Source organism: Euwallacea fornicatus, chromosome 17 (genome assembly GCF_040115645.1).
Source record: "Euwallacea fornicatus isolate EFF26 chromosome 17, ASM4011564v1, whole genome shotgun sequence".
NCBI lineage: Eukaryota > Metazoa > Arthropoda > Insecta > Coleoptera > Curculionidae > Euwallacea > Euwallacea fornicatus.
The window spans coordinates 503240-1423502 of record NC_089557.1 but is presented as its reverse complement, the minus strand read 5'-3'; the positions used below and the strand labels follow the sequence as shown (position 1 = coordinate 1423502).

General features: G+C 42.4%; 133 protein-coding genes, 7 long non-coding RNA genes, 8 other non-coding genes and 1 pseudogene across 307 annotated transcripts; 67 read left to right on the top strand and 82 right to left on the bottom strand.

The window, feature by feature from the left end:
- The first annotated feature begins 18981 nt into the window (after nt 1-18981).
- Nucleotides 18982-20250, top strand: LOC136344621 (GEL complex subunit OPTI). Its single transcript, XM_066292261.1, has 4 exons — nt 18982-19211; nt 19335-19438; nt 19492-19621; nt 19711-20250. Exons 1-4 carry the CDS (start codon nt 19107-19109, stop codon nt 19765-19767), a joined length of 396 nt encoding a protein of 131 aa, XP_066148358.1. The 5' UTR covers nt 18982-19106; the 3' UTR covers nt 19768-20250.
- On the bottom strand, nt 19710-30541 carry LRR (Leucine-rich repeat). Of its 2 annotated transcripts, XM_066292248.1 has the most exons (24): nt 30366-30541; nt 29454-29551; nt 27600-27650; nt 27260-27469; nt 26977-27206; nt 26664-26923; nt 26427-26614; nt 26289-26366; nt 26056-26237; nt 25846-25997; nt 25555-25794; nt 25354-25504; nt 25106-25300; nt 24828-25056; nt 24603-24778; nt 22946-23171; nt 22850-22870; nt 22552-22765; nt 22422-22504; nt 22073-22361; nt 21904-22020; nt 21607-21855; nt 21305-21363; nt 19710-21068 (listed from the first exon to the last, which is right to left on the bottom strand). In XM_066292248.1, the coding sequence occupies exons 1-24, from the start codon at nt 30400-30402 to the stop codon at nt 20961-20963; spliced, it is 3843 nt and encodes a 1280-aa protein (XP_066148345.1). In that variant the 5' UTR covers nt 30403-30541; the 3' UTR covers nt 19710-20960. The 2 variants fall into 2 exon arrangements, with proteins under 2 accessions (XP_066148345.1, XP_066148346.1); XM_066292249.1 differs by lacking the exon at nt 22850-22870 and having other exon boundaries at nt 30366-30538.
- On the top strand, nt 23717-24589 carry Ak6 (adenylate kinase isoenzyme 6). Its single transcript, XM_066292260.1, has 4 exons — nt 23717-24030; nt 24082-24190; nt 24243-24364; nt 24418-24589. Exons 1-4 carry the CDS (start codon nt 23830-23832, stop codon nt 24556-24558), a joined length of 573 nt encoding a protein of 190 aa, XP_066148357.1. The 5' UTR covers nt 23717-23829; the 3' UTR covers nt 24559-24589.
- kin17 (kin17 DNA and RNA binding protein) lies at nt 27739-29170 on the bottom strand. Its single transcript, XM_066292259.1, has one exon. The coding sequence runs from the start codon at nt 28974-28976 to the stop codon at nt 27798-27800; it is 1179 nt and encodes a 392-aa protein (XP_066148356.1). The 5' UTR covers nt 28977-29170; the 3' UTR covers nt 27739-27797.
- Nucleotides 30542-30698: 157 nt separating the features above from the next.
- LOC136344617 (USP6 N-terminal-like protein) lies at nt 30699-36471 on the top strand. 2 transcript variants are annotated; one of them, XM_066292253.1, is made up of 11 exons: nt 30699-30809; nt 31886-32035; nt 32092-32202; nt 32256-32388; nt 32447-32634; nt 32686-32906; nt 32987-33282; nt 33340-33549; nt 33603-33699; nt 35285-35506; nt 35558-36471. In XM_066292253.1, the coding sequence occupies exons 2-11, from the start codon at nt 32010-32012 to the stop codon at nt 35839-35841; spliced, it is 1788 nt and encodes a 595-aa protein (XP_066148350.1). In that variant the 5' UTR covers nt 30699-30809; nt 31886-32009; the 3' UTR covers nt 35842-36471. The 2 variants fall into 2 exon arrangements, with proteins under 2 accessions (XP_066148350.1, XP_066148351.1); XM_066292254.1 differs by lacking the exon at nt 30699-30809 and adding an exon at nt 30872-31323.
- A 106-nt stretch (nt 36472-36577) lies between these two features.
- Nucleotides 36578-43587, top strand: LOC136344616 (L-sorbose 1-dehydrogenase-like). 3 transcript variants are annotated; one of them, XM_066292251.1, is made up of 9 exons: nt 36578-37357; nt 37575-37787; nt 38431-38693; nt 38745-39181; nt 39236-39427; nt 39482-39773; nt 39845-40583; nt 40643-41121; nt 43577-43587. In XM_066292251.1, the coding sequence occupies exons 1-7, from the start codon at nt 37168-37170 to the stop codon at nt 40046-40048; spliced, it is 1791 nt and encodes a 596-aa protein (XP_066148348.1). In that variant the 5' UTR covers nt 36578-37167; the 3' UTR covers nt 40049-40583; nt 40643-41121; nt 43577-43587. The 3 variants fall into 3 exon arrangements, with proteins under 3 accessions (XP_066148348.1, XP_066148349.1, XP_066148347.1); XM_066292252.1 differs by having other exon boundaries at nt 39845-40859; nt 40913-41121; XM_066292250.1 differs by having other exon boundaries at nt 39845-41121.
- On the top strand, nt 40399-41362 carry LOC136344528 (glucose dehydrogenase [FAD, quinone]-like). Its single transcript, XM_066292070.1, has 5 exons — nt 40399-40415; nt 40474-40583; nt 40686-40859; nt 40907-41181; nt 41234-41362. Exons 1-5 carry the CDS (start codon nt 40399-40401, stop codon nt 41360-41362), a joined length of 705 nt encoding a protein of 234 aa, XP_066148167.1.
- On the bottom strand, nt 42559-46773 carry LOC136344618 (zinc finger protein on ecdysone puffs-like). 2 transcript variants are annotated; one of them, XM_066292255.1, is made up of 7 exons: nt 46498-46773; nt 46016-46339; nt 44991-45092; nt 44681-44789; nt 43721-44626; nt 43294-43460; nt 42559-43169 (listed from the first exon to the last, which is right to left on the bottom strand). In XM_066292255.1, the coding sequence occupies exons 2-7, from the start codon at nt 46328-46330 to the stop codon at nt 43089-43091; spliced, it is 1680 nt and encodes a 559-aa protein (XP_066148352.1). In that variant the 5' UTR covers nt 46331-46339; nt 46498-46773; the 3' UTR covers nt 42559-43088. The 2 variants fall into 2 exon arrangements, with proteins under 2 accessions (XP_066148352.1, XP_066148355.1); XM_066292258.1 differs by having other exon boundaries at nt 43294-43457; nt 46498-46770.
- Nucleotides 46774-47533: 760 nt separating this feature from the next.
- LOC136344422 (N-acetylneuraminate 9-O-acetyltransferase) lies at nt 47534-52557 on the bottom strand. 3 transcript variants are annotated; one of them, XM_066291876.1, is made up of 10 exons: nt 52131-52557; nt 51899-51995; nt 51594-51839; nt 51277-51544; nt 50993-51228; nt 48583-50941; nt 48390-48527; nt 48201-48336; nt 47819-48145; nt 47534-47699 (listed from the first exon to the last, which is right to left on the bottom strand). In XM_066291876.1, the coding sequence occupies exons 1-6, from the start codon at nt 52267-52269 to the stop codon at nt 49525-49527; spliced, it is 2403 nt and encodes an 800-aa protein (XP_066147973.1). In that variant the 5' UTR covers nt 52270-52557; the 3' UTR covers nt 47534-47699; nt 47819-48145; nt 48201-48336; nt 48390-48527; nt 48583-49524. The 3 variants fall into 3 exon arrangements, with proteins under 3 accessions (XP_066147973.1, XP_066147974.1, XP_066147972.1); XM_066291877.1 differs by having other exon boundaries at nt 48587-50941; XM_066291875.1 differs by having other exon boundaries at nt 48390-50941.
- LOC136344527 (endoglucanase-like) lies at nt 47905-48625 on the bottom strand. Its single transcript, XM_066292068.1, has 4 exons — nt 48587-48625; nt 48449-48527; nt 48201-48336; nt 47905-48145 (listed from the first exon to the last, which is right to left on the bottom strand). Exons 1-4 carry the CDS (start codon nt 48623-48625, stop codon nt 47905-47907), a joined length of 495 nt encoding a protein of 164 aa, XP_066148165.1.
- A 207-nt stretch (nt 52558-52764) lies between the features above and the next one.
- LOC136344309 (ankyrin repeat domain-containing protein 11) lies at nt 52765-59263 on the bottom strand. Of its 4 annotated transcripts, none has more exons than XM_066291614.1 (12): nt 59021-59262; nt 58675-58958; nt 58476-58565; nt 58244-58423; nt 55419-55582; nt 55124-55343; nt 54927-55078; nt 54765-54879; nt 54285-54712; nt 54025-54228; nt 53776-53971; nt 52765-53650 (listed from the first exon to the last, which is right to left on the bottom strand). In XM_066291614.1, exons 2-12 carry the CDS (start codon nt 58949-58951, stop codon nt 53415-53417), a joined length of 2262 nt encoding a protein of 753 aa, XP_066147711.1. In that variant the 5' UTR covers nt 58952-58958; nt 59021-59262; the 3' UTR covers nt 52765-53414. The 4 variants fall into 4 exon arrangements, with proteins under 4 accessions (XP_066147711.1, XP_066147712.1, XP_066147710.1 ...); XM_066291615.1 differs by having other exon boundaries at nt 58774-58958; XM_066291613.1 differs by having other exon boundaries at nt 54927-55343; nt 59021-59263.
- A 289-nt stretch (nt 59264-59552) lies between these two features.
- Nucleotides 59553-62201, top strand: deltaCOP (coatomer subunit delta). Its single transcript, XM_066291611.1, has 9 exons — nt 59553-59689; nt 59773-59812; nt 60238-60461; nt 60516-60695; nt 60749-61116; nt 61168-61378; nt 61430-61644; nt 61700-61904; nt 61965-62201. Exons 1-9 carry the CDS (start codon nt 59687-59689, stop codon nt 62052-62054), a joined length of 1536 nt encoding a protein of 511 aa, XP_066147708.1. The 5' UTR covers nt 59553-59686; the 3' UTR covers nt 62055-62201.
- LOC136344308 (nurim homolog) lies at nt 62090-63698 on the bottom strand. Its single transcript, XM_066291612.1, has 5 exons — nt 63462-63698; nt 63221-63393; nt 63007-63171; nt 62823-62956; nt 62090-62763 (listed from the first exon to the last, which is right to left on the bottom strand). The coding sequence occupies exons 1-5, from the start codon at nt 63589-63591 to the stop codon at nt 62625-62627; spliced, it is 741 nt and encodes a 246-aa protein (XP_066147709.1). The 5' UTR covers nt 63592-63698; the 3' UTR covers nt 62090-62624.
- A 243-nt stretch (nt 63699-63941) lies between these two features.
- LOC136344361 (uncharacterized) lies at nt 63942-93117 on the top strand. Its single transcript, XR_010732949.1, has 3 exons — nt 63942-64090; nt 66559-66625; nt 93021-93117. It is a non-coding gene; the product is annotated as an uncharacterized lncRNA (long non-coding RNA).
- On the bottom strand, nt 64084-69163 carry LOC136344356 (uncharacterized). 2 transcript variants are annotated; one of them, XM_066291725.1, is made up of 5 exons: nt 69018-69163; nt 65901-65986; nt 65670-65848; nt 65487-65605; nt 64084-65456 (listed from the first exon to the last, which is right to left on the bottom strand). In XM_066291725.1, exons 1-5 carry the CDS (start codon nt 69039-69041, stop codon nt 64389-64391), a joined length of 1476 nt encoding a protein of 491 aa, XP_066147822.1. In that variant the 5' UTR covers nt 69042-69163; the 3' UTR covers nt 64084-64388. The 2 variants fall into 2 exon arrangements, with proteins under 2 accessions (XP_066147822.1, XP_066147821.1); XM_066291724.1 differs by having other exon boundaries at nt 64084-65605.
- LOC136344359 (uncharacterized) lies at nt 74054-76558 on the bottom strand. The gene is made up of 2 exons (XM_066291737.1): nt 76422-76558; nt 74054-75184 (listed from the first exon to the last, which is right to left on the bottom strand). The coding sequence occupies exons 1-2, from the start codon at nt 76440-76442 to the stop codon at nt 74093-74095; spliced, it is 1113 nt and encodes a 370-aa protein (XP_066147834.1). The 5' UTR covers nt 76443-76558; the 3' UTR covers nt 74054-74092.
- On the bottom strand, nt 87265-89093 carry LOC136344360 (uncharacterized). The gene is made up of 3 exons (XM_066291738.1): nt 88786-89093; nt 88635-88699; nt 87265-87762 (listed from the first exon to the last, which is right to left on the bottom strand). The coding sequence occupies exons 1-3, from the start codon at nt 88798-88800 to the stop codon at nt 87456-87458; spliced, it is 387 nt and encodes a 128-aa protein (XP_066147835.1). The 5' UTR covers nt 88801-89093; the 3' UTR covers nt 87265-87455.
- On the bottom strand, nt 90267-94561 carry LOC136344357 (uncharacterized). Of its 10 annotated transcripts, none has more exons than XM_066291732.1 (15): nt 94185-94559; nt 93851-93909; nt 93166-93269; nt 93045-93113; nt 92900-92989; nt 92681-92851; nt 92509-92619; nt 92368-92427; nt 92162-92305; nt 92039-92092; nt 91907-91984; nt 91767-91853; nt 91611-91670; nt 91479-91556; nt 90267-91423 (listed from the first exon to the last, which is right to left on the bottom strand). In XM_066291732.1, the coding sequence occupies exons 1-15, from the start codon at nt 94200-94202 to the stop codon at nt 91260-91262; spliced, it is 1347 nt and encodes a 448-aa protein (XP_066147829.1). In that variant the 5' UTR covers nt 94203-94559; the 3' UTR covers nt 90267-91259. The 10 variants fall into 10 exon arrangements, with proteins under 10 accessions (XP_066147829.1, XP_066147823.1, XP_066147828.1 ...); XM_066291731.1 differs by having other exon boundaries at nt 90268-91423; nt 92368-92460; nt 92542-92619; nt 94185-94558; XM_066291733.1 differs by having other exon boundaries at nt 90269-91423; nt 92368-92460; nt 92542-92559; nt 92687-92851; nt 94185-94554.
- A 4851-nt stretch (nt 94562-99412) lies between these two features.
- Nucleotides 99413-103031, bottom strand: LOC136344450 (uncharacterized). 4 transcript variants are annotated; one of them, XM_066291927.1, is made up of 6 exons: nt 102750-103031; nt 102126-102701; nt 101661-101713; nt 101335-101409; nt 100881-101073; nt 99413-99722 (listed from the first exon to the last, which is right to left on the bottom strand). In XM_066291927.1, the coding sequence occupies exons 2-6, from the start codon at nt 102228-102230 to the stop codon at nt 99573-99575; spliced, it is 576 nt and encodes a 191-aa protein (XP_066148024.1). In that variant the 5' UTR covers nt 102231-102701; nt 102750-103031; the 3' UTR covers nt 99413-99572. The 4 variants fall into 4 exon arrangements, with proteins under 4 accessions (XP_066148024.1, XP_066148025.1, XP_066148023.1 ...); XM_066291926.1 differs by having other exon boundaries at nt 99414-99722; nt 101251-101409; nt 102126-102293; nt 102750-103025; XM_066291928.1 differs by lacking the exon at nt 101335-101409.
- Nucleotides 103032-104878: 1847 nt separating this feature from the next.
- Nucleotides 104879-108066, top strand: LOC136344455 (uncharacterized). Its single transcript, XM_066291933.1, has 4 exons — nt 104879-105028; nt 105084-105148; nt 106480-106709; nt 107594-108066. The coding sequence occupies exons 1-4, from the start codon at nt 105011-105013 to the stop codon at nt 107881-107883; spliced, it is 603 nt and encodes a 200-aa protein (XP_066148030.1). The 5' UTR covers nt 104879-105010; the 3' UTR covers nt 107884-108066.
- A 1661-nt stretch (nt 108067-109727) lies between these two features.
- On the bottom strand, nt 109728-112693 carry LOC136344762 (uncharacterized). Its single transcript, XM_066292497.1, has 5 exons — nt 111988-112693; nt 111731-111933; nt 110510-111670; nt 110266-110330; nt 109728-109794 (listed from the first exon to the last, which is right to left on the bottom strand). The coding sequence occupies exons 1-3, from the start codon at nt 112065-112067 to the stop codon at nt 111114-111116; spliced, it is 840 nt and encodes a 279-aa protein (XP_066148594.1). The 5' UTR covers nt 112068-112693; the 3' UTR covers nt 109728-109794; nt 110266-110330; nt 110510-111113.
- A 528-nt stretch (nt 112694-113221) lies between these two features.
- On the bottom strand, nt 113222-113782 carry LOC136344765 (uncharacterized). Its single transcript, XM_066292502.1, has 3 exons — nt 113582-113782; nt 113465-113529; nt 113222-113414 (listed from the first exon to the last, which is right to left on the bottom strand). Exons 1-3 carry the CDS (start codon nt 113597-113599, stop codon nt 113258-113260), a joined length of 240 nt encoding a protein of 79 aa, XP_066148599.1. The 5' UTR covers nt 113600-113782; the 3' UTR covers nt 113222-113257.
- Nucleotides 113783-114384: 602 nt separating this feature from the next.
- On the top strand, nt 114385-119950 carry LOC136344764 (uncharacterized). Of its 2 annotated transcripts, XM_066292501.1 has the most exons (3): nt 114385-114786; nt 118936-119577; nt 119722-119950. In XM_066292501.1, exons 2-3 carry the CDS (start codon nt 119457-119459, stop codon nt 119886-119888), a joined length of 288 nt encoding a protein of 95 aa, XP_066148598.1. In that variant the 5' UTR covers nt 114385-114786; nt 118936-119456; the 3' UTR covers nt 119889-119950. The 2 variants fall into 2 exon arrangements, with proteins under 2 accessions (XP_066148598.1, XP_066148597.1); XM_066292500.1 differs by lacking the exon at nt 114385-114786 and having other exon boundaries at nt 117951-119577.
- Nucleotides 114644-117189, bottom strand: LOC136344763 (uncharacterized). 2 transcript variants are annotated; one of them, XM_066292498.1, is made up of 3 exons: nt 116978-117189; nt 115415-115494; nt 114644-114878 (listed from the first exon to the last, which is right to left on the bottom strand). In XM_066292498.1, exons 1-3 carry the CDS (start codon nt 117002-117004, stop codon nt 114644-114646), a joined length of 342 nt encoding a protein of 113 aa, XP_066148595.1. In that variant the 5' UTR covers nt 117005-117189. The 2 variants fall into 2 exon arrangements, with proteins under 2 accessions (XP_066148595.1, XP_066148596.1); XM_066292499.1 differs by lacking the exon at nt 116978-117189 and adding an exon at nt 115554-115669.
- A 23-nt stretch (nt 119951-119973) lies between the features above and the next one.
- LOC136344761 (small subunit processome component 20 homolog) lies at nt 119974-129573 on the bottom strand. The gene is made up of 13 exons (XM_066292496.1): nt 129368-129573; nt 128595-129215; nt 127281-128444; nt 126624-127219; nt 126388-126573; nt 123804-126330; nt 123556-123746; nt 122918-123173; nt 122214-122813; nt 121988-122158; nt 121543-121935; nt 121224-121406; nt 119974-121170 (listed from the first exon to the last, which is right to left on the bottom strand). The coding sequence occupies exons 1-13, from the start codon at nt 129410-129412 to the stop codon at nt 120076-120078; spliced, it is 8028 nt and encodes a 2675-aa protein (XP_066148593.1). The 5' UTR covers nt 129413-129573; the 3' UTR covers nt 119974-120075.
- Nucleotides 123402-123473, top strand: TRNAC-GCA (transfer RNA cysteine (anticodon GCA)). The gene has a single exon. It is a non-coding gene; the product is annotated as a tRNA-Cys (tRNA).
- Nucleotides 129574-131059: 1486 nt separating the features above from the next.
- On the bottom strand, nt 131060-133446 carry LOC136344718 (protein FAM98B). The gene is made up of 8 exons (XM_066292430.1): nt 133248-133446; nt 132931-133136; nt 132712-132866; nt 132358-132648; nt 132104-132304; nt 131839-132019; nt 131447-131781; nt 131060-131394 (listed from the first exon to the last, which is right to left on the bottom strand). Exons 1-8 carry the CDS (start codon nt 133292-133294, stop codon nt 131263-131265), a joined length of 1548 nt encoding a protein of 515 aa, XP_066148527.1. The 5' UTR covers nt 133295-133446; the 3' UTR covers nt 131060-131262.
- Nucleotides 133447-134054: 608 nt separating this feature from the next.
- Nucleotides 134055-136023, top strand: LOC136344719 (alanine--glyoxylate aminotransferase 2, mitochondrial). The gene is made up of 7 exons (XM_066292432.1): nt 134055-134316; nt 134366-134550; nt 134600-134723; nt 134773-134961; nt 135018-135530; nt 135580-135828; nt 135881-136023. The coding sequence occupies exons 1-7, from the start codon at nt 134236-134238 to the stop codon at nt 135971-135973; spliced, it is 1434 nt and encodes a 477-aa protein (XP_066148529.1). The 5' UTR covers nt 134055-134235; the 3' UTR covers nt 135974-136023.
- Taf1 (TATA-box binding protein associated factor 1) lies at nt 136008-144037 on the bottom strand. Its single transcript, XM_066292429.1, has 22 exons — nt 143699-144037; nt 143407-143554; nt 143139-143358; nt 142821-143036; nt 142554-142763; nt 142310-142498; nt 142053-142175; nt 141833-141996; nt 141592-141777; nt 141339-141539; nt 141078-141291; nt 140802-140963; nt 140548-140749; nt 139809-140492; nt 139003-139759; nt 138524-138771; nt 137995-138207; nt 137705-137939; nt 137148-137658; nt 136973-137098; nt 136548-136920; nt 136008-136327 (listed from the first exon to the last, which is right to left on the bottom strand). The coding sequence occupies exons 2-22, from the start codon at nt 143550-143552 to the stop codon at nt 136110-136112; spliced, it is 5598 nt and encodes a 1865-aa protein (XP_066148526.1). The 5' UTR covers nt 143553-143554; nt 143699-144037; the 3' UTR covers nt 136008-136109.
- A 265-nt stretch (nt 144038-144302) lies between these two features.
- On the top strand, nt 144303-145627 carry Syx8 (syntaxin 8). The gene is made up of 5 exons (XM_066292435.1): nt 144303-144567; nt 144621-144815; nt 144866-145083; nt 145138-145230; nt 145293-145627. The coding sequence occupies exons 1-5, from the start codon at nt 144536-144538 to the stop codon at nt 145451-145453; spliced, it is 699 nt and encodes a 232-aa protein (XP_066148532.1). The 5' UTR covers nt 144303-144535; the 3' UTR covers nt 145454-145627.
- Nucleotides 145628-145658: 31 nt separating this feature from the next.
- Nucleotides 145659-147506, bottom strand: UQCR-C2 (Ubiquinol-cytochrome c reductase core protein 2). Its single transcript, XM_066292433.1, has 7 exons — nt 147351-147506; nt 147138-147274; nt 146779-147085; nt 146349-146729; nt 146081-146297; nt 145863-146020; nt 145659-145807 (listed from the first exon to the last, which is right to left on the bottom strand). Exons 1-7 carry the CDS (start codon nt 147393-147395, stop codon nt 145724-145726), a joined length of 1329 nt encoding a protein of 442 aa, XP_066148530.1. The 5' UTR covers nt 147396-147506; the 3' UTR covers nt 145659-145723.
- Nucleotides 147507-147549: 43 nt separating this feature from the next.
- Nucleotides 147550-148220, top strand: Pa1 (PTIP associated 1). Its single transcript, XM_066292436.1, has 3 exons — nt 147550-147641; nt 147688-147922; nt 147982-148220. Exons 1-3 carry the CDS (start codon nt 147569-147571, stop codon nt 148151-148153), a joined length of 480 nt encoding a protein of 159 aa, XP_066148533.1. The 5' UTR covers nt 147550-147568; the 3' UTR covers nt 148154-148220.
- CycC (cyclin C) lies at nt 148206-149730 on the bottom strand. Its single transcript, XM_066292434.1, has 5 exons — nt 149542-149730; nt 149227-149333; nt 148944-149150; nt 148628-148879; nt 148206-148575 (listed from the first exon to the last, which is right to left on the bottom strand). Exons 1-5 carry the CDS (start codon nt 149571-149573, stop codon nt 148373-148375), a joined length of 801 nt encoding a protein of 266 aa, XP_066148531.1. The 5' UTR covers nt 149574-149730; the 3' UTR covers nt 148206-148372.
- Nucleotides 149731-149876: 146 nt separating this feature from the next.
- alpha-Cat (catenin alpha) lies at nt 149877-154535 on the top strand. The gene is made up of 11 exons (XM_066292272.1): nt 149877-150010; nt 150185-150547; nt 150657-151096; nt 151162-151308; nt 151363-151530; nt 151589-151704; nt 151759-152062; nt 152168-152666; nt 152729-153171; nt 153227-153391; nt 153449-154535. The coding sequence occupies exons 2-11, from the start codon at nt 150250-150252 to the stop codon at nt 153611-153613; spliced, it is 2745 nt and encodes a 914-aa protein (XP_066148369.1). The 5' UTR covers nt 149877-150010; nt 150185-150249; the 3' UTR covers nt 153614-154535.
- A 740-nt stretch (nt 154536-155275) lies between these two features.
- On the bottom strand, nt 155276-160587 carry Helz (Helicase with zinc finger). The gene is made up of 9 exons (XM_066292271.1): nt 160298-160587; nt 159898-160103; nt 159732-159844; nt 159274-159683; nt 158872-159137; nt 158480-158815; nt 158136-158428; nt 157725-157951; nt 155276-157665 (listed from the first exon to the last, which is right to left on the bottom strand). The coding sequence occupies exons 2-9, from the start codon at nt 160101-160103 to the stop codon at nt 155689-155691; spliced, it is 3828 nt and encodes a 1275-aa protein (XP_066148368.1). The 5' UTR covers nt 160298-160587; the 3' UTR covers nt 155276-155688.
- Nucleotides 160588-160711: 124 nt separating this feature from the next.
- MED27 (mediator complex subunit 27) lies at nt 160712-161979 on the top strand. Its single transcript, XM_066292281.1, has 2 exons — nt 160712-161411; nt 161519-161979. Exons 1-2 carry the CDS (start codon nt 160820-160822, stop codon nt 161812-161814), a joined length of 888 nt encoding a protein of 295 aa, XP_066148378.1. The 5' UTR covers nt 160712-160819; the 3' UTR covers nt 161815-161979.
- LOC136344631 (ubiquinone biosynthesis protein COQ9, mitochondrial-like) lies at nt 161471-165166 on the bottom strand. Of its 5 annotated transcripts, none has more exons than XM_066292275.1 (7): nt 165031-165166; nt 164826-164948; nt 162645-162922; nt 162382-162594; nt 162092-162301; nt 161991-162029; nt 161471-161729 (listed from the first exon to the last, which is right to left on the bottom strand). In XM_066292275.1, exons 2-6 carry the CDS (start codon nt 164875-164877, stop codon nt 161994-161996), a joined length of 789 nt encoding a protein of 262 aa, XP_066148372.1. In that variant the 5' UTR covers nt 164878-164948; nt 165031-165166; the 3' UTR covers nt 161471-161729; nt 161991-161993. The 5 variants fall into 5 exon arrangements, with proteins under 5 accessions (XP_066148372.1, XP_066148373.1, XP_066148371.1 ...); XM_066292276.1 differs by having other exon boundaries at nt 164826-164912; nt 165031-165136; XM_066292274.1 differs by lacking the exon at nt 165031-165166 and having other exon boundaries at nt 164826-165024.
- LOC136344632 (E3 ubiquitin-protein ligase arih1-like) lies at nt 165167-167386 on the top strand. The gene is made up of 4 exons (XM_066292279.1): nt 165167-165534; nt 165583-166295; nt 166347-166645; nt 166762-167386. The coding sequence occupies exons 2-4, from the start codon at nt 165606-165608 to the stop codon at nt 167273-167275; spliced, it is 1503 nt and encodes a 500-aa protein (XP_066148376.1). The 5' UTR covers nt 165167-165534; nt 165583-165605; the 3' UTR covers nt 167276-167386.
- Rpt4 (Regulatory particle triple-A ATPase 4) lies at nt 167377-169345 on the bottom strand. The gene is made up of 7 exons (XM_066292280.1): nt 168999-169345; nt 168822-168941; nt 168401-168700; nt 168136-168345; nt 167952-168052; nt 167683-167897; nt 167377-167629 (listed from the first exon to the last, which is right to left on the bottom strand). The coding sequence occupies exons 1-7, from the start codon at nt 169090-169092 to the stop codon at nt 167491-167493; spliced, it is 1179 nt and encodes a 392-aa protein (XP_066148377.1). The 5' UTR covers nt 169093-169345; the 3' UTR covers nt 167377-167490.
- Nucleotides 169346-169506: 161 nt separating this feature from the next.
- On the top strand, nt 169507-171403 carry Larp7 (La related protein 7). Its single transcript, XM_066291955.1, has 4 exons — nt 169507-169855; nt 169915-170647; nt 170704-170980; nt 171033-171403. Exons 1-4 carry the CDS (start codon nt 169684-169686, stop codon nt 171333-171335), a joined length of 1485 nt encoding a protein of 494 aa, XP_066148052.1. The 5' UTR covers nt 169507-169683; the 3' UTR covers nt 171336-171403.
- A 137-nt stretch (nt 171404-171540) lies between these two features.
- On the top strand, nt 171541-173120 carry LOC136344469 (GPN-loop GTPase 2). Its single transcript, XM_066291958.1, has 2 exons — nt 171541-172831; nt 172883-173120. Exons 1-2 carry the CDS (start codon nt 172043-172045, stop codon nt 172991-172993), a joined length of 900 nt encoding a protein of 299 aa, XP_066148055.1. The 5' UTR covers nt 171541-172042; the 3' UTR covers nt 172994-173120.
- An 826-nt stretch (nt 173121-173946) lies between these two features.
- On the top strand, nt 173947-179150 carry LOC136344463 (uncharacterized). Of its 2 annotated transcripts, XM_066291947.1 has the most exons (11): nt 173952-174176; nt 174550-174719; nt 174891-175187; nt 175265-175482; nt 175554-175981; nt 176034-176272; nt 177763-177941; nt 177996-178134; nt 178195-178438; nt 178491-178606; nt 178820-179150. In XM_066291947.1, coding segments are annotated over exons 1-11 (2040 nt in total). In that variant the 5' UTR covers nt 173952-174174; the 3' UTR covers nt 178828-179150. The 2 variants fall into 2 exon arrangements, 1 of the variants encoding a protein (XP_066148044.1); XR_010732964.1 differs by lacking the exons at nt 177996-178134; nt 178195-178438; nt 178491-178606; nt 178820-179150 and adding an exon at nt 176961-177512 and having other exon boundaries at nt 173947-174176; nt 177763-177902.
- A 187-nt stretch (nt 179151-179337) lies between these two features.
- On the bottom strand, nt 179338-184639 carry Rm62 (ATP-dependent RNA helicase Rm62). 3 transcript variants are annotated; one of them, XM_066291954.1, is made up of 8 exons: nt 184517-184639; nt 184266-184355; nt 182841-183346; nt 182099-182654; nt 181672-181910; nt 180112-180290; nt 179689-179866; nt 179338-179634 (listed from the first exon to the last, which is right to left on the bottom strand). In XM_066291954.1, coding segments are annotated over exons 2-8 (1668 nt in total). In that variant the 5' UTR covers nt 184268-184355; nt 184517-184639; the 3' UTR covers nt 179338-179626. The 3 variants fall into 3 exon arrangements, 2 of the variants coding, with proteins under 2 accessions (XP_066148051.1, XP_066148050.1); XM_066291953.1 differs by lacking the exon at nt 184517-184639 and having other exon boundaries at nt 184266-184508; XR_010732966.1 differs by lacking the exons at nt 179338-179634; nt 179689-179866; nt 184517-184639 and adding an exon at nt 180508-180930 and having other exon boundaries at nt 180150-180290; nt 184266-184508.
- Nucleotides 184640-185053: 414 nt separating this feature from the next.
- On the top strand, nt 185054-192529 carry LOC136344462 (uncharacterized). 3 transcript variants are annotated; one of them, XM_066291945.1, is made up of 11 exons: nt 185054-185126; nt 185288-185396; nt 186228-186456; nt 186558-186810; nt 186875-186998; nt 187173-187539; nt 187593-187788; nt 188038-188232; nt 188289-188518; nt 188695-188989; nt 189479-192529. In XM_066291945.1, exons 2-11 carry the CDS (start codon nt 185362-185364, stop codon nt 189793-189795), a joined length of 2241 nt encoding a protein of 746 aa, XP_066148042.1. In that variant the 5' UTR covers nt 185054-185126; nt 185288-185361; the 3' UTR covers nt 189796-192529. The 3 variants fall into 3 exon arrangements, with proteins under 3 accessions (XP_066148042.1, XP_066148043.1, XP_066148040.1); XM_066291946.1 differs by having other exon boundaries at nt 186222-186456; nt 188289-188479; XM_066291943.1 differs by having other exon boundaries at nt 186222-186456.
- Nucleotides 192530-192822: 293 nt separating this feature from the next.
- barc (RRM1_TatSF1_like and RRM2_TatSF1_like domain-containing protein barc) lies at nt 192823-194775 on the bottom strand. The gene has a single exon (XM_066291957.1). The coding sequence runs from the start codon at nt 194540-194542 to the stop codon at nt 193256-193258; it is 1287 nt and encodes a 428-aa protein (XP_066148054.1). The 5' UTR covers nt 194543-194775; the 3' UTR covers nt 192823-193255.
- Nucleotides 194776-195321: 546 nt separating this feature from the next.
- Nucleotides 195322-196414, top strand: LOC136344470 (uncharacterized protein C3orf38 homolog). 2 transcript variants are annotated; one of them, XM_066291959.1, is made up of 3 exons: nt 195322-195457; nt 195514-195858; nt 195915-196414. In XM_066291959.1, exons 1-3 carry the CDS (start codon nt 195343-195345, stop codon nt 196304-196306), a joined length of 852 nt encoding a protein of 283 aa, XP_066148056.1. In that variant the 5' UTR covers nt 195322-195342; the 3' UTR covers nt 196307-196414. The 2 variants fall into 2 exon arrangements, with proteins under 2 accessions (XP_066148056.1, XP_066148057.1); XM_066291960.1 differs by having other exon boundaries at nt 195334-195457; nt 195517-195858.
- A 44-nt stretch (nt 196415-196458) lies between these two features.
- On the bottom strand, nt 196459-196589 carry LOC136344785 (U4 spliceosomal RNA). The gene has a single exon (XR_010733027.1). It is a non-coding gene; the product is annotated as a U4 spliceosomal RNA (small nuclear RNA).
- Nucleotides 196548-200649, top strand: LOC136344464 (transcription termination factor 1-like). 6 transcript variants are annotated; one of them, XR_010732965.1, is made up of 13 exons: nt 196548-197320; nt 197438-197491; nt 197547-197657; nt 197707-197829; nt 197889-197984; nt 198143-198378; nt 198516-198589; nt 198643-198834; nt 198888-199060; nt 199112-199516; nt 199650-199801; nt 199881-200332; nt 200390-200649. XR_010732965.1 is itself a non-coding variant. In XM_066291948.1 (13 exons), exons 2-13 carry the CDS (start codon nt 197214-197216, stop codon nt 200045-200047), a joined length of 1890 nt encoding a protein of 629 aa, XP_066148045.1. In that variant the 5' UTR covers nt 196548-196798; nt 197021-197213; the 3' UTR covers nt 200048-200649. The 6 variants fall into 6 exon arrangements, 5 of the variants coding, with proteins under 5 accessions (XP_066148045.1, XP_066148049.1, XP_066148048.1 ...); XM_066291948.1 differs by having other exon boundaries at nt 196548-196798; nt 197021-197320; nt 199881-200649; XM_066291952.1 differs by having other exon boundaries at nt 196548-197140; nt 197233-197320; nt 199881-200649.
- A 362-nt stretch (nt 200650-201011) lies between these two features.
- Nucleotides 201012-216395, bottom strand: Abl (tyrosine-protein kinase Abl). Its single transcript, XM_066291942.1, has 22 exons — nt 215989-216395; nt 211847-212125; nt 210872-211145; nt 209514-209777; nt 208388-208560; nt 208100-208330; nt 207881-208051; nt 207676-207825; nt 207484-207618; nt 207306-207432; nt 206915-207030; nt 206036-206268; nt 205779-205972; nt 205501-205644; nt 205104-205442; nt 204757-204992; nt 204271-204501; nt 203949-204206; nt 203607-203897; nt 203220-203556; nt 203029-203166; nt 201012-202967 (listed from the first exon to the last, which is right to left on the bottom strand). Exons 1-22 carry the CDS (start codon nt 216116-216118, stop codon nt 202847-202849), a joined length of 4572 nt encoding a protein of 1523 aa, XP_066148039.1. The 5' UTR covers nt 216119-216395; the 3' UTR covers nt 201012-202846.
- LOC136344386 (uncharacterized) lies at nt 210030-210862 on the top strand (annotated as a pseudogene).
- Nucleotides 216396-216693: 298 nt separating the features above from the next.
- Eip78C (Ecdysone-induced protein 78C) lies at nt 216694-233354 on the bottom strand. Of its 5 annotated transcripts, none has more exons than XM_066291708.1 (11): nt 228327-228467; nt 226849-226996; nt 226127-226316; nt 219894-220021; nt 219700-219841; nt 219395-219639; nt 219179-219345; nt 218891-219128; nt 218643-218822; nt 218126-218355; nt 216694-218061 (listed from the first exon to the last, which is right to left on the bottom strand). In XM_066291708.1, the coding sequence occupies exons 2-10, from the start codon at nt 226993-226995 to the stop codon at nt 218164-218166; spliced, it is 1629 nt and encodes a 542-aa protein (XP_066147805.1). In that variant the 5' UTR covers nt 226996; nt 228327-228467; the 3' UTR covers nt 216694-218061; nt 218126-218163. The 5 variants fall into 5 exon arrangements, with proteins under 5 accessions (XP_066147805.1, XP_066147806.1, XP_066147807.1 ...); XM_066291709.1 differs by having other exon boundaries at nt 219395-219624; nt 228327-228466; XM_066291710.1 differs by lacking the exons at nt 226127-226316; nt 226849-226996; nt 228327-228467 and adding exons at nt 232462-232529; nt 233127-233354.
- A 442-nt stretch (nt 233355-233796) lies between these two features.
- Nucleotides 233797-236925, bottom strand: Ilk (integrin linked kinase). Its single transcript, XM_066291713.1, has 6 exons — nt 236561-236925; nt 235940-236105; nt 235622-235877; nt 235047-235349; nt 234613-234895; nt 233797-234560 (listed from the first exon to the last, which is right to left on the bottom strand). The coding sequence occupies exons 1-6, from the start codon at nt 236647-236649 to the stop codon at nt 234308-234310; spliced, it is 1350 nt and encodes a 449-aa protein (XP_066147810.1). The 5' UTR covers nt 236650-236925; the 3' UTR covers nt 233797-234307.
- A 561-nt stretch (nt 236926-237486) lies between these two features.
- On the top strand, nt 237487-239786 carry LOC136344383 (putative inositol monophosphatase 3). The gene is made up of 6 exons (XM_066291801.1): nt 237487-238124; nt 238178-238320; nt 238373-238490; nt 238551-239330; nt 239392-239620; nt 239683-239786. The coding sequence occupies exons 1-4, from the start codon at nt 237650-237652 to the stop codon at nt 238778-238780; spliced, it is 966 nt and encodes a 321-aa protein (XP_066147898.1). The 5' UTR covers nt 237487-237649; the 3' UTR covers nt 238781-239330; nt 239392-239620; nt 239683-239786.
- Nucleotides 239608-240596, bottom strand: LOC136344384 (mpv17-like protein 2). The gene has a single exon (XM_066291802.1). The coding sequence runs from the start codon at nt 240457-240459 to the stop codon at nt 239887-239889; it is 573 nt and encodes a 190-aa protein (XP_066147899.1). The 5' UTR covers nt 240460-240596; the 3' UTR covers nt 239608-239886.
- Nucleotides 240597-240931: 335 nt separating this feature from the next.
- On the top strand, nt 240932-244201 carry Gmd (GDP-mannose 4,6 dehydratase). The gene is made up of 7 exons (XM_066291800.1): nt 240932-241145; nt 241562-241688; nt 241752-241931; nt 242174-242302; nt 242573-242805; nt 243668-243883; nt 243953-244201. The coding sequence occupies exons 1-7, from the start codon at nt 241092-241094 to the stop codon at nt 244082-244084; spliced, it is 1071 nt and encodes a 356-aa protein (XP_066147897.1). The 5' UTR covers nt 240932-241091; the 3' UTR covers nt 244085-244201.
- An 880-nt stretch (nt 244202-245081) lies between these two features.
- LOC136344460 (forkhead box protein C1-like) lies at nt 245082-271844 on the bottom strand. Of its 2 annotated transcripts, none has more exons than XM_066291941.1 (4): nt 271632-271844; nt 246690-246963; nt 246261-246516; nt 245082-245836 (listed from the first exon to the last, which is right to left on the bottom strand). In XM_066291941.1, the coding sequence occupies exons 2-4, from the start codon at nt 246953-246955 to the stop codon at nt 245657-245659; spliced, it is 702 nt and encodes a 233-aa protein (XP_066148038.1). In that variant the 5' UTR covers nt 246956-246963; nt 271632-271844; the 3' UTR covers nt 245082-245656. The 2 variants fall into 2 exon arrangements, with proteins under 2 accessions (XP_066148038.1, XP_066148037.1); XM_066291940.1 differs by lacking the exon at nt 271632-271844 and adding an exon at nt 247330-247462.
- A 254-nt stretch (nt 271845-272098) lies between these two features.
- Nucleotides 272099-334962, top strand: LOC136344778 (uncharacterized). 4 transcript variants are annotated; one of them, XM_066292560.1, is made up of 9 exons: nt 272099-272260; nt 272323-272394; nt 325559-325721; nt 330027-330241; nt 330305-330586; nt 330726-331136; nt 331858-332000; nt 332063-332284; nt 332682-334962. In XM_066292560.1, exons 3-9 carry the CDS (start codon nt 325577-325579, stop codon nt 332920-332922), a joined length of 1659 nt encoding a protein of 552 aa, XP_066148657.1. In that variant the 5' UTR covers nt 272099-272260; nt 272323-272394; nt 325559-325576; the 3' UTR covers nt 332923-334962. The 4 variants fall into 4 exon arrangements, with proteins under 4 accessions (XP_066148657.1, XP_066148659.1, XP_066148658.1 ...); XM_066292561.1 differs by having other exon boundaries at nt 272104-272144; nt 272214-272394; XM_066292559.1 differs by lacking the exons at nt 272099-272260; nt 272323-272394 and adding exons at nt 315472-315503; nt 324144-324645.
- TRNAP-AGG (transfer RNA proline (anticodon AGG)) lies at nt 301107-301178 on the top strand. The gene has a single exon. It is a non-coding gene; the product is annotated as a tRNA-Pro (tRNA).
- On the top strand, nt 302053-302961 carry LOC136344780 (uncharacterized). Its single transcript, XM_066292564.1, has 3 exons — nt 302053-302161; nt 302416-302690; nt 302741-302961. Exons 1-3 carry the CDS (start codon nt 302063-302065, stop codon nt 302856-302858), a joined length of 492 nt encoding a protein of 163 aa, XP_066148661.1. The 5' UTR covers nt 302053-302062; the 3' UTR covers nt 302859-302961.
- Nucleotides 304306-304377, top strand: TRNAP-AGG (transfer RNA proline (anticodon AGG)). The gene has a single exon. It is a non-coding gene; the product is annotated as a tRNA-Pro (tRNA).
- TRNAP-UGG (transfer RNA proline (anticodon UGG)) lies at nt 304677-304748 on the top strand. The gene has a single exon. It is a non-coding gene; the product is annotated as a tRNA-Pro (tRNA).
- scrt (scratch) lies at nt 305206-314323 on the bottom strand. Its single transcript, XM_066292563.1, has 3 exons — nt 313913-314323; nt 310270-311176; nt 305206-309956 (listed from the first exon to the last, which is right to left on the bottom strand). The coding sequence occupies exons 1-3, from the start codon at nt 314121-314123 to the stop codon at nt 309722-309724; spliced, it is 1353 nt and encodes a 450-aa protein (XP_066148660.1). The 5' UTR covers nt 314124-314323; the 3' UTR covers nt 305206-309721.
- Nucleotides 334963-338827: 3865 nt separating the features above from the next.
- On the top strand, nt 338828-342840 carry Afg3l2 (AFG3 like matrix AAA peptidase subunit 2). 2 transcript variants are annotated; one of them, XM_066291879.1, is made up of 13 exons: nt 338828-339009; nt 339593-339725; nt 339777-339897; nt 339953-340096; nt 340150-340246; nt 340304-340608; nt 340667-340967; nt 341024-341336; nt 341392-341627; nt 341866-342066; nt 342126-342245; nt 342296-342518; nt 342571-342840. In XM_066291879.1, exons 1-13 carry the CDS (start codon nt 338923-338925, stop codon nt 342633-342635), a joined length of 2346 nt encoding a protein of 781 aa, XP_066147976.1. In that variant the 5' UTR covers nt 338828-338922; the 3' UTR covers nt 342636-342840. The 2 variants fall into 2 exon arrangements, with proteins under 2 accessions (XP_066147976.1, XP_066147975.1); XM_066291878.1 differs by having other exon boundaries at nt 339593-339734.
- Nucleotides 342841-344061: 1221 nt separating this feature from the next.
- Nucleotides 344062-372649, bottom strand: LOC136344570 (uncharacterized). The gene is made up of 6 exons (XR_010732981.1): nt 372511-372649; nt 372377-372445; nt 346667-346831; nt 346004-346609; nt 344494-344644; nt 344062-344442 (listed from the first exon to the last, which is right to left on the bottom strand). It is a non-coding gene; the product is annotated as an uncharacterized lncRNA (long non-coding RNA).
- LOC136344565 (LIM homeobox transcription factor 1-alpha) lies at nt 344636-350335 on the top strand. Of its 2 annotated transcripts, none has more exons than XM_066292138.1 (7): nt 344636-344754; nt 346702-346879; nt 349077-349294; nt 349344-349543; nt 349590-349707; nt 349763-349924; nt 349978-350335. In XM_066292138.1, exons 1-7 carry the CDS (start codon nt 344748-344750, stop codon nt 350175-350177), a joined length of 1083 nt encoding a protein of 360 aa, XP_066148235.1. In that variant the 5' UTR covers nt 344636-344747; the 3' UTR covers nt 350178-350335. The 2 variants fall into 2 exon arrangements, with proteins under 2 accessions (XP_066148235.1, XP_066148236.1); XM_066292139.1 differs by having other exon boundaries at nt 344640-344754; nt 349347-349543; nt 349978-350332.
- Nucleotides 350111-353390, bottom strand: LOC136344571 (uncharacterized). Its single transcript, XR_010732982.1, has 3 exons — nt 351912-353390; nt 350300-350766; nt 350111-350240 (listed from the first exon to the last, which is right to left on the bottom strand). It is a non-coding gene; the product is annotated as an uncharacterized lncRNA (long non-coding RNA).
- Nucleotides 363228-368276, top strand: Lmx1a (LIM homeobox transcription factor 1 alpha). Its single transcript, XM_066292137.1, has 5 exons — nt 363228-363426; nt 366477-366687; nt 367082-367415; nt 367471-367759; nt 367815-368276. The coding sequence occupies exons 1-5, from the start codon at nt 363330-363332 to the stop codon at nt 368045-368047; spliced, it is 1164 nt and encodes a 387-aa protein (XP_066148234.1). The 5' UTR covers nt 363228-363329; the 3' UTR covers nt 368048-368276.
- Nucleotides 368307-370938, bottom strand: LOC136344569 (U6 snRNA-associated Sm-like protein LSm2). The gene is made up of 4 exons (XM_066292144.1): nt 369335-370938; nt 369204-369271; nt 369046-369136; nt 368307-368559 (listed from the first exon to the last, which is right to left on the bottom strand). Exons 1-4 carry the CDS (start codon nt 369335-369337, stop codon nt 368434-368436), a joined length of 288 nt encoding a protein of 95 aa, XP_066148241.1. The 5' UTR covers nt 369338-370938; the 3' UTR covers nt 368307-368433.
- On the top strand, nt 371785-377746 carry cu (curled). Of its 6 annotated transcripts, XM_066292132.1 has the most exons (7): nt 374771-375080; nt 375627-375701; nt 375778-376079; nt 376139-376260; nt 376312-376518; nt 376599-376882; nt 376937-377746. In XM_066292132.1, the coding sequence occupies exons 1-7, from the start codon at nt 375010-375012 to the stop codon at nt 377178-377180; spliced, it is 1305 nt and encodes a 434-aa protein (XP_066148229.1). In that variant the 5' UTR covers nt 374771-375009; the 3' UTR covers nt 377181-377746. The 6 variants fall into 6 exon arrangements, with proteins under 6 accessions (XP_066148227.1, XP_066148232.1, XP_066148233.1 ...); XM_066292130.1 differs by lacking the exons at nt 374771-375080; nt 375627-375701 and adding an exon at nt 371785-372286; XM_066292135.1 differs by lacking the exons at nt 374771-375080; nt 375627-375701 and adding an exon at nt 372678-372819.
- Nucleotides 377561-383080, bottom strand: ClC-c (chloride channel protein 3). 2 transcript variants are annotated; one of them, XM_066292123.1, is made up of 14 exons: nt 382891-383080; nt 381824-381909; nt 381394-381520; nt 381215-381335; nt 380747-381155; nt 380187-380474; nt 379956-380138; nt 379688-379902; nt 379498-379639; nt 379035-379186; nt 378717-378983; nt 378499-378662; nt 378234-378447; nt 377561-378178 (listed from the first exon to the last, which is right to left on the bottom strand). In XM_066292123.1, exons 2-14 carry the CDS (start codon nt 381893-381895, stop codon nt 378088-378090), a joined length of 2445 nt encoding a protein of 814 aa, XP_066148220.1. In that variant the 5' UTR covers nt 381896-381909; nt 382891-383080; the 3' UTR covers nt 377561-378087. The 2 variants fall into 2 exon arrangements, with proteins under 2 accessions (XP_066148220.1, XP_066148222.1); XM_066292125.1 differs by lacking the exon at nt 381824-381909.
- Nucleotides 383081-383415: 335 nt separating this feature from the next.
- On the top strand, nt 383416-389728 carry fmt (phosphatase 6 regulatory subunit 1-like protein fmt). 4 transcript variants are annotated; one of them, XM_066292129.1, is made up of 17 exons: nt 383416-383715; nt 383942-384012; nt 384064-384143; nt 384196-384357; nt 384414-384525; nt 385198-385335; nt 385389-385567; nt 385618-385731; nt 385777-385954; nt 386006-386302; nt 386420-386484; nt 386537-386711; nt 386762-386848; nt 386906-387009; nt 387059-387303; nt 387461-387794; nt 387895-389728. In XM_066292129.1, exons 2-17 carry the CDS (start codon nt 383953-383955, stop codon nt 387965-387967), a joined length of 2403 nt encoding a protein of 800 aa, XP_066148226.1. In that variant the 5' UTR covers nt 383416-383715; nt 383942-383952; the 3' UTR covers nt 387968-389728. The 4 variants fall into 4 exon arrangements, with proteins under 4 accessions (XP_066148226.1, XP_066148225.1, XP_066148223.1 ...); XM_066292128.1 differs by having other exon boundaries at nt 385165-385335; nt 386924-387009; XM_066292126.1 differs by having other exon boundaries at nt 385165-385335.
- LOC136344567 (uncharacterized protein CG1161) lies at nt 389727-390676 on the bottom strand. Its single transcript, XM_066292141.1, has 4 exons — nt 390469-390676; nt 390291-390412; nt 389995-390238; nt 389727-389946 (listed from the first exon to the last, which is right to left on the bottom strand). The coding sequence occupies exons 1-4, from the start codon at nt 390523-390525 to the stop codon at nt 389800-389802; spliced, it is 570 nt and encodes a 189-aa protein (XP_066148238.1). The 5' UTR covers nt 390526-390676; the 3' UTR covers nt 389727-389799.
- A 645-nt stretch (nt 390677-391321) lies between these two features.
- Nucleotides 391322-392085, top strand: LOC136344568 (histone H2A-like). Its single transcript, XM_066292143.1, has 3 exons — nt 391322-391561; nt 391628-391760; nt 391813-392085. Exons 1-3 carry the CDS (start codon nt 391453-391455, stop codon nt 391976-391978), a joined length of 408 nt encoding a protein of 135 aa, XP_066148240.1. The 5' UTR covers nt 391322-391452; the 3' UTR covers nt 391979-392085.
- Nucleotide 392086: 1 nt separating this feature from the next.
- Nucleotides 392087-393616, bottom strand: LOC136344566 (glyoxal reductase-like). The gene is made up of 5 exons (XM_066292140.1): nt 393382-393616; nt 393048-393128; nt 392889-392996; nt 392688-392826; nt 392087-392631 (listed from the first exon to the last, which is right to left on the bottom strand). The coding sequence occupies exons 1-5, from the start codon at nt 393509-393511 to the stop codon at nt 392148-392150; spliced, it is 942 nt and encodes a 313-aa protein (XP_066148237.1). The 5' UTR covers nt 393512-393616; the 3' UTR covers nt 392087-392147.
- A 627-nt stretch (nt 393617-394243) lies between these two features.
- Sirt1 (Sirtuin 1) lies at nt 394244-400619 on the bottom strand. The gene is made up of 4 exons (XM_066292357.1): nt 400335-400619; nt 397756-398055; nt 396773-397691; nt 394244-396719 (listed from the first exon to the last, which is right to left on the bottom strand). Exons 1-4 carry the CDS (start codon nt 400483-400485, stop codon nt 396047-396049), a joined length of 2043 nt encoding a protein of 680 aa, XP_066148454.1. The 5' UTR covers nt 400486-400619; the 3' UTR covers nt 394244-396046.
- A 378-nt stretch (nt 400620-400997) lies between these two features.
- eIF1A (eukaryotic translation initiation factor 1A) lies at nt 400998-402674 on the top strand. Its single transcript, XM_066292359.1, has 3 exons — nt 400998-401152; nt 401482-401669; nt 401947-402674. Exons 1-3 carry the CDS (start codon nt 401137-401139, stop codon nt 402187-402189), a joined length of 447 nt encoding a protein of 148 aa, XP_066148456.1. The 5' UTR covers nt 400998-401136; the 3' UTR covers nt 402190-402674.
- Nucleotides 402429-404353, bottom strand: Adat1 (Adenosine deaminase, tRNA-specific 1). The gene is made up of 2 exons (XM_066292358.1): nt 403319-404353; nt 402429-403264 (listed from the first exon to the last, which is right to left on the bottom strand). The coding sequence occupies exons 1-2, from the start codon at nt 403884-403886 to the stop codon at nt 402663-402665; spliced, it is 1170 nt and encodes a 389-aa protein (XP_066148455.1). The 5' UTR covers nt 403887-404353; the 3' UTR covers nt 402429-402662.
- A 108-nt stretch (nt 404354-404461) lies between these two features.
- Nucleotides 404462-412781, bottom strand: LOC136344680 (glutamine--fructose-6-phosphate aminotransferase [isomerizing] 2-like). Of its 5 annotated transcripts, XM_066292351.1 has the most exons (14): nt 412485-412781; nt 410425-410532; nt 410182-410271; nt 409532-409640; nt 409270-409474; nt 409073-409214; nt 407444-407467; nt 407027-407044; nt 406330-406481; nt 406061-406279; nt 405781-406003; nt 405481-405725; nt 405274-405429; nt 404462-405221 (listed from the first exon to the last, which is right to left on the bottom strand). In XM_066292351.1, the coding sequence occupies exons 1-14, from the start codon at nt 412489-412491 to the stop codon at nt 404847-404849; spliced, it is 2073 nt and encodes a 690-aa protein (XP_066148448.1). In that variant the 5' UTR covers nt 412492-412781; the 3' UTR covers nt 404462-404846. The 5 variants fall into 5 exon arrangements, with proteins under 5 accessions (XP_066148448.1, XP_066148450.1, XP_066148451.1 ...); XM_066292353.1 differs by lacking the exon at nt 407027-407044; XM_066292354.1 differs by lacking the exon at nt 407444-407467 and having other exon boundaries at nt 412485-412780.
- Nucleotides 412782-415227: 2446 nt separating this feature from the next.
- On the top strand, nt 415228-455698 carry CaMKII (Calcium/calmodulin-dependent protein kinase II). 20 transcript variants are annotated; one of them, XM_066291857.1, is made up of 19 exons: nt 415232-415621; nt 424332-424426; nt 433159-433218; nt 439537-439591; nt 440774-440912; nt 440966-441247; nt 441315-441437; nt 441603-441686; nt 441748-441790; nt 443289-443378; nt 444253-444309; nt 449568-449696; nt 450582-450662; nt 450868-450912; nt 451379-451441; nt 451863-451938; nt 452332-452426; nt 452490-452604; nt 452663-455698. In XM_066291857.1, exons 1-19 carry the CDS (start codon nt 415557-415559, stop codon nt 452796-452798), a joined length of 1833 nt encoding a protein of 610 aa, XP_066147954.1. In that variant the 5' UTR covers nt 415232-415556; the 3' UTR covers nt 452799-455698. The 20 variants fall into 20 exon arrangements, 18 of the variants coding, with proteins under 18 accessions (XP_066147935.1, XP_066147954.1, XP_066147937.1 ...); XM_066291838.1 differs by lacking the exons at nt 450582-450662; nt 450868-450912; nt 451379-451441 and adding exons at nt 433437-433466; nt 449894-449947 and having other exon boundaries at nt 415231-415621; nt 441748-441796; XM_066291840.1 differs by lacking the exons at nt 450582-450662; nt 450868-450912; nt 451379-451441 and adding exons at nt 433437-433466; nt 449894-449947.
- LOC136344415 (uncharacterized) lies at nt 433499-457208 on the bottom strand. Of its 2 annotated transcripts, XR_010732958.1 has the most exons (3): nt 457075-457208; nt 456299-456451; nt 433499-433824 (listed from the first exon to the last, which is right to left on the bottom strand). It is a non-coding gene; the product is annotated as an uncharacterized lncRNA (long non-coding RNA). The 2 variants fall into 2 exon arrangements; XR_010732957.1 differs by lacking the exon at nt 433499-433824 and having other exon boundaries at nt 456153-456451.
- LOC136344408 (glycerol kinase 3-like) lies at nt 456146-459680 on the top strand. 2 transcript variants are annotated; one of them, XM_066291858.1, is made up of 12 exons: nt 456146-456277; nt 456343-456601; nt 456657-456871; nt 456936-457151; nt 457202-457312; nt 457364-457463; nt 457611-457767; nt 458705-458910; nt 458961-459098; nt 459147-459239; nt 459296-459334; nt 459554-459680. In XM_066291858.1, the coding sequence occupies exons 1-12, from the start codon at nt 456200-456202 to the stop codon at nt 459655-459657; spliced, it is 1716 nt and encodes a 571-aa protein (XP_066147955.1). In that variant the 5' UTR covers nt 456146-456199; the 3' UTR covers nt 459658-459680. The 2 variants fall into 2 exon arrangements, with proteins under 2 accessions (XP_066147955.1, XP_066147956.1); XM_066291859.1 differs by lacking the exon at nt 459296-459334.
- Nucleotides 459681-459968: 288 nt separating this feature from the next.
- Nucleotides 459969-465387, top strand: LOC136344406 (protein SCAI). Of its 2 annotated transcripts, none has more exons than XM_066291836.1 (9): nt 459969-460478; nt 460668-460850; nt 460902-461000; nt 461042-461305; nt 461359-461592; nt 462073-462260; nt 463765-463995; nt 464053-464473; nt 464527-465387. In XM_066291836.1, exons 1-8 carry the CDS (start codon nt 460123-460125, stop codon nt 464466-464468), a joined length of 1971 nt encoding a protein of 656 aa, XP_066147933.1. In that variant the 5' UTR covers nt 459969-460122; the 3' UTR covers nt 464469-464473; nt 464527-465387. The 2 variants fall into 2 exon arrangements, with proteins under 2 accessions (XP_066147933.1, XP_066147934.1); XM_066291837.1 differs by having other exon boundaries at nt 459977-460478; nt 461051-461305.
- Nucleotides 460776-491443, bottom strand: LOC136344416 (uncharacterized). Its single transcript, XR_010732959.1, has 3 exons — nt 491318-491443; nt 481250-481389; nt 460776-460866 (listed from the first exon to the last, which is right to left on the bottom strand). It is a non-coding gene; the product is annotated as an uncharacterized lncRNA (long non-coding RNA).
- Nucleotides 469361-499049, top strand: Ets65A (DNA-binding protein D-ETS-3). Of its 2 annotated transcripts, none has more exons than XM_066291861.1 (10): nt 469361-469826; nt 471016-471229; nt 471282-471423; nt 478437-478526; nt 484797-484847; nt 488989-489060; nt 493215-493262; nt 495410-495599; nt 496577-496788; nt 497801-499049. In XM_066291861.1, exons 2-10 carry the CDS (start codon nt 471041-471043, stop codon nt 497947-497949), a joined length of 1143 nt encoding a protein of 380 aa, XP_066147958.1. In that variant the 5' UTR covers nt 469361-469826; nt 471016-471040; the 3' UTR covers nt 497950-499049. The 2 variants fall into 2 exon arrangements, with proteins under 2 accessions (XP_066147958.1, XP_066147957.1); XM_066291860.1 differs by lacking the exon at nt 469361-469826 and adding an exon at nt 470004-470218.
- LOC136344411 (carbonic anhydrase 7-like) lies at nt 472587-473658 on the top strand. The gene has a single exon (XM_066291862.1). The coding sequence runs from the start codon at nt 472647-472649 to the stop codon at nt 473580-473582; it is 936 nt and encodes a 311-aa protein (XP_066147959.1). The 5' UTR covers nt 472587-472646; the 3' UTR covers nt 473583-473658.
- Nucleotides 485116-485187, bottom strand: TRNAP-AGG (transfer RNA proline (anticodon AGG)). Its single transcript has one exon. It is a non-coding gene; the product is annotated as a tRNA-Pro (tRNA).
- Nucleotides 499050-500187: 1138 nt separating the features above from the next.
- Nucleotides 500188-500260, bottom strand: TRNAR-ACG (transfer RNA arginine (anticodon ACG)). Its single transcript has one exon. It is a non-coding gene; the product is annotated as a tRNA-Arg (tRNA).
- A 225-nt stretch (nt 500261-500485) lies between these two features.
- On the top strand, nt 500486-503288 carry LOC136344354 (pyrimidodiazepine synthase-like). Its single transcript, XM_066291722.1, has 6 exons — nt 500486-500622; nt 500679-500761; nt 501936-502044; nt 502272-502494; nt 502551-502793; nt 502845-503288. Exons 2-6 carry the CDS (start codon nt 500737-500739, stop codon nt 502980-502982), a joined length of 738 nt encoding a protein of 245 aa, XP_066147819.1. The 5' UTR covers nt 500486-500622; nt 500679-500736; the 3' UTR covers nt 502983-503288.
- On the top strand, nt 502143-502215 carry TRNAF-GAA (transfer RNA phenylalanine (anticodon GAA)). The gene has a single exon. It is a non-coding gene; the product is annotated as a tRNA-Phe (tRNA).
- A 151-nt stretch (nt 503289-503439) lies between the features above and the next one.
- Nucleotides 503440-504150, top strand: Pfdn1 (prefoldin 1). The gene is made up of 3 exons (XM_066291723.1): nt 503440-503578; nt 503631-503743; nt 503842-504150. Exons 1-3 carry the CDS (start codon nt 503549-503551, stop codon nt 504062-504064), a joined length of 366 nt encoding a protein of 121 aa, XP_066147820.1. The 5' UTR covers nt 503440-503548; the 3' UTR covers nt 504065-504150.
- Nucleotides 504151-504208: 58 nt separating this feature from the next.
- Nucleotides 504209-509861, bottom strand: Polr3A (RNA polymerase III subunit A). The gene is made up of 21 exons (XM_066291721.1): nt 509658-509861; nt 509430-509565; nt 508797-509371; nt 508651-508740; nt 508416-508593; nt 508000-508335; nt 507706-507942; nt 507447-507644; nt 507112-507391; nt 506946-507054; nt 506693-506892; nt 506527-506640; nt 506145-506411; nt 505918-506086; nt 505589-505864; nt 505407-505536; nt 505232-505350; nt 505023-505179; nt 504787-504971; nt 504529-504697; nt 504209-504412 (listed from the first exon to the last, which is right to left on the bottom strand). The coding sequence occupies exons 1-21, from the start codon at nt 509699-509701 to the stop codon at nt 504215-504217; spliced, it is 4167 nt and encodes a 1388-aa protein (XP_066147818.1). The 5' UTR covers nt 509702-509861; the 3' UTR covers nt 504209-504214.
- A 198-nt stretch (nt 509862-510059) lies between these two features.
- On the bottom strand, nt 510060-512093 carry LOC136344456 (caspase-1-like). 2 transcript variants are annotated; one of them, XM_066291934.1, is made up of 5 exons: nt 511811-512093; nt 511346-511647; nt 511132-511290; nt 510780-510941; nt 510060-510725 (listed from the first exon to the last, which is right to left on the bottom strand). In XM_066291934.1, the coding sequence occupies exons 1-5, from the start codon at nt 511900-511902 to the stop codon at nt 510484-510486; spliced, it is 957 nt and encodes a 318-aa protein (XP_066148031.1). In that variant the 5' UTR covers nt 511903-512093; the 3' UTR covers nt 510060-510483. The 2 variants fall into 2 exon arrangements, with proteins under 2 accessions (XP_066148031.1, XP_066148032.1); XM_066291935.1 differs by having other exon boundaries at nt 510780-510914.
- Nucleotides 512094-512360: 267 nt separating this feature from the next.
- RpS24 (ribosomal protein S24) lies at nt 512361-513992 on the top strand. 3 transcript variants are annotated; one of them, XM_066291866.1, is made up of 5 exons: nt 512361-512462; nt 512786-512932; nt 512984-513229; nt 513314-513336; nt 513794-513992. In XM_066291866.1, exons 1-4 carry the CDS (start codon nt 512460-512462, stop codon nt 513323-513325), a joined length of 408 nt encoding a protein of 135 aa, XP_066147963.1. In that variant the 5' UTR covers nt 512361-512459; the 3' UTR covers nt 513326-513336; nt 513794-513992. The 3 variants fall into 3 exon arrangements, with proteins under 3 accessions (XP_066147963.1, XP_066147965.1, XP_066147964.1); XM_066291867.1 differs by having other exon boundaries at nt 512396-512532; XM_066291868.1 differs by lacking the exon at nt 513314-513336.
- A 46-nt stretch (nt 513993-514038) lies between these two features.
- Nucleotides 514039-515097, bottom strand: LOC136344412 (uncharacterized). 2 transcript variants are annotated; one of them, XM_066291865.1, is made up of 7 exons: nt 514901-515097; nt 514681-514851; nt 514590-514628; nt 514411-514540; nt 514314-514358; nt 514192-514262; nt 514039-514138 (listed from the first exon to the last, which is right to left on the bottom strand). In XM_066291865.1, exons 1-7 carry the CDS (start codon nt 514955-514957, stop codon nt 514115-514117), a joined length of 537 nt encoding a protein of 178 aa, XP_066147962.1. In that variant the 5' UTR covers nt 514958-515097; the 3' UTR covers nt 514039-514114. The 2 variants fall into 2 exon arrangements, with proteins under 2 accessions (XP_066147962.1, XP_066147961.1); XM_066291864.1 differs by having other exon boundaries at nt 514039-514262.
- Nucleotides 515098-515224: 127 nt separating this feature from the next.
- Nucleotides 515225-515869, bottom strand: LOC136344414 (uncharacterized). Its single transcript, XM_066291869.1, has 3 exons — nt 515731-515869; nt 515566-515665; nt 515225-515515 (listed from the first exon to the last, which is right to left on the bottom strand). The coding sequence occupies exons 1-3, from the start codon at nt 515800-515802 to the stop codon at nt 515349-515351; spliced, it is 339 nt and encodes a 112-aa protein (XP_066147966.1). The 5' UTR covers nt 515803-515869; the 3' UTR covers nt 515225-515348.
- Nucleotides 515870-517940: 2071 nt separating this feature from the next.
- LOC136344401 (ankyrin-3-like) lies at nt 517941-541701 on the top strand. Of its 13 annotated transcripts, none has more exons than XR_010732950.1 (34): nt 524655-524779; nt 525356-525463; nt 525808-525940; nt 526156-526319; nt 526576-526833; nt 526888-527112; nt 527207-527483; nt 527538-527698; nt 527755-527958; nt 528051-528195; nt 528259-528404; nt 528460-528615; nt 528675-528824; nt 528873-529019; nt 529101-529284; nt 530322-530414; nt 531083-531217; nt 531269-531374; nt 532326-532424; nt 533588-533812; nt 533861-534021; nt 534074-534285; nt 534335-534542; nt 534927-535252; nt 535301-535438; nt 535684-535873; nt 535929-536264; nt 536546-536665; nt 536723-537007; nt 537380-538183; nt 538504-539133; nt 539408-539556; nt 540425-540477; nt 540827-540899. XR_010732950.1 is itself a non-coding variant. In XM_066291825.1 (33 exons), the coding sequence occupies exons 1-33, from the start codon at nt 518118-518120 to the stop codon at nt 541119-541121; spliced, it is 6825 nt and encodes a 2274-aa protein (XP_066147922.1). In that variant the 5' UTR covers nt 517941-518117; the 3' UTR covers nt 541122-541701. The 13 variants fall into 13 exon arrangements, 9 of the variants coding, with proteins under 9 accessions (XP_066147922.1, XP_066147929.1, XP_066147923.1 ...); XR_010732951.1 differs by having other exon boundaries at nt 540425-540557; XM_066291825.1 differs by lacking the exons at nt 524655-524779; nt 539408-539556; nt 540425-540477 and adding exons at nt 517941-518219; nt 540998-541701.
- Nucleotides 541702-542038: 337 nt separating this feature from the next.
- On the bottom strand, nt 542039-544137 carry LOC136344405 (CDK5 regulatory subunit-associated protein 3). Its single transcript, XM_066291835.1, has 2 exons — nt 543659-544137; nt 542039-543602 (listed from the first exon to the last, which is right to left on the bottom strand). The coding sequence occupies exons 1-2, from the start codon at nt 543992-543994 to the stop codon at nt 542415-542417; spliced, it is 1524 nt and encodes a 507-aa protein (XP_066147932.1). The 5' UTR covers nt 543995-544137; the 3' UTR covers nt 542039-542414.
- Nucleotides 544138-544265: 128 nt separating this feature from the next.
- Nucleotides 544266-556812, top strand: LOC136344400 (protein dopey-1 homolog). 2 transcript variants are annotated; one of them, XM_066291823.1, is made up of 20 exons: nt 544266-544920; nt 544974-545160; nt 546678-546843; nt 547106-547295; nt 547345-547520; nt 547744-548715; nt 548942-549973; nt 550025-550302; nt 550358-550747; nt 551063-552438; nt 552498-552861; nt 552911-553074; nt 553125-553303; nt 553355-553547; nt 553968-554141; nt 554199-554532; nt 554586-554738; nt 554789-554978; nt 555636-555803; nt 555863-556812. In XM_066291823.1, exons 1-20 carry the CDS (start codon nt 544774-544776, stop codon nt 556233-556235), a joined length of 7206 nt encoding a protein of 2401 aa, XP_066147920.1. In that variant the 5' UTR covers nt 544266-544773; the 3' UTR covers nt 556236-556812. The 2 variants fall into 2 exon arrangements, with proteins under 2 accessions (XP_066147920.1, XP_066147919.1); XM_066291822.1 differs by having other exon boundaries at nt 548933-549973.
- Nucleotides 556813-557301: 489 nt separating this feature from the next.
- Srp54k (signal recognition particle 54k) lies at nt 557302-559483 on the bottom strand. Its single transcript, XM_066291833.1, has 9 exons — nt 559296-559483; nt 559035-559211; nt 558751-558980; nt 558544-558694; nt 558340-558488; nt 558019-558280; nt 557905-557969; nt 557724-557851; nt 557302-557665 (listed from the first exon to the last, which is right to left on the bottom strand). The coding sequence occupies exons 1-9, from the start codon at nt 559371-559373 to the stop codon at nt 557382-557384; spliced, it is 1524 nt and encodes a 507-aa protein (XP_066147930.1). The 5' UTR covers nt 559374-559483; the 3' UTR covers nt 557302-557381.
- Nucleotides 559484-559847: 364 nt separating this feature from the next.
- LOC136344642 (transmembrane channel-like protein 7) lies at nt 559848-563375 on the top strand. The gene is made up of 3 exons (XM_066292296.1): nt 559848-560319; nt 560379-560635; nt 560947-563375. Exons 1-3 carry the CDS (start codon nt 560154-560156, stop codon nt 562840-562842), a joined length of 2319 nt encoding a protein of 772 aa, XP_066148393.1. The 5' UTR covers nt 559848-560153; the 3' UTR covers nt 562843-563375.
- Nucleotides 563270-564405, bottom strand: LOC136344648 (ribonuclease H2 subunit C). Its single transcript, XM_066292303.1, has 4 exons — nt 564294-564405; nt 563863-564081; nt 563525-563757; nt 563270-563471 (listed from the first exon to the last, which is right to left on the bottom strand). Exons 1-4 carry the CDS (start codon nt 564388-564390, stop codon nt 563445-563447), a joined length of 576 nt encoding a protein of 191 aa, XP_066148400.1. The 5' UTR covers nt 564391-564405; the 3' UTR covers nt 563270-563444.
- Nucleotides 564406-564655: 250 nt separating this feature from the next.
- Rcd5 (microspherule protein Rcd5) lies at nt 564656-566556 on the top strand. The gene is made up of 7 exons (XM_066292297.1): nt 564656-564868; nt 564934-565018; nt 565067-565307; nt 565355-565584; nt 565635-565888; nt 565938-566204; nt 566262-566556. Exons 1-7 carry the CDS (start codon nt 564768-564770, stop codon nt 566467-566469), a joined length of 1386 nt encoding a protein of 461 aa, XP_066148394.1. The 5' UTR covers nt 564656-564767; the 3' UTR covers nt 566470-566556.
- Nucleotides 566554-567413, bottom strand: LOC136344647 (UPF0488 protein CG14286). Its single transcript, XM_066292302.1, has 3 exons — nt 567014-567413; nt 566835-566966; nt 566554-566783 (listed from the first exon to the last, which is right to left on the bottom strand). Exons 1-3 carry the CDS (start codon nt 567252-567254, stop codon nt 566554-566556), a joined length of 603 nt encoding a protein of 200 aa, XP_066148399.1. The 5' UTR covers nt 567255-567413.
- A 91-nt stretch (nt 567414-567504) lies between these two features.
- On the bottom strand, nt 567505-573108 carry LOC136344641 (serologically defined colon cancer antigen 8 homolog). 2 transcript variants are annotated; one of them, XM_066292293.1, is made up of 14 exons: nt 572883-573108; nt 572668-572822; nt 572003-572128; nt 571733-571948; nt 571558-571678; nt 571349-571507; nt 571071-571300; nt 570502-570718; nt 570225-570441; nt 569925-570163; nt 569710-569860; nt 569404-569521; nt 568548-568633; nt 567505-568403 (listed from the first exon to the last, which is right to left on the bottom strand). In XM_066292293.1, the coding sequence occupies exons 1-14, from the start codon at nt 572913-572915 to the stop codon at nt 567856-567858; spliced, it is 2616 nt and encodes an 871-aa protein (XP_066148390.1). In that variant the 5' UTR covers nt 572916-573108; the 3' UTR covers nt 567505-567855. The 2 variants fall into 2 exon arrangements, with proteins under 2 accessions (XP_066148390.1, XP_066148391.1); XM_066292294.1 differs by lacking the exons at nt 572668-572822; nt 572883-573108 and adding an exon at nt 572290-572418 and having other exon boundaries at nt 571558-571687.
- RecQ4 (RecQ4 helicase) lies at nt 570438-578563 on the top strand. Its single transcript, XM_066292292.1, has 11 exons — nt 570438-570452; nt 573322-573565; nt 573692-576209; nt 576329-576556; nt 576607-576827; nt 576879-577005; nt 577210-577349; nt 577402-577630; nt 577681-577905; nt 577960-578262; nt 578318-578563. Exons 2-11 carry the CDS (start codon nt 573455-573457, stop codon nt 578557-578559), a joined length of 4344 nt encoding a protein of 1447 aa, XP_066148389.1. The 5' UTR covers nt 570438-570452; nt 573322-573454; the 3' UTR covers nt 578560-578563.
- Nucleotides 578564-578687: 124 nt separating this feature from the next.
- On the bottom strand, nt 578688-580088 carry LOC136344649 (uncharacterized). Its single transcript, XM_066292305.1, has 3 exons — nt 579833-580088; nt 579319-579502; nt 578688-579141 (listed from the first exon to the last, which is right to left on the bottom strand). Exons 2-3 carry the CDS (start codon nt 579492-579494, stop codon nt 578784-578786), a joined length of 534 nt encoding a protein of 177 aa, XP_066148402.1. The 5' UTR covers nt 579495-579502; nt 579833-580088; the 3' UTR covers nt 578688-578783.
- Nucleotides 580089-580280: 192 nt separating this feature from the next.
- On the bottom strand, nt 580281-581952 carry mRpL38 (mitochondrial ribosomal protein L38). Its single transcript, XM_066292298.1, has 5 exons — nt 581688-581952; nt 581422-581574; nt 581042-581366; nt 580694-580989; nt 580281-580639 (listed from the first exon to the last, which is right to left on the bottom strand). The coding sequence occupies exons 1-5, from the start codon at nt 581827-581829 to the stop codon at nt 580341-580343; spliced, it is 1215 nt and encodes a 404-aa protein (XP_066148395.1). The 5' UTR covers nt 581830-581952; the 3' UTR covers nt 580281-580340.
- Nucleotides 581953-582071: 119 nt separating this feature from the next.
- eIF3i (eukaryotic translation initiation factor 3 subunit i) lies at nt 582072-583462 on the top strand. Its single transcript, XM_066292301.1, has 4 exons — nt 582072-582226; nt 582288-582821; nt 582874-583084; nt 583138-583462. The coding sequence occupies exons 1-4, from the start codon at nt 582224-582226 to the stop codon at nt 583374-583376; spliced, it is 987 nt and encodes a 328-aa protein (XP_066148398.1). The 5' UTR covers nt 582072-582223; the 3' UTR covers nt 583377-583462.
- On the bottom strand, nt 583352-584704 carry Cdk7 (Cyclin-dependent kinase 7). The gene has a single exon (XM_066292300.1). It carries the CDS (start codon nt 584466-584468, stop codon nt 583449-583451), a length of 1020 nt encoding a protein of 339 aa, XP_066148397.1. The 5' UTR covers nt 584469-584704; the 3' UTR covers nt 583352-583448.
- Nucleotides 584705-585254: 550 nt separating this feature from the next.
- Nucleotides 585255-590108, top strand: LOC136344676 (F-box/LRR-repeat protein 16). Its single transcript, XM_066292347.1, has 6 exons — nt 585255-585695; nt 585795-587138; nt 587901-588192; nt 588254-588449; nt 588500-588648; nt 589446-590108. The coding sequence occupies exons 2-6, from the start codon at nt 586482-586484 to the stop codon at nt 589592-589594; spliced, it is 1443 nt and encodes a 480-aa protein (XP_066148444.1). The 5' UTR covers nt 585255-585695; nt 585795-586481; the 3' UTR covers nt 589595-590108.
- A 318-nt stretch (nt 590109-590426) lies between these two features.
- On the top strand, nt 590427-595214 carry SMC2 (structural maintenance of chromosomes 2). Its single transcript, XM_066292346.1, has 18 exons — nt 590427-590795; nt 590847-591158; nt 591211-591321; nt 591443-591721; nt 591772-591963; nt 592027-592196; nt 592251-592404; nt 592458-592715; nt 592789-592935; nt 592996-593185; nt 593241-593314; nt 593367-593568; nt 593625-593962; nt 594014-594208; nt 594259-594441; nt 594493-594708; nt 594763-594972; nt 595026-595214. Exons 1-18 carry the CDS (start codon nt 590628-590630, stop codon nt 595146-595148), a joined length of 3522 nt encoding a protein of 1173 aa, XP_066148443.1. The 5' UTR covers nt 590427-590627; the 3' UTR covers nt 595149-595214.
- A 390-nt stretch (nt 595215-595604) lies between these two features.
- On the bottom strand, nt 595605-596992 carry LOC136344677 (uncharacterized). Its single transcript, XM_066292348.1, has 4 exons — nt 596720-596992; nt 596239-596652; nt 596006-596190; nt 595605-595947 (listed from the first exon to the last, which is right to left on the bottom strand). Exons 1-4 carry the CDS (start codon nt 596975-596977, stop codon nt 595632-595634), a joined length of 1173 nt encoding a protein of 390 aa, XP_066148445.1. The 5' UTR covers nt 596978-596992; the 3' UTR covers nt 595605-595631.
- A 301-nt stretch (nt 596993-597293) lies between these two features.
- Nucleotides 597294-610794, bottom strand: Alk (Anaplastic lymphoma kinase). Its single transcript, XM_066292345.1, has 22 exons — nt 610349-610794; nt 608137-608426; nt 607646-607784; nt 606972-607179; nt 603951-604182; nt 603630-603892; nt 603284-603579; nt 603060-603229; nt 602807-603000; nt 602446-602753; nt 602257-602388; nt 602047-602195; nt 601818-601993; nt 601501-601761; nt 601322-601426; nt 601044-601248; nt 600706-600991; nt 600461-600651; nt 600179-600408; nt 599800-600005; nt 598936-599139; nt 597294-598876 (listed from the first exon to the last, which is right to left on the bottom strand). The coding sequence occupies exons 2-22, from the start codon at nt 608316-608318 to the stop codon at nt 598676-598678; spliced, it is 4338 nt and encodes a 1445-aa protein (XP_066148442.1). The 5' UTR covers nt 608319-608426; nt 610349-610794; the 3' UTR covers nt 597294-598675.
- On the top strand, nt 604770-606569 carry shu (shutdown). The gene is made up of 4 exons (XM_066292349.1): nt 604770-604992; nt 605266-605663; nt 605712-605957; nt 606020-606569. Exons 1-4 carry the CDS (start codon nt 604967-604969, stop codon nt 606457-606459), a joined length of 1110 nt encoding a protein of 369 aa, XP_066148446.1. The 5' UTR covers nt 604770-604966; the 3' UTR covers nt 606460-606569.
- Nucleotides 610795-611656: 862 nt separating the features above from the next.
- On the bottom strand, nt 611657-613227 carry Fib (rRNA 2'-O-methyltransferase fibrillarin). Its single transcript, XM_066292350.1, has 4 exons — nt 613098-613227; nt 612680-612933; nt 612501-612623; nt 611657-612446 (listed from the first exon to the last, which is right to left on the bottom strand). Exons 1-4 carry the CDS (start codon nt 613108-613110, stop codon nt 611853-611855), a joined length of 984 nt encoding a protein of 327 aa, XP_066148447.1. The 5' UTR covers nt 613111-613227; the 3' UTR covers nt 611657-611852.
- Nucleotides 613228-614471: 1244 nt separating this feature from the next.
- On the bottom strand, nt 614472-659237 carry LOC136344709 (serine/threonine-protein phosphatase 4 regulatory subunit 1-like). 9 transcript variants are annotated; one of them, XM_066292408.1, is made up of 15 exons: nt 659018-659236; nt 658907-658954; nt 656981-657162; nt 652775-652883; nt 625087-625190; nt 620396-620694; nt 619263-619433; nt 618481-618764; nt 618154-618424; nt 617934-618059; nt 616722-616917; nt 615994-616367; nt 615676-615939; nt 615064-615334; nt 614472-615002 (listed from the first exon to the last, which is right to left on the bottom strand). In XM_066292408.1, the coding sequence occupies exons 3-15, from the start codon at nt 657024-657026 to the stop codon at nt 614887-614889; spliced, it is 2631 nt and encodes an 876-aa protein (XP_066148505.1). In that variant the 5' UTR covers nt 657027-657162; nt 658907-658954; nt 659018-659236; the 3' UTR covers nt 614472-614886. The 9 variants fall into 9 exon arrangements, with proteins under 9 accessions (XP_066148505.1, XP_066148504.1, XP_066148508.1 ...); XM_066292407.1 differs by lacking the exon at nt 656981-657162; XM_066292411.1 differs by lacking the exon at nt 656981-657162 and having other exon boundaries at nt 616794-616917; nt 659018-659234.
- A 299-nt stretch (nt 659238-659536) lies between these two features.
- Nucleotides 659537-662891, bottom strand: LOC136344440 (RING finger and SPRY domain-containing protein 1-like). Its single transcript, XM_066291914.1, has 8 exons — nt 662368-662891; nt 662012-662192; nt 661736-661906; nt 661416-661623; nt 661104-661363; nt 660835-661049; nt 660522-660779; nt 659537-660184 (listed from the first exon to the last, which is right to left on the bottom strand). The coding sequence occupies exons 1-8, from the start codon at nt 662598-662600 to the stop codon at nt 660076-660078; spliced, it is 1635 nt and encodes a 544-aa protein (XP_066148011.1). The 5' UTR covers nt 662601-662891; the 3' UTR covers nt 659537-660075.
- Nucleotides 662892-663232: 341 nt separating this feature from the next.
- Srp9 (signal recognition particle 9) lies at nt 663233-664081 on the top strand. The gene is made up of 2 exons (XM_066291621.1): nt 663233-663659; nt 663854-664081. Exons 1-2 carry the CDS (start codon nt 663519-663521, stop codon nt 663947-663949), a joined length of 237 nt encoding a protein of 78 aa, XP_066147718.1. The 5' UTR covers nt 663233-663518; the 3' UTR covers nt 663950-664081.
- A 29-nt stretch (nt 664082-664110) lies between these two features.
- syd (JNK-interacting protein syd) lies at nt 664111-672853 on the bottom strand. Of its 3 annotated transcripts, XM_066291619.1 has the most exons (21): nt 672602-672852; nt 671978-672494; nt 671686-671916; nt 671427-671640; nt 671330-671366; nt 671233-671268; nt 670813-670830; nt 670145-670202; nt 669976-670092; nt 669763-669922; nt 669467-669710; nt 667345-667400; nt 666892-667293; nt 666427-666840; nt 666242-666372; nt 665940-666192; nt 665750-665885; nt 665523-665690; nt 665287-665409; nt 665090-665221; nt 664111-664651 (listed from the first exon to the last, which is right to left on the bottom strand). In XM_066291619.1, exons 2-21 carry the CDS (start codon nt 672490-672492, stop codon nt 664545-664547), a joined length of 3552 nt encoding a protein of 1183 aa, XP_066147716.1. In that variant the 5' UTR covers nt 672493-672494; nt 672602-672852; the 3' UTR covers nt 664111-664544. The 3 variants fall into 3 exon arrangements, with proteins under 3 accessions (XP_066147716.1, XP_066147714.1, XP_066147717.1); XM_066291617.1 differs by having other exon boundaries at nt 666242-666840; nt 672602-672853; XM_066291620.1 differs by lacking the exon at nt 670813-670830.
- A 677-nt stretch (nt 672854-673530) lies between these two features.
- PDZ-GEF (PDZ domain-containing guanine nucleotide exchange factor) lies at nt 673531-701719 on the bottom strand. 11 transcript variants are annotated; one of them, XM_066292549.1, is made up of 20 exons: nt 701628-701698; nt 701491-701565; nt 695874-696231; nt 695735-695818; nt 685969-686044; nt 682068-682166; nt 681510-681725; nt 681243-681456; nt 680218-681183; nt 679750-679954; nt 678997-679691; nt 678027-678238; nt 677725-677971; nt 677382-677675; nt 677051-677188; nt 676796-676972; nt 676243-676371; nt 675909-675995; nt 675068-675202; nt 674847-674999 (listed from the first exon to the last, which is right to left on the bottom strand). In XM_066292549.1, the coding sequence occupies exons 3-20, from the start codon at nt 696065-696067 to the stop codon at nt 674941-674943; spliced, it is 4227 nt and encodes a 1408-aa protein (XP_066148646.1). In that variant the 5' UTR covers nt 696068-696231; nt 701491-701565; nt 701628-701698; the 3' UTR covers nt 674847-674940. The 11 variants fall into 11 exon arrangements, with proteins under 11 accessions (XP_066148647.1, XP_066148649.1, XP_066148655.1 ...); XM_066292550.1 differs by lacking the exon at nt 674847-674999 and adding an exon at nt 673531-674835 and having other exon boundaries at nt 701491-701718; XM_066292548.1 differs by having other exon boundaries at nt 701491-701719.
- Nucleotides 701720-703486: 1767 nt separating this feature from the next.
- Six4 lies at nt 703487-706462 on the bottom strand. 2 transcript variants are annotated; one of them, XM_066291989.1, is made up of 5 exons: nt 705708-706459; nt 704275-704545; nt 703999-704128; nt 703825-703941; nt 703487-703714 (listed from the first exon to the last, which is right to left on the bottom strand). In XM_066291989.1, the coding sequence occupies exons 1-5, from the start codon at nt 706137-706139 to the stop codon at nt 703570-703572; spliced, it is 1095 nt and encodes a 364-aa protein (XP_066148086.1). In that variant the 5' UTR covers nt 706140-706459; the 3' UTR covers nt 703487-703569. The 2 variants fall into 2 exon arrangements, with proteins under 2 accessions (XP_066148086.1, XP_066148087.1); XM_066291990.1 differs by having other exon boundaries at nt 703690-703769; nt 705708-706462.
- Nucleotides 706463-711052: 4590 nt separating this feature from the next.
- On the bottom strand, nt 711053-714413 carry LOC136344438 (uncharacterized). The gene is made up of 5 exons (XM_066291911.1): nt 714291-714413; nt 713576-713832; nt 713370-713516; nt 712995-713311; nt 711053-712931 (listed from the first exon to the last, which is right to left on the bottom strand). Exons 1-5 carry the CDS (start codon nt 714331-714333, stop codon nt 712808-712810), a joined length of 888 nt encoding a protein of 295 aa, XP_066148008.1. The 5' UTR covers nt 714334-714413; the 3' UTR covers nt 711053-712807.
- A 1763-nt stretch (nt 714414-716176) lies between these two features.
- On the top strand, nt 716177-745077 carry LOC136344572 (serine/threonine-protein kinase MARK2-like). 18 transcript variants are annotated; one of them, XM_066292160.1, is made up of 21 exons: nt 716199-716436; nt 719277-719392; nt 719981-720112; nt 724744-724926; nt 725944-726180; nt 731928-732167; nt 733164-733384; nt 733860-734004; nt 734617-734879; nt 735730-735910; nt 736107-736275; nt 736571-736612; nt 737034-737045; nt 737306-737476; nt 737842-737989; nt 738302-738472; nt 739183-739368; nt 741944-742000; nt 742191-742311; nt 743033-743192; nt 743247-745077. In XM_066292160.1, exons 4-21 carry the CDS (start codon nt 724828-724830, stop codon nt 743303-743305), a joined length of 2682 nt encoding a protein of 893 aa, XP_066148257.1. In that variant the 5' UTR covers nt 716199-716436; nt 719277-719392; nt 719981-720112; nt 724744-724827; the 3' UTR covers nt 743306-745077. The 18 variants fall into 18 exon arrangements, with proteins under 18 accessions (XP_066148255.1, XP_066148249.1, XP_066148256.1 ...); XM_066292153.1 differs by lacking the exons at nt 724744-724926; nt 725944-726180 and adding an exon at nt 729334-730362 and having other exon boundaries at nt 716184-716436; nt 737902-737989; XM_066292145.1 differs by lacking the exons at nt 724744-724926; nt 725944-726180 and adding an exon at nt 729334-730362 and having other exon boundaries at nt 716185-716436.
- A 184-nt stretch (nt 745078-745261) lies between these two features.
- GlnRS (Glutaminyl-tRNA synthetase) lies at nt 745262-748849 on the bottom strand. Its single transcript, XM_066292165.1, has 12 exons — nt 748567-748849; nt 748154-748511; nt 747924-748094; nt 747542-747693; nt 747297-747483; nt 746828-747239; nt 746636-746775; nt 746412-746583; nt 745941-746103; nt 745660-745883; nt 745420-745609; nt 745262-745367 (listed from the first exon to the last, which is right to left on the bottom strand). The coding sequence occupies exons 1-12, from the start codon at nt 748684-748686 to the stop codon at nt 745320-745322; spliced, it is 2337 nt and encodes a 778-aa protein (XP_066148262.1). The 5' UTR covers nt 748687-748849; the 3' UTR covers nt 745262-745319.
- Nucleotides 748850-749144: 295 nt separating this feature from the next.
- Nucleotides 749145-750266, top strand: eIF6 (eukaryotic translation initiation factor 6). The gene is made up of 4 exons (XM_066292167.1): nt 749145-749353; nt 749411-749849; nt 749909-750090; nt 750143-750266. Exons 1-4 carry the CDS (start codon nt 749247-749249, stop codon nt 750150-750152), a joined length of 738 nt encoding a protein of 245 aa, XP_066148264.1. The 5' UTR covers nt 749145-749246; the 3' UTR covers nt 750153-750266.
- A 138-nt stretch (nt 750267-750404) lies between these two features.
- Nucleotides 750405-754289, bottom strand: LOC136344576 (UPAR/Ly6 domain-containing protein crok-like). The gene is made up of 3 exons (XM_066292168.1): nt 754097-754289; nt 753656-753895; nt 750405-753608 (listed from the first exon to the last, which is right to left on the bottom strand). The coding sequence occupies exons 1-3, from the start codon at nt 754161-754163 to the stop codon at nt 753379-753381; spliced, it is 537 nt and encodes a 178-aa protein (XP_066148265.1). The 5' UTR covers nt 754164-754289; the 3' UTR covers nt 750405-753378.
- A 361-nt stretch (nt 754290-754650) lies between these two features.
- Nucleotides 754651-755971, bottom strand: Prosalpha6 (Proteasome alpha6 subunit). Its single transcript, XM_066292166.1, has 3 exons — nt 755491-755971; nt 754999-755422; nt 754651-754940 (listed from the first exon to the last, which is right to left on the bottom strand). Exons 1-3 carry the CDS (start codon nt 755825-755827, stop codon nt 754859-754861), a joined length of 843 nt encoding a protein of 280 aa, XP_066148263.1. The 5' UTR covers nt 755828-755971; the 3' UTR covers nt 754651-754858.
- Nucleotides 755972-756157: 186 nt separating this feature from the next.
- Nucleotides 756158-757336, bottom strand: mRRF1 (mitochondrial ribosome recycling factor 1). Its single transcript, XM_066292108.1, has 4 exons — nt 757000-757336; nt 756775-756912; nt 756514-756724; nt 756158-756462 (listed from the first exon to the last, which is right to left on the bottom strand). Exons 1-4 carry the CDS (start codon nt 757208-757210, stop codon nt 756222-756224), a joined length of 801 nt encoding a protein of 266 aa, XP_066148205.1. The 5' UTR covers nt 757211-757336; the 3' UTR covers nt 756158-756221.
- Nucleotides 757337-757450: 114 nt separating this feature from the next.
- LOC136344542 (uncharacterized) lies at nt 757451-759260 on the top strand. The gene is made up of 2 exons (XM_066292093.1): nt 757451-757746; nt 757818-759260. The coding sequence occupies exons 1-2, from the start codon at nt 757601-757603 to the stop codon at nt 759133-759135; spliced, it is 1464 nt and encodes a 487-aa protein (XP_066148190.1). The 5' UTR covers nt 757451-757600; the 3' UTR covers nt 759136-759260.
- Nucleotides 759261-759355: 95 nt separating this feature from the next.
- LOC136344543 (uncharacterized) lies at nt 759356-761308 on the top strand. Of its 3 annotated transcripts, XM_066292094.1 has the most exons (8): nt 759358-759567; nt 759624-759735; nt 759792-760034; nt 760097-760233; nt 760285-760546; nt 760605-760936; nt 760998-761115; nt 761168-761308. In XM_066292094.1, the coding sequence occupies exons 1-8, from the start codon at nt 759508-759510 to the stop codon at nt 761179-761181; spliced, it is 1278 nt and encodes a 425-aa protein (XP_066148191.1). In that variant the 5' UTR covers nt 759358-759507; the 3' UTR covers nt 761182-761308. The 3 variants fall into 3 exon arrangements, with proteins under 3 accessions (XP_066148192.1, XP_066148191.1, XP_066148193.1); XM_066292095.1 differs by lacking the exon at nt 759624-759735 and having other exon boundaries at nt 759356-759567; XM_066292096.1 differs by lacking the exon at nt 759358-759567 and having other exon boundaries at nt 759797-760034.
- LOC136344548 (uncharacterized) lies at nt 761244-763762 on the bottom strand. Its single transcript, XM_066292100.1, has 3 exons — nt 763117-763762; nt 762927-763065; nt 761244-762159 (listed from the first exon to the last, which is right to left on the bottom strand). The coding sequence occupies exons 1-3, from the start codon at nt 763260-763262 to the stop codon at nt 761515-761517; spliced, it is 930 nt and encodes a 309-aa protein (XP_066148197.1). The 5' UTR covers nt 763263-763762; the 3' UTR covers nt 761244-761514.
- Nucleotides 763763-764386: 624 nt separating this feature from the next.
- LOC136344551 (caspase-like) lies at nt 764387-765619 on the bottom strand. The gene is made up of 5 exons (XM_066292107.1): nt 765445-765619; nt 765137-765393; nt 764906-765084; nt 764730-764850; nt 764387-764679 (listed from the first exon to the last, which is right to left on the bottom strand). Exons 1-5 carry the CDS (start codon nt 765483-765485, stop codon nt 764453-764455), a joined length of 825 nt encoding a protein of 274 aa, XP_066148204.1. The 5' UTR covers nt 765486-765619; the 3' UTR covers nt 764387-764452.
- A 126-nt stretch (nt 765620-765745) lies between these two features.
- LOC136344547 (uncharacterized) lies at nt 765746-767172 on the bottom strand. Its single transcript, XM_066292099.1, has 5 exons — nt 766959-767172; nt 766746-766899; nt 766569-766685; nt 766147-766501; nt 765746-766094 (listed from the first exon to the last, which is right to left on the bottom strand). The coding sequence occupies exons 1-5, from the start codon at nt 767025-767027 to the stop codon at nt 765842-765844; spliced, it is 948 nt and encodes a 315-aa protein (XP_066148196.1). The 5' UTR covers nt 767028-767172; the 3' UTR covers nt 765746-765841.
- A 155-nt stretch (nt 767173-767327) lies between these two features.
- On the bottom strand, nt 767328-769509 carry LOC136344545 (uncharacterized). Its single transcript, XM_066292098.1, has 5 exons — nt 769056-769509; nt 768567-768711; nt 768389-768511; nt 767879-768326; nt 767328-767807 (listed from the first exon to the last, which is right to left on the bottom strand). The coding sequence occupies exons 1-5, from the start codon at nt 769110-769112 to the stop codon at nt 767624-767626; spliced, it is 957 nt and encodes a 318-aa protein (XP_066148195.1). The 5' UTR covers nt 769113-769509; the 3' UTR covers nt 767328-767623.
- Nucleotides 769510-769979: 470 nt separating this feature from the next.
- Nucleotides 769980-771470, top strand: LOC136344549 (mitochondrial carrier homolog 2-like). Its single transcript, XM_066292101.1, has 6 exons — nt 769980-770221; nt 770275-770359; nt 770451-770616; nt 770673-770804; nt 770856-771042; nt 771098-771470. The coding sequence occupies exons 1-6, from the start codon at nt 770105-770107 to the stop codon at nt 771329-771331; spliced, it is 921 nt and encodes a 306-aa protein (XP_066148198.1). The 5' UTR covers nt 769980-770104; the 3' UTR covers nt 771332-771470.
- Nucleotides 771471-771733: 263 nt separating this feature from the next.
- On the bottom strand, nt 771734-772970 carry veli (L27 and PDZ_signaling domain-containing protein veli). The gene is made up of 4 exons (XM_066292109.1): nt 772811-772970; nt 772573-772744; nt 772288-772516; nt 771734-772232 (listed from the first exon to the last, which is right to left on the bottom strand). The coding sequence occupies exons 1-4, from the start codon at nt 772845-772847 to the stop codon at nt 772077-772079; spliced, it is 594 nt and encodes a 197-aa protein (XP_066148206.1). The 5' UTR covers nt 772848-772970; the 3' UTR covers nt 771734-772076.
- A 120-nt stretch (nt 772971-773090) lies between these two features.
- LOC136344544 (probable ribosome production factor 1) lies at nt 773091-774331 on the top strand. Its single transcript, XM_066292097.1, has 4 exons — nt 773091-773317; nt 773370-773594; nt 773645-774063; nt 774116-774331. Exons 1-4 carry the CDS (start codon nt 773147-773149, stop codon nt 774291-774293), a joined length of 993 nt encoding a protein of 330 aa, XP_066148194.1. The 5' UTR covers nt 773091-773146; the 3' UTR covers nt 774294-774331.
- A 157-nt stretch (nt 774332-774488) lies between these two features.
- LOC136344550 (protein spitz-like) lies at nt 774489-808322 on the top strand. 4 transcript variants are annotated; one of them, XM_066292105.1, is made up of 8 exons: nt 774489-774739; nt 776728-776779; nt 791595-791708; nt 796863-796964; nt 805139-805310; nt 805376-805437; nt 806103-806300; nt 806356-808322. In XM_066292105.1, exons 3-8 carry the CDS (start codon nt 791606-791608, stop codon nt 806577-806579), a joined length of 861 nt encoding a protein of 286 aa, XP_066148202.1. In that variant the 5' UTR covers nt 774489-774739; nt 776728-776779; nt 791595-791605; the 3' UTR covers nt 806580-808322. The 4 variants fall into 4 exon arrangements, with proteins under 4 accessions (XP_066148202.1, XP_066148201.1, XP_066148200.1 ...); XM_066292104.1 differs by having other exon boundaries at nt 776728-776783; XM_066292103.1 differs by lacking the exons at nt 774489-774739; nt 776728-776779 and adding an exon at nt 787743-788100.
- A 578-nt stretch (nt 808323-808900) lies between these two features.
- LOC136344541 (uncharacterized) lies at nt 808901-850335 on the bottom strand. 4 transcript variants are annotated; one of them, XM_066292089.1, is made up of 12 exons: nt 850103-850335; nt 821363-821668; nt 820948-821300; nt 819327-819522; nt 818019-818140; nt 812776-812873; nt 812319-812586; nt 811822-811947; nt 811347-811761; nt 810603-811033; nt 810275-810468; nt 808901-810142 (listed from the first exon to the last, which is right to left on the bottom strand). In XM_066292089.1, the coding sequence occupies exons 1-12, from the start codon at nt 850155-850157 to the stop codon at nt 809434-809436; spliced, it is 3273 nt and encodes a 1090-aa protein (XP_066148186.1). In that variant the 5' UTR covers nt 850158-850335; the 3' UTR covers nt 808901-809433. The 4 variants fall into 4 exon arrangements, with proteins under 4 accessions (XP_066148186.1, XP_066148189.1, XP_066148185.1 ...); XM_066292092.1 differs by lacking the exon at nt 850103-850335 and adding an exon at nt 827501-827636; XM_066292088.1 differs by lacking the exon at nt 850103-850335 and adding an exon at nt 826184-826428.
- Nucleotides 850336-852337: 2002 nt separating this feature from the next.
- Nucleotides 852338-856236, bottom strand: LOC136344535 (uncharacterized). Its single transcript, XM_066292084.1, has 9 exons — nt 855923-856236; nt 855479-855690; nt 855217-855391; nt 855077-855160; nt 854779-855019; nt 854269-854725; nt 854074-854212; nt 853044-853166; nt 852338-852991 (listed from the first exon to the last, which is right to left on the bottom strand). Exons 1-9 carry the CDS (start codon nt 855938-855940, stop codon nt 852716-852718), a joined length of 1725 nt encoding a protein of 574 aa, XP_066148181.1. The 5' UTR covers nt 855941-856236; the 3' UTR covers nt 852338-852715.
- A 100-nt stretch (nt 856237-856336) lies between these two features.
- On the top strand, nt 856337-857205 carry LOC136344539 (ribosome biogenesis protein SLX9 homolog). The gene is made up of 2 exons (XM_066292087.1): nt 856337-856872; nt 856925-857205. The coding sequence occupies exons 1-2, from the start codon at nt 856530-856532 to the stop codon at nt 857158-857160; spliced, it is 579 nt and encodes a 192-aa protein (XP_066148184.1). The 5' UTR covers nt 856337-856529; the 3' UTR covers nt 857161-857205.
- On the bottom strand, nt 857201-887786 carry Obsc (Obscurin). Of its 9 annotated transcripts, XM_066292075.1 has the most exons (55): nt 887650-887723; nt 886927-886971; nt 886747-886864; nt 885804-885925; nt 885190-885339; nt 884681-884806; nt 884448-884618; nt 884232-884397; nt 881376-881468; nt 879843-880142; nt 879441-879735; nt 879022-879381; nt 878637-878885; nt 876985-878211; nt 876478-876614; nt 876003-876141; nt 875532-875783; nt 874676-874817; nt 874443-874627; nt 874109-874382; nt 873442-873597; nt 873248-873381; nt 870967-871354; nt 870636-870917; nt 870405-870580; nt 870062-870349; nt 869367-869543; nt 868618-869262; nt 867838-867956; nt 867618-867786; nt 867189-867309; nt 867012-867136; nt 866797-866960; nt 866540-866744; nt 866465-866482; nt 865977-866206; nt 865572-865926; nt 865139-865377; nt 864854-865085; nt 864487-864800; nt 864272-864430; nt 863493-863737; nt 862451-863437; nt 861853-862373; nt 861464-861762; nt 860353-861047; nt 860156-860300; nt 859792-860096; nt 859455-859736; nt 859039-859403; nt 858609-858892; nt 858247-858427; nt 857975-858200; nt 857817-857922; nt 857201-857624 (listed from the first exon to the last, which is right to left on the bottom strand). In XM_066292075.1, exons 3-55 carry the CDS (start codon nt 886768-886770, stop codon nt 857502-857504), a joined length of 13872 nt encoding a protein of 4623 aa, XP_066148172.1. In that variant the 5' UTR covers nt 886771-886864; nt 886927-886971; nt 887650-887723; the 3' UTR covers nt 857201-857501. The 9 variants fall into 9 exon arrangements, with proteins under 9 accessions (XP_066148172.1, XP_066148171.1, XP_066148170.1 ...); XM_066292074.1 differs by lacking the exon at nt 886747-886864 and having other exon boundaries at nt 887650-887786; XM_066292073.1 differs by lacking the exons at nt 886747-886864; nt 887650-887723 and having other exon boundaries at nt 886927-887184.
- Nucleotides 887787-888637: 851 nt separating this feature from the next.
- LOC136344537 (uncharacterized) lies at nt 888638-890204 on the bottom strand. Its single transcript, XM_066292086.1, has 4 exons — nt 889808-890204; nt 889402-889697; nt 889114-889350; nt 888638-889066 (listed from the first exon to the last, which is right to left on the bottom strand). Exons 1-4 carry the CDS (start codon nt 890155-890157, stop codon nt 888870-888872), a joined length of 1080 nt encoding a protein of 359 aa, XP_066148183.1. The 5' UTR covers nt 890158-890204; the 3' UTR covers nt 888638-888869.
- On the bottom strand, nt 890188-893444 carry LOC136344534 (obscurin-like). Its single transcript, XM_066292083.1, has 7 exons — nt 892801-893444; nt 892593-892750; nt 892399-892535; nt 892132-892347; nt 890986-891636; nt 890639-890932; nt 890188-890555 (listed from the first exon to the last, which is right to left on the bottom strand). Exons 1-7 carry the CDS (start codon nt 893062-893064, stop codon nt 890236-890238), a joined length of 2040 nt encoding a protein of 679 aa, XP_066148180.1. The 5' UTR covers nt 893065-893444; the 3' UTR covers nt 890188-890235.
- Nucleotides 893445-893526: 82 nt separating this feature from the next.
- RagC-D (Ras-related GTP binding C/D) lies at nt 893527-895311 on the bottom strand. Its single transcript, XM_066292085.1, has 7 exons — nt 895150-895311; nt 894934-895082; nt 894478-894884; nt 894283-894422; nt 894091-894233; nt 893895-894043; nt 893527-893846 (listed from the first exon to the last, which is right to left on the bottom strand). Exons 1-7 carry the CDS (start codon nt 895150-895152, stop codon nt 893668-893670), a joined length of 1170 nt encoding a protein of 389 aa, XP_066148182.1. The 5' UTR covers nt 895153-895311; the 3' UTR covers nt 893527-893667.
- A 48-nt stretch (nt 895312-895359) lies between these two features.
- Nucleotides 895360-896157, top strand: LOC136344540 (uncharacterized). Its single transcript, XR_010732979.1, has 2 exons — nt 895360-895742; nt 895803-896157. It is a non-coding gene; the product is annotated as an uncharacterized lncRNA (long non-coding RNA).
- A 675-nt stretch (nt 896158-896832) lies between these two features.
- Nucleotides 896833-899485, bottom strand: LOC136344559 (uncharacterized). Its single transcript, XR_010732980.1, has 2 exons — nt 897306-899485; nt 896833-897108 (listed from the first exon to the last, which is right to left on the bottom strand). It is a non-coding gene; the product is annotated as an uncharacterized lncRNA (long non-coding RNA).
- Nucleotides 899486-899992: 507 nt separating this feature from the next.
- LOC136344556 (exoglucanase B-like) lies at nt 899993-902467 on the top strand. The gene is made up of 4 exons (XM_066292112.1): nt 899993-900346; nt 900401-900835; nt 901077-901522; nt 901579-902467. Exons 1-4 carry the CDS (start codon nt 900141-900143, stop codon nt 902406-902408), a joined length of 1917 nt encoding a protein of 638 aa, XP_066148209.1. The 5' UTR covers nt 899993-900140; the 3' UTR covers nt 902409-902467.
- Nucleotides 902468-903481: 1014 nt separating this feature from the next.
- Nucleotides 903482-919889, top strand: LOC136344554 (uncharacterized). 2 transcript variants are annotated; one of them, XM_066292110.1, is made up of 17 exons: nt 903482-903708; nt 909406-909466; nt 909693-909875; nt 910772-911031; nt 911336-911460; nt 911697-911826; nt 912392-912840; nt 912900-913031; nt 913104-913261; nt 913316-913435; nt 913497-914124; nt 914176-914328; nt 915264-915500; nt 915558-915614; nt 915872-916006; nt 916062-916121; nt 916174-919889. In XM_066292110.1, exons 1-17 carry the CDS (start codon nt 903700-903702, stop codon nt 919565-919567), a joined length of 6291 nt encoding a protein of 2096 aa, XP_066148207.1. In that variant the 5' UTR covers nt 903482-903699; the 3' UTR covers nt 919568-919889. The 2 variants fall into 2 exon arrangements, with proteins under 2 accessions (XP_066148207.1, XP_066148208.1); XM_066292111.1 differs by lacking the exon at nt 903482-903708 and adding an exon at nt 906351-906413.
- The last annotated feature ends 374 nt before the right edge of the window (nt 919890-920263 follow it).

Here is a 920263-nt window from a genome sequence, read left to right as displayed (position 1 = left end):
AGTTTGTTCATTTTCTTTAAAACTTTTTCTTGTTACAACGGAAGGAAAATCCCCACGATTCGTTTCATCTGGCCCCACACGCGGTAATTTTCCCTTAGATCCTGCGCAACGATAAAGATTCATTTTATGACATTAATTACGAAACAAGGAAAAATAAGGTACGGCACGCGATATGGGAATATTTTTATAGCTGCATGCATACCGAATCCCGTTCCTGCGGACTATGTATGGCGCCCTAATTCGAAGTAGCAGGAAGGAAATTATGGCGGATTTATTTTATTTGGACGCAGCAGTTAATGATCGTGAATAGTAAATTGCCGTTATTAGTTTTAGTACCCCCTGGATAATAAAAAAGGCAACTCACGTAAGGGTTCATGGGGATTAAACAAAGGTGCTTTGTTCCTTGAAGTATGACCGTATAAAGGATTTTACGAGCCTCGAAGCTTAGATGCCCGCACCCACACATACCATATAATAAACATTAGGTAAACTTCCTAAAATGTTAAATTGAAGAACTTTCGATTCTAGTCCAGCGTGTCTGAATTTCACAGAAACTTTCAACTTTGAATTTTCCAAATATGTGTACCTCGCATTCGGGGAAAACACAGTCGACGGTTCATCTATATCATCATTAGCTGATAAAAAAAAAAAAAAACAGATTAAAATGCCGTTTGAAAACAATGTCCGCATTTTAATCGGTGTAATGCTCATTTGCATGTACTTTGCTTCAATATACAGAGTGGAATTAGATCAACTGAATTATTTAAATTTCTCATCATTATGCACGACGGAGAGAGATCCATTTATACTTAACCGTATAAAAGTGGTATTTTCCTTTTATGCGGGCCTAGTGATGCAGTTAAGTTCGAATGTTTTATTCAAGAAAGCCTTTTATAAGCATGTCCCTAATCAATACCACATATTTCCAGGCCCTTACACTTTTCAAATTAATTGGCCTTGACCATGCCATCGCCATGGCAACAGCGACACCTCCGTATGAGGCGCGTTAAGTCAAGGCGAAAAAAAATGCAGGCTTCCTCCCGCTTGCCCCCTTCAGTTGTGGAACTTCGATCAAAATGCAAAACACCTTGTTGTACTGAGTGAAGCGAGTCCTCACAGGGATTGTTGATGAAATGGGGTGCTTTCCCGGATCATCCTGTATATGGCGTGCAAAAGTCCGAACATTACGTCACGATAGGCCGAGTTGAGGTGTAAAGATAGCATCTAAAAGTTTCGTGTATATACGGGGAAATTACACTCTAGAATGGCCGAGGTTGGAGCTGGGTTATTTGTAGCACGAATGGAGGAAATTAGATTTGCAGTTTGGAATTTAATTTGTGGATTAACATGGTAAATTTCTAAAAACAGTTTGTCATCAAGAGTCCTTATCGCAGATGCAGTGAAGTAGAATCGGGATTGAGGATACAACAAGAGTTTCTCTGCAATTAACTTAAAATGCAAATTCCTATTGCATTACTTTTTTATTGCCTGATTTTTTACGCATAACAAATAAACATATTATGCAGAACTATAAATCATTTTGGATGTTCCTGACGTGTGCTGGTCTAAAAATCGCCGTTCATTTCCATTGCCACACGGCACTGTTGGATTGAAATCGAAATAATCCATTTTAAAGTTTCGGTAACGCTCGTGAATTGAGGGAAACTTAGAAAAATATTAAAAACAAAATTTAGAATTTAGATAGATCCATTTGGGTAGATGTAGATAGATTAACGATCAATGCATAGAAAACAATGAAAATATTTTTATTCCAGAAGTAAATTTTTCCGTATTGACGAGAATGAAAGTAATGAAAATCACTCAAATTTTAATTGTATTTCGTGCAGATTGACAGCAATGCGATAATCAAGAAATTTTTATTATGTGTGCGGATACTTTAATTTTTAATGTAAACGAACTCGCAATAAAGAGTGATCATTAAAAATAACTCAAGTGGGCGTCGAAATATCAAAGGCATGTCTTGGATAAATTCATCTGTTATCAGTTTGTCAGTCATATGTTTGATGGTAAATATCACATGACTTATCAACGCCCTACGTTTACCTTTCGCCGCCTACGGCGAGGTGTTTTTTGAATGAATAGTCATTATTATGACGGACTGATTCGTAGTTGCGAAGGCAACCAGCAATACACATTCTACAAGTTTCCATTAAATAAGCGCTGCCTAACCGAAGGTTTTTCTTTAACAATTTTGATTAAAGATTACATGGTGCATTTTGATTCACTTGAACATCAGGTTAAATATGAAACTTTTTGTCTTTCCTGCTAAAAACAAAGAGATTGTCGAGTTTTCAGTGTTAGATTCGATATATTTTTAGATATTACCTGATTAGACGTTTCCTTGATTCTTTCACAAACTTTTCATTGCTTAACGGGCATTTGTTGCTGTCGATAAAGGAAGGGTCTTTAAAAGTTGCCTTTTTTTACAGATATTTCGCATGTCGGATAATAAATTAATTTTTTCGTCATAATATCTCATACACTTTTTCATTTTCATATTCTCATAGATGAAAATGGGTGAAATTTCCTCGCGATTGAAAGCATTCAAACCCGAATAGGAAATACCTACATATAAATCAACTCAAAGGCGATTTCGAGACCTCATACATGCTCCCATTTGCGCTACAATTGTAACACAACTGGGCTGGCACGAAATCGTTTAATTACCTACACCCCGCAGAAGATTGACGGACATTGTATAGCCCACCTTTCATTCATACACGCTGATGGAACTAGGGCTTGTTTAACTTTTTGCTTAAATAGATAAAGAGAGACCCCCTATAGTTACCTATCTATATGGAAAAAGATGATTGGATGCAGTGGCGTAAGCCAAAGGTGCCATAAAGGAATATTAAATGTGCTAAAATCTGTGGTTAGACGCAAAGAAGTGCTCTTGATTAGATGGCATGAGGGATTTGTTTAAGAAAAAAAATTCTGGTAAAACAATGGCCTCCCTTTCGCAAAATGAGGTGCCCGCCTCTGCTGGAAAACTATCATCGATCGATTTCCCGGGGTTCAAGCCGTAGCTCTATCGATTATTTCCGGCCCCAACCAGTTTTCCACGAAATCAATGCGTTGTTTGTATTAAGGCTTTTTTCGGTTGCCCGGTTACGGCAGTGTTAACACGGAAATGAAATATGTCTGCATAACAATTTCCACTTTCCGTATATGCTACAAACCTCCAATTGCACGCCGAAAAGGTCTCTGGACCGGTCCTTATTGCGCAGCTTGACCTCGTCCTCAGGCATTCTCACGTCCTCCACATGATTGGGCGCCACGTTCTCAATCGGGCTCATCTGCAAATAGAGGAAAAGGTTAATCTCTATGCAGGATGCTGGTTCGCGAATTTGTTCAAAGAATATTAGACAGGAAATTGGGTGCGTGAGCACGTGGTCTGATAGAAGAGTAAAAAGTAATTATTGCAGATTTATTTGTAAGATTGCTTTACGGCCGATGATTAATATTTCACGGAGGTAGACGAACTTCCTGTGTATAGATCTTGGTCTTTGTTTGCTTCTTTTTGCCTTCAGAAATAATGAGCCGAATGAATGGTAGTTTTCATCTCTAAACTATTTAGGAGCCGGAGCAGCATGAGCTCGAAAAGTGTTAATATCTGGAAGAGGAGATTATAAAATATCTTTGTAAAATGTGTATCTCTGTAAAAATACACCTTACGACATTACAAAATGTCCCCCAGTGAATGACATATGGAAACAACGATCGCATTTGACAGTTCAGCCGGCGCCATTTGCAGCCGTGTCAATTTTAAAACAAAGAAAGTGCGCCGTATTGCCACTCTTCCAGTTGTCAGTTTGGACCATTGAAATGTAAAAGCATCAAGACCACGTGAGGTGACGACGCTTTATTTAAAACAAACAAATTAAGCTCTGTTGCCATTTCTTTCACTGAGCTTGAAATTTTTAAAATAATAGAGATATTCTGTGCCTTACAGTGCTGAGCAAGACCACGGAGAAACAAATGTAATATGTTTGTAACAATTTCAGAGAAATTTTAATTGAAAGATTATATAACTATTTTGCATAAAGTGGCTTGAACAAGCTAACAACCGGTATTGTTTAAACTTAGAACAATATTTTATTCGTAATATTATGTTTGAAAAACTGTGTTAATTATTCCGCTAACAAGGCTTGTACACTAATTAACAACTAGAGCAACGAATAACAAATTATATACTTGCTTGCAGATATTTTATTTCTTGAATGTTATGTATGTATTAACTACATGATTTTCCTGATGTGTTTTAACAATATCGGCAACGTCGCAGTATCAATCAAACAATTGGGCCCAACATTGCCACATTTCAATAGTTTTTTTCCTCTAAAAAAAAGTCAATGGAAAGAAACAAGCATTATGTGTGCGCGTGTGTGGTACGACCCTGAGACAAGGCCGATTGACCTTCTGCCGGTATATACTCAGTCGCTCGTTTTCCTGTATGATGTACGTTCAAGGAATGAGTTTTTATACCAAATCAATATCACAATACTTATTGATGAGATTACTCTTAAGGTAAAAAATGAAATAAACTGAAAGGTACACTTTCACCGACTCAAACTTCGATACTTTCAGTTTCGATTGGCTTGATTATTGGTGCCTGACACGTGTAATGGCGGTACCGGATTAATTTACTGTTGGGTAATTATGGGTACTTACCAAAAGTGGGTTCTGTTTCGTTTTTTTTTTATAGTTAATGGTTTAATAGGGTGTGGACCAAAACTTACCATAAGAAATGGTTATTTTTCAGAGAGGATTAACTCCATATGGTTACGTTCATTAAGAGAACCTCCATGGGTCTGTGGAAAATTAACATAATCAAATGTAACCGTATAAGGCACAATTTTATAAGTCAAACTTTCCAAAGCCCTAACCAAAAGTTATTCTTAATCCCCACCCCAAATGGATAATTCCTCAGATTAACCATTATTTTGACATTAACTGAAACTATGAAATTAAGCTTTAATAGTATATACAGTTGTAAATTGCAAAATATCAGCGCTGAGTTTTGATCTGTCGATCGAAATTTTTAGGTCAACTGAACATTCTATGACAAATATTTATATACCCAATGGTTGTGGTCCAGATATGTGGTTGCCATCCACATGTTTAAGAGCGTTTTTTTGTCGTGTGATTTTGATTTCGACTGACAGTTAGCTAATTCGGATATTGCAACCCGTGCAGTAATATGCCCGAAAGAAACATTAAAGGTGCTTCCTAGGCGCCCGTATTGTCTACCCGCATGCAAAGATCCATTGATCCGACTATAGAACATACACCCCCGAACATGTGCGATGGTATCTCCATTACTGAGTAGAGTGACAGCGTATTCGCAAGGTGTTTAGCAATTACTAGTATATACGTATCCGTAGAAACAAAACCTTTATTTGATATTTTTTCGAAATCTCAAAAATAAGCGGAATACGCGCGACGAATATTTTAATAAATAACAAAAGCTTTAATTATTGTTTCCTTAGGGATTGGCTCGAAAAGGTGTTAGAAATTATTGCCATTGATTTTATTTAAACAAATTGTCGCTTGCTTTATCTACGACTCTGTACATGGTGTAACAAGAGGTCTTTTTCATCGAATTATTTTTGTAGCGTTTTCTATACGTTCGCGCAACTCTGCCATGGCGTTAATTTCAGTTACAAACAGCAAACTTTTCATATAACCCCATGTGCAAGAATCAGAAGAGCTTAGGTCTGATGATCTCGCAGGCCATCTTATTGATTCATTGCGACCTATCCACCTGTTAGAAAATTGATCATTAAAAAAGTTCCGTACTGTTTTTTATTCCCGTATACTTCGGCTACTTTTGCAACTTCGAAACTATGTTTCATAAGATTTTGTTTCATTTTTGCGCTCTCTGTCGTGTTAAAAGGAAAACTACTACTTAAGGTTCACTCTGTATAATGTCTTGTTTCATTTAGGCTTTTAAGGTTGTGCAGAGACACTCCCCAGTTCCAGCACCCGCCCATGTAGAACTTAAAGTTAAGTCAAATAGCTGAAAAAGTGAGTCAATAGGCGCTCAGTTCCTATAATATGAATTGCATCAGAAAAAAATCGTATGCTGTACGCATTTTTGAAAGTTTTTGAATTCTGATCTGGAACTTCATAGATTTTTGTCGCCAACTTCGGAACCTCGACTTTCTGAAAACAATTTTTTTTTTATTGGCGCAGCATTGCCAGCTTCACTTGAAATCAGTAACATGACAGAGCTTTTGAAAGGCGGGGAATTGAGGGAATTTTAGGATGCATACTCGATTCTTTGTTGTGTGAGTTAAAGTTAGTTTCTTTATTATGAAGAATAAACGAACGCTCGAGTTATCCCTTTTTCATCCTTTCGTTTATGTTTACCTACGTACGAAATTAGACGAGAAGTACATTATCATTACTAAACAAACTTTTTCCAACTTTCCCAACTCTTCGAACTTTGGTTCAGATTTAATTGGGAACAATACAGGAAATTCCGATACAAACAACCAATGTAATTGTATAAAATCGATATATTTACGGTACACAAATCTACATTTAATATAATATCTCACAAACCAGTTATCCGTTACAAATACTTAACATAAAACAGAATATAATATGATTGTCGACGTAACATTGATACATTATAATACAGATTTAATTCCCAGACACAATGAACAGCAACATAACCCTGAAATTTTTTCTCACGCCGGCATTCACAAGAGCCTTTTCCCATATTTTATGGATTAGATTTAATTATTTCCTTCGCACATATACAGTTTTAATAAACCGTCTTGAAATAGGAAATTAAAGGTTTTTGTCGGTAATGCAGCATCCCGGAAAAATACATATTTGCTTAAGAAAGAAACTCAAACAGCACCTTTTAACAGTCTCATTATCTGCCTACATCAATACGTAACGATGTTTTAATGAGTGATCTATTACAATATCCGATTTGAGCTCAATAGAACGTGACGTTACCACATGTAGAAGAAGAAAGTTCCCACAGAATATGGCATTAAAAGAACCACGATTCGAGAACAATCTGTGAATTCTTCCAGTGCCAAGTCCTGTAGGAACGCCTGATTTGGTTCCACCTGAGAGAGGGAACGAATTAAGTTTTTTAAATTTTAGGTGCAGAAATGTGGCAATGTTGCAGTGGTATCAAAACAAAAGCAAGTGCGTTATGTTACCGACCAAACTAAAACCCCTCGAAATACTAATTTTCGAACTATTAAAGTGCAAAAAAAATGAGTGTACTCATGTCTGGGAATATTTAGGTGCGTTGCAGTGGTACCAAAATAAAAATAAAGCGTCATGTTGCCAGTCAAACTGAAACCCGTGAAATGTGCCTTTTTTCGAACTTTCCAAATGTCAAAAAAAAACAAACAAAAAAAACGAGTGCATGTTTGGGAAAATGTGACAGCGAGGCAGTGGTGTCAGAACAAAAGCAATTCGCTACGTCGCCAGTCAGAGCTAGAGCTGCACAAATACTATTTTGCAAACTTTCCCATTACAAAAAAAATGAGTGTGTGTCTAGGGGAACGTGGCAGCGTTGCATCGATGTCAAAATATAAGCAAGTCGCAATGTTGCCGATTAAACTATCATCTTCGCAATTGAGCATTACCTTTGGTTTTCGTGGAAATTTTCCAAAATTGTTTTGGCTTTAGTCCAACAATTGGGCAACATTAAAGACCTCATCGCGTGACGTCTTTCGGGCCCCGATTACATCACGAACATTTAAATTAAGACACCCACCCCCGATGAAAATCTATGCCTCAGAAAGTGACTTCAGCAGCTGTTTATAAACCTCATACATTGATTTTTCCCCTATAGAATAATGTGGCTGCCAGTCGCTGAACTTTTAATACACATAATGGGGGCTATTACCACTGTCTATAGTTGGCCAGCCTATTATCCCCTTATCGACTATATATGATGGCTAATCTATCTCCTGCATTGAGGCGGTTTCCACGTTTTGGATTTTGGTTCCTGGTTGTTGGTTGTTTAATCGATGACGAGGAAAATTGATGTATTTCTTTGGAAAAGAGAACTGGCAACATGTAAAAAATTTCAAGTTAACCGATTAGGGAGTCCTGTCAAAAAGAAGAGCGACGTGGTCAAACTGAAAATCTCCAGTTTCTTGTATTATAAATTCGTTACTTTATAGCGAGCTTTAATTAACGCTCAATTGGACAACATCGCCTGCCTTTCTGACATTTGCCCTATATTCAGTCAAATTTAAAATTCTCTAACGTTGCCTTGATAAAACACATGTCACATTTCCTATTCAAATAGTACAGGGCACCTCAACAATTATTCAAATATTTTATTCAATAATCTAAGCCGAGCTTTAGACGTGATTCTCAAGGTTCTCTTGAGATAATAGAAAATGCAATTCTTATGGCAAAAATGCAATGAATCCGGACACATTATGCAGCCCATTTGAACATCCTTCTTCATTATTATAGGAGTTAATAATCCAATTTTCTTTGACCTTTCTGCGAATCCAAGTCGTGAAAGGTAGCCGGAAAGATGCTGCAAAGAGCTGTGGGCAGAGTGTGCAATTTTCAAAATAATTACAGTACATTAAACCTGACTTTTATTCTAGTTTTCGACAAGTTCTTCTAACCAAGAAAAAGCGTGGAAGACACGTTAAACAACTCAATTTCCCGAAGAAGCCATTAAAATTGCGTAACAAACAAAATTGAGATTGCCTGAGATAAACGCCATCATCAGGCTAGGAATGCGTCTGAAAATGAAGAGAGTCCTGAGGCTGATGGGCAATTTAGATTGTCGATTATATCTTGAAGAAGATCGTGTAAGTGGAATTCTGTTTGCTTTTCAATTGCGACAATTGGGAACGGTGCTACTACCTATGGTTTTTGACGTGTTGACTGTCAAACCGCCTTACAACGTTGCCACGCGTATTTTTCCTCGTAAGTGTTCATGCTTACTAAATAGTGTATAATAATTTACGGGGTATTATAATAGTGAGAACATACAGGAAACTGTGCGTGATCAGCGGAGCGTCCTACTGTGAAACCAGCCTTACTTGACTCCAAGCACAACACACACCATAACAAATTATGCAAATTAAAACGAAAAAAAAAAAAAAAAGAAAGAAAAAGAAACACCGATGCGCATTTTTGAGGATTTTTACCACTGCACTACAATAATTATACCTAAATCACACTTGCATGCAACGTTAATCTCTATTCAACATGCACCCCCCCCAAAAAAAATTGCACAAACCCCACAGAACCATGGTGGAAAACGCACAGCCGACCATGACGGTATAATATGGCTTTTCCACTGAAACAGTCGAATATCGGCGGAAAACTGTGGCGGGCGGCGCGTCTGACGTCGTTATTCAAATGTTTCGGGTGGCGTAGCGTGGCAACGGGGTGCGCGCGCCGCCGGCCGGAAACGGCCGTCACGCAAGGGCGGTCCCGCGATATAGGCGATTGTTTTACCGGGTGTGCAAATGCGTGGTCAAAGGTGACGTGATGGTCAGCCGTTGAATTTTGACTTAAAATATTAGATTAGGGTCAAATTGAGTGGTTTTCGATGGAGAATTCCTTTATTCTTAGTATTCTTTCCAAGTACATTAATATAAATAGATAAATAAAGACCAACTTTTTGTTTGTTTAGGCGGGGATCGCAGGATAGTAGCCCCACGTAAACTCCATAATAATCGTCGTTTACCTTGAAATATATCAGTGTATTAAACCGCCATTGAATGCAAAAAAAATGGGTCTGCTTTTTTAGGCGATGGTACCGCGTAAACACGGAGCGAAAGCTTGCAAATAAACTGCATACAGAGTGGCAGGTTAGTGCGGCAATTCAGCGCCACCCTGTACATAAGCATAGGTGTGAAATTGAGAAATGATTTGTCAGTAATAATTTTAAAACTTAACAGAACAAGGATAGTGCCACTATAAGACATCTCGTAATAATATTTTGCAATGAAAAACTTTGGTACCTATTATCACGACCTTGAGGGATGTCAGAGAGAGATCTTTAAATAGTAATGTTTGCTTAAAATATGACAACGTTGCAACTCGTTATTGTTTAAATAGAAACAATCTTTCAGTTAAAGTAACCAGTGCATTGATTTAATTGCTCTTAGTGGTGAGTTTTCCCAAAATCGTACATTATCCAAAAATGGCTCAGTCTTGCTTTGCATATGCTGGATTGGTTGCGGCACCTATGAGCTTTTATGATGCTTTATGAAGGTTTGGGGCAAAACCTGAAGGAAGTGAAGAAGGAGCTTTTTCATTGTCTGTGGGTTACCGAGAAAATCGTAAATTTTATTATAAAAAAATGACATTGAGGAATTGTATAATCCTGCATAAATTGGATTATTCTTCTTGTTTCCAAGGTACGGTGTCGTTTTGATCGCTATATTCACGATTTTAAATGTGCCCCTAAATGAAGGTGCTCGCTCAAAATTGTGTTTCCACGATTCCTGCATTTTAGTAATTTGGACTCAATTTAGTACGATCTTGAACCAGTGGATATACAGCGTGGTCCAAACTGAGCGTACTTACCAAGTTGAAGAACTCTTAATGAGCAGTTTAACGCCATTTTGAAAATCAATTTGTTTTTTTCAAAAACAGGTTTTATTTTTTGAAGATAATTAAAAAACGAAAAAACTTTAAAAAGCTTTAGAAACGGCATCAATCCGGCCTTTCAATTTTCCCCATCTAACCATTTTTCTAGTTCTTATGGTTTTGAAGGCAACCATACATGTAGGTTCAATTTGGGCCACACTGTCTCTATGTTTCCGACATGTAATGAAAAGATCTCTTATCATCAGCAAAATCGGCACGTATTTCTACAAGTAAACTTCCTGCTATGGTCACTACTGTTAAGTCCACTCTTGCACATACTACGTATGTGTAAAACATTTGCTACAACTAACCCAGATTACATGGTCTGCGTTTTGAATCCCAAATGCTAGGTATTTTTAGCAGGAAATCGACTTTACAATCTCGAATTTTAACTCTAATCTATTACAGCTTTCTAATGGGTTATTTCGCCATGCACAAAGATGCCACTCCAAAATTTCGTTTTTTTTGTAATAACGCATGCGCTAGACATACCCCCCCAATAAGGGGCACTTTCCCTTTTTCACTCTTATAAGTAATATACCTCTAGAGAGCACTTTCCCGATCTGTGTCAAAATGCACTTCATACATATCACTTTCTGTTGGTTTTGTTCGGAAACGATTTACACGTGTGGACATGCGTCTGTTGTATAGATAGATTTCTATTTTGCAATAATTAGTATGGTATTTAACGTAGGTAAAGGTCGTTGCACATCTCAGGCGTTTTTCGTTACAAACGCAAATAAAGGTTGTGATGGCGCTTGTCATGGTCAGCAATAAATATAAATAATGGACTTTCACTTGTTTGTACGATGTAAGAATGATCCTTTTTTTCCAGTGTGACACCTGATAAGTAATCGATGATAATTTACCGATCTTAGAAAGCGGTCTTTCTCTTGCAATGTTATAGCTATCGGATGTCGGTAATTAATATTATATTCTTGTTGATTTATTATCTTAAAATTGCGAATACAACGGAGAGATACTTAGCTAAATATCCTGCAACTGAAAACAAACTAGCGGATAGGTCACAAAAACCCATACTTATTTAATAATGGACAGACATTTTCAGGTCTCAGCTCGTTATGGTTTAATGGATTTTTTAATTATCCTATTCTGCGACCAAGTTGCGGTTTGTCTTGTATAACTTTGGTCGTGTGCACTTCCTCAAGAGCGCGATTTACGCAATTACGGTTCGTTTCTTTGCCGACTCTGTAATAACACAATAAGTTTGTTCTTTATTGCTGCATTTTTTGTTCCAACTGGCACTTCCTCAGCCACAGTATTCTGCATTGTAAATTTGAAAAAACTTAACGTTCATTATTTCTTTTTTAAGTTTTTGAGACTGGGAGTACTAGACAATTCCACGGCAACAACGATCCGTATTGGTGTGTGAAGTGTTATTCTCGTATGAGAATGAAATGAAGAACCAAAAATTGGTGTTTGGTACTGCGCCACCCAGGGAAAACATCTGCCGCCGACTTTTGCCGCGGTGTAACAGAAACTTTTTCTTAAATTCAAGTTGAGCTCCATGTAGGTTAGCTGCGCGGCGATCGTGCGTCTCCGGAGACCCGACAGCGAACGACACGATAATCCCGGTATCGTCAAACCGAATCAAATTTTAAAATTGTGATTTTTACCTCTCTCTTTAGCGGGGCACAATCCCGTATGAACACTCGTTATATTTCTGTGACATTAACCTTGAGCTCCGTACAAACTTTTCCACATTTTGTCCACATTTTCACTCGAAATTTGATATTTTTCGCGAGAGGCACGGGAGGGGACTCGAAAACGTTACTAATTCTTATAGCCGAAGCGTTACTGTTTTATTTCTAAAGACCTTTTAACAAAAAAACATCGCTTTCATGTGACGAATTGTCGCAAAACCACGAGTCGATTTGTAAAATTCACATGAACTTCAAAGGAATATGTATGTATATGATTCATCATGACAATCGTGCGTGGCCTAAAAATTCCGTTTTTTCCCCAACAATGCACTAACTGTCACATAAGAAAAAATTGTTTTATTCTATAACTAGTGCAGCAAACTGCAAATTTAGTTCGATAACACAAGTAAAACCAAATTGTATTTTCTTCTGATGGCAAAGTTGGAGAGAAAAACATGATGGGAACTATTCAGTTAACAACAATAAAATAATAAAATTCTTGCACGAGCAGGTAATTGCACAGCCTCCGCACCAAACGGTACCAATCGAAAATCTATCTAACTGTTGTTTCTACGAAGTGGTACCGAGTCGGTTGTACTTTACCTTCAAGAGAAGTGCCGGTACTCGAGATTCTTTAGGAGAAATAGATCACTTTGTAGTTTATTCGTCGAAACACACACGTTGTTCAAATATTCAATTCAAAGAATGAGTCCTATGCAGGTGAGGTGTTTCATGCTGAATGATTATGATCTCTTTAGAATGTGGCCATACCATGTTATTCAAAACTGAAGACCCAGCTCAATATCGCGAAAATTATCATATATACATATGTATGTACATACACATATGTATGTGTATCACATGCGATAGGAGACAAAAAAGTTAATTATAGACTTTCTTCGAGTACGTCAAAAAACTTCATAAAGAATCATAAACTCCAATATTTATAAAAACCGTCTAGCCACTGCAATGAACTATATAATTTAGGGAAAATCCATTAGCATTGAGGATATTAACAGACTCGCCGATAAAAGGACGAAGGACCAAGACGTACCATGATACTCATAAAAAAAATTGAAGAACACTCTACGATCAATCGGACAGTGTTGCCACTCGCCTCAATAACATTCGTGACGTTACCGTGGCAACGATTGCTATTATCGAACAATCGAACGTCTGACGATATGGGCGTCATACATCGGAATGACGTTTTAATGGAGAAATAGTCCAGGCGCAAAAGTATGATATGAAAAACATGTAATAATGGCAAATGGTAAACTTAATCTTCGAGGTGTCTAGCGATTGATCAAGGTCCACCATTGACCTACATGTGAAGCCGAGCCAATGTTTAACTATTACAGAGATTTGTGTGCACTTCGCCTGTCTTGGTAATTGACTATGTAATTAACCGGGACGCTTTTATGGCAAAATTCACGTAATCTGTTAACTAGTCGAATACAAAATGTGAAAATAATGATCTCTCGACATGATATAACTACAATTGACTTTTTATTGATAATTTCCCAGTTAAAGGGCAGGCCAAATATTACATGGGAGTTTCACCAATTATGGTGAGGTTTTGAGAGATTTACGACTTTCGCCAAAATGAAACATAATGACTGCACCAGAGAAAGGACGGAAAAGATTTCTGAGTACCTGCTAGAAGGTACGTATTTCCACAGGTTTTATGATGCGGAAACATAGAAACTCGTTTTTGTTTAGAGATAACACAGTTGAACAGGTATCAAATAGACGAACTTACAAAAGAGTGTGCCAAACAATCTACAAGAAGTGAATGGAGCATTGTTTTTTTACAGTTTTGACCGTCCGTTTTGGCAAATTAGGCACTCGTGCAATAAAATTGGCGGAACTGACGTCACAATAACATCTTACTATGCGCCAACTGCATCGGCGCATGACGCACCTCTGACGACAAAATGGCGTCATATAGATTCTAATACGTCAATTCAAAAAAATTATAATTATAACAGAAAGACCTTTAGACAGATAACGGCAACTGCTTGGTATATCCAGTCCTCCTAGACAGCTACCTCTTTTCTTAATAGGAACTGTTGTAGGCCCATTGGCCATATTTGGAACTAACTTAATTCAACTTGATTGATCATAATCATTCATCTAGGCGATACAACAAGAATAATTATTGCTCGCTGATTTTGTGATTTATAGGAAAAAGACACACCGATTGATAACATCTAACCATATCTATGTGCTATTACGTACTTTCAAGACCAGCTCTTCTGGTATCCCAAATATAGCAAATAGGTAGTGCTTCTACAGCTAATGGTACTGTGGGAGTTGACTAATGGAGTTATGGTGCGTTACATAACACAATGGGCTTAAGCGGGGCTTAATGGTATCTCAAAGAAGTATCGTGCCCGTAGCAAATTAAAACTTAGTTTCATGGTGCTATAAGGCATTGAAATATGCGATTAATTCACCTCTTTGAAACGGTGCCTGTAACCTCGAATTGCCGTGAAATCGTGTATTTGCATCCAAACAACCTGTCAAATGTTATTAGAAGCGCCATTTCACAAGTGAGTACCTCTTAACTAATAAGAAGCGATTCACTCGCCTCGGAACCGCCCGAAAAAAGCTAAAGGAGCTGCCCAATTTGGATCGGACGTATTAAAGATAACCACACAGTTTCACAATCGACGGTTGCTATTTTGAACCCTTAAGTACACGACGACAGTGGTGGATACGCCACTGATTTTGTTTGCTTTGAAAATAAGTGCGAATGCACGGGAATTATCTACGCTAGATAAATTCCGACGATTGGTTATCGGTACTCATTAGAGAACGTTTCCCGCGGGTATTTATGTGCCCTGGGAACAAATTTATTGAGAAACTTATGAGTCACAAGTGCAGACAGTCTTCTCAATGTTTCTAAAGTTCTCGGTGCAAATAATTGTGAAACGGCATCGTCGCAACTGTCTTTTGTTTACATAGACTCACATCACAGCAAAGTGATCACACTATCAAAATTATACAAACAAAATTGCCATAAAAATGAGAAAATCGCACGTTACTTCATTTTAGTTGTTTGGGAAAATTAGTGTATTCCTGGTTGCATATCTCTGCAAGGAAATGGACGAAGATCAGATCAGATCAGGCAAAATGTTATGTTGTTAGTATCAGAACATCGACTACCACTCTTATGTTAAATTTCCTTGACCTTTCTAACCATTTTAATGATTTTTGACTGTATATTTATTAGTACATCATGTTCATCATTAACTCAAGGATCACGCGAAAAGGTTCAAAGAACCAGCGATTTGGTGAAAGTCTCATCGTCCTGCTATCAACGCAGCACGTAAACACCTTTTGCTTTCAAATGCGGAATCGCCCGGACGGGCACGGACACCATTTCCAACAACCTCAAGCAATTCATATGAATAGGTTTTCTCATGCCGCCACTCATCAAGAACCTCATAAAAATGAGGCAACTTTTCTACCATTTTTAGCATGATTACTTCATGTAAATACGTGCGCCGTTTAACATGCAAATCGCTTTTTAACAATGACTAATGAACGGTCAAGTTTGACCGATTACCTTTTTCTTTGTCGCGTGGATCATTACATTTTGGACTCCTGTACGTTTTGTATCGAATTTTGGACACGAATATCGTTTCTAGTTCTATACGCAGCTCGCACGTTTCGCTTTCAAATTCGTTATGTAATTTTAATGATTATTGTGGTAGAACAAAACAAAAGGTGATATTGGTAAAGGCCCTACATGGAAAATCTTTGCGATGATCGATGGCGAGTTATGCGGAGATTGCACACGTGTGCCGTAAAATCTCATCGATTCACATTCCGAGCTAAGTGGCTTTATCTGAGGAAACGATAACTTTGTGTGCAAAGGCGAAGAATTAAACGAGCTCTGAAGAATAGAGAAATGTTTCCACATCGGAAAAACAACTAGAGGATACCAGGTCAAAACCAAAGTACAATAAGCTTCCAAATCAGCACACCTTTTATCGGTGTAACACTGATTTGCCTCACTGGCAATCTTAAGTAAAGTACGCTCTGGATGTAGTTGCACCTACGACACATTTTCCAACTTTATTTGACGGTGTGCAGTAGAAAAAGATGGTTATATGTTTCGCAATAGTTTTGGTCGACACGCATGGTGGTAGCAAATCAGAATTAACGCGGACAAAATTCGGAGTTTTTTTATTTTAAAGTTTGATATCAAGTGATTTCGTTGATAAGTTTTGCCCTTTCCAGAGTATGGAAGTGAAATAAGTAATGACCCCAATCGCTAACATACAATCAGTGGAAAGTCTCGAAGTACATATTTTAAAATCTTTATGTGATATTGAATGGTCTTCGTTTACCTACAGTGACCACAACAATGAGGTAATTACAAGAAATTGGCTTAATGGCCGCCGCAGCAGCGGTTAAGCTCTCTTTTACGAAACCCTATATAATTAAGCCGCACGATATTCGTAGCGATTGATTTCAAAAAAATTACAGATATTAACCATTACATGACTGAATTAGAGCAGTTTTTTGTGAAAGGCACGTTGCGGTTTTCGTCAGATTACAAAATCGCATAGGGCACTTTGTCCTGTGAAAGCTAAAGCCGGCAGTATGTGTTATGTCAGAGCAGGAAACATGAATATTCATTGGTACCTGGGTTGATTCATTCATGAGGGATAATCCGTTGTGTTGTTTACGACTTTAGTAACCAAAATATCAATGAAGTCAACAACTTGCGATATTGCACCTTTTCACCGAGTTACAAATAATTAAAACATAATTATTATGCCTATAATCAATATGTCGCGCTAATCAAGTTTATCTAATCTCTTATTGCCATTGCAGATATTTCCCATCGTGCTTCACTGATGCATGACATCCATCTCTCTCTTCAGCACACACAAAGACACATGCACAAAACATGATTTTTACATAACAAATTTTAATAGTACTACTTAGACATTGATAAATGTGTAACAATCTCAGCCAAATTGCTGCCAATCCTTGTAGGGAAGTTATGGACCGTTTTGGTAGAGTGTGTAGGCCTATTGCTCGGCCATTTTGGAAGAACCAGTAGTCGCCTATTGCGTAAGACCTTGTTTAATCGTTTGATGCATAAAAATGAAGAGGTGAAAATAAGGGATGGGCGTTGCACCTGGTCAATGGGGGTTGGAAAAATAATTGCTTCAAAGCAGCTGTCTGACTTTTCGACTCATCATCGGGTAACACAGAGAAATGATCATTTTTTAGAAATTTAGGCTAGTAACGTCACTTCCGAAAAACGAACGCTTTCCTCGAACTTGGTCGTGGTTCACACGGTTGCAGCCAAATTGAACTACCAGACTGTGACGGGGACAAAAGACGGTTAGCTGTCACCGAGACCCACCGTTTCGAGGGGTAATTACGCTTAGGCGGTCGCATAGGGGGTAGCGAAAGATACCTTATTACACCACCTAAAAGTCCCTCATAAAATCATCCCCCACTGTTTATCTGCGAACCTTGTTGCACAGACAATTATTCTATTAACATTTTTAATTGAATTTAAGCAAAAACCAACATACCTTTCTAAACCGCGAATAATCCTTCATAGGGCATAATACACCCTTTCCTCAAAACAGTCACTGGTCAATAAGATCTATGTTTCACTCACAAAAGTTGTTGATTTTCACTTTTTTAAACATAAACAAAACTCCACGAGGAGTTGAAAATTATGTGGCGGCAGACCAATTCGTAAAGTGGTGCCAACCGACGTCAGGTGGTACTACAGCGTGCGCGTGTTTAGCAACAACTGACAATCACCTGTTCTAAGGTACCTGAGACGGTAGGTGGTACCCCTCCTGTTTGATCTTTCGAATGATGAATAATGCGGCTATCAGCGTTTGGTTTTCTGATAATATGTTATTGTGTGATATGTTATTGCAGCATTTTACTATGATTGCATATGTCATAATTTTGGTTCTTGGAAGGGAATCTAGATTTGATTTGAAGGAAGTTTATGTCTACTTTGAAATTGTTGTTACTACACTTTTGCTAATTTAATAATAATAATAAACTTTAATGTGATACTTTGGAGGTGTTTCAGTACTATCACGCAACTTAAAATTGTATTGCGATTTCCAGATAGCTTGAAAATTATTAGGACTTACTTGTAAAGGATACAGAATTAAGTTTTTAACGCCAAAACTGATACATAATATATTTTGTGGTGTGCAGATTGCATATAGGCATTATTATGGATAATATTGTAAATGCCACGTGCGCTGGTTAAATCTTTAGCTATATAAATATTAGAAATAAATTTTGAAAAATCTTACAAGAGCACTATGAATAAAAGCAAACTTAACTTCGGGTCAAGCAATGCCCTTTGCAAATCAAACAAAAATCAAGATAATTATTAAAACAAGGCGATTTTCACACAACTTGCGGCGATGCAAAATTTCCAGTCTTCTTATGTCGAAAAGATAGAAGATTAAACGTGCTTTAAAATTCAAACTCATCGGATGTTATCCAAAAATAAACGAATATAGATTAACTTAAGAACTTCAATCCCCAAGTATTAAATTTCTCTTAAAATTTATCGAAAATAATCCGGAAAATTGCAAGCAAATGCACTACTCGCAGTGTTGCCACCTCGTTGAACGCTCTGTCTATTTAAATATATCGTAAACATTTGACAATTCGTTTATATACGAATAAAGTCTTGTGCTGCTGACTCAACTAATATTTGTAACTTATTTATTAAATATTATGAAAGAATGTTACTAATAATTTAATATTTTATCATCTGTAGTCTTATTTTAAGCTATAATGAATTCAAAAAACAAATCCATAGAAAGAAATGGTATCGTCAAAGGTGGAGAATTATCACTGTGGACTAGAGCAATAACGCCTAACTCAGAATGGCCCGATAAAGTGAGTTTTTTTTAGGTTAGGTAACCAATTTTTTAAATACATTTTTTAGTAGTAGGATTTCCATGAATTTTTAAAACAATTCGCATTCTTCATACTAATCTTTTCGTTTTAACTCAATAACAGGAAGAATTTCTTGATGTGATATACTGGTCTCGGCAAGCACTTGGAGTTATACTAGGCATAGTATGGGGTATTTTACCTTTGAAAGGTTTCCTCGGTCTGGCCCTGTAAGTCCATAAACACTCGATTTTTCAAACCCGCAAACAAAGCTTCATTTCAGTTTTGTGATGATCAATGCAGGAGTACTCTACTTTTACTTCAGTAATTTTCAAAGTGTTGACGAAGAGGAGTTTGGGGGTCCATGGGAGTTGACTAAGGAGGGGTTTATAACGTCATTTGCGGGGTTTTTGGTATGTCCCTGTAAACAAGCCATGTATTAACATTTGATTTTTTATGAAAGTCTCATTGTTCAATGACTAATTTTGAATTCCTTTTCCAGGTTACATGGATTATTATTTATACAGGATTATACTATGAAGTGGAGGAACAATTATGATATTGAATTATTGGGAAGTTAAATGAATTGTCTGCCCTTCTCTGTGGTACTTTGTTATTATTTATGTATTATTATAGATAAGGAATGCAAGATCATTTGTTGCTGGGTAATTTTTCAAGCAGCAACTTTACATTTTATTCCTACTCACCGTTGTTTATAGTATACAGTACTATAAGAGTTATAGTGTTTTCTAAACATATGGCGTAAATTGGAGACAGCTTTCTTCTAACCTGAGTTCTGGTATATCTAAAAAATGCCATATTGTTGTTAAATGGTGAAAGGTTTTAATTAAATTAACCTAAGCATATTTTAAAAATAGTAGAAAACCAATTCAATTAAACTTTTCCTAATTTTGACCTAAAATGGATCTTCAAAATTTGCGCTATATGTTTAGCAAACCTTCTGTATATTATTTTCCTCTGCCTTATACAAATATTTAAGTTATTTCATGTTTTAGGTTAATAAACATTTTTCAGTAAGGAATAGTTTATTAATTTGTCTTATAAAGGAATATAGTTTTGAATCAAACTAACTAGAGTAAATGGAAGCATATGTTTTAAGGTTAAAAAAATATGGAAGGATCATCAGTAACATAAAAAAATATATAAGAATAATACATTATAAAAATCACATAAATACTGGACTAACATTATTTTTCCAAAACAGAAAAGAATGTTAACAATTGCAATGAATCTATTTAAACAGATGTCTTACGGGTAAAAAAAATATTATATACATAGAGATGTACCAATATGCAACTAGCAAAATAGATCCCTATTCTCAAAATAATTAATGAATTGAGGGAAGGAAAGACTTGAACTTGGAGAGAGAGAAGTACACAATATTTACTTGAGGTGCATTTGAGCAGGTATTCTTCAGATGAATGAATTCGTTCTTTTACTTATTTCCATTTTTTTTTAACGCTCTTTTACTGGCCTTTGCATCACAAATTACCCGATTAACTTAGAACGTTATTAATTAAAGTCCGGCATAGGACGCATTCAACAGATAATGAATCTTCTTGAAAGATGTTTTCGCGGAAACGTATATTGCACCGAAAATATTTCTGAAACCTGCAACACAGTGGCAGTCGCTGAAGTAAAGTTTGGCTTCAAGTTGATCTAAACCTACCAAAATTTGACCCTTAGTAGCCGAATAAATACTACATTAGATACAACTCGAAAATATAATCTCTACCTAACAACATGTGCATCTTCGGCTGACCTACAATTAAAATTGCTGTCCCTCGGATCGTGACCTGCGTTGGACGGTCCGTCCGACGGTTTATTGTTGACCATCGCCTGAGAAAACACACTTTAATAGCCCCAAGGACTGATAAAACGTTTTAGTTGTATCGCTATAAAACCTACACCCTATTTACACAGCTGAGTTAATTATTTTAGACAATAATGTTTCTTTCTATCTTTTTGGAAGCACTTTGGAAATGTTATTACTATCACGTGCTTTATACATACAATTCTACATCAGCATCAGTAAGTCATGCAAAGCAAACAAATCTCTAATGAAAAGAAATTACCTTGTAACGCGAGAGAAACTTGAACTCGCCACGATCAGGAAAATAACTGTGCAAAATACCTTAATAACGAAAAAAAAACAAAAAAGTTAAACTGAAAGACACAAAAATAGCATATTGTTTCAAAGCAGATATGCAAAAAGACTGATGCATGAAAAATTTGATTGATTTCCATTCATAAAATAAACTTATCACTTAGCACAGAGTGTTGAAAATTTAGTTGACCATCAAAAAGGCAAAATAAAGAACCTCAAAGGAAAAAGTTCCTTTGAGGAGACACGTTAAATTAATGACCTAAAACTCACCGGACGCCCTTTTTAATTTAATATCCTTGGACAACCGCCGATCTATCGAACTCGATTCTGAACTATCCAACGCTTCTGCCGAATCTGGGGTATTCCCGGTGGAATTATTCGGAGACGAGCCATCACTCAGCAGACTCAGATCTGTGCTTTTGGAGTCGGTATTGGTAACCATTGACCAAGGACGTTGCTTCTGTGATATCGCCGGCGAAGGCTTCAACTTCAGCTGTCTAAGCCCCTCCACTGAGTCTTCTGTGGAATCACATTAAACACTAACAATGTCAATTAAGAGTTTCTCACCTTTAAAACCTTCAATAGGGGACACAGTTTTCGATAAAGTACTTCCCGGGGAGTGATCGAAAGCTGATTCAGTCGCCAAACTACCGTCGCTGCTTTGCTGACTTGCCAAGCTGTCTCCTGAAAAACATGACGTATTAATTTGATAAAAAAAAACATCAAAAATTTTTACCGGTCAATCTCCGGCTTAAAGGTGAATCTCCTCCTCCAGCAATTTTCCTCATTGAAGTGGGCGAACCCTTTTCCAGATTGTCGCTGGAACGTGAACGAGGCGTGGGAGTCATCAGTCCTCTTAAAAGCGGCGAATTACGGCTCAATTTTGGAGTTTTACGATCGTCGCTCAGCACCGGAGACGCGAAGTCGTGATTCGGACTCCCGTCCAGCTGAAAGGAGTGACAGTCATCTGAAGTGGGAGTCGCTGAACCTGGACGGAAGAACGTGTCAAGGCCTTCGACTAAATCCTGTAAAAAAAACTGTGGGACTAAATATGGGAGACTCATATATCAGAATTATTTGAAAACCTGCGAAATTGAGTCTGAATGAGAGTCAGGGGGCTTTACTACTGATCTGGTGGGGGCTCTAGTCTTAGCTCTTCGAGGCCTCCCTAAAATGTAACATGTAAAATGTATTTAAAACATTTTTAGATTAAACCTTTATTTAGGAAAATTCCCTTTACAAGGTGCTGCAAATGATGACTAGTATTAGGCAACTCTGTCACGGAATCTTCTTCTTCGCCATTCCTAACCGAAGGTAACAGACTGGGAATATCATCGGCTGATAGACCTTCAACACTGTCCACAACCGACTTAGGTCGCAGTTTCCTGTTATGGACGCTTCTACGTTTTATTGACAGATGAGGAGTCGCCTAACACAGACCAAAATTACCTCACAAATTGCGTCTTAAATGTCAAATAACCAGGAAATCAAAATACTACTTGTCGTTACTTACAAGATTTAAATACTCCAGCATCTGCATGAAATGTATAATTGAATATTACTACTTATTTCAATGACAATTACTGAGGCAAATTCAGTTGGGACTTACCATTGGGGAATGATCACTAATATGACTAGTACTATCTGTAATCGATATATCACTGGCCCCATGTCTAGAGCTGTCGGTGCTACTCAGTCTCGATCGTCTCGGGGGCGAGTCTATCCTTATGGCACTCTCATCTCCCACCAAGATCTTGTAGCTTTGCATCAGCGTCTCGTACACTTCGTCCGTCACCTGTTCGCTTAGCTGTGATGCCATCATCAAGTTTACCTCTCTGTAAATCATAGCAAAATGAAACTTGAAAAATAGTTTGTCAGCAAATTTAACTGAAATACTGGATGTTATCGTAATCACTTCAACGTTCGCATGAAAAGACACATTTCTGGTGGTAATGGCTCCTGTCAGAAACAAATTTCTCGATTCAAAATTAATTTTTTAAGGTTGAACCCTGTTTACTTAAAGACACATTAGCACCTTTTGATCCTGTTAAAAAACAACTTGTTGACCGCATCTCGTAAATACAAAATTAAACTACCATTATTGTTGAGCACACTTCGGATTTCATCAGCCACTGAGGTGCCACCTTAGTAAATGGAGCAAAGATGAAAAGGAATAAATGATAATTTAATTTTAAAAAATAAAATAAACAATTTTTGATAATAACTTTTTTATTTGCCTCATTAAGTCCTGTAAATTCCTGACGATGAACAACTTTCAAAACTGGAATAAACCACCAATTTAAATGTTGTGGACGAAACATAGATGGAGCTATCTCAAACTACAGATTTCTACGACTTAAACGTCAGGTTCCAACCCAAAATCCAACATGGCGAAATAGCGATCAAAACACACAGTAATTGTGAGGTTACGTTTCAGCAAAACATTTAATTTCAACTTAAAGCTCTAAAAAGGAAGTCCTGTACTTCAAAACTATGGAAAACACAAACAGTGACATGGATTGCACCCCCATAACGCCGAATATCAAACGGAACTCTCCAAATATCCTCGTAACAGGCACTCCTGGCGTAGGTAAGTCCACATTGTGCAAAAAGTTAGCTGAAACTACCGGAATGCAGTGGCTGGAAATCTCGAAAATCGCTAAAGACAATAATTGTCTGGAGGAGTTCGATGAGGTGGATAATAGTCATTTCTAAAACCTCTTCTTAATTTATTTAAATTTTAAGGTATACAAATGTCCAGTGTTAGATGAAGACAAACTGCTAGATGGGCTTGAGGAGGTTATGTGTCAAGGGGGCAATATAGTGGACTATCACAGCTGCGAGTTTTTTCCAGGTAATGTCCCTATTATCATTTTATCCTTGTTCAGCCAAAGTTTAAATTATAGAAAGATGGTTTGATGCGGTTTTTGTGATAAAAGCTGATAACACTACATTATATGATAGACTAAAAGCCAGGGGATATGAGGGCAAGAAACTTGAAGACAATATTGACTGTGAAATATTTCAAGTAAATACCAATCAACTTTAGCATCTATATGTTTCATAACTTTTTGTTTTTAGGTAATATTGGAAGAAGCAAACAACTCATATAAAAAACACATAGTACATGAGCTTTTAAGCATTACTGAGTCACAATTGCAAGACAACATTAACAGAATATGTTTATGGTTGCAGAACTGGTTTCAAAATAATAATACCTAAATTAGTATTATTAAAGTTATATCCATTTTTATTTTTGAGCTTACCTTAACCTATTCATCACATCCATCCCTGCTTGATGTTTTACACAGCTTGTTACAAAGTCCATGGGAATTTGCTTGTTTTTCTTACACTCCTTCTTAATTTCCTGCACAGTATGTTCATCCCTCAATACATATGGACACTGTTCTTTGCAAGTCTTCAACATTTTTTCTACCATTACCTAAAAGTCATGTAAGTATTTCCTCTGTAGGAGTTTAAAAAATATTTACCTGTATACTATCACAAACGCAGTTAAAAATATCACCAGAGACTTGCTGCAGCTTTTCTTCTACTGGATGTTTGTCATTCCGGTGCTGAGCCACTTCTTGTAGACGCACAAGTAGCTGTTTGCAATTTTCCGCGTCTCGAATAACGTCATTGGCGTGGTTTATATCATTATGCGGAGCAATGGAATCGGTGCCCAGGGACTTTATTGCTTCCTCAGTTTGAGTAACAAGTCTGCAGTAGAAATGTGGGCAATATTGGTAAAAAAAATTATTGCTCTTACCTTTCGAGAGCTTGCTGCTTGGATGTCAACAAAAAACCAGGTTGCAAAGACACGATTTTGGTGCTGTGCTGCTTGGAAGACACATTCCTATTGAGCAAGTCCTGGATTTTTCTCATTAACATATCAGTCCGTTCTGCTGAGGCCTTCATACAAGGAGTCACGTCGAATATAGGAAATGGAATGTACTGCAACGTTCTAAAAGTGGTTATGTTAGGCTTTTGTAACTATCCAGATACAGATATATTTACTGGTTACTCTCCAAAGCATAGGCCAAATCATTATAACCTTGTAGAGTTATATTATTTCTATCCAAAATAATAGTCTTGAGTTTGCCATTGATTTGCAGCGCTTTCGCCAGTAGTCTAGCACCAGAATCCCCAATGAGGTTTCCACTTATATCTGCAAATACCTGATTAAACTAGCTTTTGCATAACGCAAACTAACAAAACCTAATAATTCCAAGGACTTATTATCCCCTAATGCATTCAAAAGATTAAATAAATCTCCCCTGAGCCTACAATCTGGAATGATGAGGCTCTGCAATATACACTCGTCATCTTGTATGACTTGTACAACCGAGTCCATAATAAGGGACATATGCTTTTTCATGCTACGCCCCATATTTAGGTGTTTCAAAGATTTGTTTTTGCTTATAGCTAAAACTACGTTACACAAATCGGAATCCATATCTACAAATAAAAACATAAAGTATCAAGACTCATACAAATTTTTTGACCTACTGTTATCAGAAATATCAAGACTAGAAATGCACCTAACACCGTGCACGCAGGATTCTAACACATGAGCACCATGACTACCCAGTCCATTATTACTTATATCCAAACTCATTTCTTTGGTAAATTCGTTGCAAGCGAGGCCCAACAGTAAGTTCCTAAATAAGGCACAGATCTAATGAGAATTCAAATTTAAAATAACGGCGAAGGCCTTACTTGAGCGCCTCCTGAGGCAGCTTGCAATGAGAAATATTCAAATACTTAAGGTTAAGAGTACTGCTAAAAAACTGCTTGAAGGAAATTGGAGCCTCTTTGCTTTTCTTGCTACTAAAAGGGTTCCTAGACACGTTTAGATGCACCAGATTTGTGGTACAACCTTTCACTAACGCACTAAAAAGCTGCAAAAAGAATCTTAATATTTTAACATCGCATATTATGCTGTAACTTACATTTTCTAAAATAACATCAGTTGAGGAAATATCAATATGTTGAAGAGCATTCGACTGAGAAAAACAGCTTTGTAAATGCTAAAAAACGAGAACATTTCGAGGATTTTTCAGTAAGAATTTGGATTAATTTGGACATACATTAATATCATCCTTAAGACTATTACCACTCAGATTGAGGTAGGTCAATGTGTTAAAGTTCGTTGTGTTGGCACAAAGAGCGCTTGCTATGTGGTTTATACCCTTCGAACTCAAACTGCAATGGGACACGTTTATGTGCACTAATCCCTTGTTTAGTTTACTTATGCATTGACTTAAATAGGATGCACCTAAAATTTTATTTTAGAACTTAATTTTAACACCAAAGTTAAAACCTACCTTTATCTTCTATAGGATTGAAGCTCAAATCTATGGTATGTAAAGCTGAAACTGTATTGACCTTAAGGGCGCTCAGCAATTTATTAACAAAATCAGCCTTAAGACCCAAATTATCAAGGTAAAGCTCCTCCAAATTGAGAGACTTTCGTAACACATGAAGGATTTTATCAAAGTTATCATGGGATAATTTCACTTGGTTAGCGCGCAGCTTGGTGAACCAAGTGTTATACCTCATAGCGTTGATTATAGGAATCAAATCCCTGCAAATTCATAAAAATTTCTAAACAATTTTTATTTGTTAAGCGAAACTTACTTCTGATCCAAATACTCAAAATCCTTTAGATTTAACTCTCGGGTATTTAAGGAAAAATAAATATTATCTATGTCCCATGCCACTTCCTCCCTATAGGTCATACCGTGGTAATCGCAATAGCAAGCGTACTGAGTCGAAAACCCTCCACAAGGGCCGACCTCTCTTTGGCTACTCGCGATCGCTTCCAAATCCCGCAATTGCTGCAGTCTTGTACTGGGTATCACTTCAATCTTATGAAACAATTTTGCAATATCTTTTAAAATTAAAAAAATCCCTAATCTACCTTCTTAATAATGTGCTGCAATGGCACAGTAGGAAAAATGTTTCTAATAGCATTGTTAAGGGCGGCTATCATGTTATCCACCTCTGTACTGCATGAAGAATCCTCTCCGGTTAGGAAAGAATAAACCTTGTCATTTATCGTCAAACTTAGGTGGTTGCCCCTTTTGCTCTCCAACGCTTGTATTTCCAGATAATGGAAATGACAATCAATCTGTAGAAAAACAAGGAAAAGATATTATAGAGATTAGTTTAATATTTCTGTAGTATCTTTAGTTTGTCTTTGTTTTTGCCCGTAATATCTTTACTTGAAGATTTAAAAGAAAAAAATGTTTTCAAAATACCTTTGTTGGCACTTTGGCTGTGAGCAATAATATTCTGCATGGTGAGAAAACCTAGAATTAAAATCTCTGGTTACCAAAACAAACAATTTTAAGGATAAGGTAGTGAGTTAAGAGGGGGCAAATGCATTAATATAACAAAAATAGTTTATAAATTTATTTACAAAACTTAAGCTAACACTATTCCAAGTTATAAAGATTCTATGCCTCATACAATTTGCAAATATCTTCATACTGCACTTTGTCCACTTTTCGTCCCATTAACACACCCTTGGCAATTTCTACATTAACACAAAAGTTCCTTTCATCCAAACTGAGCAATTTGGCAACCTCCCCACAATAAGCTCCATTCACTATTTTCACACATTTTCCAATAGCTGGAATGACTGTTTCTAGGTGCTTTTGGTCAAGCTTCAATTTCTTCCCAGTTTCTAATAATTTCACAACAGCCCCATAATTGTCAATCACCTCCCTAACAATGCCTTTCTGTTTGTAGAACTCGTCCCCTAGTGATTTTGTGACTACTTTAACTACAATACCCTCAGTCAGCCAATAGTCTTTGCGATTCTTGACCTCCTTTTTGATTTCTTCTTCAGCCATGATTTCATCCAAAGCAGTCTTTCTCTGATTTTCAGTTTTAACCTCAATTTTAATTTTCTTGGACTCCTTAGTGGTAGTGTCAATTGGATTTGCAGGCCTTTTAAATACTTTGTCTAAACTTACAGGGGTGACAAGTTTCTTATCAAGCTTTATATTGAGATCTAGTTTAACAATTTCATCCTCATGCTCCCGGACAAATTCAGTATAGACAGGTTCAGGAATAGGACCTGCTGTTTCAATACCATGTTTAATTTGTCTTTCTACAAATTCCATGATACGCTCCTCATCATTTTTGTCCATCTTTTCCTTTTTTTTCTTTCTCTGCTCTCTTTGCACAGTTTCAGGACTTCTGTCAATGTAAGTTATGTACCAGCCTTTTTCAGTCTCATCCACTACAGCTTGTCCTGTTGCCCCTAACCATCGAACAAATCCAGTCAGTGTAACCCAGCGTGTACCATTCATATGCACATGATCTCTATCAGCAATATACTCTTGATAAACTCTATTTGCATTCACTCGTTTACTGCAAAACTGCCTCCTGAGAATCCCAACAAAACCCTTGGCAAAATCAAAAGAGAAGTCATCAATATATTTCTTGGGGCTATCCGCAAATAGGAGCAGCTGCCTTTGATGGGATTCACTCATGGTATGGCATTTGAAGCCATTTTCATCCCTGCACTGTTTCTGGCACATTTGGCAGTACCACCTCAACTTTTGTAAGCCTTTTGCCTTCATTTTGTTGGCAAGGTACTTGGGTGTACCTACTTCAGCCCTAGGCATTTTGATTCGATTTTTGTGGTCACCTAACTTCTTGAAAAATACACTATTACGCAACACGAATTCTTTATTTACGTACTTGGAATATACAAGAAATAATGAGAATTATAGTAATCGTACTTGTTAGCAAAACTAGAAAAGAAATGAAAATATAAAAAATGGAGAATATAGTAATTGACATTGACAAATGTCAGTGTAGTATAATGAAGTTTCACGAACACAATGAATATTCACGTGACCAGAAAACACATTTAGAACTAGACGGTCACGTGCTGCTTTCCTGTGCCTTTAGTATTATGAATTTAGCGATAGCGTTGTAAACATACCGTAAATGAAACGTTCGGCAGAGGGCGCAGCACAGTTGGCGGAAAATTTAAAACGGGAACCGATATTGATTTTTATCGAAAAGGTGAACAATAAACAGGAAATGGAAGCGTCTACATAAACAAAACACAGGAAAAAAGGCCTGTAAACACTCACCAACACCCTATTCTCGGTTTTATCCCCTTTAGTTTCCAAACGAACCACATTTTTGAAGAGGATTTTCACCTTGTTGCCCACAGAGGATTTAATGCTCTCTAAAATAATAAAGTCAACTTAAAAATGACGTCAATAGTAATTATTGCACAAAACTTTATACATTTTATGCAATAATTAGTATTCACTACGACAACCTTGAAACAGTTTTTTTGCCTAGGAAAACAGCAGTAAAATAAAAAAAATTAATTGGAAAATGCACTTTTGCAAGGACAACACATAATGTATATAGAATTCAGTAAAAATAAGACTTTACTAATTGTTCATGATGGTGCACTGGCACTGAAATGTAGCAGTCCATTTGTATTCAAGACAAATTCAATTTAAAACAATAATTTAAATTCAAGCCAGTGTCACTGGGTCAGCTTTAATGGTTGAAAACGCAGCTCTCTGAAATTGGTGATTAAAAAAGAAGGAGGCACCCAAGAAGTGATTCAGAGATTTAATTTGATATTGTGTGTGATGAGTAATCGAAATAAGGGCAATTTGTATCATACTTTAGGTTTATATTGGCACTATTGTAATGTAGTTTCAGTAAATAACATTATTCATAAAGTATTACAATGCTATGATTTAATTGTTTTCTATCTGGAAAAGTAGGATAGTAGGTTTGCAAAAAGGGGTTAATTTTTGACAGGTCACTAGGGGATATTATATGGGTTTTTTGGGGCTCCTTTGAGCTTATTATCATTAGCTCAGTTCCTTATGTATTTGATAACAACCGATAGAGCAGAAAGTATATATTTTAACTAAAAATCTCTAAAAAGTCCCAGACACTCCCCTCTCAAATGTACGTCACAAACCATGTAAACAGTGGTTTCTTAAGCCCAATTTTAAATGAAAACTCACACTTACCGTTTAGGTCCTTGGTGAGTTGGGATCGTGTAGACATATTTTACAAAATAACCACACAATTACAACCTAAAACTTTTTAAAACTGTACATATTTCGGTTTTCTGTGTAGCTCTTCAATTGAAAAACTATTCCAGTTTTCTGGACAAATGTCAAAACAAAACGTCAATTTTCGAATGAAAATGGTTGAAAAAGCAGAGCGGGCCATGTTTGCTATGTTGCCAAGTCAGAAATCCATTTGTTGAGCACTTAACAATAGTGATATCCTTTTTTTGGTGTATGGGAAAAAAGAGAAAAGACTAGACACCTAAGAAACCTAATGAGACATTTGGCATGTTGTTTTTTTTTGTGTCAGATTGACAGTTATGGAGGTGGTTAGTTGTTGATGTATATGTAAATTGGCAGAGAAAAAAGTTTTTAGCTCAAAAAAAATTGTAAGCAAATAAAGTAAGTAAATGAGTTCTTGTTTATTTTAATAATTCCATAATTCTCTATCTAAGAATCATATACAGAAATATGTTTTTTCTAACCCTAGAAGTAAATTAAACAACTGGAAGTGGTTTTGGTTGAGGGGTGATATCTTTTTTGTGTGGGTTCAACAGAAATTCCTTTGAAATTTATTCTTATGTCTTCGTTGCATTACTATGAAATATCTGAACGTTTAAGGAAACACCTAAAATGCTGACTACATCTCTTTTATTTAGAGCATATTGCCTGCAAAATGATGTGTAACAACTGTTGTCCTACTAGTTTGGCCTACATTGTTATAGTGGTTAATAATCTTTTCTATTCTTTCACTTACTAATCCATTAAGCAAGCAGATTATGCATTATCATTATTATTAAATCAGGGTTTTGGCAGGAAGTAAAAAAACATTATTAAAAGTTCAAGTACAAATTTCTTAGTATGTACATTTATCCTGTTTGTGTTTACTTTTGGTTCATATCCAATGACAAAACAGGTGAGCAAACAAAATTGGTAATGATCCTTGGAAAGGGATTTGGTCTTTCAAATATAGAGATAAGTACCTTTTTAAATAAGGAACAAAGGAACACATTTGAAAACAAATTTATAATTTTAAATTTGTGAGGGCCACATATAAGGCTGATCACTAAGAAAATTACTAAAAGGCAGTTATTTCTGGAATCAGAAGACTGATAAATAAAAATTAAATCAAAGGTTGGCACTAACAAATGTATAAATTCCAATCACACCTTTGATATTTCAACATTTACTTGATGTTTTTTTTTAATCAGTACCCTTTATTTCATTAACAAGGTTTTAACATTTTATATGGATTACCAGATATCTAGTAAAAATAAAACAATAGTTGTTAATGGTAATTTTTTTCTATCTCAAATACTATTTGTATACTTCCATGATTAACAGTTTCAAGAACTTTTAACATTACTTCAAAAACATGTTTTTATTTACCTGCTTAAAGCAATAAGGACAGATAGTAGGAACAAAATATTATCTAATGTTTCTCAAGCTTTAACCATTTCTTCTTATCTCAATTTCAGATGTTGCACTATTCCTCATTGAATAATTGATGTTATGCCAAAACCTAAGAATTCAACTAACTTATTATTATTACGGCATGTCCCTGAGAAGTTTTCCTAACCAGTCACTTAATTATTCAATGGGATGAATAAGGAGGATCTTTTAAAAAGGTAAAATCCCTCAACTGAGGAACTAATAATAGTCCATAAGTTTTATTTCACATCAGATCTGCTGAAGAGCGAGAGAAGATATTCAGACGTTATGAACAGGGACGAGAATGTGCTGAAATTGACCCTTGGGAGGATCCTGGTTTTGAAGTTTATCATGCCACTGATAGGTACAGATACAAATATTTCCCCCAATTTTCTACCCTCACATTTTGTGGCTTAGATATGGATTCATTCATGACAAGCGTTTACCATCCAAAGTGGATCCGCAAGAGGCCAAAAAGCTGCAGATTGAGGTAGAACGGCAGAAAAAATGGCTGAAAATGTTAAGAAATTGGGAATCTCCACAGTCTAAAGTAAAGTTTTTTTAATAATATTAAACCATAATCATTAATAGAAAAAATATTTCTAAAGGAAAAACTTCACTCTCGTGTATATAAAGGCATTCCAAATTCGTTGCGCAGCGAAGCATGGTGTAAACTGCTGCAGGTGGAAAGGGTGAAGAATGCTAATAAGGGCAAATACCAAGAAATGATGAGATTGGCGCGGAAATATTCCACTGATGCTCGGCAAATAGATTCTGATGTTAATAGACAATTTAGGTACCCCAATTTCTACTTTTTGAAAGCACCTCTAACTCTAAAACCCATCAGGGAACATTTGCACTATAGAGAACGGTACAGCATTAAACAGCAGATGCTATTCAATGTTTTAACGGCCTACGCCATGTATAATTCTGAAGTAGGGTACTGTCAAGGTATGTCTGGATTGGCAGGAGTGCTGTTAATGTACATGGATGAGGAGGACGCGTTTTGGGCTGTACATATTCTGCTTACTGACCCTAAATATGCCATGCATGGTTTGTATAAGGAGGGTAAGTGAGGATTGTTCATTGACAAGGATTATATAGTAATTAATACAACTTTTGTATTCATTTTGAATGACTTCCTTTAGGTTTCCCTAAATTAACCAGATTTCTCGCCCACCACGACAGAATATTAACGAAACTCTTGCCGAAAGTGAAAAAACACTTTGATAAACATGGCCTGGATACCATCTTGTACTCGGTCAAGTGGTTTTTCGTGTGTTTCATCGAGCGGGTTCCCTTCAGCCTCTGCCTGAGGATTTGGGACATATACCTTTTTGAAGGGGAACGAGTAGTCACAGCAATGGCCTACACAATACTCAAAATGCATAAGCGTAGTCTGTTAAAATTCGGCGATATGGATTCGATTGTGCATTTCATTCAGGTTGGTTCAGGAAGAGAAAAATCGATGATAAAACATAGAATTTCTTTGGGAATTTAGGTGCGTCTGTATAAAGATTTCCTCTACGATGATGATACAGTTATCCGAGAGTTGGAGCATTCACTGGAGACGTTACGAAAACATAGACTGGATCATCCAGGTCCTCCGACTAATGACGAGATTGCCCAGAGGCCTTTTGGCGAGTTTCTGGAGCCCTGTTTCGAGGAAATTGTGGGGATTCGCAAAGAGATGTTTAGTGATAATGAAAAGGTAAGAATGTGAAGAATTTTTTGAGACGCTGGATGGTTTTTTTGAACTTTAAGCGGACTCAAGAGATAGTGACGTTGGCGAGCGACATGGCGCGAGAGTCTGCCGAAAAGGATAGCCACCTGTCCGTTGGGGATTCGGTCGGTTACACAGGTACGGATCCGGATAATAGTTCGACAATCGGCAGTAGAACCACTTTAGCCAGTAAGAGTAGTTTTGCCGCCGATAGTGTCGCTAGTAGCGTCGAAATTGAGTGCACTAGGCTATGAGTTTTTGTCAAAAAACTCAAACTACATAGAACAATTAACTTGAACAAATGTCGATTTTTTTTAGTCCTGTTTATCGATAATGGCTGTAGTTGTACATAGCAATCGTAGGGAGAGTTTAGCTGTAGTCCATAATAGTAAAAGTTATGTTCCAGGGGAGGCACCCAGGGAGAGTTAAATCTACAGTTAAACTGTCCGACAACTTTTAGAAGATAAAAAGACATGTAGTCGCAAAGAAAAGTCAATAGTTTAGGTATAGCAGCTTGTTAAATGTTTGGAGTTCCTAATAGACGGGGTGTCCCAAATGGCATTCACTAGCTACGACTATTTATTGCGAAACGCTAAGAATTACAAATTGTAAAAACTTTGTAATTCTTATCGTTTCGAAGCTAGCAACAGTGCCACATGGCATTGGAACACCCAGTGTAATTTTGTTTTTAGCAACAGCTCAAAGACTGAGTGTTGCGTTTAAGATGCGTTTTAGGTAGGCGTTTTGGCAATTGCATCATATCCTAGTAGCATTTCTTGCCCATGCAACTCGCTTGTTTTAATGCATTTATTTGTGCGTTCCCCTTTCGTTTCAAAAAGACTATTATATGTGGAAATATTTAGTTAGGTAAAGCCTTCCTTCGTGAGATGATTTGAAAACATTGCTGTAAATTATCTTAATGGTTTTGTATATAACAAGTTTTCTTATTATTACTAGGCTTAAACTACTCACAGTAATAATGTAAAAATATTTTTTTTTTTACTTTTTCTTATAATGTATTTTTGCAATATATTTTTTTATAAACTCTACTACATTTATCGTGTGGTTTTGGTCATTTTAACCGTCACTAACAAAGCTCTTAACCATCCTCATTCCAAAGAAACCTAGTGTGTTTCACTCACAAACGATCCGGTGTTGGCCAAAGGGCGTTTAAATACTTATTTACATGATTAGCACCTTCACAAATCTCACAGCACTTACGTATATCCTTGCGAACATAACTAGGAATGCATTATTATTTTTGGAAAAATTGCAGTCTTGCCCGAAGTAAGCGTTTGAAGAGTGTCCCTAGGTAGGTCCTACGCATGTTTAGATTAGCAGGTCACTGGGCTAAGATACACTTAAGTGCTGAAATTGTACTAAGGCCGGGTTTTCATCCTTCAGTTATCTTAACCTAAGTGGGTGTTTGTGTACCTCAGTGTGCTATCGCTAAAATAACCGGTAAGAGGCTTGTTATTTTATTTATTTACTTTTCCCTTGGTTACTTACTTTTTATTGTTTTATTATTACTGCAAGAAGAGAATTACCAGGAATTATCAGAAACGGTCTTCTGGAATTCTCTGCAAGATTGCAGAATTCTGTGTCCACCTGCAGAGAGTGAGTTTGGTAGGTCTTGGCACAACAGCTATGTAGCATGCTCACGCAGCGTTTATGATTGTTAGCAGTAAAAGTCTTAGTGCAGAATTTGCAACTGTTCTTGTAGGATCCAAGTTCTCCTTCGACCCTTCAATGGACGACGCCAGTTCGCTTCTAGACTGCGAGCACAATGGTTCAAGACGCTCATTAGCGGACACTAGTGTGACGTCCACAGCAGATTTGTCAGTTTTTTCGACGATAACGCGGTCTCAAGCCCATGAAAATTCGTTGGACACCCATAGTAATATGAGCGATAACTCAGTGGGAGGAGCTAGCTCCATCGGATCAGGTAAAACGGTCCACGTCGTTTGTGCAATTTAAAAGTTGCGTTTCTTCCAAGGTATGCCCAAACAATGCTTCACCAGCGCGCAGTCCACCCCAAGGGCGACACCCCACAACCCCAGCCCAGACGTGCTACGCATCTACGTACCTTACTCCCCTCTGGACACCCCCATAGCCAGTCCCCATAACGGAGACGTTCAGAAAATGCATCCCTGCTCCTTTCCTGAAATGAACAAGATCCGAATTAGGATCGACAATGACGAATTGCCTACGCCTTTAGTGGAGCATGGCCATATCAAGCATTTCCGGTTAGAGAGCCCCGAAACGGTCGACTTGAAGTAGATCATCGGCTCAAAGATATCATTCCAAATAATAAATTTTGTGATGTGTGTGTCGTAGCTTATGCCTACTTTTTTAAGTGCATATTTGTAAAAATCCTGTCAATATTGGTCTTCTTTCTATAATACTCTTCAGTTCGTCTATGATTCCTTGAAAGTGTTCTTAAAGAACGATTTCAATGGTGCATTTCTTTGGTAGCCAGTCAAGTCTCGAGAGTGCCTTTATAACGCGGATGGCAGTTTTAGATTGCAACTTATTGGCTACTTTTGTGTAGAAAATGATAGTCCCTTTATGTCTTGTGGTAGTGTGCCATACCTTTCCCCTATCTACGATTATTTATTGATATTTATCACTCACCATTTTTTATTTTTTTTTACATAGTTTGGCCTCAATTGCAGCCTTAAGATTAATTATCCGTGTTTATTTCCACGCTTTTATCCGTCGTTTTCTTTCCGTTTCCTTTGCGATAATAAAGGTTTTTCCATATGTATAGTGTGATATCTGCAATAATAAATGTCTTGTAATTTATTGAAATTTGCTCTTGGATATGTTCACAGTGGTGAATTGAATTGTTATATCGTTTCATTCCTAGAATGATGTCTAAATTTTGTAATAAAAGTTAATTTATAGAAATACGCATATTTTTAACATTATTCTATTCTTATTAGGTTAATGCGGTTATGTTCCTAGCCATTCTATAAGTCGGACACTATTCTGCACACAGACCAAAGCAAGTTCAAGGTTTGCACACCATTGGTACTACCCAAACGAAGCGCAGCTCTGGCGAATCTAGACTTGGAAGTTCTTGAAATCAATGGTCTTCTAGTCTCAGTAATAAATTTTGGGGCTGGACGAAGGGAACGACTGCTATTCCCATTCAAAAACATGTTTACTTGGGCTCATCCATGCCTTGAGAACTAGGTTTTGAGGTCATTTACGATCCGTAACGTGCTGACACAAGCAGTACCTCAATAGTTATGTTGCATTTATTGCAGCACCACCGTAATCTAAACAATTAATCGTTATACAGGGTATTTTCTAACATTTACTTACCAAATTTGATGAATACCCGAGTGGTACCCAACCTGAAGCGTTTCTTCGAGAAATTCTAGGATATTAAATTGAAATGTATTGGTATGATTGTACGCCTTACGTATTATCTCAAGCCCGAATCAGTCAAATTGGTGCATTTCAAATTAAATCACCCTATATACTCGCCATAAGGAATATTTATGATTTGGATAAACACCTTGTTATAGGCGGTGAAGTATCACTTAAAATTGCAATGTCTTAGTTTTCTTTAGCATTTTTTCCCTCTATTCTAATACAATGATGTTGTCGTGCCCCAGAGTCTATTTTCATCTTTTCGCATTGTTCATCCCCGCATGTTATGCCAATCTCTGGGACGTGACCAAACTAATTCAAGAAGCTAAAGCTGTGTCAAGCCAATATGTCTCTTACGTACTTCCAGCGAATAATGAAGCATATTTTACCAATTTTACCGCAAGTGCTCCTGTAGGTATGTATTGAAAGTAGACTTAACGTGTTAATATATTGATTGCAACGTTTAGAAATTAATAAAAAATACGAGTTAAGCTCTAACTAAGCAAACTCTCTAAGGGTCAAATAAAGATTAGGTTGCTTAGAAACTTGGTTTCCATGGAAACTAAGTTGCTGTCAGAATTAACAGCACATTAATAATTTGGCCCCAACCCGAATATGTTGTTTATTTTAAGATTTTGGGACTTTCGACTTTATAATTGCCGGAGGAGGAACAGCAGCGGGAGTGTTGGCTTACAGATTAATTCAAGCAGGATTTAGCGTTCTGGTAGTGGAGGCTGGGGGCGAAGCCTCAGATACGTCTGTTATATTAGGCTTCTCTTCCTATTTGGAAGGTAGCGACGCAAACTGGGGGTTTTATACCACACCACAAGTGAATGGTTGTTTAAGTAAGCACGAGTCAAATTGAATACTGCTCTTAGAGCATTTCAAAAAAATGGTCCCTGCATTTCACATAAGTAAACCGGATTTTGAAATTGCTTCAAGTATAAATTTTTTAACAAAATTGGGAAGACCGTCAACGATGTAAACTTAGTCAATGTTGTGTTAAATGACGATCGAGTGTAAGCGGTTCGCCACACAAATTTATCAAAGGCGTGGCGCTCTTCCATATTGACCAGGTTTATTTCGGAGGTTTTGTAGATTCTGAAGGCGAATCGAATCGATCCAAATGCGCAGTTGCATAATTTGTGGTACAAAGAGCAATGGAAAATTCGAATTCACCATAAAGTCGACATTACATTTAAAGTTTTTCCCATCAAATTGTCAAGATTAATTTTGGTTTAATGGTTCAATTTATTAAACAAGTGCAATTTCTTATTATTTGTTATGCAGATTTACTTTAGAGTATAGAACTAACCCTATAGCTCGAGCAGAATAAAACAACGTAAACCTTTGCCGAACGCCTGCGCAGGTACCTAAAAATTATCATCTTGCTCTAGCCCGAAACCGAGAATCCAAGATACTCCAAGTGTTCCCATTTTATGTAGTCGTAAAGATAACAAGGATATCCGCTTAATTACTGATTCTTAGCCTCCGCTAATCGCCAGTGCTCCTACCCAAGCGGAAAAGCTCTCGGCGGGACCACTGGCATCAGTGATGGGGTGTACGCAAGGGGAAGCCCACAGGATTACGATAACTGGGCAGCCATGGGCAACACTGGCTGGGCATACAAAGACGTATTGCCTTATTTCAAAAAGTCAGAAAACGCGGACTTTATCCTCAACAAAGACGCAGATTGTCATGGCCGGAATGGCCCCCAAGGCATCAGCTTTGGACCAGACACTCCAGGCCTGGTACTGCTTACTAATTTAAGCATAATATAGTACCATCAGAAAATTTTTTAGACCACGCAGCTGTTAGAGGGTTTCAAAGAAATTGGACTTAGAGAGGTGGATTATAACGGTGAAAGTCAACTTGGCTGTAGCAGAATTCAATTATATTTGTCAAATAACATCCGTTCGGGTTCAAATTACTGCTTCTTCAGACCGATTAGAGACTCCCCAAACTTGAATATATCTCTCAATTCTCTGGTCACCAAAGTGGTTATGGAGAATAAAAGGGCTGTAGGGATAGAATTTGTCAAGGACGGACAGTATTATACGGCCAACGCCTCAAATGAGGTCATCCTATCAGCGGGAGCCATCGGCTCTCCTCAAATCTTAATGCTTTCGGGCATAGGACCTGCAGCTCAACTAAAGAAATTCGGAATTGAAGTAATCGCAGATCTTCCAGTGGGGCAACATTTCAGGGACCACGCTTATCTAGTCGGGGTTTCATTTCCGTACGTGTGAGCAAGTGGAAAATGATCCGTTATTAACCGACTCGTCTCTCCCAGGACTAAAGAAACGTACTACAACGTCAGTTTAGATCAGGCAGTGGACTTGTGGATGCACGGTCAAGGGCCGTTGATTCGGGACCTGGAAGGCGTTATTTCTTTCCACGATTTGGATAACGACGCGCAGCCCGATATCGACATTGTCAGCTACATCGTGGCTTCAAGGGACCCTTCAGGAAATTTCTTCATTAAGTACTCTGATAATTTGCCATAGCGTCGACGAATTTCTACCATCAAATTCTGCAGCGCTGTGGAAGTACTCATCCAAATCCTGCAGCCTCACTTTGAAGGAGAAGTAACTCTGGCCTCCGGAGACCCGCGAGATTACCCCCTGATCAACCCCAATCTCCTTGCTAATGATGTCGACGTCGAACTCATATACCAAGGGCTCCAGATCATACTGGCGCTGAACGACACGGAGGCCTATCGGAACATCAGCAGCGGGTTCATGGTGGCGGCACATGCGGCTTGCGATGAGACGAGCGAGAGGATGACCAAGGATTGGTGGTTCTGCGTGATACGAGCTTTCACGGGCCCAGTAAGTCCAATTAAGACGACAATTCCCCCCCACGATAGTGACGAGAAGGCGAACTAATACGGTGATTTCAGTGTTGGCATTCTACCGGCACAACGAGAATGGGGACGTGCACCAATGACTCGGTGGTAGATCCCGATTTGAAAGTTCACGGAATCGATCGTCTTCGAGTGGTGGACGCGGGGGTGATGCCCACCCTCAATTCTGGACACACCAATGCACCTGTGGTGATGATCGCAGAAAAAATTTCTGACGTCATCATTAGAGATTATTCCTAATTGCATGGTGTAGTGAACGTAGTGCACTTTTGTTTTTTTCTTTGGCTCAGGTTTTTCTACTCCACAGAGGTGACTTAGTTCGTTGCTTAAGCGAACTGCCGAAACAGTGCGTTGTCTTTGTATGATTGGCCTTAATGAGCCTTTCCTAACTGTTTATCACTAAATATATATTTCGCTTGAAAGCCGAATAGGTGTCCTTTGTTGGCATTCCTAACTACTATATCTATTAGTACTTGGAAATAACACGGTTTATCAGCTAAAGGTGCAAAATTAGGAGAATATTTGCGTGCTTATTGTCGATGGCAGCTTATTAGCTTAAGCGAACTTAGAAGCTCGTTAACCAAACTGCAATGACCTTGAAAATATTGTAGTTTTTCCTGTTCAATTTTCCTTTTTCTTCATATCATCAAGGCGGATCTTTACAGTTTAGCCGAGTTGACTCAGCAAGTACAGGATGTCATACAGAGCAGCGCAAGCCTCCGATTCCCCGAAAACATCGATGAGCATTTCGCCAATTTGGACCCAGAAATACAAGGTAAATGCTGCATGCCTGAGCACTCACATAAGAATATTTCGAGCGGCCGAGATTACCAGATTATGGAACTTTCACCTTTATAACCGTGGGGGGGGGCTACAGGAGGTGGCGTCCTGGCAAACCACTTGACCGAGCGCGAGTCCTTACACGTGATAGTCCTCGAAGTCGGTCCCGCAGATCCGGACACTGCTGCGATCTTAGGCATTTACGACCACCTGATAAACAACAGTAGGAACTGGAGGTTTAACACCATGTCCCAAAACAACTCCTGCCCGAGTAAGCACTAAAGCGTAACGTCAAGGGGACACTGCTCAAATACCCAGCTTTAGTTTTAAATAAAATCTGCCGGTTCTCAAGGGGAAAGGCCTTGAGGGACAGGAGCGAACTAAATGCCGCCATATACGTAAAGGGAAACCGCAGGGAGTATGACCGATGGACTCTGATGGTGGGGAGCAAAAGCTGGTCCTACGATGCACTCTTGCCGTACTTCCCAAAGTTCGAAAACTCCTGCGCTTTACATCCCAAAAGGAGGAAAGAAGTAGTACCAGGGATTAATGGGCCGCAACGCGTCAACCCGGCCCCACCGGTGCCTGGATTGGTAAAATTGCAATTCTGCCATTGCCGGAAGTCTCACTCTAACAGTACTCCAGATCAATGATGTAATCGAGGGTTTCGAAAATCTGAGTTACAAAGTAGTGGACTATAACGGAAGGAGCCACAAGGGCTGCGGAATGGTGCAATCCTACTCAAACTACAATACTCGAGCGGGTTCAAACTAGTCGTTCTTCAGACCGGCCCTAAAACGGCCCAATTTGTCTTTAAGTTTGAAATCGTTCGTCACGAAGGTAATCTTGAAAGGTAAAACTGCAGTCGGTGTAGAATTCGTCGAAGAAAAAAGAAAAAACGTTCTTTGCTAAGGCCTCGAGAGAAGTGATTATGTCTGCATGGTCTGTGAGCTCGCCTTAGTTGCTCATCTTCTCGGAAATTGGGTCTGCCGATGAACTAAAGAAGCCAGGAATAGAGGTGGTAGCAGATCTCCCAGTTGGGAAGCATTTAAGTGAGCACATAATTCTTACTAGCGTAATGACCCTCATACGTATTTCTTGTTGATCTAGAAGGAATTTCTCCAGCAAAATTTTTGACTTCTTAAACCACCATTGCGTTCTACAATGTGACTCTGGACTCAGCCACGGACTTATGGTCAAAGAGATAAGGCCAATATGGGACGCGTTATCGTTTTCAAGGACTTCAACAGAGATAAGCTCGCGGACTTATTCTTCGATTTCCCATTGAACTTCAATCCATCTAGCAAGTTCATCGTCAAGTAAGACAACTGCAATCGTCGATCATTGCGCATTATAAATTGCTAATTGTTTCAACCTCTATTGCGCCCTATATTCGAGTGATGCAGCCCCATTCCGAAGAAGATAAGACTGAAATCGAGCGACCCCAGAAACTTTCCTTTGATAAACCTCAACTTGTTGGCAGATGAAAGAGATTTCAAACAAATGTGTGAGGCACTGAAGGTCTTTTTGAGTCTGAGCGGCACTTCGTCAATAAAACGCATTAGTTCTAATCGCGGATTTATCATTGTTGAGTTTCCCAAGTCGCACTAGTGCAGCTTCTGTTGCCACAAATTTTCCAAGTAATGGTGATTCTGCCTTTTTAGATATTATCCAAAGTGTGTAAGTATATGCCGGCATACAAGAACTATATGGAACTTGAACTTAACCTTTTGGTTCTGATTCAAGGGTTCCATCCAGTTGGAACTACATGAATGGGGAAAATAGGAGATTCTATGAATACTGATTTGAAGGTCCAGGGACTTAAGAGCATCTCCGAAGTCAACAAAAACACCTGCTAATGATGATATAAGGTAGTTTTGATTAGTATAGTCAATGTGTTCACTTCGCTAAATGACGATGCTCTTTTCAATTTGGGGATAATTTTAGAGTTTTCTCAAGAACTAAACTGGTCCTGTACTTATAGATTTTATTACTATTGCATACATCTTTACTTATTCTTTAAGAGAGAACAGCAATGCCAAAACAGTACTATTATCCACGAACATGCAGCCATAAACTAACCTTCGACTTACAACGACTTAATTTGTCATTACATATATATTAATTTGACATGAACTAACTTAAAGATCCTCATAAATTTGCAAACTTACGTCACTAATGGCCAAATCGTAATAATGAACTTTCGACTGTAAGACCAAGATGGTTCCAATACGAACCAAGATTCTGGCACATATTAAGGCCCTCTCTTTCAACGATTCTGCGAAAAGTAGTCTGCACTTAAAGCTGACAGCATACTAATAGTTTGGCCATAACTGTTGCATGCTGGGTGACCGTCAAAACACAGGTCAATGTCGATAAAATGTGGAATGAATTGGGCGCAACCAGCCGGCAACGCAAAGCACGAAAACCGTAATTAAATCTAAGACAAAAACCTTGCAGACACTTAAAAACTCCCGATACATCAGATAATATAAATTAACTATTTTCTTCCGCGCCTGCCCTTCGGGCCTGTAACTTTTCTAGGAGATTGCTTCGGCGTTGGTTCAGGCTCCTTCACCACCTTAATAATTACAATTTGTCATATAAGTTTGGAATTTTCAGCGTTTTACGCAGACGCAGGTCAAAACCGAATCTAATTCATTGCTTAATTTCTTCAATTATTTGCGTTATTTCGTGACTATTACCTCCTGCTCCGTCTCTTCTTCCTCTTCGTCAATAGTCGTTTCAATTTCAACGTCTGCATTTGCGGGCTCCTTTTCTGGATCGTCGGCGAGAAGAGTGTCTTCATCCTCACCCGCCTCATTGGGGTCATACATTTCTTGATCTACTTCCCCTTCGGTAGCTTCTTCTACTAATGCAAAAAAATAAATGGAATAAAATCTCGGAAACGTTTACTTTTTAATCGATGAAATGTTCGGAACTTTCTATAGCGATTATAAAACGAAATTTCGAAATCGCCTCAAACAGCACGAATTAATTTCGCAAGGTTCAGGAAGGTCTATGGATTAAGCACTCTAAAGACCTGCTGTTACTTGCAATAAAACAAATAATAATTAAATCAAATCCAAAATCAAACGAAAAAATTACTGTCCAAATTCAATAATAACTAACCTGTAACCCCATTTTCCTCTGTTGTTTCCTTCGTAGCAGGGTCCTCGTTCTTCTTTTTCTCGGCCGCTTCCTTCTCCGCCTTTTTGCGCTTCTCCTCCCGATCAAAGCGCTCTTTAATGTGTTCGATAAAGCGATAGTAATGCTTCTTGGTCATCAAATGCGCATCTGCATCCTCCTTTTCCGGGAAACTCCTATGGCACAAGCTACACCTCCACCCAGCAAACTGTTCCAAAGCAGATGGGGCGATTGCTCTTTTAGCCTTATAAGCGGGCAGCCGGTCTACCATGTTGAGCAGACTGCCCTCCAAGTCCAAGATGGGGTCTTCACCCTCCATGTGCAGACTCTCCTCCAAGGCTTCATCCATGTCTACATCGTCAACGCTTTCCACGATTTCATCCCCGTGTTTGCCGTCTTCTCTTTTTTCTGTGCTCTCGCTGCTACGCCTTAAATGTTCTGGAGTCAAACAGTGTTCGACCCATTCGATTCTCGAAGGATACTCCTTATCACAAATCCTGCAATTGGGATGTAGGTAGCGCTTCAAACGCTGATGTCCCTCAGTACGCCGATGACTGATGATCTTGCCCATGAATTTCAAGTCACACATGGCGCAGTGACTTAGCTGGGGATCACGCCTCTGTCCGAACTTTCTTAGCCGATTTTGACGATTAAACTCGATCAACTTGCGCTCTTCTTGCAATCGTAAGTTTTCCCGTAGAATGTTTACGCAAATATGAATGCTTTCTTCCAAAGCCTTGAGCATTTCACGATGGGCGCGTCCCCGCACGTGCTTACTCATCGATTCTCCGTCCCACATTTGTTTGGTGCAAACGAAACAGTGGAGATACTTGCGAGGAACTCCACCAAATTTCCCATCCTTATTGGCACCTTCTTTCTTGCCCTCACCACCTAATTAGTGTAAATTTTAATTATGAGTCATTTCAATTGGCATTGAAAACAGACCTTCTGCCTCATCTCCGCTCTCTTTGCCTTCGACCTGATTTTTCTCATCTTTCCAGTCCCTTTTGGTCTCCTTCTTTTCATCATCACCAGCTTCGTCAGTAGCTTCAATCTAATTATATATAAGGGATAATCAAAATCTAATGCATTTTCACTAGATACGTTTCAAATTGAAATTTAATTATACAGTTAGCAATGACCTAAAACAATTTTCTGCACAGAGAATTTACGATGCTTTTCTTATATTCTCAGAAATTTTCTCTCTTTAGATACTCTTTTTAAATATCAAATAATCTTATGCAAACCCTCTTACCTTTACTTTCTTCTCATCCTTCTTCTTGAGGTCCGGTTTCTTGGTATCTCTCTTGGGAGATTTCCTGCTTCTAAAGTTGTTGCCACCAAAGTTTGAACGGTTCTGTTTATAAGACTCATGTAGAAACTTTGACCAAAGAGCATGTTAAACAAGATATTGGTATCAGCAATGCATAGAAAAATCTTCAAAAGCAAGTCCGGATAGGAATAAGCTTTAAATACATATTTAAGGTAAAATTCTTTAGGCTCTGAGAACTAGACTTAATTGTTTTGCAATGAAATTTGAATGCTGAAATTTCCTTTATTTCGGCCCCATAAAGGAATGATTGTAATTAGTGAAGATTGTCATAATGTGCGGAAAAATACTAAATAAAGATGCAGGCGGCAGTGTAACCAAATTCCTTCTCAGAGTTGAAAAAATGCACATTTTTGGAAACCTGATGAAAAAGTTTTATAATTGTTTATTGTGATCCTAAACATGTCTTGAATTGTACAGATGCCAGAAATAGAAAAGGAACATTCAAGTTTGTAAACTGACCCAAAAAAATGTCCATTTAAGGCACAAGAGAGGGGATTATCAAGCCCAAAATTATTATGAAGAATGATGGTTTAATAGCATGGGGACAATGTTTAAAGTTATAAAAAATATATATTTAACACATTGGGCCAAGTTTAACCCAATGACCACGAGTTTTGCAGTCCTTTGTAGCTCAATTGACAGAGTGATAGCCTAGAAAGCTAGTAGTCACTGGTTTAAATTCAGTTAAATGTAGTTCAATAATTTTAAACATTGTCAGCTCTGCCATTAATCCATTCCCAGATCATATGATAATTCCTACATTAAAATAATTCTTTGGAATTATCATGAATGTCGCCTTTGGTAAAAATAATTTATTGTTATATAGCGAGGTAAAAGGTGCCCCTTCCAGAACCACAGTTCACTGGATAAATGGTACCAAGAAGAAAAACTACTAAAAGGTTGTACTCAATGGAAATTGGGTAGAATATGAGAATAAAATACCATACCTTGTTGTAGGGCTCATGACGGCGAAAGGCACGGCCTCGATTGGCGCCGCCAGAGTTAAAATGACCGTAATCACGGTTGCCTGAAAAGGCCGGAGAAGTGTTTAAGGACAACAGAGAAGGCGGCTGCTGTTGCTGAGGTTGGAGCAAACTAGATAGGGCCAGAGCTAGTTGCGGATTTGACGTTAATTGAGAAAGAATTCCCGCTTGATTGGTATTGGAGGCGCCCTGCCACGGGTTAAGGCTTCCGCCGCCGCTTTGGAACGGCTGTTGCGAAAAAGATGGGAGGCCGCGATTGCCTTGAAGTCTTCGATTCATTATCGGACGCTAAATTCGGGAAGAAAAAATTATCCATTACGGGGGTCGATGGCATGAGGGCGTCATGGCCGCCGAATGGACGCCACCAGCGCGGAGCGGAAGCGGACATATTTCACATCGGAATATTGCTCTTTGGAGTTGAGATCATTGTTAAGTTTTGTACTTACCGAGGACGGATGTTAATATCGAAGAAAAACTATTATAAAAGGACACAAATTCGTTTGGTATTAACAAGTATTTCTTTATAAGTTTCAACAGTAGTAACTAGACCAAGTTCAACCACCGGCAACGACACGAAACAAACGGGAAATGGACGACTTGACGTATACGTGTCAAGAGCATCCAACATGCGCAGAGAGCAGAGGTTTGACAAATATTAACAGCATCACTAGACTGTTTATTCAATATAAAAATCACATCTCAAGTCCTAAAACTCCCATTTACATTACAGCAATTGCTTTTAAACCTAGGGAAGTGTTAAAATGAGCTATATTTAATAAATTAGGTTTTGTAGTCGTTAATAAATAAAGATCGCAATCTGCATCTAGCACTCTAAAGCACACCTCTTGTCATTTATTAATTGAAATACGTGACAAAACTAAAAAAAAAACTTTAAAATCTGGCAACGCTGTAGCCGTCCCTTTTGTCAATATTTAATGTCAAAAGGAAACAGATATGAATGAAAAATTGCGAATGTGAATTGTAACTTTGAATAATTATTATTTTAAGTTATTAATACATTCTTAAGTAATAAAAAACTGCCCTATTTGGACATATTTTGAGCAAAACAAACATTTTTCTCTTCCACTACCTTTTCATCAGTAATAACGACCGTTCGGGAAAATAAAATCTTGGAGGGCTTAAAGCACATTGGATAAACAGTTTTAGGCCTCTTATTTTTACGTTTATTTGAGGCCTTTTCAGCCTTAAATAGACTGTCTCGTTCAATTGATCATGTTTTTTCATCCTAACAAGGAAATATCGTTATCAAAGCAATTTTCTGGACAATTGGTGTATGGAAACCACTGGCGATTTTCACATTCTTCTAAAACGTTTTTCTTGTAAATGTCGAGGAGCGCCCCGCCGCATGAAAATTTATTAAGTGTTATTGTTTTAACATCTCCAATGGAATTTTAGTAATTTTGGGTCCACTATTGCTGAATGTTAATTGACCAAATTTGATATAAACAGAACGTACAAAGCTTGTCAAAATAAAAGAACTTTATTAACGAGAAATAGCAAAGTTTTTACAACTTTTAGTGGTGAAATCTAGCCCATCTTGCATCCGGAAATGTTGACGATCTCTTGGGGACATACGATCTGCTTGAAAGAAGCAGGGGGGTTGGAGCGGCCATTCAAAAATTCCCACCTATATAAAAAAAAAACATGTCTCCGAATCCAGCTGAATCAAGCATGTCGCTATTCTGACCGTAGGAATGACTTCATATCTGTAATTTTCATCCAAAGTTCAGTCTTAATTCATTTTACCTAAATTTGCATCCACGTTTGAAAACTTCAGGCAATTGATTGCACTCATCCTCAGTACCAACTCCACCATATTGGTCATCCCAACCTTAGTCAGGCGCGTTCCACTGCTTCTTGCATCCCAGAGTGTAGTAGCCGACACCACCGCCAAGAATGTTGAATTCGATGTTGTTTTCAGTACTATTCGTGATACTGGAGCCTCCGGTATTGGTGATTTGCACGATTATTTGTTTGCCAGAGCAGTCGTCCCATTCACCCAATTTAAAAGTAACCAGGAAGCATGTGCAGCACATGTTTTCGGGAGGATTGATGAAGGCAGCAGCGGCGAATCTATATTCAGAAAGGGTTTGTTTTTAATCTGATTGAAGATGGTGAAGATGCCTACCCATAGGCCAATGAGTAATTGATTATATAGCTTTGTTGGTTGTTACAAATGTATGAGGTACCATCGGCTTTACATCCGGATTGGACGTTTCCGTAGCTGACGATTTCACCGTCGACATCGCACGCTTTTACTGGACCTAAGAATTCAAAAATTTCAGTAAAAAACTATTTGAGATTTCATGGTATTTACCAAAGTCAGTGTCAATATTTTCGGCCCAGGCACAGGTGAGTTTGCAACAATCCCAGTACCGGGAGGTTGTGCTTTCCGCTTCGAATCAATTTTCCACGAACTGGATCTTGGGTTGGCGCTCAATAAAGGCAGCAACGCCTAATAAAGTGTTTTGTTTTTTATTTAACATTTCTTTTTATTTTCTTCTCTTTACTCACAAAAGCTGACAGCAACAAAAGAGCTACACAAAGCTTCATGGTCAACACGCCATAAACATACTCAAAGCAGTATTTTTCGACCCCTTATATAATTCGATTCTCAAGAGGGCACTCGAATGAGTTATTTATCGGGTACTTGAGCAGCTCAAAGTAATCTACTCCTTATGAAAGTTAGAGAAGAAGTTGAGTGATTAATTTGATCATATTCCCATTGCGTTCTGTATAGTGTAGACTCGTAGCGGGCGTATTTAAAGACTGTAAAGTCGCTGATAAGTGAACATTATTTCAATTCTTTTTAAAACCAATAATGGAAAAAAGTTATTTTACGGAACTCCTTTGGATTAATTACCATGTGCTTGTTCAACGCACATTCACGTATTTGGGGTAACGGCTGTGAAGCAATCGAAATTTGTTGTAAACACTCAAAATCTAGTGGTTTATTTTTGTTCTCGAGTGAGTCATGCCATCGAAAATCTCAATATATATTATTAGCAGTTCCAAAACAACTTATGAACCGTAAACTGCAGTGTTTTTGTGCTTAAATAATAGTTTACTACACAAAAAAGAGGCGCACGAGCCTTGCGAAACTGCGTTAAAAACCACTTGATGATACACATTCATCCTGCAAACGAGGCTATCCACACTTTTTGTGTTATTTATTCACAGTTAGCGCCATTAAAGAAGCAGATTCTTTTCTACTGAAAAATATTTATTGTACGTGTTAATGTACAAAAGGCGGCACGTTTTTAAGGAAATGGTGGAGGCGCACTGGGATCCCAAAATTTCTGCAATATTGTCCTCAACGAATAGGACGTCAACAGAGTACTAACAATATGTGCTTTATTATACATTAAAGCAGCAACCCGTGTTTTGTTAATAAAACAATTAAAAATTTAATATCACAGCACTTTCTTAGATACAATATATAAATACACCACCTAAAACATTCCATCATTAATGCCGATGGGCACTAAAACAGCCAAAAATAAAATGAAATTCCTCAGGACATGCTTCCAATCTTCGGGCACGGCATATGGCAAGAGCACTTTAGTCACCTGGTGTATCTCGTGGGAAGCGCACACGAAAATATACGTTGTGAGAATCAAATTTAGTACCGGGAACCCCGGAAGTAATACCAAAACCCCGTGGGTGTCCGCTGCCAACCAAATGTGATACTGACTCAGGAATAGTTCCAAATGAATCTCCCCGAACCAGGCGAAAAATGTGGAATAACGAGTGCGGAGCATCCCTGAAACGTTCCTCAAGAATGTGTAACTTACTATAGGGATAAAAACTACGTAGGAGTGAATTTCACTGCATTCCGGCTCATTTCTACAAATGAATGTTATAGTGGTATATGTGCCAAGACCTACAAAAGCCGCTAAAGTAGCACTTAGCGCAATCCTCCTAGAAAACAGATTGGAGTGATTATTGTCGTCATAAATATTATACTTTTGCCCTGCAATTAACAAAACTGAAAAGCACATGCCATAGATAATAGAATATCTATCCAACTTCCAGCGGTACCACCATTCATGAATGTCATCGTCAGTGGTTACAAAAAGCGCTTTCCAGGGCCGCGTAACGAAAATTTTCTCGAAGAAAACCTCGGAGAGGAACAAGATTGTGATAATGCTAAATAAGCCAATGAACTTGATGAGTAGATAGAAGAACTGCATCACGTTGTTCTCCGAGTTTTGGGCAGTTATGTGAGGTGGGAAAGTCAAGAAGCAATAGATCATCATGTACCAGAAAGAGAGCAGGGGACCGAAATAATAAAATTGATAAGGCCGATTCATGCAGAGGCACAGAGTGACGGTCATGAAATTTAGCTTAAATAAATTGCGGAAGAAATTCACGATTCCCATGTCGCCGCGGTGCCAAACGTACGAGAATTGTTCATAACCCAGTAGAAATAAATACGCGGAAATCAGCACTTTAACGTGCATTTTTATCACCAAAATCCGACTAGCACCAGTCACATGGTATACCAAAATAACCAGCTGCATCCATCCTTTGCACTCGTTTAGTTGGTCTCTATGCAAGATCTTCGTCAGCTTGCTGTCTTCAGTGAAAAACAGCCCCAAAACCATCACATATCCAATGGGCAACCAAAAGCTAAACTCCGAATAGTACTTGTTTTCCTTCATAAAAAAATTAGTGCGATCGCACACGAAGAAATACGACATGATGATAAACATTTTAGTCAGCGATTTGAAGAGAAGAAAGTAGTTCTTGTTATTTGGATGCACTGTTTCAGTATCTCCGTCTGGAAGACATTGATAGTCGTGCAGGGGACGCCCTCTAAGCTTTTTTATGAAGCGATACATGCTCATAAAAGTCGCTATTAACACGCTAAAATATCAAATATCAATTCGGGCTTCGTCTAAAAATCACTTAACGTACCACCCCGCCAAAATCACGAAAGTGACAATCTGCAGCGTTGTATAGGCCTCCATAGAACTGCAACAAGTTCCATCATTGAAATTCATATCCTCATTGCAAAACATGTTTAGCAATATCTGAGTGCAATGCTGTAAAGGTCTATCAGCCAAATGTATCCCATCGGGACTTTCTAAGATCATGCTTTGGCCAATAAGGCGAAAACTCCACCACAAATTTGCTTTTGAGTGCGATAATATCTAAAAATGGGTGTTTACAATGTGCATTGCAAGCTTACTTATTAATACCTCTATGGCTGCATTATTGTATAAATCAATTAAATTATTATCCAAAGGGGATGGATCTTTGAGGAGCTTGTCTTCATTAACTGGGGCTTGAATAGTCCACAAAGTTTTGCATTTTTTCCCATACAAATTGTCTATTGGGACCACTAAATTGGTGATATTCATTTTGTATTGATCTACTAAAGATTTTGAACCATTTGAACTTATTATTGATTGCAACACAGAACCTGTGACTATCATTGAAGGAGAATCTTCTGACGACTCCCAATTCCTATGAATAATAATTGTGGGACACCATTAATGTGAATATTAGTCCTTACCTAAAGTACTCAATCATTTCTTTGGAGATAAAGGGCATCCACACAAATTCAACTTTAATGTTCAAGTTATGGTCAAAATAAGACAAATTCATGCTTGGGTTGTTGAGTTCAGTAACCATGCCTTCATTTTGAGTAATATGATTAACAAAGCTGTAATACAATTGTCGGATTCTAGAATCACCAATAAATGTAAAATATGTTTTAGAGCCATAATAAGCTTTATATCTAAGACATCTCTTTGTGTCGCTGAAATTAGATAAAATACATCTGTTTTATGAGTTAATCACACAGTAAAATGTATTTACATTTTGGTATAAGGGTGCAACATACATCCATAAGGTTGCCACTGTTGGTCTCCTTTGTATCGCCCATCTGAGAGAAGCCAGCGACATGAGTTTGTACCTAAAATAGATTGGTAGATTAGCATGAATGTATTGATGAGGATTGTTACTCAGTTTGTATTATTACATACCAGGAATGCCCAACCTTTTTCTCAGCTTATATTTACAAAGTAATGAGATAGGAGAAGCTACTTACCATACTTCACATCGTATTTAACGTGCAGCAAGGCGTGGTAACAGGCAAAACACAATATCATAAACAGAGCCAGTTTCTTGGCATTTTTGGCATTAATTTCCTCAATGACCTTCTCGATCCTAGAATTCTCGCTCGTCATACTCTTCCAATTGCTAATAAATTAATTACTAGTTCATTAATGCCCAGAATTAAACATTTTCAATTATTTAAAAGAGATTACTTTATGTTATTGGCAATCTTTTAAAACTTAAAAAGGCAAATTTCCCATTTACTCATTAAAAAAAAAAAACTTGAAGTAAACTGTACTAAAACGCGCTATAGACCATACGAGGACGTCGTTGATTATGTGAATTTCAACAGTTTTTTTGACAAAAATTATTCGGAACAATTACCAATTTTGCAAGAAAAATGTAAACAAAAAAAGTGTGGTTAGGATGGAGATTGCTACAATTATTGATGTGACATTTGGCAGATGACGGGAACAAAGGACCTTTTGTCTTGAATGTCTAAAAAGTAGTAAATAGAGTTGTGCGAATCAATAACTAAAAGGTTACGAACTTGAAGTTAAGGAAAAAGTGAATGCGCAAGAATTTGAACTAGGATTTTGGACGTATAATAGGAACGAAAAAAAAAACACGTTTTTTTAAGTTTTATTTTAAACATGTTAAAAAGACATCTTAAAAATGATAAGTGTTATCAACATAAAAAGCGGTGGCACGGTTATACGTTAATCGCTTCGCATGTCCCTAATACTGAGCAATATACATTTATTAGTATACAAATGAAAAAATAAATTTAATAAATACATAGCTGTCAACGTAAGGACCTCTATCGAGAATTTCTGGCAACATGTAGAAATTCAATGGGACATCCCTCGAATCAGGTCATTGGAATATAGAGTCCGACAGCTCGTCATCGGTTTATAGGAAATTTATGCTGAAGAAGTTCTTCTGTTCAAAATATTGCGGGAACAACTCACAAAGAGCTGTACTACAAGTATTACGTCTACGGACGGACATATAAATATATAATTAGCTTTAATGCTTCGTATGAAGGCGATCATTAAAAAACTTTCAAGTGCTGAAACATTAGAAGCGTATTTTGGATAAGTTCATCGGTTTTCAGTAGCAAATCAAATATTAATATGATAGCGACTGAGTTAACTAACGCCTTATGGTTACGATGCATTGTTCCCCTGTAAGTTTTTTTAACGATCAGCTGTCAGGTAAAATGCAAAAGATCGCATTCGCTTGCTAAAGGCTAAAGACGATCGACGTCCAGTTTCTATGTAGGCAACAAATCGAAATCGTCACTGACTTGTACTAACGGCACGTGTAAATCGTCGATTTTCGGCGTGCACTTTTTGTCGCACATATTCAGCTCCTTCAGCTTCCACTCCCAATTCATTTTCTGTACCGAGTGAAGGGAATCGGCTTCCTGGTGCTGGCGCAGTAGCATGTGTTCTTTGATTTTCTCCCACTTGTCGTCCACGTCTTGCAGCCAACTGAGAAACAATCGCCCTAAAAATGCCATTTTCTCTTTAACGTAAGGTAAAAAATAAAAGTATAAAAAGAGGCACAGATAGATATTATACATCGGACGACGAAAATAACATTTTCTGTAAATGAGAACAAGGTAATTTTACCATTGTATCTAGATCTAGCGTTCCTGTCCTTTTCTTCCTGCTCGGGCGTAATTAAATTATAAACTTCTTCATCTCGAAGGATTGTACATACAGAAAAAGGTAGAGATTGATTGGCCAATGCTCTGGCAGCCCGCCCATGCACTCTCAATATTTCCTGCTCCACTGACAACACCAGTTTCTCTTTTTCTATAACGTGCTGAAAAAAGACACCTTTGAAAATTGCCAAAATTCTTCTACGTCTCTTCATACCTGCATTCTTAACTTATATCGCTCCTTCTCTTGCTCCGCAAACAAATCTTTTAGTTGGGAGGGTAAAGTGGGTGGATAATTAATGGTAGGCGTGGTAGGAGTGGTATTTGCCAACATGTAGGTGCATCTGCTCATCAAATAGTCCTTAAAACCCTGTGGTGGTTTGGGTTGCACTAGGAAGAATCCCTTGCGCCGCTTTTCAATCTGAAAAACACGCACGACTAAAAAAACTTTATCGCGTAATAAATTAGATGGTTCACTTGTTGTCTGATGTTCATAAACAGTTTGTAGCAATTGGTAATAGGTTGATCATGGGGATGTACTTCCCCTCGTGCTTCCGTCGAAGATTCCCCATTATCAGCAGCCTGCTGCTGAACTTGTGCTTGCTCCCTCTGCTTCATTTTTCTTTTGCGTGGATGCAGTTCCACTGGTGCCGGAGCAGGAGGAGGAGGAACTGGAGTGGCGCTTGTACTCATTGAAGCATTGGGATCTGGCTCCTGCTTCTGTTCACTAACCTGCTCGTCATTTTGTGCACTTTGCGGCTCCTTTTTCTCGCTATCTTTCGACCCGCTCAAAGCTTCAGGGCTACTGCTACCAGCGGGTGTTTCTTTGTCTGTCGAATCATTGCTATTCGAACTAGCAACAACGTAGGGCAGCGCCTGGTGAGATCTCTGAGAGCTATTTTTACCTGTCAAAACTCAACATTAAACTAAGAAGTAAGAAATACATTTCAGACGGACCATTTCTACTAGTACCAGTCTCCTGTTCGTTCGACGCACTTTGCGGTATTACAATTTTTAGAGGGGGCACTTTCAGGTCTGTTTTGCCGTCTCCAGAGTTTGAGGAACCCTCCGCCTGCGTCAAAGGTTTCGACTTGGAAAATTATACAGATAGATACTCACTTCAGCATCACTGGAGCTGTTGTTCGATATGGGTTTAGGGCTGTCCTCCGGGCTCTTTTTATCCGTCGCAACAACGGAACTCGCCTTCGCAGATCCAGATTTCCCAGAACTGACCACTGATTGCTTGCCACTGCTCTGCCCCTTGTTTTGCCCTATGCAAGAGTTATAACTACTAAAAACCACATAAACTTTTTTACCTCGTTGAGTAGTCTTTCCTCCCTCCTTCGAACCGTCTTCCTTACGCTTTTTCTTCTTATTCTCCTCATCCTTTTCGCTGTCTTCGTTCCCCTCAAACTCAGAGTGGCTTCGCTTATTCGATTCGTCGTTGGCGGTGGACGTGGGCACAGACAGTGGATCTGTAACGTCCATTTCAGAATCCACACCTTCAGTATTTTTCTCCGAAGACGAATCGGTGTCCTAAAGAAAGTAAAAGCCGCCGAGTTACAACTTTTTATCTTTGTATCCTGCTGCCACCACCAGCCCTTTGCGTACCTTCACGGACTTGAACTCGTATACATCTTCGGTGCTGGAGGCGTTTTTTGTCTCCATAGTGTCGCTAGAAGATGCACTTTTTTGCTTGTCCGTAACGACCGAAGAGACTTTTTTATCATCCCTTGAACGCAGTGGGGTTCGGTTCGTCGAGGAACTACTAGTTTCTGAAAAAAAATACGTACTTTTCAAGAAACAACAAAACTGGTGTATTTGATCACTCATATTTGAATAACGGCGACATTAGGCAAGCTCTTTAACCTGAATTAACTACCGCTGTAGATTTTCCTAGAACACGCCAACTTTAGCAATGGGATCATTATTCGCCTTATCAATCGTGTTTTGCGGTCAATTTTGATACCTTGGCGAAGGGAACTGCGTGCTTAGTTTTATTATGTCCATGATAAATCTTAAGGAATTTTAAAATTTATCTAAAGCCATAAAAACCCATTTAAGTGATCTTCGGAGCGATCGAGAGATACAGGGCGATTCCGAATTTGGGAAAATCGTTTTTCTAGCAAATAAGGTAATTTTTATTTAACGAAGATGGAGGCGAACGATAATCGAAACAGCTTAAGGGCTCAAGGATGTTTCGAAAAAGTCAAATACTGTTTCGGACACATTACGTGTAGGCAGTATCGGCCTTAGGAGAGGGACGAGTTGCTCAACAGCCCAGAAAAATGCTTTCTTGACAAAATGATGTATGAAGATATTTGGACATAAAGAATGATGCATTACATTGGGCCCAATCTGAAACCTACTTTCCTAGTAGGCGGCAATTAGGAATTCCACTTAGGAGCTAGGACTTGCTAAGGCCGGCCCTGTGTGCGGAGATATTTCTCATTTCGACTCTGTATAATAAACGCTTTCATTGCCATTATATTTAAAATTTCCCCCACTGGTTACCTACAAATAATTCACACTCCCAACCATTTAGACAATACATGCAGGACCGGTTTATTTTTATTGGAACAACGACAATTAACAATTCCACAATTAGCCATTCCGCTCTCGTCTATTATATTTCCGTCGATCAAAACAATGACAATTTATCAACAATTTTCGATATACATCTATTTACACAGGTTTAAGGTGAGCATTCGATAGACGGTCGCGTAAACACAAAATTGGGTTATCCGGGCTGAAAAACGCCTTGGAAATTGTCCATATTTAGCAACACATACTAGAGTTAAATCAATAATAGCCTTTACTTGATATGTTCGCTTCGGTATATTTTCGTTATAGAAGGTCAATGCATAAACAACTCGCACTTTGAAAATATTATGCAGGAGCAAGGAAAGCGGTTTCATTAAGTCACAGTCGTTTTTTCCATCTAGAGGTTAACGAGAGGAGAAAGAGTGCGATTCAATAATAATTGTATTAAGGTGCACTGTTAACGAAACCAACGAATCGTCTGAAAAGAGGCCTAATCCACCCCTGTTCAAAAACAATCGACAACAGCAATTGATTACCTAAACATCAGCAGCAGGGGCAAAAAGCCGCCTCTTTCAGTCTCAATTAGTCAGTCCACTTCACTGGATTTTCACACTTACTCGTCACACGGCTCTTCACAATGACGCTTTCTTTAAGGACATTGAACCAATATAAATCAGTCTCCCCTGCCGGTCGCTCTAAGCCGATAGCTCCTACTGTTATTTCCGCCTTTAGAGCAATACCACAGTCTCATTTTTAATTGTCACAAACCACTGTGTTACAATGGACTTTTCGCAGGTGTGCGACAATCCAATCGGGGCAGCAGCGAAGCTGAGTGAGAACTACTCAACAGGCGCTAACCTCGCGACTGCGAAACGCAACTTGGACACGTCCATATTGATTGAAAGACAACGAAAAACGTGAAACAAAGGGCATTCATGCTCGGATTACCTTTGTGAAACGACTGGGCGGCTCGCCGCATCGTCCGGCACTTACTGCTGCCGTTTTTGCAGCAGGAAATCTGTATTTCTCGGCGAAGAAAATGGTCGTCTCCGACCCGGTGCGATAGCAGGAAGTTTTATCCTGACGCAAATAGTGTTGTACTATTCAGGCGGCTATTGTACTAAATTACAAATATTCCTTGGGCAAATGCCTGAAAGCGCACGTCGGTTAAGCAGATAAGTTCATCATTTATTTCTTTCCAAGAAATTCGCAAATTACCGTCCAGTGAAGGGGCACCATTTCCTTTTGAGTTCAAGTGATTTGCGGGATCGATGTCGGGCCATTCAATAACAATTTCATCGATATTTACATTCTGGACATTGATCAGTTGGACACTGAATTTTTGACTCGAGATTTTTACAGACATAAAGTGTAGAACTTAAGTGGTTCAATTTTCCATTTCCTTCCTCTGAATCCTTATATATCAACTTTATGTGGTGCTACAGTACATTTTATAAGCATATGTATTGTACAAAATGTAGTACAATATTTCTAATGGAAGCAACCTTTATCAACACAAGCCTGAACGCAAGGTTACATGGCACGTCGCAGAATGCAAGCCGGCCATTTATTGCTTCTCTGCGTCGTTGCGTGCGACAGAGATGAGACGATCAGCTGGCACGATAAAACTGCCCCTACTGCCTCGTATCGATTCACAAATAAGTAACGAGGGGCTATTTACTTTATTGTTGTCCATTTTTCTTCTCCCACCTGTAGAATCTGTTTATTGCTTGTGTGATGAACGTATTTCAATATTCGATCTGAACAGGAAGCTCCACATAAACTCTTTAAATGGTTATCAAAGGGATAACCCACAAGAGTTAATAGCCAAAAGTCGCGAATTAGTTAATCTAGGGGTTCATTGCCTTTCACACAGTGCGTTAAATACTCACCTGGTAAAGGCAAATTGGTATTGAGCAAATAAGGTTGCACACTGGCTGACGCCAGCTCCAACGGGGTCTTCCCTTTAGCATTTTTCACATGAATATCAGCCCCTTTCTCAACCAGCAATTTAACCAACTTCAAATGCCCATTGGACACTGCATCATGCAGAGGCGTATCATTGTCCAGTCCTAACAAACGAGAACATGAATTTTGCCCAACATTTACACCAAAATCGCGGACCTTTTGCATTGATATTCGCCCCCGATTGAATCAGCCTTAAGGCCACTTCATACCACCCATGATTGCAGGCTTCATGCAATGGGGTCCAGCCTGAAATTGTTATTAATAGTCTATTGTAAAACACCCGAATGGAATTCAATTTTCAGAAGAGTATTATTTCGGACTTCAAGGCTGGGGCCATAGGAACAAATTGAATTACCGGCAAAGTCGGCTACGTTAGGATCGGCGCGGTGCGCTAACAATCTACAGACTTGCTCTACATCGCCCTTAATAGCTGCTAAATGCAAGGGGGTTTCACCTCTTTCGTTGCGGTCGCGGGTTTTTGAGCTCGAGCTGCTGGGGCTTCGCGAATCGGACTCTGTCCCTGAAGACGTCATCTGCATTAGCAGTGCCAACTGCTGACGCTCGGACATTGGGGTCACTAGCGGATTCCTCGTGTTGGGACCTGAGCCTTTGGGTCGCACATTGGCAGGCATTTTCGGTCTGATGCATATCAGTTTGTTAGATTGGACGATTTGCTTCAGGTTCAGGGTGCAGTTGCTTACCTTCCACTTTTAGTTGAAACTGGAGGCAAATAAATTGGTTGCTTTGATGTTTACAATTGCAGTTTTACTCATGAGAGGAAGCTCCACTATTTTTCTAAACACACAGCTTAAAAGGAACTGCGTTAAAGTATAAACACAAAAGAGACGCTAACTGAGGACTATCATTTGAATGAAGACAGAAGGGAAAATACGAAACCACCAAAATATGACGCCAAAACGTTTAGCTTGGCCCTAAAAACTAAAAAAGCTCTGGCTATGGCTACTACTTATTCGTGCAAATACAAAGATCGATGATTTAAGTGCGGCAATATCGCTAGTAGTGCCATTTTAACATACAATTCTCTTGTATGTTTTTAAATAATTATTTGTGCTAAATAAATTGAAAATGTATGGGGTATTTAATTAACACCAATTCGTTGTATAATTAGATTTACCTTATAATAAACACTTAATAACACAAAGCAAAAACTTACTAGGCAATTTCACTGCAAGTTCTGACAACGGTGGAAGAATATTACAAATGTCAGAAATTTGTCAAAGTCATACACCTGAACTCGCTGGAAACCTCGTCTGGAAACAGTCAACGTCACCCGATTTTCCGTGTTAGTTTAGATGTAATGTTTTCCATAAAATATTTTAAATAATTTCAGTCCAGAAGCGTGAAAAATGGTATGTTTGGAGCTCAATCCAATATCTTTAGACGGCACCTAATACGGTGCTTACTAAATCTTCTTTTTATTGTTAATTTCTAGGTTCTTATAGCTGCAGCAGTTTGCACCAGAGCGGGCAAAAGTGAGTACACCTTGTAAAGTTCTTGATGTGTATTTTGCCTTTGTAACAATTATATTACGTGTTAATTTGCTGATGCGGAGTGTAATGTATTCCGTATTTGTACCAAGTTTGATTTATGGGTAAAATCTCAGATACAGTGGATATTTACTTACTTGTACATGCCTATGTAGCGTATAAGTCATATGTAATCCACACAATGGCAACTTAATGTTTTTTTAACAAATTTAGTAAATAGGCAAAAATTTTCTGAAAGCTTTATTGAACATATATACATATCTTAAATATGACTATGTATTGACAAAAAGGAATTACTTAAGTGAAAATTTCATGTTTCCAAACATTTTTTACCCCCTGTATGAATTGCCATCATTGTGGCAACCTTTGATTCTTAGTTTAAATTTAATTTTCTGTTTGTCCTTTCTCAGCAATTGTCTCTCGACAATTCGTTGAAATGACAAAGGCCCGCATAGAAGGCTTATTAGCAGCCTTCCCCAAATTGGTCCCCACAGGCACCCAGCACACATTTGTTGAAACTGACTCTGTTCGTTACGTCTATCAGCCATTGGAACGCCTTTATATGCTCCTTGTCACTACCAGGGCCAGTAACATCTTAGAGGATCTAGAAACTCTTCGTTTATTCGCAAGAGTTGTAAGTTTAAATAGAAGTCACCAGTGGCATACATTTTAATACCAAATTTAATAGATTCCAGAATACTGTAGGTCTTTGGAAGAAAGCGAAATAGTGGACAATGCGTTTAATTTAATTTTCGCATTTGACGAAATCGTAGCTTTAGGTTATAGGGAGAGCGTAAATTTGTCGCAAATTCGCACATTCGTGGAGATGGACTCGCACGAAGAGAAGGTTTATCAGGCGGTTAGACAGGTTCGTTTCGTTTAAAACACCTGTTGCGCGATTTTAATTTAATTTGAATTTAGTCGCAAGAGCGTGAAGCTAAGTTGAAAATGCGCGAAAAGGCAAAGGAGCTGCAGCGGCAAAAGTTGGAGCAAATGAAAAAAGGCATTAAAGCTAATTTCGGGAGCTCTAGCGGCTTCGGTCCGGGTTCCAACAGCACTTACACTCCTTCCACCACAGTGGATGTCGTCAGTACCGTGCAAAACGACGTTAAGCCGCCGTCGCATTCGTTCACGCAGCAAAAGCGGGGCATGAAGCTGGGCAACAAGGGCAAAGATGTGGATTCCTTTGTAGACCAACTTAAATCAGAGGGTGAAAAAATCATCACAACACCTTCGAATAACATTCATTCGGACACCAAGACGCCTACCATTAAAACTGATATCGACGAGTAAGTTTTTGCTCTGAGGAAGGTTTTGGTAGTACTAAGTAATTCTTGCAGTGTCCACTTACGATTGGAAGAAAAGCTGATAGTTCGTTTAGGCAGGGATGGCGGTGTACAACAATTTGAAGTATTAGGTCTTGTAACGCTTCACATTGGCAATGAAAAATGGGGAAGAATAAGAGTGCAGTTGGAGAACAAAGATACCAGAGGAGTGCAGCTGCAAACACACCCGCAAGTGGACAAGGAGCTGTTCAAATTACGATCACAAGTTGGTTGTCCTTATTCTTTCTTTCTAGATCATATATTTTTTTGTAATTAGATCGGTCTTAAACAAGCGGCCAAGCCTTTCCCGTTGCATTGTGACGTCGGAGTGCTCAAGTGGCGCCTCCAAAGTACCGAAGAATCATTCGTGCCTTTGCTCATCAACTGTTGGCCTTCCGAAGCTGGTGACGGCAGTTGTGATGTGAACATCGAATACGAGTTGGCTCATACGAATCTAGAACTAGCAGACGTGAACATCATTATTCCCTTGCCGTAAGGGATTTTTTTTCTTTCAATCTATGAAATTTTTATTATTTTTCTGTTGCAGCATCGGATGCACACCTACAGTGGGCGAATGCGATGGTACTTACAATCACGAATCGAGGAAAAATCAGCTGGTTTGGAGCCTGCCTTTCATCGATACGAGCAACAAAACTGGCTCCTTGGAATTCAATGCGCCAAAAGCCATCCCTGGAGATTTTTTCCCGTTGCACGTCACTTTCACGTCGAAATCATCTTATGCCAATATTAAGGTTTCTTGTTCGCTCTTGAAGAGGGACTTTTTGAGTCATGTTTATTCTTTTCTTTTGCAGATTTTAGACGTTTTGCTGGTGGATGACGATTCTCCGGTGAAACACTCCGCCGAGTCCGTGCTACATCCCGACAAATATGAAATAGTCTAAGAAACTTCTGAGTTTAAACTAATTATAATTCAATGTTTACTAAACAAAATCCGTTATATTATTATATGTATATTATTTGAAATGTTACTTTTGAATACAAAAACAAGTATCTTTGATTTTATTTCTCCTATTAAAGTATTAAGAGGCTTTTGTTTTTTGATGTTTTTCTGTAAAAAGAAACCCTACACCTTAAATTTTGAGCCTAGCTATCACCTTATTTTATTGAGTTTTAAACATGATACATAGCAAATTTGGAATTCCTAATTTGTTATAAATAGTCTTGTACCAACAAGGTAAAAGGCTACTTTCAAATCTCTAGAAACAAACAAAAATGTGTGTAAGGAACCAGATTACCTTGCTGTTGAAACAGATCTATATATATATATCTCATGGAAACAAACTGTCCAGGATTGAAAACAATTTCAATGTTCAGTATTAAACATGACAAAAATGTTATTTAAGCAAACTATAAATAATTATTCTCTAATTTTCTGCTCTTAAACGCGCTTAAATTCAAAAGCTTGTCATCTTAAGATTTGTACTCATAAATCCCTCCTTAACCCACTCACTCTATTGTGCATTCAACCTCTCTAGCTCATGATGTTTTCTTTGAAACATATACTTTTGATAGTTGTAATCTTCCCCGTCAGTATTCCAGGCTATATACATATACCCAGTTAGAATTACAGCCAAAAGAAGCCTGTCCAAACTATAAGAATAATTTTTAATTTAGACCTATAGATACTTTATGAAATTATTTAAACATACCTCATTACTGGGACGAACCAAAAGACTAATAAAAAACCCAAAAAACTTGGGTGTCTCATGTGAGCATTCAGCTTCTGCAGCCGCAAAGATTTACGAAAATTTGGGTTTGGTAGATTCATTACACTGTAATAAACCTGCAATTTCTTAAATAAAATAGTCACCTAAACCAACTGCAGCATTATACTTGTTTTAACCCTAAAAGCTCAGTTACGTCAGTGCAAACATTCGCCACATAAATGACAGTCCAGGCAGTACTGTGAAAACCAATGTACAAATACAAAATTGGTTTATAACTTAAGTTGATGTTCCATAAAACATATGGGGCAAATGTCCAGTATTTAATGGCAACCTGCAAGTTACAGTATAAAATTGATTTTACATTTTTGGGCAAATCAAACCAATAGAACAGCCGCTGTGGCTGTAATGTAAATGCTCCTTGAAATATCTGATAGTCTTAAGTTATATAGTAAGGATTTACAGCTTTCTGAGGCCATCGCTGAGTGCTGGAGCACAAACAATGAGAGCAGCACCATATCAGTTAAGAGTGCTCTGGATAAGGTCAGCCATAAATCTTAATAAAGGTAAATCAAGAGCTAAGGTTGTTCATTTTGTATTAAAGAATGTGACAAAGTACTTTACCCTCCTTTGCCTGCAGTATTGGTTTTGGAAAAGATAGGAAATAGGTCAATTCCAATATAACGTAAAAGACACAAATGAAACTGGACAGAGCGAATAAAAGCTTAATCAGTTTTAATACTTTGTTAATCATTTTTGCGGTTAAAAAGGGAAAAAAAGCTTTTATAAATCAGATTTTGATGGAGAATAAAAATAAAAATGACGCATTTATTAACCTAAAACGGAAAAAAGTAAACAAAAAAAAGGGGGGGGAGATCGTTAGGTAATGAGTCACTTTAGCTATTGGGTTTAATTTTGTTGTGCTTAAATAATGGAAGTTTAACGATTCTGGGTAGGTACAGATAGTGCTGTCGTTCTCTCGCTTATATACCCATAGGGAGACATATATATCCTTCATTCGTCGAATCTGGGTGTATAAAAACGATTACCTTGTGACGTCAATTGTCAAGTGAAAATTCATTGTTATTTTGTTGTTGATTGTGGTTAAGTTCTTCTAAGGAAAAGAAAAGCGTTCGTTGATTGTTTTTGATTGTTTAAGCAGGCCGTGTTTGTAAATGTTGTTTTGGTGCCGGGGGTGTGTTTAGTTTCGTTTAGTAATGATAGATAGATAATTTTATCAGAAGAGTCATCAAGTATGGAAAATAATTTATTTACAATTACACAACAACAACAATAACAAAATTACATCGTAATATTATAATAAAGCTTATTCCTTATAATTTAATAAGGACTAGTTTATACACATTCTGTCGTTAATAAGTTCCGCCATCTTGGCATGATGATTATCGTCACAATCAAACATTCATTGTACTGATACTACCTCTCAGTCTACTTCTACCTATATTATTACTTACAAATTACTATTTACACACAAAGGTCCTTCATCTGTTGTTAAACACGACTTCTGACGATCTGTTTCAACCCTCAATGTTAGCTGTGCTTATCCTCATCTTTTTTCCCCATTTCTATCTGTCTTTTTTGAATGCTATTTGTCGTTGCCGAGGTGACATACTCACCTTCCTGTGTTTTATCTGCCCTATCCCAACTGTGGTGCTCGCTATGGTGATGGTCGTGGTGATCTGGACTAGGAAACCATTCCTGAATGATCACAGGCTTCCATATCTCTTTCCAGGCGGGCAACCAGATTTGCTTATAATCGGGCACCCATATTTGTTTCCATGCAGCTTTCCATTCCAACTTCTTATCTGGAATCCAAATTTGCTTTTTTTCAGTTCTCCATATTTGCTTCCATGCTTCCTTCCATGCAAGCTTTTTGTCTGACACCCAGATTTGCTTCTTTTCAGTACGCCAAATTTGTTTCCAGGCCTCTTTCCACACAAGTTTCTTGTCAGAGACCCAAATTTGCTTTTTCTCAGTCTTCCAGATTTGCTTCCATGCTTCTTTCCACTCAAGTTTTTTGTCTTTGACCCATATTTGCTTTTTTGCTGGTTTCCAGTACTTTTTCCAGGCAGCCTTCCACACCATCTTCTTTTTCCATATATCGTGAGCGGTGTATTCGTTGCCCTCGTGATCTTTACCTAGGAAATGGTCCCCGTGGACTCCTTCTTTGACCCATACTGGGTACCAATACTTTTTCCAGGCTGGTACTTCAATGTCTTTCCAAGCCGGAACTGAAATTTCCTTCCATACAGGCTTCCAAATTTTCTTCCAATCCGGTACTTGAATTTCCTTCCATGCAGGGACTTGGATAGGCTTCCACACTGGCTTCCATATTTTTTTCCAGTCAGGGACTTGGATTTCCTTCCAGGCAGGCACTTTAATTTCTTTCCAGACAGGCTTCCAAATCTTCTTCCAATCAGGCACTTGAATCTCCTTCCAGCCAGGTTTTTGTGTAGGAACCCATATGGGTTTCCAATACTTTTTCCACTGAGGTTTCCAAATCTTCTTTTGGCCAGGTTTCCAGATCTTTTTCCAGCCTTTCTTCCATGTCACCTTCTTCTTCCAATAACCGGGATCGTGATGATGGTCATGGTGATGATCGTCAACGTGATGGTCCTCAATGTGATGGTCCTCAATGTGATGATGATCCTCATGGTGATCGACAATGACATGATGGTTGTCGATATTAGTGACATGTTGGAAATCGACTCCTCCATGGAGGCCTGCGTCGAAGCCTCCTTCGAGCCCTGTTCCCCCACGCGCATTAATGTAGTGTTTTTAATGGTGAGTAAGAAGGGAGTGATGACTCACCTCGAACTCCTTCATTAACCTGGTGGACATCAACTTGCTGCACATCCACATTTCCAGTATCGAAAGAGACTTGCGCAGAGGCACTTCCTCCATAAGCCGCAGCCCCTGGAGCTGAAACTCCTGTTCCACTCAAACCTGCACTTGAGGGCGCGTAGTCGTCATATCTTTTTTGGGCTGTCCTGAATATTTTATTAATACAAAAAGTAATTTTTGATGTTAATGTAAACTCACGGTGTCTTTACATCTTGTAAGGGGGCGTTGGCTACCACAGCTTTGCCTTCCGTCCACGTAGCATGGAGCGTTGCCAAGATGGCAACCTAAACGAAGGAGACAATTAGTAGCCATAACAATGAAACTATTTCATAAAACATTTTCCCTGACACAACATATATGGTGCGATACGGGGCTTTCTTCCGCCTTCGACATCGGCTTAACACGATTTTGCCATGTTATCTCTCAGTATAAATAGAAAAGTGAAAGTATTTCAGGTGCACTTGTCAATGAACCCGAACCCCCGGGTATCTCCGAATACCTTTTTTTGATGCCCATGTGATAAGATATCGCACATTTTCGAAAAGAGATCTTCGCAGGCGTTACGCAATGAACAAAAACAAGTTGACCGGTCTATTTACGTGTACTTTCCACCCATAAACTACACCCTGTATTATGGCATGTAGACTTAAAAGAAAGCGAAATTAAACGTTTTCCTTATTAGGGTCAGTAAAGTGATTTGTCACGGTAGGTGACTATTAAATTTAAGGCAGAAGTCTTGTTTTGGTGTGTGTCTTGGTCAATGTGATGTGTAATGGCTCGTTAATGCGTTTAATCGCTGTTCCTAGTTATAATCGGAGGAATAATTAATAATAATAACAACATAAATTTTTTTTAGAAGCGACGGGTCTCAATGGGGTGTTGTTGAATCGAGGGCGTCTTTACCATTGATGGTCTTATGCACTGTAAGCAATTAAATTGATTTTTTTCATTTTTTCGCTTAATTATATGGGATATTTTTAAAAGGTCCGTACAAAATTCTTCCGCAGATTTCTGAGGAGAAAACATGATGATCTAACACAATTTGCCTTAGTCCAAAAGTAGAGTGTTTTAAAAATACAGGATGACGAAGTGGAAATTAAAAAAATATATAATGACGCATCCGGTATAAAATTTATTTTTGACTAAATTTGTGTGTTTACGGACATATTTTACTAAAAACAACTATCTTAGTACAAGTCCCTAGGGGCGTTTCGTCTTTAGATATTCGAAGGGGAAACTTCGCTGCATGTCATGCAAAAAACCTTCAAAGTACACTCGTACAGCACAGCAAAATAAATAATAAAAAATTGGTATAGTCAAATAAAAACATGAATATTAAAATTTAAAAAAAATAGTAAAAATGGAAAACTGATTGAATATTATAATTTTTTTCGTTTTAACTGCAGGAGGAACTATGCACTTTAAAGTTATTTTTCAAGACATGCAGCGAACTTTACACTTCAAACATCTCAAAAAGGAATACTCATAGGGATTTGTATCAAGATATATTTTTTTCATAGAACATGTTGTAAAACACAGATTTAGGTATAAATAAATTTTATCCGGATATTAAAAAAGTTATGTCCCTTTAAACAGGGTTCAGGGAGCGCCGATGACGTTCTTTAAAATTTGCACCGAAAATGTTAATGGATTCTAATTTCTCGCCCCTAAGAACCCCTCAATGCGACAGTTTGTTTAGATAGTACCATTACAAACGAAAAAAAAAAGACTTTTTCTCCGTTTTTAATTGTCATTCTGTCATCGTATATTATTAAACCCCTTCTGTTTTAAACTACGGTAAATTGGGTTAAATCGTCATGTTTTCACCTCAGAAATCTACGGTAAACTTTTGTACCGCGCTTTTAGAGGGACTCTGTATATTTGATAATAATCAATATCCGTTTGTACCGTCTTTTTAAATTTACCGAAGTGCTCATTATGCATAATGATACGTGATATTTGGGTGAAAGTAGCGTTATTAGCATCATCTTCACCGTGGTCAACATTGTTTGGCCAAAAGTTAGTGCACTACTACCACTAATATCAATGTCAAACAACTCATTATAAACACAAACCGAAAAGAAATAGAAATTGCCAGGAACAATATTTTCTGTTTGATTATTTACGTTTTCAATCTACTCGCTAGCAGAAACAAAGCGTGACTTCTGACTGTCTGTTCTGTAGGTACTGAAAATACACGAAGGCCAAAGGGAGTCCTTATTGAATATTATGAACTTTTAAAATGGTAAAACTCCTGTCCCACATGTATAGACAACCCTGTGCATTGTTCGATTACTTTAATTTCTCTACGCCAAACTCAGTTGCAAACATTTTCTAATGATTTATATTCTTGATTGAGATAATCACGGGGCACCCTGTATGCTGTGGAGAATCTAACAATATATATTTTTTTAATCCCTGCACGTATCTATCGGTTTTCGAGTAATTTGAACTGTCATAAGGTCATATTTTCACAATTTTACAGGACCATTTTAAGTCCGGTTCACACGCTAAAGCTCTACTTTTTCATATACAAGACCCTGTATTTTATGCATTTTTGAAAAATCTGCTATAAACTGTTATTTATCCAGATAAATCCCTATATCTATTTCTCTTAATTTTTAAGTGACGTATGAACGAGTACCATCGCGCTTTCGATGCCCATTAGAGGGTGTTTTCTACATGATTCTCTTTAAACTCTGGAAGTTCGATTTTCTCCCCATAACACGCCGAATGTATTATACGGTATTATGAATCTACCAATCAGAAGGGGTAATTCCTTAATACATTTTCCTATCGCTATCCTTACCATTTTTCGAGAAATTTTAGTTTAAATCGGGATATATTCTCAAACCATTGAAAATCTATTTTCACGAACTTTGGAAAAACGAAATTTCACTTTTTCACATAGAACATCTTGTGTACATGTAATACGGGTTGTCCGTTATGTCTAATTTACCATCAGAATTTTCCCTACCCATTTCTCCTCGCTTTCGTGTTAACAGGAATTGGTTTGACTGATTTTTAAAATTGGCCGCCACTTTGGGACTCATCCCAGAGCCATCTATCGCCTTTTATATAACCAATTCAACCCAACTCGAATTCGGGAAAATCATCTAAAGCTAACGTTAGCAACGACTCCCGATAAAACGCATATACCGGGTGTCTCAAGACGAGCGCACTCTAAATCCTCTATAAAATTGCCAAGACACTTTCTTTGCACAGCTCCATGATGGCACCATCTTGAGACACCCAGTAGCACCACTCAACCACTTTACACACTGACAAAAATGTGGAAATAGTGAACACACTGACCACTAGGTACCGGCGGACCCTCATGGTCTGGGAACCACAGACACCAGTTCGTCGGGGTTCTTCTGGCTAGAAAAACTAATCACTGATGACCGTCGGGGCGCTGGACGCTTGTTTTATAGGTTCGGAGTGCACCCGCAGGCGCGTGGGGTGTTTCACTTTCGCCGATGCGACGCCGACGGCGGCGTCCGCGCGTCGAACAAGTGAAGAAACGAAGCAAGGCCAAGTCGCAAGGCTGCCGGAAGAAAGTCGCGCACCTGGACTTGCTTACGCGGCCGCGTAGAACCGGGGCCTTTTGTTCGTTTTTCCAGAAATTTTACGAACCAACGGTCAGTAATGTTGATGAACTGGACACGTGGAAATTATGCGCATCTGCAGATCTCATTTTTGCTGCGTCGCGGCTGATGCGCTGATACCGGATTTTGCGATTCGTCCGGGTGCTGCGACAGTCAACATGTGAGACCAGGAAATGCGACAATTTGCGGAAAATATCTAATAAATAATGAGAAACTTGTGTCGTTAATGCATGCGAACGATGTTCGTACGTAATTTAGAATTCTCCACTACTCTCCTAATTGCAAACACATGGTACTAATAAGTAGCAAGAATTCGTCTAATTTCCATCAATTACTTGTTCCCCATTCAGTCCTTTCGATTTCTCATAAAGTAATGTATATTCCCTAATTCATAAAGAAAGCACTACACTGTGACGATATCGAGCGTCCAAGCGACGAAGTCTGTCACGTAGGAGATTGATATTCACAATAAAATTAGTAATAAATTTTATGTAACAATTCTTAGTACTAAATTATTAAATTAGCACGTCGAAAAGGCAATGCTAATACGTTTTGTTTACACTTGAACGTTAAGCTTGCGGCGACGATTCCGTTTTCACTCCCTTGCATTGTTTCTATTACACTCATACATGAAGTAATGCGATTTTTGGAGTGACATAACATTTATATATGTATGCATTGGCAAAAACGTGCCTTTAATACTGACCACAGTGGATGGAAAAATATTATTGCTCCAAAAGTGGCAGAAAATGCATGGCTACATTGAGGTTCAAATTGGCGGAAAACAGGAGGAGGCACAGGAAAGCCCATTAAGGAAATATTCTTTGTGACGGGTGGAATCATAAGGTTCAATACCATTCCGGGTGCTTAGGGGAAGAAAATTCACTTTTAACAGATATACACGGTGTGGAATGTGAAAAAGTGGAGTGTTCGCGCGCCAAAGTGAGTGAAAATAATTTTTTTTGTATTCGGAACTTTGCCTCACTTGAAGCCGAAAAGCTCACGCGACAGGACCGTTGATCGAGGATTTGTTGCTCGTTTCTGGTATGTTTGTATAGTAGCAATATTCAATTCAAACCCAGTCGCAAGGACTTAAGCCAAATCATACCGGAAATTCCCATTACAGATGTAGGAATTTCCATAGGTCAATTGTTGCGCAGTGTGCAGGGAAAAGAGTGGAGTTTTAGCCTCCCAGACGCATCGAAAATATCTAATCCTCCTCCTCCTCCTCCTCCTAACCATTTTCGCCTCTTTCCCATCCCACAAATCGCTGTCTTTTGTTACAAAAATCGTGAAAGCGGCTTTTTATAACGCGATTCGTCATCATTGATAATTAGCGCAATCTCAACTGAAATCTTTCGAAAAGTTCGACTTGGTGAAACACCCACAAGTGGGCATTATACATTCGGCAATCGTCCATTGGCGTTTTTAAAATTTTATTGGCAAATTGCATGCAAATGGAATGTTTAAACGATCGCGAGGGAGTACTATGTGACCGAAACAGTTGCGCCATCGCTAGAAGAAAGTGTACTTCCACGTGACGTTATTGTGATATTTCACTAAGATTTTTTTTTTTTAATCGACTTGTCCAATTAATTAAATTAAGAAAGAAAAAAGAGTTGGAAAGTGCTCTCGAATTTGTGGGACTGACGTATGTACTACCAAGCAGTGACACGCCCTTGCGTTACGCAAGCCACATTATTCGGTACCTAAACGATTGCTAATAGTTCATAACCCATCCTAGGTCACACTGTACCTACCTACCTTTCCTGCACATCATTAATTTATTCGTGAAACAGAACTTTTACTTTTTGGTATTCAATCATCACGGTCTCGTTTGGTTTGGCGAAGCATTTGACACCATGCTCTCAATTACTCTTACGCATTTGGCGTCGGTAGTTTCCCTGTATAGGGGGATTAAATAATGCGGGTATTGACCCGCGAATTACGTACAAATTTCCACACAAGGGACTGCAAAGGCAAGGCCAAGAAACAAGGCTGGAAAGAAAGTTTTTTTACCGCGGGCGTTAGCGGTGGCTGCCATGGCCGTTTCTCCTCGTTGCATAACCGTTACATATTTTGCCAATAAGACTATGAGTGGGTAAGCGGTCAATAAAGCCGAAATGCGCTTTTTGACCGAAACACTTTCACGCTTTTGCCTTCAGGAATTCAGGTTTCAAAGATGTTCTTCCTCACGAGTTTCACGGTTTTCTGTTCGGTCATTGTTTCAATTACCGTTCTTTACGCTCTTTAAACCGCGACATTTTGTTGCGTTTCTTCTCTTGTATCGAACTGCGTTCGTTCCTCAACGACATTTAAGCTGTCGAGGCCCATTTCACCGGTAAAAGTGCCCGGATTGCTTATTTTGCACCATTGCACGTCTCGTTTATGCGGTCGCCATAAAAATAAACACCTTTTACGTATGTATGTACACACAAATTCTGCTTCAATTAACTTCGACGAAGCCATATATCTTAGATAACGGCCGTGAATTTCCCGGTTTCACTTTTGCTGTTATGGTAAAGTTGGCGAAATAACATTCCAAGCAGTGCCCAGTTGCGATAACTTAAGAAGTAAACAAACTTTGATTAAACGGAACATGGAATATCGATTTTTATTAGTTTAAGATGTTGGATGAAAAAAATTTCAAGTTATCGAGCAAATCACCACATGTGGTGAAAAATTTGAGCAGAGTGTAGACACCCGCAGTTTCTTTATCGTTTCGTCCCAGTGGATCATTGTTGTCCCGTGCGAAAAAAAATTATTCAACAAATTGTTGTCAAATTCACGTATTTTCACAAAATATCAAAACTTCGTTATTTGTGGAGAATTCCATGTTTGCTATGCAGAATGTTTCAATATTTTCTAGTGAAAGAGTTTTTAACAAAAACCTTGTGAAATTCTTGACAATATGGCGAACATGAATTCTCGCAAATAATTAACTAGATTATGAACCCGCGGGTAGGCAACCAGAAATACAATCTTACTATTTTACTGGGTGGTTTCCTAAAGGGCACCCTTTAAGATGCGTCAAAGAAAGCTTACCATACTAATGCTTCCGTTCACTGTTCTACTTTTTGCAGGATTAGTTTAGGCTTGTGCAGATCTCTACATATATGTACATAAAAAAATGCGTCTTTTTTGTTTTTCAAAACGTGAATCGAAATAGTCGGTAGCTGCTATCGTTCTTGAAATATTGCGGTCTTAGCTAGGGATCCGAAGAAAGCATTTAGCATTTACATTCTCAATTTAGGGAAATGTGAGGTACGCAAACACCTAGAATCCCTTCTTGCTGGAACGGAAAAGCGAAGCTGGCTTTTGTGGATTTCCAGAAGAGTTAGATAAGCTGCGAAAGATTTATGTTTCATCTTGGGGTGGCAGCATCAAAGATACAAATTTCAGCTAGGTGTCATGCGGAAGTTCAATTCCTGCCCTTTAAATTGTTTTACCTGCACGTAGTAAATGAGTCGCTAAAACGAGTTATAAGCGTGTATTGAATTTTTTTTTTGAATGCGAATACTGTGAACGTTCATATGAATAACTGAAAGTCATTTTTGAAGTAATTGAAACGTTACCACAACGTCTACTTCGATTATTTGCAATTTGCCGGATTCTTGATAATATGGTGCATACGTTATTTCCTTCTGCCTGTATTCAATTTATTTTTTTGAATCAACGAGGAACTAAGGTGAATTTGATAGCAAAATGTGCAGAAAAATGCAAGCTGTGAGCCTCTTGATTCTTGGACAGAATAACTGTTTAAGTTTCTTTTAAAATTGGGTAAAAAAAATAGCTTCAGACAGGTCCCATGAGAAATTCCTGAAAAGAAATGAGTAATTTCTCTTCAGTTTGCGCTACATTAATTCATTTCGTAACTGATCTCAATGCTTCATATTAAAAAAAGCAGATTTTTGAAATGTTTTAACAATATACGCATGTGAACTATTAGTGTATGTCTAGATGCATGGATGGGCAAATAAAAATGAACGCTCAGGTGTTTTACCATCAGATCTTTACATAGAACACCCTCTAAGAAGTGCCAAATGATGCCCACCACGTATTTCGTTTAGTTATAAAGTGTTGTATCATTTGTGAAAAAATCAGTTTTTTTATGCGTATTTTTTGCGATTTTGTATTTTTAAACTACAATTAACGCCATAAAAGGAGTCACAGTGCAAGAATCCATTAAGAAACCTACGGTATATATCCTGCAATTACGCAAGGCGTGCCAGAATCTCTTAAAAATGAGGATCATCTTCACTTTCTCAAATTACGTAATGAAATGCCGATTTCCGACATAATATACCTTGATGAACAATACCTGTAAAAGCACTTACCGGTAGTATTCAGGTGGTTAATACATAAATTTCTTAGTCTCAGCGCGACCTTCGTTGTATCGTGAAAGTTTTATTTAAGAGCGAGAAGGAAAAGGTCAAAACTTTTGACCCAGAGGTTGGCATTTGTAGATTTCATTTTGATACCTTCCTGAGGGAAAACGCTTGTGATTTTTTACAACAAAAGCAATTCGATAAGTCAATAATTTTTATTGTTAATTAGAAAAAAAATGTGACATTATCGCATACTTGTACTTTAAATTGTTATAGAAATACGAAAAAAACTCTTATAATTTAGGTAATTTATTTTTCAGCAACTCCCATAATACTTCAATTAACAGGTATATACAGCGTAACTTAAAACTAGGAAAGGGAGATAGAAAAGGAGTCTTTATATACAGAAACGAAGCAGCAACAATAACAAGCAACAACTTAGGTTTTAAACTGGTTAGTCCCAACCGTGGTGTTTGTGTACTTTAACCCACACTTTTTCCCACACTGGAATCGACACTTTCTTCCAGGCGGGCACTTGGATGGACTTCCATACCGGCACCCATTTCTTCTTCCATTGATCGACCCAAATTTGCTTCTTCTCCGACACCCATTTCTGCACCTTCTCCGTCCGCCAGATCTGCACTTTCTCCTGTTTCCAAACTAACTGTTTTTGGGGTACCCAGATTTGTTTCTTTTGGGTGCGCCATATTTGCACTTTCTTCGAAACCCAGATTTGCTTCTTTTCAGTTCTCCAAATTTGCTTCTTCTCTGTTCTCCATATCTGTTTCTTTTCAGTTCTCCAAATTTGCTTTTTCTCCGTTTTCCAGATTTTTACCCACTCGGCCTTCCATTCCATTTTCTTCTGGGAAACCCAGACTTGTTTCTTCTCAGTTTTCCATACTTTCTTCCAGACGGGTTTCCAAATCAGCTTTTTTCTCCATAAATCGTGGGCAGTGTACTCGTTACCATGTTCGTCCTTGCCCAAATAGTGTTCTCCATGAATCCCTTCCTTCACCCACTCGGGCACAAATTCCTTCTTCCATTCCGGTACTTGGACCTCCTTCCAGGCGGGCACTTGATGATCCACCCAGACGGGCTTCCAGATTTTTTTCCAGGCTGGAACTTGCACTTCTTTCCAATCGGGCACTTGGATTTCCTTCCAGTCGGGAACTTGAATTTCTTTCCAATCGGGCACTTGAATCTCCTTCCATGCGGGCACTTGCTTCTCCACCCAATCTGGTACTTGAATCTCTTTCCAGGCAGGAACTTGCTTCTCTACCCATAAAGGTTTTGTAATAGTTTTCCAATCAGGAACCTGAATCTCTTTCCATATCGGCACTTGTATCTCCTTCCAAGCTGGCACTTGAATCTTCACCCATTCAGGTTTCCATTCGAGCTTCTTGTCGGTTTTCCAAACCTTAACCCATTCAGTTTTCCAGATGAGGCGTTTACTCCAGTACCCTTCGGGTTCGTGATGGGATCGTTTCGTGCGCGAGAGACTAACAGGACTCGAACGAGTTGGGATGGCTAAGAAGCATCCGATCACCTGAAAATGAAATTAATATATCATACATCGTATGGTAAATTTGAAGGAAAACCTCGAATTCGAAACTGCTAAATGGCAATGCTGCGGCCGGTTTTTGTTTTTTTTTTTTAATGCAAAGGCTTACTAGGCGCCTTTTAACAATTGGAACTGAGCCATTGTTGCCCGATTTTGCGATTTTTCTTAGGCTACCCAGTAATTTTGGTGCATGAGACACAACAGTACTTCTCTAAGGCAGATAAAATTCCTATCGAAGGACAATGCAACAAAGTCATAATAATTACTTTATTATGTCTTTCATACATAATAACAATAATTCAAATTAGAAATTATTGTTTGCCATAGGTGTCGTAATAATTAATAACGACGAGGTCGTCAACAATAAACACTGTTCGTTTGTAGGGAAAGCTGCTTTACTTATTGCAGAAATTAAGACGAAAATTTCCTGAAATTCTGTTGAATTTTTGCAGGAATTAATGCAGCAATTTCGCTGATTTCTCTATACATATATATCAATATTAATTTCTTTATGTTACATACTGCGCACTTTAAATTGGATATTGGGCGAAAGTCGTTCTTGGACACGAGTTGCAGTGGTGAGATAAAAATCAGTCTGAAAGCTGTGAAATGACGTATCAAATAATAGTACTTTTATTAATGGATAATTACGAATTTATAGGTTGATTAATAGCTTATTTAATATGGGAAGATATCTGGAAGTTCGGCGTTACTTGGGTATTGGGCAGATGGAATTTGGCACTAAACGGTAACATAATCGGAAAAATTAAGCTTAAGGAGTTGCTTCGCGTGGCCAGAAGACCTTAATCTTTACAAAGTGGTCAATGAAACAAACGACTTTTTAGGGTAAAAAAAAATCATAACAAAAAATCCCTTTAGAAAGAATTTTTGGGGTGCTCTTATCACGCGTTACTTTAGTTGAAATCTCTGCAGAGATTGGTGCAGGAATTTGCACAGACAAATCAGCCTCGATGGGCGGCAAATTAAAAAAATGGCACGTACAGGGTGTTCTACATGAAAACAAAAGTTTTTTCGCGTCCTAAAATAAGCGAAAATAATCGCCCAATAAAGCCAACTTTCAAGCTCCTCCCGTTCCGAAGCACCCGTTATGCACCCCCCAAACAACCGCCACTAGAATAATCCATGTCAAACGTCACCGCCAAATCACCACAACAGCATGCACAAACGAAACCGTCTATATAAGCAAAAAAAATACACTGACCAGTAGTGATAGCCACTGCATAATGATTGCCACCCCTGTTCGTAAGGGTTGGTGGTGGACGTAAACGCTGTCGATTTACTGAGCGGTCAGGAACCCAACTTGGTACCTTTATACCTAGTTGATAATGTGCTTTTTGCACTACGGTCCCCTCTTATGGCAGTCTAATGTGCCGAAAGGAGAACACACAATGATGGCGCACTTTCTTCTAACTCTTCGTCGGCGATGTTTGGGGGGTCACCTCCGAATAAAGGCTCATTCGAAGAGCATGTGATTTAACGCGTTATTTAATCGGTGATGATGGAACTGGTTCCTGGTTCATACAAAAGGATGGAATTGAGTTTTTGTACCATTGAAAAGAACAAATTTGATTTTGCTTCACAACAAACGCAGATTTGTATCGCCCATGAGAATATTTTTGTGGTTTTTAGTTGCCATTGTGCCTTTTGTGTAGTACTCCGTGTAGGTTTTTCAGTATGATCATGGTGAATGGAACAATAACCTCTTCATTTTATATAACCACCTGAAAATCCTTCAGTTGAGCAAGAGATTATTAGATTTCAGTCATGAATCAGGAGTTTCTTTTATTAATATCCTTGAGTTTCGACCTCTACAAAAATTTGGGTGCGTCCGGGCATCAGACTGTTGTGCAACTGCGAGTTGATGGTAATTAAAAGAAAATTTTTCGTGCTTTTACCATATATATGTATATAAAAAAAAAATTATTCCCATGAGCACTTGCAATACGAATATTTACAGAAACTTGTTTAAGATATTTATTTACGTCACAATATAATGTATGCGGAGATTCCGAAAGCCCTCAACCTTCTTCGAAATTTTCAGTTTGTCATCATTACATAAATCACCGCATTTTACTTTTAAAGGTAAAATTTATTAAATCTTGAAGGCAAAAACCCTCGAACTTCGCATTCCTTCCAAGGTGAAGATCAAATTCCGGGCTCCCATCTGAGCTGCCTTAATTTATTTGCATTATTAAGCGAAACAGACTGATTTCGTATACGATGAATCGATGATAATGAACCGGAAATTGCGATTTTCACTATGCATGTTCGAGATCGTCGATGTTTACGTATCGATCGGAATTATGAATGGACTTTTATGATGAAATTCAGTGTCACTCAAATTAATCGAAAACCGATTTAAACGGGAGCGCGTATCGAGAAATTTTCTTCACTAATCTACAAGATGTCCAAGAGGTGGGACGGGGGGAGGTGGCGCACTCGATGGAAATAAATCAGTATAAAAAAAAAATGAGGCCGTTTCAACAAATGCAAAGCGCAGGGTTGCCAGTTTTACCAAAATCTGTTTTAAGTGGTTAAAAAATAAATATTTTAAACGTGCGTCGTTTTTCTGGCAAATTGCCCAACAGAGACAGATGCTGTCGAGGACTAACGAATCGTTTTTTTGGCGCTTAGACCTTCGAATGCCACGCAATTGCCAATATTTTTCCCTGTCAATGCTGAATTACAACGGCACTTTGCAACAAAACTGCAAATCTATGCCGAATTTCGCCACATCTGTCCTATTAGAATGCCCGAGGTGGGCCGTTCCAATGAGACTAGTAAACAAATGACCAATTAGAAAAGGAACCGCACAACATTAAATTGTCATTCACGTGCCATACAATTTATTAGCAACATAATCACCTGTTTGCGCGTCTTTTTATTCTGAAATAGTTATTTGTTTGTTAGTTATTGGCTTCGCGTTATATAACGACAAATTTACGTGGAATTATTCAAGTCGAATTTGGGTCAACGGCTGAAGACGTCGCTTATACCGCTCATCTTTGGCAGGTCTACAAAGCGCAAACAACAATTGTCCCTCTTCACACGTCCCAGCGAACTGTTAGATCACATTTCATAACTACTTAAGTGGGTAATCGAATTTTGCGGTAGTCATCATCAGCAGTTGCGACACTAGAGAATGATTTACGATGGATAACAACGCTTCGCGCAATTACCTTCGAGACGACCTACCACAAACGGCTCTGCAGTAGAAAATATAAAATTTGTCGGCCTTTATTTGTTGAATTCTTATTTTTAGTATGTGCACATATTGCTTCCGATTTTGTCCATTGACATTGGCAATGGGTCCCGCTGTGCGAAATGCAACTGCCGAATTAGTTTGTTTTCGACGCGCCATTGTTCTGGATCGTATCGCTATCCTTTATTGCTTCGTGCGCTCGTTGGAATAGAGCGACCCAGGCGTAATTAGCTGCAGATGTGCATTGAGTGGTTGAAAATGATGATTTTTAATTGACCAAACCCACTTTGCACCAAGAGAATTCTTCGTGTTCCTCCCATAGTTCCTGGTATTCATTTTAAATATTCGTCAAATCAACCAAATGGTTTTCATGTGATTTTTTTTCAACCTCGTGATTGCTTTCACTGATGAATCGTACGTTCCGTAACTTCAGTTTCTACACAACGTTAAACCCAATTTGATTTGAATATGAATGTCATACACAAATTAAGATTTTACCTGGTCTGTCGTATTTAAGTATCATAAAAATTGCAAATCGCATAATTCTATTGCGTGGATTTCATTTAAGACACGAGGAATTTTGATGACAAGTGGGATATTGGATTGAAAGACGAAATTCAAGTAAAATAGTGGATTTAATAAATCGCTACGGTTATCTTTCTTCTACACTTGCAAGTATTGCGCTTGGAACAACATCTATATAATGGATTTTTAAGATCTCTTCCCACTAAATTGAAGCAACCAATATGGGTTTTTACGCAACCTCACAACTTGATGGAGTTACGCATAAACAACTGCTAATTAGCCTTTTCGCTTGTTGTGATGAGAAACCGGAAAGAATTCTGTACATCACGAAGAAAAAGATTTCATTTTCCCTTGATTGCCGCTTTCTTTGAGGCGCAACGGTTTGATGATTGTGTGAAAAAGTTCCCATAATCCATTAATCAAATCATAAATAAATTGAATAAAAACGGCTCCGAGCGATTCATTGTTGTTATGTTTACTGGGATGCAGGCATCGAGTAAATTGAGCCACATTTTTGCCGCTGCAATAGTGACTGTAATACGTGTATAATCTAGGCATTTAATGCCACACACGTAAAATGGTATTGCTGAGGATTGTGATTTTTGCTCAATTAAATTCCTTGAAATTGTCGTAAGACGCGAGCTTTATCTTTTGCAATGTTGACATTTTTCCTTTAAATTATTTAACAAAACGACCTTCAAAGCACAATATTCAAATTTGGCCAGTATGTATGTGGCCCCATCAAAAACACGAATATTTTTTATTGGGATGTTGTAGAAACATCGAGCAACGACTCTGAATTACCTCATTAGCGTACACTCTGCTGCACCGAGTGTCTCAGATTTTATGCGACAGCAACTATCTCAAACTAGTAATATGTTGCTAAGGCTGCATCCAGACTAGTCGCCTCATCGACAGTTTCTCTGTTGGTCTGGACCGTCCTACTGCGACCATCGAAGCGTATTGAAATTTAAGATTAGAAACCATTAAAGGTAAGAGCGAATATGATCTAATCGCTCTTAATTTAAAAACCGGAAATACGCGCACATACATAACCCAACTACCTGCTAAATATAATTGACTTTACAGCCAGGTACCTCATATGGCACTGTTTGAATCCTTTCACTGACTAATCTGCATAATGGGGTCGCGAGCCATACCATCGGAAAAGTATTATTGCGAAAAGTATCATCCTGCAATTTCTCCAAATACTACACAGACGTCGTTATAGTACCTTAATAATCTGGTATTTTAGTCGCATGATATTTGCTATGAGCAGGTACATTTCCTACAAAATAACGTAACGAATTTTTAATGTCACAAAAGCGGTGTTATGCACCAATCTCGGAAAGTAGAAGTGGGCGAGTGCCATATAACATCTTTGGTCACTCCCTGAAATTTCTCTCTTAAAGTAGATCCCTGTCGATAAATTATATTTACATCAAATCTGTCTCATTATTAATTAGTCGATGATGCAATGATTGGAATGTTGTCGGATTAATGGAAACAATAATGATATAATGGCTACATACGTAGAATTAAGTGCGAGGGAGAAAATCACACCCTTCCTTGGCGTCCAAGTGAAAATGTCGAAAAATACGGGCAATAATATTCAAAATCACTTTCTTCCGCAAGATGTAGGTTGCTCCTTACATGAATTCATTTGGTAACCCATGTAGGTCGACTTTTGGTGTCTATAGATGACTTGCGCTTTCTTCAAGAGAGTGCGTTATGTTGTTCAATGACGCAACATGGAAGGTTGATGGGTAGATGCGCGTTTAACATTATCAAACGTTTCACAAAAAAAATCGTACGTAAGTTTTATTATCCAATGAGCGAGACTAGAGGTTGTGTAAGAGAACGCAGTACTGGGATTTTTCTTCTATTCCAGGGGATAACTTGTTTTGTCCATAAAAAATTTCTCACTTACTACCGTAGTGCAGTTGCACATGTCCAGGCGAAAAGGTGAAGTGGCCCCGGCACCTCTAATGCTAAGTGAAGTACGCAAATTGTTGATTTAAAGCTCTGTTCAAACGCGACAGTTCGCACCAAACTGAGAATGTCCAAAGTCAATATTTGAAAATCCTTTTGAAAAAATCCATAACAGTTGTTCGCTGACGTTTTTTCGACTTTTCACACTCATATCGACCCTCTAAATTTCGATGGAAAACAATGCCAAAAGACAACAAAAATGCGGCACGCATTTATCGCTTTCATTGCCATTAATTAACAACAACGCCGGAACTTCTCTCATTTATGGGAGGATTTTTGTTTTCTTATTGAATCAAAGATATTGCCAATGATGTCATGCCACTGAGTGGCGCTAAGCATTAACATAAAAGAACAGTCTAAACGGCGCCTTCGCAATCCGCTGTTAATATTATCTAATAGATTGTTAAATTAGGCTCGCAATAGCTACGTATTATTTCAAGCTGTAATCGGAACGTGCTTCAGTCTCTAATCGTAAATTTTATTAACGAGTATTTTGATTAGATTTTAATGCGTTGCCCTTCTTTTGAATTCGTTATATAAAGAATTATTTTTCGATTTGAAACGATGAGATCGCTTTTTGTAACTTATAAAAAAATGTTTTTGTCTGTTGAATTTGGGATTTGCCACCACTGTAGCATATCAGCTGACGAGCATGTCAAAGCGAATGTCAGTACCTTTGGAGCGATCCCCGTTTGATGGAAGTGACATTTGCCGAGCCCTCCCTAAGGGTAATAAAATGGCCGACCAGTGAAACCTGTGTTATTCAAGTGTGACGTTTCACGATGTGTGAGAGAGAAATAAATATTTTTTAACTGTCATTTCGAAGTGTTGATTTGATATTTAAAAAAAAATTTCTCCAAAGCACCAAACGTACTCGATTTTGCAACAAAAAATCCATATTTGTCCGACATCATTAAGTGGGTGCAAGCAAGGCCATAAGCATCAACCACTTTCACCCGGCTAATTTCGGTTTAATAATGTGATTTGGATGGTACTTTGGTACTCACGAAAGATGCCCCGAAAGGTCAAACAGCGACGAGCAATTTGAAAGAGAAAGGATGCAACGTCTTATCCTTTGTTTTATACGAGATTATTTTATTTTGCTTACATTTTTTACACAATAAATGAGTTGTGGAACTAAAATAAACAAATATAATGCGTTTCTCAATATCACTTGAGGCCAAAAACATAAAGCAAAAAGTCCTACACAACGCGCAGATGTTGAACAATGGCCGATATCTCGAAAACGGATTTCCGCAAACCACCGGTTTCTTTATCCCAAAGGAAAGTGAAATTTATAGTGGGATGATGGTATGGCTATACATTGACTCGTTACAAGAAGCCAATCTCGTGTATTTTCAGTCAATTCATTGCGTAATTCTGATAATGGGTGTGCAAATCGAATTTCAGATTACCCAATTTGTACGTCTGGTGCGTTTATAGGATCGATGGATTGAAAGTGTAATGAGAAATGAGATGGCCGATAATGTTCAATACATCCATCTGAAAGAGTCAGTCCAAACAGTTCAATCATCCTAAAGTAGAAAGCACTGAAGCTTCTAACTACTTCCATGCAATTCGAAGACGTCCCTTCAGGGCGTATACATTCAATAATTTTATAAAAATACCCGATTATCGATTCCCCGATGACAATTAGAGGCAAATGAATAGCAATCCGGAAGGAATAACGCAATGTGACAAAAAGAGAATAACCCGACTGTGAATGAATAATGATAATCCTAATTATCAGAGTGTAAAACAGTCGCAATCGTCTCGCACGCACAATAACTTTGAAATGCAATGTTCAAATTCTTCAGTTCCGTTTGGCGAAAAATTATGACTTTTTACTCAACTTTCGCAAGCGAAATTGAAATATTTCGCACCCAAATTGCCGCAATTGTCGTCTTCCGATTATGACTCAGGGCTCTCGGGGATTACATATCTTTTTTTGGCGCTTGATCTAAGGAATACTATTTTTTTAGCATTTCTTGTGCAATTAGACAAAATCAAAATGAAGGTTTTACGCAGTTTTGTTTCTAGAATAATTGGACCAAGCTTAATCTTATACTTAAAACTGATTTTTTTAGCTAGAATTGTTAATTTTTATCATTTTCATATTCTTGACAATTTGGTGAATAATATTTCTACTGCACAGCACCGTTGTTGTTATAAGTCTACTAAGGAATGGTGAAGGTGGAAATATTTCATGTCCAAATTGCCTTAATTGTTTTCTAATTACGACGTAAGGATTTCCCAAGAAAATATCTTACTATCAATAACGTAATGAGCGAGTAAATATATCATTTTCGTGGATGATCCAAAGAGGACTAAATTTTTAGCTTATCTTGTTGCACAAGTAGATAAAACCAAAATAGTAATTTTATGTGTTTTTGTGTCTTAAATTAGCACAGCTAAACTCGATGTTATGTTTAAAACTGATTTCTTGTCTAAACTTGTTAATAAAAAAGATTATTAAAATCTTGATAATTTGGCGAATGGAGAGTTCTGCTCGGTACTCAACAGATTTAAGTACTTTTCTATGACATTTAAAGGGAATAAAGTTACGTGCTACTCGTGTATCTTTAAAGAGATCTGACTCACTTATGTCGTTAGAGACAAATGCTGGAAATAATGTGGATACCAAAGTCATATTCAAAAACCATAACTTTCTGCATAAACGTATTTTTAAAATATATTATGTACAAATAACAACAATGATAACTACTTAAAAGCATATTAAAATAACGCAAGTGGAACTACAGAGACTTAGCAGCTGGGCGTCGAACCAGAGACATCTTGCACTTTCCATTGGTCATTGTGTCACGTGTGTTTCCCGACGATTTACTTAAAAAAAAAAATCCTTATGTTGCTAAGAATTCAAGAATACTTAGTTTAGTCCTATTATACCTGTCTATTTTTACACTAGTCGTAGGAGGAAAAATGTTCTTAATGGTCGGATTACCACCAGCCTCCCTGCCAGGCGTCGTGATGCCCGTGATGCTCAATAATAGGCTCGTGATGGGTCTCAATTGGGATAAACACCTTCTTCACCACTGGCACTGGTACGTGCACTGGGACATGTATCTTTTCGACGTGGTGATGGTGCACGTGCTCCGTGTGGTAATGAGAAGGCACAATGATCTTTACATGCTTACTAAGTTCACAATTAGAGCAGTTATCGTAAATGAAAGCATTTTGACTTACTGTGAAGATCCCCAGCCTGGAGCAGCACAGGCGAAACCCAAGATGACACTAAGCATCACGACCTAAAATGTATCTGCATTGTTTACGTTGTACACATGTAAATGTAAATATAATATATATTTTACGCGGGATTTCAAAGAATTGTTAATATATAAGGATATGGGACAGTTTACATTTCCATAGTAACGTCGCTTTCACATTTCAAATGCCGTAAGGGCCTTTATATCACATTATATATATATAATATTATTATGTCATTTACCATATAAAGATGGTAATAACCGAATCGGCACACAAGAAGTTTTCATTTACATAACATCGATGTAGTCCAGTGTGTCGCTAATTAATTTTACAAATCAATAATTAGTTCTAACGAATGTAGGGAAACTTATATATCTACGGGTGTCTCAATTAAGAATTTTTAGGGTTTCAGTTGTGCGTTGATAATTTTTTTCATGTCAATTTTGTCATGAAGGGCTCCAAGGAGAGACGGTTGGAATCGTTAAGGTTTTCACGGTTTAATGCAAATTTGAACAAAGAAGAGATCTAGTTTTGAAATGTCCGTCAAAATCGATATATGAAAAACATGGGTAAAAAACTTGTCCATCTGTTGCTGTGAAATCCTCTTCTGCAGGTGCGTAATTGCGTCTAATTCTTCAGTGTCTTATCTCTGATTAAACTTGATTCGAAAAATAAAATAAATCTAATTTAGCTGGAGAAAGGGCACTGACTATGCAGACGCAATTATCCATCTATATAAAATGATTTGACTGTCTGTCCAAGAATAAAGCAGCTTCTTATTCATCTATCCCATATATAGATTTTGACTGACATCTTTGCTTGCTGCAATTTCATCAATTATCTACATACTACTTAGCTAAAGTTTAAGTTTGTCTTAAGTCAGGCCGAGGAACCTTAATGCAAGTCATTGAGAAACGTTGAAGGTTAAAGAGGAGAACAAAAGATCGATCAAAACATACAAATGGCACAAGAAACATTAGGCCCATGTAAAAAACTTTAATTGAACACTGCGAAGACTCAAAAAGAGTTCAGAGATTAGTAGTGTTACGATTGATTGTCACATAGTCCTAAAAACTGGGAGCGGGTGTCCAAAAAACTCTGAGCAGCAATATCTGCTTTAGGAGTCCTAAATAAGATACTTAGCCTGAACCTAAAATTAAAGTCAATACTTACGACAGCTCTAAGGGAGATCATTTCGATGATAATCCTACAAAGCAGGTCACTAAAACACCGAAAACAAAGTAATACTGCACCATATCAAAATTACTTATTTTATACCTGAACGACACAAGTGGTTCAGAGCCCCCTCTACGCACCGGTCAAGGAGTCCGCTCGGGTTCCACCAAGGCGTTACGTAAAAACGAAAATTCCTTTTGAAACCTCCCCCATCAAAAAATTGTTTTTCGACCGAAGGAAGGTTCGGTTGACAGTCCAATCACGGAACCACCACTCTTGTGGCCTAATTGGCGCTCATTAAGCCGGTTGGTCGTGCATTTTGATTAAGCGTTGTGTAGCGGTTTTTGGGGTCAGTTCTAGGTGATGACACCTTATTCGTGCATAATACTTGAAATTCATTTTTCAGGCACAAATAGTTTTCATTTATCGAGTTTATTCCAGTTCCGATCCAGAGTCAGGGATGCCTCAAAGACCATTTTTATCGGCGACCTTAAATGATTTACTTCAGTCTCAATGTCTCTGCCGGAAGGCAAATAAGAGAAATGCACACTTAACGGCAGCAAACTTGAAACGAAATCTTGAACCAGTTTCTGCTCGTGGTCGATTACGTGCGTCTGACCAAATCGGGTATAATAAAAAATTACGTGCTTTATGTAACATTTGTGCACCAGTTTTTGTTACATATCGTAAAATGCACTTTCTTCACGCGTGGGTAAAGGTCCGCGGGCTTTTCCTCATGTGTGACGCAACTGCATGTGATCCAGAATATACAGGAAAAATCACAAAGTAATGTAATTTAATCTAATCTGAAGTACGCAGAAATCGTTGCGCACCTTCTACTCGTGACTCGTTGTGCAACGAAGACGAGTTGCAGATCGGCACGATTCCTCTATATTGTGGGCGCGTAAACACCTTGAAAATGATTGTATAACAAGATTTATGCCTATTAGAGGAAATTGTAAACAATTTCTTTATGTCCATCGATATTGTAAATTAAATGTTTACTGTGAAGAGTTTATGCTGTTCAACTGCTGCGGGCGCATGTTATGCGCGTTCATATACAATTTAATTAAGTATAAATATCTAATTTTATTGATAGAAAGCGTATATATACATATAATCACTGAAAGTGAGAGCGAAATTATTGGTGGTAACGGTCCCAAAAGTCCTTCCATTGGTCCAGTAGTGCAAACGTCAAAAATTAAAGCAATCCCAATGTGAATTAAGCGACGATGATCTCGTGTCGACAGACATTTCAGTGGGTATTACAGAAAGGGAAATCCCAAATTTGGCTTTAAAAAAACACGTGGGAATGTGGCTGCACGTTTCGACAGCGGACAGAATACCATTTCTGGATCTCAACCATCGGTAATCGTAAATGATCCGAGATCGACCAAATTAAAGCGAAGTTGCGCAAATTCAGGAACTTGTTTTAAAATTTGGAAAATGTCTTCGACTTTCGCGGGTCTTCGAAAAAACTAGAATTTTCGAAAAAGTCTTTATTTTTTCCTCAGGTCATTTGACGAGATAATTCAAAACGATCGACACTACATTGGGGTAGCTTTGCCTCTCCTACACCTTGCAGATATCAAATGAGATTCGACGTTTCGATTTTCGGTAACTATCGTCAACCTTATTTGTTCACACGTGGACCATCTGGGGTTCCGTAACTAGAAGTCAGGGCAGTTTTGCGCAAGACGCAACGTGCATCACTAACCGTTGTTCGACGACAAGTGAATCGGCCGTTGAATGATGCGTGATTGACCAAAGTCAAAAACGCTACGGTAGTCTAGGAGGGGCATGGACCAGAGTGGTGGCGCCACCTAGCGGAACGCGCTTACTACTAACACCTCCTCAGGTTGTTTTTGATTCTTGTAAAGCGGCTTTTGGTTCGGGGTGGTGGTCGTAATAAATCAATTCATTCAGTACCAGATTGATGAGAAATGCGTCATATTTCGTTTGACATCTACCTTATACATTCAATCTAAAGTGAGAGGCCCTTGCTTAGCGGACAACATTTAGCTACTTGTCACGCTTGTTTTCATACAGTATATTGCATCCTCCTTACATTCACTTTAACTTGATAAATTAAAACAAAACACGTAATAAACAATCCTAGTGCTTGTGGTACTCGTAGCTGCGGTGCGGCAGCACTCTCCTCTTCTTCACTTTGCTCTTGTGCTCGTGCAAAGGCGCGTTCCTCTTCCTCTTGTAGAAGTCCGAACTCCCGAACTCCGACAAATCGTCGTGATGATGCAGCTTCTCCTTGATTATAATGGGATGATGCTCAATCTTCGGCGGCTCTTTCTCGATAATGATCTTCTCTTTCTCGTGGAAGTGATGGTGGTGTTCAGGCACTTTGATGATCTTCGTGTGGTAGATCGTTTTGATTTTTTGGGGCACGTGGATGCGGTGATGGACACTGTGAAAGCGGCCGTTAATAATTAATGTGAGTGTTGATACGAGGAAATGCGTATAAACTGGATTTTTGCGCCGCGTGCAAGCACGTCTGCAGCCAGTCGCAATACTCATTAATCACGGAGAGAGTTTAATTTGTGATGTAATGAAGTGTTACCCGAAGACATAAAACTTAAACAATGCTTATTACAGCCAATTTGCGTATTAATAAAATTCTCTATGAATTATTATATGGATTATTTCAAAAATTCAAGTACATTCCGGAAGCCATTAGCATTTTTACGCTTGTACTTAAACTTGATCAAGAACTTTCTTTAGGGGAAAGTTCTGACATATTACACAATGTTCACGAAACCCTTGTGGTTAAATTAACAGCGAACTTTTAAACAGAAGAGATTCACGCCATCTGGCAAGCGCCGATGATGGCTTTTCGCTGATTTAAATACTGCTTAACTCTAAGTGATCGATTAGCTGCATGGTAGTAATTGGCTCTCTAGTCTGGTGAATGGCATTGGAATTAGTTAATTTTAAGCATTGAAATCGCAATAAAGAACGTAAAGTCTGCTTCTCCAGAAACTGATACTTTGAAAGTTACATGGACACTCAGTAGGTACTGCAGGTAGGTACCTACAAAAAATTTAAATTACACAAAAATTTTGAGATCCGCTGATTAAAAACTGAGTCGGACCGAGGGAGAATAAAAATGGCGCGGTGACGCTCTATGTCAATATGACAGATCGAAATGTCAACATGGCAGATTCGAATGTTAATATGGCGATATTTCAGAGGTTGCAATATATTGATCCTCAATTTGTTGTGAACGAATTAAATTGATTAAATTTATGGATCGATTAGAATTGTTATGTGCGTACTTACTGATGGTATGAACCTCCTGGAAGCGATTGGGCAAATGCGAATAGAACAGTAGCCAAAATCAAGTCCTAAAAGAGAAAAAATTAGTAAAACTTTTTGCGTAATGCAAGTGACCCGTAACAGATGTTCGACGAGAAGAATGGTGAATACGTACTCTGATAAGCGTCATCACGATGGATGACTACAATGAGATCCTTGAAAAGGCACAAGTTCAGGAAACCGTCACCGACGATTTCTCTCAATATTCTCGAGACCCGTTTCTTGCAACACTTTCCTATATACATGCGAATTCGGAACTAAACTCTATAGTGGGGCTGACTATAATAATTCGACGAGAACAAATAACAAGCCTCCCGTTTCCGGTATACAGTATCAATTGCCGCACTATTATTTCACTAGTATGTAAAAATTTTACTTTTCGTAACGCCCTGATTGTGTCGGAATAATGGGACGAAGACACGCATTTTTTCGCCGTTTCGCAATTTGGATGTCAAGAGCGCGTTAATCTTGGAATTTAAATATCACATGTGAGTGTGTATTCTGAAAGCGTTTAAACCCCCCCATTTTGCACTCCAATTGTGTGACGGTTTAAGACTTTCTTCTATACATATTTAATGTAATAAGACAGAAATTGTTTAACAACTTGGTACATATATTCAGTTAATTTATGCACAATTAAAGCAAAATTGTCATGCCAGCTGAAGTCACGTAAACGGCAACATGGCATCTAGTATTTGCTTTTTGGGGTATTCGAAGGGCGTAGGACGGTGGGTCGAACGGTATCTAGCTCGAGAAGGCGGTGTTGCCGAACGCAGCAAAACCTCTAAGAGTTTATTGTGGCTTTAAAGATTTGTGACTCACTCAAGCGACGATTATTTGAATTTGGATAATACAATAATCGCTCCTTTCAGTATCCATAAATTCGATAATTCAATATGCATTGTTTCTCTAATATTTTGATAAATAGGATCGTTTATTTCAAGTGAGTTTCTAATAAATTTGACTGAACTCGAGAATGTATTGTAAAAGGATTGCTAGTCGAAAGCGAAAACCACAAGAATGTGATGGTTTCCTCAAATAGGAAATGTCCGGTAATTTTACGTAATGTGAAAATTTCCCAGAAGGCTTCTCTTGTAATGAGCTTTGCGTTATGTGAGGGTATGAGGAAATTTGGTATGGATTCTGAGATATTTACTTGCGGCAGTTTGGTTATAGTAGGTTGGTTAAGCGCATTGTCGGTAATAGAAATTGAAGCATTAGCACAATTTTATTCCAAAAAAAAAAATCAAATACAGAAGAAATGGAAGGATTCTACCCATAAAAAAAAAACACAAAAACAGTTATGAATAAGCGGGGAATGATTGATAATAAATTAAATTCTTTAAAAATTTCTCGACTCAGTAGTGAGTTTTAAATTTTACGTAGTAATAGCAGAGACATGAACAAGGCCGGTGACGCCATCTACCGGAGCGCGTTCGTTGCCCATTTTTCTGAGGTTTTGATCATTTTAAAGCGATATTTTAATCATTTAAACTCTACCACAACTTGTATCTGAAGTCGTATTCCAAAACATATTGCTGCACAGCAATGTGATCCCACATTTGTTTTATAACATTATCATAAGACTTAATTGGATAACTGCGCCACTGACTAGGGTTCGTGCCACTGCATATATTTAATTGTTTCGAACACGCACGACTTATTTCACGCCGCGTATGCGTTTCAAAGCCACCAGAAATGCGGTGATTGATGATCGTGGCGTATTATTTATTTATTAAGTTGTCTTTTAAAGAATCTTTTCAGTAAAAAGATAGGGATTAGTTTTTAGTTTTTCAAACAATAATTTGTAATTTTAATATCAGAATCTGTGTTTTCAATCAGTTGCCGTAGGTTACTAATGGTTAGTTAAAAAAATAATGAAGTCATAGTTCTTGATACGATGGTGAATAATAGTTTTGCAGTTGAGCTCTGCTTACGAATGGTTCCACCTCAATTTGAATCTGTTACTGAACGTAGAATTGAAAATGTTTTCTCTAGTAAAAGGGCCCCATCATTCACTGCATATCACTGCCTATAATATACCTCAACCTTTATTGCTTAACGTCTAATCTAGAACCAAACTGTATACTGCGACTTGAAGGTGGCTTCGAATGTATCTAGGAATGTTACGTTCATGCAAAAAATGTTGTTAAACCAAATAAAAACATCAAAACATTACATGCATAAGTTTTTTGTTCAACTGTTTAATATAGTAAACTTAAAAGTAACCTAAAAACAATATATTTACAATTAACAATAATAAACGTTAACAACACGGTATTTACAGCACCTTCACTTGAAGATGAGGCATGCAATAACATGTTCTAGAATTTTGAATATTTTGTCTGTTGACAGACTGATGAGAATATCAAATGCATGCCTCACACAACACATCACAAATGAGCAAAGAGAAGAAACATTACTTCTATTCATACAGTAATATAAATCAATTTAAAACGTGAATCGAAAGATTATGCAATAGAACAATTTTGGAAGTTTGTGGCTAAAACATGAAGTTAAAAGAAGAGAAAGGTCATGTAATTTAATCCTGGTTTGAAGTAGAATTGGTTTCGGAATTCGAGAATCGTCTTATTTCTTATCCCATCCTCCTCCATGACCACTGCCGCCTCCTCCTCCATGTCCGCCTCCACCTCCTCCGTATCCACCACCTCCTCCATATCCGCCTCCTCCTCCGTATCCCCCTCCTCCTCCTCCTCCATGATGATCATCGTGACCGCCTCCGAATCCTCCACCTAAGTATGTGCTGATTTACAAAAACCTGTTTTTATTAATTATTAATTAATTTACTACCGCCAAATCCACCGCCTCCGCCGTAGCCTCCTCCACCGCCGTGGTGATCATCGTGGCCGCCTCCGAATCCTCCACCTTCAATTATGCTTTTCTTGAAATTTCTATTAGTAATTGAAAATACACACTTACCGCCTCCAAAACCTCCACCACCACCTCCTCCACCGTGATCATCGTGGCCACCTCCAAATCCTCCGCCTAGAATTATTTGTACATTTAAAGACAACCTTTGGAATAACAGAACGGAAATATTACCTCCGCCATAACCACCACCGCCTCCGTAGCCACCACCTCCATAGCCTCCTCCTCCACCTCCTCCGTATCCGCCTCCTCCACCGCCATGGTGGTCATCGTGGCCTCCTCCAAATCCTCCACCTACAAATATTGAGAAAGTAAAGGCGAATAAAAATTATATTGCGATAATTTACCTCCTCCAAATCCACCGCCGCCTCCGTAACCTCCTCCTCCACCACCAAGGTGGTCATCATGTCCTCCAAATCCTCCCCCTTAAATCGTATTTTTTTGTAAGTGATTTTTAAATAAAGAATAGAAGAACTTACCACCGCCGCCGCCTCCATGATCGTCATGGCCACCGCCGCCTCCAAATCCTCCACCTGCGATTAAAAAGTTGTCATTTTTTTTAAATAAAACTACAAATTACGTTGCTTTTCAAAATTTATTACCTCCTCCAAACCCTCCACCGCCGCCATAGCCTCCTCCTCCACCATGATGGTCATCGTAGCCACCACCTCCAAATCCTCCTCCTCCTCCTCCTCCTCCTCCCCCTCCTCCGTGGTGATCATCAAAACTACCTCCGAATCCACTGCCTAAAAACAAATTACACGTGGAGTTTAGGATTTTCCGAATGAAAATTTTGCTTTCTCCATACCTCCTCCGAAACCACCGCCTCCTCCATATCCACCTCCGCCACCACCGTGATCATCATGACCTCCTCCGAAACCACCGCCTCCTCCATATCCACCTCCGCCTCCTCCATATCCACCTCCGCCACCACCGTGATCATCATGACCTCCTCCGAAACCACCGCCTCCTCCGAAACCACCGCCTCCTCCATATCCACCTCCGCCACCACCGTGATCATCATGACCTCCTCCGATGCCGCCTCCGTAACCTCCGCCTCCTGAAAAACCATATTTTGCTCGCCCGATTTCTTATATCACGAAAAACTAAAATGTTTTTACCTCCACTTGGCAAAGGGTCTCCACCATGTAAGTGAATTATTTTAACGGCATCATGGCCGCCACCACCGCCATGACCGCCTCCTCCTCCGTAACCTCCGCCTCCTCCAAATCCTCCTCCATGTCCACCTCCATATCCTCCTCCATGACCACCTCCTCCTCCTCCATAATCACCTCCTCCTCCTCCATGACCACCACCTCCTCCTCCTCCATATCCGCCACCGCCTCCATGATGTTCTTTTATCGCGATCATATATGAAGCGGAGCCACCTCCATGGCCACCGCCGCCTCCATGACCGCCCCCAAATCCACCTGCAAACGTTTTTTTGTTGTATCTTTTTAGAGAATTGTTGGAGAGATTTAATACCTCCTCCGCCATAGCCACCACCACCTCCGCCGCCTCCATGGTGATCACCAAAGCCGCCTCCGAAACCACCTTAAAAAGAATAAACTGATTATTTTTTTATATTGGTGCGATGAAAATTTACCTCCAAATCCGCCGCCTCCATGATCGTCATGTCCACCTCCTCCACCGTAACCGCCCCCTCCGTGCTGGTGTTCAGGTTCGGGCACATGAATTTTTATGTGAACACTGCAGGGAAAACAAGATTTCCGTAACCTCTAGTTGTTGGTATCGATAAGAACTTATTAAATGATCCAGATAGAGTTAGCTCGAGATCAGTTAATGCAGCTTGAAATATGCGTGGTGTTTTATAGTGATTTTGGGTGGAGAATTTATTTAGCTTTAGGCCAAATGTTAAGTGTTGCCGGGTTAATATTGAGAGAGTTTCGACCTCGTCACACCCATCTTCAAGGGCAATGTGCTTACTTGTGATTGACTTAAGAGAAACTTGCTTAATATCTCTGTTTAATTATCGCTGCATTTATGGTCGTGCTTCGAGTAAATATACAGGAAACAGATCCAAAGCGTGAGAAATGCTCAGGGACTGAAAACTACTTGACAAGACAGATCTAATGGAAACTTTCTTTTTAATTACCTTGACAGGTATTAAGATATATGTAGAGAGATGTAACAAATTGCAGACAAGTGATTTTGTCCAATAATAATTGGTGATTTCGCTGACATTTTTCGCTTACTGAAATTTATTAGAAATTCAATATTTGCACGTATGTAACAATATTGAATATACACCTGATGGCTTGAATACTTACTGTTCCTTTTGAAATGTCGCCTCACTGTATGCCAACAAAACTACAACCAGCAGCGCGCCCTATAAAGAAAAAAAAATAACAATTAATATACAGCGTGAATCAGAAATGTTGATAAAAAGAAAAACATTATTCTCATTTGTAACTATGCCACAATACTTTTTAATTACTTATTGGTCCAACGTTTATCCGACGTCCCTTTGAAGGGCTCAATAATCCCTAAAATATTAGCTCAATTTAACGTAAAACTAACAAATCGCTCCACCTCCACACAAATACAAGCATTAATTAAATATATTTTTTAAATTTTATATTTAAATGTTTTTTTTTTACTTACAAGAAACTTTGATGTCATAATGCGTATATGACTCTGGCGCACGCCACGTTTTTGCTAAATCGTGAATGCGCCGTCCGAACAAACGCACCTCAGATTTATACAGGTGTCCAAACTTACGGGAACACTGCGTATAACTCGTCATAGACTTGGGGAATGGGGGGATGCAGATGTGCCCGCCAAAAGCGCGCTTTCTTGCCTTAGCACAGGTGTTGCCAAATCTCCAGTCTAGAGTGGACATAGTCGCGTCGTATTTGAAAAACGATAGTTAAAGCGATGTGCTAAAAAATCCTATTGAAATGTGTACAATGCTCGTTGTACACATTTATCTTGAGTTCAAGTGCGATCTTAAGTTAGCACTCGTATCTACTTTACATGTTTTTCAGAGATTCTGTAGGCATTGATCTTAGCAACCCCACGATTCATAATTTCTCTTTAATCTCTGGTGATTTCAAAGTATTTTCCCTAGTACCCTGAAAATAAACAGGAACAATGCGGCAACAGCGCTAGTGACACTGACCCAGAGCCTTATGCTGAGATTATGTTAGAGAGTGAAAGGATGATAGAAAACTCCATAATTTACTTTAGTGCAGAAACAGTAAAGGCAACATTGGCTTTGGCGTGTCCTGCGAAGCAGGAAATAATGCTTTCTTCCAAGGTTAACATGCACGTGATTAACACAAACAATCGCCGATACTTTACCCAAAAATCAGTTTTAATTATTGAGGGGTGATGGCAACGGTGTGGATCTCAGTTGTTTTTATTAATTGTCAAGTTGACAGTCATGCTGACAAACTTCCTGTGCCTCGAAGTAATCTGACTGCCTGTCAGTTTCCTGATGAGGTACCGTACATTAAACGCCTTTTGCTCGTTTACTCTCCAGAAGAGCTTATTATTGTGAACCACGATTCAACGGCGCAAGAACTTCAATTAATTAAAGGACGAAAATGCGCAACTTATCATTTGCGCCCTTATATCCTTGTATCGATACATGTATATTATACATGTGAGTTAAAGGTGATGAATGGGGCTGTAATTCGGTGGTCGGCGGACATTTGTGCTTAGTTGATGGCGGCCTAATTTAGGATATAATTTTCGTAAAAATGTTGAATTTTTTTTTAATTCAAAATGTCTGCCTCTAGTGACGCTACTCCGAAAAATTTTCTGCAAAATGACAGTTGTGACTTGTCAGATGTGGGCCGCATTCAGTAGCTTGCCACTTTCACAGCCCTTATCTGAACCATAATCCATCGCATGTCGTTTTTCACAAATTGTTAAATTCAGCGTAATTGAGTGTGTTTTTTTTGTATTCAATCAATTACACACGTATCGCGTTTTCTGCGTTTTCTCTCCTCAAATTTACTTTCTTCACATCTTCAATAAACTCACCATACACTATTCATTAGCATTCATATCCCATTACGTATTATTTACCACCCACTGTGCCGGTTGCATCGAAATGTATAACCACAAATCTTCCTAGGAAAGTCCGGCCAAATTGACATTTCTTCAATGGCCCAAACTTTATGGAGAAATGGTTTTATCAATTGCACGTCTTCAGGCAGTGCAAGTCATTAGGAAGTATGGTAGTTGGGATTTGTTTTGACCATCCTGCCGTTGTGGAAGAAAGTGTTAATTCAGGGAACAGCTTTGATGGCCTAATAACGCATAATTTCGGTTTACATTCCGCCTCTTGCCATGCGTAAATATTCGCTTAAAGGTGATAATTAGCAATGATTTAAATTCGGTCGCAGTGTGTCAATAAGCCACGGAAGAGAAGCTTAACGGCACACTGTGTGCGAAGAGGAAAAGTAAAAGTAAGCCGTAAAAGGCTTTTTCGTAAATGTAATAACCGTTATTGCATAGTCTTGTTTGAATGCATTAGCGCTTCTCTTTAATGCAATGGGAAGAAGCACTTGCTGGTAAACAATGATGGGACTACACACAGGAAGTCTCACGTATTCGATTATAGAGAGAAAGAAATTTGTTTCGTGAAATTTGAATTTAGTCACAAAATGAGGATTCGCACTGCTGCTTTTTCAACTTCTTAAATGTTAAAAACCCTCCTTTGACCGAAAAATGTTTTCCTGTTAATTTGGCGACGCTAAAACTCCACTTTTCCATTTAGAGCCCCGCACATATTTGGTTTTTCGAGGTCTCATCCATCAGAGTAATTCTTCCTATCGAAATATTTATTCGCATCTGGGAGAGTTTCCGGGTAACATAGAAGAATTTAAGATCACGTTTTCAATCAAAGCTTTTTAAAGAGAGTTTTTGACATGATTCCCTTTAAGCTCAGGCGGCTCGATTTTAATCCACAGTGCACCCTGGATGTTAGTGAATAGCCTGAACCCGACCTTCACACAGAACAATTACCAATATTCACAATATCAAAAAATTTTTGGAGGTCTATAGGAATTCCCGCTGTTTGATTCCTTTAAGAACGAAGCCCCAAGCTATAGGAAACTTCAATTATATCTGGTACATATGACTAAGCACATATTGTGAACAAGACATACGACGATACACCAAATCATAGTGGGTAATTAAAACTCAACACTACAATCTTCAAAATAGTGAAAGTGCGCGAATCCCCATAGTCACGAAGACAGGGATATTGCTCCCTGAAGAGCGGCTCTTTCACGTATTCCGTAACCATAATACCACCATTTAGTTGCATCATGAAGATCAAATATGGGGTCATTCACTTGAAGATAATATTGAACAAAAAATTATTGATCAATGCTAAAATTGACCGTAAATGATGCCAAATGTTAATGGTGTTCTCACGGCATCCGGAAGAGATACTACATCAAGACTACCATCACAAAAAGCCCATTGCATCACCAATATAATACACCATCATCAAGTATAGCGGTCGTGACATATTCCCGAGTGAAGAGGAAAGTACATTTCGTTCCTTTCACTATCACTTGAAATGGTGGAGCCAATAAATCTCGTACTTTAGCAGCATCTAAGCGATAAATTATTAATTTTTTTTGTAATGGGGGAAGCAAAATGATGGAAAAATGTCAAAGTTCACGAGATGTACATAGTTTCCTGCTTAATTTGCATTTTCTTGTTGCTCGTGAAGCGAGGAACCCTCCTTTCTCCTTTTTGTTATGCGCTCTATGGTCAGACTTTAATCGTAAGGAGTAAAGTTAAAAAGGCGGCATTAGTTTCTCTTTCTTGCAATAATAATACGTTAACAAAAGCCCGATAGCTACAACGTTGTGTACCTAGGTAAACTACACTAAGAGAATATTAAGAGTGGCAACCTAAAATGAATGAAAGTGATTGCGTGAGTCGATGGCCTCTCATTTGTTTAAGGTTTTGCTATTGAATTCCTACTCTTAAGTGCCTTACGGCATCTCACGAAGACGAGTTTGTTACCACTACACCAAAGGCAAACTAGTTCGAGCAATCGAACACGTGAATTAAGTGTAATAGTTAAAAACTAAAAAGTATATGGCACATCACAAATTGAATTAAGTTAAATCGACGAATAACCATCGATAACATCAAAAAAGAGGAAACACGAAATATAAAAAAATTAAAGACATAAGGAAAAGGGAGGGAAAAAAGGAATGGAGGGAATATATAAGGAAAAGGAACAAACAAGTGGAGGGTCCTGTAAGATTGAATCCCTTCAAAAGAGAATTGCAACGAACAACTTCAAAAGAATGAGGCTTCAAATTCCATTTTGATTATATTCGTTAATCCCTGCAGCCTACATAGCAACTTTAATAAAGAAGTTTGACAAACAAGTTATCATTGAATTACAGTAACTCATTTTTAAAATTATGAACTTGCCTTGCGTCCAGAGACTCCCATCGTAGAATAATTTGTGTGCTGCCATCTTTTGGTGTTGCGATGCACGCCGCGTCCTGCTTTAACCACTACAGAAGCAGACAGCACACAGTAGGTACGTGTGTTGCGCTTTTTCGAGCCAATAAAAGAGGGCGCTATGGTCTTTATATGCGAATTTTGAAAACGGATCTTCAAAAAATTAAATGTGTATCATTTACAGAATGTATTTGATGCTTAGCATGTATTACAAGCAATAAGGATCAAATTCTAATAAAGAGTGGGGATCGAATAGGTCGATGTCCTGTTCAATTCAAATTATTGCAAGAAGGTTGGTTTAAATCCGATGATAATGCCCTAAAGTGCAAACAATTTCCTCTTATTATATATGTCCGTATACACGTCCAGAGAAGAGAAACCACCGTTAAAACTCACTTACGGCACTATAAATTGATTCAAAACCGTAATGCGGAACATTCGTCGGACTCTCAACAAACCTGATCGAACCAAACTGTACTTTTCGGTATAACTTCTGTTCCGATCAAAAACGAGAAATTTGAAATTTAAATTTCATTATTGCCCACTAATTTTCCTCCTATTTCATTAAAATTTAAGATTATTCGTATTAATGTGTGGGCTTGGCTCGGCGGACAGGAAAAAATCAGTTTCCTCATGTTTCAGTAAGAACGACTCTAACAGATTCAATTATAGGTTCCTTGGTACTCACGAAAAAAATTATCAGTACGAGATATAATGTGAACTCGTTTTGTTGGTATGTTTGTTTGCAGTTGTTATAAGTAACTGTTATTGAATATTTCTAACTATATTTTGTTGCAAGATTCTCCATTAACATTTGAGCAATTGGTTGACAAACCTTCAGGAAGTCGTGATTTCGAAATTTAAAATTTACAAATTTTTCGTGACCCAAAAACTTTACTCTTTCATATAGAACACCCTGTGAATTATTTGACCATCACGTATCTCTTAAGATAACTAAAGTCCCAGTGGTTGAGCCCGCAAAAATTTTTTTTCGAGTTTGCTGCTAGCAGCAAACTGAGATTCGAAAGAGCTGCTTAAGAAGTCACCATGGAGGTGCCTAAAATGGAAGCACTTAACTTATAATAACTGTTATCCGTATTAGTGTTATTAGTTCTGATGACAACAAGCACTATGCAAACCAGGAATTTGCATTGCTTTCTATTACTTTCGCCGTTATGTAGTACTTTTACTCCGCCAAGCAATAAATCAATTGTTATTAACAGGATTTCAAATTACATAGTAGAATACATCGAAATGGTTGCTGTTGATACAGAGTGCTCAATCGGATAATCATACGGTGTTGCACATACGGAAAACGCATTTATTCAGCACATAATTTTACACCCTGTATCACAGTTAGCGTTGGATGGAGATGAGAACATGAGTAGGTAGAGTTATTTCGAATTAATTTATTAGCAATATCTCTAATTAGACAATATTCAGTGCATTACCCTGTAAGTTGTAAACTCTAATCTTCAGCTAACTTTGGACCTTAAGTTTTGCCTGTGAAGCAACGAAAATTGCCCGTTAACTTAGCGTGGCAAATCATCTGAATGAGTGAACTTTGGTCCTGAAATCGTACTTCAAATCATCCGGATGTTCTTCTTTGACGGGCTTCACCATATTATCAACTACTACGGCTTGAAACCATGGGTTGGCCACCACTCTGGCCTGATTTAGTAACAGAGATTTCTCCTAAAAATTCGATAATCTTAGAACATAAAAGAAAGTGACTATATAAGAAACAGGAAAAGCAGTTATGCATTTGAGAATAATCGATGTGGCTTAGAAATGGAGATCTCCAATACCAATATATAATAAAGTCGTAGAACCGGACGACATTCACATGCGGTTATATTTATAACCATCATTTATTCATGATTGGGTAATTGTCAAACTAGCATACTGTGTATTAATACGCCCTTTATCAACTCAGCTATTATTCCATATTAATTATTCTACGGAGCCAATGACCTTTTTGATTTTGAAGATGAAGATGAGATGAGAGGGACGTGTGGGCTGTGCCGTGGGAATTGTTAAGCCCCTTACTAACTAGATACGATCTTGATTTAAAGATAACATAATTTCCGGATTTCCAAATTGAATGTTGGATTTGAATAAATTTTAATGATGGACCCTTTAGTGCACATGTTGATCCAATATTGCCTAACATCTGGTTCCATTAGTAACAGTTTTGATCTATAAATTGTTGATAGGAACGTATAAAAGGTACCGCCTCAGTTCGATCGCCCACATACTTACGAACGTCCTGCTGTTCCGGGTTAAGATATATGATCGTGGTTTCTTTAATTCAAATTTTATTCATTTTATTGCCTGTTTGTTGTTATAACTTCCCATCGACTACATTTCGGGAAGCACCATTGATGGAGCGGATTCGACATGAGAGAATTCCTATACATGGGAAAATGGCTTCATTTAAGATGGGTTCCTGGTCAGCGAAGCGGCCTCGGAGAGAAAGATACTTAATTTGGCTTCTTCATTAACGATTTAAATAATCTCCTTTCGTTTTTGAAGTTAAAATTAGAATGTTTGAGTCATCTGGTGTAAGAAATGCCAGAAATTCTATCTGTTCTTGATAAAATGTAGCGGACAATTAACTTGCTTTAATAATGTTATTTAACCTACAGCTTTAAGATCAGAAAACCACGTTCCTAACGAGAAAAATTTCCGACTCGGCCGAGTATTTCATCAGTTTAATAATTTTCCCATTATTTTAGCCTTGATCGAGCTATGATATGAATTTTCTTTTTAAACGCAATATTTGCAACGCTAAATTCCACTTTATCATAACGAACGTCTTGTGAATTACGCGATTTTGACCAGTAGACGTACCTGCGGCTGGAGGAAGACACGACTGCCACCCAAAGACCTACCATACGATGGGGCATACCCACTCAGGTAGCTCCCGAAATAAGGGCCAATAGGATGCGATCTTAGCCTTAAATCGTCCGCGTTTGCGAGCCCCTTTCCAACACTGGATCTACCGTGCTCGAACACAGGACTGTAGAACTGATCTTGAAGACCCCTTAAAATATCGAAATCAGTTTTAAAATCCTTAAAAGAAGGCTGCCAAATTGTCCCTTTACCTCTCACTAAATAATAACATGTTTTGGATGACTAAAAATGAAGAAGATGATCATGAAACTAGATAAGAAGATGGAGAAGACAAAAACAAGAAATTTGCGAGACAAGTTCCACTTACTTCGAAATATACTTGGGGCGTTTATTTGGAGTCTTTTCAGAGAAAAATTCATCCTCATCATCAGAGATTACAGAATCAACAAACCTGACTTGGGATTGTTTAGGCGTTATCAACGCTTCCCCATCATCCAAATAGAAACGGACCGTTTTAGGCGCTTTCCTGCAAGTAGTTAATCACAAACAAATGACACTTTAATTGCCAATTGATAGTTTGTTTCACTGATGAGATAATGAGATTTTAAAGACGTGCAAGGCAGCAATGTCAAGACACTCTATTGAGTCATTTAAGTGTCGTTTTCTGGTTATTGCACCATCATTTTCTTTGGTGAAATGGCCTGTACGATGGAACAATAACGCTCTTCATATGTACATGTCCTCGTTACCAAACCTGCGGTTTTATGAGATACTTACGCAAATCCATATGAAGCACTGGTTATTCGGTATTGGAGGACCAGAACTGCGACCTAGAATAATGCAAAAAAATAGAGGTTTATATTCGGCAGTTTGCCTATAATTCGCTTTGATTGCTCATTTGCAGTTTGGCAATCTTGCTCTTTGCAGTTTGAGGGCTCCCAATCGTGCCGTCCTTGTCGCACGCGCATGAATTCTCCATAGGGCAACCGTAATGATTTGACAAAAGACTAACGCGACGTTGCAAGTTTTTGGTGTCAACGAGGAGTTTACGGGGTATTGATGTGATTTTTAAGTAGTCAGTAAGAAGTCGTGCGTCGTTATAGGGTTCGTAACTGTTGTGAAATGTCAGAAGTTTATTAGGGGGATTTATTGAAACCTTAAATATGATTACGCAACTAGTGAGTAAAGGAAACCAAAGCAAATCCAATTAGAACCATAACAATAAGAGAAGCACTTACGCACCTGTAAAACAATAGCAGCGGTCTTCATATTGTTAGAATCGGCACTGGCCCCCTGGCGACAGACGCGCGTTCTTTTATCGCACTGCACTAACGAAGAAAGCTCCATTTATAACCTTTTTCACTCCCAGCTGAAAAGTCTGCATTTTTCTTCAGACACAGCTTAACATCACTGCAAATATCATTGTTATTGCTTCGACCTTAATCCTTGAAATTCACGTTGAAAGTGCAGGTGAGCATTCAAATTTGCACTTTTTATGGAATATTAAAGGAATAATTGTCGCAGTTCGATTACGCCTTAGGCGTCCAGGGAACACATGCGCATCACCGGCGCTGCTACTTTTAAGCGACAGGTGCGAAACGCTTAAGATGTGACGCATTTTCCTTCTTCTTCATGCTTCCGATCACATGGGTAGTTGCGTAACCGCTAATGCGTAACGCAAATCGGCGCAATGAGGAATTAAGCGATAAATGTCGGACGGAAGAACCGGCTGACGAGCGTTAAACCGCGAAGACTACTGGTTGGGAGAGGGGCCATATATCAAAATTGAGTTATGTAATCTATGGCCGTTTCCATGCGCTTGAAACCAAACACCAACACTTGCTTACTTCAATATCCGAAACTTACCGATATAGGAACCAGCGGAGGTCACTGAAAAGTATCACCACTACCGTAAACTACTGGCCAAATTTAACAATTTTGCAAAACCCATGCCTTATAGTCATAATTATGGATGTGTTGCATAGCTATTAGCCGAAGTAGCACTAAATCGGCTTGTTCCACCTATACTTCGCAATCTCGTCCCTTTTTCCGTGGCCACATTTACTTTCGAAGAAAGTGTTTGTTATGGTCCGGTTCGAATTAAAGAAATCTCAGTGATAGTGCGCACCATTAACGTGATGATGAAGGTGAAGGTACAGTGCGAGCTATTAAACCATCGACTCAATCGAATCTTTAGAAAGGATGCTGATTTGGTCAAGACTCCGGTCTTGGAAGATTGATGGAAAACTCTAACTCCGATCTCCCCTTTAGCGATGATTATTCAAAAAGTTGCATGTGTGGCACACTTATTAGCATTATTCGCAGAAACATATTCATTGAAAAAAAAATGGTACTTTACGAGCGCACCTCGACAAGTTTTCGAATGAATCAATGCCTGAACCTATTAAATTTCACCTGGAAATGGAAGGCGAACTGCGTTGGGGTTTTCAATGAAAAAACGTTAAATTTGCGGGTATAATGAGAAGTGAAGAAACCGAGGAAACAATTACAATGCAATATCTTCGAGGACCGTCATATCCTCGTTTGCCCATGCAGAACTACATAACTTTCCCGCGAAAAAAGTGTTTTTTCGGTATTGAAAAAATCGGTCAAACAAGCCTAAAAAGTGTCTTGAGACAAGATAGACACAAGGGAAATTGCCACCATAGGAAATGCGAAGTAAACAACCTTCTTAATGCTCGTTAACTCGGGTTGAACCATTCACCTAACCGCAAAGAAAGCGAAATTAAATGCTTCGATAAGTAATTGTAATAAATAAATAAAATACTTGCGGAATGTCTTTGTTTCAAGCATTTACTTTCTCCGTCTGCCCTTAGGTATATCAAAGAACTGTTCCTAGTGGTGGGTGTAGGTACGCAGAACACCCCATGGAATGGAAAAAAAAACAGTTTTCATCAAGAGTTGGACCTCAAAACCTCCATTAAAAAAAACGTGAAAAATTGGGTCTTATTATTATAATGTATGCGTAACAAGTTCGAAAAAGCCAAGAATATACAGGGTGTCCGTTTCCGGAGCTTCAGCATGACGATCTCCTTGCAACCGTGAAAGGTACGGGGTCGGTTAAGTTTGAGCGAGGTTGCTCTGCCGTTTTAAAATTCGAAAGGTGACTTTCGGAGGTATGTAAAAAAACTGAAATTTTCGAAAAACATCTGAAATCTTTCCTCAGCTTACGTGGCGAGATAATTCAAAATTATTTTACGCTTCATCGTTGCAACATGTTCAATGTTGCAACGCGGCGTTGTCATATCTGAAATGCGACGTTTCGGTCTTCAGCGTATCATCATCGACATCGCTTTTTGCTTCTGCGCGCCATCTTGGATGTTGCCATTTTCTATTCAGCTTTTTTCTGATTGCCATGATTATACGTTGGCGTTCGCTCTGGTCCAGTTGAACGCCGGATGAACTCCAGGTACGGGCACTCGTATGGGATAAAAGTAGAATTTCAATGCAGCGAATCTAGTTTTTGGGTAGTTCCAAGGCTAAAATTCCTCGATAATGAGGAGAGATATGAACGAATGTACGACGGAATCGGTACTTGTGTTCTATGGATAAATTTGACTTTCCAGGATTCGAATAGTATCGTGCCATTAAACAAGCGTTGTAACCGGACTCTTATTGATCACGCGGAGAGATAACTATAGGATTTCCATGGCTAAGCGCATCTTAAAGTAAGACAATTTCGCCAAATTACGTAATATGCAGGGTATTCAGTATCAGGATCTCAGCTAATGGAAAGTAATTTCTCCGCTCGATTTGAATATTGGAACCTCCCTAATCGGATTTGGTCACCTAAAGATTGATTGCTCGGTGATACGAGGCACACCTTGTCCTTGATTAGTACCATTAGCATTGTATTACACGGAGAACACCAAGGTGGCGCCAGATCAGTTCATTGACAAGTTGAACGCTCCGCTAAATCTTTCTTCTGCTTTCATGCCGCCGCCTCCTCGGTTTGTATCACGAACGTCCTTTCATTTCACTCTTCTGATATGATACCGAAATGCAGCATATAAATAGAGAGGCCGACACTTACGTTACCGCATTCATCCCGATTTAGTGCAGTGTGATTTCTATACGTTAGCTCGTCGTAGCGGATATTACGCGTAATGGCTTCCGGATACATGGTAAACGTACCCTAAAATTTCATTCCGATGCCTTAAATTCAAAGAAAATTTTCAGATTGCTTCCATTTTGTTCCTAGCCCTGTTTGAGTATTGCAGTGCTGGTGGAGGACATGGAGGAGGGTAAGCATTGGTTCTATAATTCTTTCGTTGCCTCCTGGGACTTTCCGAGGGGAGAAATTGTGTATTATATCCGTGCTCAAGACGTAGGAAGAAGTTCTGCACGCTCGGAACCCTTTAGCTTTAACAAAGAACTGAAAAACGTTCAATTTTGTTTAGCGGAACTTCTCCAAGTTCACTGTCGTGGCGCTAAGGTTGCACGGAAAGATCCGATTATTGCCTTTTTACCACCGCAGTTATTGTCCCAGGACTGTCTTAACACGCACGCGAACCGTCAAGGAGCCCCTCTGATCCCAAAAACACCCCCATTCGTCAAAATTATTTTTCCGGTTGCGGCTTCGCGAGCTGCGGCTTCCGCTCACGAAAGGGGGCTCCGGTGTATGACAAAGCAAGGTAATATCGGATCCTGTCCCAAGATGAGACGTGGAAAATCGAAATTGCACTTATCTTTTTAAATTTTTTTTTAATGTTTTTATTTATTTATTTATTTATTTATTTATTTATTGAAATCCTGCCAAGAAAAAGTGAGTAAAATCGACAAATGAAAGATAAATTACGAAAATCGACCAAAACTCTTTAACGTTTTGGGTGAAAATATAAATTAGACCAGATTGTGGGCGCTCGAAAACTCTCCTTAAGGTCGTTTTTGTTTTTTGACGTTGTCACCAACGAATTTCCAGTGGATCAAAAAGTGAGGTTTTACCGGCCCAAATATAGAAGTTTCCGAATTTTTTGAAAAGTTCGTTGCGGGGCTCATCTGTGCCGGTCTTAAGGAAGATGCGTGTATTATGCCTCTTTGGTCTGGGCTTTAATTATTTCTAGCAACTTTTAAAGCCCGATTGTAAACATACGGTTAATACTTTTAGATTGGAGTTAATGCTTGTGAGCATTACAACACGTGGACAAAAGGCAAATACAACAATGTTATTTCGACTGTTTACGCATTGCGAAATTCTCCGTCTCAATTTGAAAAATTTATTTAACATTAACATTGAATCAACCCCGCACATTTGCCCATGAACTGTTTTCAACAGGAAGTACCCATGGGTGTAACTCGAGGAATTTAACGTTCCCCTCGACGGAGCGTAAAGAGCTAAAACACAATCGAGAAATGCTTTCACCCATCTTGATTTCGTAAATCATCTGATTTCTCTTCCTAACGAGATGCTTTACATGGTTCCGGATTACTGGTCAATAATAAGTATGATAAAGCACAATATGCGCCAATTAGCAGTCAAATTCGAGAAGTGAACGCGCAACTCATTAAAAATTTATCTGTTGTACGAGCTTTCTTTAATTAAAAAATAATAATAATAAAAATTCCTTGTCTTCAGACACAAAAAAGTAATAATCCACGTGCCGTACAAAGTCAAGACCATCCATCACACCCACACGGTCTACAAGCACGTAGGAGGAGGTGGTGGCGACGAAGGTGGTTACAAGGTTATTGGCTATTCCGGAGATGGTGACGTCAGCTTGGGTCACGGACACGAAGTACACGCAGACGCAGGTGAACATGCCGGAGGATTCTCTGTGGGGGGTGACCATGGATACTGGCACTCAGGTAGTTAGATCGAGACGGACGCTGCCTTTAACTTTCTTCCTCGTTTTCATTATTTCTTCGAATAACCACGACTTCATCCTAACTCATAAAATCTAACCTAACTTTATTAACAATTCCGCTGAGAGGATGGTAGCGAAGAGTTGTGGTCTGTGGCGCAGAAGTACCTTCTAAGCATGCTCCCCTTCACGTGGTCCGACCATTTACCATCCCATATTTAAGGTAATTATTGAACCACTGCACCTAAGTATGTTAAACTTGCTGGTCACATCCCTCTTTTCACATACAAGATTACACCGATACTCCAACGACATCGTAGTTGTTTGACATAATTCTCGAAACGCCATGTATATTTATTCATGAGGCATGCCATATATCGTATTTGACTTTTGTATAGCTTTTCCTGCAGTTTGAGCCTTTATGAGTCCGTTATTCTAAAATTTTTAAGATTCACTCTGAACAGAATGCTAAAACTCCACTTTCCCATATTCAACGCCACATGCATTATGTGAATTTTGGAATTTGTTGCTCATTAAGGTCACTTTATTTGCAATATTTCTTACTCCCATATCTCTTAGTTGTCAAGATGTACTAGAATTAATAAGAGGGCCCTTACGACGTTTTTAATGCAAGTTTTTGGAGATGATTCTATTTAGTCGACTTTTCCCTTTGAGCTATGTTACTGATTATTATGAATTTACCAATCAGAAAGACCAACTTCCTAATACACTTTCCTACAGCTACCTATATCGGTTTCGAGCAGTCGGAGTGGCAATTTTCTCTTAATACGTTAAGCGAAAACTCCACTTCTCTCTGAGTGTCCTTTAAAACTTGCTTAGTATACGCCGTTCGTTCCGGCACTTTTTCTGAGCCTTAATCTTCGGCAGGCGGATCAGATGGAGGTCACTCTGAGGGCATCAGCCTCGGAGGGTCCGGAGGTCACGACTGGAGTGGAAGTTCCGGAGTAGGTGGCGGCGACCTCGGTCTTGGAGCCTACAGCGGTCACGATCTTGGAGGTGCCGATTTGGGCGGCGGATACGACCTCAGTGGTGGAGACGGAGGCTACGGAGGCGGTAATTCCATCGGTAGCGAAGGCGGTCACGACTTGGGCGGCAGTGTGGGCAGTTACGGAGGTTTCGGAGGAGGCGACGACGGAGGCCACAAAGGCTACGACTAGATTCTTTTTGTTGATTCTTGTTGATGAAAAGACTTATTTATTCTGAATTCGTTACCTGCATTAGTTCTCACACTCACTAGTCTGTTGAATAGTTGTATAGTTAGTTTTAAGTTTAGTTTTATCGTTGATCATTGTTAAGTTGTTGTCGAGATTTTTTAAATAAAACTGTAAAGTTTTGGTCAGTTCGTACATACTTAATCGCGACTATTAAAGTAACCCCGAATCTTAGAAACTCAAAAGTTTAATAGGGAGTGATTGGCGCAGGCGCATGAAGTTCATTGAATTTGAGCTGTTTTTAAGCACCAGTTGCTACATTATTTTACGAGATATTGATGTCCAAAATTGCAAATACACTTGTCCTTTCGAAGTTCTCCGAAATAATCGAGTTTTTTGGAGTGGCTAAAATTGACCGATATGCCAGGTGGTCCTGCAAAGCGGGTTTTCCCAATTTTTTCTAAATTTTTATAATGAGGATTTTAAATGAATTAAATAAAGAATACGCCATTTTGATATAAAAAAAAGCGTCTTCAACTGCCTTTCTGAATCCAAATATCAGCGGTATACTGAAACCTTATATTTACAACAGTTCAGTTGAGATCATTTCCGGGTGAACCAGAACATGCACATAACTGTCTCATGCGTAAGAAAGTGGCAACGTATGAACTTATGTGCTGAAAAATTTTAATGTCTATTTTAAAAATTGCGCGAAATATAGGAAGGAAATTGCTTTGCCAGAAATACTCGGTAGATTCCATATTGAGCTTGAATTCCTCAATTAAAGTTTTGGAACTGTGGAAATTTTGAGCATTTTTACTTTAAGACATTTTCAAAATCGCAAAATAATAATATTGAAGTGCAAGAATGTTTAATCTCAGCAACAACAAGAGATCCTACAACGCCGTTCGCGCATGCTCAACGCTAATGCAGATCATGATTTTAGCTGTTTTGCAGGCAATTGCTCCGCTGCGTTTCCGAGGGGTCTCCGTTTTTGGAAATTTTTATGGCCATTTGGAGAATTTTACAGATCGATTTTCCACCCAACTCGACTGATTCGGGTCCTATATTGACCCACGAGTTTTTCTTCGAAAGCCCAAAACCATAATTATGAACATTATCATCCAACCCTTCACATGTAGAATAACGTGGCAGCCACGATGTTTTAACAAAAGAATGACGCTGCGTTGTCATTTAATTGGAAAGTAGTAAAATTAAAGTTTTAAGGTATAAAGTGGTAAGGACAAAGAAGAACATTGTGTAAAACAACTGATATAATTTCAACTAGTTATACATAAAAAAGGTACAAAGTTGAATAGCCATTATTTACAAAAATTATTCCAGATACAGTAATTCGAGACATAAAGGGTTCCAAAAGAAACCTCCAAAATTTCCCACATTCTCCATTATCTCAGACGAAAGAAAAACGTATTCCATTTACATTCGCACTGGCCACTTTCTCATCGTCGCTGCAGCTACTGTGTTTACTACCCTGAAGACTAAAGTGGACCGTGCCGAAGTGTAGCAAATCTGAACTCGTTCCTTCTCTCTGGTCATAACAAAACACATTTGGGCACCAGTAACAAAAATTACAATAACAGACAAACCAAGAGCAATAAATAACGCTGAAATTTTTTCTAGGGAACTAGAAACTTTCCTATTTACAAGGATGAAGGATAGAAACCTTTGGCTGCCTACTAGTGCCAACCGTGGTGGGATATTCCATGGGAATAAGAGGGTTCTCCTATGTGAATGCTGCCAGAGACATGTCCAGAGCTGAAGGCGTCTCCTCCCTCACCCCCATGACTGACCACCTCTCCGTCGTCAGTCCCGACGATTTTTATGTGTTTGGTGATGATCTTCTTGGTGTGGACGTTGGTGTGCTTGATGGGGACATGGATTATAACATGTTTGTGTCTAGAAGAGGTACGAAATTATTAAAATTAGTTAACAAAACATTTTATTTTCAGTAGTAAAAACGCAACCATTCTTGTTTGAAATTTTTGTGCATAAATATTGAAAGATCTTGAGTTTTGCCGTTAGGAATCGAATATTTTACATTGTGTAACACTAAAATGAGATCGATATTTTTTTTATCATTATTCAGATCGCTAGTTAACAAGGAAATTCGGGCAAACTTTCATCTACGCGGAGTATTAACGGCGAGCGAATGTGAACGACCCACAATTAATCAAATAGACAAAACTTACGTAATTCAGGATATTAATTACTTTTAAAATCAGCGAGCTTTATCATATTAACATCAGGATAATGTCAGTTATTAGATAAAGTTTGACAACGTGACGTGCGCATAGTGACGAAGAAGTAACGTTGGATTTCCATTTCGCGAAAGTGCAGGGGTGAAGTTTTTAAATGAAGTGATCTTACCCTCCTCCTCCATGGCCTCCACATTCGCTTAGTGCCACGAGAGCTAGGACCAACGCACATGCAATCTGAATTTAAAAAAGCAAAGTTAAAATATTTTACATCGAAACCACTGACATTTTTGACAGCTTTGGCAAGTGTCAATTTATTATGGAACATTTTGAAAACGAAAGTCAGTGGGTAGCTCTGACGTTTATGATGACCGTTGCGTAGATTTCTAGATTTTTGAGCAAAAAAATGGTCTTACCAAAATTTTGGAGGCCATTTTGAATATATGCGATCGAATCGAATGGAAGTGCACCGCACCAAATGTGATTAAGATATGGATTCGTAGACATGCGGACACTTTCCCTTTATATGCCATAATTTAATGAACGAAAGGAAAGGAAGTGATACGATTCGAGATCCGCGCCGATTGGCCGATAATTTAGAGGAGAACTACCGAAGCGTTCACCTTGATTCTGACGTAGCATCAGGAAGTAAAGTAGCCAAAACCATCCCGTAATCAACGCGCTTGAAGAGAGAAGGAGAGAAATTGAGAGAATTGTGGCGTTCTGTTAGGTAACAATTACCCGAGCTAATTGCTATTAATTCAGGTGGCGTAGAAGATAAATTTCCTGCAAAATTGCGAGAACAAAATGTGGCGCTAAAACTTTTTGCATTTAGGGGATTTTGAAGATGGTTCGGCAACCTGGCGAAGCTCATTTGACAGCGATCTCCTTGCCTATGACGCACCCCGCTTTGACAAATGAACACCGTTGCGTTGCCATTTTCTGTATTTAAATAAGACACCCAACAATTAAAAAAATATTATATTTACATTTAAAATTCGATTATTCGTGCAACAGACACTACGCCTTCTTATAGAAAAATTGCTTCAAGGGCTCAAATTCGTAATTCCCTGCAGGATCAATACTCTTCTTCTCTTGGGCACCATAATCGAAATTTTCATAGTCTTTGCTCCACTCGTCATTCAGCCCTCCCTCCTCCTCAAAATTACTCTCCGACGCATCTCCTCCATAACTAGTTTGTTGTAAGTGAATGTTGGCCAAAGGAGCTTGGAACAATTTCTGCTCCTTCGAAGTGGACACTACCCCATCAGGGCTGCTCTGCTGCACCCTGTAACTACCAGTGACCACGTGCTGCCTCACGGGGTCGACTTCACCCGAATTTTTAGCCTCGTGTAATTGGAACTTCTCCACTTTCACGGACTTCTGGGAATTGACATAATCGCCTCCATTACTTTCAGGACTCGAGTCAATATCATTAAACGGGTAAGGGTCAACTTCAGGAGGGGCACTGAGGCCCTGGTCTGGGTTTAAGGCCGACTCCACATAGTTGCTCCAGTCATGGTTTTTTTTGTGGTCGTATTCATCCTGGATGTCCCAGTCCTCATGTTCGTGACCATCTGAAAAGTAAATATGTAAATAAACGTTGAAAAAACGTGCTTCCATGCTGCCAAACTCACCTAAATCTTTGTGGTGATGTCCATGTTGATACTCGTGTCCGACCTTGTGTTTGTGGTCGTGTCCATGTTGCTTGTGCCCGTGATGATGGTGATGTTGATGGATGATTATGTTGGGTGGAGGAGGCGGCGGTACGTGCTTATAAACTGTATGCACGTGCCGATGATTGTGTTTGTAGATTGGCAGTAAAACTTTAATATGGACACTGTAATATTTTGTTTAGATTTGTTTGAATGTGAAGTAATCATCATGAACTTACTATTTTCCTTGATGGCCTTCTGAACAGCATAAAGTGAGGTAACACCCAATGAAAACTAAGATAGTTGAAGGCCCGTTCATCGTTAATTAGTAGTTTGAGCTCTGTAGTTGTAAATTTGAGCAAACCGCACAAAAGAAATTATTTTATATTAACTTCCAAATTTCCCCCCAAACAGATCTCATTATTGTTTGTGGGTTCTGGTTAATCCTACAGTTTTTGCCCAATTAACAGTAATTTATTAAGCGGTAATAAATAGCCTTTTCACTTAAAGTAACTTAAAGAAAAATCGATTTTTGCATGAACTGTACCAATGATGGTGATTAAGTTTGGCATAACATACCCTGGGAGCAAATTATTATTATGCAACAAAATCATTTATGCGGAATGAACAAAATTTAGAGATTAAAATGAATGTTGTGCAGTCAAGGGAAAATTTGTGCGAACGTTTAAGTTATCGCGGGAAAATTTGAATAAGCCATCAACGGCAGAATCGGGAAGTGTCTATCCATGTGACCAATGGCGAAAGGGTTTTCGGCAGCCATAATGTTTTTACATTCATTTGTTGACTGGTTGCTTTTAATGGCGGTTTTTTGACAGGACGCAGAGTTCAGAGAGAGTTGTGATTTTAAGAGGTTTTTGCTTGGAAATGCACCAAAAACTTTAGAAAATATAAGTCTTAGTTATCCGTTATAGTTATTTGATGCCAAAACACAGAGTGTCAAATTTATGGAGTGTTTTCATGCCTCACGACTTATTTGAAATATATATGAAGTAATTTCTCTTTATCTTTGTAAACGCTCAAACATCCCGGACAAATTCAACGTTTGGTGTTCAATAGTGAGCCGATTTTTGACGGTTATAATGAATATTTGCTAATTTGTTTAAGTTATGTTTTATAATGACGGCTCCGACGCAGTAAACGTTGACCAATCTGGTTGCGCCTAAGTCTATGTTTTGGGTAATTTTTGAAGTTGAAAATGCCTAATTTTTAGGGAAGTTCTGCGTCTCGGAATCCTGCCAAGATTTTCTTAGGTTCACGGGTAAACTGGAATGACAAACTGCCTCAAACCAAATTTCTAAAATTCAATTTGCACGGCTAGTATTTACTTTAATTAAAAGTCTGTAGAGCTGCTCTACCATCAGAGATAGGAACAAAAAGCCAACTTTAATTAACAATCAGTTTAATTTTATAATTAAATGTACAACCCTATTTAATACTCAAAAACCACATGTACTGTTGCGCCTAAAATCGCAAATTAACAGCTTAACACTACCATCCTCCATGTCCTCCAAAGCTGAAGGGCTTTCCTCCATGACTATGACCGCCACCGCCACCACCTCCGTGGTGGACGGTTTTGTAAACTGTTTCGTGATGGTGGTGAGTATGATGAATTTCCGGCACTATGATCTTCACATGCTCATGTTCACTGAAATTTTTCGTCAAGTCGTTGAGGTTAGATGCATTAGAGCTACTTACTCTTTTCCTCCTCCTCCCGCATTGACTAGTGCGCAGTAAACTAGGGACATCGCCCAGTAAAACAGCTAAAAACAAACAAATTAAACCAATCTCTTATGTCTCAAAACTACTCCTCACCCATGAAAAAAAATTCATTTTCACCGTGTCCAAAGACTAATAAATCGCAAATATCTCCGGTACATTACCGTCTGCCGTTTTTATATAAGGTGTACCCAAAAACTTTTTGGTTCTTGTAAGCGTTGGTGGTGGTGCCGAAAAGAGGCCAGCCGCACTCGGTCCATTCACGAATAGAGATGCAGCGCAATCTATGTTTGCAATAAGGACAGAATGTGGTCTAGATATGACATAAGTCGCTTTCGTTGGTTCGATAACTAGTGCCGGGTTTAATGCATTTTTGGTGTGAGAAATTCCCCGAGAAAAGCCATTCCAAACCAACTTATCAATGATAAATTTATCAGAGAATGCCTCGTATATATGTAACGTGGTTAAGCCACAAAAGCGATCTGTGCTAGATAATAGCTAATATTATATAACTCTTAATTAGGGAATCATTAGCAATTTTACCCGATTGTGCTTTATTTCCGGGGGGTGATCTAATCATCCTCATTCGCAATAGGGGAATCCATCAAGAGGCACTCTAACGATTAACCTAAATATGTCCAGAATAAACCCGCGAGCAGTATTCTTATAATACCACAATAGTGATGTAACTTCGATCTCTATGCATTGCTTCAGTAGATGATGAATGAGACCAAGAATAATCGAAACCGAGGCACTAGGTAAATGGTTCTTTGGTTGGACCGTTCTAGGTAAGTACTAATTAATATCAATTAAAGTTTAGTATTTTACCGTAGCAGTAGGTTTGGGTGTTGCAATAAGTGTGAAATCAACTAATAGTCAAGTAACAGTCTTTATTTTTAAATAAATACATATATAGTAAAATTATTGCGTTTTCAAATTAATTAGTCTAATAAAGTTACTTAAATGGGCAGAACTTAAATCTATTGTTTAGTTGTATTTGAACACCTAAGGTAAAAAGGTCAGGTACCTGGTCCTCATTGAGGAAATGTATTAATATTATACCCGTAAATTGTTTATGCTCGAGATGAGCTCCATAGAATTGACGAATTTTTGTTTTTGAACCAGTTAAGATACATTAAATTAAACTAAACATGTCGTTTACTTTCTTCTTTGCTGATGAGCAACTGGTTGCATCTTCCTGGCGTAATCTGGCGAATTTTCATATGAATACTCTTGACTCACTGGGCATAAGCAGGGCACCAGCTGGACGTTCTGGACAGCACTGGGAGCGAGTTGGGCGGGTAAGGGTACTTGAAGAGGTATGCTGTAGGGTGGCGGAGGGGGTACGTATTGCCTGTAGTAGTCCGTTGGAGAATACAGAACTCTAGGGCTCCTGAAAGTGATTTGAGAAAATTTCATATATTTTGGCAAAATAATGGATGGACGGAATTTTGACTATTCAAAGTTGATTGAAACTGCTTTGCTTGACCATCCTTCACTTAGATTTCCTATCTGTCCGTTATCGACCACGTATGTGGTCAAGTGATTTTCAAAATTAATTACTAAGAAGCGCATCAGATATTGCAACATCATGCCGCGGCTTCTGAAGCAGAACGGGGTTTATTTAGGCCCGACAGTGGGCCCATCGTAGGCACTACTAAAAGTCATTCCAGGTTTTTAATGATCGAGCAAAAACCAAGTGTTTGGTTTACTAATTGTTTTTGTCCGTGTATTTACGTAAGCATGATCGGTAAGCACAACATTACAGAACAGTGGTGGAATGCGAAAGATAGAATAAGGCTTACAACATTAGAAGCCGAAAAGCAATAAGAGGATGTGTTCATTGATTTTGTGTCGTTGATTTGGATTACTGTTTTGATTAGCACTTGATTACTGCTTATTTTATGTGATATCGAGTGTTTAACTTACGTGGGTTTTGGTTCTTCGGCGGTGCTGAACCAGAAGGCTGAAGACTGAGATAGGACGGCCAAAAGACTTGCCATGAACATCTATGAAAAAAAAGGGGAATCTTGAAATACAGACATTTTAAAGCAATATTCTGTTTCACTTTGTCATTTTAATAGAACAATCAAAGGAACAGGTATGCATGAAAAGCCAGTTTTTTATTCTTCTTAATATTTTCCTTCAAATTATCCTTTGACCTGCGACGATACACTACATACGAACATATACCACTAACTACATATAACAATATTGTATTCTTGGTTGCCTAATTCGAGGTAAATACATCTTCGTGAGAAACTCAAGAGAAACAAAGATGGCCATGGAAAACTGCCAGTATCAGTCGTCATGGATACCGTGCAGATTGACATTAACAAGACAAAGTAGCGTCGACAAGTGTTTGTTACTCGTGGAAAGATTTGTGTTTGTGGAAAATTCAATAGAAAATTGGCAGCAAAGGGGTCAAGGTTTGGATTAGTTCAGGTCAAATTTACCATAGTTTCCATGGAACTAATCGAGGGGTAAGCTTTACGATTTACGTACCTACGTATTTCTTAAAATATTTTTATGGCGAGAGGCAACAGAGTAGGATTAGATATGTGGTAAAGCAGAGCCGGAACCAAAATTTTTTAAAAGCACCCAATTTATAATTGTAAAATTAGTGCAAGTTATGAGCATTTCATTGTCTTTCTAAGTCATACATACAGGTGCATACAAGTATTCATTTTGATGAAGAATATTCGCAAAATGCGAATTTCTTCAGTAAAAAGAGAAAGCTACACCGGCAGAGTTTAAATTGATATCAATAAATAAATGTCGTTGAACGAATTATCAGAGATGAAATCAAATACTTCCTTGTCCACCGATGAGATAAAAAATTAAAATAATTAAATATCCGGTCAACACTTGTAGCAACTGTTTTATATAGTAGTGGAATGCGACCGGTTAAACTTTAAGAAAAATCACCGCACCACTGAGAAAATGAAACTAATAAAATATTCAGAATTTGTGTTTCCAGTTATAAAGGTATAATGCGATGTCGGTGTAACATATACTACATGTCAGAAATGTTCATTCGAGCACAATTTACTGACTAAGCAAGCAACGAAAACATTTGTAGGTCAAGAAAATACCATATTGTCATCCTCATAACTGAGATCCAAGAAACTTAGCCAAAAACTGACAAAATTGAAGACAAAAGCGAGTAAATTAATGACGGTTCGATAAAGAAATTTACGAGCTTGTCAGTCAATTAATACATATTTACACTGGCACGACGATTAATAAGCCGAGAAGACAACATAATGAGTACCACTTTTCAACGATTCATACGATACGGGAACAATAGTCGATAGTCAGGTTTAACATCCCCCTCTTCGCACTATGTCAGGCAATTAGTAATCAGAAGTCGTGAAGAGCTCTTGAAGAGACTTATTGCTGCTGTCAGATTTTCGAGATTAAAATGGTCTGTTAAGCGACAATGATTGACAGCTCATCATTATTGAGTTTTAAAAAATCCCGAGTACTTACCAATACGTGGGTACCGCTAACCGTCATGGTGCACAAACAAGCGAGCAAGAAAAATCGATAATTTGGGGAACTGAAGAGCACCTGTAACACGATTCTATCGGAGATGAGCAGAAGAATGTGGCCGAATGGCGCCCGCCTTGATTATATAAACTTATATGGGGCCTAAACCCTTCCTTCCATGCATGAGGCCGCCTTCATGGCAGTAGTATCGCAGGCCCTTGATCACATACGCGCTTCTGATAGGTCGGCCAGTACCTTAAGATCGGTCATATATTGTTTCAGGAGCTGAACAAGTTATTGAGGAATTATTAGCAAAATTTTCTAGGAATAGAGTAACTTGATATAGGGTCCTATTAGGGGCTGCGAGCCTTGAGTGTGATGGAAAGTAAAACACTTCTCGTCAGTGACGTCGAAAATGGAATAGCTGTCGCAGAAGTGGCGTGTTACGAAATGAGTTAGATTTTTGAGGGTTTTTTTAGTATGACTCTTGGCAGGTCTTTCGAGGAATTTGTTTTTGCCCGGAACCAGACTCTAAAATCTGGGAAGTAAACCTCTGTAGTGAAATGATATCAACATGCCGTACGTACCCCCGCGATTCTGTAAAGGCCAAAGTCTCTAGAGACTATTGATTGATATTTTAAATGTTCCTATACCTCTTTTTAGTTGTCATTTAAGTTTCCCGATTGCTGTGAACCATTAGCGGGTTCATCACGATTTCGAACCCGGAATACTTGCTCATCCAGTATCTCATTTAATTTATCAAAACCAGGCTCGTAGTGGAGTGCTTAATTGGCCCCCGGTAAATTCTGACGAACTCCTAAATTATTTTAACGCGTTTGCCTCTCTTCGGCCCTCCTCCCCCTCCTCGCGCTCTTTCTTCTTCATCTGATGATGTACGATCCGAAAAAATTTACATATTATGTATGTGTGTGCCGGTCGTGGGCAGGCGGCACATTGTCCATGACGAATAAATTTGGGCCGCTTACAAGATCTACAAGTCATAATGTCAGGTTTTTCGGAAAATATCGTTGTGTTTAAGAAGCAACGTTTAGGTGCAACGGCTCCCGTAATGTGTTTTTATCGGCATCGTATATCTAGAAATTTTTTAAAATACCGTTTCGAGCTTTTACGACGTTCCCTAGTATTTTCCGGCAGATTATGCCAGTTGTACTGCTAGCCGGACAAATAAATTGTAAAACTTTATTTGTCCCATGATGAATTAGGAGCCGGCATGGTTTTATTGGTTGTAAACCAAGTCGTCGATCAGAGACGGACTTTGCTTTAGTTTTGCCTCTTCCCTACTCAACGGTAATTTGACACCTGACACTCCGGGCGTCAAGAGAGCTAATGTCATGGTTAGAAAACTTAATTTTCGGAAAAGATTGATGGATCCCGGCTCCTCTGACTGAACCCTACCGCCCTTTCCGTTTATTAAATTGTTAGAAGTTTTTTCCTGTGGTCCGCAACTCACATCTTCATTATTTCGTAATTTAATGACTCTTTTATGCTAATTTGTTAATGAAATAAAAATAATGCCGTTGCTCTTAACGGGGTGCTCCTATCGGCAATTAAAAATGAGGCACAGGAGCGGCCTAGCTCCGCAGAACGCGACCTACGAAATATCTGGACGGAAAAGTTGAGAAAAGATTAAAGTACGCTTCTGTTCAAATGTCTGTGTTAATCGTAGTTGAGTTCTCTTCGACCCGTCTCCGATTCCCCAATCTTATCTCTAACGTTAACACTTACCGCGTTTAGTAAAACAAAGGGCTCTGTTGTGATTCCTGCATAGAAAATGCAGTCAGATAAAATTGAAATATAATTTACTTTTAACAAGGCACAAAAAGCAATTAGTCGAAACAACTGGTTTTGGCTTATTACGTGCCCGGCTAAGTGCTTTAAGACTTTTATGGTGGTGGAGGAAGTGCGCTTCACAGCCAAACGCGATTGTTTATTTCAAGAAAAAATTCAACGGATTCCAAAACTAAAGAAAAATCACGAATCTTGGCAACGTGGATGCCGCTTTGACAACTTCGTGATTCGATCCAGAGCCGTGACAGTTTTAAAACAAGAGAACGGGGCGTTGTTGCTATTTCTTCGGAAGGGACAAATTTTAAAGGATTTTTATTACTTTAACGTATCATCCGTTCCAATTTAAAAAATTCTCCAAGAAAGGCACGCTATGCTGCCTGCTTCTGCAGCCATGACGATTTGGAGACGGGTGCAGGGCGCATTGTTGCAATTTTTCGTTTAGGCCAGCAATTTTTTTTTTAATTTCAATTGCTGTTTCTCTTTTTATTCCATTGCAGTTTTCATGAAAACGCAACGCAAAAACTCCGCAAGTCATCGTGTTTCTCAAGACAATAACAAAAGAGAAAGTACCTCCCAATGAACATTCGAAGTAAAATTACGCTTGTGCAAACATATTTTTCTCGGTCGCTAATTAACCGCAAATCCATTTAACACGGTCACGTGAGCTGAAATGGCCGTTTCGACGCTACTAATAACGCTATTGATGACGCTTGTCATCACGTGCTGTATATGGGTGACCGCCGGGTACGACCCGAGTGATCCCGAAATTAAAACGGTGATTCCTGAAAAAGGTAAGAGAAAATGCAACTATGGGAAAACGTTCGAAATTTCAATCATTGGAGTATTTGGGAAACTGACCTCTGAGGTTGAGAGGGGGAGGGGGGAGGGTTATGTTAAAGGGGCGTTTTGGGAAACACAACTGTTACAAATTTTAGGTCATTTTGAGGCTTTTTATCCCAGAGGGGAAGTTCTCGGTTCGGCGAGGGCTGCGCACTCCCATGGAAGCTTCTACAAACACCGTAACCCAGCGTTGGTCGACGCGAGGAATGCGGCTGCTTACGGGTTCAGATTCGACGGAAAAAGGAGATTTAACTACGATTAAATACGCATTTGCTTGTAATCTATGCTTATGCTGACGATAATTAAAGCTTCTATTGAATGGTTTATGTTAAATCTTTATAAGGAAAATGAAACAAATTTTCTTTATTGATAATTAAAAAACATTTATTAACAAAAAAACCAAAAACATAAATTATCACATTGGTTTAAGTTTAGTTGCTCAACAACAATCACATAACCTCAGAATTGTCCTCTAAATCTACCACTTTCCTCCTTTTAAATATCTTCTTTCCCCTTAGCTCCTCCACTTTTCGCTTTTTAGCCACCTTCTTCTTCTGGTGAATTTTAATCTTCTTCTTAGCGTAAACCTCCGGGTCGGTGACGGCCAATTGCGTTCGCTCCCTCTTCCGATCCGCTCGCTTCACCGTCAAGTTCTGCTGCAGTCTCTGTAACGTTTTCGTGTACTCCTCCATGCCGATCTTCCTCTTCACGTGATGAGAGACCTCTTTCGCCAGTTGCCGCAAGGGCGCGTTCTTCTCCTCGGTAGTGATCATTTCTCGCACTAGAGGCGCTAATAAATGATGCAACACCGCTTTGCATACTTCCAAATCTAAGGCGGTGACCACACCAGCGATCCATTTGAAGACTTCCGTGCGCAGCACTGGACTCGAGCTGTTCTCGATCACTTCTGAATTGACGACTTTGCGCATTCGCTTGCAAAGCCACAACAAATTGATCTTCTTGCTCTCGCAGTTGGGTATTTTACTTAAAACGCGTGCTATGAAAACTAAGTTTTTGATCACTTGCTCGGCTAAATCGCTTTTCACTCCCGGCTGTAATTGATCGCACAAGTCTAGTGTGAGACTTTTGATGCAACTTTCAGGATCTAGTTTCAAGTAACCCGGCTCTGATTGGTCTTCTGCGAGCAGCGTTGCAAGTTTGTTTGCGTCCATAGAGGAGAGCACGAAACCTAGAAAGTGGGTTGCAGAAAGTCGCACCCAGTCATGGGGATGCGCAAGCAAAGTCTGACAATGATAGGCCAAGTTTTCGATTGCATCGTTCTTTTTCAGGAATGCCGGACAGTTCGAGCAGATTTTCAGGATGAGCTGCAAAACTTGGAAGTGGTGATGGTCTTTGAGACGTTGCAGCTCCTCAGTGGTATTATCGTTTTTGTTGATTTTTACGAATTTGCCGGCGATTTCGCTCGTGAGTCCGAACTGTTTGAGTATTATAGGAACGATTGTGTTTAAGCGACTGTCAAATTCTTCCTTTTCTACGATGACGAGGAGGCCGCACAACTGAGCTCCTAGACGACGGTGACTTAACTGAAATCGAAATTTCTTTTAGTGAAAATTATTTTGTTTGTACCGCTATTTACTTCTTTGTCCTTGAGCCACAACGTGATAATTTCAAACAGAGGATCTCGGTCAGGTTTGGAGAGACGTAAAAGCATCGAAGAAATGCATTCGGCTATCATTTTCCTTAATTCGGGGACATCGTCGTTAATCAATCGAGCTCCCAGGGTAACAAGCAGGGTGGAGCTATTTTTCTTCAAAACCGGCTAAAACAAACATAAGACACCTTTGAATATCATCCACCAATTTCACTTAAAAGAGATTTCAACAAGGTTTGTAGTTGCAGGGTGCATCCACCATTTAGTCAAGAAGAAACAAAAACTTCGATATAAAATACTTTACCACAGGAAACGAATTAACCAACGAATGTAACGTTTCCACAGCCGACTCTCGCCCATACTGCATCTCATAGCTCATCTGAGAAATAAAGAAGCTCAAATGTTTCTCCAATGTGTTTCCCAGCGGATATTCCATCGCGAATTGATAAAAGACCGATCTAGCCTGAGCTCTGACGTGACTCAACTCTGAAACGACGCTCAATTCCGCAACTTTGCTAATCACATCGTGAATCTCCGGGACGATGAGTTTGCGAGTGATGATCGCTTTCAGGAGACTGAAAGCTGTTGCTTGTCGATCGTAATCGTGCATGTCTTGCTCCACGTACAGCAGCAGTACTTTTAGTTGATTTGTATCCACTGTGTAGTATTGGACATCCCTTACTAAAATTGCCATACTCTGCAACAGACAACTGTTGTATTTTTAAGAGATTTCCACGTTGGAATGTTACCTTAAAAGCGGCAACAACCAAATCGAAATTATCTCCTTTGCTTAACCCCGCAGCGGCATATTTGTGAAGTATCGAAAACATTTCTTTGGTGATACCTTTTATGTTTTGTTGCATCGCAGGAATATCATATTTCATCACCCATTGAAGGCACTGCAAAGTCAGCGAACATAGCTGAAAACAACCACGTATAGTAAATAGCTAAATTGCCTGTGCACCAAGGTCAAACCTTCACATGCTTAGATTTCAAACACTTTTTAAAGACCGCCACAAAGGGGTCAATAAACGACCGGCACTCCTCATCTTTGATTTTCTCCCTTTTCAACATAAGGAAGCACAAGCGAAGTCCAAATTCGACGATAACGTGCGCGTTTGTGTTTGAAGAAATTTTAACGTTCAATTCTCTATAGGCAGTTCTGTTTCCAGGCACTTTGGGAATGATAAAGCAGTCTTCTTTGATCGGATTTTGCTGCTGCTGAGTCTTTTGCTCCTTCTTTTTTGCCGGCAAAAGCTCGGAAACTTTTTGGGAAGCAGTGCCATAGGCAAATTTCAATAGAGATTGCGCCGAAATGAAAGTGTTGTCCACGAGGCCTAAAGCGATGTGTTTCAAAGCGTCCTGAGACCTCTGCACGGTCTTAAAGGAGTGACTGGTTTCCAGGATCTTTTTAATAGGGAGAATGATGTCCATCAGACATTTTTCCGTTATGTGCTGAGCAAGAATTTGAAGCGTGCTGTAGCTTTTGGTGGACCGGGCTTCGGAGGTTTTGACGGTGATTTTTACTACTTCCTTTTCCTCGGAGAGGATGCCAAATAAATCGGCGGTACAGAGCTGGAAAAAAATGGATTTAATTATATTTTTGGACAATTCTTTACTGATATCGATCAAATCAAGCCCGACGAACTATAAGAAAATGCAGCATCAAATTTACTTACATTAAGAACAGTCAGCAAAACATTGTCGACGTCCTTAGGTTCATACGCCCCTTTCAGCGAGCTGAGCACTCCATGGACGGTGAACACGAGCACGTGCACTTGGAAACCTCTACTCATCAACGGAGAAATTTCTCCCAATAACATGCCCAAGTACTTAGGACCTAAGGTTTGCATGATTTTCTGAAGAGTTTCCCGGGCGACTCTTCGCACGGATTCCAGGTGAGATTTCAGGAAAGTACACAACTTCAGGAAAACTCTAGAAAAGGAGAGATGTCGTTAGAAAACGGGAATTTCCTCGTTTTCGCTGCTTATCTTTCATTGAATTGTAAAATAAATACACAAATGCAACGTTGTAATCTCTCTTAATAATATAAAGCGAAGCATTGACCTGCGATATTTGTATTGTCTAAGTGGTGGGCGATTCAGTTTGTTTAATTGTAGTGTAGGTACATTGTCAACGGTGAGGATCGTTTAAAAAATATGTGGGGGTATAGCTCAGTGGTAGAGCATTCGACTGCAGATCGAGAGGTCCCCGGTTCAAACCCGGGTGCCCCCTCGCTATTTTTTTGCTGTCACAGCATTAAAACCTCTGCCGTCAGTTCTTACCTCTCCGTACGGCTGATGTTAAGCGAACTTACTTAGGTAAATTGAAGTCCAGTACAGCTTTAGGCAACCTCTGCAACAGCTTGACCACAGCCAAAGAAATGGGCACTCGCAATAAATCCTCCTCTTCGCGTTCGTATCCCGTGTTTTTTCTGTTCAACTTGTGCGAGGAATCGTAACTGGTGAACTGGGCTAAGGACCTGTGTAATTGCGGTAACAAAACGCCCTGAATAACGGAGGTAAATAGCTATTTTTAAGAGCGGACCATGACGCAAAAACTCACTTGAATCGTGTTTATAACCCGGGTAGCAGTGGATTTACATAGCACCGAAACTTTGTCCACTATCTTCACTGTCTCACATTCGACATCGTCTTCAGGTTCCTCATCTAACTCCTGATTGATTAAGTCGTCGATATGGGGTTCTTCTTCCATTTCCTCCGTGTTTTCTTCAACTGCATCTGGAACTTCCTCAACAGTTCCTTTTCGTAAATCGAAATGAAATCCGTCCAATACCACTACGACCAATCGCACCAGCTGCTTTTGAAACTCGGTCTTGTAACGCAGCTTTGACAGGGTATACTTCAACACCCCCTCGTACTGGTGCCACGGCACTATCTTACAAATCACTCCCACCATATCGATAGCCCCGTCTACCACTGCATTCTTGCCACTGAACTTTTCTGTACATAAATAGTAGGTGGCCAAAGGCAACAAGAACTGCGTCACTGTTTTCGGGTTCAGCCCTTGAGTCTCCTCACTCATGACCTGGCCAAACTTGTTCATTGCCCTGGCGTGTCTATGCATCTGCAGATGGGTCAAATTTTCAAAGAAATCCACCTCTAAGTCGGCTTTATTCGTCAGTTTGTTGAGATCTCTGAGGGCGAAGTGCGCCCCGGGACACTCCCTGGCCAAATGGCCCAGCAGGGAAATACATTCGTTGCGGAACTCCTGGTTGTTATGGGTTTTCAGGCCGGTTTTGATCAAGGAGAAAATGCAGTTGTTCAGCAAGTAATCCAGATCTTTTGAAGTTGTGGTCAATAAAAGTGAGGTACATACTGAGCGTAATGCGTGAGAGGAGTTGTCTCTTAAAGCCAGGTCCTTCTCGGTTTTCATTGCGTAAAACAAATTAAAAACGAGCAGAGCTCCGCAGGAGACATCCAACTGAGTTAAATTCTGGATGTTCTTAAAGGCCTGATGGCGTCTCTCGAAGTCGGGCTTGTCCAGCCACTTGGTATCAAAAGCGTTCAATTCTCCAATCACTTCTGACACGTGCAAAAGCTCCTTTGACTTGCTCTTTTCGGCAATGTAACTCAGAATGTTCAACAGGATTTTTCTGCATGAGGCATGAGCTACATCTCCAAACAGAGGAGTCAAGCTTCTCAAGTGCGCAGAGGGGTTTTCGACGTTTTGCAGTAAATTGTACACGGTGGCCAGTAATTGCTTGACCACCTCTTCATCTGCAGTGCTTCGCTTCAACACCACGGGGACCAAGAGACTGAGAACGCAATCGCTAATCGAGGCCTCCCATACCAACTCTGATATCCGGCATAAAATAAACAGCTCCGTTTTATTCAAGCTTTTGCTTCTGCCCTCGAGCTTCTGTTTGATTTTCTCCAGAACTTTTGGAACGTGAGGCAGCAAAATGCAGCTTCCGTAATTTAACCTTTCGTTAATTTTGCACCTCGCCAGCAAATTCTCGGTTAATTCCAGCACATTGTTGACTTTAATTTCTAATTTAAGCTCCTCTTCCGAGGCCTCGTACTTCAGCAAACACTCGACCATCTCGTAGATAACATTCACGACCGAAATGTGGCTCTTGGAGTTTGTGAGCAGTTCAAAAATTTGGGGCAATATGTAGTGCTCTTTATTATCTTTTTGATACTTGACCAGCAATTTGAAGAAGCGGGGGTTTGAGCTCCACTGCCTAAAGAGCCGCAGAAGAGCGGTTGGACTGTGGATACCTTCTATGGTAAGTTTGCCCAAATAGGGCCAGATGAAAGTGTCGAAAATTGCGTCAATTTGAGTTCCACTCCAGGGGTATTGGTCAAACTGCTGGAAAAACCTTTCAAGGGTTTTGATAGAGGCGGTTCGGACGATGCGGAGGATGGATAAATAGCCTGAGTGAATTTTGGATAGTTGGTTCATAATGCCGCTCACTAGAGCTCCCACTATCAAAAGGATTTTCAGCAAATAGGTCAGCAGTTGGTCTCCCATGAGACCCCCAAATTGATCTAAGATAACGTTGAGCAAGTTTACAGTACTAAGCAGCTTTTTCGGAGCTAAACACTTCTCCAAATCAACACTCCCAGCTACGTTTGTGACTAAATCCCACTCATTATCTTGCAGATATCTTGAGTAAATTGAGAAGCTCTTCTGCACGAACGTCAGCATTTCTGGCTCGTCACACCCGGCCAAAAACCGCAAAACCAAATTGCGTCTGTTCTGACCCGAGGCCTTGCCCCCGGTCCTCAAACCCGTTTTACTGCTCATCTTGCTGAACACTATTTGCAAAATAACAGGAATTAAACTCTCCCTGTGATCAACCTGAACTTGTGTAGTCTCCTTGTCTATGCGGAAGTTGCTGATGACGTGCTTAAAGTTCTTGTCGTTTACCAAGTCGTACAAATGGCCTTTATAGGGCAGGAGGTATGCAAATTTGTAGGTCATCAAGCAGTCCAAGGCTGATTTTTGTATCTCGGCATTTTTGTGTTTTAATAGGTCGAAGTAGAGACGGCAAAGTTCCGGTTCACGGTACATGGATTTTGGGCTTTTGAATTGAGAGAAGACCGCCAGCTTGTTGAGGAAAGTCCTGGAAATTGTATAAAAGAGTAAGATTATTACTAAGAAACCAGCTTAAAAAACTTACTTGATCATCGCTTTTCTACCAATCTTCCCCACTTTAACATCTTCGATTGCATCCCCATCTGCCTGTTCCTCAATATCTTCCTCTGGGCTTTCAGGAACTTTCTGGATAGTTGCTTCCCCACCATTTTCAAACACTTTAATGTTACATATTGTAGCCATCTCAGCATTCGTATTGGTATATTCCTCCCTATAAAAAAATCTCCTGTATATCATATTAGAGCTGAAAAACTCACTCACTCAACAAAGCTTAAAAACAGCTGGGATATGTCCCTAGTCTTAGCCTCGGCCACATCGGCAAACATCCCTAAAGCCTTCCAGAGTAGTTGCCTATAGTTGATAAAATCCGGCTTGTCTTTCATCTTCTGGGATTGCTCAAAAGCATCATTTAGAACCTCAAAACCACTTTCAATTGCATGGATCGTAACATCAGGAGTGTCTTTAATTCTATGCACCACATGCTTTAGTTGTTCTCCAAAAATACTCCAGAAAACATTGACCTCCATCCCATGAGCGTGGGTTTCAATAATTTTACACACGGGTTCCCATAACAGCTTGAAATTCATATAGAGAACTCCACACAAATAGCGCAAAGGAATTAGCTTGAAGACCGTCTGGTAGCACATGATCATTTGGGGCTTGTCAAAGCTAAGCTTTTCCAAACGTTGGAGTTGGTCTCTATAGGTGTGCACTAATGGTTCAATGGTCTCAACTTGGTGGATGAGGGAGAAGACTTTGAAGGGTTGGGTGGGCACTTCAGGGTTGCTGGAGTGTTTTAATTCGAAGTCAGGTAATTGTTCAAATTGAGAGTATATGTAGGAGGTCTCGAGACGCATCTGAAATGCAAGAATAGAAACGAAACAGTCACTAACGAAATTAGGTGTAATTTAAACTTACCTGATGGTATGGACTGCTGAAATTTCTCTCGCACGCGCTATTAAAGCTCGTCAATATGTCTATCTTTGTCACAGCTTGACTCAAGCATCCAAACATTAAACTTAGAGATTTAAGCGCACACAAATGCTCGACATTAGAAGCATATTTTAGAAGCGTCTCGAAGATTTCAGGAAACAGCTCCTCTAAAGTTGTTCTTCCCTCCAGGTGAATTAAACTTTCAATCACCTTATTGACCCAAAACAGTCGCCTTTTAATCAGGAAATCATCCTCTGAGTTCCGTAAAGTTTCCAACAGCGAAATTAGGGTTTTGCGCTGCTTTTGCACGAATGTATCCTTTTGAATTGCTATTAGCTCTACATGAGGAGAAATTATCAATGCGCAGAAATATAAATCACTGTTAGAATCTTTTGAATCTTCAAGGAATTCAGACAATTTGTCAAATATCTCTTGGCGGTAGTCTTTGAAATCAATTGGGTATTTATTCCACTGAGGTAAATTGATCCCAGAGGTGCACAGAGGTCTTTTTGCAAGAAGTAACTTTGTGAGAGTGTAAATGCAGTCCTTATCCAAGCCATAAGTGACGCATTTTCTGAGAAAGGAGGGTAAAATTAAAGTCTCAAACAAGGAGCATTGGTGAATATGGTCAACAAAGTATAGAATATGTTTCTTATCATTCAAAGACATAATTTTACGTATTAACTGAGAGGCTTGTTCTTGTGGCAACCTAATTGTTTTTGACAGCAATACTGACACTCCAATTTGAATCAAAATTATCACAACACTTTCAGGTAAAATCTCGACTGACAGTAACTTCACAACTTGCTGAACCAAAGGCATGGAGTCCTGCACCAGTTTTCCATGCTTGTATTCCACCATCTGACCCATTAGCTTCAAAGTGAGCTCCAAATTGATGGCTTCATCAGTGGGCAAGTTGTTTAAGTTGTGTATTAAAATATTCCAAAAGGGCTGAACCTTTTTCGGATGAATGTGAGCGACGATGTTGGCAATAATGTGCTCAAAAATTTCGAAAAATGTGCATTGAAAATGTGGGTTTTTATAAAGGAATTCAAAGTAAAATGGCAGGAATTGTTCAGAGCAGTTGTGGAACTGACCATCAACCCCATTTATTACTTGAAATAGTAATGTACCACAGCCAGATTTTCCCTAAAATATATAAATAAATTTAGAAGATAAGTAAGAAAAATTTTTCTTAGTTTTGTGAACTGAAGTACCCCAAAATTGAAAATGACAATTTAATATTTTTCTGCAATTTTGAGACACTCAGTTGAAAAACTCACACCACACTCTACTCACATCTTCATTTTTATGTACAGCTTTAAGCAGAAGGCTCAAAAAGGCACCTTTATCTTTAACTTTCCTGGCAACGAATGCAAAGCTCTCAGCAGCAAAAGCTCTTATATACTCAGGCCTTGAATCTGACAACAATGGCAGTAAGGATGTGAACACTTCATTTATGTCTTTGATCATAGGCCTCCATAGGATTTTAAATAAATGTGCCAAACTGGCAAAAGCCCATTCAAGCTGATCAGTGTCTTTTGTGTTCAGAAGGTCTATGATTACTTTAAGAAATTGCTGGTAGTGGGGATAAAACTGTTTTTGCAAATCCTGGGCTACAGCTATGACAATATCTAGTATTGGCTGCAAATACAAAGGATTCTTCTCTTTCAAATAATTTAGCAGCACTTCAACAATTCGGTCCTTCTCTAATAAAACTTGAGGTAGAGTGATGAGGCTCTGTGCCTTAATTTCTCGTTTAAAACGGCCATATCCCTCCGTCAGATTAAGGATATTCCATTTTTGAATGGACTGATAAAAATAGCTTTCACCTTCCTCAGCTTGATCTTCATATTCATGTCTGACTTTGTGGAAAATGTCTATATCAATGTTGGATATTCTGTCAGCGAATGGAATGAACTAGAAAATTGTATTTAGTATTAGATTTATGAATGGACGTGGAGAATTTGTATTGTATTTGTAGTGAAATTGAAATATAGATCCTCGAATCGCAAAAATTAATGATTTTTGATGCGTTATGCGGTATTTACATGACTTAAAAGTAAGCTTACCTTGAATGTGTTGGCATCTTTATGCTTTGAAGATTTATTCTTCATGATGACAATTATAATGTGACTCTATTTAATTAATGTCGGGTTTAACTTAAAGTTTAAATCAACAATTTTCACATTCTTCTTTGCGAAAAATACAAAAGTTTTCGGTTATTCTCGAAACAACATAACTCTATCATTTAGCACGTGCTATTGACATTCGTGAACGTTATCTGTCACTGTCAGTTTCCGGATAAATAAAGCTCGACTATATCTCTGTCTCAGCTATAAGGTAGGAAAAAGCTAGAAGCTTGTCATAGCTCCCTCTAATTTTATTACTTTGTTATGACGTCAGAAAGAGTCTTCAACTTTTTACTCAATCAAGAAAACTCACGACGAAATTCTTTGTAATTCTTTTTTAATATAAATAAATAAATAAATAAATATAATAATTATAATTACAATATCGAAGTACAATAATACCTCATTTCACGCGGCGACTTAAGGTTCCTTCCTGCTGCTGCTATTGAGCAGCTTTAAAATGTTATATAGGGTCCAATTATACATAGTGATGCTTCCTAAAATTGGCTCTATTGGCGTAGGGCGTTGGGAAATGGCACCCACTCTTTGATTTCCACGGGAGTCCATACCTTTTTCCATACAGGTATGGAAACCTATATTTATCGAATGAAGCAATTTCGCTATAAATGACGTCATCTAATACCTTTTTTTCGTGCCATTGTTTCAACCATTGGAATTTCCATTGTGTTTTGATTTTCCACACCCCTTCAAGATTATGCAGAGTATCCGAACGTGCCACCACTGGATAGTTCTTAACTGAAATGTATCCGCTAATTTCTGTTAATAACGCCAGGAATACAAGTACCTGAAATCAACTTTTTTAATTTTTATTATATTTTTAGAACCACTGAATACCATACATAAATTTTCATTATCTATTGTAACTAATACTAGCAACTCTGAAACCCCATTGGAGGTTCATACATGTGAAACCGTGAATTTATACTTACTAGAAACGTGGGTAATTTGCATCCAAGACATTGACACTGAAAGTGTTCTAGTTTTGAGCAGTTCAGCAGACCAAAATCTCATCGAAATTCAAAACCAGGAGGCTTCAAATTTTAACTTTTATTTGCTTACTTATATAGAATTTTAAATAGCTACAAGTTAAAAAATACGTTCGTTTTTAATCTTATTTCTGAAGAAATAGAGAATGCCACAAAGTTGGTTATTATGCACCATATTACCAAAGAATGTCATGGTATTTTGAACCAAAAAATTGAAGTTATTCGATTCAAGTTTTGACCGCGGCATATCAAAGCCATATCATACGCTTACTGCGGAACCCAATCTCACTGAAATCGGAACTTGATTTTCACTTAATTTTTTTAGTGCTAAATTGTCATGGACGCCACTGGTTTTTCGAAGACCCGTTTCAGACATTTTACTAAAAATTTAACATCTCGTATCAGGAAAGCAGAAGTGCGAAAAGGTATATTTAGCTTTTGATAATCTGATATTATTTTTCGTTAGGATTAAATTGGCATGTAGACCTCGCACTTCTGCATCCTTGATACAAGATGTTAAATTTGTAGGAAAATTCTACTGTATGTATACACGATATTGGTTTGTTAAAAGCCGGCTCAGGAAGGAAGGAACAACCATAGAAAAAAAAATTAATAAAACACTGAATTGGAAACGTTTATAACGATTTTCGAATTTATTCCAACTTACTTGGCTTGACAATACAGAATGTAACGATATAGACAAATAACTTAGAAAATTATCTATAATCTAATAATAAATAAGCAAATTCTTTCATATGGCCTAAAAGCCAGTATAGAGGAGTTCATTTACAGCCATAGGAAATTGTATATCTCCGTTAAAATTGGTTCTTATCTATAGCGACTCCCTCCTCTGTTATAATTGGACCTTCCTCTGTGATAAAACCCACGCCCTCCTCTTTGATATTGCTGGTTGTGTTGACTCTCTTGCACGTACTGATCAGCGTACGTACTTTTACTGGCCTGAATACACGAAAAAAACTTAATTTTTGAGGGTTTAAAGTGTAAAAATTACCTGAAAGTTGTCGTAAGTTTTAGGACGTTTGTTTTGCTGGTAGTGAGAAGGGCCGCTGTAACCACCGCTGTCGCGTCGATTGTAGCTATAGGTCCGATTCTCGTAAGAACTGTTACCACCGTCGTAAGAACTGGTGCCAACATCATAAGAACTGGTACCGCCGCGATTGTCGTAGTAACTGTTACTGTAACGGCTATCGTACGAACCGCGACTATCATACTGACTACTTCCAGAATAACGTTTTTGGCCGTAGTCTTCTCTACCTTGACCCGAGTAACTGCGACTACTTTCGGACTCCTGATAGTTGCCAGAATTCCTCCCTTGGTAATTGCCACCTAAACCATTGGAGCTTGAAATCTGAAGAGGGAAATAAAATGAAAAAAAAAACATACTCTCATTGCGAGTGCGATCATTGCCTCGCCCTCCGCGTCCTCCAAAACCACCACGATTGCTAAAATCTCCGCGACCCCTCTGAGTACCAGTAGTAGGTCCCCCAGCCCGATTCTGCTGCCAGGAAGGCATTTCTGGTGGTGGAGGTGCCTGTTCCCAACTGCGACCTCCTCGGTCTGGGACCTAACAAGGAAACTTATTTTTTATCTCACTTGATAACCCAGTAAATAAACATGAATTTTGAGACTGAAGAGAGTAATAACCTACCTGCCCAATAATGACTTTATTAATAGGAGTCTTGGTATTTTTCCTCACTGCAGCATTGCTAGTTTTTTCAATAATTGCCAACTCCGTACGAGCAGCAATCAAATCAGACATGTCCACATCTGGATCTGCATGCAACAATTTCCTCTTCTCAGAATAAATCTTCTCAAATAGATGCTCCTTGCCTTTGGTTTTATCTGACCACTAAAGCTCCACATTACTACACAAGAGAATACATAAGAACAAGTTAAACATACCTGGAAAGACTGAATAGTGACATCAAGCCTAGTGAGTATCATCTCCCTTCTAATCTTATATTCATTATCCAAGTCATTTTGCACCCCTTTCAATGTTTCACATTGCTTAACTGACAAAACCTCATTAAAAATTCCCTCTCCCACTAAATCAGTTCCAGTTTTCTTTAAAACCAAGGACAATGTAGTATCTATTTTGTCAAAAAGTTGCTTTATGGTTATGTTGGCTGGAGGTTTGGGGAAACGTAATGTTTGAAGGATTTGACGCATATCAGCCCCCTCAGGACTCTCTCGCTGTGGAATGGACAAAAAAGGTAAATTTTTTGTAATTCTTCAAGTGGTACTTTAAACACTCACCAGCTTAAGTTCAATTTTCTTCTCTGGCTTTTTATCATGCAAAATCCGAGCTACAATCAGCTCAGTAATTAAATAATCTAATAATAAAAGACGCTCAGAATACTTCTGAAGCCTTTCTGATACTAATCCTTGAGTTAAAGCTTTATATGGACAACCTGTAAAAGAAGTTTAGTGTTCAAACAAATACCTACTACTAGTATGTTTAACAAAAATTCGTACTTAATTCCTTTAAAAATGATGTAATCTCCATAACAAATGCCACTGCATCTCCAGGAGATGTCACGACATTTACTTGCTCATCTAGATTAAGTAAAGTCCTAAGTTCTTTGGTTAAAAATTGAACCAGTTCTGTGAAATCTTTTCCTTTTTGTCCAATTTCCGTGGCAGATTGAAGTTCAGACAATTTAAGCAAATGTCCATTGTAGCTGTAATTTGTGAAAGTTATACTGGTAGATCATATCTTAAGTTGTACTAGAGTAAAACTATTCAGATTTCAATGGAAATTGCATGAAAAGATCTAAAAAAAAACTGTTTACCCAATGTCCTTTAACCCTCTTAAAATTTTATCTTCCAGAGAAGCCATTTTTACTGGCGAAGATGTCGTAAAAAGGGAAACGGTTGAAGCTCCTATAAATGGATCCAAATAATGTAAATTTTTATTATTTAAGAACTTATTAACAAATTAAATCGACAAATATAAGTATTGAAAGCTTCAATTTACGTTTATCATTTTTTTTGACAAATGGTTACTTGACAGAAGGAGAAGGGATCAATACAGCATAGCCATGTTTTCAATGACTGTGTTCCTGTTATGACGTCACAAAGAACCAGAGAATCAAATTAAACAGTTCAATAAAAAAACCTTAAATTTTTGTACATCATTCATAAATAATAGCTGAAAAATTGATAGTAGCTTCTGATATTTTGGACAATTTTTGTTATCAAAATTCCACAACATTTATCATTCAATACCACAAACCATCAAGAAAAATGTAGTAAAAAATTCGAATCTTGGTTAATCGTCAAAATTGGATAATTAATACAAACTATTAGAAAAACAATAACATGCAAATAATCAGTATAAAAGCTCTCGTTCAACTTTGATCAAGAAATTTTAAATGTCTCTGGTGGCGCCAGTGATATGTCATATAATGCATATAAGATTATAGATTTCTGTATGAGATGAGGATAACTTGACTATACGATATATAGATGGCGTCACGTTATATCTTTCTTGACAAATCGGCGAATGAAAATCCCCCCGTAATTTTATTCGCCATGACTGTAACGTCAGTGGCCTGCGAATTAATTTTTTTGTTCGAAAGCTTTTCAGTAATACATAGTAATCTAGTCTGGATTAATAAACTCGTTTGTGTTTATCTTCATGATATATATGTTATAATCAGATCCAGAGGTCACAAATGTGACATGAACCTTATTATATGTAAATGCACTGACTCCAAACAAAGCTAAAGTTATGTGTTGCGACAAAAAAATTATAGTCTGAACACAGCCTTAAGTAATATGGGTACAAGAACATTTACTACCATTCGAAACAATTTGATCAAACCAGCAAAATGCGATTTTATCCCCAAGAAATACCAAGTAAGTACGTTTAAATCTTTGAAACAACGCGTCAAGGGAAATGTTATAGGGTCCAGTTTTGTCGGAGCTGGAGCAAATGAGGAAATCGTATCTAAGCCCTGCTTTAACCACCTACTACAGCAAACCTCTAGCTATTCACCAGGGCTTTAAGCAGTGGCTCTTTGATCTCCAGGGCAATCGTTATTTAGATATGTTTGGGGGGATTTGCACGATTTCTGTGGGGCATTGCCATCCGTAAGTTATTTGAGGAAAATTGTCAATTATCTGAGAAATCAATTTTTAGAAGAATTACTGAAGCAGTAAAGGAGCAAATGGGAACGTTGGGACATTGCTCTAACGTGTATGTCCATGCGAAAATTCATGAATATGCTGAGAAACTGGCCGGCACGTTGCCACATGAACTGAAAGTGAGAAGAATTTACGGTTCACCCGTAACAACCTAACGTGGTATTGCAGGTAATATACCTGGTGAATAGCGGTTCCGAGGCGAATGATTTGGCAATACTGTTGGCTCGATGCCACACAGGAAACCACGAGATTATATCTCTAAAAAACTGTTACCATGGAATGACCTATCAAACGATGGCTGTAACGTGCAATAGCCACTACAAATATCCAGTATTGCCGAACCCCGGATTTTCCAAAGTATGCTGAAATTTCCCTAAAACATTTTATTACTTCAATGTAACGTTATTTATTAGACAATGAACCCAGATGTGTATCGGGGAATTTGGGGTGGAAATAAATGCAGAGACAGCCCAGTTCAAACTGAACGAAGCTGCAGCTGCAGCTTTGGAGACTGCCAAGCCGGAAATCAGTACATTGACCAATTCAACGAAGACTTAAAATTTGAATTTTCCAAGAGTGGCATAGCGGCATTTTTTGCCGAAAGTATCCAAGGAGTCGGGGGAGCAGTGCAGTTTCCCAAAAATTACCTCAAAGGCGTTTACAATTTGGTAAAATTAGCTGGTGGAGTATTCGTATCTGATGAGGTGCAGACTGGTTTTGGAAGGACCGGCGAGCATTTCTGGGGCTTTGAGTCTCATGATATACAGCCGGATATTGTCACAATGGCTAAAGGCATTGGCAATGGTTTTCCCTTGGCTGCAGTGGCAACTACCAAGGAAATTGCCGAAAGCTTAACACGGGCTGGGCATTTCAATACTTTCGGGGGCAACCCTGTATCTTCGACAGTCGGGATAACTGTTCTCGAGGTAATGTGGCTTCACGTTTCGGACCACTTAACTTTTCTGTGTGATCCAGATAATTGAGGAAGAAAAGCTGCAACAAAACGCCAAGGAAGTGGGAACCCACTTGTTGCTGGGGCTGGAAAAACTGAGGAATGAAAATGCTTTTGTTGGGGATGTTCGCGGAAAAGGGTTGATGATTGGAGTTGAACTGGTGGAGGACAAATGTTCGAAACAACCTTTGAAAGCTCAAAAGTTTATGCAAGTTTGGGAGAGTTGTTTGAGACAGGCTTTGATCATGGGAAAAGGCGGGCTATATGGAAATGTGCGGGTTCTGGTATATTTTTTAGTCATCGACTAAAATTCTGATGTTTTAGGTCCTGCGAATCAAGCCACCGATGTGCATCACTAAGGAAGACGCCGATTTTACTGTGGATGTTTTAGGTGAAGCCTTGAAAACTATTTCATGAATCTTAATTATTAAATATTTATTAAATAAAATGATTTCTCAAAAACAGTACCGCTGGCGTACCGTATTTATTTTAGCATAGGTACTAATCTATGAATATAAACAACATTAGTTAAAACTCATATAAACGAGCGCGCTTAAAACCAAACATCATCGTCGTCTTCGGGAATCCCCTCAGGTTCCGGCTGAACTTGAGGCCGATGGCCGTCCTCTTCCTCGCTTTCACTCACCGCCAAATCATCGTGAATTTTAATGTCTTGGCCTTGAATAGGGTCCTCTACTTTGCGCACCGAGGCCAGACCAGACATTAGGAAGTCGGAGGGATCGTAGTTGGGGTCGACATCCATACTGTCCTCTGTGGAAACCACGCAATATGAAAATAGATTGAATTATTACTGTAATAGTAACGTAATAAAATACGCGTCTAACTATTATGAAGCACAAATCTGCCTGAATTTCTTCAAATCCTTGTCAAGAATAAGAAAAAAATATAGCCGAGTAAACATCAACGCTTTTTTTATATTTCCTATACTTCTTCCGCTTGAAGACAATGAATCGTTAGTACATTCAATTACCTTTGAACATAAGGGGTTCGGCCTCGGTCATTTCCCCTTGCTGATAGAAGCCCATGGATCCCAACTGCACCATCGCTTCGGCGGCCTGTTGACTGTCATCATCGGGCGGCAGCTCCGCAGAGATCAAGATCCCTTTCTGGTCGTTTTGGTCAGCCTCGAATTCCGTTAGCGGCACTTCGTCCAGTTCGTCTTCACTGGAAAACTGGAGGTCTTGTTCCAGCGTCGCTTGTTCGGTCTTGACACGTTTCTTCGATTGTTTTGGGATGAGCAGTGTTTCGTCTAATTGAACGTCGCCCTCAACATCCACGAAATCATAGTCCTCCTCATGGGTTTTCGAGGGGGACATGCTGTGATCCGGAGAACTTAGTTGACTCTGTTTTTGGTTAGTTTATTTATCAGGTTGTTTAATTTCCGACCTCACTTACAGCTCTATCATGCTCGCTGACTGAATAGCCCTCTTCCTCTGCCACCATCCAGGACTCGTCGTCTTGGGCCGCCTTTTCCTGCTCCAACGCCAGTTTGTTCTCCATAGCGCTCAAATGCTCGTCAAACTGTGCCATTTTAAACCACATTCCCTCATTGACAAACACACGCACTTACCTCGTCTAAAGCAGCTTTACATGTTTGCACCAGCATCTCCGCCTTTTCGGTAAAAGGCGAATCCTTTCCATTATACAAAATGCAATTCTGTAAGATCTGTTCCACATCCACCAAAAAATCGTGTCTATTATGGTATCGATGTGACAATATCCTCTTGGAAATCGTCTCCAAATCCATGGGTCTCTTGACGATCATATAATAATCTTTCACGTTCTTTTTGTTCACAGGCTTATGGAAAGGCCAAGATTCAGACATGGATTTCAGCTTTGTATTCATGATGTTCTCGAGCAAATACGTAAAAGCCACTTGATCGTTGTCCAGCAGAGGATTTATTGCCTTTTCCAAGCGCATTAGCCTATCCTCCTTCTCTCTTAATCGTTCCACGCACTTGTTTAACATACGAGTGGCCGCAATGGTCAAGCTGCTCTTCGGACCGTTGTAGAGAGTAGAGTTCTCCACGATCTGGTTCACGTCGGCTAAGAATTCTTCCCTGCTTTGGTACTTCTTTTGCCTGGAAACTACTATAAAAAAAATGCTTCGTTCTACCGTATAAGTACCTTAAATTCTCTCGAATGGTCTGTAAATCCATAGGTCTCTGTACGATTTTATAGTAGTCGCTGACTAATTTCTGGTTAACAGGGAAAATAAACGGTTGCACGTCTGGCATATCGCGCATTTCGTTTAAAATTGCTTCGAGGATGCTGGACAAAACCACCACGGGGTCAGTTCTACGTCTGTTCGCAGATTTATTAGGTCTCTTGAGGTAATCGCAATGAATATCCGCTAGCGCGGCTACAAAAATGCCAGTTTCATACACTGGAATAACGTAATTATTAAGATTTTCAACCTCGTCGCCGTTTCTTCCCTAAAGCGTCTTTGGGAACTTTCAGCAACAGGCTTCTTCGCTTCATTTCCTCTGCGTGTTTTATAAGCCTCGAAGAAAGTTTGACTTTGGTCCCGTCCACATTGACTAAATCTTCGTCGTCTGTGTTTAGTTGCTTTTCAATTTCCTCCTCTTGTTCCTCACTCAGAGCCACAGCCATGGGAGTTCCAGTTCCACCTGTAAAATCAGGCGACTTTTGATTCTACTTTAGATATTTCATAATTTGGTTTGCTTAGTGGCAAAACTTGCAAGACATGGAAAAAAACGAAAGAGAAAATGGCATCCAGCTTGAGAAATCTAGACGTTGCCATATTTTCTCGATAAGGCGAATATACACAGCCGTTTTAAGTGAAAAAGCTGAAAGTGCAAATGCGGCAACACTGTGACTATTGCAAAAGTAGCAACTTTTTGTTGCATATTTCCTCAATCGTGTCAAAGGAGACGGAGCATTAGCAAATCAAATGGATCGTAGTTGGGATAGTTTTAAACTTACCGGAACCTTGGTAGAGCGGACATGCTTTATTGGTCCTCATATGCCCTACCTGCCCACAAGCTCCGCATTTTAACTTTAAATCAGGTTTGAGCTTCGTTTTCCTGCGTGATTTCGACGGGCTCTGAGTGGTAGTTTTGGTCGGTGTCGACGGAGAAATTGTAGTTGGCGAATCGTTCGGATTCGGCAATTTTTCAGACGACACATTTGGGGTCATAATCGCGCTCGGATTGTGATGTGCCAAGCTCATGCTGAAATAAGGAAAACAACTTGAAACTTGTAAGTTACGGTTGAAATATTTGCTGAATTTCTTGATTTACAACTTGATGACGATACCAAAATTTAAATGGCGGCAACTATATAACTTTATATTTCGTAAGTTAGATTCATACTTCAACGCAATCGACTGCCATTTTCTCACGATTTCGAAGCACTTTCTATGCCTATTGGAGAAAATGACAAACAGAACAACTCGCACTTACCGCTCTTTCTCTTGATTCCTCTTGATCCGACGCAATTGCTCCTGAATGCGCCGTTTTTCTCGCTTCATTTCTTCTTTCTGCGCCTCGTCTAACGTAGCAAATTGTCGTATAAAACTTTCGTCTTTAGTTGTTCTAATTTTGACGTATGCATCTATAACTGCAGGCTTACGCACGTACTCGACACGCGTGAACTCCTTCCCTTCCGGGTTCTTGAACGTCCTGATGATTTTCAGCACACGCCCCTGCGGATATCCCCCCTGGTCCTGACTCTCATCTTCCTCCTTTTTCTTCTCCTTGTTACGTTCCCGGTCGCCCTCCATAATCATCTTGCGCAGTTCCTGCCTCTCCTGCTCTTCTCGCTCCAAAGATAACTGTGTGCTAGTTTTTTTGTTCGAGAGCATATTTTCAATGTTCTTGCCCATCTCTTCGATGTCTTCGTCGCTTTCGTCCTCAGAGCTTTCACCCTCATCGGTACTGAGCACTTCCGAGCTTGCCAGGACTCTGTTTTGTAAGTCGAAAATCCTTTGGCATTCCTCTTTGTAGCGCTCCTGGTGCTCAGCAATAGAAAACCTGTTTCCTCGGGAGAATTTGTCCATGCCCTCTTCTCCAGCTTTAGCCTTCTCTGTAGAAAGGGTGCGTACCACGTCAATGACTTCCCAGCGAGACAGCTTTTTAATTTCCTCTTCAGGGACTCCAAATTTGCGCAATAGCGCTTTGGCATTGTTTAGAGAGAGACGTCTCAAGTCGGCGTCCGTGCCTAGAAAGAAAAACAATTTAATGCTTCAACGCAGTATTAGTTAACTTACCAGTAACAGTTCTCTTCGGTTGCGATTCCTGTTCTTCCTTGCTCTGAGTGGGCTTGTTCGGCACCCGCACATAGCTGAAACCCTCCCCACACCCAGTCGGATCTGCAGGTCCGGTCAATTGCAGCAGGCACTTGCCTTTCATCGCCTGAATGTAAGCCCTGGTTGTGTTCCAAGGAGCTACTTTTACTTCGTCGTCCATCTTCAATTGCATCTCTTCATCGTCGTCTTCTGCCGGAGTCAAAATAAATTTCTCGCCATAACCTGCATCTTTTAGACGCTGCTCCGCGGCTACCATACTGAAGTAGGCGCAGCACTGTTCCGGCGACACCATGGCCCGTATTTCCTCTTCTGTAGGCAGACGAAATTCCGGCTTTATCACCCACCAATTGGAATCCATGCCGGTTCTTTTAAAGTCGGCACACAGCTTCAGTCTCTTCCTAATGCTGCTCTCGGAGTGCGATGGAAAGGCCCGCTTAATATCATCCATTTTGATGCGACGTGGATTGTCACGGCTCTTCCAAAACAGGCGGTAGATGAACACTTGTAGAAAATCTCGGACAAAGTTGTTGGCTCTCTTGGAATTCGGACCGGGTACCTCATATAAGGGACACAATTGCCCCGCCACAAAGAGGGCATCTATTTCACGGATGTAATACTGCTGCCGTGTACGTATTATCAAGAAGTCTATACAAAGTTATTGAAGATATAAATTGAAGTTGGGAGGAGAAGGGAGAATTACCAGTTACAGGAATTTGATGATTGTAAATCGGAGCTCTATACATGTTGTTTTCCACTGCCTGAATGGACTGGCCAGGGTGGAGGATCCCCAGAAACGGAGAAGTGTGCGCATAGGCGGTCTCCCCGTATCGGTAGCTGGGTGGGCCGTTATCTTTGGCCGCCTTTCTTTTGTAATAGTTTTTGATTTTCGAGCACATGCCCACCTAAATATCCCCAATTAACCTTTCGCGTATATGAGAGATTATTCGTACTTGCCTGGTTCATTAATGGTGGGTGTTCCTCGCAAAATTCCACAAATACGAGATCGCCATCGCGGCCTGTTAAATCGTCTGGGGTGCGCATGAAGAACACGTCTCCCCCTCCTGAGGCCATTCGCTCCTGTTCGCGCAGTTTCGCCTTCTTCTTTATGTGTTTTACCTGCAATTATTAAAGTAGCTGTAGAACTGAAGACAAAAATCTGGAAATGACGTGACTTGGTTTTTTCTCACATATTTAAAACTGCAAGGTGTACTCAACATAGTGCTTACTTACCAAAGGTAGGGCAGAATGGGGTCCCGGTTGAGATAAAGGCCCGTGTGAAAATCGTTTCATGGGTGGTCTGTGGAAATTCCTCAGTCTCATGGGACCCATATGAGTCTGAATGAACGGCACGCGCAATTCCACCACTGGGGTTGAATGCTGGATCAAGTTTGCGCCGCCTACCTTTAGACGCATCGTCGATTCGGTCGTTCGCGGTTGATAAAAGCTGAAAAGGCGGATTTACAACTACCCTGAAACTGATGTAAAACTTACATGTCATTCGATATATTAAATGGATCCCGGTCAGGAGATTTCGGAGGCGGTGGCGGAGTGTCTTCTTGCAAGACGTTAATAACGCCCGCTTTCCCTAGCAAAATTTTCGATTTTTTCACGTGGGGATGCGGAATTTTCACCTTCACTGGAGTAGGTTGCCCAGCAACTTGTTTCGACGGATCTATGTCATCGGGGATACCTGTAAGGAGAAAAAAAATCAAGTTTGCACAATGACATTGAATTCTACTTTCCTAAAATGATGTTTTCGTCATTGGGATCCAAAGTGAGAATAGAAGGTTTAGGTATATAATTCATATTGTCGCTGTCCCAAATTACATCGTCTTCCCATCGGCCATACACCAAATCCTCATTTTCCACAGGAAATATTGAATACCAAGTATCATCTTGTTCTTGATCAACTCTTTGTTTCGTCGGTATTCTAAAGAACAATCCTGCTTTTAAATCGTATGATTAGAATCGCTTAAAAAGCTCACATTGCACTTTTCTGCTTAAAGCTGCTTAAAACAGGGCTCGCGGCAGGTGGAATTCGAATATTAGTTCCCATTTTGCCTGGTTGACTAAATGCCTGCGCTGTCCTGTTTCCGCTGCTTGGAACCCATCCGGCGGCGTTGATCTTGCTGTTCAATTTTTGCAACACCTAATTTATTGAATTTAGTAGATTTAAGTTTATTAAGCAGCTTAAAATCCTTCTACCTTGTGTTTAATATCGTTGCCGTCCCACACTACATCGTCCTCCCAATGTAGTTGAGTGACCATGAGGAAAGCATCGTCTGGGTATGTTTCGCAATCCAAAGGTTCTTCTAATTTCGGAGACAACTTAAAAATACACATTTCGTTAGGGATATAGGTAAACTTATAAAACAAAACTTTACATAAGTCAGTAGGAAATTGCAGGTGTTCTAATGTGACAACATTAAAGCTAAGACAATGCTTTAAGGGTTTTTACTTACTTCCTTCTCATCTTTTAGTTTAAATCCATAGTTAAATCCATCTCCACCTTCTGGAACTTCCAGCATGTCATACCAAATTTGAGCTGGCCCAAACCTCCAATCAGCTGCTTTAGGCCCAGTTTCATCTCTCTTCTCCATATCTTCCTTATTGGCCTCATTGTGCAGTTCTGCTGGTTTTAGAAACTTTTCCTGCAAAAGCAAAATTTTGTAAAATCTTTTCACAACTTTGTTCCAGTTATTCTACCTCATCATCACTCATTACAGATTCTGGAGGAACATTGGTTGCATAATCGAAAAACCACCCTCTGTTCTTGGGCTTTTCCTCATCAGAAGAATCAGAATCATGTTGATTATCCTTCTGTTTCCTTTTTCTACGCTTTTTCCTCACACTTTTCCAAATATTGGGCAAGCTGCTTGGCTTCCCAGGCCCAAATAGCCTTGAAAACCTCAAGACCTTTGGTTGTTAAAACATTGGTTATTTGTTATCTCACCTCTAAAATGTCAAACTCACCTTCCCATGTCTGAAATCAGGAAACAATTCAGTAACATCTACATCAGCATACTTTGAAGGTAACATAGCAGCCAAAGGAGTGTCCAGTTTCTTCTTTTCTGCCCCTTCATGACCAGCCTCTAATGCCTGGCTACTTAAAGAGCTGCCAGGCACTGGTGGAGGTGGCATAAGGGCCTTATCTTTTGGGATTATATCATCTGCACTATAACTTAGTTCCTGAATAAGAAATTAATAGTTAAAAATTCCTGTCAAAGAATCAGAGGTAAACCAGGCATATTACTATAATGTTTTTATTTATTTTCCTATCAGTATATTTACCTCATCCTCAGCAACTTCATTTATATCAAAAAAATCCTCTGCATTAGGAGATTTCTGTTCATCCATATAAAACACCTCTGAATCTGATTCATCCTTATTAATACCCTGCAGAAACTGTTCTTGAGAATGGTTGTCTGATGTTTCATAATCACTTCCAGAATCATCTATAATTATTCTTTCTTCTCCCATTACATCTTTCAGTATAGAGCCAAATGCAAGCCTACAAAATTTAAGTAATTTCCTATTTAATTACAGTTTCAGTGCTTACCTGCCCACAGAAGATAATTGCTTTTGAGTCTCAGAATCAAACACATCGCTTTCCAAATTACCTGACTCATCAATATTACCAAAAAGAAAGCTAGTAAGATTAAGGCTGTTGGATTCACTGAATCCTTCCTCGTCACTATCAGTCATAACTAAAAAACCTAACTATTAGTAGCTACAATTTAATGTTTTAGTAAAAGGAATATTGGTCAAATGACTTGAAAAAGTTGAACCAGAGATGATTGGAACCTGGTACCTAGCGAAAACAGCTCTATTTGATAAAATGTTTTACTTACCTGTGCTATTAATTATCTGAGATTGGCTATGAAAACTAACACTTAAACACTGTTAAAGCCCTTAAACCATGGCTTCTTTATACAAAGCCCTATTTACCATTGAACTGAATTGTGTTGTGCTTTTATTTTTAAGTTCAATTCACATGTTTTCTATTAAATGATAAAGAAATAATCAGGAGACTTAAAAGCGCTCCTCTCTTTTGGATAGCGAAGCCCTCGCGTCGCAGAATATGTAATCATAACCTATGAAATAAACAAAACACTAATAAAAAACTAAAACAAGTGATGAGAGACGATTGACATTTGCGTCAACATACGTTTCTTTTTTGTTTTTCTGGTTCACAACAATACGTACACAAATGGACATTGTTGGAATAGTAGAATGGGAATTATTTCCAGTAAAAAGTAATTGAGAATAATCATTCTTTGCTGAGGGCTCGAAAAAATAAAATAATAATTTTTCCTAATTCAGAATTACCCTAAACCGTAATAATATTTAAAGACTGTTTTAATTTTAAGAATATGGTTCAATTGTGTTCTGGATCTGCACGAGTCTCCAATTTTTCCCTCTCTCTTTCGCCCCTTCTGGAAGTCGTTCTGTTCTTTATCATTCGAAAATACCTATTTTTCATTGTTTTTGTTTTTAATTCGTTTTTATTAAACTATTAAATTTTGTAAAATCCTTTAACAATAAATTCTTATGAAAGGTTTATATGTGTCAATATGTATTAAAAGCATAGGAACTTTTGCATATTGGAATTTTACTATCTTCCTCTTAAAACCATCTTAGAATATCTCTTGTGTTTACCAGCCTCTCTTTGAAGTTGAAGTAGTACCATGGCCCTTTTGTACCTAGAAGAAGATCCTTGGTAACTACACCGCGTTCTCGTAGAAAAACACTTATCAATGTCTGCAAAATTAGGATCATTGAACATGAATCTTGTGAGAAGCTCCAGCGAGAGGTAATGGGCCAGTTAGCTGAAAGGGAAAATTTCCCCAGAACCAGCACCAAATACGCGCAAATATCAGCCGACATAAGACTAAGACTTAAGCAGTTCAACAATGAAGTTATGCAGTTAAAACAAAAATTGGATGCAATATCAGGAACAAGTTCAATGTGAGAGTTCCAGGTTTCTTTCTATGTATAGTAAAATATATCCCATACAGAACTTTAGCGGAATCAGAGAGAAGGGCCAGGCAGATTGAGGTACTGATGACTAAAGCCACTCAGATGCAAAAATTGTTTGATGACCAGTTGTCAAAGAAAAGAATGGCTGAGAGATCCGATTTAATAGGGGGAGTCAGTGGAGCCGATTGGGATACAATTGAGACTTCAGAAATGACTGTTGATGAGATTCAATCCAGGCAAAGACAAATGTTGGGAGGCAAGTGTCTTTAAGCTGTGAGCCTTGATTTCTCCACTCATTTAATCATTTTAGACCAAGAACAAGGCCTAGAAAACCTAGCAAAAATAATTTCCCGACAGAAAGACATTGCTAACACCATTTCTAACGAAATGGATTACCATAATGGTTAGTAGTAATATTATGATTTGTATCTGAAGGTTCTTCTATAATTTATTGTTTATGTACAGAAATATTGAATGATATTGGCACTCAAATTGACCAAACTGATCAACGCGTTCGAACAGAAACGGGCCGGGTGAGCACTGTAAGCCAAAAGGACAGCACATGCGGATATTGGATTGTTATTATTATTTTATTTATTAGTATTATTATAGTCGCCGCCATTTAAAATTAGTTACCGAAAATTCAAGGGGTGCAAACATAGAATTGTTATAAAATGGCGAAGGAGCAGATGTGTTCTCCACTATTTTAACATAATTCCAAATATTCTTTTTACCTATAGACTTGCAATTTTATTAAAGAAAACATTATCACGTGTTATAAGCAACAATAATCTTAAAAAGGGTTTTACTTGACCTCAAAAAGGTCAAATATATATGTAATAATTTATTATTAAGAATGATAATTACACAGAATAAAATACTTATTAACAAAGTGCTCACTTCAAGTCGTCGGCGTAAGGTACATTCGCCAAATTACCCACTGAGGCGATGGTCAATTTCTTGCCCACTTTCTGGAAAATCTAAAAATGAAATTACATTAGCAACCTGCCTCATAAACTTAATATTAACACATACATTGCGCACGTCACTTGTAGTTACAGAATCAACAGCAGCCGAGAGATCGCTAGGCGACAACCCGCTTCCAGTTAGCACTGCTTGGGTTCCCAGAAACTTTGCCATCTTGGAACCACTTTCCAGTTCAAACAAAAGGGATGACTTCAATTGGTTTTTGCCTAAAAACACAGAAAAACATAATTCAAATTTGCTAGGAGAAATGAGAATCTGGATTGTACCGCGGGTTACATCGGCATCTGACACATTGCCACTTCGCAGCACCTTGACAGCACTTTCCACTAATTTGCCGGCGGATTGGGCAGGAACCGCCAGCAAAACTCCCACCAAGCCAGTGTCAGAATAATTGGCATTAATGGCTGAAGAAGCAAACGGTTCACTTGAAGTCCCAATAATGGCTTTGCTGAGGATACCATTATCATTACTGCTCCATTTTACCTTAAAAAAAAAAACTTGAATATTTCCAACATTATTTTAATTTTTACTCACCTGAGGTCCTACTCCCAGAGCTTTTTGTAAGACTGCAGCTGCCAAAGCTTCTTTTGAATTCTTAATTGAGGCACCTTCCCCAGCAATGGCAACAAAGGCAAAATCTCCCCCTTTGTCAGACCTGATTTCCCCTCCTTTGTAAGGACTAGCTACAGTCCTCCCATCACTATCATCCAAATTTAATGACTGCGCAAATGCAGCGACTTTATTAGGCTCAACACCCACACCCACTACAGCAGCCCTTCCTGTAGAAAAGTTACTAGCAACATAATGCTGCAAAGTCTCGGAAGATATTTTTCCAATTTGGAATTTCGGGATAAACAAGGAGTTTCCCAAACCAGTGCGGAATGCGGCTTTATGCAGCAAATCTATAGCACGCAACTAAAAAAAAAAAAACTTGATTAAAGGCCTTTTTTTTTCAATACCATACTTGTAATGGCCTGACAGCCAGTTCCAGCTTTAACTGATCAGCCAATTCAGCTACTTCCCAAGGTCTAAAGATCTGCTGAGTAGCTACTTCACTGAGGAATGGCAAAGCCTTCTCCACTGCCTCTCTAGTGCCTTCCAATGTGTAGGAAATTGTCTCACGGTCTGAAGTGGCAGTCAAACTGGCTCCAAGTTGCTGAATATTACGGGTGATGGCAAACTGCGACTGGTTTTTAGTGGTCAGTCCCGCAGCCACTCTTAAAACGTGACTAACACCCAAATTTTCTGCTGTCTCGTTTCTGGCTCCAGCTCTGGGTTAGATAATGTTGCAGAATTGCGATTGTAACTTATATGCAACTTTACCTAAATACTATGGAAATTCTGGAGATGGGTGATTCGTTTTCGGCAGCGACAACGACGAGTTTATTGGGGAGAGTGTCGATTTTGAGATCATAGTTAGCAGTGCGGCTTACAGGGGATAGTTGAGCGTAACCTTTAACCTGGAAATTGTGTTTATGTAACACTGGTAAGACTCAAACCATATGATCTTAGGAAATACATAGGGACCAGACTTACCCCAATCGTCCGCAATAAGGTCCTTTTTGCAAAGGTCGAAGCCATAATTTCTATATTGAGTTTGTTATGTAATTAATAAGAATCTTTAAGGTTCCTCAACAAATTTTTGTTTCTACTCTGACAACTGTCAAATCAGATGGTATCCATCAAATATTACGCTACAAAAGACGACCATTGAAAGGGTTCTGTCTTTATTTAATCACATTTATAAAATAAAGATGAAAACTAGCAAGCATTGGGATAATGAAAAACAAAAGTTTAATATGGCTGTTGAGCTACACAATAGTAGATGTAAGTAGGGCAAAGTTAGACAGACATTTTATTAAATTTAAATTAGGTCGTGAAAATATGGCTGGAATTGGTACAGACGATTCATTCTGTATAGAATGCTCAGATGATGAATTAAAAGACAGTGGGGATCCGTGGGAACCCGACCTTGAAGAAATTTATCGTATTTACAGTCTTCTCAGTAAGGGCGACATTCCAGAATTGAAATGGAGCTGCCCAGGATACAGAACCCCTTCCCCAGAACCCAGTGAAGAACTCAAGGAGGAGAATACGGAAATGAATACGTGAGTACCTATTAAAGTCATTATCTGTAGTTGACACTCTTTGCACAATACATTTTTAGGGACGAACAAGATGATTTTGATTTTATGGACGAAACTTCGTCACCAAGACTGAAAATAAGGCACAACAAAACCGGTGATACACTTAAAGGAAGCGCCAAGAAAAAAACGACATCCTTAGATGGGGTAATAAATAATATGAGGAGACACCACTTATTACCATCAGCAAAGTGACATAATCCTCAATACTTGTATTTATTAATTATAAGGACATGAATAAAAGCTATTTTAGTTTCTAAAATGATTTAATTATTAATTATTATTAAGCGTATTTAGCGGTCTTTTTGTAATTTTCTTAATACAGAGGGGAAAGTACCAGTTCAGGACAGTCTTTTGACCAGTAAGTAACTAGCAGGAATCCAATAAATATAACTAATTACAAAGAAAAAACTACTATCTTTGAGGGGCGGGTTTCGGTTTGGGCATTTTAGCCAAAAACCCCTGAATTTCCTTTTTCTCATCATATGTTTTCCACAGCTCAAACAAATTCATAATATACCTAGCAATTTCCTGTATTTTTTCCAAATCCACATTTAACTCGGCAAACCACTGCTTCTGGTCCTTTTGCAAAATTACACAGGCAATTCCTAAGCATCCTACAAAACAATCCAATTATGATTACTCTACCTGTATCCCAACAAAACAAACCTATGGCAATTTGATAAGGTGGAAAAAGGAGACAAACATCAGTCCTCAGGGAATCATTCACAATTCGCCAGGCTAACGTGAGCAGCTGTTCCTCATGACCAATGTCCTGCACTAATTGGAGTAGTGGCCGATATGGCTGATAGACTATTAAGCAGCAGTCGAGATTTTCCAACAAATAAAACTCACATTCCAAGATGTGATTGGTTCTATAGGGAAATTCTTGACTGTAAGCATAGGCAAATTTGTTCTTTACTTCAAATGAAAAAACAAAGAAATTAGTAATATTCCCATGATATTTGCAGATTTTTTCACATACTAACTGTTTGGCAGGTGGATATCAGTCTAGTGTTTGAAATCACCCCAAATTCTTCAACCTTTGAAGCCAAGAATATGCAGGTGGGTGCTAGAAGCAAAGGATCTATGCACTTTAAAGAGTTTCGTGCATAAAACCTTTTAAAATATACTGTTGCTGTGGCAATAACTTGCTGTCTCAGCTTCAGCTGTTCTCCTAACGTCTGGATTACTGCAGAAAGGAAAGTTTTTACATATTTATCCTTTAAGAAATGTGACATTACATCATCAAGTAATGTTATTCTTACCACTAGCAAAGAAAATGAAAATTTTCTGATATTCTTCCTCTGTTAATATAGCTAAATCGTGTTGTCTTTCTCTGGTCAAATCCTGTTTGTCTAGAATCCACTGTTGGCTGAAAGTTTTTGATAATTATAAGAGGCAAAGCTGGAAAATTGAGGAAGTTATTAGAGAAAAAACTTGGGCGTATCCCTTGGAAGTTTCAAAGACCTTTGAAATGGATAGCGGCAATTGTATATTGTTTTAGTAAATTTTAGAGTTGTAATTAAATGGCAGAAGTGGAAGTAAAGGAGGCTATTGTAGATCAAAAAATGGGTACTTACTGATGAGAGCTTTGCCAAAAATTCCCTGCCATTTTTTTGAATTAACCCCAATTGTACTAGAACCGTATATAAATATATAATTTGGATTTTTACGCCTTAGTGACCAGTTTTTTTAATATTTCCTCATAATCTTTCAATTTGTTTTGATATTTGAAAATTGTTGATTAAAATACTTTTTGAGGTTAACTATTGACCTTGACTTGAGAGTTTTGTAACCTACATTGACAAATAATTTCATATCTCTATCTTTGTTGCATATTCGTCGCTTTACCTACGAGATTATATTTTCCTCTCACTCTTACACAATTTCGTTTCTTATAATACAGTGACAGTAGCGACAGGGACAGTGACAACACCCGAAAACATTTCCTCGCCTGTGATTGTGCATATTCTGATTTGTGATGTGTTTACATTGTTTATAAATTTTTGCGATTAATATTAATTACTTCGTATTTCACATAAATTACAGGTCAGTAAAGAAATCGATTCATCTATTTCTAACAAATCAACACTCCACAGTCCGTTCCACAGCGTCCGTGATGATCTCATTCCTTATCTGTGGCTACTTATTCATCCACAACTTCCCCATCCGTCCTCCTATGATTCATTTCAAGATTACTAAACAACGATTCCTTATTTCTAGGCGTGAACATATTGAACTATTTTTTTCGGCGTGCTGCCTGTTATCAGAAGAAAAACTAAACCACCATGGGTACAGTGACTGTAGGGGATCACTTTGGGCTCAAGTGGGATCCTAAGAATCTGGAAATACGGACAATGTCTGTGGAGAAAACGCTGGAGCCGTTAGTGTTGCAAGTAACTACTTTGGTTAACACTAATGGTCCTTCCAAGAAGAAGAAGGGCAAGTCAAAAAGGGCCACTGCCCTGGTACAAACTGTAGAGAAGGCCACTCAGAATTTCATTGAGAAAGGAGAACAAATTGCCTATGAGAACCCAGACATCACTGAAGAAATGTTAGCTGCAGTGGATGAAGTCAGGAAAACAGGTAAGAAGCCTTGTAATATCATGAGGCAGGTTTTACTTAAAAACCAGTTGTCACTGATTCATATCATTGTGAACTTTTTCTGTGCATATATTATTATTCCTCTCCTCAGGAACTCAAATGAGTAAAGACGCCCGAGATTTTGCGGAAGACCCCTGTTCTTCATTGAAACGCAGCAACATGGTGAGAGCAGCCAGAAATCTTCTATCAGCAGTTACTCGTTTGCTGATATTAGCAGATATGGTAGATGTGCATTTGCTCCTCAAGTCTTTGCATGTTGTGGAAGGAGATTTGGAAAAGCTAAAAATGGCATCCAGTAATGATGAACTTTTGAATAACATTGAAACATTCAAACGTAATGCCCATGAACTGATGAATCAGGCAGCTAAGAGACAGCTGGAGCTGAAGGATCCTCAACTGAGGGATGATTTGGCAGCTGCAAGAGCAGTATTAAAAAAACATTCCACTATGTTGCTTACAGCTTCAAAAGTATATGTAAGGCATCCTGAATTGGCTGCAGCCAAAGCCAACAGAGACTATGTTTTAAAGCAGGTTTGTTGTGATGCATGAATTAAAACTTCTAAAGTATTAATTTCTTTCTTTACTGATACACCTAGGTTTGTGAAGCTGTAAATACAATTAATGATGTGGCCCAAGGTAGAGCCCCACAGGGCATTGGCCCATATGATGGACCTGGAGAATTGGCTGCTGCTTTGGACGATTTTGATGATCATGTTGTCATGGAGCCACTGGCTTATAATGAGGTTTTTACTTGTCAGTCGTCCATTTTGGTGAATTGTAATTTTTGGGTGTTTTAGGTTCACACAAGACCATCTCTAGAGGAGCGTCTGGAGAGCATTATAAGTGGAGCTGCCTTAATGGCGGATTCGAGTTGCACCAGGGATGACAGGCGTGAACGAATTGTGGCTGAGTGCAATGCTGTCAGGCAAGCATTACAGGATTTATTGTCGGAATACATGTCAAATGTATGCATGATTAGCATTGGTATTATATCAAAATATCCAAGTGGCTTTTCTTCTTTAGATGGGAGCTAAAGAGAAAACTGAAAGTTTAGGCAAAGCCATTGACACGATGAAAGGAAAAACCAAGGATTTGAGGCGCCAACTCCGAAAAGCTGTTGTAGACCACATTTCTGACAGGTAAACATATAAAAGAGTTTATTGAAAACCTGTTTTCCTATTGCGGTTTTATAGTTTTATGGAAACAAGTACTCCACTGCTGATTTTGATAAAGGCAGCTCAAAATGGGGAAGAGAAGCTGGTGGAGGAATATGCTGGAATATTCACTGATCATTCGAATAAGCTAGTTGAGGTTGCTAATCTAGTGTGTAGCATGTCCAACCATGAGGATGGAGTGAAGATGGTGCGCTATGCTGCTGCGCAGATCGATGCGTTATGTCCTGAGGTGATCAACGCTGCCAGGATATTGGCGGCGAGGCCTAAAAGTAAAGTGGCCCTAGAAAATATGGATGCTTTTAGGCATAATTGGGAGAGTCAGGTAAATGTTATTATCTTGTACTATTGCTTGTTCAAAAAAATCCTCGCGGTGAATTGAAAGAATTATGTATTTACGGATGATTTACAATTTTTTTGCATCTTCTAGGTACGCATTTTAACCGATGCTATCGACGACATAACTACAGTCGATGACTTTTTGGCTGTCTCGGAGAATCACATCTTAGAGGACGTAAATAAATGCGTTCTAGCTTTACAAGAGAATGAAGCTGACATGTTAGAGAGAACAGCGGCAGCCATTAGAGGCCGCACTGAACGAATTGGGGTGGTTGTAGCTGCCGAAATGGACAATTACGAGCCGTGCATATACACCAAAAGAGTGCTGGAAGCGGTCAAGGTATTGAACGACCAAGTGATGCCCAAGTTCACTCAGAGGGTTCAAGTGGCAGTACAGGCCATCGTGAATAGCCAAGGAGGTGTTCCGCCTAAGGAATTGGACGAGAATGAATTCATTGATGCTTCGCGGTTGGTGTATGATGGGGTGCGCGAAATTCGACGTGCAGTGCTTATGAACCGAGCGGATGAGGATTTGGATCCTGAGGATGTGGAACTAGATGAGAACTACACTTTGGAAACCAAGAGCAAATGTATGATATTTCGTCTATTTTTTTTTACATATTATTAAATGAGTTATTATAATATGCTCCAGCGAGTGCTCATACTGGTGAACATGGAGTGGACGAGTATCCAGAGATCAGCGGTATTACTACTGCCCGGGAAGCCATGGGTAAAATGCCCGAGGAGGACCGCAAGAAGATTCTGCAGCAGGTGGAATACTTCAGGAGTGAAAAACTGAAGTTCGATCGTGAAGTGGCCAAATGGGATGACACAGGCAACGATATAATCGTGTTGGCCAAACATATGTGCGTCATCATGATGGAGATGACTGATTTTACACGAGGCAGGGGTCCATTGAAGACCACCATGGACGTCATTAATGCAGCCAAGAAGATTTCAGAGGCGGGCACTAAGCTGGACAAGCTGACCAGGCAGATCGCCGATCAATGCCCGGAGAGTTCCACCAAGAAGGATTTACTCGCCTATTTGCAGAGAATTGCCCTGTATTGTCATCAAATGAATATTACGTCAAAGGTGGTGGCGGCTATATTAAGCGAGACAGTGATTACAATAGGGTTTTATGTTACAGGTTAAAGCTGACGTACAAAACATCAGCGGGGAGTTGATTGTATCTGGATTGGATAGTGCCACTTCCCTCATTCAAGCTGCAAAGAACCTGATGAACGCCGTAGTGCTGACGGTGAAAGCATCATATGTAGCTTCGACCAAATATCCGAGACAAGGAACTGTAGCCGTAAGTAAATAGTCTGGATGTCAATCATTGGTGAATTACATTTATCCCTGTTTTTAGTCTCCGATTGTTGTATGGAAGATGAAAGCACCGGAAAAGAAGCCCTTGGTGAGGCCTGAGAAGCCAGAAGAGGTGCGTGCCAAGGTCAGAAAAGCCTCACAGAAAAAACTTGAGAACCCTATTCGCGCCCTTTCTGAATTCCAAAGCCCCACCGAATCAGTCTAAATCGCCAACGAACGGACATTCCTTTCGTGATAGAGAATTTGCATTTATTTATTTAACTGGACGTATGCGTTTTATTCATAGTGGACTACGAATATCTCGGCAATCAATCAGTTACTAGGATTTTACCTACTTTATCGTATTTATATATATTATATGAGTTGGTTGGCCTAAAACGACCCGCAATATCTTATTATTTATTTTAATAAAGACATATTTGGATCAACCATTTGAAGGCAGCTTTATAAACTTTACAGTCTGCATTCTATCGCAAAAACTTTCTCAGTGTGACAAAAAAATGGCCTATGTAAACTGACTTTACTTTGTGATCAAAACTACGAAGTAGGGTGGTCTCAACCGTGTCAAAATGGAATAGTACTTGCCAACAAATGGCCTCTACTGTTAGTCTTTATATATTGTATCAACATCTTCACTTTCATTCGGTTTTTGGTTCATTTAAGCTATTAAGATATACAGTGTATCAATTACATAACGTGTTTCGCCAAACGAAAAAAAACGACCTAAATTTTCGGATTTAAAGTAAATATTTATAGTTGCAGACAATAAGGAAAATGACACTTTAAATGGGTCTGCTGAAGCTTACTTAAACGAAATATGAATTAGAGCATAAGGTTCACAAACGACCTCTTAGACCGTGGTTGTTTTAGATAAAATCGTTGTGTTGGGCCCTTAAAATTGCTGTGAACTCGGGAGGGAGAAGCTAGTAAGTTTCGCTACAGTTAAAACTTTTGACCCTGTATTTTCCTTAAATGTTTTGGTGCAAACCTTTATAGTATTAGGTATATTGTAATAATATACTCTAGCCTAAGATAGAAGTAACGCGTTTTCGTACACCTATTTCAAAGAATTATTTTATACCCTGGTCAACTAGCTGTACTTCTAATAGAATTATACCTATTTGTAAGTGTTTTTTTAGTATTCCTAACAGAGCCGCGTACTACGTTGATCTGCCGATATCCGTCCGACCACCGTAGTAGGGCGGAGTTGGTCGTAGTAGCAAATAGATGGTTGATGGCAAATGACTACCTAGTGTGTCACCCCCACAAAAAAAACGGCCCTTGGGCAAAAAACACGTCAAACTCCTATAAAAGGTTAAGGCGAAATAGCAGTATGATATATATCCCACAGTAACAATTTCTGGGTCGGAGGGTTCTTTTCAATTTTCGAGGTTTTTAGTGAGTCTCGACGAATCTCATACTATCCCTGCCGACAGAACGTCAGGACGGGGGGTGTTTTTCGAAGATTTTTATCGTGATATAAAAAAATCTCGGAGAAGCTCCGTAAAGTGTCCTATTTCCGAGGAGTTTTTGAATGGCGTACGCCTTTAAATGGATGAAGAGTACGCAGTAGCGACCCACAGCCCAACCCAAACTGCTAACAATTTGATGAACTCTCTCTTATGGCATGTATAAGCTTACAAATACGTACCTTAACATATTATATCCAGATGGTTGGATTGTGCTCCCATGCCAAATTAGGCTTAAAACGTTTAATTTAATAGCAGAGTTGACCTCGTTCCTGTTTCCTTTAGGCAACTTAAATAAGTGATTGGAAATTGCTAATTATTGTTAACGGTTTTCGAAGACATTCCAGTTGCTTACATAAGATTTACTAATAAACACCAAAAATTCTGCATTGAACAGATACCAAGAACTCCTCTTTATTTATTAGGAAGTTAATTTAAACATGTAGATAATGTAAAAATCGCAAATTAAGGCATAATAATACTTGATATAATAGGAATTGGTAAAATTTGTAATACACGTTTATGAAACATATTTCTACATATGTACACGTTTCTATACACCTACCAAATACACCTTAAAGGACAATAATACTGGATAACAAATTACATACTTTTTAACTTCAATTCATGGGAATGCCTCCATTCTAGTTCAATTTAAAGATTTTCCCTCGACGTAGAAGCTCCTTTCCATTGTAATGGACATACAACAGTTCTAACACATATAATATCTCACATTTAGCTATACAGAAACTCATACTAACTCTAAAACACTTATTCTTGCATGACAAGTTGAAAATACGAAAAAGCTTCTTTAGTTTCCGTGGAAATATTTATGGAACTTAGGACCATCAACCGTCACCGGCTGGTTACCATTGAACTGATCTGCAACGAAAGTTTTACCCTCATCATTGCAATTAACGCTCAAATTGGCAATTTCTTCTTTCAACCGCTTCTGCAGCCCATCATCATCTAGCTCCAGCACCGAATTAACTATGCTATCATCGTCTTCAACTTTGCGCGTCGCAGCCTTCTGCATGTTGTGATCATTCCCAATGGAATGATCATTCTGTATGTACACGGATTTATTCAAGTTGAGTTGATTATTCGGGCTGTCGAACCAGTGAAATGTAGGAGAATCGCATGATTGCGGAGTAAGGCATTCAAAAACAGTTTTGTCTGCCACTTTCGAGCCTTTTTGGTTCGTGGTTTTAAGGAGGTATCTGAATTTCTCCGCTGCCTCTAGCCCGTTGCTTTCTTTGAGGTAGTTGTACCATCGCTCTTGCATCGACTGCGGTTGCAGAAGCATTTCCGCCAAAGATGTGTTGTGAGGAAGCAAGTTTATACAATCACTAAAAGATGTAACTTCGGGGAAATGGACATTATTCATGAATTGTATGAGGTTGTTCCCTGTATTAACAGTCGAAGGTTTCCGCAAATGTGTCGCACTACTTTGCTCCAAAACGGGATTCATTGCTGGGTGTTGCACGGTAGTGAACTTTTGTGTGTTGGAAACGGAATTTTGGACCGCAGCTAAAGGATGCGTAACAACTGCAGAAGACCTCAAAAGCAACGGGGAAGTGTGGCGTTGATACACTAAAGGAGCATAGGATGGTCGATATTGAAGGATTACAGGCGACATCGGAAGATAGGGTTGGTGTACTGCTGGTAATCTCTGTGGGGAATGTAGATTGGGGACGCACTGTTGTGGCTGTACGTAATTTCTCGGGTAAAATTCCGGAGCTAATGGATTTAGTGTGTAAATCTTCTTAAGCTCAATCGAATCGAGTTGGAATCTCAGTTGAGTCCAAGTCATACCAAAGAAACTTTTATTCTCGTTGCAAAGTTCAATGTATCGCTCCCAAACTTTGCTACAAAGTCCCACAGAGCACAGAGCGACTGGGTCTCCTACTACCGCCACTAGACTTTGAGATCTCGTTATTGCAGTGTTCAAAAGTTTAGCGTTAGATAAAAACCCATAGTCTGCGTCGTTAGTTTGCCCGCTTATGCAGGTTTTCCTGGTACGCACGGTAGACAACACAATCACTCTAAATTGTTTGCCTTGAACGTTCAAAACTCTTTCAACGCACACGTTATCGATTCTTTTTTTTCTCAACTCAGACCTGATCCTGAACACTTGGTCCGCATAGGGGGTGACCACCCCAATAGACTGATCCGTAAACTTTCCCCATTCCTCCGGCCATGTTAGCTTTAAGTTAGATATACACTCAACCACTTCATACACCTCAGAATTATTGTAAAATGCAGTGGAGTTTTTGTCCTGAATATCCTCCCCTCGGGTGGTTAAAAAAGTTAAGGGGTAAAAATCAGGGTGTCTTGGTTGTTTACTGCTGGATAGCAACTTTTGGTCATAGAAAGATTCGGAGGCGAACTGAATAATGCTCTCGTGGGACCGATAATTTTCACACAACAATATTTTGCAAGAAAACTGTTTGTGGTAATGGTCGTACAAACGTTCTAATAAAGATATGTGCAAGTTCCTCTCTTTCGCGAAGGGGGAGAACACATCAGGGCCTATTTGTATGTGATCTCCTGCTAAAACTATCCGCGTTTGAGAATTTGCCAACGCTAGAGGGATTATGGTCTCGCACTCTAAAGCCTGCGCGGCCTCGTCGAGGAGAATGTGAGTAAAGAAACTTTGGGGCAGCCCGATTGATGATAGATAGACGGATGTTGAAAATGTGACGACTATAATACGATGTTTCACTAAATCGTCCAGAGAGGGATAACGGAAGGAACGTTTTCCTGCCGTTTCTTCTATTAAACAATACTGAAATAAAAAAAATACTAATAACAATATCTGTGACAATATACCTAAATTATTTCTACCTTCTGCACTATCGGGTTAACAGTGGTCACCCATCGCTTTTCGTAGTAAATTCTCAATGGCCGCGCATTTTTTTCTCCATCTTCATACCAAGTATTGAAATATTCTCTGATGTACAAGTCAGCGGCGCTGTTTGAATGCGTACAAAGGAGAATACGATTTGGTGGGTCTTTAATCAATATTCCAATTGCCTGGGCAAGGGTAAACGTTTTCCCAGTGCCAAACGGACCTACAATGATTTGAAAAGAAGGGTTGAAAAACTTGGCGAAATACATCGAAAAACATGCACCACGGGACAGGCTACGCTACAATCAAATGAATCCCTGGATGCCAAAGACTTGGGGTCCATGAGTCTTGAAAAACAGCTTTGGAGCTCCACAACATGCACACACGATAAATTTACTGATGCTTACCAATCACTAAAATTGGCGGCAGCGCTACTTCCAGAGGCGTTGTAATGGCTATCACAGCTTCTCTCTGTTTAACATTGAGCCGAGAATCTAAATTCCTTGACCACTGCCTCGAGGGCGACCACGGAATCGTCGGCTCAATATACGTATCTGGAAACAGTATCTTAAAATTACCTATTTGGTCCAAAATATAATGCAGCTCGCAATAAGGCAAGCGATTCAAGTGGAATTGAATTTTCACTTCAATTTCAAAATCAGGTTTCAGTGCGAGTTCCTTTACGGTAATACTCGACAACCTACGAGTTAAAACAGGTGCTGTACCTATTCCAACCGTAAATAAAAATCACCTCAAATATATTGTATGTTTGCCTTTATCTTCGATTTGAGCCTCATAAACTTTGCAGTTTGAACCAGGACTATCCATATGGGACGGTTTTAAAAATACATAGTTGCAGTGCATCAAAATCAGTCGCCCTTCTGACGTATCCTCAGAAAGGTCTCTTCCAAGCTCTATTCGCGCGAACAACTCTTCATCAATGGAATATTTGGCAGTGCTAGCAGCAATGCCATTGGGAGATAAGATATAACTTCGTGTAATCTTCATTTTTGTTGAAAAGTTGTAGCGGGACACTAAACCGTAACGCGCCATTTCCTCTACAAAAAGCAATTGATGCATGCGATCTCTAAAACAACAAAAGGACTTCAAATTAATAAGTACAAAAGGTGGCATGTATAATACCTATAATTATGCCTAGTGAACTTCTTCTCTGCAATTATGGAATGCGACAAATTAAACGTTCCTGCCTGCGGACAGGGATATATTGATTTCAACATGTTTTCAAATTCAAGACTTTTACTTGGCTTAAGGGACTCTGAACGAAAATGCTCAATAGTGCAATTATCCGGCGTCCATCTTTCAGCTATGGACAGAGTAATTCCCTTACGGATTTCATTAATTCCTTCCACCTCACAATCCGGAATTAAATCCACACAAAGATGTTTTACCTACAAAGTTTCCATATATTTCACACAGCACAGAAGCATAGGAGAATCTCAAGTTGTGACAGTTTTCTATGCAAGAACTATCTTGAGTTTAAACAAAAACTGAATTTTCACTATATCAGGAGTAAAGGAAACTTACCAAAACAGGCTCCATGCTAAAATCAAAGACAATGCTTTGATGAAAAGTCCCAAAAACATTTGCTTTAAATGTCACTATTACTGAGTATTCGAATAATCTTGTCATATCTCTAAGGGATAAAGGGGAAATCCACTCTTGGTTGTTGACCAGTTGGACTTTTGTGTCATTTACCATAATACAGGAAATATGAAAGTAGATTCTAAAGGAGTCTTGCAAGAGGGCAACTGCCTTAAGGGGTTTGCAAGTTTTTATTTTAAATTTCCAATTATGGAAATTGTTTTTTGAGGACACTGTTGCAGAGAGAGGGCAAGTGCTCTCAACAATCACTTCGCTGATATGATCTTGCATTATGCTTTTAGGATTAGGGGACTGAACCAATTTTTCTAGTAATTCGTCAATATATGAAGCTCCTTAAATTGACAAATCAGCCAGGATACATGACAAATCAATTCACAAACCCAGAAGCTCCTTCTCTCTTGCCCTCTGGAATTTCATCTCTCTATAGCGAAATCTCTCATTCCACTCATCAAGCTCTTCCTGGCCATGAGCTTGAACACACTGAATCCCAAACCTAAACACTTATTTCTGCATAGTAACTAATTAGAGAACAAAATGAGGTACTACCTGCAATGTCCCAGATCCTCCCAGTTTTGACACAAAACATATGTATTACACTTAAGACCACGCGGAGGGGGTCTCCACTTCCAATCATGCCCTTCATCACTCATGACCACTGACTCGTGTGACTCAGTTTGGCAATGGGCTCTAAGCTGGTTTTTATCTTTAAAGTGTAAATTACAGTAAATGCAAAAATGCATGGTTTCAGCCATCTGTAAAAAAAAATACATTGCTTGTTTTGTCAAGAGAATTGGCGTGAGTCATAATATTTGGCTTTAAATATGAAACTTTTTAATATTGTAATTTGAGCTGTACTGGAACCAATGTTATCATGAAATGATAATAATTTAGATGGTCCCTCAATATTATGTATCTAATTATGGTTTGGGAATTTGGTGTAATTCACCTTGTTTCAAGTTCCTTGGAGATAATTCTGGGCGAATTAACGCACAAACTGAAGTGCAGGGATTTCTGGCGAATTCTTGAAAAAGACCTCTAAGCCTGAAATACAGCAAAAAACGTTGATTTTTTAGCTACAAATAAGGTACTTCCAGTAGAGCCAATATGTGCGAAATAAAAACCAAACCCCGGCACCTATCAAATCATAACTAATACAAATACAAATTTAATAATAATAATAATGAAAAAAATTTAACAAAAACAAAATTCAACATAACCTAACCTCAAACGACAAGATGACTGACACTATTGAGAAAATACGTCAGAATTATCTAAAATCGTAAGTAGAGCAATCAGAATCAATTCCGATCTCACCCGAAACCTCCCGGTGATCTCTTATTCCTACATAGTGATCGTCACTTGATCAATCGACTGTCACTTTGTATTTGACTTTTTTAAAATTTGTTTATTTTGTTGTTGTCTCTCCTGTTTGTCCACATTTTAGCTAAGTTTGAGTACAAAATTAACAATGGAAAGAGATTTGGAGGGCCTCCATTTAGCTCTAAATTCCCTTAAAATTCTCAGATCAAACGTACGCCGCGTCTTCGAATCTGTAAGTAATGGTTTACGAGCGGATCATGGAGAAGAAGGAAAGGAAAATAAATACATCCTAGAGCTCCAAGAACTGTTAACTACCGTAAATAACAATTTACGAGATGTCGAAAATCATGTCGCCAGTCTTACGCCCCCTCCAGGAGCCTTTAACTTGGGCAACACCACTTATTTAAGTCAGGAAACTACGCAGGAGAAACAGCAGATATATGGGCAGTTGGTGAACAGTTATAAATGGACTGACAAAATCCGAGAGTACAGTGCTCTTGCTGGGAATATATTGGCGTCAAACTCGTTTAATAAAACCTATAAAACTTTGAGCACCACAAAGCGCAGAAAGACACAAACAAGTAATCATAATGTTGCCCCTGAAGTAATTGAAAACCTTATTACTACAGTGGACAGGCTATTTAATGATGTTACTATTACCGCAAATCGGCCGTTTGTGCCTAATCCTGTTATACAAGTCACTCTGGGTAGAGTGTTGAAGGCCACTATTGCATTTAAAGGTAAATATTCCAGAATGGAAATTGGCGGGCTTTTTTAATGTGTTAAAGGAAAATCAAGATTTTAAAAAGACCTTTATAACCCTTAATTTGACATTCTTTATTTCCAGGTCTAATGATTGAATATGTAGTAGTTAAAAACTTCTCAGAAAATAATGATTTATGGACTGAGTCTAGATACAAAGTGTTCCGAAAGGTCACTGAGAATTGTCATGCTGCAATGTGCCATTTCCATTCCCCTATGATGCCTGAACTTGCGGTGAGATCGTTCATGCACTGGTTCCATAGCTATATCACCTTATTCAGTGCTCCCTGCAAACGCTGCTCAAAACATTTAAATTACAATCTGCCCCCTACTTGGAGGGATTTAAGGTCTTTGGAACCCTTTCATGAAGAGTGCAAATAGTGACTTTTAAGGCATAGAAAGACAATTTTGAAAATTCAAATGTAAATATATTTGTAAGGCTGAATGCAGATGTGTGGCATGTTCAAGATGTCTATAATATTAACTAATAACTAGGAAAATAAAAGAAGGTAATAATGGGAAAAATATATTATAATTTCAAACTTTGCAATACGTACCTGCTACTTGTTCCAGCTCATTCCTAACATATTTCTTGCCTGGAAAAGGCAACAATTTCAAACTTTGTACTCCTAGAAAATAATCCACTACAAGAACTTACAGTTACAAATGTGGACTTAGCAAGGTCCTTTACGCCTTGGCCAGCAATATCTGATTTACTTATGATCCCATGCAACTGAACTGCTTCCTCCATTCTCCTCCTCAAGAAATTCCAAGTTTGCTGATTTCCTTCAGACTTATCTTGTATTAGATATAACTCTGTTGCTTTGTACACTCCAGCTACCCCCAATCGTCGCATATACCAATTAAACTAAAATACCCCATATTGATGATCACAGATCAACATTATCAGTTTATAATCATAGGTAGTATTTTCAATCACATACTTACGTCTACTGACCTGTCACCCGCATAATAACAAATATCGTCAATCATCGTCAACAACGCCGCCAGGGCATATGGCATGTTTGGGGGCAAAGACATTATAGCAATGGCTTGAGGCCATTTGTGGATATAGGGAATCAACAACTTTAATCGTTCCTGAATGGCTAACTCTACAAACTTTCCAGGCGCAACTGGTTTCTGGGAAAATTCATTTTGTAGCTGAAATTTACCTTCTTTAGTTAGTTTTCTGCAAAGTTAAAACGTCATACTTGTTGTAGAATTTCTTTTAATCTCGAGTTTGAAGTGGTATTAAAGTAATGTACGAGGTCGCCTGCTCCATGAGCAAATAACCCATGGGCGACGCCAGGATAGCCCACCTTTTCGGCACCTTTCACGAGGCAATCCTTAGACCAGCCCAACTCTAGAACGTAAGGAAGGGAGGCGGCCAGAATTTTGTTCTTAATATCCTCCTCATATTCCGTATTATTCTGTTTTGAAGGGGTACTTGAAAAGTACTGCGCTTGTGTAACCCCTATGCAATACGTACCTGAAACACAAAATGTTGACAAATGCACTTTGTTCCTTACAGAGACACTATGAGGGAGAACTACAAAAACTCTTTCTTGACAAAATGGTTTATTGTGTTCAATTTTCAATAACTTCAGTAACTCTAACTAATAAACTGCTAATCACGTCTAAGACAGTTCGGGACATTTTAAGAAAATTCAATCGCTCCAGCTTATTCATCTTGGGAAACTCTGCTCCGTAAGCGTTGGCCAAGGCTTTTTCATTGCCGGGTTCTTCGTTATTTATATTATGTATCTCTAAATCATAGTGGGCCTTCGACAATTCCAAGCCTTTCCTCAATGGATCTAAAAATATCTCCTCCAAAACTGGCACAAAATCTTTTAGCTGAGTGATGTTGTTCTTATCCTTGAGGATTATATATCTGATCAAGTTAAGGGCCGATATTATCTGATCAGAATTATCCATAAAATTGGTATTCTCCATTTCTTCAAGGTGGCAAAATTTCCGTAGCAATCTAAACATTTTAGGGCCCCGATAGAACGGCAGCAAATCTTCACTTTTCTCACTAAAGTGTTTGTCCAACGAATCTTTGTAGATGGTGATTAAAAATCCCTTCATACCACTATGATTGATAATTGTGACTAAGTTATAAAGTATCGTATAAAGGGCCTTTGGCTCGAAACGCAATAAATACTGAATAAACATTTGCAACGCTGCTTTTCGAAGTTTCTCAGAGTAATTGTAGATTATAATATTTGTCACTACTGTACAGAACTGGGGGTGATGTTCACAAGCTAAGAGATAATATGGGAGCTCCCCAGTTGCGATAGGTCTGAGGAAACGTAGGGTCAGCTTTATGCTATTTTCAATTTCGACCATGTTGCCTGATTCTAACATACTAGTTGCAAGGTGTAAGGAAGATATGAGCACAAATTGAGGTGTATACACTTTTGGTACAGACATATAATGTATACCTTCTGAATAAATTAAAAACATATAATTTGCAAGACTGTAAATGTCTGCCCTAGTGAAATCATTAGGATCCCTATCATACCACAATTCAGCCAGAGCAATGGGGTCTACCACACTCAGACTTTGAAAAATTCTCTCAATTATCTGCTCACTTAACATTTTTCCTTCTCTCATGGTGAGTCCCCATCTTTCCGCATTCATATGAGAAAAAACATTTCCTAAAAGCTGCATCAAAAATTTTCTTATTACATTCCGAAGAGTTTGATCTTCTGACTCCACAAAGGTCTGACATTTATTATAAAAAACTATAACTCTTTCATAAAGGTGAGCAATATTATTAACACAATGCTGTCCATCAACTACAAATCTCTCAGTTCCCTTAGTGTTTCTGAAGTCAGGCAACATGCTGTTACATAAAAATGTCTGAATGGCATTAAAACACCAGCAAAATGAAGTATATTTCTTAGGTGAAGTTCTGAGAAGAACCGCATATAGTGGTTCAAGCAAAGCTGCAAACTTGGAGGTGTCTTTAGATTCTTCAATTTCAGTTACCAACTGTAACAACACATCTTCCGTGTTTGAGCTGACACCTATAGTATTAATAAGCTTAAGACAACAGTCAAACACTTCAGGGTTGGTCCTTTGATTTGCAAAAGTAAGATGACAACAGATTGCATGAATAACGTCTGAGGAATTGTTTTTAATTTCATCCTGGTGTTCGCTATCATTGAACAATTGCATGACATAATCAGTGTTCCCATCTTGCAGGGCGGCATGCAAGGCTTTAGCAAGTCCCTTGAGGGAGTCTGACATTTTTTCGGATTAAAGGGGCTGAGCCTCTGCAAAGAAATGTTTGTGTTGACCCCAAATGCTGAGTGGTTGGGAAGTGTTGGTGAATACCGAGGGGCAAAAGGTTATTACTAGTATGGAAAGATGTGGAAGCTACTTACGTCTGGACGCAATTCTCAATGCTGGTAAATGGAGAGTGGAAAAGAAAGACATGCTTCTGCAATCTCGGAAATCTCTCGATCTTAGACCTATTCAAGAATAGGCATTTTTCTATTGAGTAAATTCTACGAAAATAGGTTAAAAATGATTTGATGAATGGAGAATTGAAATAGGGCTAAAACGGGAAGCAAAAGAGTGATTTATTACCGTTTAATTCGGAATCAACATATAACCTCCTTTACCTTATCACTGAAAAAGAAAAAACTTCTTTGACTATCAGCTGTTTAATATCGAAATTGACCAATCACAATCCAGAAAAGAAACGTCATGTGGTAAAATTCAAAATGGCCTATGGGGGCCAAGGACAACATGCGAAATTAATAATTGTTTAAAAATGTTTAAGGGGTGTTTTATTCTAAAAGAAACTCGAGGCGTCAAAGAGTTGATAAAAACCTTCGTTTAAATGACAAACAAATTCAAGTGAACCCCAATTTCCGATGTTTCTCTAATTTGCTTCGCGGTGGCCATATTGACATTCAATATTCACGCAACTGCATCATCAAAACTCCTCATATAATCATGAAATTCATAATTATTCAGGCACAAAACTATCTAAGAATGTGACTGAAACAAATCGGTCTTTCCTCGATGTTTTTGTTTTTCTCGCACCCAGTGACACGTTTTGAGATGTCCAAATCACTCAGTTTTGAAGTAAATGTTCAATAGTTATGCAAAAATCATCCTAAAATATTTTTGTAGCTCAATGACGATACTCTTAAACCATGAATGACGAAGATGAAGTAATGTATGAAGATTCCGGAAACGAGACCAGCGGAGATGATGTTGATTTTGCCATAGAAATGGACAATAATTTGAGCAAGGCCTTTCCCAGTAGCGAAGAGGAGTATCAGTATGAGGTACTCTCCACTGAAGAAATTGTTAAACACATGGTTGACTGCATTAAAGAGGTGAACGTAGTGGTACAAATACCCTCTACAACCACGCGGATCCTCTTGAATTATTTCAATTGGGACAAGGAGAAACTCATGGAGAAATTTTTTGATGGCAATCAGGAAGAGTTATTTAAGGAAGCAAGGGTGGTGAATCCTTTCAAGAAAGTAAATGCAGCCAAGCCCAAAGTGACCAACAAGGCTTTGGGTACTGAAGAATGTGATATTTGTTTTATGGTTTACCTACCCACTCAAATGACAGGGTTGCAATGTGGGCACCGATTCTGCCTGCAGTGCTGGAATGAGTATTTAAGCACGAAAATAATGGAAGAGGGGGTGGGACAAACTATTGCTTGCCCTGCTCACACCTGCCTTATATTGGTTGATGATGAAACTGCAATGGGCCTCTTGAAAGATTCAAGGGTTAAATTGAAGTTTCAGCATCTGATCACAAATAGCTTTGTGAAATGCAATAGGTTGTTAAGATGGTGTCCCAGTCCTGACTGCAGTTATGCACTGAAAGTAAGTTGTGCATTATTAAAGAATTAGTGTAATTTCATTACACTTTTACAGGTTACATATGTAGATACAAAAGCTGTAACATGTTACTGTGGACACAAGTTTTGCTTCAACTGTGGAGAAAATTGGCATGATCCAGTTAAATGTGCCTTGCTCAAGAAGTGGCAAAAGAAGTGTGATGATGATTCAGAGACATCCAACTGGATTGCTGCCAACACCAAAGAGTGTCCCAAATGTAATGCTACAATTGAGAAAGATGGTGGGTGCAATCATATGGTTTGCAAGAACCAGAACTGTAAGGCTGATTTTTGTTGGGTGTGTTTGGGTCCATGGGAACCGCATGGCAGCTCCTGGTAAGTCAAAACTAGATTAATTAGCTAAAAACCCCAAAAAGGTGCCTGGCTGTTGGTGTGATATCTATTATTTTAATGAGGGTTTCATTAAATATCTTCACACTATTTAATTTCAGGTACAACTGTAATCGATATGATGAAGATGAAGCAAAAGCTGCTAGAGACGCTCAAGAACAATCCCGGGCGGCGCTTCAGCGTTATTTATTTTACTGCAATCGTTATATGAACCATATGCAGTCGCTCAAATTCGAGCATAAACTTTACGCGGCGGTGAAAGACAAAATGGAGGAAATGCAGCAGCACAACATGAGTTGGATCGAGGTGCAATTCCTGAGGAACGCGGTGGATATTTTGTGTCAGTGTCGTCAAACTTTGATGTATACGTATGTGTTCGCGTATTACCTTAAAAAAACCAACCAGTCTGTGATATTTGAGGAAAACCAAAAAGATTTAGAGCGAGCTACAGAGTTACTGAGCGAGTATTTGGAGAGGGACATTACCCAGGAGAATTTGGTGGACGTTAAACAAAAGGTGCAAGATAAGAACAGGTATTGTGATGGGAGGCAGATGGCCCTGTTGAGACATGTCCATGAGGGCTACGAAAAGGATTGGTGGGTCTATAGCGAGTAGCTATAGAGGACTCATGTGTAATAAACATTGGGAGAGGAGATTCGAAATTACGGTGTAACAGCTAATTTAATACCTTAACTCTTTCTTTCAATAAATATATCTCTATTAAAATTGGATTTTATTGGAGTGAAAGCGCAAATGTTTAAAGAGATATACACGCTACATTCCGCGAAATACCGAAAATATAAGCAACATAAAAGCAACAAACGGTCATTCTACACAGGTTTATAATCTAACTTGCTCTCCAGCTTTTTGTTATCTGCAACTTTTCTTACGGCTTTCATGAAGTCCTCTTGAATGACGTATTCTCTCTCAGATCTGATAGCGAACAATCCCGCTTCCGTACACACATTCCTGACGAGATAACGCTAAATACCTTAACACTTCAAAGTTATAACGAAAAATACCTTAAATCAGCTCCATTAAAGTTGTCTGACAGTTTGACGATCGCCTCATAATCGATCTCCCCGTGCTTCGCTATAGGCCCGGCGTGAATCTTCAAAATTTCAAGTCTAGCCTGTTCGTTGGGCAGGGGAATTTCGATTTTCCTGTCCAGGCGTCCGGGCCGCAGCAAGGCGGGATCAAGGGTGTCTGGGCGATTAGTTGCCATTATCATTTTAACCTTGGAAATAATTTTTTTGCTAGTAAGTGGTAAAGAATAGTTGACTAAACTCACTTGACCCAGCGAATCAAAACCGTCCATTTGATTCAGCAGCTCCATTAAAGTTCGCTGAATTTCTCGGTCAGCAGATGTGCCTTCAGAAAACCTACGTCCACCTAAAAACACCCAGAATGATTCCTTTATTACAAAAAAAAAACATGGGAAAAGAGGAGGAAATATCCCTTTCATCCTTACTCACCTATAGCATCAATTTCGTCCATAAAAATTATGCAAGGCTGATGGTCTTTAGCATAATTGAACATTTCCCTGATCAGTCTCGCAGATTCGCCAATGTATTTGTCCACAATGGCACTGGACACCACCTTCAGAAAGTTGGCATCTAATTGAGAAGCTACAGCTCGGGCCAAAAGTGTTTTACCAGTTCCAGGGGGACCATAAAGTAAACATCCTAAAGTATAATTTTTCTCAATAAGTTTAACTTTGTCTTCAATTAAACCTCATACCTTTGGGAGGTGTAATACCAACCCTCATAAACAACTCAGGATTAAGTAGTGGCAGCTCAATAACCTCTCTAAGCTCTCGGATTTGTTCAGACAATCCTCCAATAGCAGAGTAAGTTACATCTCCTGGATCTTCATGACTCATATTATACACCAATGGATCTACTTCTCTAGGTAAATATCTCATAATAGTTAGAGTAGTCATATCCAAAGCAACTCGGGTTCCTGCCTTGAGTTTCAATTTGTCAAGTTGCCTTCGGCACCCAACCACATAGCGAGGGCCATTGGTAGCTTTGACAATGACTAAAAAGAAAATCCGTGTTCATCAATTTTAAATCGTCAGATATATGGATGCACCCCATTTCAATTAAACTATTGCGCAATAAAAAGTCACAGGTTTGTGAGAATTCTTAGAAAAACTTACATTTCTCTTCAGTAAGTTGCTTCAGAACTTCCCCAACTATCTGTCCCATGCTCTGTAGTGCCTTAAGGTCGTTTTCTGATTTATCATACTGTTTTGTGAGGTCTTTTAACTGCTCCCTCACTGCAATATAGTTGGAATCAGTGTGTATTTAATAAAATAAATCACATTACTGCTTACTTTCTTTTAATCGGGATTCGACTTCTTTATGTTCCATCAACTTCTTTCTGTAGTCCTGAAGGACCTTTTCGCGGTCCACCTCCACAGAGCTCATTTTGATGGCTTTTTGTCAGAGGGGCTGCAGTGTTTTTGTATGAAGGCGAACCCAAATTGGTCTGAACCGATAAAGGGAGGTATCGCGTATTTTGTGTACTGGAGGATTTCAAATATCGCTGATTGTCTACTTGGATAAATATAAGTTAAAGGATTTCAAGGGATAATACAATAGAACGAAATGATAAATCAAAAATTTACGTTTTTTTTAGGCTAGGAAGATATCAATAGATGACGAGCAAAACTCAACAAAGTATATGACAGATTAACAAGAAGAAGATTGAAAATGACATTTGTGAGAGGGAGAGGGGCAAAATATCAAATATGTAAAACCTATTGGTGCAAGAGAGATAAAGATAATAAGGGTAGCTGAGAAATATTTTTTTCTTTCCTTGTTCTTTTTAGTCCAATACTCCCTCTCAATCTTTGCAATACGTTTTTATCTTTCGTTTTCACGGTCCTCATTTCTGACAACTCTTTTGTGGACTCAAATTCGTATTTTTGTTTTTTCTGCTTATAATCATAATAATTTTACATTAAATTAAAATAACCCAGTAAACCTTTTAATTCAATATATACCCTATTAATTGCAATGGGAGAAGGGGAGTTTGAAGCCCCTCCAGAGGACCGGCCTAAAAAATCTCGCCACCGGAAAAAGCATCTTTACAGCAAGATCTTACAGCAAATGGAATTTTATTTCAGCGACGCCAACCTATCTAAAGACCGTTACCTATCGCAGCAACTTTCTTGTGGAGGTGATGATGGTAAATATATCCCCAAAAACCTCATGATTTCAACTTGCATTACCCCATAAATTTTGTAGGTGTTGACACAAATATTTTCTTGAAATTCAATAAGATCAAAAAGTTAAATTGTACAGCTGAGGACATTCAGAAAGCCCTCAGAAAGTCGGACCTTATTGGTGTGAATAAAGAAGAGGCAAAAATATTCCGTAAGGTTCCATTCAAAGGTGAAATGGATTTGGATGTTGAGCGTCGTACGGTATATGTGGAAAATATAAAGGCTGATGCTACACACGAAAGTCTTTCTCAGTTATTCTCAGATTTTGGCAAAGTCATCTATGTCTCTATACCAAAATATAAGCACAATAGAGCAAATAAAGGCTTTGCATTTATAGAATATGAGACGCGTTTGGAGGCACAAACTGCTATTTCCTTTTTTGAAAATATTGGGTGTAAAATTCCCTTCCCCAATACTGATCCCGAAGTATTAATGAGTATTGCCACATTTGAAGGAAATGGTGAACAAGAACAGGGTACAGAATGTACAGATAATGAGATTGAATCTAGTGAACAAAATGGAAAAAAAAGAAAGGCAGAATCCGATCAGCCTTTAAACTCTAAAAAGCAGAAAACAGCTGAAACATGTAATGAAACCGTTCCAACAGAAGCTCAAAAAGAACCACCAGCCATTTCAGTTCCTGAAGAAGAGGTGACAAAGCAGGAAGAAACTGAAGAAATAAAAAAGAGGAAGAAGAGCAAAAAGGATAAAAGAAAGAACTTTATTAAAGATTTAGGAATGCAAGTGCTTCCAAAGTATTTAAAGTGGTGTTATTGGTTTGGCTGAAAATTTATTTATTTAAGTTTTTTAGGGAGGAATGGAAAAAGCTTCGAAATTACTATTTGAATTTGCAAAGAAAAAAAATGAAGGAATTCAAGCAGTATTTAAAAAAACAGAAACATTCTAAAAACCCTGAAAAGGATACTTTGGATAAAGATAGAGTATATCAATATACAGGAGAGCCTTACCATATTGACACCAACAAAGATGAGCAAATTGAGGAAAAGATCCCAAAGCTTGATTTCACTCCAGGAGTGATTGTAAAACTCAAATTATCTGAGCCATGTGTAGATGTCAAGAAACTAAAGGTAGCAGAGCAACTCTATTTTATAACTACAAACTAACAATAATCATTTCTAGAATGAACTGAAAGCCATATCTTCAGAAGTGAAATATGTAGACATTCCATTACCATCTGGAAGTGAGGAGGTATATGTTCGTTTCGGTACAAGCGAGGCTGCTAATGACTTCTGCAAACACGATTTTGAGGGGGAGAAAACGTTATTAAGTGGTGAAGACGAGAAGAAATATTGGGAGAAAATTGAGGCTGATAGAGAAGTGAAATTCGAAAAAAGCCGGAAGAAAGTTCGGGGCCGCTATAAGCTGTTGAAGAGAGCTGAGAAGGAGCTGAATAAACACATAAGATTCGATGAAAATGATTGATTAGATTAGTGAGTTTATGTTTAAGTTAGTTGATTATTGTATTACTTAAATATAATAGTTTAAAAGTTGTTCTATTCCTGTAAAATTGCATCTAGAAGTTCCAATAGAGAAAATATATACATGCAGCACAATTTGCACATTAATATTGTGGGTTGCATACCTGATTGAGAGCCAAAATTTGATGCTGAGGAACTTATTTCCTTTAAATTTATGGTTAAGGTTTATTGTTTCTATTCACATATTTAGTTTTATGTTAAAAATACATTAAAATCCACCTTCTCCAGCCTATATTCTCCATTCAAAACCGCGAAAATAGATGGATTTAGCAGACACCCTCAACATCATCGATCTCAACAGAGAATCTTTGCTGTCGACTAAAACATTTGCAGCTGTAATCGACACTCATCACACGGAATTTATCATCACTGTGTTCAGCAACAAAGTTGTTCTCCTCATAACACAATTTGAGAAAATCGGTAACTTATACTCTATTGAAACTGAACAAATTGAGAATGAAATATTGAGCAATGAACCAGTCTACAATTTGCGGCCTGTTCTTGGTGCTGGGAGTATAGAGGTTGAAGTAGGGATTAGATTCCTTGCTGAACAACTGGCGTTTAACAAACCTTTGATAATCAGTCTTACGCTAAAAAACTACACATCTGGACATTTGAAAAAAATTGTTAGTTTTATTAAAAGTTATAATAATGGCTCTGCTGAAGAAAACTAAATTGACTGAAAACTACTTTGGGCAGGTGGTCATAGGGCCTCCAGGCAGTGGCAAAACCACCTACTGTGGCAAGGTATTTGACTTTTACAAGATCAAGTTAAACAGGCAAGTGGAAGTCATTAATCTGGATCCTGCTAATGACAACATGGGCTACTCTTCTAAAATTGATATAATGCAGCTAATTACTCTCGAGGATGTTATGAAAAACTATCAGTTGGGCCCTAATGGAGCATTGATGTATTGTATGGAGTATCTAGAAGCTAACTTTGATTGGCTCCTGAACCAACTAGTTCAAATTAAAGACTGCTACTTAATATTTGATATGCCTGGCCAAGTGGAATTGTACACTCATCATGACTCAATTAAAAACATATTTTCCAAGCTTGAAAAGCTCAGTTACCATTTATGTGCAGTTCACTTAGTGGATTCCCACTACTGCTCTGATGCAACCAAATTCATCTCCACTTTACTCTTGTCCTTATCCACAATGATGCAAGTTGGGCTGCCACATGTGAATGTGCTTAGCAAGGCTGATTTATTTGAAAAAAATTTGTCAAAATTAGATTTTGGTGTGAATTTTTACACTGATGTACTGGATTTGCAGTATTTGCTGGAGCAATTAGATGAAGGGGCCTTTACTAAGAAATACAAAAAGCTTAATAAGGCAATTGTGGGTCTCATAGAAGATTACAGTTTAGTGTCCTTCATCCTCTTGGATGTGAAATCTGATAGAAGTCTATTGGAGCTGAAAGGGGCTATAGATAAGGTTAGTATGGGATTTGTTTGATGAGACAGTTGATGCAAATGCTATTTTCAGGCAAATGGGTATATTTATGGAAGTGGTGAAGAGAGAAGTATTCAGGCTCTTTTGTCATGTGCAGTGGGTGCCAGGACTGATTCAGAAAGATTTGACACTGACTACATTTGATTTTTGCTGTTACTAAATTTAAAAAATCAATTATCATTGTACTCATTGGAGGATTTTTATTAATAAAAAAAATTGTAATTAAGAAATCTCTTAATGCTAATTACACATCAAGCGGATGCTCCTTTTACTTTGCTGGCGGTTTGGCTTTCTGTTTTTCAAGTTGTGCCCTTTGGAAAAGATGAGCTAGAATTAATAAACAATGATTTGAATAAAAATCTTACCTCAGTTGCTTATTGAAGTCATCCTCAATATTGTCATCTTCCCAGTTGTCTTCCCACACGCTGATATCTTGATCATCTTTCTCTTTACCCGTCCAATCTAGATCATCACAAAATCAGGAGTAAAAAATGCTCAACTTCCCTATTGCCTTGTTGTTGGTTATCATTAAAAAATTATGATAGATGTACCTTCTACAGGGAATTCTTCGAATTCGTCATCTTCCTCCAGTACACCTAGGTCAAGTTTAGGCTTCTCGGACATCGTGTTTAGGTTCAAAATTACACTTTAAATATAATTAAAAAAATTCCCTGTAATTGGAAAAATGCAAGTAATTAAATTAGAAAACCAGATTTGAGGTTGGGAGGGGATAAGGGTGTATTTTAGTCGTAAAGTTAGCATTGGCAACATGGGATTCGGTCTATTTTTATCCAGCTCAACGTAAAATAAATAAGGGAAACTCATTAAAAAGCAGTAATGTTACTAAAATTTTGTAAATTTCGATATGGATTTTACAAAACTTTAATCAAAGAATAAATTATTATTCATTAACTATGGTCAATTTTCAAAGAAGAGTATGAATAAATGGCGCTCGCCGCCGGCCATGTCGCCACATTTCCGTTATTATTAGAAATATTAAACGTTTTAGAGACCTCAATCTATATTAAGTGCTCGAACAAAGATGTGATAGTAATAGTCAATGGTGAATGTGATGCACGGTGTCACTGTCACTGTCACTATGTGAGTTGTCATATTAAAATCTAGAATGAAATCTTTTAGGTTTGATAGAATCTAAATCTAAACTGAAGAATTAAACAGTGTCGAGTGTAGTACTTTTTGCTTCAATAGACGTCCTTGAATTCGTAAAAATTCTTTTAGTTTATAATTTTTCATACACCATTTTGCCATCGAAAACCGGCAATTTACCAAGGTTGATCTCAAGGCTTTGTAGCTAGTGGTTTAAAATGTAAGTATATAAAGGGCCTTCCTTCATTATTAGAATAGCTGCAGACCCTTTTAACTCAGTTTTAAGATAAAAATTCATTATGCTAGTATTTGCTCTCGAGGCAGAATCTTAGTCTTATTCTACAGCAGATACCCAGAAAATATTTAGAAGTTTATCCTCTGAATGCATTGTAAGTGAAGAATTTGAATTTTCCTTCGTCAATCTCAATTTCAGTTTTTGCCCTTTGCGAGACGCATTTCCGAGACTTGTTCCCCTATTTTTTTTTTTTTAATAAACATACCATATGCCTTTAAAGCCCTGAAAAGCTGCAAAATTATCCCAATTTTGGTTTTAAGAAGGAATAAGCATAAGATTCACAAGTTTGTTTGATTAGGTCCTTCAATCATGGTAGTAGTGGAGGATTTCGAGGACGAGATGGCGGAGGCGGAGGCAGCAGATTCGGTGGTCGTGGCGGCGACGGTGGTGGCTTCAGGAGCGGTGGAGGAGGCGGCGGCGGCTTTCGTAGTGGTGGTGGTGGAGGTGGCGGATTTAGAAGCAATGGTGGTAAGTTGCTCCCAACTTTATTTCTCTCCAAATTATGAAAAGGCAAGGAATAAAGTATATGTGCGATTTAGGGCAGTTTTTACGTTCCACCTACTAACCCGGCGGTAATTTTGCATCTTATTATCATGACGGTAGAATTTTTAAGCGATCTTGTTTTTTGATGTTCTCCAGGTGGCCGAGGTGGCGACCGTTTTGGCGGAGGCGGCGGACGATTCGGAGGTCGCGGAGGCGGAAACGGCGGCCCGGGAAGGGGCTTAAGAAAGCCCCATTGGGACATGCAGCAATTACGTCCTTTCAAAAAGGACTTTTATGTGCCGCATCCCGCTGTTGCGAGTAGATCACAGTTTGAGGTGGATGCGTTCCGCCAAGCCAAAGAAATTACTGCGGATGTGGACGCTCCTAATCCTATACAGAATTTCGACGAGGCTGGTTTTCCTGAATATGTTTTGGAGGAAATTCGAAATCAAGGTAAGGATCTTTATTGTTTTTTTTTGTTTTTTAAGAAAACCAATTGTGAAATTTCTGGTTTTGGGCAAATTTTCTAGGCTACGATGTTCCTACTCCAATCCAAGCTCAAGGTTGGCCAATTGCTTTGAGTGGTCGTGACATGGTGGGAATCGCTCAAACTGGTTCTGGAAAAACTCTGGCTTATATTTTACCAGCCATAGTCCATATAAATAATCAACAACGGCTTAGCGCCGGTGAAGGGCCTATAGTGCTGGTGTTGGCCCCTACTAGGGAACTCGCGCAGCAAATCCAGCAGGTCAGCCAAAAATCTCACTTTCCATTAAGTTCTTTTCTGACTCAAGAGGTGGTACATTATTTCTATATCAGGTAGCTGCCGATTTCGGAAGATCCTCATACATCCGCAACACCTGTGTATTTGGCGGAGCACCGAAAGGGCCTCAGGCAAGAGATTTGGAAAGAGGAGTGGAAATTTGCATTGCAACTCCTGGCCGATTAATTGATTTTCTGGAAAAAGGATCTACTAATTTAGCCCGTTGTACTTACCTGGTTTTGGATGAAGCTGACAGAATGCTGGACATGGGTTTTGAGCCTCAAATTCGTAAGATCATAGAACAAATCAGGCCCGACCGACAGACTCTCATGTGGTCCGCCACATGGCCCAAAGAAGTCATGAAACTGGCTTCGGATTTCATGCAAGATTACACCACAATAAACATCGGTTCTCTACAGTTGTCTGCAAATCACAATATTCTTCAGATCGTGGATGTTTGCCAAGAGCATGAGAAGGAATATAAGTAAGGCGTCGTTCCGTGTCCGCGGATGGTTTTTAATGTTCGGTGGGTTTAGGTTGAACCAACTTCTACAGGAAATCTCGAATAGTGCTGATCCAGGGGCGAAAATCATAATTTTCGTCGAGACCAAGAAAAAAGTGGAACAAATCACCAGGAATATTAAGCGTTTCGGCTGGCCCGCTCTGTGTATGCACGGCGACAAAAGCCAGCAGGAACGCGACTATGTTTTAAGGGATTTCAGAACTGGGAAGTCCACCATACTCGTCGCCACTGATGTGGCGGCGAGAGGCTTAGGTGAGCAGGCCTTCCTAGCCGATAATCTATTGTTCTTGATCATATTTTTTCGCCCATTTTGTTCAGTTTTGACTCTGAAATCTTCAATTAATTTTAAAAAAGACAAGGAAAATATTTCCAAATCAGCTTTATCTATAGTAGCAATGGGGATTTGCCAGACTGGTTTTTAATGACGTAAGTAATATGGCCGCCTCAGTAAGAAAGAATGTCTGACAGTGCGAAAGCCACTCCCAGCGGCCATATTGAACCGAATTTCCGCCCGGTGTTACATACAGCGGAGAAGCACTATAGGTCCAAAACGAGAGTCTGAATTATAGAGGTTGTCTCAAATTCGAGACAAGAGAATTTAATACGATCTGCTAATTATTCATACCAGTGGCAAACTGATAGGTGCTAGTTTCTTTTGACGATTCTTTAAGTAAATTTGCACGCAAATCTGCGAAGACTCTAACAACGTTCCACCACAACGAACTGCGTGTAGAGGACGGTGGACTGGGGACTCCCTCAGCGATTGTGAGAAAACCGTAAATAATAACTGGATACATGACCTGAAGTGCCGTCTCTCCTGCTTAAGATTTCCATTGCATCACTCGATTTTAAATAACTTTACATAGGATATACATTTAACACTTAACATTTATTTTAATCATTGAATTAATCAGTCTGGGCATCCTTTTTTCTGTTTCAGAGGCACAAGCAGACTCCGGCGTATTCGGCATAATAAAACTCTTAACCTCAGCAATGCCCAGAATACGCCACGCGGTTGTGTTCTAGTAAACAAATAGGATACAATTCAGCGTCTTGCGGGTGTCTCTGGCTGGCTACCCACCCTTTCTGAGGAACGGGTAGAAGACCGATGGGCGAGTTTGATGTTGGCCGCATCAAATCGTTGGCATATCAATGGATTCATTTACCCTCCCACTATCTTTTCTCAAATTATGTCTGCCTCCCAACCATCGTTTTCCCCCATCGAACAATCCCAGCTCGGCGGTCGAGAGAAGATGCCGAGCTGTCTTTAAATTCAACCAGAAGTATGTCAACCTGTCGGTCCTGCAGTGGGAGTGTGTTGCAACTGAATCTCATTCCCGACACGAGGTCTCGCTTATTGTATCATACGGCGAGACACCACTGCAGCAGCAATGAAATATACATATAATACGCTACTATAGAGAACTTTACGTTATCGCTCCTGGCCAGAGCTCTTTCGTCGCGCGGAAATTGCAGTACCGAGTTTTGAACGGTTAGTACCACTGTGTTTTCTTTCACTTTAGTTTTTAGTGTTAATTTAATCGTGAGATTCGCATTTAAATGCTTTAGAAGTTCCTAAACTGTTCAAAGAATTGAATTCTGAAAGAAATTATCACATCTAGTAGATATTCACAGGTACTTAAGACCTAACTCCCAATGGTTGCAACATAGCTTTCAAAGCGCGCACACATTGCGACAACTCAGCGTCATGTGTCTTTAACGCTATCGCACTATTGATTTAGATGTCGACGGGATTAAATACGTCATAAATTACGACTACCCGAACTCCTCAGAAGATTATATTCATAGAATCGGAAGGACTGCTCGCTCAGATTCAACGGGGACTTCATACGCCTTTTTCACACCTGGCAACTCTAGACAGGCCAAAGACTTGATCTCTGTGCTCAAAGAAGCCAACCAGGCAAGAAACGTTCTCAACGGATTTACAATATATTTACTTCCTCAATTTTCATAGGTAGTGAATCCCAAGTTAGCTGAAATGATGGGTCGCGGGGGCGGAGGTTATGGAGGCAAGAGTGGGAGTCGTTGGGGAAGCTCTGGTGGTGGGGGAAGCCGCAGCGGATTTTCTCGAGGCAGCCGAAGCGGTCCTCCCGGTAATTGAACTTCTCAAAAACAAACTAGTTCATTATTGCACTTTCTTTTTATTCATTCAGGCGGAGGTAGTATGGGCAGTCGTTCAGGCCCCAGCAGTAGAGGTGGCTCAATGGGTGAAGGAAGTTCTGGCGGCCGTGGAGGATTCGGAGGTCGCAGCGGAGGAGGAGGCTTTCGTGGGGGTGACAGTAACAGTTTTGGTAACTCCAGGAGTATGGGAGGGAGAGGCGGCGGCAGTCGCTTTGGGGGAGATCGCAACTCATCCGGAGGCGGTGGATTAGGAAGCGGAGGGCCTGGAGGATTTAGGTGAGAATTTTCGAGTACAAAGGAATGTTTTTGCTATTGTTTCATACACTAGTCGAGGCGGCGGTATGTCCAGGGGAAGCAGTGGGGGATCTCGTGGTGGGCCAGGATCAGGTCGCGGTGGTTTCCGAAGTGGCGGCCCGTCCCGGTTTAGTGGAGGACAGGGAAGTTGTAAGTAGGCCTGTTTAACCGAGTTTTTATCAGCGAGTTTCGTTCGAAAGAACTGACTACGCATTGTCACCGCAGTTGATCTTGTGAAATAAAAGCTTCTGGTACACCATCACTCGAGCTGCGTGACAAAATGCTCAGAGATTTAGCTTTCACGTTGAAAATCTCGCACGATTGTTTGATTTTTATGCGTTGTTTAAAGCAATTTTTTTTCAGTCAATTAATTGTCTCGCTGCAAGCTCCCAGAATGTACGGATTTATTGAATCATCGTATACTAATAAATTCACTCTACAGGGCAGTCTTCGATTGCTCCGTTTTTCCTAGGTATAAGTAAATATCTATCTTGTTAATAATTTAGGTTTGAGAATCTTGCATGTACGATTCTGTAGGTCGCTATAAATGCCATTACTGTATTAATTCGAATGGATGTTATCATTGTTTCTAAGGCATTTATAATTGTAGGATAAAAGTGAAGTATTTTCGCCTCCAAGATGCATACTTTTTTATAATTTAATTCTAATTTCAATAAATAAATCTTTCGTTCGACACGGTGTTTGATTCGGAGTAACACTGCGAAGGGAAAATTTTAAATATCAGAAAAATCGAACGGATGTGGCCCGTAAATCTGAAACTTGAATGTCCTGTATATTGTCACATGCGATGGACGTTACACAACCACTTCCTTTGCGTCTGAAGCGTTGCAAATGAAATATTTGTCAAAAAAAAAAAAAGATATAGCAAAAACATTTAATTCTCATCAGAATCATTAAATGAACATTCTCTCTTATAAAACTTAAACTAAAGAAAAGTAAACTACTTCTATCACAGTCATAATAAATACATTACAATCATGACAGAATCAGATTAGAATGTTTCAAATTTCTTCGGATGCACGTTACGTGTCTTAGATGAACTATGAAATAAGAGAGGAATACTTGTTACAGGTGCTATGCAATAAATAATGGAACTAAGCTAACACTGTGGAATTCACGGATTGAAGAATGTTACAGATCGGAATTTCCTTAATAACCTGAAAAAATACCTCGTTAAAGCTAGTCGGAACAAAAATCTATCGATTTCTAACTTTTGCCATATCCGTTGCTTTTGAATCCACCGGAATTGAACTTAAAGTGTTGCCTTTGGACACCGTTGTTCTCTCTACCTTTGAAGCCGCCCCCTCCGTAACTGCCCCATCTACCCTTGCTTGCTCCGCCATAGTTGCCACTTCGATTGGCAATTTCTTGTAATTTCGGGTTGACCACCTGAACGGAAATATTTTTTGATCGGGGGAAAAATAAACAACGATAATGATTTCTACGGGGCATAAATGTTGGGAAACTTGAGGATGGGATTCAGACTTTAAAGTGTGTGAACACCGAAGGCATATTTCCCCATCGATTTACCTTCCACAAGCATTCATGCTTTGCCGATGTGTCAAGGCAAAGGCATGCCAATTAGGAAGGATTCAAACAAGTAATAAATGAATAAGCAAGTAAACACCACTTACCTGATTGGCTTCTTTTAAGACGGAAACTAAATCTTTGGCCTGTTTAAAGTTGGACGGAGTAAAGAACGCATATGAGGTTCCAGTACTCTCAGACCGTCCAGTTCTACCAATTCGGTGAATATAGTCTTCAGACGAGTTAGGGTAGTCATAATTGACTACATACTTGATACCGTCTACGTCTATATTCAGAGAAAAAAGGATCATTTTCGATGTTTGTTCATTATTTTACTAAGCTAACTGATTAATTTTTACGTCCGTCTTAATTTCAATGATCTCCACAACAGCGTGATAAGAAAAGCTTTAAAAAAAAACTACAACAATGCGTTCTAGTACAAAATTGTGTCGCACGGTTGTAGATCACATGGCATAACAAAAACAAAGTAAACTGATACTAACCGTGATCGGGTGTCTTAACGAAAATCCATGAAGTTGTGAACCCTGGCTAGATTCAATACAGAAGAGTAACATTGCAAAAATTAGTAGCATAACTATCTGCCTTATTTGCTTCAGTGGACCCCGTCCGAATGCGGACTTACGGTCTACTCAAACACTCCAGCAGATCGACCATAGGAAGACGGATTTTACTTATTTACTTTTCCTCCCAATTATCACCTCCCAAGCGATCAATCAGTGATATTTTTGGGGGGGAAATGTGCTACTCCCGGTGGGTAACACAGCTTCAATGTCAAAAATCTTCCGCTGGTCTTATAGAGGCACCCGCAAGACAATATTGCATCCTTTTTGTTTATTTTTTTAGAACACAACTGCCATATTTTAGCTCAAACTCTGGCTAAATTTATAGCTATCCTGCTTGTGCCTCTGAAACAAAACAGGATAATACCCAGACTGATTAATAGAGTGAGGAATTGAATGTGGACTGAGTGATATTAAACTCTCTTGGACAGGGTTTAAGACCGAACCTTCATGGTTTTAATGAATGATTTAATATCACACACCACAAGAGGATTAAACTAAAAAATAATGTAATATTAACAATTGATAACTTATAATTACTCAGTTTTCGCGCATGGATATTTGACGTCCCGAGGTATCGATTGAATTTCAAAAATGAAAGGCAAAATTTGATTCGCGAAGCTAAACCCATATTGGTATAAAGTTTTCCACCATACGTACTATAATTGCAAAACTACCATATTGCTCAATGTTCATACCAGGGTTTTAGCACAACAGAGAACCTTCATACGATCGAACCGAACAATGCAGGAAAAAACCGTAACATTCCTTCAACATTGGCAAGAAAAAAAAATAAAAACACACGTCGAATCAATAAAATTTCGTTCAAACATCTGCAAACATTCAAAGCTTGACCAGTCTGGAAAATCCCAATAAATGCTACTAAAACTCATTAGGTCTGGTTTTTCAATTTAAGCGGAAAATGAACCGTAAGCATAACACGCAACTCCTGCTCGTTTCTCATTGCTGTTAACTGATAAACCGGCCCCTTTATACGCAAGCTACTCATTGAATCTCAAAATTCACAATTTACCATTTAGGATCTCGAAGTTTCCGATCAACTATACAGAGACAGGATTAACTCACCTAATCCTCGGGCAGCAACGTCGGTGGCTACCAATACGGTGGCTTTGCCGTTTCTGAATTCTTTAAGTACATAGTCACGTTCTTGTTGGCTTTTGTCACCGTGCATGGCGACGGCCGGCCAACCGAACCGTCTAATAACGCGGGTAATATTGTCTACTTTCTTCTTGGTTTCAACGAAAATTATTATTTTCGAATTCGGTTCCCCATTGTTGCCGATTTCTTGCAAAAGACCATTCAATCTGAAACGAATAATTGGCGATTATTTACGCAGTAAAAGAAGTCAATGAAACATGAGATAGTCGTGCAAATTTAGTCAGATCTTCTTAGAGGATTAAAAGGTGTGTAATGATATAATCACAGTACTCATAGTTACTTCTCATCATGTTCAATTTAGCAAAATTTTGTAGAAATATGCGCAAACACTTACTTATTTTCCTTCTCATGTTCCTGGCAAACATCTACGATTTGCAAAATGTTGTGATTGGCGGAAAGTTCCAAGGATCCAACATTCAATTGAATGTACTCCTTCATGAAATCTTCAGCCAACTTCTTGACCTCTTTGGGCCACGTGGCCGACCACATCAAGGTCTGTCTGTCGGGCCTAATTTGGCTAATAATTTTCCTAATTTGCGGCTCGAAACCCATATCTAACATTCTGTCAGCTTCGTCCAGCACCAAGTAGGTGCACCTCTCCAAGTTGGTGGCGCCCTTCTCCAAGAAATCTATCAAGCGTCCGGGGGTGGCGATGCAAATTTCCACACCGCGCTCTAAGTCTCTGCCCTGGGGCCCTTTGGGGGCGCCACCGAAGATACAAGAATTGCGGATGTGTGATGATTTGCCAAAATCATTGGCAACTTGCTGAATTTGCTGGGCTAATTCTCTAGTAGGAGCTAGAACCAGAACGATCGGCCCGTCACCTCGGCGAACTTCTGGCTGATGGTTAATGTGAACTATCGCCGGTAAAATATAGGCCAACGTTTTTCCTGCAAATGAAGCACTTTCGTAAAAACAATATGCTTTCAATGGAAATTTATTTGTGATAATTTTCACAAATCAGGTCTTCTTAGAGGTAAAGGGTGTATGATAATCATAGCTTTTCATGGAACTGTTTCATCACGGCAACAATACGTTTTTTTTTTAATTATAGAAATTCTTTTTCCAAGCTTTACCTGAGCCAGTGTGTGCAACTCCCACCATGTCGTGCCCGCTCATCGCAATGGGCCAACCTTGAGCTTGAATTGAGGTGGGACTCTCATATCCCTGAGCCACAATTGCATCCATCACATAATCAGGAAAGTTCGCTTCGTGGAAGCTTTGAATTGGCTTAGGACAATTGTCACTCTCTATGGTTATTTCTTTGGCGGCACGGAATTGATTGACTTCGAAGTCGGACCTTGCTTGAATGGTTTTATGTTCCTGGTAGAAGTCTTTCTTGAAGGGTTGCAATTGCTTGTTTCCCCATTCCACTGGACGCATACGCTGACCGGCTCCTAACGATTTTCCGCCATATCCCTGATTAGACCAGCCGGAATCGCGCTGGCTGTAACCACCGTTTCTTTGGAAGCCGCCATTGCGCGACCCGTAACTGTCTCTGCTTCCGCCATTTTGGAAACCGTTTTGACGCCCGCCGCCGTAGCCTCCACTGCTACCGTTCTGGTATTTACCGCCATAAGACCTGCGAAAGAAAGAATAATGACATTCAAAAATTATGACTTAATTTAGATTTATAAGCTGTTGCTGCTCCGGTGTTACTTTCTTGATGAAAGCTTCAAACTCAAGCAATGTATAACTCTGGTTATAGTCACAGCCCCATTCTGATTGATTGTTGAGCACATACAGAATCATGTCTTGGAATTAACATATTACTAACAGGCACTTTCCCTTTTATGGACTTCAACTCAAGCAGGCTCCAGTGCCTTACAGAAGCATTAGGAATATGGCAACTTGTTATAATTTCAATGCTCCATGAAGTTTTGGTAATTGTAAAAAACAACTTAATAAAAGAAGAATTTGCAATTCAAGGTTTGCTATATGTTAAGTGTGTTAAGCACACATGACAGTCACGGACCTACCTATGCAAGTCTAGATACTTTGGCATTTTCGCAAAAAATTAGAGGAAATCCAGGAAATACAATAAGAATGGCATGGAAAATTGCTGAAGTCGAAGAAATAGAAAATAAATGTGAAACGTGCAATACCGTTTTATTACCGTTGAGCAAACAATTAGGTCACATGGCGCTGCAAGCTTAATGGAAAACGTGCAGATTTCACGCTTATTTTTGTTCAGAATCTAGCATGAGTGCCAAAATGCGATAAACTCAATAAAAATCTAAATTCCAGAAATTTCCGTAACCTTTGGCCTCACGTGCAATTTCGTGAAAACCCCACTTCCGGATTCGCAACAAATTGCATTCATATTTCTTCCGCAAATTACGTCAGCAAAAGGCAAAAAAACTCCGCCATTACACGTCTGAACCTAAGACTTTTACCAGAACAAAATGGTGGCCAAACAAAGAGAATTAAATAAAAATACAATAATTACATAATGATCGTCGTCTCGGTTTAATAATATATACTCAGAAATGAATACTTACATATTAAAGCTTTGTTGGTGTTGGAACGTTTTCAGATATACGTTTGGTTTGAGTATGTCGTGGCCGGTACGGAGCTGAAGAGTCTTCAATCTGAAAATGAGGCGAAACATTATGAACAAATTAGGCGATTATAAAAACATTTGAGTTGAATTATCTAAGCCTACGATGTAGTTACGACCACGTGTAACTGAAAAAACCACGCTATAGAAAACGTCTGGAACATGAAGCGAACAATACGGAACCCAACTCACCTCTTCGGAAGGCAGACGAACAGAGAGAGAGATGAATGTTTGAAAGATCCATGACGTTGGTCTGGGCCGGAAGAACGATTTTAGAGTTTGGATTCTCCGATAGATGGCTGAATTTCCTGTTGTGGCGCGGATTTATCAGGGTAGGGAAAAAGCGGTGTAAAACTACTGGAAGTTTATTATATTAAAAACTTAATGTTTCTAGCTCCGGTACCGCTAGATTCAATGCTCTAGCATAAAAAATTATGAGAGACATGCAATAAATATAAATAGCAGGAAAGGAGAGGGTTAGTTAATCTAATCACCTCGAGGCACTGTTTCCTAAACCCAGTAAATCTTATTCCCTGAATCCGTATTCGACCAAATCTCGTTCTGTCTACACTTTCGTCTGCGGTTCACAATTTCAATTTCAATATCTCTTTTTAATTATAGATATTATTGTTCGTGCAAATCTCGAATTATGCTATATTAAGCACTGATCGGTTCTAGGGACAAATTGGTCCTACCAGACTTGACAACAATGGCACCATTGCATCATTCCCTAAGTATCTGGCGAGTAGATTCGGAAATGCCCGGCAAAATTCGGTTCGCGGTTTCTGGTTGAGGCAGGAAGGTGAGCACATTTTTTTAAACGATTATTAATCGAATTTTGATATTGAAAAACTGATTTATTGGTTGTAATTTTGCACTTAAAGCATTGTTTGAGACATGCAGATTTTATCGCATGCATTATTTACAACTTTACCCGTCTTAAACATCTTTTTTTCCGTGTAGTTGCTGGTGCTGCAGATTGATATTTGGCCGCCATTTGAGAAAAATCTGGTGACATACTTCATAGCCACGGCAGAATGCAGTACAACAACGTTTTCCATAATTCACAAATGTAAGTGAATCAGATCTAAATATCGCGTAAAGTAAAACATCTGTAATTTATTGATAATTTAGACTGAGAACTGAGGCTATTTGTATAGGCCGTTGTGCCCCCCTTTCTAGTCCGCGTATGTCTTTGGTTTCGCTGAATTCAACTGTCTACGGTGTGCTCGTGATGTATTAACAATTCGTTATCAATCAAAATACACAAGTGCCGAAAAAACATGCTTCTCTCATAACGACCACCAAATTTCCCCGCACTAGTGTGGGAGCTGTTACCTTTCCCATTACAAGCGTAATATAAAGTAGTTTTACCGCCCGTATTTCCCAATTGAACCATGGCTTTACCACAAAATGTGTGTTAAAGAATTTTTCCGCTATGAAAATGGTAATGGGATGTATCTTAACAATTTTTTTTTGTGGTTAGTTGACATCGAAAAGTGTACTGTAAAACTTCTCTATATGTGCCAGGCGCTAAAGTGCGTTTACCGTACTCGATTGCTTACCGAAACAGTTTCGCTTCATAATTGTTCCGCACGCTTTAGATAAATAACTGGTATGCATGTACAGGGCGTCCAAAATTAATTTAACACTAAAAAGGTATTAAACACAGACTTGAATGAGTCGCATAATAAAATGCCTTATGAAACTGAAACGTGTATTTTTTTTTCTCCGCCTTCCACTTTTCCATTATGGCGAGTTAACTCATTAACTCTGCTAATTTTCAAATGCATTATATTTGTGTTATTTCCGATCCGATTGATATTTTTTTCTTTTTCAATTATATAAATATTTCATTTTACTCTAGGAAGTAAAAAAGATTTATTAACGACTTTAGGTATAGGTCACGACCCGACCGTAACGAACAACAATATGGAAAACCATCAAACTATTGGAATGGACCACACAATATTGCGGCAGTTCAAGATTTCGGGGGTCCCAATATGCGGCATTTCAACAGCAGAAGATTTACCCCAAGGAACTTCAACAATTACCAACAGAACCAGTTAGATCAAGATGACAAGAGCGACACGGAAAGACAAGGAACCCCCAATTGGGAATCTACTGAACTGGTAAGTGTTGCTGTTGCTTTTTATTTTCGTTTATAAAGTTTCCGTTGTCGATGCTCCGCATCTTTTCCAATTTCTTCTAAACAGAAAGTCCTCAATTTCAGGTCCCATTCAAGAAGGATTTCTATGTTCCGCATGCGAACACCAAAAATAGGACCCCAGAAGAGATTGAGAAGTACAGGGAGTCCAAAGACATCATTGTCCGTGGTAAAGATGTACCTCAACCCAACTTTAACTTTGAAGAAAGTAGTTTTCCCGATTATATAATGAACGTTCTTATGGGTCAAGGATTCGATGATCCTACCGCGATTCAGGCTCAGGGCTGGCCTGTTGTCTTAAGCGGACGCGATTTAGTAGGTAAGCGATAAATCCCGAAAAATACAATTCGATAATTTTTTTTTATGTACATCAATTTATTCAGGGATTGCACAAACTGGATCTGGAAAGACTTTGGCTTACATGCTACCTGCCACAGTTCACATTAACAGCCAGCAGAGACCTCAGAGAGGAGAGGGACCAATAGCTTTGATTCTTGCTCCAACTAGGTACAAAATAACTTGAGTTTCATCCCTTTTGCGATTTTAGTGATTTTGCGGTATTAAGCACAATTCTATTATATAAATAAAACTTTTATTACGATCTTGGAAATGGATCAAGTTTCATCAATCATCGTTTTTCTTATAATCGCACCAGAAACTAAAAACTGAAACTTGTTTCAGAGAGCTGGCGCAACAAATTCAAAAGGTCGCCCATGAATTTGGTTCAAACACCATGATCCGAAACACATGTATCTTTGGAGGGTCACCCAAAGGCCCTCAAGCTAGAGACCTGGAACGAGGAGTGGAAATCGTGATTGCTACTCCTGGAAGATTAATTGACTTCCTTGAAAAGGGCACCACTAATTTGGCCAGATGCACTTACTTAGTGTTGGATGAAGCTGATAGAATGCTAGACATGGGCTTTGAACCTCAAATAAGGAAAATTATCAAACAAATAAGACCAGATAGGCAGGTACTTATGTGGTCCGCCACGTGGCCGAAGCAAGTGCAAGCTTTAGCTGAAGAATTCCTAGAAAACTACATTCAGGTATGTTATTCTATTGATTGGAATGTTTGGAGATTTTTAAGATTTAACTGTAGGTTAATATTGGAAGTCTTTCTTTGTCGGCCAATCACAATATCAAACAAGTAGTGGATGTTTGCGAGGAGCCTGCTAAAGAGGAGAAATTGAACAGCCTACTCAAGCAGATTGCCTCAGATCGCAACAACAAAATCATCGTATTTGTTGAGACCAAGAAGAAAGTGGACGATATTACGAAAGTTGTTAAGTCTGTGGGTAAGTCTTTGTGGTTTTGTAACTTCCATTTTTGGATTTGTTATTCCCCACATGTTAGAGCCCACTTGGAAGCAATAATTATCTTCTGATTGGGTGTCGGAATTGTGGGAGATTAAACTTCAAATGTGCCCTATTATATGTGTACTTTTTGTTTGGAAGTATCCGAGTGTATTTGGACATAAAAAAAACTTATTTGAATCAGAACGAGTACTGTCTGGAATTATTAAAAATTGATTTTTCGTCATGTAGGTTTTTCTGCAATTTGCATCCACGGTGATAAGTCTCAACCAGAGCGGGATTACGTCTTAAACGAATTTAGAACTGGCAAATTTTCGATCTTGGTCGCCACCGATGTGGCTGCTCGTGGACTTGACGTTGAAGATGTAAAATACGTAATTAACTATGACTACCCAAATTCAAGTGAAGACTACGTCCATCGCATTGGTAGGGTCATGGGTTTTTTTTGGTAATATCTGTTACGTTAAATTGTCGAATTTCAGGACGAACTGGTCGATGTCAACAAATCGGCACTGCGTATACGTTCTTTACTCCTAACAATCAACGACAAGCCAAAGATCTGATTTCGGTTCTTGAAGAGGCCGGACAAGCCGTCAATCCCCAACTACTAGAATTAGCTCAAAGTTCAAAGCACATGCAAACCGGTCGCAACCGTTGGAACCAAAGAAAAAAGGTTAATAGTTCAGATTTTAGAGAAAATTCTTACGTATATGTGAGTAGGTTTTTTAACTTTTAACTGATTCGCAAAACACTTTATTTGAAATTTAAGTTTTTAAACCCACTCGATTTAACACGAATATTAACTCTTCAATTATTATCTAGTATTGCTTAATTTACAAATCTCTTAAATTGTTTTTTTGTACTGACAATATCTTAATTTTCTTCTAGGATAATTCGTCGCCGAATTCGAATAATTCCGGTAATCGTGCTTGGCAAAAGAAGCCCCAAGGCAACTATATGGGGGGCATGGAATTCTACGGAAATCAGCAGCAGAATGTTCTCGGTGGAATGAAAAACATGCAGAGCAGGGAGGGGGCCTACCAGCACAAGCCGAGATATAATAACAGCGGTTTTAATCAGTATCAAAATTCGCAGTACCAGGGCTCTCAAGTTTACCAGCAGAACTATAGTCCGCCCCTGTATGGTCAGGGACAGATGAACAATCAAGGGAGAAACAATTATGGTAAGTAAAGAAATTGAGTTGATGGTTCAGGCAAGAAATATACATTTGTTTTATTAAAAATTTTAATTTGAAAATGGTCCGTGTGGGCCTTCGATATTTTGTCAACTGAGTATAACAAAATAAACATTTTTGGGTATATTTTCTGCGATTGTGACATCTAATGTACCGGTTTTCGCGTCGCAAACGGTTTAAAACTTTAAGCTGACAAATTTTCAATGTTCGTGAGTCTTAAATTAAAAATATAACGAGTTTGTGAATCACACATTAGAGCCCAATCAGTGTTTGCATTATCTAATTGGGTGTCGGACGTGTGAAACATAATTTGGGATAATTTGTTTATTTGATTTTTGGTGACTTAAGACTGAGAATCAAAACAGTATAGTTCCGACATACGAATATTCGTATCGGGATTATTGCACATTAAAGTGTTTTTTTCTTCCTAATATAGGGAGAATAGACATTCTAAAGACCTGAAATTTTTTGTTCCAGGCCAAGGCAACCAAAGAAACTTCAACCGTTTCAACCAGCGCCAACAATACCAGAACCCCATGCAGTCGGCCTCTTACATGCCAACGGGAAACAGCTCGTACATGGTGCAAGGCCCTGCCAACTCCGGAGTACCCGATAGCATCCAAAATCTTATCAGCCACAAATTTTTCCAGAGCCGCGGGCTCACGGGGGCCGCAAATCCTTGCGCATATCAAAACCAAGGCGGCCCTTACGGGCAGTATGCTGCTGCCCCTGTGGGATATACTGCATATCCTGCGCAGTACGCTGCGCCACCTACCGCAACCGTGCAGCAGTAGATCCGTTTAAACAGGGTTGTCGCGTATGAATCAGTTTAGTAAGTGCTGATTTTTTTTTTGCCAGAAAATCCTATTTGTTTCCGTAGCTTTATCCACCCGAAGGTTAAATTTGATGTGCGACAACCACCGCTTTTATTCGCATACGCGGTACTCGCATAATATTTATCTTGCATGTATTAGCGTCTATAGAAATAATCACATTATAGTTTTGCTTTCTCTCTCTTTCTCTCTCTCTTTCTCTCTCTCTCTAACTCTCTCTTGCAGTGTATCACTTGCTTCTGTTCAAGATCTTAATGTTAACTGTCGATTCGCGATCTTCGCACTCTTCAACCGATGTAACTTTGTATTAGGTGGAGAGAGGAGTTGTTTCGAATCGGGTCATTCCATCTCTGGTTTTACGTAGAGTCGAATTTAAGCTGCAGCGGATGCTCAGTGCCAGCTCCCCGCTCTAGCAAACTATTACTTCAGCAGAAGTTCAAAAAAACCTTTAACGTTTTTCGCCTAGTGTAGAGAAAAACTTCCGTTCGTTGCTATTTGAGAGTCGAAAAAGTACTTTGTTGGAAATTAGCAGTAACCGTGCGTTTCCTTTTGTTTTTCTAAACTATTAAATTTTTTAATACAGTCATAAGGCCACGAGGCGGGCAATGTTGCCAAATGAATTTGGCATTTGAGGAGACATCTGTTTGAAAAATATGCCTATTAATTCGCTTTAACTTTGTTTCCGTTCAATTCCATGGACTGCGATGTGCAAACGAACTATGGCTATGGCAACGTTGCCATTTTTTCTAGAGCTGATGGTTTGACGGTGGAAAGAGCCATTTTTAGACAGCGTTGTCGCATCTAAAAACTGCTGTATATATAGGGAAGCCTTGCTGATGTTCTTCAGAAGCGTAGCAACGGACTGAAGTTTGATTTATATGTGAAGTAGTTAGATGTAGTTAAGGTTATCCTGTATGCCATTGAAATGCACGAAACATATAGAAGGGGAGTTTCGGCTACTTTATAAGTATTTACAAATGATACATAATATTATATTGATACTATGCGGTGCTAATATCGTACCAGGATCCCATTTTTATATATATATATGACTTGCATAGTAGATCAAAAATGCAGTATTTTCTTTCGTAATTATTTCTACTTATCTACTGTAGGTTTTTAGGTTAGTTAGATGCCAAAATCTTATTTTTTTCTTCTTAAACGCAGTTCATTTTTTAAGGGAAAAAAGGCGGCATATTTTTAAATTTTAGTACTATACGAGACTGTAGGCGGTCGTCGGTTTACATACGTAGATCATATTTAGCTTCCAAAGGGTCGTAAGGGAACCAGGAACTCTGCAAAATCAATGAAATAGCATAGTTTACGTAGAAATAACTCTAAATATAAAAAATGTTGAATCTTCAAACGGGCTGTGCTTAAGGGAAGTGTTTCGGGAGATTTGGATGCCCCCTGCGTCGAAATTAGCCAAAGAGTGTGAGTCATATTATTATTATTATTTCGTTCCGAATAAGGTTTTAGATTGAAATGCAAGCGATTTATATTTGCATCAATTCGACCCTTATGCGTCATAACGAACATTTAACCTGCAAACAGCTGTGTAATTATAGACAATAAATTATTGCAGTGAAACCAAAATTTGTCTGGAAAAACTTAGATTAGACATTCACCGTTCGTTTCCTTGAATAAGGCTGTTGATTTTTCCAAGTCTCGAATGTTTGAGGTTAAATTGTGATATTGCGTGTTGGGGCATTAAAAGTGGATCTTAAGGACTGCTAGTGTCGTGTAAATATAATATGTAGTATTAAGTAAACTCTCGTTTATCGTTTGTAAGCGTGGTGCTAAATACGCTCGATATCGGATAAATTCAGGATGTGTTTTTTGGGACGTGGACCGAATGAAATTCGCCAGCAAACTCTCCGTACCAATTAAGCGTCTTGAGTGTTGTTATTAGCAATTAGCTCACGGTGTCATCTGTGATATTCTCTAGGAAATAAAAAGATAGCAAAGAATAATACATTAACTGCTCCGAGTAAAAGAGGCGCGTTACGTTTTTTACGATTATGATGTGATATTTATTCCTGTTCAAAGACTGACTGAAATAACGCATTAGTACTATACTTTATTTTAAATCGAGTAATGATTATTACTTTCCCCAATCAATTGCTATCGTTAATCTAAGTTAACCAGGGCAGTCCAAAAATACCACATTCTAAACGTACCTCGTATTCGGACTTGCGTGCATTAAATACTAAATTGGCATGCACAAAGTGAAGTTATTTCATTATTCTGTGATAAGCGCCATTGCATCGTAACGATTGACGACTTCCCCTATTTATGATTCGCAAAAAGAAATTATAAAAAAAAAACGGGCAAGTGTCGTTTGAAGTATGAAGTACCCACGCGAAATAAATGCTTTATACCGAGCCATCTTGTACCAAAGCGGTATGTCATGTCGCATTCCAACATTCTGGTATACATAATTTAATCACATTACCCCCCCTACCCCCTACCCCTCCTACCCCATAACGTGATAAAAGATTTTTCAATTATACTCTTCTGTAAGTTTCAAGAGAAGTGCATTTCTTGTATGTAATACAGTATTATATATTAATCTAGAATGTAACTTGGATTTTGTTTTCTTTCACTTTGTTAAACCGTTTAAAATTTGATGTAGAATGGGTATAGTGTGTGTATCTAATGCCATTCGCCGAATACATTTATAATTTAAAGATAAGCTGTTTCACTGATCCCATGTAGGAAACGTTTGGCATTTTTGCCCCATCTTCCCCTAGTTTTCGGCCTATCCTTTCTCGCCTTTTACGAAGCACGAAAACAATGCCACTTCTCTTTTGACAGCGATCTAGAGCGTGACACGAGTACACGTCAAAGAAGATAAAGTGACAACGCAGGTTTCGGTTCCTGTCGTTGGCGGCCATTTTCAGCCTTTTTCGCTATAAGTAATAGCACTCCTCCCCTTTAGTTTTTCTATGCAAACGCATTCATTTATGGGCTGTTATATATATTACACAGGATTTAATAATCTATTATAAAATAATTATGCATCAACAACAATAAATTAACGTGATGCGAATGGTTTTTCACAAATTCTATGCAGCACTAAAGTCCCGTTAATTCTTACAAAGTTTTATGGTGCAAGTGTCCTACACGAATTTTACCAAATGATCGTTTCATAGGTATTTCAAACAGTGCAACCAACGGACTTGGAACACAAGGAACAAACTGTCCTTTCACTTTTCGACATTATTCTTAACAACCTGGAAGGAGGTAGAACTGGTAGGCGGTGAAGGGAAAGTTCATTAAAAAAAGTTTAATGTCTTGTTATTATATGTGATTCCAAATTGCGGTTAATGCCCTTTTCTCAATTAAATCGCTCCTGTTTCTCGTATCGTCCTTTATGGGAATATTAGCTGGCTGCTGCCTGCGATGAAGTATTTCTCTCTCACTTCCCCTCACGATCCTCGTCCTCTAAAAACTTATCCCAGCCCTCTAATCTTTGATTGATCTGAGAATCTGTTTCGGATATTTTATACTTCGTTTTGCCGTCGTAAATTTCTGCACTAAGCTGCCGCTTCATGAACCACCTGCCGTTCAACATCTTGACCACTTGGGAAGCCTCTTCTGAATTACCCATTGTGATCTGGGCAACGCCCTCTGGGTGCCGGTCAAAAAGAGTTACTTTCCGGACTTCTCCAATTTTCCCTGCCTCCTCTCGCAAATCCTCTTGGAATTCCAAAATTAAGCTGACATCCTTGTCGAAAATGTCTGGGTCAAATAAGTTCTTAATTATGACTATTCTTTCATGTTTGGATTTCTCTCCCTCCTTTTTCTCAGGTCTCCAGTCAAACAGCTTGTCTTGTTGTTTCTTAAGCTTCATCTTCTCTTTTCTTTTCTTCATTTTTGGTTTCAATTTTGGATTAAACTCCCCTTTTAACTCGAACTTTGCCCTTTCTACCTTGATTTTTTGTCCTCTTAAATTACACCCATCCAACAGGTTCAAAGCCAGCTCCACGGATTCAATTCTAATATATGTACATAAGGCATCTCCTTTCAGATAATTAGTCCCTGGATCTTTGTACAGTTTCACTTTAAAATTCCCACTTACTGGGTCCCTCATCACTAAACCACATTTTTGCATAAACTCCACAAACTCTTCTTCCTCAATATCTAAAGGCAAATTTGAAACATAAACGTTAGTATTTTGATCTTCATTAACATGGAACCATGTGGGTTCTGAAGCTTTCCGTTTTTCTCCTTTTGATGGTTTAGGTTCACCTTTTGGAACCTCTTTGGCTGGTACTTTCTCAGATTCTTCATTATTATGCTCATTAAAACCATAAGACATTTGATAACGTGCCATAAAGTCATCATCAACTTTTGGAAACCAAGCTTTTTTCTCTTTGTCCCAAAACAACTTTGTGCCATCAGGTTCTGTGTACACATGAGTGTCATCTTCAAATTCGTAAGTAAGCTTTTGTCTTGATATCCACTCTTGTTTGTTATTATCCCATTCGTATTGATAGCCTGTATCTTGATCTGTGTAAATTGCTATGCTCCCCTCATAATGTACATTTTTGGAGTCATATTGTGTACTTATCTCAATTCCTGTCATTTGATTTTCCCCACTTTGTAAATTGAGATTGTGTTGGCTGATTACAGATTTTTGCTCTGTTGAGGGTGCGATATTTTCTGGGGTTTGAGGGACGTTGTCTGTGCTGTTTGAATCCATATTACGTTTCTTTTTTGATTAGCAAGTGAGTTTCTTACTTTATCAGCCTCAATTTGTAACCGAACCTGGATATTTTGACTTTGCCTGGTTCGACTGTATTTTTATAGATTTTTTGTTTTTTTTTGTGAAGGTTATTCAATATGAAATGGTAAAAAAGCACAAAATATAATATAATATAAAATTATGGCTTCCACTTAACCTATTGTTAACTAATCTGTCAAATATCAAATATTTATTTATAACCTCAATAAATAAAGGACTTTCATGATACTACGTAGAGCAAAGATGTCAATAGATTGTGTCTTTCTTTCCATTGTCGACATTTACTTCATATTATACACAGAAAACGTTCGTCTTTACTTATATTATCGTATTTGAGGTTATGTTTCATATATTATGGTATATTATAGATTTTTTTTTCAAAATTTCTGGTAAATAAAGCCTCAAATTAAATTCCTTTCATCCCTAAGAAGGTGTTTGATTACGAGATATCGATTTGCGAAATAAAGAAGATTCAACGATTTTTCCATTACACATATATATATTTTTTGGCAGTGGTAGTGCATTCAAGACCTAAATTCAAGTTATTACACATTGAAGAATGGGTAGCTATCCCATTATTAAATCATCTTTAGCCACTATTATTGCCTAGTCAGCTCCATAATTAGGTTTATGTACACCTTAAATAGAAATGTGAATATAATAATGAAATGATAATCCAGGATTTGATTAATTGATTACAATAATAACAAGAAATAATTATTCAATTTTAAGTAAACCATGTAGGTTGCTGCTTTGGAATGGAGAGTACCAAACAGGGCCTAGTAGACGTGCTGTCATATTTAGACATAGACTCTTTAATATCCTTAGCTCGTAATGTTACTCAAGGGCTGAAAAAGAGTGGAAATTCTAAAGGTTGGGTTTTGGTTTTTCAGGACAAATACAAATTTCTGTGTGAATATATTTTTTAGAAGCCATTGAAAACATAATCAAGTATTCTCCAGACGAATTAAGCATTCTAAGGAGGAAAGCTGTAACCAGGGATATTCTTTTCAATTATTTGGAAGGAAATAATATCAAAGTTCGCCTGCCAATAACAAAAAATGAGCTAATTGACACTGTAGCAGATTTCTGGAATTTACCACGTATAGGTGGTGGTCAAAATAATGGAACTGCTGAATCGAGTTCCAGTAGAGTTTCTGTTGAAAGTAACCAACAAGAAGGCAATACCATAAACCTTATGGCAATTAAATTCACTCATTGGTTCTATTCAATGTTAAATGATAATGAATGTGGTGCTGAACATTTTTTCTCAGGTATAGGTGAAAACTGAGCAAAAAGTCACCCAAATTTACTTAACACACCCTTCCAGATGCCAAGCTTAGACTCAACATGTTTGCCAATAACTCTTGTGACACCACTGAAGTGGACAACAATCCCAAAGAGTTGATGGGAGCTTTACTTAAGACAAAACTTCAGTACAATCTGCAGTTCAACCCCAACGACAGCAGCGACGGAATCCAGGGCAGAATTGACCCTCATGGATTGGTGATGGTGTTAGCATGTGGGACTTTACATGTGGGGGACACTTGCGCGGGAGTGTTTGAACAGGTATTTGCCCTAGCCAGAGATCCCTTCAGTGAGAACAATTGGAAGATTAAAAACACAGAATTAAATCTGAGAGCAAAAAACAATGTTTTAGAATCTCCGAAGTTGTGTGATAATGAATTAACTCAGAGTTTGTTGATGTTGCCTTCAGAATAATTATTTTTGTTTCAATTTTTAAGAACATACTTGCTGTGCTGTAGGGGTGAGAGATGGGCAATAGTTACTGTTACCATTAGGTTGTAATAAAGATAAGAGTGTTAGAAATATTACTGTGTTAACTAAATTTAGATTTTTTTCCTTTTAAAGGGCCTCAAGAAGGCATGCAAAAATTGCCTAGTCCACGATCATTCACGTATACGCGGCGGGGTATCGGTTAAACTAGCAATAATCGCGCTTCGAACGGACCTCATCGGTTACGATAATGCCACTGCGCAAAGCTGATAAAATTTTCTGGAATGTGTTTATTTAAATCGCTTTATTTTGTGTTATCAGTAAGGAAGAACGCGTGGAGCGCTCTATAAACGAATTATTATAAATATACCACAGTAACGTCAACAATGCATTTCTTAGAATGTCGTTTTTGCTTTAACGTATAGTTGATTGAAGAAGTAGTAAAAAATATACTGTCTGTATCAGATATGGAATTCAGTAAGCTTTTTTTATCCAGTGTTTACTATGTGGTAGAAGCTCATTTTAGCATTATACAACTTTGCACAGGCTTATCGAGGAGCAAACGCAAAAAAACTTAGAACTTATTAGAAATACTAAAGAAAATAACGATCGCAACGTTGCCATTATTTCTCTTATTCGCCTTATAAAAAAAATTAAAATCCTTTCCCAAGTCAAAGTGTTTTTAACCTCAAATTCTAGAATATACAAAAGCGGTTGGAAGTAACTCGTGTTGCTGCGTGTTCACACTCTTGGGGCCCCCAACAAGCCGCCACTTCAATGCACTGGATATTTGCCTCTAATTTTATCTAAAAATATAATGTCTAATACGTTGGGATATTGGTATTTATAGCTAGAAAACCAGTTTTTTTGCTCTTTTATACTGAGGTTTAAGATGAAGCCTTTCAGTGAAGATACCTCTGTCTCTACAAATGGAGGAAACATTGAGAAGTTTGACATGCAAGCTCAAGACCTGGATTATTCTAGATCACCTTCAATGCAGTAAGTTTATAACATATTAACTTTTTTAAAGAACCCATTACTGTTGAGAACAGATAGGATCAAGCACATTAAGTTTCTAGTCGTGCCCTTACATTCAGATGTATTTACTTCTTTTAGTTCTAAGAAGAAAAAGCAAAGCATAAAGACTATAACTATTAAAGATGAGGACAGGTAAGATAACGTAAATTAATTAAACAAAGGTTCAGACATATATCTTCGTTTTTAGTGAAAGTTACTGTCTTTTTACAAGACCTAAAAAACACGGCTTGGATATTAAGAAGGAAATAAGTTTCAACAATTCAATAAGTACAGATAATTCTTTAGTGATAGATGAAAGGTGAGGATTATTTGTATTATAACAACATTAAATACTCTTTAATGTTTAGCTTTTTGGGGGGAAACAGTGTCCCTAAACTTAAAAGAAAGAAGGTGAAAAAATCTTCCTCTGAAAGGAACATTGATTCCAGTAGAAGTTTGCAGGATCTAACTGACTCTCAGTCTTCAGTAAGGTAATTAATTTGATGTGACCACTCTGTATGGAACTAAAGAATACATTGTTTGGTTCCAGAAGGCTTTCACAATTAAGCCAAGAATTAAATCTACAAAGTGAGTCCATGTTAAATACAAATGATGAGAGTTCTTTAATGTTAAATGGATGGGAAAGGTAAGCATGAGGGATAAAATGGCAATAAGCCTAGTCTTAGTTAATTTAAAAAAATGCTCTATAGCATAGTTAGCTGGTTCTGTGGAAGAATGTTTTACTGAACACGCCTCTTTGATCTACTTATGTGGTAAATGTTTTTATTCACGGTGTCTTTACAGATCATTCAAAATGACAAAGAGAAAATCAGCTTGTTGTGAAAACGGCGCTAGTGAAAAAAAATCGAAACTAAAAGAGGATGAAGCCATTTCTGAGACCAGTTTTGATTCCTCTGAGATTGCATTCATTGCCTCAACACCGCATAAAAGTAGGAAGAAAACTAAAAGTGATCATGCTGATTCTGACTCCAGTATACCCTGTGCACAAGTGGACCACCAAAGATACATAAAATTCGAAGGTAAGTTTCCTGAGTAATTCTGAATTAGTATTAATTTGATGACTTCTTAACCAGCAAATTCTATTTAATTACATCCAACACTTGGACGGTGTTGGTCAACTTATTGTTATAACAAGTTAAGACTGCTATTGTTTTAGAATCTCTAAAAGAGGACGAGGATAGTAATTCTTCAAATCAAGAAAGTGCTTGCGAAAAAGAGGACGACATCAAGGTTTTTTCTTGCATGCCATAACAATTTCAATTCTAATATTTTTTCCTTTTCAGCTGATATTTAAGAGAAAATTTTCAGAGGTGAATTTTGAGATCCCGGAGCTTCACAGCATTCTGGATCGCGCCTCCAAACCCACGCCCGAACAGCGTAAGCGTATACAGACCGATGGCATTAAAGTGAAATATGGCCGATTTGATAGGCAAGAGGACAGGCAAATCAGGGACAATTGGATGTATTTCGTAGAGGTTTGTGTGGGGTTTAAAGGAGACCTAGAGATGTTTATTATCTATGGTTTCAGTTGAATGAGTTGAACGTGGAACCGGAAGCATTCTTTACCCTGAGTAAGAATCGCATTAGTCTGGCACAAAAGAAGATCTTTTTGCATTATTTGGCCCGAGGCATGCCGGAAAGGACGCCATACAACGTTTATAAACGATTCAAAATCCTAATGCAGACTGCTAAAGTTGGAAGGTAAGTTGGTGTGTTAATTTAGATATATATTACTGAATGTTTTTCCCATAGATTTACAATAGAGGAAGATGCCTGCATAAAGAATTCGCTGATGTCAAATAAGGAAGAACCAGTATCCATTACGAAGTTAGCCAAGAAGCTTCAAAGACTACCTCGTTCTGTAGAAAAGAAAGTGAAAGCTTTAAAGATGAATCAGAGAAACATTAAATGGCACGGAAGAAATATCTGCGTTTTCATAAAATACATACTAAAAGTAACTAAAACCCCAGAAGATCGAATACACGAGTTAAAAACACGGGACGTCACTATGAAAGAGTGGAAGACTCTCTCGATGAAGTTAGACAGCGTTCCAGTGCGGATTCTGCAACGAGTTTGGTACCAATCGCTGTACCCAGCTCTCTTTATTCCTCATGCAGTATGCGATTTAAAGGAAATTAAGCTGCAGCTCATTAAAATGTGAGTACTGTGTAAAATGTCAACACCGCACCGTTCTTTTATATTATATTAATCATTTGCGTCATTACCTCTCCAAGGGGTGGTCGTTGTGACCGCGTTGCTAGATTTGTCTTGAGGCTCTCGGAATTTACAGGTTGCACGAAAATAATGAAACCGAGTGGTGCAAAGTTGACTGGAAACAATATGCGACACATTTTGAAGGAATGACCGCTTCAAAAGTCTACACGTTGTTCAGGATGCTGGTTACGATCTTCGTGCCAAAAGACAAGAGGACCAATCTTAAGAGTAAGTCTCCTTAGCAGCGTATAGCTTCTATTTCAGAATTTATGGTGCCTGTAATCAAGTTAAAATACACTTTTTGCAGAATGCCTTAAGCTACTGAAGAAAGTAGAAGAGGCAAGGATCCGTTCTCATCTACTGCACAAAATTATCTACGACAAAGGCGAAATAAAGTATGAAAATCCAGATGTCATTGCAATTTACGATGTTGATTCTGATGAAAATTTCGAAGGAGTGAATTCGTTTGGTTGAAAAGCATGTTATACATCAAAGTGGTAAAGCATATTATTATGTAAGTTTAAAACCCGAAGCGCGCAACGCTGAAGGGTCTGAGATGAGAATAATAAATATTTTGCAACCGCAGTGTACGTTAAATTTTTTCCACTTTAGATTTAACTAGTTTTAATCACATTACAATAAGCTTACTTAAATTAAGCAAATGAAAACATCAAACATCAACCATGACTTTACATTTTCATGGCAACCATAATACAACTACTAGGATGCTGAAAAGATCGTTGCCGATTAGGTCCCTAGGTAAATAATGAGCCATGTAAATGTAATTGTAAATTACCCATTATTGAACTGTTTTAGGAAGTTTACGTCAGTTATTCAACATGTCCTTTCATGGTTCTCCTTAAAATTACTGGCGAAAATATTTTTATTGGGAAGTGAAGTGCCCTTATTCACTTTTCGGCATTGTAATTGTGTAGTTTTGTTTGTGCTTATCCATCCACTGCACCAAAGGAAATTATTTAGTATAGATTTTATATCGTCTTTAGAGGGCAAGTTTTCATTTTACAACTTGAGGTTTACCACAATTGTTACTTTACAATAGATTTAAGTAATATTGAGGTGTTTTATTGATTTTATTATTCCCTACCTCGAGTACATTCATGCCAAATGCATACACGCATAGAAAAATATCCTGTTTAAAATCAGGTGAAAATCAAATTTTACCTCGCATATTGTCCATTGATGACTTCACTTCAGAAATTGGCTTCGTCTTAAGCTTACAATAACTCGATTTGGTTACTTTCTTAGGGCGTCCACTTTCATAATTTACCTAACTTTAATACCATAAAAACGAAAGCAGTTTTGATGTAAAACCTGAAAAATATTTAATTAGTCGGACTTTTGCCATTCACTATCGAACATTTTGTCTTGTGTAACAAGACAAAATGCTTTATTTTGGGGCAAAATTGAATAAATTCAATACTGAAAGACCGTTTATTGAAAAGGTAATAATTAACGCGAGCCACATAATCAATTAACAGTAACATTTTCTATTTTTGATGCACCTTCCAAGTGAAAAAAATGCCCATTAATTTCTCCAAAACTTACTTTTTTTCTTGACGATCTGCGGGGTTCACCTTCAACTATTCGATTTAATAGGTTACCTTTTCAAAAAAAAGGTAAAAAACACATATTCACGTTAAATAGGTATAAAATATCATGAGCATACAATCATTTGCTGTTAATACAAATATCTTATGCACTTAAATGCTACGTCTAAAAATATCGCTAAAAATAAATAAACAAAAACCTAATGTACACCGTCATAACAAAGGTAAAATATTTACAAAAGGCTATGTAGTAAGATAAATTAATTTAAACAAAAAGGACATTCCTAATGACTAATTTAGTTACTATTAATCTTTGGATTGTACAAAAATCTTAAGAGTAGGAATAGTAATTCTACCTATGATATTTAGGAATACACACATTCACGCCGAACCGAGAACAACGGACTTTGATAGCACTTTTTGAGGTCGCGAGAGTCTCAGCACAGAAGTTTGTATGAGGTTAAAATTGAGTGGCAGAGTCTCTCGGGCCTCACAGGACCACAAGCAGAAGGTTCTTGGGCACACTGGTAATGCCGTGAAATCAATTTTTAAGACTAGTAAGTAAAAGTAAGGGATATTTAACGCCTTGGTCCAGGGTTTGCTATTATTCTGATCTAGACAAAGTTTTAAGCGAGTCTTTGGATGGAAAGATATCGGTTACTATTGCACTAAAAACATATTATAATGGGACCTGATACCATTTTTATTTTAAACCGATCAGCATTTTTAAAAGCATTTTATGTCTATTTTTGCATTGAACGTTCTCAGTGGTAGCCCTTCGAAGCGCAAGTTAGAGCAAATATCAGTTTTCGTCGTTAACTTTAAATTTTAACGCGAATGAAGAGAGAGAGAGAGAGAGAGAGATTATCTATTTAGAAAGTCATGGTAGAGTCGATGCAGGAAGGTTACAGGTACAGGTCCCATTATTTGCCAAACGCTGCTAAAAATCTACGGGGTTTCAATCAAAACCTGTCTTTTATGGTACAGTCTAACAGGCCCACCGGAGGGGAAATAAGATCTGTCCTATAGTTTCGCCAGAGTGACCGTTTACAAATTAAAAGTATTCGTCCACTGGAACTTATAAATGCGAATTAGCGTTAGGCCCTTGAAATTAGCTTAAATCACTTCTTCAATTAACGTAATTAACAAAATAGTCATGGACCTTGAAAGGAAAATTATGTGAGTATTAAAAATGAGACTTAACGTTGCAATGAATCGGGCTTCGTTTCCAAATTTTTTGGAGAGGCCACGTAATACTCATATCCTAACTAAACGTTACGAAATAATATTGAGCATACACTAAAATTATTACCTAGTAAAGGTCGGTATCACAGTTGATTCAAAAAATATAGGACAGGATGCGCGGGCTACGACATACCGACTTATTATGAATAATTAGGGTATGCGCGGACAATTGCCAAGATAACTAAAAAATCGGTATTCGCACGTTAAATTTATACAACTTTTACCGGCAATCTAAACAAATCACATACTCACACAAATTGCCCCCTATGGAGTACCTCGCAAGCGCAAAATGTTTAAATGGTCCTTACCTTCGTATATTGTTTGAGTAAGATTCTATATAATAATACGAATAATTAATTACTACTTATCAGTTCAGCCCAGATCTTTTCCTAATCTCGGATCATATTTCGCACAAAAAAGGGCTCAGACTGAACTTATAATCACCTAAATTCCATCCATTCTATCGAAACACAACATTCACCACATCTTTAATAGTATTATTCACCTCATTGATACATCTAGTGTTCTCAGTTTGATTTCTTGCGCTCGCAGATCGCATTTGTCTACCTTGATGCTCCAACCTTATTAAAAAAAGCAATGGTTTTTCCACGCGATTTAGTCAAATTTAGAATATGTGCAAACCTGGTTAACAGCTCTCTGAAATGGAATTTTGTGTGTGCTGGTACCACGTTGTCCGCGTAGTCCATGCACGAGCCATGCAGAAGTCCTATTTTATCGGAAAGTTGCAACCATGTGGCGGTTGACACAGCCGGAGTGCTTCTGCGAACAAATTACAATTATTACAAATGCGTAGAGAAGATAAACGAATATACCTTATCGTGTTTAATGTACTCTCGAGGGCCTGAGAAATCTCGAGAATACTTTCTTTTCCAGTCTTATCAACAGAAGCAGGGGATGCCCCCAATTTTTGGCTTTCCTCTTCAGGAGTTTTATTGTTTGCGTTAATACTATTAGTACTACAATCAGTGCTGACGGGTTTGACTGATATTGGAGGTTTTGGAGCGATGGGAGTCGCGTAAATGGCAGGCCCGGCTGACCGGTTCACTATAGGTTTGACCGCTTTCACGGGAGGCTTAATCGGTATCACTGGCTTCTCCTCGCTACCGCAAGGGGGCCAAGATTTTTTCTCTGATTTTGTGGAGGATTTTTCTAAGAAAAATACTAAAGTAATTTATTAAATGCTTCACACTGACACTCACCAGAACTGACACTTCGGTCCATTTTTGAGGAATCGTCCGAATTATCGATGGGTGAATGTTCAAGAATCTCCTCACTTTTCGTACTCTTGATCGACAATTTTGGACTCAATTGCACGGTCCCGTAATCCGAGTCTTTGGCCTCCCACAATTTCTTCAAACTACTAATGCTGCCCGTGCTCTTCCGCTTATCGTCTGCTTCTTCAATCTTCAAATTTGCGCTCTCGTTGCTGGCCGTACTCTCTCGTTTGCCGGTCAATTCCGAAATTGTCTCGTTGTCTTCTAATTTATCACCTAAAAATCGCAGATTAAAATGCTGTTTTGGTGACACAATGTAAGACTAGCCTTCTTTTTTCGTATTTTTCTCGTCTACTTTCCTAAGTCTAGATTTGAAGTCGATTATTAACGAGGAATCCCCCAAGTCACTTTTTTCTTTGGTTAAAACTTTCTTAGCTTGATCGGTCTTTTTTAGTTGCGAAACAAAAGTCACACCGTTCGTTTCTTTCTCGCAACTTTCCTGGGACCTTTTCAAATTCGTTGCTCCTAGGGAGTTCTTGCGAAAAGTTTCTTTTTCTATATTTAGCGACTGGGATAATTCAGTTACTAAAAAACATAAAGGATCATTAGTAACCTAAAAAAATAAATAAAATAAGGAAGAGTTTCCTACCTAATTGAGACACAGGGTCGTGGCTAATGCCACTCACAGCCAAAATTGGGTCGATCGGAGATTCTTTCAAGTTTCTGCCCTGCTTTTGATCCGCCCTTTCCTTTATCTCTGCGACTAGTTTCAGCTCCATTTCCTTCATTACTAATCTATTTTTAAACACTTTAGATGCCGTTTTATTGTCATCGCTCGCTGCGGCATCATCAAGCAGGCACGTTTCCAATGATTCTTCATCTAAAAAAAAATTAACAATTTCGAGCGAAAAAATATCTATTTGTCAGAATGTCGATGGAAGTTTTTGTCGAATTGGTAAATTTTGCGCTCTATAGTTTAGAACGTCGATGGTGGGTTTTATCGTAAAACAGAATTGTCAGATGTGGTGCTTTTGTTGACGAAATGGTGAAAGAAAGTTTAGGAATGGATACAACTAACACGAGACATAATCTAGTCGTAGCTGCCTAAGTTGGTTTATCAAATTACTAAATTTACCAGCTTCGGGGAAAACTGGTGGAGGGGGCAAAGGCTCCAGAGGAGAACCCACGGCAGGAACATCGGAATCAACGCTCATAGGGCTCTTGCCGTCATGACTAGGACTGGTAAGACTCAAACTTGTTCGTTGCGGACTTTTCTCTTCTTTCGATTTATTTTCTTCCTTGTTTACGACCTCTTTTACACTACTACAACTATCCGAAGAGAGTTCGCGTCGTTTCAAACTAACACCGAATCTAAAGCAGAAAACCCTCAGCATTAATCGACACCTATACTTACCACTTAGCAATTAATGGATACCATTATCCTTAGAAACGCATCACTTAATTTTTGTTACGAAATCTTACCGCGAACTAGCTTCTTCTACTGACGGTTGCAATGTACTGATATCCCCCCCGCCGCCCTCCAAACTTTCCAAGACGCTCTTTTTGCTCGGCAACATCGGAGACATGGGAACTATTTTCTTTTTCAACTCGGTGGACGACGTCATTAATGATGCCGTACAGTCCACTGTGTCGATGCTGTCAAACTCTTCGGGGGGCGGTGGTAAGTCGGTGGGCGGCGGGGGAAATTCCAGATCGGCCAAAGTTGGAGGGGGGAGGGAACGGGACGGACTACCCCCGCGAAAGGAACTTTGCGGGGCTTTGAAAGTTCGAAGACTGGATCTGAGGCTGTCCGTATTATTCCTGAAAATAAGTACAGATGAACAGCTGTTCCTTAAAGTAATTTCATTCTCCTGTATACCTGGTTAAGTTCCTATTTCTAGATAATTTCGAAGAGGTGGGCGAGCTTGGCGGATGGGTCGCGTGAAATGCCGTAACACCACTTGATGAGTTGCTGCGTATCATTTGAGGCTGCGCCCTGATGTTCGTTCTCGGGGATAATGACCTGGAACAATCAGTGACAAATTTAAAAATTATATCTCTGTTGGAAGTGAGGTATGCCATTGATGGTTTACAGTTTGTAAAACCCTAAAAATTCGACTTTAACAAATTTGCAAAGCTTCTGCACAAATATCTTACCTTGGAGTAGACTCAGACTCGCCTTGGACTACAATACCAGCCACAGCCTGACTAGTCAATGACTCATCATTTGCAGAAATTCCGCTTTGTCGAAGAGATTCCAAATATGCCCCAATCCGCGCCCCCTTCGGCAATGTACCATACCTACTAATAGCTTTTCGCACATTTTGTACTTCCAATGCAGCCACCTGTACCTAACACAAACATATCGATTCAGAAACTTTCTCCAATAATCTAACATTTGTGTCTCAACTTACTGCAGGTGAATCTTTGGTTTTAGTCTTCTTCCCCCTTTGTTCTAACCCGCGGTTACCCATTATAGGGACTCTTTTAAAGGAACCGAGGCCACTGCCCCCTAAACTGCCCACAGCTGATATTTCAGGATAAGAATGCGCCCCCGAATCGTCAGTGTCCGGAGTTTGGTCTTGGAAATCACTCTCGCTATCGCCGCGTGTGCTGGCAGTTAAATTTTGCATTTCCCTTGTCAACCCTATATGCGCAAGGACGGTAATAAAAAGGAAATGGAAATGGGCGGGTGGAAGAGCTCGTTAGTCGAAGTTAGTTATAGTACACAAATTGTAAAAAAAAAATGGAGAGGAAATGGTGGTTAATTCATTAGATTGAGACATTGAGTATTACAACGCACAAGCTTAACAAAAAAAAAAGACGCGAGCAAGGACTGGTGAACCACAGGGAAAATTCGGAGCTGTGAAAAAAAGTCATTATAATTTATTAAGCAGAAACACGAAAAACTCCAGTTTTTATTAATTTTATTCTCTGTAAGTTCACAAATCGACATAACTCTTAAGCGTGGCTTAAATTAACCATTTTGCGTGCAAAAGGTAAATTAAATCACGTTTAAACTTGAGCTTGGCCTACGGGGAATACAGAGGTTGCCTCACCCAATATAACGGCCAAGTAAACGTGAACATTATTCGCACCCTACACGACTAACTTTAAATCTTTTTCAATTCACGTGAAAGTGGCGATCGGGAACACTGCCACTCAACCTATTTTTAATCAGTTAAAAGCTTCAGAAATGATGTTAGTATGCATAAGAGAAATCACCCTTTGTCAACGTCAAGCAAAACCCAAAAAGACTCGAGCTCAAACCACGTAAAACGTGAACAAAATACCTTTGAATCGCTTTTTTAATATACCATTTAGCTCGGATCCGTCCTCGTTGACGTGTTCCCCCTGGCCTTGGTCGTCGAACGTGCTGTCACGGAATGAACTGCAAGAAGACAGGAGGCTGGAAAGATAATTCGGTGATGTGTTATAGCACACGTGGAGGGTTAATTTGGGTTAATCGGGAAGAAACCATGCTTTATGATAATTTCAACTGAAAAAAAACTTTTTTAAACTGTATTGAAACATAAAAATTTGGGTAATAAAACAGATTAATGGAAATTTAGTACAAGAGTGCATATTAACCTCAACTGAAACCGAACCAATGATCATGCATATGAGGATATGGGAACAGGAATTTTTATGTAAAATATGGAGACAAATTGTGATTGATATTACCTAGTTCGTTTGGGGGGCGCTGGGGCGGTTTTGCCTTTTTTATTGGTGGTTCTCCTCATTTGCACCAAACTACTTTTTGAGCCCCCCGTAAATGTGGTCAATTTCGTGGAAATACTATTCAAGTTGTCTAAAAAAATCATGACTTTATCACAGTGAAAAAATCAACCAGAACAATTACCTGTAATATTCTGATCTGCTAAACCGACTAACCCGTGCAAATTACCTGTACTTCCTGAATGTGACTTTTTGTAAGACATGTGCGGCGTCCCCATCGGCACGGGAAAATCGTTACCCTGTAATTGTTTTTCTACCTCTGAAAAAACCAAAGAAAAATAACTACTCGAATTGTCCTGGGAGGTTCCAAACGTACCTTCCGTAATACTCGACTCTTGAAACATATTTTCAAGGGCGTGATGGATCTCTTTAAATGTCGGTCTATCATTGGCATGCCACTGCCAACATTGCCGCATCAACTCATAGATTTTCGGAGGGCAACCCGGCGGAATCTCCATCCTATAGCCTATAAATCAAAAAGCGAAATCCTACAATTCTAAAATAAAAACAACAAACTTTACCCTTCTCTAGCATGTGATAGACGTCAGTCAAATCTACCCCTGGATAAGGAGACATACCGTACGTGGCAATTTCCCACAGCAAAATGCCGAAGGCCCAAACATCGGACTTAGTGGAGAATTTGTTGTAAGCCAGTCCTTCTGGCGCGGTCCATTTAATCGGAAATTTTGCTCCTAAATGAGTGTTATTAAACTGAAGATATTTGAGATGCAATAAATCACCTGCATGGGCAGTGTATGTGTCGTCCCTCATCAGTCTTGCTAGGCCGAAATCGGCCACTTTAACCAGATGATTCTCTCCCACCAAACAGTTCCTTGCGGCCAAGTCGCGGTGAATAAAACTGCGGCTTTCCAAGTAGCTCATTCCGCTCGCGATTTGCGTTGCTATGTACATTAGTACTACCGCGTCGATTTGTTCTTTGCTACCGTTCCTTAGGTAATCGAGCAAATTACCTAGATAGAGATTACGATGAGCATAAGAAATTTCATCGGGCTAAACTACATGCACACCTTTGCTCATAAACTCTGTAATGATGTAAAACGGCGGCTCTCGGGTGCAAACGCCCATCAGTTGCACTAAATTCGGATGTTTCATCTCTTTCATTATGGCCGCTTCTTCCAGGAAATCTTTCAGTGCCATGGTATCTTCTTTCAGCGTTTTTACGGCCACCGTCATATTGTATCTGAAGAAATCATGCGATAGAGGTTATTTAATAGTGGATGGCACCTTAGACGTTTGCGGAACATTGGACATAGATGAACAAATTCTGAGAAGTTATTTGGATGTTTAATGAAGACGATATGATACGGCATTATAAGGTTCTTCTCGCCTAATCTTTGATCTCTCAGTACTAAACATAAAAACTAAGACATGTTGATATACGGAAGTTTTTTTAAATAATATTGGGTGGAGCCAAATATGAACAAAAAATGGCAACGCTGTACCGAAATATCAAGGCAATAATGTCGACCGACTCTAATATATCTCGATATGCCGTCACATAATCCTTAAACTTAACACCAGGGAGGCCTAAAAATCGTCCCTTTACTTGAATAGTAACGGAATTTCGAAGAGAAGTATGAATTGTAGCGGAATAACGAAAAACACTGACTTACTTATCCTGGCTGTCAGTCTGCCAGCCTGTCAGCATTGCGGCAACATTAATCTTTACCATCAGTGAGTTTCACCAACATCCGGTCTGAATGGATCTAATATTAAGGGCCCGTTTCCAGTAATGATGTCTGTTTACGAATAAAACACGTATTGATCGAATTTAAAAATTAATCGATATGGCGTAATAACTTTTTGATGCGGGCACGATTGAAAAACAAAAAATTTTCGGGCTATTTCCCACAACCACCGCAATGACATTGCTGACGTCATACACAGCCAACTTTATGATGAGGGAATGGAATTTCGGGTTAATCGTTCTGAAGACGCGTTGCTGGTTGCATAAAAATCGGTGAAGCAACCTCAGTGGTCGACATGAATCAGACGACTTTATTTATCCGCCATTCCATACAATCCTGATAGAGATGCATGGGAAATGAATTATTGCTTTCATTATGGTTCTACCTCCTTCGGTGTACACACGACACTTAGTTTAATTCCTTTAGAAATGAAATACATTCTCACCTTTTCCATATGGCCTCGTATACGTCTCCGTATTGTCCGCCGCCTAATTTATGTTTCATCACGATATCAGTCCGGTTGATCTCCCATTCGTCCGGCTCGGGACTCAACGGGAACACCGTGGGTTTGTTGTGTTTCGGAGCGGGATAGAGCAATTGAGTTATTAGTCCGTCCGAAAGCATCGAGTGGTGGTGAACAAGCTCGGCCAAAGTGTTGAATTTGCTTTCGGCAGTGACGTAGACTTTACCCTCGGGGTCTTCGTTTATTCTAAATGGAAAGAAAAATAGATTTTCTCTCGACGGCAGTTCGACTGAATCGGATAAGACTGGACGAGGAAACTGGCAATAAAATATAAAAATATCTTCCGTTAGCATCAAAAATAACTCATTCGCTTAATTATCGAGGCGAAAAACAAAAATTGGTATCATTATTTTCATCTGAGCACATAGAAACTGCTGCACAATATCGAATTTCTTGTGTAATTTATATACTACACGGATAACTATAATCTTAATAAAAATGATGCTGGTGATCCAAGCGAAAAACCTGCCACATAGTTGACATTGATCTTCAGAACAAGTCGGATTGGCAAAAGACATTAAAAAAAGAAAAAAAGTTAACTTCGCTTTAATTTCAATCTCATCACACACAGAACTCTAAAATCAAGATTGGATTGTTATATTTCAAATGCCCCTCGTATAAAACATGCATTGTAATAAGCAACCAGGTATACACGTGCATGCCCGCCTGGTTTCCTATTGACGGCGCACATATAAATAGGGAACCAATATAGTTGCACCGAATGTATTTTGCGTGGACATTGCCGATTACCTAGGCAAGAAATATCCGAAAAATTCGGTATATCCTGCAAATCCTGCGGCGAAGAAAAAGATTAAGAGGTCATTCGAACCATATTAAGTCAAGCCATAGCTCCTTCGGGGTAAGTTCAATATAGCACCGAATCTTACACCGTGGAGTCAGCTCTGAAAATTCTACTGCCGGGAGTCCAGCTTTTAGAGGACGAACTGGAGAGGAGAGTTAGCTCTTTCTTTGAGGGAGAAAAACCTGGAATGGCCGGTATACAATATTTAATGGTAATCGCCTTTTAAAAATTATATTTCAGATTCTCTACGTGTTGTGGCCGTGAGCGGAATGCTAGTGGGGGTGGCAAAGCTCCCTTTGAGAGACGATCAAATTACGAAATTGAAAAAATGCGTAAGAGCCATGATCGTAATATCAGTTATCAAAGAACCTCTCCGGACATCCTGATTGAGGCCTCAATGGCTAGGACGAATAATACTTTGAATTGTGGCACTCCGTTTAATGAATAAAGCTATTAATTTTTCCTTTAATTCACTTACCTGTAATGGTATACTCTCCCTTCGTACCTCAGCGAAATGCTTCGCTGTCCAGGGCTGCTCTCCGACTCCCTGACAAGGAAACTGCCATTAATCCCGGAACTGAGGAGATATTCTGCCGCATTCCGCGATATAGGTCCGTGGTACCACGAGTGCTTTTCCAGGGAATTCACAGGGGTTACGTAGTTGGAGGGCACCCAGCCGACCAGGTTGGAGGAGGAATGAGCTTCGCACCATTCGCCGCTTTTGTTGTAGCTCAATATTCGGACGTGTTCACCTAAAAATTCTCATTATGCAAATATTTGCAAAGATCAGTGTATCGGCCTCCGTGTTCGGCGCATGTCCTCACTAACGCGTCCGTTAACTAATGACGGGCCTTCATTGTTGGACGGTTGCTAAATATTCAGGCCTGGATTTTTAAATGCGTTCAAAAAGTTAAGTCAATAAAAATGATCGAACTTATTCAAATTCAAAATTATTAAGATCATCTCGAGGGATTTCGAAGCGGCCCCGTATTCGTTTTCATTACCTACGCAAAAAGGAGGAATACACATACTTGATGGCTCTCCAAGAGACGCTTAAAAATAGTCACGATCGTGCCCTCTTCTCCGGTTATTTTAAGATGAAACGGGTAATAATAGAATATTCACGCAATTAACCTATAAAAGCAGTTTTTGAGTGATTCAGAAACGAAATGAGCGGGCGAAAAATAACCACACTAAGGCACAAATACTACCGTATAAAATCAATCGAAAGAGCAATTTTCGGCTTTTTAAATTTCTGATATTTCTTTGCTACTGTTAGACAACTTTAGAGGTGGCCCCCCCAAGAATCCGCAGCAGGGCCCCCCATCTCGTAACAGTTTATATACCCAAAACCAGTCAGCAGGGTGTTTTAATCACACGAGGACATAATCCGCCTTGAAACGCCTTTATTGCCGACAAGGGATTTTTCTGGCTCATAAAAAAACCGTCTCACCTTTCTTCAAGCTGAGTTGATTCTCTCCCCCGGCTTGAAAATCATAGAGGGCCACAAACAACTGTGGATCGTCCTCCTCCTGCGCCAGCAGGTTCTCTTTAGATGTCCATCGGTTTGCTGTCTCCAAGGAAAGTGGTGTAGAAGGTCCGGCCGCCGCTCCTCCGTTGGTACCACCTGACTGGGCACCTCCTCCGGAGGTGCCTCCCGACCCGCTCGAAGGAGGGTCCGACTCTGGAAGACTGGGAATATGCGGTAGAGGTCTGCTTTGTAGGAGGGCTTCTGTAAGAGATGCAGAAAATGTGGGTAATTTTTTAAATTGTTATTGAATGGTGAAGAGTCATGGGTGACATAAAGGAGTATGCAAATGAAAGTGTGTGTAGGTAATATAGATAAATTGGCTTTAATATTAAGATTGGCGTGATAAGTGAATTTAAACTGTGTATGAATAAGAGTGACTTCAGACACGCTTTAACCTCGTCAAGGGCTCTAAATTACCGATTGCGCGGCCGTGAATTAATTGTACACTGCATACCCCAAAAGCTGGTCATAGGAAACATACTGCGCTAAAATTTAACTAGTAGATGCGCAGTGACCCTACAATAACTATTTCTTCATCTAATATGAGCCTTTCTTTCCTGCGACTACAGAGAACAAGCGACCATTAAATCAAATATCGGCTTCGTCTACTTTCAATAATTTGTTTGAATTTGCTTTGAGACTATCTAGAGCGGAAGCGACGCCCAATACAAATGCCCTCCAATTGACCAGATAAAACAAGTAAAAGAAGGTACAACATCAACATAGACTTTGGTACATTATAAGGGGATACACAACATAAGGTTTGTTGTTTAATGAGGCACAGTGAGCTCTCTTATCGCCAATCAATTTGTTACTGACTGCGGGACAATTAACGAGACTGCCTATACGTGTTGCGTAGGCAGATATTTCGAAGTGAATGCATTAATTTTAAATGCAGTAGATTTTTGTATATTTTCAGTGTGAATTCGGTCCACCTTTAAATTCGTAATGACACTAAATTACGGCGAGTACTTGGGTAACCTAATACGTTAAGTGGCCCAAGTAGCTTTCTAATCAAAGATTACTTCGCCATTTTGTCAAGAAACACATTTCCAATTACCGAGCCCTTTGTGACATCAAGTTCTCTCTTAAAGAGCTCGAATACTTTAAAAATAATAACTGGTTTAATGGGATGAGATGAGCATGGTGATTTATCTGGATACTTTGAAGGCATTTTTGATGCGGAACTAGGTATCACAAAAAAAATTAAATAGCTGTTAATAACAAGTGCATTGTTCAGAATGAGGTTCGACCAGAAGTCTGGCGAAAACAAAGAGTGAAGGCGTTTGTTATTAGTAAAGAAACCAAAGCAAAACACAAATACACACAGATCTTTCAAAATACTCACCATTTTTAATAAGAAGTTTTTTCACTAGACCTACTGGATCTACAAAAGACAAAAATAAAGCAAATTAAAACATAAACTGGCGATTCTCCTCAATGCACGCTGAATCAGTTTGATTTGTAATTAACCTTTAAATTTGAAATTAATCAAATTTAACTTAAAATCGACAATTAAGGAAAATAATTCCAGTTTTTGAACTGTGCCAGAAAGTCTACCGAGCGAGGGCGCTGATGCAAGTCACAGCCATGACCACTTGAAGTAGGCAGAACTGGAAATACGACAACGTTGCGAGCCGAAAATTATTTCCTGAACGTGTCAAGAACTAAACTTCAGTTTCCAATACTCCAAACACATTTTAATAATACCAAAGAATTATTCAGACACGCCAAATACATGGTGAATTAATTAGCGATCAACAAACCTCGAGTTAATGAAGGTCTCGTGTTATCTAAACCGCGATTTCCCATCGAAGACAATGGATTCGGAATACATTGCGCAATAAAGGAGCTCTTCTCCGCTTCAATTAACCCAGAAATAAGCCCATGGACATCGTTTGGGGATGGAAACAAAGATACTAATTACCGAATCTGGTACCTACGACTTTAATTTACTTAACCCAGAGTGCCGAATGTTAAAAATAGACTGAACCCAACCCTTGTTGCTTTCACATTTGCCCCCACGTGAGGGATGATATTAGCTAATTGAGGATGATGAAACGTACAGTAAGCAGGTCTCTCTGTTTAGACAGTATGTCTACAGAGCGTTTACTTGCAAGTATTTTGATTTTATACTTTTCGGTATATTTCTCACTGCGTATCGACTGATCGTGAGTTTAAATCCGGTTCAAAATTGATGTAATAGATATGACACGCATATGGTCAAACAGCCCAGGAATTTCCGCCTCGGGTTCTGGCTATTTTAATTATTATACCTACTCTTCACAGCAAAAATGCGGCTCTCCGTTGAATATGAAAATAGCCAGAGATCTGACCTGTGTTATGTATTCCCATGGCATTTTTTCCCGTTTGCTGGAGCATTATTTGGAGTATCATTAAATCTCTCTTTGAGATAAGTGAATTTAAGTTTTATCGACATCAGGACTGAATTTTCTGACCGGATGAATTATACAGTTCATACGGAAAACTTCATTCATACTTATCATTATAGCTATAACTGAATTTCAATGTTTACCTCATGCCAGGCCAACACGAGCCACAGTGATATCTTATCATGTCTCTGGACCTATCCTGTTGAGCGCTCTCGATGCATCAATGTTTACACGTGAAATTAACCCAATTACTCCACTCTAAAAACAGATATTCGCGCCCAGATTGTGCTTACACCCGGTAAATAAAAACAAACTGAACATGCCGCTTAAAATCAGTTCAATGGGCCCGTTAGAATCTATGATTAACGGCGATTGAAACAGCCATTGTTTCATCTGGTTCCATCAATAAGATTTAGTCACTGGGGCTCTTGCTGCATAGGTGGCATAATGTTTGCTTTATGCATGGATAGTCGCCGCATTAAAACATGATACGTCGTTGCAGATCAACTAATTTGTTTGCCATGTTAAAACGAATAATCAGACACTTGCAAATCACGGCATCAAATTATGTACGCAAGCTAGTATTTTCTATACAGGGTGTAACATGTCATCGTAGAGATATTTCAGGGGACGTTTTTGACCATAGGTCTACTAGAATGTTTTCTTTGCTTTGCAGAATATTATCGCTCTCTAAAATATCTTCGATTATGATATGCTACACCCTGTATAGTCATTAAAGATATCAGAACCTGAAGTGTCCCGAATCAATCGATAGGCACGTAAAGTGAGTATGACTAGTCACCCCCTTAAAAGCAGCAGACGCAGTCTGTTGACCTTCTGCTCGGAAATCCGTCGTCGGCCTCAATGCCCCTCGTTTTTCCAAGAAAACACTCTCTCATATGCTCGAATTTATCCACGTTTCTGCCCCTATTTGATTCACGAGGCTCGCTAATATGTTTACTGACGTGCGATATTGAAGTTCACGAACAGAAGCCCACAATGAACAGCAATGGTTTCTTTAGACCAATAAATCTTATGGGTCTTATGGTAAATTTAAAATAGCTTGTGAGGCCTCTCTAAGGCTCATTTTTTTCTATCTCAAGCCTCAATGCTCACTTATTCAAAACTGTCATGGTATACATTCAATGCACCAAAGCTTGCTGAAGAGCAATTGAGAGAGTTCTTAAAGAATAACTTTAGGGATAGTGGCAAAGAAATGGATATGGAAAGCATTGAAGATTTCCTGTAGTATCGAACAATGACATGTTACTTTATCCTCTGCCTGTGACATTGCTCTCAGCAATCATTTCGAATAAGTATAGTGACACCATTTTGGAACACCCTAGGCAAAGGAAACCATTTTTGAGTAAAAGTATTGCCTAAAGTTCCTTTAAACTCTCAGTAGATGAGTAAAGCAGAGGGGTTAAATATCTGCTCCTGTACTCCAATCAACTTGACACGATGAATTATGGCAAAATCCGGACAACATAAACAATTATTCTTGTCAAGAACTCAGAAACCACAACAAAGCTGAAGCCTTAAGGTACAATAAATATGGAACAATTCTATGGTTGGATATGCCGTAATTGCAGCTAGAAACGTTGGGAAATTGTAGCATTTCCCGCAGGCTGCAGGACTAAGTGCTGAATTTCGAGAAACCTAAGTACTTACCGCTATGTTCTGTAAAAATATTGGCGACAGTTTGCCGTCCATCTTTCACTGTTCTTGGTCTATTTCTCGCCGTTCTAGTCGAATGGATTCCCGCAGGTAATGTCCTTTCTTTGGTATTCTGCGCTCCCATGATTTGCACACATACCCTTCTCGCTGGCTAGCCCAGATTCCGAATTGTCACCACTTTAATTTTTACAAAATTCTCTGTAGGCACACGAAACGTCCGATTTTAGCCGCGGTTTGAGGAAAGAGCCACAGTTCTTTGCAGAAGAAATCGCATCTCGAACGTGCGAAGGAGAGGACTTAATTTAGTGCACTCGTTTAAACAACAAATAAATGCAAAATCAAATGTATTTTTGTTAAACACAGACCCCACTGACAAATCTATCTCGTCGCCATCTTTAATGTCGTCGTCTGTCTTTGTTCAACAAATCGAATGGCTTTATTAGCTTTCTCTTTCTGTTGTATGCAAGTTTCTAATGCACTTCGATTTTTGGGTTCCGCATTCTTCTGCTAGGTAGCAGCAGGAGAGGAGAAATCCATTGTCAAAGTCCTATTGAACAGAGAGAGATAGTTACATTAGAACAGATTACTGCAACGCTAATGTAACGAGGTTTGCAGATGGCGCCATAGATGTGTGTATTGAACGTGGGTAATGTATTAAATGAAATACTTGATAATTTGGTGGATGCAAGGAAACATCTGTTTTAAACAAAGTACATATATTATGTTGAAACTTTTTATAGCAAATAGTAAATAATTAATATGTATAAATAGTGATTTGCTATTAATTTACATTAAATTTAAACTTAAAACACGTCGTTATTAAGTAAAAAAGTCATAGCCTCAGGATAAAAGTGTATCATCAATGCGGCGCAGAGAACGTAATAATTTGTACAATATATAAAAATAATACTTTTTTAGCAGTAAGCACTAATAAAATCTTAATTCTATAATGCAAGTCTATAACGAATTTTACACGCCTAATGACATACATAACTAAAAGATGTTCCATTTAATAAAATAGAAAATCAGTAAGTTTAAGGGAAAAAATGACAAATAAAATTCCCAGTGTGACATATTACAGGATATTGGGTATTTACACACCCTATGTAATGCCATCCTTACGCATAAGAGTAGGTATTTTTCGCCGTTTATCCATGTACACATCCAATTTCATTCTGCAGGCACAAACTGCCTGTCTAGCAATTTTTTCAAAGATTGATATGATTGCAATGATTGTAACAACTGATTTCTGCCCTTATCAAAGTCTTCAGAAGGCTATAAATTATGATTACACTTTGAGAAGAAAGTTGTTTTCAGGGAAATACTGTATGGTGAAATTAACATTTTTCTCGGCGTGGCAACTACCTTAAAATCGATATTACTTGTTGCTAGTAACACATTTAGTAGTAATTATTTATTGTTAGTAGGAAATTGTTTAATAACATTTATATTTGCTACTAGTGATATAGTAGGTAAATCGTATGTAGGAATGTAGGTACAATTGTAGATTCTCTACTTAATAATATCAGTACTTAGATTACAAGTTAAACTACTTCATATATAGGGTACTGTTCTATAATTTGCACAATTTCAAAAACTTGCCGCATACAAACATCTATAACAAATTATCCTCAAATTGAGCATCCGTCGAAAGTTTAAATACTGAACTCCTAAAACAGAGTTAAGAGATGAACCTTTCAGATCCATCGAAGGATTTAATTAAAAATCAGCAACGCGACATTACATATTTAAATTCAAATGAGTACCTATGTACTGAAAATCACCGTTTTGAGCACTGGCGATTATTAGTTGGCCTATAAGCGGTCTTAAGTAGACAATGATATGTTTTTAATCGTATCAAGCTAAAACACTAACGTCCAGTAACAAAACTAAATAATCTCAGGACCCTGTCATTCATAAAGCATTCTCTAGAGAAAGATGTATACTTAACTACCATAGTATGTTCACTCACATCAGGTTACGTAGTAATTTCGTATTGGAGTTCGATTAGTTCACAAAATGCAGATTTTCACCATCTGAATATTTGTTATTGTGTACTTTGAACACCTAAAATGCAGCTCTGCATGAATCCCTGAGACATACAGGGCGTATTTGTTGGAAAATTACATACCTTAAGATTTGTCGACGCTATTTTTTACATTCTTGTCATCACTGTAAGTCGTCTTCAGACTTGGGAACATCAAATATTTCGGCAAACAATGGAGGTAATACCAATTTTTGCCAGTTCTCCCGAAACCAGTCCAAGTGATTGTTGTGCTTTAAACCTAAATTCCTTAGTTCGGGCAACTTAATTAGGAGGTTATTGAAAACTTGAAGTTCGTTAGTGTGATTTCGATTGATCTGAAAACAACCAAATCTTGAATATCCACGTACGTTGTAGTTAATAAGAATAAACATTTGGCACGTGCCGGAATTGGAGCACGCCCATAACTCACTTCTAACGCAAGAAGCAAGGGCTCAGGCGCCCTGTCGTAAATTACAATTTTATGCACTCCTTCAGTTCAATTTCTAACTGAATATTTCACAGAAAGTTTACCAAATCATTCTTTTGCAAATTCAAGGATTTGTCAATTTTAAGGTTACTCAAATCTCCGCAAATCATATTTAGGAACATCACATTGCGTTACCTGCACTTTAAGTGCCTCTATCAGTTTGTCCTTATGGTGCTCTATGGATTTAATATCGGTTACTCCAGGTCTATCAGCAGTTAGAAGAACTATTGCCGAGAATAATCCCACCTCAGTATCGTTTAAAGCTAATGCGTTGAATGTGTTGGCAAAATGAACAAGGGATGACACGAATTCGGCCTGAAATCAGAAAGTTTTATAGCAGAAACCGAATAATCTGCTAGAGAATTGCAGGTGCTCAAGCTTACATCATACATTGTTTCCAGTTGTTGCCTGGTGACCGTGGTGCCGTCATCGAATATCATACTTTGAGCATTTGTAAACCTAGCGATATGTGTTAGCCACACTTCGAAAAAGCCTAATTTAATGAGTATTAATTGGTCATCCTGCCCTAAACTACTGAAACCGGGTATTCGTTTGGCGAACTCCACTACTCGTTGAACACTGGGCGTCATACAAGCCGCAAACTGTTGCCACAACCAGCCTCTAAACAATAAAATACTTGGAGAAGTTATTATGTTTTAAAGTGTACGCACCTATCATTCTCTAAAGACTCAGCAGTGGATGAGGCCACTGCATCGTCATCTCCATCATCCGTCTCATCCTCCTCGTCTTCGAGCTTATAATTGTGCAGTGGCACCAAGGGTCTCCTCTGAAGATTCTTCATCCTCTCTTCAATATAATTACAATTCGCCAAATGTGCCTAAAATGTTTCTGCATTTTTTTACCTTCTGATTAGATCTGAAATTTACCTGAGATACGCCCAAGATGATGTAATCGTACACTCCTAGTTGCTTATTATCGTTATCCACGATGACGCTCGTTGTATTGGTCACTGCTGAGGTCGGTGACATAGCTTCAGTGGTGTTGGGACAGGGGCTGACTACAGAAATAACGTCCGGAGCAGTCGTAGACACCCTGGAAGGATTGTCCTCGACGCTACGCTCTCTGGAGCGTTTCGGTACGCGACCGTATCTCACAGCTGGAAACGCACAAACTTTAATGTATTAATTATTGCAAATAAGTGGTATTTGGCGAGTCTACTTTTTTTACTTACAATCTCTAGACATGCCAACGGCTAAACATTTTTTGAATCTGCAATACTGACATCGGTTCCGGTTCAGTCTTATAACCAGGCATTTGCCGTCTCTTAGGCACCTGTATTCTATTTGCTTTTGGATACTTCTTCTAAAAAAACCCTGAAGAACGTCTGTCAAAATCTAACATGCAACGAGATCGCGCGCCACTCACCTTACAGCCTTCACAAGAGGTTACGCCATAGTGATACCCTGATGCTTTATCACCGCAAACTTTACAGGGCACAAACGTTTTCGTGGTCGTTGAGCTGTTTGAGTCGGCAGCTACGTAGTTGCTCTGTTCTGAAACAAATTAGGATATTTTTTTGTGAAACTCCACCCCTTCATCGGTGTGATTAATGAAACCTCAAATTTAATAGAATTCGAAACAATGCACTTGTCACACGAAATCATATCGATTTTGCCGAAGATTGTCCCAATGTTATCGATGTTTTACACATCGAAGGGAGCTTATCGTTATTCTCTTAATGCGTTCTTTAGTAATATTTGATTAACCTAGTTCGCCTCCCTTCGTGACACGCTCAGGCTGGAATGTATGTGTCGGAATCCACCTTTATTATAATTCTTGATTAAAGGAAAGATTACTTTTATCCTTGTATGTAGGCGCAGCATAATGGGTAATCATTTATTTTAGTTTTTAGAGAAAGGAAGCTTTTAGCTGGCGTCCCAATTTCACCCAAAAAGCTCGTTGTTCTCAGGTGAAATGAGACACGCAGCTATAAACAAATTGCGGTAGACACTGTAAAATTATAACTCTGCATTAATTTCCATCGAAGGATCAATAGAGCTGTGCTGGAAGTTGGAGCGATTCAAGTCCAAGGCCGATAAAGCGTGAAACAACGTTAGTAACAACGGACTAATAATGCACTGCAGGCCGCCGGCGAGAATTAAAAATTGCCTCAGGCTTCCAGGAAAATGGTAATAAATGTATGTAATAGGGCTCCGAATATGTGTTATTGCTGCTGAGGGATAGTTCAATAAATATCGCACAAACAATGTTGCTGCAGTGCTTTTTCTCCGTGTAGAACAGTTATCTGCCTCCTCATTCGTAAAAACAGGCTTGTCCTCTCGGTATAGAATTGACACTCCAATTGACCAATCATAGATTAGGAGTATCCAAACCGACCAATCACGGCCTGTTTTTTTATCACGGCGGCCATTTCGAACCGCGTGTTGAAATACGTCACGTAGTATTTTAGCCGTTCACTCGTAGTTATTACTTTTGAACAATAACAGAAACAAACAATTCTAAGAGTGATTCAATTAATCGATCACAGGTATTCAGCAATAACGATAAATTGTGCATTAATTAGTCATCGTTCCCGGTAGATCCCCAGTAGATGGAACCATTTTTAATTATTTTGCCGCTTTTTTACATAATTTTTATGTGTTTCATCGATTAAATCGTCTTTAATTTGACATCGCGTTCATTCAATGATCAGCAAGTTGAATTCCATGATTTTAAAACCTGCTTCCGGCGAAGAGAGTTTCCGAGGGATTTAAGGTCAAGTTCAGTAGCGTTATTAAATTTATCCATGAAATGTACTGAATGAATAAATTACGATGCTGAACTGGTTTAAAAGTTGAAAGGATAATGACCAGTGTGTCTTAAATAATAGCATAATAGAGAAACTCAAAAATCGATACCATACCGGAGATAATGCGTGCACCCTTCGGGCTGGCTGCCTTTAAATAGCTAGACTGAGTGTTTTAAATGCATGTCCTTGACCTTTGAACAAGTTCCCCTTCAATTCAGCCACCCTATATACTATAACATTCTATAAGTTTTTAGTATTACAGAGTTAGACTTAATAAGTAGATAACAACAAGTCAATAGACAGCCATGGCGGGATGAAGCGCCGTAGAACGAGGTTACTGCTACCGCCGCTATCAAATGGTCAAGTGTCGGGGACTCCCCCTTTTGGACGCGAGCGTTTCCCCCGAATTGAAAAGGAAGACAAGAGGAACGAATGGCCATTCCAGATATATAATGCGCTTTTTTTGGTGTGCCTGTCATCTCCGAAACGGTTACAGCTTCGGTTAAATTAGGCCAAAGTGGGCCCTTGTGGATCTGATTAGGGGAACCGCTGCAGAGTTGCCACATTGTCGGCGGTTTCCTATATATTTGGAAAAATATGAAAATGGCCCCAAACTGTAATCCCTCGTATTTCGTAAACTGTTTGTGGTAGAAAAGAATGTTAAATTAGAGAGTTTCACAACTTTTTACTCCCTACAAAACGACATGTCGAACGTCATCGCACAGTTTTTAGCAACCAAGTAATCGTTGTTAACGATTATTTTAAATACGGACCTGGAACTTTTACTTCGTATTTCGAAAGCTCTTTTCATTCCTGCTGGATACGTATAAAATTTGTTGACATTTATTAACGTTTCAACTTGAATAATTCATCAGACTATTTTTTATTTACTTTTTAAGCTACACTAGATACTCTACTTTCTTATTAACCTATAATTATCCTAAACATTCAAAGCGTCTCCCATTCTCCCTTAGACATAACCGTACATTATTTATAAGTTTTGCTGGATACTTTTAAGTGTTTTTTTCTAATCCATTTATTCGTCGTTACTGAACAGTATCGTTGAAACACGTCGTTTTTTTTATGGATTCAGCTCGAAAATAAATTACAATAGACGAAAAGAAGTCTAAAAACGACTTTATTTGCCAAATAAATTTCAAAACTTGTCAGAAAATCGTTTCCACAATGACCTAGTATGTAGTGTAATTTGAAAAGGTAAATAAAAACTAGCCTGATGATGAATTATTCTGATTGAAACGTTAACGAATGTAAACGAATTATACACGGGCCTCTCAGGAATCAAAAGCGCTCTCGAAATCTGAAATAATAATTCCAGGTCCGTATTTAAAATAATGAAGTTGACACCGGTTGGTTGGTTATTAATAGCTGTGCAGCGACGTTCGATATTTCATTTTATCATAGAGGGTGAAAAGTTGTGAAACTTCGCAATTTAAACTTCTTTTCTGTCATAAAGAGTTTACGAAATACGAGGCACTGAAGTTTCGGGCCATTTTCGTATTTTTCCAAATATCTGGGAAACTACTGAAAATGTGCCAAACGTGCAGCGGCTTCCTTAATCAGCTCCACACGGGGCCACTTTTGTTTCATTCACCTCTCACCGTTTCGGAGACAGGCACACCAAAGGAACATCCTGTAGAAAGGCCGAGGTACGGTCGAGTAGTAGTAAATTCGTCAGTTTGTCTTTCAATAATTAATTAATTAATTGATTAATCCACTTATTTGCTATGGAGAACGTTCGCAATGTTATTCCGACATACACCTATTTAAAAAAATGACCGCTTTGCACCGGCTTAAAGTTTTCATCGAACACACAATTTATTATCCCGCATATAATTGACCTTAAACTTGAAACAGTTTCCTTCAAATCGGCCGCATACGTGGCTTATTATAGATAAACACCAATGCTACGTGAAACGTTTCATCAGCTGCACATACGTCCCCCCATCAGAGGGGAATTTCGAAATCGGGGATGCAACGATATGCACACAAGTGTTTCCATAATTGCACTTGTGATATGAGTGCAGGAATTTCAATAATTAATTACCCGTAAAACAATAATTAGCATTATTACAAGGTGTAAATGACCTACCACAATATTGTGCCTGTAACAGAAGTAACTGCGTGTCGTTGATTGCGATGCGAACAATGCCGAACCGTTATGGTTGCGCAAGCCGCGGCAGGTAAATCGGGCAGATTATTAAGTATCGAATACTACTGTTCCTGATAAAAAAAAAAATAATAATAATTTCAATTATATGAACCTAATTTACCAGAAATTGCTTCAATCGCGCTAGCGAAACTTTCTCATTTCTCTGCAAAATCAACAAAGAAACATGGTGTTACGTAATGAGTTGAAAGCCACCGAATTTGGATAGATACTATCTGCGAGTGTTAGGCAATGGCTGTAAATTCAAGACAAATATGTAGATCGATTTGGTTGTAAGGAGCAATTGTATGTAACTTTCGATTCTGTTTCCCATGCGTTTAATGCAATTAACCTAGTGACAGAGCGCTTGAATTTGCTTGACCTATGTAAAAGCTTTCTAATAGGATGGCCATTTGGTACCATTAAAGGTACTAAGAAGTGCCTTTTCTCAGTGTGCACTGTTTGTTTGCCAACTGCGAAAGTGGGTGGTTTGTCTCTGTCAGCGAAGAATTACAACTTTTTATTCGGGTCGATCCACGAGAGACAATTAGCCCTTTGCCATATTGATCGAAATGCCAGGATATTTCGCACAATAACTGAGCGAAAAAATATGTCTCAATTTCAACGGATTGAATTATTTTAAATTTACGAGGGTAACATCGATTCATCTTTGACAGAACACTTGAGGCTTTATCATTGGGTCAGGACATCTGAACTTTGATTCCAAACGATAAGGTCACCGATTCAAATCTCAATTCGTCAGAGTTCTCAAAAGTTTCTTTAATGACTCGTACCGTACCTTCGTGTTTATCGATTTTCTGTTGACAACTTGGAAAATTTTAGAATTTTTCATTTCTAACGTAGTTCATTCAACTTCGTTTCCACGCGGTTCTCTGAGCACTTTGCACCTCGACTGCTGCTACTCTTAAAATGAAAAATTCTAAACCAACTTTTTTTCAGTTACCTTTCGTTGCCCTTGTGGAAAATATTTTCAATACGTCCCCAAAATCTGCCAGAATTGCACAGCTCATCCTTCATCAAATTTCTCGAAATTGGCACTGTATGACCCCCCCTCCTCCCCAGCACGTTTTACAAGTTTAACTAAAATTTAAGTGCCATTCTGCGTAAAGCTTCACTATTCCTCAGATTTGTTTCCACAGAACCGATAAAACGGTCGTTAACAGAGCAACTTTCCCACAAAGCCGCAAGTCCGTTATGTACGTATAAAGACACGCTTGAACTATACTGCATAATATCAATATTTCGATGCAATATATTTATTACTCTTCGGTATTAACTGAGGAAAGGATAATTTGGCTTTCGCTGTAGTACACCTACGGGGTATGGCTATTGTTCTATTAGGAAGTTATACAACGTTCAATCTTGTTTAATGTTGAGTAGCGTAAAAAGTAACAGCTGAAAGGAACATATTTTCCATTAGGAATGTTGTTTCAATTACCTCGAGAAGTACCAACCATCACGGTGCGTTAGTGTCTTGTTTAGGTTATTCGATTACGATAATTGGCGTAACGAATTTACTAACGAGATCATTAAATTATTAAAGAATTAGCCATTGCGTTTTAAATACGGTACACTTTGTACGTATAGAAAAATTATTCCTAAATGTGTGCTTTTTCTCACTAAACATCAATTAATTGTCGCGAAAATGGATGAGTTATCAGCGTACACACTCGAGTGCTGCTTAATTCAAATCCACCAATCACGTTTCGAGGACGTTAAAATGGACCAATAACAGGCACTTACCTTTCCACAAGTCGCCATTTTGATTTAATTGTCAAAATGTTACCGGCAATAGTTATGAGAATAAATGCGTAGGGGTTGTTTAATGCATCTGGAGATGAATAAAAATTAATCATTTTAGCAATAATAATTCAATAAATTTATTTTAGTGATTGATTATTTATACCACGTTTTTAACACATTTTTCGGCATAACGGTAGTTATTGTTCTTTAGCAAGAGAGCTGGTAAGTCATTCGTGGAGTATTGATTACGTTTTTTAACCCCAATAGCAAGGACCAGAGTTCCAAACTCGATTCTCCCAAAAGTTCTTTTTTATTTTTTTTTACCTTCATAACGATCTTTTAACCAAATTTAAGCGTTTTTAATGGTTTCACCGACAGACTATCGAGGAACGGTGCAATTTTCAAAGTCGATCATTCTATCCTCCAAGGGCCAATGTGATATACAATTCCATTATATACACGTACATACGTAGATACACAACCATAAAATTTTATTCTACCATTCCGTACATACACCGTAGGTCCCATGAGTCTCTTTTTGAATAATAGGCGGTTCATCGACCGTGTCGGAATCAAAAAGAAATGATCAAAACCAGTTTCTTTTTTGAAGTTGTTTTAAGTTCTTATGTAAGTGGCGTGGTTTATAATACATGCATGAATCGATAATTGTGAATAACTTGAATCTTTTTATATGGGTTCCGGCGAGAAAGATAATCAACTCAACAACTCTTGGAAGTCTTTAACGGTAAGTTCCGGCGATAGGGGCAGTGTTCAGTGCTAATGATCCCTAATGCAAACACAATTAAAGAAATAATGATACTCATCCTCGGTTAGGAAAAAGTTTTATTCACGTTTGGATAATGTTCATATGTAAATCCACCACCAATTATTGCCATCACCATCCCTCCAAGGGCTCACCTTGTTTCACGTTTATGCTGCTCGAATTGCTCCCTTGCGGGGACAAAAGTAAGGTGCCGACGTCTGCAAGATCAGAGGTACTGGACTGCAAAGGTTGTATGTGCAAAGGGGTGAGTTGTAACTGCGGGGGAGGGGGTGAAGAATCGCCCGTTGAAGGCGATTCCACTGATCCTGGGTCACTAAATCCGCCCTATGGTGAATTTAGTTAAAAAATATAATCGCAAAAAATCCAAAGGTCAAATTTAAATAAATATACCAGAAACGTTTGGCAACAATGAGGAACTTGTCATGTCATCGCTGGTGATCTTTTCTGATATGACGTGACAGAAGTGGGCTTGGGCAACGTTGCCGATTCGCACGTCATCTAATAAGAGTAATTGTTAGAATTTGAAAGAATAACTGTTTTGCGCTGTACGATATCTAAAATATTATATTATGCCCGATCCTATGCTAATTACATATTTACGTGCTGGTTAGCGTATTCTGTACCTATATTTTAATGTTGCCGTCTGGTTAAAATGTTAAAAATCTAACAATAGTAATTGCAAATTCGTAAGGTCAATACTTTGAAAATTCACCGTCTAGCCGTTTACCGTCTGGATATTACAATTTTTTAGGATTACTCAGTAGAGGTGGAAATTCGCTCTTTGACCTTTGGTGCTCTAATTTCCTCATTTTTTTTCCACTCGACGAATTTCCCCACTTATTATCTGGTTACGTACCTGTGTATTATTATCCTCGTTTGTGTCAAAAAACTGCAACTTAAAATCCGAACCAGCTTCGAAAATCACTTCCGGGGTAATCTTGTCGGGAGTGGGGGCTCCGCCTAGCGATCCGCTCAGCGATTGGTCGATTTGAAAAATGTCCATGCTGAAGAGACCGTTAAGAAAGCGCTGTTATGATGGGCGCATTGGAAACTGTCACTCATACCAACTTTGTGAGAATTGAAAATTCGCGAAGTTTGTTTACCCACAATACACATTTTTACAACGTTCATGAGTTTTACCTTCTCCCTGCCGTTATAAATTGTACAGAATTGGAGGAAATATAAAAAAAACTCCATCGCAGTCGTAAATAATTTTTCGTTACAAATGTGGGGTATTTCAGTTATTAATAATAACTGAAAATTAATAAGTGTTGAGTCATACAGGGTTGCCGGTTGTATCTCGGAAACTTTGAATGTCAGAAATTCTAAATAAAAGTCTTATTAAGAAAACCTCTCTAACAATAATTTCCCTGGACTGACCACGAAAAACACTTCAAAAATGTTTCCGTCTTTACAATGTTACCAGTTCTACCGTAAACTATTGACATCATAGGATTTTTAAGTGGCAACCTTTGAACAGAAAACCATTTTCGATCAGCAATATTTCTTATGTGAAGTTTTTAAAAAGTGAATACTTGGCGTTTTACAGCTTTCTAATACGTGAAAACGTAAATTTTTCATTTACCTGAAAGGGACTAATCTTAGAGGTGAATTTAACATGACTCAACTTCCTCGGGAAAAAGATTGTAACCAAAAAATGCCTCAGGTACTGGGCCTGTCCTTCAAAAATCCTATGATGTCACTGCTTTTGTATAGAAGTGGCAACGCTGCAATCACGGCAATATTTTTAAAGTGTGTTCCATGACTGCATTTGTAAATAAAATTTCTGTCTCGAACTTCCCCCATTTACAGTTTTCGAGACACAGCTAAACTGTTTTACACCCTAAGTGAGGTACATAAGGTTTGTACAAGCAGCATGGACCTCCTTCAGCAGAGTCAACAGCTGCGCAACTGGTGGGACTTCAAATCAACGACATTTTTCGGTCCAAACTTCAATCAATTGTGCAACAGTTCCGTGTGCTGAATGTGGCCACTGTGCTCGATTTTCGTCGAACGAAAATTGACAGTGGCGGAAAACCCGTTGTCACCTTCGTTATGCATTATTCGTAAATACGGGGTGTTTTTGGTTTTTGGAAAATCTGCATTTTCGACTTTGAGACACCTGTACTTATTCAATAAGCCTGTAGGGTTCAATGGCGTAGTATATTTTCATCTGCAACATATGGTGTGACCGCACGCAGCGTGGCACTGACCAGACTTCTATTTGTCGCTGCTGCTGATGTCAATCATAATGACAAATTTATGTCGATTTAAGTAAAAAAGTGCATTGGGACAAACTGAATGAAAGGGGAGCGAAAGGGGAATGGAAGATACCTTAACTCCGTAAACCCTTCTTTCTCAGTCTATCCGCAGGGCACCGCATCCCCATGCCGCCGAATTCGAAACCAATCGAAACGCGCTCCTCCTCGAACCACCCACACCACCTACACCCCCACGTACCCTAGCGCGGCGCGTTTCTTCTTTCTCTTGTCGACGACACGACGCATGACGTCGTCAATCAAGGTCGGAGGCGTCGGTGCGTACCACGACGTTGTCCAAGAACTACGCTCGGCCACATGGCTGTACCCGCATGATGCTGTTGACTCTACGGCGACGACGTCGTTGTGTAATATCCCGGACTACTGCCGGACGGTGTCGATTCTCTCAGGTGTGCCGAAGAGAGGGAGAGGAGAGGAAGACGGTTCAAAGACCTCAATGGTGGAGTTGTATTCAAGTCGGAAGATAACGCAAGAAATGATGACTTGAAGATGAACGCCGGAGATGGTCTTCGAGTATAAACTGATGATGTCGTAACGCTGTAGGAAACGGAGTGTCTGTTTTGATTTAGAAGGGTCACGACACCGAAGTTCCCTCATAAATAATATACCATGGAGGATTGTAATAAAATAAATCTCGAGGAAAGTTCCGACTGCGCAAAACTGCTTTATTCTCGCCTCGCTATTAGGCATATTGATTTATGATACAAAGTTTAACTTTATTAATAATGAATGTGCAGGGGCGGACCCAATTGTACCCGCAAATGTACCTTTGAGGACTCAGTGAGGTGTGCATAGTAGGTCAAAATTAAGTATGTTTATGCGTTGATGTATAGGAAAATTGATTTTCTCACAGGTCGACATCTGATAGGGCCTAAAAGCCTCGAGGGCATTATAAAGAGAGACCCGCAGGGATATGCGAGGAGTCCCACCTTCGCTTCCGCAAACAGATGTCACCCCTTCGAGAGCTAGATATAGTAGGCCTCCATTATGTTGTTAATGTGTACGAAAAATCACTGAAGTTCGGAAACACGTGGCAGACTTTAGCTCCGCCCCCAACCAGCGCAACTCTCCTAAAGAAGTTGTCCAAGTACGTCACTTTTGAGCAAAATTGGATCCCTTCACTGATTGATTGATTCAGATTGGGGATCGGTGTCTCAAGGCTCTGCCATGAAGGATGTAATTGGCCTTCATGACAAAAACGGGATTTTGGGACTTAAAGGAAGCGTGCAAAAACTCTCTGTGAGCGTCATTGAAAGGGTGCTCCTGTTAATTCCCATATTACGCGAAAAGCAAAAGAGATTGGTATAAAAGTTTCCGTGCACAAATTGAGCCTAATAAATAGATAATTCAATAAATCGCATAATATACAGCGCGTTCTACACGAAAAGGTAGAGTTTTAGCGTCCCGTGCATGCGGAAAACAGTTTTCCGAAATGTTGAGCAACCACTACCTGGAAATTCAAACTATCAAAAAACCGATAAAGACAGCTGTGGCAATGCTGTGCTGAGTCTACGTTGAATTCCATGGTTCAAGTTCAATTCCAGATGAAGCACTCTAATGTGAACGAACCTTTAGTAGTTTCAATATAGAGGATCAGGAAAACCGGTTATATACCTTTATACATAATATAAAAGCTGGACCACGCATAATATCCTACACACGGTGGCACGTGCAAAAAGTCGCAGCAGAGAATGGAAGGTATCCCGTTCCTATATTGTTGAGAATAAAAGCCCCTTTCTTGCACGAATCTATCAGTGTATTGAGGAAGCAACCCGAATTCCTTTTGAAACGAAGAATGAGAGAATGGTGCGTTAATAATATATGAAACCTTATATGCGGAATATTTCAGGAGCTTTTCTCAGAAACTAACTCGAGTAAAGACAATAGTGCTTGAATACTAATGGAACTCTTCCTCATCATTATTCGACATTACTGTGTCTTAAACATCACTACTGTATATTAATCTTTATTTGAATGTTGTCATCCCGAACTGCCTTCACAAGAAACAACGCACGTTTTTTTTATTTTAAACATTTTAATTGTGCAGAAGTGGAGAAAGACGTGGCAGTATATCAACTGATTACACGAAAATTGGTTGTACGCTTTATGGCCTTCAATAAAGGTTGGCGCTTCCTAGTGATGCGACTTGCTGATACCACTTCTTGTAGCAGCGCCGATCTCCATCGGGAGGTGAACGCCCGTTGCGGTTATTCCTCTCTTCTTGTCAAAGAACGCCCGGGGCTAAATAGCTCTGGGGAACGGCTAGTTGGCCAAGATAGATCACCATGTCCGATGGGGTTTTGCCCAAATCGAAGCCACGTCCAACATCCACTAAGAATGAATCAAAACGGACCTGTCCAATGCGTCGATGACAATTCGATCGAACAACCACCGCCCTATGTATATGGAGCAATAATTTTGATACGCCAAGACACTCTAAATCGAATACCTATACCAGCATCATCATCAGTAAAAGATGGATTAAAAGGCCAATGGCACCTCACTCATGATGTAATTATTTTTTTGCCGGGAACGGGCTCTTATAAGGAGAAGGAGTGGTTCTCAGATGGTATCGAGAAAACGACGGACCACAGGCGTAACAAACGGCAAATATTCACGTGATCACTCATAATTAAACCTAATAATTGATGGGTTCTTGATGTGGTTAATATGTACGGGAAGTGGAATGTACGTTCATCCTAGGCTCACCTAGGCGCGTATAGAGTCACAATAAAGTGTCGAGCAGATGGCTCATTTGGTTTCGAGATAATCGAGATTTAGCTTGATTTAAGATCACCTTGGGACCTACCTATTATTGCGGTTTTGAAAGTGCCTCCCAATAAAGGCACCTGAAAACGCATTTTCACGGTTCCCAGGCTGTAAATTGAGGTTAATGAAAGTTCCAAAAAAGGCCCGAAAATGGCACCTCAGAAATTTCAAACATTTCGCTAAGGTTCGAGCGTTTGGCTCTCGGAAGTAAAACGCTTAATCCAATGATGGGAATCTAATAATGGTCGCATCTTTAAAACTAACCGAATCGCTTATCTTCAGCTAAAACCCAAGCGACAATGTATGCGTAATGCACTGACAATGACGAGAACAGTTACGGTCAGCTATTCTGTAAACTTTTTTCCAATGTTTTGAATTTTAAACGTTTAAAAATCAACTTCATCTTGATCCGAAATTTGATAATGTACAAGCGCCAAATTTTCGGCCGATTTGAGTTTAGAACGCTGCGTAGAAGTCGATAGTGACTCAAAACTCCCCATTTAAAATATCAAACAAATTATGATTTTTTGCAATGAATTATCCCAACTAATTTCCTAAGCTACTTACTGCTTTCAGTGTCATTTGGTTCTGCTCCCACGATGGAAAAACGTCTCAGTCTACCGAGAAATCCATTGAGGCCTCAGAACACACTTGACTGCACCACTTACACGCACTTTTTCGGAGAATTTGTTTGAAAATTCATGCAATTTTTCCGAAAAACTTTACTCAAAAACTACAAACTAATTTCGAGTGATAGTGACCGCATTTCAAAATTTGACATCGGGACTCAACTTGATCGTGAGGAAAACTGATGATAACCCAACGACTTTGAATACTCTAAACATGTGAAAATATCGAAAAACGCGGTGAGGTGTAAAAACGCAATTTGTTCCATTAATTTCACACATTTCTTAGTCGTTTCCCGCAATTTTCAGCGAAAAAAAATCTAATTCTAAACTCCGCGCGACGACTACATCACTCTAATTCAATATGGCGACTAAAACTTGTGATTTTTCCACATCAGCCAATCAGAAGCTTCCGTATTGACGTCGCTGGCAACTTGGTGAAAAACCGATATAAGTATTTTTCAAAAACTTTTCTTTTATGTGACCTGGGAAAATTCATAAAATCGGTGAATTAAAGCGAAAAAGAGCGCTTCAAAAATCGAAATCTGCCATAGATCTCTATTTTTCTCCTATTTGAAACCTTTAATGCAGAACATCTCAGGAACAAATGGAGCAATTTTGTTACAAGATAGCTCGAACTAATCATCTCCACGAAGTCTGTTGTAAGCCTGCGCAAAAGTGATTGTTGTAGCTCTTATTTTAATTCCTGCGATACAGAGTCATGAAAACTGATTTTTGCAAAAAGTGCATTTAATAGCATTGGCTTATGTATGTTAATGCTTTCTGTATTCTTACCTCTTATTGCTATAGGACTTGTAGCCTCCAACGGACTTTCCGGATTGGAACCAGGTTCCTGTTTGAGGCTGAAATCAATAGAGTTTTTTGTAATAAAATGCATTGCAAGAGAGCTCACTGAAAAACCATTAACAGTTAGTTTGAACCCAGACGAAAGTGTGCTTTTAAAACCCTTCGACGTGGAGCAACGTTCATCTCATCGAAAGTGCTTTAATATTTCAGACAATCGCTGAATACATAATCAGAAATCTATTTATGTCACCCCCAAAAGCCCTGAGCCCTCAATCTGTCAGCACAGTTTTCGCATTTGGAAGGCAGCCAAATGGAAATGGGCAGAATAGAAGTTTAAATTGTTATGCTTCTAGCGAGCATCAGTGTGTTGAACTGCATCTGCCATAGGAGATTTCGAAACATTGCCTCCTAATTTATTTAAATTATTTTCCTGTCGAAACCAACCAAAAAAATCCATTAAACATTTATATGGAGACAAAGTCTAATGCACCCCTTATTGCACTCGATAAAGGCCTGGACAAGAAGGTTACATTGTTGCCACGCAAACCATGTTACAATTCCCAAAACAATGGCGCAGAGCGCTTTTCCGGTAAACTGTAAACCTCCCCTAGCAACATTTCCACTAATCCGGCAACTCCGCACCGGGAACTTACCTGGCGAAGGTCGAATCTGCATTTCCCTTCGGCCGGGTTTCGGCCTTCGGAGACGGTGTGGCTTCCGTGTGATCTCCTGGAGTTGTCGAGCTGGCTACTGCCTCCATAACGACGGAGCGCGGCCTCCAGGGGGGCCATAGTGCCCCCTACCTACAACGCGAAGTACGGGACAGCGACGGCATTGTTTGGATCACCAACCGGACGACAAGCAGAACGATAGGGTCGCGGACAAACTGGGAAACGAGGTGTCTGTGTCCCGGCTGGAAACGAACGAATTGGGGGGTGCGCAGGTCTCCGGAATTCAGAACGGGGTTTGTGGGGAATGAGGATGCGAGTTTGTTGTATTTTATGGGTATGGATTTGATTAGCGCGATGGGGATATATTACTCGTGGTCAGTTATGTTTTATTGGGTTGTTTAATGTGGTTTTTGCGTTTGCGTCGACTTGTTTTGCTAAAATATTGACTACAGTTGTCGATAATGGCTGATTGAATCGAATGAAATACGGCAAAGCGGTTTTATTACACAAATTAAAGTAATGTTTTCAGTTATTAACACAAACCAGCACAAAATGGCCGCCAGTTTAACGCTGGACTGTCGACATGGGCAACGAAAACAAAAGAATCCAGGAAACAAGGCAACGCGATTTAGGGAAACAATCAAAAATGGAATTTTGTTAATAATTTTACTAAAAATTATACAATTAATCTACAAAAATAACATTTTCAACAATTATTATTACGTTAAGAGTAAGGAAATATAAATAAAGTGACATTTTAATATATTACAATAGAAACGTAATTTCTAGGCATTACTTAAGGCATGTTACTTAAGGCACTTGTTCAGTTCAAGTACGTTAATTTACAGAAAACATCGGGAAATGGGAGTTATTTAAAGATAACACGAATTATTCCTAAGCTAGTACATAAATAATAATACATTAACAAACACGTTAGAGAAGGTCATAACCTCCGTGCTCTACATCAGTAGCTTCTTGTCAATTCATTAGTTATTTCCAGACCGGAAGAGCAGAGTTAATTTACAAAATGAACACAAAAAATAAAAATAAAAATTGCCCAGAGAGGGGCAAAAACTCGCCGTGTTCAGAGAGATTCGGTTCAAACTCAAAATTATGCCCAAATTATTTGTTCAGTGGCACTGGCCTACATCTTTCCCACAATATTAGCGAGTCATTTTTTCAAGAATGGGAAGTACCATGTCAAACTTGGGTCTTTTGCCCGGATCCTCGTTCATACAGATCCGGATCAATTTGGACAAATGCGGAGATATACCCGGTTTAAGAGTGATCCTCAGGCCTTCCAGAGCAATGCGCATTCCCACTTCCATGGGACTCTGATCCGGGAAGGGAACCTCACGCGTTGCTAGCTCCCATAGGAGGATTGCAAAGCTCCACATATCTGAAGCTTCCCAATTTCTGAAAAACAATAGGATGGGAAAAAGCCCAAAGAGACCCCAAGACCCCTTACCTATCGCTTATTTTCTTTTGCAAAGCCTCGGGGGACATCCAGGCTGGATAGTAAATTCGCCCTTTCTCCTGGAATGAAAACTTGGCATCTCCCATATTTATGCGCGCAGTCAGGTCATCTTCGATAATGACATGTCGGCTATTCAGAAAATATTCAGGGATTGTGCGCTCTAAACTGTGCAAAAAGGCCATCCCTTTGGCAATGTCTATGGCGAATTTTAGTGCTTGGGCGGTGTCCACGACAATTCCTCCTCTTCCTTCGTGCAGGACATTATAGAGAGACCCTACAAGCTCATGTTTATTACATATAGTTGCTACTATAACTTCCATAATCAACTGAGAGAATTTTCGAAGAAGCTACCTATAGAAAAGACTTCAATTGCATTACGAAAATGATCATCTCTTTTCTCCATGAGACGAAATCCAAGTACTCACCCAATGGCATGAATTGGCTAATAACAATCAAATTTTGTGGATCATTGCAGCAGCCGATAACAGGCAAAATATTCGGATGAGAGAATATCCGCAATTTTGGGAATTCCTCATTGAAATCTCTGGATATTCTCGCCGTTATTTCACGAACATTCAGTACCTTCGCTACAATATCGTTATTCTGCCAGCGGCCACGATAAGTAGTTCCGCTATGGCTTTCTGCGATTTTATGTTTTAAATCCAATTCTTTGAAGTTTATACCCTTGTGTCGCGACAAAGTCGCATCCCGCGAACGTGTCTTCATTCCTAAAATCATATTTGTCGAATGTATAATATATTCCAAGCTACAAAAAAATGGCGAAGGCGCAAGAACCCTAGCCTGACTGAGGAATATTATAGTGACTTTCTTGACAGTTTTGCCATTCTAATAAATCATCACAATAGGTCACGATTACACACAATTATCATCTAAATCAGTTAAAGTTTTAGTTGTCATGACGTTGTATCGTCCTGGATAGGTTTTTTTTTAATGAATACTCAATTCATATTTTAAGACATACTTCTTCATTGAGACTTACCCAACCAACTCTGATCTTTAAATTTGATTTTCTTTAAATCTTGTCCATTTTCCACTGCAATATCATGCAAAGTTTTGGCTAAGCTGCCCCTTGCTTTATCAAGGGGGATATCTCCATATTTATTAGCAATGGAGACCTTGGCTCCGTGATGTACTAAATCTTCAGCCACTGTCTCATAGCTCCAAAAACATGCATAATGTAGTGGAGAATTACCATGTTCATTTGTGAAATTTACATCAGCCTTTTGGCGAAGTAGCTGAAATAAAGTAGCGATGAATTAGCATTTAATTTGTAGAACAAAAAATTATTAAAACATACCATCCCCAAAATTTCTCTATGTCCATGAGCAGCTGCTAAATGTAAAGGTGTATCATCACCCCTATTTGTGGCATTCACTCGAGCACCTCTAAGCAGGAGCATCTCTACAATTTTGTTGTGACCCTTCATGGTTGCCCAATGTAAGGGACTGAAGCCATGGTCATCTCTGAAATTGGTGTTCCAGTAATGATCAACTTATTTTTTTCGACTTTAACTTTGTGTCCTCATTTTTCTTATGAAATTTAGCAATATGTCACAAAAAAAATAGAGTTTCATGGGGCCATTTTTTTCTTCTATCTTTAAAGCAGTTTTTAAGAAAAAAAAACATTACTAAAGCATGCTTGATGAGTTAGGGAATATTAAATAAGGAACTTTAACTTCATAAATAAGATTAGAATTTGATGAAGTCCTTCAGGCAATTGGCAAATGTAAAGATTATGTAATAAATTAAATTATTAAGACAGGCAATTTGGTGACAAGTCCCTTTGGTATTAATATCACAAATTTCAATATCCCAATGTCAAACTCTTATGTTTTTATGCATATTAGATTATTGCCAGTAACCATATAAGGAGACATGATCAGATGTGGCCTTCATTGAAGGAACAGTGGAAAAATTACCCTTGGTTCATATCATGTTCAGGTTCATCCAACCATACCCTCACTTGCAAGGCATTCCCTTCTTTACACCACTGAAAAATATCTTCCATGATAATACAGAAACTGGGCCAATATTACTGTAACTAAAAATAAACAAGGCTGCACTGGGCGTTTTCTTCACAGTCCCTAATGGGACATGTGTAATGTTGAGCTTGTGCCACAAGTTTTCGATGGTATTTCTGACTTTTTTGTTTATTTGCGTAGGGTTTAATTCCTCTTTCAAATTTGATTCCGTTGCGAATAATGTAAAAATAAAGTAATTGGAAAATAAACACCCAATAATATTGAAATAAGAAAATCTGAAGTTTAACATAACCTATCATCCACCTGTCACATATACTTAAACAGTGTTGCCAAAGAATCACTTTTGAATTAAAAAAGGTAAAAAATATCACCCACACACAAGTAAGGATATAATTGGAGAGATATATAAATAAGGAATTATTATTCCGTTTTTAAATAGGAAATAAAAAAACAGCTGAGAATATCTGTAAATGCCAGTTTAAACTTTTCCTAGGTGAGAACTAATATCAAATTCACTCAGTTCTTGCATTTTATCACATGTAGGCAATCCAAAATGTTGATATATATATCGTGTCACCTACATCTAACATGACTAGATTATTAAATGCTAATTTTCCAAGATCCTATTTGCTGTATTGTTGGGAGCGACCTACAATAGCAACTTATCTTTATTTTTGGAATTGAGAATTTTTTAAACCGATGTTAAATTAATATTTCCATGATTAGTAGAACTGCGAATTGCGTGACCCTCGTAGATTTATTGAGAATATTATAGGCGAAAATAAGCCCGTCCTCATCGTCTGCGACGTTGTCACATCTTGTGCTGTATTACATCTATATATTTTCATTTATGAAAGTGACAGTTCGTTTAACCTCAAAAAAAGCGTAAACAAAAATAATCACGATATACACAAATTCAAATATTTTTAATCAATAACATAATAAACAATTTCAAAGTTTCGAAATAAATATGTAAATACCTATAATGAACCAACCTACCACTCTTTAAGCTCTTTAAATTCAATCATGGCATTCGGAGCTGTAATCAAATTAAACAAAAAAGGCTACACACTTTTAATCCTACTGATTATCATTTTAGTCTATTTTCACTTCCACAACAGACACGTTAAAAAAGCAGATAATAAAATCAGTCTTTTACATCTTCTGCAAGTGTCAATTGAAGCTGCCGAAGCTGGTGGAAAATATGTAGTGTCTACTCGTAATGACCTTAAAATCAAGTCTAAAGGCAAAACGAAAGAGGGACTGGACGACAGCGTGACTACTGCTGATCTTATGAGCCACTGTGCGATGGAACACGTAATAAAATCGGCACTTCCTATGGTACATTTTGTGTCAGAAGAGAAAGATGTGGGATGTGAATTTACTGATAAACTAGAAGTTGTAGAGCCTCAATTGGCCTTACAGGGGGACAATGTTCTTGCTGAGGCAAAGGACATTACAGTGTGGATTGATCCGCTTGATGCCACACATGAATATACAGGCACGTGATTAATGTGTGTTCATAAATTTATCTTATCTTGGAGATCTTTATAGAAAAATTATTCCAATATGTCACCACAATGGTGTGTGTAGCTGTTAAAGGAAATCCAGTTATTGGGGTTATACATAACCCCTTCAATAAAACCACTTCATGGGCTGTAGTTGGCAAGGGGTATTCAGCTAATTTGAAGCCAAATGTAATTATTATGTTGTGTTATTAATATGCTTATATCACAATTCATCCATTAGGTGAAAAGGACAGATTCTGATATAAAAGTTATTATATCCAGATCTCATAGTGGCACCATTAAAGAAGTTTTGGAGAAAAACTGTGAGAATTGTAAATTGCTTATTGCGGCAGGTGCAGGTGATTTATTTGCATAAGAAATACACAACACATCTACCTTCCAAATTGATCATTATACAGGATATAAAGCACTTCAAGTGGCTGAAGGTGCTGTAGATGCATATCTACATATAACAGCAATTAAGAAATGGGACATATGTGCTGGCCATGCCATTCTTACTGCACTGGGAGGCCAAATGACCACCAAATATGGGAAACCCCTTATGTATTACAATGAATCTGAACCAATCAACACAGAAGGGCTGATTGCCACATTAAAAAATCACAATTATTTTTTAAACAAACTGTAGATTCAAGTAACTGTATGGTCAAGTGTAGGTGATAATTCTTGTTTGTGATTAATGGTCAATTAAAAACGGTGATAAGGAATTTTATGATTTTTGCACTAGAATTGACCTATACATATGGATATTGGAATTCAAATAATATTTACTTGTGTTACTTAGATTACCCACATTTCTACACTTATTTTTCAACAAATACAGAAACAAAATGACACTAATTATGGTTGACTTAATGTAATAATTATTTGTCATCGAGTTGGTGCTAGTAAAGCTACTCTCTAGCTGAAAAAACAGGTCTGATACGCGTGTGAGATTATTAAAAAAGGAACTATGCATCTACTTCCTATGGGTAAAAAGATAAGATGTCGAAATTCCCATATGGAAACTAGTAGCACATTAATTTTTTTAAGTATTGAATTTATCACTGACCCCTGCAATGATTACTCTTAGATCATAAAAACAAGTCATCTATAAAACGCAAGAACTATCAGACAAAGCAATAGTCCTAACACACAGTTAATCAAATTAGAGCTTGAACATGGCAAAATTTCTATTAGTAAGTAGCCACTGATAGAATTAGGTATTTATTTGACATGCACTAAAATCTATTTTTTTAGATTGCTATTTTGGCATTTTCTGCTGTATTAGTACTTTCACTTCCATATGGTGAGAGAGATAGTAGGCCCCAAGAAGGATTTGGCAGTAGTAACCAGGATGGGAGAGGATTTAGGGGTGGTCATCAAGGAACACCTGAAAATAGTACTCCACTATATATACATGGTAACGTTCAGGGAGGAAGGTATGGTGGAGATCAAATAGGAACTAAAGGCATATTTACTGAACATGGTAGTATTTTTAACTTATTTTTTTCACTACAAAATATTCTATAATTACTTTATAAATTTCAGGTGGTCATCGAGGTATGGGTGGCTACCAAAACCACGGATATTAAAAACCATTATTTTATAATTTTAAGTGAATATTTTAGTAAATAAAAAACCATATGCAACAACTTCCTTGTTTTTGTAGGCACACATTCTCTTACATTGATCAAAAATCACAGCTTTTGTAAGTGTTGGGAAATCTCAAATGGTTTATTTCTTTTCTCAGGGTCAATACTCTCTATGCTTCACCCGAGAAGTGTACACATCATATCCTAAAGAAACCAAATTATCAAATAACACTCGATACTTAGTTGACAGTACGTAAAAATTCAAAAATTGGCAAGGAGGCCAGATCATCCATTCTGCGGCATATAGCCTCCACGCTTTCGCCTTCACTTCCGCATGAAACTCTTCCATTGTAGATTTCTCGAGCACTGCAAGAGTGCCAAAAAACGTAGAAATACAAAGTGGAGAGCCAAATATTTGGTCCACTAGAATTTTTTTAAACACTACTCGCACTGTGTAACCCGGTATAGTTCTGTCCAGAAATGAATACCAGTAATGGCACACTATCCCCACAGTGGTACCTGATATGGTCATGTTTCTAGTCCTTTGTGGGTCCCACTGTGATAACTCACCATTTATTAGCTCGTATTTCTGCTCTAGAATGTCTCCCAGTCCTGACAGGGACAAGGAAAGCCCTACATTGGTGTAAAGCAGGAACTTATTGCTAAACATTGTGTGAAATGTTTTTACAACTTTTGGGTAAATACTCATGTTTTGGAGTGTGTTTTTGAACATAGTGATAGTCGTTAGGTACGATTATAGTTTGAAGATGCACTAAAAAGATTAGTTTAGTTTTGTATTATTTAAATTGTTAGTAAAATAGAAAAATGAACAAAATTGATGAAATTCTCAACAAACATGCAAAAAAGGTTATAAAACTTAAGGTTATGTATCACGTATTAATTTTTAATTTTATGGGAGGTGTGGCAACATTGCGAATAGTGCTAGTTTGTGGAGTTGTTAATTGGATTCAAACTTTTTTCTATTCTATAAATCGATAAAGGCAAGAAAATTATGATTTTTACAATAATTTGTGTTTTTATTAATATTCAGTACATTTTAATTTAAAGAACATTGAAGCATATTATCAAAGTTTGTTTAGGACACCAGGAATACTCAGTTCTTAACAAAAACCATGACGTATTTTTTGAGTATCGCCCTCTACATGCGGAGAAATGCAACTATCGAAAAACATTTTGTGCCGTCAATTGTTTTATCAACAATCGTCCAAGGCCGGCTATTTGCCCACTTGGCAAAATTGATAAAAACGTTGCTGTCGTGTCCTGGGATTATTTAATTTTAAGATTTATAATTGAAAAGGGTTTTCGTGGCATATTATTCACCGTCAAGACGACACTCAGTAAAAAATGGCCAGTGAAAACGGGAAAAAAGTGGCCCTCATCACGGGAATCAATGGACAGGTTAGTTCGGCTCTTGTAATAAAACTTTAATTCATTGATTTTGGTTAATTTGGTTGTTCTACTTCGTCATAAGTGATTTTCCGTGATTTTTATAGTACAAATGATGAATATCATGTGAATTTTAAGGGAAAAATTGTAGTTTCAGGCGCTGTAAACAAATGGACCTAACGTCAAGTAACACTGACAACAAAACATACAATCGATTGGCCGACAAAACAGGAAATGACCGTTGATCAGAAAATGCCGCTTATTACAAAATCCTAAAATACAAATATTCCCTCTCCAGACAGTATAAACTATTATTGCCAATATAAACTTGAATTCTTACCGAATTGTCATATATCTCGGAATTTAATGATAATTTACGATCCAGCAGCAAACTTTTACACTTATAAGCATTTTCCCTCTGTCTCTAGGACGGCTCCTATCTATCCGAGTTCCTTCTCAGCAAAGGTTATGAAGTACACGGGATCATAAGAAGAGCCAGCACGTTCAACACAAGTCGAATTGACCATTTGCATACCGATCCTTATGCCCATAAAGGTAAAGACTCAAAGTAATAAAAACTCTTGACTGCATGGTGAAGCAATTCTTTTCATCTTATAGGGGGCAAGCTCTTTTTGCATTACGGGGACATGACCGATTCGAGCTGTTTAGTTAAAATTATCAAGAAGGTAACGCCCAATGAGATTTATAATCTGGCCGCTCAAAGTCACGTGAAGGTCTCCTTCGATTTAAGCGAATATACGGCAGAAGTTGATGCTGTAGGCACGTTAAGGCTTCTGGGTGAGTGAGTAGTTACCTCTTTTTATTGGAAAATGGGCTTAGCTTAATCGGTTAATAAATTATTTAATGTTCTATATGCCGTCCCGGTAATAAAGGTATTAATCCTTCAGTTAATATATTAAATTCAAATGCTATAACTTAATAATATAAATATAAATAAATAAGTATAATTTAATATAGTACGATTAACGTGAATTTGCTTTAAAAAATAATGACGTAAACGTTCCCATTCGTGTTATTAGATGCCATTAGGACGTGCGGCCTGGAAACTTACACGAAATTCTACCAAGCATCTACTAGTGAATTATATGGGGACGTTAAGGAAATACCGCAAAATGAAGACACTCCATTTAACCCCAGATCTCCTTACGGTATGTGCAATAAATAATGTAGCGTTAACAATCAACCAAATTATTTGGGCCTCCGGGTTGAGACGTCGCCATCTAATCCAGTGTGTCGCAGCTTGTTTGGTAACGGCACTGCTCGGAAACGATCGACTCGCATCGGTGTCTTCCGACTGTCACCCTTCCGTTATGATCAATCTCAAATATACTTTTCACCATTCCTGTCTCTCAGATTGGTCACGTTGCAATCATTACTCGCCCTCAGTGGTCTTATATAGTGTCCCAAAAAAATTTCAGCATGCGCGAAGCTCTACGCCTATTGGATAGTGATCAACTACCGCGATGCTTACAACATGTTCGCTTGTAACGGTATACTTTTCAATCATGAGAGTCCCAGGAGAGGCGAGACTTTCGTCACTAAAAAAGTCACAAGGGAGGTGGCAAAAATCCACCTGGGACTAAGCGAGTGTCTAGTCTTGGGCAATTTGAACTCGAAGCGAGATTGGGGACACGCCCGGGATTATGTGGAGGTGAGTTTGCCCATTTGATCGTAAACTTTATGAGGAAAATGCGATTTCCACAGCTTTTTTTCTTGCATAAAATGCTTTTCTTTGTCTTGGGATTTCCCCAAGAATCTCCCTGACAAAGACAGTGATTTTCATCAGAAATGCGGTTTTATTATTGTCGCTTCAAAGCAGAAGTAGTGTGTGGCAATTTTATTATAGTTTTTTCGAGAGAATAACTCATGAAATTGCGAAGGAGACGTTGCCGAAGCGGCACATTCTTTTCGCCTGCACGTCTGGTTGTAAAAGTAATAAAGCGCAAGCACTATGCACCATAACAGTTTCATATTACCTTTCCTATATTACAACCTACCTGCGTCACTCAAAGCGCTTTCATAGTGCCGAAATTGTCTCTTTTTAAACTGAATTAAAATAAATAACCACCGTGCAAGGGGAAATTACTATTCACCTCAACGCTTAGAGGTGACTTTTCGAAGTTTAACGAAACCCAAGTATGGTCGTTCTGCGAAGGATGTCCGATGGCGCCATGCCTCGACTGCGAGAAATTCATTTTTAAGTGATCCCAGATGCGCTTCCAGGATCATCAAAAATTCATTTGTAATCCGACGGCATGCGACCGCTCAAACTTAAATTTGCAACTCCCGGCTAGTGCGAATTTTATGACTGCGGATCGGGCGGGCTATTTGACTAGTGAACTTTGGAATAATTTTAAAACGCCGAAAAAGCTCCAAAAAGCGGGAAAAAGTATGAGAAAAAATGGCCGCCGGGCTGGACGTTGCCAAATTTCTAAATTCGCATGTGGGAAAGTCTATCGAAGCTATACTTATGGATATTACTATGAGGATTTTAGATAAATTTGGATTTTTAGGCAATGTGGTTGATGCTCCAACAAGAGAAACCCGAAGACTTCGTAATTGGCACTGGAGAAACTCACAGTGTGAAGGAATTCGTCGAACAAGCCTTCAGACATGTGGGCAAAGAGATTCTGTGGGAGGGAGAGGGATTGCATGAAGTGGGCAAGGAAAAGGACACAGGGATTGTGAGGGTGAAAGTGGATGCTAAGTATTTCAGGCCCACAGATGTGGTAAGTAAATTGTATTTTCTAGTAAATGTAATTTCCTTTGCGTATAAAAATGGACCTAATGTTCGTCAGTGCTTCTTATTGGGAGACGCAAAGAAAGCCAAAGAGAAATTCGGGTGGGCGCCGAAAGTTACGTTTTTGGAGCTGGTCAAGGAGATGATGGAATCGGATATCGAACTTATGAAGCGCAATCCAACGGCCTAAGTATTAAAGTATATTCCATGCGTGAACATTTTTTAGCTGGCATTTACGGGGTTTAGGGGGTTGACCTAAAGATAAAACATAAGTATTATGTATTGTAAATAAACGACATTAAGTTTGTTTTAGTTTTTTATTTCTTCCCTTATAAACAAGCATGTTTCTGTCGGATTTTAACTGCGCAAAAACACAAAAACGAAAGAGAAAATGACGTGCGAATTCTCTAATGTCAGATCCGGCATTGCCGCTCTGCAAGCATCAAGGCTGGGTGAGGTGGTGCCCGTGTCAACTCTATAACCAACTAATCGAAAAACAAAAGCCAAGCTCGACGTTGCCATTTCAGGGCGTTTTTCTTATTTGCCTTGAAAGTTGAACGTTGAGGCTTATTCAAATTTGCGGTTTGATTCCTCTGTCTTGGCACTTCTCTCGGATGCTGAATCGAGCTCATTAGGGCCACCCACGATGCATTTGTCACAGACAGAGAGCGCGGCTTTCCATCGGGCAATAAAAACCGCCCGAATAAGTAAATAGCCATGTTCTAGAAACCGAAAGTGTTTGTTTGCCTGGATGCGGGCGCGAACATTAAAACACATCAAGTCAAACATCATAACACCAAGATCCAAAGAAGCCGCCCGCCGCAACCAACGGGGGGTTTACGTTACCCAATTCAAAATAAAACATACGTGTTTTATTGTCAAAGCTGGATTTGAAACCAAAATTATCCCGGTGAAACACACTTAGGTTGGTGCCTTAGCGTGTACCCATCGTAAAGGATAAAATCTGATATACGTGATGACAGCAGACCTTCAAGCAGCCAGATTCTTATTAAAGTAATTCCTTTGTGGTGGGTAGAGTTAAAGAAAATAAATCGCTCCCGTTTTATGGAGGTTATTAAAGGATCTTCTTTGATTTCTGTTTGTAATGGCTTTCCCGACTTTTATTGCCTCCATATTTCCATCCATTTGTTAGATCGGAGCTTTACAACGACAAAAAAACTACAATGCCTTCTAAAAATACTGTAATACAACTCTAATATCACCTATACAAATAATATGCAAATAATGAGAGGTCTCTTCCGTATGCACCAAATAAAGATTCCTCAGACTAAGGACATCACTTTAAAGGGCTGTGAAAAATGCTGAAAATCCAACGTACAAAGGAGGATTAAGAGAAATCCGTATATAAAGGAAATACCTTGTGCAAAGTGTCTGGAACACGCCCGGCTTAATAAAACATTCAAAGGGCCGGTTTTTAAAAGGAGTTGAAATGAAGCTTATTATTTGTTTTTCGTATGAGACGATCTTAAGTCGGCGGAAAACCGTTTTTCAAGTGCAAACTCTCAAGAAACGTAAAAAATACAAGAAAATGGCGACTGGAGGCACAAGCACTATTGCCGTTTTTAACGTGACGTCTAGTCACCGGAGACGGCGATGGATAACCATTCGTTTGTTCAATTTTGGAAGAGATAAGTGTGAGGCCCAGCGTTGTCGCACCTCCGTTGACTTAGTTTAGCGTCCGCTCGAAAAGTAAGACCTTTCTTCGACGGCAAAATAAATTACATATACATTTCCATTAGGGCTAACTATCGGTTTCCGCAACGTCCTCTAAAGGGCCGACGTCGTTCTCACGACCCGCATGATTCTTAATCAAGTTCTCTATGGTAAACAGACTAGAATTCTTTTGCTTTTTGCTGGACTCTTCCGCGACCGCCGGCTCCTTATCGCACGCAGTTCTGGTGACCAGCGAGAGGGCCTCTTCCTGTCGAAAAATATCTCATTTAATTCTCGTTGGCCTGGGAAATTTTCCGGTCCAAAAAATTAAGCAACTTTGAGCCCCCGAAAAGCAAAAAACGGCTAATTAAAAAACTGGAAAAAGTTTTAACAACAGCAGTAGCAGGAGCGACGTAAATTTAGTGTGCGCTTTACTGCATCTAAAGTTGTTAAATTATTTTTAACAAGGGCCAGTTAAACGCGGCCCGTTTGTTTTTCAGTTTTTTGTGTTTTATGTCGACTACAAAAGGGCCTTGGTAAATGTTTTTTGTTTAGTTATGATCGAGTCGGCCGATTTCCGGTATTACAGCAGGCGCGTGTTTCCTAATTTGCAGTCTTTTGTTTGTTCCCACGGTGTTCGTTTGTTCCAAAAACAAAAAAAAAAAAAAAACAACAAAAAAACTATGACTCACTTGAAATATAGAGGCCTCACACTCCCCCATTCTCTGCCTCCTAGTTTTTCTCCTCCTGTAATTCCCCTTTTCGAACATGTTGGCCGCCTTGGGATCCAGCATCCAATAGGAACCCTTGCCTCCCCCCTCTACAGTCCCTGGCACCTTATCTCTTGGCACTTTAACGAAACAGTCGTTTAAACTCAGATTATGTCGAATCGAATTCTGCCAGCCCTGCTTGTTCTCCCGGTAATAGGGAAAGTTGTCCATGATAAATCTAACACATTATTGGGGAACTTAGCCACCGATGAGGGCGCTGCTAAACGTAAACAAATCGAAGAAAGTGTGTCATAATTGATGCGTCATGATTTGTCAACACACGTCATGAGCTGTCATCATAAATCACTCGCTTTCTTATGCCAATGCCAATTTTAGTCTCTAAGAACGTACCGATATATTCCAGACAACGTGAGCCGTTGCTTGGGGCTTGAACTGATGGCCATCGCAATAAGGGCTATGTACGAATAGGGGGGTTTCTCGGGGCGTGGTTGGGATATCTTCAGGGGCAGGGGGAAGAACAGATGGGGGTAGTAAGGGTTGAGCAGCCGCTGCGCCAGGAAGCCGCTGTTCTGGGCGCTTTGGAGGCAGTCGGCCAGGTGGTCCAAGCAGTAGCAATTGGCGTCCAATAGAGCAGATGGTGGTTGCATGTGGAACATGTTGCATTCTGAAAGCAAAGAAGGGAAATTGCTCCAGTTTTAGAAATCAGGGCCGTCGAAAAAAGACAGTTTGCTAAAAGTGGGTTGAAAAGAATGCGTGACCGTCCCTGAAATTAGTGACGTCACTATTCTGGGGAAATGTCTCCAGTCCAAATCCTTTTTGAGCTTAGAATTTTACGTTAGAGGTTTCTAGTGGAACAAAACTTGGAAGAAATCGGTAATAGAAAAATAATTGTAATCATTCCTGGTCACTAGCGACACCACCCCCATTCAGGCCCGTACTCGGGCACTTTCCAGAGAGACCTAAAAGTCCAAAACCCCGGGACCGCACCATAATGAACGATGCTAAACAAGGTCACACCCAAACCACTCACCAACTTCTCACGCGGCGACGGTAACCAAAAAAACACTCTCCAGAGCACTTGTCCCACGCCAAAAAGGCAGGTTTACGCACACCTTTCACGTTTCACTTTCCACACGGCCACCGCAACTGTAGATTACTCGGAAACCTCTGGACCACTAAAGTCGTTCCAGCGGGTCCAGAGTTCTCCCTCCTCGGCCAGTGACGTTAAGCCATCTTTAATTAAAGCGCCTTAAGGCGGAGCCAGTCGCAGGAACGACCTTCCATTGGTTAAGTGCTGAAATGATAGTGTTTTGGGTTTATTTTCCAGATTTTTGTACACACTAGGTTTGTTTTTTGAGAAATGTTTGCCACGTTGACAGGTTCAAGTGAGGAAAAAGCGGTCTGGCAACGAGGCGCCGCTCTTTTGTTTTGTGTGTTTTTTTTTTTAGTAAGGTCCGGAATAACGATTTTGTCACCGTCTAGAATTTCGCTTATTCGGGAGATTCCCTGATCGAATGCGTTATTCCATAATAAACCATTTAATTCGAATAAATTCCAGTAAGCATCATCCTCCGAGGCGCGCTTTTCCCAAGTTTCGAATCGCGAAAAACGGACAGGGCATTTAAAAAGGGATTTTCCGAGGGTTCCGAAGCAATTATCGTTCGATTGCTAATAATACCTGGCTGCCGGATTGCGGAGAAAAATGCCCTCCATTTTCTCGGTTTTAATAGACAAAGAGAATTGCCAGGTTGGAAATTGCGAACCTATCGATCGGGGCCCGTAATTGTTCAACTAAATCCCCCGATTCAAGGTTTTCGAGTTGGCCCTTTACCTCTCGAGTACCACGTTTAGATTACATCAAAAACACGGGAAGTCCTATATGTTTTCGTGGCCCGATCCCCTTTAGAAAGTCGCCTTCAACGACGTGAAAGCCCATTTGAAAAGGAAACTGAATACATCCGAGTGTTATCCTCTTCCTACGGACGGGAAAAATAACGGATTACGAGATTAGTGATCTCCCTCCCCCGCAAAAATCCTCCTGTTGAATAGAGCGCCAATTATACGAGGAGAGGCCCCAGGGGGCAATCAGAGGCTTCGCCTTTGGAAAAGTTGCTCCGGAGAGTTTCCAGGAGGGGATTTTCGGCTTAGGGCATACTCGATGGCAACAGGTTATAACAAGTCATTGGGAAAGGGCCTCTGACACATACACACACACACACACACACGCACAGACATACACACTTGAAAGGTCCGCTCAATGAGTTGAACGTAGACTGGATTTTTGCGGAGCAAATGAGGCCCTAAGAGACTGCGCTATTGTGAACATCGTTCTCGTACGGTCCTGATTTACGCATTTAAAAATGTAAATTTCAGAATTTTTAAAAGAGATTTAGAGCTTGGAAAATACGTTTAAAAAAGTAACGAAACTATCTTCCAGGGACGGTTTCAATATTTTCTATGAATAAGAAAAATGGAATAATGTGCGCCTTTAGAAATCAGCTCGGTGCTAGGATGATTTGATGAAATTTCAAGATTTGTTAAAGGGATCTCGAGCTCCGGACGTACATTCAAACAAGTGACGTAGCTAGTTTACAGGGCCGGACAAAAATGTTTATGTATATATATATATATATATATATATATATATGCGGATTTGCAGCAAAACGTATCAGTTGCCAATTCGCCTCGGTACTGCCCTAATTGCTCGTGCTTAAACGTGCGACGTGCTCCATATGAAAAAATTGTATGTGAGACATATTGTGATACGAGTGCAACGTGCACTGGCACAAAAATTAATGAAAGAATGCCTTATTGCTCTCTCTAACTAACAATTCCAAAGCGCAATAAAAGTCTCATCAAATTGGGCCGTAAAGGAGCAGTTTTCAATATAGCGGGGTGCGTTTTTCGCTTCTTACAAGTTGTAATATATGAATACAAAGTAAGGCGAAACTCCCAACGTTGAACTTTGCTGTAAAAGAAACCACGACGTTAAGGAAGCCGCTTACAATGTACATATTTGAATCCAATATTCACTCTTTTATTCTATTGAAAAACACATAAATAAGGCGAATTTCCTTAGCTGTCAAAGGCAACATCATGGCTCTATTCAAGTCCGGTGGTTTTTAAAATATTTCGCAGAAATACACATTAAAACGTACGAATAATCCGTGTTTTGCGGTTAAGATGGATCCCTATGCGGCCCTCTCTGCAAATGCCCTGTTGCCGTTCCTGCCTCGTGGCTTGCATGCAGCACCACCTTGACGATTTTTCCAAACAATTCCATTAGGACAGCGTTTTACTTTCCAGATTTAATTTCCAAGTTAATAACACACGACTTAATTTCCCCAAACCCTTATTTAACCTTCGGTTAATAGGGAGGATATTTTTCATATACTCTCGGACTTCAGTGAGCCGACCGCACGGGCCACTTTGATAAATTAAAAGAGATAAGCCGGGCCGGACTTCATTAAGTCTTTTCTAGAACGACCGAAGATGGATTTTTAACCGGGCGTTTAATTAAAATAGCGCTATATCATTCTCTATCTGGGAAATCGTGTTAATCTCGGACACGCCCTTTGTTGACCGGCGAATTGTAAACGATTTTATTAAGTGCAGGGGCGTGGCGATAATAAAAAAAAAATGAATAAGCGGGCACCTACTTAACTAATTTGCGGCGGGATAGCCCCGAAACGCCCCACAATTGAACTGCACTTCGGGAATCCTACACAAGGACCCGGGCAAAATGGCTATCGCGGTTCACGATGACGTAACAAACGGCCTTCCGAATGACTTACGTTCATCTTCATTGAAACTAAAACTAAAGTAGAAAACCAATGGATGTCGCAACTGTCGCGTCGAACACGTGAGCGCTTCTGATTGGCTGAAAATAAAAAACGGTGCGGTCAACGCGAAAAATGAATTTTACGAAATTTCGAAACAAAACATTGTCAAAATGGCCGCGGCTCTGGTTGACGCAACAAGTGACTTTCCGAGTGGCTAAAAACATCAAATGATCATATTTACAGATTTCTTTGCGCTCGCATACATTTAGCTGGCTCATAATGCCTTAAATTTCTCATTAAGGACTCCCTAGAGCGTTTCATTCAAAAAATGGAATTTTCACGGGGACAATATCAGCCCCGAAGGGCGTTTGTAACGCTTTCATTAAACCGGGAAAGTGGCCCATATAACCGGGGATAAAGCAAGTTTAGTTCCTTACATCATATCATCTACACAGAGCCCCAGATAATGTTTACGATCCATTTGGAGCCACTAAAACCGACGCTTTATTTCCCCGATAAGGACGGGGGGGGGCGACGCCCGACCGGGGGGTGGGTTCTAGAGCCATTTCGGGGGTTTTATTCTTTCCTGCAGTTGCGATAGTTCGGGCATGCAGCAACAGGGTGAGAACTGACACTGGGGGAATTATTCGTTGAGTTATTGTCGAATAGGGGGGATGGAGGGGGATATGCCCTAATGTTTCAATCAGAAAAATGAGGAGTCGTCCCGGGGAATCCGCCTGTCTCGGATTTTTTGGGCAACATTGTGACTGAGACGGCTGTCAAAGCGTGACGCCCACTTTCAAAAAACAAAAGCTACGCGCAACGTTGCCATTGTACGTTATTAGTCAATTTCGTCGGGAATCCAATTTGAATTGAAAGGCAAGAGGCGCAGATCGTGGCAGTCGTCGTTTCTAGATAAATCAGCTGAAAATGAGCTGAGGGGACTACCTTCAAAAATGAGGGAGCCCTAACTAAGTGAGAGCCATGTCAAAACCGAGCGACGAGTCAGAACTGTCGCTTTTCATTGAAAAACTCGCTGAAAATGGGCACACGACATCGGACGCATTTTTAACCGATGACTCGCCAAGCCCATGTGGAAAAATCCATTTTCTGCGACGACAAAATGAAACACAAAGAACGTTATTTCTGAATGAAACGGTCTCCAACAAAGCCCTATTCACCATGACTCAAAAACCGACGTTAACGCACCTCATTAAAGTCGCTCCAGGACATGTGCGGCGATTATTGCTTTGTAAACAGCTTTACGCACTTTCGTAACAACTTTTATCGACGGCCGTTTCCTATGACTTTAATTTGTTGACAAATTAAAATCCCCCACCGTAAACCTGACTTTGGTCCGAAGCCGGCGATAAAAACTAAGCATTCGACGTTACCGGCGAATCCGACCAAAATGGCGCCCGAGGACGCCATTCCTGATCTATTTCCAGGGATTAGTTTATCTTCGGGTTTTGATATCGATGGGGAAAATTTGGGGTAATCGGCCACACTCTCGAAGATTGTCTTTTGTTTGTTACGAAAGTCGCTACTCGCGTCTTAAACGTATCGGAAATTAAAAATCAGGCCGAGGAAATCGAGATGGCGGCCAAGGATGGGAACGTAATTTAATCCGTGGCAGGTCATCTGACTAATGGCCGTGTCGATAATGGGCAGCCCCGATAGTCGATACCGGCCTGAAAAAGACCCTGATTTATGGTCGATCCGACGTGCATTTGGCATTTCGAGAGATAGCAGGAAATGGGCCAGTTGTTTATTACCTTTCTTTTGTTTGAAACTGATTTACACTGTAATCGATAAGTCCCGTTTGATGGAAAACTTGTTTGAATGTCAACTGCAGCGTTTGGAAATGATCGAAATATTGAGAAATAGTGTAAGCGCCCAGCGCTCAAACGTAGGGCTGCGGTCGAAACGCATGGAGGGGTTAACGTGATCCCGGGAATTCTGGTAATGCGCATGCACACACACACGTGCGTCAGTTCCGTGGCGGTGACGTGATTCGTGGACTGTCAAATGTAGACATAAAGAAGATTTTTGATAGGGGTGCGTGTTCCATTCCAAAAAAGGGAGTTTTCGAGCTAATCGCTCTCACTATTCTACTGCTAGAAAACCAAGAGGGATCGGTGCAGTGGCGGAATGCAGTCCTGCGAAAAGTAATTTTAGCGTCCCCAACCAACCGAAGGCACTTTTTGCCGTTTCTACGGAAACCATCGTTCTGTGACACATAGTTTTGATAAAGGAGAACACGCCGGGGAAAAAAGTCGATAGATAGCGACGGTACGTCCCTGTTGTGGAAGTATGCGACGGACGTAAACAGGGAAACTTCGAAGCCAAACAAGAAATTACATCTGATTCTGAATCAGCGAATCGAGAGGAAAGATGGCATTGTTAGAGACAGTTCGTCTCGTTGTTTGTTACTGCACGTTTTGCGGGTTTGACGTGCCACCAGGGGCGGGGGCCGAAGCCGAAAGGCAAAACTCCGCGTTTTCACGCGTTCCTCCGATGCCCCTAATTTAAATTTCCCCAGGGATAATTTGTCATAACCCCATATTTACCCGAAATACATAATAAACATCACACCGAGCGACTTTGTAGCTGACACTCGTGATACGAGATACGTTGTTGCTTCTCGGGCCGTGCGAAAAAACCGCTTTTCGCACACACGTCTCTCGGCAATTAGTGTCGCTCGTGTGTATGGAAATTCGGGACACACGCCCGACGGTAAACAAGCTGACAGATTGTGAAATATGATCCTTAAAGTGTGCCGTTTTGACCTTTGCAGGTTCTGATGGTTCGTAGCTATGCCGACGCGAAACCGGGAAATTTATGTTCGAGTTAGTTAGTGCCAGTGGGAGCATAAATGAACGCACACAAAAGAGGATCACACACGGAGACGCTTCCGGGAAAATGAAACTGCCTCCGAAGTGTAATAATAAATTCCGAAGCGTGAAATTATCGCGTATAAATGTTTTGTCACAATATTCGTATTTTGTGGACCACACACACATAATGTGAGTTTCATTTACCGCTTCGTGACAGGTAAATGCGGTTTCGGCTGTCTAAAATAACGCGACGTTTCGCTCACATATTGAGTCGACTCACATGAGTCATTGTGCCGGCTCAATCCAGCCGGGAACGAGTGCCAAAGACACGATATTTGCTTTATAAAGAACGTAATAATTAAATCCTTTTCGCACTAATGAAAGCCCGCATGCAACCCCCGGGAGGAACGAAATCAATTACCGACCTTGGCACGCAAAATGAAGACTACTCCCAGCTGGGAAATCCATCTGTTTCCTCTCCAGAAATTAATAATCATCTTTCGACTTTTGACGGACAGTTCCCGTTCCGGCCCTTCCCCCCACGCTAAACATCGTCCGACTCATTAATTCGCCGCTTCAACCGGAATTAATCCACGTGTTAAACACCCTGTGTATTACCGCCCCGAAAAAAAAACATTAGCAGCGTCATCAATCAAATCAAAGGCTCATTGAAGTGACATTCATCTGTTTTTTCAGCGGCGTTTTCATTCAACAAACGCGCATCGCGCCGCCAATTTGATGGCCTTTTTAAATGTTTTTTTAGTACTTCGACTGTTTTACTAAGGTCGCGTTTACTGCGTTCGGATGCGGATAAATAAACGCGAAACAATCGCACGCCTGTTCGGACCAATCCGAAGGCAACATGTGTGCTCGAGAAAATAAAAGAAACGCGGCCTGGAAAAGTTTGGACTTGCATGGTGACGTCACGTGAGTGACATACGCTAAAGGCCGTGTGTCGTCGACAGGCGTGATTTCCTTTCGGCGAAAGAAAAATGCGTCATTTAGCAGGAGCCGGGGATGTAACCCCGGTAAAAACCGCGCTCTGTTTTAGAGTGGCGTCATCTATCATCGACTGTCGGGATTTGCGCCCCCGAAGTGACAGAAGTGGCGCATTTTCGCCGGCGTCCTCCGAAAAAAACTGCCGAGCAAATGATGATGGCGTCCGTAATGGCTTCGTGTTGTTTCGTTTATGTTTCTCCCTGTGACAAGTGACAGCGGCTAATTACGACCTCGTCCATAGTTAACAACAAATTGCGCGAATTAACAACTGACGGTGCAATGACATGTATTAATTTGCACAAAAAACTGTTCTTTCGTTCGGCGACTGCGGACAACGAGAAAATAAACAATAATCGACGCATGACTTTAGCTTGTGATACGACAAACTCTGTGCAAACCTGCTGACAAGTGACAGTTAGCATGATTATTCCCCATGCTTAGCGTAGGTCCACGAGCTGAGCCTATACGTAGCACAAATTGGTACTTCTATGTTCAAAATTTCTGATTTAGGTTGCGCTTATACAACAATTGGACGTCATTTTCCATAATCACAACATTTTCCAATGCCATTCCTATGCAGTGCGTGGTCTAACTGCCATAATTATTATTGCCCGTCTACTAGAGAGTTGTTGCTTCAAGTAGAAATGACGCACATTCCAGATCTGATCATCTCGGAAATTGCCTCAAACTGGAGGATGGCAAAAAGGCAAATTAAATTTCTCATTTGAGGTTATGATTAGGTACTCGACTGTCGTTTTAGTTACCAGTCACACCACGGAGTGTCGTCATCGTGTATGCGACACCAGTTCCCTATCCTGGAAGGCCGTAAATTGCCTAAGCCCCAAACCGTTTTGTTGTTATGTTAATGCCAAGTTCATTCGATAATATTTATTTTATTGCAACTTCTAAACAGTGGGAACGTGCCTGGAATTGCGGATTTCATTACTGGAAATGGGAATGAACTCAACTATCATCAGTGCGAAATTTGCTTTAGTTAAAATAGCTATTACGGAGGCATGATAGGATCTATTAGAAAACAGTCATAACAAGCGAATAACGTTAACGTAAACCGACGAGCCATGAAGATGTTAACTCTGTCAGGAAGAAGAGACGTTGACGTAAACCAGCTTTAAGGGGGTTCGCGAAGGTGTTAACTCGCCAATTAAGACGATTCGATTGGGGCGATCGTTAAGTTAACACTGAAGACTCGTTTCTAACTGTTACCAGAGTTAACATAAACCGCTTCTAGGGAAATATCTGCGTGTTAACTCTTCCGAAAGTTTTGATGAGCGGATAAGTTGTTATTCAGAATTTCTAGTGGTTATAATTGAATCGTTTTCAGCAGTCTAACCTGAAGAAACCTGCAAACTTTTCAGGCGACGCCTTTGTTTGTGTGTGTAAAATATCATCGAGAACTCGCAAAGTGAAAAGATTTTTCATCAGACGTATTTGGAAGTTTGAGCAATCCGATTAGCCAAATAAATTGCTCGGCTGCGAACTTCCAAAGTGGAGTTCGGATGTGCGGCAGGTAAGTAGTGCTTTTGCCGTGAAATATTTATTCACGGGAGTTTTCTCGAAACTCCACGTTAAATTACTGCCAAGAAATAACAGAAATTCGAAAACTTGCGAATCTATGAAATTGCGAAAATTTCGGAACGAAAAGAAACTTTTTCCGTCGCGAAGGAGCCGCTTCGCGGCCAATACCACAAATTAAAAAAAAAAAAGGGGGGGAACTAATGGGGACTGGCTCGATAAAACAGGTCCCTGGCCGAATTAACGATGGCGATGCCGGGCGAAAATTTATTCTCCATACACCGAGGGCGGTTTTAATCCCCGCTTCCCGTTAAAACTTTATTAATGGCCGGTTTTTGCCGGTTTAATTGGCCAGAGGATTTCGTGTATGACGTGTAATCACCGGCGAAATCACTTTCTCTCGTTGGTTTTGCAAAGTCGAATTTGCAGAGCGACCCGTAAACAAAAGCGCATCAGGTTTGTCAGTGTCACTTGTCCCATTGTAAGTTGTTAAACTGCACGACTTGTGAACCATTTCGGTGCAAGATTCGCACCGAAATGGTCCATAAGTCGGATGATCGGGTGCTCCAGGACAAAAGCACGTCGGGTTTGCCAGTGTCACTTGTCACTTATTCAACTTATACAATTTGCGCACAATCGCTCGACAAATTGAAGTGCAAAATCGGGTTTTTTTGTGAAATATTCAGGTATTCAAGGAGCATGCCTTGAGTGCGGCAGCATGGACGGCGAAGGCTATCACAGCATGATCGCATATTTAAATAGACCTTGAAGGAGTTAACGTCTTCCAACCTTATCGGTTTACGTAAACGTTATTTTTATTTCATACATTGTGTCAAGTGATTCTGTATCTGCATGTGATTCCCTGATAATCTCTATCTATATACGAATGTGATTCTCTATGCCCGCTACGGCGAGGCATGACGTGATTATGCCATGTTTCACTATACTATAAACCTTGTCGGCTTACGTTAACGTTATTCGCTTATTAAGAGCGTGCTCTCACGTGATTCTATATCTATATGTGATTCTCTATCATCGGTATAGTAAGGCAAGACATGATTATGTTACGTCCCACTGTACAGGCCGACTTAAGTAAATCAAATTCAGCACTGATGATGATAGATGAGCTCACTAGCATTTCTAGTAATGAAATCCGCAATTCCGGACACGTTCCCATTGTTTAGAAGTTGCAATAAAATAAATATTATCGAATGAACTTGGCATTAACGTAACAACAAAACGGTTTGGGGCTTAGGCGCTTTACGGCTGTCCTGGATAGAGAACTGGCGACGCATACCTGATGACGACAGTTTAAGGTATTATCAGGAACTAATGCAAAAATCGAGTAATCAACACATCTAATGAAGAATTTAGTGCTGTGGATTTTGAAGGCAACCGGGAAGAATATTGACAAAAATAATGTAGTTCGTAGAAGTGAAGCCTGGCCTGATTGTCGTGGAACATCTGCAAATTCTTCAAGCAGAGGAACTGCGCGTGCGTCTAATTTGACTAGCGGACGTCAGAAAATCAGCTATTTGGAAACGGCACGTGGTGCGCACTAACAATGCGCCGTTACACTGTTTAAGTCTTTCGCGAGGTTTTCATAGGCCGTCCACCAGATCGTGGCAATTTTGGTCGCGATTCAATTTAGGGAGTACAGCCTGGACGTTATTTTAACTGAAAGCAGCAACTCCCTAGCAAATTGGCAATAATAATTATTAAAATTAAACCACACATTCTAATCGTTATACGAATGGCGACGGAAAAGGCCGTGATTATGGAAAATGAGGCTCAATTGTTGGCCAATATTTGCTCTATATTTGGGCGTTACGTTTCGAGCAATTTCGTATGTTTCCGTTAGGTTCCATTAAAATTTGACATTGGAAATTATTATTATATTCGAGAGCACACACGCGAAACGGCGGAATACAAAAATTCGATTTATTGTAAATGGGGCATATCCGTTGTTCGGGGATTTTATGGCAAAAGCAATTTAAATGTTTTTATATATTTTCCAAAAGAAAAACGAGGAATTTTTTACGTGAGCCTGGCGGGTCTGCTCGTAAATTTTCTTTTTATGCGGTTCGAAGGGCCGCAAACAAACCAATGCCCTTTAAACGGTCGTTAGGGCTATTTACGATATGTGTATATAGTGACATAAATTTTTTATTTTCGAATAAATAAAGAGATTTACTTTCTCGTGGTCATACACATTTGGTTGATTTACGGTCGTTGATGTGGATAAGTCCCCCAATAATGCATTTCAGCTGAATGAAAAAGGTGCGCCTCTGTCCCAACTATTGCGAACTATAGCTCGCTCGTACAGGGTGTCTCATCAAGACCGGTTATTTTAAAAAATGAAAAAAAAACAATGTTTATTTGAAGAGTTCGGAGGCTTTTATTGTAATGAAGAGTACAGACATGGAGGTAATTGATAGAACGCAATATCCGATAAATTGCCTCCTCGTGACTGACCATTGTGGGTTTGAACTGACCCGAGCGCGTCAAATTTCTCGATTAACCGCACCACTGCACTGCCGGAAGATGCGTTATTGTGGGAAAAAACTGAAAGTTTGGAAAAACTTTTCAATTTTCTGCTGAGCTCATTTGGCGCCATATTTCAAAATCATTGACAGTTCATTGTGGCGACGCTTCCTCTCCCCCAACTCGGCGGTGTCATATTTGAAATCCGACGTTTCGATTTTTGCCAACCATCAGCAACATTGCCCTTTTTCGCGGGCACCATTTTGGAATTTTACATTTTCGCAAAGAGGCCGCGCTGCCACCGAAAACTGAATACTTTATGCATCTTTCATCCGGGCATTTTTCCCAAAGTTCGACGCAAATTTTGCCAATTTTCCCTCGGCAAATCCCCACTGGAACTTCGAGAAGTTCGCAACTAGCTGGTACGATAACCCCATATTAAAACCATCCCCTAAGGGTCTCTCTCGGGGGTGCATTCAACAAGCGCTTTCGTGTCGACATTGGAATCTCGCGTGATTTTTAAAATGAACACGTAAAAATGCGCGCCCTTTGTACCAACCACCTGTACACCTGCTTACGATAAGGCCTCCGTGTGTATTTAATGATCGAGGGCTGATTTTATGACTGTCGGGGGAGCGAAATTTGTAAATGTCGGAGGTTTATTTGCATGAGAGTTTATTAGGATTAGCGGAATTGCTCGGCTTAGTCAAGCCATAAGCTGAAATCTTCGGGACCTAATGAGCCTCCGATGCGCACTTTTAAATGAAGGTTTTCGTTCCTGGCCATGGCCCTGGGACGTACGAGCCCTCAGCGATTTTTTTTGCGAAATTTCAGTTCCGTGGGGCCCCATAGACGGCGGTTTTATTGTGAATTTCGAGCCTGAAGCACGTTTCCTTCCTCCGTCCTTTCCAGGAGTAACGAAATAAGTTTTCAGCGTTTTGTGTTGTTGGCCAAAGTGCCAGCGTAAAAATAAAACTCGTGAAGTGTGCCCTGAAACGTTTTAGCGTTGCAACAAGTAAAATGCCAACTTAGGAAGGGTATAATATTGATCTAACGGACATGGACGGCGGGAACTATTTTCCCAAAAATCCCCATTGCCGTGAATTGCTGTCACTTACCCTGCAATTCGAGTCCCTGGATGGTGGCTCGAAAAAGTAGATTTTCCAGTTTCAACTCACCAAGAAATCATGCCCCCCGCCGGGAATTTAAATCCGCCTGGGCGACTGCGCCCCTGTACTTTAGGGGCGCAAAAACGAGCAAACAACGCTGGTGGCGAGGCAAAATGAGCGATTTTATTCGAGTCAGCTTTCCGTACTCTCGGAATCAGCTCTAAATGCCGACCCATTGCATATCTGCAAGAAAAACTGCCGCGCCAGCAATGATGAATTTCAATCCGGATCGCTAAATTACGGCGAGAGATATGCGAATATAAAAATATGCGAGTACAAGAACGTACCTGATGGCCGGAATCGGCGTTCCGGTCACGTATGCGTGACGTGCGTGTCCAAACATGCCCCGTTAAGATTCGAGCTGAAATTCGCAGAGACAGCCACCCGAAGGGTCTGATAAAGCCCCGCGGGGTCCCCGAGGAGCTTCTAACGAGCTAACGGAATCGTTCTTGCTTGCGTGTTCTTGGTAATGCGATTTAGCCGAAGCCAGAACAAAATCTTACGGCACTGTTGTTTGTTCTATTGACGCTGCTAGGCAAGAATTGTTCAAAATGGAAATTTCTAGTGTTTGTTTGAAATTACGCGTTTTTGGTGCCTCTGTGTGGCGCACTTTCGCTTTCCGCATCCACGGGAAATACAATTTTCGTACGGAAAATACTGAGAACCCGAGAAAATGTCCAATAAAATGGCGGCTACTCGGCGAAACGTCAAATCTAACCGTTGTTGCCAGATCGTGAGGCATCTAAGAGACCCACACGGTATGTCAAATGCGAAGGGAATTATCAACAAAAGTTTTAAAGTAAATGTTAAGCCTGTGGAATGATAATGAATTTTAAGCGATTATCGGGAGGTTTTGCTTGCAATAGCGAATTTGGAGGTCTCGCGAGTAATCGTCGGTGATCAACTTGTCAGGTTGAATGAAACTCGGCATCAGCGCAATTTTTAAACATTCCTTCCCGAAACTTGCGGTTTTTTGCCCATCTTTGGGGTGGAGCCAAAATACGTCACGTGATTGACTTACGTAATGAGCTTTCTACATACAGCCCGAAGGGGCGTCCTGTTCTATTTTGCCAGCTCGAGGTGGCTAATATTCCTAGTTCTTGAAGGAGGTTATAAATCAACTGTGCTCTACCTCTTAATGCGTCTCATCTAAGACAGTGTTACCCAGCAAATTAAGGGAAAAATTAGAACAATTGTACGCAGCTATTAAGATCATTCACGCCGAAGTGCATTGGCGTAATGGTGCTACCTCGCTAGTCAAAATGTTTCGAAACTTATTATGAAATGCTTTTCTGTGTGTATCATCAATGCCATTGTTTCCATTCGATTAATCATACGCAATACTTACATCAGCAATATCTGGCAATTTGTGAATTTACCATGACCCGCCTATGGTTGAAAACTGTAAAATTCCTAAGTGCGCCGCTTATTTGTTTTTTTTTTCGCGCCACTGACACCTGTCATTATATTATTGCATTGCCTTCTTGCCTCATCTGACATAACCGCGTTACGTGACCCGTATTTTTATTGTACTGCGAATTATCCTTGCAGATGCACCAATTAGCAGAGAACAAATTCAAATTTAATTAAACGGTAGAAAAACTCTACCTACGAGTGCCGCGGATTTGTGTCAACTTCATTAAAGAAATAACGAGAGACTTTTGCAATTAAAATTAAACATAAAGCGGGCTCTAGAGGGCGCCACCGCTGTTTCGATTCAAGTTACTTCATTACGCGATTTGTTTCCCGAATTAACTGAGCAGTGCGGTGGGTGAGGTTTTTATTAATTTGCGTCGTTTAATATTTTTTAATTAAGGGCTTGTTTGCAATTCAGATTTTTGCCAGTCGACTACCATCCAGCACCCTGCCCCCCCCCCTCGCCGCCACCGCCCCACCACTGGCTCTAAAAGCATCTTCGCGAAGCGTATTAAAAATAATTCGCCGCCGCACATTTGCTTTTAAGTTGCTTTTATCGTTTGAAAATTGATTAGTTCGGGAGGGCGAGGGGGAAAGAGTGAGATGAAAGCGTTTTTGCCGACTCATCTTCCTGATGGCAAAGTGTTCTTCAAACGGGCCCGTTAAGGGTGCGAATTGCTTGGGAAAATTCATAGGGACACGTAAAGGGAGTGCACGTGTCCCAGTTTGTACCTTTATTTTTTTGTCCTTGCCCTACGTAAGCGACCGCGATTGCGTTGAGCAATTGCAAGGGCTTCGCCCCCCAGAGGGCGCTCGCACATTTTCTCCATGTTGCCTGCCTCATGTAAACAATGTATATAATATCACAATGAGCGGTTTTTAATTTTATGGGGCCGCTTAATTCACAATGTGGAGGTCTGGCGAACGTAAAATTTTATTGCCATTATTATTATTAATTTATTAAACATTGTACCGTAATTTTTCGTGGGCACGGCGACCGTATTTAACGCTTTTATTGCCCAACTTTGGCGTTAATTTTCATCTTTACTGCCCGATAACTTTCCCAGTATAATAACTCCAACGAATTAAGATTGAGGAGTTCGAAGGGAATTTTTTAAGTCATTGCGGTTGACGCTCGATCGCCATTATTAGCAGAAATGGCACCTCCAAAGTAACATTTCCAGTGCTCACTTTTAGGTATCTGGAAACTTGTTTTATTGGCATTTCCAGGGGAAATTTTAAACAGATTTCGGCGCAAAAAAATATTTAATTTTGATTATTGCTTCAGGCCAGAACCAATTACACGTCGTAAATCATAACCGCGTAGCCGCCGATGTTTTTCCAAAAGTCAGATTTCAGCCAATCGCGTTGGTTTATTTAACTTAGCGCAGCGGTTCCTTTGAACTTTTATATCATTGCTTTTAATAACTTTCGCCTCGTACGTTCTAAAATTACGAGGCGCAATGTGCAGCTATCGCGAAACGGAGATTTGTGAATAGGGCAGAATGATATCATTTTGTGGGAAGCTTTTGGTCGGGTGGTCGAAAAATGGCCACCGCTCGCACACTACTACTAGACAAATGAGGTCCCAAAATGCCGCCTTCTTATTCTCGCCACTGGCGGCCATTTTATGCCAACTTTTTGCCTCGCAATATGACAGCGACGCCGGACGTGTCCCTCTGGCGCTCGTCTGTGCGTGTTGGATGCGGCTTTAGAATAAGGAATTATATTAGTCTATGTGCAATCAATCAACGTACGGGGCGCATGTGTCAAAACTGTCAAAGGGTAAAAAAAAAAAATTGGAGACGAGCGCGAGGTAACAGCAACTAAAACTTCTAATTATTTCATGGATGCTAAATGGATTACGTGATATTACGTGTGCATACTTACGTGAAAATGGAAATGTAACCACGGCACTCCGCGTGGAATTATTGGAATGTTGTTTTCTGTACAAACTGTTTTAAATAAGAATAATGCGTAAGAAGTCGGTTTAGCGCGTTAGGAATTACTCGGTTCCTGAACACTTCTATAATATTCCAGTGTCAAGAACGTAACGCATCGTTAAAGTTAACATACCGTACGGCTAGGAATTTACAGGGCGAAAACGCAATGCCATTTCCCCTCTGACAGCGATCTAGATGCGACACGAGCACAGGTCAAAAAAAAAACAACGTGGCAACGCGGTTTTGGTTCGAGCCATTGGTGGCCATTTTGTGCTTTTTTCGTTGCTTTAAAGTAGTTTTCTCCCAACTCTCGCAATGTGGAACACAGTCGCCTGCTGCAAAGACTTTAAATAATCAAACAGCATTTCAAAGAAACGAATTATTACCGCACACACATGCCTTTGGATGACTTAATATTCCCGACAAGAAAAATAAACCCCCCTTCGAAGACTTCCTTCGTGATTTTTTCGCTCTTTAGGCGCAGAACGATCTAGGAAAACTTTGGTGTTTGTTTACGCGAAAATATTTACAAATCGCCTTTAAAAAATATTTACAAACGGACCTTTTATTGTCGCTAAAAATCTTACTAAAGTTCGTTTTAATTGTATTTATTCTAGGGGTTTTTAGTGGCGGTTAAACACGACCGTACCAATTGATTTATGTGACACGGGCCAAATAAATTGGAAATTAAGGCCGGGTTTGCAACAACGCCAAACAAAATATTTATATTAGTTTAATAGTTTATGTTTTTCATTGGTGTTTATTGTATTTACTTTCTTTTATCTTTGCTAATAAAACTGGCTAGCTTTTAACTCGCGGAGACCCAGAACGAGCCAGGAAATTGTATTTATTTGTAAATCGTTTTCCAGTTCTTTTAGACCAGTTTTCGGGGAATTGGCGAACGTTTCCTGTGTCACTAATGCAGCCAGAACCGATTTTGTATACAAAATCTATTTCGATTCACTTCCGGTGCATGGAAAAACTGAACCCCTCAATTTTCATTGCGGTCGACATTTTTTTTTTCAACGCAGTCTCTCCGCTCAGAAGAAGTTTCATTTTTATAAAACGCTCCCCCAGGTTTTTCGCACATTCATTGGCATTCCGTCGAAGCGCCTCGATCTCTTTTTCTGTTCATTAGAGGATTATTTTTACGCTTTCGACGCAAAAAAAGGTAAAAAGACACCCTGAGTTTCCACTGAGAAATTTCAATAAGAAGAGCCTCAGTTTTTACTCTGTCACGGGGTGGGAAAACAGCGTGAGAAGAGGGAATTTGTATCGCGTCTTTAAAAAAATATGATTGATGAAATAAGTAGAGATACGAGTTTGTTTTTAAGGGAATGCGAGCGTTTAGGGAAATCTGGAATGAAAGAAATTTTTATTTATGGTATAACACTTCCTGCTCGACCAGAATTCAAAACGCTAAATCCAATTAACCCATCTCTACCAACAGCATGAACCATATGAAAACTTCCTCGACTGCCAATTTAAATATTGTGTTGTTAAATTTCCAACAAACTGACTCCCTCTAGTGGCTAAATTCACCTGCGAACTGTCTTGAAAGTGTCAGTATTTGACAGTTCTCCTTTCTTTAGTTAAATGACAATATATTTTAGACGCGCGCTTTGTCTTGTTTTTGAGTTTCTCTCCTGTTTTGATCCCTCAAGTTGTCTCAAATTCCATAAATACCGTCTAAATGCCATGTAGGAAACGCTTGCAACTTAACCGCTTGCGCCCTAAAAACCCACTTCAACCGGGTCTAAAATTGGAGTTAAAAAATGCGCACTTTTTCGCTCAGGCCCTTGTACCTCGCTTCGGGGAAACATTCTTTAGGGAACAAAATAACATATTTACGATTTTAACGGTTTAAAGTGGATGAACAGTGCTTCAATTTGGCTTTTACTTGAAATATGTACCTCTAAGAATAACGATGTCACGGTAAGCCAAACTTGACCCATATTTTTTCGCGGAAAGTAACAAAATCGAGGCTCTTCTCTAGTTGTTCACGCTCATTAAGTCACAGTATAAACGATAGAAAATAGTAAAATTCTTCGAATGGCTGAATTCTACCATCGCATCGGTCCAGTTAACTTATGCCAGTGTATGGGTGCCGGCGTGCGATTCGTCAGAAACAGATTTTGACATTCAGTTTGACTTCGCATTTAGGCCGTGGATCAACTCACCTGGTAATTTCTTTATCGGAGCAGAAATAATTATTTCGGCCAGATTTTTGGTATGCTCCATCTGTCATTTCAGATGTGACAATTGGAAAGTTATGTGACAATAAGCCTCTCGAAGATTAAACATCCTCGCTAGTGGAACAATAAACAGATAATTGATTACCCAAAGGATATTAAACCCCTGATGGCGGCATGGAGATTTATCAGAGATTTATCATTTTCAGTTGATACAGTTAGCGACTTATCGGATTTGGGGGCGTCTTTTTCCGTCACTCGCCCGCTGATTACGTTCCACACGACTGATTGATGATGATGATGATGATTGCGGAATTCAGGTGACGTCGAAGCTTCGCAGCTGATTAATGGAAATCCACCACGTTCGCGGGCATTAGCGCCATCACCTTCGAGGTGTTTTCTCCCCGAGGAGGTCCATAAACTAGCCATGTAAAGTGCGCATCCGACCATATAAACAGCACACAATTATGCCGCTTGCTCCCACATAAATCTATCCCGCAGATAAGGCCTTAGCTGTCGCACATTTATCTTCTTATGCCGTCCCATATATCTGTCCTTTTTCTGGATGTTAATCCTGACGGCAGGTCGCCTTTATCCTTCTCCGGGTTCAGCCCGATTCAGCGTTTTTAATGATTTAAAGGTTGGTTTTAATGGAAAAATTCTACCCAGCTAACTTTCCTTAGAGCAAAGTTCTATAATAGCATAATCTGAGCCATAATTAGGGGTAACTCTCTCCTGCCGCTGATAAATGTCAGGAATTAGTCGAAAACACAAGACAGAGCCTCGTAATCCATTCCAACCCCTTTCCCACACTAAACTGCTTATCTGTATTATCTCAAGTTGTGCATGCACACCCTTTAAGTTGCGTGTGTAACTTCCAGGGTTTACGTTACGCATAGCAATAGGGGAAGTATGGAGATATAAAAGTTTCCATTACATCTAGCAGCGTCGCCCCCTCAGGCGCTTGTTATAACTTAATTGATTCCGAGTTAGCAAGTTCGGAAATCCCATCCAATCCACGAAGGAAACTTTCCTCTTGTCTAAAACACTCCAACTACTTATAAGTTATAAGATTCCGGGGTCCTCTGGAAACTTTTCGGAAATAATGGTCCCATTTTTAGCCCGCTTAATGGCTTTCAGCGCCTCCATATAGTTTTTTCACATAAAAAAAGCACCCTCTCACCCCTTGAGCGTTAAAACTGTTGCTCTAAGCACCGATTTTCAGCGGTATTTATTTTGAAAACAGGATTCCCGTTGGCTCAGGATAATTGCATTTGTAACGATCGCGCAATTAGAGCGTCGAACGATTCAGCAAGAATGGGGGGCGGCGATGGGGATCAAGGGGTGGAGAGGGGCATAGCCCGGGAACCCCGATGGGGTGTGTGTTTTATGCTGATCGCGAATTCCGGGGTTACCGGGCTTCTTTCAGCCCTTTGTTGTAAAACTTTAATGGAATACAATGGGACACCTCTTTAGGGTTAAATTAGGGGTCAGAGTGTCTAAAGTCCATTCTTGTCATGATCATGCGGCATATTCGATCAAAACCATGGAAACGCAAACATTTGTCTTCTGTTTCATCCCTTTTTATCCCACGAGATGCGCTTCTGATTTATGCCAAATTTATTTCACAACTGTAGAGAGTTCATTAGCGTCACCGGCTATCATTAAATGACGGACAGTGACGCCCGAGGCCCGAATCTACCGAGTTAACTCCAATGTTCAATCAAATTTAGAAAGTTTATCATCATTTCTTCTGTAATCGGAACGTCTGCGCCCCAAGGGAGGAGATGGGCTGACAGTGTCCCCATCAAAACGCTTGTTTTAGGGTCCAGATTTCCGTACTGGTTTTCGTTTAATTTATCCGCTTTTCCCACTGGCTTGAATCATATATAGACTTATTATTAGCGCGAATGTGGGGCGAAACTGGTGTCGACCCTCTAATTAACGCGAGACCCATTTTTGTTTTCGCATGATGAGCCCAATAAAAAAATGTCACGACATTTTTGTAACATTTCATCGAGGTAGCATTTAGTAGGAATTTGAGTGTTGCACTATAACCCACTAAAGGTTAAAACGCACGATGTTCTTTGAAAGCCGACTCCATTAAGCGAAGAGCAAAATGGGACTTATTTGGGAGACTTGAATCTTTGTCCTTGATGTTGGAACATCTTCTGTAACTTTAAAAGCCAGGAAGAACAGCAGGAAATCGCAGGGTTTATTGCCGATTTGAAGATCCTATTTTCAAGGCGCTGCAGATGTCAAGGGAGGAGGCAAGCGGCAAATTTCTATGTCAATTTCATTTGAAAAATTTCAGCTTCTGACCTGCACACCTCAAGTCAATAAACTTCTAGAGCCGGTTAACTCATAGTTAGCCCCAGTTACGGTACAAGTTTCATGACGATCCTCCAAGTAGTCCTGGGGTGATAAGCGAGAACGTCGAGACTCTACGCAACAATTAAACATGGAAAAATCTTGAAAAAATCTTGACAATGGCGAAGGAGACGATTTGACTTATTGGCATAATCATGGAACGCCCCTGCGAGGTATCAGCCGAGCTGTCTGCAACAGCGGGAAAGAGAAACCGAATCCGAAGATTTATTTTTTAGCAGTGGAGAAACAAAGGGAGGGGACAAATGGAACAACAACTGGCAAATTTCTATGTTAATTTCATTAGTCCAAATCCTTGTCACGTGCGACACTGATGATGACGAGGTAATGAAGTCAGTAGCGTGCCGGCAAGACTAACGTGCATCAGAAATATTAAATGTCCATTATTATGGATTTATTCTGTAATTTGTATTCGGAGGTTATTTGCTAGATAGAGCTGGAATTTGGGTTAAAGGAAATGAAAAATGCGGTCTAACGTTCACGAATCGGGAGGCCCTTTTTAGCCGCGTCATTGTTAGTTCATATTTCTTAAATTAATGAGTTTTAATGCAGGAAAATGTGGGCATTTCAAGGTGATCACGAGCATTGAATTGTGGAAAAATCCTGGAAAAATAAAACTTTTAAAGGCCTATAAATAAATCAGCAGCAACAGCGGTTGGTTATGTTCGACTACTCATATCGGTGTTGTTTGTTCTGCTTTCCTCTATTCCCTTCTGCAAGGGGATGATTAATCATAGTTGTTTTGATGGGCTGCCTTCCACTACTTTTAACCTTTTGACGGATGGTTTTCCGACGACATACGAACGTCCTTAAACAAAAAGCCGTCTAATGGCCTCGTCCTGGGATTTTTTCTTTTCCGAGGTTTGTTGCTACGCAATGCATCATTACTGCGCATTTTAATGGAACAACAAACTCAGTAACAAGTGCCTTTCAGTAACTGAACTTCCAGAATTCACGTTCTAATCTTCGAGACAGATTTATGGAGAATTTTCAACCCTCTACTATATATTTCGCTGCACTCCGTATAGACATGTAAATAGGGAATATAAGCCTCCGTCTTTTATGGACGATTGCCGCAGGACCGTCTTTGCTCACCTCACTCAAATCCGACTTGGAGTCCTAAGCCTTCATTAACCTCAAAAACACAACGGTTAAATATTCATGTGTTACTGGGAACCCCAAAATAGCCTTCATCGGCGAGTGGATTTCTAATCTACTCGATGCACTGCGGGACATAAAACGTTCTTTCTGCACGTGAACCTTAAGGCCAATCCTGCACTCATGTTACATGTGTATGAACAGCCTTATTTTCGAAATTTGCATCACAATTGGATTGTCTCGGTTTTCTTTGTTAGTTGGGAAACAATTTGAGTCTAGGCGCAATTTATTACCGCGATATTCCCTAAAACATTGCCCCATACATTTCCCGTAATATACATATTATTACACATGTATTGAGTTTCCCATTACGTAGCCAAAGAAGGGAAAAGTCCTCGTATTCCTAAGCTTTAATTTATGTAACCTTTGATTACAGAATCACGTAAAATCCAAAGGGCCCGGAATCGAATCGATAATATATACCCACGTATATGTAGATAATAAAGGGCTCCGGCCCTAATGTCGAGGGGGGCCCTCGTTACGAATGTAAATCTTCGTTTTACCATAACGAACTGCAACTGCATTGCATGTGGAAACGCAAACGCCAAAATGCTAATTTCGCGTGGATCCGGCAACGTGTGTGATTGGCGACGGGGTCAAGGGCTACCCGGCCCTGGATTTTAATGCTAAATAGGGTCGTGTGTTTTGCCAGAAGAAGTTGTTAATCGCCTCGGTGATTTATAAGGCATATTGGGACCAAACAGAGCAAAAACCTTAATTTGACTCATTTACTATAGATCATTTCTTGACAATGGCGAATGAAACGTTTTAATCAATTTTTCGCATGAAATTTTTCATATACCGCATTAAGTAAAATTCGCTCGTTTTTAGGCACTCATAGTGAAATTAACCTTAACACACTTGTCTCGGAATCAAAAAGATACCATTATGACCGCGCTTATGCCGGCTTACAAAGTTCGACGATTAAATTGAAGTAGCTATTTCATATGTAAATGGCTACGTCATTTAGGGACAACCCATCTTCGAAATGCAGTTTGAAGATCCCACATTTTCAAATTCTTTTCATAAATAATTGAGAAAATAGAAATTAAATCGTCCTATATCTCAGACCATAAAAGATTTACGGGAAAGAGATAAAAGAGTTAGAGGCGATTAATTTGACCTAATTTTTACGGCTCCATGAGTTTCAGGAATATCGGCGCTTAAGAGTTGGAAAGCAACGTAGTGAAAATGCCTCTTTTTATTTGGAACAACTTTAAAGGGACCCCAGACTGACGACCAGGAACGAGGTAACGCTCATCAACGCTGCCAAGTTGACAGCAATTGACGTACGCATCGGCAAGCTCTAGGTGATAGAGAACGAGGCGATAGGTCCACAACACACATATTTATTGCAAAAATTCATGGGAATTTCTTGACAATGGTGAACGTAAAAGTTTAACAGGATTAAGTAGCGCCCCTATGGAGTACCAGCTCGGCCACGGACGATAGCAAAAGAAGCCGACCGCAAAGACGCCTATCGAAAAACGCTTGTAACTAGTTCTCTCTAAGGTGGTTCGAAGTTCCTTCCAGTGGTTTTTCACTGAAGAAGATCTATTTGGCACAATCAATGAACGTTAAACTTTAGAGAGCGTTCCGGTGATTTAGAATTTGTCTGGGGACTTTATTTATCCTCAGTCTTATTAAAGGACCGAGTTGGCAAGTGATAGTTCGGAAACTTAAACCGGCCCTTAAGGGCGACTAATCGCACCTATCAATTCCAAAGCTCGAATATTCAAAGAGACGCAAGAGCGTTTCCCTTTGCGGAGACGAGGAGGGAGATAATAAATGTTTTTCCAGCCCTTGAGAAACAAAGCCCACGCCATTATGGCAGTCACAATGCTTTTTAAATCCTCATATTTCCCGGTTTTTATCCGGAGTTTCTCTGCATTTGGGCGCCAACTAGGAAAACGCGTAGACGCCGTCCCGTCGAGGTTACGTCCAGGAATTAACAAACGAAGTTGGATTGTAAGAGATTTCCAGCAATCAGAAATGTGCCAAAAAGAAGCGGGATGGCGGCAGCCATCGATATGCGCTGCCGGGCCGTTGGCGTGCTCTAAGTGTCGCACCTCGAAAATTTGAGTAAATCGCCTCTCCTCCCTCCGCCTCTCCGGTCCCTCTCTCGAGCGATTCTTCCTGCTACTTGTTGGCGCTTTTTGTGCCGCTACGAGTTGCTGCGAGCAGAATAAATCCCGGGCAGTTGTTTTGTTTGCTTTCTGGCTTCGTAATCTTTATTGCCGGTCGCATAGTTGCCAGAAAAGTGACCGGCAAAAACCTGGAAACGCGTGTAATATATGCCGGCCTTGCCTAATCGCCTTAAGTCGCAGTGCCATCAAACACCCTACCGGTTCCCAGGAAGGCGAATTGATTCTTATCTTTTCGTCCCACATGCACACGCGGAGCCCCATGAATTATTCATGGCGGGGCCCCCGTTCCAGAAAAATACCTTTATCTTATAAAAATAATCGGTTCGTTAGAGCGCTCTTAAGAATTCAAAACGTTCCGCGACGCGAGGTGTTTGAGATGCCCGCATCCACTTTACTGCCTGGGAAAAGGGGCCTCCGGCGGCGAATGTCTATGCATTTGTTTTGCCATGATTTCAGTTTGAACTTTCCTCCTGAGCAGTCGCTAATAGAGAAAACTCCGAACTGCTTATAAAAAGTTCTCTCTGGCGATGAATTTGTCAGAGGTGTGAGCTCATCAGCTGCACTCGTCGACCCCGTTTCAGGAACGTGAAACGGTATCAGAATCTTGCTCCTCAAGACAACCAATTTGAGTCGTTTTTTTTACTAAACTGAACGATATATCCCAGGTCGGTAACTACAGGTTTACAGAGCTCGCTTCGAGGCTATTAATTTGGACCTTTTTCTTTGGGAAAAGCTCCTCTTGTTTTCGAGATATCGGCACTTAAAATTTGAAAAGCGCCTTAGGAAGTGGTTATAACCCCTTCGGTCCCGCTCCGAAGACTAATTTGGACTATTTTTTAGAGCAATCGCGTCAGGGTTCCCGAGATATCAACTCTCAAAGTGTGGCAACACTCAATGTCACAGGCGCAGATGACTTTCTTTTTAATTATACACTTTCAAATATGTGCAGCTTTTCAGAACTGAACGAATATATATTTCGTATAATAATAACCCTCAAAAAACAATACTGATGCCACCCCTGACAGACCATAAGAGAGGTTAATCACTTTTTCTACGTGCTCGTATGCAAATCTTCAACAAAATGCCTTTTTGAAGCGATGAAAAAGTCAGATATTTATTACGCTTCACATCGAAATGCGCAAATTATTTTTAGTTAACACAATTTCACAAGTTCGGTGCAAAGTTGCTGGAAACGGGCATGTGAGTGGACCACTCAACACCACTGAGATGAATATTAAAGTGAAAACAAATGGGGATAGCACAAATAGGGGGAAATTAACTCACCTTTGAAGCATTTCACAAATGCGTTTCAGTATGGTTCGTGGAGGGATCAGGAACGCAGCACGAATTCAGATTAGTTGAAGGGTGACGGAACCACCGCTCCTGCTCAAGTAACGGCACTTCTCCTCAACAAAAGTATTTTCAGACGGCTCCTGACATGGATGAAGATTGCAATTTGAATTTTCCAATGGCTAAAGCAATCCGTTACGACTGTATCGACTTATCTATTTTACAACATCGTCATAAAACTTTGAATCTATGCTACTTACATGGTAAACTACTATAATTTTCAAACTCAATACGGAAATTGCAGCCGGATCATCATTTTGACTTGAGTCATATGGTGTCGATACGACTGCAACCGAACATTCACGATCGTCCGAACGATTGAACATTTTTTAATCTTCACGGGGGTGCAGAGCCATCTTTCGCAAAAATATCTATTTAATCTGACGTTTAGAGATGATGCACAAAACAGCACTTATGTGCGAAATTTTGTGGTTTGTGTTTAGGAAGGTGATGGATCATTTTAAAATAAAATTAGTTCTCTTCCTGTGCATTTGCTAATATACAGAGTAACTATAGATAGTGTGCAACTCCATCCACCGTCTAGTGCGAATCATTATTATCAGGTACAATAAGAACATAGTAAGAAACAGACTTTCAATTGCTTTCAACTATCATGGCGTTCCAGACTCAGCCTCCGCAGCACTGCGACACAATGGATTTAGAATATTTTGCAGAACTCTAAACCGTGGAAGTGTGGGTGAGTTGATACTACTAACAATGGATCTTAAGGGTATGTTTTACGTTACGAAAACTAAAGAACTTCAGATTTCCAACTTTCTAAACATTACCGCCGCATAAAGGACATTTTTCTTCCTGAAAAGTTGCTTATCGGCACTATTGTGTGCCGGCATATACTAACTCTATCTCTGAAAACGCTAACAGCGGCGTACCAGCAAAACACATTTTTTTTTTGTTTCTGGTTGACCACGGACCTACACCGATCGTGTGTGAAGCTTTCCCCGCATTAAAACACAGTTTTACTCTCTCGCGAGTTTCGAAATTTTTTTTGCTCCATTGGAGAGCGTTCTCCCTAAGAAATTCATGTTGCCTCAGGTATGTCTCCTCAGCAATTTGAGAAGTCGGAAATACAGCACAACAATTTTATAATGCTTCTGGTTCATGGCCATTCACTCAAGTCCGACTTTAATTTAACTGAATTTAAAAAAAAACACACAAATCAAAATCAACATGGCTACGAGACAGAAAAACCGCATCGCCATCTTGGAAACACGCTCACTTTGTTATGGTATCCATGGCAACTAGGATTCGCAACCGTCCATGGGCGTCTTTATTAATGCGGAGTATTTGAAATATAAATATCGTGCCCGAATTAGGCAACTCAGAATACACATCGGGCTAATGAATTGTCATGTGCGGGGAATTTCTCTAATGGCGTCAAATTTTTTTTGTTTGTTAAAAAATTGATTTTGGCTTTAATAAAAAAAAGTTTCGAAATCTCCCCTCACGGTCCAGGAGATTAACATAAAAGATCAATTAAAAAGTATTTCTCCACACAATTCGAAATGGACGGTTTTAGGGCTGTGAGAATCCAATTAGGACCCATTGGCAGCCATCCATTTTTCTGCGACCGCTGACGTACAATCGCTTTGAAAAATTTAATTTTATGAAAAGTTTTCTTGGCACAGTTAAAATTAGAAAAAGTTTCCTTTCTCTCCCCGGGCTGCACCTCTCCCGGTTAAGAGATCCGATCGCTGTGTCTTTGATTAGTTTTTTGAACAACTTTCGAGTGGCTCCTTTGATTCCGGCCATTTTCTCAGATTGCTTTCGTTCGATCGGTTTTAAAGTTTCGCCATTTCCATTTTCGGGAGTTCGATGCAATGTAATTAGTTTTCTCTTCCTCGCACAGCACTGCCCGAAAAGGGCACTTAACTGTCGAATAATAACAGCATGCACTGGTCGTATATTTTAAGTGGGTCCGCTTTGTTTGATTCGGGACAGCGGGACGTCCGATCGAGATTCTCGCCCGTCGCATCCAGAATTTCCGGACCAGAATCAACAATGCGTGATTTAGGGCTCGGTCTGCACTTGTTGCCCCTCGTCACAGAATTTCCTTCGCCTTTCCAGATCCGTATTCGGAACGCGAAAACTCTCGACGTATAAATCCTCGTGCAGATGCACCCTCTAATAAATATTCAAATCTGATTTTCAGCCGACTTAAAAGTCTTAGGAAAACTTATTCAAACTGGTTACGGGCTTATGCAAATTCGATATATTTTAGTTTTAAGAGTCATTGAAAATGGCGGCGAATGTAGGCGGGTACTTGATGGGATGCGACGTTGTGTGTCGTCAGAGGAGTGTCTAGTCGAAACTGGGAAATATGTTAAGAAGTCGTTAGCGCCACTGACTTTATGCACTTTTAAAAAGTTGCAGTGTTTCTTCTCCAAATACAAAATAGCCAATTTCACGCACCTTGATGAGCCCAGTGGCGCGCGGAGCGAAATTTGCAGAAACACGTAAACCTCCTCATTTGAATGGTTGAGAATTTTGCTGGGAGCGCAAATATACACTAAATAGCTCAGGTCTAGAATATTTTCAGGACTATTTTTCAAAGAAGTTGTCGTGACTCTTCGAAAATGGCAACATCGCTCAAAACATGTCTGAAACATTGCGCTTCGCTATTGACTCACCAGCATCTCATATGACTCTTATCGCCTTAAGCATTGTTGCCGTTGTGACAAAAAACTACCTTTCAAAATTCAGTTTTTCCATGGTATTGTTATTTGCACAGGTCTAGATTATTTCAAGCTGGATAGATTTGGTCTCAAGTTGAATATTCCTTCTGTATATGTCAAATTACTGCGATTCCCCAGCGTTAGAGAAGACCGAATTGAATTCCCTACATATTTCAGCGTGAAAAGGGTCCGTACTTGTTGCTAGAAATTGTCCAGGACAAAACCCTTCTCCCTATTAATCTATTTGGCTCGAAATGGATTTCAGCTGTAGTTTGGTCGATCTCAAAACTTTTGACGCTTTTAGTATAGTTTTAGGGGCTTCAAATTGAAACCCAGAAGGGAAATTGTTAAGACTCAGCTTAAATTAGAGTTAGACACCAAACAAGTGTGATATTTCAGTTTTCCACATTACAAGCTATGACTCTGACCAAATCCCTCAAACAACCGAAGTTTTTAGGGCACAATAAAACCGGTTTAATGGCGGGATAAATGAACAAATTTTATCGATTACAAGCGCTCAAGAAGACCGTAAACTCTTTAAGGGATATTTTGACGGCTTTATCGGAATATTAAAACCACCTCAAAGTTGCTTTACACGAGAAGTTTTGCGCCGTAGCCAGAGGCGCACAGCACTTCATTCGATTCCCTTAAAACCTTGAAGGGTTGTTTTTCGGTAACAGTCGGTGCCATCAGTGCAAGAACAATAATAATTAGCAAATTGCTCGCATTTAAATTAGTTTTGGGACAATGGCGTGTGGGGGTGAATTTTAAATACCAAATGTTTATCCCAAGAGAAACTATATTTCCCCAAGGGGCTACTATAAAGAAAATCCGCCAAAGATGGCGAGCATTACCGTAAAATTTAATTGAACGATTTGGCCCTCTCGGGGATCCTCAGGACGGCCGATTTAGCGTTTTATGTTCAGTGGCGTTCGTGATTTCATGGCTTCCCAAATCCGATTTTTGACCCAATTCTCCGTTTCACCTCCGAAAATTTACGAGCACACATCGCCTAATTACAATGGGTCATAAATCGGCGGGGGAATCGAAAGCCGCTCACCTCTATTGCGTTCGTTAATTGTCGGCCGCACTCGGCCGATGCCATGTCTCCATTAATTTCGGACCATTATATCCAAATGAATTGTGTCAGCCATTATTCTTGCAACGCTGCCGGCTGTGGTAATTGGAAATTCGAAAATAGCGTGTTTTAAACGTCCAATTTTGTTTCTTTGATGCGCATGCCGTCTGAGAGAGTTGGGCGCCAGTCCCGGACATAATTACGTATGCATCGAAAAAAGATTCTGCATATCCTACGCTAATTGGAAAAATCGAATTGCAAATTCCCATTCCTCACTAATGTGAATATGGTGTAGGACACGCAATGATATCAAAATTGCAACGTTTTATCGCTCAATTTGGGCAAAAGCCGAACAAAAAGACGCTAATTGCTGAATCGTGTTGCCGGCCATTAAAATATCGCCTAAATGGGGGTTTTATTTGCCGGTATCCTCTTTGGTGCTAATTATTGTTTATCGCATTTAGCGATTTGTTTCCCAAACCGAACGCCCATATATTTTCTTCTATGATTTAGAGACTCTAGTAATTCGCCGAGACAAGAAAAACCGAGCTGTTTTGATAGAACGATATGAAAGTCCATGAGTTGGGTAGAATTGTCCATTGAAAAATGCATAGATTTAAATCTATAGATTCAAGGATCATTGGGTCACAAGGGCAACGGTGCCAGAGGCGGTGTAAGTCACGTGAGATGCGGTCGACCATTCAGCGAAGCGCGAGCGTTGACACACATCCTGAGCGGTGTTGTCACTTTGAGTTGTGGCTGATAGTCCCTGGAAACATGCTGCTTTCTACATTAGAGTTCTTTAAAGAGATTTAATAAGGGGTGAAGGTGGCATTGTTATCAGGGAGTCAAGAATGGGTCCCAGTCAGGTTTTGATTAGTTTGAATCCCTATTAGTTCAAAGTTTGTAATTTATGACCTGCTCTTGCCTGGAGTGTCTGGAACAATCCAAATGGAATAATCGCAGGGATCTCCCCCTCGGGGGGCTTTACTATTACCGTTTTTATCTATCTTGTTTACGTACAAGCTGGAGAAAATTCTCTTATACGGCATCCTCCATATGTTAAAAAGAAACGGCAGATTTCAATTCCAAACAGGTCGAGTATCAAAACCGATAGCAGGAAAGTGCAGCAGGAATGCCTTAGTGTATTCCTTTTCGGATGCTGTGTGTGTGATATCAGACTCCCCGGAGGGCAGAAACATTTCGAATTTGCTGCTTTTGTATTCTGCGGTTTAATAGGTTCTTGATAAACTCCCCGGGATTGGATTTCGTATCGAGAATTCAATTCCTCCGTCAGTCTGGTATATTTAGCCTAGGTTGAAATTGAGGAAAAGTCATTAGCGGTCAGCCCCCGTTTCTTGCGCGACCTTTACGCAAAATGCCATACCCTCTGTTGATATTTGCAGCTAATGAGGCCCTAACCGCAGCTCAAGTTTGAGGACAATGCCGCCCGAAATAACAAAAATCGATTGATCGGCCCTTCGTGGAAGGGGGGGGCCAATTCCCGAAAAGCGTCAACGCGTAAACCCCTATTTAGTGAATAGGGCGAACTGTTGCCCTTGACGGTCATTAATCTGGGCCTCGCAGGGCGACAGGCTAATTCGTCACTTAGCCCTGTTCAGGCGGAATTAAAATTTTTTACCCTGCTGCCTCGTCCGACAGAACGAGATTAGGCAATTTGGCGGCTTTTTATTAATGGCGTGATTTTTGAGTCCATTATGAAAACGTTAATGACTTTCATGGATTCATACCGATTTCATAATTACTCCCCCTTGTAGGTCCTGTCGCGTTTAAACCTGCGGCGAAATAAAATCGGCTCCGGGCATAACCGGAATTATGAAAAGACCCGGATACAACACGTTTTATGGCATTTCTCGCCGGGCACAACTTTAAACTTCCACGAGTTTATCGTCTACATTTTTCCCTTTACGGGGGGTTATTGCATGAAATAAAGGGTGAATTTGCCGCTTTTCATGTTTAAGACATGCCCGGTTTTTCTACGAGGCAGGGCAATAAAACCGCGTTTAAAAGATTAAGGTGGTTATCCCTGTATGTAAGTTTCGGGCGACGATAAATAAGAGTTAGAGTAAAGTGTAACGCTTGAAGCGTAAATTTTAAACTTTCGCAATTCTTGAGGCGTAATCAGGGATCTTCGTGGTTTATGACACATTTATCTCCAAAGAGGCTAAAATAACGACTCGTTGAAAGAAACCCTCATGCACTCAATATTAAACATTTCCAATATAAACTGAGCATGTTTCCAAAACAACATCTTATTCACCATTTAGTGCAGATTCCAAAGTTTCCATGTTATTAAATGCGAACCAAGAAAGAAAGAACTTCGGACAATTGAAAAGCACGACTAATGCCACTCCCCTTCAAGTCGAGCGGCGAGTATGTTGATCTCTGTCTAAATAACGCTCCAAAAGGGGACATAACATGCTCCTCTTACCGGAAAAAATTGAACACTAACAATTGCTCGCCCGTCAGTTTGATTCGCAGTTTTTGCTTGTATTGTACGGTTCCATCGTGAATTTTAATTCCGCGTAATTTCGCGTATTTTAGACGAGAAATTGTGCATACAAAGTACGTTTTCGATGGGAACTTTATGGTTAAGCTCTTGCAGAGTGGGTTTTGCAGTGATTTACCACAGATTTTAGTTTGCAAAAGCCGGTCGGTAAGTTTGGAATTTCAGTTTCTCTTCAACTGAAGCTATAAGCCAAATGGCCTGTAGATGTGCTCGTTATTAATTATGAATTTAAATGCATAGTTATGATTTATTTGTGAATATTTTCTGTCGCAAAACGATTTTGACATTTTCTCGAATGAGGAATTTAAATCGGTCATGCAAGTGAGGCAAAGCCCTGAGGTGCCATCTGTGGGAACCACTTCAATCTAACTCCTGAAATACATTTTTGGGCATTTTCGAGGGTTTTCAATGCTTTCGGCAGCGTTTCAATGGCGATAAACATAGTCGGTTGTTTGCCCCTGTAACGGGGCTGATTTCATCGATGATTCACTTTGCGTTGAAATAAACCCGACTTGGGGCTTAAAAATTCGAAAGGATTCGTTTCGTTGTCATTAACATGCATTTGCAGCCTTACTTTCTTGCAATGCGGGTTAGTTTTTACGGCCCCAAACTCTTGGCAAGCAACCTAGTTTTCTTTGGACTGCGATGCAGTAATGCCACCTGTCGCCTCTACAGATTCGGCCACTTCCAGTGACAAATGGCTTGAAATGAAGCCAAATCCGCTGCCATATAAATCCCCCCGTATTAATTTACTACAATTACAGTTCTAAGCCACACTACCACAACCGCACATTTTATTGCTCTTACACTCCCAATTTTTCATAACCATTTTCGAAGAAACGATAAACTTTTACAAACGTACTATATCTGAGCTCTCTGGGGAGTGATTCGATTAAACCGGACGAATAAAAAGTGGAAAATCCCCCCGGGGGCGGCACTGGTCACATGCACAGATAGATAAACCCCTTCAGTTTGTAATTGATGGCGTGTTTTCGGTGGCCCCCGTGGATGATGCGCCTCGTCATGCGACCATATATCAGAAGGAGTCCTGCGGCTGACACTTTGTTGCTAATGCAACAGTCAGCTTTTTTGCAGTGGCGTAGCAAAAATTTCTCACCCAAGTGACGAACGCGTCTCACGTTTGATAAACGTATAGTTGAAACAATTTAATTATTTCCGTGCAGAAGTTGAGTAATGGCAACAGGTCTCCCGGAATGGCTGCTCCGACCGCAGACTCCAGGAGAAGTTGCGAATGTTGCACCAGAGTGCCGGAACTCGCCAGGAAACGTCATGAATTATTGTCTCCATCCTGTTAACGTCTGGTAAACTGGGCGAATAGTGCTTTAGTTTAAATAAAATCGTCTGCTTTCGAATGCCGTCCGATTCGCATATCGAACTCGCCTCAAGGTGTTGCAGGCAACGTTGCAACGCTCTTTCGTAACAACCATCGCGGTGATTGGAACCTACGAGTGCGAGAGAGGTGCAACATGAATCAGGCTTTAAGTTTCGTACTTTCCAACCTTCTACATTCCCAATGTGTGTCCATAATTCTTTAAAATATGACGCTCCATTTACTTCGCACGTTGTTATTTATGTACCTGTACCATTATCCCTATTTCTCGACCCTAATGCATCACCGGATCAAGGGGTGGAAAACCATATATCTAGTGGTCATCCTTTCGATATCAAGTAACCCGCGCGTGTTGACAGAGGAATTACGTCGGCGATCCAAACAACTGCCGTCCACAATGGCGCCTGCCTCGCTATCCAGACAAAAGAGCCTCGTCCACAATCTTTTATTTCCACAGCTCTCTCCCATATATCACTATTTCCGTGGCCTCCCGGGATATTTGAATGAATTTAGATTATTCTCGGTCGAAAGGAGGGATAATCGAGAAATATGGAGAAAAGTGGCCGCGGTTTCTGTTATTCATTCCGGGGATTATATGGCAAGCGGTTATCGGGGATGGGTTTTAAAAAATCCGGTGATTTATGGTTTACGCGATACTTTTGAAAATATAATGTAGCGAAGAATTCCATATAACTTAACGTTCGACAAGCCGTCAGAGAGAAAATTCCCCGAAATGCCGGAACTCGGGCAGTAAAAGCATCCAATTCCGGCTTGCACCCGATAAAAGCTTATTAAATTACCCCTAAATTTTCGTAAACCCAATTTAAAGTGGGGTATATGAAAACTTAAGCCGGCACTTAAGCCGGTGCCGTCTAATGCCCTGTCCGGACGCTATTTTACGTTCGGCAAGGACGCAAACTAAAGCCGTTTATACACTTTACATGTCGATTAAGCTCTAAACTTCCGCACTTGAGATTAAGGTAAAGTATTGGCGTGATGCGAGCTCCATCTATAACTGCATAATACAATAAAGTGAGTCAACAAAGTCGAGTAAACAGAAACCTAAACAAGAAAAATGGCGCAAAGGCCCCTCTTGACGCTAAATGACAAATTGAAAAGGTAAATCTATGACAGAAACAGCTGAACGTTGCTAGTCGAGTCGCTCACTTCAGCGATAAAAACTGTTTGATTTAATCTGACAGCGACGATGCTCGGATGTTATTTGTATTTTTTTGCGCCCGATTTATCCCAGAATTAAGTCTATAGAACTTCCTGAAGAGGCCCCTCCTCGAGAGGTTTCCATTACGATTCAGTGCACTAAAGCTTATTTGATGGTCCTAAATTCAGGTTTTCAACGCCAAAACTGTATTATCAGCGAAGCTGCAAGCCCCAAGGGCTTTTATCCTTACTGAAAACTAGGCGAAGAGACTATAGGGAAGATATAAAAATGCTCTGTTAGATAATTAAAACTGCTCTACTATGTACCGGCCGTTTGGGTGAGAGGTGGAGGTAAATGGGGATTGAAGTAATACGAGGAATGTGTATGGTGGCACGCCACTGGTGGCATTAAATCATGTTGATGATTTCAGTAGGTAATGGAAGGAAAAATCTAAATCGTACATAAAGACGTAAAGTGTTTTCCCTTGAGGCTATAATTTATTTATGAACAATCTACCGCAAACATACCAGAAACGAAATTGCGCTTTCACTCACCAGATTGTCAAGAAAAATCCAACGCACTTTTTTGATTCGGCTCAATTCCTGATGCGTATGATTAGTGGCGTCACGTAGATTCTCGTATATTTCCGCATGACATTAAATCCACCCTCCGCAAAGTCCCCTCGATAAACCGAACGAAAGAAACTTGTCATAACCTGATTATTCCCTGTTAGCCGATATTAACTTGCGGAAACTTTTAGAAAGCTTTGTTATTCGGTGTAGTTTAGCAGGGGTTTCCAGCGGAATTAGAGATATCCCGTTTCTTTGTTTTGATCGAATTTGCCAGTTTATTTCCACAGTTTCCAAGTTGGCGGAAGCACTTAGTTCCGGGCTTAAGTAGTTCGCCCTCTCTCTTTGTTTCCCTCTCGGTAATGACGCGTAATCAGAAAGCCGGTCGGTATAAGTATCGATTTCTAGTCGCTGCTTTGCAGCAAAAACAGATCACGTATAGAGTTCGACTTAGTATCTTGGAGACAAAGCACCTAATCAATCCAATGATAATAAGCCCTCAGAACTGGGACAGAGAGGGAAGTTGCGAATCCGCTTATCTATAGGCAAGGTTTCAAAGAAACGTCTGCTGAAAGAGACAACCCGTAAAAATCATGAGCCCCCCTGTATATTTACAACCTCGGGTTTCCTCCATAATGACTTCACTATCTTCTTCGCTATTTGAGCTTCTGAGGATATTCCTTCAGGTTCCTACATCATCATTTTGATACGCTTGTGACAATAATTTGGCGAAAACTTAATTCGGGGCTCCTCTGGCATGCTAATCGTAGACAGAGCACTTAATTTGCTTGTAATGTCCCCCAAAACGCCAAGAAATTAATGACCGGTCTCGAGTGCTCTGTCGACCGGGATAAAACGCTCATATAATTGGGAAGGACATCGACAAACCGCCCTTGCTCTAATTCCGGCTTCGCTGTAAACTCCAATTAAGGAGAAGGGTTTAATTTGGGGGCAATTAGCCTTCGCCCTGCGACAGTCCTTACCCAGTATTTTTTCCCGGCTATTACAAATTCCGCTCCCGTTTCTCCGGAACTAAATGTGACGAATTTTTAATGTCCGGCCTGTTTTTCTGTTAAATGACGCGTTGTTTTTATCGTTATGCCTCTCTGACGGCCAGTTAGTTATGTCCTCTCTCTCCCACCAATCTCGACTCGCATATTTATAGTTGGAGTTATTTTGCTCATTAGCCCTGTTTCTGGCTCATCGAGCTGCCTCAAGAGCCTCGACTATTAATTATGCGGAATTGGGGCGCATTTTTCCGTATTCTTGCTCCGGGGTTTAAAATATGGCTCGAATTAGTCAAGAGCGAACGTTCACGAGTGTCGTATACGGACAGAGGTAAAAAATTGACCCGCTGCAAACGCTTTATTGGAATTTTTCTGAAGTAAGTTTGTTGGGAAACAACACTGGAATTAATAGTCCTCAATTTGCGGAAGGGAGAAATGAGTTCTCAAGGGGAACAAAGTGGGTTGGAGATGTGCGTTTCCATAGGAAAGAACTGACGCTTTTCCATAACCCGTTTGTAAATTTTTTTTTTCGTAATTAAATGGGCGAACTCGGTAGAAACGATTCTACACGTCTTCAAAGTGAAAAACAAAAAAGCGACTTAAAAATGGGGAAAAGTTTGCAAAAATGGTGACTGAACTCTGGCTCTTCGGCTTACGGACCCAATACTTTTCCGTCATGCTAACGACCGGAATAACTCAAACCAGCTTTAACGGGAGAAAACCTACCCAGAGAAAAAAAAATTGTCTTAATTAATGTTAAGAAATATAAGCCAAAAAAACCTTTCATGGGGTCTACCCCAACGCGAAATGATCTATTCTTGGATTATTAGGGACATTATGCACACGCAGTTTACCCAAAGCACCCTGACTAATGCACCTCCATTTTTTCTTTAAATTATAAACGACCGGTCTATTTTTCCCTTTAAAAAGATTTATGACCAATTACGGCGCCATGTTAAATATTTAACGACTGCTTTTTATTGCATCGGTGGCATATCTATCGCCAATATGGCCAACTTTTCCTTTTTTGAAGCACCCAGTATTATAAATTACATTCTTTATTATACTCCCCACGGACGTAAAGGCATGTTATACCTACTTACTATTTAATTTCCCCCTAAATTGCGTTTTTTGCAACCCTGTAAGAAAATTCGCGACTGCATTTAGCAAACAGCAATATTGAGTCAAATAGCTTGAAGCACTCCTTCATTACAAGCCGGTAAAGGAAAGTTGACACTCCGAATTATTTCACGATAAATCCAAGCACCGGTTTTAGATTAGAGAGCGTCTGATGCCTTGTCGAATTCAACCATAACCGGGGCCTATTTAAAGCAATTTCGTTAGACAATCAAACCGGGGGCTTGCGCTCCGATTGCAGCGAAAACAAATAATAAGTTAAGGCCCCTTTACAGTGGGTATGTATTATGCATTTCAGTTACTTCCTGCGACAAAAGAATTTAAATTCCGATCGCTATTGGGGATGCAAAACTGGAAGCGATTAACGATAAAGGGAGAAGGAGAAGGAGAAAGGGAGATACCTCTCAATGACTTTCGATAGGGTTCCAAGGACGGTTTCAAATATCAAAGAGTTATTTTATCGAGTCCTAAAGGTCGATGCAGATCGGCAATATCTGAAGTCAATCCGTCGTCATAAAACGCAGCTTGTCTCCAGAAATGGGATCCGTGTAGGAGATTTAACCGGTCCATCCGTCATATTTCGATATTCGCTCTCTTTATGTGGCCCTCGTGCACCCCGGACTATAAAAATGTTGATTATATTGCAGGATTGTCCGGTTATGTCCTTTTTTCGTAAAGCTGCCACACACGTAGGAAGGCTCCTCCACATGTGCCGTCGCGCCTCGAAAATGTCGAAAATTTCCAAAGTTGCAGAAGTCGCGCCCTTCATCGCGGCAAATTGTCAAAGCATTCTTTCACAGCGAGTCAAAGGATCAGTACATTAACGGGGGCTTAGTCTGAACGTGTGTGTTCGGCCTTGGAGAAACGTCTTTCCAATAGAAAATGGACAAAGAGAGGGCACAAGTGTCGATGACTGCCAACTTTTCAAGTATTATAAATGTTATGTCGTCCATGGCTGGGGCCCCAGGAAGTCCCGGATTTTGCCGAGAGGATTTAAACGATTCCGTTAAATAAAAATCACGGGCCAGGTCTGAGATTCCAGATTATGGCGTTCCAGAAATTACATTGTGAATCGGTGGTTCTCTGAAGGCGAGAGAGAGAGAGAGAGAGGCAGGGAGAAAAAGAGATAGAGCTCATGAGTTTTAAACTTGAATTATTTGCGAATTTGAGATCGACTTTTTATACTTAAACTCCATACCCGCTGGCACCCTGCACGCACGCGAACTATCGTTTCGGCGACACCCCGTATATAGCGGCAAAATGGGTCCTTTGACGGTTTTGTTTTCGATAAAGAAAAAAAGTGAAATAGCGGGATGATGTTTAAGGGTAGAACCAAACTCTGGACCTCTCGATTCGTTTGCAGATGCTCGTTGCGGCAGTCAAACGGGCCCTGGCAAAAGCGAACAAAACACATTTCCGTGGACACTTTGGCGAATGCGCCTGACATGGACAGCATTTAACCCGGACTAAATCCGTTTCTGCGGCGGTTTTTTTTTTGCGTGAATAACTCGAGCTAATTTCCAAAGTTTAAATTTAAGCGACACGAGGTTTAAATAATTTCCCCTGTAGTCGGCCGGAAAAATAAAAACTCCACCCGCAACATGTTCCGTTTCGAAAGTTCTTATAGTTTCGCTGCTGCTGTTACTGCGGAGGAGAGCCTTCGGTCCAGCATATAAAGTAATTTAAACTTTTCAACAAGTTCCGGATTCGAGCAAAGTATATAATTAGAAAGCTGCCAGCAATTATACAAGCAAGTAACGCCGTGTTGCCAAGCGTGCGAGAAACCTCCGGATAAAGCCGGACCCGCCATTCGATAACGAAGAAAACTTCGGTAAAAGCGAGACAATAATTAACAATTCCAGTAAATGTGTTTGCACGAATTGTCATAGAGAATATCAGGGAGATTAAGTGGGAATATATTTGGCAACGAGGTTTAAATTATTCTTCGTATCAGGCATCATTAAAGGATAAACGAGGAGGTATTCTGCGAGATTATTAAAAGTTTTGGTTTCGAAATAAGTGAGTTTGATTAAGGCTGAGATTCCGAGGAAACACAATAATTTAGCGCTATTTAGCGCGATTAAGATGAATACGAATATTTTTTAATAAAACAAACAATATAATGAAAAATAAATACCTCGATGGTGCTCTACTCTATTATCGTGCAAACGAAACGAAACACAAAAGAATAGGTAATGAGAAGATTTGTTCGGAAAACTCTGCTTATTAGACGAAAGAATAAAGGTTTGCTTTTTGAATTTTGTATGTGATAAGCCAGCATAAGTGTCTGTCATGCATGTGCTTATAATTGTGTGTGTTTTTCGGTTCGTCAAACTCCGCAAACATTGTTTAAAAAAATGCATTTAATTCAATTTGACTCTCCTATCGGCATAAGCAAGTCGACCGAATTCTCCCCCTTAATGACGGAATATTGAGGTATTTGCGAAGCCTTCCACCCAAATCCTTATTGGTTTCTAATTATTTACATTCCAAACAAGGCAAACTTCAGGTTACAATTAACCGAGAGCGAAATGCCGAAATGGCGTCCCGAGTAATTTAAATAAACAAATTAATTGTTTTCTGGCGAGGGTTGTTTCCGCCCAAATCATTTCCTCGTTATTTCCCCTCGTTCCGAGGCGAAATTTTGAAATTCAAAAGAGACCACCTACGACTCATTAGTCCGCGGGCAAAGGTCCCCGCCAGACCCTCTGACGCGCGTAAACCGAAAAAGTGGTTTCGCAACACCTAATTATGGCATGGTAAAATTACTGGGAACGATTCGTTTCCGTTTGGGGAATTACGCAGGTCCCAGATTGTCAGACTTCGCCGGCCCCCGATCTAACCCTCAGTTGGTGTTTTGAGAGACATTAAAGAAAAGCGCCCGAATTAATTATTTTGTTTTCGAAGGATCTCTGTCATTTATTATTGAGGCCGCGATGGTATTTTGATTAAAGGGAACGAGGGCTGCCTCTCCCACCCTTATCGAAAATTAAGGATCCGCTTTTCATAATTTGATTATTCGCCAGATCCGCGCGTTTGTTTGCCTTTGGATTCTTCCCGAATTATCCTGAAATGCTGTTGCCTTTTTCTGGCATTTCGCCTCCTTGTCCAAGTAGTTTGTATCTGCGTCACGTCGAAACGTCTCGTTTGAGAGTCGTCTGGTGAAGGAAAAAGTTGGACTCGGGTGACTATCCCACCTTTGGACCCGGCGATCGGACTCCCAAAGCTCTGCCGCAGATCAATCGCGTCGATCCAGCCGTCGGTGAATGGAATGCTGTAAAAACAAAACGAAATACGTTAATCTGGTCGTTTTGGCGAATGCGCCCTGAGTGGACCCGCTTGCTTTTGGTTTTTGTCAGAATCAAATGTTTAAAGTTTTCGCGCCTTCGAAAAACCCACTGGGAGGGGATAACGATTTTAATCCCTTGATGGATGGGGCAATTTGCGGCAACCCAAATACTCCCCGACTGTCATCGATATAGGAACTTAGGGGAGTGATTGGCAGGCACTTAGCACACTAGATCATTTCAATCGAGGGGCGGCTCAATCCTCTGAATAAAACGCATGTTCGATTCATTGAAATACGCCTATGATAAACGTGACACTAATTTAAAAGTATTTCACGTTTTTGTGAACGAACGCGATTCAAAGTCAAGCAACAGTAGGGCGAGAGACCCTTTGTTTGACACGAGTGCTAAGCCCTGTGTGAAAATGTCTCCTTAAATATTTAAGAATTCCCTTGGGGGGACCCTTGAACCTTGGTCATGTTTTATTTAAAAGAACTGCTTCATCACAATTCGGTCAAATACGATTCGCAATTTATAGTTAGAGCGAAGCGAACAAGGAAACCCTTATGACGTAAACCCTTTTCTTCCAGCTTCAGAGAAATCCAGAAATTTAACGTAAGTTCATAATGATAACTTTCTTTTCGGACTCGAGCCGATGGAGCAGAAGGGCCTCAAATTAAATTTGCACGATACGACTCTTCTAAAATTCCTCGGTGCTACGCCTCTGGGATTTAGCGTAAATGTACAGATGAATTTAAAAAAAGACTCTGACACCATACGAAATTAGCGGCGTTGACCCAATTTGCGGTTGTTTTATTATAAATATTTACAATAACGTTCGAATCTATATAGAAATCAGTCGCGTAGCATGCCAAGCGGCAGTTTAAATAAAAAAATTCAAGGCACTCGCCGAGAGACCGTTTCACGTTAAACACTTTTTGGATTTCATTGGCCGTGAGCCTCTGATTGAGTGTAAATATGTCCGATAATTTCAGGGCAGGAACAGGAACGAAGAATATTCGAATTCACATGGAAATCAGTGGCGTATCAAAGATCTGAGCGATGTTAAAAAATTCCGGATTCGAAGGCGGGCATTTAACGGCTTAATAGCCTATGGAAATTCGGGAGATTCGCCCTCTCCCTCCTCCTTCTTTCGACGACCTTTTAAATGTAACAATGCTTCAAACACCCCGTACCTTCAAATATGCGTAAATCTTCGCCTGTTTCTTCCCCACCCCAATTCCAGATGTTTTTTTGAATCTAATTGATCTTGAACTCGTATCGATCCGCCCCATCGCTCGAATTCAACTTGAAAGTATTTAAAAAGCGTCAGGTCTGCGTGGCATTTGAATGTAACCAGCACTTTAGGCCGGATATATCGTCCGCCATTACCACCAGACAGTGATAGATGTTTTTATTTCGTCTCTCTGGAATGGAGGCTTTAAAAGGGTTCTCTCTCCCCATTCAATCTGGGTTAATTGGCCCCGAAATTAGGCATAATTTATTTATTTACATGCGCTCATGTATTGTGCCGGAATGTGTAAATTTGCGCGACCGAAAGCCCGCGCGCTCCACGTTCAATCATCCATCACATTCAAATCGCATTAAAGCTTTAAGTTTATCGGTAAATGTATTTTGCATCGAGGCGAGGCGAAGGAAAACACGTCTAAAGCCCCGTCAAGAAGAAATTCAGTTTAAGGGCCGCCTTCTCGTCAAAAGCTTTTAGTTTTTGGATAAAGAGAGAGGGAAATGTAATTTCGAAATTATGTTCACGGGAATGTTCCCGGGATAATGCGATTTCGAAGGGAGGAATGTTAACTTGAGGTGAAGGAATCAATTTTTTTTTCTTCGATGTGATGGGCACCTCCATCAGTCCAATAAAACTTCCTATTCCAAACCAGGTCAAACGTGCTAAATATTCCATTACGACTGCTATTTCTCTATTATCATCCCTATCCTAGACAAACTTCATTAAATTTCCATCAACTCCGCTGCAAGAACGGGAGGAAGTTGCAACGGCAGCCGATCGCTCGCACTGGCTCAGCATTCGCCATTACCATCTGTTTACCATACTAATAATCTTAAAATTAACGGGTAGATTTGAAAGGTCGACCAGAAGTTAGCACATCCCATCCCTATTTCAATTCCACATTTTGTCGGGCGGAGGGGCGACTTGTGATTCGGCGAAGAGCGGACAGTCCCGGACCCATGGCCAAAGCGAGAATTGACCGAATGTCTCTGAATCTCCCACTGCGCGCAGGGTGAGCCATTCAAACGGAACTTTGCCGGACTACATTCCCCTCCCCACAGTCAATTACACTTTAACTAACAACTTCCGTAATATCCAGAAGAGAGCTGTTGCAGTGTAAAGCTGTCTCGTGCCAGCTGTCACTTGTCATCCTCAGACGACGCTCGGCATTCGCAATATGACACTCGCTATGTACCAGACGTCCTAATTGGGTTTCTCCATTATTCCGATCCCAAGTTAGCTAGTCAAATTTCCCAGGATTTCTCGGGGAATTATATAAGTTTTTTGCCGATTCAGTATGTTTAATCACGAGCGTTTTCGCGGCCGCAGGCTTGTCGGATTCGGATCGATTTTCCACTTAACCCCAGGAAATTTTCCAGGTTTTTCCCGTCAGCCCTATGCATCGGGAGGGTATCTGTGGCGGACGTGGATCTAATGCACTTTCGGATTAGGGCGGTTTTCGCGTTATTGAAGCGAGAAATGGTTGTTAACGTTCTTTGGCGATTAAGGGAACAGAACTTGATTATTTTCGTCGCTTGGGCTCCACAGGTTTTTATTTATATCTCTCGTCACGCCATCAGCGCCGAAGTCCCGTTAACCGAACCTATTCGGTAATTTCTTGCTTTCGGGCGAGCTCACGCACGAGTTTAACAGGAAAAAACACTCCCTCACGCAGCAGTAAAAGCGGGGAAGATTTACAGATGGCCGAAAAGCATAGAGGAATAAAACGCAATCCTCAAGTCAAATTCCCATTTCTCTCTTTCTCTCTCATCAATTAGGAACGCAGAGACATTTTAATCTCGCTGCAAAAATGTTTCAGTTCTATGGGAATTAATCGAGAAGGGGGATTGGAAGATTCCGTTTCACAGTGTTGCACCTCGATGGTTGATCACGCACAAAAATCAGAAAGAAAGACACAAATAACTCCATTTCCATCAGTTACTATCAAAGACGTCCGCTCCAATTTGGAAAGGGAAAAAGTCTGAGACTATTAATCACCTGAGCCACGACCGCCTCTGATTAATAGACCTTCTCCCTGTATATCGTGGCGAAACCACACTCAGTGGGAGGTGTGACACCGGCTTAAAGCGTATTACTATGCCTCGCACTCCTATACAGATTAAGAGATAAAGGGGAAAATTGGTACTTTAACAAAAAAAAGAAATGCCCGGAGAGAGAATTTGCACCGCGTTCGGTTGAGTCTGGTTTGCTCTACTCAAATGCTCGGCCGATCGATTTTGCGGGTAGTCCCTCACAAGGAATACCGGACATCACCACCGAAAGCGTCAGGTTGATACGAGAGCGGGGAACCCCACTCGTCTATTGCCCCTATCGACAACGAAGCGCGACCTAAATGCAAATGCAACAAACAAGTTTCAATTGCGTTCGCCATTTTGTCCCGAAACGGGACTCATATTCCCCCGTATGTTCGAGTTACTCTTGAAAGGTTGCCCTTCATCTCTCCGACAACCCTTCGCTCCGACTTTCCTAATCTGAGCTCAGCTGCAGTTTATCTTCGAAAGATAAATAGAGATAATCAATGCGCCGATTTGCAAGCGACAGAGCGAGGCACTCGGTAAATCTTCGTTCAAACATTGCTTCTGATGATGGCTTAAGTTCTCGTTGCCGTCTCTCCATCTTTGCTTGTTTACGCCTTATTCGGCTGTTTATTGTCAAATACAGTTTTAAATTACGTGTTAAATAATGAAAGTTGCAGGGAACTGTAAGTTCTCAAGAATACAAATTTTAGTTTGAGTTTCTTCACTGATAGAAGGGAAGTACTTCTGCCGGATCCAACAGAAGCGACAAAACCAAATTTGCACGAAAAAACGGCTTTTTCAGTGAAAAACGTAAACTCTATTTGTCACTTAAAATGCACATTTCCCGGTGGGAATTTAAAAACATGCAGTTTATTCGGCGAAAGCGGGAGAGGGTTCTATTTGCATTTTAACATCGAAACGTAACAGTGCGACCCTTTGAATTTTAATAAATTCCATTGTGGCCTGGGCCGCTTTTCGCCCTTTCAATTCACTGTGTATATCGTAAATTGAAAACGACCAATTCCGGATTAATGGAAATCCCCTTTCAGGGTCCCAAACTTAACTCTTTTTCCAAGTGGAGTCAATTTTCAGTCCAAACTTATTATGTAAGACACGAAATTGTATAAGCACTCGAGTGAAACAAAAGAGAAATTAAGCAGTGGTGGCGACGTCGCCGCCGCCATTGTACGAATAACCCTCCTTAATGAAGTTTTTAATGATTGCCCTCGTCGAAAAACGTACCTAACTACACGAACTTTGGAAATTTCTTTTTAGACACGTTAACTTCCTTGCTACTGTAATCGCCCCGGCTAAATGCAAGAAACTTTGTGAGTTACTCCAAAAAGACGAGTTTCGTGTCTGCAGTTTGTGTTTTATGCTTGTTTCGAGAGGAAAAAGGGGAACTTCATCGCGTTACGTACGATTATCTGGGATGTATAGTTAGGATTTGACCTATAGATAAGTTTTTTCGGGGTTTTCCGATTCTTCGACGACGGCGACGTTCTGAGGGATTAAACTAGCTGTAAAACATTCTAATTACGACGAAAAGTTCCCCAGGAACGATCGAAAGTTGGAGGAGCAAACTTGGAATAATAATTGTTATGTTAACGCAGCCGAAGAGGTGCACGTGGCCTATATTTGCCGTTCTAGGGCTTTTTGGCAAGAGCATCGATTCGAAGGAAAAACTCCCCTCCTCGACGCCAACGACGACGAGGAAAGAAGTTTCCAATGAATCTTGCGGGAATTTATATTGTTAGGAAACTACAATTTTCGGCACATTAATTATCGCGAACGACATACGAGCCCGAATGTGCGGATGGCATTCTTCTTCCGGAAAATTAATGACTTTCTTTTGGCAGCCGCCGCCGCTGTTCCAGATCTCGCGGAGCGCTCTGATTCCCATTTTACTCCTTGGGCATTTTTTTCGCCAGAGTACCTATTTTTTCCTCACGCTTCAGAGTCTGGTCGCATATCTGCGATGCGGACGCGGACCGAGTGCGGGACGAGTGCTCGATGGACGACGCCCGTTCAAAAAAAAAAAAAAGAAAAAAAAAACAAAAGAATGCAGGCTTTTGAGTGTTTTTCGGTCCCGCGTCGACGGGACGCGTCCGTCACGGACACGGGACACGTCCGTGTCCCGTCGACGACAGCCGGTCGACGAGTTTCATTTAGTTTCTGCCGCGCCCGCGTAGTGGTAGGTGGACGTGCTGCACTGGTTTCTGTAAAATTTCTACCAAAGAGAGGGAAAAACGGAGATTCCCCTCCATCACAATTGATCACATAACAACGATACTTGATTATTGTTTAATTCGCTTCATACATAGTCGTTAACGAGTCGGCTTCACTTTGGTAGGAAAATGGATGTTGAGAAACTTAGCGAACGATCACGACCTTATCCCGCTCTTCCCGGCCTCAGTTACGAGAAATAATACGAGAAGAAATAATGGAATAAATTCTCCGTCAGATGATCTATTTTCCATGCATTACGGCCCCATATATTTTTTTCACTTCCTTATCTCTTCTCGGTTTTTTCTCATCTTCTAGCGCTATCGCCGCAATGGCAAAATCAGTATTGCCGAAATTTAAGAATATATTCTTCCCGAAAGCACTCTAGAATGGTATTCTTGAAAATCCCGGCAGTAGGAAGATGCGGAACAGTCGTACCTTGAATGGTACGGTTCTGGCTTGTGACTTATCTCGCACCGGGCCCGCGCCCACATCGCAGATGTGTGGCCAACCCTTGGAAGGCGCAAAAGTTCGTTTCAGAGGGTGATTGTATGAAGATCTCGTGTCCATCCGAATGGAGACTATCCCCGGACGGTGCGGTGGGCAGAGGCTGACCAAACTTGGTGTAAATAATGTTTTCGGCGAATCCATTTTAAAGCTCTGCTCCCTCTTGCGACTTTACATGGAAATCTCACAAACGAAACGCGGTGTAAATTCTCACTGGTTTTTCGGCTTACTGTGGAGCCTTCTCCGACGACGACTCCTCGTACCCGGCTACATCCGAAACATAAGCGTTTCTTTGTACATAAATTAATTTATTAATTAACGCTTTAAAAAATCAAACTCCCCGGCCTTTCAGGAAAACAAAATCGGCTTATGCGATTCCCACCGGAGCCCTACTTAAACTTTTAATTATTGAAAGGTAAATGCCGACTCCTCCGGCTCGAAATGCTCAAAATAAGAACCTTTTAGATTTTAATTACGGACTTAATTTCCAACGAGGAGCTTTCAACAGTATCCGACGTCGTTCTCCGCTGTTTAGAATATTACGGTCCCCTTTGAATCTCGTTAGGCGCGTTTCTTAACAACAAACACTCGACTAATAGTTATTCGGAAAAGAAAATTGCGATTTTCTCCACGAAAGTATAATCTGGCAACGATAAACTGACGGCCCCGATCCCTCCAGATCCGTCCATGAGCCACGAGATATGGTGTCCGCAACTAGAACAGAAACTAGTTGAACACGGGTTAAAAGGGGATTTAACGTTTTGTCGTTTTCCGTAATTAGGGTCGGCCCCATGGATCCTTTTTGCTTCTCGTCCACGGGCTTATGCCTCGAGTCTAGCTGATGGTGACCTCGTTCCCAACTCATTATCTAACAAACGTGTTTTAGTACCTACATAACTCCGGACAGTCAAAAATGTGTCCAGGGAGCTCCGACCGGTGTACTGCACGCGCGTCCGTCTTTTTTCCTTACTCGTTGAAACGAAACAGTAGTAGAATTCACAATCAAAACTTCCCATATTCCTGGGGGCAAAAAGGCCATAAATCAGCATCATCTTTCGAAAAGTCGAATAAAAAGTTTTCGCCAATTGCAATCGCAGATATCAAATCGGTCGGAAGGAAACGACTGTACGTCAACTGTTGGGGACTCCTGTTGATTATACCAGTCGATATTTTCCCGTCCCCCCATCAAGTTTTATTAGTCCTTTGAAATTTGGGGAAAGTCGTCGACAACGATAACAATAAAGCGGGGGCCACACAATGCGGGACGAAAGCAAAACAGTCGGGCTGGCGCCACTTAATCTGTTGAATTTTGAGTCTGTGCTCCCCTCTCGTCCTTACCATACAATACACCCCGGGCTAATAAGAATAACAAAAGAATGCTTTTGCAGTTCCCCCGGGGGAGGACCGTGTGAGATTCCAAATTAAAGATTTTCGCGTGTTGGTGCTAAATTAGGATTTCAATAAGGCGAAATGGTGATGGCAATATTTAAAGCGATATCCGCGACATATTTTGCGAGTAAGTCGACGTTAACGGGGGAAATAATAAGTCTCTGAAATTTTGAAGCGAATTACCTTAAAAATTTATGAAGTGGCTCCGCGATAAAACTCAGGATATTAAGGCCCTAAATTTAATGATAAGTGGTAAGATTGCCGGGCTACACGTTAATGTCTTGCTTTTCCTTAGTGCAACGTGACTTATTTTTCTTTAAAAAAAAAATTATTTTGATACCCATCAGCGTTTGCGGGGGCATGAAATTTTTGGGGCGAATTTAGATATATACGTGTATACCACAGCGGACGTCCAGGCGAAAGATGGACATTGGAAATTAACATGGGAAATCGGTTCTCGCTTCGTTGCGCGGTCAATCTTCCCATTAAATGCGCTCCTACTAGAACGCCTCCTATTTCACGAATTCGAATGTCCCGCGTAAGCGTTCGAGGCCGCGATTGGCCCGAGCCAAGGTCATAATCTGACAAACACAACGTCGCCAACAATATAAGCGTGAAAACCTCACGTCAAATGAGTTTTCCCTTTTCTTCTTATTCAACCTTTTGTTTAGATGCAACGAAGGAAAAGCGAATGCAAATAAATCAAACGACTACCTATATAATGAAGTTCAACCTAAACAAGTAAGTGAGCTCAGACAAGAAACTTTTTAACATTATTTGCAAAAACGTTTACGGCTGTTGCTTGAAGAGGCCACCGACCAATCGTGGCGTCGAACGGTTACGAGGGACGTTCAAATTTTTGAAATTTCGAAGCTTTTTCGACGGAAACGGCGTCAATCAGGCGATTGGAAAAATTGCGGAGTGACGGGCGGTCTTGAGCACTGTCACGTCCACGGAAGAGTGGTTCAATTGGACAATCCGTGCAGGCGCAAAAAAAATAAAAACTGATTTCCCGTGCTAATCTCCTGTGCCCAGGGTTCGCCTGCACACCATGCGTGATACACCTTAGAACGAATAACGAAATGAGAATAAGTGCGGCAACGCGGCCGCCGGGCGCTGCTTGCGCCTGTCTATCGACTTGCTACTGACATGCGAAAGGGAAGTGCGCAGGCTTATGACAGAGCTGCACTTTTCGTTTTCAATTACGGCAAGTTTTCCTTACGTTCCCAAGATAACGGCTCGCAGCTACAATTGTTTCCGGAAATGCCCCAGCGAGCACATAAATTTTTACTCAATGGAAAAATTTACCGTGTAGACACAAGCTCAGCTCATACACAGGCTCCATCCTAAATTTCGAACAAAAGCCATCTACTCTCGAAAACCAAAATCAATTTGTCTAAATCCGATTATAATATTAATTCGAGTTCGAAATACCAAACGAGGCAACCAATTAGCGAATTTAATAATTAAATAATTTAACCGGCACAATGAATCTGGCCCGTATTGAACACTCATGCTTTGGATTAGAGCTGGGCATGGGGGTCGATAAATTTATAAATTGATTTTCGCGAGAAAAATGAGGAGATAAGAAGAAAATCTGTCAATAAATCGGGCAAAAAAACGGGGGCAGGAAGATTCGTTATCGATGGAAGTAGTTGTTTTTCGTGAGCCCATCTCTATGATGCAATAAAACGAATTAGTTTCCACACATATTTCAAAGCCATTTCGTTACAAAAAGCTCATCAATTTAATTATTCATCAAACTGAAATTTCGAGCGAAATTTAATCTGCCAAATTAAGCTCAACAGTATTTCATAACCGAATTGAATGAAAAAAATGTATATTCCCTCTTTCTCTATCTCTCTTTCTCCCTCTCACGGAGGCCCCTCCCACAGTCATAACCTCCTCAATTCCCAATCTAAGACTCTGCCTCACGTCCCGGAGGTGTTGTGATCCCCAAATTACAATGGGACTTGCGAAAGTGCAAAAGCTGACCGGAATAAAATCGTTCATTTTGTCTCCGGTCGACTTTATAACGGATGAGTGTGCTTGTCTGTCTTGGGGATTACTTTTATTATTTTTTTGATTCCGGCCTGGAAAATCGCAATTTTCGACCGCCGGGAATCGGGGATCAAATGGGATTTTTCGCCTCGGGACCTCGTATCGAGTCAGATACTGCATGGGACGAAATGTCTAAATACATGATTGCAGGGACGAGCCTACTCCACACTTTCTGCCATGTTTTATTCCGCTCACACACATAATTCTCCAATTGTAATTCTGGCATTATGACACCTCAGAGAAAACTATGGGAATTGCGATAAAACGGGGAAAGGGTGTCTACCATGTAAGCTCGGTTTGTGTCTCGTTGTGGCACAGAGTGGCCCAATGGTTCGGTGCAGGGGCGACTCTAAAAAGGGACGATAAATCACGGGAAAAGTATTTTGGGGTGCGCGGTGGCCTCCCGGATCCTGCAAATACACCGAATACAATCTGACAGGGATGGCGACGTAAATTTTCCCGTGGGATGCCAGGAATAGGGAACTGTATTCCGTCACTTGTGAAACTAGCAACGTACAGAGAGGCACAAGCGCAATCTCTCAGGATTTACCATGAACTTCGTGATAATTTTCCATATAAAATTTATATTACCGGCAAAAAAATTTCAACGTTGCGTTGCTCGTGAGTGCGGATCGATCTTTTCGTGTTGCTCCCCCCTAAATAAATTAAAAGATTTTCCGTCTACTTTCCCGGGAAATTCCGTGATAGTTCCATTATGCATCGGGTCGAACTACAAACCATTCTAGCTTTGGAGACCACAGAGTTCGTGTGCAAGAATAATTGATGGCTCGAGTTTTTGCATTATTTAGCCGATAAGTCTTGCAACCAGAAGCTCGCACTTCGTATACCAACTCTTCGAAACTCTCCCCGTTTTCATTCGAGTTTTAAACTGAATTAACATAAATATCACGAATCGCGAATATTAGGGATTTTATGAAAATGTTGTCCGGTCTCTGGGACATCCGGAGACCGCTCTGGAAATTGGAGTCGATTAAAACTCATCTCCCTCGTCAACGCAACTAATAACAGGTTTTAGCTGAAGGGGAAGCTCCGTGGCCATTCAATAGAGGTGGACACGCACAAGCACCTGAAACATTGTGGCTTTCGTTGTGTATCTGGTGATCTGCAGGAAGAAGCAGCACATGGGCAGCCTTCGCACCCCGATTGTGGTCGGAGAAGCCCGGCGTTAATATGAGCGTGACTTGAACCGAACACATCCAGCAACAGCAATTTGTTCTCGTTTTCCTGGCCCTTGTTATCACCATACGAAACATAAAAGCGAGCCCCCTTAGTCAGCAAAACAGGCGAGTGGGGCACTCTTGGCGATTTTTCGCACGGCCACAAGTGTTTCTTTGTGGCGCGGAATAAACCAACTATCGCCCTAAGGGCTCGGAAACGTGTGTAGAGCCCTCGAGACCGCGACCCAAGTAGACACGTTGCAGAATTTACCCTCTCGCCCTTATTTCCACTGTTTTTTCTAGGCTAATTACGTTTAACCTTTGTTACAACATTTTATTGCAATTAACCCTTATATTTGGGCGAAATTGTATAATTCACGTTATAACGCTGTGATGTTTGCTTGTTCCGGAATTGGGTCTGAATTATTCACGTTTGGGATGAGTGACCCTCTGCTCGAATAAAATTAACAACGGCGGTGCAACTTTATAGCAAAATCGGTCTCGATTTGAGGAGGCAAGAGGGCAAGTGAAATGGGCAAAAGTGAACAACGACGATTGTTGATCAGGCCCGCAGGACACAGTTTCCCTAACTAATCTAATCAGCACGGTCGGTCGAACGCCATCAATCGATGGATTAACGAATTAGGACGCTCTCCATGGGGAGAATGGCATGGTGGGGTTTCGTAGTTACGTCATTAAAAGGTTTAAATGGATGCAGGTAAATTGCTTGAAAATTTGTTAATTGGGTTAGGGGTTGGTGTTTCGTTCACAATTTCAGTACTCATAAGGGAGCTCTTCGTGAAAATAATGAAGAACGCTATGGAACACTGGACCAATCAGTATCCACTCCGCTCTTGCACATTTTCATTTCCAGTGGCGGATTGGGTCAAACTGACCCTGACGACAAGATCTTCCGCACTCCCCATGCACATCTGAATATGTGAAATTTTTAAAATTGAGTAATGGCGTTGCGAACTTCGTCGAGTAAGGAAACTTGGCCTATGGCCAGCCCTCCCCTGTTCAATTCTAGAGCATTTAGTTACTGAAGTGCCCATCCGCATTTAACTAGGGCAGCATCGAGCCCAAATACCCAAAGGCCCAATATCGAAATATGCTCGGCAATATTACTCTAAAAGCTTCAGCAATCTCTTAACCCGCGGGGGCAAAAAATCGGGCATGTATCCCGGCCCGCTCTGGGAGTGGAACTAATCACTAGATACATCACGTCATTTGCCTAATGGCTTCCTGGATGCTAATCTGATGGCTGCCATCAACGCCAGTTCGTCGAAGTTACGCGTTTTCGAAATCTTCCTCAGAGGCGGAGAGAACAAACTCAAACACAAATTCAGTTAACGAAGAGAGAAAACAAAAAATCTTCGTTATCTTCGCATTCCTGGTTCGCGATAATCAGAGAGGAAATCGGGAAGTAAATCAACCATTTTAGTAACCAAAAATGCTCGGATTCTTGACAAAATGGCAAGAATCCACTCGCTATCTCAATGTAGTGCTCACCGATGCCGCTGCAGTTTACATAATTACCCTGAGAACCAAGTGATGGCGCCACAGAACTAACACTGCCAGGTAAACGGCTTGACGAAAATTCTCCGTCGGATTATTTAAAAAAAAGCTTTCTTTTCCTAAATGCCCGCCACTGTCAAACACCAATGCATCAGTTAATATTGCGAATCACCTGAAATTCGCATAATTACGCGATAAAACCAATATCCATGCACTCTCTGCGAGCTTAATGATTTTATAATGATTGAGCTACGATGAGGGAAGTTTGTCTAGGATGGGGTTAATTTCGGGTAATCAGTATCAGCCACTTTAATGGCCCCCTTGGAAAAGCTGAGGAAGGAAGTTTGACCTGAATAAATCATCTTAGTAGCGTCACGAGATGTAGTTTCGGCTGCCTATACATATTCCTTGTTTTATATCGCGGGCTGTTAAATGATGGATGGAATTCCGACAAAAGGAGCTCCTTGTGTGTGTGTGTGTGGGGGGGGGGGGGACAATTCACTCCCAGGAAGTAATCAGTCAACCTTTTTTTGGGGGGGTTTTCAAAGACAACCTGTTTGGAATTTGTATGACAGGCATTGTGCTTCTAAATCATATTTTTACATTTTTTCCCGCTGTTGCAGAGGAAATGGCCTCATTTTCGGTTTGTATTGTCCCATTGTGTCTCCAATAACGTTCGCTTTTTCCCTCGTTTCGAATTCAAGCTGATGCGCCGCGTTTCTGATGTTTAAAAATGTATGTGCGACCGTAATATATCGATGTCCGAAAATAGCCGGCTGGCCAGCGGTGTCCGATCTCAAACAGAGAACTCAATCCCGTCAATTTTAGAGCCATCGATCCGGCTCTATTCGATTTCTAGAGTCCTTCAGCCCCGATTTAATTTGGAAATGGGAAAGCCAAACTGATCGCTATCTTTCCTATTATGTTAGCGTTTGGTCTCGGAACCGGTTTTGTTCTGATTCGATTTTGATTTCCATTAAGGAACTATTACCCGTTGAGGCCTTTTTTTTGTTTATTTTGCACAATTTTACGAAACTGTGACTCAGAGAAATGCACCATGTTATGCGCCGCGGGCTGGCCCTATTATCATCATACTTGTCTATGATTTATGTGACGCTGGTTGCAAAAATGAAGGGAAGAGCAAGGTCGAGTCGGATAATTAGTCGGTAATAAATTCCAGGTAAAAATATTCAAAAGTGGTGTTATATACCTCTTCGTAGCAGTATTAAGTATCACCGCCTTGGACCGGCGGTTGAAAAATCGCACTGAAGCTTACGAGTAGTGAGTTCAGTTCTCCCTTATGTGCAATAAAAACTATCCTCGTTACCCATTATCCCCACCCTCCCCTCTCCCCTTTCCAACACTTTTTTAAATGAAGAAAAACGCAGCGACGTCTCTTGCAATGGTTGAACGTGTGCGATAAATGGTCGCCCTTATCCTTCTGCCAATGGGGATGAAACGTTTATTTTTTATTTTATGCTGTTTTTGAGTAACAAATTGTGAGTAACTAAATTCCATTATAAGTAATAAACTAAACCATCAGCGTTCTTTTCCACTGCAAGTTTTCACGAAATATCGATGGAAATCTCGACAAGTGTTGTTTTTTATACGTACATATGTACTATTTAAAATTTTTCGCCAATGTCGCATTGCTCAGACTATGTGTTACTTTTGTGAGCCTCCTCCTTGGTTTTCCTCCGAACCAATTCGCCAACTAAATTTTTGTCCAATCAACGTCGTCAAAAATTCCAGACCCGGTCAAAAATCGGTCTTTTTATTAACTTAAAAAAAAAAAACAAAAAGTCTAACATGAATTCTGAAAAATTTTTATGAATAGTAATTAGAGCTAATGAAAATCTTTACTATGTATATAGCAATTTAGCCAACTTCCTTCTGTCCAACGCCTTGGGCAAGCGGTTGGAAAGCGACGTTTTAACCCACGGGTGGTAGGTTCGAAGCGCGCTTATAAAGTGTGAATTCCCAGCCCTAGGAGACATGAGACGTTTTTTTTTTTTTGGAAAAATTACTTCTTTTTAATTCACTACGAAACGTGTACAGGCTTTGAATAATACTATTAGTGAGAATTCAATTGTGTGCATTTTTGTCATTTAAGAGCTCAATACTCACACATTTATCAGTGTTATGTATTACACGTTGCAATTTTTAGAAGGAGGTACAAAACACGCCAATGATAAAAATAACAAGAAATAAAATAAAAATAACATGCAATGCCTTAAATAAGAGGAAACAAAGATTCATGTTTTCCTATTATCCACATCAAAACTGATAATTCAATTTAGAGAATAATCGTAGCATTTTCGTTTTTATTTTTACTAATAGAATAATTTGTTATGTGCGCATTTAAATTAATCTAAATTTGTCAAGAATGGTCATGCAGAAGGTATCTAACATGCGGCAACTGCCTTCCAGAGGCTCGTTGGTCTAGGGGTATGATTTCCGCTTAGGGTGCGGGAGGTCCCGGGTTCAAATCCCGGACGAGCCCACGGACTTTTTGTTTTTTTTTTCACTCTTATAATTAAACAGAAATGTATTCTGTTTGTTATTTTCTTAATAATAATAATTTTGTTTCAATCATTATAAAATTTATATTAATCTCACGTAGATCTGAGAATATTTGCAGATTCAAATAAAATTTTACAGTTATATTTTATGTCGCGTATAGTTTGTTAGTATAAAATTTTACATTTAATTTTAGCAAATACAGAACCCAGAAGCGCTGCGTGAAATTTTCATAGTGGTATCAATCTAAATTTTAATTATTTAAAAATTACTAAATATAAATTGCTGTGCTAACTTTTTTTTATTAATTTCTTTCTTTTGCCCGAATGCGTCTTCCAAATAATTGAATTCTCGATCTGCCAGTCCAAAAATGGAAAATCGTTACCTTTTCATTGACCACCAACAATTTCCCCAAAATTCCAAAAGCATTTGATTCAGTTGCGTAGCTGAATCTTGTTCCGTAAAACAATAAGTAGGCTTCTACAATATGTTTCTCATTCCCACACGTCGTCCCATGAGCGATTTTCATTTGTTTCCCGGAACAATGGGCTCGTCCGGTCCGAACGGACAAAAGTAATGAGTATTTGTCCGGGAGCAAAAAAGGGCAATCTCTCTTGAGCGGAAAATAAATACATCCAATTTCTTCCACCATTATTGGAATTTTTCGGGTAATATAGCAAAAGGCACGTCACACGGCGACATTTTCCAATATGGCCCACATGTTGAATCTCGGTGCTGCTGATGCTGGTGGAGGAGAATTGGCTGAGTAGAATATTGATTAGGCACATCAGCAGTTCAAAGGAAAAATGCATTATTTATTTACATGCAATTTGATTAACTAGTGTTTATGATATCACTAATGAAAACATGATATTTCGCATTTCGCAAGAAAAATTATTATCGCGTTCAGCAGCCAGTATTTGGTTCGGCTCATTAAAGTGTAGTTGCATTATAATAATCATGACGGTAAGTAAAGTTCAAAGAATATTATCATAAAATTTGGTCAATAAAATAGCGTGGCCAAAACCCGGTTTCTGGACAATAAAAACGAACGATCGCTTAGAAAATAAGTAAGACGTTTCTCTTCTGGTGTCCCCTTATCTAGCCAACGATAAATTTCCTTTTAATGGGCTCCTTTATCGGAATTTTACTATGCCTACTATAGTATTATTATCGCTTGTAGTTAGGCAATGACTGCTTTTTATTGCCTCGTATTTCAGCCCGCTTTTGTCCTAGCGCTGAGCATCACTGTGTTGCTGACTCAGCCATCTAACTCGGCTAGCGCCATTGATATATACGGCAACGTGATCGAGAGTACCGTTCCAAAGTACCCGCCTTCGGGATGCTGCCTAATACCGAAATGCCAACCATCTGGTCTGTGCTACAGTGAAATGGTATGCAGTTATCAATGCAGCACAGGGCATTATCGCCCTGCTGACAAGGGCCACACCCCTGGGTATAGTTTGAGAAATAGTTATTCCAACTACGTTTGCTGGTGAGCAGCTACGGTCAATAAATAGATTTCTTGACCATCTATTTATATAGGTTTGGGGAGTGTAGGAACTTTGAGGTGACGTGCGATCACTGCCAAGATCCCAGGGAATCTGATTTTGATATCAACACTGTGCGGAAAGACTGCAAGGACTGTTACTATAAGAAATGATTTTAATCATTGAGTTGAAATATTTATTTACGAGATTGTTATTAACATAAAGTTAAAAAGTCTGCAATATGAGGCATTATCAGTAATAAATACATAATTTGTTTATTGCTGTTACTAAACATTTAAATTCTTGACACGGTTGTTGGCATGGCAGGAGAAACAATATCGTTCGTGACGTATAAGTAAATACATGTAATCACTCAGACAACATTGAAAGCCCTGCCCTCAAAGGGGCATTATTGTTCCAATCTCACAGTCCGTGACGTATACCTACCCAGATGTTCGATTCCCTGGCGTCAGCTGTATGGTATTCTATTGACCAGGTGTCCTATTATAAAACAGCTGAAAATCGACATCAACCCCTCACTAACGGGGTACGCAACAAGTCTTAATGAGAGGTGTGCAGATATGGGTTTCAGGGTCGCTGACTGCATGCGTCTATTTCTCTACAAACGTTCGTCAGCAGAGGTAGCAACCACATTATCAGTAATGTAGAGGGGTAATAACAAGTAGGCAACATGCTGAAAATGAATATTTCAGCCTCAAATAGCCCTTAATATTGACTTCCGTCGTAATTATCGTATACGCACGTTGAGGGTTTCCCAAGGTTTTTGTTCAAGTTCGCTCCTACGCATCTTCATCCTGATGGGTGATTATCATCAACTGTTGGTTTAGGTACAGCTGGGCAATTATTTTAGTTATTGGCATTTTGATTAAGGCGAACAGTTGTCCGCATCGAAATACACATGTAGGTACATGATCGATTTAGGACCGTTAAATCAACGTAATAGCGACTTTATCCAGAGGATCAAATTCGTACAAGTAAAGACTTGGTCCTGGTCAGTTTAGTGAATTCCATGGAAATTGCCTTTCATATATGTAAATTTGTCAGTATATTTACATCTAACTATAGAGGCATACCCTCTGCAGCGTAAAATTTTAAGTTCGCGGGTAATAAAAACCAGGACAAACATTTTATTTCGGTCTTCGTGTAATAATAAAATATTGACCCAATCGTGGAGTGGCCGTGCACTTACGCCGAATATGGCAAATATACAGTATAAAGCCGGCTTAAGAGTCCACCCACGGTAACGTTTATTTTTGTGTGCCGGGGCTTTGAGGTTCAAGAAACCCGGTTTTCTCCACATACGGCAATCGTTTGGGCTATTTGAGGTGAACATAAAAAACGTCAACGTTAAAAAAATACGGACAGTTTAAATGAGGAGAGAAAGTTTCGTATTTTGCCTACAATCGTCATCACGACTGGCCATTAAATTTAGATAACAATCGTAACACATTCGTAAAAAACTTACATTAATGTTTTTTATTTAATCGATAGAATAACCGAGGGCTAATAAATCTTTAACCGTTTTCGCGATATTGATGTTCAAACGTATGCGTCACTGTCATGTAGAAGGTATTCAGCGTCTGTGCAAATTTTTCTAGTGGCTCGTTGGTCTAGGGGTATGATTTCCGCTTAGGGTGCGGGAGGTCCCGGGTTCAAATCCCGGACGAGCCCTGGTAACTTTTTTATTTTTTTTTACTTAGTAAATTTCTCTTGAATATCCATAATTCATTTTATAAAAAAAAATCATTTCAGAAAATTATCAATTTGCTTATCAATAATTATTTACTTCTTATTATTAAAAAAAAAAAAAGATACTATTATCAACTGAATGTTCTCATATAAATATTGGAATATATGCATAATAGATTTTTTTAAAATGTATGTTTGTAAATCAAATAAAATTAAATTATTTTCAACTAATGAGGTCTTCACACCGCTTTTTACCGTCTCAAGCCAATCATCGCACATGTGGCTCAATGGTCTAGGGGTATGATTCTCGCTTTGGGTGCGAGAGGTCCCGGGTTCAAATCCCGGTTGAGCCCGTTTTTTTTCTTATTTCTAGCATCGGCCATATTTTTGCAAACCAAATAATTTGCCAATGCTACGTGAAATAATAAAAGATTTAATTTCGTAATGATTTCCGGCCTTCGACCAAAATTTTTTCAATTTTACCAACAAAAGAGAAAGCTTTGAGCCCATTTTAGCTTTCGCATTACAAGCTTTAAAATCGACGATAACACGTTTAGTTACATGGTGATAATGTTAATTCTAACTTTAACCGCGTTGCAGTAACCGACTAATAACGTCCCCATAATACCATCTTGTCGCAGTAAATTCTATTTACACCTGTCGTTCTGTATAAATACAGGCGGGCCATAAATCATAATTTGCGTCACGTTTAAGGGCAGGGCTCCCCCTCATAAACACCCTACATATGAACATATATAATATGTATCAGGTATTAAGTCTACACTTTCATTTCGAATTGAAACTGCGGGGTCTAATTTTTCTATACTATTTATTATGAAAATATAATACAAAACTCCCTATGTAGTGTAATCGAATAAATATAATCAATATTGTGGTCATTTAATGGACTGCCTCGGTGTATACAGAATTTTATATAGCAAGCACAAAACGCACTCTAATTCTAGTCACTCTGTATGTCGCCCTCGTGAAACGAGGGAGATGCACAAAGTTCCTAGGTCAAGTAGCATAATATACTATATTAATATTTAGTGGAACTGACTAATAAATTACCAATATAGCCAATTGGTTGTTAGTTAAACCAAAGTGGCAGAACATGATTTCTTTTAAATATATTCGTTGTAAAACTTGTTCAAAAACTCTTTGGCATGCAACTAGTTACTTTTCATTGGACGTGGTGTCTATATAGCTACGCTACTCTATATAGTATATTTTACATCTTAGTTCTTATTTAGCGCAACGCATTGGCAACCCAAAACACTCTACTAGAGATGGAATGCTCTCGACTATATGCAAGGAAACTGGAAATAACTTAATGTTATATAAAATATATTGTACCTACAGCAAAAACAATTCTCTCTGCGTCTGATGTGGTTTTTACAATTTTTATACACTAACCGGGTAAATAAGAACCAGAGGGACATTTTCTTGTCATTTATATAATATAAAATTCATTTATTTAACTCTATTATAATATATTCATAAAATATCTCTATTTAAGTTAATTAGGTATGTATGTAAATAGTACAGTTCAATCTCTAAAATTGTTTTAGTGCAGGCCGAATCGGGCTGGGGCCCGCCCGGGCGAAGCCCGGTTTCGTCCGGCAAAAATTACGTTTTACACTATTATGTAGTAAAGGCTAAGTATCTCTAGGTCTTATGTAAAAAGTAGTATTAGTATGTAAGTGTATTGCTCGTTTGATTATTTAATACGCTATATTGCTGTCAAGTTATAGGCGCTCTATGGGGCAACGTCGCAGGGAGGGAGAATTATTTTAGTTGGGGAAAATTGACCGATGATGTGTGTCTGTAGAATATACGTTTTGATTTCAATACTTCTTCTCAAGGTACTTAAATGTTTCTGTGAATAATTGACTGAACTTACCCCCTCTGCGACCTAATACTCGCTACTCGTTAATTCATACTTTTAAGGGCTAAAACGTCAACTTCCTTGTTTATTTATTTATACCTAGACCTATGGTAGTTCGTTATCTATCGTATTGCTATGGTTTCAGAGGCGTGGCCGTCTTCTGATGACCAACCTACTGTTTTATTGCTTTCGAATACCCGGCACCCGGGATGCCTTCGAAATTTCGATTCTGACGAAAACTGTAAATTCCATTTAAAAAAGTTCCAATCGTTGTTTTGTGTGTGCGATTCGCCGAAACGTTAAAAATCTTAATTAAAAATATTGCTCATCGCTCTTATTGCTGTTAGAGTGTCTCGGAATATTTCGGCGAACATGCTTAAGTGTAAACCGTATTGACGAACATTCAATTTGACGAGAATTGCTTTTTGTTTATTGCTGTAGAAGACGCGTTATTATTGCTTCTTTTTAATACTAACACATCGAGTGCAGGTGCCAAAACTTTCACGCACGCTCTCCATCGGAAAGAGGGGGATGATGTCAAACGGACGTCATGAAACGATGTCGAAGGGACGCCGGAGGATGACGTCGGGAGGACGGCACGGGATGACAGCAGTGCAAATCTGTAAGATTTCCCTTTCAGGAAATTTGCTTGATTGACGTACTGGCGCGAACCATCAAACCGACGTCAGAAATACGTCGTCTTCCCACCTGAAAGCCCACGGACCTCTAGCTTCGCGATATATTTATTCGTTTCATTGTTACGTCCCTTAGGTCGGTAGCTGACCCCTAATTGACGCCCTTCTAGTCGAGGGCGCGACAGGGGTCTTAAAAATTTTAAGAGTTGAATGTTACCTTATTTTAAAGGTATTTTTTCCAAAGTCTTTTTCGTTTCCGAACGGTATTACGTTAAGAATACTGTTTTCCATCAACCTCATCAGCTGTGCCGAAAGTTTTGGCGTTCCATTAAACCCTTACCACCTAATCCCACCCCAATTTGGGGAGGTTTTAATTTACGAAATTCACCGTTCTCATTAGCGCCGCCATTTCTGTTTTTCTCCCGAAGTAATGCCAGAACATTAATTACAAACTATAATATGATAAACTTGTCAAAGAAACAACGTCTAACTCTAAGGGCTTAGTTGCGTAATATCACTCTCTATACTGTACAATTTAATAATACTTTCTGTGCTCCTACATAACCTAACTTTTCTACATACGGCCGACTCGCAGATAAATAATTTGTAAACAGGTAATAGGGCGATAGTGTTTTGTTCCGAATATGTATTGTGGTGAGATCGATCGTCGAATGTTTTCTATACCTACTGCATTTTCTATTATCGGGGTCATAGAATGAAGATTTATTATTTATAAAATGTCACATATTTTTATAGCGCGGAGCAGGCAATAGGGAAATTATTAAAGTTATTAAATTCGCCTTGAATACGGCATTAAGCTAATAATAGCTTGAATTATTGATGCTAATCTATTGTTCGTTTAAAATCTAAAAAATGCTGTCGCCATGAATACAGGAAAGTGAGCACTACTACTGACTGACTAGACTGCACACTCGCCAGCTTTGGGGCCCAGTCAAGACTAATTTTTACCGCTGTCCTGTGTGGAGATTTTTACATAAAATATTGCACTGGCCCTTTTGCGGTCACCCCACAAAACTGTTGTCCTAACCTAATTCCTTACAACATAATAATTTAGTCTATTCACTTGCAAAAATACTGCCAAAACTATTCTTACTTATACGTATTAATTTGTTCTCTTTTCGCCTTAAATTTCATGGGTTTTCTCGACTTTTATAGCAAAACCTATTTTACATATTGTTGAGTCCTTCGGACCAGGTTGCGTATCTACACAAGTACCCCTCTCATACCCACTTGTTTGGGTACGAAGAGACAAAACAATTGACTAGGTGTTTATCTATTTTATATCGGGACTAAACTGCGACTAGAAATTTTGCATTGTGTCTTATCATACATTTTTTAACAATTTTACCTAAGATTCGTTGTTTGCGAAACGTTGCTTGGCGTTCAAAACTTCGTTGCATTTGAACGTGCGATAAGGGGTTGAAAGAAATCTTTGAAAGTTAACTAACTAAAGGTTAGCTGAGATAGGTATAGTGCAGCCTAAGTGTGAGTACAGGTATTTACATCCCTTATTTATAAAAATCGCCACGGTACGTATGGCAGGAAGTGAAGTTAGTTCGGTTCGGTGAACGTTTGAGTATAGGCAGGTACAGGTATCAGGTTAGTTCCGATCGTTAGGTAATTCAAATCAACAAAACAAACAGCAGAAATCCACGTAGACCCCCTTCCGCCCTTCACTTGTCAATATAAAGGCGAAATCTCGCCGATTCCAAGGACACGTGCGCGGACGCATTTATCTCAAACCGTTTGCGCGATATTCGGGCACAAAATCTGTCAAAGGAAAACGGGAACGAATGAGATATTTTGACAAACTCGGCTGACTTGTCGGAACACTTCGCATGTCCTCAAGGCCACTGAAAGAGAACACGATTTTTCCCAGATTTCGGGTCAGTGGCAAACCAATGGAGACGGACATGGAAAAGGTTGTATTTTCGAAATCACGAAAATCAGCTGTTTTCCACGAGTTCAAAATATCTCTATCGTCTTGCTATAGTGTTTTTTTCTTAAATTTAGCTGCAAATCCTGAGGAGTAGTGGAAAAAACTTGCTCAATTGAACATTTTCGGAAAATCAAAAGTAGCGCAAATGTCCGTCCGTTAATCAGAACTAGCTCAAGTCGGAGCGGCCATGGGAAATCCCAACTTTGTTCAGGTCAGTTGCTCGATTCTTCGTCTCAAACTTTGCAATTGAGACGTTCTTCACTTTCTTCCATTACCAACGGCTTCGTTACCCTAGATTTGCGTCTTTAAGGCTAATCTAAATTTAGTGGACGTATTTGCGATGTGTGACATGTTACTCGTTTTGGGAGGGACTATATACAGTGCGATAGTCGAAGCTACGGTCACTTTGTACAAGGTGAGTGACGCTAGCGTCGACTAGGGGGATTTTAAGAAGTTATATGGCCGCTAGAGTAGTTTACTTAAAAATCCTCCTGTGGAAGTTTCTACTAAAGATTTTCAGATTCCGAGCCTTGAGGGGAGGATATTTTCGGGTCTCCTCAAGGCTGCAGTCGCTTAGCAATAGACTAGAATATAGTGACTAGAATAGAACAAGGGCTAGACGAGGAACTGCGCGGCTTTGACACGGCTCACCTACCAATAAGGAGAATGGCAAATCATAGAACACCTAAATCCCTATTAACCTACAATGCACAGAGTAATTAAAAATAGGTATATCTCTTCTTTTTTACTTTGTTACACGCCCTGCCAAAGCCGCCCCGCCAAAGCCGCCCCTCAACATTAACCATCAAGAACTCTATAGGTAAGTAGAATTATGTCACCTCTTTAACCAGTGTAGACTCGTACGGGTACAGGACTCGGAAGAATTTCTTGGATTTGCTTGCCGGAGACTGGGGAGTCCTCCAGGCACGCCATTGAGGGAGGCATTGGCTCTTCTTTGAGGCACGCAGACTCCAGGTGCTTGTTGAGGTACGATTTAAGGGCGAAGGTCTTGTGGCATCGCGGACATTCGAAGTTCTTGTCCGCTGAGTGGGTTTGCATGTGTGCTCGGAGATTTGATCTGGAACAATTAGAAAATGCTTGAAGGTGCGGGAGATCTGCAGGAGACTGCAGAGGTATTAAGTAAATCTTGGGCTTTTTGATATAGAAATAAGCAGTTTCGGAACAATGTCCTAAAATCGAGACGACTAGTCAGATACCTTCTTTAACGACCCAGAACCAAATCATAGTCTTTTTAAATTGACAACAAGCTGTCTCAGGTTAGCGGGTTTGCGTTAGCTGGTCCAAAATGAGTCAGGATTGAATCCGGGGTCTTATAAATCGATTCGACTTAGTCTTGGGTTGGACCGAAGTTTGACGGAGATCAGTCTTACCTGTCAGCAAAGGCCTTCCCGCAGTGCGCACACCCATACGGTTTTTCCCCGGTATGCGATCTTAGGTGTCCCTGAAGAAGCCACGGTCTCGAAAACTGTTTCCCGCACACCCCGCACCGATGCGCCAACTTATGCGTCAGCACGTGCATTGCCAACGCCGGCATTGACACGTAAGCCTTCCCACACGTCATACACTTCTTGGCCGCCTGACTATCAAGGCTCCGATGCGTTTGCTTATGCCTGGACAAGTTGCTGCTGGTCGCGTACTGTTTCCCGCATTCGCTGCAGGTATATTTCGGCTTCTCGTTACTCAGCTTGGTCGTCAGAGCCACGGAAGGATCCTCCGGATTCGACCGTTTCTTGGACCGGCCGTCGCTGACGAAGAACGCCTCGTAAGTGTACGCCACTGTCTTTCCAGACTTGATTATAGTTTGGTGCGGTCTGATGTTCTCTTGTTCCTGGATGTCGTTCGTGTCCTGCGCGATCTGAGGAGGCTGCGGCGGGAGGAACACAGTGGTGCTGGCGCTCAAATCCAAGATGGCGTGAGCCGCGTGCAAATCCTCCTCAGCAGGTACGCGGATGGTCGGCTGGTTAGTCAAGAACGACAACGGTGTTGGATTGTCCTCTTGATCGGCCACTTTCTTGTCCTCCAAGCAGTAAGGCCGGTAGATGTCCTTCTTCTTAGGGGGCAGGCTCAAGTGGGCGCCGGTGGAAGTAAACGTCATAGACAGACTCTTCCTCTTGAAGGGAGGCGGTGAAGGAGGAATGAACTCGGACGTTGCCTGTCCTGCAGACTCCTCAAGGGAGTTGAGAGTGACGTAAGGCGGTGCCATGGGGTGTTGCGAAGTGAAATCGCCCTTCGGGATGTAAGTGGTGAACGAAGAGGGGTGCACCTCGTGGATGTAGCCTGGAAAGAATAAAAATCGGGTTTTATTTCATCTTAGAAGCAACAGTTAAAAAGCACTGCAGGGGACGTTTTCATTATTAATAATACGATGCGGGGGTGGATGTAGGGTTGAAAAGTTTGCGAATTACAGGCAGAAGCATAACGATTAAGAGGGACTTTCGTTTAAAGTTTAATGCCTTTTATTATGTGGAGGTTTTCGAAGTTTTATGGAATAACAGTTGTTCGTATGCCGCTAAAATAATGTGAATAATTACAATTAACGTGAAATAACTGAAAAATAAGTTAAAGATTACTGGTTTGCTTAAGATTGGAACGTCGGACATCAAGATTGTAAGACATATATCAAACCCAGCACACCATCGACTGCTAAACCGGCTAACGGCGATGCTAAAGAGACCTTTCCAGAGCTCCAAATAACAATAACGAAAAATTGAATATTATATGATTGAAGATATCTCTTTAATATAATATTCACCCTTCATTGATTGAGGAATTGCCAAATCACTCTCACTTTACTAATTTCATTCAGTAGCATTGCTTGTATCTATAGATTAATAACCAAAAATATTTTGGCATTTGTGGCCGCATTGTTAAAGACCCACCGTGATTGGTCAATTTAAAAATTCCATTTGTCGTGAATACGATTGGCTATAAATGCTTGTAAGTAAAGTATGTAGAAAACTGCACATGCAGAGGTAAAAAAAAAACGGCCTAGAAAGCCTTGAAGCCCTTCAATGTAGGCGAACCCGTTGGTAATCCCAGTAATCCCATTAATTCTAATGGGGTTAGAGGTGATTATTGCCTATTTAAATATAATGTCCTGCCACTAGTTGAATATTAGATAAAGGTGATAATTGAATTTACCAACTTTGTTAGTATACTCTTTGATTGATTTTGATTTAGGCGCTCAATACTACTCTCCCCCCCCCCCCTCAATGAGGTCGTCGGGATGTAAATCACGAGCATATAATCTCAAAATATGGGTTAATAATTCATTAGTGTCCTTAGCCACAAAACTGGAAACTCCGAGTTATAATTAAAGCTATTAAAAGTTTTATTAAGCCAGCAGGAACGTCGTATAGCTGTAAGCTGCAATATTACCGAGCTAATATATCGACCCTGGTACGGGATTCCGTATATTATTTAGCTCGATTTTCCGCAGCGAAAACCTGTTGCCGGAATGTCGAAAACAAAACTTTTTCCACTTTAATTCACTTAAAAAGGGCGAGTTTACAGCACGACGGAAAAGGGACCCTCTGCCCCTTTTACGTATTCAGGTTTACAAGGCTTGGGCGAATTGAGTTATTGGCACAAACAGCTCGGATAAGAATATTCCACGCCTTGTTTTCCCTCTGGAAAGAAGGTTTTATTTGCCGCGATCCAGATCGTACATGCATCGAGAGCGCTTCGCGTGGTCGGAGGAATCGAAATAAAGCCATCGATGGCGATTCGTTTTTATGGGAGGTTTTTGATTTTATAGTTTTTGTTTCGAGTCGGTTTCTTCGTTTTTCCTGTCAAAATAATGTAAAAAAAAAACGTGAATTACACACAAGAGTTGGTGTGCCTGGGAACTTCCGAAGTCGTGATCACACGTCAGTTGTTGTTCCAGTTACACCGTACTGCACTAATTGTTTGCTGGCTCAATTATGATTTGTTGGTTTGCCAGATGGGGCTATAAGGCCAAGGAAAGAAGAAGAGAAAGAGAGAGAGAGAAAGAGAGTGAGATAGAGAGAGAGAGAGAGGAAAATATTGCTGTTACTTAACAAAACTTGGCTTTGTTATTTGATTGCTTCTCGAAATGTTCAAAGAAATCAATTAACTTACAAAACGACTTTATTAGACTTTATCTTCCACTTTTCCATTGTACGTCACCTCAGCAAATTTATGATGAGGATGTTGATGAGAGGGAGAATAAATGCAAGAACTTGCCTAAAGAGGAAAAACAAGAAACATGCAACAATCTAGAACGGAAAGAAAGACGGCAAAATTGTCATCTCGAGTAGAGAGGGGAGTGAATAAGGAGCGGCTGGAGTAGCAGATGTAGACCTGCATAATCGAGAAAATGACGACTGTCAACCGAAAATTTCGGAAATTGGAAAACGATTTATGATAGTGATCGAGGTGTTGTTGGCAACGAGTTAGAAATCCGAAATGATCGAGTAGAGACAAAACATGGCATATTTTGCCGAGTACTCAAATCGGGCAACGGTTTTCATTCAGTTTCCACATGACTCAGCAATAAAGTGATAAACAGACCAATTCCCAGAATGGCAGGATTGAGGCACTCAAAATCCAGTAATGGTTGGGGTACACATACGAAGAGAGAAGTCACGAATTTGACACAGCCTTCCAACGAAAATTGTGTGAGTTATTCCATTATCTATTTGGGCGAGGGGTGGCGATAGGAAAGGTGGAAGATGTGGCAGTTTGGCATCACCCTCTCGTGGGGTGCGCTCGTGCCAGCTGTCGACGTCTAATCTGTTCGATTTAATTAAAAGGGCCCGAGAAAGAGAAGGAGGGAAAGAGGCGCTTTCGCCCTCCACACCGCCAGGTAACAGCTGTTGCTTTCCGACCTTGTTGAGCATATTATTGTTTGGGGGAGAAAGGTGTCTATTTTCGAAAAGAATGGATTAAATTAAGTGCCGAATTGATGTTGTTACAGCTAAAAAAAGCGTCAATTGTGCAGGGAATATGGGAATTATCACCTTTAAACCTCTAATGCGTCTCTTCACTCACCATTATAAAGAATGGTGGTACCGCTGGGGCTTCCCGGCGGCGGGCTCGGGGCAGTAGCCCCCTCCGTCGGACTGCTCGGTCCCCAGCAAGCCCCCTGCGAGTCCCCCACAACATCGATAATCTCCTCCTCCTCCTCGTCCATCTCCTTGGGCGATTCCTTGCTGCTCCACGGGTACGACTTCCACTTTTTCGCCATCAAGCACCGAGGCATCTTCGCACATTTGGAACGTACCCCCGAACCGCCGCCCTACCTTCGAATCATGTGGAACCCGCGCGGCGCGATTACAGTACCGAAAGTGCGAGTGGTACCAGAGAGGAGAGAGACAGAGTCAAGATATAGAGCGACAGAGTTTAGCGTGAATATAGGAAACGAACGAAGAGAGAACTAAACTAAAGTAGCGTCGTCAACCCCTCGTGGTTCGGTTGTGCGCCCCGCCGAGCGCGCCCCTGTATTTTATAAGCGCGAGGGTTGGGGTTGCGGGGGACGCGGGGGTTGAAAGTTGGGCTGTTGCGCCGCTCCGCGAGGGGGGCCACCGAGTGTTGCATGGCACTGGTTGCTTCTTCTTCTCGGTCGCCGGGGAGGGGTGGCTTTGTCGGGGGGGGCCGGAGGGTGGCAAACCGCGATAGTTTTCGGTGGTTTATGGAACTGTAGCAATCAAGGGAGATTTTCGTTTTAGGAAGTCGGGTGCGCGATTAAAAAATGCGAATTGTGTTGGGGTTTAACCTCGTAACGATCTCGCTCATTTCCCTAGAATTCCAGACAAAAACCCCGATCAAGAAGTTGGAACTCAAAGTTTAATTGGCAATTTTCCCCCAACTAATTTAAAAATTATAGATTCCATCACTTGAATAGTTAATTAAAAGTTTTCAGTGTTGTATATACATTTTACTTATTAAATTGTAAAGAAAAATCGTGTTCGAATGCTACATGTTCGTTTAAGATACTTAAAGTTCATTTCTTAGAACTCATTTGCCGCCTCTTTCTCTCCTTCTCACTGTCCATCATGTCGAAGGTATTTTAGTAGGCAAACTCTCGGAGCAATATTAATTGAATCTGAAAATAGCTGAACTCTTAATAATATAATAAATGGGACTTCCGCATGAGCTCAAGTAACGCCCCCATGAAGTGGCTTAGAGGTACGCCATGGGGACGCCACTCGCCAAAACGCATTGGCGTAGACGGCTTATTTGCGTAGTTACCAATTTAAAATTTTACAATTTTCTTAAACTGTTTTCGAACATAACAGAAGTGGAATATTCAGAACGTTCGGGGTGTAATTTTACAAAATGGTCAGTGGCGTAAAAGTTTTGTAAAGACAGAGAAAACCCAATGAAGAACCCTTGGAAATACGATACTAATTACCTTAACGCTACCATGACAGGTCTTACATTCGAAAAATGATTCAATGAGGCATATAAGGAGGGCGCAAAAACTCTCCAAAAGTATACCAATATGGCACGTGCTTCTTCAAAGACACGCGACACCCGCCACGTGGGCTTAGGGCCACCTGATCGGTCACGCACCTGGGGTGGAAGCCCTAGACCGGTTCCTGACTTCCGTAGACACCAAGGGAAAAGATACCAACATATAGTACGTATAGTGTTGCACCACTACGAAAAGGGTACTATCCACATTTGAGTGTTTAAGTGGTTTTGAGGGTACCGAAATCAATACGTAGAGTGATTTATGGAGGAATAATATATACAGAAATATGACACATCGAGTGGAAATTTTGCGTGATTCTTAAGACACGGAAAGGAAGTATAGGGGTGGGCGGTTGAACGTGACATTAATGCCCATAGGGTGGTATAAGGACATGCAAAATTTGAATTTTTATCGTGTATATGTGATTACTAATGACACGTGGTAGTAGAAGTTACGTGGATTATTATGAAAAATACCTCGTTCGACACCGCAACCGCGAACCAAATTATTGCTCCAAATTCCTATAAAATTGCAGAAAACAGGATTAATCCCCGGAATAGCAGCTCGGAAATCCCGTTAAAAACAGCGGTAATCTCAAGGAGGCAACAAAAGTAAGCCGTGTCCTTTGGACTATTTAATTAAAAAATGGTAATGAGAGAGGGAGAGTCGAAGAAGAAAGAGAGAGATGTTGAACTTTTTAGCGTGTCCCCCGAGATAAACATTTTGGGAAATTACGCCAAGTTTTTCAGTGTCTCACTTCCCGACAAAGAAAAAGGGCCCAATTAAATGATAATGCGTCTGGGGAACGTCTTAATTGAAATCTGGAAAACTAACACTGCTGGGTGCGGACCGCGCCCCACCCCCGACCCCCTGCGGGGTCAAACTTTTTGCGGCATTTCCGAACAGTTTGGCCCATTGTTCCTTCACAAGGGAGAAAGTTTTTCAGTCACGTGCCACACACTTTTGATAAATTGAATCCGCGGATGCGATTGTGTCCGGCATTGTTTAAATTTGTCTGCCATTTTTGCCACAAAAGGCCGATTGTTTTCCGCCGGCCATGCGAAATGACAAAAACCCTGGATATGTGTACGTATACGTATATTATATTTTAGCCCGGATTGTTTTCGGCTACGTAATTGTTATTGTTTCCGGAGGCGTGGAAAGTTTTTGTGATACAGCTCCCCTCGATCCCACACAACCTCTGGAGATCTTACATTTGGACGAAAGGAAATCGAGAATCAGCCTGGAAACTTTGTGGTTGTTTGCGAACGTCGAGCGTTAATACTCCCGCCTTGTCGCCGCGACGTCTGAGGGGCACAGAAATAATTTTCCATCACTAGTTATGGACTATTTGTCGGCAACGTGCGGCCAGCTGGTCAAACTAACATACTGCCCGTTTTTGAATGTCGCGCTAATTTTTGACACCGAATCTTCTCATATCCGCATCTCACTTCCACTAACACACTATTGCGTCACCACCCCTTTTCCCTATCAAACAAAGTTCTAAATGTAACGCTGACATTTCGCATTTTAATCATCCGCGCGACAGCTGCTTCGCCCTTATGGTTCGGCAACCAGTCATACAACGAAATTATGTTTTTAGTATTAGAGAAGTTTTAGTCGGAAACCAACAATTGTTCCCGAATGTGCTATTAGAGTCTCGACTGGGATTCGAACCCACATTTCGTCCGATTCCTGTGCTCTTTGTTACGACGCATTAGCAGAATATTTTTCTCATAATTGCTTCATTTATTTATCAAAGAACCCGAAAATGGCCTCTTTTAAGGGCAAATACAATGAGTCATTCCACCCTCCTCCGCACTAAGGGTCTAATCAGCGCTCATGAATACGTAAATCGCACTTTTCCCCTTAGGAACTTTAGAGCTAACAGCGACTTCCAGTAAAGTAGGAAACGTAGTAATAGTACCCTTTACTAAAGTATCAAATTTGCATTCCGGAAGCGGGAACCAACGAAACCCTAAACCTACCTATAGATACGAATAAGTGTTTAATTCTAATGATACTCTTTCAAGACCAGTTGCACCGACGACGTATCGAATTACTCACGAGGGGTTTAAATTTCAGGGCACTTCGTTTTCGTTTTTTTTAATAAAGCATCCCCTAATGGCACTTTGAAGACTACACCAGAAAATCCGTATCTTTATCGCTCGGCCCCCCGAAATTGTATTATCGCTAATGCCTCCCGAACGACTTTTGCATAAAAAAGGCATTCATAGAGTGTGGGGGGGAAAGCACTGATTGCTTGTCGTTTGTTTAAATGGCCCAATCTCGGTATAGAAAAAGTTGCCTTAAAGTTCCCAACTCCACGCTGGGATCAGTATTAAAAGTTTCGGGTTTCTTCCCCAAAGAACTGACTTTGAAACCGGGGAGTTTTCCGGGGGAGGGAGATATTGTGGACTTGTTGCTTGGGTGAGCCGGTTAGGGGATAACTAGGAATTACAAAACACGCTAAATTGTGAACATGGAGGGGACAATTACGAACAAAACATATTAGAAACGGTCTGTATCGGGGAAATTTAGGTGGAGTTCAGAAAACTCGACCCCTTTGGAAACCCGAACGATCCTCATCCCCAACTCACTCTTCTGCTTCTGGCAGCTTTTTGACAGCAGAAACTCTTGCGGCCATATCGAGTATGTGAATTATCTTGTCTGCACTCGAAGCGAAGGTTTCAAGTGTGTGAGTTTTACTTAAGCCCGAGCGGCCGCCTAATTGACAGAGCAACTGCTAAGCAGCAATAGGAACCACCCGCGACGTCAGCGCCATCTATCGCAACGCGCCATTAACTAATATTCTAATCGTTATTTAGAAGTTCATTTCCTTCGATATTTTAATTTGATTTTTTTTCTACCGGATTTTCGAATATCTGTCCCTGGCAGCCCCTTTCGCAGACTTACGCCTCGTTCGCAAATTACGTTTATCTATTCGGTATAATAGGTCAATAATAGTCGTATAAAAATAGGTAATATTTAACTAGTCATCGAAAGTGCATTGTGCGTGCTCAATGGCATTCAAAGCGCATCCAAAATCCGGCATGATTTATAGGACAGCGTTCGGACGTCCATTGATTTTAAAATTTTATTTCTATTAGTCTGGGGCTAAGTGTGATTCGTTTTCGGCGTTAGTTTAAATGGAAACAGCCATCAGTGTCAGAAACAAGGACATTAATTCCGGCCGGGCTTTATCGCCGGCCCATGTTCCACTTTTGATAGATCGCGTTGTTTACGCCATCCGCCGATGCTCGATTTCATTACTCGCCCTGGTTATTTATTGGATTTTTCCCCGTTGTCGATAAACATCTGCCGCTCTTTATTTCAGTTTAAATTTAAACTTTCCTCCGTTCCTTATACGGCTGTATTGAAAGCCGAGATAGGGAGAGCCCCGCCGACAACTCCTTATCTGACACTACACTTTCGATTCAAAATTCGCCAGTGCTTAATCCATTTGCGAGAAAGTTCTCTGTGCGAACACGACGCCACCAAAACATTCTATTCAATGTAATGGCATAGAATTGAGGCAACCTTCCCGTGCCCGTGTTGCCGCTCTGCCCGAAATTCCCGACACGCAAAGAGTTTTCGATTGACTATGCGAGATTTTCCGGTGGACGTGGCAACGTTGCAAACACTAAATATTTCTCTTCTGAAAATAGTCTCTTCGAAGTGGCGAGCGAGAGTGAGAAGGAACACGTTGAAAAGAAACTTTGTCAGATACAGAAACGCGAATTATTATGGTTAGATCTCCCGAGTTTCCTATTATTCAATCTCCTGAATGCGAAACACCCAGAAACCTGCCGGGATTATATGAATAATATTTTGGGCGGGGGAGGTTTTCCGAATTATGTTCTTACCGAAGTTTTAACTTCGTTTGCTCTCGGCGCTGAGTTGTGTGTGTAGGCCCGGGAATTTTCTTACCTTTGCATGCCGTTTTGTTTTAGATTGCTCGCCTTTCTCTCACCCGATGCATAATTCATGGAAATATGACACGCATTTGTCCAATGTGCTCGGCACTTTTCGTAATTGAAACTGAGGGGCTTTGTTTCCGTTCACTTGTGACGTTTTCGAAGCAAGCGGCGCGGAAACGTCCTAAGCAGACTTCACACTAAAGGGACGAGCTTAATCTTTTAAGGGATGTTTTCAGGGTGCACGAAACGATAAGAAACGTCATTGGGACGATTTTTTTTTTCGCAGAGAGATGGGCCCCTTCAATGCGTGGATAATTGGGTTCTGAAAGAGCGTTGTTTACAGCAACGTATGTCCCTGGATTTAACGCTTCGCTATTGGGGATCGTGCACGGGATAACGTCCTGTAGCAGTGCTCCTACCGGATTCAAAGTCCCGTTCCTTTTAACGCGAATTAATGTAAATTGCCGAAGCCGGTTAAATCGCTCATATATGAGCACGTTGACCAATTTCAGAGGCATAATTTGCGGATTAAACTGTCCCTGACCTCGTTACATGGGCCGTATTTTACCATGGCCAACAGTTCACTGAACGAACACTCTGTGATAATTGATTTTTATTTGGTTTATGCGGGAAAACGCAGGTTAAGCATTCATAAACCACCAAGAAACTTCCTGGAATTGAGTTAATGAAACGCGTATCTCAAAAGATGGCGCCAGTGCGCTGGTTCGTATTTAACGCCGCTGATACGCGATAGGGGCGCATGGAACGCTGCATTCGGCTTCGTCACGAAAATGTCGTGCGTTTTTATTAACAATTAAATTCGTTAGCAAGCGAATACTACACGCTTGGTACTTGAGAGGACTCACTATACAGGGTGTTTCTGAATAGATGGTAAAAAATTTACTGCCTGAATCCTGGACTAAAAAATTAAACTTAAGAGGAACAGGTCACTTAAGACTTGCCCAAAAATCCTTCAGCTTCGATCTACAGTGTGTTAAAAAATACTTTTTTTTTTCGTTTTTTTCTTTTCCATTACTACTTGCTCATTTTTTATCGAAACTTGCTGGACATTTGTACTTATCACACACCGAGCGATTCCTACAAACTTAAAATTTCGCACTTTCATTTTAAATACCGGGTGATGCGAATTGATGGGCCTTGAGCTCGCATTTATCACATTTCTTTTTCTGCGAATACTTCAAATATTTAGAGAAGTTCCGGAAATTGAGTTTTCTCGCTTTTCAGCCTCTGGCAAAATTTCGCTTAAATCGATGGTTTAGGTGATATTTGTGATGACAGTCGAGAGTGTTCACGTCAACCAATTTAGACATTAAAGGAACACTTGGTAAAGTCGGCCATGATTATTTTCACTGCACTTGTTTGCTGTCAAGTTTGACAACTATCGGCTGTTAGTCGCCCGAACCTGTCAAAAAAACGATTGTTTTTTGGCAGTGCTTGTAAAACCGCAAAAATCATTTTTCGACACCCTGTAGATCGAAGCCGAAGCACTTTTGAATGTGTTTTCATACGATCTTTTCGTTTTTAATTTGCCTCGGGACCCACCCAGTAAATTTTTCACCGTCTGTTCAGAAACGCCCCGTGTAACGCGGCCAAGGCGAGGAACTCTCGGACTGCAGCGTTGCGATCATCTCCGGTCGGCCCCGCACGCCACTGCGTCATGTTAAATCAAGCTGATAATTCTTGTAAATATACAGGGGGGATGAAACTGAAATTATGCAGAACGGCGTTGGCGTGGCATGTTTCTCTTGAGAGCAAAAAAATTATGAAAAATCGTCTTTGTGGAATAGGATTTTCCTTTAGCTAGACATTTTATGAGGTCAAGCTTCGGCAGTCGTAGGCACGAGAGGGAAATTTCGTATACGAAAACGGACGCGTCCCGAGGCCGGACACGCACCTGTCTTGCGTCCACTGTAAGGCTGAGGATCCTACGACCGAATGTCGCCGTTTTCTTGCAAACATGCGGCCATTAACATAAACGAACATATCAAAATATTCGATCCGCACAAAAAGAAGCAATAAATCACTCGTCGAGAGCGTTTTTCGGGGACGCAAAAAATCCGTATATGTATACACAGATACACTGAAAGGGGGATATTGCAGACAAAAAGTAGCAATTCTCTTACATATAGAAATGTAAAATAACCCCCCAATAAAATTTAATAACGGGCAAAATATGGCGGCGTTTTCGGTTGGCGTTTAGAAAATCCTTAAATATTACCATAAGGCCGGGCATTTCCCTGGATGGAAACCGAGCTATTCTCGGCACGTACCGATGAATAAGAATAATCCCTGGATTCGGACCGCAACAGCAGCAGCAGCAGCAGCAGCAGGAAAACTTCCATATCTGGAGCGGGACCCTGGGGGGCTTCGCTTTGCATTTTGTCCTCGTTTGTTCGATAATTTAACCGTCCTTTTTAACACAGACGTTAAACGAAACGCCACTCCAGAGGCTCTAGTTTATGATTAACACCTTCAATACTCGAACTTGTGAAACTCTCGAGAAACTTCTCCTATATAGATGACTTCGAAGTAGTTCCATCTGGCCGAGAGGGCTCTTGTGTGGTCCCAAACTTCTGCCATTGTCGACATCGGCCCTTTCTGATTTGATTTTCCGATGTTGTTGTAAGCAGAGGGAATTGTTGCCGCGGGAGAAAAATTACAAAACAAATTGGGCGGTTAAGTATTTAGGGCTTGTTAGGGCAGGTATTAGGGACGCGCATTAATTTGCGTCTAATTCATCATCATTACAAATAAATCCGTTCATTAAGTCTAACTTGCGAGCATTAAAAGTTTGCAACGAACAGAACGCTCAATTTTTCATCCCTCTTCTTCGCTTCGGGGGATTTTCTCGACGGGAACTTCGAGGAAACAGGTGGCATTGGAGGCGAATTTTTTTATTATTTTTTATTATTTTTTGAATGTTATTACGCGTGGCCGATATAGAAAATTCCATTTGTCGAACCACCTCGGGGATAATAACGTAAAATGGAGAGATTATCCGTCTTTTATACGTTAATAGCGAGCTCAGCGGTCGCCGGGGATTAGCGATGGCCAAATGCGAATTAGCTAAGTGGGTCGGGGATTAAGTGACGTGTTAAGAAGATCAAAATGATGAATTTGTAAAAAACAATCAAATCAGGTTTACGTTCTTCGGTCGAATTGGTCGGCCCGAAGCAACACGAAAATTCTTCACCCCGCCTGATTTATCTATTTCGGGGCGGGGGCTTAATTACGATGTATATTTTAGAGCGTGGCATGTGGGGATCCGAAAGGGCATAGTTTCCTTTTTGCAGTGCTTTAAAAGCGGATGCTCGATCGCAGGAAATGTGCCCTATCACGAAAATGCAACAGCCACTACAGGAAGGGCTTTTAAATCGGCCGAGACCGTTACGCGATATTCGCTTCTAATCGACCCTTCGAGGGGACTCGTTTTTCCTCTTTTTCTACCCGAACTAGTTCGCCAGAACAATAAACCATATTATTAGGTAAGTATTTGATTGTTACGCCCCAGTTCGGGCAGAGCCTCGCTCTATATTGGCCCCATTGTCTCTCGATTCTTTGGGAAAACAAAAAAGCGGCGGATTTTCATTATCAACCCCCCCCCCCCCCCCCCTCCCTCCCTAACTCTTGGCGTCAATGACGTTAGAGCGCCGCAAAAACTCGACAATTAATCACCGCAAAGATAACAAAAGAAGTCTGTGTCAGATTGCTATGAAATTTGAATGCTACCATTTCCATCAGTGGCGTGCGCGGGGGTGTTACGTTTAAAACTGTTTTACGCAGGTTGGGACTCACCTCAGGGTTCTCCTAGGAGAACTTCGGAAGTCGGCACCGTCCCTGGGCAAGAGCGTCGAGCGCGGGTTGCGCCCCTGTCGCGTCGCAACGGACCCACTAAAAACGAGAGACCACAACCCGAGCTCCATCTGTTGCAACGAGCGCCTAACCAGCTCCCTCTCTGGGGTCGATTTTGACGATTTTCGGCGATTTTTTGGAGCGTTTTTTTTTCTTCAAAGCATTAAAATAAATTGAACGTCGAGCATGTCCCCCGTAAATTCATCACCCCGAATCACGTGACGGGGTCATCTGATACTCGAGCACGCGCTCCTCGGAAAGCGGCAGCCCCCCGTGATTTACAGCCCCAACCGGGGCCCTTTTTAATGTATTACGTGGCCGGCCTAATTACGTCATTCCCTTTAAAATAAAACCGATATTGTGCCGTGTCATTTCTGCCACTCAAACGCTGTAGGGTAATAATTATTGAAGGTAAGTCGCGAGTCGCCGAGGGGAGTTCCTACGCTCCCTCTTGAACCTGTCAAATATCCCTTTCGTTGTAATCCCGTTAGCTCGTTGCAAAGCCGCCCGACGTTCCCGGGGGAATCCCTGTTCCGAAAATGCACCGAAAATCTACCGGGAATGTGCTCTGACATTAATTGGAGCGAAGCCGGTCGGGGAATTCGGCAACAGGTTTGAACACTGTACGTTCAGTGTATTAATATTGTAGTCGGTTGAAGAATGAGGGAGTAAATCAATTTTCTCCAGGGAAAAAGAACCCTTGAGAAGTCAGAAAGGGCGATTTAACCATGAGAGTTATCGCCTATCTAATTGGTGTTTACACGAGGCCCACGACCACGGGTATATGGGTCGTTCTCTAATCTTCGGCGATATTTTGGACAACACGTCGACAAACAAAATGGGGGTCGATTTGATCTCTGTTTACCTAGAGATATCCACGGATTCTGCATCTACCTTCACTAGGGTTAATAGAACAGCTTCAGCTTTCTTACCACTTATGCGCCTAAAACCACCCCCACTCATCTATCATTTACTTCTATCACGCAGAATTTCCAACATCCCTTCGTAACAGGTGGTGGTAGTGGTGCTTATTCCCGGTTATTGATCCGCGGGATTTCGGAGCGTGCGCAGCCTCCTCGTCCATTTCCACCCCCGACGCTGCTGCTGTTGCAATCAACTTTTCCGGGTTTATGTGCGGAATAAAGTGCCTAAAAACAGCGGTTTTTCGCCGATTATTGTGATGATTTTCGACAACACTTTTCGTTTTCCTTGTACATAAAAAAAGTACTCGCGAGTGGAAGCTGGAGGTCGTCCATTTACAGTGCTCGCTTATTCGAAGCCGTGCTCGTAGGGGTGGTTTTCGGGGTTATTTTGTTAATAAAAAAAAGGTGCTAAAGTGGCTTTGAGGTGTGCTTGGAGGCGGCAAAAAACAGGGGATTCAACCAGTGGTTCGTGCCCTCGGTAACTTGTTGCTTGGGTTTTGATGTTCCAACCACCTGTGTTTTCTGTATCGCCAGCCAGATAGAAGACGGATCGATAGTGATTTCCGGGTTTTTTTCACGAAAAAAAAGCAGGTAAATACGATGCCCCTTTACGTCTGAAAGCCCCCAACCTCCTCGATATAACCGAAAATTTCCATAGATCCACTACAGTAACATTTAACTGTCCAATCACCTCAGATTTGCCTCGAACCTCGAAGTCCTGAACTCTCTCCAAATTGCGGAAAAATATAAAAATTAGCAACTGCCTTCGAAACTCAATACGCCACTGGCTTCCTTGAAGTGTTATGGCGGGTGTGCTCAGTTACGACACTGATTTCTTTCTATTTTAACTGTGCGAATTCCCCTTGATAGCTGCTGAACTTTTCCAGGCGAATTCAAAACCAGTGGCGTATCAGAGTCAAATTAAATTACTTAAACGTGGCCCTGAATCTGACCAGAATATGTTTAAAATTAATAAATGACACTAAGTTTCGAAGCCAACGACGTCCCTAAATCGCTCCCAGTTAAAAGGTCCCACGTTCCCTTTGCCATTTCTGACGTTTTCAATACGTACCTGTGCAGTGGCGCACCGCCGTCACACTAACGGTGGTCGAAATCTTCGTTTGCTAATCTGGAATTTAAACATTTTAAATTGCGTCTTGAGGCAAACTGCGTCACTGAGTTCTCCCCAATTAAAATGACTTAAGGCCCTTCGTGGTGGGTGAAACTCCCACTGCGTACCTGTCAAAAAGCAATGTTGGGTCGGTTAAATTAAGTCGGGCCGATACTGGACAAAATCTGATTTCAAACGAAGAGAGAATTGAAAAATTTCGTAACTGCCCTGGAAAGCCTCCCACGTCGCTAAATTCCTTCCACCCTGAGACCGTTCCACAGCGGTCCAAGTCCCTTCGTAATGCCGAAATTCCCAATAAGTGTGTGCCGTGGAAACACATTGACGTGCTACGCTCGACGTAAAACAATTAAAAGTTGACGTGTGATATTGCAGGTGCGCGAGGTGGCAAAGATGCCTAGATGTTACGTTACGAAGAAGGACAGCAAGCACCAGGAGGACACCGAGAGGGACCATTGGGACCATAAAGAGGAACCGGACAGTCCGGCAGAGGGAGCGGTCGCCCCTCGGTGCTATACAGCCTTAACAAACCGACTAGGTAGGTCTCCTGTTAAAGTAGACGCACGGCCTCTGTCATCCCTTGTCATCTCATCAACTATCCTCCTGGTAGGCCTGCCAGGAGGTCAATAATTTAGTCCTTAGCGACTAATAAACTGGCCAGCTGTCTCTCAGACAAAACGTGCCCCAGAATGGAGGCAAACTTATGTATGATGGAGAGCACGATGAAACTTTGTATCAAAACATGTCGGGCTCGTTCCAGCGATAAATCAGCCCAAAGACGGGTCCAATTTAAAACAGATCCCGCTGAAATGGGAAAATGGGATCGACTTTCTAGTTGGTGCGCGCCGAGTTAATGAGTTTGGCCGCCATTTTTGATACTGCCTGTCGTGTTGCTCGACACGATAAGAATTTGTTTAAATCCTCGCGATTTTGATTGATTAAACTCGGAGAATAATTGATAAACCTCGCGGCAACGTCGCGCTAATGGCACTTGCTCAAGAGAGGAAAAGGACAGAGCGGCGTTGCCGTTTTTTTTTTTTTTTCGCAAAATTTGGAGACACAAAGAACACATTATATGCCCCTCTTCTCCTCGTCGAAGGAAAATTAATTGATAAAGAGCCTCTCGCGATGAAGCAAGAAGTCGCCTCTCCGCCCTAATTTGATTACGGCTCCAGACGACATTGGGGCTCCGCTCTTCGAAAGCGCCCTTCCGAATTAATAAGGGCAACAGTCACTTTTGTGTCGAGAAGGATGTAGGGTAATGGTAGTCGCGATCTTATTGGCTAATTTCTGCGTATGGGACAGGGAGTAAGCCCCATAACGCGACCTCAATAATCATAGATTAGTTCCTCTCGATAAATCCCTCTTGCGTCATAAAGTTTTATCTTTAAAGCAGCGGCTAAAATAGCGCCCTAATAGCAACGGTCCGTTTATTTTTATATACGCGCATTTTTTCCATCTAACACTAAAGATGTGCCTGCTTCGACTCACTTAAAATCCGAAAAATCCGTTTCACGATGGGGGTAGAACGTTGTGTCAAATTGACCACGTTTGACTCGCTATAATTTCACCGTTTCGAATTACAAAGTTGATATTTCGAATTCCAAAGGTACAAACTGAATCAACAGCAACAACAGGACCAATGGGATTCCCTCTATCTGTTGCCGCAATGACGCGGTCGGAAATTGCAGTCAGTGCAGAACCGGCTTTATTGCGTGTGTACGTTTAATGGGCCGTCGAATGCCCGTTTGGATTGTTCCGTTTTGTGTGTCGACCGCATGTTAATAATACTGATTGGGAATGGGTATTGAATTGTCTGAAGTTTGCTTAATTAATAGACGGACAATCGCGTAAAAGCCATGAAATTTGATATCGTAGGAGTGGAGCGGGAGGAAATCTTTCCCTGAAACGTTCGACTTCTCTTAAAAAAAAAAAACTGCAACAGTACGGCAACATTGCCTTCTGCATTCGTTTGAAAAATATTGACATTCGCGATTTCGAAGCGAATAATTTCCTGAAAATGGCGAATGAACGTCTTAGAGAGACTCACGCCTCTACCGACAGTCAGTTGAACCATGCCAGTAGCGGGAACTAGACCGGCGCCTGCGAGCACCATCTGTCGGAGTGCGTGAGTTACCGACGCTCTTCGATGTTGATACTAAGTTTCCAGAGCGATTTGCGAGTGGCTAAATGCGGTTTTCTCATATGCAATTGTTTGATAATTGAGTGAATAATACTCTATTAATGAGGAAAAATCGCTCCGAATCGGATACGAACGTCAGTCGCGTGCGTATGAAATTCAAGCCTAATAATTTGGCGACCTGATCTATCGGAAAATGGGTTGCAACAGCGGCGCTGCATATCATATACGCTAAATCCAGCTTTAGGGACTGGATGCGAGGGGAGGCGTTGCCACTTCCGGAACGTAAGCGACGTTCGGGGAACCGAAGCCCAAAGCTCCGGCGCGCCTATGGTTTCTTAAATAAATTAGTAAAAATGTTCTGTCTCGATGGTTCCATCAGCCATGAAAAATCTGCCTCCGAAAAGTTTAAAACAGCTTATTCAGGTCCGGGAAAATCGAATGGCCCATTATTCCAGGCCACTAGTTCTCTATGGCTCAGTGTATCCAGGAGACCTGGAAAAGGGCAACCAACGTAAACATCGAGATCGGGCAAAAAGTCGCTTGTCATACAGTTTTATGACGTTGTTTTTCTCGTGGATGCGACTTTTTGTGCGCCTCACCTATAAATCACCGCGGGAGCTCTAACTTGGCAACCAAAAATTCGCAATAATTGATTCCGCATCGGAACAATACGAGTTTAGCGAAATAATGAAAACGTAATCCCTTAATCGAGGGCCGAAATTGATCTACATGTTATTAATCCGGGGGGTATACGGGATTAAGCCGCGATTTCGCCGTTTCGTTTCCGATAATCGCTATTTGAAGAGCAGACACGTATTTTGTATGCACACGCGCGTGTTTTTCTATTATTAGTAATAACAATTGTTTTGCTTGTTTAAACAGCAAACACACACACACACGCCATATCTTAATCAATGGACGTCATATATTAATGGATTTTTGATTGCCCCGATTGCCATGATAAACCGAATCATTTATGTCATTTATTATTTCTTTTCCTTAAGGTACCGACATCAGATAGTAATTAATTACCATCTAGATAAGTAGCGTTGCGAAGAAACGGGCCGCGGTGCACCCCTGGATTCATAAAAGCATTTCAATAGAAAAAATTCTATATACATCCGCGTTGAAAAGTTTGAATGGAAAGCCCGCCTAATTTAATCCCGACCACCGTTTTATTATAATAATTCCGTAGCTTTTTGAGGTACGAGGCGTAATTTTAACGATATTAAACAAGTGGGGGCCCCCAGGAGGCGGCAGGTAGCAGAGCCGGCTCGTTATCTTTATTAGGCAAAAGAAAGGCCGGGGCCATTGTTACGTCGGCTTTATCGTTGCATAAATTACCCTTTTTTGTTCTAATCTGCTTTATTTAGTTCGTATCTTGAGGGTGGAGAGAGTGAGTTTGTTTTAAGGTTATTTTGAGAAGCACCATCAAGATCGGGACGAAAGTATTACACGGAAAGGGGCCACGATTTTTGAATACTTGTAACCTCAACCCCTATCCCAACCCCGCTCCGTAGATACGCGAGCGATTTCTCTAATACGTCGCAACGCCACTACGAAATGGAGGTACCCTCGAGAGGCGTCCACGTGACAACGTGGGACGGGAGCTCAAACGTAGCCACGTAATGACGATGACGCAATAACTACGTTTACACGTAGTAACTGGAGTGCCCGTAGTGCAGGGCGTTTCTTCGGGATCTTTTTCATGTATAAAAAGTCGGCCGGAAATAATCGGAAACTGTGCCGTTTTGTGAGCAGTTTATTCGGGAAAAGTTCCCCGTGAAACTGAGATTGGACGATCTAACACGTGCATCATCAGATCGATGAAGGATGGAAGTTTTCGACGAATTTTCTTGTCTCTCAATATGGCTTTATTAATAATTCTTCGGAGCAATTTAATTTTCCTGATGGTTGGAAAACGCAGGATTTCGATCCTCATCTCGCTCCCTCTCAATCTTGCTCTTACGTGTTGTTCCCACTCTATCGAAGTGCCCTCCCCATTAAAGTCAAAACGCCGCACTATAAAAACAAACTCGGAAATCCAATATTTATGCAAATGGGGCCTTTATTTTCGTAAATTGTTCCACAGGCCGAGGGATCTTTTATTCGACGTTATATCCGGAAGAAAAATGGGAATTTCCCGGAGTAAGGAAATTTGCATCTTTTTTTCGTTAGCAGATTGATAGAGTGGAAAGCGTAAAGAATACGGTCGGAGTAAATGTTTTAATTCCACGGATTTTCCCTATTTCCGGGCGGGCTCCGGATTTTTCTCAAAGCCCCGAGATTTCGCCCAAAGCAAGGGCGCGCCTTTTCCGTCCATTTGGAGCCCACATTTACCCCAGGACCCCCGATACCCCCGTCGGAAGACGCGTGATATTCACGAGAAATGTCGACTCGCTCGTACTTAAATCAACCGGCTTAATATAGGGCATTTACAAGGAAGCCCCCGTTGGTACGCCTCTGCCACAACAGTATTTTCATTACCCTAAAAGATTTCTTTATCCGTTTCGCCTGTCGATGGATACTCTTTCCTTAAACTAAATTAATTTGGGATTTAGCCAGTTTCAGTCGCAAAGAAATTGAAGCGAAACTGTGTACTATAAAAGGCCAGATCCCGTTTCAAGCCGCTTGATATAAGCGCTTAGAGATGATTCAGTTTGGACATAAAAGGGGAAAATTTATTCCAATTTGTTTCAGCAGTACTTCCCGACGAATCTCCTCCATCGCCTCGAAATCAGCAAAACCCCACGTTGCCCTCGGAGATGCTCCCCTCGGAGGCGCTGTCCTCGAGCAGCCCTTCGCCTTTCAGGCCAAGGAGCGCCGAGGAAACTGAGGCCGCTCACGATTTGTTGTCCCTGAGCCAGAGTCTGCCCCCTTTGACCGCTCCTGGGGTCGTCATGATTCACCACAACGTATAGATACTAACGAATTTTGATTGACAGCAAAATAACACGAAGCTTCTTGCTATCGCACAGGTTTTGTCCGATGACCCACCATCTCCTAGTCGCAACTACAACCCCTTAACAACCGATCGTAATCCTGGAAAAATGGCCAAGAAAGAGAGGCAAATTCGAGATCCAGTTATAGTGCAAAACACTGCAGCTCCTCAGAGCGTCATCCAGAACTTTACGTTGGTTCAGGCCCCACAAGCCGACAATGTGCTTTACCTCGTTCCAGTGCAAGGGGATAAATTCCAAATGCAGAGCATGCCAACGCCCCCCGGGAGCGATTGCAGCTCTGACGGCGACACTTTACAGGTAAAAGAAGAGTTTGATGGCGAATTCGGACATCTAAAGGGTGCGGGCCATGGTCGGCTGTTCCGACGCGCACGGCACGCATTCCTCAGATGTCCAAATTCGCTGTAAGTGAACGGATTGATGAGTAATTCTCTCTCAGTTGCCACCTCCTCAAACTCTAACCATAGACGAATCTAACGACGTCATAGTTCTTCCACTCTCTCCTGAAACCGACATATCGTCGGGCCCCAGAGACTTCGTTTCAGCCTCAGAAATGCCTCATGTTGCGACGGGGGGCAGCACGAGGACGATTGAAATGATCGCGTTGGATTCGCAATTGAAGCAGGCGGCAGTGTGGAGGCCCCTCTCTGGGAACGGACAGCTGTTGCGGGGACATGAGGAAAAGGAGCAGATGAGTTGCGAGAGGAACTCTGCAGTGTTGCTCATGGATCTGCCCGACAGGAGGCGCAAGAAAAGGGGGAGGAAGGAAGGGGAGAAGGTTATGAGCTTAGACGTGATGGATGGCGAGGCTCCGAGGGTTAAGGTTAGCAGGGGGAGAGAGAACAAAACAGTGAGTCCCGTTCAGTCGTTTAAATCATAAAAAAAAGGTGCGGCGTATGGGTTATTTTTTTTCTGGAAAACGATATGGGTCGAGAGATTCGTTCGATGTAAATTTTGGGCCTTTTTTTTAAATTGCTTCAACGCAACTCCACGACCCTGTCCATAGGCGCATGAGCGCCATCGGTCTTGCGAACTGTCAACTAACGGGGGATCATTAAAAAAAAAACGCGCAGTAGGCGGAGAACTATCAAACGTGGGGCGCCTGACTGACAACTGATAACAAACGAATTTATCCATGACGTGGCTCTGGTATTTCAACGCCTACTTCGGGTTTTTTTTAACGATCACCCTATCTTTGTGGACTATTCATTTAGTATTTTGGTGTATCTGACTATATTCGGCTGCCAAGTAAACACAAATTTAAACAGATAAGAAAATTTACGAGACAATGCCCTCCTTTAATGCATGGTTTAACAAAAAAAAATGATTGAGAAGTTTTTCACTTGATTACCTCCGTCCTTCCGACGGTGGCACTTCCTGTCAATCATCACTGACGCCATGCGAGAGGAGTCTTCGCGCGTCGACGTGAATTTATTGTTTAATATTTTAGTGATTTGACATTAACGATTTTGATATGTGCGGAAGGAGGTGCAAAATATTGGTCATTGGGTGGTTTCCGGTCCACGAAGCGTAACTAAAGGTGTTTTGTGTTTTTTTTTTTTTTTATAAAGAAATTCTACAAAGTCTTGGACGAAGAAATCGAAGAGGAAGAGGAGCCCGTTGAGTGCGAGCAAAAGACCAAATTTTCCTGCTCCGAGTGCGGCAAGTGCTACGCCACTTCAAGCAACCTTTCCAGGCACAAACAAACCCACAGGTATTCCCTCGCGTCACAGACAATTTTCAATCAGTCGATTTGCAAACTCTTCTCTATTCCAGAAGTCTGGATTCTCACTCGGCAAAGAAGTGCAACACTTGCGGCAAAGCCTATGTGTCCATGCCGGCATTGGCGATGCATTTGCTCACTCACAAATTGGCTCACGGCTGCGAGATATGCGGCAAACAGTTCTCTAGGCCGTGGCTCCTTCAGGGACACCTAAGGTCGCACACGGGGGAAAAACCGTATGGGTGTGCCCACTGTGGAAAAGCATTCGCAGACAGGTGAGATATTTTTTAAAGGGGACGCCAACCAATTGGCATAACCACGAAAAGTAAAACTTGGCAACGCCTAGTCGTTATCCAGATTTGCCGAAGAAATAACCAATCCACTTCGATGAACGACTAGCGGCCTGTCGCTATTGCTGGGGCCAGGATTTGTTGAAATGATGTTGCGAGTTGAACTCGTACTTGTAGTGTCAAATCGAGAGCCGCGTTTTGGCCTTTCTGCGCTTCTGCACAAATAAATCATTGAGGCTTAATGTAAATATTTACGTTCCAGGCAGATAGCCCCTGGATAATCTTAAAGGTCTAGAGATTTCTCGTGCATCGGCGCTTTAAAAACAATCTAATCCCAAGCCGTTTTTTGCCTTCTTTCTCACTCAGCGATTCGTATATCCAGATCAAACTTGCGCGCTCACATGCAAACTCACTCCAATGAGAAACGGTTCGAGTGTCCGAATTGCTTCAAGAGTTTCGCGCTGAAGTCCTATCTGAACAAGCACTTGGAGTCGACCTGCGTGAACTACGGGGGATCGCTGGTGCGCAACAAGGACTTGCGCATGCGAGAGCAAGCGAGAAAGAACGCGGAAACTCAAACTATGACAGGTGAGGAAAGCAATTGTTCCATTGTCGTGGATTAGGAAGGAGTGGAATCGCTGCAAATCGAAGCGGACATACAGTAGATATTGCTCAAAACAAAAGAAAAAATGATATCAATTATTCATTTGATTTATTTTGTGTATTTTGACTGAGTGCGTCTGTAAGTCCAAATTGCCCGAGGTTATGTGTGTTTCTTTCGGGCCTCAAACGCAAAGCAATAACAAAAGGAAGTTTTTCGTTAAATAGGGATTAAGGGTGAGGTTCTACGGCAACGACGCAGTTTGCTCTACTTGAAACAGAAATAATTCTTTTCAATGCCATAAAAGCAGCAACAATAATGCAGCCAAAAAACAACGAATTTTTGACACGGTATACGTTTGCTTTTTAGATAAAAATTATTGTGATATTTAATTTATTTTCGTGGCGCGTATGAGCTTTTTGTATATAGAGCATAATATATATTTTCTAGATTTAAATAGAACCAACAAACTATCGTGCTAATAGAGCTCGAAGGCAGATGCAGAATGGAACAGCGTTTGCTCGTCTTGGAGGGCGGATGGCGGGGTTGCAAAATGGCGTCCCATTTCAAAAAAAAAAAATAATAATTGACTATCGCCGCCAAGGCGGTTTGACGCGGTGACGAGCAAGAGCGCAAGGTCGCGACTCCATGGCAGTCGTTGATGCGTGGCTGTTTCAGTAACAAGCGAGAGCGCAAAATGGCGTCCCGTTTCAAAAAAATCATTGCTACAGGGGATCGTTTCAAAAATGAAATACAAAATGGCCCTTCCTGTCGCCATATAGGAATTTTGTCATTTTCTTTAGCACACAACGAGGAAAACACACTTCTTGACAGTTTCTCGTCTGACTGGAAAATCCTATTAAAGTTTCCTTCATCAGTCGCGGCCGGTCCATTCAAATTTTCCTGACACTTTCCGTGTTATTGGACCGTGTCCAGATGCGCAAAATGTCGAATCAAACTGGATGTGTGTATTATTCGAATCTGGCCCTATAAGCACGATAGTTTTCCCGTTTGATGTTACGTGCAAATAGTGATTTAATGCGGAAATTCAGTGCAAGTGATAAAAGAAGTAGTTTTCGACAGGTTTTACTTAGGTGTATTCCTAATCTTTTAACACCAATTTTTTTATACTGTATACAACCGCTTTTCCCAGCGTTGGTTTTTCAGGTTATTATTGAACCCACGTATTAGTCACTCTGTAGTAGGTAAACGCACTCTGTAGGTACTGTTATCATAGGTCGTTTGCAAGTAGATTCAAAAGCAATAATAAAAATATACCATAGACTTAAAGTTGGTCCAAAGTGTGCTTTGGCAGAAGCTTATGTTAACTAGACATATCAGATTGTAACTAGTATAAAAGGGGGGTTTCGTGAGGGGAATCGCGACTCTACAGGGTCTAACGTACCGTCATCGAGATACTTCAAGCAGCGACAGCACTCTGCAAAACAGTGAAAAAGGGTAATCAATCACGATCACAAAAAAACGCCATTTTCGATATACAGGGTGGCAAAGGTTCACGTTTTATCTCCACGTCGAGTCAAATTTTTGAAATTTCGCGCACCTATTTCCTTCGAGATCGTCTAGAAGAAAATGTCAAAGTTGGCGGCAGCGATATACAGGGTGTTGAGTTTTTTTTTTGCATCACGTGTCATCTTATATTAAAAAATTAAGATGCGAGGCGTACGTGAAAAAACGCAAAATACGAGAAAAAATTTAAAACTTTGCCACCCTGTACATGGAAAATGGTTCATTTTTGCCCGTGGACAATATTGACATTTTTTAACCATTTTGCAGAGCCCTGTCTCCCTCTGATACATTTCGATGTCGTTATGTTCCACCCTGTATAACGTGAGGTTCTGCCAAATAGGCTGGCGAAATGTAGCAGTTTTGTAGCAATTTTACATTGTTCAACCAATAAGAAGGCATAGCTAATAATATTCCTTACTTATGCTGTAACGTAAGAGATCTAGTGAGGCTATATTTTATCTAATTTAAATATTACTGACGTACTTATACTCACCATAGCAGGAGAAGCAATAACAAAGATATTTTTAAATTTTAACGTCATAGTTTGTGTTACTACGAAAACTCCCTTAATCACTTCCACAGACGGCGTAAACACCCCCGATCTGGTGTTCTGGCGAGCGGATAGTGGGGGATTCCCCGAGGCTCTTGTTCGCTAAAAGCTTCGGGTTTCCTTTTTCTAAAGTCTGCAACGGCCCCAAACTGTCCCGGGAAGATAAAACGTCAATGTCCAAAGGTTTTGGGGATTCGGCCGTCGATTGCTTTTAAACCTGGCGTTATTGTCTCGTTTGAACGGCACGCTCCATGTTGACGAGGGAGATTGGCACGGATGAGGAGGGAATAAGAGGCACCGGAAAATGAAGTGTTCTGCGGCATCGATGACTTCGCATTTCCCGCAATTTGAGTCGGATTTTCCTATTCTGTGGGCGTAACTCTTGAACTAACCTTTTTTTTTGCCTTGTGGAATTCGTTGAACTGGTGTTCTCTTGGGTTGGCCCGATGTTAGCAGTCGCGTAACGTGAGATTCAGGATAACCCCACCAACCCACGAAAATCATCTCTGCTCTCCCTGGTCCCGGAACCACCTCGACAGCATTACTTCCGGGCACGTATTACCTCTCACATTAATCTAATCCCGCTCTGCACCCACCTTCCTCCCCCATCTCTATTTCCAGAATCTCCTCCACCATGATTCTGAGCGCCCTCCACTTTTCCTCGCTCTTGGTCAAGTCCTTCCCCACCTCGTCTCCTTTCTTCCTCACTTTGTCTCGCTCGTTCTCACATTCCGCACTTAGTGTATGTTCTGGGGTGTCTTCGATCTCCTCCCGACAGAACCACCACTAGCTTTCGTGCTCCACCCATATTCTGCACAGATATTGACCAGACTACACCGTGTCTTGGAAATATCTGTGATGATGCATACTTCCCCCGAGTCCACTTCGCAGTGAACCATCTCCCCATGCTGGGCACGAGAACCTTGGTGCGTTTGGCATATTCTCCTGCCTGCTTTCCCATGCGCCCATTATGCTATCCTGGCGTCCCTCTTTGCTTCCTGGCCATTCTCCCATACGTATTTCCTCTCTTCCACTCTCAGTTCGAGGGGGGGATCTTGGCCGCGTGGTGGAGTTTGCGGTTGCCTCCAGGAGGATCGTGCGGTACGCACAGAGGCCCCGAATCGCGGCTTTCTTTTACGCGCTCGGGACCATCTGCGCGCCTTCTTTACTGCCCCATGTGGGGGCGGCAAAGAAGGTGGTCGACTGGGTTACCCCGTAGAGCATTTGTCGTTGCAAGGAACTCGTCGGCCCACAGACGACCTCTAGATCTATACCGTCAGTCCCGTTCCCCGTTTCTAAGGTTTTTTTCAATATTTCAGAACCAAGAAGGGGGCCGTAAAAGGGCTGTCGCTTTAAGAAAAAAGCGGGGCATTTTTGCGTGAACAGAGACCACGGCGAGGAAAATCCGCAGGGTGAAAAGTGCCGTTTTGGAATGGAAACTAGAGGGTAGGCTCGGATTTTCGAGCAAGACGGCGAGAAGTACGTATTTGAATTTCAGATACTGAAGATGATATCTCGAACGCAGGAGGGAACGGATATACGAATGTGCATTAATCATTTTTTGCTCAGCTGCAGCATAGTTTGAGAGCGGTGAAACACACGAAATATTAAATTTGAAAATGCCAATTTCCCGGTCTCTAAATTACGTGGCGCTCGTTTCGGCACTCTTTACGTTGGCTTTCGCAGGTTCCTCATTAACAACGACATTAAAATTCCTCTGCTTCCATATGCAATTTGCACCATCCTCCTTAATCGTCTTCTCCCTGCAAGGACGACCCCCTAACAGATATCCGCATTTAAGGGAAAATTCAATTTACATACGCGCTGCAGGAGCAGCACCAGCAAACGTAACTTTCGTTTTATACAACATTCGCAGCTTCGAAAACAATCCCGGCAACACACACCCCCGGAAAATTAGCCCTATTATTTGTCCTATATTCAGCAAGTGTTCGGAATTAATAGTTCCTTTAGTCGAAGGAGGGTGGGGGGGAGGGAGGGGGGAGGGTGGGGGAGGTCTTGGGGGATGTGGGGACGCGCCCCAACCGGCAAAACGGGGCCTTATTTTGCATCAAATTTAAGTTAGGAACGGCGTTCGCGGAGAATATTAAGCGTGCGGCATTTGTCTTAATGACTTAGGTAGGAGAGCATTATTCTTAAGTGTTGCGAAATCCGTGTTAATTTCGCGGCGTGTATTTCAGTCATTTGCCGGGATTACAACGGTTTCCCAGGAGATAATAATCTATGTACAATGGATCGTCGGAATTGGGGGTAACTTCTTGGAGGTGGATTAGTGCCGCGGAGCTGCTATCTGTGCGCGCTCGGGGCGGGGGACGTAAGTCGAGCACCTTCGGACAGCAAACACCGACAATCGCTAAAATTTTGAATTTTTTTCCCATTTCGTTTGAAAACGAAACAGCCTCTATTCGACTAAACAAATACTTTGCAAGGACGAAATATAATTTCCGATAAATTTTCACTCGAGTCGGGACGAATTTAAAATTCATGAAAAGTCGTATTTCACCATTATGGGGCGGTAATGATTATTTGACTAGCGTAACCCCCGGGGGCGCGGTACTGTATCATAAACAGCTCAAACTTAACAAGGTCGCGCGGAATTTATTTTTTTCAATGAATACATAACGAACTTTCGGTGGATTTTGCAACGGGACCTTTTATTTCGCCCCCTCTCATGCACAGGTACATTATTGACTTATCCAGGGGAGTTTGTTATCTTTGCGTGGGTATAGATGAATTAGGGCTTTCACTCGGATTGCCATATTTTTAGCCGGCATTGGCGTGATAAAGGGCCGTTTCTTCACACCTGTTAACCTAGAATTACCTTTAGAGCGGCCATACTCTTCCTGGCGGAGCAATCTATTCTTGACAAAACGGCGAAGAAATGCTTTTCCATCTCATAAATCTCGTAATCCGACATGGCAACGACAATAACGTCCAGACGCGATTGTTTAAGGATGCAAAATCCCCTAAAGTCTTATTTGTGCAAAGGATTTAACGACTGAAGAGTCAGTTAAATTAGTGGTACCCTCTATACCGTCCCCTGGATTAATTTAATGACCTCCCGGATTGGAAGTTCGCAACGTGGTTCACGTTCAGGTGAACTTCATTGTTTCATTCCGCAGTTGTGCCTGTGACAGGTCCGAGTTGTCCATTTTATAGTCATCAACCCCAAAATCGAAACTATGATTGCATTTGCCTCAAAAAAGCGATTGCTTTTGCCTCAAAAAAGGAAGAAATATTTTTGGCGGAAATATCTGCCATTGTGTGGTATATGTAAAAAGCTTCCGCTGTGTTGTTCTGCGTTGGCTACAAAACCTATTTCTTGGCAAGAGCCCTTTTCGTCGAGTGGAAATAAGGGAATCCAATAAATTTAACTGCAACGGCGTAGTGGAAAACAAATTTGTGAATTATGGAGAGACATAGGTTGCCAAATTCTACATGCGATCGAAAATAAACGGTGTAAGTTTGCATTTCGTGTGCCAAGGGAAAAACGACTTGGAGCAGGGGCTGACAAATTAGATATATGAAGTAACTGCACGAGGTCGATTACGAGGAAATCAATACTCCCGATGATCACAGAGGCGTTCTATTTAGCTGTTGATCAATAGTTGCAAACTATTATAAAATATTATTAACTTATTAAGTAACTTTGTAATTCATTGCAAAATCCTGGACTTAAATTTCTCTCCTAGAACTGGTAGCGACATCTCTAACACAGGAGCCAGGCATAACTTCAGATTTCTAGGAAACTGCAATCGGACAATTTGGACTTAATGAATCATAGCTTTCCACCGATGGATGTCGCCACATATAATCTTTCGTGACTTCTTTAATATTCACCAAAAAAGTAAGGTTATGATGCCGAAATTTGATTTTAATTGCACTTTGAAAGTTATGTGATTTTTTCCATTGAAATAAACTTTTGTCATGGCTTATCGGCTTCTGAGCGGTGGTAGGAAGCTGGAGAACCTCGTCTGGAAGACTTTCAAACAGTGTAGTGCCAGTGTCCCCAAGGTAAGTGGGGTTAGTTCAGGTTACCTAATACACAATTTGTGGCCCCAAAAACTATGTTTTAACAGCAAAAATATCCTTTTGTGGCAGGAATTATTAAGGTTTTGGAGGGTTATATAATGTATAGTTCGATTTTGGTGGGAGATCATGATTGTAAATCATCGCTCATGAGCTTTCAGAGAGATGTTTGTGAGTCTCAAGGTATGGCTTTCAAAGATGTATCCAAACTCATAGGAGAGCACCAAAGAAGTTTAAATATCTTTAAGAACTTCAACATTACCGTACTGCCCGAAAATTCAGCAGTTATTGTGCTAACATTTAATGTTTTGTAGATTTCATAGAGGGTTTCACAACGTTGAAAAATCAGGATGATGGAACATATTATTCGAAGTATCATTCATTATTGTCTTTTAATAGTTGAATGCACCTCTATTTTTAATTTATACAATCATAGGAACACTATTAATGTAAATATAGCTGTTCTGTTACATTTTTTGTTTTTGACTTTTACCAATTTGTATGATGTGGGCTATTTACGTTAGGAAGCATAGAATTTGTTAAAAATGTTTCTTTAATTAATCCACAGAACAACTCCACTCTAAAACGCGCTGTTCTCAAAGAATGGCGACTATTCTGCGAAAAGCCACCTAAAGGCTTTGAAAAATATTTCAAAGAAGGAAAACCTTCCACTAAGGAGGGAAAACCAGAAGCAAAAGAAGGTAATATTGGTGCGTTTATAACTAATCCATAATAGAAAAAAACTAATGTAGGCAAGGAGGCAAAGCCCCCCCCAAAACAGCCAATTTCAAAACCACCTCTAGGAGAGCCTCCAGGAGATAAAAAACCTTATGATCAATGGGCTTTTGGGCTCTTTGGAGGTACTGGAAGCAGGTAAACAAATACATTTCATTACAATAATCGTTCTATTATTTGATTTCTCATGCAGAGGAAGTGGAGGTAAACCTTTCAGTGATGGCGAACAGGGCAAGTGGTATGCTATGGGAGCGGCGGCTGTTGTAGCGTTTTTGGCCACAATTACTATGTGGGAGATGGGTTATAAAGAAATTGCCTGGAAGGATTTTGTATATAAGTATATTTGGAAAAATCAAACTGAGAAAGTTTGTTCAGCACTATGAATTTTAGCTATCTAACAAGTGGAGTTGTCGAAAAATTAGAAGTTGTAAATAAGAAGTGGGTCCGAGTAAGACTGCTACCAGGAGCTGCAGTGGAGGGCCAAGGGGTACGTACAACACTAATGTTACTCTCATTTGAAACCATCCAGATTTCTTCAATATAGAATGTCATTTGGTTCAATATTGGCAGCGTAGATTCGTTCGAACGAAATCTAGAAAACTCCCAAATAGAAATGAACATCGAGCCGCAAAATTTCGTGCCTGTAATCTATAAAACCGAGCTAGAGCCTGCAAGTCTCACAGGAATTTTACCCACCTTGCTGATAATCGGGTTTCTGCTGTGGATGATGCGGAGGTCTGCGGAAATGATGGGAGCACGCAGAGGTAAGAAAGGTGGTGGCTTGTTTGGCAGTGTGATGGAGAGCACCGCCAAATTGATCAACTCAAATGAAATCGGCGTTAAGTTTAAGTGAGTAGTTCTTTATCTGAACAGGTTTTGTTATATATAAAATTGCTCTTGATTTCAGAGATGTGGCCGGTTGTGAGGAAGCCAAAATTGAAATTATGGAGTTTGTAAATTTCCTCAAAAATCCCCAGCAATACATAGAACTCGGCGCAAAAATCCCCAAGGGTGCAATTTTGACTGGTCCGCCGGGCACTGGGAAAACGCTTTTGGCTAAAGCTACAGCGGGCGAGGCCAATGTGCCTTTCATCACCGTGTCAGGATCAGAGTTTTTGGAAATGTTCGTGGGTGTAGGTCCCTCACGAGTCAGGGACTTATTCACCATGGCCAGGAAGCACGCGCCCTGCATTTTGTTTATAGACGAAGTATGTTTTTCTCTTTAAAATGCTCACAGCATTTGTTGGAAAAATAAGGTTTATAGATTGATGCCGTGGGTAGGAAGCGAGGAGGGAGGTCTTTTGGCGGCCATTCCGAGCAGGAAAACACGTTAAATCAGCTTTTAGTAGAGATGGACGGGTTCAATACCACTACCAACGTAGTAGTATTGGCGGCTACAAATAGGATAGATATTTTGGATAAAGCCCTTCTGAGGCCTGGCAGGTTTGACCGACAAATCTTCGTGCCGGCTCCAGACATTAAAGGTAGAGCCAGCATTTTCAAAGTTCATCTAACGAACTTAAAGACCGATTTAGACAAATCGGATTTGGCACGAAAAATGGCAGCTTTAACTCCTGGTAATTTTATTTGTTTTGTATTGAATTTTCAGGGATTTTATATTGATTTCGTTAGGGTTTACGGGGGCGGATATTGCGAATGTCTGTAACGAGGCAGCTCTGATAGCCGCCCGCGACTTGAATGATCGAATTATCATGAAACATTTCGAACAAGCCATCGAAAGGGTGGTGGCAGGAATGGAGAAAAAGACCAATGTTTTATCGCCCGAGGAGAAGAAAACTGTCGCTTATCATGAGGCCGGACACGCCGTAGCTGGCTGGTTTTTAGAGCACGCCGATCCTTTGTTGAAGGTTTGTTTTCGGTTTATGGAAGTCTGATGTTAAGACATGGTTTTGGTTCGTTAAAATTTATGCTTAAAGTAAATCAAAGCCGTACCTAGACATTTTGAGTTCGACGAAGTAGATCTGACTATTATCATGAGTCATTATATACTTAAAGATATATTGAGGAAATAATAGCAAAAAATTAATGATTAAAATGAATGCGTCAGGTGAAGCAAAATAATTATGGATTATCATTTTTTCTCAGGTCTCGATCATACCTCGTGGCAAAGGTTTAGGATACGCCCAGTATCTGCCGAAAGACCAATACCTCTACTCCAAGGAACAACTATTCGATCGAATGTGCATGACCCTTGGAGGTCGTGTGTCTGAAGAAATTTTCTTTGGTCGAATCACCACTGGTGCTCAAGATGACTTGAAAAAAGTCACTCAGAGCGCTTATGCACAAGTAAGGAATAATTCTTTAGATATTCAGGTTATTTATAGCAATAAAAATCTTCTGTTTAGATCGTTCATTATGGTATGAATGAAAAGGTAGGAAACGTTAGCTTCGACATGCCCAAAGAGGGGGATGTAATGATCGAGAAGCCTTATTCAGAGGAAACGGCACAGATGATAGATTTAGAGGTATACTTTTCATTTGTTTTTATGGTATAATTCTCAATATTTTCATATAGGTCAGAAAGCTGATTGATTCTGCTCATCAACGCACCAAGCAGCTGATCTCATTTCACAAAGATCAAGTTGCCAAAGTAGCCGAAAGACTATTGAAGCAGGAAATTATCAGCAGAGACGATATGATTGAACTTTTGGGTAAAAGGCCCTTTCCTGAAAAGTCTACTTACGAAGAATTCGTTGAGGGGACTGGGTCTTTCGAGGAAGACACTACTTTACCTGAAGGTCAGCAGGTGAATAGCATGTAAAAACGTATTAAAACGACGTGTTGTTTTAGGATTGAAAGAGTGGAACAAAGAAAGAGGTAAAGCTAGTGAACCGGAAGAAAAAGCTCCGGTGTAACATTATCGATCGATTGATTGCCTGATCAAATCGGGTAAATAGCCAGCGAAGGAAATTAACAAATAGGAAAATGAAGTGTGTAACACATGGATATGCTGTTGTAGTTGTTATCTACTACCTACTTCAATCTCTGTGTAAAAAGTATTTGCTCCTAAGGTATTTTTATTATGTGCTGGGAAGAGTAAATATAAGTTGTTAGCGAAAACATTGTATGTATAAAACTCAAAACCACACCGAAGCGCCATCTGTAGTTCTAGTAGTTTATTACCTAAATAGAAGTTAACGCGACTAAGATAGACAACTTTCCTTTTTGCTGCACTTAATATTAAGTTTTGCTATTCGTTACTAGATGGCGCTAGGTGTTTTGACTTTTTTACTATATTTTTAACCTGTGCATTTATTTTGTTAAAATAGTGAATGACTTCCAATAAAAACTTTTGTTTATGTTACTCTCTAGTTGTTTTTTTCCAAAAAAAGATGGTTCTTTGGATGTGAAACCAAAATTTTCATCTAATTTTTTTTAACACTTTTACCTAATATGCATTAAATTTCGCATGCAAATACAACAAACTAATTTGTCGAAAGACTCTCAAGACCTAATACCTATTAGCACTTCTGCATCCCTGATATAATATGTTAAATTTTTAGTAAAATTCTGCTTAGAACACTTCAAAATGTCAGTGGCGTACATGACAATTTTGCACAAAAAAAAAATGAGCGAAAATTGAGTGCTCCGATTTCGGCGAGATTGGGTTCCGCAGTAGCTGTACGATACAGCTTTGATATGCTGCGATCAAAACTCGAATCGGATAACTTCGATTTTTTGGTCCAAAAAATACCAAAGGCTATACATCATGAAAATTTTTGGGCCAAAAAGTCGAAGTTATCCGATTCGAGTTTTGATCGCAGCATATCAAAGCTGTATCGTACAGCTACTGCGGAACCCAATCTCGCCGAAATCGAAGCACTCAATTTTCGCCTATTTTTTTTTGTGCAAAATTGTTATGTACGCCACTAGTTCTATATTGAAAAAATTTTCGTACAAATCGTGAATATTTTTGACACGCCTATTTTCAGTCACTAAAATTTCAACAAATATTTAGTTTCGTAACACATGTATTATACATTTCTTTCAATCATGATGTGATTTCAGCGCGTATTTATGATTTTTTCAAATATTCACCTTTGGTTAATTTTACATCTTTAATATGTTTTGAAAGAGCAATCTAAACTTGAAACGAAAATACAGCACTCATACTGTAGCGCCATCTATTAAGGAATGGCGTAACTATAGCTTCTAGAAATATAGAAAACTAACATTCTCTTCTCGCAGTATTATCGATGATTTGTAGATGGCGTCATAGGAAAATTCCTATGAGTACTTGTTAATTGCTTATATGTTGCAGAGGAAATGAAACAAATCGAGTACTAAAAAAATATTTATTAATAATATATCAAATCTAATAAAGCTAATAATAAAAGCAGCTCATTATAACCTCTGTTGATATTTATGTATGATTACTGCGCGGTTGATATGACTTGGAAAGAGAAAAATCTTGAATAATTAAAACTTTATGAAAACATTTTGGAGCAAAAATGATCTAGATAAACAATAGGTAGCATTCGACGACAATAATCAGCAATTGAATCTAAATGTGCACAAAGATAGTTCCTGATGCTAGTCAGACAAGCTTATTCCCACTAAATATTCTCTCTTATTAGAACCCCCCTCACATATCTTCTTTCCAGCATCCCCAGCATTAAACCCTCGCGTCCCCAAAAGTGACAATACCATCTTAAAACGACCCTAAAAATCGCACACGTCACCGCTTACCATAAAACTGTCACACGTACCCACCTAATACGACCAGCAAACTCCCCCCTTTCCCCACCAGACGACCACGCCTCCTGGGGGGACTGCATCCATTTTCCGGGCGTCGAGACGCTCCGCCCCCGTGACGCTGAAATGGCGCCGCCGGAAAAGCTCGCAAGAGGGCGCCGCCAATTTTCTGGAAAATCCAGCGATAAGGCAAAGTGCGGCGTCGAATATGTGATATCCGTGATTTTGAGGGTGGTTTGTATTGAACGTTTTAAGTGATAATTGTGATTTCAATGATGGGTAAGTGAAGGATTCGTTTTGTAGTTTCGGGGAAAAATTGCTGCGCCTGATGCGAGAAATCAAAACAAATTTGTTCATATGAATATTCTACACCGGGATCAATGCGTTTCGCCCGAGTTGATCCATTTGATCCGCTCATGAGGGTCTGCTCAGTAATTGGTTAAATATGCCAAATATTTTTGACTTCGGGACCATTCTCTGGGAAAAAAATTTGTCATAGACAATTCCTCCCAACACCTGTTCGAACTCGAACAATGACCCAAAAGCGCCCATTTAAGGGAGAATGACTCGAGCGTATGATCATTCGTTCCGCCTAGTTGTACGAGTGAAATTTCACTTTCGAAAGGTCTACACTAGGGGGAAATAATTCAAATAGTGTCTGAGATATTTCATTTCGCATGTTGAAAGGGATTCCTCGTGTTTAAATACACGTGTACCAACGAGGGGGGAAGAGATGAGGACGAGAACGGTTTAGGGGGGGTGAAAACGGGGATAATGGGGGAAATTGGAGAAGAGGATTGATGATGCTGATCGAGAGTTTTCAGAGAAAATCAGTTATGAACAGAGACGACAGTTAGAAGAAGAAAATCGTCATATCACTGACTTTGAACCAGTCCCCAAAATCGTCGACTTTTCTTGTTTACGTATTGCTGACAAATCGTCTTCAAATCCCCTTAAACTCTAATAGCTATGACATGGCATGAAATTGTTATAAAACAGTTAGCGAGGGAGGGGGGGGGGCTGCCCATGTGATCCGATTATCACCCTTTCCGATATCCCAAAGGGGTGTTTAAATGCCAAATTACATGCACCGACAGCGCAAGTGATTTACGACTTTTCTCTTAACAGTGCAGGTGCTCCTAAAATACTTAAAACGCTCTGAATCTTTGATGCAGCTAAATTATGAAGGTCATGAGTCAAATTCGTCTGGAAAAAAGTTTAAATTTTCCCATAAGCTGCCATCTTGTCAGTCAGTTTTGATGACGTGATCGTTGCGGAGTACAACCAAAATGGCGTCTGGAATCATATTGTTGAACTCAATATTGAACACGTTTACGTCAACAAAAACATGGTGCTGTCAACCGCCATTTTGTCGCCCGGACATTTTTTATTTTTTTACAGTGGATCTTTATTGCAACCAATCACAACATGTCTGCCAGGAATGCCCTGGATAGCTTCGTGATATCGAACTTGAATTCCATATCACAAAGCTCTCCAGTGGCGTATCTAAAACTGAAAAATTCCTTACCTAATTTAACTTTGAGCGATAAACTCAGATTCAACGTCATACTATTCAACCAGCAGCCTCTTTTGACACTTAACTTGGAGTTAACCCGTGTTTTTCAAAGCGTCTTCACAGCTCTACAATGGCGTACCGGAAAATCAAAGCCAAGAGTAAATTACACTGTCCCGAGCGTCCATAATCCCTTAAGAGACGCCCGGGATTCGATCGCCTTAACGAAATTCAGTTTTTGATATCTGGAGACTTCAGGCAATTTACCGGCTACAAACGGAGCTGACACGTTATGAACCGTTCATGTAGGACTCAATTTCTCTGTAATGAAACATCATTAGTTTTATTTTTGTAACACATTTGTGTCGCCCTGAATCGTCATGAACGGCGACCCTCAGGGACTTTTGACCTTTTTCTGTTTTCGGGGACAATTAAACTGTCAACGAGTCCCGTTGGATGTTCACACTCGAACCTGGGGAGTTTTAGCTTCGCTAATGCATCTCTGCTCAAATCAGCCGGTCTGACAGGACGATCAATTTCCTCCCAAAACTCCACAGGATTTTCCGTGTTTGCTGACAAGCGCCCAATAAGTTCCAATGTGATGTTTGTTTGTCGTGACAGCTGAAAAGACCATTAACAGCGACAATAACACACCCCAACGGCCCATTAAAACATTACTTGATGGCTTTTAATTTACCCGGACACTTTTACAGCCGCCGGAATTGCGCTGTGCGGAATGTGCTGTCGGCCAATTAGCGACCGGTTTCTGCTGCGCATCATGGACTTGTCCTATCACGAGCACTGCGTCCAGTGTTGCGCATGCGGGGATCGGCTACATCATACCTGTTTCGTCAGAGATTCCAAACTTTATTGCCGACTGGATTACGACAGGTAAGCAAGCAATTTCGGAACCGTAACTGTTTACATATTGATACAACGGAAAACGAACGAGTGTCGATGACGAGTGAGTGGTGTCGAAATATTGACGAATCGGCCCAATATTGCCAATTAATCTTCTGGTGTGAGTGAGTGACAGCCATCCGATAATCGCAGCCTGGAGTCTTGTTAAATATAAACAAAGGCGCATGGTGGTTTTTGGAGCAGAAAAACTGATATAATAATTCATTAATATGGTGCAAAAGATGCAATATCGATATAGTATCGCTCAAAAATCTAGACCCAACGCATTGCGCCCATCCCGAGCACCAGGAAAAGAACAATCTGTCGCCGAAAGCGGGGCAATTTTCCGACTGTAACAGCCGCTACAGTAATCCTGTACGTCACGCGGCCCCCATACGGGGCGCTCCGATGACTTCACGCACACATATTGAGACAAAACGGATTTAATCAAAGCCTTCCCGTGTGTTTTTCCAAACATTGCCGGCATTCATCTTCGGGAAATAAAACGGACAGCGTTCGAAAGGGAACAAGGGCAATATCGGCCCTTTGAGAAGCCCGGTCACGTGCGACGTCAAAGGGCCGATATTGCCATCGAACGCCGGTGGCGATACCTCTACGTGTGTCGTGCGGTTGTGTAAACATTTACTCAAAGGTCGTTTCGATGCCCTTTTTGGGGCGTGAGATTTCGAGAAATCCGGCTATTTCCATCAGTCAAAAATGGGAAAAAAACAAACGCCGATATGTAATTAAATCATCCCCACATTCTAAGCACCTGTTACCGAAGGGCATCATGTAAAAGGGGGCGATCGCCTGATATTATGCACCGAAGCGTCGCGACGCCTATTAATCGCCGATTTTTGACGCGTCCCGTATAATATTATGACAAATGAGCGTTTCGGAGGGTGAACACGTGCGCTGTGGTCTCGCTTTATGATGTGTGTCAACTGCCATGAACTAGAAAATTGTCTCATTTTCACAATACCAATTTTAAAAGAAACGTCATTTTATTTTAGCCAATCTGGCAACGTTCCCACTTAAATGGCCTGACAAACGACGACGGTCAAAGCACAGGAAACAAATGACAAGTGCGCTGTTGCAATTTTACTGGAATTTTTTCCTTTCAATTTTGTTTTGTTAGGCCTCAAGGGTCTGAAAGGCAATAATTATAAGAGTTTCGGTTCCTATATGGGGTTTCAGTTGATCGATCAAGGGTAACCAAGGGCGGAGCCGGGGGGATCGTTCGTTTGGGGTAGCATCTCGCTTTGGTAAATATTTGCACTGGGGACAGGGGATGGAAAAAGATGTCTGAGCTTACTCCATTCGGCAAAGCGTCTTAAATTGACTAGAATTAAATGCTTGAAGCAAAAGCATACGTGCAATAAAAATGGAAGTAAAATTTTTTGCGATATTTTCAAAAGAAATCGGAATTGGTTCTATTTCTTTACAGCACACAAATGCGCTACTATATTGCGCTCATTTAACCACCTAGCATCCATGACAGTCACACAAACAACCATTGTTATGCATCGAAATTCTGGGACCTACAGTATCAGATTGAATCTCCAATGCCGTCAAAATCAGTAGAGAACCAAAATCGTGAACGACATTTGTCTATAAATTAGAACATCAATGGTGGTTTTTGCGCATTTGCCGAATTAATTGATATACATTTTAGAACGTCGATGGTGCTATGACATACGTGGTGACATCATTTATTAATTAAATTAAAAACAAGGAATTAAGGTGTTAAACTACTAAAAATCACTAGAAAAATCTACTAGTTACTACACAAACACAACAGAAATCACAAGAAAGTAGAAATTTGGCTATGAATGAAGCCAATCGAGACTAACTGTTGATTTCTGTATTAAATCAGTGAGATTCACCAGTGTTGAGCTCAACTGGACCCAAATTTGGCCTGTCCGCCCTCTCTCATATTATACTTTTTAGGCTAAAACAATTATTACCAGCAAAATCACCGTAAATTCACAATAATTTCACGATCGGTGCAACTGATACTTTTCGATGCGTATTTTACCGGAAATAAAAGACACTCGGCCAATTTCCCATAACCCCCAACAGTATTCCTACGCGTAGATGGTGCCATTGATTTGGCGGAAGATTTAAATTTAAGGACAACATTAGCTCCTACTGCGCGTGCCTTGATCGAGTCATTTTAACAATCCAGACTGTTCATCAAGAAGTGTCTGGGCTGCTCCGAAAGAGTCTCTCCTGAAGAACTAGTGATGAGAGCCAGCGACAACATCTTCCACCTCAGATGCTTCGTTTGCGTAGTGTGCGGCATCCGCCTCCAAAAAGGCGATCTTTATGTGATCAAACAAGGACAACTATTTTGCCGAACTGACTACGAGAAAGAAGTGGAAATGATGCAGGGATTCGGATACGGTAATTTTGCTCTGTTAACACGCATTAAATCACAGTAACTTTTTCTAAGTAGGGGAATTCATTTGCGACGACTTGGTGCAGTCAAACAGGTCCCATGACGGCCGGAGGGGGCCCAAGCGACCCAGAACCATCCTCACGACCCAGCAGCGAAGGGCTTTTAAGGCCTCTTTCGAGGTCAGCCCGAAGCCCTGCAGAAAAGTTAGGGAGACGTTAGCTAAAGATACGGGACTAAGCGTGCGGATCGTGCAGGTAAACTAATTATTCTGTGGTTGTTGTGCTTAATAGTTGGGGTCAGGTGTGGTTTCAAAATCAACGGGCCAAGATGAAGAAGATGCAGAAGAAGGCCCGTCAGGACAAAGGGGGCAAAGACGTCGAGGAGAAGGAGAAGCTCAGCGTTAAGGAGGAGGAACCTAGTAAGATTACGTTCGATTTGAGAGTCTTTGTGTCATAACCTTTAGGGACATGTAGGCCCCCACTCCACTCCGTTCTTCAACGACAGCGGCAGCGACAATGAAACCACCCACGAGGACTCTCTGCAGACCCACCACCCGGACAACTCCCACATAAAGGAGGAAATTGAGAACGAGAATTTCTTCTACAAAGGCAACAACAACTTGCACTCATTTTCCGGTAAATTGGAAGTCGCCGACTCCCAAAAACACGATTAAAATCTGAAAATTCAGGGCTGGACTTGAAAAGAAGGGAGGACACGTACCCCCTAGGCCTGCCGCCCTTCGGTAATCCCCTAGATGCCGCCCCCTCGATGCTGCTGCAGCCACCTGCAGCCCACCAGAACCCTCCCCAAGCAATCGCGGGGCTCAACCCAATAGATCGACTGTATTCAATGCAAAATTCGTACTTTTGCGGCGAGGACGAGCCCTGAAAGGAGGTGCTGGCGGAGCTGGTGAAGAGACACCTGGAGATCTTCGCCAAGTGTTCAGAGACTCTACGGAAGTGAAAATAAACATTATTTATTGCAAATTACTTGGCGCTTAATGATCTTACGGCTTTTAATGCAACGACTTAGTCCCGTAAGCTCTTTCATATCCGCATCAGCACTACATTATTTAATATAAAAATTTTCAAAATGTGCAGCATCAGGTTTTTTTTTTATTTCGACCGAAGACTGCAAAGTGAATCTCCTCGGGGGGGTCTTTAAGCTAAAAACGGGCAAACAAAGGCAGTATTAGCCTGGCAACCAAACAAAGAATTTAATATGTGCCAGCGATCGACAATGGATAATCCCTCGGAGCATGCCGTTAATCTCCTGGATCTATGCGCCTACCGCCGACACGTCTTCAGGGGGTCCCCCAGGATAAAGGGAGTTCTTAATGTCGGACGCACGTGAGGACGTTTAGAGTCGTTAGTTTGGACAGTGTTTCAGCCCTTTTCCCATCGCCGAGTTAGTCCTCTTATATCCAGTTTTTTGACAAAATAATTTGTAACATACCGGGTGTCTCGGGATGGTGTGTCTAAAATTCAGAGGGTAGATCTGTGGATCATTTTGAAAAAATAATTCATGTGAGCGTTGCTCCGGTTTCGCTCCCTGGCAGAAGTACAGGACGATAAAAGGTTGTTTTCCCGATAAGTTCGTTCCGGGGCAACGTATTTTTATGAATATTGGGGAGCGTCTAGAGGCTTCCAGAGACCTTCTTTCCATGGAAATATCTACTATTCAGAAAATAATTATATTTAAAAAAACAGCGACGTGTCATATTTTTTGTTTAAAATGGTCAGCGTCAAACCAATGGGGACGCCATGACGTGACGCCACGCGGTGAAAGTAAAAAAACGCGGTTTTCCCCTTAAAAGAGATGTCTCGACAGCCATTTCCCGCTCCCTAATTTTCATAAAAATACAAGGTGTTTCATAAATATACCGGCAAACATTCAGGATATGTAGAGTTAAAAAAAAAAAAAACAGATATTTAGGTCGAATAAAGTTTGGTCAAAAGTCGCTTCGTTATCGAGATACAGGAACCATATTTTGGAGAAGAAATGTTATTTTGTGATGAGGCACTTTTCACGCATTTTTCTCTTCATGCCCTCTATCTCTACCAAAAGGAAATTCAATAAATTTCTCCTAAAGAATCTGAAAAAAATCGTACTTGGCAACCTATACCAGTTTTTAGGTAGGCACGAGAATGAGGAATTATCTTTTATCTTAAAAACGGCTGCTTGAACAGCAAAACACTAAGAGGCCATTTTTTTTTCATTAAGAACTGATGAAATATTAAGAAAAAGTGAAATTAAGCACTCTGGATCTTGGAAAAGAAGCAATTTCGGATCTAATTTTATTAGAGGCAAATATTTATTGTTAAGGGCTCTCTATCTCCTGAAAGTTTGTTGGCAAGTTTATGAAATACCCTGTATATGTATAAGCTCTGAACCGACTCACTAGAAAAAAACAATTTTTTTTATCATCCCCTTTTTCCAAGAGGAAGCGAAAAGGCACCCATGTTCATATCACGTTTTTTTTTAATCAAAATCATCCACACCCTGAAGCTGAAGCCTATTGATACTAAGGTTTATTATCGCACTACGTTTCAAATGCATAAACTCCACTTTTGCTAATAGAGCACCCCGTACATTTCGTAATGTTTTCAACTTCCTACTTACTGAAACTAATTTAGCTATAGAAATCCCTAAGCTCGTCATCAATGCTTCCTAAAGGGAGTTTCTGGCATGATTATCTCTAAAGAACCACTATTTTTGGCACGATACTCCTCGTACACCATCGAAGTCTCTCACAGGATTTCCTATAGCCAGCCCTTGAGCCCTCCCACAGCCGTGTTTTGAAACTTCGCGACATCCATTTTCGCTGTGTTATGATGCTAAAACTCCATATCGGCTTGTAGACCACCCTGTATTTTATACAACTTTTCGCATTTCCTGCTCATTGCGCTGCTTGTCCTTAAATCCGTCATAAAACTGGCGGAACGGTGCGTTTTTGTTATTTCCAAATCGAATCCAAACCCGAAATATCACCACGGGGCACGAGCATTTGCTTGCGCCGCCAAACAAATCCCCCCCAACCGGGGTCGTAAAACCGAACTGCGACATTTCAGCCCCCCGACGAGTCGGGGTCATTTTGCCGCCACTTTTACCTGTTTATTGGGGATCATAAAACCTTATTGCCCTCCGGTTGCCGCCATATTTCCTTCGCCCCCAGTCTTTAAAACGTCTTACGTAATCTCATTAGGCTTTCCCTTCTAGCGGGAGAAGCAGGGAGAAATCAGTACGGACTCCCCCCCTTTGTTTCCACACATTTGTGAACAAAACAAAAAGATCACGACTATCACGCCGATGGAAATAAAGAAATTCTACCCATTAAACGTCATCCCCGTTGGTGAGGGTGACAGCTGCAGCCATTTCGTCACGCAGTTGACACGGGTGTCACTCTACGCTCAAAGCTGACGCAAATTTTTCGTAGTTTGTCCACGTCAGGGGCGTTCGACGTAAATTTCAGTCGCAACTAACAGAGCAAAATCACGCAGTCACCCCAATGACTTTAATCACCTGTTAGGGTGCAAACAACCACTTTGACGGTGCACCGTTCACTTGTGCGCTACAGTTTCACGGCTGGTTTTCGCATTTTCGGGGTGGTTCTCACACCCAAAAAAAAAAAAGAGGCTCAATTGAAAATGAGAGATCGGTGTGACGGGGCGGAAAACGCGACATTGATATTCTATTTGGCCACAAGCTTAAATCGCTGTCACGTGACCGAATGAGCCCCCCTTTGACGCTCCGGGGCGTCATTTAAACTGTCATTAAGCCGGGACGTGTGCCCTGCTGACGTTTGCGCCCCCTGAGAACTTTATAAATAACCGGAGGCAGTTTGCGACTTTCTGAACTTTTCCACTGTACAGGGTGGCCGTTTCTGGAGCACCATCGCGAAGATCTCGGTAAGGATGAGAGATATGAGATTCGGTAAGCTCTCCGTTTTAACAAAGGATGGCCTGGAAATAACGCCTAAAGGAGCTCATCGAGCTTAATAAACATTTCAACCTTCTGATGAAGTCCATCTGTCCAGGTACAATCCTTTGGGGTTCGGAATTAGGCCTCACTTCCCTTGGCTTCGCCTTGTCGCTGAGTTTCAAATAGAACAATCGCGGCTTCTGAGTACCATCATTAGACTCACAACTCCGGCGTTTCTGGATTTATCCTAGGAACGCTCCCGATTTCGAGGGTTCTTTCTAGAAGAACCTGCATTGGAAGTTTACATATATGCGGAAATCAGTGGCGTATCTCGAATTTCCTGCATGCTCCGCACCCTTTTCCGGAAATCGCTACCTGGCCAAAAAATCTTCTCATACCCAATTCCAAACAATCTGATGTCACTGGTAACATTTATTTACCCCTCTCTGTGTGTGTATGTGTGTGTGTGCGAGCAAATTAGCTCACTCGCATGTAAATTGCACGCTCGTATGCACAAGAGATGTTGAAGAGACCACATAGGTACGAACATTGGGGCTCTTGATCACGCTTGATGAGCTTCGACTCAAAGGAGAAAAAAGTCGTTCCTGAATGGTAAATAAACGCAGTCGACTATTAAGGGATGAGTGGTATCATCTGGTTTTCTATGAGGACTCAATGTGATGTCCTTGCAACTGATGGTCCAAATTTTTACAAATATATAGATTTTTAACGTTCAGTGCAAAGATTTAATAAGCTTTAAGGCTGATAAACATTCATGGGGCGATGGCAATTTGTAAATAGGCAAGTCACGTGTCGGGGTAGGTAAAACGGAGGTGGACACGTGCATGAGCGCCCCACGCCTCGATTTATGTGCATATTGCCTTCACTATTCACAGATCGTATTCTATGTGCAGTGTTATTCCCTTTATAGCAGTACTGTTACTGGCGACCCTGATTTCTGAAATTTCATTAATCAAGGCCTCCAGTGACGTAACAAGCGTGAAAACAATTTTGGTCAGGCCTTCGAATCTGTGGGTCAAACTTCATATTGTGGTTGTGTCTTTTTATGGAGAGACGCCCTTGGATTTTAGGAATTTTGAATTTAATTTCTGGGATTCTGAATTGGTTTACATTTTTTCTGAATGCAATTGCCCTTCATAGTGACCCATAAAAACAGCGAAATTGGTCGCACGTTTCAACGCTTGTGGAGATGCACCGATTTCTAGAAATTTTTCCCATATTTATCCTCTAACATATTAAGGTGTTTGGCAATTTTTGTACTGAAATTACCATCACGTGAAAATGTCGGAAACTGAAATTAGTTGAATTAACAGAATTTAGGTAACAAAATGGCCGACCGCGTGTCTTCTTGACGTAACGTGACGTACGGTCGCATTGCTAATACAACCACCAGCCGACGTCACAAAACACCTCTCGATTTGTAAAGCACTTTTTCAATTTTGTTTGGCGATCTCAGGTATTACGCGACTCATAGGGGAATAACTACACGTTACTTTTGTATTATAGATAGATTTTGAGCATCGATCACGAATGTTAATCTCGGAAAAGAAATCTCTTATCGAATTTTATTTGTCCCTTTCCACGTCCTGAGCAATTAAACCGAACTATGAAATTTATTATGATCAGGTGAGTGGCGTTCACGTGTCCGGGAGCTCATCGCCACGCGGCCACTTTTGACGGCCCATCGATCATTTTATTTACCGGCCGTTTATCGATAAGCCGGAAAACGTGGCCTTAGCCCGTCTAATCCCTCGATTTTTACCTGTGTAACGAGAGGGCTTAAACGATTCCAGATCTCTGATGGACCGTATGTCGCGCACACGTCACCCTGTTATCTCTCGTTTTTTCCCCGAAGATATATAACAATTTTTTACGTGACGTTTACGATAAATTAGCATCGGAGTCGTGTTACTCTAATTTCGCTTTTAATTAAGTTACGTCATTAATCAAGCCGACAACGAGTCGCGGAGCGCCGACTTTTGCTCGTGACAGCCGAAAAGAAATGATCTTTGAATTCAGGGGGCTGTTCCAGTAATCGTCAGGCCCATTTTACTGATTTCGAAACACCTTAAAACTAATGCGCTAATCTCGAAATTTTTTATCACAGTGTTTCCAGTTACGCTTATCTTCTTACGTTCTGAAAACTCTTTAATTTCGGTTTGTTAAACCAAATTCGATACTGAAATGATTGCGCACTACCGGCCCTGCGACATGGCGGCAAAACCCGAGAAAGTGCGTGATTTGAATTCTGACAGCTAATGTTCTAATCCGCCATCTTTACGTCACCATTCGGGAACATGTGCCGCGGTAGCTGGGTGGACTTGATTGCCAACAGATTATTCAAGAGGTACTGAGTTCGCTTTCCGGCGCAGCAGGAACTTTTTTTCTTAAAAATTCAGAAACTGGCACAGAAAATTTAAAATTCGTTCGTTACGCGACGCGGGACTATTCAGCCGAACTGTTTGACTTCATCAATCATTAGGCAAAAAGCGTTTGTGGCCCATTAGATGTCCATCCGGTCCTGCGAATTTGCCACCTCGTTGGCTACCCCATCCCCCACATATGCAACGGGGCAAATATTTAAAGCCACCCCAGCGAAATCTAATTTCGCCCTTTAAAATACCGACGTCTTTATATTACTATGCCCTCAGTCCGCAAACTAATGTCTCTTCGCTCCCTTGTTCTGCGCTCTTTCCACCCCTTGGCCTATTACAATGGTCCGCATATTGGAAATCGGTCTGTGATATATTAATTTATTTCCCTAAAGGGGTTCAAAAGTGCCAATGTCACGATGGGTACCTGCGAGTCAGTGTTTTTTTCCGCTGAAATCAGACCTGATAAGATCGCCTGTTAGTTTTTCTATTCGGCAGAGGCGAATGGGTGTTCCTCAACGGGGTGCCGATTTCGTATAATAAAATCTATTTCCGATAAAACACTTGGACTGGCACACGACTCACTCGACACTCGACATCCCCTGCTGCTTGGAAACTACATAAAAATTTGTAAGTATGATGTAGATCGGTTTCGAGGGGCTGAGACAATGTTGATTTTATCGGGTTTCGTGAGAAATTTCTGGATGTGCTGCTCCATGGCACAACTCAGGAATTACGCGGAATAAAAGAGAACAAATACGCCTACGCCCTTCTCGACATCAGACGCAACGATAAGCCGAATTTGGGATTTATTGACAAGATAACCACCTGCAAAAGTTTATTAAACTGAGACCCCATATTTGCTCTGGTTATCGCTGAAATGGGTGAAACAATAAAGGCCAAAATAAATACAAATAATGTTGACAGTAAATTTAGAAATTTTAATTGACATCGGGGGTAAACGGCAACTTGTTGGCACAGGCGAAACACGGTTAATAAAGCTCGTTTCCAGGGAACAAAAGACGAATTTAACGTTCGAGGAAGTGTCTATAAGTGAAACAAAGCAAAATATTTCCAAAAGTTGCGACCAACAAAGTGGAAAATAATCTTATTCATAACCGCAATTAGAGGTTTATTCTGCCGGTGGTCGGAACACTTGTTGAGGATGCCCGTTTTAATCCTTCCCATTTACCGAAAGTCGGCCTCTTTCGGGCCTAATGACTGTTTGTTTCATCGAATTAATCTGAAAGGAATTTATAGAAATTCTCGCCCCCGAAGGAAGACAGAGGACAATACTTTTTGACTTTCAAATCGACCCCGCATTTAAATTGCATTCAAATTAATTTAAATGAAGTCAATATTGGAATAGGGCTCATTATGGAATCAATATCTATTTGAACAAATGTTCCACTATTGGAATAAATCCAGCTCGTCATACCATTGGGGACTGATTAATTTTGCTTTAGGAAATACTCGCCTAAAATACTTACGATATGAGCATATTACACTCCTGCACGGCTAATTCGGATTTTTAGATTCGGGTTTTATTGGAATTTTAGGGTCGTTTAGGTTGGCTCAGGTTCGTTGAGTTTTATTGAAATTTTCAAGGCGCTTTCGCTCACATCAGAATTTTTCAAGTTGGTTCGGCTTATTCCAGAACACCGAAACAATAAAATGAAAAGGTTTAATAATTGCGCACTACCAGCGCGACGACGTGATTCGCGCTCTGACGTCACTAGCCGATGACATGTGTCACACGAGCTTGATGGAGTTGTTCGGGGACGGTCAATCAAGAGGAACAGGGTTCAACTTTTTATCGAAAACTCGCAACGCCCTTTTTATTTTGACAGGTTGTCAACTGGTCCGTCATATTGCGTCATAATTTCTGAGAGCTTCAAATTGGAGATTAGTGGGCGATTAAAGGCGAACTCCTGTCGATGTTGGTTACTCATTTGAGTTATTTTTTGGGCTTTGTCGTCATTGCTCGCCCTATTCGACATTGAAAGTGCGATAATGGATTTTTATTTTACACAGTATTTGAACATACAAAAGTGTTATGTCGCGCTACACCTGCAACAGATTTCCTTTTTGACGCCAATATACCTGATTATCTTATCTAATGGGTTGTATGTGTTGCTGCTCTTGCTTCATGTCTTTTTTTCAATAATCACCTTGTACCGAGCCGATCTAGCAAATTCCGCAACTCTAAAACTGGCCTTTGGCCTATCAGATCCGTGACGTATTTCCTGAGCTGACTTTTAATAAAACTCTTGTCTGTTTGCATCCCCTGATAGATGACTGCGCCCTGGTGGGATATTAAACTACAGGCCTACTATACCGCTCGCTCCTCATCGTTCGCCACCCCTAATTCCCTGCAACGCCAAGGAAAATATTGCTCTAAATTCGTATGCTCAGCAAACGTTCAAATCACAACTGAACCCGTTCAAAGAGAATTGATTAGAAACTTGTTGGTATATGCCACGTCACGTGAACATAGAGGGCTTAAAGTTATATCCCACAGGATAACACCGAAGCAGGGCACAAGAGAAATCCGGGCCCGGATCAACATCGTAACTTTTCCCGTCCCGGAAAAAGTGCTCTTCAAGCCGCCAATCAGGGCAAAGTTCCTGGCTCTGAGGGCATTTTTCTATCCCGGCAACTAAAGGCCTCATGTCTGTATGGATAAATCTGGGAGATTCGAGTCTGTAAGGCGGTAATGGCAATGTCCCGCGCCCCATGAGGTCGGGAGATTACGATATTACACCTAGAACACCTCAGTGTCAAAGGAAATTGGATCTCTAATAGACCCATTTGTTACCTGGAGACAATGTCGCCTTGGGACAGGGATTTGAGCTCCCCATGGAGGAGAGGCATGCATGCAGAGGGCCGAAAAAGTTGGTGCGATTTCCAATGGGGATGGACAGATTTAGTGCAGCCAGTAAAACGCTTCAATCTCAACTACTAAACAAATCGGAATTTTCATTTAAATGAAATTTTAGGCGTCAAGGAGGCGCCTCTGACGTCTAACAAGGTCCCGGCACAACTAATGATAGAGTCATTCTTTTTCTGCTTCCTTTTAAGCTATAACGTCTTGAGAAATTTTGGTGCTGCCACTGGAAGCCGGGTAGTTTTTCTTCATGCAAAATTTCTATAAGTAGTTCTATATGACGTCAAATTCCATTAGCGTAGCAATTTGGAGATTTAAAATTGGAAATAAATTCTAGACGAAGAACTTTGGAGCCGTCCCTCGACCCTTGCTCGGCATTCCAGCGCTTTCCAGGGTTTAAAATTTTTTTGATATAGTTCAGATATACAGGAGGTAACACATCGTCGTGGAGATATTTCAGGGGGCACTCTGCAAAATAATTAAAAAATTCTATTAAACCCATGGTTAAACACGCGCCATTTTCAATATACAAGGAGGCAAACGTTCACACATTTTTTCATATTTTGCGTTATTTCCACGTACGCCTTGAGTTAAATTTTTGAAATTTCGCACTCATACTTTCCTCTATAAACCCTCCATAATAGAATGTCGGAGCCGTCGGGAGCCACATACAGAGTGTTAAGTTTTCTGAGTCACTGACCATTTTATGCTTTTTATATATTTTTTGGAACGCTCTGTATGAATTCTGATACCGAATTTAAATTCCTTCTTCAATTATTTAGCTTCTCGGTCTCTTGCGTTATTTTCGTACCTCTCACCGTTTTCGTAGCATTTGCTAAATTATTAACCGATGCAAATCATGGGAGTTCGGTTTACATATTCCTGACTTCAATCCGAGGGGCCGCGGCAGAGTTTCAGCCATTTTAATAATTTTGTTTTGATTTTTGACGTACGAAACGTCAAAAATCCAACTCAAGACACACCTAAGCAAAATGCAAAATATGAGAAGACATGTGAAACTGCGCCACCCTGTATATCGAAAGTGGTGCGTTGTCGGCCGCGGGCCCATCACCATGTTTCAATTATTTTCCAGAGTGCCATCGTCCCCTGAAATATCCCCATGGCGATGCCACACCCCCGACTTTACCACAATTTCTTTCGTCGCCCTGATTTGCGTTGCGAGACTTGAAACTCACAACGTACCGAACAGTTCGAAATTTTGCAGGAAATGGCCTGAAACTACCCTCCCAATCGCCCTGTACAATGGATGTCTGGAAAATAGCTTCTCGCGGTCGCAGCGACACAAACAATGGCCACTATTGCAGGAATGCGGCCTGCAGGAACAGGTGTCGCAATTCCGCAACTGCTTGTGGGGGTCCAATTCTCTGCGGGGTTACTTACAACTGCCGCCCCGCTTAAGGCCTAATCTAGGAAGATTCGCCATCTCGAAACGTAGGTATCCACGAAGGCTTTGTGAGAGATTCCAAGAAAAATTCCAGACGTTTAACAATAAAAAAAAAGCCGGAGGAAAATCCGGAGCATCTGGCCCCGAGGAAGCGTCGAGAAACGATAAATAGTCCTGAGGGACGTGCTATGTGTCCGCCATGGGCGGAGAAAGGTCAAGCGGCTATTAGAGAGATAAATCAGTGGATTTGTCCAGGACCATTTTCCCCAGTTTTGTCGCATATTAACTGCACGCGGAGTTCTATGACGCGGACACGATTGTCTCCACTCTTTTGGGCCATAGGGTTTTTTTTTTGGGGGGACGCCCCTGGCCCGAAAAGTCCCGTTCAAAACGGCGAGCAAAAGTGGGGAAAGAAGCGCGCCCCCTCCTTCAACGGGGGGAATCTAATATCAAGGCCTGGCCAGACATTCCTGTCTAAGGGATTGTGGGGACGCGAATTTGTAGCCCCTTTTTCTGAACTTAGAACGTGCGCACCAACGGCTATTTTCACTCCATACACGTAGAGTGAGAAAAACTACTTATTATCGCGCAAGGGGGCTCGGAAACATTAATCTTAATGCGTTTAATATTATGGCCACGAGAAAATCCCACAGAATCCGCAGGACACACTCCTTTAAATCCCGCCCCCGACCCGGAATCCTCCTAAATCATTCATAATTCCTCGGGCCACGTGACCGGGACATTAGTTGGTCATTATTCAAAGGGCCTGAGTTATAAAATAGTTATAACTGCCGAAGTTTACGCCTCCGGGGCCGGTGCGGTACGCACCCGCCGAGGACTTGTCGCTCCGCTGGAATTATGATTCAATAGAAGATACGTATTTTGGCAGGATATTTTCCCGAAGAAAAATAGCCGGGAATGGGAAGTGCATGGGAGTCGTCGAGCATAACTTTAATTAACTCTCCAAAAGACGCTAAGCACTCTCGAAATCTCAATATTGATACTCGACACAATGGGGCCCTTTCCAGGCTTAAAATCGTTCCTCTGTTTGCCCTGGCACATCTGACACCAGTTATTTCATCTGCCCCTCCAACGGGACAATATTATCCGCTTTTTTCCCTTTCCCGCGTATCCTCTATTGTTCGCTCAAGGTGGAATAATGCGATATCTTGGCAATATTACGCTTTTGTGACAAGTAACCCGGCTTTTGGCCGTGTAGAGAATACCTTGGGATTGCGACTCGAAATAGCAAAAAAAGGACATTTTTTGCATCGTTCTCGATTTAGATTTGAGCATCCCTGCCTTCGCGACGCGAAAACGCCACCTTTTCCCTTGGGCCACCGTGTATATGGTACGATTTTTTCCACTATCGGCTGGTCAGTGGAACGCGCACCACCAGCCAGCAGGAACCGCTTCAACTCTCCAAGGAAAATTCGCGAAATCGCCCCCGATCGACACAGCGCCCATCTCTACCCTCGCAAAGAACCCAAGGCCGCAATTCTCCATGTCGCAGCTTTATACAACGAGATTGTTGCACAAAACGGCCATTGGTCATCCACGAGTTTCGCTATTGCCGTAGTTTTTGGAAAACTCATATGTGTACTAATTAGGGGCAACGTCCTAAAAGCTGCAACTGAGGAAAATTTATCGACCGGCAGTGACATTGAGGGCCGTGAATAAAATGAAGTTTTGCGAAAGTCGGGCTCGGGCGTTGGAGGGTGAACGGTCGGGAGGCGCACGTGGGAACACGGCCTGGTCGCACCAACTTAAGTGCAAGTTCTCAAAAACATGTTCGAATTTGGGCCCTCGGCCGGGACGATTGCCGAGTGGCTAAAAGTCGGAAAGCCCTGGGGGCACGTGGAGGCATGACTTTAGCAAACACCGTGGAGTTGAGGTTGCATTCATTTATCGAAATACGTATCAACCTCTCTCATTTTTCGAGATATATGCGGATCAAATATGCACCTTTTCAACGCTTTTTAAACAGAGTTTTCAAACCATACTTTTTTCCATGGAAAATCGCAATATTACAAAACTTGCTCGGATTTACAATGTCTCGTTCGAGCGTTTAAAACTGGATTTTTCAGGCTTACTTAAAGCGATTTGAGTTGGCGGGTGGCACCCCAAATCAGCATATTTTCCTTTTTTAACTCATGAGTGGAACGAAAAGAGAAGATGCCGATTTAAGGTACCAGAGGCCTACCAATCGCCGGCAAAATGCCTTTTATTGGTCAGGGCTGCAAACATTACGGGTGCAGCATGGTTGACTGGTCAAGCTTACTTCGTTTAGGATAGGATTGAACTTCCATCTCACCCTAGATTACTGCCCCGATTACCTATGAATTTAGTTCGGTCTAGACTAACGGACTAGAAGAGTCTGGACTCACCGTCCGATTCATTCATATTAGTAGAGGTTTGACCATCAGACTGACCTCGATTTGACTCAATGATTTCGAATCAAAAATTTCATTCCATCCGATTAAGTGATTTCAGGCTACTTTAGGTCTGCTGCCGATATAGCTTCAGATTGACATAATTTAGCACATCCTTGGGACAACTAAACGACAAGCCTGAGCAACCCAGAAATTAGTTGAAAACACCGAAGGAACCTGAATACTCCTGGAGTAATCTCAGTATACCTAAATTAACCTAAAATGCCTCATTTCTTTTCGGTATGAAAGGGGCATTTGGCGCAACTGCGACACTCTTATTCCACAGCAAAATGAGACAACTTGCACACCAATTCCAGTGGAGCTGAGGGCGTTTTGAGGGGAAAATGATAAAAATCACGGAAAAGCAATCACATACAGGGAGGTATAAAAAGTACACGGCAGGTTCCGCTCGTTGGGACGTCATCTGAACGGGCCTCTCAGTCATGACATGGACGTATTCAGGAAAATCATAGGGAGAAAATCGCTACAGGGGCTTCCACCATCATGACCATGACCGTCACTGGAGTAGAAAATCAAATTTCAGCTTAACCATAACTTCCAGCGAGCAAAATAACATAAAACCCTCAAAACGACGACAATAACAATAACATAAAAACACCCCATATATCAGCTCAGCACAAACCATTATTTTCTACCCATAAATACTTCTCGACACCCCATAAACACATATCGAAAACCCATCCTATGAAACAACAGATCATAACCCCGAAAACTCATCATGCTCCCGAAGGATGCGCCGCGCTGCGCAGGCTTGGGCGCTAAGGGACTGGGCCAAAGCTCCACCCCCGATGGAAAACAGTCGTCTGGGGTGGGGCGAGTCCCTTTGGTTGGGTGGACCGCCACAACCCCCTTTTTGGCATTGACAATCGGTGTCGACTTCTGCGACAGTTCAGCCGAAGTCTCTGTTCGATTGTCCCGTGGGTTTGTGCGATTTTTTTTGCGGGTTTGTGACTGTGAAGTTCGGTGATTTTGTGATCGATAATGCTGGAGTTTTATCCGCATCACATGAACTTGAATCCGGCGATGTTGCCCGATCATGGTGGGACCATGCCGGGGCCCGAGTATAACGGAAGAACAGGTAGGTGATGGGCGATGGGCCCGTCGGGGGCATTAAAAATTCCCGAATATGGCCTGCCGCTACTTGACTTTGGACCTTTGCGAGTGCGAAGCTAGTTTCCATCGAAACGCTCAACCTCTATTATTCTCGAACTTATCTCCGAATTAACTACAGAGCTCCTTCTCGGTCTCTGAACATAAGATAATCAGTATCTCATTTGTCAATATTGGTTTTCACCTTCTAACATGATGATGGGGCTCGGAATAACTTGAGAGCCACTGAGGCATAGTTTCCACACCAATGAGCGCCAAATGGAGCGTATGACTATGGCATTTTAGATTGGTTTTGCCACAATCGGGTAAATTTTGGATCAAACGGCTGCAATTTTCCGTCAAATGCGGAATTTCTCATCGATCACCAAATTTTCAAATTAGGCAACCGCATATGCACTAAATCAAATAAAACTTCCGAGACTCCTTGGATTGGACTCCATGCGATGCGCTCGAAATGGCGCCATCTGTATTTGGCATTGTCAAATTTGCAATTTTTCTTTAATATCGTACCGAGAAACTGCGAGTTTCCGTCGCAAGCGATGCGTAGACCTTACCTTTCCGTTAAATGAGGTTTCTGAATCTCCGTTAACCTGTAGGCTAAACCAAGAACCAAGGCGACCTAAAAATTCCCATATAAAACGACTTTTTAAGGTCCACCTTGACGTTAAGTATATACACCATGTTAAGGCCAAAATATCAAGCTGGTTTCCATAGAAACCGATAATTTGACCGATGCAACAGCTCTGCTCCAGCGTTTCTGTAATAGTAATAATTTGGTCTTAATTTGGATTCATCTAGATTGGTTTGCAGCCTTTATGGCAAGTATATCGATATAAGCCAGCCCCAGATTCTTGCTCTTAAGCAGCAGAAGGTTCCCGGCAAATGACGTCAAAATGGCGTGTGACGACTCCCCTATTTACAACGTTACCAAATACGCGTCATTTCCACGTCACTTCATCGTCATATCTCGGAAACGGATACTGCAGCAACTTACTGTGGGTTTATTCAGATTACTTTAGATACGAAGGAACCTCAAATAACTTAAAAATCCGAAATTCACGTGAACTACACAGTTGCCCATATTAGACTATTCACTTTAAAAGTTAAATAAAAATTTTCTAATCGAAGTCAATAAATCTTTAATTGAAGTAATATGTAGGAAATTTTTATTAATTTTTCATCAATTTATATGACTGTTCAATTTTCAAAAATCGATGTCTTCCAAATGCCTTTTGCTTCAATGCAATTTTGAACTTTAAGTTCAAAATCCTGCATCGCCGGTGGAGCAAATCTCAATCTCTTCTTGCAGTTTAATTTGGAATTCGGTCTTTTAGATCCAGAATTGTTGCTACACCACATCAAACAACGACTTTTGGACTACGCAGTTTTTTGATAAACAGTTCGCGAGATTTTTCGCGTAAGTGACGAACAAGGAGGAAAAAATTGTTTAAATGATCATTACAGAACTATTCACTTCGACAATTAATTTAAATCTTAACAAAATTGATGAATTTTCCTTTCGTCGATCAAGATCAAGATGGAGGTTTGCTTCGCCGGGTAATTCAAAATTTTGAACTTAGAATTCAAAATGGCTTAGAGGCTGGTGGAGAGCATTTAAACGCATGATTTAAAGAAAATAAATAATAATTATCTAAATTAATGATAAGGCCCATAGAATTAGCTATAGTTAATTAGTCTAATAAGATTTTTTTTACCTTGATTAGAAAGTTTTTATTTGCCTTTTAAACTGCATAGTTTAATATGGGAAATCCTGTATAAAGCAATTTTTTCAAATTTCGTAGAACCTAATGCAGAAAGAACTTGATCAATGCAGCATTCTGCTGGTACTCATTGTCTACTGAATTTAAGTTTCCACGGGAACCCTTTAGACACAAGAACATTTCAGAGTGATCCGTTCTTTCGTTGCGACTTCAACTGGAAAAACTGCGAGGAAAAAGAGTGTTTACAATAGGTTTATCCAATAGTTGCCTGAAAGCACCCTTTAATGCGCCTCATGGTGAAAAAATAGTCCAATCCAGGAAGCAATTTCGGTTTCCTTGGTCTCGCCCTTTGACAGTTTTACTTTCGCGATATTTTATGGAGGCCGACACGTGCTACAAATTACCCGTTTCCTTATGCGAGGGGTGGAAAAACGTCAAATATGCGCATTTTTATTGAAAGATCGTCTTGGATGAGCTCGGAAAAACTCACGGGTATTTGCACAGGAAACACTTACTCGACATAGAAAAACGTGATAAAAATATATGAGATTAGAGCAACTACCATTTAAATTTTGCCACGACGCAGACAATTTCTTGACAACATGGAGAATACACTTTTCAACGAACAAAATGGGTAAACTGACAATGAACTTCGGCTTTTCTGATAAGTTTGACTTTCTACGAGTCCTACCTGCGTATTAGAGAATAAGTAGGTGAAGATGTGCACGTGAAATTCCCTAATTTCTACTTTCAGTAAATATTTCACAAACTAAGAGAAGTAGAAAAAGCTCTTTTTTTTTAATTGAAGGAGTATGACTAAGTCATAAAATTAAAGTTAAAATGAAATAAAATTGAAACTAAAATAATATATAATGTTATTTTAGGTCGCATACGGATCAAAATACTCTTTGATGAATTTCTTGACAATACGGCGAAAGTGCGTCATTTTTTGCAGCTGATCTTTCACAGCTAAATGGTAGGTGTATTTTGCAACTCTACGTATTTTAACGAAAATTAGCAAATCCCGAAGTGCTCAAACACTTAATTCATTATATACAAATAATGCAAACAAATTCATTATCATGTTTCCCCGGCATTCCCAAAACTTATTCGTCCGGAAACCGAGAAAATCCCCAACTTATCCCACACCCAAATCCTCATGATTATTACTCGAGAAACTTTATCTTGTCAGCTTCCGAACCCTTAATAAACCCACCGTGGGACGCGAGTGTGTTTAATCGATTCAATTTTAATGTTTAAACGTTTTTGCCCACATTGTTATAATTTGTTGTTGCAGATTTAACGAATCCCGCCTCTCTAATTAAGCGCGAACAAACCCAGGACACCTGCGAGGGCTGCGGTCGCAAAATCCACGATCGCTACCTCATGCGAGTAGCCGAAGCCAGCTGGCACGAGCACTGTCTATGCTGCAACGTGTGCGGCATTTTACTGACCAATTCCTGTTATACTAGGAATATGAAATTGTATTGCAAGGCTGATTACGATAGGTAAGTTGGGAGCTGAAATACTCCATATAAGCGCATCCACTCGGGGAAAAAATGGCGCAATATTTTTCCAGAGTAGTGGAAATGGCAATTTCGCCCCATCTGGAACATAAAATCCACGTGAACGGATACGCCGGAGTATACGCTTTGTGCCGGCGAAAAAAGAATAAAAATTCTTTAATAAAATATGCCTGCTCAGCCGGCATTGCACGTCTCTGTTAAATATTCGTTTTGGGGCTTTCGGAGGCGTCTAATATAAGCGTCGCGAGGCGTCGGTACGGTTAATAACATCCCAAAGCCCCCTTTGTTGTCCCGGATCTTTTGTCCCTTTTCCCCAGCGTGGTACGTTTCTTAGCCGGGTGCGATTAGCCGCACGTGTATTTTCTCAATTTTGCAGGATTTTCGGAGTGAAATGTTCGAGGTGTGGAGATCGGCTGTTACCTCAGGAGATGGTCATGAGGGCCCAACAACACGTTTACCACCTGCCTTGTTTTGTGTGCGTCGTCTGTTGTCAACCCCTGCAAAAAGGAGAACAATTTGTCTTACGGGCCGGTCAACTCTTCTGCAGACAAGACTTCGAGAAGGAACTGTACTTAATGCAGCAAACGCATAGTGGAGACGAGGACCTCTTGGACGAAAATAGCAGGCCTCGGGACGGGAGGAGAGGCCCTAAAAGACCTAGAACCATCCTCACTTCCGCTCAAAGACGGCAATTTAAGGCGTCTTTTGAGGTAACCACCAAGAACTTCTACTCGGTGACGTAATCAACTAAATTCTTGATTATAGGTGAGTCCGAAACCGTGCCGGAAAGTGCGAGAGGCTCTCGCCAAGGAAACAGGCCTCAGCGTCCGGGTGGTGCAAGTCTGGTTCCAGAACCAAAGAGCTAAGATGAAGAAGATCCAACGCAAACAAAAGCAGGACGACGGGAAGTCTCCCAGTGACAAGGAAAAGAGCGACAAAGAAGAGAAGAGCATAAAACAAGAGGCCAGTCCCACGAGCAGTGAGTTTGGTATGGGGTTAGGCTATGGCGGTTCTGGACAACCGCTCAATCCTAATATGCCCTACTCTCCTGACGGTAAGATTTTGCTCAGTTCAACGTAACAATAATTAATCAGAGTTAAAATATATAGATAACTATCCCGCCCACTCGGGGGAGTCTTTCTGCAGCTCAGACATATCCCTTGACGATAGTACAAACTTCGATCATCTAGATGAGGCCACTTCAGACACAATGTCTATACAAAACTTGGATCTGCAGTCGCAGTCTCATCATAATGATAACTCAACGTCTACGGGAAATGTCGCTAACCCCATCGATAAGCTCTACCTCATGCAGAATTCTTATTTCAACACGGAACATTAAAAATATTTTCAATTACCATAAATGTTTTACAAAAATAACTGATCATTCTAGTCATTTTGTTGTTGGGAGTTTTATTTCACTGAGCATGCTTATTTGTACGATTTAGGAAACAAATCTGGTCGAATTATTGATTGTGATGGACGATGAATTATGCCAAATATAATAATATAGTGTTTCATATTGTCTAGATTTTATTATGTATATTTCAAATAAAATATTTTAAAACATTCGCATTTGGTTATTGAATAAAAAACTCAACTGAAGTAAGCAAAGGAAGATTTAATGTCGGTTGAAATAAATATTTAACTTGTATACAAAATTTACCCCATGTGTGGGTGAGTCCTTAAACTAATACCAAGCAAAAAAACCACTTCTTTGAGTGAAAATTACCGAGTAGGGGCCGATGCCTCTTTTCTGGCTGCATCTTGCAACAGCTGAGTATCCACCTCATCTGCTGGCAGCTGGACATAACGAACTACTGAGCCTCTGATAAAGCAGTTTTTCACTGATAACTGGGAAAGTAAAACTGGCAGATGTAAAGTGAAATGCATGCAAATCAATAGTAAATATGTTCTATAGGTTTGAGGCAGATTGTTAATTTTTTCTCACATTTGCTTTGGGGATAAGCTGACATTCACTTGACTGTTGTCATTTATACGCTAAAGAAGAACTAAATGAATTATAGACATATAATAATGCTTAATTTGAGGACAAATTGATAAAGCCACAAGCTTGCCACCAAAGACATTCATTTTTTGTTGACTTCAAAGATATGCTTGCCATTGGTAGGTCAGTTTTTCAAGGAAGTCTAAAAGATATCTTTTCATCTTCCCACTGAAGGCTAGCTAAACTAACCTTTGGTTCCCCTTGTGCCATTATTTTTGACAATTTTCAATTCAAAGAACCAAACATTGAACTAGATATATTGAGATCATCAGACCCATAAAACCTCTACTCAAATTCCCAGTAAGTGTCAAACATTTTTATTAGATACTCACCATGTGAGGATATTTATCGGTATCTGTTACACTGATATCTGTGAGCTTGATATTCAGGTATTGGTCCACAGAATGCAGCGTTCCACAGATGCTACAATTCCATTGTTTATGTTAGATTTGCTATAAAAAAAAACGTCAAACCTTCTAGTCCGACTTACCTCAGGTCATTTTTCAGCTCAACAACCACATCTTTGCCCACAAGTGACTTGAAAAACGAATAGAAAAGCTAAGGAATTCAAGTTGAATTGTTTACTATAACGTTTCAATTGCATTTAAAAGGATTTCTTACCATTTTGATGAAATAATTATAAATTATTTTTGATTTTGCGGTAAACAACAAACTTGCCCCACGAAATCATAAGTTAGGTTAAAAACCAATCACAATTACTATATTTCAAGTAAACAATCCCGAACTACATCTATCTGCTTTTGAAGCGTTGATTCGAAAAAGACAAAGACGTTTTCAGGCGTTCTTCGACACGAAAAATACTAATTCGAACTCTGACAAGTAGATGGCTCTGTGTGTATTGCTGGTTGTCAGCGTATTAAAAAAGCTTTACCGCTGCTTTGTTAAATTTAAATATCAATAGTACATAATAATGCAAAATTTAACCGTAAAAACTGGAATATTAAATATTCCTCCCATAAATTAAATAAATTAATTGATTTTGTACTAACAACATGTAGCATTAAGTATTATAAGAGTCAATAAATGTCAGACAATAAACGAGATCATTTAAGTGAAATTCATTTAGAGCTTTTTTTTTTGGGTAAAATGTAGCCGTTTTAAATATTTAATTTAGTATAGTCACATGTGTTTATTATGCAGAAAACACATAATTAATGGTATTAATTATGATTGTGTTTATATTTATTACGTGGTAGTTCTTAATAAAAATGAATGCATGTAAAAGCCGAACGAAGAAATTTTTATTTGTTTATATTAAACCTCGTTCTAGAACCTTTTTATCATGTATTTCCTAGACTAAATTAAATTGTTATATTGAGAAATCAATATTTTACATAACACTACGTTATTTCCCAGGAATTTGAAAATTTTAACTAAATAATATTGAAATTTTAAATTAATCTGACGACTTTCAGAAGAAGGTTTAAGGAGAATTGGTGACCTTTGTTAGATAAATTTAGAAAATTAGAACGCATGCGGCTTATTATTTATGGCAAATTTATATAACATATATTGTGAACCGTAGGTTGTTGTTTTTCCAACGGGAGTTATCTGATTATTTGCGAGCTGCAAAGTCTGTTACTTCTCAAAAAACACAACCTACCGTTTTAGGCTTACAAACACTAATTTGTTAGACTTTGTGTTCATTGTGTTATCTGCGTATGTGTTTAAAGAAAGCACAGGGGAGGGGTGTCAAAAGCCGATAAACTTTGACTCAAAGATGCCCCCCATAATGGGTCGGTCGCTCTTGTTGACCTTGTTCCCTAAGGATATTCAAACGTTTACAATATACATTCTTATCAATTCTCAGTTCGTATTAGAGATAAATAGCATATTAACGGTATGCGGCAGTTCATGAGACTGTGCTGTAACTAAAAATTCATTAAGGAAAATATTCAAGGAACGTTGCCTATGTGAAAGCAAGACGTTTGTATCATTACTTTCGATGTTATTACATGACTTAATAAATAGCTCAACAAGTAAATGAGTTTTCATTGTGCATATGTGGCACCATCTATCGCCAGAGTACTAAAATTAGAATGTGTTCTTTGCCGAATTTTCAAAAAATTGAAACATTTGTTATATAAAAACAAATGCATTTATCTCTACTTACTATGCAATTGCATGCACTAAAAAACAAGCGAAAAAGAAAATAAAAACCATTGCAAATAGAGGAATCAATCTATCACTAGAAGTACTACGGTGACTAAAATATAATACGAAGAATACAACTCTACTCACCGAATTGTCAAGAAACTTTTTTTTGAACAATTTAAACTTAGACATACCCATTCTATTCATTTCACCGTGTATAACACCAACCTTTTGCTCCTAACGTAAAAGGCTAAAACTATCTAATAATAATCAACAATAATCTTTTAGGAACAAAGACTGTTGATGAGCCATTAAAAAACTATGATCCAGTAAAATTAATGCCTGTCTGCATGTGGATTGTTGCAGTGTTATCGGGTTCGCCGTCGGTCGAAGAAAGTTTCTAAATGTGCTTGTTAATTTTTAACACAACTGTAACCGATTGAAGACGACGTGTGATCAATCATAATTGACCCAATTATATAACGAAAAGGGTAAATACGACAAAGGCCGTCCTATTTAGATCAAAAAGGATTTAGCGCGGCCGTTTCGAAACAAGATTTAAGGCAACAATTAATTAGTTTTAATTGTAATTCCAAAAAGGAAAATAGTACATGCATCCCATTTGTAAGTATACCGCTTAAATTAGCGTTTTATTGTTATTACATATACAGGGTCACCTGGTGGTCGACGTTAGGTCGGTACTTAATAACACATCGCATGAAACCATATTTTTGCACACCCATTTCCGGGGAAAATCATATTCATCTCTTGGCTTTAGTGATTTATCAAATCTACAAGTCTCAGCCTATTTTCGGCCCACATGAAACGATCTGAAACCGATACAAAAAAAGACTAATTAAAAGACCATTACAGAAATATCGAGGTTTTCTTCGCGTTGCCTAAAGGTCGTTGTTAAATACTTCCGCACGGTATAAAATCACATCTGTCCGAAGTGACCGATTCAGTTTAGCGAGCGAGTTTATCAATTATAGGATCACCCAGAATCCGAGTTTCGGCTTAAAGTTAAACGGCAATTGTTACTTATACTATTATTAGAAATGGTCGTTCGATGGTGGACATTAAAATGTGTTTTCTCATTAATCAACTAGTCAATAAACTTATCGAATCGATCTTGCAAAATTGATTTACAGGTGAAAACAATATAAACGGTTAATTTAAGCGTGTCCAGCTCAGTTTTTGGCAAATTTTCGTTATGCGCACATGACTTAAATCGCGAACTATGGAGGTATTAAATAATTGTACCATGGACATAAAGACGATAAAAAAGCAACTGCACGAGATGGAAGATTTAGCCGAGACCTTGTCCAAGGTAACTCTGTTGACCGGACCGGAAGCGAAAATGCGTATCGCCGCCAAGAATGCCGCCTTGCAGCACGGATATATCAATGAGAACGAAGAATTCGTACCTCCTCCAGAAGTCCTGCTGTACTTGGTGAGGTAAGAGGTATCGCCAAGAGATACCACCATTCGCTTTTAACCTGGTTATTACGATAACTATTTAAAGTAACTACCAATTGCGCGACTTACCTAATAATAGCGTCACGATTATCTAACGAGATAACCCAAATAAATTTCCCAATAGCTTCCGTTAATTCACTAGACAGAAAGCGGTTTTTGATGTGTTATAGAGTACAGTGTCCCTGTATATGTATCGTACTTACCATTACGTGCGCTTCAATCCCATCAAACATCAATTCTTCAGCAACAGCTCTGATGTCACCAGATCAAAGACCAACGACGTTTCCGCTCAGACACGGCCGTCCACTAATGATGCCTCCCTGCGTCAGTGTTGTGATGTACTTTAGCAGACACTATCGTTATAGCATACTTTAGTGGGGATCTTAAAGAGATTTGAGTACGAAGGATTTGCATAGAGACACAAACGTTCTAAGTGGCGGAAAAATGGCGTCTAGACGGGCTTTGTTTATGTCGGCGAGGAGGTTTGAGCGATTGTTGACTTCGTTTCCAAGGTAAAGTATGAATCGTCTGACGATAGTGGATTACACACTGTTCAAGTAGTAAAGCTAAGGCAACATATTAATGGGAAAGGAAGCATCACACGGTGCTCATGAGTTCCTCGTTCGGATGGAAATTTTGTATGGGGCAACGTTGCTTTGACAAGATTTGACGTTTAAATTGACAGTTTTGAGCACTAATTTAAAATTTTCTATACATTCATGTGAGAAAATTGAAAAGTATAGAGAGTCATCATTTAAAAGGACCTAACTTTCGAGTTGATATAGCTTGATTCTGATGATACTGATCGATGGTAAATTAGATATTTGTGAAGAACGCAGGCAATGCTGTTTTCTTATCACCATAATCCCGAGAACAGAATAATGAGACGTTGCCGGTTACGTAGAGACGTAGGAGCGACTCTAACGTATTAAATGGGTTAGCCTATCAAAAACAGACGTAATGGCAACTAATTTCATAGAACCGGCAACGTTGCATTGCTGAAAATGTTTTAGGTTGATAGAATAAGACCTCATTAACTATATTTAGAATTTTCAGAAATATTATTAGTCGAGTTTTCGGTAAACATCTAATCCATCATCGACCGCGAATTAATCCACATGTGTAGATGTAAATTTTTTTGATAAAGATATAACGTAATGAATATGACAGAAACTGATTCATATGGAAGAAGTGTGTAAGAAAAATATGAACAAACAATTTATATCCATTAATAATAACAAATAATAAAACTTGTTTTAGGATTATTTTGCCAATGTCTGTCGTAAAACAAGCTTCTTTTAGTTGTTTATATTATTAATTTCTTTTGGTAGACGCTGGTAATTTTGCGAATTTAGCTCTGTGCTCTTACCTGCGTTTTACAGTCATTTACCGCTTTGCTGAACACGCATTTATCGCCAGCAATAAGTTAACTTCACTAATACTGTCTGATTCAGTCCTTTATCTTAACAAAACACTTAAAGAATAATAATAAAATTCTAAAATCTGAATACTGACAAACATGCAAATAAAAATCAAGCCGGCATTATTAAACATGGCAGACTTCTCGTTCACCAATGAAATCGAACCATAATGGCCACGTGAAATATCACTTCCGTGAAATTCCCTAATGTCCGCGGATGTCTAGGAACGCAACCCTGAATGCCTGCTTTCAGGTTTAACCGAAAAGGCCTTTGTATCCCACATTGGGAAGAATCAATGTCCTAATAAGTTAATTATGGCTTTAGGAATTGTGATTAAAGTAACAAAAGTTAAATGTATAAGGACAAATGTGGGTCCTCGAGCACATTAATGAATTGAAATTAACTGAAATATGTACGTCCCTAAAGGACAAATTAGAATGAAAATGGTGAAGGGGCGAATAAATTAAATTCTTTTCCGCTAATGGGACATTTTTCTTAAAGATATAGGTGTTTCGAATCCCCCCTCTCCCTGCAACAAAACTACCATTGGCCTTTGAACTAGAAATTCCCATTATCATTTTGTATGCAATAAATCTCGCACGATTTAAATATTTGTCGCAATATCTCTAGATAAACATCCAAAGTCTAATTTTAATGATAGCGGTAATTCCCTATGATAAAACAACTATCCTTATAACCCAAATATAAAGTTGACTGTACTGTGAAAAACACTTAGTTATTCAGAATTTTTGACAAAACAATTGTTGCAAATTAACTGAGTGAACCTTGGCATGCACTAAAGCATTCTCATTTAAAAAACTTATTACAGGAGATTTTAGTACGCAGTTTATTTGAATCGGATGATAAATGATAGAATCTGAAATTAAGCATATTAAAAAAAAGTGTGTCATGGTTTTTGTTTCACTCGGTAAAATCTTGACTACCCATTATTTAAGACCGACAAATCACAAGTAAATAATTCAGATAAATCGGCATGTTACTACACATACATGAGAGTAAGTCTTTTCCATTTGCCCTCTAGTTATACCTTCGTTGTTCACGTTTAATTCAACTAATGTTTCGTAAACGCTGTTGTTTGTTTTATCAATAAAACTGCTAAAATTAGCTCCAATCACATGATCCAGCTCCAGCTTGACGTAGTCCTACAAATGCCGGCAACCTGCGGTGTCATTGCGGATATTCTTGCTTAAAATATATTTTTAGGGAGTACGGAATAATGTGATCATACAAATATATCAATAAACAATAAATAATAAAATTATGAGTTGTGTGAAACATGACGAAACGGAGTGTGTTTTTCAAGAGGAGTTTATAGTGAATTACGTTCACCAGTGAGTCAAGAAGTTGATATTGACATATGAAATCATTAAAATGCGCAATAAACAGCTTCTCTTCTAGTTAATATTTACAAAGGGGATCCATCACCTCAGGGCAATTGCTATTTACATAATTCATTTGTTTCCTCTTACTACTCTACATTTCACTACACAACATATGATTTAAACAGTTTTAGCACTGCAATCTGCAATTGCTTTAATTACCGATTTAAGAAGTACCAGAAGTTGGGTTAATATTACGAAACTTTTGCCATTAACGGCACCTTTAATTAGACTAGAGCTTGCAAAACCCAACACTGGAAAGCAAATCTTAGTAACAGTACCTCTCTTGCAAAAACTGCCTTGATGTTTTTAAATTCTGCCGCAAGCATCAGGAAGTTTAAGTTAAAGACATGTCGTTATGCAGTGCCAGTCCTACCTACTATACATACCGGTCCACTATAGCTACCTTTATCACTGCACTAAAGCGAAGCAAGAACTAATTTTTCTACTTGTAATTTCCATCATGTTGATGGATGAAGAAAATTTTGACTTTTTTAGTGATAACACCAATAAGGTTCTCGACAATTTGGCGATAAAGAATGTGCGGGAAAAAATTACAAATTTGTTATTGCGGTGAGTTACATGTGCGCATATAAATTGGGTGTGTATTTCAATCACGACACAGCAATAATCGGGATTTTCCTTTCAGAATGGGCAGTTTCAATTCCACCCCAAAGATCCCAAACGACGATTGTCAGGACAACGACGTGATATTGCCGAAAAGCCTCAGCAGAAATGAGCTTTTGCAGTTCTGCCAGAAAAGGCCTTATGGTCAGCTGATGTTCAAAAGGGCCTTTAAGAAGGCCCCCAGGAAACTGAGTAACCATAATAACGAGAGCGACAGCTTGGGCATCAAGTTTAGGAAGATCAATGCTGTTACTGAAGCTTGCAGTGACTACATTAGCAGTCCCTACAGTCTCAGGATATTTCAATGGAACATGCTGTCTCAAGGTATGTATATAACTATAAATAATACACTTTTCTGTCTAACCTATGATTCGAACTTGTAGCCTTAGGAAAAGAAAATGATAACTTTGCAAGGTGTCCCCCAGAAGCATTAGAATGGAACCATAGGAAATACTTAGTAGTAGAAGAAATCGTGGAATACTGCCCAGACATCATATGTTTGCAAGTATGTATCAATTCGTCTGCTAATTAGTTCTTCAACAGTGACTTTAATTAGGAGGTGGATCACTTCAACTTTCTCAAGCAAGTCCTGGCCACTCAAGGCTATCAGGGCATGTTTTTCCCTAAACCCGACTCTCCCTGCTTTTACATTCACAACAACAATGGTCCAGATGGTTGCGCCATTTTCTTTAGATCTGCCAAATTTGATCTGATCAGAGCGGAAACTAGGATTTTGGAAATTTGGAGAATACAAAGTAATCAGGTGAGTTTTTCGCGATAAAATGATAGAGAGTATCTTCTGCACAAACCAACAACCGAAATTTAATCGTTTTCTTCCTTCAGGTAGCTCTTTTAATGGTTCTGAAAATCAAACAGACGGGTCAAGAAATTTGCGTGGCGACTACCCATTTAAAAGCCAAACATAGCGCCCTTTTAGCCACGTTAAGAAACGAACAGGGCAAGGATTTGCTGCAGTTTGTCGAACAAAAAGCCGGGGACAGGCCTCTTATCCTGAGCGGAGATTTTAATGCAGAGCCCGAGGAACCTGTGTACTCTACCATTTTAAAAGGAGACTCTAATTTTGCCAGTGCTTACGCTGAAGGCAACAGTACTAGTCCCAAGGATCGGTAAGGGGCAGTCACCTTGGGATATAAGCTTACTATTGGGAAGTAATTTTTTAGGGTTCCTTCTGCTAATAGAGAGCCTCCCTATACCACGTGGAAAATTCGCGAGGAGGGTGAAATATGCCACACTATTGACTATGTCTTTTACACGCAAAACAAGCTAGATTTGGAGGGGGTACTGGAGTTTCCTTCTGAAAAGGACATAGGGGAAAACAGAGTCCCGAACTTGAGTTATCCCAGCGACCATTTCTCTTTAGTGTGTGATTTCGGGATAAGGACCGAGAACGAGAGTGAAAATTGAACCGGAAAATCAGTTTTAATTAGGAAAACTATATTCCTAAGTTGGCCTTAAAACGGCTACATTATGCTTGGTGAGATTTCTTTGTGATTTTATGTTATTTAACTCGAAATTTTAGTTAGGTGAATCGGTATACTGACAAGTTCGGTGTCGTTAGGAAGGACTTACTCTTTCTGTATAATTCCTTATTTTACATCGTTACGTAAATATATTTTCCATGATTAAGAATGAATAACGTGGTCTAAAGTTAAATTTACAAATTAGTATCTTGTATCGCCGATTTATTTAAAAAAGTATTGTTTGAGCAGATGCAGGTGAATGGCTTTTTATTTAGGGAATAAACACAGACCCTGCATTAAATTAATTATCGAGAACGCCCCCGCTACAGTTATAAAAACGATTTATTATATGCATTAATCTGAGCATTCATTACAATAACATATACATAAAAATATACAGCGTGTCGTTTACATCTCTTCCTTAACAGTGCAACTTAATGTTACTTCGTACACATCGATCACAATCACTTTATACATCATTAGGGGTAAATTTCTACAGTCGTTTCTGTTTTTACCTTTCCAAGAGGAGGGGATACGGTTGAAATGTATGAAATAAATAAGGAAGACAATAGTCTGTACTTACCAACAAAGACTTGAAGGCTGATGAAAATTAATGAGTTTCTTATTGCTTTTTTTTGAATTAAATCAGGTTTCTCTTGAACTTCCATGGGTTAGGGTACTCAATACATAATAAGAGAAAATACGATCTAAATCTACTACAATATTTTACAATGGATAAAATTACTGCTAAAACAATTTAATATGTGTGCAATAGGATTGCGTCCGTTAATTGAACTAATAAAAAGTACGACTAAATTTCTTTAAAAATCATAAAAATACGAGTTTTGGGCTTAATTAAATAAAACCGAGTTCGGGTCCTCGTTATCCATCTGTTTTACATGCCGCAGGACGTCTTTTTTCGTTATTACTCCTAATAATCTCCTTTATGGAACAAAAGTATTATAAATAGCAAAACTCACTAGACACTCTCTCTTACCCATTATGCGTGACTAGAGTCTGTCTCAACCCCAATTTCCTAAACATATCCACCACCGTTTCCATGGGTGTTTGGTCTGTAATGGTGATGGGCGCCATGTCCAGGATTTTTTTCAACTTCAAAGGCGGAGGCCCTAAGGTTTGGGGCGGGTTCCCGCTAGTAAACAAAACTAGCGACTGCCCACAGATGCCTTCCACCATTCTTTTGGCGTTTGCTGCAAAATCCCAATTTTCCAAACATCCAACCACATTCACTAAAGCCTTGCCTATAGCTAAATTCAGGTCTTTCCTCAAAACAAATCCCACCAAGTATTGGGAGTCCCGAGAAACCACTACGGGATACCCATTGTGTTCTGTATCTTTTAACATTGCTTCAATATCGTCCACCGTCATGGAATCTTGAGTTATCACATTCAGAGTCTCGTTACGCCTAAAACATCACCGTTCTAACTGACTTAGTTTGGTTGGGAACATCATCATGTACTTGGGCTGCATGACGTCGGCCGCTAAACTTGTATGTTGAAATTCGTCTTTAGAGTCCAAAAACGGGTAACCGTTAAGTGCTATGTGAGCGTCGTAGATGCCTTGGCGGCCCAGGGCGTCGCCCACCCATTTACTGGCCATGGCAGCTGCCATTAGAGGCACAATGTAGCGCACCCCTCCGGTAAGTTCGAACATTATTACTACCAGGGAGACGGTCATGCGTGTGACGCCTCCGAGGACGGCAGCTGCACCCACCATGGCATATAAGCTTCAAAAGAATTTTTAAACCACTTTTACTGCGTATTAGGTAACGACTTACCCAGGCGTAATACAATCGTCCCCGCTAGAACATTCCCCGCTGAAAAACCAGTTTTTGGGATAATTGTAAGCCAATTGTTCCATGAAAATTCCCACTATACGTCCCACGATGGCGCCCAGACACAGGGACGGGATAAATAAACCACAGGGAACCTAACAAACCCTCCAATTGATCCCACATATCTGATTCACCGGGTGACACAGGGAATGGAGCATTTTTCAATTTTCTAAATTTTAATGCGAGCAGGCGGTCATTTTGTAGATTAATAGAGAGCGCGAAATTTCCTTTTTGGTGAGCTATCACAATCCGCTGTTAGGATTCAAAATGGCGACGAAAGAGACATTTTCCGAAATCAAAATGGCGGCATATTTTAAAAGCAGTGTCGTACAAGTTACTTTAAACCAGAGACGGGGCCTGCTGTATCCTATTCCGTGACCTCATCCGGTATTGTCATTTTTCTCACCTTCATGCCGAAAGTAAAAATGGTCATTATAAGCTTCAGAACTAAAGCCACGATCAACAGCCACATGGCTTTATAGACCCCTGGGCCTGCAGCAGCTAAATCAATGGCAGACTTCACGTTTGTAAAATTTCGGTTGTAGTCGCTGAAGAAGCACAATTTACCCAAACGCATTCAATTTAACCATTCTTACCATATGGGGTCCGAATTCGCAATGCCACACTGGCTGAAAAGCAAGTAAATCAGCTCGCTGGTATTCATTCTAGTATAGGGATTCGGGAACGCTATAAGGGCAGTCAAAACTGTGACGACCAGAACCTCGGTCACTGGGTATTGGCCTAGTTTCGAGTACTTTCTGAAGCGGCACCAATAGATGTTGGCTTTAATGAATATCGTGGCAATAACTCCCTGCAAAATATAAAGGTGTTATTGGGGTAAAAAAAGCTATGTTTCTTTTTTACTCCAATGACGCCTAAAGCGATGAAAGGTATTAACTCGAAGAAAATCCAAGGCTTGTTGTACTCAACGTAAAAGAGCACAGAATGCTCGTTGCCGAATGGGTTAATCGATCGGAGGATGAAGGCTGCAATTAGGGCGCAAAAGAAGGACCTCCACAGGGTTTTAAGAGGGAAATAGTAGCTGACCTAAATGAAGTCATCTATACATTAAGCTCAAAAGCACGATTATTATACCTCTTCTAAACTGAAGAGCACCCCTCCTATAGGAGCCCCGAAAGCTACGGACACTCCGGCAGCTGCCGATGCGGACAAAATCTCTCTCTTTTTCGCTTCGTTACGACCATATTTAGGGAAAAGGTATGACAGAATATTGCCTATGGCGCAGGCAATATGCACCATAGGGCCCTCTTTACCTAAACTGAGACCTGCTGACACTGAGAGTATTAAACCGACGCTTTTGATGAGCAAAGTCCATTTGCCCAAATAGCCGCGGATGATGAAGCCGCTTAGGATGGTCTTAATCTAGAGAAATTGCTGTATTTTACTTATACGTGTTCCTTATCTTAAAATTCTATTTAATAAGGGTTCGGGCTAAATTTTTGACGCTTTCGACAAGCGACAAAATGAACCAAAAATTGCGGTGTAAACTTAACTTAATATGTCAACTACAGCCATGTAGATTAATATGTATAGTGAGTTGCCTACATTTACGTGTCTCGTACTTGAATATTCGGTATGTTTACATCGTTGATAATGATTCTAAGAGAACAAGTTTTTGGTCCAAAGCTACTCACCTCAGGTATACCCGAACCACAAGCATACGGGGCAAACATCCTAACCAACGAGGCTGAAAGAGCGGCAAAAAGCAACGCCAACGTGGTATAAATGAGGTACGAAATTATGTAGGGTCCAGCTCCGGTTTTGGCCTGTCCTAAAACCTCGGGCCATGTGCGCCATTGTGAGCAGTTCCCCGTCTCGAAGCTGGTCTCGTTGGACCAGCAGCACTGCTCCCGATTGAACCAAAAGGCCTGGGCACAAATGCCAAATTTCAGATCAGTCATCCAAGTCGCACCGATGTCAATCACGCCGGCCACAGTGCCGGTGCACAGCCCCACTAGGAGTACGCACAACCATCCCGACCAGGCATCGTGTGCCCCCTCAATTAGATTCCAAAAGGAGTCCTGTTTTTTTTTTACTATGTGCCTTGAAATTACAAGAAAAACTTGACAAATCTGACAACGTTTTGAGTCGTGAGAGTATACCTATGACGCATGCGATCCCTGGCGATATCTCTCTGCCAGTCAATTGTGTGGAAATCGTCATACTGCCCAATTCCAGGGATGTCAGTAGAAGCATCCGTCATGCCCCCATAGGACACAGAATCTATAATTTATAGTAAAAGATTACTCACTAGTTCAATCTCAAATACTCTGAACCTCACAATGTGAGATGCCATCATCATCTGTTTCGAGTCTCGTGGGTCTATGGTGATCCCCGTTGCTGGTGTTAATGTCAATCATTTCGTCATCCGCGAAGGGACGAGGGTTGCTGTGGTTACCGTTGATATGCTAAAATGCAACGAAAATCAGCATGTTTTTTTCAGTCCGCAGATAAACTCTTGTAAGTTGATGTTTGGAAGCCAATGTGAATGCCTCTGAAAGCGGGCCAGTGGGGGCGCGCTCCTCAAAATCAATATTAAGGCCTGGATTGATTCATCTAGATTTGCCGTGTTGCCACGTTCAGCGTTATCTCTTCAGAGGAGGGGAGAGGTATCAATTATATGGTTGAGCAGCCATTTAAAGGATACCTCAGTGGCAAGGTCGCAGGTGTGATTAAAAAAATTAGCAAATAGGAAATTACTGATTACGTACCTTTTTATTAACAGCCTGATAGGTAGAGGATTGCTGAGGTCCAGAGGTGCGCTTTAAAGGAAATTTTTCCATGTTCCCTTAAAAAACTAAAATAAAATGTCCTCTAATACATGCTGGTCATGCCAATTACACATTGATTAAAACAACAAACATCAAACAAAAAAAATCACATTGTAATGGAACAATTCCCCAATAATTCAGAGCGGAAAATGTTCAGAAAGTAGTAAAATATCCTAAACTTGGTTTGTTAGGTGGCATTGAGTGACTGTACAGACAAACGGAACATTAAATGAGAAGTAAAATCGCAAATGTTTCAGTTTATTGTTGATTCAGTCCCAAGTAAAACAATAATACAGGATTAAGCAATAAACCACTAATTAGAAAAAGCATCAGTTAATCAGCTGTTCTTCTACCATCAAGGATGCAGTATGATAACGAGAAGGGAATCTGAAAACATTCCTGAGTATTCACTCACACTAATCTTGAAATCAACATATAGAAGTCTATTGCAGAGTCATATCCTTCTAAGTCCAAGTGCAAATCCTCAAACAGCAATTTACAGAATTTACAATTTACTGCCCAATAAACTTGCAAGGTGTATACCTTGAAGATACTGAAATCTTACTCCCATAATAAGTCAGTAATGGGTGGATTGAGTCTAGAGCTAGTAGCTTGAGACAACTGTTACATTACATATTGTTGGTCTGTCAACCACTTAATCATATGCTTGATTGGCATAGAGGAAGTAAGCAGAAGGTCTTAGAATTATTTCTGAAGTATTTCTAGAGTGAACTCAAGCACTGAAGGATTTATATTTATAACACACTTTAGCTTTATTTTAATAGGAAGAATCTATTATTTGGACATTATTTTGGAGACACCCAGTATATAGATATTACCAAGAAAACTGTACATATGTAGAATTCACTTAATTATTGCAATGAAGTGTCTGCTAATGCTAATGGTGAAAGGAGAACAAAAACAAACACAATTTCTCTCAGTATCTTTGCAACGGTACCCTCTGTCCGCCTCTGACTATGACTAGAATTCCCCTTTTGTGTACTTACCATTTTTCTCCAAAATACACCTGAAAAATTCTCCAATTTACGCAGTTTTCACATACCTAATTTATTACACCAAAACTATGAATTTCGAAAAACGGCTAAGAATAATAATTATTTAGCTTTTTGGAGATGACGACGAATGGTGATATTGGTGACGAGGATTAAAGAGGAGGAGAGGAACAATTGGGGAGACTTTTGGAGGATGGAGTGATGTCAGATGTCTGTACATTACGTTCGTTTCAGAACTTGCAAAGTCAAGAAGTAAGTTATCGTCTAAGATCAGTATTAGGCAGAAGGAGAAGGATACATACTCGTGAAGGTTGATGGAGAATATAACGATAGTATATTAACATGTGATATTCACTTATTAAAACCCTAATTTCCCGTTTGAAGACATATTGCATTAATTAAAGGCAAAATTTCACATTGAAGCAAAAGTATTATTTAAATAATTTGTGAGCTTACGTCAAAATTAACTTCTTCATTTACCAATTTGAAATTTCCCGCATTTACGTCGTCAGTTCACTTGTCACAACTCAACAAGTGCATTGTGGGAACAATGAATGGTGGTCAGTTTTTTAACGAGAAAATTCCGTTTTTTCCTTCATTTCTCCATTCGTATTTTAATTTCGTGGAAGGAAAGTCCATAGAATTGAGGTAAAATTGTGATATGTCGTCTAAATGTGCGGAATAGACGGTTTCAACTACGTATTCGTCCAAGGAACCACCGTCAGGAAGCTGGCTGACAGAGGTCAAAGCAAATGAACCTAACCCATCAAAAAGGAACGTATTTGTGAGCGATATTTTGTTACAAAAAGATAGGAAAAGGTGTGTATTGATAAAAATAGACGAAATTTCATTTAAATTTAGTAATCAGTTATGAAACTCGAGTGCAGGGTCTTTGCGCCCCAATTGCAGCCAGTGAAAACCAGTGTTTTTGTTATTGGGGGTTTCTCCTGATTTTTAATTGTTTATGCAAATTTCTACCAATTATTGCAAATAATAACCCTAAGCAACCTTCAACCAACACCTTACACCACTCTTCCAATTACAGCCACAAGCAATATGTTTTGGAAATACAACACGACTTCTTCTACCCAAATTGAAACCCTTCTTGCTAAGGAGGTAAGGTCCCAATTTTCGTCAAACCTAAAGTTATAATGATTTGAATTTTAGGGTGTAACTTTGCTGGAAGTAATGGATTGTGAGGATATCATCAACGAGTGCAGAGCACAGAATAAGGTTTTAATTGATTTGTAAGGATTTTTTTCCATGAAATAAACTTTGTAACAAAAAAGGGAATTTCAGTCTACTGAAGCCAGAAGTTATAGAGGAGCTTGTGATGTTAACAACCATGGAACCATCAATAGTCCTTAGTGATAATATCAGGTTTAAATATCCAAATATTGCTAGTGAATTACTTACCTGTGATGTGCCAGCTGTTAATGAGCGATTGGCAGGGGATGAACGGTGATAATTAATTTACAATTTGTATTAGTAAAGTGAGACTGATATTTATATTGTAGATTGTTAGAGAAACTGTACACATTTCTCGAGAGTGAAGCACCACTGAACCCACTACTGGCTTCCTATTTTAGTAAAATTATGGGCGGCCTTATTGCCAAAAAGACTGAACAGGTGAGTATTTTTGTTCTCTCTTTTGTTGCCTCATTTCATTACCGATTAACAAAAGATTAATATTAATTGGAGAGGGATGGGGATCTGAGAACTGCAATTTAGAAATGTTTTTATTGCCATCTCTCTCTTGTATACCATTTTCCACATGACACTGGCTTTATGGAGAATGGGAGAATGAGACTGAGTGGCAGTCAAACCTCCCTATTAGAATCTCCACAGATTTTTCTTCATTTTTTAGCATGTGAAACATTCTTTTAGGTCTCTCATTGAGGTCCTATTTAGAATGCCTCAAAATGCCTTCAATTTTTGTTTTATTGAAGAAATATGTGAATCTGATAGAGACATGAAATAGCCAATTTTAGAAAATTCATATAGCCATCTCTCTCCTGCCCACAATTCCCTTATAAGGTGGTCTTCATGTAATTCATTATCATAATACATTAAAAAGTTTTTTATCTCTTCATTTTCAAACTTTTTCATTAACTCACCATTTCAGCTTTTGATGTTGTGTGTAATGATTTATTTCAAACATTTTTCCACTGAATAAACTACAACTTATTTTTCTTTTCCCTCTCCCTCCTTTAAATCCGATTTTGTCAAACCTCAACTCCTATACAAAAACGATCCTTACCCTTCCAGAACTGGCTGTCCTATCAACTGACGTGCTTGCAGGTCTTAGATTTTTTAAAGGCTAGGGACACCTTTTTGCCTTTACTAATGAAGCATCTAGGCACATCAGCCATTATGGATCTCATGCTGAAACTGATGACTCAGGTTGAGGGAGTCGAAATGCGTCAAAACATCTTGAACGTAAGTTGGCAATTTCTCTGCGAATTGCTATATAGTCACGTGTGGTATTTCAGTGGTTAGACTCCCAACGGATAATCCAGCAGCTGGTCTGCTTACTGAATCCGAAAATCGAAAAAGAAAGACACGACAACGTTGCTCAATTATTGTGTGATTTCCTCAGGACGTCCCGCGATTCTCGAAGAAGTTTCGACGAACGGGTGGATCCTGATCCCCTTTTAAATACTCTGGAGGCGTAAGTTGTTCACTTACAACTAGCCTAGTTAATACGTTTAGTTTCTTTAGCCCGGAGACTGTAAAACTACTGCTGGATCAGCTGTTTGAGGACGAAAGGAACGAGAGTTCGATCGTAGGAGGTATAACCGTCCTTCTGTCCTTGCTGGACGTGAATCAGACCAGGTGACTTGTGACAAATTTGAAAACAAACGAACTGAAGAATAAAAGTATTTTCAGCCTGCCTGGATTTCGATGCGCAATCAACATAGCCACCACTCTTTATAATTCAAACATAAATGACGAAGCCGCTGATTTCGAGCACAAGCAGAAGATTGTTCGTGACGTAGTTGAGGCCATTTCTTTGAGGATAAAAGACTTTCATCAATTGCTGTTGGATCCTCCGAAGGTACGTAATTATATCTTCGCCTCAAAAGTTGGGTTCAGTGCTTTCTTATAGCAAAGCCCAGTTTTAACCACGATGGGTGTGCTGCAACCTCCGCTAGGCAACACTCGGCTGCAGGTGATACGAATGCTAGCAGCTTTAATTCCAACCCAGCCCAGTCAATTGCACACGCAGCTGATCAATTTAAAGACATTTCCAGTGATTCTGGATTTGTTTTTTAAGTATCCGTGGAATAATTTCTTGCACACGCAAGTGGAGAACTGCCTTATTGCCGCCATTGAGGTGGACAACAACGAGAACTTCGAAGAGGAGGAGGGAGAGAACGTGCAAGTTAGTTCATTATGCAAACATGTGAGTATTTGCTTGTGAAAGTGGTAGTTAGGGAGAGAATTTCTACATGAAGCCTAAAGACAAATCTCAGAATTTGGCAACAAGGAGACCTTTAAATAGTTGATTAATTCCTTCCAGCTAATCGGCGGCTGTAATCTTATAGAAAGGATAATGAAGGCCTGGAAAGACAACGATGAGCAGCAGTGAGTATTGTTTTTTTTGTCTTTGAAATGTGAGATTCAGAACCTGGTTTAGATCACAAAAGAAAGCCATTAGGCAAGGCTACATGGGGCATTTAATCAGCATATTCAATCGGATCGTGCCCCTAAGCAGGCAGCTCAAGGAACTGAAGCCTGAAACGGCGACCGCTCTGGAAGAGTTCAAAACCACGCATTTAGCCGCCGCCATGGAGCAACAGGACAAGCTTTTGGTACGATTTGTCCGCAGTTATTCGTATTGTGCTTTACTGGGTGTTTGTAGGGCGGTCTTCACCCGAACGATCTCTTAGAGGACAACGACGAGTTCGGAGACATTCCATTCCCGCAAAGCAGTGCTCTACAGCAACAGGTAGGCCGTATTAGCTCGTAAAAGCATTTTTTCCGTAACTTCACGTTTTTTAAATAGAGTTTTTCTCAATATCAGATGCAAAACCTGACGTCCCAGTTCATAGACGGTTACAGCGGGTTCAACGACGACGCGTTCAATGACGGCGACGAGACGTTCAATCAGTAATTTGGCCCACTTTGTAAAGCGACTAATCTAACATATTATTTGTAGGACTATCGACAATCCTTCTGATGTAAATTTTGATCTTTCGGAGAGCGAAATGCTGCAAAGGGACGCCATATTCAAGCAGGTCTGTGCTCAGAACATAAACACTCTTTTTGACGCAGACGATCAGGTGTTCGAGGAGCGAGAGCACACGTTTCAGACGGTGATCGAGAAAAAAGACCAGGGGAACATCAGCAGCGACAGTGATGACGATAGTCCGAATATTGGGGATGAAAACATGGAGGTGGATCGTAAGTATTTGATATTGGCGAAGTCTTGTAAAAGAGCTGTGTTCGAAAGTTTGAGAAATATTATAAAGCCATATCTGATTTTGACAAATAGATCTGGATATGACAATTTGAAATCTAATTTTTTAAGTCTTAGCTATTCAATTCATCATCGTTCCAGCATGGACATCCCCCAAAAATGACCCCTGGGGCGTCGGTACTACTCCGGCGAGCAGCTCGACGGCCGAAACGGGCTGGGCCGATTTCAGTTCAGCGGCTTTCGGGGAAAATTCGGTTTTTCCAGAAGCGTTCTCTGCAGAGGCTAAAGACCAACTTTCGGGAGAGGAGGCGCAGAGCCCGTGGGAGACTGAATCGAAGTGCGAGCTGAAAACGGCACAATGCAAAGACGAACAAATTTGTGGAAAAATCGAGAGTGCTGAAGCGTCCGGAGATCATCCCCACGAGAAGGGGAGAATCGAGCAAGGGAACGGGAGTAGTCAAACTCAACCGTCCAAGTAAGTTTTCGTTGGATGAAAAGGCTCTTTTTAATAGAAATATAGACTTACTGTTATCGACCCCTTTCGGAGTTTTCTGAGAGTAGATTGTTTGTTTTAGGTCGTTACAAGGGGACAGCTGTAAGAAATCAGTCGAGAAGCCCCTGGACAAGCCTTCCTCAAGCCCCGAGTAGCCAGAAAAAGTGTGAGACTTAGTTCCTTAAATTTTCCCAGTGACATATCAGATACCATCGTCAGACTCGGAGCCAAACCCAACCAAATATTTCAGGCGCAGTACGCGGCTCCCCTTATGGGTAACAACCTCACAACTTTAGTATTATGTTGCATATATTTTTTTAAACTCTTAGACGTTTAGGAGTGGCGCTTTTGTATGTATTAATTCTTGAGAAGCATAGGTAGTTATTTGTACAAACAGATGTAATGTACACGCGCAAGATACCCAAGTACGTTCCCGATTAATACATTCTCGAGTGGTTTCTTCAGTTTTAGTTTCATTATTGTTGTCATTTAATTGGCATTTGGTAATTCGCACACATTGAAATTTTAAAGCAAGGAAACGTCGCCTCGTACACATTTAATAATAGATTTCTCATTCTCGTAAGCAATATTTCAACCAATTGTGTAACGTAAGGTATTAATTTATTATTCCTTCTTCCCGTTAGCCAAATGTACTTTTTAGAGCCGTTTTGTAAATAATCAACAGACACTTCGAGGCAAGACCTGTCAATTGAATTAGTCATTAAAGGGACGTGCATTGCCTCGAAACAGAGCCACAAAGTTCGATCAGGGTCTCACACTTAAGTATTATTGCTCCAAATTGTTACTTCGTACAGGACTGGCTCGGCCCTGTAAGCAGCTGTAAAGTAAATTAAAAAGTATATAAATATGTGATATAAAATAATAATCCCTTGCGTGTAGTTAGAAACTTAATTGGTGCCTGCAAATTACTATATTAAAATAGAAAATTGTATTCTGCCAGTGTAAGGTCATCTTTCTACTTAATATATACAGGGTGGATTTTGTTAGTTCCACATATTACGCTGTATGTGTTGAAGCCCTCACAACTTCAGTTTTCACCCTGTTCATTTGCTACTTAATTCCCGATAGAAGCTCTTATTCGTTGTTAGTCAATACTATTTGGAAATCAATGGAAGTCGAGGCCATAACGCACCGCTAAAAACGTGCCACAAGCTTGATGCTGAATAACTCCTAAATGTTAAACCTGAATTTAATAAGAATTAATAATAATGGTCCCTAAGGATCCAAAGAGAAGTTAATGAAGAGCAGATCACCAATTTAATTTAAAAAAAGTAAACAAATCGTGTAATGGTATAAAGAACTATTCAGCGTCAAGGCTGCGACATATTTAGTGATTCGCCATTTTGTCCAGTTTATATTGTGTATTTATAAAATTTAATTTATATGGAGGAAAACGCGAAAAGATATATAACGAAGCCTCCTTAAGTACCTAATAATTACCGTTGTGTACACCTGCGTAGATCACAAAACTGCTGTGATTGGTTCGTCAAAGAGGTCGGCACACACCAGTAGAATTTTTTACTTAAATAATATGAGACTCAGTTTTTTCAATATGCTCATAAGGTGTGTTCGGTAAGCTTCCTGTAAACCTAGATATTTCACCGCACAACGAACTGGACAAAGCACTAATTTGCACGTTTACTGCCAGGTTTAAATTGGCGCTTTATTTGGATTGTTGTATGGTGAAATGTCCAAGATTGCAGAAAATTTTAGATTTGTCGGTACAGTTACCTGGCAATTGCAATAAAAATTGAGCCTCAGACATGTACATTTCTCATGAAATCAGTGCCTAGGTATTATTGTATATTTTTTATTAAAGTTCACTTACCGTTTGTTTAAAGAATATTCCATGTCCTTATGTATAATATTGGTTTAAAATAAAATGTTTCAACATATTCTTCATTCTCTATTATGAAGGATTAATTCATAACAACCAGGAATTAATATACAATTACAACATTTATCACTAATTCAACATGGTATGTCTGTCATATATGTTTCTCCTCTGTTCTTTCACTTGTCTTTTCCACTTATCCTGCTGATTGCTCACTCGATTCAACACATTTCCCCTCATGCTCATATTGTGTGACATAGGCCCCTGTTGAGCGTCCTCCTACAATCAATATTTAAGCATTTGTATAGAAATTTCAAACATTCATACATCTTCATTTGTATGCTCCTGATAGTTTCCTTTAACCCTTTTATTAAGTAGAGGATCCAAGATGATCAAAAACATCATATAAACAACCAAAATGGATATAACCCAGATGACGATAATCACAACATAACGGATGACTGTGGTATTACGATTTTCATATTTACACTCGCATCTTGGGCAAAATTCTCTTACTTCATTGGTACTTAGCTTGTCTGCAACTTGTGGAATCATTACTTCTTCACAATTACTGAAATTTAGAATTTGAGTATGTTGAAGGGCTTGCCATAAGTGTAAGATACCATTTATTTGGGGGGTCATTAGTTGTATGCATAAGCCTTTCAGTGTGAGTCTTCTCCGTTTTGTTGGTAACTGAGGATAAACTCGGGCAAATGCATTTACACCTTTTGTCGTTAAATTGGGCCTGAAACGGTTATTGTTATTTAACAAGCCAAAGTGGGGCTTGAAATGAAAACTTACTTGTGTTTGCGTTAATAAATACAGCACGCAAACGCATAGCAGCAATGAATGTTTCATTTTAAGGAAGTTTTTTTATGAATTCTATAAGTGAAATATTAACGAAAATATAATTTTCTCTTTGATAAATAGGCGAAATCTGAAAAATGTTTCCCTTTATGCTCTATATTGTGTGATTGTTTATTATTATTCTCGTTGACAGATGTTACAGACTACGGTAAAAATATTCCGACTCATGTCTAAAATACAAATGTGTAACAAATCAGAAAGGCAACAACGCATTTCCGTTATTTAGATTAAATTTATTTCCGACATATATAATTTTACTAACTAATTTTAATACCTTTAGAATGAAGAGGAGCGTTACAATAACACTCGAAATATTTTATTACATGGGTTATAATACGTAATAATTTTTTTTACATTAATGTTTATATGAGCAAACTGCTTTATTAATCGACATTGCATCATGGTTTCATATCAACAAACATACATCATAAATAGTTACGTCATACCTCACTACTTTGTCTCTTTCTATGCCATAGGAATCTTAATACGATTCTCTTGTTTTAGACAAAGAAAAATTTTAAATACATTCCCGCCATTTTTCTAATGTCAAACGCGAACATCTGTACATTTGCACGTAACATTGCCGCTACTTACAGAATATCCTCGATTTCACTTCTTTATGACTTAGATTTTATGGATTTTTGCAGGAAAACCGATGAACTTCATAACATCGAATGATTGTTCGTAAAAGTCACTATAAATTCTTTTTGATAGATGGATTGAATTAGCTGCTAGTTCTCCTTAACTCTATTCACGAGAATTTCGACTATTGTAACGGACAACGCGGCATCGCTGTGAAAAAAAAGTACTAGAATAACGGCCATTTCTGAACAGAACACGAATGGAGTTGTTCCTTCCTGCGATATCTTTACGTAAACCTTAAAACCGACTTATTTGTGATCACCATTACGTACAATTATGTCAGCACGCGGCAAAGGAGGGAAGTCCAAAGCCAAGGCAAAGAGCCGATCTTCCAGAGCAGGCCTACAATTCCCTGTTAGTAGGATCCACAGGTTATTAAAGAAGGGTAAGCAACAAGCCAGCTTTTCATCCTCTTCAGCTATGTTAATGTTATTATTCTAAATGTTAACAGGAAATTATGCCGAACGCGTTGGAACAGGAGCCCCAGTTTATCTGGCTGCTGTTCTCGAGTATCTCTCTGCTGAAATCTTGGAGTTAGCAGGAAATGCTGCCAGGGATAACAAAAAATCTAGGATCATTCCTAGGTAAAATATCTCTAGAATTATTTAGATGCATTTAGAGCAATGTGTCTTGCAGGCATCTCCAATTGGCTATACGTAACGACGAAGAGCTGAACAAACTGCTCTCAGGGGTTACTATTGCACAGGGCGGTGTTCTTCCTAACATTCATGGAGTTCTTTTGCCGAAGAAGACTGGAACTTCCTCTGGGTCAAACACAAAATCCCAGTCTCAAGACTACTAAGTTGATTTAAGGTTTTTTTTATCAAGTTTTTTGTCTTTCTTAAGTGTTATTAGGAGCCTATTGGTTCTCAATCTCAGGTTTATTTAAATAAAATATTTTTTCATTCACTTACTAAGAAATTAATCTATTTTTAATGCAATACAAAAATATTTGATCTCAAAACCATAACTTAAGCCACATTTTCGGGATCCCACGCATACTTATTATATTCAAAACTGCTTAAAACCCCCATGTCCTCACTGGGAATAGTGAAGTCTAACTGAACATTCTCTTCAATGTGGTCCTTGGACCTGGCTTTAGGAATGATTGCCAGGTTCTGCTGTAGGGCCCATCTTAAAAGCACCTGAGTGGGACTTCTTCCTAGTTTCTTTGCAATGCTTTCAACTTTAGGATCTTTGATCAAGTCAGGATTCCCAGTGCCACCTAATGAAGAGTAGGTTTGCAAGAGAATCTTCTCCTTACGACACAAGTCCAACAGATCTTGAGGATGATAGTGAGGGTGCCACTCCACCTGGTTAACTGCAGGTTTGATTCCATGGTCGTTTGTGATTAATTCTCGCAAATGTCGCACTAAATAATTGGAAACTCCAATGTTTTTTGCAAGACCCTCTTTAACTCCTCGGACCATTTGTCTCCAGCTTTCATCCCTCAATCTAAAAAGGAAGATTATGCAAACCACCACCTAATTAACAAAAATGTAATGATTTACTTAGAATTGGTAGCATTGGAGGAATTCAGACCTACTTTGCCAGGCCAGTGAATTAGGTACAAATCTACATAATCACAGTCCAGGTTTTTTATTGATTCTTTTAGTGCCTCATAAGCAAGTTCGCCTTGATCGTCAGGAGCTGTAAAGTTTGGTTTGGGAAGCAATTTTGGATAAAATCTATTAAAAAAATCTAAAGCTTACATAGCTTTGTAGTAATCCAAATATCCTGTCGAGTCAAATTGTATTTGGGTAATAACTCTTTTAGGGCTTTACCTATGTCTTCCTCGTTCTTATAGACCTTGGCTGTGTCTGATAGGTTTCAAGGTAAGTTGAAGAAAAAGACTAGTGCAAAGGTCTTACCAATGAGACGATATCCTGCTCCGAGGGCATAATCCAGGACACTCCTTATTAACTCAGTACCTCGAATTTGGTAAGTGCCAACTGAAATCGTTTAGTTAGGTAAGAATATACCAAGTTCAAGGATTTGATTTAGAAGCGTGAAATTAGGTGTAAATTTAAAAATTATCAAAAATTCCGTAAACAAAGGAATCAAAATCGACATAATTGACACGAGTTAACCTTAAACTATCGTCCTGGAGGGACAATAATAACTCCTGATTGGAAAAAAAAATTAATCGTCGATTAATAGTCCTAAAAGAGACGCTGACTAAAAACATTAGCACTATATACTCACATCCCACCATTGGCATCAACTCTCCACTGTGCAGCTTGAATTTCATGTCTTTGGCTAAACCATTTTCGCTCTTTACCAGACACATAGCCCATCCTGACGTCAGCAAAAAAGTTAAAAAGGCACGGGTCATTGTCCGCGGTCGGCGGCTTTTCGTTTGCGAACCTTAAAGAATCGAAATTTTCTCGAAGCCGTTTTCAACTTCAAGCATGAACTAAGCTTATTTCTAGTTGATACAGCCGTTTTTATAAGTTCAAGCGCATTTCACAAGGTTAACTGGTTCTTAAATATTGTTCAGAGAATAGAAAAATGGCACTTGTTAAGGCCAAACCATAATGGCGATAATTACCGTGTTGGCAAATAACAGATACGCTCGGATGAGTTGATTGTTTGTTTCTTCAGCTTGCAATTATTGGCATTTTTAATCCAAACTTAGAATTCTCTACGAATACTAATGATTTTCATCGCTTTCAAGAAGAGTCTACATTGCTCTTTTAAATTCAATGACAATTAGAGGGAAAATGGTTGTCTACGGCATAGGACGCAAGGTTTGTAAAACCTCGTTCATCTCATACGTCATAGGTTTGATGATGAGTCATCGAGATTACGCATCGATAGCCGCCATTTTATTAGTTTTTCGATAATGAATAAGAAAAATCAAGGAAAAATTCGTCTGTAACTTATCAGCATATGAGGCATGTTAACTTAATTTCTTATAACAACGAAGCAATTATTAAAGAGCCGCTTTCCCACAAATAAATTCCACTTAAAATTTGCATAATTGTGCCCGCAACGCAGTTCGAGTGGGGATTTATTTCCTACGCCGCTAACTGCTATCGAGGTTTACCGGAGAAACAAACACATATTTTTAAAGAAGAACCAATAATTTTATTGCTTTAATACCGTAAACTTGAATTATGTACACACAAATATAAATTAAATAGAAAAACCATATTAATAAAAAATAAAACTCTATAATGAAATCATCTACTCTATCGTAATATCGATTAATTTGGGAATTTCGCATGACGAAAAATAAATAACGAGACAGGAATAATGCGATCCAACAGAAAAAAATGTTTCCGACGAATGAAGAGATACCTAAATGCAACGTTTCCGGACCAATTCTTGCCGAAAGGCAAAAACAAAACGTGATATGATCACCTTAGAAAATAAATAACAAGAACGTGTTCCACTACAAACTATAAGATATCCTATATACGGAGTAAGTTAACTATCATAAGACAATACAGCGTAATATTCACATGGAAAACTCGGCGTTTCTTCGCAAACATCGCTCGATCCAGAGGATCCGAGCGATGCGCGCAAAACCACTTCACAGTATAGGAAAATATGTTATTTACTATACCTTAAAAACGTTTAATAATTGACATCTTTATTAACATCATTATGTTATCATATGTTGGGAGTATAAAACAAAGGCTGAGTGGCTAAAACGGGTCATGTAGTACGGAAAAACAGTTAGGAAGCAATTTCTCTGTCGTGATATTACTCATATTGCACACCTTTTTAAGTAAGAAAATAGGGAGGAAGAGGGCACTAATAGTCCATTTATCTTCAAGTTAGACACGATCAAAATAACAATCGACACGTCATCCCCCACGTGACCGGGCCTTGATTGGTCGACAACTGCAGGTAACGTTATACAGAGTTGTAACCAACACACGTCGATAATCGTTATTTATTGTTGTTTGCGATTTGTTGACATTCTCATATATTTCGGCGTTTAATTTATTAAATTATTTTGGCAACAAACTCACATATTGTCTTTTATTACATTTTAAGAGTGCATATGAGCGTTCAATAATTTTACTGTGACTGTGCGCACGCGTGTTTGATTGATCGTGTCTATCAGTGAAATAGACTACAGTTACTTCGAGCTAATTCTTTGGAAATTGACCAATTTCACTGTAGCACGTATAATAATAAATATAACATATTACGTAAAAATTACACAGTATAAATAGAGATCATCTTAAATTCCAAACTTGTTAAGTCAATTACGTGTGGTTTGGATTCTTAACGTACCTAAACTTACGGAAAAATCTCATTTTCTTAACGTCCATTCACCCACACCATTTACTCAGAAAAGAAAGACCCGTCGAGGGAACACCGGTCATAGATCCTGCAGGAAAACGTAGTAAAACGCACAATTCAGGACAAAGTGTCTGAAAACATTTAATTGTCCAAAGCAACTAGCTACTTAGCAATAGAAAAACTTGAGTTTCTTTGGTTAACTCTATACCAATAACACCGCAGAAAATAGGTGGAAGTATAACTGAGCTTGCTCGCTATTGGTCGTGTGAGAATTGGAAGGAATACACCTCACTGCGTGGAAGAGAGATAGAAGACCATTGCGCCGCCGCTCTGCGAGATACACAGCGGCGAAGACAAGGCAGAGGCAGTTGGTCTGACACTGCGTGTCAGACCTCCATATCAAAGTTTCAACAAAGGAAAAAATATTTCCGACAGGATCAAACCCTGATTACAAAAAAAAAAAAGAAAAATCACACCGTCACAATACCTAATACTGACTGTACATCACTCACCCTCAAGCAGCGCACCCCAGGAACCATCCTCCAAAGTAAAAAATTTAATATTGTACAAAAGAAATAACAACAACAATTAAGCCTAAGTCCTTTAGAATCTAACAACACTCGGACATACCATCGTCCGAACTACTGTTCTCGTCCAGGCACGAAGACTTTTCCTCTGGGTCGTAGTACACCTCGGCCCCTGGAAAAACGTACCGACTCGGCGGCAGCAGATGGAAAGTGTTCGGGGGCAACCTTTGTGCTAAACTCCTCTTCACTTTCGGCTGCCAGAACCCCTTCATCGTCTCCCTTTTCCTTTCGAAGCCGCTATCTGAGGACTGCTTCCTCATGTTCTGTCCTCGTTGCGCTGACCTTTGCAAACTGCCCGAGGCAGATTCGATGCTGAAAGTGTTGCTGCTTTGCGCTTCTTTGCTGTTCTCTGTCTCGGGGTCTGTAAAATTCGAGTTGTCCCCAATGCCAGAGTCTCGGGCCGAGTCTATGCTGATGTGCCTCTCTTTGTGGGATTTGCTCTCCGCTATACACGTACATTCATGCCGCGATGATCCAGGAGTGCTTACCACCTTTGATTCGCAGGTGCAAGTGTGAATCTGCTCCATATCGGAGATAGTGACGGCTTCTTCCGTGCAGCCTAACCCTATGAGGGAATTGGAATTGTCCCGCCATTTACTGATATCGAACGGTTCGGGTTCGGCACAAGGGAGGAGTTCTGAGGTTTCGGTGAGTTCTTGGGAGGTGTAAATCGCTTCTTCCCAATTCGAGCCCAAACTGGAATTTTTTTTTTTTACAAGTGACAAGAGCGCGAAGTAAAAGGTACTTACAGCTTGCAGAGGTGATTAATGATGACATCGCAATCGCCCAACAGCTCCACATCGAAATGGCAATGCGACAGTGGTTCCCTGTTGATCAGAATCTGGGGCACGTGAGCCGAGAGCGAACTCGGAATGAGAGCCACTGGGCGTACCTTCAACGAGCTCCCAATAACCACCAAAAGGTCACATTCTGACTTGTCCGCCGCCATGGCTTCGTGGAAGGTGTCGGGCAAACCCTCTCCGAAGAACACTATATCCGGCTTCATTATTCCCGACAGCACTAAGTCCTTGTACTGCATAGCTTCACTCCCAAAGTCGTCGGTAGCGATGGAGCTTCGCTCTCCGTGACACACTTCGCACAAGGGGATTTTCTGTGAGAGCACCAGTTCCCGAATTTTATCAGCACTGACTTTATGCTCGCACTTGGTGCATGTTGCTGTGGCGAAGGAGCCGTGACACTCAATCACCCTCTCAATATCCGCCTCTTTTTCTAATGTGTCGATGTTCTGAGTGTAGTTTCGCAGCAGTTTCTGCTGCTTCTCTAGCAGCTTTATAAAGCGGTGACAAGGGCTTGGTTTGAATTTTCCTGGATAAATATCTTTGGCAAACTTGAAAAAAGGTCTGGGATCTTGCGTGAAGTAATTTATATCGAACATCGCTTGGGGGTTTGGCAGGTCTGGAAACTCCACAGCTAAGCGGGAGTAAATGCCATCTCGTGAGCGAAAATCGGGAATCCCACAAGAGACCGAAACGCCAGCCCCAGTGAGCACTATCACCTTCTGGGCTCCCCTCAGCAACCGTACTACGTCATCCAGAGTATTAACGTGCCTTAGCTTGTTTCTTTTGGGTGGCTCCGCCAAGATGTTTATGATAATTTTCCACAGGGTCAGGTCATCAACATAGGGAGGAATCTGTTCCAAGTCTACTCCTAAAAAAAAAAAAAACGAACAGTCATTACCAACCAAACTTTGGTCGCAAAAACTAGAACTTGCCTAATTCGGTCAAGATTATCCTAGGATTGATCCCCTTCTGCATCTGCTGTTGTATCCACACCACACTCCCTGCCATTGGTTTCCAGTCCTGACCACTTAAGTTTGAAATACCACTCAATTCGCTGAGGTGGCTCACTGTGGAAGCATTGTCGTCATCGTCTTCCTCTTGTAACGGGTCCAATTGGTCATTGTCAGCGTCGAAGAAACTTGATGCTGTCTCCGGAACGTCGCAGGAATCAGTATGGGGAGGTGATGGATGAGTGGACTTTATGGTGGAGGCTTCGTGTCCAGAACTGCTGCCTACAAGGAAAGACCATTAGGTCTTTGTCTTATGCAGGATGATTTAGCGTTTCATACACGGGATTGACGAAGCGGCTTTGGGACAAAATTAGTAACTAATAATTGGAAAATTACCATTTCGATGGGGTTTGTCTCCTATTTATGAATGTGAGAACTAACCCTTACCAAAGTTACACGATTTTCATTGAAAATTAAAACACTGAGAGCACTTTATTTGCTCTTAGCATTGACATCATGCCTGATCCTAATTATAGACTCACACGGGCTGATAAAGTGGAGATAAGCTCCCATAGGTAAATCAAATCTATAGCCAAAAATCATAGTGCATTTGTGCTTGTTATAAAAGTATGTGATGGGAGAATTTGGTGGCTGATACCAGAGCTAAAGAATTACCTCTATAGGTAAGTTAATTCTATGGTCTGATAATGTGACATTTTACCGCATGCTGATTTCTTTTACAATTAGGTACGACGCGACATATTTAATTAAATATTGACCAAAAAAAGCGCAAGGTGAGGCCTTACAAACACACTTAAGGTAAGAAGATTGACGTCACACGTGTCAATACTAAGTACCTGCAGATGGCACTAACCGCCTCCGCCCCTCCCTCAACCCTCCGAACTGACCTAACATCTGCCACTATGACTTGCGCAGACTAAAGCTTTTTACTTAAGCGTAGGTGCAGTAAAACGCTACTTTCGGCTCATAAATTCGTGCGCTTAAGTCACTTTTCTTCACGCTAGCAGAGAAAGGTAAGCAAAACACGTTAATTAATAATTAGTAACCTTAAATTGCTCATCAACTGTAACACTTAAGGCCATATTACAAATGTTATTAACTATAAGTCCGAACTAATCTTCATGTACACTATACGGCTAGAGGGCGAGTTTAAGTAGGGTTTAAATTGACATTTTCATATGTAAAATTGCACTCTTAACTTGGGCTTGGCTTTATTAAAGTCTACATAAAAGCTACATTTGCTACCACAAGAAGGCTCGTTATTGTGGCATAAGTGGAACCTCTTTTAAACGCAGTTTGCCTCTGGAAAGGCTAACTGCTAACGACAACGACTGACTCATTCACTATACCTGAAATATTGGTAAACCAGCCACTATTATGGGCGCACTTAGCGAATCACGATGTTCTAAGCACATTTATTGTCATACCACTGCTGTTGGAGCAGATTCCTAGTAACAGGCTGTTAGGGCGATCAGTTAGAGCCTATCGAGTCTCATCCTATCCTTTAGAAGCGCATATCAATAGCTTAGGCTCCTACTGAAATAACTGTCAGTAACCTCTAAACGTATACCTCAAAGGCTTATAATTTGAAGGAAAGGAACACGCCTGATGGCCAGGTGGCTGAGGTGTTTTGGTGCATACTAAATGAAGATTATTGAGGTGTTTTAGTTTAGGTTAGTTCAGTTGTTAGAAGAATCCAATCAGTAATCCATCTCTTGAGCATGTGAAAGGTCATTCAGTGAAATCCTTCTTTAAAAAGTGAAAACTACCCAAATAACAAAGATACTGAGAAGTGAAATGAGGTTGCCCTATTAATATGCCGAGGTAAGAAAAATAGCTTAACAGCTACCTTTTTTTTATAATCTACATTGTTTACAAGGTAAAGAAGTGAGATGAGGCAAACATATAAATTTAGTTCTGATTTACGCAATCCTAAACCTTACGCTTTTCTGAGATAGCGACATCCCTCTGAAATTTGCCATGTAATCCAAAGTTAACGGAAAAACATAGTCAAACAAATGCAAATAAAAAAAAATTCCGAATCAGAAAATATATAATTACTGTTCCGGTGTAAATTAAAATAAATAATAGAAACCTTTTCCCTCATAAATTTGTTTATTGTTTTTAAATAAAAATGAACATTCAAACATAAATGTCAATAATTTTAATATAAACGTCAACTTGAAAACTCAAACTAAACCATGCCCGACTACCGTCGACGAAACAAACGCAGTAAAATCGTATCTCCTCGTTATTACTACGGACAGATGACTCACGCAGATGTCCTTGAACAATTTCACAACAGGAAAAATAAAAACCTCGAAAATTGAAAAAGTGATGTTTATTAATTTATCCCAAACCATAACAAATTAAAGTGATGGAAATAGAAGCCAATCGAGGGAAAACATCTTGCGAAAATTAATTTTACTTTAATATCGAAAGGCACCACGCCTTCAAAATGGCTTCGCTTTTGTTTGGCCGACGCCATGTTGGATTGAACAAATCGCCTAAACAATCAAAACATATTTAAGGATTTTTACCTTCTACGGTGTCGGCGGAGCCCTTATTCGATGCAATAATTCGAGACAATCCTTGATTCTTGCACAAATCACCGTCATCGGACTCACCATGGTCGATTTTTAATCTTTTCGCACACGATTCGTAATCTTGCACGTCAGGATTGGAATCCATCTTTGACACGAATAAAAAGCTGTTGAAGGCGGAAGGCGGCCGCAGTGTTGCCGCGGCATGTTCCTAAAGTCAACGATCAAATTTGTTAAATTGCTGCGGCTATGGCTTTCTGTTAAAGTGAATAGAACTACAATCCTTGGATTTACATTTAGCTTAATGGACAGCGCCGAAATCGACTGATAGCAGTCGAGTGTAGAATGCCGATCATCCTACTCACGTGATTAAGTTCGGTTGATTCCACGAAACTTTCAACCAACATTGCTACCATCACAAAAATCGGCTAAAAATAGGAAAATTTTGCTTACACCGACAACACTGGCTGGCGGAAGAAGGTAACGTTGGCAAGCGCACCCTCGTGGACAGGGATTGCGTTGACTTCGAACTGTGACGAGATTGACCAATAGAGAGAGGAAAATACGAATTTTTCAGCTAACAAAAAGAGAGACATATACTCGCAAGGCTAATTTCGTAGACTGCAATGCACGAGAAATAAATAACCTCACTTACTTCATTTCTTCTTTTCTTCCATCTTCATCTACCAGTTTCGCCAGTTCCTGTCTCCGTGACACATGTAAAAGTTGTGCGCAAAAATTACCTGGAAAATCGAGAAAAACTTGAGAAATTTGAAGTTCCTGTACAAACCTACATAAAATGCCGAAGAATAAGGGTAAGTATTTTCCATTACAATAGCTGTTGATGGTTAATTGGGGAAATTTGGCCTGGTTTTTACACAAGGACGACGTAGGACCACCATGTTTTGTGACAACTCAATATTCAAGTTAAAATTCCACAAAAACTTCTATCTGCTCTGATTTTAAGAGGTTATTTATGAATCACAGCATGATCTTCACAATTTTCAAGGATAAGACTAATATTTCCTTCACCCCCATTCCTCATAAGTTAAACACATAAATTTTCCTTTCGCTGCTGTTCCAACTTGTAACCAAAATAGTTAATTAACCAATTAATAAAAGGTTTCTTTAAAATGATTTTTAGGAAAAGGAGGTAAAAACCGCAGGAGGGGCAAGAATGAGAATGAAACGGAGAAGCGAGAATTGATATTCAAAGAAGATGGTCAAGAGTATGCACAAGTCACAAAAATGCTGGGAAATGGCAGGCTGGAAGCCATGTGCTTTGATGGTGTCAAACGTCTGTGTCACATTCGAGGAAAACTGAGGAAGAAGGTATTTAAGAGAAAAAATATGCCAGCCCATAAAAACAAGACAAATTAGGGACACATAAGTTGATGAGAAAAGTGCACATGTTTTTGTTGGAAATGTGGTTAATTTTACTACATTAACTATGAATTTAGTACTTAAATGTGTCTTATCATGATTCTAACTAAAATATATACAGCATTTACTCCTAGTAAATTGATTTGCTTGGATTCAACCTTTACATGGAGGATTGCATTTGTTACATTAAATCTTAAACACACCCATAAATTTAAACATTTTTCAGGTGTGGATCAACCAAGGTGATATCATCCTAATAGGTCTGAGAGATTACCAAGATGCTAAAGCAGACGTTATTCTGAAATATACCCCAGATGAAGCACGTAATTTGAAAACATATGGAGAGTTCCCAGAATCCGTTAAGATTAGTGATTATGTTACTTTTGTTGAGAATGATCTGGATGAAGATATTGAATTTGGTGATGATGTGAGCTCAGGGGACGATGCTGATCCTGTAGATGGTATCTGATCTAACCCACTAAAACTTTAAGTATACAGTTTATTTTTCATTTGTGTTTACAAAGATCATTAAGACTTTGGCCCTTGTAAACCTAAATATAGAAATAGTTTTATTAAAATATTTGCCCTTAATTGGGGTGATGTGAGGGAAGAACTGTGGACTTAGAGTGAAGTAGAGGAGTAGGCGTTTTTAGGAAATTAGTTTGACACTCGAATTTCCATGCCGGATCTTCTCCCACGTGACTAGAAATTAACCATGGAATAAATTATTGCTCCAATGACTTTTTTTGTGTATGAATTAGAACACTCCTAGGGATTAACTGGTCCTTATTAGAAATGGTTTATTCAAATGGAAAGTATTGTTACCTGAGACTATTTATTAAAATTTCGGAGTTAGGAATTGGTTTACACATACTCAGTTGATTTGTATAAAACGTCTGGTTTATCTTTTGTATTTTGTCCTTCAAAAACATAATAAAACATTCAGAAAGTGAATTCAAGCAGTTTGGGATCTTTCCTTGTCCAAGTTCCAAACTTCTTCAATAAAATCTCCTTATTTTCCTTATAAACATTGCATAAAGCTTTTGCCATGCTATAGGTCATTTTCTCCCTTAAAAAGCCCAATTTTAATTCTATACACTTCTTAGCAAAACTCTTGAAAATCTCTGCTTTACAAATCCTTAAAGCAGACTTTCCTGATAACATCTGTTTCTTTGTAGCCCCCTGTTTTCTGCCCATGACCACAATCTCTAAACTACTTAACACCTCTCTATTTAAATACCAAGATAGGCTTGAAGGACAAGCAGTTTTTCCTTTGTTTTTCATGTAATCAAATTCACAATTTACCACAGATACTGCTAGCAAATGTCGGGAGAATGGGTCAGTCAATGAAACATCATTCAGTCTTGAAAACATGGCCCGGTTAAGTGCTTCTTCACAAAATGGAGTGGTACTCAAAATGGTGAATGTTGACAAATATATGGGCTTTTCCAGAAAAGTCATTAATAGAGAACCTTGAATGCCGAGGTGACACCATTTTGCTAGCTTGTCACTGCAAGACACTGAAGATGTAGGATCGCCCCTACCTGTAATTTTGGTATGATGGAAGAGATTAGTAAACTCATAAAATGGAAGTTTACCTGGCTTAGTTCTCACCAAACCAAGAACATGATAATCAGGTCCATCTGCTTTGGAATCTTGTATTTGTCCATCATTAAGGCACTTAGCCCCTGTTCGATAGATATCATCTGTTTTTTTCCTCTTAGGCGGAGTGCAATCATTTTTATCTTCAAACAGCAAGGCCTCCCCAATATCCTCTACTGTTTGCTTAGAAAATATTGCAGCATCCCCGCACGGCACATAAGTGGTAAAAAAATGAAACTCTAAATTTGGCTTTAAGACATACTGCTTTTTTTCTTTATTAAAGTTAAAAATTGATGATTCTAGGTTTAGTTCCGAATATAAATAACATACAAAGGCTCGTCTGCACATTACTTCTGCATGGCTGTCGTTTATCACAGTGCCCCGGGGACATAACTTTGATCTTCCAATGCACTTTGAGCCAGTGCCTAAGGCAACAACTTCCAATTGATAATCTTGTTGTTTTACAATAGTTGATAAAACTGTCCACTCAGTTTCCTTGGGTTTTCCAGTTTTCGGCAGAGTTTTAAATCGATCTAGGGAGAGTTTTGCTATTTGGGAGTGCATGACGATGGCTGTTTTGTGTAATTTAAGTTTTTGGTGGTTCTGTGAAATGATTTGAGGTAACTGTGATTAACACTACTGTTATAATAATAAGGAAGTGAGGTTATATATTCCGAATCTCACGTCCTTCTTTTGTTCATAAGGGTAGTATGGGAGAGACTAAGACGAAAATATAAATATTGCCGTATTAAACGAGTACTAGAGTTATGGCCGTTTTAAGTGTGGTATAATTACATTTTCAAAACTTTGTTCACTAATAGTGTCTGCTATGCATATCTACTTGGTGAATATGTTATTAATTAATTTACAAATTTGAATATTAATAGTGATATGAAAATTACTTGTGCCACTGGGTTGTGACGTCACGAATGAAGTTTCCAAATAAATGACCAATCCTCGACATACGTCTCATCTTTGTTCTCGTTCTCATTAGCTTTAGATCGAGTGAAATATAGGATGCTGAAGTGCGTTTCATAAAGACCATGGGCATTATGCAACACGCACCTATACGGTGTATTAACTTTTTTTTAATTAAAGCATTACAAAGAAATGACCCCTCCTTGAGAAAACCCGTATACTTATTAATAAAATAATATATATTTTAGAATTAAATAGAATTTTACAAGATTAGAAATAACATATGAATAATCTTTATCAAAAAATAAAAGAACAATGTCTTTTTTCAAGTGAAATTTGAGTAACATGACCTTATTATTAAATATTGCACGTACCTGCAAAGGTATAAAAACATACAAATAAAATGCATTTCATGACTATTCCTAACGAATATATAACAATAGTCCATTAAGTTTTCTTGGACCAATATCTTACTAAAAAGAAGATCTAAATAATATATAAACCAAGACGGAAAATTATCATTTACATGGGTCGGATGTATCCAAACAGGCTAATACTTTCTTTTATAATGGAATAAACTGAATCTCACATGTAACTTCACGCATATCATTCTGTAGTAACACTCTTAGCCAAATTTCTTGGACAGTCTACATTGCATCCTCTCCTAACGGCAATGTGGAATGACAGCAGCTGCATTGGAATGACGGTTAGAATGCCCTGTAGACAGTCGACCGTTTTGGGCACTTCCAAATGCTGTTGGGCCAAATCCATCGTCTCCTTATCGCCCTGCTCGCATATTAAAATCGGATTTCCATCGCGTGATTTCACTTGCTGCAGTGCGTTCATGCATTTGATGTATACGGGGTCGCGCATCACGATCATTATGACAGGCATGTGAGTGTCTACAAGAGCGAGAGGACCATGCTTGAGCTCACCGGCCATAATTCCCTCGCTGTGCATATAAGTCAACTCCTTGACTTTCTGGTGAATAAAGTGATTTATTTGTGTGTTTCTGTGTAATGTTTAAACTTACCAATGCGCCTTCAAGGCAGGTTGCGTAGTTGAACCCTCGTCCCATTATCAACAAAGATTTCTTGTCATACAGTTCTTCGGCTAAGGCCTTGACTCTTTCATCCAATTTGAGGACTTGCCTGATTTGCTCTTGTAGGTTGGTCAATCCTTCAATAATCTTTAGAAACGTTTTAAAATCTGAGTGGATAAAAACGCAAACATTTCTCACCTCTTCCCTTCGTTTTTTCAGACTGAGTCGATCCTCGCTCATTACCAAAGCGAACATGACTAAAGATATAAATTGACTGGTGTAGGCTTTCGTTGAGGCGACTCCGATTTCTGGGCCTGCGTTGATGTGCACCCCGCAGTGCGACTCTCGGCAGATTGAACTGCCCACTGTATTGGTGATGCCCACTATAAGAGCTCCGCGTTGCTTGCAGTAACGCAGCGCCATCAGGGTGTCTGCAGTCTCTCCTGAAGAAATAAAAAAAAAATACTTTGGATGACAACAGTCCATAGCACCAATTACCTGATTGTGATATAAAAAAGCACACGTCATCTCTGAACACAGGCGTGGTTCTATCCAGGAAATCACTGGCCAACTCGACCATAACAGGCAGTTCCGTTAGTTCCTCCAAAAGCTGGCGGGTGGCGATGGCGCTGTGGTACGAAGTACCGCAGCCGATGAGCATCAGTCTTCTACATCTTTTAATTTCTGGAATGTGTTCCTTGATCCCACCCAATACGACTGTCTAAAGGCAAAGAAAAAAAATCCACCTTTCAAGTTTCGATACTGGAATCACACCAACCTTGGTCTGGAAATTGACACGCCCCCTCATGGTATTGACCACAGACTCTGGCTGCTCAAAAATCTCCTTCTGCATGAAATACTCGTAGTTGCCTTTCATGATTTGCTGCAACTCCATCTTGACCGTGATGATTTCCCTGCGATTAGGGTCATCGGTGCCTCCGCGTCTCATGCGATGGATGCTGAGGATCCCGTTTCGCACCGCCGCAATGTCGTCATCCTAAGCAGAGATATGCCCTGATCGTTGCAAAACCTCAAGATAAATCTCACCTCAAAATAGATGACCCGGTTGGTGTGCTCGATTATAGCTGAGGCGTCTGAGGCGAAGAAGTATTCCACTTGCTTGTCCTCCAGGGGCTCGAACTCGGTGGACCCGGTCCGAGGCAGGGAGGGGATTTCGGCACGACCGTGAGGACGGTGGTCTAGAAAGAGCTTACAAGTGAGCAGTGAAGAGGTGAGAGGGCGACTGTCCCCCACCATTAATGGATATAGTTTAAGGTGTTGAAGGGTTGAGTGCTGAATTTCACGGCAAATTGCTAAGGTATTCACGCGATTTGAAAACGACCTTAAACTAACCATTGCAAGTTAATAAGAGCATGTTGCAGATAAAGCGGTTCTGCGATTGTTTTAAGGGACATCCAGGGCTGCCAAGAGTCATTGAAAGAGACTATGGCAGGTCGCTGGACTCCAAGAGATGGTTAAGTACTACTTACCTCTGGAGATTAGGACGGAATACAATAAGAGTGTTACATGACCGCCACCGAGTTATTAAAGACCTAATAAGTGTGAAGCAGCGGAAGTTAAAGAAGCGGACCTTTGGCAGCAGAAATGTGCGGTCTGACCATTTTTATTCCGAAATTTATCGTTGAATTTCACTATTTATAATTATACGTTAATGACTTTGCTGCAATCCAAAAAACAATCAGACCAATTAGAAAGCAGTGAAAGTAACTTCAAAGGTAACTACCTGGATCGTGTTCTGCGTCTGGTCGTAAGAAAGTCCCAGGAAAAATAAAAAAAAGGAAAAAATAACAAAAGATTAAAATACTAGACAATGACATGGGCAAAATGGGAGGTGTGGAATCGCAGATAATCGAGGCATTTTTGCCCCGAGTATTTGCAAAATTAGTACAAACCTGGACGCGTTATCTCACTCCATTACAGCTCCACATGCCGGCTAAATTACCTCGCACGGAACTTCAGATAAGATAAAGCGCCGTTCCAGTCAGAAACATGGTATTATTGAAAACAGCGAAGAACCAATTAGGTGACACCCATGTTTTTGACCTTTAGGGTGAGAACAAAAATAAACGTTGACACAAATGAATAAATAAGTCGAGAAAGGAGGCGACAAAATAAAAATATTAGTGGAAAACATATCTACCTTGGTGTGAGTGTCGAGGTTCCTCTATTTCCCATAACAGACCAGAGAAGGAGAACAAAGTACCAAAACAACAAACATATGGTTAATTAAATAAATAAACATAATTTAGTTAAGTTTTAACAGGCAGACTGAAGGGCACTCAAGACGCGAAAAGACGTTGGCAAATTGCACGTTTTAAGCGAAATTTGGAGTGCAAATGCGGTTTTGCATTACATTTCGATGTCGAGAAAACAACGCCGAAGACGCGTGACTCCCTGAAAAAAAAACTCAGGGGATTCCCATAAGGATTCGCGCAAACTCAGTCCGCCCGTCAAATCTTAATAACAAAACATAAAAATTGAATTAATAAATAAACAAACTATTAAAGGATTAGTAAAAGCGTCATATCATGTTACTCTATTAGTAGGTATAACGTGAACGTTTAATGTGATACAGTTATATGTTAAGATCCAAATATATATGGGGTGTCCTAGTAAGTGCGCCCACAGTTGCCACCTCTCAAAACAGTCATGGGTATCAAATCGGCCAAACGAAATATCTTGCCGACGACGTCGCCAAATTGACTTTGCTTTCTGAGATTTTACTGAAAATGTTGAACTATCCGAAATATCCAGCGCGAAACGTTTCGAGAACTCATTTACGATATTTGAATTTATTTACTTAGACGACTTTTATCGTCAAAACTTTCTGGTGTTAAGCTCTGCACCAAGAGCGATTAGGCAAAGCCGTTTGCGCCCGTCGCGGGGCTCCGAAAATGGCAACTCTTTCCCCAGTGTTCAAGTAACTGTACAATTCTCACCGTTTCAGGGATAGATACAGGGGGCGCACTTAACTAGAACACGCAGTTAGAAGGATGCAGTTTTACGGTTTAAATGAAACTGATATGCGTCATTACGTGTTCGAAGCAAGGAATTTTCTTACGTCCATGCGGTAAGTAAAGTCAAAAATGAATAAGAAACGAACTTTATTATGGGGAATCGAGACAAGCAGATCAATTTGTTCTGGAAATAAATAATCTAAAAGGTTTTTGAGGGCTCTCAAAGGACTAATTAACCGCTCCAGCATTCTTTGAAAGCTTTAGGTTTAGTCGTTTAAATGCGATCTGACAACATGGCCTTCTTCTCCATAATATGCAAAAAATGTTTATTAAAGTCAACTGATACCTGCCTTGAAACACATGCCAAACGCGGTGTTGCCGCTTCCTGCTTCATCACGAATCTTATACATTGTTGAGGAGAATGAAGGAAATGTTCCCCAATTGTGGGAACTTTTGAAAATTCGTGTGATTGTGCAGTTTCGAATTTAAGCCATACTCTAAGCGTTAAAACTACATTAAATTATCAAAAACTGCTTCAAATTGTTAGGCGACCTTTTTACTGCTTACTACTGTTATTGACCAAAATGGAGTTCTACCTAGATCAATCTGGCTTTACCGTGAAGGGCCCCGATTTTAGTTCAAATATAATTACCATGCATGACCTAACGAACGAACCTCAGAGTATATATGAACAAAATCTAGTTCCAATTTCCTTCTAACTACTGCTTTTGTACATATCCACCTTGCCATCAAAATACTAAATAACATCAATAAAATAAAGAAAACATAGAATTATCAAACAAGCTCTTCACCTTTGCCATAGAGAATGGGGATGTGGTCAGTGGCCAGTCGCGTCTTGGTCTTGATACCGACCAAAAGCGGGGAGCCCCTCCTGGTGGCCACGCACTCCCCCGGGAAGTGCTTCGACTTGAAGCACAGAGCGAAAGCTCCTTCCTACCCAAGCGAAAGAGCCACCGGTAAGGGAAAAACCTCAAAAATCTCAATTTACCAGTTGCTGGACAACATTCTCTACTAACTCCCTGAAGGAGAAATTAGGGTGCTTCTTGTAGAAGTGGAAAATTAGTTTGGCGATAATCTCGGTGTCTGTTTCACTCTCGAAGTGGTACCCCTTTTGCTCGAGGAAGTACTTGACTTCCTTGTAGTTGGTGATGATGCCGTTGTGGACCACGACGAAGCTGTTGTGATCGTCTGATCTGTAGAGTTACGGCGGGTTATCCTGAATTGTACGGAACAAATGATGGCGAAAGTACCTGTGGGGATGGCAGTTGACTTCACTGGGCACTCCGTGGGTTGCCCAGCGGGTGTGGGCAATGCCGCAGTGGGTCTCGAGGCAAGCGCCGACCTCTAGCTTGTTGCTGGCTGCGATTTCATTGAAATGAGAGCTAATAATTTTCAAAGGAATCTTCGAGGATTGTTTTTCGTTGGGACTTGCCGCGACCACAACGTGCTTAACATAATGACCGAATTTAAGGTGGTTTAATATTCAAACAATCTAGTCACATTCCCTAATAACAGTTGCTCGGGCAATGCCGCCGTGCAGAGTGCCGCACAGGAATTCGTATCTGACTGAAATAAATTGAATTGTTGTGTGAAAAGGCGAGCTCAAGCCTCAAGTCTCCTTAAAAAAACGCTATGCGTTTGTTCGCACGTCAACGGTGTTGTTATCAAAGTTGACGTTAAAGTAAACAATTATTAAAACAAAAGATAAACGCGCTGTTGCCGCTTTCCACTTAGGCGCTCCTTAAGCCGAAGTCGGTTGTTTTTTGTGACACACCTGTCGCGATTCGAACTGCTTCTACGCTTTGAACACGCTTTTAGCCAAATACCGCAATAATGCCATCAGCGATTTAAAAAAAAACTGATTAAACTTCGAAAATCGATAGTTCCACGGGCCACTCACCCGCCTTGATAGCTTCCTCTAAGACAGCGACCTTTCCCGTTTTTTTGATCAGCGCAATGTCCTGCTCGTTGGCAGAGTCGACGGCAACGCCTAAAACCACAGAAGAGCCATCAAAATTCCATAAAATACTTAGTGAAAGTTAACGACTGCACGGGCCTTATGACGCACAGGTTTTCGCCTAATGGCCCGAGATAAATCTAAGCAAAGGCGGATTTTTTTTTTAACCGCCCGGTAGAAACTTACCTGCAGAATCATACCCGCGGTATTCCAAGCGCTTGAGTCCGTTGACCAACAGTTCCAGTATCTCTGACCTCTTCTTCGGGGTGAGGTAGTTCAGGTATGCAAATATTCCTGCAAAAACGCCATATTCAAAGGATTTTATGTGGCGCGGCGAGGCGAGGGGCAATTCGGCGGTTTCATTAGCGAGTAACGCAGATTAATCCCCTTTGTTTCGACGGCTTTGCAGCCATTGTAAAACGATACAGTTTCCTACGATCGCTCTTAATTGATTTATTTGAAGATTTAAAAATCGCGATCCATCAAACGACGGGATTATGGGCGTTCGCTGTGTTAAGGGGCAAATGCTTCCTTGGCAACGGTGCCATGGTACCGAAGAAACTCTCCCATAATGCCAAGGCCATCGCATATTAAATAACCAATAGTTCATGCTGAAAGCGAAAGTGGGTAACCCAACTGAAACATAATATTCCGTGCATATCACAAAAAGAGCCCATGAACACCGCGATGCGGCAACTACATTATCTAACACCGAGGGTCCTCATTCTCGCTTCTTAAAATCTTGAACGGAACCCAGTTCGCCCGTAAAGTCACGGCAACGCATAGAACAATCATGCAGGAATCATTGTTAAATAGAAAGTGATCCTGCGGAAGGTCCCCTCTGCGGCTCAACAGGAATGCAGTTGAGCCGATACTCGGTACCCTCGAGGTTTGAGGCCGTTTCACCCGAATTTGACCGTCAACGGCCTTACCGATTGCTGAGGAAGTAGAATTCCTTGGGTGGATTTATGACACTCCCAAAGCTTCTTGCAGCCCAGAAAACGGCAAACGTGCAATTTCCTTGTTGCGAATTCAGGGCCGACCGGTCGCGTTCAAGCTGATTTTGTTTCTGTACTTTCACAGCTAATCAATTTTCGATTATAGCGCAATTAGCTAATGGCCGGCCGCAGTTATGATAAGAATTCAGAAGCGCTTATATGCAAAATTGATTTTTAAGCTGAACTTTCAAACGTAGTCAATTAATACCATAAACATCCTGCTCATTTCGGAAAATTTTCGAATTTTTTTAAATGGGACTGGACGTGCAGTGATGGATTAGATTCTAGTTGTAGATAACGTCGGCTATTGTGAGTGACAAGACTGATATGACTAATTAAAAAATCACTCTACATGTATTAAGTAAGTTGTTCCTACTTATCTCTGGGAGTGGGGAAATTGGTGCTATTTGAGTTCGTCATATATGAGTTTACGCATAGAAATTCTAGACTGGAACGTTGAAGGGGTTTTACATGATAATGGAAACTATTCCGCTACACCTAGGCAAATTTTACTCCAATTCCTTCTTCTCCCAAGAAACTCAGGAGGAGATTTTTAAGGCGAGAATGATAATCTCAGTTTCGACACAGCACTTGTTCCTTAAAAATTTTACGCCCGGTATTATCACAATTTAAACATAATCGATTATGTTGGCAAATTCGTGAAGTAGTCTTTGAAATGATCCATTGATTGTATAAATTACCAACCATATCACTCGGCTCACGGGGGAGAAATAAATGTAGCTGCAGCTATTGCCTTTAAAGCCCCCGTTTCAACGCACAGCACCTCATGCGGGGCCCCTCTTGACTCTTTTTTTTGTTTATAATTATTTACTTTTAGCCTGAAATCTATTTAACTTTCACTTTTGCAAGCTGTGCCCACAATTCGTTTTTCAATAACTTGCAGCCTCTCGTTGCATTACAAACCTGTCTATTACACAACTGAAAACATTATAATCCCGAGCCCTATGTTAAACCCCGCCAACACAACTCTAACCTGGACCCACGAATATAAGATGTAGTCTGAACAGGGTAACGACCCCGAAAAACTTTAGATAATTTCAAGGGATCTTATGGAGATGAAAAACTCTTCTTTGGAACCCTTTAAACTCGCCCTCTTGTGCAGCTGCTTTGCCAAGGTGGCGCTCTAGCTCACAACGGCAACAAGGGGGCGAAAATAAGGTTATGTTACATTACAACAATAATGAATACAAGGGTTTCGGCCACGGCTCATGGGCATTCAACACTTACCACACATTGTTGATAAAGCACAGAATCAAATCACATTCACACAGTTACGGAAACGGTATTTCGCGAACTGAAAAATGATTTTTAAATCACCGTCTTTATATACGAAACGTCACTCGGATTGTGTGCGATGGCGGTGGTTTGCCTGCAGGTATGGGGAGATAAAGAAATGATAATAGAAATCCGTTAATTAGCTGGATTAACATTGTTAATGGTACTTTGTTGTATGTCTAAAGTAATTTGAATTAATATTGAAATTCCGTCATCATAAATATTTTTCCCAATTAAAACTTTACGAGATCAGTTAAGCAGAGAGGAAAATTTGGCACCATTGCGCAAGCAACAACCTTGGGTGGGAGATTGTTTATATACAGGGTGAAGCTTGTGTCAGCTTTGTTAATTCACGGCTGTAACCGATTCGTTTTTTTTTAATTGGGAATTTTTCCCGTAATATCGTTCAACTGCTGAGTCTCTATAGGTGAATAAATGAGTGGGACAAAGGCAATAAATTTGATATATACGATAAGTTAAATATAATAAAAAAATATATGATATATAATACAAACAATGAAGAATCTGTAATACAAGTTTATCAGCATTTTCTTTCGTTATGAAGCTCAATAAGCCAAAACGAATTACGTTGTGTACTAATGACTGCCCATACTGACTAAGCAATAGGTTCTACCTACTATGTAAATGTGAAGTGTACACCTATACTACTTTACAAATTTATCAAGACTAATAATTAATGTGTATGAAATCTCAGCCTTAATCCAGCTCTTCAGTCGTAAACAAATACAATGAGGTTTTTTGGAATTACCAAGTGGAAAAAGAAATTTCGTAATATTAGAAATTCCCAATGAAGTGGAGTTATTGTGGATGAAGTTTTCGCAATATTTATAATAGGCAGGAATAGATATTTTCGATTTTATTTGTAGAGAATTAACAGTTGAATGAAGGGTTTCAACTTCCAATTAAAATTAGAAAAATTAAATTTAAATTAAAAAGGAAACAGCACTTTCATAAAATTTTCATCTATCAAATATTTGCGAATATTATAGTACAACTTACGGAAACGGGTAATTTTAATTCAAATAATGTGAACCAAAGATGTGAACGCCAAGAAAGCCAAAAATTGAGAAGCACAAAATATGGTGACTTGCCAGTTTATTGGTAGAATATCTAAAGAAGTTGTAGATTCTAAAGAACCCCATTCCCAATCAAATTTTCAATAATTCCCAATACGGTAAGAAAGCTATCAGGCGAAATATGGAGAGATAAAATTATTTTTATATATTTTTATTGCAAATATAGATACTCTCACAAATTAGAGACGTCCTATTAGTAAAAACTACAAATTCCTGACAATTTGGTGCGGGAAAAGCTTTCCCTGCAGGATCGCCACATGACTTTCATAGCTGTTGCTTATTAGACCATAATCATTATTTGTTAAGTTTTAATAGAGCGAGATGTTACTGTCTGGTCCTTGTTCCCATATGTGCACTAATTTCAATAAATGCGCGAATATGAATATATCAGGTTAATTCAGGTTGCCGTTGATATTAAAGGGAAGGAGGATCTAATGATAGAAGATAATATTATAAATCAGGTATTTTATTTACCTCGGTTTCCGAACAATATTATTAAACAGAAAAAAACATTATAATCACATGTATTAATAATAGGATTCAACTTTAGTATCAAAGAGGGGACGTATCCTTTTTTTGCTACTTTTGAAAATTGGAGCGTCGATATTTCGGGAACGCGCGGCTCGAGTGTCTTGAAAAATATCTCGAATATCTCCTATCAATGCGCTCCATAACCCTATGCAAACCAGCCTTTTAACATATGTTCTGGTTATAGAATTGAATTAGTTTCTTTCAAAAGTCATATATGTATATATACACTAATACAAATTGCAAACTCAGAATAATTTGATGGAAGAGGTGCCACTGCAGGATCGCGGCGTGAACTTAGGCTATTGCTAATAAAAGAACAAAATTTATAAGCTCACATATGTACATAGGAAATTTTGCTTAGAACGCCTTATTTTTGGTTCAGGAATTTTTGTTCAAGTGTTGTACAGTCATTGCAGGAACAGTATACATAAATATATATTAGTTAGTACAGTTAATCTGCAATAATTGGCAAAAGTACCACTAACAAGAATAACAATTCAAATTGAATGGCGATTGACGCGTTTCTGCCGTTACCATGGAGATGTTTCCTAGACGACGCCGTCGACCAATTAGGATGGTTCGTTAAACTGAAATCGCAGAGGAAAATGGCTACATCGCAGTAACGAAAAACATAGATGTAAATAAATGATTGTTTATTTTTAAAGTCGTGCAAAGGTGTCCTATGGATTAGAGGAGAAAACAGACCCACGGATTTATTCGATTGTGCGTTTTTGATAATTTCACACGGTTTGTAAAAAATACTAAAATAAACGTCGCCGTCGGCATCGCGGATCGGGGTTTGCGGCGATGCCAAGTCGCTGAAGTCTTATTTCTTTAATTCAAGAAATTAGAGATTGTGGGATTTTCTGCCTCGTATTCTGAACGAGAGCATGAATACGAATCCACGTTATTTAAAATTCGAGTATGTTTAGTCGATTTTTTCTTTGTAAGTTTGCCGGTTTCCTTTGAAACCTACCATCATCCTCATCAATGGGGAATCGAATGAGTAGCTGGCAATAGGGCCTGGCAAGTTCGTAAGCGCCTCGCATATACGAACCGAAGTCCAATATTGATCTTTTAGGTTAGATCCCAGTGGACGGACGCCAAAGCACCGACTTTGCTCGCTCGGCCCGAGTGAAAAGTTCGCGTTTTGTACGCAGTGACTTTACCGAGATCCTGCTTCGAAAAGTACCCTCTTGGCGTAGTTTTTTTTTCCGTTCAACAAAGACCGCTCTGGTCCCGGATTTTGTCACCTACGAAATTTGAAAATTGAATGAAGTCCATAAGTGTCCTATACCGGGTGGTTTAGATCTCTGGCCAGTGCGCGGTGCTGCTGACTTATCGAAACCCAGAGCCTTGGCCCGTGTCACTAGTCACTAGTGCCGTTTGCGTTGCGATGGCAGTTCCGATCGCGTGCACCCGATTCAGTGATAATTACGATCTGAAGGAGGAATTGGGCAAGTAAGTAAAACCGCTTTCTAACCTCCATCTTTCCAAGTGTTGTAATAATTGACCTATTGAGTGGAGCGGGGGGCGAAATTTGGGTAGGCGCCGCGGCGTAACTAGACGTCGGTGTTGGCTAGTACCTGCTCGCTTACATGACAACATATTCCCGTATTATAAAAATAAAACGGGTTCCCTTGGGTCGCGGGCAAATTTGTGTCGTTTGCTGCTGCCCGACATTATCTGCATTGCTTCGGAAAATCAATATCGGCCGGCAGTGTAGTAGCAGGAATACGGTTCAGCCCCGCCGCACTTTTACCCAGTGACAGGTGGTTGTCTCTCTTCTTTCGGGGGAGATTCCCCTTGTCTCTCGTCTTATGTAGAGATTGCCATAGTCTTTGTCGGCAAAATGGAATATACCACAATCCAGGCTTCGGTTATTTATCACCGTGGGACATTTCAGGAAGCTTCGCTTTCCGATTTGTTCTCATGAAGCATTATTAAAGTGATTTAATCGGAGACAAATTGCTGAGGAACTGTGGGGGCACTTGAGAGGTGAGATTTCTTAAATGCCGCTCAGTTCTTTAATTCAAAAATAAAATTGAGTATGGTTGGTTGCCTATCCATCTTTCCTCATCCTATGCAGCGAATACCATAGTTTTTGTCGGGAAAATAGGTTATACTTCAATCCTCACTTCGACAATTTATCACTGTGGAGTATTTACGGAGACCTTGCCTTTTGATTTATCCACATGAAGCTTTGTTAAAATAAATTAACCATTTTTTTAAATTTAAAAACAAATAAAATTAAGCATCCGTGGTTGGTTACGCACCCCTGCAAAAATCAGCTGAAGAAACCATGCAAGATAAGTTTTAGAACACGTTAATTTCCCATGGGTTCGTATTAAAGCAATGGGTACATGTTCCTTGGGTCAAAATGAGGAAAACAAGTCCGATAGTCTGAGTGTCACACTTCTGGTGTTGCATCATCAATCGTGATGTCATATCCATATTGCAGCATGTCTTAACTAGCTCCTTTCGGGTTGGGTTCTCGTTACGTGGGACTATGATTTGCTTGAGTTTTCCCTACAAACTTTACTCTCTCAAGCTCTTTAGGCTTTAGGCAAAAAGCAGTCGGTTCTGGAACACAGCCATGGGGATCTCGGTAACTGTAAACGATACGAAGTCGTTTAAATTGGCTGCGCAATTTGGAATTCGAGGATCTAAACCTGAATCTGAAGTAACATGAAAACGTGTCAATACGTTAATTTACGCGTGCGAATAGATGCTTTTATCTCCTAGAAGGATTTGAATATTATTTTTCGTTTCGCAAAGAATTGGGCACGTTTTACATCGGCATTAAACTTAATTTCGTATCTGTGCGTCTAACCACCCGGTCTTTGATCTTAAGATCGTCATAAATTAGGTGTTAATTTGTATCCTCGGTAAAGTTCCGGCTTGCAGAAATATCGAAGGCCCTGTTTTCGCGGAGTGCTTTAAACTGTAAAAGCGATGACGTAAACTGAAAAAAATCTAATGAGAAACTGTTCAGTGCTCTGCTAACTACGGCAGCATCACCGGTGCATTAAATTCAAGGCTCTCATTGTATTGACACTTAATAGTCAGCTTTTACACTCGATTCATCTTAGTATAATTGGCCGCGGCATTCTCGTGACAAGGGAGAACTTAGACAAAGCGCGAACATTTCGAAGCCCCCCTGTAGATTTTTTGTGCTCCAGATGGCCCGAAATGTCAATCGACATTGTTAAATGTCAGAAGAGTGACAGTTCTGACATCACTCAAGTTAAATACAAAATGCAGTGGGTGGAAATGTAAAATGCAGCTGGTTCAAACGCAATAATTCGGACCACACTTTTGTTCGCCCTGCGTACGTTTGGAAATATAGCTTTTCTTCAAGATCCATCTCTCTCGTTCCACCCTGATTCTAGGCGACCTTTTTCAAATCAACCCCTTTAATTTATGAATTTTGGCCGAGATACTGGCTTTCAGAAGTAACGAAATATGTGTCTATATCGATCTTTTCCTTGAGCAGTTGCACTTCATCCACCATATCGTCGTTTCTTAATACCGTTAATCCGCATTGTAGCAAGGATTTTAGGGTTTTCTTTACGTTAGCCCACTAACCTCCTGCCTTCCATTTCCTATATTGAAAGAGATCGAAACGTGCTTCGGTCCGATAAAGCAAAACTAACGCACTAAGAATAGATACTTGACAGCTCCCGTTTCATTCGAAATGGTCGCTATTTTGGGAATCCTCGCTAAATTTAGCGGTGGCTAATATTTTTCAAGCACCAATTTGATTTGTTTTAATTCCAGTGGAAGTGGCATAGTCTAATGCCTCTACAATATACAAAGTCCCTGGAGTTATTCTCTTTTAAACTACTCGATATGCAAATAAATTATGTGGCCGTAATGGGCAGCTTGCTTATTGGTCCAGGGAGGCAATTTACGGGCGAAGCCAAAGCAAATTTGCATAAAAATTAAAAAAAATTAGGGCTCATTACGATCGTTTTGCCCATTTTTGAGCCCGTCTCTGTGGCCTATTCAAAAGTAAACTTTTTAATTAAGTTGTTCCCCCATGCAAACGGGAAAGTCTTCGGGAAGTGTCGCTCTTAAGAAGAAAGGTGTCGTACGCGATGAAAATTGAAAATGTCGCTCCAACAATTGGTCGAAGGGGATGAAATTCAGTGGCGAAGTTCGTTTGCTCGGTCTAATGGGGTGGTTTCTTTTGAAGGAGGAATTAAGTTTCATTTGTAGGAGAACGGGGAAAAAAAATTCTATTTTACTTGGCGGTAATTTTGCCGATGTCGCATGATTGTCCCGCGTCCCCCCTATTATGCATTAAGGGTGTGAAAGTCAAAGGGAAAAACGGGGGATCGGAAAAAACGCCTTTCTTTCTTTACCGACGAAACATCATAAAAGACTAATGTAATTCCCATTGTAGCAGGTTGCAAAGCACGCAATTTACGCCCCTTTTTTGTGTACTAAGGAACACTTTATGACACGTCAAAAGCGTGCCATATAACCGCGGTTCGAGGTGCGGCGGAGGTGTGTTTGGCCGCTAATTTATCAACTCCGATAGCGAAAAATCAATCACCACTGGCCACTCGGCTGCGTCACGTGTGCCTGGACGGACACAAAAGAGCACAATTATTTCACTATCAGTCTTTTCGGCCCAATAACGTAAGTGATTTTTCCCTTGTGCCCCGGATTCCGTTCTGAACCCAATTTGCATGAAATCCTTTCGGCCGGCGCAGGAAATATTGTCATTACTGCCTCGGATATACAAGACGATAATAAAAAAAAAGCCTGTTTATACAAGCCGTATACATAAGTAATAGGGTAGAATACAAATGGGGCCCTTCCATTTTAGCGGCAAATGACAGAGGCATTCAGCACGAATTGCCATCGGGGTTGAATAACGAAATCAGGCTCAAAAGACCTTATTTCGCCCATTCAAGGAAATTTTAGTTTTAAGCCGTCGTTGCTAACAAGGCGATTACGTAAATGCAACCCCTCATAACAAGAGAAAATAAGTAAGTATCGCGTTTAGTTCGCATTCATTGCGCGAAACTCTAAACTAGGACGAGATATGCAAAAGTTCTTGTAGCGACGAGGATATTTATGCAAATTAATGCAAAGCTTTAATAAATCGGAGTGCAACGCAGTTATGGGGGCCGTAATCCGATTCTGAACAAAGGGATAGTTGCCGCTCATGGCGAGGATCTTCAAATGGGGTGATTACTGGAAATATAACAAAATGCCCGTCAACACTGCGAGTGCAGCAGTTTTGTCAGATGTACCAGATGTAAGACTTCACAAGTTTCGCCTCTTTTCTCTTTGAAACAAACAGGGACGAAGCCGTGAATAAACGTCGAGGAAAATCGCCTTACATTTCGGACCATTCACCATCATGCGCTTTATCCTTGAACTAACCTGAACTGGCCTGAACTTGTTTCTTGACAAATTGGCGGGTCGGATTTTTCTGCAATCAATAATTTCTACCCTTAGCATCGAAGCGGGTCTCATTGTTACGACATCTGACGTTTACAAATAGGGCTTTAACACGGGCTGAAACTTGCAGTATAAACGCTCCTTGAAGTGTCTTGATTGTGAAATCTGGCGCAGAATTTACGAACGTAAAAGCCTTAAATTCTCACCTGCCTGCCGAACAAATAAAAGGGTTTTCTTTGAAATTTGTCCTTTGTTTTCGGGATTTGCCCTTATGGTTTCCTCGTTTCGGGAGCGTTTTTGTAGGCCTTGCGGGTTGGCGGCACTCCAGTGACGAAGCGGATCGTTTCCTCCGAGGGAGTCGCGACCCCCGATTGCGAGGTATTCGTCTCCGAATTGTCCCGCTCCAAGAACGTGGAACCCAAGGCGCGGAACGAACAGGACGTTTTTAGGTAATGGCACCCTTGGCTCGGTGCTGCAAAAAGCACCAACACCGCTTGCGGCCTCGTGTCGACCTGCCAAGTTCCCTATAGTTTTCCGTTCTAGGGAAACTAGTTCGGGAAACTCCGCAGGAAGGCCGTATTTCACAAGTTATTGAAATTTCCTGTTTCCGTAACTATATAAAGATTTTTGGTGTTACGTGCGCAAGATTGTCCCTTAAATATAGGTCCCGAAAGCGTTTGAGGCGTAGATGTTCTGGTATACAATCAATTAACTAAAGCAACCTTTCGCATCTACCGCGGTGATTTAATAATACATGGGACGATCCGGGGGCGGTCTGACACAGGCTGCCATTGTCTATCGATCCGGGACGACCCTGTACATAACCCTATTAAATATATTAGGGCTTCTTCCATTCATCTGACGGTCACCACCTTCGTGCCACATATTAGTTTCTAGTGCCAAGGCCACGTTTCGGCCCTGCCGGAACGCCGGTTTCGACAAAAAATGGCGTGAAAATGGCCGCCGCGGGCGCTGTCATTGTGCGTGTCTCGGCGACCTTTTCGAATAGCCACAATGTGTTGTTCGTAATCCCGGCAGAAACTCGTGTTTGCGGTCTTGAGGGGAGCAAAGTAATCTAATCAAAAACACCGTTTTGTTAGCGCCGAGCGAAGGGCCTTGATGGATAATTTAATTGTAAAAAGGCTGATCAGTTTTTTTATGCAAATTAAATGCAAACATGTTTATAGGGGCAATTTACCTTCGCCCCCCTCGTAGGGAGGCAATTAGTATTTTTTGTTTTCAGTTTTTGAGACATGTACGACCCAAAAACGCGCTGAATAATTCATGTTGTAGAGCGGAGTATTACGTAGTAATGCAAATACCGAAGGTCGAACACAAGAAACTGAGCCTCGAACTCAAAGAAATTTCAGACCGTTGATTGTTATCGGACATGCTTCCATCGAATCTGGAGCTCTCCCCCTTGAAGGGAACGTGCCACTCCACCTAATTAACTTCACGTTCATCATCGGGTAAATTGCAGGAGTTCGTTATATTAATTGGAAGTTTGGATTTAAAGAGGCGCAATAAACTTCTTTCCCCCGTCTTTAGGAGGCCCGATGAGGGGCATTTCAGAACTTTAAAACATGCAATGAAACGCTTGAAATTTGTAAATAAATTAATAAACTAAGCCCGAAAATTCGCAGTCACTAAACTGAAATTAAATTACTCTTGTCTGGAAATCCCGCACTGCCTCGCCTCACAATAGAAACTGTCGTTCTTGGAACAATGACTAATTAGAAGGTGCATTATTTTAATTAACCTCAAGACCTTTCTTTGTGATCGTCGACGTTCTTTCATTAATTGCGATTCATTAGTCAAATACCTCCTTTAAGGTCAAATGTTTGCGCGACGTTGAATCGTTTACCTAATTTTATAAGTAATAAATATTGATTAAACGCAGTTGGGGACAACTACGAAGGTTTGGTCCGCTTTTAGTCGAAATTCGGATTTATGGTTTATCGTAATTAAAATCGTAAAAACTTAAATTCGATGCAGTGCGAAGAGCACTGAAATCGCAATAAATCGGCGAAGTTTTTAACTGTGGAAGCGCACCTGCAAGCGAAAGTCCGGAGTTTCGCATGTTTTTCGACCTGGCGAGATACGATTTTGAAATTATTCCCACGCACACTTTCGGAGTGCCCCTGGTAACTCTCCTGCTAAATTTTCTTGGCGCTGCTCCAGCAGAGGGAGTTGACGTCACGCAGTGAAAGGAAATCACTAGGACACAGGACAACCCTTCGATACGATACTATTGTTGTACCGAAGGCGGGATTGTAATGGGAGCGTGGAGCTCTCAGGCCATTATGCGGTAATGGTACTCGGTTTCCCCGCTAGATTTCAATAACACGTTGCAATTAAACAAAATGGAGGCGCCATCGTCGGAAAACCGGACGTCGAGGACTCCATCGACGACGACTCGACGACATTGCATATTAAATTGATTTGGATCGGTTCCAGAGCTTCTCTAAAAATTCACTGAGAAAATTCGGGCTGCGAAATTTATTTCTGCTCCGGTCAATAAATAATGAAATATCGTCGCGGACGGTTCTCCAACTCGGCCAAGCGATGGGTGGCACCGGACGTTTGTCGGCACCAATTTATTAGGGTAATTAGCGCAGCAAAAAACCGAAACAAACCACCCGCGTTAATCTCCAATAGGCGCGTTTCCACGAGAAACATGGAAAAGGGATAAATCGTGGTAACGGCGGAACGTACGCCGAGGTCGGAGTTTGCAGTGCGAGCTCTCTGCTATAACTCATTGGCGCGTTGCCTCCTAGGAAATTTTCTACAAAATAGCGGCTTTTATAATGGAAGATAATAAAAATAAATCTATCCCCCCCGTGAGGGGGGAGGAGGTTCGCGCCGTATCTTCTGGCGGGAAAATTAAGAAAAACACCCCATAAATAGGAGAATTGATGGAATCGTATGTACGCAGTAAACGGGCGAGTTATTTCGAGAAAGATAGAGCGAAAACATCGGGAGCTATTTCGGTAAGACTATGAGGTGCCACCTCATAAATCATACGGCTGAATTAATTGAAATTCTGCGTCTTGCAACTAGCCTCTTTGATATGTTTATGGCTTGTTAAATGTCAAGGAACTTTGGATAATTGTGCATGTGCGTGTCGCTGAATAATACACGGACTCGAATGGCATCACACGCGATATGATCTACTTTAACGAGTGTCCAACCTCGCGTCAATATTGCCGATTCGCTCCTCGAGCACGGCGGCCCGTTCGAAAATGATATTTGCGTCCGCCATCTTGTCCAGAAAGTCGAACTCTGAAAATTCGTCTTCGGAGTTTCACCGATTTGGCTCTTTCGAATGTGAGTCGAAATCGCGCGATTCAATGACGAGATGCGAACGGATTTAAAACGGTTAATTATGCGAGTGAAATTTAGTTGTTAAAATGTGTATTTTTACGCCCGCTGCCAGCATCGGGAACGTGAAGAATTCCGTTTTTAGACGCGTTCCAAATTGGCTACACTAATAATACACCCACTTAAAATTAACTCTCCTGCTCGAATCCATTTCGGAACTGATTTTTGTTTTTATTTTGGTTCTTAACTAGGCCTGCGGAGCGAAATCCGATTGTTGTCCTGTCCCGACCGTTTACCCGTTTTTGATTGGCGCGAGTTCAACGTATTTTTAGTCTTATTTTCGAAAACCACCAATTAGATTTGGCCTTTGGAGGGAAAATTGCCACCCTGAAGGTTCTCCAATTTTTCCCCCGTGCCTGTACTTTTTATCGTCCTTCGTCCATCGGTCGTCCGCAGTCGAGACAGCGTTTCATTGGCCATCTTCTTATAAAACGCAGAAATAAAACTTCTTTACTTTTATTGGCGTACGAAATTGCTATTCCCAGTCCATAAAGGGAAATAGCTGGCTGGCTATGGCGTTTTCACTGCCCCCATTTGTTAATTTAGAGCCCACGCCCGGTTATCTACGGCTCCCTTTCTCTATTTCTGCAACGGAGATAAAGGGCCTGTTTATTTAGGGCGTCTAAGTTTCCGATGACAATGGATAATCCGGTTCGAAGCAGCTTAACCTGAACTAACCCGAACTTTTAGCTCGGTATCATCCGTCCCTCGTCAGTACCGTCAACGGGCGGTGCTCTTCATTTTCACGCGCACCCTCAGGAAATCCCAGAAATTCCTGTTCCAAAGAAGTTCCACTGCGTTTTTAGTATGAAATTACGAAATTTCGATTTGCGTCTTATCGGACAATTGCCGAAGCAACAGCGACTCGGACGCTTTCGGGGATAGGTCTGCGGCCCTAAAGCCGGCGAGCAGCCTCGGCACTTAACGATATTTCGCGAAATCGGCCGCAAGTGCCCCAGAGAGAAGGGAGTTTTCATTTTTTCCCGAAGTATCACTTCCAAGCACGTTCGCGCCGATACTACCCCCTTCGTCATTTTGGGGCCCCACTGTTGGAACTGACCTTGGCGGGGTTTTCCCGCGAAGGCAGAGAACCTATTCGTGTCTTCACGGCCTTCCACCGACGCGACAGTTTGCTTCCAAAGGGAAAAAATCCCCCTTTCAATATATTCCAGGCAATTTACGTTTCTCGCTAAAATTAAGACGGAGGAGATAAGAGCGAGCGCGCAGTTGGACGTTCATTAATTATCCAGCTACACGAGCGTCGTACCTGTTTACGGGTCTTTTGGGCCATTACCTACAAATTGACTTAAGACGAATTTACTTCCCCCCCCCCGAAAGAAAAACGATTAAATCCCCATTTTCTTCCTTCCAGGGGCGCTTTCTCCGTAGTCAGACGATGCGTCCAAAAGTCCAGCGGCCTGGAATTCGCCGCCAAGATAATCAACACAAAGAAGTTGTCTGCAAGAGGTAAGTCGGATGAAACAATAACACGCAGGCCTTTATTTTCGTTCCTCGAGTATTATGCTGAAAGTGCATTATAACTCGTTCGCATGCGAGGGGCGACATCATTTTACAGATGTTATGCCCCGTGGGACCGTCCGTCAAACGCGTAATGGACGGTTTTTGCCCGGACAACTCACTCAGTCCCGTCTTTATTTGGACCGGTAGCCATCAGTCCACCTTTAAATTAGCAGGATTGACGCGGCTGAAAAAGCGGCTCGTTCGAGCGGGGGGTTCACATGAATAATTCACCATCTTTGATTGTTGCGTATGATGGATGAGTTCAAGGAAGCGATCGTGCGTGATGGGTTCTGGCTCGATAAGGCCTTGATGGAGATGTTGGTTCGTGCCTATTTTCGAGACAGCTTTTTAATATAAAAAAAAAAAAACTCGGTGCGGGACGTCGGGAGCAGCCCGCTCCTGCGGTGATACTGGGGGGAAATTAGGTCGTCATCGAAGTCCCACCCTCCGCTCGAATCTTTAACCCTACGTTAGTCGCGCGGTCTAAGATCGTAGACTCGCCATATTTAAACAAGATCAGTAAAAAATGAAGTCGACAGCCATAGGCGTGCGTCAAATAATGAACGTTATAAATGTTGTTGCATTTTATTTCAAATTTTTCCAAGTGCAACCCCCCAACGTTTTTATGCAGTGGTGTGCAAAAGGAGACGCCCATTTCAAGAAAAGGACAAAAATTATAGGTCGCCATTTGGGGAAAAAAGTCAGATATTTCGCACGGGAGACTATGAGATAGAGAGATATTTCAAGGCCATCACTATACGCGAAAGAATTAGCCCTAAAACTTTCGTTCAAACCTTCTTTCTATCTCCAATATTTCAAAAAATACAAATATTGCTCCCTACATATGGGTCACACTGTACATTACTTTTCTACATAGTCTCCCGCCCCAGAAATGCGTTTTTCCCATCGGATCGGGAGCTTCTTCATTGGGTTATCACAGCAGCCCTTCGCACGCTCCTGCAGTCATTGGAGCTCGAATGCTCCCACCACGTCGTCGGAACGTTGGCACCCAAGCGCTTCTTGGAGTGGTCCAAAAAGATGGAACTCACAAAGAGACAAGTCGAGAATGTATGGCGGATATTCCAGCTTAATGCACCCGATCCTCGAATAACAGGCGGGAGACCCATCTAGCGGACACTTTGCGCACATTCAAGTCGTCTGTCACGATTCGGTGGACACTTCCATAGTTACGGATTCAATTGTTTGTTGTGGTTGTCAATCTTCAGTTCCTCGACGATTTCCCTGCACAAGACTTCTGACCGCCTCGATGTGGGCTTCGGTCACACCAGTCCTTGGACGGCGAGGGTGGTTCTCGTCCTCCAGAAAATTCTTGGTGCCATGCAAACGCACGGGTTCTAGACAGAGTGTTAAACCCGAACTGTACCTGCAATGGTCGGAAAATTTCGGTTGGGTTCGCCCCCTCCTCGGCCAAAAAACTTTATCATCGTCCGCTGCTCTACGGAGACGTGCACTTCCGTCTCGCTCGTGGCTTCCTCGCTCACTGAAGGCAAACGGGCGAATTGCGGTTGGTCATCCCCTCTCTCTGACAGTGCAGGGCATCTGCGCATCGACTCCTTTAAGGTCGCGGACCACTCCGCAATTGGAGAAAAAATCAGTCCCGTTTATACAGCTTTGGCCAAATATATTGGGCACCCCTATCAGCAGCAGGTACGGCCGGTGCAGAGGGTATTCGTACAGTGGATCATGTTGTGTGAGACGTGGTGTTTCGATGTCGTTGGGCAATTTTTACAACGAACACGAACAATCACAAATGTTTTTTTGTATGTTTATCATATATTTTTAATTAAAAATGACGAGTTAACAATATTGACTGCTAAATAATTAATATAAACAGCAACACTGGCTGGAATCGAGGCGCAGAAAGTATTCGTGCAGACCTAAATTAATAACAGACTGAGCAAAATGGCGACAATAAACTTTGTTTCATCGGCGCCCTTTCGACTTAACCGTTGCTTCTCGTCTTCTAGGCATGGAATCAATTAAATTTGATGTCAAAGTCGATGGTATTTCCTTCCGTCCTTCTCGAAGGGCAACCCTCAGCCCTTCTCTCGATGAAACAACATGATTCCTAATTTTTTTTCCAACATAATCCCGAAGAGGTTCGATTGGGCTGATATGTCCGGCGACCGCGAAAGTATTTTGGAGCGTTGGACAAGATCCCGAGCCTGGCGCGTTAAGGGCTGCGTGGTCGGGGTCGTCACCTCGGGTAAATCGAAAATCGCCCCCGATCCCCATTTTAGCGGCACCAGGAGGTGGCTTTTTAAAATATCTACACACATATTTCGGTTCATTATTCATCTATAAAATGGAGCGATCCCACTCCCGAAGCGCTCGTACAGCCCCATGTTAATGCCGCACCTTCGCCGTGCATCGCGCTCGGTCGCAAATTTCCTTTATTAAATTCAGTGCCCCTTTTCCGACATACTTTAAAACGTCTTTTATTCCCGCAAACTTCAAATTTGCTTTCATCACTGAAATTCACTTTATTCCGATATGTTGTGGCGGCGGGGGGGTAACTAAAGGTTCTGGCGAACTCTGATCGTTTCTCCCGATTGACTTCGTTTACACGGCGTTTTTTACGAGGTACTCTGTGGTGGTACCCCTTATACCTTAATTAATTCCTAATGGCGCTGGCCGAGCCGTCCTTATCGTCGGAAATTTTCAGCTCTGCGGCGATTTTTTCTGCACTTGTTCGTGGGTTTTCTGTTACTTTTGATTAGACGTTCCAAGTGTTCGTTAATTTTTCTTTTTTTTATTCGTTCATTTCGTCAATTTTTTAATGCTTCTCGCGCGCAACATCTCTCTATCATGCTTCGGATGGTAGATCTTGATCTGTTTACTATTCGACCAATTTCTGCCCACGATTTGCAGTCGTCATGTAGTTTAAGTATTATTTGTTGCACTTCTTCTGATCTTTCGCTACCTTTGGGCCCCATGATCACAGTAGTCACCGTGAACTTTATGGAATCACCCCGAAGGAACCAAACTGCCCACCTTTTTCGATTATCGATCAGCTCTTTCGGATAGATCGCCTCTGAACTGGCTCAAGGCGAGCACTTTGTGCGAGCACATTCCTGCACATTTTTTTGTTATTTTCCTATCGACTAAAAGTACTTTTTTGTCTTTCTTGGTAAAAAACACATCATACGAAGGTCAAAGAACATTTATGACCATTCGTATTTTTCGCAAAAATTGCTTAATTCACGTCGAAACAATGCTGTTTATGCATATAAAATTATTTGGTGCACGAGCACTTTCTGCACTGACCTCATCTGGTCTACTACTAGGTGAATGCAAATGAAGCTATTTTTATTTACAAGTTTTTATGAAAAAAAAAAAAAAATTGTGGTACCACCCTCAGCCTTAATTGCAGCAGCCGTGCGGTCGGGCATGGTGTCCGCGAGCTTTTCACCACACCTACCTGAGGAAATCGTTTCCCATTCCTGTTGCAGCACGCTTTTTAAATGGTTTTCAGAGGTCATTCTGTGGTTTCGTTATTTTCCTTCTGATGAGCTCCGCCATTGTTTGATGGGGCCGACGTCGGGGGTCTGTGCAAGCAATTCCCGAAGAGGGATGTGATTTTCCTTGAGCCGCTTCGTTGCACGTCTCCACTTTTTGGCATGGCCCGTTGAGCTGCCGGAGTTCCGATCCCTCCGCGCGTGCGTCGCCAAAAAGGTCCGAAATTGATGGTGCCGCGGCCGATTTCGAAACGTTTCCGTATTTTGCCCCACTGACGGATCGCTAGGATGCCCCCCCCCCCCCCCACCCCCGTGCACCGTCGCGCCGCCGCCACCGCATTCTACAGCAGTCGCAGTACAGTCTGGGTTGTACTCCTCCCCCTTGCGCCGCCTGACTTAAGCAGCTCCGGGGGTTCCCAACATCTCTTTAATTTTTAAAAATTGTTATTATAAATTTTTCGCAATTTCAGGTGTTTGTGAAATGTGCACTTTCTGAAAACGACGAGTTTCCACTGAACATTTTTCAATTTTCCCTGCCGGGAAGTTAGATTCGCCTGTCCCAATGGTATCTGACCAGTCTCCCTTTGTTAAACGCCCGTATTTCGAGGCCCAGGTTGGCCACGTTGGTTTTCGTCAGCAAAGGCCTCTTTCCAGTTTTCGCAGCCTTTAAAGCCAACGTTGTTGCGACGTCTCGTCGCTCTCCTAGCAGAGATTGTTTTTCCACTTTCCATTGAAGAGTCAGCAGCGCGTTGAAAAGACGTTTTCTTTCGGTCTTACAATGGGGCCCTGATCGATTTTCGATCATCGCGTTTCGAAATCGCGCGTTTTCGACCTGATTTCGGTCGATTGGTGCGGGACCCGGTTGCCCCGAGTCGACCGAGAGTGCACCGCACAGCCCCACGGGAAACTTTCAAGTTCCTGACAATTTTAACTTGAGAGTGTCCCTGCTCAAGCTTAATTTGGACCTGGACTTTTAGACATAATTCATGATAAACAATAAAAATTAACGTCTTTATTAAAAACAAATTACACCATAATGCCACACTTCTTTCAACGAAATTCGATCAATTTGCTATCTTGACCACCTCGATCTCCAAGCTCCTGACCGATGTATGGGGTATTGGCGGTTGAAGGTCGCATAATTTACCCCATTCCCAAGAGGACCCCGAACCCCTCGCTGCATCCACGTCTAGACGTGTAGAGGAGTGTACAGGACACTGCGGGGGACCGACAACTTATTAATTGACTTTGCTTTTTCGCAATTGAATTTCTTCAATTTTCCATTGGCGTAGGTGCCTTGGGGTACAAAACTCGCGGACCAAATATCACTTAAATAAAGCCACTTTTACGGGGTGTTCCCTTTTCGACGTCACGCAGTATATTAATCGGTAACACAGCCAAACCGGACACAGATAGTTTTTTTTGCCTCCCGGGTTCATGCGAACGCTCAAAATGAACGGTAGAGTGCGTTCCTTGTGAAACAACCCTTGCAACGATGTGCCGCGCGGTGCCCCTAGAAAATTTTAAGGGGGCGGCTGGGACGGCCAAGGGGTCGACGACGGAAATTTGGATGTTCTGCCCGAAGATGTACGCCCCTTCCTCCGCGTGCCATCTTTGTTCGCAATTTTCCACCGAAAGACGGCGTCGAGAGATACTGAGGGCGGCCGCTTTTCGTTGAGCCACCCTGTATGTACGCGCCAGTGCTTATTGAAAAAAAAAATTTGTCGATTTGTAAAATAAAGCGTCACCTCAATTAAAAAAAAAATCTGCATATGCAGGACGCGCGACTTAACCCGTCACAAGATGCTGCTCCCCCCCTTTGACGCGGGGTCAATACCTCAAAACCGGGGGAAATACCGGAATCCAAATTCAACCGATCCGACGGTCCGGTGAACGTTCGATGTTGGCCCGAACGCGGCTGACTTGAACAATGAAAAAAAAAATTCCACATTATTAAGGGCCCCATTGCGAGAGAGGAAAAGGTACTCTAGTAATTCGCCAGTATTTACCCCTTCACACGTGCCCTTTTTGAATTATTTTACGTTATAACGACCTTTGGGGATGGAAAGAAAGCTAATTTCGCCCCGGTGAGAGCCAATTTTACGCTGCCTTTTCAATTATGAAAATGTGTCCCTGTTATTTTCTGACGTTGGAAATGCGGCTTCGTATACAGGGTCGCTCATCCGACCCGGTCATTAGAGGTTCGCTCATCCGACCCGGTCATTAGAGGATGAGGTGAGGAAAGTTTGAAAATTTGGAATTAGGTTAACTGCCACGCGCAGTTTTTTTTTTTTTTTTAATTATTATTTTACAGCTGCCGGTCATTTCCGGTTTGACCGGAAGTGGCTGCCAACTTGCTTACTTTAAACGGGACTCGCAGCGCATTATACATTTTATTTTTAGATTCTGCGTGATATTTCAGACACGTTTTCCGCAAAATCCCCCTTGCCCAGCCCTCACCGTTTTCGAGATATTTAACCTTTAATTAAAAGCAAGCCCCCGCAATGACCGATTTTAAAATTACATACCTCCGCGGCGATTAAGGGCACAATCCTCATATTTAGCAAAATGTCAACGGAGAGCCTCAAGTTTGCACTTTTGCCAGTCGTGTGGCCCCGGTACTGCACAGGGTGTCCCAAATTCAGCTCCCGACATTCACACTTTTGAAGTCGCCGAAGTCTACTTTTTCAAATGGGACACGCTGTAACTTTCAGGAGTATCGGGCAGAGAGTCCGATTCTCTATTGAGCAGCGTCGGGGCTACCCACGCTTAATCCGAACCATTTTCGGGATAATTGAATTTTATGCGAAACTGGTGGTGGTACGTGGTCATTCTGGCGAGGTTAAGTTATTAAAAAAATAAAATAAAAAATAACCAAAAAAATTTCCTGAATGAACGGGTACTGCCGCACTGCTGCTAGTTTCACACGAAAAAAACCTAATCGTTTCGAGAATGGCTTGGAACAGGTATGGGTGACCCTGATGGAGAATTACACTCTCCACTTGATACTGCTCAAAGTTACTGGGTGGTCCAGTTAAAGAGAAAACGACTTTTGCAACTTCAAAAATATGAGCGTTTGGAGCCTGATTTTGGCCACCCTGTATAATACTAAAGCACGTTATCAGCGGGAGCGTCAGCTTAGGACTATGCGCTGGCCTTCTGCAAAATGTGAAAATTATGTCTTTAATAACTGCGGAGATATGCAATTTTAAAGTTGGCCGTTATGGAGGCACGTTTTTAAAGGTCAAATATCTTGAAAGCCATAAAGGCTAAGTATAGGACATTATACAGGAAATGTGTCTGATATATTACGTAGAATCTAAAAATAAAATAATATACCGGAGGTTCCGTTTGAAGTAAGCGAGCCGACAGCTGCTTCCGGTTAAACCGGAAGTGGCAAGAAGTTCAAAATATTTTTAAAAAATTGGAACATGCGGAAGTTGACTTCAAATTTTCAAATTTGCTTCACCTTTAGGTCATAGTAAACTTTCAATGAACGTGTAGGTTGAACCACCCTGTATAGAGCTCGTTCAAGGAAACACAGTCGGGTGCATTTTGGCAAATTCAGTTTTCGTCAGGAAATCCACAAAAAAAAAAATTGAGCTGCCAGATACGGTCCGAACGTTGATGGACTCTGAACTCGATACTTGAGCCAACATCGGTGCAGTTTTTCCCCGTCCGGAAGGCTTGCCCACCTCCCGACGTGAGGAGGATGAGACCTGTGCGCGGGCGTGAGAGAGAGGAGAAATGACGACGGGCCGTCTGCCTGTCCCAGCGGAGAAGAGTTATTCATTAGTGAGAAGAAACCGAGTTTCCCAAGGGGTTTTGCGCCGATAATGGGTACACCGGGTGTCCCAGCCTCCTCGCCACCATGCAGCCAACTAAGCTCTATAAAAGAAAAACCTCTTGGCGTTCCTGTACAGGGTGTCAGGCCTGCAACTGCTTGAGGCAGGGCTCCGAACCGGACAATCGACGATAAAGAATTCTCAATCTTGCCCAGGAAGCGGCAACTTCCGTCCGGGGACCGGGACCAAACGCCTCTCTGAAGGCGCGGAGGTCGGTAAATCGTCAATTTCTAAACGTTCGAGGGAGGAGAGGGCTATTTCCATACCATTCAACGTCTGGACAAAATGTCCTATCAAGGGACTTTCAACCCGGTATTTATTTCGGCAATTCGCCGCCCCAGAAGCAACGTCGTGACCCTTTGTCCTTTAATAAATTAGTGTTCACCGGCGAGCCAGCAACTACAAGGAGAGGTAGATTTAATTAGAGGAGCAGCTATTACTGTGACACGGAGAGTCAGCTTTGAACGGGAGGAGGAGGAGGAGGAGAAGAAGGAGGTCGCTTTAAGCGTGAATTTTTAATTCGTGTGTGGCGTGGGATTTTGGGACTAATTAAACTCGCGGCAAATTGAAGAGCGATCGGTGCTTGAGCTGCTCTGGAAACGGCTCGGCTCTGATTGTAGAGCGCGAAGAGCCGTAAGATAACGATTTTGGTTTAAGTGACGCTCCTGCTCGTTGTCCCGTAAGCGCGACGGAATTCCTCGATGTGAATCGTCCGCACGAATGAACGGGTCGGGGCCGGAACCACGCGTGGCCGCCACGGACTCCCGATTTGAAATCATCGGATTTTTTTTGGGATTTTTTCCAAATTATCGGCACACAAGGCCGCGTCCAGCGGCAGGGCTATTATAGATATTACATAAGGATATAGGCGTAGCCGGAATTATCCTTAGCCGATATTTTTAATGCCGAAAAGACCCCCAGGGAGCGATTTCGAGCCTGGAGTTCAAGAAGTGCGGGATTTCTTCCCTCTTTGCATAATCAAAGAGTTACTTTACCGTTCCGGAGAACGGAAACGAGCGACCCGTCGTCGCGTCCTACGGCGCGCGGCGCCCGTTCGTACCGTTACTCCTGGGACACCCTGTACAACTTGCGGAATTTACAACGTGTAAATATTAAATGTCAGTTGTTAGTACGACCGAACTCGCGTTCAAATTAGCCCCGTAAAACATTTATCGTGTAATCTCGTATCGCAGCTCTCGGCGGGTTAATAAATCAGGTTCACCCGGTTATCTTCTCGTTATACCGCCCTTCAAATATCCATTAGGGAAATTTTAAAACTTGATGGCCCCCACGTCCTCAATGATTAATCCATCCGAATTAATTCATCCGAAATCATAAAAATGTGTCTTTTCAGATTTCCAGAAGCTCGAAAGGGAAGCGAGGATCTGCCGGAAGCTGCAACATGCTAATATAGGTGAGTCCACCCTAGTTGGGTGTAAATTGACACCAAAACATACACCAACCAACTTCTCAAGTCATTTATGCTTCACACCCCTTGACAAACTCGCGGTTCAATTGGTCAGAGCGTGAGGACGACATGCGCGTTGGCGACTCTGGCCAGTTCCACCGGACTCCATCAGTGTGCATTTTATGAATGTAACTTAACGTTTTTCTGTTTTCATTTGTAAATAGTTAGCAATCCTGAGGTGCTCAAGCATTTAGGTAATAGTCTTTTCAATTTGTATCTACTTTTTTACTCATTTATTTACTCGTTTTATCTCTCTTTGTCTATACATCTAATTGTTGTGTGCATCTCTTCTTTTTCTTTGTTGTTTCATCATTATTAGATCCATAGGACGAGCCTCAGAGCGGTTACAGGTGCATGATGTAGGTTATAGAGGTATTCACGGGGGTTCTGATTAGGTGCGGCCCGGTCGCGGCGGGGCCGACGTTAAAGTGACCGAGATAACTTAGATGCGCTGTACGTTCCCCAATCCCATCCGAATGCTCTAAAACTCCAAGTGCTCCCATGGTGCGTGTGCGACCTCATGGCAAATTGCCCTCGCCACGTAGCCTGAAACTTTGAAGATAAATAATTAGGTCTGGCAACGCAGTAAACAATCCAGGCCGCCCTCGTTCTGACGTCAGCCCTGTTGAGTTCTACCCGGAGACCAATGCGGGGATTAGATAAAAGACGGTTGCGCAGTTGCCGTTTTTCTAGTTATGTCGTCCTTTCTGGCCGGTGTGGCACTGAACCCGACTGCCGTTCTGCCTGTTATTTAGGGGCGTTCCGTATATATTGACCCAGGAGCCACCGGGTGTACTTGAAAACACATCAGAAAGCTGTATGGACGTTTTCTATGAAATATTAGGGGCGAAAGGAGTCGATCAGAGTTTTTGCGCGTGGACACACGTGAAGTATTCATTTAACGTGTTAGAAGAGGGTGGCCTTTTTGGGGCACATAATTACCCCGGCGCCAACGGATCGTGCACGCCCGAATAGTGGCTTAAGCGTAGCGTTTGTCGAGCTGCATTTTTCCCTCCAGGAGGGACGTCGGGCTCTTGAATGGGGGGGCACGTTCTCATTGAAAAAATTTCCCCGTTTAAAATGCCTTGGAAGCGCCGATGAGCACATCTCGATGGGACACCCCGTATGCGGTGTCTGAATGACGTTCCGCTACTTCGGAACAAACTACTAAACTGACGTGGGTCGCTATCGTATTGTTGCGCAGAAACGTCATTTAAAGTGTCAACCTAACACTACCTCCATTCCTAAATAAGTGCCCGATTTCGTAAAAAAAACATGCAAAGGCATATACCGGGCGATTCACGAAGGTGACTCGCGTTTGCGACTTTTTTCTATTGAAAAACCGAGGCAGTTGAAATTTGAAGGGGAGCTGCGTGAGAATAGAGCCCATTGACTGAGATTAATGACGTTTATCTAGAACTTCCGGTGTGACCGGAAGTGACGTCAATTTTCTATTTTTTAACGGAATTTCTCTGTAATTTTTTTACTTTTTTGTAGTCTAGGGCCCATTTTCAGTCGAAAAATATGTCACTTTAAAAAATTTATATTCTTTTTTTTTTGCGAAAAAATCCATATGCCGTTAGTGTTCGGGGAGTGTCGCCAGCGGCCTGCCGATGCTGCGCGGGTTTATGCGGAAAAGTCTCCACTTGGAGACCACATCCAGGCCGCCACCATTTTAAAAAAATTAGCGAATGAAATGAAAACGGAAAATGCTAATGGAGAAGAAAACTTTGTTATCAGTGAAGACAAAGAAACCGACGGTTTATTTATGGTAAAAGTTAATCGAGGTGCGTCCATTCCTGAGATGTCTCTAGAATGCGAGATTAGCTATCCGTCAGGGCGTCGAGTTTCGAAAAAACTTCTGCATTCCTGTGGTTACCAACAAGTAGTTAATTGAGACGTTCAAAACGACCACCTCGTTCTCGGCAAGCAAAAGCAATTTGAACTGTTCTCCTCGTATCGTTCCCCAATTGATTTGGGGTAATATCATTCATCGCCCCACGAACTTTTTCTCCCAATTCTCCCCGATTATTAGGAGGAGCGGAGCAAACTTGTGCTTTTACATAATTTAACGAAGCATTTCCCCAAGTAGAAATATTTCACTCCCTTGTTCTGCCATTTGGAAGGCGGCACATATGTTCATTCCAATTTGAACGTTTTCAATGGATTAACGGTCCATTTCTAAATGAACATTCGTTGTGTTTAGCGTCAAAAAATTTAGGAAAAAATAGTCTTTTAGAAAATCGCAATGATCCGCCATGTCGCCATTTGAGTAACGGAACGGGTTTTACGGCATTCAAATTGCTTATAGAAGGAAAGTACTCAATAAAATGACAAATTACCAATTTTTCCCACAACTCGGGCCTGAAATTGTGCCCAATACGGATGGCGTAGCTCGACATGAAAAAACAATAAAACTTACGTGTAGGATCCAGCAGTCAAATCAACCGCCCTGTAGATAGTTTTTAATTGTGTTGCGTTGTGCATTCTGATCAGGTCGAGATTCTATCGGAACGGTGGCGGATTGTAAATGGAGCTGGGACTAAGTTATTGTCATGGAGATGATGTACCCCTTTGGCACGCCCATGGTGCGCCGCCAGAGGGTTTACTATTTAAGACTTTCCCGAAGACGGGGAATCCCTATTCCATTCCGACTCCGATTCCTATTGATATTCGATTCGGTTTCGAAGTGGAGACCAAAGCCGCGTCCACCCTCACAGACACAGCCTTGAATTACACCCTAGACTAACGAAATGAAAACCTACATATATATTTTTAAATTGCCTATTTTTGTATTAGAATCGGCCTCTAGACTCCAAAAGGGTAAAAATTCGTAGGGCATTACTCTTAAAAATCGAAAGTTGGGGTCATTTCCGGTTAAACCGGAAGCGTGAGATGAACGCCATTCGCGTCGATCAATCGACTCCATTCCCACATAGCTTCCCGCCAAATTTCGACTTTCTAAGTTTATGAACGAAAAAGTGATAAGGGCGAGCCACCTTCTCGAGTCGCCCGGTATAACGCGCATTTTCACAACTAAAACGTGACACGAATTAGAAATCCTTTGAAAATGAACGCTCATCATCAGTTCCATACACTTTGGATCGTAATGAAAAGGTCAAGTTTTACCGCGGTTATTTCGCCCCATGCCTCATACACGGCCGCAGTGAGTTCATCGATACTGGACGGGGGCCCTTTGTTATTGCAACGATTGAATGGCGTTAAAAAAAAAAAAAAAACCTAAATCGAGAACATTGAAATCGGGGCTGTTCGGTGGCCGATAGGCCGTTCCGCCAACTTTCACTACCGGCGCGGACAACTCCCTCATCGTCGACTCTGCAATGTGGTCGTGGTGGGTCGTTTTGCTGATGCTCGAATTCACTAAACGACCATTGGCATGTGCGACCTCGTTCTTCTTGCAATCCATTAAAAAGAAAAAAACCGAAATCGGACACTTATTTTGGAACGGAGAGAGTAATTGTGTCTCTTCGGGGCCGGGACCGTTTGCACGTATTAGGCCAGCAACCCCCTGGCGGATGCTCGCATGTGGTCCTCCATCCGTGCAATTTTTCTGCAGGGGCATATGTGCCAGCGCGGCTCGATCCGGCGGAGAGGACTTACGAGGCGTCCCGACACATTCTTTTGGGGGAACTTAACCGACCCCCCGCCCATTTCGCGTGTCCCACCTCCGTCCCGTGCGAGCGCGAAATTATCTAGTTTAGCATAAATGCCGAGGGCTCTCCAAGTGTGTTCCAGGGCGCCGATGAGCCCTTCATAAGCGCCCGCGGGGGTGCGGAAGCTCGGAATTCACATGAAGCATTGATCGGGTGTTTGCGTAAGCCACCTGCATGTGTGTACGACCGTGAGCGTAACTATTTTCGCAATTTTTTTAAATGGAACGGTCATCGTGGGATATTTATAGGTCCGTTATGGGACACGTTATAGTTTTATTGCCGCCATTATCCGGAGCATTTGCGGTTTTCTTTTTTCTTTCTTTTTTTTTTTTGCGATCCGGTAGAATTCGAAAGCTCTCAGGGGCCATAAGGTTTATCTGCGGCCGTTTGAACGCGGGTCGTTTTTGAGTTTTCTCCCGTCGGTAACGGTCGGAGCATCGGAAAAAGTTACCATTCTCGTTTCGTTTGGCGTGGCTTCTCACCGAGTTTTAATGGAAAATAGAGCAAATGGGTTTTCGTTATTAACTGCAAAATTACAAATTTTTTATCGTCCCCCAGCCCGGCATAACATCGGAAAAACCTATGGAGCGGGCCATTATCGCGCATCAGCCGACGCCGAGATGAAGCTTATCGCAATTTGTATATGTCGGGACGGGACCGTGTACCGGTCCCTGTTTTTCGGCGATAAAACGGGAGAGGGGCACGTTTTCGCCGATATTTTACTGGGACCCCCTCATGTGGAACTATCAGCCTCTCGACAAGCTGTAACGCTGTAACGCCGGTGTTAAGCCAGCCAGATCATGTTTGACGAATTGATCGATATCCGGTTCATGCCTCGATCTGTAATGGTTTATTTTGACCGATAGCGTCACTGCCAATTAAGAATCCTTTTGTATTAGGTAAACTTCGAGGCTTCAAACCTCATTAATAATTCCTCATCCGTCGATAAGGGTCCTTTACACGGCGATCGAAAACAATTTAACCGCTCAAAGTTCCAAAGCCGTATAATAACTTCGGCCCCATTTAGTTTATTACATCCTCAAATATAAATTAGACCACACCTCATCTCGGCAATAATAACCCTGGTCCCTTCACGAACATGCACCATCTTTAATATTCCGTCGGGGAATATCCGCCATTAATCTCCTCAATTGGGAGAGAAGTGGATGTTGCCCAACAAATGGATTCCTCGACCCCTATCTGTGGGTCAATAGGTTCAAAGCCCTTCGCGGAAATGAGGACCGCTCCCTGTACAAAAGTTTGTGTAATGTTTGCATGTAGGGGGTTTCAATGGTCTGCGTCTCTATGTTTATTTTCCCGCAGAGAAGTGACTTGTAATAAGGCGATTTGCTAAAGTCTCCGGGGCAAACGTAGTTGCTGCGGGATCTTTCGCCTAGTGCAATTGGTTGCCTAACCGCAAGGAGTTATGCGACATGCCCAAACTTAAACGTTTATTTTGCTATAAATGTTCTTACGTTGATGCTCTTTGGGTATTAGGAAGAATTGAGGCTCCGTACGCCAATAGCGCAGAGACGGGTTGGTTCGGGCTAGGTGGCTTTCGGGTGCCGATGATACGTGGCGTTTTATTTCTCTTTTCGACTTGAACGTCGCCAGGATATCGTGCTGCAATTGTTGCGCACCCAAGTTTATGTAAAAATTTAGCCAAAATGGCCGCCAAGTGTCTTCGTGACGTCATGTAACACGGTTGCCAGTTTTGGCAGATGTAACGCAAACGCTAGAGACTGGCGAATCCTAATTAACGTCCTCACTTTTAATTACGATATTTGAGCTACAAACTCGAACCGAAACGGAAACTCGAGGAGCGTGGGGGCGGTTGGGGCTTACGTTAAGCTTCCACTCGGAATAGGGCACCGCATACGGGACGTTCTACCGCCAAGAGACCAGAAAATCCAGGGTAAAAGTCTCATATCGTCGACGCCGCTCTCCTAACTTGGTCGAATTTTTAACGAACCTTCCATAGATTCAGTTCCAATGTTGGAAAATTATTAACTATTCAGTCTGAGTAATAAGGAACCGACATAAAAAAATATGAATCGTTATAAAAGCAATATGAGCCAGCAATACAAGTTTATTGTGATTTGTCCTGTTCGGAAGTAAAACTTGTCTCATGGCTCCGGATTTGAATGTTTATTGGCCGGTCGGATCCATATTCGACTCGCGCTATTGGAAAAGGATGAAGGACAAACAAAGAAATCGGGATTTTCATGGAACGGACGGGATTGAACTGTGCCCTGAAAGGGAATTGAAGAGTCATGTACTGGCGTGTTATGAGGGCCCTGCTCGGATAGACCGGGCCCATGTGTTGGCCCCAATTTGATTGGATAAACGTGTCTTGCAACGCTACTTCCCGGTGGGAAATATTTGATCATTATAATGGGAATTTGTACCGGACAAAGCTTGCAATGCGAGTCTAGGAAAAAAGAGAATCGATTCCACATTGAAGAGGCTCCGTTAGTTTGGTAGAGAGTTTCTCAATGTTGTTCGGTTAACACCTAAAATTTGTGTTGTGTTTTGCATGAGTATTTTGTAGGATTTTGATGTTTATTCACCTGGCTCTCTTTCTTTTCAGTGAGACTGCACGATAGTATACAGGAGGAGAATTTCCACTACTTAGTGTTTGATTTGTAAGTAACATTTTATTTACAAAGAATGCTACTTTTAGTACGAAGCGGCAACGCTGTGTTGATCAGTGTGGTTTCCGAGCATGTGTCTTCCCCGAAGACGATAGAAAGTTGCACCATTGCCGATGGTTAATGTCGTATTTTTCCATGTAAAAATCCGCTCGTATCAAACCGATCCAGGCAGGGAGTATCATAACAATAAAATCCCCTTTACGGCTTCGCCTGGGGCGCGCTGCAAATAAGAAATCTCGGTCTCCTTGCGATTTCAAATCTCGGATTAAACCATTCAGAAACCCAGAGATTCAATACGTAACAAATTGGCCTTCAATTTAAAAAACGGCTTCCCATAGCTCAGCCAGGCAAGCTTATGCGACTCTCGAGCGGCCATGGAAATATTCGGGCAAATAAGATCTTTTCAGGCATTAATCTGTGCACCGAGTCGTGAATGTGGCCCCTTGGTCGTTTTGAGTGTTGTGCCAAATAGAGGGACCCCGCCTAACGTCGAATGCCACCGTAAGGCAGGTCACGAACAATACGAACAAAGCCGTAATTTGTACAGTAGAACTGGAACGAGCTGACCCAGTTTCGACGTTTAATAAAAACGCAGATGTTTGGGTGGTTGCGGCCATAATTTAAATTATTCGTTCCCATCGATTTGCTTCGGGGATGGGGCGCCTGCCAAGTCGCCTTGAAATGACAATTCATGGAGAAAATAGCAGCAGTCAAGTCGATAACTAGTTAGATATGTAATGTGGGGTATTGTGAGGGAATGCGATGGAACTGTCTACATGTTATAAATAGACGACATTTTCCTATTGAACTTGAACGCACGATTATTATTGTCGACATTGAGGGACGCTCTCCATTATCCTCGCGAAGGGAAACGGATTTGGAGAATTTTGTGGCGTCACGCAAAATTACGAAGTAATTGCTGTGTACGTGGCAACGTTGCAAACAAAAGAACGACCGTTGCATTGTCATTCGTTTTGTTTTTGTTTTTTTCCCCCGACGGAATGTCATTATTAATCCGTAAATTAATAATCGCACGGGAAGCGTTACTTAATGGGCGTTCAAGAGTTTTTCCCTCATTTTTGCATAATTCATGCTTCCACACACGTTTGTTTGTGCTTTGATCCTGCGGGTGAAGATTCCATCGATAAAAATTCGACATTTCGCCATTTTTAGGGTGACCGGAGGCGAATTGTTCGAAGACATAGTGGCCCGAGAGTTCTATTCGGAGGCGGACGCATCACATTGTATCCAACAAATTTTAGAATCCGTAAATCATTGTCATCAGAACGGCGTTGTACATAGAGATCTCAAGGTAATTCCTCGGAATCCAGGCGGGACCGAATTGCCATGTGTTTAATTTTCCAGCCGGAAAATCTTCTCCTAGCGAGCAAAGCCAAAGGCGCGGCAGTGAAACTGGCCGATTTCGGTCTGGCCATCGAGGTGTCCGGAGAGCAGCAGGCTTGGTTTGGATTCGCCGGGACACCCGGATATCTATCGCCGGAGGTACTCAAGAAGGAGCCCTACGGGAAGCCGGTGGACATATGGGCCTGCGGCGTCATTCTGTATATCCTGCTGGTAGGGTATCCACCGTTTTGGGACGAGGACCAACATCGGCTCTATGCGCAAATCAAGGCTGGTGCCTATGACGTAAGTCGAAGATGGTTTTAGTTCGTGCGAAGATTTGGATGTTTTCATTTTGGGGGGTAATTTACAGTACCCCAGTCCCGAATGGGATACAGTGACGCCCGAGGCGAAGAATTTAATAAATCAAATGCTCACCGTCAATCCGGGGAAACGAATCACCGCGGCGGACGCCCTGAAACACCCCTGGATTTGCGTAAGTGCCCTTTTTCTATTATCTGTCGTTTGTCGTGTGTGCGTCCCTTGAAAATCTGGGAGGATTGGAAGAAGCGATTTTGCATCGTAAAACATCTTAAGATTGATCGATTCTGATTTCGGCTGGTTCGCGTCGAATCCTAATACTTTTGTTAAATTTTTCCAGCAAAGGGAACGTGTTGCTTCTGTGGTTCATCGACAAGAGACTGTGGATTGCCTTAAGAAATTCAATGCGAGGCGTAAACTCAAGGTAAACGATTTTCCGGCTACGTGAAAGATTGAGCATTTCACGAGGTTTCTTGTGGTTTCAGGGGGCCATTCTGACCACAATGCTCGCAACCAGAAATTTCTCAAGTAAGTGTCTTTGACGCCTTCTTTTCGTAGTTCGTTAATATTTGGTGATAAAAGTGAATAATTCGATTAATTAACACTCAAACATCAAACACTTTACTATCACAGTTTATGGAAAATTCATTTTTTTACAGCGTAATGGTAATATACTATTATTAAGAGCATGTTTCTTTCCTCAACTGAAAAATTAAAAATAATAATTTTGTCACCTTTTGTGAGTATTTACGTGTAAATATTTACAGCTTTAATAGATTTGTTACTGCCTTTAAAAACCTTCATTTGATATATTTTCTTTGCTCAAACACACATCGACACATTATCGACACCAATTTGGAAAACATGATTTTTCGACTCCACCTAAGGGCAACTTTCGTGAATTAAGTGATCGAAACAGTTTCGAAAATCGTGTTTCACTCAGTAGATATCTACTAACATCATGACACGCTACTTCTCTAGAATTCCTTTCTTCTAATCTGCTCGGCGGACCGCCAGGAATGCTCGCAATTTACGTGAAAAATAATTTCGGATAATGCTAATGATCCCCATATCCGACGACGACTCTCACGACCTGGCAACGCAGGACAAACTTGAGCTGAAACGCCACGACACGGGCAGCCACGTTAAATTTAAAGTAAAAGAACGATGCCCGATCGGCACTTTTTCTGGGATTGGGGATGTATTTAAATTTGTTGGCACTTCTGGTGGGAGCTTCGATTCCTATCCCCACCCTTCTTCTATCCCCCATCCCCCCGTTTTCCCCACACCTCCAGCCTCCTTGAAATGGTCACGTGCATACAGTTTTTAACCTTGACCTAGTGAACATTGGGTAGTTGGTAATTTTGTTTTGTCGGTTGACGCGGACTTGTCACCTTACCTTACTTCACTTCACCTTGACGCAACCAGAATGCGGTAAGAACACTTTCTGCAACCAGCGAATCACTCCACCGCCATTTATTTAAAAAAAAAAGAGAGAAAAATGATAAAGAGAGACTGTTCTTTTTTTTTTTCAATCATAATCAAAAGTTGCAAAAGTAACGTGGTTTGGCAACAGTGCGCAGGATTTTTGACAAGATGTCTGAGCGCACTTGCCACATTGCCAAAAAAGAGTGAGATGCGATAAAAAAAAGAAAAAAAGAACGCTCTTTTAGTAATCCGTAATTCAAAATCATCGCTTCACGCCTTGTTTTAAACGTCGATTTAACAGTTTTACGTGAGGTTGTCGACCTCTTTAGATGTGTTTACGGTTTTCGAGATGTGGCTTCAATGTTTCATTCATGCTTCTGCACGCTTTTACTTTTTGGATTTAATTCATGACTTGACAGCTTCCACCACATTCATTAAATCACATTACGTTCCACGTATCATCATGAGAGGCTTATTTTTGTCTTGGGTGTTGAACATTTGAACAGTAAGTGTTGAGTGTTTCAATGTGTCCGTAACGGACAATGTCCTTTCGTCGATTGGTGAAGGTTGGGTTTAAAGTAATGTTAAAATTTTCTAGGTAGAAGTATAATTGTGAAAAAGGGGGATGGATCTCAAGTAAAGGAGAGCACGGACAGTTCGACAACGCTCGAGGACGATGACATTAAAGGTAAGATCTTTTTGGTGGTGATTAAATAGATTGGATAGATGTAGTTCCCCCGATTTGCCGAAGCTGCGTTAGTGTTTGCTTCAGAACAGTAACCAACAGATTAAATATTCAAACGCCTAATGTACGGGGTGAGAGGTAGATGCGTGCGCTCTCGCGAATTGACCCTTCGAGTGCCTGATTTCATACACATTTTTCACTATTTTTGTTTCCGGAACTTTCCTTCTTTAGACCCCCATGTACATAGAGAAATCATTCATCCCACATACCACTGGTTTATTGTTTCTCGACTTTAATACGGGGAGTTGCAGTCAAGAATTTGTTTAATCAAATGATGTGTGGCAAAGCGAGGAGTCCTGGCTGCAGCTGACCTAAAACGACTGTGTTTATTTGCCGACTCTAAATGTCTTTTGAATCAAACCTGTTCCGTTTCTTTCTTCACCCGATGTGAGCTCTACAATCTGCACAGTTTATGGTTGCTTTTCTATGTTTTTCTGTCGCAGGCAAACGCTATAAAGACCTTTTATCAGCGATTGCCGCACCCATCCACACCATATTTGTTCACACTCACGACATGTCAGCACTTTGTGTTTAGAGAGTTTCCGACTCACCGACGGAGCATGGTTTTTTTTAGGTTTAAAGAGTTTTTTCTCATAGAAAAATAGCGATTAAGCGAAAACAGGTGAAAATTCGACGTTGTTCGACTGTCATTTGTGTATAATCCCGAATTAGTGACAGTCGGAGCTAAAAGAGGCGAAAAATAACATCATGTAGTAATGGTCTAAGTGGTTTGTTTTTTGCCCATTTGATATTACTTGTGTGAATTGTATTTTCTTGACAATAAGACGGATTTCTTTGTATTCTGGACACCGTTCAGAAGACAAGAAGGGCGGAGTCGACCGTAGTTCCACTGTTATTGCCAAAGAGCCCGAAGGTAAATCCATTTAAAAGTATCCTCGTATCTTTCTACCACTTTACTGTCTCGTTCTCATCGATTAATTTTCATTTTAACACGCAGTATTAATTCACCTTTTAATATTGTCAAGTATGTGCTATACGTTTTAAGAGCGAAAACCTAACGTTCGGACAACGATAGTAATGCACCTGGAATTGCCGGCCAATTGTACAGGTTAGTTCAGGTTGTACAGGGAATTGCTGCACTAAGGTATAAATTTTAATACGCGGCCGGACTCGTCTACGACCACCCGACTCGGCGACGGGCGGATGATGCGTTCAGCTGAGAGCTCGAGGTTCTCGCTCGCAACCCAAGACCTTGCAGTGGCCACTTGGTCGGCAGCAGTGGGCAGTTCACGAGGCGGCCCAGTTCAACCCTCCCGAGACGGCAAGGCCGACCGATCGTCCGTGACCGAGACGTGTCGGTGCGGTCAGAGCGGAAAGCTCAGATGATTCCTTTCGAATGCCCGAGACGCCCTGTATATGTCGACGAGCTCGCTCGTGACTGCCGTTAACTTTCAATTTGTCTACTATTTTCGTCGTGGCGCTGCTACGTAAATGGCCCCCCGTCCCCCGAGTTGGAGGTAATCAAAGTTTAGGGTTTCCAGAGACGTTCTGCGAGCCGTGAAACAATTTGCATTCAAATCGCCATTTCGGCCCATTTAAAAATTGAGTCGGGAAAGAACTAAAAGCTCTGCCACCCTGCTGGGAACGGCGAAAAATCGAAACGAAGCAGGTGGAAAAGTGGCCTTAGTATTTTAATAATGTAGCGTTTCCATTTGGAGTTTTATCTCGTCTCGGCGATAATTAATTGAATTTTCTTTCTTCTGCGGGGTGAGACCAAGAAAGGGCGCCATCTAAATTTGCGCTTTCACCAATTCCCCGGAATTCGGAGGAAAGTGTCTTTCGTTGTTCGAGCCCCTTCCGATTAAATTGCACGCAGATACACACTTCGGCGTCAATTGGCAGGATTAAAACGTTTTCCAGAAATAATTTCAGAGTGATGCGCATTTCCAGGACTATCGTAATGAATTAAATCGCGAAATAACGAATTGATTTGAATAAATTGACTTGGCATTCCAGGCATTATTATTACGCGTATGCGGGGCATGGCGCTCCTGCTAGGCTCGTTTGAGCGAGTTAACGCGGCATCTGTTAGGTTTTCTCAACATAGTTTTTCATTATTAATAAAAGTGAACTTTTCCAGTACCGGCTTATACTAATTGCTTTAACTTGAGACGTTGTTTTGGTACATTGTTCGGATTACATTTTGCTCGCCTCGTGATAAATTTCATTGTGTTCTTCAGCATAAGACTGCGCCTTCTATGTGCGTGTTACAGATAAGTTTGGTCGTCGTATATCGAATAGTTTTGCTTTCCGCATAAGGTAAATTTGATGTTACGTGCACGCCAGTGGTGTCTGTGGGTAGCTTGTGCATGTGTTAGACTCTAAGAAGTAAACGCACAAAATGGCCACCAATTCTTCTGTAGCACGACGTCGCCCCGTTTCTCACAGTTACTCGGAATATTGGCCCCGCGCATGGGGCAAAAGCCCCCAAAAGGGCCGTAAGACAATGGGGCTCCGCGCTTTTTGTTTTGCAGAAGATGATGCACGTCCGTCGCAAGCGCGGGGACAGAATGTACAGCGTGTCCGCGGAGGGAGGGCGCAAGAGGAAAAAAATCCTCGTCATCCACCTTACGGCACAGAGTCGCCGTTTGCGGGAGGTTCTGCTCGTTGAGGGAACGAGTTCGTAACGCGAACGTTTTAGGTTAGACGCACGGGGTGCGTCGGTGAATTAGGGAGACACAAAAGCGCTCCGAGACGGAGGTGCCTTCATTTTGTTATTTTTAACGAAAAAAAACTCACAAAAATAGCTCCAGATCAACAAGAGCAAAAAACTAAACGGCAACGAGCGAAAAAATGCAGGCGCAAAGTAAACCGCACGCGGCACCGTATTCATTTCTGTTCCGGCAGTAAATATTCATCAAAACAATTTTTTTCGCAAATTCCCATGAGACTGATAAGTTGATGCTAAAATCGTTTAACTATTTCGTTTATTTCATGAATGTGTTAGAACCGGCAAATAACAGTGTGCAAACCGATATCGCAACGCGCCGTTTAATAATAAAAGCATTATTGCACCGGAAAAACTATGCGAGAAATTGGCAATTTAACAGAGGAAGGGCACATCCGACGGTGCGGGGGGATAATAAACAAATGTCGTCACCGAGGATTGGTACAAGACGTGCCCGGAAGAGGGCGAAAAGCGACACTTTCAGACGCGGATGAGCGATTTAGCGTACGAGAACTAAAGACGCGTCCGCACAAGGATGTCCCGGACTTAACAAACGAAGTGTCCCGGAGAATCGGCAGACCTGCGTCGATTGAAACAGTAATAAGAATTCTCTGGAAAAGGCGGTTTTAATCGCGGACCACCGAGAGCCCCCCCGTTTCAAAAATTAATGGACAGAAACGCCTCGATCTTGCAAGAAAGTATGCAGAACTCTCCCCCAGTTTTGGAATACTGTCATTTTCACAGACGAAACCAAAAATAAACTTGTTTGGATCCCATGGAAGGCAGATCGCACGGAGGACACCAAATGCACAGCTGCAGGACAGTAGTGTACGAAAACAGGAAAACACTGAGGTGGATTATTGATGTTATGGGGTGTCACGGGAGCGAACGGTACCGGCAACCTGCACCAAACCGAGGGAATAATGGATAAAAATGTCTACTTTGAAATTTTATGAAACAACTTGGAACCATCAGCAGAGAAATTGAACGTGCCGAGAGTGTTCCGCTTCCAACGGGATAACGATCCGAAGCGCTCCGCTGGCATTGTAAACTTCTGATTAATCCATAATGTACCAAAAATATTAAATTCTCCTCCCCAATCGCCAGATCTCAGCCCCGTCGAGAATTCGCGGCAAATTGAAAAAATAGTAGTTTTCAACGTGTGGGAAAACGTTTCTTAGGATGTGACCGGAAAATTGATATGATCCACGTCGGGTCGTCTGGAGGCCGTCGTTGTGGCGAAGGGGGCGTCCCTAGGTGCTGAATTATAGATGTTTAATCGTTCTCCTTAAACTTCTTCAAGTAAACGATTAAATGATATAAACATTTATGTTTGTACGGTCCATTTTGTGTCTACGTTTTTCGCTTGTTGTTGTCAGCTATTTATTTTTGTCGAATTCGAAGTATTTCTGTAAGGTTTCTTCGTCAATCGCACTCAATACTTGTATTTGCACTGAGTATGTCGTCTCCTGTACAACGCAAAGAACCGCAGAAATACGGGCCCATGACCATTTTATTCGTTTTTACCCCATGCCCGGTCAATTCCGCGAGTAACTGTGCCTCAGCACTTGTTTGGAATGAGTCGCCACGAATTTCCCTGATAAACCTTAAATATGTTAGGGGGCGTTTCGAGGCTCACGCCCTCCGAGGGCGAAAGGTTTGGTAGTACCGCGTGCCTCGAAAAATATCCGCTCCAGAAGATCGCGGAACTATCTCGGTGCGACCCCGCGGGGCTTTGACGCGTCCCGCCTGATCTCGAACGGAAACGAACCAACCTAACCTCACTTAAAAATGCAATTCTCTTTGCCGGCATCATCAGTTGGTTTTTATTAAAAATAGCTTGTTCCGAGGCTGCACGGGCTCGTGCGTCGGTTAGGTAAAGTTTCCCCGAGTGCAAAAAGTGGTGTTTACGCTCGAACAAAGAGCCCTTGTGGCTGAGTCTTATTGTCGGAATGGCGAGATCATGAACGGAGGATGGGCCTGTAAAACTCAATCTTCTCTTCAAGAGTTTCGCGAAAAGTTTCCCCGCGTTTGAGTGCCGAAATTGCAATTTCGCGGCACTTTGAATTTCGTTGTGCAACTGCTTCGCGATACCGGCAGCGTTCGACGAAAATCGGGACAGGCCGGACCGACTAAACTCACCCCAGAGCTTGACGACAGTGCGAGGCGAGCAGCGGAGGACAGTCTCGGCACGTGTTCAAGACAACTTTCTGCGACAGGGACAGGCTGCAGGCCGAAAGGGACCCACGGACGTGCCTGGAAGTTTGCTAATAGAGAAAATTTTTAAGTGAGGTTAGGTTACGCTCGAGACGTCACGCAGACCACATCAAAGACATACGGGCTCGCGCCGAAGCAATTTCACGGCCTAGCAGAGCGGAAATTTTTTAGAACGCACAGGGCCTCAGGGCAATTTGTGCATGTATTAAATTTAAGACGCTCGAGGCCGTTAATTCCTGGATTTGAAAAACAATTCCCAACCCATTAAGGACGCCGTCAATAATCCCGGACATGTGCGAACCATTTGATTTGTTTTTGAAATTCCCACGCGTCCGTTTCTTCCGTCATCAGTGTCACCCTGGATATTTCCGACTAAACAAACACGTTCTTAATAATTTCGTCCGATTTTGATTATTATTGTTTATCACCCGTTTACGCATCCGCTCTCGGATTGTTTATTATTCGATTGTCTTAAGAAAATATCTGGACGACTTTTTCCTGGCCGCGGGCATCTTTTAGCGGCCGCTCAAAATCGCCAAACACCAATAGCCCACTCATATGCACATACACGAGAGAGTAAACAAGAAATATCGATAGGTGCGTCTATTAATAGGACCCACTTAGATTTTCATCGAAAGAGCGCCAGTTTAATTTTGGATCAGTGACAGAGCAACGAGAGTTAGTTCTAACCGGGACCCGCTAACCGAACATTGTTAAAGTCACCGTCACTGATTCGGTTAATTTTAGCGCTGTTTTAATTGCTGTATCAATGTATTCGAGATTCGCACTCTCGACGATTTATTGAGACCGGACAGTGGTGATCTCTCTTCGGTCAGAAAACGCGTTCAAAATTGGGTGTTTCGGAAACACGATGTCGGCCCTCGCCGCGGTCTTGGGGGCCTCGAAGAGGCGTGAAAGTACGTACCTGTCACAACTGTTACGTCAAACTTAAGTGTATGCGTGTATGTATGTGTGCCTGCCTAAGTCGCGCTATCCGCTTCCCCACCTAACAGCCAATAAAAAGAGTTTATACACGTGCAAGTTAAAAAGTTCAAAATAACAGCATCTTCCAGAGGGAGGGAGAATTAACTTTTACGAGTTCGCTTTGGAGTTTGTTTAGAAAGTTCCCCCTTAGAGATGCGCAATTTTGTTGTGGGAATCTCAGAGAGATAATAATTGTTTCCACGAGTCGCACGTGGCATTTCTTGACTTTTTCGCTCTGTCAGGCCCCGGCACTCCCCCGCAGTCGCCCAGGGGCGCAGGCCCCAACTCCGGCTCGCCACCGTCCAGCAGTGTTGCCGTAGCCGTCAAGGGCCCGCTGAATTTGGGCCAGGCGCTGTTGCAAAGCGTTCAAGGTTAGGGTCGAGTGGGTCCCCAGTGTTCCCTTTAGATTACTAACCGTGGATGTTTTTTTTTTTTGTTTTTTTTTTCTTTTTTGCCAAAATAACGTGATAATTAAACGAGTTTGTGCAGTGTTGCTAATGGCGCACTTCATTCGCCGGTCATCTAAAGCGTTTTAATTAAGACAGTGTCATTTTTGGAAACGATTCAGGTCCTCTTTCAAAACGACCTCGTTTGCTGGACGCGGAAGAATCGGTAATTCTTTGTAAGTGCGCGTGATTTTTTTTTGGTTTCGCCTTAACCCCGTTTTGCTTTGCTTTTGCTTTAATAATGTGTTGTTTCATTCTTTAACCGCAACTATAAGGAATTTACTGGGAGAACTGAGGTTTTATGTGGAAGTCGCAGGTACGAACGGGACAATGCCAGTTATTTCGATGTTCCGTACCTTAATCACCGTTGCGTCCTCCCCAACTCCTCGACGTCGATTTCCGAAACGTGTGCCACTTGCCCACTAATCGTTTACAGGGGAGTTTTCAATTCAATCGACATAACGACAAACAATCCCAGTATAGCTCGTTAATACCGATGCAAAATGGCCGACCAGCAGCCCGATCGCGACGTTGCCGCACTTCCTACTGCGCCTTGTGACAAACGAGCGGCAATTGACAAATGTCAAAGACTTAATTGTTGCCATAAACAACCAGCGCGAAATTTGAGGCAACGCCTATCGACCTCATCAAAAGTGGGCGGCAACTGCAATTTTTAAATAGAACATTTATACTCATATAACGATGAAATGTCGGTGATTTCGAAAAGTTACGACCGAACGTGTCTCCTTGTCGTTTTTGCATGGCCCAGCTTGATTATGAATTTTTTTCATGCATGCCGCGGCATGTTAGGAAGGGATTTGGCGCAAAGAGACGTTGAAAAATGGGTCGAATCTGCCATAAAACGGCAAATGTTGCCTTGCAGGTCGGCAGGTGGGTATTAAATCGGGCACGCTGTAGTAGGATTTCCACTTTGCACGAAAATTCCCCTTAAATAAACAACAAGTTGTAAAAGTCCTTTAACCAGCAAAATACATTTTTGTTGTGGCATGAGGTGCATGTATGACGAAATTGTATGTCACTCTCTCTTTTTTTCTCTCTCTTTCTCTCTCTCTCTCTCTCTCTCTCTCCCTCTTAGACGAATCTGTGGCCTACCACCGGCTGCAGTCCAGTGATGGAGAAGGTAAACGTTATATCTCGAAAAATTTATATGAAAATAGAAAATTCTAAATTTTTAACTGCCGCTCGCGTTGAAACTACGCTATTGCACAGATTTGCCTTCTAATTGTAGAATCCTGTCCTTAGCTGCAGCAATTAGTACAAGAAGGTAATTGGTACTTTCGTTTCCACTAACCATGTCGCCTTATTTTGGTTTTCTTTTCGTGTTTTTAACACCCCAAAATCGACAGTTTTTAGTGTCAGATTGTTATGTGTTTATTCGTTTTTCAGATTTAAAAAAGACACTTCAAGGGAAATTTCCCCTTTTTATGGGAAGTAAAAGTAATAAACACAGCTCTGTAAGTGCGTTTATTCGTTGTTTTCCGTTATTTGAGTGGTTTTAAGTACTGTAACAATCTGACAGAAGGAACTAAAACCGCATGTTGAAACTGACATAATACTAACAGGTCGCTTTATTATGCATATTATAGAAATTCGGATTGTGTGTCCGGACAAGCCTTTTTCGCAACTATCGACAAATTCGCAAATGTCAGGTATGACGATTTGCCATTACCAAGGTAGTACTAAAACTCATGGCTAGAGACCTCTTTGATGTGCTTTCTGGCTGCTCCAATTCAAAGATTATTCTAAGAGCTGTGTAGTGACGAGAGCTTTAGTAAATTTCCGTATTAGTAGAACTATGATGTTTATTATTACTTGTATGATACACATACGTTGAACTCAACACACGAGAGATTTTCCTATTCGCTTGTTTAAATAATATGTAAATGCATGGAATTTGGATACTTATTGTTGAAATTACGCCTCTTACAACAGTGTTTTTCACGTATAAACCAGTGGTACTTGGTACTATACACTGTAGTAGTGGTTCCTATAATGGATGTTGTGATTGCTGTCCGTTGTTACCTTAAGGGGGTCGGAGCGGGTTTTAATAAGGGTGATGTCTGTTCGCAGCTCGACGCCAAGAAATAATCAAAATGACCGAACAACTGATAGAAGCGATCAATACCGGAGATTTTGAAGCTTACACGTAAGTAACAAGAGAAGATTAAGGACAATTTGGGACTAACAGCACTGTTGGTCGGTTTGCGGTGTAGAAAACTAGCACTGGCCGGTCAGAAATGTGTATTTTGTGCATGTTTCTGTCGGTCCGCGAATAGTTTACCTCACGTTGAAACAGATTTAATTCAATCTCGAAATCTAATAGTGTGAGTCACATTCGTGAAATTCCGTAACTCACGCAGTAAATTGCAACACCGCGATGCTCGCTTGTCAAACTAGCATGGCCGTTCCGTTTAGGTGCGACAAAAAGCTCTAGATGGGGCTGTGCTAGGCCACGAAATGCCAGGTTGCCAAATGTTTCGAGTTTTTCCCTTTTTTTTTCCACTGCAAAGTGGGCATTTTAATGTGTTTTTTTTTGTAGGAAAATTTGCGATCCTCACCTGACTGCATTCGAACCGGAGGCAATGGGCAACTTGGTCGAGGGCATGGATTTCCACAAGTTCTATTTTGATAACGGTGCGCTGCTTTTTTTTACATAATCTCCGCGTTAGTTGTTTGCAAATCTGAACGCAATTTCAGTGTTGGGCAAAAACTGCAAAGCAGTGAACACGACCATCCTGAATCCTCACGTGCATCTCCTGGGAGAAGACGCTGCGTGTATCGCTTACGTGAGGCTGACGCAGTACATGGACAAGTGAGTGTAAATTTTTACCGTCTAGTTCGAATCTCAAAAATGGCTTTTTCGACGCAAGACATGGTCAGGCCCACACGCACCAATCAGAAGAGAGCAGAGTGTGGCACAAGCGGGACAGCAAATGGCAAAACGTCCATTTCCATCGCAGCGGGGGCAACGGGGGCGCAGCCTTCGGTTTCAGCTCGCATAAATAAACTAATCGTTTAAAATGTGTGTTGTTGGCGGTGCGAGTCTTAAAAAAAAAACTCTTCGGCTTGGAGGTTTCCCGAGCTTGAAATGTGCACGGGAAAAATCCAGTTTTGTTGTTTTAGTCCAGTTCCACGGTTCTTTGAGCGCTTTTACGCATATTTCCCTCTCGCGAAACAAACTTGCCAGAGGCTGGAGTCAAAGTGGGGGCTGCGCGAAATGCGCGTGACCTCAAACCTGAGCTTTATACATAATATTATAGATACCGGAACACTTGTACGTAAATCTTATTGGTGTACTTATTTATCGGCCGCCCCTTTTGCGTACGTGGATCTCATAGATTTCCTGTTTAAAAAACTTTTGAAAAGGATCGAATGTGCGCAAAAAGGGCGTCGAAACTAATGAATTCTAGCTAGGTAAAAGTTGGGTTTCATAGTTTCCTTGTCGTGTCCGCAAAATGCCCAGGTTCTACATATATATGTATGTATATATATATATATATACATATATATGTATACAAGTCCCGTAACAACAGCTCAGTGTTGCATTCAATTTAACAGCATTGCGGCGCAGTATTATTCAATATTTTTTGTGCGTTTTATTTGACAAGGAAGCACTGAAAACAATAAATTACAGTTATTCATAAACAAACTTCTTACAAGCAAGTAAGCCATAATAATATGTGATTCTGTTTACTTAAAATGCAAGTTGTCACTATAACGTTCAGAGCACACCGAAGTGAATGTAAGTACTTGGAGTAGCAACTTTAGCCAAAAATCTTACTAAGTAGTTATATGATAATATGTAAAGAAATTAACTAATTTATTACGTCAAGCAGTGAACAAGCCCCAACCGCAAGTCTCTCTATACAAAAACAATCCACAGCAATTTGTTCGTTCTTGCACCTGAATAACTTCAGGGTGATCTCTCAAGGTCTCGCCAAGTGCACAGCAAAATGACCGTCCAAAGCTCTCTACGTCAATTTGGCAATGTAAGTCGGCCCTTTTGTCGCACATTCTGGTTGTTCGAGTCCCGTATTAAATACGTTGGATTGTTTTTGACAGGGCAATTCTGCTCACTATCGAGATGCTTATTGTTGAATTGTCTCCTCAAGGAAATAATCTCGAATAGCCCCGATGGTACCTCCACTGACTGGTGCCTGTATGCCATTCGACACTCTTCAAAAACACAAGTGAAAGCGCATTTCCACTGACATTAACAATTTTCCTCGCGAAAGCATTTGTTTGACGTGGTTGTTGCCGGAGCCTCTTAATTTGCTCTCATAGAGCAGCCTATGAGTGCCATCGAGGTTTTTACCTAGTCTCTATCTCTATCTCTCTTATTACCATATAAACATCATGTAGGACTTTTCAGTGTATAGGGAATAACTTACATGAATTTAACTAGTACGCACTATGCTTAAAATATAAGGGGAACGAGGTGTTTTCTATAATCCAGGGCCTCTGGTTTCAATTTTGACTGTTTAAGATTAAAGAAACGTTGTATGCTTAAGGTGGTCCTAGCTCTCTCTACAGCCGAACTGTGGCGACGGCGCGAGCACACACACAACATACACACACGAACACACACACACGAACACACACACATACACACACACACATACACACTTATCCTCCAGTTGTAGATGCGCTGTTCAACGATGATGTTTCCTGTATAACGAATTATTCCGTAAGGGTTGATTGACAGACAAAACGCTCCAAATTAACAAAGTTCAATGTATTCAATGTTCAACTCTGTGTATAGCGAAGCTCTCTGAACCTACGTGTAAATACTGAGGAATTTATTGATGCTTTGGGCCTAAAGTGTTGTAATTCTTGTCATATCGTCTCAAATAATATCATTTGGAAGCAATATTTTGGGGACAATTGAGGATTAGCTCTCTATAAAATTACCCTTTTCGATGACAAGCAAACCCATGATATTATCTTTCCTCACAACAACAAGGAACTTGAACTCCATGACGCTCCAGCGCAACAGTGGAGTTCGTTCCACACAACTATAAAGCAAAATACAGGGTGTGTTATTTTATTGTTTGTGTACTAAATTAAGATTTGAGGTGGTGTATCTATTCTATACTATATAAGTACGTGTGCAATCAGTGTGACAACAGTGTAAAAACAGTCTTAATTTTGAGGAGAAACGTAGCAAATAAAAGTGGACACCTTGTATGAGCAGCAGCGACTTAAAAGCGAATTACAAAAATATGATGTTTTACTTCAAAACCTGCACTAGATTTCTTGTGATAATTGCAGCAAATTTTTGTAATTCTTCTTATATAATACCTACGTAAATTATTAATTATTATTATATTGTAGGAGAAGTGTCATTTCGATTAAGATACACGGGGTGTACTATTATAGTAATGAAATTTATATAATGCGTGTTTATACAATTATTTCGTTATTGTAAAGTTTTTGTGCAATAATCTGTTCTCTTTTTTCTAATTATATATAATAATAACGAACCCTCTATGTCAGTAATTATCAATACCTATTACTATTTCTATTATCGACTCTAGTCAAAGTTCAATATTAATTATATTACGTTTTCTTATAGTTTGTTAAAGTTTTTTTGTATAAAGCAAATTTGTTAGGTACTGATTAAGGATTATTTATTTTAGTTTTAAGTTGTCTTTCTGAAGAAGACAAACGCTTTACTTTGCGCATGTACGACTCCAAATAGGTTGCATTTTTTCCACGATTTCTACAGATTCCTATTTCTATTTAATTGTTGATTCATTCATGTTGGATCTTGAAACTGTATATAGGTATAAAATTAAACATTTTGCTTATCTAAAGAAAAAAATAATGTAATCTATGTTTTATCCCTTTTCAATCAAATGTTTCAGTGAAACCCACTTATGGATAATTAAACGATTGAAATCTTAGTATGGTTTTTTCATTTCACTCCAAAATAGTGTAAAATGCCTCTCAAAGCGGGAAAATACTATGTCCAGCTAATTTTAGTCTGGAAATAGCTATTTCCTGACAATTTGACGAAGGAGTTTCCCCTCTTGATCATACAACAATTACGTCTCATCATATATTTTGGTCAAAATGGACGGCAGGTTGACAGTGACAGTTATCACTTTTTTATTTAAATAATACTCTCGCACACGTATTCACGAAAAGTAGCTAATTTTTGACGACGTGAAACGCGAAAGGCTATGACAAACGTCAAACGTTGTCACAATTGTTTGTTGAGGTTAGAAAAAAAAGCGAAAAAATATTTAAATTATTATTTCTGGTTGTTATTGAATATGTAAATTTCCGATTTAACAAATTCATCCAAAAGTCACTAACTTCTAATTTGATCTTACTCATTAAAAGCAATTAAACTAGTTTCGTGCGGTCTTATATCCTTTAATATATCTCGATTTAAAATTGATATGGGATTGACCACTAGAGAAAAATACGGCCCCTTGATAGGGTCCATTGACGAGGGCACTTCGAGTACCAGATTCTTAGTAAGTCGTTTTCCACCTTACCTTGTTAATACCCCAAAATTAATTCTCCTTATTGACCCTCAAAGGTGTTTGCTTCTAAGACTGCAGAAGTTTTAACTTATCACCAAAAGGAGGTCAGTCATATCTGCCCACAAGAAGGCTGGTTCGAGCAGGACCCCATGGCCATTCTTCTTGCTGTAAAAGAGACCATTGACATTACCTGTGATAACCTTATGAAACTTAATATAGATTTTGAAGATATTGTTGCTGTTGGGATCACTAATCAAAGAGAAACCACTGTTTTATGGGATAAAACCACTGGGAAACCTTTATGTAATGCTTTGGGTAAGTAATTCGTTCTTGCAGGATAAAATATTTCACCGGGATTCGTTGGTTTTAGTATGGATGGATATGAGGACTTCCAGCATTGTTGACGAGATTCTTCAACATGGGAAAAAAGACAAAAATTTCCTTCAGTACACCTGCGGTCTACCAGTCAGTACTTATTTTAGTGCCTTAAAAATCAAATGGATGATGGACAATGTGAAAGGTGTAAAAGAGGCAATAAAGGAAGGGAGATGCCTTTTCGGCAATATTGATAGCTGGCTTATATGGGTACACAAACAAATGATTTACACAATTTTTGTCACAAGAACAATTTTTTTTAATCATGATACAGAACCTAACTGGAGGAAAAAATGGGGGTCTTCATATAACTGATTGTACTAATGCTTCACGAACCATGCTTATGAACATTGAGACCCTAAAGTGGGACACGCAATTGTGTAAAGTTTTCAACATCCCAATGGATATTTTACCTGATATAAGATCGTCCTCAGAGATTTATGGGTACATTGCTGAGGGCTTCAGGCTGTCTGGAGTACCAGTAGCTGGGGTAATACCCCTTTAAGCCACTTCTCACAAATTCTCAATGATTTTGTACAGATTTTGGGCGATCAGCAGGCAGCTTTAGTAGGCCAATTGTGTTTCAAAGTGGGGCAAGCAAAAAGTACTTATGGAACTGGGTGTTTTATTTTGTATAACACTGGGACTTGCGCAAGTAATTTTCAGTCAGTCGTTTACAAGTGGTGACACTGTGGTTTCTAGATGGTGCACTCGACTCACGGTTTGCTGACTACAGTGGGTTACAAATTAGGGCCAAATCAGCCCACAGTCTATGCCCTGGAAGGCTCCGTTGCAATTGCAGGTTGTTAAGTTTGTTGCACATATTCAATATTCACAATAGTCGAACTGCTTTGGAAAGTTTTCACGAACAAATCGAATTTTGCAAGCTGTATTTTTTTAGAACCATCGATAAATACCAATATTGGGAAAAAAATTTGTGATTTTGCAGGCATTTCAATTAGATGGTTACGAGATAACCTTAATCTTATCAAAGATGTGACCGAGAGTGCGGAAATAGCCCAAAGTGCGACGGAATCGGGGGAGGTTGTGTTCGTGCCCGCTTTTTCGGGGTTGTATGCCCCGTATTGGAGGAAAGATGCGCGAAGGTAAGTGATTAAAAATTCAATTTTCATTTTTCAATTTCGCAAGTTTCCCCCCTACTTGTATGCGTCGAATTATACAAGTTTTAGCCAGATTAATAGCTGCCCACTTGCAAAATTCATACAATAAACCCGGGTGCAAAATGATGAATTGGACGTTTACCCAGTCATTTACCGTACTAATAATGCAGTAACACCGTTATTACTATTACGATTCAGAGGGTCTTCAGTTGTAGCGTCAGACATTTGACGCAAGGGGGTTGCGATCCCCTTGCACCAAGCGGATTATAATCAGTGATCATATCCCTGACTCATCACTCGCTACAGTGGATCAGTTTAGACCCTACTGAAGACGAATTGTTACCGTATTCTCGAAACACTTGAATACCCGTTTAATATTTCTAGCAGATTGTCGCATATTGTGGAGACACCTCCCGGTAAACGGCTGAAACTTGTGCGAGTTCAAAACACTCATAATGTAGGTATTTGCGATCTCCAATGTCATCAACATTTAACAAGCGTGTTTAATTTGATTACACAATTTTAAGTAAAATAAGCTTGATAGAAAAATTACAGTTTGACCGCGTTCAATCTTAATTCAAGATTGATAATAAAATATAAACAAGCGGCAATGGAACATGTGCTTGAAACACGTGGGGGAATATGTTTCATTCACCATATCGTCAACATTTGTTTCGCGTGCGTTAAACTCCAGAGCCGGATTAAATTTTATGAACCCTTCTACCCTTACAAATTTCTTTGACTATTTATGATCTGAAAATTCTTTTACCTCCCCAATAGTGTGCGGTCGTAATACGAATTATAAGCCAAGATAGAATGCAATATACTTCATAAAAACGTCACTCCGAAACTCGGAATTGACAAGGCCGATTCTTTGGTCGAAACGTCGCTCGATTTCTCACGTAGAATCTTTCATTTCCAGTGTCATTTGCGGGCTAACCGAAGAAACTAAACCCGGCCACTTGGTGAAAGCAGCCCTCGAAGGCGTTTGCTATCAAGTGCGAGATGTCCTGGAAGCCATGTCCTTGGATTGTGGCATACCCCTGAGGAAACTATTGGTGGACGGCGGCATGACCACCAACGACTATCTAATGCAAATGCAAGCGGACTATTGCGGAATACCCGTAGGTAAGCTTGCTTCCCAACGCAAAACGCAAGGAAAAGAAACCGTGTCTTAGTGCGACCTACAATGCTGGAGACAACCGCGTTGGGAGCAGCCATAGCGGCCGGGAGTGCTAAAGGGGTGGAAGTTTGGGACGCGGACAAAATTAAGCCTACGCCGAACGACGTGTTTGTCCCATCGATAAGCCCAGACGGTAATGTGTAAACAAAATGTAAAGATGTTTGTTGATTATTTATTCCAGTTCGAGATATGAAATATACTAGGTGGAAGATGGGCATAAAGCGAAGCTTGGGATGGGCCATTGAGGACGAGAGGAGCAAACCGAAAAGATCCAGTAAGGGTTCATTTTTTTTTTTTAAGGGAAACATTTTTAATTTAATTTTTATTTAGATATTGTCCTATCGGATGACGATCAGGATCCGAATTCCGGTAATTTCAGATAATATCAAAAATCACAAATAATCCGTTCGCTAATGGTGCTTGCTATAACACTCAATTATTTATAACTAGTCTTGTGCCCGTTCCCTCAATGTATCGCACACAATCAAATGTCTCCACATATTACTCATTCCTCCACATTCGCATGAGTAACTGTTATTGCGAGTTTTCGCCGGATTTTAGCCTAAAAACCAAACTTTCGTTTTGCAGAGTCCGAGAATATCAGGAGGTCTCTGCCAGGCACCTTGTTCCTGTTTGGTACTGCTATTGCACTAGTCATAGCTCATGTTGTGAGAGAAAAAATGTTGACTTAATAAACGTCTCGTTGTTACTGTTATCTAACGTATTTTGATCTCCTCTCGTATAAAAATAATGAGGAAAAACCCACCTAAAGCGTTCGCGAAAGTGGTCAATACGGCTTCCGGAGCTGTTGTTGTAACATTACTTGCGAGAGCGTGTTAGGCGTTTTTCTTAGATAAGAACGAGTATATTTAGACAAATGGATGCACCTGTCTCTCTCGCGAACGCTGACCTCTAGTTAAGTCTTTCTTTGTCTAATCCATTCTCTTGCGGAGAGAGCCGGGTTTTTCATTATTATTTTTTAACCATTTAGAGCCCCCGTGGCAACAACTTGTCAGACTAACGGACAATTTCCTCCCGAGAGGAGCGTTCGCCAGTTGTTCTAGGAGGAGCGGACTTTCAAAAACTCCCTCGTTCGCGAAAATCCGCCAGGAAATTTCCCCAATCCGAGCCTCCCAAAAGTCAAAAATGACTTAAAAATGTCCCGCTTCGACTGTCCTTGCGAACAGTTTACTCCAACCCCCGGCAACCCTGAGAACCCTTTAGGGCGCATTGTCGCCGCACGACGCGTTCCAAAGGGTTCGCAGGGCTACCGGCGTCGCCGCCACCGTCGTCCGTCATCGTCGCCATGTCCGCCGTTCGATTTTCGGTCGCAGCGGTTCGCCGTCGCGACGCCGGGCCATTTTTTCGATCGTTCACGCGATGACGCCGACGGAATCGTGGTGAAACACGGGAAAATGGTCAGGATGGCCGGAATGGAGGAACACGAGAGGAAAATCGTCGTCGAGTTTGTGCATCTGTTGGAAAAGTCCAAGCAGCTATTCAATGGGTTACGGTAAGGGCCGATGAGTGTGTGCACGTAGGGGCCAGGGCTCAATGGGCTGCCCCAGTTTCGCTTAAGCCTCGAGCGGCACTATTGTTGCGAGTTAGAACGATAGATAAAAGAAATCCGGGCTTTTCTCCCACAACAAAAAAAAAAAAAAAAACATCGTTGCCAAATTCGACGAAATTTCTTACATTTCAGAGACTTACCTCAATATGGGCACAAGCAGTGGCAAGCCTACTTCGGAAGGACCTTCGATATCTACACTAAACTGTGGAAGTTCCAGCAACAGCACCGGCAAATACTGGACACAAAGTACGGCTTGAAGCGATGGCAAATAGGGGAAATCGCCTCCAAAATTGGACAGCTCTATTATCACTATTAGTGAGTCCGAAACGACCTAAAAAACACACGCGCTCATAAGTCTTCTTTCAGTTTGAGGACTAGCGAAACAAATTATCTCAATGAAGCATACTCGTTCTATTCCGCGATTCGAGGCAGGGCCTATTATTCGAGGGCCGCAAAGGAAGACAGGTGGGTTTGCTTATAACGACGCCCCCTATTTGGTTTAATAGAGCTTTTAGGTCGGAACTGATGGTGAAAAAGTTGCGATACTACGCGCGTTTCATAGTGGTGTGCCTGTTGCTTAGACGAATGAAATTAGTTAGAGAATTGATAGTAGAATTAGACAGACATATCGCCGACTACACCAGTACCTACGAACCGGACGACCAGATCGAATGGAGCCTGGTCCTGGACGAGATCAAGGCATTTATTACTGCCGACTCCTTGGTTTCGGTCCTGCACGCGGATACAAACCCTATTGTTTTATCCCATAGGTAATAGGGCATTTTTCTTTGCTTTAGTTTATAATAACGCTGCAATTTCGAAGATTAAGTCCACTCACAACACCACCGGTAGAAAAAAATCAATATATGAATTTAACGCTACAAGAGATCCTAATTGTGGGCAGCGCCACTGAACAAGTGAAATTTTCGGAGCTCACGATGGACATGTTCAGGATGATACAGACGCTGGAGCGGGAACCGCAGGAGGATTTCAATCATATCTATGATGCCTCCCCGGCCCCGGGGAGGGTGCCGTACGGTATACCGGGGCAAAAAGGGTAAGTTCGAAAAGTTTAGGACGTACAAAGTGTCCGGGGCTCAATCGGACTACCACGGTTGGGCTCCTGAAAACAAACAGACTCTCGCACACTCGCGAAACGCGTTCGACGAATTGAAAAATACCCGCAAAGTTTCGAGATAAACGTAGCCAATTGCAGCGGAGCTTCTTTCATTGTCGGCATGTACAGTGTTGCCCACGTGCAGGCATTGTTTGTTGTGATGTTGGCTGTGTTTGTTCCGTCGACGGTCGTCCTTTCAGGACGAAATAAAATGGGTTTTGTGGTTAAACATCTAGCGTCCTGAGATCACAAAAGCGTAGTTGATTGTTGGGCGATTTTCGTTAAGCCGATGTGGGTTTCTTTGGGGACGTTATGGGCCGAATTCGCGGTTGTGAGATTTAATTGAATTGCATTATCTGATAACGTTTTGCACCAGCTCTCGTTTATTTCCCATGGTAGACATTTTCATTATCGGTGTAGATATTTGGAGAACGGCGATCGACCGTCGAGAAGGGAGAATCCGCACAAATACCTCCTCTACAAGCCGACTTTGAGTCAAATTCTGGTCTTTTTGGCCAGCGGATTCAAGGAACTGCCAGCCAACGGCGCTTTGTTGCTGTACCTCTCTTGTGATGGGTGCTTCTCGACGTCCAAACATCCGGAAGACAGTGAGTTTTCAATTCCATCACTTGTGAAGCAAATGCGGTTTTCAGGGGAAAAACATTGCTGAAGCTTCTTCGTTGCGCAGGCGCTCGGGGCAGGTCCGGTTTTAGGACAAAATGTCAATCGTTAAGCGATTAATTTAAATTGTTGAGAGTAAATTATCGGGGGCGCGCCGCAAAACGCAGGGGCGTCTTTGAAAGTCTCAGCGCACACCGGCTCGCACGAACTCGTTTTCGGTGCCATTCGAGCGATTTCGAGGGCGCCGTATACGCACATACAGGGTGTCTCGTGTTGATAGGACGTTCCGTTAACCGGCGATTCCTTATGCGAAAAAAACAATAAAACTTTCGGGTCGAGCAAAAAAATTTGGAGAAAAAATTGGGAAAACTGGGGGTCGTGCAAGCGTTTTTCCCACAAGTCTTTTTGCGCACGCCAATGTCGCATTTGTTCAGTTATTCAAATTTGTTGTTTCTTTATCTCGATCTCTTCATTCTTGGAAAACTTGATTTACAGCGTATTTTAGAGGATATTTCACCTCGTTGCTCCCCAATACGTGGCATTCATTATTTATTTATGTCGACCATATAGTTCTAGATCGCACATTATTGCCGTTTCAGTACATAGCGGACGTTGCACTTATCGATGTCCCGATTTTCCATTGGAAAGGCAACCAACCGTCCTTGTGCCACATCTGAGGCGTTGAGGACAATTTGTAAAATTTCGTCTTTCTGGTGTGGGCAAATAAATAAATAATGGAATCAACGTCTTTTTTTTGAGGGGGGTGGGGGTGGGGGTATAAGGCGAAATATCTTCTAAAGTGTGCTGCAAATAAACATTTTCTAGGAACGATCAAATCCAGATAAAGAAACAGCCAATTTCTTCAACTAAACAGATGCACCACAAAAGTTGGGAGAAAAACGTGCACTCGACCCTCCCTTTTCCTCCATCGTTTCTCCAATGTTTTTTTTAACTTATATCACAGTAAATGTGCATCCAATTGCACAATACATCATTAAAAACTTCGTTAAAATATGTTAAGAGACACCCCAGTTATTAGCAAAAGTTTTTCTTACGGACACCAACACCCTGCGTAATGGGCAGAAAGAGCCAAAGAAAAAAGCGCCATAAGGGGAGTCTAATGATTTTGACACAAGGAACCTCCGGTGACCGGATTAATGTGAGACACCCTGTATATAGTATATATGGTACGCCCATCGGCTAATTTATCAACGAATAAATTACTCTCATACGCTCTGGGTTGTGCGCAATGTTGTCGGATCACATTTTTTTGCAGTCATTAAAGAAAGCCATGTGCGCGTTCCGTTCAAACAAAGAAAGGGGGGTAATTTCTTCATCCCGAAGGAAAATCCTTAAAAATACTGATAAACTCCCCGTAAATAATAGATTGTTTTAAATTTAGCTAGATCGGCTATTCGGGCTATTCCTGTCCTCCGGAGCGTTGTCATTGCTTAATAAATCAATCGTCCCTGACCCGATTTTAATTCGCAGTGGGTTACGACTTGGGGGGCGTTGCCACCAGCAGCAAACGCGAGGGCGAGCACAAGAAAACCAAAGAAGTACACTGCCTTTACCCCGGTGACCTGTACCCTTTCACGAGACGTCCCTTATTCGTGATAGTGGACTCTGACAATAGTTTCGTTTTTCAACACATACCTAGGTATTTCGGACAGCCTTTAGTCACCTTAATGTCGCCCCAAGACATACCCCCTGCCTTCCAAGGTACGCCGTGCCTCTCCACCCCCCGCGTCATTGCAACATCCATTTGTTTATTTAAAGACCAACAACACAACGGATCCCTCTTCACGCTGTTCCTGCACTCACCACTAACCGCCTTCTGTTACTGCTGCAACATCACCAGCATAGCGATCCATCATTGGGAGCGCTGCCAGTCGTTCGTGGATCGTTTCGTCACGGAGGCCTCCAGGCTCTTCACCAGATCACGGGTGGATTTGTCATATCTTCAGTTCTTCGGTGACGATTTTCTGCGACTCCTGCTGCTGCGCTACGTGTTCTGCGAGGTCGTTCTGCACCTCCACCGAGCGTTCAGAGGCAGGCAGTACCGGCCGAGGTGCCAACCCCCGTTGCCCGACGCCGAACTGCTCGAGCACCCCTCTTTGCAACACCTGGTGCTCGATCTGGCCGCCCATTTGGAAGTGAGGACGCACTTCGTGGAGGGGAACGAGCTGGAATGATCCAGGTAGGTTGCGAGCCAGTTTCCGAGCACCGCAGTCAGTAGTCGTTCTTCAACAGGTCTTCCTCCTCATGGCTTCATTTGGGGCTCCAGAGCCAATCCGCTCCGAGAACTCATGAGGATGGAGGGGGAGAGCCCTCCCGCGAATTTGCCGTTTCGTATTACGCAGGCCTGGCGATCGTAGTGGTCCTGTTGGCGGCGGCGGCGCGCCTGTTTGTCGCCGAAGTCTCGCGAATGTTCCAGAGAATTGTGAATGCGTTGCACTATTTGGACATCGATTTCGAGCGAAAATCGACGGCGACGCGCGACGCGCGCTCTTTGGAGAATGTAGTCGTCGCATAAAAGAGCTTTCGTAATATTAAAACAAAAAAATGATAGACTTTTAATGAATTTTACATACCGTGATACTACTTAAAATTTATTATTATTGATTACTCATCATCGTGGAGTAATGTGCATTGAACTTTCCTCAGTATTTTGACTTTACCTAGAGAGCACACGTTTGTTTCAATTTTCGTTGTAGAGGATCTCATCCCTAGCGACTCATGGATGCCGTAGGCTCACATAGAAATAAAGAGGTATTATACTAAGCTCAAACCGTTGTTAATGCAAAGTGTATTATAGAGGCGTTTGTATTAAACTTGTCAATGCACGTTACTGAACAAATTAACATTATATTCGGCTCAAGAGCGAGCACAGCGTCTTTCACAGAAATCCGTTCACTTTAAGCTCGACTTTTTTCGAAACTACGAAGGTTTCAACGTTTAAGCGAAGCTTCCGTTGAATTTTTCATGCTGTATATTTCTAACGTCTATAAACAAGTACCGTAACGTTATTTTCGGTTATTGACAATTATAGGAATTACTAACTTATTGAGATTTAAATAAAAATAAAAAAAAAACAGTTCTTTGATTATTAAATCGTGCAGTTTTATTTCAGGCCGTATGCGTCAATGCCCCGTAAGAACGCAACTTGTACAGGGTGTCAGTTTTGCGGGCGTTTCAGCCGAATTAAGATGCGGGGTCGGCTGAATTGTGGCAAGGTTGGGCAGTCTCGGGCTGATCAGTGAACGTTTTCACATCGGCAACGTCGCCGATACTGTTCGAAATATCCGTGAAAAAACAATTGCTATCGAAACGTGCAAAAATTGAACATGGCGGCCACGCGAAGAGAGATCGAGAGAGAAAACTTGATGTTACATGTTGCCGCGGAAACGCGCTAATAACGATCGATAATTGGAGGTTTGAGAGGGCCGCGGTAGAGGGAGGCCCAAGTAACTGATCGATTGATAGGGCCATAGGGGGCAGCAGTACAGCCGCAAGCCGAACTAACGAAGTCTAAGTCCGGCTTAAACTTTGGAACTGAAGAAAAAACGTGAAATGTCTGTTCACATGGACTGAATTTATAGCTTCGTTAAGGCGCACCGTACAACGTATCGTTAAGATTCCACGTATATATAAGAACCGGCGATGTCGTCGTAGTTACGGTATTGATCGTATCGTAAGTCCGATTAATTACCTTACTAGATCTGAGGCTCGTGCGATCAAAGTTTGATCAGTCTGTAGTTTTTCCAGTGGAAAAACATGTTAATTCTTGTATCTATAGATGGAAATGGCGATAAAACAAAAACTTTTCTCCGTCTATATTAGACAAAGGAATCGGTTGCTCCCTAGTTCTGTGACTCAGACTCGGAAAAGGGTAATTTTTAGCTGTAACAAAGGAGAAGTTTGGCCATTGCGATGCACGGACCCATGTACACACAAGGACATAACGAGCCCTTTATCAAGCCCCGATACGAATCTTCAAAAATTTTCTGCCTGTTAACTCGGCTTCTTAAAAGGATAATATCCCCGTTCAAAAATTAATTGCCCTTCCATCGAAAGGCAAATTGCTTATTTCATCTTCGTTTGCAGAACGTCGAAATTCTAGTCGTTCTTTATACCGCCGTTATACGGGGTGTCCCAGAAACAATGGTGTTGCCACCAAACCAGGCCGATATTACCTGAAGGCTCGTGGTTGCTGCCGTGGTGAGCACATCACGAGAAACCGGCCAATGGACCCTAGAGGGAGGAGCAGCAAGGTCTTTTCATTGATAAATTGCAGATTGGGTTCACAATGGGGAGGAGGTGGGCGACCGATAAACGAAAGTACTGTAATTATACTATTTCAGTCAAAAAACCGCAATGCTAAAGTACAGGGTGTTCCTTAATGTCATGCTAATATATCAGGATGCGATTCCCACGGTCGTTTCATGAAGAAAAATTCATGTGAACATATTTCCGCAGCCCATAAAATTTTTTTACAGAATGTTCAAAATTTTTTTCCAACCGTTATTTTGAAATTTTTCAAAAAGCGCTTTAGATATTGCTTCGAAATTTGGCGTGTGTTAACAGGACGTAAAACCTCGCATTTTAATAGGAACAGTAGTTCTATTGCCCAACCAATAGCGTCCCTGCATACGTGTTTTCCGAAACAAGGCGTACGCCACTGACGTGTCTTCGCGAGGATATTTTTTCTGGTCAGACTGCCCGATTCTACACGAAAGAGTCTCTCTAAAAAACATTACACCTCATTGGGAATTCATTGAGCCCAGGCATGGGAGACCCTTTATAAAGCCGTAGTTCAACACAGCCAAGACTGGTCCGCCTACGAACAAGGGCCAGAACTTTTGAGTTACGAAAACATGCCGTTCGCTTATTTGACCGGAAATAGCGCCATTAATCAAAAACAAACCGAAAAGTCTGAATGAATAATCAAATACAGGTTAATTATCCCTAAACCAGGTGTAAAAGTCATAATATTCCTGCCCTCGGGGGAATAAATGAATATATTACCAGCAGTGGTGAGTTACAGATGTTTTTCGCACCCCCTTCAGTTTTTGCTTCGGGGCGCGCGAACGTCTGTTTATCGCGATCAAATAATGTTTTTCGTGCTCGTAATTAGTAACGAAATGCTTTATTTTTGATGTAATTTAATCAAGAAAAAATTTAATAGAGAGTCGATCAGCGGGATAATGGCTCCGGAGCTTCCCCTCTCTAATAAAATAACCGGCCAAAGTAAATATTTTCCCATAACATATTACCATTAAGCGAGTTAGTTACAGGCCCTCGACACGAGGATCGAGCAAATCATCTCGTTCTGTTTAATGTTCATGCTAAATCGAATCGCCCAGTACAATGCATTATTATGGAGAGGGTGTGCCAGGATTTGTTACGGTGTTGATTCCGAGAAGGGCGACGAATTGATGCCTGGATGAAAACACCGAATGCTGACAACGCCCAAATTCTAATGAATTCGCAGCTCTATCTTGCAATTTATGCACATTCCCAAAAATCCGTTCTAGGGGATTAAATATGCGCATACGTAACAACAAAGGCCATAAAGATGTATCGAGCAGATAAGCGGATGAATTATTAATGATCCAAATTCAAATTTCGCCGTTTTAATTAATCTGATAGAGCGGCCCGCCATTACTGGCCATATTTCAGCGTTTTGCTATCACGGCAAAAGCGTCGGCTTTTATATTCTAATTTACAATTGTGAAACGCACCCTGATCGAATGTTCCCGAACGCAGGAAGGATGTAGGAACCATGCGTCTTGTCCCCAGAACAACAGTCTTGTGGCAATTTCCCTGCCGGACAACAAACAGTTGTTCTAAAGATCCGGCACTCCGGGAAGCAGTCCGTCAACCATTTCTTTCCAGACCGGGTTCCAGGCCACAAATCATGGCTCTTTGATGTCTAATTTATGCCCATATTCGCTCCTTGTTTATGCGTCTGATATAACGGACAGGAGCTCCATTGATTATTGGAAGCAATAATGGATGAATTAATACTTCAATGGTGGGTCATTGGGAAGCTGTAATGGCGAAAAGACGAAACCGGGTCGCGAAAAGGGACCGTGAATTGAGGGGGAATGTTGTCACCGAAAACGCCTGCACAAAAATTCGGAAGAAATCAGGACACTCGAGTGTGGGGATTCTCGGTTTTTTAAAAACTTGCTGAATTTCACGACAAAACTTCGTCTGCCCGTTCCTAAGGTAAAATTATTAACGATTATCGTCGTTTTCGTCAAAGCCGCTTTGGGACTGAAAATGGTAATGCAAATTGTTAGTGCCCATTTCCAGAGTGAGGGAAGACGTTCGTGAGCAAAGGACTACTTCAAAATGTTTTCTCTCTTTTTTCTATTGCGCGTAATAAACAGAAATGGAGTGCACGAGCGCCCCCTAGATTTGTTACGTTAGTTCCGAGGTGGTCGCATCCTTGTAGGGAGCAGACAATTTGTATGGTGTCTCCCCAGAGCGAAATAAAAGAAAAATGATGAAATTTTCAAAATGGCTGTAAAGTCGCGCCCCGGCTGCGTCAAAACGTCCCTTTTCCTCTACTATTTTCGTTTCGTGACCACATGTGATAATGTGTCGGGCCGACCTTTAAGGTGCCAGTTTGCCTCGCTTTGTATATAGTTACTTATCTAACAAAAGCAACACTTTGCCGCTTGTCGATCGCGGTTGACCAGCGAACGGGCACCAGGCTTTGGTCGGCAATTGAGCGAACTGCGATGACATTTTTCTCTGCGACCGTCTCGTGCGTCCCAACTCTGCCGCCTTGGCTAGATTTCACCAAATGTCGCCGTGCGGTAAGATCTTCACACGCACACGTGCAGTATAAAATGTGTTATCGCACGCACGCCAACGCAGTTCGTTTCGCGTGCGCAACTCTGAGCCGGGCGGCGTGCGGCGAAGTGGCTTTATCGCACGCTCGCCCAAAAACTAAGTGCCAAACAAGAAAGCATCAATTTTGCCGCCTCTATAAATTAAATATCCATCACACATCACGGACCGATCGGCCCCCGGAGCACGCTCCGGGGTCGATTTCACTTATCCCGTTGCAAAACAATCCGCCACCACCCGCCCTGCTCGCCCGACAGGAGCACGTTCCAGCAGGATGAGCGGATCCCGCCGGGAGAGGGGGAGAGGGCGGCTGCAGGTCGGGGGTTGGGCCCGCCCCGCCCCTTAGGAACAGCCACTTGCGATATCGTTTCCTGATGGCATTCCTGTTGGCGGCGCGCCGTATTCCACAGGACCAGGACTACATTTCCTGACGTTTTCCTGCCCCGATCTGTCAAAAGGACAATCCTGGAGGACGCGCGCCAATTACCCGCCGGTCGACTTTCCGAACGAACTTCCAACTCAGGCAGGAAGCACCACGTTTTGTGTTAAGTTACGGTTATCCGGGAAAAGGAATTCCGATGTTTCTGGAATACTCGGTTGTGTCCGGTGAAGGTGTGATTGCTTGATCTCTGACATGATATTGACTGAGATGGTGCGAGTGACGCGCCGGTGAGGCGGCCCGGTCACAGGTAAGTTACGTTCTTCCAGGATCAAGACCGTACATGGAATTTTTTTTTTAGATAACAGACGCACACATTTAGCGCTAAAAATAAAAATAATAGTAATGTAAAACGGTGCATAATGAGATGAGGGAGCTCTTCCTGTTCTTCTAATTGAAACGGAAACGGCCAATCGTGTATTCGGACGCGAGTAAATCGCTCGCCATATGCCTTCTCAAGTCGGTGCGTTTTCGTTTTTTTTCACGGTTTTGACACGCGCTCCCATCGCGAAAAATGAGCTCGATCTGTGCCCAGAGTTTCGTCAATTTCCACTATTTCCAATAAGGAAAACTCAGTGATGAAGGTGGCGGTAAATACGTGACTGTTGCGAGGAGTTAAGAAGATAATTTCCTTGAAATGAGGTAAATCGTAATCGAACTGCGAAACTGTTATTTTTCTAAATGTGCCGCCTCACGCGAGTTTCTTGCACAAGTGCCCGAAAGTCGAAGTGGAGAAGGCGGCAAGTCCGTGGGTTTTGTGGTCACAATCGCTAAAAAAAATTACTAATTCACCACCATCAGGCGTAACGGGACTATCCGGCCCTAACGAGAATCGGGGAGGGCTGGGGGGTGGGGGCCAACAGCATACCTCAACAAGCTAAGATTGTCGGAAAATTTAAACACCATAAGTTTCCGCGATTTCGATATCTTATTTTCTCGCATCGGGGTGTCCGCGATAAGACGGGTCCTCACGTGGATCTCTCCAGTAGATTTTTCTAACAAAAGTTGCGTCAAAATTTTTCGCGCCCCTGTATTCGTGGCACGTGCGTTAGAAATCGATCGGAACTAGATCAAGGTCGTACTGCGCAGGAAATGAAAATAGGAAAAAAATTCAAAAACCTTCGTTATGTTATTCATCGAAAATTCATAATAATTCTGAAGAGGGGGGTAGGTACACCGCCGACTTAAACAAAGCTTGAACCTTCGAGGAAATGGACGCAAAGAAATTTGTATGAGTCGATTTTAATTGTATCCAGGATCGTACCGCGAGCGAAAAATGCGATAAAATGTATCGAGAACCCCGCTTCGATTGGTTCGTCCGTGGTTTGCAGCTCATAACGAAATCAAAGTCTCATTACACACCCGCTGATATCTCTGAAAGATTTTTACGAGGTCTGATCGCACCATCTACATGTAATCCCTCTTTAAATTTTCACCAGACGAAAGTGCCCCATCCGCCGCAAAATGTACGAGAGCTCCTGTTCGTATCAGGGAGCCCTGGAGCTGAAACGTACCCCATCCACGACTTGCCCCCTCGGTATTAAAACCGAGGAATTTGGAAGTTCTACCGATTGGCCCGCCTACCGGTTCTGCAACCCCAGCACCTTCGAGCAGCTCAAGCAAAGCGTGGAGAAGGCCAAAGCGGCCCTACAGGTAACTTAAACCAACACAACCTTTAAAATCAATTTAAAACAGAAACTTTCAGGATAGAACCTCGTTTTTCGGGAACGCCAGCGCCTTTAGCGACCTCTACAACGTTTCGTCCACGGGGAGGGCGCATCATCAGGACAATAACATCCACGACAACTCCCGGTTGAGGGACACCACGGAGGTGGACGTTAAGCGAGGTAATTTGATGGCCACACTTCGTTATTTTGCCGAATGAAAAACCGGCCCCAATTAAGCAAATTTTTAAGAGGTCTCGCCAACAAAGGGCTATTAAGGAATCAAATAAAGGCGCCCCCCATTTAAAAAACGGTCGCAAAAAGAAAACAAAGGGACAAAGAACGGGGGCGGAGGGTCTGCAAAGAAAGTCATCTCTCGGTGCTGCCGCCGCCGCCGCCGCCGTCGTCGACGACGACGTCGGTTTCACTGTGGATAAAAGGAGCAAAGAATGCAAAGATATAAAGGGATAATAAAAATCTGAAGGGCATTGTGTGAGATATGGGGCAGAGGCAGGAATGGAATTCATAAATTCACATGCTCGGTGCTTAGAACAAACGCAACCTCCGAGAATCAAACGCAATAAATCCATAGAGGATAAATCAATAGAGGTTGGGATATTGGCCCGGGGTCGGGGGGGGCACAGCTCTCAGTTCAAATTGATAGTGACGCGTTTCCGGCCTCTAATTGACGTGTGCGAAGTGATTGATGCGCCGCTTCCGCTCCACCATGTTTGATCGGCCCGTTTAATTGCCCCCCTTATCGCGGCCGCCCTCAATCCCATAGGATCGTTTTCGCATGATCTCACTTGATTGGCCAATAAGTTCATCCCCGAAATTCCGAAAAACGTCGCAAATAAACAATAAAATTTCTTATTTGCCTAGGCAGATCATACTCCATTCCTGCCCCAAGTAGGCGCCCGTCTTTAAACGCATAATGCCCAAAGTGTTACCGTTAGTAGTTCTCTGCTTTATCTCTCTCAATTGTCAAGCGAAATGAAGAAATTCTTTAAACCGCGGAGAGAGCGTTCCATTTGGCAACGTGGCCCGCGCGGGCGGCAGCACTGAAAATTGTTCATCTGAGCAAACAATATTAAATTTTTGTTGCAATTTGGCTTCCATATTCAAAAAACGACCGAACGCACCATTTGTCTGATCGTACTAGAGGCACCGACTCAGGGGCGTCTCTTGAGGAGTTTGACGATTTCAATCAACTGATTTTTAAAGAATCTCGGTACGCCCCTCAAACTTCTCTACCCATCACCGGGAAAAAATCTTGTGCAAGATTTCCGGAAACTACTGTACAATGTCACCTAAAGTTCCACTGACGCTGCCACCACCGGCACAACCGTCCGTCACTTGTAGTTACGCACAATTTAATAGATCTAATTTTTCCCAAAATTTCCGTCATGGACTTCGTCACATCGTTCCTTTCGGACTACGTGGGGGTCTACCACTATCTGGTAATGGCCGGCTGCGTGATGGGGGCCTTCTACCTCCACGATGTCTTCAACAGCAGCTCTCGCGACAAGAACGATTCCCAAAAGTTCATCAGTTATGGATACGATGCGCACAATGGACCTTCGGTGTGGAAGAACGTGTTCCAAGAAGCTAAAGGCCAAAGACAGTCGCCAATTAACCTGATTACCGCCTTTTCCGTAATGCGGCCCTTTGAGCGGAACCCCCTCAGGTTCTCCAACGAGTTCCATCAATTCCCTTGCGAAATGATGGTGCACAACAACGGTGTAAATGCCGTGTTGTACGCCAAATGGAAGAGTCCGGCACAACCAAACATCACTGGAGGACCCTTGGAGGACGGTGTTTATAATTTTTTGAACGTGAGGTTCCGATGGGGTCCCATTGACAACGAGGGATCTGAACACATGGTGGATTCCCAACAGTTCTCCGTCGAGATGCAAATGGCCTTTGCGAAAGACAGCGACAGTTCCAATAGCCGCGACCTTTTGGACATTGCTCGGGCCAAGGATTTGCTGATGCTGAGTTACTTCTTCATGGTGACTCCCACAGACAACCCATATTTGGAACCGTTAATTCAGGCTTTGAAAGTGTTGAAATATCCGATGAGCTGCGCGAACGTCTGTCCGTTCCCGTTGAAACTACTCGCTCCCGCTTTCCTTAAAAATTACTTTTTCTACGAGGGCTCCCTGACGTTTCCTCCTTGCACCGAGGGAGTGAAGTGGATCGTTCAGCCGGAACCTCTGCTCATATCGAGCAGGCAGGTGAGCCAGTTTAGGAAGCTGAAAGCTTTGAATTGCGTTCCGGTCATCAGCAATTTGCGGCCAGTGCAGATGCTCAACGGACGGGAAGTGCTGTATTATGGTTAGATTCGCTACGGCATTGTCGTGGTAGAAGGAAATTTTCAAAATAAATCTTTACAACCTTAAAAAAAAACAATGACAATTTCAGTACAACAAAATCAAGTGCCAGAGGGAAATAATGTTGGATATCCGACCATCGTTCGTTCGTTCGTTGATGGATTAACTAACGGGGCCCGAAAAGAGGGGAAATCGCAGCCCCGTCCCGGATTCCGCAACGTAAGATGGCAATCCGGGGGGATGATTCCGGGCCCGGGGTCGCCATGGCAACACCCGGCGGGATCTTATTGGGCCCCGATCGTGGGGGGTACGCCGTCGCCATGCCACCGTGACTAAATTTTACGCGCCGCGACGCTTGATGAGCCGACGCTAATTCGGGAGGATCATACAATTTTTAACAGCAATAATAATCGGAAAAATCTCGGTCGACAGCGTTTGTGGTTTTTGTTACGCTGCTTTACTCCTCCGTCCCGAAGACATTTGGCGTTGATTTGCGCGTTTTTCGTTTCAACATCCGCTAAACCGAAAATATGCCCAATTCAATAAAAAAATAATAATAATAATAAAAACAAAATCGAATCGACATTCAATGAAACCCCTTTGGTAAAACCAGAGAAGTGGCAACGCCACGATTGGCAATTGTTTTAAATGTGAACCTCATCGATCTATAACAAATGAGATCTAGCAAACAATTGCCAAACGTTGAATTGAACTTTGTCCCATTTTTTGAACGGAAGGATGTCATCTATTAGCACCTGTCATTTGTGGCATTGTCGCCATAGGTGCGTCACGCGCCGGCGCAAATATGCGACGTAAAATATCCTGGCGACCTTGCTTCCGCATTTCTCGCCGTGATGTGCCGATTTGCCACGGAGACTAAACGAAGTCAGCAAAAGAACCATACAACGGCCGCTCTCCCTAAATCATCGATGGGTTCATATTCCGATGAACACGAATGACAAGCTGACAACATTACCAGATCGAGCAAAATATTTATTTTACAAAAATACCTTTGTGTCAAGCCGAAAATGAGGAACGACGCTTGATCAAATGGAAATTCACCGAGAAAAGCGGAGTGATGAGAGCCCTAATAGTCAAACCAAATAAACGACAACGAGGCGTTTGACGGCGGTTTTGACTATGGACGTTGAATTTTGCAATTTAAACGTTTATCAATTCAGTTCGGCTTCGAAGCCGTTTCGAGAATTCTCGGGGTCGTATCGGCATTGAAATTGTATGAAACGCGCAACTATAACAACAATGACAGAACTGACGTTAATAATGAATGTTGCACGTCAACCGCTCCTGTCTTTTGTCAAAACCGACGTGGAAACGGACTGAATTTTTCATTAGTTCTTTGGTTCTCATTACTTCTCGATTTCATGGTACTCGAATGGAGTTCAGTAGCTGTCCTGGACGGACGCGTTTGCAATTACACGAAAATAATTTCGTTTTCGCTCGTTCTCATTCGCAACACACAAAATTCATAAAAAAAAACTCGATGCTCTTGATAACCCCCCCGCGAGGAACGCTACGAATACCAGGCAAAACGAAAAAACTGCCACAACCCCTAGATACATCATAAAATCCGGCAAGTCATCCCAGATCGGTAGGTGGCAACGATAAGCGTCGGGCCGGGTGTTGATAAAAGCCCTCTAAAAGGCCGCCCGGGAGTCATAAGTGATGATACGGCAACGACGGGCGGTTACCCTGTTATTTATTACCCCCGTTAAACGGGCGGGGAGTCACTCCCCCCTTTGGCTGTCTAAACACACAGTCGTTAAACGTATGCTTGTGCCCCCTTTCACGGTGAATCAGCGCATTTCTTTTTCGGACGATGGCCAGTTTCAAGGATCGTTGGAATTTCTCCGAGAGATTCATAAATGAGAAAGCAATACATATAAAGATTGAAGATGAATGTGGGGTCCAGGCTCAGGGTGAGGGATAATCCCCAAAGTTTGTAATACTATGCCGCACTGGAAATTAATGTTATAGCAGTGGTGTAGCGGCTATTTTATTCTGAAGCCACTAAGAGTTAGATTTCTGCCTCCTTTCCGGTGGGAGCGCTTTTGTCACGTTATCTATAGGATGGCTTCAATTGTTCCACGACCTTGTCGAAGTGATTATATTTCAATATGGCCGTCGGGCGCAATGACACTGACACATGATATATTGTCCCATCAGCCATTTCAAACTATCAATGTCACAACGGCAACGGCCATTTCGCTGCACCTTTGTGGTATATTTCGCTGAGAGATCCATTGAGACTCGTACTGTAGCAATTTTTGTTTGTTAGTACGCCCCTGATTTCTCCCTTATAACCGACACGCCCCGCCGGTTAGCGGGTGCCACTAATTGATATACGGCCGCGTTCGCGTCATGCCGCCGCTCCGACCCTGACAGTTCTTTGTTGGTGAGAAAATGGATTTCCATTGGATATATCACGTGATTTATCGCGATCCCGTGTCGAACTGTCGGCAGCGATGATATGCGATCCAGGAACGGGGGGTAAAGTTCAATTGTGTTTTTTTTTTTCGAAAGTGGGTGAAAGATAATAAACCTCTCGCAATTGGAACATCTCTCACCCTGATTACTGTAATGAGTAAGCCGCCCGCAGTAACGTCAGTTGTCTTTTGTATGTCAAGTAAAATGGACGCCAAAATTCATCAAATATGGCGTCACATGTCGTCAGCTGCCATTTTTAACAGCAAGAAAACAATGGCAACTTCAGGCAAACGTCAGTAAGGGCAACAAGATGGCCGCCTTTTATCGAATGTTTTTATTTTATTATGACATTTCGCGGCTGTCAGCAAATTGTAACCGCAAGTGTCATTATACGTCAAAATTACTCGCTTTCTTCGCAATATCTGGGAAACCATCCGTTTTCCAATTAAATCTAACTGAAAATAGATCTATCGCGGTGTTGTAACGCCAGGACGAGTTACGCACCGAACTCCATCACAATAAAACATAATCGTAACGATACGGGGGCGCCGTTATCATGAGACATCGCCCCCCTCGAGCGCTCGCTGATTAATAGACTCCGATCCCGGGCATTTAGTAGTTCGCAAGTTCCACACTAGGGTTGAAATAATCTGATAACGACTTTATATTGCCCGAGCTAACGACAACTTACCAGCCGCTGACAGTGATTTAATGGGGCCGAGGGATGGTTTTTGCGGTGGCGGCTATCTCTCATGCCTTTCGGGGATGTCTTGGGAAGGGTTAATAATGAAAGTCGAGGCGCTAGGGAATAATGTAGATTATGAAGTCATGGGGAGGTTTTTGGAAAGAAGCTTCACTGAGGCAGTTGTCACCAGGATGACACTACGGAAATGTATCAATATTTCTCTACTTCTCCTCCATTTTTCAGGGCGTTATTACGTTTCAGCACCCATTTATTATTTTAACACGATTCATTGAACCATCAGGTACATAGGGGTAATGTCAATCCACGGCAATAGATCGAAAGGGAAGGTTCCTGTGAAAATCTGACAGCAGTTCGAAAGAGTTTAGCGGCGCATCTATCTGTTACGCACTACGTGCTTTCTGAACATCGACCAAATATTTTCACTCAACATTGAGATAATAACCCATGTGTCATATTGTCGATTTAGTATGTACCACCGCATTTTCGATTGCCGACTGTTGCGCTTCACGTCTAAACATTAACTCCATCTGGTGGGCTAGGAATTCGGATTTCCCCGGAAAGTTTCCATTGGCTAATGCAAATTGGACCCCATTGTGGTACGTAGCGGCCATCTTAAAAACTCATATCTCACGCCAGCATTTTGATTGCGAAAATCCGCCAATACAGTAATGGTGGGTCAGACATTAACGAAAACAGACGGTCATTATTTGACATTGACAAGTTGCACAAGACAGCCACGACACATTCCTCAACGTTCTTTTTCTTTTGCATTTTTCCGGTCGAACGTCTGCACCCTCGAATCTCTAAAACTCACCCTGCAACCCTGTATCGTAGGGTCGACTTAATGGTGTACGGATCATGCCCTAATTCGTTAAATGGCTCGAAACATATGCCCCGTGGACGACCGACGCATGTCGTCGTGTAACGATTTAGATGTCATGTCATCCAGAAGCTCTGCGACAATTGTTATTGTAATCCCTAATTGAAGATTCTCTGATAAGGGGATGGGAATTTATCGTTTTCTGAGGGGGTGAATATCGAACGCAAAGCTTGGAATATCTAACGAGTTAATTAGAATATGAATTTTTGCTCGAAGCACTAAACGAAAACTGTTATTGCTGCCAATGGACATGGGCCGAATTTGATGAGTGAACGAGGCTGGAAATTACCTACATGTCAAGTTTTAACAAAGACATGTGGTGACTTTTTAACCTCACTCGTCTGTCAACTAAGGCTACCGCCACCGGCTGTCAAAATTTTGCGTTTACGTGACGAGTCAACATTCCAATGTTGTTAATGATTATTCACGACCGATTTAGCCGGCAACAACAAACCGATAACACAAAACAGTCGAACGATCAGCGTTCGGCTGCGCCCCCCTAAGGCCTAAAGTGGAATATCGGTTAAGGGTGGGTCGCAGTTCCCACGGGTGCGACTCGGGTGCGTGCCAACAACCACTAACCAAACAAAAACAGGCGCGCATCGCGCAATTTAACTGCATTGTTTGCTAATAGCCAAGTGAGCAATAATTTTCGGCCCAATGTAAACTTGACTTTGGGCCCGGAAGTCCGAATAAGAGAAAGAAAGAGATAAAATATATGGGGATTTTAGGGGCACTCCGTGAGGGTTTTGATATATCCTAGTGGGGACGGTTCGAAAAATGCGGCAACTGGCAGTTGAACAGATCGAATCATGTTAAATATTTCTTTCAGGATTGAGTATAGATAAGTCTCTCCACTCTCAAGTCACCCCCACCAAATCGTACAATGGCCTCTCAGAAACGCTTAGCAGGACAAAATGTGGTAAGTTTTTGAATTTCAGCCCCAAATCCTTCACGAGCAACCTCCGCACCTCTCCTAAAGATTAAACCGCATCAAATTCTACCGAGGTCTACAGCGTACCTTTCAAAAAGGAAGAAGACATGTAGCCCTTCGGATAAAATGACATGTTTAAAATGAGGCCTCTTTGCTATAAGCGCTTTTTTATCCACAAAATGGCGTCAGTAGAATTTCGATCCCGTGTTTCGACATCGAGTAACCATCATCAGCTTTATTTTTTCAAGTATCGAATACTAACCTCTGTTGGAAGTTTAAAAGGCGATGAGCAATCGCGCTAAGGGAAAAAATGAACGCGTTCTGTAAAAAACCGATTGGTACACACGCCCTGTATGTTTTCGAATTTTCAATAATCGACGTCGGTTTGACAATGCCTCTTTCGCTTGGAAAAACCCAAGAGATGGAATGTCCATAGACCCAAAAGCGAAAAACCGAGACACAGATATCTATAATGTTTCTTTTCGAATTTGATAAGGTTTCTGCTTTCTACGACCAAAATCAATACTCAAATGTCGCTCATAACGTTCCCTGGTATGAGACACACATTTTACCCGTGTAGTTCGGAGGTTTGCCGTTGCCCTTCGCAATGGGAAAATGGGGTGTCGGTTGTGAGGGCTAATGTGAGATGGCGCCACATATCAAGTTGTTTCGCATTTTAAGCCGAATATTGTTTTTGGCCTCTATCCTCGTCCATCGTAGTTTAACATTTCATTTTAACCGGAAATTTTAAATTCCTATATTTGCGCAAAGCGATTGGGCTAGAAAATTATGCAAAATACCTCCATCTACCTTCATTCGAAGTGGCAAAATGGAAGTTTGAATCTGATTGTGAAATCTGAAAAAGGTCAGCGAGTGAACCTGGTACTCGGAAACTTTAACGACGTAGGACGCAGTCCCACTTGTTAGCGAAGATTAACATCATCCGGCACTGCCGCCGATCGAGCCCTATTCCATTTTCAGAAACGATTTCTTTAATTTTTCGATAATTCACGAACGCATCCGGGTGAATAAATCTGGCCAGACGTTATCAATCAATGAGATGTTTACGGCGCATGTACGTGTCTCTACTCCTCACTTAACAACATTTTTGACGATTGTGCGCCCCTCAATGTGCAAGAGCACGGACGTTTCCCTGGTTGATTTGCTAGAGATTAGATAGAGAATTGACGCATATCGGGAAAAAACGTCTATCGCAAATTGAAATTCAGTTACCAGTTAGTCCACCATTAAACTTAACAACTGCCTCGTCGCATCCAAATGACGTGCACTAATTGACAGTGACGTTCGAGGCGGTGGATGTGCGAAAAAAGAAGCATTGCGGGTTTAAAGCGGTGCGTCATCAAACATGCGTCAATTGTTACTTTTTCCCAATGCCGCTTTTGTCCAGAGTTAGATTTAAAATTAATCGGCCTTTGGACCCAAAAAATCGGGAAAATTAACGCCGCCCTGGCGTTTTGTGTATTCTACCGGGAGTTGGTGGGAAAACGTCCGCTCCGGGTGCAATTGGCCGCCGCTCCGGGGAGGAAGTGTCCCGGAGACAGCGGTATCCGCCGGCGCTCCGGCCCGCTTCCGACGCACAGCCACTTTCCTGCCACCCGGAATGTTGTTTATTTAATTCCACGTTTGTTTATGACGTCGATTGTTTGCTGCACATAACTTTTCCAGAAGTCTGGATGGAAGGAGGCAAGTCGAAACCGTCGGCATAATGAAATTTCCACGTTCGCATTACCAAGGGATGCCGCGAAATACCTCGAGTGTACCGCGTCATTTCCTACCGACGGAATCTGGAGGGAGTTTCTCCTTCTGCGTGAAGTTTTCAAGATGGAAATATTATGCTGATTCGTGACAGAGACGTGGATATAATTATTTAAAACAAGAAACTTAGCAGATTGGGTGAGATGAATCACACAGAATGGAGAACAGAATGCTCTGACAAGACCCCGAGGTGTTTCTGATCCCCGAAAAAAGCTTCTGCCGTAATAATTAAACGGAATTTGGCGTTAACGGTGCTTGCTGGCAGAACCGCAGAGTTCGTCACAAAATGTCCCAACAGAGCTCTTAAATATAAAAGTGCGCTTATTACCTCTTCTCCTCCGTCGCTGTCTCAACCAGAAATTCCCGCACATCAGATTATCCAGGGCGGTGGGGACGCTATCCGGGTTTAATTTAAAATTAATATAGCACAGGCGGCGAATGCCGGAAATGAGCTTTAGGAGCCCCGGGGGGAGGACGATGGAGGGGCGGCGCGGGGCGGCCGGGTGAGCACGGAGGAGCTTATTAAGAGGCGAAAATTTCGTCAGTTTTTGCTCGACGCTAATTGATATAACTTGGAAAAGAGGGACGTCGAAACGTTAAGATGGATCAAACATTCAGCAAATTTATCTGAAGGTTAACCCAAATCAATGGCAAGGGACGACAAATCCTGGTTCCTATGTGGCATTTGCGATTATGGAAAAGTTACGTGGACTATACTCATAATTAGCACTGCCAGCAGTGACAGAAGTCTGGTGGGTTGAGTGTGGGTCACATTCTTGGTTCCCATGGAAACCGATATGAAGTCAAACATAAGAGAATATCAATAATTAGACCCTGCACCTGGCAACATATTACCTAACGAGAAGATGATTTTACTGTCGCCTGTTATGTGTATTACGTCTTTAACAATAATTTGCAAATGTTTTATTACTTACCTTCCAACAAATTTTCTTGTACGGCCAATTGTTGGTTGTTCCTTAGCTTCATAGTTAGAGGCTCTCCTCATCAGAAGTGACTAATGAATGGCCTCTGATTGGCAATGTTTCGTCTCTATCCCGCTCTGCTGCTTCTCTTCCTCTAAAAGAGGTCTTATTTAACATTAGCGATGTGTTGGAATCGGGGCCTACGCGCTTCAAGCTAGGCCGCATTCTTTAGATATTTTCATTTCGGAACATTTCAATAATTCTTTGGATGGGAGAATTTTCCCACAATTCATTTCTAGATAAAGAGGAACATAATAGAGACCCATAACAACAAACCATTATCGTTTATCATGGTGCAATCACAACACTAATGAGGCTGTGCAGGACCGTAATAAACCTTAAATTGATTTTCCACTGTCGGAACTACCGCTCGGGGTACTGCGACACGTAAGCGAATTTCGGAACAAGAAAGGTTTACGCTTGCGCAAAATTCGATTAATCGCCGTCACCAAATTAGCCATTTTCGAATTAGCATGTAGTGCGCAATAGAACCGGGGCAAAAGTTCCTCCCTTACGAGATTTCCATCGTCAACTGAAATGCTTCTCTTTCGACTTGTTGCCAGGGATCGCCTTGTATATTTTCTAAGAGATACGTACATATGTGCCAAGAAGCGAGGAAATATAACCTCAAACAGCATTATATTATGCCAAATAGTGCTTATGTCACTCAACATGTCAGAAAAATGTCACTTTTCTCTTCGCTTCATATTTGCCCCCGAGAACTGACATGCAATTGTAGATGACAACCGACGGGGAGCTGCCTAAGTGACGGCAATGCTGCGAAACGGAAGAAAGAAATTAACAAATCATGATGTCAAACAGCATTTCATTGCGTCACATTCAATGTTAACGCTTTCTTCGTTTAGCATTTTTCCGACCGCGAATGTCACTCAATTTTGAAATTCCCATTAGAGTTTGTTGTTTAAAATGGCGGTATTTAGTGTATTTACTGAGCCCCCCCCGTAAGCCTGTCCTGGTGAGTGCCCCAAACAATTGATATTGTAGCTACCAGCGCAGGTCGCATGCATGGCATTCGGTGCATAATAAAACGACAAAGCTGGCCACTCGAGTGCAATAAGTGCAAAATATTAATGCGCCGGTGTCGCGGTAGAGTGGCTCCGACACGTGACTTGTTTGGCGCCCCACGACGTAGGATCACGTGCGGAAAGGGGACCTCGGAAAACTTGACCCTTTGTCTTTTTTTTTCTATACTCTCCAGTACATAATGCTGAGATTTTTATCGGTTTTGTTCAGTTTCTGGCCATTTTTGAACTTAACAAGCCCCTCCACAAGAAAAGCCTATTTTCCACTACTCCATTATTCGCCCTGGCTTGTGTATTCTCCACGTCGAGCGTTAAAATTGGCGTGTTCTCGCTCCGACTTCTCCCCGAAGATGCAAAGCGATAATAATAGCAATTTGAGGAGTAATGTGCTTTTGAGGGAACGACGATGCATTAAAACTACGTATCTGCGAAAGATTACACTTCTTTGTGTTGGGCACGATAATGTGTCGTAATATGGGGCTTTAGGAGTGGCAAAGTGGGGTATTTGTTTGGGTGCCACGTGAGAGAGAAAAAACGCAAAATTTCAAATTTCAAATTTCAAATTCAGACAATACGCGTTCGCTACACAGTGTCAGATAGGATTTGTTTGTTGCTTTCCACGTTCTAAGTAAACAAAATATTCTGTACAATAAGAAGTTTTTTCAACCAAATGAAAGATGGTTCGTTTTAGGTCCCCGAGGATTCAAGGGGCAAATATATGAGACACCCTATACATATAAAGTGAGTGTTTTACGTTAACGTGAAAAGTCTTCTTGCGCCGTGGCGTGGAAGAACCGATGGGTTCAAGGCGCTTGCGAATCTTGCCATTAGAGCGAAACAAAAATTTACTTAATAGTGGTGGCACTTCAAATCCAGGGATAGATCCTTGTCACAAGGAATTGTCGTGAATAGCGAGATCCTTTCAATGAAATATCCATACATATTCGGATTTTTGGGCACGACGTTTAGCAACCAATAAGACTGTGAAGCATCTACTTCTAACAAAGGTTGTGCCGAACCTATTTCTGGACTCTTAACGACTTCCACTTGGAAAGAGACCATGCCACTATTCCTCCGGTTCGGAATCCGGCCAGTGAGGGGGCGCTCCGGTCGCAGGAAGTGATGCCATGGCAACACATCGATTGTCGGCCGCCCGCCGGCGGCGACGGCATGTTGAAATTTTACTGCCGACAAACCTTGATTTAATTCTACAACAAAAAATGACGATGATAAATCTATAAGTATATCATATTAGTTTTTTACTTAATAACGCTCTGTAATAGGCTAAATCGATAAATTTGTCGCTCTCCCGTTTCACTTAAATCTAAAATAATAACATGTCATATAAAAGCTAATTCATCAGTCCATTAACACCACCCACGAAGTGAGCGAGAGTCAAGCACCCCAACACTACCGACAGATAATAGTCTAATCATCGTTCTTCCCCCTGCGCCGCCACCCTCGTCACGCCAGTCACGCGTCCGATGCTCACTTCTTTTATCCGCGACAATGGGCATTATTTAGAGAGGATGACAATTGACATACGCCTCGACGTGTTCGACGCACTTTTGTTTTGGTCCTGTGGGAACGATGCTCGAATGTTTTGATTTCTGAGGTGGGGCCGTGTGGGATTGACTTAATTGGCCGCGGAGAACGGGACATCTGAATCAGATTACCATTAAACCGAGTAATCAGTTTGATGAGTCTCCACTCTAGATAATGATTTATTTTGCAAATTACAGTCGGCGAGAAAGCTTATTAAATTAATCAAAAAAAAAACATGCATCAAAGATAACAGATTCGCCCCCAATACATTTCCACAACCAAGCTAAAAGCAGGGAATTGTTATTATCTTATCAGGCGCAATTTCGCAAACACCTCAAGAAAACAACAAAAAAAAAGCAAGGCGAAAAGACATACACAATCCCGTTGCCACCGTTTTACCCCCCACTTCACCCCTTCATGGGGGGTCGAAAAAGGGGCCGTCCTTTATTTATGACGCCACCGTATCCTTCCCGTTCCGGCCGTGGATTGGCAGCCATTCCCTGGCCCCGCCCGCTGCCAGTTTCATCCCCTAAGCCGACTTTGAAAAAGTTCGCAGTCGATCATATAGGGTGTTTTCGGTTTGACACCATCAGACGTGCCGCGGCGGTGTTTTGACAGTTGTGTGTTGACATCGTGCTTTTAGGCTATGGGTTTGATGGTGGCTTCTCTGGGGTTTAGTAAAAGGGTTAATATTTAATAGTGCGGTTTTGAGGGCATTCGATTGATGATGCTGGATATCAAGCCGTCGGCAGACTATTTGAGTCGCAGTTCCACGTTTGGGCAATTTTCGATGCTGTTTGGTATGTCCAAACAGTATTAAGTTCAGACAGAATGTATACATTTTTCACATACCAATACACTTCTCTTACAAAAGTATTTTTGGGTGCTTTATTGTGCATTTCATATTGCAGATACCTCATATAAAGGATCATGGAGTTCACATGCCGCCGCACAAACTCAAGGTAAGTTTACGTCGCGCTCGGAAGTAGTTTATGGCTCGCTCGGAATTTATTTATTTGGTAATTTTTATTAATAAGAAATATAAATAATATGCGATATATTTTCATGTTTAATAATTTGTATACCAGTAGGAGTCGGCAAAAATTTCATTAAATTAAAGTTTAATTTTTAATTAGAATTTCACCTTAAAATATGACAGACACCTATGTAATTAGTGACGATAATCAAAAATCAACTATAAATTAATTAAAAAAAAACAAAAACATTGCCGGGCTCGTCCGGGATTTGAACCCGGGACCTCCCGCACCCTAAGCGGAAATCATACCCCTAGACCAACGAGCCGCTGAGAGACCGTTCGCTAAAATTCCATACATGCAGCCTTACTTCATACGCTCTACTTATCGTTTATATTACAAAATGAACAACAATAAACAAGAATTTGGGCCGACTCTGATGTCATATTTTACATAGCATCTGCGAACGAGAAAGATTACGAACAATAGTACCATGTGCCACAACTTTCACCAGAAAACCGGTGTACATACGTATTTAGATTGAATAGAACTTCATCTATCTACTTTTCCGATATGCAATCTGTATACGATAAGTCCGCAGATATTTCTCTTCTGAGATGCAGAGCGATTAGATTTGAAAATGGAACTCCTAAAGGTTATGAGGTTCCGAGTCCAAATTTGGGGTGCACCCCACTCTTAATAATTCAAGGATATGAAGCTTAACTCCAAAATAATTATTTGCGCATAGATTTTCACGACCAATCGAAACGTTACAGGGTGATCAATAGGGCCTGTCTAAGAGGAACAAATATAATTTATCGATCCTGCGAGACACTCTCCTTAAGCAGCCTTGACAATTCGGCGACTCTGTCTCGGACGTTGGTGCTCGCTTTGAGTTTAGAATACAAGTGGAATCAGCTCTCATATCGGCCACATCCACATAATACATGCATATACTGGCCATATTGGGGCACATAACATACACTTGGAGCAAACGTGCACATACGCTCGGAGCCCCTTTCAAGTACGTGCCCCTACGTCAGAGACACATGCACAACATTCTTCTGTGACAGGACAAATTCCCATACCCGAAACAACAGAAAAACATTCCGAAAGTCGCAATCCCTGTAACAACCATCGAAATAGCCCTTAACTGCTGAATGGGAGACATTGAAAACGAAAATTGTGCCCCGGTTTTATCGGCGTCGCTGAAAGATAGCGACGGCAACAGCGAATCGTGAATCGGAAAAGGACATTCGGCCCGGCAGTCCGGGAAGGAAGGGACTCTTTCCTGTTCCGGGAGCCCAATCAGACATCTGAGGAATAATTGATAACGACCAACGTGGCATAGTGGAGCTGCCCGAGTTATTTGTCGCCACGGAATCAATTTGAGAACGACGCCACTGGATTCCGATGGGCATTCTTCCGAAATTAATGTGGATAACTCGACCATTCACTCAACTGTCAATCATCGCGCTGGTGCTTGATTAAACTCCCCTGTAGTTATTATCCAACAAGTCATCAGTTTGTTGTAAAAAATCACAGAGCCAATCCGAAATCCCATTTGCTAAGCCGCGTTCACACTACTGACAATCGCTTTATCTCTTTGGGGCGCCAAAGTGACAATCGGGCATCGACAATGGAACATCAAAGCGAAATCAAGCGTGCCGCGGGCGATGCACAGCGCCCTTTGATCGTACAAATCAGGAGTCCGATTTGCGCGGAATAACAATTGGATTTTCGCGAAAAGCTTTGATTGTTGTCATCACTTCTTGTCATACAGGGTGTTTGTCTCTGCAGCGCGACACCGTGGGGATTTCGGCGACCATCGAGGATACCGTGCTCGCTTGAATCGAGACAATGTTGCGCAATATAGAGTTCAAGAACATGCAGACTGTCCGAGGCATCGGAACGAATTTATCTCGGCTAATTTGACGGGACAATTCAATACGATTTGACAGTAAACTGCTAGATGGCGCCTCTCAACTCGGAGAGAGATAGAGAGGGATAGGGCTGAATTCAAAAATGTGAAAATCCACAGTGACGCTCCTGCAGGAAAACGCAAAGTTGACGGATGATGGTCGAAAATCGAAACGTCGGATTTTAAATGCTGCACGGCTGCGTTGTAGACGAGGAAAGGACACCGGAATGATGGACCTCGTAATTGCTACGGTTACCGAGAACCTCAAGGTTGAGATCTGCACACGGCTTGTGTAAACATGGGAAGGAACGAGGACCAAGTTATGGTAGCTGCCTGCTCTCTAGGATTATACGGAAATTCGCAATTGTTAAAGCGGAATTTCCGTGCCGGACGAACTCCGGGGACGCCGAAAGTGGCTGGTTGGGTTGGGACACGAAAGCAGGAAGCCTTCAACGTAGTCAAAGTGAAACAAAGCGACTTTAAAAGCGCAGAATAAAGGAGAGGGGAAAACTAAGGAAGCAGCTCATTTGTCCACCCAATATAGTCTTTATCGAATTGTGTCGATGATTTTCCGTCGATTTCTACATTTTCTTCCGTCGCCGCTCCGGGATTTTTCATTTCCCATCCCGAACGGCTTTTCCGTCATTACCCGGACCCGCTAATGGAATTTCCAATTGATTGTTCGCCGGGTTCTTTTTCCCTTTTTGCGCTATTTACGGATACCGTTTCCAATCTGGTATTGATCATCGGGGATTTGTAGCGGATATTAAGCTCGCTTCCCTTTCCATTCGAGCAGCATCTTTTCGGGAATTAATGTGTGTTTGACGACAGGATTATTGATATCCCCCAAAACCCATTTAATTATTATCACCGAAACCACCCGACTTTAAACACTTTAAACACAAACACCTCTTTGAAAGCGCAGCCCGGGGCGTTTTGGCGGTCGCCCCACCGGCCACCGAGCCGTGTGATCTGGGCTTTATTAAGTTTACAATGCAAAGGCATACGCTGCGGGCTCTATCTCTCGCAATATTGCGTATGACAGCTCTGTTATTACGAAAGGACAAAGTCGTATGCACGTTATCTAGACGAGTGTTTATCGTTCGGGGGGGTTGTTGGTGTCACTGCGGCACCGAGAAGAGCTAATATTGTCTGTGTCCGATGCAAATCGCTTAAATTGATAGCGACCCACTCGACATACTAAAGGGGAGGATTGTCGGCTATTTTAGAGTGGTTTGGTGGTGGTGAAAAAGAATGGAGCTTCCACTTTTTTTAGCTCTGGATCTGGAACTCCTGCCACCGCTGCAGTTTACGCGTCCAATATTCAGGAAAATACGTCACAAGTTCGGGGACCGATTAATGGGGCGATAACGAATATTACTTAACTCCTGTCATGGGTTCTGGAGAGATAAATTCAAGCCCGAATTGGTTTTTCCCCGAATGCTAATTGAGGTTCCTACTGCCAAGTTTCATTTCCACGCTGCGGAAGAAAGTTGTGGGAGAAGATATTTTATAATAAATAACGTGGACATTTAATTTAGTCTCTTAGCTTTCCGTTGTTTTCCCACGCGAGCTCTTTCTATGCGTATGACTGAAAACCAAAAGTATAAATGGAGAATTATTTGTGCTCGAAGTGGGGAAAGGGGAGAACGGTTAAAATAAACCCAACTTGGGGGGCCGAAACGGCCCCATCGTAACAGCGTGCGGAAAGGAATCTCTTGTCGGTTTCCACGCCAGTTGCCGCCGCCAAACACGGTTCAAGTGGGCCGTGATGGAGAAACAAAAGGCTGACGTAGAACGTGGAAAGTACGAAAGTGCCATTTTGACGAGAAGAGAACTTTTAACATTTGAATTAGATTTTAAGGTTTCAATCCATTTCGATGGTTCAGACAAAATAAGCTTAAGGATTAAGGAGGAAGAGCAAATGATCCACATCCTGGAAGGAAACATGAAAAAAGCCTGAACTATTCGAATGAAAATGAGTTTGTCCGGAGGGCAAAGTCAGGCAAAAGGGAACTCTTCAGAGCTCAACGGCAAATTAAATTATGCGCTCACCGACCCAATGGTAACGTCACCTTACATTTTTAGCTACACCCTGTATGATTAGAGTTTAACCCAACAACATTTTTCGGGCGACGCTAGAGTACTAACGATATGATGTACTCGGTTGGTAACCAATGGTCGTTTAAGGGCACTCTATTGTTTCAGGTTACGGTACCAACACCCTCTCAAGCATGACGAAAGCTTCCCTGGACCCCCACAGCCACCTCAGACAACCCGGTAAGACATACAATAAGTAATATCAATCAAATCAATATCGACATCGGCGGAGAAAAGGTCAAGCGAAAGGGGGCGACTTCTCTCTCATCAAATAAATGTTAAATTTGGAGGTCCCTGTTTGCCAAACAAAATCGTGCATTAGAAAAGTAGGACTAGACAAACAAAGGAGGATGTGTGAGCAAATATAGAGGCGAAATCCAGTCCGTATATAAATGCGAACACCCCTGTGTGCCCATTTATTAAGAAAAAGGGCCCTCGAATCATTAGGTCTTCGAAGACGAAATTAAGTTTCGGACGCCGGCGAGGGTGCTTTTTTCGTCTGGATTAAGTGTTTTAACGTCCAAGGTAGTTAATCGACTCGGAGATCTCGAGGTTATGAGGACAAAAGAAGAAATTACGTTACGCTTCTGGTTAAACAACGATCCGAATTTCCCTAAACATATATTTCTTGATTGCGTGCCGCGGCACAGAAATTTCGATAACATCTACAATAATAATAATAATAATAGAGGTTGTTTTATGGCGTAGAAAAAAAAACCAACAGTACTATTACCAAAATTGCTTCAAAAGGGGGCACTTTTAATCAGAGACAAGGTTAGAGGGGGCTCACTCTATTGCACAAGTAAGTAGGGCAATTTGCTGATGGACATGCAAAGGCTGAAATTACCTGGCAAAACTATTCTCGGTAAACTGTTTATACCGAGGTTTATACAAACAAAGGGCCCGCCCTTTTCCAGTCAGAAATATTTAGATTGCGTTCCAGGGAATGATTTGCTACTATTAGGCATTCCAACCGTGGATAATAGAAAGAAAATAAGAGTTATCGAGGACCCTCGGAAGGGAATCGGGTTTCCACGGATAATTTTAGATTTGTCAAAAGGTAACAGACATCCAATAATATACAGGGTGCCTGCTCTAAGAATGTCGCCATTACGAAGTAGATCACCTCAAAAAATACCAGGCGCCAATTCGATGAGAATCAACCTAAAATTAAATGGACACCCCAAACAAATATTAGCGACAAATTGATAATACACTTGAAAAACATAAACATTGTTTTACGGTTGAAGAGAGGTACAAATGGATACCTCACAACAGTGAAACAATACCCTTTGGTGCTCTTAAGACCCACAAAAATAACATATCCTTAAGCCCTATTATTAGTAGCATAAACTCAGCCACACATCTAATGAATTGAGCTTGAAAAGTACTGTGACTGGTCAGGGCAGTGGCGCAGAAAAAAGGTTTTGTGACGGTGGTGTAAAACGCGATCAATTCTTTTCCATAAAGAAAATAGTATTTAACACTGAGACTCTAATGGCGGGGCTCATAAAATGGGTACCCTGTATTACCCCATGAACGCAAAAAGTTGATACATTTTTATTCTAAAAACACTGGAATTCCGATCATCTATTTCCACAAAAATTCGGAAAATAACACTGGAGATTACGATGCTCGTGAATGCGATGAAATTTTCACGCTAAGAATTTTAATTGGGAACGGACATTTAGGGTCAAAACTCAAGAATAGTATTCGCACGTTGGGGCCCTCCAAAAGTATCCGAAAAAATAGTCTACGACGCGACTGCGAAAATACAATTTCTTATTTTTGTGGATACCTCCAAAGTAACTTCAAATCCCGGAATTTTTAAAACTGAAGTTTAATAAGCATCCAATCACAAAACTTTCGCCCCGCTAAACCAAATCGTCTCTCACAGTTCCCAATCTGACGCTGGGGAGCCTGGTTTCCCCACAAAATGCCGCCCTGTAGACACTTTATAGATGTATGTATTTACAATTCTATTAATAATGTAATCCTGCGGATTCTAATTGCGTTATATTCAAAATTTTAAATATGGACGAACATGGCGAACAAAGTTCATTTGAAGGAAGTGACGTAATTTTGACGTAACTTCCTCCCAAAAACAACGCAACAAGGGGGATTATCCCATAAGACGACGCGCCAATAGATGCTGCGCTTTGGCTACCGATTTATACTGTTCGAGTGTGCTAGAACTATAGAGTTAGTCACGATCGCGAAAATTCGCCAAAAAACTGTTGTACTTCCACACACTTCCAGTTTTGCTAAATAAGACTAAATACCCAAAAAGGTAATGTTATTATTAAGTATGCCAAAACGTTTGGCCATGGAATTTCTGTATTTTATTCCTGGGACCACGGTTTGAGTCTCGAAAATCACTTTTTCTTACTTGGTCCCTAGCAAAACCTCACATATATTCAGGGTTGCTGCCACTTACCGTTCTAGCTGTAGGTATGATTTCTTCTTGGAGCACTAATAGAGAGAATAAACACTTATCACAATTCTCGGATCATTGAACTTCAGCGAACGCACCAGATAGTCCTGTTTGCCAAATCAACAAACATCCGCCACCATTTTCTTAATAATTGCACCGTTTCGTTATTGTTTTTCTTGGATATTCCTACGCGTCGCACCACCTAACCCTCCAATTCCTTGCGCGATGATACAGCCATCTATGAGCACTCATGCGAGCCTTATTATCCTTATTAATTGCACCTCAACATTCCGCACATCGGGGAGATTTTGAAACGTTTTTACGGCCGTTTTTAATGGTTTTAACCGTAATTAATCGCAGATTGAGTGCTATAATTTACCCTCATGTCAATACGCCATAATTAAATCCTCGGGCCAGCTGTTCGCAGCTTTCGGATGGGCCCCATACAGAGCCCTAATTTGGAGCCTTTCGCAGCCCCGGAGCCCACTAATAGAGCCACGATCAAAGCTCAATACATGCAGTAATTACCTGATTATGACCTCCGACTCGGCCGATGATTGTTCCGTTATCGGTCGACTTTGTTAGGGATGCCCCGCGCTATCGACGTCCGACAGTTATGGTTTTTCATCGATTGCAAAATCGATTTTGTATGGTTTTGCTCATTTCTACATGGTCTTTACAGGGATTCTTCGCCCTCCAGTAATCAAAAGAAACAATTACGGGTCCCTGCCTCATTGTGCCGATTCATTGATTGAAATCGTCTTTTATTTTACGTATTTTTTTCTCTCATTCACGCAAGCTATAGGTAAAACAGAGCCACGATCGATTATAATAGACATCCTGAATCACGCCATTTTATCTAACGTCAAATCTAAAAAAGATAACTGTTTTGAATTAGCACCCGTCCGGCCCGGTCAGATATTCTTGCGGTTGACCCCTGTATAGTCAGGTGACACGCACACCCCCCCTAGTTGACCTCGATTGCGGGGGTGAGATTTTTATATCACTTTTGACGCCATAAACATGAATTGTTGTTGGCGTATCAGGAATCGCTATTTTTTGATTCGGGAATGAGACAAAAATTAAATGCGGGAGGTGTGTGGAGCGTGGAAGTTCGCCCCTTTAAAAAGGGGGAGGAGGGGTTGTTGTATGGGGTGGCGCCTCCAACTTACAAGACGCAGTCTTGCGGATCATTTCCACTACGTCAAAGATATCTTTTCTTGTAATCGCATGGGGAATATTTATGTTGTATAAAGGGGAGCAAGGAGCTCCGCTCCGACGCATTTTCGTGTTTTCCTTGGTTTTCCCTTATCTTATAAGGAACATTGCGTTCCATTTTCCAATGTAAAGTTGAAGGTATTTATGGGGTAAAAAAACATTGAAAAGCTATGGGAATATGAAATGTTATGTAGAGGATTTTCGAACGCAGTTGAAGGTTTTGAATACCGATATCTCGGGAACGCGTGGAGCAATTGAATTTAAAAAACATCTGAAGCTAATCGCCTCGATGCGTGCTATAAGGCTGCGCAAACCGCTTTGCGCAATCTTTTCTAGTTTTTGAGATACAGGGTCACTTTGGCATCTACTTTTTGAGACTTTTTTTCGGCTCGGAAAATAGAGGTTGGGAAAGCATGGCTTTCTAAAACGCGAGGAGATCAATCGGGGTATTTTTGGATTGCTTTATTGTTCCAGAACGCGAGTTCAGCAACAAACTGTAAATCGGAAATTTAGCCCGGCAACGCCCGTGATTAGAACCATCAGGCTGAAATCACATAATTCATATACTCGTGCTTGTGGGAGGTTTCCTAAATTATTACTAAAAATACTTATCCACAGCAATCATCGAATGAAAAACGCAATTCGACAATTTAAACTGAACTTACCCAAATCTCTTTTGCAGATCCATATCAAATGTTCGGCCCGACCAGCAGTCGTTTGGCCAGTTCAGGTAAGTCGCCCTAAATCGTCTTAATCGAAATAAAATTGCGCACTTTACATAGGAAAATTGCCCCCTTTTTCGGGGGAAATTTCCTCTACTTTCGTCGATGCTAATTAAGGGCATTTTTTTTAAAACCGGGGAGCGAATTAGGCAATCTAGAGAAATATTTATAGCCAACAAGAGTTTTATATTTTCCACCGAACGAAAAAGTGAAATTAGGAGCGATAATTCGAGTTTAATGGGAATTTTTTTGGTGCGGTTATTGTGCGGGAACCTTTGAAATCTTTAATTGTACAGGGTGTTAAAAAAGTACCCGAATATTTCCTTAAATATCGCGATTTTGTCTAAACCGAGAGAGCAGCAGGTTCATCTTTGAGAGCATGTTTTGTCAGAAATTTGACACATGCGAAGTATGAAAATTCCAATTTCTCAAACCGTTCGGAAATTGTGAGCGTGAAACGTGCCATGTGTCAAACGTCAAAAGTTCGAAAACAATCGAAAATCGGAATGGGGTGCTTTTAAAAAAATCGACCGCATTTAAAATAAATAAGTTGCACTTTTTCGCACCACTCTGTATATTTACGATTATGTTCAGTCTATATATCCATTTTATAAATTTTCTGTTTGAACGGTTCCTTTCTCTACGAGGTTTTGAATTCGTGCACAGTGGAACCTGGAAGACCTCGTATAACTTAGATTCAGCCTGATTCCAAACGAAAGTCTAGGCAATAAATAGCGATACCCCATGACCCCATGAACTGATATCTCTATGATTATTAGTGTGTTACCGGCGTCTACACGGGGCAGGAAGTTAAGAATGACGTGACTTCCTGCAATTTTGCCGCCATGGATACTAATCCATAGCCTCGCATTTGCCAAGCCGGGGCATCAAAACTCAGAAAAAAGGACGTTTCGTCGTCCAGTGATCGGCTTAAAGATAATATACGGACAAAATGGCCGAACTAACCCAGCAACGTTGTCGAATTCCCTACTTCGCGGTTTGCTAGCACTAAGACGCTGCTCTTCCGGATCTTTGGTCTCAATATGACAGCGACATGGCTCTCAGAGCCATATTGAAAATGATCATTTTAGCACCGTCTCGAATTCAGTAATGCCGAAATGTGTAACGTCATTGGAGTATGAGAAATCCCCGACAAAAGCTCCTTTTCGATGAATAATGAATTTCTTTTGTTGTCATTTTATCGTTAAAAAAAAGTTTAATTACGGAGGCGATTGTTTCGGGACGGGGAACGTGTCCGAGCCGATCCGATTTGCATTTACACAACATTAATCCGGACCGAAATCGCCATTTCAGCCCTTAATATCAATACGGGCGGTTATTAATAATAGGCAAGGGTTCCGGTCGAGAATGTATGCAAAGCAGGCGTGTCTAAATCACCGGCGCCGGAACGTAACATGCGTCGGTTTCCTTCCGCCGTCGGCGCATTTACAAGCGGACCGACGCGAATTTGAATTTCTAATGTCGGGTCGCAACCGAATTATGCTAAAAAACCCGCCCTATCGCTGAAAAAATCGCTCGCGACCGACATTTTGTTTTGTTACCGTAATTAGCGAAAATTGACGGGGCATTATTCAAAAATGAGGTGTCCCTCGTAAATGGGGAGCGACATTAGGCGACACGATTGCCATTAACTGACGAAAACGAATTGCGACTTGACACGGAAAACTCATTACATAATAAAAAATAATACCCGAAACATAACCTAAAAGCGACGCACTTCTTCGACCTTCCTCAAACACCTGCGAAACTAAAAATCCTCTTCCCAGCTCTAATTTCCATCGGCCGAGTGTCCGTTATGCCTCCCACCCCCTCTCAAAATCGGAAACAAAAACGCAATTACCCCTCATTTAAAAGTCATTAAAGCTCGGTCAACAAAATCACGCGCCACGGGGCGTGGTTGCCAGATTTATACTTTAAAAAAGGAGGAAAACGGTGGTTAATGACACCGTTTGGCTTTTGTTTCACGGTCGGCCGGCCTCCCTTCCAAGCGGGCTGTACGCGACACGTGACCTTTAGTCATTTGTTTTTGGGAGTTTGATTTGGTTCTTGCATGCAGGTGACCGTGGGAACAGGCCTTTAATCGTTATGAAATGAGTAATGCGTAATAATAATAATAATAATTGATATTTCACAGGGTCAGGCCAAATCCAGCTCTGGCAATTCCTGCTCGAGTTGCTGAGCGATTCCTCGAACGCCGCTTGCATAACGTGGGAGGGCACGAATGGGGAGTTCAAACTCACTGACCCCGACGAGGTCGCCAGGAGGTGGGGCGAGAGGAAATCGAAACCGAACATGAATTATGATAAGCTGAGCAGGGCTTTGAGGTACGCACACGTCACACCTTATAGAGCATCAAAAATCACGCCGCGAGGATCGCAATGGTGACAGTTTAAACCTAGCTGATCGTCATCTGAGCGCCACCAATCTGCCATTTGGGATTTACACGAATTAGTATTGACGTATGCACAAACCCAGAAAACTACAAGCAACATTGTATTACTGGTTGCTTAAAAATCCGTCTCCTCGTGTCGTCAATGTCCTCAAAGCGTGTTCGTGTAGTAAACCGTTCTGTCTGGCACACTCATTGAAGGAAACTTGGAATCCTCTGTACTCAAAAAGTCAATGGCGTAGTTTGCTTTTGAGGAAGCCTTGAATTTACTGAAAAGTTGATTTTCAAAGAAGAGCGATATTAGGTCGCTCTGTTCCTTTAAACCTGGGCTCCCGAAGCCACTTGATGGGCATAATGGATTTTGAGAAATTTCTAACATTCGATGTCCTTCACTGTCCGGAAATCAGTGGCGTAGTCTGAATTTTGAAACGTTTGACGACTTAGGCTGCAAAATAGCTCGGTAGTACGTTTTAAATTTGGTCATGCTGCGGCCCTGTCAAGGTGTCCGAAAATTTTTCGGGACGTCCAACAAACTTGGAATCCTGGCTTCTGCAATTCTGCTCTTTGATGCATATTTTCTTTGCTCTATCAGCTGTAGGCATCTAAGCCCTAAGCCATTGCCTCGTACATGCCCTTTGTAACTCCATTAAAAGTCAATCTGTACGTCCAAAAAACCAGTCCAACAGTCGATTAAGCGTCGGCACGAGGGGACCGCACAATCATAAAAGTAATTTTCGATTATGGCAACAATCACGTTCTAGAAAAAAAAGGAAAAAGGACATAACTCGGTTACGTCCCCAGCGATTGCGGAAGCTAATTGCTATGAATGGAGTCCTGGTTATTTGATTACCACGCCTCTGATGTTGGGCAATGCAGTATTGACTGCCTAACGAGACGGTCATTCCTTTGCAGGTACTATTACGACAAGAACATCATGACAAAAGTACACGGAAAACGGTACGCCTACAAGTTCGACTTCCAGGGCCTGGCAGCGGCCACGCAGCCGGCTTCCAGCGATCCCGGCAGCTACAAGTACCAGAGCGACTTCTTCATGAGTTCGTACCACCACAGCGCTAAATTGGGCGGGTTCATGGGCCCTCATGCGGCAATACCCAGCTCGGCAGGTAAAATCAATATTTCTTCGACATTGTGACAACCTCCCTCGTGTAAAATAGCTATCTCTGTCAACGTCAGACGCTCATCTTCACCTTGATTCTGGACAAACAAATGATGAGCGCGGGGTTGCCATTTGTTTAAATAGGACGAAATAATCATAAACAGTTAGTAGATCAGGTCCGGTTGCGTTTGGTGGACTCCGATGGGCAGTAATGAGCCTCCCCTCCCTTACGGAAATCTCGAACGACAACAAATTACCAATTAACCCCCGTCGTAAATAACCGAAACAAAGGGAAACAATAAATTCGCCTCGGGCAATAAAAATTCCCGCGGGAGGACGGATGATGGGTCAGCGTATACCAAATATCCATTAGACGTGATTTCTGGCCCCTGATGCATTATTATCGACTTTATGGCCTGTCATTGGACGCTGCGTTATACCGGGATCAATCACTCAAACGTGAGATTTTACTCGAGTTTGACCGAATGGCGAGGGATTTCTGCCCTTCTAAGGCGCGAAATCAAGGCGGTTAATGAATTGCAACGCAAGTGACACTGATAAGAGCAAACCAAACAAAATTAGCATGTAATTTGCTGGCTAAAGGGCTGATGCTTAGCCCAGCGAAATGACCCGCTCAGTTTTTGGTAGCTCGTTAGTTCTCTCACACCTCCGTAATAGCTCCGAATACGAAAACTCCCCGCTCAACCCCTTAAATCACGGAGCGAACCCCTTAAACGCCACTATATACCTCATTGAAATTCAAAGGGCCTCTCATATTTATTCATGTACGCACAATATCCAGTCGGCATTAAAAAATAATTATAACAATTCGCCGGGGCCTTAATGGGGCCCCCCGGTCTTACTTAACACTAGGCCGCCCTGCCGCTCTCGCGTTAATGACGTAATTCGTTGATTACGCATTGTTTTCCACCCTCGGCCACGCAGCGATCATTACATGTCATTTAACCAGTCCCAGAGGAACGTACGAGGTCCGGTCACAACATTGTTCCTTGTTGCAGCCTCCATATTCCCGTCTCCGGGATCGTACTGGAACAGTCCCAGCGCCAACCTGTACTCGAATATTGCAGCCAGCACGCACTCCATAGGGCACCATGCGGGGCCGCACTTGGGCGCGCCGCCCTTGGGCAGTTACCCGCACTACGCATGACCGGTTTCCGGGAGCAGCGCCTCGGCCGAATGGAGCCGGAAACTCACGATCTAGTTCTCAAGATGGCGGCCTAGATAGTTCATCAGGTAAATCGCAATAAGTATTGTATTATAATGTCCACTGACGCGCAAGTATTATTTGGTGCAATACGTCTCTGGGGGCAGAGCTGTGTAATAGTAAATTTGAAATGTGTAAAGAGCCCTAACACAAACCGTCGCGGCGGATACTGTGATAAAACGTTTTACGTGTTTTAAATGTTACGTTTCGACGGTCAGACGATTCAAATGTGTTTAAATGGCACTTTTAGAAGGTTTGATCGCCGAAAAATCTGTAATGTAAAGGATTCGATGCGGGTTTAAACGGGTTTTCCCGCTTGACGCGCCTCGGTTCGCGTACAGGGTGTTTATTTAAAACGTTTCAGTTTCATCTCGCTATAACCCAACATCCTGTATATTATGTAAAAAGTACGAGTACTCAAACTATAATCGATCATAAGCCAGCGGAGAAGTAATAATTACAATTTTCCTCTCGAAGACGGTGATTTTTCAGTTCCTTGTTTATATTGTTTTAATGAAAAGTATATAAATGTTTTAAACTGTAAATAATAGTCTCTGTATCATACTGGCCTAGTCACATAGCTAAGTGCTAGAACTGCTAGTTTAGGGTAATTTACTTAAGGTGGTGTAGAAATTGTATAAAACGTTTGAGGATCAAACAGGACGAGTTAAAACGGGTTTAAATTAATAGAAGAATTCACGAAAACGAGCAAAAACGTGCAATCAATATGGCCGTCGGGCGCAATGCCAGTCGTCTCACTGCCCCCAGCGGCCATATTGCTATTTATTTTGACAGATTTAAAGCCACTGCAGTTGTCACCCTTAACCTAAAAATTTCTCAAAACAATATACCGTAATAGAAGCGTAATATAGCTGAGACCTAGTCATAGCCAGTAATCCCTGAATGTTAGCCCTAAGGTTATTTTTAGATTAGACTCTTTAGCCAGGGTTACCAAAGATGGCGGCGTAGTAGCAGTGGAGAAATAAAGTAAATAAATGTTGCTGTATTTATTATATAAAAAATATAACCTACTCAAAACAACCTTTCTCCCGCGTTTTCTTCCCCTTGATTCCTTTACAGGCTCCAACGTGCCCATTTTCCACCTCTAATTATGCTCATTTAAAGTAGAAATCCGCCCTCTTCTCCACATAGACTCCAAAAGGGGGGCTGCATCACAACAACGTCGCAAATAGCTTCGATCGCAGCTGAGTTATGCTGACTGCGTCCGTCGCTCGGTGAAATCGTGCGTGAAACTTATGCCTGTCAAGCGACACGCGTCGTATAATGACGTAATAATGTATTGATACAGAACGCCACCCCCGAATGAGAAGCAACCCCGCGTTTTACGTCATAGGGATGCTGGGGGAAGATTAGTCACAAGATTCATAAATCATCCCTAAACGATGAGCATTCGTCAGGGGCTAGTGAAGAAGGCGTATTGTAAATTCTTTACTGATGTAGGATAATTCACTAATCTGTGGGTGGAATTGATCTGATTAAATCTGAGCTTGGAAATTTTCAAAATCGGGAGAATTTTTACCATTTCAAACTTCAAGTGTCGAAATCTTAAGAGCACTATACAGTCGTGTTTAAAAAACTTAAAGTAACTGTCTCCATGAGCGTTAATGAAAACGCATTCCGCTCCCCGCGTTCGCATGAACCCACCATAGGTAGTCTGGATAGTTAACTAGTACTATATTCCCTGCCAGTCCCCAGAAATCTCCAAAAAGAACCTTCTTTTTGTACCAAGTACGACTTCCCAACCCAGAAAACATTAAAAAAAATATCATTTAAGCGGCCACGAAGTCCTCACACACTGATCTAATTGAACTCTGAAGTTTCGCCATTTCTATCCAATTATATTCGTGAAGAGCTTGATTCTGTCTGATAAGATAACCGGTTGCATATTAACATTAAGGAGTGAAAAGAGCTCCTCATTGGTTTCCAAGGGGGGAATCGATCGCCGTGACGCCCAATTAGGTCACAGGATGTTCCCTATTTGCCGGAAATGCACCGTTCGCCACCTGGATAGACTCGGCTGGAATGGTAATCGCTCCGGGCTCTGTTCATGATTTTTTTCCTGGTGAATTTATGGGACTTTTGTGGCATAAAAAAATTGTTTCCGTTGAAATTTTCATTCGAGTATAAGATTATCTTGAAAAAAAAAAAAAAAAAGTCAAACGACCCTGCCAGGATTCGAACCTGGAATCTTCTGATCCGTAGTCAGACGCGTTATCCGTTGCGCCACAGGGCCTCATATTCAAGTTCTGATGCCGGCTACAAAGCCTTCAGGCTTTTGCATGAACATAACAAATAACTACACTTAAATGCCATCTATGAAGGTGTCCCGCATCTTTGCGGGACCTCTATCAGAAAATTCCGTAACCTTTGCGCCTCCCCCATAGGGGGCAACAGAGGCAGGCAATATTGTTAAAAAAAAGGCGGGAATTTATCGATTATTTGAATATCCAAAGTTTTTTAAATCCATACCTGAATGTAAAGTTTACTCCCACTCTCCTACCGGTTGCCTTGGCCACACTGGCTGGTGAATCAGCTGTTTCAGGCTCATTTTCATTTCATAATTCGTTCGTCTAGGGTTAACTATAGCAGAGAAAGGTACGTCATCGCTCGAATAAATCGATAAAGCGCACCGCTCGGTAATAATTTTTTAGTGTTCTGTTGACCTATATGTATTGGAAGTGAGTACTTGGACTTCTAGAGAAAATAATAATGAACAGTCCGCATTTAAAAAAGGGTGAGTGGGCCTTTAAGAACATTTTTAATTAAGCTGTAATTAATCTCCGCGCAAAAATAATTTGAATATGTTGGTCTGCAACAGCAGCACGGTTTTGATTTATGATTTAAAGTAAGTATGAAAATTCCGTAAAAACGCAGTATCCGAGGTGTATCGTACCTCTTCTCAGCGCAAAAACATTTTTTGAATTTATTGGTGTATGTTTATTGTGCAGTGGCGCTCCTCATGCTAATGAGAACCTAATGCTCATAATCACCTAAAAATAGACCAGTTTGTTGATCTTATATGCACTCATGGCATATGGTCACGTTGACTGTGAATTTACTAGATTTATCATTATAAGTTATTAAATTAAATTATTAAACTATTAAAATAAATTAAATTGTAAAATTGCTGAATTAAATGAAATTCTTAAGTTCCTAAATTAAATGATGAAATTGAATTTTGAAAGTAATTTCACATATCCATGTTGATGAAATTGAGGCTCGTACTTCATAATTGGCCAGTTAAAGGGCGTTTTAACAATTAACAATTTCTAGTTGCATCTTTTAGTGACATTAAATCTATAAATAACGATTATTAGATAGAAAATCGAGGTTGCCTTCAATGCCGAGGCTTATATGCATCTACTGCATGGGTACCACTTACCGCTTTGGTTACGATACAACCTCATTACGTTAACGTAAGCTCCTCGAGCACCCTATACCGATTAAATATTAGGTATATTTGATCAAAATAAACGAAGTCACATTTATTTCAGTAGGATTACCTCACTCCTGCTGCTAGCAGTGGCAGAAATGCTAAATTCTATTCATGTTTTGACCCCATTCTTTGGCGACCATACATCTTCTTGAATGATGTGGAAGTATTTCAGTTAAAAACAAATAATTGAATAATTCGTTTTCCGATTATGGCTTCCTCATTGTTAGATCATTTTATTCAAATTTGTTTTGCTGGTGTAACGTCAATATCATGTTGGTTTAAGGCCTTTTGACCTACATTGCGGTGCACAATTTCATTAAATAACATAACTAGCATTGTGAAACCAAATAAATTTTTTCCCTATATAGAAAAAGAAACCAACTTCGTGGGTTTAATTGTTGCTGCAGTACACCTACATACTTCCAGTTTAATAGTTGGCTCAATTATTGAGGAAATTTACCTTAAATTTTAGGCTCCAAAGAGCCTCCAGGCCCCACACAAGGGAAATTGCGCCTTTACAGCAACAGGTTCTGTCCTTACTCTCAAAGAGTAATATTGGTACTGGATGCAAAAAAAATTGCGTGAGTATTGTTAAAACTCCTTACGTTAAAATTAGGGTGATACAGTGGGAAAACTACAAAGTCCGTATTTAAAGACCATTGACTGATTCACTAACATGGCCGAAATAGCTCAGTTGGGAGAGCGTTAGACTGAAGATCTAAAGGTCCCTGGTTCGATCCCGGGTTTCGGCACAGTTTTTTTTAATAAATAATTTTTTCTAAATACAATTTTTTTATCTAATTCCCAGGTATGATGTAGTCAACATAAACCTCTATAGCAAACCGGACTGGTATTACGATAAAAGCCCCTTTGGCAAAGTTCCAGCCATAGAACTGGAAAACGGAGATGTCATCTATGAAAGCTTAATTATAGCCGATTATTTAGACGAAAAGTACAGGGCAAACATCTTGCACAGCAGTGATCCCCTTCAAAAGGCCAAAGACAGGCTGTTGATAGAGCAATTTAACAGGGTAAAAAAGGCGAAAATAATAATTTCTTAGTCTCCAATTACACTATCCTGCTCTAGGTGGTCAATACAATGACGAAAGTCCTTAGTAGTATTGGTAAAGTAAGTTTGGCCGACGACGAAGTGGTGGCGAATGGATTATCCAGCTTTGAAAGAGAGCTGTCCAACAGGGGAACTCTGTTCTTTGGGGGTACTAAGCCGGGAATGCTCGATTTAATGATCTGGCCCTGGTGCGAGAGGGCAGAAATCTTGAAAATATTTGGAAATGCCAATTTACTAAAAAAAGACAAATATAAAAAATTGGTAGTGTTGGTTTTTTCGGTGAAATCAAACGTTTAAATGATTTTTTTCCAGTTGGAGTGGTGTAAAAGAATGACGCATGAAGCGATCGTTAAACGCAGCATGATGGACTCAGACATGCACATCAAATATTTGCAGTCTTACAGAGCGGGCAGGCCTGACTATGACATGATTTTAGACTCTTCATTTTGAATCAAAGATACAAATTTGGTTTTGTTTCTTAATTTCTGTTTCGTTGACAGGAGTCGCACCACGCACCTAGTTTATAAATGTTATTAATTAACGCATATTGTGCCTGCATTTACGGTCAATAATTGTCGGTAGGTGCAATTATTCAATGTAACTTTTATTTAAGGGTAAAATAAGTCAAGTTGAGCGTTAAAAAATGTATTAAATCTTATTGTTATACCATCGTAATCTAACAAAAATATCTTATTTTGTAATGAAATTATAAATTAAGAAGTATGGTGATATTTAAATATATATTTATAGCCAATAGTGTGGATGAATCAGTTATTTACAATATAATTTAGATAAAATTTCAAGCAAAATCTCCCTTCCAAAGTTTGTTTTTTTTTATCAAACTGATAGCACTACTTGCACTGTTGTCAGATTTTCTTATTCATTTCAAAAGTGTCGTTAGTACTCAACAGTTGTCACTATATAACCTCAATATTGCAAAATTTTCAAATTTCATTTAAGTTTTTCTATCATAATAGTGAAATTTTGCCCGAAATAATTCAAAGTTAAAATTAAAAATGCCCAAAGTAGATTTAGAACTAAAAAAGGTAAATTCCCAATCGTCGACGTAACACCTTTGTTTATGAGCAACACTTTCAGGCGTTCTCGGAACTGCAGGAAAAGAAAATCGAAACCGAGCAAAAGCTGCGAATCTCAGCAATTCAGATAGAAGCCTTGAAAAGGGCAAAGCAACACGCTCTTATCACTGAAAGGTAATTTTCCCTATAGCTGATCGAACATTTGTGCCTAAACCTCATATGGCTTTTGTAAGAAGTTAAAAAAACACATTTAAAATCACATGTGCTTGCAGGGAAATTTCAGCGCTAGAGCCTTCTACTAGGACTTATGAGTCAGTAGGGCGAATGTTTGTGCTTACACCTAAAGAGGTGGTAGGAGAAAACATAAAGAAGAAACAGTCTAATGCTGAAGAAAAAATAAAAAATTTTGAGGGCCAAGTGCAGTATTTGGAGAATTCATTGAAAGATGCTACAAATAGCTTGAGGGAACTCGTGCAGCAAAAAAAAGAGTCTTGAATTTTCTTTTAAGTGAATTTATTTATATACATTAAGCTTTCTCTTTTTATTTTAAGTTTTTACAAGAAAGATTTGTTTAAACGAAACACACTGTTGTTATCAAAAATCAGCCTTATTTCCTAAAAAATCACAATACAGTCATGAAAAACTTTAAAACAACGAAGTTTCAAATAACAAGGGTTCTGCTTCAGGTTCCAAATCGACATTCTGAGCTTTATGCATAAGCTTAAATATGCCAGTACCGATGGGCGCTGGCATTCCCATGATAATATTTTCCGACACGCCGCTAATTTTGTCGGTCTGTCCATAGTACGCGGCGTCAAACAAATGGTCTGCAGTTTTTTCAAACTAAAAGAGAATTCTTATGACGTTTTCTATTGGAAAAACTAGTGCAGAAATAATGTATTATTGTTAACAACTCAGTATGTCTATGCACTAGTTCTGCACTAAATTTTGGATCTTACTGAGGCTAAATTGAGGACTGATTGCTTCATTTTTGAAAGCCCTTGCCTTGTGATTCCTAAAACCTCTCCTGTGTGCGTCATTTGTGCCGCGAGCAGCATTATATGCCTAAAATCCACGCTCATACCGTGATTTTCCATTACCATTTTGATTTCTGACATTATAGTTTCCCTGAAACAAGAATAGTGCGTTCTCTTAGTCATATATTGAAGCAGTTTTGACATAATAGTGAAGGATTATTCTGGTGCTTGCAAACTTACCTAGCAGCCTCTATGCCTAGAGTATGATACACTTCCATAACATTATTTGAGACGGTTTTCGAGCCATCAATCCCGTACGTGGCCATAACTTCCCTCAAATTATTCCCTTCAACACACAAATGGTAAGTGGCCTTGCCATGTTTGTCCTCTCTGGCAATGACTGCTCTGTTGACTGTGGGTAACCCCTTAAAGAACTCTATAGTACTGTCAAAGGTCTTCTTCAATTAAATATTTACCTTCACCACAACTTTGGGAATTTGGTCCTTAAGCTCGCTCAAAGCAAAGTTGAGCCTTTGAGCATTTTGACTTTTATTGGGATGCACGGTGATGATGGTGTCGCTTTCCACCACAACGTCTGAAGGCTTCAGTTTTAGTTTGGGAGTGGTTAATATGCTGCGGCACTCGAAGATGACTTACTACTTGACTTTGGCGCCCATAAACTTACCTGTAACGAATCGTCTCGGCGTTGACCTCAAGTTCCAACAACTTAATTCTTTCATAGTCAATTTGGAGCAGAAGAAATACGTCAGTTTTTGAGTAAACATCCTCAATAAACGTGGAAATCTGTGAAAAAAACCCACACTATAAAACACTATTGAACCTAAACGAGAAAAAACTACCTCTCCCAAAGTAGTCCTTTCAATTCTCCCTTTGACCCTCCTGGCAAAGGACTGGTCAGCATCATTAGTAAGTCTCGCAGTAATAATCGGCGTGCTAATAGCTTTTGTAGCATTAATTATCTCCTTGATTCTGAAATTTAAACGTTTCAAAGGTTCGACCCAATAATACACGTTAAACTAACCTGGGCACGCCCTGAGTAATGTTCATACTTGCCACACCGGCAAAATGGAATGTTTTCAAAGTCATTTGAGTGCCAGGTTCCCCAATGCTCTGAGCAGCTAGAGCTCCCACTGCAGTGCCAGGTTCAATGATAGATCTCGTGTATTTAAGACCGCAGGTTTCCAGAAAAGTTACTAATTGACTGCAAGTCAACCGTTCGATTTCTTTCACTACTTTTGCGCGGCCAAAGCGTCTCAATATTTTATCCACTTTATCTGCGATGATATCCATGAATGCACTGCAAAGCAGTTAATTGAAGGATACACTGAATTTTTAACACCACTGAAGCACCTTAGTTCGTTTCGGAAAGTTGCGCTGCACTCGTTTAAGGTTCCGCTCTCCAGGAGCGCCTTAGTAGCACGTCTGATTTGGTCGCTATTTAAAGCGATTTCGTTGCGATAGGGACATTTAGCTCGTACATGAGCTAAGACCCTCTCGAAGTCCACCGGACAATCTTTACCTTGATAAAAGGAAAAAAAAAAATCACATCGGTTTCGCTCTTGTGTTGGTGTATCTACCCTCCATGTATGTAGGGTCAAGCCCATCGCACCCATAAACCAATTGAACGATGTTTCCTTCGGCGTTTCTCACAGTTTTGTCATAGTGAACGACAAGGTCTTCGAGGGATTTCATTAAACGTCGTTGCATGTATCCGGTTTCTGCAGTCTTCACTGCGGTATCGACGAGGCCCTCTCGGCCACCCATAGTGTGGAAGAAGAATTCGGTGGGGGTGAGACCGCTATAGAAGCTGTTTTCCACGAAACCTTTAGCTTCAGGTGTTTTTGCTGGAAAATATAAGAAAACGCTGAGAGAACGATTTTGTATAGGCAAATTTCATGCTAAGGAACATCATACATAAGAAAAAAAGTACTAAATAATTCTTTATCTCCCAACACTTACAGTGGTGCCGGAAATGCGGCAAGGAACGGTCGTCAAACCCATTGGGCACTCTTTTGCCATTCAAAGCTTGTTGTCCTACACATGCTATCATCTGTGAGATATTGATAAACGAGCCTGCAATTTAACTTCTCTAGAGCTAAATTTATGGTGTTTAAATATAATCGACCTTTAGACCCTGACAGGGCCATTATAAGAGGGCTGTTAGTAGCAGGAAGCTCTGCTACACAGGCCTGACCTGCGTGCTCTCGAATCACGGACAATTCCTTCAAAATAATCGCCTCTAAAGTCTCTTCAGGAGTGCAACCTGGCTGGCACTGCAACTTGCCCTGGGCCATTTGTTTGATGTATTCGTCACACTTTTGGTACCTAAAAATCCTACTCAAAAACAAAGGAAATGTCTTAAGCAAACTGCAAAATACCCGTCACTGAGTAAATCATTTTTGCGTTTGATTAAAGCTTCGCTTGGGGTGACATCACCAATTCCTATGGAAAATCCGCTATTCATCAAGTAGTACGAAGTCATTCTAGCTGCAAATAGGGTAATTAAATTGTAAGGTAACGATGCTTGTAGAATGGATGCTTTACCAAGCCGCCACATGGCTTTAATGGCGAATTCCTTCCCGAAATCCCTGAGTATCACGTAAAAGATGTTCCCACCTTTCCCACCACTACCCAAATGACCCTTGTCTAGAGTTCCTGCTAAAAGCTGCGAGTTTCTGATTAAAACGTACGAGTCTTTGACGCACATTTCTCGGTTTTTGGTATAAGCCTTCCCTTTGGCCTCCAAATTGGCCAAAACCCCCGACTTTTTATTGGGTTTAAAAATCGTAGATATAATTTGCTTGCCTGACCATAGTCTCTTGGGCTGTAAGAAGTTTTCATAAGAATGATTACTTTGGGACAGTTTTCTGAAAAATCACCTTTATTATGCACGGAGGAGGTAAGTCAATGCTCATATTAACATCACTGCCAGCGAGAAAGGTGGCCGTTAACTGGCAAGCTTTAGCGAAGTCTATGAAGGTGTCTTTCTTACTGAGGAGATAACCGCCAGTTAAAAAATCCTGAGTGGGTGCTATGAGAAGTTCGCCGTTTTTGGGCGTCACCAGATTGCTTTTATTCTAAAGGAATCATTTGGTTCAATATTCATTGACTCCCTAAGCATACAGTATATATGCTTACCCCCATTAAAATCAATGCTTCTGCCTTTGCTTCTTCAGTTTGGGGCAAATGCAAGTTCATTTCATCGCCATCAAAATCTGCATTGTACGGATTACAAACGCACTCGTTAAATCTAAAAGTCCTGTGCTGGTGAACTTTAGCCCTATGAGCCATGATGGATAATTTATGCAAACTTGGCTGACGATTGAATAGGACCACATCGTCGTCGTGCAAATGCCTCTCAACTATATCGCCAAACTGTCAAGAAAATAATCAAAATAATCATTGGAATTAATCTCTTGATAGAAAATTTGCCTTTAGCTCCTGAGCAAGCTTTTCTCTATTGCCATACTTCAAGAACTTCTTAAAAAAAGACCCTTTTTGTTGCACATAGTTTGCCCCAGGCCACTTATCAGGTCCGTTGATGATCAACTGTCGCATCAGTCCTATGTTAGCGCGAATGACTTTCTCAGGGAAAGTTAATATTTTAGCTATTTGTAATGGAACTCCTACTTGATCGATCTCTAGGTTAGGATCCGGGGAAATTACCGTCCTCGATGAGAAATCGACTCTTTTCCCTGATAAATTGCCCCTAAATCTGCCTTGTTTACCCTTTAAACGTTGCACCAGGCCTCGCCCCGGTTTCTTTGGCTAAAATAAACAAAAAAAAAAAAAAAACATTTTCTTTTGTTAGAAATTTTGTTTTTGTTTTTTGTTGGAATTTGCAATACCATCAAATTCATAGGAACTCCTGAAAGCTCGCTATTTATATACAAGGCCGTTTGCAGCTGCAAGTGGTCCCATCCTTCTTGGTACATATTAACAGACGCACCACAGAGTTTGTATCTTTTTATCACGTCGTTAAGAAAGATGATTTCCGATTGCTTCATTGTCAAGTCATCCTCATTGCTGTAATGCAAATAATCATTTATAGGAATTTGTGAGTTATTACAGGTTACAACTTACGTTCCATCTTTTATATCTGAAACCACTGAAGGCCTAATAGTTACTGGTGGAACCAGGATTCTTGTTAGAATCAAGTCACGCGGTTGAGCTCTAATAATTAAAGATAGGTTGTATGGTTACAGTTTACAATTAAACATTATTTTCACCTTTGAGGATCCATAGCAAAAAGTGGAATATCACTCTCAGGAATTCTCTGAAAGATTTTTAACACATCTATTGGAGTTAAAATATGAGAAACACCATTTAATAAAGCAGATCGAATGTCTGGATTGGTGTCAATAGCCGACTTGAACTCTACTTCTAACTTTTCCATCAATTTCTCTTTGTCTTTCTCCCGATAAATTTCATGCACAATTTTCAACACTGTATTATTAGTACTGCCTTTTGCAGCAGTCATTTTCTTTACAAAACCATTTGTGGCCTTGCAATGAGGACATTTAACTACTTTCTTACATTTTTCAATTATCTTCTTCCTTATTGCCCTTTTAGTCATGTAACTGAGATGGGGATTGGCTAATCTGTATCTAAACTGCCCCTTCTCAGACTCATCAAGAAGCACATGAGAACACTTTTTACATATAGTTTGAAGCAGAGATATAATGCTGCGAAAGTATCCAACATGGAAGACTGGCAGTTCTAAATCAATGTAGCCATAATGGCCCACACAGTCATTAAGGTTTTTTCCACAAGTTTGGCAAGGGGAATCTTTGGAGGTTGTGCCCTGACATTTTCAGTTTATATAGAAATAATACAGTATATGGAAAATGCTAATGACTTACCAGCCTTCTATCAAGCACTCCGTAAGGTACTGGGGTTCTGCCTACATCTCGATTGTAAAGGTTATTAGCTACTACATGGATGTGGGATTGCTGTTGCATGCTTTCAGGGCTTTCCACTCCGAAACTTATGTGGGAACTGTGCAAAGACAAAAAAGGATCATAAATATCATAACACTAAACTGAAAGGAGCAGTGTTTCTGTGTGTCAGTAGAAAATAGAGGAACTTACATATGCCTGGCAACATCTTTTTCTCTAAATTGTTCCTTGGGCATGTTGTTAATTTTATTACCAATTGGGCAAAAGAAAGGCCTGTTTTCCGTAGATACAGAGCACTATTTGCCCTTTATCTTATTTAATTTACTAAATTTATGACTTTAAACCTAAACCATACAGCCCCTGTACGTGCTGAATAGAAATCAACAAATATTGAGGTTAGAAAAGGAGCCAAAGAGACTTTTTCTTTTCATTTAATATGCATTCAAAGCGTGCGACAAAGACAGAAAATGCCTTACGACCTCTAAATTACATCATGTGGTGGATAAAGGTTTTGTAATTGTGTTCAGTATAAATAATGGAGAAACATTTTTTTTAATGAAATTTTTGGGAATTAGAAAGAATAAAAATAAACACTTATTTTCGTACGATATGATTTATATTAAACATTAAAAATATAAAAGATATTTGAATAAATAGGACAGTTAAATACTCAGGAACAAAGAATAGTTTACGTTGAAAATGAAACTTAAACTTTTCTCAAAGAAAATAAATTTCCTATGCACATATACATAAATAGTATGTCAAACAAAAGTTCAAAAAGTGTAATTAAAGCAATTTTAGAGATATGGTGTCATTTTCGCATTGAGCAATACTTGAGCAAAGTTTCCTTCGCCTAATTGTCCGGAATCTCATTAACATGAACACTTTAAACGAAAATAAAAGTTTTAAACTTAATTCTAAGAATAATATAAATTCAGTCATATACAGAATATGCGATAACGCTATTGATGCTTAAAATTGTCAAAAGGATTGAGGTAGTTGATTACTAAGGAACACATTAGGTTCTCATTTTCTGACCAAAAACTAGTATTTTAGTCAGTGACGAACTAAAATATGAGATTTGTCTTTTGTTATTTTTCACTTTGTCAGAATTATAAGATGAAAATTCAATGCCCATTCTATTATTAACCATTGTTAAGATATGCATTATATCAGTGTGTACATATCGTTTTACCAGCTCTTCACACAGCACTGTAACCCAATAGGAGCCTTTCCTTTCATTTCTGAAGGCATAGTAGCCTAAAAATAACCATTTAGAGTAACCAGTTGCAACTTTTAAGGTATTTTACTTGCCTGGATAAGTGGCATAACATAATAGAAAATCTGCACATACAGGAATTTCTTGAAAAAATCCCCCATCAACTTCTGTTCTTGGAGATCGTGGGAAGATTAATTTGACGCCAGGATCCAATTTATCCCCCTGGCAGGCTTGGAAAAACATTAATTTAGGTTTTCCTAAAATTTACCAATAAATTATAACATTGGTGGCAATGTGGCATGTAAATATGTAGAAGCAATGATAACCCTATGAAAGAAGCAATAAAATGATTTTTTGAAGAGCAGTTATGTTATGAAAGCATTTTATCACCTTATACTGATAAGCACCCATGTTAACAAGCAAGAACAACATTTTTGTCAACTCTACCAGCTAAAGCAGGACATTTGTCCCCAGTGAGTTTGCTCCATATCACATCTGCAGGGTCATAGCAAGCATCTCTTGCCCACAAAAGATTTTGATCTCCATGAGTGAGCACAAATATAGCAAAGCAGTCTCTAAGTCTGTGATAGTGCTGACTTTTTACATCTAAAATAATAGCATAAATATATATTACTGCTTTGACATAATGATTATTACTTACATAAATCAATTTGTTGTCGAATCTCATGGAGTAACATATCTTTAAACATGTGCACTTCGAAACCAATTGCTTTAAAGGCAGAGCGAATTTTCTCAACATCTTTATCTGTACCAAGTCTGGGCTGTCCATTCAGTTTGGTCTCCTTCTCGTACTTTTCATGATTGAAAATAATTAAAAGACCCCGATATTGATGGTCCATTTTATAGTAGCTCAGATCAGTTAATATTGTTGGTGCAGTGGCAGATCCCTCCATTCTAAGCAAGGATTCTTCATTGTTGTTGTTATTGGTAATAGTGTCTCCGCTGAAATATTTGTCTTTATTTATACATAATTGTTTGCTGTGTTAATAAGGATGACTCATCTATTATGTGAGAAATATATGAGCAATGTTCATTGACCCATAATAATAGAAACAAACAATTGCTTATTTAACAGTTAGTTATTCTATAGAAGAATTGTACTTACACCTGCCCTACTTCGAGATTGTCTTTCAAATTGGTCTTCTTACAGAGGCTGTTTTTTAGCTTTCCCACACAAGCACCGTCGGTCTCATCCATAACTATGCGGACAAAACACTTTGTTTAAAATAATATGGCTCGTTTATTACAACTTAGTGATTACGCTCCGGCACAAATAAGATTAATGAGATTGAAATATTCGAAATTAGGGATTTAATGCGAAAATTAAAGCCAAAAAGATCAATTTTGAAAGCCGGTAACAACTCGTGACTCAAATAAGAATAAAAAAAAAAAAATAGCGGGATATTCGATTTTGACTTTAACAAAAGGAGTGATAAATGTTTTACAATTGACGTCATCGGGAGGCCTAGATGTAGATAATTTTCAATTGAAATTTATAAAAATACAAAAGAAACAATTTTTTGGATTGTTAAAAACTTCCATATCCTCCAAAACTTTTCACTAATTTAATTTAATTTTTATTTTAACTCATAGAATTTGTACTAATATTTAATTTTAATCTTTTTTAAAATTTGAATGGAATGACATCCTTGAAATTCAAAAGTAACATCTGACATATGTCACTAGTCACAAGTATTTGTCCTTTCAATTTTACGTCATCCATCGGCCTTTTTACTTGAAATATTTTCGATAAAATGGTAGGTTGCGGGCCATTCCAAAAATTTTGAAATCATCTTAGGAATTTTCATACATATTTAGTGGAAAATGGCAAGTGAAATATCTCCTTTACCATCCGACTTAAATATCTCGTGTCCAGTCATTCAGTTCACTGAAATACGGCTTGTTTACAAAAATAAAGTACCTCATACCTGTATCCAGTGTTCCTATTTTGGAATTTGAAAAACATAATAAAACTTGTGCACTTGAAAATGTTGACTTACTAAACGAATCGAGCAAAGCCTAAACTCTGAAAAATGAGAGGTAAAGTATAGACTCAGTTTCATGAATATTTAATTTGCAGACGGAAGGAACTGCTACAGTCCGAACCAGAAAGTTCATGAGCAACAGGCTGCTATGCCGCAAGCAAATGGTCGTGGACGTTCTACACCCTGGTCAACCCTCAGTCAAGAAAATTGATATCCGGGAGAAATTGGCCAAGATGTACAAAGTAAGTTAACGAACCTGCCTTATCACAGTGCAATACAATGAGGATTTTAAGGTGACCCCCGATGTAGTCTTTGTATTTGGTTTCCGAACCAATTTTGGTGGTGGCAAATCTACAGGCTTTGCCCTCATTTATGACACATTGGACTTTGCCAAGAAATTTGAACCCAAACATAGGTTGCAAAGGCACGGACTGTTTGAGAAAAAGCAGCAAACCAGGAAGCAGAGGAAAGAAAGGAAGAACAGGATGAAGAAGGTTAGAGGAACCAAGAAGAGCAAGGTTGGAGCCGCAGCCAAAAAGGTAAGCTTTATTTTTTTACTTATTCTTGATTTTTACGAATATTTTCTTTGCCCAATATTCCTTATTGCCTGAAATTTTTTTCAGGGAGGGAAATGAAATAAATTCAGGTATTTCTGAGTGTGAAAATTGAGTGCCTATTAATTTGTCTATGGTGTGATTTGCCTATTAATAATTTTCATGTAATAATCTTTAACCCTTCTATATAGTGCTAAACATTGATTGCTCTTTTAGGTCTTGGTCACATATGTAAAATTGCCTTATAGGAAAGTTGTTTTTCAAAGAAAATCTCAAATTTCTTTGATATTCACAGCCACTCTAAAATAGTAATAAGACACTGCTCTTTCATTTTGAATTACAATTGAAACTTTGAACTTGTCTTCTTCTTAATCGGCATAGAATGTTGTCAGATTTTGGAATTATGCATTGCATCAAGGAAATGTTTCTTGTTTTACATGATATGTAGAATCAATTAATAATTATTTTTTACTATTTTGACAATAGGTCAAACATAAGAATGTTATTTTATTTCACTTGCACTCTAACAATGATTTTCTTCATTTTCAGTAAAATCCTACCTGAATCCTGGTGCTTCTGGGTGTGCCTGATATTCATCTCCCATGGGAATCGTCATATATTAGGTACATAATTCATGGATTGCCGGAATTTTTATTAAATTATGTATTAATTATACTTAAGATATACTTAAAATGTATTGGAAAATTTGAGAAAATTTTCTGGTACATTTTAAGTTTTACTAAGACAACTCCAGGTTTTATTCAAACACATTCCTATCTACCACAAAAGGTGAGTACGTCATATTTCTATTTATTCATTTATATGTGTATAAACTACTTAGAAACACAAAATTTTGATTCAACCTGCCATTTATGGATACATGAAGATAGTGCACTGGAATAGTATGTTTAGTTAAAATTCAAAATTTTAATTGAACGTCGTATCACCTGAGTATTATTTGCAATGCATTTCATAAATTCCTGGGAGACCTCGCACTTGTTCTGCAGTTTTAATCCTTCTGTAAAAAGCACAATTAAAACCAGAAGTCGCGAAAATGATTCCCACTTACCTACACTTTTAGACGAAGAGCTTCCAGAAAAATAGGTATCAGACTCTAGAAATTTTAATATCTTAAATTTCTTTGGGTTCATTACACATATACCAACCTATGCTATCAGTTAAGTCCCTATTGCATTGCTTGAGCAAATCATATTGGGTCTTCGCATGATTATAAATCACGTTTTTGTCGACCCAGTCGACCATTTTTTCATAATTGGGATATCCGTTCTCATTTAGCTAAAAACAATTTGAGGAGTGTTGCCAAAGTTCAGTGTAGCTCACTTACCAACTTCATTTGCTTGAAAATGCATTGGTAATAGTCGCACTGAAAGGAGTGACAGAGTTAAGTGATGCAGGGTGAAAATTAGAAATTTTACTTGTTGGGGATTGAACGGTTCGTCCTTGTCCAATCCCAGCTTCTCCTTAGCGAAATTAAGCACGCTTTTAGTGGTGTATTGAATCCGGTCGACTACCTTCACAGTACTTCCCCAGCAAACATCTTCAGCGCCCAGAAGAATTGCTGATCTTTCGCAGGCAGATTCAGCATGCTAAATGATATCCCTAAACACCTTTGTACGTTGACCCAGTATTACTTACTTGAAAACTACACGCCAACAACACGACCAAAGCAAATATCTTCCTGTTTATGGACATAATGCTCGGAAACCTAATAAAGCATTATTGGTATCCAATAAATTGAAATATCCTGCATGGTCCTACGTTAGTACCTCTAATTAGAGGTTTTGGTATTAATCACAGGGTAATTAACCGCACAATGTTGCTCTAAAGTTTAATTAGCAGGTGCGTTTCCGGCAAGCTGGCAGAAGCAGCAATTTGTTGCTGAACGGTAGTTGTAAGCTCAACCAAGCAGTTAAACCTTCATTAAGCGGGAGTGGTGTTGATTTTTAAGGAGCAAGGAGATTCACGTTAATAAAGGATTTTATTGAAATTAAGCACTAAGAATGTACAAAGACAGCATAACTACTACGGCGATTAGCCGAAGACCCAGCCGGCCACTGTGGCCGCCGCCACGCTAATCCCTTGCTTAACTATCGTCCGTATTAATCCATCTGAGAAATTTCTGGAGGAGCTCCATTACGAATTTGGCTGCCTTGTCGAAAAATCCGGGTTTGCCTTCCTCGCCTAGGAGCTCCGCGTCGTTATTATCGAGGTCCGACTGGCGCTTTGCCCTGGCAGGGGTAGCTTTGTCATCTGGAACAATTTTCATATGCGATAAAATCATGACAATGAACAAAACCTACCAAATCCCAGTTCCTTGAGGTCGTGTAGAAGGTCCTTGTCATGGCTCAGGTACTCTGCTAAGCTCTTCTCGAGTAGTTCCGCATGGTTCGGATGAGGGGCCTGGGGCAAACAAGGAAAATTGTTAGGTACAAGTTAGCTGGTAACGGGAGGCAGTAATTGCTTACCGCTGCGCAGCTGTGGAGCACAGCTACAACCAGCACAGTAACTAGGAGAGCTACACACCATTTAGCCGCCATTGAATCTCGCTAAGGGAGCGCTAGAACTAATATGGGAATAGTTTTCAGAGGACGATAGTTTTATAGAGAAGAATCGAATTTTTCGCATTAGAATTCAAGGGCAGTGGCGGAGAGGTTTTTTTAGTAATTTTTACGCCCTCTCTTCCAAACCTCCTTCAACGGCCTCAGAGTGGAGCGGCAGACTGTCGAAATCCACTAGTTCTTTCTAAGTTCTCTTCAAAAGAAGACTTTTCAGATTTACCTCTGGGGCACTGCTCTACGGCACTGCTTTCGTGCATGCCGCCCATGACCGTGAATCGCATTAGTTATGTAATTATAAAAACAAAATCGGGAAGTAAATAGGATGATGGTTCATAGAATTAGGTGAATTAAGAATGGTTAACATGCCTTTTCCTCTCTTCCTATTGTTACGTGAGTAATTCGACAGTAATTCAGATTAGCACAGTGGATTTCCGATAACTTAGTGAATGTGCATTTTTAAAGGTACTTCTGGGTATTTGTTTAAATAAATGAAACAGTGAAAAGAGGTAGGGGCAATAAATACAACAGAGATTATCTGCCTTGAGCGAATGTGCCTGTTACAGACCGAGGCCCTGAAACTCTCAATATAGTACGTAAATGTATCATTCGTATTTTTAAGTTTTGCAAGTCTTGAAGACGGCAAGATCTAGAACCGAAACGTTAGTAGGGGTGTTCACACGAAAAAACCAACCGTAACCGCCTGAAACGTACAGAATATTTTTAAATAATGTTATAAATATTGATAATATGTCCTTATTGCTAAAAAGGACGAAACAAACACAAAAAAATGGCGAAGGTGAAGATGTTATCGTAATGTTGATCCAGAAAACAGAGCCCGGTACAGGAAATTAAATTTTCTTTCTGTGTTAAAAAAATATGTCGTTAATTGCACCAAAGCTGTTACACCCTTCCTTTGAAACCAGATGAATATGCATCTTGCATTATTCACTTATTCTTCCATGAACAATCCACTTTATGCCATCAGAAGTAATAACCGAATAATTCGTTTTTTGCCAATTGATTGTTCGGCTTATTTGAAATCGTTCCTGTACATGCAGTTCGTGAGTGCAGTGCAAAATTACATTTTACTTTGCCTTCACTATTGTCTGGGTGTTACAGCAATAATAAACTCCGCTTTGGAACTCCTGAAACTCTCTTCATTCATCTAGTTCGATTTAGGTGCAGTATAATGAAGTGCTGTGTAGTCGGGTAAGTTTTCAGAGTAGGCCCCGTCTTGGTAAATCATCACCCGTTTTATCCAAATAATAACACACGCCCTTTTGTCAAGAAAATGTTTATTTAAGAAACATGGATACCTTGTAAAACTTTTTGTCAGATACATAAAAAAATGATGTGATTCACGCTCTTTTATGTGTCAAATTGATTGAAAGTACAAATTATTAATAATTCGAAGGTTTGTTTTTTGAGTTATAGGTACATACAAAAGCAACACAACAAAAGAGGTATTTTTTAACACTAAACGCAAAGCTGCTTTAATGGAAAGAGTCAAGGGGCACAGATGAATCATCATTAAGGTCAAAAAATAAAGTTAAACCGTAAAAAATAGTAAATTAAGAAAACGTTAACGATATAAAACGTTAATAAATCATAAAACTGTGGCGCTATAACGTCATCGATCTGCCGTAATGCTGATTTAGTTGTTTCGCCTGCTGAAACGTTTTAGATATATATATATATATATACGCGATGGTGAACATACAGGGTCGTAACACTTATGGTAAATTATCGTCTAAACCAGAAATTCGCGAGACTCGCTCGAGTTTGGTTTCATTTAAGTAATATCAGGAACCGTATCCTTTATTCACCATATGTCAAGAAAAATCGTAAATGTAATACAGCAGCGATCCTTGCGCAATACAACCATCAGACATCTGTCCCGATTGCCCCTCATTGTTTATCGAATGACGCAAAGTGAGACGCCCTAATTAGGTTACCGCGCAGTTAAATACGTGCAGGCTTCATCCCGCAAAGCTACGACCTCCGTTCGACGAATCACCTTCAAATGCGTCACGATATAGACAAAAACAAGCGATAAAAGCCAGGTGAGTTCTGATTGGTTAGGGTAAGTGGCCTCCAAGCTGTGGGAATGAATAGAAAATAAAAAAGTTCCGTGGATTCTCGGTGGTTTTGAGCGTGTGTGTGTATGTGTCGGGCGTCTGTGAATTCTACGGCTTTTATTAGCGGTATTAGTAAGGAAAAGAACCCGGAAAATGCGATAGCGTTGTAAGAAGCGCGCGGAAAAAACGACATTAGTGTTTGTAGTGTTGTCGGGAATGGCTTTGGGGAATGGAAGCACCCCGAACGGTGGGGTCAGCGAGAAGGCCCCGGTCGTCAACGGGACTAACATGGAAACTTTGCCCAGGACGGGAAAACAGGTATTTATCCTCGCATTTGCCCAAAACACTCGGTGAATATGTATGAGCAATTAAATTGAAATCAGAGCCATCGCTACTCCGGTTGGAAGTCGGCTGATTGCTTCCGGATGCTTGAATAATACATGTCATTAGCATTTTAAATGGGCACAGAGGCGCTCGCCCGCAATTCGAGGAGTCCCAAACATACCAAATTCCTTAATTTGAACGCTAGTTTGTCCATTCTACATCAGCGATAATTACAATTTTGCAACCATTTTTTTTTGTGGTGGGAAAAGTTGTCTTCCATCTCAGTTCTATTCATCCTTTTTCTTTTTGCATAAAACAGCGAAATGAAGCTGACGAATGTAGGTATAGTTTGTTCAGATTTGTTTTAATTGAAGCCTTTGCAACGTAAAGAGGGTTTTCATCAGAGCTCCTATTAAAGGCTTAAAAGTTTTAACTGAGAATGGTGTGCAATTGCCCTGTCCCAGCATCTGCCGATTGTGAATGAGACGTTACTCCCAAAGAAATAAAAAAAAATAACAATCGGTCAATGTAGAGAATGTAATTAAGCCACAGTTTGCATTGTTTGTCTACGCTCATTTCCAGGTCCACATAGCGAGATTTTTAAAATTATTTTTGGCTTCTAATCATTCTTGCCAAATCAATCGTGGACGTTAATTATTTCCAATTTCCCTTTCTCTAAGTGGAGCCACGCTCTTTCAAATTAAGCCATTAAGGTTTATACGGGAGTGTCGATTAGCCCAAACAGGTTTATTCAGGTATTACGGAAATTTGTCTTACGCTAATAAGCACGAGTGTGACATTATACTAATGAAATTCAAGGCCAAAAAAACGCTATTTAAATACATAGTCTCTTTCCCAATTACGCAGACAATGTTATTCTGTGCAAATACATTTCAAATTGAACAATCTGTATTGTTTTCATAGAATCCCCGGCATAACCTCTGGCAGGTAACATTCGCCATCGTCTCTGCCAAAATGTTCTTCTCCGCGTTATATTTTAGAACCAAATTGAATTTGCGTAAATCTGTTCTGTATAATAAGCTTTCTTTCACTCCTGCATAGTGCATGTAGTCAACTCACCTGCGAGTATAAATAAACAGATTGTGATCTAATTCCGTGTCCTAAGGTGTTTGTACTCTGTGAAAAATAGACATTAGGTAGTCTCTCTGTTGGGCATTAAGTATTGGCCTTGCAAGGGGGGGTGTACGTGAAGTTTGGTCAATGACCCAGGACGGCTGACCAGGATGCCGTTTTCTTGACAAAACGGTGCATGAACATTTTTGAATAAAAAGGACAATCACTTATGAGGATAGAGCCTGGTCTGAAAACTACCCACCCTACGGGGGGCGACATTTGCTCAGTTCAACCCTGCGGGTATTGTTTGTTTTTCATTTTTTACGTATGTAAGAAAACACACGACCTTAAGCTTTTGGTAAACTCGAGGCGATTATTTAATGCATTTACACATTTTATAATTTGAGGTGAATCATGTCGGGTTTTGTGGTGCTGTACGTTTCCGAAGAAAAACTCATTATGCTCCGAGTGTAACTTACTTTTTATGTTTCGTGAAATATCACGGAATTCAGCACCAATCGTCATACGACCCGTCAGCGTCACTTTGGAAAGTTTGTGGCCCACTGCGCTAATCAGAATTTTTTTTTTTTACGGATTGTTTTGATATTGTCCGTTGGTCAGTGCCAAGCCATTCTCGTAAACCATCGTCCGTTTTGCTCAAATATTTTCGTGAAGCGTTTTGTCAAGAAAGCGTCCTGGGCATCCTCGAATTCGGCTTTCGATGAGGTCGGCACAACCAGTGGCCCAGAAGTACTGTTAGCATTATTATTAGCATCTACATCTCGCCGGCGCTCGACCAAATAGAATTTAATTTAGCGTTATTATATCATAAATATTATTTAAGTAGCACTTTCGGAAAGAGTCAAATTATCGATCACTTGATCCGGTCTCAGAACGACGCGACAGACCTCATTATTAGCATTTCTCGCTATCGATCCATAACATGGACATCCTGTGTGTAACTTATGCATTTTTTCACGCACTGCCAAGTTGGGTTGGGTCAAAAATGCCGTACGTAAATCACCTGTCCTTATGGCCCGTGGCACTTTGCCACGCCCATCTAACGTCCCCTAATTGCCCTGATGCGTAATCAGGTGTTTATTAAATTTCATAATCCTGATCGTGTGAAATGGTAGTTTTAATTTCGTGAATGGGTTTGATATCCCGGCGGACCCACGCCCTTATGTCGCCTCGTCCAGGCTCACCCTTAGCACGACCTAGTTTACATCAGTAGCAAGGCTGCGGCAGGGCAGGGTCCGAGTCTTCTTTTTTATTGCGATATATTGGATAACGTAAGCAGGCTTATTAACCCACATTCCATTGACGTAGCCGGCACAGATGTTGCACAGTAAAAGCTACATAAAACAAACTCGTCTAAATGGCGTTTTTAATGTTACAGGCCCATACTTCGGCATGTAGGTGGTTTCGTTTACTACGAGAGGTTTATTATTAAAATCAAGGTTGGATTTGTTGTCGGAGAAGTTCAGCGGACAAGTCGCCGGGACTATTTCTAAAATGATGATATTGGGGAAATTTCAAAAACTTCTGCGTATACTCCCAAATAAAGCAATTATTCATGCTCCGAAACTCACACTTCCGAGAGTACCATTGCTGTAGTAAAATAATGAACTAGTGTTGTAAAAGTCGATGAACTCTTTCTCTCTCTCCTCATCCAAAGCAATGGCATACGGCGTGACGACAGACTGTTTTTACAGCTCACAAAAATGAAATTTCTTCTCGCTGTTTTGCCTCCAAAGCGGAAATTCGACCCTTCAGCACAGAACCGCACTTGGAGAATTCCATACTTAAGTATGTGTCTGCGATCGCTACTTAATCCAGAATTGGTTTAGGTTGAGCCCTTAGAGAGTTTAGGGTCATTTGGCAACACTGTCTACCGAAGGGGCGGTCATATATTTGTCAAAATCCAGAGTCAGATTTTGGGAACAAATTCGAATCGCCGTGTTGCCATTTTCCGAATCTGTAATCAATATCCAATAACCCCTTTACTCAGAATTGAGGTTTAAATCACTCGTGCTATCAATGAAGAGGGATGAGTGATGGTGTCAGTGCCTTTAACGACCATTAAACGAGGAACCCTTATTCCACGCCGCATATCTTAACAAACTAAACAAGTTTAAATTGCGCTCGGGTATAGGTTCTAATCAGTTTCGACGTGTATAATGGATCATTCTTAATTTTTAACTTTAATAAATTCCCGGGTATGATTTATTCGGCACCCACTCGACACCTTGTTAACAAAAGTCCACTCAAATAATAGGTAAATCAATATAAACCGTTTTAGTTTGTTTGTTAGGAATGGGGCTTTGTATTGGGTTTCATGGTGCAGAGGTTTAATTCAATTTAGGTGGAAGGTACAATCTAACACTTATTTACTGCTGCTTAAGTGGTACCAGTACAGGATTTGTGAGTTTTGGTAATTGGTCAAATCTTGGATACTAATTAACTACCATTTGTGAGGCACGATTGTCGCTTCAATTTTTAAGTTCCATCAAGCACTTGATTACACGGCTTAATTCTTAATGATAATTCTATCACGTAACCCCAGTCTATTTAAGTACCAATTTATGGCACCGAAACCTCGCGATAATATGCTTGCCTATCACAGTTTTTTTACAATTTTCAAGTTATACACCGGGGAGTTTCGTTTGACACAAACGAGTTGAATCCTAACGCATTTCTTTGAGCCACTTCATATGCTGGAAATGCTGTCCAGCCTATGCCTCCATCTCATAGCCTTTGAATTTAAAGCGTTCTTCTATCTCTAGGGGCTTTTGAGACTCTCGTTGCTCATAAAATCTTGGACGCCCAGTATACGCAATTGCTCCCAGCTCATCGAAAACTTACAAGTAGAGCCACATCGGCGTCAATTATTGTAAATCTTATCGCTAAGGATGATGTGCCATCATGTGTGCCGAAGCCTCGTTTTCTTGCTCTAAATACGATTGTAACTGTACCAGCAGCAGTACCAGAACTAAAGGATGATGACTAATCCTTTTTTTATATGTAATGGAGTTTGTATCTACTCATCGTATCATTAACCACTAGATGTTATTACTTTCCAATTCCATTGGAGGACCGGTTTCAATTGCATTGCTTACCCGTTGGGTTGTCCGTGTCAAATCTATTTAAGGATCGATTTATTGGGGTACATTAGATGAGTATAACGAAACCGAGAATGTGTAATTATGCAACTGTGGAATACGCCATTGAAATTCTCGGTAAAAAATGAGTTGAGCACGTGTGTTTCATGTCCCGTTAGTTGCGGGTACTGACTGCGAATTAAGTAGGAACGGCAGTACCACATGGAACCTTGCATTCTGAAAAATGTTTGTCCACGGCGTTTTTGGATCAGATAATAAGTGTAACGGGTGGGTAAAAACAACGCTGATTTTCCGCCTTTCGGAGTGGTCGGTAACACTTTTCCTTACATTTAGGTCCTTGTAAAAACCAAATGAATATTCGTCAGACCATTTAAATGTCACCAGTAATTACATATTCAAAATGACGCAGTCGGTGGCGGTCGACAAAGCTAATTCAGGGCTGACCTTGATCGTTTATGCCCACATCACCATATCGCATCAAAAAATTTACATAATTCATTCCATAATACAGCCGAGCCGGAATAAAACTATTTCGTGATGTTTGAAAACCTTTTCTTCAGTACTTTTTGCTGTTGTCTCTGCCTGTCGCCGAGAGGGGGCAAGCCTAAAGGTCCCGATCTTTTTCAAAAAAAACCCCGGGGGGAGAGGGGTGGGTGGTTTCCAAATTTGACGGATGCGCGAGATGAATATCTGCCATGCATCTACGGCGGCCATAATGATTTTTCGATGTGCAATTGTTAACAATAACCAACCTGTGTGGCAGCCATTTTGAGTCTATTTTCAGGTTGAGCAGTTCATTATAAATGGCAGAAAATAATTTATGAAATAATTCCTTTTTTCTTTAATGTACCGTTAAAAATCGTAGTGATTTACTCACGGTGTTTAGCTCACGCACTGATGGGCTGCACGTTCCTGAACATCCAGACGTTGTGAGCTTTTGATTTCCTTATATTTAAGGAGCGTTCTATGGTAAGCATTATGTGAAGATGACGGACGCTAACAGGAGTTCTAAGCCCGTATAAAGTTGCACCAGGGCCGCCTTTAGCAAGTCTGGCGCTGTGAGTGAAATTTTTAATCACCGCCCCCCTACCTCCATGAAAAACCGCCGACCAGGAACGTCCGCCGCCCTTGCTACCTTGCCGCTCTGTCTCCCCATAAGGCCGGTAGCGACTTGGATTAGCATGTTGCACAACTCTGTATAATCTGCGTAGTTAGTCGATTAATCCGTGGGTTAATACCCATTTTTATATAGTACAATAAATCGAACTCCTCACTAATGGACTCCTAATTAGATTTCATGATTATTACGTTCTACTTAACTCATTTATCGCTTTACAGAATCATTTTCCATCATTTCGATAAGCTAATTCATGAACCCGTGCGCGAGTTGCAATGGTGTCATGGTTTTTAACACGGTGCAATGACAATGAGGAGCAAGTCTCACCAAGAGTACCGTTCTTTGCGGCCAGTTTCACAGTTAAATGGGGATTTCTTCTATGGTTCAAGCTTGAAATATCGAGCCCCAGAGCTTTTCACCTATTAATAATGCAGTTGTTTATGCTCTTTGCGGTGAAACGGGAGATTGCAGAGGCAGCCAATATCGCAATTGAAATCCTTTCGCTGAGACCGGCAATTTTCGTAAGGCAGATGCCGTAATCACGGGAAATCATCAGGGAATCGATTTCCGTTTACTCGGGCTTCAGACTCAAGTAGTCAAAAGATTTGCAATGCAAACATAAAATGCCCTTTAAGTTGTGTAAATGGGCGGCTCGATGGATTATTGTCATTTTACATAAAATGTCTAATTTTAGGAGCCTGGATAAGCGGCATTACATCACTGCTGCATAGAGAATTAACCCAGATTGCCGTCCGAACACGCTCTACCCATTGGAAGCTGTTACATAAAGCGCCTTTGAACGTAGCTTTTAGTTTGGAAAACGACGTAATTGCTTCCCTTGTATAGAGCGACAGCCTTGAAGCAACTTCTGCTTTGAATAACGCCGATGTTATGGCAGGAATGAATAATTAAATACCATCAGCTTTAGCATCAGAAACGAAACTGACAAAACATGCTGCAATGGCCATAAATCTAAAGTGCAAGTATACTGGGTTTTAACTGTGCATCAGGATGATGGAGAATGTTGCGATAATGGCTTCCCCTCCATTCCCAAACTAATCCAATTAATAAATTGATTGCTAATAACCCAATAGTCCAGTTCCAGTCTAGAAGTGGTCGTGTTCAAGTAAGCGATGAATAAAGTTCGCCGAATAAGACTGAAGAAACGAATTTGGCCCTTTGTGGTTTGCGAGCGAATGCCCCGGAAATGCTACAGCAGCAAGATACTACTCCTGAAGATTGTAAGCAATTTTTTATCATCCAGAAAGCCTCATAAAGTTGAGTGGCGCTTTATAATTTAACTCTATTGCCTTGCTCGTGTTAAATTCCACCGTCTGTAACTGCATTATTCACAACCAGATCGTCGAAATCTTCCCTGTGGGCAGCACAAGAAGGAAACCTCTCTAATAGGTGTCTAGTATGTAAATTGCGATATCACCCAGTGGGTGTTTTCTCATTCTATCTCGTGCCCAACGTTGCATGACTGTAAACAATAACGTTTGGTGCACTTGTCAAGTTTCAATATCAAGTCTAATTGAAACAATTACCCCGCGTGAAAACTCTTGGTGGCAGGTTTTATGGAGACCTCTAGCAACAGATACGTAGTAGAATCAAAACTCCATAGTAATAAGAGAGTTTAAATCGCATACTCAGCTCGTAAAGACTTCATATGTACAGTCGACATGGTGTCAAATGGCTCTGCACCGACTGAAATACACTGATAATTCGCAGAAATGCTCGTATAAGAGCTCATTAGGGTCTTAAACAATAATGGTTGTGGTGGAAAAATCGCTGTGATGATGTGTCTTTGTTTTCAGACTGACCCCAACACGGCGTTTCTGCGTGCGGCCCGAGCTGGACAGCTGGACAAAATCCAGGAATATTTGGACTCGGGAACTGTGAGAGACATCAATACGTCGAATGCGGTAAGAGAAATAGTTACGGATGATAATCAAATTCGAAGTAGGAGAAATGTCAGAAAACCGTTAGAAGTGCTGCAAATGCATGGAATAGTGATGGCCCTTATAAATCATATAGGGGCTTCAAGGGGTCAATAAAAGGGTCGAGTCACACCTGCTAAATTTAGCCAGTGCGATTGAACAGATGGCGTTATAATATTAGGGGAACATAGAGAAAGTACCTGAATTAGGGATTCGTTGTTCGTCTCGTTTTGATAGATTTAACAACGCAAAATATATTTCTTTCGACTGAATTTTCACATAGGCCGTACTTTATTCTTCGAAATTTGCCAGCTTTTGTTCTGTTACAGAATGGTCTAAATGCGCTTCACCTTGCCGCTAAGGATGGACATGTGGACATTGCAAGGGAACTATTGAAAAGAGGGGCAATCGTCGATGCAGCCACTAAGAAGGGCAATACTGCCCTGCACATTGCATCACTTGGTAAGTTTTTTTAAAGATAACTCAAAATATGTAATCTGTTTGAAATACACAGCACGTCGATTAAATGATGACCTCTTGACTTCCATACTTGTTGTTAAAAGAATTGACTCACCTCTGTAGCAGTTTTCACATTATAAATTGAACTACTTTTACTTAAGTAACACTCAATAAAACATCCATTAATCAACTATAATCGTAAATATGTCTGCTTGTAGCTGGTCAAGAAGAAGTTGTTCGATTGTTGGTACAACATGGAGCCTCCTTAAATGTCCAATCCCAGAATGGATTTACACCTCTTTACATGGCCGCTCAAGAAAACCACGATGGAGTGGTCAAGTACCTCTTATCCAAAGGGGCAAATCAGACTTTAGCCACCGAAGTAAGTTTGATGTTACGGCAGAATCACAAATGATTTTGCTTTGTTATCGATCGAGCTCTAATTGACCATAAAACGTTAGCCAACAACAATTATCTAATTAAAGCTGTTTTCTGCTATTAAACATGTCAGTTTGTATGTTTTCATATTAGCGTGGCAAATGTGCCTGGAAATAAATCGGTCATTAGTTCAGGTTAACTAACATTGCGTTCCACTCACGACTTTAATGATTCTTCTTATCGTTGAATATATTTTTTAGGACGGATTTACGCCCTTAGCAGTGGCGATGCAACAGGGGCACGATAAAGTAGTGGCCGTACTCTTGGAGAACGACACAAGAGGCAAAGTGCGACTTCCCGCCCTACACATCGCCGCCAAAAAAGATGACGTCAAAGCAGCCACTCTACTTCTCCAGAACGAGCACAACCCCGACGTCACTTCAAAGAGCGGATTTACTCCTTTGCATATTGCGGCGCATTACGGGAACGACAAAGTAGCTTCATTGCTTTATGATAAAGTAAGATATTTAGTTTCGTGATACTTTTCCCTGTTTAATTGATATTATTCTCAGGGTGCCAATGTTAATTATGCGGCCAAGCATAATATCACCCCCCTTCACGTGGCCAGCAAATGGGGTAAAATCAACATGGTTACCCTTTTGGTGGCTAAAGGGGCGGACATTCAGGCTAAAACTAGGGATGGATTGACGCCGTTGCATTGTGCGGCCAGGAGCGGACACGACCAAGTCGTCGATATGCTCTTGGAGAATGGAGCTCCCATTCATGCGAAAACGAAGGTAATTCAAAAAATGACGGTCCTTTGCGTATTTTTTAGCATTAAAGCGATAAGCCACCTAGCATTTCTTTAAAAAAATCGATTTGACATTCCAGAATGGTTTGGCGCCTCTCCACATGGCCGCCCAAGGTGAACACGTGGACGCAGCCAGGATTCTGCTTTACCACGGAGCTCCAGTGGACGATGTCACTGTAGACTACCTCACTGCCTTGCACGTGGCGGCCCATTGTGGTCATGTTCGAGTGGCAAAACTGCTTCTGGAACGCGGAGCTGACGTCAATGCCAGAGCTTTGAATGGATTCACCCCGTTGCATATCGCCTGCAAGAAAAACCGCCTGAAGATGGTCGAATTATTGATAAAACATGGAGCAAGTAAGTTGTTTGTACCGGCTGCTGAAAATTAGCCAATGAGGAGTTTCATTAAAGGTATTGGTGCTACAACTGAAAGTGGCCTTACTCCGCTGCACGTTGCCAGCTTCATGGGCTGCATGAACATTGTGATATACCTTCTACAACATGAAGCCAATCCCGATATTCCCACTGTGCGGGGAGAGACGCCTTTACATTTGGCGGCCAGAGCGAATCAAGTTAGTGTTCACTAACATAGCTATAGTCGAATTATGTAAATTATGCGAATTCGCAGACTGATATAATAAGGATCTTGCTGAGAAACGGAGCTTCTGTGGACGCCAAAGCTAGGGAGGAACAGACGCCTTTGCACGTGGCTTCCCGCCTTGGCAACGTCGACATTGTGATGTTGCTCTTGCAACACGGAGCCCAAGCCGGGGCTACTACTAAAGACTTGTACACGCCTTTGCATATTGCTGCTAAAGAGGGACAGGAAGAGGTAAGATATTTTATTTCGGAGAGATAATGCTTTACTATCTGATCGGTTTATGAATGTTTCACTATTTTCCTCCACCTATATTTTCCTTATAGGTTGCTTCAGTTCTTTTGGACAATGGCGCCGACCTGTCCGCCACCACGAAAAAGGGTTTCACGCCACTCCATCTGGCTGCGAAGTACGGACATCTGAATGTTGCTAGATTACTGCTACAACGAGTTGCTCCTGCCAATGCTCAAGGTATGTGTAGCGATTATCCGTACTATTTCTGTTAGCTTAGCTGACACAATTTTACCCACATAGGTAAAAATGGAGTAACGCCTCTCCATGTAGCCGCACATTACGATCACCAGCCGGTTGCATTGCTCCTACTAGACAAAGGAGCATCCCCTCACGAAGCCGCAAAAAATGGGCACACTCCACTTCATATTGCCGCTCGAAAAAATCAAGTATGTCTGCAGGCAAATAATCGGGATAAACACTAAATCAATTGAATATATTCAGATGGACATTGCCACGACTCTTTTGGAATACGGAGCACAAGCCGAATCAGAATCTAAAGCCGGGTTTACGCCTTTGCATTTAAGCGCTCAAGAGGGCCACTCGGACATGTCTTCGTTGCTTTTGGAGCATCAAGCCAATCCAAATCATACCTCGAAGGTTCATAGTTGCTTTTCTTCCCGTTAATATTTCCTTTTCATCCCGTTTTTTGTCTTTAGAACGGGCTGACGCCGTTGCACCTCTGCGCCCAAGAGGACAGAGTCGCAGTGGCGCAGTTACTGCTGCGCGCGGGCGCTTCGAAAGATGCTCCAACCAGGGGCGGATACACACCACTTCATGTGGCCTGTCACCATGGACACGTTAATATGGTAAGTTTTTGATTTGAGTTTCCTGAAGGTATTGTGACATTTGTTTAGGTGAGGCTGCTAATAGAACAAGGGGCAAACGTGAACCCTGTTACCGGTGCTGGGTATACGCCACTGCATCAAGCTGCTCAACAAGGACACGTTTTAGTGATCAGTCTTTTGCTGAAAAACAAGGCCGATCCCAACTCTGTGACACAGGTAAGGTAAAAGTTTCACTTTTTTTCTCCCTTCTTTCTGTTTTGATTTCTTGTTACTTTAAATTGGACCTCTTGAAATTAGAATGGGCAAACTGCTCTTGGAATCGCCCAGAAATTGGGATACATAAGCGTGGTAGAAGAGCTGAAAGTTGTAACCGAAACGACGATTAACACAACTACAACGATGAATATCGAGGAGAAATACAAGGTCGTCGCTCCAGAGGCCATGCAGGAGACCTTTATGTCAGATTCCGAGGATGAAGGCGGTGAGTTTTTTTATTCAGTACCTTTTTTTGAGGTCTCGAAATGATATGTTTCGCTTTATGAAAGGGCAACAGAAGATTTTTTTTTTTGTTTAAGATAATGATGACTCTAAACTGAATCTTTTGAAGTCCTTTCGTCAATTAATAAAAGTGCTCCTGGTGCAGTCTTGAGATTAGCATTAACTTTGCGGCTTCTAATTTTGTCGTTTGACTTCAACCGTAACCGTAGTGGTTTTGTTTCTGCTTATGTTTCACATATTGCTGCGTGGGATCATCAATGATTCATGAAGAAACCTATAGTATTTAAAGTGTCGTTGATTGTCTTCCGCAAAAGTGCATTTTGTATTATTATTTTATTTTTGTTCGTTGATTTAAATGATTAACGGAAAGATTAGGAAAGAAATAATAGTGGGTATAATGTATAAAGCAGCGAGAAGAAACCTACGAAGAGAGGTTTTTGTAGAGGGTTTTTTCCCCCTTTTCACGTATATTAGTTTATGTAAATAGATAATGTAAATTGCTAAATGAAATGAGGCCGTCCAGCGTAACATGTCACGTGAAAATTTACAAATCCTCTTGTCAAGCCGATGAGCAGGAGGAAAAATTCATTATTAGTTGCGAATTTAAAACCGTTTAAAGGCACCTTGTATGTTCCTTCTATAGGGTGTTCCGTAATTAGTTTGCAGACACGAATCCCCAAATACTAAGTTTCCGAGATATACTAGGTATCAAAACTTGTTTCAGCTTTTTCTTTAGGTACAGATCCCTAGAGATTATGGAATGTTTATTCAAATTTATGACTATATGATCTTAGCTTCATTTTAACCTTGTAGAATGTGTTGTTAAATAAAGTTATACAGCCTATTGTCGGGGCACCTTCCTGATTTCGATTGCTTTCACGAATCTCAATATTTATTTTTTTAATTTTTATTTATTTATTTTTTTTAAATGGGCGGTCTCTTTTATTATGTATTATGACGGTATTGGGAATGGCTCTAAGCAGCTAAAAAGGGTGGTGGTTGGTATGTTGCATGCTTCAGGCGGACTGGACGAACCGCCCGTGGTATACGGCAGGCCCGCGCATGCGCAGCACGTGTATCTGCCCTATTACCAGGGACAAATGACCTACACACGTAAGTTCCTCGTACCCATAATGTTGTACCTATTACATTTGCCATATCGCTTCTTTAGTAGTTTATGCTTTACGCTTTTGTTTATATCTTATTTATAAAACTAGATAAGGGAAGCTTCAATTATTACATTATCGACTTCACCACCGTTTATCGCATTTTTTTAGTGGATTTTCTTGGGTATTTATGTATTATGCATCTACTGACTAACGAGTATAATTAACAATCAACACTGACTTGCGTAACGTATGGCGTTATCGATACACTTGTTACATCCTCCCGACTCGAGCAGGCCCCGTACTATCTTATCGCCACCACTTGTCGATATCAACCCGAAAAAAACTTTCACTTTACGTCTCTCTTTCGAGCTAGTACAGTGCCAAATTTCTTCATGCTTTCGCGGAAGCTTTGACTGTAGCAGTGTTTATTCGTACTTTCTATTGAAACATCTTGCTCTCTTGCACATATAGGGCGGTTCACGGGTGCACAAAACAATGGCAAACCTAATATAATTTAGTACGCTCTGTATGCGACATATCCGCACTGTTTTCAAAACACTAATTTCGCAATCATCAATCAATCGGTTGCATAATAGCGGCTCCCACACACTTTCAGTTTTAGTCGAAGACCGTTTTTTGCGTTCGAGAACTTAGTTGTGCGTGTGTCTTTAGGTGACGATCCTCTTTTGGGCGACCAGCAGCAATACAAGTACATGACCGTGGACGATATGAAATCGCTGGGTGACGATTCCATGCGGATGGACGTTACCCACGACGAAAAGGGGGAATACAACAGGAATTCTTTGGGTACATGCTCCGGGGCTGTTTCGATGTCGAATCATAACATTGGCTTTGCAGCTCCTTCCCATGTGAGCAGCGAGTTGATCATTCAGCCTCAGCACGTCAAAGAGTACCACTCACAGCCGGATAATGTGGACATCAACAGGCAACCAGTCACAGCTGGGTAAGTTCTTTTTTCAGTTTTCAAAATTAACATTAAACATTTATTGAAGTTCTTTGTGGCTCACAGACTTGGTTATTTTTGATTTAACTCGAATTAATGCTTAATTATTGTGTTTAACGAGGCTGCTTTAGAGCACTTTCCAAAAGTGATAAGTTGTCGGATTGTTCGGAATTTAAAAAATTATCAAGACAGTTTCGATTTTATAGATTTTGCCCAACGACATTTGTTGAATTAGCGGTGGACTTGTTGGGTACAGATTAATGAGGCATCAGAGACTTTAAGTGATCTCATGAATGAGATTTTTGTTATCATACATGTTAAAATCATTCAGTCACTTCTGTTTTGAAATGTTCCTCAAATAATACTCTGAATGTTTTTATCTAGCAGTCAATAAGTTGTTTCATGGTATGCGATTTAATAAGTCCTTTACAATGGGCCCATCCCGCATTACTCGCAAAAATTACGTTATCTCTGACGAGTAGATAACTATAAGAAATGAGTACTGATTTGATGAGTCATCGCGAGCCAATTGCATGCCAAATCCAAAACTTCTTCTCTTTTTTGCTAATTTTGTCTTACACATAAGATTAGAGAGAGAACGCACTGTGGTGCAAGGTGCGCAATTGGTCGAGTAATATGATTGGTTAGCTGGAAAAACGGCATCTAGGTGGCGCTAGAAGAGTGATGAGATGGGCCTGTTGAAAGCTCAGTGTTGTTTTGCCAGAAACTTGAAGTATTTAATAGATTTTAGGTGGTTTTTTGGTCGTTTTTAGAAGTATGTAATTTTAGCCGCAGACCTTTTAGACAATCCCTCTTTTAAAAAATGTCACTAGTAGAAAAACTGTCTTGATACCTGTTGATTATGTCCTAAAAGGCAACACATGACAGGCTCGACCTGCCGCTGTTGCCCGCTTAAAAGCTCCCTAACCGAGTTTGTATGTGTATTCGAAGCTTTTTCGACCTGAGCAATGAGTGGGTGGTGCTCGATCGGTCCCTGTTACATTTGGGCCCCAAGCCCAAGCGCCCCGGGACAGGCCTATGCAGAGAAAGGTACTTAACCGAACGACCGATGCGTACCGGTCGATAACGCACTGAATGCCGCACTACTATTTTTTCTGATCAAATAATATTTACTAATCAACACTGATGATGAGGCGTGATTTTGGGGGTACATCGTGGTGATTGTTTTGTTTGCATTGGCAGCACTATATTGTTATATGTGATGATGAACACGATGTTTCCACCACTGGTGCATTGGTTTTGCAGGGTGTGTGCTCAAAATTATTGATGATTGGTGTTACTTAGTTCACTGACCCTTATGATGGGGGTTGTAATAGGAGCCATTATTATTGAGCATAGAGATCACTTCAGTTGGGTTAAATGGAATATTTTGATGGAAAGTTTGACAGTTTTGACAGGTTTTGTACAAATCTTTGTGTGTTCAGTAGTATATCCAGCACTTTCGATTTTGCCTGCTCTGAGTGTTGTAAATATTATATACATACTAATTCCCCTATCTAGCTAAAACCCGGTCTTCAATGTGCAGGTATGAGATTTGTGTATTAATTCAACCAATGACTCATGCCTGCATATTCTGATACGACGGTTCTGTATAGCACTGTATATACCTGGTACAAAGCTAATAACCTTATCGTTGTGTCCTTTTGTCTGCAGTGTCCCCAATTGGAAGAAGTAAGTGCCCTCGTATTTGTGTACAGTGTCTAACCTAACATTTGATTTTAACCTCTTATAGAGCTGTAAACTTGTTACATATTACAACCTTTGTAACTGCCTTGATATTTTACTACTTGTCACTTTTTCTCGAAAGTTTAATCCACAATAATTTACATAATATTTAATCATTTATTCAATCATATTATTCCCCATTAAATCAGTAGTTAATGGCAATAAAATTTTTCTCACATCACACTAAACACTTTTCGAGAATATCATTTACCTACTGCCTGTCAATGACAATTCATCCCCGGATTCTTATTAGCCGACCATCGAACCTAAGCGATCTTCGCGAACTTTACCAGGAGAACAACGTTCATATGCAGAAACAGTGAAATAAATCCTGAGCGCGCTCTCGTAGCATCTTGCTGGTAAAATTGTCAATTCTTCGATAGGTTGGCCCTTAACCCGGTTCTGAGTTGTCATTGCTTTTGCCTCTGCTGACTCTATAAAGCGGTAAACGTTATTTGCTTCTGCAGCTTCCTGGTTTCCTTCCTGGTCGATGCACGCGGAGGCGCCATGCGCGGCTGCCGTCATTCGGGCGTGCGCGTTATTGTTCCGCCCAGATGCGCTCATGCGCCCACTCGGGTCACGTGCCGCTACGTGCGACCACATAGGGCGCCCCACCCACCCCCATTAATGGAGGGCGAAGCTCTGGCCAGCCGACTGTTAGAATTGGCACCGGTGGGCGCCAAGTTTTTAGGGTAAGTCGGTGAGAAAACTCGTTTAAACGACTTAAAATCTCGTTTTAGTCCGGTGATTATTGAAGTGCCCCACTTCGCTTCTCTACGCGGTAAACATCGAGAGATTATTGTACTGAGATCCGAAAATGGAGAGACCTGGAAGGAGCATACCTTGGAGGCCAGCGAGGAGGCCATTCAGGACGTTTTAAATCATAGTTTTGACGGGGAAGGTATTGAACGTCAACGTTGTTAAAAGTTCACCCTTAAAAAACGGTATCTTAGAATTGAGCCAATTAGAGGATTTGCACACCAATCGCATCACTCGAATCCTGACCAACGATTTCCCGCATTATTTCGCAGTAGTTTCGAGGATTAAGCAGGAAATTCATGCCATCGGCCCCGACGGAGGAACCGTATCCAGTTCGGCGGTGCCCATGGTGCAAGCAGTGTTTCCCCCGAATGCTTTGACTAAGAAAATTCGAGTGGGATTGCAGGTCTGTTTTTATGTGAGTAAACTGAGTGGGAGTGATGGTGGGAATTTAGGCCCAAGGCATCGAATTGGAATTGGTATCCAAATTGCTCGGTCACGGAGTGGCAGTTTCCCCCATAGTGACCGTGGAACCGCGGAGAAGAAAGTTTCACAAAGCGATAATGCTCAGCATGCCGGCGCCAAAAGCTCACTCTCAAGGGATGATAAACCAGTACCAAGGGGCTTCCAGTACGACTTTACGGCTCCTGTGTTCAATTACCGGTAAGTAAGGCTATGAGTGTCGATGGGTATCCTTAAATATGTCGATTTTCACTTTGTTCCACTATGATACGTGTATTGTTCTTTGTGCCCGAGAATAATTTGCATGCGGAGCATTTCGTTTGATTAAATATGGGCAAATGAAGATCATCAAAGATTATGCAACTGAGATAATTGGTTTAGATGCACGATAAATGTATTAATAGAACCCCTTAATGTTGTCTATATTGTTGCAAAACTCTCTTGTCTTACCATTCATGCGTCACTAGGAACTAAATCAGGTAAAATTTAGTTCCGCCAATGTGGTAGATTCTTTGTTTGCATGCTCTACTCGTGGCAGCATTCCTGACAAATTTCTGATATTGAATGATATTTGTTCCTACGAAGGAGGTCAAAGCAAAGCCATCTGGGAAGACGTCACTGGATCCACGCCATTGACCTTTGTCAAAGATTGCGTGTCCTTTACCACAACAGTGTCCGCACGTTTCTGGTTAATGGATTGCCGGAATGTGGCCGATGCCGCCAAAATGGCAACGGAATTGTACACGCAAGCCGCCCATGTGCCGTTCATGGCGAAATTCGTCGTTTTTGCCAAACGCGTGAGCCAATTGGAAGCCAGAATTCGCGTATTTTGCATGACCGACGATAAGGAGGACAAGACTTTGGAGCATCAAGAGCATTTCGCCGAAGTAGCGAAAAGTAGGGATATTGAGGTGAGTTTCTTGCAGACGTCTCAACAAGTCTGATTCACTTGGCTTTAGGTTTTGGAAGGCAAGGACATTTACATGGAATTTGCCGGCAACTTGGTGCCGATTCTTCAGTCGGACGACCAGCCAAAACTCGGATTTAAAGCTTTCAAAGAGAACAGATGCGCGTTTAACATGCGTCTAAAGGACCACGTAAGTATTTTTTGGGCTTTCTGGAGAAAAAAACGTTGACCTCATAGCCCTGGGTCTTAGTTGGCCAGCTGAGGTTTGTCTTTATGCGACTCATGTGTTATTTGTTGTGAGTCAGATATTGACAGTCATTACTACTGTCAGTCTTTTGCAACCATGTCCAGTTTTTCTAACATATCTTTAGGATCTTTTTAAATCTATAAAACATTTTGCAAACGTAATGATGGAAATTTTTAAACCCCTACAAGGATGAGGATCCAGTAGGTCGAATCATCTTCATGGCGGAGCCCAAATTGGGCCGCACCGGCTACACTCAAAGCAACCCTCTTTGTACCCTCAACCTGATTTTACCCAAGGATGTGCAGCCGGACAGAAATTCCCACAACGATCTGTTGTCCATCAGTAAAGACCATAGCTACCTGCACCACGGCGGAATCAGTAAGTAACCGGAATCCACCTTCAGGATCGCGAGCATAGATCTTTCTCCATTCAGGCAAACCTGAAACAATTCATCGCGCAGATTTTCGCCTGTCCGACATTTGTAATTTGCTGGATGAGGACTGGGAGAAACTGGCGTTTCAACTGGACATCGCTCCGTCTGATGTTGAATTAATTAAGGAGGAGTATCCGGAAAATTGCCCACAACAGGCGACTATAATGTTCAGGTTGTGGCTGCGACAGAAGACAAATAAGGCCACTGGGAACCAGTTGGAACGGGCGCTGACGAAGATCGGAAGACAGGACATTGTGGACAAGTGCATTTGTAATGTGGAAATGGTCACTGATGATATGGAGAAGGCGTTGGCGAAGGTGCATTTGGATCAATCAGGTATAAACTTCTGGATAAAATGATCGCACCACTAAAAATATACCATGAGTGACGCTAAATAATTTCTAGATTTAGTATCCGATTGAAGTTATGTTTTTAATTGGTTCTAGGTTCATTCCTTCTTAATCACATCATATTCTTAATTTTTAACTAAAATCCATTATCATGACACATTGGGTCAAGTAAACATATAGTGTGTAACACTGCCGGTTATCAGTTCATAGTTTTGTAATTATTTTGAGTCAATGTCTACTTTTTGTGACATGAGTGTTTATTCATAGGTTTCGATACCTTAAAAGACGAATTGGGACCTTCTCGAGACACATCTCTAAGAAGAGACACACACCTCGATAACTCCTATCGTGGCAGCGAGGAAAAACTGGAAAAAAGCGAGAAGAGCGGTAGGCACTACAGATTTTTTCTTGCACGTCCTAGCTTGTACTGCAACTAAATTTCAGACGACAACCTCAACGACAACTTAAACTCTACGGCTCAAGACTTCAGTGACGCTCATCTAGATAACCTGCCTCCTCAGCAAGAACCCGAAACCTTGGACAATGTTTCGAAAGCGAACGGTAACAAGGAAAATATGCTCGAGGAACTGGAGCAGCAATTCAACAGCCTGCAAGTGATACCCAAAACGACGGTTGATACTTTTGGGGCTACGCCTCCGCCCAGTCCAACGGAAGTACAAGAGGACGTCATCAATAAAAATAGCGCAGGGGAAATTAAAAACCAAAAAGGTATTTTGTTATAAATGTGGTAGTTTTTGAGATTTATTAGTAAAAGGAGTTTTTGTTTTGTCTCTGGTGTTAGAATAATATATGTCTGAAAACTCCTTTTGCCCCCATGTAACGCCGCTGATAACGATTATTTTTTAGTTGCAGCCAAATAGAGTTATTAACATTGTCATGCCCATTTTTAATATAAAGCGCTTTCATCTCTTCTTCTAGTTTCGCGCACTGGTTGAGGGGCCTCTTACGTTCCTTTCCTCTATGCTTTTCACCTCTAACCGGCACCTCACTCTTAGCTAATTTTAAGGCTTAAAGTAGTCTTCCGATGGTATTCGATGAGAATTAGTAGAATTTGTAGTAGATTATGCGTTTTTCTCGAAGGAATTTCACCAGAAGCGGACGAAGTCCCCTCAGAAGAGCGTCTCTTCACTTCTACTCCTCTGAAAGCACCCCCGGCTTTGGATGCTATTGAGGTACTTAAGAAAAACGTCAGCGACACTTTGACATTTTTACACCAAGAGCGGAACGATTTTCTGCCCGACGACGACATAATCATTCCCAAGCGTAAGGAGGACCACATTTCCAACGAGATCGATTTGGAATATATTAGCTTGAAAACTCCAAAAAGAAACCAGGAATTTGTGTTCGAAGAGGTGTCCAAGAACCACGTAATAGAAAAACTGCCGGAAGTCAGCTTCCAAGCGCCAGAAAATGATCTCGAAACTTCAGTGCGAGATGTGGCGGAACAAGAAGTCGAGGAAGTCATTAGACAAGCCGAGGACGTCGTCAATGACTTGCAACAAAGTGATTTAAAGCCAAAAGAAATAAGATTCACAGTGGAAGAAAGGGCAGATAGCATCTTTGACGATATCCGCACCAATACCGAAGACTCGTTAGACAATCTGGAGAGCCTGAAGGATGACTCGATAAGTGCGATTCAGGAAAAGAGCGAAGAAGCCTTTAAATTTTTGGAAAACGAGGTTTCCAGCCCGTTGCCGAGCAAACCCGCGGAAGACTCCTCGGTGTTTTTACAGAAAGAAATCGAAGCGGGAGTGATAAGCTTAGATTCGAGCATTTCGGAGTCGCAGAGTGCGGACTCGTTAAGCCCTGTGAGTCCCAGGAGTTCAATCCCGCTGTCTAAGAACAAGAAGGGGAAGAAGAAGGGGAAAAGCAAGAGCGAACAAAGTAAGTTTAGGATTGTTTTTGTTTTTACTGGGGAGGGGGAAGACTCAGAGGCGGAATTAATACAGTCTAGGTATTTAATCAGATCACCTAAGACGTTTTGCTCAATTTATTTTGCCATCAGCGTAGATTTGTTTCTAAAATTTAACCTTAAACGCGAGTTAATTAATTCTTCAATCATACAAATATTGTACATTACATATGCTGTATTATAATTAGAGAGCTTCAGAGCTTTTAAATTCCAGATTGCCACCCAATATTGTAAGTTGGTTGTCAATTTTTACATTTACAAGAGAACATTGTTAATTTAAACATTTTTGCAGGTCCACCTGCCCTCGTCGAACCCGAGCCATCTTTACCCGAATTAAAATCCCCTGCGGACGATGAACTCCTTAGTAAAATCCCTATAATGAAGGGCGCCAAAGTGAAAACGATCAAAAAACACTCCAAAGATCCCCTGAAGGAATTCGCAAACATTTCCAAGGAGATCGACTGGGACAAAGACGACGAGGAGACTGTTACTAGTAAAATAATAAAGACGGTGACCACGGATCCCATAGTCAAAACCACGGTGACTAGGATCACCACGGAAAACAGTCCTCAAAGCAAAATTCCCGTCCTTTCTGGGGATCCGATTGCGATGACCAAAGAGGACCTCTGGGACGATTTGTCGAATAGCAAAATTCCGGTCTTGAAGACCGAAAGTATGGTAATTAGTTCGCCGGATGTGATTAGCCAAGTTACACCGATCCGGTTGATGGAAACCACGACGATCACGACACTAAAATCGACAAGTGCAGACTCAGATTCCGAGGAAGACTCCCGGAGGGCTTCTCCCCCTTTGAAGGGCATTTTGAAGAAGGCCCGTGCCTCTGGGGCCCAGCCCGTGGGAAGTTCTAGCGGGTCAGACATTGCCCTGCACGAAGAAGGGGCGGAGCTCAGTTCGGACTCAGGTATGCAGACGATTAATGCATGTTAATTAATGATAATTGTCGTTAATTAGCTGTTAGTTTTTTCAGTGCATCTTGTGACGTGTTGCTAGTTACGATGTGTCCTAATTTTTATTATAATCATCCATTAACCCCAGATAAATTAACATTAACTTACCGAATCGACTAACCTTCCTTACTAATCGACAATGCTATTAGTAACTTAATGTTAATTTGCTCTGGTCCATCAGAAACTCTTTTTCCATCACTGACAAACCTTTTTCTACGACATTAAAAGCGTTTGGCCTGCCCGATGACCAAAAACGGTGCTTAGAGACCGCTGCCCCCTGGCATGCCTTGTACGTTCCTCTAGTGTGGTCCCTATTCGCAATCGCTACAAGCATGGTCATTCTGGCACTTTTCGCACACTACTAGTCGTTAAGAATGGTATGCAATTATTTAGATTTTGTTTTCAGTTGCCACTCATTTTCCACACACTACATAATTTTGACGCAAAACTCATATCAGGTACCCGCACCTGCAAAAGCGGGTTTCATGGTGATGGTACGTCAATTTAATTGAAACCGAAGCTTGGTGTAAATAATTGTTTGATTGTAGTAGCCAGCTACTGCGACTTTTGATGTAGCTTTGAGTGTAATCAGACCCGAGCTAGGAGCTAAACGTGCCTAATTAAGGTGCCGAAGGGTTCATTTTCTCCACTAAAAATATATCAAGCTGTCAAGACGCGATTTTATGGATTGTGAGTGAGTCACACAAAACGGACGTTAGAGATGAAATAATGCCATTTTTCGCCCAGTTTTCTGGCGTCAAAACAGTGTAGCAATCGGCCGTTTTATCTCTGTACTATTTTTATGTTTTTCTTCTTCCTGCGGCACCATTTTACACCCTCTTGAGGCTTTATACCTATTCTGCTTTCTTCTATATCATTGTCGTTCCCCTATGAGTACCACAAAGCTTGAAATAAAATAATTGAACTAACACGAAATTGCCAATGCTTCCTCAATAGCAGGAATTTAGGTACAAAATGAATCTTTTGAATAGTGGTAGTGGTACTGTACTCATTCTATAGCAATCGCTACGGTGGCATTCAAGAACTGTCGTTGTTCCTAACGCAAGAATAAATAAGTCATGGGCAGAGACAAACAGTTATCCAACGTAGAGATGTAGTACCCACTCCAGAACAGTAACATTTACCCCTTTAATCGATTTGTCGCTTGAATGGATAGTAGTAACTCGTTCGCTTGAGGTTGCAACTTTTATTCTACCTATAAACCGTTAATTTTCTTCGTTTCAGCTCGTCGTTAAGTTTAGTCGCTTTTTAAACTTTGCTAGTACACTCAGCATACAGTAAGTAAACGCGTGCATTTGTGATTTCTGACAGCATCAGAGCACATTTAAAACCGCTTTTGCCTTTGATCCAGCATCAGGTAACTTGCTAGAAGAGTAGATGGTTCCTTTTACTACCAAATGTGGCATGAGTTTGTTAATAACAAGCTTAAATTTAATATATACAATTCACACATTATTGCGCATAACAATAAGAAAGCTGTTAATGCAAACTTGATTGCGTGAGCTTAACTAGATCCGCAGGAAAAAAAACTGAATTTCATTTGACGCTTTTCAGTTATTTTCCCGCGGACTCATAATATATCTCGTTGAGTCGTGCATGCTTGTATTGACGAGAAAAATGTTTTAGAGGATTTTTACCATCAAGAACCTCAATACACTGAAACTACAACAGAAGAAATCGACCCAGTAACTGGAGCTAAGTGAGTATACCTACTAGCTACATCTTAAATGCACTGTCGTGTAAATAACTTTGTTTGTACTCAAAGACGCTGTTTGTATCGTTGTTAAATCTATGTAGAATCACAAAAACAATAAAAACCCTCGTCAGTCATTCCACAACGTCCCCCAATGAATCAGAGCTGCGACAGACCATGCAAAACGTCCTGGACCAATTCATGTCTGAGGAGCGGAATCCGCGTTAAGTGATTTTTAATTCTTAAGGACATCTTATTTTACGTATAATAATGTTAGTATGCTCTTGCAGTATTTTCTTACTGGTGATTTTTGTTACATAAAGTTTTAAAAATCCTTATTGTGCAGTTGAGTATAAAATTACTTCGTAATGCCAGAATGCGGAAGATGCAGCTGTAAGCTTCAGAAATGATATTACGTTAAGAGCAATTATTTAATTCGTATGGAGTATAGTGCCTGGATTATGTCTTGAAATTATCCGCGTTCTGCCCAAAACGGCGACCCGTTGAAATAAAATAGAAATTTATTTTTTCATATTATATTATGTAATCGTTAACCGATTCAGATTTTAACTTGTGTAGGTATAAGTTGTCGTCGATATTTTATAAGGTGCTGCAAAGGTACTAAACCTGTTTTCTGTCACAGAGTTGAGAATTTTATTATAAGAATTTTAATATATTTATTATATTACGATAATTAATACATAAAAATATGCTTCAAAGCGATAAGGAAAACCTTACATTGTAGACATGGTTGCTTAATATATAATTGACGATTTGTTTTTCTGAAATAAATGTGTGGTGTACAGTTTTAGAGAATTTCGATGTCCTAAGCAATATTCACGCAGGTGCACACATTGATTTTGGTTTCTACGGTTGCATTTACAAGATGGTCGGCGAGCCCTGCCTCTGGGCCATTGCAAGTATTGTTATATCTCATTTGTCATTTAAAATCGCCTCGTTTGAAGAAGAGTCAGATTAAGCCGTTTATAATTTATTCCTTGTATTGCAGTTTGTCTAGGATTTAAAGACCTGCTCCCTCATCATCCGTTCCGCCATCCTCTCCAGATTGTTCCTGTACAACGCCAAATTGCACAGACTCTTAAGTCTTTTTTTCTGTCACCAAGGTAAAAGTTTTCTTACAAGAATTTTAATATAATTATTATATTGCGATAATTAATACAAAAAATACGCTTCGAAGTGTAAAGGAAAACCTTAGAGGGTAGAAATAATTTCTTGATGTATAATTGAAGATGTTTTTAGAAAATTTGATGCTCTATTCATACAAATCCTGATCTGATGAATAAAATGGATATAAGAAACTAACAAATCCTTAAGGTATTTCACAACAATGTGTATGACTGGTTGATTACACTCAGGTACATTTACTATGAAAAATATATTAAGTATATTTATATCAATTACATATTCACTCCCACAACACCAGAAGCAAACAATACAATAATAAAACCTTTCATCATATCATAAAACGAAAATATATTTCTCGCTATATGTTCTACACCTCTAAAGCATATTGACACCCCCCACTATATTGACAATCCTGCCCTTATACTTCCTAGAAACGTCCTCCTGAATCTCCCTTTGCAATTCCTTAGTTTTCTCAATAAGCAACCTAATTACAGGATCCAACTTCCTAATCTCCTCTCCATTCTCCTTAATTTTCTTCTCAAGCACAGCTTTTGTTGCCCTCATTCTCTCCCCAATACTCAACTTCTGCCTTAAACTTGCAATTAAAATGTCCATATAATTTGGTGAATGTTTAATCCGGTGCAAATGCTGAATTCTTTTGTTGGTCAAACTGTCCAAGGCAATGTTCACACAATCAGACAAATTGTTGATGGTTTCTAAAGTTTGCATTTGCAAGATGATTGGTGCGTCTTGCATCTGGGATACTGAAAGTAGATCGGATTCATGGGACATTTCAAACAACCTCATTTTCATAAAGGCTTGTAGCTCCGTTAAGTCATTTATAATCTGCTCCCTGTATTGTGGATTGTCCAAAATTGTAAGGGCTTCTTCTTTACGGGCGACTCCACCATCCTGACCAGATTGTTCCACTACAATGCCAGATTCTTCTAAATTGATTTCCAGTGATTGGTCAATGTCTTCATAATTAATTATTTCAAACGATTCCTCTTGGGAGGAGCCTCGTGAGGAGCCATTGCTTTGAGGATTTTCCAGAACCACTTGATCTCCAAAGTCAATTTCTCCTCCTTCATTACCAAAATCTATTTCATTACTTTCAACTTCACTGGCTAATGTTGGAGTGTCTGATTCCTCAATTTTCAATGGTTTTTCTCCATACATAAACTCATAACTTGTAGTATTGCCATTGTTAATTAAGAAAGTCAATGTGGACAAAATTTGGAAATCAATGTCTTGACCAGAAAGGAATTTGTTGAAGGCAATATAAAGCTCTATTGCAGGCTTTACAATTTTTATTTTTTCAGCAGTTTCAGTGTAGATATTAGGAAGCTCTTTTAGCAATTCTAAAAGTTCTTTTTTGATGTCCACTCCTTTAATGCCCAATTGCTCACATGCAGCATTAAACTCCTTTTGTGCGGCTGCCTCAGATTTATTGCAATCTTTAATTTTTTTTTCATTTTCAGCTTGCAGCTGCTCAAGTTTTTGGACCTGTTTTTTCAGACTTGGGATTTCATAGGAAACATTACGGATCAGCATTGAGGCGACCTTAAAAGAAGACATTGGTTGATTAACTAAATAGCAAATATGAAGAAGATTCTTACCTCTGCCAGATAAATGTTATCTTTCAGGTAGGCCCCAATAATATCTTGCCAGTCTTTCATGCGTTGGGATCCATACCTTCCAAAAATATTCTTGCTGTCCTTCTCAGTTTCCTTGAGAATATCGACTATCCTAATGCAATGGAAATAGTTAATGTGCTGCCTGCTGACTAGTTTCACTATGCCTTCATGCACGGGCATGTTTTGGATGGCATTGTTGATCTTTTCTCTCACATTCAGGATGTTGGTTTGCCAATCTTTGGGAATGTGCCTTCTGGACACCAGCCATTCCAGCAATTTCGTGGTGTTTATGTCGATAGGGATGTTTTGCTCGTCCATCGTTAAGTAGGGACTGTTTGGTTGTTAAATGTCCATATGTTAAGAGTTAATAACAAGTAAATTGGTAAGAAATTTATATATTTTAGCAATAATTCGGTGACGTCAAATTATTATGGTGATCAGCTGATTTGGTGGCGTTTGATTGCTCTGTCTAAAGTAATCGCGCCGATTTTCTTTTGTTTCGCTAGTCTTTGATAGGTGGAGTCGAGGCATATTTGATAATAAATTATGTTTTATTCACTTTGTCTTATTAGGAACGATAGAGTTAGATGAGGCGCCTACGTCAGAAGTTTCTCTTTTGTTTGTAGAGAGGTTAAACGTCGCTCTTTTTTCGCAAATGTCAGTCAAAGGAAATTTTCAATTTTCATTTTTCCTACGTAGATCAAATTAAAAATGCACGATAGTGTTGCACATTACGAGCGAACTGAATTTATTTTGTGGTTTTCTTGCCAATTTACACGTGAAATTTCTCTAGTGAAATGAGTAGAAAAAGCAACAAATTTTTCCAAAAGCAACACGTCGACAAAAATAATCCGATGCTAGGGCGAGCATTGTTTATGCCAAGTTCCTAAATTCGTTAATAATTATTTAGAAAGAGGGCTTGACACTATTAATAGCGCCCATCCAAATTGTTGTCGCTTAAAGCCTTTAGCAGTATTCGGTGTTTTATTTTTACCGTGGAATTTTTCTATAAATAAATACATAGGGTCAGTGCACAGTAAACAAAAAGCGAAGATCAACAAACACCGCCTCAAAGCCCCCAGCAGGGGCGAATCGAGATGACCACAATAACGATGGAAGAGTACGAGCTAATGAAAGACTCTAAGTATCGCATGTATGTGGCTGCAGTAGACAAGGCTCTAAAGAACTTCGATTATACATCAGAATGGGCAGATCTTATTTCGGCCCTAGGGAAACTCAACAAGGTACATTCAAACGTAGATAACAAACCCTTAAGCCTTATAGAGCATCCTAACAGGTTCTATTAAGCTACACCAAGTTCCCAGTGATTCCACGAAGGATAAAAATCAGCAAACGACTGGCCCAGTGTATGCACCCAGCCTTACCTTCAGGGGTCCACCTTAAAGCTTTAGAAACCTATGACATTATATTTCGCTGCATGGGGACCAACAGACTGGCCTGTGAATTGTTTATTTACAGCTCTGGTAGGTGTTGTTATTGTTTAAATTTAAGTGTGGGTGTACGTCCAAAACTGAGTTATTATCTGAGTTATTATCGGTTCTATTCAGATCTCACTTGTCCTTTGTGTGTCAGTTTCTTATATAATGTTTTTTAGTGTAAAATTGATTTTATGCTGTGACCTTGTAGGTGTGGTATAATAGTCTTGACCTTCAGGTCTATCAAATCAAACTCAATTTAAGTTCTATTTCTGTCCTCCTTGTCCCTCAATGCAGATATTTAATCGTTGTGATGCTCAAAGATTACTTTCTGCACTAAAACATATATCTTATTTCTGAAAAGCCTAGGTAAGGAGGCTAATTTTAGCATATAGAGATTAAAATGGTTTAGTTCACCAGAACTTTGTCTTATCTTTTTAGTCCAAATATTGCTTTTGTGTTTATGTCAATATATCAGCAGTAAAGGGGATTTATCACTGACTGTAAACATTTTGAGCTGCAACGAAATGAGTAATTTTATCGACACACAGGTAACATACACATATTAGGCGCAAATGCGTTTTCAACACCGAGGTCGTATAATTTAGTTCAAGTTGTTTACTGGAAAAGTTAACACGATAGATAATTCGATTAACCAGTGGGAGCATTTAATTACTGAGGCTGTTTTTATAAAACTCTTAGGGCAACATAACTCTATTTTATTGAGGGAAAATTTCGAGATAAATCCACGTTTTGAATTGAGATGTACGCTTTTAGCAGTCATAACAACGCCGTATAAATAAACAGGGTTATCAAGTTTACTTATAACTCGAAGACATTGTTTATGTTACGGGGTCATACTTCAGCCTACTTATTAACTGCAAAGTATTAAGAATATATGAACAGCTAATGCTTAACACGGCAAAATAACATTTACGCTTAACAGAACGTGCTTTTTCTTTGATGACTTAATGAAACCTCATCAGTTTCGATTTGTTTGATTGAATCTGAGAGGTAATTCCCCTACTTTGCAAAGCAGATGTGTATCTACGCGTTTTTAGTACAGTAGTATTTTTTTTAAATGTTTTTTGCTACTGATGCAAACCAGGGTCTTTATGTGTAAATGTTATGCAATGAGTTGTAACTACTGCTCTGGGCACTTTTGAGGGCAGTTGCTTCTCAGTTGTTCTTAATGTCTTTCGGGGATTCCCGTATAGGCAAGTTTTCTGCTCCGTTGGTGGCATTTTGCTAGCACTCTTTAGGCCATTTCGCTTCTAAATGAATTTAATTACTGCTTGTTTTAAAGTGCAGAAGTTGAAAAAAGAAATCAAGATAATCGAATTAATCGCACCATCATGTATATTTTAGCCATTTCCACCAGAATTGTCTTTAATATTTACATAAGTATCCTGGTAATAATAATATTTGTATATTCAAGGAATTTAGCAGTAGAATGTGTGAATCCTTGTTGACATAAGCTAATATTTACTTTATTACGCATACAACAAAAATATGTTTTCACAAAACGCAGATCTAACATTTCCCCCTGTTTTTTATCCCTTAAGGTCTATTTCCGCTGATGAGCCATGCAGCCATGAACATTCGTCCAACTCTTCTAACGATCTACGAGAACCATTTCGTCCCGCTGGGAGACCGTTTGAGGCCAGCTTTGAGTGGATTTCTCAGCGGTATTTTACCAGGTCTCGACACCGGAACAGACCACTTTGACGGGTAATAATAAGTATTTACGTCTAGTAGGGTAACAAAACTTAATAGCCATGTAACATGTATTATTTTATTTCATACTATCATCTAATTTATAACGGGTTTGCATTCGAAGTCAGCACAATTTTTCTTGATAATATGACGAACGCAATATGCGTCCACTATTAATACTTTGTCTTTGACCGTATAAACAAATCTATGTAGAATGAATGAAATAAATCCCTTAATCTTGTGAATCGTGTCATCCTAATATAACGAAAAAATGTAGGACCAATAAGCTGCTGGAAGACGTTTGTGACGGTGTGGGACCTCCATATTTCTATACTTGTATATGGCAATGCGTGGCCAATAACAGCCCAGTGCGATTGCCCGCAGTGACCTATGTTTTCGCCCATTATAGCCGGAAGTATCCCATGGAAGATCAGCTGCATTTGATGGGGCAGGACATAGGATTAATGGTAAATGGTTTCACTCTCATATTTCATGATTTAGAGAGTTTAAAATTAGGTATCAGGACTCTGCGCCGCAGTCCAGGATTCTAGTGTTTTAGTACAGCGCTCAGCGCTTGATCTGTTAATGGTGTGCTTTCCCATGCAGAACAAACAGCTTTTGTATGCTGATATGGTGCGGCTGGTCACAGCAGCGTTAACTACCATCCTGAGGAGAGATATGTCTTTGAATAGGTGAGAGACGCGGCGAACATTTTACAAATAACATAATCTCTATTATCTTCCATTAAGCTTTAAAGTAACTATTAAGTTATTTCTAATGAAAAGGAAAACGACCATTTACAGGAATTCCTAATTTTAGAAAACCAATAATTACGCATTTTTGATATTTCTAATTCTTTGAAGGCGATATGAAACAATTTGTTATGTCTAAAAGCGTGTTTCTTCTAATTTTCAGACGCCTTTATTCGTGGCTTCTTGAATACGAAATGAAAAACGTCCCCCTAGTCCAAATAGACGGAGAGCAACCTGAAGAAATACCTCCCACTCCCGCCCACTCTATAGCTTACGATCTCTTAAACGATGGCATCAAAGACATCTTGAAAAATTCCAGCACGAGCGTTCCAATCGATGTGAAATCCTACAGACTATTAACCTCTCTCTTTGAAAAGCCCCAAATTGGACCCGTAATCCTAGACGGCATTTTATACGACGTATTTCGTACGCTCTATCTCTCCTGTTTGAACTTGCAAAAGCATAAGAACTTAACAGTAAGGTGCGTTTCATTTAACGGAGATTTGAGCAGCTTGAAATCCAGCGAAAACACCTTGAACAAGCAGTTTGTTAGTAAGAATTGTCAGGAGTTAGTCAAGAATGCAAATTTGCTGTTCAACACTTTACAAAGCTATTACATTTGGAGCTACATAGAAAAGCTCTATGATGAGGCAGTGAGCAACATCAAAAAATTTAAATACCGAGACCGTTGTCAAGTGAACGAGATCGGCAGCGGGCCTCCGTACATCCTAGAGTTGTGTATTTTAACCGATTTCCTCTTGGACATCATCCCCATAGAATCTTATGCAGAAAATACCTCGAACATCCTTCCCAGTTTATTCAACAAAATAATTAAAGCCCTGAACACCAACATCGCAGAACTGAACCAGTATGAGATACTTAAGAGTCTGGAATTGTGCACGAAGATTTTGACGAAAATTCAGCCGATAACTATGACACAGATTCAGAAGCAAATTGAAGAAGAGGCCGCTGCGGAACTGCTAGAGAAACAGCAAAAGAGCGATGAAATTACAGTAGGAGAGGGCGAGGAGCAGCGCACCATAGAGAAGAGCAAGTCTGACTCGAAGATTAGCGAGAATTTGAATGGCTTTGTGGACAAACATGAATTGACTGTAGATGATTTAGCGAGAGAAAGGTGAGACGATAGCGATAGTTTTTATCTTAGAGCAAAGTTTTGGGTGAATGCGGGAAAATAGTGTACCCTCATGTGCAATGTTGCTTCATTTTTTGCGTTTTCAATGTAAAATTGTAAAATGTAGACTTATTGGCAATATTGCGTGTGGTGCTAGAATCAGCCCGCTAGCTCTTCATAATAATTGATAATTAATTACAACTAACAATAACTTAATTAGGTCTTACAGCAACCAATTTCTCAAGAAAAAAGACAAAACGAGTCCGAAAATAGATAAAAAGTCGAAAAATAAGAAATCCAAGTCCAGTTCCAAATTGTATGATCTGAGAAATGAGGACGCGGACATTAGTACCAGTTCTGCTACGGACGGAACCCCTGAAGGTTCCTCCAAGGAGAGCACCCCTCCATCGCTGCCACTGGTCAAATACGAAAATAAACATTTTCTGGGCTGCCTGGAGGAATATAAAAAGTTTTATGTCATTTTCGTTAAGTGCAAAATACTGCCAAACACCGACATTAAGGCTTTTTTCAAAAATCTAGTTTTCGACAAGCAGCAGCGGACTAAAGACCTGATGACCCTGCTGGATAGGCGATTGTCCAACGAAAACAACCAATTCAATCCAATAGACTACAACAGCACCTTCAAGCTTCGGTTTTTGAGTAGCATGCACCAGGTCTGTTCGCGAACCAACTCTACCTATGAGAACGCTATGGGAGTGGCCTCGAATATTCTTTTGGAGTTTTGCGCCTTTCCAAACCTCTTGGCCAGTACCACCGACAAGAAGATCCCTCTTTGGTTGGAGGCTTTAATAGCGTCTTCGTGCTCGAAGGAGGCTTCGAGGGAAACCCAGCTGACAGCCATGAACACGATGCTAGAGATCTTCAGCCTATCAAAGAACCAGAACTACTTGAAGACGTACGAGAGTGAAAAGAGTGTGATTATTAACGGAATTTTAGAGCATCGACACGTACGTTATGTGGAGGAAAATACGTTGGTCATTGAAGAAATGGCAAAAATTCTCTGGACCTTCTTAGGAGCTGTGCGCAATCAAAATCAACTGATGCTGTGCATCACGTTGCTATATCAGATACATAATACATTTGATAGCAAACAATTCGTGGAACAAGTAATAGGCCAGTATTTGTGCGACCAGCATGTAACTTCGAATTACATAAAGCAATTCTGCATGTTGTGGCACTTGGGAAGAGATCTCAACATCAAGTTGCCGCCCCAAGATCACCACACAAGGAGCTTCGATAGGTAAGTTCGATGGATTTTTTTCTCCATAGAAAGCTTATTGTAATTTCGCAGATCTCTCTTGAAAATCCTGGATATGTTGCAAAACAAGGAAAAGCCAGCGTTGCAGCTGCTGGCAGAGTCCTTCCTCACCCACAGCCTTCTCCACAACGACATTCCGAGGATTTTGAATCCGATTTTAACAAAATTGTTGGCCAGTAACACTGCCAGGGTGTCGATCCGACATGTAAACATCCAGGACAGCGACACGCACCACGAGTCCTCCGATCAGGACAATCAAAAACTAGAAGAATCTCAGGCTAAGAAGATTTATGCTGTTAGTAATGTCAACGGTAAAGTCGGTAAGAGTTGTTAGATTCGAGTGAAAAGTTTTCGATATGTTTCCAGGCAACGTAATGTATCACATGACCGACAGTCCTCAGCCGAAATCGCCCAAAAAGCGCTGGTTTGCCTTTTCGAAGTCTGGGAAAAAATACGCTTCTGCCATAAATATGACCACCAGTTTACTAGAGGATAGTGTTGGGGTGGTGACTAAAAAGAATAAAGACTTTAAAGCCTACAATGTCTCACCCAACATGGACAAACACTCCAAGAATAATGTCAAACTTATTGTTAATCCTCTGAGCAACAAGGAAATCTATCCTGTGGGACTGGATGGGTCCTATGCTAGGAGAAGTTCACATAGTTCCTTGGACAGTTTGTCTAGCAATGACAACACAATTAGTATTGACGATTCGATCGAGAGAAAGTTGTATGACAAGTGCGATTCTATGCCAGGTGAGTTTTGCCAGTTTAGAAACACTATTTGGAATTATGTGAGTAAAGATAATCAAACAGGACTAACCCTAGACGAGGTAAGTTATTTAAAATCGAGTTTTTCGTCGTTACTATTGAAAGCTGAAATGCTGTCTTTCTCCATATTGAACAGAAATCATTTTTACTGTCCTGGGACTTCCTCTGCGTTTATTGGTGTTTGCAGCATCTTAAAAATTCATTCATTATCTCACAACGATTCTTGCAACGTCAGTATTCTTTTAAACAAGACGTGAGTAAAATGAGCTCTAATGATGTTAATTTTTGGTTTCCGCTTAGGCGACCGAGACAGCGGGTATGACTCCTTAAAACAACAACAAAGAAAGTCCGAAATCATCACCGCCCTAGTGGATAACGGTAAGAAGGCCCTGCTTGAAAGCATGGAACCGATCTCCAATGGCATCAAGAACCTCAAACTGCCAAAATCTCGCAGTTTCGACGAAAAAAGCAACATACAACCGGAGGAAAGTTCTCTAGTGCAAAGTTGGTCTTATTGCATTTCCGATTCTTCCAACTTGCACGGGGAGCTTGAATTGAGTAAGAGCGCTGAAGAGTTTTTCAAAGGCAAAGATGAGGAATATGTAATAGTTACCGGGATTTTGAATAAGATAATCGACGAGGTTTGCAGGAAGGTAGACGGAGATAGTGAAATTCCCTTGCATATTTCTGGAAGGCCCACCGAATTGGATTTGAGAAACAAGATTAATACTTCGAACTCAAAGAATTTCGACCTATACCCTATTCACTCGCACATGTGCTTGTACTACGAGCTCTTTGACTCGAACCAAGTCATTTATGCCCTGCACACTCTGAAAAATTGTATTTTGGTTAATCCCCAGCTCTTCATTAAGTGCTCAGCTACGAGTGGCATTAAAAACCTGAAAAGCAACGATATTCTGTACCTCTTGGCAAGGCACAGAAAGAGCCTTATAGGACAGGGCTTCGTTGGAGATCTCAGCCAAGAGCACGTCAATTTCTACCGTGGTTACATGTTCCTAGATGTAATCTTGTTAATTTGCCTCGACTATGCCAGAACGTTCTTTCCTTGCTTCGAAGATTCGACTCCGATGTTTGATGAATTGGAGATCAACACGCGAATTCAGCTCGAATCTCTGGAAATATTACACACGATCGTGAGAAATTTGATTGCGATGATCGAGGAAAATTCGAATAAGGGATTCGCCAGCTACATCGCCGATTTGCTGGTAAAGTGCAAGATTCAGAAGACGTTGCTGCATTGCGTCTTAACGTCGGTGAGGAATTTCGATCATGACATGACGTTTGCGGAGGACGTGCTGCTATTCAACAACTTCCAGCCGTGCAATTCGGAGAACAGGATGGGAGAGCACGTGGAGGCTTTCCAAATTCAACTGCTAAGGTTGATCCAGTCGTTAATTGTGCTGGAACATTCCATATTTCCCGCACCGAAGCCTGCAGTAGGACAGGCGAGTGCGGACGCTCCGAGTGGGGAACATCTCAACTATAAGCCAACAGTTTTGATACCGAAGCAGCAGATCTTTCTCTCGGCTATTTTGAGCGCCCTACGTAACGAGAACATGAGGAACATGCATGAGAAGTGGCTGAACATGGTGTGCTGCTGTTTGCCTTATTTTGGTGACAATTTGAAACAGATTTCTATCAGTGTTATTCATCAGGTAAGTGCTTTGACCTACATCCAGTGGATATTTTCGTTGATTTCTTCATTCGAACACAGGTTTGCAATAATATCGAGGAAATAGCGTCGAGTTATAAAGAAACCGAATTGGATGACTTCGAACTCGGTGCCGACTACACAGTAGTGCAATTAGAATCTCTGACCATTTTGTGTCATTACTGCCTTCTCGATGCCACGCAGACGATAAATCAAAATGTACCCCCCTCTGCGACCACACCCACTGGCACCAATCCGGGGGAGATTTTCAATAATCTCATGAACGTATTTTTCTCCCCATTGGGCACTGACATTAATTTTTCCACCAAACAAAATTCCGACCACTACCAACTCGCCAGGAAAACCATTCTCAGTCACATGCCGAGGATTATTTCCAGCGTGGCCAAACTTTGGCAAACTGTTGTGGGTAAGTTTATAAGTTGACGCCTCGCTGAAGCTTAAAAGACCTACCTCAGGCCTGGAAATGGAATGGGACAGCGTTTATGGTAGCTCCAAAATAGTGAAGCAACAATTGCTTGAATTCCTTAGTCCTATAGCCGTACACCATGGGGCCAGCTTCCTGGCCGCAATGGCGGTGGCATGGTACGAGCGGAGAAATCACTTTAGCAGCATTAAGGCCGTAAGTTATATGTTTCCTTCGATGCGTAATATTCAAACCGGACCTCGCAGGTCTTGCCGGAACCTACAGCCGGCCAAAGCAATTTGGTGTATCTAATTTCGGCCATACGAGTAATCCCACTCGATAATCTAGTACAAACCGTGACTGCTGTGATAAAAAATCCCCCGCCATGCGAGGGAGTTGGGCCCGATGTTTGTTTAGACATGGCCATATTGGAGTTATTTTACTGGTAAATGTATTTGGGAATAAATTGGAAACGGGACTGTAAGGGTGGTTTTAGTTACATGCGCAATGCTTCTGCTACTCAGTTGTCTGAAGCTTGGACTTCTTTGTTGTCCCTAATAAGGGAAGTGAACGCCCTTAGTTCGTCCGCACAGTTCCTGCTCGCTGCCATTTTGCACGAGATGATGATCAAGTGCTGTCCATTGGAGGAGAGGAAAGATCAAAAGGATTTGCAGGATGTCACCGCAAAGGTATGTTTCCCGTAATGCCAGACTCAAAAATAATACTGTGTGTCGATTGTGAGATGTTTTGTATGTCTTTAAGATAGGGGCGGCTAATTTTAAATTAACGTGACTAGGCCTATTCGCAAAACGTTGCAAAGTCTTCTGGGTAAATCAACTCAATATCCAATATAGCTTCGGATTTAACCATTTAACGTTTGGATGGCCTACAATCAGGTGTTTATTTACTACTCATCGCAGGATGGATTGTGTTTACATTGAAAATGATCTCAAGGTTGCCCGAGTGGTTTTACGATTTCACTGGTATTAAATACGTTTACTTCGCTGATCTTCCGAGAAAAATGTTATTTAAATAATTGAATCAGAGAATAAAGAACCTGATACGAATATTAAAGCTGCTTATTCAAATTTCTCTTTTCGTATTTTTAGCTCATTGATTGTGTCTCCCAAGTCTGCGGTTCCTGCCTGGAGCAAACCACTTGGCTAAGGCGTAATTTTGCAGTTCGAGAGCAAGAAGAAAACTCCACTCCTGAGACGAGTCTCACCACAGGGGCCCCGTCAGACCTCGTTTACAGCTCCAGCCATAGCGTGCAGGCCCAATTGGTATTGACCTCCCGCTTGTTTAGATTTTTTCATCAAAAAGTAATATTTTTCATAAAGGTTTTAGCGGAAATTCTTGCTCCCATCTTGGATATCTGCTTCGGCTCTTCTGAGAAGGACAAAGTAAACAATATCCTGGCCTCATTAATGTGCAACATAGTGCCCTACTTAAAAACTCACACCTTGAAGAATATGCCAAGCTTCAACGCGTGCTCGAAGTTATTGTCCAGCTTGAGCAGTTACCAATACACTCGCAAAGCGTGGAAAAAGGACGTTTTTGATTTGCTGTTGGACAATAGTTTGTTCCAAATGGACTATTCTTGTTTGAAGTTTTGGAAGGTCATTGTGGACAATCTAATGACCCATGACAATACCACTTTCAGGGATTTGATGAGTGAGTCGTTGGAGAAATCCTTGTTTCATGGGTTTTTGACGTTGTGTTAACAGGTCGCGTCTCGATGACTCAGAGTGGAACCTTAGCCATTTTCTCGTCGAGAGAACAAGAGTACGAGCAAAAGGCTCAACTCCTCAAACGGCTGGCCTATGTTATATTTTGCAGCGAAATCGACCAATATGCCAAGTACATGCCTGAAATTCAAGGTTGTCCGAGCAATATGGCACACAACGGGACTTGATAATTATAATTTCAGAACAATTAACTTCGAGTTTAAGACTGAACGTGCCTGGCATCCAGGCGCAAGTGTTCATGTGTTTCCGAGTGCTTCTAGTCCGAATGAGCCCGCTGCACGTGACCAGTCTCTGGCCAATCATAATAAGTGAAATGCTGCAAGTATTCTTGCAGATCGAACAAGAACTGAGCACCGACACTGAGGAATTTAGGTAAACTCCTTTTTGGTTAAAGCATGGGGAAAATCACGATCGAAACTCGTTAATTTGCATTGGCGTTTGTTGCGAGGAGATGTTTCATTTCGGTACTTCCACGACCGAATGAAGTGGTGATTCAAGGGTTTTTACGTTGAATTAAATTGATATTTGTGACTCTTGTATTCCTTATATCACTAATGTAAACGTTTTTTTGTGCTTGGCGCTGGGTTCGGTGTGGTGCCTGCAGAATGAATAACAGGTAAATAACCCTTATTTTATAGTTTAGATATACCGTGCATGCTGCATTGAAACTAACTAACTCAAGTATCAACTTGAGCTAACCATTTTTAACGTGTAGAAAGTCTTTAAGGGCATCATAGGAAATGATGTATATGCACGTTCTGGCCCTCTAACGGTCCTAGTCAAACTTAGAAACTTTGAACTTTGAGTGAGTCGTTAAGTGCACGCCTGATTAGGATTTACTCAGGAATTTCAGTGCTTTTCCCTCACATTATAGGCCACTAAATACTAATAGTCTTCTGTCAATTCTCGGAGTATTCGCACCAAATTTATTGAGCAGAACCTCATCGCGCAATCTCTGCTTAAAACCCCCTTTTTCTAAGATCAAAAAACGTGCGTTTATTCAAAACTCATACACATTATCCGTAACAGTTCTCACATCAAATTGTTGTCATCACTGGACGCAAGTTGGGCGACCAACAGCAGCAACGGCCTGCACGCCTTAGGCCATCCACATTGGCTCCGACTGCAGCTTGCCGCATCGAAATTATTAGATTTGGCCTTACTGTTACCTGCCACCACGTTACCGCAATTCCAAATGTATGTGATTTATTAATTTTTTTTATCAATTAATTTTATTTGTTGATAATATTCAACAGGTACAGATGGGCCTTCGTAGGCGATGACCTAAACAGTAAATTTCCATCCACCGATCACATTGGATTCACCCCTCATGTAGTGCGGATAGCGAGTCAGATGGATGAGAAATTCGCAGACGCTCAAATCGACGTTCTGCCAATGAAACGCAATGAGCTTCTGTTGACCATGAACGGCATATCGAAGCTGAGAGATCTGCACAGTTTCTTCAAGACTCTGAGTTCCTGTTCGGATAGACACCGAAGCGAGTGCACAAAGTCCATGACTAGTGAGAATCTGTTCACTGATAGGCAGTCCGATAAGCAATTGGACATGATTTTAGAGAAGATAGATAAGGTTGTGGAGAGTGATTTTTTGGATAGGATTCCCAGGTAAGGGGCTTCCCGGAGGGCTGTCATTAGTCGAGAATATTTCCGATATAGATTTGCCTTAATAATTTTGCCCAAAGATATCAGTATTAGGTGCGGTGCATTTGTGTTTCTTTGTACATAAACCGGCTATTTCAAGATGTACCTATTTGCATATATAGAAGATGATGAGACCTCGTTGTTATCACTTGTTGTTGTAGTTATCTTTTCATAGGCAATTTTGTTTCTTTGTACAAAAATGATCTGTATTTATACGAAATGATTAGTAGCCATTTAATCATGTTATACCTTCGCATTATATTGAAATATTGTTTATTGTATTATAATTTTAGTTATTTATTTTTTTAAATTGCATATTATGTGTTAAGCGACAACGCAACTGATGACGAGTCCTAATTATTTATTGATAGTTTTCTCTCTATAGTGAAGTAGGTGCAATTTTACTAAAACGCGTTACGCATTTATGTAATATCTAAAAATTATGAAAATGTGATTTTATATTGTGATGTTATTACGAATCGGGCTTTATTGCCTCGGTTATTATTTGTTGTAATTGTATGAAAGTGAATAAATACGTTTTGCTATTTTAGCGTATCACAGCTACCACAATGCGCTAAAACTCCGGGGGCAGGAACGTTATAAAAAGAACCCTGCTGCCTACATAATGTTTCCGTTTAATTGCGTGGCAAAACGAAGCATGAGAAGAGTTTTTACTGCGAAGAACGTTCTGTAAGTTTTAAAAAAATGGCGGCCAGTGTAAAGAAGCTTGACGTTGCCAAATCTTATATAGCGGAGTGTTAAGTAAAGTTCACCGTGAAATATTGAGATCGCAAATGCAAATGGCAGCTGTGCGTTTGAGGTAAGTAGCGCGATTTAATATTTCCTTAATTATTTACGATTTTTGTAATGCCCTACATATTCAATATGCTCTTACAGGAATTCAAACACATCATCTGTTTCTGTTTTAGTTGCGACTTTGTTGACCAAATAAATCCGCAGAAGCTCCTTTAAATTCAATAAAACAAACAACGTGGCACCGCATTTTCAGTTTTCCGCGTAAAAAATATCCGATGTATCAAAAAAATTACACTATATTCAACGGAAAAAATTACATCATAACATAAATAAAACAATAATGATCCATCACTACACTCTATTTCCCGAAACCGCCCATTAAATTTCCCAATCCTCCCAATCCTCCCGCAGCTCCAGACTGAAGCTGTCGCATCATGTTCTGAAGCCCCGCCATCCCACCCATTTGATGCAACACCCTAGGGTCCATCATTCGAGCCATCTGTTGATTGAGCTTAGCCATTTGATTCTGATTCACGTTCTTCGCCATGTCACCTCCCTTGAACAGGCCTTTGATTCCGCCCATTTTCTTCACTACAGCGGCAAATTTCGTGTATTGCGTGATCAACTCTTTCACCTCCCTCTCTGAAGGAAATAATCACAAAAATTATTAATTTCTTTCATTCAGCTTTTACATTATTACCAGTAACTCCAGATCCTTGAGCTACACGAATTATTCGCAGGGGCTGTTTAGAAAATAGTTTGGCGCCGTCTCTGTTATCCAGTTCACCATCATTCATGCTATCCATAATAGTCATCAGCTTTCTTAATCTGGAAAATTATCATTTTCCAACGTTAAATTACTGGAAACCCAAGCAACAAACCTTAACATGGACTCCTGCTCACTGCCTTTTGACATAAAATCTTGACTGAAGCCAGGAATCATTCCCTGAAAGTCCAAGTTAAAAAAACTCTTAAAACCAGAAGAACAAACTCGCCATTATCTGAGAAAAGGGCCCCATTTTCATTATATTTTGAAACTGCTCATACATGTCCCTCAAAGTAAACTGTCCATGTTTAATTTTCTCCAGCAGTTCTTCATTATCCTCTAGTTTCAGTTCATTAACTTTATCAATAAGACCTTCAATATCCCCCATTCCCAGTAATTTACTAATAAAGGGCTTGGTTTTAAATGGTTCTAAATCATCTATGTGTTCACCTACACCTATGAAGATTATTGGACTGTTTGTTGCTGCAACCCTAAATGATTGATGAGTTTGCAAATAAATCCCATAAATATTATCTTAAAAGTTACATACGCACTGAGTGCTCCTCCTCCTTTGGCATGTCCATCCAACTTTGTGATGATTACAGATCCAACATCCACTTTTTCTTTAAAGGCACGAGCTTGGCCTTCACATGCTTGTCCTATTGTGGCATCCATAACGAATATGATGTTATCAGGTTTCTATAATAGTTTTTATGAAGCTTTGCTCAAGTCTTAAATTAGCACAAACACATACAACTGCATTTGATACTTGCAACATCTCTTCAAACAATGAGTCCTCCTGCTTGTGCCTACCACTGGTGTCTACAATAATAATTTCAAAACCTTCTTTTTTGAACATTTCCACACCATCCTGTGCTATCACTACAGGGTCTACTTCAGTGTAGCTGAAAATTTTTTGAAGGAATTTCTGACATAATTAAAAAGGTTTGGAACTCAATACCTTCCATAAAATGGTATTCTTGCTTTAGTACAATTTTGCTTCACCTGATCATAGGCACCAGCCCTGAAGGTGTCTGCACACACCAAACATGACTTCCAATTTTTCTTTTGATAATAATACGCCAGTTTAGTGCAAGTAGTGGTTTTACCTGAACCTTGCAATCCCACAAACATGATGATATTGGGCTTGCCTTTAACTGGTTGATAAGGCTTGACACTAGGATCTACAAGCTATAGCCAGACATTTTAGTAAAGGTGTTAAGCATGAAGCTAAAACTAGCTCACCTTGACTAACTCTTTGAAAACCGCGCTCTGAATCATGCGTCTCTTATTAAGGCCCCCAGCCATCTCTTCAAAGTCAATAACAGCCCTAACATTCTCTCGCAGAGCTTTGACCATTTTGATGTTCACGTCGGCTTCGAGGAGAGCCGCACATATTTCTTTGAGCATGCCATTGAGAACCTTTCGAAGTATGAGAATATAAATTGGGGACTTTGGAAAGTAACAGTGAAGGACCTAACCTAGGAAACATCTGGAAGCTCTTACCTCCTCGTTTATGATGGTGGCCTTGCTTAAAGCATGCAAAGCGGACGTTATTTTACGTCCTAAGTCTGCTAAAACCATAGCGGATGCTTATTTTTGCTCAATTTTCAGAAAAAAGTGTCTTTTAATAATTGTGACTATTTATTTATCTGTTCATTGTGAGTCGTGTAATTATTTAGAATTGCGTCTGTCAAATAAACATTTGGTTGAAGTGTAACGGTATACAAGAAGCGATGGCGGCTTTCCTGTGACGTCATCATTTACCTTTAAGCTGTTTTACAACATTTGCATTTACCGTTTTTTTTTTAACAATAAACACATTAAAAGCTGTCTAAATGTACTAAAATATTCTACACTTATATTAATATTTAATTTTAATAATTGCATTCAAGCATATTGATCACATTTGCGCCTGTGTCCTCATTACCTATTGTAAATTTTTTTAAACTAAACTATAGTATTTTTAAGAATATGTGACAACTACGCGTATAATTTCCGTGCCTATACTAATAACCAATCACATCATTTCTCCCAACCAGGCTTCATTGCTGACGTCATTTACAACACTAGCCAATCCGCTCTAACATCTTTTTCAATCGCTCTTCACCGAATAGAGTCGGAATTTTGGTTAGCCTCAAATTGCCAAAATTGACAGAAAACAAAAGTATGAATGGGGCTCCTCCTTTTTCCAAATAAACTGAAAAGCAACACCCAAACAATTTGTTAAATTTTCTTTATCAACGACTTATCTATTATTTATTCCGTTTATAAGCATGTGAGGCAAATAAGATTACCCTCATACCGACTTGTTATGTCGCACTAAGTGAATCGTGTTTCCCAACTCTTGTTGCCAAAGGAGTAATGTCTGGGGGGGAAAAAAAGAAAAAGAGCGCCCGTTCGGAGGGGTGGGAAAACGCAGGGTCGGAGTTCTACCAAGAGAGTTATCCGGGCGATGGTGACATGGAGATACTGTGGAAAGACCCTAAACGACTAGCCACATTGCTGCCAAGCACTCAAACCCGAGCAGGTTTGAATTTCTGTAAAAAGCACATACCTTTGTTGAAATTGTTACTTTGTTACGTCCAGTGGCAGCTACAATACGTTTGAGAACACAAGACAGCAGAGCTAATAAAGCAACTGTGCGAAAACACACTGCAAACAGATCTCGAAGGGACTCAACAGTGAATCGTAGAGCGTCGACTGTAGGGGGCGACCATGGGTCTACTCTTGCTGATCTTTCGGAAATTGAATCTAATGAGGAGACTGCTTGGAGGGAGATAATGAAGCTTAAAGAAAGGCCAATTTCAATGGCCAGGAAAAAGGATGAAAAGGCCAAAATAATGGTAAGTATTATTTCCATCTGTTAGATGAAAATGAACAGTTTTATTGTGAGACATATCCTTCAAACATGCAGAGCAATTATAAGAAATTAGGAGGGCATCTTTTATGGTCTTCCAAATATTTTTGTTATCTGTTGAATAAAGTATGTAACAAAATTGATAAGGCATTGTGTCAAGATTTAAGCGACAATTCTCTGAATCATGAAGATAATAATACAAATTAATAACAAAGAGAGTTTAATTACTTTATTGTCACCTTCAATTTCTCCAGACTTGAGGTGCCACATCAACACACTCTTTTTCTTGCCTTCCAGAATGAGCAGCGCTTTCGACTGCAGGGATTTGAGAATTTCAACTGGAAGCGCAAAAAAGCCTGGCACCGGTTCGTGTCTCGTTTTAGGGATTCATATCAAAAGTTAGAGTTATGGAGACGCGATCTCAAGCACATTGAAGGCCACTATGGAACCGGGGTGGTGTCGTTTTTTCGGTTCATCAAATGGCTGTTCCTCCTCAATCTTTTCACTTTCTCTTTAGTATTTTTGTTCATCGTTTTGCCCACTCTTTTGTTAGATCATCGTGATGTGAGTTGCGACAATTTAGAGAGTTGTTTTGATCAGTACTTCTGCAACATCAATAGCTCCAATATATACTTAAGTATCGTGCAGGGGAGCGGGACACTAGAGAAAAGTCACCTTTTTTATGGATTTTACCCCAACAAAACTTATAGTTATTTGGTTAACAATACAACCATGTACTTCAACATACCTTTAGCCTACATCTTGATAACTATAGTGTATTTTCTAGTGTCTTTGATAGCGATAGTGAGGACTGGGGCCAAAGGGTTTCGGGAGCGGCTCATTCAAGGAGAAGGGCAGTTTTATCAATACTCAAATTTGGTATTCGCCGGTTGGGACTTTTGCATCCACAACGAAAAAAGTGCCCTGATGAAGCATAAGGCTATATTCAACGAGCTTAAAACGCTTCTAGAGATCGGTAAATTAGCAGAGGAGAAACAGAGTCGATCGAAGCAGGACAGGTGGTTTATTTTCTTCCTGCGTTTGCTTGTTAATTCCATCGTTTTGGCGATTTTGACCGTCTGTGGAGGAGCCATTTATTACGCCTTTAGCTATTCCACGGGGCGATTGAAAGACTTTCCGACACCCACTGACACAGAAACGAAAATGCAACAACTGCTTTACGAGTTCCTCCCATCGATGTGCATTGTAGTGCTAAACATCTTAGTTCCGTTCATATTTAAATTCCTAATTTCATATGAGCGGTACTCTCCCATAATGGAGATCCGAATGGCGCTCATTCGCACAGTGTTCTTACGGCTGGCTTCCTTGCTGGTGTTCTATGCTTCCATGTATTCTAAAATCAAATGCGATGAAAACGTCGATAAAGGCGAATGCGTTAGTTGCAATGATATTCCTTGTTGGGAGACATTCGTGGGGCAACAAATTTATAAGTTGCTAATGACAGATTTTGCGATCCAACTAGGAGTGACCTTTGTGGTCAACTTTTTAAGAGCTTTTGTCGCAAGGCACGTTAATAATAAATTCGTAAAGCTAATCGGAGAGCAAAGTTTCGACTTGCCCAGACACGCTTTGGACGTGGTTTATACCCAATCGTTATGCTGGGTGGGGATTTTCTTCGCGCCGTTGATAAGCGCCATGGCTTGTGTAATATTCTTTTTCATTTTCTACGTTAAAAAGTTCACGTGTTTAATAAACTGCAAACCTGGTGATATAGTTTACACTGCCTCAAGAAGCACTTCCATGTTTATGGTAGTCATGTTGGTGTCATACCCAGTCGCCCTAGCCCCCATAGCGCTCACCATGTCAGAAATGCCCCCCAGTGTGTCTTGCGGCCCATTCAGGGCCCTTAACTCAATTTGGAGCTTAGTTGAGCAGACTTTCTTAGATACCCCTCAGGTTGTTCAAAACATAGCTGCATTTCTCACAACACCTGGATTTGCAATTCCTGTTTTCCTTACATTGGTTATGTTGTTGTACTATTACACGGCAGTTAACTCCGCTAACAGACATATGGTGAAGGTGCTCAAGAGCCAATTGGTGCTGGAAGGGCAGGATAAGAAGTTTTTGATAGATAGGCTCTTAATGTTCATTAAACAAGAAAAGAGAGCAAGGCTGGCGCAGCAGATGATGGATGCAGATACTATTACAAACGCTAGTAGTATCCAATCCTAAGGGATTAGTTTACATGAAAGGTGGATCAAATGACTTATTTAGTATGTAGTTTTGATTCTATAGAGTCTTGTGACCAAATTTAGCAGGATTTTTTATCATCCATATGAATGTGATATCGTTAGAGTATTAAGGATTATATTGATTTTTATAATTTACTATTAAGAAATCTTGCCAATGATTTATTTGGTAATCTCAAGGTATTCCACATAAGCTTTAGGTTTTCAATGATAAGTTACAGTTAGGTTGAAATGTATTTACCCTATTTGTATTATTCTGATCCATCCAACCACTTGGTGTTTTAAACAATAATGTATCAAGCATTCTTGATTTAATGATAGGTACTCTCCACACATGTTATAAGCTCAGACTGTTATTTATTCAGCTATAAGCTTGCTTAACGTCCAATATATGTATAAGTTATTTCCAATTGTAATCGCAATTAACTATTTATTACAGTATTAGCTTGAACAATTATTTTACAATTAGCTTGTGCACAAAAAAATTTTCTTTTAAATAAATATTTTTATCAATAATTTCATATTCCATTCATCTTTACCATCACAGTAAGCAAAGGCACATTAAGTCGGCAAGATCCCTCACTCTCACTCATCAAGAACAGGTCTGTGAAGCTGGAAAATTACTACATTCATCAGGATTTTTTTAAATTGACTTAAACACCTACAGCTTCAGCTATGTCCATCCAATCCAGAGCTTTCAAAAATGGATCATTCTTGCTTGGAATTTTGCCCCAATTCCAATAGGTCACTTCCTGAAACTTGTTGATAACATAGAACTTTCTTTCATCTTTTTCTCGGCAGGGTTTCATGTTCTCATGCAGCACAATGCCGACATAACCTTTGGGGATCTCTATCTTGCTACCTTGCAAGGGGTACCCCCGGAACGAGGCAGATAACACTGGAGGACAAGATTTAACAGAGATAATGTGCTAAATTGGGGCTAGGGTGGGTCTTGAGGGAATAAGGACAGTGGCAAAGGGAAAATACATACGAAGGTTCTTACCATTATTTTCTCCGGTTTTTATGTTTGATTCGAAGTAAGATGATACAGGGGCATCGCAATCGGCATGAATTTTGGAGGGAATACTGTGTATTTTACAATTTTTTAAACTGAGATTGAAGTTGCTTTTCCCGCTCTGTATGTGGATCGCCATGGTTTTTAGGCATGTAACGGGCAGTACATGTACTTGACAAGTTCCCAAATGAGAATTGGCAACGCTGCCTAGTGGTTGGTAAACAAGAGAACAATATAGCCAGTTTTTTACGTCAGAGAGCGCTTTTTTACATACTCCGTTTTATCTTGGTATTTTTTGCGACATCATCTGTTTACATATATATTGCGTTTATAAATAGTGAAATGATCTAAAGTCCAGTTTAGGAATAACAAAAATCCAAGAAAAAACGTAAGCAAGAACTTAACGTCATTTACACTACCATATAATTTACAATAGAAAAACATTTCACCAAAATACACTGTTGTATTCCTTGGCTCCTCTAAACCTTTAATTTTATTATGATTTTTAGGTCTCATTTAATAGCTTCCGTCCACCATTGTATTTTTTTTCAATTTATACTTTAATTTCTTCCGAAATCTCTCTGAAGATAACTGTTTCTTCAGGTAGCCAAGCATAAATGGCGATATAGGCAGGAAATAATTCGTTTTATCGCAAAAACAAAAGTCTAAGTAAACTATATGGAAGTCATTTCACAGTGTTGCCATTCGAGATGAGTAGACAACATATATAATCTAAACGTACACAAGTGAACAACTATCTGTTGTCATTTGTGCTGGCATTGACATTTCCGCAATATTATTTTTATTATTTGTTTATAATTGTGCCTACTTGGTTTTGTAAATAATTCGATAATTAATCAGTTAATAGATCTTGCATACCTTGCCGTTCAACAATGGAAAACCTAAATGACAGTGAAATACTGCATGGTGGCGGCGAATACAGCAGCCACATGTCGCTAGCTGAAAGTGCTGAAGCTACTGCAAGACGCCGCAGGTGAGCACATCAAAAATCCATCTAGTAGAACGTCGTTTCGAGCAGAATCCCATTTGCATTTGTAGCTCCAATCGCTCCATTAAACGCCGCAAATTCGATGATGAATTAGTAGAGTACAGCCTTGGAATGCCGGGAGTGTCAAACATAAAGGTAGTTTTCATCTTGAAGCTCTCTCTTCCTGCAAAACTGGATTTTTAGAGTGGTCGAGCCAGGACTCAACCCTACCAATACCAGGTAGATTTTGGTCCTCTTGACTCTCCATCTACACCAATTCAACAAACAGTACCATTGGTTCACTCAGTGGAGACAAAAAGGAAAAGTATTTCTAAATCAGTTCCTAGCCTGTCAAAAGGCAAGAAAAAGAGCACTCCGAAGAGCCATTTGACTACTAAAGATTTGGGCCGTTGGAAACCTATGGATGACTTAGCCTTAATCATTGGTAAATTCTGTGAGTAGAAGAGACAAATTATACAGATCTGTTTCCAGGTATTCAGCAAACCAATGACCTGAAAACTGTTCACTTGGGAACGAAATTTTCATGCCGATTCACCTTGCAAGAGTTGCAGTCTCGATGGTATGCTCTGCTTTATGATCAGACTGTATCCAGGGTGGCAGTATCAGCTATGAGAAACCTACATCCTGATATGATAGCCACTGTGCAGGATAAAGCCTTGTGGAGCCAGGAAGAGGAGAAAATCTTAAACACTATTAAATCTGTAGGTAAATCTAAGGAAATTAATGTGAAAATTTAAGTATTTTCCTGCAGAATACAAATCCCACTTTGGAGACATTCTCAGAGTTGCTTTCAAAACATGCAGACGTTTTTTACAATGGTAGAACTGCCAATTCACTGTTTTACCACTGGCAAAGCCTTAGAATGTATCATTTATTGCCTGACCAAGTTATCAGCCCCATTGCAACTGCAGGAAGACCTATTATGAGTTTTAATGATGCTGAGGAGTTAATTCAAGACTCAGAATTAACAGAGCCTCAAGATGAAGCTCTAGATAAGGAGTTGAGGTGTGGATTATCCATGACATTCCAACCTTGAATTATGAGCATTTTTTAGGCTTCAACATCGCAAAAACATAAAAGAAATTCGCCAGTTGGAAAATGAAGTGGGTAGATGGAATGTGTTAGTCGATAGCATTACTGGATCGTGCCCTGGAGAATTAGACAGGCAAACATTGGGTGTTTTAAGAGGCCGTATGGTTAGATATTTGATGAGGTCTCGAGAGATATCAATTGGGAGGGCTGGGAAGGGGCATAATGTGGATATTGATTTATCCCTCGAAGGGCCTGCTCATAAGATCTCTAGGCGACAGGCAACTTTGCGGTATGGCCTTTAATTATTGTGTTTCAGTGGCAAGGACTCATTATTAAAAACATTTAGGCTGAGGAACACTGGGGAATTCTACTTGTCTGCAGAAGGAAAGAGGCCAATTTTTGTTGACAGTAAACCAATTTTTGCAGGCAGCAAAGTGAGGTTGTATGATAATGCAGTAGTGGAAATCGCCTGTTTAAGATTTATTTTCTCTATTAATCATGACTTGATCAGAGCCATTCATAATGAGAGTGTTAGGTATAATTTACCTCCTTAGTAAGGCATTTTTCTTCATGTTTGGAAAGGCTTAGTTCAGGTCTTTGCTCATTTTATTGGAAAAAAAATGGATTTATTTGTTTTTTCATTCTCCTTCTTTATTTGCAAAATTAAACCTAAACCCATTGTCAGATCTGGGAAACATCACAATTTTCCTGGTAGTTCCTGGCGAATTTTCTCCTTCAATTGTATCCTCTCCTACTGTAGAAGGTGGAGGAGGAAAACTAAATTTAAAATCTCCACTGCCCGAAAGTGCTTTTCTTAGGAACTGAGACTTGTCACTTACTTCTCCAACACTCATCTTTATAGAGATTTCTATATAAAAAAAAATAAAAACTACTCAAACTTTAGACATTAAAAACCTACTTTTTGCCTTCTTCTCATCTTCCAACATCTTGCTTCTATAGTCCCCAAAAGACAGCCTCATCACCTGTCTCTTTTTGACCATGGGTGACGCATTACTCATCAATGTGTTAAGTGCTTTTGTATGGTCCTGAACTAATTTCACGTTGAAGAAACTTTATTAAATGACTGAAAGATATTACCATATTTGCTTGGTAATTTGCCAGTACTTAAAGCCGATTGCAACTGTTTTATGCACCAGTAGAGCTCACTTTGAAACTGCTCTTCTTGTTCCCCGGTCAATCCAGTTGCAGGGTTCACTGAATGTGTGTTAGGCTGAGCAGTATGTGTGGTGGAATTTGCCATTTGAGGGATAGGAAGTTTTGAAGGGTTCACTTTGGCCTTTCCAGTAACCTTGTGGAGTTTAGCTTTACGGGGTGACATTTTATTTAATAAATTCGGGTCCCCCTTTTGTAGTTCTATGGTTTTAAAATTAATTTCTTGGCCGAACTTCGATATGTTAGGTTAGAACTCGGTTAAGATTTCGAAGAAATTATGTTGGAAATGTGGCAACCACGCACGGACATGTAGTTTGTTGGCGCCATTTTTAAGAGTCCTTAATTTTATTACTTTTTACGGGGCTCTGTTGTGTAATAAATAAGTCGTTACTTTTCTTATCTTCTATTTTCCTTAATGTTGTCTTAAATTCATTATCAATTTTAATCTAAAATTATTAACCAATGGTCAACCTTAAATCCAAACACTGTTCCATATACTTCTCAGTGTTAAATATTAAATTTAAACAAATATGATACAGATAATATAATACGGAATATAACGCCATGCAATTGAAAATAATTTAAGGCAGTAAAAATCTCTTTGATAATGCTTAATTTCTCGTCGTTTGCGCGTAAACAAACATTAATGTAATATGAATGCATATTAACGAACGTCTGCTCTATGCTAATATACTATAAGATTCAATCAAAGTGACAATGTTAATTTCTATTACCACGACTTACTTAAGACAAAAAAGAAAGACTGTCTATTGATTCGGTGTGACAGCAGCAGTTGCATTCTCCTCCCCAGCTCCCTGATGCCCTCGATCACCGTAAATCTGCTGATTCTCCTCCGCTTCTCCATAATACTGTTCCTGTCCATACTGTCCAACATCCTCTCCATAAGCCTGCCCATACTCCTGCCCCGTATCATACTGACCCTCATACTGTTGATTAGAATCGTATTGCACGTTCGGATCACATTGATACGGCTCAATACCCGCATATTGCTGATTCGGATCCATTGAATATTGCTGCTGATTTGGATCGTATTGCTGCAAGTACTGTTCACCGCCTTCATATTGTTCTGGGACAGGATTCTTTATTGTCACGTCAGGTTCGTTTTTGGGAGATTGCTGACCCGCAGGGGAGAGATTAAGGGAGAGTTTTTCCTGGCTGGGTTGCCGAGAGGATGTGCGACTTTGGCTTCTTTGTTTTAAAGAGGAGCGACTTTCGGATCGACGCATTTGAGAAGTAGTAGGGGCCTGAGGCGAGGGGAAGTGTCGCTGAGTGTTTGTTGGGGGTTGTTCTTCATCTATTGCAACAGTCTTGCGATCAGTCCCATTAAAACAAAATGGATTTTCTATACCTACTACTGCTATAATTACTTCATAGAGTGAGTTATAGGATCTAAAATAATATGTGCAACAAGCAGTATTTTTGTACTTTATTATCTTACCTTTTGAATTAACCTTAGAGTATTGCACTTGAGCGAACTTATTGTTTAACTGACCTAGGCTAGTTTGTAGTTCCCGTATTTCCTCCCTATAACCAGACAAACACTGCATTAAAACTACTCAAAAGGGGGCTGTTCGCAGTGAGCTTTCAGGAGGCTCTCCGTTGCAAACAGCCCTTCAAAAATACCTCTATAGGAGAAAAGTCCACTTCCCCTGCATCTGCATTCAAGAGCTTCAAGAAGTTCCAAAGGGTTTCTAATCTAGACATAAGCTCGATATTTTTAGCTCGCAGTTTTGCCCTTTCAGCTCTGAAGTCAGATAACAATTTCGTAAGTAGCTCGCAGTGCGAGATAATGATAATAATGATGATTTTTATCAGATTTTGTGTGGATTAAAATTAGGGGATTTTATGTGTGGCGAATTGAACAGTTAGTAAATTTGGCGGTTCCTTACTTTTTTCTTTTTCTAAGCAAAAATAAATTCGTTCACTGTTCTTGACACCTGGCGGATACGACTTTATTTAATAGAAATATATGAAGAACTTGTCATTGTTGACATTATGGTGAATGCGCCAAATCACGTAAATTATTGTAGTGCGTAGTTTTAGGTACATTGTGTTGTTCGGACTGACCTTGCGGGATTTTGGTACTACTTTAACGTTAATGTCGATTTTAATCGGTTCCTTGCGTTTGGTGGATTGGACAGTCAGTGAATCGGACGCGCTTTTTTCGGACTTTACGGCGGCTGAGAGCTGATGATCCGACCCTACCAAACACAAGGATTTTAAGAAACAAAAATGGACTCGAGAATTATTACTAAAACTATCAAAGAATTAACGAATCTATAAAAATATCTTACTTATGTCTGTGGCTAGAATCTTCGAGTTTCCGTGTAAGAGCATGGCACTCGGTTGACAATTTGTTCATGAGTTGATTTTGGGAGCGGATCATACTCTCTAGCTCGACTACTGTAGCCACTGCAACAACAGCATTGATTAAGAAGTTTTAATCGTTAAAAATAATTGGTGACTGCTCCCAAATCAACTCATGTCAAAGGAATGTGATTCGATTTTGGGCTAGACAGACCTTGCCCATTTAAAACCGTGAGTTTTGCGCGCAAAGTCTGTCTGGAAGTAATGTCGAGAGTGTCTCAAATCTCACTCACCGTGCTTATTCTCCATGTCCTTGATCATTGAGGACAGCTCCTTGTCTCTGCCATCTTTTTTGGGTGTGGGAGGCGGCAGGGCCATAATTTCTCCCGATCTAGGAGTGACCGATTTGGCTCTTTCTTCGGTCAAGGCCGCGTTTATGTTTATCTGAACACGAAATGAGAAAATATGTGTTAAATATTTATTTTTAACAAAATCGCAAACTTCCTACCTCCTTTTCCAATGAAGCAATTTGCTCGTTCAACCGAATATTCTCGCGTCTACTGTGTATTAAATCAGCATCAGCCCTATCCATCCTTTGTCTCAAAGACTGCATTTCCGCTTGCAAGCGCGTAATTTCCTGCTTGTATTGCCTCTCGCTCCTCTCGTTTGCCATGTTCAGGGTGGATATTTGCTGCTCCAGGGCGCTTTTTTCGGCCCCGGTAGTCCCAATATCGGACTGCAGCGTCACTAAAAGAAAAAGAAAAGTTTCACCGCCAACCCTAATACTACAAAATTTTATGATTCATACGTATTTTATTCTGCATCTCCTTCTTGAGCTCGTCAATGAGAGCCTGCTTTTGCGCGCACTCCCTCCTCAGATCAGAGTTCTCCCTCCTCTGCTTGTCCAGCTCCAATTGAAGCTTGTTAGTGGTCTCCCATTGTACCCCAACTTCCGCTGTTAGTTGTTCAATTTGTTGAGTGTAACGTCGCTCTACTGCCGATCTTTCATCTGTGATTCTACGGCTCTGTCAAAAGCGTAAGCAACCGCAAAATATATCATAATGAAAAACGTATGTAGTATGTACCTGGTCAGCAATGGCATCGCGAAGCTTTAAGTGCTGCCTTTCCAGCTCGTCTTTCAGACGTCGAATTTCTAGCTCAGCGGCGTTTTTTTCGTACTGAGCTTGCTCGGCAATTTCCAGGCTTTTTTTGACTTGGTCACAAGTGTCGGTTTCCTTGCCTCTTAGCGCTGACAATGCCGATTGGAGGACTTTTAGTTTCGACAACAATTCTTCTTTTTCACTATTCAGTGCAGATTATTGGCATTTTAAATTTTAAACTGATTATAAACGACAAACAAAGTGAAAATAATTTATAACAAAGAGCGAGTTATTCTTAACTCTGGGTCAACGCTATCTTGACAAATGGCGAACGTAACTCTTTGGTAAATTTCGTGACTCCACCATGTGTTCAGAAAAATGACTTTTTCTTTGACACATGGTGAATATTGAAGATCCATCATTTTTAATTAATAGCTGGTAAGAATGAGGTTATTCTTTACCCTTGGGGGAGACTTAGCTTGCCCTATTTCTTATTTTCAAACCAACCATCCTTGGCAAATGACGAATTCTGGACACATCATGAATTCTCATACCTATTGCACGAATCCAATTGCTTTTTGAAGCTCTCGTAATTACTCCCTTCCAAATAGGAACCATCTGCCAGCTTTTTCCTCAAGGAATCGTTGTCTTCTTGACACTTTTTCAAATCAATTTTAGACTGCGTTAGTTGAGCTTCCAGTTCCGATATTCTCGACTCGAAGACGATCGATGGACCTTCGACTATTCGAGTCATTTTCTTTGATTTCTTAGGCGACTTTGAGGCCTGCAACAATATATTGCAAAACGAGTAGTTTTAGCACAGTTAAATTACAGTTTTATCGGAGAAGAATTCCAACTCGGTTTCAGTTTCGGTTTCAGTTTCCAAATGGTCGAAAACGGATTTGATTAACTTGGATTTTTGCCTTTGGTGCAGATTTTCATTTTCGCTGATGACTTCCTTGACTTTCGACAACAAGGAGGATAACTCATCCTAAAATTTCCTTTGACAAAACCGCATAGGTTACAGACCAAACAACATGCCTTGCAAAATCTGGACTCTTTCTCCAGCTGCTCGATATAATCCTCTTGGCGCTCAATGAAAGACATAAACTCTGGAGGAGCCGATGATGAGGGGACAACAGGGTCTACTTTCTGTTGTTCACTGTACAAACTTAAGTTAAAACATAGTATCATCCCTCATATGACGTATACTTACTGAGACTTGCCTACGACACCATCACTTTGCAATGTTCCAATGTTGCTCTTCAAGGGAGGATAATAATACTTTCTAGGGGTGATGGGGTTGTAGCTGAAATTGTAATAAGGCCTTCCCATTTTCGAGTTTCTGCTGCCTGCGCTTATCATGGATTGATTGTCTGTGTCTTCGCCAGCGCTGTCCAACTCGCGAAAGGGCCTTGCTGACGGGTACATTCTAATAAAATGGATAGTAATCGTATTAAACATTGCAATATTAGGTGCAATATACCTCCTTATCGGGGTGTAGCTTTCAGCCATGAGTATTCTGAGTCTGCTTACCGCTTCCCGATACGCAGTGTCCGCATAGTCAGGTTTCCTCCTAAACTCCATTTTCGGAGAATTAGTTGAGGTTTTCCTGCAAGAATAAAATATCTTTAAGGCAGAATCACGACTAGTGAACAGACACCAAGACAAGTGCTTTTTACCCCTGCTCACATAAATGCGCTGACCAACATGCTAATTACGACATAATGATTTTTACATCACCGTGTTATGTCCAATTTTGTTTGTATTTACCTCCACAGGACTGATTTCCCGGAAGATCGATAGCCCCATGATGAATCACCATCATATTTTAAATTAAGTTTCTTGAAATATTTAAACAAATTAATTTTGATTATTAATTCTTTTCAATCGAGAATCGCACTAATGATCTGACTACATGCAATGCGTGCATGCTTTGTGACGAAGTTTGGTCGATAATGGGCTACGGGATTTTGAGAACCATTACTGAGACCTCGGGTTGCCATGAAGAGACAAAACAGTTTCACAATGAGGCATTTGAGTTGTAAAAAATAATGAATAGGGGTCAAGCGCGCACTTATAAACTTTTCATTCGCCATTTCACCAAGAATAATTAATTTAGACTTTTACTTCATTTCTATCGATACTTACTTTGACTTTTTCCTTTTCTCATTGGAGAGCGCAGATAATGGCCTATTTGAATACAGAGACTTTAAGGCCCCCAACTTGGGTCGCACCAAATAGCTGGTACTGGGCTTCTGCTTCTTGCTATTGCTCGCGTTCGCTCCAGAGGTATACATAACTTTCTAAATATCGTGAAATGTAGCTGAAATGCTGTCGCACTATTACTGGGGCTGCTTATGTACTTTCAGGGCTTTTATAAGTTTGTTCATCCCCATTTAAAATTACTAGGAAGGAAAATATATTTTTGGAAGACACGCTAAGCACCGCCTAGCACTGCGCTCTTCAAAGCTGGTTGATGCGTGATTTCACGATAGATTCCCCGGTCGTTTACCTATCAGGGTTTAAGGGAATTTATACAGGGTGTAAAGAGTTGAGTTTCGATTTTAAAGCCTATTTGATATAGTTGATAGAGTTTGCAGCTAAGTGCGGAACAGTTAACTTAGTAAAAACTTGAGATTTAATTTAAATATGGCTTTAGTGGATCGAGGGCATTGCGCAGATAGCCGGAGCATCATTCCCTCTCTATTCTGCTTGTTGCTTTTTACGGGGACCAAGAAAACAAAACTTCACAATCGCTGTCTGATATTGATTTACGCGCATTTTCTCTCCCATTAAAATAAGGTTAGAAGTAACGTCAAAGTCGACATTTGGCGGGAAATTTTCATGAACAAGAAAAATACACGACGAAAATAAACATCTTTTAATATCGAAGTGACGCCCATTTTCACAAATCTTTGCATTTCGGCACGACAAAATGAGTCTGCTAGAGAATCCAGAAGTAAAGAAAACATACGACAAATGCAAATATATTGTTAAAGTGTGGGAGCACCAATTCATCAAAAACCACAAACGAGTTCCGTCCAAGGTAAGAATAATATCCATTTTGTTGTTATGTAGAACCCAGGAACCACTTGGTTTCTCGCATGTTTTTCAAGGAAGTAAATAAATCCTACAAGACCCTACACAACTATTTCCCTCTAACACTTTCCAGCTAGATATCAGAGAAGCCCCTTCCGAAGTGCGTCATGCCTACAGGAGATATTTTAAACTGAAGACTGCAGCTCTGGAAGAAAGTTTTATGGATGTAGACGGACTAGAGGACGATGACATTGTATTAATGGGCCATCAAGACGCTGTCATCGAACCAGATACATTGTCGCAACTGCATCTTTCAAATGACAATTTCACTGAAGAAGTCCCAGATGAAGCAAGTGGGTGCAATGCTGATACTTTTGCGTTGGTGCACCTTTGTTCAGACAACCAGGCAACCGATGAGGTTTGGGGGAGTCATTTGAATAAGCAAAATGTAGACTTGGAGAGTCCTGAAACTAAGGAGAGAGGACCGTCGAAGCCTGTTTTATCGATTAGTAAAAAGCTGTTTTGTGGCTCAAAGTTTACTAAGCACAAAAGAAATCCTCGTAAATCACTGTCTTTAATGCAAAAAAAGAACACTGACAGTGGGTTTGAAAACTCATCTTCTGTAGCTAACCCCATCAGGTCTTTATGTACTTTTAACTCTGAGGATGTTATTGAGTGCTTACAGAAGGAAAAGCTGGACTTTCCAAGTAAACCACTCGACCCTATTGGGCAAATTTTTTCTCAGCCGTTGCCCCTGAACATAGTTGATAGTGTCTCTCATCAAAACCATACTTTAAGGAAGGTGGATACTGGTTGGCTCCAGAGGGTGACTGCAAATACTGGCATGTCATTGGAAGGCCACTCGTCACATAAAATAACTCAGATACCTGTAGAAAGTATAGGAACAAAATTGGACTATAATAGTGATGATATTATAAGCGGCTCAGATGAGGAGAATGATGCCTTAAAGAGCAGTCAACCTTTGCATGTAGCCAAGAAATTTAGAATTAACCTTCATAAATCATTCAACCAATCAACTAAAGATGATTTAGTAACTGATTTATCTAGTGTAAGTGTAAAAGAAAACATCACCAGCAATATAGCTGATAACATCACAAAAATAGAAGTTTTACCTGAATCAGTTGCGGAGAAAGAGGCGACTAGTAAGGCAATAAAGAAGCAAGCCCCAAAGAAGGCTGGTAAGAAAGTGAAGGCCCAAAAATCATCAAAAACTCAGCCATTGGAGGACTCTCCATCTTTGCGAAGATCTTCCAGGAAGAACAAAGTAAAAGCCAGTTTCCAGGAGCTCTCCAGTGGGGAAGAGGACCCATTTGCCTCTGACACTGATTCTAGGGATCCAGAGTATACCCCAAAAGAAAAGAATAGTTCTTCGAATATGATTGATGTGTTAGAGCATAAACATGTTAAGGAATTTGCAGAAGCTAAAAAGAACAATCGAGAAAAGAATAAACAAAACAGCGCTGCTGCTACGTCTAAGAAGAAAAGGAAAACAGCTAAGAGATCTGTTGTAACACATGAAGAGAAAAATGAGGAAGAACAGTATGAGTTAGAATACAATGTGAAGCCTCGAATTGTAGCCTCGAGGTATAGCAGCATCAAGAGCATACTTAAAGAGAAGCTAAAGGACCCAAAGGTCAACAGTCCCAAAGCAGAACAAATTACTCTTATTAAAGATAAGCAACAGCAAGCAAAAGATAAACTGGAACAAAAAATGGCCTTGGGCAATCTAAACGAAAACTATGTAACTATAAATCTCAGGAAAAAGGTGTTTGTCAGAGGCAAGAAAGGCCATAACTTCTCTAAGTACAAAAAATCTTTATGGAAAAGCAAAAAGAAGGCTCTTTATGGACCTGACATGGACATGGGAGGCTGCGATGGAGGCAAATTGGTATGCTTCAATTGCGGTCAAGAAGGCCATTTTGCACAAAAATGCAAAGCTACTAAAGGGGACGCATTGCTGCCTCTAGCAGCTGAGGAGGAGGAGGAATGTGGTTTGCCTTCACTGGAGGAAGCGACAAAAATGGCTTCAGAAAGCAGTTTATTTGTGAGGAAGCCAGTAATTCCATTCAAAAAGGATGAAGAAAATGGGGAAGATGAATGGATTGATGATGTTGATGAGGATTTGCTGGTAGCAGAAATTGACAAGTTAGAGGAACATGTTAAAAAACTGGACGTTCAAGAGTATATGGATAACGTCAAAGTTGTGACGCCTTATTACGCCCTTAAGGAGGATGGGAGTGTTTTAGACACTCCCCAAGAAGTACTTGAAGCTTTGGAGAAATTTGGTCACAAGTCTTTCAGACGGGGACAAGAGATGGCCGTAATGCGGATCCTTTCCGGAAAGTCCACTTTAGTAACCTTAAGCACTGGCTCTGGCAAAAGCTTGTGCTACCAATTGCCAGCCTATTTGTACTCTCAAAGAGAGCCCTGCATTTCGCTGGTGATATCCCCCTTAGTATCTCTTATGGAAGACCAGGTCACTGGAATTCCTAATTTTCTGAAAGCAGCCTGTTTGCATACGAATCAAACGGAGGCCCATAGGAAGAAAATCATGGAGGCAATCACTCTGGGTGAATTGAATGTGCTGTTGATATCGCCAGAAGCGATTGTTGCAGGCGAAAAACGATCAGGTAAGGCAAAAAGGAATATGTGTTGCAGTTGATACTCCTTCCGGGGGTGGCACTTGCGCCTAAAGTCCCATTCAGGCTTCTACCATCTTCAACTCTTGATTTTGATGTCCAACTTTCAGGTTTTGGAGCCCTATTCCGCAAACTGCCCCCCATAGCTTTCGCCTGCATTGACGAGGCCCACTGCGTCTCGCAGTGGTCCCACAATTTCAGGCCTAGTTACCTACTGATTTGCAGAGTGCTGAGGGAGCGTCTTGGGGTGCAAACTATATTAGGTCTAACTGCAACCGCCACTAGAGCCACGTGCGAGAGCATCGTCGAGTCCTTAAGAATCCCTGATGGACTGAATGGCAGGTTGTGGCACTCTTAAGTAGCTTTGAATTATAGTTATTTTACCCAGGAATAATTACCGACACTCCCTTGCCGGACAATCTCTACATGACAGTATCGAAAGACGCAAACAGGGATAGGGCTCTGTTGAATTTGTTACTTTCTCCCAGATTTAAAGACTGCAGAAGCATCATAGTTTACTGCACTAGGCGGGACGAATGCGAGAGAATCGCCGCATTTTTAAGGACTAGTTTGAAGAATGAGAAAGCAGTAGAGGAATCGAGCAGCAAGGTGAAAAAATATTTTTTAACAAAGAAGGAAATCTAGAAAGTACTATTTTAGAAACGAAAAAGGGTGAATCTGCAAGCGGAGCCCTATCACGCAGGTTTATCGGCCTCGCGAAGACGGACTGTGCAAAAAGCTTTCATGTCGGGGGAGTTGAGGATTGTGGTGGCCACAGTGGCCTTCGGTACGTGTTGATTTTGGGTTTGGCTCGTATTAGGTATGAACGCATTATGGTCGAGTCACGTGGTCAATATCAACTAGGTGTGCTTTTTGTTATTTAATGCAATCGTTATCCGTCAATTTGTCAAGAGATCGGCAATACCTAATATGCCCAGTCCACTGTTTTGATTTGGTAAATAGCTTGGGCTTATATTTATATCTTTAACAGGTATGGGAATAAATAAGTCTGATATAAGAGCTGTGATACATTTTAACATGCCTAATAGCTTCGAAAGTTACGTTCAGGAAGTGGGCAGAGCCGGCAGGGACGGCCTTCCGGCTCAATGCCACGTTTTCTTAGATTCTCAGGTATTTTTCCATGTTTGTAAAAAAATTGTACTAAAACTGTCTGTACTGATAGAACAGAGACGAAAACGAGCTGCGGAGGCACATCCACGCAAACTCTATAGATCGCCATGTGATCCGCAAACTTTTACAAAAAATATTTATTCCGTGTTCTTGCAAGGAAGTTTGCCCGAAACATGAAGTGGCTTTTTCCATTGAACAAGCCGTTCGGACCTTGGACATCACCGAAGAGAACATTTCCACTTTGCTGTGTTATTTGGAGTTGCACGAAAACAAATATGTCGGTGCGTATGCGTGTGTCAACCTAAAGGAGAATTTTACAATTAAAATTTAGAGCTCCTGAATCCCGCCTACACGACCTGCAAAGTGGTCTCTTATGGCGGACCTGTTCAGATTCGTAAAGCCGTGAAGGGTTGTCCTCCACTGGCCATGGCCCTTGCGCTGTATCCTCAAAAAGAGGATAATATCGTTCAGTTTCCTGTGATCGATGTGGCCAGTGCCATGGGGTGGGAGAGCGGCATCTGCAAGCACCAATTAAAGAATCTCGAATGGATTTCCAGTAATTAAATCGATTACTCGACGATTGCATGAAATTACACAATTTTTCAAACAGTCGATAACCAACCGAAACGCTCAAACTTAAGCGTGGAATTCTCGGAATTGGGATTCCGACTGCTGGCCCCAGGGAACCTGTCCGATGAGCGGCTAGACGAGGCCTTAGACACTTTACACAACATAGTGCTAAACCAGGAGAGAAAGGCCCTGAAACAGCTGCATGCAGTCTCAAAGGTACTGCAGCAAGCTTCGGAAAAAAGTTACCTATCGTGCCTCGAAATTGATGAAGAAAGGAGCGGAATGCTGCTCAAGAGGGAGATTAGGGATTACTTTAATTCGGCAGATCCTTTGGCCGACATAGGTGGGCACAATGGGGGAACCCGTCAACGATAAATTTGAGAGATATTCTTTTTCAGAAATCAAATCGCGGAGCATAACCAACGAAGAGCAACTAGTTGGCGACATTAAAACGATGGTCTGCATGTACAGAGACAATCAGTTTACTGGCAGGGCTTTGGCTCGGCTTTTCCAAGGTATTCAAAGTCCCAACTACCCGGCGGTGATTTGGGGCCGAAGCAAGCTATGGAGGAGCCATTTGAACGAGGATTTTCACGAGATCTGCCGCATAGCCACAAGGGAGATTATCAAGTTAAGATAGGTTTGTTCGTGTATATTGCAAGATTTTATTGGTATTGTTTATTTTATATTAAATATATTAAAAACACACACACACAAACGCGTCCCCGTTTTTTGAAATCCTTTTTATTGGGATAATGTAATGAACAATTTCACCGAAACTAACAAACATATATTTAATTAGATTAAGCTATTTATGCAAATTTATCACATGTCGATTTCACACGAAAGTAACATACTTTTAAACTAAGCCACCACCCTCCTCAACGACTCCTGCATAAAGTACCTCTTATTGTTCCTTATGTTCTGGATTTCCCCGATCTTTTTGCACTCCTCCTCCATTCTGCATTCGGAGCAAAACTCCTTCAGAATCATGTGCAGCGGGCTCTTATAGTAAATCATGTCCTGACTGTTTAACTTGGCGTTCTTTTTGTGACACCACTTGTGTAGGATAATGTCCAGAATTGGAATTAGCATTCCCAATATGGGGGTAAAGAGAATGAAGGTGGGAAGGAGGAAGACTATAGCTGTCATGAATTCTATGCGACTGGAGGAGCTTTTGGTGTTGGGTTTTCCTACGACGGCTGTCACATGAGTGGAGTATCTACAGAGAAAAGCATGATGGTAAATGCAGGATGTATTGGGCAGATATCCGGGATGTTTAGATTTAGTGTAGAGTAACTATTATGACGTTAAATTGCCATAGAGGAACAGCCCTCAAATTTAGTGTTATTTAGGTCACCAGGGCCATAGTCGCCTTCTTGTCGAGGTCGGTGCTCACCTACTGACTTTAAAGAGATTGGGCATCTTTAAACTTTCGCATATCCTGTCCAACGTGTAATATTGCTTCTCTCCAGTCTCCTGATCTAGACAGTAAGTTATGTACTCCTCCTCCCCCGTCTCAGCATCTTTGGAAACTTGAAACTTATAATTGACTTCGCCAGTTTCTTTGTCCATTGCACGAACTGTAGAAGGAACGTGACTGTCAATAGATTCACTGATTCGGTTAAATCAAAAGTGAAACTGCTGGTTGAAAGCCACAAAATGTTTATTCTGAATGCTGATAACGCGCGAAATGTATTTGCATTTCACAATTTTAGATAACAGTTAATTTAAGTGGACGACAATGTTGTTTTATTTGTAGTAAGATGTCTGTAGCAACTAGAGGTAAAAAAGCAGTTCTTAGAGAATAGATGAATCACTCTACTCCGAACAGATAATTACCAGCATTATCATTATACGGTAGCCATTTTATGGTTCCAGTTAGCAATTAATATTCGCGTAAACATACTCACCTGGTCTGCACTATCTTTGCAACAAAAATAGGCAACGAGCGATTTTATCAGCTAATGTTTTTCAAAGAATCATCTCAATTCTGCATTATTTACCCACATGTTCCAGACAATAAAACGTGATTGATCTAGTGACCGATAGAACCAACCGAAACTAGTTTAACGCCACACGTATTTTTCGATTGTGGTTAACAGTCGAGCGATGGTTCAAACAACGGACTAGAACATAAAATTATTTGGCCTGAGAATCCCGTATTGTATGCAAGTTCAAAGGTTCACAATAGGCAACGAGACATAATTTCGAGCGATTGAAAACATCACCGAATTATTATGTTGCTTACATTGCCATGCAATGATTATGGTCATTTAAAAGTGAATTAATGTTTATACCAGGAAATTGGTGTTGGAAATGGCAGGAGATATTCGTGGGAGCAAAAGTGATAGTACCATATAAGCGTAACAGATTTATTTGGAACCCTCTGTATACTAATACCATTGAACATCGAACACTTTAATTCTTTTCTATGTCATTAATTCGCCCCCACTTCAACCAAGACTTGCGTATTTCCAGCTTGAGCCAAGTGGGCACATCCTTTTCAATGTAACTAGCATTCGGATACGGCAGCGGCGCGGGTGGTGCCTTAAATGGATGAACCTCCTTCAACTTCCTCAACAAAAATTCCTTGTTGATTTGCTTGGGGTCTCGGTATTTGTCCATGTACAAGTTAAACGGCCTCCTCTTGGGAAACCATTGTTGGGGACGGATATACGGGGCGGGAAAGTCGTATTCAAATATCGGTTCTCCCATGTCTAAAAAAAAAGGTTTAGTGTCGAGGCTAGCAGGTGTGCAAAGTTGTAACAAACCTAGAACTTCATGGTAAAATTGCTTCACACTGGGGCTCCAGTCGGACTGAAATAAGGCTAGCCCTGCTGGGGTGATATCGTCTTGCAGGGACTTATAAAAGTCGTAGGTTTTGAACGTTCTATCTGATAAATTATGGCACAGACCTGACTTTTTATACTTGGAGAAATCAAGCTTCCTATTCTGTTTATACAAAATAAATATGTAGCGATGATAGCCAGTGCCTTTAGGGGGGAAAGGTTGAAGATAATTGATTATCACTTCCCCTTTATCCACCTTATTCCCAGGAATATTAGCTCTAAAATTCAAACAAATTAACAACAGCTCTCTCCATGACCAATAAAACTTACACAAACCAATGGACATATTCTTTATCGTTATCCTGAAAGTGCCCATCTGGATTGGTTAAAACTAAGGTCCATAAGCTACTATCATCACTCTCAAAAGTCAATTCAGGCTTCAGTGCTGCATCTTCAGGTTTAAGAATGTTTCCATAATGCACAGGACACTTAACATTGTCTTTGACATAAAATATCTCTAAAGGTACTTGGGGATTGAAATAGGCATCCCCAAAAAGATGCTCAAATACCCCATAATGCTCAGCTATTCGCCTGATGTGTTGAGGACCAACGGTTTTAAGCCACTCAGAATTGCATTTCTCCAAATCAATGAACACTGTACAGAGAGTTATTTTTGAGGAACCATAAAAGCGCTGCTTAAAATGACTTACAATTGTGGTTTCTAGCAAGTCTCTCAAGGTCTGTATCCTTGCGACTTTTCATGTGTTCAAGTCGCTGATTTAATAGGGCCTTTTTTGGGATTTGAGGAGGTGGAAGACCAATATCCACTTTGTAGTGAAGAGATGGGTCTTTGTAGTTAATTTCTGGAGGGGACAATATTGAGTTTTAAGTGAGCGAAGTGACTTTACAAATTTAAATAATTTTAAACATTGCAATCTTAACACAGATTTTCGTAAGTTAGGTAAATAATAGATACCCTCTAGTCTCTGTTGCAGAGTTCTTGCCACCCCGGGGGGCTTTCCCCTCAAATGGTGCCCATGTCGTACAGAGAGTGCCAAGCTCGAGCTACTCTGCTGGCTCAAACTTGGAGCGAGCAGTTTCAATAAGACATTGGACATTTTCGAGTATTCCGATATTTATATTAGTTAGTTTTCATTAATTCTAACTCAATTCATAGTAAAATAACAAATTTATTCAATAATAATTATTTATTCTTGAATAGTAAACAATTTGAGGTTATTTTGTGCTTATATCCCAAGTTCTTGCTGCAATCGTTTCACTGGCCTTTCACCGAGCTATGATAAGGTTGTTTTCTTCTAATACGTATAAAAAACGTGAGACAGACACATACATCCAAATACTATAAAAAAACGTCACTTGTAGCTGTCATCCTTGATATTAATTAACCTAAAACCCTGCATTATTTCATTTCCGTCACAGTTTTCCATGCACCCAACATTTTTTTAGTTTTTTCCAAAGATATTAAAAAAAAAAACTAGCACCAGCAACACCATGGTAAGACCTACATTACGTGCACTCAGCGCACCCTATTAAGCCTCTTTTTTTTCCACCCAAGAAACCCTTAATATTGCAAGGACATGAACGTTCCATAACGCAAATCAAATATAGCCGAGAAGGTGATCTCCTGTTTTCCTCCTCTAAAGACGGCAAACCCAACGTGTGGTACTCCCTCAATGGAGAGCGATTAGGGACGTTCATTGGGCATCAAGGAGTTGTGTGGTGCATTGATGTCGATTGGACCACTACAAAATTTATGTCAGGGGCTGGTGATAATACTTTCAAAGTTTGGGACTGTGAGACTGGCAAAGAAACAGGCCATATTGAAACAAGTTCGTCAGTGAGGGCATGCATGTTTAGTTACTCAGCCAATATGGCGGTGTATGCCACTGATAGGGCTATGAAGCAGCCCTGCGAGCTTTTCATCATTGATGTTAGGACTATTGATAGCAGCTTCCAACATCAAAAACCAATTTTAAGAATACCAATTACAGCTGATGATTCAAGGGTATCTTCTTTGTTGTGGGACAACTTAGATGAGACTGTCATTACTGGCCATGAAAACGGAGAAATATCCCAGTGGGACCTTAAGGCAAGGATTTTTATTGTAATATTTTATTCTAATAATCAAATATACTGTTTAGACTGGCAAAAAAATCAACAGTGTTAAGGAGCATGATAATTTAATTAATGATATGCAATGGAATAAAGATGCGACAATGTTTATTACTGCCTCCAAAGATCACACTGCCAGGCTCTTTGATGCTGAAACTCTAATGTTACTGAAAACTTATAAAACTGAGAGGCCTGTTAATTCTGCTGCTATCAGTCCCATTTTAGAGCATGTGGTGTTAGGTAATAAATGTGATTTATAGAAAAAATTAATAGGTAATCAACACATAATGTAGGTGGAGGGCAAGAAGCCATGGAGGTGACAACCACGAGTTCTAGAGCTGGAAAGTTTGACTCCCGCTTTTTCCATTTAGTGTTTGAGGAAGAATTTGGGCGGGTTAAGGGCCATTTTGGTCCAATTAACAGTGTGGCTTTCCATCCAGATGGAAAATCCTATGCTTCAGGAGGAGAGGATGGTTATGTTAGGATTCACAATTTTGACTCTTCATATTTTGAATATAACTTTGATTATTGAGTAACATCATGTTTATTAATATTAACATTCTTAAAGAAAAATTTTGTAAGTGTTGTAAATCTGAAATAAATACTACACAAACAGTCTTTTAGATAGAGTGCCCCCCTCTACTGTGTCTAGTAACTTCCTTTTTAGAGATGGTTTTTCTATATCCATAATTTTTCTAACGTTTTGTGGAAGGGGCAATTTTGTACCCACTGTAGGAGCAGGTTTATTGCTGAAGAAAGGCATTTTCAAGCACCCTGTGCAAGTTTTCCTTGCAATAGGATTCAGCACCAGCATGGTTTCTATTAAATTCAGCAAATCATCTCCAGCTGCAGTAAATATTGATTTTATAGGTATTGAGGGGAATGTTTTAAACTCTATATAGTCACAAAGGGTCTTGACTCCAGGCCAGTTCTCCTCAGTGGGATTTCCAAAGACACTAAATATTTTTGTAAGTTGATCAAGGTCTGATTCTCCAGGAAACAGAGGCACTCGCAACAAAAGCTCTGCCAAAATACACCCCACAGCCCAAATATCTATGCAAGTCCCATATTGCTTGGCACCAAAAAGCAGTTCTGGTGCCCGATACCACCTTGTAACAACTTGATGAGTGTTAATTCGATTGGGAGACCCAAACATCTTTGCCAAACCAAAATCACCAATTTTCAACACTCCTCTAGAGTCTACAAGTAAGTTATTTGGTTTAAGGTCTCGATGCAAGATCCAATTCAAATGCAGATATTCCAGTCCTCTGAGGGTTTGCAATACATATGACTTTATGTTGGCAGTGGTAAGAATAATTGTATTGTCTTTTATTATCACCTCCAAATCGATGTCCATAAAATCAAACACTAGGGAAACGTTGGACATGTGTCCAAAGATGTCTAGAAGCCCTATAAGATTCTCATGGTCCAGTTCTTGCAGCAGTTTGATTTCTCTTAGTGCCGTCCTGTTGATGCCGTCCTGAGCTTCTTCTCTGGTACCCAATTTTATTTTTTTCACTGCTACGATTCGGTCGGTTTCTACGTCTCGGGCTTTGTACACAGTGGCAAATTGGCCTTCGCCCAGGAACTCGATTTTTTCATATCGATTTTGTTTGTTTGTCATGTTAATTACGGGTTTAATAAATCAAAAAATTGAGGTAAACAACAATTAATTAAATTAGGAATAGGAACATTAACTTCCAAGTTTGTTTACAGGCAGTAGCTCTCATTCTTTGTACGTACACGATTTTCGTTAAAATATCTAAATTAGATTGATCCTGTCAGCTGATTTTCAGCCAATCAAACTGATCTACGACGGCTGCCAGCAAATCGGAATGGTTAAAGATCAGCTGATAGAGAATAATCCGTCCTGGATTTGCGCGTTCGAAAACCTCTACGTGGTGCTCCATCTATGAGTCTGAGGAGATATATCCAAAGCATAAACAAACCTGTTGACATTATGGCGGAGAAAATTTTTTGAATGAAATTTAACTATAAGTTTGAATATTACGAGATGCCGGCGTGTCTGTCATTAAAGAAGTCATTTTAAACAGTACTCAGAAGCATAGTCCGCTAAACTCAGATCTGCTTGGTATGACTCTAAGAGGACATCAGGAGCCGGCTTCTGTACATTTTGGTGAAGGAGCTGTCGTTCTTTGGAAGTCCACTATGGAAAACAACCAATTTGATAAATATGGACACCAGCTAACCTGATCCCAAAGGGAAAAATCACCTGAGGTTCCAAAAGGCTTTCCTGTAATCTGCACGGAGTCCGTTACTCTACTTCTTTTAGTTTTAGTTGGGCACATGGGGTGACTTTACTATTAATTTTCGCGATTTTGATCCCGATTTTCCTTAACAAAATCCACCTAAAGATGCCGAGCTTTCGGCGAACCGATGGTGCATCATCTTAGTGAAGTACCGAACGTTTTTCGAAGCTTTCTAAGACGGGCACTAATGGACCAAATGGCGAAGGTACAAAAGGAATCCGGATGGGATTGCGATTCCCCCTTCGCACTATCACGCTTGACTCACCGGACTTATTGAAGGGGAAGTAAATGTCGAAACACCACATGTTCTTCGTTTTCAATCTACCTTGATGACCGGTGAAAGTGAGCCTCGAACATGAAAGAAATAAACAAGTCTCGACGTGTAGGGGTATTTAAAAAATCCTGAACACCGGCAGGGTTTTGTATGAGAAGCAAATGAAAAAATGAATTCAAAATTTGATCGTGGAGTAGAGATCGTCGCTTAACACATATGCATATTGCGTGACCTTTTTACTTAAAAATACCGTTCCCCGGATGGCCCGAGCCCCAGATAAGACACCCACGCGGTTTTTGATTTCCGGGTAAGCGCTCTTAAGCCCTGGCCAATTGCACTTCTTGGCCTGGGCAGTATCTGATTATCAATGCGATGAAGCTGCCGTAACTTTTCAGGTAATATTCAGAAAGTCCGCAGCGACAGGCGATACTGGAGGGAAAAATATGGTCCAAACAATCTAAGTCTGAAGAGTGCGGGGGCCAGATTTAGGAAAACTTTGCCATGAATGCGTAAAATACCTTTTACGATAATCGGTATTGCGAGTGCATATAGATTGGCCAACAATGCACATAAAGTGTCGGTTTACCCGTTCTTCCTTTAATAAATGCCTTCAAGGGGTGTGTAATAGAAATGCGCGTGGGGCACGTGCTTATAAAAAAAAAGCAGGGGCGGCGCTATTCAAGGGAAATGTTCATCAAATAGCTCTATAATTATCGCTATTAATGGCAGTTTGATGCGGGCAAAGTAATGGAGAAGCACCGCAACGTTTCGTACCTCATAAAAAGACAAAAAAATCGTTATGATGGAAAAGCAGGGGCAAATTTCATGACGACTTCCATGCAGTTTCGTGCAACCTAAAGCGTCCTCAGTGTCGACTATTGCAGCATTGTATCTGCACATTTTTTTTTATATATACCCGAAGAATAAATGTCTAAATCCGGCTATGCTGAAACAGTATTGATCGCGGCGACGTTATAAGGGTGATTCCATCCCCCTCGAGCCAAACAGTGCCCGTTCGGACGTACAGGCGCGTCACTCGTCGCAACGCTTTCTCTCGGATATGTCGTGATTCTCGTACCATTCAACCATCACCATGTCGTCGATCTCAGCCCAAGGGGTGGTGGAACGAGCCTCAGCGGAGCTGTCCAAACGCATCAATGGTCTGGGCCTCAGAAGCAGCAAACACCACTCGTCCAAGGGTAGCGTTATGGAACGGGTGACCAACGTCTTCTGCGGCGGAAGCAGCGCTGCCGTGACCGCTCCAGAAAAGCCATCGAGGTTGTTGCCGTCCAGGGGTCACCCAAAAACTAATAATGCACCTCCGAGCACACCTCCTGTGAGGAAGGCGAAGACCTCACCTGTGCACCTGACGTGGGAACAGTTGATGTTGGACGAAAAGTTCTTGTCCAAGTTCTTTTTGTTCTTCAGCCCCAGTGAGAGGTGCGTTTTGTCTCAAGTGTGCGCTCGATGGCGGGACATTTTGTACAGATCGCCGCGGTATTGGACAGGGTTGATACCGGCGTTACAGTGCCGGGAACTGAGAGGATTTCAAGTGAACGAGAGGGCCAGATTATACTCTTCGTTGCTGAGGCGAGGGTTTCACAGCCTGTGCCTCATCGGGGCCACCAACGAGGACGCCATGGACTTGATCAATGCATTCCCTTTGGCTTCGAAGCACATGCACACGCTGAAACTGAGGTGCTCCAGCATAGGGGATCACGGCCTCGAGTCGCTGATGGACCATCTTCAGGTGAATTTGTCGATTTATTTAGTTTGTAAAGTTTTGATTTAGCAACGAGCGGGGCTGAAACCGACCAGAAGAGCATCGAACATAAATCTCTCCTCTGGCAAGGTTTCAAGAGATTTAACGATTTTCCGCAAACATTTCGAAATGTCCTTTGACCGTTCTCTCGGAAATGTATGCTTGAGGAGATAATAGGGCGAAATTCCGTGACCTGAATGCTGAATTGGAAAAAGAAAGGATGGCAGGAAGGCTATCGAGGAGACGTTTGTATCGTCCTTGGCGAGCGCTCGTCAAAGAGGCTCTGCCGAAAATAAAACTAAATTAGTTCTGATAGGGGGGTTAACATCGATTTCTGATATTTTCAAAGCCGCTTCGAGGCAATTTTCAAGGTTAATCAAACGATTTACACGCGAAACAGGAAGTTTAAGATTGTGCGAGCCGAAGCAGACAAGACATTAACGGAGAAGCTCAAAATCTCGGGGGCGAGTTTTGGGAGACGCGACTTCTAATTGGAAACTCTCCGCTTCAAATTTCCCTTTCGAGTCAGGTCCGTAAAGTAATACCCACTTAATCTAAAAAAAAAAAAGCGTCCACCGTTTAGGAGCAGTGCCGCCACATTTAACTGATCCCTTTTGATCTATGAGAAAACATTATTTCGCAGCTCAGCTCTCGATGGAAGCAAATTACCCGGGTCCTTATCCCCCCAATCGTTCGAAACTCCATTTGATGTTAGTTCTGGTTATGCTCAGTGCCCCTCTTTTGCCGCAGGCCCTCTACGAACTGGAACTGGCAGGCTGTAACGAGATAACGGAACAAGGGCTTTGGCAATGCCTGCACCCTCGGATAGTCTCCCTCACCCTTACCGATTGCATAAACGTCGCCGACGAGGCCGTCGGAGCCGTGGCACAGCTTCTTCCCGCCTTGTACGAATTCCAATTGCAGGCGTACCACGTCACCGACCAGGCGTTGGGGTACTTCTCGCCAAAACAGGGGAGCTCTTTGGGGGTGCTTCGACTGCACTCCTGCTGGGAGATCACCAATCACGGGGTTGTCAATATTGGTGCGCGCCACTCATACCATTAACCGAACGATTAATTGTTGCGGGTTTGTTTTCATTTTAGTTCACTCCCTGCCCAATCTGACGGTTCTGAGCTTGTCGGGCTGCAGTAAGATAACCGACGATGGGGTGGAACTGATAGCGGAGAACCTGCAAAAGCTCCGCTCTCTGGATTTATCGTGGTGTCCCCGCATAACCGACGCTGCCTTGGAATACATCGCCTGCGACCTCAATCAACTAGAAGACCTCACTCTGGATAGGCAGGTGGGAGTCCTCGTTTAACGCCAGTTAACGACAAGGGTGTTTTTAGGTGTGTTCACGTGACTGATATAGGAATAGGGTACATTTCCACCATGCTATCGCTGCAAGCTTTATACTTGCGATGGTGCTCGCAAATAAGGGATTTCGGGCTGCAGCATTTGTGCGGAATGAGGAATTTACAAATACTGTCGCTTGCTGGTAAGTTTCTGGATGTTTCGGCGGCCTCTTTGAGTGCTTGGCATCGCTGGAGGGCCCGCTTTATAGCACGATTCTCCATGAACATCGAAAGAACGCATGGAAACATCCGCCCCGCAAACACACAGGGTGCGCCATGGGAACGCAGTGTTTATGAAATAATCACGCACGCATAGTTTTCGATAAATAATTCGCTTTTTTATTATAACAGTACGGTCGAAAATGTAGCATTTCATAACGACGAATGGAAAATTACATCTGGCATGTGCTGTCCGTTCTCGTTCTACGCAACGCTGAAGACGTTCCAGCAGGTCTCCGTTGAGTTCGGTAATCTGATGCCGGATTGCTTCGTGCCGGCGGCTCCTAGGCACGTGCCTTCAGATAACCCCGTGAAAAGAAACCATATAAGCAGAGGTAAGGCCCCCGACGAAATCGACGCTGAACTGCTGTCAAGGACCACTCCTAACGAAATAACCATAAACGAATATTCGATGTTCTAAGGTCCACGACGACTCCGTGGGCCAACTGAAGGGTAGTAATAACCGAGGAATGAAATGCCTGTTGAAACACAACTTTTCCATTGTAAACGGTCAAGTACTACATGCTTTAAAAGCGCTTGGTTCCCGCGCCGCACCCTGGATTAAAAAAAAATAGAGAATCTGTCACCAAACACGCTCTTCAATTGTTTTTCGTTTTTCGCCGTGCGTATAGGCACCCAAAAACGCGTGCGGTGTGTTGCCTGCTTTTATTGCCTTAACTAACCTATCTGAAAAGCGTTTCCCACTAAAATCTCTTTCTAGGTTGCCCCCTCCTGACCTCGAATGGTCTCTCCAGCCTAATCCAGTTGCGACACATGCGTGAGCTTGAACTGACTAATTGCCCAGGAGCGTCGAGAGAACTGTTCGATTATCTCAAAGAACACCTCCCCCGATGCCTCGTTATAGAATAAATTCAATGTGATTGAACGTAGAATTCAAAGTAGCGATCGCTTCTTGAATTCTATTAGTGACCAGCCTTCACCAATTCCTATTCGTGTAGCGTTAATACATAGAGTAAACCAACTGCGATAGGGGCTGCTGGTGCAATTGACAATTATTATTTAAGGGCTTCGGAAGGTTGATGACAAAGACGCTTAACACTAGATATTACGATTTATCTCGAGAACCGGCGAAATCGCTCATAAAAAACCGTGCAATTGTATATGTTTACTGGTACTATAAGTGTGTAATTTATCCCTGCTGAGCATGGCTCTACCTTTTGGCCAGGAGCGGTCATAAAACCAAAATTTGTTAGGTGCAATAAATGTAACTTAGCTCTCTTATTAGTCACACGATTCCAGATAGTTTTTACCTTATAATTGATCATATCATTAACGACTCTGCCTGATTTTCTTTTGTATTACGGAATTACAAACGTGATTGTAAATAGGTGTTACTTGGCCAATAAAATAGATATTTTATAGATTTTATCGCTTTAATCAAGATCTCAAAAGGCCCAAATCTGTTAGTTTAACATGTACTGAGGAAGGTTCCAGAAACATACCAACGCAAGGGTGATCCTCTACGTGCGCCCCACAGTTTCCCTTGATATCTAATGAAATACGAACGTTTGCGTAACGTCTTTCAACCAACCAATCAGATAGGCATGACGTCAGACGCAAGAGTATTGAAGCCGAAAAAAGTCAAATAGGCTCTCTACCTATATTCTTTATCCTTATTTATTAGCAGAACATGAACGAAGATAGCAGCTAAATGTCAAATGTCCGTTAAAAACTCGAAGACAATTTTGAATTTTCTAGTTTTCTGTACAACCAAACGTAAACATTAAATTACTTTTTTACCTTTATTTTGAATTTTTCCTCTTTTCTGTTCTTCCTTAGTTTTCAAATTTCAAGGCATCAAACCAACTTACAGCCTTTAACACGTAAAAGAAGTTGCAGGATCAATTTCACGCAGAAAAAGGAATGGTATTAAAAAATCACAATGTACATTAAATCCATCGTGTTAGACGGATTTAAGTCTTACGGTCAAAGAACCGAAGTAACAGAGTTCGACCCGCTGTTTAATGCAATTACAGGCCTTAACGGAAGTGGGAAATCCAATATATTAGACTCGATATGTTTCGTTCTAGGCATATCAAACTTAACCCATGTAAGTAAGTTTATTGAGCCTTATTCGCTAACTGAATATTTGACTCAACAGGTAAGAGCAAACAGTTTACAAGATTTAATCTATAAAAGCGGCCAGGCTGGCATCAACAAAGCTACAGTGTCCATCACTTTCGATAACACCAATCTATCAGATTCACCCCCAGGCTTTGACAGTTCTTCAGAAATCACAATTTCGAGACAGATAGCTTTGGGAGGCAAAAACAAGTACTTGATTAACGGTATTAATGTTACCAGCAGGAAGGTTCAGGACTTGTTTTGTTCTGTGCATCTAAATGTCAACAATCCTCATTTTTTGATCATGCAGGGCCAAATTACTAAAGTATTAAACATGAAGCCGCCAGAGGTGAGTTCAACTGTCAATGTTTGTGCTTTGTCAGGTAATAGCTGGATTGTAGATTTTGTCCATGGTTGAGGAAGCTGCTGGGACCCGTATGTATGAGACAAAGAGGCTGACTACCCAGAAACTCATACAGAAAAAGGATGCTAAGCTGAGTGAATTTCAGCAGGTACATGCATAATATTTTATGTTACAAAAAGGGCTTTATTTTTCCAATATACCTATGAAGATACTTAATAATTTGAAATATATATCCTTTTTTTCACCCATGGGTTTGTATCCCTTTTAAGGTTATATGTGATGAGCTGTCACCGAGGCTTCAGAAGCTCAAAGCAGAGCGAGAGCAATATTTTGCATATCAAAGAATTGAAAGGGAACTGGAGCATTTAATGGGAATTTACCAGGTTTGGCAATATTTTGAGGCCAAAAGCAACCTTGACAAGGCCGAAGAAGAGTTGAAACAAGAACAACAGAAAATTGAGGGCTTAAATGAGAAAATTTTAGCAAATACAGAAGATGTAACTAGGTTAGATGAGGAAATTAAAGCTATCGTGTCTAATAATGAATCTGTATGTGTTAGGAACATGTCTGGATTCTTTTGCAGTTAAATGTTTTGTAGGAGTCTTCAATTGAATTGCAAGAAATGGAGGCGAAATTAAAAGAGAAAGAGACAGAAGAAGCAAAGATTAATGCTTCGGTTAAAGCCATAAAGGACCATATTGCCACTGAGGAAAAAGCAAAATTGCAGCTGGAAAGAACAATTGTCAAAGATGAGAAAGCACTGAAAACCAGAGAGGACCAGCTAAGTCAAGTAATAGACACAAAGTGCCTTTAAATTTGAACGTTTCTGTATCAATTTTTTGTGTAATTGCAGGTTCAATCTTTATTTGAAAAACTCAAAGAAAACGACCGGTTAGATAGTGAAGCCTGTGCTTTAGCAGAACAGAAATATGAGGCTTTATGTATAGGTATGGAGGTGAATGACGAAGGCGAAACTCAGACATTGGGTGAACAATTAATGAAGGCAAAAGAGGATGCTTCCAAGTGAGTGCGTTGCAAAAGCGTTTTTTCTTATAAATAATTTCAATAAAATCATAGAGCGAGTACCGAACAGAAGCAAGCGGTCATGCAGTTGACTTCCTGCGAGAATCAACTCAAGCAGAAGTCAAAGGAAACAAGTGCAAATTCGACAGAATACGAAAAGGAGAAAGCGAGCCTTCGGCGAACCGAGCAAGAAGTCGCCCAATTGGAGGTTGGCGGTGATTTATTTCCCGCGAATTTTTCTGTTCATGTAGTTTGCTGTAGGCCTCCATAAAACGTCTGAATTTCTCGGAAGACCGCATGAAGGAGCTGAATGGGAGACGGCGAGCCCTACTGCAAGAAACTCATAATATAAGGGATCAAGTAGAGCAGTTCGAGGGCAGCAGGCCACATACTTCATTTAAATACAGGGACCCTGAGACCAACTTCAATAGGAATTCGGTGAAAGGAGTGGTTTGCAAGTTGTTCACCTATAAAGATGAGATTTACGCGACGGCACTGGAAAGCGCTGCAGGAGGCAAAGTAAGGCGATGTTTATTCTCTAGAAAATTCCGCAATTTCTACAAACCGACATCGATGTCTCATCAACTTTTAGCTTTACAATGTGGTTGTGGATACCGATATGACAAGCAAAAAGCTTCTTCAAAGAGGAGATTTGCAGACCCGAACCACCTTCATTCCACTTAATAAGATATCGTCGTATAGAATGGACGAGCAGATCATTAAATTGGCCGAAAACTTGGTAGGTGTTTACAATCACCGCTTATTCCCATGTTAATAAATTTTCGTGATAAATAAACAGGTGGGAAAAGAAAATTGCCAACCAGCTCTTTCGCTGATAAATTACGACAGATCCCTACAAGCCGCCATGGAATACATCTTCGGGGACATTTTCATTTGCAGAGACATCAATGTTGCTAAAACTGTTACTTTTCACGATCGCATTAGGAAACGTTGTGTTACATTAGATGGAGATTCTACGGATCCAGGAGGTGATTTACGGTTGTTAAATTAAGCGCCCTTTCAAATGTTTTTGTTGATTTTAAGGTACGTTAAGCGGTGGTGCTCGACAAAAAGGCGAATCTATTCTGAAGCTTATTCAAAACATTAAAAAATTGGAGGTAAAGTATAGAAAAACAGAATTTGAAACGGGAGTGACGAAATTTAATCTAGGTTCAATTAAAAGACAAAGAGCGAGAGCTCGCTCAAGTGGATGGGGAAATGAGGCAAATGAATGGCGTTCAGGAGCAGTACAATTCTATAAAATACAAATTGGATATGTCGAAGCACGAGTTGGGCTTAATCCAGGGGCGGTTACTAAATACCACTTTCGCTAGACAACAAGACGAAGTTGATAACTTGAAGTCACAAATTGGTACTTATATTTATTTGTCATATTTGTGAGGACGCATAAACATTGTTGACTTTCAGATGAGTTGAAGGCAAAATTGGCTACTTGCAAAGAAATTGAGCGCGAATCCGTGACCAAAGTTAAAGATCTTGAATCAAAAATGAAAGATTCTTCGGGTTATCAGGCGAAACGGCTGAAAGAAGCTGAGGCGGCGCTTCAGGCTGCTAAAGCGAAAGCTGAAAAAAGTAACCAAGAATGGAGACAGAGAGAACAAGAATATGGGATCTTAACAGTGGAAATCGAGGAGCTGAAAAAAGGCATACAGGAGACCAGTGCACAATTAACAGCTATAATAGATAGTATCAAGCGAGGGCAAGAAGAACACACGCAAGCCTCGGAGGAATCCGCAAAGCTAAAAGTGAGAATTTTGCTTAATTTTGCTTTTCAGTTTGGTAAGTGTATATTGTAGGAAACGGTTAAAGAACTTCAATTGAAAATTAAAAACATAAAGAGTTCAATCGCTCAAAAAAACAAGGAAGTGCAGAATAAGATTAAGCAAAAGGAGGAACTTCTGACAAAAAATACTGACTTAGAGTTGGAAATCAAAAAGCACAGTCACGAAATTAATGAACTGACTGGAGCATGCAAGACTTCTCAACGTAGAGTAAGTGCTATTAGTATATTTTACAGTGTTTGTGTAAAATACCTTTGTAGGAGCAAGAGTATTTGAAGAAAATAGGCAAGAACAACACGTATCTGCAAAAAGGACAGGCACTGTCGCAGAAAGAAGGATTAAATTTGGAAAGGAATATTAAAGTGGCGCAGGAAAAGAAGCATACACTGGGGAGAACTGTCAATGCTCAAGCGCAGAGCATGTTTGAAGTTGAAGAAAAAAGAGTAAGCAATAGCTCTCTGTAATTTAAATCTTATAAACTTTTCAATATTCAGTTTGATGAAATAGTGGGCAAACAAAAAATCGTAGAAAATGACAAGAATAAGCTGATGAAAATGATTACCGAATTGGATGCAAAGAAAGAAAACGTCCTGAAATTGGCCTATGAACAGGTCTCCAAAGATTTCGGTTCAATCTTTGCCACTCTTCTACCGGGCGCTAATGCCAAACTTTTACCCATGCAGGGAAAAAGCATACTTCAAGGTCTAGAGGTAATGAGATCACTTTCTCTAAAGACGTAGCATCTGATGATGTATCTCTTTCAGATTAAAGTTTCTTTAGGTAATGTGTGGAAAGAAAGCTTAACCGAATTGAGCGGCGGTCAGCGCTCCTTGGCAGCTCTTTCCTTAATATTGGCCATGTTGCTGTTTAAGCCCGCGCCACTGTATATATTGGATGAAGTGGACGCAGCTCTGGACTTATCCCATACACAGAACATCGGCCGTATGCTCAAATCTCACTTTAAGAAATCTCAAGTAAATTTTCTTTACGGGGTTATAGGTGTGTTAAAACATCTTTTGTTTTCCAGTTTATTGTGGTCTCGCTGAAGGACGGGATGTTCAATAACGCCAACGTTCTTTTTAGAACCAAGTTTATGGATGGTGTGTCGATGGTACAAAGAACGGAAAACCGTAAACAGAGTTCACATTAATGAAAACCGTAAACAAAATTCTGTTAAAAGAATAGAAATAGTTTGATTACAATTCCCTTGATTTTATTGGTATGGACGTATCTGTTTTCCTTAATACTATATCCATACTACATATTCCTTATCGCATAATGTTTTACGTTCTCGTTTTTAAGTTATTTTATGATTTTTCAACAGTTCCTCACAGCACGATTAAAGTCCAAAATCGAGATAATTTTATGGTTTTTCAAGAATTTCTCATAAAATGGTGAAGGTAAAGTAGCTACATGAGCATTATAAAGACGGTTTTCTGCACTCTAGTGGGTTATTATCATCCTAGATTATAATGCATTTGTTACCAAAAACTTCTTGTGTTTCCACGACATACGCAAGTCACGCTGAATCCTTCTGTTTTTCTCAGAGTTAACCAATTCAATCACAAACCACTTTTCACCCATTGAAAACAAATTAAAAACCACATCAGAAATAAACTCTTTTTATTGTGATCTACAAGAAACTCTGTGTTAAACTATCATTGAACCAACTGCTCACGCTTTTCTCCACTTTCCTCTTCCAAATGCTTTCATGACTACCCAAAATATGTTTTAGGGGTTGTTCCAACCCTGACATAGGCTTATCAAACAACTTCACAACCTTAAAAAGTAGTTTCCCATATGTATTGTCAGTTGAAAATGCTGCACTTGAAGAGGCCATAAGCACAATTAATTGAAACAGAATTTCGTCCTTCAAGTTTGGACTCAAAAGCACCTCAATGAAAGGGAAATAGTTTTGCTCCAAGTGGTCTGATTTGATTATTAGGTCACTAGAATTAAATTAGGAATATCAGAAACCAAGGGTTTTATTGTATGTTGGTTTTTTACCATAAAACATCAGATTTATAATCATTTCCTAACGTGGATAGATACTGTACAATAATGGGTATTTCCTCATCACTCCAATCTGTTTGTAGAGTCCTATCTATCAATTCAGTTTTCAAGATCTGACCACATTTACAACTTATCTCCTTGAGTAAGTAGGAATATTCACAGCAATATCGTTGTTTAATCTACAACGTGACTGTGTGAATCTTGTTCTTTATGCAACTTAGTTTTACCTTTGGTATAAAGCAATAGCTGACAAATGCATCTAGAACCTCATTTTTAGTTATATTATGCTCAATTATTGAATTCCAAAATGATCCAATGTGATCCAATGGCAGCACCTGGGCAAAATACGAGAATATATCTTGCAAGTGGTCAGTGCTCAAATAAGTTAAGTCTTGCAGCAAATTTATTGGCACAGATTTTTCCTCGAACAAACAATCTTTTACAGTTTCTTTAAGGTCACCCAATGAAACCGCTTTTATTTCAACTAAATCAGAATCCTTGGAAACAGGTAACTCTAGTGTTTGATTAATTTTGCAATGGTTTGTTGCCTTCAAAGCTTTTTCTTCTTCATCACTTCCATCGATATCTATACAGAGGGGAGCACTATTATGTTCATTTAAGGCATGTTTTATTTTGGCACTCTGAAATCAGAACTTCTAGCGTACAGAATATGCGGATGGTCGTTAGAAGGAACCGTTGGCAACTTACCAAAGGAAAATAGCTTTTTAATTTGCGGTATTCGTCGTGGTTGCAAAAAGAGTTTTGTTTGTGTGTTTCTGCTAACTGTAGGAAGTTTATCAAGTCTTTTTGCGTGTTGTTGTCGAAGGAATATCTGGGGAAATTAATCTCCTTTCGGCTCATCTTTGAAGCGAAGAATCTTTGTTTACAAAACAATTTTTTGGGGTTATAAAAAACAAAAGTAATCAAGTTTCGTCCTTGAAGTATGTTTTGTTTCACTTCAGCCATTGCTTGCAACAGGTGCGAGTGAGATAAAAATGAATGCTTGGAGTGTGCACATAGGGCTCATGCACCGTTCAATTTACTAGGCGTGAGGTACAAAGGACAGATGGCGCGGTTGATATTTGAATCTAAATTTTCAAAATGGCAACGGGAATATCAACGACTAAAGAAGACGTTAAACTGCAATTATTTTTATTGCTAATTATGTGCCGTTCTAGGGATTTCTTGATGCCTTTCAATTAAATATCTACTGTGGCAGTCTTGTGTTTAACCGTGGCTGCACATAACTTACACTCGGGTAATTAATAATTAAATGAGCTGATATGGTTAACACCTATATATTTCATGTAATCATGTAAATAATACCATGTATATGCCAAATATTCATTCGCTTTAAGTGCCTACTTACAGCGCAAGGAAATATCCAGTACATACAATAATTACCATTGTTCATTATTACATCAATATTGAACAGTTTACTTCGAAACTTAAATTGGGTGTTTTTTAAACCAGTCTTTACTCGGGTTCCCTTTAACCTATCATATCTAACAATAAATAAAATTAGTATCTATTAATATCTCTTCTAATTAATTCTAATGTGAAGTGCATTACTTATTTACAAAATCAACTTTTACTTATTAATAAACCGTAGAGCTTTATGTCTAAACCCAATTTAAGTGTAATGTAAGTGTCCCAATGTCTCTTAATGAAGTTCACGTAACATAGTCCTTACCTAAGCCTTAGTAACTATAAATGAGGATTATTTACAGTTATCTAATTTGTGTTGCATTTTAAAGCATCTTCTCAGCTTACAAAAATACGCAGAAGTTGGTTCTGTTGAACTGGACTGGGGTGCAAAGTAACCGGGGGAGAAATCAGTATTTTCATGCTGCATTGCTAACAACAATAAGCGTATATAATCTGGATGTAACGAATATAAGTGTTTTTAGAGAAGGGGTAGTGCCAAGAAATCATGTGGGGTATAGCACAACCGAAATAATTTAGTAACGTTATTTTTGAGCGCGTTTAAATACACAACCACTGTATACACCATTTTTCTTTAGTAAGAATATCATTAGGAGAATGGTTTTAAAGCTCTTCGAATGGACTTACATAGGTACTTGACTTTAACATTAATATTCGCTTCGTTAGGCCACAGACCGTGAGGAACAGAAATTAGTTGCCACTAGGTGCAAACTTCATCAAGCAGGAAACAACTTAGTTTATTTACAGAGAGTTGCAAATATCACATTCCATAGCGTGTAACAATCCAAGCCGCAGCTCCGTCGTAATATGGTACTCTTCGCTTGTATCAACCTCTAAGTACAATTAAGTTTCCTTAAAATCGCTATAATTAATACGTTACGATAAACTCTCAGAAAATGCCAAATTTAAAAAATAGTATTTGTTATACTGCAAAAAACTTGAATGGTCCTTAACATGGTAGAGGTATGTTATAACTATGACCTTACTGGCGACTAACAAAGCAAATGGATCAATAATGTCCTACTGAGACTTACATTCATATAAGTAATTTATTTCTATCTTAAAATCGATATTTACAGCCTTAAAGCTACAGAGATTTGCAACCTCCTCAACTCACTCCAACACTGACATAAATAAATTAAAACCTCTATTGAGAAATAGATCTCTCTATAAGCTCTGAGGGGTGCCCCGCAAAGCAGCACCCCGTTTCACTGAAAATTAACAGTTGATTTCCCCATCGTTCTTGCCCACATACTTGATTGAATATCCGCCATTTTGAACCATTCCGTTCTCGTCGACGTTTGCGTATCGTTTCTTCTGATTGGGAGCCATTAGGGAGCGCGGGTCCAAAGACACTCCGGATTTTAGGCTTGGCTGGTGGTTTTGGTGGCCCGTGGCGTTTTCCAGGGCTTGGTGATTCTGTAACGAAGCATTCGCTTATGTACCTATGCGCCTCCCAACTCTGACCTCCTGCCTACCGAGCGTCCGGTGTCGTCCTCCTTAATACTATCAGCAAGCAAAGGTTGGGTCGACTTGGAATTGGGCATTATAAAGGAGGTTTCCCAGTGGTCACGTGATCCATCGGGAATGAGCTTCTCCACCGAGGAAGTTGATTCCATGGCGTCCGGAGTGGCCGGGATTGCGTGGTTCGGCACCAAGTAATCCGATGGATTCGGCAAGACCTGTGAAATAAAGTGGATGTACGGGGTGTTCCGTCGGTAGTGCGGGATACCGAATAGGGTATTGGAGGAGGTCGTTCTGAGTTGATTTAATCGAACGCGCCTTTATGCTAAGTGTTATGGGCCTAGTTTGACCGTGCTTTTTTCGAATTATCGAAGTGCAGAAGAACAAGCACTTATATCGCAAAAATGTACTAAACATTTTTATTATGCATAAATAGATTGTTTAAATTATTTAAGCCATAAAATCTAAAATGGCTTTGTTGCCTTCCCAGGACCTCATAAAAAAATGATTTTCCTAGCTTGCAGTGCAGCAAAGAGTCAGATTCAAACGTGGATTTCATTTGAACGCTTAGGCACAAGTTTATTGAAATTTCTCAAAAACTTCCTCGGGTAATGGTCTTTCAGTCCTTGGGGAAAGTTTTTTAAGAAATTGTTCGCAAATTAGAGCAGTTATTCTCAAAATTTTTAAGTGTCCGCCAAGCGCCTTCGCCAAAGCTCGAGCTTTGCACAGGTATATTTGGTTAAATCAATTCAGAATGACCTCCTCCAACGCCCTATGCAGTGTCTCGCGCTACCACCTACCAAATACCCTGTATAAATATATATATATATACATAAAAAAATAGAATTGAGTCTCGGGCTGACGCCGTTTTTAGGTACCTGCAAGCAGTTATCGTTGGAGTCGCTGGGCCGAATGACCGTGGTGTCCCTTTCGCTTGAAACGTTCACATAAAACATGGGCAAAGGGGCGTTGGTCACGTCGGGATCTTGCAGGCAGTACCCCAGCCGTTCCAGGATAGTGGCGAAGTTGGGCCGGTCTTCGGGTTGAGGATGCCAGCAGGACGCCATGATGCCATATATTGGACCTGTGAGCAATTCGGCATTTCAAGCACAGATTCTTTTCCTTTCAACTGGAATTTCTCTGCATGGGATCGTTTAAATGGAAAATGCACGCAAAATTCGAGGGCTGCCCTCGTTATCTTGACAACACCCTTTGCTACTTCGACCCCACTAAATATTATTGGTTGCCGAAACGTACCGGGACAGTTCTCTGGCCGTTCCAGCCGCCCCCCCTGCACCACCAAGTCCATTACCTCCTTGTTGGTGCACCCCGTGTAGGGCATAAAGCCCATTTTCATTATTTCCCATAGCAAGATCCCGAAGGACCAGACGTCCGTTTTCGTGCTGAATATGCCCTCCAGGAAAGCCTCCGGCGGCATCCATTTCACTGGCAGCATGGCTTTCCCGTCCTTCCTATAATAGTCGGCCCTAGACACAGCACATTATGACCTTTAAATTCCGATAAATCTGCTGTGGGTACCTGTAGATGTCCCTTGACATGCCGAAATCCGCGATTTTGGTAACTCGGCCAGGGCCTTTGGTCGTCAGTAGACAATTTCTGGCTGCTATGTCCCGGTGAATAAACCGCTTCTCCTCTAAGTACCTGCAGCCCCGGGAAATGTCTATGGCGATCAGCACCAAGTCTCTCATGGTTATAGGGCTTGGTCGATCCTAGTATTAACGAAAAATTAAAAATGGAGATTAAAGGGTTTTAATGAGGCTCACAGGCTTTGGCCGAGATTCTCTCAAGAAGTTCTTCAAATCGCCTCCGGTGAGTAGTTCCAGTACTATGAATTTGGGGTGTTTATCGAAGCACACCCCAATGAAATGGACAATGTTTGGGTGATTGAATTTGGACATGATCAGTGCCTCGGTCAAGAAGTCGTCTTCCGCTTGTTTAACGGTCATTTCTTGGAGCGTTTTGACTGCCACTGGCATCTCCACGGTGTCGCAGGGGCGCTGCCTATAACAGCCCTGGTACACCTCCCCAAACGCCCCCTGACCCAAGGCCCTGAATTTTGCCTTTATAGGGAAACATTGGTTTTAATTGTGAAAATACCCACTTGACCAGCCTCAGCTGTTCTCTGGGTATATGTTGCAGGTCAGCAATGGTAGTGACCACGCCTCCGAACTCATAATTGGGATTGTACTGGGTGGTCACGCTGCCGGAGGCCTGTCTCAGTCTGCTGAGCTGCACGTCCGATACCGGACACCCTTTTCTTCGTAGCAATCCCGACACTTGCTGCTGATAACGGTTGTCTGAAAATACTTGAAACAGTTTAAAATATTGCCGCAACGATGTGCATTAATGAGCATTTACGGCTTGGTGGAGCATACTCACATAGAACGAAACACACCATCCCGAAGGCAACGGTCAAGCAGAAGACGGTGACGATTAAGGCCACGACAAACCAGGGGGGGTACGGCGAGTCCGGAGTGAGAATGGCTGAAAATATGGTGGACATTAAAAGCTGCCCCAAGCCCAAACCCCCCAAAAAATAATGTAAAGAATCCTCTTACGTATGCAAGACTTTTTATCGGCCAGAAGCCAGTTTTCTGGACAAATGCAGGTAGTTTCCGAGCGTTGCTCGTCTAAGGCAATGCAGAGATAGTCGCAGTTGCACCCCTCAACTGCGGGAATAATGACCACGTATCCATGCCCAGAATTGGTCCCCGCTTTCGCCTTGGCGAAGCCCGCTTCGGTCCTCGTGGGGTCCACGTACGAAACACCTCCGTCTCCATTACTGGAGTTTACGTTGCCTCCAGCGTAGCCACCACCTCCTAATATTCCATTAAAACTACTATATAAGCTGGATAATGTAGGGTTAAACAAGTACCTCCTCCATATTTGCAGCCACCTCCCCCGCCTCCGAAGCCCCCGTGTCCTCTGCCTTCCTGCGATTCGTAGCAGGCGACTCCTCCTTGTCCTCCTCTCAACAAGGAGTCGCCGTTCATGGGCGAGTGCACGTCCATTCCGAGGTAGGTGGTCCAGCCGCCCCCGGCACCTCCAGATCTAGATTGAGCAGGGGGGAATAAAGGTAAACCGCTACTGAGTGGGTGACTTACCTGGCTCCGGAAATGACGCTTCCGGAGACACGCTCCACTTTCCGGAAGCCTTGGCCATGGTAGTTATCTTTGTCGAAGATGCGACTGATGCTCAGGCCGCCTCCCCCGGCCGCGATCGCCAGGGGAATGCTGTGTTTGGTGCGGTTTCTCTGACGGGTGCGCAAAAGGGCGAATGACTTGTGTGATAGCACTTACCAAGGATGTGATTACCTTAAAAACGAACGTTCCACCCCCACCACCGCCGCCACTGTCGATTATGTCGTACCCCTTGATCACGTGCAACGAGCTCTTGTTAGTGGACAGTTCATTTGACACGCTGCAGTTATTGGACTGCCCGAGAAACTGAAATTTTTCATATTTATTAGTAAGTAAACTCTAACACCCTGTATACCGCAATACTTTGATGCAAGCGCTGCTCCCCTCCTGCCCCACGAGAAGGTAGATCTCCTGTCCCTTTTCAAGTTTGAGTACCGCCCTCACTTGCGCCCCTCTCGAAGATCCCATTCCGGTACTGCCCTTTCCACCCCCGGCTCCAGACACGAAGATCGTGTAGTAAGAAGACCTGGGCACGCTCCATTTTTGTATCCCTTTCCATCCCGCATCTTGCATCACCCACACAGTGGCGGGGGTGCCCTTGTAGGCTTGCACGCAGCCCTGGTGCGAAGGTCCGAAACGCCCTTTGCTGCCGCAGGTGGTGAACTTGTAGTCTGTTAAACAAACGAATTATTACATGATCTTGTGCATTAAGATGGAGTCTTGCATGTTCGATTTTTGAAGTCGTCGACAGTCTCCTTAACGGTCTCAATGTCCAGCTTGGGGTTCCAATAGTTGTAGCCTTGGAGCTCTTCTGCCGGGATGTTGATGCCGAAACATTCAGGAGTAAGCGAGACGTCATCTATGGCGACGTCACTCAGAAACCTATAGCCCTTTTTAGCCTCTATTGTCACGAAATATCTACAATAAGGGCACCCTAAGTACGCAGCTACGCTGAGCGAAAGAGAATCATAGAGCACCTGTGTGTTACATTGGGCAACAGCAACACCAGACGTGTCCACTGATCCCCGTGATCGTCCATGTAACTCCAGTACAGTTTGGCAGTTTTGTTCTCGTTGGGAGTCAGCTCGGTCACCAACACTTGAAGGGCGCTTTTGTGCTTCCCAGTCTTGTGTACGTAGAACCGTATCTGGTTCACTCGTACACATTATAATGATTATCGAGACACTTAACAGGGACTTACCGCACAAGAGTTGAAATATGTAGAAGAAATGTTCCCATGCACTCTCGGGGGAGGATTGAACACGACGCTTTTGAGAAGAGCAGCACTGGCAAAACTGGACTTCTCAGTGTTCATATTGACGAATAAATAGCTTCCAGTGTTGTTCATGTAAGTATGATCCACATTGGGGCCGGTAAAATTCGACGGTGTGGAGCCGTTGTTCCTCGACCATTGTAGAATGGCGTTGGGGTCTGTGTTGCGCCAGCCGCACCATTCATCGTCCTCGAAAGTGCATCTTGAGCCATACGGCATCACATCTATTTAGAATGGTCAGAATATTATTGGCAAATTTCACTATAGTATTTACGGCAATTCTGCATTTCGTCGTCCCCATGCCTGCAGTCCTTGATGAAGTCGCAGACGCTAGTGGCGTTAATGCATTCCTTGGTGACGTTGCACCGATACTGATGAAGCGAACAGGTGTCGTCGATTCTGATGAAACACTGGTACAACTGAATGTTGTCGAAAGCCACAGTGGCCTTTGGAGACATGTCCATTGCAGGCACGACTTCCAACAAAATCGTGAAGTTAGAGGTGATTTTCCCTATCGAAAGCTCCTCCTTTTTCCACCTAGAAGGTTTTGGTTTACTAGCTCCTCTTTGACACTCATAATATATATGTGACTGACGTGCTAAGATTATTTCCATGGATAGTATTAACCACCCATTGAGTGTGGTTGTTCAATGTTCCTTTCAGCAAGTCAATGGTCTTGTCGCCGACCACCCTGATCACACCACCCTCCATGTTCTCTTGGTAGATATTTAGAATCAGCCTACATGAGGAGGCTGTGGGACCCAGCAAGGGGCTGGTCACGTGGTATTCAGTTGATGACACAGGGAGGCGTAGAATCAGATAATTTCCTATTTTTATAAATTTTTATTATGAACAAACTTTTTTAGAAGTCTCGGTATTTTATAGGTATTCGCATTAGGAAAAATTTCCTTAATTTCGAATTTGACTAATAAAAACTATTTCCTAACAAAACTTATGCCATTCCATGAAGTGCCTCCTTTAAAGCAAACCTCAGATGCTATTTTGGAACTTGATCGTTACGAAATCTTGATAAATTGAATAAAATGATTATACTTTTGATTTTTCGAATCTCCCTCATATATAATATATATTCCGCCCACGTGACTCAAGGCTGAATCTCAATTTTCATTGGTTCTAACTAAACTTGGAGCACGCAGCGCCATCTATCAGGCCATGTCATGAGCCGCTTCACGTTGTTGGGCAAAACAATTAACATTACTGGATCGCGGGGACGGCTATATCTCGATTATTGACAAAAAGTTTTTCCACAGTGGTTATGTGAATAATCAAAATATCTTATTCTATCATTCGCCTTTTATATAGATTTGGAAAGTAGTATCATTCATAAGGATTATACTCGAGAATTTGCTGGTTTCCGTAACTTTGTGGCGCCGTTTATTTAGTTTCATTGGTACGCCGCAGCGGATAGACATCAGTTACCACTGTCATCATATTTTGTGAACAATTTTTGTTAAAAAAAATGTAAAAAAAAATCATTTTTAATTTATTAACAAAGTGGAAGGGTTTTGTCGATATCGGCTAAGCCGGTAAAACATTTTCGTGAATTTTCTATTTATATCTCTCGGAATAAGATTGTGCAAAGCAAACAAAATGAAGGAAGGAAATATCAACATCGAGTAAGTTTTATTTGCTGCCTTAATGAGCCCAACTCATATATCAATACATTCAATTACAGTTTAGAAACAAATTTTGAATTTCACTGATAACCTTACTTTTTCCACTTGTCCCTTAAAACTGTTCTTCATTTATTGATAGTGGCTGATTTTCATTTGTTAATAGGGTGCGATTTTCTTTTGTTAAAAAATAGCATCAATTGAATTCTCTAAATATGTCTGCGATTCTGAGAGAATTCCAAACGTTGAGTTCCACTTTCAAGTTGTCATTTACAGGGAACTGATTTCTACTGGTACCACCATTGAGTTTAACCACTTTGAAGCCACCTCTAATGGTCTCGGTAACGATGACAATGAAGTCACAAAAGAGGAGTATGACAAAGAAATCCTGAATCATGTGAATCTCAACTGCTTAGGAGACTTCGAAGACAATGATGTCCATGACTGCATGGAGCCATTTACTTTTCTTGAAACAAAAATGACTGAGAGTTTTTGTAATGGAGGGATCAAAAAGAGGGTTTTACAAGTGGGTTATGGCAACAAGCCCGACCCAAAATCCATTGTTCGAGTGCATTACAATGCATATATTGAATTTAATGAGGAGCCATTTGACAGCACTTATGCAAGGAAGACACCTCATCAGTTTGTAGTGGCCACAGGGGAGGTTTTACCTGGTAAGTGACTATGTATTTATTGAATAATTTTCTGAAGTTTAAGTGCAGGTTTAGATATTGCGGTACAGTCAATGCAACTGAATGAAATGTCTCAGTTTCTGATAAAGCCCCACTTGGCGTATGGCACTCAAGGGTGCCTAGATCGCATCCCTCCAAATGCCGTCATTCTCTTCCAAGTTGAACTAATTGAAATAATAGAGAGTGCTGCTTCAGAGATGTACAAAGTTCTTCCGGAAGAGCAGAAAAACGACTTCAATAACGTGTACAAGTTTTGCATATCTCAATGTACCAAAGGTAAATTAATTCTTGCAGCAATTGATTTTCAATAATAATTCATGCAGCAAGTTTATTTATAGCCAAAGATTTGTTTAATCGAAATATAAGATCTGCAATTAAAGACTACAACATGGCCGTAGCGGCTTTGGAGAGAGCTCAGTTGCACAGCTACGAGGACCAAGTTAGTCAGCAAGAGCTGCTTTACAAACTCTACTCGAATTTAGTGGTGTGCTATACGAAAGTACAAGAGCCAAAGAAAGCTTGCATCAATTTCAATAAAATCAGGGATTTGGTGAAAGGCACCGATTTGAAAATCAGCGCCAAGGCTTACTTCAACAACGCCAGATGTTTAAGAATGCTTGGCGACTATGACTTGGCCAAAAGCCGGTTACAAAAGGCTCACAATCTGGAACCCAGAAATCCGGAGATTTTAAATGAGTTCAAGGTGATTGACGAAGAGACGAGGAAGTGCAAAGAGAGGCACAAGAAGATGGCTGAAGCTTTTGTCAAGGTACAATGAGACGGTCAAAAGGGCCGGAGTTCTTTTTAAGTTTTCTAGAAGACATTTTTTAAGTTTTATGAATTCTCTGAGCTTTATTATATTACCTCAATAAATTTTGTACGAAACAATCGATTTGGCCGGAGAAATTTTCCATCTGCCACCGGAAATTGGGTAAAAAAATTCCACTTCTGGGACGACGAACGCAACTCTATTTTAATTAGTGTCAGTTAATAAACCGGATTCTCAGTGAAACGATACGATAAAAAAAAGGAAACTTCGCATTCTGTGGGAGACTGCATAAATACCAAAACTTATTTAAAAATAAGATAGTCTTAAAGGGGCAAAGTCTGGTGCCACACACCTGTAAATAAAATTAATAAGGAAAACACAGAATTGGTCTTTTGATATTTGCGTGGGTGGCGCGCGATGTAGTTCATTTTCGACTCTGTTATTACACGAATCCCAACACGACAAGATAAATTAGAATTTTGTTGAAAAAGTTGTTTGCAATCAAATTCGTCATCACTCACCCCCTTCTCTCCCATTAGCATCAATCTTGGGTCCAGTGACGTTTGTTTTGACATGAATTCCTGAGGTTATAAAGAACCCATTGGCAACATCCTTTCTCCAGGTCCAGCTGCAGTCAGATTCAAAGTCGCAGTTGTATTCTGAGACGTAGTGCTTACTCTGCGAACGCAGTGACTCACGAAGTTCCGTCAGGCTGCTTTTTTGATGCACCTGAATGGAGAAATAATAGTATTTTGTGCAGGTAAATTTTGTACCTAATTTTTATCCACAACCATTTTCTCATGTTAAGTATTAACATTAAGCTTTGTCTTAACGAAAGTTGGCTCCATGGCCAGAAATTTCCTGAGAAAAATGATTGCATTTAACTGTAGGAAATCAGTTGGAAATGAAGTATCGGCTTTTTGCTCCGCGTTGAAAGAGGAAGTCTTGCAGACTGGAATATTGAGAGAATTAGATGGAGTTTTTACTTCGAGAACATAAAGATTTAAGTTTGTTCGATGTAAAGGGTTTTAGCAAAAATGTTGCTCAAGTTACGGTTCTCCAAAACCGATATTCGGACAAAAACCTGAATTTTTCTGAAATCCTCAGTTTGACCAATCAGTAAAGAATCTACGGTTCAGGTATGTACCATTCATTCAGGAACGTCCGGCATATTGTCAAGAAAATCCACTCTTACCGTGCGATTATCAGTAAAGTCTGAGCCTTTCTTTATCTTCTCCCCCTCGTCGCCACTCATCAGCTCGGCCTCACCGTCCTTACTAGGAATTTTGAGTTTTTTCCTTAAATCTGCAATACTACTTGAGCCGCCCTTAAGTCTAAAACATGCGAAAGACCTGAATTAGTGAATTAAAGGATAATCTAAGCGCGTGTTTCCTTGTAGCCTGAACTGAAAGGTTGCGTCTCCTCAAAGAGGCATAAAAAGCGTGAGAAGTGCAACTCAATTTTCATCACCAACTAGTGTAAACTTCACCGTCCCCACGTGCAGCTATTATTAAATCCAGTTTTGTGTTGACACCGTTTTATGAAATATAATAATAAAGCAAGTGGGCGGATGAAGAACAAGCGAAAGAAGGCAAACTCGGGGCTTAAAGCCTTAAACTTCCAGTTCAGTAAATTGTTTTAACTGAGTTGAACGTTCTCAGTCTGAATCGCTATGAAGGGGCTCACCTAAGGTAATAGTCGGTATCAGAATTGTCTTTTATAAATTGAATATTGCTAAATTGTGGACGTTTGTTTGTTCTTCCTAAGTTTACTGAGGGGATCCCGTTGTTGGCCGAGGCCCGACCCCTTTGTTGGCACGCAGACAGGACGAGCAAACACATCAACACGGCGTTCTTGAGAACGGTCATTGCTTGTTTGTACTTGTTCTTTTTGGCACACTATTCACAGATGTTGGTGCTTAGTTCTTTGGCACATGATTTGGCGTGTTCCTCACATTAAACCGTCCAGGCGGCCACCTGAAATCGGCGACAGGTTTAAGCTTACAGAAATAGCTGAAACGGGATGTGTTTTGGGCGTTTTTTGAGCTCGCAGTTGCGGACTGCCTTGGCCGATTTTCGCGGACGATAACGGTTCTCAGGACCCGTTTCTTCTGTAAGACATGAGTTTTCCGCTATTGCCGTACAGGGTGAAGACAACCCGTGTAAAATTATTTGTTGTCAATTCGTCACGTTTGGTGGCTCAAGTTAACTGTCGTTTAGTGACTTTGGCCGATGGCTCGGAATGCATTGGAGCTGTTTTTTTTTTATTTAGAGAAAAGAACAACTACAAATCAACTGCGTTATGATTAGATTCTTCAGAAAATCATTCAACGCTGGCCGAGAGGCGCAATCATTGTTATTTTTGCAAAAATTCCATTCAGAAAGGGAACTTTTTGAAACCCCCCTATAATAATTCTTGTATATTTTATTATTACTTATACAAAAAATTCAAAATTTCTCAAATAAATTCGAAGAAATTATCTAGGGTCCCCAAGCAATATTACAATGAAAGGACCATTCCAAATTCATGCAGTCGAGAGAACACCATTAACGCAAACGTAACAGTTGTGCATATCATTTTTGTTTTGTTTTCGTACGTTGTTGGGGGTTTTTTAAATGTAAACCAGCCCACGTGACTGACTACGCAAAAAATGACGTTTCAGCTACAATTCACTACGTTTAAACAGAATGAGCTACTTCCTGCACGCAGGCGAATCAATTAAAAACTGGAAACTTTTTGAAACTACCCTGTAATCCGTTCAGTTGCGTGGCAACGAAATCGGCCAATCACAAAGCTGCCGGGTGACGTTACGATGACAGTTCTGAAACAACTGAATTTCGCGTGGACGTACTCTCAGAAGCTTTTTAGTTGATGAAAATCAGCCAGGGCACTTCAGAACTGCGAACTCTCAGAAATGACCGCAAAACGTGCCATTTCGGCGAATATTTTGTGGACAATCTGTAAATGGAGACAGGTGCGGGGGACGTAGGTAGGACCCCCATGCGATTTCCCTATCCGCAGTGTTATCAGAGAAAGCAAATTAATCACTCTCTAAGGTCAAAGTTAAAGAGCCTCTATGACGCTTCAGAGAGGAATTTAATCGCGGGGGATTGAAGAAGGCAGTAGTTACGCGCACAGTTTATCCTGCATCTTGATTAGTGTATTTAAATTAATGAAGAAACGCACACAAGAGATAACGGTGACGTATGTAGTGCCTCCATCACAATCTGCATGATCCTCCTAATGAAACCCATCAGTGATAGCAATCTCAATTCGGATGGTCATTTGCAGCGTTGTGATTTCATTTCATTAGACTAAATTAGTCACTAGAGCCGCATATCAATGACCAACCGCATGTGGTTTGGTGGAACAAAAAGGGGCGTCAAGTGCGTAGTTTTTGCCTTAAAACCTGGCACATGTCGATACCTAAAACTAGTTTTGAGTGGCAACACGTTAGAGCATGTTGCCATTAGAGTTTATCAAAGTTCCAATTGAGTCTGTTGTTCGGAACGTCACCGATATGGCTAGTGCGTTAAACTCTGCTAATTTAGTGGCTACTGGCCACTTGAATAAACTCACTACGCAGAGATTTATTTTAGTAAATATGGTTTATTTTAAGAAATTATGTGTTTGTGGGTATAGTAACTGTTGCTTTTGTTCTGTTCAATGTTTTTTTTTTTGCAATAAATGATCGCGCTTCTCCCAATAAGCATAATCAACAGTTGGCAATTAAGGCCCTCCGAACTGATCGTGCCCAACATCCGAGGGTGTAGGATGTTGCTTTGCCCTTTATACACATCGCATCTCCGACACCTGCCATCCCCTCAAAGAGAAATAATGCACGGGCAAGAGGTCTATTTTCTCATGCAGAAAAAAGCGTTCGCATTCCAATTTTTACCTGGCTTAATTCCGAATGTTCCTTAATAGAAAAACGCTCGATGGTGCCCCTTCTCCTCGTCCTGTCGGACTAAACGCCAACATTTTCAATTGAGTCAGGAAACACCCCCGGGCACTGGGGTTGATGTTGGTCAAACACAAACACGCGACCGATTATGTTCAGCTGTGAAGATGCCGGAGAGTGATCTCGTCGCCGTTTAGAAAAATCGCGATCATCGGTGGTGCCGCATCCAGCCTGGATAAAAATATCCCTCGGTACAGCCCATAGAGTCGGTTTGTGCGCGATCGGCCGAAATTTTGCACGCGTTTCGAGGTGCAAGCAAGACGGAAAACTGGCTATCGATTTTTCCAGGATCCAGATTTGATGCTGGAAGACGACGTAGATGGAAAGTGGCGACGCCGGACGGGAAGCTGAGGAAACGGAGGAGGCCTGGCGATCCAGCCATCCGACAGGAAACGCCGATTACCTGCTTATTAGTTTGAGAGATGCCGACGACGGATACCAGGGATCTTGCACAAGTAGGTCCTTTCCCAGAATCGAATTCAACAGTCGAGACACGCCGTTAAGCAGTAACAACTATAACCCATCACAACCACATCAACGTTTAGTCTACCCCTTGATGTGTCCTTTTAATTGCAGATTATAGAACTTGTATGACAGAAATTGAGCCGGGGCGCACATTTGAAGGTGCGCTGAGCAGTTCTCGTTATCGCATGAAAACCCAAAAAGTCCAGTGAGAGCCATAAAAATGGCCGCATTAGTGGATATTTAATTCCTTAAAATCAAGAAATTGGGGGATTTTGTAAATTCGCGCATTCGCCAAATTCTTCGAACATAGAACTGCGAGGTTTGAAGCTCCCAAAAAGGATTTGGGCGATTGCGAGCTAGGCATAGTCGGCAAGCAGTAACTATCCCGAAAGCACATTCATGACATGAAAAATAGGTATATTGCTTTTTAAGCTGAATTAGAAGATAGTTCTAGACGAAAATCGAGTCGAGATTTTCGTCAGGTCTCTGTATAATCTCTTTAGAGATGTTTGTCTGGTTGCCTACTCGTCGGCTCTGAAGGTCCATCGCCGGCATTTTGCGTGATTATTACTCTCAATGTTTTGGTTGTTTTTACGTTATTTGTGGTAGAGTTCTCGTCTTAAAGGGGTTATAGAAGTGAAGTTTTTGTGAGAACCGTCCCACTTTGGGGTAGCAATTGGGTTTTAAACTGAAGTGAAACATTTGGAATTCACTCCAAATGTGCCAGTTACGTGGAATACTCATGCACGCTACTTTCAGTAATGAATTGAAGGCCTCTAATATTAATGAATCGTAGAAATAATAACTTTTATTTCAAAAATACAGTCACTCCAATTCACAGACAACAAACAGGTTTTTCCTCCTCTAATCCTATGTTCATAACCACTGTAAATATGTATTTACAGTGGTTATGTACATTTTACACCAGTATTACAGTACATTTTAGAACACATGTCCTTAAATTAACTCTGAATTTTCACCCTAAAGAATTGTTCTTCATCTCAGGCCTGTAGCACCCAACTACCACTGCATGATCTCTCTCATAAGGTTCCAGTGTGAGCTGCTCTTGTGGTTTCAGTTTGTCATCCTGCAACTTTTTAACTTCAGAAGCAAACACTGCTTCGGGCTGTGCAGTTGAGTCTATACAGCTCGCCTTAATGGAAATCATGAAATGGCCCCCATTTCTCAGGAAACTTTGCGCATTTATTGCAACTATTCTGGCCTGGTCTGGTTGAGCCACATCTGCAAAAACCATGTCTACCATTCCCACCAACATTCGGTATTTGTAGGGGTGTCGTGCGTCTTCTATGATTGGAATAACATTGGTGCGTCGTTTCGCTACATTGATGAGATCACGCCCTGATCTGGGTGAAAACTCTACAGCAAAGACAAGGCCATCGGGTCCTACTATGTCAGAGACATGAGAAACTGTTGTTCCAGAAGCAGCACCTAAGTAAAGCACTTTGCTTCCTGGGCCCATGTGAATGTTCTCTACTCCACCTAAGATCGCAGCAGCTAGTTTACTTCTGAAGGGGTTCCACACTCTGTATTCAATTTTCTGGCCTTCATTCTATTAAGAAAAAAAATCCTACAACAAATTTCATGCGTTGTGTCCTTTGTTTACCTCAACTGATATTCTCTTCTCTCCATACACTTCAAACCCAGGAACATAATTTAAAGTAACCAGAGCATCTTCTTTGCCTCTAGCAATGAACACTCCTTCGTGTCTATGAGGCTCTATAACCACCTGTTGAAAACTGCTATATAAAACCTATCCTGACACAATTCATATGGAAACATCACATTTTTGCCTCCTTTAAAACCACCACCTCCTCCACCTCCGCGTCCCCCTCGACCGCCTCCTCCTCGGCCTCCAAATCCTCGCCCACCTCCACGGCCACCTCTGCCTCCGCCTCTACTGTCACCAAAACTGGATCGTCCACCTCGACCACCTCCACCGCCAAAGCCTCCCCGACCTCCGCCGCCTCCACGACCTCCTCCACCGCGTCCCCCAAATCCTCCTCGGCCGCCACCTCCACGACCTCCTGGTGAAAATCCTGTAAAAGACGGTAATTAATAATATACTATTTGTGTAGTAAACTTAGATTCAGAAAGAACAATAAGGAGGAAATCCACAAATAAGACCACATAAACAAGTTCATTTGGGTATCAATTGAGGACAAATATTGAATGCTTCACTAGCCGTAAGTAAAAGAGTTACCTGGTCTACCCATCGTAATTGTTCTAACTGTTTTTTCTTATTTATTTATTACAAATAGTCTTAATATTCCTCATTCACCGTTCCACGTGCCGGATGAAAAACAATTATCAGTATTTTGAGAAGCGTGCTATACATAACCTCAATATAAAAGCTTCGAAACCCATCATTACCAAGGAAACTTGAATTTTGGCAACATTGGAGCAATATTCAGTATAATTCTGTACTTCCTTTCGGTGATATTTAACTTGTATGGAGTTCTCTATCTCTTTAGTTTAATTATTCATGTATTTAATTTAATATTTAGACGGTCATTGCATTTCACGTTTTTTAAATAAAAATTGTGATTAATTTACTTCGTTATAATAAACTTGTTTAAGTTAATATTGTTTTATTTATATCCCCATTATCATTTGTAACCCAGGGTCCATTTTTAATTTATGACTGCACCATCTAGCGGTGAGTAGCACAAAATCAAAACATCGCTCTTGAGAGGTGGTAGATTTCTTTCTTGCTTGAGGACACAATTAGCTTTTTATCCAAAAATGGTATAACCAAAGATTGGGTTTAAAAAATGTCAGTAATTAAATAAGAACATCACTTCGCACTTCTGTGTTCTTGATCCGAAATGTTAAATTTCGAATGCGAATGCAGAAAATTGATTTGGTAAAAAATTCTGAAAAGTTAAATCTACCTGCTCGCACTTCTGTGTTCCTGATCAGAAATGTTAAATTTCGAATGCGAATGCAGAAAATTGATTTGATAAAAAAATTCTGAGGAGTTAAATCTACCTCCTCGCACTGCTGTGTTCTTGATCCAAATGTTAAATTTCGAATGCAAATGCAGAAAATTTATTTGGCCAAAAATTCTCAGGAGTTAAAGGTACCTCCTCACACATCTTGTGTTCTTGATCCAAATGTTAAATTTCGAATGCAAATGCAGAAAATTTATTTGGCCAAAAATTCTCAGGAGTTAAAGGTACCTCCTCACACATCTTGTGTTCTTGATCCAAATGTTAAATTTCGAATGCAAATGCAGAAAATTTATTTGGCCAAAAATTCTCAGGAGTTAAAGGTACCTCCTCACACATCTTGTGTTCTTGATGCCAAATCTTAAATTTCCAATGCGAATGCAGCAAACTGATTTGTCTAAAAATTAAAAGAAAAATATCTAAAATCCTCGCATTTCTTTCTGCATTCCGAATATGTTGAATTTTTAGTAAAATTCTGTCATATGCATGCTCGATATTGATTTGCTGAATCTTGTGTCAGGAGAGCAGAAATACAAGGAGTATCATACGACTTGTCATATGAAAATATCGACGACACATGGCATCAACTTTCTATATCAAAGTATTATACAAAAAAACTCAGTGGGTAATAAAAGTAGACAGTTTATTCAAATTCATAATTACATTTTTACAAATTATAATATATTTCAATCAAATAGATCAACAAGACAAACAAATATACCTATCGCTTTTAAATATGACGCGGCTACAAACAAACGATTTACATGTAATTCAAATAAACTATTGAACCACAGCTTTTTTTTTATTCCGGACCTGTTAAATATAACCACGCAGTTTTTGAGTTTTCTTAGTTAATGTTCCGTCAAGCTATTCGTGAATAGCGTGTTTGAGGCGAAAAAATTTTAATAAAACATTATTTTCCTACCTTATCCTGAGAGAAAATTGATACAAATTTAAAATAACCTTTTAGGATAGGAACCAAAGGTGTGAAACGATAAGATGATGTATGTAAAAAATAGTGTATGTATCATTTAGGAAATACTAAAATGTAGGACATTCGGCGAACATACGGACGTCCCGGTCTTTATCCGCTTGCAATCTTCGTAACACGTTGTTCAGTGACTCCACATGCTCGTTTTCTGGCTCTACAAAGTATCCTAAAAGAGAAATTCAATTGTAAACAATTCTTAATTTTTTGCACTGCAAAGTTAAACTGACTTGTCTTAACAACACAATTCACGACGCAATCGGCAACAACCAGCCGAATATTAGGCACAGGATCCCAACTCAAATCCAACAGATGGGGTAGCATAACGATACCGAACTCCTCCGGTTCCATGGCCTCTTTTTTGAGTATTTCCGCGCAAAGGATGGCAAAAGTTTGGCGAGGTTTCCACTTTTTCGAATGAGCAAAGCGTTCCGCTATTTCAGAGAGGTAACTGGAGGTCAGTCCGTGGTCTTTGGAGATGTGTTTCACTATTTCGGTAACCTGAAAATAATACAACTATAAGCTTGTTTTCCGTGAGCTCGCTCATCATCGCAGTGCAGTGAGCATTGAAGTATGCAATCAGAAGTACGTTGAACGATTTCTTCAAGTGTGTTGTCAGAAGACCGTCGTAAACTATCATCATTGTAGGAATTCTAAGACTCCTCAAAATGCAACGAAGTGCCATTTTTTCAACAAATTCTTCTTCTATTTCTTTCAACATTTCATGCTTTTATTTCTGTTGAAGAGCTAAGACAAAAACGTCAGAGCTACTTCGTCATCAATCGAATCGTTCGTAAGGCCCCTGTGACTACCATTAGGGTAAAAAGTCACTTCAAACTTACTAGAAGTAATGATGCTTGTCGAACTGCCGCCACATTGTAGAACATCAAAGCTTGAGCGTAAAAACCGATATACTTGACTACATCCGCGGGCCTAAATAGCTGAACACACTGTGTCAACTGTTCGGCTAATTGCTCCTGGAAGCGCCAATTGCACACGTTGTCCACTCGCAGAAACTCGTCCAGCTTTGGCAAGAACACAGTTCGCTTCTCCACGTTAATTAGTTGCATGAAGAGGAACAGATTGTTTAGGACCCCAATTCGAACCTACGGAAGAGCCCGCGTTAGACATACAAAACGACGCCAACGAGGCGAAATTACTTCATCTAAATCTTTTAAAAACTCTTCAAACAGAGGAGATAAGTCGGTGCTAGCTAGTTCAGGTCCCAAAATCACAGCCACTTCGTGTAAACTGCTGGCGACTATTCGCCTTATTTTATATGACGTGTGTTTCGCCAATATGTTCATTGCATCTCTGAGTAAATGCCAGTTGTCCCGGCCCAAGGTGAGCACCACGGCGGGCAAAGCATAAGCGCAGTGGTGCGACATATCAGGGAACATGTCACTGTTAGTGCTGTTGTTTCCACGCGCCATCCACACGAAATCTTCCACTAGGCAGTGAGGGACAATTTTTTGAGGCGGTTCCGTCACTTTTGTAGCGTCGGTTATATTAGCGCTAATGTCTATACTGCTACCTGGAAAATAATGAATAACTTTGTAGCAATCGGTCAAAATATACTGCAGGGTTAATGGCGTCGCGACAATTTCATAGTCTGCCTTATACAAAATTCTCTTCACGATTAATCGTTTTGTATATGTTATAATCATCATTATTGTTGACATACAGGGTGGTGTGGAAATTTCCATGCTCGTCATTGGACAAAGTTGACAATTAGAAGGTCGGTTATTTTAGGAAATAGTGGGAACAACTACTAATATACCTTGTGATGGCGCTTCGCATGATAGAGGCAGGCAATTTCAAACTAATCTAGACTTTGTGCGCCGGCACAGCAACTCTCCTCAATGAGAATGAGAACCAACCTTCTAACATTTTGGAAATCGCAACGGCGGGAAAATTTCCACAATCCTGTAGAGCGGTTTTGGGGTGCGGGAAAACTCACTTTTTAAATCTAAATTATCACCCTTGTTATCACTGGAAATTTCAATAATTGGCTGAGTTTCATCGATGTCTCCTTTAGGGGAATCCAATTTTATCCCTGCGTACATTTCTTCTAGGTGGTTCGTCTGTAACGAAAAACGTCGATATTACTCCTCAAAGATAAATCGCACAACATGGCAACAGGGAGTTAAAAACTTGGCAGTTTAGGTACTAGCAACGTTCTCGACTTACTGGTCTTTACTCTGACGTGGTAGGTGTAGGCTTCAATCACGTGGTCGGTAATACTGAGAGCGCTGAGTGCGATCGATTCAAGTCTAACACTGCGAACCCGTAAGTCGAAAACGCTCAATTGTTTTTGAAACAAAAGAACGGCGCCTTGCTGCCTTTTCTGTCGTAGTGCGTGTAAACTCTCGATTTGAGGAATTCCATGTAAACGTAAACAAGTTACAATCGAACGAATTAAACTGGTGCAAGAAACGATAACGTTTTACGCAGGAAATGACGCAAAGCGATATAAAGCCAAAAGCGAAATTTGTTACGTGGGTCAACAAATATATAAAGAAATTTCTATTCTTACTCGGCGGTAATTAAATTATCTATCACTTTCCATTGCAATAGTCACGACACATTACTCTCCACGAAATTAAGAAAAACCATGCTGTGAACAGGAAAAAAAGCAAAAAAGCCACTCTACTTACTGAAAAATTCGGGCTTTTACGTGAAAAGTGTCGCATGGCACCGGCCAGTGCAGGTGTTTCGTGTATTTAATAAAATCCTCAGGCTTGACCAAAAAATAGTCTTGACGAAGGCACTGCTGACATCCAGCCAGTATCTTTTCCACACCTGGGTGTATGTCAAAATCTACTGACGTGTGGTTTCGATAAAAGAATAGCGCCATATTGTCATTTTCACAAGTCTACGTGGTGAAAATTTTGTGGGTTTAGCAAAGCCCTTCAAAACGGTCAAAAAGTAATTTTGAAAATGTCTTTGCTAAGCACCCAGTGTCTCTGTCTCACGTGGGTGTTCTGGTGTTACTGTCAGCTTACTAGTCGTGTAACTTTGGCGAGTGAATAACGTCATATTGCCATTTTAGGTAGAGGGTCAATCAAAAGGTGAATTTTCCGGGGAAATCAATACTCACCACAAGGTCTTCTACGGAATCGTCCAACGAACCATCAGCGTCATCCAGAAGATCCCGGACGTCGACTTCGGGTGGACTTAAGTGCCAATAGTAATACTCGTTATATGAAAGCAAGTCATCTTCGTGCTGCGATATTGAATGAACATCGACATTTTTAACATGCAAACGTGTTACGGAGACCAAAAAAATGAACAGCATTAAAACTATTAATTGTTGTTACCTTCACTGGATCTGCGTTCGAACTCGAACCGGTTTTCACCTCATTTTTGTCGACTTCGACCCCCGAAAGCGGAGTAGTTTCGACTTCCACGCAACTCCCCACGTTACTTTCACTGTTATCATCATTAAACATGTAGTAAAGATCCAGGTTCCTGAGGTCAGTCCCTTCGGTACTAGCTTCGTTCAGGTGCGGACCTTTCTCGAACAGAGTGTAGAGCTCCTTCGCCGACAAACTTCCCGAACTGGAAACACCTTCAATTCCCGCCGAACGACTGCAAAGGGAACGTTATCATTATCCGAATTTCTTCTGGCGCGACAAGCGACTTACAATTCATTTCCGTCCTTGTTCACCAACACCAAATCGCCGTTGGCATTAAGATCGATACTGGTCAACGGTGGTTCGGCGAAGGTCGCGATGAATCCTCCCAAAGTCTGGAAGGCAGCCATTCTGACCCATCGACATTCATCGTGAAGCAGTTTCGCAACAGCGTCCGCTAACAGGGTCCTGCGCAGCTCTGCCGGGCAGACGCTCGACAAGAACATTATCACTTCCGCGCATGACTTCCTCACACCCCAGATTTCGTCCTGACACTGGGCCAGAAAACAGGGCAGCTGGAATGTAAAATGAACACATTTAGAGGTTGTTACAGAGGTAAATGTGACGTCATTATTGGTAAGTCTTCGGTCAGAAAGACGTGGAGGTAACTTCAGTTAAGTAATCAGAAGACCGTCGTCAAAACTCATCATCGAAACATGAGGAATCCGGCAAACAAACTGCGAATTTTAATACATTCATTGCAATGTGGCAGCACAAATTTAAATCTGACCGCATTTACTCAGGAATTCCCACTAAGAGTTTAGCGAAGTACCAAAAAAGGCACTTTATCAGAATTTTCACGTTAAAAACTCCAAATCGGGCTGTTTAATTCTTGTACTTAAAGAAGTATTCTACGCCAAAGCCATGAAAAAGTTATCTCAAGAATGTTCGATTGAATTTTGCCGATTAAGAACGCAAAACATAGCAACAACTCAACAGACACCGGCCCAAAAAACCAGGCCTTATCTCCACGAGATTGGACGCGGTCGCTAGGGAAAATCGAAAATACTCACCAAGGTCTTCTCGAATTCTTCCTTCCCTATGATGGTGCAAAAGTATCCACAATGGGAAGCCGCCTGTTTCCGGACGTAAAATAAGGAGCTTGAGCATAACTCAGTGAACCTCTTCAGCAGTATGCGCTCGGTTATGTCTTTTCCCAGCAACGGGGCTAACTTGCTCATCAACTGAAAGCAGACAAAAAGATTAAATTAACACCCGGCAACCCTCGATCCAACTCAGTTACAAATTACCAAACTCACATACTTTTTGAGAATTTTGAAGCGTTTAATGGACGCTCACGCTCATCAAAGCTGGCTGTGATATGCGTCCAAAAGTCCATTTCACAACCAATTGATCAGCGCGAGAATACATTTCCTCTCTCACTCGGATATAGCTCACGTTAACGTGGAAACACTTAAGTCAAATAAAGATAGAATTCCTGGAGAATTAAATGTTGCATCGCTCATCAAAGCTGGCTGTGATATGATTTTCGAAGCAACATTTCACAACCATTTGATGAGCGGCACATGCATCTATCTACAAGCGGTCAATTGCTCCCCGTGAAACGGCGTTGACAAGGTCGGGCACAGAACTCGTCAAAATGGCTGTGATACCATCGAACCTTCGGTACACAGTCAGATTGACGCTTTCCGGACGTAACCTCCTTTCTGATCTCTCTTCCTCTCGAGGTGGACGATAAATCTGCAACCTAACTCATCAAAGTGGCTGTGATATCATTTTAAAAACAAGAATTCACAGCCAAATTGACGATCTTAGGGCACAGGCATAATGAGCTGCGATGGGGCAAATTCAACGTTGCTCATCAAAGCTGGCTGTGATAGAATTCAAACATCTAAAACGTCCAACTCTAATGGGCAACGGCAAATTCTGGCTCGAATTCTTGGAAGTTCAGTGGATGAAGCTGCCTCTACATGAAAGACAAGGTAGTGAGACAAAAAAAATCTAGAACATCTCACTACCCATGTCTTTCAAGGAGAAACTGCGATGATTTGGTGAAGGCGTGGGGGTTTTTAAATTTTGACATAAGGAATAGAGAATGGAAAAGCATGGCAAACAGCTGTCAATTTCCTTTGCTCTCTTCGCTCTAATGGAACGGCGCGAAATGTCAGAGTGAAACATAACTCACCGAAACAGCACTCGTATTGACATCCATCTGATTTTCCATGCTGGTTAGAGCCAGAATCGATGGACAAATTTTGATCTCAGCCTGGACCCTGGTGACATAGCCCCGTTGCAGCAGCTGCACCAGCGTGGCCTGCGCTATCTTGTGGTAACCGGTGTCGGAACATCCCAAATTTCTCAACACCAAGGGCAGCAAGTACTCTCCTAACACGTCTTTGAGCGCCTCCACCCGCTGCGAGTTTTCGATGGCCTGAGCAGCAATGTCTGGGATGACTTTCAAAAGCTCGCTCTTGAGCGGGGCATCTGTAAAATGAGGTTAGATGTAGCTAGGTTGAGCGAAGAATTCTGCTCTGATGGGGTTTGATTGTTGGTGAGAACGTTCTAAGCACATGGGCGCCAGGCATGCGTTTTGATTTATCAGCTTTAGGAAACTCGATTATTGTAAATGAATGGAGTGAATCATGTTTTTTCCTTGAAGGGAAAGTGCCAAGCATGTACTATAAAAGGAGCGCTGTAATATTAATCGTTACTTTACCACATGAAAAAAAGTCCTGTTACGCCAGGTGCGGCGAGGGAAATTAGATGAATTCACATAAAATTAACAGAATTCATGCAAAAATGCGCCGTTAGAACGAGGGACGCGGCAATTATGGGGAAAAAGCGGCAAACGACAGAAAGCACGCGGTATTTCCACCATTTTGATTCAGGCTCAAAATATACTTGCAGGTTAACCGGAAATGCTTAGCGCGAAATTAGGCGAGATAACGTCGAAAACTACATGTAACGCATATAAAATTAAAGCTCACCTCATCGTCGGCAAATTCCACATATTTTCACATGTAAAGTCGGCTTTCTCACCGTTTTCTCCCTCGAAAATACCACGAGAAACCCACAAGCGCCTCGAGACCACCATGCCGTTTAAGTACTTGACGATATTGCCGCCAGGTGGCGCCCAAAACGCCGGAATGTGACGCGCTACCGGCAAACAACACGCACGTTGCCACTTTGGGCTTTTTTTCCTTGGGCTCACGAATCACTCAAAAAAATTGTAATAACAAACCGAGGGAAAAGGACTGAGTTAACCACGGTTTATGACAAAAATGGTAGCGGTGCGTTCGGGCTGAGACGTGGATACCTAAAACCAAAGGGTGATCTAAGAGTCGTATCTGATAAGCTGATAACAAATAATCAAATAATCAGGAGCGCCAATGAAACTACTAGAACCTAGAACAAACCCATTTCGAACTTTTATTGACCTCTAGTCGGCCTTAATGTGGCAACAGTGGCCAAGATGCTCGAGATCGTTGAACGTAGTACTCGCCGTTTCATTCAACTTTGCGCAGCCAGCACCGCCCAAATCGTCGTCCTCGTCTCCGAACCACGATGCCCGCCGAACGAACGAAAGGAAAGGGGGCCGTCAATTTTCGGACTTAATCCCATTCGAACGAAACGAGCCGCTCTAATGTCTGTCGGCCTTAAGAAATATACAGCGCCGGATTAGGGAGGAAAGGACCGTGTTTAACGTATCAACTTGAAGTCGGTCAAAACTAGCTGCAGAATTCGGAGAAAAAGAATTGGCAACGACGGTTGACGTAGGAGGAATTTGACAGTGCAAAACAATTGAATTGCTTTTCAGTTTTGACTAATGGGACCACCACGACTTCCTACGCGTTAGATCTGCCGATGCATGACGCATCTCTGACGACAAAATAACGTCATAGGGACACTAATACGGCTAAAGAATGATAACAGTTCTGGCGGAATCTGTGGAATAGTCCATCTGTCGCTTCGTCCCGATCTCGCAGCCACAGGTCACTGTCCAAAAGCTGGTACGAAAATTGCGTAAAGTGCTATTTGGTCTTTTTTTAAAAGGCCATTAGCAACAACAGGTTGCATAGTAGATAGTAGCTCGTGGTAATTTGACATTTGCCCTTAAACGTGTCACGCCGAATAAATACTTAAAATAGGAATGCGGGGTACTCATGTTGCCAAGTCGTATATTTTACATTTTAAATGGAACAATACATCCCTCGTTTCCCTACCGAGAAAATCTATTTGCTACTTGCACAACCGATGTGAAATTGCCTCGACCGAGCCTAGCTGGGTGCTCCGATTATTAACTTCTAAAACTAACCGATATTGCACGTACACAAGACCTAAGTTCCCCTGTCTCGTCTCCGCCAGTATGACGGATATCCAGACGAGAAGAAAGTTTGGCAGCGCCGGAACGATCGATAACATTAGGAGGGAAGCGCGAATTCGACTTGGCAACGTTCCTTAAAACACTCCACCTACGTCTTCTTTCTCATCATCATCATACGCACATTGAGAAGAGTTTACGCATCTGCCAAGGAAAAAGGTCTCATTTGGGCAGAGACAGAAATAGCTCTCCGGAATTTGAAGCCTTCGCTGGCCCCCCCGAGATCCACGTGTGCCTATTTCCTGTCAACGCCGGAAACGCCACCGAGATGAGCAAACGGAGCGCGATTGCTGCGTGCGTTCCAGCCTTTTTTTTTTTGCCTCCAACTTGGAAATGTGGCTACAACGCAGTTGGGTTCAAGGCTGAAAAACTGATGGAACCTTTAAGTGTGCATCTACACCTAGTCAAATACATCTGTTATTTGCTTTTTTTGGAAACAAGGTGGTCCTTATTAACAAGGCGCAATTTAGTAAATGATCCCGTACTCAAATAGTCGAAAGCAAATACTAATTTGGTGCATTAAAACGTACCAGACACGTATTTCAAGAGAAAAACGTGACATTGCCGCGGCTCGTTTTATTTATGAAATTTGAGTAAAAAGCCCGTGTGAAAAGACGAGCTTAAAATTTTATAATATCTCCGTAGAACTACAATTTTATTCGTAATTTTGAATGAATCAACGCCAGAACAAATGATTACTATTGCTGGACTTCCGGCCAATTAAAAACCTCCTTTTCAAAGAATGATTGTTGCTTCATTCACGGATTTAAGCTCCATTCATCATGGTCGTGTACGAATATTACGATATACAAAAATATCAATTGAAGGAGGCATTTTCCGTGATTAGTCATGTTTGTGACGATAATGGCGCGTCGTTTGGCTTTTGAACTGGCGCCTGTTCAGAAAAAGGCCTACCGCTATATTTACTAGGCCGCCAGGATTGGACTTGGATATTTTTCTATAGCGAAGACTTAGCGCCGCCTCGTTTCGCCCCTCGCAAATTTTTGCCAACGAAATGTTGAAATTTTGTTCCGGAAAAATGTAAGAATTTTGCCACTTCAGGCTCGCTAGCGTTGGTAAAGCGCATTGTACGAACTATGTTCCGAATTTCCGAACGAGTTTGCGCCTGCCGAACTTAATTTGATTTTGGCAAATAATTTTTTTGAAATGCCAAGCCGTGGTTTCGTCCATACATGAGTTTCGAACGCAGTCGTGGGGATTTGCGCCGAACAACCGACGGCCAGCGCGTACACCGGCAACGAAAAAAACTATCGTCGACTACGTTCGGAAATTCAAAGATGATTTGGCGTGCAAAACCTTGCGGCATCAATTTTTCTCCCGTCGACGAATGGAAGGTTGGGAACTTGGGTCTCTTACGGAAACACCGAATAGAAAAAATCGCATAAACGTTTATATGCAAACAGCCAGCTGGCCGGCTGGGTGACTTTGGAATGTTCCATTGCAAGTGTGACGTTTATTTAAATCCTGAATTGTCAGACAGTGGCATTGTCAAACGTCATAAGCCACTTTTCCGCGCTTTGTCGCGTGCATTGTTCCGTTTCAAAGGTTGGGTAAGAAAAGTTTATTTCCGAACGCGGTTATGTAGAACAATCGACTTGTAACCTATGCCGGCAATAAAGAAATATTGCCGGCTACGTTCCAAAGTGTATAAATTGTATTTTAATAACGTATAATAATATTAACTACTATAGGTTGGGAGAATCTAATCATTGCGATAACACGATACCTCTGGACTCGGAACCAAATAATTTCTGTATGTCGACGAGTCGAATGAAAGTCGTTACGGACTGGGGAATGACTTTATAATTCCGGGAAATTGATAAATAGACAAACACATATTAACGATTAACATTATTTGCTATCAAGGCCCTTTCGATACCCAATATAACCGACGTATACAAACATGACTTGTAATCTGTTAGTCCTTCTACTTGGCCGTGAAACATACGTTATTGTATGACATTTGGAATTAAGAATAACAACGTTCTGAAAGAGTGCACTAGTTGACATACTTTCTGTGTGAGCGTGTGTCGCATTAAGTTTGAGATTATGATTTGCTGCTCGTTTTGTTTACGTCTTGCAGTGCTCCCATCGTCAGTTACAGTACGTAAGATTACGCCATAATCACGAGACCGTGTCATCGGTGTGTCGTCACAAAACTGGCTCGCATCAATCGGAAAATCGAGATTTCGCTCGATTTTCCTCCTCAATTTCTAACGGCCGCCAATAGTTATCGGTACTTTTTTTACATTTCGAACGCCACTTCCCGAGATAATCGAACAGAATTTTCGGAACCCGGAAAAATTGAACGTTCACCGAATCATGATCCGTGACGTGATCTGCAGGTTGCCTGCATGGCCGTGTCACATTTCAAAACGCGTCAATACCGATAACAATCAGTTTCGGACGACACCGCTAGATGGGGCGATATAAAGCCCTCGTAATTTCTAAAAGTTACTCAAACATGGACTTACCGTCAGCGAATTTCGAGAAAGTCTTCATGATATCCGGCAGCTGCTTCGTGAGGAGGTCCGCAGGAGCCGTTCGGAAGATGTTCTGGACATCTGGCACCCAATGTCTAGAACAAAATTTAATAAATTAAATAGCGCCGATGGATATTACTCAAAATAGGAGTAAAACATGGCCCAACAGGAAATGCTTTACGCACGTGACACCTCAACGGCGCCACTAATCCTCTCTTTGAGATGTAAATGAGGCAATTTCCGTTTCGATAAAGCATTAGAGAAGTTTTTAGACCTTCGAAAACTTGTGAGTAATAAACAGAACTGAATCACACCCATCACCGATTAGTACTTACTCGAGGTCACAAACAAAGCGCAATTACGTTTCGCGCGTACCTTTGGCGCCATTGGAAACACGTGCTCTAAAACGTACACCCTCCGCGGTATGTGATGAGGTACCATCATTTTGGCGGGAACTAATGGGGCCACAACATGGTGCGTAGCACGAAGCGACTAAGGCGGTTTCTCGGAAGGACCCAGATGCGCGCGACTCTTACCAAAAACTTGACGCACTCCCATTGGCGGAAGTACCACCGTGACGCCGCATCTTTAGCGAGAGCGCAAAGTCGAAGACTATTCTCGGAATCGTTGACGGTTTGGGCTGAGAATGTGAATGAGATGAGTATTGGACAGGGTAGTACTAGGGCGATTTCGACACAGTCGCGAACGATCAAAAGCGATTTTTTTAAAACGACAAAATGGGCGTTGTAACGTTGAAGACTCTCAAAAACCAATACTCACGATGACAACCCACAACAACAAATACATGAGAACAGGGCGCCAACGCACCTTCAATCGTCGGCAGGTACTCAGAAGAAAGTCTGGCAACGCGGCTCGCGGAATTGAGGACGCTTCGTCTTTGGTCGCGAATTAATCGCGAAAGATTCGGATTGGTCGGCAGGGGCTCCGCCTCCGCGAGATCTCACGAAATGGCCGGCCGCGATTGCGATAAGGTCGCGGGACGCACCGTTCGCTAAGGGTCGGTTTGGACGTGGTCAGGGTACGAAATCGAGAGTGAATTTGGTGGCGAAAGATGCACCGATGAGGGTTTAATTCAGTTGAGGGGGCGCTTAGCAGCCCTACAGCAAATTCGGTTAATAGTGATGCGACCGAAATGTGACTTCAACGTAGGCGCTGGGGGCAAGACGGTAAATCCCCATGTTTTGATTGAGTCATACTCACTGACGCCTACGGGGCAAAGATGCGAAAAAAAATTACTATTTATAGTTGTTGTAGCAAAACGACCGATCATAACTGTCAAAATTATAGTTTTTTTTCATGATTAGGTGACACAAGACTCTTCCGAAATATGTTTTTTTACTCTTTTTCTTCGAAAAAATTTGAGGAATACAGCGAAATTTTTGAAGATATTTTGGACACACGAGCGGCAATTGCCTGTCTCATTGTGTCGTGGTTTTATTGACCAAAATTGAAATTCGGTTAAATGAACATTGGGATTTTTTTTGCTTCGACGTTTTCAAAATGGCGGAGCACGATCCTCGTCTCTTGTTACTTGGGCTTGTCCCTCGTTTTCAAAAACAACCACTCACGTCGCCACTGCCGAAAACAATCAACAATTTTAGCTACTCACCGGTAAATGCGCTGTGACCCTAAACAAATACGGAGCACAAAAGATTACGACCAATTGTGTTGATTCGTCGATTGCAGAAATGCATGGGTGAATTTCCGTACTCTCCATCAGGGGTCGAGTAGATTTTCTAAATCTCCAATAATTGAAAAATTGAAAATATTCACCGAACATATCGATGCTGTCATTATCGTCGCATGAAAGGACACTGGGACGCGATTTTGAACACTTAAGAATATTTTATACTCCTCCGGAACATCTAAGGATGCCTCCATTACGAGGGACTTTTATGATGCTTCGAATTCGGTCGTCGTAAGAGGAGTTTTACTTAGTCAGGGGACGGAAGGAGTGTTATCCGCCTTCAAATTCCAAAGCTGTCAATACCAAAAATCGAGCATTTCGGCACGACCTTCGTCGAACTCCAAAAGGTGGTCGAGTCGCTGTCACTGATTTGCAACTTTCTAATGTTCGATTCCAAACAACAATCGCCATCAAGAACTGCACCCATCAAACTAGGACGCATCAGGTGCCATCGCACGTTTTACGTATTTATTAGATGGAAAGGTATAGTGCGACGACCTTTGTCGGAATTTCTGGTATTCTGGGACGATGACAGGCGGCTGTGCAAACGACATTTGAATACCCAACATGGGACAGTGTCCCCATGCACTTCAAAGACGGCCTTGCCAGTACATTGCACACCGTTATGTTATATAGACACATAGACGTGTATATTCGCGATCATTATTTGTATTCGAATTTATGTGCGTTTTGCCTCCATCCCCCCCCCTGCCCCCCCACCCCTCACTGTATTATCGCCAATCTCATGACTTGCTTTGTAACAAACGACAGCTAATTTCCCCTTAATTTACATTTCCATATTATTTATTACCGGCGAATGACTAAACGAGAAAACTGAGGGTGATTTAATGGATATAAAAGTCGTGAAATTTCTACTGCTGATTAATCTCTCCAATACAACGCGGAACTCCATAAACATGGGATTTTGCGCTAAAAAAAGGATTAATTATAAAATCCGGCAACGGTGATCTCCCTTTAGAGCCGACGCAGTCATTTAAACCCCAAAGCTCCAGTAAACAATAAAACGTCGCAGCGTTGCCATTCAGCGCAAAAGCATAATATTTTCTTTACTCATCTCCAAGAGCGCTTTTTTTTTCACGTAGATTCAATAATAATTTAACTCGTATTATTTTTTATTCGGTAATTGGATACTTGAAACATCCACGTGGCTAATGCAAATTCCTTTCCCGTTCAGCGAGGAATGTAGATATTACCAGACACATGTTCAATTCATTGCATTATAATGTTTTTTTGCTATAGTGACACGTTCATAGACAACAGGAAAAGCAACGGTACCGCGAATACCGACGTCGACGTCATTGGCCACCGCTATGCAGAAATTTTCTTGGAATGATTACCGCACACATTTCAACTATGAGTGTTATGACCGCGGCATGGCCATCCGTTATGTAGAATTGCTATTTGGGCAATTCGATAAAAAATCCGCCTTTGATCGACGGATGCATTTGGTAATGTGCGCAAGAAGAGAAATTTCTCTTTTTTCGAGTAGAGTCGAAGAGAGTTCTCACTCCTTTCGAGTGATGATGACTCACGCACTCTGATCACTACCAATTCGGAATTAGATTGTGAGCATCTACACGCGTCAAAAAGTATTCGCTTGATTCCGATGTGAACTACGGGGGCTGCATAAATATTGCGTTATATACGTGGAATGGCAGTTTAACTGTCAATAACGTTATTTATTGATATTAGCCTGACGCTAATGACAGATAAACCGTCTTCACATTTTGATTTATGCGTTGGAAGTTGTTTTTATTAAAGCTGGCAACATGACCCACGCGCAATAAGTGCTGTAAATTCTGAGGGCCGTCTTGGGAAACAAATGCAAAACGCGACGTCGCCACGTTTCAGATCAAGTTGAACTGAGGAAAACTCTGTGCATTCAGCGTTTCGTTCGAGATATTATTTCTCAGATTCATTCGATTTCTGTAATATTAATAAACATTTTAACCTGAAAATTCGACGTTGCCACCTTCTGCACTTCAGTCACTATTGCAGATTTGAAGGTTTATTTATCAGTTCACTTGTGGGGAAATTATTGCGTATTTCTTATCCACGTTTTAAGTAGCTCTCACGCAGACCCCTTGACGTTGCACTAATTTTTCGACAATTTCCCCGTTTCTGACGTTGTTGACCGTGTCTCACCGAAAAGTCACCATCATTACTTGGGCCTTGACAGATGGTAAATATGTATGCTTTGATGCGCTTGTACCCCTCTGACGCCCGAGCGCGCCGAATACGCCCTTGGGAGTATAAGGTGCGCTGCCGGTGAAGCTCACAGTAAACGCAGTGAACTTCTACTTCACCTTTCGCTATCAAACAAGAAAAAACCTGACCCGAACAACACTAATTCGAACCTGATCTGATATTCGAGGCGTTTGCATGATGAAAAACGCTGAACACAATTACGCTTAAAGATTGTTATGATGGTACCGACATGCACAGCTCCTGGCAAAGGTGTTTTAACTGCAATTTGAAAATTGAAAAGTCTAAAGTGGCGCCTTTAACGGTCTTCAAAAGTTCCCTAAGGAAACGTAAGGAATTTGGGTTGGGACACACTGTACGTTACACACCAATATAGTTGATTTGAGGCTGTCCAGCAGCGCTCCACAATCGGAGAGCACAAGGGTCTTGGCGCGCCACTGTGCCCCATGTTCGAGTTTGTTATTAGCGTAAAAAGAACGGGAGAGGTTATTGACTGTTCTATGTTGTTGTGATTCTGTCTGAGGCCCGCATTCCTCCACCGGTTTATACATACACGCACACTCTTACACACACACACACACATACACACACTCACACACTCACAAACACACACACACACACAAACACACACACACACACATACACACTCACACACTTACACACACACACACATACATACACACACACACATACACATACACACCACGTTAAGTTAAAAGGCCGAACCTGATGAGAGGCGACGTTGCCGTGTATGCATATTCGAGCGATTGATTTCGGTAATTAGACTGCTTAGTGTGCTGATTAGGGAGGCGTCAAATGTCAGAAATTTTGCCGGGCACTCATGGGAACTTCAGACGCGAAACGAAAAACGAGTCGCGGTACGCGGGCCCCCGGACTAAAAAAAAAAGGTAGTTGATGGTGCCGCCGCTTTATGTTGTTTTGATTGGTAGACCATTTAGGGCTGACAAAAGAAATGTGCTCGATGAATGTGAGAACCGAGACGTTAAAAGCTGACGCCGCAGGCCGCATTCTTCGACGCGATTGGCGGCTCGTTCCGATTTTTGCCCTCCACATAATCCACTCCCAAAGATTGATGATTGATCGATTATCTTTCGATAGATGGGCGCTTATAGGTGTAAGATCTATGAAAAGTTAAACGAACGAAGGGCAGACCGGCATAAAACGGCAGACAATCACGACACCGCTGGTGTCTACATTGTTTACACCTCGTCACCCACCCTAAATTACTGATAATCAGTCACTAAATCTAATTACTGCGTGTTTAAAAGCACGCCAATGGTTTTTTTGAATGTACGTTCGTTCAATTTTCCGCAATAAACGACGGCGTCTTTGATGACTACATTGTTTACACCCACCTTAAATCAGTTAGAAATATTACAGAAAGAGAACATGACTGCATGCAGAAAGTGCCGTCACCTGTGCGATGAGCTAACACGCCCTCTAATAGCATGTCACTGTCACGGTATCAAAAACATATGACTTTGACAATGACATTGTTCACAACTGTGAACGATCACTGTTGACACTCGCTATTATGGGAAGATTATGGTGATAAGCACAAAAAGGATAATTATAATATGTACATTGTCTACGCTCGGTTAACTTTACAATGAATTACATACAAGTAGACTCATTAAAATACTAACTGGCCGTTAATTCAAGTTTAATGTCTCTTCATACATATTTTTATTGCGGCTTTACAGCACCTTCCCCAGGACCGAGGTAACCACGGGCATTTTGTAACGGCTTTTACGTCACTATATTTTAATGCAACGGTTTTTACGTCACTACATATAAATAATGATCACCATGTGGCTTGAGGAGTTGGATTAGGCGCTGTCAAACATCGCAGTCAGTCCCAACACGATGGAACTTGGCAACACGGTTCCCGGCACCGGGACGCCATCTTCCCCACACACGTCGCATCGCAGGTCAAGAGATGATAATGTAATACGAGGAATGCGTTTTGTTGTGCACAACAAATATTCCGGATTCTACCTGGAGTGAAAACGTGAAGTTCTCACGTTTTCGGTTCGTTTCCCCGAAATTCATGTTTAAAATATGCAGCCCTCCGGTGGGTACGTGAGCGCCATCTTTTCGGCTTTTCTTTCGGAAGAAGACACAAATGAGTGAGGCGGCGTTGCCGCGACAAGCTACGCCACTGTCAAAACACGTTCGGACATATCAGGGGGGAAGTTTTCTGCGTTCAGTACGGGCACACAACAAACACTATCCCTCGATTGTTAGGAAACCCAGAGCCCACTGACCCGTTTCTCCGGTCGGGTTATCGATTGGCTGACGTCACGGTTATTTAACTTTTCGATTCGGGGAGTTCAACGAACTATGGCCGACAACAATATTTGGCACACCGTGCCTAAAAAAACCTACGCCTTTCTGGACAGTTTTCAAATGTTATTTGGGGGGCCTTGACGCACACACTCCTCTAACCTCAAAGCTGGGCCGGCAGGAGTCGACAACGTCGGCCACCAGGAGAGACCCGCTAAGGGAGCGCTGGAAAGTGCGTAAACGTATCCAGAAGCGACGACGATTTCTGGAAGAGCGGCGTATGGATGCGTCCGTAAAACAAGCGAGCGTTACGCTGTTGTCGGACCATCGAAACCGTAAACAAAAGATAAGGTCGCGCGCCATAAACCTACACCATTTGCGTCGTTATTTTTTCCAAGCTTTATTATCATTGGCTTCGATATAATAAACCGATAATCGTCGACCGCGAGAGGCGATAATGATTCGCGAAACTGATAATTGTTCGGAACGGCCGCTCATTAGCACCGGAGCGCCGTGAATGCTGTCCTGATTAATGACTTTTAACGAAAGCCGAAGTCATGAAATATTAGTCTTGCCGAAAATTAATCTGCACCACGGATTATAATATTAATGATGTCGGGCTGCTCTTTTTGTGTGCGTCCGAGCCCGGTTCTGTGTTAGCGCGCCGCGATATTTACGTGGGAGTTTGCATGGCGTACTCCTTAGAAAGTAAACAGAGTGAACGGTCCCGACGTCGTACTCTTAAGGCGTCAATCGAAAATCTAACCTCAATTAACGCAAATTCTCCAACGCGCCGTTGTCACATCGGCCCAACATCACGGCCCCAGCCCACGGCTGCCTCACGGCGGCCATTTTTAATTTCGCCCAATCCCCTATATTACGCGAATTTCCTCTAATAAAACTAAACAAGAAGACATTGAACCGGCTTCATCTCGCTTTTATCAAAACTCCAGGGGCCAATTGAATCGAATCTTCCAGCAGGCACATGAATGGACGCGTTTTAAGTACGTATACACACACATGTGCGTTATTATGTGTAATAAAAGCCGAAATCGGGGTCACGTTTCCGGAGCCACGTCGGTTTTTATCCGTGTTGCACAGTGTCCTTGAAAAGGCCCGTCATCTAGATGGGTGTCCTTAAAAGAGAAAATGTAAGTAAAGCGGATGCGCTGTTAGGTAACCGATGTACGCATGGGCACAACATCCGCCGATGACAGCTCGCCCATGGAATTCGCCGTTGAAATTTTGCTTTTGGCCCGTAATGGTCGCTTGAAAGTACCCGAAAATGACTTCCCAGAATCACGTGGTGTGTGTGGTATTAGACTGACCTTGATTTCTTTCTGTCCCAAAGAAATAAATTCCATAAATCTTGGCTGTGTGCGAGGCAAAAGCCGTCAGACTTCCGAGAATCCGCTCAATCGGTAAAAATTTCGGGGAAAGCCCCCAGGACAAGTCTCGAGGTAGTTAGGAGGGTGGCTTTTTGAATTCGGGCTGATCGAAGGCAGTGACAACGACATTAGTCAAATCCCACGCCGACGAACGATAATTGCGAGGATTTCGAATTGTCAGCTCCCTTGCGCGGTTGCCGCTGGACGATGACGTGCAAAAATCCTGTTCGACGAGAGGTAGCGGCAACGTCGTTCATTCAATACACCACTGTCAGATCTGACGTTTCAGCAGTGAAAACAAAAACTAAACGCGGCTAACTCAATTTACGTTTATGTTGTGGTCTATTTCGCACAGAGCGTCCCATAATAACTAACGTGGTACATTAAACCTGAACCACCCCGTATGGACCCGTTCGTTCTGAATTTCGAGAAAAACCGCATTAGTAACGCAGCGTTCAGTGGCGTAACCTTTCCTTCCTGCAATAAGTCTGAAATTGGCGTGCGAGGACTGGCAAAACTAAAACGAATTTTTTAAAGGAACGTTCCACAAACAATACAGGGTCGCCCGCAAGTTTGGCAATGGCTTTACATCTCAAAAGGTGTCGTGTTTTCGCCCTGGGCTCAGTTCGCGACTTTCGGCATTTTTCACTCGTAGCACGAAAGCGAAAACTCACCGGTAGTTCTGATTAGTTGTGGCTCTTAATCCTCATTTTCACAACATTCAGAATTTGCAGACGTCAATTGGAATTCGACGTAAACCGACGGAGGCCCGACCTAAACGTCCAGAGACAAGGGGAGAGTGTCGACGTTAAAATTTGCCTCCTGCCAGAACGCGATTCTCCTGGCACGAGCCGCACCGTCCCAGTAAGTGTCGTTTCTTTCTTGCCAAATTCGGACATCCATCTTTGAAAAACAAATGCCGCACGTGAGGCTGCCGTCTTTTCGAGTCAAACGAAACGGCCCATTGGAGGAATTGATGGATCAATGGAAAATCGCGAACAAGGAAAATTTAACCGTTTTCGAATGGCAGCAACCGAAAAAGAGAAGCGCATTGCCGAACATGGGAGGATGAACTATGTTTCGCCGATTCTTGTCGTCGACTTGTCATTATTCGAGAAGGGAAAACCGTTCTTTTCGTTTTATTCCGAGTGTCGCCTGTCCCGTGTACGACACCGTGGGTACTTGGTCGAAGAGGATATGTATGAACGACCTCGGTGTATCGTCGCCGCGACAAACGTAGCCAAAGTCGCTGTGAATGGCGTAGTAGGACGCGGCGTAACACAAAACAACTGCACCATCATCGTAATCGTTAAAAAGAGAGACGTGCTCATACTTCTGCATTCTCTTTTCCTCGCAACGGGAGGACAAATATGCCAGTAATGCGCAATTAAAGGGGGGCAACGATCCGAACGATAACGGCGGACGGCCGGAGGGGGGGAATGTTTTGGTCCGCTCCGTCCGTAATCCGTAACGGGACTCACGCATTCCAATGGACACAACACTCTTTCTCACGGTCCCCTTAAACTTCAAGAGGGGCCGTTTACTCCACATTCAAAACAACCCAACATGCCGACCAGAGGATATTTTTCCTTCGAGAAATAGTTCGACTTTGGAATTTTCAGCGTTAACGCAGAACTACGCACGACGGCTACCTCACGCTTATCCTACAAACTTCTGCGTATACGTTGAAAATTCCAAACTTAACCCAATACGTATCTGACTCTTACCTCGACTACGCCGTTAAAACGTGAACTAAAACTGGGGGCGAGCGGAAATCGGAAATAATCCGTGCCGCATTGTCCGGTCGCACACCGATCGCAAAACGACATCTCGATGATATGCGAAAGTTGCACTTTTCGTTTACCGGAAAAAACGAGAATTTCCGGCCGCAGCTGAGAAGAGTTTTTTCGCGGCTTTTTGCGCCGCAGTTTCGCGACCGCGCGACCTCTCCTCGCTTTCTCGACTTTCCCACACGGCGGCCGCGACTGAAAGAAGAAACGGCGAGCGCAGGCGACGAGACGCGAACGCGCCCGAGACGGGGCGATGGCCGCCGACAAACGACGGAAGGGAGGTGGGGGACAGAGGGGAGGACGCGGCATCGGCAAATCGCCCTTATCGCGGGAGGCCGAATTTTCTCGGCCGGAAGTCGGAGCGGGCCGAGAAACAGCCGAATTCCGCAGGAAAAAAACGGTCGATCTTGACCCTCGCACTGGTCGTTAATACGGGAAAACTTTGTTTAAAAAAATGCCGTAAAATGTCCGCACAGGAGGGGATCCCTGGAGGTCGTGAACCACCCCCGGTTGCGAACAAGTTCTGTATGTAAAAGTGAAAAAAGTTAAGTTTAGTGGTCAGGTGGAGGTTCGCCTTTACGAATTGAATTCATTAATTTTGCAAAAAACTCTTCGAGCTCGCCATAATTTTTTTCTTTTGTTTTCTTTGGGAATAAAGCACCAACAAGAAGCCACACATCGGTTATTTCGTTCGAGCTCCGCTTTAAGATTGGATAAACTCCGAAAACTTCCACATATGTTCACGAAAAACCGAAAGTTGCGTTCCTTTTAATTTTTATTTATTACCCAAACTCGAGCTCGAAAAACGGGCATGCAGGCACTTTCTTGGCTTTTACGCTTTTTTTCTTAACAGTCCCTTACTACAAATTTCGTTTATTTTTAAACTTTATTTCGCATTTAAATGTAATAATCGCCCCATTAAGTTCCGTAACCATTATCAGAGGCGTGCTGGCATATATTTGACCTGAGAATTTCATAGGTCAAATACATATATGCCAGCATGTCTTTGATAAGGGTCACAGAATCAAATGGAACGACGCTCGAATCGTTACCAAGGAAGCGTATGATCAAAGTGCATATATTTCACTTAACAAAAAATGATATGTGGCATTTGGTTCGGCAGGTATGGACACGTGAAGCTAACCTTGGATACGCAAAAAGTGACTGAATCCTGAGAAAATTCGCCTCGTGCGCTTTCCTCGAGCCAAATTTCCACTTCAAAAATGCAAAATTCAACATGCCGACTTTCGCTGCTACGACACATATGCGCAAAATCTCTTCGGTGGATGAGGCCCAGATTCGAAACAACACTGACAGCAGCCTAATGCGCATGCCTCAAGTTGGGATATTTATAGTGTCATTTTTGGTTAAAGCTACTGATTCACGCACACTCCATGCCATGATACATGGCCAAAAATTTCAAAAACTCATCGGAACACGACACGTAACACCGACACTTCGTGTAAACATACACAATGCCTGACGCAAGAGAAAATTATTTGAAATTAATCAAAAGCATTGTTTCGTCGGATGACGGATGCACGGAACAAAAACTTGAGCATCCGTTGCCACTCCACACCGGTCAAATTCGCTATGGGATTGACGAGGGTCCGTCGGTGAAATTCGCTCATAAACACTCAGAACAACTTCATTCAAAACGTGCGGTTAATTTGGGTGATCAAAGCGAACGTTACTTCAATTCCCTCCACGGTTGCAGCCAGCAAACCGAAGGGCTCATTGTTTCGTCGGATGCATGAACCAAAAGCGTAATTTTACAGCTCAACGAAAGTGTTCGTGGTACCATCGAACCGTCGGGTGACGTATGTTTGGAACAGAAACTGAGGCCCAGAACAAGGCTTAATTTTTCTGTTCAATTCGGGTCACCGCATGGGACGCGCGGCCTTAAAAGCTACCGTGCCGTCCATCCACGACGGTCCGACATTACTGCAGTTGCTTGTACCGCAAATGAACTTTGAAAATAACGATAAACACTAAAAACGAGGTAAAAATCGCCTCGAAGTCCTTTGAAGCGTCGACGGCCTTGTGATCAATCAAATTCCTCATAGTTTCGTCAGACGACAGATGCACGCAACGAAAGTGCTCGTCGTGTCATCATACCTTCAGATGACGGATGCACTGAACCCTAGAAATTTCATGTTTTTCTCGATGGACGGGTGCCATCTCGTGGTCCTTTTTCGCATATGCGACATGTGTTCGCTATCCCGTCAAAACAGAGCCTCACGGCCAAAGCTCCTGAAAGACCGGGGCGGGCATCGAACGGCCAAGCATCGGAGGCAGGTCGGTGGTACTGGTCAGTTCTGGGAAACGCGGACGGCACCGGCCGCATTCCAATCCTGAGGAATGCGACCGGAGCTGCACTGACGAACCGCCAATGAGACCGGACGACATGGACTTTTCGGCTTCTCGTTTATTCAGCTCCAAGACGTGATAAACGGTAATCTTCTCCGGGAGAAAGAGAGAGAGATAATAATAGAGCGGCGAAAGAGCCATCTCCGATGCACACACACACACACACGCGGGCTGGGTGATTTTTATTTATTTTTTTTTTAGCTTTTTCGCCCTGACTTGACGCCACCAATGATATTGGATAAGCAGGTAATTTCATCTAAATTAACCTCGTCTGCGAACACGTGAGAATCAACCGAACTGCGATGTGGGGGCCGTGAATGAAATAATGCCCACTGTGTATCGCTTCCTGCGACTTATGAAATTTACGTCGTTCTATGAATGGGAATTACTATCTAAAGTTTATCAAGGTCAAGCGATAGTGTAACCGCACACTCTCTGCATATTCACCATTACGAAAAAACCTTCCTCCGGGTGTTAGACGTTGGCCGCGTTTAAGACCCCACAAATTTTTATATACCTGATGCGCATATGGGAAACTCGTCCACGTCTTCAGCCCCCGTTTCCGAGAATCGAGATCATTCCTCTGCTTGAATTAACTAACTGTCTTTCAGTCGCACCGCTTCACGTGGAGGTCAATAAATCTCGAATTTCTACCTGGGCCCGTTGGGAAGTTTATCGGGAATTCCTGGTAATCCAGGTATATGTCGTGTGTTTGTGTGTGTGTGTGTGTGTGTGTGTGTGTGTGAATCTCGAAAAGAGGGACCCTTTGGACCCTGGGTGACCAGAAAAGATTCGAAACTGCCACTGCCATCGAACGTCGCAGAACAAACGAAATTCCATTTGAAAAATGCCAATTTTTTTTTTTCCACGTGGTACAATCGACTTTTGACGCCTCGTGACGCACGCAACGGTCGCGACTCCTGAAGGATCAACCCGACGCGGAATTCGTCACAATTTCACGTCGTAAACGACGAAATCGAATTTCGAACGCAGCTGACCACACATTTTCATTCCAGGCATAGGCGGCCGTTCAATTGTTCTGCGTGACTGTGTTCGAAATTGCCCTCGGCGCTGCGTGAGTGCACCGCCTCGTCGAAATTTAGGGAGATGAGAAAGGTGAATTTTGAGGATCGCTTGTCGGTCGAATTCGGTCACCGCTCACGGCCCATTCGGGGGATGTATCACTTAGGTGCGCCCGCCCTGGCCGTTTCCGAAACGGCGATGGTTGCGACACCACCAGCCCGAGGTGCTTGACCGGGGGGAGGGGGGTCATCGGAAAATGGAAGACGCGGCGGTATCCAGAATCACGGTTTTTGTGAAATTCACCTGCACACGTGATCGTCGTCCACAACGCTCTGCTACCAGCTATTACCCGCATAACGATATTCCAATTTGGCTTCTCCTAATTCATTCGCATTACCATCATAATAGGGGCAACATGCAAATCGCCTTCTTGGTGTTGTGTTTACTAACCGAAACCGGGCGCAGCGGACGCGGCGTTGGAGACCCCCGAGAAGACGAAGAAGAAGAAGTAAAAGTCTGGTTTTCTAGACCACCCGGGTAGTCCATGAAGACGCCAATTAAGTTGTATTGCCATTGCGAGTTGATCATTTCTTCTTGTTCTGCGTCAAATTACGTCTCTATACAATATCTTGTCTTCGCGCCCATAAAGTGTCATTGTCTGGAACGATTTTGGCTGCCGATCGTACACGTATTATACATCTGTTTGTTATTTTCGCATGAATGTCCCCGACTGTGTCTCAGACACAACAACAGTTTTCGGACTGTAAACCATTAAATGAGAAGCATTTCGGTTTGGAAGCGAAGTAAAGGTACGTTAAAAGCGAACAATTATTGCCCGCTCCCTTTGTCAGATATTAAGGAGATATGCCAAAAACGTCAAATATTCCAGGGTGGTGCATTGCCCCTGATAAGCGGACGGCAAGGACGTATGCAAATTTGCAAAACCAACGGGGGACAGATATCCAGAGAACAGACTATACGCAGGCTAATAGGGAAAATGTTCCGTTGGCGCAGGCGAATTAAGTGAACTCGGTGATGCGAGGTGCCAAAATCGGGCAAAAATTCGATGACCTTAACGTCACAAACGGCCAAGTCGTCCGGTTCCCTTAACCTCGTGTGAGATACGTAAACTTCTTTGATTGCGTTTGAGGTATGCTTTCCTCCAGCGAAACGGCCCCACCACTGCGGGGATCCTCCTAACCACATTGGAGGTGCCCAGTTCCCCGACCACGTCCGAGATGCGGAACAGCTGAACTGAGCGACTGATTTACTGGAAAAAGGTGGCTGCCAGGGGGCACAAACTCGGGGCGATTTTCTACAAAAATAGCAAAGTCACGCGTCACGGCCCTCGCCCGTGCGCGTCGGTCGAATTTCCCTCCTCATTACCTCTCCGCCTCCTTTTCCGGATCTATTTGGTTCTCCAACCGGGTTCCAGTCGAACACGGCCATGATGGGACACATCTCTCCGGACACCCAAAGCTACGAAGAGCATCGGATCTCGATAGTGGTGGCCGCATTCTTGCCGCTCCCGGGCCGGTGGCGGCGGGACGTGCGGGCGGATTGTTTGTGTCCATCGGGGGCCTCGGGGGCATTCCACGGTGTGCACGTTGCCTTTTTTCGGTTCATCACGGCCATAGCCCGCAACCGGTGCCGGTGAACGGCAACGCCGCAGCGGAATTGCAGCAAGGACACCGTTGCAGGTTCAAGGCGAAAATGCCAGCACGAGATGCTTCAATGCAACCCGGTCCGAGGAAGAAGAATGAAGAATCGAACTCATTGCGGGTATCTCTTTTCATCGCATTCCGCGGGACCAATTGCGACGCCAATTTACGATCCGCGAGCGGCAGTCAAATGTGTCAACAAATCTTATTTCTGGGATCGGCCCGGTCATGGCCCGAAGTTGGAGTAAAATTTCCTGACGGTTCCGAATGAAAAGCTCAATGGGTGCGTGTACGTTTGTGCTTTCCTACGGAGATTGCGAAATTAAAAAAAAAAAAAAGAAAAAAATGGGGGATTCTCTGTTGACGACCACGCACGCCACTGCGATATACAAACTATTCGTCGAATACGCTCGGTGTCAACGGCTTAAACAACGGATAAGTAACAAGTAAATAATTGAGGCACGTGCGAGGTTCATCTTTCTTCAGGTTCAACGGTTTTTTGGAATGTCTCTTCGTCAGCGATAAAACGATTTTCCTCGCTCCGACCGGTTCCGATACTCATACCCAACCGATTTCCACACAGTATTTTCGAAACGACGAGGTTCGACGCTTTTGCGGCCTCAATTCGGAACGAATTTCCAGAGACCCAAAGCTCGGTTTACTGAATGAACTTTGGGCCTCGTTAATGTCGACGTAATTATTCTCTGGGTCACTGACGATTTCGTGTCGCAACCTTCCTCCCTATCTGCTGCTGTGCACAACATTCGAGCCTCTTATCGCAAATAGTCGAGGACACATGAACATATGAAAAACAGCCAAGAATTCCGCAGCCTCAAAGCTCTGGCACGGATCCACGGCCACGTGGGCGGAGACCGGCACACAGACACAAATATTCTCCAGAACAATAATAATCACACCTACACCGTATAGGTGGTGAACCGTTTTTACGAAATCCTGGCACCCGATAACGGGAACACTCTTGACACAATTTGTGTCCTCCCTTCGATGCGCCCCCTCATCGGGGGCCGTAGAAGACGCCGGGTCAACGAACCGGGCGTGCCGCCGCCGACGACGCCGCCGTCCGGAATGCCGCCACCGACTTTTCACATCCGAAGGGAGCACTTACTTGGACGATTGTCAAAATTGTTTCACTCGTGGCTAAATCTGTCTGAGGCCAAGACCGAGTTCTGCGGTGAGAGCCCTATGGAAAACACCGGGAAACGAACACGCGAAATTGGAAATTTTCCGGTCGTCGAGTTGAAAAAATGATATTTACTCAGTTCCTCGGCGTCCGTCAACTTTTGTCTCTCCCGATTTCGCGACTTCGGGCAACAAACTTGGCGAAAAAACACGCGAAAACTCTTCCGCACCCCAACCTACAGGCGCCCAACCGAATTTACGCATTCCCATCGGCTTCACCGAAGCAATTCGCGCTGGGCGATTGTGTTCAAAGAGCGCTTTGAAACGCGTCCGAATGGCAGAAGGCGCAAAATGTTTTTGTTTTCGTCTGACCGCGAGTGATAAACAAAGATGGCCATACGAACCGGGAGCAGTTTGTATGCCGACGACACAGCGAAGGCAATTATTAATGCACGAAACGTGGCCATTGCTCGGGACGATGCAGGCTCGGTAAATTTGGTTTGTCTGGGTTGTGCACCGCTCTTCCGTTAATCAGCTCACACCAAATCCATTTGCGGAGCGCTCCAAACAACCTCTAAGTGCTAACAATCGGTGTTCCTATACGTCATCGATTCCGGCCCACACGCACACGTGACCCAAATCAGTGAAAATACCTGCGCAAATCCCTTTTTGTGGCCTTAATACGGCGATTTCAACCGAGGCCTCCTTTCCCACGATGCCCTACAGGCCACGTTGCCGCCTTTCCGCTCGCAGTAACTGGTCAATTGTGGCAGCTGAAAAGGTTTAACGCTAGACGTGTCCTTAGGTAGTTTGTCGATTGTTGACCTTAGGGACGCGAATACGGCCCTGGCCGCTGTTTGTGCACATATTTAAACGCATATTCGTATGGCACCATTGAGCCGTCGTTAAACCAGAAATCTAGAGCACCGTTAGATCAATGGTTTAAACGCAGATTCCATTACAATTGAATGCCGCCCTCGCGCTGTTCCGTGACGATCGGCAAATAAATTAATCGTAAAAATATTTACATCAAACACACACAACAACAAATTATTATTGTCAATAGCGGAGCGAGATACTGACACGCAGGATGACAGGCCCCGTGCGATAACGGAGCCTTGTCGAACAGCCAACGTCAACAACAATTTCCTGTTATTGTGTGAAGAAAGGGGACGCTACAGGTTATTGTTACGTAAAATTGACCACTTACCCCGCACAGAACATCAACGGCAACATCGCTTACCTGAAACGAAACAAAAGGCCAAGTTGGAACAACTGTTACAAAACCTTATCTAACGTAAGACTTATAATAAATATCTCCCCTACAAACGAATTCCCTGCCCTTTTTCTCTCACAGTCAGTCGTCGAACACCTTTACAAATCGCTAATTTTACCCCCGTGCCAGTCTGAGTGCAATCACCCCGCTTTGGGTCCCCCTTCACCCCGAGACGACCTCTCGCATATCAAAGGTGGTACAGTAGAGGAAAAGACTGTCTCAACCGGCAATATGATGGGAATTCCACCACAGGCAGTGTCCGACTATATGATGGGAATTCCGCCACGGGTAGTGCCCAAGTTTTTTTCGGCTCTGTCCTATTGTAAGAAGCAGACACATTGTGCGAGTGTCTCGTCTCTTGCGGCCGGAAGTGTCGAATATATTGGGGCGATTAAGGGGATGGACTTTGGAACGTCTCAGCGAATTTGGCGGAGGCTGACACCTGCCCCCGGCAGATGTATGAGTCGATGGTTGTAGGTCAGGGGAGGCGGCAAATTATTTTTCCCTTTGTAACCGGACAGCGACCATTAAATCGAAATCTGGAGAAACGCCCGCGAAGGGCAACACCACAACCTTATTTTATCGATTTGACATGTAGACGACCTACCGACCGCAAGGCCGCCGCGGTGTCAACCTGGGGTTTAACCGGAGCAAAAATTCAAATTAAAACGAAAGTCCCATCAACAAGACGGATCCCGTTGCCACGTCGATTCCGGTCAACGCAACGGAAAATTTTAAACTTCCAGAAACTCATCGAGATGTCAAAACCGCGACGCATCTTCCATGTGCCCTGCCCGTACTCCAGACTTGGTTCCACTGGACGGTGTTTAAATTTAACCGCGTTCGCAGGGGGTCCGCAGTCATAACACGGCGCTTTATAAATAGAAGACCCCCTTCGCACCTACGCGTACCGACGCCCCATTAATCTGTCTCCGACGGTTTTGGGGGTCGCGTTAGCACAAAAGGGAGATTTAAATTAGATGCGACGCTTCTGGGCTTGTAAAGTCGAGCAGCGTTGTTGCTGCTTGGTGCACCGTGATGCGGAGGCCTGATGCTGTTAGGTGCTGGCCGCGTACCAACTTTTAAGTGGGTCACTAACATTATTTCGGGGATCGGGTAAATGTCCCATCCAGTTTAGGTGCAAGAGGAGACGCGACGAAGAACGATTAATCAAGTTCAAACGGAAAAGAAGCCGTTATGGCAATGGATCATCGAGGCATCTCTCGAGTTCTTTGCACCCCGGCATCTATTTTCGGTACTTCGTCAATTAAATCGTTCACCTTTTAGGGGGCAAAAAAGAAATATGGGGCCGCGTGTTGTGCGTTGCAGTTGCAGCTTGCACCGGCGCGCGCGCACGTGCTTAATGGGGTATTCATTTCAATGAGGTAGGAAGAGACGCATCTGCCCTTCCTCGGGGCCAAACACCTTGGAAGGAACAAATCCCCCCTCTCGCTCCGTGGTGCTCATCACCGGATGTGATTTTTTCTCAAACGGGAACGTGCCTCCGGAAAGGGTACCACCGTCGCCTCGCACCTTGTTTCGGAGCGCCGAATGCGGGGTTCTAATCTTAGGGTCGATGACGGCTGGAAGGTGTGCTGAGGCGCCAGATGGCCTCCATCTTCAGCGGCAGCTGCCGATGGAGGCACGGGCCGCAGCTGCTCTCCTTTTACCTGACGAACCACTCCGCCCTCTCCGTTTGCGGAACAATAAACGCACTTTACAATTTGCTCGAATGTTTCTCTGTTTGATCCGACTTTGCTGGCCGTTGCTATCTGCGAAACGGTGAGAGTTCCAAAATCGACGGGGCACGGACGAAAACTGACATTAGGGGGGGGGGGGGGGATTGAATATACATCGAATACGTAACCTTTTGATGGGACTGAACGGTGTTGGAATATTTCCAGTTGGAAGTTCGTTAATGGCAGATTATCTGAAATCAGAAACAATTTGGCAATGCTGCTTCGACCTCTCCTCAACCTCCCGAACGCGTTGCTCTTTCGGTAATTAATTACATATTTGAATTCGATCGGCAGTAATTCACTTCATTATTGTTACCTTCAATTTCACTTCATGATCCCATTCAGGCAGCTCGACTACTTGCTCTTTCTCATAAATCAAACCTCCGGCCTTAATCACCGAAAATCCCTTGATGTGCACGTCTATCGATAAGGTGATTTTATATACATAAATTCTGTGGAATCTATAATGCTTCGTTGTGAATCACCGGCTGCATGTGAATGTACCAAAAAAATAAATAACGGAATACTGCTTGGAGCGACCTTTTGCGCAAATATCAAGAATTCCGGGCTTTAGAACGCTAAAAACGGCAGGAACGACATTCAAAAAGATAAATAAAAAATTGCGGAAACTGCACAAACCGCCATCAAACGTCACAAGAAATAATGGCGGACGAGGGCTGTCAATAGGGCCGCCGCTTGACCAATGGCAGGCGTGCATTTTGTGGCGGGCAATTCGATCACTTCCTCCGTTTTCCGGTGCACAACCGGGCAATTCGATTGTTGCAAAATATTCAGATATCTATTCATCATAATTCTGTTTCGGTTCGCGTTTGGTCACCGTTTTCTTAAATTTTTAACTGGATCCGGAAGCCGGACCGGAACGGGCAACCTCGTCTGTCCGGGGCCCACATGGGGCACCCCTCGCTGCCCGGGAGCAACCCATGAAAAAAGGTTTCTACGTGAGGGAAGGTGGAGGCATCTCTCGCATCTATGCGGAACCGCGACGGCTGCGATGGAACTTGAACGACCGAGAATTCGGCGATTTTCGTATTCGGCCTACCTTTGGCGAACTATGTTTATTTTAAATCCATTTTTGCACTCAAAATTAATGCTAAATGACGTAGAACTACTGTAACGCTATTCCTGACGGTGACAGCAATTGAACCTGTTGGAACAAAAATAAAATCTCAAAATAAAAGCTCAAAATAAAATAATGTTACGGCCGGTTGGCGGCGGCGGCAGGTAAAAGACAGAGGCAAAAAAAGGGGGTTTTTAGTGGGCGCTTGACGAGTGATTTATTGCTTCTTATGTATGTCGAATATTCTGGATTGTTTATTTATGTTAAAATTTTTGAGGGTTTGCAAGAAAACGCTGGAACGTTCTTGTCATGAGGCAGCCGTTGAAGGAGACCATTGTTAAGACTGATTTAGTCGGAGGCTAGTACGTACAGGCTATAAAAACGAAGCGATTGTGATAAGCGATATCAAAGTGTTTAGCAGCGGAATAGCGATTTATTAGTCGACTATGAGTTGGCGAATTCTAGCTGGAATTTATTGGTAGAGTTCATAAATTGCGTTTACGCTGAAAGCAAGTTTACTGGAATCGTCCGAAACCCGGAAACCGCAACAATATCATTAATTTTTTTCCGAACTTTCTATTTCGAGAGACACGTGTTTTCTTAGGGGCAGAAGGGGGGGAGGTAACGGGTAACGATTTGCAGTATTCTGATGCGGCAGTCGCGTTCACACTCACATAACGCCCGTTTTTGCCGCGATCGACGAAGGTGTTCTAATTGTTTTTATGGAGGAAACGTCACAACTTTGCGGAATGAAGACCGTTTCCACAAGGAGACAAAGTGGGAGCGAAAATAAACATATTATAGCCGTTGGAGAGCCTGAAAAAGTCAGACGTAAAAAGGAATTATAGCAAGCAGCTCCGTACGCGGGGAGCGCCGCCGTTGCCATTATATTGAGGAATCATGAAAATCAATTCAAATTTGTGACAGGAACGGACGTAAAACAGTTATTTCTATGAATTATTTAGCTTTATGAGTGACGATTTTATAATGGTTTCAAGAATCTTTCTATTACCGATTCTTTATTGCACGAGGTTATGTGCGTTAAGTGGTGTTTTAGCGAAACAGTGACGTTTCCAGAAAAGCCTAATAAACCTTGAGATTTATGGTGCGGTGCGTGAAAAGCATCAAAATAACCGACAAAATTTTAAGGTTGTTCACGATGCAGATGAGATGCCACCACCGAGAAACCAAACAATGGCCGCCTGTAGCTGCTCGGCTTCGTCTAACACACCGACAAATGACATGGCGGAATAAGGATGCCAAATGAAAAGCCGCCATTTGTTGGCATCCTGACGGCACCAGAAAGCATCGGAAAACGTTGCTATAACTATTACATACATGACTGCGATCAATAGACATTTAAATTGCCATTATTAACCTAAGTTTCGCTTCATTATTCCGCTCGACTTGAATACGTCTCCTCCTCTGGACAATTACGACTCGTGCGTTAATCACAGATAGTCGCTCGCTTTGACGTAAGCGAGTGTGTGCACCTCACACTCGAAAAGCGTGAGCCACCCACATACACAAATTACGAGAAATACTCTTCGAACGACTTCGCTGAAGGATTCAAAGGCGAACGTCGACATGATCACCCCAAAAAGGGGATGGAAAAATGATTTCAAATGAAACTGCAAAAACCATCAGGAACGACGGAAGGTCGCCCGGCAACAATGGCTGACGGCGGCTGTCAATAGGTCCGCGATTCGGCCAATCGGGAAGCCACATTTTTGTGCGGGCAATTTGAATCAATTCTCTTCTTGCCGGATCAGTTTCGATTCGTTTCCGGACCCTCCGACGTCCCGAAACGCGATACCTGGGTCCTATTTTAGGCCGATTTGGAGATTGAGTATGAGCCACACGATGAAATATTATATCCAGACCGTTCTAACCCCAAAAATAATAACAAAGATGCCTGCCGGCGGCACTAAAGGCCCATTAATCAACTCGGGAGACTATTAAGACATTGCCCAACGTCCTAATAAACACGTCGACGTTAACGGTGACATTTCGAAAATCAATTCGATTATTTTCGAAAAAACAAAACGTTAAATATAGAGATTGATCTCGGTATGTTTACATTTAGCTGTTGGGTGCGCCTCTGTCTTCGAGCCCCCTTCTTGGAGCTCTCCGGTTTCCCGTCACGCTGCCTCTGTCGCATCCGGTCTCGGTCAATGGCTGCCGATGCCGCTGCTCTAGGTGTGCCCCCTTCGGCCCTCGCCCCTATCGAAAGATCCCTTCGTTCCGTTGACGTTACACTTAACGTGCCCCCAAAGTACGCAGGGCTTATGCAAAGACTCCGGCCTCTCGGTGCCCATACAGGGTCCTCCCGGTTGTTGTTTGCGTGCTCGCAATGAAACGAGAAAACGAGAAAAAAACGACAGTACCGAGTCCTAAGAACGTAGTAAAGTAAGATACGACGTGTCAATGCCATGAGGCTGACTGCGCAATAAACAAATGGGTTCGGGTTTCTTTTCGCTGTAATTGGCGAGTACTTTAATCGTTCCGTTCGTTGAGCCTCTTCGGATGATGGACAAAAATAGACCAAGACACTGAAAACTCCAATGGCATTCCGGATGTTAATGCACAGGCGGCGGATCCCCCGCGAACCCATTTGTCATTCCTGCCGTCTGGATCTATTTCCAGATGGGTCTAAATAGAGAAAAGGGGGCTCCCTGCGGAAGTCGTTGGCTTTTGGACGTTAATAAAGGTGTTAAGTGCAACCGCGCTCCGGTGGTCTATGCCCCAAGAAAGTTACGCTTATAATCGAAGTTTCGAGAAGTCGCGGTTTCGGTACGCCCCTGCGGGTACGCGATGAGAGCCCCAAACGAGTGAGAAAAACCGCCGCACCTCCACGGACCACTTTTCGACCCCAGACAGCCCCGGGTGACTGATTCGTGGAAGGTTACGCGGAGACCTCCAAACGAATCAAATTATAATATCTAAGCAGAAACAAAAACGAATATATCAAACGGCAATGTTGACAAATTTCCGGTTGATTCGCCTCGTTCCTTCCAGAGCTATAATCAAAGAGTTTATTGAAAGAGAGAATCAGGTGGTAATCAATGACGCACGCAGTGTTTCGACCTTTACCCCTTGACCCGGCGCCCCCACCTCTGATTATCCTCCCGCTGACCCCTTCTCGATAGCAGCCCTCCTCGGAGAGAGCCCCGCTATACAACGGTGACTCACGGTGTAGGCCGATGACCGCAAAACAGCGCCGCGACGCAACTAGGGATGGGTCGCTTTCCAAATAGCGATCATGCGAGGGACGTAGCCGATGTCTTCGGCGATTCAAAATGGCCGCCGGAGGAGGTGAAGTCGCTGTTACTGTCAAAATATATTGTTTGCGTGCGGTGTACCACCGCCCGTGGGTTTAAGGCAATTTTCAAATAGAAATATAATATTTTCACGGGCGTCGACACGGAGGGAGGCCGTACGGCCTAGAAAATAGCGTCGTGTATGTGAGGCTGCCGGAGACCTCCCCAAAATGGCGATGCATGACGCTCCACGATCATGACGCCCCATACGCCGCCATTTTACAGCCCAGAATTCTCCTTTCTCCCTTTTTCTGTAATAAACGCCCTTTCAACCTGAAGCAACTGTCAGTAACGCTTCTTCCCTCGACGACCATCGAGGTACTTGCAACGAAATACAACTCCCAAGGCAAAACTCGTATTCCTACCCTTGAACAACTTCAATTAGTCATTGTCGGAAAATCAGTTAAAACAACTCTCGGCGACGCTTTTGGAAATGCATGATATTAATGAGCCAAAGAAACTTTCCATTAACTTCCATCCCCATTGTAAAAGTTTCCGCTGAACGACGCTGTACTTCCAGCAACAAAGTTAGATAGCTGAGATTTGAAATATTTAATGTCAATCGGGAAAACACGGTTAAATGGAGGAAGAGCTTTACATTAATGGAAAAAATTTTCCCAACTAAAGACGATTTCTAATGTTATTGACAGTACAACAATGGATATAGGCGGCGACCGTGGAGGTGCCAATATATACCTTGATGTTGAGGGTGCACTGTTGCCACATTTACCAAACTTATGCAAAAAACGCTTTCTAAAATCGCACAAAAGCCGTGAGAGGAATGCCACGTTAATGCATAGCAACAATTGTGCATAACCAGCATTCGACATTTGAGGGTAAGCCCGAAACACCGGAGGCATGGACCCAGGCGATCCGGCAACATGGCCCCTTGTGGGAGTCTCCTAAACCCCGCGGAACCCGCCACCCAATCAGAGGCGTCGCGTACACGCGTGTTTGTATAAAATATTCCCGTTCCTTTCACCATCCGTGGACCGGCGGTCGCTTGTCGGACATTTTTGCGGGCGAAATGCCGACTTTGACGTCTTTCCGCCCGTTTTTCGGGCGGTTCGGTGTCGATTTCGTTTACCTTTGAAATTGGCAATACTGCACTGGCCCGCCACTGGGCCCGCCAGCCCGCCCCGCGGACGCCATTGGCGGCCCTTCGAGGGAGAAAAAAAATCCACCTTTTTTCCATTGAAGTTTTGCGTCGTAGCACGATTGTTGACCGCACGGTAAAATACTCGACGCACACACTCCAATAGTAGCAGAGCAAGTGACATAGGTGACGTAAATGACAGCGACAGCTGACACTTTTGGCATGTAAATTTGCGAGTTCTGCAGCCGATCAATGTTACGAGGAAACTATTTTCTCAGTCGGACAAATTAATATGAATAATTTATGGATTTTCTCAAGCAGTACGGAGATTGTTAATGATTAATTACGATAACTATATTAACCAGTATTAAACATGCATAATCTTGTTTACGGTTTTTGAACCGCTATCTAGGAATCTGATGCTCAGAACAAACTATAACAATGATTAATGGTAAAACTATGTGCGCAAGGTACTCGAGCGAAGAGGCATTTTAATTAACGTTAATACACACATTACTAAGTTTCATAATTTTAAACATAAATTAGAGCAATTGACAAAGACAATCGGACAACGTAGAAACAATGAAACTGTCGATATTACCAACAAACACTAGCCGCCATGTTGGAACAAAAGAGAGTTGCGTGCAAGTCGAATAATGGATGTTCGTTTGTTTCAGTATGGCGGCCAGGCGCCGTCAAAGCCTCTTGAAAACGTGTTCGGAATTGCCGAAGCCCAAACTTTAGGTCTTCATCATCTTTGTCTGATGGTACATCGGGGGACGATTCGCAACTACACTGGCCGCTGCCACGACCCGACCATCGAATTCGAATCTGGCCATCCTGTATATCTCGCGATGTCAGGTGTCAGTTGTCACCCAGCGTCCGACGAAGCACGACCTGTCAGCTTCTGACGGAGGCAATCCGTAATTAAATTTTTTTTTGCTATCCGATATAGGGCCTCTGGAAAGTGCGCATTTACACACCGCTCGTCACAGGACAACGTAAAATTTCATTTTTACAAATTGACGCGCTTGATCCGCCCCTAATTTCATTTTTTTTTTCAAAACGCCTACGCGGCACGGGCGACGTCGATCTTCAGTTGAACCTCTTCATTTACCAAAATTAAATCGAATTAAACAACACCGCTCGTTAACGCGCGCCCTTTGCAATATGGCGCTCGTCCCGGTGGGCACTGACGACCAATATGGCCGCCTGTCACGCTGAAACAAATGAACGTCAACCATGCTGTTCATCATGGCCGCCCGACTGAATGTCACCAGTGGAGATTTCACAGGATTACCGGAAATTAACGATAAAAGAAAGCGCTGCACGTCAATGAGCCGCCGCGTTGCCATTGAAAACACATTAAATTGAAATGGATAAATCGCAACCTGCCAATTTAATTGCCCCGGAAGTGACATACATTTTAAAAAATGCAATTTTACATTTTTCTGTCACGTCAAGGCGAAAATAAATATTTTCTCCCGTGATCGAAGCACTCTAAATTGGGACGTAAAATATAAATGACTACTCGTGTCAGAAACTGACAAGTGATCGATGGTTGGACGCAGAATGACGTCGAGAATATAGATATACAGCGTTCGATTCGGAGCGCGACGGACTCCTAAAGGGAAATATGCAACTTCTCTGTTTTCCGAACCGCGCCCGGGCGCGGGGGCCTAAATGACACATTTTCTAATGTTGCCAACGCTGACGTTTCGCTCAAGCACTTTGAGGGCAATTTCAAGGCGCCTCGCCCCGTTCACGTGCCGGTGGCGCAATTCAAAAAAAAGAAAAAAAGAATTAAAGCCCTTCCGCAATTTTCGTGAAAATACCGTCACACGTGCTCCACGTGAGTCCCCCCACTCTCGTTTATTGTCGCGACATGACAACTAAAAGTGATTTTTACCTATTACTCATGTCACTACGACGACCCACTACGTTCCGGTATTGCGCATATTAAAAAAAAAACCGATGACACATAGTGACAAGTACTCTAACTGACGTCATCTCGCTCCACAATATAAATTAGTTAAAGCTCTGGATTGCAATTATGAAGACAAAATGGAGGGGTAATTATTATCCTGTTTAAACGTTCAAATTCAGTTTTCAGCTACAATTAACGGTGAGCTTCAGCTTCAATTACACATGGAACTTGCCGCGCTAATGCAATACGAAAGAGATGAGTTTTCTCAAAGAAGGCGCATAATTAAACACCATCAAATTGTGGTGCACTGAAACGAGGTTCTCTACTTTTGAGGCGAATCGTTCTTTCTGCCAGAACGCTCATTTTGCCAGGATGTTTATTTTACCGGAATTAAATGGAGCGATGCAACCAGCAATTTTGCGACTATTATCACGGGCGCTCCTTGCGAAAACGGGATTTTTAATGGTCGCATCGGACTGCCCGGCTGAACCCCAAGACGTGATACGTCACTGTGGCAAGAAAAAAGCCGAACGAAACGTGCGAAAATACAAGATGGCGTCTCGCAAGAGAAACGAAAGTTGACGATCGTGGCGGGAGGGGAAAAGTTGCAGCGGCGACGTCGCCTTCAATTTCCGGGCGGAACGCACTGTGGAAGAATATTTGTAAGTTTTTCCAAAAACTCAGTTTACCTCGAATTGTCCTGAAAACCGCCGGGACAGTCCAGATCCTGCACCGGCACAGCTACGCAACCTGACGTCAACCTAACGGACCTCGTTGTTGGTGAAGTTGACGTCAGGTTAACCAACCACCAAAGCCGTGCCTACCGAGAATGTGCGTTTCCGCCAAACCACGTCATAAGAAAAGCCTTAGCGCGGATTTTCGAGGCGTTGCTCATGTGAGCCCCACTCCACCCGAAGGCTCGGGGATTCCCCGTCGCCGGTCCGCGTCGGTGGCGAGGGTGAGGGTGAGGTGCGTACCACGAAGAATTTTAGTGAGTCCGCATTCATGCGCCGTTCCACCAGCGAAAATCTCACGGTTTTCTGTGAGGTGAAGAAGCTGGGCAAAATGCCGGGCAGGTGCGAATCAGTTCCGGGGCCTCAATTGAAAGACGTCGTGTTCGAGCGAGGAAATGACGAAGTTACGGCTCTGCCGCGGAACCATCGAATCGGCCTGTTTTGGCATGTCTGCCGAAGGTGGTTGCGGAGCGCCGTGGCGATTGGCCATTAACCGACTGTCAACTGTTCGAACGATTGTCAATGTCAGGTTCCAACCTGGAAAGGCAGCGGCTCGAATTCGGGTCAGTGGCGCGGACGGGAAATTAAACTTTACGGCGTTTTGTCGTTTCGCAATTGCTCGGACCGACGTCAGTAATGGCACTTACGTCAGTTCTATAGGTAAGGAAATCCCCCCTCCCCGCGGAGCCACGTTGTTTCGAAACCTAATTGTCGTTCCTCTGCAGTGTTTACATTAATTAGACCGTTAACGTTCCTCCCTTTCCCTCTCGTCAACGCCCGTCCTGAAGACGGTGACAGTTTCCTCATCGAAATGCGAGAAACAACAAGCATGGCAACACCTCGCCGGCAAAACTGCGTTTTTCAGCGAAAAATGATCAATATCAGAGATGACTTACCTCTCAAAAGAATCTCCGTTCTGCACGTACTTTTCGACGCCCAGCAAAGACGTGAGGGACGTGTCACTTCCCGGGGGACTCGCGGACGAGTAGTCGCCCTGATCGAAACCTGCAAAAAGGTGCAAAAGCGCACTTAATAAATTACGGAAAACCGCTGAATGCACCCCCGCAAGGATGTCCCAAATGAAAGGAAAATAGGAAGGCATAAGGGCCGATAGAGGGGCCGAGGCCCCAAGGATGATGCGGAAAGCACTCACCTTCAAGAGGCATCTCGGGTCGATAGGTTCGGGTTCTCGAGGGCGAGCTCGTTGCCGCCCCATCTCGACGAGGAGGAACGGCGAAAGCTCACTTTCTACTTTTCGGGTGTTTTTTTTTTCTCTTTTTTTTTTTTTTTGAGGGGAAAAAACTCTCACTTACAACGGAAAAAAACCGCACCCCCCAGGCAGAAACCGCGAGACAAAAACGCGCTGACGTCGTTCGGGGTGGAAGCGTCGCGGCTCAGCTACAACAACAATTGGAAACCGGTTTTTTTGAACAGGAGCATCAAAACAAACTAAATCCGCGTGGCTAAAGGCCAAACACCCCAAAGCAGCCGGGTGGAGTTGTAGGGTAACTCTGGGCGCGCCCGTCCGAAGAACGGGGCGCTACAGTCGCGCCCCGATCGATGGCGAGCCTGCGCAGGAGAGGGGTCGTTTCCTCGGGGCGGGGGTGGATGTTGATGATAGTGAAACAAGGGCCGGGTAGGCGGGAGGGGGTTTAGGCTTGGACTTGACCTTGGGGGGGTAAACGTTTGGAAGCGACGAGTGCGTGGGATTTCATTTTTATGAATTTGATCGACTGATCGTGAATGTGCATGCGATTGTAAATAAGTAAGATCGAATTCGATGCATCGTTCGAAGCGAAATTCGAGGTAACGTTGGCCGTCCGGCGGCTGCGCCAAGCGAAGGCGTAGAAGGGCAACTTGAGATTTCCGAAAGGGAAATTCTAAGAAATAAAATAATAATAATAATAATAATAATAATGCTCCGGGAACTTCAGGCGGCCGGCCCTTCGACGCCGGCGCGTCGCCACGTCGGGAGCGAAAGGAAAAATGCGGAGCCATCTTGGAAATTGTAAAGCAAAAAATCGGTGCCGTTTTGAAAAAATCTTGAGGTTACCTGACCTACTTGCACGGTTCTTCTTTATCGATCAGCGACGCAGGGAATGGGACGTAGTTCTAGCTAAAATCGTTTGAATTTTACCGGTCGGGCCTCGAGGAATTCCCCACTTGCGCCGAACGCATTCAGGACTTACCAAACTTCAAACGCGAGCAATAGGAGAACGACATCGCATTACATCCGAAAAGGCCGGAAAATGCCGTTGCAAATGGGCCGTCGCCGTCCCACGTTCGGATTCGGCGGGACTGCGCATGACGCGCTTTTCCACGAAAATCGCGGAGTGTCATAAACACAAACGCGGCAAAGTCAACGTGACGGCCGTTCTGTCGACACCTCGAAGCGTGCGACGCGTCACTTTGTTGGGAAATCGAGATCATTATTTATGGGAAATGAAACAATATTTGCAACGCTGTCGCCCTCTTTCCTTGTCTATCGCGTGCCATGCAGCGAGGAGTAAACCGACAGCTCGCTACGAAACGCGACCGATCGGGCCGAGTTGACACGTGTCAAATGTCTAGAGAACGAAGGCGGAAAAAATGCAAGAAAAACTTCGTTCTATGGCGTCCGTGCGTCGGGAATGACCTTTTTTGCTCAATACGGCCCGTGCAGGTCAAGGGGATGCTATTCGGGATTGGAAAATAACGGCCACTTGTTGGACCAATTTTTGAAATTTAGGTAAGGCGCGATTCGTCGGAAAAACAAGCTGTTTCGCTCGCTTTTGCAACGTAAACTACGTATAAATTAGGCAGGCACGTAGGATAACAGAAAAATTGATCAAAAACCAAGATGTTTCGTAAATTACTGAGTGTGATGCACCGATGGATTTCTGAGGAAAAGCGTTTTAAAAACGGCAAAAATTCCAGGGCCGCATTTAAGGGGAAAAAATGACGATCGTCCGTGAGGGTCGAACGAACGCCGTCATGTCAAGGCTCACGAAAATCTACAACGGAGTCTTGGCTTCCACCCATCCCTTGTCAGAAAGCGGAAAAAATACAAAAAAAATAAAAATAAATAAAATAAATTTGACGGTTTTCGAAATAACTGGAAACTCATCAGTTTGCTCATGTGGCCGCTGGCCTTATGGCGCAACTTCTCCCTCATCCAACCCCATCCTCCCATTTCAGTCTGTATCTACTATCGTTCACGAGATCCACATGCTGGACATTCTTATCTTGGGGGCCCAGTAGGACATTTCGCACAGAGCATCGGTTTTTTGACCGATGAGCTCTAAGTTTACAAAAAAACGGTCTAAGATTGCGAAGCATCGGTGAATTTTTAACCAACAAGGGGCGAAAAGCTCAACTGGGGCGCGTTAAAAAAAAAAAGGGGGTCGAACATCGTTCTTGGGGTTGTTCGATCATTTCTTTTCTTCAAAATGACCCCTAGGTTCGCTCAGGAATTTGCCCCTTTAAAATTGCGACTTCCCTCCAATTTAATTATCTATAATCGTTTACGAGATCCCATGCCGGACATCCTCGACTTGGGCACCCCGTATACTGGGTGCTCGGTGCTTGCAAGCGCAGTTTGTGTAAAATCGCCCTATCGATACTACGGCTAATTATTCAAACGAAGAGAAAGTGAACGTGGTAGAATTCCATTTACGATTCAGTAGAAACGTAGCTGCGGCGTGCGCTATGTAGAGAGCAACCGACTACATAAACGTAATTTAATCGTTATAAACTGCAAATAATTGACTAATTATGAACGATCCATAATTTAACAAGTTCAGCACCATGTAATGTGTGGACTGTCTTTCACATGGTCGATTCCCGTTCCCACACTCGGATCGCTTTTGAATGGTCAGTACTGTCGGTGTTTTGAAAAAGTGAGGCTCAAAAATTCTACAAATTTCAAGTACAGGGGTGCTCCTTCGAAACGAGACAGAGAGAGAAAAGAGAGAGAGAGAGAGAGAGAGAGAGAGAAAAAGAGAGAGAGAAAGAGAAAGAGAAAGAGAAAGAGAAAAGGGCGCATGCGCAGACGCTTTAGTTAGGGAGCTGTTTTTTTTTTAAACAATTTCGTGCGTGCAATTTTGAGCGAAATTCAACTCCGCAAGTGATGATCTTTGTTCGAAGAAGTGCGCCCCTGAAACGCAACAACCCTTAGTTTTCCCGGATAATGGCAAAATCTGAAGCGCCGCTGGGACACAGAAAAATCTTTAGGATCTCTCGCAAATCTCTAAATCTCGCCGCAATTAGCCCCTATTTTTTGAAACCAATATACGGGGTGTTCCAAGAAGGTTGTGAATAATTTTTGCTCATAAACCCCCACTCAAAAATGAGCCGTTTTGTGGCTTCAAAGTCATTTTTGTTCAAAAACATAGTGTTTGATTGTTGAAAGTGACAACCCCCAGCTCGGTTACATAAATTTGTCCTCTGAATCATTGAATCGCCCATCTGTGGTAATATGTGCAGTCACCCTTCCTAACAGTTCCTCTTGGACCGACTACAGGCGTTTCGCACACCACCGACTTGATATGACCCCAGAGAAAAAAAATCCAACGGGCTTAAATCAGGACTTGGCTCTGGCCATCTCACAGGTCCGCCTCTTCCAATCCATCAATTTATCAATTGTTGGCTTAGATGGACCTCATAGTTCTGGCAAAATGTGCAGGTGCGCCGTCCCGTTGGAACCACGCTCTATCCCGTGTGTCCATAGGAACGTGTGCATTGCCCAACAGCTCAGGAAATCAGAAGAAAAATTTCTTTATTTAGTTTTATCGTATTCATGTAAGTCGAATGTCGAAGTCTTTTGAAGAACAATTCCTCTGGAGCCGAAACAGCTCATTTCTGCGTACGCAAAAATTGTTCACCGCAGTGTCCCCTTCGAGTTTGGCAAAACCTTTTTGGAACACCCTGTAAATCTACCACCAATTTGCGACACCCCGTATGTTAGGTCAGATCTGAAACGTGAATGTGTGCAGTTTGTAAACTAATTGCATATTAAGGGTTTTTGACTATCCATGGATTCGCGATAAACTGTGATAAGTGGTAATCTACCCTACAAGGACTAACGGTGCTCGAGTGCGTGGATGTGGTAAGTTCTCTGTTACCTGCAATGTTGCCAGCAGACGACTTTGTCATTGGTCTTGGAGGCATTAATATCTAATCCTGTATCCTGATTGGTTCCTACGGCTTTTTTCGGGCGATAGATGAGCCAATTATCTGCTAGGGATGTCGTATCGAAGAGTGATAGCATGGATGCAAGCCAGATAAGTGATCATATGTCAACTTTCTGTGGAATAAAACTGTCAGATTCATCACCGTTAATGCAAAAGATTTGACAATGCTGCCAGCATGGCAGATCTAGAAGCAATCCTCCTCTATTGGGGTCACTCTACACGTGACGAGGCTAAGTTATTAAGTGTATTATATATTGGGGTTTGAGTTCACTGTTTGCTATCCGGGTTTCTGTTAGGACAGTCAGTCACATGCATTCTGATTAGGGGTGGCTACTCCCTTGTAGCACTTATCGGTAACTGCTAGTTTTTGTTATCGGTTATCCTCAGGTTATTTGCAATTTACTGGTGAAAGTGGAAGAAAAACATGTTTAGTTCATGCACAGAGGCAACTTAGAGACTTTGGGGCGCCCACTGAAGAATTTTGGTCAGTTTTGGACAGTGGAAAAAATGTCTTGTCCACGTACTCGTCCGGTGAACTTGACTCCATTTCATAAAACTGTCAACCTCCTATTTGCATCGCACATGTAACGCATTCTGTCATCATTGAAGTTGACGGTCAAACTCGAAAATATCCGGACAAATTCAATATGACTCATCCGTCTTGGTGCCAGCTTTAAGACGAATAATTTTACACACAATGTCGTAATGGCCCGATTGTTAGTTAGGAATTCCCCTAGATCGAGAAAAATTAGCAGAGCTTGGCAACATTGCACCGACGAGGGGGGCGACTCACCCCCTAACAGAAACCTCCTATCACCTAGACTTGCAAACAAGGGAGACACTGTCATTTACGTCACATTGCAACTTACTGATTCTGTCATTATTGAAGTTGGCGGTCAAGGTCAGAAATTTCCAGACAAATTCAATATGACTTATCTGTCTTAAGCGAATGTTTCTGGGTAAATGTACCGAACGAGCGATGCAAACGTTGGGATGTGGATCACACAAAAATATGTAATTTCCTGTAAAGTCACCTTATTTTGCGATTTTCTATCGATTGAAGCAAGAACGTGAACTAAAACTAAACCACCCCGTGTACATGGTTGCTAAGCGATTGCCTTTCCAGTCTAATAATGTCTAGCGGTGAGGACCCTGCGTCTGTGGACGCCTGGTATACTTTGATTAGAAGTGCCAAAAATTAGTAGATAAGTGAGTGAAATAAGAGAATTTCCTGAAAAATTGAGGTTATTCCAAATTCTACGCGGACAGGACAATCAAAAGAATCTATGAGATCTGGAGAGTGCAAGGATGTCGAGAGGGCAGCATCAATTAAGATACCCAAGGGCATTACGGGAGGTTTTATAGGAGAGACAACCCTTGCCCCTTCATAATTATTTAAGAGCTTGCAACAAGTTCTCTGGGTTAGTAGTTGAAATTGATAATAGATTAAGCCTACTGGTACCCAAGCCCTTTTCCTTTCGCAGATCCTTAAGAAAAATATCAATCCAGACATCTAAAAATTTCACCGCGATTTAAATCAATCCATTTGCTTTCTATGCTAAGGCCCAGTTGAGTAATCAGTAATCATAGCATACTGCAAAGCACAGTGCTGAACAGTTTAACTGCATAACTAAACCTACAGGTTCATGCTAGTGTGGTAAGGACTAGTATCACAAACACATTCTCACATACGTTAACATGCAGGGCAGTCAACACAAAGGAGTTTATGAGAGCTACATTGAATGCTTGATCATCTGGAGCGTAGAGTATTTAAAGTTACATCAGTTGACATTCCTTGAGGGGGGTATTTTCAAACAGAGAATTGCGCCTATAAATAATCCAGATAACGAGTCATACCTTCGTCAGTCAGATCATCCAAAAGCTCATCGTATGTTAGTGAAACATCTAAAAAACAGGAACAACGTCACAGGGTTTATTTTGGACAAAAATACAATCCATTCCACTTACCAGCACCGGCCATTTTAGTTCGGTTTGGGTGAAGGGGGCATTTGCAGGGGCACACGCACAGTTCTAGCGGACGGTTTCACTGAGAATTGGGCCGAATTCGTGGGAATATCGGTGAAAAAACTCAATATAAAGGGAAATTCAACTAAACGACAGAATGTTTATGAAAGAAAAAATTATTGTTTTGCATTTTCGAGCAGTGCTGCCAACACCCACGAAGAAGAACAACGGCGCATTGTTCCTCTGACTTTGACGCCTCGCCAAAAATCCCTTTTAAATCCGAAGCGTCGTATTGCCTCTTCACTGCCCCAAAAACCCTGATGAGTAGACTCCAAAAACGCTATCAACCAAGTCTTCAACACTCGCGTAACTAACGAAATAACATTAATCCAAAATTGGGTTTGAAAATTGCCGTTGCCAACATGGAGAAGGAAAGATCCCCACAAACGGCGGGTGATTTAAAATGTCGAATGAAAATGAGTATCGATTTCCAGGGCGTTAAAGTAAAACTCTCTAGCAACGTCAACATTAAAAAATATATTCCGGATAGAATTAATCAAAAACAACGTGTTCTCTTCATAAAAATACCTATTTCTTGACTGATTCTCAACCGTGGCAATATTAAATAAATGCAAAATGTACACAAGCAGTGTCCGGTTTTGGGCTTAAGAGACGAAACTGAATGGTTTCACGAGCCAGCAAATTGAAATCTTGAGCCCGCTTATTTGTTCGAATCAGTTACATCTAATGCAAGTCTCCAAGACACCAAAACACAATAAAGTCATACTAAATAAACTAAACAAAAACAAATTTTAAAACACGCTCTTATAACAATATATACAATCAAAGGCCACGTTTTCGTATCCTTTACATTATTTGCCTACATAAAGGGGACGCAATGATCCCTCAAAACTCTATAGTACAGGAATACAAAAAGACTAGCAAAATCAATAACCCTCTACTCCTCGCCCCTTAGTTAAAATTATCAATAACTTATTGAGGTATGAACGTGGCCAGATAATAACAATCATTTGCTCCTACTTTTGAAGAACTCTCCATAGTCACTGCTCGATGTCACCTTTGCGGAAATCTTCGACTAAGATCTGGCTGAAAGGGGCACGGCACATGGGGCACTCGGTTAGCATGTTGGCACAAGAAGCACAGAAGCCTCTGTGGAAAGAAACTACCTGTTAGGTTCATTTAACAGATGTAGAACTTGCAGTAAAGCGCATTTTCGCCCATGCGGGAAGGACTTCTGTGGTGCAAGAAGCATGTTGCTCGTCAAAACTAACGCTCATTATAACAAATTCTGAAGCTTTAAGACTCTTAACAGTCCTAAAGTGCACAATTCCTACAAATAAAAAATTAATTCATATTTCTATGTCACATTCCTTAAAAATTGATGCGTAAAACGTAATTTTTACATAAACGAGAAACCCTTTCGTAAGATCCATTCGATCACCCATTCAAATACTGTACTCCACGTGTATGCAACGGGAAAACTTACGAATGCCTGCAGGGCAAAAGCCGTATGGTGGCTTTCTGGTCGTAACATAGCGTGCAACTGTCCTCTCTAATATTCTGTTGCCTCAACTGCCTCAAGAAAATGTGCCTTGGCAGTACCACTTTCTCCTCGGCCCTCAACACTCCGCAATCATTGAAAGTATTGAATTCCACTCTGGGAGCGTGCCTGAAAGGTTCCGCCCCGAAATTGAACCTGCACTGCTGGAAGGACATAAAAGAGGCTGCGGCAAAGAAACCTGACCTAAAACTCGTTTAATCGGACCAAAGTTGATAGAAAATGGTTTGGACGGACGCACTTAGCCATACTGAAGACATGAACACTCGGTGGTAGACTCACTCCGTTCACTGAAAATATTATTTGCTGATTGTGAAGGTCTAGAAGACATCCCAGGACGTCGCCAGGCTGCCACCGGGGCAGCTTCTGGGGGTCGGACTTTGCGTTGTACCAAATCAGTCTCCGACAGCCGTCATATGACAATGAATATCGGTCATCGCCTATACCATACCCTTCCTAAGAACCTCCCCTTATTGCAACCATTCCCATGTATCCCTGAAAGGTACTTACGTGGTTTAGAAAGTTGCTGTTCTTAGTCGCCCATCCGATTTGCATTACACCAGGCGTTATAATCAGTACCTCATAGTACCAAATGCCAGCATCAGCTTGGGAGGTACATCTCACACTTTCAAAACTATACGCATCACTCCGTGCCTCAAGGCCATCAGGGGAGATCTTCAAATATTCACTGACATCGCTGGTGTTGAGCATTGCATTTATGTGTTCCATGTTTATTGACAAATAGGAGTAATTTCGGTCCTCAGTTATAACTGGAGTGATAGAATGATGGGGATTTTGTGAAAATTGGTCAGGAAGTCTTACAAATGTTATCTAAAATCCATTGGGCGCAGAAACCCGCCTGTCGTTTCACATAATGCGCCTCGCTTTTCCACTTTTCTAGTTTGTGAATTGGAGAGGGACTCATTTTTTTTAGCTTACTCAAAATCGATTTTTTGTTTTGACTAGATTGCGCAAACTTTTCCAGCGCTATTAACGAAAATAAAATCACATTGGGATTAGTCTCTGGTTCCTGAAAAAAAGAATCTGTTTTAGTTACAAAATAGGTTCAGTTCTGTGGTTAATGTCTGGAAGTAGTTATTCTCAACAACACACCCAACACCATGATTTAAACCAAAACTAACCAAATTTGTTAAAAGATAATCTATAACACCACCATTTAAAATCTCTATATTCCTAGGACCAGCTAACTTTTCAGCAATACTACCAAGTGCTACGCAAACGTTCCTTTGCCTGGCAGGATTGTCTCTTTCACTTAAAGCTGTCTCCCTTGAAAGAACAAACATGTTCACCACCTGAAAGAATGCTTCCTTTAGCAATAGGTGACAAGAGAAAGTGGCTTTATGCAGCTAAAGCTGCATGGGAAACCAACTTTTCATCCTGACATAATCTGTTATTACCTTTATAATGGACTCTTTGGAAGGCAGAGGGCAATCATCTAAAAGCAAAGTAATAACCGAAGGGCCTAGTGGGTCTGCTAAAGGTATAACTTTGATCATAGAATTGACTACTTGGATCCAACCTTCCTCATTGTCAGCAATGTTATGCAGGTGCAGCATAGCACTTGGCGGTTCCTGCTCACTATAAATAGGAATTTAACAGAGGTTTTACAAAACAATATGTTAAATGGGTACAATTTAAATCCCCTTAAGTAACTGATAAGCTGTGGATGACTAAAATGTTATACATAGAAATTGCAAAATCACACTTTGTCCTCAGGCTTTTAAAGTTTGTTGAACCTTATTCAGGTACTTACTTGTCCACTAAAGTCTCAATAATTCCTAAGGTATCTAAGATTAGCTTGTCAACTAATGAAACATCACTCTGTGATTTGGCCTCAACTTTACTGGGAGTCCTCTGCATCTGTGGGGCTGGTGATGGAGGAGAATGAGAAAGATGCCCTCGAATGTATGGCTCTTGCACCTCCACCCTACGTAGTGCCACTGTGGTACCCTCCTCGTTCTTCTTTTTGCACCAGCACATACCCATACTGTTTTGCTTTAATTACTAGCTACATACTCTTGGTGAAGTTCTTGTAAATTGGGAGGGTTCTATGTGGGGCTGAATAGAAATAACATATCACTTTTATTGCTGCTGATTCCCTGATGAGTTTGCAGAACGGCTCCAGACATTAGTGGCGGGTTCTGCTTAACGCGGGGCGCTGCTTAAAATCTAATTTTGTACGTTTTATGTTGCATTTTTTGGTATTTTTTAAGTTTTATTTGGCCACTACTTTGAAAACTTTGGGATTGTTGGTTAGGAGTAGCAGCTGTCAATTTGTGACGTTTACTCGTTTTAGTAGTATATTTTATTCATTTACAGCATATCACGTGAGATCGAAGAAATTTAGGATAGGGAGACCACGTGACGTTTGTGAGTAATGGAGAATAACGAAGCAATATTGTAAAATTCATATTTACGTTGCCAATTCGTTTTATCTTTTCGGTTCCGATAAGAGAAACTCTGGTATTGCTTTATGTGATTTTTTCTGCCAGAGTTCTGTTCATAATTTATAAACAGATTGCAGAAGAATTTTTCCCTTAAGATATTCATGCGACGCGAATCTCAGCTGTAAACTTATTTCTTGTACCCCTGGTTCCATTATACAGCAGACTTTTTCCATTCTCGATAATGGTATCTCACTATGACTTTGCGTGATTCGATTTTGCCCAAATTCTCCCTTTATGATATAGATAGTGGAAGGAAATTTCTGCATGTAATGAAATCTTCGAAAATCCAAATTTGTTCTGCGTATGCCTGGTTGCCTTATCATACTCATCCCCACTGTCATGACGTGTAAACATTGAAAATTCTAACCTAAGAATTGCAGCCTTCAATTCGTCATACAAATGTACACAGGGAACTATCAACGTTTTCAAAGCCTTTTTGCCTTAGAATCATAAAAATATGACATTCCTAAAGTCTTGGGAAGAATTTGAAAAAGCCGCAGAGAAACTGTACCTTCAGGATCCCTATAAAGTACGATATACCATGAAATATATGCACTCAAAAAACCAACTCATCCTGAAGATGACTGATGATTCTGTGGTATGTATGCATTATTAAATAATAGCCCTTGAGCCAAGGTTTAAGCATTTACTTTTGTTGAAAGTGTAAGCATATTTACTTACGTGATACTCCTCTTCGCGGTCAATAACTTGGGAAACATATGGTGGAACATGCATATTGACTTAAACACTGAAACCATTGTCTCGTTTTCCGCAACATAGTTTTTGTTCTAGTGCCTTCAATTCAAGACAGAAATTGCCCAAGACCTGAGGAAAATCGACAAGTTCATTAGCAACCTGGTGAGGCACATGGTGTCCAAAGAGTCATAATTAACCATTCCGATGGTTTATATTAAACCATTCTAAAGGCGACACTCTTATTTGTTTTTTGTTGAGGCTGACTGTTTTTTTTTTATTATCATTATAACTGTATTTTCTATAATAAAAACACTTTTCAGTTAATGCGCAGGGATCTGTTAAATAAGACTGAGTCTTTCATAATAGTATATTTCTGTTTAAATAACATAAGCACAATATTAAATTTAAATAGTACAATACAGTGATAAAAGCACTTTGCCTAAGACACCTATACAAACAAAGGTCTATTCCTTAATATATAAATTTCACTGGATTAATATACAATGTTGGTCAACAAAATTTACACAATGACTGAAGTCAAATTGAACTAAAACCTTCATAAATAGGATCCTATGAACATCATTTGCCTAAATAAATAAAAACCTCGCTTCAAGCATGATTTTGTTCATATCACAAAAGTAACGGACTGAATTATTGAAAAAGTTGCTTTAGCAATCTACACTGAAACATCACTGGTAACATGCATTAATTTGGCTTCATTGGGTCAAGCTGGAAACTGCAGTGAATATGATGAATTGAAAACGTTTCACAAATAACGATTGGAGCACTAGTTCGTGGATACCTGCCAGACAATCAAATGACTTAGATCTCCCTGATTGTTGTGCTCGGCTAACACTGCAGCGTCGCTGATCATACTGTCCTCCATTTCATCACCTAAAAGCAATTTTGATGTTGTGTTAAAGCACTTTATGGTCGGACGTAACGCTAAGGGTGCAATGGAGTCTATTGTAGCTAAGGCGCGACTTGAGGGAAAAAAGGAATAATGCACACCTACCCCATGGGATTCCCAGGATCGTTACTAACTTGCCAAATCAATAGATGTGAAGCTCCGTCTCTCGGTTCGCAATCGTCTTCTGCAAATTCGACGGTTTGTTAACCTCCGTCTTTGACAATATCAGCAGTATTTACAGCAAAATTTGAAGTGGAGAGACCATGAAAACCGCCCAAAACTCCCGCTTTTAAGACGTTAATTTGGAAGAAAAGTTGGTGTTAAGTGCGGCTTAATCACCCAGGAATCCCTATGCGTTTCTACGATTTTCCTACTTGCATGCTTGCAGGTGACACCCGAAGGGTGCTTAATCGAGCACTTACCGACTCTAAAATCGACGTATCCTTCTCCTCCGGAAATGACCAGCATGCAGTTCGGCTGCTGCTTCTGGTTGCTCCCCATTGAAGTCACCGAAGCAGCCATCGCTTCCGACGGAGTGGATGCTGCGCTGACACCTGCAAAAATGCAAATTTGTAGATTTTAAGGGGGTACAACGTGGTTTTAGGCGCGGATTTTTCACCTCCATGGCCGGGTACCGCCACGAAAAACTTGACATTGTCTCTATGGCCGTGGAAGCTGAGTTGAGCGTGAGCCATGGTGCAGTAGGGGATGTCGCTACCACGCAAAGGCGGTGCGCGTACACCTAGAAAAAGAGGAAGGTTGAAGACTAGACGGATTGATTGCAACGTCGTAGTAAAATGATCAACAAAGCCAAAACTTCACTGAGGCACTACCTGACGTTTCTCCTACACTTACTTATCCCCGGAACGCTGGAGCTCCTCGGTATCACCGCCCCCATGCCGCTGCCTGCATCGCTCAACGGTACAGAAATGATGACTCCGTTGCTGGTGCCGATCCACAGCCGATTGGAGGAGATCAGCAGGCTGGTAATGCGGACTAGAGAAAAACCTAATTTACCAGTACCTGCATGAAAAATCTTACACATTAATCTAATCGTCATTCACTTAGTCACGGGTACTTACCTAACATTTTACTGACGTACGGCTCAATGTCCACGTCCTGAAGGTGCTGATAAGTGTAGGCATGGTACAGTCTCAGTGTGGAGTCAAGACGAATGGAGACCCACACACCGTCGCCCAGCCAAGCCATCTGCCGGACCTAGATATACATTTTTTAATATCCGTTGTATTGAGCGGTTAAGGGAGATCTTACAGGGCTCTCTCTCCTGGGATGAGCCTCCAAGGTGTGACAGATTTTGAGCTCTCGAGGTTGCAGCACGTGTATTTTGTTCCTGTAGCCGCACCACACCTTGTCTCCCACCACTGCGAGCTGTCTGACGGATTGGTGCGGCAGACCGATTTGCACTATGTGGTATTGCGACAGGTCCCATTCCCCCTCTTCGGTCCGCTTGAAAACGGCCACTTGAGCGTTGGCCAGGGCGACCATCACTCGGCCATTGATGTGACTGAAAGTTCTCGTTACATGGAGAACGAAGAGTGTTAGGGGTCACTTACACTATGCTAATCACTGCGTCTTTCAGCTTAACGCTTTGCAAGCGCTGAGACCAATTTGCGACAGAGGAATGGACGTACACATTTCCCTGCTCATCTCCCAGCCACATGGTTGCCAGGACGCTTGACATCACCTGGGACGAACCGTTTAATTTCCTTGTTATAGGAGGAATTCGAGTGCTACATACCTCTTGGTTTACGCTCGTAGAGGGACTCCCCTCAGCCTCGTTTTCAGCGGGGGGCGATTGTTCTTTAGCCTCATCTGGCTGGGGATCCTCCTGAGGCTGCTCACTAATTTTGTATTTGTCTTTCTTGTTAACGGCAGTTTCGTCTTTTGGCACAAACGTAATTTTGCCCAGCAAAGCTGCCTCTTCGCTTTCTTCCTGGCTTCGAGTAGTTTGTTTCGAGACAGAGGCATCGCCCGATTTGGCAGGCGAGCTCGGTTCCTTAGGGGGTTCGACATCTTCTTCCACTGGCATATCGACGGGCGTGTCGATGTAATCACTAGGGCTGGCGCCTGGAATGCTGGCAATGCACAACACCTGCGCCGAACACACTCCAAAGCTATTAATCAGCTCTGCAGGATTATTGGCATCGATCACCTGAAAAAGCCCCCTTTAAGCGTTTACCCAAGCGGCAATCTCTTTCCTTACAGTCACAATACTGGCCTGCTGCGTGGTAGTCACGATCCACACAGTCGAGGAGAGCTTAGTTTCCAGAAGAGCGGCCTCTTTACAGTTGTCCAACTCTTTTTCCAGGGACTGGACCTGAGTTTCAGACTTGGATTGTGGGATTTTTGGACCATCTGAGTAGAAAACGCTGCCGCCCACCATCAGGCCGCCATCTTTGGTGTAGCCTCCCATCAGATTTACTCCAGCGGCGCACCAAATGCGCATGTTTGACGTAGTTTCCACCAGGGGTCTGCAGTAAACCGGAACCGGAACTGGGACGCTGCTGGTCTGCTTGACTATGTTGCCGGAGGGGGTGACTTTGCCCGGAAGACTCCAGCCGTAGGCGTGCAGACGGCCGTCGTCTTTCCTTACGTGGGCTCTAACCTGTTTCGTGGCTATAGAAAGAGAATTAAAGGGTTTTGAGGTCTCGATTACCTGCCGGTACTGCTCCCTTCTTTCCAGAGCCTTGCGGGCTGCATACTTGTCAGAACCTACAAAATGAAAACTTGTATGACTGATCGAACTCACTAAAGCAGCTACTTACATAATCCAACACTACTTAAACACAATGGCTTTATATAAAGGTCTAATATAGCCGAAAACAAGCCTTGGAACTGAAACTGTCGGAGTGTGAAGACAGAAAATTAAATAAAAGGACTATGAAAATTAACGAAATATATTAAACGTAACGTTAACAAAACTACTGGCTAGGGGTCAGCATCACACAGGTCTCACAGGTAAAGTTAAATGCTTATAAATATGGCACAAATCAATGGTAACGATACTACCGTCATATGAAAGAATGATCAGTACAGTAGAGCTTTTAGGGTGTCACTGTATATTTTTAATAAAAACGCGGATCGGCGTCGGCTCCCTGCGCGACAAAAACCGCAAACGAAACGCTGAACATCTCCGAGATAAACGCAGCCAATACCCAACACGGCGGTTTCTGTGTTGATTTGTATGGTGGCTTGCCTACAGTCCAGGGCAACTTTTTGCTATATTGACTACGTTTATGCCAGTGTTGAATCTGCACAGCTTGTTCTATTAGTGACGTGATAATTATTCTCTCAAAAAAAAAACTACAGTTAAATCTACTCCACAACTAGCAGAACCTTTACCCCACCGCAATCCCTTAATCGATTCAAGAATAATCAGAATCAACTAAAATAATACATTAATCTCAATAATAATTCGTATGTCGTTGGCGGTAATTTATTACCAACTACATAATGTTATCACAATTATTTACCCTCTGCCCTAACCGGAACCTCCTGCATAGCCTAAAAATTCCATTGAGCAAATCTCAGTATACTTTAACCTTATAGCCCCCTCACAAAACTGAACAGGGCACTCATTAAGGACACAAATGCCCTCTCGAGCACATCTTTCCCAAAAACTCCTAATATAGGGACGAGCACCAGAAAAATTAGAAATCTACGGATGCGGTAAAATTGGCTTAGGAAAAGATCGTGTCTACCTGAAAATGAATCACCGTCATAACGGAGAGATTGCCATTTAAAATGATCAACAGAAGCACACAGCACTATGAACAAAGTCACTGAAGACTCAAGCGGGGGGGTTAGCGATGATTTGCACTCAGCGTCGGAGGGCTAAACTTCGGTTTTTAATGCGACTATTGGTACTTGTCCTTAAAAATCACATTATTCACCCTGAGGAAGTAGTGAAGGCGCTCTAAGCCATTACATAAATATATCACAATCAAAACTACCTACGGTATACTTGAAAAATCACATTCTAATCTGCGAAGAAATGGTGAAAGCGCCAGTTCAACGAACCCTCCCCAAATTACGGTATTTTAATCACACTCTGAACCTCGCTCCGATGTTAGATTTCCCCAACGTCACACTCAGACTATGACCGCGTTCAAATAGAAATTTGTCAAATCTAACGAGTTAAGTTTTAGCGTTAGCAGAAAACCCACGTCGCCTTCACCATTTCGTCATTATCGTGATGTGGCATTATCTCATACAAGGTGCGTGTGGTTATCGGTCAAATTATCAAATTCTCGAGGAAGCACAATAGAAGTCCGATTTGAATCTAGCGTCTACGCTTTGAATACCGCCATTTTTCGGCCAACAGTGTGCGCAAAGCTTTCATAAACAGTTTAGTAAGACCCGTCGTGCGGCCGCTGAAATAACATTACAAACCCATAACGTTAACGCGAAAAATAAGTAACTAAAACATTCCTCTGCAAACGAATTACTAAAAGCATTTGTTAACGATAAAAAAAAAGGCAACAGTAATTACCGCTACTTAGCCCCAAACCGAAACTTTGGTATTAATGCAGTAATTAAACAGCAATTTCTTCCTGCCCAACAACATAAACCCGCAAATGGCCCAAGGGCCAAAATATCAATGTGCCGCCAACTTCGACTGCAAGCTGACCCCCATAGAAACGTTAGATTATAACTCGCTCGACATTAAAGTTAACGGTACATTAATAGCTTGGCATTAAATTGAATAGATTACTATCACAGTCGCATTAAACTCCCCAATACCGGACATGATTACTGAAAAAATTACAATTCCGTACCAATCTCTATGTCGCCCCTATCTTGAATCCGGGGTAACGCCTTCAGACCAGGCGTGACTTGATTCGTGGCAGTCTGGTACTTTAAATGGGGCACTGGCGAAGTCTGCACCCGCTCCCCGCTGCTGAACAGCTTCTGGAAGAATTTCCAGATGCTGCGGTTGCCGTGTTTGTCTAGATTAGGTTCCGTCGAGGCTCGCAGCATTTGGGTCCAACGAACCGCCTCTTGCAGTTCCATGAAACTTTCCTGAAAAGTTAATGGAGGGAATGAAAGGTTTGAAAGGTATCACAAGACCGACCTTGTATTGATTTCGTTCCATAAGTACCCGAGCCATCTCGGCCCTGGTGAACCTCTTTCGCTGGGATAACGGGACGTCAGCTTCATCATCGGCCTCCTGTTTGGCTTCGTTGGCTTCTTTGATTCGTTTCACATCCTCCTCCAATTCGCTTATGCGCTCCCTATGAAAATTCAATATTTTCTTGTCTTTGGATCTAGCAGTCCCCTCACTAACCTTAATTTTGTTCGGGACACGTTCAACGACAAGATCTCCTCACGCAGCATGTCGATTTCCCCAGTCAGCTCGTCCACCTTGACTATAAGATCGTCTTTCACGACGTTTAGAGCATTTCTGAAAGTTTTCAGTTGTCTGAGTTATGTTTTTGAATGAGAATTTACGTTACTTCATTGCGAGCAGTTCGTTGTTTTCCATGATGAGGTTTTCCACTTCTTTGCCCATACCTGGAAATTACAGTGTTTGGTCAAGTGAATACAAACAATAATTCTGAGGGCGCCGGGCGGCCGAATTCCACCCCACTGCATTGTCCCACAAAAAAAAACAACGCGAAAATCTTGGAACAGTGCCAGTATAAGAATTTCTCTTAAATTGTGTTGAAAAACAGAATTTGCAAATTTCGAATTTCCCACGAAACCCGCCAAAATGACGGATCAACGGCTGAGCTGCATTTCATTGGTTGAAAACTAAAAATATTTAAACTGAAGTCCCTCTCTTTCTTTTACATTGCTTTGCACGTCGACAGGAACAGGACAACGGCAGTACGTTGGCGCCCTCTGGATTTTGATTGTCAAGGATGACGAGGCGCCATGTGACACGAAGAAAATTAACGTATTTGCGTACAGAGGTAAAAAAGTACTAAATTATTCGAATTTAGACCTTTTTACTCAACGAACACAGTGATTATTTCTATAAACTATTTTGAATTAAGCTGCAAATAGAAATTAGGAAATCTCAGGGTACTTTTCACAATGCAAACTAGGAATTTGCACCATCATCCAGAAACCAAAGATAGCAATGAACTATTTACAAATTGGTATTCAATAATGAACTTACCATAGAAATTGTCATTCACTGTAAGAATCCAGATGCAAATTTATTAGTCCAAGCATGAAACAAGACAAGTTAGTTTGTTAATCTAAAGGTACATAATGGGTGTGTTTGGATCCTCGAGAATCAGGGTTTTGGAGTCTTGCCAGAGCAAAGTTAGTGTACACAATTCTGATGGTCTTGAATCAGTATACCTTTTTGGTGAAACAGACATGTAGAACCTAAGGTTTGAAATGATAGTGCTGCCAAGATTGCCTAAAATCCTGACTCCCAATGACAAAACTGAACACATCCCATGGGTTTTATTGTTTATAACAGCTCCTCATGAATATAAAAACCACAAATATAACACAGCTGCGTGGAAAATATTCATTTTACAGTTGGAAGGTTTGTACACTCATGAGTGTTTATCTCAGAAACACTTACCTGAAGATGCATACTCGCCAGGATGCACCCAACCACCTAGAAAGAATAGTGATTACTCATGTAAGAGAACATGCTTTCATAAATGTAACAAACCTACCAGTTATATCACCACCATCCTCATCTCCATCTGCATCCTTCATTAATACAACAAATAGAAATTGAGATTCAAAAAATTTACTTGACTAATTGGTTACCTGGAAACTTAGCTCCTGATACAGGGTGTTTCCACTTCTCTGTTCTTTTGTCGTGTGCAATTTCCCACCAGTGTTGTTATTAGATTGTGAACTGGGAGGACTCACTGGTGACGTCACCACACTTTTGTTCTCCAAATTAATAGAGTCAGTTTCTTGAGCTCTTTCCACTTTTAATACTGGAGGTTTATCCATATTGTCCATTTCACTATGCAAACTGAAAAACCATTAAACTACTGGATATAAACTAACTTCCTCCTACCTTGGGGATGAATGTGTGCTACTTATAGGAGAAGATGGAATACTGTCTACATTCTCTGCATTTTCTAAGCTGGTGAAACCAAAAGAAATTGGACCTGAACTCCTCCCTATGTTCAGCCTGTTGCTGTGCTGCCGACCAGCTTCTGCTCGATCATTGACTAGTTGCTGGCCTGAGTGGAGCAATTTGGTCCTCTCCATGTAATCTACATGGGTTTTGAATAGTTCGGTGTATCTACAAAGTGTTGCATTTGTTGTAGTTTGTTATACAAACCAGGTATAAAGGATAAACTTACCGTTCATGCAGCTTTGCATATTCCTTTTTAAGCTCAGCCTCCCTCTCCTCTAACCTACTGGCATGCTCCAAAGAATTCTTATGTTTCAATTCTAGCATCCTAACAATTGATTCCAGAGCTTCCAATCGAGAAGTCAGCTCCTTTCTCTCGCCTTCTGCAGCATCTTCGTACTCCAATAACTTTTGCTCAGCAGTCTTTCTAGCTCCCTTCTCCCGCTCATATTGGGTCACCAATTGCTCATTATCCTCTCTGAGAAGCTCAAGTTCAACATCTTGTTCTTGATTTTGCTGATAAGCTGAGTCTAAGCATTCTAGCACGTTTACCAACAGGGGCATTAAGGTTTTGACTACATCTTCATCATATTGGGCTATCATTCGTTCAAACTCTTGGTAAATACTTCCAGCTAGTGACTGCACCTTTTCAGACATGACCACATGGGAATCTTCATGGGTGCCATACACCACTTCGGCACCCATGCTCATGTTCATACTACCAGCTGAACTGGATATATCCATTGCTAGTAAATAGAGCAAAGGTTGACAATACTGTAATCTACCAAAATTTTAAGATCTTAAAGTCCTCGAACTTGTTTGCGTTTGATTAATATCTAAAGACTTTGCTTACCTATTTGTGAGCGAGTTTTTGTTACAAGGGAAAATTCTTAGAAATCTGCATAATTTGAAGGTAATTACTGGTATTTTGTTCTAGTCTTAGTGAAGAATCGTTTTATGGATAGACCTAAGCATTGCAGTTGGTTATAGGGTGGTATTCAACCTGAGAAGGGTTAAATGTGTCAGGCTGTGTTATTTCTGTGCATCCACCACCCACTGTTTTTGTCAAGTTGTCATTAGTCGCCATTTTTTTTTGCGCAGCTACTTTGTCTCCATACGTCAAAACTAAATATTTGTCCTTTCGAAGTATTTTTTGGCAACACTGCGGAGATGTTCCATTTTGTTTTATTTTACAAACCATTCCGGAGCAGAGATGATTAAATTAATTTATTTGGATGTTTTAAAAGAATATTTTCATCGTTTGACTGGGTCCAAAACATTGTAAAACTTATTTTTGCTGGTAAAGATAATGGAAATTTGGCAACCTGGAAAAGGACTTTTGACGTCAATGCGTTGTTGCAGGTTTCTCAAAACATTAAATGGAGCGATGTGACGTTGTAATTATATTTAGATTTAACATAACTGTATAAAAATCACAAAAACATATTTTGAATAGCTTTCTGACAATAATTTTTGGCGTCAATAAAAGAGTCGCAAGACTGATAGCAAATTGAACTTGGAATGAAAAACATTTTGTATTAAATTTTTTATTCCGAGAATTGAGATTGCAGCCCCCCGTGTTTATCATTTCAAAAATAAAATTAACTTGGCGTTATCTATACACCGTTACGCAAAATAACTTTTTCGTTTCGCAAACAGTTCTGCAATTTTTAATGGTTTCGCCGTGCTAAAAATCGGTAATCTAGCACCTTGGATTTATAATTAATTTATTTCGTTCAGGGCTGAGTGACTGGGACATTCGGCAAATAAATTACAACATAATATACTCATAATAATTTATTTAAAATGATATTTCGCATAATAAAATGACATCTGCATAATAGTCATTAAATACAGAGAGGGGAAAATAAATTTGTACATATATTACACATTTCTTTTAAAATAATAATACATAATATCATTTGAGAATAAATCCAAAACGTCAAAACGAATTTAACATCTCATACATACTCTACGGTGTATCAGTCGTTAAAGCCGTTATCGCCCTTGGACGCAAAGATAAAAAATTATAATGAGCGAGACTAGTTCGATCACATTAACCTAAGTATAAAGATTGCAACTCAACATCCTTAATAAGAGCTACTATGGACTAAGTCAAGTTCACGGGAAACACTGAAGAATTTCAAATCAAATATACTTCATGAGGAAGGTGGAATTTTGCAATGTGCGGCAACGCCGCGTGGCAAATTCGATTATTTGTTGGGCAACCAACAATACACTCGCGGGTTGTGTACTCAAGCAGCTTTACCATTTTCACAGGGATCATGTCTTAGTAAAGTTTATTTGAGCAGAAATGTAAAAAAATAGTAAATAAATAAATTCTGCTGTAGTCAAAGAGCCATTTTAGGATATGTAATAAATATGATTACAGCACATACAATAACGTTATTAATATCGTCCTATACACATGGAATGAATAGTTTGTGGATAGTTGATAATCGAAAAAGAGTGGTACAAAGTTCCTGAACATCTTACCTTATGTAATATTATGTTAGTGCGAATATTTTTATGCTAATAAGGAATGAAAAATATGTGCCATCATCTCGGTTCTATCTATCATCACATCAAGCTCAGAGATTGCAATAAAAATATTGACGTCTCGACAAATAATTATATATAAAAGTACTCTCGCTATATCACCAATATGGCAATACCTACAACATTCAACCTTATAGTTCTATATGAGAGTGTGGTTTTATATGAATTGACAGGTATTTTGTTAAATAAACCAAACTTCACGCAGTCACGAAGCTTCACTCCATAAGAAAAAATACTGATCAATAAAGGCAATTGAATTAACAAAAAATCTACATTTCTGGAACCTACAGGGAGATTCCACTCCTCGCCACATCATATAAATAACCGATTATATACATCTTTCAAGAGATTACAACATAAATAATAGTCAAATTTATACTAAAAAGAGTAAATGCTTAATATATTATCAGGTACTACTCGATTCAGGGAGGAACGCCTCCCAGTACCCTCGGTTATGTTGAAAAACACTACGTGAGGATCCGGATGAGTGCATCATTTATACTGCTGAAACTTGGGTGTCTTCGTCATCTGTGAGGAAAAATTAATTAAGTCAACTGTGTAAAGAAGCTTTTACGGTGCGAAAGCTGGTGCAGAAGTCTGTGTAAACGTTCGTTTTGTGCGGTCAATCGTACATTACACCATTATAATTACAGTGTCAGATTCGAGGGAGAGGTCTGTCAGGTCGTAGTCACCTACAGATGACAATTTCGGTCAGTTCATAGTACTTTGATGCGAAAAAAAACCTCTTAGAGGCACCCACCTTGATCGATATCCGGATCGGTGTGAAAATGGTAACCTTGAGTCACTCCTTCATGGGAATGCGCTCTCCCCAATCTGTGCAGCCGGGCCATGTGGGCTGCCACACTGTACGAAGGGGGTTGTCGTCTGTTAGCACCTGGAATGTGGTTAGAAACGCGTCAATTAATTAAATATTTATGAGTAAGACAGTGAACACAATAATGGCGTGTTCTAATGTAAAATATCTAAAGACACCTTAACGGAGTCTTTTCTAGTATATCTTTCTCTATATCTATCTCTACACATTTCAGAAATATCTCTTGTCACAATACGACGTTGTCAACGAGTAACAAAGCTTAATGAACGTGCATTATATATTAATTCATTTTGTACTGTCAGTTTTTTAAGTTTCTTGAAAATATGGCGAATGCACGCCTACCTGCATTCGTCATTCTGACGCAATTCAGTAAAAATACATGTAATAACGTTTAACAACAGCGTTATACTAAATTACACTAAAGGTTATGGGTAAATTGACAAAGGAAGAGCAATATGAGGATGACACGTTATACCAACAAATCTGCAAGAAGCAGTCTCGGTAACAATTAAAGCAATTAGCTGGCAACCCCACTCCAACGTAACTTTCTTATCACGAATACCTAAAACTACACATAACTCATATTTTCACTCTTTACTACACATTACATACACATGGGAATTACTAGAAATAAGAAACAATGAGAAGCAAGTGCTGCAGAGGCTAAAAGCTACATAAAGCATTCTATGATTTGTCCGTGCTCGTGCTAATTTAGTGCATTTTTTCGAGATGTACAAGCATTGTCTGAGCGCATACGAAAACTTACCATTGCGCAAAGCATGAGGTAAAGGGGGCAACACTGCCACAGCTTGAGGACAAGGCGGTATACAACCGGGACGCACGGGACACCAGCCTATCATCATCGACAAACAACAAACACTTATTTTCGGGGAGACTTTTTCACGTCCACGGGAATAGGATTAGACTTAAAGGGACTCAAGAGGATATTCATAAAGTTTTGGAATCCCCCCCTTTCCCCCTCCCACTTCCCCTAACATCAAGCACGCGCAAACCCTTCGGAAAAAAATAAGGGAAAACCAGGGGAAAAAAAGCGGAAACCTTTAGGTTAGAGATGGTTGAAAGCGGGCGTACAAACATACCTGCTGGCAATACTGTCGAATGCCTTGAGGGACTGGGGCAGCGAGTCTGGTACGGGTGATAGTCACCCGCCGAACCGGTCGTAACCTGGCTAATGGTGCTGTGCCCCGAATCGGAAGACGTGACCGAACCTGGAGAGAAAGAAACATGCCACCATAGTCTACACGGTGCGAGGTAACAGCCGGAAAGTTATGGGAATGTCGTAAAATGTGTTGGGAGGAAAATATGGAAAACATAATGAATTTAGAAAAATATTCTGGCATAAATCGAACTTCGCGGTTAACACTCCACACGTAACCACCTACCAGTCTAGCGCCCAGTGACACGTAGCTTTTGCAGCTTACCGGCCATCTTTGAAAACAAATGCTAGGCGCGAGGTTGCCATTTTACTGATTCGATAAAGATTTATTTGAGTTTTTACATTTTTAAACACTCTTAATTAAGATATAAAAATTATTAGTTTTACGACATTCGCAGCAAAGTGATAGAGATACGCAGTATAAGAGAGGGACAGATAACAAACAGCTTAAAAATCCCGAAGCTGTACCCACTTACCGGACGTGAGCGTTTTCCTCAATGGCAAGTTGCTCAACGACGTGACGCTGCTGCTCTCGGCCGACAGAGCGACCGAGGGCAGTGGTGTGGGCGTGTCCGAGTGGGAGCGCTCATGCATCGCTCTTCCGCCCGCCCCTGAACTGCTGGAACTGTGCGACCCATAACTCGAGTAACTACCTGCAAGAAATGTTCATTTTAATAATCAAATTCCTGAAATTTGACATAGTAAACATGTCTAATGAATGATTTGTTTACCTGTCGCGCTAGGCGCTCTCCGGACGGCCGGACTGGGCTGGGTAATTGGTATACCGGGTTGCCTAGGCTGGTGGGGTCTCGCTTTTGCGGGCTCGGACAGCGCCAGTAGCTTTCGGACGGCTTGCGGCGAGGCTGAACCTGATTTATTGCGATTTTCGCACTGTTAGTTGAGCGTCATGATGTGCTTCATTAATCACGTAAAGGCACAAGATATAGGTGAACCAGCAGTTCAACTTTATTACCCCATTTGGGTTTACTTTATAAGGTAAAATGCTGATATTTTTATATTCTAATTGTACCAACCTCTTGGCGAGCAATAGTTCCAACTTACCGAACTTGGCAGTTGGTTTCCTCTCGTCGCTAGCACTACTTGTACTGCTGGTGGTAGAAGGGGCTGGCGACGGGTGTCTCTTTCCCCTTTGGCTACCTGGACCCGAAAATCCCCCTGCGGTGGCCCCACTTCCCTCGCACTCAACCGACATTTCATGCAATTTCTTCTCGTCCGTTTCCACGTGGAGATTGTTCAGATACGCTTTAACGCGACGCACCATTTGAGATTCCTCGAACATTTTCTTAGGATTTGGGGCGGCTGTGGACTTTTTTCGTCGTTTCACTGTAGCTTGACCTAGAAAAAAATGCATGGAAAAACTAAATAATGCCACAGTTTTAAGTACCTTGGGTATGGTATTGCGAAGACGCCGTGGTCATCTGATTGAGTGCCACCATGGCATTACTAGCAGGTTGCCCGCCCAATTCGAGCATTGTTAACAAATCGTAGGGGCTACTGCACATGTTACTCAGCGAGCGCACCTCCTTGGCGATCATGCGCAACTTCTCGAAGTTGACTAGACCTTCCACGTGCGAATCGTTTCCGTCGTGTATGAAGGTGAGATCCTTCTTTACCACCGGGTAAAAAGGTATCTGTTTCAAGCGATAAAATTGTACATAATCATTGTTTCAAATTGAGAAATCTTACAATGGGAGGTTGCGTTTGCTCGGCACTGACCAGTTGTCGATATTTGCTCATGTTCCTAGACGGATCCATTAGCTGTTGCAGATCGTTGAATATCCTCTGATACTTGCCGGGTAGTTTGTCCCACGTTTGCCTCAGTCTGGTGACAGCTCCGTGTCCCAGGCCGCTCAAGATGGCGAACATCGAGTTGAAGTTTTTGCACTCTTTGCATTGTCCTTCAAAAAAAATGTTCAAATGAGACATATGTAGTATGAAGACGTATATATGTACTTTTAACCATCATGATTCAACTTAATAAGATATTGAAATATCAGCAAAATTGTTTAGTAAATGGCAACACGCCGCTTCTCTTTTATTTCAATACGAGTAGACCAATACGAGCGACAATTTCACGCACCGAAGAGGACGCCATCTATGAGACGTTTACATACCAATAGAAACCTGCACCACTAAAAAACTCACATCATATTAAAATCGGTAAAATTACTTGTTTTTAACAGTTATCCCTTTTCCCGTCGATTTCACATAATATTTCGTATCATTTAGGACAAGGAGGTTAATAACAGTGTTTTACTTACTGATAATGCTGCATAACTTAGTTTGAAGTGCATGATAAATTCCCGTCACCGACCGAGAACAATCGATCTCATTACGAACCATTATTTTTCCGTAAAGTGCCGGATCGAACACTCATGACGTGAATATGGACGAAGCAACTATTCAACATTAAAGCCACTAATTAAAGCCATCAATAACGGTAAAAATAATATGAAATCAAGTGAATTTCACACCTTCACGCGGAAGTATTAGAAATTTTCCGTTTTTTCACAGGTGCACATACAGACTTTGATATAAGCCATAGACTCCTCCAGTGCCAAAGCAATGTGGCAACGTCGACATTGAATCAGTGTCGGCCATTTTGTTTAGAATTTTAACACAGTTTTGAAACACCTATGAGTCAAAAGGAACTTACTTGCAACTTTAATGAATTGCTTGATAATCTTCATCCTCCGCACTGGGTTCTGCTCGCAGCACACCTCGCTTACCACCCAAAACATCTCTTTATTCACCAAATGCTCGAACTTCTCCAGCATGGGAGTACCATATTTCGACTTCAGCCGAAATAAGTCGTCTATGTATTCTGTCGGCTCGATCTGCCTAAATATGCTAAAATCTTGCAGAGTAAGCTGGATGGCCACTTCCACGGCGTTGAGTTGCAAAAAGTGCACCGCACTTTCGCGCACCAATTCCGGAGCCAATTCGTCAGGTACCAAAGTCTCGGTAATGCCGTTTGTTTTCAAGTAATAACGGCTGCTCAGTCCTATACGTTCCGCCAGGTTTTGCAACTGATCTGGTAGTCGTCTTTGCTTGATCGTTTGCGTGTCTGTGACAGACACTTCGCACAAACTAAAGTTGGAACTTGGGTCGGTCATTCCGAATTCCTGCAGAGCCAGCATCACCACCTCATGAGCGGTGGTTTCCTTATGAATCAGTAAGTATTTGTAGCTCTGGTCCGGTTTGTAAACCTTGAGCACGTGCTCGGGATAGTCAGTGCAACGCAGGTCGTCGTAGCAAATGGACATCAAATCCGGATTGCTCTGGGATTGGTAAATGTTCGTGGTCAAGTTCGAAGGCGGGTTGAAATTGTCTACTTGGTCAGTGCCGATGCTGTGATGTGACAAAACCGTCAAAGGTTGAGTGCTACAATCGGAATAAAATAACGTACTTAATGATGTTTTTTGGGAGAATGTTCATTTTCATAAGGGCCTTCTGAAGGCGTCTTTTGGGCCCCATGGTGGAGAACATGGGCTTTTTGCCCTCCTTTTGCGGGCTGTTGATGGTTACAGGTTCAGAGCATGGGGTGGTGTGACCCAGTAGAATATTTCCCTCAACCGTTGACAACCTGGCTCGGGGGTCGTGTTGGATTTTGGCTAAAAATATAATCAAATTAAATAGGTACAAAATGCACAGTTAAGGATTAATATATAGGGCGAAACCTCGGAGATATCGACGCATTGAAAAGAAATTTAGTTGAAAAATATGTAGAAAGTGCGTCGCTACCCTATAGCCACAAATCAATCTACAATTATCCCCATAACAGCAAAATTTTATATTAAAGGGCACTAGAAAGCACGGGAGCACCGACCTCAGTTAGTAGCCAGTAACCTGTATTTATATCAAACCCTTTGCGTACCAATTTCTGAAATCTTCCTGCTCCTCGGCCTGGGCGAATTATCGGGCGTGTTCAGCATCTCCTTGAAATGCAGTAAATTGGACTTGATCGTGATGCTCAAGTGTGTGGTCCCCTTCAGAATTTCCAAAGCCCTCGCGTGGGAAACGTGCTCGAAGCTCTGCCCGTTCACCTCCAAAATTTGATCTCCCCGCTTCAGCCCCACCTCCTCGGCCTTCGACCTTTTATCCACCTTCGAAATGAATATTCCAAAGTTCCTTTCGAAACCTCCCAACACTTGAAAAGCCAGAGGTTCGTCCCTATTGGGCCTAGCCAGCACTACGTTCCTGATACGCGCTTTGGCGGCACAAGCGATGTTTAACAGTCGCAATTGCCCGGCCATGTGCTCGTCTTCCAGACCTTGCTCGAAATTTTCAAGGAACTCGATCATGTCCGGATCAGTCTCAAAGTCAGTGAAATGGTTGTTGACCCACAGGAGCACCACCCTTGTGACGCGATCTCGAACTTCCGGGTCTTTGAACCACTCCAACAGCTGATTCGCAATGCACAAAGGGCTTGGAGTGAACACCCTGTGAGTCAGCAAAAAGTCTTCGACGTAAGTGGGATCGGTGAGAGAGTTTTCTTCGATTAGTTGGTGAGAGAGTCGCTGAGGAGTAGCTCTGATCACTACGTGTCCGCGCCTATTCGATCCAGACTCGGCTGACCCTCTCAGCTCGGTGACCAACACCAAGTTGCCGTCTTCCTCGTGCCTGCGGGTATTTTCTTCGCCTTGATGAAGGATCCGGTAATAGTCCGACTGAGTTATGCAGACAAACTGGCAGTCGTCGCACTTGGTAATCATCAGTCCTTTGTGATAGAGCTTGTCCATGGTGGGGAGGATGCCGAAAGCGTCACCCATAGACAGAGTTTGATTCTCTTCGCCCGTGATTACTACCTCTACGCAGCCGTTCACGAGCACAGACCAAGAATCTGCATTAAAGAATGTAGATGGTAAAAGATGTTTTTAAATAATTTTCATTCAATAATACCTAATTCCTCCCCATCGTTCATGACAATGGTGCCAGCTTTCTCCACAACGGCAAAAACCATAACGGCGCAAAGCGCCCTCCTCACCGCCAGAGTCATGTTGGTAAAGGCCTTGAGATGTTGCGTAAACTCCAACAAGGCCTCAATGTCGTCCTCAGTCCTCTCTGACGGCTCCTTTTCTAAACAGTCTCTTACTCTATCTCTCACAGCCAAACTCTGCCAAAAACACCATGTTACTATAAAAGATAAAAATTGCGTCGCTTCCATACATCCATGCTCTCTGCCAAATCATCCTCTTCGTCACTATCCACGATGCTCTCAACCAAACCAGACAGATCAGGTTCATCTCCGTCGAGCTCGGAATGGTTCGAGGCCATGGTGTCGCTGCCGCTGTAAGCTGAGGAAGTGTCCGAAGAGTGAGAACCCCTGGAGCATTTATGGTACAAGCTAGGTCTGGGGATGTTGTTGTGAGGATGGCCTCCATACTGTAAATTTCGAAGGTAAAGTCGCCGCAAAATGTACAGTACAATGTAACCAACTAAAACTAGCATTTCGACGTTTCTGAGTGAATTTAATAATTGAGGTATTCGGTAATCTCCCGAAATTGGGTAATTAAACAATCAGCAAAACATGTATTTAATTCATTTGCGCTATTGCCAACTATAGTATAAACAAGGAAAATTAGCACTTTGGATTTTGACGTCAATAATGGTAGTTACGCATTCTGGTCGGTTGCCGGATGGCTTTGATGAATTAATTCTGCGGCTTGGATTGTTGAAATCGCGTTTTTCCTTATGAAACAATTTATCAAACACGACGGTACTTACAGCGTCATCGAACATAATGTTGATGGGCCTATGTTGTTGGTGTTCCATTAGAGGAGAATTTTGCGCTCTTCTACCTTGGTCTACGTCGGGATAGTCGATCTGGAAAACAAGAAAGAACCCGGTTAACGGAGCGTTTCAATTCAAAATACATCACCAGTATAACCTAACTGTTTCCAATATCTCGGTTCTTAAAGACGAACTTACGGCACCCTGCTTAAGAAATATTATCATTTTTACCATTAAAATTCTCATTTGCCACCAGCGTGCGAATGCCATCGAAACGTAAACAGCGCCACCTGCCCATCGCCATACACTCATCCTTGTTTATCACATGAAGCTTGGCGAACACAAAAGGTGTGGCACTAATCATGCTACTCCAAGTAGTGGAGTAGGGCCTAAACGCGGTTCTCACACATGTTAGATCTTTTGTCTCCATTTAGAGGCATATACCAGAAAAAAACGGATATACGCTAGGAAGCGTTAGCATTAGCTTGAATCGTGGGTCGATAGGAACAGTGGTGGCAAATGAGAATTTCAATGGTAAAATACAGATTTAAAAAAATGCCCTGCGGTTCAAAAATTCTGAACTTTACATTCGTTCGGGCCGATCGAAATTGCTCCCCGCTCCTGCACATTCCTAGTTTTACGTTATTATTGCAAAAAGAGCTAAATACCTCTGACACATCATCCACCTCCAAACAAACGAAATTTGGCCATGACACCGAATTGCGGCGTCTCAGGTATTTCTTTAGGATTTGAACATTCTCGTACGTTGCCGATTTCCGTCGCACTGATAAATCACCTAAAGACACTCTTTTCCGCATTCCCGGTTTAAGGTCCAAATCGTAACAAGTTCTAAGAGCGTGTTTCAACATTTTTCACTTGGACCTCAGGACTTCATGGTATTCGCGGCCTAACTTAAATTAATCAGTAATGTGTCGTCAATGGTCGTCCCGTGCAATAAATTATTTTTCTCGTCCTACGAAAGCGTCTGTTTATGGAATGGCATGGCAATACATCCTGTGTATAACGAGACAATACCAATGTTACAAGGACAAGAGCAACTTGAATCTAATTGTTTAGCATATGTGAACATGGGCTGCTGCACAACGTCATAAAGGCTCTCGACGCACAACGGTTGTAAAAGGTTAACCGCATCAGGTACCATAAGCTATTATTAGTTTTCACACGTGTTATCAAATAACAAAAAGTTCTCGAAGTAAACAGCGTATGTTTGGTTAGCAGTGATAAAGGGGCCGTTAATGTCGGTCAGGCGCCGGCAGTAGCTTCTGGTGCGATAAGGGCATTCCGGCGACTAAGAAAAGTACACGGGGCGAAGGTGAGAGACGCCGAAATGTGTGGAAACGCCTGGAAAAACTTTTAGTAGTCTCCGAAAGTGCCCCTCAATTTAAAGAAAATTATGCGAAAATCTGAGAAAAATTTTGACACACTTCCGAGTGACGAACGGAAAAACCCTTAGAGGTGCGCAAACTCCTCGTAGGACTCCTTGATTAACGAAAAAATATGATAGTTTCAGATACAAATGCAAGGCCCTATTAATTAGGAATTTAAGACATTGAACACTCAGTAATAGGTGCTTTATGATAAAAAAAAAAAAAAAATCGTAATTATGTCTCATGCAACCCGCGCCACTGACTTGGTCACGGTTCAAACTACGAGAATATCTTTACATCACAACGAACCCTTAGGAAGAGACCAGGGACGTATCAAGATAACCCCAGCAAACCCTCTATTGATGCGAACTGACGTCAGTTTTTGTAAAAAAAAAAGGGAAAGCCGCAGGCAGCGTTGCTACTTTCCCGATTTAAAGACGCAAATTAACGTATCGAAGTGCGCTACATTAAACATATTTCGCTTTAGCGAGCTTAGACCGCATGTGCCGGGGCACCTCCGCGAGCGACGCACTCGAATACATCTGGCAGCGTCGCCCGTTCGCGAGACGTCGCCCCGCGCTCCTGTCAAACTCTGACGTTCGCTCTCGAAAACAAACGCAAGCGCGAGGTTGCCACCAATGTCACGCCGAGGAAGATATGGTTAATAATGTAGATTATAATAATAGAAAGGAAAAATGCGTTGAAGTATAATGGCGCCTACAGGTTCCTAGGGCGCCTACGCGACATTGCTAGAAGCTTCCTTTCTCTGATAAGAAAAATGTGACCCACATGCAAATGAGCGTTATTTATCTCTTTCTCTATGGAGTATCGAAGGATCCTCATAGGCACGACTACCATGAAGTGGCTGCGAACGACGAAGAAGCACTTTCACTAGCAACACTTAGTGAAAACACCGTCACTTGCAAAACTATGCGTTTTATCAAAAAAAAAAAAAAAAACGCCATAATCTTTGGTAATAATTGCAGTATTCTTGCTTGAAGAGCAATTAAAAATAGCAGTGGTACCGCGATGCCGAGGTGCGCGCAGCGAAGCGATTGTGGACGTACTGAAGCATGGTCTCTGTACGCACGGCAAAAATGATTTTATGTATTAAAAAGGAACCATTTCCGGTTTGATGGATAACGAAAAATTACAAAATCGGACTGGCACGGTTTCCTCAAACGTCTATATCCACCGAACAATATTTTCTACGAGCTGGCGCACTGTCGCGAACACTCTGTACGAAGTACTAAAACGCTGACGGCTGCCGCAGTTCGACTGATAAGAGACGCATTGAACTGAAACAGCAGCCGCACCAACATCTCTTCTTTAATCTTTGGGGGTATTACAAAAATAGAATGCAGACATGGCGTGTTAAATACCACCCATCACCCGAAGGAAAAATACGGCCTCGCGGATGGTGAATTTGGAACGTAAACTGACAAAATATTGGGCCCGTTTACAGGACGTATCGGGACCTCATAAACAACCCACAGAAATAAGAAACGACTTCCTTAACGGCCTTGACGGGCTTTGATGTTCGGATGCTCCCCTCGACACCGCCACTAATGGCGTCGGTTTATCCAATGCGACCTTTTTTTCTTCTTTTAGGAAAATTTCGAACGAAAGGTCAAAAGTGTTTAGTAAGGACAAGCACTGCGCTGACGGCGTCCGCTTGATCCGGGGAAGTTTTGGGAATCCGGTAGTTCGACCGGAATGCGGGTCACGTGCCTTATTCCCAATTCGCACTCTAATGATTCCATGTCTCGTTCAGCGGATATAACGAGGAAACGCTGCGGAGGTCAATAAGGCAGAAAACCTCAGTGACGTCGCCGCGCGATTAGTCACCCGTTATCAGCCGAGAGCGGGAATGACACGAAAGGTGACGAATAATCCGAGGAAAAGAGTGGAAGACCGCAGCGGTGACTACTTTCGGCGGATTCTGAGAGCCGCGGCTCTGGAACTCAAAAACTGAGAGAGACGGACGCGGAGACAGCGCTCGTGAATTCGGGCCGTTGACAAGCGCCCGCTTCGGACAGAATTGAGTCGCCCTCTTTGAGCTTCTGGACTGATTTGAGTTAACTCGTGCAGTAAAAGACCCGCATAGGGGAAGGAAGGGGAAACACAACATCGCAATTCTAGACTAAATGGCGAAGGCACCTGCTCCAAGTTAAACGCCTTGGCGACTAAGCATTTCAAGTAATTCCGTACTTGACGTACCTCACCTGACCTGACCTAACAGATACCGACTTCTTGGCAGTAATTCGATTGCAGCTCGTAAAATAAACATAGTTCCGGTACCAATTCAGTTCTTGCAACGCGTTGCACTGACAAGAAATCGAGTACCACTCCAATTAACGAGTTAATAATACGAGTGTTGACTTTCGCTTTTTTTCCCAACACCGACGACACATTACCCACGGATTGTGCCCGAGGACAAACGCGGAATTGGCTCTTATTACACCTGCACGAACGCGGAAAAATTACATAGTTCAAGTACTACTTACGACAATCATCTCGGAGGGTTCGAGGACAAAACATTCGTTTTGCCTCCTGGCGCTGCCGCCCGTACGTTTTCCGAAGCTGAAACAAGAAAAAGGGGCTATTTAGTTTCGTCGAGTGTGGCAGCCTTTACGTCAATCGGGCCGCAGATGGGTGCGAGTTGACGCAAATGTCTTCAGAGATGCGGTGTCAAATATCAGCCTTTCTTCCGCCGATCGGGAACCCAAGGGAAAAGCCATTTCCTGCAGCTTGAGTGGATAATTTTTTAGTGGCAATTAATCAAACCAGCACTTCACCTGCCTCGGGGCAAAAATGTCGCTCGACTTGTTGCCCCCTCCCTCCCCCCCGCCGTGGCATACACGTGATCCACGATACCTAATATTTCTTGATAACAACAACAACAACAACAACAAAATTGTCCACAATTTTTTTGCTCGAGATAGAGAGTTGAATTGCTAATCAATCTCCAAGGACGCACAGATATGTGATACGTGTGAATAAATTTTAGGGTACACCTTTTGAATTGCAAATGAACAGGTAAATGTAAAGGCCATCAAACGTATACTACTTTTGGCCATTAGATAGATGATATTTTAACTCCACTGCAAGCGTAAAAACAACCTAAGTAATTGCGAAATTGTTACGAGAATACCCAGGCGAATACCTTCATAATAATTCCTAGTGCACAGTTCTTAGGTGCGGCCCGATCGAGCACCATTAAATAGCGTTATATTAATTGGCACCTGAGCTGCTGGCTTCATGGTGTACGTAATATTTATTTCTTTGTTCGTGCTTCGGAGGCGATTAGGAGAGTAAATCCCGGATCGGGCTTTAAAGATTCACGCTTGACCCATAAACCAAACGAACTGCGTGAGCGAACAGTTTAATCGGATGGGCGTCTGGACGCAATGGCGAATGCGAGCCGGTATCGTCAGAAGCGAACGAATTCTGCAGAATACGTGCTAAAACTTGCTACTTCTGTGCACATGTTTTCCAGTTAAGGTCGGAAGTACCGTTTCAAACCAGTACTGCTCATGTGGCGATTTCAACTATTAATTAATTTCAGAAACGCGTGACTGATTAATCGAACAATTGCCCATAAATTCAACGCCTAATCGCGTTTTCCTGCAGGTCCACGAGATCCGAGCATTAGTTTCGATTTAGGCTTTTACGTAGAAACGAGCCCGAGTCATTGTTATTAACAAAAAAAAAAAAACGACGCATGAAACGCTAATTAGACCGTAATTAGGACCCCGAACCAGTCTCACGGGTCTGGAGATTGAACTTTAACATTAAATTGCCTCCGAACAATGAACACTGCTTCTTCTGCCGCAGTCGGAAACGTTCGCTTCTATGCCGCAGATGGGCCATCGTTATTGGGTAATCGGCTTAATGATTTCTCTCCGTAATTCACGTAATTAATGAATATGTGGTAAAGGAAGAGAGGATGCAGTTACCTCCAACGAAGGGGTCTTGTTTCGAACGAAATCGCTGCGCGTCGCGGTACCAGAAAGTGGGTAACGGCAACAGGGCCCGATTCGCTCGTTTCCAACGTCAAATGCGTCAATGTCAATGTTGCCAAATTCGGCGGGTTGCCTTATACGGCAGTTTAGGCCTGCCTTAATAGCACATTCTTTAAATTTTACATTCAAATAATCCAATCGTCGAAAAGACGCGTTAAAGTGGCACACAAGGCATGACTCTGTTCTTTCGCAGTTTAAAAGAATCACGGCCGCTGACTTTAGCTGGCACGACGACAGTTGTCACTGCGACCGCGACGTTGCCACACTGCAACACGCGTCTTCGGCCTTAGGGAAAAATGCCGATTCGGGGTTAAAGATCGAGCAAAAAAAAAAGAAAGAATTTTATGTTTTTCTCATTGCTTTCCACCGTTAACCGTACAAAACTCTCTACGTCAATTTTTCACTGCAAAATTCGCCGACCATTAACCAATGCAAACTCATTACGTTCGCGCTGGTAGAACGTTGGTATTTCAGCTTTACAAGGCCAGCAATGATTTTACTATTCATGGCAATAACAATAAATTCCCATAATAATAATAAAGATTAACCTGTTGTGTCTGATACAAGATCAACAAGAACTGGCCGGGTTTGCATCAGATTGTTGTCAGGGCCGTAACAGGCAGATTTGTAAATTGAGACCAACCGGTGCTGGTGGAACGAAATGTCTTGCTGGAATGGAGGATTTCGAAGTTTAAGGTGGCAAATCGTTGCAGCGCAGAAAGTTATTGGAAAATATTTTGTTTTCTCGTAAGCACGCACATGGAGCCCGATTTTCTTGACGTTCTGGTGAAGCATCAGTGGCGCAAATATTAAGTGATTTTTTTGGCCCCCCCCCCAAGTACGACGATTTTATCGTTGACTTCAACGAGTAAAGTAATCGATCTCTGACGTTCTTCAACCTTTGAAATTTCTACTATCGCCTATCAAAAGAAAGCGTGGGTACCATTCAAGGGAAAAATGAATAATAGGCACCATAAAGGGAAACGCTGCGTCTTTATGTGTGTCACTATGAACTACCACGCATACAGGTGGATACCACTTGCTGAAAACTGAAATTTGTATAGTGAAAGTCATCGACTATCGCCGGAGGCACCACGGCAATTTTCTGCCCCTTTGTGCGGTTTCACTCTCAATTGAATAATGACTTCTGGTCCTCCCATTATCGATAGCTCGGAAGGAGGTCGTTCAAGAAAGTACCATCATACATCTTTCATCGACTAATTTCGTATCGTTAATATCTAATAATAAGTGGCGGAAATTTCCCTATCAGATGGTGAATTTAATACTCTAACGAGTGTCGCTGGCCGAATTCAGACTTCTCTTGACGAAAATTTATGTGCATCGAATACGTATGGCACGTAGGTAGGCAGCTGAGAAAATAGGAAAACACACACACACACATGTCCGTTGTGACCGGGGGCAAATGCGCGTTTGTGAATTTTTAGTGAAAGTCCTAAGTTCAACTGATCAAGCTGAGCGCATCGTAGAATAATATGAGTATTGTTTGTGCTTTCGGAATGCTAAATATGCAAAATCATTAAAATCACGTTAATGTAGAACAACGTATTTGAATACAACCCTAAAGGTGTAGAAAACAAGCAGTGACATTTCGTAAATAACGTCGTGTAAACAACAAATACACGCATCGACCACCTGACTCGATTTGCGTTTGTGAATTCTTGTCGGAAACCTGCTTCGCAGAAGACCAAACACCGGAGTCAACTCCTGAAATAGACCCGGCTAATGAACGTTTATTATTTCAAAGGTGACCGAAGGAGAGACACAACCGTCTTAATCCTGCAAATGCTCATTTTCCTCGGGTAAAGTCTCATTTCTGGGTCAGCAGGTCGAGACGTCGCCATTAATTTTATCTAGACTTCCCTCCTCTAAGTTCTAATTCCCTAATGGAATTGAAGGAAATCAATGACGATGCATTAATACATTTGATGTCGGGACGATCCCTCAAGAGAGGGAACGCGCACCAAAAACGAAATTGAAAGATCCCTCTGTTGCTAGAGGAAATTACGGATGATCCGAACATTTCCAGAGGCAGCTGCAGTTAATCTGCCTCTCCGAGACCTCAATATTAAATCGTCTCTTTAGAAAATAAACATCTGCCCGAAAAGATGACGGCACGAAAAAGGAAACGGCAACAATGCGTTGCTCTTTTGTTTCAGAATTGGGGAAAAAATCATGGCCGCCGGTTGATGAGAAGTCGGCTGTCAAGGGGTCGGCGCGACGGTGGCATCGGAAGTTGAAAGTTTGTGAATACTATGAGACCCCGGCAGTCGCAGGAAGTAATTATCAGGTGAATTAATTGGGGCCCTTCGGGCACAAAACGCCATCGGGACAAGACCAGAAGTTATCTACCTTTCGTCGGGAACCATCTTCACGCCATTGACGCGAGTACGGTTTAATCGTTCCCTAGCTGAGGGCGCACACGGCACGGCCGCCATCTGTGCGCGAACAGTTAAAATCACAAAGTTGAAACATATGAAAAACGTATTCAGGAGCATCAGCGAATAACCTCAAATTTCCAGGCTTCAAAATTGAATTATTTCCCTTTAAGCGAACAAACGTTTGTCTTGGAAATTCGTTGGGGCCACGATTCCGAAACTCGAACTTATCCCATTTCGAAGTCAGAACCGCGCCGAGGGGAGTAATAGTTTTTTTTGTGGCAGTCGCCCCCGTGTGCACCGGAAACTGGTGCGTCCCAATTACGCCGTGTTTCATTGCGTAGCTGAAGGTGGCCAGAAGGAGTTGAGGCACGGGGTCGACCCGAGGGGGCGAAAAGCGTTCAACAGGGGCGCGCCGGAGGCCTTAAATCGTGGCCGTTTTTGTTTCGGCAAAGCGAAGCGTTGCTCTACAGTACGTGACACATTAACAGTATCGATGCAAGTAAATATTTGCAGAGCTTTATCTGTGAGATTAGGTTCAAAGGCGTTTCCTCGCGCATAGCCGTTTCGTCATTCGAGCCCCAAACCTTTGACCCACAAATTGCGACAAGAAATGGCTCTTTCGCCGCACCAACTGTCCCTAATTGCCAGGCCAAACAGCGTTTGTTTGGTCTGAAATCAATGGGTGATAAATCGGAGGCCCTCGTGCGTTAACTCGCCCGTATTACCGTTAAAAACTGGGATAATCTTTTTCGCGACAAGCGGTATGTATACAGTGTGTGGCCTATTCCGTTAGCCGAAGAAGAACTGATGACAAGGCATTCGCCGAATGCCATTATTGCCATTACTTGCTGGCAGTGCCACATTGCGGGCACCGACGATGGAGGTTCGGAGTTCCTGAGGTGACCGAGGAGGCCTCGTCGGGCACGAAGCCCCGTTCACACGAGACACTTCTTGTGCGCGATGAAAGAGGAAGAACAAATTGCGCCTCTTCGACTTAGACACTTCGGCCTACAGTAGGCTAATGTATGTATGTGGTCCGTATTGATTTCCCGCACTTTCACGAGAGCGCAAGATATCAAAACTTATGGGAATCGGCCCCTCTCGTCCATTCGGCCTGCGGCCTTTGGCTGAGAAGTCTTGGTGTCTCGAGGCCTCGTGAGTACTAGTGCCGCACCGAACCGGCAGGATTTCCGTCTAATTAAATCGCTCATACAAACCCAATATAGCCACACGAACGTGTACTTATTATTATCAATAATTAGCGAAGCCCAAGGGAAGGAAAACCGAAACAAAGGAAATGGTGGGTACCGGTCCGGGCGCACTTTCCAGCACCAATTCCGACAAATTTCCTGTGCTTTTGTGCTGGTCACGCTAATAATAGCCAATCAAAAAAGACGGAACAGGTCGATTAATGCTGATTGTATCATCTATGAATGAATGAGGCGAGCACCACCACAGCTGTGACCTTTGCTTGACCCTAGAAGTGCAGCGATTTTACCGGGCTGCGGTCTGAGGATCCATTGAAGCATGAATTGGACCGTTTGAAGACTGCCGCCTATCGACTGCAAATCTAGTATGAGGAACCATGTCGCGTCCATCAAAATCTTAATAACCTTCAACGAGCAAATTTTACACTCGGGTGCCCCCGGGGTATGTCCGAAGGTAAGAGGATTTGAAGGTACGTCTTCCATCGGAGCGATATCAGTTGGGGCATTCTCACGGGCTCCGGCGCGTTTCTCATTGTTGCCGCAACAAAAACGAAAGGAATCACGGAATTCGACGCGTTTTGCATTCCGCGTACGCCCGTGAGGCGCTGAACGATCGCCGAATCGATTTAACGAGACATTATCCGACGTCTCGATACGCCACTGGAGAGCTCCGTCTCCGGCCGAGAAGTCGGCCGGACGCCTGTGACGTTTCGCAAGGGGACGAAATCGAAAAATCGCATTTCGATCAATTTTCGTAACCGAATTGTCCGTTCGGCGATTTCTTCTTCGCTGCGCCCCGCAACGGAGGTGGGGGGGGAACAGTTTTTGGCCTTGCGGGGACCTCCGCGACATCGGAAGTCGAAATTCCCGAAAAAAACGTCAAAATCGCGGACGTCTCCGAAGGGGGCAGATGTCTGCCGGGTCGGCGGAGACGAGTAGCTGCGTCGGATCCACGGCCGTTCGGGAATTAGGCCCCGCTTCGCTTAACGCCCTAAATAACCCCGTGTCCTTAATTTCCTCCAGTCTCTTCCCTCCGTGAGGCGACACAAAACCGGAATTATTCGCAAAATTGCCCCCTTCTTATGAATTCCCAACAAGCGGATGGCCCTAACGAGATCATTTATCCATCAGCGGTAATTTTCCACAGCTAGGGACGCCTCTCTCTGTTTGTTCCCAGTTTCCAGACGTTTTCCGGGCAATCCCGCCGAGACGCCCCGAGAACTCGCGCGAAGCAATAGCTCGAACGAGAAATTCCTACGTATTGCCAATGTGTGTTCGGCAGAGGTAACCTCGATTTTTTTTTTCTTTTTATCTCAAAGCAAACTGATATGGCCTCCGGGTTCACCAAGCTTTGACCCTATCGACACTGCAACGTTCGCAATTTAGGCGTGTAGACTTTCCCGTCAGGAAACGAATTAAATAAGAAAATAACAGCCTCGTTGTATCGCTTTGCTTTGGGCAAATAATGAGGCAATAGAATGGGAGAAAACCACGGAACGTGTCAAAAAACCCGAAACAATGGAACAATAATGTGACGCAGAGACCGTTGGCAATCTCGTATTATATTTTTCCTTGTAGCTGTGGGCACTGTATGATGTCTCCGCATCTGCCAATTAAATGCTTCCCATAACAAAACAGGATTATATAACAAAAACACTTATTAACGAACGCAATTATACACAGTAAAACAATCTCCGCCCCTCGTGTTCATCATCGCGACGTGAAAATCGATGATCATTAATTAAGGCCATCAGTTCCCGTGCCTCCGTTTCCCCTCCGAAAGAGCCCCATCGATAAAGGGAAAATAGGAGGCCGTACCGGATTGGGTCCGATATAGAAACAAAATGGCCAGACCAAGAAGGTGGTATTGATTCCGCGCAATTACCTTCCGGCTTCCATCCGTATTGTTCGACTTATCCACGGGGAACTAAAGGGCTTTTGCACTCCCTGATATTGCCCTCCGAGCGTAAATTAATCATATTTTGCGCTCAATCGTGACCCGAATAAAATGGAGAACTTGTCTGGATTTCGTTGGGGTTTCACTCAAATGAGAAACGAACGTCTCAATAAAGCGTGCTTGGTTGACGCCAAATGGATGTAACGAGGCCCGGGAGGGGAAAAACCGGGATGTCAGGACCAAGGTGCCGGAGCGTTTAGGCTAAAAGTGACCGGCAAACTATCGAACAGTTTCGGTCAGTTTTTGACAGTGGACCAACGTGATACTTGGCCACCCGTTCGCCCGGTAAATTACCGATCAACGCATATCATGTATCACTTTACATGTTAAAAGTATCAACTATCGTTACTCGGTCCGTCATCACTGAAGTTCACGGTCAAAATCAAACATCTCCGGACACATTCAATATGACTTGTCCGTCTTGGTCAAGCGTTTCTCTCACACTTTCAATGGTCCTCGTTCCTGGATTCTCCGAATAAATTTGTTCATGAAATGGAAGCGCCATTCAAAGTGCAGCTCGCACTGCGCTTGAAGCGGAGCTTAAACAAAGCGAAGTTTAAACGGAGCTTAAGAAAGTCTAGGTGCTCAAATCTTGCTGAAAACATGTTTAAACCGCACAAGGGGTGATCGTTTAAAAAAACATTCCGCTCTAACGGGTAAACCGTTAACATAGGGAGCTGATTAAGCCATTTGGTAATTACCATCAAACATCTGGTGAATAGATAACAGCTGATGAAATTGTCCAAGACGAGTCCGATATCTGAATGCCTACTTGAGGTTTCTTTAGTGCGGATTCGTTAGTTTTGGGCATGAAATACTGGTCTAAATCAGAGTTAAAAGAACGCACTTAAATGAGGTTAAAAGATTGCCGAAATTCACAGTTTCATGAGAGCCCTTTCAGATTCCACAGAGGCAAATACTCATGTTTTTAAATCTTTCTGGTAATTTGTCCAGATTTGTTGCTTATCACATTTTAAACATACAGGGCGAAACATGCCAAGTCCCTACACACACCGAACGTGATGACAAAGATTGAAATTTTCAATGCTCCTTTTGCACAGCATAACGTGCCAAAAAAAACTTTAAGCCCCAAGTAACTTTCAGCTTTGGAGTTTCCTCAATACGCTTTCCTGTGGCATTGTTAAAGGGCAGAGGGAGATTTGTACATTGTTCAAGATTATTTTGCAAATTTCCAGATTAAGAGAAATGGAGACAGTCGAGAACTGAAAAGGCTCTCGAGGAGAGCAGCAGCAAAGTGATTTTTTCAAAGCTGGCTGTGAAGCTCTCTTTGATCTTCTTTTTTTTTGCCTCAGCCCAATGGGATTGTTGGGATCAAGGTCAATTATGATAGGTTGTTTGGTAATGGCTGATGAATAATGGAAAGCCAAGACAGATCACCTCGATGCAATCTTTCCGTTTAAATTTGATTAAATCTGGGGTTTTCCGCTTATCAGTCATTCCAAACATACCAAACTTGCAATTTTTCAACTTTCCACATAGAAATTCAGCTGCCAACAGCCGAACATTAGCGCTAACATGCTAGATACCTACTCATTTCGACGTCTCCAATAATTCCAGAGAAATTCCTCAAAATCCCAATGAGTCACGAAACACACAGTAAAAAAAATCTCTCCGAAACACTCAGTAACAGGTAGGCCCGGCGATTATTCATTCAATTCTTCGTGTAGGCATGCCAAAGGAGCACTGAACCACCAGGTAAAGGGAAAGTTCCTCGATGGAAAAACACGGTGAATTCGGGACGGACACGCGCGAAAACCGTTGGAAATCCGTGGGGTCACTTTGATTGAAGTGCAGTGTGCGCGTTTATCTGTTTATCAGGTCCGATTCCTGATAAAAACATAAACAAAATATCTCTCGATGAGCTTCGTCTAGGCAGCAACAGTCACGGTCGTCTAGCGAATTCTGCTGTTTTGTGTCGGACTTGGAGGTAGCGCCATGCGCGGAGAATGTTGGAAATATAAGGTCGGGTTAAGTCGAGTAGAATCGGAATATTGGGCTGTCTGCGGCATTGCCGTTTTGAGCAATTATACTTTAAGAGTTAGGATATATCTGATTTTTTTCTGGAAGAAAAACAAAGAAATCTTCCTATTTTTGATCGAAAAGTTTCGATTTCATTCTTTAAGCTCAGATAATGCAGAATCGAGCTTCACCGATGCAAGACTTAAACATTTTTTTCCCTAGCTCATGAGACACAGCAACATTGCGGTGAACGCAAGAATGCCTTTCCCTCCTAATTACAGGACGCGGCTTTTTCAATTTTCTTTATAGATTATTATTAATTTTGGGATTTTATTGAGTTACATTTTGATTTTTATTAACAAACCCACGCACGTTTATTTCTGCAAAGACTTCAATCACCGATGTTATTAGGTATACGGTTCTTTTCAATAATGGGCCTTTTTCGACGCCCCCCAGCACTATCCCACGCTATCACCTCACAACAAATATATACTCATTTGTTTGAGATCTCATTCTTTTTTGGATTGGTAATGCAAGTAGGCGACGAAAACGATTGTTTTTCCATAATAAGAAAGGTGCACTTTATTCGCATCTGCTCGGTATTATTACGCCCTGACCCACGGACTACAACGTCATACATATTTTTTTAACTAATTAAGACCGAGTTTTTTGATCAGAATGATTCATTCGCGGATCAAACTTACCTTGAACGAGGCAGGAACATAGACCCATCAATGAACACCGAGCCAGACAGCAAAATGTACCAGCAAGTAGAGAGCTCTCCCGTACTAGAATTATGAATTTATTTAATAATATTTATTAAATTAATACAGAACAACTTACTAATAAAGCACGTCATTGGCCAAATGCTTCTCGTATCGCACCACTTTGCAAAGCGCGCGTAAACTCGAATCTCGGAGCGACTGCAGCGCCTCCAAGCCGCTCAGTCCGTAATAAATCACTTGCAAGTCCTGCAGCGACCTGCAATGTGGCGGCCGCGCGAGTGCTCGCAGCCACATTCCCTCCCAGTCCGTCATGTCGGTCTTAGATGGCGCTACCAATACTACCCACTTGGCAGAGAAAGTGTGCAGATTTCGCGCCCAAATTCAAACCTCCGCTGAAGATGGAAAGAACAAATAGGGCTTTCCTTATTTGCCATTTGTTTGGAATTTCCATGGTTTTGTTCTTTGTTTGGGCGGACCTGGAAGCGAAATAAATGTGAAAAGAGAAAATGCAAATATATGAAGATGTGGGTTTATGTAGCTTATCAGTTGGCATTCCATGCACCAAGTTACCGAAGCTTATCTCTAGTTACATAACTAGAAGGCTGAGTTTGATATACGTGCATACCTGATTATAAGGCGGTTTTCAAGCTTTTAGGCCGTTCACCCCCTGCATAGACACCCTCAACTTGCCATGTGGGTGCGGGGGAAAAGGCTTGCCCGCAGGGGGATGTTTTTTAGCAATTGCTCGGTTCCCTGAGCTTCCAAATTGAACGTAAATTGTGTTAAAATTTAGGCCTGATTCACATACAGACCAGCGAAAGCAATCGATTACGGTCGACTTGACACTGATTTGAAAACGGCATCTATGTTGAGCTAATAATTAAGAAGAGAAATCTAGGTAGTCAAACGACCATCATCCAGAGTGGGCGGTATTAGTTAATTAATTTCATCTGAAGATATACAATGGAAGGTTGAAAAGTGGGCAAGATTTTTTGGTCAAAACCACAGACAGCCCAGTGAAGCCTGAGTAATTAACCCTGAACTCTTACTGGATGATGTCATGAGTAATGCTACCTATATCGGGCAGATGGGTGCGTTTATTCCCACACTAGTGCGACAAAACGGTCGTTCATACGCAGCATTATTGAATTACAATTGCATTAATCAAATAGTTTTTTCATGGGTTGTGTTCCTACCTGCCTCAGACTGCGTGAAATAAAACATTTCCCAAAAGCGTTTACCAAGACACCTTTCTGTTTATAATTGCCATTACCAAAACAAATAACGATGTTTTAATAACCGCAGCAGTTACCATCAATGTTTATTATGTTTTAATTACCTAAAATTTCTCTTACATTTGAAACAAACTGTTTCCAGTTCGGCATGGTGCAAAACGACGACTGTAACGGAAATTGAATGCGTTCATACAGGGGCGGCATCGGCGAATCGGGCCCCCTGGTCGAAATTTTCAATCATCGCCCCCCGACCTATGAGAAAAAGCAGGAAAGTCCGCCGCCTTTCCTGGCCTGCCGTCGTGGACCGTCGTTCAACCTCCTGCCGCCCCTCCCTCCCAGGCCGGTACTGTGATCATTAGTTTTTCACATCTCTGTCTGTAATTGCATCAATTTCCTGATGATTCACCTTTGATTTCTGAGATTTAACGGTCGGCGTGAAACTGATAGAGGCTCATTATGGGTGAAAATTCATCGACCGTATCGTGACTTGAAGAAGCACTCGCCCATCATCATTATCATCACCATCATCATCATCATCATCATCATCATCATCATAGTTAATAAAATTTTTATGTGTGGTAATTAATCCTATGCGTGACTACTTGTGATTTAATGCGGAGCCTAATTTTTCCACGCATATGGGACGCTGGACGCGGGCGCACGACGCGTGCGTCTACACGTGGGTCCCATATGGAACCTGCGTATCTCATCAGAGGGTCTGACGACTTGGACGCGAAGATCGAACTATTGCAGTTTGGAAATCGTCTCAGACACTGGAAAAGCGACCACCGCCCTAAGAGACGAGTAGAGAACGTGCCAAGTCCGTTCCTGCATTGAATGTTTTCATGAAAATTGGGAAGCAAAAGATGTAGACACATGCTTTAAGGGGGAAAACAATGTTCTTCATTTCACTAGTGACGTCCCCGTCGATGTGACCCTGGACATTTTAAACGAAAAACATGTTACGCCACTGTTTTTTTTTTTTAATAAAAAAACAATTTTCCAACAGATTATCATGAAACACCTTGTATGCAGTGGCGTAGGTAGGTATTTGATAAGGCAGACACTTTCAGGACAACTTCGATACAATTGAGGTGCAGCCTCGAATCCCCATACTTCCTTGATGAGTCGGTCTGCACAGTAAATTTCAGCACGAAACCGAAATAGTCCTGCGGTGTCGTAACCGATGACATCCCACTCGCATAATAATTAATTACAACGATTGGTCAATAAGTGCCCCATTTATGGGGCCCATGCAGGAAATAGCTGGTTACACCATTCTTGTAACTGTAAATCGAAAGTAATCGAGTGAAGACCTGCCAATTCAAATCATAAGCGAATCTTCGTTATGGTTTTTGGTTTCTGCTCGGTCATCCATACTCATATTTTTGCTGCCGTATCATTATTTTTTCGCTTGATGTTTGAACATGATATGACTCATCCACCTGAGGTGAGTGGTAAATACGGGGAGATAAGCCCCGATATGAAGTACACCGAAAACGTATTTATTGCGGATGAGATCCCTGCGCCCGCTGCAGTACCGGCCTCAGGAAGGGTGGGAGAGGGGGGGGGAGGTTGGGTGACGGCCCAGCGAGGCGGACTTTCCTGGCCGACACTGTCCCGGGGCGGGCGGGAGGTGGATTAAAAATTTCGCGCCAGACGCGCTAAGGCCGGTCCTGGATAGGTGCTACAGTCACAACGTTCTAAACGAGGCAAGAACAATGGGTTTTGTGAAATCCTTCATTGTCTATAATGGTACAACAATGCTTTGGCCAATCTTGCCATAAGCACTCGAAAAAACTGGAGAAAACCTTTTTCGGCTTCCTTTTTCCTTCCTCGGCCTGCGCAATGCTTAAACACCATAAAATCGCATTGTTTGTTTGTTTTTTTTTCTGTTCTTACAAATCAGTGAAAGTCGCACATGATGCCAAAAGGCGACATATCAAAGAAAGCGGTTTGATGCTTGATTTCTTGACAAAATGACTACCAGAACTGTTGCCCTAAATACGGTATTGCCAGCGTACGTTTTACCTATGGGTACCGCAGAACCGGTCCTGGATTTGTTAACATCGAGTGAGCAGCAAAAATAATACAAAAACAACGCGGTTACATGAATATTAAAATTAGTCGCGAATATGTATATGGGAATTTCATGGGGCTTTTTGCTCAAAGAACCAGAGACGACTTGAAATGTGATCAGGTGGAGTGTAATTATTAAAAACCAATAAAAAAGTCAACGAACTAAGACGTAGTGTCCATGAAAACAATAATAGGAAACCGTAAAACCTGAAGGAAACGTGTATGGTTGCGGGGCTTCATAATTGATAAACGTAATATGAAATAATACGAGAGCTTTTAAGGCTCAAATTTATATTGTCAGAGAAAACACGTATTTTCTTGATGTGACCCTGGCTCTCTACGGAAATACTCCCCGTCCACGGGCGATGGACCCTCCACCGAGAAAATTAACGTGGCCTGGACGGTGGACACGATTTGCGCCCCTAAAATATCGAAACACCTGGATCCTACGTCGCCCTGCGCGCCTCCCTTCAGGCTCTGGAACGTTAAAAGTGCGACCTCAATTTTGAGGTACTTTCGAATCGAGGAAGTCAACGTTAAGGCTGGTCCATATCTCAGGAACTGAAAGAGATATTTCTCAGATGTCGGTTCGTTCCCGAGTAAGTCCATTAATCCAGGTCTGAGCAGAGGCGTAGCATGGGTCAGGGCGGAAGAGGACGACTTTTGAACTCTCCCACCCGAAGGACAGCCCGCGGACCTCGTCGAGGGCCGCCGCAGTCTCCCGCAGGGCAAGAAAATACCTCGCGTAATGTCCTCTTTTTTCGGTTTCTGTTATTGTAAGTGTCATTTTGCATGAGCGAAGGAAAGGACGTCGTGTTATTAGTCGGCCGAAATCAAGGACAGATAAAAATACAAATTGCTTCATTAGGCGCGGCCTCTAAATCCCAAAGCGTTTAATCAGATCAACACATTGTTCGCATTATCTATTTAGGTGTACGTACACCAGAGCCAATTAAAATAGATTTGCCGTTACGTGCTACTACTCATCATGATCAACAAAGCACTATTTCCATCTTCATGCCGCATGTTAGATTCCGATAGGAGAAAGTTGTATTTACTGGACGTCCCAAAATTGATTTTTTAACTCACTCTTGCCTGTGTCAGATTCTTCGTCCGAAAGCGGCTCATTACGCCTCTGTTCTCCGAGGGACGATTGGATGGAAATTTCGGGATTTGTGATATACATGTGGAGCAGATAATGGAGGAACACGGCGCGACGTCGACGAAAAAGGTTTTTGCTCGGGTGGATACGGAAACGGGCCGCAGAGAGGCACCTTTTCGAGTCTCAGTTCGTCCCCCCGGCCCCGTGGATATTTTGGTGTCGCCGATGATAAGCAACCAACAATACACTTCCGGGCCGCCTCCCAGAAATTGTCTCGCCGTCACAGAGTCGACGAAAATACAACTTGAAGTAAGGAAAAAAAGAATGTTAAAATACGGAAATCTCACTTGAGACGCCTCGGGGACACATCAAAATGAACCGTAATCCCATTCAAGCGAACTAAAAAAACTAATATATTCACAGGAGTAATGGCAGCGCCGGTGCGGATGGCACAAATGTCAGATCGACCACATGATCGCCGCACGGTCCCCGATTGGCCAAGACGGCGGTGTCATGGTCGGCACCTATTAAATTCAACGGCCGACAGCCGCGCGAACTTCGCGGCGTTCTGCGAGTGAGAGGGTCCGGAGTTCCATCCCTACGCGTCCAAAAGCTGTTTTTATTTTAAAAAAAATATATATTGATATTTGTGTCGGCCAATTCGACTGATCTTTTTTTTACATCTGTGACCTCTCGGTCGTGCATCCTATAAACACACGCATTCATCACCCGTGTGGCTCCTTCTTTATCGTTGCAACGACAGGTGCAACGCTCGGTAACCGAAGAAGGCGAGACGAAGATGGGAAGAAACCTAAAAACACCATTTGAATATTACGAAGAGCGAGCTTGTTCGCCATGTTGACCGACTTCGTCGGGAGGCTGCCTGCATCTTCCGTTATCTCCGGCAACATTCCTTTTACTAACCGCTTCAAATGGTGTTGACGAAGGCGCTCGTTTTTGGTTAGGGGCGTAAATTAATTCGCGAAATCATACCCCGAAGACACCGGGGACCCACAGCTGTTTCGCAGGGTTTTCGGATCGTCAAATGGAAAATTAGACAGTATTGATTGGTTCTTAATTTCTGTTGACTCTTGGCTACTTTCCACATTTGCTAAGCCTGGAGTTAGAGCCAGCTACGATGGTCCCACCGAATCATGTGATCGGGCACAGTCAGAGCTGAATTTGAAAGCAGAATAATGGATTTTTCGAGGGTCCACAATGTGTCTCGGCGGGTCAAGTTTTCGTACTTTGTTATGGAGAAAATTTCTTTGGATTTTATGAAAATAAAGTTGCCTCTGGACGAAAACAAAAGACCTCACCTTCACTTTCCTCTTCAAGACCTCCTGGAAACTCCACCAGCAGTGTGTAATGCAAACGTAATCCAAGAACAGGCACTAACGAACAAAAAGCGACCGTTAAAACAAACGAATAAACACAAAATAAAAACTTAACGCACACGACACAGGTGGCGGGATCAGGGGACGCGCGTCTCGCTCGCCGTTTGTTTCGATTCGCCGTTGTTATCGTGACGGCACTCAAGGTAAACTAAGGTACTGAAAACTGACTGACAACTGGTTCGAGACCGTTGAGCGGAAAAATAACGCTTGACGTAAATAGAGACGTCTCGAGCACCGTTGTTAACGTTAAACATTAACCTGAACCGTAAAATTCGATATTGTCACACGATGGCATCTCACTGCACACGAGCAGCCATTTTGTTTTGAGCTAAGTCAGACAGACATGAACCAGTAGTCTCTGACGCATCTTGTGATTGACTAATCAGAAGTAGGAAATACGCTTCATATTCACAGATTCATTGGTACCCAACGAGGTCACATTTCGCAATCCTCACTGCAAACTCATTTATTGCTGGAACCTAAAAATTGGTATTTTCGGTGCTGTGAAAGTCATGGTACCGAATGCGGGTGACGTTTTAAAATTATCTTTCCTTTTTGGCTTTGCCTTAACGTTACGGAACCTCAACGACAATCCTCTATAGCACGCGTTTTAATTTGACCGCAAGACACTCCGCATTCAGCGTCCGGTGTGTGTGTGTGCGGCTTTTCTTCCTCTTTTTGTTGGTTTTCTTTCATGTGACAGAACGAAAAAGGAGTCGGATAAACCATGACTTGAGCTCTAACCCACGGCCTTAACCGCTTCAGGAGCGCATAATCGAACGATTCGGGGTCTCGCCTTAAAGCGTGGCGAAAAGCAAGGCTTCTTTTGTGTTAACTCTATGGTCATATGCAGCCTTGAATTGTAATGCCTTATTATAAATGTGCACGAATTTTCTGACAACTGAGCGACGTTCACTAAGGGTACCATTCAGCAGCCTTCCTTTCGGCGTTACTCTCATATCTATAATATTTTAAGGAAGAAGCTTTGTAGGTGGAGACTGCTCGTTAAAACAGCAACACCATGAATCTTGTTACTGGTTTCGCAAAAGGAAAAAAAAACATGAATAATACTGAAAATGCTGGTATTTTGTCGAAGCCTGGACAACTCCCTTGAATTTAAATAAAAGAAATCAAATAATCCAAGTTTTGTCTTAGTATAATTCACGGGAAATCTCCTTCACCATCCCGTCAAGACACAACATTACTCAAACACAATACATTCTAAATTAACATTTTTGGTGAACTACAGTTTTTATGCAGAAAACAGCAAATGGCCGAGTCGTCAAAACGTTTGAAGACACAAATAATTGAATTAACTTCACTTCAAGCTACCTGATATCGATATTTTTCTTTTCATTCAATGTTTAATTTTCCGAGTAACCCAGGTACTTTTCCGTACCTTCGCCCGATGAAAGCTATATAAAGTTGCTGATCTAAACAACAGTTCGATGAAAAAGAAATCGTTTGAAAGTACGTAGATTCGTGATTTGCTCGTGCTATTAGATTAAGGAAAAACTTCCTCCACCATCCTGGCAAGAAACCACGCAAGATATGAATTTGGTTGTAATTCGAATAACTCTTTTCAGGCTTTTATGAACAAACTGGCGAGTGACTGCAACCATAAAATAATAAAAATAAATAAAAATTTTGTCGACGGTTCACTTTAGATTGTTCGAATTCAAGTATTATTCCTACTCGAAATTCTACATTTCATTTTTTTAGTGAACTTAGAGATTTTCGGCTCATCTGCCTCAAAAAAATCTGGATAAAATGAATAGTCTGGAAAAGGATTTGACGTCAAATTTTCCATTTAAAACTGACGCATGCGTTGATCTTGTTATGAGCACATATAACTTCCTCCATCATCCTGCCAAAGAGCTTTGTTGCATTTTACGTTTTTATTGCAATTTATAATCGATTGACTTATATAAAAGAACATTTATTAACACTTAATAATTGCGCTAAAATGTACATTTTATTTATTTACAACACGCCCGTCCATTACAACTGGTAGTCAGCATAACACGCCGAAGTTACAGACCCATTGGGATCGAATAGTTTCGAGGCTGCCTGGAACGCCACCATGTCCAGACTTCCTTGATGGTGGTTGCTTTGAGTGAGAGCCATATTGCCGAGAATAATTTCCCTGAAAGTAAAATAAGACAAGTGTTGTTTAAGGCGTATTTCGCCATTAAGTGTATCTAGAACCAACAAGGCCCAGTTACATACGGACAATTTACTAATAGTTCTACTTACGGTCTGGATTGCGGGGTCCTATCTCGCTGCCGCCTGTTTTTGAACCAATTTGAAACTTGTGTCAGTGTAAGTCCCGTCCTTTTTGCCAACGCTCTTTTCTCATCTGGAGTGGGATATCTAATAATTTTGAACATGGTAGAATCGGTAATAATTGCAAAACTAAGTTTTAATTACCTGTTCCTGGCATAGCACTCCTTCAAGGCATTCCTACTCCTCTCTTTGAAGCAGTACACAGTCTCTTCTCCGTCCCAGATAGTCTTTGGTAGGGGGTACTTCTTGCGCAGTCTGTATTTATCCACCGCACCTAAAAGAATTAAGTCCAGAAAATTTGAAACTATGAGATAAGGAAATCTAAGAAATAACTAAAAACTGATTTTTCTGATGAGCCTCATTTGGCGTCATCTTGCACTGTTGCGGCAATTGAGCAAAATGTCGATCCTCAAAACTCACCCAAAGGTCTCCCTCTAACCTTTTCGGCCTCTTTGTAATGCGACTTGAACCACAACGTCTGTAGTTCGGTGTGCCATCGGGGGTGGAAAGTGTGATTTTCCAATATTGAGTACAGTTCATGGTAGAATCCTCTATGAAAAGCCACCGCGGCCCTGGCTCTCAGTACGCTTTCGTTGTTTTGGAGGGTGTCAGTTTCGGGGAGGTACCAGAGGAAGGTGGATAAACGGTCTAAGTCGCCTCGTTGTTGCAGAGCTTCGCACATGCATTGGACCTTCGTATGCGAAGAAAACAATTTTTATTATGGGATTTGCGTTTTCAGACATCGTTTCAACGTTCCGAAAATCGGGGTTCAATGAGGCTTCGCATGTGTCAAGATAGGAAGGATCCGAGATAACAGAGAAATAACCAAAATAGACCGTTTTCCTGTTTTTGAGAAAATGGCAGGACGAAGACCTGCTGCGATTGGGGGATGATTTTTTCAAAATGCGGAAGCCGTCGCTTGATGGGGGAGGGTAACCGATAACCAAAAGCGATAAACCAAAACCGTCAGAGAAACCATCTATAGTGTAAGGAGGGCCACTTTGATCAGTTACGGGCACTGTTGCCGATTCCGTAGAATTTCTAGTAAATCTAGAAGAATTCTTAGTTGACCCAGTGTGGAAAATTTCCAAACAGTCTCTTAATGATAAAATAAACGAGATATGACAAAATGGTACAGATTTTTAGTACCCAAAATTAAATTTTACCAATATAGCGTCGGTGTCAATAACTTACAATCGAAAATTTGATTAAAAAGTAAAAGAAAATCCTGTTAATGGTTAATTTAAGTCCCACCAGGTTGTTCTTTTCAGGTTGATAAGGTAAAAGACGTTTACAGCCGCATATGTCCCGAAAGTCCTTAGTGAATCATGGGGCGTCAACAAATGATAAATTTGGAAAATTTAGAATTTTCTGATATTTTAACATATTTTGTGCTATTTACCCGCTGAATAAAATTGATGAGATACCTATATGTTTGTTGTAATTTTGCAATCATTTTTCCACAGTAGTACCTCCAGTAATTTGCAAGCGACACACAATACCTTCATTTAACTTTACTGGCTTTGTTGCAGAGAGGCAAAGATAAAGGGCTTTGACATTAGGAAATTTAATCTTATGGAAAAAATGACCGTTTTGTTAACAAGAAATCTTTAATTTAACTGCATAATAAGCGTTTTAGGCCCGGTTTTTCAAACTTCCAGCTACTTTGCCAGCAAGGTCAGGTAAACGATGAAATCGACGGTCAATTTCTCTATTTCCATGGAAACTGTCTTGCTGCCAAAGCCACCAATACATTGAAAAAGCGGGGTTTAGTGTAGTCGCCATGAAGAGCAATAATTATGAAACGAACGTGTCCGTTCTCGCCTCAACAATTCTTTGATAAAAACGTGTACCTGATCTGCAGAAAAGCTCACGGCTTTTTTCCCAAAAGCGTCCACTTTCAACACCACACTCTCCCCGCTTTTCTCCCTGTTACTGCCACCCCCGAAATATGCAGTTTTCTCACCTCCGCCACTATTATCCGCACCTTTCTTAAAACTACCTCCATACAATCCCAAACGTTTATTTTCACTGATGCCATCCACACTTTTATTGCCATTTATTGCACTACTGTTCATGGAAACCGATGGCTTTGTCGTGGTGGTACTACTGTTCAAGTTCGTCGCCGAGCAGTACTGAAACCTACTATTCTTCCTCCCGTTACCGGCAAAATAATCCAGTTTTCCATTGGTGGCGAAGAACAAGTTGTCCGAATAATAGCTCATATTCTGCTGCTGGAAATTGTCTCCCTGCGAATCGTTGGAGGTGCTGGAAGAACCATCCATTTTCTTATAGAAATTCCTTATTTAGTACCATCGAAACACACTATAGAAGTCTAACCGAGAGTCGCACTAATAACTCTGAACCAACAGTCCTAAAGCGAATATCAAATATCAAAATCAGAGCGCTTTTCCTTTAGTTTATGGGGAGGGGCCTTTCGGAATCTACAACCAATGAGGGAGGTCTGCGGTAAGTTGTCGTGGTTACGCAATAGGTGATGAGCAAATCAGGGGATGTTTGGGGTTGATGGGCAAGAGGGATGTTCCAGAACAAAGGATGCGTTTTTTGGATCTATTTTTTATGTGAAGTTTTAGGGTTAATGTTTCAGTTGGCAGGCGCTATATTAAGATTTAGTTCAGGGTCTAGAATCAAAATTGGTTCCGCATGGGGTTTTTACTTAATTTTTACTATTTACTGTTTTTTTTTCTGTGGGGATCAGCTTTCTATCCATTCCTCTCTCTGAAGTTATTTGAGTCGATTCCGATATGTTTCTAGATCTGTGAGTCACAAACTGAAAAAATCAATTCTGGGTTGACGATTCCTTGGCAAGACTGAACGGGCAGAAAATGGTATGGAAACGTTGTCGTTTCACAGGTTCGCAATATCGGAATTCATAAGAATGTACAGGGTGTCCGTTTTTGGGGCTTTGCCGCGGGCGTGTTGGCAGGCACCGCAGATACGAGGGCGGTGAAATTGGGCCGAAATTGCACAATTCGGGGTTCAACAATCCACAGAAATAACGCGACTTCAAGACCTATTAGAAGCGGCAAAACTGGGGGATGCCACTGTCCGGATTTTTGCTAGATATCCTGAGTTCATCAGCAGGAAACGCAGATTCTAAATGGAAAAATCGATTTTTTTTTTTGTTTTTTAATAGAAAAACAGGCAGATAATCCGTATCTTTTAGTTCGGAAGATCACTTGAAAAGTTTTGTACATTAACTGCATGTGGTCGAACCAACTGAATATTCATATGCGTGTCGCATCGAAGAAATCAGGGGCGCGCTGAAAGCGACGATCCAGCTGCAGTCTTCGAATTGGACTCGAAGAGTGCAGTGGCTCGTCGGGTCGGTGGAGCAGGCAACAAATTAAGTTTTGGACCATGTTACGAAACCCTCAGTTCTTCCGCTAAGAACGTGACACTAAAATCCTTGCAGTAGATGAGGGTGAGGCAGCAGTCACGATGGACTGTGTACCTGGTCAAATACGTAAATTGCGGCGTTGATGCGTATTCACGGTTGGGGGGGAAAGAGCCGTTACTGTCGACTAACTCCGCTCCCTCGATGCCCACGTAAATTATACTGGAACGCACGTGGTAAAAACCTCATTATTCGAAAAGTGACTAAATGTCTTCATCTGAGAGCCATCTTGGTCATTTGGGAACGATTCGCGGACCGCCCCAAGCCTTCGTTGCGTGGTTCCGTGAAAATGGCAACAAGGCGTTATGCACTTGTCACAGTCACATGACGCGAGACTTTGACACAAGCAACGGAAGACGAGCGTACGGGGTACAATCGAAAACTTCACTTTTAGATTTGAAAACTCCGGGCGTTTTGCAAAATAAAAGAAAAACGTAATGGCGAATTCCACCGGTGGGTTAACTGCGCAATCCGTTTGTTGTTGCCCCGCTCCGTCGATATTGCGTAAAAAGAGACAGAAATACATAATTTTTGCACCGCTATTTTTCCCCCGTGGAATTCGCTATTTGTTAACAACGTGGGAGCCATGGGCAACTTTCAATGCAGGAAAATTCCCAATATGTCCTGCAACCCGATTACAAATCTTATCATTTGAAGCCTGTTAGACATTCCTGGATCGTCCTGCACCTGTGTAACTAAGGCAACCTCTTCTCCCCAAGCCATAAGGGCGTATCCCGACAAAATGCGCGGGGTGAGTCCCGGATAATTGAAATGATTGCCGTTCCCTCAGGATTTAATTATAGGACAGATGTAACTGGATAGCGTCGACGATAAATCACGCACATTAACGGATTTTTCATGTGTAATTACGGTTTTCGGAATAACAAGCCAATTAGGTGCGTTCACCCCCTTCTGTGCATGATCAGCTCGTACTGCTGTTAAAGTTGCTATAGGAGTTCTTATCTCTTCCCTACATCGGGGCTTAATGGTATTTTGTGCAATTGTACGTATCGGAATTCTTTACCTGAACAAAAGGTATTTGGGCTTTGTAGGTGTCAGGAGTGCTGACACTTTAAGGAGATAGTTCTTTTGAGGATTAGGGTCCTTTATGAAGGGCGCGTTGGCTGGGTCTGGCTGGCATCAGCGGCGCTTTCAAACAAATCTCTAAACACGGCATCGAATAAAAACGTAAAAAATCCAAGTGTGGACAACCTTACTGCCCATCTCTCTCTCTCTCTCTCTCTCTCTCTCTCTCGTTCTCTCTCTCTCTCTCTTTCTCTCTCTCTCTTCCGCCTCTCTCCCCCTTACCCCGCTCTCATTGCAGAATTTTCCAAGAGCAGAATTTCCAGCACGGAGAAAGGGGTGGGATAAGGAAACACTATGAAGTTGCCGATTCTTTGATCTATCGGACCCAAAGGTGATAAATGCAATTCTTCCAGTTAAGTGGTTACGTCATCGGCGAGGCCTAATCCAACACCAGTAGCTGTCAAGTGACGTGTATTAAAGGCCCTTAAACCCTCGACAATGGGCCTCGACACGCCCATCACGCCAGATTTGAACAATCTCCTTTTGATCCTACTACATGTAGTTGGATGTTTTAATAGACTCGTACCTATCCCGGTTTATCCACTTCGGAGTCAGGGCCGGGCTCGGGGTAATACTTTTTGGGTGCCACGACGAAGACGGGAACGAACGAAGGGGCATCTTAAGGAAATTTCATGGAACAATTTTGCGGCTTCGGTTGGCCGTTTTCGCGGAATTCCAATTTTGCCGCGTCAGCACCGAAATCGTCGCCCGCGCGCGCAATCCCGCTTTAAGCCCTAACCAAACCCGCATTTGCTGATTAGATAGTTTATTATCGGTGCTTTTGCTTTACGTTTTCAAATGGCAGAGCTGCGCTACCTCGTCCTGAAGAATTCAACAAAAATGCGGCCGTTTGAGGTTCAATCGTGGTTTTCCAATAGAGTGCCTCCTACCAGCTGAGGAGGTGATGACTCTATCGGTCTGACAGTGGCTGACATCGAACCTGACCAGTCCGAGCGGAGGCGTCTGCGCACGCGTATGCCAAACTCGACCATTACCCACCCCCGTAGATTCCTCCAGAACCTTCTGGACTTGGCCAGAACTGCGGAGGGCATTCGGCAATGATAAATTTCAAGGTCAGTGAGGGTATTATTGTTATATCGCCAAATAGCCAAAACAAAAAGCCCTGATGGGTCTAATTATATAATGCAAATTTCGCACATTCAACCGGACACCTCGCAGCAGGCGACGTGCGGTGACATAAGATTTTCCAGAAGCGCCAGGCGCATCATAAGCATTTCCCACGCTCTAGAAAAGTTGTTTTTGCTGGAAAAAAAGCGCTGAACTCACTCGAAAACAACATCAGGTAAATAACAGGAAACTGAATTGATTAATTCAAATTCCCTCTGAAGAGGGGCATTTCTAGAAACGTCCGTAAAAGACCATCAGGCACAAAAAGATTATTTGCGACATTACAGGGTTTCCAACAAAGGCCGGTTCGGGTTACAGGATTACGTCGAGCGAGGGGCTTGCAAGCATCTGGATTTACAGGGACGGGCCTCACGTTTATTGCGCATTCCCCGTTCCGGTTAATTGGAAATGACACGACCAAATGAATTTAATTTCTTTCCGAAGGAATAGTTGGTGGTTTCGGTCGCATATGTGGCAGGCACCGGGAACGACCGCGACAAAGAGGCGAACGCTGCTAAGAGGCGTGGACCATGGGAATAAGGGTCAAAACACGTCCATTCGATTTTTTAAAGGCCATAAATATCGGAAATTTATGGCCTTCTAATTAAAACGAGAACGGACCGACGTGTTTGTTTTACAATTTTTATGTCTTATTAACATATTTTTTCGTTTTTTTTAAGGCGTAAGAGCCCCATTACGCAGAGATGGCAAAAGGCCCAGGGCTGTTCCCTTTTTTTTTTTGATAAATCGCTTCAGGAAAAGGTGTTAGTTTCCTCCAAATTCTAGTAGTATTAGATTTCTAATTAGCAGGCACAGGAGGTGGCAGAGGATGAGGAACGGGGAGACGAGACTGTAAACTGAACAATTGCAGACAACCGAGGGCGAAAACCACCTCTTTCAGGACCCATGACCGATACACGCCGCTGCCTCTCGTACCCTTTACTCCCTTGAAATTCCCTCTAGAATCCTTAATTCCGAGGTAATGGCTGGACTTCGGCAGAAGCACACTAAAGGGGACACTTAAGACCAGAAGTACAACGTAAAATCGCAACTGAGGTCGTGACCCACCAGAAATACGCACGAAAACTCGATACATATTTCAATTCCATGGAACACGACGTTTTTACGCCGCTCGTAAACGGTCTGCGCCACTGACTTTAGTGGAATTTATCGCCTCGAAGTAACCCCTACGGTCCGCAGTCCTTGGAGACCGATTCCGCAGTCAATGTCGAATTTTCATTATTTTCTCATGGAGCCTCGCAGCGGCCCACGCCACTGAGTTACGAGGGAGTTTTACTGCCTTGGAGTTCGGTCGAAAATCCGCGATTTTGCGACGCTGATCAGCGGAGCAACGGAGGTGTGCTAAAGGGGCCAACTAGGGCCGGCAGCAAACAGGAAAATACGGTTCGTAGGGACCCAAAATTGCACCCGCATGCGTACTGAGCGGGGCGGTATGACTCGTCAAAATGGCGGCCATCGGATTGATTGGAGTCTCTTTGGTGCGATGTTAGTTTAGTTTTTTTACGTACATTTTTCGGATATTAAAATACTGGAAAAAACACCGAAAACTTTCTCATAAACTTTATATTTTCTATTTTAAATATTACATAATAATTGCAATTCAATGACTCACTTAAACTAGAATAATAAACGATATGCAAGTGGTAATATGTACGGGACAACTGCATCGGCTATGCAACGATATTACTGGATATGGGAATGAATCTTAGCCCGTTCAATTCTGCTTATCAATCTACGAGTAGTTCATTAAAATGTACAGGGCATAGAGTATTCTGCCTACATTAAGTAAACTACGTTAATATCTATTAATACTAGTATTATGACTATTTTATACTTTAGTATGGAAGACAGGCCATGGCTCGATATAGGGCCAATAATGTTTGAGAAAATTTTGCAATTGACTGAAATTGACGTTACGCTGGGATAATCCGTGAAATCAAGGGTCAAAATAGTCCATTATTCCCGAAGAGGTAACGGTGTTTCGAACCGAATCGAGTTAAACTCCAAACCTAAACCCTGGAAAGCTCCCTATTGGCGGCGTTACCCGAGTTTTCGCCCCCAGGGCTCCGCCAGGCGCGGTCGAAATACGGACGACCTGAACTAGAAGTACATTTTGAAAAATGTCTAACGTGCAGTTTAGTGCACTTAAATCGCGGGCCTGATGGTGCCCTGGGGGACGAAACGCGGGCCAATGAGACGACCGAGACTTCAGGTCCTGACTTGATTTTTTCCGAGGATAATCGAATCCAATGTCGCCGACTTAACGAGGGCCTACGGAGAGGGCCGCCCGAAAACGCACAACAAAAATTGCATTAAGTCCCTATTTAAAACTACCCCTAAGTGATACTGATATGGAGGTCAATATTTACATTAATTACTGGCTGTGTGGCAACTCAGGTGAAATTGGCAGGAATCAAACTGCGTCAATATTGCGGTTCACAAAAACCCAAAAATTTATCGTAGAATCTGTTAAGTACTGCCCTTATATTACTTACCCTTAACGAAACTTAGCACAACCTACTTATCCTTACGTTCGTAATATATTATATACATAGACTACATTGGTAATTACTATAAGTAATATGAAAGAACGCCAAAGTCGCAATTGTACGAGTGATACGCTAAAAAATCTAATATCGTTCAAAAATGGCTTTATTAAAGAGTTCTCAGAGCAGAGGAAATGTGCACGAATTGTTTAAAAGTGACAGTAAATATTAATTGGCAAATATGTGATAAGTCCTCGTTTCGCGTCCATTGATACATCATTATTGCACAACCTCAGTTGAAGCCCATAGGCGCAGATCGGGGGGACACAAGCCATTTTGAGCAATGTATAGTTTATTTATCCTCGAGATGGACACGATCAAAACTAACGGTAAACCGCCGCCGATTGGTCTACACCTGCGGCCGACGGATCGTTTTGCAGTCGCCATTTGTTGTTGTTTATGACATGTTAACATCCTCATGCGTTCGAGCTTTTAACTTGTTAAGTCTCCTTAACAATAAGCCCGCACGTCTTCCTGTGTCACACTTCAGAAAGTCTAAATGCGGCCCTGTTCGATAGATTTGCTGCGCGGGTGCGCGCGCACCAGTTCGGGTCGTGTCCGTCTTAGAAATAATTCAACTTTAGATATGTCTTGTGCCTAAATCCTACCCTGAATTTTAAAGCTCGCATGCGCCTATGGCCCAGAATATGTTTAACTTGGGAGACGATATGTTGATTCGCAATTTTTTTTTTTTTTTTTGATATGAAAACATCACCTTTAAATTGAAAAAAAATATACAACCGATAACTTCACCTTACTCCATGGTGTTATACTGCACGCTCTTGACTTTATAATACCTGAAGGCCCCGTACCCGGTCACAATAGCTAGAGCCGCTATAGCCAGCGTGGACCCTACCGCTATGGGCGCTGCTTCGCTCCTGGAACATTTCCCCAAACCTCACTTAACACCCAGTTTCCCATCAAAATCCTAAAGCACCTACCTGAAGCTCCTTTGGGCCTTGCAGTGGTACGGCGTCGAAAAGTTCTCACTGCGATACATGAAGGCCTGGATCTGAAGGGCTCGAAGTAAGAGGGTGCCGTGGACGTCCTTCGGAGGCCGGTCGGACGGGTCGGTCCTCAAGTCAATGCTCACTTCCTCGTCGCAGAGGTACGACCTGCCCACTGGGGTGGGCATCACCATGCTGTTGTTGTACAGCCTGATGGTTTTGTCTCTCGTTGTGATGCCGTGGAGTTGAGGAACGTCCACACTCACTGTGATCTGGACGTTGGCGAGATACCAATGCTCCCCTCCAGGAGTCTACACGCAATCGGTCTTGTCAAATAATGTATGGACGGTAGTAATCAAGTGATAGTACCTTCGCGAACAACATAGTTAAGCTGTACCCCGACCAAACTAGGTTCATCTTGACGTATTCCTCGCCACTGCAGTCTCCCACCACCATGGCGGTTTCGGGGATGAACGAGTCAGCTTGTGTCTCAATTCCATACAGTTTAAATTTTACCTAAACGAATAAGTCAGTTAAGCACCTCGTCAAAATTACTGAATAATTATGTGACAAACCTCGACGACGGCATCAGTCTTCAGTAAAATACATGTGGCATCTGTTTCTCTATTAATCAACCTGTAAACGGCAATTCCACTGTCTTCTTTGGGCGGTTTGACGGTGGTGGTAGTGGTAGTTGTGGTGGTGGTGGTGGTTGTGGTGGTGGTGGTGGGAGCTCCGCCAGCAGCGGTTGTAGCTGTGGATTTGAGACGTGGTCTCGGGGTGCCCTTATTGCTTAGTTCGATGGAGTCTACTAGACTTGAAAGAGAGGTGCCTAAAATAAATTTTAAGTTTCAGCAATCAAGGTCAGTTTAATTTATAGCTTGATTCATAGGCGTAGCCGAGAGAGATTTTGAGGGGTTCTATTGATCTTAGGTTATAGTAGAGTATATATCACTTACAGCTTTTATATAGAGTCAATGAGAATTATATTCACCATCTGATGCAGAAGATTTCTTATTAAGGCCGGTTATTTTTTACCTGAACCCCTCCCGTAAAATATTTCTGGCTACGCTATGGCTTGATCTGCAATAAAACTCAAAACTAGTCTCCTAAACGCTCATTGGAAACTCAAGCCAAATGAGCTAGAGCTATTCTTAATTTCTTCTCTGGATTGTCTGACCACCAGTCTTGCTTGAGAAACTGTATTCCTACAGAGCTTCCGTGTTCTTCAAGCACTCACTTTATAGGCCATTTTAAGGATTTCTTTGGGTATTTCCAGTGGATACTTACAAAGGAAGACGAACTGGAAACAAACACTCCCGAGACGAGCCATCTTTGAGGCCGCAACTTATTCAGAACGGCATGGACGTTTAGACTGAACCTATCCAGCGCGATTTTCGCGGCACTGAGTACTATTCTGAGTGGCCCACGCAAAATCGCCCAGGGTTATCAATAATGGAGCGCATGCGTTTGTCGGGAAAACGTGGGAGATGGTTTTTCATTGATGCCGATTTCCACCCTCTGGATCGGGGGCACGACGCGCGCTCCAAGGAATAGAGTGCGTTTTCCTTCCCTCGATATAATTTGAGGCAGTTTCATAGATGGGAAATCCTTTGAGCTTTATAAACAGAAACTCGTTTGCCCAATTCTACCTTATCAACAGTGGTCCTTGCTGGGTCACTGCTTTAAATCACCTTGACCTGATGCAACGCGAGACAAAGCTTTTATGTTACGTTAATTTGTAACAAGTTGTAGAATCAATATATTGCCCTGGTTAAATGCAATAAAATCAAATGAATGTTAAAAAAAAAATTGAGAATTATGCAATACTGTTTCTTATCTATCTACCTGTAGAGCAGGATTATTCGTTTAGGTTTAAATCGCCCTGCGTGGGAGGGGGTGATAATTATTTATGCACATTACGGGGGTTGTTTTCTTTTTGGGGCGTTGATCAATTTCCTGTTATTAAGTATTTAAATGGCAAACATGAAGGCAAACTGGGTCATTAATTCCATTTGATTTATGTATATGAATTGTTGGTTTATATTGAAAATGAGGAAAATTGAGCCCAAGTTATTAGCATTCATTGTTGATTAAGCCAACACACTAAAGCAGTGAAATTGTTAATGGTAAAAACACTTTAGAGGACGTAAATAAGGAGTTAACATATATTCCATTCACCATATTGTCAGAAATATGGAGCAACTATGTAGAAATGGTAATTTAATCCCTCTTCAAATGTAAGTTTTAGCCTTTGTGGTTGATATATTAATTTCTTTTTCCCCGCGACAAATTATAATTAAATAGTCGATAATATAATAATAAAACCTCTGTATCTACAACCAATTAATTTATTCAACAACATTAAGTGCGAATCAATACCTCATGCAGCATATTGTACAGAAATACAAAGGAGATATGAAGAAACGGTAACGTAGTAACTCCTTAAGCACAAATTTGAGCCTTTATTTTTTCATTATTTCCTTTCTTTTCAATTTTTTTTACTAAGATACGAAAGGTCTTTTTAAAATTGGATAAATTAGAGTTCGACCGTATTATAAAGCAGCCTTGAATGTTGGGAATAATTTGGTGGCATGGAATTGATTGCGGATAGGCAACCAACAAAATAGTATATATTTTGGCAAATGCGCCAGACTACCCGTTGCAGTCCGTTTGATTTGACTTCAGCTGGGGCCCAAAGTAAAACAAATTCCATACAACGATTCAAATAAACTCTAAAACTGAAGCTTTTATTCCACAAATGGCATTAACTACCTCCTTTTCGCCAATTAAAAAAATATTTTTTTTATATTACACACACATACGCAGCCGTCGCACCGTCTTGTGTCACTTTGTCAGTGACGTCACCGCGTTGTAAAGGAAATGACATACGTTGCCCCGACAGTCCACAGACATTAGGAACGAATTCCGCGGTCGTATGTCGGGGCATAATGCGTAGAGATTTGGCTGTACGCTGGATTGCCAGCTGTGGTTTTAGGTACGATTAATTAGGATAATTAATTTAAATAAATTCCAGATAGCAGTTCTTTAAAGTAATGAAAGGCAATTCAGGTATGAGCGATAATATAGAATATTATTCGCGAAGAAATTCTGTGTGGGTGGGGACAATGTTTGAGTTTTAAGTGCATAGAAATGGCAATGTTTAATCAGATTAATTACTTTAAGTCGAGTAGTGGTCGTTTGCAGTTACTTTTGATTGTTGACGTTATAAAATCCTGACTGTTTTAGCTGAAAAATGTCACATTCATTCAAGGAAAAGCGGTAATTTGACATATTCATTAGCGCCACGAGTCCGATTGCCGGCAACGTTGCGCAGTTCTGCTCGCCCAGCCATCTTGTGAAATTCCGAAAGTATGCTTTTTCGAGGTGTGTGTTAATTTTCAGCCAAATTTTACTAAAAAGGACTATTTTATGGGTGAGTTGAACACTTTATCACCTAATCTAAGTCATGGGCCTAGCGTGCCCCGCAAAAACGGCCCCACAAAGCTCAAACGTCGGTGGTAAAGTGTGCTCTTGTCACGGCTCGCAGCTTTCACTTCGCCCGTAAATATTATAGAGAAATAATCCGAAATTGACTTAACTGGCCCCAGGAGTTGAATGTGGGAATATCAGGTGTGAACCCCTGGACGTTTCTCGTTTCAATTCGCGAAATCACAGGGAAATTCCGCTGAGTTGTTTTGGTGCGTTTCCGACTGCTAGAGGTCAACTCAGAACCAGGAGGTATCTTTGGGGACCATTCCTGCCTTATTAGGCAGAAGTGCCTTCGCTGCCCAATAGTTGCAGTTGCATCACTTCACACCCCGTGAACACCGATTCACTCAGCCGAATTTGACCAATTCTTCCAAATCCTGCTTTGTCCAGTTTAATCACATCTACCATCTACCTGTAATGAAATCCATGCAGACAGGTAGGTGAGGTAGATATTCCTTGGTTTAAAAGAGATATCAGTTCGAAATGAGTCATCGAACGTCGTGGTTTCTCCACACGGTTCCGCTTAACTTAAAGGTCATTAATTTTTCAGTTGAATGGAGCATTTTTATTGAAATTTAAGCAGGTACTTGTGTCTCACAGTGCGTTGTGCTCCATGGGAAACCGAACGACCCTGCTACTTGTGCCCCTCACCGAGATCGGAATTTCTTTCAAACCTTGAAAGTGTGTGTATTTTCTTTATGATCAGTGATCATTAAGCTACTTGCTTCTGGGCAATTTGCTAAGTTGAATGCAGCATAAGTGCACGATGCTGAGGTATTTTTGCTCCCTGAGCCACACTAGAGATAGCACACCACCATGGAGGCTGCCCACGTGAGAGCAGGCTCATGTCTGTGCTCACATTACAGGGCCTCGGTTAATATCAACCGTCAAGGCAGTGGCAGCACTCCAGTAGTACTGCTAGCACCTCGCAAAGGCTGTAAGGGGGCCAACTCACCAGAAGCTTGCTGCTGTGGCCCAGCGGTCAGGGGCTAACCTCACTTTCTTCGAGCAGCCTTGTAAACTCCCAAACTCTTTTAGTTCAAAATGGGAAGATTTGGGAGAAGAGATTCGAGAAAATCTCCTCCTGCTCGTGTCACCACCGGCATCGTTTGAACGGTGCGAAAAACGGAAGTTAATGGAAGACTTCATACATTAGTGGGCTTTCAAGTGTGTGCTTTGTTGACGTGTGTTTCTCGCAGTGTTCGTTCCCCTGCTAACGTTTCCAAAATACACTCAAACGTTCCATCCTGCCTGATCATGATCCTTAGTAGCCGCCTGATCGAATGCCCCTTCGAGCCGCTCCTTGGTGTTGCAAATTAATATCTCGCTTCTAATGCTCAACAACTAAATTGTTTCGTCAACAAAACTGCAATCAATAACAATTGGTCAGATTTGCTGCCATTTTAATTGAAAGTTATTTTCGTTAGTGTTAGGAGTGGAACCTGTTCGGAAACCGCCACCGATTCGTCCAGTAGAAAGCGACAGTAAAAAGTACCAATTCTGGTGATTTTCACTGTGCACGTCTTCACAGGCGACTGCCGAAATTTGGGTGTTTTTCAAATCGTAACGTAAAAGTAATAACTGCTAATTGCTTTGTTGCAGCAATTAGGCCGGTAGTTCCGCAATTTGCCCGTTTGTTTTTGCAGGAAACCGGCTGTGGTGTACGTGTGTGCGCTCCAAATTACACCTCCAAAATGCACATTTCACACTTGTTTAATATTAATCGGCTCGTGTTAGGTAAGACTGTGCGGCGAATTAATTGATTAATGTCCGAGCTGAATGTTTGTTGATCAACGCAACGGCTCTTTTGTCCGTTTGAACGTGTCCCGTGATAATACCCCACTTTCGGCCTATTGATTTTTCCAGTTAATCTGACATATTGGCGAAGGTTGCTTTTCGGTGAAGAGTACTGGATATTAAAATCGGCCCCACCGAGGATGCGAACGGATTATTCCCGAGGGCTTTTCCCTCTTCTCTTGACCCTGAGTTTTCAGGGAACAAAGGCGGACCCGAGACTCGAATGGAAGTCCCGGCATTCTTTTTCTCGTTTTCTCTCGCCGCTCCGTCGCCGCCATTACCATGCCCGTTTGATCGCCGATTGATGTTGCACTTTTCCAGCTGCTTTGTGACTTTCGAGGCTCAGCCCCCAACTCTTTAGGTCGCCGAATTAAGCGAATTTCGCCGAGATAGCCGGGTGAAACCCCCGGGTGGTCGCCACTGGGCGGCGCCTACCCAGCGGCGGCACGCGAGTGCAACACTCATTCGCCCAACTTCCGTTTAGCAGTAGAAAAAGGTCTAGTTCCGACCGGGAAGTTGCGTAAAAAGACCTCATGGAATGTTTGTTGTTTTTTTTTGTATTTTTTTTTGGTAACAGGTGTGTGCGTGACTCACTCGCACGGGCATTAACAGGTCTGATGGGGGGTACGTGCAGTATTTTTAGATCCGAGCACTACTATTTAGCACTAGCGGATAGTTTCAGTGATAGTGCCAGCGACCTAGTTCGCCCCCCACGCACGTGTGTTGGTTTGACCGAATGGAAGCGGTTGGACGGATGGCGTTCATTTGGAAGAACTTTCGCATATATATATATATAAAAAATTATTTATTGTCAGAATACTTTATTCCGCAAAATCGATATTTCCCGAATTACAATGGCAATCACGCTGATCGATTAGCAAGAAACCTGTAGAGGTTTGTTTGTAAATATTGTAAAGCCATAGGAATGTTTCGTATTGTGTCGCAGTCGTTGACTCCTCATGGATAGTAAATGTGGTTGGTTTTTAGGTGATGTGAAGTGCTGGGCGGAACCACCATTCCTTTAACGTCCATCCCGGTACGGTCGACTCGTCATGTCGACAGCCATGAGATCGACTCTACAGACTGTCCCTGAAAGCTTAGAGGTAAGTTTGGTGTGGAAAGGAGGCACGCTCCGACACGCGTTACGCTGGTTAAAACTTAACGGTTTTCTTGACAACTAGGTGACGATCAATTTGATACCGACGACTTAAGCTCTCCCTCGGCACGTGCCGAACGCGTTTGTGGCTCTGAGACAATCCGCGACACTTAATGTACATGTTCAAGGTCACTTGTACAACTCCTGAAATCTCCCGATTGCGCTTCGAACGGAGTTTCGATAACGAAGCAATTTCGTCTTTTCGCCCATCGCCGTTTGCCTCCACTGTATCACTGCCCGCCGCTGTCGTTCATCGCGCTACGCACCAGCTCCCGGATCACACAGTGATCTTTGCTCATCATGTATTACCTCAATGAAGTGTACTTCCGTCAAAATTCGACACCGCTTCCAGTCTCCTTACACGCGTCTCCCCGTAATTTTTTTTCTCTCGCTTTTGCCCACCCGATACGGTGCACTCCCTTCGAGGTGACCACAAGCGCCAAGTGCCCGGCGGGGCAGCGACAGCTGGAGGATCGCGGAACCGCGCCCCGACCATGCATCATTTCTGTTTGTTCAGCGACAAAATTCCTTTCAGGTAACAAAGGCGAACGCCAACAGCCAGGACGTCCCTGCGAGTCTGCCTACCAAAACCCCATCTAAAGCCTCAGGAGAAAGTGTTACCACCAAGAGTTCCAGGCCGTACAACTACGCTAGTTCCACCAATAAGGTACGTATGCTCTCGTACAACTATCAAATGGCGCAGCCATCGATGTTCATTAATTCAAATGACGTGGCTTTGCCCCCTTCAAACAATTACCTTTGGTGACGGATGCGATTTAGCGTTTGTGCTGTCTTTGTCTGTTGAAGTTCTGGAGGTGCCTTCACCCGATTGTCAAGAGTCGACCTTTGGGCGAAAATGCGCGATTACGTAATGCCAAATGCGGAGTGGGAGTCATAAACAGGGCATCGGAAATAAAAATTGGCTGCAATGAGAAGGACATTACCGATATTGGATATCGATCTGTCTGCTTACCCTCTGACTTGGACTATATTTGTCGGTCTAAAATTAGACAAGGAAAAACACTTGCTATAGATTATTAATGAGTATTCCTGGGAATATTGAACTTTAACGCTTGAGGTTTTTGTTCTTACATAACAATTTATAGGCATTATGTCTGTAAGAAAATAGCATGATAGGCCCTCGTTTGGGCCTTTGTTTGTTCCAGCCTCCTTATCTATTTGATCAGTGATAATGCCCGAAGGTCGCACATTTTGCCTCGAAACAAGTTGAACGGTCTTTAGACGCCGTTTTTTTTTCCCAATCATAATTTATTCACAAATATCACAAGAAGATGGGGAAACTTCCTTAGCGCCATTATTCCACATTTAGGTCTCTCAGGGGTGGAAATGTGGACGCTCGTGTTGCTGCACATGAATACCTTTACCCCCGTTCGGCTGCAAGGAGATTTCTGTAGAACGTGTGCAACACTCCCCGACCTCGCCGCAAATTAGTGCCGCCAGGTTTTTACGCAATAATAATTACTGCTTGAAAATTGTATTATTGGCCAAGGCAGGGACGAAGCTGAAACTCGGTTTTAGCTGTTTTTACTCGCGCTCCCGCTAATTGATTCTTAATACGGCCCTGTTCTTTGTCTAATGCATAAGTGGCAAAAAGTTTGTTCAAATTCTTACAAGGTCTCATTGTATCATAACTACCATCACACGTACTAACTCTGACCTCTATTTGTTAATAATAACGAATGACTAACGCAGGTACCGTAAGGAAATTTGTTACAATTAAGGCTGCAGAAGGAAAGCAGAATATTGAAATTGTTAATAAACAAAGCTCTCTCTGTGGCGACAACCGCTTAAAAGTTAATTACCGAAATAGAGTCGTTGTTGTTGCGACACCAAACCTGAACTTATCTCATAAATGGCATGTGCAGTACTGCCATTATTAAGGTTTAATAGGTGACTATAAATGACGATGACCAGGTATTATTATGATATCACGCCGGGTGACTCACGGCGGCGAAGTTGTTTGTAAATGTGTAAATTTCAATTCGGCGTTTGAGGGTCGACAATCGTTGATTTGTCGAGCGGGGATTTTGACGAATCGGCGGAGGCGACTTGAAATTGAACTTTTCCACGCGGGGCCTTCATCAACCGACGGTGCGAATTGACGTTCGCAAATGTGCGTTAAGCAAATTGGAAAATGTGCAAATTCTGCCCGAGAACCCGTGCGCAGCTCCAGCTGCGAAGAGCAACATTAACTAATTTTATCCGCCCGTCGTTGTCTTGCTGGAAACACTTCCAATTTTGACAGCTTCCCGGTGCATTGCAATCGCCGACTGAGCGGAATTTATCGATGTCTGCTCCCCTGAGTGACGTCGTCGGGACTTTGCGCCTATGGCGCTGGACCAATTCCGCGGGCCACTCACCGAGCCGTGCGGCGACAAGCCGAGGCGGACGGTGGGAAATTGGTCATAGGAAAGTTTCTTTGTCCGGTGGGCTGCCGATTTTTTCACTTTTGGCCGACGTCTCGCACGTATTCGTGCCGCTAGGGCTGGCGCTTACCGCCAAACGAAAACCTTGACATACACAAAAAAACCCACAACTCTGATAGGACCGAACTTGTTTTCAGTCGCCGTTATCGTACGACACGCTTTATTTGCACTGTTAAGGAGGGTCGTAAAATTGTGTTCTTTTCTGACAGATATATGTATATATTTATAAAAACATATGTATATATTCTAGTATCTTTCTGCGGCAGGAGAATGGCTGCCTCGGGATTTTTACCACCAATAATGGTAATCTTGTTTACGAACTAATGCAAAGCTCGGAGACGATTCGCTCTAAAGTCTTTCGCCGTTTTCTGTTTGTTCCGAGCTGCGAAATATCGCATTCCAGCTCGTCCCGCTGCTTGCGAACGCGTGCAGCTACCGAATCCGGCGATAACCTGCGCTCAAATATTGCCACTTCGGTCGTTGAAACGTTAAAGATTCGTCAAATATTTATCCGCAAAGAATTTGTCTTTGATAGTTTCGTCCGCGTTGAAACGTCACGTCGATACGAACGTCCCCATGGAAATTTCAAGGTACCACCCGTATCCGATCCTCATAAACCATTCGCTGTTGGCAAACGGCAAACAGCGATTACATCGAACAATCGAAATTATAATTAGATTGTTTATTCTTGTGTTTTTCGATCTTCCTCACCGCGAACGGGCCCATTGATATTCAGTCCGACTTCGCACTTGTAAACGGGCACCTGTATCCTCGTGATAACCTTGTTACCCTTTTTCCATGATAGACACAGTTATGTGTAATAACAATAAACACATCCAGTGTTAGATCGAACGTTCCCCCCCAAGAGAGGCGGAAGAGGAGAGGCAGAGCCGGGCGACGCTGGTCGTTTGTTTTTCCGCAACGCGCGCGCGAGCCGCAGCTTCGGAATCGGGCGAGGCATCCGCTTTTACCCTTCGACGATTGTATTTTGTTTCGTCCCCCCAGTCGCTCGGTGAACCCCTTTGTGACGTATGACATTCACGAGAAGTGAGCGGCGTTTCGCCCGTACTCGCCATCATCATTGTCAGTGTCTTAGGTGCGTGCACTTGGATATACTGTCGCCATATTTGCCAGATTTGGGGTTGCGCCAGGTTGAGGAACGTCAGTTGTCCTAGCTGTTTGATCTGTACTTACGACATCACGCCAGACAGCGAGAGATAAGTGCGTTTACCTTGTCTTTTCAGGCGGCACGAAGCCACGTTAGATTTTTTTTTCCAAATTACGCGTTATTAAACTTGTTTGTTAACCGAGGATCCTATAAATACGTCCGTCACTTCCCCGGCGTAAACAGAGCCTCGGTGTAATGGCTTGCGTACTTCTTACAAGTCCATTCGATTTCCTTAAATCCATCGAAGCTATTTCGAGACCAACCCCATGTAGGTGACGTCGTCTAATTGTGGAAATATTTTTATCGCGGTCGTGCATTAATACGTTCCATTACGGTTGACCTTACGTCCTTTCGATAGAGACAACACACAAACATATAAATCATTATCACCTCTTACGGGCTCGTGCATATTCATGAAATCGGTGTTTATGTGTTGCAACTTAATTTGCATTAAGCGGGTTCTGGAAAAGGAGATTATGCTAATGCGCGCGTCAAAAAGCAGGAAGAAGGCCTGCATGTAATGAGGCTTCAACAAGTGACGTCAGAAGATGCTCATCGGGTCCTCGTGTGTGGCAGTAATTAGTCAGGGCTCGGTGCGCTCGTGGATTTCCACCGTCCACGATTCGATTTCCATGCACAATGCAGCAAGAGATTGGTGGAAAATCTGTATAATTTTCGTATTTGGTCCGAGGAGAAAGCGGTTCGATCTGATAAGGCGTTTCGCGATGAGGGCAGGACGTAATTCATCGTTGGCGAAGTAACGTACAACGCTTATTCACGTGAGAATTGCCCTTTCCCGCGCCTTCCTGGCCCTTTCCCGGTACGGGGGCCGCCGATAAGGCGTTGGGAACGTCGTTGCGGGGGCAAACTGCAACAATTGTCTCCGGACGTCCGCGTCGGCTAGAGCGCAAGACCGTGCCGCGGGGCGCCGTACTATTGGTTAGACGGCAAGAACGGAACCAGTGTCTCGATGTTAACCCAAACTCCGCACTTTAACACTCGGTCCGTAGTGAATTTAAAGTAATTGATTGCGTGCCCGTCTAATTTCGATCGGCGATTCCGGTGCGTTGCCTTAATTGATTGATTAAAAATGCATCGGCTAATGAGGTTTTCCAAGTCGACTGTGTATTGTGTTATGCACTACTTCACCGTAATTCGAGCGTTCATCATAAGTGGGCAGCTCGTGCGTTAGGAAAGAGGGATCGTTTTAATCTGCACGGTTAGTGCGTTTTACGTAACACAATTTACAACAAGTTCATCGTTAATCTGTATAAAAATCCTGCTCGGCGTCAAACGATTTAAATATATTCACGAGCAGTGATTCATTGAGTATTGGCTTTGTGTACTTACTCAGGCGGAACCGAATGGTTAAAATAAGTTAAATCATAATTTATTTAAAGTGTTCGAATCCATCGGGAAGCGTCGAAAATCGATTAAAAGTCGTTTGTCATCCTACTCGAGGCACCTACGCCCCCCCGCCCCCCGGCTTTTCGTGATCAAAATTCGACTATGGCCCACCATTACTCCACCTGGGCAATTGCAACCCTACAGGTAGACGTTACTTTTTGCCATGAATAATTTGAAACTAGGCGTCGTTGCGGTTCAATCGCAACCCTCAACCAATACCCCCCCCCCCCCAAATGAAGGCAGTAATGGCAGACACATTGTCTATATAATTTGCAGTAGATTATCCAAATGTGAGCGCCCGAAGGACAGCTTTTCGTGCCCCTGAAAAAGGGGGTGATTCTCGAACGATCGAGTTGAGGCATGTTCGAAGTGTCCACCCTGGGGAGTTGTAAGTTGGACGCCGCTGTGGCCTTGAAACAGGCCAACACCATCAAGCCACAGCTGAGTGTCAAAGAGCAGGTCAGTTGACAGTCTGGCAACTGTGGGATGCGTTATGCACGGTGATCCAGGGAGGAAAAAAGGAAAAGTCACAGATTGATTGTCAACCCACCCTCGGGCCACCCTGTATACACGCAGCTGCCGGGTCTGTCCACAAGAAAACTAAATAAAAAGGCGGTTTGTGGCGTTGTCCATTTTTTTTTTTATTGGGCCGATTGTCCGACGCTGGACGTGGTGGTCTGTTGTGCGTTTCGCAGCGAAGCAAATGGGAAAGTAACCCGATTGGACAAAGACCTCGTTCGGGAAGGCAAAAAACGGGCATTGCCCGAGATATTTCCAATAAAACTAGATTTATGGTCGCCCGTAGACCCGCTTTATTGGCCGCCATTGTGTATTTTCCAGTGCCGCTCTTCATCAATGCAATAACGCCAGTGGATCAGTTTTAAATATCTCATCTATCCCGTTTTCAGTGTCGTACAATTCCAGAACGGACGCGTACGAATTGCCCCAGGAGCTGGGGAAAAAGCGACGTCTGTGGTCAATTATAAACTTAATGGCCTTCACAATTTCATAACGTATCGCGTCGACCCTCGTCGGAATTAGCTTAACCCTCAATTTAGCTAAAAATCCACGTGTGTGTGAAGATAAATTATTTCCAGACGGGGAGACCTGGATGTAATGTCGATAGCATTATCTGTAATAATAATGATTTTGATTGAATGGAAATGGCTGTTTATAGAACGAACCGAGAATAGAATAAATACTAATGTGGATTCGAGGGCGAGCCCTGTGTTGACGTCGGCCATTGGTTCGTTTGGGCCACTCTTCGTACGGTCTTCGTCGTCTTCGGGCTCGCTTTGATAATAGTGAAGACGCAGGCACGCCCTTTTCCCTTCCGCTTATTGCGTTTTCGTGTCGGCACACAGTCGTCAGCATTTCACAATTTGATTCAAGCCCTGAAAATGCCACGAACCGCCTTTTAAGGACACAAACAGTTAGATTCCCCAGGGAAAAAAAAAAACTCCTCGCCTTTCCTAGCATATAACGATAAAAAACCAAATGATGAAGCTGCTGCGTCGCTCCAAGTCAACAGCGGCCGCCCATTCCGAGAAGGCGCCCCGCAGTACCCCGCCCACGGGCCACCATCACCACCACCACTACCACCACAACCACGTGGTGCACCCGCAACATAACCGCAATTCCGGAGGTATGGTGGTGAATATGGTGGAGGGTGTGCCGGTGGTGGTAGGGCCTCCTATTGGGAAAAGCAAAAAGGTAACTTTCATGGGAGGACACTCTGTAGAACGTAATTCGAACCATCGGTTGTTTAATTTAGTTTAAGCGATGTCGCGTGATCTCTGATTAAGAGTTTTTAAAAGTGTCGGTAATTGAAGGAAATTGTCGATGGTGCTATTAGCAGCGATTGCAATTGATGCCTTTTCTGCTCGGACATGAAAGAGTTTGCAGTTCAGTTACGTACAACGTAAGTTGCCTCCGCCATTTCGTCTAGAGCGCTGACGTTTCAGGCACTGCAGCTGCTCGCGTCGCCCATGAAGTCTCCTGGGCGCCCTTTATCTACAAACTTCTATTTGACGCAATAGAGCAAACGGTGCGATTTAGTCGTACGTTTGACTTGTTTTTAGTTTATTTTTTGTCCGCCATATTGTCAAGATTTTTCAACGTAAAATCTTGACAGGATGACGGACGACGTAACGCTATAGAGACCCGACATAGTTCGTCTGTTTTGACGCGTATTAGAGGCTAGTTCGGGGCAGTATTTGCATTGATCGTGTCGACAATCTAGCAAAAGCGACCTCCCATCCGCTTGTAAGATCCCCTCTTGTGATAATTTCGCCATTTTCGGTTATTTAATTCACTTTCAAGCCTCGGCATTCTCGTCTTCTGGTCAAGTTCTTTGCGTGCCCTTTCGGAATTCGATTAATAAATCCCGGGCAAATTTCCACGACCCCGACAGAAAAAAATCACGAGTCACGGAATCGGGACCGGCAAATCCTCACAAACATAGATCACGCCCTGCAAGGTCCAAAGGTCAAACTTGTATATTAATGCCCAAACTTGAAGCATTATATTACGGCGAAAATGCTGCTTCCCGGCCCCGAAACTTGATAATTCCACGCTCAAAATAGGCGCCCCGATATCGTTCCGGGAACACAACTCTAAACGAAATCAATTTCTGTCGCTTCAGCTTGACTATATAGAACTTCATTTAGTTCTCTTTTACCAAGAATAGAAGTCGTTCAATTCATCTCCGTTCGGCGATGAAAACTTCATCAAGGGATGCGGAAACTGTCCCGAAACGGTCCCCCAAGGGCGTTTGATTATGATTTATGTACAGGTACTCCGAATTTCGGAGATGACTAATTTATTCTCCCTGCTGATGATTGACGCCGCAATTTCCAGCCCTTCGAGGTGTACAGCCGGCTGACGGACTTGGTTGGTAAATTTTTGATGCTCCCATTCATATTCCTACGATGGCGAATTTAATTAAATTGAAAGGCCGGAAATTTCGAACAACATCCTGCGCGTTTGACGCAAATGCCCCTATTTTTGTACCTTGTTCAGGTTAGTCACCATACTGCATTGTTCTTCTCGTTAGCCTTTAAGGCTTGATTTAATACTCGTTTATTTATTTATCGATGCATACACGTTAACTGTCGCACGTGGACGCCGAACCAAGGGCGGACGGTGGTGAAACATTCACGACCCGGTGTGTTTCCGTGAAATGTCGGGCCCACGAGAACCGGGGGGAAAATGCAAATTTTGGACATCTCGTCGGCCGGTCTTCCGGCAAAGTTGAGTTTCCACGCTGGTCGGCGACGTTTCCGCCGACTCCAACGGAGAAGGTAGACCAAAGAAGTCGTTAGAAAATTGAATACTTCCAGGACCCGTTGTTCCGTTCCAGGAGAAGAATTGACGAGATTTCACGCCTCTCGAAGGCCCAAACGAAAATATTTGTCGAATGCCGGAAACCCTGCAGACCGGCTTAAAGCAATTGATATGTTATTTTGTGCGTTTAAATTCGTAATTGGAACCACTGCGCTGGTTAAATGTCGCGGAACGGCCCGAAAAGAAGCGCGAGCCGCACTTCCCGACTTTACGAAGGTTAAACAAGGAGAAAAAATGAGAATCTGCTCTGGTTCCTCGCGCTCCGGGGGATTGTAATCCTTAGACCTCATTGGTCACAGTCGGCCAATTCACAATTCCGGCCTAAAGGCACGGGGCGGAATAGCGGTCATTTTTCTGGGCGACTGCAGTCGGGAAGTTTGTGGTGCATTGTCCATTTCCGAGTTTTGTCCTCCGCGTTAAACTGTTTATTTTATTCACGGCGAGAGACAATTCACACGATGGGGATTCACACTCGTGTGACGCACCGATTGCGCAGGGTCACCCGCACGCAACTCTATCCCTATTTAAAAACGCACGTTCGTCTATGCAATATCAAACGGGTTTTAGTGAGTACTTTGAGTTACTCGGCCAGTTCACCTCAATGTGTAATTCATTAAGCGGTTTTGACTGCGAGTGGCAGCAGCTGGCACTCGTCTGTTCTAGCTCATAAACAAATTATTGTTAAAAAAAAAATAATAATAATAACCGCATCGCATGTAGGACGCATGACGGCTAGCTCTAGTTACACGCACGTTATTACTCCGCCATTGTAGGAATCGCCGGCTTTATTAGGCGTCTTCAGTTCGCCGAGACCGCTAAGAAATCGGCCGATCATTCTGACAAATCTCGATGGCGTAAAGGTTTCTGCGATGCGACCTTAAAGGCCGCGCTCGCGTGAAACTAAACCGTGAACGCGACCGCAAAATGAGATAATACCTTGGTAGGAAAGCATAGAATAATGGTTGTAATGGCACGGCCTTGGGTCGGCTTAATATGTCATGCAATTAGCATGGATATCTTTTTAATGTCAGTCGCAGTGCGGACTAGTCGATCGTTCGATTCTTTTGATAATGTGATCTCTCCCGATCGCGCAAACTCGATTTATCTGATAACACACGTGACACACCTATTGCAATAATTCAGAACCATGTTTGTGCAGTGCTGTGGTACCAAGTCGAGTGTCAGAATCGAGCGGTGCAGCTACAGCTTCCAAGTGAACGAAAAGTCAGTTTAAGCAGGAAGTTATTAGGATAATGTTACGGGATAGTAATTATTAGCAATGGCTTTAATAGCAGCATTGGTACTGTTGTCAGGTAAATAAATTCTAAGTCGGGGGAGATAATAGCGCTTACGTGTAACCCAAAGATAAAAACTCAAATGTGATAACTTGTCTAGTCAATGTTCATGTCCGCTATGTGTTTGTGATTGGTCAGAAACTAAGCTTCAGCTTCCTGTCGCAGGGGTTGTGCACGTACCCAAACCACGGTTCAGTAACAAGGATATACGTTTTTGCTTTGACAGAATTAAAGGATGAGCGACAACCAGAATCGGTGGCGCGCAGTTAACCCCCACGATACCGGTATCAAGATGCTCAAGGACCGCAGAGACAAGATCACCAACGGTGGTAAATACAGTGAACGGTACAAAGACACGTTCTCCCACGAGGTGAAAGAGGAAAAGTACCCGTTAAGTGCAAAGTGTCGTGAAACACTCGAGCAACACCGCAAATCGTCGGTGCAGAACGGCGAAAGGTCGGACACGGGCCACTTTGGTCGGCACAGCCCCAATCTGACCACGGAGATGATGGGGACTCCGAAGGCGATGCCCCGCAACGCCACTAACGACCTGAACAAGCAGGCGAACGCCCTCATCGGGTACAAGCACGTGCCCGATCGCGGGGCCAAACCGTTAACGTCCCCCCTGAACACCAGTCCCAAGCAGTTCAAGTGGCCCAAGAAAAACAAAGACGTCAACGTCTACAACATCACCCCGTCGGACGAAGTCGTCGCCAAGCCGCAGAAGGTAGCTCTGAATCTGATCCTCCGGGATCCCGTCGCCCACGGCGGCGACAACACCATGAGTCATCTGGACAACGTCGAGAACATAATATCGAAGCTCAACGAGCAGGAGAAGCAAGTCGAAAACTTACGCAAATTCAACGAGTTGGTGAAGCAAATCACCAAGTCGGAGCCGAAGAAGGCTCCGATGAAGGGGCCCGCGCCCAAGAAACCGTTACCGCCGGCAGTAGATCAGTCGCAAGATTTGAAGCCGCAGAAGGCGCTGCTCAACCCCATGAAGCCCTCCAAGGAGATCGAGGACCTGCAGGCCTCGCGGGGCTTCAGCGACGTCGACACCGATAACGAGGACCAGGGCAACTTTCGTAGGCACGTTAAAGAGAGAAAGAGCATGGACCATCAGAGTACCATCAAGGATCGGGGCAAGGCGGAGGCGGGGAAGATCACTTCGCTGAATCGGACCGCTAGCGATGTGCAGGATAAGAATGTGGTTACCTTGAAAAGGAAGCCGAGGTTGTCTAGGGAGAGGCACAAGGTAAGGTGGAGGGGTGAGTTGGGCAGGGACCGATTTCCACGTTTTTCTCAAATTTGAAGGTAACAGACATCGTGGTTAGTTGCAGTAAAATCGCGTGCAAGCGACGTCGTCGACTCGCTTTTTTTTCTCCTCCATTTTGAAAATTGCTAAAATTTCCTCCAGTTGGAAAAATTCCTCTTCGAGCGACGTCACTATAAAACAGGTATATAACGAATTTTGGAAATGACCGTGATGGCATTGGCGTTTAAAAGAAAATTCCCACTCGCGAGTTTTCCAGGTTGATCAGTGTGTCACCTGCAGAGAAATCGACGCGTTTCCCCTTAGCCCTAGGGAAGTTGACAATTGTCCCGTCGGTAAATTGTCGGGGAAACATTTGACCAAACGACTTGTCCGTCAACGTCAACGATTACAAAATGAGTGACGTGTGGGATCAAATGACAGTTAACACGTAATTTACCGGACGAATATGGCGGCAAGTAAAATATTATTTCGCCTCGATAAATCGACCGAAGTTCTCCGGTAGCTCTCCGGAGGGCCGAACGAAATGTAGCCGTAGGAAGAACGTCCCCGTCTACCCGGTGTGGATGTGGTAAGACCACGACGTAGTGGTGTTCTTCTCAAAGCGCTATTCGGGAGATGCCCCATTCGTTTCCTGCACGCTACAACCGTTGCCAGATTCCGTCGGCAAACGGCCGCGTTGCGTTCCAGACGTTTCATTCCGCCCCCTGTATCAGCAGGAACTAAACGAGGTAAATGATTTGCCCCAAACATGAGAGAACCTAATAAGTTCGCGCACGTTAGGACTTCTCCCATCGCACAAAGAAATCCGTCGAACAATAACGTACAATAAACCATTGTTTATTAACGGTGGGGAGATAATGAGTCTATTGCAAATCCAATATGTGAATTCTAATGATACGATAATACAAAAATCGAGGTTCCCCGCTTAATTGACTGAATGAGATAGTGGGTAAAATCGCTTTGGCATATATTACGTCCGTAAGTGGGCTGCGCCATGGTCCCCGTGAGGCGTCTATGGCGCCGGCCTTTCCTGTCTTTTTTCGCATCTTAAGCAAACCAGATTAGGGTCGCTAGCACCGCATTCGAGCCTGGAAATTTATATTCCCCGGTGACGTCTGCAAAATTGGGAAATTCCTGAAGGATGAGAGGGGATCGATTCGTCAGCGATGCAAAGTCGAGGAAGGAGCCTTCAAAGAGAAGGTTAGGAGGTTAAGCTTCCTTCGATGGGATTATGGGTTTGCCGAGGAGTGACGTTTCGTTTTATCATTTTCCTTTTGTAACAACATTTTAAGCCGCGCTCAAATAGAGGTTTTCAATGGAAGGCTCTGATAAGGGCTTAATCATCGTATAAGATTATCTTATCCTAAGCACGCAATTATCGAAACAAACAACTGCGAGCCACGATTGGTGGAATATTACAGGTTGCATTGTGAACACTTTCGGGAAAGGAATGCCTTCGATGAAACCGCCATCCATTTGGAAATCTCGTGATGTCACACTTCCCGCAGCCGTATAACCCTGCCTAATTCGCGGATTTATTACAGAGCAATGACACCTCGGAGTCCGGCACCGGCCGCAGCAATTCGGCCACGTCGGCCAGCGGCCGCAATCGGCAGAGGGTGGACGACACCATCGGCAAATACAAATTGCTCAAGACCATCGGCAAGGGCAACTTCGCCAAGGTGAAACTGGCCAAGCATGTGCCGACGGGCAAGGAAGTGGCCATTAAGATCATTGACAAGACTCAACTTACGCCCGGATCTCTTCAGAAACTTTTCAGAGAGGTAAGTTGGGGTGGCGGATTGTGTCCGTTGTGAGGACCACTTGGTGTTGCGCACGCGAGCGTACGTTTTCGTTCGTTTTCGAGGATGCGCGCTAACGCGGGGTGTAGGCAACCAACGGTGCGTCAAGGGGCTGCGCCTTGAACCGTCACCGTTCGTACTGTCCACTGAGACGTGCGTGATTTTTTTTTTTTTTTTTAATAATGCACGTTCCAAGTATTTTCTTCTTCGAAATCGAGCGAGGAATTTCGCATCTCACGAGAGAATTGCCGATTGTTCGGTCCACCTCCACGGTAACGCACACATCTCTATTATTTTCCTCGCTATTGGCCACGCGTGCACCAGTCGGTCAAACCGGCGACGTGGCTTTCCACGGCGTTCCAGGAATGCGAGGGTAGACAACCAAACGTGCAGCGTGGAACAATGAAACCCAGACGATCGCAGCGACCCCCCGATTATCGTTTTCAGTCATTTTTGAAATCCCTGCCAGTTCAGAGGACGAAAACGAGCCTAATTAACGCGAGGGTTAATGAAGGATTCAGACACCTGCCGGTTGATAGGTGGCGAACCCCACAGTGGCCCCCATCGATTGGCAATTAGTAGCGATGTTCCACGCGTTTTTAAGCGCTCTAAGGGATGGATTTAAGGTTAGTAATTTCAATAAATTGCGATAGCAAAAATATTCCACCTTGATCGTCCACCGGTGATTCAAACTAGAACCGAGCTTTGCTGAGCAGTAAATTCAAGGAGACGTGGGCTTATTGCCGTAACTCAATAGAGGCAATTATTTCTACATCAAATAACTACCGCGCTTCGATTTCAATTACAATAATCGAGCGAGATGTACGCGGTTTCGTTAAATAAACAAGTCCCATTGTCGTCGAGGAGGAGCGTCCATGTCGAACTCATTGCCACGGAAAGATTACACCAATCCTCCTTGTCACCAACGCGCTTTAATTGGATTTAATACCCGATGAACGATCGATAATGAATTTTTAGGTCAGGATAATGAAGATGCTCGACCATCCGAACATCGTGAAACTGTTCCAAGTGATCGAAACGGAGAAGACGTTGTACTTGGTAATGGAGTACGCCTCCGGGGGCGAGGTGTTCGACTACCTCGTGCTTCACGGCAGGATGAAGGAGAAGGAGGCCCGAGCCAAGTTCCGGCAGATCGTTTCTGCGGTGCAGTACTGTCACCAAAAGAGAATTATTCATAGGTGAGCGAGTTTCACCCGAAAATTCATTGAACTCATGCTAATCGGAGCCCCCGCGCTCGTGCGAAAAAAAAAAACGTCATGCATAAACATGAGCGATTTTTGACTGATCCACGGCAGTTGAATGGTTACAGAATTATGCAAACGACGTCTTATTATTAATAATTGGTGATCTCGGGGGTTGCCAATTCCACGGCTCTGTCTATGGAAATTCGGCTGGAACTTGTTTATTTATTGTTCTTGTTTGGGTTCATCGTCACTTACGGGAGGCGCTCTCGTTGCCTCAATTTTTAACGATCACCCGAACGAATAATTATAGAAATCGGGGAATTTTGTGGAGCGCCTTCCTGCACGTTGAACTTCGAGCAATATTCAGTTCGAACTACCGATTTTCAAGGTTTTACTTTATCCCCGATTTGTTAGCACTGGAACGGAAGTTTCACGGATGTTTGACGCTTGTTTCTCGTGTATCTTTCAGAGATTTAAAGGCTGAAAACTTGTTGCTAGACAGTGAAATGAACATAAAAATAGCGGATTTTGGGTTTTCAAACGAGTTCACGCCTGGTAACAAGCTGGACACGTTCTGCGGCAGCCCTCCTTATGCCGCCCCTGAACTTTTCCAAGTAAGTAGTCGGCACGTTGGATCACTGCTAACTCGAAAACGAAAGGTTCATACCATATTTTACGTGATGTACCTAATTTCAACCTTGAAATACCGGAATTCACGTAATAACGGTACGGCTTTTCGCCAAATTGAACATTTTGAATAATCGAATGATTTTGGTATTTTGTTTGTTAGAACTCTCATTTGCCACCACTGTTCGTACCAACCTATGACTTAATCTAACATAAGCTGTTGCGTAACATATTGCCATCCTTTTTCGGTACACGCTCTTAACATTTGAAGTGCGTCTGCACTGCACCCAGACTCTGCTTTACTGTTTAGGGCAGCAAGACGTAAGCGATAGCTTTTATCCTCTTAAAGCCCACATAACAAAGAGGATTATGTGTTGCGGGATAGGTGGCGTTAGGGGTCGCTTAGGTGACGGACATTGACACAGTGGTAGCAAGTGAGAGTTTTAACAGTAAAAATAATTTTTTTTCTATTATACGACATGCCGTACATTCGGGTTCCAAAAATTCTTTAGGTTTTTTCCATTTCGCATTCGGATTAGGTTGGCTTTATTATTAATCACATCTCCAGAAATTAATTTCTTACAAAAATAATTCTTCAGGGTAAAAAATACGACGGACCCGAGGTGGACGTCTGGTCCCTGGGTGTAATCCTTTATACTCTCGTCTCGGGTAGTCTACCTTTTGACGGATCTACGTTACGAGAGCTGCGCGAGCGTGTGCTTCGCGGCAAGTACCGCATCCCGTTCTACATGAGCACCGACTGCGAGAACCTGCTCAAAAAGTTCCTGGTATTGAACCCGGCGAAGCGGGCCAGTCTGGAGACCATCATGAAGGACAAGTGGATGAACCAGGGGTATGTTGGGTTAGTCAACGTCATTTGTTATCCGTTTCGGTGTCGTGTCGATGGGAATGGTGTAGTTTCATGGTGGTTTTCCTTTCAGATAGTTTGTAGGTGTCGGAGACGCGGTGCACTGTCAAACGATTCACACTAGAGCTAAATGGTGTTAGGATTCTGTATACTTAGTTATATGTAAATGTCTTCCTTCGTTCGATCGAAAGGTAAATTGTCACGGCTCACCATTTGCACTCGTGCTAATTTTTGACAGTACATTATCTGGTAGTAGTAGACGTTCTATCATCTGTTTATGTGTTTTATAATTGATTAGTCAGCCGTGTGATCTACGGATTTAAATACCATAAAATCATCAATATTGACTGCATTTTTCAGGGCTTCACTGATAACGTTTCGTCAAGCCGATAATGCGGATTCAAGACGGAGTCCGTAAACACTGAATCTAAAAACAAAATAATTTTTATGTAATTTGTCGGTTTCCATTCAAATGCGAGTGACGTAATTTTGGGACTCGGTACATAGTTCGCTAAACTATCGGGATGAAATTCTCAATAATTCATTATAAATTCGGAGAATCTCCGAAGTAAACTTAGTCAATATGTCGTTGAGTTATTGGGTCCATGTGAGTGTATGTTGGGTTGCCAACTTGCAGTTATTGTTTATTGCAGTATTTCCCACGCATTGATGGTTGATTGTATTGTTTGTATTTCATTCTTTTTCAGAAGTATTTTTATTTATGTCTAAAGCTTTCTCGTACAAAATAGGGACAAGTTGTTGCATTTTTCTCTTGCATGTATTACACCTGAAACCGTCACTACTTTTCTTCAAAATACTGGCAAATGATAATCGTTCCTTGCAGGTACGAAAACGACGAACTGAAACCGTACGTGGAACCCGAACCGGACATGAACGATCCCAAACGGATTGAAATCTTAGTGAGCTTGGGCTTCAATCGGTACGACGTGGAGAACTCGTTGGATACGCAAAAATACGACGACGCCTTCGCGACTTACCTCCTTTTAGGACGAAAAAGCACGGACGTAAGTGGTTAATGCTTAAAATGCAGTAAGGCCCCCTTTTGAACTCAACCAAATTTGATTGCAAAAAGATAATTTTGTGATGGCTTTAAATTGCATCCCCTTTGAGGAGTCCTTGCAGTGTTCCTTGATACATTATATGCTGATATATAGTGTTTATACGTTTACCGTGAATGTGAAAAAAGTTATTATTCTTTAGCCCGAGAGTGATGGTAGTAGGAGCGGTTCCAGCTTGTCGCTGCGAAACATGGCTGGCCAACAACAACCCGGAGCCACTCAGCCTACCGCTCAATCACCATCGCACAGAGGCGTGCACAGGTCCATTTCTGCCACGCACGCGAAGCCCAACAGGCGGGCGTCCAGCGGAGGTGAGTCTGGCCTGCGCACAAGACAGTTTGAACAGCTTTTCTTTCGTGCTTTCTATGTTCCCCGGTTGCTCGCAATAATTCTCGAAGCGCCGGGGAATTTTTCCAATTTAATTACAACTGCTCGATGAGAGACACCATTTTAATGTTGCTTTTTCACGGCGGCGGTTTTGTTTTGCTTAGAGGGACAATTTTTAACCGTTAGATTTTTATGTTGTTTCAAAAGAAAAATACTCTTGAAAAACTGTTTTTGTCCGGCGGATTTATATGACAAACGTGTCATTCTAAACTTTTTTAGGTGTCCGAGGGTTGGCTTTTGGCACTCCTTTGCCGTTGGCAGGTAAAACAGATCTCAGCCGAAATTCACGCGTTACTAACCTCTTAACTTATCCATTTTTTTAGTGCTGAACTAATGCCATTTTTTGCATTTTTTTTTCATTTGCACCTTGTGTGGTTTTTGCTGCAAACACTGGCATTACACTTTAATAATTATTGGAGTTGCATTAGTATAATGATTAACCAATATTGACTAGATACCATTGCGATGCAGTTGTAATTAGATGCCTGAGCTTGTTTTGCATATTTTGTTTTAATAATTTTGAAGGTGAGAGTATTTTACAGGTAGAAATTGGCATGTTATTTGAGTTGTAATAGGATTCAGACTGCCTCAAGAAGTACTCTCTTCAATCCTGCTAATTTTATTTTAAGTTGAACTCAGTGTGCAGTGTTTTAACTGGTGTTTTTTTCTCTTCCCATTCTAGGTGGCACCATAGGTAAGTTCCATGTGGTCTCACATAATAGAGCAGTGAAGTTGGTATACAGTGGGTCGAGATGTATTTTTGGTCACCAATTGTCAAGAATTTGAACAAATTTTCTTGACGAGTGGTGAATAACGATGCAGTCTATGCAACTTACTTTCTGTCTAACAATCATATGAAATTACGGTTTTCGCCACTGTGTAATAACTCCCCTATGTCCCACCGTAACGGTAGCCAACTTTATGTCGCACTGACAAATCCATGGCGATTTCTAGGTGAAACTTTACGAACAGGGCCTCAGGCACAGGCTCCAACGGCACAAAGCAATAATCACCAGAGCGGCTTCAAGAGACAGAACACCGTAGACAGCGCCACTATCAAAGAGAACAGCGCGAGGTTAAATTCTAGACCCACCAGTGCTCAACCAAAGACGATTACGGAAAATAGTAAGTTTTCTTCTAGCAATCGAAACGTATTGGATGGCAGGGTGAATTGTGCCTAATTTCATTTCTAGTAGTTAGATGACGAGGCACTGTAATTTGACCAGGGAACTGGCGTATCAGAATATGCAAGAGTTTTTGCCAGTGCTTGAACAAGTTCTATCCCACTGTGCTTTTACATTTATTGTAATTTTCGTCATCTACTAGTAATTTTTCTGTATTCATTTCATGCGTACATTTACATCTTTTATCTTGATCATTTGCTGTTATTTTCCTTAATTTTCGCTCTCCATACACCCCTCTCTAATGTTATTATTTCTCGTTTTTCCACGTGTCGTGTTGTAGCTTTGGTTTTGTTTCTGTCGTATTAGGAGTGCCAGCTTCGGCTAGGGCTCGAACTGTATCTAAGAATACGACGTTATCTGCTTTAGGAACCACGGTGGGCCGTCGATCCACGATCAGCTACGACGGCAAATCCGAAAGTACCGAAAAAGCGAATTTAGCTGTGGATTTACCCAGGTAAGCGTCCGAAAACTGTCCGTGCTTATCTTTCAGGTAAAGTTGCCAGTGTAGTATTGGCTCTCGAAGATAGTTTGTACATAGGGGGACTTTCATAGGTAGCACCCGATCCTCATAGACTAATAATAGTTAAAATAAATCTAATCGCACAGTGCATGCCTTTCGAATACAAACTTCATAAAAATATTCAGAGTAACCGCACAGGTATTTTTCTTTTATGAAGTTGGTATAATTCCTATATCTGTCCTGTATCCTTCAAGTAACCGCAGTATATCTATCTCTCTCTCTCTCTCTCTTGCTAACCGCATGCAGCTCCGAACCGAGTGCGGAGGGCAAGGTTAGCGCCGTCGCCTCCGTCGCCCCTGGAGCCGTCACCGGCGGAGCCGCCGCCAAGGGCCACGTCAAATCGGCGTCGGTCAGCAGTAGCGCGCCCCCCGATACCGCTCCCAATGTCAATGCTAACGATCCCTTGCGCGCGTCTAGGTAGGTGTAGGACCGCGCCCTCTTTTTTTTTTTTTGTTAGTGCTCGTCCCCGATAATTTTGTTTTTGTGATGTTGGCTAGCCCAGTAAATAACCCGGGGTGCTTGTGGTTTTTTTTTTTTAGGTTAGGTGGCATTATCTGGTATAAAGGTGCGGCTTTCGGCTGGCAGTCGGTCTAGTGTCAATGGGGTCAAACGCCTTTTTTTTTTTTAATGCACCTTCAATTAATTTAAACCTTTGGTTGTCAGTTTTTCTTCACAAGTGGCAAACTATAAGTTCTTGTCATATAGCGCCTTTTTGATGCCAGTGTGCCCAACGAAGCGACAACATTCGAAGAGTTTTTGCGGTCACCAATTGTCAAGAATTTCAATAAGTTTTCTTGACAATTGGCGAATCGCATTTATTCTTTAATTACGAAGTGTTTTCATGTTGCACATACATGTTATGTTGTTTTGTCGTCAAAGCATCAAACCAAGACCCCGTTGGTACTTCCTAGGGTTGGTGGTTCCAATTAACAAAATTGAAATGTTCCTAAACCTTCAACCTTGTCTAGCACCATTTCAAACTTATAAACTGACAGATTGGTGTTGGATTTTCACAGAACTAAAATCCTAACGCAATCAACCATAACCATTTTTTTATGTATTTCATCGTTTGTGTTTGCATTTATCGTCATTACCTCAACGCCCCAGTGACATTCTATCTCCTGTAGTCGCACCACTGCCTCTCCGGCCGTCACGAGACAACAAGCGTTCCCGAGAAACACTTCGTCGAGGAGCACGTTCCACTCGGGGCAGACCCGCCCCAGGGCGCAGTATGCCCAGGGAGCGCCGACGGGGGATGCGACGCACGGGCGTTCGTTTTTCGCCAAGTTCAGCCTCAAAAGCTTCACGAAACGGTAAGTGACGAGTTTATGGTCCGTTGTAGTTGACGTGGTAGCTTTCGGGGGCTTAAGGGGCGTAGTTTCAGGGGATCTCATAAGTTGGAGTAGTTGTATGAGGTACCTGGGGGCAGTAGACGTGTGTGAGGGGATTCAGGATTGTTTCGGTTAAAAATGAAAATAACTGATGAACCGAACGGCACTTACGGCCTGTAGAACCAAAGTCCGCCTTCCGTGTATTTTGAGTAATTAATCGATTTTACGGAAGATGGCGGTGCAACGCAGCACCCTTCGAACTAATGGCATTGAGAGATTGGACGAGGAATCTGCTTGTGATCGTGGCGGTTTTAAGGGGGGGTGAACGAGATGGAGCTACTTGGGGCCTGTATAAGAGCTGTGCGCGCACATTTCTGTTAAAAGAGCTGTTTTAAGCCTGAATCCCTTTGCATGTCCCTAATAGAAATACGTATTTTGAGAGCTAAAACAAGAGCCTTTAATGTAAGTTTAAATAGGCGTTGTTCTAGCGTTTGTAGGCGTAGAAGTAGGCGCATAGTTTTTGAAGGTAAAGGTGCTCTGATACGGTACTTTTGTGCGTGGCGCACAATTACTGTTTCTATGTCATGTAAGATTTTAGTTTCTTTTTGGTTTTACGTAAATTTTGATATCACAAGGAAGCCGTTTAGTGTCGCCGATACTCACACCGTTTATGTCCTCAAAGCCATATGTACGATCCGGATCAGATCAGACTCAGCAGCGATTGGGGTCCTCTAAGCTTTCGTCATAACTCATTAACACGGGTTTTCTAGCGACTGCAATAACACCAACCATATTGCGCCTGCATACCCATCACCTTTACAACGAGTACCGGGTGTACAATTGGGAAAGGTGGCCGTCTGTATATCGGAAAGTGTCGGTACAATACCACGTTCAGTCGAGGTGCAAGACCCCATTGGTACTTTTTAGCACTTGCAGGTCGCCTAACGCTTGATAAAAACAGACAGATTCGCGTAAAACAAAAAAAAAAAAACTTTCTCGATATCTATGAAGCCAACGGGAGTTTTCTTGACCTCAAAACCGCACTCGATTAACGAGTTAATGACGAAACGTTGCCACCCTTTAATCGGCCCAGCACCCGTTGCGGTCTCAGAGGTCCCAGTGGTCACCCTCCACTTTGGAACACCCGGTACGTTTCACTAGTTCAGCCCATCCGCCACACCCACATTCACCGGTCGACTCCAGAGCCGTGTAGTGTGTTCCGCGTTTGAGGGAATTATCAATGAATATTGGCAACGCCGAGCATCAAATTTAGTTTTGTCTCGAGTCCGTTGGGGGGCGTCAGTAAGATTTGGTCAATTTTTTATGTGCGGAGAACGAAGGAAAACCCCATTGGTGTGGCTTGATTAGAAAATGACCGTCCGACGTTCGACTCGAAATCGACACGTCCGGCGCCGTGGCCATTACCGGTAAGGCGGCCATTTTCTTTTCCCGGCCGTCAAGTGACAAACGAACGATGCCGCGTTGCCATTTTCCGTAATCGTTACGCACGCAGCAGCCCTTGGTGCATCGCTTGGTAACAGAAATGTAAGACAACTACGCCCTGTTTGCTTTGTGTCCTAAGTGTGTTTACCGCCAAACTCCCATCAGAATTATCGGAGCAACGTAGTTACGTAGTTTCGCGTTTCTCCGGTAACATTCTTGGGTCCACAAATCCGCTTCAATTGGCCACCATAAATTTCTTTTGGGGGGAGGGGATAGGGGGGCCTACGTAAATGTGTGTCCGCGCGAGTGGTTCGTCCCTTCGTTTCCACACCCCTCTCGCTATAATCTCAACTCGGGTCATAAAACAAATGTAACACTCTCATCGCTAAGGCGACATCTATTGTAACAGTGGCGAATTTTCTGGTCCAGGCATTGAACGAGGAGGGACCGGCCACTCAGCGCACGCTCCTGGTTCGAGTCTGGACCGGCCGCAGCGGCTGCGCCCCATTGCCCTGGCAGCGGAGCCCCCCGATGACACCTCGATTGCTTTTGAGAGAGAGAGCGAACGCGTGATTGTGATTCACAAAGACTTTTTTTAAACAAATTTATGCACAGTGGTGTAGTATGGCTTTGGTATGGCGAAAGTTGGGCCACACGTTTAAATAGGATAATTCTTTTGTTCTCACCGCTATAGCAAAGTGACTAGAGCAGTTATTTCTTACGTATACTTAGACAAAAATTGGTATTCAAGACTGATGTTCAGTCACATATTGTTACGTACTACTAGTCTGTTTGATTACAATTTAATGGTACCATGTTAGAGACGAAAAAATTTAATATACACACAGTTTCCTGTTACGTCTCGGTAGTTTAATTTAGCGGTTATGGTTACTTGAACTAACACTGCGATCACTTAAACCCCCCACTCACATCACTCTAACACCACCGCTAAGCGTCGCTTCCAGGTGAGATTTTTATTTATTTATTTTTACTTTTCTTTCCGTTCTCATCCTAATTTGCACTTGCGTCAGCTTATCCATCCATCCATCCGTCCACCCACCGCCCGTTACTAATTTCATTTTGTATTCTTACGTTTCGAATTTGTTGTTTTCAGAGCGTTAGAACCCGGCCAACAAGTTAAACACAGCAATTCACCTTTACCTTCAGTAGGGTAAGTTCAGAACCCCCTGCGGACAATTTTAGCTTTAGCTCGTCCCGAAGTTACGGCAGACAGACACTGAAGCCCTAGAGAGAGTTCTCGATCTATGTTTTTCTCCGTGTGGTTTTTGTGCAGTGATTTTCCTTTCAGCAGCTGCGGTTCGTTCAGTTTTTCCGGGATTAACGAGAGTTTTGTTTTGCAGGGTGGGAGGAGGGGGCACGCAGAACGAGGAACATGTGAAGCCGCGATCGTTGCGTTTCACGTGGTCGATGAAGACGACTTCTAGCAGAGATCCGGCGGAAATTATGGCCGAAATTAGGAAGGTAAATCTAGAGGAGTGACGGAGTGGCTCGCCAGTAGTGCGAAAATGAAATTACTTTCTCAAAATGTATTAGTGAAAAAACGGCAACATGGCGGCGTTCCTTTATACCGAGACTCGTCATCAAGATACGCAGTCAACTTCAGGCCACCTCTTAACGTGGCCAAACCGCACGAAGTTTGAAATAATTCTCCTCGTGCAACGTTTTTTTCTTTTATTCTAAGCTAAACATAGAACTTAACGAGTTTTATGTCATGTCGCGACTTCATACACGCACACACTCGAAGGAAAAAAATGGCAACATGAACCATTTGTTTCAGTTCCAAAATACATCTGGGTGACACATGGCGTGACGTCAAAGAACAAGCCAATGAAGCTTTAGCTATGTTGCCAAACTGACGTTTTCCTTTTAAGTTTTGAACAATCCTCGAATGAGCTTTTTTCCTTGAAATTCTTCAACACAAAACTTCCCCGATTCGATAGCCACTTAAGTCGTGGTGACAAATTGCCCGACACCAAATCGTGAACCCTCGAAGATCTTCCTAGTCCGGTCTTACTCAGCTCTACTATGAGTTTCATGCGTAAAACTCGACAGTTTCACAATTTCCGCTAGTCGCGCCAAATCGCAATCAGAATAAACTTGGCAACGCGTCATGCGCATTTACCTTCGAATCGTTCGTCATCTTTCGATCGCTTTAGCAATGTTGCCACTGTCCCCTTTTCAGGTGCTAGACGCAAACAACTGTGACTACGAACAACGTGAACGCTTTTTGCTGCTCTGCGTTCATGGCGACCCCAATACGGACAGTCTCGTCCAGTGGGAGATTGAGGTGTGCAAGCTGCCCAGACTGTCCCTGAACGGAGTACGATTCAAGAGGATTTCAGGTAATTTCCGTTTCAGCCGATGTCACCGAGCTAATCGGATTTCTTCTTCGACAGGGACGAGTATCGGTTTCAAAAACATTGCTAGTAAAATAGCTAACGAACTGAAGCTGTGACTGGTCGTCAAGGAGACGGACGTTCCCGACAGCAGCGAAGAGAATCCAGTGACGTAAACGGTTATCAAGATTGGACCGCTTCCAGGCTGAAGTCTTCGAAGGGATAAAGGCGGCGGAGGAACAACAAGGTTTCTGTCTCCCGGATAAACAACCACAACAATTTTTCGAATAATGCTCTAACGTAGTTTTAAGATTTAAGAATGATGAAATACACTCTGACTCCTTATTCAAGCTTGTGATATTTGGAATTGAAAGAACGTGCGCGGTGGGGGAGGTTCTCCTACTTTCTCGACTTCTTTCGATTATTATTGGAACTTATCGGACAGCCGCACGAGGACCCAACTCTCAAGGTGCAGATCTGCATTTACCTTGCGCTCCTCGAGAGTCAGGCCCCTGCGCCTGCCACAGTGTTACGTTAGGTAAATTACGACTAAATTCAAAAGCATCATGAATTCTTCTTAGTCCACGGGTCCCTATCTTATCGGCAAATATTTATTTTCCTGTTATTATTAAACTTAGGTAATTTAACGATTTTCTTTTTATTACGTTTTGAAGTGTGTAATGCTGCATCGTTATTGCTAAGTACTTGAAGCGCCAGCATGTGCGCTTTTAAACCAAATTCCACGTCAATTTCGACCAGCAGACGGTCACAGGCGGAGCTGCGGGCGGTTGACAAAAATAAGAAATTTCGGACAGTCCGGCAACACCGCATCTCGGTCTGACTCATCTCCGGTCGGCCATGTCGAAGCAATTGAGCAAAGTTGCCACTGTTCCGATTCACGCATGCGTCAGGGATTCGAAACGGAGCATCTCACTACTAAACCGTGACTAATAATAGTAAAATTTTAAGGTTCATGCGCACATCGAGTTATTCGCGTCTCTGCCGAGCGAGTCGACTCACTCGGGCGTGTGCGCATGATTCTTCGTGTTTGAAGAGTGTACATTTGCACAATTACGCAAAGCGAAGGACTTTGACCGCGTGCGCCCAGTCTAATAGAGTTTTTCAAATTCGTGTAAATAATGTGTGATAATAGTGCGTGTAAGCTGCGAGTGTAAAGACGGCCGTCTACAAATAAACACGGGGCCGTTCTGTAGTTAAAGCCGGTTGAACACGGGGGTACTGTCGTTTCAATTTTGCGTGTTCGTTTTTTTTTAACACGATTTTGCATTTCATTTTCTCGACAGTAATCGCGCGATAAGTGTCGTACCTACCGGGAATTTATAGGCACGTTTTTGCTCGTAATCCATGTGGTTTTGTCCTAATTAGCGGATAAGGCCTAACCACCTGTTAAATGTAAAAAAAGAACCAAAATTCTCTAGAGGCTTTTTGGCGCAATTTAGGTACTTTATAGGTATTCCCTTTTCTACGATTTACGAGTGTACTTACTGTTTCATTTATTTCATATTTCATCCGAACATACAGCTTTACTTAAGTTTGAATCTACTTTTAGTTTTTTTTTATTTCATTGCTGCATTCTGTATCTGTAAATATAATATTTTAAAACACTCAAGTGTCCTCGGAGAGATTTTCGAGGGTAAATTGAGAAAAGCGTGTTGGAAAGTAAGGGTCAGTAATTGCCCATAGGACGATTTATATAAAGTAGACGATACAATAAAATAAAATATATTTACTTGTTAGTACAGCCTTAGAATATAGTACTGCTGTAAAGAGCAATGTTGCTTTACCTAAAAAAAAATCAATTCTTTCACTGGGGATGGGCACTTATGTTAGTTTAAGCTGATCATTTATAACAAATATTTAAAACTGGAAACACGAGTTTTATTGCGGTTCCAATACGTTGTTTCGCTAAGAAACTCACTAGAGAAATAATCGCAATTTAGCGATTGTGGCAAGTGCGCTTCAACGCTCAGCACTATCAACCAAACTTGACTCGGTATCACGCTCAACAGAGGGACGACATGGCAACGCAGACGCAAAAATAATAATCCGTGGAATCGTCATTAAAATATATTCAAATAAATAATCAAATATATCCTTTCGTGCTTTTAGCACCTACTTACCCGTGTCCTCCTTAAGGCCCACCGTCCTATTTACCACGATCTAAACACAAATTTTATTAGTTTTTCACATAAAAAAAAAACCAAACTCTCACCTTATTTTCGACGGTATCAGAATCGATGGAAAAGAACCCAGTTCTCTCAAACTGAAACCGATCTAGAATTTTAGCACTTTTCAAGGATTTGTCCGCAAAACTCTTCAAAACCTGCAACGAGCCCGGAATACAATCTGACAAGAACCCATTGGGAACTTCGTTGACATCTTCAGGATTCTTATGTTTAAACCTGCAAAATTTTCAATTAATCCAGCCCTAATGAAAATTGCATTGACTTACAGAGGCGAATAAAGCCGCACTTCAATCTCAATAGGATCGGCAACCCAGTGGATAAAAGCTTTGGGCTTAACCGCGACTTTTTCTGTTTGAGTGCACTTACAAACGACCTCTGTAACCTCCCCCGAGGGAAGTTTTTTCACTTCAGTAACATCAAGGACGAAGCCGGCGTGCCGCAGGCCTACTGGCTGAGATTTCGTGAGACGTCTGTAACCTTTGTCACTCACCTAAGGCAAGATATTGCGCAAATAAGATTAAACCTATTAGAAAACAGGCGTATTTACCTCCATAAAATCGCTTTTTTCAATGTAGATAATTCGGTCGAAAACTACGTTATGGTTGCTTGATTCAGGTTTATTAGGAAAGTCGGGCACTGATACTTGTTTCGGTCCGGGGTAGGGGTAATTTTCGATGGTTAATTTAAGGGGATCTAGAACCACCATATGTCTGCAAAAAAAATATCTTTCAGCTGGTTACGGCGAAAAATCAATTATAAGCTATATTACAGAATAAATAATATTAAGTTGTAAAAAAATTAGAAAGCTTTCCATACTGTAACGGTAAATGTACGGATAACTTCTTAATATTCTTTTCATGTTTGTTATTTTCTTGACAAAGGTGAATAAACAAAAGTTTTTTTGACAATGGTGAAGGAGCACTTAATATCCAAAAAGGGAACGCTAAAACACTCCAATAAGAAAAAGTTTCGATATCACCTAAAAACCCCCTACTAAAGGAATCTACCAAAGACTTACCTGACAGCTACATTGTTCAGATAATCCCTAACATAAGCTTCCAACATGGACGGATCCACCGTACTCTGCGCCCCCGTGACACCCAACTGAGCGCAGAAATTATTTATTGCCTCTGCAGGGAACCCTCTTCTTCTGAGTGCAGTCAAAGTAAACAGCCTGGGATCGTCCCAATCTACAAAATTTCAACTTTACTTAGCTAAAATCCCTTGAAACCTAAAACTGACCCTTGACAATCCCCTCGGAAATTAATTTGGCAATTTTCCTCTTAGATACCACTGTATAGTTTACATTTAATCTGCCATATTCCCACTGGACTGGACAGTAAATGTCCAGAGCGTTACACAACCAATAGTAACTAGATCTCCTAAAACGATTTTTAATTAGCACTTTACTAACTTAAGAGTCAACTTAAGTACCTTGACTGAAATTCTTTAGTACACAACGAATGCGTTATGTTCTCAATACTGTCGCAAAGACAGTGAGTGTAATCATAAGTGGGGTAAATGCACCATTTGTCTCCAGTGCGATGGTGCGGGATGAAACGCACCCTATAAGCCACAGGATCAAGTTTCCCTTCCTCTAGAGTAATTTTCATACGCAAAGTGGCAGCTCCTTCGTCGATTTTACCATTTTTCATGTCCTTGAAAAGCTGCAAACTCTCCTCAATCGGGCGATCTCTCCAAGGTGAGGGCAGCGCGTTGAAACCCTTCATTTCATCTGCTGTCTGATGGCACACATAGGCCATGCCCTTGTTGATTAACTTTACTGCCCATTCATACAACTGTTCAAAGTAATCTGAGGAGTGGGTGATTTTATAGGGCTTATAACCTGGAAAATTTAACGTTACATCATGTCGCTGCCTGATGGGTTTCACTTATAGCTCACCCAACCAGGTTACTATGTCATGAATGCCTGTGAAGAATTTTTCTTCCTCTTTTTCTGGATTTGTGTCATCATACCTTAGGAAACATATGCCGTTGTTGGCGGCTGCGTAACCGAAATTGATATTGATAGCTTTGGCGTGGCCAATATGGAGAATACCATTTGGCTCAGGGGGGAATCTAGTTCTAACCTTTGACAATAATTCAGTTAAACAAAATACATGTAATTTCATATATCATATATCTTACTTTTCCCCCAGTGATCTTTAGGTGCTCTTTCAAAAGCTTCTCAGTGTTATCAGTTACAACATACCCATCAGTTTTATAGTTTTCGCCAGGAGCATGAAAGTTGATTTTTCTCATTACATCCAGGATTGTTAACCCTTGATTCAAAGAGCCATCTTTGAAACAAAAGGACAATTTTGAATTCAAAGAAAATCACCCTTGACCACCTGGCAGATGGAGCTGGTAAGATGCTTTTCTAAAGCCTCAATGTGCATGCCATGGTCTCTGCTTGTATTCAATTAACTGGAGTTGAGATGAACCAACCTGACTCAAGTTATTGAACAACAGAGCCAAGATGAGACAATGAGCCGTAATAAGCCTACACCTTGCCAGATTTCATTATTACCTTTATTTTCCTCTGCAAGTTTCGCCTTCTCAGTCTTAACTTTCTCAACCCCCTTTCCTGGCTTTGCCGCCTTCTTATTACTCTTTGACACTGGTGCCAAATCAGCCTCAGTTTTAGGCCCCAACAGATCTAGTATTTGCAAATCTATCTCGTTCTTAACAGCCTTGCCATCTACCCCCAAAAACTTACTATAGACTCTTCAACATTCTCATTATCACTAAAATACTAACCAGCCCATACCAGCTCTTCTCTGATCTTTTGCATTACTGGTCCAGCATTAAACTGATATCGCTTCTCAATCAGCGCCACTTTAACAGCATTGACATGTCTTTCGACACACTTCTCAATTTCTTCTGGAGTTACCACTACTCCAACTCCACAGTACTTTTCGAGCTCATTAGTGTCAATGTTGCTAATATGTGAGAGAGCAAATTCTATGGCTTTATCAACCCTTAACGTACTATCCAATTTCTTGGCCACTACATATTTAATTAATATGGGTAAATGATGACCAATTTGAGGTTTTAATTTAGTCGCCAAGTGGTAAAGAAGAGTCCCGGTTCCGTCTGTTAAGGCTACCCCTCGGACCTAATAGGAGGGGGCAAGAATTAAGTCAAGTTTAGAGGTACCAATGGTGTCTCACCTCTTGTAAAATAGAAACTAGGGTTTTGGTGACTGCAGGATTCTTGAGGGTTTCTTTGGCCTTCTGCTCGCTGAGGCCTAAAGTTTGTAGGGCTGCGACAGTGTCCTGATCAGAACTCATGTTAAAGTAGTAACATATGGTAAGACAGTATTAAAAATATCACAAAATTTGACCGGCTTTTTGATTAAAAAAAAATCAAAATCTTCAAAAAAAGGTCCTTATGAACAACACTCGGAAAGAATCGATTTGATCATCCTTGTTAATTTCAGTGCGACAAACAGAGACGAGGAAGTCCGAGTGAGTGTTCTGAGATTTGCGTAAGAAGCGTCAAAAATTATGACAGATCACGTCATCGCAAATACAGCCACGTGCGCAATACTAACGCCTGCATATTTAGATAAACACGTTGTAGGAAATGTGTCAACATCGGTAATATGAGGAACTATTTTGACACACGATTAAAATGGGGTTATGTCAAAGCATTTATGTCAAAATGAAAATGCGTCGTTGCCATTGTTGTTTAGTGAATAAATATGACATTTATTGTCAAAATTCAAGTGTATGACACTTTATTTTTGAGGTTATAAACGTGTTTTCCGTTCTTATCAAAAAAGCAGCGCTTTTTTCGTAAAATTTAGAAATCGATTTCCATAGAAACACACAAAAAAAAAGCCGAAATTATGGCAGTCCGTACACATTTCGAAAGCAAAAACGAGATAGGAGTTTTCGCTAAACTAACTAACTCTTATTGCTTGGCCAGTATAGGAGGATCCGAGATATTCTACAGGTAATAGACGGAACGACCAGCATTGTGCAACGTTAAATAATCTCGACCATTTCCCAGCACTTTCGAATCAGAACTGGCAGACACAGTCCCTGTAGTGCACGCCTCACTGGCAGCATGCAGGATAATTGGCCGTATGTGCGCAGGAAATAAAAAGGGGCTACTCGTGCCCAATTCTACTCAAGATCAAGAACTGCAACATCTCAGAAACGCACTACCAGACTCAGTCAAAGTTCAGAGAGTAGAAGAACGACTTTCAGCTTTAGGGAATGTCGTTGCCTGCAACGATTATGTGGCCTTGGTTCATCCAGATTTAGATAGAGAAACTGAAGAAATAATTGCGGATACCTTAGGAGTAGAGGTGTTCAGACAAACGATAGCTGGAAACGTTTTAGTGGGATCATATTGTGTTTTAAATAATCGAGGAGCTTTGGTGCACCCAAATACTAGTATAGTCGACCAAGAGGAGCTGTCCTCACTGCTCCAAGTCCCCTTAGTGGTAAGTCTCAAATTTCATAATTTCTTTATTATTATAATATTAATCAATGTATTTACCAGGCAGGCACAGTAAACTGCGGCAGCCCATTAATAGGAGGGGGCTTGGTGGTGAATGATTGGTGCGCCTTTACGGGTCTGGACACCACAGCTACAGAGCTAGCAGTAATTGAGTCAGTCTTCAGGCTAAATGAAGCAGAACCCAGCAAAATCACACAAGAGATGAGAGCCACATTAATTGAGGGGTGAGTCAGTGGATTTGCATGATTAAGCAGGTTGTTTATTTTGTTGTTTTAGGATGTCATAAAGACTGCACTGGGCGAATTTTGAGGCGGGAAGGATCGTATTAAGATTTACTGTAACTGAGTTATTTTTCAAAATAAAATGTTTTTTTTTTTCAATAAAAAATATCAAAAGGAAATTATCAATTTTACTTTGAGCAAGAATATGAGCCTCCGACCTCTGCCCTTTCCTAACATTTCCACTCTGGATCAGCACACAATCGTGGCGCCATATCTCGCAACATTGGGCTCACCAAAGACCAGAAAAAATCCAACACTATCCCTAAAGAGCATTTATTTAAAACTGATAGGTACGCAAGGTCAAAAACTACATAGACACATGGCGAATTATTCACTGTTGCAGACTCCGACCAATTCGCCACACAATCAACTTATACAGAGTGAAATTCACATTAAATATCAAAGTTGTAGAGAATAAAATATGACAAGAAAAATTATTTTTTTTGTGACCAACATCACCCTGTATATGTAACAACAAAAGGGGGCAGTGACCATATAATAAATTGCCCAATAAATCGGGGCATTAATAAAATAACCATTTTCCCTTATACTGATCTTACTAACAAAGATATGTAGTTGTCAGTTAGCTTCAAAGTTAAATAAGCCGGTGCCGGGAAAACTACCTACAAAGACTTAATGGGTAAAATATTATTGCTACTTTATACGCTTTAATGTTATTCTAACAAACGCGACTCTAAGGACACTGATTAGAAGCTACAATCAGTTAACAAGTATGTAGTAACCTAACGCCAGGCTTTTAAAGCTCCTATCAACTTTGCCAGCGAGATAATTCTCATGGGAGAGTCTCCAAGGGTTCGAAAAGCCTGGCGTTAGGAGCATCGATAATTACCTCTGGTATCTATAATGTATTATAATAATAGTGAAAATAACAATTTTGCACTATCGCAGGCACTTGTAAAGCTTAATTCATTAACAACGGCGGTTATATGAACCACATAGCTATAATACATGAAAAATGCTGTTGGTGAAAGGACAAAATAAGGTTTTGATATCAACAACAGTGGTGATTGGTAAACCTCATTGTAACGAGTCCTGAGTTTCGTTATCCAAAACTAGAGAGGAACCGACAAGTGGTGTACTGCGTCCAGGACACCACAGGGTGATTTTAAGCTAACGAAATTTCGAGGAAAGACCTAACGTGTGTTGTGGTTTAGATTTTTCATTAACAAGGCACTCGTTGCAATATTCCCGCGAATAATGATTCATTGGGGTCGTGCGCCACAAACATCGAATATTTCTCATCTCAAACTTGACCGAGCAAAAATTAGATTATGACTACAAAATGGCGGTTGACAAAACCGTTTGCTAGTTACCTGTATCTAATTGCGCGACTTGGTACTTCTCCACTTCTCTCGTGATGAGTAGTGGCGTTGCCGCGAAATCACTATCACTATTTTACGAGGAATCAAAAACAGTTTATGTTGGTTTTCACACAGTGAGACCGGCAAAAGAAACGATCCAAATGTTATTTAACTTTACGACTTCTGCCTCCTAAACAGTCGTAATTTTATCGTCAACGACGTTAGTCATTTGTCCTGTTGCTATCGAAACCGGCCGCCTTAACAAATATCGGCCAACTTGATTTTTTACCGAAATTAATGAATGCTCCGCTTCCTTTCGCTATGGTTAAAAAATCATGTGATTTTTAATAGTAATATGAATTTAAAATCACGTGATTTTCGTCATAACATATTACGATTCGACATGACAAGCGAAGAAAGTATATTTTGGTTCATTCTGACCGGCATAGTTCACATATTTCGGACCTCCTTAGACGGCTTTCCTGTTCATAGAAATGGGCCTTTTAATTATGCTTACTGTCCAGGCGGACCTGTTTATTATCAACAGGGAAATTGGACATCACAATACCTGACACTGCAATCCAGGTTACTTTATGAGAATCATAGGAATTTATTGCGGGAAAAATTGCAATCGCTATCGCAACTAAGTCTCTCTCGTATATAATTACAAGCCTAATAAGGGTGTAGGCATTGGCCATGTTCACGATTCTTATGAAAACTACCTTGATGGTAAAGTCAACAACACATTTAATAATACCGCTCTTATGCGTGTAGTCAAATGTCCATAAATTAAATACCGAGTAAGTAGAGAAACAAATTCCGAAGTACTCTCGAATGTGACTGAATAATTTTGCATTCGTTATATTTTTAATAAACAGTGTTTTGACCTTCTAACATTAGAGGTTCATTTCAATCAGTTCTCGGATGGTCAAAAGAACTATGCCAGGACGGTTTCAGAACCTTCTGGGCAACTCGCATTGCAGATTTCGACTCGAAATGAGCAATATATCTACCTTTGAAGCAGAGTTCTTGAATCTTTCCGAACCCGTTTCTTGTTGGGTTGGGAGAGATTTAGAATGTACAAAACTAAACATAAGGATTGGTGGATAGCATAAAATGAAAAAATAGATGCAAAAACATGCTTGTCATAGCACTGAATAATTTTAGTGTAAAACTCGTAAAAATCCTAATTATGCTCGATTGTGATTGCACAAATTTACCTTCACCAGATCTTCAAGAAACATTGATTTGATATTTTATTGTGGGGATTTGGCTCAACTAGTCTTTGGGTGATCTAAAAACCAAGGTTGATCAGATTTTTAACATAAAATTTTCATTATTCTGTTTTCGATGAAGCTATAGTAAAAAATTGGTGCTTGTTTATATCTCCTTTCCTCCAAATTTCTAGTTTATAATCTTACAAAATATTTCGACGAAATGGCGACTGATGATCCTAAATAAATCGTTATCGCTTGGAATTACAGTGGCCACAAACCTCGTTTCATTCTGCGGATTTTTTAGAAAATTCTTTTACAATATTTTAAGTGATGCTATGTCACACTATCGATAAAATTCATTTCTATTATTCAGAACAAACATGCGATAAATTTGATTTGAATCGGAACAGAGGTCAGTGAACGTTGAACTAATTGAATATTAAAAACGCGTGTTATGTTACACCATTGAAAATCATACTGCATTAGTTTAAATACCTATCACACGTTTAAGTATTCCGGTAATTTGATTGTATTTGCCAAAAATATTAGTTTATTCACATTTTGACTTTACTTCCTATGAAATTATGTTATTAATGGCACGTCCTACCTATAGACATCACTTACCTATAGATAAATTTATTTTCCCTCAAACCGCAAATACATTTGACACGAAAAAATACAGTTTTTCGAACCTAAAAAGGTTCTAAAATTTTGTTCAACAGCGAAAATGCACCAAACAAAACGCAATAATTTAAATAAACGGAAGAAGGACGGAGTGCGGTACCATCGTTGCATAACGACTTGGTGCAGGCACAATAGCGAACCTCAATGCCGAAAGTACCCGCTCGTTTGATACATTGTTTGTCGTCGCGTTGGTCTTGAATATAGCCGCATTCGCGGATGACCCTCTTATACCCATCCACTGAAAAACACGTTATTAACCAGAGAAAAATTACGTATTTGCAGTACCTTTCTGTATAATTTTCCTGCAAACTGTGGGCTTAATCCTCTGATTGGGAGGCAACTCAGGATTGATCAAATGCTCGGGGGGCTTCTGTTCTGAGCAATTGACGATACCGATTGAGTAAGAGTCAAAGGGGTCCCCGCACCTCGGATCGTACAGCGAGTTGCAATCATAACATCGAAGCGGCGTTTCGGTTTTCCAATAGTCCTCAGAGGTGTACACCACATGATCCATGTCCGTGGTACCTTACGAAATACGGATATAAAATATCGACCACCGGAAACACGAGCCTCTCCTTAAATAATGACCATGGGAGAGTATAACAAGAAAATCAATTTTTAGCCCGGTTTTTGTAATTGCATCTCGGAGTCCGCGTTATGTGGTAACGCAGGAATGTGAATAGTAATCTAATTGAGTTAAGGACTAATAAGCGGTTGGATACTTACATTGTACAAGAAAAACTGTATGAATTATCAGTAATCCGAACGCGGGGAAAAAACCCTTGACGAACATATCCTCCGTTACGCGCTGTTATGAACTGCATACAAAATTAAAGAAAAAAACGAGCTTTAATGAAATTAAAACCTTTGAGGACTTCCGTCGCTTTTTCCGGATAAACTGGAAATGCAGCGCCGGGCGCCTTGAAGCGCCGCAAATCGAATCCAAGCCGGTTTCATTATTGTACTCAAATTGTACTAATTTTCACATCAAGCACTTTCTGTCGCCTGTTTCAATTCAATTACATCTAAAATTTCCGTATTACTGTTTTGTAATCGGTCAATTCGGCTTCTTCCTTCTTGCCAATTTAAAAACTTTGAGAGCTGATTGTACGCAAATTAGTACAATTCAACCCGGACTTCAACCGCGGAAGTTGCGAGTGACGTCACTTCTGGTGATGACGTAATAAGAAAGATCGATTCACGGTGCAACGGCTAGAGGGGCACGGAAGGAATTGTCAAGGTCCAGGTGCTAAGGGTAGACCGTTCAGTTTACATCCAGATTCTAATGCAAAAACCCCAGATTTATTAATATTCAAGATTGCCTTATAAAATATAAAATTAATCTGTAACAGAGAGAGATTTATCGTTGTGCCGTGACTGCCCTTACAAGGTTCTTAAAGACTCAGAACAGCCACGGCACAACCATGTTAAATTCTCCAGTAAAAAAGGGCAAATTTATTAAAGAACATTTTGGGATTGTTGTTGTTACTAATCGGTGTCCATAGCATGTTCTGCCGCTTCCGTGGCCACCGCCGCGGTGGGATCTCGCGGCTCGTCCCCCTGGTCCTCCCTAAACATCCCAAAAAAAAAATCAACAATCTCTCATCTTCACATAACCAGATCCTTACCTCAAAGGTCCCAAAGGTTTTTCTGGTGGAGCCCCCCTCCTTTCTTCACCTTCAATCAGTCTCAAATACGGCGCAGTTTCCTCCTCATCCAAAATCTTAAATTGTTGCTCTTGGCCCACATATCCAATAGAAACATTCTTGGTGGACAAGTCAACTTCAGCAGGTAGAGTGTCTCTCAATGCTCTCAGTCCATGCTTAATAAGCTCCTCCAAGCTGCAGTTACCCAGTTGATCCAGGTGCTTTTCAAGGTAAGTTCGGGCGCTCTGGGATCTAGAGCCAATCGACATAGCTTTACAATCATAAAAATTGGCAGAGGGGCAAGTTTGGTAAATATGGGGTCCCTTGTCATCATAACCTGCTACTAGAAGGCCCACACCGTAAGGACGGCGGTCATATCGTTGGGTGCACACCTGCATTTTGTTTCCTACAAAAAAGTTGGTGATTATTAGGTGAATTAATCAACCATGTTTCAAGTCATGAAAACCCATTTACCTAAAGTAGAAATCAGCCTGTTCAAAGGCAAATACATATCATGGGAATACTTGTAGTTCAAACACTCTGCTCTCATAAATCGACTCAGGATTCTGGCATCAGCAGTAAGGCCTGAAATGGTGATGCCAATATGATCATCGATATTGATAATTTTCTTCTGGTACGCCGACAGCTCTGAGGAGGCCCTTTTTAAAGCGATGAGGAGAGCGTGAGAGTTGCTTTTGAGACCCACAGTGGCTGAACCTAGATTCACGGCTTCCATGGCGTATTCAACTTGGTGCAACCGCCCCTGAGGACTCCAGACGGTCACGTCGCTGTCGTACTGGTTCCTGAACATTTTTTCTATATGAAAATAAGCAACACTAACTCGGGAGGACACTTTTCTAGTAAAAATTGAAAATAATGCAGATGATAAAGCGGTTTTCCTCTAGAGATATCATGCAAAGTCACTTTTATGAGAAATTGAGGTTCGAGATTTATTTTGACAAAAATGTCTCTAGGAAAAGGTAGATGGCGTTGGATACAAAGTTTACGAATATGTATCTCTCCTTCTCTATTTGTTGATACAAAGAGAAACAGCTTTATAATCTGATTCGCGTCATTGAAATAATAAATAAGAGGAAAGAGAGGGATTTTCGAAAATCAGTTTAAACCAAATTAATAAAAAAACGATTAATAAATATAATTTCAGATTTCTTCAAATTCTTACAATTCTTTCATATGGTCTCATCCTATTTATCTCCTAGTAATTCAACCTGCTTCCTATGAAGAACACTTTCAGCTTGAGCTATAAACTGATCAGCAATTACTACTATTTGCTGCTCAACACTCCGTACCAAATCTTCGGATACTTTGTCTTTTTTCTTGATTTGTTTCACATTCTTCATTTGCACATCCCTTACTGAGTCTTTGCACTTGACAAATAGTTGTTTAGCATTTTTAGCCAGTTGCTCTCTGTGCTCTTTGGTCACCCTTGAAACGTAAAGTTAAAGAAACATTAGAGACATTACTGCAACGTTTTACTTAGGAATTGGTATAAATAATGACGTGCCATCTTGCTGTGGATTTAAATTCATGCCAGATTTAGATAATGCCTTCAAGACAGCAGGAATAGCTTGAGGAAACATAACAAAGTTTATAACTATGGTTTTGGGATTTTTCCTGATGATTTGGGCCAGCTCTTGCAACTTGTGCTCTTTGCCATCTAAGTTAATTGGAAGAGACTCGATGGCACCTAAACAATATAGCAATTTTTTATGCAACTTTAGAATAGTAACTACTAACCAGTGGTTGATCTCAATGACAACTGCTTCACGAAATCCTCCTCCATTTGAATAACTGCCTTTTCCATTTGGCCTTTTAGAGTCTCAACATTAACCAAATCATTTATTTGATTTTCATTAACTACTACCTTGGATTTGCCTAAAACACTAGAGAGGTTAACACAAGGGCCCCTTTTGAGTAAATCAATATAGCTTAAAAAGGAACCTACAAAGGTTCTGGACAAACCTTTCTCTTTTTTCTTGTCTTTTCCTTTGGCATAAGTTCTGATTGAAATGGCATTGCAATTCCTAATTTCTATCAAAACACTACGTATTCCCTGCTTTTCTAGAGAAGTGCAACGTTTCGAGGCAGAATTTGTGACAATCGGTGAGTGCTGAAGCTGACGAAAAGCAGGACTGTTACATAATACATAAGAAATTCTTCGAGTGAGGTACATTTTCCATCAAAAATCTACAAGTGATTATAGGTTTTTTTCTTTTAAATTTGAGCAAATTTTTAAACGAAAAAAGTTGTTTTGGGGCCCAAAATTGAGGTTATAATATGGTGAAATTTTAATTTTTAATTTATGGCAGTTTATAAAGCGACAAAGATTATATTCTGATCTCCGTCTACCCCTCGGATTAAGACGAAAATAGATATTGTCAAACGACATGAATAGCATCCCTGGTTGCATAACTACTAGAAATTTGATTATTACCATTTGACAGTTTTGGTTGATAATTATTTGAAATAACCGTTTTTACCATCCTTAATTTTCCAGTTCGTCTGTAGAGCCTTTTTTGTGAAAGTATTATTAAATTTTTTGTTTTTGTTTGAATGCCGTGAAATGGAATCCAATAAGTCCCAGGACGAACAAGAATATTCATTCAATTCGGACGACAGTATAGTCTTTGGCCCATATTCGATGAAAGAAGCTAAATCAGATATCTTGAAAGGCATACCCAAAGACATCAAAGTCAGGCACTCATGCATGTAAGTTTAAAACACCATTGAATTTACATATTTTGTAGCCGAATTTTCGATTCAAACATTCCCTATTCCAGAGCCAAATATGAACATCTCAACATCTCTTCAGCCAGCAAACCTACTCCAGAAGTTTCCAAGCAGCAAGTTTCATTCCGTAGTGATTCAGACTCGACTGAACATCTGCACACAGACTTCATTCAACAACTCTCAGAAGTAATAAACGAGCCTTCTTCCTCCGGTGTAAGCTCATATTGCACAGCTCAAAACGACACCAGCATCACCAACAAAGCCCCTGATTTAGCCAGGGAATGTGATTATCAAACAGAATCTTCTTATTGCACTGCTTTGAACCTAAGTCTCGCGTCTGAACCACAAGTTTTTAAAAATGAACTTTCAACAGAGTATATGAAACCTGATGCTTCTGACACGCATTGTTCTCAAGGACTAGTTCACAATGAAGAAGGTGTAATAGTCCTTAGCAGTGAATCAGAAGAGGAGCAATCAGGAGATGAAGATTATTTGTGTGCTTCTTCAAGATACGCTTATTCTCCTGTATATGCAAGCCCTGACTCTAGTTTTCTGGAGTATTCTGATAATGCAACGAGTTACACTGAGAGTTGCGCTGGAAGAGATGTCTGTAGTCCAAATCTTGAAGCAGAAGACATCAGGGATATGAATAAGAATAACCAAAGTAAGGAGTCATGGGAGAAAAAGGATAGTTTGGATGATTTGAACAATACTTTTGAAGAAATGAATAGGCTGTTGGGCCTTATGGAAAAAACTGGAAGTAAGCAAGAGCATGATAAATCCAAAGATGCACCTCAGTCTGCCTTGAATAAGCAGCTACCTATTAAGCAGACGTCTAACTTCAAATCAAAATTGCCACAACTCAAGCGCCAACCACAGTCAACCTTAGCATTTAAGCCTCCTCTGAGCAAACCACCCAAGAGGCTCATAACCCCTTGTAAAACCACTAATCCTGCTTTAAGGAACATCATAAGCCCTGTGGGGGTTTACATTAAAAGTGGTCCCAAGTACTGTCCCATGGTTAAAGTGCCAGAAACCAAATTAAAATCTGAAATAAAATTGGTCAGGGAGCAGAAGGAAAATATTCCCCAAGATATTGCTTCGGATTTGAATTGCCAAATTCCTTCAGTGATATATACGCCAGCGAAGTATAAGCTGGTCACTGAAGTTGTGGATGTGAAATTGCCAGAAAGTATTAAGAAACGAGTGGGTGGGCAAGTCGTCACTAAACACGAGCAGAGGGTGGCCAGGAGGCTTGATCAGTCCATTGAGAGGAGGTTAATGGAGTCGGATTTATCCATAAATGAGAGTGTTAATCAGGATGTGTCGATTTTAACGCAGAAGCAACCCTTCCATTTCAGGAAATAGGACCTTTAAACATAGGATCTGATCAGCGCTTATTACTAAGAATTTTGTTATGTACATATCATATGATTCTGGTGTATTATCAATTTGCGTATTTACTACTTGCAATATACACACATGCACAGGAACTCGTGTATTTTTTCCTCATGGCTTATCTGTAAAACACATTTTTTACATGTTATCAAGACACAATTGCCCCTATATAAACCGCTCTCCGTACAAACAGCAGTGTACACCTGCTATCTCTACAGATAAGCCAATTTATTTTGACCCAAAATCAACTGATACTGAAACGATTCAGCGAGTTTTACCTGGGATCGAGAGCAGTAGCAGCCTTGTGACGTATCTTAAGATGCAAACAAAATAAAATTGGGCATGCTAGACTCACCCAAGAACATTCGTGTAAGCGTAATCCTCATATCGGCATGGACAATCGTGAGTATTAGAGATTCGGTTTATTTTTCACGTACAAATTCCACTGTCTCGTACAGCTTCAAACGATAATTCACATATTTTGGGTCACCTACGCCTATTTACTCGCAATTTGCCAGATCGAGCCTTCATATTACGACGTAGTCTTCGTGTACCTCACCTACTTCTTCAGTAAGCCCACTCACGTATACAGCAGTATGTTATGATAGAATTTCATACTTACATAGAGCAGTCCTGCGGCCCCATCAAACTAAAGGACGAAACGATGTTCCTCAACCGCTCTGTGCCCTTTGCTCACCTCAGGTTCACTGAATCACTGGTGTCTGATGACTTGTACAATTTTCTCCGAGAGGTACTTCAGAAGGCCAGTTTGCCTGGTGAAAGCAATGCAGTGAAAAGATCCGAGTTGTACCTGGCAGTGTTCTTTATTGCTGATGCAATCTGGCTGCTCACAGCTTTTGGGCTGGCTGGTGAGGGTCGCTTCATTATACACTTACACAGCGTGCCCCATAATGTAATCTAACTTCTATAGCTAGCGCCTGTTGCAAAATTAAAAAGAAGTTTCTCTCCATCTTCTTTTACGGTCCCTGGCTGTTGTGCAGCACTTTTATAAACTTCCTAGATGTGGTATCTTCAGTGCAATACGGTCTGGACCTCATCTATATCCAAGTGAGTATAGATTTATTGCCTCAGATGCAGGTGAGAGATCGTGCAATCTAGAGTTATACTTCGTGGCTGCGCTTCGTTGGGGTTCGAAACTACACAGCTTTCGTCCATTACGACGCACTTCCCAGCTCCGAAGTGCTCCCAGCTGTGCCTACGACAGTTGTAGTCATCTTGTTGTCAAGAGTTTTCTTCGTGTGGCTGTTGAACGTTGTCTGCTTCTTCGTAGTTTTGTTTGTGGCCATTCCGGATATAACACCCAGAACTATAAAGCCACATGGTCGAAGAGCTTTAACCACCAGAAGATCCAGATCAATAAGTACGTATAATATCACTGACCATCTGATTAAAGGGTCTGCTTTAACGATGCTTAACAGTTGATCCAAACTCGTCAGAGGCAAGAATACGCAACTGGCAGCGATTCTATGGAGCAATCGAAGCAAACAGCACCATGACCACCCCCATCAAATCTCCCGTCAACACCAAACACTATCGCAAGAGCTCCGTCTCTTTCAATAAAGCATCATCAGGAGGTTCGTACAGTCGAGACGACAGTTACTTAAGTTTCAATGAAAATTCGTCTGATAATGTTAAGATGCCATCTGAATTGCAATTTAATGATGATGGGGGGTTCAGGAGATTTTCCGATGTGACCAGCGGGCTTTCCTTGGTACCCTCCCCTCAGGCGGCACGCAATGAGTTGGTGCGGGTACGTTTGGTGGGCCGAGTTCTTAGTATATGTTGCATTCCAAAGAATGAATTAATTGCAGCTACCGCCTGCAACTAAAGGCTTGATGCCTTGGTCTTATTTAAGTCCAGAGGGTTCCCTTCCTCAATTTCTTATGGAGTTTAGGAGGGCTGGAGATAATAAAACTGAGAGTATGCAGTGTAAGTTGTTCGGCGATGGTTTATTGCGCGTTTGATTTACTTTTGGTTACAGGCACCAAGTTGTGAGGTCTCAATGATTCGAGACATATCAATAAAGGGTTCTGATGGTTTTGCTCCAATAAGTATCGTTGTGGTGGATTCTGCCCATATTATTAATGGGAGGATTTTAATATCCATACAATTCCATTGTTTCTATTACAGGACATTTTTTTTATCTCATAGCAGTTAGCTAATCTTATCATATCAAATTACAAAAAAAGCTTTAATTATGTGTACTCATGTCTCTTACTCCCTAATAACGCATTCGTCGTTAATATTAACAATAAATATCAGAAAAAAAACAATAAAAAACATTAAAAAAATTGCAAATCCCGTTGGAGCAACAGTTACAATACCAGATCACACCCCTTCCTTTTGCCCCCACTGGAACTTGCTCTCTCCACGGCCCCTTATTCTCGGCTTCTTCCTACTGCCCTTGACAGTCCCCTCTTCCTTTTTCACCTCTTTATTCTGCTTCTGCTCTTTTCCCTCCTCAGCACCCTCCACCACAATAGAGAAGGGTGTGGCAGCTTTATCTTCTTGAGGATGATTGCTTGCTGTAGTGGTATCGATCGGAATCTTATTGCTCCCCTCCCAATTCGAGGAGGTAGTCTTATGCTCCAACACCGAGTAATCGTAGGGCTTATAAGAGTCCGTTGTTGTCCTGAACGTTTGATAGGAGTTTAAAGGCGGATACAAAGTGCTCTCGTAGCTGATAAAACTGTTGGAAGGTAGGGAATACGGGGTGGTAATCTCCATGGGTATGGGCTGGGAGTAGTGAATAGATCCCTTCTGATACGGCCCTGGGAACACCTGGAGGGTGGGGTGGACGTTGAATGGCTGAGCGTTCCCGAAGAACTCCTGGGAGGAGATGGGCTGCCAGTTTATGTCCGGGATGGTCGGATAGGGCTGCGACTGGAAGAAACTGTCCGCTGGGGAGTAGGAGTCTCGATAGTTGTTGTGGCGTCCGTCGTGATAGCGGTTTTTTGAAGGTCTGGTCTTGGTCTGCCAGTGTCGATCAAAAATTAATCGAAATAGCTAACGTTGATCATGGATGATCGATCGTTGATGACGCAGCTATGTCAATAACATACGTAAGCAAAAAAAAAATAAGTAAAAAAAATCGTGACCGTCGGTCATGCACGTATCGTTGATGGCGCAATTTATCAACGGCCATCTATTTCCAAGAGGCTTAAAAAGAAACTGTCATTTACTGTCCTCCTCTAACATATCTGCTCCGACAAGGACAGAAGCAAATCGCGCGACGTTGGTGGAATCATAAACGACAGTCTTTGACGATCTCAGTCGAGACAACAACATGGCGGAAATAGTTTGAAAATTCTTACGTTCGAGAAACAAATTGGAAATCTAACGTTTATCGTGCGGTTTTCCGTGTTATAAGTGCGAAATTATAGAACTCGGGTTAAATGTGAGTCGAGACCGATGTAGTGCAGTCGCGAAACCTCACCGGAGCGAGCCCCCTGATGCAGTGCAGTCGCGAAACCGTCCCGGAGCAAGCCCCCTGATGCTTCGATGGCTGTGATGCTGGTGAGTGGATATTTCCAGGAAAACTTCCAGTAATCTTTTTTAATTGAGCCCCGAAATATTTGATTTTTTCTTGGAAGCGCACAGCTTTTGGCATTTGCGCACTCACGTATCTGGTTAGTTCACATCAGAAACTGTTTTGATTATATCCCCTTTGCTAAGGGACTGACCCGTATTTAGCCCCGTTTAAATTTTACCTTGATCAGACAATGTTACAATTATTATACCTTGTGACGCGTACTCTTCTCCTCGCTAAAGTTCTCATGGCTAGCACCTTCCTCAGAAGCGTAGTTGGGGTAGCTATGTTTCACCTTCCCGCTGGGCCTCCTTTTGTGCCGGTCGGCTCCATGGGAACGGTGCTTGTGTCTGCAATTTGTCAATTTTTAAAGGCCCATTTAAAACGGAGAATTCAGATACCTGTGGCTCCTCGTGGACCTCGCCTTGTCCTTCAAAACTATCATATGATGGACATCTTTCTTCTGCCTTACGCTCTCAGCCAATACCACACAAAGAAGGCATAATAAGAGGACCGTTTTCCACGCGAAACTCTTATTTCCGAACATGGTCTGTTTGATACTGGTTGACCTGACGGGGTAAGCAGTGGAGATCTGCAAAAATTTATTGTCAATTCGCACACACCCGGGTTTCAGTGTGTTCTAGCCGCAACCCGAAAGAAAACTAATTGGAATAGAAAAGCAATTGGGTTTAAATGCGGTGCGAAACGGGGGTAAGCAAAATCGTATGGTTGGGTTGAGAAAACGCATTAAATGGTTTCATGCCCAGGTAATCTTTTCGATTCTCGCGTGAAGATTAAACCCCTGCATGACCACAGATAAATGAGTATTAACATCATTGTATGGTTTTTAGACAGGACGGGTTTCACGTTATTTTCTTTAACGATTTCTTAGTGCTCCCATTACCGACACGGCAGTAATTGGAGGTAATTGGAGGTAATCGGCGCCGTGTCAAATCAATGATTTGAATTATTAGCGTCTGAAGTGGTACTTCGCTCCGTGCGCCCTTAAAAATATCCCTGAGCAAAAGTAGTACCGGAGGATGCGCTAGATGTCGCTCGCGGCACAATTGTCTGGAGACCTAATCATCAAGTGGAACTGGCGCATTCGCCATTGGCAAGAAAGTCCCGGTTATTCGAAAATCATCGCGAAAATCCTCAATCACTGCTCACGGCAGTGCGTGAGGTGTCACAAGTCTCACCGCAATTTGGAAGTCGGAGACTCGATCACGCCTTTCCGCGCGCGGTTTCTCCCGGCCGGCCCCTGAGTACTGCCCTGACAGTTATTTAAATACCTGAATAAAATCGAAAAGAAATCTAGCCCCGGTATAGTTAGCGTACGTATGAGATAATTTCGATACAGTTTCATGGGGGAGGGAGACACGGCGGGGAGGTGGGGTGGGGGGGGAGGGGGAGGTCAAGCGTTGTTTTCAAATTAGCCGATAAGCATAAAAACAATAATAAATTATTTATTCCTCGTTGCGAATTTCTTCAGCTTTATTTCATCGCGGTAAAAGTACCTTTCTTCTCATTATGTAAATCAGGCGGGTTTCAGGTTGCGGCGCAATTAAGACACATAATAGAAGAGGCGTAAGACCAGCAAATTTCAATTAAATGGCCGATTAACAATTGGCGATTGAGCATTGTTGAAGTCGGATAAATTAAAATAATTCGTTATCATGGCGTCTGCATACAAACGTATATTAATACTTAAAAGAAATACACGAGCGTGGCGCAAAATCACCTGAAGAACAGCCCTCTGGTAAGCATGCTGACAATACTGCACATTTCCTTCTTTCCATTATACTCATCTTTGAAATGGTGCGACTCGAAGTCCACGGCTATCTCTCTGTTGACCATGGTCAGAATGGACATGAGGTCTCTTTGGTTATGGTGCTCTTCCAGTTTCCTGACCAACGTCTGGATGAACCAGCTCCCTTTCGTCTGGTCCCTCCAAGCCGCATATCCTGTTTCCGCGGATTGAACGGTTGTAACAACAAGAAGGTCAATTTCTTACCCTCAACAGTAGCGTACATAATCAAGATGTCTGCCATGGCGGGGATCTTATACACGATCGATTCTTCCGAGGAATCGCACTGGACATGAACCCCCGAGTCCAGGTTGTCCCCTCTGCAGGCCTGAATTAACGAGACCGCCATTAGATGGTTTATAATAGGAATATCATTGCTCAACCTGTATGAAGAACAGTTTGGGTTTGCCCACAAGACTAGGACAGTAGTGTCCGTTAAAAACTTTAATCATCTCATCGATGGTGTAGTCATTGTCTCTAGCAGCTATTCGTCCAGAGGTGCGTCCGTGGCTCAGGACCGCTATCACCAAACAGTCATTTTCCGAATGATTCATTCTGGACACTGAAACCTTATTGCATATAAAACTGTCCAATAACGAACTCTGAGTGCTGACCGACTCGCAGGGAATTCCTGATCTCTTTGAGGGTATAGTCCTCGTAAACCTCCACGTGAAAAGACAACTTCCTCAGCAATGCTCTCAGGGCAGCGCTGTCGTGTTCGGTGCCCTTTCGCTCCTTGTACATAATTGAATCGAAGTGTGTGTGATTGAAAATCAGGGCTATGCCCCTGTTCTTGTGGCCCATGTCGTAGAACTCATCGTCCGGGTGCTGACCAACGGGCGTTCTTGGAGCTGGGGGTCTACCTGAAGACCTACGGGGGGGCGATTAAGATGGAACAGTTGAATCTAGGGAGTAATGATACCTGTGACTGGTTCCTTCACTCGAAGCCTCGCTCTCCTCCATGGGGACTACTTTGATGAATGCTGCGGACAGCTCGGTGATATCACGTATAAACTTATCGAGGGCTCCTCTGTTATCTTATCTGTGTAAGAATTATTGATGCGGATTTTGGTGGATATCGCAGCGTGTCGTGGGAGCCCTATTCACGGAATTAGCTTCTGTCTGATTTTATTTGTTCAGCCGATGAGACATCAAGGAGTGTATCAAACGCTTTGAATAGCTACGAAAACGTCACAAAAAGGTTCAGATATCAGGAATCTCGGTGGGAAAAAAAATCGACGCTGCTTTATTGGTTTCTTTGTATACATACAGGGTGTGATAAGCTATTCTACGAGTTCTCGAGTTCACCGCGGCGCGGTTCAGAACTGGTGGTACCCACCGCCACTCGACGTTCTACTTCTTGAGCTTACGAATTTGGGCGCTTCGTTGTCCCGTTCGTTGTAGGTTAGGGGCAGCGGCGCCCTTTGGTAGTACCAGTCGCGCTTCTCCTCGGGGAACGACCTGAATTCTTCGTCGTCGGCCGCGCTGGACCGTCCGTCGTCGCTCCTCGTCGCTGACTTTTGCGTACGTTTTTTAGTTTGAAATTTCGGCCTTGGAATCGAAGATTCTTCGCTGAAAAACGCCTTTGTTTTTCGAATACCTTTCGAAATCAATGAGTACGTACTATTGCAACAGCGGGGGCATCTGGAACAGCATAATGGGGCTGACGATGGAGTAGAATCCCGCCGCGACGTTGATCAGCCATAGCGTGTAGCCCCTGGCCGCCAGGGTCGAGAGTATCCCGTAGCTGATTTTCATCCCCACGATGGTCCTTAATTGAAAATCCATATTCATTTGGTAATCACAGTCCCCATTCTTGTCTGACTCTAAGTGGCTCAAGTCAACGAAATCGATGTTGTAGTAGTCGTAGAAAGCCAGGGCGAAGACGACCGCGTCCAAAGTGCAGACCAGAAGGGTGACTACCCCTAAAGCTGTCTGGATGTGCCGGCTGAATTTTCGGCTTTTTCTATTGAAGAGACCTGAGTAAAAATTCGTAATTCACCGGGTGAGACCTTGAGGGCTCCGAATCGAAGGAATGTCGCTCACTTAAGCATTCGGTAACCGAAAGGGCTGCCCACAAACCGCTCAGAACCAGATAAATCCAACAGATTATGTGAAAACTCAGCGGCAATATCACCCTTCCCTCCGTGCTGCCATTTTTGTCTGCAATGGGAAATGACACGAGATCCGGATTCTGGAAAGGTCTCCGTTTCCCTCACTCACCCAATACGGAGCTATACAAATAGAATGATATGAGGTCTCTAAATGAGGTGTCAGAGGTCATCGGTCTCTTTTCTAAATCCTCGATGCTCCGGGGCTTCACGTAATACAGGACCAGGCAAATCGTGGCCAGGATAATCCATGAGAAAGCCTGAACCTGTTCGTTCAATCGCTCTCAATTTCGCTCATCGAACGACTCACGCAACTGCTGCTTACCGCACCGGAGACGGCGAACACCTTCCTCACGAACGCGGCCCTCCACTTCTTCTCCTCCAAATTCTCCATTTTCCCCTCAGAAATCTATTGCGACGTGGCGGATACAAAGCGTTTTCATTATGGAAACTATAAAGTTACACACGTGATGTAATGTTTCCGTATCAAATGGCGTTCTAAGCCACATTACCGACTCATATTCCGCTGATTAGAGCGATTACTTTTGATAAAAGATAAAAGGCGAGGGGATCGAAGGTATTTTTCAAATGCTCGATGATATCATGTTACAATTGTTTTGATAAGGGCCCTAAAATGGATCGTGTAATTTGGCGATAATTCCGATGATAATGGGTAAACAGGACGAGCGAATTGAGTCGGTTTACCTCCGACCGTTCCGGAGTTCCAGGGCGTAAACGCGACCAGACCATTTGCCAGGAACTCCCGTCCGGTCCTCCTCGGCTTCCACCGACCAAAAGTCGACTTTTTTTTGCACAGAACATCGTTTATATTTTTAGAAATTCACAAACTGAAATCCCAAGGGACGATTCCCTGCCTTATCCCTACCGCCGGCCGCTCGCTGATTAGGAGACAAATAGGTGCTTAGTCAGCGCACAGCGCGCTCAATTAATTAACACAAAACGGGCCTTACTATCGAGGAACAACCACTCTTAAAAATAAATGTTGGTACTCCTGCCGTTCAACGCCACAGGAGTACCGAGGTAACCCCTCCCCTCCTTCCCTCCCCCGGGAGGGGAATGCCTCCCGTTCCCGTTGTAAAGATCGTTGCTCGGCGACGGCGCTTTCCTCTGGCTGGAATCGCCAATTCTCGCCCTCGGGATCGTGTTCCTATTGCTGTACAAACGGAAAACCACACGTTATTCTCTGAGAGACGCACCGCAGATGCCTCACGAATTCACACTTACTGCGAGAGGAGCCTGGGAGCCCTCAAAGATTCCACTCCGATCAAGAGCAGATTGACGGCCAAAACCACGTTGACCAACCACAGGACGTACCCTCGGGCGGCCAGCGTCATGACGATGCCGCTGGCCACTTGGCAGTCCATCGGACCGGCCACGTCGCCTGGTTGACCGAGCCAAATCGGTCGATCTGACGATAAATCGATCCGGACGGTGGAGTCTGTCTCTGCGGTGACTGTAGTACTGGTAAGCGTGGTCGATGGGGATTCAGGTGACGTCAGAGTGGTGGACGTTGATGTCGTTTCGGTTGGAACGGCGGCCAGGTCGAAAGGGCAGGTGGAGAAGTCTCTCGCCAGCAAGGCGAAGAAGACCAAGTCGATGACTGAGGTGAGGAGGACTATGACTCCCACTGCCAAGGTGTTGTACGTCTGTCTGGGGTATCTGCGTTTGACGGCTGCGACGAAGGGTCGTTTTATGCCCGACTTTAGAAAAATACATATTTTATCAGTAATTTACCGAAGTGCAAATCGAGAGCCGTGACCACCCAAATGGTACTGAAAACAGCGTAAATCCACAAGAATATCTCGAAGTCCAGGGGCCGGATCACCTTAGTTTCAGATCTGGCAGGGACGTCGCTACCTGGAAATGACAGTTCTTGTAGGCACATTTGCGTTTCGTTGGCCAAGACGCTCACTCAGAAAGTTCTGGTATATGATCTTGTTCAAGTATTCGGAGTATTTAATGTGATCCCTGAAGCGGGTTTCTGTTAAGTTTTCCGGGGGGGCGTTCTTGACGACGATCGCTGCCAGGGACAGGGCGAACCATGTCAAGCCTTGAACCTGAAACCACCCGAAATTTGACTGGTAGCTCAGCACAGGAGCGAACTGTATCAGTCACTACGTTTCGCGAAGCAAATCGTCTATAGAGTTATGACGAAATTCGGTGATTGCGCGTCTCTCTAAAAATGGCAAAAATGTCGTGCGAAATGCTCCGAAAACAAATGAAAGAACCTGTACGACATATCACACGTCCCTGATTTCGGGGAAAATCACTGAGGAAACACTCTGATTAGGCGGTGAATAGAAAGTGCTGATTGTACCAAAACGACGTCGTTGCGCACACTTTACTTGCACATGGAAAATGGGGATTTAAAAAAATAATTTATCTAGCGAAAATCACTTACAACAATCAAAACTCCCACAGCTCTTACGAACTTCTCTCTATCTCTACTGAAAAACATTCTCACTCGACTAACGGATGCGGTGGTACACACAGAAGGAAGTTGCACACGCAACTGGTTCTGACTTCTTCCGTCACCGAACCAGCTATGGCGCTCTTATGACACGGACTTCGTTAGGAGATTAGCACATCTTAGAAGAATTTATTGTTCCCGTTCTTATCTCAATTATTGATAAATGGCGGCTACGAATCTGGACGGATTTTCGTTTTTCCTTTGGGTATAGCGAAATATTGATGCGCATCAAGCACTTGAAAATGTTAATGGATACCAATGCCGTGTTTACTCTCATTCATAACAATACGGATTAGAGGTTTAATGGATTGCCTGATTAAGGATTTTTTAAGAGCAGATATGGAGTGAGAGCAGTTGCTACAACGAGAATGGTCAGCGTGGTGCGTTTCGAAGTTCGGAAAATTTCTAGGAAAAAAAACGAGGTAACGAAGGTTTCCTGATTGGCCTTAAGTCGCTTCTTCTTTTGCGGGATTTTTCGATCAGTTCCGTACGGCGACTAATGGTCGAGAATGGTGACGTCGGTAAAACCTATTTAAACAGTTCTCTAATCGTATTATTCATATTCATAAAAGATAACGTCCGAGCGTGAGCTACTGGATGACTCTCGTCGCCCCCCGTTGCTACGCTATTGGTGAACTTTATAATGCGATCCCTCGGTAGATCTTCCGTTGCGCGCTTCGCATTAAACGACTTGCACGAGTGCGACAGAGATGGCGCACATTCGCCGTGTCGCGCAATACGTCGTTGGGCCAATATGTTCCGCTCGTCATTGTCTATCGTTCTTTTCGTGTTTTCACGAGAGAGACAGACTGCTACTCGAATAAGGAGATCATAACGTAATTTTAACCATCGCTGACATTTACCATTGACGTCGAATTATTTCTTTTTCCCAAATTTTTCAAAACAATCAGCGGTGAACTGGTGCGGGGCCGCAATAAACAAAATTCCAAATTGATACCAGGCGGTCTTCACTTGAAAAAATGTCAAATCCCGAAGTCATGTCAAAGCATAAAGAGAATCAGTGGTCCAATTACGCTCTCCGCATTATTTTAAACACCGCCTCACACCCCTTCGAGTACGCGAAAATCCTCATTCAGGTTAGTGCTCACCGAGCTTAGACCCCCCCCTAGAGCCACACTGTCGTTTGTAGATCGGGCACGAACCCATCGCCCCTAGACCTTCTAAAACATTTTTTGGGAATCCCACTTTGAAGTTGCCCAACATCTTCCAATACGGTAAGTTGATTTAAGCCCTCCAAGGTAAGTATGTTATCTGAGCATAAATTGACTAACACAAAGTTAATTTTCAATAAAACTATTTTTTCAGTAAAACACATAAACAATGTGGATGGTTTTGCGGGATTGTACACGGGACTAGCCCCCAAGGTGTGTGGAAGTTTATTGAGTGCAATTGCAGTTGAGAAATGTACTGAATATCTAAAGTTATCCAAGTTGGAAGATTTAGATGATGAAGAAGATACTGAAGAACTTAGGTATGTCTTTAAAAAGGCGTGGTGACTGCTTAAGCTTTAAAACATTTTTTTTACAGGAAGCACAAGTTTTTAAATTCATTGGCATGCGACTTAATAAACCATACTGCAGCAATTGCCATTAGTCAACCTTTTCATGTGATAACCATTAGAATGATGGCACAATTTGTAGGAAAGGAAACAAAATACATGTAATGAAGTCTTAAATTTCTTTGGGGTTTTAACTTATAACTAGGTTTTAGGGGAATTTTTGATTCAGTCAAAGAGATTTACCACCAGAATGGCATATTAGGTTTCTTTAGTGGTTTAATGCCAAGACTATTAGGGGACATCCTGACCTTGCTTTTAGCAGGATGTCTGACTTACACAATAAATAGGTATTTAGTGAAGGAGAAGGAGCTGCAACTTTACACTGCAACCACCATGAATGTATATTTGATCTGAAACTTCTAAGACTGAAAATAACACTTTATTTCTCTGGCAGTTCATCTCCACAACTGTAATGTACCCATTCCAAGTAGTGTCCACCTGCATGGCAGTGTCCAACTCAGGATTATTAGTCGGATCCCCGCCTTTCATGCCTCACTATAAAACCTGGATGGAGTGCTGGATTAATTTATCAAGGCACAAGCAGTTAAAACGGGGCTCTAGTGTTCTAGTGCGATATTACACTGGGCCTAGTATAACTGTAGGGGGAAAGTTGCTGCCTGTGCACTAAAAATAAGGTCCTGTAACCTTCATTCAAGTTATAATTGATTAATAATTGTTGTTTAGTGATCTCTAGCAAGTTTGAAAATTCAGAGATTTTTGGAAATTTTTTATTGTAAATAAACGTCTCTTGTTCTCTTTGCCATTTCTATGTTGATTTTATTAATTAACACATTCAATGCCAGATCCATTATTAAGAGTTCTATTTGAATTGTCAAGTTGGGCTCCAAAGTAGACACTTTCTGCAGATTTAAATAATTGGGTGAAGGTGCCATGGCCCACTTGAACGGTGTAATATGATTAAAATATCAGACACAATGAACGTCATAGTGTCATTAAGGTAAAACCCGCGACTTTGCGAAAGAGTTCTTTTTGTTATAGGATGGGATCACTCTATGTAGCAAACTTGAAATTAATATAAAAGAAAATTTAATATTTGACAGACTAGGTTAATATTCTTGTTTGCTATAGAATAGTTTCAATGCCAAAAACTATATAAGTACTAAATTAATAAACTACTGTTACAGGTAAAAAGACATATTTGACTAGGCCATAGCAGACACCACAAAAAGCTTCAGGTTTACACCTATTTAAATCCGCGAGGCCTGGCAAATATAAGCAGATACTGGTGGCTGTTGCAGCCTTATGAAGGCCTGCAATAGACACTAGTGTATGTCATCATGGTCAATAAATTGCTTCTACTAACAAAAGTCTTTAAATACTGAACTGTAAGCCTCAGATAATGGTCTTAATATTTAGTTGTATTGCTGCCTCCTCCTCGCTCTCTGCTTGTCAAATCTTAACTCCATTTCCTCCAATACCTTGGGAGTGTACCTTACTACCAGCTTAACTGAACCATGAGCTTGTTTAAGCAACTCCACAGCTTTCTCATGGTTTTCACCTTCCACTGACTAAAAAATTCCCACTAAACTTGAGGAACATCAATAAAGGGAATAGAGTACTTACAACACCATTAACACTCAACAACTGATCACCCCTTTTAAGTCCCCCATGCCTATCTGCAACTCCCCCTGGAATAATCCTGGAAATATAAATTGGGGAGTTTTGTTCCTTGCCTCCCATTACATTGAATCCAAGACCCTCCTCAGTTTTGGGCAATTCTACCACTCTGGGATGGGCATGACCCTCACTAGCAGCAAAGGCTGCTACAGTTGCTTTGGCAGTAGCTGATGCTCTAGACATTATCAGGATACTGATATAACTTTAAAAGGAGCAAAATGTTTAAAATACCTGACATCTTGGGATCCTTGAATGTCCACAGTTTCATAGACATGCTCATAAACTTCTCGAACTGCATTTAAAAAGTCACTCTGCAAGACCTTTTGGAGGGCGATTAGTTTGGTGGCTGGGACCTCGCCGCTTTTTTGAAGCTTCTCTAGTAGCTCTATGGATCTTTTGATGTCTTGAAAGAGACGGATGCGTGGCAATCAATGAAAAGGAATAATGAAGAATGGGGTGTATTTTTTACCTTTGGCGAGAGTTAGAGGTTCCCCGTTTTGCGCCATTCCTGGGAGCTATAGAAGTGGTTTCACACGTATTCCAAGGGAAATTTGCGTTAAGCGTTTATATTATTTTTTTTAGTTCTTGTTTACGATTTGTAAAAAAACAGATGTCAAAAAAGTTGACTGGTAGGTTCGTTTTCTGTAACAACTGATCGAATGATGTTTTATTTCTTTCTCACACACGAGAAAACAAAGGGCGCCGTGCTATCACATGACGTTATAACATAACCCTACTTTTGGTTTTGGTCTTCGAGACGATACACGTTTATTTTCTGGACTTTTTCCTTAAAAATTGAATAAACATGAGTGATAGCGAAAATACAAAGGAAGAAATGAAAATTAAGGAGGAAAATGATCTTAAACCCTCCACTAGTGGTTCAGTACTATTCCCAACAGAAGCTAAATTCTCCAACATCAAGAACAAGCAAGTTCGAGTTCAGCAGTTTCAAAAGACCAAAAGGGAACTGAAGAAGGTAAAAATTGCAAAATCACCTATTGGTTGATGTACATTTCATAACGATTCAGGCGAAAAAAGAAGTCAAAAAGCAGCGCATTCGAGAGAATGCGCCCAAGAAAACTCCCCACACAATCGAAAGCTTGAGAATCAAAGATGAGACCACTGTCACTAATTTGAACGATGAAGAAAATGAACTAATCAGGGATGATTTAGAAAATGATGAGTTTAGTGACTTTTATCGGCAATCATATGAGCCTAAAGTGCTCATAACTTATGCAGACAATCCCATGAGAGTAAGAAGTAATCTTTATAATTATTTCCATGTCTAATCAGTCATCTAAAGAAAACTAGAATTTTTGGGCGAGAAATGACGAGAATCATCCCCAACTCTAAAGCTCTCTATAGGAACCGTTCTGGTGTGAAGAAGATAGTCAAAAGTGCTATAGCAAAGGAATATACTGACATTATAGTGATCAACGAGAATCGCAAAGAACCAGATGGGCTCCTAGTCATCCACTTACCAAATGGCCCTACGGCTCATTTTAAGTTAAGCAACGTTTTTATCACCACAGAATTGAGGAAAAGTCATAAGCTTATCACCAGCCATAGGCCTGAGGTGGTTCTGAACAATTTCACTACTCGATTGGGGTTAACTGTGGGCCGAATGTTGGGAGCATTGTTTCACTATGATCCCGAATTCGTCGGTCAGCGAGCAGTTACTTTCCATAATCAGAGGGATTTTATTTTCTTTAGACATTACAGGTCAATATTGTGGCACTTTTTAAGATCGTTTTCACGATATGCGTTCTCGTAGATATGGATTCGATGAGGAGGGTAAGAAGGCACGGTTAAAGGAATTGGGCCCTCGTTTTACATTGAAGCTGAAGTCTCTGCAAAAGGGTACTTTTGACAGCAAATATGGGCAGTATGAGTGGATCAAGGATGGAAGGAGGCATGCCATGGAAACCAGCAGAAGGAAGTTTGATTTGTAATGGGTTTAGTTGAAATAAATGTAATCATGTAATTTAAATTTATTCTGTTGAATGTTGAAGTTGTCAGAGTTATATTGTGTCCTTGTTCTTTACGTAGACGCGTTAAGGAGAGAAATTATGTCCTCTCGCTTTTAGAAGTTTTATCTCCTCGTTCTTAGATGGCGTTACGGCGACAACTGTCAGAAAAAAAAAAAGAAGAAAACATGGCGAGGTTATATTTATTTTTCAGTTCCTAAACTCAAAATTTATGTTAATTTTCGGTGTTTTTCGTTGTGCTGCCTAAAAAATCCAGTCAAAGTAAATATACGGTCAACTGTGCGTGTAATAAGCCATTTCACTTGTCTGCTCTAGCCGCCAACAATCGCTCGTAAACTCATTCTGAAAGTGTTGCACTCAGGAATTCCAACTATTCTCAAACTGTAGTTCGTTTCTAAGTTTTTGCTTTGGTAAGTATTTCAGCTCGATAGTTCGACTTTAAAGTGATTTGAGAACACGCTGAGATTCAGGAATAAGTTAAATCCTGATACCATACAATTTTCAATCTGGAGTCCTGAAAAATTTCATTTCATAGCAGGAACATTTCACCAAAAACCATCATTTTTGTATGTGTAAAATAAGTATGTAGAAAGCACCATCATATTTGGTACTCTTTTTGATATTCCAATCCCTGTATCCCACAACACTAATATATTTATAAGATTAATATCAAGAACTAAGGGTATAGGTCAGTATGAGGGCTAGTATTGCAATGTCCCAGATGATTATTACACAGATGGTTTTGGGGTTCATTTAGAAAATTGGAAACCACATGGTGAGCAGGGTGGATGCACTGAGTTCCGTTATCATAAGAAGCCTCAACAAGCATCCATTTCTTATAGTTTTGGTGTATACACTTGAAGTGAAAAATCCATTATTGAGGCCCAAATAATAAGTGCAATGAACTAAGTACAAACCAATGCCTAAAGAAATGTCTAGATGCAGTATGGGTTTCCTGATTTTAGTGGAAACTAGCTTGGTGCCAATAGCAGCAGCACATTAATAAGCCGGTCTTAAGGCAATGCTATAGATCTTCATTTGAGATTTTACTCATACCAAAATAAGGAACTTTTTGACACATAATAAACAAGAAAATCTGAGCCCTTCAAGATTAAAACTGAGGCATACCAGACCTTAGGGCTATATTGTCAATATACTGTCAGGTTTCTGTGGGTGTTACCTATATAAGTGTAATCATGAATTACACATTAGTTATGTTCTGTTCTATAATTGCATGTTTTCTGATGTAGCCATCCTACACGTTCTATTTTTTCTTCAGTTTCGAAAAATTCCAGACATTTAAAAAATATTCAATACCGCCCAATTAACTTGTGAAAAAGTAGCAATAATTGGATTTTTGTGCAACACTCCTTGAACAATATCATTATGCATGTATTGCACTTTTATCAGTAAAGAAACTTTAAATTGTCCAATTAACGGTTAACTTGGCCAATTAAAAATAAATTGTAAATAATTCTGTTGATACATTTTAGTCTCTTCGGGTAGGTATAAGAAGTTTCAAGGGTGAGAGTGAACCCGTGGCATGATATTTATTATGATTTATTAATGCTGTTTTGATGACTTTGCGTATAAAGTTAAATTATAGGGAGTGTTCCCTCGCACATCAAACCAGGAAGCCAATATCTTTACACAAAACTACCTACTTCACTTAAAAGTTTTGCCTCTAAACGCCTCAGACAACGTAATATTTTTGGGTCACCCATTGACCTTCGCGATAATTAGTATTAATAAACGGCCATCCTTGGGCATTCGCTGTGCAGACAATCGCGTGCCACCAGCATTCCCAAAGGGGAGACCCTCCTATATAAAAACGTTTTCAAGGATACGCGACTTGGGCTCGTCCAGACCTAGAAAAATGAGTTATTATGTGATATTTCGTCCTCGCCTAAAGACAATGAAACCAAAGCTAAAGGAGCAGCAGCTGCCCAGTGGTTGCACGCACTGACAGTTTTCAATCACAGTTTAATAACTTCTCCGATTTCTAGATTATGACTTTTTAAAAACATCTGTCTTTATTTAACGCTACCCGACCCTTTATGGTTCCAATAATTAATTACAAATCAAAGCTTACAACCGCTTTTGTACACTTTCCAAGGAGTCAACGCTTCAGCGTTTAATTATTAATTTAATGGTCAAAGGGTAGTGAACTAAGTACTGCGTGACCGCATTTCCTCGTAGATGGATATGAGGCTTACTTATTTGCATATCCGCCACCCTATAGGGCCACTATCGCACGCAACACATCTTAAGCATTTCTTTGGCAGTACATATACATATATATATATATATATATATATATATATATATATATATATATATATATATATATATATATATATATGTATGTCGTCGTATAATATGCTTCTGCTCGTTTCAGGTGTGGATAAGAAGCGATGTCGGGAACCACACTGGGAGCTCATGAGAGGGCGGTAAGTACGTGCAAATTGTTCATAATAATCGTAAATTGGACTTGGAAGTTTAAAACACCTGGAAAAGCGGTGACATGGCTGTCCACGGACAGTTGCGAATTTCTAAATGTGAAGCTTTCAACGGCCCTTTTAAAATCTTAAGCAAATTTTTACGTCCGTTAATGCAGTTTTCGACTAGTTAATTTCGACCATTGACCGCCGGTTTGAACCAGTTTCGTCCAAAGCGGGAAAATTGTTTGGCAATTTGGCAAAGACACTCGTGACGTAATTGCCGATGTATGCGTCTGCGTCTCTCTCTCTCTCTCTCACGCGTATGTTTCGGCGTTCCTTTCGGGACTAGTCTCCCGTTCAGTTTGACAAGTGAATAACGCCATGTTGCCATTTTCGCGATGCCGCCCAATGTTTTCCAAAGGGGAAAGGATGCAACTGAATCGATTTTTTTGCCTTGATTGATTTGTGAAATGTCGACCACTGTCAGCGCTAAAGACCTACTCCGTTCGTCAAATTGGGGCGTGCCCGCATAACGATTTAGTGCTTACTTATGTTCTGTGTACTATAAAGTACTTATCTGCCCATCTAGTTTGCGGATGGTAAAGTGTATGGGTGGCTGTGACTCACCGGATGCATTTCAGATGGCGCCTAGACGCCTCCTACAATTATAATATTTCCCTATACATTTTTTTTTCATTCTAAAATTGCTTGAAAATGTTATACCGCGACCATCTGTCTTTTTTTGTCAGTTTTCCAACCACCCAAAGAACTACGCCCCACAAATGCTTTTTTAGCTCGGTCTATTGACAGAGGGCTACCGCTACAAGACTAACACTCCCTGGCAAAAAAGCCGACCCCGTTTAAACCTCTATACGACAAGCGTATAATTTAGATAATATTTTATCCAAGCAAACACTCGTTAGAAAAAATTACCACGTGTTAAGGGTCTGTTTTTCATGCGGTGGATTAATTATATGCACAAACTTTTTGCGCTTCCGACGGACGTTTTTAGTACCTCCAGTGGTTACCTCGGCATAGGATTATGACGTAATTACATCCAAGGGTTCACTACCACAAGATGGGCCCTTAGATAAGCTAAATTTGAAGGGTGTGGTCGCATAAACGTTCCGTTGAAAGAAGTTTCCACAATCACGTTGTTGGAACGCGCACCGGTCCTCAAAAGTGTAAATAGATCCATGCTCGCGTGCTTATCTTGCAGCACCCCCTCAAACAATAATTACCCACCTTGAGTGGGCATCCGCGCCATATCTCATTCAAACATCCATTCTTGAACGCGCACACATGCCCTCATGTAGGGCTCGTGTGTAACCCAATATTTTTATTTGAAAACCATTTTATCATTGTTGCACTTTTACGACATAGACGGTGCAACAAGGGACCCGGTGTCTCCGACGGCCCGGAAGCCCTGGGACAGGTGGGAACTTTATGGGGATCATCTCCGCATGTTTTTGCGAGAACGTTCCTTAATGGTTAGTTCTTGTTCATTTGTTAAAAACGAGGTAGCACAATGCGGCATAAACCAGATCAGTTCTACGTAATTTGCGGTTCCACTGGCTGATTATTGCCGTCCAAGGTACGTCTCGTAAAATAAAAATTCCTAAAACCGCCCAGAAACCACTGTGAACTATTATTTTTTTCAACGACGGAATATTTAGTTTTGTCCGGTGTATTTAGTAATTGCTGCTGCTGTGCCGCTGTCAACCTCCTCGAGCTGCAAAATTAGTTCCGACTTTCTCCGGACCGTGTCTCACTCCTTTTCTCAGCCTTGGACGGAGTTAGATAAAGATGGGAAAATTGCCCCAATTACTCCTGGATATCAAACGCAGAGGACGCTGCGGTACAATCATTTACGTACCCCCTTCTAGGCTATCTTACACATGCGCGATTTCCCTGAGCGACAGTAGCTATCTGGAAGCGAGGGACTTTTCGTACGCTCTAACATCAGGGCTGAAACATTCACCCTCGCTTATGATTTAAACTCGCTTTTTTCCTCAACCCGATTCTGGTCCTTGCGGAAATTGAGTCACCTAAACAGCGGTCGTTATACATGATCATAATCATTCAATTGGGAACCCCATTTTGTAATCACCAACTTGATTGATATTGCGCCGTTACCCACTTAATGCCTCGACACGTAGTGTCGAAAGCTGTATTTGCCCAACACCTTTCCCAAATCTTATGAAAAATTCATAATTCCTATGTTAAACAACAACGGGAGTGGTTGATATGTATCTCTAAAAAAAGACTACCTGTCCCCCGCATAACGATTTAAATTAATTTTTCCGAGACGGGCGTTATTGTGCGTTATAGGCCGCCGAAATCAGAGGTGTCCCATCTCGAAATCATAGTATGGAAATGGGCCTTGGGGGTGCGCTAATGCGTGCGTGCCCTTACGAGTGAGGGATGCATTCTAATGAAGCATTTCTTTTAAGGAAAACACCTTCAGATTTGTCGATATTTCTGTGCCTTCGGGGGCACTAACGGTGGCTGCCTTAGAACATCTGCCCATCGCGGCCCTAAGTGCCCTTTAATAACCGAAATGCTTTTGATGCGAGACCGGAAAAGGCGTCATTCAGATTCCTTTTCAGACTTCGGCCCATGCTCCGTGCGCCCGTCGGAACATGTGCGCCGTTATTGCCTTTTTCTTTCACCGCCCGAAAGCCCCATCGGATCCTGAGTACGGTACTGCTCCCTGCGGCAATTCCACGGACAGATGTCCGCAGAATTCGGTTTCGGAGCAGGAAAACAGCTATGGGGCGCTCGCACCCCAATTTGTCCGCAAGGTCAGGGCTGCCCTTAAAGGCGAAGAATTGTGTTGGTACTGTAGTTGAGGGCCCTGTGCCAATTCGAGAGTACCATTTCCGCCCACAGTCTCGAGTTTCCGAGACGGTGTTTGCGTTGGGAAGCGACAGATGCGCCGCGGGGGTGCTGCGGCCTATAAATAAACGCCCTCTCGGAAATGTGGTACTTTAGGTGGGGATTTATGTTACGTCAGATTTTTCCCTCTGCGTGGCCTCTTTAGTGGGGAAAATTGCGTTTGAACTGAATATACTGGGTGTGCATGGGGAGTATACGCCGGGGGGACGTTCGGAGCAAATGTTGAATTGTCCCGACTTTCAAGCGCGCCACGCTGGAACCGTTTCTGTTGGTTCGGAGACATTTTCGAATCATCAATTATTAAGCGTTTTTTGATGAGATGACAGTGGCGAATCGAAAATTCTTGGAAAATTCCAGTTTTTGCAATTATCAGGAGTACCCTCACCCATGCTGCGCAAATGGGTTTTCGATTGTTTCCGAGATATTTTCTAACCGTGAAGGTAACCATTAAGCGGTTTTTAATGGGTTGATAATGACGTAGCCTGCAAATCAGTGGAAATAAAATGCTTAAAAACTTTCTAGTTTTGCAATTACATTTTGCCCGAGATTGTTTACCTGGGTCGCCACCCCAATGGTTGCGGTACTGGTCGGCGTACAGTGTCGTGGTTCACGAATTTGCCGGGGCTTTCAGCGGCTCGCCGCGAGCTCGAGGGAACCTCACAAAAATCGGGAAAATTTTCGCACGGACCCTAATGCGACGGCAATGATCTGGTTCGGGGGGCTCGCGCGGCTCGGCCTGCAGGGGGACCATGGATAAAACGGGTTACGGAAACGTACACGTTCACGTCGAATTTTCTCCAAACCACTCCGAGAAGAATGGAAATCGCCGCGCAAAGGCACCAAACCCCGTTTCCCGGGAAATGGTTTATTTCTGCTAGGGGTGATGTCACCGATACCCCTATTAATAAGGTGTTGGAAGGTCTAAAAATGGCGTTTTTTAATTATGCGAATATAGCCTTGCGTCATATGAGCGATAGAAAGAAGAAGGCAGTAGCGGAGCACCTTGGGGTCGCTCCGGACTGGATTTTCCAGTTGCGTCGACCTTCCCATTCGACATCGTCCGAATTCGATCTTGAGCGATTTGCGACGTTTCGAGGGGGCGACTTCCGGACGATCTCGACGATCCACCCCCCTTCGCTCTCGGTCCGGTCCGGACACGGTGGACGATCGCTCGCACCTTCTTGAGGGCGGTTTCGGTCTTTTTTCCGATTTTGAGGTGTCGTCGCACATGCCGCCAACAATGCACTCCCGAAGGACGAACCTCTAAATCGGGGTGTATTTTTAGCTGGGGCCGGGCGTTTTAATCGACAGACACTGTTTATTTTTCGATCAAAGTACAAAAAGAGCCGCAGCGGAAATTAACGATGACGTATGTCTTTGTCGCAGGTCTCGATGTGCCCTCGTGGCGTACATATAAAATGTCGTAACTAGCTTCGCCGATCCATTGTAGTGGGGAGCAGTGGCATACCCAAACGCACGTAAGTGTCTTTTTTTGCACTCAAGTTTTATACCTGCTTCATTAAGTGGACGTGCACAGTCACCCTCGCCCGTCCCTCCACGTGTATTCCATATGTCCTGGTGCCCCGCGTGCAACGTCAGGCGCGGCATCGCAGGCTCAAATCGAATTTCATGCGGCAACAATAACTCCGATCCGGCCCCCGGATGGACAATGGTCGAAACTGGTGACAAACAACCGTAATAATTGGGTTGTTACCCCCCGAATGTGGGACACCGGGCTCGTAATCCCCTCGGCGGACAATGCCGGGGCTCGCAGCGCTTTGGACCAAGACGGGGCGAAGCCTAAGACAAAGCGGCCATTGTGCGTGTACAAATTATAAGGGCGCGAGCCGCCAACAAAGGGCCCCATTCACCTTATTTAAAGAGGTCGCGATTTATGGCGCGGCGGGGCAAGGAGGCAGGAGGAGGAGGCAGCCGGGGTGCTTTGGTCTCGCGTACGGATCTCATATTTGGGCAGGTGTATTTGCCACCGTCTGCCAGCTGTCGCAGCCCTGCATCCCCCGATATGTGTTTGGCAACCGTCGTTAACAACGCGGAACCACTCCGCATTGGGTACCTCTTCGGGTAACGTGGCAACGGTCACGTGATTTATCGTCGCAGCCAACAACCTGGCGATATAATTACGCTGCACCGAACTGATTAATAATGCTTAATTTCGGGCAATTTTCGCCGTATCGAAATGCGCCAATTAGATCGAAAAAACATGGCAACAGTGCGTGTTGCCGTTACGGCCCGCGCCCATTTCGCACGCTTCGTGGATTTTTTAATTGAGTTCGGGAGAGGTTTTGACCTCGGTCCTGCGACGCTGCGGGCGGGATCGTGGGGTGACACGAATCGGGGTTTTCCTCGAGACGGGGGGGGGAGGTTCGAACGACGTAATGGATACCTGTAACGCCCGTTATCGGGCTGATCTGCCCCCGGGAAGCGCGCGTGCCGGACCACCTACGGCGGTGGTCGCTTCCTGTTACGACAACCCGCGGAAAATCGTCCTGTAATGACGCTCAAATAATCTGTTTTTTTTTTTTTTTTTTTATTTCGAGGCACCGCGAGAAGTTGCCATTTTGACAAACTCGGACGCCGAAATGCAGACATCGGCCCCCCCCGTTGGCAAATTTGTTGACGTTTAAAAAATGCCAATTTCACTATTAAAATCCTTAGCGCTGGACCGCCGCCCTGCGGCGAGGCTTTCCATTGCGGTCCACTGTGTTCATGCGGTCGCCTTTTTAAAATCACATAAAGTCAACCGGTGCTGCCCCCCAAACCAGTAAAGCATTACGGCCGCAGTTGACACCCACGTGCGTCACATCTCTCGGCTCGGTTTCCGAGCATGTGCCAGAAAAGGATGGTGCCACATGAAAGGTGACGTTCGTCAGAGACACTGACAGCAACCCGACTAGACGGCGTTGTCAAACTGCAGAAGCCCCACGAACCGGTTTCGATCTTTCTCCTGCGTCCTAGCGCCCGCCCCGCTCTGCGCCCGCAAACGGCGTTCATCAAGCCAGAGATCGCGCTCTATTATTGTCATCCCCATGGTCCAACCAACCCCTTGCGACGCACCTTATAATGCGTTTGTCCACGTTTGAGCGGTAAACTGTATTGACAGGCTCAAACGGAGAAGAAATAATTCATGCGGGGGTGGACGCATTAGGCCATTGTGGCCTGAATCTTTAAATAGGGTCGTTCTCCCATGCAGGGGGTAAATCGCATTATCGTATTAACGTGGCGCATAATTGGTGCATGCGTCAATGGACAGTGACAGGCAAATTAGGGGAAAATATTCCGACTACTTGGAGAGATGTGAATTTCGGTTAAGAGACTCCAGGTGGTTCGCCAGACGATGCCCTTTGACCTTGATTCGAGATCGAGACGCAGCTGCCGTCGTCTTGCTGGTGGCACGTGTAAACACGCCATTTCGGCCCTATGTACAAGTTCTAAATTAATATCGCCTCGTCAACAGGGTGCAGGTCTGGCGCGGCAGCAGGACACCGAGCCCGTGGCGCGTGCCCCCACGTCTTTATATGGCTTCCTAGGCTCAAATTGATCGGAAATTACTCGGAATTCTTGCCGCGATGGATGATAATCAGCGAACCACTCCGGTTCTTCAACCCGAACTTAATTGGTTGTGCGAACACTCACCTGGTGGGGTTCCTTCCCGAGAGAGGCGCACGTGGTCCCGCAGGAAAGCGCCGGCGCGCCTTTAAACTATTTATTTTGACAACGAGACACCCCGTGATTTATTGGTGTCAAGTGGCTCGTGAATGTTTGTCAAATGTGGGCGCAGCATATTTCCTCGTTTAAAGTGAATTTTGATGGGGGAGATATCTGGAATGCTCGGGAGGGGAGGCCGACGCGAACGGGGCAGCGTTGGTCTGTGCGCCCACTCGAGGGGCTCAAAATTTAAAATCGCCCAAGGGCACTTGCCGCTCCCCCGTTCGGAGGAAACTAGTTGCGTTACGGCCTCCTTTTCCGACGTAAATCATTTTCAATTTTTTGATTTTCCGCAAACGTTCCTGCGGCACTCTAAACTCGTTCCTCGCGCGTCCCTGTCTTCCGCGCAAAAATGGCGCACGTATTATTGTCGTCACGGGCGATTCGTTGCGTAACACAAAATGGCCGACTTTTGCCGAGGTCTCCGAGCCCGGCGGCCATTTTGTTATCGACGCCCGAATTCGCCGTGACGGTCGATACTTCGGGAATTTGATCCGGCAACGGCGCGCTCCGCGCTTCTTTGTAATGGCGAAGTTTGTGACACATATCGGTGGCACCCGCCGGCGGGAACGTTGCCAGACCGTGCAGGAAGTTCGAACGTCGAAGATTTCACGTGCATTCCATCGAGAAATACGTCATCCGGCACGAATCGTCTTACATAACCAAATTGAATATTCATTGCCCGATTCCGAGTGGTTGTTTTGCCTCCCCCCACCCGAGGGCCTAAATACATAATTCTGGGGGCGAATTTGGGGGGCGAACGTCGCCATAAATTTTTATTAGACTCGGCCCAAAACACGCGATATGCCGTGGCGACCCCTAGACGTGGAACTCGCTTTAAATTCTACCGTGTACGTATACGTATGAATGTGTTCCTGTTCCACGTAATTACCGCCACTTTTACTTTGTTTTTCTAAAGGGAAATCAGAGGCGTCCGAGAGCGGCGGACCGGAACGCAGTGGCGCAGGTGACGAGCGGCCACGCCCTGGTGGGCCCACCTTGTGCCTTACCGCACTTTTTGATTTTCTCTCGGAAGCCGCACAGGTCCTCCCTAATGATAGGAAAAAAAAAACTGATGACTGCCCATCGCGGCCGCCACGGGGGTGGAAAAATGTCACGTTCGGGGTGGGCGAAATTCCTACGAGGCATCAAAAGGTTCCTTTATCACCTGGACGGGGGCAATATAATGAAAAAAAATGCTAAAACCCTCCGACAATAAATAGTTTTCGAAATAGGTGAAAAGACATTGTTTAGTGGAAGGGCTTTAGAGGCCGAAAACGTCATCGTACGTGCTTTTACATTCGATCTTAGAATTAGTTTGGCTTTTTGGGAACTACCGCCGATGGAGGGATTTATTATGGGAGAACACTTTTAGGGGCGATATTTGCCGTCGATTCCCTTTAACGCACGAAATGGGGTAAACAGTGTCAATAATTAACAATAAGAATCATATTAAAAGCGACATGGTGCGGTATCAACTAGAGGTAAAGGCAATTAAGTAGCAAACGGTAATTGCCGTGGATTTAAATGTGACTGCTTTCCCACACATGAGAGAGGACAACGAGGTCGGTTCAAGAGAGATTTCCTCATGTACAGCAATGAAATTGGTCCCGGTGGGAGGCGAAGGATGAAACTTGGAAAAGGAACCCTCATTGGGTCAGCCGAAAAGAGAGAAAAAAACCACTAATCTTACCAGAACACTATCGGTATCTAGTTATCTCGATACGCCTGGGTGCCCGGTCCCACCTGCCCGTACCATATGGGACGCGCCATCCCATAGCGTCAGCACGGGCGTGGCAATTTGTGCTTATTAATTTGACGCCATCTACTCCTTAGACAGCCCCAATCTCGTACATATTTGGAGCGCATATGCTCATCAGGTGGCCGCAGGATGAATAAATTGCTCCCTTCCTCCCGGGAGCAGGAAGCCGGGGAGAGGGTCACCGGGTCACCTGCGCGTTCTATTTCGGGGATTTTTCCAAAATTGGGGTGCCGCTGACTAATGCGTCGAACGCAAAAGCTCTCATTTCCTGATGGGGACAATTTAGCAATCAAAAGCGATGCATAAGTGCAATCATCCAATCTGCTAAGGGGACATTAAGTGGCGCCGGCCAGAGGGGGCTTTTCGTGTTTTTTTGGGTCATCCGAATCTGGGTTACGAATTATAATCGTGCGATTAGGTAAGTTGCAAATTGCAGGGCGCGGGATCAAAGGGAAAGCTGAGACGGTGACCGGACGCGCAAGAAGTTTTCCTCGTCGGCCATCTTCCCGGGCGAACGTGTCCATACTTCCCGCACTGCGTGGCAACATCGCCGACGGGTCGATCGTTGAAATCGTCAGTTTTCGCAAACGAAGTGGAAACGTGGCGTCACCGCGCGTCACGGTTTTTCGTTAATCTGGAAAATGATTATTGCCGGATCTTCCATCTTTCGTGCGAAATCGTGCGCTGAAAGCTCAAGCTCGTTACGCGGTCCAGTGACTTTGTCCACCCAAGTCGACGTTAGAGTTTCGACTTTGCATTCGGCGCTTGCTCAGTTGTTCGATTTTTAGCAAAAATTCAACCAGTTAGAAAGTCCCTCGGCACCCTCGCGTGGTTGGCACCCACGCTCGCGGGACGTACCCATCGTTTCGCCCTCGTGCGTTAATATTAATAACCTCCCCTAGTGACGTACGGCGCATACCACGTTCATTCATGCCGGCCCGAATGGAACTTTCCCAAAAACCTTTTCAATTAAATATGAAAATAACGTTGTGGGCATGGAATAAGCCGATTTTTAGATCCTTCAGGGATTAACTCCTTTTACCCTGTCAGTATCCAAATATGCTTAGAAAAATATTTAGATTGCCCGAATGAAATCGGTTTCGTGTCCATTGAATGGACATTCCTTCCTGCACCTTATACCCGGTGTGTGAATATTTTCGTTGATCAATGAACGTCGGTACGTTTTAAATGCGACATAAAAAGGACCTTTTTCACGAATCGGTCATGTGAAAGGACACAAAAGCCCGGAGGGACGTCTACGGTTCCTGGTACTTACGCACTTTCCGGTTTGCTTGTCTAATTATCCGAAAGTACTTTTATCTATCTATGGGCTCTGTTGTCAGGGGACATAAATTGGGGCCCAAGGTGAAATTCCTCGGCGGTTTAGGGGTTGTTTTTTTTCGTACGATTCCGATCAAAAAATCGTACGAAATTCATAATCGAGGTGGAGGTCTTTGAACTGCCCCTGAATAAGTCATTGGTGAAAAGCTCGCTTTTTATGATACTGTAGTAAAATGGGTCACGTAATAGCCTGACGAATAATTTAAATCCCATAAGGAACATGCGAACTTGGCATTCTTTCCACCACAGCGCTGGGGAATGGGTGGATTTTTTTTTTTACCAGGAAACGGCCATAATGACTGCGATCAACAGCAAATTGAATGTCGGTTTTCGCCGGGAGTCCGGGACCACCAGCAAAACATAAACACTTTCAAAATTCTCATTAGCTTGGTACCGCCATTTTTTATTATTTATTTATTTATTCATTTATTTATTCATTTGTTGACACTTGACGGATACTCTGACAGCCACGGGGGCCGGCGCACGGACCAAAATTCGCCGGACAACGTGGCGAAATTGATGCGTGACGTGGCGGCGGGCGACTCGAAGTGGCCCCGATGGCGGCCCTTCCAGATGGATGAACCGATGACGAAAACCTCGATCGCGGAAGAGAAAATTTGAACTTTTTCCATTAGGACAGGTTCGCGCGACGCCGCCTCTTTTCCCCGCAGAGAGGCGGCTTCCAGGGGCGTCTCGGAACGTCGCGAATTTTCGAAAAACCCGTCGAAACGCGTGGTTAATCGGTTTCAAGTCGGGGGGCCAGTGGCGTCCCGCACGTCCGAGGTTTCGTAAAATGTTATTGGAACGCCTCGATTTTTCTCCCATCGCATGGGCACTTTCTCCGCACCCGCCAATCCATCTGCGATTTGCAATTTTAATTAGCGACGTCACCCATTATTAGTAATAGAAAAAACTGCTTTCAGTCAGCAATTAACCTTAAGGAGAGCATAGCTCGGTGCGTCACGTCTGACGCGTGAAATTCAGCGACATTGAGTCACCCCGAGCCGGAACTAATGTCGCAAAACTCCATTTTTCCCTCTGGTCATGAGAAAACCGATATCATCCATCTAAACCAAATAACTTTACACTAATCGCCGCCACTAAGGCCTAATCCCCAATACAGCCCCTCGTCCCCACTTTCCATTCCTCTCTTCTCTCTCTCTCCGTTTCTCCGTCGCTCTCCCCGTCAGTCTCTTTCTCTCTCTCGAACAGGTAATTCTCAGGTGCTCGGACTGCTTCGGTCTCGTTCGCGTTCACTTTAGTCGCGAGACGGTCGCCCGTAGCGTTGGATGCACGTCGCCCTCGCTCATTTCCACTCAAACTTCTCGAGAAGTTAACGAGAGAAACTCAGTTTCCAAAAGTCTCTCCATCAAACTCGCGGCGTTAACGGTGCCTCAGCTGGACCTCCCGAGTTCGTGTGATTTTCTTCCGGCGATTCCTATGGGGTCCGACCGCGGCGGTCGGTCTCGGGTGGTTGATGGGTGAACCATGATGGCAGGGTTGCGGACTCGTGTCAAAAGTGAGGATTTCAGGAAGAAATGCCGGAATCTGACGTGAATTATGCCCCGTGAAAAGGAATACGCAAGAAGGCCTTTCGGACCACGTATGTAGACACGATCTTATGCATGTGTGGGTGGTCAGTTGAGTTAAGTTTGTGTGTGTTCTTTTAATAATGTCGTAGTAGAGAAACGAATTCCTTTGGGTTCTGGTTCGGACGTTTTAGGCCGTAAAAATGCCCATGAGGTTGTTGTTGTTTATGTTGCGAGCAATGCGCGATGAAGAGCAGCCACGGGCACGGAGAACGTCCGGAAATATCGCTTTTATCAGTGGATCAGGATGACGTTCGATTCCGCTCATTTCAGGTGCAAATGGATCACGTCGGATTCCTCGAATTATTTAAAAAAATTAATTAAAAAAAATAATAATAATAAAAAAAAAAGGTTCAGTTCGGGCCAGAGCGTGAGATCCGGCCGTGGCTGTAGGGCCTAAACGGAATTCTGTTCGGATCATTTTCGGCTAGTTGTGTCCGGTTACTTAATGGTCCGCAGGTCTCCTCGAGTTCCCACAAAAAGACTCTTTCTCCCCATCCATGCAGATCGGCTTATTCCCTTCCCCAAAAAAAAAAAATAAATAATAATAATAATAATAAATGTTCATTTATAGACGATTCCGTTCACCTCCGGGTTAATAAAGGCTGTTAATTGGGTTAAACGTCGCCTTAAGTTCGTCAACGTCGCCTTAAATTCAATAAATCCGCAAAGTTGATTTGCTATTTCTGGTTCCACCGTCCTCCACCTCCGTTCGTAGACGGACGACCGGAGATGGGGGGCACCCGAGGCGACTTCATCCCAAACGGAAATTGCCGTTTCCCAGTGGTTTCTGTTGCGTTTTTTCCCCCCGATTCGATAGGCGGAGGTCGCGGTGGAGGTTCGAACTCGATCGGGGCCCGAGGAAACGACGTCCGGGAGGTGATTCCTGGACGAAACGCGTAGAGAATGAGACGTCAGCTCGCAATTCGCAGATGGTAACATAACTCCGGCGTCGACTGATACGTTGGCCGCTCCAGGTGAATCTCAATTAGAGAATATCCCGAAAAGTGACGTGCCGACGGCGCCGTGGCGCGGCGAAAGGGCGTCAAAATGCGGATTTCCTCTCGGGGGGCTGAACGGGGACAGGAGGCGGCGGCACGGATCCGCGCCTCGCAGTCTTCGAATATACGGGGTGTTGCATCGAAGACCCCTTCGCCGGCCGAGAGACGAGTCAGACCTTGCGGGCTCGAAATGCGAGGCTCGCGCCTCCGACTCGCAAAAACCGCGGGAGGAGACGCGTCCGGAGATGCCGGTGCGGTTCTCGCCCCTAAGAACACAAAAATATACAGGGCGTGTCGCCTGAGACGATCTGCTTCGGCCGGCCAAAGGCGGACGGGAACGGATACGAAGCTGTGCGCCTCGCTGCTCGCGGTTCGCGGCGGCCGGAGGTACGCGGACACACACACACACAGGGTGTTCCGTCGTTTTCGGTCGGTGGCGCAAAGGGCGAAAACGTCGCGATTTAACGCGGTTGTCTTTGCACAAAGTGAAATTTTGCGCAATTTTCGGAGAGTGCCACATAACTGCGTCGGTACCATTAAATCCGAATGACTCCAATGCCACAATATAGGTTTCGCAGATCTTGCGCAAGCACCGCAATTAACACCTATTGCGTTCTTTATTGCAAAAAAAAAATGGTAGAATAACCGTTTATTATTAGCTTGTTATTAAGTCAAGTACTCACTTGTTTTGGAACTACCGTACAAGCGTTGACTTGACAGTGAGTGCCATGTAACAATCCCACACGCCGTGGTGATGTATTACTACATTGTAAATAGTCTTAATCGGATTCGGTTTGAGTAAGGAGGCGGTGGAGGAGGAGGAGGGGGGGTGGTACCGCGGCACCACCGAGCGCTAATTGCAATAAAAGGTGTCAAAAATTTCACTCTTGTCGCTTGTGTGTTGAAAAGCCGCACGTAAATAGGTTTTAGTACCATTTTAGTACCGCAACGAATCGAAAATAAGAGAAATGGGCGCCGTGGGCCAAGGCTATGGGAAAACGATAACAACTGATGGTTGGCGGCAGGTTCAAACACACAGACGCGTACTACAAACGAAACCGGTGCACCGGAGTACCACTCTCGGTACCACTTCATAAACCGGAGTGCGCATTTACGTATTATATAGTGTGTAACCGTGTACAGGGCGTTCGACTGTTAGTCGTAGTCGGCGGCGTAGGCACTTCTTGGACGTGTTCGGTTCCTGGGAGAGGTCAAACCGGGTTAATTGACACATATCCTCATCTTTGTCTGCCCTTTAACAACGCATCGACCTACTATTAGTACATAGTTAATACACGTGTGCGTTTAATGAGCACCAGCTAGTTCGTAATTGGATTAATGGATACCTGAGCGCATCATTTTTGTACGGTGCATGCGGAATACCACCGCAGCGTGTTTATTACATAAAAATCGACATTCTTCTTCTTCTTCTCCTTAGTATTATTATTATTATTATTATTATTATTATTATTATTATTGTTGTTGTTGTTGTTGTTGTTGTTAATAATTAGGAATGTAGAAGGAAACTTTATTTTAATTGATACGAGCGCAGTTTACTTAAGACGATAGTGCGTGCGGTGTGTGCGTCATTGCGGTGCAACGTTCCAGTTCGCAACCGCAGTAATCATCGATGGAGGAAGAGGCGGCAGATGTGGGTCAAAGAAAAATAATATTTACACAATGTTTCCCCCCGAAAAAACGCAGTTTCAATTTCGCGTCAGATCCTCGGTACCCCGCCCGTGAAAGGCGAAACCTTCTCGCCTCCGAACGGACGTCCGCGTCAGCGTTCAACTTGACCCGTCGTTCCCCCGCGGATCGCGCCGAAACCCACGCGGGACGCCTCTGTCCGTTCCAGAATCCCGTCGGGAGTCGCACGGTTTGGAGACGGAATGCAGGACCACCCGGAGGCGTCGCCACCGCGGAGTAGTTCTCCTCGCTATCGACGTTTCCTCCGTTGGTGCGAAAACGTCAAATTTTCCGATCGCCGCCCGATGATCGCGAAACCCGGGACTCCCGGTGCACCTGGGGCGAGTCTCCGACGTTTTCCATTAGACCTCCGCCGATCCGATCCACCCCCCCGACGCAGCGTATAATCTTTCATTCTTATGCAGTGGGGTGCAACGTCAATTACGTTGACAAATTGCTTTCGATGGTTAACGACGATTCCCGTTCGCGGGGCACGAATTCCGCAGACGATCAATTAGAAATGGGCGGTGGAGAGCGGGAGAGAAGCCGTCGCTTCAGCTCCTCGTTACACTAGATATGAATAGGAATGCAAATCTGGAAAAAAATTATCGGCAGTTGATCTTGGACGGTTCGCACGTAACTTTGTTCAAAGCCTAAACGCTTCAGTTCCCATACTTTATCCATTTATGTCTTGCAAAGTTTAATGCACCGCCTGGTTTTTTAAAGACACACGCGAACCGAGAGAGCGCCGTTCGAGGTTTCCTTCAACCATTCCGATGTAGAGTTGAGTGTTAGTTTTCCTTTATTTTTTTCTTTTCCAGAGGCCTACGTGATGGGCAATCAGCCCTGGGAGGGCACGCGGAGCCTGACGTTTCCGCGCAGCCTCCTTGCCCCCCTCGCTACCCCTTTCTACCGTTTCCTAGCCAGATTCTCCGGTAAGTACTCAACCCCAAGGTGCAATTTGCGAAATGCGCAATGGCGCAAATGCAAATTGCAACATCGAAAGCGGGTGCAGATAGCAACAGGTGCGCATTCCTGCGGTCTCACGTTGTTGCAGTATCGACCAATGTCCCATACGGGAACGGTCGGCCAAAGTTCTCTTCGTAATGTAATCGAATCAGGGACGTGTCCGCACAAGAAACGGGAACTTTCTCTGCTTAAAATTCACCGCGATTGTTGTGCTTTTAGTACCACATTGACTGCGGTTGTTTCTCTCTCTCTCTCTCTCTCTCTCTCTCTCTCTCTCTCTCTCTCTTTTTTTTCTTTTCTTTTCTTTTCTTTTCTTTTTTTTCTTCCTCGATAAGTCTAATTCGGGGGATCGCTTGGGCAGAAAGTGTTGGGCCTGCGTGCCGTCCGGATTCGGTTCCGTGCGAGCACTATTCGTTGCTCGGGCACGGGGACTTTATCGTTCCGAGTGACACGCCAGACATAAAATCGCAATTACCGCATAATGCCATAAAATTATCGTGCAGTTTATTGCGCTCGTAATTAAAATATTTGCAGACGTTTCCCACGTTTTAATTGCCGATTGTTTTTTCTGCCTCTTCGTCTATAAAAGACTTCGATTTTTTCCCTGCTTCATTCGGTCGGAGTTTGTCTGCCTTTGCATGCCACCGAGGCGAGGTTTCTCATAAAATGTCGACCGGTCTGTATAAGGAAAATTGTTTTTTTTTTTAATATATATATATACATATATATATGTATATAGTTCAGAGAAAGAGACGCATTCCTTCATTTCCTCAGCTCGTTCCGTTTCACCACGATCGGCGGAGGTGGTCGGGGATAAGACTCCGTTTGCGACATCGTGCGTATTGTCTGTTCCCGTCATCTCGCTCTGCTCATTGATGCCTTGGTCCAAAACGTCTTCCATTCTTTTGTAATTGCACGTAACATAAAAGGCGAAGCTCGAGTAGCGCCATCTGCAGTGGTGAGTTTAATATCGGGGGTTAGGCTTTCATCGAGGGGAGCAGACAACGTGCACGGTGTATCGAGTCGGCGATCGCTGTTTTCGATTTTGGCGAAGCGATCATTTTTTGCGCCGCTCAGAGAGTGCCGCAAAAACGGGCGAGCTCTCGGGCCCGAAGGCGCCTTCGCTAGTTTCCACCGAACGTTCGACTTATTGCTCTCTTCCTGATACCTTTTCTGGCACTCCCCCCCGGTCGTAGGCCTTCGTTACTCTCTTCGCTTTATCTTATCTAAACGAGCCGCGCCATTTGAGTTGGTGTGAATATTTAATTAACGGAATTTGGGAAAAACAAACGACGGCCGATAAGGACCTGACTAACGGCTGCGTGCCTCGAATTCCGACGGAAGCGAGGGCGTAACAGGTCTACTCGTGGTTCTCACTTGGGACTTGTCAAAATTCGTCGTTCGGCCGAATTTCTCCCATATGGGCTATTTTTACGTTCCGAGTTTATTGAGCATCAGCGCGACACACGCATGAGATATCTCTTGATAAATACATAACATTAAATGCAAAAGGGGACATTCATTGACGCTTTTAGACCGTCTCATTCATCGAGTCGTGTCTGGGACTATTTTAGGCCGGACCGAAATACTAACATCCGATGGAGATGTTCCATGAACAAAGAAGATAGATAAGGCCATTGGCAATGTATACCGCGTGTCAATTCGGAGGCATTTTTGCCGTTCTATATCCGCAACAAGTCCACTAAAGCCTTTAAGAAACTAATTAATATTCAATTATCTCCGAATTTCTTCGTGAAACAACTAACTGTAGACTAATGTCTGTTAATGTCCTTAATGCGGTTTTAATGTCATTAAGTAGCAATGGAAAGCGATAATCAAATTTTTGCGGATGAGGAATTCTTCGGGTCTCAGTGGGTGGCGGCCATCATAATCATCGACCGGTCCACCTCGCCAAAGGCAAGGTCGCCTCTTGAAGATGACCAGCGTTTTCGCACTTACCGTTGTTGCTGCTACACACTGCAATAAACAACGAGTTGCGCCGTGTTTCTCCCAAACGCGAGCCCTCGCGTAGTAAACATAACAATTATTGTGGAAAAGTCGCTAGGAAAATAGCAGAAAATTGGGAGCTTCCTTATTATTGAAAAGGAAGTCGAGTTGGGCTAAATCGGCAAGGTGCGTGGGCTCTCCTTACAGGGCCGGACGACGAGAAACGCGGACGAAAACTTCGGCGTGCCGGCGACGTCAATCAACACCTAGCCCGAGCGGGGGAAAAAAAAAAGAAGATCTATCCATTCTTTCCATTGAAAAATTATCCTTAACTGCTGCAACCTGAAAGGAAAATATATGGACGGTTGTTTTCAATGCGGATTGCGGGATTTAAGCCGAGTAGAAAATAAATGTGCTTCGGGCACGATATTTCCTTCCCCGGCCGTAATCGCGGCCACAAATCAAGTTTAAAAAACCGGCCATTAATTAGAATCGATGGTTGTGATGCAACGTTGCTTAATAATGTGATTTTTGGGTGGCACAAGGCCGTAGGAAACGGATCCGTCTAAATCGGTCACTGATCCGCAGTGGCTGAATCATTTCACCATTGTTTGACACACTTATTTAGATGTTTTTGTTTGCTAATGGGATTTGTGTGTTTTGCATATTGAAATTAGCGCTCATTCAATTACAGACAGTTGAATGAATCTCTCTGAGCGGCTTTGGGTGCCTTACATTGTCGCATAAATTTTACATGCGGCGTCGGTGTGAAGAACAATCTTCGCACTCGCGTCTCCTAGACGCGCGCTCCTGCGCGTTCCCCCGAAATATTAAAAAAAAAAAAAAAAATGAATTAAAAAAAAAACTTCTGTCGTTAATTTTGGAAAATTCGCGCGCCTCGTTGGAGAGTGCGTGCGTGCACGTCGATTTGCGAACTTCCGTGCAAACTGTGCGTTCCCGCAATGCGAAACGTCACCCATCGAGTTACCTATGTCGGCTGACGTTTTACCTCTCTGTCAAGCGCCGCGTTGTAAACAAAGACAGGTAGCCCCGTGCGACGCGAAGGGGATTGGCAGTTCGCGCGTTCAAGTTCGGCCAATGGATCGGGACGTTGCCGCTGACAAGATGTGTCATTGTTTATTAGGGCGCATTCCCCGTACGCGGTTGCTAATGTTCCTACACTTGTTAAGGTTGTTAAGCGCACACCTCTCTACCTACATTAGTGCGGACTTGCCAGAGGCCTCCTACCGAATCGGCGTCGGCGTAGGTGTCACGTGGGGCGCAACTCCAAAGGCCAAACGTCCGCTTTTCCGCCGCTAACCGAATTGTTATTGCCGAAACCGAACATCTGCATAAACAAACTCTTAACTCGACTTTTAAATCTGGGCAATTAATACGTCGATCAATGGATTTCTAATAATAATCGCGAGCTTTATTCTATAAAACTCACAGACCATGGGATTTTTTCTGCGATCATAATGGTAAGGAAAAAAGCCCGTACCGGATATAAAAGGCCGCGCGCATAATTAATTAAATTTGCATCGTGTGTTTATTACTCAATGTAAATATGGGTAAGTGCCGACTTTTACATGCGCCGAGCTTAATCAAATCAATTTCCTACGTAAGAGGTTAATTGGTTGAAATTCAGAGTGAGATGGGTACGTTCGAATTTTTGCCCAATGGGAGGGCGCCGTTGGTGGTTCGCAGGCGATTCCGCGGTTCGTGTCGTTTTTGCCGCACGAGTTTAACGAACAGACCTGAGTCAAGTGGCCGATTACGCAACGCCGGGATGCGGCCGGTTCAAAGAAAGTACGTACGAAATGGCCACGGAACATATGTCTTCCATAATTGCTCCCATGAACGATTTGCATTTAATCGTTGGGAGAGCTTACTCGACTGTGAAAATAGTAGGTAGGCCTTTACCGTCGGCTTTCAGCGCTTAATTCCGGGTTGGGAATGGTTATTGAGAAACGATTTTACAACAGTTTAAAAGCATCATCAATATTTGCACAAATCGCGGGGAGATAAACGTCGCGAAGTGGAAAATTTCGTACCGATTTTCCCATAATTGGAAACGTTTCGACATGGGCGACGACCAATTGTTTGCCGCCGCGCCGAATCGGTTTACGCAAATACCAATTAATGTCGATAGCGACCCCATTCGGCCGGGTCGCGAATCTATTTCCGACGCAACCCCGCAGCCCACAACTAATTAAGGGCACCACTAATTAGCCGAATCGTTTCGGGGGGGTACGCTCGTGCGAGCGCCTTAATGAACGTAACGGCCCGAGAGCCCATTTGAACTCGAGTTTTTGCGATTGTCTCTCGCGCCGGTTGGCCCAATAGCCCATATTTATGCCCCGGTACTGGTAGTTCCCATAATTAGACAAAAGTTCGTCACCACTGGGTGACGCGGCTCCCAGGCCAATTGTGCAACGTTGCTTTTTCGCAATTATGCCTTAATAGTATATTAGAAATATCTGCAATGCGCGTTTTTGTTAATGAGTCTAATTACGAGATTATTTCCTTTCCGTACGATCTGCCAATCCGCAACTAAGTAACCTGGCTCATGTTTATTAACGTTAATTCTAGAGTTAAATATAACCTTGATTGAGTTAAATCTGAAGTGCATGGCTAAATATCTTTTCAATTAAATAAACATAATAGAGACGTGCTACTCCGCACGCTTATAGTGCACCCGGCGCAATTTCAGGGGTTGAGTTACGGCGCCCCCTCGCCGCCCCGCCGGCTCCTCATAACTACATTGTTGTCCCCCGTACTTTCCAAACCGCAGGGATTTCGGGTCCTCGCGAAGGGCTTCCACGGGTCTCGGGTTTATGCTACCTGAAATAGGGACTTGTCGCTGCCCGCGTTCCGTCGCAGCCACGCTAAACGCTAATTAGGCGATAGCACTCTAAAATTAGTTGTAGTAAATGTGTTCGGTTTAATTATATTTAGTTCAACGAACTCGCTCGCTCGCCACGTTTGTCGGTGAAATAGCCGAAACATCCTGAAAAAGAGCGGCCGACGGCGCCCTTTTCCCCCATTTTTTCTTATCCGAGTCGAAAAGTTTCCGGCCGTAAATCTTCGCCATTTTCCGAGGGAAACGCCATAAAAATAGTTTACGCTAAGTAGTTGCACGCATCGATTTTGTCATATTTTTCTTGTTGCAGGAAGGAGACGAACGACGATATCGAGCCGTAAAAAGTACCCGCCTCCTTGGCAGTTTTTAGTCTTACAAGTAGTCTTAGTTGCAGCTTTAGTTAATATAGTCGGTAAGTATCCGTTTTCGTTGGCGAACGAACCGCCTCTGACAATAGCAGGACGTGACGTCGTCTGACGTCCACGTCAAATTTAATCCCCGAACTTCCTCCCCCCTCCCCTTCGCCCAGGCGTTCGTACGGAATACCCGTTGACAACGCAACATCATGTAAATTGCCCGTTCCCGCAACTTCATTGACGCTGCTCCAGAGCGTCTTATGTCATTTTTATTGCCTCCTAATAAGCGAAGACGGGGCGGGCGCAGTGCCATCTAGAGTGACCGCGTTAATCTAGATCTGACGTTTTCCCCGGAGGAAACGGACAATTTGCACGGCGTTAGTTCGATCTGTAAATGCCTCGTTATGTAACACAAATCCGACCAATGCTAATAAAATTGGAGGCGCGATAAGGAAAATCGGGCTCAAATCGTGTTGGTCTGAATTTAATGGTATTTAGCTTTCGTAATGGTCTTTGTTAATTTATTTTCCCCGTCACGGCGCGTTTCGTTTAATTTATTAGAGTCCATTAATTTCGAGTTTTTCCGATGCTTTATTCCAGACATTATCCTCCGTCGAGGATTATTTATGTTTGTTTGTTTATTCCAATTTTTCCGGCTCATTTCCGAAGAATAGAGACGTCGCACGGGTGGCAGCCCCCGAGGGCTCCACCCCCTCGTGAGAAAAGGTTCAATTTAAAGAAGAAAAAGCTTTGGTTCTAGCGCCTCTATTATTACCGAGCCCACACTTTTCCTTTGGTTCGCCTTTAGGTGGTGCCGACAAATGTCGGGGATAGTAAATCACTAGGGGGCGAAAGGTAATTTACGAGGGGGCAGTAAATTTCACCGCCGATTGGGTGTCTCGCGAACTGCAACAATTTATTCAAATAAAATCTAGTAATTTGTTAATCGATAACCATTTAAAATGAAATATCTTTTAGTAGGTCAGATCTAAATCGTTAAATAGGCACAAGTTTTTTCTCGTTTGCCACGGGTCAATTTGACGCGGGGCGGAGGGGAGACATGTACATTCGCGTACGCAGGCGAATTTCGAACGCCCCCCTGGCGTCTGCGAAGGGTTCGCAATTGCACGATTAACAGCCGCGATTAATCCACGTAAATGGTCACTTTTTTCCCCGCCCCCCTCCGTTTCCCGTCCGATCTGTTTTCCCGAGAGAGCGAGGAAAAAGTGGTTCCGGTTGTGAAAGGAATCCGATTAGATATGCGTGCGTACCAACGATTGCCGCGGTGGTCCCGGGAGCAATAATAAACCTCCGAAACTCGTCGGTAAATTATGGGCAAAGAGGTAATGATTTCTGACACATTATGGGTTCCCGGCTATTAAAAAAAAAAAGAAAAAAAAAAGGTTCTCGAGATACGCCGAACAAATTACGGCTTAATTGTTTGGCGATATCGGCTTGTAGGGGGGCTATAAATTATGCTCATTTCGTTTTGGGACGTCTCAACTGTGGGTTACTCTTTTTCTCCCGTCGCCACAGGTAGAACCGCGGCGAACATCCAAAACGTGCCAATTCGGGCGGTAACGTTTATTATCCCTTATCAGTTGAGCGAAAGGAATGAAAAAAAAAAAAAATGCCAACCTGTCAATGGTCGAATACAGACACGTAATCGGTACTACCTTCAATGGACTTGTACGTGACCGCCGCGGCACAGGTGCTGCCCAGTACTTTCCATTGTTTGTTGCTTGGCTGCAATAATACAACAAACAGTTGCATAGGTACCCACGGCACATTGCCAAGTTGCCCGCAAGACGAACTCTGACAACGGAGCAGTCTGGTTTTACACGGCGGTACTCGGCTGGGTACTCGAGCGGGCCCCGATTTATTATATGCGCATAAAAAGCTAATTATTACATTATATTATAAATAACCTTTCTAACGGTACGCATTATACTTTATAAATTTATGCTCCGCGAGTTCGAATTGCTCGGTCTGAGATCGCTCTGGTCCGATTGGCATTGGTATGGCGTGCCCCGTTCGAATTCGCACGATTCCTCTACCAACTCTGATTCGGTTATTCAATTTAATCCGATGCATCGGCAACGAGAGAGACGCCTGCAATGCAGACACCATCAGACACGCTGTAGGAGAAGAAATTGCGAGACGGTACTCGGCAGACGAGCGGGCGATTTCCCGTGATCGATTCGCCCGCGCGAGAGGAAAACCTGACGTTTTCCTCAATATCTGGTCAGTCGCAGAAAAGCGAAGGAATAGTTGCGCGCTGCGTCGTGCAAATTATCCGTTCCCCCCAATCTCCTTGACGATCTCCCGCGCGTCTCTCTCTTCTCCTGGGTGCGTAATGAACGAGGACGGAGCGTGCACGGTGCCATCTAGAGCGGCCGTACTTGTCAAGAGTCTATTGGAGAAAGTAGCCAGAAAGTTTGCACGGTGTCGAAACGCTCTGGAGATTGTCAATCTGGTACCAGTATTGCGGCGCTCGATGGCCGTTCCCTAATGGTAGTAGTGCCAGCACGAGGGACTGCCGTCAAAGGGCCGCGGGTTGCAACCAACGGGAGCGACATTGGAGGGTCGATGAGGATTTCGAGTCGCGATGGTCTAAGTTTAATGGTATTTAGTTTTCTTAATGGTCTCTGTAAATCCATTTACCCGGTCGCGGCGCGTTAGTTTCACATCAATTTCAGACATTTCCCGCGACCGTCGACGTGGTATACGACCGACCAATCACGGGGACTTAAGAAGAGTTTCCACGTGAACACCGGGCGTCCAGTGGCGGCATTATTTTGGTTTTTTATTTTGGGACATTTAGTTTCGAAGGAAAAAAATCAGCCCGTGCATTGTCCCAGGGTCCCGGCGGCGGCACTCCATCGTCGCCGCCCTTTCGATCGTCCAAATCAGTTGATGCGCGAGAGTCGTGCCGTCCGTGGACGCCGTAGATCGTCCCGAAACCCGCGGGGACTCGGGGGCGGGCAATTGAGAAGGGTACGGCGAAAACGACGTAACTGGGTCAAGATCGAAATGGCGCACCCGTCGCTCTCGTCAGCCCCTCGAAGTCGGGACTGGTTCCTCCTGGCGGCGCCCTACGGGTCGACAGGCGACGCGGTGCGTGCCCGTTCGAATTGGTCCCGGCCCCGTCGCCCTCCTCGCGCGCGTCCCAACGCGATCCCGTGCCTCCCAACCTATTTGGAAGAACTCTGACCTCCGCGACGACCAGATTTAATCCCCGGAGGGCCTTTCTGTGTTACCGCATTATTATGCAAATGCCGGTTTGCATTGGAAAGAGGGACCGGAGGTGGAAAAAAAGTAAGTCTTCGCGCGTGCGACCGAATCCTGGAGGGAATTCGAGGCGGTCGTGTCAGGCCGTGCATCACGCAATGAAAGCCGCCGGCGGAAGGGTTCAACGGCACAAATGCGTGCCGCCATCGCATAAGGGCCGAAATTCGCGAGATCGCCGGCCCGATAACGACCCCCCCCTGTCCCCTGCCGCCCACCCTCCCTCGCCCCCTTCGCGCCCCGCATTTCTGGCGCCGGCAACTTGTTTGAGCCGACTCGATTTTGGTACCGCTCCCTGGGACTTTCGCCTCGCCGCGACGCCGACGTCGGGAATGCCGGACGATATGCCGGTTCTTCCGGCGTCTGGGCTATTTCGGGGGCAAGGACGGCGTCCCGACGAAAACGGCATCGATGTCGTTCCAGACGATTAGCGAAAATAGCCGCGGATTTGTCCGTCAACGTGCTCTCCTTCATAGAGACATTTGAATATTTCGCGTCTTCGATTAGGGAAATGACGTTCGTCCTCCCCCTTGGGGGAAGGGGGGGGGGGCGTCCGGGAGCGAGCCCTCGCTTCGACGAGTTGCAGCCTTCACGTCCCCAATCTCGGATTTTGAATAAGACGTCGTTCCCGCTGTGCCACCGGACACGGGACTACGTTCGTCCGTCGGGGACAGTCCACGCGCGATTCCGAGTGTCTGAGATTCCCAGTCGGGATCGTCTGGAGCCATGCCAGGGCCATGGGAGGAGTCCGTCTCCGGATCTGTTGTCAGGCGGTTGCCGTCTTCAGGCCCGTGTCGTGTCCCGAGACGTAGGAGTTTATTTGTACGCGTCCGGGCGCGCTTTTCATCAAAAGCAGCGCAAGTTGGACAAACCCACCCGCAGACCCGCCGGGGGGGTGTTTCCAGTACATTCGAACGAACCAAGACGCCAACCAATTTAACCGAAACTGGCACCGACACGAAGTGTGTGTGTGTGTGTGTGTGAAAGGAAATCGATTAGGCGGTACCACTCCCCGAAAAATAATCATATTAATGACAGCAGCGACGGCTTGTTTCCATGACAATTCGACGAAGGATCGACTCGATATTTATCTCGATTCTAGCTGATTGTTATTCGGGCAGATATTGAGCGGTTATAGTTTCGTTTTCAGGGACATTTCGGGCGCCCAGACCCATATGGGTCGCGGTCGTCGACGGGGGCGGCGATCGAAGACGAAAAATTCAGCACGCTGCGTAAAGGTGCGCCGAAAAAGTACCGTGCGAGGAGAGGAATCTGGTTCGACCCATTTCAGCCACCAGCGGGTTCCCATGGCTTATTAAGCAATCGCAATCGCACATGACTAATCGGGGACTTGCATTTGCAATCAATAGAAATCCGAACATTCCACGGGCGGTTCGCCCGATGGGGCCATTAAGCATTCCCATCGATTGTCGTCGGAACGATTTCCGATTATTGGTGTTTGCGCCACAGGACAGACGCAACGTCGGCATAAGGCCTAAGCGAGGGCCCCGTATAGGACATCTGGCACCGTCCAAATTGACTTTTATTTTAATAATGGCAACAAACCCAATTTCGCTAGTTTTTTTTTTTTTTTTTTTTTTTTTAGTTTTTTTCTTCTCCCTTCTTCTTCCGTAAGTGGCGCGGCGATCACGATGGCGGGCCCCAATCTTTGGGATGCGGCGACAGATGGGTTTTTTACCCACTTAATGAGGTATCGATTAAGGCCGCGGTGACGTCGCAGAAAAACAGCACCGAAGAGTGCATGTTACGTAACGCGGGAGAAGAAATTGAAAAATTCGAATTGCAACAGGCCGAATCGACGATGGTCAGGGGCGCGCGGCGGCAGCAGCAGCAGCAAGGGGGGGGGGGGCGTTCGAGGCATGTCCCTCCTGCGGAAATCGGTCGGCCGCCCCTGAGCCCGTGGAGTGCTTCGGGTCGCGGTTACCTAATTCTCGGAAAAGATTACAGTTAACTCGGGCGTAAGTCAGTGGCGCGCCGAGGGAGAGCGCACGTTCGCTTCCAGACGTCCTTAATCGTAGCTACTTGAATCGTGTTTCCGCAGCGACTTGCGGTGAAGAGCGCGCATCAAAACTGAGAATCACCTGAACCACGAGGGTACTGCCCGTGATGCGGTACGACAAGCCGGACGCTTTTTTCCCTCCGCTTCTTATTATATTCAAATAAGGTGACAGGTAAACTAATTTAAGCAATTATTTACTGCCACGGCCTTATCGGGCGAGAGACCGACGCGTCTAGAACGCAGCAATGACGTGTCTTCGGCGAGAATTGAGCGATAAAATAGAGGTGTTCCTCCTGGGAATTGCGTGAATGCGTGCGAGCACCAGGAAGAGCTTAGCGGGAATTCTCCACAGGGGTCAGAGCAGGTCGTTCCGCCGTCCACCAACCGTAAAGACGACCCTGCTCCGATTATTTAGCATGAAGTTTAATTGGCGTGGATCTTATTTCATTGTTCGCATGTATCGATAGTCAGTCGGTAGTCCGAATGTCTTGGGAGGAGTCCCATATCAAATCGTTAAACTAGCCATGACCAGATGCTTATCGGGTGTCACCTCGAATCGGCCAATTAAGCGGGCCAGCGCCTTTTCGGCACCTGACCGAGTCCCAGTGACCGCTTAATGCGACTATCGTGTTTTGTTCGGTCGCGGTCGATAAACTTTTTTTGGTCATCCCCCGGGGACGGTACCACCTAAGCATTATCCCCGTCGCCATCTCTTGTAAAATTAAGGTGGTGTTAAAACTGCCGGAGGAATTTAAATTTCGCGTGCCCGATTTCGGGGTATACCAGGGATCTAATTAAGAGCTGGGCCCGCGGAATTTATGGGGCGCTCGGCCGATGGTCGAGATCGTCCGGCCAGATATATCGCCGACGCGGTTTTCTTTTTGTCGAAATCGGTGTGGAATGTTTTGGGGCGCGGACCACCGGGTGCGAGCACGGGGGACCGAGAGTGACGGCCGGCGAACGTGGCTCTCGGGGAGAGGACGTTCGGCGATCGTCACGTGTTCGGTGCCGATTGTCGCCCGTGCGCTCACGAATCGAACGGGACGTCCCGGGAACCTGCGGGTTCGTCCCAAATTGTTTTTTTTTTCCCCTCCGACGTTCGCCGTCCCCTTCGGCGTTCACCTCCATGCAAACTGTCCGCTTCGTCGAATGGACACGTCACATCTCGCGAGCGAGCCCCCTCCTCGTTCATCAGGCGCAATTGGAAAAAGACGAAGAACCACGCTCTGGACCGGCACCAACAATGCGACGGTGGAACTTAGACGGTTCGCATCGGCACTTTTCGGCCGAAAGAAAACTGTAATCGCGGCCACTTAGGAGAAATTCGGCGCTGCCGGGCCGTTTCCCCCTTCAATTGCCGCCTTCGGCGAAGCGAACCACCAAGTGGCATCCGAAGATTTACGCTTGATCTAAAGTGGTCTTTATTACTTCTGCATTTTTCGTAAGCCTAATGGTGCGACCACGCGCTCGACACCGATCCATCCGGCCAAACAAACAATTGGAGGGCAAAAACTCACGCGAGACCATCCAGGCATATTCATCCCCGTCTTAAATAATTCAAGAAACCTGTAAAAAAATTTGCCCGCATTATGTGATTGAAAATTTAGTAACCAGATGGCCTGTCAGATAATGACCCATAATCAACGTTAATAAATTATTCGGGCTTTGAAATAGGTTCGATTAATTGGAACTTTCCCTAAAAAGAGACGTTTCGTGGCGGCAGCGTGGCCCGAGCGCACGTGAACGGGAAATTTCAAAATTCACAATGGAGGAGCCCACCTTTAATTCGCCCTTTTCGGCGGGGGGGGCCCGAAAGTGGCAAATATCCGCGCAAAAACTCCCTCGCGATAAGCCGTGCGGGCCTCGCTCCACCGCAGTTCTTCATCTTTATCACTCAGTAACTGGAGCAGGGTAAGATTCTCCTTTATCCTCGTTTAACCGCATGTCACCGGCAATGACGTCAGCGATATAACTTGGAAACATTCGAACGTCAGGTGCAGATGGACGTCGCTTACTGCACAGTGGCCGGGACCGCAATTTCGAGCAGACAAAATTCAAAAAAATTCGTAGACGTCGGCGTGTCACACTGTTCTACGCGAGAAGCTCGTATCCTTTGCGCTTCCTCTATCGGAGCAAATCAAACGCGAACAATCGGGCCGTCATCGGCTGCCCTAATGACAGGGTCGAGTCGGCGGTCGAAGCCCTGTCATTTAGCCAAAACAAATATTTGCGCAAATTATCGGTTAGAGGGGGCGTTAGACTCGGTTGGCTCTTGTGGGCGGTCTAATGTTGCTCTTTTATGGTGCCGAGATGATTCCACTTCTCCGCCTTATTCGGTCTATCTATCGCGGATTTGCATAAGGAGTCCCGATGGCACGATACGAGGGCATTCAAATATTGAACCCGGCGATGAAAAATCAAAGAGCCATTCGACGTACGAGCATTTCCGCCGTGGCGTCAAATTGCCCTTTTCCTGTTTGTCACTCCTCGTTTTGTCCCAAATAAAAATTACTCTCCCAAAAAAAAAAAAAGAAAAAAAGAGATTAATTAGCCATCATCACGAAGCCAGCAGGGCATTGAGCTTAAGTTCCGCAGGGGACCACTGTGCTGCATAATCGTTTTTGAAACGAAGAGAAACGTGCTTTCTTTAGATTTTAGATGAATCACCATATTCCTCCCTTCCGCAGGAAGTAATGTGGTTTGGCGCTAGCACAGAGCTTCGATGATGTCGGAGAGGAAGCTCAGCTGTTTGGTATTCGTCGCCGGTACTCCGGTACTACTGACCTTCCGAATGCACCGGCGACGGTGCAACCGCGGAGAGCGGGCGGAAGCAACTTTTTACTTATTTTTATTTTTATCTATTTTTATTTTTATTTTATTTCATTATTTTTTTTAATAACGTTTACTCCCCGTTCGTTTCAGATGCGTGTTCGTCGAGGAGTACCCCGAAACCGCGGCCCCCGGCGCCCACCCCACGCCCCAACATCACATTCCTGACGTATCCGTGTCCCCCCGCGTACGCCGCCTGGTTCTGTCTTAACGGCGCTACCTGTTTCACCGTCAAAATCCAGGATAGTTTGCTGTATAATTGCATGTAAGTACCCCGAATCTCGGAAAAGAGAAAAGTCGAATTAATCGTTATTTTATCTTATTTTTTAGGTGTGCGGAAGGCTATCAAGGCTCGCGGTGCGAATACAAAGATTTAGACGGGTCCTACATACGTAAGTGTCCAATTTGTCCATTCACGATGACGTCAGGGGTGGTAGTTTGGAAGATGTTAGAACTACACGTCCGTGCAAGCGAAATGTCTCGCAATCGTAGGGCGATGATTAAGCCATTTGCTATTTACTATCGAACGTCTTACTGATAACGAATTCTTTATCCGAGACACACGCGTGATACGAATTTCTATTTGTTGTCCCCACCAGGTATGCGTGTTCACAAAACTGGTATTTACCCTCTTCATGCGAATTTCTTTAAGATAAAACTATGACGCCGGAATTACGCGATCATTATCCAGTTTAATTTTTAAAATCACGTAATTTCTATATCCGCCATGCGTCAAGAAAACGATGCCTTCGGACGGTGATCAAATAGGAAAGGTGGGCCTTCACCATGTGTCAAGAATCTTTTCGTCAGTCTTAGTTTGAACCTTTCCGCCGGCATTTATTTCATAAAATCGTGTCTTCCACGTAGAATTTTTTTCTTGAAAGGGTCGAAATGCCCCAGTTCCGATGTTCGGCGTGTGTCGAGAATTACAAGATTTTTTTCATCGTCATTCACTGTTCACACAGATCTCTAAGCACTACATTACAGCAAAAAACCTATCTACTTTTAGAAGTACAATTTTGAAAGTTGCTGTGTACACACGCGTATTTCTTTTTAGCTTCCCATCAACGTCTCATGCTCGAAACGGCCTCGATAGCAGGCGGTGCCACTATTGCCGTCTTTTCGGTCGTCATTCTGTGTTTAGCGGCGTATCTCAGATGGCGTAGGCGGAAGAAAAGCGCTGCCCCCGTAGATCAGGTGGACGGTCTGCCCGGACCGCACCATCGGCAACGGATATTCGGAATACGACCTCAAGGTAATTTTCTTCCCTTTCTACTCGAGACAGCGTTAATGCCGAAAATTTCACGTAGGTAATAACTTAGTGCCTATCCGAAGCAGCGTGAGTCTCTATAGGGACCACCACCACCACCATGCGAACAATCACCAAGCGAGCAATAACAACGTGCCTTCCCACCCCCACGAGCCCAACTTGCTGCCCAATCCGGACGTGGAGCGATCGGAGGGGGGAATCCCGAACGACAGGGGCGACCTCCCAAAGACATTGTTACGAGGTGAACCCCCTTGGGGAGTGTGAGAAGGGTTTTATTTATTTATATTATTTATTGATTGTTGGTGGGCCGCGAATCGAAACGAAAAAGATAAACTCTGTGCTTTAGTGATAAATATTCGAAAAGTAATATAATGAGAAATTACGTGTATGGAGATGATTATTTAGCGCAAATGTGGCAATTTAAAAAAAGGCACTTTGTTATACGCAGCAGCTTTGCTCTAGTAAATATATTTTTTTTAATATCGAAGAAGAGGTCTATTTTTGCGTCGGCGGCGAATGAAATCGAGGAAACAAATGTTGATTAATAAGTTTTATTATTTATTTATTTACTATCTGTCTTTCTTTTTACTGAACAGCTACTCTCCTTTTTTAGTTTATGTTCTCTTATGGGTTAGTGTTTAGGGGAGGAGGGTGGGATGATCACTACTTGTGCGGCAAGTCCAACCCTGACAATTATTATAAAGAAGATCGTTCTCGAAAACCAATAATTATTGGGAGAATACAATGTATAGCAAGTCTGATTAATGTAAGGCTGAACTAAAATATAATAGTTATATATTGTGTAAATATGTATGTACGAGCACCTAAGCCGATGGTATTTTTTAACGGATGCGTAGTGGTGTGATATATTATAAACGAATATTTTCTGCAGTCTCGTGTGTTATTATTGTTTTTGAAGGAAGTCCGGGCATGCTCTTGAGTTTTGCTTCAAAAACAACTCGCACATGCTTTAATCTCAACTCTCGTAATAACGTTTTTATTACATTCCCAGTGATGTGAGTAGATGTCGAATGGAAGAATGAAGCCTCGCTACTTTGTTATGATTGTTATCACTTGTTGTATCTGCCTATTTTGCTGTGTAGCGCCCGTTTGTAACGTCGGATTTTTAGGGTCTAAATCCGGCCTGGGGTCAGATAAATTATTCTTTAATGTATAAATGTAGATATGCCGTATATAATAATATTAATAATCATCGTAATATTCCAAATACTATGCGGGGTGGTGTTGAAGAAATCAAAGTACATACTCGTCCTGCTTTAGTTCGTTGTTGTATCGATCTTGGAGGTTCCGAGCAACACCCCATAATAATGAGCATTTCCCACTATTGGCAATAAATGAAAAGTAGCTAAAATAGTTGCATTACGTGTATAAGCACCTGGTTCCTAATAAAGTAGAATTTATTCTTATTTTTAGGTCAATAATGTAATAAAAAATATAACGAGACAACGAAATTTGTGCACTTACCAAAATTGCAAATATTTTTATTTAGGACACCGCGAGAATTTGTATTGTCAGGTTGTGTTCATTTGTTGTTTTTCAATAGAAATATTTGTGTTTTTGGTATTTGCGTCTGATATTACCTCTTTTGTTTTTAATTAAATAGTGCCTCATTGTATTTTTCTTCTGCCCAAACCAAAGCTGTTAAAAGTATTTTTCTCTTGGTTTTGTTACGCTCTATAACACTTTCGAAGTATTACTAATGTTAATAATAAATAAATGTAATTTCATTTGTAACGGTAGATGATATTTTTTTAATATCTATGTAAGTTATTTTACGTTTTCCGCCAGGCAGATGTAGTTTTTAATTCGACAGCAGTAAGTTATATGTCACGTATTTTCTTTTTTTTTAAATCAATATGTATTTAGAAATGTGCGATTTTTGTACATACGACTCCTTCCCTACCTTGAAAAATGTTAGAATACTTCTTGTTTATTATTTTTCACAGTAATTTGTAATGTTTAAAATAAAATGATAAACGATAACAACGTTGTTTTTTTAACTGAGCACCAAAACAATGCAGGAAGATAAATAGTCATTACTAAGTTGGGAATTTGACGAGAAGCGGAAAAAAATTAATTGATATATATACTTCTTTGCAATTTTGTGTTCCTGATATAAAATGATAAATTTCGTATCGGAATGTTACAAACTGATTTGTCGAAAAATTCTTCGAAACTATATACCCTATCTCTTTGCAATTTTGCATTCCTGATAAAATATGTGAAATTTCGTGATGGAATGCTGCAAATTGATTTCTCCAAAAATTCATAGGAGCTAAATACACCTCTTCGCAATTTTGCCTTCCTTATATAAAACGATAAATTTCGTATCGGAATGTTGAAAATTGATTTGTTCAAAAATTCGTAGGAACTAAATGTACATACCTTTTCGCAATTTTGTGTTCCCGATATAAAATGATACGTTTCGTATCGGAAAGTTGCAAATTGATTTGTCGAAAAATTCTCAGCGTTTTGCTGGTGCAAAATGATCCATTTCGAGTAAAATGTTTAGAGTATGGTAAATGATTTGTTCGAAACTTGGGAAGATTAAAAAGCAAGAAAAATAAAATGTACACTTTTATTCAACATTTCTTCAAAAAAATATTAGTAGCTAAGTTATAATCAACAATAATTTAAATTCACTTACATACACTCTATTTGGCACGTTTTAAACCGTAAAATTCCTCTTCTCTCATAAATAATAATTTGTTTATTATGGCTAAATTAGGGTTAAATAGTAAATTCTTCAGACTTAACGGTTTTAGATAGATATTCGAAAGTTTCTATCGTTCAAGTAACTTAACCTTTAATTAAGTGAACGATCGAAACCTTCATTAACAATTAAAACTTAACTATACATTTTATGAAAATGCATATTAGCCCGGGAGGATTTTAAAATTACTTAAATACTAAAGGATACAGTACGGAAAATTATTTGGGTTGCGTCATGCACAATCGTTATGTACAGGAACTTTCATAATAAAAACTTGGTCCAATAAAATTGTCTCGGTTTCAGAGTTTACATCCAACTATTATTGTCACCGACATAAGACTTTACTTCCATTTAGTTGTACTTTATCTTCCAGCGCCTTTGTAGTCACTCAAAGCGTCCAACCATGGCCTTCACGTAACTGTACATGACTCTGGAATTCTCCTCCGCAGGCTTACCCTTAACGGACAAGTTTTGATTGAGCCCATTTTTGGTCAGCCTTAAAGGCTTGACCGGAACCGGTGGAGGAGCCTTCAAAGGCCTTCGAACCACGCTCGGTCTCGCCTGTTTCGCCGCCTCACCGCTCAAAGACATAATCCTATCGCTGAAACTGTCCGACTTCACCACCAACTTCCCAGTCACTTTATCCCGCTCATACTCGTCTATAAGTGAATCCTCCAAAAGGCTCTCATAATAGCTGTCACTGGGCGAATGTCTGCTACTCCCCTCACTCAATCTCTTCTCGAACTCCTTCAATACTTCTTTTTCGTTCAGCGACATGTCCAGACGTCCGATAATGTCGTCGTCGGCCACGTCAAAACTGCCACTCGCTACTCCGCTATCCAGACTCAGACTCGCTTGACTATTGTTGCGCGAGTTGACGAACAAAGTTTGAGGGTCCACGTAGTCGGGATTGGCCAGTTTTTCTCCTGTGCTTTTGCTGCCCCGAGGTTTGTTGGAGGGATACTTGGGCGAATGGCATTGCTCCTCGAAGATGATATTGCGGATGCGTTGCAACATGCTAAGGCGGATGGGAGTTTTGCGGTAGATTTTGTATTCAGGGTGGTCGGTCTCGTCGAGGCGCGACGACAGATCACTGCAATTGAAAATGTGTGTAATCTTCAGAGAATTGCGAGCAACATGATGACATCCCATTTTAAAGACATCAAGGATTCTTATAGGAGTTCATCGGTTTCAAGCGGTTCGACAATTTTTTGCTCAGACTTACCCTTCTCTCGAGGGTTCTCCAATCGTCTCCTCCTCGCCACCCTCTTCTGGCGGTTCATTAAGCTGGAAAGAACGCGGCAATGAGTCGGCTTTGCTCGGCAACTGAGGTCGTTCTTCGTACCAAATAGGCCCAGGCTCGCTCGTCACGTTCCTCCTAGGATGCCTTTCCTTTTGGTGGGGACCCCTATTGAACACCTGCAAGTCAGCGCAGGAAAACCGGTGATTTTTCGGTTAGTGTGCAAGGCGGATGGATGAATACTTGTTAATCACGTTGCTTCGGTGCTTGCGATGGTATTTGAAAGCTCTACAAGCACGCAAACGCCACTCACCTTATGGAAATCCTGCTTCTGCATCAACAAATCGGAAACGATCTTTTCTAGGTTGGATTGGGGTGACTGTTGCTGGCACTCTTCTTTGGGCGACTCCGACTGAGTGGGAATACTTTCCACGGACTCTGAGGCCAGATCGCAGTTTTCACAATCAGACAAATCGGTGTAGAAGGTAGAACTGGCTCCAATTTCTTTGGATTTCTTTAGTTTTGAGATCCTCTTGGGTATCACTTTAGAGTCGTAGGGCTGCGGGATCACGCCCGGTTCGGACTTACGTCTCCAGCTACCGAAAGTGGTGAAGGTACGATCCTGGGAGATGGACCGTTCTTTGGAGAGTTCGCGGTTTTTGCGTACTCTCGACCGACGCTCCAAGTAGTGGGGAGTGGTGGAGCTGTACTTCAACGGGGACCAGCTTCCGATCGACGTATCGTCTGGAAAAAGAATTGCCTGAAGTCGTTTGAAACACGACGAACGCGCTAGAGAAGTCTCAGAATAATAACTTTCGAAAAGATGGCGAATTTGCCGTGTTCGTAGTTCCGCAACTGCTCCCTAAACGTCTCTCGTATCGCAACACTTTCCCTCCCTTCTACCCCCCTTTTACGAAAACGTCACCTCCGAACCAATTGGACAAGCCCTAGAGGGAGCAAGTAGATGTTCTGGAGCAGCATTTACTTTAGAATGTCTTCTCTCTCACTTTGAGCGTGGGATCAGACAATTTACATTACAATTTCACATTATTCCTACCGGCATCCTGAACGTCCTGACCCAACTGCATGACCAGCTGCCTCGCATGGTTCGGTATCACAGCACTGTAGTTCTCCAGAATCACACGTTTGATCTGCAAGGTCCATTCCCGCTTGTGGTGTGGAGACCTGGCCCTTAAGGTGCACTGTAATCTGGGGTTGTCGAAAGGGAGCACTTGAAACGACAACGGCTCCCCCCGCACCTGTTCCACCAGCATCAAGTTGGAGCACTCGATGTGTGTCTTGTAGGCCAATGCGCCGTCAGTCTTGCTCTTGGCGAGAAGGAGGGCGTTCTCGAAGAGGAACACGTGCCTGCGGCCCTTGGCACCTTGTACCCTGAACGTGCCCTCCGCGATCAATTCTCCAAGAGTGGTCAAGTCTGCGCCGGTCCAGCCGTAGAGCTGGGACTGAATTTCCTAATTCAAGCAGACAAATTAGAATAAAAAGCGTTCGCTTTCTCGGTTTGCGGGAATTACTTGAACTCGTACTGCGTGTTCGTGTTTGCGCTTCATATTGTTGATGTCAGAGGCGACTGAGGTCATCGTTGCCAAGGCCAAATCCACGGTGGGTTTGTGGTCGGGCTCGCACTGCTTTGATAGTCTCTGAAATGATACACGGTGTAAATCGATGTCGCGCAATGCCGATTAATCAGGGCTAAAACTTTGGTACATCTACACGCCTCCGAGGCGTAAAAACGTTACTGTTGGCGGCCGAAACTGGTCGCGGCGACGCTCCGAGTCGACGCCGTGCAAACTGTCCGCTCCCCTTGAGAAAAACGCCACCTCTAAAGCGACCTACCAGACCTAGAGGGCGCGTGCGTCTCTGCTTATTACACGTAATTAAAGGAAGAGGGAAAAAAACGTTTAGCAGCGACTTTTTGCTCCGGAATGTTTCTCGCACGCCGGCGACGGGCGCGGACAATTTGCAACATCGTTTCCAGGTTCGCGGCCAACGTTCTCCCGGACCGACTCACCTGCAACAGCAAATGATACTTCAAAATCCTCTGCACGGGCTTGAGTAAGTAACTCCCCAAAGGCAGCTGATGGCCCAGTCGCAACTGCTTCTCCCTGATCAAGGGCGACATGCCCTCGCTTCTCTGCAGATGGCTCAGGACCTCCATGGTGCGCGGGTACCGGGCGCAGTACTCGTTGTACACCCGAAAGCCGCTGTCGTGCTGAATGAACACGTTCGCCGTCTTCGTGGGGTCCGAGATCACTTTCCGCAAATCTTCCAGGAATTTCCTATTAACGAGCAAACGGTTGCATCTAATTGTAAACGATCCTTATTGAGCGATCGATAATGACACCATTGGCATGCTGAATATTACATGGTGACATGTCCAATTAACCGAATCGGGTTCTGTTTGCTAACTAACGCAGATTGATGGATCGCTGCGTGCAAATGAACTGTCCAGCAATTTGCATACTCACCTATTAAATTCGTGAATTTCTTCTAGGTTGCTGAATAAGTCTTGCAAGTGGTCGCATAGGGGGCACTCCGGGTCGTTCCTCCACGGTCCCAAATAGCCCTGTAACAAATATTATTCTACATAGCGTTGCAGCAACAAGAGCTCTTTGTGCAAAGGCCGCCAGTAAGGCGTATACACGCACCATAAAACAATTATTTATATAAATCAAAGGGAACGGCCGCTCAGAAGAGAAATGGATTACGATTACAAATTTCTTTCATTTATTATATTTATCCAGCAATTATGAGGAAATTAATAATAATATGGTTCTTTGGCGCCTGGCGTGAGTTAGATAACCCATTTATGTCTTTTTTGCGTCTGGTCGTTTAAAATTAGAATAATCGGTGGCCACCGGCTACCAGGCCTGCTCGCTTGTGGCCTTATTCAGTGGGAAATATTTAAACGATGTCTATAGGTGGAATTCCTTCGAAGACCGTTTTGAATCCGCGGAATTAGGAAGGAAAATTTGTCGCGTTCCTCGGCCGCGGCGGGGAAAAGCGTAGCGAATTCCGCTGCGGCATGAAAAATCGCTACAGGAAATCTGCCGCACTCGCTCATACCACTAAAACTGACTTTCATGAATTCATTTTAATGGCAATTAATGCAACTGACAATTATCTAATGCATAATGAACGCACGCGAGGAGGAAGTCGCGCGCGGGAACGGCGCGGCTCAACAGGACTGACAAAATATTGCCGATAATGAGGAATTCCTAATCGATTTCGCGTCCGCCAGCGGGAGCTCGGGACGAAGGACGCTCGTTGCGCCCGCCTCCGGCGACTGACGACCTCACACGCGCGACATTTTCTTCCGATAAAACCGCAATAAGTTTTGTCACAACGGAACGACCATTAGGTTGCAACAGGAGAATAAATAAAAACTGCGGTTTCCCCCCCTGGGGGGCGGACAATCGACGTCGGCGTATGCCTTTGATGAATCACGATGCGTGCGAAAAACGCATGACGAATGAATAAGAGATGTGCGAACGTGCATAAAACGCAATTTGTCCCGCGCGATGGGAAAAATTCCAATTTTGGCCGTCGTAATCGTCATTTGCCACCGCCGCGCGGCAGCGCCCGCGGCCGGGTCGCGCCCCGAGGCTCCCCGACGCCGGCCGAACGCGACATTCGGACAGTTCGGGCCCGGTTTGACGTGAACCGCGATGTCCTCCCGGCCAGTTGGCATGCGCGGAGACGGGCCGTCGGCGACTCGAACTGTGCAGATCATCGGTGCCCGAGCTGCGAGGTAGGTCAAAGTTCCCGCATGATCCGTAATTAAGGACCTCCGCGGTCCCATGCGTGCCTTATTTATTGCCGGTGTCCGTCCCCGGGCGCCAGCGACGGAGGCGAAGCCCCCTCAAGGCTTTGGCAATGCTTTCGGTGAGCAATGACCACACACACTATAATTTGTCGTAGTCCGAGTTATTACCGAGATTAAGAGGCAGATAGAATTATTTAACCTGACCCACCTTCCTCGAGTGGATAATGGATGCCCTGCCGGTGAGTCATCTTCGCCGGCTGGCCCGGAGTCCCTCGGCCGTGCGAAAGGTGACGTCCAACGTCGCGAGCGACAGTTCGAGTTATCACAACAATTTCGTCATGGACCGGGCTTAATTAGCTCGGCCCGGTCAAGCATTTTTTTTCTTTCTTTTCTTTCTTCTTTGCCGTTGGACGCGATCCCCGTCAAAAGGAATTGAGTCCGGTCTTTAAGGCCCGTGTTTACGAGCGCGCGTTTTTCAGATAATGCCCGCACACACGCCGTGATAAGTCTTATTTATCACTACGGGCGTCCTTTTGTTTGATGGCTTCGTGATACGGTGTTGTTGGTGAGTAAATCACTTGGGGCCACCCACCGCGGAAATCAATTGCCATGTCGCAGGGTTTAGTGGTGTTATTGGAATCGCTCTACTAGTCTTCGAACCTGTTTCCGAAAGCAAGTGTAACGGTCAACGCGTCTACATGCGCGTACCTCCCTAGGGCCCCGTGGGCCCCGTGATAAACGCTCTTCGCGACACGGCCAGATTTAGATTCGAGGATCGAACGTAGAAAGTTCGCCCGAACGGAAAATATCACGTTAAAACAAAGGCAAAAGAAAAACCGAGTGTATCAGGAAATTGCGCTGGTTATGCAAACGTGTTACGAAAAGCGAAAAGATACATCCGCTCGAAGCCGTAACACAATCTCGGTTGCATCCGATAAATCTTCGCGATTTGTCTAAACGGCGCCGTTTTGGCCGGACGAATATCATAACAACGACTCCTTGAGGAGGGTTCAACGGCACAAAATAATAACTCAAATCGGCGCGAAGTTTTTCCCACAGACTCGGCTCTGCCCACACGTGCACGCAGGCATTCCACGGCCCTGGCAATAAAACAAAAATAAACAAATAAATAAATAAATAAATAATAACAACACGGCAAATATTATAACCATTTAGGTGGAATGTAAAATATAAGGAAGCTGTCCGATGTTTAGTTACAAGAGAAACGTGCTAACTGTACAACTTAACGGTGACAGACTTGATTAACCGTCGATAGCACGTTGGAAGCGCGAATAAGAAAAAAACGGCCACACTCCGAAAGAACGATTGTTCCACACTCTTCGGATGTGCGTCGTTTGTATTCTCCGTCGGCTAAACGAAGAAACGATAATGGAAACGACTTTTCTGAATTAATAACAAATAAATAAAGAATCCCGACAAAATGGCGAACGGGCCGCCCGCCGTTCGGATGAAGTCCGCCCGGCAGCGGCGACGTCGGAACCCTTACGGGCAAGGCGCAGCTCCTGGAACTGGCCACGCTCGAGGGTGCTGGCTGACCGTTCCTAAGGGCCGTGCGGGATAGGGGGCTTCGAAATAATCGCCACAGGTTAGTTTTAATTTTGCCTTTGTCAATCGCGGTCAGGAGGCGCGCCCGTGTTGCCGCCGACGAAGTTCCATAAGAACTTGCCATGCAGAAGGTTTCCACCACGCTGCGATTCGGGGCCGATGCTGCAGGCGCCCTTTCGTTTGCCACCTCGGCGGCGCGGTCTTCGCAAAGGAAAAGATCTACTTTCGAGTGGACAGATATCCTACTTGGCGCTTCTTTCTGCACAACGCAGAAACGGTCACAAATCTAATAAACTCGTCTCTTCCAGTCGGTAAATTTGCAGAGAACGTAAGGGCTGTGGAATTTTGGACAGGATTGATTTCTACCGGGAATCCGACAGGCCGCCCTCCCCAACGCGAACCTCTTGCCCTCTCCGGCACAAGTTCCCATTTTGACCGTTGCGATTCTCGCTCGCCCCCACTGTGCGAACGCTATTGTCAACTGACGCCTGGCGCCACTTGTCCCGCACCGTACGGCCGTCCTTGTTTATTGCGCGGGTCCGCAGAACGGACGAGGGCGGCCCTACGTCTTGCAGTTTCTTCCGACCCGGGCCGCCGGCAGTTTTCGAAAGGGACGAGTTTCCACGTCCTGACGGACGACCGTTTATCCCATCGCTAGTTTCCACACCCACCGTCGGCCCAGAACTGCTTTTCGTTCGTCCGCGGGTCGCTCCGGATCGTTAATTACGCCCGATTAATTGCGAAATGCCGAATTCCCCGGCAGAAAAATGCCCCCGAAGGGACGGGCCGGGTCGAAAAAGGACCCGTGGCGGCCACCAAATTAATGGCCGGCGAAAATCGATTTATTCTCTCGGCGCGCGTACGTTTTGGAACAAATCGGGCTAAGGTTATCGCCGGGTACTGTTACTGCCGCAGTAAATGAGTTTAATGGCGAGCACCGAGGCTGCATCGCGTCCAATCTCGTCGGAAAACGCGTGAAACTGTCGTTTTTCCCATGGCGAACTTTCACCGTGTACAGTGTTTTGAGAGGCTTTTCGAAAAACACCCGTAAGGAAGAGGCCAACCCACATTCATCTTCCGTAAAGATGAATAAGTCGCCGAAGAACGCAAAAGGAACTAAAGGAAGACGAATCTCGTGCTTACCGGGTGACGTAACCGATTCAGGGAACCATTGTCATTATGGGTTAAGGACCTTGCGGACACTCTTTTAAACGGTTCTGCGTTTGCGTGCCATTATTCAGCATTAAAGGGATTACGCCATTTTAATGCCATTCTTGATTAATCTAGTAACGGGCCAGATGTCCAACGAGGCCGCAATTTCGCGTGGAAAAATTCGATCGCGAGATAAAATCGTTTTTTCTCTAGAGACGCGCCGTCCTCGGCGCCGCCGCGCCGCTCGAGTGCGCGAATTCGAGGATCTAACTTTTTTCCCAGAACTGGCAACGCCGCGCTCGTCGTTCGCCCTCGAGGCGGGCCAATTCGCACCCTCCGCGCAGAGAGACCGAGAGAAAAGCGTCAAATGCCCCGAAAAAAACAAAATAAATAAAAGCGTTTTTCTCGACGGAGGGCGAGAGTGTTTTCTTCGAAATCGAGATCTGGCCGAGGTTGGCGCTTGGACCGAAGTCCCCGAGACCTTCCGCGTGCCAGAATAACGTTCCTGGACCGTTCGGGAGTCCTCTAACGCTTTCGCGGCGACGCACGCGGCGGTAAAACGGCAACGCCGCACTAGTCATTTGTTTTTCAACGTGGCCAACGCGGTTGCGGGGTTCTAAAAGATGGACGACGTCAATAAAAAAATAAATAAATAAAAAAGCGGCCATTTGGGCCGGCGACGTTGCCAATTGGTGGCGAATGCCTCAGCGCGTTTAACAAATTAGCTTCACTCCGGGCGCGTTGTGGTAGCGTCCGTTGGTTTTTTTTTAATTTTCTTTTTTAAAGAGAGATCTCCTCATCCAGCTGCCGCCGAAGTCCATAATTTGAAAGGTCAGCCTTAATCCGATTGGCTAATCTCGCAACAATACACGCGATAGCACAAAGTTTCGTATTGAAAAAGGAGCATTTGCGGCTGCTGCACAAAGAGCTTACGAAACGGACCGAGCGGCCTTAATTAAACCAAATATGGAAGCGCATAAACCAACCGGTCAAAGTTGCATAAGCAGACGCTACCATTCTCGTTGCCGTTGCTACTGTTGTTCACAGACGATAGAAAAATGCATGCATGCGCAGTAAAACCGATAAGCTTGAGTAGGTACTCGGTTTTACCTACGAACATGTCCTGTCGGTAAATATGGGTTTTTGGGTTAAGGTTCGGACATTACGCCCACAAAACACGAAATGATCACGTCGGACATGTGCACACGTTACGCAGATTTTACATACCTGAATGACTTCCTGGAGATCGGCCACGTAGACGGTCTCGGTGTCCAGCACCTCCTGCAGGACTCTCTGTTCGGGGTTGACGGACGGCTGCTCCTGCTCCCCTATCCCGCTGTCTGCAGAACCTGGAAACGAAACGTTCTAACTAGAAAATGGCGACGGAGCGGTCAGACGCAGCAGCCGGACCAGGTGGCGATTGTTTCTGGGAATTATGATAAAACAGCTTCATTTATAACAAGTTTTTTTCGAATCTTAATAAATCTCGCGCTGAATGTATAATTAATATTTTGTTAAGTTCGAGGCTTCCTACGCTGGTTAGGCAGACATCACAGCATGTCTACTACATAGGTTTAAGACCACGAACAAGTCCGCTTTAGGTGTGCTTTTTACGTTAAGGTTGACATTACTAATAAGCCCCAACTTCCGTCAGTGGGCAGTCTTGAGCGGTCATTAAAAAACATGTTGACTTTTCCTATCGAAGTTTAACGTCGATCCGATCTTTTAACGTGCCCAACTCGAACAAAAAAGAAAAGAAAAACGTATTAATTTTCATATTGGGCTTTGACGTCCTGACATTCCGCCGGGCATTTGCGTGGGCTCTTGGATCGCGTGGGCACTACCCTTGATGCAACCATATGACAAATTAAACTCACTAATTAATGTGCTTGTAGACGTCCTACAAGGTGGAACATCGTCGGAACATGCGGACCGAAGCCGCTCATTAAACGGCAACGTCGCGGCGCTCTCTTGTCAAAGCGACCGGGAGGACGCGATCGGTCGACTTGCGCGCGTGCGGCAGAAGCCATTAAATTCCAGCGTCAAGGCGCTCGGCAATGAACACTGCTGTTGGGGGATTTTTGGAAAATTTGCGACTTCCAAGGGCGCGAAGGATCGTTCACGTGAACTTTCTAATTCAACATTTTACAAAAAAAAAAATAATAAAAAAAATCTGGACTCCCCGCGGGGTCGAACCCCCAACTTTGCGTTCGACGTTCCTCGTCGTCTCCGCTACTCCGCTCGCGGACACGAAGCTGACGCCCACACAGTTTGACAGCGACTTTTGGCGACGAGAAACAAAAGACGCCCGCGGGGTTGCCATTTTATCGATACTTCGTTGAGGCTCCAATCTTCGTTAACAAACGACGCAGCACGTCCACTAAGCAAGTCCGACTGCCGCCGATTAAAACGCATTAATTATCGACGTTAGCCGTTAACGGGACGGAAACGGCGTCCGAAACAAATAAGGGGCGCCTTAAACTGTCGAGGCGCCCCGAACAATAATAAATACGTAAAGCATGCGCCGGGACTTACCTTGACTTCCCACAGGCTCGGGGTCGCTGTCCAAACTCTCGGCAGAGGCCAGATAGGCCGATCCGGGTTGGTGGAGCTGCCCGTTGCTGCTGCCCGACGACGAGCACGACCCCAAACTGGTCAGCGACACTGGACGCGATACCTCGGATGAGGATGTCGTACTGTTGGTTACTCCGGTGGAACCTTCACTGGGGACCTGGCGGAAAAAAATCGCCATGAAAGATTGTCCTCGGCTAGGAAAAACTGAGGCCACTACGCGTGTTTAAGCGACACATTCGCCAATTTGCATCTACAGATCGTTCCCGAGATACTGGAGGCGAGAAGCGCATTTAGCTATGCACACGGCGAGCGTGTCTCTAGATAGCTATCTCCAGGTACGTGCAGCCGCAGAGTGGCGCTTTTTTTTCTCCATAATTTCGCAATAAGGATTAGATCGGGACGGCGTGCTGTCCCCTGGCCGTGTTTGTCTTTAAATAATCGCTAGCCGCGGTCGCGAATATATATATATATATTTTTTTTGTTTTTGTTTTTTTTTTGACTGCGCCCGACTCGCACGATTTCTGTCGAAACAGAAATTGGCGGAATCCTCGTCTTTGGTGCGTGAAAAGACTTCCGAAATCGGCCGGACATGACTGCTCGGAGACAGGCACCTTCGACGAAATATTCAACCGCAATAACAGGCAGGACAATCACCTTTATTGTTAGAAGCAAAAAGGGGTATGGAATAATGACACTAAAATCGGCAGTAAGCAGTCGGGGGAAATCGACGTTGACCATGACGGAGATTGTCAGGTTCGCTTGCCAAGCGTTGAGGCATTGCCGGGTGCACACGGCGTCGGACCAACGCCCGACGAGGAGGTCCGACCTGCGATCCGCCGAGCGTCTTCGGCAGGCGAATTAGGAGCACCCGCCCGTGGGGCATTCCGAAAAGGAAAAAAAAAAGAACCCATCGGACGAACGCGAAATTCCCCCGCCGCCGCCACATTCTTACGTTAAAGGCAACAACCATATTGTCCTGGAAACATGTCTTAATTCAAGACGAGACTGCCCGACAATCGCTTTTCTACAGGAAGTCCGCGCCTTATCGCTCATTACACTCGTTTCTTAATGGCGCCTTGAAATGTGCAACTATTCGTTGCGTTGCATAAAATCGAATCCAAACGGAGTACCCAGTCGGATGGTGGATGACCCCTTTTCCCATGCCCACATACAGAGCGAGCCAAAAAAAATAAAAAATAAAAAATTCAAGAGCGCAATTGTTGACGTTTTTTTTTTTTTTTTAATGTTAAGGTCAGCCCATAGATGCCGTTCGTTACCATAATTATCCACTGGCAGAATGTGACTTGTGACATAATTTCGTCGACGGTAGGTGACGCAACTGGCCGTGGGCGCGCATACCTACCAAACGTGAGCACTTCTCCTCCTTAATTATTCACTTTATCCTTAATTTAATATACGTACAGTGTTTGTGTGTGTATGTATATTAAGGAATTACGAAAGTATCATATTTGTATACGGGCCCTCGCTCTAGGCCGTCTGCTTTTAATTAGCGGCGCCGAAGAGGTGAACGTCGATTGTGAAACCTCTAAGATGTAGGTTAAGAATGTGTTTGCCCACTAACCTGCAGATACTTCCCCAAATTCTTCCTGCCCACCGGAGTCCTGTTGGCAATCCCTTTGTCCGAATGCAAGTAGCTCCCTAAAGGCGTCGCCATATACCCTTCACAATTACCCCCACCACAGTCACTATGTTCCTCATTGTTTTCTACGGCACTGATGCGATTGTCGTTTGTCGCATTATCACGATCGCCGCCCGATAAATTATCATAATAGCACTTGCTGGCCCGTGTGCTCTTGTTGCGCGAAAACAAGTACGAATTGTTCTTATTCACCGACGCAGCTTTGGTGATGTGCAGATTTCCGGTGCTGATCACCAGCTCGGAGTCTTGCAAATTCGAGAGCATCTTGTGGACCCCTGCAATATAAACGGACCCTCTAGATCCCTCTCCCCCCACTTCAACGACGCAAACACCTCACCTGGCGAAATGATGTCCAAACTCTCGTTACTCTTGTTCAGTCCGTTTGCTCTCTCCGCGTGTCTGAGGCTGCGGTAAAGCCGGCTCCTCCTGGGTCCCAGGGTCTCCTCGGAACTGAACTTTTTGCTGATCTCCTGCTCGGGAACGTTGCTCAGAATCTTCTGCACGCAGGGAGATAAGTGCGTGAAGCTGCTCAGCTGGTGGGAACGCTTGGGCGTGGACGTTTTATGCGGATGATCTACGTTTTTGTGGTACAAGTAGGCATCGAATGCGCCCATAATAGATGGCATCAGGTCCGGAGAAGATCCTGAAAGGGAGTTTATTGCTGTTCAGTCATACAAGGACGTCACTGTGGCTCGGTGCTGGTTAGGTGCGCAGTATATGGGGAGCAGGAATTTTTATATTAAGTATTAAAGACCCAGTGTCTGGGCAGAAGGAATTTTTATATAAAGCGTTATGTTGAAACTGCCAACTAAGGTTGTGGCAATAATAATAATGCGTTTTACTGTGCGGTTGACCTCTAGAGAGACGCAGTTTCATATGAAAGTGTCCGCGTTAAGGCTGAAATTCCGCGGTCGCACTTATTCGATTAAAGCGTAGGACACAGCACTACTGAATAAATTAACCTTTTTCTCTGCCCCTAGACAGGCACCTTTACGTATCGCAACACACGCCAGTACTCGGCGGCGCTTCAGAACCTTGAATTTTCCTCCACGTTCCAATTAGAAAAGGCGCTTTTTCTCCGCGTAGCGTCGCCCATTTGTCGCCACGCTACCCGCCATAGGTGCGTTTTCTCGGTGTATTGCGTCACGGCGGCATAGACAGTTCGGCCGGCCAATGGCGGCTCGGAGACATTCGAACCGGCGAATCACAGCGCTGTCGATTGCCGCGAGCTGTCACTTCGATGATTTGTCAACGTCGCCGCGGGTGTGACGGTGGAACGCTTGGCTCGCAGCTAAGAGGTCGCGGGTTCGGATCCGGGGGAGGTCGTTTTATACCAAATATATTTATTTTTTTAAATCCGATTTTGTTTATTGTTCATTTATTTGTTTACGTCCGACGATTCCATTTTTGTCGCATCGTCCGAAAACAATTGAAAATCGAACGTCCGCAATGGTTATTACTCAGTTAGCAATAATAACACAGTGGCGGCCTTCGTGTGTAGTTCGCTTGGAAGATTTATACGATCGGATGGGACATGCCCAAGGGCTTTCGCATGATACATCCGAAGACGGGTAGCAATCTCGGGGCCCGCGTAAACGGCTTAATCTAGCGACTACTGTGCGGTTTAATGGGGCCTGTTTTTACTGGGTTCTGTCTCAAAGGCAATAACATTAGTTATGAAATGTCTCCCTGGCCGAAGTGCCAATTAAAACGGAATATTATCGACCAAGGCCGGGAAAAATCTTCGGGCGCCTATCGGCAAATAAAACTCATTTATTCAGTTTACGTTACTTTTATTATGTTGATAACGTCGGAGAGAGGCTCGAGTTCCAGTATCATCGAGAGCAAATACACATGCGCAGATATCTAGGACTTACGAGGCACCAAGGGGAATTCTGATGTCGTGCGCCCATCATGAAGGCCGATCTAATTGGTCGGACAAACATAAAGACATTCGGTTCTTGACCCAAAAGGGGCACGTTCTCTTCCGTCAACCTCCGAGTGACGGCTTATCTCGGAGGCCCTGCGAGAGTCGCTCCCAGTTTTTCGGTTCGTCATCGAGAAGTGCGACACTCCTCCGACAAAGGATGATCGAATAAAGGTGCCACGCATTAACCGACAAACACGTTTGCCGTGTAGTGCGAGAGACCCTTTAAACCACCGGCCGCTCTCCGTGCCGCCCTTTTTCTGACCGCCGCGGATGTCGGGTTTGGCGCGGGCGGTTGGCGGAGAAGGGGGGGGGGAAGGGGGGGTCACTCGAAGGCGAGTGAAGAGGCCGAAGAAAGCAACGTAATTAAAATCGAAAGATGCAGATTATGGATGCGTTCAATTTTGCACGCTCCAAATGTGAGAAACGCCTCATTAGAGGCCCATAAAGCTTTGAATTTCTTAACGATACAAGTTAGTTTATTCGGAAAACCGAGTTGTGTTTATTCAGCGTGCATGTGCACGGCAGATTGCGTTTAATTGCGTCGGGTGCATTCGACAAAAACAAACAGACAGCGCCGTTTCGGCTTTGGGTTACGGGAAAACGTTTAAAAAAAGGGTTCTGTGACGTCTGTGAATAAACTGCCAGGACCGGAAACATCTTCGAAAATAGTTTCACATATTTTGTCATCGGTAACGGAGAGTACGAATCGCGGACGCAGGACCGGCCTCGGCGGCTCTCGATATCTCGCGCGGTCAAGGGTCGTTCCGGTCCGTCAGCATTGCAGAGGGACGCTCGCCTTTCGGACCGGATCTATTTGGAACTTCAAGCCGAAGCCGTGGAAACCCTTTCGTTGTCCGAGTTTCGGCCCCGACTGCTCCATCAGACGCAGTCAAAATACACCGAGCTGGAAATGCTGAATAAGACGATTTTGATATGCCCGGGCGATTCGACAAGACGGCTCGCCCTCGCAATCGCTTTCGAACTTGGAAAGTTCGAATTTGGAAGGAAGCTATACGAGCACGGAACCGATTGGCTGACGTCAATGGCGTTCATCTAGCGCTTCCGGTCCGACCGGAAATGGCCCCGCCTTTCGATCTTCAAGCGTGATGCCCCACGAACTTTTACCTTTTCGGCATCTGGAGGCCGTTTTTAGTCTGAAAATGTGCCATTTAACAAGAATTTTCCCGCGTCGAGCTGCGCCACTGAGCCGTGCGTGTCGGGCACGGTTCTCGGTCGAAATCACGGGGAAAAATGCCGATTCGTCACTTTACCGAGCACCTTTTCTCTTGCAAGCAATTCAAATGCCCAAAGTACAGTTTTTCCCCATTCCTCTTCCGTTTTTCAAATAGCGACGCGACGGCTCTTCGCGATTTTCTAGGCTATTTCCTGCTGAATTTCCCCGCACCAGGCAGACCGTACGTTCATTTAGAAATTGATGGAAAACGTTCGAATTTAGAAAAAAAATACACCGGAAAATGCAGGTCCAAGTGGCAGGACAAAGGAATAAAAAAATGTCTACTTGTAAAAACTGTGTTTTTTTCTTGTTCATCAGCACCTCCCGCTGCGTTTCACTCATCAATTTCTTCGAAATGGCGGTTGCCAAGTGGGAGCCTTTGCGCATAAAGTCGCGCAGCATCGGCGAGCCGCACGCGACCTCCTCCGAATATAACAGTTTTTTCACAAAAAAAAATTCAAAATAGCGCGCCATGAAGGAAACGACCTCTACATGCCGAAAGAGGAACGACTCGTGGGGCACCGCGCTTAAAAATCGAAAGTTGAGGGCGTTTCCGGTCGGACCGGAAGTTGCCAGATCGCCGCCATTAACGCCGACCAACCGGCTCTGTTCTCAGTCGAAATTTCACCTCTCCAAGTTGGGAAACGGAAGAGCCAAGAGGGCGAGCCACCTCCTCCAATCGCTCGGCGTAGTTCGGAGCGTTTGGAGTTCCGCGACGCATCGCGCGCCTGAGGATGCCCCGGAGGCGAAACTTGGGCCGACGGTGCGACTGAGATTTTTCGGATCGTCACGTGATTTCACGGGAAGACAACCGGATCTAACGCCGTCGATTTTACGGGGACGCGTAGGAAGGACCGCACAAAAACGTATGACAAAAATCGCCTTAAATACCCACAAAGCTACCTCCGGGAGGTGCCGACGCGCAGGTCGATATTTACATTAATTACCGGTTGTGCGGAAACTCAGGTGATAGCCCCATTAAGGCCGGTACTGATCGAGCGTGCCGTTTACTGGCTGTCTCATCATTCTTGGTACCATTAAAAAACAGAAGAAAACCGGACGGTTCAATTGAAAAATGAGCCTCCTGTTTTTAATCAGTCAATTCAGGCTCGATCGGTCATCTGCGGCTCTTACCGGCCACTAGTGAATAATCTCGGATGCTAGTGAATTGACAGGCATGTGAATAAAAGTGTTTCCCACGTGGGATCTGGGTCAATCTAGACCGATAAGAAGCGTCGATCGTTTCGACGGGAAACTGTGACTCCTCAGAGTCGTGGTAGCGCGCTCGCCACATCACTGGAGCCGCCATTAAAAATTGTCTACATTACCGCTGGTAGATAATTACGAAATCGCATTAAAGTAGCCCGATATGGACTGTTAATTAGACTGCACGAAGGTCACCGATACGACTCGATGGCGTGTCTACAGAACTCCACATACATGGAATAGTTTTCACCTCACCGTATTATTATTGTTATTATTATTATTATTATTATTATTATTATTATTATTGTGATTATTATTAATAAAAATGCAATAAGTACCGAGTGAACATCTGGATTACTGCTGCGGCCTTTCACCCGAATTAATAAGGCAATTTGCGATACTACTGCCTGCAATGAGTTATAAATATGTAATGAAGCAATGAGATGTTAAGAGCAAATCGTTAAATATAGAAGCATGAGCAGAAATTTCCGTGATAACTGGAGACGCTCGCAGCGAGCAACAAAACATGAGCGCACCTGCCAAGACCGATGAAAGGGTCAAACCATTAACATCCTGTCAACCTTAACTGCCAGCAATTATCCACTGAAACGCTGATGACGGTGGTATCGATCACAGCCGTGCTTTCCCTATGGAAACTAGCTGGAGGGTACGTGTTCATAAATCGACCCTAAACAGCTCAACAGGACTGCACCCACGCCAGCCTCTCTCTCTCTCTCTCTCTCTCTCTCTCCTTTTCTCTCTCTCTCCTCACCGCAGCCACAGCTTACCTTTAGGATCGGTATGGTTCCTCTTGGAACCGCCGTACATCCTGCCTAAATGTGCAACATCCCCTGGCAAACTTCCCTGCTCGCACACACCCGCACACATGCACACACACACAAACACACACACACCCCCCTTCCCGAAAACGCGCTAGTACTGGAGTGCTATTACGTCAAGGTCGGCAAAGACCTACGCGAAGTACGACCATCGGGGAGCCAGCACGCGATATTGGTAGACTTTAAACTGAATTGTTTTAGTCTCATGCGTATAGAAAAGCCGAGGCTGCGACTCGGCAACAGCGCAATCGCATGGAAGAACAATTGGGTGGATGGACCGTCTATTGGTGCCGGAGGCACCTCTTAATGGTTGAAGTTCCGATTTCTGGGTGGCTTATTGCCATTGTTGACGCACGCAATCCCTCACGTGACGACGAGGACGAGATAGGCGGTGTCGTCACCGCTCCAACCTCTCGCAGCTCCGTAGCTCTGCACTTGCTTTGAACCGGCCAACGAGAGTTACTCATGTATGAATCACTCGAATTCTAAATATTGTCGTCATTTGCCGTACAGTAGCTGATTGTTGGATGGACGCGAAGCGACGGTACCGTCGCCGTCCTCCCTCCCGGTCCCCGCACTTGGAACGGGACAACGTCAAAGCCCGAACGATTCCTCCACCGATCGAAAATTTTCCCTCCTCCGAACGAGATGTCCCAATCGCTATGCCGCCCGAGGCAGGTGCGAATGGTCTCATTTAAGGAAGAGTCAAAAGCTAGAACAAACGAAACACTGCAAAGTGAAAGTGAGATGCAGTGCGGCGATAAGGTTAATAGTGGTTAAAAGAGTCCGATGGTGAACCGCCCACTAGTGACTTATATCTGATCGAAACAAACCTACGGAGAAGGGCCGCCACCTCTCGTGGTGTGCCGGCCAGGGGGAACATGGGGCCGAATTCGACGGGGAAAAGTCTGTCGTGGAGAGACGGGCGAAACGTTGTTGTTGTTGTCACTGTCGGAGTCGCACACGACGTGTGTGCGTCCCGTAGAAACGGGCACGAACGGCGTTCGCAGCCTGTCCAAAAGCGCCGATTGACCGAGCCCCGTCACACGGACAATATGCAACGGACGCAGATACAAACCCATCGAATCGCCACGGTCTGTTCCAATAATTAATTATTCCTGCGAGGTACGCCGAATTCGTGCCCAGCAGCGGTAGGCACATAGTATATACCGAGCGTGTGCCCGGGCCCAGCTCGTTGGACATATCTTCGCTATGAATGTGCACGTAACGGCATTGCAACGAACTACATTGGTACTATTTACTTACATTGTAGCTAAACAATAGGAATTTCGAAAACACTTGTAAGCAATGTACTCGCCCACGATTAAATGGAAACACTGGCGATTACGGTTGATTAGGAGCTATAAATGCATCGTTTCGATAAGATAACGTGATGTTCAAGGTGCTTTGTTATTGTCCTCCGGGTCGGGACAAGCCGCGCTCATTGTCGAGAATTTTCAAAGGCACGTGGCACGGTGCCAAGGGGAGAAGAACATGCGGGTTTATTTGCACCAAACGGAGCAGTGACCTAACCCGAACCAGCACAGTGCTCAACGGGACACCGATCGTCACCTCGCCGAGACCGACGCGTCCCAAAGGTCGACCTGCGCGGACGTTCGAAGAACCGTCCTGAAAATTGCGGACGGAAAAAAATCGAAGAAGAGTCCCAATCGGGGACGTGCGCCAAACGTAGAACAGAAACGTTGACGTAATTCCGTTTCCGGAACGTTCCGAATGGCGTCCGCGCATGCGGGCGCCCATTAAATCGACGAAAGGGTCAAGATTGAAATAATGTCCGGCAATCCGCGTTATTTGCTTTGAACGTATAAATACCCCTGCAGGCATCGACACTAAGTACCACCATTATACATAAATATTGATCTTAATGCAGTACTTCAATCCCTTATCGCAGCGAAATTGGAAAAAGCACACGCACTGGCTGTCACAACAAGGTAATAATTTCCATCCCGAGAAGGGATAATTTCTATTATCTAAAAGCGAAATATTAAAATTATACGGCATCGATATAATTTATAGTCGTTGGTACTTTTATAAATCGATAATTGCCAGTTGGAGAACCCGCAGTTCTAGAGACGACCGCCGGCTAATGAAGTGGTCATAGTTTTTCGTTGGTCAGCCAATTGGAACGCCTTTTGTATTTTCTTGTGGATGATTGAATCGTGGCGCGGCCGCAACTCATCTGAGACAACAAACAAATCATCTGCACGAGAGATGGATCAATAAGTTCATCGCCGGCACCTTATGCAATACTAAATTATTATTGACGTGTCACGTGTAAACACCCAGTATTGCGTGCGTGTTAGATCAATCAAAACGTCGCTGCAAATTACATAAGCGAAATAAATTTTTTGCATTCGCGTGGGTTTCGCAAACGGTTCGGCTCCATTAGACGCCATTCAGGAGACGTAAGATCGAGGTCGGTTACAGAGGAAAGAAGAAAGAACCTCCCGAATCGAAGATTGAGGTTTTTTCGGCGATCGATAAGGGCAGAACCCAATTGCACCGACTCAAACGCGTCTTGCGTGGTCGCTGAACCGCGAAGGTCGATTATTAGTACTGGACGGCTGCAATGCTCCCAGCCGCCTTCGTCCCTCATCGCCGGTTTCCACCCCGAGACGCGAGCGCGACCACCTTTCGTCTTCGATCGCATGCGATAGACAAGGACGAATATACAATTGAGAGACGATCGGGGCACCTTCCTTCCGTCTCGTCAGAGACGCGAACCGGAGTTGACGCTGCAACGGGCGGAAAGCCGAATTTCGACGGGCAAAAGTGGCGAACGGACATGAATTATTTCCGAAAACGGCGCGAGCTCCGCCGCGTCGCGTCGGTACCCGGGTCCACATCCGACGGGAGCTGTCCGAGTCGCGAAGCGGCCGAGCTTGACCGTTGAAGGTGTGACATTGCCCGCGAGGATTTTTCGAAAAGGGCCCGCGGGGGCGAACCGTCGAAAAACGAAAAATCCCACCTTTCCCCCGGCTGTCCATTTCTTCCTCGTCCGCTAATTGCCGCCCTCGCGTTCGATAATCTAACTTGGCCGAATCACGAAAATTACCTATAATTAGTCAGGGAAAGCAAAAACGGCTGTAGGTGTCCAATGAAGTGAAAGGACTCGGATCCCCTATCAGGAGACAAAATCGGTTTTTCTTCCTGGTCGTACTGGTCGATCAATATTTCCGAGTCCCCGAGGTGGTATCGACGTTTTGATTGAAAGATTGCAGCCCGTAAATCTCGGCACAATGCACAGTACCCGGGGGGGCAGGTTACACAATCGAGAGCCGGGCGCCCGTTTTCTCTCCCCCGTCTCCGCCGGCCTTGTGCCGTTTACGGGAGATGGTCAGTTTTAATGCCAAACGGTGGGTGTCACGCTAATCTACTAATGGGACACAACCGGCAATAAATCACCCCTCGTTTTACGCAACTATATTGCCGAAAAAATGATTGGTGAAAGTGCTCTTACCGGCAGCCTGTAAATTCACTCTTAGTTGGACACATAATATATTTCCTAATTTACAGAGTATTTACATTCGATAAACGGGCATTTGCGTCTGCCCACCATCATCTCGGGAATGATTTACACGCGATGACTTTCCTTATTCCTTTTCATTGAGTACCCGCGGTGGGCGGAACCGTCCGCAAGAAATTCCGCATTTTCTGTGAAATATTGTCGAGGAAATCGCGACAGTTTAACCTCTGCGGGACCCTTATCGATTATCACCACGATCATCTCTCCCGCCCGCCGTACGCAACGAACGGCAGCTCATGATCGAAACCGTTCCCAGTGAATCGCATCACTATTGCCGACTGTTGTGTCTCACAAGAGAATTTCTCTCTCTACGGGGCTAACGACGGGTCAAACGGGGCCTCGCTGGAATCGATATCTATCGGATTAAATCAATAATCTCAGACTTATCAATATCGTCGGTCCCCATTAGGAAGTCGTGAAATTGCACAAATTTTTTCTACGCGTCAGTGCGTAAATCGCGATATTAAGTTGGGCGTTTGTATGCTGCGTAATGAACATGCATACATACCTGTCATGCTTTTGCCTATAGACGAGCATGATATGGTGTACTTATAGAACCATATTCAGTAGAACCGTCAGACAAACAAAAAGCACTGGAACCCGACAGGGCAGAAGCCCTGAGGAATTTACAGGCCATATGGCCGGTACAAGCTGCCTGTCGTGCCAGTTCGATAGACGAATCGATCAAAAATCAATGTTCAATTGATAAGCCATTTATATTCCGCAGACAAAGGGCGATGTTATTCGGGGTTTACCGAACAGCATTTTCCAGTCTACATGGCCATTCAAAAGGTGTGAGGCATGGTACTTTCTTACATGCATTAGTATGGTAAACGTTTCAACACGGCAATTATTTTAATTGCTTATACTATACGGCATATGGCCGACGTTACAAGTGACTCACTCACTTATTTATTTCTGATCGACGCGAAGTAATTACTCAATATTATATTGTCAATCTGCTAATATATTGGGTCAATGTTTTTGCTGCGCCTGGGGAGACAGGAAATGGTCGTACCGTTTTCGTTATCGAATGCGTTTTTATCGAGAAGGTACGGCTCAACACTGACCCATTAAAATAGTTTTAATGCAACGGGCACCGGCCTTGAAGTATTCACGGAATCGTGCAATTCTGCGTGTTCGAATGTTACACATGTAAAAATCGGCATGACTCGCACCACGGGACGTCGAGATGATCCGAAACTGTACGGGACGAAATCGCTCATTTTGTGCCATGACATAGCAGAGTGACCCAGATAGGCTATCACCGAAGGAAAGACTGGACCCGTTGTCATTGCTCATTGTTATCTTTCGGCGGCCTTATCAGGGCCGAGATTCTCGTTCGTTCATCTTTACCGTTTGCCGTGTCACCGTCATCGGCGCAATTTGCGTTAATGCGTTTAAATGTGCGGTGCGCCTTCGCCATCGAGTCAAGAATCGCATCCAAAAATCGTTCTCGCCACGGAGGGCTGCCGGTAAATTCCGACACGGTTGCTCGCGCGTCGCGCTTTGGGGTCGCAAGGGCGCACAACCTCCTTGCCCGAAACGGAAACAAACGTCGATTGCGCAACGTGCGGAGTGAGGCAAAACGCTCAGCGACGTTGCTTTAGGACGGGAAAGACTGTGTTGAAGTCCGAATAAACAAGATTCTCGATTTGTTCGCACGCAATAAACGTGAATCTAGTCTAGGAACAGCTTTAGATTAGATTACGGTAATAAACCTACTTGCGTTGTTTGATATCGGAGGCTGACTCAAGCGTGAGAAAGGTGCACTCGCGCATTTCCTTAGCTTAATTCGCGGGCAATTTCTGGCCTAACGCACGGGGGGCAAAAAAGTGACGCTCCCCCCTTGCGCCGCCGCTTAAGGGCAAAGTCCCTGCCGGCGATTGTAGCGGGAACGTCGTAAGAGCGGCGAGAGGAGATAGAAAAGGTGCAAATGAAGTAAAACCACTCGAAACAAAAACAACCAACAAGGAAGAAACTTTCTATTTTCTATTTAAGCAGCCGAGTCGGACTTTCGATACTTTACGAGTCAAGTTGACGGTGCCATCTGAATGTCCGATCACCGTTTACACATCAGATAAGCATCGCAGTCTATTTTAAATAAGATGGTTCGTATCTTCGACGAAGATCTGGCAATCCCACGCCTAATCGAACCACCTGTTAGCGGTTATGTTGCGTTTCAATATATTTTTTTACTCGACATATGGTCCGACAGGGTCAACGATTCTTCCAGGAAATTTACACGTTTCGAGAGATAGCTGATCAGGAACCTGTGCAGCGTCCTCGTCGCGTTAACATCCATATTCCGGTAGCTCGCTAACAAGATGGGCGGGGCGCGGCATCTAATGAGCATTGTTTGTTAGGCCGGTTTTCGCCGGGATTAGTCCCATCGCAGTCAACAATCGAGAGTTCGGCGCCCGTGACCATGCAACTTTGTCGCTCGTTAGGTACCATCACCGACGTAGGGGGTCCCATTTCTTCTATTGGCTTTCGTCCGCGCATCTCATTATCCTTCTCGCTCAGAGGTAGCGGACGGTGAGCTGACCGACGCCTCCAAAACTCCGCAATTTCAACGGGACCCCGGCGAAACGCATTAATCATCCTAATTCCGGTGCATCGGGGAACGCATTAAGAAGGGCGGAGCCCCCGGGCAATTAACAGCGTGTATGACTTTTACGTGTTAATCTAACTTCGATTTCCTGGAAAGCTTTTAGGCAAATTGGGGGCCTTATCTAGATTAAGACGTCGACCGGGACAGCGCGGTTTGGCAGCGGCGAACCAGAAGCTTTTTTGATTAATGTCTGCTCTCAAGACGGAATCCTATTAACTCTAGACTTCAACCTATTAACGGAAGAAATCCACTCGTTAATAGGTTGAAGGAATTAAAATTACGATCGATGTAGCCGACGCTGGATGGTCTGGAGATTTGAAGATTTCTCCCGTGGACGGATCGTTCCCGGGTCCGACCGTTTGCAAGATCCCTGCGGAAATCGGAGGCGAATTTGTAGCACCGCAAAGTGCCGTTTTCACCGAAAAAAAAAACTCTGATTCGCCACCGCCGCGTCACAATCGCCACGTCATCGCACCGTATAGCCGTCCTTGTCCGCCATCTGAGCCCTTGCGCGCAAACGACAGCTGTTTCACTGATCCCATCTAGCGAAGCAGGATCTGGTGGCAGTCGACACGTACGTCACGTTTGCCGGGCCCATTTACGAGCGTGCACCAGAAAAGGACGGCCGTGAAGCTGCCGCAGCTGAGGCTCGCTCGAGTCACGGGCTGACGCGACAGCGGCGACAAACGAGAGAGCAACAGAGAAAACGCGAGACTTTTCTTGAATTTTCGTTTCCCGCCAAAAATCGAGAAACTCGTGCGTCCGTCGCGAGGCTCAAAGCGCGCTTCGGAGCGCACGACGTTCTTTCGCTCAAAACTAGCAGTCCCCCGAGCAAACGGAGAGCACGAGGGGCCGCGCCCGTAAAAACAACGCTCCAGGTGCACATGGGCCGGACGCCCATAAAAAATTCATCGTTGGCGTGTTGGAACAACCCAAATGGACCGTTCGGGGCACTTTATTGGCTCTTCAAACCGTTTGGGACAACTTCGTAAACAACCGAAGAGATGGCCAGAGAGGGAACTTTAATAATCAATTATCGACAACTTATGGGAACCGCGGGCTTGTACGGGACCCACACACGCTCTCGAGAGGATCTCTGATGGTCAAAGTGCTTACTCGAACGCATATCTCGGACAATATTGCGGGGCCGAGTTTAATGTCAAATTCCCGTTCTTGTTCTAGTGACGGAAAAATGGTCTATTGTATCGGGCAAATGTTAAGGTGCGATACATAAAACATCAATAATCGAAATGCCAGGGTATAGGTATGCGTGCATTTGAATAAATTTTACGCAACGTATCGGCCTAATTTCTGTTTGGTGTGTTATAATTCTAATTAAGAGCACAATAGGGCGGAGTTGCATTAATCTCGATGGCCTAGATTTGAGTAGGCGCCAGGTACAGGACAACGTCGGTACTTAGCAAGCGATCAGTGATTAATGCGGACCAATAAGCCGGGAAGCACGCGGACAATCGAACGAACATCTCGATCGGCCGACGACGACGCTCGTCGCGTCCAATAGCGCCCGCTGACAGTTGCGGGCGCGCGTCAACCGTCAATTTCCCCGAAACAATTAACGAACGCAACGTTGTCGCGTATCTGCGTCGCGATAATTTCCCCGATCGATGCTCGAAGTCGAACGCGCGTGTTTGCCCCAAGCATTACGGTGTCACTGTTAAGGAGCATTAACGACAAAAATCAATATCTTGTTACGGTTGTGTGTGCATGAGGCAACGAGGAGTGGCCCGCATTGTTTTGTCCCGTAATTTAAGCCATCGCAATTATGATTTCACGCCAATGTTTAGCGCCTTAGCCCGCAGACACCTGGTGACAAGTTGACAAGAAAAATTACGTCGTTCTCGTTGTCCTTTTGAGCATTTTGTCACGCACTCCGGTCTCTGACGTAACGACATTACGCGCCGCAGCTTTAAGTAACGCAACCCGGAGCGCTTGCGGGCGCCCCGCGCCAATCCCCCCCCCCCCCCCATCTCGATGACTAGATCGGGAATTGGTCCACCCGCGTCTCGACAAGCTGTCACTTGCGGCGTCATTTGTTTCGTTTCCCGTTGCCGCGCAACTTAGATAATCCATCGGGCTCGAGTGGTTTGGCCTTTGGATGGCGCTTGGGCCCACACGGGCGGCTCGTTTCCAGTGGGCGGATTAATCTCTTTCTAATATAAAGGCCGTAATTACCTGCCCGAGTTAATCACGATCGTTCCGGCCGCGGACCCGCGGCGTGGGCCGCGAACGCAGGGCGACGGCGACGGCTAATTAAAACGTTTAAGGAGGTCCCGATGGAGGGGCTGGACGCCCCCGATCGGCGAGCGTTCCGGGGAGTGCCGCCGGCGGGCGCTCCGGAAAATCCGAGGGGGTCCGGGCGAACACGTTCGCCGGTTCCGTCGCGCCGCTGCCCGGTTCGAGCCGCGGCCGGCGGGACGGTCGTTAATCTGCCGCTTAAGTTGATAAACTAATTTGATTTAAAGTTATTAATTATCCCCAAACCTTCCCGCGACTTAACGATATGTAAATTTCGATTGGACATGTGATAGCTTTATTAAATATACACCATACAATGTTTAATTACCGCGTATCTAATCTCATCTCCTTAAGTGGAATTCCACTCGTATCCTTTGCATGTCACCTCGAAAACGTTGGAATCTTGGCGCATGTTAATACACACGACTTCGTGGAAATGTCCGACTTTCTAGTATATATCGTCGTGTACGTGGCTGATGATCGCGGACACCCCGGTGCAGGTACGCTTGATGGGGGCGCGTGGGAAGGGTCACGTGGTCAACGAATGGACGAAACGAATTAGGGGGCGCTAGTTCAATAATTGGGCGGGCGAGCGGAATTCGGGGGAGGCCGGGGCCTCGCCGGGGCAGGGCGACGAGATTGAAGGGAACGCTCGTTGTGACACGAGCGACCTTTGACCGTAGCTCTGGCCGGCGGTTAAGCTCTTCTCGGAAATAATCCGTATTCCAGACCGACTGGTGCAATGCACGCGTCCTTTCTGTCACCGAAACGGCGCAGATTTAGCTCATTATTTTTAGAACGAAAACCCTCATTAGAGCAACCAAAGTGCACTGCCATGTAACCGTGTAACATATCGCACGCACACGTTACGAAATGGCAAATGTAAGCGCGAATAATTCGATTCAAGGATGCGTTAACCTTGGTTTAGTTGCCAAGATTTTAACTGACAAAGAGTTTTAAATTTGTCGCCATTTCGGTTTATTTCCTTTAAGCACTTAGCTCGGTCGTAATTCTTCCCGAAGGCAGATTTTAATTGTCGAAAAAGGCCCCTTTTAATTAGCGCGACATGTGTTTCAAAAGGGAACTCGTTTGTACCACCGTGCAGGGGGGCATTGCCGGGAATCTGTCGCGATGATCCGTGGGGTTTCCCTCGTGAGGGAAGAGCGGCCGACCACGTCCAACTCGCCCCCCAACTGGATCTGCCCGGGGCCCACCCGAGCGGGGGTGTTGGGGAACTTGGAATTGCTTACGAACGCGGTTGCTCTTCGGCATCTTATCGGTGCCTCTGCGAGGAGCACGAACGAAGCAAAAAAAAAAAAACAGTTCCCCCCTCGGCTTCATCGGGAAAAAGCGGTTCCAGCGAGGGGCCTCTGCTTAAAATCTCTAAATCAGAAGCGCCCGGCCTTATGAGGCCGAGGCCCATTATTTGCGAAGCTCGACTCATCACGGACTTGCCGCTTTAACCTTTGTTATGCGGGACGCGCATGACTGTCCCAACTAAAACAAATCATTTCGGTCTTCGGGAAACCTAATAATATGTGTACCGGAGGTTAAAAAGGGGCACCGCATCGGGTAAATTCTAGGAGCAGCCGTCAGCCTTATGGCTTAATATAATAAATTGCAGACAAACGTATGATTATTTGCATTAAAATCACGACGTTCTTTGTTGGGTGCTCCGAACCATTCATTCGTGTAATGTTGGATGAATATACATGGGAACCGTATCTCGGGATACAATTCCCATTATGCCCTTTATGGAAGTCGGTTCGTTGCGACACACCGACGACAAATCACGTCTTCACTCACTCCGCCACGGGCCCCGTTCGATGTGTGCGGCTAATTACGATCATAATGATCTCGACATCAAATATTTGCATGTCTCGTTACTTTATCGTGTTTATCGTTCGTATCTGAAAGCAAACTTAATTTCGCAAATATTGTGGCATTTCCAAGATCCAAAGGGCAACGAGATGACCCCGCCTTGAACCCCGGCTCATCAATGCAAATTGCCCGGCCATGACTGATGCCACGAGATATATGCAAGAAGATAAATTACGGAAAAAGAAGAAGCGGGTGATAAATAGGTCTTTACCTGTGCCATTTGGTAGTGGTACTGGAGAGATTGAAGATAGTGCTGCAGGCTGATGGTGTGCGTCGCAAAAATAACCCACTTAAACGATGCAATTTATCGCTTCCTCATCGGAATTTTTCCATTACATAATTTCAACTAGGAAATCACTTTCGGCCGGTCGGATCATGCGCCAGAGCGAGATTAACCAGAAATCGACTCTTGAGAAAAAAAATAATAAAAAAGTTTATTTGAGGAGATGAGGTCTGTTCTTGAGACCTTCCCGATGGCTCGAGAGTCTCGCAGGCATGAATTAATAACGGGCATTTGCGGTTGACAGGGGCAGCTGTTGACGCGGCGCAACAGCTGAGATCTAGGGGGCCCCATTCAAGTGGGTTTTGACCATTTCCTCTGATTGTGTTTCGGTTTTATTGTCGCACCCGGCGGTGGGCGTTGCAACGGCACTCCGGCTACTTTTTAGCATTTCCATTATCAAAGTCCCTTTATAGGTTTATGTGGTGATGCAAATATCTCCTTTATAGCTAAAGCTGGTAGTAGAAATGTGCTTGTTTCGTGCAGCCGGATGTTGTTTTGGCCCACGTTTGAGAATAATAAATCAGACAATTAGTTTGCGCATTACAATGCCCTCTCATGCAGATCGCGGCTGTGGCTGAGCGACGACTCCGTTGCTGGGGCATTAATACCAAGAGCCGCGCTGGAGTTTTTCCAAATATCGACGACATACGGTCCACTTGCGATTGTCACAAAAAGCCAAATCACATACATACCAAGCATTAAATATTCCCTTATGTGCTTATTCCTCGGATTTCACGGTACTGTTCCGGCGTACATTGGCCGTACGTGACAAAATGGCGAATTGACCCAGGGTCGGACAAAGCCGATTTTTTCGCGACGTGACCAGGAATACCATTATTCCAGCGTGTCGTCGAATCGAATCGGAATCCCATTGCACTTGGGTCACTAAACTCCAAAACAAATATTAGCTCTTATCAGCATCTGGTCTTGGGTTTCTGTTTGGTTTGGCACACTTTTTAGGAGTACCCGATGGGCGTTCCGTAGACCTCAAACCGCTGGGCAGAAACGACTGCGTGTGCGACCAGTCGTAAATCTCCCCAGATTTATTTGACTTTAAGAGGCAGAGAGGTTTGTTGTTGTCTATTAAAGCAAATTCCCGGTCTTAAGCAAAAACTCGGGGCGCGAATAAATTGACGAAAAAAGCTCTTATTCACGTGCATGCACATATACCTAACGCATGGTTATGATGAATGAACGGACTCATAAGGCATGAATAAGAATGAATTCTTATGAGTGGGCTATGATTTACGCGTTCATAGGATTTTCGACGCCGTAAATTACGAAACCATTACCATAAGCTATGCGGCACGTTTGTTAATATGTTGTCACGAAACACAATGGACTGTCCTGTGACGTATTTTAATCCGGCCTCATATCGTAGGTGATAAGACTATAAAGAATGTGTTGTGTGGTAGGTACAGCAGAGTAAAGACGGAAGAAAGAATAAGCATTGTTCCCATAGAATGGTATACGTCGTTTTAGTGTGACACACTCGGGGTCTTATATGGGGGAAATTTCTACATCAGGTAAAGTTCACAAGATTGATATCGACGCAGTGAATCCCCGTGAACTGGTGTTTTTTTAGCTTGCCAAGCCCTTCTCTCCGATATAAAATGCGGGGGCGGATGCGCCCTTGAGGGGGCCTACCTGACGTCTCGTTGCTTCTTCAAGGGTTGATTCGTTCTATTCCTGACGTGCTTCCAGGGGGTTTGCGCGAACAGTTACACCGGGGAGTCAAATTTTTAACCTAGCTGGTACGCAGCGATGACGGAAACTGGCCCGAATGTCCCGAGACTGTGCACGGAGCACTGCCCGGCCTAGCTGAAGGGGGACTCGGAAACTTTTTGCTTACCAACTTCCAACGAGGGCCCCGAGGACTCTGCAACTCGCCGTGGCGTTTTGGCTGATTGCAAAACACTTTTTTACTGCATTTTAAACGAATAAAAAACTGATGACCACATAACCATACATAAAAAAAGAACAGGAGACAATCGGGGATGTCTCGCGCCCTTCCGACGGGCCGGACGGATCTATAAAAATTGTTCAATTGAGTCGACGGGGTACTTAGGGTAGAAAGGGTAGCCGCCCGCTACATGACGTTTTCTTGCTCGCATCGCTCTGCTTGACGGATTTCTTGGTTGTCGCATGATCGTTCAAGTCGAAGACCGCTCGAGAAGTCACAACCCGCGAACAAACGTTTAAATCTGGAAGAAAATTGCGCATACTTCTAGATCTACGTCGCATGACGAATACGTAGCCTGCGGCGCTATCACGTGAGAATTTGAGTACCCATCGAGGGCACAAGGCCGGTCAAATTCGAGCGCAATTGCCCGAATTCGCTCTTTTTTTTCGTTTAATTATTACCGTCCGCGCGCAAAAAGTACATTTCTGACAGTTGACGACAACGTCATGCGACGACGTTCGCGATGGGACGTGGAGGTGTCGACACGTGAGGCGAGGTCGCGTATATTCGGTTGCCGATTCTATCGTCGCCTAGGGCGCGATTCGGAGGCGACCGGCCAATTTTCTGAAGAAAAGTCCCTACAGAACCGACCGAAGGAGGTCCGTTCCCCGACCCACATCCCGTCTTAACCTCCGCACGACACCGAAATCGAACCCGTTCAACCCTTACGCCTTCCCCCCGCGCCGTCCAACCTCCTAAACCAGCTGACGCCTATCGAAACCTAGACAAAGTGAGAATCGAATTCTCTTCACTTCTTCTTTCACAGACTCATTATAGAAGGTATGAGCGGTGTTGAATGTGTTGACCTGCTTGTTAGTGCCTCAAGAATGCCGACCGGCGCCAAAAGTCGAGAGAAACAACTAGAGGCAATGCCCAAGTGGCCGCCTTCACGTCCGCGCTGGTCTCCGCGATTTTTGTCGCATAAAACCGCAATTACAGTCGTTCTAATTGCTAAATGGGCTTCTGTCTCAAGAGCAAACCTCATAAATCAGTGGTATTAATAAAAGGGATGCCACTCAGACGCCATTAACGCGATCTAAAACCAATAAAGACACTAAATAAAATGGAAGCGATAAATTACGGCGGAATACAAAATATGTTATCCCATTAAAATGGCCGTTTTAATGAGACAGATTCCGCCGGGTCCGTCGATAACGGGAGGGAGGGGGGCCCTTGGGGCGATGCAGTTTTTGACCCCGCCGCATCATCATCAGCGTGTGCGAATGTTCTGCTCGCTGTTTTGATTTAAAATCCCGCAGATCGTTCAATGTCGACGTCCGACAATGAAAATATTGACGGGTTTAACGAGGTCGACAGCGGCTGATCCAGTTTAAATAGCTCGTCTTTGACCCCGTGATATCCTTCCTGTTTTAATTCCTATTGTTATCATCTTTAACGTCGGTGCGTGACTCGAATTCTTATACCTCGCAAGTCGATCGAGGAATATCACTGGGAATTCGCCGCGTGTGTCATGTCGAAGCCTTATGAATATCCATGCATTGGGGCAGCTCGACTTTCACTGCATTTTTAGCTGCGCCGCTTCACCTTAGCGGAATTGCCTACTTAGATCACCAAGAGCCCCAGAAATCGCGAAGCAGAGATCTCTTACGGAATCGGAGAGCCATTACGCGACATTGTTGTCGAAACGCTTCGGCTTCGGCCATGTCGCCATTAAGAGCACCGTTTTCGCATCTCTGTGACGCTCACGTCGGCTCGACGTCTTCGTCCTATTACGTATTCTTTACCTACGTCCCGGCTCCCGCTCTCCCTCTCTCTCTCTCTCTCTCTCTCTCTTTCTCTGTTCCTGAGGGTACTCGATCCATCTTACGTCCAAAGAACACCGTGCGAAGCCCCACGCTCGTTACGTAATCGCCGACAATGTCGCTAACCTGCAGTACCGGGGTACTACTGACTGATGTTTAACATGGCCATTGTTCTCAGGCCACTCTTTTCTCTAACTGAACGTCTGCCATAGTTCGGGTCGTCTCTGTGAGAACAAATCGCGAGGACTGACTGACACTGGACAATGTTTGCGATGGTGTTCGACGACAAACAATGGGGCCCGACTTCGCCATATGCGGCATTTCCAGTCCGTGGTAGGTTCTAAACATAGGCCTTCTGGTTTTTGCCCCTTTTTCGTCGAGGATATAAATAAGTCTCTTATGGGAACGGCCGGAGAGACGTCGGGTACCGGGCCAGCTCCGGCGAAGCCCCAACCGAAACCCTTTGGCTCGCCCCACGGCAGCTCGGTGCGAAAGTGCCACTCTGATGTTCAACAGCTGGGAATCGCGCTCTTGAGGTGATTAATTAAGACATTTTTATGCGGTTAATTGCGGAGTACTTCTTTGGCTTCCCTCGTACCGCTCATCAAGAAATCTCGTAAGGTCGTTGGTACCCGATCATTATCTAATCTTCCTTATCTGGTCTGTACTTCAGTTTCCGACGTTCTGAAGAGTCCAGTTGGTGGGCATAAATTGGAGATGTTGAGGTAAAAAACGCTCGCTTGCTAGTGGTCTTAAATGGGTCCGTTTGTAGGAAATTATATCGGATGTTACGTTTGCAAAAAACGCGATTAAACAAGGTTTAAATGCCTTTTAAGTCGAGCTGCGAGTGCTGTTTAAAGCTGACGATGGTTGTCCAAATCCGAAACGTCGCAGTCAAAAATCTGGTGGCGCCGTGCTCCGGATTGGGAACCGTCTGGCTTCAGCAGATTTGAATGGTGCTCCGACCGACAGAGCAATCTCCACTTGACAATGCGCAGTTGCTGCGTTTCCCCGAAGATCGGATCCGATCTTCTATTCATTTTTGCCGCAAAAGACGCGCCGGGGCTCATTTTCGGGGGGCATCTTGTTGCTTATGCATAACGATCAAAATTCGTTTGAGTCCTAGAAAATCGTCGCGAATGTCCAGCACTCGTCGTATCTTCGTTTCATCTGAGATTCGTCCCAATCTTTCACGTCGAGCAATAGCGCTCTCTTGAAGCGGACTCTGCCGGCCCCGGTGGACTGCCCGTGGTGGCGCTGGCAGTGCAGTTGTCCGTTACTTTACTCCACACGTTCTTCATCCAGGTAACGACTGGTCACTGACTGCCTTACGCGGATGGTCTTTAAGAGGCTCCATCCCTGAAGATTGATCATCAAGTTCTTTGTTGCGGCCCGATGAGTGCGGGCAGAATCCCACTTTGTCAGTTTCTGCGAACACGAACACCCCAAACACGTCCGATCTCCTCTTTCTCACCCTCAAGAGGGGATCGGAGAGGAGGCTCGTTTTGAATAGGGAATGTGGGTTGCAGAAGTACCCCTGTAATCAGTGGTATTTTGATACGCTTTGGCCACGGACACCGCAGACTCATCCATGGTAATCACGTTCGAGGGTAGGGACGTAGATAAGTAGGTATTCACTTTAGTATCTTTCAACTTGTGCCGCTCCGAATTCGTCTGCGGCACGTCCGGCCGTGGTGTCCCCGCGAGAGCAAATGCTCGAGTACCAGCCCTACGTCCAGCCTAAAAAACAGTTGCTCCTCGCTCGGAATTCCATTTAACCATGATGTCTTCCAGTTCGATCGATGATTGATGGTCGTCGACCCGATCCGTACTTGCAGATCTGGGCATTTCTTCAATTTTTCATCCTCACAGAAAACTGTGAGATTTTCGTTGTTAAAATGACGCATGAACTCGAACTACCTGAAATCGAACGTGGGAAGTCCGTGACGGGCCCAGTGTGCACCTGATCGATACACAGGCTGAGGAAGGGGACTCCCCGAGTCGTGCGGTTGATTAGGGCGCATTTTAAAGGTAGGGGTTACACCCTTATGATTTTTCCTAGGTATTGGGAAAGTCGCCTCGGGCATTACTGTTTGGCCTCATTTCCGGGGAAGCACAGTGCCGACCACATCAGACGATTTCCGGGAACTTTCCTGCGTGAGCAACCCCTACAAACGCACGTCCCCCCCCCCCCCCCCCCCTATCGACTTCACTGCTTCTGCCGAACCAATTTCCTTGACCTTTCAGCTGAACTTAACGCCGTCATCGGGCAAACCTTGACCATCTCGATTTTAGCCAGCTCACAGGAAACCTCAAAAAATGCCAGATTTCAAAGCCTTCATTGTTAAGTCATAAAACCTGACCTTACTGCAACAAGCAAAATGGAACTGTGCATTATTACTTCCGTTCCTCGTTATAGCTGTTAAGCAACGTTACTTAAAACTTCATTGCGCTTACGCTGCCGACGATAGAGGTCGCTTGCAGTGGAAAAGCGCCAAAAACTCGGCTGAAATGTGCGCAGCCTTGAGCTGATTACTTTGTTTACCCACATTTTCGTTTACTTAATTGATACAGAATATTTGTTTTACCCAGTTTTTCACGATAAAAGCGTGTTTGTTGAAAACGTTAAACCTACGCTCTGATCTCCTCTGAGTTGTCTACAATTAGGGGCCGTTTGTATATAGTTACGAGGCCCCGTAAGTGAGTTTGAGCGGGGCGCGCACAAGGATTTGCAACACTCACGCAGCTGTTTCTCACCTACTTCCAGCTGATGTTTCCTTAAAGATGTTTTGTAATTTTCAGGTAATGCTCGCTGCACAGCAAGTCCTTAAGAAGGATCAACGAACCGGCGGCTTATTGAACTCTGAATTTTTATTGTTTGTTTATATTTGTGTAAGTCAATGTATTTCTGGCACGTCTATTTCTGTCCGCTCGTAATAAAACATTTTACGGTAAACTGCCGCCAGTTCGTCTACTTCGGACAGCGATTCAGAAAATTTTCTCTTTTGTCCCGGAGCTGAGGTACGGCGCGTCCCACCGACTCTGTACAAACTTTTCCTGTAAGAGCGCCCGATCTGCTTATTATGATTTCCCCAGCTCCTAGAGCGCTTAAGCGAACGTTCGCTGGCAAAGAGACCAATCTGTGGTTAATTATGGCGTTAATGTGTCATCACTTAGCTTGCTCTTATAATGATAATTATGTCGACTGCCGTATTCATGAGAGGAGCTCATAACGCGACCGCTCCGCCTCGTTACTTTCGCTCAAATCTTGATCATCGGTCAAATCGGACCGTTTTTCCGTCGAACGAAAACAACATTTCAAAATTGAAATGATTCCGACTGGTTCCGGAAATTCGGTGCCCATGCCCAGCGCTGGGGCCTCGAAAACCGTCCGAGATAAGAAGCGTCCGCGAGAGAAGCCCGCGTCACAACTGCGTTCATCACGTCACTTTCGCTCAAATCTTCATCGCACTTATCATTACGTAAACCATAGTCTAATTAATTAAGTTATGTAAAACGCTGCATTCTTTTCCCATGGAACCTTATCCCCGTTTGGTTCCACTCGGCAGCGGCCCCCTTCAAAAATGAAATATTACACCCGCCACGCTTTCCCTTGCCCCTATGAGCGCGAGATATTTTCAACCGTGAAACGCTCTCGATTTTTAGCCTTTTTGAGGCGAAACTGCCGCCCTTGGGATTGCGGCCGCGAGGGCCCCAATTACGGCGAAACGGTCTAGACGCGGCGGTATTGTTCCAGGGCTAGGCCTTCATGGAATGGCAAATTACTGTAACACGAAGCTAAAACCGAAAACACACCTCGTAAACACGGGGTCCTAATAATACGGTGCGGCTCAAGACTTTCCACCATTAGCGAGGTTCATCCGAGTCCCTTAGCAGCTGCAATTAACTCTTCAATGGGTGGCAATTATCGGTAACAAATTCCCTGGCGATGAGAAGGCGTTTTCGGTTAATTGCATTATCGGGATCAGCTTTATTTAATAATAAATTAAAACGTGTTTTGATAATACCCACGTTTTTGTTGCAGCCTCTCAAGGAATAAGCTATTGGAAACGTTTCAAGGTGCTCCTCTCGGCGACACCGCGCAGCTGTTTGCGTTTGAGTTACGTAAAGTGTTAAATATGCGTTCGAGACCGATTTTTCAGTTTTCCCTTAAGTTGGGAATGACGTCACGCGCCCAAGTGAGGGTCCAAACGCTCACCGCCCCCGGTCGGCGACCGGGGGCGGAACCTGCGTACGCGTCGACCTTCGCGCATCTGGGTCAAGGTTAGCCCGAAGAGGGTAATTCCGTCGCCAAAATGTCAAGAAAAAATTTTCGTCTGTCGCATGGGGGACGAACGTCGTCCCTAATTTTAACTGAGAGCAGTGCGCAGACCCGCGGTCACTTGCGCGCGTTCATCCCCAAATGGAACGGAAAGATGGAAACGCTAAAGTCGTCACGAACTTTAGATAAGAGCCGAACGACACGAGTGACTCTGCTTCCCCTTAACGCCATAACTTGCCCGATGAGTAACTTACATGCGTAAGAAACCAACTCGACAATGAACAAGTACTGCTTTTTTTGGTTTTATCAATGTCCATGTGGAGCAGTGACAGCTAATGTAAGGTCGTGCAGTGACCGTGAGACCGCTACAATCGCAAATCTATTGTTCTGCGACAGGTATATAGACGTTGTACCGGGGGAATAACAACTAAAACGCTGAAAATAATCAGCTCGGTTCAGGAATACCTACGCGCTGTTTTAGCTAAAGATTATCAGGATCAATTCGCCGGGGGAATGTAAATATTTATTTGCGAATTGCTTATGCGAATCGGGCGATTTCCCGTTGGTTGCGGGAACTTCTGGGAAATCCGAATCGAACCGAAAAATATATTTTTGATTGGGCTTTTAGCAAACTCCTCGAGGTGGAATTGCGAAATCTAATAAATAACATGAAAGGAGTCGACGGACGTGTCAGACAGCGACGATAAAGTACCGAAGCCCGTCGGGCGTCGACGATTCGGGTGTCACATGGTGAAACGACTTCCCAGATAAAGGTAGTTAATTATCGTCGCTCAAAAGCGTGAAGCGCCTAAAAATCGCCATAAAATCGAAAAAACGTGACGTGGAGTGAATGGTGTTCTTTAGCTGCGCGCCCCATGGGTACCTGGAACCGCTTCATTTCGGACGAGGCCTTCGATATATTGGGTAGCCCGATAAATTCGCCTCTAAAAAGTCTCTCCTTGTAGGTATACCTACCATATCGTGGGCGTTTGCCCGGCATAGTAAATCACCCTGTGGTACGTGCTGGGTGGCATCTACGTAGGCAGGCACATCAATATTAACTTTTAATTTGTTACACTTGAAGCGTCTCTTGCCGACATCTGCATGGGTGTCGCTTTAATAATGTATTTCAATCTTCGATGGGAAAAACACGGTCATCGTTGAAATGTACCTCTTGCTCCGTGCAAACTTGAATGCGCTGATTAATTAGGAGGGCTAAGAATCTTCACTTTCTTCCGTCCGTCGGTATTCGAGAGCGGTCAATATTTGCCGAAAGTGGTTTGCGGGAAATATTGTCAGACGTGATATCGTGCGTTGCCGGCAAAAACCACTTCAACCTGTCGGCAGTTGTGTTTGGGGGGGCCTGCTAAATTTCGCGGTTTATTTTCGACGCCTGGGTGCTGAAAACCTAATGGGTTTCAGCTGGCGACGGACGACGGGACGGGGCACGGTTAAAGTTTTCCAAGGGAGCTCCGCTGCAGTGGGAATCGACCGTTGAGGTTAGGATAAGTGTTCGATAACCCCTGGGAAAATCGTTTATGTCCGGACGCTGGGACTTACCGAATCGCAGGAATCCGGACGTTCCATGAAACCGGCAACCCGCTATTACCACCATGGGACACGTATCAACCCACTAATTAGCACGTTAATCACTCAAAATTAGCTACACGTCAAACTCCGAAAACAATCGAGAGTTGCAATCCAGTCGCCTGTACTCCAGGCCACTGGCTCCCTCTAGGGTGGAGCGGCCGAGTGTGAAAAACTCCGCGAAAAACAGTTGAATGGCGGGGACGGGGGAGGTGGTGCGTGCGAGTTTTGTTTGTGTCTCCGCGTTTCTTCTAATAACTCTCGGAACGTTAAATAATTACAATTACCGCAGTGTCCGAGTGCGAATAACACGCAGGTAAAAGCAGTATTACACGTTAAAGATCTTTCCGGCCCATCTCAGTACGTCTATAACCCCAAAACTTGTGTGGCACAACGCGCCAATTTGCTTAAGATGGCGGCAATTAGTAGCCACATTGCTTATGGCCTTGGAGGTCAATAGCAAGTTCACATTTAGGCTAAAGGTTAAATTGTGAGATAAATTAACATGCATGGGTGCTTTAAGGCAATCTGCGAGCGCCGCAACACGCCGGCCGAGGCGTCCTCCACGGCCCGCAGCATCCCCGAGCCCTCGGCAACCCCCGACGCGTCGTCGGCCCTTCTTGGAACTTGGTAAGTACAACCCGACAATTGCATGCACTCGCCCGTTGAACTACCCGGCCCGTTGGTCCCGGCACCCATCTCTCACGAACCCCGCGTATCTGCATTCCCACTTCGCGCTTTGTTTAACCGTACAAAGAAAAAAAATCTGTTGGTAGTGTTTTTATGGGCGCCACCGGCCAGCAAGTGGGCAGGTAGGATTTACGGGCGAAACTTCTTGTATACGTAGGGCCCCACGATTTTTCATTCCTTCTGGGCTGGAAATGTTTATTCGAATGCCCTCGGGGTAGCCGAGGGTCCATTAGCATAATCTTGGTGGACAATTTTACGGCGGGTTTACAGTTAGAAGCGTCGCGTTGGCCGGCCGTATGTGAAATGCCCATGCATCAAGGTGCGAAGATGGGCGACAATGGGTTATGAGGAATGGCGGGATATTGATATTTTGATAGTGCCAGTACGGTTAGGTTGTAAATTTAATGGAATACGAGGAAATAACCTTTTCTGTGGGCATGCTCATCAATTTTGCTAGAAATATGTGGCCGCAGGCCCGATGGAGAGAATATAATTCGTAGCGACGTTGCATAACTTAAATGTCGCTAATAATTCAATTTAAAAGGACAATGCCTGGGGGTCGCTTCGGTTTCTATTTGACCGCTCGCATTAATAAAATGGGAATGTCAGAAAAATGCCGAGGCGCACAATAACGTTATAAGAATTAATATTCCAGATGCTCGGCGAGATTGCATTCTGTTGTATTCAGGACCATTTTTTAATGCGTACCTAGTTTGTACTCAGAACAAAGTGGTGTATACCTTCTACCATGCTATAACCATATATTATAACCGGGTAATATATACATGTTGGCTGGGCGTTTAAAGCACGGGACGTAATCAGATAGCGCCATATATTCCATAGAGACGCACCGTAATGTCTCTTTAATATTTCTTTCTCATTTTAAAGCTGTCAACCTGTTTTATCTAATTATTTCGTCCATTTGTTTTATGGCCCGTCAGAATGTAATGTAATTTATCACCGGAGCCGTTGCAGCAGAGCGGCACAACCGATTCCGGGCTGTCAGATGCTGTCAGGGATTCGCGCGGCAAACCGATCCCGGGCCGTCAGAGTGTGTCAGGGGTGTGCGCGGCGAACCGATCGGGACGCTTCGCACACGACTCTAACAGCTCCTGACGCTCCGGAATGGAGCCGCTCTCCTGTCGGAACCGGACGATTGTCCCGTCAAAAAAACCGAACGTAATTTCTCGTCTTGCGCGGGAGAAAACGACGTTAGTTGGTAATTCGTTCACGCGGGGACACCTTCCGTTTTGTGATTTAATTTTGTGATATCCCGTTTCCGATTGTTTCGGTTTTCACTGCCTGCATTCGGTTATTGTATTCAATCTTTCGGCGACGAGCCGCATCCCAAACAGCCAGGGAGCCGGCCGAACGCGGCATCGACGGCCGACATGTTGTTTTATTCATGGTTTTCCGTGCGTCAAATCGCGGAAACTGTCCCGAAAGTTCGCCCTTCGGTCTCGGCCCCGCGCCGCCCATCGAAAACATTCCCAGGCCGCTCTCAAAATATTTATGAAATTTCACAATTTTCTGTGTATAAAACGGGCCCGACCGGACGCTGAAATTTAATTGGAAACTGGGCCACAGTTCTATTATTACATAATGCACAAGCCCGATGGGACGCGCGGGATCGGGTCGGGACGAGTGAATTTTTCCGAGGCGTCCCGCCTTAAGGACCCACGGTTAGCGCGGCCATATGGGACCCGGACTTTTGGCCATAAGCGAATTCAATCCGAGCAGTGTCGGACGCAATGCGAAGGCCTAATCGAAGTTCTGATGGTGCGGGACCAATAAAATGCCAATTTATCGCGTTCCGACCGCGGTTTTCCATTCGTTCCACCTTAACGGGACGATATGGTTCTCGGGCGAAATTTGCATAATTCTCCATTTTATGACCGTGAAAATCGAAATCCCGAAATGACGACACACTGCTCGGTGCGGGGGACGTCGCCGATGCTTCGGAGAGGGCCGCCGGAGACTCCTTTGCGGTCCACCGTGTCCCTGACTCCGCGCGGCGAACCCCAATGATAATCGGGACTAAAGCGCGCGGACACGGGAGGAAACTTCTGGTCAATTCGGCCGCGGACGGTTAGATTTAGATGGGGCAGCCGCGGCTCGCTGGTACTCGCAACCTTCACATTTGGACACCATCGAAATTAAAATTTCCACCGAATTGACCTCGATGGCTCGCGCGGCTGTTAAATTACTGTTAAAACGAGCAATTATAACCCGGTTCTTCACCACTTAGACGCGGATCACATTTTCGAATGTCCGCTTAATTTTGATTTGTTTTTCCTGCCCGCTGACGCGGACGAGCGGGACATCCCCGGTGCGACGGTTCGGGCGGCCGATTATCTCACGACGCCCGAAGGGCGCCATCCTTGACCTTAAATTGAAACAGAACCTTCACTGATAACCGCAAGAAAAATGCGGCTGACCGGTGAATTCAAACTGGTCAGTCAAGATCCTTAATTGACCGACGATGGAACGGCGACACGCAACTGCATTTTTTTGCGAATTCTGCGTTTGATATGCAAATTGGTGCACGCTCCGCAAGACCATTGCCGCAAAATTGCCATAACCATGGGGTTTTTTCATCGCGGTACCATCGCAATTTATGGATGAAATTGTGTTTGTTTTGTTCGCTGGTTTACCTAAGCGCTCAAAAGTTATGGGAGTGCCCATTAAAACTCTTGAAACGGCGAGATTTACGACACTTTTCGGTGAAACGCTCGAAATCGGCTCTTGTCTATTTATAAGTGGGTTCTATGTCTGCCTCCTGGAGCAGTAGTGATGTTATTTTACCAGACTTTTCACATTCGTATTTTTAGTCCGTCACTATTGTCCGCCGGTAACGCTGCGAACTACAAGTTCCAACCGGCGCCTCCAGCTACTCAAGGGCCACCCGTTGCCATTCACAACTTCCGCAGCAACCTTGACCCTTATGAATGACAGGAAATCCCCCCCCCCTTTGCCCTTATCGCCCGCAAGCGTGGCCTTACCGAAAAAATCCTCCCAAGTGGTGTCATTCTGAATGTCCCAGTCAAAGTCTGTCATATTCACTCCAGGGTGCTGATAGTGGAACTTAAAACAGTCACATTTCACCAAAACCGAAAAGGGGGATGTTTGAACTCCCTTCACCGACGTTTGCGTTTTCGACGCGCGCCGTCGCTCTCGTCCGACGTCGCCGTCGTCGACTCGTTTCCGCAGCAACCGGTGAACTACTGAGCGTTGTAGATTGTAGAGAGTTGCGGTAGGTGCATGCGACACGGGCCAATTCTGCGCACACAGATTTCGGCCTTTCATGTTCACTTTTTTGCCATTTAATTCTACAGGGTGTTCGACGGCGAGGGGACGGTACTTCGGGAACTGATGGTCCTCCTCGGGCCGCAGGTGTCGTGGGCGATGTGCAGTAGCGGAAAAAAGCGTTCGCGCGTCATAGAAAATCACTTTGTCACAGAGTTTGTGTCGGAACCTCCTGGACACATCTCTGCTAATTTTTGTCCGCAGAAAGTCCGCGATCTAAGCTTTTCGACGCTGACTTAACATGTACTTACGTCATCACCTGACGAAATTGCGTGTTTCGAAGAGTGTCCACGCAAAATGGAGAAAAAAAAAACTATTCCTACAGCGAAAAGCTGTTTACCCTGTAGTTTAATGGGTAGGATACCCTTCTGTCCCTTACGCCGCGGCAGCTAAACGTCGTGGAATTGGAGCTATTAGACCGTCTGCCGCATTCGGGTCGATTTTCTTCCCTCCTTGTAATAAATCGGCTTTCAGCTCCTCTTGGTTCGTGATCGGGAGTATTCGAATGCCTCTGCCCGGTTCGATCGGGTTAATGTCTGGAGATTGCGGAGGCGCGCGTAACCCGTGAGGAGGGTTGTAAGGCAGCCACGGACGCACCGTCCGTGCCGCACGGATTGCTGTCGTGTTGCGAGACGATAGCGGCTCTCACGGTGCTACCTTTCGGCCCTGGACGTTGAATTTCTTCTTTTAAAATATCCAGACAGACGCGTTCGTCCGAAGCGCAACGAAGGCCGAGTTTCCCGCCCCGTTTGCCGCCAAACGCCCCCGTACCATTACGCCACCATGCCACCGTACCATTACAACGCCGTTCCTGGTTCCAGTTTCCCTCCATCGGCACCCCAAACGCTATATTCACTTTCATCGGAATAGACGAGGCCTTTCCAGAGGGCTAAAGGCTTATTAGCACGTTCGTTGGCAAACTGGAGTCTTTTCGCCCCCACTCGCTTTGTTGATGTGAGGCTTCCTTCCAGGTATGCGAGCCGTGAATCCTGCTTTCGTTCGGGAAATTTCCGATGGTTCTTGGGGTAACGCCCTTTCCAGATGTATCTGGCGAGGCCGCAGCCGCGTCAGACGAACTTTGACATTGCCCATCCTCCACACCTCCAGCATCCAGTTTTGGTGGTCTTCCGGAGCGATGGCCGCTCCCGATACTTCCAGAAACCCTAAAGTTTCCTTAAATATGCCGAGTTGCAGCTTGACTTTTCCCTACAGTCTCCCCCGCTGAGTTGCATTCCTCAGGAAGCCTCATCGCTATTTCTCTTCCTCGGATTGTCGTTTCGAACTCGGTTTATACTGAGCGATGCCAAACATCCACAAGTTTATAAACACACGATTCGAGCAGTTGCGTAAACTTGTTTACAAAATTGTTACGTCATATCTGATGATCGGCCGTTCGGCTCTTGCCACGGTTTAAGGCCGTACGAACGCCTTTCTCCCTATTTTGTTTAAACATTTTTCGATAAACGCAGTGTTTCTTTTGACAAGTGATCACGTGAACACGCGTTGGGTTAGCGCTGAAAAGCTTAGATCGTGCACTTTGCAGAGACGTAAACTAATAAAAACACATTTGGAAGGGAGGGGGGGGGGTCTTGCACGAACTGCGTTACGAAGCAATTTTCCATGGTGCACGGACACTTTTCCGCCCCTATATGCGGTTCAAATTAGTTTTTGCCCAATGGCGTCCCGGCGCCGCACATTTTTTTTTCTCGCATTTTTTCCCTGCGGCACATTTTTGCGAAGTTCTCGGTGTGTGGATGTGGCGTGCGCGTGCGCAGCAGCTCCGAAGCAAAAAAAACGATCGGGCGTTCGAAGATCGAGAAGGACGCGTCTTGAACCGTTCGAAATGGGGTCCGGGTCGGGAAATCGCCCTGTATAGCGGCGAACGGACAAACAAGAGCCCATTGTGACACCAATTTTTATTATACTACAGCTTATGGCAAGAATAAAGTATGTAGTTTAGTACTTATGCACATTGCTCGCTACAATAAAGAGTCATAAAAATATTTCACCGCATTACTGCCGTATAATATGTCTCAGATTTCACACGTCGAAAATATGTATGTATGTGTTATGAAAATTAGATTTTCGGCTATGTTATCAGACTACCATTCATAAACCTACGTTTACCAAATATGGAAGATGCATGAAGAGTGGGTAGATACATCATTTCGGCGTAGTCTTAAACTTAGAAGGAATACGAATCTAAAATACCTATTTAATACTTTTTTGGTTGTGTGTAGGTTTCGATCACAGTTCATTATTCAGAATAGTCGATGCGCACACTCAAGAAAGTCCCCCTTAGTCAAAAATTAAATCTCCGTCTCAGTGTGCGAACTGGTCCGACTGCCCTCCCTCGAAGTCTCTCTGCCCTTCTCACTCTCCTGATAGCTCTTGTACTTCAGTTTCCCAATCTCGACGGTTTTCCAAAAGTCGCTCTCCCCGAACAGGAACCTCTTGACGTTCTCCTCCATCTCGGCGTACCGGGCCTTGTCCAGCTTGATCTCCCTCTCGGTCCTCGCATCGATTTTCATGTCTTCCATTCGCGAGTTTTCCGGACTGCTGACGTTGTCGTTGTCGAGGGTTATCTGGAAGTTAAGCGTTTCAGGGGAATTGCAATTTTGTAACGACGGTCCGCACCTGAACCCAGTCGTCTATGCGCTTTTGATGTTGCGTGGAATTTTCGCTCACGACGCTCATGCGCTTGCTGTCGTAACTGGATATGGAAGAATCTGGTTTTGTAAGAGAAGTTGGCAGCGGTTGCTAATAAAAGACGTTTTCAAGGGTAGTAAAAACGACTTCAACGGCCGAACTGTACAGACTATTAGCAAGCAATAAGCTTTTATTTCCCCCCAATCCCTTACGCTCGACCGTCAACGATATAAACGTGGTCAATTTTGTAGGAAATGGCACCTCAGTGTAGGCAACTCGCCATACACGAACAAATTACTCGAGAACTAGTCATGGGGCGGCGTCGTACCGGCTAGGTTTGTCTTGTCGATTAGAAAATGGTTCGAGGAAAATTGCAATGATGGACGTTCAGATACAGGGCGTCCGGAAATAACCATCTGTTGATTTAATAGGGTTTAAACAATACGGAAAACGTGCTTCTTAGATGGATTTTGAAGATGTCTTTTTGGAGATTTTTATTGGTCGGCGCCAATCTATTTCTATGATCCATTAGTTTAATGTATCGATAATGAGTTTATTGTTGATCTGACCTTTAAAGCCCGAACAATTAGCCGGAGATAATAAATATTTACATGACACACAAATCCATTACCTGCTAATAGACTTTCAATATTTGAGAGCGTTATTTAGCACACTGCTCGCAATTAAAAAACGCCGTTTTTTTCTCAAATTTGAGGAGTATCTGGAGGTTAATTTAGCAATACAAAAAAAGACGAAGCCATAATTTGCCTATGGTTTATTCAAGCAATAACATTACAAACTAGGCTACTATTTAAATACATCATGCTAAAATAAATGCTGTATAATCACATGGGTAAAAAGACTTAAATGATTTCTTCAAGATGCGTGTTTTGCATGCCTTAAACAAGCAACGCTCTACTGAAATATAACTTAAAAGACAATTAAGAATCTCCATTGTAGACATGCAACTTTCAACACAGTCATAAACAGCTCTTAAAGAGCACTAAGTAGGTCATACCTGGGAGTAGTGTTGTTCACTTATCCCTTGGGTGAATAACACGGGAGTTACAGTGTTTTGCGCGTTATCTAATAAAATATTATTTGACCCACTTTGAAGTCGCGTGGGACTCGTATGCGTGGGTGGCACCTCGGGGGACCTTTGAAATTAATTTTCACATAGAAAAAGAATTGTCTGAAGTATCGATCCACTCACCTTTTTTCTTGGTCGTGCTTCTCATCTCCACTGGCCTCATTGAAATCAATTAATTCTTTGGTTTGTACGAGACTATTTTCCACAGCAACTATCTTTAATTCGCTACCAATGGACTTGGGACTGGACTGGGCTTTTTCTATGAGGCAGTAATTATTCGGCTGTACTTTGACCACGTTCTGAGTAGCATTGGTTTCGCAAACAGGCAGTGGGACTACCAAATTTGGATAAGGCGACGTTCTTCTCGCAGGTTTCTCTTCTGTGGATTTCACCACCACCGGGGGTCCTGTCACAGACAGAAGCTCATTGCATTTCAGGCAGACATTGTCCCTGTATTCGTTCCCAGTTTGCATTCCCACGTGATGATGGGACACTTCGTAAATTATTTTCAGGTTTTTAGCACAAGTGCAAGTGTCGCAGTGCTTCGCCAACGCTCTCTCTTTTTGTCGTTCTTCTAGAACTGAAGTATGTTCGATATTATAAAATTCCAATATTAAATTTTTTTGCTGAAACCTTTGGCCATAATCGCGGCTGAAACTATGTCAACTTGCGGCTGTTCGGGATCATCGACAAACGACCTTCTGTCCAATTCTTTTGGGGATTTTGGCACAGAATACACCATGGCAGTGGGGGGAAACGTGGGTATTGGCACTTTGATGCTCTTCGGTTCCTGCGAGACTCTCGCCTTCTCTTCCGTCGGTTTCCTTTTGTTGTTCATGTAGACCGACACTTGAGTTTGTACTTCCGGCGGCAGCTGCAGTTGTTGAATGCTCATTATAATAAGTTATTACTACCACGCGGTTTTGCTTACGGAATCAAAGCGATGGGCCACATAGTTTGTTTGCTTGCATTGCAGGAACTGTATTGCCAGACTTACGTCCTTTTTATAGCGTTCCTGAAAAGCGTCAGAAATTAAATGTCGCCCAGGAAATTTTGATATTTTAAACGCACATTATCATCCATTAACTTCTTCACTGCATAATTGGCTTCTGCCAAATTTCGCGACAAAGTGGCGACGTCCCTAGTTAAGGTACTTTTGTCAGTTTCGCACACATCCACTAACTTGAGCAGTTTATCCTCCAACCCCTGGTTCACCCTTTGGACTCTTCTGTGAGCCTCATACAACCTAGAAATATGGTTCATGCCGTGAAAGCAAATAAAAATTATTTATTATTAAACAAATTTCTTGAAGTTTTTTTACCCAGACTTTTACCTCTTGTATTTATCCTGCCACGTGAGAAGTTCCTCTTTCATCGCTCCAAGTTCCCCAGTAGGAAACTTGTTGGCCTCGTTGAGGAAGTTTGTTTCCATCATTACTATATGATTTTCCTTTTCAACCAGTCTCTGTTTCAAGTTTTCTATCTCCACATGCAGCTGAATGTCTTGGTCATTTGACATGCATCTTTTGCAGGAACACCCACAGTCCTAACGTTTCATACACAGTTGTTTTTATGATTCTTACATGATGATGAAAATATCATATTGGTGCACCAAAATTTATTTATTTTTCTTATACAAATAAAGGCTAAAATCTTCATGCGAAACGGTTGTGCACTCAAAATGTTTCTTTTAAAGTGGCGAGATTGAAACAGTACGGCATGCTGCCAGTAGGTTCTCTCAGAAGTTTTAAAATAAATAATTAGCTTAACTGACTTGCCTTGCACTTGTTGGCCATCCTCGAAACAGCTGTCGAATGAACACTGTCTCGAATTCTTTAACACGTAATTTCTGTGATTTGGCAAAAATACCTGTAGTACTAAATGGGGCCCCTTAAAACCAACCGTAACGTTAAACCACTGGCAGAACTAATCGCAATTTCTGTTGAAAGATTTTTATGCAATTGTTACATACTGAAAATAAGCAGATATTGGTAATAGCGCTTTTTGTATTTGTTTATTTTTACTTATTAAATTATAAAAAAAGCATCACGAAGATCTACCATTATTGTTGATTAATTGTCACTTTGACTGTCAATCTTGAGGGACATCAGCCGTTTCACTTCTGCTGAAACGTAGGCAACCATATATACACGTTTTGACTGAATACACGAGGATTTGTTTTCGGCGAGAAACAGTTCGGAAATAGTGTGACAGGTGGTGTGTAGAGCGGCTCTTTGCGTTAACATAACCTAAAAAAATATGTTTTTGTTTTCTCTAATCGCTTAATCGAAAATTTAATTACTGTTGCTGATTATTCTCTTCCCTGGAGCAGAAATATTACATCTAGATCTAACGATCATTCTTGGCGTTGTTTGCCATTTTTCAATGGGTAAAGTGCGACGATTGAGACGAAAGTACCATGCTGCAAGTAAAACTGAAGTCCAGCCTCCTCAACCACCCCTTGAAAAACACACTCCCTCATTACGACCCCTTTCAATCCCTTCAGACGATTTATTTGCCTCCGTTAATATCAATTTCGAAGATCTAAAAACTCGATTGTCCGATGACACTGAAGACGTGAAATCACAAAAATCGGTGAGTTCAAAAGTGAGCCGTTTGCCCAAAAAAGACAAATTGAAAATGCGTAGAGAAATGTTCCTCAAGAAGATGGACGCGATAAAGCAAGCCAAGCAGGAATTGAAGCAAAGAAAGAAAGCTCCCGTAATAGGTACATACTTGTGTGATTTTGGAACTGTGCTTTAATTACTTGTTATTACTAGGGGATACAAAAGCCCTGAGGGATGCCCTGCCCTCGTTAGAAAATCTTTTTAAAGAGAGGCCCAATGTGAAATATAGCATTGTCGAACCGAAAAATAAAGGTATCCAGAAATCCAAAGTGAGGAGAAAGGAGCTGGTTCAAGGTGTGAAAACCTTTAAGGCGATTCTGAGAAATAAGGCATTCAAGAAAGATCCAATGAAAGCCCTCTTTGAACACATTCAGGCCATGAAGTATTGAGAAAATATGTGTTTTTATTTAGTGAAATAAAGTGTTTCAGTGGGATTTTAACAATTATTTACTGAAATAAATAACTCTTAAAACAATAATAAGAACAAGGTTATAAATATAGTAATGTAACATCATGGAATAACATAAAGTTTAAAACACAAAAATTCGTTTTCAGGAAAAATTCCTTTGCAAAAATCATGTCTGCACAAAAACCATATTTTATTCAGAACTAACAACAATAATATTCAATAATCATCAAAAAATAGGCTGTTATATCCTTCGATAATAGCATCATTGAAATAACAATAAATAATTATATACAAAATAACTTTAATACTAGCTAGTCCTATCTAAGGCGAAGTCAATAGTTCCTCCTGTATACTGTGTGATCTGAAAAGGGCTTTGCCGCCCAATTCACTTGTTGACGACTGGGCCGAGGCTTCCCTTTGTGCGTGATATTCCTCGCAATATTCCTGCAAGGGAAGGTTGGCAAAATGAGTTTAAACTGCACAAAATGCATCTACAATTGAAGAAATTGTGAAGGAGATTTTAAACTTCAGTGCAAACTTGTTTTAACTTGGAAAAAAATAAGAGGGAGATTAAGTAATCCTGACGAAATGGTGAAGGAACAAGCGTCACTGAGGGCGTGTTCAATTCAAATTTACCTTAATCCTATGTCCCAAAAACACGTTTCTCTCCCTCTTCTTAATCATATAATCTGTAGGTAGCAGCCATCTGTTCTCGTGACACTCTTCTGGCGTAGGTCGGTGACTGAAAATCATATCAAATCATTTTGAAGTCGGTACTCAAATAAAGAATATACTTTGGTTGCCGCTTAAAAAGGAGCATAATAAACCTGGTCGCCTCTTGCGACACTTCCTGGTAGAGATGCTCGAACCGGTACCTCACAAATAGGGTGTTCTGCCGCGTCTCGTTCTCGTCGCTTCCCCTAAAGGGCACTGTGCCCGATAACATAAGATAGGTGAGAACACCCACCGTCCAAATGTCGCTTTGTGGGAACGCAGGCTCTTCCGCCAACACTTCTGGAGCTAATTTACGGGTTAATAAACATTTTTACGAAAAGGTAAAACGTACATATATAGTCTCGGTGTCCCAGGACGGGGACTTTGGTCCCCAGCTTGGTTACTCTATGGGCAGATCCTAGATCGACCAGTTTGACTTGGAGGGAGCGCACGCTCGCCATTACGACGTTGTCGGGTTGGAGATCTAAGTGGCATAAACCACGCCAGTGGAGGTATTGCAAACCATCGAGGACCTAGATCGGGAAATATTACTAAATCATAACAAACGTGAATGATGACTTTTGGGGGTCACTTGAATCCTTCGCCATTGTCAAGAAAAATATCTATTGCGCTTAGAAGAATGGCGAAGGAGATGCGAAGCGCGTTTATAGATAATCTCTAAATGATTACTAAAAGAGAATATGCAAGACTCACCTGACTGACTATGTTGGCCACAGTTTGCTCAGTATACTCGTGTTTACTGGCCAGGTAAGTCAAAATGTCAGCTCCCTGCAGTTTCTCGAGGATGAAAACTGCCTTGTCGCCGGAATGATAAGCGGCCAGTAAGCTGGCCACTCGTTCGTGCCTCAGCGACCGAAGGGCGGCGAATTCGCCCTCGACATCGTCCTTTTGCTTCTGAGTGGCGATGTCCAGAATCTTGGCCACCACCACCATGTCATTGCGCTTATCCACTGCTTTCAGCACCGTACTGAAGCGACCTGAAAAATTGTGAGTGTCAAAAGTCGATATTCAGATTTGAAGCGGTCAGTTGCGAAAAAGGACACTAAAAGTCGTATCTATTTATATTGCGGACGTATTCGTTACGTGAATCGACCATAGACAATTGATCTTATTGCTTGCTCACCTCTCGATATCTCGGAAATAAAGTTGTAATGTTCCTGAATACTGGAGTGCTCCCATTCAACGGGTTCGTTCTCCATGTTATAGTTGTTTTTAAAGGGAACTTCCTCCTCCACCTCTCTCCCACTGTCTGTGATGGCCTGCAGGTGGGCCATCGCCTTGCTTAACTTAATTTTTTCGACACCCTCGGACTTCGTCAATATCGGAGCTGTAGGCACCCCCGGATCGCTCCAGCCGATCGAATTCTTAGCAGCCAATCTGAATATGTAGGTCTGGCTCGGTTCCAGCCCCGTCACCAAGTAAAATTCGTGGTCGATATTATCAGCTTTTTTGATCCACTCTGTATCGTCCGCCACTTTATACTCCAACCTAAGGTTATCGAAACGTTACCCCTTTGTCAATGTCCTCCTTAATACAAACCTGTAGCAGATAACCGGTGAGTTCCCGTCGTGTTTGGGCTGACGCCACTGCAGTAAAACCTCGGTGTCGGAGAGTTGGGCAACTTCAGGGCTGTCCGGCTCATCGGGAATCAGTCCCAGGACGATTCGAGTTCTGGTGATGGTTTGACCCAACTTGTTCCTGGCCACCACTTTGTACATGCCTTGGTCGAAGGCCAGGGCCGGAGTGAGGCGGTAGTGCGACCGACCCTCTGCGTCCGTGAAGATTTTAATGCGGTGGGATTCGGCCACGATCGAATCGTTCCTATGTAGACATTCGCAGTAATAAAGACGCCAGTTTTGGGTGGTTCCAAACTTACTTGAACCACTGCACGACGGGTGTGGGTTCTCCGACAGCCAAACAAGTTAACTCCAAATCTTTCCCCTCGACCATGGCGGTCATCTGAGGCTTTTCCCGGAAGAACGGCCCTCTGCCCTCGTGCTTGCTCTCCAAGAAGGCTTCAGCTTCCACGTAGGTGTCCAGCCTTGATCCTAGCTCACGTTTCAATCTTCTGATGTACGGGGTGTCGGTGGCACCGTATTTGTTAATGCGCGCCTTCCTTTCGTCGTCGATCTCCTCGTCCATTATGTCGGTGAATCTGCGCCTCTCCCGAATTATGGGGGTCTGTTGGAAGGTCAAATTGTATTTCAAACTCACTAACTTACTACTAACTTCACACTTACGCTCCAATCGTAGCCGTTGTCGTCCGACATGATATAGGAAGACCCTGGTGTTCTATTAACGGCTACCTTCATGTACTCGCGCAGCCGCACTGGGAAGTCCACATCCCTCAGTTGGAGCAGGTATGTGTCTGGACCGTTCTGATAGCTAAAGGGAGAGTTGCCATAACATACCAATAACCTTGAGTCCAGGTACTTACTGGCTCTCAGACTTGATGACTCCGATTTCGTAGTTGAGAGGCGACCTCGAGGGCAGATGATCTTCCCACGTTCTGGTTTTCGGAGTTCTATCCCTCGGTGGGGACGGTCTGGGAGTGTAAACTTCCCCGGGCGGATAGACCATTTTGGAGGGATGGGTGAAGGCTCCCTCTAGCGGTCTACGCCGGAACCAGCTTCGGCACGATGCATTATCGTACCAATCCCTATACAAAGACCAGTAGTCCCTCAAGTATCTGCTGCTGATTTGATACTCGTCCTGGTATCTTCTGTCGCATCTCTCGAGCCACGGATGCCTCAACGCGGTCCTCACGTCCATCCTTCCATCTGGATGGTACACCAAGAGTTTGGTGATAAAATCGCGAGCCTCGGGGCTGAATTTGCACCACCATTCGTCGTCAAAGGACCACGTGCCGTCGCGGATTCTAGTCAGAGTTTCCCTGTCGTGGGCGCCTCTGAACGGGGACCTTCCCGAGAGCAAAATGTAGGTGATGATGCCCACGCCCCACATGTCGTGCCCGAAACCGACGCCTTCGTTGTTGGCGCACTCGGGGCTCACGTATTCGGGCATCCCGTACATCAGGGGGTACAAATGCGCCGAGCTGATTTGTCTCGAGAGGCCGAAATCGGTAATTTTGAGATCGTCCCCACCGGGATGGGCGATCAGCAGGTCTCCCAGCTGAAATCGATGTTAACTATAAGTAATAAGACAGCTAACTGCAATGCGACAGCATTACGTCGCTTCCACCGCACAGCGAGGAAGAATGAAACGATCAGTAAGATCGCTTTCACCATGTAGTCAGGAAAAGTAAAACGGTAAATACCCGCGCATCCACCATGCAGTCAGGAAAATTTAAACGATAAATGAACTGGAATCGAGACTAAAATAGCCTCAAATTTGGCGTAGAAGTAGGAATTGTAGTTTCAGTCTTGGTCTCGTGATCTCGCCAAGCTCTACTTGCGATGAAAACAAGGGGCGCGACGTAATGGCTGCCGCATAAGGTGGGGCGCGACGTGAGAATGAGATACAAATGTCACATTTTTCCTCAGATTATACACAAGTCTTGACGAAAGGGATTTTTTAAGCCCGCTTACGTTAAGACCCATATGGGCATATCCCCGCCCGTGCATGTATTCCAGGCCTTGAAGCAGCTGTCTCATGAATCCGGCGATGTCGCTCTCCGTGTAGTAGTCGGTCCGGAGGAGATAGTCTGGAACTAGCTCTCCTCCGGCGCCCAATTCCATGATGATCCCCAATGTGTCGTCAGTCTCAAACGCATCATGTAGAGAAATTAATTTCCTGTGGCGCAGCTGATTCAGAACGTCCAGCTCATTGTACATGAAGGGACGCAGGTCACCGCGGCCGTGCATTATCTTCGCTGCCCAATTGCGACCTAATGAAAAAGATCATCGGAGAGACACGAGAATAGAGAAATTTTGCGTTCGTCATAAATCTCCCACCGTGAGAACTTCATCTATCTTACCATTGACCCTTTCGACCGCATGGTAGGTAATTCCTTGAGTGCCCCTGCCGAGCTCGTCTCCGAGATCGTAATAATCAGTGATGGGTCTCTTATGCGGCCTGATGGGGGATATGTTGGTGTACGTCCTGATCCCGTACTCTCGATCATCGTCCTCGACGTACAACATGGCAGACGCGGAAGCCGTACCGGCCACGTTTCGTGCCGATACCGAATACAGACCTTCGTCCTTGTAGATGACGTCGTTGATGGTGAGAATGGTGGTGTCGGGTTCGCGGAAGGTGATTTTAATCCTGCTAGATGGCGCCAGGGGCTTCCAGTCGCGGTACCACTTGATCTCAGGGTAAGGTACGCCCACGATGCGGGCGATAAATTGGACGCGTCCTCGAACGAGTCCGTATTGGATGTCCGGACGTTGGATGAAGTACGGGGATTCTGCGATTTCCAGTCGTACTCTTTGACGAGCCTCGCCGTGCTCGTTTCGGGCCACGCACTCGTACCACCCCACGTCTCTGTCCAGCATCCTGGAAAATATCGTGAGTTTAAGCCGCGTCCGCGCACTCCTCACTCGAGACCGAAGTGCTCAATGCAATTGACTTACTTGTTGATGAACAACGTCGCCTGTCCGTTCCTCGTGTAGCTCCAATCGAAGCGACCTCCGGGCTCGACCAGCTCGTCGTTAAAGTAGAAACTGATTTTGGGTTTGGGGTACCCATACACGAACCAAAACAAATTGGTGTTTTGGTCCTTGACCCCGTACTGGGTCGGATGCTCCTGTCTCAAGAAAATCGGCGCCTGCGCCATGCCATCGTGCAAGGGCCGCTCGATGTCAAAGTCTTTCGGGAAATAGGGCGAAGTCTCCGGCCTGAAGTCGATGTCCGGGGGCAAGTACGGCTTGAACTTCGGCAAATCCGGCTCCAATTTCTGCCGGTGCGTCACCGCGAATGGCGAAGGATCGCTGACTCCATATTTATTCTCCACCCTCACTCGGAACTTGTAATCTCTGAACGGCTCCAAGTTTCTGACCCCGCAGGTGCAGCTTCTGATCCCAGTGCGCACCGTAAACCAATCCCCATTGGGCAGCTCGCACATTTCCAGCTGGTAAGTCACAGGTTCCCTCGGACCGGAAGGTATTGAGGGTTTCCACGACAACGTCAAGTGTCTATCGGTCATTTGAGAGATGATCGGGGGATCTGCCAGAGGCACCGGGGCTCCGCTGCGTTTGTGCTTATCGAAATCTGTGTACTGATCGGTCATGGGACGTTTCGGTTTCGATTCCAACCCTTCGTCGAACTTGAGCGAGGCGTGGCAGATGTCGCTGCCGTGCTCGTTGAAAATCTTGCAGGAGTACTTCCCCAAATCGTCCTGATCGACTCCGCATATTGTCAGTCGCAAAAGGCCGGCGGTGTCCTTGTCCATGCGAATCCTGTTGGAGGGGTAGATCTTCTCGTCGTTGTGGTACCACTCGACCTCCGGCTCGGGGATTCCCGTGGCGCAAGCCGTGAACTTCGCAGTCATGCTTTTGTATAGCTCGGTGTCTCCGATGCGTTTCAGGAACGTCGGGGGCTCGATCTTTTGCTGGAACTTGCTGCAATCAAATTTTAAGAGGTCAATGCGAAAACAGCATTTTAAGCATTACTAACATCTCCTTGACGACTTCCAAGGAAGCGGTGCAGACGGCCTGCCCTTCGGGATTGGTGGCGGTGGCCCTGTAGACCCCGGCGTCTTCAGGCTGGCAATTCGTGACGTACAAGCAGCAGGCGTCTCCGTCTCTTTTAATGTGGTACTTGTCGCTCTCGCGCAACGGTTCTCCGTCTTTGGTCCAGGTGACTTCGGGTTGTGGTACTCCGGTGACTCGGCACGGGAACTTGGCGTCGCGATTTGGAAGCTGGAAAGCAAATCCAGTTCAGTTTTCTGGCAATGGGGCGCCGCGGCGCAATTTCTTGGTGCGGGATCTGGAGACGTGGTACCGCACGTTGCTCCATCGCCGCCCCCCTGTCAACTCCCGAACGAACTGGTTTTTTTTTTTTAACCATTCGAAGGCGGCAGCAAACAGGACAAAAAAGTAGATTTCTTAGGCGTCCGTTCATATTTTCCATGCTGCTTACGTCACCGCTGGGGCAAAAGGGCCTATTTTTTCAAATAGAGGCATGGGTCAAGTGACGCCTTAAATTAACGGCCTTCGGGAGCTACATTCAGTGGCGCAGGGCGATGCCTAATCTACCGATTAGTTTTCGACAAAACCGGGTATAAATTTGGTAGAAAATGCCATATAAACGCTTAAATAATAAATAAACGGTGAAGAAGCTCGTTCGTGGACGATTTTAGTCATCTTTTTGTCATCATTATCACTATTCTACCAATTGGGAACTTTCGGTAGAATTATCGCCCAAAGCGATTTCACCCAGACCTCGGAGCTCACCTGCTGCAGATCAGTAAACCTCTGCGTAAACGCCGGGGGTTGGAAGACCTTCCTCACTGTGGCTTTGCCCTCCGTAGATTCTTGTCCGAGCGGATTAGTAATGGTCACTCCATAAATTCCCGCGTCCGCAGGTGTCGCTCTGTCGATCTTCAATCCCACCTGCGACCGAAAAACTTCGCTTTACTTGCCACCGTTCGCTGAATCATTTTACTGACCCTGCGTCCGTCGCAGGTCATCAGAACGCGGTCCGAGGCCACGATGGGGACCCCGTCCTTGGTCCATTCGACAGTTGGAATGGGGTTCCCCGTAAACGGGGCCTCGAGCACCAGCTGTTGGCCCTCGTCCACGGAGACATCTTTCAGTTTGTGCAGGAACATGGGCCGTTCCTCGGGCTCGTCCGGCTTGGTCGAAGATTGGATGGTCAAAGGGGCGGCGGTTTCCACCTCCCCGGCAGAGTTCGACGCCACAGCCTTGTAGGTGAGGGCGTCGCGCATTTGGTCGCACGCGTCGATGACGAGCGCAGAAGTACCTACGGAGGAGGTCCGGTGAACCACCGAAAACAACGAATTTCTCCATGTTTACCATCGGGACTCTCGATGATCTTCACGTGTTTGTTATCCGAAACGATTTCGGCCCCATTGCGGGTCCACGTGATCTTGGGAGCGGGGAAGCCTTCGGCCTTCACTTCCAGCCTCACCGGGAATCCCTCCACCACGGTTTGCGGGAACAAGGTCTGAGTGAATTGAGGCCTGGTGGGCTTTCGTTCCGTGGTTATGAGGGCGTCTCCCACGGCCTCGCCGAGCTTATTGGTAACCTGCAACGGCCGGCTTAGAAACCTGAGTTATCATCGGACAGCACTGAGTCTACTTTGAGCTCGTAATGTCCGGCATTTTCGGGCTTCATCACATCCACAACTAAAGCTACACGTCCGTCCGGATGGTTCTCAAAGTGGATGTTCGACGAGGGTCGGACGGGTACTCCGTCTTTGAGCCACTTGATCTCTGGAGGAGGATAGGCCTGAACCTTGGCCTCCAATCGCATTTCTTTGCCTAGAGGCACCTTTTGGTCTTTGAAGCATTTGAGGAACTTGGGTCGGGTCTGTTTGGCTACAAAGTGAGAAGAATAGGGTTTTGATTAGTTTCCTTAGGTTGGACGTACCTGATCGTTAAAGCAATTAAGGCAGCAAAATAAAACGACAATTTGACGTCTAAAAGCACTTTACTACTACTAAGCATCTCAAGCGATCATTAATCATCGTAGAACTTCTTGACGATGTAAGCGCGGTACCAAAAATACTCACGTGCCACTGCGACTGCGCACAAGCAGGCGGTTTCTCCATTAGGGTTCTTCACGACGAGCTTATAAGCGCCACTGTCCGAGGCTTTGCACTGGTCAATACTGAGCTTGACAGTACCGTCTGGGAGTGTGGTGGTTCTGACGCGATCGTCGTCCGGAGAGATGGGTTCGCCATCTTTGTACCACATCGCCTTCGGCTTGGGACTTCCCCCGATTTTGGCCCTCAACTCCAACGGTTCGCCCTCGTTCACGTCCAAGTTCCGGTCCAACTTCTTGGATAAAGTGGGCGGGGTTTGCACCATGGAGATGCGCGCGCTGGTCTCGGCTTCTCCCACCACGTTAACTGCCACGGCTTTGTACTGGAAGACCTCTGCATTAGATTCGATTTTTTTCCGTTACAAAGGCGTACAATTCCGACGTCCTTCTCGTTGTAATTGGTGACGGTCAACGCGCTGGTGGCCTGACTGTCCCCCTTCGAGGTGACAATTTGGTGGTTCTCGTCGGGGACGATTTCCTTGCCGTTCAGGAACCATTTGATTTCGGGTTTGGGCAGACCGTCCGCGCGTACCATCGCGCTGAACTCGCCCCCGTCCTCGATTTGGTCGTCGTTGAGGGCGGTGATGAATTTGGGCCTTTCAGCTAGAGGGGGAAAGACAGACTTTAAGTGTCGCGATATGCGAGTTCTGAGGCCGATAGAGAGCGGGGCCCGCGGCCGTCGATCGGTTATGGGAAAAGTGTGAAAATCCGATATCTGATTGGTCAGAACGAAAATACACGTTTATTTTGCGATCTACAGGGTGGCCCGCTCAAAGCAGTAGCGCAACAACATTCTCATATATTCGAGCCTTCAGCGCAAAAGCCAAAAGCAAACAAAGCGAAAATATCAACGGAACTTACTCGTTGGTTCCGCCTCTTCTGTAATATCCCAAAAACCCCATTAGTACCGCTCAGAATGTTCTGAGTAATACTTACTGATCGTCCTCAGTCGAGCCTCTGAGCTGTTTTCTCCCAAATCGTTTTTAGCCACCACCTTGTAGTAGCCTTCGTCCGCTAACATGACCTTATGGAACACAAGCTTGTAGGTCTGATTTGCCCGATCTTCCACTATCGAAATCAAATCGCTGGCCTTGATGACTTTGTCGTCTCTCATCCACAAGATTTGGGCCTCCGGATTCGCCTGATTTGACGTTTTTCTATAGAAGACTCTAGCTGAAGCCTCACGTCTTTACCTGCACGACTACCGTGAACTCCGTGGCCTCACCAGGAACCACTTTGACGTCCTCGGGACCCTCGATCTCCGGTCTAAGGACGATGGTGAGCTGGGCCGAGTCCTCCAACTGTCCCCACTTGTTCTTGGCTTGGATCGTGTATTTGCCCCCATTGGATCTTTCGCCTGCAACCCCTCGATTTTCGGCGATTTCTCTTTTGTTAGAAAATCACTTACATCTGGGGATGGTCAGGGAGAAGGTGCACTCTTTGAGGCCGTCCTCAATGTCGTGGTCCTCGGTCTCCAGGATGATTTTGTCCTTCTCGAAGTCCGCATTGGAGATCGGCTTGCCGTCCTTTAGCCTGGAACAAAGCCCACTTACGAGTTGGTTTTTGTTTTAGGTACCTGACGTACCATGCAATATCAGGAACGGGTTCGCCCACAATGACAGCCTTAAAAGTGACCCCGTCCTTCTTGACGACGGTTTGGTCCTTGAGGCCTTGCTTCAGTTTGGGTCTGCGCAGTTCCGACTCGGCTGTGAGAAAATTGACCGTTAAACGTCGATTTAGTTGCATCATTAGTTGCACAAAATTTGACCTGGGCCCATAAAAAGCGCATTCACCATTTCGTCACGAGAAATTTTTCCCCCTAGTGCTTCGACCTTCTCCTCGTTGTGCTTGCTTACCCCTCACCTTTCGACGAGAACAAACTGAATGAAATTTCCCGCTTGGCGCCTTCGAATTTCTCTTCGCCTCTTCTCGGATTTTCGCCGCGATCCGCAATCCGTTCGCCGGCGCATTCACCATTCTGTCAAAAATTTCGACAACGAATCTTGAAACTTACGTGTAACCTCCAGGACCGCCCGTTGCTTAATCGCCCCCACCGGATTAGTTAAGGTGCACTCGTAAACGCCCGCGTCTTTCAGCTCCAACTTGAGTATTTCCAGCTTGAATTCCTCGCCATTTTGGCTGGCAGTCATGCGAAGATGGCCATCCGGCTTAATCTCTTTGCCCTGCAGAAGGACCAATCAAGGAACGAACGGTCGAACGGTTAGAATGCTCACGTCAAGTGTCCAAGTGGCGACTGGTGGGGGATTAGCGAATCCTCGCACGATGTAGGTGATGTCCAAGGACTCTGGTCGAGAACCGTCCTTCATGTTGGTGTCCAGAATTATCGGTTCAGCTAAAAGGTAGAGGAGCATTAAAATCCGAATTTGTCGATTGAGCCTCTCTTTCATTGAGAATTGTCGAGCCGCGGACGTGGTGTCGATTAAATTTGGCATCGAAGAGGTGCGATGTTTCCTCACGTGAGTAACCGGCAGATTTGTATTTTTTTTTTAAACACCGTATAGAAGAACTGGGCATGCGCGCGATCAGGACCTCACTTCTTTCCTCCCTGTTGGTGAATGAGCGTGAGTGAGAGCACCCACAGTAGTATGTCGCAGATCGAGTGGGTGGCCATGTTGCCACGCGCGACCGCGGACCTCGGATCGAATCGGGCTGACGCGGCAGTTTTCCCGATATGTCGGGAAGTTCCTGAAGACGTCACAACCCGGCGGCCCAAGCGAAATTAAACGAGTGCACCAATATAGAGGGTGTTCATCGACAACCATCCCTCCAATTTAGTTGATTAATCAATTCTATTATTGTCAGTGCTTCTCATTACTTAAACTTAGTCTAACGTGTGCTGTTGTGTTATATATCGTTTTAGCGGTGCTTTACTTACCTTCTTCATTAAGTCAGTGATTTAAAGCATGCGTAGAAGCTACCTACAATTTTAAGGCGGGTTACATAATTACATGAACACTGGAAAAGGTAGCTGTGCACAGTCAAGTGTGTAGTACCTTTGGGGGTGTCTTTCTTGGCTTTTTGACTCTCCCGCCGCTGCAGCTGTTCCTCTTTCTGCCTCTTCGGCGTCGCTTCCTCTTCGTCGGGTTCGACGAGGACCATCTCCTCAATCGTGGCCTCCCGTCCTCGCCCTCTCTTTGGTTCTTCCTGGTCAGTTCGGATCTCATACCTCCTGATGGTCTCTTCGGCAGCCGCCTCATCTGAAGTGGGCGCTTTGGCCTTCTTTGGGATTTTGATACTGGCGTCGGCCCCCTCGGGGGACGATCCTTTGCGGCTGATCTTCACCTCCTCCGCGTCCTCGCTAACGGCCGGTTTGCCTCTTTTGAACTTCACTTGAACGTCCTCGACCTCGGGAGATTTCGTCACTTTCTTTTCGTCGAAATCGTCATTATCGACTTCTTCGATTTCCTGTATTTCCAGGGCCTTCGCTCTCGCCGGTTTGGCCTTCGGGGGCTCTGCGCTCAGAGGTGTTTTGGGCTTGTGCGCGTCGTCGATGTCGTCGAAGTGCTCGGCTTCCTCGATAATGGCGGAAATGGCTTTTTTCGGTATTTTCGGAGACGAGGGCTCCTCGATTATTGGCTCGGGGGATTTTTGAACGTCGGACTTCTTCTTTTCGATCTCACCTTTTTCCGAGAGTTTTCCTGTTTGTGTGGGAAAAAGAGAGAGAGAGAGGCGAAGCGTATCAAATGCCTACTAAAATGCCTGCTAAAAAAGCGAAATCCCCCTCCTCCCGGAACATTCTTACCTTGTTGCCTTCGAGGTCGATTTCGATCGTCCTCGTCGTCCTCGACCTTCGGCTTCTTGGGCGGCTCCATCCTGACTTCCTCGATGGGCTCCTCGTCGATCTCCTTCTCCTCGATGAGTTCCTCGACCTCCATTTGCTGTGTTTCGTATTCTTCCTCGGCGTCAGTGTGAGTGACTTCTGTTTGTTAGCGGGGGTCAGAACAACACAAGGGATCAGAAACGTTTATGGTTGTACGCAGGTCGGTACAATTTGCACGGATGCACTTGCACGGGGGTGGGAGGTTTATACAAATAGTTCAGGCAAAGTGGAGGACAACAGAGGGGCAAATCGCAGCTGGAAATGTAGTGAACGAATTCGGAAATTCTGCGTGGAAATGCGAGTGGTGTGCGCAAGAGAACGTGGGAAAACGGCGCGAAAATGCTTTTTTAGCAGAAAATTTTTTTTCGGAAATTACGAGCTCTCAGCTTAAGAGTTTAACGTTCCTCCCCCCTCTGCGATTTACCCCTCAGGTAGGGAACAATTCCTACTCAAAAAACACCCGACATTCTACTGCTCACGTACTTACGGTGTCACCGCCAAACTTTTTGAAAAAAACTTATGAAAAAAAACATGTTTTTAGCAGTTTTCATTGGTTGTGATTGTTGTCATTTCCGTTGTTGCATTTTTCACAAAAATGCATAGAAAATCCTACTCACTTTGCACAGTCACGAAGCTCTTGCTGCTGATCGTCCCCAGCGTGTTGGTGACGATCACTTCGTACTCTCCCTGCTCCTCGTACTTAACCAAATTCACCGCCAAATGAAGAGTTTCGTATCTCTGCTTGTCTCTCGTGATCTTGATTCTGGCGTCGGTGGTCACCTCCCGTCCGTTGCGCAACCACTTGACCGCCGGCGGGGGACAGGCGTCCACTTCCACCTCTAAGTGCAGCTCAGCCCCCTCGACTACCGTGGTGTCTTTCAGGTGTCTGATTATCCGGGGGGCGCCTGTGGGGGGTTTAAATCGTAGGTGACGGAAGGAATTTGAAAAGGGGAAATTTACAGTTGACGGTGAGCTTAGCGCTGGTTTCTGCGGCCCCGCACTCGTTGCTGAGCTTGCAGGTGTAGTGTCCGGATAGTTCGCTGCTCACTTCTTTGATCACCAGCTGTACCCCGTCGTCGGACTCTTGCCGAGTGAATTCTGCCCTGCTTTCCTTCAGCTCGACTTCGTCCAGGTACCTGAGGAAAATTACCAATTCTTGGAGGGTCAGTTTCGAAAACTTACACGAAATACCATTTGACTTGGGGTTTCGGGAACGCCTCCATCTTCACATCCAGACACACGTTCTTGTCCTTTTCGGTCACGGTCATGTCGTGCAGCCCCTGTATAATCTTGGGGGGTTTCTTCACGTCCACCTGCACCACATCTTCACCGCTCCCGTGGATGTTCAGCGCCTTAAACTTGTACTTCGAAGCGTCGGTTGTGACGGCCCCAGTGATGCGCAGCAAGTACACATCTCCATCTTCTTTGATCACGTAGTGCTCGCTGGAATGGATCTCCTCATCGCCCTTAAACCTGAAGAACGGGGATTAAATTCGTCACCAGAAGCTGTTTAAATCGAGACCATTTGACTTCGGCTTTCGGCTCCGCCTGAACTTTAACTTTCAGCTCCAGATCTTGCCCCTGGGCCACCACCTTGTCGGGGCCCAGTTTCTCCACGATTTTCGGCTTGCTGTGCACGTCCACCTTCCAGAACTGCGACACTTGGGCCAGCTCGTTGCTCGCCACGATGGAATAGGACCCAGTGTCCGATATGGCGGTTTTCTCCACCACCAAACTGTGCTTTTCCCCTTCTTTGACGATCTCAATCCGCTCGCTTTTCTTGATCTCCTTGCCGTCCTTGTAGAACTGCACTTTCGGCTCGGGGATTCCCTCCACCTCGGCGGTCATCTTCAGTAGGAGGTCGGAGTGAATGGAAATGTCCTCCATGTTGTTTTTGATCTTGGGGGGAGCTTCGTGGAGAGAGGAAGAGTTAAAATTCGCGTGAAATATGTGGGATTGCGGGGATTGAAAAGTGGGAGGACAGTGGCGGGGCGCGGAGTGCCGCATCGAGAGGGGCTTTTGGTGCTTTTATGAAATTTCAAACGCAGGTGTCTCCAACGATTAACGGGCGTCCCGTGCTCGGAGGGTAAATTTGTCGCCAGCTACGGCCCGAAATGTGCAGCTTTCCATCCCACCATTATTATTATTATTATTATTATTATTTTACTTTGAGCTTTTAGCTTTCGTTATTAATTTCGGGGATTTTTTATCGTGTTTTTCTAGTTTTACTGGTTTCGTAGATGTAAAATTCCCCCCATCCGCAAAGAATTTAGTTTTTTTTTTGTTTTTGGTATTGCAGTTGCGCGTCGGGGAGCTTCGAACGTCGCGTGCTCTCTGCCCTAAATTCGAAATTTTGAATCTATTTCCCAATCGATCGCGTTCGTTTCATATTCCTGCCGTATGCGGCATAAAAAAAACCTCCAATCCGTAAAATTTCAATTTGTAAATTGGTACCGAAAGTGGAAATTTCGAACATAGTCGCCTCAAACAACTGACGGCCGCCCTATCTCGGCAATGTAAATTTCTCGCGAACTACGTTCGAAATTCGCCTCCTCTCTTATCCCCTTCGCACTCCGCCGGCAATCCTCAGATATTGCCGGATCGAAGTACTTTTTACCCAAGCGTGAGTCATTCAAGTACTCCTTACTATCTAGTAAGGGGTCCATAGCAGTCGTACCTCAGGTAGAAATAAAAAATTCACGTACTATTTCATAGTGCAGTGTGATTTTGGGACCGATGAGCTGCTCGTTTGCAAGGTCGAACAGGTTTTTGCATGTTTTGAAGCGATAAACGTTTCCTGGGCGATTTAGTCGAGCATTAGCACAGCAACAAAGCAGATGTTTATTGTGCGAAACGCGCTTTTAGTCGGGATAATTGGGCATTTTTTCAAATTTCAAAGGCTTGTGAGACGCGTCACTAGTGCGGGTGACACGTAGTGACGCGTAGTGAGTGATCGCCGGCGGTGGCGGATGCTTAACGAGTGAAAGTGCGTGTCGCGATCAAGTTTTTCTCCTTTGGCAACAGAGGCGGATGTTGTGGTGCTTTGCCAAAGCAAAGATGGCGCCTGCTCACGTTGGAATAAGCGTTAAGGTACGACCTGGAGTGGTATCTCAATTTGATTTTTTATTTTCGCTGGTGCTGACTACCCACACCTTTAACGAACGGTCGCTTTAAAACTCGCATGCCGATGCGTTAATGGTTTAGCCTAAATGGGAAAATGTCGCGTTCGTTTCTCGATTGGCATCACGCAATCGTTCCTTAGTATCGTGTGCTCTAGGCGATGCCTCCGATTTTCAAAATGGCGGAGGCACCCAATTTTTCGCCATTGTCGAAACGTCGAACCGCAACAGCTCGGACGGGCTTGGGGGAATTACCGTAAAAAATAACTGAATTTAGTCGAGCTCCGTGAGATGGCGCAAATCGCCTGTCGGTGTCCTGCGCAGTTTCCGAGATACAGCATTGTTTAGGTCCTTAATTTTTGCGATCTCCGTGGGCAGTACCGAACCCATGTGGTTCCGTCAAACCGAAAACATTTCTATGAGAAACGTGCACGAAAGTATGCACCTAAATTTCGGTCAAATTCGCCCTAGAGCTGGTCATCCGCCCTCTTCGTATATAGATTTCCTAGATATTGAAATCCAGTTGCCCTGCGGCGCATTTGCTAATATACAGGGTGACGGAGAATGCTGTGCACTTTCACCCCTCCTCGCATGCGAGGCGGCACTGGCAAACAGAATAAATGAAACAGCAAAGTACTCGACGGTGCCCTCGTCAAACCTCAAAATTCACACGTGAGAACTCACCTTTGACAACCAGCTTCATCTCAGCAGTGTCAATGCCCATTTCGTTTTCAGCGATGATTTTGTACACGCCGGCATCTGCCTGTTTCACGTCTTTAATCACCAAAGACATGCTCTCCTCGTCCTCATACAGAAACCTGCAATCGCAAGTTTAAACCTGCCGACTCGGCAGACACGAAACCGCTGGATTTCCTTACTTGTATCGAATTCCGGCCTCGACGGGTTTACCATCGTGTTCGAACTTGACCTGCGGCTTCGGGTACCCCTTGACTTGCAGCTCGAGCATGGCCTGATTACCCGCGGTCACCACGGGTTCTCGTTTTTCAATTATTAGCTTGGGCTTTTCGGGTTCCCTAAATGAGATTTCCATTGAGAGTGCGCCAGTTCCGATGGAAGTTTTCCCTCATACGAGGTGTCCGTTTTCGGATCTCAACCATGGGGATCTTGGCAACCATGAAGGATGCGAGGTGGGCTAGATTGGGGCAAAGTTGCGCAGTTTGGAGATCGAGAATGTGCCGGTTTAAAATTTGAGAATTTTCCGCGACTTTTGGAGAAAACTAAAATTTTCCAGAAACGCATTTGTTTCTTCCTCAGCTCGAGACTCCATCAGTGCAACCCTTCTACAACGAGACGTTTTCACGGTTAAAATCCGACGTTTCGATTTTCCACGACCCTCATCAACTTTGTTTTTTTTCTGACAAGCGCCATCTTGAACTTTCGCATTTGCGCATTCGGCTGTGTTTTCTAATTGCGATGATGTTTTACGTGAGGCCCCAATTTAACCGATCTCGTATTTGCCAGTCCCCATCGTTGAGCTGCAATGTACTCAGCGACTGAAGAGAGGAGCGCCTTAACTGTCCCTACCTGAAAAGCTGATTAACAGTGCCGTGCACCGTAAGTTCAGCGCTGCAGGATATATGTCCTCGCGAGGTCTGCGCCACGCAAGTGTACAAGCCCACATCATCTGGTTTAACATGCTGAAACACTAGAGCTATGGAGTCTTCATCGTCCCCCATCAGCACTTTGAACCGCTCATCTGGCACGAAAGCCACTCCATCTCTCTTCCAAGTGAACTCGGGCTTCTCCCCTGGGGGCAGTAGTTCGCCCTCCGGCATCTCGTCTATGATCTCTTTGTTATCTGAAAAATTGAAAAATACTTCGGATGAGCGCTCAGAGCAGAAGGAAAGTGGACGAGTACCAGTTACGGTGACTGAAGCTTCAGAAAGGGCTTCGCCGAACTTGTTGGTGGCAACGCATTTGTAGATTCCGGCGTCGCTCTTCTTCACCTCTGGAATCACGAGCTCGTAGAAACCTTTATCGGAGTGCTCCCTGATTATCTGCATCCGCTTGTCTGTTTCCGAAATCTTCTTGCCATCCTTGAAGCTACGAGAAGGTCTTATTGGGGGGCCACTCGACATAACGGAGACTTACAAGCTGATGTCTGGATTGGGCTCGCCCACCACTTTGACCATGAAGCGGAGATAGGTATTTTCCAGGAGCTCAGCGTCTTTCATGGAAACCAGGAACTCTGGATGGTCGCTTTTGGCGCGCTCCTCGCGTTCATCGGTTGAAACTAAGTGAGGAAATTTCTCGGTTGGTTGTGATTCGGTTAAGGTTAAAGAGACTCGGGACGTGGTTAAGGTTAATACACGAAGGTCGGGACGTTTGGAACGCAGTCGCAACTTCCAAAACCTTTGTCACTAAGAACCTAGTTTAGTCACATCCTGAAGTATTGCAAAACTACCACGGTCCCTTTCGTTATCAGTGTGAATTTTATTTTTTCGATTTATGCGCCTCGACATGTGGCAACGCCGCGTTAGTCGTTAGGCGAGCCGCCAGTCACGGAAGCTGCGAGAAACGTTGCCGAGTGAAGCAAAAATCCAGAGCCTGGCTTTAAGTCGATCTGGGGGTTTCACTAGATCAGTCGAAACGGCCCGTTTAATACTAAGAAATTTGAAAAAAGATATTTTAAATATTATTCCGAGCTACCAGGAGTGTGAAATTTCCTTTAGTAGTAAACTAGGGTCAAATCTCAAGACGTGGCAACATCGGACATACTTTGACAACTACTGTCACGCCATAGACACTTCCGAACAAAGGACAGGCTGTGTTCCAACAGCTTAACACGGACATTGAGGCACGTTCCTGTCTTCGATGTCACGTGCCTCCACACCATGACAAGTGTAAGTTTCTGATACATGTTTCACGCACGTCGTGTTACTGTGGGGCTCCAAGACACCCACGGACAACATATAAAAGGGACAAAAATTCGCTTCGGCCTACTAACGTTCGTGAACAACTAACTGCGCAGAACAGGATGCGGTCGCCTTGTTGCTCTGCGCAACTGCCGTGTAAATGCCCCCATCCTCCTCTTTCACCTGCCTGACGATCAGTTTGTACTCGTTCCCAGTTTCGCCCACTGTAGTCTGGATCCTTCCGGACATGCTCCCGTCCTCGTTCAGTGGCTTACTGTCCTTAAGCCACTTGAAGTCTGCCGGCTTATCTTTAAGCAACACCTCGAAAAACGCGCTTTCCCCGGCTAAATCAACGTGAAACGAAAATTATAAGGGAGAGAACGAGAGTGAGAGAGAGAAAGAGAGATTGCAAAAGCCGCGACGTGACAACGAGGAAGTCACACTTCAAATGGCAACGCTGATTGGCCCGTCCGGCATTTGTCGCAATCTCATTGGTCACAGGCTTTTGTTTACATCGTGGAAATTTCGATTACGAATTTAGCGCAGCGTCAGTTGAAACTTACGTTCGATGCTGGTGCCACGTATGGTCTTGATAAAGTGAGGTCTGTTGCCTTCCAAGTCCTCGAGCTTGTCCTCGGCGGACTTCTCCCTGCTGCTGCGCATGGCGGTCGACAGGGACTCGACGCTGCCGAGAGACTTCGCCTGGAAATCGTGACCGGCATAGGTTACAACGTGAGTGCTATCGCTGAGCGTTTGAACGCCCGAAGCGCGCCTGTTTAGCAAAGCTGTTATCTCAGCTACAGAAGATTTCCTTCGAGCCGAGGAGGACTCGGCGATCGACACTTTGCGCTCAGTCGATGTCGTCGTAGTCGATTGCTCCTTGGAAATTGTAAGCGTAGCTGTCGAAGCTAACGAAATTTCTTGCGTTGCCTTGGATTCGGTAGAAGCCATTGCCGTCGACCGTTCCTCGGCGATTGTAAGCGAAGCCGAAGCTGGCGAAGCGCTAGAAGCTGAGGCTAGCGAGACCTCTTGGGTTACCTTAGATTCGGAGCTTTCGATTCTCTTGGATTCACGAGAGTGGGACTCCGTCTTCGTGTAGGATTCAGATTTGAGCTCACGCGATTGGCTGTGGTGCTCCGATTTCGATTCTTTGCTGTTCAGCGCGGAAGATTCCTCTACAAAATGTACAGAGCGTTTAGTCCGTTTTGAGCTTGATTAACTGAATTATCATTCATGCGATTTACCTTCAATCGAGACGCCACAGTAACGTTAAACTCAAAAACTTACAGTACGCACAGTCGACATGACGTCGTCGCGTGACGTCCTGCGGACTAGCGTCGCGCGGCGAACGGTGTTGCCAAATCGCGTTTGAAACCATTAACTCATAGTATTTTGTGTGTGTACCGAGTGTTATTTTTAGACGGACGATATGTTGACGTTAAATTGTTTCGAACCGATTTTGGCACACCCCTGCATTTAAGAGTTTAAAAATGTATTCGAAGTTCTCACTTAAAGAAATTTGTCGTTTGGTTAATGATTCCTCACCTCTATCGATCCTCGAAGGCCTGTCAGTAGACTCAGCCCTCAAATATTTGCTCGAATACTTCGAATATTGATCCTCCTCCTCCTCCACTGTCCTCTTCGTCGTAGTTTTGCTCAGTTCACTGCTGGTCTCCTCTTGATTTCTCAGATACTTCCTCGCATACTTTTCATACGGATCGTCGTCAAGATTCTTGGGCTCGATGTTCTCTTTCCTCGAAGCCCTCCTTGAAAGTCGCGTCTCCTCCTCCGAGGGCTTTTGCTCCGCAGATTCGGTACGAGAGTACTTCCTCTCAAACTTAGCATAAACATCCTCCTCCTCATCTCCGGTAATCGGTCTCTTTTTGGTGTATCTATTAATAAGTTCCTCGGTTTCCTCGTTGGGCTCTCCTCGAGATAAAGACCGAATGCTGTATCTACTGCCAGAGTCGCTGCCCTCTGCAGAGACAGACCTTCTGGAGAATTTAGACCCCAAGTCTGAACCTAAAGTCCGTTTGTAGCTCAAAGGATCGCTGCTGTCCGGGGGCTCGTAGCCCTCCACGGAGCCCCGAAGGGACTTCCTTATTGTGTACTTGTCATTGTCACCTTCGGCCTCTAAAGTGCCGCGCAGCGATCTAGTGCTGTAGTAGCCCTCAGTAGGGTCCCCTTCGGTGATAGTCTTGCTGGTGCTGTATTTTTTGGTATAGGGGCTGCTGTAGTCCCCGGCATCATCATCGGTAGCAGCACTTCTGAGCTTTCTAGTCGAATAGCTGTAACTATCGGAGTCGTCATCCCCTAAAGCAGAACTCCTTATCGGAGGTTTCCGGGGGGTGTACCCAGTGGCGTTGTCATCATCGTCGTCCTTCACGTACGAGGAGGACAAAATTGAGCTGTACTTCGATATCTGCGGCTCGTACTTTGAAGTGTCGTACTTGGACGAGTCGTACTTGGAAGCGCTCTCGTACTTGGATGTAGGGTCATACTTTGAGGTAGTATCGTACTTCGAGGATGCAGTGTCATATTTAGACGAGTCATATTTCGACGAGGCTGTATCGTACTTGGATGATGTATCGTACTTTGAAATGGGGTCGTATTTGGAGCTACTCAGAGAGTCGTACTTGGAACTGCCCAGTGGGTCTGTCGAACTGTAGCGGGTGGAGGATTCCGTGCTGTATCGAGAAGGAGAGTGACCGCCTTCTGTTGAGTATGATTGGGCGGTGCGTCGGTTGTACGACGATTCGTATCCGCCCGGGTCTGTGGAAGTACCTCTTTAGTACTTATTTGTGATGAAGCGAGTTAGATGTCTTCGGCTGAAGCGCAGCTGCGGGTTATGCGTGCACAAACTTACCTGCATCACTTGAAGCTTGCTGTCCACCGAGCGTCCGGTTCGTCTGTCATTTTCCGTAATTAGTCGAGTTTCTGTTTCGAGTCGAAATGGCATAAACAATTTTGCAGAATTAACTTAATCGATTTTTGAAATTGCACGTTGCTGCGGTTGGCAGAACGTCAACTGGCACCCTGCCGATGCAATTTCAACTGAAAATAACTCGATCGAGACCCTTAACGGGTCGAAAAGATTCAAGATGAACTGGTCAAAATCACGCAGTTAATGTCGCAAGCAAACACACTGTGTTAATTACAAAGAAATCTCTGATTTATTCGTCCTATTCAACGCTAACCTCTAGATGATGAGGTGTATCTTCGGCTCATATCGCCTGCAACTTCCACATTAAACTCAACTCCGATCTTAAAGTCGGTTTTAACAGAGTCGCTGGAGCCCTGCGACTCTACTTTATAGAGCTTATCAAGGGCGCTTCCCGGGACTTTTTCGGGTGGGGTTTTTGGTATGTACTCGACCTTTGCCTCGGGGACTCGGGGATTGTTCAAGTGAATCAACGGCTCTACGGCTTTAAGTTTACGTAAGTGGCCTACAATGAAGCAAACGCAGGTGACAGCGGCATCTGTTATCTCAAGTTGGGGATATTATTAAAGATATCTGCAGCGCAGAGGTGGTGGCTACGCAAACTATGCTACGTACGATTGGTTGTATAAGTTCAGACTTACCGTCTTCTTCCTCGACGGGCTCTTCCGGTTTGGAAGCCTCGCTAGCCTCAGGGACCAAAGTCCTGTCACTGGACGAGCTAGAAGAGCCTCCTCTGGGGTCGTTTACGTGGTAGAGCGGCTCGACCGCCTCTATTCTCTTTAAATGGTAATCGGCGGGCTCTACTGCTTCGGATTCCGGGGTCAAGATGTGCTTTAGGGTGTCCGATTGGACCAAACCGGTGGTGGTTGTAGTGGTTCCCAAGGTAAAAACCGGCTTCTTCTCTACTAATGTCTCGTCGCTTGCTTCTGAGACAACTTTCTTTTTTACGGCTAATTTAAGCTCGGACACTAAGCTGTCCTGCTGGGCAGTTTTTTTGACCCCTAAAAATGTGCCCCTAGGGTTGTCGGGGGGCGCTAAGAAAAACTCGATAGTTACGTACCAGCTAGCTTGGCGGGGTCCTTTTTGACTTGCTCTAATTTGGGTTTTTGGTCTTCTTCGAGGGGGACTTTGTGCTGGGAAGAGGGTTCAGTGGGAGGCGAAGCGACTTGAAACTCGTCGCTGGTGGTCTCTTCGCTTTCTCCGAAATTCTTGGCGTATTCTCTGATCTCTCTCAGCCAGATTTTTTTAATGCGATCGCGATGGGCTTTCAGGGTCAGAGACTGCCCTCCGACTTTGTCAACTAACTCGAAGACGTGTTCACTTTCGGGATGATCCCTGACTTCTACTTGCGGTAGCTGGAAGAATGCTCGATGTTGGGGAAATGTCGGACATGCGCGTAGAATAGAGCGTTTCCAGTCAAACAGTCAGTCTGGGACTGAGTAGCATTGAACGCGGGGCTTACCCTAATAATATCTTTAAGCTGGAAGATGGACCGGTCCTCCGATATGCGTCGGACCTTGCAAATAAGCACGCGCGCCTTAAAGAGAAATAGATAACGTTCCTTGGTGATGTCTCCAAAGGTGACGCTGAACCTGTCATGGGCTAGGAGCCTGCCCAACTTATGGATGCTCCCTTTGTAGCCCTCGATGCTCGATGTGAACTTGTCGTCTTGTGCCCTGTGAGGGACGCTTAGCATCAACTCAAGGGCCTTTTGGAGATCGGCGTTGTTCTCGCCAAGACACGCGCTATATCTTACCAACTCCTAAAGGGACACAGACACGTTATGTTCGAATTGAAAATAAGCGTTTTTACCTAAATTAACTGAATATGTACCGCGCACGGGGCGAAGACGTCTCGGCTTGAATTCTAAAGTATCCAGAACTCTTTCGCAATTTAATATCTAATATAAACTACACAAAATTTTTTAATGAGTTTTCCGAGTGAAAACTCCCAATTTACCGGCATTTTTCGTGCGATTCGCATTAAATTAATAAAAAAAAAAAATGCGACCTGCCGGGACTTGAACCCACGACCTCCGCATTGCGAGTCACAAACCGCAACTACTACACCACTGAATGGGATTCGAAAACTCGTATCAAGTGACGTTTTACGTCACTCATGATAAAGAAGTTCATAAAGATAATAAAGTAAATCTTTGCGGTTGAATGAGGCACTTTGCGGCTTTAAATAAACCAATCAGATGCGGCAAACCGTCGCTTTACATATCGCAATCTACGCCCCGATCATCACAAAAATCCGTCGAAATCTCATTGAAAATGGCCGGCGAGCCGACTGACGCGAGCCGTGATTGGCCGATTTCGAACGCTGCCGCGCGCGAAGGCGCAGCGCCGTTGGCCGACGCGTCCCGTGCAGACTATGTAGAAAATCGGCGCGGGATTCGACCAGTTCCGCGTCGGAGGTCCGATGATTTTCCGAATGTGCAGGAAGACCGAGTTCCCCGCGAGGCGTCAAGGTCGCCAAGACAATTAGCAACGTTAAGGGGGAAAAACGATTTTCGCGCTGTCCATACGAAAATAAACATCGAACCATCTTTCGCGAGTTTTGCACGCATTCGAATGTGAAATCCACCGTGTATATTTAGAGCGGGACCGAAATAGCGAAATGTTGACCCACTTCACGATTCGGCTCACCTAGCTTTACAATGTCAGGCCGCAAATTAGTCTTTTCAAGTTTTAAACAAACATTTGTTGCTCTCCGCTCTGAACGTGATTGTTCGCGCACAGATTTTCGCAAAATTCCCATTTTCGATAGATCCGAAAATTTGGCACTTGACGAATTTTATCCAACAGCGTTATTTCAATCATTGCCGGGCTCCTGTGCCGACGCCCCCAAATAGATAATTCGGTGTTAAATATAAGACGACCTTAATGTTTTGTTTGCGCCTCTCGCAAGTGATCAGAGTGAAGCGAATCTGACACAGTTTTCCACATATTATGAAACGTCGAGTTGTCCGTTGTGGTTCCCTCGCACTTACCTTTAAGAGAAGCTGGTAGTCGTTTATGCGTTGAATCGGAAGTTTCAGGTGCTCGGATATGCTTTTGTCGTCACCCAGGCGTTGTGACAACTCCTAGAACCCAATTTATTTATTTTTAGCAATTTATTTTATTTATTTTTAGCAACGAAGAGATAAAGCGGTGAAATTATTTTTAATGAATACAGCCGGATTTCGTGAGAGCCGCGCGCGAAATCGTTCCGATTTCATTTACGCTCAACGGGCGCTGAATAAAAATAATCGCCAAGTTATCTGTGCAACGGGAATCAGAGAGAAACCGAAGTTTATTAATGAAGCTTGTAGACATGAAAAACGCGCCCCGCGAGAGATTTTACCAAGCTACAAATCGCCTTGGGGCTCGCAAATGATGAATCGAACAAAATTAGATGATGACGAGTCTTGAAGTCGATAGAAAGGAGTCGCGGATTCGAACCCCTCTGTGGACGATAAAAAAAAAACCTATGGACCTAGCTCCACACTCGTTTATGCACGTTTGGTTGAGCGCCGGAACCTCTGAGGGGCACCGCGGCAAGAGAATCTACAGGGGGGCGCGCATAGTTCGCCCCCTCTTGGCGGGCCAATAGCTTGCAAAGCCGCTGCCGCGAATTTAAACAGGTCTTCGAAGGCTCCTCGATAATTTCAAAGAATTTCCTCAGGTAACTCGCTCGGAAATCACCTGGCAAACGCGGCACTTTTAGACCATCCCCCGTAGCGTCTGCGCCAAGCCACCAAGCCAACGGGGACGTCTGCGCGGTCTCCGGCCAGTGGGGCGAAATCTCCGTGTTGCAGGACAGTGACGCGACCGATAAAAAAAAACAAAAAAAAAAACAAAAATTTCGAAGAGATCAACGAATGTTTATTTGTGTTTTCTGTGTCACGGCGATGGGGGGGGATTCACGGTTTCGTTGCTTCGTTCGCACCTGCGGGACGGACGGGGCTGATGGACAGTAGAAATTATTTTCTGTGTCTGACGAATATTTCTATTCCTATAACACGAGTGTCTGTAATGTTTGTGGATGTCGCGTTTACAAAAACAACGTCGAGGTGCCAAAATTCCGTCGAGGACCGAAAAAAATGAAAAAAATTTCGACTTTCTGGAAGTTTCTGCTCGTAAAGTGCCGCTGAAATGGTCGCGCTTGCGCAGTCGGACGATAGTCGACTTTCAGAGGCCGCGCGGTACCTCCGGCGAACCCGCCGACGAGGGTTGCGGGTCCCCCCCGCGTCGGCAACGACCTGCGTGCAACAGCCGGGATCCGGTTTTTGGGCGTTTTTGAATCATACGATAAAAATATTTCTGCGAATCTATTTTGGAAGATGGAGCGCAATTGATCGGTTTATTTTCACTCGGCTCTCTGTCTGCTTTAGAGCCGAAAAATACGCAAGAAGTCGCACAATTTGACCTACGAGTGTTACCCGAAAAATTAACAAATAACTCCAGTCGAGCGTTGCCAAAATGCCGTATCACGTACTGTCGTTACCTACGTCCGAGTGTCCGTCCAGGATCGAGCAATTCCAGCCAAATAGCCTTAATTTGGCCGCGCTTCGCGAACTATCTGGAACGAAATTTAATTGAATTTGGCCAAATTCCCGCTGGAACTGTACGCTCGGTACTCGCAATTCGAATTCCAACTAAGAAAAATAATAATAATAATAATATTAACCAAGATTCGGTACCATCCGAAACCAACGGCCGGCGAGGTCACTCGTGCGCGTTTGGCACCGCCGCGAAGCGAATCGGCCACGTAATGATACTGATGACGTCACGGCAATATAGGGCAGTGACACGTGGTTGCCTGTCAGAGGGCTTCCTACCTGTGGATCGAGAGTAAATCCACGCGATTGCAGGAGAAGCACTCACACACGACGGACGGCACTCGACTGAGCAACAGGGGCGTCGCGACGCCGCGCACTAAAGATAGGCATGGAAGATTCACGACGCCCGGATGTTGCCGCCGCCGGTTTTAAATGTCCACCACGTAACCGGATTTTTCGCATACCCGGGGGGGGTTTTCTCCTCGTTTCTTTTTCATCGGGGGGCATCTGTCGAACGTCCGACGCCGACGAGCCCCTGGAATTGACAAGACCGACAACGCGCGTGATTCGTGTTGATATTAGGGGACGGTGAGAATGCGAGAAAACGTCTCACTGAGAGAGCCGAGGGCGTGAGAACGAAATGTTCGTCAAACGCTGGGGAAGCGGCAGCATGGGAGGTGCGTTCGCGAACGCAGCCGCCGTCAAATTTACGTTGCCGACGTGGGGCCTACGTCGATTGTTTCGGGCGGCTGCGTTCGAAGTTTAGCTTTCGACGCCACATTTGCCCGATCGAATTTTGTCAGTTGCGACACTTCTTCTTTCGCATTCCGCAATTGACGTTGCCGCCCGAGCGAATCGCCGAACAACGCACCCGGTATTGCTCGATTGCCGAATTACAGGGTGTCCAAGCTTGAAAGTGCCTCGTAACGACTCCTAGAGAAATTAATTATTCAAACAATTCGTGATGTCAACTAATCAGTTGCGGACGGTTTATGGGGGCGTTCCGGGTGTCGTTTCGAAGGGCGGAAAAAATGGATTTAATGTGAAATACGAGGAAGTGGAAATTCGCGTCCCTCGACTCATCCGAAATGAGAAAAAGCGAAGAATACATACAATCATTAAAAATAAACTTGTTTTGGAGCGCGAGTGGGAGGAATTTTACGCAAGCAGCCTTTGCAGTTGTATTTTTAGATTGTCCATTTGATATTGCCGATCCGAATGATAAATTCCAATAAATTACTTTGGGAGTAAGAAAACCTGACGTTACCGTTGGGAATTGCGTGGGGCCCGACGAGAGGCACTCACCGTGAAGTAATTGAACGCATCGTCCGAAACGTCCAGAAATTCCTGGGCCATGTGCTCGTCCCTGCAATAGTTCACGTGATAGTCGAAATCTCTCTCCAGCCGCAAGAAGGCCTTCCCCAGCAGCGTGGGCTCGTTTGCGTAGTACTTCATGCCGTCCATCAGAACCCTGGCGGTACTGTTTTATGATAAACGCAACTTCGATCGAGGCCTCCTTACGTTCGGTGAAATTCGGCGATTTCCTTCAAGTTCCCAAACAAAATGTCGAAATTGTCCTTAATGACCTTCGGAGTCCTGCCCGATTCGGAAGGAATCAGATAGTTGTGGACCACGTAGTCTAAATCCCGGACGAACTCCTGCTCAGTTTCCACCAGCTCCGTCACCACAGCCCTTAAAAAGGTTACACCCTCAACATGTCGTCCACCTATCTGAGAAAATGTTAGAGTGTTTACTGTCTTCTGAAGGCTGCATCTCCAGGCAGGCCGGAGGAGCCCATCGTGGGGTCGTCTGCAGTTTGCAAAATTCGACATGGCACCCAACCTTGCTTTTGCTTGCCATTTACCTCTCTTACGAGCCACCTAAAACCCCAAAGCTTTTACGCCTCGGTGTCTCCTAAGTTGCGCCTACTCACAATGGACGTGAAAGACGCAGTGCATTGTTGCACCCGCAGCGAAGTATCCTGCCAGCGCCATCTGTCGTGTTTCGCCGCATCTAAGCCGAATGAAGCGCGGAGCGGGGTAGAGCACGAAGCCCTAGCGCACACCTTAATCTTCCCAGATTGTCTTACAATTCATTCCATTTCCATTGCCCTCGGCTGTAGCTGAACCCGTTTGGCAGAGACGCAGCGAAAAGGGCACGAGAGATGGCGCTGGTAAGATTTGTTCCTTCGAGATTTTTACGTTCACAAATGGACACTCCGATCATCAACGGGGCCCTACGAGAACCGTTTTTTGGTGCTTACCGCGCATTAACGTTTAATCTAGTGGGGGAATGTCTAGAACTAGCGTGGGTGCGCCGGGGTTTCACTGAAAGTTTGTGTCTTGCAGCGCTGGCATCTAAGAGTTTACTACCTCCGGATAGTTTGTCGAGCTCAGGGTCCAGCTTCATCCGCCTGCAAAGTCCATGAGACATATATGTGGTCGATATTCGTGCCCACGGCACGGCGAAAATGGGCGTGAATCAATACCATCAGACATAAATTTTTATACATGTCGTTGCCGTGGGAACACCAACCCGGTTTCGAGCTTCCCCGAGATGGCACCGATGCTAAATTGGACCGGATAAATGAACGTGTCGAAAATAGCCACGTTTTGCTTAACCGGGGAATTTTAGGTTAATTCAGTAATTAGCATCGTCGTTGCATTTTGCGGGCCATCAATAGGGCCCGTATGCCAATTTCCTCGTAGGTAAACAATTCGGTCAACTACTTGCTAAACGATAGTTGTACGAAAAAAGTACAATTCCGCACCCGTGTCATCCCTGGAAAGATTATCTGTACGAATGCGCTTAAGAGAGTTTTCGCACGTAATTGGCGACACCCCTTGAACTGTCACACGAAGTGTCGCATTCACTTACTTTGCAGGCGAAGCTGGATCGTTGATTTCGAGCAGCTCCACCTCGTCTCCTTCCTGCAGATCCAACTCATCGTCGTTGTTGGCTCTGTAGTCCTGCCACGCCACAAGGATTTCTCCGGGAGTCTATAGGTGCGCAACAACAAAAATTCGTTAACTCATCACCGAAACTACAGCGAAGACCTCGTTCTGTCGACAACAAAAGCTCACAAAGATGTTATAGCGCCTTTCAAAGCTGAGAAACGTCGATACATGGCGGTGACGCAGGTGCGGACCCCAACGTCACCAAGTGCGCTTTGGACAAACTCCTTCGCCATATCGTCAGGAGTTGTTATTACGGCGCAGCGTGAAAGTCCCCGATTTCGCAGAACGGGGCTGCTCGCGACAGTCGCCGTAGTTGGGGGGGAAATGACGGCACGAATTGATGCTCAATTTTGAGAGAACTAGGTGTGAGCGGAGGAAGATTGTTTGGGCCAAATTGTTTGAGGTCGCAACTGCCAGTTTCGAAGCATCCGAAAGGAATTCAGACGATTTCGCGGCGGTTGAGTGACGCGCACGCTGATTTTTTTTTAAAACTACATCAGATTGTGATCGACAGTTAAGGTCGAAATGGGCTTTCCGTCATACCCGTGCGGAGCACCCGGAAGTATTTGTCTGATTGCGCACTGGCGGATTGTGAGGAGAGAATATTGTATGGGTTTTGCCTAATAAACAAGTTTTTACGTATTTTCGGCAGAGTATCCTCGTTTCGGCGTTAGAACCGCTGAAATTCTATTCAATAACTATGCAAAGCGCGGCAGCAGTCGCGCGAATGTGCCGCACCGCGGCGGGGCGCATTCGCCACGTCGTCAGGAAAGTTCGCCCGTTTTTCTTTTCAATTTAGCGGAAGCCTTGCACCAAAGCTAGCGTTAGCAAAACAGCCCAAAGAGCACACTTGTCTTACATACGGGGTGTCTCAAAGTAAAAAACATCGGTGGCTCGATTCAGTTGCGTCAAGTCTCGTTCGCTCTTCTTAAGTTTCTTTCGTAAATACATGTACAAGTGTATCAGTGTTATCGTGTGTCTCTGTAAGAACAAACTCACTGTGAGGTACGCCACGGAAAACTGAATGATGGAGAGATACTTACGTTAGTCGTTTCCTTAGAGTGCGATGCCATAACTCATTTTAGCACCTAAAAAGCAAAGGTATATTGAGGGATCGTAAGTTGCACTGGAGGGAAATCGCACTATTTTTAGACGGCCGTTTCGCAATGTGATTTTAATTAGTCCTGGTATTTCCTTTGGGTGCTCGGGAGAGAGCGTTATTGGTGAGTAAACTTACTAAAATTAGAGAAAAATTTGTTCACCTGTTACCGCGATGCGAGTTTTCGCAAATCACAAGACCGAGGCACGGAGGCTGGCAATGCAATTGATCTATATAAAGAGTGGGTCAGTCAATCGGACTAGGAAAATATCAATTAATTGGTTGAGAGCCAAGTGAATAAGGTAAAGGTGCAACCGTTGCTTTGGATGTGAAAAATGCGATTAGGATGGCGATTTACCGGGGATAAGGTAAGAATGCGGGAGCTGAGATGATACAACGAACGAATTGCATGAGATCGGTCTTCAAGGTAAGACGAGAAGCCGACTCTTGGCAGTGAAATCGCACACAAAAATACAGCACTTCGTCAGTGTTTCGTGTATTTCGAGAAACGTGCGTTAAACCTATTTACCGCCCGAGGTTCGGCGTTGGGCGGTGTACGTGCAGATTTCGATGGTCACCGGTCCGGTTTTGGCACCCGAAAGAAATCCCAGATGGTCCAGGACGCACATTGAACGAAATCGCCCCGTTCAACTTGAAACGTACAAACCTAATTAGCGTCGAAGTGCACCCTGAACAACGCGGATCAACTAAAAAAACTAAAAATAAACCATTCGATTAAGTTTACGGACGAGGACTAATCCATCGTAACGCTTTCGCATCCACATCCACTTCGTGCGGCTATTCTCGGTACGGTCCGCGTGTTACGCTTTGTATATTCCGATCGCGGATCAATGGATGAGAATCCGGAGTTATTTCGGTCCAACTTTAGGAAATAGCGTGGAGGTCCATTTGTTTAAAATCAATCGTCGCCGCGGCTGGAAAAGCGCCGCTGCGGTCGCATCGGCGGCGAGCGATCGGCATATACAGGGCGGCTCTCCGCGAAGGAACGCGCCAAGAAACGCTGTTCTCGAGTAAACGCCCCGCCCCGAATCCGAGAATCCCGCAATCTACGACGTCCCACCGCACGCGGCAACGTCGCCCGCTTCCTCCGACGCGTTCAGCGTCCGTCGACTCTCCGCGGGTCTAGGCCGAGGCGCGTTCGGGCCCGTCGCGTGACACTTCGGGTCTTCCAGTGGCTTCGTCGCCGCGCTCGCTCGAGGGCGTTTCCGCGATCGGCCGCGAGGACTCTCGAACGCGACCACCGGCAACGCGGCTCCGGCGCTGACGCGACCCGCAGTCTTCGGCGATCCGCGCTGGGGTTGCGAGGTCAGCTGCGGCCGCAGCTGAGCTCTCTTCGCGATAAACAGATGAAACCATACGTTTCTTGCGCGTGTGTTTGTTATTCCCCTCTGGTGGCGTCACGCGAGCCACGTCCCGCAGTCGGGACAAATTCCTCTTTACAAAATTAAGAGCCGCGAAGTGGTCCGCAAATCGCCCCGGCACGTCCGTGGTTTCCCACCGGTCGAATTGCGCCGGCCCTTAGCGCATGGCCGACGCGCGTGACCCGGATCGGGCACTCGGAGGCAGCGCACGTCACAAACAGCGGCGCGCCCGGGCCATTTCCGTTCTGGTATTGCGATTGCACGTTTTCGATTGATTATTATCAACAAATAGGCATTTATTTTCGTCCTTCATCATTAAAACTAAACCGGCTTGGCACCGCTCCCACCTTCGGCCGACAAAATACCCCCAAACGCTGCGCACACTTGCGGGTAACATATGTCGCAATCGCCAGTGGCGTAGCGGGCCACTTCACCCATCCGTCAACAATTTAATTCACTTCTAATTTACTCCAAAACTGCGCGCAACACATGCCCCTCCCCGGAGCTACTCGATGGGTGTGCCGGTGGTCGGAGTGAACACCTTCTTCAGGTGCGCCTCCCTCAAGGTCTCTACGTTGTTCTTCCTGAACACATCGGACACGAAGGAATGCGATGCCTTTTGGTTTTTGCAGTCCGACGAAGGCCTCCCCACTAGCCAGTCACCAGTGATCGTCTCACTTCCCTCACAGACGCGGCACTCGCCTGCAAATCACCGATCACACCAACTCACTGTGACAACGCAGACTCACCCAAGAACAAGGCCACCTTTCTCTCGTTATAGGAGTTGAGCGTGAGGACGATTTGGGCGGATTTAAAGAATGGGCGTTTCGCAGAAATGTTCCATTTATCCTTGGAAACGAAGCCGTCCTCACTCGCTGGTTCCAGGCTCTTCATGGCGACCTCGGCCTCGCCATCCACCATTTTGATGTGAAACGTCACGCCGGCGGACTCGCTATCCCAGTAGCCCTCCACGTTGCACAGGGCCCCTGCATCAAACGGTTGTTAAAGGTATCGCACGAGAGAAGTTGCCCGGTAACCTTCTTTGGTGGAGCCCTTGTCCGAGGCATCGATCAGGCTTTGCATGTCCTTCAACACTCTCTGGAGCTGGCTGGTTTCGCTGGTGGACTTCAGCCTCTCGTCGATGAGGCTGTCCACCACTATTTCCTCAGTTTTACCTGCAGGAGAGGTCGTCGAGTATCCCGTTCGGTCCCTTCTTAATTTGGCATCGACCGCGTAGCTCTCGCCATTGTCCGTGACGACCTGGCCCCCCGTTGTGGTACTACCTGCACTTGAGCCCGAAGACGAGTCTTCAATAGCAGTTTCTGTTGTTTTTCTGAAAGTGGCACTAAGGGTAGATTCTCGCGACGACTATTGGGGGAGAGACCCGGGGGTGCGTAAAATGAAGGGGGCGAAACTCCCCCCCGTTAGTCAAACAGCACCTACTTTAGGGTGACGCCATTTCCCAAGGGAATGGGAACGATCACAGGCGCGACGGTGAAATTGTCCCCCAAATTCGGCTCGGCGACCAAGTCGTCCTCGAGCTTGACCGGTGGCAGGACTTCCCCGTCCTTAAGGGCGTACGTGTCGTTATGGTTTTGTCGTTTGTTCCTCTCCGGTCGTCTCAAGCGTTCGATGAAAGCCTGCAGGTCATGACTCATCGGGTTCTCTCTGACGTAATCCTGAGTGCGTCGCGCGATCTCCCTGCGCGCGGCCCCCCGCAGATTGTCCTCATCGTGGGCCCCTGCCCCCAGGATAAGAACGAGAAACGGCAGGATTCTTGCTGGCGCCGACATTACGTTGAAGGGTTACAACAGAAACGTCAGTTATTACTTCAAAATTGTTTATTTTTCAAAAAAAAAGAACTTCTAAAGCTAGTCCTCCTCGTTTTTCCTGCGCATGACCGCCAGTGCTGTCCGGCACCTGACAGTCCCAACGCTGTTCTCCAAAACGCACTGATACACGCCTGCGTCCACCATTTTGGCCCTCCTGATGCCCAGCCGGAATTCCGTGCCGTTGTTGGACGTGATCAGCTTATTCCGGTCCTTCTTCTCGTCGGGGTTGATCGCGGTGCCCTCCCAGTACCACGTGGCCTGCGGCAGGGGGTTCGAAAATGCCCTCACGGTGTACGTAATGTCATCCGCCTCTCTTAGGACTGCGTCGGCCATTTGCGCCTCCAGAATGACGGGTTTGGCTGCGACAAAGCAAAAAAATCGATTCAGGTGGTTCCCGGAGTATCGCCTTGAACAGTATCGACGATAAACATCGCTCCCTTACTTAGAACGTTAATCAGGCAGCTGCTCTTGGCGCTCCCGAAGCTATTGGAAACCTCCACCTCATACTCCCCCCTCTCGGCGTAAGACACCTCCTGCACAATGCAGAAAATCTTGTATCGCTTCTTCCCGAACATCTCGATTCCCATTTGAACCCGCTCGTTAGGGTCCAGTTCCTGGCTATTCCGGAACCACTTGAACTGGGGCGACGGGTTCCCGCGTACGAGCACCTGCAGCTTTAGTTTGGAGCCTTCCTCGACTGTCGCGTCGTTGAGCTGCACTAAAACCCTCGGAGAGCCTGTTGAAGGTTTTCGTTAGTAAGTTTAAGTGAGACATGCGCAGTTCAACTACAGTTAACTGTCAGAGTGGCTCTGGCCTCGTCCTGTCCGCATTCGTTGACTATCCTGCAGAGGTACTGCCCGGAAAGGTCCGTGGTGGGCTCGTTTACGATTAACTTTATCGTGTCCTCGCTTTGCACTCTGGTCAGTTCGGGAATACCATCCAATAGCTCGTCCCCGTCCAAAAACCACCTCACTTCAGGCCTAGGGAAGGCCTCCAGCCTCACCGCAAACTCCACGCTGTGGATAATGTGGTAAACGTCCTGCTCCAGGGCCAGGGCGTCGTCGAAGCGTTCTAAAATGGTCGGGGCCTTCTTCACGTCAATCCTCACTTTGTCCTCGACGACCCCGTGAGCGTTCTCAGCTCTGAACGTGTAGACGCCGGCGTCTTGTATGACAGTGCCGCGTATCTTCAAGAAATAAAATCCGTCTTCATCGTCGATGTGAAGGCGCCTTCCCCCGACCAACTGGGTGCCGTTTCGGAACCACTTGATGACGGGTTTGGGCTCCGCCACCACCTTCGCCCTCAAAGTGACGGTTTGGTCTTGGGAAAGTTCCAGGTTGGGGCCCAATTTGTGGGTGAGGCGCGGTTTGCTGTAGACGTAGACGCCCCAGAAGTGGGAGGCTTGAGCCAGGCTATTGGTGGCCACGACTGAGTACACTCCTGGAATTAAATGGCGGGTTGGAAGAGGGCCTGCGGCTCTTAATCGTATACAAAAAATGCCCTAATGTGCGTTTGCGGGAATTGGGAGTTGGAGTCAAAGCGGAATCGTATTGAAAGTGGCGCCAAAGCGCCGTTACTTGAAATTCCCCCTGCGCCCGAAGTCGCGGCTTCGGCGCAGAGAACGACGTGTCACGTGGTCAACATCATCAGTCATCAGAAAAAAATCATTAATAATGTTTCTCCGTGTACATTGCCTTTTGCCCTCGAATCAGCCGTTTTTCTCAGTGTAGCTCGGCGATGACGTCACACTGAATGAAGGTAAGCGCTCCGGCAAGTGTATGCCTGGTTGCCGTCCTCACACGTTCGGTTTTGACTCGAATCATTTCCGTGATCGGACTGGCCTTGCGGGGATCGAGTTCAGGCGAGGGCCCAAGACGCGAAACTCTCTAAGACCGGTCCTGCTCCCAATTTATCAGAAAAACGATCAAAACTCGCCTGTATCTTGCAAACTGGTGTCCTTCAGGACCAGCGTATACACTGGATAAGCCTCCTCGACCACCACGCGATCGCTCTGCTCGATGGGGCGGCCCTCCTTCAGGAACTGCACCTCGGGCCTGGGGATTCCGTCGACTTCCGCGGGCATCACCAGTATTTCGTCCACCGCGATGGACAGGTCCTCGATTTTCGACTTGATTGCCGGGTACTTCTGTCCTGCAACGTTTCACGGGGGCTCATCGATCTTGCCTCAACTCAAAGACTCACTGATAACGTCCAAATTGATGGTGACCGAGTCGAAGCCGATCTCGTTTTCGGCCATCACGGTATATTTGCCGGAGTCCTCCATGTGCACGTCTTTGATCACCAGCAGGAGGATGTGCTCGTGGTTCTCGTGGTAGATCCTAAGAAGGGGGTTCGTCGTGAGACGTTGAGTTTGGCGAATAATGGTTAGAACGTACTTGTATTTGCCGCTGGGCTTGATGGGCAAGTCTCCGAAAGTGCACCGGATGTCCGGTTTCGGGTACCCGTTGATTTGCACTTGCAGCATGGCCTGGTCGCCTTCGTTGCAGACAATTTCCGTTTTCTCCACCACCAAAGAGGGTTTCCAATGTCTAAACTACATTATTTATATTGTTTTCATTTGGTATGAACCGCAGGTGATCTTACAGGCTTCCTCTGCTCCCCCTGGCTCCTCTCGCCGGCCGCCTGATGGTCAACTTCTCCCTTTACCACAGCCCCAAAGCTCAGTATTCCTCTGGTGGTTCTTGCTACGGACGTGAGCGTGCACTCCTCGGAACTCACGTGCTGGAACACGAAGGCGACGGTGTCCTCCTCGTCCCCCATGAGGGCCTTAAAGTCCTCCTCCGGCTTGTATAACTGGTCCCCATCTTTCTTCTTTACGGCCTCCCTTAAGACCTCCTCGCGGGACATTTTTTTCGATAGTGCAGTGGCTTATAATGCGATTTAATGATTGACAATTCGGCTCGATTGGTTGATTGCCAGGAGCAATCGATAAAATTAGGTCACAAGTGAATTTGTTGGACCCACTTTCGGCAATAAAAATAGAAGGACAAAGTGCGAGCGCACCACCGTTTTGGATGTGGAATCCGGTTATGTAAAATTTCATATTTCGCCTCTCTATTTAACTGAAAGGGCTTCGGTGACTTGCCCCGTGGGGGAGAGGCCCCACGAGGTGTTAAACAACCTTGCAATGCGATTTCCATAAAACTGCCTATTAAATCGAGTTTAAGGACCTCCTTCTCCCTCCTGCGCTTGAGAGAACTTGCTCACGACTCGGGGCACCTCCCGAACGCTTATGCGGCTCGTGGCGTCGCAGGGGAACCACGCGCTTATCAACATCATCCCTTATATACTATTTTTACTACATAGGACAACTGTATAATATTATATTAATTCATTCTTCAATTAAAAGTTACAAAACATAAAATCAAGCATTCAAACAAATTAAATAAAAAAGTCTTATATATGTAAATAACGTTATCCAAGGCACGCTTCATTGCTTGCAAGCTAAAACTACCCTAAGGGCTGCTCGTCTATCAGCGTTGGGCTAATGTGGTTCCCTCCAATCCCATTTCCTCCGTTCGCCATGGGGCTGCCCACCGAATTATTCACTGGGGACTGGCTCTTATTCCTGAGCTCGAACACTTGCTGAATGGCGTTGCGGAAGCACAAGAAGTTGTAGTCGATAATGCCTGGAACGTTCGGGTTAAACCTAAATAAAAGATCAGAAACCAACTCGCCTTTGTGATCGAAGTTGTCCGCTCGCAGTATGCACACTAGGGCTAGGAAGTTGTTGACTTCCCTCAGGTACAAAACTGTACCGTTGTTGAGCTTTATCAAGCTCGAGCTTTGCTCGTCGAAAGCGGCCAGTTCTTGCTCCTCTTTAACCCTGAAAATTGCCCTTGAGCGACCACTTTATGGACCCAACATATTTACCCATATATCGAGGAAAGATCAATGACTACATCAATCATATCACAGCACAATTCGTAGCTTTGCATGTCAACAGGGGTGGAATCTGTTGCAATGTAAATTTTAGATACCACATCAAATAAGAAGGATTTTTCAATCGCGGAATTCTGAAACTTACTCGTTTTGCTTTGCGAAAACAATCTAATGAAAACTCACCGTGTTCAGGATATTGAGCAGGTTTTCGAGAGCTGGTAACTGTTTGATGAGCTTCTGAACTACTTTCGAAAAAGCCTCAAATATCGAGTGATCATAGATGGAAGTCAAGTGGAAACTCAAATGGATTTGTTGGTCGTAACCTGTCAAGGCAGAAAATCATCTGTCGGATGAATTTATGTGAGTAAAACCTCAGACCTGAGTCACTCAAATCATCCATAGCCCTCTGGTGGATGTCCCTCTGGCACTCCATCTTGGAGTCATCGCCTAGACCATCTACTTTATGTATGAACACCTCAAATTTAATGTGAGGATTCACTTTGTAAGCTTTAGTGACAAACAGGTTGAGCTTATTGAGGGCTTCCAGGTAATCGTCCTGGGCATCTATCACAAACACTAAAGCCCCACAACCACCAAAAATCATGTCAAAGTCAAAACAGGTATCGAAAAAGTCTATCTGTCCAGGGAAATCCCATATTTGAAACTGGACAAAGCTGGAATTGTTTATGTCATCTTTGATGATCTTATTGGTGCTCTCTAGAAAGAGAGTTTCGTTTGGGGACATTTTGTGGAAGACCACTTTTTGGATTGACGATTTTCCAGAGCTGGAACGGAAAGTTTGGTCACGGAGTTTCAGTTTGGGTAGAGATATACCGTCTGAGTCCCATTAGGAGGATTCTCGGTTTGTGATCTGAAGGCGTGGTTTCCTGGTCTCCGTCGAAGGCCCCATAACCGAAATCTTTAGGGAAAGAACTGGCTTGGCCATCGAACGGGACCACTTCTTCGTCATCCTGGTATGAGGACTGAAAGGCATGATTTGTTTGAGGCAAAATTCAACGGTATATGGAAGAAAGTTCTATGACTGCTTACCATATTTTCAAGCTGGGAAATAATATATATTTGGAGGTGTATAGGTTAATAACTGTTAACTTGTGGCATTTAATAGAGAAAGAATATTAATCGTTCTAAACAAATTGATATTTTTTTAATTAAAAGATTGTTTTTGTTTTGGTCCGATTTCCATTGACATTGACGTTTGAATTTAAAGTTGGCTGTTACGTTTTGGTTATCACCAATGTGACAGCTTCGACCACAGTAGTGACGTGACGTTGACAAATGAGTTGACAGTAGTACGATAGATAACCTTATGAGTGTGCACTGTTACTATTAATACAACGCCCATCTCTACTAATCGCTAATTTTTCGATTTCTCAGGGTACTATCGGAGCAAACATTTGAAACTGCTTTTGACATCTGTCTAGAAATTTCTTGGAGGGAAAATTAGTTATTTTTTACCGTTTTTGTTTGTCATACTGTTTTTTTTTTTAATGTTTAAACTGATCCTGTGTGAAACTAATTTTTTCAATTTTCCTCCTAGCCATGTCGCTGGCAAGGAAAATCAATTTCACCGACTACCGAACAGCACCAATTCAGAACCTCAACCCCTATGCAGACAACAAGGGGTGAGTTTACCGCAACACACACACACTACTGTCCTTAATTAAACCTTTTCGATCTTCCAGGAATGTGGTAGCAATTGCAGAGACTGACTACATTGTAACAGGAGCAGACACCCGTTTAAATGCAAGCCTTCAACGTATACTCGTGACTAAGGGAATCTTTTTTTCCTCGTGAACACTATTGGGATGGGCTGCTCCAGCTGCTGATGTTAAACTTTTAATTATACTGAAATCCTGAAGTCTCGCATGCAGATGTATTTGCAAGAGCACAACAGCTTTTGCTTAAGTGTTCTGTACTCTGTTGTGCCACAACATATTTTTCCTAGAAAGGATTAAACTTGTTGCTAGGGGTACTTAAGTGATTGTGTATTTGGAAGATAATTTTTTAATCATAATAAAGTTATGTGATCCACGTTAATGTGTTTTTCTTTGACCTACATAATCCTTCATTATGGAGGATCTAAAAATTTGAAGGAACCTGTAGACATAAAAGACTTAAATCAATTTGCTACAAAAAATCAAATACCTTCAATCTCGGAACATTTCAGTTTTTATTCATTTTTTTGTACAAGACGGCAACGTACGCCGTCGGTAATTCAATGACGGAATTTGATTTTTTGGCAAATTTTTCAACCTCAATTTTGCCTAGAGTGCACGCTTGTTAATTGGCTAATCGCCTCGCATCTGTGTTCCTGATACGAAATGTTCCATTTCGAGTAAAATATTTGAAATGCGACGAACGACTTTGGCCGGCCGGTTTTGAACTCCTCGGACTTCCTCTGCTCTCCTGATCGGAAATGTTAAAATTGCAGTGGAATACTCGAAAACGCAAAATTTGAGTGAAGCAAGAATTTTTGCGTTAAAAAAAAGGGAAAATTGAGCGCTTTCATTTCAACAAGAATTTAGTTCCGCAACGGGCGCACGTTACAGCTTTCATACTCGCGTTTTTCGGGACACAAATTTTTGTATTTTTTGAGACCAACAATCGAAATTGTCCGATTTGACTGTCGCCTGCGGCATGCCAAGGCTGTATCGAATGCCTAGTGCAAAATCAAATCTCGTTGAAATCGGAGCACGCCAAAAAACAAACAACTAATAATAAAACAGTATTTAATTCTATTTATAAAGTTACACGAGAAAAAATATATATCACCGCGTCTGGGAAGTACTCCACGCTGTTTCCGTTTTTCGATGAAACTTGGCATTTCTTCCTTGTAATCTGGCATTTGCAAATTTTCCTGCATTTCATTTCCTCCAAATTCGTAGTCTTGCTTCACGTTTTCATCAGTTTACTGATAGTAAAAACTCGACCAATCGCTTTGAAACTTTGTTATGAAACGTTTTTTCATAACCTCGGGAACTGGCAAAACTATTGTGATAAATAAAATTAGACAGTTACTGTATTTATCAATTATCACTTCAATTATTAATTTCTGTCAATTATTAAATTATAAACATAAAAAATATATTTTCAATTATCAGGCAATAATCATTAATTATTCACATTGGTTTCATAAAAAATATAAATAAACAGAAATACTACAGAATAGTAATTTAGCCGCTAACCCTTGGCCTGCCCTTTTGCTACACTAGGGGCTAGTTATAGTGATCGTTGGGAAACAGAATTGATTAAAAAACGTTTGTTTAAAAACTCTTTCAGTGTAATAATGGCGTGACTACGGTCGTGCTCGATACTCTCGAGCCGATCACGTGAACGTGGCGTGCATGCATTTCCATGAATATTCTATCTTCGTAAGACGGAGGATAGATGGCGCCACGAGAAATTACGAAGTTATCCTTAATATAGTGACGTGTAGGAAACACCACGGGAAACCACAGAGGGATACTTGGCGCAGTGGCGTGTAGATGGCGTCAGATCGAGCTTCGGGCAACCCACAATACAAACGAGCCTGCTCACGTTACCGCTCGTGGATGTTTATTCACGTTTTTTGTGCTTTTTTTATGGTTCTGAGCGTCATTTTTAAAAGAAATAGTTAACGCAGCTGTTGTTGAGCTATGGGGTTTGTGTTTCGACTTTCGAGTCGGTAGTGGCCGGTAAAAGTACCGGTCAAAACCCGAACCGGACAACTTCGTCTTTTACGTCTGGAAAATTTTAAGGACCACGCCAAGGAAATTTTTGGTCAGAATGGCCAAGTCGCTGCGATTTGGACAATACTTGGAACTGACGTAGGATACTCCAAATGCCCGCGCGGAAATCGAATCGTTTCAAATTCGTACTACTTCACCAGCAAACACCAAGTTTCGGGGCACAAAAGTGATGACTCAGAGGTCACTTGCCGCAGTGAAAGGGTCAACTGAAAAGCTGACCAGTCACCAATATGAGTTCCGCCGAGTTTAACATGCTGATCGTGTTATTTTTAAGCTGCCTGTGCAAGTGCAGTCACATTTAAGTGTGATCACGTTAATAAATTTATAAAATAATTAATAATAAAACGGAGGCAATTGAGAGAAGTTGAGGCGTATTATTGATTGATATCGAGCTGAGGATAAAATTCTAAAGTGGGCACTCAAAAGTGAGCTGATTAGACATTGGTCAAAAGCACTGGCAGTACCTAGAACATTGCTATCTATCTAGGAAAACTAACTTCCAGATATGTTAATGCATAAGTGCTTTGTTTTTGTGTGTTTCCTACTTATTTAGCAATAAAAATAGAAACGATTACGAGACCTTAAATTTAGTTTTTGGGGCCGACCGTATTTACGAAGAAAAATAATTACTTTTCACTGTAAGTGAGGAAACGTCGGGCACCAATTCCGTGGTATTTGCGACAATACTTTTTGCACGTACAACCTGCATACCATATGGTTGTTTAAGGATTGCGCGTTCGTCTGCGCAATCGCCCCAACGTGCATTAAGTTTTCTGAATCTTTAAACGCAACAACAACAGCAAGAATCCAAAGTGGCACTAGAGCACTGAAAACATTTAAAATTCGCATCGAATCTTCTTGACATTATGGTGACCAAATTCCTGTTAAGAGTTAGTTCGGGGTACTGCCCGAGGGTCCACTTACCTTTGGTGCCGCAACTGTGTAATAACTGTCTCACCTGAGAATTCCAGACAGGCTAAGAACATCAACGTGGAGGCTGGAAACCTCCTGGGGAGAATTTTCCTCTAAAAAAGACGGTGACGAAGCCTGAACCTATACGAGCTGCAAGCCGTCAGGCGCTTTTCGGATTCAAGTTTATGATGGAGTTCCAGAAGTGTCGTTTATGGTGTATCACATCTTAGAGCAACCCACGGCGTTTGCGCACATTTGTCTTTAGGAGCTCGATCTTTCGTTCAAGCGCTTTTGCGGATTCGAAACACCACAGGATTACCATCGACGTTAACGGTTCCGAACCTTGGAATACCTTTTGGGTGTCGAGGCGGAATCCAGGTTTTTGACCGTGAGACCACGACGAAATGAAATTCGATGGCACCTCCCTGGGAAAAACATCATGTTAAATTATGTTTTGGTCGAGTGCGGCTCCCCAGACGTGACCGAACGTTACTCGAATTTGGAGAGATCCATTTGCGCCAGCGACATCGTTAGTCGGTTCTGAGATTACTAATCCATCAATTAGGGCTCTCGTTTTTCTTCAATCTTTGTTTACAAGCTGCTGGAAAGCGCGATACGTAACGATGAAATTGCGCTTTTACGATCTTTCCATCGATTCCAACGACCGACGGGCGACACTGCTTTTTTAGAAACAAAGAAAAAAACCTTTTTTGCGCAACTTATTTTTTTTTTATACCTTTCTTCACCTCCTTAACGGTGTTTTGGCGCCCCCAACCAGCCTCGGCCGAAACTCGAACTCTTTCGGTGTCCCGAAACTGGACGCTCCAAATGGCGCACTTGAGTGGGTTCACTTGATCGGTCCATTGTGAGTGTTCTCTCCTAATTAAAAAGTAATCCATTCTGATTGGTAAACAACCTGTTTATCCGTTTAGTAACAAATACCGACTCCATATGAGTGTTTTCGAAATAGAATTCTACACTCAAAGAACGAAATGCGCGACCTAAACCGTTGGTAGCTCGAATGGAAAACGCAGGGCTCCAGTGGTGCACGAGGCGATTCGCGCCCCGGGGGTCGATTCCTCGTCGATACCCTTCACCGCGATCGCCCTTCGATCTCCGCCACTCGCCAATATCGTTTCTTCGGGTGTATCTCGAATGCAGATTACGTCACCGCACGTTCTTCTAAAATGATCGATTAGTTTATTAAAATTCGTCTCCAAACCACCCTATCGACGATCGAGTAGCGAAATTTCACATAAATACACCGCTGGTACCATGGGCTGCACCACTCGGTTTCCCCCCCCGTTCGAGTCCAGACAGGTGTTCCATATCGAAACCTCACGGGTCGGCTTCCATCTGTGAATTAGCGCCGATCGGAAGATGGACGCGTTGGCGATTCTCGTGGTTGCGCTGGTGGCCACCGCCCACGCTGGTACCTACACCGATCGCTTCTTGGAGCAATACGACAAGATCAAGAGCGCCTCCAACGGGTATTTTTCTAGCGAAGGAGTGCCCTACCACAGCGTCGAAACGCTGATCGTCGAGGCCCCCGACCAGGGACACGAGACGACCTCCGAGGCATTCAGGTGAATTTTCCCTACGTCTACCTTAGTTCAGCGATAATTACACAAAGAACGCAGCTACCACATATGGTTGGAGGCCATGTACGGCGCCATCCAAGGAGACTTCTCCAGCTTCAACTCCGCCTGGGAGACCATGGAGAAATACGCCATACCCACCCTCCAGGACGCGAATTCGAACTACGACCCCTCCAAACCGGCCACCTACGCCGCTGAACTGGACGACCCCAGCGAATACCCCTCTCAGATTGACAGCAGCGTCCCTGTCGGTCAAGATCCTTTGGCTGACGAACTGAGGTCCGCCTACGGATCTGACAACTTTTACTCGATGCATTGGCTTTTCGACGTGGACAACGTCTATGGATTCGGAAACGTGCAGGGACAGTGCGAGGCCGGACCTGGGACCTCTGGACCTTCCATTTACAACAACTATCAGAGAGGACCTCAGGAGTCCGTGTGGAAGACCATTCCTCAGCCCACTTGCGATCAGTTCAAGTGAGTGAACTTATTTTTCAAGTTTCGACTGTTTCGGCCCTCATCAGGCCAATTGTCCGCTTGTACGCGGCCGATTCGAGAGTGTCGATCACACGTTGAATTTCCCAATTTTCCTATTACGCCACTTGTTTACACTCATTACGTGAGAGTATGACGTATTCACGCCTTTTAGGTGTGATGAGATCAGACGTAGAGAGCCACAATTGTGACGTAACTTTACTGTTTTCCTCTTTATTCACAGATACGGAGGTACCAACGGGTTCTTGGACTTGTTCACGAAGGACAACTCCTACTCCCAACAGTACAAATACACTGCCGCCCCCGACGCCGACGCCAGGGCCGTCCAAGCCGCCTTCTGGGCCAACCAGTGGGCCACCGCCAGCGGCCAACAGAGCTCCATCTCCGGCACCTTGGAGAAGGCTGCCAAGATGGGTGATTGGCTCAGATATTCCATGTTTGATAAGTACTTCAAGAAGATCGGGAACTGCTATCCGGCGTCTTCCTGTCCCGGTGGTACCGGAAAGGACAGCGCCCACTACTTGATCAGTTGGTACTTTGCGTGGGGCGGCGCCTACAACGCCCAATACAGTTGGTCTTGGCGCATTGGAGATGGCTCCTCTCACTTCGGTTACCAGAACCCTCTGGCCGCTTACGCTCTGGCTAATGACCAGTCGCTGAAGCCTAAAGGTCACTTGACGGTTTTTTCGTGTCATTTTCTTGTTAGACAAATTTCATTCAAACAGGTGCCACTGCTGTCCAGGACTGGACCGAGTCTCTGTCGAGACAAATCGAATTGTACGAGTACCTGCAGACCAAGGAGGGAGCCTTCGCCGGAGGAGTCACCAATTCGTGGAAAGGGCGTTATGACACGCCCGATTCTGACCTCTTGAACGACACCTTCCATGGCATGTTCTACGACTGGGAGCCCGTCTACCACGACCCTCCATCCAACAGATGGTACGGTATGCAACCTTGGTCCGCCGACCGTTTGGCCCAGTACTACTACGTCACCGGAGACAGCAAGGCCAAGGTCCTCTTGGACAAGTGGGTGGCGTGGGTGATCCCCAACATCAAGTTCACCGACGACGACTTCGAAATGCCCAGCAACCTTGGTTGGAAGGGTGATCCGCCAAACGTTGACGTTACCATCGAGTCGTGGAGCAAAGATTTGGGTACCGCTGGTGCCACTGCTCGTACCTTGTCGTACTACGCCGCCAAATCTGGCGACTCTTCCGCCAAGGAAACTGCGAAGAAACTGTTGGATGGCATGTACAACCTCTACAGAGACGACTTGGGTATCGCCACCTCCGAGACTCGTGAGGACTACTCCCGCTTCAACGATGCCGTCTACGTACCCTCCGGATGGACTGGAAAATACCCCAATGGCGACGTCATCGATTCTTCGGCTACTTTCCTAAGTCTACGTTCCTGGTACAAGGACGATCCTGATTGGCCAAAAGTCGAGAACTACCTTAATGGCGGTGAAGTCCCCTCGTTCACCTACCACAGATTCTGGGCTCAAGCTGACATCGCTTTGGCCTTTGGAGCCTACGGGCTCCTCTTCGACGAATAGACGACTTCTCTTTCGCGTTTCTTCAGGTTTAAATAAATTATCCGACGATCAAACGAAAACCATTTTGTTTTATTTCGCGTCTTCGACGTTTGTGCTTGAAGGGAAAAGAAACGCGCATGCGCAGAACAAAAAAAATAAATCGTTCCATACGCATGCGCAGTACCAAAAAAAAACCATTCGATGCGCATGCGCGTCGCCGAATTCACTCTTTGCTGCAACAACGGAAAATTACCGTGAAACTGCGCCATGCCCCTGATTTTCCCTTGGGTCCTCTGAAGTGTTTTGAGTAGACGGGCGCCATTGGCGCGGGTAGTTAATTGAACCTGTGCAGGTACCCCTCAAAACTTACCAGTCCCGCGCGGATTTGCCGAGGTGCAAAAACTGCGATGTCTGGAGGTGAGAACCATGCTAATGGTGCTGAGGTTCCCTCCGCGAGCTGCGAGGGGTTCCGCGCCCATCCCCCTGGCCTTCGGTGCTGATGAACTCCGGTCCGAAGAATAAGTCCATTCAAATGAATTGCTGCAGATTGACACACGAATGAACGATTGACCTTTTGAGCGGTTGTTCGATTAGTATGACGAGCTTGATTGAGCGAAGTGAGCATTTGCCTCACCGGACGGTTTCGGTGATTTTTTAGCGGGTTTTGCCAGAGGCGGAGTTCGCTCGGAACGCCCCGATCTGCGAGGGACTCTTACTGGACAACGGAAGACCGTCTTGAGTGGGCACTTGAGGGCCGTGAACGGTTCCAGAACAAGCGGAATTTCATTAATTTTTTGATTTTTTTAACCATTTCGGGATTAAAAGTGAACTTTTTCCGTGGCGGGACATCCCGCACGTGCTCGTCGAGGTGCCGCCGGGGTCTCCCCGCAACGCGGCAACGTCTCCCTCCGCTCCCGAAGGGCCGTGACGCTGCTGCCTTTAAAATCTCTATTCGCTCTATCGCGGTGCACGAAAAGCGAGAGTTTCCGACCAAGTGCCATTTAATATTCCTACAAGAAATCATCACCACAATGTCAATTCGAAACGCACAACAACACACAGGCCCCCGCCTAAGAAACCGAACACCTCTCACCTTCTTCGGTACTACCCATCAGTTCTTGGTACGTTGTCGAAGAACCACTACCACCGCCGTCCTGCCACGAAGAGTTTCGCTTTCGGATTCGCGCGTCCAATCGTCAGTGCCGCAGTTCTGCTATCGCTCTACACTGAGGGTTGCCGAAAACAGTGCAGTGCCTTTGGGATTTTCTTCCCATTCATGGTGATTGGATAACAATCCAGAGCCGGGGCCGTCATGATCTCGGTAAGGAACTAAAGTCGATTTGAAGACGTATCATGTGCGATCGTTGCGTCTGCATCCGGTATGAGCAATGCATGAGGTATCGATGGTTCTCGGTGAGCGTTAATTGATTAGAAATGCATGAAATACGTATTGAATATCGAGTAATAATGCATTGTTGCGTCGAATGGAGGCATCAACAACCTCACCCACCTTAAAAATTGGAGGTCTGCGATTGGGATCGCCAACGCGCTTTATTGTTGCCACGAACGGGTTTTTGCATGGGTGCAATGTATGGGTCGGAAAAAGAGCAAAAGCGGAGTTCAGTAAAACGTGAGGTTTTGGGGCGCAAAGGGGGCATCAATTTTCCCACGACAACGGCGATTTACGGACGAGGAGCAGCCCGACGGGACCTTAGTAGGCCCCAGCTGGAATTTCTCGTCTTTTCTCCGCTGGGATTTCTCTCGCCGTGCCGCTTATGGGTGGTTTACTTAGTTCGGTTCGTCCGGACCATCGCGCGATTCATCACTCACTCAGGTTCGCTTCTGCGACGATTTTAGCCGCGTCCCCCTCATCCACACCCCCGGGGCACGGGCCGCGCGTTCCCGCGATCGTCTCGACGGACCCGAGCGACCCCTCGCGGTGACGAAGGCGACCGTCCCTCTCGCCTCGAGGGCGTTACGACAGCTCGAACATCGACCGACCCCCAAGCGCCCTGACAACTGTCATTTCGTGCGGGACTTGCGTCACGGCGGCACGTGCAACGGCCGCGGGTGAGAATCGGACTTTTGCAGCGGCGCTGTTGCCGCCCCGTCGCATTCCGAGACGTCGAAGGAGCCGGGGCGACGGGCAAAAACCCCCCGGAGACTCGAAACCCGTACGAAAAAGAGCCGTGCGGTAAAATTTTAATTAAATAACGCCGCAACCGTGCAAATTCCACGACAAAACATGAATAATGTGCGGCGGCAGGGCGTGACGTCGCTAATGGTAAACTCCGGCGATCACGTGGGATTTGGAAAATTTGGCCTTTTAATGGCCGCCGATACCTGATCGATGAATTCGCTCGTTAATGGCGAAATTACTGTTTAAAATATCGTTACGAGAAAATTGCGTTGTTCGGTCGGTCACGTTCCCAGTACTACTCCCCACATTCACTTTATTAAATGCCATTGAAAATATGTTTTATTCCACTTGAAAACCTCTCCCGAGGCGAGTCGAAGAACTTCCGGAGGCTCATGCCTTGAACGATATACCCGCAAAGTCAATTAGACACGAAGCGATATGAGGAATCATTAGCGGACTTTCGTTACTTTCCTTCGGACGCTCAAGTGGTACCTATTACAAAACGCACGTCGTGCTCTCACTTTTTCCTTGTCTGGACTACTGGAAGTGGACGTAATATCGATATTGTCGGCCGCACAAAGAGAAAAATTGGAAATTTCACGGTCCGATGCCGTCAGTTTCGTTCGGGTCACATTTTTTTGCCCATTGTTCCATATATTGGGCTCGTTGCACACCCAGTTGCACAATTAGCCAGCGCCGGTGTAATGTATGCGATCGTTTTTTGTTCGGACCCGTCACGTCCAGCCAATCGCCTGCGGCGCAACGAATCATCGTTATCAACGGTCGATTAATCGGGGCGAGCTCGGACGTCGAAAAGGGACGTTCCGACACTGGGCAGCGTCGATTGTTTCCAGGCACGAACGCCGCTGGGAAATGCCGTCTCATTAACACACGCGCCGACAATTCGGCCCCAAAGCCGAGGGAACTTTCCTGCGCCCGCGTCAAGACAACCGGGACACGCACGTTATGAAAGACTCCATGTCTGCACTAGTTATGAGTAATTTTACACTCGCCTAGTTCCGAAACCGACATTTTGTTTGCTTTGTGTTACGTGCACGGTTACACTATTCGTTTGATAACAATAATAATGGGGCTTTTGCGGCAATTATTGTCGCGAAACGAGATTCTTCCTACAGATTTGAACCGGCATTGTGCTGTTCTTATTACGGATAAGGTCGAAAAACAGTTATTACGCAAGCGCAAAAACTCGGCTTTTATCTGGGCGGATTGGCGGGAGTTCTCAGAGATTCCATCGCCGTTTCGGAAGCCGATTTGCATACAATTTTAACTCCGGCGGCTCTGGCCTTCCACACACGCACGCACGCACACAATGATAATTCAGTTCTCATGCAAAATTCGTCGATTTTTTTTTAAATCGAAGTCGCCGGGAAGAGGTTCCCGGCGTGGTGGCGGGCGCGCGCGCGGCGGCTCGCGCCCCGCGCCCGGAGCGGGTCTCGGATTGGCGGCTTTCGCGGTCCGCAAAGAAGGCAAAAGGAATTCGAGTAATTAATATTTGAGCTCGGCGATGACGAAAGAAACGCGTTACTTCATCGACATGCAGACCGTGTTGAAACCCCGCAAAGGAGACCGCCGAACGGCGTCTCTTTGGTCCGAACCCGGCTGGAAACCTACCGGGCGTGCGGGTTTCACCACCGTTCTCCTCTTGCACGGCCGCGATACCGTGCGATTACGGAGCGGTTGCCAAACGCATCGCGTTATAATTAGCGAAGATGTAATCATAATCTAGAATACGCACAGGTCCAGAATGTTGCCACAGAGAGGCGAATCGGACTGTGGAAGATTTATCGATTCGCCGAACAAGGAATATAGTGGATTTCTCAAGAAAACCTGAATAGATAGCTGCCGGTTGTCGCTTTTCTACATATGTAAGTGACGTAACCTGCCTACATAAGAAATCCATTGATGTGGTCCGCAAGATTGACCTGATTTTAACATCAAAGTCGCGAGATCACTCGCCTGACCGTAACGATGCGATTGCGTCTTGCTGCATTCCTTCAAGCCCGATTTTGATGATAATTATGATCAGCGTTAATTGTCGGGTTCATCCACGCAGTAGGAAATTTCTCTGCGATTGAAGAAATTGTTTGCAAGAAATCGATTCATTGTAAGCAAATGACCGAACGAAAGTCATGTGAATGCATTGTGTTTGCATTGTTCAGTGGTAGCACGCTTAACCTTTAATGGATATGAAGGCTCGACTTATAAAATAAACGCCACATTGTTGTTTTACAAGGTGTGGGATTTTTTCGGGTTCAAAGTTATTAATAAAAGGCTCCTTTTGGGGTCGAGCGCCGGAGCACCGCGATCGGGCACAAGGAACTGTTCTTCAACGGTTTCGCAGCGCCCTCTGCGGGTTTTCCGGCAATTTCGGCAGACGCGCAGCGATTTTCGGCGACTTGCGCAATTTTCCATCGAATCGGACGGGGGACTCGCGCACGCGGTCTCCCACGCGCAAAACTAATTCGGCGAATTCTGAAACTGGCCTTCCTCGCCTCGCATTTTTCCCTCGCGACGAGAAAAACCTTTGCCTCCGGCGGACCTCGGAGACAACCTCCAGTTGCCGAAGGAGAACGATTTTTTCGCAACATCGGTACGCGCGCACAAGTGGATTTCACAGTTTTCGACTCACCGGCTTGCGCAAGAGGAAACGCACCGAAATACAATTAAATTTGCTCAAAAACGATCGCGTTCCCACCCCCGGACCGCCATCTTACGCACGGTTCAGCAGACCGCCGCCGCGCGCTGGGACGTCGCGGCCATCTCGCCGGAGGCGACCGCGCACGGCCACGAAAATCGAAGAAAATCGAATCGCCAAAAAAAATCGAAGAAAACTCCGCGCGAGGCGCGCGCTCGTGCGGCGTCGCCGCATCGGCGGACCGAACCGCATGCGCAGCAGCTTCGCACCCGCTGAACAAACAACGAGCGGCTAATCAATGGCGGCAATAATCGATTATCATCGACGAAGTCAATGTCAATAAGAGTAGAAATTTTTTCTAAATTGGTAAATCGTCTTGACGTCTTAATCGATTTAACAAATATCAGAGAAAGCGCCGTAACAAGGCAGCTTTCACCGTTTGTAAGTGCCGATGTGAGTTGGCGCTTTGAAGTTTTCTATGAGGAAAAAAGTTGCCTCGCGACGGCGCATAAAGGGTAACCAGATGGTCTCGCGAAGAACCAGGATCGTTATGTGATTGAGCGGCATCCGGCTGGTTCGATTAGCTCAGCAGGTTTTTCTTCTGGGATTTAGAAATCTCGCCGAATTGTCTCCAGTGCGGCACTAGAAAACGAATCTTTCCCAACTAGGTTGAAATAAAGTAAAGAAGGAGCTTATTAAATTGATTATTCGTATTGAAATGTGTCGAAAGGTGAGTGGATCGATTCGTTTCGGCCGATACTGCAAACAGTCAACCTCTCTTTATTATGATCGTCGAAGGCGCCTTTTTGCTCGGGGAATATTTGTGGAATTTATGGCTAATTTCGGTCGCGAACCGAATTTATGCATTTGGTTCATCAACTGCACAGGCCGCGGTGCCCGGCAAAGGTTCTCGTAGGAATTCATTATTGACGTTCATAAAGCGAAGGTAAACCTGTCAACCGTGCGCGGAACCACTTTCATTTTCTTCTAATATCAGTCTTCTTTGTCTTATTTCGCGTTACTCAACTATCGCGACGCGGTAAAAGGAAAATGGAACCTCCATGAATTAGCAAAGCTCAGGGTTCGGAAACGCGCGGAGATCGCTCGCGACTCCGCGCAGCCCCCGACGCCCGACGGCACACAGGGCGTTGCGCGGAATATTACCACGGCTCGGGAACCGCTCTGCGTTCGTGCGTTTCCACGTTGCCTTCGCTCCTGCGTTCGCTCTAGACAAATCGCCGCAATAAACAAATCGAACAAAAAGAAAAGAAAAAAACAACGGAATCCGCGCTCGTTAAACTAATAGCGAGGAAATGGCGAAATAATGCATCCTGCAAGGTAAATATCAGCCGCAGGCGCAGCAGTTACTGAACGAATGTGCTAATGCAACGATCAGACTCTCGAGGTGGCAAAAATCTTATTATTACACCTAATGACGCCTCGTTTGAATCGGAGAAAAAAGGCAAAAAGAAGATGGATCTTCGTACGCACCCGCTCTTCAACGAACGGACGTCTTCGTCCCGATCGGTAACATTGAAGTTGGCGAACGCTCGCCTGCGCGAAACACTGACCCGATTCCAGCATGCGAGCGCAACTATTTCGTATGCAGAAATCGGATCATAAACCTGAGTCTATGAGGAGAAAGTAAATTCCGATTGTATAACAACCAGGCAAACACGCGCAGGTGGATCATAGGTGCAGCCAAGACGGCCGGAAAACATCGTTTCTTGGCAAACCACGGGATCCATTCCAGTGATGCTGCAACGCGCACTCAAATTCGAACCAGTACGGGTGGATTTTGTAACGCATCACGTTCGAACGTAATTTGGGAAAGTAGTCGTGACGTCAGCGCAGGTGCGAAGGTCGCCGGAAGGCCACCGAGTGTTGGAAAAATGAAGCGAATTTCGTCGCGTTAAATTGGAACAGGCGCCGCCATCTTTGGAGCGCCGGTGCAGCGGCCCGGCTGGAACGTCGTCCGTTCGCCGATCGGAGCGGAGCGTGCAGGTTTTCGACTGGGCCGCTGCACTTTGGTTTTTCGGGAGTTTTAGCGGCGCTCCACGGGTTTAACGTCGTCCCGAAGGGAGTCGAAAGCCACCCGGACATTGCGCCGACGCAAGTGTTTATTTTAATACACGCACACGTAACGACTAATAGAAAGTTATTGTCAACACAAATCGCCTTATTGAGAAATGCAAATTTTTAAACGTTTCTTTTAATTTCAGACTGGGATCTGTCGATGGTTGTTCCTCCTCATATCGCTCTCGGCATGGACCAAGTTGATAGGTAAATCCGGTGCGTTGCGCACCTCGAGATGATCTAAGAGAAGAATTATTCACCTTTACCGCAACATTATAATAGCGGCCTTGGTTTTTATTTATTTATTTTTTTCATAATTCTTTACTTATTCGCCACGTCGCAAATGCTAAAGGAGCATTTTAAGGCGACACACTGAAGGAGCGTCCCCGCTCCGACAATGAATTGCAGATAATGCCATTGTGCACGTTTCCAGATTCAAAAGAAATGCGGATCGTCTGCTACTACACGAATTGGTCGGTGTACAGGCCCGGCCAGGCCAAGTTTAGCCCCCAGAACATCAATCCCTACTTGTGCACCCACCTGGTCTACGCGTTCGGTGGTTTCACCAAAGAGAATACCTTGAAGCCGTTCGACAAATACCAGGACATCGAAAAAGGCGAGTTTCGCATTTTGCCGCTTACATAACTCGGATAATAAATAATAATAATAATAACATGAATTGTTTGGTTGGTTTGTTCCATGAGCGACGTACACTTAATTGCTTATGGGCAAAAAGTTTGAAACAATAATGAATTCGGTCGTGAATAGTCAGTGGGCCAAGAAGAAATGAAAGTGCCGTTGGGAAGCCCGGAATAAAAACCCATAACGCTCGCATTCCGCCGTGAGGGAGTGGTCGGAGGAAATTTTGCATTGTTGTTACCCCATGCAATGTGCTCTGGAACGCTCCAGACCGGCCGATTTCCCCCTCGGGCGTGCGAAAAGAGGACGCCCCGCCGCTGCACTTTGTCTGCGGCTTTTCGGCAGGAACCGCCGCACCTCCGTGGGCTTCGGGCAGCGACCGATTTTCAAACGCAGCCTGACGCCAGTCCCGGAAGCGCGGTTTTATTCCACAAACACCCTATATATATATGAGTGCTATCGGGTAATTTAAGGGAAAATCAAGTTCCTCAACGATCCCCCTCGGTTCCTGAAGGCGCGGCTTTCTCGGAAGGTGCCGCCGATGAACAGAGATAATGGTGGAATCTCTTGCGCCCTCTAGCGGAGCTTCGCTCGCCCAACAACAGAGTTTTACCAAATTAACGCGCGAATGCATTTCCGTTACGTCACGGGAGCGCGTGCGTAGCGTCACCAAGCGTTGCGCGGACGCGCTCGGAATCGCAGTGATTACTCCCATAAGCGAACACCGATTTTCCCTTCGACAACTGAGCCGATCGATCACCGATCGATACACACCAAAAGAGACTTTTACTAACAAAACGGACCGACACTGACCACAGCTCACAACACCCACTCACGACCATTTCGGCAGTCTATTAATTGTGGTTTTTACAGGCGGCTACGCCAAGTTTACAGGCCTGAAAACCTACAACAAGAACCTGAAAACTCTGATCGCCATCGGCGGTTGGAACGAAGGTTCTTCCAGGTTCTCGCCCATGGTCGCGAGCGCCGAAAGGCGCAAAGAACTGGTCAAGAACGCCATAAAGTTCCTGCGACAGAACCATTTCGATGGCCTGGACCTCGACTGGGAATACCCGACCTTTAGGGATGGGGGCAAGCCCAGAGATAGGGACAATTACGCTCAGTTAGTTCAGGTTGGTTGATCGAAAACGTCAGCTGACGTGAAAGCGATGTCGTAAACGTTGCCTCAACAATGGGGCGGTGTAAAATGTCTTAATAGGAGTTTTGTTCTAGTTTAAAATAATGTGTGGTTTTGTTCTTCTTGTGCACACAACAAAATTACTGAGTTCAATTTACACTGAAAGCCTAACATTGCATCAGTGGGTATTATCCGTATTCACAGATACAAATCGCAGATCGCGCTATAAAAGTGTTTAAACGATATTACGTCACGTTCGCTTAATTTTTCTATTTCCTTATATGCAAATTTGTGTGCAGGAATTGAGCGAGGAATTCGAAAGGGAATCGGAAAAGACCGGCAGGCCGCGTTTGTTGCTGACCATGGCTGTGCCCGCGGGGATCGAGTACATTAACAAGGGGTACGACGTGCCCAAGTTGACAAAGTAAGTTCGGGTACGTGAAGGATGTGCACGTGCATTGGCGTTTTCGCAGCGGTTCGCCCCTGGAAATCCCCGTGCTCATCCTTCTCAGCCCCGCTGGTCTCGTGCCAGTTAAAACACAATTTCCAACGTCGACGTGGCGCATCGACATTTCCCCTCACTGTGTGACGACACCACGTCCCGTCATCCTCAGCGTAAACTTCAAAATCTCTCGTTATCGTTCGTTCCTTCTGATTTAGATACCTGGATTGGATGAACATCCTGAGCTACGACTACCACTCCGCTTTCGAACCGGCAGTTAACCATCACGCACCTCTTTACTCCCTGGAAGAGGAGAGCGAGTATAATTACGACACCGAGTTGAACATCGTAAGTGAAACGGAGTGTATGTGCATGTGTATGTCTCTCTCTCTCTCTAACTCCCTCTGCGTGACGGACGAGAGCGGCGACGTCCGCGCAGTGGGACCAAATCCAAATTTTATCGCGCGAAGCTCGTTAATTATCGTCGAAAATCTATTTATCCGGAAAAAAAAATGAACTGTAACAAGCGACAATAAATTAAAATTAACGTGGCTTTACGGGCTACCTTCACCTAAATGGGTTCTAACGGAACCATAGCGAATTTAATAAAATTCTCCTGACCCACATGCAGATATATCATTATTAAACACGGAGCGTGTGGCCAATTTACCATTGCGGTTCTAGCGTAATTGCCTGCATAATATCTGCAGAACCTTTAAATACGAAAACGGGTACCTTCGCGGATTTTAATCAAATTCGAGCTTCCAACGAGGGAAGACAATAGGACTTTCCTGTGGGCAGTGCTCAATTAATGCTCGATTGAGAATAACAATGAGTTATTGTAGAAAAATCGTCCGAAAGTGCATGCAGAACAATGCACCGCATACCTTTTCTCCTACAATCCGCTTTGCAGGATTACACCATCAAACATTACCTGAAAATGGGCGCCGACCCCAACAAACTCGTCCTGGGGATCCCCACTTACGGCCGTTCCTACACCCTCTTCAACCCCGATGCCGTCGAAATCGGCTCTCCCGCCGACGGTCCTGGAGATATGGGAGAAGCCACGAGGGAGAACGGCTATTTGGCCTATTACGAGATCTGCGACTACGTGAAGAACCAGGACTGGGAAGTGGAGGAGCCGAACCCCAAGGCGATGGGCCCGATCGCGTTCAAAGGGAACCAATGGGTGGGCTACGACGACCAGAGCGTCGTCAAAATTAAGGCGGAATATGTGGTGGAGAACGGGCTGGGGGGCATCATGTTCTGGGCTATAGACAATGACGATTTCAGGGGGAATTGCCACGGGAAGCCTTATCCGTTGATCGAGGCTGGGAAGGAAGCCATGTTGAACGCTTATGGGTGAGTTAGCTTAATTAGTGCTTTCGGGTCGCCGAAGCTAATGTTTTTGCCGAATGAAGGTTAACGGAAGAAAATCTCATTTCTCCCCCTGCCAAAAAAACCAAAACGAAACATCGCACAAGGAAAACTACCACTACCACGGAGCGACCAGAGGAGAACAGTGCGGCTGCAGTCACGCCAAGAAGGAGAAGGTACCTAATTCGAAATTCTCACTCTTTCGTATGGAACACTCGGTGTATGATGCGATTTTTGATTTGATGCAGAATCAAGACGAAATCGGGCGGCAACGAGGCCGAAACCAGTGCAGCGTCATCGCCCAAACACAGGAAAACCGAACTTACTTCCACCTACAGCAGTTTAAAAATTGTCACTCCTGCCTACACCACCCCAGAGCCGCCTGCCACCCCTGACATGGGGGGAGGTAAGGTTTTTTTCCAATTTAACGAAATTCCACTGCAAAAATTGGAATTTGCAGCGTTCAAATGCGAAGACGAGGGATTTTTCCCCCATCCCAAAGACTGCAAGAAGTACTATTGGTGTCTCAGCGGCGCCGGGGACAGTGGAATCGTGGCCCATCAGTTTACATGTCCAGCAGGCAAGAATTCGTAGCTTCTTCGTGGTACATTTTCACCCTTAACACCTTTGCGCAACATCAGGTCTGTTCTTCAACAAAGCCGCAGATTCGTGCGACTACAGCCAAAACGTGTTCTGCAACAAAAAGCTGCAGAAAGTAACTACGACTCAGAAACCTGAGTCAACTACAACAACTGAGGCCTCAAAACCGCTAAACATCATCTTCTCCACTACTCGAGCCCCCCCCAAGATAACCGCGGCAACAAGTAAAACCACTATAAACTTCCGGAGCACCACTACGACCACTCAAGCTCCAGAGGAGGACGAAGAATATGAATATGTCGATGAGGAGGACGAAGATGAGGAAGCCGGAGGGGAGAAAATCAAGAAGAAAATCGCCTCCGAGGAGGACCCGAAAGTGATCAAGGAGCTTATAGACTTGATTAAGAAGGCCGGAGGCATTGAGGAGTTGGAAAAGCAGCTGAAATTCTCCAGTTCAACGTCGAGCTCGGATTCGACAACTCCATCGGCGATCAGCAAATCGCTGTACGAAAGGGTGCTGAGTAAGGCCAATAGAAGCACCTTGGGGGCTCGCAACAGAGGTTCCGCCAATAGGAATAGCGGAGGACCTCAGGCAATCGGGGAGGACGAAGCCAAGGAGAAGAAGGTAGAAAGAGGAAGGCCGCAATATTGGACTCTGAATAGGAACAGGTAAGAACGAAGCGATTATTACAGAGGTTGTGTATTGACGCCGCAAACCAGATCTTCAACCGAGACCTCAGAAGAGGGTTCCAAACAGACTGCAGAATCTTCCGCTGCAACTCCACTTCTCAAGTCACGAACTTCCAATTTGGAGTACGTGAATATTCGCAGACCTAAGTTGAGCACCACCACTGAAGCCGCGAACGATGATGAGTAAGTTGAAAAATACGCATTCAAACCCGGTCAAGGGGACAGTTATTTACTCACTGAAAAGCATATCGTAGGTTGTGAGGGAAAAGGCGAAATCGGCCTGTTCACGAAATCAATGTACTGTTATCTGAAATACTGCTTGCTCGTCTGGGCAACGAGCCAATCTCGCTCGTTTTTGAATCAATCCAACGCTCATACAGGTGGACTTTTCACCATTTAGTCGCCATCGGGAGAAGCCAGCCCAGGAGGGAGATATGCAGCCAAAAGAAATGTATACCAATGTTTCTATACGCATCACTCTTTCGATGCTTTTGAAGGAAGATGACGATGATGATGACGATGATGATAATGATGATGATGATGATGATGATAACGATGACGATGATGACGATGATTGTGATGAAGATGATGATGACGATGATGATGATGATGATGATCTGACTCGCTTTATATCTTGAAAACTTGCAGTATCACTGGGAATTCTCAAAAACACTCCTCTGTAGCTATCTCTACCTCTTTTCAAGTGATTTTGCCCTTCGCGATAACCGAATCAAGTAGCTCCCTCTCCTTTCTAGACTTATTATTGAAATTCTCGTAAGTGCCGACCCTTCAACAGTGCCTGAAAACCTTCGATGAGCATTGTATTTCGATCTGCTGAATACTTTACAGTATGTTTACGGTGATTGGCACAACGGTGTAAGGGAGCAAACCTCCCCTTTAATATTGGCGGGCATGCTGTAGTCTCCGTGACCTCAGTCGTAACCTATTTGGTTCATGTGGTGATTGCCGCCTTGGTCCTCTCATTTCCTACTGGGTTCCGCTTGTGGAGTGCGAAGCACGATTGATCTGTCGGAAGAAACGCTCTTTCCCTACCTTTTAATACAAAAATACAAAAAATCAGTGGCGCTTCGCGAATTTGTCAAATCGACGATTTTCAGTTTCGGTGGCTCCAACCGCAACAAGATCCTCGGCGAAACCGACCCCGAAGACTCTATTTCCGAGACCGAACATGCCCCTAAACGAAGCAACACCCCTCAGTACGTCAACATCCGCAGGCAGAGACCTCTGACCACCACTGAACCATCGACATCATCGACCAGATACATTTCGATCAGACGATCGAGCACTTCGGCTTCAGTGGACCCGGAAACTGAAACCTCCGTACCCGAAAACAGGTTTGCGCAGGTTTGTTCAAGTAAAGAATGTTTTTACATCATACTTCCGAATTGCAGCGGCAACTTCCGAAGGGGATTTACCAGCACCGAGACACCGGAGGTCTCCTCTTTGAGGTAATAAGGTCTTTTTGGTTTGCAATCTATGCGAGAGTGGCTCGGCGTTCCGCACAATCTCGGCAAATGAAAAATCCGCCATTTTGGTTTTGGCTCGGGCAGTTTCGGGTTTTTCCGGTTCGGCCGGATAGAGCGCTTCACGCTTATTTTATTGATGCTACCTCTGCGCCATCTTGTGCGCAACAGCTCAAACAGCCCCCTGTGCTTCTGCATGAGGCGTTATTCGCAGAGAAGCTAAAGACGAATTGTTTGTGCAGATATCAGACAATAAGGAGAGGTACCACCACTCCTCCTTCGACGACCAGTAGCGAGAGTACCAGGAGACGTTCGACTACCACTGAGGTATCAACTGAGGATATTACTGTTCTGCCTGATGAGAAAACCACCATAAGGTAACAAGAAATTCTGAGCTGCTACTGCAGGTACCGATTAACTTCATCGTTGCAGATATCAGATAATCGGCAGAGAAACGACTCCGCTCCCCTCCGCAACGACTCTCCCAGATATGTAAGGAAGTGATCGCTTAAACTTTCAACTTACTAAATCTCCCTTCTTCCAGCTCCATCACCACCATGGAAAGTTCCACCGTGGCCGAACCCATCGTGACCACCACTAATAGCATTAGTAGCGTAACAAGCACACAAATCTCAGTGACAGAAAGTAATAGTAGTACTTTAGCCAGTGCCTCGAGCGACCAAACCGAGACCAAAAAGAAGCGTCCTCTCTTCTACCAACCCACCACAGTATCGCCCTCTACATCCACCAAGGTGAGTCGACCTTTCAGATCACGTCTAAAACCTTCTTCTGAGCCACTTCTCACCTCCACCACTGAGTCTAGCGCTATTAGGTCTAGGACCAGGGGTAGGTTAAGTAGTACCAGTAAAAGTTTGAATGAAGTTACTGAGCAGGAAGAGAAATTGCTAAGGCCTGTTGAGAGTAAGCTGCCGAGGGGCAGGAAAAGGCCCAGCACGGAGAGGAGTGCTGACTTCAATGAGGAGATTAACAGGGAGTATAGGCCTGCCGATCTGGCAGATTTGTCCTCGTTGACAGCAGTCGATTTGACTCTGCGGGGAGGAGAGTTCGTCTCTGAGCACCGCAGAAGAAAGCCGATTAACAAAACCGAAAATTCTAATCAAACCTCAACCGTTGCTAGAACTAGAAAGGTGATCAGAAGATTCAGACCAGTATCCTCAACCACAGAGAAAACTACCGCAACCAGTAGAAGACATACGTTCAGAGAAAAGCTCAACAGAACCTCATTGTCCACCTTAGAAAGCCCATTGGCGCAGCTCTTTAAGACCAAATCGAGATTTGATGTGAGCGCGAGCACTGAGGCTTCTGAGGATGTCGAGATGAGCACCGAGCACAGCGGAGTTATCAATGGAGAGGAGGATGAGAACATCAAGTTATCAGAGAGTAATATTAGAGAGAGTAGCAAAATTAACGCTTTTGAGATTGTGGAGAAACCTTTGAAGAAGGTTTTTACAGGGAAGATTGAGGAGGTGGTTACCACCACTACTCCGAAAATTGCCGCGAGAGTTTTTAGGACTAGAAAGATTGTGAGGAAGTTGGGAACTACTACCAGCACTACTACCAGTACTACTACCAGTACTACTGAGGCTACTACCAGCAGTACCACTGAGGCTACTACTGCGAGCTACAAGAGGAGAAAAGTGCTGCTGCGCAGACGTCCTACTACTACTCAAGCGAACACTATCACAAAGCTTCCTCGTCGAGGTTTAAGAGCTTCTACCACTACCACTGAAGCTCCGAAAATAAAGAGAACCTTCAGACCTGTGATAAGTACCACTTCAGAACGCTCTTCGACCTCGACTCAAGCTTCTACAACTGGTACAACTCAAGAGATGACGACAACTGAAAAAATCATATATCGAACAAAACCTTCATCTACAACTACCGAAACAGCCACTCCTTTAATCAAAAGCACGAAATCTTTACCAAGAAAGGTAGATCTGCAGGCAGATTCAACCTCGGCGAGTACCGCAAAACCTCAAGGTAGATACCCTGCAACCACTGAAGAATTTCACAATTTCGACGATGACAATGAAGCTTCCACATGGGCCTCAAGGCTGAGTTTATACTCCCGACCTTCATATTCCTTGAACTTTAACGAGGACGATAGTGAGGACGACGAAGACGATCACTTCAAAAGCTTTGTCGATGACGATATAGATGCTGAGAGCGATTTCGATAACGAGTATGGTTACGAGAGGCCTGAGGAGGATGTCGAAGACAATGGGCCTAAGTACACAGTGTTCTCTTTCAAGAGGACTCATCAGTTCGAGTCGAGTATGAACTTCGATGAGGACGGAAAGGCAAAGCCTGTGAACAATACTGTGAACTCGTTGATACTGACTACATCGTTGAATAACTCTAAAGCGGAGGGAAAGAGGAAAGAGGAGGAGAGCGTGGAGTCTACTACATTACCGGAAACGAGCACTTATGCCTCGTTCCTGTCTACTGATAATGTCGAGGACAACGCTGTGTCTCCCTCCTTTAACGTTGCTGACAAGCAAACGTTCCCGACCACCACAACTATTGCGGAGAAGGAGGCCACAACATTTAACAACAACATCAGTGAGGATGATGAGTCCCCTTCGACCACCTCAACGACTACAGAGTACCATCCGCGCAGCACTTTGCGGTCGGCCAAGGACAGGCCCAGACTGGGGTCAAGCAGGAGGGGACCTGAGAAACAGAGATCGAGGCCCTCAGAAGAAGCGGAAGAAAAGAGAGTTTTGCCCCTGAGTAAGTTGCTCTACAGATACGGCAACACCAAGGGCGGCGCGGAGACTGGCAACAACGGGGCAGAGATCAGAAACAAATTCTCCCAAACAACTGAGAGTTCTGAGCCGGCGAGGAACCGTAAGAGACCGTTGAAGTTCTATAAATCGTCTAGTACGACTGAACACGCGAAGGAGGCCACCGAACTGAGCTCTGCCTCGGTGAAAAACCTCCACAAACCACCATCGACCGCCGAAGCCCCAGGACTGATCAACGCTGAGGCTGTGAAAAATCGAAACAAACAATTGTTCTCCAAGAGGAAAATGAACGTTCCCATCGGAACTTATACCAATACAACCATTGCGCCTCCCGAATCTACTGAGGCAAGCTTGACCACCCTCCACCACGTTTTCGCTGAAGTGAACGACCCCACGGAGACGACCACCGAGTCGCTGGGCATCTCCACCAATCCGGGTAAACTGGAGAGATTGATCGAGGTGAACAGGATCGTTGAAGTGAAGGCTGACACTAAGAAGCTGCCCACAGTCGACAAGATCGGGGAGATATCCCGGATAACCCTGATCAAGATCGTTGACGGTAGCAACGAGACTGTGATCATTAAAGACGAAGATTCCAACGAGATAAACGGTCTGCAAGACGCGCAGGTGGTCGAGGTACCGTCCTCGTCCCACCAATCCCAGGAGAAAATCAAACTGAAAGAATTCGATTTTGAGGTCAAGTTTATCGCCCCGTCGGACAGACAAGAGAGGAAGTTCGACGCCCTCGGCGAGAGCAAGGTGGCCAACAGCAAAGAAACCTCCGTGGTGGGGCGACCTCAGATCATCGACGGTTTCTCCCAAATCAACGTGGTGACCCCCAAACCTCTACTGGTCACCGAGGCCTCCACCATCTCTCTCCAAGGCCTGTTCCATTCGTCGGACTTAAACCCCAGTTTCACCTCGAACGACGAGGTCTTGGAGACTGGCAGGTCCGAGTTCGTTAACGTGCGAGTTTTGGATCAGGGCAAAGAGGAGAGCGGAGGGTCGAAAGGGCAGAGTCAATTCGTCCCGGTGAGGGTTCTTCCTCAGGAAGACGACGAGAGCACTGTGAGGGCGCACGTCGTGGAAATCAGTCCTAAGCTCGATTCGAGGACCATAAAAATCGTCCCGATCAAGGTAGAAATGTCCAGAAATCTTAGGACGCAGTAGCGGACCGGGGTCCGCGACGATAATAACGATTATTATTTATTTCTAGTTAGTTAAAGAGGACTTTATTGTATTGCTCAGTCGGAGGGGGAGTGTGTAAATACGTATGATTAATCTCCTATTATCATTATTGTTATCCTTAGTGTATATTGTACAGATTAACCACATCAATCCTTGCACCAAATCTATTACTTTCTGTCCTTCTTTTGTGTGTGCCATTTTCGTGTGAACCTTTGTATGTCTCGTTCGGCCAGTGGGGTTGAGTTCTTATTTCCATTATTGTAATTACATTTTTAAATATATATAAAATTGTGATAGTTATTAACCGGCTGTTTGTTTTAACCTTATTTCTAACCGTCGCAGGTGAGTAATCATCATTATGTGTCCGTCGCACCTCTTAAAAGTCCCGCACGTGCATGAGAAGAATGATCGTTTGTAGCTCGTAGACAATGGTCGCAATATTTAAATCAGCAGTAGAAAGTAGGATAAAGTTATTACCGAGAATAATTAATCGTTACGTGAATATGTAGATTTTACGTAATGAGGCTTATTACTTTCATCGGATACGCGCTTTCGGCCGTCCGGCAGCGAGGCGACCGCGAAAGCTTCTCGAATAATTGAAAGTTCGACTTTTCGCTCCGGGCCTTATCGATTCACGCCGCTTTCGGCGGTAGAAAAAAAAACCGCCCGCCGTTCGTG

Excerpts from the sequence above, each read along its gene's own strand:
- LOC136344621 (XM_066292261.1), top strand. The coding sequence starts at position 19,107 with ATGAATTCAAAAAACAAATCCATAGAAAGAAATGGTATCGTCAAAGGT. Across the intron at positions 19,212-19,334 it reads ACTCAGAATGGCCCGATAAA|GAAGAATTTCTTGATGTGAT; the intron begins GTGAGTTTTTTT and ends ACTCAATAACAG. Across the intron at positions 19,622-19,710 it reads CGTCATTTGCGGGGTTTTTG|GTTACATGGATTATTATTTA; the intron begins GTATGTCCCTGT and ends TTCCTTTTCCAG.
- Ak6 (XM_066292260.1), top strand. The coding sequence starts at position 23,830 with ATGGAAAACACAAACAGTGACATGGATTGCACCCCCATAACGCCGAAT. Across the intron at positions 24,031-24,081 it reads GTCTGGAGGAGTTCGATGAG|GTATACAAATGTCCAGTGTT; the intron begins GTGGATAATAGT and ends TTAAATTTTAAG. Across the intron at positions 24,365-24,417 it reads TTGACTGTGAAATATTTCAA|GTAATATTGGAAGAAGCAAA; the intron begins GTAAATACCAAT and ends TTTTGTTTTTAG.
- kin17 (XM_066292259.1), bottom strand. The coding sequence starts at position 28,976 with ATGCCTAGGGCTGAAGTAGGTACACCCAAGTACCTTGCCAACAAAATG.
- LRR (XM_066292248.1), bottom strand. The coding sequence starts at position 30,402 with ATGTCTACACGATCCCAACTCACCAAGGACCTAAACG. Across the intron at positions 22,871-22,945 it reads TTAGTGATCATTCCCCAATG|ATGCTGGAGTATTTAAATCT; the intron begins GTAAGTCCCAAC and ends CATTTCATGCAG. Across the intron at positions 22,021-22,072 it reads TTTAAGCCGGAGATTGACCG|GAGACAGCTTGGCAAGTCAG; the intron begins GTAAAAATTTTT and ends CATGTTTTTCAG.
- LOC136344617 (XM_066292253.1), top strand. The coding sequence starts at position 32,010 with ATGAATAAGGAGGATCTTTTAAAAAG. Across the intron at positions 32,036-32,091 it reads AAGGAGGATCTTTTAAAAAG|ATCTGCTGAAGAGCGAGAGA; the intron begins GTAAAATCCCTC and ends ATTTCACATCAG. Across the intron at positions 33,283-33,339 it reads CGATTGTGCATTTCATTCAG|GTGCGTCTGTATAAAGATTT; the intron begins GTTGGTTCAGGA and ends TTGGGAATTTAG.
- LOC136344616 (XM_066292251.1), top strand. The coding sequence starts at position 37,168 with ATGATGTTGTCGTGCCCCAGAGTCTATTTTCATCTTTTCGCATTGTTC. Across the intron at positions 37,788-38,430 it reads ACAAGTGAATGGTTGTTTAA|CCTCCGCTAATCGCCAGTGC; the intron begins GTAAGCACGAGT and ends ACTGATTCTTAG. Across the intron at positions 39,428-39,481 it reads TCAGGAAATTTCTTCATTAA|CGCTGTGGAAGTACTCATCC; the intron begins GTACTCTGATAA and ends CAAATTCTGCAG.
- LOC136344528 (XM_066292070.1), top strand. Across the intron at positions 40,584-40,685 it reads TTTGGACCCAGAAATACAAG|GAGGTGGCGTCCTGGCAAAC; the intron begins GTAAATGCTGCA and ends GGGGGGCTACAG. Across the intron at positions 41,182-41,233 it reads CCCCACCGGTGCCTGGATTG|ATCAATGATGTAATCGAGGG; the intron begins GTAAAATTGCAA and ends ACAGTACTCCAG.
- LOC136344618 (XM_066292255.1), bottom strand. The coding sequence starts at position 46,330 with ATGAATCGAAGACTTCAAGGCAATCGCGGCCTCCCATCTTTTTCGCAA. Across the intron at positions 45,093-46,015 it reads GTCATGAGCCCTACAACAAG|AACCGTTCAAACTTTGGTGG; the intron begins GTATGGTATTTT and ends TCTTATAAACAG. Across the intron at positions 44,790-44,990 it reads AGGATGAGAAGAAAGTAAAG|ATTGAAGCTACTGACGAAGC; the intron begins GTAAGAGGGTTT and ends ATATATAATTAG.
- LOC136344527 (XM_066292068.1), bottom strand. The coding sequence starts at position 48,625 with ATGAAGCTTTGTGTAGCTCTTTTGTTGCTGTCAGCTTTT. Across the intron at positions 48,528-48,586 it reads TTTTGTTGCTGTCAGCTTTT|GCGTTGCTGCCTTTATTGAG; the intron begins GTGAGTAAAGAG and ends ACACTTTATTAG. Across the intron at positions 48,146-48,200 it reads AATTACTCATTGGCCTATGG|ATTCGCCGCTGCTGCCTTCA; the intron begins GTAGGCATCTTC and ends TTCTGAATATAG.
- LOC136344422 (XM_066291875.1), bottom strand. The coding sequence starts at position 52,269 with ATGACGAGCGAGAATTCTAGGATCGAGAAGGTCATTGAGGAAATTAAT. Across the intron at positions 51,840-51,898 it reads TTGCACCCTTATACCAAAAT|CGACACAAAGAGATGTCTTA; the intron begins GTAAATACATTT and ends ATCTAATTTCAG. Across the intron at positions 51,229-51,276 it reads ACAATAATGCAGCCATAGAG|ATATTATCGCACTCAAAAGC; the intron begins GTATTAATAAGT and ends ACCCATTTTTAG.
- LOC136344309 (XM_066291613.1), bottom strand. The coding sequence starts at position 58,951 with ATGCCTGCCAATGTGCGACCCAAAGGCTCAGGTCCCAACACGAGGAAT. Across the intron at positions 54,880-54,926 it reads ACAGCTCCAGTGATGCTGAA|GCGGAGGGTTCCTCAAACTC; the intron begins GTGAGTATCTAT and ends CCTTTGACGCAG. Across the intron at positions 53,972-54,024 it reads GATATAAGTTAAGAATGCAG|CACGTTATAGAAAAAGAGAA; the intron begins GTATGAAGAGAC and ends GTCTTTTTTCAG.
- deltaCOP (XM_066291611.1), top strand. Across the intron at positions 61,379-61,429 it reads TGTTCAAATTACGATCACAA|ATCGGTCTTAAACAAGCGGC; the intron begins GTTGGTTGTCCT and ends TTTTGTAATTAG. Across the intron at positions 61,645-61,699 it reads AACATCATTATTCCCTTGCC|CATCGGATGCACACCTACAG; the intron begins GTAAGGGATTTT and ends TTTCTGTTGCAG.
- LOC136344308 (XM_066291612.1), bottom strand. The coding sequence starts at position 63,591 with ATGATTAACAAAGTATTAAAACTGATTAAGCTTTTATTCGCTCTGTCC. Across the intron at positions 63,394-63,461 it reads AATACTGCAGGCAAAGGAGG|ATTTATGGCTGACCTTATCC; the intron begins GTAAAGTACTTT and ends ACCTTTATTAAG. Across the intron at positions 62,764-62,822 it reads TGGTTCGTCCCAGTAATGAG|TTTGGACAGGCTTCTTTTGG; the intron begins GTATGTTTAAAT and ends TTATTCTTATAG.
- LOC136344356 (XM_066291724.1), bottom strand. The coding sequence starts at position 69,041 with ATGAGGGTCCGCCGGTACCTAGTG. Across the intron at positions 65,987-69,017 it reads GGGTCCGCCGGTACCTAGTG|GTTGCCATCTTGGCAACGCT; the intron begins GTCAGTGTGTTC and ends TCCTTCGTTTAG. Across the intron at positions 65,606-65,669 it reads GGTTAATGAAGGAGTTCGAG|GGCTCGAAGGAGGCTTCGAC; the intron begins GTGAGTCATCAC and ends GTGGGGGAACAG.
- LOC136344359 (XM_066291737.1), bottom strand. The coding sequence starts at position 76,442 with ATGCAGTGGCTATCACTACTG. Across the intron at positions 75,185-76,421 it reads TGCAGTGGCTATCACTACTG|GTGATCGGATGCTTCTTAGC; the intron begins GTCAGTGTATTT and ends TTTCATTTTCAG.
- LOC136344360 (XM_066291738.1), bottom strand. Across the intron at positions 87,763-88,634 it reads CCAGGAGGTTCATACCATCA|TGTCCATCACCGCATCCACG; the intron begins GTAAGTACGCAC and ends CCGCTTTCACAG.
- LOC136344357 (XM_066291726.1), bottom strand. Across the intron at positions 92,306-92,367 it reads AGGCGGTGGTTTCGGAGGAG|GCAGTGGATTCGGAGGTAGT; the intron begins GTATGGAGAAAG and ends ATTTGTTTTTAG. Across the intron at positions 91,424-91,478 it reads AGGCGGTGGATTTGGCGGTA|GTGGAGGATTCGGAGGCGGT; the intron begins GTAAATTAATTA and ends GCACATACTTAG.
- LOC136344450 (XM_066291926.1), bottom strand. The coding sequence starts at position 102,230 with ATGGAGCTTTCTTCGTTAGTGCAGTGCGATAAAAGAACGCGCGTCTGT. Across the intron at positions 101,410-101,660 it reads AGTGCTTCATATGGATTTGC|GAAAGCGCCTAAAACGGTCC; the intron begins GTAAGTATCTCA and ends AACTACTTGCAG. Across the intron at positions 101,074-101,250 it reads CGCCCCAAGTATATTTCGAA|GGGTCTTCAAGATCAGTTCT; the intron begins GTAAGTGGAACT and ends CGATATTTTAAG.
- LOC136344455 (XM_066291933.1), top strand. Across the intron at positions 105,149-106,479 it reads GGTGGAGGACATGGAGGAGG|ACACAAAAAAGTAATAATCC; the intron begins GTAAGCATTGGT and ends CCTTGTCTTCAG. Across the intron at positions 106,710-107,593 it reads CCATGGATACTGGCACTCAG|GCGGATCAGATGGAGGTCAC; the intron begins GTAGTTAGATCG and ends AATCTTCGGCAG.
- LOC136344762 (XM_066292497.1), bottom strand. The coding sequence starts at position 112,067 with ATGAACGGGCCTTCAACTATCTTAGTTTTCATTGGGTGTTACCTCACT. Across the intron at positions 111,934-111,987 it reads GAAGGCCATCAAGGAAAATA|TGTCCATATTAAAGTTTTAC; the intron begins GTAAGTTCATGA and ends AAAATATTACAG. Across the intron at positions 111,671-111,730 it reads ACATCACCACAAAGATTTAG|ATGGTCACGAACATGAGGAC; the intron begins GTGAGTTTGGCA and ends TTTACTTTTCAG.
- LOC136344765 (XM_066292502.1), bottom strand. Across the intron at positions 113,415-113,464 it reads GCGGGAGGAGGAGGAAAAGA|TGAACATGAGCATGTGAAGA; the intron begins GTAAGTAGCTCT and ends GAAAAATTTCAG.
- LOC136344763 (XM_066292498.1), bottom strand. The coding sequence starts at position 117,004 with ATGACGGTTAGCGGTACCCACGTATTG. Across the intron at positions 115,495-116,977 it reads TTAGCGGTACCCACGTATTG|ATGTTCATGGCAAGTCTTTT; the intron begins GTAAGTACTCGG and ends TTTTTTTCATAG. Across the intron at positions 114,879-115,414 it reads GCCGAAGAACCAAAACCCAC|GAGCCCTAGAGTTCTGTATT; the intron begins GTAAGTTAAACA and ends AATCACTTTCAG.
- LOC136344764 (XM_066292501.1), top strand. The coding sequence starts at position 119,457 with ATGGCCGTTTCGACGCTACTAATAACGCTATTGATGACGCTTGTCATC. Across the intron at positions 119,578-119,721 it reads AACGGTGATTCCTGAAAAAG|GTCATTTTGAGGCTTTTTAT; the intron begins GTAAGAGAAAAT and ends TACAAATTTTAG.
- LOC136344761 (XM_066292496.1), bottom strand. The coding sequence starts at position 129,412 with ATGAAGAATAAATCTTCAAAGCATAAAGATGCCAACACATTCAAG. Across the intron at positions 129,216-129,367 it reads AAGATGCCAACACATTCAAG|TTCATTCCATTCGCTGACAG; the intron begins GTAAGCTTACTT and ends ACAATTTTCTAG. Across the intron at positions 121,936-121,987 it reads TGGTTGTTGCCGCTTTTAAG|AGTATGGCAATTTTAGTAAG; the intron begins GTAACATTCCAA and ends TGTCTGTTGCAG.
- LOC136344718 (XM_066292430.1), bottom strand. The coding sequence starts at position 133,294 with ATGGCTTCTCTGGAAGATAAAATTTTAAGAGGGTTAAAGGACATTGG. Across the intron at positions 133,137-133,247 it reads AGAGGGTTAAAGGACATTGG|CTACAATGGACATTTGCTTA; the intron begins GTAAACAGTTTT and ends CACAAATTACAG. Across the intron at positions 132,020-132,103 it reads ATAAAGTCATTATTGGGCAG|GTCCCAGACCGAGGAGGTCG; the intron begins GTAGGTTATTAC and ends TTTCCTTGTTAG.
- LOC136344719 (XM_066292432.1), top strand. The coding sequence starts at position 134,236 with ATGGGTACAAGAACATTTACTACCATTCGAAACAATTTGATCAAACCA. Across the intron at positions 134,317-134,365 it reads TTATCCCCAAGAAATACCAA|GGTCCAGTTTTGTCGGAGCT; the intron begins GTAAGTACGTTT and ends GAAATGTTATAG. Across the intron at positions 135,829-135,880 it reads AAGGCGGGCTATATGGAAAT|GTCCTGCGAATCAAGCCACC; the intron begins GTGCGGGTTCTG and ends CTGATGTTTTAG.
- Taf1 (XM_066292429.1), bottom strand. The coding sequence starts at position 143,552 with ATGACTGATAGTGACGAGGAAGGATTCAGTGAATCCAACAGCCTTAAT. Across the intron at positions 143,037-143,138 it reads ATGAAGTTGCTGAGGATGAG|GAACTAAGTTATAGTGCAGA; the intron begins GTAAATATACTG and ends TTTCTTATTCAG. Across the intron at positions 140,493-140,547 it reads TCATCAAATTCCTGTAACTG|ACTTCTTGATAATACGTACA; the intron begins GTAATTCTCCCT and ends AACTTTGTATAG.
- Syx8 (XM_066292435.1), top strand. The coding sequence starts at position 144,536 with ATGGCCCTTTTGTACCTAGAAGAAGATCCTTG. Across the intron at positions 144,568-144,620 it reads TACCTAGAAGAAGATCCTTG|GATCATTGAACATGAATCTT; the intron begins GTAACTACACCG and ends CTGCAAAATTAG. Across the intron at positions 144,816-144,865 it reads ATATCAGGAACAAGTTCAAT|AACTTTAGCGGAATCAGAGA; the intron begins GTGAGAGTTCCA and ends TATCCCATACAG.
- UQCR-C2 (XM_066292433.1), bottom strand. The coding sequence starts at position 147,395 with ATGGCTTCGACCTTTGCAAAAAGGACCTTATTGCGGACGATTGGG. Across the intron at positions 147,086-147,137 it reads AGAATTTCCATAGTATTTAG|AGCTGGAGCCAGAAACGAGA; the intron begins GTAAAGTTGCAT and ends TATCTAACCCAG. Across the intron at positions 146,298-146,348 it reads CTCTGGGAGTAGGACCTCAG|GTAAAATGGAGCAGTAATGA; the intron begins GTGAGTAAAAAT and ends TTTTTTTTTAAG.
- Pa1 (XM_066292436.1), top strand. The coding sequence starts at position 147,569 with ATGAAAACTAGCAAGCATTGGGATAATGAAAAACAAAAGTTTAATATG. Across the intron at positions 147,642-147,687 it reads TGAGCTACACAATAGTAGAT|GTCGTGAAAATATGGCTGGA; the intron begins GTAAGTAGGGCA and ends AATTTAAATTAG. Across the intron at positions 147,923-147,981 it reads GAGAATACGGAAATGAATAC|GGACGAACAAGATGATTTTG; the intron begins GTGAGTACCTAT and ends ATACATTTTTAG.
- CycC (XM_066292434.1), bottom strand. The coding sequence starts at position 149,573 with ATGGCAGGGAATTTTTGGCAAAGCTCTCATCA. Across the intron at positions 149,151-149,226 it reads TTTCATTTTCTTTGCTAGTG|TAATCCAGACGTTAGGAGAA; the intron begins GTAAGAATAACA and ends TCCTTTCTGCAG. Across the intron at positions 148,880-148,943 it reads ATCCACCTGCCAAACAGTTA|TAAAGAACAAATTTGCCTAT; the intron begins GTATGTGAAAAA and ends TTTCATTTGAAG.
- alpha-Cat (XM_066292272.1), top strand. The coding sequence starts at position 150,250 with ATGGGTACAGTGACTGTAGGGGATCACTTTGGGCTCAAGTGGGATCCT. Across the intron at positions 151,531-151,588 it reads TGTCGGAATACATGTCAAAT|ATGGGAGCTAAAGAGAAAAC; the intron begins GTATGCATGATT and ends TTTCTTCTTTAG. Across the intron at positions 152,667-152,728 it reads TTTGGAAACCAAGAGCAAAT|CGAGTGCTCATACTGGTGAA; the intron begins GTATGATATTTC and ends AATATGCTCCAG.
- Helz (XM_066292271.1), bottom strand. The coding sequence starts at position 160,103 with ATGGCTGAAACCATGCATTTTTGCATTTACTGTAATTTACACTTTAAA. Across the intron at positions 159,845-159,897 it reads GAGGATCTGGGACATTGCAG|GTTTGGGATTCAGTGTGTTC; the intron begins GTAGTACCTCAT and ends ATAAGTGTTTAG. Across the intron at positions 159,684-159,731 it reads AAGAGAGAAGGAGCTTCTGG|GAGCTTCATATATTGACGAA; the intron begins GTTTGTGAATTG and ends TGTCAATTTAAG.
- MED27 (XM_066292281.1), top strand. The coding sequence starts at position 160,820 with ATGGAAAGAGATTTGGAGGGCCTCCATTTAGCTCTAAATTCCCTTAAA. Across the intron at positions 161,412-161,518 it reads GGCCACTATTGCATTTAAAG|GTCTAATGATTGAATATGTA; the intron begins GTAAATATTCCA and ends CTTTATTTCCAG.
- LOC136344631 (XM_066292273.1), bottom strand. The coding sequence starts at position 164,688 with ATGTCAGACTCCCTCAAGGGACTTGCTAAAGCCTTGCATGCCGCCCTG.
- LOC136344632 (XM_066292279.1), top strand. The coding sequence starts at position 165,606 with ATGAATGACGAAGATGAAGTAATGTATGAAGATTCCGGAAACGAGACC. Across the intron at positions 166,296-166,346 it reads ACTGCAGTTATGCACTGAAA|GTTACATATGTAGATACAAA; the intron begins GTAAGTTGTGCA and ends ACACTTTTACAG. Across the intron at positions 166,646-166,761 it reads GAACCGCATGGCAGCTCCTG|GTACAACTGTAATCGATATG; the intron begins GTAAGTCAAAAC and ends ATTTAATTTCAG.
- Rpt4 (XM_066292280.1), bottom strand. The coding sequence starts at position 169,092 with ATGAGCTCTGTGGAGGTGGACCGCGAAAAGGTCCTTCAGGACTACAGA. Across the intron at positions 168,942-168,998 it reads CGAATCCCGATTAAAAGAAA|TGAGGGAGCAGTTAAAAGAC; the intron begins GTAAGCAGTAAT and ends ACTATATTGCAG. Across the intron at positions 167,898-167,951 it reads GTTTTGATTCGCTGGGTCAA|GTTAAAATGATAATGGCAAC; the intron begins GTGAGTTTAGTC and ends ATTATTTCCAAG.
- Larp7 (XM_066291955.1), top strand. The coding sequence starts at position 169,684 with ATGGGAGAAGGGGAGTTTGAAGCCCCTCCAGAGGACCGGCCTAAAAAA. Across the intron at positions 169,856-169,914 it reads TTCTTGTGGAGGTGATGATG|GTGTTGACACAAATATTTTC; the intron begins GTAAATATATCC and ends TAAATTTTGTAG. Across the intron at positions 170,648-170,703 it reads GGAATGCAAGTGCTTCCAAA|GGAGGAATGGAAAAAGCTTC; the intron begins GTATTTAAAGTG and ends TAAGTTTTTTAG.
- LOC136344469 (XM_066291958.1), top strand. The coding sequence starts at position 172,043 with ATGGCTCTGCTGAAGAAAACTAAATTGACTGAAAACTACTTTGGGCAG. Across the intron at positions 172,832-172,882 it reads TGAAAGGGGCTATAGATAAG|GCAAATGGGTATATTTATGG; the intron begins GTTAGTATGGGA and ends TGCTATTTTCAG.
- LOC136344463 (XM_066291947.1), top strand. Across the intron at positions 175,982-176,033 it reads GAGCATGAGAAGGAATATAA|GTTGAACCAACTTCTACAGG; the intron begins GTAAGGCGTCGT and ends CGGTGGGTTTAG. Across the intron at positions 178,439-178,490 it reads GGAGGGCCTGGAGGATTTAG|TCGAGGCGGCGGTATGTCCA; the intron begins GTGAGAATTTTC and ends TTCATACACTAG.
- Rm62 (XM_066291953.1), bottom strand. The coding sequence starts at position 184,375 with ATGTTTCGCCTCATTTTCAGATTGAAGACTCTTCAGCTCCGTACCGGC. Across the intron at positions 180,291-181,671 it reads CGTTGCTGCCCGAGGATTAG|ACGTAGACGGTATCAAGTAT; the intron begins GTGAGTTAATCC and ends CTCTGAATATAG. Across the intron at positions 179,867-180,111 it reads TCTTAAAAGAAGCCAATCAG|GTGGTCAACCCGAAATTACA; the intron begins GTAAGTGGTGTT and ends ATTTCCGTTCAG.
- LOC136344462 (XM_066291943.1), top strand. The coding sequence starts at position 185,362 with ATGCAGTACAACAACGTTTTCCATAATTCACAAAT. Across the intron at positions 186,457-186,557 it reads ATTGGGAATCTACTGAACTG|GTCCCATTCAAGAAGGATTT; the intron begins GTAAGTGTTGCT and ends CCTCAATTTCAG. Across the intron at positions 186,999-187,172 it reads TTGATTCTTGCTCCAACTAG|AGAGCTGGCGCAACAAATTC; the intron begins GTACAAAATAAC and ends AACTTGTTTCAG.
- barc (XM_066291957.1), bottom strand. The coding sequence starts at position 194,542 with ATGGATTCAAACAGCACAGACAACGTCCCTCAAACCCCAGAAAATATC.
- LOC136344470 (XM_066291959.1), top strand. The coding sequence starts at position 195,343 with ATGGAGAGTACCAAACAGGGCCTAGTAGACGTGCTGTCATATTTAGAC. Across the intron at positions 195,458-195,513 it reads AAAGAGTGGAAATTCTAAAG|AAGCCATTGAAAACATAATC; the intron begins GTTGGGTTTTGG and ends TATATTTTTTAG. Across the intron at positions 195,859-195,914 it reads TGCTGAACATTTTTTCTCAG|ATGCCAAGCTTAGACTCAAC; the intron begins GTATAGGTGAAA and ends ACACCCTTCCAG.
- LOC136344464 (XM_066291948.1), top strand. The coding sequence starts at position 197,214 with ATGAAGCCTTTCAGTGAAGATACCTCTGTCTCTACAAATGGAGGAAAC. Across the intron at positions 198,379-198,515 it reads AAGATACATAAAATTCGAAG|AATCTCTAAAAGAGGACGAG; the intron begins GTAAGTTTCCTG and ends CTATTGTTTTAG. Across the intron at positions 198,590-198,642 it reads AAAAAGAGGACGACATCAAG|CTGATATTTAAGAGAAAATT; the intron begins GTTTTTTCTTGC and ends TTTCCTTTTCAG.
- Abl (XM_066291942.1), bottom strand. The coding sequence starts at position 216,118 with ATGGGAGCGCAGAATACCAAAGAAAGGACATTACCTGCGGGAATCCAT. Across the intron at positions 206,269-206,914 it reads ATTAAAAAAGCGATTCAAAG|GGTTGACAAGGGAAATGCAA; the intron begins GTATTTTGTTCA and ends TTGCGCATATAG. Across the intron at positions 205,645-205,778 it reads GAGTCTGAGTCTACTCCAAG|GTCATTATCCCCGAGAACGA; the intron begins GTAAGATATTTG and ends TGATTGTTCCAG.
- Eip78C (XM_066291708.1), bottom strand. The coding sequence starts at position 226,995 with ATGGACATTTTTCAAATCGACCAATCGCTGAGCGGATCGCTAGGCGGA. Across the intron at positions 220,022-226,126 it reads CAGCATAAACGTGAAACAAG|AACAGAGCAACTACGTAGCT; the intron begins GTGAGCCCTTGG and ends AATTTGTTTCAG. Across the intron at positions 219,640-219,699 it reads CGTTGGCATGTCTAGAGATT|TTTGTGCGTTTCCAGCTGTG; the intron begins GTAAGTAAAAAA and ends AATACATTAAAG.
- Ilk (XM_066291713.1), bottom strand. The coding sequence starts at position 236,649 with ATGGAAGATATTTTTCAGTGGTGTAAAGAAGGGAATGCCTTGCAAGTG. Across the intron at positions 235,878-235,939 it reads ATAGAGAAATTTTGGGGATG|CTACTTCGCCAAAAGGCTGA; the intron begins GTATGTTTTAAT and ends ACTTTATTTCAG. Across the intron at positions 234,561-234,612 it reads CAAAAGAAAATAAGCGATAG|AAATTGGGAAGCTTCAGATA; the intron begins GTAAGGGGTCTT and ends ATTGTTTTTCAG.
- LOC136344383 (XM_066291801.1), top strand. The coding sequence starts at position 237,650 with ATGGCATTCGGAGCTGTAATCAAATTAAACAAAAAAGGCTACACACTT. Across the intron at positions 238,321-238,372 it reads CAGCTAATTTGAAGCCAAAT|GTGAAAAGGACAGATTCTGA; the intron begins GTAATTATTATG and ends TTCATCCATTAG. Across the intron at positions 238,491-238,550 it reads GCTTATTGCGGCAGGTGCAG|GATATAAAGCACTTCAAGTG; the intron begins GTGATTTATTTG and ends ATCATTATACAG.
- LOC136344384 (XM_066291802.1), bottom strand. The coding sequence starts at position 240,459 with ATGTTCAAAAACACACTCCAAAACATGAGTATTTACCCAAAAGTTGTA.
- Gmd (XM_066291800.1), top strand. The coding sequence starts at position 241,092 with ATGGCCAGTGAAAACGGGAAAAAAGTGGCCCTCATCACGGGAATCAAT. Across the intron at positions 242,806-243,667 it reads ACGCCCGGGATTATGTGGAG|GCAATGTGGTTGATGCTCCA; the intron begins GTGAGTTTGCCC and ends TTGGATTTTTAG. Across the intron at positions 243,884-243,952 it reads ATTTCAGGCCCACAGATGTG|TGCTTCTTATTGGGAGACGC; the intron begins GTAAGTAAATTG and ends AATGTTCGTCAG.
- LOC136344460 (XM_066291941.1), bottom strand. The coding sequence starts at position 246,955 with ATGTTCCACATGCAACCACCATCTGCTCTATTGGACGCCAATTGCTAC. Across the intron at positions 246,517-246,689 it reads ACGTTGTCTGGAATATATCG|ATTTATCATGGACAACTTTC; the intron begins GTACGTTCTTAG and ends ATAATGTGTTAG. Across the intron at positions 245,837-246,260 it reads GTGAGGCCTCTATATTTCAA|GAAGAGGCCCTCTCGCTGGT; the intron begins GTGAGTCATAGT and ends ATTTTTCGACAG.
- LOC136344780 (XM_066292564.1), top strand. The coding sequence starts at position 302,063 with ATGATATTTCGCATTTCGCAAGAAAAATTATTATCGCGTTCAGCAGCC. Across the intron at positions 302,162-302,415 it reads GCATTATAATAATCATGACG|CCCGCTTTTGTCCTAGCGCT; the intron begins GTAAGTAAAGTT and ends CTCGTATTTCAG. Across the intron at positions 302,691-302,740 it reads TATTCCAACTACGTTTGCTG|GTTTGGGGAGTGTAGGAACT; the intron begins GTGAGCAGCTAC and ends CTATTTATATAG.
- scrt (XM_066292563.1), bottom strand. The coding sequence starts at position 314,123 with ATGCCTCGGTGCTTGATGGCGAAAAAGTGGAAGTCGTACCCGTGGAGC. Across the intron at positions 311,177-313,912 it reads TACCACCATTCTTTATAATG|GCTACATCCACGAGGTGCAC; the intron begins GTGAGTGAAGAG and ends TATTCTTTCCAG. Across the intron at positions 309,957-310,269 it reads GGGAAGGCCTTTGCTGACAG|ATCAAATCTCCGAGCACACA; the intron begins GTAAGACTGATC and ends TAATTGTTCCAG.
- LOC136344778 (XM_066292560.1), top strand. The coding sequence starts at position 325,577 with ATGCCTAGATGTTACGTTACGAAGAAGGACAGCAAGCACCAGGAGGAC. Across the intron at positions 325,722-330,026 it reads AGCCTTAACAAACCGACTAG|CAGTACTTCCCGACGAATCT; the intron begins GTAGGTCTCCTG and ends AATTTGTTTCAG. Across the intron at positions 330,242-330,304 it reads TCGTCATGATTCACCACAAC|GTTTTGTCCGATGACCCACC; the intron begins GTATAGATACTA and ends GCTATCGCACAG.
- Afg3l2 (XM_066291878.1), top strand. The coding sequence starts at position 338,923 with ATGGCTTATCGGCTTCTGAGCGGTGGTAGGAAGCTGGAGAACCTCGTC. Across the intron at positions 339,898-339,952 it reads TTTGGAGGTACTGGAAGCAG|AGGAAGTGGAGGTAAACCTT; the intron begins GTAAACAAATAC and ends TTTCTCATGCAG. Across the intron at positions 341,337-341,391 it reads AATGGCAGCTTTAACTCCTG|GGTTTACGGGGGCGGATATT; the intron begins GTAATTTTATTT and ends TGATTTCGTTAG.
- LOC136344565 (XM_066292138.1), top strand. Across the intron at positions 346,880-349,076 it reads TGCCGACTGGATTACGACAG|ACTGTTCATCAAGAAGTGTC; the intron begins GTAAGCAAGCAA and ends TTAACAATCCAG. Across the intron at positions 349,295-349,343 it reads GATGCAGGGATTCGGATACG|TAGGGGAATTCATTTGCGAC; the intron begins GTAATTTTGCTC and ends ACTTTTTCTAAG.
- Lmx1a (XM_066292137.1), top strand. The coding sequence starts at position 363,330 with ATGCTGGAGTTTTATCCGCATCACATGAACTTGAATCCGGCGATGTTG. Across the intron at positions 366,688-367,081 it reads TGCAAGGCTGATTACGATAG|GATTTTCGGAGTGAAATGTT; the intron begins GTAAGTTGGGAG and ends TCAATTTTGCAG. Across the intron at positions 367,416-367,470 it reads AATTTAAGGCGTCTTTTGAG|GTGAGTCCGAAACCGTGCCG; the intron begins GTAACCACCAAG and ends TCTTGATTATAG.
- LOC136344569 (XM_066292144.1), bottom strand. Across the intron at positions 369,137-369,203 it reads GAGCTGAAAAATGACCTGAG|CATCTGTGGAACGCTGCATT; the intron begins GTAAGTCGGACT and ends ATGGAATTGTAG. Across the intron at positions 368,560-369,045 it reads CCGATAAATATCCTCACATG|TTATCAGTGAAAAACTGCTT; the intron begins GTGAGTATCTAA and ends TTACTTTCCCAG.
- cu (XM_066292130.1), top strand. The coding sequence starts at position 372,069 with ATGGAGGTATTAAATAATTGTACCATGGACATAAAGACGATAAAAAAG. Across the intron at positions 372,287-375,777 it reads GTCCTGCTGTACTTGGTGAG|AATGGGCAGTTTCAATTCCA; the intron begins GTAAGAGGTATC and ends TTTTCCTTTCAG. Across the intron at positions 376,883-376,936 it reads AGTACTAGTCCCAAGGATCG|GGTTCCTTCTGCTAATAGAG; the intron begins GTAAGGGGCAGT and ends GTAATTTTTTAG.
- ClC-c (XM_066292123.1), bottom strand. The coding sequence starts at position 381,895 with ATGGAAAAATTTCCTTTAAAGCGCACCTCTGGACCTCAGCAATCCTCT. Across the intron at positions 380,139-380,186 it reads TGCTCTTCAGTTTAGAAGAG|GTCAGCTACTATTTCCCTCT; the intron begins GTATAATAATCG and ends GACTTCATTTAG. Across the intron at positions 378,448-378,498 it reads AGACCTGAATTTAGCTATAG|CAAACGCCAAAAGAATGGTG; the intron begins GCAAGGCTTTAG and ends GGGATTTTGCAG.
- fmt (XM_066292126.1), top strand. The coding sequence starts at position 383,953 with ATGTTTTGGAAATACAACACGACTTCTTCTACCCAAATTGAAACCCTT. Across the intron at positions 384,358-384,413 it reads CGATTGGCAGGGGATGAACG|ATTGTTAGAGAAACTGTACA; the intron begins GTGATAATTAAT and ends TTTATATTGTAG. Across the intron at positions 384,526-385,164 it reads TTGCCAAAAAGACTGAACAG|AACTGGCTGTCCTATCAACT; the intron begins GTGAGTATTTTT and ends TTACCCTTCCAG.
- LOC136344567 (XM_066292141.1), bottom strand. The coding sequence starts at position 390,525 with ATGAAACATTCATTGCTGCTATGCGTTTGCGTGCTGTATTTATTAACG. Across the intron at positions 390,413-390,468 it reads ATTTATTAACGCAAACACAA|GCCCAATTTAACGACAAAAG; the intron begins GTAAGTTTTCAT and ends TAACCGTTTCAG. Across the intron at positions 389,947-389,994 it reads AGGAGCATACAAATGAAGAT|GAGGACGCTCAACAGGGGCC; the intron begins GTATGAATGTTT and ends TATTGATTGTAG.
- LOC136344568 (XM_066292143.1), top strand. The coding sequence starts at position 391,453 with ATGTCAGCACGCGGCAAAGGAGGGAAGTCCAAAGCCAAGGCAAAGAGC. Across the intron at positions 391,562-391,627 it reads CCACAGGTTATTAAAGAAGG|GAAATTATGCCGAACGCGTT; the intron begins GTAAGCAACAAG and ends AAATGTTAACAG. Across the intron at positions 391,761-391,812 it reads AAATCTAGGATCATTCCTAG|GCATCTCCAATTGGCTATAC; the intron begins GTAAAATATCTC and ends TGTGTCTTGCAG.
- LOC136344566 (XM_066292140.1), bottom strand. The coding sequence starts at position 393,511 with ATGACCCGTGCCTTTTTAACTTTTTTGCTGACGTCAGGATGGGCTATG. Across the intron at positions 393,129-393,381 it reads GTTGATGCCAATGGTGGGAT|TTGGCACTTACCAAATTCGA; the intron begins GTGAGTATATAG and ends AAACGATTTCAG. Across the intron at positions 392,632-392,687 it reads TCCAATGCTACCAATTCTAA|ATTGAGGGATGAAAGCTGGA; the intron begins GTAAATCATTAC and ends CTTCCTTTTTAG.
- Sirt1 (XM_066292357.1), bottom strand. The coding sequence starts at position 400,485 with ATGGATTCCAATCCTGACGTGCAAGATTACGAATCGTGTGCGAAAAGA. Across the intron at positions 398,056-400,334 it reads CTCCGCCGACACCGTAGAAG|GCAGCAGTTCTGGACACGAA; the intron begins GTAAAAATCCTT and ends CTTTCCTTGTAG. Across the intron at positions 396,720-396,772 it reads ATTAATCACCTCTGCAAGCT|TTTGGGCTCGAATTGGGAAG; the intron begins GTAAGTACCTTT and ends AAAAAATTCCAG.
- eIF1A (XM_066292359.1), top strand. Across the intron at positions 401,670-401,946 it reads GAGGAAAACTGAGGAAGAAG|GTGTGGATCAACCAAGGTGA; the intron begins GTATTTAAGAGA and ends AACATTTTTCAG.
- Adat1 (XM_066292358.1), bottom strand. The coding sequence starts at position 403,886 with ATGCACTCCCAAATAGCAAAACTCTCCCTAGATCGATTTAAAACTCTG. Across the intron at positions 403,265-403,318 it reads TTTGGTGAGAACTAAGCCAG|GTAGGGGCGATCCTACATCT; the intron begins GTAAACTTCCAT and ends CCAAAATTACAG.
- LOC136344680 (XM_066292351.1), bottom strand. Across the intron at positions 409,215-409,269 it reads AGAATGTTGTCCAGCAACTG|GAAGGAGCTTTCGCTCTGTG; the intron begins GTAAATTGAGAT and ends TCGCTTGGGTAG. Across the intron at positions 407,468-409,072 it reads CCCCATTCTCTATGGCAAAG|AGGAACCTCGACACTCACAC; the intron begins GTGAAGAGCTTG and ends TATGGGAAATAG.
- CaMKII (XM_066291857.1), top strand. The coding sequence starts at position 415,557 with ATGGCAGTTCCGATCGCGTGCACCCGATTCAGTGATAATTACGATCTG. Across the intron at positions 443,379-444,252 it reads CGAGGACGATGACATTAAAG|AAGACAAGAAGGGCGGAGTC; the intron begins GTAAGATCTTTT and ends GACACCGTTCAG. Across the intron at positions 451,939-452,331 it reads GGAGATTTTGAAGCTTACAC|GAAAATTTGCGATCCTCACC; the intron begins GTAAGTAACAAG and ends TTTTTTTTGTAG.
- LOC136344408 (XM_066291858.1), top strand. The coding sequence starts at position 456,200 with ATGGGATTGACCACTAGAGAAAAATACGGCCCCTTGATAGGGTCCATT. Across the intron at positions 456,278-456,342 it reads CTTCGAGTACCAGATTCTTA|GTGTTTGCTTCTAAGACTGC; the intron begins GTAAGTCGTTTT and ends TGACCCTCAAAG. Across the intron at positions 457,152-457,201 it reads CTGGAGTACCAGTAGCTGGG|ATTTTGGGCGATCAGCAGGC; the intron begins GTAATACCCCTT and ends GATTTTGTACAG.
- LOC136344406 (XM_066291836.1), top strand. The coding sequence starts at position 460,123 with ATGTCCCGCTTCGACTGTCCTTGCGAACAGTTTACTCCAACCCCCGGC. Across the intron at positions 460,851-460,901 it reads CAGCTCTATTATCACTATTA|TTTGAGGACTAGCGAAACAA; the intron begins GTGAGTCCGAAA and ends GTCTTCTTTCAG. Across the intron at positions 461,593-462,072 it reads GGTATACCGGGGCAAAAAGG|ATATTTGGAGAACGGCGATC; the intron begins GTAAGTTCGAAA and ends TTATCGGTGTAG.
- Ets65A (XM_066291860.1), top strand. Across the intron at positions 478,527-484,796 it reads GCTTAGCAGGACAAAATGTG|ATACCTCATATAAAGGATCA; the intron begins GTAAGTTTTTGA and ends TTCATATTGCAG. Across the intron at positions 493,263-495,409 it reads CAGTCGTTTGGCCAGTTCAG|GGTCAGGCCAAATCCAGCTC; the intron begins GTAAGTCGCCCT and ends GATATTTCACAG.
- LOC136344411 (XM_066291862.1), top strand. The coding sequence starts at position 472,647 with ATGGACTTCGTCACATCGTTCCTTTCGGACTACGTGGGGGTCTACCAC.
- LOC136344354 (XM_066291722.1), top strand. The coding sequence starts at position 500,737 with ATGAACAGTCCGCATTTAAAAAAGG. Across the intron at positions 502,045-502,271 it reads CTGGATGCAAAAAAAATTGC|GTATGATGTAGTCAACATAA; the intron begins GTGAGTATTGTT and ends TCTAATTCCCAG. Across the intron at positions 502,794-502,844 it reads AAGACAAATATAAAAAATTG|TTGGAGTGGTGTAAAAGAAT; the intron begins GTAGTGTTGGTT and ends ATTTTTTTCCAG.
- Pfdn1 (XM_066291723.1), top strand. The coding sequence starts at position 503,549 with ATGCCCAAAGTAGATTTAGAACTAAAAAAG. Across the intron at positions 503,579-503,630 it reads TAGATTTAGAACTAAAAAAG|GCGTTCTCGGAACTGCAGGA; the intron begins GTAAATTCCCAA and ends CAACACTTTCAG. Across the intron at positions 503,744-503,841 it reads CACGCTCTTATCACTGAAAG|GGAAATTTCAGCGCTAGAGC; the intron begins GTAATTTTCCCT and ends ATGTGCTTGCAG.
- Polr3A (XM_066291721.1), bottom strand. The coding sequence starts at position 509,701 with ATGCCCAAGGAACAATTTAGAGAAAAAGATGTTGCCAGGCATAT. Across the intron at positions 509,566-509,657 it reads AAAGATGTTGCCAGGCATAT|TTCCCACATAAGTTTCGGAG; the intron begins GTAAGTTCCTCT and ends GTCTTTGCACAG. Across the intron at positions 507,392-507,446 it reads CTCCTCCGTGCATAATAAAG|CCCAAGAGACTATGGTCAGG; the intron begins GTGATTTTTCAG and ends AACTTCTTACAG.
- LOC136344456 (XM_066291934.1), bottom strand. The coding sequence starts at position 511,902 with ATGGATGAGACCGACGGTGCTTGTGTGGGAAAGCTAAAAAACAGCCTC. Across the intron at positions 511,648-511,810 it reads AATCTCGAAGTAGGGCAGGT|CGGAGACACTATTACCAATA; the intron begins GTAAGTACAATT and ends CAAATATTTCAG. Across the intron at positions 511,291-511,345 it reads TCGACAACAAATTGATTTAT|ATGTAAAAAGTCAGCACTAT; the intron begins GTAAGTAATAAT and ends CTATTATTTTAG.
- RpS24 (XM_066291866.1), top strand. Across the intron at positions 512,933-512,983 it reads AATTGGCCAAGATGTACAAA|GTGACCCCCGATGTAGTCTT; the intron begins GTAAGTTAACGA and ends GAGGATTTTAAG.
- LOC136344412 (XM_066291864.1), bottom strand. The coding sequence starts at position 514,957 with ATGTCCATAAACAGGAAGATATTTGCTTTGGTCGTGTTGTTGGCGTGT. Across the intron at positions 514,852-514,900 it reads TGTTGGCGTGTAGTTTTCAA|CATGCTGAATCTGCCTGCGA; the intron begins GTAAGTAATACT and ends GATATCATTTAG. Across the intron at positions 514,263-514,313 it reads CTCTTCGTCTAAAAGTGTAG|AAGGATTAAAACTGCAGAAC; the intron begins GTAAGTGGGAAT and ends TGCTTTTTACAG.
- LOC136344414 (XM_066291869.1), bottom strand. The coding sequence starts at position 515,802 with ATGGCGGCTAAATGGTGTGTAGCTCTCCTAGTTACTGTGCTGGTTGTA. Across the intron at positions 515,666-515,730 it reads TGCTCCACAGCTGCGCAGCG|GCCCCTCATCCGAACCATGC; the intron begins GTAAGCAATTAC and ends TGTTTGCCCCAG. Across the intron at positions 515,516-515,565 it reads CCTCAAGGAACTGGGATTTG|ATGACAAAGCTACCCCTGCC; the intron begins GTAGGTTTTGTT and ends AAATTGTTCCAG.
- LOC136344401 (XM_066291824.1), top strand. The coding sequence starts at position 524,672 with ATGAATAAAGTTCGCCGAATAAGACTGAAGAAACGAATTTGGCCCTTT. Across the intron at positions 527,113-527,206 it reads CCATTCATGCGAAAACGAAG|AATGGTTTGGCGCCTCTCCA; the intron begins GTAATTCAAAAA and ends TTGACATTCCAG. Across the intron at positions 531,375-532,325 it reads AGGCAACCAGTCACAGCTGG|CTTTTTCGACCTGAGCAATG; the intron begins GTAAGTTCTTTT and ends GTGTATTCGAAG.
- LOC136344405 (XM_066291835.1), bottom strand. The coding sequence starts at position 543,994 with ATGGACGAGCAAAACATCCCTATCGACATAAACACCACGAAATTGCTG. Across the intron at positions 543,603-543,658 it reads ATAACATTTATCTGGCAGAG|GTCGCCTCAATGCTGATCCG; the intron begins GTAAGAATCTTC and ends TCTTCTTTTAAG.
- LOC136344400 (XM_066291822.1), top strand. The coding sequence starts at position 544,774 with ATGACCACAATAACGATGGAAGAGTACGAGCTAATGAAAGACTCTAAG. Across the intron at positions 548,716-548,932 it reads GATGATTTAGCGAGAGAAAG|GTCTTACAGCAACCAATTTC; the intron begins GTGAGACGATAG and ends TAACTTAATTAG. Across the intron at positions 552,862-552,910 it reads ACTTTGGCAAACTGTTGTGG|GCCTGGAAATGGAATGGGAC; the intron begins GTAAGTTTATAA and ends GACCTACCTCAG.
- Srp54k (XM_066291833.1), bottom strand. The coding sequence starts at position 559,373 with ATGGTTTTAGCAGACTTAGGACGTAAAATAACGTCCGCTTTGCATGCT. Across the intron at positions 559,212-559,295 it reads CCACCATCATAAACGAGGAG|GTTCTCAATGGCATGCTCAA; the intron begins GTAAGAGCTTCC and ends ATACTTCGAAAG. Across the intron at positions 558,981-559,034 it reads TTTTCAAAGAGTTAGTCAAG|CTTGTAGATCCTAGTGTCAA; the intron begins GTGAGCTAGTTT and ends GTCTGGCTATAG.
- LOC136344642 (XM_066292296.1), top strand. The coding sequence starts at position 560,154 with ATGTCTGGGGGGGAAAAAAAGAAAAAGAGCGCCCGTTCGGAGGGGTGG. Across the intron at positions 560,320-560,378 it reads AAGCACTCAAACCCGAGCAG|TGGCAGCTACAATACGTTTG; the intron begins GTTTGAATTTCT and ends TGTTACGTCCAG. Across the intron at positions 560,636-560,946 it reads ATGAAAAGGCCAAAATAATG|AATGAGCAGCGCTTTCGACT; the intron begins GTAAGTATTATT and ends CTTGCCTTCCAG.
- LOC136344648 (XM_066292303.1), bottom strand. The coding sequence starts at position 564,390 with ATGAGACCTAAAAATCATAATAAAATTAAAGGTTTAGAGGAGCCAAGG. Across the intron at positions 563,758-563,862 it reads AAAAACCGGAGAAAATAATG|TGTTATCTGCCTCGTTCCGG; the intron begins GTAAGAACCTTC and ends CTTGTCCTCCAG. Across the intron at positions 563,472-563,524 it reads GGATGGACATAGCTGAAGCT|CTTCACAGACCTGTTCTTGA; the intron begins GTAGGTGTTTAA and ends GTAATTTTCCAG.
- Rcd5 (XM_066292297.1), top strand. The coding sequence starts at position 564,768 with ATGGAAAACCTAAATGACAGTGAAATACTGCATGGTGGCGGCGAATAC. Across the intron at positions 564,869-564,933 it reads GCTACTGCAAGACGCCGCAG|CTCCAATCGCTCCATTAAAC; the intron begins GTGAGCACATCA and ends TTGCATTTGTAG. Across the intron at positions 565,585-565,634 it reads TCTTAAACACTATTAAATCT|AATACAAATCCCACTTTGGA; the intron begins GTAGGTAAATCT and ends ATTTTCCTGCAG.
- LOC136344647 (XM_066292302.1), bottom strand. The coding sequence starts at position 567,254 with ATGTCACCCCGTAAAGCTAAACTCCACAAGGTTACTGGAAAGGCCAAA. Across the intron at positions 566,967-567,013 it reads CAAATTACCAAGCAAATATG|TTCAGGACCATACAAAAGCA; the intron begins GTAATATCTTTC and ends ACGTGAAATTAG. Across the intron at positions 566,784-566,834 it reads AGATGAGAAGAAGGCAAAAA|AAATCTCTATAAAGATGAGT; the intron begins GTAGGTTTTTAA and ends TTTTTTATATAG.
- LOC136344641 (XM_066292293.1), bottom strand. The coding sequence starts at position 572,915 with ATGGGGATGAACAAACTTATAAAAGCCCTGAAA. Across the intron at positions 571,949-572,002 it reads AGCTACACCCCGATAAGGAG|AATGTACCCGTCAGCAAGGC; the intron begins GTATATTGCACC and ends CCATTTTATTAG. Across the intron at positions 570,164-570,224 it reads GGAGATGCAGAATAAAATAC|TGACGCTGCAGTCCGATATT; the intron begins GTATGAATCATA and ends TTTTTCTTTTAG.
- RecQ4 (XM_066292292.1), top strand. The coding sequence starts at position 573,455 with ATGAGTCTGCTAGAGAATCCAGAAGTAAAGAAAACATACGACAAATGC. Across the intron at positions 576,557-576,606 it reads AATCCCTGATGGACTGAATG|GAATAATTACCGACACTCCC; the intron begins GCAGGTTGTGGC and ends TATTTTACCCAG. Across the intron at positions 577,350-577,401 it reads ACGTTTTCTTAGATTCTCAG|AACAGAGACGAAAACGAGCT; the intron begins GTATTTTTCCAT and ends CTGTACTGATAG.
- LOC136344649 (XM_066292305.1), bottom strand. The coding sequence starts at position 579,494 with ATGGACAAAGAAACTGGCGAAGTCAATTATAAGTTTCAAGTTTCCAAA. Across the intron at positions 579,142-579,318 it reads AATCTCTTTAAAGTCAGTAG|ATACTCCACTCATGTGACAG; the intron begins GTGAGCACCGAC and ends TTTTCTCTGTAG.
- mRpL38 (XM_066292298.1), bottom strand. The coding sequence starts at position 581,829 with ATGTCCAATGTCTTATTGAAACTGCTCGCTCCAAGTTTGAGCCAGCAG. Across the intron at positions 581,575-581,687 it reads TCTGCAACAGAGACTAGAGG|AAATTAACTACAAAGACCCA; the intron begins GTATCTATTATT and ends TGTCCCCTCCAG. Across the intron at positions 580,990-581,041 it reads GAATATGTCCATTGGTTTGT|AGCTAATATTCCTGGGAATA; the intron begins GTAAGTTTTATT and ends TTTGAATTTTAG.
- eIF3i (XM_066292301.1), top strand. Across the intron at positions 582,822-582,873 it reads TATCCCAGTGGGACCTTAAG|ACTGGCAAAAAAATCAACAG; the intron begins GCAAGGATTTTT and ends TATACTGTTTAG. Across the intron at positions 583,085-583,137 it reads TTTAGAGCATGTGGTGTTAG|GTGGAGGGCAAGAAGCCATG; the intron begins GTAATAAATGTG and ends CACATAATGTAG.
- Cdk7 (XM_066292300.1), bottom strand. The coding sequence starts at position 584,468 with ATGACAAACAAACAAAATCGATATGAAAAAATCGAGTTCCTGGGCGAA.
- LOC136344676 (XM_066292347.1), top strand. The coding sequence starts at position 586,482 with ATGTCGTCGATCTCAGCCCAAGGGGTGGTGGAACGAGCCTCAGCGGAG. Across the intron at positions 587,139-587,900 it reads CGCTGATGGACCATCTTCAG|GCCCTCTACGAACTGGAACT; the intron begins GTGAATTTGTCG and ends CTTTTGCCGCAG. Across the intron at positions 588,450-588,499 it reads GAAGACCTCACTCTGGATAG|GTGTGTTCACGTGACTGATA; the intron begins GCAGGTGGGAGT and ends GGGTGTTTTTAG.
- SMC2 (XM_066292346.1), top strand. The coding sequence starts at position 590,628 with ATGTACATTAAATCCATCGTGTTAGACGGATTTAAGTCTTACGGTCAA. Across the intron at positions 592,716-592,788 it reads AAAGCGCTGCAGGAGGCAAA|CTTTACAATGTGGTTGTGGA; the intron begins GTAAGGCGATGT and ends ATCAACTTTTAG. Across the intron at positions 594,973-595,025 it reads CTCACTTTAAGAAATCTCAA|TTTATTGTGGTCTCGCTGAA; the intron begins GTAAATTTTCTT and ends TTTGTTTTCCAG.
- LOC136344677 (XM_066292348.1), bottom strand. The coding sequence starts at position 596,977 with ATGGCTGAAGTGAAACAAAACATACTTCAAGGACGAAACTTGATTACT. Across the intron at positions 596,653-596,719 it reads TAAAAAGCTATTTTCCTTTG|AGTGCCAAAATAAAACATGC; the intron begins GTAAGTTGCCAA and ends TTCTGATTTCAG. Across the intron at positions 596,191-596,238 it reads GCTATTGCTTTATACCAAAG|ATTAAACAACGATATTGCTG; the intron begins GTAAAACTAAGT and ends GTCACGTTGTAG.
- shu (XM_066292349.1), top strand. The coding sequence starts at position 604,967 with ATGAAGGAAGGAAATATCAACATCGA. Across the intron at positions 604,993-605,265 it reads GAAGGAAATATCAACATCGA|GGAACTGATTTCTACTGGTA; the intron begins GTAAGTTTTATT and ends TGTCATTTACAG. Across the intron at positions 605,958-606,019 it reads CATATCTCAATGTACCAAAG|CCAAAGATTTGTTTAATCGA; the intron begins GTAAATTAATTC and ends GTTTATTTATAG.
- Alk (XM_066292345.1), bottom strand. The coding sequence starts at position 608,318 with ATGACCGTTCTCAAGAACGCCGTGTTGATGTGTTTGCTCGTCCTGTCT. Across the intron at positions 601,994-602,046 it reads AGCGTCATTTCCGGAGCCAG|ATCTGGAGGTGCCGGGGGCG; the intron begins GTAAGTCACCCA and ends TGCTCAATCTAG. Across the intron at positions 601,427-601,500 it reads CGATAAAAAGTCTTGCATAC|CCATTCTCACTCCGGACTCG; the intron begins GTAAGAGGATTC and ends CCATATTTTCAG.
- Fib (XM_066292350.1), bottom strand. Across the intron at positions 612,624-612,679 it reads GTTTTAAAGGAGGCAAAAAT|GTGGTTATAGAGCCTCATAG; the intron begins GTGATGTTTCCA and ends AGTTTTCAACAG. Across the intron at positions 612,447-612,500 it reads AGAAGAGAATATCAGTTGAG|AATGAAGGCCAGAAAATTGA; the intron begins GTAAACAAAGGA and ends TTTTCTTAATAG.
- LOC136344709 (XM_066292407.1), bottom strand. Across the intron at positions 652,884-658,906 it reads GGATGATCTGACTGACGAAG|GTTTCGATCAGGGCGACTAC; the intron begins GTATGACTCGTT and ends ACCTTTTTGCAG. Across the intron at positions 615,335-615,675 it reads GACAAGCATCATTACTTCTA|GTTACCGAAATAGTGAAACA; the intron begins GTAAGTTTGAAG and ends TATTATTTTCAG.
- LOC136344440 (XM_066291914.1), bottom strand. The coding sequence starts at position 662,600 with ATGGGTATGTGCTGGTGCAAAAAGAAGAACGAGGAGGGTACCACAGTG. Across the intron at positions 662,193-662,367 it reads ATTGAGACTTTAGTGGACAA|TGAGCAGGAACCGCCAAGTG; the intron begins GTAAGTACCTGA and ends TCCTATTTATAG. Across the intron at positions 661,624-661,735 it reads ATTATCTTTTAACAAATTTG|GAACCAGAGACTAATCCCAA; the intron begins GTTAGTTTTGGT and ends TCTTTTTTTCAG.
- Srp9 (XM_066291621.1), top strand. The coding sequence starts at position 663,519 with ATGACATTCCTAAAGTCTTGGGAAGAATTTGAAAAAGCCGCAGAGAAA. Across the intron at positions 663,660-663,853 it reads AGATGACTGATGATTCTGTG|TGCCTTCAATTCAAGACAGA; the intron begins GTATGTATGCAT and ends TTTTTGTTCTAG.
- syd (XM_066291617.1), bottom strand. The coding sequence starts at position 672,492 with ATGGATATATCCAGTTCAGCTGGTAGTATGAACATGAGCATGGGTGCC. Across the intron at positions 665,691-665,749 it reads GTACGTCAGTAAAATGTTAG|GTACTGGTAAATTAGGTTTT; the intron begins GTAAGTACCCGT and ends TTTTTCATGCAG. Across the intron at positions 665,222-665,286 it reads GGCGGTACCCGGCCATGGAG|GTGTCAGCGCAGCATCCACT; the intron begins GTGAAAAATCCG and ends GCATTTTTGCAG.
- PDZ-GEF (XM_066292548.1), bottom strand. The coding sequence starts at position 696,067 with ATGACGGACTGGGAGGGAATGTGGCTGCGAGCACTCGCGCGGCCGCCA. Across the intron at positions 678,239-678,996 it reads GCAATTCATTAAAGTTGCAA|GACAATGCAAAGAGTGCAAA; the intron begins GTAAGTTCCTTT and ends TTTTTTTTGAAG. Across the intron at positions 677,972-678,026 it reads AGCAAACGCAACCTCCCATT|ATACCTTTTTACCCGGTGGT; the intron begins GTAAGATTTCTC and ends CGCTTGAAACAG.
- Six4 (XM_066291989.1), bottom strand. The coding sequence starts at position 706,139 with ATGGATGGTTCTTCCAGCACCTCCAACGATTCGCAGGGAGACAATTTC. Across the intron at positions 704,129-704,274 it reads GGTTAGAGGGAGACCTTTGG|GTGCGGTGGATAAATACAGA; the intron begins GTGAGTTTTGAG and ends TAATTCTTTTAG. Across the intron at positions 703,942-703,998 it reads GAGTGCTATGCCAGGAACAG|ATATCCCACTCCAGATGAGA; the intron begins GTAATTAAAACT and ends CAAAATTATTAG.
- LOC136344438 (XM_066291911.1), bottom strand. The coding sequence starts at position 714,333 with ATGGCTCGTCTCGGGAGTGTTTGTTTCCAGTTCGTCTTCCTTT. Across the intron at positions 713,312-713,369 it reads TAACTATGTTGTTCGCGAAG|ACTCCTGGAGGGGAGCATTG; the intron begins GTACTATCACTT and ends GATTGCGTGTAG. Across the intron at positions 712,932-712,994 it reads AAGGCCCAAAGGAGCTTCAG|GAGCGAAGCAGCGCCCATAG; the intron begins GTAGGTGCTTTA and ends GAAATGTTCCAG.
- LOC136344572 (XM_066292145.1), top strand. The coding sequence starts at position 729,343 with ATGAGCGACAACCAGAATCGGTGGCGCGCAGTTAACCCCCACGATACC. Across the intron at positions 733,385-733,859 it reads CAAAAGAGAATTATTCATAG|AGATTTAAAGGCTGAAAACT; the intron begins GTGAGCGAGTTT and ends TGTATCTTTCAG. Across the intron at positions 734,005-734,616 it reads CCGCCCCTGAACTTTTCCAA|GGTAAAAAATACGACGGACC; the intron begins GTAAGTAGTCGG and ends ATAATTCTTCAG.
- GlnRS (XM_066292165.1), bottom strand. The coding sequence starts at position 748,686 with ATGAGTTCTGATCAGGACACTGTCGCAGCCCTACAAACTTTAGGCCTC. Across the intron at positions 746,584-746,635 it reads TTCCGAGGGGATTGTCAAGG|ATTGGGACGATCCCAGGCTG; the intron begins GTCAGTTTTAGG and ends GAAATTTTGTAG. Across the intron at positions 745,368-745,419 it reads CTGATACCGTCGAAAATAAG|ATCGTGGTAAATAGGACGGT; the intron begins GTGAGAGTTTGG and ends ATTTGTGTTTAG.
- eIF6 (XM_066292167.1), top strand. The coding sequence starts at position 749,247 with ATGGCAGTCCGTACACATTTCGAAAGCAAAAACGAGATAGGAGTTTTC. Across the intron at positions 749,354-749,410 it reads GGATCCGAGATATTCTACAG|CACTTTCGAATCAGAACTGG; the intron begins GTAATAGACGGA and ends ACCATTTCCCAG. Across the intron at positions 749,850-749,908 it reads TGCTCCAAGTCCCCTTAGTG|GCAGGCACAGTAAACTGCGG; the intron begins GTAAGTCTCAAA and ends TGTATTTACCAG.
- LOC136344576 (XM_066292168.1), bottom strand. The coding sequence starts at position 754,163 with ATGTTCGTCAAGGGTTTTTTCCCCGCGTTCGGATTACTGATAATTCAT. Across the intron at positions 753,896-754,096 it reads TACAGTTTTTCTTGTACAAT|GTACCACGGACATGGATCAT; the intron begins GTAAGTATCCAA and ends GTATTTCGTAAG. Across the intron at positions 753,609-753,655 it reads CAGGAAAATTATACAGAAAG|TGGATGGGTATAAGAGGGTC; the intron begins GTACTGCAAATA and ends CGTGTTTTTCAG.
- Prosalpha6 (XM_066292166.1), bottom strand. The coding sequence starts at position 755,827 with ATGTTCAGGAACCAGTACGACAGCGACGTGACCGTCTGGAGTCCTCAG. Across the intron at positions 755,423-755,490 it reads CAGGCTGATTTCTACTTTAG|GAAACAAAATGCAGGTGTGC; the intron begins GTAAATGGGTTT and ends ACTTTTTTGTAG. Across the intron at positions 754,941-754,998 it reads AAACCTTTGGGACCTTTGAG|GGAGGACCAGGGGGACGAGC; the intron begins GTAAGGATCTGG and ends TGGGATGTTTAG.
- mRRF1 (XM_066292108.1), bottom strand. The coding sequence starts at position 757,210 with ATGTACCTCACTCGAAGAATTTCTTATGTATTATGTAACAGTCCTGCT. Across the intron at positions 756,725-756,774 it reads GTCATTGAGATCAACCACTG|GTGCCATCGAGTCTCTTCCA; the intron begins GTTAGTAGTTAC and ends TATATTGTTTAG. Across the intron at positions 756,463-756,513 it reads TTATTTATACCAATTCCTAA|GGTGACCAAAGAGCACAGAG; the intron begins GTAAAACGTTGC and ends TTACGTTTCAAG.
- LOC136344542 (XM_066292093.1), top strand. The coding sequence starts at position 757,601 with ATGGAATCCAATAAGTCCCAGGACGAACAAGAATATTCATTCAATTCG. Across the intron at positions 757,747-757,817 it reads AAAGTCAGGCACTCATGCAT|AGCCAAATATGAACATCTCA; the intron begins GTAAGTTTAAAA and ends TCCCTATTCCAG.
- LOC136344543 (XM_066292094.1), top strand. The coding sequence starts at position 759,508 with ATGCTAGACTCACCCAAGAACATTCGTGTAAGCGTAATCCTCATATCG. Across the intron at positions 759,568-759,623 it reads TCATATCGGCATGGACAATC|CTTCAAACGATAATTCACAT; the intron begins GTGAGTATTAGA and ends TGTCTCGTACAG. Across the intron at positions 760,547-760,604 it reads CAGAAGATCCAGATCAATAA|TTGATCCAAACTCGTCAGAG; the intron begins GTACGTATAATA and ends GATGCTTAACAG.
- LOC136344548 (XM_066292100.1), bottom strand. The coding sequence starts at position 763,262 with ATGTTCGGAAATAAGAGTTTCGCGTGGAAAACGGTCCTCTTATTATGC. Across the intron at positions 763,066-763,116 it reads AGGTCCACGAGGAGCCACAG|ACACAAGCACCGTTCCCATG; the intron begins GTATCTGAATTC and ends GACAAATTGCAG. Across the intron at positions 762,160-762,926 it reads AGAAGAGTACGCGTCACAAG|ACCAAGACCAGACCTTCAAA; the intron begins GTATAATAATTG and ends CGACACTGGCAG.
- LOC136344551 (XM_066292107.1), bottom strand. The coding sequence starts at position 765,485 with ATGGAGGAGAGCGAGGCTTCGAGTGAAGGAACCAGTCACAG. Across the intron at positions 765,085-765,136 it reads CAGGAATTCCCTGCGAGTCG|TGTCCAGAATGAATCATTCG; the intron begins GTCAGCACTCAG and ends ATAAGGTTTCAG. Across the intron at positions 764,680-764,729 it reads TATGTACGCTACTGTTGAGG|GATATGCGGCTTGGAGGGAC; the intron begins GTAAGAAATTGA and ends CCGCGGAAACAG.
- LOC136344547 (XM_066292099.1), bottom strand. The coding sequence starts at position 767,027 with ATGGAGAATTTGGAGGAGAAGAAGTGGAGGGCCGCGTTCGTGAGGAAG. Across the intron at positions 766,502-766,568 it reads TTCGGTTACCGAATGCTTAA|GTCTCTTCAATAGAAAAAGC; the intron begins GTGAGCGACATT and ends ATTTTTACTCAG. Across the intron at positions 766,095-766,146 it reads ATGCCCCCGCTGTTGCAATA|CGAAGAATCTTCGATTCCAA; the intron begins GTACGTACTCAT and ends GGCGTTTTTCAG.
- LOC136344545 (XM_066292098.1), bottom strand. The coding sequence starts at position 769,112 with ATGTTTTTCAGTAGAGATAGAGAGAAGTTCGTAAGAGCTGTGGGAGTT. Across the intron at positions 768,712-769,055 it reads CTGTGGGAGTTTTGATTGTT|GTTCAAGGCTTGACATGGTT; the intron begins GTAAGTGATTTT and ends GGGTGGTTTCAG. Across the intron at positions 767,808-767,878 it reads GCTCCCAGGCTCCTCTCGCA|CAATAGGAACACGATCCCGA; the intron begins GTAAGTGTGAAT and ends CCGTTTGTACAG.
- LOC136344549 (XM_066292101.1), top strand. The coding sequence starts at position 770,105 with ATGTCAAATCCCGAAGTCATGTCAAAGCATAAAGAGAATCAGTGGTCC. Across the intron at positions 770,222-770,274 it reads ACGCGAAAATCCTCATTCAG|ATCGGGCACGAACCCATCGC; the intron begins GTTAGTGCTCAC and ends TGTCGTTTGTAG. Across the intron at positions 770,360-770,450 it reads GCCCAACATCTTCCAATACG|TAAAACACATAAACAATGTG; the intron begins GTAAGTTGATTT and ends CTATTTTTTCAG.
- veli (XM_066292109.1), bottom strand. The coding sequence starts at position 772,847 with ATGGCGCAAAACGGGGAACCTCTAACTCTCGCCAAAG. Across the intron at positions 772,517-772,572 it reads CAAGGATCCCAAGATGTCAG|AGCATCAGCTACTGCCAAAG; the intron begins GTATTTTAAACA and ends GATAATGTCTAG. Across the intron at positions 772,233-772,287 it reads TGTTGAGTGTTAATGGTGTT|TCAGTGGAAGGTGAAAACCA; the intron begins GTAAGTACTCTA and ends GGAATTTTTTAG.
- LOC136344544 (XM_066292097.1), top strand. The coding sequence starts at position 773,147 with ATGAGTGATAGCGAAAATACAAAGGAAGAAATGAAAATTAAGGAGGAA. Across the intron at positions 773,318-773,369 it reads CCAAAAGGGAACTGAAGAAG|GCGAAAAAAGAAGTCAAAAA; the intron begins GTAAAAATTGCA and ends ATAACGATTCAG. Across the intron at positions 774,064-774,115 it reads ATTTTCTTTAGACATTACAG|ATATGGATTCGATGAGGAGG; the intron begins GTCAATATTGTG and ends GCGTTCTCGTAG.
- LOC136344550 (XM_066292103.1), top strand. The coding sequence starts at position 788,058 with ATGCCCCGTGAAAAGGAATACGCAAGAAGGCCTTTCGGACCAC. Across the intron at positions 788,101-791,594 it reads AAGAAGGCCTTTCGGACCAC|AGGCCTACGTGATGGGCAAT; the intron begins GTATGTAGACAC and ends TTTCTTTTCCAG. Across the intron at positions 796,965-805,138 it reads AGCTTTAGTTAATATAGTCG|ATGCGTGTTCGTCGAGGAGT; the intron begins GTAAGTATCCGT and ends CGTTCGTTTCAG.
- LOC136344541 (XM_066292088.1), bottom strand. The coding sequence starts at position 826,283 with ATGTGTGCGGGTGTGTGCGAGCAGGGAAGTTTGCCAGGGGATGTTGCA. Across the intron at positions 821,301-821,362 it reads TTTGGACATCATTTCGCCAG|GGGTCCACAAGATGCTCTCG; the intron begins GTGAGGTGTTTG and ends TTTATATTGCAG. Across the intron at positions 812,587-812,775 it reads GAAATTCACGAATTTAATAG|GAAATTCCTGGAAGATTTGC; the intron begins GTGAGTATGCAA and ends GCTCGTTAATAG.
- LOC136344535 (XM_066292084.1), bottom strand. Across the intron at positions 855,020-855,076 it reads TGGCCCATCGCTTTGATTCC|CTGCCGCCGGAAGTACAAAC; the intron begins GTAAGCAAAACC and ends CAACAACTGCAG. Across the intron at positions 853,167-854,073 it reads GTGAACAACACTACTCCCAG|CAACCGCTGCCAACTTCTCT; the intron begins GTATGACCTACT and ends GTCTTTTATTAG.
- LOC136344539 (XM_066292087.1), top strand. The coding sequence starts at position 856,530 with ATGGGTAAAGTGCGACGATTGAGACGAAAGTACCATGCTGCAAGTAAA. Across the intron at positions 856,873-856,924 it reads AAAGAAAGCTCCCGTAATAG|GGGATACAAAAGCCCTGAGG; the intron begins GTACATACTTGT and ends TGTTATTACTAG.
- Obsc (XM_066292074.1), bottom strand. The coding sequence starts at position 886,956 with ATGGCATCGCACTCTAAGGAAACGACTAAC. Across the intron at positions 876,142-876,477 it reads TCGAAAGCTCCGAATCTAAG|GCGAAGTCTCTCGGCAGCGT; the intron begins GTAACCCAAGAG and ends CACGATTTCCAG. Across the intron at positions 863,438-863,492 it reads TTGGAAGTCGTCAAGGAGAT|CAAGTTCCAGCAAAAGATCG; the intron begins GTTAGTAATGCT and ends ATTTGATTGCAG.
- LOC136344537 (XM_066292086.1), bottom strand. The coding sequence starts at position 890,157 with ATGTCGGCGCCAGCAAGAATCCTGCCGTTTCTCGTTCTTATCCTGGGG. Across the intron at positions 889,698-889,807 it reads GGAAATGGCGTCACCCTAAA|AAAAACAACAGAAACTGCTA; the intron begins GTAGGTGCTGTT and ends TGCCACTTTCAG. Across the intron at positions 889,351-889,401 it reads CAAGGGCTCCACCAAAGAAG|GGGCCCTGTGCAACGTGGAG; the intron begins GTTACCGGGCAA and ends CGTTTGATGCAG.
- LOC136344534 (XM_066292083.1), bottom strand. The coding sequence starts at position 893,064 with ATGTCCCGCGAGGAGGTCTTAAGGGAGGCCGTAAAGAAGAAAGATGGG. Across the intron at positions 892,536-892,592 it reads AAGCCCAGCGGCAAATACAA|GATCTACCACGAGAACCACG; the intron begins GTACGTTCTAAC and ends CCCCCTTCTTAG. Across the intron at positions 892,348-892,398 it reads CATCAATTTGGACGTTATCA|GACAGAAGTACCCGGCAATC; the intron begins GTGAGTCTTTGA and ends GAAACGTTGCAG.
- RagC-D (XM_066292085.1), bottom strand. Across the intron at positions 894,044-894,090 it reads GATCTTTCCTCGATATATGG|GGTTAAAGAGGAGCAAGAAC; the intron begins GTAAATATGTTG and ends GGCAATTTTCAG. Across the intron at positions 893,847-893,894 it reads GGACAACTTCGATCACAAAG|GCATTATCGACTACAACTTC; the intron begins GCGAGTTGGTTT and ends CGAACGTTCCAG.
- LOC136344556 (XM_066292112.1), top strand. The coding sequence starts at position 900,141 with ATGGACGCGTTGGCGATTCTCGTGGTTGCGCTGGTGGCCACCGCCCAC. Across the intron at positions 900,347-900,400 it reads ACGACCTCCGAGGCATTCAG|CTACCACATATGGTTGGAGG; the intron begins GTGAATTTTCCC and ends CAAAGAACGCAG. Across the intron at positions 901,523-901,578 it reads CCAGTCGCTGAAGCCTAAAG|GTGCCACTGCTGTCCAGGAC; the intron begins GTCACTTGACGG and ends TCATTCAAACAG.
- LOC136344554 (XM_066292110.1), top strand. Across the intron at positions 913,436-913,496 it reads TCAGTTTACATGTCCAGCAG|GTCTGTTCTTCAACAAAGCC; the intron begins GCAAGAATTCGT and ends GCGCAACATCAG. Across the intron at positions 915,615-915,871 it reads CCGGAGGTCTCCTCTTTGAG|ATATCAGACAATAAGGAGAG; the intron begins GTAATAAGGTCT and ends TTGTTTGTGCAG.